Source organism: Zalophus californianus, chromosome 1 (genome assembly GCF_009762305.2).
Source record: "Zalophus californianus isolate mZalCal1 chromosome 1, mZalCal1.pri.v2, whole genome shotgun sequence".
Classification (NCBI taxonomy): Eukaryota; Metazoa; Chordata; class Mammalia; order Carnivora; family Otariidae; genus Zalophus; species Zalophus californianus.
This window is the reverse complement of record NC_045595.1, coordinates 141,592,144-142,745,576: the sequence shown is the minus strand read 5'-3', so window position 1 is coordinate 142,745,576 and position 1,153,433 is coordinate 141,592,144. Positions and strand designations below refer to the sequence as shown.

The 1,153,433-nt window shown below is 38.7% G+C and overlaps 3 protein-coding genes, 1 long non-coding RNA gene and 2 pseudogenes across 9 annotated transcripts; 4 read left to right on the top strand and 2 right to left on the bottom strand.

Moving 5' to 3' along the window:
• The first annotated feature begins 183,385 nt into the window (after positions 1-183,385).
• Positions 183,386-299,153, top strand: MB21D2 (Mab-21 domain containing 2). Of its 4 annotated transcripts, XM_027587748.2 has the most exons (3): positions 183,933-184,015; positions 273,845-274,003; positions 296,281-299,153. In XM_027587748.2, the coding sequence occupies exon 3, from the start codon at positions 296,283-296,285 to the stop codon at positions 297,543-297,545; it is 1,263 nt and encodes a 420-aa protein (XP_027443549.1). In that variant the 5' UTR covers positions 183,933-184,015; positions 273,845-274,003; positions 296,281-296,282; the 3' UTR covers positions 297,546-299,153. The 4 variants fall into 4 exon arrangements, with proteins under 4 accessions (XP_027443546.1, XP_027443549.1, XP_027443550.1 ...); XM_027587745.2 differs by lacking the exon at positions 273,845-274,003 and having other exon boundaries at positions 183,386-184,015; XM_027587749.2 differs by lacking the exons at positions 183,933-184,015; positions 273,845-274,003 and adding an exon at positions 185,937-186,028.
• Positions 299,154-375,948: 76,795 nt separating this feature from the next.
• On the top strand, positions 375,949-941,724 carry FGF12 (fibroblast growth factor 12). Of its 3 annotated transcripts, XM_027587166.2 has the most exons (6): positions 375,949-376,062; positions 376,225-376,366; positions 720,925-721,035; positions 748,128-748,231; positions 918,800-918,998; positions 937,091-941,724. In XM_027587166.2, exons 2-6 carry the CDS (start codon positions 376,354-376,356, stop codon positions 937,207-937,209), a joined length of 546 nt encoding a protein of 181 aa, XP_027442967.1. In that variant the 5' UTR covers positions 375,949-376,062; positions 376,225-376,353; the 3' UTR covers positions 937,210-941,724. The 3 variants fall into 3 exon arrangements, with proteins under 3 accessions (XP_027442967.1, XP_027442966.1, XP_027442965.1); XM_027587165.2 differs by lacking the exons at positions 375,949-376,062; positions 376,225-376,366 and adding an exon at positions 561,123-561,234; XM_027587164.2 differs by lacking the exons at positions 375,949-376,062; positions 376,225-376,366 and adding an exon at positions 674,931-675,900.
• Positions 880,809-881,208, bottom strand: LOC113918592 (annotated as a pseudogene).
• Positions 941,725-967,958: 26,234 nt separating the features above from the next.
• LOC113918548 (enoyl-CoA delta isomerase 2-like) lies at positions 967,959-968,926 on the bottom strand (the record flags this gene model as incomplete). The annotated part of the gene is given in 2 exon segments (XM_035723827.1): positions 967,959-968,008; positions 968,011-968,926. Coding segments are annotated over 2 exon segments (966 nt in total), but the record flags the coding sequence as incomplete, so codon positions are not given.
• A 123,644-nt stretch (positions 968,927-1,092,570) lies between these two features.
• LOC118356239 lies at positions 1,092,571-1,093,079 on the top strand (annotated as a pseudogene).
• Positions 1,093,080-1,111,631: 18,552 nt separating this feature from the next.
• LOC113916177 lies at positions 1,111,632-1,117,779 on the top strand. Its single transcript, XR_003517860.2, has 3 exons — positions 1,111,632-1,111,733; positions 1,116,495-1,116,589; positions 1,117,633-1,117,779. It is a non-coding gene; the product is annotated as an uncharacterized LOC113916177 (long non-coding RNA).
• Positions 1,117,780-1,153,433: the final 35,654 nt, after the last annotated feature.

Genomic DNA, 1,153,433 nt, shown 5'->3' with positions numbered 1-1,153,433 from the left:
AGCCTTCTAGATGCCCTACCCCATCCCATTCCCATCCCTAACCTACAAAGGCAGACACCATCTTAATAGTCTTGTCAAATATGTATTCATTTCTAAAAATATATTGTTTAGTTTGGCATGTTCTAAACACTAGGTAAATGGCATCACATTGTGTGTGCTCTTCTGCAACGTGCTTTGGACAATCCACTCTCAGTTCCTGAGACTAATCTGTGCAGGGGAGTTCATGGATCTACCCCGTTGTGAAGGATTCTAGCTCAGGCCTCATGCTTATTTTCTTTGTTCATTCTCCATTTGACTGATATTTTGGTTGTTGCCAGCATTTTGCTTTACATACACTGCTTCTGTGAGCCACCTTGGGCATGAATCTTGGGGAACACATATAAGAATAACTTCAGAATGTATATCTGGGACTAGAACTGCAGAGTTACGCAGGGTGCATGTTTTCAGCTGCACTCCATAATGTCATTTTCGTAATCAATTACTGAGAGAAATGAACTAAAATCTCCCGCAGTGATGATGAATTTTAAAATTCCTCTTTGCAGTTCTAGCAATTTTGGCTTTATAGCTTTAAAATGAGAGATGATTCCCTTCACGTTTATTGTGAATTTGTGAATAATGATATGTTTGAATTTATATATATTGCCTTATATTGTCTTATTTTACTTTTTCTGTGGACTTTTCCCCCCTTTTCTAGATTTCTTTCTGATTTATTGACATTATGGTGGATTTTGTTGTTGCTGTTGTTAAAAATGGGATGCAATTATTTCTCTCGCTGTAAGCAAATCCTTTGGCAATAAGGCTCTATTTCCTTCTATCAAGAGGTGAAAGAGAAGCTAACGTCAGTTTTAAGTCTAGGCTGGGAGTCTGCAAACTATGGCCCACTGGCTAAATCTGGCATGCATTCTATTTTTGTAAGTAAAAATTTTTTGTAACAAAGCCACACTCATCTATTTACAAATTGGCCACAGATGCCTCTTGGCAAAATAGCAGAGTCGAGTAGTTGCAACTCTTGAGTAGTAGGGCACGCAAAGCCTAAAATATTTATTGTGTGGGCCTTTTCAGAAAAAGTTTACCTACCTCTGGTCTAGGCCTTTTACTCATTCTATCAGAACTTGTCCAGTTGCCCTGTGAACAAGAACAGGCTAGTCCACTGAAGGATGAGAGTCCACATGGAGCAGAGATGAGTTGTCCTGGATAAGTCCAGTTCAGATTAGCCAGCTCCCAGAGGCCAAGCACCTGATGACATTACGTAGATGATTCCATTCAAGAACAGTTAAACTAGCCCGGATTAGCAGAACTGCCTGATGAGCGATACATGGGCTCATGAGTAAAAATAAATGATTATTGTTTTAAGGTGCTAAGTTTTAGGATAATTTATTACACATCTAATGCAAAGGATTTGGGGTCTGCTTTTTTTTTCTTTCATTTCATTTCTCCCTCTAGCAATGGGAAATTATACAATTTTTATTCTGTTAGTGCTTACTCTAAAAACTTTAATGTGCAAAGTTTAAAGTAAATCATTATTTTTTCCTTCTTCATAAACAATGCAAAGACCTCAGATGACTTTAACTCTGATCAGCTGTCCCCAGTTTAAATGCTTTTATTGTACAGAACTTTGGTTACACTTTATTTAATTCTACAAATTAGACATTATTGCTCTTATTTTATACTGTTGTTTTTGTCTAGATTTACTCATATATTTATCTACGTCTTTGCTCATTATTCCTTCTTGCACTTCAAAGTTTCAATCTTCGTGAATGCCTTCAGTAAGAGTTGGTTATTGGCACATTCTCTCAGTTTTTTCCTAAAAGTATTTAATTTTACCCTTATTATTAGAAGATACTTTTATGAAGTATGTAATTCTGTATTGATAGTTATTTTCTCTCAATACCTTGAAGATATTATTTTTATATATATGTATATATCTCTCTATATATCTCAGCTACTTTCACTTTAATATTAATTCCTCTTGGAAAATCTGTTTTTCCATATGGCTAATCTGTCTTCTCTATTTTTGTTTTTGTCTTCTGTTATACAACATCTACTTGTGTATTTCTTTTTCTTCTTATTTATACTCTTCAATATTTTTTCCATTTTCTGAAATAAAGACTGGTTCTTTTTAATACATTTGAAATGTTTTTGAACACTAACTCCTCATATATGGACTCTCTCCTGCTGCTTCTATGCGCTTTTTTTTGTAACATCAGGTAGACATATGTCAAGTTGTTCACTCTCTTCCATTTCATTCATTCTCATTCTTAGAACTTCTAGTACTTTTTCTCTCTGAGAAGCTTTTTGAATATTTTTTTTCTGTCTTCCTATTTACTGATTCTTTCTCCATTTATGTTAAATCTGAATTCCAATCCTCCATAGCATCCAGTACCATGCAATGTCTATAGAAATACTTTAAAATTGTGAAAAGAATATGTTAATAAATCCATGAATCAATTTGTGGACATAAACTTGATGTCAGATGATAGAGGCTCTGAGCTGATGAGTTGAGGATTTCTGAGAGTTTGGAGCTATAATAAGAATCGCATGTTAACTAAGCATAAGCCATAGACACAGGTTGCTTTTACCTGAGATATATGTGGATGATGGTGTGATGGTTTCAAGGGAAATTTTTATGAAGGTATGTATTGCTGAATTAATAAAAATTTGTGGTCCTTCTCCCAGTCATCAAGTAATAAAAATACAAGTATTGTTGTATCTGTGTAGTATTTTATAGTAAAAACAGGTTCTACTCAAAAGCTTGAAAACACTAACAAGGACATAGCATGCTGTGCTCATTATTACAAGTGAATCTTAGTAGTGCATGCATTTATTGAAGAGACGTAAAGCTAAATTTCCTTTCTGGTCGTCTACACTCACAATTAAAGGAATGACTCACTTACACCATTCTCTAGAGGGAGTGATCCCTCTTTAATAATGCAACACTGGTTGGGCAGGTTGCTCTCTTAAGCTGCCTTTGCAACTCATGGTCATTTCACAAGGCATGGCTTCTTTTTCTTCCACTCAGTGTCACACACCACCTAAGCTTCACTGAAACTACCAAAGCATAATGGGCCTAAAAATTGTTTCCATCTTGTAATTTCACATATTTCTTCACAAAAAAACAAGATTTATTCAATCATTTGAGTGAACTATTAGTCAACCAAGTAAGGGAGTGTTTAACTTTCAGAATGTTCGTAAAAATGAATCAAATGTGATAAAAGGTACAAAAGCACCATAAAAAGAGAAAAGCACTGTGAAAACAAAAGGAATTATTTTCACTATTAAGTTATTAATATTGAAATTGGTAACATTTAATAGCACAGTGAGCACTTGGCATTTGCTTTCTTATAAAAGCTAAGAAAGTAATATTGTGAAGATTTTTTCCACAATCATTGCAGCATTTCTAATTAACACCCTTTTTTATACATGGAGAACTAATATATCACATTAGCATTCAGAGAAGTAAGGCCTTATTTGGTTTTTAACCCTTGGATAATAGCAGACTCATACACCATGGAAGCGGCAGGGATGGAGCTACAGCCTATATTCAGGATTCAGAATTGTGCTATGAAAGAGGGCAAAAAGGGCTCCCTAGGCCAAAGAATTTACATTTATAAAACCACCTGCCACTGTATATTGGTGTGCAAGTTGAAGTCAATAGTCCCTGGATATGATATGGGACTATCCAAATTGTCCCCATTTTTAAATAGAAAATAGGATTTATTTTTACATTTAAAATGAACACAAATAAATGTCCCAGAAGTGCATTATATACAAAATCAGCAGATTTATTAAACACAGAAAAATCAAAGCCCTCCAGAAAATACACGTGGACTTTCTTCCAGAGCACCTGGCACATATAGGCAGGCCATTTCAATTCACTGACTCGGCAGGCAGGGCTCACAGTGGGTTTGTTCCCAGGTTCGTCTGCTTCTACCCCCATGGACTCTCCTCAAAAACCACAGCAGCAACACTACATCAAAAACTAATGATGTAATGTATGGTGATTAACATAACATAAAAGAAAAAAAACCACAGCAGCAAACCAATAGGATTCACAGTGGCTGGGATAAAATCCGCATTGTCCACATTAGCCTTTGCAGAAGTTCTGTTGAAAGCTCTCCCCAAGGAGTATTTCTGCATTTTGTCTTTGGGCTCATACTCAGTGGTGGTAAATGGATTAACACAGCAGTCTCTGATAGTATGATAGATGAAGTCAGAAGAGCAATTTTCTAAACACCCTTTCCTTACTTGACGGATGCTTCCATTTCCAACCCTTCCCTTGGGGCTCTTTGTGTGCAAAATCTCTCTTCGGAAAGGAGTTTTCACATGCTGTTAGTACCTAGTGGATTTATGATGTCCTCTCCTGCAAACAGTCTTTCTGCCATTGTGTAGTGTTAGAGTCTGCTCTGGTGTTCTATGCAATATGATATCCTACTTCTCTGATTAACAGCTTCCACTGGATTGACATTTTAAAGTCTGAGACACAATTTACCTCCAAAAAACAACCCTTATTTTCTCCTAATTAGGCCCAAGGGCAGCCAAAATTCATCATCCACCTGGGGAAGCATTTACCTTCTTAGACATTTAGCTGAATCCTGTGGTAGTCCGTTGTTATCACCAGCACCTCAACCAATAATCTTACTTGGTTCCTCCATAAACCTCAACAGGGGCCAGAGTATACATTCTGACTATATTAATTAGCATGCATTTCTCCTCTATGAGCCCTCTCGTTCGAACCCGGAAGCATTTGCATCCCTATGACGGATGAGAAGTTGCCAAGAACAATGAACAAAGATATCAAATTTGGGAGGGCGGAGTTTTTGGTAAACAATCCAGGATTTAGGTTTGAGGTGGAGAATTTCAAGATAGTTATCATCCAGCTGAACTAATTTTTTTCCTCTCACTTTTCCTCACCTTCTTTATTAAAAAAATATATATATCTCTGGTAGCAGAGAGTTGAGAAGAGGGTTAGGTGCTTAAATAACAGAATTAAAAATAGTGGGCAAGTAACACAGGAACAAACTCTCTTTTGAAATTTGGGGAATCCCAGAACCAGCTTCCAGTTGAAAGTTTTTGAGAACAATTTCCTTCCTGGTAACAATCCCCTCACCACCTGGCCATGGGAGGGCGTATTTAGGTAACAGAAATGAATACAGATAGCAGATGCCTGAGGATAGCCCCCTCCTAAATTGTCCTGGTATCTCACAAATGGTGAGAAAGAGATCCAAAATTTCATACCCATACGTAGAATATGGAAATTTATCAAAGGTGAGAGCCATTACCTGACAAAAACTTCCTTAAAAGAAATGAAGAAATTTACACTGGAAAGAGTGTGACCTATCAGCCACTGGCTGGAAAATGAGGAGCTGAAATCTTTAAGTACCAACGCAGCACAGAGTCAAGGAAGGAAACCACATTCTCCCCTTGCCAAAACGATCACCATGGAGGAGTCAAGGACACATCATATGTTATGTTAGTAGCAGACACTATGGGGATATTGTCAGGGACCACAAGCTCACCTCCACTACTCCCTGCAATAAACTTCTCTCAGTGCCATCTCTGAAAGAGGAAGAGAGCAGAGTAGAAGCTTGAACTGACAATATTTCAACCTACATTGAAACTGGAGTTGTTGAGTACGCTGGATAGCTTGCTGGCTTCAAGACAGGCTATGCAATACAAAGTGAGATCAAATTGAGTTGTAGAAGGAAAGTTCACCAGAGTCCTGTGGATTGTAGTAACTGAAATTTAAGATGTTAAAATTTATGTTTCTTTGGCTTCTAAAGAACATAATAAGTTACCAGGATGAAGTCAAATAGCTGGTCCTTTTAGGGAAAATATATTCAAAGTGGAGGATTAAAAGAGTTAGCAAGAGAATTATAAGAAAGCTTATTCAAATGTTTGTCATTTCTAGAGAAATAGTAGATTCCAAAAAGGTAAAATCTGTATGAAAGCCAAAGGGAACAGGGCCTAGAACTGTTTATCACTGAAAAAGCTATATACTGGAAGATTTTTAAGAGCTGATTCCAGGAAAGCAAATTCCCATGAATTTTGGGACAATTTTGATACAAATTAAGCCTGGATCTCAGTGGAAGGAAAAGTACTAGCTTCAGAAAGGAGAAGAAATAACGATGAATTAGTAACGGATTGTGGAATCTTAAAGTGCCCAAGTCTACAATTTGCCTAATTTATACCTTGTATAAGTGACACGATTCTGTCACAGTACAGTTTGTGTGCTTCAGCTGACTCCCTACCAACTCATGGAAAATGGCAGAATGCTGTTCCATCAACCCAGACAAAGGATATTTCCTGGGGGGATATTATTTGGTGTGAGAGAGAAAATCCTCAATGGCAAAGTCAATATCTTCTCTTTAGATACTTCTCAGGATCACATTTTACTGAATATTATCATTTCACCTTTGGCTACCAGGGAAATATTAGGCTTCCAGCATCTTTTCAGTGAACTGTGAATAGTGGAAGAATAATTATTTGAAAATCATTTTAGCTCTGGATTTAATAACCAGACTTTATTTCTCAACATGTTATATTAGAAAAGCAACTAGAATTTAACAGCTTGTCTTTTTTTAAGATCTTAATTCCAAAATTGAATGCAGCTGCTTGTTTTTTATTGTTGTCTTGAATATTCTGTTTTTTCATGTATTTCAATATTTTTTGTTTCCTAAAAACAAAAGAATGGACTAAAATGAAATAAATCCAAGATCGTTACCTGAAATGAACTTCGGTTCAGACATTTCTAGCAAGTTAATGCCATCTGGTACTAAAACGTGAAGTTTACAAAACACGGTAAGAAAATTTCAGTCCCCATTGCTCTTTCTCTCATTAGAAGGTAAGAGGCAGTTCCTCCGGTACTATTTTATATCCTAAATTTGCTTTTCTGGGCAAGAGATTAAAAGCCTTTGGCTCAGGCACACGTGAACATGTTTTCCAGCCCTTGTGTGGAAACTATTTCAAAGTACTGAAGCAATCTTTCACACCTTAGTACTTACTCTGAATAACATCCTCCCTGTCAGAATAGGCTCAGCATCCAAAAGAGCATGGCGGAAAAACAAAATACTAACTTATCTTAATCACCAACCCTTTCAGATATATTTCATGAGTGTTTGAAAAATTAAAATCACAAAGAATTTTTCAAAGAAGAAACATCTTTGTCATTTATGTTTGTTTTCAAGGCCTTAACATATGGCAAGGGTGCTAAATCAGTACTTTGTAATTCTACTCAGTAATAAAAAATGGAAGATGAAGTTCAAAGAGAACTCAGAACAGAATGAGTCATTGGTAAATGACAAGGCTTGCAGAGGGCATCGGACCTCTTGGCAAATGGAGCAGCTTCAGTTGTCTGGGACTCGAACTTCTTGTCCCTTCTCCTTTCTTCTGTCTCTACTTTCACCCCCTCTTGCTGGAACAAAAGCAGCTGCTCCCAACTGGACTTCCTGTCCCCAAGCTCTCTTCCTTCTAATCCATTGTATAGTTTGTTTTCCCTATATATATTTTTACCATTTTATTTTTTAAAAACTATTAATTTAGATTTAGAATCTTCATGGCACTGTCTCAAGCCAAACCTCCCTACAAACTAAGGCCCACAAAGATGAAATTTTAGGGTCATAACCACAGACAGCTAGTCTATTCACTGAGAAGTTGCAATGGTCCCTGTTCTATGTTAGATCTAGTGCTAAATTCCTCTTCTCATTCAAGTCTCTCTGCACGTTCTCACCCACTCTCTTATCTCCAATTTCACTTTCCTGTGTTCTCAACTTCTGTCCCTGATAGTCCTGCTTTTCTATACTGTAACCCCCACCCAAACTTCCCCAGACACAGCCAATAATAAATAATGGTAAAAATATTGTGTTTATTAACATTATAGGATTATTTGAACTCAGCTTTTAGGCAGGGCAGAATAATCCATGCTCTAAGTTTCAAGTGACAACTAATCATGTCTAAAAATCTTTATATTTTCCTTATTTTCAATGGAAACAAGGTATCCTTACTATAATATTATAATTAACCCCCCCCAAACTCTTTAGAGTCCAGGGAAATAATTTCTCACCAAAATTGAGGCTATTAACTAGAAGTATGCTGCATCTGTTACCCTTTCTGTTCTGTAGCAGAGGAATCATGTATCTGCAAACTCCAGGGAACTAATCTGATTAATGTAATAAAGTTTATTTCAATTCAATAAAAGTTCAGTGCTTACTACATGAAAATGATTGTCCTAGCCAAATTGGAGAATACAGAGATGGCTAAGATACAGCTTCTGCCCTTCGAGAATATAAAAGCAAATGGAGGAAAGAGATACACACATAAATATTAGTTAATACATAAACTGGAGGAGAAAAGAGATGAAAGAGAGATTTATTTTGGCTGAACAGAGCACTTAAGGATTCTTGAAGGAAGCAGGATTTGAGTTGGCCTTAAAGGATTTGCAGGATTTTTTAAGGTAAGGCAGTCCGGCAGAGTCAAATTAGAGCATGTTTCCCAGTGTCACCTCACATGGTTAACTATTTCTTTACGTGTCTTTCTCCTCCACCTGAATATTAGCACCTCTACAACTGGGATCATGGCTTCTCCATTTTGCAATATTACAGCAACATATTTTATTAGTTTTTTAGCAAAGACCTGGTACATTGTAAGTTGGCAGTAAATATTTGTTGAATTAATCAATCGATAGTTATTAGGCTGCTACACAATTTTAATGCCCTAAGTCTCTAACAGTAGTTGCTTAAAGAAGAGTCAGTAAGGCTGTACTAAAAGCCACATTCAAATGTTAATAATTCAAACAGAGAAATCATATCTGTTATCTCTGTGAAGGCTAAGGAATTCCCACATTGTTTTTGGTATTTAACGGGAGTAGAGTCACAGTTCTTAAGACAAATGGTGTACTGGGCACCAATAGGATAAGACCAAGGAAAACCTGTGCCCTATAAACTGGACAATCTCTTTTTTAAGCCAGACTCATCTCATCTATACTTTACTGCTCAGTGAAGAGTCTCATTCATCCTCATTGAGGGGCTGTGTGAGGCAATGAAAAATGCCTTGTGAGCTGGTATCTTTTAGGAATCATGTGAGGTTAGGGATGTATTTGTGATGCTCATTACAGCCCCAAATAAAGAACTGTCCAAATCCTATTCTATCATGTATGTATCAACTATTTCTCTGTCAAAGGAGGGAAGTTCACAAGGGTATAGGTGTGGTAGGAGGAGACTCATTTGCCTATTACCTCTACAGTACCCAACACTTTCATATGCTTGAAAGCATTTCCAATTATACTTGTCTTCTATGATGTACATCTTCATTCATTCACTCACTCATTCATCCAGAAAATATTCATCAAGTGTGTTTATGTGCTAGGCACTCTGGTAGACACAGAAGATACAATAGTGAATAAGAATCAAGTTCCCTGTCTTAATGGCATTTGTTGTCTAATGAGGAATAAAGAGAAGCAAACAGGTGATTACAGTACAACATAAAAGTACTGTGATAAAGTACTGATGGTAGGGAAAAAAGAATAGGGCAAGTAGTCTAGAATTGATGGCATAGGCATGGGCATGGCCAAGAAAACTGCACAGGAAATGTTTTAGCCCAGCTGACACTTGAAGGACAAGCAGGAGTTAGTCGGGTGGAGGGGATGTCGGTTGTCATTTTGTCTGATCAGCATCCGTTCCTCCAACTTCAGGTACAGCACCCTGATTTCATTTTGGGCAAGTGCCCCTCCCCCACTTTTGATCCATGGGGCTTGGACAAGGTTGACGTCAACTCCACACTCCAGGGGTCAGAGCATAGTTCAGATCCCATCCATCAGAGCAGTTCATTCTTCTGGACCTCATGATTGGTTCAGTTATTTGCCTGTGACCTAAGCAAGGACAGTGAGACTGATTCCAAGGGCACATGCCCATTTGCAGAGAGGCCCCTCTGATGCACTGGAGCTGCCAAGCTAGCAGAATGTAAGGCTGGAGCTTTGCAAACATAGGTACAACTCACTCTGTATCTGAAGCACAGGAGAAGGGGTGAAGACGTGCATGTACCATCTCTACCTGTCTTTTTTAATCACAAAAGCAAAAGTTTTCTCAGAAGACCCATTGCAGATTTTTCTTTTGATCTCATTGGCCAGAACCTGGTCATGTGTTCAACCCTACTTGCAAGAGATGCTGGGAAAAGAAAGAACAGGATTTTCAGAATTGGCTTAGACCAATCATGGTCCAAGTGCTGGGCAAAAATCAAACAGTGTATGAAGATATTTTTTAAATGTATGATCTATGTATTAGTTCTTTAGGGCTGCCATAAGAAATCCCACAGACTGGGTGACTTAAACAACAGACATTTATTCTCTCACAGTTCTGGAGGCTGGAAATTGGAGATTAAGGTGTCAGCACATTTGGTTTCTTCTGAGGTCTCCTTGCTTTGCAGACAGACACCTTCTTGCCATGTCCTCACATGCCTCATATGTTCTTTCCTCTGTGCACGCATAACCCTGGTGTCTCTCTGTGTCTCCAAATTTCCTCTTCTCGTAAGGAAACCAATCAGATTGGATTAGGGCCACCCTAACAGCCTCTTAAATTAATCATCTCTTTAAAGACTGGTGTCTAAATATAGTCACATTTTGGGTACTGGGGGTTAGGAACATATGGATTTTGGGGGGACACAATTCAGCGCATAAAAAACTATAACATTAATTTGATCCTAGAAAGTTTATAGAATGTATTTCTATTAGCAGTGGGGAGAAAACCTTCCTCTCTGACTACATCTTTAAAGCATTAAGAATTACCATTTAAAAAATAACTTTAAATATTTCAGAGGAAAAGAGATTCAGTGTTGTGGTGATTTGCATCCCTTTGATTAGCCGTGAAGGCAAACAATTTTCAGGTGTATTTTTCTCATGTAACTTCATCTTTTATTGTACCAGGTGCATCTCAGCTTCACTCTGATTTCAGACGTGGCAGTTGCAGGCAGGTGACTGGATACTTGGCACTCAGTGCTCACCGTGGTCCTGACCCCAGGACTCCTTTTACTGTGGAGGAAGGTTGCTGTGGAACTCCTCTCTGCAAACAGGCCTGCCCAGCTCAGAAGTGTGGGGGATTTAGGAACCTTGGGACAGCTTTCAATCAATGGGCTATGGAAGACAGTGAATAGATGCTTTTCCCTGATCATCCTTGGGCAGATGAATCTGCATGTTCTCTGTACTCCTAAGCATATCCCAGTGGGATTCAGCCTCAGGTGCCCATGGTGGTGGCCAACTCAACTACATACCATTATATTGGCTTTCCTTCCTCCCCCATTCAATCTGCCCAGCTCTTCACTGCTGTTTTCTGGGTTCACTCCCTCTCCCCCAAATAAATCACTATCACTTGCGCAAAAATCCTATTCCAGCTTCTGCTTTTCAGAGGCTAAGACAACTGTAAACTGGTCTTTGGTTATACCTTTTTGGTTTTATCATTTTTTCCATTGTTTTCCATGAATGTTTTCTACATCAAGGATATTAACCTTTTGGGACACTGTCAACAGAGTTGGCAAGGGAAGATATTATATCCCTTGAACTCTGTGCTGCACCAAGCTATATTTGAGGTCAAGAGAAAATATTCTTGTTTTTGTCTCCATACTTTAGAAATATAATACTTAGCAGTATCCATTTCATATTACTATTTCCATCACAGTTTTTAATTTAGAAACCATATTTATACTTCCATACAATTCTACCTGATATCAGATGGCTCCCTTTTTAGTGCTGTGTATTGTAGTTTTAGACATAGAGCACCCTTCTGTGTTGTGTAGAGAACATGAACGAAATAGGTTCTAAATGTGTCTGCTTCTTGCAGTTCATCTGTTTTAGGTAAGAGCAACCCTCATTCTCCTGTGTGCTCCATTTCCTTTGAAATGCAGCTTTAATTTTGCCCTACTTCAATGCTTTCACTTATTGTTCCTCACAAATGAAGGTCTATGGGTTTCCAGAATTAGCTTATATCCCAGGAAGACTAGAACGTGCATTCTGTCAAAATTGCTGGGTTCTTGCCCAAACCTTTAGAGGCTGGCAGGCTCAAATAATTCTGAGACTCCTAGAGGCATCATCTGATGTGACTATCAGTCGGTCTTGATGTGGGAAGTCCTAACCCATTTTACATTGAATTCAAACATAACAGGCCAAGAAGACGGAGATAGGAAGGGGAACAGCGTAGGCATAGGGAGAGCAGAGGGGAGATAACAAAGTGAAGCCTACAGAATTCCCGAGCCAACCAGGATCCAACAATCAAGATACTGAATATAATTCCTGTGGCAAAAGGAAGGACTTAAAAACTGGAGATAGGACTGAGTGGAGGCAATGAGGAACATTTCAGATGGATTAATTACCTCTACTTATAAAAGTCAAGGGAAGAACCAACATTATTTTACCCTCTCAGATTATCTTTGTTTAAAACTCAGTCTAGTCAATTTCATTTGAAAATAATTACCAAACATCTGGTGTTCTATGGCTATTTCCCTCCCCATGATATAGATTCTTCTCACTTGGGTGAGCATTAATGGCATTTCCCTGCAGTGACTGCTCCTTTTTTGAGGAGGATTTCTGTAAGTGGAAACCACAACTGAATTGGGTGCCGTTTCTTATACAGTAGGGCGATCTATCTTGTTCATCTGGAGCTGCAGTCATAAAGGTGTGGGTTCATTATGCCATTTTAACTGCCACTGATCATGATAATCACAAGTGTGACTCTGCAAATGTGTTAAATCATTTTAAGGACATAACAAGCAGGTAATGAATCTTCCACTCATTTTGTCATTTCTTTTTTATAACTTTAACTCTCCTCTTTGATAAGCACCTAGATATTAGTGTTTTGAGCTGAAGTAGGAGGTACTGAATCATAGATCCCAAAATTATATGACAAAAAGCATCTTTGCAATACCGAAACCATACAGAAAGTCCCACTGAACAATTGATTTGTAAGTGAAGAGGCAGCATTGAGGTAAGAAGTAGTAAGGGTCACCAGAGCAAGACAAGTGGGACACATGGTTGGGACTGTACCTTGAGAGGTTCCTTGAGTCCCAGACTGCAGTCTCAGATCCTAGCCTTAAACATGAGAAGGGACAGGAATATCAAGAGCTCCAATCCCACACAGACATTCCCCCTTACTTCATGGTCCCTTCCCTGCCTCTTTCCAAAAACAGCTTACAGTGTGAAAAATGATGCAGTATATATGAGAGAAGAAGAGAGCAGAATTAATAGATATTACTATTACCTGGTAGGAGCTAATAACTATAATTGAGCAGAGTTTGGTTTAATTCATTGGTAGCTAAAACCAAAAGGACAATATAACCATTGTTATGGAGGGGTGGGGAACCACAAAAGAGCTATAAACTTGTCTGGGGTGACTTTCCCCTTGTGATTATATTTGTTTGTGGGAATATTATTTGGCCCATTTAGCAACATAATGGAAAATATTATTGTTCTTTGTGAATCTGAAACACTTTCATCAATTCTTAAAACCTCTCAGGCTGCTGTCTCACTGAATATCACTGCTGGTAATGGAGATACTGAGTACCAAGACTGAAATTTTGCATTTGTTTCTGCAAGGTCCACAGGGTATTTTAGGCCCAAATTAATTTTTAATCTAATTTTTTTATTTGAAAGTGTCCAAACCTCAGAGGTTGCACAAATTTGAACCAGGTAAGGTCCAGGTCACTGGTTACTAAAGCTTAGGGCAGACTTATTTCCATTCAGAGCCAGACCTAAGACAAATGTGTCTAGTGATTGAGTTATGTTAATAGGTAAATGCCTCCAGACAACTCTATGACTATGGAAACAGCAGTGTCGGGTTTGTGGTTGAAGCTCTGGAATCAAGAAGGGAGCAGAAGTCATAATAGAGTTCCCTGCATTCACAGTAGTAAAATATCCCACCTTCAACAACAGAAATGGGATGTATCAGCAAGACCTTGCACTCAGATGTACAACCTGAGCTGAGACTTGGGGGTAGCACCCAATAAAAACAGACCCCTAAAAACTTTACTTTGTTGTACCTTTCAACTACTTGTTTCAACTCATCACTCACTCACCTGACTCACCTGCTTCTGATGATATTGGCTTCTGAAATGGAATAATTTTTTTTGAATGATTTCTTATACCCGGTTTTGCCTCATGCCTTCCTTCTTCTGATCCTCATTTCTGCTTCTCTCGTTCTGAGTTCTGGATTCTTTTCTTGATTGCCATTTGCATTAGCCAATTTAGGTAAACACTTCGATCTGTCCAACACAGTCCCAAAGACCCTGCACATAGGTGCAGGCCCTTAGGTCCATTATTCCTGCTAACTCACCTGCAGAATCAGGGAAGAAACAAATCTAAGCTGGCAATGGTGGGGTCCACCACTGGACCACTCTGGGACCTTGAGAGAAAGGTAGGTCTGCAGAGTGAAAACTTGATCTTGTAAGAAGCCTGGTCCTGTGGGTGGATCCAAGCAGAGAGATCACAGAGAAGAAAAAAATTAAAATTGGGGTACACAGGATGTCCCCGAATCCTTCCTGGGAATGGCAGATTCTGCTATAAAAGAGACAATGCAGAGCAAGAGCCCATTAATCCTATCTGGGATCCTACATCCTGGGGTAGAGGAACCTGACAATTCCAAGTTTCATCAACAGCAAGTTGGACCATAGGATCCAGCAATTCCACTTCTGCATATATGTCCCCCCTCAAATTAATAGTAGAGACTCAAATAGATATTTCTATACCCATGTTCATAGCAGTATTTTTCATAAGTGCCAAAAGGTGGAAGTAACCTAGTATCCATCAACAAATGAATGGATAAACGGAAGGTGGCATAAACGTATAATAGAATATTATTCAGTCTTAAATAGGAAGGAAATTCTGACACATTCTACAACATGGATGAACTTGGAAGATATTATTTTAAGTGAGCTAAATCAGTCACAAAAGGACAAATCCTGTATGATTCCACTTACATAAGGTACCTAGAGTAGTCAGATTCAGAGGGACAGAAAGTAGAAGCGTGGTTGCCAGGGGATGTGAGGAGGGGGGAATAGAAAGTTATTTAATGGGTACAGAGTTTCAGTGGGAAAAGATTAAAAAGTCCTGGAGATACATGGTGGTAATTGTTGCACAACATTGTGATTGTACTGAAAGCCATGCACATAAAAATGGCTAAAATGGTAAATTTTCTGTTATGCAAATTGTAGCACAATTTTAAAAAAAAGAAAAAGAAAACAGAAGAAAGAAAAAAAAAGTGAGTTGGTCCTGGTGGGATGTGGGAGGAGGGCATGCCAGAGTTGTTAACATCCACCCGGTGTCCTAAGGGAAAGGATCATCCCTGAAAGTGTAGATGGAGCCTGTTGTTGAATCTAGTTGTGGGAAGCAAAAGAAGACGGAGGAAAGTTAGCAGGGTTCTTTTCCTTATAAATATTGGCTCAAAGAGCCAGCCATGGGTGAAAGGGTTCCACAAATAATCTAAAGTTGTTGTATTGATGAGAGCACTCTGTCTGATTTGTTCAAATGTCTGCTAACATGCTTATCCCACCACACACACACACACACACACACACACACACACACACACACACACACACACATTACATGTGTGCTTCTCCTGCATGCTTGTATAATCCTAGAAACTGTTTAGCCCTGGGAATTTGCACCCTGTATGCCCTTGGTTCATTTAGCCTGTCCTTGAGGATATCCTATTGAACGCCCTCAGGTACGATGTGAGTGAGTGAGCAAGTCAATGGGAAAAGCAGCCCTAGACGCAATCAAGAGTGGCCAGTGCTGTTGAAAGCTCATAGGATTTGGCTTCAGTGCCTCTCTAAGCTCGTGTTCAGGGGTCTCCAGATAGGCAAGCAGCAATATAAGACTTCAGCCTCCAAATTTAGCCAATATCTGCTCTTCACTTTGCCTTCAGCCCCAGCCTTCGGAGAGCCAAATTGCTGAATGCCTAATTATTATGTCATTCCTGGTTTCTCTGCAGTGATGTGTGATCAGTGATCATGAGATTGCACCAGTTACCCTTGGGTCTAATCAATGAATCAACATCAGTAACAAACAGGGCACCCATTTAGATGTCTTGTTATTGTCAGAATACTCACTTTCAAATATGGGTAAGCATTTTAGATATAAGTATGATTAAAACTACCTTGTGTGTTTTAGTTTCTGAGACTCTGAGATTCAGCTGAAGTATAAATATATATTTATGAATGCAGAGTAAGCTGCTGCAATAATTAATGGTGACTGCAAACAACACGTTCATTTTCACATAAAAATAAGGATTTTTCAAATAGTTAAGTGGAGAAATATTTAGTTCATGGGATTGCCTCACTGAAATTGCATCGTCATCATTGACTAAATTGTCAAGCACAGGAGCTGAGGAAGAATGAAGGCATCATTTCAGTGATCACTACAATAAAATAAATCAAGTTTGGGTGCCTGAGTGGCTCAGTTGGTTAAGTCTCCAGTTCTTGATTTCATCTCAGGTCATGATCTCAGGGTCTTGCGATCAAGCCCCACATCAGGCTCCATGCTCAGTGGGGAGTCTGCTTGAACTTTTCTCTCTCCCTCTCCCTCTGCCCCTCACCCTGCTCACACTCTCTTGCTCTCTGTCCAAAATAAATAAATAAATCTTTAAAAAAGAGAAAATAGATCAAGTTTGACACTTTGATTGCCATGCCACCTGAAATTGTGGCCTTTACTGGCAGAGTTAGCCACAAAGATCTTTGTTCCTTCACTCACTTCAGTGGAGAGCAAACATCTGTCCACAACCTAAACATGAAGTGTAGTGACCACACATTGCAATCTAGAAGCTGGCAGTGCTGAGTAATTACTTTTCCCACACTAAGTCCCACACTCTTACATTTCGATTCCTGATCATTTCAACTTCATTGTTCTATGACACTCATTCTGTGAAGATTAGGATGACCAGCACTGGCTGGTTTTCCTGCAAAGGAGGGAGTTCCTGGATGTGGGATTTGTGTGCTACCGTCAAGAAAGTCTAGAGCTCACTGGAATGAGTTGGTCACCCTAATGATGATGATGCAGCCTCAGCCTTGGATTTGATTTCATATTGACTTTAACATTTAGCCAAAAATCTGTATTTGGCATACTTCTGCCACTAAAATCTTGCAATATTTGGTAGAGCAACATCTAGTGCAATGCTGACCACCTCTCCAGCATAGGAGAATCTAGGAGCCCAGAATGACCAGGTCTGGAGGGAAAGTGGAGGGCTGTTTAGTGATCCAATAGAGTTGAATAGTGTACCCAGACTCCCAGTACCTCATGGACTGACCCAAAATCCCGGGCCCCAGGAACAAGCCCTGGCATCCATGTACTTCTCAGGTTCAATACTCTTTATTCTCCTTATGGTTCCTATTGTTGACTTCCCTACAGGACAAGGAATCTGCTTATGTTTTTACTTCTCAACCTGCCTGGTACTCCAGTTATAATTTACTAGGCCCTATTCTGGTCTGAGTCCTTTACATAAATAGTTTTCTTTGTGGGGGGGTGTTTTGTTTTTAAAGATTTTTATTAATTTATTTGAGAAAGAGAGAGCATGAGCAGGGGTGGGTAGAGGAAGAGGGAGAAGCAGACTCCCCATTGAGCAGGGAGCCCAACTCGGGGCTCGATCCCAGGACCCCGGGATCATGACCTGAGCTGAAGGCAGATGTTTAAATGACTAAGTCACCCAGGCTCCCCAACATAAATGTTTTTGTTAGTTAAAGACAAAGACAAGTCAGTGCATTGCTTTGGAGTTTTTAAACATTGCCTAGATTAATGAGCCAGGACCATTACTCTGCTTTTTCAATGTGCTGGAACATAATGCAACAAATCAGGTTTGTTGGTTGAAACTCAACCTTCAATTTGTGGAGAAAAAAAGCTGGTCAAATGTTCAATAAGAAGATTAGTCTATATTTTGGGGATTTAAAAAGAATTCTCTTTCTAAAAAGGAGGAGGTAGAGGGGATGATAATAAATAGCCAACAATTATTATGATGATTTCTTAGTGCTTGTATTAATCCATTCAGTCCTCACAGCAGCTTTGTCAATTAGATCCTGTTCTTGTTAGACTTTAAGACTAACTAGCACTGGTACTGATTAGGGGACTTGAGACCACAGTCACAAAGCTAGGAATTGGTAAAGACATGATTCAAACCCAGGTACTTTGCTATACTCTTCTATTTTTCATGATGGATAGAATATGGTCTTTAATATTTCAATAGCACAATTTTATAGCTATTTTGCGAAAGAATATTTTTGTAAGTGTAGCTTTCATTTAAACTTCATTTTTTTCATTAATTAAAAACTAATTTTGGGCGCCTGGGTGGCTCAGTCATTAAGCGTCTGGCTTCAGCTCAGGTCATGATCCCAGGGTCCTGAGATCGAGTCCCACATCAGGCTCCCTGCTCCACAGGAAGCCTGCTTCTCCCTCTCCCACTCCCCCTGCTTGTGTTCCTGCTCTCGCTGTCTCTCTCTCTGTCAAATAAATGGATAAAATCTTAAAAAAAAAAACTAATTTTACTCACCCAAGTCATTCCAAATAAAAGTTACAAGATTATGGAATAATCTTGAAAAATTGTATGAGATTCAGCAACCAGCTACTTATGATTTGAATCAATGTCAGTGTTCTTTTGGTGGTAAAGAAGCATATAAGCCATCCTATACAAAGGGGTACAATGGGGTAGAGAAAAATGGGCAGGGTGGTATGGAAGTGGAAACCAAAGAGTTTTGAGGTTATCTGCTTAGAACATTGTTTCATCTAAAAAAAAAAAAGAAGAAGAAAAAAATCATAATTGTATTTTAAAATGGCTATTCACCCATACTGTAATGACTAGAAATTTTCCATCTGAAACAAAGGCACAGATCAGCCTTGTAAGTAGCCACCTTCAAAATCACCTGCCTGTCACTCTGTACCCAAAGATACTTAGCATAATACAAAAGGCACAATAGTCTCTCAGGTCCCTAGAATTTTCTGATTCTAAATCAGACTGGTTCACTGCTTGTCTACATTCTCTTCTGTCCAAAACAGTAAAGAGATGCAAGTATCCAAAGGGCTATTTTCCATGCTTATTGGGCAATATCTAGCCCATAAGTTGCTAACCTACATAATGCTATTATTGGTCATAAATAGATCAAGATGACTTACCACCATGAAAATTAATAATAATATCTCTGACTGTATTATAACCTGCTTAAGATGTGCAAAGCACACTCACGAATTCAGTCAAGTCCCATAACAACCCTGACAGTTAGGAGCTATTATCACTAGCTCATAACTAAAGAAAGAGAGAAATAGAAATGCTAAGGATCTCTTCCAGAGTCACACAGTATTTTGATTGCAAATCTAGCATACTTCGCATTATGCAGACTAATAATTAGACATGAACAATCAAAAGAAGAAGAGACTCCTTTGTATTTGTGATATTAGAAGGCATCAAAGAAATAACCAATACTATAGCATAAATCTTCTTTCAAAAATGACAAAAAGAGATTGAAAGAATCCTGTCATTAATTCCTCCTGCTAACACTCTTTATTCCGCATAAGGACATTAATAAAAACCTTAAGGCTTTGGAAATCTGTATGAAGTTGGGTATGCTTTTATTCTCTCTCTCATACATATACATATACATATACATATACATATACATATACGTGTATATATGCACACATATATATGTATACATATATCTTATATAAATTACATATATATTCACATATTATATACACATTATTTTAAGGCAGGCAGAATACCTGCATGCAGAATTTTATATAAATGAACAATGCCCAGGTTCAAATCTACTGATAATTGAGATGCCTTGTGCATGGAGTGTCCTTTACAGAAATATTAATGCTAGTGGGACTGATTCAATGAGAGCCATGCACTGTCCAAGAGGTATGCCTATATTACTTATTAAAGAAAAAAATTCCTTTCACTAAAAATGTAGAAAACAGCTCTCTCCATTTTCCATTATGCCTAGATAACTATTACCAGGGATGTTTCATTGTGTTGACTGCCTTCCTGCCCATAAAATGCACATTAAAATAGAAAATTCACAAAACAAATAAATATTTGTTGTCATGTCTATATTTGGGAGGTAAAGGTCTACATCTTGGCTGACAAAAGAAGATGGATGTGGATATAGAGTCACTAATAGAAATGGGAATTCCCCACCATAATTCAGTTTTCTTTTTGTATTCCATTACCAGGCTGGAGTGGCTGGTCAATAGTGACTGAATTTGGAGCTCTGGCTGCACCAGTTTTATATGCACCCGTGGATTAAAGAGATACTTTAACTCCAATTGAAAGTTACCAGAAGCCAAACAAGTAATAAAGAATCAAATTCAGCTTTTTTGTTATATTTTTCTTTATATATGCTTCTTGGGGGTTTTTGTTTGTTTGTTATTTTAATTAGAGTTACTCAAATTTCTTTAGTGTGTATATATTTGAACCAAATATTCAGAAAAATATTAAGTGGTGTCAACATTAGCCATCACACACTTTGTTTACTCTGACTAGGAGCCTAAAAAGGTTACAGCATGGGAAAAATGAGCCCATGATTTGTATTTGTGGGGAAGGTTGGTTGGCTGGATATAAAACTGTAAAATTTCCAATATTTCATGTGATGGATATTAACTCACTAAATTGTAAAATCAAGGTTCTCATTTTTGTGTGTGTCAGATATTATTGTAGCTGAGGGAAATATTTTTTTTCCTTGATTACTCATTACTATTATAAGCCTGGTGGAGAAACTAGGACATTTTCAAGCACATAAAAATCGACTGTAGTCACAAGCCTATGATATCTACCTTTTAACTTTGAAGCTGGTGCTCATAGTTCTGTCCTTTCACCAAAAAACTTTTTCTTTTCTGGAGAAGAGAGACATCCATGAGTTATGCCTCAGTCATATCCATTGGAAAAGAGGTTATAAAGATGGCATGTCAAAAAAAATTCAGCATAATTCATCATAATACTGGATTCCATATTCTCCACTTTGGTGGACGACAGACATACACAGGAAATGATTCATCTCAGTACTCCCCACAAAACCTAACATAATGCTTTGCACACAGCAGGTGCTTGATAAATGTCTGATTATGCATTCAATCCATAGACTAAAGCTATTTATCTTGCCCATGTCCATACTGCTCTCTGGACACACTTGGGTAAGGATAACATCTGTTTGTTGGAGACATTTATTCACACAGCTGCTTTTATAGTGTTATCCTTGAAAATACAGGGAGTTGGAATTTGTTGTCATGTTTCGGACAATCTATAAAGACAGAACGAGAATGACAAGTAGCCTGCAGCCCAGGAAACATGAATGGCCATCTTCACAAAGAAGATGATCAATATTTACTTAACTCAATAGACATTAAATTCATCAGGGATCTCCAGAGAAACAAAACCAAAAGGATGTAGAGAGGGAGAGAAAGAGGAAGGAAGGGATTTATGACAAGGAGCTGACTTACATGATTATGGAGGCTGAGAAGCTGCCAGATCTGCAGTCAGCAAGGTGGAGACCCAGAGAATTGACCCAAGACAAGCTGATGTTTCCACTCAAGTCCAAAGGCAAGAAAAGATCAATGTCCCAGCTCAACAGTCAGGCAGGAGAAATTCTCCTTTATTCACAGGAGGATCAGCCTTCTTATTCCATTTAGGCCTTCAAATGATTGGTTGAGGCCCACCCACACAAAGTAGGGCAACCTACTTTACTCAGTCTACCCACTTCAAGTGTTAATCTCATCCAGAAAAACCCTTACTGACACCCCTAAAATAATGTTTGGCCAAATATCTGGGCACCTGTGGCCGAGTCAAGTTGACACATAAAATTAACAAATCACAGACATGAAGGATTCTGTTACTCCTTTCCCCCATCATTCTATTTCATTGATAGTTCTTCAGCTTGACAAGCTTATGTCTAACTTTTAACATAAACTTTGCCCATTTATTTTCCCAGTTTATATATAATATAATATCTATCATATATTATTAGTATAATATATAGTTATAAACATATACAATTACTAATGTATAGCTAACTAATAGTATATATGTACCTCCCTTATACATGTATACACACACACACGCACATATATATATAAGCATTAATTTCCTGAATACTTCCCCACACACTGATTCTCATCTCACTCTCCAAAGAGAACCATTTTTTAATTCTTTAGATCTTTCTTTTAGAACATATCTCCATCTTTCTAAATCACAAGATTGGAGTGCCATTTCTTGATATTGCTGTTTTAACATATGTTTATTTCCTACAAAAGAGAATTTTTTTCTCTGTATTCTCCTCTCTTTCTTCCTCTCTCTCTCTCTCCCCTGATATGGTTAGTTATAGGACCTGTCTTTAGGTTCAAACCATGTTTCAGTCTGTTTCCCAGAAAAGAGTACTTAAGGCGAAGTTTACAGGCTAATACTTTATTGGAGGTACAACTCTAGAATGCAAGAGCAGGGAGGTAGAATCAAAAACAAGGGCAGTGAACATAATGGGTGTTGCATGACTGAGCAGCTGCAGCCTCGCAAGAAAACTAGCCAATGGCTTGGCCATATACAAAGCCTTCAGAATGGGAGACTAGATCCACTTAATCTCACAACCGTCTGTTCTAGAGAAGGAAGGGTAAAGAATTTGTTAGCTCCTTCCCATCTCCTGCTTCTCATGAGTCATCAAAGCTTCCGCAGTGGAGCCTTCACTATCCACACTGGCAGGTTGTGCTACCCAGTCCGTCCATGAGGGATGTGATGTAGTGGCGCTGAAGCCCAGCTCTTCACCCTCTCCCTGAGGCAGGCTGAGATGAGGTGACAACCTGGTGGTCTGTAGCCAGTGCTCTCCACTGAGCAAACAGCCAAGGTATGGGGGTGAGAAGAGATGAGGAACAAATCTAGAGCCATATAAACTGGGTCACATACAATCAATATTCAGTGTTTATATTTTTGAGACTAAGTACATAATATTCATAGTGGAGTCCTATACCATTCTAGATAACATTTTCTTGTAGAATTTAAAATTTTCCCTTCTTTTGAAAATTTACTTACTTTTATTTGCTTATTTTTATTTACTTATTATTAATTTTTATTATTAATTTATTTATTAATTTATTATTAATCCCAAACTCTGACAAAACTGTAAATATCTGTTTAAGCATATCAGGTATTCCATTTGACATTTTTTCCCTTTGTATATGTTACTTTGGAGCCATTTGACCTCTTTCTCTCATCTCCAGCGTGCTGCTCTCTAGACCTGCTCAAATCTGGTATTCAGAATGTCCCTTTGCCATCATTTTGAAATTGTCTTTTGATTCTCTTATATATGGGTCCCTGTTTCCTGAGTCCAGTGTCTTCCACTTTCATAGTTTATGTTCCAATTTTGTTGGAACAAATCTCCCAGTAGCATTGTGAAAAAGGTAATATCTTTGAGGTCTTAGATGTCTGAAGATATTGATGGGGTTCAGGGAAGGCCTCCCCAAAATGTGCCCCTTTGGCATATTAGTTTGAATTAAGGTTACATAAGAAACAGCTGATACAAGAAGGACACTCTGATTGTCCTTTATCTCCCTGAAAGTAAGAAATAAATTCCCCATGTGAATAGTACCCTTCCTTCAGCTGGAGGGTAAAAGGCATCCTCATCACCAGACAGAGGGACTGCAGGGCCAAGAAGGTGATAGAAACAAACCTTGTTACTTCTTCATTAACTTGCTACCCCAAGCCCAAACTTCTTTTTCTTGTCAATTCTTCATAAATGCATTGTTTCTTTGTCTAAAAGATACAGAAGCTGACTGCTTTGGTCACTTCTTTGAGCCTCATATTTTTGTGAGTTCTTGTATATACAAAATTAAATTATTTTTTTCTCCTATTGATCTGTCTTATGTCAATTTACTTATTAGACCAGCCAAAGAACCTAGAAGGGAAAAAAGGAAGAATTTTCTTGCCCTACAATGTCTTTATTCTTCTCCCCACACTTGATGATGGGTTTAGCTGTGTACACACTGTAGATTCCCTGGGAATTTTGAAGGCACTGCTCCATTTTGTTTTCTCCCCAATTTGTTTTTGAGATAATTACTGCCATTTGATCCCAAATACTTTGATGAGATCCTCCCTCAACCAGATATGCATATTCATTGTGCTGGGAACCCATCAGATCCCTTTAGTCTGCACACTTGTGCCCTTCCCTTCTGGGACATTTCATTGTGTCATCACTTTATTTTCCTCTTCTCCAGTTTATGTTTTCTTTTCCTGAAACTTCTATCACTTGGACAATGGTACCACTGATCTGATTTTCTACATTCCTGATCTTTTCTCTCCACTTTTCTTATTTCTTTCTTTTTGTTTTCCTCTCTGACAAACTTCGACTTTATCTCCCACTTCTCTACTGAATTTTTGATGTCTGCTATCAGTTTTTAAATTTTCAAAAGCCCTTTTTGGTAGAACTTTTATGCTCTGTATGTTCTTTCTTTAGAGCTCCCTTTTCTTTTTCTGGATGCAGTCTCTCCTCCAACCTTTTGCTTCTTCTTTCAACCTCTAAATATTTTAACTATTAAAAACATTTAACATTTGTTTAAATGTTTTTGTCTATTTGCTTTGTCTAAAGGTTTCAACTAGCTGTTTAAAGCAGGACTCAGCTCCCCATAGCTCTTTTCTTCTCTAGCCACCTTCTCACCTCCACAGTCTTATTGACACCATAGCTTTAAACATCAATTACATGTTAGTGGCTCCACCTTTTCACGATACACTATATAAAACAACCCTCCTTGCCCATCACCCTCTGCCCAACCGCTCTTTACTACTTTCCCTTCCTGTATTTTCAGGTGAAAAATTAATTAGTAGACACACACACACACACGGGCACACACACATTTACATTAACTTTATCTCCTCAGGAGAAACAGATTTCTCATGACAGTGTAGAGAGTGAGGCATAGGAATCAGGGCCTCTATCAGGAGTTTAATCATCAGCTTGATTCTAAACAGATTTCATGGGATTGAACAAAGAGTAGCGTACTCTGAATGATTCTTTTAGGGATAGTTTAAGAGCATGGTGTCTGCTATTCTAAGCACTTTCTTTCTGGATTTCTATTGAATTTGTTTATATTTGTACTATTTATTACAAGACAACTGCAATTCAAAACAAAGGGCTATCTGTGTAGTAGATATTTAAGTACTTGGTGTCTTGTCAATTTTATCTGTTTGCTTGCTTATTTTTTATTTATTTATTTTTAGCAAGCATGGATTTTTCTGACTGACAGAGACAAATAGAAATGACCCCAAAACAAAAATAAAGTTTATTGGGCTGGGAGTTTAACTTACCTAATTTTAGGAGTAAGCTGATTACCCAGAAAAAGTCTTTAAATGGATTTTAAGAATTGTATAAGAATAATTTTGAATCTTAGAGACTGTTTTAAAGAGCTGAAAAAATTAAACAGGTAGTGATATTTAAAACACAAAGTTGTATCAGAGTTGAAGAAGATAGTGTCATTTGGAAAATATGCAGGTGGCATTGACAAAATGTGTCACATCTTTGGCTAGCCAGCATCTTAACACCTCCAAGTCCATGACTGAGGGAATTTCTTACTTAATGAATTTTGAAGGAAAGCAGAGCCAGCCTTCCACTATACAAGGCAGTAGAACCACATAGTAATTTTCCCAGCCTCCTTTGCAGCTAGATTATGAACACATAATGTAGGCTGGCCAATCATGTTTGCCCACATGGGAATTCAAATCAGGAGCCAGTGATGCAAAGAGGAAGGCCTGTGGAGGGTCCATGTCACAGGCAGCATCCAGGATCCAGTGACCATAACGAAGATGAGATCTAGTGTCATCTGTGGATATCATGGCATCAGGATCCTCACCAGACTAGTTCTTTTTGTTCTGGGTCTGCTTCTCCAGGCTTCCTGTTAACTCCTGCCATTTTTCTTCTTTTATGAATTACTCTTCTGCTGAAATCAGACTTCAGTTTCTCTTGCTTAACACTAAAAGCACTGGCTAATACCAAAATACTGCCTACACTCTAACAACAATCACAAATACATTACTAATGGGGAAGCCTGTAGTTTATCAAAAAGAGTTGCAATGAGCTATATTAGAAACTGAGCTTAGGGGGCATTGGATGTATCAGCTGATAGTGCTCTTCCCTGTGCCTTTCAATGTAACACGCTCCAAATGATGATGCTGTCCAAATTCCCTCTGTCTTAAAATATATTACAGCCCCCTTTGAGTGGGGATAGTTAGAAGTGCCTTAGCATTTTGTAATCCTAGGGTTGACTGGACATTCATGAAGCAATATATCTTTGGCTCCAGTGTAAGGAAAGCAGGCAGATTCACCTAAAGGTTTTTCTGGATCTGATGTCAAATATCCACAGAAAAACACACAGATCAAAATGAGACCCCCAAAGATAACCATCTTCAAACTAGCCATCCATTACAGTTGCATCTGCAGGCTTGCTCTTTCTGCTGTGTTGGTGCCCTCATGAGATGTGGTATGTTATGGTGGGAGAGTGGAATGGGTTGGAAAGTAATATAAAAGATGTTACAATCTGGACAACAGCCTATGTAAATCTTTGTGAAAGATGTCTCCTTAGAGCTGTGCTTGAGACATTGAACCACCTGTTCCCATGGTGCTCAATGAGCACTATAATGTCAATACAATTTCCTAAGATTATATAAGCTAGCCAGTTACTGGTGCCTAGGGAGTTGTTGGCTTCTAAGTGAACGTCCTTAAAGCTCAGGATGGAAGGAGAAGAGCTTAGCAATTGTTGCCAATGGTGTTAAAATCCAGTAGAGCAATATATAAACATAAAACACTTGGCAAGCTCTTCTATCTAGGGTTGACATAACTAAAAAAGACTTGGAGCAAAATTATTAAATGTAGTTCACCATAATCAACTTACTGTCCAACAACTAGGTGTAGGAACGTTCAGCATACTGGCTAAGAGTATGGGATTTGGAGCCAGGCTACTGGCTCAATCCTGGCTTGTCTCCTACCCACTGTCTGACCTTGAATAAGTCACTGAATCTCCCTGAATGACCACTTCCTCATTTACAAAAACGTCCTTAAAAATAACCAGTTCATAGTATTTTGAAAATTAATGAAAGAATACTTGTAAGTCTTTATATACATATGTGACACATAGTAAGTATACACTAAATTATAACCATCACTGTTATAATGGATAGGCTCAAGCCCGGGCCCTGTCTGTTCCACAGCACCTTCTACTGGCTGGCTCTCTTCATGAGTCAGCTGCAGGGATATGTTGTTCCCTTTGTTTCGTGTCCTGGCAGTGACATGCATTTACTGTTTGGCTCTGTCCTCTACCTCTGGTATGCATTTTCCCTTCATTCTTAAACATGTCCCATCCTGATAGCCAGTTCCCATCCCTGTATCAACTAGAATTTAAGTGTGATGATATTCTGTATTATTGGAAAGAACAAACAAATGTGTGTCATCCCTCTCATTCTGCTTGGGTGGCAGTCTTTGACCTGTTTAGTTTCTCGCAAATATCACCCAGCCTATTGCAGCAAAGCCATAGAACCAGTAGACATCCAGCCAAGAAGGGTTTCAGACACTTCACCATTAGCATGTGCAGATGAAAAATTTCCCTTTCTGCTACTGGCCTGTTAAATCAACAACACACATAGGCATCACAGAACTTCCAGTTTCCAAGGTACACTGCAAATATCAGCTGTTATTCACATCAGTGTCTTGTTTATGCTCAACTGCTTTTATTTTGATGTCACCTTCACCCAATCCCAAACTTGGAATCTTTGGCTCCTTTGGATTTGTTCTCTCTAATGTTTAGTTCTCAGATTTCTCATGTTGACCCATCTTGGCTCACTCACTTGGCCCCAGGCATTTCGTAGGTTAAAAAAAAAATCCCTCTGATCCTTCCCTGCACATTTTCAGACCACAGTGCTTTGAAACTAGAACTCAATCACAAGAAGAAAGTCGGAAAGAACTCAAATACACGGAGGCTAAAGAGCATCCTACTAAAGAATGAATGGGTCAACCAGGAAATTAAAGAAGAATTTAAAAAACTCATGGAAACCAATGAAAATGAAAACACAACTGTTCAAAATCTTTGGGATGCAGCAAAGACAGTCCTAACAGGAAAGTATATGGCAATACAAACCTTTCTCAAGAAACAAGAAAGGTCTCAAATACACAAACTAACCCTACACCTAAAGGAGCTGGAGAAAGAACAGCAAATAAAGCCTAAACCCAGCAGGAGAAGAGAAATAATAAAGATCAGAGCAGAAATCAATGAAATAGAAACCAAAAGAACAGTAGAACAGATCAACGAAACTAGGAGCTGGTTCTCTGAAAGAATTAACGAGATTGAAAAACCCCTGGCCAGACTGATCAAAAAGAAAAGAGAAATGACCCAAATCAACAAAATCATGAATTAAAGAAGAGAGATCACAACCAACACCAAAGAAATACAAACAATTATAAGAACATATTATGAGCAACTCTATGCCAGCAAATTAGATAACCTGGAAGAAACGGATGCATTCCTAGAGATGTATCAACTACCAAAATTGAACCAGGAAGAAATAGAAAACCTGAACAGGCCTATAACCACTAAGGAAATTGAAGCAGTCATCAAAAATCTTCCAAGAAACAAAAGCCCAGGGCCAGATGGCTTCCAGGGGAATTCTACCAAACATTTAAAGGAGAATTAATACCTATTCTCCTGAAACTGTTCCAAAAAATAGAAATGGAAGGAAAATGTCCAAATTCATTTTATGAGGCCACCATTACCTTGATCCCAAAACCAGACAAAGACCCCATCAAACAGGAGAATGACAGACCAATATCCTTGATGAACATGGATGCAAAAATTCTCACCAAAATACTAGCCAATAGGATCCAACAGTATATTAAGAGGATTATTCACCACGACCAAGTGGAATTTATCCCTGGGCTGCAAGGCTGGTTCAACATCCACAGATTAATCAATGTGATACAATACATTAACAAAAGAAAGAACAAGAATCATATGATCCTCTCAATAGATGGAGAAAAAGCATTTGACAAATTACAGCATCCTTTCTTGATCAAAACTCTTCAGAGTATAGACATAGAGGGTACATACCTGCATAACATAAAAGCCATCTATGAAAAACCTACAGCGAATATCATTCTCAATGGGGAAAAACTGAGAGCTTTCCCCCTAAGGTCAAGAACATGACGGGGATGTCCACTATCACCACTGCTATTCAACATAGTATTAGAAGTCCTAGCCATAGCAATCAGACAACAAAAAGAAATCAAAGGCATCCAAATCAGCAAAGAAGAAGTCAAACTCTCACTCTTTGCAGATGATATGATACTTTATGTGGAAACCCAAAAGACTCCACCCCAAAACTGCTAGAACTCATACAGGAATTCAGTAAAGTGGCAGGATATAAAATCAATATACAGAAATCAGTGGCATTCCTATGCACCAACAACAAGACAGAAGAGAGAGAAATTAAGGAGTCGATCCCATTTACAATTGCACCCAAAACCATAAGATACCTAGGAATAAATCTAATCAAAGAGGAAAGAATCTGTACTCAAAAAACTATAAAATACTCATGAAAGAAATTGAGGAAGACACAAAGAAATGCAAAAACGTTCCATGCTCATGGATCGGAAGAACAAACATTGTGAAGATGTCAATGCTACCTGGAGCAATCTACACATTCAGTGCAATCCCCATCAAAATACCATCCACTTTTTTCAAAGAAATGGAACAAAGAATCCTAAAATTTGTATGGATCCAGAAATGACCCCGAATAGCCAGAGGAATGTTGAAAAAGAAAAGCAAAGCTGGCGGCATCACAATTCCGGACTTCAAGCTCTATTACAAAGCTATCATCATCAAGACAGTATGGTAGTGGCACAAAAACAGACACATAGATCAGTGGAACAGAATAGAGAGCCCAGAAATGGACCCTCAACTCTATGGTCAACTCATCTTTGACAAAGCAGGAAAGAATATGCAAAGGAAAAAAGACAGTCTCTTCAACAAATGGTGTTGGGAAAATTGGACAGCCTCGTGCAGAAGAATGAAACTGGACCATTTCCTTACACCATACACAAAAATAGACTCCAAATGGTTGAAAGACCTAAATGTAAGACAGGAGTCCATCAAAATCCTAAAGGAGAACACAGGCAGCAACCCCTTCAACCTCAGCCACAGCAACTTTTTCCTAGAAACATCGCCAAAGGCAAGGGAAGCAAGGGCAAAAATGAACTCCTGGGACTTCATCAAGATAAAAAGCTTTTGCACAACAAAAGAAACAGTCAACAAAACCAAAAGACAACCGACAGAATGGGAGAAAATATTTGCAAATGACATATCAGATAAAGGACTAGTATCCAAAATCTATAAAGAACTTATCAAACTCAACACCCAAAGAAGAAATGATCCAATCAAGAAATGGGCAGAAGACATGAACAGACATTTTTCCAAAGAAGACATCCAAACGGCCAACAGACACATGAAAAAGTGTTCAACATCGCTCGGCATCAGGGAAATCCAAATCAAAACCTCAATGAGATATCACCTCACACCAGTCAGAATGGCTAAAATTAACAAGTCAGGAAACGACAGATGTTGGCAGGGATGAGGAGAAAGGGGAACCCTCCTACACTATTGGTGGGAATGCAAGCTGGTGCAGCCACTCTGGAAAACAGTATGGAGGTTCCTCAAACAGTTGAAAATAGAGCTACCATAAGATCCAGCAATTGCACTACTGGGTATTTACCCAAAAGATACAAATGTAGGGATCCGAAGGGGTATGTGCACCTCGATGTTTATAGCAGCAATGTCCACAATAGCCAAACTGTGGAAAGAACCAAGATGTCCATCGACAGATGAATGGACAAAGAAGATGTGATTTATATATATATATATATAATGGAATATTATGCAGCCATCAAAAGGAATGAGATCTTGCCATTTGCAACGACGTGGATGGAACTGGAGGGTGTTATGCTGAGCGAAATAAGTTAATCAGAGAAAGACATGTATCATATGACCTCACTGATATGAGGAATTCTTAATCTCAGGAAAAAAACTGAGGGTTGCTGGGGTGGTGGGGGGTGGGAAGAATGGGGTGGCTGGGTGCTAGACATTGGGGAGGGTATGTGCTATGGTGAGCACTGTGAATTGTGCAAGACTGTTGAATCACAGATCTGTACTTCTGAAAAAATAATGCAAGATATATTAAGAAAAAAGAAAAAGAAGAAGATAGCAGGAGGGGAAGAATGAAGGGGAGTAAGTCAGAGGGGGAGACGAACCATGAGAGACGATGGACTCTGAAAAACAAACTGAGGGTTCTAGAGGGGAGAAGGGTGGGGGGATGGGTTAGCCTGCTGATGGGTATTAAAGAGGGAACACTCTGCATGGAGCACTGGGTGTTATACACAAACAATGAATCATGGAACACTACATCAAAAACTAAGGATGTAATGTATGGTGATTAACATAACAATAAAAATTTTTTTAAAAATCCCTTGTGCTAGCTTCATAAAACATAACTCCTGGGGCGCCTGGGTGGCTCAGTTGTTAGGCATCTGCCTTCGGCTCGGGTCATGATCCCAGGGTCCTGGGATCGAGCCCCACGTCGGGCTTCTTGCTCGGCGGGAAGCCTGCTTCTCCCTCTCCCACTCCTCCTGCTTGTGTTCCTTCTCTCGCTGTGTCTCTGTCAAATAAATAAATAAAGTCTTTAAAAAAAAAAAAATAACTCCTGTCCTAAGTCACTCCTGAGGTATGTATGTGGCAGTAAAGAACATCATTATAGAATCAGCTTATCCAGGTTCAAATCCCAATTTTTATCCTTTTCAGCTATGGGCACTTGGCCAAGTGGCTTAACCCAGTTGAGTTTCAATATTTCCTAGAAAATTGGTGTTGACATTGCTAAAACTATTATATGAGGATCAAATGAGACACATAAAATGCAAAAAAAAAAGAGTTCTTTATTAACTATAGTATTGTTAGCTCTTCAAAACTGGAACGATGGCTAATAAGGTCAGCAAGTAAGAAGAGCAGCTATCATCTCCCCTGTCCAAAGCAAAGATTCATTAAGATATATTTCTTGAATTGGGCCCTGATGCCAGACCCTTAAAGCAAATGGAAGCAACAGTCTCTAGGCTCAGAAAAATCAGAATTTTGCCACTTTTGTTCTTGGCCTTTTTTATTATGAACTTTTTTGCTTCTAGGACTTAAGGAAATATTTGTTAACATGACAATTGTCAATTGCCTTTTTGAAAATTAGGTTGCTGAAGATGTAACACTTGGGTTGTATTTCTGCATACAAAACTGATTTTCTTATTTTAATAAGAAAATATGTTTATATGTAAGTCTTTCTTTGGTCATGCCCCTAATGACACAAAGCAGAGACCTTAGGTAATGGGCAAGTGCTAATTCCCATGGAATGTGAGACTGTTTGACCTTGGTAAAATAATAGAGCGGGTCACTGCACACCCTGCAAACTCACGCCCAGACCGAATAAAAGAAATAGCTCTCGGCTTCCAAGGGGGGAGCTTGAGATGTTGGGGTCAACTTCTGTTGATTTAGGACTGCTGTGGGACATCAGGATTGCCAAGGATGGACCTGTGATCACATCCACAAAATCAAACTACACCCTTCAGGATCTAAGAGGGGAGAGATTTCAATAACATCTGGAGTCTCTGTAAGACACACTTCTTCTCAAAGCCTAAGGAAAGAATTGATTCAACTGAGAATCAAAATGTCTTCTAATTATCCTATTTGATAGGAAAACATAGAGTAATTAAGGGATTGATCCAGTTACACGGTGTACGCACTCCCACCAGTTACGTAGCTAACATGACACTTGCTGCTCAGTCCCAGAGCCTTTGTTCTCTCCAAAACCCTTTTACTCATCTCTTCAGGCAATTTGATTTATCATAAATTGTACTGTTGCCAACATTTCCCTGAACATTTGCTTTTCTTTTCCACTATGAAATTAACTCCGATGTAATAAATGGATGTTTGAGCCTGTGCTGCTCTGTGTATGTGTGTGCCAAGAGTGTCTGTCACTGAGGGGTGTCATCTCTATGCCCTTGTGCTGCATTCTGTGTGTCCTCGATATGGACAACAAAGAAGATTGTGGGACACTTTGACCACAAGCCTTAGAAGCTTTGGAGGAATGGCCAATCAGCTCTATCTCCCATGCCCACTCCAATAGTTGATGTTAGCTGTTGGGAAGTTATGGTGGGGATTTTGAGATTGGGCTCAGAGTCAGTAGGAAAAAGTATTGTGGTTCTTTAGCAATGCTATCTGCAGGTATAGGAAAGAGGAAAGCTGTACCTGTATCATTTGTATACCTTTCTGGTGAACATTCGAGGCCCTTGAATGTTTCAACCCTATCAACCAAGGGAGGCAACATAATAATTTCTTGTGACAGAGGGTTCAGGGATGAAGAAGGGCAGGATTTAAAATGTGGGACATTTATATAACACTTTGCACTTTACAAAGGGTTTGCTCCACATAGGATCTTATTTACAACAACACCATGAGGCAGATGTCAATTTTATCTCCCTTTTGCAGCAGAAGGATTAAAGGCTAAGAGAATGTAAAATGGTTAGCCCAAGTTTCCGTATATATCATAAATGGCAGACTCCCTACCCAAGCCCAGAATCTTAGATTCCAAGCCCTACACAAGAAGGTTATGAGTCAATCAAGCCCTCAATTTTCCCCAGAGTCAAAGGGTGGACCTGAAGGTTTGGGTTGGGTTTGCTGTTTCTGGGGAGCCTTCGGACCTCGGCAGAGGAGTGCAGTGTGCGTATGCAGATCAAGTATGGGCACACTTAATCCTTTCTTTCCTTCTTTTCAGACAGTCTTCTTGTGAAAGCATTAGAACAGCCATTACACAGAGCTAGGAGAGGCAAGGAGGTGTTGCTAAATAAAGTATAATGTGCTTTGTTGGAAGGGGCTTATCCTGCTTCATTTGTAAATTGATGTTAATCCGACTGCTCCGTCTAATTTCTGTAAGCAACATTAATGCCTTTGCCCCCTATCTTCTGCAGCAGGAAAATGCGGTGGCTGTTTTGGAAAGAATTATCTTCTTCCTAGAGGGCAGAAGCCTAAATTCTTTCCTCGGATTCTCACCAAAGGTTCTAATTAGGACATGCAAATATACTTATGCAAATGAAGCCATGGATTCCAGATTTTTGATGCTTTGGGGAAGAGTTTGAGTAAAATAAACTCCCTCTTTAATTTCTCACCAATGCCTCCCAAAACTCTTGCTTTTTTTTAAATTAAAAAAAAAATGGTAAGAAGTCATTCTTCTAGTTTAGGATCCCACATTGGAGAATGATAAAAACTTACATGAACAACTTCAGTGTGTACAGTGCTTTCATCAACACTAGATCTGGGTCTCAGGACAACCTAGGAGGTAAATGCCACTTTCCTCCTTTTACAGATGAGAAAACCAATGGACAAAGAAGCAGGACAGTGATTGACCCCACCCCAGACAACTGAAAAGCAGTAAAGGCTAAATGAAAATCTAATATTCTTCGACTCTTTACCTTCTGCTCTTTCCCCCTCTAGTACCCTCTCAATGGAAAGAAATACCACCTTATATGTGCACAGCAATTCATGGTTTATAAATTCCTTTCATTAAAATATTTGAACTTAAACATTTATTGAGTTCACCACTTCAATTCAAATATTCAAAAATACTATGTGCTTCCCATACATTATTCCCAGTGCAAATGATACACGGTCCCTGCTCTATTGGTGTTGATATTATTGGTTGGAGGGAGAAAACTAATGAATAGGTAAGCAAACAAATCAATAAAATAAATTCAAACAATGATCATTGCTATCAAGAAAATTAAATAGAATAATTTAATAGGCAATGACCAGTTGGTGGTAGGAACAGGGTATATAGGTATTCGATAAGGTAGATAGAGTTTTTTTTTAAACATGTCATAAAAGCTGAGACCTAGATAGCAAGGAGCAAGCAAGGAATGTCAAGAAAATTCCTCCAGCCCTGATGTAGAAGAGATATTGATTGATATTTGAGCAATAGACAAGAAGTCCGTATAACAGGAACTGAAGGGAGAGATATAGATGATATTGAAGAGATAGGTAGAGGCTAGATCATCTTTTAGGTTACTGTGCTAGAATTATAATCTAATTGCTATAGGATGACTTGGAAGGATTTTAAGAAATTTTATTTCCCACAGTAACCTGTGAGGTGGATGTTATCTTTGTTCTACAAATCAGCAAACTGGGAGATGTTTGGAGATTTACCTAAGGATACACAGCTGATAAACAGCAAGATTCCAGTCTTCAGGGTCCTAATCTAAGCGTATTTCTCCATCTACTGTAGCTGGGGCTGGAAATAAACCCACAAAGGAGGAAAACAGTATAGCGGTAGGTGACTGCTATATGTGCGTTGAGTATAGTAGATGAGTTCCCTGGGGCACATCCAAGAGTTACCCTCATTAGGGGAAGTCCTACAACTATTTGGGTCCATCTAGAAGGAGACTCTAAATCTCTGAGGGCCTTTGGCTTAGCCTTAAGACAAATATTCTATTGAAGTGACTATTGAATATTTAGCATTTACGATTTCTCCGGAAGCCTAATAGGCTTGACAGAAATGCTTTGGGAAAGTAGCCAGTGAACACCAAAGACTAGGGGATGAGGAAGTGTCACAATCAAGCCACAAGCTGTGCTCCATTTATCTTTCCACCTTAGCCTCCGACCCCACACAGCAGATCGACGGATGGTAACCCACCCACGCGGATAAGAAGGAAAAAGTGCCTCCGACATATTCTAAAATCTAGTTCATTCATATATCACTCATAATATAATTACAGTCAAACCTTCCCTTCTTCTCACCCTCCCTAAGGCAAATTTCATGGGATTAGATTTGCATTCATTCATTCATTCATGGAGTACCTACTGTGCTATGGGCTGGGCCCTGTGTGAGGTATGGGCATGGCAGTATCACCTAGCCTGGGATTTTCAGCTTCTCAAAGGCCAGAGGTCACAGATCTCTCCAATCTGCCACCCGCCCCGCCCCCCCGTGACTCCTTTTGTCCCTATTACTCCCTTTCACTTGGTTCCATCTGTACAAAAGTGTTGCAGGTAGGGGCACCTGGGTGGCTCAGTTGGTTAAGGGTCTGACTCTGGATTTCAGCTCAGGTCACGATCTCAGCATTGTAAGATCGAACCCCACATTAGGCTCTGTGCTGCACCACCTCCACTTCCCCTGCCCCCACTAGCGCTTGTGTGTGCACACACACACTCTCTCTCTAAAAAAAAATAAGTGTTACAGGTAAAACAGGAAAGTATGATTTGTGTCTTGCCTCATCCCCTTAAGAATACTATTCGTTGCTATTCAGACTTGATGATCCTCAGAGGCATCAGGGAGAGAATACGGATATGGTCCCTTAATTGTCCCTTAATTTGTGTATGTTAGAGAATGGCCTGTCCTTATTATCTTTCATTATTTTCAGCTAACTGTCCCCACAACTTCACTTTCAAAAATCTTTCCTCTGAAATTGGTTTCCCTCCTCTTTCTTGCCTAAGCTGCTTCCCAGCACTCCAGTGGCTCTTGTCCAGAAGAGGGCAAGATCACCTTTGTTACTTAGAATTCCTCCCTTTTTTGCAATCAATTAGGATTCATTGGTCTTTTGATCATTTAACTTTGTCTCCTGAATTAGAAAGCCAAAGTCCTTGATACCTCTCCAACAAAATTTATATATACTATGGGTATGTTTATTGTATTATGTGGTGTAAAAAGGGACTGACAAGAAGCTGTAAGAATGGTTAATAAGGAATTATGGCTGAATGAGAGAGACCTGTGAAGAGCCAGGACTGATCATGACTGTAACCTTTTCCATGCATTTGCCATTAGGTTTTGCTAATACTCAGACTCAGAGACTGCTATATTTGAAAGAGCCTTAGAGATTATCTCAACATGTCATTATTTTATGCTGAAGGAAACTGAGACATAGTGCAGAAATAACCACTAGAACTACTATAACTTTAAACTGTGGAGAAAAGTTGGAAACTTTAAAATAAGGGGAGCTTGTAAGGGGGGCTTATAAGAGGATTAATCTGATCTGCCTTGCCATCCCAAGTCCTACTATTCATCTTCCCTGAACCATCCTATACCCAAAGTGATAACTCTTTCTTCCTCTTGCTAGGTTTGCCCCATCCATACGACAATGGGATCCTCTACCCCATTTGCACTCCACCTCAATGCCAGGAATGGCACCATTCCTCAACCGCAGTCCACTTGCTGGAGCTCTGAGAATCTGTAATCACCCTGATGCCAGGATCCTGCTTCAAAAATGTCCTATTGCTTAGAATCATAAATCAACATCCTCCTCTCTTACTCGATGAGCACGGTTTATCACCTACAGATGGTTAACAAAGCAAGTCTAGGTTACACACAAGTTGTCACACTCCAGTGGTTATATTCAAACTCCTGGCCAGGCCCTCTCCTCCACAAGGACAGCCCCAAGACTGTGTTTACCCCTCATTCAGTTCCAACTCATTCTCCTCTCCCTTGGCCTCATAACTAAGGACCCTCCCCCCCGAAGCTAGTAGGCATAGGCCATATAAGTACAATGGTTAAGAAAATATGTGTAAATTTTAGGTGGAGACTGGGATTTAGCCTTTGCCAAGCTTATTCTTTGTGATATTTCCCATTCTGTTTTCCTTCAGTAGCCCTCAGTCAGAAGACACCTCTGTTGCTTATACTTTAGCATCACTGGCCAGGTGTTTTTTCTTCAAGAGATATTGACATTGTGAGCCTTACTCTTTTCCTTTAGTTAGGGGTTCACAGCCCTCAGTGTGCACTAGAATCATTAGAATCACCTGGACATCTTTCTACTGAAGCACAGACCCCATCGTGTTTCATTAAATCTAAATCGCAGGGTATGGAGTTGGGTATTAGCATCGCTTAAAACCTCTCTAGGAGATGCAGAATTTCAGCCAGGGTTGAGAACCACTATCTGGTTAAAAGCTGTTTGGGGTTCGAAGCATTGTGAATACGAATGAGTAACATTTCTTTGGACAGGCTCTTCTGGAACCCCTAAAACTATACCACTCAAACTAGTACTACACAATCTGTTATACTCTAAATAAGTTTTGCTGAAAGATGATGAGATTTAACACGAGAGACTTTCCAATTTCTTCCTCAGGAGTTTCTGAAGGGAGAATTAAATTCACAGTTGATTTTTAGGAGGGAGCTTAAAGTATTCCACAAATTGGCCCTGGACAAAGGCAAGGAAGAATTGGTAGGTGCTTGGAACAAATAGAAGCAGCAAAAGAAATCTCAAAGGAAGGGCCAGACATCATGTCCAAAGAGAATTGGTTCATGAGTCCTATTTGGTTCAAAGGCATAAGGCAAGAACTAAGAGGAGGTTAGCCTTCGGAAAAGGATGGAGGTATAAGATGGACATTCAGGAATATGCGGTAAAATCAATTCACTCAAAGACTCCATCTAAGGATAATGGGGGATGATGGGAATTGTGGTTCAGGAGCAAGGTGACAGTGGAAGTGCACAGCAACTGGTCTGGGTAGAGGATAGACCTTCATCTTAGGCCCCAGTGCTTTGGAGGGAATGGAGAAAACCCACGTTCCCAAGAGACTAAAACAGAAGGAGGCCTGGGAATTTTCGGCAATGGGGAGATTTCTACTTTGGAGAATTACTGAACTTAACATGTTGAGATTAATCCCAACTCCACCAATCCACAGGGGAAGGTTATTGGCACACCAATCTGCTCACCCCCAGTTGGTCCAGGAGAGGAGTCAGAATAGCCAGCAGAGAAGCTGAGGTTCATTATCCAGACTGAGATAGTATTAGGCTCAGGCAGAACCTAACTTCAAGGATACGGGTGGCCAAGGACCATACTGAGCTTGCCACAGTGTCCCAGATGGGAACTACAGCATTTTTATTTGGCTATTATGTGGAGAACTAACAACAAAGGCTAGAAAACTTGAGGACACGTGGGGACAAATGTCTGGGCAATACATGATTTAAAATGCCTTGGTATTATGAATGAATGAAAAACATGTTAGCATTTAGATGGAATAACCAGAATGTCTCTGTGACAGAGTGAGTCAGTTCCCCATCATTGGAGATGTTTTTCTTAAATCTGAAAGTCTGACCACATGCTCTCCTTTTCAAGACAGCACTAAGCAACTTCAGGATGTCCTACCATCAAACAAGGGTAAACACTGAGAAAGAAGGAAAAGGAAGACTTAAGAATTAGGAGATGAACAGAAGAAAGTCCCAGGATGACAGTTGTGTAGCAGGCCTAGTGCAACAGCAGTCCATGCTGCAGGAGGATGGAGAGCTCTGAAAGGTGGTCTGCAGGAAAAAAGAAGTGGGGTGGGGCTCAGCAGAATGGAATACTGTCAGATCAGGTGTCGTGTTTGAAAAGTTTTTTAGTGTATGGAGTCAGCATTTAGATAGTCACAATGATTACTTTTTTAACCATTATCTGTGATAAAACTAGATTACGAAGATGGTTTTGGGAGGAGGTAGAGGGTGTATAAGAGCTCCAAACTCAACTACAATAACAGAAAGTCAGGAGTTATTTTTAAGATGGAGAAATTAAGAAATACACACTATCAGAGTATTTACAAAAATGAAGATGACTACCAGAAAAAAACACTAAAAAGAGTAAAATGGTTCCTTTTGGGAGTATGCAGCTATGGGGTAGAGGACAGCTATTCTTCATCTAGATTATGTCAGTATATTTCATTTTTGTTTTAACTGAATGCATGGATTTCTTTAGTAAAAACAAAATTTAATAATAGTAACTTAAAGATACAAAAGCAGAAGAGATGAATCTTGAGGAGAAAATTTTGATTGTCAGCTACCCTGATGCCCATGTTTCTAGGTCCTCTCTCCTTTTTCTTAAGCACGTGGGCTGGAGAGGTTGAGGGATAGAGGTGGTAACACAAACTGCGCAAGGAGCACAGAAATCAGGAGTAGAACATCATCTTGCTCTAGTTCACCTTCACTGCTCATTCTGAAATCCGAGTCCGGAAGTCTGGGCAGTGTGGAAGGCCGACCCTAACACTCTGCGTGTGTGGCTGGAAGGAGTTACAAGGAAATGCCCCTGGGTGTTTGGGTCATTTGGCCATGGCCCAGCTCTAGCATCAGGAGGTTGATTTTAATGGCCTATTGATAATTTAAGAGAGCAGCCTTTGTTCTCAAAGTGGTGCCTTTGTGGGTTTGGTACCTTCACTTCCACAGAGACTTGAATCCAATAACCTTAGACATGTACAGGTCAGTGGTCACCCCATGGCATTGCCAGGGACTTAAGTACCCAGGCTTTTGATCAACAAACCTACATTCAAGTCCTGGCTCTGTCACTAACTAGCTATGAGGCCTTGGGCATTTTACCTAATCTCTGTAAACCTTAGTTTCCTCAACCATTAAATGATGATGGCAACCATATCTATCTCACCAAGATTTGGGGAAGAAAAAAATAAGATAATTCACGTCAAGTGCTCAGTGCAGTGCTCCATAAATCTTAGCCATAGGTACTAGCTTTCCTATGATTCCAATCCCTTGTTCTTCCTGGTGTCTGTCTAGTTAAATGGCCCTGACCAGGCAGGGCACTCTTCCAGCTTCCTAGAATGGTACAGAGCACACTGCCCCTATTCAGTACATGCTAATTATGCGACGACCAGCAAGATGACATGGCCAATAGTCTCTTCTCTGGCAGTGAGGCACTCTCACGGAAAAATCTATCTCCCTCTGCCCAAATGTGGTGCTGAACAACATAGCATTTCCAGAAACCATCCCTGACCCCTGACACTCGCACAGGGAACAGGAATGCTGATTTCTCTGAATTTGTTAGCCATGAAAATACTCTGGCCTGATGAGGCTGATAGGCATGGTACATGAGAAAGAAAAGCCCATGTTGGCTTTGGGAGTGTCAATGATATTATGCCCCATGTTGTTCACAAAAGGAAAGAGAACAAAGAGAGGAACAAGCTGCCTTCTGAGTTGCAGAATATCTGAAACATTCTCCAAGGAAAAGGAAAGGAATGCTCATTATAGTCATTCAGTGCACAGCCTCACCTCTCCAGAATGTCACAAATGCATACATTAACTCCATATACATACCTCTCAGTCAAAAAAGACAGTGATTTGCCTTGAAACCCTGGAGATCCTGACTTTTCACCTGTCTCTGTAACTCCTCATTTCTCCTGTCCAGGTTCTTCAATCCTTCCCCTGATCACTATAGGTTTTCCCTAACTGTTCTGAGCTTCTGCGGACATGCAGTTCTGGAATGGCCCGGCAGCCTTGTTAGTCACAGTGGGGCAGGTTGTCTTGCTTCTCCCTTTTCTCCCTACTCAGGCAGCCATCTTTGGAACAGGACTGTCACCAAAGCTCCTCCCACCCGCTGGTGCCTATCAGAAGCAAACCTTATGTATTTTCTTTTTCTAGTCTCCCACAGCCTCAGAACATTCCAACAGCAGATGTGTGTGTGTGTGTGTGTGTGTGTGTGTGTGTGTGTGTGTGTGTGTAGGACACTACTCTTTGAAAGGTTGTATATCATTTTGTAAATTAAGTGTCTGCAGCTGGATATCTACAATTTCTCCAGCTTTCTGGTATCACTCATTCTTTTTATATTAAACTAGAAATGCCCCAGCCCCCATTCCATTTACTCTGAAAGCCCAGGACATCACACCAATATTCTTCTTGTCGGGAGGGGTTTACGTTTCTCTCAGTGTTCTTGGGAGGTTTTCTCTTCTTTGTGTCTTTGGATTTCTTCTGCTGAATTCTCGATTCTTAATCTCATTGCACTCCCATAATTGCTGTCCCCTTTTATACCACTCTGTCCCATGTAAGGCAATACATCTCTTCTTTCATTCTCTAAAATCATCACGAATTCTCTGTGTGTATCAAATTCTACCAAAATTTGGAAGCAACCTAAGATCTTTATGACAAACACTTACGAAAGGCTTGACTGTACTAAAATTATTTTTTACCTTTTTAGAGACCCTTTCTCTCTCTAGGCAGTTCATGGCCCAAATACAATCCATGGACATATTTTGTTTGGACAGCACAGAAATAAGATAAAATTTTAATTCATTTCCAATATTTTAAAAGGAGGAGCTTTTTCAGATTTCTGCCTTTCCTTGGAAGACTGGGAGACCTGAGGGTATTGGAGCCCCACCTAAGCGTGGTGATGACCTGCTGGAGCTGAGTACCAGCCAGGCCCAGGACTTGCCCCCTACCAAACCATTACCCCTCACGCACCATCTCATCTAGCTCTGTACCAGCATGGGCCCTGGGGGCGGGGTACTTCTAAATTTCTCTCTCCACTTTTCTTCTTTTTCCAGAGGCCCAATTTCTTTCTCTGGCAAACAGCTCTGGTATTCCTATCTTCTGTCTTGCAGAGCATTTAATTCTCTTTGAGGCCACCCTGATCACCTAAACCAGCACCAGTCATCCCATCCTTTCACAACCGAAAAGACCTAGTGAGATCTTTAAGATGTTTTCCTCAATAGAATTTAGCCACCTTGATATGAATTGTGCCATTCCTATAGAGGGCAGAAGTACCTGTGGTCATTTGATTTAGAAATTGCTCCCAGATCATATGACTAATTAGTGGCAAGGCCAAGGTTCAAATTCAGTCCTCCTGATTCCCAGCCTAATACCTCCTTATATAGCCATTAATGCACCTTGGCAGATTTAGAGAGGAAGTAGGGAAGGAAGCATCTCTGCCAGCTGGTGTTCATGGGCATTTATCAGCCTGTGAATCTTTTCCCTTCAATAAGGAAGTAGGCAATCTGCCACTCTTCCTTTCTACACACTTTTGGATTTCTTTGGTGACTTTTTAAATCAGAACATTTAAGCTGCCAAAGAACCCTGGAGACCACCTAGCCCAACAGCCCAATTTTATAAATGAGGAAATCGAGGTCACTAGTCCTTTTGAGCTGCTTAACTGTCCTTTTTAAGCAGAACATGCTCATTTTGCCTATACACAAATTGCTAGACAAGGTAGAGTGGGTATTTTGTCATAAATCTTTAGTAGAGAATTTCCAAGATGGATTTGAATAATGATAGAAAACACAGCAAAACAGCTTAGGTGACAATAACAATAAGATACACTAGAAACAATTTTATTGTTTAGTGAAGAGTGGAGAAAGCACTTTTGCATCTCTTAAAAGTAGTGCAAAAATCTTATTCAGAAACGCCTACTTTCCTAAAGCCACTGAATGCCAAGAAAAATAAAGAAGTAGTATCACTATGAACATCTAGATTTGAAAAATAGCTAAGGAGATTAGCAAAAGACAGCATAGATGGGTTTACCACGTATGGTGGTGGAACAGATGAGTGAAGCAGAGGAAGACACCAAGGATCTAGCCTCAGCCTACACCCACTGTGAGGTGGAGTCATTCTGGGCCCAGATCTCTTGAGGACACCAAGCAGAGCTTCTCACACTTAGCTGTGATGGAGGACAGTTGTCAAACACCCCAAACTAGGCTTTTCAGATTTGGTAAATAAAAATATAGGTCACCTGGAGTATCTGGGTGCTCAGTTAAGCATCAGACCCTTGATTTTGGCCCAGGTCATGACCTCAAGGTCGCAAGATCAAGCCCCACATTAGGTTCCCCTCTGAGCATAGAGTCCACTTGAGATTCTCTCTTTTCCTCTCCCTCTGCCCCTACCCTTGCTCACACTCTCTCTTTCAAATAAATAAATAAATCTTTAAGAAAAATACAGGACACCCAAGTAAACTTGAATTTTAATAGATAAACCTGAGATAATTTTTAGTAGAACTATGTCTCTAAAAATTCTTGGGACATAGTTCTATTAAAATATTATTCACTGTAGTCTGCAATGCAAATTTAACTGGACATCCAGAATTTTATGTGATAACCCCATTCCCATCCCCAGTCCATCATGGAACAATACCCAAAGAGATGAAATGACTATACATGTCCAGAAATAGCTTGCCCCTGTGTGACTCCCCACTGAGTAGGACAACTGGTCTATACCCTCTTTATTGAGATGTATCCATGGGTCATATGCTTGGGTGTCAGAGCAAAGGCAAACTGCTATAAACATTTCTAAGCACTTACTCTTGATTTCTATACTTACACACCCTAGACCAGGAACAAATACTTTGCCTACTGTCATTTGTGGAGCAAGCTTTGAGTAACCCTGGGTAGGAAAAGTGGAAGCTTCATCTGCTTCTAGCTCTACCTCTTGCCAGGTGAGCAAGTCCGCTTAGGGCATGAGTCTTCCACAGTCGCTGATGGTCTCTGAAATGACAATGACAGGAATTGTGCCTAATGCTGGCTTTGTGCCATGTACAAACTCAAATGCCCCATGTATTTGAAATAACAGCAATGGAAAAATGCCTCCACATCTTACAAAATACCAAAGAGAGAGAGAGATGGAAATTTAAATATTTGATTTTATCAAGAAACATCAAAGTTTAGTTACAAGACAATTCAGAACTTGTTAGACTCTCTTATATCTATCATACTATTTAGAAATGCTTTCACATTGAAGGCTACATGAAGATGGGGGACTGGATGAGTACCTTAATCTTCGAGAGAGTAGTGATTCTAAAGATTTTAAACTATCCCTGATTATGGGGTTTTTTGCTTACTTTATGTGATTGCTGTAAGATTCAAAAAATTATGTGAAATGCTAAATGACTCATCAGTGTCTATTTTCTGTAAGCAAAATGTTAGTGTACTTAAAATTTGTCTTTTAAAAGAAAAGAGAAATGTCAATTTTTGCCACTTGACCTGGTAAATTTTGTATATGTATATGTGTGTATACACAAACATATACCTATACATATAAAATTTCCAGAGCTGAAGAGACTGTGGACACATGTACACTTAAACAACTTTCTTTTTTTTTAAAGATTTTATTTATTTATTTGAGAGAGAGAACACAAGCAGGGGGAGCAGCAGAGGGAGAAGGAGAAGCAGACTCCCTGCTAAGGGGCTAGATCCCAGGACCCTGGGATCATGACCTGAGCTGAAGGCAGACACTTAACCAACTGAGCCACCCAGGTGCCCTCACTTATACAACTTTCTTAACCCTAGATTTCACTTCCCTTCTGTCTGCCAATCAAAATTTGCTCCCCAGAAAGGATCTATTAATTTTTTTTTTTTTTTGTCCAGGTGTCCAGATTCTATTAGGTGAACTTGGTGGGAATATTTGGATGTTTGTCCTAGGGTTGGGACAACAAAGATTGATCTTATTTGTGTTGTCTAAAGATGGATAACATAAGGGAGAAATCAAAATTGTAACCCAGGGGGCAACAGAGTAAGTCAAACAAAGCAAAGGCTTAATGGAAGTAGCAAAGTTAACCAACTCTTAGAAAAAACAGCATAAGGGTCAGTTCAAGAAGTTCAGGACTTGTAAAAGACTGTCTGAAAGAGAGCGCCTGTTCTGTGGCTACATGCACAGAACGGGAAGGCAGGCACAACAGCTTCAGGGAACATATTCTGCTGGATAGTAGGTATGAATGATTGAGAGTATATTGAGATAACTTCTTTAAATGAATCCAGGTGCTTTTTCTTTTGTATTTCCTCATACAAAACCTTCCCTTTAATCACCAAAGACATCCATTACTTTAGGGGAAGATTGATATAATCGTAATAGAAATACAAAGGGAGTTGGGGCTCAGATTTTGAGTTCCAAGAGAGGTTCTTGATGCCTACCTCACAGGCAATAATTATGAAAGCCAAAGCTTGATGCTTTATATATTAAAGGGAAAGAGAAATATTTTTTTAAAGATTTTATTTATTTATTTGAGAGAATGAGATAGAGAGAGCATGAGAGGGAAGAGGGTCAGAGGGAGAAGCAGACACCCTGCTGAGCAGGGAGCCCGATGCAGGACTCGATCCCGGGACTCCAGGATCAGACCTGAGCCGAAGGCAGTTGCTTAACCAACTGAGCCACCCAGGCGCCCAGAAAGAGAAATATTTTGTAAATCAAAAGGCAAAAACTTAATGAAGCTGAGCACAAAATACATCCACCAACAAAAGACTGAAAAAAGAGTAGAGGTGGCATCAGTTTCCTATCACAAGATGGACTGGGTTATTGAGGATCTCTCTCCTGCTAAAAGCATATAAAAATGTTATATAAATTTTGTAAAAAATTAATATCTAGTTGAACTTCATAAAAAGAAAGTGTACTTTTCAACATTCAGAAACCAAGATGGAACTTAAAATAAGACAGGTATCAAAAATAAAATGTGGGGTGCCTGGGTGCCTCAGTCAGTTAAGCGTTTCCTTCAGATCAGGTCATGATCCCAGGGTCCTGGGATCGAGCCCCATGTCGGGGGGGGGGGGTCCTTGCTCAGCGGGGAGCCTGCTTCTCCCTCTGCCTCTGCCCCTCCCCCTGCTTGTGCTCTCTCTCTCTCTCTCTCAGATAAATAAATAAAATCTTTTTTAAAAAGTACCAGACAATTAAGAAGAGAATTTTATTCAGGCTGTTGTGATAAGGATAAGGTTCATTAATGGGAAACGTCTCAAAAAAAAAAAAAAAAAAAAAAGGAAAGACATCCAGAGATTTATAGTGGCATATAAAGAAAGAGTTATTCCTAAGTTTTATGGGGTTCATGGGAAGGGTGGATTCTGCTCTAATCTGAGTCACTGAGGAAAGATAGAGGTGGGTTTTATCTTGAAATATGCCAACACCTACTGCTAGTCTTTTGTGGCTGGCTGGTTAGAGTTAACCTTTCTCTCAGAACATAAAAGGGTTGGGAGGATTTCTTAACTGTAATTATTTTCTGGGAGCGCAGGGCTGAGGTAAAGTTCAACCTTGTCAGCACTCCCTTTCCAAACAACCCAGAGGCAATCAGAAACCTTCTGATTGCGTGAAGTAGGGTCTAATAAATAGTCTCTGGCTGTTGGCATTGTTTCTGCAAATCAGTTGAAATAACTGTTTAGAGGTAGTTGTAAAGGTCAGTTGTTTTAGAGTCCTGCTGATCAGGAATCTTAAAAGAGGGATGTCCATAATGGAAAGGGGAAATAGTATCATAAAAGGTTATTTCAAAGTGAAAGCTAGGAGTTCAACCCTGAGGGTAACTGGTAGAGTGGATTCCAAGAAGTCAGTGGAGAAAAATCTTTCAGCAACACCCACTCACTGAGTTTCTTGACTCTCTCAAGCTAGGAGGTCCATGCTCTCAGTGACCATGTCCACAGTGTTGGCTCCCTCTCACCTAAGGGCCCGCATGCCTCAAACGTTTCATAGCACTTCCTTTGTGGCTAAGAGAGTTATTTGTTCAAGGGGACATCCAGCCCATTCATGGTCTGCTATGAGAGTGAGGTTCCTATCAAGTTCTTGGGCTTTAGTTCACAGGGACTCTTCAGACCCTGGGGGAAAAGGCCAGCCTCAAGACAACCTAGAGTCTCAAGAGGGATCTGAGTCATGTTTTAGTCTTTGTCCTCTGTGACACAGGGTCTGGCAGGAGGGAGAGAAATTAGAAATGTAATCTTGGAGAATTTACTGAAGGAAACTGGAAGAATTGAAAATGTGGTAAGGATTAACAATGTGAGCAATTTGCATGCAGTCTAATTTGCACATAGATGCCAAAATTTGTTTTTCCATGGTAAGGAAGGGGCACACATTTTTATTAGACAAGATAACAAGACAGAGTTTACATATCTATTAGTTACCATAATTTTTAAAGGGTTGCAAAAAATACTCAGAGAATGAACAGTTAGTATTTGACAACCCAAAAGACTGTGCTATAAACAATGCTATAAATGAAAACTTCCTGTTGAAATACAAATTTCTCTCCATAGCCACTCCTCTTTTAATCAAAAATAATGTCAAAAAAAGATTATTCTTGATCACAAAATAAGACTAGCTTCATTTCATTTGGCTTCACTATTTGCATAGGTGCATCAAAAATAATAATTTACAATATAGACCTTTTTAAGTTCGTATTGCTGGAAATGTTCATAAAGGAATCTCAAATTGAAAATTTAAATGCCCTTTGAGATTAGGAAATCAAGTCATGTACAGATTTCACTTTTGGTACCTATAAATTGGGGTAAATACCTCTCTTCTTGAAGTCCCCCAAATGTCCTAAGATTCCTGAGCCTTCAAGGAAATGGCCTTACTCATCCATAAATCAAGAAATCTGTGAGTCAGGTAACCAGTCCAGTTTTTCCAAGGGAGGATTTAGAAGCATTGATCCCATAGTGTCAATTTTAGTTCCCAAGTAATTGGTCATATCTGGTTAAAGGCGCATGATTCTCAACTATGATATTTCAGGCAAGGCCTTGGTGGCGAAACCAGTATTTCCAATACTTGCCAACAAGGAGAGCAGATTTCTGAGGAACTTATGCAAATAACTATATTAATCATGAAAAAAATACTGAATAAGAGCTCCCAAATTCTGAAGGTATCAATCAGGGAGGAAAATATAACATTTATAAATATTTCTGTCAATTTACAAAAGCATAGTCTACTGAATTGTTATAAATTATAGATAACTTTAAAAAGCCCTTTAAAAATAGTTTTTATTTTTATCTGAATTGTCATAAATTATAGATAACTTAAAAGATCGAAAGGATTCCTTATATATCCAGAAAATAAAACATGAACACATGAATAATATTCCAAACAAACCCACAGTCATCCTTCATCACTTCATTGATGTAAATTAATTCTTGCTTTGCTTGATCTTGGGTTAGCAATCTTGTGAATCCACTTGCTTCTTGACTGAAGTTCTAGAAATCCTGACTCAGTCCACTGGTATGGTCCCAAAGTTGTTTAAGGGAGAGGATATCACCAGAAGCCTGGACTCAGAAGCATCTGACACAGTCTTTGTCCACAGAGCTCTGACAAAGTCCTTTTTCACTGAAGATGAAGCCCTCTGGCCTGTAGCTCGTTGTAATTTGCTTTCAGGGAAGTGTCAGAATAAAACAGAAAACTGCCTACAGATGACAAGAGATGTAAAATAGTTGTGTTTATTACCAATAATTTTCAAATGTGGAAGATCTGAGGAGTGTTCATTTCAAGAATAATGCATCTGGCAAGGAAAATGGGTGGTTTCTGTGGCATGCAAACTAAGATAACAAAATCAATAAAACATTTTTGGACAAAATATCTCTTCACATAATGATTAACCTTATTTCTACAGAGCAGTGACTATTACATCTAATTTATAAAAATGGATGAATGTAATCTTTTACAGAGAAAAATAGGTTCAGAGGTAACATACAATAATCCTGAGAAATAATGTACAATGACTATACCAAGTGGATATACCAGAAACTATAATTAGCATATACGAAGAATTTCAAGTAAAGAGATTCTGTAAGTCTGGAGTGATTCCTAAGTATCCCTATATTAAGGTAAGTTCATGAACTCCAATTGAAAACTGCTGTCCTGGAAGACACTAGATTCAAATTAATGAAGTAAAATTGAAACCAAGTTAACTTCTTTACAAACAACTAAAATGATGATTCATTGTATTGTTGTCTGTTGTTAGAGAAAGCAGCACTAGAGCTCTGATGAAGGGAAAAATATCATGAACAGTGAAGGCAAATCACTGATGGACAAATCTCTAGGAAATTTCCATACAGCATACAATTTCTGAAATATTCATATTAACAACATTTTTTTTCATACAAATTTAACCTAGGGAGGGCTAAACATCTCTCCTGATTTGACAACGTTTCCCATGCAACTCATCCACAGTAGCATATCAAATAAGCCTAATTATTTCTAGCATGGAAATAATGTTTTTTATAAGGTAGAAGAACAAATCCTTTGTGATTTTCCAAGGACCTTCTGGGAACTATCAAAGACAGTTTTTTTTTAAAGATTTTATTTATTTATTTGACAGAGAGAGAGACAGCTAGAGAGGGAACACAAGCAGCGGGAGTGGGAGAGGGAGAAGCAGGCTTCCTGTTGAGCAGGGAGCCTGATGTGGGACTCGATCTCAGGACCCCCGGATCATGATCTGAGCCCAAGGCAGACGCTTAACAACTGAGCCACCCAGGTGCCCTCAAAGACAGTTTTAGGTCCAAAAAATGTTAGTTAGAATTCAATTTTGGTAAGGCAAAATATCAAGATTGTCAGCATATTTGAGCTTGATGAAGATAAGATCATTGGTCTTACCACAATAAAATATAAAAATTCAAAAATTTTAAAGTTAAAAAGAAAGAATGATGCATGATTGAGAAAGAGTGCTTAACTACCTATTGAACAAAGTGACAAAAAATATTTTAAAAGTAAACCCAGAAGGTAATGTGGTTGTAAAGAATTTTAGCTTTTTCACATGTGGGAAATTTTTGCTTTCTTAAAGAAGAACAAAGTCAATACAGACCATAGCGGTGATTCTTGTCAAACAAAGAATCTTCACTATCTAGGCAGATTTTACAGAAAATAAGAAAATATTTTTTTATAAACTTTCAGTAAGAATAGATCAATACTCCAGGAAAAAGATCACTTCAAGAGAGAGAAAACCAAACTCTAGTAATGCATCAATATAATATTTGCTATTATAGCTTTTTAAAAAAATAGTGCAGATAAACTCATCAAACTTTAGCTTTGACTATAACAAAGTTCTCTTCCTATGAACCTACTATTGCTTTCTATATCATACACATCCCTTACAGAACAACTTCTCAGGGTGGCAAAAATGAACACTGTCATTAAGAGATGCAAGTATATATGGTCTATCTGCACCATATAAAAACAAGAAGCAGAAAGTATAAGCTTAAGAATTAATTTATATCTAAGTAAGTATTCCATCTTATTTAGAAATGATCTGAGTATCTAATGAATATCAGTAAATTAATTCAATTTAATTTCAGTCCAAGATCTTAAATTATCTAAAGATATTGGAACTTATCTTTATAAGCTACATGCTACAAAGCGTAATTACTATTGAAATAAAATTTGTTAGAATAATGCTTCCATTTGGTTAAATACAAATTTACATTTTGCATAATCTTAAGCACTAAGTAGAAGTTACGTTATCTTATTTGACCAGTAAACTTGTATAAGTTTAGGAAAAACATATCCAAGTAGAATAAAATATATGTGTATCTTATATTTAACATTGATAAATCAGAAGAGACATAGTTCTTTTTATTAAACCAAAATTATTAAAATAGTTTTATTTGCCAAATATTTTCCAAAATTATTTGATGTTGATTTCTTAAAATATTTGAGTTAGTTTCTATAAGAATTTTTTTAGCACATTAAAAATGTTTTACGTTCACTTTTCTTAATTTCTGGGAAGTTTAGGCATATTCAATTTCTACAAGTACTTATCTTTAAGTCAATCAGAATAGAGCTCCTTTAAGAAGAGGTATTCATTTATGAATATCATCCACAGATAGAAAAATATTACACAATCATGCAATGAGAGGTAATGACATTACTGAATTACAGACATAGATATACAAACATATACAGGTGAAGTGCATATGCTTCAATTCTAAACTTTCAGTCTTGGATCAAGAATAAACACAGAAAAAGTTCATGATTTTATATCAACAAGCTCTTTCTTTCCTAGTCGATATGGATTCTTGACTTGAGGTCAAAATAGACAAATAAACAAACAAACAAAATAGATTAACAAACTAGATTTTCTATTGTTTTTCACCCAACAGAAACAAGATCTCTATGAACCATCAATCCATTTCCAGAAATTACCAAGTGGTCAGACCATGAAATCAAAACAAGTGGTACCAGAAATCAAATGAGTAATCTATAATAATCAAAAATCAAATCCTTGGTATGATACGAAGAGACAAGAGTCCAGAACATAGGATCAGAAATCAGAGACACCACTGAGTACCCAGATCATCAGTCAAGAACAAAATGCCTAGGTCTCTGAGAGAGAGTAAACAGGAGTCTAAAGGTGAGGTTCAACCTCATCTGAGTCTCAGTCCCGAACTATTAAAGACAAAATGCACCTGACATTTAAGGAGATGATCTTAATCAGGCTATTGTAATTGACAGAATGTTCACTAATAAGAACCCTCTCAAAGAAAAGAAAGGGGACCTGGGAAGATGCAGGTTTACAAAGGAGTCATCCACGAGTCTTATGAAAATGATGAGGAAGGATGAAGATGGGTCTTATCTGAGTGACTGAGAAAAGCTGGAGATGGGTCTAATCTTGAAATACAGGAGAGCTGGGTGGCCTTTGTGGATTAGCCATCTCTCAGGAAACAAAAGTGTGGGGATTTCTTTACCATTTCTTTACTATTTTTCATGAGCACAATGCCCAGGTGAAGTTCAACATTGTCAAAAGTAAGGTTGTGAGCTGTAACTCCAAGTTGGATCTTGATTTAGGTTGTAATGCTTGGGAATAGGTTTTTAATCCTCATTATCAAGAAAGCAACACAACTTGCATAAGATGAGGAGCTGGAATTGAGAATGTGATAGCACTATCGATGGCTTCTTTCTCAGTGAAATGAGAACTAAAATATCTTCTTGTACCAGTCCAAGGAGGCAGTAAGTAAGCTTGTCTGTTTGGAGCTGTGAGAGGAAAATGTCTCCTATGAGTAATCAAAGAGATAATAAATGTTGTCATGGATGTGGAGGAAAGGAAAACTTGCGCACTATTAGTGAGACTGTAGATTGTTACAACTGTGGAAAACAGTATGGAGGTTTCTAAAGAAATTAAAAATAGAACTAACATATGATTGAGCAATTCCACTTCTGAGAATATATCCAAAGGAAATGAAAACACTAACTTGAAAAGTAATTATTGACAGCATTATTTACAATAGCCAAAACATGGAAACAACCAAAGTATTCATTAGTGGATGAGTGGCTAAAGAAATTGTGGTATATATATATATATATATATGTGTGTATATATATATATATGTGTGTATATATATATATATATAACGAAATATTACTCAGCCATAAAAAAATGAGGAAATCTTACCATTTGAGACAACATGGATGGACCTTGAAGGCATTATACTAAGTAAAATAAGCTAGACAGAGAAAGACAAATACTGCATGATGTATGATCTCACTTATATGTGGAATCTAAAACAACAAAAACAAAAACTTAATAGAATATCACTCCATACCAATCTGAATGACTAAACTAAAAAAACACACTCCCAAGTATTGCTGAGAATGAGAAACAATAGAAATCCTCAGATATTATTAGTTTAAATTTGTACAACTACTTTAGAAAACCATTTGGCAATGTCTTTTAAAGTTGAAAATCACTATTAAGTCGAAAGCACACATACCATTTGATACCCAGAAATTCTACCTCTAGGTTTATGTTCTCCACAGAAAAGTACACATGTTTCTCAAAAAACAGGTATAATAATGTTCATAGCAACTTTTTTTAAAAAGCCCTTTAAAAATAGTTTTTATTTTTATCTGTGAAAATAATTTTTTTGGTGTTTTTCTTTAGCTTCATTGAGGTATAACTGACAAATGGGAATTGTGTATATTTAAGGTATGCAACTTGATGCTTTGATATACGTACACATTGTGAAATGATCACCACAATCAAGCTAATTAACATATCCATCAACTAACATAACTATTTGTTTTTTCTTCAGATCATTTCAATATTTCACTTTTTCTTTTTTTTTTAAGATTTTATTTATTTATTTGAGAGAGAGAGAGACAGAGATAGGGAGAGAGAGCACAAGCCGGAAGGAGAAGGAGAAGCAGACTCCTTGCTGAGCAGGGAGCCAGACTCAGGGCTGGAACCCAGGACCCCGCGATCATGACCTGAGCCAAAAGCAGATGCTTAACTGACTGAGCCACCCAGGCGCCCCTCACTTTTTCTTTTTCTTTTTTTTTTAAAGATTTTATTTATTTATTTATTTATTTGACAGAGAGAGACAGCGAGAGAGGGAACACAAGCAGGGGGAGTGGGAGAGGGAGAAGCAGGCTTCCCGCTGAGCAGGGAGCCCGATGCGGGGCTCAATCCCAGGACCCTGGGATCACGACCTGAGCTGAAGGCAGACGCTTAACGACTGAGCCACCCAGGCGCCCCTCACTTTTTCTTTTTTAATGTTATAGCCATTGAACAGCAACTCCTTATATCCCCCTTCCCCATCCCCTGGTAGCTACCATTCTATATCTATCTCTATAACTTTGAATATTTTGGATGCCTCATAGATGAGGAATCATGCAGTACTTGTCCTTCTATGACTGACTGACTTATTTCACTTAGCATAACTGTCTTCCACTTTGTTACCATAGCAGCTTTATTCATAATAGCTGGAAATAAAAACTGGAAACAAAACAAGGCCCATTTACAATAGCATGGCTAAATACACTGTGGAAAATTATTTCATAGAATACTATACCCAATGACAATAAATGAACTACAGCTATATGCAACAAGAACATGAATAACTCCTCCATTTCACTTCTGAGTCAGAGAAGTCAGGCACAAATAAATGCATACTACATAATTCTGTGTACGGAAAGTTAAAACAAGATTAGTCTACAGAATTAAAAGCATGGATAATGTCTCTGTGGGTTCTGTGAACTTGGGCAGGGAAGTAGTATGATGCAGAAACCAAGGCCGGAGTTAAATTTATAGAATTTCTTGGTTATTCCTCTTTCTTTTCAAAGCCAATGAGTCATTGCTTCTTTCTCAAATGAAAGCAAAATTATTTGGCTCAATCACAGGCATACCTTAAGACAAAAATAAAATTAGCAAATAAGATTATGGAATAAGTAACTAGTTTTTAGGGAAATCGAGTTTCAATCATACAGGATTTACCTTTGGACTCAGAGGTTAGAACTTCTTCATACAGGTGTACTCTACCCACCCATCAAGAAGAATAAAAGATAATTGGATTCAAGGAAAACATTGTGGGTATTCCGTTGTAATTCTCTGGTAGCTGATTATTATGAACAAGGCACAGGTGGGTAAGAAGCTCTAATTAAGGGGACGTGGGAGAAAATTAAAGTTATTTATTGTAATCCCGAGAAAAGAAGTCACATTATCCCAAATCTTTCTCTAAAATCACTCACACTGAAACACATAACATACGCAAAGGTACATTGCCCTTCATGAATTCCAGCAGGCATCTCCACCATGGCCTTCATGCTATTAGCTGAGTCTTAATAATGAGGAAAATGACTCATTTCTGAGGTTTTTCTGTTTATCTATTGTAAACAGATAATATCTGTTTATCGGTATTAAACAGATAGCATTAAGAAAGTATCCTAGGACCTGTGGAGTGTCAACTACTAGTTCTGCAAAATTTATAAAATTGGTTCATACAAATAAAGAAGCTGGAATCACTAAATAAAAGTGCTAGAAATTTGAATGTCCTTTTTGGCTGTGCTCTAGAGATTAGACGCAGAATCCAAGTTGTCAATGCAGAGCAGCTGGTCTAGGACAGAACATGAAACCTGGCCTGGGACCCAAAATCTAACAGATGATGACCTAGTCTTGGTCTGAGATTGTATTTGTTTCAGTTTACTATGAACCAACAACAACCAACCATGAAGATCAAATGTAAATTCAAGTGAGTGGATGTGGCTTCCCATTGTTACTCTAGTTTTCATGCGAGTTCAGTGATCAATACAACCAATGCAGAACATGAAATCTGCTGGACAAGATTTGCTCAAAGACCTGGCTCTCCCCCTTTGGGCTGAGGGAGAATCACCTTGGCACCTAAGCCTACCCAACAATGTATGAGGATATTTTTCTTCTGCTTAGACTGAAGAAGGGCAGCACCAGCACTGAAGTATATCTACTAACACATAAGGAAATTCTTGTCCTGCTACATATTTCCTATTGCATCACTGGGCTTACTTACAGCAGGACAGGCCATAGTCTCCCAAATGCAGCAAAAGAGGGATTTCTTTGGAAGTCCAGTAAGTCTGAAGGACAACAAGAACCTATGAGTCTAGGCACATGGTATTCTTGCTGTAACAAATTCCCTTTAGGAAGTATATTTATTTAAGTGACACGTGGTGGGCTTGCTACTTTAACCGTTATGGAACCCATTACAAGGAAAATTCAACACATAAAAAGAAAAAGTTATAAATGTTAAGAATAAGACCAAAGTCATAACTTTCAGGTAGGAATTATAAGAGGAAGCTGCCATCTTTATTGGATTGTCTTATAAGAATATTAAACAGGTAGACAGAAAGATAGACACTAATAGTCACCATAAAATAGTTACTCTAAAGGAAGTTTACAGAAAATGACTGAATGGTTCCTGTAGTCATAGAAGGTACTGTTAGAGCAAGATTACTGAATTTGGGGATTGGATAATTCTTTGTTGTGGAAGGCTGTCTTGTACATTGTAGGATGCTTAGCTCTGGATTTTATGCATGAGAGACCAATAGCAACACCCCTTCATCATGACCATCAAAATGGTCTCCAAATATTGCCTGAGAATACTCAGAGTGGAGAGTTCATGGAAGCCATCCATCTAGTTGGTAGGTGGATGGAGTTGTCAAAATGGAAGCATGGAAGGGGAAGAAAGGGGAGGTTGGAACAAATCCCAGAGATAACAAAACCCAGGCAAAATCACTCCCAGTTGGGAACTCCTGAACTAGAGGAAAGATCCAAGAAATCAAGGAAGAATCCGAGAATAATGATTAACTCTTACAAGAATATCAAAAGGAGAGTGGAAAATAAACTGACAATGGTACTTTGCTTTCAACAAACCACAGCCTTCCTAGAAGAATAAGAAATAAAGTCCCTTTTAGCTCTGACTAGGTTAAGGAGTGGTATTGCCAATAAAAGGCTTTTGTCTCTAAAAGCCAGCAGAGCTAAAACTCTAAACATTTTTAATAGTTAAATAAAATTACAAATTAAAGAAAGAGCAAATCAGAAGAAGGTACTAAAGCCTCATTAAGGCTAATTATGATAAGGGTTTCCTTTCTGGAAGTGACCTTTTCAATGACAGGCCAATTTGGGTTATCTAATTATCATATCTACTACGGAATTTTCCAATGAAGGAAACTGACTTTACAGATTTTGTAGTTAAATAAAGAAAAGAGACTAACACACCCAGGGTAATCTACCAAGCTCTTATACTTCTGTGCTATTATCTGTGAGTGCTTCTTACAGAATTTGTTCCCACTAGAAGTTGTATTGTCAACTCAACTCAGTTTAACCAGCTGACTTCAAGCCTGGGGTGTGAGTGGGGACAAAGAGATTTCTCAAGACAGTCTCTTTGTCCTCTAATCTTCAGTGAACTTGTTAACTAGTGATAGAGGTAGAAATACTCTGAAATAAATCAGATTAATGTCTCCCAAGGAAATTAATAAGTTACAAACAAGGAATAAAACTGAAACCAAAGACAGGAGGAATTTAATTTCAACAGACTGAAGTTGGGGGATGGGACACGGGTAGGGGCGCATTTGGGTGCTATTTTATATAGATTTGGAACTGAGCCTGAAAACTGGTAAGAGTTCAACAGGTACTGATGTCGGATGAACATGAAATGATATTAAATGTGGCAGGAATATTACTCAGCCATCAGAAAGGATGAATACCCACCATTTGCATCGACATGGATGGATCTGGAGGGGATTATGCTAAGTGAAATAAGTCAAGCAGAGAAAGACAATTATCATATGGTTTCACTCATACGTGGAACATAAGCAATAGCACAGAGGGCATTAAGGGAAGGAAGGGAAAACTGAAGGGGGGGAATCAGAGGGGAAGATGAACCATGAGAGACCATGGAGTCCAGAAACAATCTGAGGGTTTCAGAGGGGAGGGGAGTTGGGGGATGAGGTAGCCTGGTGATGGGTATAAAGGAGGGCATGTGTCGCAAGGAGCACTGCGCGTTATACGCAAATAATGAATCATGGAACACTACATCAAAAACTAATGATATACTGTATGGTGACAAACATAACATAATAAAAAAATAAAGGTGGAAGGAACAGAAATGATGAAAGCTGAGAGGTGAAGAGGCATAGGTTCTATTTGTGGAGTGATGAGTTAATCTAGATGGCTGGAGTGTGGGATGTACGATAACATGGGTGATGTTGCTAGGCAACCAGATTGGGGTCAGTTATGGAGAGCTTTGAATGCCAGAGTAAGGTGTATATGATGATGATTTAAAACTTCTGCCTTATTACATTGAATATTTTGGTTTTGAATTATGGACTGCTCTTGTTTCCATCTCTAGACATATTGATTATAAATGAAGATGATATCATTACTAAATTAATGTTAATAATCTTTTCAAAAGCATAAGTACATCTGAGATGATTGACTGGTAGCACTTCCAGAATTTATATCATAACAAAATGACTTTTCAGTCTTCGTCTTGATGTTGAATTTGCATAGCAGACACACTATTTTTACTAGAATTTTAAATCCATTTTGGAATGACTTTGAGAAAGACAGAAGAAATTATGGAGTCATTAAAGTTTTCTGAAAATCTGATTTGGATATTACCATTGTACTTGATTAATTAAGAAGCTGGTAGGTTAATGTTAAAGAAAAAATGTATTTGTTTAGGCTCTGTATCCAGGGCTGAAGCAATACATAGGGTAGCAAAACCCAAGACATTTATTCTATAGAGAATAATGGAAAAGGGCTCTTTGAATGCTATTGTTAACGTTCTAGAAATGTCCATTGGACAATAGTAATAGAAAAAGCAAATACCTTATGTCATTAGATACTGTGCACCCTTCAAATAAGTAAACATCCTATGTTAGCCCCTAAACATTTTACCTTCCCCAGCAAATTTTGTCCTGTGGAGTTAGGAATCAAGGTTATAAAATAATGTCAAATTTATGTCAAAAAGAAACTCACAGTTTTATCAGAACTTTTCCACTGAGAAGTTCACCTCTGAAAGCCCTTTTGTCAAGAGAGTTTGACCTATACCAAAATAGTCTGAATAATCACTCCTCTAAGAAAACAAAAATGCCTTTGTGAAAGGTGCCATAAAAATATAGTTATGTAGATTTCATTATCATTGCCCTTGCTCTATTAAGAGCATATTTCTGAGACACTTCATGTATGCAAAATTTAGACCAGAGGTTAAGGTCTACTTGATAATTGAAGAGAAAACAACACATCATCAAAGTCATAGTGTTTGAGTGTCTTGGTCAAGTCACGTAGTAACTGTTATTTAAAATGCTGAAAACTTAGCTGTATTTGTGAATTTTAATCCAGAATGTTCTGTGCTTTCTGCTGAAACGGAACTGAATTAGTAACCCTTGTTGAATGATATTGTGTGTCCCACATGTAACAGTCTTTTCCTCTGATTGTGTACATGTATCATTATTATACTGTCTCCTATGTGAGAGTTTCTACTACAGTGCCTCTCTCACAGAAGCAGTAACATTCCACTAAGTTTAACTTTACGTTTAAATAGGTGAGAACGATATTGAAAATAAGTGAAGTAAATTCCAGTTTATCTTCACTATACAGGAAAATTCTCCTTGCGCCTGCCTATCTTTGCTCAGAAAATAGGTTTACCTTCATTATGAAGATATTTCTCAGTCATAATTCCTTCTCCCTGGTCTACTCTTAGGTACCGCGGTGTAGAGACTTGGTTAGTAATCTGCGAGATCACCTTCAAGAGAAACACTTTGGAAGCCCAATAAGCTCTGGAGGCTAATGGATTCTGATTTGAATTCAGGCTCTACCGTTTACTACCTCTGTGTCCTGAGAAAAGTTACTTTAAGTTCTTTACGCTTCAGTTTCCTGGTTTATGCAAAGACTATAATCAGAGTACCCATCCCATTGTGCTGCTGTAAGGTTTAGAGGGACTGTACATACAGATCTGGTCCATGGAAGGTGTTCAGGGAATAGTAGCGGCCACTCTTGCTGTTATTAGTACCTGGCTAGAATTGAGCTGTGACAAGTCAGCAGTGACAGACCCGAAACTGGGGTTCTTATACTGCTAAGAGCTAAGCATAAGAGAGAACACTGTAGAGGAGAGCTCTCAGAAGCCACCTCTCGGTGGGTGGGCGAAGCTGTCCAAGTGGAGGCAGAGAAGAGGAGGAGAGGAGAAGCTGGAGCAGAATCCCTGAGGTGACGGGGTAGAAATGTCAGAGTAGGGAGGAAAATCAAATCAACATCAAGAATAGAGTTGAATATATGTGGAATATAAGAAACAGCGCAGAGGACCATAGGGAGAGGGAGGGAAAACTGAATGGGAAGTCATCAGAGAGGGAGACAAACCATGAGAGACTCTTAACTCTAGGAAACAAACTGAGGGTTGCTGGAGGGGAGGTGGGTGGAGGGATGGGGCAACTAGGTGATGGGCATTAAGGAGGGCATGTGATGTCATGAGCACTGGGTGTTATACACAACTGATGAATCACTGAACACTACATCTGAAACTAATGATATACTATATGTTGGCTAATTGGATTTAAATAAAAATTTTTAAAAATAATAAAATAAAGTAAATAAATCTTAAAAAAAACTTTTTATATATGAAAAAAAAGAATGGAGTTGAGTATGCCTGTGGGCGACTGAGGAAGGTCGTAAAAAGAAAATTCTTTCTTAGCAGAATCAGAAACTAAGGAATATAGCAAAGCAGGGAAGTCAGCAATAACACTAACCTCTCACATGAGGACTTTACAGGTTCATAGCACAGTCACAACTATGAATTTAGGGTGAGGTAGACCCATCACCAAGCCCATATAATGCCTACAGCCTCACTGTTTAGAAAGTGGAAAAACCTGAAAACCCCACTGACACATAAATTTGTACCCTTCATGTTTTCGAAATCACCTCACTGTGTTTCTAACCATACATTAGAAAAGGAAAGCATGTAATTGCCCAGATTTCTAACCTGTGGGAAAAGGACTCACAATAACTAACTCTCTCATGTTCTGCCAGAGAGCCTAGAAGTAATAAGCTCCCTTCCTGAGCACTGCTGCACCGTCAGCATGGCCACTTATCAGTGCCTGAGCAATCGTAAACCCTAACGCTGGCTGGCTAGCTGCTAGACCAGGGCCACCAGGCAGTGCCAGAGAGGTTAATATAGTGTGCTGAGATGTACTTCCCCCAAGGCTACAAATGTTGACTCTTCAGTGGTTGCTAAGGGGGAGAAATAGCCTCTTCACTGGCAAACAGGCTTCATTGGGGAAAATTGAGCTCTTGGTCTTCCAGGCATTTTAATGGACTCTGTGAATCACCGATCAGCCAAGAATGAATGTGAGAGAACCTAGGATCCTAAGCCCATTGATTGGCTCTTTCAACAAAGATAAATGAAGAACCAGTCACTCTCAATGAAGGAGGCCACAAAAGAGCTCCTTCCTGCTAACTACGGTCTCTCCTGTTTCTGTCCCTGGAGGACCATGGAGGTAAAAGCTGCCATAAACCACAATTCCTTAAAGACAGCAGAAGAGAGTTCAGGAAACAAGAATGGATTGAATCACCCAGGGTCCTTCAAAAACTCTCAGGCTGGGCTCACAGAGGATAAGAATATTGAGATGACTGGAGTCCTCATTTTTCAGAAGCTACATCAGAATGATTGAGACATGACACACATAAGAAATAAGGAATCTTAGCCTTGGAAAGAAATTCAAGTCCGTTTACTCCACCCACCCCCAAACCATTTTATAAATGGGAAATCTGAGGCTGAGAGAGGTGCTGGAAAGTGTCCAAGGTCCGATTGTTTAGTAAAAGCAGGACTGGAACTGGGGTCTGTGACTGTGTACTCCCAACCTGATGCTGAGTAGACCATGGTGCCATGTGGGGGTGTACTGGACAAATAGCAGAAAGCATAACCACTTACAAGCAAATGTGAGCAGTCAGAACAAAGAGCCTTCACAAACAATACATACTTAAATCAGAACAGGGGGCCTATATGACAAAATGCCTTTCAACCAAACTGTAAGATTTTGAGAGGCCCCAGGGATGAAAATGCTGTCTTTGGTTGCTTAATGGAGACTTAGTTGGAAAGTTAAAGATCCAATCCTGATCCAGTACATATTGAGAACACCTTTGCTAACGTCCCAGATGAAATAATAGAAACCAGTTTATTCTCTCTCCTAGAAAAGAAAAAAAAAAAGACAAAACATGTACAAGAAGTGAAGCAATGGTTTTCAAGTAATTTGGACATCAGGTAACCAAGGACACCGATTCTTGAGAATAGGAAAAAAAAATAGGTGAGTCCTGGATGGCCCCATCTTACAACCTGGAGAGAGTTTTCAGGCTGTAGGACAGGTGGGTGGAGGTAGAGCCCCATTAATTTTCTGGGCTGGGATTCTAGGGAGGCTAAGGTGGTTAGAATCCATAAAGCAGAGTATAGAGAGAGAGCACTACAGAGAAAGAAAACTTAGAGATTTTCAGAAAGTGTCCTGAGTCTTCAGTTGCATACTGAACAGTGAAAGTATGGGGTGGACACATAAATGGTGACAGCTCCCCGTATTTGAAAATCTTACTATCCTGGGACACCTGGGTGGCTCAGTCACTGGGTGTCTGCCTTTGGCTCAGGTCATGATCCCAGGGTCCTGGGATCAAGTCCCACATCGGGCTCCCTGCTCAGTGAGGAGCCTGCTTCTCCCTCTCCCTCTGCTGCTCCCCCTGCTTGTGCTCTCTCTCTCTCTCTGACAAATAAATAAATAAAAATCTTTAAAAAAAAGAAAAGAAAATCATACTATCCAGTTAAATATTTTCCCATTTTTAACACAATCATCTACTGACCACGGCATTCTCCCAAATCCTCCATAAATTTGTCACCAGGACTTTTGGATTCAACATAGTCTTTGAAACCATGATTAATTTTGAATTATCAGCCCTATTTTTACTTGCTTTAGTCATGGGAACTCACTTAACTGCTGTCTCAGTTCTCTCTCTGGTAAATGAGGACAACAAAATTTTGGAGTCTTTGTAGAAATTCAATGAGATAATTCACCTAGCACAATGGCAAGTCATGGGAGATGTGCAACAAATGGCAGTAATGTGGAAGACTTTATTTTGGAAAGAATTTACAGTTATAACATATAATCTATGTTCAGGTAGGACACGTAAGCTTCTAAGCACTAATCTCTCAGTTATAAAATAGAAATTATCATAATAGTCACTACTTTATTGAATGGATTTGAGAATTAAATGAGAAAATACAAAACAGCTCCCGAGGCGCCTGGCACATGGTAGATGCTCATCGACATTGCAAGTTATATTGTTATTCTCCTTCTCACCCTCTTCCTCCCTCCACCCATCACCCGCCCTCCTCCAGGGGTGAGTTCCCATCACTCATACATCATTTGTTCCATCCACTTCTCTGGCCTTAGATGACCCTATCACTCCTGATCCTTCACTCTATTCTCTAGCAGCCCAAACTCAGTTCCAGCTGACTCCAAATCATTTCCCGAAGGCAACTGTTTTCTACAGGTTTTAATTCTAAATTTCACCTCTTTAATAACAACAACATTTCTTCCTGACCTCCTACTTTCCAATCCCAATTTCCCTGCTCTCATAAAGTTCTGCCAGGCCTAGTTATAAAGAGTAGGATTTCAGAGGACATTCAATGGGAATTCAGTGGACATAACTGCCACCAGTCTCATTGGTTTTTATCTTTTTTGACCTGTGGGGTCCTGTTGGTTGCACAGCCTTAAAATAAGGCCTACAGTCTGGCCAATCACATTGGATCAGCCATGGCTTAATCAAGAAATTATATCCTTCAGTGGGTTTGGAATTCCCATAGCCTTCACAAAGTTTAGCTGATAGATTGGGAAAGCATCATTCACTTCTACAGATTTTACTCTTTGGCTCTGTTAATACTCTCTTGGCAGGAGGAAGAACCTGAGATGTTGAATTTAATGAGATCATTTGATGGCATGGCATTGATAATAGGGCATTGTTGCTTTCCTCCCTGGCTTCCTGTTTAAACCTCTGAGGTGCCCAAGAATTTCTGATTTAATTGAGTTGGGAGGCCTGACCATTGGTGGTTTTGGAAATGTTGCTGTGATGATTTTAATATTCAGCTAGAGCTAAAAACCACTGCAGTAGAGGGAAAGACGAGATTATTAGAACAGTTTCGTTTATCTAATCCCAAGAACTCAGTTATAGGAAATTTACTCTTCTGTGGTGTGCTAGAGCTGGCTTATACCAGCTCATGAAAACTGATCGTTGAAATTTCAGAAATTTTGCTAGCCAATTAGTGTCTCATTGGTAGACTGAAAGTAGTCACATAAGAGCATTTACACATTGATAAATACTACAAATCAAGGTGTCCCTCCCCAGCGGATTGTGAACTATTACCAGCACACGACTGCTCTAGTCTTCAGTTCATTTCCCTTCCACCTTGCTTGTCCTTGAACCAAATAATACATAATTAAAAGCACTCCCCATTTAATATCATCTCAAATCAAAGTTTTTTCCTATTGTTCACTATGAAATTTCTCTGCTTCCTCTTCTTTAAAATAGAAATTTAAAAGTCTATACTATTGCTGCCATAATAGGCGATGAATACTTTCATAAATGGGAACCAAGAGAGTTGAGGAGAAGGGTCAACTTTCTATGCAAGTCTATTTACTCTCATTTGCTCATTGGTCTGATAATTTCTAGTTCTATTGATCTCTTAGATTTATTGGTCTAATTTTCATGGCTCTCCAAACCTACCAGCAATCCTTCCAGTTCTACAACACAGGAGTTATTGTTTTCCGTATATTTTATTGCAAGCAGTGTAAAAGAAAATAATACTCATCCTAAGTAGACATGATAACACAGAATATCAAGAAGGAAATGACCTTAGAAGTCATCTAGCCCAACCCCCTCATTTTGTGAATGGCCCAACAGGCCCAGAGAGTTAAGTGACTTACCCACGATCGTACCTCACATCGAAGCTAGTTCACTTTTTCCATGCCTTTGCACTTCAAAGTGGTCTGCCCACCGGCAGCACTGACATCACCTACAGAATCTCAGGCCCTTCTCCAGACCTACTGTATAAGAATCTGTATCTCAACACGATTCCCAGGTTATATGAGTGAATTAAAGTTTAAAAAGTACTAACTTGCCCAATAATTCTACTTCTGGGCGTATGCTCAGAAGAATTAAAAGCAGGGTCTCAAAGAGGTATTTGTACATCCATGTTCATAGCAGTTTTATTCACAATAGCCAGAAAGTGGAAGCAACTCCAATATCCATTAATGGAAAAATGGATAAACAAAGTGTGGTATATGTGTAAAATGGAATATTATTCAGTCTTAAAAAGGAGGGAAATTCTCACACATTCTAAAATATGGATGAAACTTCAGGACATGATGTTAAGTAAAAGAAGCCATCACAAGAACACAAATACTGTATGACTTCTATGAAGTCCCTAGAGTCAAATTCATAGAGACAAAAAGTAGAATGGTGGTTTCCAGGGGCCAGAGAGAAGAGGGAATAAAGACTGGTGGTTTAAAGAATTTCAGTTTTAAAATGAAAAGAGTTCTGGAGATTGGTTATACAACAATGTGAATGTACTTAACTTACTGAACTATACACTTAGAATGGTTAAGATGATAAATTTTATGTTATGTATATTTCAACATATTTTTAAAAAAACCTCACTTAAAAAAAAGGAGGGGGAGCATGAATCTATACCAATTTGATTCTGTTTTTTTGTAAGGTCTTATTCAAGAATGAAGCAGATGTCAAGTGGAGATAAAGCCAGGGAAGAAGACTACTGAAATGAGCTGCATAAAAACATTTTCCATTTATTTAAAATTTATTTTGCTTAGGCTTTCTGCTAGCTCAGATTCCTCACGGCAACCTTCAGGTAAGTATTACTTAAGCCTCATGTAATTAATAAGGTGACCAACTCATCCTAGCTTGCCTGGCACTCCCACTTTTAGCATGAAAAGACCCATGTCCCAGTAAAACCTTCAGTCCTGAGCAAATTGGGACAGTTGGCCACCCTAGTTATTAATGAATCTTAGAGACGTTACATAGCAAAGTAGAGCTAAGATTCAAACTCAGATCTGATTGAAAAAAGAACCAAAGAACTATAATTAAATGAGTAAGAAAAAGAGAGGAGTGCCCATAAAACCTCTCTGCTGATGTCATTGTCATAATAAGATAATTGTACCATAAAATCTCTTCCTACAAGTCTGGGTTTAGATTTAAAAGAAGTTTAATCTGCCATGTCAAATAACTGGCTTCTCTGTCCCTATTAAATATATGTCATTACGACCATTAATATGGTTTGCAGATAGCTGCTCTTCAAGGCAAAGACAAATCTCTGATCTGTGTGTCGTGTTTACAATGACTTGGAGCACAGGGTAGAAACAACAGGCAATGACCCCATGGAGTACCATCCGGGCTGTATTCGGTATTTGCCTAAAACTTTCTCAATGAAGGACTTTGGATGGGAGAGTCTGAGCTTTTAAAATCACTGTAGGGGCGCCTGGGTGGCTCAGTCGTTAAGCATCTATCTGCCTTTGGCTCAGGTCATGATCCCAGGGTCCTGGAATCGAGCCCCCGCATCGGGCTCCCCGCTTGGCGGGAAGCCATGTTTCTCCCTCTCCCACTCCCCCTGCTTGTGTTCCCTCTCTTGCTGTGTCTCTCTCTGTCAAATAAATAAATAAAATCTTTAAAAAAATAAAATAAAATAAAATCACTATAAAAAAAAATCACTGGTAACCTCGAGCAACATTCAAAATACAGGCTGCCAACTGGACGGGCAAAGATGTTTGTGCTGCAGTGACAGAATGACCCTATTCGAATTTTCCTGCATTTCACCAGACAGGTAGCCGAGATGGGCAGAGGGAACAATAAAGCCAGAGGAGCGGAGTTCACCTGAGATCCTAATAATCCATTTGAGCTGAGAAATCTCAGACTCATTCACACATCTGCCCTGTCTCTATTTTCTTCGGTCTCGGGTGCTAAAAGGGAGGAATTATTAAGAAGTGAAAGGCGGTAAGAACAGCAGGAGGAAAGGGGAATGTTCCACTTTCAGGAAAAGAGATTAAGAATGAGAGCGCTGGCCGTCCATTACCCAAGGAAGTGAGACTGCCTGCGCCCCCGGGATACTTCCGAGTAACACAGAAAGCGGATTCCCTATACCTCACTATAGACAGAGGAATACGATGCTGTGAGGTCTGAGGAAACTTCACAACTGTATGATGTTGCTTTGTTTTTCGTTCTGTTCACTCAGAATGAGTGACATTCTGAGTTAGTAACAAAGCCCTGAAGTCATGGGTAGAGGGAAGACAGCTCCACATACTGCTTCACCACCGTGTGGGGGGGAAAGGGGGGCGGAGGGTTGCGAGAGAACGCTCCAGGTATTATCCGTGGAAAGAGAACAGAATGCTAGCTCCCTTGAGCTTGTAAAAAGAGAAAATGTAGCTCTTAGAAAGAGCTGGCCTTGAATGAAACAAAGAAATCGCCCAGGAAACTCATCCCAAGGCCTTTCCCTTGTAGGTCCACTGAAAAATTCTCTCATCCATTCAGAAACAAACCGAGCAGAAATGGGTGCAGTCTAGTTAGTGATACACTAGAGCTTCGCTCAGCCTTTTCCTTCTACAGCACACTTGACAAATGATGTTCACATTGCCCACTCATTGTGAATGAGTGAAAACTCCCATGACAGCTTGCAGGGCTACTCTAAATTGCCTGTGTGATTTCTGCAAATTCAGTTTTGCAAAACAGGATGCCAGTGAGTGAGAGGGATGTTACATGGATGTATGCCGATTTCCCTCAAATGTATTCTATGATGACCAAAATAAGGCAACTTGGCTGCCAAACTTAATTCTTTATCAAGTCAAGAACAACTTCTCTCACACAAAGATTTGGACACATTTGTTCATAGCATCGTTATTCTCAAGAGCCAACAAGTGGAAAGCACCCAAATGTCCACTGACTGAGGAATGGATAAACAACATGTGGTAATATATCCATGAATACTATTCAGCAAGAAAAGGAAACAAAGTAGTACAAATGGCTGAACCTCAAAAGCATTATGCTAAGTGAAAGAAGCCAGACACAAAAGAACATATGTTATATGATTTCATTTATATAGCATGTCAAGGAAAAGCAAATACATAATGACAGAAAGTAGATTAGTGGGTGCCCTGGGACTGAGGGTGGAAATGGGAATAACTGTAAATGGGCATGGAGTTTTCTTTAGGCTGCTGGAAGTGTTTTAAAATTAGATCTTGGTGATGGTTAGACAACTCTGTAAATATACTAAAATTTATTAAAGTGTACATTTAAAAATGGGATAATTTTATGTCATATAAATTATATCCTAATAACTTGCTTTTAAAGGAAAGATTACTTGGGAAAGAACAACTGGCTCATAACATTACTCATAACTGATACAGACTGGCCTTGCGTAGGTCTGCCAAAATCTCTTACCTCCAAAGCTGTTCTCTGGCATCTCCTGGCACTTAGCTCAGAATTTTAAAAATGTACTTTTTGTCTCCTCCTTTGTTGATAGAAGTGTGGCACCATGCCCTGTGACACATTACCACATTTTTGTAAATATAATCAACCCCATTACACTTGCAGGATTGCTTGAAACTAAACAATCTATTCTAGAAGCAGAGAAACCAGAAGGTGTTGTACATGGGTTACTTTCAAGGACAAAATACAGGAAATAAAATGTAAACTGTGCCGTCATAATTTACCCATTGTGTTTCCTTGGGGCATTTTCCCCACCAGAAAAAAAAAAAAAGGATAATAATAATGTTTTCTGGGCATTAGAGACTGTTTATATTAAAGAATATTTCTTATGTGTGAAATGAGAACATAAAGGTGATATTTCCTATTGACACTCGGTTTAAATAATCCTGTGTTGCAAATGACTTGAAAACTCACAGTTTTAATAAATTTCTATTGCCATATATAGATCTGAGAAAATATGATAAACAGATTACAAGTTACAATAACTTTTGTAGTGGTACAATGTTATGAAGCCAAGCTTAGCATGTTTAAATCTTACTTAGGTCACATCTCTGATTACAATGAAAAGAAAACTAAAATATGCAAGTTGGAAGGGAACTAAAATATCATCTAGCTAATTCTCCCAGCTGAGGGAACAAAGGACTATGATAATCAGCTTGCTCCAAATCTCACAGAGTAGGGAAGGCAATTCAGGACGCTGAGGCCAGGTCTCCTGACTCATGGTCACGTGCTCTTTTCGTTATTTCTATAGTGCCCAGAGCATGCACGTGGAGGTGACACTTTGGGGAAATATGGATAAGAGAGGGGTTTCCACTCTGAGGACCCCTCAGATTCAGTTAGAAAGAACTAGGGCAGACGTGGCAAACTGCCCTTCCATGGACTAAATGCAGTCCCACAGACCAGTCTTCTTAACCAACACAGATTTTTAATAAGATTTTAAATTAATTTTTAGAATTTGGAGACTTTATCTATAAATTCATATTTCCCACCGTTTTTTGAGAATTGGAACTTTGGCCACACTGGGCTGGCTGTCTTCTCTGACAGCTGTCACTGGACGTTGAGTGGTGGCTGTCCTGTTTAGAAGGGCCTTTCCTTCCTTTATTTAGTGTGTGGTTTTTGTTCTGGCACCTGATCTACCTCTTTAATTACCACTACCCAGACCTTAGTAGGCATTTGAGTTCGTGCACCGAGCTAGGGGATCAGGGAATACTGACTCTGTAAGCTGTCTGTATCAAGGTGGAACTTGTGAGACAGCCTGGAGGTTGGCTCAGGTCTTAGCCTTTCTGGTTGGCTGTGATTTATGCAAAGAAAACTCTTGGGACTACATATCAGTAACAGGCTTATTAGGGACATACTTAGTAATCGGTGTTTTTCTGTTTTGCTATTTTATTTTATTTTTTATTTTTTTTCAAAGAGAGAACACTGGATATTCTAGGACAGATTTGTTCTCCACATTTTTGGGGCCTTGAATAAGAATGCAAATAAAGGCCCATGTACTCTCTTCCTAAATTTTTAGAAGTTCTAAACTTAAGCTAACAGACCTTTCAACAAGATAAGAATCTATACTCCACTGACACATGTACACACATTACATGAAGTCTAGTTTTCAATGTAAAGTTCTCAGATAATTTGGAGTTCTGGACCTGAACAAGCTAGCATGTGGAGACCTGGCTGCTTGGCCCTACCCCACAGCCCACCCCACCTCTTCCCATCCTATGCCCACCCTCTACCACAGTGGCTTCAGGAACACTTATGTGGACATCCGCCATCATACCCAGCTCTGCCCTCACCCGTCCCCTCACACAACATCCTCTGGCCACTCCTCGGCCCTAGAGAATCTCACACAGGTTGTAGCAAGGATGAGTGAATTCTGTGGTCAAATCCAGCCCACTACCTGTGTTTGTATGGGTTTTGAGCTAAGGATGGTTTTCATATTTTGAAGGGTTGCAAAATAAAAAAATACAAAGAGTATGTAACAGAGACTCTAAGTGACCCACAAAGCCCAAAATATTCACTATCTTGCCCTTTACATAAAAGCTTTGCCTACCTCTACTCTAAGGCCCAAGGCAGGGTTTCTTCTCACTTGGATAGAAGGGCGGTATCACGCAGATCCTTCTAAAACTACCATGGAGACAATTCGAAGTATATTTGCCTCCTCCAAAATCCCTTCGTGACCCTGGAGGAAACCCTCTCTCCTACCTTTTGTGGTTTCCTCCTGATGAGGATCTGAATGGGGCCAGGGTAGAGGCCATATACTGGACACCTACTCTGAGTCAGGCACGTGCTAAGGCGTCCACACAGGTTGCCTGATTCCAGCCTCTCAGACCATCTCCTGTCAAGGGTAGAAACCGGGGGACAAACCTGGGGAGTCCGGACATGTGAAGGAGTCTGGCACTCTCGTGTTTGCTGACATCAGCAGTATCATTCACAGCGTCATTTCAGTTTAAGTGGATGATGACAACGATGACAATGATGGAAAGGAGAATCGATCGTTTTTACAAAGTAGTTTCAGTTAAGTGCAAAAACGACTCTTCTTCCTCCCCACAGCAAAGGGATTCGGGAGCTTAGTTGAAGCTCACAAGTTGGGAGTTCAGGAGCCTAGAGACCTCCATGATTAAATTCCACCTCTGTTTCTCCTCTTTGTCTCTCTAAGGAGAGAGACAGATGGTGTGTCAGAGGAAAGAAGATCACGGGGAGATGACTCTCTCTGACACTGGCTCACAGGCAGCTTTCTATGAGGCCGGTGGCCTTGAATGGAACCAATACTTACATTAAAAGAGACTGCATCAGGGAGTTGGCACGCCATGAGGCTGGGGTACCTCATCTCCCAATAGCCGGAGGGACTCTGCTCTATTTCCTCACACCACAGAAAGCAGCACTTTCCCAGAGGAAAATAGGCTCTTCCGTCAGAAAGGCATCAGTTCAGATTCCTGAACGGAGATGGGAACAAAGAAACCTTAGAGAACTTCGATCAAGACCTTTGAGGTTTATCTGATTTTCTTACAGCGGCACAGACGACATTTATTTTTTTCTAAGCAAAGGCAAAAGCGCTGCTGTAATTGAATAAATCAAAGGAGTAGGAGGTTGGTTTTTAGGGGCTTTTTTCAGTAAGAAACAGTTTTATCTATCACTAATATAGAAAAACTTGGCTGGAATCTAGTAGAGAATTAAGTGAAAAATTCCAAAATCAGGAAAGTGAGGAGGAAAACCTAAAAGAAGGCACATAACGCTCATCACCTCGATGGAGTAACATTTTGTCATAGTTGCTTCAGACCTTTTAAAAAAATAATAAATTAAATATTATTTCTAAAGCTGAATTTCCCTTTTACCCACATCTCCCTACAACCCCACTGTGGGGGCTGTTACCTTATAAATTACAGTAATAAAATCTTAATGCTGAATTATTATTCCTTAGAATAAATCTTATTTGTTCATATATATATGTGTGTGTGTGGTACTGGACAAAATTATTTGGATGATATCATCTATAACTTGTGCATTTATGTTCATTACTAATATTAGACTATAATTATAGTCTTAAAAATGAGTTAGGTAACTTACCTCTTTTCTATTCTCTGAAACAGCTTGCATATTAAAGAGATGATTTATTTCTATTTAGTTTTGGAGAAATTCACCTATAAGACTGTCTTCTGTTGTCATAATTTTTGACTATTAATCCATTTTTAAAAATTTTCATTCTGTTAGTTTTTAAACATCTTTGGTTTTAGGGGACTTGGGGGGGTTTACTTATAGTTTCCATCTCATTCAGATTTTTTGGTTTATTGGCAAAAATTGCTCATGGTATTCTTTTGGTATATCCTAAAAATTCAACACTATTTGTAATATTTTCCCTTTCCTATTCCTTTCACTATGTATTTGTTTGTGATTTTCTTCCTTTTCTCAATTTCATCATAGTTGTTTTATTATTCAAATAATGAGATTTTTTACTTTTGATAATTTCGCTTTTATTTTTTGTTTCACTAATTTCTGATGCATCCTTTTCCTCTAGTGTTCTGTTTGCTCTGATTTTTTCTATTCCAACTCTTGAAAACTAATCCCATTTATTTTCATTATTCTGTTTAAATAAATGCAACATCACACAATTTTATATGCAATTCCTTTGTTTTCTTCAAAACAAAATATTTTGTATTTTCAACTATGATTACCTCTTTAACTTATGAGTTGTTAAGTGTTCCCTTGCTTTCAAATAAATTTATTTTTGAAACCTTTTCAATTAATTCTTTCTTATTTAATTGTTTTGGGTAACTGAATGCACTCTGTATGATATCAGTACTTTGGAGTCTGTCGGGAGTCCCATTGTGCCATTATTGAAGGTTCATTTGAGTAAACGTTTTTTGTGTATGCTTGAAAATAATTTGGGTCCTCTATTTGATGCTAAGTTCCATATAGGTACTGGATCAAGCTAATTAAATGCATTATTCATATTACTACAATGCTACTTTTTTTTTCTTCATGAGCTATCAATTTCTGAAAATGTTAAAGTCTCCTTCTGTGATTGTATTAATGTAGTAAATTGCACTGATTGATTTTCTATTGTTAAACTACCCTTGCATTCTTGAAATAAATCCTATTAGGTTATAATTATCTTTTTTATTCAATTTGCTAAGGATTTACTTAAGATTTTTGTTTCTATATTTATAAGAGAGATTAGCCTGCACATGTCCTTTATTGTAATATCCTCACCATAAAAGGAATTAGGAAATGTCCCTTCTTTTTCGGTTCTCTGGAAGATATTGAGGTGGATTGTTGTTATTTTTGTCATTAATGTTTGGAAGATTTATCAGAGAAACCATCAGGGTTAGTAGTTTTCTTTGTGGGAAGCCTTTTGAAAATGGATTTAGTTTTCTTGATAGATATGAGAATTCACATGTTCTCCTTTTTCTTGGGTCAGTTTTTTTTTTTTCTTTTTTCCCTTGGGTCAGTTTTGATAAGTTCTATTTTTCAAGGAATTTGTCTATTTCAATGAAATAGTCAAACTAGCATAAAGTTGTTCATAATATTTTTAGTATTTTTTGATATCTATAGGATTTATAGCCCTGTCCTCATTTTTTTATTCTTAATTATCAGTAACCTGAATTTTTTGTCTTTCTCTTGATCAGTCTTACTAGAAGTTTATCAGTTACATTGATGTTTCAAATAACTTTTGGCTTTTGTTTTTCCTATTGTGTATCTGCTTTCTATTTCATTAATTACCACTGTTATCTTTATTATATCCTTCCTTCTATTTTGTTTCGGTATGATTTGCTATTCTTTTTCTAGCTTATCAAGTTAAAAAATTATTTTTAATCTTTTTCTAATATAGGCATCAAGAACCATAAATTTCTCTTTAAACATTGTTTTAACTTTGTCACACAAGTTTTGATATATCATATTATCATTATAACTCATTTAAAAATATTTTCTAATTTCCGTTGAGATGTTATCTTTAACATATGAATTACTTAAATGTATATGACCTAATTTCTAAGTAATTGGGAAATATTTTCTGTTACTTATATATAACTTAATTCTACTGTTGCCTAAAAATATACTCTACTTAATTTTAAACATTTGTATTTTACTGAGACTGCTTTATGGCATAACGTATAGTCCCTTTTTTGGTAAGAGTGTCACATGCACCTGGAAAAATAATATGTATTTTTCAGTTGATGGGTGCATTTTCTACAAATGTCAATTTTGTCAAATTAAATAACCATGTTGTTCAAATCTTTTCTATTCTTACTATTATTTTTTATCTGCTTTTTCTATTATTGCTCATTAAAATATGTTAAAAGCATCAACTATTTTCCTCTTTTCCCTCTAGTAGTATTTTCGTTTTTATATTTTAAATTTCGTTTTTATATTTTAAAGTTGTGTTATTAGGTATATAAAAATTTTTACTTTTTCCTGTCTTTCCCTGGATGAAACTTTTGGTACCATGTTAAGTGGAAGTGATAGCAACATCCTTGTCTTGCTTTATATCTCAAGGGGAAAGTTTTTAATATTTCACCATTAAATTTGATATTTGCTATAGGCATTTTATAAAATATTCTTTGTCAGTTAAGGAAGTTCCCTTCTTTTTCTAGTTTGCTAATAGTTGTTCTTTTTTTTAACCATGAGTGGAAGATAAGTTTTATCAAATCATTTTCTGTACCTTATAAGATCATATAATTTTTGGTTTTTTATTAATGTGTAAAATTATATTCATTGACTTTTAATGTCACATTACCCTTAATATCTAAAATGAACTCTACTTGATATGATGTGTACCATTTTATATAGTGCTTAGCTTCACTTGCTTATATTTTCTTTAGGATTTGTCTATATTCTGTATTTTTGTTTTCAAGATTTTTGTCTGTGGTCTGTATTTTTCCAATCTAGTAATATGCTTGTTGGGTTCTTGAATCAACATTATGCTGGCCCATAAAAAATAGAAAAGAATGCACCAATTTTTAAACCCCTGGAAGAGTTTTGTTAAGATTGCCTTTTCTTCTCTAAATACTTGGAAGAATTCACCAATGAAGCCATCTAGACCTGGAAGTTTTCTTTGGGGAGGGTTTTAAAAATAGATTCAATTTCTTTATTAGATACAAGAGTATTTAGTTATATTATTTTTTCTTGATCAGATTTGACAAGTTGTATTTATCAAGAAATTTGTCTATTTCATCTAAATTTTCAAATATTGACATAATGTTTTTATAATATCCTTTTAGCATCATTTTAAATACCTGTAGCATCTAAAGTGATGTCCTTGTGTGTTCTCTCATTTTTTTCTTGATCAGTTTCATTAGTGAATTATTAATGGTATTAATCTTTGCAAATAATCAAATTATCTATATAATGACTTTCTCTGTTATACATATGTTTTGTACTTTATTGATTTCTGGTCTTATCTTTATTACTTTTTTTCCTTCTATTTCCTTTGGGTTAAATTTGCTGTTTTATTTTCAAGCTTCTTAAGATAGAAGCCTGGAACATTGATTTTTAGCTTTTCTTTAACATATATATTTACTCTTATAAGCATCCCTGTTATGAGCACTGCTTTAGATGTGTCCCTTAACTTTTTATAGGGCATACCCTCGTTATCTTTCAGTTAGAAATATGTCCTTATTCTATTTTTATTTCCTCTTTATCCCACACATTATTTTAAAGTGTGCTATGTAATTTCCAAGCAGCTGATGATTTCTAGCTCTCTTTCTGGGATGGGAATTACAGCTTAGTGTAATTTAGGATAATTAATTTTGGATAATTTCAAACCTTTGAAATTTCTCAAAGTTTACCTTATGACCTAGAATATGATCATTTTTGGCAAATATGCCAAAGTATGCTGGAATATGTATCCTGTCATTCTGGTGTACAGTGTTCTCTATGTGTTTATTATGTCAAGTTTCTAATTATTTTTAAATTCCGATACCCTTACTGAGTTTATCTTTGCTTGCTTATTCTATTAGATGAGTGAAATGTGTTAAAGTTTCCTTTTATGATTATAAATTTGTCTAGTTCTTATTTTAAGTCTGTCCTCCTTTGCTCTCTATGTTTATGCCATAATATCAGATATATGAAAATTTTGAATTGTTATTAACTTATTGGTGAATTGACCTTTTCCTCATTATGACGTTTGTCATTGTCTCTCGTAATGCTTTTGTCCATAAAAATCTTGTTTATCTGACATTGGTATTTTCACACCAGCTTTTTTGGTTGGTGTTTACATGGTATATCTTTTCCCATTCTTTCACTTTGAACCTATCTGTGTATTTATCTTTAAGGTATTCATCTTGTCAGTAGAATACTGTCATGGTTTTTTAAATTGACTCTAAGAACACTGTCTTTTAATTGAAGCATTTAGTCTATTTATATTTAATGTAATTAATGTATTTAATAAAATTAAATATATTAATGTATTTAGGTTTATTCCACAATTATTTTGTTTTCTATTTGACCCATTTCGTTTCCTTTTTCATTTTCTTGCCATTTTTTAATTAATCAAAAATTTTTATTATAACATTAGTTTCCCCCAATAAGTGGTTAGTTGTATATGTCCTATTCTTTTAAAGATCACAACATACTTCCTTATGATAATCTAATACAATTTACTAGTTTTTACTACTCCATATAGCTAGAACCTTAGAATCACAGCCTCGTTTCTCCTTTTCTTGCCTTTTACAATACTTTTTTCATGAATTTTAATCCTACATACATTTTTTAAAATTTTTTATTGTCATGTTAATCACCATACATTACATCATTACTTCTTGATGTAGTGTTCCATGATTCATTGTTTGTGCATAACACCCAGTGCTCCACGCAGAATGTGCCCTCTTTAATACCCATCACCAGGCTAAGCCATCCCCCCACCCTCCTCCCCTCTAGAACCCTCAGTTTGTTTTTCAGAGTCCATCGTCTCTCATGGTTCGTCTCCCCCTCTGACTTACTCCCCTTTATTCTTCCCCTCCTGCTATCTTCTTCTTTTTCTTTTTTCTTAACATATGTTGCATTATTTGTTTCAGAAGTACAGATCTGTGATTCAACAGTCTTGCACAATTCACAGCGCTCACCGTAGCACATACCCTCCCCAATGTCTATCACCCAGCCACCCCATCCCTCCCACCCCTCACCACTCCAGCAACACTCAGTTTGTTTCCTGAGATTAAGAATTCCTCATATCAGTGAGGTCATATGATACATGTCTTTCTCTGATTGACTTATTTCACTGAGCATAACACCCTCCAGTTCCAACCACGTCGTTGCAAATGGCAAGATCTCATTCCTTTTGATGGCTGCATAATATTCCATTATGCCTACATACATATTTTTAACCACCACAAAACATAACTATTTTTGTGAAGTTAAGATTCATTTGAATCTGGGGCTCCTGGTAGCTCAGTAGTTAAGCGTCAAACTCTTGATTTTGGCTCAGGTCATGATCTCAGGGTCATGAGATGGAGCCCTGAGTCAGGCTTCACACTCCGTAGGGCGTCTCCTTGAGATTCTTTCCCTCTCCTTTCCCTCTCCCTCCCCTTCTGCCCTTGCCCCCGCTCAGGCAAGCATGCTCTTTTTCTCTCAAATAAATAAAGAAATAAAATCTTTAAAAAAATATATTCATTTGAATCTACCCACACATTTTCTCTTTCCATTATTCTTGTTTCCTTCTGTATTTCTGTATTTCCACATTATTTCTGTTAGGGGAGACCGCTGGTGATAAATTTGTCTCTCTTTTTCTCTTAAAATATATTTATCTTTTACTTTTGAAGAAAAATTTTGCAAGCACAGAATTATAGATTACTAAGTATTTTCTTTAGGTATATTAAAGTTGTTATACTGTTCTTTTCTAGATTTCTGTTGAGAGGTCAATTGCTAATCTTTTTGTTGCTCTTTTAAGTGGTATTTCTCTTTTCTATGCCTCTCTTTAAAATCTTTTTGTTTATTATTATTATTTTCCACAGTTTTACTATGATGTGTGCAGATGGAGGGTGGGGGGTTTGTAGTTTTTTTTTTAATCCTGTTTGGAATCTGTAGACTATCTTCAATCTGTTGATCAATATCTTTCATCAATTTGGAGAAAAACTGTTTGACACTATTTATCTCTTCAAATATTATTTGCCCCATTCTCTCCTTTTTTCCTGGGACAAGATCTACATATAGGTCATACTTTGTGACTGTGTCACGTTTCTCTTACAGTCTTTTCTTTATCTTCCATTCTTCTTTTTTCTCTGTGTTTCAAAGAAATTATTCATCCTTTCATTTAATTTATCCATTTTTCCCTCTATTTTATCACAATAAATAATGAGGTCTTTTTTCTTAACTTCAACAACCTAAGGGTCTGTTGATCTTTCCCCATCCCTGACCACACCTTTGACTTTGAGTTTTTAGTTTGATGGCTTTATGTCTTGGTTTGTCTGCTCTATACCAGTTATCTTAAGTGAACGCTGAATATTATATATAAGAAAAATACAAAATCTCTGCATCTCTGCATGAAGTTATCTTTCTCCAGGGAAAGTTTCTTTTTCGTCTGGCTGGCAGATATATAATATTAACAAATAGATCATTGTAGTCCAACTGGGGTTTGCGATATTTTGAGGTTGTGTTTCAAGCTCTTTGATAGCTTGTCTATACTTAGTCTTTATATCTAGGATGTTATTACTCTTCAGTTATCCCAGCCAAAAGCCTTGGATATATTCCAGGTCTCCTTCTCCGTGACAGACCCTAAACTTCCAGCTTTTTTTTCTTTCTGTCTTAGCTCAGGCTGCCATAATAAAATACCACGGACTGGGTGGCTTAAATAACAGGAATTTATTTTCTTATTGTTCTGAAGGCTGAAAGTCTGAGATTAGGATGCCAGCATGGCTGGACTGAGGTGAGGGCTTTCTTCTTGGCTTGCAGACACCTGCCTTCCTGCTGTGTCTTTGCATGGTCTTCCCTCTGTGCATGATGAGAAGAGAGACAAAGATTTTTCTCTCTCTCTTTTTATGAGATCACTAATCTCATCATGAAGGCCTTACTCTCATGACCTATTCTAACCCTAATTACCTCCCAGAGGACCCTTCTTCCAACACCAATACATTGGGTGCTAGGGCTTGGACATATGCATTTTGAAGGGACACACAAACATTGGGTCCATAATGTACCCCAGTCCAATAAGGCTGCCAGACATTCTGGTTAGCATTTTAGCCTTTGAGCAGCTGCTTTGTGGTTGGTCTCCCTACACATGTACAATTCAGCAGTCATCAAATGCCTCAGTGGAACTATGTGTTGGGCTTCTCCAAAGTTTCTTTTTCTCCATCATCATGACCCCTCACATCATGGCTGCTTTTGTTGCTCCCTGGTGCTTTGCAACCCCTGTGGTTGTGTATTTTATTTAGTTTTTATAGTTGTTTTAAGCAGGAAGCAACTGTATATTTTAATCTGATAGAAGCTATTCCTTTTTATCTGTAAGCAGTAGTACACTGTTTTCTGAATTGCATGGGTGAGAAAGAATATACAACCTCAAGAAAGACATTCTTTCTGGGGATAAGATTATATGATTAGCGAGCTTCTCTGTGTTCTCTAGGAATTCGGAAATAGATAATGTTGAGTCCTTTCTCGTTCACTTTTAAAATTTTCTTCCAATCTTTAATTTGATTTGGGAACTATTTGATCAGTAAAATTCTACTTATCCAAACTATATATTTATTCTTAATTCTATTTTACTGACTGTCCTGTAGATAGAAAAAGGGGGTTGAAAAATAAATTAAACCACAATGGCAAAAGATACACTCACGTCATATAGTCATTATGAAGCAAGGAAAAAATTGGATATATATCAGTCGTGAGTACAAAGACCACATATATTGGAGTTTAGAGTCTTTTTTCCACATTGGTATTTTTCTATTTCTGCAAAACCAGGGCTCTACCCTGAGAGAGAGAGAGAGAAATAGATAGATAAAATATAAAGAGAGATACGGACTGAAACATAAAAAGAATATTTCAAATTTCAACTCATTAACACACCAAGAATGGAAATTTACAGAATTTTCAAGGTAATGTCTTTTTTAGCTAATTAATAATATCATTAATTTAAATGTCAAACCACTCTCAGCATAATATCAGAGAGTTCCAAAATGTATATCCAGTCCAAATATGCAATCTATAAGAAATGGACAATGATGTTTTATTACTGTTACGTGTCAGTTTCATGTGTTACTATGCTATTTCTCACCAGACTTCAACAAATTACTGTCACCTACACAGCATTAAGATAATTTCTTATTGAAGATAAGTAGCAAGAGCAAAACTACTTAGCACTTGACTAATGCTTTACATGGATTAATCCGCACTTGGCAAGTATTATCTTGTTCTCATTTAACAATTGGGAAAATGGAGACAAAGAAAGATTAACTCTGTAGAGCAGAATTAGCACAGTAGCTTAAAGAAGAAATTTGTCTGGATAATCATCCCACCTCTTGGATGCATTTCCTAGGCCAAAGCTAAACCAAATTAGCAAACCAAACCAACCAACGAAGTAAATAAACAAACAAAATACGCATCTTTTCAAAAGATACACAGACCTTTTAAAAAAAGTTGACAAAGAGGGACTGGAAAAAAATGCAGAGTATTTCTGCTTTGTAAGGGATGGAAACTTGAACTTCTCTGGAGAGGATCTCCTTATTTGTGGGGAGGGAGTACGTTGAGAACCCACCACTAGACAGGACAGGAATCCATGCATTATTATGGGGTAAGACCTTTCATGTGTAGTTTAGTAACCCAAATACCGATGTTTCAGATCAAGAAATTAAGGTTTTGGTTAGTAATATAAACAAGATTAATTTTTAATAGATTTTGTTATTCCAAATTATATAAATTTGTTTTATGCTCATGTATTATTGCTGGTCTTGGTAGACGTGAATGCTATTATTCAAATTGTTGCTCCCAGGACACCATGTTAAAATCTCAAAAGACTTAGACGGTTGTGTGGGCCTCGTCATAGAATCATACTGGAGAGCAGTCTTGAAATGGAAGTGTTCTGTTGTTGAGTCCAATTGAAGGACTAAAGACAGATGGTGTTATTCCAGATTAAATGAGCTAGACTTTGAGAATTATACTGATGCTGAATAAGTGTATTTGAGACATATATTGATAAAAATTACAGGTATTACAAGATATCTTATGGTCTGATTTATTTGGGGTCAAAAGGGCTAAGAGCATGGGAAGTGGGTATAAAGAAGCGATTCCCTCTCAAGGGAAATTAGATCCCCAATGACAGTCATCCCGGATGAGAGAAGAATGACTGGGCAATGGGATTAGGTTGAGGGAGGCGGAAAACTATTTCTTTTTTCTGGGATTCAAGGAGATGGGGCTAGGATTCTGGAGAAAGGAGTAAGATAATGGGGACTCCCATTGGAGAAAGCAGGCTGCCTCCTATCACAGCTGCAATCCAGAGACTAAATAGCCTGGCTGACCTTTCAAACAGCAAGACCACAGTCAGCTAAACAAGAAGTTGTATAGTAGGGGATCAGTAATGAGGGTCTTAGGGCTGTAGTGTCTTTCTAAGAGCAGCATATCCATCTATAAATTATCTGTGATGCAATTTCCCCCAGGTATTGACAAGACTTTAGTGAAGTTCTCTATTGCTCTAGTGTGGTCTCAGCTCTCATTGGTCTGGCTGAAGTGGTGCCAGGAGAGCAGCAATGGCCTGAACAACTGAGCAAAGTGTTCTCAGGACTGGACGAAGCAGTGCTCCAAAGTAAGAGCAGGTGACAGGTGACTGGTGACTGGCATGGCAGACAACAACCTGATTGGAGTGGGAACACCTACATACTCCCTGGGGGTTTTCAGAACACCTTGGGAAGGGCAGGTTTCTTCAAGACTGGCCTTCTGGCAGATGAGTGGAATAGAGACCCTTGATCACCTGATTTGGGACCTCACAGAATGGAGAATTCTGGGGTATTTAAAGAACACATACAAAAGCTTTCACAGTTAAAACAGCAAACTACACAGTAAAAACAAACAGAATTTACTCTATACTTATCATTTCTTTCACGATGCTTTTGGAAGTTTTTATCACTTCAACTGTTTTCTTTTGCAACACATTGATAATTTTTTTTAAAATTAAAGATATAGTTTTCAGATTTACATCCCATCTTTTTAGACTAATATTTTAAAACAAATAGCTGTTCTTTAATGTTAGTCAAAGGAGATTATTTCTCTTCTTTGGAATAAGAGGTATTTTGCTTTTCTTGACTAATTATGACGAATGGTAAAAGTTATCAGCTGTTGGTCTTTACACATGTTTACTTTACCAGACTCACACATGCACACACAGACACACAGGTGTACTTTTGTTTAACACTAATTTTGCTTGTTTATTTAAGCCAATTTTTTCAAAATTTCAAGGATTCAGATTGCACCATCACAATATGCAGTGCACATTAGCAATACAGATTCCCTGCTCATACTCCCAGAAATTCTGATTCAGAAGGAAAAGTCTAGGGCTCAGAAATCAGAATGTTCACAAGCTCATTGGCGTTTATTGTGTCAATAATCTTTGAGAATCACTGCCAGAGGCTCCTCTATATGTTGGACATTTATTACTTAAAGATTTCACAGCTTTTTCACTCACTGTCGATGCTCAGAGCTAAAACAGTCAAGTTATTTTTTTAAATGTAAAAAAAGAATCAAAATCTGAAAAATACAAGGAGAAGAATTTTTTTTTTTTTTTTACCAAGACAGTAAAAATTTCTGAATTCATATTGAATTGCCTGGCCATTATGAAGTGTGTGCCCCAGTTTACAGCATTGTGATCTCACTTGAGATAAAGTCTTAAGTAACCTCTGCTAATCTCCATGCCTCATCCCTGGCTCATACCTTCTACCACGATGCCATGTCTGCAACAGCTCCCAAGGAGGTAGGACTAGGAATTTTTTCACTTTGTGTAAATCCCAAAACTGATCATCTTTATATCCCCTCCGCCCATTCTCTGACCCTTCCACCATACTGGATGCGTTCCCAATAGGATGATAACTTTTCTCCTAAAACAAGATTTGTAGCCAGTCAATAACATTTACTAATTATTATTTGTCCGTTTTATTTTACTGTGGTGTTTGGTTAATACCTATTATCACATTAGCTTCATATTATCGCTCTTGATTTCTTTTTTTAAAGATTATTTTTTTAAATTTTATTTTATTATGTTATGTTAGTCACCATACAATATTTTTTTAAGATTTTATTTATTTGATGGAGAGAGACACAGTGAGAGAGGGAACACAAACAGGGGGAGTGAGAGAGGGAGAAGCAGGCTTCCCGCTGAGCAGGGAGCCCGATGCGGGGCTCCATCCCAGGACCCTTGGACCACGACCTGAGCCGAAGGCAGACGCTTGACGACTGAGCCACCCAGGCGCCCCTTGCCCTTTGATTTCTTTTCCTTAATGCTCAGTATACATCCTGCAACCTTGCCTTACTGTTATTTGTGTGCATATCTGTTTCCTCCTCCCCTTTTCCCCCCTGCCTCCCTTCTTCCCTCCCTTCTCCATCTCCTTTCTTTTTTCCTCAGAAGATCCCCTGAAGAGCTGGGCAAACTTCAGGATCACTCAACATATGCGGCACTTCTGGATTCTGCATATGGGGACACTGAGCTTGGAAGCAAGAGGTGCAAGTGGGGACCAGAGGCAAGGCACTGGCAGGCTGCACCTGCACGAAGCGGGTCAAAACCTGCAGTGCCACTGCAGCAGCTGGCCTGAGAGATGGGGTTGGGGCCTGAGAGATTGTAAGGGGGGGCCCAAGAGATCCTGACACAGGTGGCTTTGTAAAGATGCTTAAGAGTTGCCAAGCAGACAAGTGGCAGTTCAGGGGACTCCTAGTAGTAAGACTAACATTTGGAAAGAAACCAAGGCATGAAACAATGGGTTGTGTTCAGAGACTGATCTGCAGTTCTCATTTGATTGAACATAAAATTTAAGGGGGTAATGACAGGAGATGAGGCTTTTCTTTGTAGCCCTTTATAGAACTGAAAAGGACTCTGTGATTTGTTTAGTTTCATGTATACTGGAATTTATTATTTGTTTAACTTTACGAGACATTTTATGTCCTATAAAGGCAAAGGCACGACTCTCTTCACCACAGTCAAGCCCATGGTAGGCATCTTGCATGAAGGGTAAAGCTGTCAAAGGCCTTGTGTTCCATTCCAGAAATCTCCCATCACTGTCTGAGATGCTGGAGGACAGATGTCATATCTAGTTCATTCTCCTCAGTGCTTAGTGCAGAGCCTTCTGCCAGTAGGTGCCCAGGGACTGTCGACTGCAAATACTGAATTATGTAGTTCCTGACTCACACTGGTTTGTGGAAGGTATGGAAAGCGTAGGGATGCTATGACAAGCTGCTGTATTGTAAGAGAGATGTCAGGAAGCATGATTTGAAGAATTTGAAGGAAGAATGAAGACATTTTTGACATCTAACTATTTTCCAAGGTAACTCAACTAGTCAAATCATTCATAACACTCAAACTAATTCATGCCATCAGCTCTAGCCTCAGACTTTCTTTCTGGATTCTGGCATATGAACTTCCCAAGATGTCAAAGAAAACACTTGCTATTACTTTACATATATGTTTAAACAGTAGCAGTTATCCAAGTGGTGAGATGTTAGGGTGGCTTTAGAATATAACTGCATTTAAAAGTCATCAATTGCTCTTTGACATTTGCTTTTAGATATAGTGTTATTAATGCAAGTGCGGAGAGGCAAATGAATCCCAATAAATGAATGATTTACTGGGTCAAAGCCACAAGACTTCTTTAGGTGCATGCCCGTAAGTGTGACATCTCTGACAAAGATCCAAAGACCATATGAGTGCTAAATAATATAAGGGGTGCCATTTCAGGGGGTTTTTTTCTTCCTTTTCAAATGTCATTGATGATTCACAATGAACTGACCTAGCCCAGAAAAGACACCAAAAAATTGAGATGAAAATCTACTAATGACTCCATGAAGGTCTTGAGTTTTGGCAGTTTTTCTATACTTAAGCCCATCAGTTGTTCTCTGGGAATACTTTTTTTTTTGAGTTTACAATGTATTGTTTACATAATGTCTTGATAATTTCAGTAAAGAGTAAGATAGGCAACATCTGTCAGAAAATAAGGAAGAATTTTTACTAATTAAATTATGTGCTAGGCAAAAGGATCAAAATCTCAGAGTCAGAAGGGATCTTAAAGATCTTGTGGTTTATCTAGGAATTGACAACCTATAGAATTAAGTCTGGCCTATAGATAGGTTTTCTTTAACCCACACTTGGTTTTTATCCCTGCCCTCCACCAATCTGAAGTCACTGAAAACTCAAGAGGTTTCCCACAAATGTGTAGACTTGCAGTCTCCTTCTTTTAGGACAATACTGGGCCCTTATCTCCAACCATAACCTGGAGCTACCAACAGCTCTTCCCTTTAGAGAAAGAGGCCCTGCTTCTCCCCTCACACCCCATGGACACACTGAGAAGCATTTGGGTCTCCAGCTTGGCCTCCCTAGGCACATGACTACCTGATTGCTGTGCTAGTAAGGAATATTTCAGCTCTCATATCTTGAATATCTGAAATTGAATAATATATGCTGTACTTTTGTCTGGTTAACATGAGTAATTCTTTTTCAGTATGGTATTAGCTGACAATATAAATATTATAATTTGTTTACCATGTTACAGTTTTAAAATAATTAGGGATTTACTTCTACCTAATGAAATTTGCTTATAGCAGTCTAATGTTATCTTGTTAGTACAGACTGCAAATGTTAAATTCTTGTAAAATATTTTTCCTTTGAAGTCATTTTGAACATACATATATATGTATATATAGTCTCAGGTTAGTTTTTATTCTGAATGTTTTTCAAACTTTAATACGAAATTGAATTAGGATTAATTTTCGAATGGCAAAATAGTTGACAACGAACGCTCAGCTGTATAATTGGGAATCTGATGCTCACACATAATAAATGATTTGGCCTACTTTATTGGATATTTATTTACCAAATGCTTATCATATTTCAAATCTCTGTATAAAGGGCAATTAGGGAATATAAAGGTGAATGAGACATGGTCTCAAAGAACTTACATTCTGGTCAGGAATACAATTACATAAATAATTCAAGGTAGCTGGGCAAGGGGAGTGCTGAATGGTGGGGGAGTGCTGAATGGTCGGCAAAACTGAGCACTGTCAAGGTCAGAACTGAAGTAAAGGTGTGTTGGCAGGGAGGGAGGAGGCAAGGATGTTATTCCAAGATTCTAACCCAGTGATCTGGTGGGTGGTAGAGAGTCTATACAGGTTTGGGACAAGATTGCAGACTAAATGCATGCTGAATGCTTCCCCAAAAAGGGGTAGATTTCAGGCCCTAGTCTTGTTAGTACGAATTTTTTAACAGCTTATATAGCTTTGTAAAAAATACAACTTGAAAGAGTTAAATGTTGGCTCAAAAAAGTTAGGACACTAGTCTAATGAAAGAGAGATTAACTATAGTCTGCCTTACTGTTTGGAGTTGCTTTGACTGGTTTTTCATAAGGCTTGCTGTGGGTGCTCCAGGAGGGCATGGGTTTGGGGAGGTTGTAATATTTGCCAAGAGGAAAGATAGTATCTTTTTAGACTAGGTCAGTGAAGACTCTTGTCCCCTGAACAACACTGAAAAAAATCTGGTCTGTAAATGCTTGTCCTATAATGAGTTTACTCTGGAGGTAAAGTTGGCCAGATTTACTATTTGGTATCATAGATAAAAACAAACAAACAAACAAAAAATGATAACAGTGGCTGTTGAGCTAAGACTTTCCCTTTCCAACTTTTGCAAGTTCTTCTATTTGGATAATCTGGTGACATTAGGAAATCTCACTTAGAATGACTGAGACTCACTTAGAACCTCAAGGGAAGGAGACTGGGTTAAGAGAGGTAGCGAGTATCACGGATAAAAGTGGCAGAGTGCACACTTCAAATTGCAGAGCTGCTGTAAAATGTCATTTCTGATTACACATTATTAGTGTGCTCTCAGTAGTACCAGCTGGCCAAACACAGACAGGAGAAGAGTGGGTAATATTAACTCAGGCTGATGACTTACAGTTGTCTTGTACTTTTGTTGAATCCATCTTTTTCCATCTGCCTAAGTGCCTCCAGTGGGGTTGTGTAACTGATTACTTGTCTTTTGCCAACAGTGCTTAGGTCAGCTTTTTTTTTTTTTTTTTTTTTTTTTTTGGTCATTTTTGGCCCTTCTCTAAGCACAGTTAGTGAACTAGTCCATCCACGTTTATATTTATTGAACATTATTGAGGCAAAACACTAGGATAGATACACAGAACGCAGTGAGAGCAAGACATATAAACAATATGTTTATAGTAAAGAAGGGAAGGAAGGAGGAAGGAGGAGGGAGGGAAAGTAATTCATTAAGACCCTGTAACTCCCAAGCACTGTTTTCTTATTTAAAAGCCTCATAAAAGTTGTTAAACTTACTTGCATATTTATAAAGGTGATCACAGGTTGCCCACTGAAATGACCTAAGCTAGAAAGTGACGTAACCCCTCCCACCAGACCTCCCTCTGGTAGCTTTTGTTTATTCCTTTCTCCTTACACTGGTAGATCTTTGCCTTCTAATATAGCAAGTTGTAAAAAAAAAAAAAAAAAAAATATAGCAAGTTGTATACATCTGTCACAAAGACTGTGCAATACAGTTTCATAATTCCAGTTCCTAGCCTAGGGTTTGGCTCATAACTGGCACTCAGTGAATATTTATTGAATTAGTTGAATTTCCTTAACTAAAACAGAGTACTGGTGGGGAGGTGATACTTGGTATTCAAAAGCTCTGATTTAATGTCTGCTCACCACAGGGTTGGAGCACTTCCACAGAGGAGGCAGAATACCCCCCATTAATCACTGAGAATTGCCCAGGTCATCAGTTTTCCCCAAGAAAATACAAAGAGCGCAGGTTGCTTTAGCTTTGCTCACTGGCGAATGCTCTGAGTGTATGAGTGTGCCTCACTTTAGGAAAACCTGATGTGGAATGGCTGGATGTAAGACTTTTTAAAAATGAGAATTCTGGGGGATGCCTGGGTGGCTCAATCAGCTAAGCATCTGCCTTCGGCTGAGGTCCTGATCCCAGGGTCCTGGAATAGAGCCCCGCATCAGGCTCCTTACTCCGTGGGGAGTCTGCTTCTCCCTCTCCCTCTGTGTGCTCGCTTGCTCTCTCTATCTCTCTCTGTCTCAAATAAATAAATAAATCTTTTTTTAAAAAAAATGAGAACGAGTTGGATTTGTAGTACACTGTGAGCAGTCCACTAATTGCACTGGCCATATCCACTGTGTTAGGCATAAGGGGTAATGTGATAAGACAGATGGGGTGTATCCGTGACTCTGTGAACCCATGTTTAAAATGGCTACTTTCCTAGATGCACAGCCTTGCCCCCACGTTTCAACACCAGCGTTCTGACTGCCCGTTTCATCTAAGCTCAGGATTTTGATACACTCTGTTGACTAAGCACATCCTTACCACCACAAACTTTAGCAAAGTTGGCATTGCATCTCTAAAATCATGTAAAAAATGAATCAGTGCTTACACTTGGTTTGGGAATCACGTTGAATTCCGAGTACACAGGACTTCCTCCAGCTGTCTTGCAGGAAGTCTCTAGGATCCTCTCTGCTTTCTTTCTTCTCCTGGACACCTCAGGCCCTGATGCCCCACCCCACTGCTCAAAAAGGAGAAATAGTGCAGAAACTAAGACAGGGATGTCTTATGTATGTATGTACTTATGTATGTATGTATGTCCTTACATAAGTAAGCGTGTGTGTTTTCCCTCTTGGTAGTCTCCCTCACTCCATTTACAAGTCTGCCAAAGTAAGGCAGGCCTAGGATTACTCCTGTCTTAGTGTTCTCCCTCTCCTACTTCATCTGGTGTGCTTCTATTAGGCCAGCCTAAGTGGCTTTACCAAGAGTTGTAGATGAGAGTGCTCTGCTGCACATACAGATAATAAAGGTCTACATCACTTCTACAGAATTTGAAAGCAATAATAAGAACAACTTAAAATCTGTTTATTACCACCACACACCAGCAACTCTAAGCAATGTCTGTACCAAATACTCCTCCTGACCTGAAAGGAGCAAACTGACAGTCGACTGGCCCAGTTCCCTGGGACACCTGCAGCCAGCTCTGCTCTGGAACTTAGAAATTCCTGCCCTTGGCTGGCTTTTCTCACCTTTCCTCCCCATGGAGGAATAGTAAGCAGGGAGGACATAAAGTGGCACAAAATATGACCCTTGGAACCCTGGTGGCCTCTAGTTATTTAGATCTATCAAGTTGGCAGTTTCCAAAGAAAACAGATGAAACAATATACTTTTCATATGTTGGCAATTATTTTTCTCAGAAATCATGTTAACATCCTTCAAATTATATTCCGGGCTCTGCACAATGTACTCTAAAAAGGCGAAGTTGGTTGCTCTTCTCAATTAACGGTGCGCAGTTTGTTTAAAGATTATTTCCCATTGTTTGCATGTTTGTTTTAATAAAGTTTACATTTTTAATTATTTTTGCCATGTCGCATTGTGTCCTTCAAAAGTGGCTCAAAATGGGTCATTGAAAGCATTAAGGCAGTCATTTAAAAAGTAGTGCAACTACAACTTTAATGAATCTGAAGGTGTGCTAATTTTATACAAGCATCTGGAAAAAGAAAGATCTGCATAGGAAGTAAAAAGTGGATATCTGAAAAATCAGTAATTACTGGACAAATGACCCATTTATTCCCCGTCCGAGGTTTTGTTGTCTATGAAACTGTCACTTAGTGGCAAGAAGCCATAGGATTTTCACATCATTCTGAAACAGAACAACAGCCACTTCGGTAAACCAATCACATATTCTTGGAATGAGCACAAAATAGTGTTTTGGAATAGCAAACTGATTAATTTTGTCATTAAAGTTAGACATGAGATAATATCACTCATGCATCTAAATTACTCGGGCATCAAAATGAGTAATTTTCAGTATATATAGCAAAAATATTTCCAGGAATGTAAAACCAGAGACAAAGTCATTAGCAATGTTTTATTTGGAGAAGAAACAGAATGAGTTCTTGGCAAACTTATTAAATAACACCTTTTAGAGTTACATATTGCCAATGGCATATGATTTGATTGAGCAGCCGGCCTCCCATGGGCATGCTAAGAGAAGCTGCACTTTACAGGGAGATGGAAACATTTTGAGCAGAGTTTAGATCTGCTTTTGGCAAAGGTAATTTAAATGAGGAAAAGGACCCAATAATTTCTTATTATGCTTTTCTCTAAAAACACACACTACAGAAGAGAGATTTCTCATAGATAACACCTGTTTTTGTGAGTCGTGATGTAGACTGGAAATGGCACATTGGGGTCAGATTTGAAGATGCACCTGCTATGTGGGCCACAAGGAAGGGCTTTACCAAAAGGATAGAAGAGACTGCCCCTGGATGCCAGTCCACACGCCAGTTTACTCGTAGACAACAGGTGGCAATCAACAATATACCTCCAGATCTTCCTTCAGTGATTGTGATTTGATTGTAAACCCTGAGGATATGTCTCTTCAGCCTGGTGTTCGAAGAAGGAAGCAGCAAGTACGGGACTCTCGTTACATAAGCTTGCTAACTCTCAAGAAGAAAGGTGCTTACACCTGAGTGGTTGAATAAGGTATGAAATACAACTTTTTTTCTCATGGCCCTGTTCAAATCAGCAAAGACCATCACTACAATTTTAAGCAACTTGCTCAAATGGAATGTTTCAATATTCTAGTCAGTAGCTGAATACCTCGAATCTATTATCTGGGAGATAAAATACAAGTTTTAACGTTTAGGAAAATATATCACCTTTATTAAGTAGACTGAATTATGGTGAAGCCAGCTTTGTCATCAGGAATTTGGATCTTTCCCAAAATTTGAATATTCTTTTCTCCCAGCAGAAAAACAAATTAATAATATATATAATTGAGCATTAAAAAAAAAAAAACACATCCAAATGCCAGAGCAGAAGACCGTAAATACATTAAGAATTAAAGCAACCACAGAATGCACATAAAGGAGGGGATTAGCTCATCTGTCTAATCTCCTCTATCTAATCTTATCTACCAAACTAGAGGTCAATTTATTAATCTATCTATCTTTAACCCTTGCCAAACTCCTATTTCTTTTTTTTTAAATTATGTTATATTAGTCACCATATAGTACATCATTAGTTTTGATGTAGTGTTCCATGATTCATTGTTTGCATATAACACCCAGTGCTTATTGCCACACATGCCCTCCTTAATACCCATCACCGGGCTAACCCATCCCCCCACCCCCCTCAAAAAACAAACCCCCACATCTGCTGACCTACAATTGTAAATTAAGATTTTCTATTTTTATTTTGCACAAAAATTGACAACATAAACCGAGTAGATGTGGGCGCCTGGGTGGCTCAGTGGGTTAAGCAACTGCCTTCGGCTCAGATCATGATCCCAGGGTCCTGGGATCGAGTCCCACATCGGGCTCCCTGCTCAGCGGGGAGCCTGCGTCTCCCTCTCCCTCTGCCTGCCACTCCCCCTGCTTGTGCTCTCTATCTCTCTGACAAATAAATAAATAAATAAAATCTTTAAAAATAAATAAATAAATAAAATAAACCAAGCAGATGTGAAACATGACTGGCAGCTCACAGCATATTCATCATAGAACCAGGCATCCATGTACTAGTACTTTGGTGAAAGATGCAAAAAAAGTATATTATCCATTATACTGATACAAAACAGTAGTAATTAACTTGTAACTATTTTTATATCATATTTACCTTATTTAAAAGATGTTTATAGAACACTATGTATGCCCCAACACCCATAAAAATCTTGCTGATGCTAAGATGAAAAAGACATTCTACTTCAAATGTGGATAAATGAAATCACAAGGAATTACACTGGGTTTGGAATAAAACACTCCTGGTAATAAGCCATGTGACTTTGTTTTCTGCCTGCAAATCCCTGAAGAACCTCTTCAGAGAGAATGGAAAAGATGAGGGAGAGGAGGTCAGGATTTGAGGATTCTGGGTTTCTGGCCATTTCCTTTCTTCCATCGTAAGTTGTTAGGATGGCTTTAAATTTTGTATATAAATATCAGTATTGTTTTGAAAAAAATTGTTTTATAAAAGAAGATTTTGTAGCATTTATGCTAGCTAAATTGGAATCTTTTTACTCTCATGTTTTAGTATCTATTATTATTGCTTATTGCAATTTAAATAATGACAATGCTTCCTATTCTCATTGTCTATTAAAACTTAGAATTTCATAATCATGCAGTTAAACTCTCACAGTGACAATAATTGTTATGTGCCTGTATGTTCCTATGCAGAACATTTTTACTGCATGTGTCTTCATTTCAGTAATGCAAGGGTAAGCATTTGTTTCCCATACAATTGCAAGCTGTTCTTAATGTAAACATCAGTATTCCATCAGCCTCACAAACCCACAAGCAATGGCACTTCAGTAAGCATCAGCATTCTTATCTCTATTCCTCCAGGGAATACATTTTCACTTTGGTAATTTTGCCTGTATTTTTAGGATTAAACGTATGCTTTTCTCACACTGGAGTGGGGAGGGGCCTGCTCATTTATCATTAAGCAGCCAGTCTGTTTTCTAACACTTAAAGAGAGAGAAAGGAAAAAACCCTGCTGTCCAACTTGACTTCTTGAAGTTTTCCAGCAGTTTGGACCTCCGTCCTTGGTAGTATATACCAGGTTGCACTCCTTTTAGGAGCTAGAACAAAGAGGAGAGGAGAGGAGGTGAAAGGAGGGGAGGGGAGGCCTGGGGAGGGGAGGGGCGGCCTGGGGAGGGGAGAGGAGAGGAGAGGAGAGGAGAGGAGAGGAGAGGAGAGGAGAGGAGAGCTAGCGGTCCCTCCTATCAAGTGGCCAATCTACTTCTTGGTTCTAGCACTGTTTTAGTATCTATCGTCAGCATTAAGTTAATTTCTAGAGTGGGATGGGAATCGAAGGGATTGGCCAGTATAGGGAGGAGAAGACAAGTTAAAATAGGAGGCATTCGCTTTCTTTTCTTTTTTCTGTGTTTTAATCATTTGAGCCTAAGGCTCTTTGCCAGTAAACCACTTTACTCATACTACCACTCCCTAATAATGAGAAATATCATTTAATCAATAAATACCGTCTACAAACAACTGTGCTGATTGTTTTACATGTACTACTTCATCTAAAACAGTTAAACAGCTATAAAGGCAGGGGTTACTGCCTCCAATGTTCAGATTAGGTCATCAAGGTAGAGAGTTAAATAATTTGCCCAGTACAATATGGCAACTACACGTGGAAATGTCATCCCTATACAGAAGCCAAAGACTTCAATGCCTTAACTGATGTAATATGATAAGCCAATGTCCTAAATCTCTGTATTATTTTGTTCTACAAAAATATTTTGTGAGGCTTTCAAAGAAGAAAAGCTATATGCACTTTCCTTCGATCAACATTAACTAGGTTGTTTTATGAGGCTTTCTAGGGAATGTACACCTAAGACATGGATTCCTTCTCCAGGAACTTGGAGTCTAGGGATAGAGATTACGGAGACAAAAAGTAATCATAACACAGCAAAAAAGTGGTAAGTATCACAAAAGAAGTACAGATGAGGTTTGTTTGGTAGAGAATTAACTTGCAGCTGGGGAGATCAGAGAATCTTTAGAATACAGGCCAGATATAGCCAGATATGGAAATGTAAAAGTAGGGATACATACTAACAGGCACATAGGGATACCTTACCCAGTCATCCATTTTAGAAGTTTCCCCCAGACTCATCATATACAGGGCTAGCAGATGCTGTGTGTTCTGGAACAAATTATATTCTCTCTTTGACTGTATCTCTTTACCTATAAATTGAAGGGAGTGGCCTGTAGGACAAACATGAGCCACATTCCATGGCTCTGTATTCAGATTCTGATTGGATTGGTTGCCAAAGGGAGAAGCAATTCAGGGGAAGAAAGAGAGAATTGTTACAGACTCTTGAGTGACTGTTGCAAAGGAAGTGAGCTGAGAAAAGATGGAATCTCTTCTACATGCCCAGAGAAATCCCTGGTTCTGGGAAGAACCTGCCCATAGCCATGGGAGGATAATGCTTGATGTCCATCTTGTCCCCACCCTCTGGGGATCTGTATTTTTTTGCCTTTCTTTTGACTTGCATGGTAAAAGGGTCAGAGTCTGGTCTTCAAATTCAGGCTATTTGGGGGGTGGGGGGGGCTTGGTTGGTAGGCTGCTTGGACACAGAAGACCTCCACCCACTACATTTCTCTGTGAAATTTCCATGATGCTACAATTCAAGACATGTAAATGAAGTGCCAAGTGCAACATGGGTGCATAGTAAGGACCCAGTAAATATCTACTGGAAGTCAGGAAACAGACTGTTAACCGAAGCCAGATCCATCTGTCTGATGCACAGAGAAGACCATCACTGAGACATCCAGTGTGCAGCATGGAAACGGTTTATTCAAGAGGCAGCCAAACAAGGAGACAGTAGGGCAAGCCTCAAATCCACCGCCCTGAACAGGACGGAGAGCCAGGGAAATTTAAAGACAAAGGAAAAGAGGTCTGGGTAAAAAGCTGCAGCTGCCATTATTAGTCCTGTTAACTCATTGGTTACCAGTTTCAAAGCCAAGGGCAGTTTTCCAAATGATCTAGCATCTCTTTTTCTGGTGATAACAACTCAGGGGCCCTGCTAGGTATTTGAGACTTTCTCTCCCATCAACCACCCTTTTCACATTTTATTGGCAAAAAGTTACTGTACAATTTCCAAAGGGAATTATGCCATAAAAATAGACATCAAATCAATGGACAATTAAGCCTCCATTAATAAAAATATGCAGGCTCTGTTCTTAGGAAAGTGCAAATGAAATAACATTAAGTGGAAAAGTCAAATAAAAATTATTACATAGACTCTGTAATTACTATAATGGTTACACATGGAAAGATCTAAAATAGGCCAAGGAATGGTGAAAATAATTGTTTAAGCGAAAAGAAGATATAATTCCTTGTGAAACTGATTTAATCATAAATTCTTTTTCTAATGACTATATCATGGTACTTTTTGTTATTGTTGCCAAAAACCCACACCACACAGAAAATGTAAAAATACCTACATAATCTCACTCCCCAAGGAGTAAGATTTAGCAGACTTTTAGCAGAATGCTGGAAAACTTCCAGATTTCAATGCATATAAAAGCACACCTACACACATTTCACTGGATAACTTTCAGATTTCAGTGCATATAAAAGCATACCTACACACATTTGTCCATAAATGGAAACATGTTTCTGCATTCTGTTTTGTATCTTTTTGATTTTTAATATCAATAGTGTTTTTGATAATGGAAACAATGTAAGTTTATAAAAATCTTTGAACAATAAAAGATAATCAATTTAAATGGAAATAATTCTAGAGGTTCAAATATAAGGAACAAGGTATAGTCTTTTCCTTGATTGCCATCAAGATTCCAATCAGGTGGAGCTCCACAGTTCCTAAATGCAGCAGCCTGGTAATAAGGCTGTGTCCTCCAAGGTCAGAAGGAAGGGCAAGAGAGGAATGCTGATGGTGTGGGGGAAGGGGACTTTAGCCCCATCTGTCATTTTGCGTCTGACCCAACCAGGCAGGGCTCCGCGGAGTTCTCCACAGTGAGGAAGGAAGAAGTTGCCTTTTGTGTTAATTAAATAGATGTGAGCCCAGGGAGTCCGTAAGTGAGCCGCAAAGAGGCAACCGCTGAAAAGCTGCTACATATGTGCGAGCGGACCCCACAGGCTTGGTTTTGATTTTCTGTGTTTACACCCTACTGTCCAAGGAGACCTGCTATCCATATTCTGCAGGTCTTGAGCCTGTGTGCCTTCTCTCCCAAGGGATACTTCTCAGCTAACGGAGGCTCTTATTCATTATCCTCATGTCATTCTAGCTAATAGGACTGAGGTTTTCTTGAGGTCACATGGCAGTGCTGCTCCATCTTTGAACGAGGCAGGATGGAAAAATGCCTTCTCCTTCTGCTCTGTAACTACGTGAGTAATGAAATAATGTAAGGTTATGCAGCTCAGCATATGGCATTTCCTTGGAGAGCAGAATCATAGGAATGGAAGAGTAGGAAGTTAGTCTTTAGTTAGAAGAACCTCACTGAAACCTCTCAGATCTACTAGACTAGCTATGTTTAACACAGGCCACCTAGGTTTGGGGACCTATGAATGCTGGCCACTGCAAGCATTTACATCTTTCTGAGGCGAGACTCTCATGCGTGTCATCAGATCCTCAAAGAGGTTTGCGGCACACTAAAATAGAAAACCCCCTTCCATTATAGATCTTGACCTGCCGTAGCACACCCTGTTGTTGCTCTGGCCAGATTCCCTCAGATTCTTTTTGCTATTTCAAGCACACTCTTCCCCAATTCCGCTTTTGCTTGGAAAAAAGCAAATAAAAATATTTATTTGCTGTGACTTTTCAGAGACTCACTGCTTACTCAGACAGAAAGCTGACTACCTGGAATTTACATCCCCTTGGGGTGGCCCTTGGCCAATGACAGACTGGTAAAGTCGGAAAGTCAGCTACGTTGTCCCCAGTAGGGACAGTCTGATGGGTGTGTTATCCTCCAGTGTGCCTGTGGAACAGGATGGCGCTGGGGCTTTGCCAGACATCGCCTGGCTTTTTCCCCTTCCACATCTTATTTCCCCTCGCTAACTCCCTGGGTTTTTCTGGGAGCACTTTCTTAACTCACACAGAAGCCCTGGTCTCAAGGTCTCCTTCTGGGGAGGCTGCCTAAAGACAACTGCCGATAGCATGCCAGCACGATGAGGCCAGTAGTCCCTTTCCCCCTGAACTTCTTAAAAAAACAACTGAGCACAGCCTAGCAGTGAGATGGGTTGTCCTGGACAAGCGGGAAGCATTGTCAGAGGCACAGTGAATCGGAAACAAATAGATGGGCATATAAACAGGACAGAGGAAAAAGGAAAGAGAAAAAAGAATGGTAAGAAATGGTAAGAGAATTATTCACATATTCACTTGGTTCCATGTTACACTGGAAAAAGTTTTATTTTTATTTTTTTTAAGATTTTTATTTTATTTATTTGAGAGAGAGAGAGATTGAGAAAGAGCACAAGAGGGGAGAGGGTCAGAGGAAGAAGCAGACTCCCTGCCGAGCAAGGAACCCGATGCGGAACTTGATCCCGGGACTCCGGGATCATGACCTGAGCTGAAGGCAGTCGTTTAACCAATTGAGCCACCCAGGCGCCCTGGAAAAGGTTTTAAATAAGACTGGAAGAATCTAGGTTCTTGTTTGGACTCCGTACATTATTAGCTGCTGGGCCTTCAACAAGTCACTCAAATTCCCTGAGCTTCAGCTTTCTGACTATGAATCAGTGATCATGATACTTAATTCATAGGCTTAGTGAAGGATCAAGGAAAACAATGGAAGTGAAAACATCTTAAAGTCAGAAAGCATAATGAAACACTATCCTAAGCGTGTGTTTGTCTCATGATTTAGGCTACATTAGGACCTAACAAAGTACAGAAGGCACTGAAGATATGACGCTGTCATACAAGAGGTTTTAGTCTAACTGGAGAAACAAGTAAATACCTAAATTACCTAAATAACAGTTAAACATGTGTCTATATACAAAAATGTGTAGCTACCGAAGGCAGAAAAGACTCCAGGAGATGGTGAGGTCACACTTGCCCGGAGGGAGGGCTTCATTGGCTGGGCTCAGGAAGTCATTTCTTTCTGGTAAGCGCTTCCCCGACTGACACGTGTTGTCCTTCTTGGAACACTCTTCATATCATTAGAAATTATTTATTCAAGGTCAAGCTTTTCCACCAGATGGTAAAGTACAAATCATATCTGAATTATTCACCCAAGACCCTCCAGTGCCTATCACATAGTAGGGGCACAGGAAGTATTTCTTAATGAATCAGTGATTGAGGTGAACATGTGAGTGTAGATGGAATTTGAACAGGCGATTCAAAAATATGTTGCAATGTGAACGAAAGCAGAAACAACAGACAAAACTGTTTAGACTCCAGCAGGGTCTGTGCTCAGCATAGCAGGAGAAAATGTGGAACTATAAGGGAGAGCCACACTATAAAACGGTTTTGATTGCCCAAGCGAGTGACCTTCATCCTTGAGGAGCCACCGGAGATTTTGCAGCAGAACAACGTGATGGAATCAGTGCTGTAGGAAGATCCTTCTGGCAGCAGGTGTGGGGTGTGCTGGGGGGCTATGTCGGGTGAATGGAGCCGAGAGCTGGTGAATAGGGGGCCGAGCAGTTAGACTCAAGGGCAGCCATTGTCTGGAGGTGCACATCATTGCCAGGGGCGCCTATCCTGCCTCAGCTTCCCTTTCATAATTTAACCAGAGATTAAACTTCTGTTGTCAAAGGACATCTCCATTCCTCACTATTTTTCCAACAAACGAATCGGCAAAGAACAGATTTACATAAACCTAGAAAGTGAAATCACCTACGCATCTGATGCATTGACCTACGGGTTTCCTTCCAGGCAGCATGTGGCTTGTTCTCAAGACCTCCACAGGCAAAGCCCTTGCCGCCTTCAGGCTGCCTGTTCCATACCCACGGGATTGGCATCATTGACATGACTGATCATTTGTTTCGAGAACCTCCAGAAGAATTATCCTGCCCCTTGTTCTGGGACTGGCAGTCAGAAAACTTAGATCCTACTTGCAGGGGTGCCACTGGCTAGGTGAAATTGGGCACGTCATCTCTTCCAAGTTTACTTCAGGGTTCTCACTTTCAAAATGATGAGGTTAGGCTAAGTTGTTGATTTTCAAACCTGCGTAATCACTGAGCAAGTTCCACCTGAATCAGAATCTTTGCGAGCTGGGCTCAGGAATTGTATTAGGAACAAATTCAAGTGATTTTAATGAAGCCAGCCTAGGTTGGGTGCAGGGAGAGGCATCTGGGATCCCATGGACGAAATGAGCCCCTCGGTCTTCTCCAGCTCTCAAAATTCAATTCAAGAATTTTGCTCTGTGATTCCCGTCTTAGTAATAATACAAAAAGTCATGTAACTATAATCTTTTTGTCACAATGTACCAGCCTAGGTTTTAAAAGAGCGGGTGGGGGAAAGTATCACTAACAATGTACAGGATTTTTCTCTAACTCTACCTCTTCCTGCTATTGTAGACACTCCAAGTCCCTTCTCTCCAGTATTTTGGGGGTTCACTGGGGCATCATAAACACCCATAAAAACCCATCATAAACACCAGAAACAGTTACAAGGGTATTCTGCTCTTCTGCTCAGGTTCTGCTTCTGATGAGCACCCTTCCTCCCTGGAGTTACATGTGTGTCATCTCTGAAACACAAGAATTCCTCCAAAAACTATGTTGACGCTACTGCTCACTACGTCCTGCTGATGGTGATTATCCCCTGCTTGCCAGCAGTGTCCCCATGGGTCACAGCAACTAAGCCCACTGCTGGGAAAAGGGCCACCCACATCACTAAGTTGCAAATAGATCAAATGGGTTTCATCTCATGTGCTGCCTCAGCCCAACTGAGAATCCCAAGGCTGCAGGTTTGGGGGAAATGCCATAACCAATTAATTATGTCTGTTATGAGTATAAGGTTGAACAGTGGTGGCATGCCAAGGATGTGCCATCCAGTCCAAATCCCCTCTTTTGTTTTTGGCTGTCTGTTTTCTTTTACAGATGAGAACACTGAAGCCCAGAGAAAGACTTACCCAAATTTCCACAAGTACTGCAGAGACACAGATTCTCCCAGGCAAAATTTTGGTTGGAGGTGGCTGGCCAATGTGCAGGACTTGAGGCTTGTGGAATCCTTCCGTGCGTGTGTGTGTGTGTATGTGTGTGTGTCCCCTTAGCAATCCAGGCAATGCTCCACATTGTAATGCAATGCCTCTTGTGCATAGTCTGTGTGGGCTTTCCAGATGTTTTTCTGTCCTTTCAAAGTTAAAGAGAAATCTCTACAGGATTGATCCAGGCAGTATGATCTCAAGACATTACTTACTGTAATTTCTAATAGTTGCTATTTCCCCTTTGTTAAAGGGTCAGCTATAAAATAACGCTTCCTTTGCTGAAAGCCTGCATTGCTGGACAGATTAGATAACTTAGGGGATTTGCAGCAGATTGTAGAGCCTTTAACCCGTGGGTCACTCTTTCATCTCTCACCCAGATCAGGCCTGATGGCTGTTCAGGAACCTCCGTGGAAGGGAATGCCCAGCCACTTGTCTTAAGTCAATCAGCACAAAGAGATGGAACCTTTTTGAATGTCTCGAGATACGTTTCGTCATCCCTTTTACTCCGGTTGTCTGTCATTCCACAAACCAACAGAGATCCACGACTTCTGGTTGAAGTTTAGTTGGCACAGAACAAGGAGGCACTGGCCATTAAAACAGGCCTGGTGTCTGGCCCCAAAGCTCTGTTCACAGGCCACAGGTAAAAGGATTTCACCACATCTGATCCATAGAGGTGCTAGAAAAGCATCACTTCTTGAAGAAGAGGCTCTCTGTCACATTTCAGTAGAGTTTTTCATTCCCCACCATGTCCACTTCCCAGAGTGATGCACAGGTGCTCTTTCCTTTGGTCTCTCGCTCTCTCTTTTTTTAAGATTTTATTTATTTATTTGTCAGAGAGAGAGAGACAGTGAGAGCACAAGCGGGGGAGCAGCACGGAGAGGGAGAAGCAGGCTCCCTGCTGAGCAAGGAGCCCAATGCGGGACTTGATCCCAGGACTCTGAGATCAAGACTTGAGCCAAGGGGCGCCTGGGTGGCGCAGTCGTTACACATCTGCCTTCGGCTCAGGTCATGATCCCAGGGTCCTGGGATCGAGTCCCCCGTCAGGCTCCCTGCTCAGTGGGAAGCCCGCTTCTCCCTCTCCCACTCCCCCTGCTTGTGTTCCCTCTCTCGCTGTCTCTCTATCTGTCAAATAAATAAATAAATAAAAATCTTAAAAAATAAAAGACTTGAGCCTAAGGCAGACACCCAACTGATGGAGCCACCCAGGCATCCCGATGCCCAGCGCTCTTGCACTACATCTTGCAGGCTGAAATTGTTCGATGTCTCGGTTAAGTTCAACCCACTCAGAGATACGGCATAGAATTCACCTTAGAACATGTCAATTTACATGGTAATTATTGTAATCATTGATTCTATGATAGGAATAAAGACTGACATGAGAAAGAGTATATATGTATTTTTTTTAAGATTTTATTTATTTATTTGACAGAGAGAGAGAGACAGTGAGAGAGGGAACACAAGCAGGGGGAGTGGTAGAGGGAGAAGCAGACTCCCCACTGAGCAGGGAGCCTGATGTGGGGCTTGATCCCAGGATCCCGAGATCATGACTGGAGCCAAAGGCAGACACCCAACTGACTGAGCCACCCAGGTGCCCCGGGCAAGAGTATATTATAAATGAGGTTGTTGTTGTTTTTTTTTAACATTATTGATGCAGAGCAATAATTCACAACTTTTCCAGTGAAAGGACACCTCCTACTCAGGAACCTCTCCAACCATAACTGTGGTCATTCTTTTAGTCTTCATGGAATGGCACAACCTTTCTATACTTAAAGATCTCTGGAAATCTTGTCCTAAATTCTCCCAAATTCTCCCTCCACCTTCTCCAAGTTTCTCACAGGTCAGGAGCCTCTGGCCCGGTGGATTTATGTATGTGTATATTCTTATGGGTAGCAGTATCTGTTGAAATGCCTGCTGGATTCTCTGTTCCTACAATTATGCTTTATTTTCATAAGTGCACAATAGTCGTAAAAATAGGGTGTAGAAAAAAAGCAGGCCAGTGACAATTTTCAACCCAAGTTACTATTTATTGATATGCATTTGTATCCCAAATCTTTCTATGGGAGACAGAGTCAGCTCCGATGATCCCCACTCCAACCTTGCTGCCGTTGCAGTTTTATTATTCCTTCTACTTTCATAAGTATCATTAGCAAATTAGGGATAATCATGGAGTATTGTTAGACTTTTCTCTATCAGAGAAAGGTATTATCAAAGGAAGGTATTTTGGAGGACTGTGGTGTAGTAGAGAGAACATTGGATTAATAGTAAAAAGACCCATTCGTTTTATTAGACTGTTTGGTCATGTGATTTAAGCCTCCTGGGCTTCAATTGTGTCATCTAGAAATTGAAAAAATAATTCCTGTCTCATAGCATAGTTAGAGAGATCAAATACTTTAACGTACATGAAAGAACCTGCAAGCTATTAAAGTTTTGCAGTATTACTTGTAATACATTTTTTTGTAGTTATAAAAATAATGGTAGTTTATTATGGAAAACTGCAAAATGTAATGAAGTATGAAATCAGTTAATGTAACTCATGATCTCACGGTTCAAAAGTATCTCCTGCTACAATTTTGACGTGTGAACTTCCACGCTATTTTTGCTCTCTGTATGTACATGTGAGTATGTTTTGAATAAAAATTGAAGTCTATAAGCATGGTTCTGTGATGTATGTTTTTCACTTAAGATATCCTGAGTGTGATGGACTGAGGTGTGTTTCCCCAAAATTCGTATGCTGAGGCCCTAATCCACAATGTGACTGCCTTCAGAGGTAAATAAGGTCAAATGAGGTCATAAGGGTGGGGGTTTAATCCCGAATGACTTACATCTTTTATAAGAAGAGGAAGAGACACCCAGGATGTGTGCATACAGAAAAAAGGCTTTATGAAGTTACAGGGAGAAGACAGTCATCTGCAAGTCAAGGCCAGAAACATGAGAAATAAACTTCTGTTGTTTAAATTACACATTTGTGGTGTTTTGTTATGGCAGCTCTAGCAAACTGATACATGGAGCATTTCTCTTTAAATATTCTTAAAGAATTTTATTCTTCATGTCCATGGAGTCATCCTTTTGATATAATTATGTAATGAATCCTCTATTCTGATTACTTAGGTCATTCCCAATTTCTGTCATAATAAATAATGCTTCTAATATTCTTGTATATTTGTAAATTTTTTTTTTTTTTGGTGCAAAATGCTCTCCAAAAGGACTGTAGTATAAATTAATGGGACTAAACTATGGGAATTCTTTGTACTATTTTGGCATCTTTTCTGAGTTAAAAATATTTTAAAATGAAAGTTAAAGAGAGAAAGAGAGAGAGAGAGAAAGCCCATAACAAAGATAGAATATGTCTAAGATATTTATACAAGTATTGTCTGCAGCCATTATTATTTAGGTACAAGACCAGACAAGCCTTCTTGAAGATCAATATTCTGATTACAAATACCATCAATCAAACAGAAACTCTAACATAAATGCTTTCTGTTAGTAGGAACTGGACAATGCGGTGCACAAAAGCGATGGAAGGAAAGGATGCTTCACAAAAAGCATCTTTCTAAAAAGTATTGCTCCTGCACAGAGAAGAGCAAACATAGGAGTGGAGGTGGGATCACTGCCTTTGGTGGTCTCTTCCTTAATTTTATGAGCAATGGTCATAGATACTTGTCTCCTTATGTCCCCTGTATTATGAAAAGATTTACCCTGGCTCTTATAATCAGGGTGGTACTCCCTGGGATTTTCTGGGAGTAAGATAATTCAATTAATGCCAAATATTTACTAAGCACCTAAGGTGTACAAAGTTTTGTAGAGGTTACAGAAATTAATAAAGATGAGTCCCTACCCCTTGATGGATAAGCTAGTGAGGCAGACTAATAGGAAAACAAGGAACTCTCATGAAAATTGAAGGAAATAAGCCTGTTGGGAGCTGGAATAGTACTGACTAAGCATTAAAGAGATTAAGGCATCAATAATAGAGGAGGTGGCATTAAGGGACAAATAGGGTTTTGCGAGGCAGAACCAGATGGAAAGCCGCTAAAAATACCTCACATCTGAAGGGGATATCTGGGGGCCAGGGAGGTATGGTGCATAGGATGTGTGATGGTGGATGCGCTTGGGTGGGAGCCATGAATACTGTACAATGGGCTTGGGATAACGAGGGAGCCACCGAGAGTTTTTTTATTCAATTTGTATTTAAAGATTACTGAGAAAACTCTAAGGGATAAAAAGAGTAGAAGAAAATATATTGTGCCTGGTTCAAGAGTGACGGGAGAAAAATCTGCTCCCTACCCCATGCCACCCCACCTTCCACATTCAGTTCAGGAAGATGTTGTTGCACTTTACAGAGCCAGGAAGTGGGAATTATGTGTCAGTCACATGCTACAAGGCAGTGATATGAGGCAATCAGACAAAAGATTCCACACATTTCTTCTGAGTGCTCGGCAGATACGTTTAATATTTGTCAAGGCATGGAAAAATGGTTCACTCTTCACTGGTGTCAATGCATAATGCACCTTCATTTGCAAAGTTTCAGCTTGCATCTGCCAGTCTTGATGTGACTTTCGGGAAGTTGCATACCCTCTCTGAACTTCAATTTTCTCCTTTGTCTAATGTGGGTCTTAATTACAGACCTCATAAGGATCTTGCAAGCATTAAATGAGATAATGCACGTGAGGGTGTTTGTTAGTTATAAAGCGTAATACACACATTATTGTTATTATAATAATTCTGTAAATCTGTTTTCTATTCAATGGGAATGACAGAGAAAATATTCTGTACCATTTTACCAGAAGGTGGCAGCATGTGGTTTGCTAGGCACACCCTCTCTCTTAAATCTAGGAGGTATTTTCTGGAGACTTCTTCAAGCAACCATGAAACTCTCATGGGAAGGTGTATGAGCTTGAAGACCCTGATTCTTCTATTTTGTCTTACTTTGTTTTGTTTCAGACTATAGGGGGATTAATATAGAGAAAATGTGCAGGAAGCAAAGTCTTCTTAGAAGCTCAATTAAGGAGCATGCATTTGTTTTCAGACCCCACCCCTGCAGGGTCTGTGATATTCAAGTCCCCACATTTCTTCCTGGCTTCTTAAAATGTCCTCAGTGTTGCCTGGTTGAAGCAGGGACTTTCGCTTTGGTTTTATGCATCTGATGAATGCTTTTACCTGATTGTCTACAAGTTAATCCACATCAGCATATTTGCGTGCATTAACTGAACACTTCTGGCTGTAGAGATGATCTGAAGAAAATTTCAAAAATAGTCATATCCTTCAGGATTGTACAGCCCGTCTTGTTGGGAAGACCAAGCATGAAAGGGTTGGAAGACAGTTATGAAAGATATATCAACAGTAACAAAGGTGCTATTGGCTAAATATTGGAGGCCCTACAAATACAGAAATGATCTGAGTAAGACAGGTGGTGATACATTTTTGGAGGAAATGTGTTCTACCTGTTATTTCAAATCAAAACATTTTTTGTGAGGTTTCACAACCTCTTCCACTGCACACACCCCCAAAGCAGACCTAGAACACCCCGCACACCACCATTCCCCACAGTGCTCTATTTATGTATACTTATCTTCTTAGGATAATGTTCTCTTTGGACTTTGTTAAAATACATTATTTCTCATTATTTCTTATAATGATGTAAGACAGTTATCTGGATATACTGTAAAACTAAGGCTTTGGAGAACAGGGACTACGATATCTATCTAAATATCTCCATAGTGTGTCTAGTAAAACTAAATAGCTTGTGGCAAGTAGTTTTGTTGATAATGTAGAGATGGAATATATATATATCAAACCTAGGAACCGCTTTAACCATTTTTAACAATTTTTAAAAATTGTTTTCTGTTCTCTACTTGGGTAACCAGTGTTCCCTCGACTTGGTTTTGCTTCCTGTCTCAAGAATGATGATAACACAATATGCAGGTATGGTGATGACACCCAAGTTGACTATGAAGTACCATCCAATTGATACTTACTGTTTGGTTTTGTCAAATGTGGAAACAATGAAAGAAGTTTTTTTTTTTAAATTTTAGGAACTATTTACAGAGTGTCATGAGGTGCATAGCCTGTGTCTACGAATCCAAAATTGACAGTACATCAGATTGAGTTTCATTAGGAAAGAGCCCAGAACCCCACTCATGATTCAATCTCTGTGATCATTGTGCCTCAGTGATAGGAACTGGGAAAGTATCCAGGTCTGTACAATTTTTCCTGCAGCCCATAACACTTATAATTACCACTGCCATCACTTTCATTTCCAAATTTGTTAAAAATATATCTGATTTTTGCCCAAGATCCAACTGAAGCGGCCTGCTATCACAGAATAAGCAAAAATTTATCTAGCCAGGCATTTCTTTTGTCTGTGAGATTAAACAAATACTTAAACCATATCAAAAGAGATAATTCTAGACCACAGGAGACATTTGCTAACACAAAAGTTGACCTGTGAAAGTCAGTTCTCCTTCCTGAATCTCATTTTACCCATCTTTAAAAAAAGAAGATGGCATAGGTATCTGTCAGCCTCGACCTTGTGCGATTCTGAAAGAGGTCAGGTTCTGGTAGTTGACCAGAATTCAGTATCAGGCTCCTTTCTACAAGTAGGGAGGGTCTTTTTCATGCAATTCTTTTCACTGTGTATATTTGTATCAGTACCTGGTTGACTGGCCCCTGATCAATAATGGGGCCTCCCAGGTAAACTCCTCCACCAGATCAACCCCTCTCTTTCCGGTTTGGAAGCACCATTCAGGTAGTGAAAACTTCACTTCAGAGCTGCCTAGGTCCTCCAATAAATTTGGAAAACATGAATGCTGCCTCTAATGATGAATGTCACCAACCTAGGGCAATTATCATTGATGCAAAAAGAACACTTGCCCTAGAGTAAGAGAGCTTAAATTTGAGACCTAGCTCTGGTCCTGATATTGGCTTGAGTCCTAGGGTCTGAGCTTCAGTTTACACAAATTTAAAACATAAGAATAACAGCTGACTGCATTGGCTATGGTGTTCATCGGGTGACATAATAGATGTGAACTTTTATGAAGATGCATCATTCAACGTTAATTGAGAATCCACAATAGGAAAGTGATATGGTTTTTAAGGACCCTTCAGGGAAATAAGAATGTGGCTGGCACGCAAAATAGTAACGTAAAGAAGGACTAAAACTGATAAGTTTATGAAAAGAGTACAAAATGGCCTGAGCAGAGACAATGTCCATGTAATTCACTACAGCAACAGAGCGAATAAGTTAAACCAGAAGAAAATCTCAATAGGTAAGAAACTAGTTCAGGAATAAAATAGCTATTTGTGAGTAAAAACCATCAGAAAAATACCCCTAAAAATCTTCCCAAATTAGAAATATGCCACATACCAGGAACCTAAAATAAATGTCATTCATAACATTAGAAACATCCCCAGTTAAATACAAGTTAGAGGTACACACCATAGTTACCCCTCTCAGAGATGTTACCCAATGACATAAGACAAAACAAAGGAACAAACAAATCTATTAACTATAGGAAAAGAAGTAAAAAAAAAAGTCTCATTATTTGCAGATAATACAATCATCTATCTAGAAAATCCATGAGAATCAATTTTTAAAATTATAAAGATTAAGATATATTTAATATTTTATTATAGTAATATTTAATATTGCTATATTTAATATCAATAGCTTTCCTAAATATTAGCAACACCAATTAGAAAGCATAAAATAAAAATGGCAATCAGAATAGCAACCCAAACTATAAAATTCCTATAAATGTGAAAACTATATAATTTATTAAAATGCATAAACAAAGACCTGGATATATGGAGAGAGAAACAGTATTTCTGAAAGGGAAGGCTCCTTGTAAATACGTAGTTCTGGGTCAGCATGTGAATACCTTCAAGACATTTTTTTTTTAAGTTGCAAAATAATATGAAAGGAAAATATCCATGTTTAAAAAAAACATGTATTTCTATGTACATGAATGCAAGTAAATGCCTAGCAAAAATTAATGTGGTTGCCTCAAGGAAAAGGCTGGGATTGAGCACAGGAAGGGATTCAGTTTTTCCTGTGTTCTCAGAATTTGTTCTAGCAATATATATTTGAGAGGTATTAATACCAATGAGGAAAGTGAAAGAAGGATGAGGGAGAGGAATTTCTTAGAGCATCCCTTTGAAAAATGGGGAGGTGTTTTCAACAGGTGGAGACATATGGCCAAGGCATTCCAGAATGGAGGAAAAGCCATGAGGAAAGGCATGAGAGCATAAACATGAAGGGGACAGAAGTTTGTCAATTCCCCATTTGCACTGTGCAAATTTAGAGTTGACAAAGCACATTTCACCCAGCATTCTCATATGAATGGCACTATAACATAGTGGTTTAAAAGTATCAGTTCTGGGTTTAAATCCCAGCTCTGCCACTAGCTAGCTGTGTGACCTGGGGCAAGTTGCCCAACCTCCCTGAGCTTCCATTTCCTCGTCTCTAAGATGGGCTAATAAAAATACTTGACTTGTGGTAACGTCTGTTTTTTTTTAAGATTTTTTATTTCTTTAAGAGAGAGAGAGAGAGAGCAGGAGCAGGGGAGAGGGAGAAGCCGTCTCCCCGCTGAGCAGGGAGCCCGATGTGAGGCTTGATCCCAGTACTTCGAGATCATGACCCACTTAACCGACTGAGCCACCCAGGCATCCCACTTATGGTACCATCTTAACTAGAAAACCAAAAGACTCTTGTGGGGACTTCTCACCTCTTCTAGTCTACTCTGAAATTTGGATAATTTTTTTCTTCCATAGGAAAACACCATGTTTTCCAATATTCTATCATGAAAACCATTACTATTTTTATACGAATAATATCTTTATGGGCCTCTTTTCTCTGAGATGCCATGTGATGAGATGTTAATGGACCAAATGTGTTTTAGAATCTGCGCCAGAAAAACACACTTTCATTGAGCAGGGACATTCCTCTAATGCACAGGGTACCGGTCAAAGAAGATCACTCGGAAGGAGCTTCCCCAGCCTTACTTTCTTTCTGATTTGCTATAGACTGGGCCCTTTCTCTTCTCAGTGAAAGACATGGGGAAAAAAAGATAAATGAGAATCTCTAAGGCAAGTCAGCCTCCAAAGGAAAAAAAAATCGTTTCCAGATGAGAAGGCAGACCTTTTCCCCAGCATGGCTGTAGGTGAGACGGAAGTCAGTAACCATGTTTAATATTTTAACAAGGATGCGGGCATAAATAACATCATTACCAAATGTGATTCCACAAACCAGAGAGGTTGTGCCGGGAGTTTATGCGTGATTAGGCTTTTGGAGGACGAAGAAGGAAGGCAGTAGAAATGCAGTCCGAATCTGATTTTTATCATCTCAGAATTACAGGAAAGAAATGGGAGCATAAGAATTCATGTTCAATATCCCAAGGGAATTTTTTAGGGCTAGATAAACCCATATGGATTGTATACAATTACAAAGGTACCTTACATGAATTATGCATGTTGGAACTGAATCTTCCAAAATCTAAATCACTGATCTATAAGAACACAGGTTAAGTTCTGAGTTAGCATCAGTTTGCTTTTTCCATGACTGCTCTCATGTATTCTGCAACATCCACTCTTCACTCAGTTCAGGAAAAAAATTCACCCTTATCCTCATCTCCTCTAGCCCGTTGTACAGATAAGTTGATTAATTTTCAAAAATGCTAACTGAAAATACTAAATGAGAAGAGAACCTCAATGAATTAACTTTTCTGCTCAAAATCCCCCAAATGCGTATATCACTTTCTTCTCTTTGACACAAAGCCTTCTTGATTGAAAATATCTCATCAAGCTCTTATGCACTAGAACAAAAGACCTGTGTCTGATACTCGTAGCCCGTCCTTGCCCCCCTCTGCCCTGAAACATTTCCTCCTCATTCCACAGCCCCAGCATGCTCAAGCCCAGGAGGTTCTGAATAGCCTCAGGCTCCTTGGAGCACCAGGTTCCAAGAGAGGCTGGACAACTCTTTCAGCCTGTGACTCAGCAGCCCTGACCCCTGGCTTCATCCAGGCCCATGAATGCTAGGGCCAGTGTATAAAAGTCCCGAGAGCAATGTTACATTATACACCACACTTAGTGGCTAATAGGTCACCCCATCATCATCAAAAGCATTTCTGAGCATCTCTTGCCAGAGGCAGTATATCACACAGAACGCTTGCAGTATTAGTCTGTTTCAGCGGCTGGCCTGGGAAACTTTTTCTGGAGCAGTAGGGTCCTTAAAGGAATTGTAGAGTTAACAGGTTGTCACAGGTCTGGCTATCACCAAGTTGACCTGTGTGATCAATCTTAAATCAAGTCATAACATGGAGTGGCTGAGGCTGGACCTATCAGAATTCAGAATTAATATGATAGAGGTCAGGTCTGACTCTTTCGGAATCAGCTACATTCTGTAAAGCCTCAGCCACGCGCAGTTATCCTAGGTTCAGCTGGTCATTTACAGATGCCTATTCTCGTTCACAAAGGGGAGGAGTGTATGAGTGACTTCAGAGTTTCTTCTCACTCTTGGGGACAGAAGGAACTCAGAGCACATGCTCTATCAATGGTGAGAAAGGGGTCCTGGGTGAATCTGAATGTAGGCTCTCTATTTACCTGCATGTGTCTTGGACAAAACTGTTGATCACAATGAACTCAAATTGCTTCAACTGTACGATGAGGATAATAACTACTGCCTACTTCACAAAATTATTGGAAAGCTCAAGTTTGGTAATGATTGTGAAAGTGCTTCATAAAATGCAAAAAATTATATACACATATTTGGAATTATTTGGGTTATATTATTATCATCATTATTACGGTGCTGATGAGCATACTTCACGTGTACAAGAACCACCTGGGAAACTTGTTAAAATGCAGATTCTAATTCAGTAGGTCTGGGAAGGGACCCAAGTTTGTTTGTTTGTTTTTTTAATAAGATCCCAGGTGATGTCAATAGCACAGCTCTAGGGACCATACTTTATGTGGCAATCATTCAGGACCACTTAGGACCCTTGAAAGTGGTGAATGTCTACAATGCTTCCCTACGTGATTCTGGGAGTAAGAATCAGAATATCTTAGAGTGTTTATTCTATTTTGAACATAAAGGCAGTTTTTACTTTGCACTGATTGCATGCACCAAGGGCACAAGAGTCTGTCACATAACCTCAATTGTGGACTGTTGAATTGTGTTACCATAAACCATAAATGCAATCAAAGAATACTGATGAATGTCTCCTATACCTTATTTTCCCCTTAGAGATTTTGCTTTGCCTAAATACTCAGCTACTCTTTAGAGAAGATTCAGTTTGGAAACTTGTTCTTGGCAGTCCCGAGAAATTGTTTCTTAGTAGAGAAGAGCTGTGACTGGATGGCCTGAGAGGGACCTCTCCCTTCCACATGTCCACCAGGCCCCATAGACTCTCAGCAGCTACGCTCACTGTGAAATTCATCTTTGTCACAAATAGCAAATCACATGCTATAGGAGATCACAATCTCATTATGGGATGTCATCTCACATCACAAATACATTATTTTCACCAGATTTACAGACAGCGTAGCCCATGTCACCGCCAGCATGTGATGGATAGGCTCGATCTGGATGTATTTGGGTGTGTGATTTACACATGGCAGGACCCTGGCAGACGAGGATTGCAGCCAGCCCCAGAAGGGCTCTAGAGAAGGTTTCTCCTTCACGGTCTCTTAAACACAAAACCCAGTGTTTGGAAAATGCTGTGGCACCTACTTTAAAGGAAAGAAATAGGGACTACTTCAAAAATATGCTGTCACACTTTCCTTAGCCTCCCATGTACTAGAATTTAGACCTCAGAAACAAGGGGATTTTGATGGAATTCACACGAGACTCTATTGGACGGGCCGGCAAAGAAACATCTCGTATTAAATGTCCTGCTATGGAAAAACTTATTTAACAAGGCATTGTATTTTCCATGAGAAGAAGCATTGCGCTATAGCATTTTGGAATTCCTGTGGAGATCAGATCTTACCAGGAGAATGAGATGTGAGAGAATTACAAATATTCTTTTACTTGTGGCCACTTTATCTCTGGAAAGAGAGAACCAAATCTTGAGAAATGAAGCAGTGTAAATCTCATAGTGGAGAATTTCAGTATGAAAGGGTCTAAAACCCCTCACATCTCCTATTCAATGCTCTAATCTCTTCCCCACATGGTAGTTGCCCAATCCCTGCTTGAATACTTGGGGTATTGGGGAGATCATTACCTCCAAGAAAATTTATATTTGAAATTCTTGGACCGTTGGAAAGTTCTTACACAGAATGAATATATGTCTCCAATCACCATTCTCTGGCCCTAGTTCTAAGTCTTAGTGGTTCATAGCATAAGTCTACCTCATCGTCTTCCCAGCTCCCCCACCTCGTTAAATTCTACCTCCCACCAACCACAGTTCTAATACCTCATATCTCTAATGCTATATTGGTTTGGTCCCTATGGGAAGTTCAGTTTTCTGAATGAGTAGCATCATAGTCAAGACTAATTTTTTTATTTTTTCCTAATTAAATTGCATGTGCTTATCACAGAGAGAGAGAGAAAGAGAGAGAGAGAGAGAGAGAACCAGGACAGAAAGGAAGGAAAAGAGCAATAACAGGCTAAATAAAGCTGGTGATTCTGTCCATCTCTGGCCCCAGTGACTGTGCAGCCCAGGAGAAGAGAAGAATTTCTATTTCCTCTGTTGGCTTAGCTCCCAGGTGTCCCTCACATAGAGGCAACTCACCTCCCTGAGCATGTTTTAAGTATTTAAGATGAATTTTTTTGTTGTTATAACATAGTACCTGAACATGAGCCAGCTAATTCGTTTGGGAAACTACAAATATTTCACAGATATTAATTCTAAGCTACATGTATTTGTTTTCCTTTGCTGCTGTAACAATTACCACAAACGTAGTGATTGAAAGCAACACCAGTTTATGATCTTACATTTCTGGACAGTCAGAAGTCTGAATATGAGCCTTACAGGCTAAAATAGACGTTAGCAGGGCTACGGTTCCCGCAGCAGGGCTGCATTCCTTCTGGAGGCTCTAAGGGAGATGCATTCCTTGCTTTTCCCAGCATCTAGAGGCCACCTGCATGCTCATGGCCTCGTTCCTTGACTCTGTCTCTCCCAACTCCCTCTTATAAGGACTCTTGTGATTACGTGAGGCCCGCTGGGATCCTCCAGGCCAACCTCCTCCTCTCAAGATTCTTAACCACATCTGCAAGGTCCCTTGTTCCAATTAAGATAATGTTCACAGGTTTCAAGGATTCGGATGTGGACTTGGAGTGGAGGGAGGCATTATTCAGCCTACTACCTTAAGTTGGAGCAGAGGCAATTCTGCATTTTCTAATATAGGTGTGTGTTTCCTGACCTAGAACGATGGAAGCGTGAGGAAAGCACATGCTGGTCTCAGCGTCTCTCCTCCACTGCCTGGCTGGGCGATGGGGCAGCTTAACTTCAGACCGGGACGAGGGTGGGATGAGACCCTCATGTGTCCAGAGAGTGAAAGCCTCCAGAAATTTCACGCCCTAAGTGCCTGGCTTGTCTCATCGTAGGCCCTGCACCCTTTTATCTTTCTAGGCTTTGGTTTTCTCGTCTGTAAAATTGGAAAATAAAGTTAATCATCACTGCTCTTCTTTATCTTGCCTTTTTGTTTTCTTTCTCTCATAAGAAAGTTACACGAAAGCACTTTGTCCACAATAAAACAGTATGCACACATTTATGACAGCTGAGATTTTTCTAAAGCATGAGGGTAGGATAAATACTTCCTACTTTTCACCCAATTAAAATCAAAGTTAAGGGGCGCCTGGGTGGCTCAGTCGTTAAGCGTCTGCCTTCGGCTCAGGTCATGATCCCAGGGTCCTGGGATCGAGCCCCGCATTGGGCTCCCTGCTCCACGGGAAGCCTGCTTCTCCCTCTCCCACTCCCCCTGCTTGTGTTCCCTCTCTCGCTGTGTCTCTCTCTGTCAAATAAAGAAATAAAATCTTTAAAAAAATAAAAAATAAAAAATAAAATAAAATCAAAGTTAATTCATGTAAACAAAACGTGTTAAGGTACATGTTTATGAAGACAAATCAGGAATGTCCCAAAGGAACTGTACTGATTTATGGCGATGGTTCCTCAACCTTGGCCGCCCACTGGAATCACCCAGGGAACTGTACAAAGTGCTGATGCTGGGGTCTCATCCCCAGAGAATCTCATTTAATTGGTGTGGGGTGCAGCCCAGGCGCTGGGAGTTTTAAAACCCCCCAGCTGACTCTAATGTGCAGCCAAGGTTGAAAACCGCTGGTTAATGCCTATTTTAGAAGCCTCAGAAATGTGTTTCAAATTGATTTAAATTTTACGGAGAATAGAGAATGCACTTTTCCTATTTGCGGAAGGTATGCCAGAGATTCAACATGACAGGCAAAATTTACAAAATCGTATTCTGATTCACATACAAAACCATTCTGTTAACATACAGGAGGCGTCTAAACATCAAGATGCAAGTAAATGCTTATTTTTGACCCCCCAAAAAGTATGATGGATTCATAAGAGAAGAACAGCCTAATACAGTGTCTCCTTCATAGATTAAATCCTGTCTAATCTTGGCTCTGGCAGTGGTTTCTAGATATTAGCACATCAGAACCGAGGAGCTCTGAAAATGCCCTTAAAGCCCCTCAGATCAGTTAAGTTAGAGTCTCCGAGGGTGAGACCCAGGCATCAGGTAGTTTTAAAATTTCCCCAGGTGACTTTCGTGTGCCAACAAAGTCAGAATCCCTACCCTAATTCCCTTAAACCCAAAAGCACTGTGACCTGCATTTATTGAGAACAGGCCATGTATTGTCAGGAACTGCAGAGAGATTCCTCCCTACCCTCAAGAGGCACGCAGTCTTGTGAAGAAGAAAAACATGGCAACATATAGTTAATAAAGGTAAGAACAAGATACTGTGAGCACAAAAAGACAGTCATGCCATTTCTCCTTTGACAGGGCATGGGACAGAGGGAAAAAACAGAACACTCCAAAGTGCAGCAGGAGATTTTGTGAAGTGGAGATCTGACCTGGAGCTGTGGTGACCAGGGAACTTTTAGAGGAGGCATCACGTGCATGAGGACCAGAGGCCTAGATGAAATGAATTGGCCACATCATATATAGCATTACTAACTTTCTCAGAATTACCATAGAATTGTCTGGACAATGTCATCTTGAATAGAGAACATAATAGCATCTATCAAAATATTTAAACACAATGCTTAAAATACTACTCACAACTAAAAGGCCCCGACTACTGATGAACATACAAGAAGGGCGCGTCTCAAGGGAATTGTGCTGAGCGGACTCAAACCACTAGATACTGAATGATACCGTTTATATACTATTTGTGAAATGACAGAATTACAGAGCCAGAGAACAGATTTGAGATACGCAGGGGTTAAGGATGGGAGGGTGGAGAGGAGAGAGGTGTGAGAAAGAGGGGGATCATCGTGGTGATAGATTAGTTCTGTCTCCTGATCGCAGAGCTGGTATCAGTCTCCACATGGGATAAAAAGGCAGAGAGCCATTCCGTTCTGTCACATCAGTGTCAGTTCCCTGGTTTTGATGCTCTGCTGCAGTTCCCTAAGACGTAAGGATGGGGAAAACTGAGGGGAGGGTGCACTGGCACTTCCAGTAATTCTGTCATTATTTCAAAATATATTTTTAATGAACTAATAAAATAAAATAGATCGTTACAAAGGAAATTCCACAATTTTAGTATCAGTACAATTCAAAAGGCTCTTTAGGACCCTGAAAAGAGTGAAAAAATTTCTTAGATTTCCTTTTATTCTTTTACTCTCTCCTTGTTTCTCTTTTCCTTGCCTTCCTGCCCTCCTTTCCTCCTTCCTTCTTTTCTCTTTTTCTTCTGTTTTCCTCCCTTCCTAATCTCTTTTCCAAAATTACTGCTTGAGGGATACATGTTAAGATTATTCCAAACAATAGGGGCGCCTGGGTGGCTCAGTCGTTAAGCGTCTGCCTTCGGCTCAGGTCATGATCCCGGGGTCCTGGGGTCGAGCCCCGCATCGGGTTCCCTGCTCCGCGGGAAGCCTGCTTCTCCCTCTCCCACTCCCCCTGCTTGTGTTCCCTCTCTCGTGTTCTCTCTCTCTGTCAAATAAATAAAAATAAAATCTTAAAAAAAAAAGATTATTCCAAACAATAGAAAGGAGGAAAAAAATAATAAGGGGCTTAAATGATAGAAAAAAGTTAGTGATGTTCCAATAAGTCTCAGTAGTTATTGGCTACAAGCCCATTCTAAAAATTTAGTTTATAATTTACACAGCAGGATACTCATATGCTATTTTATTAATATGCTAACTTCAGGCTAAAATAAGAACCAAATAACATCTCAATTACAACCACTTTAACTCCTTTAATCTAATGGTGACATATTAACAGCAAAGAGCAAACTTTGGGGATGAGAAAGAAAATGCAGTTTAAATTATAGAGTTTAGGATATTTATATATTTGAGACGGCTGGGTGGCTCAGTTGGTTAAGCGTCTGCCTTCGGCTCAGGTCATGATCCCAGATCCTGGGATCGAGGCCCACATCAGGCTCCTTGCTCAGTGGGGAGCCTGCTTCTCCCTCTGCCTGCTGCTTCCCCTGCTTGTGCTCTCCCTCTCTCTCTCTGACAAATAAATAAAATCTCTAAAAAGAAATAGAATATTTATATATTTATAAAGTTGATTACAGACTGACATTTTATATTTTGTTTAAAATTTGTTCATGTAACAAAAATAGAGCAGTCCTCTATGGAGAGAATTCCTATACTAACCTCCCTAATGTATCTAATAAAGATAAGCACCTCTGTTGTAGCTAAGTGCTCTTGAGAAATTATCTATAAAGCAAGTCACATCTTTCCTTTGACTTCCATATTAGCCACAAAAATGTTTGTTCCAGCAGTTCTTGCCAGTGAGAAGTGGGGCAATTAGAAGCTGCCCCCAAGGATTGGCAGGAGGCTCAGGCCTCATTCTGAACCAGGGCCCAAAGTAAGTATTCCCTGCTCATCCCCTCAATGACTGACATTCTAGAAAATAGGCAGATGCTGAAACTCAAAGGCCTTAGCACCTTCTCCATGAGCTGCAGTGCTGCAAATAAATCATCCTTTGATCTTCAAATGGCATAATTTATATTTCCAAGTAAGCAAGAAATATGCATCGAAATTATTCAAAGGGATAAATGGGTTTTGTTCAAACAACAAAAAGGAAATAGAACCTTTTCTTTTACAAAGGAAATTACATACTTTAGAAAAATCTAAAAATATCTTCTAATTGAAGAGAATATGAATATCCCTTAAGGAAAAAGAAGTAGCTAATTATACCAAGAAATTTAATGAGATTATCACATACCTTAATGGTTCTAGAGTCACTGTGGACTTTTTTTTTAATTGTTAGGGTAATCTGTACCTTTGATGACTTAGAGAAAATGGATAGTTTTCTACTAGGTTATTTGAAAACTACTTTATTAAGTTCTTCCAACTCAAAGTGCTCAAATAAAGCTAAATCGCAATGAATCTAGAAAAACAAGCGGTGAATATAAAGAGATACTGAGCCTTCCTGAAAGTGAAATATAAAGCAGATGTGCCAAGAGCTCCTTTCAAAAACTGAGACCTTGCACCATGTTTCAGATGCCAGGATGCCCGGAGTTGCCCCTCATGCATGCGTCTCTTGCTGGCAGCAATGTGATGTGATGTGACAAGGAGCCAAGCTAGAAGGCTCAGAGGACCAACTCTGTCACTGGAGACCCTCTGCAACCTGGCAGACACTCTCCCTCCATCCTCTCCCTTGTTATCTCTTGCTCGACTCTCTTCACTCAGTTACCCTCCAATCTCCCACCTGTCTTACCCAGTGCCCTCCCTTCTCTGTACCTCTCCCATGGCAGCTATTACCTCTGCTGGAAAGGCTTCCTAAGTCAGATCTCTTTGTTGAGCATCGGCTGTCTGTCCAGGGCAGAGAAAAAGATACACAGGGCTTCTACCTTGATAGAGCTTAACTGTTAGTGGGGGGGTACACGGGTGGGGGGGTACACACAAACAAAACAAGCAAGCAAATAATTAAACAAAATCATTTTGGAGTCTACTAAGAGCTATGAAGGAAATCAATAGAGCAACATAATAGAGAGTAGCTGGGTAGCGTTGCATTTCATCTGGTCTGTAGCAGCTGGTTCTTTCAAGTGAGAGAAGCTATTATTCCTGCTATACTGATTCCGGCTTGTTTCTCAGGGGTCCTATCCTGGGGACTGGGCAGTGGACATGCTTTGCCCACACAAGCCTTCCACGTGGAGGGGTCTCCACCACCATGGTAGCCTGCCCCCTCTCCACCCCTCTTACTCCTGCCTGTGGAGGAGAGGTGGTGTGTCTGTGTGGTGAGGACTAAAAATTGAACTGGATAATCTTTGCCCCTTATCTTTCCTTTTCTACTTTGAGATCTTTTCCAAAGGAAGCATGCATTCTGCTCTGTTTCTCCATGTCCTGGGTTTCACAAAGGCAGATGTTCCTAACAGGGCAGGTTTCAGGTAGTAAGTCTTTCTATGTCTGGGATTCAGTATTAGTTAACCTGCTGGCCTGTAAATAGAAACTACATTCTCTAACATCAGCTTCATTTATAATAACTAACCTGACTTACTCTAAATTCTTACATTCTCCTTGGTTCAGAACCCAGATGGACAAGAGGGCTTGTTTATCGGGCCTGCTCGAACCCGAACAACTCCACATGGAATGGCAGGGATCAGTCCTCTGCTCAAATGGATTTGGCACTGATGACTTACTTGGGACTTTGTAGGGGCACACTGCCTGACACCAGTCTACCAAGAAGTATTCAAACCGGAAGGAAATCAGCATATTTTTTACCATTTATTGAACACATGTCACTATAGAAATAAATATTCAGTTATTATTGGAGATTTGTATGCACTTAATGTAATTAAAATATTTTTATTGCAATGAAAATAAATCTTACCGCCTGGATGACTTTAAGTCTTAGAAAAATGTCAGCTCATCCATCGAGTCTGCCTTGCTGTCACCTGCAAGATATGCTTCCTCCTGCCTCAACTCCTAAAATACTTTCTTTGTATCTCTCAAGCCATTTCCCACAAACAGCCTTCTATGGCAGCAGCTATGAATGTCTTCTCTCCCATCTCTAGTGTTGTGAGCTCTGCAGCCCGGGAACCTTATCTTATTCATGGCTGTGTGCTTTGCAGCATCTATTACAGAGACTTGCAGTTAGTAGATAGCAAGGAAATGCAATTTTAAAATATTTAAAAGCAAGCAGATCATAAACCAAAAGGCTTAGAGTTGATGGCAAATCATATCATGTTCTCTTCCTTCCTCTTTACAGCCATTTAATTACATATTTAAAAATCAATGAACGTCAAGGACAGTCTTGAAAAGAAGAATGTTCTGAAGAGCAGCCTTGGGCAGTTGAGAAAGGTACAAAGAGGGAGGGGCAGTGTCTCTTGTCCTGTGTGATTTCATGGTTTTCATTATCTCTCAACCTTAATAATCCAGGCAAAAGCGTGGATTATTACGTGATGCAGGGACCCATCCCCCTCTTACAATGTTCTCCCCTCACCATCATCATTCCCAAATGAGTATCTTAGGTGATTCCTAAGCATCCTTGTCAATGTAGACTCTTTGTGCACTGGGTGTTATATGCAACCAATGAATTATTGAACTCTACATCTGAAACTAATGGTGTACTATATGTTGGCTAACTGAATTTAAAAAAATGCCGTCTCAGGGCACCTGGGTGGCTCAGTTGGTTAAGCGACTGCCTTCAGCTCAGGTCACGATCCTGGTGTCCCGGGATCAAGTCCCACATCGGGCTCCCGGCTCCTCGAGGAGTCTGCTTCTCTCTCTGACCCTCCCCTCTCTCATGCTCTCTCTCTCTCTCTCCCTCTCAAATAAATAAAAATCTTTAAAAAAAATTTTTAATTAAAATTAAAATTAAAAAATGCAATCTCTTGCCCACAAAGCCTGAGGGTTACATGGTACCTCACTCTGTCACAGCTGCCTCCTTCTTTGGCCCTTTCTGTCAGGACTCCCAAAGCTGCCAGATGTGTAAGGGATCATGGGATCCTCCTGCATGCTGAGGAAACTGTCTCACTTCCTCACATCATATCACGTGGGTTCAAAGGAGGGATGCTTATGCTCATTGTCTCCTGAAGAACATTAGGAAAATAGTTCTTCCACCTTCTGCCGAGGGTCCCTTGTAAACCACTCCTTGTTCTCTTTCAGAAGAAAGAAAAATCCCTCATGAAAATTCATGCTCAGAGAGCCTGCTCTCACTTCAGTGGGACCGCAAAGTATTTAAACAAGAACTCTACCTACATCAGGGATTCCTTGCTTCAGGCTGTGCCTATCCTGTACCGACTGGCCAGAGAAGCAGCATGGAGCCTCAAAGCCCCTGAGAAGTCATTCCAAATTAACCATACAACTCATCCAGCTCTGAGCCTTGGGGCTGGCTCTCCCAGTTCCATCTCGGTGCTCACATAGACGAGTCATTGCCTGGCTCCACAGTTCATCAGTACAATGGAGTGGGATTTGATGAAAGAAGGTGCGAGCATTGAAAAGAGCCCAGGGTGAATATAGACATCATGGTCCATCCCTCTAGTCCCAGACTCGCTGCCATATTCATAGGATCTTGGAAATGTGAGTAACTTCCTCCCCTCGTTCCCTCCCCTTGTTCTTTGTCCATCTGTATACAAAGTATTTGGACCTGGAGATTACATTGACATACTAAGAATACATGACAACTTTTCTAATATTAATAGTAAATATTGATTTTTTGGTCCTTGTTTAGTCTCATTTGATGATTCCGGCAGGCCCCATGCTCATTTATGCAAAGCTAGAGCCTATTTTAAATTATACAAACCCAAGAACACTGACGTCAAAAGTCCCATTCATATCCTTTTAAGTTAAGAAAATAGCTTGCCACATACCTACCGCCTGAGACAAAGCCAGGGACTGAGAAAAAAACTAAGTAGGAGCAACATTTACTCTTCCCAGTGGAACATACAAACCTGTGGTAGAATTCAGTAAACCAAGCAACTATTTCTGGTTTAAGCCATGATCTTTTCCTTGGCTGAAGAAATACACCAAAGCACTGGGTTTTATCTGACACTCAGTGAAAATCATGTTGCAAAAGGAATAATAGAACTGGGGTTTGCATTGTAAAGGAGCAGAAATCAACCCTTGCCTTGAGCTGCAGGAGGCCTATCCATTGCGCAATTCACATATGATAAATTGCACCCTTTCTTCTCTCAGTGAGAAACTGGGCTCAAATTCATTACATTAATTTTATTGATTTATAGTCTGTACGAGATAAAAGTCATGTGATTGCATGGCTAGCCCTGGTAATACGCCATGTTCCTTGACAGGTTTCATGATAGGTCTAAGAGTTATTTTTTCCCCTAGACCATATCTTAAACAGCCAACCTCAGCATTTCCATAAGAGGCCAGGAATGCAAGAGATCTCACAGGTTGCTCCCATTAACTCTTTATCCAGAAGAGTAGTTCACACTTTCTTAAAACTTCTCTAACTATCATCCAACTTAGGGGAACACATCTAAGTGACAGGCAACTCATGACCTTGAGTCCATCCCTTTCATTTTTAGATAGCTCTAATGGTTAGTAAGTTCTTAAGATTCACGAGTCTAGGGGCGCCTGGGTGGCTCAGTTGGTTAAGTGTCTGCCTTCAGCTCAGGTTATGACCTCGGGGTCCTGGGATCAAGCCCAGCATCGGGCTCCCTGCTCCTTTAAGAGTCTGCTTCTCCCTCTCCTCTGCCTCTCCTCCTTGCTTGTGCTCTCACTCTTACTCTCACTCTCTCTCTGTCTCATATAAATAAATCTTTAAAAAAAAAAAGAATCATGAGTCTAAAAATCTGTCTTCTCAGATTTTAAATGTGAAATGTTTAAATCCAAAATGTTACTAACTTATAAACTCTTCACCCACCTCCTCACAGACAGTAAATACTTGATAAATAATAAGTACCACATAGACTGTAGTAGTTCATTGTATGATATTAAAACCATGAATGTTGAAGGCAGGTAAGCCTAAGGTAAAGTGTCACCTTGGGCAAATCCTTCTCTAAGCCTCAATTTTCTTATCCATAAAATGTGGAAAATAATTGCTTCAACCCTACAGTTTTGAAAGATTAAATGAGATCATGTGAGGCAAGCACTTAGTATAGTGGCTAACAGGAAGCACTCAAAATATTTAGTTATATTAATAGTACCATCAACAATTATTTCTGGCAATGCTGTCTTCGACTGAAAAACTGTCAGACAGATACACTGAAAGGAGATGTACAAAATAACCTACTGAGAGAGAACAATAGAAAAACTCCAGATGATAGCAGAAACTCTTGTCCTCATAGGCTCGTAACCTCCGGTGCATAACATAGTACTTGGTACTTTTCTACATCCTTTGGGATATTGAACCTATTTTTATTATTGCTTATGTGATGGATATCAGAATCCATCATATCTAGCAATCAATGGTCATAGAATTGGAAGGGGTCTTGGACATTAATCTGTATTTCCCATATATTGAAAGTGAGGCCTAGGGAGAGGGAGCAATACGACCGAGGTCATCAGGATTTTAGTGAAAGAATTAGAACCCAGAAATGACTTCTGACTTCCAAGATAGAATTCCTCCTACTCTACGATACTGCTAGTAGATACCAAGGAATTCATTGACATATGTCTTTGGCATCTCTGAGGTCTGTTCTATGAGGGTAAGTAGATGTGTAACTTCTCTTCATATTTGCTAGAAGCATTTAGAAAGATGCTTGCTATCCTTTCTCCCCCTAGTTATTTCCAGATTTTCTACTGATCACCCTCTTAAATCATATCACTTGTTTGAATCAGGCCTCTTCAAATGCAGGTGAACAGAAAACCAATTTGAATGAATTAAGGCAAAGAGTAATTATTTGAAAGACTGCTAAGTATCTTCTAGAACTGAAGGAAGTTTTGACTTTGGAAAGGAAAGAAACTTCCAGGGTTCATGGGCCTTCTGCCTAGACTACTGCCGTTAATGCAATGTGACTTCAATGGCAGCCAGTCTTTGTATCTTTTGTTCTTTTTTTAAATGAGAGACAGAGAGTTGAACTGAGAGACAGAGAGGGAATAGATGGGTACAGCTTAGGTCCAGTGTCTACCCTCGGACCAATGCCATTGTACGAGTTAGAAGGTTACCCATTGTGTAGCTCTGCTAGAGACCTCCCTCCCTGGGGCATGAGGGGTTCTATCTGGAAAATGGGGAATCAGTGTGAGCAAAGAAGCCACCCCAAGAGGTATATTACATTTCACTTGTGTCCCCCCAAGTAGATTGTGAGTTTGTGGAAGACAGGGACTATGGCAATTTCATCTTTATAAAGTATCTTCAAACACTTTCCTTACCCTGTGTGTATTAAACATCCAATGAGTATCAGTGGATTTGAGCGCATTAGATCCACAGTTTCCACTTGATTCAGGCTAACCAGACTAACATGAGAATGCTGCCATATCCAGTGACAAAAAAGAGGCCTCCACCATGTTTTTTGATCACGTGGAAAAGCTCAAACACAAGGAATACATCCTGGCTCCAAGGAAAGCTATCCTGACCATGTTTCCCTCTCCAGTTTCTCGTAAGGATAGAGCCCTTTTTTCTTAGGCAACCTTCCTACTGGAAATGTCTCTTCCTGACAGCCTGGCACTTCCCCACAGCTCTGTCTTCTGTGGTTGAAATGGAGCCCTGCTGTGCTCAGGTCATTAGGGTTCTCATCTTGCCTCTTCATGTGACAGATATCAAGAGGACATGTTCTCTTCTCCTGAGAAAAAGCTCCAATTAAATATGCTCATTAAAACCCTGTGATTCTCCTGCTTTCTTCCAATGCATAACACAAATGAATCACTTTCTGCTGACCTAAAGCCTGGCCAGAGAGTGCTTGGCCCAGGCCAAGGTGTGGGCTGACTGCCAGAACCTTGTGGGATGTACTAGGCAGTTTTCACTGTCAAATGCCAAACTTTCACTGTTGCCCCACCAGCTGGTTATCAGATGCTGGCAGGCGACTGCATGAAGAACCCCGAACAAAATATCACAGTTTACTCAGAATCAAAAGAGTGATAACAAATTAAGGTGAAATTGAGTTCAAATCTGCCCAGTTCAGCCCTTAATTGGCCTCATCCACCATTCCTGGCTTTTTAATTACAGGCTATGATGCAGTGTGGTAGGTAGGAAGGCACAAGACAGGAAGTCAGAACAACTGAGTTTGCCCATGGACCCCGCCACTGGCTAGTCGTATAATCTTTCAGCCTCAGGTACCTTGTGTGAAGAGAAGATTCTGCTAATACCTTGCAGTTCACAGACTTTATTTTAAGATACAATCCCAACACAATTTACTACTCCTGATACAATTACCACTATTAGCTAATATTTATAAAATATTTACTCTGTGTGGCACACTGTTATGTGCTTAATTGTTATGCATACATCCACTTCATCCTTATAACAACCTTTTGAAGAAATATAGTAATATTATTTTCCTATTTTATAGATGAAGGAACTGAGATTTAATGAGGGAAATAACTGGCTCAAGGTTACATCAACCAGTAATGACAGAGCTTTGGAACTCATGTTTTTCACAGCTGTGATACCCCAATAATGTCTCAGTGACCAAAACCAATATGGTGATGCTAAGCTTCCTTCTTGGCCTCCTTCTGCCCTAAACACTTGGTTCCTGATCCTAAGTACATAAGGTTATCTCCTTTAAATTTTTCACTATTTCTGCACTAACTGGCCACTTCTGAGGACTTTATCCTATTTAAAGATCAGCTCATCTCTGCCTTCTAAAAATCACCAAGGTATAGCTAGTCTGCATTTGCTCTGATCTCCATAAATTCACCATCTGTAATTCTCATTTGGCAGTGAATATGTTGCCTCATTAAGTCATTACTTTATTATTATCATTTATCTCTTGATCATCTTCTGCTACTTATGTCCTATCTCACCACCCAGATTGAACACCTTGAGGATGAGGACATGGACCATACTTCTTTAAATTATTCTTAGCTCCTGGCACAATGTTTTATGCCGATCAATAAATGTTAACTGGGTTCGGTACAGCTTCTTCCCCAGCTTCAGCCTGAACTATATCCCTCAGTGTCTACATGTCTGTATGTGTCCTCTTTGGAAGCTATGGTATCAGAATTGACAGCCAGAAGTCTGGTGGCTTTCATTTTGCAGGAAGGACAAGGAAAGGGCACCCTGACCTATACCCATGCCGCTATGCCAGCCTAGGTATGTTACTTGTGCCGGAGCTTTACCATGTCTGCACACTTCCATGTGTCTTATGGGATCAAGTCTAGCATTTCTGGGGACATCAGCCAAGAAAAAACAGCTGGCAAATGTGGAAAAGATGGTACCAGGCACCTGGCCCACTTAGATCATCTTTCTGTGCCAGCTTCGCATTTTGCATCAAGGCCTACCTTGAGAATAGAGAGTGACTACATATTCTCTCCTCTCCAAAAGCTGATCTGTCGGTGCCAGTTTCATAATAGTCATCTGTTGGGCTGTCTGTCCACAGCACCTGCAGCTCAAACAGCTAAATCCAGAGGTTGCAAGATCTTGGCACTCCCACAGGATAATGGCAATGCCAAGAGTTGAGGAGTTGATGAGTGTCCAAATTATTTTGTCACCTCCTCTTTGAGGTTCCAACACCTTAGTCCTGAAAGAAAGCAGACAAGTTTTCCAGGTGAATGGTATTGTTGCATTTTACAAACACCATGTATTTCAGCAAACAGAGGAGATCCAAAAGGATTCAATAAATTACGAAAAGCTCAATAATTTTCAGAAAGGATATTGTCCTGTTATTGCTTCCACAATCCTGATTTATTGACGACTTTCCATGTGCTTTTAGTAGCCAGCTGCTTCCCAGTTTCACTGACAAGGTAAGATAAACCAACTTTGGCAACAGCAAGAAGAGAAGGTGCTAGCTATAGTTTTTAAATTGTACTCCTTCTAAGACTGCTTTGAAGGAGGTGCTGAGCAGGCAGGGTTCTGAACAGGAGAAATGCTAACAGTAGGGGCAAATATAAAACGTTTTTATTAATATTTAAATCTCTGTAAAGGTAATTGATGTTTTAAAACAAAAATAATAACAATAAACCATAAGGTTTATAATATATGTAGAAGTAAATGTATGGCAATAATAGCACAAAAGGCCAAGAGGAAAGAAGTGGAGTTATACTCTTATAAGATTAGAATACTTGATGTGCAGTGGTATAATGTAACTCAAAGATAGACTGGAAGACATTCAAGTTGAATATAATAAACCCAAAAGCAGCCATTAAAATAAAACTACAAAGAATTATAGCTAATGTGCTAACAAAAAATGTAATAAAATAAAATCTTCCAAAAAATAATCATGTAGTCCAAAAGAATGAAGAAAAAGAAGAGAAAGGGAATCAACAACAGAAAGGACAAGTAGAACTGAAATAGCAAGAGAGTAAACTCCATCATGTTGATAATTGTATTAAATGAAAATGATTGAAACACCCCAGAAATTGCCAGATTGGATTCAAAAAGCAAGACCCAGCTATAGGCTGCCTATAAAAAAACCAGTTTAAACATAAAAATATAAACAGGTTAAAAGTAAGAGCATGGAAAAAATGTACAATCCTAACATATTTTTTGTTAAGTTTTTTATTTTAATCCTGGCATGGTGAACATAAAGTGTACAATGCTAACATTAAATGAGGGGGGAAAATGCTGGAGTGGATTGATTAATAGCAGACCAGGAATATTTCAAGGCAAAGAATATATATTACCAAGGACTAAAAAGATCATTTCCTAACGATAAATGGACCAACCTATCAAGTCGAATTAACAATCCTAAATGTTTACACATGTATAACAGAGCCAAAAACCCTATAGAACTGAAAGAATAGACAAATACACAGTTATAGCTTAAGATTGAACATTCTTCCCTCAGTAGTTTCTAGAACAAGGAGACAAAAAAATCAGTAAACATATAGAGACTTGGAAAACACAATCAATCAATTTGACTTAATTGATATTTACAGAATACTCCACCAAAAATAGCAGGATACACATTCTTCTTATGTGCAAATGAAGCATTTACCAAAATAGACCACACCATATCTTTGGCTATGACCAAAGTTTCAATAAATGTAAAGGGGTTAAGTTACAGAATGTATGTTCTCTGACTGCACTGTAATGAAATGAGGAATCGATAACATAAAACTCCAGAAAAGTTTCCAAATAGCCCATGGGTCTAAGAAGAAATAAAACTGGAGGTTACAAATTGTTCTGAACTAAGAAAATGAAAATACAGCACATCAAAACGGGTGAGATGCAGGTAAAATAGTACTTAAGGGGAAACGCATAGTGCTGAAAAACTTAATAGAGGAAAAAAAAGAAAAGTCTCAAATCAATGACCTCAGTTCCCATTTTAATAACTAGAAGAAGAGCAAATAAAACCCAAAGTAAAAAGAATAAAGAAAATAAAAATTAGAATAAAAATCAATAAAAATATAAAACAGAAACAATAAATTCAAGTAAACCAAATGTTGTTCTTTAAAATGGCCAATAAAATTGATAAACCTCTAGCAAGTCCAATCAGGAGAAAGGATAGATAGTAATACCAGGCATGAGAAATGCGACTACAGATTCCAGAGATATTAAATGATGACAAGGGAATATTATGGAGAACTTTATGTCAATAAATTCAACAACTCAGATGATATAAATGAGAACAAAAAAAAATAATAACTGAATAGCTCTATATCCATTAAAGAAATAGAATTTGTAGTGAAAAACCAGGGCCACAGAAAATTTCAGGCCCGGCTAGCTTCACTGGTAAATTCTATAAGGTAGTTAAAAAATAATACCAGTTTTATATAAACTCTTCCAGAAAACTGAAAACTTCCCAATCTATTGTATAAGGCCAGCATTTGGTGGTCTGATACCAAAACCAGGTCAAGCCATTTTTTTTTAAAGATTTTATTTATTTATTTCAGAGAGAGAGAGAAGGAGAGATAGAAAGCACAAGAGGGAAGAGGGCCAGAGGGAGAAGCAGACTCCCCGCTGAGCAGGAAGCCCGATGCGGGACTGGATCCCGGGACTCCAGGACCATGACCTGAGCCGAAGGCAGTCGCTTAACCAACTGAGCCACCCAGGCGCCCAGGTCAAGCCATTTTAACTAAAGAAAAACACAGATTTATATGCCTCCTTAACATAGTTGCAAAAATTCTAAATATAACTTCAACAAGTTGAATGTAAGAACTCATAAAAAGGATAATACATCATGATCAAGTGAGATTTATTCCAGTAATGAAAGGAAGTTTAATATTTAAAAATCAAATTCATATTAATAGATTTTTTTAAAACATGTGATCATCTTAACAGATACACAAAAACATACTGTTAAGATGTTAATTCTTCCCAAACTGATCTGTGAATTACAAACAATTTCAATTAATATCCCAGTAACATTTTTTAAAAGAAATTGACAAGCAGACTCACATGAAAATGCAAAGGACCTGAATAGCCAAAATTTTGAGAAAGAATAAAGTTGGAGGACTCATACTACCTGACTTCAAAATGTACCATAGTTAAAAGAATCAAGACAGTGTAGTAATAGCACAAAGATGGATAAATAGAACAGCATGACAGAATAAGGAGTTCAGATATATCACATAGATGGCAACTGATATTTTACATAGAAGAAAGGTAACTCAAAGGAGAAAGTAGTACAGGAAAATGGGATATCCATAGACAAAAAAAAAAAAAGTGAACCTTGATCCATACCTCACAACATATACAAAAATGAACTCAAAATGAATCAGACCTAAATGTAAAACATAAAACTACAAAACTTTCAGAGAAAAACATAGAAGAAAATCTTTACAGCCTTGAATGAAGCAAAGATTTCTTAGCTATAGTACGATATGGAGGATCTGTAAATTCTTTTTCTAAAGTCACCTTATCAAAATTTAAAAATTGTACTCTTTAAAAGATATTCAGAAATAAAGAGACAAACCATAGATGAGGATAAAAATACTTGGAAATCACATATCTGATTGCTAATTTGTCTCCAGATTAAGGAACTCTTAAAACTTAAAAAGAAAAGCAAACAACCTAATTTTTTCAATGGGCAAATTATTTAAATAGACATTTCATCAAAGAAGTTATATGAATGGCAAATAAGCACACACACAAAGTTCGACATCATTAGTTATTAGGGAAATGCAAATTAAACCCACAATAATATTACCATGCACCTATTAAAACAGCTAAATTTAAAAAATTGAACCTACCAAATATTGGCAAGGATATGGGGTAATGAACTTTCACATACTGCTGTAAGAATGTAAAATGATATAACAAATTTGGAAACAAAGGTACAATAAACATACTCCTACCTTCTGACCTTGCCATTTCACTTCAAGATGTTTACCCCAAATAAGTGAAAACATATGTCCATACAAAGATTTGTATGCAACCGCTCACAACAACTTTATTTGTATTAGACCAAAGTTGAGTTATCCATACAATAGATTATTAGCTATAAAAAAAGAATGAATTATTGATTCATGCAAAAACATGGATGAACCTCAAAATACACTCTGAGAAATAAACCAGACAGGAAAGAGTACATACTATAAGATTCCATTTACATAAAATGCAATTCTAGAAAATGTAACCTAATTTGTAGAGAGAAGCAGATCAGTAGTTGCCTATGGATGGGTATGGGGGACAGGGTGGGGAAAGAGGGGATGAACCACAAAGGAGCAGGAATATAATGTAGGAGGTAAGGAATGTTCATTTGCTTGATTATGGTGATAGTTTCATGGGTGTATACACATGTCCAAACTTACCAAATTATCCACTTTATTTTTTATATATTTTTATTTAAATTCGATTAGCCAACATATACTACATCATTAGTTGCATATAACACCCAGTGCTCATCAGATCATGTGCCCTCCTTAATGTCCATCACCCAGTTACCCCTTCTCCCCCACCCCCCTCCCTTCTGCAACCCTCATTTTGTTTCCCGGAATCAACAGTCTCTCATGGTTTGTCTCCCTCTCTGATTTCTTTCCCATTCATTTTTCCCTCCCTTCCCCTATGGTCCTCTGCACTATTTCTTATATTCCACATATGAGTGAAATTATATGACAATTGTCTTTCTCTGACTGACTTATTTCACTTTGCATAATACCCTCCAGTTCCATCCATGTGATACAAATGGTAGGTATTCATCTTGTCTGATGGCTGAGTAACATTCTATTGTATATATGGACCACATCTTCTTTTTCCATTCATCTGTTGAAGGACATCTCAGCTCCTTCCACAGTTTGGCTATGGTGGACATTGCTGCTATGAATATTGGGGTGCAGGTGCCCCTTCTTTTCACTACATCTGTATCTTTGGGGTAAATACCTAGTAGAGCAATTGCTGGGTTGTAGGGTAGCTCTTCTTGAGGAACCTCCATACTGTTTTCCAGTGGCTGCACCAGTTTGCATTCCCACTAACAGTGCAAGAGGGTTCCCCTTTCTCCACATCCTCTCCAACATTTGTTGTTCCCTGTTTTGTTAATTTTAGCCCTCCTAACTGGTGTACGATGGTTTCTCATTGTGGTTTTGATTTGTATTTTTTCATGTTTCTGTTGGCCACCAAATTATCCACTTGAGATTTGTGCAGGTTATTGAGTATTATTTTTACTTCTACAAATACATATATACCTACATATATAAATATCAGAGAAAGTTGAAAATTTATGGAATAGATCAATCAAATATCAGGGATGTCATAGGTAAGGCTAACACAGAATAAAACTCACAAGAGTTTCAATTTTGCTTTCTCAGCTGAGCCACTAGTTTCTGTGGTCCTCAGACCACCTGTTTGCAACTGGAACATTTAAGTGAATGTCACTTACTCATTACTAAGGAAATTTCATTCTTGAACGATACTCCCTCTTTATAGTAATGACAGACAGTAATAACAGGAAAATATTTCTGAGAAATTTTCTCAGTCGGGTGTGAAATAAATTCTAACGTTTTCCAATTGCCTGTATGCATGTATTGACATCAACCCTTGCCTGGGAATAAGATCAGAAACTGCTAAACCAGTCCTGCCCCGACACCTGAAAAGCCTGCACACGACGAAGGAGTACCCTGGTCAATTTGCAATCCAGGCTAGTCTAGAGTGGTAACTATATTAGCTGGCTGGGGAGACTGGAATAAAGGAGTCCACAGAAGTCATTCAACTTTCGTGACATCACGTTACGTTCGATGAGTTCTGAATTCATATCCCCAGTTCTGCAGCCAAATCACTGGGCTGTGTCAGAGTCTAGTCTAGTCACCACTGTAGGGAGTGAGAGGAAAAGTAAGCCATGGAATTTCCCATCTCGCTAGCTCAGGCCAGTAATACCCTGCAAAATAAATGGACTAAATAGAAAGACCATGTCCCGAGGCTTGTGAACCTGAGCTGGTCCTCTGCCACGTTCATGCCTCCATATCCCCACTTCCTTGGTGCCCCTCACTCTTTATGCTCCAGGCATACTGTCCACAGTCCCTCAGTGCACCAAGCTCTTGCCTCAGTGGCCTCGAACATGCAGTTTCCTCTGTCTGGAAGAGTTTATCTTTCACATAACTGACCCCTCTTCTATTTCAAGTCACCTCTTCAGAGAAGGCTTCCTAGAGCCCCGTAGGGAAGTTTATCCCACTCCATCCCACGTCGCTCCTACTTACTATCCATCACATACCTTGTTTCTTTCCCAACAGCCCATCACAATCTGCAATTATCGCTTACGATTTGTTTATATGCTTACTATCTCCCTGTAGCATTTCAACTTTTTACAGAGTATATTACTATTAGATAAAACATTTTTAAATTGTGGTGAAATACACCTCACACAAAAGTTACCATTTCAACCACATGTAAGCTTTTGAGGGCAGGAAACTTCGCAGTTTTTTTTTTCTGTACCCCGGTGCCAAGAAGAGCATGTGCCAGGTACTCAACACTGAAAATCTATTTCTTGAGTTAATGAGTGGAACATTAAAAGGAGGATAATTCCTACCCAGCCTTCCTCACAGAACTCTTAGAGAAAAACCACTCTGAAACACTACCCATTCAAAGGTATAAATGTATCGATGTTTTGTTATTTTTAATGCGATCCAACTCACATTAAAATTAGAGCTCAATGCTAATTGGGTACTTAAATGCAGATTGGTTAATGAACACAGTTTAAATTGGGCTGGGCTGATCAAAGACAACTTTCTAGAGTAGGGGCAGAGTCTAAATAGCTGAAAGGAATCGTACCCTGCCTGTCTGGATAGGCTGAGATCTCACGCTGAGGTCTGTCTCCTCTTGGCTTCCCAGGTAATAATTTTACTGGCTGTCTTTCATTAAGGATGTTTTTTCCCCTTTCCCTCGGAAGAGCAGGCAGAGTTGGCATTTCTGAAGGAAATAAGCAGTCAAGGAGCAGACCTCTAGACACATTTATAGAATTCTGATGACTTTGTGTTTTTCCTCGAAGGGCTCACATTTTGCAGATCTCCTCTGCATTTACAAAATGATAGTGCTGAGGCCAAGCTAGCAATGAACGCTGAGGAAGGAGGAACCCTCGATGCAGGAGCAGCTACGAGATCTCTCTCACCTCCTTGCACTTTCGAGGCTTGCCGAAAGGAAACTGGCTTTCTTTTGAAAATGGAAGGTTAAATACCTTACCTAGGAAGATGCCGCTTACAGAGATAGGAATACTGGAATTGCTGTAGGACATAAGAACCCTGGATTTGTAGGTCCCAAAAGAGATTCAAATGGGAAAAAATGTAAAGAAAATTATGTGCAACCCAACTAGAGGCAATGTGGACGGTAAGGAAAAGCCCGATTTCCTGGTGTCAGAGAGACATGAGTTCCAACTCTGGACCTCACTGTGTGATTCTATACAAGTTATTGGCCCCTTCAGAAAAAATGAGGCATCTGGATTGAATGATCTCTCAGGTCCTCTCTGGTTCTGTTATTCCTGTGAAACTCACACATTCTTCCTGTGAAAGTGACAGAGTCAGGAGTCATAGGGAGCCTTTGACCACATTTGCTTCATCACCTTAACTGCATTGGGGAAGTGGGTTTAGAGCTCTCCTGCCTTTGTTTAATTTGGTTTTTCAATCAGGGTTTTGATTTGCAGAAGTTCAGGGTGGAGGGAGCATACCACCTATGACCTGTGATCTGTGACTTCATTAAAAAGAGCTCATTGAAAAGATAGTGAGCACCTTACAGAATCACAAGAAGCCTGAAGAAGCCAGAGGGGAAGTGGGACCTGAGGACCAGCCAGGACCACAGCCATCCTGTTACCAATCTGGTGCCCTGAGGACTCCACACTCCCTCCATGAATACTGGATGCCACGCTAGCACCTCTATATCCTTGACAGAAGACGTCACAATGGTCAACACTGGAAGTTCAGCAGCCGCTGCCACCACCTGTCTCTGGAATGGATTCTTGGCTGCACCTGAACCCAGTTAGTCATAAGCTCCCACTTTAGTCTTGGTGGTTGGGTCTCATGGCCCTAGCTTCTATCATGTAACCTAGTGCTAGGCATAAAAGAAATAGGAAGGGTCCCGGCCCCTGGGTGGTTCAGTTGGTTAAGCATCTGCCTTTTGGGATCAGATCAAGCCCTGCATCAGGCTCCTTCTCAGCGGGGAGCCTGCTTCTCTCTCTCTCTCTCTCTCTCTCTCTGCCCCCCCCCCCGCTTCTGTGCTCTCTCCTACTCTATCTCTCTAATAAATAAATCAAATCTTTAAAAAAATAAAAAATAGGAAAGTGAATAGTTGGGTTTTTCAATGTCTATAATGGGAGACAAGTTCCATCTCCACCCAAGATTTATGAGGTGGAAAATACCCCCACAAATGAAGGGTTCAGATGTGTTGCAGTCACAAAAAAGACAGATGTTTAAAACATCTGAGGTATTTATCAATAGGAAAAGAACAAGCCTCCGTACAGTGCTGTATATCATTAAGGACTCAAACTTCTAAAATTGAGACCTAGAAAGTAGACTATAGTCCTTCATTTTACAGATGAGAAAACAGATGGGAGAGGGATGATCACCAACCCAGGGGCCCAGCTGGACCAGAACTCTGGTTTCCTGTTGTGATGCCAATCGCAATCGTCTTTTCTTTATCATGCCACCTTCCAAGAAAAAGAACAGAATCTCCTCTTTGTCAAACTGGGTGGGAAAAAAAAAAAAAAAAGCTGGGTGAGAAGCTGAATGTTCATAAAACATTCATTTTCGCAACTTCACTTGGTTTGATTTATTGTGAAGATTTTGAGATTCAACAGATGCAGATGACGATCCCCTCCCCTCTCAAGATTAATATTCAATTAATATTTATTAACCACCTATCATAAAGGCGGACATTGAGCTGTGGTTCTCCTTAATGTAGCAGGAAGGGCAGGGGTCGGTTTGGATCTGAGGAGCAACTGGTGAGGGGAACTAGGGCACTGCAGGATTCTCTCACCCTCTGTCACCTCTGCTGCTCTCTCAGCATCATCTTATTCTCCCTTTTTTGATAGATACCTCTGCATCTGCTCCTTTTGGCTGGAAATAAGACCTATGGCAGCTATGGAAAGATATGTTACAGTGTCAGTAAACAGCCCAGCTCCCTCATTGCCAGTACCAAATTCCCCAGGAGGTAAACAGTGGCCCAGGGTGTCCCGTCCCATCAGCAGTAGCCGGGGGGTCAGAATTGTACTGCACAACATGGCTGCTCCCAGCGTCACTACAGAATGGGGAGGGCAGTTCCAGAAAAAGCTGGGAAATGCTCAGACAAAACACTGATTCCTGTACACATATATGAATTGACTTCACACTCCCATTAGCTCCATTCATTCATCTGTTCCTTAAATGTGTACTGAACGCTGCTGCTTTCTCGGCCCTATTTTAGATCACAAAGATACAGCAATGAGCCAAATAAGCAAAGAAGACCAAAAAAGGTAAATGAACAGGGGTATGTATTATGCATCAGACCACGGTGAGTGCCATAGAAAAAAATAAATCAGGGTTAAGAGCGAGTTTTGGGAGGTGGATGAATATGCACACATGACTTTTATGTGGCATGAACAGAGAAGACCTCATGCAGAAGTGGATATTTGAGTTAGATTCTGGAGTTAGTGCTCCAGGAGAGGATGAACAGCAGGAAGTGCTCCAGGAGATGATGAACAGCAGGGGGAGTAGTCGGACCTGGTGGGGCCTGGGGCTTTGTAAACCACTGCGGAGGACTTAGGCTCCTACTCTGAGGGAGAGGGAAAGACATTCAAAGGTTTTAGGACTAGAAGTGACATAATCTCACAAGCCCGTTGTGTTGAGAGGAAAACAGGGGAGTAGTGGGAAGGCTGCCAAATTTGAGATTTATTTTGATGGTGAAACTGACAAGATATACTAGTTGATTAGATGTGAGAAATGAGGGAAAGGGGAGATTTAATGATGGGTTTTGACCTCAGCAACTAGAAAGATAGCAATGCTATATACAATGAAGGGGAAAACTGCAAGAGAAACAGGTCAGTGGGGTGACGGGATCTGGGTTCAGTTTGGGACACGTTAACCTAAGGTGATTTTTAGACATCCGAGTGAACACTGAGCAGGCACTTGACTGCATGAAACTGGAGTTCATGTAGGAAGCTCTACTGAAGATATATATTTAGGTATTTTCAGTACATACATGGTACTTAAAGCCTTGAAACTGAATGATAGAACCATGGAAGTGATTATTAATACAGAAGAGAGCAATGAGGGAGAGGAGAAATCCCCTGAGCAGTCCAATATATAGAGGTTAGGGAGATGAGGAGGAACCATAAAGGATGTTAAACAGGAATGTCCAGTGAGATAGGAAGAGAATGAAAAGAAAATGGTATTGCAGAAGCCAAGTGAAAGAGTTGTTGACGAAGGAGACAATAATTAAATGGGTCACTAGTGCCTGATACTCCAATCCACGTGAGACCCTGGATTTACAACATGGAGGTCAGAGATACCTTCCTTCCTTCCTTCCTTCCTTCCTTCCTTCCTTCCTTCCTTCCTTTCTTTCTTTCTTTCTTTCTTTCTTTCTTTCTTTCTTTCTTTCTTTCTTTCTTTCTTTCTTTCTCTTTCTTTTTCTTTCTTTCTTTCTTTCTTTCTTTCTCTCTCTCTCTCTCTCTTTCTTTTCTTTCTTCTTTTCTTTTTTCTTTCTTTCTTTCTTTCTTTCTCTCTCTCTCTCTCTCTTTCTTTCTTTCTTTCTTTCTCTCTCTCTCTCTTTCTTTCTTTCTTTCTTTCTCTCTCTCTTTCTCTCTCTCTCTCTCTCTTTCTCTCTCTCTCTCTTTCTCTCTCTCTCTCTCTCTCTTTCTTTCTTTCTCTCTCTCTCTCTCTCTCTCTCTCTTTCTTTCTTTCTTTCTTTCTTTCTTTCTTTCTTTCTTTCTTTCTTTCTTCTTTCTCTCTTTCTTCCCAGTGAGATGATGGGAACAAAATCCAAGCACGATGAGTACCAGAGAGAAGATAAGGAAAGAGAAATCAAAGACAGTTTGTATGAAAAACTCTTTGGAAAATTCTGCTATAAAAATGAACAGAGAAGTGGGGTAGTAGGTAGAGGTCAAGAGAATTTTGTTCTGTTTGTTTGCTTATCTTTAAGATGAGCGTTTTGAAGCATCCAGTAGAATGATCCAGTAGAAAAGGGAAAACTGATAGTGTGGGAGAGAGACAGGGAAAATACCAGAGAGATGTCCCTGTGTAGGTGAGAAATGATGGGACCTAGAGCACGAGTCTGCAAGTTGGCCTCAGATGGGAAGAGAGAAGTTTCGGCCTCAGTAACTGGAGGAGAGTGAACCATATGGGGACAGATGCCAGTGAAGTGATAGACATAGTGGTAGGAACATATGGAAGTTTCTTTCTTTTTCCAACTTTTCTTTTCCAAGTGAAGTAAGCAGTAAGGTCACCAACTGAGAGAGAGAATGGCAAAAGAGGTCTTGGAAGTTTGAAGACTTAGGAGAGAATATAAAATACAAATAAATAGATTAGTTGGGCTAGGGAAGTTTAACAGTATATCCAGGCTTCAACAGGCCTTTCTGAAATGTGTCATCATGAATTTAAAGGGTGACAAGACAGCATGGTTAATTGTGATTTTCCAGCTACATTTAGTTGCATGTGTGCAGTCATAGTGTAGGTGGAGTATTGAATTTAGCCAGCTTGGAGGTCTTGCCAGGCAAATGTGATGAAGGGAGATGGGAGAAGGAAATGGAGCGTAATGGTAAAGGGACAATTATAATAATGGACTATGGAAACTAAACTGAGTAAAGTGGAAGAAGAGGACATGAAGGCATGCAAAAAGGCAGAAGGACCAATGACTGTAGATCTTAGTGGAGTGGAAAATTTAGCATTAGAGTTGGGGTCTAAGAAAGAGTGAGTGCAAATCTACAAGGCTGAATCAGAGAGGGAAATGCATGTGAGATATTGAAATGAAGAGTGATGATAAGGAACAGGCTTAAGCTGTCGTGGTGAGCGCCGGGTGTTGTACGTAAGTGTTGCGTCACCAAATCCTACCCTTGAAACTAATATTACACTGTGTGTTAACTACCTGGAATTTAAATAAAAACTAAACAACAACAACAAAAGGAATGGGCCTAAGTTATATAACTTCCCTGAGACCTGCCGAGTGGAGGAGCCAGTTTCCCTTACAGTCTGTCTGGTTGCGATGGTGTAGCCCCCAGGGCTGATCTCTTATCCGTTCCTCCCATCCTCCCCCCTTGTCCTCCATTCCTCACCATAGAATGCTTCCTACATGCACAACAGGAAGCTGAGGCTCAGAGAGGGTAAGAAACATTGCCTAAAACCACACAGCTGGAAAGCGGAAATCTTTGCGACCCAAAAGGTTGGATAAGAAACATGCCAAAAAGTTGAAGGCCAGAATCAAGAGGCAAATGCTTCCTGTGGAGGAAACAGCAGTGGTGAAGGATCTAGACTAGACAAGAGCAAGTTTCTGTGGCAACCCGAAGGCTCGGGACCTCTTCCGATTTCCTCTTGTTCACCCACTACATGTTGTGTGATGACGGGTTCCAAGGGCGGAAACCTTGAAAGATTTAATAATCGTTTTGTAAAGGTCATTACAAAGTGCTTTATAATTGTTCATCTTTATCTTTTAATTCCTGTTTTGAGAAACAGGAAGAAAAATAAACAGGAAAATCCCCAACAGGATCCAATGAAATAAAAATAGTGCTGACAGGAAACAAACGTCATAAACCTTTAAAGGAGGGCAGAGGACAATATGGGTTGAGAAATCCTGCAGGACTGATTACTTTTCCTTGATATTGAAGTAATCAGTTACCGTTAAATGGAACAGTGACTAACATCGGACAATAGCTTATCATCTACTTGCAACCCTTTCGGCCATGTTAGACGTTTCCCCAAAACTTTCATCTGCCAACACCTGTAAAGGAAAGAGGATCAGACCTGGCCGTGCCGCTGCTCTAGTGGTCAAGTTCTAGCATCCTATTTTGGCCTACAAAGCAAGTGCCTAAAAGAATAGCTAAGTGTTCGTTGAGACTTAGTGTGTGTTGCACAGTGAGCTATGAATTTTGCATGCAAAATTCGAAAGGGACTAGAATTGCCGTAACTCAATGGTACACTCTTGCTTTATCGATTCTAAGCCTCGATGAGCTTTGAGTGCCTCACATGTGAACTAATTCATCAGATTACCCAGGGTTTAAGTGAACATTTATAAAATGCTCTGTAAATGGGACATCCAGATTATCACTGTAAATGCAGAGATTGACAAGACACAGCCCTCTTGGAGCTCATAATCTGACTAAATATTAAAGTTAGGATTTGTCAAATCTGCCCTATATTGGTGCCTCTTATGTGTTTCTTATTAAAAAGTACTGTTGATTTCAATCAAGAGTCTTTATTTCTACTCCCCCTCCACCAGTTTAATCAACTGTAAAGACTCCAGGTGAATCCTTGCCCTTCTTTGGAACCCAACTGTGTCTCTTAAAAGGAATGGTTTGACCCATGTTCCCTACATTCTCGTCCAATCCTTTTATTTTTTATTTACTCAACAAACATGTATTTAGCACCATGTGCCAAGCACTTTGCAAATATTGACCTGCATATTCCTTATAACAATCCTATTATGTCGGTAATATTATTACACCTGAGAATATCATTGTATTAAGCCTATAATAAAACTATTATTATCCCCTGTTACAGATGATGAAACAGAGGCACAGGGTCATTTGGAATACTTAAAATATAGTTTATTCTTGAGATACTTAGGATTTGTTTACTTTTGCCTTGCTGAGTGATTTATACGCAGCCTTTGAATGTTCACTGCAGGTGTAGTTATGATAGCAGTTTTGTAGGATGTGTTTTCTGCTTGGGTAGAACAGGTGCAGTCACCACCAGAGACAGTGGAACCACGAGGATCTGTGTCACAGTGACAAACATGCACACCTGAGCAACCGGTGGGAGTCCCTTTAAGTCCTTTCTGTCCCCCAACATTTACACTCTCTCTCGCCTTCTCTTTAATGAAAGTATGTGGGCGTGCCTAACACAGAAACCGGTTTATTTTATGCTCTTAGAAAAATCCTTCCCTCCATCTTCCCTTCCTCTGTCACACTCAGCCTTTCAATACCACCACTTTTATATTTATGTTCTTTTCTGCCTTTCTAACCACTTGCTACCCAACAGTGATGGCTAACTTCCATCCCCAAGTTGGCTGTGTAACTCTACCCCGTGATTCTAAACTCCTCTGCCTCCTTTTCCGTCTGCTCACAGAGACCATTCACCTACTGCTGCAGGTTGCCTGCAACCGGGTCCCCACCACAGCCCTGCAGTCTGATCCCCAGGATTGCCTGCAACCAGGTCCCCACCACACCCCTGCAGTCTGATCCCCAGGGCCCCCCTTTCCTGCTACCACAGGCTCCCTCTCCCAACCACCCCCTCCATACCCCAGCAATTCCATCTTTCTGTGTTGCCCCATGCTCTCAGATTTCTACATCAAAGGGCTCTGCAAGCATCAGACTTGACCTGATCTAAGCCTTCTCAACACCCACCTATTTGACAACACAAAGTAGAATCTTTAACAAAGGGAGTTCCTCAAAAATAATATTCAATTGCGGTCAGGAGACTCCTGTTTAAAACAGAGCGGTGTGTGCAAAAGCAAAGGAACAGGTTTTGTGGGGTTTTTTACAAGTCACTTGATACTAGTAACATTTAATGCTGACACCTGCAGCTTTTCAAAACTTGGAGAAGAGGCAAGGTGATGCCTATATTAATGTGACTCTCCCTTGCATTATGACAGCATTCTTGCATGGTGGGGATAGAGAGGCCTCTCTGCTCCCCAGTGTCTGGTGCCAGCCTGGCTCTGTTCCTGGGAGAGACTCGTTCAGGTGAACATCAGCTGTCAAACATGTCGCAGCGGGGGAGAAAAGGTTCCCAGCTACTGGGCAAGGAGAAGGAGCATGGACTTTAATTCAGAAGACTCAGGATGATATCCAAGTTTTGCATTTACTTATAGTTTAGCTTTAGGCAAGTCACTACCTCCACCCAAATCTCAGTTTACTCATCTGTAAAATGAAGAATTTGGGGGAGCTCCCCTCTTCTTGGCAGGTGGGATGCTGCCCAATTCAAAAATCACTTAATTAAGCCAATAGAATCTTCAAGTTGAAAAAAAAATGAATTTGGTATATTAATCCCAAAGGTCCCTATGCTTTAAAATTCTGAGGTTGCATGATTCTAAGCATGTAAAATATCTAAATGTCCAATTTTATCAAATTGCATGTTACAGCAGCAATTTCTAAACTCCCTGTTAAGTGGTCTCCAATAACAAGCACCACTGTGCTAGGTAGGGTGTGAGGACATAAAGAAAAATAGAAAACATGGTTCCTGACCTCCAGGAGTCTTAATCTATTTACGGAGAGAAACACTGACAAGGGTAACTAGCCTGAACACTTGGGAAATGAAATTTTCCTAACTCTAGTTGCACCTGATATTCAGAATCATGACTGATAACAAGAGTGATCATGATATTGGCTCTAAGCTGGGCTTTAAAGAATGGGCAGATTTTGATTAGTGAAAACAAGAGAAAAGGCTTTTAGGTAGAAGGAAAGCAAATAATGTGTGTTTGAAATGGTGTGTGGAGAATGTTATTGGATAGTAAGAGAGTGACTATGTTAAGGACGGTTTAGAGAAAGCTAAGCGGGGAATTTCAGATTTTTTTTCCATGAATGGTTGGAAGCCATCGAAGGTTTTCTTGAGCACATACATAATATGATAAATGCACAAACCACATAAGTAATAAAGAGCAAATCTGTATCGATCCTGGAAGTCTTAACTTGGCAGGTCCCAGAGCCAAGGGCAGGTTAGAAGTTTAAAAATGTAATAAAAGAAAGAAAGAAGAAGAATGAAAATCTCCTTCCTCTCATTTTCTGGTACTCTGATCTGGGGACTATTAGCTGGAGCAGCCAAGAGTTTTAATTGCCTGTTAATTGACAATGCATAGGGAGGGAAGTGATTGCTTAAGGTAACCAGGTCCCAAGCCGTATGGGGCTTTGCAGAGTCATTCTAACACCTTGGGCTACCCTTGGAAGTGAACAAGCAGTCCTGTTAAGTTGCTCGGTCTGTGGCAGAGCACCTGCTCCTAACGTTCACCCGGAAGAAGGCAGGGCCGTGATCTGGACCAGATGACATTTCTGGGTGATATTGAAAGAGAAGTTTGATGCTGATATCTTATGAGGAAATGTGAAAAGACAAATTTCCCTCATTGAGCCCCAGTCGCTCTGCTAAAACAATTTTAAGCGGCACATCTTAGAAAAATTTCAGCAGGTATCTGTAGCCACAGAGTGTTAGACCTGTAATTGCCCTTAGATGCCAACACTTTGATTTGTCAGATGGGGAAATCAGCGCACGGTGGAGAAGGAAACTTTTTAAGGTCAAATTTTAATTAACGGTAGACATGGGCTTAGACCCCAGGTTTCACAGCTCCCAGGCAACAGTTTTCTCCAGTTCATCAAAGAGTCTCTCACATTGTTGCTTGTTGATTTAAGGAAGGAATTCCAGGCAATCTTCAAGATCAGTGTGGTAGAGCAATGACGAAGTGGGGAGTGGGGTCTCTAGTTCCTTGAAATTCCCACCCATGTAGGGTACTGTTTGTGAAAAAGACCCTCCAATTCTGTCAGTTTACTAGTTGTCCCTACAAAGGGAGGAAGACTTTGACTCTGGTGCTCCTGGAAGCAAAAGTTAGATTATTCCTCGACAAATCAACTTCTAGACATCTGGTTATTGTGATAAAACCATCTTATTTAAGATCCAGCTTTCCAGCTACCCCTTCTTGCTCCCTGTCTTTTTCCTCTGCTCTCTTTTTTCATCCCATAATACTAAGGACTTTCTAACTTACCACATGATTTTTTATTAAGCTTATTGCATATTACCTGACTCCCAGACTAAAATGTCAGCAGCACCAAGGATCTTTGCTCGGTTTACACAGGTATCCCAAAGACCCAGAGTATTCAATAAATATTTTCAATGAGTGGCTGAATAACAACTGGCTCTACCAGCTACTTTGAACGATGAGCATAATTTTAAATCATGGTTTCTTATCTGCAAAGTGGACAGAATAATTCCCGCCTAACAAGGATGAAGGATCAAATGAAGTACTATGAGAAAGTGTCTTGTACAATACTGGACCTCAGAGCACCTGTTACCCCAGGAAATTGACTGATTGACTGAAAAGTTGTCCTTCAGAAAGATGAGTTCTGACTGGGCCTAACTGAATCTCTCCATGACTGCATTGTGATGTACAGCACAAGTTAGGAATTATACAATTTTACAGCCTGATTTTCTACTTACATTTCTCATTTTGCAAATGATGACACACTGAAGAAAATGCTTGTGTAAAAACTCAATTTACTGGGAGTATTTTTTTAAAGATTTATTTATTTATGAGAGAGAGAGAGAAAGAGAGCATGTGGGGGGGGTAGGGGCAGAGGGAAGGAGAGAGAATCCCCAAGCACCCTCCCCACGAAGCAGGGAGCCCAACATGGAGCTCAATCCCAGGACCCTGAGATCATGACCTGTGCTGGACGCTTAAAGGGCTGAGCCACCCAGGTGCCCCCAAAAGAGTATTTCTTAAATTAAAACAATTCATAGATGTGAAAAATGTTTGTAGTTTTTCTTCGAAGCACTTCATAATTTACAATTTCATATCCATCATCTCATCCAATCCTGTTTGTCACCCGGCACAATGAGTGAAAATTCATTCTGTGCCTTCTCAGTGTGCCTTCCCATTGTATCCACTGTATGTCCCTACATTCTGGACACCAGCCTTCTTCTCGCTCCCAGATCCTGATTTGTACTTCTACTCTTCCTTTCTCCATATACACTTTTCCTCAGGTTGTCCCCTCTGATTGGAATGCCTTCTTCCTTCTGGTCCCCCAAATTGACCTTAAAGTTTGATCCATTTATCAAGGCCTAACTTGAGTCCCTTCCCTTCCAAAAGCCACCCCAGGCCCTTCTAGCAGGTGTCTGTAGAGAAATCTGTAGTTTTTGCCTCTTTAATATCTATTCTTTCTTCCTTTGGTTTCAACAAACCTTCTTTTCCAAGTGATCCTAGTGAGACTATCTAATGCTCCATGCAGTTTTTTCCCCCCTCCCCAAGCTATACACCACCACCAACGCAAACACTGAAGCTGGACATGTGAGCCAAGCCAAGCAAAATGGCTCTCGGCTAAGATTGTGGAATGGAGTCTTAGGGCAGAAGGCCATTCTGTTGTGAACTCCTGAGCTTTGAATTATTTCAGTAGCGTGATCCTAAAGACACTCTCCATGACCTTGGGCCGCTAAGCTCCCAAGAGTTGCCTTCCCGTTGATGTCTTTCGAAGACCTTTTCTCCTTCAATTCAGAGAACTATCCAGTTTCCCTCAATAAAAGGTCCACTTTATTGATCAAAGTTTTTGTTGTAAGCAGCCAAGGAAACTGAACTGGTCTATTTTCTCCAGTGTTTCCACAGTTCTTTCTTGGCCACCCTATTATATTCCCCACATTTCTGCTTTAGATAAAAGTGTTGAGATATGCTACTGTCTCTCTCATTGAACTATAAGCTCCTCACCAGGGTCTGTGTCCCCTTCAATTCCTACTCTTGTCACTTGCATCCCTGGGTCCTCAAAAAATCTTAATCCAAGTTGAGAAAACATACATTTTCTTTAGGTTGCCTAATGATTCAAATTCTTATACAACATTTAGTTAAAAAAAACTATTTTTTCTCAACTGCTTAGAATAATTGAATCTCAGGACTGGAAGAGATTTGTAATTTTAGTAGTAGGATTTAATTCTTGTGCCTCTATCACATCACCCATGTACAAAATGAAGTAGAAATAGATACCATTGGTATATTGGTATGGGCAAAGTGATTGTCACCCCGCTCTAGGAGAGCTACTCTCTATCCCATTCCATCCTCCAATGATCAAAAGCCAAACTAGAGCCATGATTAGTGTAGAATGAAGCAGAGAAGGGATGGTGCTTAGGGGGAATGACAGGAATTTTCAGTCCTTGGAAGAAGCAGGATAGACCAGAGAAAGTTGTAGAAGTAGTAAAAGCAGTGCCAAAACTTTTATATGCTTGTAGGGCTTTCACTCCCATATCCATTTGAAGGTCTTTAGGAGTGCATCTGTGAGGTAAAATAAAAAGCAGGGCTCATTGCTTCAGATAGAGCCAAGAGTCTGGAGAGCCAGATTCCCCAGAGAGATTTCTAACTAGTCCTGGCAGAGCCTGCCCTGCCTTTGCATCAGGGTAGAAAGCAGGATACATTTAATGTTCTACTGGGATATCTCTGTCTTTTCCATTTCTTTCAACTTTATTTCATTTCAAGCTTCAATTATCATCAGATGGCATTTTTTTTTTATTTTTCTCGGATTCTCCATTCTCTTGATTTACAAAATCTCAGATGTAGCCAATGTTTATTTTTCAAACATGCCACTGAAGCTTCATTATGAAATTTGATAAATTATGTCTTCCAACCTAACAAATAAATCAATTTATTAATTGGATTCAAAAATCATCTCTCATATATAAAATAGATTAGTATATAAAATTTATGTAACATTTTAAATAGAGAGATATGCTATATCTGTAATGTATAAAGTAGTTAAACTTATCCCAAAATATATCCAGCATATGAAATATGGGAAGGCAGAAAGGAAAGAAAAAGTGGGGGGGAAAAACAATATTTATTTAGTCTCTGATGTTTGTGATACGTCTTTATTGTACAAATGAGGAACTAATTGGTCTATAAAGGAGATTGAATGAAGCCAGTTAACAGATGCTCTCTTACCCAGTCATTTTTTAATAAGTATTTTTTTAATCAAAGAAATGTTTATGATCATGAGTAAAACAAGGGAGAGAAACTGACTCCATGCCATTAACTCAAGAAATGATGGCAAGCAGAGAAGCAGGTTTCTGGCAAAGCAAAGCACAGGATGGTACAGCTCCTTTCCCTGCCCCATTCCCCCAAATCAAAAAGTACTGAAGAAGGATGTCAAGTCATAAAACCCTTCTCACTTGGAAGAAGCAAACTGAGAGGGTGAAGCATCAGTACTGGGAAAGTTCATGGAAACATCTTTTATAGTGCTCGATGTACCTGCCATCACAGGGTTTCAATGTATGCAGGAGGGGCTAACAAGGTTTATGACCTCTCAGAAAAGATATGGTGTGGGGCCAAGGTGGGAGATGCAGTTTGACTAGGGGGAATATGCCCTGGCTGGGTGGAGTGGGCCTTGCTCCCCAGTTAGGAAGAAATGAGGTCAGGAAGGAGTCTTTCTTCTTCTCAGCTCCTTGCCATTGCCTGTGAGTATCTGAAATAATGTATAGAAACTATGACTTCATTAATAAATGAATAGAACTTATAACTTCATTAGCCAATTAAAATATCACTTGGAATCGTTAACACATAAAGGATGTGAATAAGGTTTCTTGTGTGTTTGATCAACAAGAGTTAGCCCCCTGGAGCAAAATCAGCCTCGCATGAATGGCTTGAAAAAAAAATTGTCCATGGGTGTAGCTGAAGATCAGATGCAGGTCAATAGGAGGCTGATCAGGACACAATAAAGCTGTCTTGGTGCACTGCCCTCACACCCCAAAGTCAATTTACCAAGTTCTATCATTTCAATTCATATACCCACCAAAAATACGGTAATGTCTACCCCTGTCCACCCCCCATTGACACAGTGTATCATCAAACATAATGATCTTTGCCCTTTTCATAGGGAAAAACTTATATTTCATTGTTTTCAAATTGTATGCCCTTTACATAAGTATTAAAAAAAATGGTGAACTTCATATAAAAGATAATTTTGAGATGGTGGAGGTCTTTTTAAGCATGAAATAAAACCCAGAATCATAAAAGAGTGGCAAATTTGAGTATATCAAAATTAAAATTTCTGGGTGTGAAAAAATAACATAAATAAGATTAAAAGCAAACAGCAAGGAAAAATATTAGCAAAGCAAAATACAAAAGACCATTTTATTAATTTATAAAACTCTTATAAATTAACAAGAAATATTAAATAGGAAATGGGGAGAAAGGAATAAAAATATTTCTAAATGCAAACTCGGTTTCTTTTCCTTTAACACTCAAATAATTTTACACCATTCTTGGAATAAAAGTCAAAATCCTTGTGTGGCTTACCATCTTATGCATGATCTGGCTCCCCTCCACCCCTCCAATTTCATTTTTTATCATTCTCCCCCTCGCTTCCCCGTTCCAGATATATTGGCCTTCTCCCAGTATTTCTTGCATTCTCTCTCCTTGGAACACCCCCCCTCCTTCCTAAAAAGTAAAAATAAAATAAAATCCTTATCTTAACAGACATTCGAATCTTACCCTAAATGACATTTCCTTAGAGAAGCCTTTTCTGAGCACTGCAACCCCCCACCCCAAACTAGATGAAGTTCTCTATTATTTAGTCTCATATTTCCCTATCCTTACCTTTCATTGCACCTCACAGTCCACTGATCTCTATCTGTCCTGATTAATTTATGTCTCCTCCGTAAGGGGGTGGGAAGTTCCTCTGGGAGCTGACCTGTCCATCTCCAGGACTTAGCATATTGCTTGGCACAAAAGGCAGTTGAACCAAATACTTGCTAAGTTAATGCTTGTTTTAATTTTCTCACTTCTCAGGCCATTTTGGAAAACATTCCTCACATGACTCCTTTATGTCTATTGCATTATCTCAGGTAGTGATTGTCCAAGGATGGTGAGTCAGCAGCAACAACATTACCTGCTAACTTGTTAGAAATGCACACCCTTAGGGTCCAATCTAGACCTACTGAATCTGAAACTCTGGAGATGGGGAGAACAATCTGTGTTTGAATAAGCCTCCAGGTGATTCTGATGTATACCAAACTTTGAGAACCACTGTTCCAGATTATCTTCAGCTTCAGTAACCTACACACCCAAATACCAAGTTGCTTAATCCCTCTGAAAGTTTGTTTCTCACTCATGTAACAGTCCAACATGGGTGCTCCACAAAGTCATTCAGGGACCTAGGCTGACAGAGTCTGTGCCAGCTTCAACATGTGGCTTCCAGGATGGCCCTCAACTTTGGGATCCAGTGGAGGCAGGGAAAAAGAGCATGGAGACCATGACCAGCTTTGAGCACCATGGCCTGGAGGTGACACGTGGCACTTCCACTCACATTCCACAGTCCATAACCAGTCATGTGGCCCCATTTCAAAGTAAGGAGGCTGGGAAATATAGCCCTGTACTGGGCAGCTGGTTCTCAGCAATAACGCCGTTCCATGGAGGAGAATACAAACTTTTGACAGGCAATCGGCCATCTCTGTCACAGTCGTAGCATGAAAATGTCACTTTTGAAACTTATTTCCATAAGGAGAACAGTACTCCCCTGTCTCAGCAAAATCCTTGGGAGGCAGATTCTACGTCTCTCATTCTGGTTTCTGTGGTGTGATTCGCAGGTGCTAAAATGAGCCCAGGTCAGCTGTTTCATCCGTTTTGTGGGGCTTGCTCCATCTGGCACACATTCCTGGTGATCGCTTCAGTCCCTGAAGGGTTAGGAAGAAAATGGTTCATGCCGGTCCAGGTAAGGCAACAGGCCAGACACAGGTCTCCTTCCTCTTCTCCCCTCTCATCCAACACTCTGATCATAGGCTACCACACAGACGTGCATTTGGAGTTTAGGTTTGTTTTTTAATTTCTGTTTATTTGTTTATTGTTTTGTTTAGTAATTACCAAAGTTCTGACACACATGCCCGAGGCACTAGGTTGAGAGATCATTTCACTCGCTTGTCTACGGTAGCTGTCCTCTCTCCTCTCAGAGAAGGCGGGTTCTCTCTCTCAAGTGTTCTGTTGTCAGCTGGCAGGGGTGGAGAGGAGTGCAAGGGGAGACCTGTTACTTATAGGTGAGGGCCAGACATGGGCTCTGGCCTGCTCGGTCTCTGTCTACCCACATGAATCTCATTAAACTTTTTTTTTTTTTTGAGAGGAAGAGAGAGAGAGAGACAGAGAGTGAGAGGAGGGGCAGAGGGAGAAGGAGAGAGAGAGAGAGAGAGAATCTCAAGTAGACTCCCTGCTGAGCACAGAGCCCAACGCAGGCCTGGATCTCACGACCCTGAGATCATGACCTGAGCCATGAGTCGGACGCTTAACCAACTGAACCACCCAGGCGCCCTCATCTTAATCTTTCGTTTTATTAATTTGGAAATTTTTTAAATCATTTCATTAATCATCATTCTCCAAAAGCATTTTTGTGTACACAAAACTGAAGCCCTATGCTGGGACACCCATATGCAAAAGAATAAAGTTGGATCCCTACTTTATACCATCTACAAAAGTTAACTCAAAAAGGATCATCAACCTAAATATAAGAGCTAATACCATAAAACTCTTAGAAGAAAACACAGAGGTAAATTTTCATGATCTTTGATTTGGCAAGGATTCTTAGATATGACACCAAGAGCAAAAAATAAATAAATAAATTCTACTGCTTCAAAATTAAACCTTTTTGCATCAAAGGGCATTATCAAGACAATGAAGAGACACTTACAGGACATGAGACAATATTTACAAATCATATATCTGATAAGGATCTAGTATTCAGAATATATAAAGAACTCTTACAACTCAACAACAAGAGAACAACTAAACAAAAGACGGGCAAAGAACTTCAATAGACATTTCTCAAAAGAGGTTACATACAAATAGCCAACAAGCACATAAAAAGATGTTTATCATCATAAGTCATTAGGGAATTGCAAATCAAAACCATAATGAGATGCCATTTCATACCCACTAGGGTGACCACAAGGAAAAAAAAAAAAAACAAGTGTTGGTGAGGATGTGAAGAAACTGAAACCCTCATACTTTGCTAGTAGAAATGTAAAATGGTTCAGCTGCTGTAGAAAACAGTTTGATGTTCCAAAAAGGAAGCAGAATTACCTATGACCCAGCAATTCCTTTCCTGGCTATATAGCCAAAAGAATGGAAAAGAGACACTCAAACACACCCATGTGCAAACATATTCAGAGCAGCCCTACTCACAGTAGTCAAATATTGGAAACAACCCAAATGTCCATCAACAGACAAATAGATAAACAAATTACGGTATATACAAACAATGAAATATTATTCAGCCATAAAAAGAAATGAAGCACACTGATGCAGGCTATGATGTGAATAAACCTCAAAAACTTTCTGAGTGAAAGAAGCAAGATATAAAATGTTACATATTGCATGATTCTTTTTACATGAAATATCCAGAGTGGGTAAATCTATGCAGACAGCAAGTAGAATGGTAGTTGCCAGGAGCTGGGGAGAGGATAGAATAGAATGGAGAGTAAGTGTTTAATGTGTGCACAGTTTCCTTTTGGGGCAATGAAAGTGTTTTGGAAGTAGAAAGAGGTGGTAGTCCTTCAACAATGTGAATGTACTACATACCAATGAACTGTTCCCTTTAATATGGTTGATTTTGTGCTATATGAATTTCATCTCAATTTCTAAAAAAATAACTGGGGCTCTCATTCTAAAATCCCAACTACCTTTTTTAAGAGTCCTTAATTAATCACTGATTTAAAAAAAATAACACTCAAAACAAACAAACAAAAAGGACAGCTTTTTAACACAATCTCCTGTTAGCTGGTGCTCTGATCTGGGGTTGTAAATAAAGATCCAGGCACTAAAGAGCTATAAGAAATATTTTCAAACACAAACAAATAAAAGCACATTAACCAATTTGAATTTTAAAAAATCACAGGCTAAAAATATTTTTCTTCGCAGTAAATGCCATAACAATGCTTAAAAAATAAACTTACAACTTATATTATGAGATGCTGAGATATGCTGTGACCCTATCTTGTCAGTTTGACATAAATTAAGTTACCAGAAAATTATGAAAAACTAAGAAAAATCTATGACAACAACTGGTTCAGGGCTATGTTTGGGCAGCAGAGGTCAGCTGTAAGCACAATAAGAGATCTAAATTAATGGAGGCTTCTTGGAGGTCTGGGAAATGTGTCTGAAGGATATCAGAATCAAAGCCTGTGCTCCTGGAACAGCTCTTCAATGACTGAGCACCTCAGCAGAGACATGGAGAAATCGGATGCCTACCGCACTAGAAACAACAGCCAGTTGTCAGCTACACCATCACACGTGATGATCAGTAATTGATCAGACATAATGATACCCACTGATTCAAATGCGAAAGGATGAAATTTACTGAAGCTTGATATTTGTCCTCAAATCCTATCAACTCTCTGTGGGGATACAATTCAGCTGGCTTCACGAGAAATGTGATACAACATGACTGGGAACTTTCTGCAGGACATTCTTACCTCCTCCTTTGATTTTTGAATTTAGCCCGAGGGACTCTTTTTCACCACGTTTATCCATTTCCACTTTCTTTCTCTCCTTTCTCCTTCTCCTTCCTTTTGTTCCACAGACAGTTGCGATGCCAAGGGTTGGAGGAGAATGTGCTCTAGTCCATATACACTGTTCATAAACTCAGACCTGAGTAGGAAGTCAGGATAGGTCTTAAACAATATGGAACGAGTTGAGGTTTTTTTTTTTCCCCCACTAAGTGTAAGCTAACTTTTAGCTATCTATGATAATTGATAAAGATAATCTCTGATAACTGATAAAGAAAACTCAAAACTTACCACCAGAATTTATCTTGGGTTCTTGTTTTGATGTATTCTTTCTCAAATGTTCAAAGCAATGACTTTTAGAGTCTGCCTTCCTCCAAGATCTGTGAGAAATATAAATAAGAAGTGAAATGAAAACAGAGAAAGGTGAGAGAAAAAACTAAGGTCTTGGACTAACCACAGATAGAATAATCAACTTTGTAAAAAACTTAGAATGAATCCTTTTTAGCTCCTATCTTGAGCCAGGCAGTAAGCGAGGCACCTGGAGTAGGCGGTACAGGGTAGATTAAAATGAAGAAAGATGAAGGAATCATGGCCATAACCCCCTCCTCCAAGAGGTAGAACTTGAGCTGGGACTTAAAGTACATGACTTTCACAGTGGCAATGTGAAACACAGTCGTGTCACGCAAAGCAATGATGAGCACATAATACCTGGCACAATAGACTCTTTTAAAAATTTAAGTTTGACTCTTGCTCATTTAGAGGTATTGATCACCTAGTTTGTTTATAGTCTCTAGTCATCTTAAAGTTTAAGCTTTCTTTCACTGAGACAGATTTTCATCTTTCCAGGTTTGTACATATTTTGGAAATTTTGTACAATTTTAAGTACTTTGCTGATTACAGCTAAAACTGATTCTCCCAGGCAACTAATTCATTCCTTCCTCTGTGTTCCCACGGTGCTCTATTCACACCTTTATGGAACTCAGGTTACACTGTATATTAATTATATGTTCAGTTTTCTGGCTCCTTCACTTGAGTGAAAGCTCCTCATGGAATGTGATTATATCTTTTTGAGACAGGGAAACATAGGGGTTAGGCATTTGGGCTCTCAGCAACTTGTCCCCAAGTTTAAATCCCTGCTCTACCATTTCCTATCTTGCTGTGTAACCTTGGACAAGTTATTTGTTGACCTCCCTATGTTTCAGTTTCTTCCTGTGCATAATAATGAACGTATCTCATAAGGATGCAGTATGAGCATTAGATTAGATATGCAAGGGACTTTCTCCAGTGCTTGGCACACTGGGGGTGATCAATAAATACAGACTCTCATCCTGTAGCCTACAGTTTCTGACTCGCAGTAAGTAAGTAATAAAGTTCATAGAAATAGTAAATGAATAAATTATATTACCAGAGCTGCCTAGATTGGGGAATAGTTGTAGCCTACTTTTCCTGCCCAGATTTCCTACAGATAAAAAGAGAAATCCCCTTTCAGGCATCCCATGATGCTAGAGTGAGTCACTCATTTCCCTTCAACTTTTGGGGGAAATGACAGTAACTGTTTCTTCCACATCTTGCCCAGAAACTCCGGACTCAGCTAAGAAACGAAGATAGGGAGCAGTCGTCCGAGGTGCAGCTGAAAACAAAACAAAACAAGACAAAAAAACCCCAACCATGGTCACTTAGTTCCCTGAGGGCTACTTCTGATCATCCTCATAGAAGAGCATACTGTGACCTGGGAAAAGAGTTTTGGAATCTCTACAGAAAAGGTGTCGCCCACAAGAGATTTTATTACTACAAGGCCTGATTTTGTGAATAAATGTAGGTTATAGCCTGCTCCCGAGATGAGTTAATGCTCCTCTTTTGTGCTCTCTCAATACCTAAATCACAACAATTACTAACCACGAGTAAGCATGAAGTAAATGTTGGGGGCTGTGCTAAATGCTTCACATGTATTAACTCATGTAATCCACACAACTGATCTATGAGGTTGGTGTTATAACCCCCATTTCACAGGTGAGGAGACTGAAACACAGTTAGTTGAAGTAACTTCCCCCAAATCACCTGGCTACCACACAGCAGAGCTGGGATGTGACCAGAGGCCACCTGCTGCCGGCGTTCCTGCATAACAGTACATCAAACTGCCCTCTTGACTGCTTCCCTGTCACTCATTAGCCTGTTGTGTAGAAATCCTTCCATGACAGGATCATCTCCAATCAAATTGTGAGCCTCCTGAGGGCATGGCTCCTAGCCTCACTGATTCCCCAGCTCCTGTCACAGTACCCGGCACAGTATAGGTATTCAAGGCACATTGAATAAAAGATTAAGCACATAGAGGCAGTGTGTCTGCCAGAGGATGTTTTGTTGGACTTGAGTGAAGAGAAATTTCATCTGCCTCAGGTTCCTGAAACTTGTCAAGATCTTCCAGATCCAATGGCACCGAGAGGGTGAAATTGGAGCCTTCCTCTCCATACCCCTCAGCAAGACATTTCAAAACAATCATCAAATAGGAACTATTTAACTTGCCTCTCCCCACACTGGTTTCAGTCTTGCATAAGGAGCTTTCACTGCAGGCTCTGAACACAGTTCCTTGGCTCGTTCAGTGCCTCTTGATATGGCCAATTTTTCCATCTGCCTTAGGAACTGAGACTCCCAACATCTGCAAAACCCTCCCGAGGGAAGCAGTCCTCAGATACAGTATGTCCAAGAATTGGGCTTGTGACATGGTCTCAAAAGAAGCCCTTGCAACATTTTTCTCCCAATTATTGAGCTGCTTTTCCCATCTTCGGTTGGTTCTCTCCACACACCGAAGACAAGACTGGGCTCTTCTACTGAACTACCCTGTTGGCTAAAGATTTCAGTAAGAATTTAATGAGGATTAAGGATCCCAGGGTATTTTGCTAAAGAATGAACCTCATGTTGGAGCTCCTGGATGGCTCACTCAGTTAAACGTCCAACCCTTGATTCTGGCTCAGGTCATGATCTGGGGGTTGTGAGATCAAGCCCTACCTCAGGCTCCATGCTGGGTGGAGCCTGCTTAAGATCCTCTCTCCTCTCTAAAAAAATAAATAAAATAAAAAAAGAATAAAGCAACAAAGCTCATTTTGTAGACAGGAATCTGAGAGTGTATAGCAGCTTTTTGTGGACTGAAACTACATATTCTTGACAATCTCCCTCATTTCCTTCTGGGAAATCTTACTGTCTCTTGTCAGGTTGAGGTTTCATTTCTTCTCAACTACCTATGACCACATGACTGTTAAACACAGCTCCCTTCCTCCAAACAACACACACACACACACACACACACACACACACACACACACACGCTCACTTACTCACTCTATCATCTGTTTCAAAAACAGCTGCAACTAAAGATCACTCAAGTGATCAAGTGATTTTCATACAATTGTAAGTAAAATGATGAAGTCCAGTACAATATGCATCTTTGCATACCTACATGAAGCATTTCTTTCATCAACTTTCATAGAACTGAGTTAGTTTAATGCACCATTCTCAGAAAGCATGTCAATGTTATTTAATTGTCAAGAAAAAAGAAATATAGCCGATTTACTTTTTTTTTTTTTTCAAATGTGCCCTTCTCCTCCATGGTTTACTGACAATAAAAAATGAAAATCATTCTTTCCTTTCACCTGGTATTATCAACCTTCTTTTGCTCATCAAATATTTATCGACTCTCAATGTGCAGAGCACAGTATACCGCACTGGTTCTTACTCATTGTTCTGAATAGCCAACTTAGAAATAGTGCTAAAAAAATGAATTTATATTAATAATGAATTGCAACTAATATCCAATGGAGAAGTAGTACCTTAATAGAAAAATTTAGAAAAACTCATGAGACCATCTATACCAGGGTTTTCTAAAATGTTCTTTAACTTCAAAAAGTCTTCACATAAAATTTTAATTGGGAGCCCACTACATCAAATCAAAGTCATTTTCTAATTGAAGCAGCCGAAGTTAGAGTTTATAGACTTTAAACCCTGCGTCCTGACTCATTGTCCTTGGCCTCAGTTGCCAACAAAATACCTAATTAGAATGAGTATTATTCCTCTTCGGATTTGGAGAATATACCTATGATTCAGGATATCTTCCTGGATTTAGTGGAGAATGTTTAAACTCTGAAACATTTCAAATGGGCCTGGAGTGGAACAGAGGGGAAAGAGTGGGTTACTTAGATGGCACTGGGAAAAGTGGAATATTAATATTACATGAAGAAAATATAGAGCTGTAGCCCAACTATATACCATATTCAAACATGGGCTCCAGGTAGACTACGGACCTTAATATTAAAGAAAAAACAATAAAGCTGTCAGAGGAAAATATAGGATATCTTTGTGAAAATAGAGTAAGTGTTTTAAAGGAACATCCCAAAACACAAACCAGAAGGTTAAAAGTTGTTGGATTTGACTCTACCAAAATTAAGAATTTTTGCTCAGTGAAAAACATAATAGACACAAAGACAAAGGACAGGCTAGAAGAATATATTTACAACATATATAACAGTCACAAGATGAATATCTGGAATATGTAAGGAACTCCTCCAAATCAACAAAAAAAGAGGAAAATAAATAAAAAAGTACTCAAGAGATACGAAAAGTTGATTTGTAAAAGGAAGGACCTTAACTAGATTATTTAAGAGGTATATGAAAAAATGCTAATAATCAGAAGAATGCAAATTATAGCAACACAATACCACTTTCCACCATCATTATGGCAAAACAAGAAAGGAAGATAATACCAAATATTGACAAAACTATAAGGAGATGGGAAAAATCCAGTACTGCTGCTTTGGGTATAAAACATACAGCTTTGTGGGAAGAAATCTGGAGATACTTAGTCAAATTAGGAATGAATGTATTCTATAACCCAAGAATCCTGCCCGCTAATGAGTATGCCCAGACGATTTCTCCCGTGAGTTCACTAAAGGACACATACAAAGAAGTTAATTGTGACGTTGTTTGGGGTATCACATATAGAAGTTAACTAGTATGTGACAGAGGGAATAGATGAGTAAAATATCGTATGTTAATACTCTGGAATACTGCGCCATGGTCAGAGTTAACTAAATAAACATATAACCACATGAATAGACCTAAAAGTTAAATGTTGAATGAAGATGTATACATAAAACAGTATTTTCATAGTTAAAAACTCGCCAAATGTAGCAGAGTGAGTATCTAAGGGAGAGAAAGGGCTGGGAATGACAATGGTGAAGGGAAGAGAAATACATAGTAATAGAACAAGGACAGTCTTTGCAAGAACTAATGATAATAGTACTCTAGGAACCAGTGAGTGTAATTTAATAAAGTCTGGAGGCACAGAAAAGGAAACAGGGAGGACTGCTGTTGGAGAGGCCATGTGACAGAGAGGGGAGTGACCCAGCCGGGCAGTGGGGGGGTTGGGGGGAAAGGAGGCAGGAGACCAAGGTCCCATCTTGACTTGGTCTGTCATCTCTTAGTCACATGAGCCCAGGACATTCTTTCCTAGAGTTCCTTTTTCCCCTTTGATAGTGTAGGATATTAGGCCAGAATTTGGAAGATCTTTTCCAGCTTTGTGCTTCATGTACTCTGTTCTTCCTTTCCCAGCCATAACCTCCATAATGTCATCAGCAACAATAAAACCGTATCACCCATTTCAGAACACTTTTACTCACATTGAAAAATAATCTAACTTATGAAAAAGGTCTTTTGCTGAAGGTGTATTTTTATAGACCTGGATGACGGAGTGACATCATTTCTTTAAATGTGCAGTCTTTATCATCTTAAAGCAACAGTTTCCCTTTTCATGGATCAATGAACAAAGGAAAACAGTAAAAAAAAAAATAGAAAGAAAAGAAAAGAAAAAAGAAGGCTTAAATAACATTTAGGAGGACTGGAGTTGCTGTACAACCAAAGAGCCCTTCTTAGATAACCACAGGTTGATGCGGAAAAGGACAATAACAATGATGATGATGATGATGACAGCAAACTAGAAAAACGTAAATCCGGAAGAGTTCAGCTTGTTTCTGGATATCTAGCTCACAGAGGCCACTAGGCCCTTCTAGCTGGCTCCAGGTTCCTTTTGATCCTACTTTAATTTACTTCGAAACATACTCTGGAGAGAAGAGATAGAAAGCATTATAAAACGAGGAACGCCACTCCGTAGAACTGTGGAATCCATTTGCAAACTAAAATAACAAAATGGGAAAATAAAATAACAAAATGGGAAAATACACACTATCATAGAAAATCTATTCTGCATTGTGCTAGAGGAATCGTTTTGCCCTTTTAAGAGTTCATTAAAATTCAACAGCTCATTTCAATCAATTAATACTTTGGCAATGAATAGGAAAATATGTGTGACTGGCCGGTCCAGTAAAAACTAAAACATTTGCATAACATCAGCTCTTTCTTTGGTTGCATAATTAATCACTTGGGATTATCCATTTGTAAGCATAATTTTTCTTTTTTTTTTTTTAAGATTTTATTTATTTATTTGACATAGAGAGAGAGAGACAGAGTGAGCACAAGCAGGGGGAGTGGCAGGCAGAGGCAGAGGGAGAAGCAGGCTCCCCACAGAGAAGGGGGAGCCCGACGTGGGACTCGATCCCAGGACTCCGGGATCATGACCTGAGCCGAAGGCAGTCACTTGACCAACTGAGCCACCCAGGCGCCCTGTAAGCATAATTTTTCAATGTCAGAAGAAATTATGTATTACTTATGGAAACACTCTAAGTCATAATTACAGCTATCACTTATTGAGCACCAACTAAGTATCAGGTATTATACATATCTTAATTTTCATGCTTACCACAATATTATAAAGTGAATATTATTATACCTGGTTTTTTTTTTTTTTGATTAGGAAACTGAAGTTCCAAGAGGGTTATTAACTTGTCCAAGATGATAAGCAATTCAACACTGAGAACGACTGTCCACGGAGCTCATCTTTTTACCCTGTCACACAGCCTCCTCTGAAGATTTTTTCTTCTGATAATAAGTGACTCCATATTAATAGCTAATATTTCTTGTGTGTTCACTACTTGTCACTGCCCATGCAACTTTATATGCACTGTTTCATTTTAATTCCCTAAACATCCCTGTGAAATGTGGCCGTTCCTGGTATATGCATTTTAGGTAATGGGAAAATTGGGTTTAAAGAAAGTAGTAATTGGTCCAATAGAGCACAACTAGAAAGTTATGGGATCTGGATTCAAGGTCCCAGTATCAGTTTATATTTTTCTTAATTTTATTTTTAAAAAATTTACATATAATAAAATTGAGGTTTGGGGTATACAGCTCCATGAATATTAGCACATGTGTAGATTCACGTAACCACCACCACAGTCGGTATATAGAACAGTCCCATCGCTCTGAAAGAGTTCCCTCAGGGTACGCTTTTCTAGTCATACCCTCCTCCCGTGCCAACCTCTGTGCTCACTGATCTGGTCTCTGTTACTGTAGTTTCATCTTCTTGAGAATGTGATATAAGTGGAATTATAAAGTATATATGTTTCTCAAACTGGTTTCTTTCAATCAGTATAATGCCGATCGGCTTCATCCATGTCCTTCCTTCCATGATCTTGCTTGTTATTGCTGGGTAGTTTTCCATTTTATGGATGTACCCCATTGGCTTATCCATTCAAATGTTGAAAAAAGTTTGGATTGTTTTCGATTTTATGAACAGATGATGAGTAGGTGACTATGTACACAGTTGCTATAAACATTCATCTACAGGTTTTCGTGTGAACCTAAGTTTTCATTTCTTTAGAGGAAACACTGAGGACTGGGTTGCCGACTCGTTAAGTGTTTAATCTTGTAAGAAACCGCCCAACACCACTTTGCCTTCTTTCCAGCAACGCAAGAGTATTCTAGTAGCTCCACACCCTCATCAGCATTTGGTGTTGTTAGTTCTTGTTGTTGTTGCAGTCATCCTCCTTTGAGAGAGAGAGACATTGTGCGAGTGGCGGCTGGAAGGTGAGGGAGAGAGAGAACCTTACACTGGGTGTGGAATCCCACGCAGGGATCAATCTCACAACCCTGAGATCATGACCTGAGCCAAAATCAAGAGTCGGGCACTTAACTGACTGAGTTACCCAGGCGCCCATTAGTTATTGTTAAAACATTTTCAAAACTTTAGCCATTCTAAGAAGTTTGTATTGGTGTCTCCTGCTGCTTTAATTTGCATTTTCCTAGTGCATTCCTTTATGTGTTTATTTGCTATCTATATTTACTCTTAAGCAAGGTGTCTGTTCGAGTTTTTTTGCCCACTTTTTTAAATTGAGTTGTTTTCTCATAATTGAGTTTTAGGAGTTCTTTATATATTCTAAATACAGGTCCTTTGTCAGAAATATGATGCACAAATATTTTCATACAGTCAGCTGCTGGTCTTTCATTATCTCCATAGTGTGCAGAGAGGGTTTTTTTTTTTTTAAGATTTTATTTATTTATTTGTCAGAAAGAGAGAGAGAGAGCACACGTGAGCGCACAAGCAGGGAGAGCAGCAGGCAGAGGGAGACGCAGGCTCCCCACTGAGCAGCGAGCCCGATGCAGGACTCGATCCCAGCACCCTGGGATAATGACCTGAGCCGAAGGCAGACACTTAACCAACGGAGCCACCCAGGCGTCTCATGTGCAAAGAGTTTAAACCAAGATGAGTCATGATCCCAAAGAGCTATTGGGCTCTCAGACAACCACATGGAGACAGGGAAGTAGAATGAGTCTGCCCAATCCCCATCCCCATGGACGAATGTCCCTTGCCCACATTAAACTTTTCTCTACACAAGAGCAATGTGCACGCAAACCTAAAGAAGCCAAGTACAGGGCTTCAGTTCTCATAATTTGTATGTCACCTGTCCTCGCCCGGACTCAGGGGACTGAGAGGAGAGAGGAGGTCACTCTCAGTCTCTTGCTGGACTGATGGGGAGCACTGAGTGGGAGACAGGAGCCTGCTATGTCATAGCCTCATGAGAAGTAGAAACGCACGTCTGTTTGCAGGTAGAGCAAGTTGCTTCATCACAGCTACTGCTCCATGGTTTCCCATCTTCATAAACAGAGAATTAAAGGAAACTGGCCTAACACTGCAGTATAAAAAATAAAAGTCCTGTATGAAAGGATTTTCCACCTCTGAGGAGTTATAAACACTGTGTTGTATTTCTGATCAGAGGTGTGTACAGTCTCCGGGAGACTGTGTTCATTCTGTTTATTTAGACTCCACTTTGGGTAAATAACCCCCTCTGGGGAAACATAAACATAACACCTCTTCCCCATTACAGAGTAACAATTTCCAACTCTCTGTCATCCCTTTATCATCCATGTGTATATATAATTTTTATGGAGTTATAATCCATGTGATGCTTGCTTCCTAGTGTTCTGGTTTTTGCTTAACATTATTTCACATACATTTTTCCATGAAGCAGCAGAGTCTAAATATTTACCATTTTACAGAGTTACACAGTGATACAGTAGAATAAGAATAGCTCACACTTACATAGTAATTACTGTATGTCAGGCAAGTGCTTTACCTATTTTTACTCATTTAATGTTTCCTTCCTACAACCCTCTGAGGTGGGTACCATCTGTCTTAGTCTGGCTTCAAAAGAAAGCAGAGTCTGAAGCAGAGGGTTCCACACACTACTTTATTCTGGGTGCCATCCCAAGGAAGCAGGGGTGAGGGAAGAGGGAAAGGAGAAGTCAATTTGAAGATGTGTTATCAAGCTGGTGACCACCAAGTGTGATCGATTGCCCCACCTCCTAAGACCATCCTGCAAAAAGCCACGTCAACTGCATTGCAGACAGTCATATAGGAGAAGGGAGGAACGGCTTCTCTACCACTTCTCATCTGCCCCATGACACTTTTTAACCACACACACTTCTGGGCTGGAGGGCTTGGGGTGAGGTACTCTGTAGTTTGCCTGCACAGTCCCTGAGTCAATCAGAGTCCACATAAACCTGGTGTAGCAGCAATGGCTGGAAGGGATGAGAGCTTCTATTACTGTGCTGGTTTTACAGATGAGACACAGAGATTAAGTACCTGCCCTGAACCACTTAACTAGTAACTGACTGAAGCCACATTTGAACCCAGAAAGCCAGACTCTTAACAATTATGCTAAACCAGACCTTTGATCTGGGGACGTCTGCGTTGTTTTCAGGTTTTCACTGAAATGCTTCAGAGCACAACAAAAAGATTATTGGACAGGAATCATTTTTTTCTTTCTTTTCTTTTTTTCTTTCTTGTCTTTTCTTTTTTTTTTTTTAGAGAGAGAGAGTGTGGGAGCAGGCAGAGGGAGAAAGAGAATCTCAAGCAGGCTCCACACCCAGTGTGGAGCCCGATGTGGGACTGGATCCCATGGCCCTGAGATCATGACCTGAATTGAAATCAAGAGTCAGACACTTAACCGACTGAACCACCCAGTTGCCCCTGGATAAGAATCTTTGATTCTGACATGGCTCAGAAACTTGGAAAATCATTTCTGTATGGGTTTTGACTTGCTTATGTGTTTTTATAAGAGCTCAGACTACATGGTCTTAGAGCTCTCATATTCTGAATAACATTATCCTAAAAATTTTTGAACAAATTATATATATATATATATTTTAACTTACAAATCCCTAGAATGTAAACCCAGAAATTAGATCTACTGGGTCATAGGGTAGGACCATTTGTATGATTTGTGGTTGAAAATAGCAATTGCCTTTGAAAATAATCTTACCAATTTCATGCATTTGCCAGATCTTCAAAGTATGAGTGCACCTCTTTCCTTCCCTGATCACATTGGGATAAAATAAAATTATATATAAAGTAACTAACTTTTGGTGGTTTGACAGATATGAAGTAGTGTCATTAAAAATTTTTTTTCTATTTCTTTACTGACTAAATAAGTCAAACATCTTTCCAAGTGTTTTTCATGTGATTTCCTCTTGGGCTACTTTTATTTTTAGCAAGTTATTTGCCCTCTCTGGGGGATCAGCTTTATTATGTCTCAAATAGGTAGGCTGAGATCTCCAAGGTAGTTTCGAGCATTGAGACAGTACCTATTGGAGTTCTACCTCAATTCTCCAAACAAGTCAGTGAGAGTTTTACATCTTTCAAGTTTCTATGAGTCTAGAAACAAGTAAGCATGTTCCTTGACCAGAGACTCCAAGAAATGTATTTGTCAACCAAATTCTCTTCTTTCTGGATGGCTCATGTTTTAGTCCTTCCCAAAAGGAGGAGAGATGAACTTAAATGACCTGGTGGGGTTTCCCCCCACAATTTGAACAGTTTGTAATATTTTGTATAATGAGAACACACGTCAAATGCCTCTCCCAAGGCGGCGGTTATCTCAATTGGTGAACACTTCTTGTTGTCTTCTAAGGCTGGAGCTTCTGAAATATTTGGCATATTTGTTCTGAATTTGTGGTGACCTACTGATTCTAAGTTTTAATCTTTTGGCAGCTGAGATTAAAATGGCCAAAGCGATGAAGTCATCATTGTCATTTCTGGAGATTTTAAAAGAAATAACGACAGCACATTCAGACCCTAGTTAGGGAGCAGATTACCATGTTTCCACCTTAGGACAGGGCAAAAAAAAAAAAAAGCAGGGGCTGATTCTTGAGGAGCTCTAGCCTCCTTTTCCTAAGCCTCTTTCTACATTCCAAGGAAAGGCCTCCTCCTTTTACTCCTATAAAAATCTGTCTTCAGAACCAGACTAGGAGGCAGGAGAGATGGGTTCAAGCCCTGTTCTGCACTTGACACCCCTGTGGTTTTTAGTAAGTCACTCTCCTTTAAGTCCAAGTTTCTTCATCTGTTGCCATAATTACAGTCCTTTTTACTAATTTGCTACCTTCATAGGCGCCACTAACTGGTACACAAGATGTTTGAGTTAGTAGCTGTGCCTTGTTTATTATTTCTATGTGCCCTCAAAGGCTCCTTATGGAATTTGTCAGAGGAAGGAGCTCTCTCCTTGTTAGTATACTGAATTTTTATGAATCTCTCCTTGTCCCTGAGGATGACCACTACCATCCTCTCTTTCCAAGCTTGCCCAGGTGGATGAGTTTCCTAGAGCTGCTGTTCCTTGACCAGACGCATGTTCCTTGACCAGAGACTTTAAGAAATGTCTTGGTCAACCAAATTCTCTTCTTTCTGGATGGCTCATGTTCTAGTCCTTCCTAAAAGGAGGAGGTGATTAACAAATTACCACAAATGTAGTGGCTTAAAACAAAGGAAATGTATTCCCTCATGGTTCTGGGGCCTAGAAGTCCAGAATCAGGGTGTCTGCAGAGCCATACTCTCTGAAAGCTCCGGGGAAGAATCGATTCTTGCCTCTTTCTACCTTCTGATCATTGCTGACAATGCAACTGCATCCCTCCAATCTCTGCCTCTACCATCACATGGGCTTCATCCCTCTGTGTGTGTGTCTTTCCACATCTTCAAATCTCTCTTCTCCTTATAAGAGCATCAGTCATTGGATTTAGGGCTCGACCAAATCCAGTATGACCTCATCTTAACTTGATTACATCTGGAAAGATCTTAATTCCAAATAAGGTCACCTTCACAGTGGATGTTCTAAGTACCCGGCACACCAGGACATCTCTAGCCCTATTCCTCCCATCCCATAGCTTTGGACCTTATCTCCTGCCCTCATCACGAACAATCCTTCCCGCTCAAATGGCTCGCCTCACTGGAGTAAAGATAATCCCACCTTCCTTGTTCTCCTTGACAATAGGCTCTCCCTCCTTCCATCCATTTTCCACAAGAGCCTGCTGTCAGGTTAATCTCATAAAAAGGACAGCATGGTTATCTTCACTTCCCTGCTCACAAACTTTTTCGATGGCCCTTATTACCTATAGCATAAGGGACACATTTGGGCCACACTTCCTTAGGAAGACATTCATAGACTTTCACACTGACTCCAGCTCACCTTTGCAGTCCTATGCTCAGGACTCGGATTGTCTTTTCCCCTCTATCATCTGTCTCTTCCTTCTCCATCATCATGTCTCTCTCTCCCCATCAGAAAGCCATTCTCCATCACAGCATGTATTATTCCCACCACTCTTGAAAAGCTACATTGTTTCCAATGTCTACCAAGAACCCCAGCCCATGCCCCGCAGAATAGTCACTCCTGCTCCAAACTCCCAGAATATTTTGTACTTCACTTGATACTTCTCATCCTTACATTACCTGATCGAGCTATGTCTCTTTTGATGAAAACGTGAGCTTTTTTTTTTTTTTTTAAAGATTTCATTCATTTATTTGACAGAGAGAGAGAGAGCACAAGCAGGGGGAGAAGCAGAGGGAGTGGGAGAAGCAGGCTCCCCGCTGAGCAGAGAGCCCGACGTGGGACTCGATCCCAGGACCCCGGGATCATGACCTGAGCCGAAGGCAGACGCTTAACAGGTGCCCAAAACATGAGCTCTTAAGAGCAGGATGTCTTCCTCATTCCCCCAATTTCTGGTTCTTATGGAAAGATGGTTGGTATGTTCTGAAGAGAAAAAGGAAAGAAGAAAGGATTCTGAAGTGATGATCTTCAGAAGGTGATTTTAGGGGTATGCAAATATTTTGTATTTCGTTAACAGTCAAGTTTATAATAAAGTAAAAATGCCACTTTTACCCCAATTTCAAATTTTCATATTTATGAAAATAGCTCACTTTTTTATACTGAGCAACTGTTATTCATTTGGACTTACCAAATAAATGTACACTAATAAAATGTGTTTCTGTCTTATAAGCAGGCTCTGGGTAAGATTTACTGAATTAAAATATATGGAAACTACTATAGCAATGGAGTCGCGGATTGCCCTTGGCTGATGCAGTATTTGCATTTCCTCTTAGACTCTCTTAATCCCAGGAGCCATAATGGTGGCTGATATTTTTTTTTTTTTATCCCATGGGTGAGATTAAAGGAGACGGATGCTGTAAGGCCAGGAAGCAGAGCAGAAAGGTAATGGACTCTGGAGGCACGAAGACTGTGACAACTCTGCCATTTATTAACTGTGTGATTTGGGCGATATGACTTCTCAAAACCTGTTTCTTTCTCGTTAAAATAGGTCTAACTCATGGGATTGTTGAGAGGATTAAATAATTTAAATACTATGCTTAAAATTAAATGAATAACATATAAGAGAATAAATGGCATCTACCTCATTACAGGGGTTAGCTCTGGTGAGAGGTGGGTTTTTTTGACTTGCCTGGTGAATTGCAGAGGTAATTCTAACAGCAGCTGAGAACACAGATGAGTAGGGCCTTAACCTCTAAATTGCCCCGAGGGAGAGCTAGCTAATGAAAAGCCACAAGAGTGAATTATCTGCTGACTACACTCTTTTGCAGAGGTACGAAATTACTTTTGTATAGATATCCAGTTTCCTAGTTATCTTTTAAAAATCAAATGAGAGCTCTTTCTAAAGCCCTGGTAGTGACCAAGAAAATAAAGAAGAAGCATCACATTTTACCCAAGAATCAAGAAAAACTCATTTGGAAATAAAATAAGTACTTGAGTATAGAGTGTCCGGTATGACTCTGGAGTAGACAAAATATTTTCTTGACCATGGTCCCCTTCCTATAAGATCTGGGTGAAAACTAACATCAGGTGATGACTCTGAAAAATAGAAAAACCCACTTCCCGAATTCATTTGGATCTTTAAAAGGAAATCCGTGGCTGCCTTCTCTGGCTAGTTGGGTTTCAAATCATCTTTCTTTCCTCCCATGAGGCTGCCCTTCTCTATTCTCTATTCTTTTATGGGCATTGGCATGCAGGGTTATAGGAGCTAAGAGTGCTGTATAGGGATGCTCTGGCTTTTCTGGAAAGGGCTCCTTCTAGGTTTGGCCCATGAGTCCTGGGCTCTCACCCACACTGCTGGCACCTTCATGGCCAGTGTCAGGGAAAAGTAGTCAGGCCCTTACAGGGCTTTTGGGGAGCCTGCTCCCCCATGTGTATGTTTCTGGGCCTATTTCTCAGCTTAGGATCTTTTTATCTTCTTTGCCTTAGACCTCAAAGAACTTAGCCTACTGTCTCTCTCCTTCTAGGTGCTACCTTCACTTCCCACTCTATCACTTGCACAAGACACCAGGGCTCTAACTTAAGAGTTTTACTACCAATTAGAATAGGGGGCAGATAATAGCTAACAGAAATTACACGAGGAAGGTGGAAAGTTTCTAGTATCTAACCAAGGAGAGGAGTATCCAGAGCCTGTGTCCAGTTTCTACCCCCGTGCTTTCGACCCTTTATCTTCATTTATTCCAGTAAAGCCTTGTCCTATTTCCACACAGGGCAATTCCCCTACCACATTTATACTCACACAGACTCATTCGCATACACACACACATACACACACTCACGCACACATACCAGAAGAAGCAATCAAGACAAAACAGATGCTCCTGGCTCTTAAGAGTATACCTTTTGTCCCTGAAAACTCCACACTGGGCATCTCCGCACTTTTCATGGGAATGAGTGACACAGGGCATACTCAACGTGGTGGAGGTGATAAGACTAAAAAATTAGGGTCAGATCCTTTGGAAGGAGTTCATTCTGCTCATTCTTATACCCCGATCTCTTGATATCCATCCTGCAAAGCCCATCATTGTTTGATTTGGAATCAAGCCGGCCCCTTCCTGGTGGTTCTTAAACTACCTGGCTTGGTGTCTCTGAGAAGTTTTTTGTTGCTTTTCTCCCACCCACAAACTACCAGAGGGTCCCCAAAGCCACAGGCTGAACATGATATACCTTTCTGTCCATGAACTCTCAAAGATAAGGAATTTGAAATCCTATCTTTAGGGGCGCCTGGGTGGCTCAGTCGTTAAGCGCCTGCCTTCGGCTCAGGTCATGGTCCCAGGGTCCTGGGATCGAGCCCCGCGTCGGGCTCCCTGCTCCGCAGGAAGCCTGCTTCTCCCTCTCCCACTCCCCCTACTTGTGTTCCCTCTCTCGCTGTGTCTCTCTCTCTGTCAAATAAATAAAATCTTTAAAAATAAATAAATAAATAAATAAATAAATAAAATCCTATCTTTATATTAAAATCAACACATGTGTATTGTGAACCAGAAAAAAAGTTCTTGTGTTTGGTTGAACGATATGCGATTGCCAATATTCAACCATTTTTGGCCTAAAAACTGGCAGTTGCATACGGTTTAACCTAATATATTTCAAAAGTCACAAAAACGGTTTTATTGGCGCTTGATCCGCAGACCCAGAAACAAAACTTCTGTTGCCATTGACATGAGGGATATTTTAAATAGAAGTTTGAAAAGCGGCCCTTTGCACAGTTTAATTTATTCAATGATATTTGGAATATTCAGTCATACTGGGAATAATTGGCTCTCACTCAGAAATGGCTATCTTTCAAACTAATTAGCACTGGATTCTGAGAGCAAAGGGAAAAATGATAGGTTTCACGTTTTGAATTCTCTCCAAAGCATCAGCTCCTTCAGAGTTCTTCAATCTCTCCCAAATCAAAAATCTTCCCCTTTTTTTCGTTCACAGATCTTAGTCATTTAACCTATTCAGCTTCTCTGCTTTCCCCCACTCCTGCCCAGAGACTAAGAATTGATGAAACACAAGAATCTAGATCATGTGCTATGTGTCTCGAGGTGGCTTGCTCGCTCTCTGTGCTCCCTTCTGGAAGTGAGGCAAAGATAAGATTTTCATAGAAGACCGGGGTGAGAAGCTGTGCTGGGGAAAAAGAAATGTCTTTATTAAAAGTTGATGCAGTCGACTAGAAGAAATCTAGAAAACCCTCATATATTACTGAATTGTTTCATTCACATTTGCATTAAATTTTTAGTCATGTGACCAAGAATCACCACCTCTCTCAATCTCGCCCCCCCCCTTTCATGTGTAAACTGTAGGTATTTAACTGCATGAGATAAACCCTTCCAGGCCTGGCGCTCTAAGATTCTACAACTTAAGGGCATGCATCCATGTTCATAAATCTAAGAACAATGTAAAAATATAACAGATGAGCTCATCATCCATGGAGCCAACACATTTTTTTTTTTTTTTTTTACATTCTACTGCTTATTTGCCCCATGTGGCTGGGGTTTGAGTCATTTTGCAAAGATTATTGATCCATAATATCCAATAAATGTAAAAGCAAGGAAAGTGTTAGAAGTGCTAATAAGAAAAGGTACATGGTAATTAGGTAAGCAAGGTAGGGTATATTTTCAATTTTTAAGTGGCATGATTCACTAGATTGCAGGGAAATTTCTAAAGACAAAGAGCTATTCATGAAGCAGGTGCAAGGATCTGTCTATACCTCTGCAATCAGCAATAATTTTTAAGAGCAAAAGAAAGTGATTGATGAACTAGAATACCATTTGAATGTGACACCAGCATTCGCAAAAGTATGTTCATTCAGGAGAAGGCCATGAGTTTGTTAAAGAATTTAAAGGTGAAACATGGTAACCTTGTTGATGAGACCTGTCACAAACTATGAAGAGTTTGTGGGTTTAAGGATCTCAGTGAAGAGGGTAAGTGTAGGCACTGTAACTACTAACAGATTTCCCCACAATACTTAGAGGAATTACCAAGGAGGAATGTGACCTGACTCAACAGATTGCCAGCATCTGAAATAAATTGGCTATTTTTGGAAAAGATGGAGAAAAGGTATATCTGTAAGAAGAAGTGAACACTTGGTTTTAAAACTTCGAAGGTCACACTCACAATTCTATGTGGTAGAAATGAGGATGTGGACAATAAGATTAAACCATTTTGTACTTGTTAAGGTAAGACTCTATTCTCATTGGCTTAATAAGATAAAGGTATATTTCTCACTCAGGTAAGAATTCAATGTGGATGATGCTGCGGAGGGTGACAGTTCATGTACAGGGAGCCAGGAGCTCTCTATCTCATGGCCCAGTCCTCCTTCTGGTCCCAAGAGTCTCTCCATTGTCCTAAAAGATAGAAAAAGGGGCTACGGGGAAGGCACATCCACCTCTTCTTACCATCCCACCCAGAAGGGACACATAATCACTTCCTCTCATTGGTAAGAATTAGCCCGATGGCTTCCACTTGAGATACAGGGGAGCAGGGGCAGGAAAGACAACCCAGGCTGGGCATCACACCCTAACAGCAACCCTACACTAGGAAGGAGTCTTTGGCAGGGGTCAGCTGTCCAGCTCTGCCACACCTTCCAATCCCAGTTATGGACAAAAAGGATTTGCAATTAACTTTTCAGAACCTAACCTATTTGCATATAGAGAAATAGAGGAACTTCTGTGGTATGTACTCTAAATAGGAACCATGACTCACAGCCCTGAATGCCTTCATTTTATAAAATGAATGACTAAAAGCAATTTTTAAAGGAACAAACTATAAAGAAAGGAGAGGTGTTCTATTTTAGATTGTAAATGCTTTAAAGCCAAGCTTGGGTAATGTGTCCCTGTGTGTGCCTGTCTGTGTGCCTGTGTGTGTGTGTGTGTGTGTGTGTGTGTGTGTGTGTGTGCGTGTGCGCGCGCGCGCGCGCCCAGTATCTCTTCCTTTGAAAAATTACCCCACCCTCATTCTGTAAATATCTTACTAATTGCAGCTAAAGGAGGTGGGGGAAAAACTGACCAGGGTCACCTCCCTTCCTTGAGGTTACTATGACTTCCCACCAATTAAACATTTTTATCCCTCTGGGCATAGTGAGTTTTTCAGGGATAAGCACTCCACCTAAGCCTGGCCAATCAGAGCTCACTATGGTGCCTCTAATCCGAGACTCTTTCTCTGGGGCCATCATCTCTAAAACCTGTAAGCCTGAGGGTACTGACAGCCATTTTGCTACTACACGGAGAGCCTAAGAATGAAGCCAGTCAGAAAGCTGATGACATTACTTGAATGCCTGGACAATAATGACCTAAGTCCACTATTTGAACTTTCTAGTTATACATGAGCCAATAAGTTTCTTCACTTACACCTTTTTTTCTTTGCTTAATTTGATTTATTTCTGATAACAAAACCTTCCAAATTAAAAGGGTCCTCACTATGACACTTGGTTTGAATTTTTCATCTTTTCAACATGCTTACTGTTCTGTTCTAAAACCTTTAATGGGCTCATTAACTGCCCACAAAGCTGAATTAAAGCTCCTCTCCTTCACTTTCAGAAACTTTCACCAAGAGGGTTCACCTTCCTCATTCAAAAACATAAACCTTAGAATGCCCAAACGTTTATTTCTTATACTGACATCTGGTTTTAGTCCATTTCGGTCTTAACCTGTCTCAACTTCTAAAATTTTACATATGTTCGCACGGTTCCCATGGAAATGATTACTCCTTTGAGGGCTGGAACCAGGTCCCACAGACAAGGCTAGTCAACATCACCAGCCATACCCCTCCCCCTTGCAACAGTTCAATTCTTAGCATGGCACAGAACCCACAAAACACTCAGCAAATACTTGTTGAATTACATTTCCCCAGTGATATTTCTTTGGGAAGCAGACTTTTAATCCTGGAGAGTCTACGTTTTTTCTGAGAAGGGGAAAAACTACCTAAGTAGACAATTTAGGAAGTGAATTTACAGCTTGAAAAAGGCGCTGAATTGACCAAAGCCTTCTTAGAGGCCAGCATTAAGGTCACTTTTTTCTTTATTTCATTTTCAACACAGTTCCAGCTCAGGCAGCAATTCAGACAAGATTTCCCAGGAACTGATCTAAGTGGTAGTCTCTTTTAAATGTGAAAGAAGAAATCAGGTTCTCCACAGATCAGCTATCCTGAAACTGTTAAGTATCTGTTCTTCACTACACCTGGCGGGCCATGGTGTCCAGTATTTGTTAAATGAATAAATGATCTCCTTTCCTTGGGTTCTTTCCCCCAACCCCAGACATCATTTATTCCTGATAAATATTAGGAAAACATAAAATCAAGGTATAAAATCGAGGTGTAATTCCTCATATCTTTAAGTATTTTTATAGTTTTTATTCACACTCCATTTTTTCACATGTCCTCCATTAAAAACTTCGTAGCTAAGGAAGAAGAATAATGTCCATTTTTCAGAGGAGGAAATTGAGGCTCAGAGAGTCCAGGGAACCTAACAGTCATACAGCTGACAAACAACAGACCCAAGTATCAGCACCCACCCAGTATCCTACTACTACATCATCATGTGCTCTGAGAGGCTTATCAGGCAGGTAGCCCAGGGTGGCGGTCAAGAGCACAGACTTGGACTGAAGCGGACATAGATGAAAGTTCAGGTGTGTCACTTAGTACCGTGTGACCTTGGACAAGTTACATGATTCAAACCTCAGTTAGAATTCAAATCTCAGTTTCCTACTTTGAAATAGGAATCCTCCTACAAGCTCCTATAGAGATGGCAAAGATTGAACGACCCAGTGGCTGAGACTTGATAAGTGCTCTGAAAATACTAGCTATTAAGGATAAAGTTGTCAGGGAAATGGGGAACTAGCCAGGTACATGGAGTGGTTACTGTAGGTCTGAAAGCTGGACTTCAGTCTCTCTTTAGATTTAATAGACTATGTTGTCTATTTAATGTACTGTGAAGGACCAGGATTATGGGAAATGCTCTTTCTTTGGAGAACATCAAGAAGACATTGCTGGCATTCAGCCCCAGCTCCATAATACGATGCTCGAAATGTTATCCCTGGGTGAATATGCGAGGGAACCCACCTGAGTGAACTCAGACTAAGATCTCCCAAGGACAGCAACAGCAGGATTAGGATCCCAGAGTGGAGGAGATACATCTCGGCTAATCCCATGCCACAGGAGATTTCCTATTTCCATGGACGTTTCTTGCTGAAGCACTGGTTGCACATCCCCACAGCATTTTCTCCTTTAATGATCAGCCACACCTGCAGCTTTTCCCACCCCCCCTTTGTGTTGTGGTCAAATCCTGGAAGAAACAGATGCCTCACCCTGCTGATACACGCCCATCTACCTCACAGTCTGGCAAATGGAGCCCGACCCATCTGGAAGTGAATTTTGAGTTTTGATATTCTTCAAGTCTCAATCCCAATTGAGTGAAGCTTCTTCTTTTCTACCTGCCTGCACCTGCCTTTAGGAATTTTTCTGAGGCTCTGACTCTGCCCTGATGATGGTCTCTAAGGATGTCTAACTCTTTTAGGGGAAACTCTGCTCTCTATCCAAAGGGATGTGACCTTATCTTGAGGTAGAGTGAAACACAATAAACTGAACCTACAATAGGTTAATACCCACTCTCGGAGGAGAAATTTTATTTAACAAAGACCATTAGTTAGTCAGTGTGATCACCGTTTATCTTCACCAAGATGCTCCGGGTCTATCTCTCCGTATCTGCCCCTCTGAAATACATACAGGCACCTTCCTAGACACATGCCAGGTGTCATTCGTGTGCTGTGGAGGGTCAAACTCTGTCCTCCCTCCAAAATGTGTTCCAACAGTCTATGAATCTATGGTCAGCCTATCCTACAGGGTTGTTGTGGGGATTCGTGTTAAAACTAGATGGTATAGAATAAATCTAAAGCATTATGTAAATTTGAAGTAAAGCTGTGATTCTAAGCCTTTAGATACTTTCTAGATCTCCTCACCTTGGAAATAATAGAAGAACGTTACCACAAGACAAATATTCAGCCATCACTGAGGAAGTTGAACTTTGATCCTCCTTGAGGATTCCATATATCTTTGAACATCCACTTCTTGGTGATGTCCACTTATTTAATACCTCTGATCAATAACCTCATTTCTCCCCAGTCTCCGTTTTACTAGCCTCTTTGATAGATTTAATTAAACTAATGCACTTTATGGAGATATGAAACCAGGCACTTGACGATGTCACTTCCTGGTTTGGGTTTTCAAGCTTCCTTTTCATAAAGGGGGAGTAGGAGGCCCAGAGAGGGAAGGAGAGGTACAATTTGCTTCTGCTCAATTCACAGTGGTATGAAACAGAATAAAGACTTGTTTGGAAAGTGTCTGAAATCCTCTAATTCCTATAATTATCTTAATTTTTTAAAATGTTACATAAGCCTCAAAGCCGAGCACATTGTTTTGAGAGCCATAAAACCATCAATTTGGGGAACAAACCCATGTATGCCTAGTTCAGTAGTGGAAAACATGAATTCCTATGTAGGCAAAATGATGATGGAGTTTAAAGCAGGGATGGAAAAGGCCAGTAGTGGAATAAGGCACAGCCCGTGTGTGACTTGCTAGACCAACAGCTATTCCTTAAAAATGAGGGAGGGACGTGGGGCATGAAAACAAGATGATGGAGAAAAATTGTTAGTGGAGGATACAAAACACACAACTGTGAAATAAAAGAAGTCCCGAATGACTTTTACTTTCTCATGACCGCTGTGGCTCCTGTGTATACTTTCTCCCTGAATATCATTCCCCTGACCATAGCGATTTAACTATAGTACCAAAAAAACTCCAAGAAATATCCTCAACTGAGTGATAAAAGCAGTAGGGTTTTAATTTTATGATATATAAAGCCCTGAGCATCTTTTGGGGGGCATTGAGACCTACAGGTGCATTGAAAGTTAGGGCCTAATAAATTTCTTCCATGTATCAAGGAATAAAATGACTTTTTTAAAGATAGTTAAACTGAAACAACAAAGATAAAACATACATGGTAAAACTCATTTTTGAAGAGTGTACAATATCTAGCTTCCAAAGGAAAATGGCATTGACTTGTATGTGAAGATTTTCTGTGTGACTTTGGAGGAGGCTCTTGATCTCTCTGTTTCATCAGCAAATATCTTAATATCTTGGAATGAGTACTTGAACAAGCACTGAGTAATCACTGGCTAAATAAAAGGGGTTTTGATGAATGCTCTATATTTCCAGCCCAACAGAACCACTCAGTGTTTCTGTATACGTCACACATTTTCCTGACTCTACACTTCTGCTTATGCCGTTTCTACCACGAGGAATCCACCCTTGTGTGTTCCTTGTTCTAATTTTACCCATTCTTTCAGGACAAGGTCAACTGTCCTTTGTGTTTTCAGCTTTTCCTGATTTCTTTACCTGGAAGTACTGTTTCTTCTTCCAAACCCTCAAAGGTAGCTCTTGTTTTCTCCCTCCCTTATGGATCGGTAGGGCCTCATATTTTTATGTATTTTCTTAAGTACATGACTTATATGCCCTTCCTTTAGAGGGCAGGTACTGTGTATGATTTGTCACAGAACTTAACATGTAATAAGCATTTAATAAATGTTTGTTGGATAGATTGTGTGATGGTTAGTTTTATGTGTCACCTTGGTTAGGCTATGGTACCTACTAGTTAATGTAGTGATTTAAAATACCTAGTTATTTAATACTAATCTAGGTATTGCCAAGACAGTGTTTTGTAGATGTGATTGACACCTGCGGTTGACTGACTTGACTTTAATGTAGGTGGGCATTAGCCAACCAGTTGAAAGGTCTTACAAACAAAACCAGAGTTTTCTGGAGGAAATTCTGCCTCAAGGCTGCAGCATCAACTCCTGCTTGAGTTTCCAGTCTGCCAACTCGCCCTGTAGATTTTGGATTTGCCTGCTCTACAGATCTGGGGGCTTGTCAGCCCTCCCAACTACACGAGCCATTTCCTTGAATATTTCTCTTTACGTACGTTTGTGCAATTGGATCTGTTTCTCCAGAGAACATTGACTGAGAGAGATAGCACATATATCCTGTTTATCATTTAAAGGGACTTACTTGACCATAAGCTCCAGGAGGACATGAACTTTTCCTTTGTTCACTGTTATATCCCAGTTAGAAGTTCAATAAATATTTGCTGAATAAATGAAGGAATAAAAAAGACAGCTTTATGGAAAACACCACTGCTGGCTATTGACTAGGTTTGAACTTGCCCTCACATACCTTGGCTCTTGTGCTGATGCGCATGACAGGAAAAAATCCCAGTCCTGCCACTCTGGGTGGTCCCATAGGCAAGTCACTTCCATTCTCTGAAGTTTATTATCTTCTTCACCTATATAATTAAGATTTTGATCTGGTAGGGCGCCTGGGTGGCTCAGTCGGTTGAGCGACTGCCTTCGGCTCAGGTCATGATCCCGGAGTCCTGGGATCGAGTCCCGCATCGGGCTCCCTGCTCGGCGGGGAGTCTGCTTCTCCCTCTGACCCTCCCCCCTCTCATGTGCTCTCTCTCTCTCTCTCTCTCTCTCTCATTCTCTCTCTCAAATAAATAAATAAAATCTTTAAAAAAAAAGATTTTGATCTGGTAGAACTCTCAACACCCCCACACCCTTCTTTGATATTTTTCGTTTTGATGCGTGGCTATAATATCCTCAATTTTGCATCTATTTTTTGTCATCATACACACTGGAACATTATTTATTGCCTGATAGTCGTTTCTTTCATTATGAATCACACTATCATCAATTACTACCAAGCTTTATAAAGTTGCTCTTTTACAAAGTACTTAAAGAAAACTTCAGCCTCCATTTCTAGGACCAGACTCCTTCCATATCTTAGTTGTAAGGAAATAAATAGACTCCCTAAGGTTTTTACCGGAACTACAATTCCTTGTCCACAAGTGCTTTACACGTCAGCTATCAAGGCCCATATATTCATTTATCCTGCACCTAGATTTCAGAACTTCCAACCTTTGCTTCTAATTTTAGGGCCAGGAAATTATTTTATAGCTGTTTTGCAGGCTTTTATAAATACTTCCTGCAGGGCTTTCTTTGGGTACTTTTTGTTTCCTCTCATCCTGTAGGGAAAAGGATTTCTGGTGTCTGAACGTACCTGCTGGGCCCTCGCTGGGCCCTGAGAACACAGAGGTCATATGTCTGCCCTGGGGCCGAGCTGCTGAGTAAATTTCAGCTGCAGGTCTTGCTTCAACCCCCACCAGCAGAGAATAAGAAGCTATTAGCCAAGATGTGCCAAGGAGGGGGTTCTTAATGCACTTACAGATTCTCCTCTCCCATTTCAGGCTACTTCTATCAGAGTCGGCGTCCTAAAAACATCTTATCATGGAATGTCAAGCTGTGCAAGGGTAGACTGGGGAAAAATAAGCAAATAAATAAAATGTACCAAGAAATTGTACCCAGCACAAGATTGCTTTATTTGTCTTCTCCTGTCAAAGTCACAGTTCCAGAATGTCATGCCTGGATGATACCGTATTCTATTCATTGACACTTGAGGAAAAGGAGTTTCAGAGATGAGAAGAGGCTTTTCCACTGATCATGGAACTAACTAATGGGCGAAAGCCAGGCTACCATCAGTCTCCTGGCTTCCATTCCACTGATTTTATCTAAATGTATTTATTCATAATGCATATCTATATACCCCTGCTTCTCTCCCAAAATTTTATGAGGCCAATCATAATAAAATGCACATACTCACATCCCCAGGGCAGTTTAAATAGACATGAATCATTAGAAATTAAATAGAGAGAGGGGGCTGTGGGGTTTTCTTTTCTGTCTTCCTTTTTTACGTATTTTTTTCTTTTTTCTCCTGTTTTCCAGGAGACAAAAGAAGGGTGTGGGGGAGTTGAGAGTTCTACCAGATCAAAATCTTTTTTTTTAAAGATTTTATTTATTTATTTGAGAGAGAGAATGAGAGAGAGAGAGAGAGCACATGAGAGGGGGGAGGGTCAGAGGGAGAAGCAGACTCCCCGCCGAGCAGGGAGCCCGATGCGGGACTCGATCCCGGGACTCTGGGATCATGACCTGAGCCGAAGGCAGTCGCTCAACCGACTGAGCCACCCAGGCGCCCTACCAGATCAAAATCTTAATTATATAGGTGAAGAAGATAATAAACTTCAGAGAATGGAAGTGACTTGCCTATGGGAACACCCAGAGTGGCAGGACTGTGTCTCCAATGTAGACACACTGGGGAATTTGAGGGTTTCTTTGGTGTGTGTTTATGCTCAGGAACTACTAATAGAGAAAGCATAATTTGAAGGAATGGTCCAGGAAGTACACTTAGGGTTGTGTGTGATAATGTTGTCAGAGCCGAAAGAGTGTCAGCATTCCCATCAGCCGTCCTCTCTCCAGGTTTTGCAACTTGGAATTTAAAATGAGCTTTGGATCACAACTCAACCCACCAGGTCTCGGATCAGGGGAAATAACTCCTTCTATTCATGTACTGTACTGGGCATGGGGGAAAAGAAAGCTGTTTTTCAAATAAGCTTGTTATATACTGCAGGGTTTAGAGAATCTTTTTTTTTTTTTTTTACAAGCTTTAGAAAACAAAACAGGCATCACTACCATTCCCTGATCAATTTTATAGGTCTGCTCAGAGAGCCAGCTTCTATCATTATAAAATAAGTGTGTAAATAAATGTGTTAAAGGCAATACCTATTTTTTCTTTTCCGTGAGAGCTTTTGGAATGGGGATCTGGGTGTGGGAGGTGGGTGTGATGTCTGTGGCATGTCTATACCATGGGGTAGAAAAAATAGCCTGCTAGAATTGGACAGTAGGAAAGCCAGAAACAACGAAATATGAATACATTTTAAGCTTAGAAAAAGAAAGACACAATCCTCAATCTTAGGTCCTTCTGTGAAAATAGATAGAAAACACCTTGTGTGAGGAGTTCAGAACTCATAGTCCTGTTGTGAGGTGGATCCTTGTATGAAAGGAGTTCTCAGTTGTTATATTAACTGACAAAAAATCATCCAGTCATTGCTTCTTAGAGCTGAAAGGCACCTCGGGGTCAGAGTCTAAGCTCCTGACCAACTCAGGAACCTCCTCTATTGTAACCCTGACAAGTGGGTAACATGGCTCTGAATACCTCCCATGATGGAGAGTTTATGAATTCGTAAGGCAGCATATTCTGTGCAGAGTAGCCCTCGTTAGAAAATGCTTCTGTATCCTGAGTTGAAGCCTGTATTTCTGTAGCTGCCGCCCATTTTTCCTTGTTCCACCTTCTGTAGCCATCCAGAAAAAAAAAATTAATTTTCCCTGTGATAGCCCTTCATTTGATCATTAGCAGCAAAACAAACCAAATATCTCCAGATTACACTGACAAAGTATAGTGCTCCCCCCTTAGCCCATGACACAGTATCCAAGGAGGGTACAAGACAGGATTGACGTGGAGGGTGTGGAGCTGGGCCTTGGAGCAGGTTTAACAGCTAGAAGGGGATTGGAGCAGTGTCCAGAGATTGGTAAGGGGGACCCCACAGTTTCCCCAGAATAGTTGAGGAGGTTAAGGCATTTGCAGAAAGAGGATTTCCAGAGCAATTAATCAGTTGCTTTTTCTTGCCTGATGTATGAGATCAAGCAGACTAGGTTTCCTCAAAGGAAGGGAGAATTGAAAATTTTGTCTTAATTTTTTTAAGTTATTTTTGTCAGAAAATTTATTGAACAAATGGCCTGTGCTCAGATTTTAAGGTAGAAAGAGATGAATAAAAGGTTTCGTTTGCCATGACGGAACTTGAACTGAGCTTTGGGATCCGACTGTACGTATGGAATGCTGGGTGAAGTGTAAGGCTCTCTAAGACAGAAGACATTGCTGGTGTTTTTCTGGATACTCAGTGGACTGGTAACAACACAGTCTGAGGTTTGATGCAAAGAACCTGAGTTTGGGGCCGCAACCAACCTCCTGCTTGTTCATTTCCTCTTTCATTTATCAGACATTTATTGAACACCTACTATGAGCCAGCGCCAGCGATAGGCACTGCGAACACGTCTGTGATCAAGATGTGCGCACATTCAGGGTACATTTTTGTGGGGGAGACAGACGAGTTCTCAGGCAAAGACAATGGCATTTGCGAAAGACTGGTGACAGAACCAAAGGCAATGAGTGGCTGTTAGGAGCCCCCATGATCTAGACTTGGGGGAGTGCAAGTGGAAGAGATTGGGGAAAAGCCATTTGCAGGAAATGACATCAAACCAGAGGTGAACGATGACAATTACTAGCTGGTGGCCTCTCACAAATCACCATCTCTCTGAGCCTCAGTTTCTTATCTCTAAAATTGGAATGAGAATAACAGTCCTGACTCACCTGCTTTAGTGGGAGGTTGTGAGAATCCACAAACAGATTTTTGTGATAAGTGCTCCGTTGAACTGTAAAGTGCTCTATCATTGTAAGAAATGACAATTGTTAATACTTGTTATCAGATATTGTGTTATCTCCATTCCTAGACTCTATTTTCTTTCCACACGTACAGATCTGGCTCCTTGAGCACCGCAGGAGCAGAGAATAAAAGGACAGATTTGGGTGCCAAGATTTACAAGGTGACAATATCTTTCCAGCTTGAGCCCCCAGGGCCTCAGGGCTACTGGGCACAAGGGTGAAGGTGAAGGTGGAACAGGGTCCTCTGAACCAGGTGCGTGGGTCAGAGGGGGTGCGCTTCACTTGGGGTTCACCTTGTTAGAAAGAACAGACTGAGTCCAATGGTTATCCACGCTGTTCTGGGGACCTCACTAACACTTCCATGGCCCAGTCTCACCAGAGGTAAAATTACCCCAGCAGGGGCGTGCCCCGGAATCACTTTGTGAGATGCCAAGGAGATTCAGCTCAGCTCATCCTGATGGTAGGGAAAAGTAGTGGCCCAGCAATCCCAAATGGCAGCACTTCCTGGTTAACTGAGATTTAACTTTAAAGAGCAAGGAGTGCATTTTGCCCAAGGGCCAGGCTCCTCTTTTTATTAATTCTGGTCAAATTTCAGGGGATTTTCCATGCCCCGTCTGGTGGCCTGGAAACATACTAAATGTTTACTAAATTTGTATCTTTGGGGTAAATACCCAGTAGTGCAATTGCCGGGTCGTAGGGTAGTCTACTTTCAACTTTTTGAGGAACGTCCACACTGTTTTCCAGAGTGACTGCTCCAGCTTGCATTCCCACCAACAGTGTAAGAGGGTTCCCCTTTCTCCACATTCCCGCCAACATCTGTTGTTTCCTGACTTGTTAATTTTAGCCATTCTGACTGGTGCGAGGTGGTATCTCATTGAGGTTTTGATTTGCACTACTGGGTATTTACCCCAAAGATACAAATGTAGTGATCTGAAGGGGTACGTGCACCCCAATGTTTACAGCAGCAATGTCCACAATAGCCAAACTGTGGAAAGAGCCTCGATGTCCATCGCCAGATGAATGGATAAAGAAGATGTGGTATATATATATATATATATATATATATATATATATACACACAATGGAATATTATGCAGCTATCAAAAAACGAAATCTTGACATTTGCAGTGACGTGGATGGAACTAGAGGGTATTATGCTAAGCGAAATAAGTCAATCAGAGAAAGACAAGTATATGATCTCACTGATATGAGGAATTCTTAATCTCAGGAAACAAACTGAGGGTTGCTGGAGTGGTGGGGGGTGGGAGGGATGGGGTGGCTGGGTGCTAGACACTGGGGAGGGTATGTGCTATGGTGAGCGCTGTGAATTGTGTAAGACTGATGAATCACAGACCTGTACGTCTGAAACAAATAATACATTATATGTATCAAAAACCAATGATGTAATGTACAGTGATTAACATAACAAAAAAGAATAAAGAATAAAGCACTTGCTCAGGATGAAACTTAAAGAAAAATGTTTACTAAATTTGAAGTTCCTTTGAGAAATAGAAACTGCACCGTCTCTACTATTTGGGCAGGTCTGCTTTCCCTTTCTGTGCCCTAGTTCTCCTATCTGCAAAATGGAGATGGTGGATGAGATTTCTCCCCAAGTCCTTCCACCATCAACATTCCATATGTCAGTGATGTTTGCCTCTCTTCTTGCTGCCTACAGTTTCAAATCTAAGAAGCTTGGGCCACTTCCACTTATTAGCCTTTTATTGAAAATCTAAGCGCCCTAGAAGGCCAGATCTTGTAGCCTGGGCTGCTATTTAAATCTCTGTCAGACCAGAGCAACTTTGTTTAAAATTATATTTTGTTAATCCATCATGTGGATGTGGAGCTTGCTATTTTTAATACATGCTCTGAACAGCCCAGTTATTCAGGGCTGAGAGTTTGCCACAGAACTGCAGAGCTGAATTTAAAAACAAACAGCCCCAGAGAAGCAATAAGAAGGCTGCTTTCACAAGCTAATAAAATTCGGGAATGGAAAAGTGGAGGGGCAAGTTTTACCTCTGAGCAGGACAGCAGCTTGGGAAGGCTGTGAATTTCTTTGCTCTGTTTGTTGCTGGAGGAGCAAGTAGAGGAATGACCCTCATTAGTGCTTGTTTAGATGGTAGACTCCATTGACCTTTCCTGAGTCATTTGTCAAAACTCTGGAAATGTGCACTTTTGTTACAGGACTGGGGCACATATCTTCTAAAAATCTCTCTCTCTCTCTCTCTTCACTTTCCCCATTTCCCTTCCTTCTTTTAGGCCATATAACACACATGGAGGGAAAAAGGCATGAAAATAGAAGCATTTAATGAAATTAAAGCAGAAATACCTATATTTATAACAACTCTTAAGTGATTGTTGGGAAACCATAGAAAGCTTACACTGAAATATGTAATTGTAGCAAAAATCACCTAAATGCTGACTTCCTGGACTTTGAGAGATGAATTGTCATTCATTCGTTTATTTATTCATTCATTCAAACATACTAATTAAGGTCATAAGATGGGCCAGAGACTGTATTAAATGCAGTGTTTACAAACCTTGCCCTTGAAGAGCTCATGAGTTTACCGGCGCGCAGAGATTAAAAAGCCTCCCAAGAGCCCAATTCAGGAAATTATGATTCCTGATCCTCTTTCTTATTTTGCCAATTCGACAAGAGATATTTATACCATCTTATCAGAGTTCTATAAGATCATATAAAAAGTATTTCTTTTTCTCTTCAGGACATCCTCTAAACATATAGGCTCATTAAAGTTCAGTGATTCATAGAATTCTGATCTGGCTCATGTAAAGTAGAACAGACAACGCAGAACAGAGAGACCATTTATTGACTCACTCACTCAAAACATCCAAGGCCCAGGGCTAAGGCACAATCAGAGCAATTTCTGCTAACTACCTGTTTTCTCTCTGTGAATAGAAGAATCACAAGAAAAGTAGAAACAAGAGAAGAGCAATGCCTCATTTATGCTTTCGGAAATTAACGAAGAAAAAGTATCTCGGGGCACCTGGGTGGCTCAGTCGTTAAGCATCTTCCTTCAGCTCAGGTCATGATCCTGGCGTCGGCTTCTTGCTCAGCGGGAAGCCTGCTTCTCCCTCTCCCACTCCCCCTGCTTGTGTTCCCTCTCTCTCACTGCGTCTCTCTCTGTCAAATAAATAAATAAATAAAATCTTAAAAAAAAAAAAACAAAAAGAAAAAGTGTCTTGACTTTTTTGCTGGAATTATTTCAAACTGTTATCATGTAGGTTGGAGGTTGTTACTTGCATGGGTGCACTAGGATCTTTCCGATCCATGGAATGACTGTGCCTCAGCCAGCTGTCTCCCAAATGCCTACCATTGATCATGAGAGAAGCACTGGCAGATGGGAGTGGATCGATTTGTGTTGGAGTTCCAATCACTTGTATAGCTTATACCACTGCCCAGGTAATGGTAATAACCCTCTCAGATGAGAAGTCAAGGCAGCATAGAAAACCTGCAAAAGCCAACATTTATTTGGGCATGTATCCTCTTTAATATTGAGTGGGTGAGGAAGCTTGTTTCAAGGAGAAGGAAACCAAAAGCAAAAGAAATTAACTGGTTCTGCCAAAGTTCTTCACTCATTACTGGATTCAATAAACTTTGAGGACCTTCCTCCGGGGCTAAATGCCATGGGAAATATGAAGACGGATATGATGTAGTCCTTATTCTAAAGAATCTCATAGTTTGAAACTTGCATTAACAATGATAAAGCAAAGTCAAAATTCATGAGTGCCACCTGAAAGTTTCTGAAAGGGTGCAATGGAGGTCCTAAGGAGGGGACTTTGCCACCGGGTTGGGGAGGGTTGGGGAAGGCAGGTATGGAATTGGCTTTGGTGTAAGGTTGAGAAGAGAGTAAAGAGGGGAGAGAAATACCAAGGTAATGTCAGTGGCCAGATCTGTGTTTTGTAAACATCACTGCCAGCAACAATATGGAGAACAGGTTGGAGAAGGGAAAAAATTAAGTTTATAACAACAGTTTAATTAATTACTTATTATGTCAAGCATTGCATTAAATGCTTGACCCACTTTATCTCATATAATCATTAAACAATCTCTGAGATAGGAATTACCATCTCCATTTTATGGGGAAAGGCATGGCAGAACCTGGACTAACAAAACAGTTTGTATTCTTGCCAGTGAGAACTTGTAAGAAAATGAAAACGCTCCTATCTGAATCAGGGACTGTGGAATAGAGAAGAGATGGATTTTAGAGAAATAGGAAGATAACTGGTTTCTAAGAACCAATAGGCCTTCTAAGTGTTTGCCTCATTTGAAACCACATAAACACTAAAAACATCTGTGAGATCCTATTCCGTCTAAAAGGACCATGACTTAGATGGAACCTGCCCTGTCAAGTAAGTATAACTCCATTGCAAGAACTCCTTTGTCTTATCACTGTCCATCCACCCAGATTCTGGCACTCTGCCTGGCAAATGGTGTGTGCTCAAATGGTATTTGTTGAATGAGAGAATTATCACCTGGACATTCAGCATTCATTGTGAACCTGGGGCAATTCATTCTGTCCCCCCTGCCCTCCACCCACACTTTGGTTTTTCTGAAGAGCAGGCTGTGCCTCTTTAACTCATTATATGTTAAGTTGAATAAGGTGTTATCCAGGAAAATTAATTACCGAGGGCAAAGATAGAGATACTATAGTGGCTAATGGGAGAGTCTATATGGCACGTGGTGGGCACTGTTTTTTTTTTTTTTTTTTTTGATATGCTTAATTCTATCATGTTTGGCAATCTAGGCAGAAAAGGGCAGAAGATTGGTTTCATATTCCTTAAGGCAGGTTCCTTCACCATCTGAGGCACTGGAGTTTTTGAGATGGAAATGCTCCCATAGAGATGTCCTCGCTCAGAACACCACCCTTAAAATCAGAGGGAGACTCCCCTCTCCTTGAATGAGGTTGGCAAGCCCTGCCCCCAAAGGGGGTGGAGGTAGAGAAAGAATACGTCCACAACTCGCACGTCTGCCTGAGTGCAGATTGGCAAGTGGCATAGGCGCGCAGACCTCTGTCATTTATTTATTTTTCTTTCCACTGGGTGCGCTGTCCCTTTAAATGGGGACGCTGGTGCTGGCTCCGTAACACCGGAGCCGGCAGCTTGTTGATTTCAGAGCTGGTGAATTTCACATTGTTTCCACTTCACTTTCCTCGCTCCGAGGGAGGCTCCAGTTGGCTCTACGACCGCTGTCGCTGCTGCCAGCGAGGGCCAGGGGAGGGCAGGGACCTGCAGCATCCGGGCCGGCGTGGGGCCGCTGGGAAGGGTGTCGGGGCCCCACACGCACCCTCGCTGCAGTCAGCTGCTGCCGAAGCCGGGACTGCCAGCCTAGACGCCCGCCGGCCAGCCCGCCCACGGGCCGGGGCCGCAGCCAGGGAGCCGGCGAGGGGAGGAGGCCCGGGGGGGCGGGGTGGGGGGCGGGGGTGGGTGCTGCCGCCGCCGCGGAGCTGCTACTCGGCGCGTTTTGCATGAAGATGGCGGCTCCCACCGCCAGCAAGGCAGCCTCCCTGGGCTGTAACAACAAGCCCACGTTCCCGGAGCTGGATTTCAGGTCAGGAGCTCGGGTGGAGGAATTGAACAAACTCATCCAAGAATTCACGAAGCACGACCAGCGGGAATACGACGACCAGAGAGCGCTGGAGATTCACACAGCCAAGGATTTCATCTTTTCCATGCTGGGTAAGGAGGGAAAAGGGGGAGGTGTGTGTGTGTGTGTGTGGTGGGAAGCGTGGTAGAGAACCCATTCCCCCCTTCTCGTGCTCTCTTTCCTTCTTGGTTTCCTTCCCGGAGCCGGGTGTCTGTGGTAGAACCCATCCCTGTTCCGCCTCTTCCCTTCTTTCTCCGCCGCAAGCCGAGCTCCCTTCCCTAGTATACTTTGCGCCGGCTCCCCTTTTACCCCCGTTCGCTGGCTCTTTTGTTAATTTCTCACCGCCCGGGGGGCTTGTAAGCCGGTGAAGTGTTCGTGGTGAAACATCTCACTGTTGGAGGGAAGCCCCTGGAAGCTGCGCGGTTCAGGTGAGACCCGGAGGCGCCTTTCGATGAAGGGATTTGGCTCCGGAGGTTCGGACCTGCGCCTCCCGATGAACGCCGAGTCTCGGGTCCCGTCTTGAGCTTGGGGCGCGAAGACAGCTCGGGGCTCTGGCTCCGCGCCCGAGCGACAAGTTGCTTCTCTAGTCTTGCGGCGCGGCGCTGTCATGCCAAGCCCCCGGTGACCAAACTTGTTGGGTGTTCCCTAGTAACCCGCTCAAGTAGGCTGGGCGCCCGGAGTTCCTGCAACTTTGATTTGCAAATCGACTTCCCTTTGAAGCGCTCGGAAGCATTTCCTGTGCTTCTCCAGGGCTCTTGCTGAGCTCAGAATTTCTAATTCCAACCTCGAAAGTGACCAGGCTCAGAGCTCGGACCCCAAGAAGCGCCAGCCCCCTCCTCTTTGTTTTTGCGCCGGTCGGCGAGGCGCCTTGAGTTTCGAACCCCGGAGACGCAGGGGGATAGAATAATGCCGCCACTCCCACCCCCAAGCCCGGCACCTACAGGTCCTTCAACAGATTGTCGGATGGTGTGTAAAGGAAAATAATTAAGCAGACCTGGAGACCAAATCCCTCAAGTGTCCTGTCGTTAGAATGATTGCTACTGGGATGTAGAAATGAGTGTCCGCTGCTGGGAGCCTCCCTCCCACGTAGCTTGCGGCTCCACCAGTGCAACCCTGGGGGCATGCAGTACGTGGCCTGGCCGTTAACGTTGCGCAGAACGGGGATTCGAGTGTAGGGCTGTCCTAACACGGTGCTCTGTGCCCTCTACAAATCCATCCTCAGCCAGTTTTCCAGGTCGTGGAAATTTTTTTTGAAAAAGGGCTTTGACCCCAGAGAAAGACAATTTTTCGCCTTCCTGCTACCTTTTACTTGGATTTTAGCCGGCTGTCGGTTGTTGCTGGTTCTGTCGTTAGAGTACCCTCTTTCCTCTCGGCTTTCTTCCTCCCCGAAGCCCAACTCCAAGTCGGGGGTTTTACAGATTGAACGTTTGGGGCCGGTAATAGTAATGCTTTGGGAAGTTGGAGAAAGTATGTGAAAACTTGGGGCTGGATTTTAGGTTTTGCTCCACACTGCCCAAGTGTGTCCTAAATTCTATATGGCGTTGAAAAGCTCTCTATTGAGCTACTCGACCACTGAACTGTCTGTATGAATTAAATACATTTCTTTCTTTCTTTTTCTTTTTTTCTTTCTTTCTTTCTTTCTTTCTTTTTTTTTTTTTTTACAACTCCTTAACCTGGTGGGAATGAGCTTCCAGATCTGAAAACCAGTACGGTGATTGTCAGGAGGGTGGGGATACACAGAGAAGGCTCAGGGCAGTGATTTCAGTTGCTTAATCATGGCCTTTCTCTTTGACATAAATAATGGAAGCCTGCCATTGTGTTGTTACAGCCCCCGCATCAGTTCTGATGTCTCCTGCTCTAGGTGGTTTTCTAGAGAAAGGTGCTGGGTCACCATCACTTAGGAAAATCGTGAAACAGAAAATGGGAGGGGAGAGGCGGGGGGGGCGGGGTCAGTTTAAATACCCCGCTCATTAGGAACTTGTATGCTAACCCCATGGTTGAGACACAGATTTAGCAAAACCTTCCTCCACACATGAAGGGTGAATTATTCCAGGGTGCTTAATGTATACCTACATTTAATGTCACCAGAGGCATTGTGTTGACAGGTAAGCTAAATTACCTTCTATTCCTTTTTATCTGGTTGACCTTGCAAGAGAAGTCTTTCTTGCCCCCCCCCCCTGGGAATTTGATAATTCCACCTGCAGGAGAGAAAATTCAGGAGAGTGTCATTTAAGCCTTTTGCCCCTCTGGACGCTAGAAGGCAGATGGCAAAATGTGCTTGCCTGTGTGTGGTGCTGCATTCATTTGTGAGTTCCCTGCTTTCCTTTAATGAGGTGCTGGCTGCTCTAGACAAGTGAAGGTTTGGCGACAGCCAGGGTCCCCGTGTGGTTGGCGACAGCCAGGGTCCCCGTGTGGATTTACTTTTTCTAAAGCGGATTTTCGCTTGGCTTAAAAAACAAAATCTCTTTTTGTGCACTTTGTTTCACTTGCCACAGCCTTGAGTCTTTCATGAATATGCAAATGAGGTGTCTTAATGACCCTCAGCTTGTTAAGGTGTCACTGGGGTGGCACCAGGCCCTCATTTCTGGGAGTTTTTTTGTGGGGGGGCACAACTCATCTTGGCTTTGTTCTGCCTCTGTCTGAACTGTGTGTACCTGAGGATTGTCAGCAGCTTAAAAACATTATCCCCTCAGACAGAGTGAAATGGTAGAGGAATGTGGTGCAAGCCACTTTAATGGAGCTGTGGATAACCCTACCTCTGTTTTTAGGCAGCTGGGGTGATGGGGAGCAGCCACTCTCTCTGTATAAAATTGTCAGTCTGGACCCAAGGCCCCTTCTCAGGCCCTTTTTGTATGGTCTACTTTGGAGGCTACTTTATGCAGAAGAGTATAAAGTGGTGGTAGACAGTTGTCATCATCAGTGGACCTGTCAGCCCCAAGAAAGTCCATTGTCCTATCAAAGCAGGGTTCTTAATAGGCTGTGGAGTTGGTCTGAGCCTGTTGGTGGTCACTGCGGTCTCTGTGATCTGTCCTGACATTTTGTGTTTGTACAGACATTCTCATTCCTTTGAGGCAGATGTTGGCTGGAAACATCTAGACTCACTCTTTATTGCTCTACACCTTGGTCTTTTAGGAGACTGATTGCTGTTATTATCTAGTTAATATTTGAGAGCCCAGATTGTGTGAGAGGCTGGCAGTGCATAATAAACACCATTTATCAAAATTCAGGGAAATTGCCAGAGTTCATTAATGTTTTAATAATATTTGGTATTTGCATAATGTCTCTGCCAGCTCTTTTGTTATCTTCATTCCCTGGCGAGGTTGGATGGAGACTGGTTGTGTCCCCATTGAACAGATGCGGAACAGGGGCTATGCAGAAGCTGTAGAAGCCAGGAAGGAGACAAGCAGTCACTTACCCTACAGTCCAAATGGTAGATCATGGCATAGTTATTAGGACAGCTCTCATTCACTGATTGCCTTTTCAGTGACAGGAACTTTGCATGGTCTTAGGAGTAGGTATTGCTTTCCCATTACACAGATGAGGATATTGAAATTTCCTGGGGTTAAGACCCATCCAGGGTCTTAGGGCCAATAAATGGTACAGAGGTTGCTCAAACTCACAACACCCTGCCTCTAAGACATGTTCCTCTTATCCTACTTGAGAAACTATTAAGAATAAAGGAGGGGGAGACCAACCATGAGAGACTATGGACTCTGAGAAACAAACTGAGGGTTCTAGAGGGGAAGGGGTGGGGGGATGGACTAGCCTGGTGATGGGTATTAAAGAGGGCACATATTGAATGGAGCACTGGGTGTTATACGCAAACAGTGAATCATGGAACCCTACATCAAAAACTAATGATGTAATATACGGTGATTAACATAACATCATAATAATAAAAAAGAATAAATGCATTAAGTCCAGAGGATGGGCTTTGTTTAAAAAAATTGCTACCTCTTTCAGGATTTTGTTTCTGATTTCAGCTATCAGTGTTAGAGTGATCCAAGCAGCATCTGAGCTGATTTCTGGAACAGTCCGAGTTCAAGTATTTTATTCCATAATAAAATCACTTGTTTGAATTTCTGGTTGAGAAAATGGTCATTCTAATAAAATGTGGAAATCTTGTAGGTCTAGTCCTAGTCTGCCTCTTTGCTAGCTGGGTGGTCTTAGTTTTTTCATCTATTGAACATGGGTAACTTTGTAAACTGAAAAGGATGTATACGTGATTTTATTATTTATTTAAAGAAATGGGCATTATTAGAAAATCTAGTGAACTTAGGCTGGGATCATTTCTGTAGGTCGGCATCAGAAAGAACTAGGGAGTACCACTAGAGGCAGCCTAGGAGAATATAGGCTCTGGCTGTGGAAGGCATGACGAATTCTACCTTGCACTGCCGTTTGTTAAGCTGCTACTATGCTCTGGCCATTGTGCTAACCACTTTGCATAAATCCATCAGCTTATGTCATTTTCTTCCAAAACTTTGTGTGGATAAATATTCTCATGCCTCTGCATTCAACAAATACTTACTGAATGTTATACTGCCTGCCAAACAGGATGCAGGGTCCCGAGGATCGCATAGTGAGTGGAAACTTGGAGAAATTCATATAGGCCCTTGGAGACCCCTCTCTCTTCTCCTTTGCCCAGAGCCTTCACGAAAGTAGTTTGCTAGCTCCTGTGTCCTCTTAGGTCCATAAATACATCGTAGCCACCTCAGAATCCTACCGTGTGGTGCTTCTGAGGGCTGCTAGACCTACTGTGTTTTTAGGCACTTTCTATGTCTTCACAGTAGACCATTTTGAGGCCCGGCCTTTCCAGTGTTTGAATGACATTTTTCTCTTAATGAATTTATCTAGCAATGTTTATTGAGGGACTTTATTCTGTCGTTGCCTCGTGGGCCTCCAAGTCTTGGTTAAGTCCCTTAGAGTTGTAGTCACTAATGTGATGTATCTGGATAACGGGCAAGATCATATTTGAAGTCTACTCCAGTGCTGAAAGTATTATGTGTCTAGGGCTGGGAGAGCCCTCTGAATATTTATTTTTGCTGCTGGTTCAGTTGGTTTTAGTGCTTCCTCGGTGGCTCTGGGCATTGCTGACCTTCATCCTTGACAGAAGAGTTCTAGAACTGTGGATGATTCTGGGTCTTCCCACAATGCCTTGTTCGCTGCCCATTGGATAATGCATTGCTCATGATTAGACTGGGTCCCTTTTGCTTACACAGAAATACTGGATTCTCTCTTGTCAAACTGAGAACTTGTCATTGAATACTAGCTCTTTAGACTCTCCTGCAGCTCTTTTTTTTTTTTTTTTAAACAATTTCCAATCTCTGATCCCCTTTCAGACCTTTTGAATCAGAATCCCTGGAGTTCCCCAAATGGTCTGATCAGCACTCTGATATCCTCTCCTGGGTTAGGCCTGATGTCGTGCATTTCCCATCCAACAGAACTGCTCCTATGCAATGGGTATGATCCCAGTTGACGTGGAGGCTGGGACCAGGCTGAGCCTAATGAGTCTGTATGGCTGCTAGTTCTTGGAAAATGGAGTCCTTCCACCTGGGACAGAGTCAGGGAGGCATGGAGACTGCGCCAGAGGTTGTCATAGGGCTTTACAACATTATATCATTTAATTGTCACCATAGCCCTTGGAAAAAGAACTACAGGGCAAAATCAGTAACTTCCCAAGTGTACCAACAGGGAGGTGGCACAGCCGGGACTTAACCGGGGTCGGGCTGATGAAACCCTTGCTTTTGACAAAGATACTCTGCTGTCAGGAGTGGGAGGAGACCTGGATTCTAGCCCCCACTCTTCCGGTTATTTGCTGTGTGACTTTGGGCAGGTCACTTAGATTCTGAACCTCAATTTCTAAATATGTATGTTGGGGTGAATAATTATAGCTACCTCATGTGTTTGGGTGCATTCAGTTCTGAATCTGAAAACCCTTGAGCAGGACAAATGAAGGACCTGTCTGAATTCTAGTACCAGCTCTTTTGTACTGTGTGGGATGTGTGTTACCCGGACTGCGTCTCCTAGCCTCTTTGGAACTTCTTCTTGTCCATTTTCCAATTATAGAAAATACAAAGAATAAAGCAAAATCATTCCCCCATTCCACTCACTATTAATATTTTGACATACGTTTTTTTCCCTAGACATCTGTGTTTATACACACACGTATACCCACTCATACTTACGTGCACACAGTTTTACATAATATGGATGCATGATTTCTCTTGATAAATTTATCAATATGCTGTCATCTCCCACACTTTAGAAAAAGGAGTACTAACCTAAAACAAATGTTCTTCTAGCTTCTTTCATTCATCTTTTATCCCAAAAGAAGATACTGCTCGAGAATTTAGGGCACATTCTCTGATTTAATCATTGAGGGTGTTGAACCTTGACATTGTTGACTTGTGAGGGTTTTACCCGCCTTCCAGGACCATCTCCTAGCTGTATCTTTGCATGCTGTGGATGGTCACAGAATATACCCGTACTTCTCACTTCCTTCCTTTGCTTGGACTGTTTTCTCTGTGAGGATTTCTTAACTTAGGTCCATGGAAATAATAACATGGAGTGTATGAACTTGAATGGGGAAAATTACGGCTTTATTTGTATTAATCCCTAACTGAAATATAGCATTTTTCTTCCATTATAAAAGTAAGTAATAAGTCACAGTAGTATTAGCAGGACCTATGTTTTCTCCTTCTCTTGCCACTAGAAATCAGATATTTTCATTTCACATTATAATCGTTGCAGATATCTCAAAAAGTTGTTTACTTCTGCTGTGAAATGATGGTGTCTCTTAGATTTGCTGCTAGATTTCATGAATGCAGTAGTCAAGAATCACATGTATTCGATCACAAATTTATTTTTTAAATGTATGGTTTTGCTTTAATATTGATTTTCTTTAAAGTCCTGTGTATTTTTATCATTTTCATAGGCTTCACCAGCCTGTCAAGATAATGTATGTCACAGAGACTGTTAAAGAGTTTTAGCTTCTAAGCAATGACACCTTAACCTCTGCTTCCTTTGCCTCTTTCAGCTCCAACTCCCAACGCCGTTTGACTCATGAAGCTTTCCTCTAACTCTCCAAGGAGAAAAAAAGCTTACCTTGCCTCTGTGTTCTCCTAACACCTGGTCCCGCTTTTATAGCCCTTAGCACATGCTTCCCCATGCTAGGTTAAAGAATCCAAGGCTTATTTATCTTTGCAGCCCTCAGTGGGGTACACAGTAGGTGCTCACCAGAGAGTAAAATGATTTGATTCACTCTGAAAGAGCCTTTCTGTATGAAGCTGCTTATTTCAGCCTCAATTTCAGGAGTGAGCACCTTTCTGACATTGTCTGTAAGAATTTTCCCTTCTGGAATGCCATGCTAAGTAGGGCTTTTCTGGAGTCAAGAAAATCTTGATCTGATCTTTTTATTTGGTAGCGGAGTTTTTTCTCGATTCCAAGAATAATAACCTTAAGACTTACTGTAGGGCAATTTAAGAAATGTGCCAACTGATTGCTGTAGCTTTTTGACTAAAAACAGCAAACAGTGAGTTGTGGGAATGTCCCCTTTCCTGTAGATCCTGACTTTTCTTCCACGGCTAACAGGGGTCCTCGTGGAACTCCTGCGTGGAAGTTCTGCTTTTGGGGCTTTACAAAATGCAAAGAGGGCACAAGTCATCTTTCCCACGGAGGTGTTTCATAGGCGTATCAGCCAACCTCCAAGTTTCCAGATGCCTGCTCTGGAACCCGAATTCTAGCAATTCTTTATTATAAACTGCTATTCTTTAACATCTGTAATGGTAAGTTACCTTTGTGCAGTGCTTTATAGATTATAATACACATTCACATTTGATGTGGAATGGTATTATTCTCTGAACAGGCCTTTGGGAAAGGTTGTGTAGGTACTCTTAACCCCCGTTCACCAATGGGGGTGCTGAGATTCTGGGAGGAGTTGGAGGTCATGGAGTACGTTGTTGTAGAGTAAGACTCAGCCCAGCTCTCCAGTGTCTTCTGCTGCAGCACATGGTCCGCAAAGAACCTGCGGGCTTTTCCACCTTTGGACATCTTCCATGCGTTGCTGGGGTGAATCTGTATTCCCAGACAAGGGCAAGGGTAGCAGTTTTCATTCCCCTCTGGGCTTTACTGCTCTCCCCTTGGGCCGAGGATAGCTAGTGAGCGAGGCTGGCTGAGATTGGAATGGGTAAGTACATGCCCCATAGGTCTGTATTCTCCAGGTCTGATTGTTAGGCCTTGCCCAACTGGTTCTTAGGGTCTGTGATGGTGTTCACAATGGACCTGGGTGAGTACTTGCCGCTGTGTGATCTCTTTAAGGACATTCGTAATTATGCTGTTATGTGAGGCCTTTCTCTAGGAAAGAGCTACCTGGTTTTTTGTTCACTTAAGTGTCTTTTCATAAATGCCCTCTGCACAAGATAAAGGGACAGATGACTAGGTACAGTGCTGCTACGAACAAAGCTAGAACAGGGAGCTGTTGTTCAGTTTGTTTATTTGTCATATTTTTCCCTCAACACAGGAAGACATGATTAGTGTTGGTGAGTTGAGTCAGTAATGGGAGGTGGTATAAGTTTTGTTTTGGTTTTTGTTTCTCCTAACTAGTGTTTGCGTATCTACAATGTGTGTAGAATTGTGTAAGCATTCATTCATGAATTCATACAACATAGTCGGGAGTGTCTGCCATGTACTAGTGTTCATTACTGCACCGTGTAAGTGCACAGAGTGCTGAATGAGAGAAGCAAGGTCACTGCCTCCACGGGACTCATGTTCTCTGGGGGGATTCAACAAGATTTCAGTATGCAAATAAGCAGGGACGCACGCTATTAAAGAAGCACAGAAAGTTATGATAGAGGGTGTTAACTGGGTAGGCTTTTGAAATGGGAAGCAGAGACATTTGGAATGGGAAGATGAGAAGGAGCCAACCATCTGAAACGAAGACTAAGTAAATTCGGAGTATTCTAGGTAGACAGAACAGCATGTGCAGAGACCCTTCGGTGGGGGTAAATTTGAAAGCTGCTTAAATTATAGCCAGTCTGACTTGGCCTCTCCAAGAAGGAGTGGTCTATGCGCAGATTTCAGCCTGAGGTGGGAGGAATGAGCCTGCCTGCCTTGGACTATAGGGAGCTTCCTGCAGGTAGAAGTTTTCCAGGTGGACCCACCCTTTGGCGAGGCGCTTGCTCACAGTATTCAGGGGTTAGGGGGCGGGGGACAATGTAGAAAGGTTGGATTACAGGTCCTCAAAAGGCCCTTTGTAGTCTTGTGATTCTCTGATTTCACCCTTGATAGCCCGAGGCTGAAAACAGTAAGGCCTATATTGGATGATTTATGGGTCAAACTGCAGTTTTCATGGGATAATAAAAATAAGGCTTTACTTGTATCTAGTCCTGCATGGTCTACAAAATACTTCCAGATGCATAATCTCATTTTGACTGCTCACAACAACCCTCTGAAGTAGGTGTTGTTTTTGTCTCTCACATAGCAAGAAACCCGAGGTCAAGAGAAGTTAAGTAACTCACAGTCACTATGAGGTTGAGGTGGGATCCAACTCAATGAGGCTTACCCCAGAGTCTCTGTATTATGCTAATTCTAAAAACCTTGTTCCCTGCCCCACCCCACTGTGTCCCAGGGTGTGGAGGCAGAGGATTTCTGGTCCAGAGAGAGGCCCTGAGGGTCAGGAGGAGGAACCAGCCAACAGACTGCAAGTCTGCACGTGCCTGGTACCGATATTCAACTTGTAAGCACTTTCTAGGCTGCTTCAAGATCACCCTTTTAGCGGCCGCAGCTGTTCTTAATAGCAGCTGCTTGTGCAGAGTGTGTTGTGATTAATAAAGGAAACTCAACAGTTTGTTCTTTCAACTGTGCCCTTGGTGTGTGCAGCCTGCTCCCAAGATGGGCTTTGTTTGGGATTGGGAACAGCGCAGTCCTGCTTGTGCACCGTGCAGGGGGACCCCTCACCCTGCTGTCAGAAGGGGCGGTCCCTCGAGATCAGGGCTGGTGAGCCAAAGGCCCACCAGGGACCGGGCAGTAAGGACAGCAAGTAGTGGCAGCTCGAGAAATGCCAGCTGGTCCTTGGTGGCCGAATCAGAGATACCGGGTTGTGGGCGGTACATCGGGGGGGGGGGGTTGCCATCACTCTTCCCTCTTGTCTAAAGGGGGGGCACTGCGCTGCCATGCTTCCCCAGCTTTATGGTGCATCAGCCTCCTGCTTGTTAAAGCGGATTGCCCGCCCTGCTCCCAGAGCTTCTCCTTCAGTAGGTCTGGGGTCCAGCCTGAGAATTGGCATTCCTACTGAGTTTCCAGGGGATGCCACTGCTGCTGGTCCAGAGCCCACACTCGAAGAACCACTGCTGAGAAGGTAGGGCTGATCGGACTTTGGAGGTTTTAAGGGACCTGATGGATCTGGATTGTTCCACGAACTCTTGGTTTTTGAATATTGAGACTAAAATCAAATATTAAAAGAACGTCATGTGGTTTAAAACGGGAGGTCACGTAGCACACTGTGGCTGCTGGTGTATCCCCTCTGATCTGAATACTTTCAGAGAAATCTTTGTGCTATCTGCTCTGGAAACTGAGGCCCAGGGAGGGGCAGTAGTTCATCGATAGCATACAGTTAGTTTGGGGGCAGAATCATGACTAGACGGCAGGTGTTCTGTCTGCTTGCCAAATGTGTGTGTGTCGGTGTTAGTCCTAGCATACTGTATATGCTAATATACCAAATAAATTCTCCCTTCAAATGGAAAAACTATCTACATAACTTTGAAAATAATCACACTGAAATAATTTTTCACCATGCTCCAGGCACAGTTCCAAATACCTTATATTTTGTGTAAGTTGACTAAATTAGTCCTCACCACAATCCTATGAAGAAAGGTTATTCTTCCTATTCTTATTTTCTGATGAGCCTTCCAAAGCACAGAGAGGTTAGATAGTTACCCAATGTCCCAGAGTTACCAGTAGAGTGGGGATTTGAACCCCAGAGATCTAGTTTCAGGCAGAAAGCAGCAAATAATCACGAACTTTCTTTTGTATCTCATTAAACAAACAAACAAAAAACCCTTTCCTCCTGCGAAATGGAAATCATTGATGGAATATTAGTTTTCATTAATGCTGCTAGGAAACTTGGAAATTAGCTGGCTCAAGTTCCTCCCTCCTCCATTTTACAGAAGTGTAAACTGAGGCCCAGAAAGGGGACTTAAGCGTCGTGAACACTGATTTTACTTTTGGGCAGAGTGGAGGTTAGGTAAGTGTCCAGCAAGTGATTGCTTCCTGAGAAATGTGCTTACCCCTGAGACGGGTCACTCAGTAGCCTCTGCTCGCCCGGAAGGAAGAGTCTGCCTGGGTTTGAAGGGAGGGCAAGTCACCGACGAGGCGCTGTGCTTCAAGGTAGGGAACATTCCCCCTTGCTCCGGAGCCACCTTGCATCATTTGCACTTCTGTTAATTGCCATTAGATGAGGGGCGCTAAATAAATAACCTCATGGGCACAGCGTATTTCTGGTCTGTCGTGTTTGCCTTTGTCTTTTGATTGTTCCTTGTCTCTTTCTGTCTGGTTTCTTTCCTGTGGAGTGTGTCCTTTTCTTACACCTGTGCTGTTTCCACAGCTTTCAGCATCATGATGAACATTGTCCTCTCTGAACGCTCTGTATGTGTCGTAAGGAAGGGGCTGGCTGGGTGGATGCAGGACTCTGGGTCAGCCTGTTGTTGGGAGGAGGTGAAGCTCCAGGGGCTAGGACGCCTTCTCTGGGCCTGAAGGAGAACGACCACTACCGTCCCCTGTCTGCTGCTGGGCTGAGGGCTCAGAGCCTTAGGAGGATTTAGAGAGTTGTAATAGGATTCAAAGAATTATAGAGGAGTTAAGCCAGTGGGGATCTTCCTGAGATCAGTTCATCCAACCCAGCGTTTTGCCGGTGAAGAAATTTAACCCCATGGTGGACAGTGATTGGCTCAAGGTCAAAGTAGTGGTGGTTGGGAAATATGCTCCAGCTGTTGGTCAGGGATTGTTCCAAGTGCTTTAAAATCATTAACCCATTGAATCCTCACAGCGATCTTGTGATGAGGGTATTGTTACCATCCTGTTTCCTGATAAAGAAACTATAGCGGGTAAGTCACTTGCTGGAGCTGGCAATGGGGGCGCCATTCCAACTCAGGAGTTCTGCCTCTTCCCCCCTTGCACCTTTCCAAAAGTCAAGAAGCATTACTTTCCCGCTCTGTGTTGATTGCTGGCATCGAAACGTGAGGTGGTGCTGAGCACTGAGGGGAGGCTGGAAGGAAGGGAAGAGTGGGCAGGGTAGAGAAGATTGTGATTGTGCTTCCCTGCAAGCAGTGGCTCATACGGTTCTTCAGGTTCCTGGTCCAGAGCCTTGTCATTCCATCATTTAGCCTTCCTTGGCAGCACTCAGGACAACATTCTTCTGATACTTGTGGTTTATGTTTATTGAAAGTCCTTTGTATTAAATCTCATCTTACCCACAGTCTCATTTTGAAAGAAGGAAGGTGTGTCCCAGCTAAGTGATTGATTTTAAAGCTGTATAAAGGTCAACTAGGCCCTTGATACTCAATAAATTAGGGCAGTTTTATGAAGGCTTTTTCCTCTCTGTCTTCTGATTCCACCCCCCTCCCCAGTGGGTTTCGTTCCAGATTTAGAACATTTAATTAGGACGTAGTTAATGTAGCCTGTCGTTGTGGGGAGAATGGGGAGCAGATCTTTTTTTCAGTGAAAGGCGGATGCCAAATGTACTTTCGACAAAGTTACTTTGAAATAAAAATTTGTAAATTGAGTTGGGTTTTATGTGCATCTGCCTCTTTAGTGTTGTGACTCTTTTTGAAAAGTGAGTAATTACTTGTTAAAGTAAATAACCCTGTCCAGTTTCCCTGCTCTGTAAGGGCAGATGCTTGTTCATTGACTTGTCTTCAGCATGGGCATCGTGCTGCAAAGCCAGTTGTCGGGATGAAACAACTTCTTGAGATCCTAGTGCTCATGATACAGAAGATTGGAATTGGAATCCTCAGAGAAGCCTCATTTCCAACCTACTGACTCATGGTTTTCCCCGCGATAAAAGTATTGGTGGGAATGGAAGCATCCTGGTTTGGTGAACCCATCTGCACAATGTAGCAACTCATGGGAGAGGATTTTTTTATCATCCCTAATTCTTGGGGAAGAGAGGACTGATGGGAAACGATTTTACTCAGTATTTTTGTCATTCAAGACCAACTGACCCCTGTTCCTATCCTCTGGATCTCATTCTCGCTGCGGACTACCTCAGCCCTCTGCCCCAGGGATTATTTCTGCCCCCTTCGACTGCAGTTTCTCCTTCTGAGACATTCATGCATGCATTCTCTTATTTTTTCACCAGAGATCTTGGAGGACCTCTACAACAGGTCCTCCGCGAGGCAGTAGAACTACAACGCAGAACAAACCTTCATGTTGTTGACACAAGTCTTAGGAGGAGATGGACGATGAAAAAACCCATAGAGATTGGGACCAAAGCCCTGAAGGAAAAACCCAAACAAAGCAGAACATGTTGCTGTGATTTGTCATTCCCTCTCCAGTTTGACATGGTTGGCCGTGCTCCCCTGAACTCTCCTCCCGTGGCTTCTGTGGCAACATACTCTTGGTTTTCTCCTTCTCAGTTTTCCAGGGGAAGGACAGACTTGAATTCTTTTGTCTAACCCTTGGTGACTGTTTCTGTCTCTTCTTCCTTCACTGGCGCTGAGCTGTCTTACGGTGCTATTTTTTGTCTCTGCGGCTGCCTGTCCCAGCCTGGAACTCTTTACTGCCTCTTTGACAGTTCCACTTGGGTGACCCCAAGGTGCCACAGATTGAGTGTTCAAAGTGAATTTATGCTCCAGAGCAGCTCCTCCTCAGTCAGCCACACTACTGTTCACCCAAGTGCCCACGACAGGACCTTGGCAGTCATCCTGAGCTCCCCGCTCATCCTCCTGTCCCAGAGCAGATGAGGAACGGAGGCCTGTCAATTCTGCCTCCTTTTCTCAGGCCCCACTTCCTTCTCTCCATTCCCCTTGTCGCCACCCTAGTGGGGGCCACTACCATCTGTTTCCTGGATTACTGCGGTTAATCTTCTCATTGGGTTTTCTGTTTCCAGTCTTGCATCTTTTTAATCCATTGTCCATGCTGAGTTATCTTTCAAATATGCCTAAATCCCCAAGGGGCAGCCTATCATTCTTCACATGAAACTCACACTCCTGTTTCACAAGGCCTTCAGAGATGCAGCTGCTCCTGTCTGGCTTCATCCCCTTCCAGTTCTACCATTTACCTCCTGTATACCTGCTGTGAGGTGGGCCCTACGGGAGGCACTGACACTACGTTCTCTCTTAAAGTAGAATCCTAAACATTCTGAGTGTGACCAGAAGGCCTCAGGGCTCTGTCTCCCATGGCCTCTTTGGCCTCATCTTTTCAGATGTCCTCACTGACTTGGTTTCAGTCCCATTGGCCTTTCAGTTCTTGGGAAATACCACATTGCCACCCACTGAGGCCCTTTGCTGGAATGTCCCATCCCGCCCACCACGTGCCCCCACAGCTCACTGACTTCTATTACCCAGAAGATCTCTGCTCCATCAACTCAGCCCTTCTTAGGGGGCCTTTCAGGCCAGCCCAGAACAAGCCAAATTCTCATAGGCGGGCATTCTACCTTCACAGGTGTCTTAGTCACACCGGTCAGCTATGAATTTGCAATTATTTGCGATGGATGTCTGACTTTTCCCACTGCCATAAGAGCTTGATGACAGTCCCTGGGGTATCTGGTTTTGTTCCTCTTTTTTTGCTTGCCTGAAATATGATTGTTCAAAAAATATTTGGGAGGGGCTCAGTAAACAGTGGCGGTGTTGGTGGCTATTTTGATTTCGTTCTAGCAGTTAGGTGGTATACAGTTCATGAGAAGTTCACGATGGCCTTGTGTGTAGTGAGTTTTGAGTATATACCTTGGTGTGGTTAGGGGGCTTTTCTTCCTTCCTTTCTTTGTCTCCCACTTCTCTGCAGCATGTAGGCATGGAATTATAAAAATGTGGACTATAGAAATTATTTAGTCTTAATCATTTCCAACTTTTTCTAAACATAAGGGTCTTTTTTTCTTTCCAGTGAAAAAAGTTATAAAGGTTTAAATGGTAGTGGTTATATTTTTACCGTCAGTTCGTTGGGGAAAAATGAGTAGTTATGCAAAGCTACAGTGGAGCTAGATTAACCATGCAAACAATTTTGAGCTTTTTTGTAATAGCATCTACATGTATTTGAAAAATAGTGTGTACGCATTAAAGCGAATGCTTCGTGGGCATCTGGATTTATAGCACCAATAACTCTATTCTTCTGTGATCTCTCAGGAACTCGCATCCAGTCTGACTCTTTATTTTACATTTGCGTCAGATTTAGAACTGGTTACCAGTGAGCTCAGTTTTCTCTGCATGTGTGTTTAATTCGACCAGTGTAGTGTTTTTACAAATTTAGAGCAAACATTTAAAAAGCTGGGAGATTTTTCACAAAATCAGATTTCCAACTTGAAAAATTAGAGGGCCTGGGCCCTATTTCCTGTATGGCCATAATCACCTGGTACTGAACAGTAAGTGCCTCCTTAAAAGTGCTACATTTTCTTCTGTTTGTCATGGTGCTCACTTCTCTCTGTTGTTGTATAGCAAGTGGCGAGTAGAATGGGACCTAGAAACCTGGTGACTTCACCCCTAGGTGAAGAAGGCCTCCTGACCATCTGTGCAGAGGCCTGTGATCAGGAAGAACCCCGGGCCTGGAGTCAGCAAACCTGGGTCTTTGTCCTGTTGCTGTTACTGACTAGCGTGCTGACCTTGAATAAGATAGGCAATCTCTCCAAGACTCAGTTTTGTCATCTGTCACCAACTTAATACCTCCTGGACCCCACAGAGTTGTGTGGTCTATTCTTACAATGGGACATGTTTGCTATGGACTCCCCCATCTTCTCTTTCCTTGTTTCTGTCTCTCTCTCTCACGGAGGGATCTATCATTTATTGTTGTACCTTGATGTTCATTTGAGGAATGCTAGAAGGGAGCTGTGCGTTCAACCATTTTTTACTCCTGTCCTGTCTGGAGCAACTCTACTCCTTTCATCCCATGTCCTCTGCTCCTGCGGGGAGGAAAGGGGGTCCCCACAGCCATAAGTAAGCTCCAGCAGTGACACACAAGACACCCCAAAGTTGAACTCCAAATAGCAAAGAATTGTAGTTGCCTTATTGCCTCTTGAGATACTCAGTAACTAGCCACCTGTGGCATTGCTAATAACTATCAAACCCTAACAGGATACCAGGCTGGCATGGAGGATTTAGTTTTCAGTGACATTGTCCTTGTAGGCAAAATTTGTGGTTCTGTGTTAAATTGTACTGTTTGAAAGGAGCAATACCAGTGCTTTTGTCCTTCTGGATCTTCAAGGGATGGTAGGCATCAGTGCCACAGAAGAGGAAATAAACAGGAGTGTCAGCCTCTGGGATTACATGAAGCAGGGTGATATGGTGGAAAGACAGAATGTTGTCTTGGGAGTCGGGCGAATCTCAGTCTGTTACAGGATAGCTGTGTGATCTTGGGCAAACTGTCCTTCCTGAGCCTGTTTCTTTGTTAATAAAATGGGGATGAAAGAACATGTTTCATCTTTTAATTTTATGCAGGCCCACCTTGGAGATATTGCAGGTTCAGTTCTAGACTATTGTAATAAGGTGAGTATCACAGTAAAGCAAGTTAAATGAATTCTTTGGTTTCCCAGTGCTTATAACATTATGTTTACACTATACTACAGTCCAAGTGTGCAGTTAAGCATTATTTCTAAAAACACAATGCACACACCTTAGTTAAAAAATACCTCATTGCTAAAAAACGCTACCCATCATCCGAGCTTTCAGCGAGTGGAGTTAACCGATCACACGTCATCATAACAAAGATAGTGATAAGGAAAAAGTTTGAAATACTGCAAGAATTACCAAAATGTGACACAGAGACACAAAGTGAGCCGATGCTGTTGGAAACATGGCGCCCATGGATTTGCTTGATGCAGGGTTGTCACCAACTTTCAACTTGTTAAAAAAAAAAAAAGAAATATGTGCAAAGTGCAATAAAGGGGAGCACAATAAAATGTGTGCCTATACATGAAACTGTCCTTCTCATCCATTTATTTCACTGAAAATCCTTTTTTTCCCCTCCTTTAACTAGGATTAGTGGGTCAGCCTCTGAACAAGAGAAGTAGCATAAAGTTGTCTGAATAGAGGTCTAGTGTGATTCTTTGTGCAAACATTTGGGCTCCACATTGTCTTGAGTAGGTAGAATGGAACTCTTAGTCATTTTTTTTTTTTTAAAGTTTTGTAAATAAACCAAAGTAGATTTTCCAGGGAACCAAAAGAAATTTTTTCTGCCTTTAATAGTTTCCCAGACATTTCAAAAAAGCGTAGGACTGGCCAAACAGGATGCTCATTCCAGCCACTCTGTAAAGCCAGTGCACGGGGCTTCCAGGAGGGGAACAGAGGCCCCCCCCCCCCACCACCATGCCACAATGATGGGCTGCCTGGATTCAAGTAACTGAAATAAAGTGGAGATTTTAAATTTGAAACCCATACTAATTTTCACCCAGAAGAGAGGGAGAGGGAGATAATGTAGGGGAGACCTGACTTGGTGCTGACTGGGGTATACGCTCCGAGGTGTGGGAGAATGTAGCATGCACACTCAGGAATCTGCATCAGAGTTGCAGATTGCACTAATACGTCTGAGAATTTAGGGTGGTGCTTGAGGCTGGGCACTTGCTGGTGAAATGAAGGAGGTGGGCCCTGGCCCCGAAGTTAGGGTATTAAGAAGAGACTCCTGCTCCTCCAGGTTTCTTGAGAAGTGGGGGCCATGCAGAGAGGTCCTAGCAGATCCCCCACTCACCTACCCATCACCCAGCCTCCAGGAATTGGTGACTGGTTAGTTTTGTGGAGAGTGTTGGTGAACTTGGAGTTGATGATGAGTTGGATACCAAAAAGGATCCTGGAGAGACTGAGAAAAGCTGCTGAATGTTCTCTGAGATTCAGACAGAGGAGATTTCTTACCAATGTTTTTCTTTCTTATTAATCTTACCTTTTTGTGTTGTAATTGGGTGAGAAAAACCTGGAAGGCAGTCTTTCCCTTGAGGGACAGCTGCCCTGTGAACTAGTTGTACCCCTTATCAAAAGGCTCACCCCTGTTGCTTAGGGCAGGAGAAGGAGGGGTGGGGTGCTGGGGAAGGCAGGGAAGATGGCTTCTTAAGGAATGGAGGGGTGGAGCTTCATCTCTGGTTTCAAGAATAGAAGCTTTTGGGGATGGAAGCAGAAGCTCTGGTAAGAAGCTTTTCCTCAGAAAAGAAATGAGACTGAACTTTATGGGCCATGGGCAACAAGTTTGTAAGGCTCTGGTGGCTTTTAAATGTTCTTGGGTGTGTTGCTTCCATTACCTGTTTGTCACTCTGCTGTTACAGATAGGTAGAGATCTCTGAGGTGAGAGATGTACCTATCTTCAGCAGGAGCCAGGTGGAGGGCTGGGCATAAAGCTGGGGAGACCAGGCTCTATTCAAAAACCAGTCGGGGACAGAAGAGCCTGCGCGGGGCCCTGAGGAAGAGGCCGCTGATCCTGCCTCAGCAAGGCTAGGAATTGCTAAGGATGCTTCCCAGGTGTTTCAGGAGATGGAGGGTTGTCCTGTGATCTCACAGGCATTTGAGACCTTGCTCTCCTGCTTACTGTGTTGTCTTCAGTAAGTCACTCTCCCCTCTCCAGCACTCACTTTCCCATCTATAAACGAGGAAATTGCGTTGCCAGAGTCTATGATTTTAGGATTCCGTAAGTAGAACCATCTCTCTCGTTGATACCAAAAACTTGCATCAAATAGCAATACTTTTGAAATTCCTGGGCTAGGTGGAGGTTGGTCAGGGTAGTTGGCTTGGGGGCAGTTATTTCTCCAGGGAATGTTTGGAGAGCGGTTTCTGTTCTCATTTGAGGAAGTTGTGGCATCAGGTCACAGGACTCACGGGGAAGCCCGGATGGCCTCCTGTGGCTCCCTGAAGGGTGACTTCCTGAACTTCAGGGCAGTGTGGCCCCTGGTAGGGGTTGGTGACCTGGTTCCTGATGGCATTAGTGGTACAGAAGCTGGAAGCTGTGGGCTCCATGCACTGTGACTGCAGCGTGGAAAGGCACCAAGAAGGCAGTTTACACTGAAGGTGATGAACAAATATCTTTGTGCAAATTAAGTAGCACACCAAATGCGGACTTCATCTTTATCTTCTTTAAATACTTTCTGCTCATTTGCCAAGGTTCCGAGTAGTACAATTTCAAAGGTTCAGAGGTGTCTGATACAATTTCCCCCGCTCTGTACATAATTCTACGCCCATTGTGTAACTCTCTTAGAAACATTAGGGTAATTATAGCGCTACTTTCTGCTTTTCATTTGCCATAATACTAGCCCTCAGTCTTCCTGTACTGGCCATATTAATAAGTAAGGACTGAAAATTAAAAAGAATTCAGCAGCCTTCTAATTTAAGATTTTAAGATTTTTTCCAAGCCTTTCTCCCTTGCATTTATGTGCTACTTACTATTAGGTGGGGAGGCTGCTCCATGGGGGTATGGGTTAGGCATTCAGAGACACGGTTTCTAAGTGGGGGGGGGGGGGCACAGCTCTGTGAACTCGCAGTGGACATGAGGACCAGACAGCCCGCTGGGTGTGAAAGCGCGTTGGAAGCTGATGTTGGGTGGACAAATGCCAAGCGTTGGGGGGTGTCCGCTAGCACGGTTCCTAAAGTGTGAGCAACAAGGGGCTTCCACTTTCTCTTGTGCTTCTGGGCGGTCTTACGTGTGTGTTTTGTGAATTGAAATTTTATACTTAATATTTGGGCTAATAATTGTGATAGTTGCTGGACACATTATCACGTACACAGTACCTGTACCCCCAAAACTCTCTGAGGTGTAATGGGTTACGTTATGTGCCTAAAGTCAGATTAAACTGTTTGAAAATACTTCGCTAAACTTTTGGCTTGTGTTTACAACCTTTGGAAGCTTTTCTCATCTGTCACATTTGGCTTTGGAAAGGCTTCCGCGACCTCTGTAACAGTAATAACAGCTGACATTTATTGCAGCCTGCCTCTGCCAGCACATTTTACAGGTGAAGAAAGCGAGGCACAGGGATGTGAAGAGCTTGTCAGAGGTTACACAGCTAATGTGGCAGGCCCATCTGAGCTATTTCTGTACTACTGGGAATAAAAGCATGCTTAAAAGCATTGACTGGATCCTCGGTGCCAGGCACCACGTTAAGTAATGCCCATTCAGAACCTCGTCTGGCGGCACACTCCCCGTGGAGGAGACCCTGGACAGTGTTCTGCAGGCGGGAAACTCCTCTCATCCTTCCTTGCCTCACAGTCCATTTGCAACATCTCCCGTTTGCTTGCTCTTCCTGATCTGGAAATGTTCCCTCTTACGGAGGCTTCTCTTCCCCTCCTAATCCAGATGTTATATGTCATCTGTCTGCAGCCTAAATTTGGTCTGTAGACCTATCGCACTTGGCCCTGGTTGTCTTAAAAACAAATACGAAATTGAGTTAGGTCTAAAAATTCATGTGACTATGGGAAAAAAATCTAGATTATGAAAGACTGTGTCAGTATGGGATTTGCTTATCCACCTGCCAACATCAAACTACTCCCTCTAGACTGGGAAGGGCCTCCATTTTTTTCTCCCTGTCTCCTTTCTCCACCCCCCACATAGCTATCGGACTGTGGTACCTGGGAGCGTATACGTAAGACAGAAGAAATTTAGGAAGTGTATGCTGAATTGAATTAAAGTTGGTGGCTTAAGAAATAGTCTTAGTTTGGTAATACAATATTTGCTCTTTGCAAGCTGACTTGCTTTCATGATACTTTTTGGGCAGATGGGCATATTAGACTTAATCTATTATTTAAGGGAGGAAAGAAAGGCTCTATCCCTCTGCTTGAAGGTTTATGACTCATCAAAAGCTAAAAGATGTACTTAGACCTACTCTTGATAAAATTACTTTTATTGGACTAGTCAGCATTTGGCAATATGAGGAAACTATTTTCTTTAAAACACATCGTAGACTTGATGAGTTAAATGAGATAATGTATGGGAAAGTACTTTGTATGTTATTGAGTATTAAGCCAATAAGTTATTGGAGATGTTTTGGGAGTGTTACCATCTTATCATCATTTCAAGCTTATGACAGACATTTAAATCTTTGCTCTCTGCCTCTCTGTACCTTGCTCGACAAACCATTTACCCTCTCTGAGCCTTTTTTGTAGGTATATCAAAATGTAGCTAATGTTATCTCCTAGCACCCAGGACGGTGCTTGGTATAGAGAAGGTGCTCGATATTTATGCTGGATAAGTGAATAAATAAATAAACAGGTAGATCTGGGGATTTTTGCGACCTTACTGAGCTAATGTACATAAAACATCAAGCAAAGAGTCAACATATGTTAGCTTGCAATTTTTAGTTTAGACAGTTTTCTAAAACTTTCTCCCGGACACGGACTAGGGGACAACCTATGTTCTTGGATGAAAGGACTGGAGGGCCGGCAGGTGTGCTGGCCGGCAGGTGACAGGAGGCCACAGAGCCTCAGGCTGTGTGTGAGATGCTGGATGGACAGAAGCAAACTCATACAAGTGCCAGACCTGCTCTGTTGCTCGGATCCCTGGGCCTTTCTCCATCCGGAGCGTGCTACGGGCCAATGATTAGGCAGGGGCAACGTGAGTTCAGACGCATGGAATTCTGGACCTAGAGATTAAACTATTAGAAATAACAGGTCAGATCTAGAAGGGCCCTTCTTAGTCCATCAGGCTCATCACTTTCTCGTTCCTAATGCTATGTAGAGATGTGGAAAGAGCAAAGAACAAGGACTCTGGAGTTGGATAGCCCTTGGTCTGAATCCCTGGGTTGCCTTTTCCTATCTGACTGTTGGCATGAGTCTTAACTCTCTTGACCCTCATTCACTGGAAGTTTGTGAGGCTTAAATGAAGTATAAAGCATTCTTAGCAGAATGCCTGAGATGGACTTGGTACCCAAGAAAAAGAGTGACCCTCATTGTCATGGAAAGGCAGTGGAAGTCATGGACTTCCCTCATTGTCATGGAAAGGCAGAGAGACAGGAATGGCTGGTGAAAAGCAGTGGCTATGGGTCTAGAGCTGGTGCTGGTCCTTCCCCGTGTGGGGGTGTGGTGGGGCAGGACATGTGTGTTTATTATGGCCAAGATTGAGTTGTCTTTTTTAGGGAGTGAGCTAAGACAGCATGTTTAGGAAGGCAGGACCTTACCTACCTATTGGAGATAGAATGGTACACCGAATTAATTTGAGCAGGAAGCTTCCAGAGGAACTTCAGGCAAGTTAAAAGATGATGTGTTTTGTATGCCCAATAAGGTTTTAGTTTCATCTTCTACTGAGTGATGGTCTTGTTCTTTGAGATAAGGTGTTAAGAAAAGACGAAAATTATCTCTAAACATACAAGAACTTTGAGCATGTCAGCCATCATTTTCCCCCACTCAAGACAACCTTTGAATTTTTATTAATATTTTAAAAGCACCATTCTTTCTGCTCTCTCCACTGCTCTGCCTAGACGTGATATTTAGGGACTTCCGAGAGGTATATGCATCCTGTATCAGTAACCACCTGCCATGGGTAACGTGAGGGTGGCCGTTATGACTTCATGCCATATCCTCACACCATATATCATTTTTACTGAAATTCACTTGTTCCAAACGTTTTTACAAGATAACACAATCACTTGGCTTCGTGGCTGTCCGAATTTATGAGTTTGTACCCATGCAGTCAGGAAGAGGCATGGTATGCCAACTGTTAACTTTATAGGTAAAGTTTTTTTTTCTTTTTTTTAATCATTGCTTAACAAAACACACTGCATTAGACTTTTTCAGTACCCAGAAAACCATCATGCAGGAAGCTCAGGTTTACCTTTTGTCATGACAGGCCATTAGGCATTAAAAGCTAAGCCTGCTACCCTCTAAAACCCAGGCTTTCTTTAAAGGACAGGTACAAGCTCTTTGTTTATCTAGTGTCTTGAATTTTCAAGGTTCACTCAAATCACGATTTCCCCAAATCTAGGAAAATTCTTCGTTCTTTTATTTCTGATGGGAATTTCCCCTGGCAAGTGTGATCTGTGAAAATAAACTACACAGTGATGAGGCTTTGTGCTCGTGTGTACATTACTCTACCATTAACCGAGCTACGTTTGTATGTTTGATCCTCATACCTCTTCGGTGATGGAGGCAGGAACATTCTTTACTTATTCCAAGGAGTTGTTTTTCCAGAAGCATCAAAGGATGTCAAGAAAAGGTTGCTCTTGTTTTTGTGTATTCTGGGAATAAAGAAAAGTGAAAAGGAATGTTTTTCTGACAAGCTGTAGTTTCAGAAATCGCATTAGACATTTCTTACTTCTTAAAATCCACCCTTCACAGAAAAGACATTTCTGAAGTCAAACTTTAGATTATTTGGGTTTCTTACTGACTGAGCAGCATTTTTATTATTTTATGAAACTGAGTGCTGACTCTCTGGCTGTGGGTGATCAGGACCCGATGTCTTTTTAGAGGCGGTTTTTAGACGGTATTTAATCTTACAAATGGTAGAGTGATTTCTTAGTGTGGGTGAAAATTTTAGCATAATGTTTTACTGTCACGTTGTACATTTTATTTTTTTAGATTTTTATTTATTCACTTGAGAGAGAGAACAAGCTGGGAGAGGGGGAGAGGGAGAGGGAGAAGCAGACGCCCCTCTGAGCAAGGAGCCCAATGCGGGCCTTAATCCCAGGATTCTGGGATCATGACCTGAGCCGAAGGCAGATGCTTAGCTGACTGAGCCACCCAGGTGCCCCTGTCACGTTGTACATTTTGCAAATAATCCACAAAATACTTTTGAAGTTCTGGTAGTCTGGGTGCATAGTTTTTTGTTTCTTCATTTTGGGGGTAACAGTTTGGGTTTGGTCTTGAGCCACCCTGGAACAAGACTCTAGAAACTGTTTTTAGATGTTTTTTGTTTGTTTGTTTGTTTGATCATCCTGTGATCCACTGTAGGGCCAGATCAGGCCTGGCCTGGGCAGGAGTCTTGTAGTTTCCCTGCAGGGTGTTGTCTCAATGAAATGTTTCTGGGACTAGGCACAAACTTTGAAAAAGAATAACGCATGTTAAGTAAAAATTAGGTATTAAGTGTGAAATGAGAGATTCAGAGCCAAGAAACCGCATGGAATAGCCAATTCATTGAATTTTCTTCTCCAGGGAGCTCCAGCTGCCCAGGCCTCTGCATTCCAGGCATTCCAAGCTACTCACTGGTGTCGGTTCTCACATGCTTCCGTGGCTTCATTTGTATTTTTCCTTCTTCATGTATTCTACGCACCAGTATTTTAAGGCCCAGCCTGAGAACCATCTTGGTGAAGACCTCCTTAATCCTTTTGTCAGGATTCTGCCTACTCTGGAGTGTGTGTGTGTGTGTGTGTGTGTGTGTGTGTGTGTGTGTGTGTGTTTGAGCAGATAAATAAATTATATTTTAATTTTTCTGCTGTTAATTTTTCCACTGGACTCTACAGTCCCGTTGTGGAAGGTGGGACTGTGGGTTTTTCTGTACCCTTCCCTGTAGCTGGTCCCTGTCCTGCCTGAGTGAACGATGAGGGAGAGGCATGGTCTGAGCTGTTCCTCTAGACTTTGGGGAGCTTGGACCTGAAGTTCACAGGGCAGAGGGCTTACTTAGTGCCTTCTCCTTTATATCACTCCTTGCTGAGTGAAGCAAGAATTAATACTTTAGGAAACATATTTGCAAAGAGGGGAGGGATTTAGAAGCTTTTATAATTAGATTTCAAAAGACAATGAGTGAAGACAAAGCATTTTAAGTGAAGTAATTCATATAAACTGCTTAGTGCTTGCCTAGCACTTAGCAAGCTCTCAACAAATGGGAAATGTATGATCATACGGGAATGGCTTAATCATGTATCATACTGGCTGAAGGAGGGAATCCTCAATTATAATCCGCCTAGTCTAACAGATAATAGAGCAGTCTCTGAGGACGGAAGACTTTGGTCACGTTCACCCAATGACCATAAAACATTAGAGGAACTAATTGTATTTTGTGGACAAGATTTGTTATGAGTAGAAATTTTGTTGTTGATGTTGTTCTTCAGAGATTTGATGGTTGTTTAGGAATGTTCATGCTTAAATGGATTTTATTTCTTTATCAGATGGAATTTACTAGAGTTTCCAAGATATTATTTTGCGTTCTTAACCTTCTTAACAGTTTGTTAATGATTCCCAAGTCTTGCCTTGGCTTCTGAACTTTGACATCTAGATATGGTTGGGTGTGTGTGTGTGTGTGTGTGTGTGTGTGTGTGTGTGTGTGTGTGTGTGTGTGTGTGTGTGTGTGTGTTTTGTTGCTTAGTCATTACTTAAAGATTCAGGAACAAATCTATCAGGGCAGTAATCTTTCATTGTTATTTAATGAGTTTAGATGTCCAGGGCTGGCCCTGAAAAAAACCAACCTGATTGCTGGGATTCTTCTGTTTTTGTACCGTCCTCTGTTTTGGTGGTTACCACTGAATGAACAGCGATGCCTGGTGCTGGGGTACACAGGGGTGGGGAGACCTCTCTCCAGAACATGGCAGTGTTGGTGCCCTTCTAGTCCCCAGAGAAGCAAAATCAAGAAAGCCTAGCTGGCCTCTCCCCTTGCAAATTACTGCTTGCTGCAGGGGAAGTCCACCTTTGCCTTGCTCCTCAATGCATGACCCACTGAGAGCTTGTGAGAAATGCAGCATTTCAGGCCCTGCCCCAGGCCTGCTGAACAGAACACGCATTTTAACGAGGTCCGGAGGCAGGTCCGGAGGCAAATGGTATGTACATTCAAGTTTGAGAAGCACTGTTCACTCTAGAACCACAGCAGGTGAAGCAAGTCTCAGAATTGTTAGCACTTGAAAAATATGTTGCTTTTTTTGTTTCTATTTAAAAGTAAAACAACTTGTTAATGAAAGGAAATGTGTTTTGGTTGGGCTAAACCTTCATTTAAGACTTTTTATTTTGGAGCACCTCAGATAACATAGAAGTAGGGAGGCTGGTATAATGAACCCCTGTTTACCTGTCACCTACCTTTAACGGCTATCAACCCAACTAATTTTTTTCTCAACCTCACTCCACTCCACCTCACCCTGGATTATTTTAAAACAAATCACAGCCATATAATTTATCCCCAAATATTTCTTCTTCCCTTTTTAAAATTTATGGTAAAATATACATAACATAAAACTTAACTGTTTTAACATTTTAAAGTGTACAGTTCAATGGTGTTAAGTACATTCACATTTTTTGTGCAGTCAAGCTCGAGAACTCTTCATCTTGCAAAACTGAAACTCTATAAACATTAAATATTTTTTCCTTTTTTTAAAATTTTATTTTATTATGTTAATCACCATATATAACATCATTAGTTTTTGACGTAGTGTTCAATGATTCATTGTTTGCGTATAACACCCAGTGCTCTATTCAATACGTGCCTTCTTTAATACCCATCACCAGGCTCTATCTTTTTCCTTCTTAACATAACCACAGTACCATCACACCTCAAAAAAAGTTATATTAATTTCTTAACAGCATCCAGTCCCCAATTAATGTTCAAATTCCCCACACTGTAGTTTATTTAGCTTAAAGAAATCAAGGCATCCAGTTCCTCATCTTCTCACTGTGAAGTTGGTGGCCTTGTTTGTTCAGTGAAGAATCTAGAGACAGTGGTGAGAGTGGGGCTTTTTCTTTCCCACCCGGTAGCCAGGATTCTGTATGAAGATTTTGTAATTTCCAATATTCTGTTTTCAGAAATCAAGCGTTTTTCGGTTAAAAAGAGCATAGACTTTGATTAAGAAGAACAAAATCTGAGTCACTCGTTGCTCCTTAGAATTGGGCAAAATATTTACTCTTTCCTTATTTTCAGGCACAAGATTTTTATGAAAATTGAATTGAATTGGAATACCATATAGCCATTAGAATGGATGAACCTAGAGTCTTATTTCCCGGGTGGATAATTCTCAAAAACAGTTTAGAAAAGCAGGTCGCAGAATGATTTGTACAACATAACACCATTTATTTAATGTTAAACAAAAAACAATACTAAAAATTGTTTATGATTACACACATGTGGTAAAAGCATGAAAACATGCTTCACAATGATGCCTGCACATTTCAGGATAGCAATCCCCTCCCTCAGTGAACAGCAGAGTAACATGGAATAACTGTATCTATAGTTTTTTTTTTATCATCTGAAAATCTGAAGGAAGTATGGTGAAAGGTCAAGATTTGCAAAAGCTGCCCGATGGGTATTCGTGGCATTATTTGTTATGTATGTCCGGAAATAATGGCAAAAGAAAGACATTTTAAAAGCTGGCCAGTTTATGTGCAAATATTTTTTAGACTCAAGCGCTCAAAGATGTTATTAAGTATGTTTTATTTATACTCACAGCTCATCACAAAAATTTGAAGCTGAAAAAAATTTGATGCTGGGTACAAAAATTATGAAAATGATTTAACTGGTGGGGTTCCTGGTGGTAGTAAAGATGTCAACAAAAATTAGGAAAAGCCACTTGGGAAGTGTATGGGGTCGTTCAAAATTTCAACTCGTCTTCTGCGCCCTGCCTGTTTCATCTGTGTGGATTCTGGTGAAGGATGGAGGCGTTGTAGCAGTGGGCTAGAGCCATTGTTTATTATATTGGGATGTATAGCTCTGCTGCTTCGAAGGAAGATTTGAGGTGGCAAAGTAGCAGCTCCACTGTGGCTGTGTAGCCTCGAAAGCATCTTATGGCCACAGAGCCTGCACTTCGCCCTCACTCCCCTTTGCCGCTGTCCTATCTGTAGACAGCAGGACTCTGGAGTCCTGGGAGACAGCCGGTGGTTTCAGAGATCAGTGGGAAAGGGGCTTCTTGGAGGACTGTTGGTTTTGAATGACCTTTTCCTTACATCCGGGTTTTCCTGCTATGCAGGTGGATCCCACTGATCAGTGGTCTCATTATAATAATCCTGCCTGGAGGGTATGATAAAGGGCACACATTTGATATTTATTCATGAGTGTAGAACGGAAACCACTCACTGGGGATGTTCTTCCGGCAACGGGGAAGATTGGGCTTTTATACCAAGGTAGATGTGCTGGGGGTGGGGAGCAGACATGTTAATTAAGCCCCATTGACAGGAATGATGGAATATGTCATGCCAAGAGCTTAAATAATGTGCTGTTTCTTCAGATTGTCTAGCATCAAGATTCCTTAGTTGCGGATGTTTTATTGTTAGTAATTAAATGGAGCCTACAAGTGTAGTCACATCCGGTACCTGAAGACAGCCCGGAGGCCTGCCTCTAGTCTAATGTAACCCTTGCTACTGTGATTTTATTTCCCTCACAGACCGATTTTTGTCCCCTTAATCATATTTATTGCTCTTATCTCAACTCTCAAATATCTCTAATCTTCCAGAAACATATATAATTATCTTTTAAGGGCCTGAATCGTGCCAGATGTAGCGGAAGAATTGCTTCCTGGCTCTTGCACAACACTAAATCATTTTGTATCAGGTCTGCTCTCTTAAGAGTGGGAACGATACTCTGTCCTTTTCTCTCAGTGATTCATGGATTTGTCCTCTCATTCAGGTGTTCATCAGATACTTATTGAGCACCTCTTCTGTGTAGGGAGCTACGGTGGGTGCTGTCTCCCTCAGAGTCACGGGAAGGGGGCAATGTGCACATAGATCCTCGTGCTGAGAGAGATTCTTGAAGCAACCTCAGAATTTTTGTTTGACTTTGGTCAGGACGGAACAGTCGCTGGTTTTGAAACATACCCGTGTACCTCTACTTCCCTGGACCTCCCAGAACTGTGGTCTTTCACTTTCATTTTCAGTCACAGATAGTTTATAATAGGGAGAGAGGGTGAGTGCGAAATTACAGAATGACTGTTTGAAAGGTGGAGACGTTAGGGTGATGACTGGTTTAAAATATAAACAATAGCAACTATGGAGATGCAGTGCAATTCCGTGTTAACATCATTGCATGGACACCAGACACCCACTTTGAAAGGTAAGGGGATGTCTCATTTGATATATGTGATATGTTCCGATATCAAGGACTTTGGGCCTGGCTTTTCCTGTGTGTGAAACTGTCCCTGTGAATCAAAGTGGTTTTGAGTCATGGATAGCTCCTTTGCCGTGACAAGATGTCCCAGAGGCCCAGACACAACCCTGTAAACAGACCAAGCCTGAGAAATTACTAGAACTGACTTTTTTTTTTTTTTAAGCAAATGGAACTTTCCTATCTGGGTCTCCTTTAAAGATGTGCCTCTAATGGAGAATGGAGGTACCTGCAATAGAGGTGAATTTCACTCTTTCAAGTCTGGAAACTATTTAATGATCATATAATCTCGTAGCTGGAGCTGGCCTTCAGAGAAGTGACTTTCCTAGAATTACAGTAGCATCCCCAGGACTGAGATTTCAGTCTGCGGACTCTCCCCCCTGAACTGTAGCAGAGATAGAACTACTGTGCTGTGTTTTAAGTAACTTCTAATGGATTGCTTCCTTTCCTGGAACCCTTTTAGGGAATGGTTAAAAATTTACATCATTGACAATGAATACCAAACCTAGCTGTGAACTAAACTAGAAGCAGTCTTCTATAGTTCCCTGTACTTTGGCGTCTCTTTATATGTATATCCTCTACTACTCTTTCTGACCTAAAATATAAATGTTGACATACATGTTTTACTTCCATGCTGGGCTAGAAACTAGATCTTTTCTCCTGTATTTCTCTTGTGAATGTATAATTTTTGTTAAAGTTACAAACATGACTCTTATACAAATGTAAATGAGTACATGTCAAAGAAATATTTAACTCATGAATGAGGGAACCAACAGGAAGTTAAAGCTGGTTCAAAGAGCCTTTGAGGAACTGTGTTGTTAGAGGCACTGAGGACTGTTGAAGTAAGATTGCTAGGTTAGATAGCCTTTTTTTTTTTTTTTTTTTTTTTTTTTTTTTTTTTTTTTTAAAGATTTTATTTATTTATTTGAGAGAGAGAGAATGAGAGATAGAGAGCATGAGAGGGAAGAGGGTCAGAGGGAGAAGCAGACTCCCTGCTGAGCAGGGAGCCTGATATGGGACTCGATCCCAGGACCCTGGGATCATGACCCGAGCCGAAGGCAGTCGCTTAACCAACTGAGCCACCCAGGCGCCCGGTTAGATAGCCTTTTTTAAAAAATTTTTATTGTTATGTTAATCACCATATATTACATAATTTGTTTTGGTGAGATTGCTAGGTTAGATAGGAAACTGGTTAGTACCCTGCAGGGCAATAAAACAACAACATTTGGGGCTCTCATTTCTACCAATCAGAAGTCATACGGCTCTATAATGGGAATAAAAAAAAAAATCTGCAAGTTCACCTGTAACTTCACAAAGTCTGAACCCATATTGAGGCAAATCAAACACAGGTGCAGTTCCTAGAGAATAAAATAATCCTTGAGTGCACCCGTCCGGTAATACTCTAGTATGGCATCGAAAGCACATACCGCCTTTCTTTTACCTTATTTCCAAGCATTGCATCGTGTTTTTTTTTTTTTTTTTAAAGATTTTATTTATTTATTTGACAGAGAGAGACACAGTGAGAGAGGGAACACAAGCAGGGGGAGTGGGAGAGGGAGAAGCGAAGCAGGCTTCCCGCGGAGCGGGGAGCCGGATGTGGGGCTCGATCCCAAGACCCTGGGATCATGACCTGAGCCGAAGGCAGACGCTTAACGACTGAGTCACCCAGGCGCCCCTGCATCGTGTTTTCTAATGTCCCCACTGTGGTTGTGCTTAGCCAAGGAGTGTGTGCATTCCTTCATTTCTTCTTTTGTTTAATAATTATTGACTATCCGTTTTGTGCAAGTAGTACGTAGGCACTGCGAGGTCTATAACTGAATGAGTCATATGGTCCTTGTTCTCGTGGGGCTCAGAGGCTGTTCCATTCACATCCTAAAAGGGAGGCAGGGAGTTCTTTTCAGGAATCAGTTTTATTGTGGGGGAAGCAATGGGAATCATCTTTTTTTGGGGTCTCAGTGCTTACAAGACTAGGATAAAATGCAAATATCTCTGAGAATGACAACCAGAGCCAGGACATTTTGGGATAAGAGGAAATATCCATGCCACTTCTTTTTGTTCATGTGGCATTTATACCTTTCTAGTGATAAAATTTCACAGAATCAAGACTTTTGCTTTCTGATGTGAAGGGCTCCCTATAGCCTATCCTGCCAGATCTCTCCAGAGTCCTCTGTCTCCCCAGGTATAGATGTGCTTTTAACTGGTTAGACCAGTTTGTGACATAAATTTAGGCAACTTCTGGAACAGCAAGGACCTGCCAGAGAGGCTGCTTTTTCCCAGAAGGGTTTTTGGTAACCGATGGATCAAATTTCATGGCTGTCAGTACAGTTTCCTTACAGCCAATATATATACATTTATTTAGGGTATTGGGGGTGTTTGCCAGTTTAATTCTTCCTTTCAAAAAATAGTGTGTGGGGGGGCATGGCTGACATTTGTCTTAGAACCATAAAAGATGGAGCTGTAAGGAGCCTTAGCGCTCTTTCTGGCTTGCCCCTTTCCCGCTAAGATGGGGAAATAAGAACAGAGAAGCTGGATATTAATTAACCTTTGTTCTCGTGATGAGTCAATACTAGATCTGAAGCTTTTGTTTAGTTTTGGGTTCCTTCTTCTATAATGGTGGTTCTGACCTGGATTTATTGGTGGCATTTAGAAGTCCTCCAGAGAGGATGCTTTTCTTTTGAGCTTACATCTTTGTGTCTGTTTACAAAGATAGATGCTAGATGCTTGTGTTTTTTTTTTTTTAAGACTTTATTTATTTGAGAGAGGAGAGAGAGGAGGGGCAAAGGGGAGGGAGAGAATCTCAAACTCTGCACTGAGCTTGGAGCCCGAAAGGAGGCTTGATTTCACCATCCTGAGATCCCGACCTGAGCCAAAACCAAGAGTCAGATGCTTAACTGAGCCACCCAGGCTCCCTGATGCTAGACGCTTGTTAAAGAAAATTCAGTTAATACTTCAAGATATTAAGAAGAAAGCAAAAATCCTCCAAAATCATTCCCTCCAGAGATAATTTTACTGAACATTTTTGGGAACATCCTTCCAGGCAGTCCTCCCAGTATTTACATCTATATCTATATTTGCCTTCAGATATAGATGTATATATCTCTTTATAATTTTCAGTAAATGGGAAGAGCATCATTTTCTTGCAGTTGATTTTTCTTTAACTTGAAAAATGATACTCAACTTCTTTTAATTACACAAGGAAGTATTTTCCTCTTGGATTGTAATTTACTCGTATTAATATATCTCTAGGAATAGAACTTAAACGTTTACTATTCTTACTTAAATCATAATTCGAAAGACAGGTTATGTCTTCGGAAGCGGCAAGTGGGCTCACTGCAGAGATGCACCGCACAGGTTCCCTTTGAGGGAAGGGCTTGCTGACAGCTGGGGAGAGGGCAGCGTGCAGACAGCCTAGTGCTAGCTCTCAGCTCCACGAGAGTTCCCCCCAACCCCCTTGGCTGTGGCTGCACAGACCTGCTCGCCCTAGGCCATGCCCTCCCTCTGGCATCTGCATCTGGTGACATCTGATGACATCTGGCACTACGGGCTATGAAGTCTCCCTGGATACCAGAAGGCCCTGCTGATAAGCTTGTTGCCCAGTCTGCCTCTACCCAATCTGCTTCCTCTTCCTCCCTTTGCAAGGGTTGATCCTTAACAAATAGCTTGATCTCCAAACTCCATCTTAGCTTCTGCTTCTGGAGAACTCAGCCTGCAGCAGTGGATCTTGTTGCTGTTTGGGAAGTGGCTTAGTAGCCACGGGTGCGGCCGGAGCTCCTAACACAGTTGCTCTCTGGCTGTGCTCCTGGGAGCAGTGGAATCCTAGGGAGCTCAGGATGCCCTGATCCATCACTCTTCTCAGAGTGAGCTCCTACTCTCTTTCGCTACCCCACATCAGAGGTGTGGGGTTGGAAGAATTCGGCCCTGCGCGGGTGCTAAAGCTGACTGCTCTGTGGTTTTAAGGAAAGTTCAAAAGACTTTCTTGCTAATGGTATTCTCTACAATAAAAATCTATTTTAGTTGTTTATGGTATTAATCAGTTGAAGATTTATCTGCTTTGGGAGAAATTCCTCGGGAACCATTGAAAGCTCCTGCTCAAGAGTTGATGAAGATTTTTTTTTTTTTTTTTTGCCTCCAGTAGATACCCCCTATTTTGGTTCTCCCCACTTCAGACCTGCTGCAGGATGAATGGTGTCCTCTCTGAAAGATCCCTATTTGCACAACCTCTCCAATCACTATTTTATTTCCAGCAGAACTTACAATCTCATGAATCAGCTAGAAAGAAATACAGTGATGGAAGGTGAAGGAAGCAGAGAGTGCCTTTTTGAGGCCTAAGGAGGTTTGTTCGAATTATCACGTGTGCTCAAATGCTGTGTCACCTTGGTTAGTACTGAGAGCACCGATGGGCCCTGCCTCTCTTCTCAAGGTCCCTCTGGAGACCTTTATTTCAAGGCTGTTTGTGCTGGTGGAATCTGGCTTAAGGAGAGCCATGTGTGCTCTGCACCCCCTCAGAATCTCCCCTCTCTGAGAGAGTCATTGTTGATCTCCCCTCCTAATCCCCAAGACTGAGTGTATTTTGCCCTTAACCTCTAGCCTTGGCTGGCACCTGCTGTGTGCATTTCAGAATTCATGTTTATTTTAGGGAGGTAAGGAAGGCCTGCAGAAGGTTTGGCCATTGCTTCTTTAGCACCTCCTTCTGTCTTTTTCTGGGGTGGGGGTGGAGGTGCTCCTTTAGAATTTTGCTGACACCGGGGGTCCTGCTCTTCAGCACCACATGCCCCCCATGTGATCAGCACGTATGTTAGCTGGGACTGTAGAGAGGAATTGGGATTCTCACAGTAAGGTCTGCAAGTCGTAGTTCATATAAATGCAGAAATTCAAAAGCCTCACTTGACTTAATGGATGCTTTTTAAAGCTATAAAAAAAAGTTAGTTTTTCATGAAAGGGCAAACTAGACCAGAAGATGCTGCTGAATAAATCTTTATTCTATAGACGGCAATAAGTAAAGACCTGATATCAAAGAACTTAAGCTTTTTATTTCTTGTCCAATTTTCTCTGTGGGGGGAAAAGGTCTATAAAGCCACTCATCTGTGTCCACCTTCTTAATAACTTAGTCATGCTCTTGAATTTGCCTGGTGGAAGAAAACTCGTAAGTAGATGATACACCACGGAGTCAAAAAGCCATTTGAAATCATTTAGTTCACTCTTCATTTTGGGTGCTGGGAGGTGGGAAGAAGGGGAGGGACTGCTTGAAGACAAATTTTTGTTAGGCACAGTGCCTGCCTATCTCATGTCTTCTTCATACCCTCGTGCTCTCTTCCAGTGTTTTGTTTTGTTTTGTTTTTTCCTCCTTTTTCAACAATAGGTTTGCGTGAAAGGAGGGTTGTGATTTATTTGTGAACCTCAAATTCCCAACAACTGGTATCTTTGGCCCTTCCAAGTTTTGAGAATAAAATACTCATCCAAATTGAGACGTGGAAACTTCTGGAGAGAAAGATGTGCAAAACATGTATCTGGTTTGGAATACTTGCCTGTGAACTTACTAGACCCTCAGGCCCCACATCTGAGTAACCCGGTATCACTGAGTTGTTACTTATTCTTGTTAATGAAGATGCATTGGTTAGGAGTTTGAACTAGATTCTTTGAGCAGACATTTGACTATGGATAGATGTTGTAAAATATATATGTACAATACAGAAGTACAGGTAAACAGTGTATATATGAGTCATTACAGATGAACAGGGTAGACCATGGGATGATGTCTGTATGAAGCCTTGTGGGAGGTCAGCGAGATGAACCCTACCTTGAGCAGCTCTGACACGGGTGGCCAGGGAAGCTTCATGGATGAGTTTATATTTGAAATGGGCGGAGCTTAGAGTAGGGAAGTGGGAATCGTGTGAATTAAGTTTCGGGATATTGGGAAAGGGCATGCATGACCTGTTTGGTGGAGGTAACCAGTTTGAAATGGTTCTGAATACTCAGGATGATTGTCTGATTTTTTCAGTTATGATGTATGTTGTTATGGGTGCTCTTTTAAAGATGGGCTTGGAATCATCTGGAATGATTTGAGGGTAAAATACAGTTTAAAAACAAAATAATAGATATTGTAATCTCTGGAATTCATTCCATCTCCTTAGTTAGAAAACTAAGAAGATATAAGCATGCAGCTAAGGCCCTTGTGGAATCCTCGGGGTCCTAACACACATCTTGTGTAGTACATGGCGTTGAGCTTGCTTATAAAAAAAAAAAAGTGGGTTTTCATTCTTCCCTTCTTCCTTCCTCTCTCTCTCTCTCTCTCTCTCTCTTGCATTTCATCTACAAACGTATATTAGTTATTGTGGGCAGAGATTGTTCTAGATCCCAGAAATAAATGCCGAGCAAGCCACTGCCGTCAGGTTTCCCTCAGAAAACAGACTGTTACAATTCTGAATAGGAAGTATCAGGTGCTATGAGAACACGTACAGGAGGAGCACCTACCCCAGGTTGGTGCCCTAAGAGAGTTTCTGGAGACAGCTGGAGCCTGAAGGGCCAGTAGAAAGAAGCAGACCAAGGAGGAAGAAAGAAGGGGAAAGGAAGAGCATTTTAACCAGAGGGCAAATTCTTCAAAGGCCACTGAGCCCGAGGAAAACATGCCCCTTCCGGGAGCCAAAGTAGCTTAATGTGTGTGACAGTTGGAGCAAACAGGAAGAAGTGGCCAGAAGCAAGGCTGAAGGGTAAACAGAGGCTAGAGAATGAAGAGCCTCGTGCACCAACCTTATTGTAGAGCATTAGCCTCAAGAGAACGCAGTCGCTATTGATGGGCTTTAAGCGGGGGAATGAAACCCACTTGGGGAGGAGCACTGTGGCACAATGCTGGGCAGGGGCTCAACAGACTAAAGGAAGGCCGACTAGTGAGGATTGTGTTGCAGTGGTCTAGGAGAGAGCTGATGGGAGGCTGAACTGGAGTGGGAGCAGCAGTTACAGAGAAAACAGGGCAGGTTCCAGAAATAATTAGAAGGTACACTTGCTCAGATGCATGTTGTCGATGTGGGTGGTAAAGGAGAGGCAGAAATCTAAGGTGATGGCTAGGTTGCTGTCTTGGGCACAAGACCACATCCTGGAGCCATTCACAGAAGGGTACAGAAAGCAAAAGGAGACACGTTTCAGGGTGAAACAGAGAGCTTGCCACTGGTCCTGTTGAGGTCGCAGTCCCTGGGAAACACCCAGGAAACGATATGGCCTGGCCCTGGTGGTAGTGGGGACAGCATGTCAGAACTGTAGTCTTACTCATGAGGAAAGTAGAGTCCAGAGAGGTGGAGCAACCTGCTTAGGGTCACACAGCTACTTGCTGGTTAATCCAGGTCCAGAAGCTAAGTCTCCAGCATTTGTCTAGGTGTATTTCCGCTCTGGTTGTTGGCTCAGTAGCCTCTGGAAAACATGTAGAGATATGTTTATGTAACCATGTTGTCCCTTGCTTGAGAAGAACTGTTGATAGTAAAAATGTGGGCCATAAATCCACGTGGGGACTATGCCCCATTTGCATCTCATTTGATTCCATCTGCCCTGTCTTAACACAATTATGGCAACTTTGTTAGGCAAGTGGTTGCTTAACACAGTGGAAAGTCTTAATTACTCCTTAATAGCTATGTACAGAGGGAAAGTCGACCTTCACGTTTAAATTTGGTTGTCTCTCGAAGAAGTTTATTTTGGTATTCCATTTGTGTACTCATAAAATATATAAATGCATATCTGTTCCATTTCCATTTTCATCCCAGATTTCAGTGGCACAAAAATGTTTTCTTTTTGAAGTATTATTGCTATATAAACATGGCAAATTTAATGAAAAATTAAAAATTAAAAATCCGCCCACAGTCTTTTCATAACAACAACGACAAAATTCAGGCTTTATGTTCTTTTACTATCTCTCCACATCCATATGGTAATTCTAATTTACATTCATTTTTCTAACTGTTTTCTCCCACCAAATATTTGCCATATTGTTTGCTCGTTTGTTCATTCATTCATCCATCCATTTGGCAAACATCTAAGTATCTTCTAGATGCATGGTATTTGGGTTTATATAGTGTCTGTCCTTATGAAGCTAACATTTGGGAAATAGAGGAATGGTTGGGTGGGTAACATACAGGTAACAAGTAAGACCTAATAGAAAAACAATTGCAGTTGATTTAATAATCATGTTGCTTTGATGTTGTGGACGTAATATAACTACCCACTTATTTTTTCCTCATTGTGTCAGTCAGGGTCTCAGGAGGAAATGGGCGGCACACCCAAATTGGGGTAAATGGAGGCGGCTTTCATATGGGGACAGTCACACCAGGGTGATGCAGTGCTCCAGTGCTAGGGACTGTAAAACACCTGTTCACCTAAAGGACCAGAGGAAGAGACATTTTGAAAGTGAACATTGTACAGCTACCTTCAGCGTGTTAGGTAGGTGCTCTGCTCAGTGCTGAAGAGAAGGGACGCAATGTACTAGGGGGGTCTTCTGCCTCCAAAGAGTGAAGAGCAGGACAGCAGGTCAGAGCGGCAGAGGTGGGCTCACAGGAAAGAGGCACGCGGGAGGCCCTGTGGTTTCTCCAGCTGTGAAACTGGCTAAATGGAGGGGGTGGGAAGAAGGGCAGGTGGGAAGACTGGCTTGAGCTTAGTTGTTCTTTCAGGCAGAGCTTTTCAGTTTGGGGCTGTGGATGGGTTCTAGTTGGGGAGGGGAATGAGCAGGGAGGCCTTCTGAGACTAGTTACTTGGGGCCCTGGAGGCCTCTTCCCCTTCACCCTGGTGTCATGCAAATATCAGTGCTGTCTTGTGTGCTGTGACAGGATGAAAGTTGGGAAGTGTCCAGGGACCCTCTTCCCAGTTATCAAGTGCTGTCATTCTAGAAATTCTCCCTGTACTGTCTGAAGCTGTACACTTGAGCACCCGTGACATTACTCAGCTCTCACGTAATCATACCAGTAGTAGTTGTGTGTGCGGCGGTCTTCCCATTGTCGAGGCTGCAGGAGGCTGACGGGGCTGAGGGAAGGGTTTCATTTTGGAGAGCTTCCAGATTGAAGCACCTAAGCACTTCCCTCCCTGAGGGATATATATAGAACAAGGGGTTGGGGGGAGGCATGCTTGCTTGGGTTGTGTGTCTTCTAAACTTGTGAATTTCGCATTGGGTGCTTTGCTGAGCATCGCCAATCTGGGGAACTGTTGGCTTTGGGGAGCTAATGAATCACTTATGCTGAGCCTCGTAAGAGAAAAGGGAATAGAGGTCAGAATCCAGTGGCATCTTTATGGCTGTAACTGTGTGTGTGTCTGTGTGTGTCTGTGTCTGTGTCTTTGGATGAATGAAACCTTGGCTTTGGCTCCCGTTTTCAAAGACATGGTGTAGGGTCTTTACTGCTAGGAGGCAGAGAGACTTGTCCAGAGATGAGCCTAGAGAAAACCTGGAAACTGATTCTGCTTCTTAATTTCAGCCATCCCATTACCCATAATTCTTTCTCAGTATTGAAATTTTCAGTCATAAAGTCAGAGCTTGGCCACTTTTGATCCTGAGGGGCCCCCCCCCATAAGACAGAAGGCCAACAGTGACCTCCCCTTGACCATGGGATATCTTTTGGTTTGTTTGTCTCTCTTTATCTCGTATTGTAAACTACCTCAAATCCTTTTTGGAAGCAGGTGGGACTTTATTCATTTATTAGCTGATAAATGAGTAAATTGTTTTCCTTTGTCTAAATCTAAACAATCAGGAAGCTAGGCAAGAATTATTTCCATACCTCAGTTTTATGAGAGACAAACTTGGGTCATGATTATTAAAAAAAAAAAGTGAAATGTCTAGGAAATGTCACAGGATTAAGTCAGCTCTACCTTTATCTATCACAGTGTTTGATTATTTTTCTTTATACCTCAGCATCCTATAATATCTCTGTTCAGTGCCAAAGGCATTTCCCGTTATTGAAGTAGAGAGTCTCCTTAACTGTTCTCTCCACAAACGCTTTTGTCCCCGTCCTGCTTGAAGCTTTCCTGTGGCTACCATTATCATCAGATTAAAAGTCATCCCTGGTCACCTGCCCACCTGCTGAGCCTCGCCTTCTTCCACACTGTTTGCTCTCTCCACTCTGGGTTTCTTTGAGGTCCTTTAGCCTGACTCACTCACTCTGGACTTGAGACCTTGGAACGTACTTTCTCTGGCCTCTCCCCCTTGTCACTTTCAGCCCATAGGTGAGGCTCGCTGGGTTCGTTCATTATACTCCCATCTGTACCTGTACTTATCCCTTATAAAATGTCAGTCCTTCTCCATAGAAGATAGTCCCCATGAAGAGAGATTCTGTATCATTCTTGTTTACTACCGTATGCCATGCTTCCTGCTCAGTGCCTGGCAAACAGTGCATGCTCAAGAAAGATTTGTTGAAAAAAATGAAATGTGTCCTTTACAGTAGTCAGGTTTTGTTGACATTAGTAACCCATATTTGGTAGGTACTGTCAACTTGTAGATAACTATCATTTTTAACCAGTTAGTATCCTTCCTTTTCCAATAAGCTTGGATATCTTCAATCTGCACATAGTGGCACCTTTTCATGCCAGGTGACTGTTGGCACAAGGCGGAGCGGGCAAAAGGTGGATTGTGTGTGCAAGTGACTGGCTCAGCCCTTGGCCTCGTGAACATGCTCACAGTCCATGTGAAGTGAAGCTTTACAGTACGAAACTTTCACTTCCATCATCTCCACAGATGGCCTCATCATAACCTCTGAACTTGGCAGAGCAAACGTCTTTATCCCCACCTTATAGGCTAAGAGACGTTCCTGACAGTACCCAAACAGGGTGTGGTTGAGCAGTTGTACCGAACTTTCGCTCTGAGGATGGAGGTGACATCAGGCCACACTGACTGGGAGGACAGTAGTATAGAGTTACAGTAGCCACAGAAAACCATTCTCCATTTGGATATATTTTTGCCTTAAACGAGTCATGTGATGCGTGGCTATCTGTTTCAGTATGGGTTTGCATTTTTAAGTACCAGAGTAGCATGACCGAAATGCCCAGATGATCTGGTGCACTTACTCACTGCGCTCACGATGCTTTAAATGTTCTAGTTTATTTACCCATCTTAGAGATGAGAAGCTGAGAGTCAGAGGATGTCATTAACTAGAAAGACTCAGCTGGGGAATGGAGTTGGGATTCAGATCCAGATTTCCTGACTCATGTTAGGGAGGTTCTCTCTGTGCACTAAGAGTGAGGGGCAGCCTTGAATGCATGGTTTAGGGATCACTGTGTGTCTAAGCAGTCCTGGACCAAGAATCATCGCTATTTGGTTGTGTAATTTATTTCATGATGATGATTATTAGCCTTCTTCAGCGAGCCATCCTAATAAATGGCAGGCCCTAGCTCCAGTTAAGCATCATCCATCCAAGTGTGATTGCTGTACAATTTATTTTCCTCTGGGAATTGCTCCACATGCCTCTAATATAATGTGAAGGCTGCGGCCGCCTTATTTCCTGCTGCTCAGTTCCCTTCCCTGGCTCAGTTCAGCCATTGTAGAGAGTGCTGGTGGCTGCCCGGAGAGCAGGAGTCTTCTCCATTATTCATGATGTTAGTGGCGGGTTGTTGGCTTTGGCCTGTGCGGACTGGAATGGGCTCATTGATGGCAGCAGGTGCAGCTGCTTCCTGTGGAACTGGCCACAGCCCTGATGGAAGCTGAGGTCAAGGGCTGTTGGGGATAAGGGCTTTGCAGAGCAAAGGTCTCATCAGGGTAATTGGCAGTCTTCAGTCTCCTTTGGCACAGCCCGAAACTCAACTGTGATTCGAGCGTGGGTAGGGTCAGCCACAACTGTGTGATTCTAGATGGTTGTGCTTGGGCTTCGTTCTGGTGATAGGGGGAGACAGGAAGGTTAGAGCCTTAGACCTCAGCTGGAGCCAGCTTTTTAGATTCTGGATTGTTTCATGCACCATGCCTGTCTCCTCCACCACCCAATCCCGCGACATTATTCCTCCTCCTTTATTTCGTTACTAAATACAGTATGTTTATTTTAGCAACTAGTCTGTGACCTACTGAATCCTTTAGTGTTTTATTTGATGGACTCATTTTTGGTTAGTAGCCTGGTCCCCAAACTCACATTTCATTGGCCCCATTTCCCACTGTGCTTTCCATGGTAGTTTGCTTAGCTAGCCACCAATGCCAGTCTGCTCGGCTACCTGTTTTTCATCACTCTATGTGGCCACTGCCATAGCATGGAAAAGCTGAGGCCACCGAATCCTAGGGACGTTAGGATCTTTCCTTCCCTGGAAATAGCTCAGTCCCATCTTTTCATTTTAAACACCAGAGAAACGGAGCCCTGATGTGTTGAAAAATTGTGCCCATAGGTTCCCCCATCATCAGTCCCCCTGAGGTGACTTCTTCCTTTGCTACTGATGACTGGCATGGCATGGCCGACAGCAAGGGCCGGTGACAGCCCTTCTTCGGTTAGCTGGCAGTTAGGCACTGAAAAGTGTCAGAAGACCCAACAGACTTGCTTCAGCAGAATATGCATTTGGTGACCTGTGGCACTGAAAAGTCCAGGACGGCTGGCTACATGAAAAGAGTCCGATGTTCTCAGTCCACATCAGGCCTTGTGTCTTTCCTTTTTGTGGCTGTTTCCCATTGCATTGACTCCATTTTCTTGCTCTGCCTGTCTCTTATCTATCTGAAGTCCGGGGGGACGGGTGGTGGCAAAGCTCTGCCTCTTCTCCAGCCTTCTTGGCACGCAGTCCCACTAGCCTCTGAATTTGGCTTTCCTAGTGAATACGGAGTAAGAAGCGGAGGCCACTGAGATGCATGAAGGTTATGGAGTTGTTGGAGCGGGGAAGGCTTTTCAGGTCCCTGTCTCAGTTACTGATTGCTGCATAACAACTACCCCTAAAACCTAGTAGCTTAAAATAACAACTTATTATATTTGATGATTCTCTGAATCAGGAATTCAGGCAGAGCAACGAAGAGATGGCTTATAATTGCTCTGTGGTTTCTGTACCTCAGCTGGGAGCTGGCCAGACATCTCTCTCCCTCGCTCCTTCGTCTTGCCCCATACCTCCAGTCTTCCTTTGTGACTAGTGTGGCCTTCTTCATAGCAGGACAGCCTCAGTGTAAGTTAGAGATTTGACATGGACAATTAGGGATCCGAGAGAGAATGATCCAAGAGACAGGAAGTGGAAGCTGCTAGCTTCTTAAGTCCTGGGCCCGAAAATCTGCGAAGCATTACTTCTATGGTATTCGGTTGACCTGGCAGTCAGAGAGCCCACCTAGATTCCAGGGGAGAGGACCTCTTCTATCCCCAGATGGAATTACCTGAGGCCCCCCCCAGAGAAGCAGTGATTGACCTAATTTCTCAGAGTCCTCTTCTCAGAAATAAAATGAAAGCCAACAACAACCGAGGGAAAAGTCCATACCCTCTCCAGCCAGAATACCTGCACTCACCATCTTTTGCTACCTTCTTTGTGCTGTCTCCATGAGTCTTGGGATCACAGGGCAGGGTGAGCCCGGGTATCTATCTTCCCCTTTGCGAATAAGACGCTCCCAACGTGCGGCTTGTCTGAGCTGCCTCCTCCTCCCTTCGTCGAGTGCTCCTCCTGTTACTTACTGGACCACTGACAGATTTCTGTGTGAAATCATTCATTTCAAAACCTGATGATGTCAATATTGTCTGACTTGATTGTCTCCTGTGCCTGTGGCTGTGCCCCGTGTGCTATGTGTGCATGCACTCAGGGAGATGAGAGAGAAGGGGGAGAGTCCCCATTCCTTCTCTTCTGGAAGGAGGGAACACTTGCAGCCTCTCCTCACACAGAGCCTGACGTCTCCTTCTAGACGTGTGTGAGGCAGAAAAGAGCTAGTCGAACGTGGTCGTGCAGGGGTTTCAGCAATTTCTCAGGAAACCAGTGAACACCCCTCTTTTAAGGATGGGAGCTTTCTCCCATTTGTGAGTTATCTCATACCTGGTGTGAGGACATATTGTTCTTTATATCCTTATGTTTCATGTGATCGCCCAGAATGCCTCCAAAGCAGGCACTGTCTTCAAGGAAATATAAGATAATTAAATTAGTTTAGAATTTATTTACAATCTGGGACACCTGGCAAAGAAGATTCTAGTTGTGAATCCCATGTGCATGTGTGTGTATGTGTACATACGCATGCGCACCTGCACGCAGAGATACGCCATGTCCTTAACATCGTAGATTGGGTACAAAGAAATCCCCAGAACACACATATTGGGTTGGGGGGGTAGGAGAAAGCAAGGAGATTATTTAAATGCAAGCAACGCTCATTTATTTCCTTGCATTAATTTCCTTAATCAGATATAACCAGAAGATGCAATCTACTGGATGTTCTTTTGTTTTTTAATCTTCACAAAGTGAAGGGATCAGGCCAACAGTGTTTTCCATTCTTCAGGAAGAGTGTGGTTCCTACTTGCACTTGATAGTTTTAATCTGTATTTAAAGTTTGCAGTTTCGTTCTCCACCTGAGCATTTGGGAGAAGTTCTGATCCCTGGAGATGAACAGTTAGCTTAATAGAATGATATTTGGGGAAAGTCCGTGGGGGCACAAGGGTCACTGGCTCAGTTCTCAGTTTTTGATGAGTTGATTTCATTGTTACCCTTGGTGCCAGCCACTTCTAGGCCCTTGCTTTTTAAAGGGGGCAGATCTAGTGGTACGTTGGACAGAGAGGTCGTATACTGGATGGCGGGCCGGGTCAGGGAGGAGTTAAGAGGGCTCTAGCCAGGTCTGCCCCCCAGGTGCCATCACAGCTGCATACATCCCACAGCTTTGCACCCTACTTCAGCCCTCAACTCATTTCTTAAGACCCCCAAATTCCAAGCTGTGGTTATTTTGATCATGTGCAGGAAATGCCTCCTACTTGCAGGTGAAGGGAATAGGATTTGCTCTCTTTGCCCTTCCAGTGGACTCTTTGTTCGTGTCTTTGAGTAATTTCCACTTAGTCCCTCTGAATCCCTGTCTCCATAGGGAATCCCAGAAGCCCGTTTACACACTTCAAAAGAAGAATACACAAAACTGCGAAGGCAATGGCGTCTAAGGTCGGGAACTGAGATCTAATCTGGGTCAGCCTCTAACTTGCAGTTCACGTAACCCTGGGCCACCCCCTGGCCTCATCTAGGCTGCCAGCTCCCTAGGCTGCTGTAGGACTAAAACCCAGTGACATGTGAGGGTGCTCTGGAAGGGGGGAACCTCTATACGCAAGAGGTTATATAATTATGTTCTGAGAACGCTCCCAGCTGTCAAATATGACACACTGACATCCTCTCTTGCTCCTTCACTGTTGGGAAGCAGCTGTTAGCTTCATTTCTGCCGCTCCCTTCTCCATATGCCAGAGCAAGGAGGAATGAATGGATTAAAACTCTGTTGGGGGTGGGGGAGACCATCTGATGTGTCTTCTGCCTAGCTTTTCATCAGTGAGTATTTTAAGGTTTGATATTCCCTTTGAAGCTGTAAGGGGGAGTATAGATCCAGTGTTGGGGAAGGAACGTAGTGGTCTGGTCACTCCAAAACCAGACAGGAAAATGACATGATGCTCTGGTTATCGGGGTAGGAACTAAAGAGGACTCTTCAAAACTGGAGCTGGGGTTGTCCAAGCACCCGTGAGGTTTCCCGGACTAGTCTGTGTACAATTGGAGATGCTTCTCCATAGATCTTGAGTTTCATTTCTTGTCCCTTCTTCTACCCTACCTCTACCCATACCTGGGACTTAGGTCAAGGCCCTTGAATATGGGTTGTCACGTCTAGAAAGTGCTTGCGTCTTGGTCACCAGAGCACAAACTTTAAAGATCCAGTGCAGATGTAACGTTGGCAGAAAGTCTTCCCTGATTCCCACTGTCACAGATGACCATTCGTCTTTTCCTTAGCTCTGTGTTTGTAAATGCCTCGGTTACAGCACCCCTGTGAAGACATCTGCCAAGTAATGGTGGAAGGTGGACAGTGAGCTTTTTGAAGGCGGGTCTCCTGTCATCTGTGCCTGTGTCCTCAGGGCTTAGCAGAATTTTTGCCACATATTAAGGACTCAGCGGATGTTTAATCAGTACATGAGTGCGTTAAAAAGAAAAATAGCTAAATTAGTTTCTTAACATTCCTTCTGATTCAAGAATTAATCTTAGTGCCCCATCCAAGTTCCCACTTGGAAAGCAACTTTCCTTTCCTAAGATACGGACAGAATGTTACCAGGTTCGGGCCTTGGTACATACACTAGTTTCCTGAGGCTGTGCTAACACATTATCACTCATTGGACGCTGAAAACAAATTTCCTCCCTCACGGTTCTGGAGGCCAGAAGTCTGACAGCAAGGAGGTGGCAGGACTCTGCTCCCTCTGAAGGCTCCTGAGAGGCCTTCCTTGCCTCTTCCTGGCTGCTGGTGCTCACCTGTGACCTTGGCCTTCATTGTCTTCTAGCTGCATCACTTCTGTGTCTGCCTCTGTCTTAACACAGCTGCCTCTCCTCTAAACGTGCCTGTGTCCACATCTCCCTCCTCTTTAAAGGACGCCAGGCATTGGATTTAGGGCCCACCCTACTTCGGGAAGATGTCAACTTGATTACATCTGCAAAAACCCTGTTTCCACATAAGGTCATGTTCATTGAATGAACAATTCAAACACAACAGCACTTTGAGCTTCTGTCTTGGAATCTTGACTCCTTAACTCCTCCGCGTTCCCCTCCTGGTGACTGTCCAGCTTCTGCTTCAGCATCTCTGGTACTGGGCAGTTACTTCCTTCAGAGGCAGATTTTCTGTATGTGGACAGCAGTGTTGGGGGGAATTTTTCCTCTAATTGGGCCCGACTCTACCTGCCTGCCGTCCCCATCACTGTGCAATTGGGGTGAATATGGAATATGCGCTTGCTTCCTTTAGGGGGAGGAAGGGAGCTTTTGGAGATGGTGCTCTTGTCCTCCAGGGGTTTCCCTCTTGAAATTTTCCATTTCTGTGAATCTTCATCCAGGTTATAGTTTCATTACCAAGCTTCCTGTTTGTCAGTGTGGGGATGAAACTAGGTGAGACTCTCCCAGGTGTGGTATGAGCACAGATCGAAGCCAACACATCTTCCAGGGAATCCACTTCTTTTCATATAGCTTCAGTCATACTGTCTTGGCGGCCAGCATGCACCCCGGAACACCGACTCTTGGTCGTATGTGATGCTGCTAAGCCCTGTTCCTCTCATTTAGCATTTTGACCCCAAGAGGAGGACCTGGCCCTTGTGTGATTATACTTTTCTCTGTTGCCCTTGGCCTGTTGCGTTGGCCCGTAGCCCCAGCCTGCTGAAGCAGCTTTATCACGGAATCGTCATTGCACACTGGAGGATGATGGATGACATTGTGGGAGGGTAGAGGGAGGGACCATCGCTAGAAATGGGTCCGTGTTAGAGGCCACTGTGCTGCTTCTCCACTCCTAGGCAGCTCACCAGCACAGAACCTAGATATGATTGGGCGCTAACTGTAGAAAAGGCATTAGGATTTGGGGGCAGCTCCTTCATACCATTGGATGGGGGGGGTCTCCTCTGATACTTAGGTACTAGTTGGATACAAGTAGACTCTGGTGGTCCCAACTCTTTCTCTTGGAATGAATTTACATTTACATTGAATGAATTTGAATAAATGAAGGCCATAGATGGTCAAAACCAGAAAAGACTTGGCACTATTAACCTAAAGGCAGTAAAGGGTCTAGATTAAGTACATGAGCCTGAATCAGGCAGATTTGCACTCCTGGTTTGTTTGTGATTTTGGAAAATATGACTTTGTAGAATAGGATTATAATAATAGTGTCAACTCAGAGGGTTGTTATAATTAAATGAGATAATAGGATCCAAATAATTTTTGCTAAGGTGCAGTCAGGAAGGGAAACTGAGGCCCAAAGAAGTCAAATGATTTCTCCAAGGTCACTCGGTGTGTGCCACCTCAAACCAGGCTCTTTGGTCTAACCCTCTCCAGCACTTCAGAAATCATCTGTCTACCAATCTGCTTTTGTCCATAGAATAAAGAAAGGGAAATAAAATTGGTGCTTAAAGCCTCCCTCATCAGAACGTGGATTGAGTTCCTCTCTAGCCTCTTTGGATGGATTTCACATGTGTCCAGATTACCAGCGGGGCACAACTGCCCTCTGGGACAGGGGCAGAAGTGAAGAAGTTGCCCCAGACCTTGGTCCTGTCACCCACTTCTGCCAGGCAGCCCTGGCCACTGTCTGTGTGCACTCAGCAACTGCCTGCATCCTGAGGCCATGTTCTCTCCATTTTCTGTGTGCCGTGTGGGCTATATTTTCTTTCAGTCTCCTGTGAATTGGAGAGGTGTATTGTACCAGCTTTCCTAAATTGCCACAATCAGTATTCCACTGCTTTGATTTCTTATGCATGCTAATGGCTTTTCTCCTTTTGAAATGTACTTGTTTCCCAGATCAGTCTTTGCAACATTAAAATACATACATACCTACATATATAAAATAAAATAAAATAACTAAAAAAGAAAAGGAAAAAAATCAAAGCCCTCTCTATATCACCATGAGTTTCTGCTTGGAATTTTGTGGCTGAATCTAATTGGGGGTAAAGAAACCACTGCTCTGCGGGGCTGGAGAGACCCTGGCTGGCCTTTCTGGGCCAGTCAACTCGGAGCCCAGGCAGAGTGAAGAGGGAGGTGGGGTTTTGGCTCAGAGAACGACTTGGCCGCCTTGTGCACAACAGTTTGAAGGCCTGTGCTGTCTTCGCTGGCTTTCAGGAGTCATGGCCCCTCTCTCCCACCAGCTGGATTGCTATATTCTTACAGGGCTTTACGAGTTTGGGGACACAAAAGTAGCCTTCTGAGTTGGGTGATACCCTTCCACCCTTACTTATACAGGATTATCTGTATACATTTTACCGGAGGCTTGGGGCTCCAGTCTGCATGATCTCTGCTTTAGTTTTCTTTGTACATCTTACATTTCAGACAGAGGAACCCCTCACTGGTCTTACACTGTTCCCTCCACCTGTGATGTCTGCTCTGGTCCCCACTTCACATCAGTGTCTGTTTTTTTCTAAAGACCATCCATCACTTAAAAAATGAGATCAGTGTTGTCTGCTTCATAAAGCTGCCTCTAATTTCTGTTTTTATTCATTGATTCATTGTTTTCAATAAACATTTTATTGAATATCTCATTTGTGCTATGCTCTGTGCTGTGGATGAAGCACTGAAGAAACAAAAAGATCATTGCCCATGGCCTTTCCATTCTACTTAGGAAGAGAGAGAGAGAGAGAATATGTATATGTACGATGTCAGATGGTAAGGTGGGGACGGGGAGGTCATTTGAAGTAGAATGGTCCAGGAGGGAGGCCTTACTGCCAAGGTCATATTTGAATTAGGATCTGAAGATAGAAGTACTGTCTTCCTCTGACTTTCCTTCCTCTCCCTCCCTCTGCTTTCTTCTGATGTGAATGGGAACATGTTGGGGGTCAGGAGAAAGGAAGCTGTGCACACACTTGCCATTGCTGTCTATCATTTTGTCTTCGGTGCTTATGAAGTGACTTTGGAGCCTTTATTGTTGCCTCGGCTTATTTCACTGACATTCCTAGTGAACTGAAGCAAGATGTGTTCTGTACTGTGTCCTTTTGTTCAGGGAGGGGTCAGGGATCCCTCTGGGTCCGTGGTCTTTAGTGATGGTGCTGTTCTGTAAGCCCAGCAAACAAAAGCCCCTTCCAAAGGCTTCTTTTTCTCAACCTTAAAATAAGGGAGTTGAATATATGACTCCTGAGCATGCTCCCAGTTCTGAAGTCCCTGCACTTGATCCTATGAAATTCTAGTTCAGGTGGCATGGTGTGCAAGATCCTTGGCTGATGATGCCAGCTCACAGACTGCCCCACTGCTTATGGTGCAGTCTGCACCCTGTAGGGAGCACCTCCTACCGACAGCATCCTGCATCCTAGGAGAGTGTCCTCTCTAACCAGGTCATGAGCACCCACGTGCCAAGCCTGGGAACATACCTTGCCCCCTTTATAACCTGCAGTAGTAGGCTCTGTGTTCAGGGTTAGTTAATTAATAGCTCCATGCATCTTTCTCTCCGTTATTTATTGAGTGCCTGGAGAGTCTGATCGGCCCTGTGATAGATACTGGAAATACTTTTCCCATGAGTCCTCTAGAAGTTCACAACATGTCAGATGAATAATATTATTTGTAAAGCACTTGGTTGTTTTCCTGGTGCTTTCACTTTTGCTACCCTATTGATCCTCAAACATCCCTATGATTGAGGCAGAACTTATAATACGAAGTTATATTTTGAGCCCTTTAAATTATAGGAATGCAGTAATATGACTTGGCAGAAAGAGAGAGAGCACACAAGAGCAATCAATTTCAGTTGTGCTGGTGGCCTGGTGTCTGGAGTCCCACCGTAAGACAGTGTCCTTAGAGGCAGGAGATGGGGATGGAGACATAGGTCCGTTCTCTGCTTTGGTCTCAGGTCCCATGTGCCTTTCATGGTATATGTATTAAATCATGTGGTCCCTACCTTTGGGGTGATTTTAGGGATTTCCAGGGCTGCTTTTAACATATGTGATTTTTGCCTTACCTATGACTTGGGAACTGAGTTCCTAGTATAAAAATTCCCACTTTTTCCCACGTCACAGATGAGGAAATGGTTTTGGAGGGAGGAATGTTCCTCCTCTCTCTGCATGGGAGGCCGAGTGAGAATTGGTCATATGCCTTCCTCACCTGCAACCAGGGCTTCTTCCTCGTGAGCCTCGTTTTTGTAATTCCTCGGGGGACACGTAACAGTGGACTGGTAATGCCTACGGGGAGAGAAGCTTGTCCAGGAGCTGGCAAGATGTGCATGTTGGACGGATAATAAGAGAGTGGTTTCCCTTTGAGGCTTCGGCGGCTCTGGACTGCCTTGGGTTCCTTCTGGCCGGGGTTGGAGACGCCTCTTAGGAAATCTGTAGCTGCTTCTCCTCTGGCAACTAATGAATTCTGAGTGACTTTGAATGCTCCCCCCACTCAGCTGCAGTTCTTTAAAGCCCGTCTTCCACATGGAATTGGCAGGTGCATTTAATTGTTTGGGAGCCAGATAAAAATGCTTTGTTCTTTGTTCCTGCATTATGCCATTTCAAAATATCTCTTCTCCCACCATTTGCTGAGGCTGTTCAATTTGGGCCTTAAATTGGCTTTCTCTGAGCAGATCTTTCAATTTATATTCCAAGGCCTGTTCTTTCTGATTATGCATTTAGGGTATCCGTTAGGTTTCTTAATCTATTTATTCATATTTATTTTTGCCTTTCTCTTCCCCCTTTAAATCTCCTCCACGGTGAAAAACATGCAGTCGTGAGAAATGCAAGTATTTCTTTTTCTGTTCTGGCCACCGTAGCTTATGATTCTTTTGGGAGCTTAGTATTTTTCTTTATGCCTTAGGATAGGGTTCATGATAATGATAATGATGATCATCATGATTAAAATGTTTCCTTTTTAAGTCTGTTCCTGCACTTAGACCTCAAGTAGGCAGCAGGTTATCAGTGAACAAGAAAAACACCCAGGAAACCATGTTCCAGACTTCATAAAACGTGCCAAGCGTAACTCCAGGTGCTGGGGTAGAGCTGTGGGACAGATAATCTGGGTCTCTGTCCTCATGGTGCTCAGAGTCTGGGTTCCTCTGTATTTCCTCATTTTTCCTGTGGGGGAGGCATTGTGAGTCTCATTCACCTGTGAGGAAACTGAGGCCAACAGTGCTGACAGCATCTGTCTGAGCTCACACAGTCAAAAAGGATTGGAGGTGGCTTTCAGGCCCAAATGTGGAGGTCCCAAATGTGGAGGTCCCAAAAGTGTTAGAGCCCGTGCTCAAGGGGGATATTCCAACTTGACCTCTAATCGGATGCGTAGGGAGGCGGCCCTTCCCAAGTGCAGGTGGAGTCTCTCCTCATTTCCTCTCTTCTGAGCACTGGAAGCATTATGGCATGTAGACCTCTGGTGCTCCCTTTTTCTTGCTTTACAACTTTTCTGAAGCTCCATTGTCTATCCATGAAATGGAAGGGCTTGGAGAAGGAGGAGGGAGGGAGGGAGGAGAGGCTAACATTAAAGAGAATGGGTTCTGGAGTTGACAGACCTAGTAACAACACAGACGCATATATGAAATGTTTAGCAGAGTGCAGAATAAATATTTGCAGGCATTATTTTTCTATTGTGGTTACATTTGTGGTGAACTGAAATTTGGTTGAGTGTCAAATGATGAAAGTCACATTTCATTAAATGCTACCTTAGTGTGAAGAACTAGTTGTCACGGAAGTGCCCCATGAAGAAAGGAGGGTTGAGTTCCGACAGGGTCGTCATGGACTGGAGTGGCTGCGGTTTGGCGTAGGGCTGTGGACTGCAGTGGCCTGAACGCGAAGAAGAGCTTGGAAGGCTGACATGGCCAGTGGGAATGACTGGTCTTAGAGTCCAGGCTAAGGAACTTAGGCCTCATTCATTTGTTCGTTTGTTTGTTCATTTCTTCTTTTTCTTTTTTTAATTTAATTTTATTATGTTAATCACCATACATTACATCATTAGTTTTTGATGTAGTGTTCCATGATTCATTGTTGGCGTGTAACCCCCAGTGCTACGTTCAATAGGTGCCCTCTTTAATACCCATCACCAGGCTAACCCATCCCCCCACCCCCCTCCCCTCTAGAACCCTCAGTTTGTTTCTCAGAGTCCATCGTCTCTCATGGTTCGTCTCCCCCTCCGATTTCCCCCCTTTATTCTTCCCCTCCTGCTATCTTCTTCTTCTTTTTTTTTTTAACATATAATGTATTATTTGTTTCAGAGGTACGGATCCGTGATTCAACAGTCTTACACAATTCATAGCGCTCACCATAGCACATACCCGCCCCAATGTCCATCACCCAGCCACCCCATCCCTCCCACCCCCCACCACTCCAGCAACCCTCAGTTTGTTTCCTGAGATTAAGAATTCCTCATATCAGTGAGGTCATATGAGACATGCCTTTCTCTGATTGACTTATTTCACTCAGCATAATACCCTCTAGTTCCATCCACGTCATTGCAAATGGCAAGATTTCGTGTTTTTTTTTATTGGCTGCATAATATTCCATTGTGTATATATACCTCATCTTCTTTATCCATTCATCTGTTGATGGACATCTTGGCTCTTTCCATAGTTTTAGGCTATTGTGGACATTGCTGCTGTAAACATCGGGGTGCACATACCCCTTCGGATCCCTACATTTGTATCCTTGGGGTAAATACCCAGTAGTGCAATTGCTGGGTCGTAGGGCAGCTCTATTTTCAACTTTTTGAGGAACCTCCATACCGTTTTCCAGAGTGGCTGCACCAGCTTGCATTCCCACCAGCAGTGTAGGAGGGTTCCCCTTTTCTCCACATCCCCGCCAACATCTGTCGTTTCCTGACCTGTTAATTTAGCCATTCTGACTGGTGTGAGGTGGTATCTCATTGAGATTTGGATTTGGATTTCCCTGATGCCGAGCGATGTTGAGCACTTTTTCATGTGTCTGTTGGCCATTTGGATGTCTTCTTTGGAAAAATGTCTGTTCATGTCTTCTGCCCATTTCGTTCATTCATTTCTTTTTTTAAAATTTTTTTATTGTTATGTTAATCACCACACATTACATCATTAGTTTTTGGTGTAGTGTTCCATGATTCATTGTTTGTGCATAACACCCAGTGCTCCACGCAGATTGTGCCCTCTTTAATACCCATCACCAGGCTAACCCATCCCCCCACCCGCCTCCCCTCTAGAACCCTCAGTTTGTTTTTCAGAGTCCATCATCTCTCATGGTTCGTCTCCCCCTCTGACTTACTCCCCTTCATTCTTCCCCTCCTGCTATCTTCTTCTTTTTCTTTTTTCTTAACATATGTTGCATTATCATTCATTCATTTCTGATGCTGGGGTGTGTGGAGGATGGAGCAGAGTCAGTATGCTAAACTGCGGCAAAGGTGATTAAAACAGGCTCAGTGGGAGAGAGCTGATGAGGGCGGGACTCGTGGGCAGTGATGATGGGGAAGAAAAGTAGCTGAGAGAAATCAAAGGTGGTAAGATGGTTTCAAAGCACTTTCAAGGATCTGGATTTCTGGGTGGTCATGGAAGTAGAAACAGGCAAACCCAGGGTAACGTGGAAATGTAGTTAAGAGTGCTACAGGCAGAGAATCAGGGGCATGGTGATTAAAGTGACCCTGCAAACACTGTGCAAGAGGGTCTGTGGTGGGGACGTAGTTCTGAAGATTCTAAGACACAGTTTAAGCTTTTGCTGCACGACTGGGCTTCGCCGGCTTCTTTAGCCATCTCCTGATTATGTCAACCACACTGGTGCATTTTCTTTTGTTCCAGTTGTTTTAAATTTCCTATGTTTACAGCCTTTGGATTCTAGGAAATGCACGAAAGAACATTTCCTCTTTTTTTTTTTTCTCTCTCCATTATAAAATGAAGAGACTGTTTTCTCTTCTTATTTGAAGTGATCCTTTACTTTCCCTTCTTCTGTTTTTCCCTTCTTTAAAAATTTCTAAGAAAGCGACCTTAGGACATCTATATGGAACGGGTTGCAAGGATGGTTCAGCTGAGTGCTAGAAAATACTTAAGAATTCTTTACTGCCTGCCTGCTCAGGCAAAGAAACCGTTGCTTTGAAATATGGGCCTATTTGTTTCCTATGATATTCTGTCTCCTTACACGCATCCTTTCTAGTTCCTTTATTTTTGTAGCCATTACACAGATTAAAGAGGGACTATAAATCCTGCCTCATGTTGGGAACTGGTGCTGTGCATCCCGATTGCCATCTCTGGTTATGTGCTCAGCCAGAAGGATGAGACAGGTTCCCCCTCCCCGCTTTCTCCTCCTGAGCTGGTTTGTCCAAGTTCTGCTGTTTGGTCATTTGCCCTGTTGGCAGAACCTGCCTCTAACCCTCAGCCACAGTGAATGAGTGTGTGCTGGCGCTATTCCAGATGCCTGGGGGACAAAACTTTGCCCAAGTTGGCCCGTCATTCCTCACAGCCGCTCGGTTGTTGTAGTCTTTGTTGATATTTCCTAGAAAATTTTGCCTCCACATTTGTCATTGGTTACTTAGTTTCTTTGACATTTAGCTTGTCTTTCTGTTAGGAACTGCCGGGGATACAGTGATAAGACTTGGATACAGTCCTGGAAGTAGCTCTAGAGGAGAAAGAAGAGGAATGATACCTTTTTTTCTTAAAGTGTGCGATGTCGTGGTTTTAGTATACTTACAAAGTTGTGCAGCGATCACCACGATCTAATTAATTGCAGAATGTTTTCATAACCTCAGGAACAAAGCCCATACCCAGTGGCGGTCACTTTCCCTTTCTCCTTCCCCACACCCCCTGGCATTCACTAATCTACTTTCTGAATCTGGGGATTTGCCTATTCTAGACATTCCACATAGACGGAATTATGTAATACATGGCCTTTTGTGTCTGGCTTCTTTGACTTAGTGTAATGGTTTCAAAGTTCAACCATGTTGTAGGCCATAATAATACTTCATTCCTTTTTGTAGCCAAATAATATTCCATGGTGTGGATAATCACATTCTTTTATAGGAGTAATATCTTGAGTAGTATCTTTGAATGTTTTCTATACTCACTGTTCCATGAGCTTTATCTTTTTATTTTTTTATATATTTTTAAAAGATTTTATTTATTTATTTGACAGAGAGCACAAGCAGGGCAGGGAGGAGCAGAGGCAGAGGGAGAAGCAGACTCCCCACTGAGCAGAGAGCCTGACGTGGGGCTCAATCCCAGGACCCTGAGATCATGACCTGAGCTGAAGGCGGATGCTTAACCAACTGAGCCACCTAGGTGCCCCGAGCCTTATCTTTTTAAAATCATTTGTCTTCACATCAAACTTACTTGGTAACCACAATTATAATTACTATTTTATACCAAAGGAAGCAGGCATAGACAAGCCAGACAGCTAATACTTGGCGGAGTAGGCTGGGTGTAACTACGGTCTTATGCTCTTACCCACCTCATAATCTACACCCCTCCCCCACCACCCTACAAGTTAGAGGATGTAAGACATATTTAAAAACGATTATAAACATGGGAGAAAGTTACACAGGTCTCTACTGTGAGGGTGAGTAGCTCAGAGTTGGGGGTGGCCTGAGGTGTGGGGTGGCTGATGTAATGTGTGTTGTACTCGGAACCATTCCCACGCCCCCTTTGGATTATGGCACACAGTGGATTGAGGCCAGCAAAAGTGTTTAGGCCACATGGAGATGGGTGGAGCTCTCAATTCACTGCCAGGTTTGGTCACAACTGACGTAGGCCGTGGGTGGGGCTGAGCCTCAGGCCACGAGTTTTCAGACAGTCTGTGCACCTGGGTGGGGCTGGGCAGGCAGGAACTTGATAGCAAGCAGCTCTTTTTTGCTGGAATGTAGAGGAGTACATGCAGGGCAAAGGGTCACATCCAGCTCATCGCATGTGTGATGAGTGATGGAATGAAGGAGAGATAACCACGGGTGGGTGCCAGATTTGAACATCCAGTTGAAGAGTCGGTGCAGTGAGGGGCTTTGAGGGGCTTGGAAACCTGTGGTGATACCATACTGGCTTTTTGAGTGGTGTCTGTCGTGCCCAAGTCCATCCAGATTTCTGGTACTCTGCTGGAGCTTCTGTCCAGCATCTGGCTTGGGGGGAAACTATCCAGGTCCTTTCCGATGGCATTATAGAGTGAATGTCTGGGAGATGAGAATTGGATCCAGGCCTAGTCTTTGCTTTAGTGGAGCCCCTGGGTGTTATTGTGGGATAGAATACTTCTGTCCCTGGCAGTTCAGTTATTCATTCAACAAATATTGGAGGCCCTTCTATGTGCCCAGAAGTATTCAAGGCCCTTGAGACACACATCATTGAACAAAATGATAAGGACTCTCTCTCCCTTGGAACTTAGACATTCTATGGTGGGAAGCAGACCATAAACAATTGACATGATAATACATTGTCATTTTGGTTTTTATTTAATACATTAAGTGTTCTTAAATAAAGAGTAGAGTAAAGGGGATGGGAGGAGGTTGAAATATTAAATAGAATAAGAGGGTGATGTTGAAGCAAAAACTTGCAGATGGTTAAGGATGAGCTATGGGAACATCAGAGGAAGTGTTCCACCCAGGGCAGAATTTCAAGATGTTCACAGAACAGTGGGAAGGTGAGTATACCAAGTGTGAGCGTGGATGGGAAGTAGTAGGAGCAAGATTAATCACCCCTCTGCCATTGGGAGGACTCCGGCTTTTCCTCTGAACAAAGGGCAGCATTTCAGGACTGAACAGAGGAGTGGCACATTTGCACATGAACTTTAAAATCATCCCCCTGGCTGCAGCAGTGAGAATCTTACAGTGATATTGAATCTGTAATATGCTAAGTGCACTTCCTTGAGTAGACAGATTAACTGCTCAAAAAATTAAAAATCATGCCTGTGATAGGTACAGAGCCTAGGGAATTCTGGAGTCTTCTGGTAGACCCTCAGGGTCCCTCCAAATACATTTCTTGCCTGTCGTCAATCAGAACCTCAAGGGGGACGTGCCTACCTTCTGCAGCAGAAGCTTTGCCATGCCTTGGTCATGGTGGATGTGTTTTCCTGCTGCTGGCTGTATATATGACCAGGCTCTGGATTTTATTTGCTACAGTCAGACTTAGCAGTCAGTACTGAATCATTTACATACATTAAGCATATACTTTAAGAAATACAGATATAGCCTGGGTGGCTCAGTCCTTTAAGCATCTGCCTTCTGCTCAGGTCATGATCCCTAGTTGCAGGATCGAGTCCCGCACTGGGCTCCCTGCTTCTCCCTCTAACTCTCCCCCTTCTTGTGTTCTCTCTCTCAAATAAATAAATAAATAAATAAATAAAATCTTTAAAAAAAAAGAAATACAGATATATGTATATAGCACATCACACCTGGATGCTAATGTATTATTTTGCTCTAGGTTGATTTATTCCATTTCACAAGGTGTTCTTCAGGTTGGAAATATGAATGCAAAAGTGTTCTTGTAAGTCTGCAAAAATACTGGGTCTTTTATGCAATCCCAACTTACTCCATTGGGAGTAGGAAATAGATCAGACAGTAGTCACATTATCTCCTCTATGAATGGACACCTTCTTGTAGCATAAATGTATAAAAGTACTGATGTCACTTATTTTGTCTGGCTTACTGTGGGGCCTTCTCTAGGCCAGAATTTTTCAAAGATGCCTCCAGTATTTGAAATTCATGCTACATTTGTTGTACTGCCTTCTCCCCTCCCCATTAGAGATTTGTGGGATAGTTCCTTGGCAAAATGTCAATGCAAATGTTTGTAGAGGTGGGCGAATGAATTAAAAAGCAGAGTAGGCATTTAACTGGCAGACTGAAAGGGAAATGTCAGTTTCTGTGGGTTAGGCAGGATCTTTGCAGCATATTTAGCACTTGACTTCTTCCAAATTTGTCTACATGAAATAACCTCTCTGTTTTCACACAGGAAATATTTGAATAACTTTGAAATATGTGTGTAATGCTGGGTATGTGACCAGATGGAAGAGCATTTCTTGGCCGATAAATGTAAACAAGCTGCCACTAATGTTACAGCTGTAGACATAAATACATTTTGGTTGGTCATATTTTATTTTTGAGAGTGTTCAGGACTTTGAAGCGAAGCCCAAACGGAGTTTCTATTTGAATTTTGTTGATGGAGCTTTCATTTGTGTCCATTTTACCTTCCTTATTGGCTAGGTTTTTTTTTTTTTTCCCAACGTAAAATGAATACAGATGTTTACATTTTCCAGATAGTGTCCAGATTATCATTTCCATCTCTGGTTCCCTGGGGAAAGTGCTCTGCAAACAGCTTTAGGATATTGTAGTTAAAGGAAATTGTCCGCTGAGTTGGTAGGTTACTGAGTTTTTACGAGTATGGGCAACTGGTCTGCTGTGTTGAATTGGGAGTTGCTTGTCCTGCAAGAACTTTGATTGTGGGTGTTATGAGGAATGGTGTTATAACCTAAAACTGAAGGAAGGTAAAGTCACTGCTCTGGATCAAGAACGGTCCTGTCACATACTGTCTTCTTAAATCCATCTCTTTAGGTGGGTTGATCTTACTCCTGTTTTTTTTTTAAGATTTTATTTATTTATTTGAGAGAGAGAGAGAGCACAAGAGAGCGGGGTGAGGGGATGAAGGGTAGAGGGAGAAGCAGAATCCACGCTGAGCAGGGAGCCCGATGTGGGGCTCGATCTGAGGACTCCAGGATCATGACCTGAGCCAAAGGCAGGCGCTTAAGCGACTGAGCCACTCAGGTGCCCGGATCTTATTCCTATTTTATAATGAGGAGAATTAGCCTTTGAGAGACACTAGTCCCAAGATCCCTAACTGAGAGTTAGTGACAGAGCCAGGATTTGGACCTAGTTCTAATCTACTCAAAAGCCCATGTTCCTTTGCCTTTGGTTATCTCCAGGGAAGGAGCAAGGTCATGTTTGTTAAGCACACCCCAAAAGATTTTGTCTGACAGATCTTATGTTTCTTAATCTCTAGATAGTTAATGGAGAACCCAGGACTTTACCTGATTATGACTTTATGTTCAACACTTAATCAGCAAAGTAATGTTGGTCCTCAGAAACCCATCATCCAGATCTTGTTCGGACAAATAATTGTGTGATTATCTTGGGGACTAATAAATCCTTAGGTTTCTTCCAGCGCTGTGACCCCAAGACCATGAAGACTCAACAATGGCTCCTTCCAGGATATTTCTAGAGTGTCTGCCTCCATGTGGTGGTTCGTCTTCTCCAACTGGGCTGTAATTGCTACCTCCAAATAAAAGGGTTCAGGGAACCCTGAAACCAGATCACCTGGGGGCTCTTAACTTAATTGGCTTTTAATAAAAATGTTTGCAAGGATCAGGTGCCCACACACACACTTGCCTGGGCTTGTACCACACGCTTGCATCTTGACACAGGTGTGATAGAAAAGTAACAATGGTTAAGTCCTAAGAAGACACAGACTAAAAGGTTATGATATGTGGAGTAGGAGTGATAGGTGGTCCCTGGCTTTGTTATTTCAGGAAGCTCTTCCCAGCAGTGTCTGAAAGCAGCTTGGTCAGATGATGGCTGTTTCTCTCATTTTAAATGAAATTGCCTGGACTCTTTGTTCAGGGTATTTCTGGTGTTTCTAGTAGGAAGAGATTTGTCTGGGGTCCCAAATCTCTGAGTTCTATCAGAGGTAATGCTGTGGGTGGATGGGAGAGGGGTCAGGGGTATGGATTTATGTGTGTGCACGAGAGCATGTTGACCCAAGTGTGTGGTTTGTCGGGGTGGTGGGGTGAGGGAAGGGGGAAGAAGGAGTGGTGCACCAGGTAATTAGATATAAAAATAAAACGAAACAAAAGAAATGCCAAAAGAGCCTACGTTATTATAAAAATTTATTGAAATAATACATATGAATGGCATCTAGTAAGTACTCAATAGATGCTGTTCTATTACTTCTATTACTGTTAATATATGTTCATTAAATGTACACAGGAGAAAGACTTCTGAACTACTAAGATATGCTGTGTTTTATAACATAACTGATAGAATTAGGTGATGGCTGTGATTACGGTATAAGCCAGACGAAGGAGGGTATCCCATGAGATCTTTATAATGATTTGGCTGAAGGGCATTATTTTAGACAATAAAATGAGTGTGGACTCTTGGGTGCCACTTGCTCAAAGTCTCTGGTGGAGAGGGCAAAGTGAGTGGCCCAGAGTGAAATTTGAACTTCCTTCCTGCGAGGCCTTTGGGGTGTGGGGAAATGGCAAAGAGGAACAACCTGGTAGGGTAGAGAAACACTAACAAGCTGAGATGTGAATTATGGGTTGAGGGGGCCAAGACTCTCCTCACCTTTGTGACCCTTCTGTCTTGTGGTGGAAATTTATGACTAGAGTGTAGATGAGGACATCCACCAAGTCAGGGGATGGAAAGGAAATGTGCTCTAAATGGCAGTCACGATCATAGACACAAGATAGTCTCCACCACAGAGATCACCAGTGACTCGGTACTGTGACGGGAGAACCTTTTTGGGTGCCAAGACCACCTGCCTGAGTTAGGGATGGTACATTGTTCCTCCTGTGACTCCTAACTGATGAAAGTGGTTGGAGTCTCTTTGTCCCTGGCTCTTAATTACAAAAGGAGAAAACCCTACTCAGTAAATTATGTCAGTTGAAGAATGTGTCCTGGTCACCCTATAATCCTCTCACATTCTTTAGGCTTCTTCCTCACTTACTCTGTAACTTTTGAGCTTCCCAAGGAAATGGAACAATGAATACATGTGTTTCTTTTAATTTTGAATCCGATTTACTTAGCAGCCAAGTCTATAGTGAGTAGAGGATCACACTTGTTCAAGAGGCTGTTAATCACCAATTGTACAAGTTCCAAGTGGGAACTGATGGGCCAGAGCTTTAGTCTTGCTGGAGTTCCCTTGGAGGAAATAAGGAGTGTCTGCCAGCCAGCTGGTTGAGAGATGGGAGGCTTAGAAGTGGACTTTCTCCCGCAGATCAAAGAGAGACTCTTTGCTTAATTCAGGTTTCTCTTTTTCAGGCAAAATGTGGTGTGTGTGAATGGTGTCCTTGTGAAAGAACCGGCAGGAATCAGGCTGGGGAGTTAATGAGGGGAAGGGGTCATGTTGGGGGGAAGGGTATTGAAGCATCTCCCCTCCCTCTGGAGTTCCCAACCTGTTGGAATTTGGGAGCACTGTCATGGGGGTGTCTGAAGCATCCACCTAATCTCTCGCAGTGGGTTTTGTTGGCTCCATTTGCCGGAGGAGAGAACTGACAGGGGCGATCTGCTTGTAAACAGAAGTAGGTGGTGCCATTTTGTTGACCTCCCTCACCTCTGTTTTTGGATTGCATTTGAAGCTTTGGCATTACGGTAGCTATGGGGTATCGTCTGCTAATTTACCCATCAGTCAGTCTGTGAAAGGGAGGGAAAGGGGAAGATGAGGAGGGCCGCAAGGAGAATAATTGTCTAAACTCATTCCCTCCTAAAAGGTTGAAAGTAAAATAAAAATGAACTTGAACATTGATGGGCATTGTGCCTCCGGGCCCCATCACTGCAGAGGCAGGGACAAGGTAAATGAGAGGGCCTGGCTGCATTGCTTTTGTTCTCGGGCTTGCTGGCTGGGAAGGGACCCATTCTGGTGGTTTGCGTGTGGGTTTCTGGCCAAGGGAGGCTGAACTGCAAGGAACAGGATTGAGCAGATACCAAGCCCTGGACCGTAAGAGCATATTTCATAATCAGCAGATGAAGTGAGCATGGTATGAAAGGAGCCAGGAGAACAGAGCTCTGCCCCAGTCTGGCAGTTTGGACTCAGTCTGCACATGGGGAGCAAATTCCAGGAGGCTCCTTGTCTGATATGCTTGGAGGGGGGCCATCCACGGTTGCTTACAAGCCTGGGCTGGGGACTGTGTAGGCACCTCTCTCTGTTCTGTGGTCTTCTTGACAGGCGGACAAGGAGGGGGGTATTTATTTCTCATTTACTGATGGGGAAACCAAGGCACAGGAAAGCAAAATAACCTGCAGTGTATGGAGCTGGGAAGTGGCGGACCCAGGATGGGAATAGAGGTGTTGTGTTTCAGTGTCCGGAGTGCTTTCTTCCCTCACCAGCTCTAGTTTATATGTACATACTGTACACACTTCCTTTGACAGATTTCAATGTTACCCAAATACAGATATGTTTATAGTTCTGTGAATTTAACAAATCCAGTTTTCATGAGCAAATGTCCCTGCCTTGATTGCTTTTGAACTGAGAAGGATGCATCTCTGTGGTGCCCACAGTGTGGTGTTGCGGAGCCAGCCCCTAAGCTGCGCTGACAGTCCTGTTTCATCATGGCGGGCCAAGAGGCACGGGTTCCTCGAGCGGGGCTCTCCGCATCTTCCCTCCTGGGGAGGCTGGTCAGCATTCTTCTCCGACAGGCCAGAGACAGGAAGGAGCTTGCTTTCAGTATTTGTCTTTTGCAGTTCCCCCGAAAGGACTGACTGAGCGGCAGACCACCACCCTCTAGCAAGCTACAGGTGTGGCTGGTTGAGCCACATTTTGGCCAGGGCTGAATCACGTTACTCCTGTACTAAAGCGTCCGTGTTCCCCCCCATTGTTTATGACATAAGGCTCAAACTTCTTTTGGAATTCCAAGCCTCCCTTTGCACCCGGTCTCCCAGGGAGCTCCATCTCAGGCCACCATGGAGCCAGCCTTCCAGGCTTGCCAAATGGCCCTTGCCACTGCCTCCCTGTCAGGACACTAACTGCCCTTTGAATTTCGCCTGCTCCACTGGGTCTGCTTCCGCTTTGCCCTTGATGACCAGCCTTTGGTTCATCTGCTGTGACCATTTGCTGTCTCTCCTGGGCTTCCCCAGTCCCTGCTTCCCTCAGCTCACATACCAAACCCTGTCCCACAGGACCTCGCAGACTGCTGGGTGTAAGCGTTTGCTGACTTGAAGGGCTCAGGTTTTGTTTCTGCATGAGATCAATAAATCTCGGTGCATTCCTTGGAGATTCTTTGGAAGAATCTTCCTTCATCATCTTCCTCCTTTCCACCACAGGATCGAGTGAAACAGAGTACGGGGCTGGGAGTTCGAGAAACCAGGATGCTAGTTCTTTTTTTTTTTTTTTTTTTTTACAGATTTATTTATTTGAGAGAGAGCGAGAGCACGTGCGAGAGAGCACAAACAGGGGGAGGGGCAGGGGGAAAGGGAGAAGCAGGTTCCCCGCTGAGCAGGGAGGGGCTCAATCCCAGGACCCTGGCATCATGACCTGAGCCGAAGGTAGACCCTTAACCTACTGAGCCACCCAGGCGCCCCCAGGATGCTACTTCTGATCTACTGTCCAGCCTTTGTGACCTGGGCCAGAGCAGCCTTGGTTCCCCCAGCTATGAGATGAATATGAGCCCGACAACCCTCTATGCACGCTAAGCCAGGTGGGCTCTAGCCTTATGCATCGGTCCACCCATTGGCTTCCTTGCCTCCATCCTGTAAGATTCTGTGTGCCTTAGAGTGGGGCCCTTTTGTCCGTTTCACTAGAATGGCCCTAACTACGCACCCAACATGAGCAGCAGTTCGAAAGCCTCTGACTAATTGGACACACCCACTTCCCTGAGATCCCAGAGACCCCACAATCTAAATGTTCTTTGAATCTCCATTGGCATCTTGATGATTTTCCTCCTGTTACGTAGGATGACCGGGCGAGATTGATAATATCAATATTGTTTCTCAGTGCTTTCCTCCTCAGACCTGCCACTGTTGTGAAGGATTGTTTTTGAATTTCCTGTGTATCACTCCCACAGTGGGTCCTCTTTTATTAGTATTTGACTTCATTTTATTAAAGATAACAGTGTAATTTGGAGTCAGTTCTTGAGGTTGAGGTGATTTAAGAGAAAACAAATCTTACCCCTTTACTCTAATTCTGTGTCTGTAATGTCTATGATATTTATGGCGTTAATTTTGTAGGCAACGTATTGTGTAGCGGAGCAGCATGTTATATACAGGAACGGTGGTGCTTTGACTGAAGTATGTATCCCGTGGTAGCTTTGTCCTCAGGCATGTAACTAAATATGCACACAGATTCAATGACCAGGTGAGCATTCAGAAACCTCAGGCTCTGGCAGGCCGCCGTGGGAGACCAGTGTGGACATGCTAGACCATGGTCATGACGTACCTCTCATTCATCTCTTCTCTCCATTCCTACGTCAGTCACACTCTGGTGCTGCTCTTTAGTTCCTCCCCTGGGTCATTACAGAAGGCTCCTGTTTGACTTTCTGGTTGTACCTAGCCCACCAGTCACATCTCCCGGTCCTCGTTACTGCCGAGTCATCCCCTTGCCCAAGGATCCTTCCTTGCTCCCCATTGCCTGAGTGAGAAGATGACCCTCGGGCCTGGCATCTGAGCCCCTCTCCACGTTACCTGATGAACTTGTCTGATACCTCCCTGCCCCTCTGTCTGATTCACTCATGTCTGCAGCCTGTTGTCACTCCCCCGCCCCTCACAAACTCATCTTCCCTTCCAAGCCTACTTCTGGGACCAAGAACTCCCAGCCTTCGGGGATTTCTTCCTCTTCCAAACCTTGCAACTCTTATTGTGGCCTAATGTACAGGTTACTTACTGCTGTGTAACAGATGCCTCCACAATTTAAAACAACAAACATATATTGTCTCCCGTAGTTTCTGAAGGTTCAGAATCCAGAAGTGGCTTAGGTGGGTGGTTGTGGCTCAGGGTTTCTCATGAGATTCTAGTCAGGCTGCACCATCTGACGTTTTGGCTGGGGGAAGGATCCACTTCCGGGCTCACTCAAGAGACTTTTGGCAAGAGACCTCGGTCCTTCTCCACTTAGTCTTCATCATAGGGCTGCTCAGTGACATGGCAGCTGGCTTATCCAAAGAGAGCGACGAGAGAGAGAGAAGCTGACGAAGATGGAAGCTGTAGTGCCTTGTGTAACCTAAGCTTGGAAGTAAAAACCATCACATCTGTTGGGCACACCGACGAACCCTGGTACATTGTGGAAGATGACCCCTCGAAAATGTGACTAGCAGAGGCTGAGGTCATTGGGGGCCACCTTCGAGGTTGGCCACTACACCCGCCTTGTCTTTCTGTATGTGTATATATTGATTTTCCAGCAAGCCTAGGGACTGTTAGAGATCAGAGACTAGTCTCATTCACTGTTGTTACTGCCATACTTCAAAGTGCTTTTCATGGAGATGCTTATTTTGTCTTCACCGTAACCTGTTGGGCTTTCTAAAAACTAATTAATTAAAACAGATGCCGGAAACTTAAAGCCCAGAGGGATTAATCGAAGTCAATCAGCTACTATATGACAGTTTGTGATTTCACTCCTTGGTCTTTCTGATCTAAAACTTATGTTTTTTGCATTTTACAAATAATTTTCTGATTTTGACTTCTGTAAAATATTGGCTACAACCTGCTTCCTATCTGTCAGCTTTGGTGATAATTAAGAACAACTTGGTGGCACCCAATGATGCAGGGAAGTATTTCTTTCTTTTTTTTTTTATTACATTATGTTAATCACCATACATTACATCATTAATTTTTGATGTAGTGTTCCATGATTCATTGTTTGCATATAACACCCAGTGCTCCATTCAGTACGTGCCCTCCTTAATACCCATCACCAGGCTAACCCATCCCCCCACCCCCCTGCCCCCTAGAACCCTCAGTTTGTTTCTCAGAGTCCATAGTCTCGCATGGTTTGTCTCCCCCTCCGATTTCCCCCCCTTCATTTCTCACTTCCTACTATCTTCTTTTTTTTTTTTAAACATATGATGTCTTATTTCTTTCAGAGTTACAGGTCTGTGATTCAACAGTCTTACACAATTCACAGTGCTTGCCATAGCACAACCCTCCCCAATGTGTATCACCCAGCCAGCCCATCCCTCCCACCCCCCCATCACTCCAGCAACCCTCAGTTTGATTCCTGAGATTAAGAATTCCTCATATCAGTGAGATCATACGATACATATCTTTCTCTGATTGACTTATTTCGCTCAGCATAATATCCTCCAGTTCCATCCATGTCGTTGCAAATGGCAAGATTTCATTCCTTTTGATGGCTGCATAATATTCCATTGTATACATATATACCACATCTTCTTTATCCATTCATCTGTCAATGGACATCTTGGCTCTTTCCATAGTTTGGCTATTGTGGACATTGCTGCTATAAACATCGGGGTGCATGTACCCCTTTGGATCCACATTTGTATCTTTGCGGTAAATACCCAGTCGTGCAATTGCTGGATCATATGGTAGCTCTATTTTCAACTTTTTGAGGAAGCTCCATACTGTTTTCCAGAGTGGCCGCACCAGCTTGCATTCCCACCAACACTGTAGGAGGGTTCCCCTTTCTCCACATCCCCGCCAGCATCTGTCGTTTCCTGTCTTGTTAATTTTAGCCATTCTGACTGGTGTGAGGTGATATCTCATTGAGGTTTTGATTTTGATTTTCCTGATGCCAAGTGATGTTGAGCACTTTTTCATGTGTCTGTTGGCCATTTGGATGTCTTCATTGGAAAAAATGGCTGTTTCATGTCTTTGGCCCATTTCTTGATGCGATCATTTGTACTTTGGGTGTTGAGTTTGGTAAGTTCTGTATAGATTTTGGATACTAGCCCTTTCTCTGATATGTCATTTGCAAATATCTTCTACCATTCTGTCGGTTGTCTTTTGGTTTTGTTGACTGTTTTTTTTTGCTGTGCAAAAGCTTTTTATCTTGATGAAGTCCCAGTAGTTCATTTTTGCCCTTGCTTCCCTTGCCTTTGGCGATGTTTCTAGGAAAAAGTTGCTGCGGCTGAGGTCGAAGGGGTTGCTGCCTGTGTTCTCCTTTTAGGATTTTGTTGGACTCCTGTCTCACATTTAGGTCTTTCAACCATTTGGAGTCTACTTTTGTGTGTGGTGCAAGGAAATGGTCCAGTTTCATTCTTCTGCATGTGGCTGTCCAATTTTCCCAACACCATTTGTTGAAGAGACATTTTTCCATTGGACATTCTTTCCTGCTTTGTCGAAGATTACTTGACCATAGAGTTGAGGGTCCCTTTCTGGGCTCTCTGTTCTGTTGCATTGATCGATGTGTCTGTTTTGGTGCCAGTACCATACTGTCTTGATGATGACAGCTTTGTAATAGAGCTGGAAGCCCGGAATTGTGATGCCACCAGCTTTGCTTTTCTTTTTCAACATTCCTCTGGCTATTCGGGGTCTTTTCCGGTTCCATACAAATTTTAGGATTATTTGTTCCATTTCTTTGAAAAAAGTGGATGGTATTTTGATAGGGATTTCATGGAATGTGTAGATTGCTCTAGGTAGCATTGACATCTTCACAATATTTATTCTTCCAGTCCATGAGCATGGAACGTTTTTCCATTTCTTTGTGTCTTCCTCAATTTCTTTCACGAGTATTTTATAGTTTTCTGAGTACAGATTCTTTGCCTCTTTGGTTAGATTTATTCCAGGTATCTAGGTGCAATTGTAAATGGGATCGACTCCTTAATTTGGCTTTCTTCTGTCTTGTTGTTGGTGTATAGGAATGCCACTGATTTCTGTGCATTGATTTTACATCCTGCCACTTTACTGAATTCCTGTTTGAGTTCTACCAGTTTTGGGGTGGAGTCTTTTGGGTTTTCCACATAAAGTATCATATCATCTGCAAAGAGTGAGAGTTTGATTTCCTCTTTGCTGATTTGGATGCCTTTTATTTCTTTTTGTTGTCTGATTGCTGTGGCTAGGACTTCTAATACTATGTTGAATAGCAGTGGTGATAGTGGACATCCCTGCCGTGTTCCTGACCTTAGGAGGAAAGCTCTCCATTTCTCCCCATTGAAAATGATATTTGCTGTGGGTTTTTCATAGATGGCTGTTATGATATTGAGGTATGTACCCTCTGTGCCTATGCTCTGAAGAGTTTTGATCAAGAAAGGATGCTGTAATTTGTCAAATGCTTTTTCCACATCTATTCAGAGGATCATATGGCTCTTGTTCTTTCTTTTATTAATGTATTTTATCACAGTGTTTGATTTGCAGGTGTTGAACCAACCTTGCAGCCCAGGGATAAATCCCACCTGGTGGTGGTGAATAATCCTTTTAATGTACTGTTGGATCCTATTGGCTAGTATTTTGGTGAGAATTTTTGCATTCATGTTCATCAAGGATATTGGTCTGTAATTCTCCTTTTTGATGAGGTCTTTGTCTGGTTTTGGGATCAAGGTAATGGTGGCCTCATAAAACAAATTTGGAAGTTTTCCTTCCATTTCAATTTTTTGGAACAGTTTCAGAAGAATAAGTATTAATTCTTCTTTAAATGTTTGGTAGAATTCCCCTGGGAAGCCATCTCGCCCTGGGCTCTTGTTTTTTGGGAGATTTTTGATGACTGCTTCAATTTCCTTAGTGGTTATAGGTCTGTTCAGGTTTTCTATTTCTTCCTGGATCAGTTTTGGTAGTTGATACAACCATGGAATGCATCCATTTCTTCTAGATTATCTAATTTGCTGGCATATAGTTGCTCATAATATGTTCTTATGATTGCTTGTGTTTCTTTGGTGTTGGTTGTGATCGCTCCTCTTTCAGTCATGATTTTATTTATTTGGGTCATTTCTCTTTTCTTTTTGATAAGTCTGGCCAGGGGTTTATCAATCTTATTAATTCTTTCAAAGAACCAGCTCCTAGTCTTGTTGATCTGCTCTACTGTTCTTTTGGTTTGTATTTCATTGATTTCTGCTCTGATCTTTATTATTTCTCTTCTTCTGCTGGGTTTAGGCTTTATTTGCTGTTCTTTCTCCAGCTCCTTTAGGTGTAGGGTTAGGTTGTGTATTTGAGACCTTTCTTGTTTCTTGAGAAGGGCTTGTATTGCTATATACTTTCCTGTTAGGACTGTCTTTGCTGCATCCCAAAGATTTTGAACAGTTGTGTTTTCATTTTCATTGGTTTCCATGAATTTTTTTAATTCATGGGTTGACCCATTCATTCTTTAGTAGGATGGATGCTCTTTAGCCTCCATGTATTTGAGTTCTTTCCAACTATCCTCTTGTGATTGAGTTCTAGTTTCAAAGCATTGTGGTCAGAAAATATGCAGGGAATGATCCCAATCTTTTGGTACTGGTTGAGACCTGATTTGTGACCTAGGATGTGATCAATTCTGGAGAATGTTCCATGGGCACTAGAGAAGAATGTGTATTCTGTTGCTTTGGGATGGAATGTTCTGAATATGTCTGTGAAGTCCATTTGGTTCAGTGTGTCATTTAAAGTCTTTATTTCCTTGTTGATCTTTTGCTTAGATGATCTGTCCATTTCAGTGAGGGAGGTGTTAAAGTCCCCTATCCCCTACTATTATTGTATTGTTGTTGATGTGTTTCTTTGCTTTTGTTATTAATTGGCTTATATAATTGTCTGCTCCCATGTTAGGGGCATAGATATTTACAGTTGTTAGATCTTCTTGTTGGATAGACCCTTTAAGTAGGATATAGTGTCCTTCCTCATCTCTTTATATAGTCTTTGGTTTAAAATTTAATTTGTCTGATATAAGGATTGCCACCCCAGCTTTCTTTTGGTGTCCATTAGCATGGTAAATGGTTTTCCATTTACCTCACTTACAATCTGGAGGTGTCTTTGGGTCTAAAATGAATCTCTTGCAGACAGCATATCGATGGGTCTTGTTCTCTTATCCAATCTGATAGCCTGTGTCTTTTGATTGGAGCATTTAGCCCATTTACATTCAGGGTAATTATTGAAAGATATGAATTTAGTGCCATTGTATTGCCTGTAAGGTGACTATTACTGTATATTGTCTCTGTTCCTTTCTGGTCTCTGTTACTTTTAGGCTCTCTCTTTTTGCTTAGAGGACTCCTTTCAATATTTCTTTTAGGGCTGGTTTTGTGTTTGCAAATTCCTTTAGTTTTTGTTTGTCCTGGAAGCTTTTTATCTCACCTTCTATTTTCAATGACAGCCTAGCTGGATATAGTATTCTTGGCTGCATATTTTTCTCATTTCGTGCTCTGAAGATATCATGCCGGTCCTTTCTGGCCTGCCAGGTCTCTGTGGATAGGTCTGTGGCCAATCTAATGTTTCTACCATTGTAGGTTACAGATCTCTTGTCCCGAGCTGTTTTCAGGATTTTCTCTTTGTCTCTGAGACTCGTAAGTTTTACTATTAGATGTCGCGGTGTTGACCATTTTTATTGATTTTGAGGGGGTTCTCTGTGCCTCCTGGATTTTGATGCCTGTTTCCTTCCCCAAATTAGGGAAGTTCTCTTCTATAATTTGCTCCATTATACCTTCTGCCCCCCTCTCTCTCTCTTCTTCTGGGATCCCAATTATTCTAATATTGTTTTGTCTTATGGTATCACTTATCTCTCGAATTCTGCCCTTGTGATCCAGTAGTTGTTTCTCTTTTTTTCTCAGCTTCTTTATTTCCATCATTTGGTCTTCTATATCACTAATTCTCTCCTCTGCCTCATTTATCCTAGCAGTTAGTGCCTCCATTTTTGATTGCACCTCATTAATAGCCTTTTTGATTTTAACTTGGTTAGATTTTAGTTCTTTTATTTCTCTATAGAGGGTTTTCCTGATATCTTCCATGTTTTTTTCAAGCCCAGCTAGTATCTTTAAAAATCATTATTCTGAACTCTAGTTCTGACATCTTACTAATGTCCATATTGGTTAGGTCCCTGGCAGTCGGTACTACCTCTGGATCTTTTTTTTTGAGTTGATTTTTTCCATCTTGTCATCTTGTCTAGATGAGAATAGATGAATGAGAGAACAAAATGCTAACAGGATAACAACGACCTCAGAAAAATATACAGTAAACAAATCAGAAGAGACCTGAAACCGGGGGTAAAGAAAGGGAAAGAAAGAAAAAAGAAAAAGATAAGAAACAAAACAAACAAACAAACAAAAACAGAATATGATCAGAGATGATCAGGCTGGTGCATAGATCAGTGCTACACACTAGATTTGGGGCGTATTGTGGTCTTTTAGAAAAAAGTGCCTCCCAAAATTTTAAAGAAGAAAAACTTATATATGTACAAAAATAAGGGTAAATATGATGAAGGGATGGAATATGACTGTGAAGATGAAAATTATAAGAGATTTTATAAAAGGAATTTATAAGATAAGTTGGTTGAAAAAAGAAAGAAGAGGATTAAAAAAATAAAAAGGGAGACAATATGATTAGGCAGAAGACTAGGAAAAAGTCATACACTAGAGATTTAGGGTATATTTGGTCTGTTAGAAGAAACTTTATCCCAAAATTTTAAAGAGAGAACAACTTATATATACATACCAAAAATAAGGTTAACTAGTAACTATGAAGGTATAGAGTATGACTCTAAAAATGAAAAATAAAAAAGATTTTAAAAAAGGGGATTGATAAGATGTTGGTTTAAAAAGGGAAAAAGAAAAAAACTGAATGAAAAAGGAAAAAACAGAAAATTAAAAAAATTAACTTTGAAAGACTAAAGAATCAGGGGGGCAAAAGCCATGAATTCTATGTGCTGTAGTTCTGCCGTTCTCATTGATCGGTAAACTTGGTCTTGGGTGGCAGGTCTTGCTGATCTTCTGGGGGAGGGGCCTGTTACCGTGTTTCCCAAATGTCTTTGCCGGAGGCGGAATTGTCCTGCCCTTGCCGGGTCCGGGCTACATCATCTGCTCCAGTTTGCTCCCGGGAGCTTTTGTTCCCTGCAAGCTTTCCCTACAGCTTTGGAGGACGAGAGTGAAAATGGCGGCCTTCCAGTCTCCGCCTGGAGGAGCCGAGAATTCGGGGCCCCGCTCCTCCGTGAGCCCCCAGAGAAAAGCAGTCAATCACTCCCGTCTCCCCAGTCTCCAGCCGCACTCTGTGCTCACCCGGCCTGTGACCAAGCATTTATATCTCTGGCACCCGACCCCGTCTGGAGTCTTCAAACCCAGTAGATCCCTGTGGTGCGCTCCCGCAACGCTTCTCCCGGGGGAGGAAGGGGAGTCTCCCCGGATCTGCCGCTTGTTGGGTCCCTGCTGGAGGAGCAGTGGCCCGACTGTGCCACGGATCACGGTTTATGGCAACCCCGAGCTGAGAGCCCGCTCCTCGGCTCTGTCTCTGCAGCCGGCTTCCCCGCTCCGATACCTGGGAGCTCTGGCGCACTCAGGCACCCCTGGTCTTTCTGTGACCCCGAGGGTCCTGAGACCCCACTTTCCCGCGAGGGTTCCACCCCCCACTTAGCCACTGGAGCGACGTCCCTCAGCAGAGCCGACTTCTAAAAGGTCCGATTTTGTGCTCCGCGGCTCTAGCACTTGCCAGAAGCGGCCGAAGGAGGCCCCCTCCCCCACCGTCTATCCTCCCGAATATTGCCTCAGATTCACTTCTCCGCACGGAAAGTGGTCGCTTTTCTGTTCAGAGAGTTGCTGCTATTCTTTTCTTCAATTTCCTGTTGATTTGGTAGGTGTTCAGAATGGTTTGATCCCTATCCAGCTGAATTCCTGGGACCAGAGGAAATTTAGGTCTCCTACTCCTCCGCCATCTTGATCCTCCTGCAGGGAAGTATTTCTATAAAGCAATTCCAAGACAGGAAGAGTTTCTAAGAAGTTGTCCTAATCAACTGAAACCTCATCTTCTCGGCTTTCATTTATTCAGCAACTGTTTAATCAAAGCCCTGATTTTATCTGACTCTTCTGCTGGGCAGGGTTGCTTAGGAGGCCCATAGTAGTGCCATGTTTCATCAGGTTTTTCACACTCGGTCCTTGGGGGAGGTCTCACCTGGTACCCTCCATCATAAGACACTGCCTACCACAAAACCTTGCTCATCTGCTTCAAACAGAATGAGAACAGACTCTGGGTTTGGTGGGATGGAGCTATAATTGAAGTTGGAATATCCCCTGATAAATTGTCCTAGATACTGTGACTCTGTTCACAGGGAGGTTGGTGTGATGGTGGGGTAGGGGAAGGGAAGAAAAGAAGAGAATAAAGGGGAAAAGGGAAGTCCTTGCTGTGCCCTCGAACACAAGTTCTGGTGGTTGAATTAAAGGAACTTTGATTTTCTTTTTCATTTTGAACAAAACTCTGGCTCCCAGAGTTGACTTTCAAAGTGTGGAATGAGTACAAGTATTTCTAATTTCAGTCATTCTTCCTTTATTCTCTGCAGAAAGGGGAACACGGCAGGTGGCTTTCGAAAACTGGAACCCCTCAAGTTTTTGTGTTCCCTCTCATGATCATCTTTTATGTCTGCAGGGGGCATTTAGAATTATTCTAGTAATGCTCCTTTGGATTTTTGACTTAGTGGCTAAAGATACTTTTTTTTTTCTTTTAATATTCTTGATTTAGGTATGTCCTCCAACCCTTAGGCCTGGAAAAGTTTTCAGTATTGTTTTTCAAGCTCTTTTCTTATCTCTGCATAGGTATGCTTTTTATTTTTTACTCCCCGCCCCCCCCCCCCCCCGCCCTGTCATGGCCATGGAGTGGTTTAAATATTACATGTCTCACCACACTGAGTTTTCCCAAAACTGTGGAATTTCTTGGATCTCTTTAAAGAGAACAAAAACACTGGGGAGGAGGAGAGGATGAGAAAGGGATTTGAAAGAGAACTGGGAATGAGCTTTCTCAGATACTTTCATACTCCTAGGTGGTTATAAATTGTTTCTGGCGTAGATTGACATTCACTTGAGTTGAGTACTCAGGAGTCAATTTCTTTTCTCTGGAGCTCTGAGAAAGTTCCCATTCTGATGACAGTAGAATTCTGTCTCACTATTTGTTTTCAGGTCTGCGTGTATCTATACCTATATGCAAATAATACTTAAATATTTATGTGGAAACATACCCTTAAGCACAAATTATTTCAGAAACGTCCATGTGTATTTGCAGTTCCTTCTCACTCTCACCCCCGATATAAATGGGCATTTAAATATTCAGGGGAGCAACTCTAAATCCTTGAGAGAAGTTACCTGGTCAGGTAGCTTTGGTCAGTTGAGGTACATGTTACGGGGCCTACTCAGACACAATTCCTAGGAATGCCACAGGTAAGACATGCCCACCAGAAAGAAAACACAGTTTGGAGCAGGAAGGTGAGTTTCCTTTTTGGTTAAGATTTCCTTAGCACCCAAGGGGCTGCTTTGCCCCTAGAAGGAAAGTACACGAATCCAGAGACTGGATGCAAAAGGAATGAAGATGACGTGGTATGTTGTCCTCAGGCCCTTCTGATATGTCTACCTTCAAATATAATAAACATGCTAGCAATCATAATTATGAGTATGTAAAGCACTTAGCTATTTGTCCAGCACTGTCATGGGTCACCTTTTTTGGCTTCACAGAATCTCTGCCCCCTAACTCCACTCCCTCACCACCATGAAGCACTAAGTCCTGTTCATTTTGTAAAGAGAGATGGTAGTAGTAGCTCAGTGGCTAAATGATGTACCTAGCTCAAACTGGGAAAGTAGGATTTTAAACCAAGCCTTTTTTATCTCCCCCCCAAACCCAAGCCTTTTTGACTTCTGATTTAGTATACTCACCTGTCTCTGTCCCTAACCTAACTGTGCATTCACTAGTTTGACTTCATAAATGGAGGATAATATATTTTTGGTTCTATTATTGCTTCTTTCTTCCACCTCTGCTCCCATATTTCATGAAGTCAAGACCATAGATCCTTTTGTATTTCTAGTTTCTATTCCATTCTCAGACTACGACAGGCATTGACAGACATTAGAAATCATGGTAGTTTAAAATATGTCCACAAATTCTTTGACAATCCCTTCAAAAGGTGGAGCCTATTCTCCTGGAATGTGGGTTGGACTCAGTGACCCATTTCTAACAAGTAGAAAAAAGTGAAAATGGCAAAGTGTATCTTTAGAGATTAGATCATAAAAGGCACTGTGGCTTCCTCCTTGCTCTCTCTGCCGGATTGCTCACTCTGAGGGAAGTTAGCTGCCATGTCATGAGGACACTTAGGAGGTCCTATGTAGAGGCCTTTGTGGTGAGAAACTGAAGCCCCTGGTCAACAATTTGGAAATAGATTATTTAGCCCCAGTCAGGCCTTCAGTTAATTACTTTAACGGCAGCCTCACGAACGACCCTGAGTTAGAAATAGCCAGCCCTACCATGCCCAAAGTCCCGCCTTACAGAAACTGAAAGATAAATGCTTGGTTTAAGTTTTGTTATGTAATAATGCACGAACTAATATAGAAATGAATGGACACTCACCCAAAGAGCTCCAGGCTCATGATGTTTCTGGTCATTAATGTTAGTGACTTAATGATACAAACTGATTTACAGACACCAGCTATTTCTCTGTTATTTTCTTTCAACTCTGAAAAAATGCACAGCAGTTTCAAGGGTTCCCCAAATTATACAGTTACCTGGGGATCATTTAAAAACCCACAATCTAACTCAATGAAATAGAACATCCTAAGGATGGATTGTGGGAATTTATATTTAAAAAAAAAAGTGGAGATGATTCAGATGCAGACAGCCTCTGCTTGTTCAAGGAGTATCGTTTGGGAACCACTGGACTGGAATGCTTTTTCCTTATTTCAGTTCTAATCATCAAGGTTGCTATGGATAATTGCATCGAGTTCTCTTGCAGCACCTCATCTTAGAGTCTTCCACGGTAGGGAAGCGTGTCTTGGAATGAAGAATCATTGTCAGATCTGCAGGTTGATTCCCCACAAGCTCCATCTTGTGCTTCGCATTGAGCCCATGTCAGACCAGGGATGGGGGACTGCCTGTCCAGGCACCGCATGCGACCAAGAGCAGAGAACAGAGACAGGTTCCAGTGTAAATGTTGAGTCTAATGCCTGGGATTAGTCTCAAAATCAGGCGTGTTTATGTTTGAGTATCTCCTTATGTATACAGACTTCAGAAGTTTCCTTTGAGAAAGGAAGGAGCACAGAGGAGAGTCGGTAGCTATGGTGAGCACTCTCTGGGGGAAACTTGTTCGCCTTCTAAAATGAAGGAAGAAGTCCTAATCCCATAGTCTGGTCACTAGATGCTGACAGAGTTCTGGCAGAAACAGGGCATGTTCTGAAGGTGTTTTTTTAGTTCTTCAATGAAATATTATAATCCTAATATAAAATCAGTTCTTCATCCAACGTGGATGCTCCTGGGTCCAGGAGCCATAGAGGAGCCCTGTGATGTACAGGCCTTTAACACAACGGTGGAGATGAAGCTGGGCCTGGAGTTGCACCTGCATATTCTTATGGACGATGGTGAGGAGAAATAACACAGACAACATCTAGGATACGAAAATGTAATTTTTGGCTAAGATCCTAAATATGACTCCGATCCTCAAAAAAACAAACAAAAGAAACAAATAAAATTAGTTCTTCAAACATTATTACTGTGCCCTGGGTGTAGTTTCTGTGATGTGCACCATCTGGATGTCTATGCCAAAGTGTCAATGTTTGTTGTCTCATCTGCATTTTTCAAAGAGAGGAACTCCAGTGGTTGAGTGTACCTATTTCCCCTGTGAGCTCTGATCAAGAATCTCTACTGGCACTAAGTCAGTGTGTGGCCTTGGGAAAGTCCTTTCCTGCTTTAGAACTCCAGTCTTTTCACTGAAGAAGGGAGAGATGTAGACAGATGATCCAAGTTCTCATCTAAACAGGTGTATCAGTTCAGCACCATAGTAGCTGACTAGGGCGGCTCTAACAAAATACCGCAGACTGGGTGGTTAAACAGCAGATTTATTTTCTCTTGTTCCTGGAGGCAGGGAATCCAAGATCAAGGTGTCATTAGGTTTAATTTCTCCCAAGACCTCGCTCCCTGTGTTGCAGATGGCTTTCTTCTTACTGTGTCCTCACATGGCCTTTCCTCTGTGCACGTGGGTTCTCTAGGTCTCTTTGTGCGTCAAATTTCCTCCTCTTATAAGGACACCAGTCAAATCGGATTAGGGCCCACCCTAGTGGCCTCATTTTAACTTAATTTCTTTAACGGCTCCGTCTTTACATACAGTCACATTTGGAGATACTGGGGGTGAGAGCGTAAAAATAATGAATTGGGGGGGAATACAGTTCAGCCCATAACAAGCATCCGGATTTACCTTCACGATTACTAGAGGTCCACCGTGCAGTGCTGCCTGGGGGTAAGTGTGGGGCCCCCTTGGGTATTTATAGCAGAGGTAGAACAGACAGCGTAAACCCCCTCAAGACACCTGGTCCTTTCCCTGCTTTTCTAGAAACAGGTTCTGAGAGTATCGCTGTATGTCAGAAGAGTCAAAGTCATGGAAGGCTAGCAATAAAGGGGACCTTCAAGTAATGCCCTTATTTAACATTAGAGGAAGTGGGGGGGGCTAGAGAGAGGGATTGCACTATGTTTATAATTAGGTCTCTTGATTATAATCCAGTTACATCTGCTCAAAGACAAATCAGAGTTCATAACCATAGTTTCTGACCTCAGTGTTGCTTCACTCCAGTACCTCTGAGACACCCCAATTTAGGAGTGGTATGACATTTTTCCAAGCTCCAAGGAGGGGAGGATACAATGGTACTTCACTGGGATGTGCTAAGAACATTCCAAAAATAGTGACATTCTGTAATCAAAAGCTTTTTGTCCAGGAGAGGGCCTTTTTCAACACTTTCTTCTTGGTCTCCCGAGCAGGGCAGGTCTCTCACCATGAGATATAGGATCAAGGGTAGTAAATCTGTAAATTGGCAGAGTCTTGTTATATTTAAACAGGTGAAGAACAGCAAGAAAAAATAATAGAAGTGATCCACTGGAATTTTTTAGTTTAATTTCGGGGTTAGGACTGGGAACGATTTTTGATGTCTAATTCTTTTAGAAACCAACAGACTGTTGAAATGTTTTGAGAAGTTACATCAAATTGTTATTATTTCTTTCTGGAATCCATAAGTGGCTTGGGAATAGGAGATATGACCTGGCACTTTCTCTGGGTTAAGTGGAATAAAATTTGCGAATACTGTTATATATTTTTAAGAATTTTTTTTTAAAGCTCACGGGTAAATCAAATAAGAATAATCCTGTCAAATATCTGTACCTGTGATAGAAAACAATTGTTTACCTAATTCAACAGACATTTCCATTTGTCTTTTGAAAGAAATTCTGTGAGCATCACATTGGTGGTCCCTGTTTGTCTTACTCCTGAGATAAAATAATATATCCTTGTTAACCTACTGAGAGAAAGGCTGCCAACTTTTCCCAGAGTCTGAAACAGGGACATCTGTGTTTAAGCGCTGGCTACCTATTATTTATAAAGTGAATCATCTGAATGCAGAAATAGAGATATCTTTAATAGTGTACAAGAATGATTTGCCACTTTTATTGTATGTCTGCTCTTCGTGAGACACAATATTTGCACCACAGATCCACTCCCTGTTTGTAGAGGGTTCCAAATTGATTTGTTCATTGGACAACTACCTAGCGAGGCTTCCTGTGCTGGGCTCTAGCGACAGAGCAGCGAACAACCACCACAAAGACCCACTCCTGCTCTCAGGAGCTTTTATTTTAGGGAGGAAGATAGGCCTTCGTAAGATAATTTCACTTTTGAAAGTAAAACTGCAAGTCAGGCTGAATTTCCCAAAAGAAAGGAACCTGATTCTAGGAGCTACAGGAGCAGTTAACCAAGGAGCCTGCCCCAGGCTGGAAGGCTTCCCTGGGAACCTCATTCTGGGCTGGGAAGGCCAGAGCGGCAGGGGTCACACAGAGGAGGAGGAAGCCTGGAAAACCCCAGGTTGGGAAGGAGAGAATTTGGATTTTTGTGTGTCTGGGAAAAATCACTTCACTTATTTGGACCTCATGTCCTTATTTGCATGAATCAGAGAATCTGAGGGACCTCAGAGGCCCTGAACTAGATTCTCTTATTTACACAAATTGCTCAAGCACCTGCTGTGTACCAGTCTGATTGGTCCTGTGATTCAAAGGTGAAGTTAATTGGGATCGTTGACCTCAAGCAGCTCGATCCAGCCATAGAGACAAACAGATGAGGCAACCAATTGTGGTGTTGTGTTGTGAGTGTCACGGGAAGACAGATGACAGTGGGATTCGCCCTGGTGGGAGGAGAATGGCAGCCTGAAGGACTTCACAGAGTAAAAAGACCTTTCCCCAGAAAACAGGGCAAAGTCAGCCTGGGCAGCCAGCATGGTATGAAACAATTCATGAAGGTTGGAAATGCTCATTGGGACAATACTGAGTAACACTACTCTGTACTCTGAAGTATTGAAAATGTAGGCATGTCCTTTTGGGATTCTGCATGCACCCCAATTTCCAAGGACGGCTGTGGAAATCCTTGCCCCTAATCTCCTTGCTGGGGAGGCTGGGGAGAGTGGAAATGGTTCCCATGCTCTGGCTTGGTTTCCCATCTGTCAGAAAATGCCCTTTACACAGCGGGGTGCTAGCCACTTAATTATTGTTTGTGGGATATTTCAAAGTTCAGGTCAAGGATGAATTTCTGTTGCAGAACTGAAGGCACACAAGTAAGATGTTTAAAAATAAGTGCAAAGGGTGTTTTGTCTTGTTTGCGGGTTTTTTTGGGTTTTGTTTCAAATTTTTTTTTTTTTTTTTGTCAGGAAGCTTTTCTATGCTTCCATGGTTGGGTCAGATTGTCAGAATATTCTGTTATCCACCAGAGAAAGACAAGAAGAGCTTTTTTAGAGATGCTCTAAAATTATTTTCTCTTGATTTTCTTAAGTATTTGGCTTGAATAGGAAATAGAATCTCCTTGCCAAGATACAGTTAGCGTTCCTGCAGTGTTTAAGGGATTGGCATGAGAGGAGAAAGCCCACGCAGCTTGAAGTGTTGCTGGAAACTGGGTTGTGGTCGCTGAATCTAAATGTGATGAGAAACAGAACAAAACAAAACTAACAGGACTGATTGTAAAATGTGTTCCCTTTCCTACCTTCCAAAAGGACTAGAAGGTCTCGAAAGAAAAAAAACCTGAGTATACACATTAAGTACAGGACAGAGCCGAAACCTCACAAGAAGTTTTGTCTAGCAGCAACTGGATTTTTGTTTGCTTTTTTTTTTTTTTGACCAAGGTATAGAACTATTGTTAGTATTGTTCTTGTTTGGGGGCATGAATTTTAGGTGAAAGAATCCTGGCAGTCTAAGCAAAAAAGGGAAAAATGGTTGCCTAGCAACTTGCATTGACTGATAAAAAAGAAAGCAGGTCAGCCTGTCAGGAGATCTAGTCTTTAATACATTTATTATGCTGATTTTTATACTGTAAACATTGAAGCATAGAAGTTTCCATAGCTTCCGTAAGTTTTCCAGCCAATGGCAAACTCTCCTGGGTGAGACAGCCTTTTTTTTTTTCTTTCTTTATTTGACAGACAGTGAGAGAGGGCTTTTTTACATTGACCTTCGGTAAAATCTTATACTGGGTCGAAGGCATTTTTTTATGTGGGGACATAGCTAAGGAGTCCAGGTTTGCAGTTTTCTATTATGATTTGATACAAGGAAAAATATCAGTAAGTGGATGGATATCACTGTGTTTCAATCCATGTTTGAAAACCTGTGTGTTCACAAGAACGGCCTGGGGGCCTTGTTAAAATATGGATCCAATGCCTGCTCCAGATTTGCTGAATCAAAGTCTCTAGCAAGGGGCCCGGGTGTATATTTAACAAATGCACCAGGTGATTTCTTAGGCTCGAGCAAGTTTAGCGAGCACTGCCACAAATGGCTTTTCCTTGACTTTTTCCCCCCCCTCAGTTGGGCTTTGTAACAGTCATTTTGAGCATAAATGGTGATAGGCGCCTGAGGCCAGAGAGGTGACGAAGCCCAGCAGAGCCAGTTTAATTAGCTGGTCTGGAGCCATAATGTCATTCCGCTTCCTCCAGCCGAGGTGCTTCAGGATGCTGCCCGTCAGCCCCTCCAGGTGCCTTCTCATCTGTAACGCCATTGATCCTTAGAACATCTCCGTGTGGTGGGCAGAACAAGAATAATACCGTATTTCATCCATTTTACATCTCTAAAATTCATATGCATTTTAGAATTGATGATGTAGGAATTTGGTGGCACTTTTTGTCTTAGTGATATATAAAATAATAGTGCATCTTTCTAGTCAAAAGGTGTCAGAGATCTCATAAACGGTAGTTGCTCTTTTTCCAGAGGAGGCACCTGAGACACCAAGGAGGTGATGTGACCGTGGAGATCCACCACCAGTTGGGGGAGCCCAGTCTCAGACCCAGCACTCTGTCCTTGAGGTAGTTATTAATGAGGGAGTTATTAATGGCTTTCCCAAGATGTGGTGGCTTAAAACAGTATTGAACATTTATTATCTCCTACAGTTTCTTGGGGCCAGGCATTTAGGATTGGCTTAGCTGGAGTCTTCTGGCTTGAGGCCACTCATGAAGTTGCAGATATGGTGTCAGATGTACATTTATCTAACAGCTTGACTGGGGCCGAGGGTTCCACGTACAGACGGGCTCACTCACGTGGTTGGCCAGTTGGTGCTGATACCAGAGGGAGGCCTCCATTCATCTCCGTGTGGGCCTCTCCACGAGTTCTTCAGAGTGCCCGCAACATAATGACCAGCTTCCCCCCAGAGCAGGTGATCCAAGGGACCGAGGCAGGGAAATGTTAAATGCCTTTTATGACCTCACTACACAAGTTACATGCTGTCAGTGCTGAACACAGACCTGACTCTGTTCAAGGGGACCGCACAAGGGCACGGATATCAGAAAGTGAGGCCCACTGGGGGCTGGCTCTTTCCTTCACACCAGACTGCTTTTCCAATATTGTACTGTCCTGATCAGCTTGGCCCTCTCATATTCTTAGGTCAGGTTCTTGAATGGAATGAATGAAAACTCTCTGGGATTTATGTCCCATTCTGGCACTTCTGAAATTTTAATGTGCCTACAAATTCCCTGGGCCTCTTGTTAAAACAGACTCTGACCTGGTTGGTTAAAAGGCAGCCTGAGATTCTGCATTCTGACCGGCTCCCCTATAATGCCCTTGCCTCTGGCTCTCCTCCTTTTTTTTTTTGTCTGAGAGGCAGATGGTTTGGGGAGAAGGAACGCGGGGAACCAGCCTATTTCGCTAAGTTGGTGGAGGGAAGGAGAGGTACAGCGCGGGTAAGAGCCCCTGCGTTATTGGGTAGGCAGTTCACTGCAGCTGTGAGCCTCTTCACGGTGAAGGTCAGGTTTCAGACAGCAACAGCTGGGTGCTCAAAATGGTGAGGTAATTAGCTTGCAGGGCGGGGGGGCTGGGGGGGATGGAACACAAACAGTGCTTAAAATGAAACGTGTCAGTGCATTATTCAGCGCTCAGATGCCCATCGGTGGATTCCTCATCCTCCTTTCTCGCCTCTCCCCTCTCCCTCTTATGCACACACATGAGCACTCAGGAAACCTCTAGACCCACAATATATATTTCCCTGAATAAACTGAAAATCAGAGCTGAAATCCCATAAGTGCTCCCACTTTAAGCTGCTTTGCTGTGATCTAGAATGCTGGTCCAGGCACTCTGCCTTTCTTCTTGCCCACGGCAAACCTCCTGCCCTGTGTCTTTCTACACATCAGTTAAGAGGAGCTTATTAGATGGTAAGCTCGGCAAGGGGGGGGCTGTGTCTTTTTTGTTCATCTCTCTCTATGTCATACCACACACATGCGCATACATTATAAATGAACGGAGGAGTGAATAAACCATCCGAACATGTAAGGGAGACCTTGAAACTGGTGATGGAACACGGGCACCTCCAGACGGAGGTCGCTGGGGACCTTGGTGGGGACCTTGGGAAGGGGATCAAGTTTACCACCTACCACTTCCTTATCAGCCACACCAGTCCCCCTTAACTGTAGAAGCTGTTTACTGAGTACTTATTATGTGCCAAGCACGTCCACCATTAATCCTCCAGCGGCCTGAGAGGAAGATAATTATGCCCGGTTTGCAAAGAGGAAACCAGGCGTGTGAGATTTCCTTATACAGCTAGTAGGTGGTAGTTGTGGGGTCTGTCTCCAAATTATGGTGGTTTCAGCCTAAAGCTGTTACTTGGTGCCCGCCATTGCAGGATAAGATGTCCAGAGAAGACAACAGAATGGCAGACTATCAAAGCTGGACGGGCTCTCCACATTGAGTTGCTTTACTTAACTCTGCATCTGCCCTTGGTGCTATGGGGGCTCCTGAGCTGCAAGAGTCCACACGTTAATGGGACGTGGATAGACATCGCGGTCATTAGCTGAGGTTGCCCACTAAATACCAACCAGTCCATGCGGGTCTGGTGGGCATGCCACATGGTTCAGCCACTTTGGGAGACAGTGGGACACTTTGTAAGAAAGTTAAACACACCACTTAACAAATGGCACAGCTGTCACACTCCTGAGTATTTATGTGAGAGAAGTGGAATATATGTCCACATAAAGACCTGTACACCGATGTTTGCAACACTTTTATTCATATTAGCCAAAAACTAGAAACAGCCCAAGTGTGTGTCAGCTATTGAGTGGATAAACAAAGTGTCGTATCCATGCAACGGATGGCAATAAGAAGGAGCAAGCTATTGATTTGATGAATTCATTGATATGGATGAATCTTAAAAGTGTCACACTAAGTGAGAGAAGCCAGCCATGAAAGGCTACATGCTTTGTCATTTATGCTTGGGTCAGGAAATGGCAAAACTATAGGGACAGAAATCAAGTCAGAAAAACCTGGGGCCTGGGAAGGGGATTGACTGCAAAGGGGCATGAGGAAATTTGGCGGGGGGGGGGGGCGGGGGTGATGGAAATTTTCTGTGTCTTAATTGTGGCTCTAGTTATAAAACTAAACCTTTGTCAAACTCATCAAATTGTATCAAGGGGTTGAATTTTATTGTCTATAAGTTAATACCTCAGTAAACATAACTTTAAAAAATATATTGGCCAGTCCACACCCACCATTTTCTAGATGGGAACACTTGGCCCACATGAGGAAATGACTTGCTACAGCAGATGGGAGTTGGGAATACAGGTTTCTTGGCCCCACCCCTGAGGCCGAAGTAAGCTGGAACCTCGGCCTCCTGTCTTAGACCACACAGTACATTGTAGGTAGGCCAGGAGTGCTGATGCCCAGCTATCAGTGCAGCACTGAGTGTGACTTTTAAAAAAACACCCTCTACTGTGCTGCTCATCAGGCTGTTGACCTGCAGTGGGCTGGAGGGCTCCTAATTAGGTTAAAAAAAGTAAATTTGCATTTAGCCAGAATCCAAGAATATATAAATCCAATAATAAACCTCTATGTACATATTCCATTCCACTTTTTTGGGAAAGGGGGGAAAATGGCAAAACAGGATGTTAATGGATTTGGAATGGTGCCTTGTAGGACATCACCACCCAGTCAGTCCAGAAAGAACAAAATATCATGGAGATTTACACCAATATCTTGTTGCAGAGAGCAGGTGCAATTTGGAGTGAAGCCAGTCCCGATTTTAGTTCCTAAATCTTTTCCTTTCTAATATCATGTCCATGGGTAGCCACTTAATTTCTCTGTCTGCAAGATAGTGACCATAATTCCTACCTCACAAGGTTTTTATGATGTGTAAATCAGAGATTGGGAAATAGAACTCCAAGCCTGGGTGTGATGGACTTCTCTAGGACATTCATCACTGGGCCATGTGCTTTACATACATTATCTGAAACCTTAACAGCCACCATCCCCATTGTGGAGATGATCAGCTGACGGTAGATTATCTGCCAGCAATTAGACCACCTGGCCAGAACCACTGGGCTGTGTGTAGATTGCAGTGAATGATGGTGGATCCGAATTGAGCCCTGTTTTTAAAATAATTGGGTAGGGAGATTGGGAAGAAGTGAAATTCTGCTTCTTAGTTTGAAAGAAAGCATTATTATTGTTATTATTATTTGCTTTTTAAGAAAGAATGGGAAAACAATTGAGGCTAAAATGAGGGCCCTGAGTGAGTGTTTAACTCCCAATTGAAGAGAAGGTGTCTGCCCCGGTCTCATCTTCACTTAGCCTCCTCTCTTTGTCCAGGAGAAATACCCCAACAGCCCAAGAGACCTTGTGCTATTTAGGGCCCAGCTAAAACCGGGGAGCCAAGGAGACTTTCCATCTACCCCTCAGCAGCCTGACCCTCTGCAGACATTCTCTGAACTCTCAAACCCTGCCTGTCTTTTGAGATTCAGAGGCTGGCTTAAGACTTAACTGAATAGGGTTGATTTTATCATCTTGTTTGTTTTTCTTCTTTGATAGCTGGAATAATATACCAAGTAAGTTTTCCATCTTCGTTTAAAAATCTTTCTCAGTCTGTCACACAGCCAGTATCAGCCTAGATTTACAAAACACCAACTCGTTTTAATAACCTAAGACAACTAGGAAAATACCAACTGGCAAACTTACCAAAGACCATACAATTGGATGTTTAAATTTCTCCATTATGTGCTTCATGTGCCTGGACTCAGCTTTCCTTTTCTTTCTTTCTTTCTTTCTTTTTTTTTTTTTTTTTAAAGATTTTATTTATTTATTTGACAGAGAGCACAAGCAGAGGGGAGCAGCAGAGGGAGAGGGAGAAGCAGACTCCCCACTGAGAAGAGAGCCCAACATGGGGCTCAATCCCAGGACCCTGGGATCATGACCTGAGCCGAAGGCAGACACTTAACCAGCCGAGCCACCCAGGCACACTACAGTTTTCCTTTTCCAAACCATTGTCTTCCAGTATGACGTGGCCAGTTAGACATAGATCCTAGTGCATCCTATCAAGAATGGGGTACCGTTTTCATGTCATGGATATTATACACACAGGGCATAATTTGAGCTGAAAGTAAGCATACTGGGTTCCAGTAGATAGAGAATATGATCGGTGTTAAATCTGTACGTGGGGTGCAAAGCACAGGATATTTTAGATACCGTAGATTTCTTTACAACCCAGGGCAGAATTGTCTTCTTAAACAGCCTGAGGACCGGAAAAGCTATTGTCAAGGCTGGTGGTCAAAGTGGGAGACTATAAAGACAGAATCCCAACACCAGCCCAGAGCTGTTTCCACTAGCCCACCCCACATTCCTTTTGTGTTGGTTATTTAATAAATTCATTTCACAACCCGTAGAGCACAGTAGGAAACAATGCAATTACTGAACCATAGGAACACAGCTGCCAACATCTTGTTGATTCAGAATTGTCCAAACACTTCCATGTGGGGGCGGGATTGATGCAATTTGCTGGTTCAACAGTTGACATTGATAAATTGGAGTTTCATTTCCTCAGCCTTCTGTTGGAGGTGCTAATGAACATTGAAAGGCTGGAGAAACACAGGAGGGAGACAAGGGAGAATCTTGCCTGATCTACATACTAAGTAATTGAGTCTGCATGATGTAGACTTGACACTGCTAGGTAATAGGTGGACTCGCTGAAGGCAGTAATAAAGACCAAATGAAATTAGCGCCGTGAAAATTTTTTTAATTATTTAAGTTCCACTTGCAGATTGTGTGGGCTGGTATCCTCACTTATTAGAGAGAATGTTTGGTTTTCCTAATATTCTTTTGCATGTTTCCTGAAATATTCTATTTCATGGGGCACTATGCCAAGATTACTTGGCTTCTGGGAAATGAGGGGGTTGGACCAGATGATCTCTGAGGTCCCTTCCATGCTCCATTTTTTTTACTTCCTTGGCAAGAGAATTTGCCTGGAATGAATTGCATTCCCCTACGCACACATTTATCCAGGCCTCTGTTTTCCCATTCATTTTCTTCTTCATTCAAAAAAGCATTCGGGATGCTTACGATGTGCCAGTTACAGTGCAAGGAACTAGTAATAAAGTGGCAAGTGGGCCAGGGCACCACTAGGCCCCTTCTCGCATGAGTTTATATTGTAACAGGGAGACAAGTAAGTACGTAGAGAAGGTCAGGGACGTGCTGGGAGTGCACACGGCAGTATCCAAGCACACAGGAGGGTCCCTAAGCTGGACATTTTCACAGAAAGCTATTTGGAGCGTGTAATATTTTAAGTTGCCCCTTGAAATAAGAAGATGAAGATTGGGAAGAAGATGTGTTTGGATGGACTTTTTTCTGTGTCCCTCCCAGGACTTTGTGAGCATCTTTTCTAGAAGGGGATTATAATAATATCCTAAAACACAGGCATGGCTTGATGTGGGAACACAAAGTAGGGAGGAAAAAAAGTGATTTTTGGAGAAGGGATGGCAAAAGTTAACAAAGTGCTGATGCTTTTAAAAGGTTAAAAATTGTAAATGACAGTCTTAAAAATATTTATTTTATAATTTCCTCCTTAAATATGGTCTGTGTACTACACATGAATTCGATCACATCTTTATGAACATCAGCTATTTTAATCAAACTGTTAGAGTTGAAAATCCTTTATACATTGTCTCTTCTCATTTTATACACGGCCGTTACTGTCCAGAAAAGTTAATTGCTTTTTTTCCCCAGAATTCAGATAGTTTAATAGCAGAAGTAGCTCTAGAAGTCACCCCACATAGCCAAACCACCTTCTTTTTTCAAAGGTTAACTCAAGATATTACCTTTTCTAGAAAGCTTTCTCCCATACGCTACTCTTTCCCACTTTGCTAACAAACTCCAACTGTAAACTTTCCCTCATAGTTTTTGCCAAGTTATTTGAAGTCTTACTACACTTCCTGATATTCTTTAGTAATTTATTTTTTCTTCTTTAATCCAACAAATGTCCACTGAACTTTTACACCGAGGGCCTTAGGTACCAAGGAACATTGTTCTTGCACTGCGCAAGCTTGCAGTCTGAGGGAAGATGGATGACATGGTTTTGTAGGATGAACTCTTAAGTTCTTCCTTTGGGATTTAAGTCCCTTGGTGATCTGACCCTGTTCTGACTGTCCAGGATTCTCTTGATGAAGCTGGGTGTATTGCCAACACAAGACATTGCTACTGGTACTCCCAGAGCTCCCACAGAAACGAAACGTGTCAGCATAGAGAGGAGGTACAGTGATTTTTGTCTTTTTTGCACCAGAAATCAGTAGGCTGTCTGTAGGATACCCTTCTAGTAGAAATATTTCTGTTACTATTTCCACGATTTTTATATTTTCTCATCCTCTTACTCTGTTAATTTATTCAAAGCCAGAAATCAATTTGAATAAAGTGGGTTGGCATGAGTCCTGGACTTTCAAAATTAACCTCTTACATATATGATTTTGTATCATCTTGAAGTCCAAGCCAGCCATGAATAATCTTTTTCCTTCTCTTCAGATCTCAGTCAGAAGAGTAGATTTATCTTGGAGAAATGCATTTTGTTAAGCTGTGAGGAGATGCAGTTAGGCATTCTCCAGCTGCAAGTCATTCTAGAGATTATCAGACATTTATTTACTCAATGTTTTTAAAGCCAGCTGGATCCCTTTTTTTTTCTTGTATGGCATTAATTAATATTAAAGCTGTTCTAAGCAGAATTTCTTTGCAGATAATCTTGATTTTCTTTATTTTAAATGTGCTTGGTTAAGGCCACCTGTAAATAAACCAGAGCTCAGAATAGTCAGTGTGAAAATAATTTGCATAATAATGCAGATTCAACTTTGAACAACTACTAGCTTATAAATGTGTCAAAAATCTATCATTATATTATCATATTCTATCACCTCTGTTTAGTAGAAACTGTAGAAGTCAAATGTCAGCTGATATGTTGACATTAGTATGTTGGTCAGGCTGTCCTATAAAGGTTTTATATTTGTACACTTATAGCCCATTTCAGCACCTCTGTGTGGTAGTACCTGACTCTTAAACCAGGGTATCAGAGCACAGGTTGAAGAATTTGGAAACCTTGGTCTAATAATCATGACTCCAGTGCTCACTAGCTTTGTGAGTTTCCTCTACTCTTGGTGCCTCTTGGGCAATCACTTCTCATGAATGCTAAATGAAGTGGTTAGGGAAGTTCTAAGGACTCGTGCACTTTTGAATGGATGAATGTGAGCAATGGAATGTTTCCATTTTGCACACAGAGAAGGAAAAGCCCCGACAGACAACTGGAGACTCACCAGTTCAATAGGAGTGGCCAGACTCTTCCAGCTGGCTTGGTGCTCCTCATCCCTTTGGACCTCATACTTCCCTCACAGCCACCCTGGTAACACCTACAGGATTGTACTGTGCTGTTTACAAAGCCTGGTCATTGACGTTTGCTCCTATGTCTGTTAGGATAACTTCTAGTTGGGTATTTAAAAGTGTGCGAGTAGGGGCGCCTGGGTGGCTCAGTCGTTAAGCATCTATCTGCCTTCGGCTCAGGTCATGATCCCAGGGTCCTGGGATCGAGCCCCGCATCGGGCTCCCTGCTCCGCGGGAAGCCTGCTTCTCCCTCTCCCACTCCCCCTGCTTGTGTTCCCTCTCTTGCTGTGTCTCTCTGTCAAATAAATAAATGAAATCTTAAAAAAAAAAAAAAGTGTGAGAGTAGTAGTTAGTTGGCAAAATCCCATTTTAATAGTCCACCATGCGATCAAAATTGGGGTCCTGTATACCTTTTCTATTGAGTCTTATTTTGGGGAGAAACCAATAATTAAAGTGAAGCAGTGGAAGCCACTCTCCACGGTTCTCCTCAACTACATTTAGAAACAGCTTCTATTAAGAACGAAGAATTTAAGCAGATTCCCCACTCCCTATTTTCCTTTGGATTAATACCATCAAGCTTGTTTGGGGCATGTGTAATTAGCATCTATTGGCTTGCTACTAACGATGTCTCTTGGTAGCCTCACATTTAGCAATATGATGGGTATGTATTCATTTGTTTAGAATCAAATTACATGTTTTATTTTTTTCAAGATTTTATTTATTTATTTGAGAGAGAGAGAGAATAAGCAGGGAGAGCAGCAGAGGGAGAGGGAGAAGCAGGCTCCCCGCTGAGCAGGGAGCCTGATGCAGGGCTTGATCCCAGGTTCCTGGGATCATGATCTGAGCCGAAGGCAGATGCCTAATCTACTGAGCCACCCAGGCACCCCTCAAATTACATATTTTATGTAAAAACATCCCAAGTAGCGTCTAGGTTCCCAAGTGCCATGTTACCTCCATTTGCAGCTGAACTGTAATACTAGTCTGACCAGCTTGTGTTTGGGGAGTGGGAGTTGGTACTGCAGGGAGGGGGAGGGAAAGAAGGGAGCAGTTTGGAAATTGACAAGAGTCATCTCCCTGGCACCCCCTTGTTGCAGCCTCCCTGTCTCTAACTTCTGTCCTCGGGGCCCTCCAGTACTTCGGGGCCCTCCAGTACTCCGATGCCCTACCATGGTACTTTGTTAATCGACAGATCACTCCCTCTGCTCTGAATCAGAACTCCCATTCGGGCAGGGCAGGTGGTCTCCATTCTCCATTGCAGTGAGAAGGTTGCACTCTGATTGATTGAACACGTTTATACTAAGGGGTACATGGTAATTCGAGCCTTAACTCCCAAGAAGCAAGTTTCCATTTTCTTTTTGTAATTGTGAAAATGAACCGAATTGGTAGAATTTCTGGCAAGAGGAGAGGGAAAAGACAGAAAATTTTGGCCTGAAAGTCTGTCTCCTGGTTCAACTTTCCTTGTCTGCCCCCAGCTTTCCCGGTTTCTTTCATTTCTGGACGCCTTAGTGTTTGAAAGCTTCAGTTACTTGGCCCTCTCGCCGGGCAGTAGCAGAGGATGTGTTGTGAGGATGAGCTGGAGGAATGGGGAAAGCAGATGTGGAGAGTCATCACCACTAACCCCTGTGACATCTGTAAGTTAATTTTGTCTTTTAAGTCATGTACCTGGGTTCAAGGATCAGATCTATAGGCTATGTAACTTTGGGCAATTATTTAACGTCAGAGCGTCCATTTCTTCACACTATCTGGGAGCATCACAAAGATTAATACAGAAACAACCTTTGGCCTTAAGTAGATGCTCAGTAAATGGGTTATGTTATTAGGAGGCCAGGGGTGGTTAGATCGTGGCATTAGCAATATCTGGAAAGCAGCAGCATCAGAGATTTCAGATAAGTGGTTTGTTATTTCAGATGTTGCTATTTGAAAGGTGCCTAATGTCAGAGACCCTTCTGATTGTTTTAAATCAATTTCTGGGAAAAGAAACCGGTGGTGAAGCTGAGTGCCATGCGGGTAGCCCAGGGGTTGGTACCTCCAGATGTGTGCAGATGAAGCCAGCTAGGCTGCCCCCAGAAGGGGCGGCTGAGAAGCCCCGGGCAGGATGCTGGAGGAGAGCTCACGCCCAGCTTGAGCAACCCCTGGGACCGCACACTTTCTTCGGCAGGCCTTCATCATCTGTCTGAGGCAAGAATCAATACCAGAAGGAGAAGTTGCCAGATCGTTCATTGACCAGAGACTGTCTATAAATCCAACGCCTGCTATTTTCTCTCTAACTGCTCTGAAGAAACTTCCACACCTGTCTTTTCCCTGCAACACAGAGACTCACCTCTAGACTTTGAAAGGACTTTGGAAAGGTCTGAAATTACCTTTTGGGTTGTTAGGAGTTGTTATTTCAAGGGAATTAAAGATGTATTCTGTTCCATTCTGCTAAGTTGTATCAGCACTCAGAATGTCTTCGTTTCCTTTTTCTTTCCACATGTTCCTTGCTATGCATGAATTGGAGAGAAATCATCTGTCTGGAGGGTCTGTGTGTTTGCCTCTGCATGGATCCAGGAGGCATGTGCTTTACACCTGCTCGCTCTGCCTTGCTACAAACTCACTCTTCCTACAGCTCTGCTTTCCCTTCACTCGGGAACACAGCACCCTTTTTCTGCCTGGACTCCTGGGAGTCAGAAAGAACAGTAAAGACCATCTAGTCTGACCACCTCACTTGGTAGTGAGGACACGGACCAGAGAGGAGAAGTGACGTCCTCCTAGAGAGCATCAGCACCTCGGGAGTATCAGGTGTCTGGCTTCACATTCGGAACTCTTTGGGGATCCACGGCTTCTCTTCTCTCCTGAGCACTGGCTGCGGGGCTGGAGGGTCCACTCTGCATGCTGCCTGCACTTCTGCAAGCTCCTGACCTGCCTTGCAGGGTCTGTGAAGGGGTAGAAATAGTCAAATGAGCGAGTAAAGTTGGCAAAAGAGTAAAGCTGGCAAAAAGCGAAGTCTTTTTTAGACAGCTTTAGAATGATTAGAGCAGGGAATTGGGAGCCCCCCCAACAGCGTTCGGTATAGAGTGATCTTTTGTAAGCACTGATTTATTTTTCTGCTAAAGGCCAGTCTCAGGCAGAATTGGGGACTAGCCAGCTGGATATGATGCAGGGATTTTCAAACCTTCTTTCCCTCTCTTTTAAAGCTGCAGTACTCTTACTTCAAATAGAGGTGGCAGAGGAGGCCCCATATGTAAAACAGAGAAAGGTGGCTGAAGTAGGGATGGGAGGCCCAGGTTCTGCCCTTGGGGTGCAGGGGGGTTCCTTACATTGCTCACCACCCCCAACCTCCAAGTCCTTCAGGGCTTCAAGGGAGACCTGCTCCCCCACCTCTCTTTTTATCTTTTTTTCCCTTCCCCTTGTCTATGCTGCTTTCCCTTAGATGTCCCCTCCCTCTTTGAAAACCCAGAGGCCTCTGGCACTAGCACTCTCCAGACACGCTCAGCTCTCCAGGAAAACTGAGTCACTTGTATTCAAGTGGCAGCCTGGGGCAGCTCTGTCGTCCCCAGGAGCATTTCCTTCGGCACTTCTGGAGTCTAGCAGAACAGTTCCATTTCTGCCTCTCTGAGTTTTAGTTCCTTGAGAACTGGCCGAATAATTGACATGCAAGGGAATTGTATTGAGGGACTTGGTAATGGTTCCTTTCTTAGGAACAGCATTCTGACTTCTGTGCCTGGTTGAGTACTAGTCTAGACATTTATGTAACAATGCAGTTACAGAATAAGGAGCATTCCTTAAAATCCTCGCATGCTGCCGAATTGCGTTCCAAAAGTGACAGGGCTTGTGTGCCAATCACTCAAAACCTATTTGACTTTGTAACCAGGACATTCACAAAAGCAATAACAATACTTAAAAATAAATATCACTCCAATATAGGACTCTACCTTGAACAGAAAAAGGTTGAAGCCTTGACAAAGAGCATTTTAGGAAAAAAAAAAGTTGTTGAATTTTGGAGACAAAGATAAAATGTCCTGAAATCATAAGTAGAAAAGAAAAGCATTTCCATTACAGATCACATTCCAGCCTGAGTGAAGAGGAATGTGAGCATCATTCTCTCTGTGGGGTGCTACATTCTGCTGTTGTTTGAGCATGTTTTGTTTAGTGGCTGTTCCTTGGTTGTACAAAATATTAACATTCTTGGAAAATTACATATGAACCTAACACTACTTTCATTGTGCAGACATAATGCGATTCCTGTACAGGCTAGTTCATGTTACAGCGACACATTCTGTATCCAGACAGACTGTTCTTAGGGCTCAGTAGCTCACCCCTCTGCAGCGAACTCAAGGACAGAGGTGGTGAATAAGGCTCCATCCCTGTCCTCGAAAACATCATGATCTTGTGTGAGACATGGAAATGAACTCAAATAGTGGCAATGCCAGTCACACCGTAAATTTCATGAAATTTTATATCAGGTGAATCAAAAGGCTGTGCAAAGAGAGGAAAGAATATGCCTGTGGGGGTGGGGGGGCGAGGAGGCAAAAGCTCATAGAAGGAGTAGAATTGGCAGGATTTCACCAGGCAAAAATAGAGGGCAAAAAGAAGAGAATGAGCAAAGGCTTGGGAGCCAGAAAGCACAGGACATATTTGGGGGAACTGGAATGGTTTGGGGGTTTCACTTTGGGGCTGGAGCCACAAGAAACATAAGGGAACAGGAGGAGGAGGTTGAAATAGAGGCTGGCCTCTGAATGTTGGAGGCCTTGACGGGGATGGGAGCACCATCAAAGAATTTTGAGCAGGTGAATGATATGCTTAGAGCTGTCCTGTAAGAAGCTCCTTTTGGCAGGTTATGCTGCCTGATAGTGCTGGGGGTAGGATCCAATTAAGTAGTCCCTGTGAGAGATGTGAGGGCCTGGGCTGCACAGTGATGATGACACACAGTGCCAGTGGGGTGTGTGGGGAGGGCACAATGCGAGACATTTTAGAGCAGAATCTCAAGCATTGAACAACTGAGGGGATGGTATAGGGCTTTAGTACCTCTCCAGTGATGATGTTTACTGTATCATAATGATAGCTAGTGTGGAGCCTGATTTTGGAATGTTGGAGAGCTCATGCTGAGGGCTGGCAGGGCTAGGGCACACCTGGGTTCTGTGACTGGTTAATACTGAAGTGTGGGCAAAGCTCATGCCCCTGAGGTTACTGCTGGGTGATCCATGCCAGCTTCTGGTGTTCCCTGTATTGAGACCTGCCTGGAGCCCCCGTCCCTGCTCATGTTCTGACCATAGACCCGTGCATTTTTAGATTTGAAAGACCTTAGAGATCATCTTTAAAACCTTTGCTGGTTGGGAAACTGTGGCCCAGAAAAGTCACGTGTGTATCCAGAGTAGGTCAGAGGCCAAACCAGAATAGAACCTAGGACTGTCACTCACTCATTTTTAGAAAACCTCTTAAGTAATGGCTGTGTATTAGCATTTTCCAGGGAAACAGAAACCAATAGAATATAAAAGGAGATTTATTATGAGGAATTGGCTCATGCAGTTATGGATGCTGAGAAGCCCCACTACTTGTCGCCTACAAGCTGGCGGCCCAAGAAAGCTGGTGGTGTGATTTGGCAATTTGCTTTGAAGGCCTGAGAACGAGGGGGAGTCTATGATGTAAACCCTAGTTTGGGGCTGGGAAAAGATACGATGAGATGCCTCAGCTTGAGCAGTAGGCAGAAAAAAGGGGCAAATTCCTCCTTCCTCCACCTTTTTTTTTTTTTTTTGATCCACGCCCACCCACACTGGAAAAGGCAATCTACTTTACTGAGCCCAGTTCAAATGCTAATCTCATCTAGAAACACCCTCACAGACGTACACAGAAACACTCAACCAGAAATCTGGGCGTTCCCTGATGTTCTCAGGTTGACAAGGCAAATTTACTGTCCTATGCTGTTTGGAATTGTTTGCCATGATACTTTGTTCTTACAGAGGATTTTCTAACTTTCCAAAGTTTTAATTTACCTGTTTCTTTTTTGACCCTCATTTGGCCTCAGTGGTAAACAGACATTGTTCCTTTCACAAGTGAGCAAATGAAGGAAGGTGTGACAGGTAATGACCTTCCCCATCACTTGGGGAATTAATGGAAGATCCAGAACTAGAGCCTAGGTTTCTTATGATTCCCTTCTCTTTCCCACAGTTGGATTGTAAATTCTGTGGCTGTGGTAAACCACTGGTTCTCAAAGTGTGGTCCTGGACAACAGCTTCAGAATCACTTGGGAGCTTCTTAGAAATGCAAATTCTTGAGCCCTGCACTAGACCAGTGAAGCAGGAACTCTGGGGGCCAAGGTCCAGCAATCTATGTCTTAATACTTTCTCCAGATGATTCTCTATGCTAGTTAGAAAACCACTGTAGTGGGCACCTAGGTGGCTCAGTTGCCTAAGTGTCTGCCTCCAGCTCAGGTCATGATTCCAGGATCCCTTGGGATCGAGTCCTGCATTGGACTCCCTACTTTCGAGGAGCCTGCTTCTCCCTCTCCCTCTGCCTGCCACTCCCCCCTGCTTGTGCTTGCTTGCTCACTCTTCTGTCAAATAAATAAAAAATCTTAAAAAAAAGAAAAAGAAAACCACTGTGGTAACAAGACAGAATCTATTCCATATCCGTGATTTCACTACCTTCTGCTTGTATATCAAAGTCATCAGAGAACAGAAAAGATGGTATTAAGCTAAAACTGACCATAAAAATTAGTACATCTGTCTTTTTCTCTTCCATTTCCCTCCCACCTGCCCCACCTAGTCCCTTCCTCCATCATCCTACCAACCAAGTACATTGTGGTAACTTTTCATTTAAAGTGTATTCTGTTCCTTACAAAGCTGCCAGAGTTTGTCATGAGCTTTCATTCTTTCAGCCCACCTTACCTGACACTTACAAAGCATGGGGAAACAAACCAAAAGAAAAGAACAAGGAGGGAGGGAGATAGTTGAATTGACAAATACTGTTATATTTCTTTTTTAAAAAGTGTCACATGCTCAACTAAGACCAGTGTTCTTTATTGACCTAGAGAAGTGTGAACAGATGCAATTTTAAAGAGAAAATTCCATTTTCTCAACATCTGCAAATTTCTAGAAACCGTATTGAAAGCTTTTTGAAACTTTGTCTCCACCAACCCTCATAATAGCCTTGTGAAAGAAGTGGTAGTATCCTCATTTAAAAAAAAAAAAAAAAAGAGGAAACTAAAGTTTCAGAAAGGCAAGTAACTTACCCGAGTGTCACATAGCTAATAAATCATGAAGCAAGTGTTCACATTCAAGCTTTCTGTATCCTAAATTCATAATCTCTCTGTCACGTCAGCCACATTATCTCAGGCATCTTTCTTTTTCCATGTGCCTTTTTCATCCCAAAGCTAAGGAATTCTGTCAGTGGATGTATGACATCCCACCACTTGAACAGGCTTGCCACAAACAGCATGTGGGCATTTTGGATTCCTCAGTGAGTAGTACTGTTCTGAAACCCAAATCCATTTATGACTCACTTTGAAATCATCTCAGTACAATCAAGTGTGAATTAAAAATTATGTCCAATCTATCCAATCTTCAGGCCTTTTTCTTCTTACTTTTTTGGTTGGAGTCAGTCCAATAACTGTTTAAAAAAAAGAATGAAAGAAAGAAAATTAGGAATGCCCGACCTCTAGTGGAAACACTGCAGACTTCCTGTGGTTTTGCTGGAGGCCTTCTCCAGACCACTGGAATTCTGGAACTTCTGATCTGAAAGCTCCTCTCAGGATAAGACTTGGGTCTGTGCACAAAGACCATTTTTGTCACTACCTTAAAAAGGGGGTTTCTGCATCTCAACTTCACCCTATACTTGGGTTTGAGTCTTTTAATGACCTTTCTCAAGCAAGCACCATCTCTTAAAAAGAATTCTTGTCGTTTAGTCTTTTTCCCACTTAACTATAAATCCTAGTCCGACTGGACTTTTGGAAGGGACACTGTATGAAAATGAGTGTCTGTATTTAATCCATTGTGTCTAAATTTGCCTTCGGGTCAGTTGATAGCTTTGGAAATTGTACACTTCTATTCAAACTGTGTAATCTTTGGTTTCGGGGATGGACCTATAATTGTGCCCATCACCACAGGTTTTATTGCTTGGCTGCCAAGTCAGACCCACAGCCGATATTCACTGACCCACCTATATGCTCCCAAGTGAGGAGTGGCGTGTGCCAAGAGCCCTTAAGGATTCTCAGTTGATTACACAATTGCTTTGTCCAAGTTTAAGATTGAAGTAGAGGACAAAAATCAGCCACTATCTGATAGGTGGGGAAAGATCAAGGGCGTGAAAAAAGAAACTGGAAGAAATCTAGCAAAAAAACAGATCTTCTTCATTCAAAGCAAAATGAACAAGTGGGGGGTTGCAGATGTTAACGAATCCCCGAGACATGAGGAATTAGAGATGTCCTATCTTTCCTGAATCTCAAATACTGTCATGTTTCCAAAAGTTTCATCAAAATTATGTCTTTCTTGATTTGAAGAATAGGTAACCTCAGCTCTTAAAGATTTTGGAGAATTACTGGGACAGCAAACCCCTTCCTCTGAAAAGCTTTGCCTTTCTTGAGTCCTTCCAATTAAACTTCTGCTTTGAAGTTGAGGGAGGGAGCAGACAGTCTCAATTTTTTTTTTTTTTTTTAAGCATTTCAACATTGCTAGTTTAAAACACATATGTATCCTCGGAGATTATGTTTCAGTCCCAAGTGGGGCCTGGGGACCCATATTTTTCACAAACTCCTGGTTAGAGACCCACCTATGGAGTGGAGAGAGCCCTGGATTGAGGATCAGGATTTTAAATTAATTCCTAGCACCTGTGGCAGATGTCCTGCTGTGTCACCTTGGCCTTTTGGGCTTCAGCAACCTGATCTGTCCCCTGACAGTTGGAGTATGTAACCTTGAAAGTTCGATCTGGTTCTAGTCATCGATGATTCATCATTCTTTGTGTGGGGTACACACATACAACCTAAACTTCGTCCGCAGGAGCCCAAGAGTCCAAACAATAATCTTCAACACTACAAAATTAAAGAAAGAAAGAAAGAAAGAAAGAAAGAAAGAAAGAAAGAAAGAGCCCTCTTATTTCGCCCTTAATAGCCACCATGTGAGTCCACAATTCCTGGCTAGAATATTGAATCACCCTTTTCAACCCCACACCACTGACCCTTGCCCCATTTTTTGATGGTTGGAAGACAAGTAGAAGTAAAGAAAAAAGCCATCTCTCAAAATATCAGTTTCCCACTTCATCATTAAGAGATTCACTTTTTGACTTTCTCTTTGACTTTCCCTTCTTTATTGTGTGGGCGTGGATTTAGAAAACTGCAACAATTTGACCCCCTTTCAAATGATCTACTCATGCTTTTAAACTGCAGATTTCAACCTCTGCACAGGGCTTTGGCTGGTTGTTTTTTAAGTCTGGCTTCTTTTGATGTGAACGTTTCCCAGCTCGAACAATAAAGTATGTTTTTACCCAGATGCTGAAAGTAATTATCAGGTAGACAATTGTGGCTCTGAAGTAGATTCTGCTCTTTTATTAGTCTGTCATACTGTCAGTACTTTTATTGTATGTCTGTTTTGCTTGGAAATACTTATTTGATCCCCTAATCCTTCCTTAAATTATAGGTATGGGTGTAGTTGTACCAATCCGAACTTTGGTGCGGAACATTCTGCTTTTATGTAACGGGAAAACTTTTAAGACTTGTTAACGGAGTTATTTTTTGAAATGCAGATTTTTAGGATGTTACTACTTGGTTGTTTGGAAACTTGATTGAGGGTATTCGTATTTGAAGTAAGATTTATTTAAATGAAGATAAAGACAATGTAATAAAGGGGTCATGATTAATGTATTAGGCATTACAGCAACAAGCCATATGGAAAATTGATTAATAACTATTGACACTTAAAGCCGAGTTATCTTCTAGGAATGATCTATGTTTATTTTGCTGAGGTAGATAAAGAAAGAGGGCATGTCATCAATAACCCAGCCGGTGTAGACATAACTAAGACCTCTGGGTATATCATCTGTCGATTGCCCCTAGCAGAGCAGGCTTTACATTTTGAGCCCTTTCTTGAACTTCCTGCCCGCCCCGCAACAAACCAGTTAGTAACCTGGTAAGGAATCCAAATGACCCAACTTTCCTTTCTTGAAGATTATGGAGGGTGGTCGGACTAGTTTTCATTCTAATTTAGGCCAAAGAGCCATGCAGATATTTTGTGCAATTATATTGCCCAGCCACTTGGCCGCCAAGAGGCTCAGTTCTCATGTCTACGCAATGAGAACTCTGATGCTCTTCCCAGAATGACTACTGGGAACAATGAGAAAAAGACTGGGGCCATTCTTTGGGAACTGCAAAACATGCATTCATACAGTGCATACAGTGTAAATCAGTATTTGTTTTGATTTTATCGATTGAAGCCAGGTCAAAATCAATTTCCTTTTTATTAATAACCTTGTCTCCTAAAATCTTTTGGTGTACTTACTTATTTGTAGTCAGAATCCGTTTTCAGAAAGAGCGGTGCCTTAACCTCGTATCATCAAGGACTATTTCCTCTACCTTCTCTATACCCCTTATTCCTGCCACCTGAAGCTTTATTCAGTGAAGCTGGGCCTTGCAAGCCTGTACCTTGCAGCAAGGTCTTCAGTATACTTTGAGAATCAGCTGTCAATCACATTACTTGTCCAGACAAAGCATCTTTTAGTCTTGGCTCAACCTAGATGGAGCCTGTGAGCTCTTGAATTACCAACAGATTTTCTCTGGGAAACCAAAAAGGCAAAGTTACGAATCCCTGGGTGGTATCTTGAATTACAGCCCTCCCCTTCCTCAGGGGGTTTGCTTGTAATACAGTCTTATCAAATCTTAGCCCCTTGCTAAGCCTGTTTTAGGATTTTTAGACCCTGGGCCCCAGCTAGAAATGCTAGGTAGATGAATAGGGTGTGGGTGCCATCTCCTGGCAGTCATTAGAAATTGCTTGGTGAGACAATCCATTTATTTACGGGATCTGTTCTTGCGCATCAAAGGAAAAATGCACTATTATCATTTTTTTAAAAAAAGTAGGTATTAGACTTTGACCTTAGATCACACTGTAATTACATCGTAGCTTTTCTTCTAATTTCTGGCTATGATTGTTGGCTAAAAACTGGTGCTTTGGAAAATGTCTTAGACTTAAATTATTCCTGGAGAATAAGAGATGCCTTTGTATAGATACCATATAGTTAGTTTATGGTCAGCTCATTCACAGGGTCCTGGCTTCCCCCTGCCATCTCTTCTGTGGATGTAATAGGATTCCTTTGCTTGCAGATATAGTGGCTCTGGAGTCTTTCATTGTGTCTGGAAATGACAATGTCAAATTGGCTCTATCAGTCTAAGCATATCACCCTGCGATTTTCATCCTGGAAGAGTCTTATAAACTCCATCTTTGGGCTCTGCCATCTCTTTATTCATTCAACTGACATTTGTTGAACCTCTGTTGTGTAAGGTTAGGAGATACCCCGGTCATCAGACATAGGGACACTGACAGGACAACAGATAATTGATATTTGGTCTAAGCACTACACTAAAGAAAGTGTGGACAAAGGTCATTGAATGGAGAGACTAAATATGTCATTCGCAATTTTTTCCATACAGTTTAGAGGAACAGAGGCAGAATAACCCCAGGTGGAGGCTAAAAGAGAAATGTTATTTTGGCTTGTGAATTTGGTTTGACCTTTTACATATGAATAAGGCTGGTGCACTTGAACAAAGCTCCATTCTGAAGATTGGTTCCTGCAGTAAACTGGGAAGCCAGGCTTTTTCTCTTCAAACCTTACTCCCCATTGTTTTCTTTGTAGTTTGAGGAAGAAATGCCTATTCCAAAGTAACATATAAATTTTCATCTCTCCAGAGTTTTCCAGAATTAGAAGAGGTTTTAGAATGTCCTTTGGGAAATCAGAATTGGAATATCAACAAAGCAGTAAATGAATAGGCAAGGTACTAACTGTAAATGCAGGGGAAAACAGGCTTGCCGAGTGAAGAAAGATGATGAACTCTGAGAATTATGCTCAGATACAGTTTTATAAGCCACATATACTAGATCTATACTTTGATTGTGGGAAAGAACAAGTAACTATCATTAGCTTATGCTTCTGTTCACATGGCCAATTATACATCTGACATGTTATAATTTCACCCAGAATTATCAGAGATGAGCCTGTCTAGCACTGTTACACATGCATACATGCATGCACGCACACAGGCATGCACACACGCACTCACACACACGTAGGCACGCACGCACATCTCCAGAAACAAGACTACCTTGGTGTAGTACTAAGAAGCACAGGTAAGGGAATAGAGCAGTTAAAACAGAGAAGAGAGAAAAGCCAATAAAGTGTTTGTTACTGAGCTAATGCGCAGAGTAATCTTGTGAGAGCCTCTGGAAGTTGTGTAGAACCCATTTTAGAATTGTCTCAGCAGGTATGGGGAAGCTGGTACATTTGTTCACGGATTCCTGGCCTCCACTGGGTGAAGGCTGCCCCCAGTGGTGGCCATTCTTGTGCATTAAGTCCCAGGTACTTCCTGGTGGTGCTGGAGTTGAGATTGCGCTCAGGCAAAGGAGCAGAATCCCCGGCCTCGAGGAAGGAAGTTGCCCCACACAGCTGTACGAGCGGGGCAGGGCATCAGCAGTGCCTGCTGCCCGCGTGCGCATGAGCACGCATGCGCACACACACCACACATTCGTATTTTCACACACATTGGAAGAGAGGTAACATAAAGTGAAGTCAATAATAATAATAAGCAATGATTATTAATTTTATTTAGATATGAGAATGGTGGTTGCCTTTTTAAAAAGGTTTTTAGCAGTTAGACATATATCGTGAAGTGTTTAGGGGTGAGATGATATGCCCGGGATTTACTTTAAAATATGAGAGCAAAAAATAAGTAAATTAAAAATTAAAAAATTGGGGGCATAAATGAAACGGCAATGGCAACCATAATTGTTGAAGCCGGGTGATGGCCACATGGTGACTTGTTATTTTATCATCTCTGCTATTGTGTTTGTTTGAAATGTTCAAAAGTAAACTAATTTTAAGACGAGGTTGTCGCTGGCCAATGATGATTTTAAAATCCTCTAGAGGGGCCTTCTTTATATACATTGGGATCATTTTGAGATGATGTAGCAACACTAGGTATCACAACCATAAAGTCCAGTTTTAATCCACCATGTTGTATTTTCTTAGGCTGCTGGGTCGCAAGCAGGATATCTCTTCATACAAGCTCAGGGATACCAGTTGGTTTTTTGTTTTTGGTTTTTTTTTTTTTTTTTTTTTTGGTGGGGGAGGGGGCTGTGTTTAGACAGGGCACAGAATTCCTCAAGTTTCTTTCCCGCTCTTGCTTTCTTGCTTTCTCAGTGTGTCTGAGCATAGTTTTACACAGAAGAGAGGTGACTACGGTAGATACTGTGTCCACAGAGGAAAAAGATGTTCCTGCTTTCAGAACTCAGAAAGAACTTATGGCTTTGTGGTTCTGACTTCCTGTGGTCATGACGTTCTCAGCCACCATCAGTCTGGCTCCCCAACCTAGTCATAGAAATTTAGGGTATTTGACTTTAAAATGAAGGCTTCGCTGTTAGATTAAAATCCTTAAGTTAGACTGTGCATCTAAATAGATGGGAACATTCTCAGAGTTTGTCTTGGGGTCCTGAAAGAATGCCAAGGATGTTGTTGTGATGAAAACACTTGTGGGATGCTCTCTGAAAATGGCCTAAGAGTTGAGTGTGCAATACATACACGTGCATGCACACGTAGCTATGTGTCACAGCACTAGATAGCTTTTTTTTTTTTTAGTTATTTATAATCATGCCTTTCCTATGATCCACGACCCATTTTGCTCATGCACTTCATTCCTCAGGGATGGCTAAAATCAGCTATTCATCTGCTTTAGAAATCATTTTGTTCCAAAAATAGAATCAGTTTTATTTTTAGATAGAGAAATAAGCTTCCACTATTTCCTATAGCATCGTACATGGCAATTTTAAAGGCTTGAAGATATTAAATTGTTTGTTCTCTTAGAAGAGCACTCTTATTGCTAGAAAGGAGCATGGGATAGTGAAAAGAGTATCGAATCAACTTAAATTTGGATCCCAACTCAGCTATCGTGACCATGAACAATTTATTTGACTTATTTATCCTGATTTCCCCATCTGTAAAATGGGGACAATATTATGTACTTGAAAGTGCCAAGAACATTGGATGAGATAATAGGTAAAACATTCCACTTGTGCCTTAATGCATAGTAGAGCCAATAAATGTTTGTGCCCTTCTCAGAGAGCCTTTGGCATGAGATATGCATACTTTGAAAATGTGCTCTATGAAGTCAGTGCTTCTTTTGCCATTATGTATTATTGTTAGTACTGTGCTCGCTCCCCTTTTAACACTGGCGGAGTTTAGAGGATGTGACCGCAGCTGGGCTGCAGGTTAAAAATGCAGATGAGTAAACTCAATGAGAGAGAAGAGTGGCATCCAGCATGATGCGCCCTTGGATTTCTTACTGCCACTGTCTCTGGGCCCCCATGGCATGGCCAGAGGTGGCTTTAGGAGTCTGTGTTGTAGTTGTCTGTCTTTAGTAGTAGCTTTTTGTGATGAGTGGCCACCTTAGAAGACATCTATACTCAGACTCCATCACATGGCTGTATTTCTAGTCTCCCATTCCACCCCACAGGATTCTGATTGATCATCTCTTGGGACAGGAAATGCCCACTCTCCACTGGCAGCATTGTCAGAAAATTCTACCTGATAAGACAGGTCTTTCACTGACACATGAGAGAGACTGTTTCTCTCTCTGTCTTCTCCTTACTGGAATCCCATAGATAAAGCCCATTTCTTTACCAGGGCGACTCATCAAATATTTGAAGGTGGGTCTCGTGGCCTTCTTGAATTTTCTGTTCTCCAGGCTAAATGATTTGCACTCCTCTTCCTCTTCTGTGTTTTGGCTAGGATCTTTATTCATTTCCTTAAGTGTTATTATCTCAGCTTGTAATTATATGTTCATTAGTGTATGATTATTTGATTAGTGTGAGAGCTCTTCACACTGCTCATCAAATATTTCTGGCTCTCTATCTTCCCAGCCAGAGGGAGAATTGCACTTTCTTCCCTGGGGTGAGGTGAGACGATGTGACTAGTTTGGGCCAGTGATTTATGAATGAAAATGATATCTGTCATTTCCAGGCTGGAGCACTTACCTGCTGAAAAGAGATTCTCTAGGGCTTTCTTTTCCTACAGGAGAGTAACCGTGAAGTTCTAAATAAGGGTTGCTCTATCCACCTGGGTCCTGGATTAAGAAAAGAGGAGCCCCCAGCCAACCCCAGATGGTCACAAAGCCTAAATGAAAAAAGACTTTTGTTCCTGTCACTGAGGCTTTAGCTTTGTTACTCAACATAACTACTTCTCTCCTGACTGATACAGTTATATCTGGCTTTCTCACTGCATGAGAAGCATTATGCAGTGAAGGCTGTGTGTTTCTCTTCACCATCTAGCATAGTTCTGGCTCAGAGGAGGCACTAAGACTCTGTGTCGCATGCATGAATAAATTAAACCTGAGTTTTGAATCTCATCTCCATCATTTCTGCCAGTTCCTGAACTTGGCTTACTTCATTATTTCTCTTCTGAAATGTAGACAGCTGTCTCCCCCAATCCAACCCAGCTTTCCAGTTTCAGAGAAGTTAAATGGTTTGCGTAGCATAGACATCCTCAGATGGGAAAGGAATGCAAACCACACCCAGAGGGGATCACAAGCAGAGGCGAATGGGGCACAGCTGACTTGATTCTGAACATCATCACAAGCTTATTGCTTCTTCTGCAGATCAGCAGAAAGGTGATCTGGTCATCATTGATACATTTCTGTATCCTTAGATAGCTATTTAATACCATATTGGCATTACACTTGCTGTCCACTGCTTGTTGTTTTTATCTTTCAAGAATGAGCCCTCTAAAGTGAAGACTCCTTGTAAATTGACAATATGTAGCTTTCGTGCCCTGTTGTGGCTGTGGGAAGCTGGTAAGTGGGACTAATAAGATGCCCCTTTGGGTCTTGCCATTAAGTTCTGATTGGCAGAAACCATGAGTTTTTAAACTGTCTTAAGAACTAAATAGAAAAAAAAAAGCCAAGACTTATGAGATAGGGAAAATATATTGATAATGTGTGTTGTGTGCATGTGCTTAGAACCCTCTCTTTATTGGCTGCCAAGTAGGTATCAGAGCACATGCTAAGTAATTTGGTGTGCATTTTCTTGTCTTGTCCCTGTGACCACCCCACCAAATTTAGTTGTCATTCCCAACTTCATTCCCCAGCTGAGGCCCAGAGTGGGTTAATTATGTTGGTCATGGGTGGATCGGACTTGAATCCAGGCCTAACTCATGCTCACTGTGATCAAAATAGCTTAGTAGACCTTGATAAAGCCCACCAATTTTTAGAACTTTAATTTTTAAAAAAGAAAATAATGAAAAATTAGGCCTTTTTTTTACTCTGACTTTTGAATTATTACTAAGTGATCTTATAGATATGTGCTGACAATATTTCATATTATATTGTGCAGCAAAATCTATGATCCCCAAGATATGGTTATTGGGGCATTGGAGTTGATGGAAACCATCGGTACACTCAACAAGCAGTTACCTTCTGATTCCAAGATCTGTGTTGCCACTGCGGTAATAAAACCTGACTATAGGAGCTTATGGATGATTGACCGTGACAGTATCTTCCATTTGCTGAGCTTCTTTGCCAAATACTGTGTCAAATGCTTTATATCGTTATCCTATTTAGGAGGGAAGTAGAGCCCACTATTCAATAGGCGTAGAAAGTGCTAATGTAAGAATTCAGATCGAGGCCCTGCATAGGGGCGTGCAGGTTATTTATTCTGCAGGGCACTCGTTCAGAAGGAACAAGAAAGGGCTGGAATCCAGCCTGCCCTCTACTTGCCAAGCTGTGCGCCATGCCACACGATGGCATTTATCAGAGGAAGCATCTGTAGGCTAGCGGCAGCCTGAGTGCAGCGAGGGGAGAGCATACTCCATTCATTTCCCTTCATCTAACATGTTTTGTACACCTCGCATGTGCTAGAGGCTTTAGACTGGTTTAGTTAAATCTTCAGAACAACTCTGTGGAATAGGTGTTGTTTGCTCTTCCAGTTTTATAGGTGGTGGAGAAAAGGGAAAACACATGGGGAAAATGGGCGAAATATCTACCATGTGCTTAGACATTTCATATCAACTCCAAAAGAGTGGTTTTATGGTTTGTTTGTTTTAAATATATGAAGAATTGGAAGCTCAAAAAGGTTAAGTAACTTGTCTGGCTTACTTAATGACAAACCCAGATTTAAACCCAAGCCTGTCTTATTCCAGTGCTCTCGCACACATATCTGTATCGAAACAAGGAGAGATCAAGCAAGGGAGACTCCTTTGAAGAGTCATCTTTTGAATCAGACCTATGGCGATATATATTTGATCAATAGATCATTACCAGGGGCACCTGGGTGGTTCAGTCAGTTAAGCGGCTGCCTTCAGCTCAGGCTCAGGTCATGATCTCAGCATCCTGGGATCAAGCCCTGCATCACGCTCCCTGCTCAGTGGGGAGTCTGCTTCTCCCTCTACCTCTGCCCCCCAACCCCTATTCCTGCTCTCTTTCTTCTCTCTCTCTCTCAAATAAACAAAATCTTAAAAAAAAATTATAGGTCATTACCATACATGAGTTAATCAGTTTTCTAAAAGATTTAAATAAGATTATATGCAGTTGTCTCAGAAATTATGGCAAATAAAACAGGTTCTTTGCCCTAAGAATATATTGCTCTAACTGTTAATATTAATGATCACTCAGCAGGTATTGAAAAAGCTGAGAAGTTCCATTTGTGTCTTCCTTCTCTATTTCCTGTGTCTTATAGTCAATTTATTTTGGAGTAATACTAATAGCTTCTTACAAGACATAAGGTCTGTTCTTCCTTATGATAACTGTGGGTGCTCAGACATGTTCTGCTTGTCCAAGGTCACACCACAGCTTTGACCAATGAAAGCACAAAGTGACACTTTGCCTTGAGACCCCCTGCTGCTTCTCTTTCAGACCGTTCTGCATTAATGTCAAGTTCCGTTGTTGTCATAAGGAAAGCAATAGGTTTATGCCATTCTCACCTTTGCAACAATTGTGGGAAAAAGACAATGCTGTTAATCTGTCACTAGGGCTGTGTGTCCTTGAGTGAGTTATTTCTCCTTTCTGAACCTCAGTTTTTTCACCTGCAAGGTGAGGGATTCTACATATATGATTTCTGGCCACAAATGAGGAAAATACTAAAATCTTCCCCAAATGAGAGTCATTAAAAATCCCATAGATTGGTGCCTTTCTTAGAAGGTGGCCATGCCTACTGCTCAGGTTGTCAATAAGCTTGACAAAAATATTTATTTCTTTGAAGTAGAAATCAGTTTTTATAGGAAGGTTTTATAGTATTTATTTAACAACCAATAGACTGTTCCCCAAGGAGACGTATCCAAATCGCAGAAGCACTTTGTCAGCATCATCCCATTCCGTACCCTTCCTACTATTGAGCGTCACCGCTGTATAAGGCACTGTCTGTCATTAGTGTGCCACATGAGTTTGGGTGGAAAAGATAACATTTTTTAATGAAATGAATATTGTCAAGATACTCAGGTCTTTTTTTTTTTTAAGATTTTATTTATTTATTTGAGAGAGAGAGAATGAGAGACAGAGAGCACAAGAGGGAAGAGGGTCAGAAGGAGAAGCAGACTCCCCGCTGAGCAGGGAGCCCGATGTGGGACTCGATCCCGGGACTCCAGGATCATGACCTGAGCCGAAGGCAGTCGCTTAACCAACTGAGCCACCCAGGCTCCCAGGTCTTTTTTAATCTGCATAGAAATCCTTGATATACACAAAGATATAGAGACAAAATTTATCTACTTCTGTAGCTTCAGTAGTAAGACATAAACATTTTACCTCTTTGGCCTATCTTTCTCCCCTCAGCATAGGTAACAGCTTTGTTTTGCTTTTTTATGGAATCTGTACAAGCACCAATTTCCCGTATGTACTTAGTATTTAATAAGTTACTTCCCTGAGTCCCCACATACCTACTGGAGAGAAGCTGTGAGGCTGGAAACCACACCTGGTTCATGTGTGCCCGTGTTAACAATCTGGCATTATGTGCTTGAGTGATGGCAGCTTGTAATTTGAATTCAGTGGAAATTGATAAAAGTTTTATTCACTAGAATATAAGGGTGTCAGGGACAGAGTTCCATTTTTCACTTGATATTCTAAAGATAATCAGCAAAGGACTAAGTGGATGATGTGGAAGTCGTTCCTTAAACTCGAGGCTCCAGTGTAAACAGAACCCAAGTTCCCCTGTCCCCTGCACCAAGAAACCAATCACTGAGAGAGTGTGCAACAAGGAAGGGTCTCTTCAAGAGGCAGCCAAATAAGGGGGTGGGAGGGCAAGCCTTAAATCCGCCTCCCAGAGGGGAGGGTCCAGGATTTCTAAAGGCAAGTGGAAAAGGGACTGGGTAATGGGGAGAGAAGCTATGGTGACTCAAAATCGGACGGAGGAAGTTACTGAGCAGGGGAGTATTAATTTCATTTCCGTGTGCTCAAAGAGGAGGCCAGAGGTCCTGATTGGCTTGGCTGGCTTTTTGATGAAATCTTGAGTCTCTGCAAAACAACAAAATTAACACTTGGTTATCACAATATCAGGCAAGAATATTAGGCTACAGAAATGTGGTGGCAGACAGCATTCCTGAGAACAAGCAGATTTGGGTAAAAGAGTTGTAGCCTGGCTTAGCTGCCCTGTGAACTCTTTAGTTACCTGTTTCACCAGTAATATTAAGGTCTTCTTAAGTAGAAACTATGAAATAAAGCAAAATCAAGGAATCAGTTACAGGAAGGGAGGCTGGGAGACAGTTTTTGTGTTTTTAAGAGCACACATATGCCCATACTTCCATGAAAAAGAAGAGACCCACCCTGGGGAATAAGGCATTTCTCCTGCTAACAGGCGCATTGTCATGTGTGATTCTTCCTTTTGTTCTCATTCATGGTTTTGGATAATTTGCTAATAGCTAAGCAGCCAGTCACTTGATATCACCCTCCTGTAATTACACAGAAATCTTCGGATAAATTCAGAGATGGCACTTGTTGGAACTGGTACCCATGGCCCAAGTATATGGTTGAATTTTTTTCTCTCCTTTGCCTTTTTCCTTCCAGCCCTTGGCTGTGTTTTAGTTGCATGGCAACCCATCTGCCATGATAGCTGATGTCAGCTCATTTTCATTTAAACTTAGCCCAGGAAAGTTTTCAAGGAGGGCATTTGAGTAGAATGCTGGGCAGGCTCCAGTTTGTGTTACCAAATCATTGGTAAAACTGCGGACTAATGGGCTCAGGTGGGCTAAATGTAAATGTGGATGTCACAGGGGACTAGCTTCCCAAAATATGTGGCCTTGGGGACTTTCTTTCTAACTTTTAGGAGCTTAGCAAATGAACCTCTGCAATATTTTTTTTGCTGCTAAACTTCTCTCTGCCCCTTTTAAAGGAGTAAATGTCCAAAATTAACCGAACTCCTCATAACAGAATTTAGCCAAATACTTTTATGTCTCCTGAAGGGAGGGGCAACATTTTAACTAGGTGCATAAGCTGCATCTGGGAGGAAAAAGAATATTTTATTACTGGCAGGAATGTTCCTAGTGTATATGCTAACAAGTGAAAACATGTTAAAACTTCTTTAATCCAGTAGAGGGCAGAAGGGAGTTTTAGCTTTTTCTTAACCTGGTGATTATCCAAACCAAAATTGACAGTCCAAGGCAAAATTCAGTGGCATGTTTGTAAACAAATTCTACCCAGCTTGTTAATGCACAACTTATTCTGGTTGTCTAGACAAGTCCTTGCTGGTATGCTCAGAGCCAGTTTGATCCTGTCTAGGGCAAAAAAGAATGTACAGAGTTTTGAGTCATGCCTAAGAGGGAATACTGATGATGTGGCATCCAAATTATAATACCACTTCTGATTTATTCAGATCTTACTTATTAATCATAACACTTCTCAACATGGTTCCTATGTGTATTTATGGCACCAAATGCTAGAATTTAAAAATATTTGAACTAATGATAAATTTCATTATCAAACATTTATCTTTGAAAGAACTACCTATTTATGAACCTATAATATAGTGAAAACCATTTTCCCAACCTACCCTGGATTCTGAGAAGCAAATCTTATCTTAATACTTGGAGTGGTAATATTTGTTACAATTGTAAAGATGAGCTTAATACTGAAACATGACAATTGAGAAATGAATCTTGCTTTTGGTGTTTATGATAACTTTCAATCCTTGGTTACTAAATTTGGTTTTTGAAAACCACTTTTAAAAGAAAGATAAATTTTCCATGCTGACTTTATAGTGAAGGCTTTTTTTGCTTGTTTAGAATATAGGGTCTTAGATTGGGTTCCTCAGGAAGCAGCCCTTCGAATGGAGTTAGGATATTTATTTATTAAAAACATTTATTTGAGAGAAAGAGTGCACGTGCGCATGCACAGGCATGAGTGGGGGGGGCGGAGAGAGGGAGAGAGAATCTCATACAGACTCCCCACTGAGGGCAGAGCCAAATGCTGGGCTCCATCCTACAACCCATGAGATCATGACCTGAGCTGAAATCAAGAGTTGGACACTCAACCAACTAAGCCACACAGGTGCCCCTAGGATATTTATTAAGAAGCGCCCCCCTGGGATCAGCCACTGTGGAAGGTAGGGACCTAAAGCGGGATCAGGCAGAGGGAGAAGTCAGGTTTCTTTGCAGGCCACAATGTCAGCCTTAGCTGACCCCCTGGGAACTCTGGATTTGAATAATTCTTCGGAGTATCCTGAACCGGGGCATTCTCACATCGATGTGTATCCCCCACCCTCACCCCAAACACAGGACATGACTGTGGTTGAGCTGACTTTTTGCAGCCAATCCTTAAGGGATTGCGTTGACAGATTCCCAGCCACTGAGACAAGAAGTCCTTTATTGAAAAGGGTTCTGGGTGGCATAGCACAAGGCATGTAAAAAACAGCCTCAGAAGTCAGGTACACTGGATTCTCTTTCTGACTAATTGTGGATTCTTTAAAGTTGGACAGTTTTTGATTGCTTTAAAACAAAAGTGATAGTTTGCTGTGTTTCTAGCTATATGTAAGGAAATGGTACTAAATAAGAATTTTTCATGGTTAATATGGCTTGGAAAATAGGATTTTAAAGAATGAAAAGAGCACATTTTTATTTCATTTGAGTATTAAATTCTGAAATAAAATGGTAGCATAAACACATACACAAGACTTATTTATTTGTATTGGAGTTATCCTATGAATAATAAACTTATGTTGATTAAAAGTAATTGCGGTGAATAAGGGAATTGTAGTTTGCGATAGTTCTTTGCGATCTTTGGGGAAAAGATTAAATACGCCACAGAGAGTGATGCTGGCAGGGAGGGGACATTTGTATGTCAATGGAGCAGTCATTTACATTTAGTCCATAATTATTTAAGCTCTTCATGGTTAAGTCCCATTAATTCCTTCTGTTTGTTCCTTTGCCATCCAGTCTTAGCTCCAGTTGTGCACCTGCTGGGTGCAGAGCCTAATGCCTGCCTAATACAGATTTGAGACGTGGTCCGTGCTCTTAAAGAGCTCACGTTAGCGTCCAAAAATCACACTTTTTATGTCACCACCAATCTTACCAGAACACATACCATTTGGGAAGATATTAAGCTCATGGTACAAGAGATGAGTTTTCTAAAATTTAGCATTTTTTTGGAAAGCTCCAGTTTTTTTCATTATCAATAAATATTTTAGTTGTTTTTGCAAAGACAGGCTAACTTTGTTCATTTTTTAATGAAAATGTCTAGCAGATACTCAAGTCTGAATGCCCATAATTGATCAGTTGTTCTTTAAAGCAAAAATGGTCTTCCATGAACAAAGCCACTAACTTAGCTCACAACTCCAACACGGGCGCTTTCTTGAAGACAGCTTTTCTATTTCAGTATGAGGCAGAAGTGCTCTATGGTCACTCGCCATTTTGTTGCACAGAACACTAGAAAGGTTGCTCTAGAGTTGGGATTTAAGAAAAATTAACCCATTTTTCTTTTCCATTAGGGATTTTCTTCAGTGCAACTGAACTTTTTTTTTTAATGCTAGTACATGTCATCAATAAAGAGTCCAATGACTGCCATTGTAAGTTTGGTGCCACTATCTTCACGAATGCCTAGCACTTTGACCCGCCATTTGCGTTCATCCCATCAAGTCAGTTCAAGTTTCAACACAGTAAACAAGGCTAATAACGTGTTAGTGTTATTATGGAAAGAGTTGTGACCTCACCACTCCCTGACAGTGCCCCACATTCAGTGTCCACAGCCCACACTGAGAATCGCCAGGATAGAGGAAGGTTTAAACAGGAAGAGCCTAGGGGTGGGAGGCTGTTTGGGCAAGAGATAAAAGAGCCTGGCTTTATATGATGGCAGCAGAGATGGAGAACAGGGAAGGAGTGAGAAATGTCACAGGGGTTATATAGATAACATTTGGCTGTAGAAGCCAACAAAACTTGAAGCTTACTGAGGTGTTCAGCTTGAATGACCTAGTGGATGGCAATGCCACTAACCAAGGTGATGACCGGGGGAAGAAGAGCCCCGGTTTATGATTAAAAAAGATACTGCTCTTGCCACAAGAGAAAATCTGTCATAATTCTCCCACTTGGTAAAGGCTGTATTCTATCACTGATGAGAAAGAAAGTATACTGCTGACTGGGCCCGTGTAGCAGCCTAAAGTCTGATTTTGTACTTCTAATGAATAGTGGGTCTGAGAAACTCAACATGTTCAATTCTGATGCAAAGGACTCTGCTGTCTGTGTTTCTTGTAATAGTGTTTTCTCTTTCTGTTTCTAGGAATGGTGCAAAAGCTGGACCAAAAACTTCCAGTGGCCAATGAGTACCTGTTGCTCTCTGGGGGAGTCCGGGAAGGTGTGGTGGACCTGGACTTAGATGAGCTTAATGTCTATGCCCGGGGGACAGACTATGATATGGACTTCACTCTTCTGGTGCCAGCCCTTAAGCTGCATGACCGTAATCAGCCTGTGACACTCGATATGCGCCACTCAGCCTTGTGCCACTCCTGGCTGAGCCTCCGGCTCTTTGATGAGGGGACAATCAGTAAGTGGAAAGACTGCTGCACCATTGTGGATCACATCAATGGTGCCACCAACTACTTCTTCTCCCCAACCAAAGTGGCCGACTGGTTCCATGACTCCATCAGCATTGTCCTGTCCGAGATCCAGAAGAAACCCCAGCGAGGGATGCCGAAGGTGGAAAAGGTAGAAAAGAACGGGACCATAATCTCCATCATCCTGGGTGTGGGGAGCAGTCGCATGTTGTATGATATTGTCCCCGTGGTATCTTTCAAAGGCTGGCCTGCAGTGGCCCAGAGTTGGCTCATGGAGAACCACTTTTGGGATGGGAAGATCACCGAGGAAGAGGTCATCAGTGGATTTTACTTGGTGCCTGCTTGCTCCTACAAGGGCAAGAAGGACAATGAATGGCGGCTGTCCTTCGCCAGGAGCGAGGTGCAGCTGAAGAAGTGCATCTCCAGTAGCCTCATGCAGGCCTACCAGGCGTGCAAAGCCATCATCATTAAACTCCTGTCCCGGCCCAAGGCTATCAGCCCCTATCACCTGCGGAGCATGATGCTCTGGGCCTGTGACAGACTTCCTGCCAACTACTTGGCCCAAGAAGACTATGCAGCCCACTTTTTGCTGGGCCTCATTGATGACCTCCAACACTGTCTGGTCAACAAGATGTGCCCCAATTATTTCATCCCTCAGTGCAACATGCTGGAGCACCTGTCAGAGGAGACCGTCATGCTTCACGCGCGGAAGCTCTCCTCCGTCCGCTCAGACCCAGCCGAGCACTTGCGCACCGCCATCGAGCACGTCAAGGCAGCCAACCGGCTGACTCTGGAGCTCCAGAGGCGAGGGAGCACCACTAGCATCCCCTCCCCGCAGTCTGACGGAGGGGACCCCAACCAGCCCGATGACCGTTTGGCCAAAAAACTGCAACAGCTAGTGACTGAGAACCCGGGGAAGTCCATCTCTGTCTTTATTAACCCTGATGATGTCACGAGGCCCCATTTCAGAATCGATGATAAATTTTTCTGAGCATTTTGCTGCCTTTTTTCTTTTTCCTGGTTCTAAAACTCTCATAATGTGTAGTGTGGTTTGTGATGCCGACTTTCCGTTTTTTACATATCCAGCCTAGATTGGATCTGTTAAGAACACATGTTAAGTTTCCTGGTTCTGCAGGACAGTGCAGGCTCTGAAACAGTATATTACTATTTCATATTCTGCCTCTGATTTTGTTGTTTACTTTTTGTCGGTATTGTCACACTGGTTTTGGTTTTGTTTTTTTTTTAAGGAGAACTTGAGCCATAGATGAAAATGCCCATGAATTCTCTTGCTTTTTACTGTTTCATGCTTTGTGCAAATTTGTTAATGAGGATAGGGCAAGAGATCTCTTTCTGACGCTTCAGGAGTCTTTTTTTTTTTTTTTAAATGAGCTTTCATCACTACAGATATTTCAAAATCATCTGAACCTGGAAACTACCTGGTATGCTAGCTGGATTTCTTTCTTTTGACCAGTGACCAGAGTAGTTTCCCTCTTTCCACCAAACAATGTAGACTTTGAAAGTGATAATGCTACTAGTTGTGTTTTGGAGCAACTTCATTGAATGTAATTGTCCTCAGATCAGAACTTTGGATGGTTTGGAGGCTGTGTTTGACAACTTTCCAAACAGAATTAAGGTTTCCAAATGGTAGTTTTAGCGTGTGTAATTATTTGAAGCCTTATTTAAATCCTATTAAAGAACATACCATTATAATTGTTATTTGCACTAATGAAATCTTGGCCATTGTCAGAGTTCCAGTGTGTGTGTTTCAATATAAATTGACATCCACTGTTGAAATGCTATCATTGTTTTTTATTTAGCCCATTTCTCTCAATCAATAGAATGATTCTTTGCATTTGTTTCGTTCTCCTTTAATTGTGGGGTCCTGTTTTGCCCTCTTTGATATTCCTGGTTCCTGCCTCACTGAGAGAAGTTTGTGAAGCTTTACACCTGCTTAGTGACCATCCAAAGCTGGAGAAAATATATACTTGATAGAGTAGGTGTCTTTGTATGTACTGCTTTTGGGGTTATAGAGGTAAGCTTTTTTTGTAAAGTCTCTTTGCTTCTACTGGGAGTTGTGGGGAAAACTGGCAGAAAGAATTTATAATCCCCAAATAGAAGATAGCATGCCTGTTCAAAAGCAGGTGTTTCTATAGAGCAGGTACAAGGACATATCTATGGGTGGTAGCTTCGTGTGGAGGTGTCTTATCTTCATGAATGAAATCACTTATCAGGTTTAGATACAGCAAGGCATTGGCTCCTTGTTTTGGTATGGACTCATGGCAAACTGTGGTGTTTGAGAGGTCAGGGGCCCTGCTGATATCTCAAAGGATGACCATGATGTCTACTATTGGAAAGGTCAAGCAACATTTTGGATTTGATCTCGAATGTCCAGACTCACAGGTTGAATTTTGGCCAATTGAAATCCGGCATATGCAGTCTTGGGTTTTTGCATGGGAATTAATGTAATGCTTATAACTGAAAATGAAATCATTCAACCATCTTAAGTCAAACACAAAATAATAAAAGAAACATACTGGCCTTGGAATTTTGTTGTTATTGCTGCTATTAGTTTGTGATCCAGAAACTGTTATTAATAATACCAACAATGATTTTCAGTAAAGTACAGCACCGGGTTTGCTATTGTCTTTCAGACCAGATGTCCATGTAGTGAACATTTAGTATTCATTTGTCCATTTCCCTAGCTTTCCTCCTAGTATCTACCTGTCTTCCACATAATCTATGTCCTTCTCATGAAATGACTCCATCCCCAGTTCCAAACATGGTATAAACCGATTGACATAACTATTTCCTTGGCCACAATGATTAGCTAGGGATTTGTCATATGATGTGAGCTGTTCCAATCAGGGACATGCTCAGGATTCTAGCTTGAAATTCTGGGGAAGACGCAGGCCTCTGGATGTGGAAGACGAAGCACTTGTCCTCTGTCACTCTGATAGCTATTGTGTAATCATGACTGGAGCCAGCCTTAGGATGAAACTGACATTGTGTGATACTATGGAGAGAAGAGAAAGAAAACCATGAGCCACCAGACACTGCCACGCCCTGCCATACACACACACACACACGCACACACGCGCGCGCACACACACACACACACTGGATTTTCTTGTTAAATGAGTCAACATTTAGCTCTTTTAGCCAGTTTGAATTTAGTTCAATTCATCAACATATTTAAACTGACATACCAAACTATTTCAGTGGATGTGTATCTCTTTCTGTGGATAGGTATCAGAGATACCTATTATCTAAACGCTGGTCTATGCTATCTGACTTGATTAAGTCCAAAGAGTATCACAGCCTCTGTAACTAATAAATATGCATCTGGTAGAGTTTGTTCAGATTTATTATACTTTGACCATTATGTTACACTTCCTTGATTAAAAGAAATTGTTATAAACCGCTAAAGTAGCAAGCACATTCAAAGGCGTTTCCCTTTAACGTCAACTATAAACCGCCATAACTGTGCTTTGAATTGGCCTCTCAAATACAATTAGCAACATCTACAATATTTTAAATGCTGTGTTTGCAGACAAAATTTCATTCCAGGTGTGATAAAAACCTAGTGTCAGTGATCCTTTTAGCGTGTTTTTCTTTTTGCCACATCTAGTCCTAGTAAGAACACTTTCGCCAAATTCTTGGTTAAACTTCATAAAAAAAGTCCAGAGGCTCCTGAGATCTAGTAATTTTTTTTTTTTTTTTAATTAGAAGGTGGAGGGACAGAAGGAGAGAGAGATCATGACCTGAGGCAAAATCAAGGGTCAGATGCTTAACTGAGCCAACCGAGCCACCCAGGCGCCCCCTGAGACCTAGTAATTTTAAAACTTAAATATTTTTTAGTTCTGTCAGCACCATAAACCTAGGACTCAGGTCAGGAATTGTTGAAAAATGGATAGAAATGGTATGTAGTCTGATACCCTTTCTTATCTGAAACTTAGTAAGTAATTGAATTACTAACCTACTCTCCTTCCGAAGCCCAGAAGATTGGTTAAAATCACTTCTGTTTCAAGTACAATAGAAAAAGCCTTAAGACTGGAGTCCTAATTTCAAAATAGTTTATAACTGATTATTTTTTGGTTGTGGGAAATTACAAGCTGCAACTCAACAGAATTTTAATTCCCTGATGAGATCTGGTTTCACATATTTCAAAAGAAGATTATTTTCTACACTCTCCCTTTCTCATTTGAAATGGAAGATCCAAAGATGCAAATAAAGGTTGGTTTCAGAGTAGAAGGAGCCAATTAGGATCAGAGATTATAAAAATAAAAATACCCCTGAGATATCTATACAGAATTATTTCAGAGAAGAGTGGCAGGCACATGTGGCTAATTTTACTTTCGGGTGGAGATGTGAGGATGCAGGGGGCAGTCTTTTGGGGCTAGTTGAAGTGACTTCTGTATCACCCCCTTACATACACGCACACACATGCACACACGCTTGCCTTCACTTCACCAATTGGAAATTTCTCTAGACTATTTTGTAACACTTCCAGGGAGGATTAAGCACATTGGCTGTTCACAGCTAAGTGTTGATTATTTTGGATCAGATCATTACCTTGCTGAGAAAAATTTCCTGACTTGGAGTTCAGCCTTGGAAGAGACTGCTGGGAAGGAAAAGGAAGCTGGTGCTTAGCAGCAGCTGTGCGGTCCTGGGGTTAGGTGGCTTCCTGCTGCCTCAAAGCTCTGCACTGGTCTTTGGGGAAGTAGCTGAACTTCCACGCTGATCTGCTCTCTCCAAAACCTCTTCCCTTGAGTCACCCAAGGGGGTGTTATGGCTATTTCACTTCCCAACTGGTCGTTATTAGGGGTTAGGGAAAGGCTTTTACTTCATACTTTCCATCCCATATTCTGACCCAGAGGGTGAAAGCTTTTTGCCGTTAAATGGAGCACTAACTACTACATACACTAAAGGAAGGATGGGCATCATTTCTGTTACTGTTGTGTTATTAATATCAGGTAAATAATATGTATTTTTTAGCTGATTGAATCAATATAATTAGTGCTCCTCTATGAAAAAAATAGTTTTAGAAATGTGTGTAGTTTCCTCAATAGGTAAACAGCGTATGATCTACATTGTTTAGAATAGATATTTGCCATTGGAGAATTATTTGCAACATGTCTAAAATTCTACCTTCTGTTAATTAGCTGGAAAATATACTTTTTATTCTTTTTAAGAAAACATACAGTATATACAGTAGAAATCAAGCTTGTAATAATTTATCTACAATAATTGTGTTTCTCTATGCCCATGTCATAGCATTCATACCCTACTAGCAGTACATCCAAAAGCATTATGGTTCACAAAGTTTACCATTTGCTGTATGGCGCTAAACTTTCAGACCAATGTAGTGTGACCCTGGTTTTCTAAGTTTGGGTTGACGGTTTTTAATCCACAATTGCGTCCCAAATTCATCAAACATCAGGGAGACCATATACCTGTGTCAGTGTGGTTTAGAATAATGAAGAAATTTGAGAAAAGTCTATCCCCCATATAAAAGTGCTGTTGTTCAAATATCTTTAAAGACATATTTACCCTTAGGGCGCCTGGGTGGCTAAGTTGGTTAAGTGTCCAACTCTTCATTTTGGCTCAGGTCATGATGTCGGGGTCGTGGGATCAAGCCCCACCCATGTCAGGCTCAGCTCGGAGTCTGCTTAGGATTCTCTCTCTGCCCCTCCTCACTCCCCCTGCGTACTCTCTCTCAAAAAAAAAAAAAAAAAAGACATATTTACCCTTAATATAGCAGCTGAGATGAGAATGTTTTATTTCTAGACCACTTTCCCTCTCTTAAGGATGAGTGGACTCTTAACTGTGACTTTGGTAAGGATGGACACATTGATATATTTTTCATATGCAATCTTCTCCACCTATTAATCACAGAAACTAAAGGGTGGTAAGTGTGGGTGAAGGTTAAACTTTGATTTTACATCTTTTGACTTTATATCTTTGTAAAATGCAGAATTGGGGTAGCTATTCTCTTCCTTTCTGGGTCAATCCAAGATTGCCTCTGTTTCCAAAATAATCTCAATTTTGGATCTGCAGATCCATCTATTTACACACCTAGCGTATTCATTTTGCCAGAATATTATTTTTAATATTCTAGTACAGATGTTCTTGCTAGATGCTTTGTACTCATGAACCTATTTAAGTCTCATGAGACCTCTAAACATTTAAGGAAACCAAGACTCAGAAATCAAACAACTTGTTCAAGGTTCCATAGATAATTGAGTGGTAGGGCAGAGCCAGGATCTGAACCCATTAGTCTGTTTCCAAAATTAAGAACTTTCTATAATCCCCCCCTGCCTCTCATATTAGAATCTATTATTTAGGATAAATTCCATTATGTGCATTTATAGAGGACCTAACTTTAGCTAAAAGGTAAACCTTATATAACAGAACCTGGAGCAAACTTTCCTTTAGAGCTTTTTTTAATCAGCAGAATAAACAGATTATTTAGAGAAAGTTAATTCTCTGTCTCTGGTAGAAGAGAGATAATCACTCTGGGGAAAGTTTCTGCTTGAGGTAGGGAATGAACAAATGTCTCCACCATCATTTGGATTCCTGAGCTCACAGCGTGTGCAGTGGAAGAACTGTTACGAGTAGCAAAACACTATTTTTTTTCAAGATGTAGGGAGAGAGGTATTGTCTTCAAAAAGAAAAAAAAAATGTGTCGTCAGGAACTTAATTGCATTAAAAAAAATTAGCTACAAGTCATAACCGACAATTTTAATGGATCTGTCTGCTGGCATTGAGGTAAAAAAGAAATATATGTAAATAGACCATCTTATACTTTTAAAACTATTTCTGTAGTTTAGGGTTTTTGTAATATGGTGTTTGTAAAAAATTTCTGGGCATTTGATAGAACTATGGTTGATGAAACTCACTACAAAATTTTACCACTTATGTTTTATAAATCAATACACTTACCATTTGCATTTATAAACCTTTTCATAGCAATCAAACTCTTAAACCAGCTTTTATAGGCTATCACCAAATTAAAGACTGTGAAATGATTTTCATGATGACTTAAGTGGTGGACCCAAGGGACAAGATGGCATTTCCTGGTTAAATAAATGTTTGTTTCCGATTCTCGTTTTTTCCAGCCTCGACACAGGCTGTGCTTCATGGACTGAAGCAAGTATCTGTCATCATGAGCCAAGCTCTTCCTTATTCATGGGAATAAATGCAAAGAAGTCTTCCATTTCATATGATAAAATTAAACACATCTGATCTTTTGCGGTGATTGGCAGGTACTTTCCATAATGCTTATTGAGATTCACCGAATGACTGTCCTCTAAAGAGGACTCTGGTGAAGCAAGAACAACAGTAAAGGGTGGGAAAGGTCAGGCTGAGACAACCAGCACCAGTCGTGAGAACACCAGACCAAGAGCTGAACCACCTAGATTCACTCAGGTTTGACATTAGCTGTGTGATTCTGGGCAAAGACTGTCCCTACCCTACTCTGACTCTTCTCATTTGTAAATTGAGGAGTGAGATTTGTGACCTCTAAGGACACCTCCTTCTGTGAAGAACTGTTGGCTATAGAAGAAAAAATCACAAAGACAGAAGCTGGACCCAAGGGAAGATTAATCAATGACAATTTATAACAGGTAAATGGGATCAGCAGGCCCAGGCAGGAGTTCCAGATGAACTGAGGGGGATGGAAATGGCAGAGGGTGCTCAGACAGGCAAGACTAATGATAGGACATTTTTTTGGCTGTCCCCTTCTTCTCTCTTCTGCTCTCCAGGATGACATCATTGTTCTGAGAGCTCCCTAGGGCTCGTCTCATGTTCATAGGTATAGATCCCTCTGGGCCCTGCATACAGCTGTGTTAGTGGTATTTTATAAAGCTATTGCTTACAAGATTTTACCGGAAAGTTGAAACCTTTTTTTGACTCTCAGATCACTAAATATAGCTCAAGCATTGACCTGAGATAACTCATACATCAATTTTGTTTTCAGGTTTTTGATACAAAAGTTCTGAGACAAAGGAAGCCATTTGGGGGTTTGTGTGAGAAGAAGATAAATCTAGATTGGGTATATAATCTGTGTAAAGTTGATCTCTACCTACCACAAGGTCACCTCATGATAAAACCTTTTGGGGCTATGTCTCCCATGATAATCCTGTGATTCTGACAGTATCCCAGCATGACTCCAGCCTGTGGGATCCTTCCTGGCTGTCATAATGACCTTCCAGTCATTCTGTGGAGGCTTTTTATGCTGATAGGGTAGAGAGGAATCATAACAAAGTATAACAGGGAATAGAACAAAGCAACATTATTCAAGAATGGTTTCCTCATCTTCACCACGAAGGTCCTGGCCTGGAAGTTCTCTGAACTTTGGCATTATTTCCCCTATGTTCTATGCCCAGACTCAACCCTCTTTATATTGTTTTTAACAACAGCTATGTAGGGCACTGAATGGCCCCAGGTCATACATAAAATTCCCTCTTTTCTACCTCCCACCTTCAAATATCTTGTAATTTTTTGATAAACACAAAAACCTCATGCTTCAACCTTTCGTTGTAAGATCCTTAGACACCCCCTTTTCACTTTCTTATTATTCATTAGAGAATGACTATCTTCTAAGTATTCCCACCAGCCAGCCAAAAATATTTTGACAAGCTTTATCTGAGGTTTGTATTATGAAAAATACAGGTATCAGGAGGTTTTAAAAATAAATTTAGGGACAATGCTTTTTCAGACTACACATTCTCCTAATTCCAAAATACCATTATGCAACAACCCTCTCTCCATTAAGAATCGTTTATCTACATGGAAGGATAAGTGGATGTTGAAGGACTTTCCTAAATTTCTTCTGCTTTAATTGATCTCATTAAAGAACCTGTCTTAATGGGGGGAAAATGATTCACAAAGAAGTATCTCTATAGCTAGTTAATCCACACGTTTTGTTTAAGTATTGAATTCCCATTGTGGAGAGATACTTTGTGGAGTTTTAGTCTGGTGAAATGGAGTGAAGTTGTGGGGAGAACCTCAGCCCTAGATGATCAGATATAAATAACAGAGATTCTAAACACACACACACACACACACACACACACACACACACACACACACACACATTAACATAGTGTGGTATTAGATTCATTCAACAAAATAGGAATCTTTGCTCTGCACCTGCCTCTCAGGGTACTTAATGAATGAATGTGGATTCAGTTAGCAAGCTACCAATACCTAGCTATGTGACTTTATTTTGGTCACCTTTTCTCCCTACTTTAGTTTTGTCTATTATTATTATTTGAGTGTAATTTGCATTGATTTTTCAATGCCCGCCTTAGGAGACACCACAATGTGCTGGTGGTTGGGCTCCAGATTCCTCACCTTTAGAGCATCTCTATTCTTATCTGCCTCATATGTTAGAATTTTCCATGAGAAAGTATTTGTAGAAAAAGTGTCACCATCTTAATGAATAGTAAATTGTGTGTGATGAGATTATCTCTAAAGGTCCATCTAGAACTCTGATCACAGTAGTTCTAGAAAGCAGATGTTAGACCAATGCACTGGGGAGTGAAGGAAGAGCAGATAACACCTCAACACTTAATTACTCATTCAACAAATATTTATTGAGCACATAGGCTCATCAAACATTCTGGACACTTCAAAGAAAGAAGAGAACTGGTTTCCAATCTTGTGAAGTTTTAAGCCTAGTGAAATGATGGTGAATAAGGTGGAAGACATCAGCCCTAGATTCTCAGATATAAAAAAAAGTCCTATGACAATTTCATAATTTAGAAGATGAAGAAAACAAGTATTGAAAACTGTTTTCCCACATCTCAACCCACACTGGCGCAGTAAATTAGGGTTTCTCAACCTCAGTGCTGACATTTTGGACCAGACAATTCTGTGTTGTGGATGACTCCCCCGTGCATTAGGATGCTTAGCAGCACCCCTGGGCTCTACTCACTATATGCCAGTAGCATCCTGCCCCTCTCTGTTTTGACAAACCAAAATGTCTTCAGACATTGCCAAACATCCCCTCAGGAGCAAAACTGTCATTAGTGGAGAACAACTGGAGTAAATAATTCTACCCTACCATTCAATTCCTGAGGATGGAGATAATTTCAGGTTCATTTCTGTGACTAGCCGAAAGCAAGTAAATACCTAGGAAATGTTAGCTGAATTAAATTTGTAAGAGCAACGTGTTGGTGAGTCTTTCCATAGTCCTTCACTAATCACTTTTATGTAACTGTCAAAATACTTGCGCAAGCAGGTAATCAACCAACATTTTCTAAAATTTCACGTCTTGCCAACAGCGGCTGTGGGTTATCTTTGAATTGTAGCTTCTCTCCTTAAGACACAGTGCATGTAAGGAGGTATTAATTGCATAAGTGGATATATATTAGCAGAAAAAGGAGTATAAAGAAAGGTCAAATGAAAGACCAGATAATAATTATCACAGGAGTTGGGCTTAAGAATCTTGGGCTGAGACATTTAAGGAACACTTCGAAGGATAAGAGGTTTTATAAAATCACGGAGATGGCTGGGGAAATGTAGAATAAGGGAGAGTCTTGGAAAGGGAGGCATGGAGGGGCTACATACAGGAATAAAGGATAAGAAATCCAGATAGTTCTGTTCTTTCACAGATTGAGGTCTGAAAAGTGCTACTGGAACTGTAATTTGAACTTGGAAAATATATCTGTTGCAAATTTGTATGGAAATGGAATCTTCTTGCTTAATTTTTTGACAGCATAGGAAGAATACAAAGCAGTTTGACAGTATTTGAAATTCAAACATTGTCACTGAAATGACTTTACTGCTGAAGAAGTCTCACACTGTTTTGCCTTGTTGTTTTTGGTTCAGTTCATTAAGAAACATTATCAGTTTGTAGCAACAGCTGTTTTCTAAAGCCACACAAGGTTAAACAATAGCCATCCTGAGCAGTTCTTCTCATTCAGAAAAATTTCAATCTCTGCCCTGTGCGTGAAAAGTCATAAAATGTTTACCAGTGCTAAGTCATTGACTTTCTGTGTGGTTGGGCAATTCAGGATATTCAACTTCTATTTCTGAACAAAAATTCTCAGAATTGCCAATGGTTAAGTCTATAAGAGTACCCAAAGTTCACTGTTGATGCCATTGTGTTTATAACACATGATCAGTTCAAATATTGTTTTCAAAGTACCTGCTGATCAGTAGTCCAATGAATAATAGGTTTGAACAGTCCAGTTTCACAAGTTTTGTACATCTATCCATCTAAGCTTTGGTTCTGCTCCATACCTATTTTCACCACCATCAGCTGTCACACATCTTGGCAGATTCCACTTCAGATTGTACAGAATTAGTTTTTTGTTTTGTTTTGCTTTTTAACTTTGAAAATATGTTCACTTGTAGTTTTTCCATACAGACTAAAAGAGGCTAATTCTTTGGTCATGTCAGACTCTGCACTGACTCCTCAAATAAACAACTGAGCAATATTACTAACACTTATGAACTCCTCCAGAGCAAGGAAACCCACTCAAACTAATTTGTCTTGTTTTTAAATTGGCCATCGATTTTGCTCTCAAAGTCATTTGTCTTCTGTTCAGATTATCCCCTCCCATGTTTTCTTTTGTGTGTGTGTGTTTTTTTCCACTTTCTCTAGTGTTGAAATTCCACATTAGGAAACACTTTGGTATTTCCAAATACCAAAGGGAAATATTTTCTAGTTCCCTGGAGTTTCACTTCAGCATACAATCTAGGCTTTTTTTTTTTTTTTTAATTTTAAAAAGCTTTCTTAAGATACAGTTTTAAATATTTGTTTTTGTTTTGATTTTTTTCTTCTGGGGCTTTATCAATACCCATATTCTATTTCCTTTGCTAGTCTTCCATATCTGTCATTGTCTTAAAATCTTATTTCTTGTTCTTATTTTGTTTTATTTTTTACTTTTATCTCTTACAATTTTCATTTTCTTTGCTATGCTTTCTTTGTGTTTATTCTTATTTTCCTTCTAATTTACTATTTTCTCTTTTTTGGGAAACAATGTCAAACTTATGGAAAATTTGAAAGTACAATACAAAGATATGTTGTCTCTTGAACCTTTTGAAATTAAGTTGTAGATGTGATGCCCCATCAACACCAAATACTTATGTGGATTTCCTACCAACAAGGACATTTTCCTGCATAACCACAACACAACTGTCTGATTAAAGATTGACTCTCATATGTTATGACCATCTAATCCTCAGACTTCATTCAAGTTTGGTAAATATCCCTAATACTGTTCTTTGTAGCAAAAGGATCTTGTCCAGATTCTTACACTGTATTTAATTGTGACATTTCTTTAGTTTCCTGCTACCCAGAACCATTTCTGTCTTTCCTCAGCTTTAGGGCCTTCACACTTTTGAAGACTACTAGCTAGTAAATTTGTAGAATGCCCCTCAATTTTGACTTATTAGTCAAAATTTTCCTGCACGTTTAGAATTAATTTTTGCATCATTGGCAGTAAAAGCACATGATCTAAGTAAGATCTATGTTGAGTTCTTAAGGCATTCTATTCTGTGATACATTATTTAGATTTTCCTATTACTGGTAATGTTAACTTGGCCACTTGATTAAAGTATTGTCTGCCAAGTTTCTCCATCATAAAGGCAACCTCTTTCTTCAAGTATTATGTAAGGAGGTATTTTCAAACTATGTAAATATCCTATTCCTCATCATATTACTACTTAAATCATTTATTTACATTAAGATGGGTTTGTGGGTTTTTTTTTACTTAATGGCCTATAATCCATTATTATCATTCTTTATTTTGATGTTTAAACAATCCCAGATTTGGCAAGTGAGAGTCACTTAATGATGGCTTCTGTGTTCTCTTGACCTGACCCCATCACTCTTTGAGCACTTCTTTATTTTTCATGTACAATACCATGTCCCAGGCTAATCTTGTACTTCCCCTGCCCCAGGCCTGCAGTCATTCATTTTCTCAAAGAACTCTGGTTCATTTTAGTAGAAAATGGTAATTAGAATACACCAACAACAAGACAGAAGAGTGACAAATTAAGGAGTCGATCCCATTTACAATTGCTCCCAAAATCATAAGGTACCTAGGAATAAATTTAACCAAAGAGGCAAAGGATCTGTACTCAGAAAACTATAAAATATTCATGAAAGAAATTGAGGAAGACACAAAGAAATGGAAAAACGTTCCATGCTCATGGATTGGAAGAACAAACATTGTGAAGATATCAATTCTACCTAGAGCAATCTTCACGTTCAGTGCGATCCCCAACAAAATACCATCCACTTTTTTCAAAGAAATGGAACAAATAATCCTAAAATTTGTATGGAACCAGAAGAGACCCCGAATAGCCAGAGGAATGTTGAAAAAGAAAAGCAAAGCTGGTGGCATCACAATTCCGGACTTCAAGCTCTATTACAAAGCTGTTCTCATCAAGACAGTATGGTACTGGCACAAAAACAGACACAGCGATCAATGGAACAGAATAGAGAGCCCCGAAATGGACCCTCAACTCTATGGTCAACTAATCTTTGACAAAGCAGGAGAGAATGTCCGATGGAAAAAAGTCTCTTCGGCAAATGGTGTGGGAAAATTGGACAGCCACATGCAGAAGAATGAAATTGGACCATTTCCTTACACCACACACAAAAGTAGACTCCAAATGGTTGAAAGACCTAAACGTGAGACAGGAGTCCATCAAAATCCTAAAGAACACAGGCAGCAACATCTTTGACCTCAGCTGCAGCGACTTCTTCCTAGAAACATCGCCAAAGGCAAGGGAAGCAAGGGCAAAAATGACCTATTGGGATTTCATCAAGATAAAAAGCTGTTGCACAGCAAAAGAAACAGTCCACAAAACCAAAAGACAACCGACAGAATGGGAGAAGATATCTGCAAATGACAGATCAGATAAAGGGCTAGTATCCAAAATCTATAAAGAACTTATCAAACTCAACACCCAAAGAACAAATGATCCAATCAAGAAATGGGCAGGAGACATGAACAGACATTTTTCCAAAGGAGACATCCAAATGGCCAACAGACACATGAAAAAGTGCTCAACATCGCTCGGCATCAGGGAAATCCAAATCAAAACCTCAATGAGATACCACCTCACACCAGTCAGAATGGCTAAAATTAACAAGTCAGGAAACAAGAGATGTTGGCGGGGATGCGGAGAAAGGGGAACCCTCCTACACTGTTGGTGGGAATGCAAGCTGGTGCAGCCACTCTGGAAAACAGTATGGAGGTTCCTCAAACACTTGAAAATAGAGCTACCATATGATCCAGCCATTGCACTACTGGGTATTTACCCCAAAGATACAAATGTAGAGATCCGAAGGGGTACATGAACCCCAATGTTTATAGCAGCAATGTCCACAATAGCCAAATTGTGGAAAGAGCCAAGATGTCCACCGACAGATGAATGGATAAAAAAGAAGTGGTATATATACACAATGGAATATTATGCAGCCATCAAAAGGAATGAGATCTTGCCATTTGCAACGACATGGATGGAACTGGAGGGTGTTATGCTGAGTGAAATAAGTCAATCAGAGAAAGACATGTATCATATGACCTCACTGATACGAGGAATTCTTAATCTCAGGAAACAAACCGAGGGTTGCTGGAGTGCTGGGGGCATGGGAGGGATGGGGTGGCTGGGTGATAGACATTGGGGAGGGTATGTGCTATGGTGAGCGCTGTGAAGTGTGTAAGACTGTTGAATCACAGATCTGTACCTCTGAAACAAATAATGCAATATATGTTAAGAAAAAAGAAAAAGAAGAAGATAGCAGGAGGGGAAGAATGAGGGGGAGTAAATCAGAGGGGGAGATGAACCATGAGAGATGATGGACTCTGAAAAACAAACTGAGGGTTCTAGAGGGGAGGGGGGTGGGGGGATGGGTTAGCCTGGTGATGGGTATTAAAGAGGGCACATTCTGCTTGAATCACTGGGTGTTATGCACAAACAATGAATCATGGAACATTACATCAAAAACTAATGATGTAATGTATGGTGATGAACATAACAATAAAAAATAATAATAATGTAAAGAAGTAACCCTTCCAAATAACCGGAGACAACACTATTAGCATTTTCTTTTTTCTAAGTGACTTTTTTCTTCTCACCACTGAGATTTTACTATTGTAAATATAATCTCATGTCTAGTTTATTAACCATAGGAAATAAGCATTTCTCCAAATAAAGCTTATGAGCAATAAAAAAGAAAAGAAAATCGTAATTAGAAGCCAAGATTTGGGTGCTGGGCTGCTAATTAATACTTCTCCCAGGCCCTCCCAGTGTAGACAACTAGGGTATACACACACACACACTTATTTTTATTTCTCTATCTATATTTTGAAAATTGTTAAGTCATCCCAACATTTCCAATTCCAATCCACCTCCATAGAGTTGATTTCTGTTTTCTCCCTTTTCACCTTTTCATACTGTATCTTGATTCTCTGAGAAAATTGGCCTGAATACATTTATGTGAGCATTGTTTCTGTATATAACCAATCTCCTATTCCTTCTGCCACTTCGTAGCCACTTCCACTCCCCAAAGTGGATGCCCTCCTCATCTCACCTGAGCTTTGACCTGCCCCCTGGGCTGCTGACCTCCCCAGTAAGACACTCTCCTTACCTGGTAGTGCACCTTCTTCAGGCTAACACACACACACACACACACACACACACACACACCCCACACACATACTGTGGATGCCTACCATGCTTGACCTTGTCTAGTAGCTTTGGACTGAATCGTTTGAAGAGAGAGAATTTTTTTTCTTTCTTAATTATTTCCAATGATCTCTTGCTTCTCATTTCATGTCCTCCATATAATTTCCAACTATTTAACTTCTGAGATTTTCTATATCTGATATGTGCTGTTCTTTCAAAAGTGCAGTAATTTTCTTAATGTCTTGTAGTTCATTTTGGATTCTTAGTTTTTATCTGATTTGTGGGCATATTTTTCTGTATTTTCATAGAATATTATAAGGTTTATTTTTATATTTTTTCTTATAATTTGTGTTTTATGGGGTTAAGTTGTATTCCTTTTTTCCTTTCATGTTTAGATAAGGGGAGTTTTCTTCTGGGCTATTAGAAGGAATTGCTTATTGGGTGGGAGAGCTGGAGTAGGGTAGCATTTGTGGCTTCAGAACTCAGTGACTCCCTTCTCTGTTACTGCCATGAAAAGCTTACTATATGGCCTCTCTGTGTAGCCTAGTTGGATTCAGTAATATTGGATTCAAGGGCTAAGTTGGACTCAATAACATTTTCCTGCTTCTAGCCCTGTGGACTCCAGTCTCCTTTGCTTCCATGTTTGAATTCTGCTCTATAGACTGTGCTTTGCTGTTACAGAACTTCCTGGGATATGCTTCCTTAGAGCCTTTCCTCTTTTTTTATCTTCATTGTCCTGCTCTGTGCAACTTGGTTTTTGTTTCCAGTACTTTTCCCTCAAGATGGAGTTTATCCTTGGGGCACCTGGGTGGTACAGTCAGTTAGGCATCCAACTCTTGGTTTCAGCTTAAGTCATGATCTCAGGGTCATGAGACTGAGTCCCGTGTCAGGCTCTATGCTGAACGCAGAATCTGCTGAAATTTTCTCTCTCTCCTTCTGCTCCTCCCTGCCTCTCTGTCTTTCTCTCCCTCTCTCCTTCTCTCTCTCTCTCAAATAATTAAATAAATCTTTTAAAAAAAGATGAAATTTATCCTTTTGGAAATGAATGCTTGATAGTTATTTCTGAGATTTTCAAGGTCCCAGATGTCCTTAGCATTTTTTGAACCATATGACCTTTTTTTTTCTTTTTGGACTTACCAAAATTCTGACCTTGTGAGAGTCTTTCCCTGTTGGTATTTCTCAGAACAATCCATATTGGTTTCTCATCAGGATGGTATTTTCTCTTTTTGTGGATAGAATTTGGTAATTTTTTAGTTTTGATAACTTTTAAGATACAGTGGTGGATTTCCACTTTCGTGCAGGTCCTGCTGCTATTGATGGTTTGGTCACAAATGACTTTTAAGGAGATCTTGTTGAAGATGTTTTCCTTTTACCCTCTCTGTATTAGTGGATGTGTTTCCTTTTCAGGAAGTGTTGGTGAAATCGAAAACCACATGATTCAGTGCCAACCCACTACCGGTGTCCTGGTTTTTGAATGAAGTTAATTCTTCCTGGGCCAGTTATTGGCAATAGAATAAAACAGCAGGGCCAGGAATTCTCTCAATTCTCTCAGGTTTGGAATGAAGCCCCACAGTGAAACATGGTTTGTGTTTTTCAGGGGTTAAGCCCTGTTCTTCCCTTGGCTGAGAAAGAGTAGCACCTGCAGAGTTCCTCCTGCACCATGGAGTCTCTCCTAGTCTGTCACATGGTAGCAGAGCTGGATGTTGAACCTTCTTTTGCTTCTTTCCTCGTTGGTCCTTACTTCCTTCACCTCTTTGTGGTTTTAAGAGGGATTCAACGACGTTCCAGGTGCTGCTTCTTCATCTCCAAACAAAAGGTCATTGATTCTGCCCCCTTTCATGTCCCCTCCTATTTTAGAGGCAACCAGGTCAGCTACTTCCACTGGAGCTCCACAGTGAGCATGCTCCCTGCACATCCTCCCTTCCCCAGTTCACTCCTCTCGCTCTTGACAGCTTGCTCTTCGTCGAATATATTTGACTTGGGGCATTGGTGTTTCCTAGTTTTGTCTCAGAAAGGATTTTTGGTTTTTTTTTCCCTTCAATTGTTGCTTTTGACTGATGGCTAAAAAAGTGAACAGAGATGTCTTTACTTCACTACTTACAAGTTTTCAGCTGTTGTTTATGTGTTTATGCACAGAAGCATTGAGGCTTTTTACCTAAAACCGAACAATCTTTTCATTTATGATTACTGATTTTAAAATTATTCTTAGAGAGGACTTTGATTGTAAGAATACTCATGTATATTTCCTTTTCATGTTTTATTTTGTACATTTTAAAAATATTTAATTCCCTAATCCTACTGGAATTTATTGTTATGTAAGGTTTAAATTATATGTTTGATTTATGTACTATTATGAATGGTTGGTCTGTCTTCCTACCATTTGTTTGTATCTGTCTTTTCCCCACTCTTATGTAATGTCATAAAATGTATTAAATTCTAATGTGGACTTTCTGGAGCTCAATGTACTATTTTATTCCAGTCATCTGTCATTCCATTTCTGTTTCAGATCCACAGTGTCTTAATGATTTTATCTTGAATATGTGTTTTGTTATTTGAAAGAATAAGTTTATCTCACTCTCTTTATTTTTCCAAAATTTGTTTTAGCCACTCCAGCTATTTTTGAGGGATTTTATTAAACTGTTAAATTGTTATTTTACACCCTTCCAGAAACATGGAATTCATTTCTATTTTGTCAGTATATCAGCAAAGTATTCTGATTTTTTCCCACGGTTCCTATTACTGCAAATGTAATTTCCACTCTTGTTCCATTATATAGTTTCTTAATAGTTACTATAGCTATAGAGAAAAATTCAATATCAAGATAAGACTGGCCTTGGGTGCCTGGGTGGCTCAGATGGTTAAGGGTCTGCCTTCGGCTCAGGTCATGATCCCAGGGTCCTGGGATCGAGTCCTGCATCGGGCTCCTTGCTCAGCAGGGAGCCTATTCTCCCTCTCCCTCTGCCTGACGCTCCGCCTGCTTGTGCTCTCTCTCTCTCTGTCAAATAAATAAATAAATGAAATCTTTAAAAAAAAAAGATAAGACTGGCCTTGTGAAATTAATGGTAAAGACTGCCATTAAAAATTCATTTAAAGAGTTTAAATATTAAGAATTTTCTATTCCTTGAATATTTGAGGAAATTCCATTAAAACCTAACTAAAACTAATGCCATGTTGTGGAAGAGCTACATTTGCATTTTTTTAAAGTTTTTAATAGATTTTATAGGGCATAAGAGAGACAAAACCATCCACTTAATTCAGTCATTTTATAAACATCATATGCCAAGCACTGCACAGTGTTGGGGATACTGACATTAGACATGTTCTTTGCTTCTTAGTGTCTCTAGAATTTATTTTAACTGAATAAACTAGCAAATATGCTAATATTAAATAACAAACTAGCAAAATAATCTGAGGTTCAGTACTTTTGACAAGTCCTTCTTTTGATGTTATCACTACCTAAACTAATTCTGGAAGGTTGACTGCTATAATCTTAAAGTAAGTCATTGATTAGCTTACTAATTGAGTCCCCATTGTAATTTCTGGAGCAGCATTTGTCAGTCTAATCTCTGTCCCAACCCAGCTTACCCAAGGGATATTATGCAATACCATTAATGCCAGTGATTCATTGGGTTAGTGTTTGAATTGCTTTAAGAAACACCATGTTGATTGCCCACCACCCACTACACACATATTAAATCCCCTTTTTAGAGCTTATAAAACTCACAAGAATCCTTCACATATGTTTATCCTTTTGTTATGTATAAGACGAATTCACAATTATTTTGTTTGTTTGTTTGTTTGCTTGTTTCTTAGAACATCCTAGTGGAGAGTTAGGGCAAAGATTACTTCTTTCATTTTACAATTCACAAAACTATGGCTTGAACAGGATGACTTTTTCTAGGTCACACAGCTGATGAGTGGTAGCTAAAGGGCATGTGGGGGGAGGTCATTGAGGGGATGTGACCTGCGGTTGACCTGCGAGCGGGCCCCCTGCCCTGTCCTTGGAATGTACATTCTGCCCCCCATTCCCACAGTGGGGCTGTTTGAAGGACACAGCCTTGAGAGAGTGAGGTGTTGCTGAGACCTTCAGGACCACTTCTATGACTAAATCCGGGTATGTATGGTCTCTAGTAAATGTCTGAGATTCTGGTAGCTGTGTGGAGATCTGCTGGTCTTGTGGAGCCCAAAACAGTCCTCCTATCTGTTTCTTGCCGCCTGCAGATCAGAGCGGTCTGCTCTTCCTCCCCGCCCCTCGTCGCCCTCCCCGTCCTGGCCATTTTGCAAACCAGCATTCAGGGATCCAGGCTCCTCACTGCACATGTCTGTGAAGAAAGTAGTTTTTAATTTACCTAGTTTCCACTACATGGAGTGATGATCTGACTGTACGGGCCTAAATTCTACTGTGACTACAGTTCCTTTTGAATTATCTTGTAACTGAGAAATTTCTTGCTCAATGTCTGGCAGTGGCATCTAGCCTTCCTTTTAAAGATGAACTGGAAAGGGGCGCCTGGGTGGCTCAGTTGGTTAAGCCTCACACTTGGTTTTGGCTCATTGCAGGATCTCACGGTCATGGGCTCAAGCCCCGCCCGCCGCCTTGGGCTCCCACTGGGTGCTGAGTCTGCTTCAGATTTTTTCTCCCTCTCTCCCTCCTCCTCTACCCCTCACCCATCAAATAAATAAATACATAAATAAATAAAATCTTTAAAAGATGAACTGGAAAGAGCCATTATGCCAGCTTTCTAATTCAATATTTGGGTCCTAATAGAAATTATAGGAGTTGCTTCTTCATGAAGACATCTTGCTAACCTTCTAGCTTTGTCTAATTTTATCCCAATTTATTATTTGTATTTTTCCCCCCTTGGGAAAAGAAAAGCAGTCTGTGTAATGAGAATAATAGGGAGATATAATTTTATATTATTGAGATTATAAGTATCATTGATATATAATTTCTGCTGTATTTTGTATTTTATAAGGAAAGGAGACTTTGAAATTATTTCATACCTTTGGGAATGTAGTCTTTAAGTGAGTTCAGTTAATTCTTTCAAAAGTAGCATGTAATTATGGACAGATAATGAAAATAGAGTTCATTTTCATACTGTCTTTATTGTGAAATGTAATACCATTTAGAAAAATGCATAAAATGTGAATATAAATATACAACTTAAGTTAATTGACAAATTTTTATAAGAATAAACACCATCGAAGTGTCTGCTTTCTGCTTAGGTCATGATCCCAGGGTCCTGGGATCCAGGCTTAGGTCATTGGTCCCAGGGTCCTGGGATCCAGTCCCCAAGTCCAACTCTCTGCTCAGTGGGGAGCCTGGTTTTCCCCCCTCCCTCTGCCTGCTGCTCTGCCTACTTGTGCGAGCGCGGGTGTGTGTGTGCACACGTGCTCTCTCTCTCTCTCTCTCACACACGCACACATGTGCTCTCTCTCTCTCTGTCAAATAGATAAATAAAATTTTTTTAAAAAAAGAATAAACACCATTTATCACCCAGATCAGGAAATAGAACGTTGCTAACACCCTCAAAACCTATCTGTGCTTCTTTCCAATTACAACCCCCTTTTGCTCTAACAAATGTAACTTTGCTAAATTTTATAAGTTCTTCTTTGCTTTCTTTATAGCTTCTCTGTATGCTGTTGCACCTTTAAATGATATAGTTTAGTTTGTGTTTTTGAATTTTATACAAACGAATCATTCTTTTGTGTCATTTCTTTCACTCAACTTTATGTTTGTGAGATTCATCCATGTTGCTTCAGGAAACTAGTTTGCTAATTTCCAGTGTTATCTGATATTCCATTACACAAATACACCTCTATTTATTTAACTATTTACTGCTGATGGATATTTGACTTATTTAAAGGTTCTAGTTATTGTGAATAACACCTGTATGAACATTCTTATCCATGCCTCCTGCTACTTATAGGCATATATTTTTGGACATAAATCCAGGAGTAGAATTGTTAGTTATAAATGTTTCAAATATCCTCCCCTTTCTGTGAATTGCCTTTTCGTTCTCTTAATGATATTGTTTGATAAGCAGAAATTCTTAATTTTATCTTAATATAAAATTTATGAATATTTTCATCCTGTTCAGCAATTTCTTCTGGACCTGATGGTTGAAGCCCTGTTCCCATTTATCTTCTAAAAGGTTTATAGTTTTTCTTTTTAAAGTTTATGTCTACAATCCATCTGGAAATATTAGGGTTGTTTCCAAATTTTGCCTATTTTTGACAGTTTGAATGGTTAGGAATAAAATTTCTATATGCATTTTGTACCTTTTTATTGGACACATGCATTTGTTCCTTCTGGGTGTATATCTATGAAAAGAATTTCTGACTCAGATGAGAGTGGATAATTCCAGTTATCTAAAGTGTTGTGCCAATTTATACATCCATCAGCAATGGATGAGATTTCCAGTTTTTCCCCATCCATGCCAGCACCTAATATTGCTAGCCTTTTTTTGTGTGTGTGATCATTTTGGTGGGTATATATTGCGATTCACTGCCATTTTAAATCTGCATTTTCCAATACTTAATGACATTGAATAATTTTCCCCATGCTTATTGGATATTTGTATATCTTCTTTGGTAAACTGCCTGTTCAAGTTATGCCCATTTTTGAAATTGGTTTGTTTTCTCGCTATTAACATTTGGTGTTCTCTATATATTCCACAAACAAGTCATTTATTATATAAATATCAACATCCTGCTCAGATTATACCTTGTCTTTTCACTCTCCTAATACTGTCTTTGATGAACAGAAGCTTATTTGTAACAAAATCTAATTTCTCAAGTTCTTTTCTGACTATTGTTACTTGTGTCCTGTCAAAAAATCTTCACCTACCCAAAAATGTCATGAAGATAGTCTCTTTTGCTTCTTCTAGATGCTTTATTGTTTTACCTTTTACCATTTAGGTTTTTAATCTATCTCAAATTAAATTTGTGTGTGAAGTAGGAGGTTAAAGTTTATTTTTTTCCTTATGACTACCCAATTGGCCTGGTGTCATTTATTAAAAGATCATCCTATGTCCTTTGAATTGCAAGGGCACCTTTGTTGAAAAGCAAGTGACCACACACACACACACACTTCTAGTACTTAATTCTGTTATATGGTTGATTTCTCTATCCTTATGCCCAATACCACACTGTATTAATTACTGTGGCTTTAAAGTAAATCCTGAAATCTGGAAGTGTAAGGCCTTTAAACTTGTTCTTCTTGAAAATCTATTCTAGGTTTTATGTATTTCCATTTGAATTTTAGAATCAGTTCTTATCAATTTTCACAAATACACACACACACACAAACACACACACACACAGCTTTCTGGGATTGATTGGATGATGTTGGATTTGGAGAAAAGAACATTTAATAATTTGGGAAGAAGATGTAATAAAAAATATTGCATCTTCCAATCTATAAATATAGTATAGCTCTGTGCTTAAAAGATCTTCTTAATTTCTCTCAGGTATATTCTAAATTTTTAAGTTAAAGATTTGGCACATATTTTATTAGATTTATTCTTAGGTATTAGACATTTTTCATGCTCTTATAAATGTTATGTTTTAAATTTAATTGTCCAGTAATTATTTTCTTATTATGTTTTCAGTGAAATCTATTTCTGTGGGCACCTTGTAATATGGTGTTAACCTCAGAAGATTCTGTCTTCTCTAATCTTTCCCAATCTCAGTGAACTTTTGTTTCACAATCTTCTTTGTTTACTTCTCTTCTGGGTTTTTACGTTTCTGAATTGAAATGCTCTTTCATATCTGCAAATTCTTGTTTAATTGTTTTTAATTCATATTGGAGCATTTTGGTACAGTTTACCTTACTTGGTGACTATTGTTTTGGTGGACAGTTTTCGTTAGCTAAATATTTTCATTCATACTTTCTGTTTTATTCTTATGATAGTTTTGTATTAACGAGGCCAGCCAAGTTCTGTTCATTTATTTTTAAATTTTATTTTATTATGTTATGTTAATCACCATACATTAAGTCATTAGTTTTTGATGTAGTGTTCCATGATTTATTGTTTGCAAGTTCTGTTCATTTTTAAACGTCTTAGATTTTCCTCACCCAGACATAAGTGCTTCTATGAAAGAAGTTTGTGAGGGATGTAGGGTCTTACTTTGTTCCTTATTGTATGCTTCTTTCAGTTATACTCCCTTCTGTCAGTTCAGCAACTAGTAGTTTTATTAAGAGATGGTGTCCTTTGGGGACAAGAGTTGGGTTATTATAACAAAATATTCAAGATAGCATCATTTTAGTAGAAAGAAACCTGATCTTGAATTTAACCAATGATTTCAGAATATATTTTTTTCTGTATGTATATTTTCTTCAGTGACTACCACCTACACTAATTCAAAATTTAGGTAACTTCAAATTTAGGAGAAAAAAAAATTTCTCAGGCCGGGAACTTTAAACATTATAAAAATCTCTTCAACTTATTTCTCTGCTGGCTTTATTGTGAGTGTCTGGTGACTTACAACTGTCTCCACTTTATACCCAGTTCCTTGGTTTCTGTTCTTTCTATGACAGCTATTGGAATACATCTATTTAAAGTCCTCCAGCCCCATAACAGTAATATAGAAAGTATTTTGCATTTCTGTACACTGGTTACTTTCATTAGAGATGTTCAGAGTATTTTATAGGCATTGTCTGGTGGAGAATGTTATTAGAAAGGATCCCCAACAATTAAGATTCTATACAACTTCATTTTTTTTTTGGCCAACAGGAACAGAAGAAACTAAAGTCCTGGGAAGGCTGAAAGACTCACCTACTGTTTTATCATTTATACTTCTGGGCTGCAGCATTTTGGAAAAATTGTTTGAAAATATTGAAAATTAATCAGAAACATAATGTCCAGATAGTGAGGAAGTCCAGTTGACACCAAATTATTGCAACAGTCTATGGAATCTGAGCTACTTAGAGACTGCTTCCATTATGGAAGACAGTTTCAACCCTGAGGCTTAGCTTACTATTATGTCAATGGCTTGCAGTTGTTCACAGCAACAGGTATTCTGTTCTCATAGCTCCATCAATTGCTCGGATGCTTCCGTTGATGAAGTTCATTACATCACCAAAGCAAAGCCTTGTTAGCCAGGGTCCCCTAGGGGGCAGCAGAGTAGCAGCCACCATCTACTTGGCAGTTACTGAAGCAGTCTGAAGGAGTCCCGGGACTGTGGGGAAGACTGCCTGAGAAGACCAGAAGAAAAGGGTAGAAAAGTGTCAGCATGTCAGGATCAAGGAAATATATACAGGTATGCTCTGGAGGCAAAAATATAACTCAGCTTGAAATGAGAGCTGGTTTTGTGGCAATTTAATAGAGAAGGCAATGTTTACCTTTTTGTCTAGTGTTGCCTGAGTACCTGAGCTGGGACAGACCCTTGAGACATGTATTAAGGATTTTTCTGATAAATATGGTATCGAGACATATAAACAAGTATTAAGTATGATGTGTTAGGTGTCTTGAGGAAATGCACAAAGTGCAGTAGGAATTCAAGGACAATGACTATAAGGTAGGTAGGTAGTGGTGAGGAGGGTTACGTGTGGGTGACAAGGAGACCAGGCCTTAGAGAAGGAAGGAGTAGTAAGAGAAAGAACAGGGAGAGGTTAAAGGACATAATGCACATCCGGGCGATGGGGAGCTGTTTGGGTGAACTGTAATATTATGTCCACATGAGGAAGTAGGGAAGACAAGGCGGTTAACTTTGCCCTCTGCACACCTCTTCTCTAAAGCGTAATATCTCTATTAATATACTCTGAAGATAAGAACCATGAAACCCTTTGTCAATATTAGTGATTTTTATGGCTCTTTAGGGTTTTTATTTTATTTTATTATGTTATGTTAATCACCATACATTACATCATTAGTTTTTAATGTAGTGTTCCATGATTCATTATTTGTCCATTCAGTACGTGCCCTCTTTAACACCCATCACCAGGCTAACACATCCCTCCACCCCCTCCCCTCTAGAACCCTCAGTTTGTTTCTCAGAGTCCATTGTCTCTCATGGTTCATCTCCCCCTCCAATTTCCACCCCTTCATTTTCCCTTCCTGCTGTCTTTTTTTTTTAATATATAATATATTATTTGTTTCAGAGGTATAGGTCTGTGATTCAACAGTCTCACACACTTCACAGCGCTCACCATAGCACATACCCTGCCCAGTGTCTATCACCCAGCCACCCCATCCCTCCCACCCCCCACCACTCCAGCAACCCTCAGTTTGTTTCCTGAGATTAAGAATTCCTCATATCAGTGAGGTCATATGATACATGTCTTTCTCTGATTGACTTATTTCACTCAGCATAATATGCTCCAGGTCCATCTACATCATTGCAAATGGCAAGATTTCATTCCTTCTGATGGCTGCATAATATTCCATTGTACACACACACACACACACACACACACACACACACACACACATATATACCTCATCTTGTTTATCCATTCATCTGTCGATGGACATCTTGTATCCATTCATCTGTCGATGGACATCTTGGCTCTTTCCATAGTCTGGCTATTGTGGACATTGCTGCTATAAACATCAGGGTGCACATAACCCTTTGGATCCCTACATTTATATCTTTGGGGTAAATACCCAGTAGTGCAATAGCTGGGTCGTACAGTAACTCTATTTTCAACTTTTTGAGGAACCTCCATACTGTTTTCCAGACTGGCTGCACCAGCTTGCGTTCCCACCAACAGTGTAGGAGGGTTCCCCTTTCTCCACATCCCCGCCAACATCTGTCGTTTCCTGACTTGTTAATTTTAGCCATTCTGACTGGTGTGAGGTGGTATCTCATGGAGGTTTTGATTTGGATTTCCCTGATGCCGAGTGATGTTGAGCACTTTTTCATGTGTCTGTTGGCCATTTGGATGTCTTCTTTGGAAAAATGTCTGTTCATGTCTTCTGCCCATTTCTTGATTGGATCATTTGTTCTTTGGGTGTTGAGTTTGATAAGTTCTTTATAGATTTTGGATACTAGCCCTTTATCTGATATGTCATTTGCAAATATCTTCTCCCATTCTGTCGGTTGTCTTTTGGTTTTGTGGACTGTTTCTTTTGCTGTGCAAAAGCTTTTTATCTTGATGAGGTCCCAATAGTTCATTTTTGCCCTTGCTTCCCTTGCCTTTGGTGATGTTTCTAGGAAGAAGTTGCTGCAGCTGAGGTCAAAGGGGTTGCTTCCTGTGTTCTCCTTTAGGATTTTGATGGACTCCTGTCTCACGTTTAGGTCTTTCAACCATTTGGAGTCTACTTTTGTGTGTGGTGTAAGGAAATGGTCCAATTTCATTCTTCTGCATGTGGCTGTCCAATTTTCCCAACACCATTTGTTGAAGAGACTGTCTTTTTTCCATTGGACATTCTTTCCTGCTTTGTCAAATATTTCCTTTGTCAAAGATTAGTTGACCATAGAGTTGAGGGTCCATTTCTGGGCTCTCTATTCTGTTCCATTGATTGATGTGTCTGTTTTTGTGCCAGTACCATACTGTCTTGATGAGGACAGCTTTGTAATAGAGCTTGAAGTCCGGAATTGTGATGCCACCAGCTTTGCTTTTCTTTTTCAACATTCCTCTGGCTATTCAGGGTCTTTTCTGGTTCCATACAAATTTTAGGATTATTTGTTCCATTTCTTTGAAAAAAGTGGATGGTATTTTGATAGGGATTGCATTGAATGTGTAGATTGCTCTAGGTAGCATTGATATCTTCACAATGTTTGTTCTTCCAATCCATGAGCATGGAATGTTTTTCCATTTCTTGTGTCTTCCTCAATTTCCTTCATGAGTATTTTATAATTTTCTGAGAACAGATTCCTTGCCTCTTTCATTAGATTTATTCCTAGGTATCTTATGGTTTTGGGTACAATTGTAAATGGGATCGACTCCTTAATTTCTCTTTCTTCTGTCTTGTTGTTGGTGTATAGGAATGCCACTGATTTCTGTGCACTGATTTTCTATCCTGCCCCTTTACCGAATTCCTGTATGAGTTCTAGCAGTTTTGGGGTGGAGTCCTTAGGGTTTTCCACATAAAGTATCATATCATCTGCAGAGTGAGAGTTTGACTTCTTTGCTGATTCCGATGCTTTTTATTTCTTTCTGTTGTCTGATTGCTGTGGCTAGGACTTCTAATACTACGTTGAATAGCAGTGGTGATAGTGGACATCCCTGCCGCGTTCCTGACCTTACGGGGAAAGCTCTCAGTTTTTCCCCATTGAGAATGATATTCGCTGTGGGTTTTTCATAGATGGCTTTTATGTTATTGAGGTACATACCCTCTATGCCTATACTCTGAGGAGTTTTGATCAAGAAAGGATGCTGTACTTTGTCAAATGCTTTTTCTGCATCTACTGAGAGGATCATATGGTTCTTGTTCTTTCTTTTATTAATGTATTGTATCACATTGATTGATTTGCAGATGTTGAACCAAACTTGCAGCCCAGGGATAAATCCCACTTGTTGAATAACCCTTTTAATGTACTGTTGGATCCTGTTGGCTAGTATTTTGGTGAGAATTTTTGTGTCCATGTTCATCAAGGATATTGGTCTGTAATTCTTCTTTTTGATGGGGTCTTTGTCCGTTTTTGGGATCAAGGTAATGGTGGCCTCATAAAACGAGTTTGGAAGTTTTCTTTCCATTTCTATTTTTTGGAACAATTTCAGAAGAATAGGTATTAATTCCTCTTTAAATGTTTGGTAGAATTCCCCTGGGAAGCCACCTGGCCGTGAGCTTTGTTTCTTGGGAGATTTTTGATGACTGCTTCAATTTCCTTAGTGGTTATAGGGCTCTTCAGGCTTTCTATTTATTCCTGGTTCAGTTTTGGTAGTTGATACATCTCTAGGAATGCATCCATTTCTTCCAGATTATCTAATTTGCTGGCATAGAGTTGCTCATAATATGTTCATATAATTGTTTGTATTTCTTTGGTGTTGGTTGTGATCTCTCCTCTTTCATTCATGATTTTGTTGATTTGGGTCATTTCTCTTTTCTTTTTGATAAGTCTGGCCAGGGGTTTATCAATCTTGTTAATTCTTTCAAAGAACCACCTCCTTGTTTCATTGATCTGTTCTACTGTTCTTTTGGTTTCTATTTCATTGATTTCTGCTCTGATCTTTTATTATTTCTCTTCTCCTGCTGAGTTTGGCTTTATTTGCTCTTCTTTCTCCAGCTCCTTTAGGTGTAGGGTTAGGTTGTGTATTTGAGTCCTTTCTTGTTTCTTGAGAAAGGCTTGTATTGCTATATACTTTCTTCTTAGGAGTGCCCTTGCTGCATGCCAAAGATTTTGAACAGTTGTGTTTTCATTTTAATTTGTTTCCATGAATTTTTTTAATTCTTCCTTAATTTCCTGGTTGACCCATTCATTCTTTAGTAGGATGCTCTTTAGCCTCCATGTATTTGAGTTCTTTCTGACTTTCCTCTTGTGATTGAGTTCTAGTTTCAAAGCACTGTGGTCTGAAAATATGCAGGGAATGTTCCTAAACTTTTGGTACCAGTTGAGACCTGATTTATGACCTAGGAAGTGATCTATTCTGGAGAATGTTCCATGGGCACTAGAGAAGAATATGTATTCCGTTGCTTTGGGATGGAATGTTCTGAATATGTCTGTGAAGTCCATTTGGTCCAGTGTGTCATTTAAAGTCTTTATTTCCTTGTTGATCTTTTGCTTAGATGATCTATTTCAGTGAGGAGGGTGTTAAAGTCCCCCACAATTATTGTATTGTTGTTGATGTGTTTCTTTGCTTTTGTTATTAATTGGCTTATATAATTGGCTGCTGTCATGTTTGGGGCATAGATATTTACAATTGTTAGAACTTCTTGTGGGATAGACCGTTTAAGTATGATATAGTGTCCTTCCTCATCTCTTATTACAGTCTTTGGTTTAAAATCTAATTTGACTAATGTAAGGATTGCCACCCCAGCTTTCTTTTGATGTCCATTAACATGGTAAATGACCCCCTCACTTTCAATCTGGGGGTGTCTTTGGGTCTAAAATGAGTCTCTTGCCGACAGCATATTGATGGGTCTTGTTTTTTTTTTTTTTTTTTGTCCAATCTGAAAGCTGTGTCTTTTGATTGGGGCATTAAGCCCATTTACATTCAGGGTAACCACTGAAAGATAGGAATTTAGTGCCATTGTATTGCCTGTAAGGTGACTGTTACTGTATATTGCCTTTGTTCCTTTCTGGTCTATGTTGCTTTTAGGCTCTCTCTTTGCTTAGAGGACCCCTTTCAATATTTTTTGTAGGGATGGTTTCGTGTTTGAAAATTCCTTTGGTTTTTGTTTGTCCTGGAAGCTTTTTATCTCTCCTTCATTTTCAATGATAGCCTAGCTGGATATAGTATTCTTGGCTGCATATTTTTCTCATTTAGTGCTCTGAAGATATCATGCCAGTCCTTTCTGGCCTGCCAGGTCTCTGTGGATAAGTCTGTTGCCAATCTAATGTTTCTACTATTGTAGGTTACATATCTCTTCTCCTGTGCTGCTTTCAGGATTTTCTCTTTGTCTCTGAGACTTGTAAGTTTTACTATTAGATGTCGGGGTGTTGACCTATTTTTATTGATTTTGAGAGGGGTTCTCTGTGCCTCCTGGATTTTGATGCCTGTTTCCTTCCCCAAATTAGGGAAGTTCTCTGCTATAATTTGCTCCAATATACCTTCTGCCCCTCTCTCTCTTTCTTCTATTTCTGGGATGCCAATTATTCTAATATTGTTTCGTCTTATGGTATCACTTATCTTTCGATTTCTGCCCTCGTGATCCAGTAGTTGTTTATCTCTCTTCTTCTCAACTTCTTTATTTTCCATCATTTGGTCTTCCATATTACTAATTCTCTCTTCTGCCTCATTTATCCTAGCAGTTAGAGCCTCCATTTTTGATTGCACCTCATTAATAGGCTTTTTGATTTCAACTTGGTTAGATTTTAGTTCTTTTATTTCTCCAGAAAGGGTTTCTCTAATATCTTCCATGCTTTTTTCAAGCCCAGCTAGTATCTTTAAAATTATTATTCTGGGGGCACCTGGGTGGCTTAGTTGGTTAAGCAACTGCCTTCAGCTCAGGTCATGATCCTCAGTCCCAGGATCGAGTCCCGCATGGGGCTCCCTGCTCAGCAGGGAGTCTGCTTCTCCCTCTCTAACATTCCTCATCTTATTCTCTTTCTCAAATAAATAAATAAAATGTTTTTTAAAAAAATAGATCGTCATTCTGAACTCCAGTTCCAATATCTTACTAATGTCTGTATTGATTAGATCCCTGGAATTGGTACTGCCTCTTGTTCTTTTTTTCGAGGTGATTTTTTTCTGTCTTGTCATTTTGTCCAGAGAATAGATGAATGAGAGAACAAAATGCTAACAGGGTAAAAACTACCCCAGAAAAATATACACTAAACAAATCAGAAAAGAACTGAAACTGGGGGAAAAGAAAGGGATAGAAAGGAAAAAGAAAAAGAAAAAGATAAAAAACAAACAAACAAAAAACGGAATATGATCAAATATGATCAGGCTGGTGCATAGATCAGTGCCACACACTAGATTTTGGGTGTATTTTGGTCTGTTAGAAGAAAGTGCCTCCCAAAATTTTAAAGAAAGAAAAAGTTATATATGTACAAAAATATGGTAAATATGATGAAGGGATGGAATATGACTGTAAAGATGAAAATTATAAAAGATTTTATAAAAGGAATTGATAAGAAGTTCATTGAAAAAGGAAAGAAGAGGATTTAAAAAAAAAAAGAAAGAAAAGGGGAGAGAATGTGATCAGGCAGGAGACTAGAACAAAGCCATACACTAGAGATTTAGGGTATATTTTGGTCTGTTAGAAGAAACTGTATCCCAAAATTTTAAAGAAAGAACTATATATATATATATATATACCCTTATTTTTGGCGTATATATATATATATATATATATACGCCAAAAATAAGGGTAACTACTGTGAAGGGATAGAATATGACTCTAAAAATGAAAAATGTTTTTTAAAAAAGGGGTTGATAAGATGTTGGTTGAAAAAGGGAAAAAGAAAAATTCAAAAAGAAAAAGAAAAAAAGAAAATTAAAAAAATTAACTTTGGAAGACTAAAGAATCATGGTAAAAAAGCCATGAATTCTATGTGCAGTATTCCCCTAGCGCTGGAGTTCTGCCATTCTCATTGATTGGTAAACTTGGTCTTGGCTGGCTGTTCTTGCTGATCTTCTGGGGGAGGGGCCTGTTGTCGTGGTTCCCAAATGTCTTTGCCGGAGGCGGAATTGCCCCGCCCTTGTCGGTCCGGGCTAAGTAATCTGCTCGGGTTTGCTCTCCCGAGGTTTTGTTCCCTGTAAGCTTTCCATATAGCTTTGGAGGGTGAGAGTGAAAATGGTGGCCTCCCAATCTCCGCCCCAAAGGAGCTGAGAACTCAGGGCCCTGCTCCTCAGTGTGCCCCCAGAGAAAAGCAGTCAATCACTCCCGCCTCCTGTTCTCCGGCTGCACTCCGTGCTCACCTGGCCTGTGACCGAGCATTTCTATCTCTGGCACCCGACTCGTGGAGTCTCCAAACCCCGCAGATCCCTATGGTGCGCTCCTGCGCCGCTCCTCCCGGGGAGAAAGGGGGTCTCATTGGATCTGCCACTTGTTGGGTCCCTGCTGGAGGAGCAGTGGCCCAACTGTGCCCTGGATCATGGTTTATGGCAACCCCGAGCTGAGAGCCCGTGCCTCAGCTCTGTCTCTGCAGCCGGCTTCCCGGCTCTGATACCTGGGAGCTCTGCCACACTCAGGCACCCCCGGACTTTCTGTGACCCCGAGGGTCCTGAGACCACACTGTCCCATAAGGGTTCCACCCCCCCCCCCCCCCCCCCCCCCCGCCTTTAGGCACTGCAGCAACATCCCTCAGCGGAGCCAACTTCTAAAAGTTCCAATTTTGTGCTCCGCTGCTCAATCACTTGCCAGAAGCAGCTGACGGAGGCCCCCTCCCCCACTGTCTATCCTCCCGAATATTGCCTCGGATTCACTTCTCCGCACATCCTACCTTCCAGAAAGTGGTCGCTTTTCTGTTCAGAGAGTTGCTGCTATTCTTTTCTTTGATCTCCTGTTGAGTTCGTAGGTGTTCAGAATGGTTTGATCCCTATCCAGCTGAATTCCTGGGACCAGACGGAATTTAGGTCTCCTCACCCTCCACCATCTTGCTCCGCTCTTTAGGGTTCTTAAGAGAATGAAGACTAACTTGGTTTGCAGAAGATTGGGAGATTTTATTAATTGGTTGAAACCAGAAAGCCCCAGGGGAAACAAGCAATAAGAGCCCTCACTTTGCTACAACACTACAAGGTAAGGACATGGGGGAGGGGGAGGAGGGACTTTCTGGGGAAAGATAAAATATTGCAACCCATTATACAGACTTTGTTAATTGTTACCCTTGCAGCTTCTCTTTGTGAGCTCTAGGCATCTCGAAATTCTGGGGCTTAATTTTTAAAGTATCTAAGATTTTTAGATCTTCTGACACTTGGGTCCTTCCCCTCACTTAATATCGATATATCAGACAAATATTGAGAAAAACAAAGATCTTACAAATCAACTAGTGGAGAGGCAACACACATTCTATGAAAGAGTGAATGCCTGTTATCACTGGTTAGCTTGTTGATGTGATGTGGGATAGGGGTAGTAAATGTCTTTATTCTAGAGTTAAGATTCTAGACTCCCAGTGCTTTAGTGAAAGATCGCTGAACCTCTCCTCAATTTCCATTGGCAACACTATTTAGACTAACATTAGTGTCTGGCAAAGAACAAGCATGTGATCAATAGTTGTCAAATAGATGAATGAACTCATCCATCAATCAGTGGGGCTATATGAAAACAAAGAAATTTGTCAGAGTTCCTAGCCCTGAATTTGGTGCTCCTCTAGCCCTTGCCTAAAAAAATTGAGAACATTGATACTTGTAAAAGAAAGTCGTAGAGACATGCTAATTGTTCTCTAAAGCAGAGCTTCCCAACCAGGGTCCTGTGCACAGTTTAATGCATATGCAGTGAGAATCTGATCAGTTTACCACTGACCAGGTTCTGCAGCAGCTGAGGCTCCTAAGCCAGTTGCCTCAAGACATAAACAGTATCAGCTGAAGCTCCTTGGAGGTCAGCATGGTTCCAGAGGAATTTGAGGCTATGCCCCCATGATGCCCCAAAACTCCAAGAATGAAAGCCCGCATTCTCAGCTCTGACAAGAAGCCCTGAGTGTCCACCTAGAGGAGTGCCCCTCCACCTAGATTTCTATCTCAGGTGCTAACAATGCAGGTACCATCTGCAAGTTAAAGCCTTATCCCTGTTTTGAAACACTTGATATGGAAAAAATGTTATTGCATTCAAATCCCACTTACAAATCACAAGAAAATTCACTATTACATTTGTTAATGAAAGTTAAGGAAAATTCATTAGATTCTTTAAATGCAATTTCAACTGTTTTAAATATTTAGGTGGTTATTGAAAAAACCAGTGGCTTTACATTTTTCCCATCCGCTTTTGTGAATGGTTTCTCATCAGTGATGATTACCAAGAATTTGAGGAGCTCATCATGGCCATTTCAAGCATAAACCCCTACACATCATTCTTGCCTGATATAATTCTTGATAGGAATACAGACCACTCCCTTACCCTCCATGAATATAAGTGAGGCAACTTCAGATCTGTATACAAATCCAGCTACTGGTTGTGAATTCTGAGGGATAAAAGGGTCTGAAATATGGAGTCTTACCTGTCATTGTTACTTTCTATGGAAGGACATAAGATCAAGCCCTGAGAAGTAAGGATGGTGAAACTCTTGTCTCTGGCTGAACCTAGGAAAGAATTTTTAAATGATTTTTATAAATGTGGGCCACACTGCATATCTGAGACATGCTAATGGTATCACACTGTCACATTGCTTTTCCCATATCTTCCAAATCTAATCTCATCTCAACCTGCTGTTGAAATTTAGTAACCTAATGTATGCTTCTCCCTCCCTTTCCTCCTCTTTTCTCCCCCTTTTTCTTTCTTTCTTTCTCTCTGTCTCTCTCTCTCTCCCTCCCTATTTCTCTCCCTCTCCCTCCTCCCCCCTCTTTCTTTCTTGGTGTCCCCCATGAGAGGACTGTAACAATGTTTTCCAAATACCTGTGACACAGCTTTGTCTTTTTTAGGTTATTTTCAGAACCACTGGCTCCTCCTGCCTTTTCCCTTCTTTTAAATTGTGTCTAATGTATCTGTCCTTTTCTACAGGTGGTATTTGTTAAAAGAGGGATGGAGGGCCACTTGGATGGCTCAGTCGGTTTAAGCATCTGATTCTTGATTCCAACTCAGGTCTTGATCTCAGGGTCTTCGTGAGTTTGAGCCCCATGTTGAGCTCCATGCTGGACGTGGAGCCTATTTAAAACAAATTTTTTTTTAAAGAGGGATAGAAATTGGCAGGGGCTCTTATATAAGTCTATTTCTTGGGATTATATTTATTTTAGATAAGTGTATCATTGTTTCCTTCTGTTACTCTAAATAATTGGGAATAAACTGCATGATACTTCATCTTTCACATGTGTCTACTTGAGTTTTTCCATCAGATTATATTACCTTTGAGGACAGTGCTTATATCTTTTCAAAAAAAATCTAGCAACTGGGGTGCCTGGGTGGCTCAGTTGGTTGGGCATCTGCCTTCTGCTCAGGCCGTGATCCCAACGTCCTGGGATCCAGCCCCACATTAGGCTCTCTGCTCAGCGGGGATCCTGCTTCTCCCTCTACCTGTGGCTCCCCCCTGCTTGTGCTCTCTCTCTCTCAAATGAATAATCAAATCTTTAAAAAAAAATCTAGCAACCAATGATTTTAGCATATTCTGATGAAAACAGTAGGTGCTTAATCTCACTCTGCTCAATTTTGCCCAATGCAACATAAAGAAGTCTGGCAGGTTAGGAGTCAGAGGACTGGGAATCAAGGCAGCCCTGGATTCTCAAGTCTACCTCTGGTGCTAATTTGTTCTGTAATGTTGAGAAGATTTGTTTCCATTTTCCAGTATTGTTTTCCCTATTGTAAAATTAAGGGATTTGGGTTACATGGTCTCTAAAATTTCTGTCATTCTGTAGTTCTGGAGAAATTCTATATTTCTGCAGGAATAAATAACTTTAAATCTTAAAATATCTTTGAGTTATCCCATATTAAAATGAAAATGGAAGGTTGAGTCTACAAGTTATTTTTTTAAAGCAGGAAAATTAAGGGTCTGATAAATTGTTGACACAAATGCTTTTGAAAATGGAAGATGGAGTAGTTATAAGCTTATGTTTATTTTGTTTGTTTGTTTTTAATTTTATTTTGTTATGTTAGTCACCATACAATACATCATTAGTTTTTGATGTAGTGTTCCACGATTCATTGTTTTCATATAACACCCAGTGCTCTGTGCAGTACGTGCCCTCCTTAATACCCACCACCAGGCTAACCCATCCCCCCGCCCCCCTCCCCTCTAAAACCCTCAGTTTGTTTCTCAGAGTCCATAGTCTCTCATGGTTCATCTCCCCCTCCGATTCCCCCCCCTTCATTTTTCCCTTCCTTCTCCTAATGTCCTCCATGCTATTCTTTATGTTCCACAAATAAATGAAACCGTATGATAATTGACTTTCTCTGCTTGACTTATTTCACTTACCATAATCTCCTCCAGTCCCATCCATATTGATGTAAAAGTTGGGTATTCATCCTTTCTCATGGCTGAGTAATTTTCCATTGTATATATGGACCACATCTTCTTTATCCATTCATCTGTTGAAGGGCATCTTGGCTCTTTCCACAGTTTGGCTATTGTGGACATTGCTGCTATGAACATTGGGGTGCATATGGCCCTTCTTTTCACTACATCTGTGTCTTTGGGGTAAATACCCAGGAGTGCAATTGCTGGGTCATAGGGTAACTCTATTTTTAATTTTTTGAGGCACCTCCACACTGTTTTCCAAAGTGGCTGTACCAACTTGGATTCCCACCAACAGTGTAAGAACATTCCCCTTTCTCCACAACCTCTCCAAAATTTGTTGTTTCTTGCCTTGTCAATTTTTGCCATTGTAACTGGTGTAAGGTGGTATCTCAATGTGGTTTTGATTTGAATTTCCCTGATGGCTAATGATGTTGAATATTTACTGGATCCTATTAGTTAGGATTTTGTTGACAATTTTGGAATCCATATTCATCAGGGATATCGGTCTGAAATTCTCCTTTTTGATTGGGTCTTTGCCTGGTTTGCGGATTAGGGTAATGTTGGCCTCATAGAATGAGTCTGGAAGCTTTCCTTCTGTTTCTATTTTTGAAACAGCTTCAGAAGAATAGGTATTATTCCTTCTTTGAATGTTTGGTAGAATTCCCCAGTGTTTTGGGAGGTTTTTGATCACTGCTTCAATCTTGTTGCTGGTTATTGGCCTATTCAGGTTGTCAATTTCTTCCTGTTTCAGTCTTGGCAATTTATAGGTTTCCAGGAAGGCATTCATTTCTTCCAGGTTGTGCAATTTATTGGCATATAGTTGTTGATAATAATTTCTAGTAATTGTTTATATTTCCTTGGTGTCAGTCATGATCTCTCACCTTTCATTCATAATTTTATTAATTTGGGTCCTTTCTCTTTTCTTTTGGATAAGTCTGGCCAGTGGTTTATCAATCTTATTAATTCTTTCAGAGAACCAGCTTCTAGTTTCATTGATCTGGTCTACTGTGTTTCTGGTTTCTACCATTGATCTCTGCTCTAATCTTAATTATTTCTCTTCTAATGTGTGGCTTAGGCATTGTTTGTTGCTTTTTCTCTAGTTCTTTAAGGTGTAAAATTAGTTGGTGAATTCGGGATTTTTCTATTTTTTTGAGTGAGACTTTAGATGGCTATGTATTTCCCCCTTAGGACCACAGTATCCCATAGGTTTTGGAACGATGTGTTTTCGTTCTCATTGGTTTCCATGAATTAACTTCTTCTTTGATTTCCTGGTTGACCCAAACATTCTTGAGCAGAGTGGTCTTTAGCTTCTAAGTGTTTGAATTTCTTCCAAATTTTTTCTTGTGATGGAGTTCCAGTTTTAAAGGATTATGGTCTGAGAATATGCAAGGAATATTCTCAATCTTTTGCTATCAGTTGAGACCTGATTTGTGACCCAGTATGTAGCTATTCTGGAGAAAGTTCCATGTGCGCTCAAGAAGAATTAGTATTCTGTTGTTTTAGGGTGGGATGTTCTGTATATATCTATGAGGTCCATCTGGTCCAGTGTGTCATTCAAAGCTCTTGTTTCTTTGTTGATTTTTCTGCTTAGGTGGTCTGTTTATCGGTGAAGGAGGAGTATTGAGGTCTCCTACAATTAACGTATTGTTATCAATATGACTTTTTATTTTGGTTAACAGTTGGCTTATGTAGATGGCTGCTCCCATGTTGGGGGTGTAGATATTTACAGTTGTTAGATCTTTTTGTTGGATAAAACCTTTAAGAATGACATGGTGTCCTTATGTGTCTCTAACTACAGTCTTTAGCATAAAATCTTAATTTGTCTGATATAAGGATTGCTCTCCCAGCTTTCTTTTGAGGTCCATTGTCATGGAAGATGGATCTCCATCCCTTCACTTTCAGTCTGGATGTATCTTTAGGTTCAAAATGAGTCTCTTGTAGACAGCATATGGATGGGTCCTGTCTTTTTATCCAATCTGCAACTGTGTGCCGTTTTATGGGAGCATTTAGGCCATTTACATTGAGAGTGATTATTGAAAGATACGAATTTATTGTCATCATGTTGCCTGTGAAGACCTTGTTTTTAGAGATTGTCCCTGTAAATTTCTGTTCTATATCACTCTTCAGGTCTTTCTCCTTTTATAGAACCCCCCTTAATATTTCTTGCAGGGCCAGCTTAGTGGTCACATATTCTTTCAGTTTCTGCCAATCTTGGAAACTCTGCATCTCTCTATCCATTCTAAATGACAGCCTTGCTGGATAAAGTATTCTCAGCTGCATGTTCTTCTCGTTTAGTACCCTGAATATGTCTTGCCAGCCCTTTCTGCCTTGCCAGGTCTCTGTGGATAGGTCTGACGTTATTCTGATGTTCCTCCCTCTGTCCTTAAGGAATCTCTTCCCCCTAACTTCCCTTAAGATGGTTTCCTTGGTTCTAAGATTTTCGAGTTTTACTATTAAATGCTGGGGCATTGGTCTCTTCTCCTTGAACTTGGGAGGGGGTCCTCTCTGCGTCTAGGACACGAATGCTTGTTTCATTCCCCAGATTAGGGAAGTTCTCAGCTATGATTTACTCAAATATATCTTCTAGTCCTCTCTCTCTCTCTCCACCCCCTCAGGGATCCCAGTAATTCTGACATTGGAACATTTCATGGTGTTACTTATTTCTCTGATTCTATTTTCATGGATTTTGAGTTGTTTTTCCCTCGCCTCCTCTTTTCCCTTCTTGTCTATTAATTGGTCTTCTAGATCACTAATTCATTCTTCTGCCTCGTTTACCCTAGCTGTTAGATCATCTAGATTAGATTGGATCTCATTGATAGAATTTTTAAGTTCTACCAGTTCAGCTTTCATTTCTGCCTTTAGAGACTCTACGTTGCCATTAATTGATTTCTCCATTCTAGCTGTTGTCTTCACAATTGCTAGCCTGAATTCCATCTCTGACATCTCGGTTATATCTGAATCCATTTGTAAATTTGTGGCATAAGTCAGTCTCTGAGTCTTTCCTATTTTGGGGGTTCCTCCTCCTAGTCAATCTTTTGAGGGGTGGTTGAGGGAATATATAGAGTCCACATTATTGACCACACCCCAAGCAAGATGCACCTGTTTTATAAGGACCTTAGGGTTGCTGGCCTCTTGTTTTCCTAGCCTGTCTTCTGGGAGAGGGGCCTGCTGCACTGTTACTCATGCAACCGTGTTTGGGCAGAGTTGCCCTGCCCCTGTGGCAGGGGATGGGCTCAGGAAAAACCGGTTTTGGGGGGGCTTTTTTCCTCTGGTGGCTTTCCCTGGTGGCTTTCTGTATCTCTTCCAAGAGTCAGAACAGAAGAAGCCGTTTCCAACTGTCTGCCTCTGAGCAGAGAGATCACAGTCTGTTCTTGAGTGAACTCTCCAGGTCACATTATCTCCATGTATGTCTGTGCTGCTATAAACAGCAGTCCTGGGTTGTGCGCCCCTCCACAGCCCTCCCAGTCATCTCCTCCAGGTCAGGGCACATCTCTGCCCTTTGTGCTTCTAAAACCTCCAGCTGCCCCCAGTTTGCAAGCAGGGCCCCGCCGCTCTGGTTTCAGTCCTGGGAGCTGCCCTAAAGTCCTTTCCCCGCCTGCTGTGGGTCTGTTTGCCTGTGCCACGCCCCCAGCGCAGGAGGCTATCGCTCACTGGCAGCGTAGGATCCCCATGGCCAGGCTCCCTACCCCTTCCATTTATCCTCTGCTGTCTGCCTGCAGAATCACGGCTCCCAGCTTCCTACCTCGAAACCAACAGCCTGCGATATTCTGTTTATAGAGATCCAGATCTTCTTACATCTCAGGCTGATTTCATGGGTGTTCAGAGTGGTCTGGTAGATATCCAGCTCAATTCCGGGGACCAGATGGAATAGGGTCCCCTACTCCTCCACCATCTTGTCCAGTATCTCCTAAGCTTATGTTTAAATAGATAGAGGAGAAGGTTGGTAAATGTTTATGCATCATTTACCACACCATTTAAGTAAATCTGTATTTACCTGTGTCTTGTCATTTAAAAAAAATGGAGTCTGTATCTCAGTTTACTAAAAGGGAGAGATAAAGTTTCCTACAATATTAACATTTTTTTATTTTAATAGTTCCAAAGCTAGTTGAGATTCTACTTATTGTAATTAAATGTATTTGAGAAAAATATTGTTGAAAACTGTTTATTTATTTTTAGTCAAACTGTTTATCATGGGAGGTTACACATCCTTAAAAACTGTGATAATTAACCTGCTAATTTTAAAAACTAACCTGACCAATTTTCCTTAGTTAACTAGTACCAAAACTGTATATATTCTCTTAGAATGGAAATATATTTTGGTGCTGTACCTAGTAAATAGTCATTTTACAAGTAAGAAAAATGTTTCTAGCAGATTAACTTTAAAATGTGAGACTGGATATTAATTTCTTACATTGTTTATTTCTCACATTGTTATGAAGAACTCTAATCTCAACCTGTTGTTGAAAATTGAGCAACTTAATCCTCTGTCTTTTTCTTTTTTTTAAGTAAAAAGTCTCGCATTTGATGACATATGATGTGGAGAAACTTTTCATGTGCTTATTTGCTAGCTGTACATCTTTGGTGAAGTGTCTGTAGCCCATTTTTAAATTGGTTTCTTCATTTTCTTTTTGTTGAGTTTTAAGAGTTCTTTGTATATTTTTGGATAACAGTCTTTTATCAGATGTGTCCTTTGCAAATATTTTTTCCCAGTTTGTGGCTTGTCTTCTCATTCTCTTGACAGTATCTTTAACAGAGCAGAAATTTTAAATTTTAATCAAGTCCAGCTTCTCAATTCTTTCTTAAATGGATTGTGCATTTGGTGTCATATCTAAAAATGTGCTGAACCCAAGGCCATCTAATTTTTTTTCCTATGCTATCTTCTGGGATTTTTAGTTTTGCTTTAAAATTTAAGTCTGTGATCCATTTTAAGTTACTTTTTGTGAAGCGTATAAGGTCTGTGTCTAGATTCATTTTTTGGCACGTGGATGTCCTTTGTTCCAACATGATTTGTTGAAAAGGCTATCTTTCCTTCATCATATTGTCTTTACTCCTTTATCAAAGATCAGTTGACTATATTTTTATGGGTCTATTTCAGGGCTTGCTATACTGTGCCATTGACCTCTTTGTCTATTGTAAATTAAAACAACAATGAGATGCCATTATATACCTATTAGAATGGCCAAAATCCAGAACACTGACAATACCAAATGCTGGCAAGGTTGTGGAGCAACTGGAATTCTCAGTCATTGCTGGTGAAATGGAAAATGGTACAGCTACTTTGGAAGGTAGTTTTGCAGTTTCTTACAAAACTAACAAACTATAGAAATGATCCCTGAAAAACTAACATACTCTCAGCATATGATCCAGCAATTTCAATCTTGGTATTTAACCAAAGGAGCTAAAAATGTATTTTCACAAAGAAACCTGCATGTGGATGTTTTTAGTAGCTTTATTCAAATTGCCAAAACTTGGAAGCAACCAAGATGTCTTTCAGTAGGTGATTAAACAAATAAACTGGTATGTCCAGACAAGGGAATATTAGTCAGTGCTAAAATGAAGTGAGCTATCGAGCCATGAAAAGACATGGAGGAAACAAATTCATCTTACTAAGTAAAATAAGCTAACCTGAGAAGGTTACATATATTATATGGTTTTAACTATATGACATTCTAGAAAAAGCAAAACTATGGAGATAGTAAAAACTATAGAAACAGAGGTTTTGAGGGGGAGGTTAATGGGAAGGGAGGAATGAACAGAGAGAACACAGAGGATTTTTAGGGCAGTGAAAATACTGTGTATGATATCATAATTGTTGCTATATGTCATTATACATTTGTCCAAACCAATGAAACATACAACACCAATAATGATCTCTAAAGTATACAGTGGACTTGGGGTAATAATGGTGTTTCTATGTAGATTCAATAATTGTAAAAAATGTACCCATATGGTGGGGGAAGTTGACAATGGGGAAGACTATGCATGTGTGTGGCCAGAGAATAGATGGGATATCTTTGTACTTTTCTCTCAGTTTTGCTGTGAATCTAAAACTGCTCTAAAAAAAAGTCTCTTAAAAATAGCCTCACACTCAAAATGTCTTTAATTAATTTATTTCATTTCCAGAAAAGTAAAACAAATCTCATGTTTGGCTTACTATAATTCAAAACGTTTTGTAAATATTCATGATATGAACTTCCTTCCTCATCACTCAACTCCCAGGAGAATAATACTGCTGTGACTCTTGGCACAAAGAAAATAGTGTTGGTATTCTCATCTCCTCTTTACACTATCGCAGCTGCTAGTTGGTAGTTACTCTAACCTATAAACTCAGGAACAAGGTTAAGCATTACTGGAAAGCACGGATGCTCTGGTACACAGCCTTCGTCAACAGCACCCGCCTTCCTGTTGTCATGAGCTATTTGCCCCCAACTGAGTAGAGGGAAAGGAGTTGAAAAAAGTAAAAGAAAGCTTAGGTAGACTGTGAGGGAATGTGTGAAATATATAGTTATCACATATGTAGTAATCATATTTTCAAGAATAAATACAAATATTTGGCACTTCACTTGAAACTGAAGGTGTCAAAGATGAATTTACATGAAACAAATTCTATTTTTCCACCGTTGTCAGTTGTTACAAATGAAAAATATATTGCCATGTAAAACAGTGCTTCCGATACCCTGAATTAATATTTTTTATTTAGAAAAGGTTAAATTGGTTGCGATCTTCATAGCATATTGGCATGTACAATATGAGTGGAACTGTATTTGGAGTTGAGCTCCCAACCAGACCATTAATTTCCCATTGCAGCATTATCCCAAGCTCAGTGTTATCTTTAAACTATTCTATACACCCCAGAAAATAATCTTCCCCTTGATCTCCAACACCAACCTTGGACTCAGGGAATCTAGAATGGAGTGGAGTAAAAACCTAAAGACAGTCTGTTGAGGACCCCTTTTCTGTAAGTGCCCTTTTCTCATGCCCTTTTCTCATCAACTTGCTTTTTAAGAGAATAATTACACTGGTGCCTCATAGCTGCTCATTGACCCCAACTGTTTGGTTCAGAAGTGGGTACACAGAACATGAGCCAGATCAATCTCTTCTCTCTGAGATTTTTTATCTTTGGTTGAAGAATAGGGTCATTGTCTCTCTGTAGGCTGAAAGGTTGCGTGTAGAACATCATTGGCATTGTCAGCTGTGTTTTCCAAAGTATAGAGAAAGGTAGTCTATTGAAACAGAATGAGGCCATTTCTAGAGAGAAGCAGTAAAGAGAGGAGGAGGATATCTTAAAGACCCTGGTAACAGTCCAGCTATTCCTGAGGCCTGATATGTCTTTGCTGTTCAGTTATTTGCTAAAGATACTTGTGTATTCTTCCAGTATATTCTCATTTCGCTCAAGTCTGTTGGGATTTTGTCACTTAGACCAAGAGAATCTAATGCAGCTTCCTTTTATTACCTTGTGTCTGATTATCAACAGTGTCTAATGGAACTAGATGAAATGCCATGTTCCTAGTAAGTGATACCATGTAATATCCAAGGTCTCTGCAGAAGGGGCTTGAGATTGAAGTTGAAGACTATGAAAACCAATCTACCAATAGTTTGCTACTTATCAGTAAGTTCATAATTTTGAATATTGAGTTGACTTGGAGTAGTGCATATCTACTCCCCAGTGTTCATATCATACTCAAGTGTAAGAAGAAATATAGATATGTTTGTGAATCTATGTGTGACATAGCTGCATATCTCTTTAGGAGTGAGAAAAAACTAAGAAAAAGTACATTAGAGGTGAGAGTTTTCTTAGAGATTACCTAATTCCCTCTTTTCATTGTTTTCAGATGGATAAACTGAGGCAAGAAAGGGAAATTCGTTTATAGTTATTAGCAATGTGACTATGGTTTCTTGGGTTCTAGGTCAGTGTTTCCTATGGAATTCTCTGTAAGAAGAAGGCTACTAACTTCCTGGGCCTGTTTGTCCTCTTTAAGCTGAGGGGGTTATACAAGATAATCACTAAGATTCACTTTGGCTGTAATAGTCTATGATTCAGTGATTTTTTTGCTGCATAAAATCATTAAGCAATGTTTATATAATGTCAGAGGACTTTGATTTTTTTTTTATGTGGGTGAATTCCCTTCTAACTTTTTTTTTTAAAGATTTTACTTATTTATTTGACAGAGAGAGAGACAGTGAGAGAGGGAACACAAGCAGGGGGAGTGGGAGAGGGAGAAGCAGGCTCCCCACTGAGCAGGGAACCCAATGTGGGGCTCTATCCCAGATCCTGGGATCATGACCCAAGCCGAAGGCAGACGCTTAATCGACTGAGCCACCCAGGCGCTCCCAGAGAACTTTGATTTTGTTTGAAAACCTGGATTGAAGTTCTACTTATAGAAGAGAAAGGAAAGATTGTGAAAGAGGAGAAGAGCTAGGCCAGAAGGACAAAAAACCCTAAAATGACACAAATTAAGAGCAAAATTTAATTAATTTATTTGTTGGCAATTTACAAGTTGAGTCTTTATAGGTTTTCTAGGAGTCATCTTGCTGCTTACATCTGGCTTACAAACATATTTTGCTATTTAGTTTTTTGCGTTTAGTCTAAGCAGAATGTTTTTCAGTTAAAAATACATCAGGATCAGGTTCAGGAAATAATTCAATGAAGAACACTTCACAGCTTCAGCCTTGAGGATGAAATGTGTTATGTTTTAAAAGGCTTAGCTATAGTGATAGTACTGAATTAGTCACATCTTAAAGCAAGTTATAGAGAGACTATTAACAATAATGTGTTTCTGGGTAATGTAGACATTTCGATGATAGTTTTAGAAAGACAAGTTCAAACACACTCATTTTATTGAGGACTTTGGTTCAAATCTCAGTTCTAGTGCTTATTATCTGTGTGTCCTTGCATAAATTACCCAATCTTTCTGAGACTCAACTTCCTTTTGTGTAAAATGGAGATACTATTTATATTTAATTCAAAGGATTGTTGTGTGTATTAAATGTGAGAATGTGTGTATAGGACTTAGCATGGTGGTTGGTGTGTAGTAAGTGTTCAGTGGCTCCTCTCAGAGTAGGCTGTATTGATATATGACATTTAAACTGTAGATAACTTTGATAAAAGGGGAAATCTTCAAGCAAAGTGGATACCAGGTTTCTGTTTGTATTCCCATAAATAAGTAACCTTATTTAAATCAAGTACACGAGTCTTTAACAACTAATGGGAAGAATTCAATCCAAACATATAGTTTAGATCATTGAAAATAGTACTTAATATTTATAGAGTTGTTTGTGGTTTATGATACTTTCATATATAAATAAAGGTATATATGTGTGTTTATTAATTTTAATTTTTGTTTGTCCACTAAATAACTATACTATTATTTCCACTCTTTAGATGAAGAAACTGATTTAGAGATTTGATGTTTACATTGCTAGTTAGTGTTGGTATTGGCACTTGAAATCAGATCTTCTGACTACTTCTGGTTCAGTCTCCATTTAATGAATGCTTATTAGGAACAAAGCCCCATAATGGGCACCAGGAGAGGTATATTGTAGTGAGCTCCCATTGTTTTGCTTACCTAGCACTTCTTCCTCCAGCTATTCTTTATTTTCATTTAAAGATTTATTTATTTATTTGAGAGAGAGAGAGAAAGAGCGAGCATGGGGGTGGGGGACAGAGGGAATGGGAGAGAGATTCTCAAGCAGACTCCCCACTGAGAATGGAGCCCAAGTCAGGGCTCAATCTCATGACCCTGAGATCATTTGACCGTGAGCCAAAATTAAGAGTTGTACGCTTGACTGAGCCACCCAGGCGCCCTTCCAGCTGTCCTTTATAGGAATCTCCCAGAGTTTTCTGAGAACTACTACTACCCACCTGTCTCTAGCCATGAAGTGACTTCCATGTCACCTTACCTCAGCCATGGTAACTAGCCAAAGGAATCACCTGATAATAAGATGGGAGATTCAGAAATACTTTAATAGACTGTGCCATCGTTCATGAGAGAGAGAGAGAGAGGGAGAAAGAGAGAGAATGAATATATATATATGCGTATTTATTTTGGGAAAAGTGGACATCTGATGCCTCCCAAGCCAATTCAAATCTTCTCCCTGAGAACTTGAACTTACAGAAGAGAAAGTTGTCTGGGTATATGGACTAAAACATGTAGCACTTGGGAAAAGATAGCAGTCACATTCTGCCACAGAGGAGAGGAAAAAGCCTGTCTGAGATGAGACAGAAAAACCCAAGTAGTTATTTAGAAGCCAGTCAAATGTGAGACAGAGAGTCCTAGAGGTGACTTTCTAGTTGTTCTCAAGCCCAGCTGCATTCTTTCTTGGTGTTTCGTGACCCATTGTAAGCATCCTTACAATAAATCTCCACTTTTGGTTAAACTAGTGAGAATTTTATGTTGGTTATATGTAACAAAGATTTAGATTAATACAAGCACCAAGACTGAAGACATGAGGTCTCTGCTTCTGTAAGAAACCAACATTAGTATTTCCCAAAGGACTAAGGTTAGACTAGGTGCCCAAGAAGCCCTGGGAGCTTGTTAGAATGCAGATTCCAGGGCGCCACTCCTGCAGGTTCTGGGTCAGGATGTCTGCAATTTGGCCTGGAAACCTGTATTTTTAATGAGGTGTTCACTTGGTTCTGGTTCACTGCCAGAATTGGAAATGTCTGGCAGAAATGCTTTTATACATGTTTTACAGACATGGCCATGTAATTTAAAGATGGTGTAGGTCATGTCAATTATGAAACATCAGTTACATTGCAGTTTGAGTATTGATTAGATAGTAAAGTTAAGCATTTCCCTTTATGGGGCTACTATCCCATTGATGTGCTAGGATGAAAGGAAGAGAGAAGGTAGTGCAGTCAGACTTGGGTTTTTAAAGGGTGTGGTGGAGGAATGGGAAAGAACTGAAGATCAGAGCACAAGATGTTGTGTAGAGGAATGGAATAAGAAGTGGAAGGTGGGCAGAGGAAGTGGAGTCACTCCTCTGCCTGAACTCCCAAGGATAATCACAGAACCTGGCATCTCTGGCCAGAAGCAAGGGGAAAAGCAAAAGCAGAAACAAAAGCTCTTTTGATGGAAGAATTCATTTCTGTGTCTCTGTTTCTCCTTTCTTGACCTGGCCTGTGGTAGAGATGTAGTTCACAGATGTAGAGGATATTCCCCTGATCTTTGCCTCCTGATCTCATGAGCTAATGCCAGATGGGCATCTTGGGAAGGATTACTTCCTACCCCCAAACTGACCCTGCCATAATTTACATTTACCTCAGCATCTTTCAGAAGTGCAGGTCATCAGCAATTCATGGAGCAGCTCTAACCACAATCAAGCGGCAAGGACACTTGTGAGAAGCTTTTCCATCTAAGAAACACAAACAGTTCCATCGATCTTACTAACACCCTAGAGGTTAAGTGTGAGAACAATAAAAATGGTCTTGGAGGTGGAGTGGGGCTGAGGGATGGCTTAATGATCCTAAGTTGTTTCCTGGCTTTGCCAAAAAGTGTTGCTGGGAAATAGAAATTGGGTGTGGTTAAATTCTCCATATCTTAGGATGTGGTTGCTGGAAGAAAACTTAGAGATTATCCAGTACCTAACTCTCTGAGCCCCAGTGAAAGGAAGGGACCTCTCTAGGTTCACGCATCTTGTTGGTAGCACAGCCAAGTCTTGAATTTGGGTCTCCCAACACTGAGCTTAGTGTGCAATAAATGTTCTGCAACTAGCAGGGCATTGTACTGTGTACCCCAAACAAAATTACTTTAAATAAAACTCATGACTATGCATAACGTGTGAGAAGGCAGCCAGTATGAGAACAAGAAGTATAACAGTTTGTCTTAATCAACCTGGGCTGCCATCAGAGTACCCGAGATGGAGTGTCTTCTACCACACAAATTTATTCTTCATAGTTCTGGAGGCTAGAAGTCCAAGATCATGGTGCTAGTCAGTTTAGTTCCTGGTGAGAGGTCTCTTCCTGGTTTGCAGGCAGATGGCCACCTTCTTTCTGTGTCTTCACATGATGGGGAGAGAGAAAGAGGGAGTGGGGGAGGGAGGGAGAGGAAAGCACTCTGGTGTCTCTTCTTCTAAGGACCCTAATCCCATTGGATTAGGACCCCACCCTTCTAATCTCATCTAACCTTAATTACCTTCCTAGAGCCTTTATCTCCAAATACAGTCTCACTGGGGAGTTAGGGCTTCAACATATGAATCTTGGAGAGAAACAATTCAGTCCATAGCAACAATCATCTTCAGACAAGCCCTCATCCTTTATCTTTCTGCAAGTCCCCATGCTCACACTGACGATTCAGAGGGAGGCAGGGACTTGTTCTTTTCACTGCCAACAACGAAGATGCTGCTTTTGAAAGGAAAATGGAAGCACAGCTATCTCGCAGTCATGGCACCTGACATCTATTTTATTTTCTGTGACTTTTCCTTACGAAGACAGAGAAAATCCATAGGAAAAATCAGCTAACATTGATGAGTCTCTTAGAGACATAAAGGAAAACATCCATATTAGTTGACTTGATCTGAGTAGTTGTACAAACTGAGAAGTGGTACAGATCCACCATCCTATATTTTCACTTCTGAAATCCAAAAAGCTCTGAAATCTGATTGGTTTTCTATAAATGTGCAGCAAACTCCCTTGGTGACAAAACTCAACCTGTCCTGATGTGAGGCTGTTTAGGTAGCCTTTGCTTATCCCACTTATTGAGAATATTCATATGCTTTGCTGAAGAAATACTAAAGCATTTGACTATGGGGTCCTGCCCCAGATCCTGCTGGGGGGTTTGTAATATATTAAGAAAGGTAGTAAACTACTCACTTTCTAAAATCTGAATGAGTATGAATTCTTGAAACATATATGTATTCCAAAGATTTGAGGCAAGGATTAGAGTCTGGACTAAAGTGAATACTCTGTCCCAAAGACTGAAATTACATGTGGTATGGCCGGGGGCAGGGAGCAAGCTTCAGGGGGAGGGGTGGAATGCCCCAAGTTCCCTGGAAATGAGCTGACGCTGAAGCTATCAGAACAGGTGTGGGTGAGAAGATGAGTCAGTCGTGTGGATCTGCCAGTCCTACCTCTGCCTGACTCCAATTACTGCGAGTGGGGTCATGGAATTCTTTAAATGAAGTTTTTAGGTCAAAATATCTAGATGTGTAGTGCACAGTCTTCTGAGGAGGAGAGCCATGGTGATTTGAAACAGCAATGGAATGCAGTCATTTCAGGAATTTGGCAATGCTGTCTCATCTAGCAGGTTGACCTACAGGGAGAAGCCGACTTTCTGCTCTTTCCTTCTTATTCATCTCTCTCTCTTGGAACTTGGCCCAATCACTTGATCTATGTGCCTCCTTTTTTTTTTTTCCCTTTAAGTGTGGATGTTGTGAATAGCTTTTCGTACCATGTTCTGGATCAATACAGAAAATATCATTAAAAAGAGAATCTCAGTGCCGCACAGGCCTGTTTGGATGGTTACTTGATAGCACAGCTATTGGTTACATTGTAGCAACTTCAGGGCTGAGAGTTGGAGTCATGACTTTAGTTTCATCTTTGATATTAATTTCCAGTGTGAATTTGAGAATGTCGCTTCTCCTCTCTAGACTTATTTCCTCATGTAGTAAACAAGAGGCTTGGAACTGATGATCTCTGAGCTCCCTCTCTCTCTCTTTTTTTTTTTTTGATATATATATATTTTATTATGTTATATTAATCACCATACATTACATCATTTGTTTTTGACATACTGTTCATGATTCATTGTTTGCATATAACACTCAGTGCTCCATGCAGAACGTGCCCTCTTTAATACCCATCACCAGGCTAACCCATCCCCCCACACCCTCCCCTCTAGAACCCTCAGTTTGTTTCTCAGAGTTCATAGTCTCTCATGGTTCATCTCCCCTTCCGATTCCCTCCCCTTCATTCTTCCACTCCTGCTATCCTCTTCTTCTTCTTTTTTTTTTAAACATATGATGTATTATTTGCTTCGGAGGTACAGATCTGTGATTCAACAGTCTTGCACATATCACAGCGCTCACCATAGCACATACCCTCCCCAATGTCTATCACCCAACCACTCCATCCTTCCCACCCCCCACCACTCCAGCAAAACTCAGTTTGTTTCCTGAGATTAAGAATTCCTCATATCAGTGAGGTCATATGAAACATGTCTTTCTCTGACTGACTTATTTCACTCAGCATAATACCCTCCAGTTCCATCCACGTAGTTGCAAATGGCAAGATATCATTCTTTTTGATGGCTGCATAATATTCCATTGTGTATATATACCACTTCTTCTTTATCCATTCATCTGTTGATGGACATATTGGCTCTTTCCACAGTTTGGCTATTGTGGACATTGCTGCTATAAACATTGGGGTGCACGTACCCCTTTGGATCCACATTTGTATCTTTGGGGTAAATACCCAGTAGTGCAATAGCTGGGTCATACGGTAGCTCTATTTTCAACTTTTTGAAGAACCTCCATACTGTTTTCCAGAGTGGTTGCACCAGCTTGCATTCCCACCAACAGTGTAGGAGGGTTCCCCTTTCTCCGCATCCCCGCCAACATCTGTCATTTCCTGACTTCTTAATTTTAGCCATTCTGACTGGTGTGAGGTGACATCTCATTGAGGTTTTGATTTGGATTTCCCTGATGCCGAGCGATGTTGAGCACTTTTTCATGTGTCTGCTGGCCGTTTGGATGTCTTCTTTGGAAAAATGTCTGTTCATGTCTCCTGCCCATTTCTTGATTGGATTATTTGTTCTTTGGGTGTTGAGTTTGATAAGTTCTTTATAGATTTTGGATACTAGCCCTTTATCTGATATGTCATTTGCAAATATCTTCTCCCATTCTGTCGTTTGTCCTTTGGTTTTGTGGACTGTTTCTTTTGCTGTGCAAAAGCTTTTTATCTTGATTAGGTCCCAATAGTTCATTTTTGCCCTTGCTTCCCTTGCCTTTGGTGATGTTTCTAGGAAGAAGTTGCTGCGGCTGAGGTCGAAGAGGTTTCTGCCTGTGTTCTGCTTTAGGATGTTGATGGACTCCTGTCTCACAGTTAGGTCTTTCAACCATTTGGAGTCTACTTTTGTGTGTGGTGTAAGGAAATGGTCCAATTGCATTCTTCTGCATGTGGCTGTCCAATTTTCCCAACACCATTTGTTGAAGAGACTGTCTTTTTTCCATTGGACATTCTTTCCTGCTTTGTCAAAGATGAGTTGACCATAGAGTTGAGGGTCCATTTCTGGGCTCTCGATTCTGTTCCATTGATCTATGTGTCTTATTTTGTGCCAGTACCATACTGTCTTAATGAGGACAGCTTTGTAATAGAGCTTGAAGTCCAGAATTGTGATGCCACCAGCTTTGCTTTTCTTTTTCAACATTCCTCTGGTTATTCGGGGTCTTTTTTGGTTCCATACAAATTATAGGATTATTTGTTCCATTTCTTTGAAAAAAGTGGATGGTATTTTGATAGGGATTGCATTAAATGTGTAGATTGTTCTAGGTAGCATTGACATCTTCACAATATTTGTTCTTCCAATCCATGAGCATGGAACGTTTTTCCATTTCTTTGTGTCTTCCTCAATTTCTTTCACAAGTATTTTATAGTTTTCTGAGTACAGATTCTTTGCCTCTTTGGTTAGATTTATTCCTAGGTATCTTATGGTTTTGGGTGCAATTGTAAATGAGATCGACTCCTTAATTTGGCTTTCTTCCGTCTTGTTGTTGGTTATAGGAATGCCACTGATTTCTGTGCATTGATTTTCTATCCTGCCCCTTTACTGAATTTCTGTATGAGTTCTAGCAGTTTTGGGGTGGAGTCTTTTGGGTTTTACACATACAGTATCATATCATCTGCAAAGAGTGAGAGTTTGACTTCCTCTTTGCCAATTTGGATGTCTTTGATTTCTTTTTGTTGTCTGATTGCTGCGGATAGGACTTCTAATACTATGTTGAATAGCAGTGGTGATAGTGGACATCCCTGCTGTGTTCCTGACCTTAGGGGGAAAACTCTCAGCTTTTCCCCATTGAGAATGATATTCACTGTGGGTTTTTCATAGATGGCTTTTATGCTATTGAGGTATGTACCCTTTATGCCTATACTCTGAGGAGTTTTGATCAAGAAAGGATGCTGTACTTTGTCAAATGCTTTTTTCTGCATCTATTGAGAGGATCATATGGTTCTTGTTCTTTCTTTTATTAATGTATTGTATCACATTGATTGATTTGCAGATGTTGAACCAACCTTGCAGCCCAGAGATAAATCACACTTGGTGAATAATCCTTTTAATGTACTGTTGGATCCTATTGGCTATTGTTTTGGTGAGAATTTTTACATCCGTGTTCATCAAGGATATTGGTCTGTAATTCTCCTTTTTGATGGGGTCTTTGTCTGGTTTGGAGATCAAGGTAATGGTAGCTTCATAAAACGAGTTTGGAAGTTTTCTTTTCATTTCTATTTTTTGGAAAAATTTCAGAAGAATAGTTATTAATTCTTCTTGAAATATTTGGTAGAATTCCCCTGGGAAGCCATCTGGCCCAGGACTTTTGTTTGTTGGGAGATTTTTGATGACTGCTTCAATTTTCTTAGTGGTTATAGGTCTGTTCAGGTTTTCTATTTATTCCTGGTTCAGTTTTGGTAGTTGATACATCTCTAGGAATGCATCCATTTCTTCCAGATTATCTAATTTGCTGGCATAGAGTTGCTCATAATATGTTCTTATAATTGTATTTCTTTGGTGTTGGTTGTGATCTCTCTTCTTTCATTCATGATTTTGTTGATTTGGGTCATTTTTCTTTTCTTTTTGATAGGTCTGGCCAGGGGTTTATCAATCTTGTTAATTCTTTCAAAGAACCAGCTCCTAGTTTCATTGATCTGTTCTACTGTTCTTTTGGTTTCTATTTCATTGATTTCTGCTCTGATCTTTATTATTTCTCTTCTCCTGTTGGGTTTAGGCTTTATTTGCTCTTCTTTCTCCAGCTCCTTTAGGTGTAGGGTTAGGTTGTGCATTTGAATCCTTTCTTGTTCCTTGAGAAAGGCTTGTATTGCTATATACTTTCCTCTTAGGACTGCCTTTGCTGTATCCCAAAGATTTTGAACAGTGGTGTTTTCATTTTCATTTGTTTCCATGAATTTTTTTAATTCTTCCTTAATTTCCTGGTTGACCCATTCATTCTTTAGTAGGATGCTCTTTAGCCTCCATGTATTTGAGTTCTTTCCGACTTTCCTTTTGTGATTGAGTTCAAGTTTCAAAGCATTGTGGTCTGAAAATATGCAGGCAATGATCCCAATCTTTTGGTACTGGTTGAGACCTGATTTGTGACCTAGGATGTGATCTATTCTGGAGAATGTTCCATGGGCACTAGAGAAGAATGTGTATTCCATTGCTTTGGGATGGAATGTTCTGAATATGTCTGTGAAGTCCATTTGGTCCAGTGTGTCATTTAAAGTCTTTATTTCCTTGTTGATCTTTTGCTTAGATGATCTGCCCATTTCAGTGAGGGGGTGTTAAAGTCCCCCACTATTATTGTATTGTTGTCAATGTGTTTCTTTGCTTTTGTTTTGTTGGATAGACCCTTTAAGTAGGATATAGTGTCCTTCCTTATCTCTTATTACAGTCTTTGGTTTAAAATCTAATTTGTCTGATATAAGGATTGCCACCCAGCTTTCTTTTGGTGTCCATTAGCATGATAAATGGTTTTCCACTCCTTCACTTTCAATCTGGGGGTGTCTTTGGGTCTAAAATGAGTCTCTTGCAGACAGCATATCGATGGGTCTTGTTTTTTTTAATCCATTCTGGTAGACTGTGTCTTTTGATTGGGGCATTAAGCCCATTTACATTCAGGGTAACCACTGAAAGATATGAATTTAGTGCCATTGTATTGCCTGTAAGGTGACTGTTACTGTATATTGTCTTTGTTCCTTTCTGGTCTATGTTGCTTTTAGGCTCTCTCTTTGCTTAGAGGACTCCTTTCAATATTTCTTGCAGGGTTGGTTTTGTGTTTGCAAATTCCTTTAGTTTTTGTTTGTCCTGGAAGCTTTTTATCTCTCCTTCTATTTTCAATGACAGCCTAGCTGGATATAGTATTCTTGGCTGCATATTTTTCTCGTTTAGTGCTCTGAAGATATCATGCCAGTCCTTTCTGGCCTGCCAGGTCTCTGTGGATAGGTCTGTTGCCAATCTAATGTTTCTACTATTGTAGGTTACATATCTCTTCTCCCGAGCTGCTTTCAGGATTTTCTCTTTGTCTCTGAGACTCGTAAGTTTTACTATTAGATGTCGGGGTATTGACCTATTTTTATTGATTTTGAGAGGGGTTCTCTGTGCCTCCTGGATTTTGATGCCTGTTTCCTTCCCCAAATTAAGGAAGTTCTCTGCTATAATTTGCTCCAATATACCTTCTGCCCCTCTCTCTCTTTCTTCTTCTTCTGGGATCCCAGTTGTTCTAATGATGTTTCATCTTAGGGTATCACTTATCTCTCGAATTCTGCCCTCATGATCCACTAGTTGCTCATCTCTCTTTTTCTCAGCTTCTTCATTTTCCATCATTTGGTCTTCCATATTGCTTATTCTCTCTTCTGCCTTATTTATCCCAGCAATTAGAGCCCCCGTTTTTGATTGCACCTCATTAATAGCCTTTTTGATTTCGACTTGGTTAGATTTTAGTTCTTTTATTTCTCCAGAAAGGGTTTCTCTAATAACTTCCATGCTTTTCTCAAGCCCAGCTAGTATCTTTAAAATCATCATTCTGAACTCTTGTTCTGACACGATACTAATGTCTGTATTGAGTAGGTCCCTGGCAGTCAGTACTGCCTCTTGTTCTTCTTGTTGAGGTGATTTTTTCTGTCTTGTCATTTTGTCCAGAGGAGAATAGATGAATGAGAGAACAAAATGCTAACAGGGTACCGATGTCCCCAGAAAATATACTCCAAACAAATCAGAAAAGACCTGAAACGGGGGAAAAGAAAGGGAAAGAAAGAAAGGAGAAAAAGAAAAAGATAAAAACAAAAACCAAACAAAACAAAAAAACAGAATACGATCAAATATGAGCAGGCTGGTGCATAGATCTGTGCCACACGCTAGATTTTGGGTGTATTTTGGTCTGTTAGAAGAAAGTGCCTCCCAAAATTTTAAAGGAAGAAAAACTTATATATGTACAAAAATAAGGGTAAATATGATGAAGGGATGGAATATGACTGTACAGATGAAAATTATAAAAGATTTTATAAAAGGAATTAATAAGAAGTTGTTTGAAAAAGGAAAGAAGAGTATTTATTTATTTTTAAAGATTTTATTTATTTATTTGAGACAGAGAGAACGAGAGAGAGAGAGCACATGAGAGGGGGGAGGGTCAGAGGGAGAAGCAGACTCCCCGCTGAGCGGGGAGCCCGATGCGGGACTCGATCCCGGGACTCCAGGATCATGACCTGAGCCGAAGGCAGTTGCTTAACCAACTGAGCCACCCAGGCGCCCGGAAAGAAGAGTATTTAAAAAAAAGAAAAAAAAAGGGAGACAATGTGATCAGTCAGGAGACTTGAACAAAGCCATACACTAGAGATTTAGGGTATATTTTGATCTGTTAGAAGAAACTGTATCTCAAAATTTTAAAGAGAGAACAACTTATATATATATGCCAAAAATAAGGGTAACTACTATGAAGGGATAGAATATGACTCTAAAAATGAAAAATAAAAATGTTTTTTACAAAAGGGATTGATAAGATGTTGGTTGAAAAAGGGAAAAAGTAAATTAAAAAAAAAAGACAGTTAAAAAAATTAACTTTGAAAGACTAAAGAATCATGGTAAAATGCCATGAATTCTATGTGCTGTATTCCCCCTAGTGCTGGAGTTCTGCCATTCTCATTGATCGGTAAACTCAGTCTTTGCTGGCGGTTCTTGCTGATCTTCTGGGGGAGGGGCCTGTTGCCCTGGTTCCCAAATGTCTTTGCCAGAGGCGGAATTGCCCCACCTCGCTGTTGCAGGCTAAGTCATCTGCTTGGGTTTGCTCTCAGGAGCTTTTGTTCCCTGCAAGCTTTCCCTACAGCTTTGGAGGGCAAGAGTGAAAATGGCGGCCTCCCAATCTCTGCCCCAGAGGAGCCGACAACTCGGGGCCCCATCCCTCAGTGCGCCCCCAGAGAAAGCAGTTAGTCACTCCCATCTCCTGGTCTCCAGCCGCACTCCGTGCCCACCCGGCCTGTTGAATAGAAATGGAGTGTTTCTATCTCTGGCACCCAACCCCATGTGGTGTCTCCAAACCCAGCAGATCCCTGCGGTGCACTCCCGCGCCGCTCCTCCCAGGGGAGGAAGGGGGTCTTCCCAGATCTGCTGCTTGTTGGGTCCCTGCTGGAGGAGCAGTGGCCTGACTGTGCCGCGGATCATGGTTTATGGCAACCCCGAGCTGAGAGCCCGCTCCTTGGCTCCGTCTATGCAGCCGGTTTCCTCACTCCGCTACCTGGGAGCTCTGCCACACTTAGGCACCCCCAGTCTTTCTGTGACCCCGAGGGCCCTGAGACCACACTGTCCCGCGAGGTTTCTACCCCCCGCTTAGCCACTGGAGTGATGTCCCTCAGCGGAGCCAACTTCTAAAAGTTCCGATTTTGTGCTCCGTGGCTCTATCACTTGCCAGAAGTGGCTGACGGAGGCCCCCTCCCCCGCCGTCTATCCTCCCGAATATCACCTCTGATTCATTTCTCCGCACATCCTACCTTCCAGAAAGTGGTCGCTTTTCTGTTCAGTTGTTGCTATTCTTTTCTTTGATCTCCTGTTGAGTTCGTAGTTGTTCAGAATGGTTTGATCCCTATTCACCTGAATTCCTGGGACCAGACAAAATTGAGGTCTCCTACTCTTCAGCCATCTTCTCTGAGCTCTCTTTTACGGTTAATCTGGAACCTGCAAAGAACAAAGTGAATAATAATTACAATGCAGTCCCAGTTTATTTAACAATTATTGTTTTTTTAAGATTTAGTTATTCATTTGAGAGAGAGAGAGAGCACAAGCAGGGTGAGGGCAGAGGGAGAAGCAGATTCCCCGCTGATCAAGGAGCCTGATGTGGGGCTCGATCCTGGGACTCTAGGATCATGACCTGAGCCAAAGCAGATGCTTAATCAACTGACCCGCCCAGGCACCCCTAACCATTATTGTTTGTAGACAACTTTCACAGCCATTAGGTCATTGGATACTTACAACAAACATGTTAGGATGTGCTGGGCAACCTGGTATTATTCTCTTCTGAAGAAGTTCAGAGAGAGTGGAAGTTACTTGACCAAGGTCACAGAGCAAACTGGTGTCTGATAACGAAATGGTCAGACCAGGTCTTCTGACTTTCTGGCAGCCTAGCCTGGGTTCTTTCCACTCTGCCTCACTACTTCACTAGTTTCAGAGGTGCCTTGCTCAGAAATATCATGAAAATGCATGCACGCTGTGTGTTCACCATAGAAAAGAACATTACTTATGATTAGTTGTAGGCAGCAAAATTACTTACACTTTGTTTTGAACCTCAACAATTGTTGGTATTTAGGGGTTGGGTAGTTACAGGAGATGGGATGGCGCCAATGAAATGCTCACCCTTAGTACTCTGGGGGAAACAGGAGGCGAGGAAACTGTGTGTGGGAAGAGGGGCTGTGGTCAAGCAAGACAGCCGTGGCATTCCCAGAGAAAACATGCTTCTGACCTGCCTCATGTCCAAAAGTTTCATATAGCCCAGTGTGGGTTTTGGTCGAATAGCATTTTCTATACTTGACACTATTGTATTTGGAGAGAAAAGAGCCAGAAAATGTTTTAGTTTCTGTTCATCAATACACAGATTTTCCTTGTTAGCTGAGAAGATTTTGGCAGATGCAGTGGCAGAAATGTAGAACAGAGAAGGACAAAAGGAGGAGAGTCAAACCTCTCTGGACCTTGATTTCATCATCTGGCATTCAAGGCCCTCTGCCGTCTGGCTCTGACCTTCTGTAACACTACTTCCCTCCCACTCTACTCCAGAACACCCAACTTTTCTCTCTTGCCCACAAGGCAACCCAACTCTGCTTTTACTTCTTTAAGCCCCTCTCTATGATTTGTTCTCATATTCTAACTTCCATTTTTAAGGCCAGATGCCATGATGCTTTCCCTGATTTCCCCAACTGGAAGTGGGGACCCCTTCCTAATCTACTGGTCATTTGTTTGACTTGTGGATGATGCTCAACAATTTCCGTCTTGTATTATAGTTGTTATATATCTTGTACTATTATCTGACTGGGATCCTTGAAGACAAACACATCCCATGTCCTGTCCCCTCCCCAGAGCTGTCACTCAGTGAAGTTAGAGCTTAATAAGCATCTAATGAACAAAGGGATGAATGAGATCTAAGCACCCTTCAAATGTGAACTCTCTGATTTAAAAGTAGTATCACACCTGTTCTGAAGGAAGGAATAAGAATCCATTTAGAAGTAAGATACTTTTTACAAAGTTATAATTGAGGCTTGTCCAATCAGAAACTAAACTATTTTGGCTGAATTATTTTTGTTTCTTAAAAAAAAAAAAAAATTCAAAGGTAGGTGCCATGTAGTGGAGAAAACATTGCTTGGGTATTTTTCCTGGGGAGACTTAATTTTGAGATCCTCTTCTGTTTCTTACTAACTGTGTGACTTTAGATAGGTCATGCCACTTCTCTGAGGCTAATTTCTTCAACCTGAAGACAATGAGATCTGTTTCACAGGGTTCTCAGGAGTTAGTGTGGTAATGGATGTGGAAGTGCTTTACAAACTGAAAAGAACTCCACATGTAAGAGGGGTTAATCTCATTATCATTATTATTATTTTAGAAGTCAATGGAACATAGATGTGGTCTCTAGAGCTCCTTTGAGCCTCTAAGTGTACAGACTGTATTTAGAAGTTTATATAATACAAATATGGGGTTGAACAACAGCCAGTCAATGCTAATAGACCTGGGTCCTTATTTACAGAGAGCCTTTCCTCTGAGCTCAAGAGCTGTTAAAAGCTGGATTCATCATTCTTCAATCAATTTCCATTCAGTCATTTATTCAACAAATGTTTACTGTATGCCTCTTAGGGGTGGGGTGCTATTTTAGACAGTGGGTAGGCCATCGATAAGGCTAATGTCCTGCTACATTGTGGGGGATGCAGATTCACAGCTGCGTACATAGACAGGGTGGGGGTCAGGGGTGCAGGTCAGAGCTTAGAGTGGTTTGTGGCCTTCATTGTCAGAAGCATAATTATATTTCATGAACTGCAGCTGGACACCTCTGGTTTGAGTCACAGATCTCCACCTATAGCAAACCATGCCTTTGCCTTATTTGCCCATAACAAGAAATTATGTCAGTGGCTGAAAGGCACATTGTGTGACCCAAGTTACATGGGTTAGGTTTCTGAACTGCTTTGGTCAGCTCAGTTTCAGGCACTTTGGAAAGGAAAGGTAAATGTAGCTATTGATTGAGAGTGAGTTGAGTCTGTCCCAGAGCTGACTCCTGCAGAGCCCCGCACCTGGCCGCAGACACATTTCACAGAGTTGCAGTTTCCTTTTTATCCTCCAGAGAGAACAGGCTTTTTTTCTTCTTCCAAGTGCAGGATTTTTAAGATGCCAGGATAAAAGCTCCCCTTTCATGTGCAGGTGACTCAGAGAGCAGGGAGTCAGCAAGGATATGGTAGGCCAGTCCAAGGTGCTATAAGGGAGCATGAGGCCTAGTTCCCATTTTCAGCCATGTAACCCTCAAAGACATTTCCTACCCAAGGGCTTAGTGAGCGTCCACAGTTTTGGAATATTCCAGTGGTTTTAGCCAGAACAGGAAAATAACGTAGATCATTTGTACCATTTTCAGTGATATGATTGTCGATAGTCAATCTGACACATTTGCTGAGGGATTATGGGCCTAAAGAAAGATACAGAGATGACAGGAACTTCTCCTCCCAAAAGCTCACTATGGGGTAATTAAGAGCATACAAAAATAATTAGAAGGGGCCACTCATTGAACAAATAGTTCTTGACAAAATTTTATTTACATAAATATATTCTTCAAAGAGCAAAAAGGATTTAGTGGATCCAGGAAAGGATTTTGGTTTTGTTTTATTTCTAGAATATGATATTTGGGGTAGCTTTCTAGGTAACTGAGAAAATTGGGAGAGAAAAGATTGTTCAATAGATATAAAGTTTCAGTCATGCAAGAAGAATAAGTTCTAGAGATGTTTGGTACAACACGGTACCTATAGTTCACAATATTATATTGTGTACTCAAACATTTGTTAAGAGGGTAGGTCTCATGTTAGATGCCCTTAACATAAACAAACAAAGTAAACAACAACAACAAATGGAGGCAAAGAAACTTTGGGCGGTAATGGATATGTTTATTACCTTGATTGTGATGATGGTTTCACAGGTGTATCCATATTTCCAAACTCATCAAATTGTATACATTAAATATGTGAAGCTTTTTGTATATCAATCTTAGCTCAATAAAACTGTTAAAAGAAAGATCGGATGGGACAGGTACATTCCAGAGACGAACAAGACAGGGAGGCAGAAGCTGTTCCTGGGCACCTAGAGTGGTCCTGTTAGGATAGATCGGAGGGGACCACAGGCAAGTGCTATAAGAAAAGGTGCTTGACAGAAACATCAACTTCTGTTTAATTGGATAGGCAATGCTATAAAACTTTGAAAGTGCTATTTGGAACCATTTAATGATTGCTCATGTACAACCTAAATCTTTGGTCTCTAATTACTAGTTCACAATTCACCCAGTGTCTTATATGCCACAGATTGCTTTGAGCAACTGGAAATCTGGCTTCTTCTCAAATAATGTGACATTGTAATTCCTGATGAATGAAAGCTCAGAAAGATCTACCACAATGGTTTTTCCAGTTACTACTTTAGCTGGGATTTGGTGTGATTTTACCATGAATAATTTTCTTGCTTTTGGCAAAATGGCCCTAGAAATTCAATAACCATAATGGGTCATTAGTTTGAGTTCGATAAATAATATTTTGGCTTGGTGAACCAACAAAAAAAGGAAACTCCCATATGTTCCTTTTGATTATATTTCTTTGAATCACCTTATATATAAGAAAATATATAGGTATATTTTTGGAATTAGTTTTCTCTTGTTCTTCACTTGTTTGTTACAATATTCTCAGTGATTTAGGAATTGGTTTATTTATCTAGTTGTCTAGTTTTCATCAAAGTAATGCATTGACTTTTTAAAAAAAATTAATTCTAGTATAGTTCACATACAGTGTTATATTAGTTTCAGGTGTACAATATAGTGATTCAACAATTACATGCATTACTCAGTGCTTATCATGATTAGTGTATTCTTTTTTTAAAAATTTTTTTATTGTTATGTTAATCACCATATATTACATCATTAGTTTTTGATGTAGTGTTCCATGATTCATTGTTTGTGCATAACACCCAGTGCTCCATGCAGAATGTGCCCTCTTTAATACCCATCACCAGGCTAACCCATCCCCCTACCCTCCTCCCCTCTAGAACCCTCAGTTTGTTTTTCAGAGTCCATCATCTCTCATGGTTCGTCCCCCCTCTGACTTACTCCCCTTCATTCTTCCCCTCCTGCTATCTTCTTCTTTTTCTTTTTTCTTAAAATATGTTGCATTATTTGTTTCAGAAGTACAGATCTGTGATTCAACAGTCTTGCACAATTCACAGCGCTCACCGTAGCACATACCCTCCCCACTGTCTATCACCCAGCCACCCCATCACTCCCATGCCCCCACCACTCCAGCAACCCTCAGTTTGTTTCCTGAGATTAAGAATTCCTCGTATCAGTGAGGTCATATGATACATGTCTTTCTCTGATTGACTTATTTCACTAAGCATAAGACCCTCCAGTTCCATCCACATCGTTGCAAATGGCAAGATCTCATTCCTTTTGATGGCTGCATAATATTCCATTGTGTATATATACCACTTCTTCTTTATCCATTCATCTGTCGATGGACATCTTGGCTCTTTCCACAGTTTGGCTATTGTGGACATTGCTGCTATAAACATTGGGGTGCACGTACCCCTTCAGGTCCCTACATTTGTATCTTTGTGGTAAATACCCAGTAGTGAAATTGCTGGATCTTATGGTAGCTCTAATTTCAACTGTTTGAGGAACCTCCATACTGTTTTCCAGAGTGGCTGCACCAGCTTGCATTCCCACCAACAGTGTAGGAGGGTTCCCCTTTCTCCACATCCCCGCCAACATCTGTCGTTCCCTGATTTGTCAATTTTAGCCATTCTGACTGGTGTGAGGTGGTATCTCATTGAGGTTTTGATTTGGATTTCCCTGATGCCAAGCGATGTTGAGCACTTTTTCATGTGTCTGTTGGCCATTTGGATGTCTTCTTTGGAAAAATGTCTGTTCATGTCTTCTGCCCATTTCTTGATTGGATTATTTGTTCTTTGGGTGTTGAGTTTGATAAGTTCTTTATAGATTTTGGATACTAGCCCTTTATCTGATCTGTCATTTGCAGATATTTTCTCCCATTCTGTCGGTTGTCTTTTGGTTTTGTGGACTGTTTCTTTTGCTGTGCAAAAGCTTTTTATCTTGATGAAATCCCAATAGTTCATTTTTGCCCTGGCTTCCCGTGCCTTTGGCGATGTTTCTAGGAAGAAGTTGCTGCGGTTGAGGTCAAAGAGGTTGCTGCCTGTGTTCTCCTTTAGGATTTTGATGGACTCCTGTCTCACGTTTAGGTCTTTCAACCATTTGGAGTCTATTTTTGTGTGTGGTGTCAGGAAATGGTCCAGTTTCATTCTTCTGCATGTGGCTGTCCAATTTTCCCAGCACCATTTGTTGAAGAGACTGTCTTTTTTCCTTTGGATATTCTTTCCTGCTTTGTCAAAGATGAGTTGACCATAGAGTTGAGGGTCCATTTCTGGGCTCTCGATTCTGTTCCATTGATCTATGTGTCTGTTTTTGTGCCAGTACCATACTGTCTTGATGAGGACAGCTTTGTAATAGAGCTGGAAGTCCGGAATTGTGATGCTGCCAGCTTTGCTTTTCTTTTTCAATATTCCTCTGGCTATTCGGGGTCTCTTCTGGTTCCATACAAATTTTAGGATTATTTGTTCCATTTCTTTGAAAAAAGTGGATGGTATTTTGATGGGGATTGCATTGAATGTGTAGATTGCTCTAGGTAGCATGGACATCTTCACAATGTTGATTCTCCCAATCCATGAGCATGGAACGTTTTTCCATTTCTTTGTGTCTTCCTCAATTTCTTTCATGAGTATTTTATAGTTTTCTGAGTATAGATCCTTTGCCTCTTTGGTTAAATTTATTCCTAGGTATCTTATGGTTTTGGGTGCAATTGTAAATGGGATCAACTCCTTGATTTGTCTCTCTTCTGTCTTGTTGTTGGTGTATAGGAATGCCACTGATTTCTGTGCATTGATGTTATATCCTGCTACTTTACCGAATTCCTGTATGAGTTCTAGCAGTTTTGGGGTGGAGTCTTTTGGGTTTTCCACATACAATATCATATCATCTGCAAAGAATGAGAGTTTGACTTCCTCTTTGCTGATTTGGATGCCTTTGATTTCTTTTTCTTGTCTGATTGCCGTGGCTAGGACCTCTAATACTATGTTGAATAGCAGTGGTGATAGTGGACATCCCTGCCGCGTTCCTGACCTTAGGGGAAAAGCTCTCAGCCTTTCCCCATTGAGAATGATATTCGCTGTAGGTTTTTCATAGATGGCTTTTATGTTATTGAGGTACGTACCCTCTATGCCTCTACTCTGAGGAGTTTTGATCAAGAAAGGATGCTGTACTTTGTCAAATGCTTTTTCTGCATCTATTGAGAGGATCATATGATTCTTGTTCTTTCTTTTGTTAATGTATTGTATCACGTTGATTGATTTGCGGATGTTGAACCAACCTTGCAGCCCAGGGATAAATCCCACTTGGTCGTGGTGAATAATCCTTTTAATGTACTGTTGGATCCTATTGGCTAGTATTTTGGTGAGAATTTTTGCATCCATGTTCATCAAGGATATTGGTTTGTAATTCTCCTTTTTGATGGGGTCTTTTTCTGGTTTTGGGATCAAGGTAATGCTGGCCTCATAAAATGAGTTTGGAAGTTTTCCTTCCATTTCTATTTTTTTGAACAGTTTCAGGAGAATAGGTATTAATTCTTCTTTAAATGTCTGATAGAATTCCCCTGGGAAGCCATCTGGCCCTGGGCTTTTGTTTCTTGGGAGATTTTTGATGACTGCTTCAATTTCCTTAGTGGTTATAGGTCTGTTCAGGTTTTCTATTTCTTCCTGGTTCAATTTTGGTAGTTGACACATCTCTAGGAATGCACCCATTTCTTCCAGGTTATCTAATTTGCTGGCATAGAGTTGCTCATAATATGTTCTTATAATTGTTTGTATTTCTTTGATGTTGGTTGTGATCTCTCCTCTTTCATTCATGATTTTGTTGATTTGGGTCATTTCTCTTTTCTTTTTGATCAGTCTGGCCAGGGGTTTATCAATCTTGTTAATTCTTTCAAAGAACCAGCTCCTAGTTTCGTTGATCTGTTCTACTGTTCTTTTGGTTTCTATTTCATTGATTTCTGCTCTGATCTTTATTATTTCTCTTCTCCTGCTGGGTTTAGGCTTTATTTGCTGTTCTTTCTCCAGCTCCTTTAGGTGTAGAGTTAGGTTGTGTATTTGAGAACTTTCTTATGATTAGTGTATTCTTAAACCCCTTCACCTATTTCACCCATCCCCTCACATCTCACCTCTGGTAACCATCAGTTTGTTCTTCATAGTTAAGAGTTTTTTGTTTGTTTGTTTGTCTCATTTTCTTTGTTCATTTGTTTTGTTTCTTAAATTTCATATATGTGCGAAATCATATGGTATTTGTCTTTCTCCAACTGACTTATTTCACTTAGCATTATGCCCTCTAGATCCATCCATGATGTTGCAAATGGCAAGATTTAATTCTTTTTTATGGCTGACTGATATTCCAGTGTGTGTGTGTGTGTGTGTGTGTGTGTGTGTGTGTGTGTGTGTGTGTGTATGTATTCTGCCTCTTCTTTAACCATTCATCTATTGATGGACACTTGTGTTGCTTCCATTATTTGGCTATTGTAAATAATCCTGCAATAAACATAGGGACATATATCTTTTTGAATTAGTGGTTTTGTATTCTTTGGATAAATACCCAGTAGTGGAATTACTAGATCATATGATAGTTCTATTTTTAATTTTTTTGAGGAATCTCCGTACTCTTTTCCACAGTAGCTACACCAGTTTGCTTCCCACCAACAGTGAACAAGAGTTCCTTTCTCTCCACATCCTTACCAACACTTGTTGTTCCTTGTGTTTTTAATTTTTGCCATTCTGACAAGTGGGAGATGATATTTCATTGTGGTTTTGATTTGCAGTTCCCTGATGATGAGTGATGTTAAGCATCTATTCATGTTGGCCATCTGTATGTCTTCTTGGAAGAAATTTCTATTAATGTTTTCTTCTTATTTTTAAATTGGATTATTTGGGGGGTTTTGGTGTTGAATTGTATATGTTTTTTATATATTTTGGATACTAATATTTTATCAGAAATGTCATTTCAATGTCATTCTTCTCCCATTCAGTAGGTTGTCTTTTAGTTTTGCTCATTATTTCCTTTGCTGTGCAGAAGTGTATTTTGATTTAGTCCCTGTAGTTTATTTTTGCTTTTGTTTTCCTTGCCTTATGAGATATACCTAGAAAAATGTTGCTATGGCAGATGTCAGAGAAATTACTGCTTGTGCTCTCAAATAGGATTTTTATGTTTTCAGGTCTCACACTTAGGTCTTTAATCCATGTTGAGTTTATTTTTTGTGTAAGGTGAAAGACAGTGGTTCAGTTTCATTCTTTTGCGTGTAGCTGTCCAGTTTTCCCAACACCATTTGTTGAAGAGACTGTCTTTTTCCTATTGGATATTCTTGCCTCCTTTGTTGAAGATTAATTCACCAAATAAGCATGGGTTTATTTCTGGGCTCTCTATTCTGTTCTATTGATCTATGTGTCTATTTTTGCACCAATACCATATTGTTTTGGTTGCTTTACATCCTGAAATGTGGAATTGTAATACCTCCAGTTTTGTTCCTCTCTTTCAAGGTTGCTTTGGGTATTCGGTGTCTTTTGTGGTTCCATACAAATTTTAGGATTATTTTTTCTTGTTCTGTGAAAAATGCTGTTGGTATTTTGATAGGGATTGCATTAAATGTGTAGATTGCTTTGGACAGTATGACCATTTTAACAATATTTGTTCTCCCAATCCATGACTGTGGGATATCTTTCCATTTGTGTCATCTTCAATTTCTTTCATCAATGTTTTATAGTTTTCAGAGAACAAGTCTTTCACCTTGCTGGTTAAGTTTATTTCTAAGTATTTTAATCTTTTTCGTGTAAATGGGACTGTTTTCTTTATTTCTCTTTCTGCTACTTCATAATGCATTAATTTTTAAGTATTTCTGTTTCAAATTCTTTATTGTTCATCAAATGAGTATGTATATGAGTGTGTATATAGCACCACTTTTTCTAAAATACCTAGAGTCCCAAACTAGTGACTAGAGCAGTGTAGAATAGTGGATCGGGTCTGGCTCAGAAATGCAGGAGGGATGGATTCTATAGTCCTCTGTTTTGTGATATAGGTCAAGTCACACCCACCTGCTGTGGGCTTCAATTTTCCTTCAGGAAAATCCCCTTACTCTCCTGCTTTCCACTAGTATTTATTGGTGTGTGTTAAGCACATTGTGGTGCACTGTGCTAGATACTGTACATACAATTCCCATTGTGTTTTCCCAAACCTTAAAGTCTGAAGAGGGAGACCTAAGGTCACCCAGCAGTCTGAGTCATGGAAAGGGAATATCCAGAGTTCTATGAGAGCCCAGGGAATGGAAGTATCAAATCACACTGGTGTATACAAGGATGCTTCCTGGAGGGGCTGATACTGGTGCTGAATTGTGAGTGAATTCAAGAGAAAGGGGGCTTGAAGTCTTTACAGGCAGGGAGAACAGCACAGATGAATGCCCAGAGGATGACACATACCAGCTACTTGGAGAGAAGGATAAGCATGGGGAGAAGTGGCACATGGGACTGGAAATGATGAAGGCCCTGTAGGCCAAGCTGTGAATACCACTACTGCTAATAGTACCTACCTTTTATGGATTAAATTAAAAATACAAGTTAAACATAGTCATATGTTTTGAAGATTGGGAAGATTAGTATTGCAGAGAGCCTAGATTTCAACCAAATAGTCATTTCAAATACATATACCATTTCCCAAATCTAAACAAATATTTAAAAAGATCTCCTGGCTTCGTTGAGACCTATTAACAAAGTCAAGAGATGAGGAAGTATGGAAATGATGATGTCCTTCCATGATATAAAATTTTACAACTGTTCATTTAAATGTTCACCAAAGTGCTTTAATAAACAGTCCAAATATTAGCATATTCTGGAGAGTAATAAGAGTTGAACTACTTAGTGGTATTTATCTTAGTGTAGTTTTCATGGGCATAGACATTCAGGATATTTTTCATTTCTTGACACAATTTTATAAATATTCAAACTAAGATAATTTTTCATGTTTACTGTAGTAGTAACTACATGTTTAGTAAACTTAGTAACATAGTTACTTAGTATGTTACTTAGTAAACTTAGTAAACATAGTTAGTAAACAACTTTCGTGTTTACTGTAGTAGTAACCTATTAAAACATGAACAGAAAAAGAGGGGGGGAAAGTTTAAGTTAGAAATCGCAATGGGAGAGAAGTGTTGAAATTCAGTTTACTAGTGATTAGTAATTCCAACCACATGTGAAGTTCAACCACTTTTGTTAGCTTTATTTGCTTGATAACCTTGTGAACCTTAGGAATAATCATTCACAAACTGGAAGAGTTATGAGGATTAGAAATAATGTATACACCGTACATAGTATATAGAGTAAGTGGTTAAAAAATTAAAGGACTATCACTTAAAATGAGAGTACTATCACTTTTCAGGCTCTGTGCCAAGTGCTCTCCTGATCGCACCTCAAGAGCAGGACAGATGGGGAAGGTGGACCCGTGGGACTTCCGTGGGAGCAGAAGTCCTGGAAGAAGTAGAGCTGTAAGGGCTGCTATCCTGAAGGTTGTTCTAGAACTCATGGAGTTAAGGAAGAGAGACAAAAGCCCAGCTGGGAGGTGAGAAGTTGGATCTTGCATCATGCTGATCAGGGAGGTGAGGATGTAAATGCAAGTCAGATGCAAAGCTGGTGGCAAAGTGGAGAAAAAGAATCCGGGATCAAACTGCTGAGTGGGTGAGGTCAAAAGATGAAGATCTAAATTTGCATGTGGCCCAGATTTCTATTGTGCAGTCTCAACAACTGGACTGGAAAGTCAACGTTGGTCCCTCAAAGGAGCTGCACTGGAAAGGGTAGGTTGGATGGCCAATATATGTACAAGATTTGGTCTTTGCAGTGAATGAACTGAGATGGGCAGGATAAGTAAACATGAAAAACAAGTGAATGCCAAGTCCAAGAGAGAGCATGCCTAGAGCTTTCACAGAGGTAAATATATTACACTGGAAGGCCTTTCCATCTAGGCAATTCTCCTGCTCCGACACTATAGTAACCACCCAAAATGGCCAAGGCCACTGGGGCTAAAATTAAAATTGGCCCCTCAGATACAATAATGGCCCTGTTCTAATGGGAATCCAAGGATGGCTAAGGCACCTCCCTCAATTCAGCACTGCTTTTCTTCTCATCTTCTCTCTACTCCAGCAGCACAGACTTCACCTCAAATCAACCCTCTGCTCCTCCACTTAGAATTTAGTGCTGAAACTTCTGCCAGGAATGGCTTTTTCTTCTTTGCTGGGCTGTTGCATCCTTCAGCATTCCCTGCCCTTTCTCTGCCTGGTAAAGAAATGAACTCCCTCTTTTGGGCTTCTGTAGCACTAGCCCAAACACCGGTCATGTTGGCCTTATCCACCAGGTAAGACTGGTAGTCTCACCTACTACAAGTCCCGAAGGCATGTACAAAGGCTAAACATTTAAATTCTGAAAGTGACTGGTTGGACTTCTAACTCTATAGCTCACTTGATGTGTATTTTGGGCAAATAATATACCTTCTTGGAGTCTAAGTCCCATATCAGTGTTTTTATGGGGATTTAATAAGATAGTGGATAGTGGATAATAAGATATAACCCAGTACGATGTTAGACAAAAACTAAAATGTTTGTTAAATTCAATGTATGGAATTCATAATATGAATATAAACTAGCCAAGTACTTTATACTGAGTTTTAGGGGCAGCCTTTGGCTTAAGAAAGAAGTTTGATTTCCTACATTATCACACTGTATCCTTTTGGTAAATCCTCTGATGTCACACAAGAACGAGTCACTTTCCTCTCTTAGTAATTTTACTGGAGTGATAAAATGGTGACCTTTAAATCTTATTGGTTGTATAATCCACAAAGAAAGATCTTTAAGTTAATTTTATAGGCTTATTTTTTTCAGTTTTGATTTATCTTCAGAATTCTGATTTTCAGTTTATCATTAAGATGGATGGACAATTCCATTTTTTGGTTCTTTTTCCATTTCTTTTCAGCTTGATTGCATTCAGACTCGCATGGTCCTCCATTTGGGGCCTGAGTGATACTTCTTGCATGATCTTCACCCTTGAAAATAATTAAAAAACAAAACTCAAGTGTAAGAAGCCTCGGTTCTGTTGGCAATTCTCCCATCTCCATCTGTGCTGCCCAAAAATGTCTGCTTTCTGTACTCATAAGACATTAGTCTTTTGGCACTATTATCTGGAGCAAATAATGCTGAATGTAATAATAGCAAATTATTTGGCATGTACATCAATGTGGAAATAGGTTTACAGATGCACAGGAATGTACGTGCAAGAATACATCGTCTTTTAAAATGTGAATCTTGAACGTATTTACTTTCAGTCAAAAACACCACATCCATTATTAGAAAGGTAGAATGGCTCTTTGTATTCTGGAAGGATTATTGATAGATGATTGCTATATTTAGCCATGGAGGCTAACATCTCACTTAAGGAGAAAAAAAGCCCTCTATTCAGGGAGAACACCAAGAATTGAGGTATTTTAAGTTCCTTGCCTAAAAGGAAAAAGATAACCGGGTCAAAATTAAAGGAATTGGGTAAGAGGATCAAACAGTAACATTCAATTATATTCAGGACTTGAAGTTGGGAAATCTAAATCTGTGGAATATTTGTCATTCATTAATTATTTTGCCTAAATCATTCCTTCTTCCCTTGACTGAGTCAGGATACTGGTTCAGTTCATGAAAGTCTGTGGAGCCAAGCAGGGAGATTGTTAGTAGGTACTGTGTGTGTGTGTGTGTGTGTGTGTGTGTGTGTGTGTGTGTTTGTGTGTGTGTGTGTGTTAGTGGGGGGAAAGTGGGCAGCTGGGAAGATGGGAAATCCCAAGACCAGAGGGAGAAGAAATAAAGAGTCAAGAAAGCTTACATTTAAGAAGACAGAAATAGAGACCTTTGTTTCTACCACCTGAAGATTTAGAGAGAAAAGAGCAAGAATAAAGTAGGGTGATGGGCAACACTGAGAAATCCAGTAGTAGTCCAGTGTAGAACAAGCACTGCTATTTAAAGTTCACTTTTATTTACTCCTGGGGTAAAATGAATGAGTGATGCACCTGAATTGAAAGTTTCAGGACATCTTGGCTCCTTCCACAGTTTGACTATTGTAGACATTACTGCTATGAACATTGGGGTGCAGATGGATCATAGAAGAAGGGAGGGAAAACTGAATGGGAAGAAATCAGAGAAGGAGCCAAACCATGAAAGACTCTTGACTCTAGGAAACAAACTGAGGGTTGTGGAAAGGGAAGAGGGTGGGGGGGGGGAAGGGGTAATTGGGTGATGGGCATTAAGGAGGGCACGTGATGTGATGAACACTGGGTGTTAAATGCAACAAATGAATCACTGAACGCTACACCAAAAACTAATGATGTGCTATATGTTGGCTAGTTGAATTAAAAAAAAAAAAAGAAAGAAACTTCCAGGAAAAATCTGGCCCTTCATTCATTTAGCCACTCACTCACAGATTCATTAATGAAATCAGAATATAGTCATTCTATGTATACCATGTCTACTATGGGCACTATGCTATATGATAGGAATACTCTTTAGACAGACATATAAATAAATGATAGGCATGAATGAACAATACTGAAAATACTATGAAGATTCAGAGGTAGTTCCTCAGGATAAGTTTTAACTGGAATCTGAAGAATATGTTAATTTCCTAGGCTGAGAAAGAGTGAACCCAAAGGCTCCATCCAATCCCATAGCTCTATGAAATTGAATTTGTCCTTCTTTATTTATTACAGCCCTGCATCATCTGCTAACTTGGGTTGCTGGTATGATGTAGGGGGTGAAAAAGAAAGGAACAAGTAAAAAGATAGAGGGGAGAAAGGGGTATTGAGTAGGTAGAAGGAGACTATTTTGATGGGATTCGTAACTCCTCATTCAGTGGTTGAATGGTATTCATGGGGCCTAGTGGATTACTCTTTCTTCACTTCCACATATTCTCTGTTTTGTATGCAAGTACTTTGTATTTCATCAATATAGGGAATATCAGTGACAATGAGATAATAGTTCAAAGAACTGACTTTGGATTCAAGCTGTTCGAAGTTTAGTTCTAAGAGTCTTTACCTCTCTGCAGATCAGTTTCTCATTTATAAACTGAAGGAGTTGGGCTAGAGGAATCCCAGTGGTCCTTTGAGCTCTAACATCAATGCTAAAAGGAATGTGACATCCTGTGAGACAGCCAAGGGTTAGCATGCTTTCTAATGGGGAGTGATGCCATGGTTCACATACAGAGACTCCCAGTGTAGGGGTTGGAAGGGTCCTTATAGATTATGTTGTTCCAGTCTTTTGTTTCACAGAGGAAGAAACCAGGATTAAGTCTAAGCCCTTCCCAGTATCCTTATAATGGCTATTAATTATTAATCATGCACACCTTGCAGTTCTTCAGAGAGAAGGGAATAATGTTTATTCAATGAATCTGGAATGGTTTGGGTAGGCTGACTGAAAGGTTTGCCTGTCATAATATATAGGCATACTTTTAAAATCAAATGAAAAGCAATTTTCAATTAAGACAGACTTTAAGTAAGAGGGCTTGGGAACATCAGCAGCATCATGGTCTTACAACCTCATGGCCTGGAAATCAGTATACAAGGGACCCTCTGTGCAGAGCAGCAGGTTGGCTCCACCTCTAACTATGACTCTTGTCTTTGCTTCCTTAACATCTAATTCAGTAGAGTCATCTCAGTGGGATAAAATGGTTAAAAAAGTAAAAAAAAAAAAAAAAAAAAAAAAGTGTAAAATTCCGGAAACCATTTTTAAAGATGGCAAATATAAAAATCCTTTTGTCTTGGGGCGCCTGGGTGGCTCAGCCATTAAGCATCTGCCTTTGGCTCAAGTCATGATCCCGGGGTCCTGGGATCGAGCCCCACATCGGGCTCCCTGCTCGGCAAGAGGCCTGCTTCTCCCTCTCCCGCTCCCCCTGCTTGTGTTCCCTCTCTCGCTCTCTCTCTGTCAAATAAATAAATAAAATCTTTAAAAAAAATCCATTTGTCTTTTTCCTCTCTTTTTAATTTTTTTGGTAAATTGTAGAGTGTCAGTATTATCAGCCATTGGTCATGAACCTCTAAGTTCCTGTTAATAACGCCCTTGGGCTAATACACCTGTGGGACCCATTGTGCTATTGTATTCTTTTGCTGTTATTTAATTTCAGTTGGCTGAAATTACTCATTAATCTTTTCCTCCCTTTTTAATAGCAAGTTTTTTTGGCACTAATATCATGGCTAATTGCTTTATTTCTGCATTTTACTTTGCTTGGGTAGCCACAGCTGCTAAGTGAATTGGGATTTGAATAAAAACAAACCAGAAAGATTTTCACCAAGTAAGAATGCTAGTAATGAAAGAAATATTTGTTATTAGTCATCACACAAATGATACACTGTGCCACATCTGTCCGGCATCATGTAGAACACAGTATGGAGGTTGTTTATTGCTGGCAACACATTTAGTATTTTTATTAGCATTTCTAGCTCTTCACCAAGATCTTCTGGTTGTCTTTACCAAGTGAAATGAATAGAATTCTGAAATAATAGTTTGTAGATTAACACACACAGGACAAGTTCTCCAACCAAAGAATGCACACGCATGTGCATACCATTATGGAGAAAGCTGTGATGAAATGGGGTACCAACAGATTTAACTTCTGATTTTGTTTGTAGCTTGGTACTTGACTTGGGAAAAGTTGTTTTCTCCCACTGTGGGCCTCAACTTACTTTTCACTTTTGTATAACAAATGTTTGGACTACAAGATTTATGAAATATCTTCTAGTTGCAAAACTATAATGTAAATACTATGATACAAACAGACTGTTGGTATACCCCCAATACCTAGAGTAGTATCTGGTAGGTTCTCAAAAAATATTTGTTTAATGAATTAATGACAGACTTTGGTTATATTGGTTGACTTTTTTAGGACTACTTCTCCATGTGCTATTTTTACCAGAAAAAATATTGAGCTTTCATATATCTGGAATTTGGGGCGATATAGGGTGAATAAATGGCTTTGTTGCAAATGATTATGTGCCTTTGAGGCAGCATTTTTATCGTGCATCTTTTTTTTAAAGATTTATTTATTTATTTATTTGAGAGAGACAGAGAGAGCATGGTGGGGAGGGGCAGAGGGAGAGAGAATATTAAGCAGACTCCGTGCTGAGTAAGGAGCCCAACGAGGGGCTCAATCTCATGACCCTGAGATCGTGACCCTGAGATCACAACCTGAGCTGAAACCAAGAGTCAGAGGCTTAACTGACTGCACCACCCAGGTACCCCTTATGGTGCATCTTTAGACTAAAGCTTGGTATACATTTTGTCTACTCTTATCACCAGAATTCAAGGATTGGGTTAGTCTTCATAATGATTCCAACAAGATTTAAGAAGTTACTTCTGCATGTCATTTGACATGTGATTTCTTATCCCCAGAAGGAAAAAAAAAAGGCAATCAGTTGAAAAGTGTTGTTTCCCAATATTCTGTTTGGACTGATCATTTCAACCTGTGTGTACTTGGGACCTAAACATTAATGAGATTGGCACACCCCATTTTAAGTGGGCATTATGCCAGTGTAACAGATGGGCCTTGAAATTGTCAGTTGATAGCTTGTGTTTAAATCTCTAATATTGTCAAATGGACAAAGTCCTTAACAAGAAATGTCAAAAATGTTTGTCAGTTGGCTTCCAGATGACTTACCCATGCATCATTACTCTGTCTCACCACTCTGCAGTTCTCTTTAGACTCTTAATAGTCTCCAGAGAAATTACCGTTAAAGCAAGTGGATGGGTGCTTCTTTGGCAAAATACACCCAGATGACCTGTATTCTCTTCTGCCATTTCTCATCTTTCATAGACTATTCCTTACCTCTATTATGTACCTGCAACAAGAATTACCTCTATTGAAACTTTATCACTTACCATTTTCTTCTTAAGAAGACTGTTATTTCACCTTCACTCAAGAAAAAGAATGAAAAACTCACACATAGTAGGTAATCAAGATAGGTTTGCCCTCTGAGGGATGCTACCTAATCTCCATAGCATAGTTATTCGCACATGGCTGTGCCATCCTGACTCATCATTTTTTTGTCCTTTGAAATTTCTGTCTTTTACTTTATTCCTCCCTCTTTTATAACTAATTTCTTTCACCTTCCTAGGCTCTTTGTGAAGGCATGGCCCTCCTATTAGCTTGCCTAAGAGATACTCGAACACAGACCTGATTATTTATGGTCTTTGCCCAAGAGTAAACACTGGGCACATTTGTTAACTGCCTTGTGATAATCTTGCTGCCTTACCGGTCACTTATGATCCTGTTTATACCACCAGGATTGCTGATCGATGCTTTTCATTTGCCAAGTAATCTGGCTTTGTGGCCATGGAAAAAGCATTATTTCATCCAACTCATTCATTTACTCATCAGGTATTAAATCAAATCTTCTAAGTTCCACATGCTATTCTAGATGCTGGAGATACAACAGTGACATAGCCTTTGATCTTGTGGAGCTTACATTCTGGTGGCAGTTTGGAACTGATACCCTCAGTGGAACCTGAGACCGTTTTACAGTGAATACTCATTTATAATGGTGACTTGACTTCAGTATTGTCAACCAAAAAGAGTTCTAAATGGTCAGCCCTTAGTTTTTATAATAGATCATGAGTTATAAAAGATGAACAGTAAGAAAATAATGGAGCACAAAAAAGGTCACAAATTCCTCTCAGTTTATATTCAGCACTCTAGAAGAACATAGTGAATATATGGGGGAAAAATCTATGCTAACTGGTAATTTATCTGACATATGAGCAAGGCTCTTTAAATTGTTCATTGTAATGTAGTACATTGTTTTTTTTTAACTTTTAATTGTTATGTTAATCACCATACATTACATCATTAGTTTTGGATGTAGTGTTCCATGATTCATTGTTTGTGCATAACACCCAGTGCTCCACGCAGAACGTGCCCTCTCTAATACTCATCACCAGGCTAACCCATCCCCCCACCCCCCTGTAGTACATTGTTTTTAATTAACCCAATCATTTATATTGTTTTTATACATTCTAGTAAGAACCAAAACTAGAGAATCTGAATATGCATACATAACCAATCAATTACATGGGTTAACCAGAATTAGGCTGGAATGTCAATACTGGTGGTGCTACTCTCATTCAATTGTGTAACATAAATAATATGGCCATATTATTGTCCAAACTAGGACAGTTTTTGTTGGTGAAATGGGGAACCCCAATATTAGGGATCTCGTCCCACCCAATTCTTGGTATTTTTAAATAACAAATTACTGGGCTATTAGTGTATTTCCTCTCTTCCAAGTTCATCATCAAACAAGTTCATTATAACTAGGTCAAATGATTTCTTATTAACACTTTCTGGAAGCACTTCTGTCCCTAAATCCTTTTTCACTTTATGTGTGTGTTGGGAGAGGGGTTAGACTGCCTTTCTTTTCTTTTCTTTTCTTTTCTTTTCTTTTCTTTTCTTTTCCTTTTCTTTTCTTTTCTTTTTTCTTTCTTTCTTTCTTTCTTTCTTTCTTTCTTTCTTTCTTTCTTTCTTTCTTTCTTTCTTTCTTTCTTTCTTTCTTTCTTTCTTTCTTCTTTCTTTCTTTCTCTTTCTTCCTTTCTTTCTTCCTTCCTTCCTTTCTTTCTTTCTTTCTTTCTTTCTTTCTTTCTTTCTTTCTTTCTTTCTTTCTTTCTTTCTTTCTTTCTTTCTTTCTTTCTTTCTTTCTTTCTTTCTTTCTTTCTTTCTTTCTAGGACGAGGTATTTGAAGGTGTCTAGCCTCTTATTCTTAAAACCTGTGGACTGGCTAACTGCCCAACCTCTTCTGTGCTCCCACTATACCTGTGATAATCTCTACCTTATACCTTACCATATCTTTTAAAATCATTTATGTTTCTATCACCTTTAACAAGCTCTGTGCTTCTATAGGGCAGAGATCATGTTTTATTCATACTTTAACCTCTCTGTGACTTTGATTGCTCATCTTTAAAATACAGGTGATAATAGTACTAACCTCATGGAGTTTTACAAAGATAAAATTCATTAAAACATTTGGAATCCTTATAATAGTGTCTGGCACATAAGCAGCTTTTAGTAATGTTAGTTCAATATTACTGTTATCATTATTTGTTATCATAGTGCCCATAGTCAATGTCATATACACAAAAACGTGTATACTATATATTATTAATTCATCAAATGTTTATTAATATTTCCTACATTCAAGATACTACTATATGCTACCAAAATGAATCAGGAGCCTATTTTTTAGTAAGGATGGGAAAGAGGAATGAGATATGCATATAAATAATTATAATACAAAATAGAAAGTAATAAGTGATTGAAGACAGGTAAAGATATAGCAACACTGTTGTTTCTAATAGAGAACATTTTCAGATAATCTTGAGGAAAATATAAGATTTGCATATGTAGGCATTTGTGTTATTGGTGTAAGGAGGTATAAGGATGATTATGTAAGTAAAGGCATGGAAAAGTAAAATCTTGAGGGTTGCTTAGGATAACAACAAATATTGTCTAGGAGTTAAGCTTGGAGAAGACTTGAAAGGTGGTTTGGATTCAGATAATAAAAAGGTCTTGAATGTCAGACCACAGATTTTGCATTAAATTTTATTATTTTCCATTTAATAAAGCATCTGGGTTTTTAAAACTGTGAATAAAAATAATGAAAATTCATGAACTAGGAGGTTCTCCCTGTTCCCTTTCACTGTAGATAATGAGGAGGTGGCTATATAAGGAATCATCCTGGAGTAGATGGCTAGCTAGGCAGTACCCTTGCATTCTGAGCCTGGGTCTGCTCCACTGTGTGACTCTTACCAAGTCAAGTACTCTTCCTGCCTCTCTACTTGTAAAGTGGTAAATATTACGGGTGTGTCTAGATGGTTCTAAAGGTATCTTCTTTCCTGAAACTTTTGAGAGGCAAAGAACATGTAATGGGTGCAGTGTTAGGAGCAGAAATTATTTATCCCAATGAAATAGGTGATTGTTCTTAAGGAACAACTGAATCTACTCTCACCCTTATTCTACTTCCTAAACCTATCAAATTTTGAAGAAACCTTGAGTTTTGTGATTTTTTTCCACATACTTACTTGGGCATGCAATAGGAAATCCTAACCATTAGTAGACCCTAAGTTGTGTCCTCTGCAATACCATACTTGAATGTTTTAACTCCCCAGTGCTGAACGGAGGCAGGCTTTGCTCATCCACAGCAGTTCAGCAGGAGTCCTCCACTAATAAATGTCCATGTTTGGCTGAACCCTCAGGAATAATATTGGTAATTATGGCCCTAAGGTATTGGAAAATCCTAGGATGCTTTCTGAATCACCAGAAGCCTGAATTATAGTCTACCTCAGGTTTCTTGTTGGGAGTATATTTTATTGTATTTCAATGTTTTGAAAATTGGGATTAGAAGTTTACTGTGGAGGGATCTTTGTGTAATCTGGAGTGTGTGCTTAATCGGCACATCTCTCTCCTTAATCATTCCAGATAACAGTGTTCCAGATTTGTTTTTATGCCTGAGAATAAGACTTATTCTTAAGGAGAGATTATTCTTTCAGGAGAATTTGGACTAATGGAAAAAAAAAGATAATAAGTACACATTAATTTCCCTACTAAACATTTTGCAGATAAATGAAATATAGTGTGGGCTTTAAAGAATATTCTGATAGGAAAGTAGTACTTCATTTTGGCTTTGCAACCTTCCCTAGAACCTCATGCAAGAAAAACACTCTTCCTCTGCACTTTGATGAAAATGATTACATACATAGCTTTAAAGTACATATTATCAATAAGGTGAATCCCCACCTTTGGGGACTTTGCTTCTTGGTAAATTGTTGAAAAGAAGCTAAAAAGAACACCTCACAATGTCCTCAGTGGCTTTGTTGGGAGAACTTTCCATGAGGCTGGAGCCTCATGGAAAGGTTTTGAGGTGGAGGCCAAAGAGATCTCAGGGAAGCCAGCAAATTCTGAATCTGAGTAGCGAAGAAGCGGGACAATATTAACCTTTAGTAGCTCCAGGATGACTCCCACCTCATCCCCGAAAACAAAACAAAACAAAACAAAATAAAACAAAACAAAACAAAACAAATAGGGGAATGCAAAGAGTCAGGGGAAGTGGGTGGAGGAAGGGGAAGCATACACCTGGAAAGTTACTGCAGCAACTAGGAAGAGAATCCCAAATTGTGACCACTGAAGAGGATTCGTAAATCTCCGCCTCTTCTCTCCCTTCCGCTTCTGAATAAAACCAAACCCAGCTCAGAGACCCTAGCCTCCTCTAAGGCTTCCGTAATCCATCCTGGAAAATCGTTTGGGATTGATGCACAATCCCAATCCAATCCATTTTCTAGTTTGCAAAGGAAAATCCGGTCCGGCGTTTATTTTTAGCAGCGCTTCCCTGTGACCGAATGCTACAGCTCTTCAGCTGGGATAACTGAGGACCGTATTGGGGAGAGAAGGGAAGGGGGCGGGGGAGCAGGAGGCGGTGTAAAGGGGGGGGAGGCCCTGCGCATGCGTGCCAGCGCCCATGCAAATCTGCTGTACATCCAGAGAGCAAAGTGGGATGATCTGTCACTACACCTGCAGCACCACGCTCCGAGGACAGCTCTTGCTCGCCGCTTCCAGACCCAGGTAAAAAAAAAAGAAAAAAAAAATATGAGGGGGCACCGTGCATGCATTTCAATACCAGATGCGCATGGAAACCTATCCCTTGTAGAGGCAATCTGCTGCTGCTGCTAAGTGTCCTTTCGTGGCTGATTGCAGCTTCAAGGTTTAAGAAATCCCATCTTTCAGGAAGCCTGAGGGGAAGGAAGGAAGTACGGGCGAAATCATCAGATTGGCTTCCCAGATTTGGGAATCTGAAGCGGGCCCACATCTTCCGGCCAACTTCCATTGAACTTCCAGCACTCGAAAGGGACCGAAATGGAGAGCAAAGGTATGTGGTTGTCCCCATCGGGGGACTTCCCGCTGCATGTGCGTGTGGCCAGGGCAGTCCTCAGCGAGGGGACTGCAGTGCTTGGGGAGCGAGCATCATACTAGGTCGATAGGAGGAGATGCTATGTCCGTTGCTGCACCAGGGGAGAGTGGCAGGAAGGAGACTTCTTTTTAACTCCCACAGCTTGGAAGACAGTGTTTAATACTCCATCAGTTGCGTAGTGAAGTGTGATGAGTTTTTTTTTTTTTTTTCTTTTTGGGTGGGTGGGGGGGAGAGTCTTTAGATTGTGGGGGAGGAGAGATATGTTGGTAAAGCAGTTTCTTTTCTGTAGAATGGATGGGCTCAAATAAATATATTTCATTTGCTTTAGGATTGCTGACAGGCATGTTTGTATCTGATATCCAATAATGCATTGCTATAAAAAATGTTTGGATTTCTCCACCCCCACCCCATAAAGATGGTATTTCTGGGCGTGTATGACCACATCCTACTGCATTTTGAATATATATCAGCAGAGAAATTGGGTCTATTTGAAACAGTGTGCGTTAGAACTGACCTCTAAGGAGAACAGTGTATCGGAGTACTGCTTGACTCCCAAGCATGATGCATTTACTAGTTCTGGACATGTATATATTAATATTCTGCTCATAAGCAAATCTGCATACTATACATATACGAACTGGTAAATGAACTGTAAAAATCAACTTGTGATGGCATATTGAACACACATAAACAAAATGACTATTACAATTGTAAGGTTGGATATCCTTTGGGTTTAACTCCATCTATGCAGGGTTCTTCCTCCTCCTCCTCCTCCTCCTCCCCCCCCTTAAAACACCCACCAGGTTGCAAGAACCTTGAGTGATGTGGTCAGATATCCAGTAGGAACATTGGATGTATTTAATTCTGGTGAAATCAGAAGAAATGATGTCAACTTTTATGAAACTATATTCATTACCCAGAACTCGAGCAGCTATATTTGAAACAAGGTTTTATTTTTAAACCAGGAATGTCAGTCATTGTGGTAATGTGCTCAGGATGAGGGAGTGGTAGTGGGTTACCTATTTCTGAGCTGATTAATAAAAATGGAGTGTTGAATGATAGCAGGTATGTGTTCAATAAAGTATTTTAACTGTTTAGTTAGAAGGCTTAAGTATTTGAACCTAGGTGAGCATTTATAGTATGAAAAGAACTGAATTAACATGGATTTAGACTGGTTGGCAATTTTCAAAGTAGACAAATTATTCTTACGATTTGCTGTTGGGCATTTCTATGATCGACAGTGATGTACATACACAAGAGGATCCATGTTTCCATATACATGAGGCATATATTTATTAACTCTCTTGTGTAATCCATTTTTAATTGAGAAGTCAGTTTTAACTCATAGAGGTCTGTAATATTCTAGTTGATTAGTATTCTGGCACATAAGTTAACAGCAGAGAAAGTATCATTTTACTCTAAAGCAGTGTTTTTGTACTTAGATGACACCTGCTATTTGGTTATTAAACTTGGTTATTTGGCAAGGGTTCTTAGTAACACTTTTACCTCCAATTTATACACTAATTCTTGATCCATAATATAAAGAGGATGTATCCCTTAGTGATAATTTTTTATTTCCCTTCCCTGCCCATAAAATATGCTACATGTCACTCAAAATTCCAGGTGGTTTTTATCTCAGATTGATAACAATAGTGTTCTAGCTATTAAGTACTGCCAGTCTTGGGAATTTGGAATAGAGAAAAAAAATCTCAGAAATATATCTGAGAAGAATCAGGCCAGAAGTTCTATGCCAGTCCGGAGCGCAGTGATACAGGCATGATTTACAGCACCAACACAAAGGCAATGAAAAATTTTGCCCCAAGCCAATACTATGGTCATTTTGCAGAGGTAGCATAATTGACTCAGGTAAAAGACACGCTGCAAGTCCTTATGCGTTTAGTTCTTAGACTTCCTTTATAAAACTGAATTAGTCAGGTAGTGATCATATTAAGAATGGCTAATTACTTACATATTGGCTTTACTTTCTAAGTTGATGCAAATGGCACAGCTAAAAATGGTAGCTAACTTGAAATTTTTATTAGAGAAGAAAGAAAAAGAGTATAGTAAGAGGAGTGTGTCCATATCTTATTCTAATCAGTGCGTCTTTCATACTTTATGCTGTCATGTGCAAACTTCTTCCCCAGCAGATTTCAATTTAATTGTAGGAAGACATTCTCAAATGTAAGTACATATAATTTTTTTTCTACTGGAAACTCTTTTAAATAGACTCGAAGAGTGTTACTGCATGATTCAGTTGGAGGTTCAAGAGTTCTCCATTTCAGAAAAGAATCAAATGGCCCAATTAATCTTGAATCTCGTTGCCAGCCTTTGACAACCTTCACATTACCTCCAGCATTTGAAAACCTTTCTTAGAACACTTGTCCAGAGTCTCCAGCAGAACTTGTTATTTACAAATAAGATAAATTTTTTGCCCCTTACTTATTGCTTGGCATAAATAAGTACTTACTGCTTTGCTTTTGCATCACTTCCTATCATCCAGGGTAAGGAGGAGAGGAAAATAAATCAATTGACCTAGCAATCAATCATGATCTAATTTCAGAGATTTTTATGCACTATGATAATTAATATCACCTCCAAGATTTGGGTTGGTGCACAGTCTGATCAGCTTTGACAGAATTTGTGCCTTGCATTGGTTCACAGGCTTTGCTGTGCATTAGAATCCCCTGGCATGCTTCTTAAACATCCTCATGCCCGGCCAAACCCATGCCAGTGACATCAGAATGTTGAAGTGTGAGAGAGGCACAGGTATTTTTTTTTTTTTTAAAGATGCCAGGTACAGCAATGTTTGGGAACCACTCATTTAGACTCTCGATAACCAAAATGTGATTTGAAAACTAGTCTTCTTAGAAACGCACGATCTGGATCTGTACTCAGGCTTATTGAACCAGAATCTGATTTTTAACAACGTCCCCAGGTGATGTACATGCATATTAAGTTTGAGAAGCATTGATCTGGAGTTAGGAAAGAGGTTCTTTGTCCCTCTATCTCTCTTCTACTTTTTTTCTTTTTCTGCCTGTACCACATTTTTTCTTTGTCTAGCTAGGTTCTCAACCTCAGGCTGGCATATTAGAAACACTTGTGGGGCACTTAAAGCATAAAGATGCTTAGGGTACCCCTCTAGGCACTCTGATTTAATTGGTTCTGGAATGGGACCTTGGTGTAGGTATTTTTAAAAAGCTCTCAGGTGATGCTAATGGGTATCCAGACTCAACCACTGGTCTAGGCCCTTGCTACTCAAGGTGTGGTCCATAGACAAGTAGCATTAAAATCATCTGGGATGCAGAATCTCAGGCCCTACCCTAGACTCACTGAATCAAATATGCCTTTCAGTAAAATCCGCTGGTCATTTGCATGCACATTAAAGTTTAAGAATTACTTGTCTAAATCTTAGGGAACTGACTGTATCTAAGACTACCACCTCAGTATAGAGGATGTGATATCCTCAAATCAGTATGGAAAGCCCTGGATATGTGATCATGTTATAGGTCTTTGGTTGCTTTTGGAAAGAAAGGAGATGAGATGCAAAAGAAATTTCTTGCTTCATAGTTAGATCAGAAAATGGACTCACTTTTAAATACCTTCTCTGCTTTTCCTCAAGCCATTTACTTCCAACCCCTGATTATCTTTAAACACTTATTCTGCAGGTTCGAGCTGAGCTTCTGACAATGTCCCTGGTATTAACCCAGGGTAGTGTGTTGCTAGACTGCTTAAATCAAGGTACATCTTAGAGGGAATATAGCCTTAGCCTCTTCCCATGGTCATATGTCCCTGTTCAACTCTTCTGAGATTCATTTTATGTACTCCTTGCTCCATAACATCTTCCCTGACCTCCCTCACATCTAATTAGTATTTTGTTGGCATACTTTATATGACTTAAGTAATTTTTTGTCCCTCATGTAATGCATTTCCTACAACCAGCATTGCAATTTTTGTATTCTTTACTTACTTAATATTTATTGAGCACCTGTTATACTCTCAGTGTACTTACCTCTGAGACTGTAAAAGAACACTAAGATGCAATTTCTGATCTTAAAAATCTCCCTCTCATGTCTCCCCTAATAGATTAACCTTCCTGTGGGCATCATCTGAACCTAGCATTCCTCCAGCTACCCAGCTACCTGCTTCAGATAAAATATTTTTGTTTACCATAGGTTACATATGTTGAATTAAATGGCCTTACTTAGTTTACCATGCCATGTTCATGCATCCAGGAGGTGGTAAATTGGGAAAGGTGAAGGATGTTTGGCTACCAGAAATATTGGTTTGATTCCAGACCATAGAAGGCAGTAACCTGACCTGCTTTCTCTGTAGAGAACTGCCAGTGTATTCCCAGTGAAGATTCAGCTCTGTTCTGGGTTTCACACCAATCATTAGAGTCAAACCAGGGGCCTGAACCAATATATTTAAGACAAAGAACAGTCATTTCTCTGAAACCAGGATGGGCCACTCTGCAGGAGAGAAAGGAAATGTATATGTAGTAACTAGTTTAGCAGAGCTGAGAAGTGATTTTAAGAAAAGCTGTTTTGTGGTTAAAAAAGAATCCAAAATCTGAGGCCATTGTGGTGGGATAAGTAAAATATAAGGCAGTAAGAAACATAATAGAATAGGCATTGGGCATAGGAGATCCCTGTTCCTACCTTGGCTCTAATGTGTAACCTTGGACAAATCATTTTCCTTCTCTGAGTCTCCTGATTCTTAAATATTAAAGGAAGTTCATTTCATTTAATTCAAAATATTTACTTAGTTGCTGCCTTGTTCCAAGCACATTGTTAAATGCAGGGGATGGGGATAGAAATAGTGCATTGGCTTGCCCTCTAGAAGCTTCCAGTGTAGGGACACATGGACAGGCTCAAGAGCTGTCGATTTCCAACATGGTGTGTGTTTTCCTCATTCATTTTTCAGAGTTCTAATGGTTGTCCAGGAGGCTGGAATATAGTCTTCCAGTGATTCGTGGCCTCTATAGAGGCACTTAACATTCCACAGCAACCGTGCCTACCTTTTGTTCTCCTGTTGGTTTACTGAAACAAAATTGTGTGGGGAAAACATTTGAACTCAAGCTAATTATCTATTCTTAACGCTCTACGGACTGAGCAGCTACCTTGCTAGTAACCTATTGTCTGACTTAGGTGCTTATCGTGAGGCTTGTTAGCATTAGAAATGACTTTGAAGGTGGCCAGGAGTGTCATCTCCTTATCTCTGTCTTGTTAATGCCTTTAAGCTTCTGAAGTACTGTCCCTATTAGGTATGGTGTTCTGTACCCACTAAGTGACCAATCGTGGTATATTGGATTTTCTGACTTGTCACATACTAGCAGCCATAAATAACATTCACGAGACACTTTGTATTCTTTCAAAGGGTTTTTAATTTATATATACATATATAATCTCCCTTCAAACCCTGTGGTTAGGCATTTTAACTTCATTTTAGAGATAACAAAACAGAGGTTCAGAAAGACTAAGTGACTTAGGCAACTCATCATATCTTTGTTTCTCTGTAATATAAGAATTATTGTAGCCACCCCAAGTCCCATACCATACTGTCATGATTATGAAATTTAACTCATACCGATAAAGCATGTAGAGTTCCTTACAATCATTGTCTTTTGGTATTATTAGCTATGTTTGCCTTTTCATGGGAATGCGAGATCCTGGAGGGGAGAAACTGGTCCTTCACCACCTTTATAGCTTTAGCAGCAAGTATACTGCATAGAAGCTCAACAAATCATCCCTGTTGACTTCTGCAAAGGCTTTAATTTACTAAAAGAGATTCCTTTTATGCGTGTTCTGTATTGCTGTAGTAATTTCTCAAACACCTTATCTCTGTTTTTCTGGGACTTAGTTGTGAGGCAGTTCTATAACATCTTGTGGGTTTGGGGATGGAGATGCATTAGGTCAAGCATTATGCCTTGAATGGTTTTCAAACACTGACCACAAGAAATCTGATGACTAATAGCATTCTCCATCCAAGGTACACATCAGAATCATTGGGTATGCATGGGACATGGGACTGGGATATTTAAGAAGCACCTCAGATGATTAAGGTATTCACTCTTAATTATGAATCAATAAGATAAGCCACAGCGGATTAATATGAAACCATAACATGTACCTGAGTCCTTTATCAGGAACACTATAGGACTCCTACTGCCTGGGTCTTGACTATTATTATCTTTAGTGTTAAGAGAGTGACATGTAAACAAGAGAACTAATTCCTATACTACAGGCTTGGGATAGCAAATAGGTCAATAGATTGTGAGTGTCTGAGGCTAAGAAGACACATAATTTTCCCCAATATCTTCATCTTCATCTCCGCATTAATATCCTTGTATTTAGAACGTGGTGGATGTTTGTTTGTTTTTTTCCAGGATCTATGTTTATAGTTGTAATTTTAGTTTGCTCTTCTCTCCAGTTACTTTTTGAAACAATCTCTGTCTCCTTGTCTTTGGGAATGTGGGACTCCCACCCTCCAGTGGTATTTTGTTGCTGTGATGAAACTGATGGCACTTTGGAAGAAGTCCCAAAGGACACCTGTTGCTCCTCCACAGACCCTTTCTTTTTCTTTTTTTTCCTTTTTTTAAAAGCATATATTGACTTTTTAGCCAAAACACACCCTCCCAGCAGTGATTCAGAGAGCGCAGATGATTGAAAGTGGGCTTTAAACACTGCAAAAGAAGGAAAGGAAGCTGCTATTCTGTGGTTAGGTTTTTGTTTCTCTTCTGTTTCTGGATGGCCAATAGCCTGAGAAGCTGCCTAAAGGGACTCAACTGTAGAAACAAAACAAAACAAAACAAAACAAAATAAAACAAAACAAAAACAAAACACCCAGAAGCTTTCAGAGGCCATTCAGAAGATAACTAACACATCAAAGATTCCCTTAACCAGGAGGCATGAAGCAGCAGCAATGCCAATTTGCTGATGATGTGTCCATCTCTCCCTGCCCCATTCTTTCCTACAGTTATCACCCGTGTGAAACAATTGAGTTTTTCTTCAATCCTCAAATACTGATAACATTCAAATAGGTTGAGCAAAGCTCAACACAAGGTGAATTGGGACATTCCTTTTCAACTTTTTGGAAACCAAAAACCTAGATTTGTTTCTGATTTCCAAAATAAATGACATAATTATTCTAATCGTTAAAATCTGCTAAGTTTAAAATTAGATTATTTATGCAGTTTTCTCCCAAGGCACTTCTTTCATTTCAAAATATTTTTAACATTTCTAGTACTATTTAAAATTGAATTTGATTTACTTCTTTTTCTCTGCTGGGATTTAAAGGAGAAATATTTTCTATGTGTTAAGAGAAAGGTTGCCATGTAAATCACGCTTCATTTGCGAGTCTATGAATGATTTAAAACGAGATGTCATGGGTACTTTTTACCTGTGGACTTTGCATCAGCATCAGCGTAAAAAGCAAAGTGATGATGCATATAGAGCAAAACCCTCAATAATATTGAGACAAGGGAGACAACCAAACAGGAGGGGAGGTAGGTGAGGGGGATGGGCTAAGTGGGTGCTGGGGATTAAGGTGTGCACTTGTGATAAGTAGTGGGTAGTGTATGTAAGTGATGAATCAGGAAATTCTTCTCCTGAAATTAATATTGTACTAAATGTTAACTAACTGGAATTTAAATACAAACTTGAAACAAAAAAATACTTTGATTAAAACAACAACAACAACACTAATACTGGACTAGATGCTAGAAAACCTGGATTCAGGTTTTATTCCTTGTATTCAGTGGAGGAACCTGGACAACAAACACTTCCTTCTCTCTGGAGCTCAGTGTCCTAAGCCTTTATTTTTTTAACTCTACTTGCCTGTTGATTTCTATTTTCTTATTACAAAGAAACTGCTTTTCACCTAGTTCATATTCTTCCTTTACTTCATCCTTTTTAGACTTGTAGTCTATGGAAAATAAAACATGGTGGTCATAACTACCACATTAATTTTTAAGGACCACTGTAGGTTTGAGCTAGCTTTTTAATACTGTGAGTTGTGTGACTGACTGACGTTGCAGGGTCTATAACTGAACTGAGCAATTAATTTGGGTCCAAGTGAGAAAGGACTAAGATGAGGAAGAGAATTGCTACATGGCTGGTATTTGTAGATTGCATGATTGTGACCACATATAGGCCCAGGTATGTCTGATGTGAGGGAGGCTAAGGGGGCCTTGTGGCAAAGACCCTGGCTGGGGAGTCTGAAGATTTGGACTTGAGTCCTGAATCCCACCCCAACTCATAATGTGAGTTTGAGCTGGTTACTTCCTTTCTCTGTTCTTGTTTCTTCATCTGTGAAACAAGGGTGGATTAGAGGCAAGATTCATTTCATCTCTGGGATTGTCAGAACCAGCATTTGTAAGGTATTTATGTAGGGACAACGGTGGATAAATTCTGTTTAAGGATTTATGGTTGGTACCTTGGTCTCTCCTTTTTCTTTGGCTGAGTGACATTTTTGCTCAGCAGATTGTATGTTATGGTTTTATAACTTTTTTTAACCTCACATGTGTCTCCTTTACAATTAAGATTAGTTTATTTATACATCAGTCATATGTGAAGTTGATTTGGTAGATATGGTTTTCTCCTTTCTCCCAACCTAACCAGCACCTCACCCCTAATAAAAGGAAAGACAAACAGAATAATGTAAGAAATCCAAGTGCTGAGTGTTTTAGTGACATAATAGAAGAGATTTGATTTTCTTTTAGCTCTCAATCAGCAGTAATATATTATTCAAAAATAATTGCACTCAGTCCTTCAATCTTCAAACAATTTAAAAACTGATAACTATCTCTTCTGATATTTGATTGGTTACTGATCATTTTAGATAGAAGATACATTTTTGCTTTCAGATGAAGCTATCCAAAGTCTAAGAGTTTCATGGTTAATATGCTGAATTTCTTGATTGCACAAAGAATGAAATAGAGATGGGGTGGAATATCTAACAGGCATTAATGTGTTGATGAACATGAACTAGGCACGTGCTCTCTCTCTCTCTCAACAAAACAAAACAAAAAAGAAGATAGGACATTTGAAAAGACTACTGTCTTGTGAAATAATGCTTATGTAGCTTTTGCTCTGTACCAAGCACTGTGTTTTACATATATTGACTCATTTAATCCTAATAACAATCCAGTGAGTCAAACCCTACTGTTATTCCTATTTTAGGGAGTGGAAAAACCAGGCATAGAGACTTTAAGTAACTTGCCCAGATCAATAGCTAGGAAGTGGCAGACTGGCTTCTTAGTCTGTGAGTTTAACCACTACTGAACGTCTAAGGTTTATTTTGCTCTAGTCTGGTAAGTCAGTTAACCTTCCTTTGTTACTGAAAAACTAGCCCAGCTGTGTGCACACATGTGAAATGTGTACATTTCATTAACTTTTAGGATGCCTGATCTCTGTAGGCTCAGTCTCACCCAACCCCCGGCCAATGAGAGCTGACTTAGGGAATCACTGGGAGTTTCCTGCCTGCTCTCAGGTGGGTATGAGAAAGAGCTCTCTGCTCTTGTACGCCTTCTGTTGACTTTCAAACCCAAGGGCTTAAGGAGGCATGGGGTTACAACTTCCTTTTTTTTTCCCCCCTCACCTCACCTCCAATAATTGTCCTGCTTATCTGGGAAGCTCAGTGGTATGGTAGAAAGATTATAAGACATAGCAACTTGCTAATCCCTCTGACTTAGACAAGATATATCTCTGTGTCTTTGCCTCTTCATTTGTACCATGTCTCTTTTAAGTTAATGGGACAAGGACGATAAAGAACCCAGCATAAAATCAGTACTCAATAATAACAGCTGTTGTTGTGGTTATTATCTGACCCTTAGGCTTACTACTTCCTCTGTTCCTGAATGGGGCTAGATTCTTGTCTCAAACTCCCCACTATCATGTTAGCCTGGTTCCAGGGAACTAGATACAGCTTCTGGTGCCCTTCACACTGCAGGAACGTTCCTGATACGTGACAGGATTCCTACTTGATGCTGGAAGCTGCTACCTGTCTTCCTCCTAGTGCCATATTTCTTCCTTCCCCTGTCATTCCCCTCCTCCTTCTTTGACATGAGCTGTGATGGGTCTAGAATTGGTTCCACTCCTCCCCTCTCTTCTTTGGACTGCTGACCTTGCTGCCCTCAGGAGTTTTCTCCTTTATCTTGCCTAATTCCTGCTCACTCATTTTTCTCTGGTTGGAGACATCAGAATGCCATGCAACGGTGGTGTATGGTTCAAAATGCTAGTTTTGTTTTGTTTTTTTTAAAGAAAGAACATTCTTTTTTTAAAATTTTTATTTATTTATTATTTGACAGAGAGAGACAGCAAGAGAGGGAACACAAGCAGGGGGAGTGGGAGAAGGAGAAACAGGCTTCCCGCGGAGCAGGGAGCCTGATGCGGGGCTTGAGCCCAGGACACTGGGATCATGACCTGAGCTGAAGGCAGACGCTTAACGACTGAGCCACCCAGGCGCCCCTCAAAATGATAGTTTTTAAGACATACTATTTATATCACACTGTAAAAATTAAAGAGTAGTGACACTGATTGGTTAATCCATTGCCTTTTTTAAATCAGAATTTTACTAATTTGTTTCCATTGTCTGGCCTAAAATGAAGTCCAGTTTCCTCAGGTTGTGTAGACAACCCAAGCCTAAGGCTCTCTTGTACCTTGTTATTGAATATAGAAATAAATGTGTATTTGGCTGATTCTTGAGGAATGTTAGAATAAAGGATCATGGGTAGGATTCTTATGAGGAAAACCTATAGCTTAAAAGAGTAAGCAAGATTATTCCTAGAAAATCAGCCCGGTCAACCACACTGGTTAGTTAATACAAAGTTGTTATTGATGATGTAAACAAATAATACATGTATACAAATATCCATTTATCTGTGCCATGCACATTGCTTGCCGTTGGGATTAAAAATGAAAAAAGACAGTTTCTGACCCCATGGCGACCTCATAGACAAGCTTTTGAAGGTAGTAGACACAAAGTCCAGGAAGAGCTGAGAGCTGGCAGTGCTTGTGAAAATTTAGATTCAATTTTAAATTGACTTTGTAATATATTTTCTGTGTGGATTGCTCTGGCTAGGTGTTAACAGGCCAGGAACCAATGATTATGACAAGGTTTCTACCCTTTGCTATCACACCAGATATAGAAATATAATCTGTGGGAATACAGAGAAGGGAGTTGGCATTTGAGCTGGGTCTTGCAGAAGGGACTGAATGGAAACATTGGAAAAGTATTCCAGGCTGATGGATTAGTAGAAGCAGAGGTATAGAGTTATTGGTAAACATGTTACAATGAGGAAAACATTAAGTGGTTGAATGATTTCATTCATCTAGCAAGTTATTTGTCATAGTGGACACTGTTCCAGGTGCTGAATATAGTAGTGACAAGACAAAGTCTCCGACCTCATGAAGCAGGTAGGTTTGGGGACAGGATACAGTGCATGATGAATCATGAAAGGTTGGGGGAAAATTGTGGAGGCCTGTTACAAATTACATAATGTAGGTGATGATAACTTACATTTCAAAAACGTTAATTAATATAATTATCTTTAAAAATTAGATTCCCAGTGCTTTTAGAGTATAATTATACTTGCAAAGCTTCAATTATTCCCTAGCTTTTCAAGAAAACATCCACTTTACAAAGCAAGGCACACCTATAAGCCTACTGCCATGGCCAGAAACGACACTATGATACAGTATTTCACTCTGTGATTTTTACCAGTCTCTAATGCTGAGATACTTCTCTTGCTTAATGGAACAGTGAATTTCACTTCTGTTCACTTTTGGTTCTCAGTCCCCTGAAGTTTTTGTATTGAAAATTACAGATTGGCATTTAGGAGAAAGGTCCAGAGAATCTTTTTGAAATGTGTCAGGTTCAAAAATTGCTCCTGGAAGGTCTATAAATTATTATCAAGGCTCAGAATTGTGATGACAGGGCAAAAACTACACAAGTACTAATATATATGTATTTTGCAACTATGTTATATGAAACTTTTCAAACCCTTCTACCCTTAAGCATATGAAGACTCGTGTGAGAAATATGTTTGACTTCAACCTTATGATCATTTTTTTCAATGGTAAGTTTTGATTTTCTGGCTATCTTTCTTTAGAGAAGATAGGGAAATTAAAAAGAGCAGTTTCTGAACCCAGTTCTGGTTTTGATTTTTGTCTGCACAATTTCTAGCTGAAGATATTGGGTGAGGTTCCTAATCTCCTGACTGTAGATTTTATCATCTACATAATGGAGATAGTAATAGTATCTATTAAAGGAGTTGCTTTGAGGATTAAATGAGATATTATATTAAAGTGTTTACTACACTGCCTGGCATATATTAAGCACTCAACAAAATGTAGCTATCATTAAATATCTCAAGATGGCCTCATTATAACCTAAAATCATAGCCATGGCTTTTGCTGAGTTTGATGGATTCTGGTTTGCTTAATTATTTAAATGAATTTCAAGCATAATATTCCAGTCTGAACCTCTAGTTTTAGCTCAACATAGAGCTGTAAAATACAGTAACCCCTCAAAAATACTGCTTTTGGATCAAAGTCTTAAAATTGTTCCAAGAAGACACTTCCTGTCAAACTAGACAGCAATAATCAATGGTTGAAATCTAGAATACCGCCTTCTATGGAGAAGGTCTCATCCTGGCTGGTGAAAGATTTATGAACAAGATTTTGAAACTGAAGGTCAGCAGATGATTTTCATCTAATAGCCATAAGGAGCAGTTAGACAGAAGGCAGGGACAGCCTTGTCTTTTCTCTGAGCAACCTCTTTTGATCTTGACTGGCCATTGAATCATGTCTCAGTAAGGTTGTGAGGGTGTCGGGAGCACACTGCAGCTTCCTATGCTACTCATTCCTTCAGAAATGTTTCTAGAGCAAGAGAATTATAAAGAGAATACATCATGAATAAAATTTGAGGTGATTTCTTCCTTTTTTTGTCACAGTTATAGAAAACATATTATTCAAGATAGTTCCTTGTCTCCTCCCTCATTTTTTTTTTTTCTCTCCAGAAACAATCTCTTTCAACTCTTTTTGATATTTATCCTCATACTTTAAATACCATTCTCTTCTTGCTGCCTCTGAATTTCCCAGCTCTGTTGTTGATGTCCTACCTTGGAAATGAACTTTCCATCTCTTTTCATGAGCCCATTCTCACCACCACAGACATCCTTTAACCCTCCATCTTCCCTGGGTTGTTACATCGGTACTTTGGTTGGATCAGTATTTAGTAGTGACATTATTACGACCTTGTAAATACTTTTTATGACTAAGCCAAGTTAAGCTATGATTATGCTTCCTTTTGTGCTTTTTCTGTGATTGCTTAATGGAACAGTGAATTTCACTTCTGTTCACTTTTGGTTGTCAGTCCCCTGAAGTTTTTGTGCTTTTTCTGTGATTGATAGCTGTCTTGTTTTTTGTTTGTTTGTTTGTTTGCTCAGCTCTCTACATACTTTTTTTTTTTAAGATTTGATTTATTTATTTGATAGAGAGACAGCGAGAGAGGGAACACAAGCAGGGGGAGTGGGAGAGGGAGAAGCAGGCTTCCCGCCGAGCAGGGAGCCCGATGCCGGGCTCTATCCCAGGACCCTGGGATCATGACCTGAGCAGAAGGCAGACACTTAACGACTGAGCCACCCAGGAGCCCTCTACGTACTTTTTTAACTACAAGTCTCTGCCAGTGTTCCAAATCTCAAGACATTCAGTCGTACAGATATTCTATCAAGGTCATCTTCTTGAAATAATCTCTCTCTGAACTTTCTGACTTGGTTCTACATGTGCTATTTTCCTTTGATTCCCCCTGCATGGGTTTGATTCTGGAATCTTCCTTCCCATCACCTCGGAAAATCTCTGTAGATCTCTTTGCCTAGATCTCTGGTTCTCCTACATCCTTTGTATTTTTCACTCCCTTATTTTGGTGAAATAAATTTTCCCATAGCTTCCTGAAGCAAAGGATACATAGTAGTTAAACTTCCTGGGCCTTTGCAATATCTGAAAATACCTTCGTTCTTTCCTCATATTTGAATAATAATTTGGTTAGGTACAGAACTGTAAGTTGAAAACAATTTTCCTTCAGAATTTAAATGGCACCACTATAATGTTTTTCCCTCTTTCAGTTTTGTTGCTCTGGTTTGATGCCATTCTGATTCTTTATTTTTTGAACATGACTGATTTTTTCTCTTTGAAAACTTGTAGGATCCATTCTTTTTCCCGGAGTTCTGAAAATTTATAAAGATTTGCTTTGTTGTAGTTTAATATTTACCCATTATGCTGGGGACTTAGTAGGCTGCTTTAATATGGAAACTCATATTCTTTACATCTAGAAAATTTTTCTGAATTTTTTTCTTGCTGATTTCCTATTCTGTTTCTCCTCCTCCTCCTTCCTTGTTATTGTTTGGTTCCAGCTTTTTGGAAATCTTGTTACTTAGACATTGATATCCTGAATTTATTTTTTTGTGTTTTTATTTTTCATATGTTTTATCTTTTATTTTCCATCGCTTCTGCATTTTTCCCTATTTTCTAGGTGATAGGCTCAACTTTATCTCTAATCTTTCTGTTAAGTTTTGTTTTTAATTTCTGATATCCAGACTTACTTTTTGGTTTTATATTATGCTGTCTTGTTTTACTGAGGCAATATTTTCTAATACCTGGTTGAAGATAGTGATGATGTATTTTTTAGAAGTTTCCATCTCCTTCTATAGCCTTTGTTTCCAGTTAGCTTTTATTTTAATTGCTTGCTTTAATTTTTCTCTTTCATGTTAGAGACTTTTTACAAATGTTTTTTATATTTGGTTACCTCTTCATATTTAAGAGTCGACTACAAAGATGACTGGAAGCTCTGTGCACATGGATGGGGCTTATTGAAACTTACTGAAATAATCTCAGTTGTAGGGTAAACACAGTGGGCTTTTAACTGTGGAACTCCTAATATCAGTGTCTTTAGGTGTTGCCTCTTAATATTTACAAGTTCCTTAAGGAAGATTTTTTTTTTCTCTTGCCTGGACAATCAAGACATGGCTGCCAGGATTACGTGATCTCAGCAATCCGTGTATAAATATTCACTTAATCTCCCAGTTTTCAATGTGGTTCTCACTCTACCCATTGCACGGGGAACTTCTGTCCTATTTTCTACAAAAAATAAATCTCCAGTGTTGTATTGGGATTGGGGAGGGTGGGTATCTGGATGTTCAATGTTTAGGAGAGGGTTTAAGGTTATAGTGTCTTCTTAAAAACAAACTTTCCACGAATCCTGCATATTTTATCCCCTTCCCTCTCACCCCACTTCTCAACAAACCATGGTCTAAGCTTTTGAAGATTCTGCAGTCTGAGTTAGGTTGCTTGCTGTCTTTCCCCACTGCTGACTTAGAATTCAGCTTTCTCAGGTCTGCTAACTCCTTTCTATCTTCATTAGTTGGTTTCCTATTTCCAACATTTGGTTGTTGTTATCTTGTCTCACTTTTGCTCCATCTTTGTAGATTTATCTCTCTCCTTCTCTCTCTCTCTTTTTCTCTCTCTCACACACACACACACACACACCACACACCTTTATTGTACTTTTGATGGTGTTTCAGGTAGAAATGAAAGTAAAAGCTTGTCTTCATTTTCCCCATCTTTAGCTAGAAGTCTCTACTTTTAAAAGATACTCTTGCAGGGGCGCCTGGGTGGCTCAGTCGTTTAGCGTCTGCCTTCAGCTCAGGTCATGATCCCGGGGTTCTGGGATCAAGCCCCGCAAAAGGCTCCCTCCTCAGCAGGAAGCCTGCTTCTCCCTCTCCCACTCCCCCTGCTTGTGTTCCCTCTCTCACTATGTCTCTCTCTGTCAAATAAATAAATTTTTTTTTTTAAAAGATACTCTTGCAGAATGATAATCTTAGTTCAGAGATCCTGGAGATAGCATCTGTGGAACTTTCAGCAGTGCCCTGGCTGGCTTCTCCTTTTTGTCCAACATACTTAGATTGTCAGACATCAGGGTCATGAAAGTAGTCTTGTGAGAAAGCAACACATAAATATCTTAAAAGCATTACAAGATTGGGGCACCTGGGTGGCTCAGTGGGTTAAGTGTCTGCCTTTGACTCAGGTCATGATCCTAGGGTCCTGGGATCAAGCCCTATGCCGGGTTCCCTGCTCAGCGGAGAGTCTGCTTCTCCTTCTTCTGCTTGTGCTCTCTCTCAAATAAATAAATAATCTTTTTAAAAAAGTTATAAGATTAAAAGAGCTACCAAAATCACGTCTAGATAATTTTTTAAGTTGCCTTGACATACTAATTCATTTATTCTTCCACTACCTGACATCTATTAGATGCTTACCCTGTCATGCATTGCTGGGCATTGGCAAAACTTGAATAAGAGACAGTTTATGACCTTGTGAACCTTTCACGCTAGGTTGGAAAACAGTCACCACTGCTCAAGATGCAATATGGTAAATGCCATAATGGAGTTATTAACAAGTGCTAGAGGCTCTAAGGGGTGGGGATGAGTAAGTCTGCCTTCAAATTCATGATTGGAAATGTGTCTCAGCTCTCACAGTTCAAGCAGTAATTTCCTAGAAAAATCCTCTCACTAATTCATAACTGGAAGAGTTACTAACCTTCCAGCACTGTAGAAGAGTCTTTAGGGTTAGAAGGGACTTTGGAATTCATTTTTAGCTTCTTCATTTTACCTGTAAAAACTGAGGCTCAGGGAAAAAGTGCCTCAGTCCTGGTGAAGTCAGGACAGAAACACTGGTTTCTTGATTTCCATAGTAATTGTCTATCCACTAACTCATATTGATTCCCTACTCTAACAGCCCAGTTATCGATAAATATGAGTAAACTTTTTAATTGGTGGCTTTGAGTCTCCGAGATCTGGAAGTAACAGTTTTGAAGACCCCCGAGGATTTTTTAAACACAGAATTGCAAATGAAGGAGCTCTGCTTTGATACAGGTGCAGGACTCCACACTCTTTCATATAATGTTAGAAAGACTGGGGCGCCTGGGTGGCAAATTCCGCTAAGCATCTGACTTTGGCTCAGGTGGTGATCTCCCGGTCCTGGGATCAAGCCCCCAGCCGAGCCCACCCAGAGCCCCACCCAGAGCCCTCTGCTGAGCCCTCACAGATCTCCCACCTCCAGCTCTGAGCTGTGTGCTCCACGCTCACTGGGGAGTCCGCTTGTTCCTCTCCTGCTCCTGACTCATGCTCGCATTCTCTCTCTCAAATAAAGAAATAAAAATCTTTAAAATAATGTTAGAAAGACAGAAGGCTTGGAGTTGTCACTAGTTCTTTTGAAAGCAGGGCCATGGTTCTTAAACTGGAAGAACAGGGCTCTTTTTATTTGCACAGGTTAATATTGATTGAATTTAAAGTCACCCAGGAAATTCAGGGGATGACTTCCCAAATGAAGCTCTGGTTATGCTATCTTGCAATATATTTCTGAGATTTTTTTCTGTGTTTATATTGTCTTGAAAACACACAACAGATGTATAAACATAGAATTTAAACATTTTGGAGAGGCGGAGAATGTTGTTTTTAGTGAACACTTAAGAATGTAATGTATTCTGTTAAATTTATGGTTTTGTGATTTAATTAACTATTAACAAATGGTAAATGGGGGGAAGCTAAGACCGATAAAATACATTGTTCAGTACTCATTCTTTATCAGTAATATAATACTAACAATAATTACATTACTTATTAAAAACAAAACACAACATGAAAGAGATCTTATAATATCTTCCCAGAGTACATTAACTTTTCATATCCACAAATAATTAGATTGTAATTTTCTCAGTAAAGTTTTTCTTGGTCCTTCTCTGCTGAGAAAGGTCTTTCCTTCTCCTGGCCCTCTGAATGTTCCTGCAGAGTTGATTTCTTTCCACACTGTATTCTTTGGGTACATGTCAGCACCTGTCTCCTAGGCTGTAAGCATCTTGAAGGCAAAGACTTGGTCTTTCTTCTTTGTAATCCCAGTGACTTGACACATATTAGGTACACAATAGAAAGTTAATTGAATAAATAAAATTATAAAGCCCTCGATATGTAATATTCATTTACTTATTTGATTTTTATAACTTTTTTCATTATATCCTGGGTGTAAAGCAGCTAAAGACTGAAGGCTGACACACACGTAGCACATAGCCTCCACTTCCCTTTCTTTCTTTTTTGAACGTCACTCAGATTTCACCCTGAGCTCAGATCCAGCCTTTAAGTAATGGATCTTATTCACTGTGATTTAACTTCCTGCTTCCCGTGGAGGAGAACTATCAATCTTCACCCTTTCAAAATCTGGTTAGGCATAAAAACTTCCTCCTCCACCTTGTTAGAAGCATTTTCTCTTCCGTTTTTTTTTTTTTTTAAACAAGAAACAAAAGAATATCCTCTCTGCTGGTCTCATCCTGGACAGTTGGGGGTGGGGGGGAGGGCGTGGGTGTTTATTATCTGCGCATGTGCTTGTCACCAGTTCTCGGGTCCCCCTTCCTCCTGTTAGAGCCCGGATGTGCCGCTGTCTGTCAGCTCCCGTGGAGACTGCTCTGAACACCTCCTCACATTCGCATTCTTGTCCTTAGTTACAGCCCTGACTTCAGCGACTCTGAGAGTACAGATTGTACTTCTCAGGACTTTTTGTGAGTGCCACCAAAGAGACTTCTCTGTCGGCTCAAAAGGGTGGCCATGACTATCAAAACATATGCTTTAGGATACCCCAGGATTTCTACTTTTTGGAGGGTTGGGGATGGAGGTGTTCTCATTCCCTCAGATCAAAAGTGGGGGCCGAAGTAAGTAGGTGATGAAGAACTTCCTTGTCCTTGTTGTCTAAATCACTTTGCTGGTCATGCGTTTTGGTGTCTGTCCTGTTCTTTCTCTCAATTCATCTATTACCTTTGCGTGGGTTATTCATCTGGTTAGTGTTAACGTTCTTTCAAGATCAGACTTTTTATTTGTAAAGGCTTCACAAAGTTACTGTGGCAGGCCCTTTAGAATCGTGGCTTAATAGGGTACAGGTGAGGATCATATTGGAATAATTCTTTTTCTTTGATTGTATCTGTGGAACACAGATTGCTATGGATTTATGTATGGAGAATTAAATTTGTAGTACAAAAGTGTGCATTCAGATTTATTTATTTACTTATTTATTTATTTTTTCAGATTTAGCTCTGTGACCTTGGTCATATCCCTTTACCTTTCTGAGCCTTAGTTTATTTTAAGTGGAAGTAAATGTCCTGTCTCTGGGGTTTGGAAGCATTCAAGGAGAGAGAGTATATGGAAAGTGCTTTGTAAAATATATAGTACTGTAGAAAAGCAGATTGTTATTAATAGAGGTCTGATTACGCCCATTTGTTTCTGCTTGGTCAGTTAGTTCTGGATGAATAAATTGGAGAGGACAGGAAGGAAGGAAACAACACTGAGCTAGGAGTCGGGTGATCTGGAGTCCCTCCTGGTGTTCAGTACTCAGTCACTGACTCGATGTGACCTTGGCAAAGTCACTTTACTTCATGCGCTTCTGTTGCGTCATTGGTAATACAAGGTGGGCTGAAGAAATGATGATCCAGAGACTCTTCCAGCTTAAAAAAGTCTAAGGTGTTTTTGAGTCTAGCTACTAAAAAATTATCTCTTTAAGAGTGTCATTATGTTTATATTATTAAATCAGAAGCCTCACCAATTATAAATCCAAATAATGTATTTTGAATCCATGATTTTAAGGAATTATTTTACAGAAAATGCCAAAGCTTAATCTCTTCAGCACCAAAAAGGTACTGATGGAATCTCCTATCCACTGGGTGTTTGTATTGTGTCTGGGGAGGAAGTTGTATATTTAAAGAGGAGGCTGAGCATTAACAATGAACAAAATTCTGTATGAGAAATCAATTGTGTCCACAATACCTAGAGCACATTTTGTTGTGGAATATACTCTAATATCTTTAAGGTTTTTTTTCCCTTCACTCAACCAAAAAATTATTGAGTATTTGTTAAAAATCTGCACTATGCTAAGCACTGTAGATGCACAAGTGAGTAAGGTAATTCCTATTAGAAGGGATGGTTGATCCAGTGTAGAGAAGAGCATGTGTTAAAAATTATGAGAGATGAAACAAGGTTCCAAGAGTACAGGATAAAGAGAGATTAATTTTCTTTAAAGATTTTATTTATTTGTCAACAGAGAGAGAGAGAGACAGCGAGAGAGGGAACACAAGCAGGGGGAGTGGGAGAGGGAAAAGCAGGCTTCCCGTGGAGCAGGGAGCCCGATGCGGGGCTCGATCCCAGGACCCCGGGATCATGACCTGAGCTGAAGGCAGACGCTTAACGACTGAGCCACCCAGGCACCCCAAGAGAGATTAATTTTGCTGAGGAGATGGAAGGAAGGTAAAAAATAGAGCATGTTTAAAATACTTTATAGCTTATACATGTTTTCCCATGTGCTATCTTGTTTAAATATTGTCTAGGCTTTGACAGGTATAGAACAAGATAACATCTTTTGGATATCAGTTTGAGATCAGTTTGAGAAACTCTGAAGCCTAAGCAATGTAGAGAAATACCAATAATACATGGTTGTTAAAAAAAATTAAGGTGGAGAGTTATAATCAAGTCTTGCGAATTTCTGAAAGTTTTGCCCAAAGTGATGTGGACAATTTTCCATATTTGAACATGAATATCATCTTATTAACCATCCCTTTTTAAAATGAGAAGGCTATAAGAAACTCCCCAATTTACATAGTGTAAGTATTTAATTGCATGTACATTTTTAAAGTGAATTTATCTAATATTTGCAGCACATGGGTTTGTGATCACACAGCTGGAAGTAACCTTAGTTCAATTATCTAACTTTACAGGTAATGAATATAATAGGTCCCTTGCCTTTTTTTAAAGTTATTTTTACAAAAGAAGTGTTTTACCTGAGTACAAAATTAGGATTATGATTATGGTCTCCGGACCATTGTCTTTGCTGCCAGACTACAGCCCAGAGTCTGCTTAAAGATTGCAGCAAGTAGATCTGCTTTTGATGTGAGAGATTCTTAAAATGGTCTGTCTCTGTTCTGCTGTTCACACAGTATTTTTCCATGAATACCTTTTAAAATAATTAATGTCATGTTTGAACTTACTAGTACTGCGTGGTGCTAATATTTCGAGGAAGACCATGGCTCCTTTGTGTCACCATATGCTTTTAATAATGTATCTACTCAAATATGCAAAGTGACTTCCACTCATAAAATGAGGAAATATGGTGCTGAGAAGTCATTGCTTCATCTCTGCCTCACATTCAGTGACAAATCTTTAAAAAAATGAAATACATCTTTCTATTATGATGCTACAGAAATTTGCTTAGATTTGTTTCATGGCAAAGTGAAATTCTAATTTTATTTTATCTCAGCACATCAAATAGAGCAAATCTTAAATTTCAGTAACTGTGGCTATAATTTATTTTATTTAAAGAGGTATAATTTCTGGGGTTTGTGAATATGATCTCAGGTTATATTCTGTATTATTTTGGATATTGTTAAAGCATTGTGTCCATTTTCAGACTGTAGTGTAGAAGACTCTAGTAAAAATAGAGGAGACTGTGCATGTGAAATGAGCACTTTAATGATAGGGTAAGGTATCGAAGTTGCTTAACCTGAAAAAGAGAGAGCTCAGGAAATGTGCTAATTACCACTCTTAGCTTCTAAGTGATTTTGTGAGGAGCACTGTTGTTCCCCTTTCCACCCAGAAAGGAGGGATTTTGGTTCTGTATTAGTGGAGACAGGGCATAGCAACAATTCAGCCAGGGGGATTCTTGCTGCATCTTAATTATTTCTCAAGCCAAAAACTGATGACTATTGGGTTTTAAGTTATCTTTCCTTGTGTCTGAGTAAAACAATCTCTCAAGTTATCTTTAAGTTCTGTTGTTACCTTTGGGACAGAGAGATTCAAACTGATTTCTCCTATGATAAAAATGGTCAGCTACAATGAAATAACGGAATCAAGGATGTGGGAATTGTCTCATCAACCCCTCATGCTACAGCTGAGGAGCCGGAAGCCTGGAGAGAATGAATGGTTGGGAGAGAACTTACAGCAAGGTCTGACTCTCATGTCTGGGCTTTTCCATCTCTCTGCTCTCCTTCTGAATACTTGACTTCATTACCTAACATGTAATGGATTTGGTTGGTGATTACTTAACATTAAAGTAATAATTGGGATGGAAGGTCAAGCTCAGGATAAATTGGGAAATGCAACTCTTTCCAAGTATTGCAAATGATGGTTTATTCTGTCAGATCGGTGGCTTTCTGCCAGGGTGGCTAACGAAGAATAGATTTGTTGATTGTAGATGATTAGCAGTTAGAAATTATGAAATTGTTGAGATGTGTCCTAGGTCATTGTGCTCTTCTCTTACAAGCTAGAAGTAAATGTGTAGGAATGGGTATCTTACACCTTACCACAAGTGAGTAATTATTACTGGGAATTCTGCATACCCAATGGTGGTATTAATGTCCCACCAGGTACAGTTTTCTAAGACCTATGATCACCACTGACTCATTTCTTTTCTGTGACTTCAAATTGTGTGGGAAAGGGAAGGACAGAGAGGTTCAAACCAACTTCCTTGTGGAAAACACCAATGTATAACAAAATAATAAAGTTGCAAATGGCATGGATGTTATTTTGTCCAACCCCTCATCTGACAGATGTAAAACCTGAGTCCAGAAAAGAAAAAGATGTGGTTGGTATTTGGTAGTAGGTAAGGATTAGAAACCAGAAATGAGAAGGAAAAAAAAAATACCCAACGTTTGCAAGTTACACATATGTTCTGGGACTTCATAGGGAGATGGTGATGGCAGTTTTTTTTTTTAACAACTAAGACAAAGTTATATATCTTTAGACAGGATGAGAGAAGACATCTCATTATGCGTAATTCTCTTTATAGTGTTCACATAAAAGACTTTTTCTGAATGGGACTAATATTTTAAAAGAATGGAAACAGTATGATAAGCACTCTGAGAGGCTGAGGAACTGCTGACAACAACTCAGGTCTTCTCAGTAGCGTATGTGGTTTCTCTTTGTAAAATGAGAGTGACCATCACCTCTAGAGAAAAGATGAAAAAAAAGTGGTAAGGTCTCTGTTGCTATTTGATCATCTTTGGCAAGTTTCTAACCCTTTCAAATATTCAGAGAACCAAAGGTAAATTATAGAGTTGGCAGGAATATTAGAATTCATCACTCATGCTCCGTGTAGGAATCTAATCTATCTTTTGGATTAATATTAAACTTCTCATTAAATTTGTGTCTCTCCTATCCTTGCTCTTGGTAGTAAGTAAGCCAAAGTCTGTGTAGTCACCTTTACGGCCTTTAAGAATAACAGCAGCTAATACTCAGTAAATATTTTTGTTATTATTGCTGTGTATGAAAGTACTGCTATTTTTACTTTTATTATTACATAAGGTTGGTGTTTGGAAGACACTTAAGAATCTGGTATAATTCCTATATTTTGCAGTGGAGACTGAGTCTAGGAAACAGGTCTATATAAATTTATATACGTACATAGCTGCAGACCATAAATGGAACTTAGATATACAAACTTTCTTTCCCAGTCCAGAACACTACATTTTAAAATAAATAATCTTGTTAGAAAACTCCACTTACAGTTTGTTTTATTAAGCTATAATTGACATATACCTTTATATTAGTTTCAGGTGCATAACATAATGATGCAATATGTGTAGACACTATGAAATGATCTCCACAACAAGTCTAGTTACCATCTGTTTCCATACAAAGTTATACATTTTTTTTTCTTGTGATAAAAACTTTCAAGATTTACTTTCTTAGCAACTTTCAAATATACAATGCAATAGTATTGACTAAGGCCACCATGCTGTACAGCATATCCCCATGACTTATTTATTTTATAACTGGAGGTTTATACCTCTTGATCCCCTTTTGTCCATTTCACCCACCCTTCAACCTTCCTCCCCTCTGGCGACTACTAACCTTTTCTCTGGATCTTTGATTTTTATTTTGCTTTGTTTTTTTAGACTTCAGTATAAATGAAATCATACAGTATTTGTCTTTTGGTCTGATTATTTCACTCAGCATAATACCCTCAAGGTCCATCCATGTTGCCACAAATGGGAAGATTCCATTCTTTTTTAAAAATGGCTGAGTAGTATTCCATTGTATATGTGTATGCCACATCTTCTTTATCCACTCATCTATCACATTTAGGTTGTTTTCATACCTTGGCTATTGTAAATAATGCTGTGATGAACACAGGGGTACATATATCCTTTTTGAATTAGTGTTTTCAATTCTTTGGATAAATACCTGAAGTGGAATTGCTGGATCATATGGTAGTTTTATTTTTAGTTTTTAAGGAACCTCCACATCGTTTTCCAGAGTGGCTGCACAAATTTACACTCCCATCAACAGTGCACAAGGGTTCTCCTTTCTTCCCATTCTTAGCAACACTTATTATTTCTTATCTTTTTGATAATAGCCTTTCGAAGAGGTGTGAGATGATATAACCCATTGTGGGTTCGATTTGTATTTCCCTGGTGATTAATGATTTTGAACATCTTTTCATGTTTCTGTTGGCCGTCTGTAAATCTTCTTTGGAAAAATGTCTATTTTTATCCTCTGCCCGTTTTTTTAAGCAGATTGTGTTTTTTTGGTATTGAGTTAGGTGAGTTCTTTACATATTTTGAATCTTAACCCCTTATTGCATATATTATTTGCAAATATTTGTCACATTCCATAGACTCCTTGTCATTTTGTTGAGAGTTTCCTTTGCTGTGAAGAAGTGTTTAGTTTGATGTAGTACCCCTTGTTCATTTTTGCTTTTGTTGCCTTTGCTTTTGGAGTTGGATCCAAAAAAAAAAAAAAATGCATTGCCAAGATTGATGTCAAGGAGTTTACTGCCTGTGTTTTCTTCTAGCAGTTTTATGATTTCAGGTCTTACACTGAAGTCTTTAATCCATTTTGAGTTAATTTTTGTGTATGGTGTAATATATTAATCTAATTTCATTTTTTTTTTGCATGTGGCTATCTCATTTTCCCAACACCATTTATTGAAGAGACTGTCCTTTCCACACTGTATATTCTTGCCTCCTTTGTCATAAATCAATTGACCATAGATAGCATGGATTTATTTCTGGGTTCTCTGTTCTGTTCCATTGATCTTTGTGTATCCTTTTTATGCCAATACTATACTATTTTGATTACTATAGCTTTGTAATATTGTTTGAAATCAAGGACATAATGCCTCTAGCTTTGTTCTTTTTTCTCAAGATTGCTTTGGCTTATTCAGGCCAAATATTCAGACTATTCAGGCCAAATGGCTTTGGCTATTCTGTGGTTCCATAGAAATTTTAGAATTATTTGTTCTATTTCTGTGGAAAATGCCATTGGGATTTTAATAGGGATTGCATTAAATCTATAGATTGTTTTGGATAATATGGACATCTTAACAATATTAATTCTTTCAGTCCATGAGCATGGGATGTCTTTTCATTTATTTGTGTCATCTTCAATTTTTTTCATCAGTGTCATAGTTTTCAGTGTACAGGTCTTTCTCCTCCTTGGTTAAACTTATTCCTAGGTATATTATTCTTTTTTGATGCAATTGTAAATCAGATTATTTTCTTAATTTCTCTTTCTGATTTTTTATTGTTAGTGTATAGAAGCACAACAGATTTTTTTAAAGATTTTATTTTTGAGAGAGAGAGAGAGAGAGAGAAAGAGAGAGCGCATGAGCACAGGAAGGGGCAGAGGGAGAAGCAGACTCCCTGCTGAGCAGGGAGCCCAACACGGGACTCGATCCCAGAACCCTGGAATCATGACCCGAGCTGAAGGCAGCCACCCAGGGGACCAACAACAGATTTTTTTATGTTGATTGTGTACTCTGCAACTTAACTGATTTTTTTTTGTTAGTTCTAACGGTTTTTTTATGGAGTCTTTAGGTTTTCTATATATAAAATCATGTCATCCACAAATAGTGACAGTTTTACTTCTTCCTTTCCAGCTTTTCTTTCTTGCCTGATTGCTCTGGTTAAGACCTCCAATACTAGGTTGAATAGAGGTGGTGAGAGTGGGCATCCTTGTCTCGTTTCTGATGTTAGAGGAGAGGCTTTCAGCTTTTCACTGTTGAGTATGATGCTAGTTGTGGGTTTGTAATATATGGACTTTATTACATTATGTTCTCTCTCTATACTGCCTCTACTGAGAGTTTTGATCATAAATGGATGTTGAATCTTGTCAAAAATTTCTTTTGCATCTATTGAGGTGATCATATGATTTTTATCCTTTACTTTATGTGATATATCACATTCATTTGTGGATGTTGAATGATTTGCATCTCTAGAACAAATCCCACTTGATCAAATTTCTTCTGCATCTATTGAGATGATCATATGATTTTTATCCTTTACTTTGTTTATGTGATATATCACATTCATTTGTGGATGTTGACTGATTTGCATCTCTAGAATAAATCCCACTTGATCATGTTATATGATCTTTTTAATGTATTGTTGAATTCAGTTGGCTAATATTTTGTGAGAATTTTTGAATCTATATTCATCAGGGATATTGGTCTGTAATGTTTGTACTTTGTGGTATTCTTGTCTGGTTTTCATATCAAGGTAATGTTCACCTCATAAAATGAGTTTGGAAGCATTTCTTCCTCTTCAATTTTTGGAAGAGATTGAGAAGGATAGGAATTAAATCTTTGAATGTTTCATAGAATTCACCAATGAAGTCATCTGGTCCTGGACTTTTGTATGTTGGGAGGTTTTTGATTACTGAGTCAATCTCCTCACTAGTAATAAATTTATTCAGGTTTTCTATTTTTTCATAATTCAGTCTTTGAAGATTATATGTTTCTAGGAATTTATCCATTTCTTTTAGGTTGTCCAATATGTTGGCATATAATTGATCATAGTAGTGTCTTTCGATTCTTTGTGTTTTTTTGGTATGAATTGCAACCTCTCCTTTTTCATTTCTTATTTTATTTATTTGAGCCCCCTCTTTTTTTTTCTTAGTCTAGCTAAAACTTTGTCAACTTTATCATTTAAAGAACCAGCTCTTAATTTCATTGATCTTTCCTATTGTCTTTTTAGTCTTTATTTCATTTATTTATGATCTGATATTTATTATTTCCTTCCTTCTACTAACTATGGGCCTCATTTGTTCTTTTTTCATTTCTTTTAGGTGGAGAGTCAGATTGTTTATTTGAGATTTTCTTGTTTCTTGAGGTCACCCTGTACCACTAATGAAATTCCCTTTTAGAGCTGTTTTTGCTGTATCCCATAGTTTTGGTATGTTGTATTTCCATTTTCATTTGTCTCAAGTTACATATTTTTAAAATTTCTCCTTTGATTTCTTTGTTGAATTATTGAATTATTCATTGTTCAGTACCATGTTGTTTAATCCCCACATATTTGTGATTTTCCGGTTTTCTTCTTCTTATTGATTTCCAGTTTTATATCATTGTGTGTAGCCTGATATGATTTTAATCTTTTTAAGTTTATTGAGACTTGTTTTGTGGCCTAACATATGTTCTCTCCTGGAGAATGTTCCATGTGCACTTGAGAAGAATGTGTATTCTGCTGTTTTGGATAGAATATTTTGTATATATCTATGAGGTCCATCTGGTCTAATGTGTTGTTTAAGGCCATTGTTTCCTTGTTGATTTATGTATGGATGGTCTACCCATTGATATAAGGGGGTATTAAAATCCCCTACCATAATGATATTGCTGTCAATTTCTCCATTTTGGTCTGTTAATTGCTTTATATTTGTAGGTGTTCCAATGTTGGGTATATAAATATTTACAAATGTTATATCTTCTTATAAGTGTTATCATTATGTAATGCCCATGTTTGTCTTTTATTTTTTATTTTACAGTCTTTGCTTTCAAGTCTACTTTATCTGATATAAGTATAGCTAGCCCAGTTTTCTTTTGATTCCCATTTGCATGAAACATCTTTTTCTATCCCATCATTTTCATTTTGTGTATGTTCTTACATCTGAAGTGAGTCTCTTGCAGGCGGTATAGAGATGGGTCTTGTTTTTTTTTTTTCTTTTATCCATTTGGCCATTCTATGTCTTTTGATTGGAGACTTTAGTCTATTTCCATTTAAGTAATTCTTGATAGATAGGTACTTATTGCCATTTCACTCATTGTTTCCTGGCTGTTTGATAGTACCCTTTTCTTTTCTTTTCTTTTCTCTTTTCTTTTCTTTTCTTTTTTCCTTTCCTTTCCTTTCCTTTCCTTTCCTTTCCTTTCCTTTCCTTTCCTTTCCTTTCCATTCCTTTCCTTTCCTTTCCTTCCCCTTCCCCTTCCCCTTCCCCTCCCTTTTCTTTTCTTCCTTTCTTGCTTTTTTTTCCCCTGTAGTTTGATGACTTTCTTTAGTGTAATGCTTAGAGTGCCCTCTCATTATCTTTTGCATATCTAGGTTTTGGCTTTGTGGTTACCATGAGGCTCACATGCAACAACCTATATATATGTTAAGTCAATAGCAAGTTAAATTTGAGCACATTTAAAAATGTCACATTTTACGCCTTTTTATTTTGTTTATCCCTTAACTAATTATTAAAATTATTTTTACTATTTTTATCATTTAACCTTTATTCTAGCTTTATAAGTAATTAATCTACTACCTTTACTATATACTTACCTTTACCAGCAGGATTTTTACTTTCGTATGTTTTCTTCTTTCTAATTAGTGTCTTTTCTTTTTAGCTTAAAGAAGTCCCTTTAACATTTTTTGTAAGGCACATTTCGTGGTGATGAACTCCTTATCCTTAAGCTTTTGTTGGTGGGGAAACTATCAATCTTTCAATTTTGAATGATAACATTGTCGAGTAGAATATTCTTGATTGGAAGTTTTTATTTTTTAGCACTTTGAATAATTCATCTGCAGTCATTTTGAGCCTGCAAAGTTTCTGCTAAAAAATTTGGTGATAATCCTGTGGATGTTCCCTTGTATGTAACAAGTTGTTTTTTTCTTAAAGTCGCTGCTTTTAAGATTCTTCCTTTTTCCATTTTAATTGTAGTGTGTTTTGGTGTGGGTATTTTGGGGTTAACTTATTTGGAACTCTCTGGGGTCCTAGATCTGGATGTCTGTTTCCTTCCTCAGGTTAAGGAAGTTTTCAGCTATTATTTCTTCAAATAGTTTCTCTGCCCCTTTCTCTCTTCTCCTTCTGGGACCACTATACTGTGAATATTATTCTATTTGATGTCTCATAGGTCTCTTAAGTTATTTTCACTTTTTAAAATTCTTTTTTCTTTTTGTTGCTCTGCTTTGGTAAGTTCTACTGCCCCTGTCTTCCAGATCACACTGATCCTTTTTTTCTGCTTCATCTAGTCTGCTGTTGAACCCCTCCACTATATCAGCTACTGTATTCTTCAGCTCTGTGACGTCTGTTTGGTACTTTCTTATATTTTCTATCTCTTTGTTGACGTTCTCACTGTGCTCATCCATTCTTCTCCTGATTTTGGTGAGCAACTTTATAACCATTACTTTGAACCCTTTATCAGGTAAATTACTTATCTTTCTTTAAGGCATTTTGTTTTCCCCTGGGGTTTGAGTTCTTTGGTTTGGAACATATTTCTGTTTCCTCATTTTTTCTTGACTCTTTGTGTTTGTTTCTCTGTATTAGGCAAAAGAGCTACTCTGCTCCTCTGGCAGATGCTTTAAGATTAGCAAATGAGTCTCCTTCACATATGGTCTAGGCACTTTTTAAATTGCTGCCTCTGTGCTGGGTCCGGGGGTAAGTGAGTCTGTGTGCAAGCCCTTTAAGAGCAGAATCTCAGTTCCCTATAGTCCTTTGAGTCTTTTGGACATAGGCCCTGTTGGTTTTCAAAGCCAAATGTTCTGGGGGCTTGTCTCCCTGGTGCAGATCCCAAGGGTTGGGTGCCTGATATAGGTCATGAATCTCTCTCTCCTCAGGGAAAAACTTTGTATTTGTGAGAACCCCAATTGTGGGTTGCTGTGTCAGGAATGGTTTTTTGACAGGACCATATCTCTGCCTCTCCTACCTGTCTTGATTTGGCCCTTTTATCCTTTGTTGTGGAGGAGCTGTTCAGCTAGTTTCAGGTCTTTTTGAAAAGGAATATTTCTGTATTTAGATGTAGATTTGGTATGTCCATGGGAAGAGATAAGTTCAGGATCTTCCTATGCTGCCATCTTGAACTCCCCTCCTCCATATGTATTGTTGTGATGAGCAGCTGCACTATCTGAAATTCAAGACTTTAAGAAACCCTGTTATTAATTAATTAGGTAATTGATTAAAAGATCTACTTATTCATTTGCCAACATTTCTTGAGACTTATCATATGCTTGTCCACAGAGAAAAGTGAAGAAAACCAACAGAATTTCCTGATTTCATGAAGTTTGTCTTTTGTGATAGGGGAGAGACTACCAAATGAGTAAAATGTTTTATGTCAGATATTAAAAAGTACTGTGAAAAATGAGCAGGAAAAGCGGGTAGAGAAATGCTAGGAGACACTGAGGGGCTTATTTTGAATTTTGATTAAGTAGGGCATGGAAGGCCTCAATGAAGAGGTGACATTTGGACAAGGACCTGAATTAGGTAAGGAATAAAACCAAGAGCAAGCAAAGGAACAGCAAATATAACTCCTCTAAAATGGGAATGTGCCTGACAGTTTCGCTGAGCAGCAGGAAGGTCTGTGGAGTCAGTGAAAGACAGTGTTGGAGATGATGTTTGGTGAAGCTGTAGTATATCTCCATCTTCATACCCCATTTCTCTTAACCAATGGATTCCACCAGAGTCTAAATCTCAGATGTGCAAGAGGACACCCCATGGATAATTAGGTCCACCCCCTCCTTTATGTAGGGTGCTTTCTGCCATAACCAGTTCCTTCAAACATTTAAGATTTGCGTTAATAAGGTTAACAGTGAATGCTCTGGAATTTTGAGGTGGGGCTAGGCATTGACCTGCGAATGCCCTTGTATACCAGAAATTTGGGCCAGTGCCAATAATTTCCTCTTCAAAAATGTAAACATCTCTTCTGATGTTACAAGAACCTCACATTGCTAGAGGGAGAGACAGAAATGCAAACAAGTTTGCAAGAGGTGAAATTCTGTCTGTACCTATTTCCAAAAGCAATGTGAATCCAATGGATACCTCTGAAGAACTGCTGGAGATCTAAATCTGGTTTCATTTTTAAGGGAGCTTGTTTTTCCACAAGGTTCTTCAGACCCCCCCAACACACACACACACACACACACACACACACACACACACACACACACACACACAAGTAACCTTTAGGGATTCATTGCATTGCTAAATCATGGTGTTAGCCTGCTGTCTTCTGGAAAAAAGCTAATACCAGTGCTTGTGTCAGTGGGAGAAGTCAGCCCTCAGGCTGGAACCGACCACACTGAGAATACACTGACAGGTAGGGGAGGGTGGGGAAGCTCTTAAAAACAGGTTCAGATCTTCAGGAGGTGGGGGGCAACAACTCTAAGAAATGCTGTACTGAAGCAGCCCAGAGAAGACACCTATTCCTATTATTGCTAATCATAATAGCTTTCTGTAATACATTACACTTTATATAGTATTTCCCTTTCCCTTACTCATTCAGGCTCCTCCATAATCTGTATGGCCTTGTTATCAAAATGAGATCTACAAACCAGAAGATCTGCATCACCGAGAAGCTTGTTGGGCATGCCCCACCCAGGGGCGTCTGGGTGGCTCAGTCAGTTAGGCATCTGACTCTTGGTTTTGGCTCAGGTCATGATTTCAGGGTCATGAGCTCGAGCTGCACTCAGGTTCTGAGCTGAGCATAGAGTCTGCTTGAAATTCTCTCTCCCTCTCCTTCTGCCCCATCTCCCTTCACTCTCTTGTGTGCTCTTTCTCTCTCTCAAATAAATAAATAAATAAATCTTAAAAAAAAAAAGGAGGGACACCTGGGTAGCTAAGTCGGTTAAGCATTTGCCTTCAAAGCTCAGGTCATGATCCCAGGGTCCTGGAATGGAGTCTCGCCTCTGGCTCCTTGTTCAGTAGGGAGCCTGCTTCTCCCTCTGCCTGCTGCTTCCCCTGCTTGTACTTTTTCTCTCTCTGACAAGTAAATAAATAAATAAATAAATCAATATTAATAAATAAATAAATAAATAAAGGAAAGACCCCACCCAAACCTACCGAGCTAGAATTTGCATTCCCTTAGCCCCTTAGAGTTTAAGAATGGTTGTTATAAGGTTCATAAGACAATCATTTCTCCTGATTATAGTTAGGAAATGGAGGACCAGCATGGTTGGATGACTGAGGAAAGGTCACACACTTGAGTGACAGTGAAGTTGGACTCATGGTCAGACTTTGTGCCTCCTGATCCAGCAGTCTCCCAACTGCAGTCACTTCTTCCCATACCATGATTCTTTTGTGGCTTACCCACGATGCACTAGCTTTTGAAAGAAAAGCAACCCTTCTTCTCTGAGCCTGGACTATCACCTCTTATTTTCTTCACCAGCTGCCTTGGGCCCCTTCCTTGTCTGCTTATTAGTTATAGAATGCAGACACCTTGGAAAGCTAAGCAGCATTGCTCATGTGGAGCCAACAATGAGTGAATCTGATAGGAATTTCTGGCATCAGTAGCTTGCACTGGGCTTCTCTGCAAAAACTTCCCAGCTTCATTAAAAGAAAGGGGTAAAAATTCAGAACAAGACAATGAAGGGAATACGGCAGGGACATTCTGATGACTGCAAATGGGTTTTTCCACTCCTGCTGTTGGTTATAAGAGAACAGATGATGCTTAGTTTAGTACCACAGAAAAATACGTGTATAAAGTTCTCTTATGTCTACAGAGAGTTCCCAGCCACCATTCTTCATGGTTTACTACAGTCTTGAAAATATTAGCATTCTCATTTTAAGGATATAAAACTCTGCCTAGATGTCCCTTAGATGACACTTAGATGGTGCTTTATCCTTTGCTGAATTATTGACCTCATAGGTAAAATTGAGCCTAATGGGTAAACAGTGCTTTATTTATAGGAATCATGCTTTGGGTGAAGAAAAATTCTAACAGAGTTTTAAATATGTGATTCATAGATCCTGAGCTATAATTCTTTGAGTAATTAAAGCTCACTGATCTCAACTTGAATCTTCATATTTTATTAGATGATTTGTTCTGTGACAAATGATTCACTTGCAGTGAACCTACTGTGTGCATGAAGTTCATTGTAGTCGGGGGTAGGAAGGGTTCAGTAATGAATGAGATGCTCTCGGGGCCTGTAGGTTAATGGAATGCACATACATGTATGGGACACACTATAGTGGGAGAGAAGGGGACATTCCTCTTCCCACTCAAAGAATAAAGGCCCAACCCAGGAGGTGGGCTTTTGTGTTCTTTCTGGACAGAAGGTAGACTCTGGGCATTCAGAATCTCCAGAGTAGGGAAAGTCACAGTCTGAGCAGAGACACAAGATGAAAATGCTAGGTTTGTATTTAGAGCAGCAAATGAACAATGTATTGAATGTGGCTTGTAACCTGTTAACTTGGAGGCAAAAGAAATATGACTTTATTTTCTTTCAATTAAATCAGCCTAAATCTGACTTTGATTCTCTGTGCCTGGTGGTAAATTCATTATTGGGTCTTACTGCCTTTTCCACGTGGAATCAAAGTCCTATGTGGATCTTATGAGCCTCAGAGCATTTATGGTCATTGACCACTGTCAAGGAGTATGTGCCATGCCTGGGGCATAAACATCTTTATTCCTACCAAGAACTATTCTTCCCTGGGATTCTGCTTCCCACAGTGCTGCTGCTCACTCTCACCCTCCTTCCCCTTAGCACTCGCCTCCAAGTCTCTTTAGTCCCAAGGAAAATCCCCTCCATCTAGATGTTCCTAAGGGTCCCTTTCATAGTCTCCTCAATGACTTCATTCTTTTCCAAGAGCTGGGATCTTAAGACAGTTTCTGTTTTCCTCACCAGAAAAGTCCCTGAGTCAAGGAAGTACTACTGTAAGTGACCTAATTCAAATAGAAAAGGAAATGGAGAACAAATGTAAGTTAATATTTTAATAAACAGCTGCATCACATTCAGAGTACCTAGGGCCTGAGGTGTTGAAGGAGAACGGTGGGTCACCCTGGATACTTCCTTGGCAGGAGAGGGAATGACAAGGGCATCTTGCACTAACTCTGGTGACTCTGCTGACTAAGGTCACAAGGGCCTACATTTCGGTCTGATCACAACTTTCCCACCTCTTTCATCATACATGAACTTGCCTCTATCTGTGCGTTTCTTCCCTCTTCCTTGCTCAGAATGAGTCAGTTTTTCCTTCATTCTAAGCCGATCAACCTTTACCCTGGGTCCGTTTTTCATCCTCTCTCTTTGCTGACTTCTCAGCTTAGCAACACGCTCAAGTATATCCTATTTAAAAACAAAATCAGCTTGTCAAAAGTCCTTCTCTTTACCTTCCATCTCTTTCTAGCTCCTTCCTTAACTGCTTTCTTCACAAAATCTGTGCCACAGACTTGCCTCCAGGACTCAGGAGTGCCTGAGAAACAGCCTGTGTAACTCCAGTCTTGGAGACAGATGGGTTCTACCACTTATGGTATATTCTAGAAAAATAGACTGTAAGTCTTTCTAAGCTTCAAGTTCTTCATTTCTTTTTGAAAGATTTCATTCATTTATTTTAGAGAGAGAGAGAAGGAGTGAGCAGGGGTAGGGACAGAGGAAGTGAGAGAATCTCAAGCAGACTTGGTGCTGAGGGCGGAGCCTGACACGGGCCCCATCCCATGACCCTGAGATCATGACCGGAGCCAAAATCAAGAGTCAGATGCTTAACCGACTGAGCCACCCAGGCACTCAAATTTCTTCATTTCAAAAGTGATAATAGTGAGCTCAACCTTGAAGTACTATTGTCAGTGTTCAATAAAATGCAGGTAAACTATTTAGCCCAGTTTTTGTATACGTAACACACACTGGAGATATGGCAGTGTTGTTATGGCTCACATGTATTGCACCCTTGGCCTGAACACCTACGCTTCCCTGCCACGTCCCTGCAGTTTACTTGGCAAATTCCTGCTCATCCTTTAGTATTGTACCCTGCAGTGGTGCCTGCTCCCATCTCCTCCCCTTGGTCCATGATGTTCCAGCTATTCTCTCCTGGTACCTAAAAAGTTGTCTTGTGTTTCTAGAATCCTCTGCTTCCCTCTCAGCACTGCCCAGGTTGCTCCTTGAAGTCAGAGACAATGGCTGATGTCTCCTATCTTCACATCCTCATTCGGGACCCGACATGTTGTAAATACTCAAGTGCTCATTGAATTTAACTTTATTTCACACACTTTTTAATAATGCTTACTATGCGTCAGACACTTTAGAAATATTAGTTTGTTAATCCTCATAACAACACTATGAGGTGGGCCCTATTATCTTCATTCTGTAGATGAGGAAACTGAGGCATGGCAGGTTAAGTTACCCAACGCCACATAGCAAGTAAGCAGAAGAGCTGGGATTTGAACCCAGGCCATTCCCCTCATTTGTGTCTAGGTTTAATACTAAGGGAGGTGAGTTCTTTGATTCCTATTAAAAGTGCTATACAAATGTATGTCATGACAATGCCCCAAAAGAGGACATTATAAACATAACACTTTACGGAAATGTGATTATTGTCAAAAGACATTTTTACCCTGATTTTAAATCACTGAAAAAGAAATTACCATTCATATTTTCTTTTCCATCAAAGGAAAGCAAAAAGTGGAAAATAGTTTAATATATGTCTCCTCTGGAGTGTGGTCCCACAGCCATTTTCCTGCAAGGATCAATTCAACTTGTGAGCAGCTGTTTAGAGCAGATGAACTTCCTAAAATGGCCCTGGAGAGAAAAAAGCAAACGGGCAGCTGCTTGACCTTTTTCCAAATGAAAAAACAAACCCTGATCAGTTGGTCTTGATTGGCATGGGCAGAGTTGAGGAGGCTTTGATCAGTTTTTTATAACAAATCACCTGTGATGATTACTCACTGCTCAGCAACATCATATGACAGATCTGGTGGGTCTGATGTGTGTTTCCATTTTAGCTCCATCAACACAGCTGTGGACGGGATGTGTCGTGCTGTGCCAGTGCTGACCTATGGGGAGAAGCAATCCAGAGGGTTTCTCAGTGTTTCTGCATCACCTGTGTTAGGATTACCCAGAAAGGTTGAATCATGCAGGTTTATGGGACTCAGCTTGGATCTCCTGATTCAGAATCTCGGCGTGAGGATTCCAAGATGTTGCATGGAGAGCAAGCACCCCTAAGGTGACTCGTAGAACACACAATTTTAATATTGCTGCCTCAGTCGGCCTCGGCTGCCTTAACACAATACCATAGATTGGGTGGCTTAAACAACAGACATTTATTCCTCAGAATTCTAGAGGCTGAGAAGTCTAAGATCAAGGTGCTAGCAAGATTTGGTCCCATGAGGGCCTGTTTCCTGGTTTGTGGACTGCCACCTTCTCACTACACAAGCACATGGCCTTTCCTTGGTGCAACAGCATGAAGAGATGGAGAGATAGATGTGTGGAGTGGGGCAGGTGGTGGGGGAAAATCCTTCTGTCTTCTTAAAGGGCACTGATCTCATCATGAGGACCCTACCCTCATGTCCGCATCTAAACCCAATTACCTGCCCAAAGCCCCATCTCCAAATACCATGCCATTGGGGGTTAGAGTTTCAACACTTGAATTTACTGAGGGACACAACCACTGAGGTAGGCTCGTGATCTTTGACAGTCATAGATGATCGGAATGGCTCTGGAACTTAATTTGACCTTTCCCAAAAGAATGCCAGATTCTTTTATCTTCTTGTGGTGATCAATTAATTGATGTTTGTAACTGCACAGGAGCTTGGAGATTGAGTTTGCCTTAGAACAAAAAGATACTTTTAAATCTATTTTGGCTCAGTTGTGTCAGTGATTTCAATTCTGTTCCCTGTGCCTGTAGGAAGGAAAAACATGAATTTTCTTGATGGCCAACATTTGAATTGCTTGGAATGATAAAAATAAGGAGCACTGGGTGTTATATGCAAACAGTGAATGATGGAACACTACATCAAAAACTAATGATGTAATGTATGGTGATTAACATAACGTAATAAAATAAAATAAAAAATAAATAAATAAAAATAAGCCCTCCAGAGCAGTGGTTAAAACGATGATGTATTAGGCAGGGCTTTAGTCAACACCTGAGTGATGGCTGCCCCCTAGAAGTTTTTTTTTTCCCCAGACTTTGTAACAGCTGCTTAATATAGCAGGGAAAGATACTTCTTTTTAAATATTTCTTTTTAAAGCCCTGCTAGGAGGTGCTGGTGCAGATAAGTGTGTCCTTTTTGACATCTCAAAACAGTTTTCATGTTGTTCATCACACCAGCATAACCATGATGCTAACAGGACGGCAGCAGCTGAGTTCTCGTAATCATGTAACACTCGTGATCTGCTGCTGCCAGAGCACAGCACCAACTGTGTGCCAGGGAGCACAGTAGGTGTTTGGGGCCCATTCATTTGTCTAAGGACATATGCAAATTATACTTATTGTCCCATAGGTGTATCATGTGCAACACTGTAATTCTGACACTAACCGTCTGCAGTTCACACTGATCCCCCAGGGTAAAGGCATAGTTTCCAACAGACTGCCCTCGCTTTGGATGCCAGCCACAAGTTTGGGTCCTCCCCAGGCCACCTTCACATCTGGCCAATTGGCTACAAATTCTCAGGGGGCGTCCCACGACCCCCTTCAAATTAGATAATTTGTTGGAACAACTCACAGAATATAGGAAAGCACTGCACTTCGGATTATAGTTTTATTATAAACGATACAAGTCAGGACCAAATGAAGAGACACAAAAGACTAGGTCTGAGAGGGACCCAAACATGGAGCTTCCTGGCAGTCTGTCTGTGCAATCAGAGATGTCACCCTCCTGGCATACTGGTGTGTTCTCCGGTGAAGAAGCTCACCTCAGCTGAAGTGCTCAGAGCTTTTAATTAGTGTTTCATTACGTAGGCATGATGGATTGAATCATTGGTCACGTGAACGACTGATTCTCCAGCTTCCCTCCCCTCTTGAACTGTGGCTCAAAGTCCCAACCCTTTAATCACATAGTCAGTCTTTCTGGGACAGCCAGCCTCCATCACGAGTTACTGCCTTAACTTAAACTCAGGTGTGGCTCAAGGGCCCACCATGAACAACAAAGGCATTCTTATCATTTGGAAAATTCCAGGGGTTTAGCACCTCCATGCCAGGAACCCAGGACAAAGACCAGATACATTCTTTATTATACAACACCTTAATTTCCAGAAAACTGTATTTTAGATGAAAAAAGTCTTAGCCAATGGAACCTTACCCATTGTTGAGGGAAGAATGAATCTTAGAAATGATTTAGTCCCAACCTCTTCCTTGAAAGATGAGGAAACAGGTCCAGAGGTGGAGGACACTGTCCAAGTCTGTAACTAGTAAACAGGAGAGGTAGAACTGGAATCTGCCCGGGTTTGGGTTTTCATACCTCAGGGCTGGAGATTTGAGACCAGGATGGACAATGCCTTACAAGATCTACATTTATGTGAGAAAACATGGGGATTGGAGGGCGGTGAGGGAGAGAAAACACACATGTTTGTGTGCACTCAAGCTTGTGTATCTTAAGGAGCTTGAGGTAGAGAATGTGGGCATCTGCTGTTTACCTTGCTAGCTCCAGGGCCACCATCTGGTTAATGAAGGGCTTTTTAGACCACTGCTGGGGGAATTACTGAAACAAAACTTGGGGTGTGTGTCATCATTTCTCCTGACCTAGGGAAACCTCGTTGTAAAAAAGAAATCAAGACCCTGTCTTCTGGCTTTGTTCTGACTCTCGATCAACTCATGAAAAAATTATGGGGAAACATTCCTATCTCCCACTGTCGTCACTCCTCCATTTTGATGGAAAGAGTGGGGAGAGGAATAGCATCACATTCTGGCACTGTTACAATGTCTATGAAATATTCTGAGATTTTTTTTTTTCCTGGAACAAATAAAAAAAAATGTAAAGAAAACACGAGGTTGTCATCTTATGAACCCAGGCATGCCCCTTTTCTTCCTTTTCTAGACTTATGGATGTGGCTGACTACATATTTATGACCCCAACTCACTTGTATGGTTAGCATGTGGGTAGTCACCATTGCTCCCTGTATCCCTGTGTAGTTACCTGCTTAACCTAAAAGGAGGAGTTGTATAATGCTTTGGAAAGAAAACTAAAGCCAAACAAAAACATGTCTTCCAGCTAGCTGACATTTTTTCTTCTTGTTGTTCTTTCTTTTTTTTCTTTCTAAATCTTTTTGGTCCAGGAGCAACTTTTAAAAGTAGCTGCCCTGTGCGGCTAGACCTTGTATTTTTGGGGGTGGAGGGACAAGGGGAGACAGAGTTCTCCATTTAGCCCTTCTCTCTTAAAGATGTCATCTGCTCCTGATCTTTAGTGCCTCCTATATTCCTGTGACTTGTGTGTCCCCAGTCCAGAACTTTCTCCCCAACTTCAGACCCAAGCACCTCAAATTGTACTGGCTCAGATGGAGTTCCTTATTTTCTCCCTGATCACTCCCCTGTCCATTTTCTCAGCTTGCCAAATGGCATCACAATTTTTGAGAAACGTAGGGTCATCCTCAGGGACTCCCACCCTCACTGAACCCATACACAGCTTTCTTGTCTCTAGTTTAAATTATAGTGTCCCTCTGGTTCTACTATCTCAGTGCAGACACTCATCGCCCCTTACCTGTCTCCTGCAGTGGACACCTCACTGCCCTGCCTTCTTCTGACAGTGCCCTTCTCCCCTCTACAACTTACAACAAAACATTGATTCTGTGCTCTGTGTTACATTGAACCCAGTGGCATACATTCAGGAATGGCATCGAATGAATGAATGAAATGTTTGCAAGTGCATTCCTGAGCTGATTACATTACCGCACAGCAGATCTTCTTGAGGCCTTGGTCAGCCAAGCCCAGCACCAGGCCCTCATTAAATGTCTTTGTGTCAATAAATTTTAAGCCTAATTTAGAGCAGACTCTAACTTCTCCCATTCTGTGATCCTGGTGGCTCATGAGCCTGGTCCTTAAAAGTAGGGTCACTTCTTTTTTTATTATTATTTTGGGTCCTGCTTGGAACTGCCCAGCAAATGGTAGGGGCTTTCTGTTTTCTGTGCATGGGAACGGATGCAAGAATGCACTTCCCCATGTACTTGGGAGCCAGGGGACCCTCACAGGAAAGTGAAAATATTCCATTCATTTATAAATACAGAAGCTGGGCTTAAAGAGAGGGAAGCAAGTCACATTGGAACCTGAGCTTATCTGGCTGGGCTCTTCAGATGCCTCTCACGTCCCCTGTTGGGTTTCCCGCTGTGCAATCTCTGGTCTTTTTCAGTTGCTGGCTTTTCTTCTGTCTGCACCAGAGCTCACCTCACAGTCTAACAACCTCTTTGACTCTCACCACGTAATGACCTGAATCACCCCTGCAATAACCCTCCCCACCTTCCAATCCTGCGTCCTCGCCTGAGTCCATTTGTGTTTCTAGCTCCTTAAGCTTCCTTACCTCTTTCAACCTGGGCCACGGGCAGAGTTGCCTGTCCCTTTAGCACCATGTCCTTCTGTAGCTGGCATCACTCTTTCAGGTTTGTCTTCACCTGGACACGGCAAGACTCTTCCAATCATCCCCCTACCTCCAATTCTTTGTTTAAAAGATTTGGAGCAGTGAAGCCTATTTCCAGATGTTGCTGTGGGCCCCACAAAAATCCCTTCCCTGCCATATCTCTGTTTCTGCCTTTTATTTATTTATTTATTTATTTATTTATTTATTTTTTAAAAAAGATTTTATTTATTTATTTGAGAGAGAGAGAGAATGAGAGATAGAGAGCACGAGAGGGAAGAGGGTCAGAGGGTCAGAGGGAGAAGCAGACACCCTGCTGAGCAGGGAGTCCGATGTGGGACTAGATCCCGGGACTCCAGGATCATGACCCGAGCCGAAGGCAGTCGCTTAACCAACTGAGCCACCCAGGTGCCCTGTTTCTGCCTTTTAAAAACTGCTTTCTTAGCACCGATATGATAGAACACATGGGGCAATCTATTTTTTTCCATTGACAGAAGAAGCCTACAGTATGGAACTCTTTTGCCAACACAGGAGCCAAAGAAAAGGTTTGTTTTTGTTATTTCCATTGTTTAAACTATGATGTTTTGCTAGGACATGTGCACCTGATAGCAGAGGGAATGGGAGAGAGAGTTTTGTGCTCCTCCAGTGCAAGAGGAATGACCATCTCCTGGCCCACCCCCACCCCCACTGCTGAAGCCCCCCTGCCCATCCAACTGGGCCAAACAGTATCGCAGCTGTATGGAGAAGCCACACAAAGCGCCATCGTGGTTTAGAAGCTTTAGAACAATAGGATCTTTGGCCTTTAGCTTTAATCCCTTGGTGTGGTGGTCCAAGGAGCGTGGGTTTGATGGGGATTGGGGCTTTCCTGAAGGAGAAGGTGCATCCAAATCTCTTTATGATCTAAAGATTGAGCTGAACTGCTTATCTTTTGGGTCAAGTCCAAGTCTTCTGCTTATCCTTCCACACCCCACTTTGCACATCTCACGTTCTAGCCCCAGCAGCTGCTCGCATTGCCCACACAAGCCTGACCTGCCACGCTTCCTGTATTTCCTCCACATACAAACTTACTCCATGGGGATGCTACTTACTTATCTACTATTTCTTTTTTACTTAAAATACTTACTATTCTCCCAGGTTGGGACCTAGAAGAGTGCTTCTCAAAAGCGTAGGCCCCAATCCTGCAACATTAGCCTCACCCCAGAACTTATTAAGAGTGCAAATCTCAGATCCCAGCCCAGACCTCTTGAATTAGAAACTCTCGGATGACGCCCAGCAGTCTGTGTTTCAGGAAGCTCTCCAGGGGGTTCTCAAACATACTCTGATTTGAGAACCACGGCTCTAGAGTGAATTCTAGGTCCTCCTTGTTCCCCTGTGAACGCCGCCAAATGTCTTATTCTAGTGGATGTAGGAAGCTTGGTCTTCACTGGTTTTCAGGAAGGCCCTGGATTCGGTAACATACCATGGAACTGACCTGTTTTCATTTGTTTCATGTGTTTGTGGAGAAAATCTTACTAAACCCTAGGGCACATGGTGGCTTTTGGGGAAATTTCAGGCATGGCTCAGCCATGAGTTTTGCACATATATGAACTGGGAGGAAACAAGGGAGGTTTAAGATTTGCAGAAAACTGTAAGGCAGAACGTTGTCCAATGATCTAAGATGAACTGAGAAAGATGGGTAGAGGGAGAGGATGTTTCTTGGTTAGGGCATGGGGACATGGATGAGTCTGAGTCACCCAACAATGATCATTAAATGCATGTGAGAAGAGGACAGCGCTGAAAAAGGAATAGTCCCTGACCTCAGAAAGCTCACAGAGGAGAAGACACACCACCAATCCAACAATCATGGCTATCAGTACGACAAGCAGTCTGGGGTGGCGGTTAAAAGTGTGAGCTCTGCAGCCAGCTTGGCCCCACCTTCTGCATCTGTCTCTTGCTAGCTGTGTGAATGTGAGCAATTACTTTACCAGTCTGTCTCTGCCTCAGTTCCCTCATCTGTAAAGTGGAAATAATAAAAGGACTTACCTTGCAGAGTTGTGAAGATTAGCACACAATAGAGGAAAAATATTTGAGACATTTAGCCTGGCTCATAGTGAGGGCCCAGTAGATGTTAGTTACTATTTTATCATTAAGTATTGAGACAGCAACTTGTGTACAACAACCCCAGAAGTAGGTGCTTTAGTATCGCTATTCTGATGCTGTTTTACTTGTGGGAGGGGTAGATCTAGAAAGCATTGGGACAGTAAGTCCAGCTGATGCAGTGGAATTATTTCATATTGGTCAGAAATATCATGTTAGGACTTAATCTGGAAATGATTCTGGTGTCTCCTCTCTTGGTGAATGAGGTCTCAGTCAGTCTGTTCCACACTTATGGGCCAGGACAGCCTAATTCAGAGCTTCCAATGCCAGGCAGTCCACTTAGGGTACAACCTCAGCATAAGTTGGCAAACCTGCCAGAAACTGTCTTTGGCATCATCCTCCGGCCTCTGGGTGGGGCAGCTTGCCTTGAAAAATATAAAGAGAGAGTGAGGTCACATTGCATCGCCACTGGTGCCAAGGCATTCTGCTCTAGGCACAGACCAAATGGCTTTTCTTCAATTTCCAAACTTAGAGTTTCCTATTCTTCAAAGTCATTTGCATATTCCTGTTAGAAGAAAAAGAAAAAGACAATATACTGAACTAGCCAGTAAAATGATTAGAAAATATTACTCATATTGAAGCAATTGGAAATACAGCTCTAAGAGAAGGGGCTTCTCTCTCTATGTCTATGTATGAAATGCAACGCGCAGGCGCTCTGAGAGCATCACGGCATGTCCTAGAGTTTGCCTGATGTGACCTCCAGAGTTTCTCACTGGCCTGGCCTTCTGCAGTGGTGGCATGAGGAATGGAACAGAGGGGTGAAGTCATCTTCACCCTGAAGTTCACAAGTTATGGTAAATGCTGGACTCAGGGTTACCTATAGAACTAGCCTCCGTCAACTCTGTATGGGAACCAAGGGAGTTCTGTGGTAATTGTCTGGAGGGTCACAGTCTGAAAGGTGAGGAAGGAATGAGGCCACTGTTTGGCATGCCATCTTAATGTCTGCATCAGAGTAATGGACTTTTCATACTATACAAAGTCAAGCCATCTTGGTGGCACATATTTGGGTTGGGGCCAGGAAGAGACCCTATCACTACAGAATGAGCAAATCCAGATTGCAGACCACGGGCTGATTAGACACGAAGAAACAGTGTGTCTATCCCAAACCCATTACACTAGTTTGCTAGGGCTGTTCTAACAAAGTACAACAAACTGAATGACTAAATTAACAGAAGTTGATCATTTCATAATTCTGGAGGCTAGAAGTTCAAGATCAAGGTATCAGCGGGGTTGGTTCATTCTGAGGGACAACTTTCTCCATGCCTCTCCCCAGCTCCTGGTGGCTTGCTGGCAACCCCTGCCATTCCCTGGCGGGTAGAAGCCTCACCCTGTCTCTCCCTTCATCTTCACATGGCGACTTCCCTGCATTCGTGTCTGTCTTCAAGTTTTCCTTTTTTATAAGGACACCCATCATCTAGGATTAGGGCCCATCCTGATGACTTCATTTTAACTTGACTTACCTTTGTAAAGACCCTACCTCCAAATATGGTTACATTTTAAGGTACCGGGGGTTAAGACTTCAACATACAAATTTTTGGGAAATACAGTGCCACCCACAGTCACATATAATGAATCCACTCTAATTCCACCCCATACACAATTACATGAGAAGGCTGTGGACCATGAAGCAGGAAGCCTGAAGGGTGATGCCAACTCTACCACTAATTTGCAATTTGACTTAAATACATAGATTCTGAGGCTTCTTTCCATTCTGTGAAGAGAAGGCTTGCTGTTCTTTCAGATTCCTTTCATTTCTGGTCTTCTAGGACTCTGCACCTCTTTCTCGAAAGTTTTCCTGTCCTGTCTAGGAGGTCTTACATGGGTTAATAACCTCATACTTACTCTTTGGGCTCGTAGTGGTGTGAGCTGTGCCAGCAATGGGCTCAACAGAGAATTCCAAACACTTGTCACAACAGGGGAGGAAGAGCTGATTTCTGCTTTTATTTCAACTGTCAAGAATACTTGTGAACTTCTGGTTTTGTGGATGTATGATGGGTATCTTCATTATCCTCTACGTTCCCCATAAGAACAGGTCTTGTCAAGAGTGCAGTCTGGGGTGCCTGGGTGGCTCAGTTGGTTAAGCGACTGCCTTCGGCTCAGGTCATGATCCTGGAGTCCCGGGATCGAGTCCCACATCGGGCTTCCCGCTCAGCGGGGAGTCAGCCTCTCCCTCTGACCCTCTTCCCTCTCGTGCTTTCTATCTCTCATTCTCTCTCTCTCTCAAATAAATAAATAAAATCTTAAAAAAAAAAAAAAGAGTGCAGTCTGATACTACCTAGGATATGTCAGCCTGGAGGGGCCTGACCACTGGAGGTGGTGCTGTGGGTTTAGGACGCTATGGGAGTATGGACACTGCTGGATCTTACCAAGTCTTCACGACTGATGGGAATGGTGAGCCACATGGCACAACTTAGGTTGTTTTCATTGCTCTGCTTAGCCATTCCTGAGTGCCTTGTGAAGCAATACATCTGGGGAAGGTTGAATTTCACACATTTTAGTAACCTGGTTTTATATGCACATAGGACCTTTGGACTCTTAATTTATTTTTTAGCGTTACATATGTGTATGTGTACTTTAACAGAGTATTAATTTTCAAGTACTGTAAGCTTACCATCTGTGTGTCTTGGGCAAGGCACTTTGCCTCTCTGAACATTAGATTCCTCATCTATAAAATAGGCATAAAAATCCCTTCTTAGAGATTGAAAATTAATCAGGTGAAATGGTGAATAATGAGCACGGGACTTTATGGATAGAGACTACATATGTCTCTGTTCATACCTTTTGTCTTAGGATGATAATTGGTAGCATCTCTTTGTAGTCCCAGAAATGTCTGAGTTTGCATAATAAACTGTATGATCACCTTGGAAAATAATGAATATAAGAGATGTTAGTTTTATCATTCATGTCACCATATGGATGATCTTAACTCTTGGATTCTTAAATAGTCTTCACTTAAAAAAAATTACAGACTTTTTCCTTTGCTCACTTTGAAGGACAGAATAACCATCTGAATATGAGCTCTGTACACTCATGCTTATTCACAGAATCAGTGTCATGGGCCACTGTGCAGTCCCGGTGGACCCTGCTGATGCTCTGCCCTGGAAACTATTCCACCCCACCCCTGAGCCAGTGCTCAGGCTGTCCATAGGCTTCCGTCACTCACCTGATTTTTCCCTACCCCTTACTCTGTCCCTAGGACTGGCTACAGGGTCATAGTGGTTTCTGTAGCTCAGCCTCTCCTATCTGCTCCTAAAGACAAGTACTTACGCCCCGTCCATTTTGAGGATAAAAGCACTGATCACACTGGTAGACAGATGGTGATAGAAGAAAAACACGGGAAGGCTGCAAAGCTTACGGAAGGATATGGTGTTCTTCCCAAGTCTTGTATATTTCTCTACATCCTTGCTGTGACAGTAACTGCAAACCTCAATAGGCTTCTATCCTTGCATGTAGGCCTAAGGCTGTCTCTCCCTTTCATTAGGCTCCATTTTCTCCTTTGGGAAAAAAACACTCCTCAGTTAAAGTCTTGTCCTTCACCTAGTGCTGAATAACAGCTTAGGGCCTTTCCTTGAATGAGCATTTGCATCTCTGAGCCTTTACAGACTGGAGAATACTCATTTAACAAGGACTTTTATTCATTGAACTGCAAAGTTTTAAATTACTATTAGCACTGAAATTTTTAGCAGTGGAAAGCAATATAGGGATTACAAAATCTACTGTGCCCCATCCCCCTTTGCACAGTCAAGAAAAATGATACTCAGAGATGAGTAACTTTTAATCAGAGTGGCCCTCATGCTGGGTCTCCAGACTCAAGATTTCTTCCTAACATACTATTCACAGTCATTCATTTATCATTTTGTTTTTACACAATGTATTAGATATGATAAGTGTTCATCAATGAATGATGAACTTCTAGATGGGTTGTATAGTTTCTAAATGTGTATTGCAAATAAATGCTGAGCCTCTTCCTTCCGTGGATTACACTGGCCAGGTTTTGGCATCAGCACTTTTAGCATTCATGGTGTTTTGATTATTTATAAAGCAATTGGTCACTGTCCATGGTATGTAATAATTTGTCACGAGGACAATAACTACCACTTGGGTTGTTCTAGGGATTAAATGAGATAGGGTAACAAAAATCCTGAGCATGAATATGCACCTGTAGGACTCAAAGCTGCATGTCAGAGTGATGGTGTAGTGAGAAAACTTAGTTCTAAAACACCCAGCATTGGGGCATCTGGGTGGCTCAGATGGTTAAGCGTCTGCCTTTGGCTCAGGTCATGATCTCCAGGTCTTGGGGTCGAGTCCTACATCAGGCTCCCAGCTCAGCGGGGAGTCAGCTTCTCCCTCTCCCTCTCCCTCTGCCTCTCCCCCTGCTTGTGCTCTCTCTCTCTCTCTCTCTCAAATGAATAAATAAAATCTTCAAAAAATAACCCAAAAAACAAACAAACACCTATCATTGACATTGGAGTGAGTTAGATTAGAGGACTGGGTGATTTGGAAATGTCTCTGGGTATAGTCTTCATGAAGGTAGGAGGTCTATCTATGTAATAATTCTATGTAATAGTGTTCTTTGCATTTTTCTTGCTAATGCCAGAGACCTCTTTGTGGTTGCCCCCTCTCTGGGACTCCTCAAGGCACCCTGCTGGTACAAACATGTAACCCGCAGAGAGTAAATTAGTGATGAGAACATGTCCTCATGCTCAGGAGACCCAGGGAGGTGAATCTTCTGGATTTACTCATTTCATGGATTAAAAATTACCCTTCAGATCCTCAGTTTCCTGCCTGGTTCAAACCTTACCTTTGCCTAGCCAGAGCCTTCAACTTGAAGTGATCACTCATTCCCCTGAAGCAAAACAACTGCACCTCTAGGATGCACTCGTGCTTCTCATTGCCTTTCATATGGTGCTCTCAACAATGCCTTATTTCCTCCTGTGTCCCCCAGTGTGCTGTGCCCAGAATCTGACACATAGCAAGAGCTCAGGAGCTGCGTGCTGAAATGGAGTGGAGCAGGTGAGACAGAGGGAGGGGCTCAGTGGATCAGGGCCAGCCCATTAATTTGTAGAATACTTCCAACTCTTCTTGTTAATGCCAAGGGTTCTCAACTTCATCTTTGTACCAGAGCTGCATATTTCTATGGCCTTGATGGAGCCTTTGGCAGTACAAAAGCTCGGCAACTGAAACATTTCTGGAGATTCAAGCAAATTGGTTAATAAAGGGGACAAAAAGAAGCCCACACAGTCTTCTCCTCCCATGCTCTATTTCTTTTCAAGAAGTCTGTTTGCATTACCACTTCAACAGTTTGGTAAATAACTGTGCCTTCTCACTGATCTGTCCTCTTATGCTTGAGTGGTAACATGTGATGATTAGTCATGGGGAAAAGCTGTATGCATCTTCCAAGCTGGTTGGCGATATGTATGCAGGAGTTTAAGGTAAACAGACATGAGTGCAAGCATATTGGCTTAGCGTGACAATTTTAGTATGTATTCATTGACTTGGAATTTTCAGGTTTGTTCATATCAAACTTAAAAAAAAAAAAAGAACGTCTGACACTATAGTGGTTTTTCCTTTTGGCAGCAGGAAACCTTATTTTTCAATACTTTTATTTAAAAATCCAGAGTTGTCCTCAAAGCAGTTGAGCTGGGAGGTGCTGGAGGTTCTTTATCATCTCCTTCCACCCTGTCCCAACCCCTTCTCACAATTGTAGGGCCCTATGGAAAACAAGAAACATCCCTATTAACCTTTGTTATCACTCACGTGGCTTGTTATAGAAGACTATTGGACCAGAAGTCAAGAAAGATCAGTTCTAGGCCTGGTTTGGCCATTAACTTGCTGTAACATAGTAAGCCAAGCTCTTTTCCTAGGTCTCGGTTTCTTCATCAGGGAAATAAAAGAATTTGTCTCTCTGAGCTCCTTGCCAGGGCAACCTAGGGGTTGATAGTTTTATTTTAGTCCGGTTTATAATGAAAAGCTATTTTCCTTTAACTTAAATCACATGATTTTAGCACTGGGTGTGGGCTTATGTAGCTTCAGATTTCTTGCATAGTCTTGGAATTTTACTTGTTTTATTGGCCAAGAAGCAGAAGATGCTTTTGCTGAATGCCTCCACTTCACAATAGCCTTCAACTTCTCCTGTAACTAGAGTATTTCCAGTCTGTAAAGGACCACCCCATTCATCCCTCCTGTGACCTTTACAGAAAATGTGCAAGGTACCAGGGGTGGGTATTTCATGTCTGTCTTACAGTAAGGGAAATGTTACATCACCCAGTTGGCTCCAAGGCACACAGCTGGTAAGTGATGAGGACTATTTCCACCTACTCATCCAGAGCTTCTACTCTGTATTAGGTCAGCTTTTGATGGCTGGGAAACTAGTGGCTAGAGAACATAAGAAGTCCATCACATTTCCATAGAAAGCCCCACAGTTTTTTGTCTTTAATAACTGACTTCTATGTGTCCTATTTTTCTAACCTAGAAGAAATAACAAATGGAGCATATAATCTCTAAGAAGTCTCTTATCTCTTTACCTCCTCTCCAAACCTCCACTCTTGTCTCCTCCAGTACATCTTCTACTCCACAGCCAGAGAGATTTTTTTATTGAAGCACAAAAATAATCACATCACTGTCCTTGAATGGTTCCCTACTGTCTTCTTGGAAGCTCTGTAGGGTAGTCTAAATTCTTGCAACTTGGTGTGTTAAACCATTCATAATCTGGCTTTCACCTTCCTCAATAGCCACCCTTTCCCCCGCATCATTTCCATGCCCTCCATTTATTTGCTCAAAACCGACTTTCACACTCATGATATCCCAGTTTTCATGCTAGGATGAAGATGACAGCTGGTAAGTGAAATAGATCTCAGTGATGTCCTGTCGAAGATAACCATCTACCGTCCAGCTGAGCCGAATTGTCATTGACACTGCTCAGCCCAGTTTGCCTTCCCATTTCAGCCATCCTCCTTCCACCTGGCAAACATCTGCTCATCTTCAGAACTCAATCTCTATCACCTCGATGAAGTCTTTCCCCTTTCCCTGAGTCTCAAGGAGACTTGAACTAACCTTCCTTTTGGCCCCCATTATACTTTATATATATATATATCTCCATGATAGCACTAATAACACTCTAACTATATTCACTGGTGTACTAGACTGCAGATGCCTTGAAGGTAGGGAACTCAATAAACATTTATTTAGGGCTTTAACAGTTTTGTGAGTCAAAGTACTGCACAATCAATAAAGCAACTGCCTGGGAACACTAGTCCATTTACTATGCTTGTATTATTTTTAGAGAGGTTGATCTGCCTGTAGATATATCCCAATGTATTATCCTTTGTGTGAGATCATATATTAGATCATTTGCCGTTTCAGTAAAAGTATGCTGAGACTCTTGACTGACACCATTGGCTGGAGTTAACTTTCAGAGAACCGCAGAGAGTTGGAAGCTAATGGATGGGTGATCCAGAGCCTTGTGTGTGCTACAGTCATTTACACTGTACGTACACCTTCCTATCACAGACGTATAGAGGGGGAAAATCGCTAGATACGGGCCATGTTTGTGCCCAGATTAGGCTGTTTTAGATCATCTGCTATTATCTTATTTTAAAAAATGAACATTTACATGCAATTTCAGCTTTATTGAAAAATGCCAGATGTATTTTTAGGGTTTTAAAAGTTACTGTTTTATTTTTATGTTTTTAAAGAATTTATTTATTTATTTATTTATTTATTTATTTATTTATTTATCAGAAAGAGAGAGAGAGCACAAGCAGGGGGAGTGGCAGGCAGAGAGAGAAGCGGGCTCCCCACTGAGCAAGGAGCCCAATGCTGGACTCCATCCCAGGACCCTGGGATCATGACCTGGCCCGGCCCGAAGGCAGAAGCTTAACCAACTGAGGCACCCAGGCATCCCACACAACTACCGATTTTAAAAAATAGCATGCTTAAGTAAAGGAGGAGGGGACGAAAATGCTAGGATAAAAAGCTAAAAAATTTAATTCTTTTCAGGATTCCTTATAAGTTTCAGGATTCCTTAAAAAAAAAAGTTTTTTTTTAAGCTATTGTTGTTAGTGCATATTATTCAGTGAATCTCTACAAATCTACCTACCTTCCATTTTCCAAAGTATAACAGAAGATTGATAACAAGAAAGGATATAATTACTAATTGATATTGAAACCCACGCTGTGGATTCCTGCATTTCTAATAGATGGTTTATTCTAAATTCAACCCCTGCATAAGCCTTGTGCATTCAGGTGGGAGGTTACATTCTGTCTCCAGACACAGGCTCCAAGTTACTACCTTTGCCTTCTTAATTAACCTGACCCATCTTTAAATCCACATCTCTTCAGCACTTGTGGCACTTTTTGGGAATTCTATTCATTTCTGGTAGTTTGTATGTTCAATGTGTTTTCCTTCTGTCTTGTTTTCACGCCTATTCAATCAATTTTTCACACTCTACCAGAGTGAGATGTATCATCCATCCGTCTGTCTCTCTGTCTTCTCTTATTCTCAAACTAAATTATGTCACCCCTCCCCCGCACTTATTTTGTAAAACTAATCAAGATTTATAATCCTATATTTAAATAGTGTATGTATTTGATTGATTTAACACCCGGCTAGACTGTGAGGTCCTTGTGAGGAGGGATCATGTCTCTTCTGTTCACTACTACCCCAGTGCCAAAATACCCACTTGACAAGTCTGTTGCTCATTTAAAACAGGAAATGCTCACATTCAGTGCTACTCCATTGGTACTCCTTGTCTAATTTAAAGAGCACCAATTTTATTGGGTTATACAGTCTCTTCATCTTATTATAAAGAGGATTTTTTTTTTATATATCTCATGATGGATTTATTTGGCTGGCACAAAATGAATTGTTAAGGTATGTGACAATGAGGAGGACGTTGGGTTAACTTCAAAATTCCAGCTACTTCCTTTACCACATATCTTGAGTGTGATGGAAAGCATGTTAGTCCCCATGTTTGTACACCCAGATCTACTCCATCCCTCATTAGTGGCAGGACTTGGAGCGGCTCACGTGGCTACTCTGACCCTCAGGAGCTTCCTATCTAACATGGGTGGGGGTAGGATTCCATACCGGTCCATCTAATTGGGTTATATAATGCCAGGGAAATGCTAGGTTAATTGCAGAGCATGGAACAAATGGATGTTTTTACCATTACTGTAGGATCTATATGTATGGGCAAGAGTGAAATCCTTGGAAGCAAGCTGGAAGGTTTTTTCTTTAGCATCTCTTCTGCCAAAATGTATATTGATTGCAGCTGGAAGGAAACCATGGCGAGAGGGAAAATGATGCTGAATAGGAGTTGGAGCCTTTAATATTTTGACAGCTTGAACATGTTTTTTATGTTTTATAATAATAACTTAGTTTCTAAGTAACTTTTCTGACAAGAGAGCCCACTAAATCAGGAAGGCTATAAATTGCTGAAAGCCTACCCTCAGGGAGATGACCAGGAAGGGGCAAATGGGATTGGACCAGTATGTTTGGCTGAGGGTGCTTGGCTGTCTAAGGCTTTATGCACTTCGAAGGAAGCCAGTGCTGTGGCCTGTCATCCTTCAACTTCATTTACTGAGAGCCTGCTATATGCTACACTCAGTGGCAGCTGCTCTGACAAAAGTATTGCTCTTGACCTTCAGAATTAGTTCTTTAGATGAGTACTATTATACTATTAACATATTTAGAAAAACTGATACTCGAAGTGGTATGTGACATTCCCTAAGCTACAGTTATGATCAGGTCTTCCAATTCTAATTCTTTTCATTTTATAGACCCTACTCCCACTCCCTGCCACATGTAATTGTACTAGTACCCATGTTTACAAAGTACTTCCACACAGATTACCTTACTTGATTGCTACTTGCTCTGTCCTCAGTCTTTCCAAGGCATGCTCCTATGTCGTGCATGCATGCCTGAAATGTGCCCTGTGTGAGAACCAGCACTCTGGCCCTGCCTCCTTCACCAGTTAACTTTGTTACCTCAAGCCCTGAGAGATGAGGTTGCCTCTAGTCTAGTTAGTTGGTAGAAAAATCTGGAGTAGATAGGTTTCCTGAGAACCAGGTCTCCTAAGGATCTTTGTAGATAAAATGTACTGAACAGATAAGTATTTGTGTGTTTGTGGAGGCTGTTATTTAATTAAAAGCTGTAATTACGACTTATTGCTTCAGATAGTAGATAAAACTGTGACTTTAAAGTGGGATAAAGGAAAACATTGGTAGAAAAGTTTACTGTAAAGGTTTGTGGAAGTCTCAGCTTTAGGCATCGAACCTGTACAGACATGGACAGAGTTTGGACTGTCTTTAAGAGAGTCTGAGCCTACCAAGTGCTCCACTCTGTGTGGGACCCAAGCTATGCTGCCCTTGAAAGTGAAGCCTATAGAAAGCCAGTCTCAGAGAAGAGGAACGGGCGATACTTTAAGCTAGGTGCCTTTCAGGTAAGTCTATGGGAAAGATCATTGTACAGGGTAAATTAATGTGATGGCTAATGTAGTTATTGAAATTGTTGGAGGCCATTAATCTGGATTTTACAGCGATTCAGCTTTATTAAAATGAATGTGTAATGAAAATGAATGACAGAAATAAGCTAACAAGGACAGTGCTTGGCCTATCCAGGCAAAGCTGCCTTTATAATAAGTATTATCACCTCTGGAGGATGAAAGTAATGTGCCTTTGGGGATATTTTATTAAAAAGTTAATTATGATTTTCTTTTGAGGTCAGTTGCTGCTACCCTGGGGAGGATGACCTTGGGGCTACTTCCTTCTTTCTCTGATCTTTTCTTTCCTTCCCTTACATGGTTCCTTTCAGATGTCGCCTGGTCTGGTGGAAAGTTGTGGAAAACGGAGTGAGGAATGAGGAATCCTACTCAGACTGAGTCAGATGCATTAGGAGATTAGTGAAAGGGATCTTTCACTAGGGATAGGGATGTGTTGGGGTGAGAAAACTTTTTGAAGTAGCGTTTTTACTACACGGTGTTAAGTAGTAAACATCAGATGGGGGCAAGCTTGATGTTAAGTAACTTGCCCCTATTTTTACAGCTTGTCAAGTCATAAAGCCATGACGGGAACTGGGTCTGTCTGACTGGAAAGCAGAGGACCCAGGGAATTCCTGGGTCTGGCTCCTATTGGTTTTGGATAGCAGGAGGCTCCTTCAAATGCCAGTCATTATTTTATTTGCCAGATTGATTACATTTTGTCTGGAACATGATAATCACAAACTCTGGTTGGTGTTCGACTCAGGAGCTATTTCCTTTATTTAATTGATTGTTGCTTCTACTCAATTAGGTAAGACTTGTCCTTTAGGGATAAAAATTACTTGTAGAGAGAAATCTGTAGCCGTTGTCTGCTGTATTTATGATCTTCTCTTTCATAACTTTTCATATTTTCTGATTTAGGGCAGTTTCTTTATATCAATGATTTAATTTTTTGTAGTGCCAGTTTTGTTCTTTTCCATTTCCAGTGTGGAATTAATTTGGCTTTTGCTTCTTTGCTATTCTCAGCCAGCTTCCTTAATAATTTCAGGCTGACTGTCTCTAAGATATCTTTTAATCTCATCAATCATCCCTTATTCTAACAAGTCCACTATTTTACATATTTACTTGAAATCACAGAGCAGATATTCCCAGTTCTTTTTCTTTTCTTTCTTTCTTTCTTTTTTTTTTAACTATGGTTTTCTTCACCTTCAGAGCATTCAGTTTTGCAGTATGGGTCCCACCTGTGCTGTTTTTTGGTTTTGTGTTTGTTCCCCTTAAGCATGGGTCCAAGACTGGAGTCTTCCAAAAATTGAGCTCCTATGTTCTCCCTTATTTCCTAAGAATTTCCATGTGAATCTGATAGATTCCATCTCTCAGGAATTACGTTAGAGGCTTGTTTGGTGTGCAAAGCTGTTCAGAAAGTTTTAGGAGATCAGTTAATAAGGCTCTGCCTAAATAAGAAAGGATCTTCTGCTTCCAATGCCTGGGTATTATTAGTCAGGGCTTTCCAGAGACACAGAACCGATAGGATATATATTGGCTGACATGATTGTGGAGGCCAAGAAGTCCTGTGATTAAAACTGGGTATAATTCAGTATAATTCAGAAGTCCTGTGATTAAAACTGGGTATAATTCAGTATAATTCAGTCTGAGTCTGGAAGCCTGAGAATCTGGAGCACTAACTGTCCAAGGCAAGGAGAAGATGAATGTCTCAGCTCAAGCAAAGAACAAATTCACTCTTCTTCTGCCTTTTTGTTACATTCAGGTCCTCTAAGCATTGGATGATACCCATCTCCATTGCTCAGTCTAATGATTTGAATGCCAGTCTCTTCCAGAAACACTCTCCTAGACATACCCAGCAGTAAGTTTTGCTAGCTCTCTGGGCATCCCTTAGCCTGGTCAAGCAGACACACACAAAATTAACCATCACAGCCTGTCCTCTGGCTGTGAGAAGTTAACTTTTTTTCCCCTGAGTGATCTGAAACAATTTCTAGTTCTTATTTTTCCGGAAACAGAGTATACAACGCTCAAAATTCTTCCTATCTTCCCCGATGCCCACTGCCAACTTTACGTTCCTCCCTTAGTTGGCCTTTCTGCACCACGTTTTCAGTGCAGGGACCCCACTCATGTTGTATGAGGAAAGAAGTAGCCATCAGAGGAAAGCGGAAATCATCTTGGATGGGCTAGTTAACAGTTTTCTTGCTATATGTGTGGGGAGGTGGATGTCAGGTTTCTGATCCCCACGTTTCTGAGAGGAGGGTACATAGCAGGAGACAGGACCTCTGCTGCTTTCCTAGCTCTGTGGAGACACATCAGCTGGGGATGAGGCCACAGGCCTGTGTCATATGGCCGAGTATCAGTTGCTCCCAGATGCTGAAAAATTGTTGCTAGATATTATTAGTTTCTATTGCTATTGCAATGTCAGGTCATATTTTTGGTTTTTGTGTGTGTATTTTAATACATGAACATGGAGAGAGAAAAGGAAATGACATAAGTATCAGCACTTCAGTCCCTGTGAGGTCTCCTTACTGTGTCTCCACAGACTTACCTTCAGTAGCTATAATTTCCTGGAGTCCTTTAAGAAGAGAAGGCTCCTTAGCTCTTGTTTGTCAATCAGTGGACATGTAGTGTCAGCAGTTGAATCTAACAATCTTTTGGTGATTTTCATTTCTAATTTGTCCTTCCTGTGATCCACTCAAGGCTCATGGGGGAACAGCGCAGGGTCCTGGCTAGACAACCAATCCCTGGGAGACAGGGGCCAAGTATGATTTACCTGTGCATCCGAAGCACTTTGCAAAAAGCTTAGCATCTGGGCTTTTAGAATGTACCAAATTAGGGTTCCTAGAGAACAAGTGCAGAGGCCTACAAAGATTTCAAGGGAAAATGTAGCTACCTTTTCAATCCTTGTATCTTCAGCCCCTAATTGGATAACTATTCTTTGAGGTGGCCAGTGAGTTTTTTGATCATCCTAACTGAAGTGGTAATTTCATACTAAATCTCCCACTGGAGAAATCAATTATTTTCATTGAAAAGCTAAGTTTCATTAAACCATGATTTAAGAGAAAAGCAGAATTTTTATCCCTCTTCAAGCTAATAACCCTTTATTTTCCAAATAACCAAATGCCCTGCTTCCTAGGGCAAAGCTAATGCATTCTAAAATTTCTACTATTTAACATCCTCCAAACTCTGTTTTGCTCTGTTCTCCATAATGATCCTAGTGCAAAGTCTGCAGCTTGCTAGGCCCCACAAAGCCATGGCAGAATGTAATAAAACTGCTGGTAGCAGCATTTGGGTCCCCAAGGGGACATTCTTGCAAACCAGCAGCTGATGTGGAGTGGACAGAGGCAAGCAGTGAACCACAGAAGCAATGCAGCACTCTTACCTGCCAAGTTCTAGGTACCTGACCATTGGCAGTTTCAGCACCAGCCTTCAGCCTGACAGAGCATCAGCCCAGTGTATCAGCTATTTTGTTGATGTAAAACTATACAGGAAATCTTTTTAAATGTGACATTAAAAAAACAAAAAACAAAAAGCAAAAAACGATGGACTGATTATTTAACAGGTTTGTCATGTTTTTTTTTTGCAATCTCCAAGAACCACTGTTGTGTCTGATTGTGTTTTGTCCTGGTTAAAGCTCACAGTGTCTCTAGTTTGCCTTTGTAGTTGCAAAGTGCTGGTAGGGTCCTTTCCATCGTTCATAAGTGCAATGGTGGAGTGAAAACAAACAAACAAACAAACCAATGGTCTCTCGGGCCTCACTGGAGAAGCAGTTTCCCCAGAGTTAACCTTTGAAACTTCATATTCTCTTGCATATTGATTCATTTTGAGAATTGTACTAGTATTTTAATCCTTTTTCAAATTAAAAGTGGGGGCTGCATGTATAAAAACTGAAGGCATTGTTCAGATATGAGTAGGAAATGTGTTTCCGTTGATGAATTGGGGTTTAAGTGCCAGCAGACATACTTAGTGTGGTGGAAACATTGCACAACAACCCAATACAATATAGCCAAATGCAGGATTTTCTAAATTACGATGATTCAAATATCCATTATTGTAGTTCCTCATGAGTCTGAAGATACAGATCCAACAAAGTCACCTGGCTGGAGCCCAACTGGAAACTGGAAATAAAGCCAAAAATAATGTAGAAGAGGTAAAGTTGATACCTTGAAGCTTACATGTTCTCAGTTCCTCTTCCTTCCCTTCCCTCCCCAACACATGCACACACTATGGGAGAGTCTTTTTTTTTTTTAATTTTATTTTATTATGTTATATCAGTCACCATACAATACATCATTAGTTTTTGATGTAGTGATCCATGATTCATTGTTTTCGTATAACACCCAGTGCTCCATGCAGTACGTGCCCTCCTTAATACTATGGGAGATTCTTCTCAGATTTTATTATTTTAATTTTAGATATAGTTCTAGTAGAGCTGGTGATCTATCTTTTCATCCACAGAAGCCTAGAAGCATCTGAAAGCAGGCACACTGGCTAGGGTTAAAAGAGGCAGTTATGATTCTGCTTGAAGAGGCAGAGAAAGAAAAATGGTAACAACCAGGCAGAAAAACTCTAAAAGCACTGGGTTCAATCTAGTGAGGAGATGGAAACTCTGGACATTTCACTAGGTCCAGAGAACGTTGCAGGACAGGACAATGTGGGTATTCATCGTAACCATCCTGACATGTCAGGAAAGGATTAAATTATATTCAACGTAGTGTGCTTAATAAAGAGCCAAATGTATAATTTATTTCAAGAAACTTTCTGTGCAAGAAAGTCAATGTTTCTATGAATTTAAAAAGGGGGAAAAAACCCTCTCAACTCACTAGAGAACATTGGTATCCAGAATAGCAACCATGTCATGATTATACATTTAGCTTCCTGTGGTTGGTATGCACTGGTATCCTTTGTTATTTATAAGTTCTGTGACCTTGGGCATGGGATTTTATCTCTTACAGCTTTAGAGTTCTCTTCTGTAAAATGATTGTAATAACATTTATCCCTCAGGAGTGTTCTGTAGATTCAGTAAGATTTTTTTTTTGTAAAGTGTTTTTGCATTGTACCTCCCAAATAATGTGTATTTAAAAATTGTGGCTATTTATTTCCAGCTTTCTGTGGACAAAGAAATACATTGGAGCTGAGTAGTACCAAGGATCACTGACCATACATCATATTTTGATGATTCTACACTTAGAATACTCTGAAAAAATATTACGTGAACTAAAGACATCCATAACCTTGAAGTAGCTGGCACTGTTACTAAATTTGGCGCAGGATAATTCTTTTTTTGTTGTTGTTTTAAGGTGGGAGTTGTCCAGTGCATTGTAGGATGGCTGATGGGCAGCATCCCCAGCCTCTGCCCACTAGATGCCAGTAGTACCTTCCCCCACCTCCCTTGTAACAACCAAAAAAGGCTCAAGAGACATTGCCAATTGTCCCTGCAGGGCAAAATCACCTTGGTTGAGAACTACTGTACTAGAGAAACAAATGTATACATATCAAGTATAGAGTTTTTAAACAGCAATCACGGGTAAATGCTGAGTGTTTTTAAATTCTCATTCCCATTGTGCTGCGAGGCTTTGGTGACATGTATCTGCTTTATTGCAATTACCTAGATGTATCATTTCCTTTATAATTTAGATGCGCCTTAGTGACAAAGGAGAGTGAGAAAGGATTGGGGTGGAACAGTGTGTCTCATGTAGTCTTTTGAGAATGAGTCTCCCAGGCAAACTTCAATCACTGATTTTTCTGGATGGCTTTAAATCAATCAACAAAGGTTTAATGAACACGTATCCCCTTTTTTGAAGTCCTGCACCAGATATTGCAAGGGAAAGAAAAATGTTTTTCTGAACTCCCTGGATAAGGGAATTTCTTATACGATGTGTAACATTTCCTTGCTGGCCCCATGCCTCTAGAGGCCAGTGATGGTAGCCCCTCCAGTTCCAAACAGTGTGCCTTTCCTTCTAGCTCCATTAATCCTTTGTTCTAATGTCCTCCTTTCTTAATTCACCTCTCCACCCTCCCCCACCCCCCACCCCTACTGCATGATTATGCAGGGTTCCAAACATCATCTTCTTTCTGGCGTGACTCAGACTCCTGATCAAGTTCCATTTCTGGTTGCCTCATTTAGGGAAAATTATCTGCTTCTTTTAGCCCACATTAGTGTGGAACGGTGGTCCATCTATTACTCAGTTGGTCTTTAATTCTAAAATGCAGTCATAATCAAAATTTTCTGGCTCTCTATTCTGTCCACATTTGGGGGGATTCATTAGTTATGATTATATTGGTCAATACCAGTAGCAAGAGATCTGAAATGATAGTGACTTAAACTAAATACAATTAATTTTCTTTTAACACAGAAGTCAAGGGATAGGTATCCCAAAGCTGGTACGATGGTATTAGGATAGCGTCAGTCTCTCCATTTTCCTCTGTCCTTCTGCTCTGCCATTCCTATTGTGTCGCTTCTATTCTCAAGGTTGCTTCATGGTCAAAAGATGTCCATCTATTTCAGCTCTAACCATCACACTGGAGTCTCGGGCAGAGAGATGGAGAGAGAGATGAGTAAAAAAGAGGGCTTGCCAACAGAATATGTTCTTTTTCTCCTAAGTCTGTCTTAAAATTGTTTTGTTTAATTTTTAAAACCTACAGAGGGGCAGCTGGGGTATGTAGCTGGGCATATTGCTGCTGCCAGAGTGACAGAGAAACTGTCTTAATAGAGGAGGAAGTGAAATAGATACAGGCAGCATACAGCTCTATTGCACAGAGAATTTTGAGAGGAATTCATATCAGATGTTATATACACCAGGCATGAAGTAAGACTTCAAGAAGACGTTTCGTATTCTGCACAGCAAAGGTTTCCTGTTGTATTAACCCTGAGTTATTATTCCTAACATGTTCTTTGTGCTTAAGTACAGAACTGGAAGGATTCTTTATCATTGCCCCAGGGAATGAGGTGGAAAAGTAACAGTACTCTAAAACATGAAAGATGTGGTCAATCAATTCAGTTGACAGTTATTTTCTTCCTCCACTGATTTGTTAGAAATGGCTAATTAGCTGTGGGTTTTTATATATAGCTAGAGTTTATCAGTGAAGCAACTTGATAACACTCTTTCTCTAGGATATATGAAAACCACGAACAGTTTTGACATACAAGGGGAGATGTAGTAGTCAGGTCTATGAAGCCATAACATAGTATGGTGTGGGAGAAAGAACGGACTGTGTTCAGCAATCCTCTATTCTGCTCCAACTTGACCATTTCCTGGCTCCGTCACTCTAAGGTTCCATTTTCTGCCTGTAAAATGGGACTAACAACCTTTAACCTTCCTCTTATTTGTTTTGTTCCTTCTCAAAGATATATTGAATGCCCACCTGTGGCAAGACACTATGGTAGGACAAGTGTTTTGAGCCTTAAAAGAAATATCATGGGACGCCTGGGGTGGCTCAGTCAGTTAAGCGTCTGCCTTCGGCTCAGGTCATGACCCCAGGGTCCTGGGATTGAGTCCCACATCTGGCTCCTTGCTCTGCAAGGGAGCCTGCTTCTCCCTCTGCCTGCCGTTCCCTCTGCTTGTGCTCTGTCTCTCTCCCTCTGTCTCAAGTAAATAAAAATACTATTGTGTTGCTAGCATTGATTTTATTATTTAGATCCAGATCAGATTTTAGTCATTCTTGGCAACAAAAGAAATTATTTTTCTAAAAATATCCTAGTAGCAATCAATTACCGCAAAAAGGATTCTTCTCTCCTGTGTGATATTGCAACAAATGTATTACTCAGTGATACTGGTTAAGGAGGACAACCAGATAACCTAGATTTACCCCTAATCCTCTTACCTGCCTCCCAGACTTCAACAAAACATTTCCTTTGTGCCCACTTCCAAATACAAAATCCACAAGTAACATACCTTATTCTTTGTCTCTTTATGCAGTGGCAAAATCCTGAGGTCTTTCATGTATTTGTTATGCAACATTCAGCATTTATAAAGTCACTTCAGAAGTCCAACATGAGGAATAAGATATTGAAAAGAAAAGAGTTTTGTTTATTTTTTCCTTCTGGTGTAATGAAAATTTGATCCATTGTCTTTCTCTTAATTAGAAATGATTTGCATCAAGATTTTCTTACAGGGCATACAGGAACTAATTAGAATATTTTAATAATACAGATCGTACTGTGTTCCCGGAAGACCACAGAGCTCTGTGAGAGAAAAATAATTCATTCTTTGGTCTGTATTGTATAAGAGGAGATCATACCTCGTCGAGGGGAAAATGGTGGCATTTGAGCCCAGCTTTGACAGGTTTCGATGTGTTTTGAAAGTTGAGCACTCCAGGAAGAAACTCCTAAGGTAGGGAATGAGGGAATTGCTGGCAGCGATTTGGGAAATGTGAGAAGATTTTGTGAGCATTCCAAAGAACCAGAATGCAAACTCCTTGAAACAAGAACTGTAACTATTACCCATCCCCACATCCAGCCTAGTCATGCTGATAACAGAGAACTTGGTGATTAGTTATCAGATTGGATTATAGCCAGTTCTAAGCCAAACCAGAAGACTGCAGAAAAATGGTTTTGCCCACATTTTCCTCTTGCCATACTTGAATATGACTTCGGTGTTTCATAAAGATCATTTATTTCACAGTTCCCATTTGTGAGCCATTTGAAATATGGTGTTTTGGATTGGCTAACATTAAGTCCTGTGCCACAAAAGACGTTTATCCCAGGGAGAGTAGGGCCAAAGATGGCATCTACCCAAGTGAACCACAGATGCTAACATCTCCCTTCCAACAGTTCTGAGGAGTTGGTTCTACACCTCAACATAGATTCCTAGTTCATTCTCACATAGTTCATTTTACCTTTGATCAGCAGAGCTACTCCCTGTCACATGCACACAAAAAATTAGTCTGCAGGCTTAGAAGGTGGGTCAGCTAACTTTGGGACTAGAACTGATGTTTTACAGTAAAAGATAGACATCTGAATTGGTAAAGTCAGTATTTTAAGACTGTGGTTCTCACACTTGAGCAGCTAGCAGAATCACCTATAATTCTTGTTAAAACTTTGAGTGCTGGGCCCCACCGCTGGAGTTTGGGATTTGGTAGGTTTGTGACCAGGGCCTGAGGATTTGCATTTCTCCAAGTTGCCAGGTGATGTCAATGCGGCCGATGTAGAGACCACACTTTGAGAACCATTCTTTATGGATCTTCTAAAGCCAAGCTCAAGTAAGTATCCTTTTTGGAAAAGCATGGAGAACAAAGTCTGAGGGAGGACGTTTCACTATGTAGCCCCAGAGTTGGTCTGGCTTTCTCTCAACAAAGCTGGTACCCACTCAGACTTCATCCTGCCATCCTGACCAAAAGCAGTACCTCCTAGGATGAGCCTTGCCCTCTCCATACATCTGAGCTGTTCCTCATGCTGTTCTTTTCAGTTTCCACTTATTGAATAAAATACTCACTGTCCAAGGCCCAGCTATGCCTTGAGGCATAGAAATGCCAGAGGCTCTCTCTGACTCTCATAAACAGAATGAATTGTTCAAACAGTGTGTTCCCATAGCTCCCTGCTTATATCTTTATGAGGCGCATATAACATCTGCCCACATCATCTAGTTACGCTTACCCATTTTAGTCTGTCCTGTAAGCATAAAGGCTGGAAGTCCAGGGGGAGAGGGTTTGAGTGGGATTCGGTTTTTCCCTGGCATCTAGCAGAGTGTCTGGCATAGAGTAGGTGCCTGCCGAATATTTCTTGAATGAATAGGTAAGTCTTTTAATCCTTTTTCCTCTCTCTTAGCAGCATCCTCTGCATGAATAGTGTGATTGGATGGAGGGAGAGCATTAATACAGAATGAAATTGAATTTGAAATATAGAGACTGATGATTGAATCTTAGCTCTGCATTTATTAGTAGCCTGACCTCAGGCAGTACACTGAGCTTCTGTTCCGTTCTCTGTCTAATGCGAAGAACCTGAACCCCACAGAGATGTCTTCAGGGTCAAGTGAGATACTGTACCTGAATGCTTTGGCACACTATAAATCCTATAAATGTGAACGTGATGCTAGCTGCTTCAAGTTTTTTATGTATAACGAAGGGATGTATATCTTCCAGAATGACCCACAGCAACAAGTAGATTCAACACCCTTTGTATAATGGTAATGCACTGGACTCAATGTTTTATTGGCCCATATTAAATGTGTTGCCTATATGAAAAAGTATCTGGTTTTTATGTTTTGTTTGTCTTCAAAGGTGAGGAAAAAGGATGGGAGGATTAAATAGGGAAGCAGCTCTCTTATTGGCCAGTTACCAGTAACTGTCCCAGAACCTCCCTACTCATTCTCTATGACGTGAAACAGTCCCAGCACTGGTAAGCTGTGAGAGTTGGAAGGCCCTCAGTGATGCTGTGTAGGTCCCTCGTGTGACAGAGGAGGAACTGCAGGTCAGAGAGACTGCACCTCCCCAGGTTCACCCAGCTGCTTGGTGCCCAATTCACACCACCTGAAAATCCTGCCCACAGCCTGTGACAAACATTTGTTTGTCTAAGAAGCTCAATGTTCAGGCCCTCCTTAGCTTGGGACTGTGGTTTCTATCGATCCACTGACCCAAGAGATTTGGATGTTTTCTGTGTTGTGGGATTTTACTGAATCTCCCCTTTTGGGTCCTAGTAGATGTCTGTGCCTGCGTCTATGAATATGAAAGTCAGATGTACAGATTTCAGCTGAAAACTGTTTTTTTGTTGTTCAGGTTACCAACATCTTCCTGAAAATCTGGACCATTTGGACAGAAATAAGTTGAACTTAGTATCTTATTCGTTGTTTTAGGATTAGACATTGATCCATGAAACTCATTATTTACATTTTATATTTATGTTGTTCATATTTTTTTCAAGGAAAAATCAGGATATATGGTCTAAGGACAGAATATTTGAGGTCAGGATTGTCCTCTTAGACATGTCAATATGCCACATATAATTTTCTTTTGGATTTTAAGAAGACATTATGCTTGAAACTCTGACATTTCATTCTGTAGGTCATGAATACTTCAGCTTCATTCAGCAACTTTTATGGAACATTTTCTGTGTGCCAGGGACTGTGCAAATTGCTCATGATACCTCGTTGAACAATATACAGATTTTGCTTGGAAGAAACTTACAGACTGATGAGAAAAATGTACTGAAAACTGTATTATTACAGTGAAGTATAATAAATGCAATAATGTAGTAAATAATAGGTAGATGGTTGGCACACACAAAAAGGAGTGGGCAGCTGTTTGGGTGGCTCATGAAGGCAATACAGATGGGAACTCTCTTTCAGAATGAGTACGAGTTTATCAGAAGGGGGAAGGAACTAGGAGAAAGGATGGTGGTTCCGGTAGCGGAACTAGGAGGCACACAGGCATGAAGATGTGGAACAGTGTGGCGTATTCAGGTGGCTGTAAACCAGGTGATATCCCTGAATGCAGCATATGTGTACCTTGGTGGTAGAAACTGAGGATGAAGACAGAGGTAGGGGCAAGTTCCTGGAAGGCCTTGTAAAGGTCATTAAAGGGTTTGGATTTTATTCTGCAGGCAAAGAGGAGTTTTGAGTGTGTTTCATTTGGAGGACATGTGCTGTAGTCAGTTATACTTCAAGAAGATGCTTTGCTCTCTTTGTTGCTTTCCCCATACCTCTCTTTGATTCCACATCCTTGTAGTCTATAGCGGAGTAAAAGATGGTTTCCTACATCAGGTATGCAAGAGAGGGGGAACAGATTTGCATGTTGCCAAGTTATCAAAGAAAAATCGTTTCCTCCAAAACCAATAATTTCCCCCCCAAAACTGCTAGTAATAAAAATTTCAGGAGTGGACTATCCCACAGAATAACCCTAAACAGAAATTTGTAAAAATTACTACCATTTTATATGAAAATAATTCATAAGTGAAAACATTAAAATGAGATTTCAGTATAATTTTAATATCACACAAAACTTCAAGATATTTATTACAACTAAAAGTTAAACTTAGAAGGGGAAAACTAGATTGTCAAGGTAATCTATGAATTAAGAATTCAAACTGTTATTCATTAAGCAGAGAACTCTTACACGGAAATTAATCAATAATTCGAACTGTACTTTGGGAGGTCCAATCTCTCCCTGCCAATGAGGAGACATTATCATTGGAGTCACCCTGTTTATTAGAGTTGCTTGCTATTGTGTGTAGTGGCTGGGGTTTTGGCTTTAAGGATTAATCCTCTGTTGACAGATGAGGGGTGGATGAGATCACTTGCTGGGTCACTAATGAATTTTCCACTGTCTGGGGACTATCAGTTAAATCAGACGGTGCCACTTATAGGTGTATTGATTCAAGAACTGAGATAACTGTGATTGGTAGACACTCAAAAGCCTTTAACTTTGATACCATGGTTGTGCTGATTTCACTATGATGCAGTGATCTCCCATGTAGAAACTCCCCTTCCTCCATACTCAACAACATCTACTCTATCTCCCAAAGAGAATAATGACTTGAAATAATTCCAAGAGTGAGTCCATTGATCTACTTGAGAAGCCATTTTGTAGATTAATCAATCCTAAGATCAAGGCTATCCCTAACTGCCTCCTAACCCCATACTGCTGATTTAGTTCTTATTAGACTCTTACTCAATTGAAAGGCAGATCTTAAAGATAAATTATTCTTTTTGTAAGCATTATTTTGCCCCAGATTTTTTTCCTCTCTATTGCTCTCTGCTGATGTCATGTCTCATTTTTCATATTTCTCCTACCTTTGGAGCACAGAGCAGAATCACGAGTAAATGACCTCAATCAAAGTAACTATTGTTTATTTAGGAGATGCTTAGTTATTTGGAGAAGGAGGAAAAACCAACAAATGCTGGCAATTGGTGGGTTTTAGGTAAACAGGACCTCACCTTTATTATTCTTTGAAAATCAAATCATTAGAAAGGATTCTCAGCATTGCTTTAATATAAAATTCTAGATTGCCCATTTGGCCATGCCAAGAGTCTAAGTGCGTCTTTAGTTCTCTGGGGCTGATGAGTTCTTTTTTTTTTTTTAATTTTTTATTGTTATGTTAATCACCATACATTACATCATTAGTTCTTGATGTAGTGTTCCATGATTCATTGTTTGTGCATAACACCCAGTGCTCCATGCAGAATGTGCCCTCTTTAATACCCATCACCAGGCTAAGCCATTCCCCCACCTCCTCCCCTCTAGAACCCTCAGTTTGTTTTTCAGAGTCCATCGTCTCTCATGGTTCGTCTCCCCCTCTGATTTACTCCCCTTCATTCTTCCCCTCCTGCTATCTTCTTCTTTTTCTTTTTTCTTAACATATGTTGCATTATTTGTTTCAGAAGGACAGATCTGTAATTCAACAGTCTTGCACAATTCACAGCGCTCACCATAGCACCTACCCTCCCCAATGTCTATCACCCAGCCACCCCATCCCTCCCACCCCCCACCACTCCAGCAACACTCAGTTTGTTTCCTGAGATTAAGAATTCCTCATATCAGTGAGGTCATATGATACATGTCTTTCTCTGATTGACTTATTTCACTCAGCATAACACCCTCCAGTTCCATCCACGTCGTTGCAAATGGCAAGATCTCATTCCTTTTGATGGCTGCATAATATTCCATTGTGTATATATACCACTTCTTCTTTATCCATTCATCTGTCGATGGACATCTTGGCTCTTTCCACAGTTTGGCTATTGTGGACATTGCTGCTATAAACATTGGGGTGCATGTACCCCTTCGGATCCCTACATTTGTATCTTTGTGGTAAATACCCAGTAGTGCAATTGCTGTATTGTATGGTAGCTCTATTTTCAACTGTTTGAGGAACCTCCATACTGTTTTCCAGAGTGGCTGCATTCCCACCAATAGGGTAGGAGGGTTCCCCTTTTCTGCATCCGCGCCAACATCTGTCGTTTCCTGACTTGTTAATTTTAGCCATTCTGACTGGTGTGAGGTGGTATCTCATGGAGGTTTTGATTTGGATTTCCCTGATGCCGAGAGATGTTGAGCACTTTTTCATGTGTCTGTTGGCCGTTTGGATGTCTTCTTTGAAAAAATGTCTGTTCATGTCTTCTGCCCATTTCTTGATTGGATTATTTGTTCTTTGGGTGTTGAGTTTGATAAGTTCTTTATAGATTTTGGATACTAGCCCTTTATCTGATCTGTCATCTGCAAATATTTTCTCCCATTCTGTCAGTTGTCTTTTGGTTTTGTGGACTGTTTCTTTTACTGTGCAAAAGCTTTTTATCTTGATGAAATCCCAATAGTTCATTTTTGCCCTTGTTTCCCTTGCCTTTGGCGAAGTTTCTAGGAAGAAGTTGCTGCGGCTGAGGTGGAAGAAGTTGCTACCTGTGTTCTCCTTTAGGATTTTGATGGACTCCTGTCTCACGTTTAGGTCTTTCAACCATTTGCAGTCTATTTTTGTGTGTGGTGTAAGGAAATGGTCCAGTTTCATTCTTCTGCATGTGGCTGTCCAATTTTCCCAGCACCATTTGTTGAAGAGACTGTCTTTTTTCCATCGGACATTCTTTCCTGCTTTGTCAAAGATTAGTTGACCATAGAGTTGAGGGTCCATTTCTGGGCTCTCTATTCTGTTCCATTGATCGATGTGTCTGTTTTTGTGCCAGTACCATACTGTCTTGATGATGACAGCTTTGTAATAGAGCTGGAAGTGTGGAATTGTGATGCCGCCAGCTTTGCTTTTCTTTTTCAATATTCCTCTGGCTATTCGGGGTCTCTTCTGCTTCCATACAAATTTTAGGATTATTTGTTCCATTTCTTTGAAAAAAGTGGATGGTATTTTGATGGGGATTGCATTGAATGTGTAGATTGCTCTAGGTAGCATTGACATCTTCACAATGTTTGTTCTTCCGATCCATGAGCATGGAACGTTTTTCCATTTCTTTGTGTCTTCCTCAATTTCTTTCATGAGTATCTTATAGTTTTCTGAGTATAGATCCTTTGCCTCTTTGCTTAAATTTATTCCTAGGTATCTTATGGTTTTGGGTGCAATTGTAAATGGGATCGACTCCTTGATTTGTCTCTCTTCTGTCTTGTTGTTGGTGTATAGGAATGCCACTGATTTCTGTGCACTGATTTTATATCCTGCTACTTTACTGAATTCCTGTATGAGTTCTAGCAGTTTTGGGGTGGAGTCTTTTGGGTTTTCCACATACAGTATCATATCATCTGCAAAGAGTGAGAGTTTGACTTCCTCTTTGCCGATTTGGATGCCTTTGATTTCTTTTTGTTGTCTGATTGCTGTGGCTAGGACCTCTAATACTATGTTGAATAGCAGTGGTGATACTGGACATCCCTGCCGCATTCCTGACCTTAGGGGAAAAGCTCTCAGCTTTTCCCCATTGAGAATGATATTCGTTGTAGGTTTTTCTTAGATGGCTTTTATGATATTGAGGTATGTACCCTCTTATCCCTATACTCTGAGGAGTTTTGATCAAGAAAGAATGCTATACTTTGTCAAATGCTTTTTCTGCATCTATTGAGAGGATCATTTTGTTTTGTTTTTTTTTCTTTTGTTAATATATTGTATCACGTTGATTGATTTGCGGATGTTGAACAAGGCTTGCAGCCCAGGGATAAATCCCACTTGGTCATGGTGAATAATCCTTTTAATGTACTGTTGGATCCTATTGGCTAGTATTTTGGTGAGAATTTTTGGATCCATGTTCATCAAGGATATTGGTCTGTAATTCTCCTTTTTGATGGGGTCTTTGTCTGGTTTTGGGATCAAGGTAATGGTGGCCTCATAAAATGAGTTTGGAAGTTTTCCTTCCATTTCTATTTTTTTGAACAGTTTCAGGAGAATAGGTATTAATTCTTCTTTAAATGTCTAATAGAATTCCCCTGGGAAGCCATCTGGCCCTGGGCTTTTGCTTTTTGGGAGATTTTTGATGACTGCTTCAATTTCCTTAGTGGTTATAGGTCTGTCCAGGTTTTCTATTTCTTCCTGGTTCAATTTTGGTAGTTGATACATCTCTAGGAATGCACCCATTTCTTCCAGGTTATCTAATTTGCTGGCATAGAGTTGCTCATAATATGTTCTTATAATTGTTTGTATGTCTTTGGTGTTGGTTGTGATCTCTCCTCTTTCATTCATGATTTTGTTGATTTGGGTCATTTCTCTTTTCTTTTTGATAAGACTGGCCAGGGGTTTATCAATCTTGTTAATTCTTTCAAAGAACCAGCTCCTAGTTTCATTGATCTGTTCTACTGTTCTTTTGGTTTCTATTTCATTGATTTCTGCTCTGATCTTTATTATTTCTCTTCTCCTGCTGGGTTTAGGCTTTATTTGCTGTTCTTTCTCCAGCTCCTTTAGGTGTAGGGTTAGGTTGTGTATTTGAGACCTTTCTTGTTTCTTGAGAAAGGCTTGTATTGCTATATACTTTCCTCTCAGGACTGCCTTTGCTGTATCCCAAAGATTTTGAACAGTTGTGTTTTCATTTTCATTAGTTTTCATGAATTTTTTAAATTTTTCTTTAATTTCCTGGTTGACCCATTCATTTTTTTTTAAACTTTTTATTTATTTATTCATGAGAGACAGAGACAGAGAGAGAGAAAGAGAGAGGCAGAGGGAGAAGCAGGCTCCCAAGGAGCAGGGAGCCTGATGCAGGACTCGATCCCAGGACCCTGGCATCATGACCTGAGCCGAAGGCAGACGCTTAACCATCTGAGCCACCCAGGCACCCGACTCATTCATTCTTTAGTAGGATGCTCTTTAGCCTCCATGTATTTGAGTTCTTTCCAACTTTCCTCTTGTGATTGAGTTCTAGTTTCAAAGCATTGTGGTCTGAAAATATGCAGGGAATAATCCCAGTCTTTTGGTACTGCTTGAGACTTGATTTGTGACCTAGGATGTGATCAGTTCTGGAGAATGTCCCATGGGCACTAGAGAGGAATGTGTATTCTGTTGCTTTGGGATGGAATGTTCTGAATATGTCTGTGAAGTCCATTTGGTCCAGTGTGTCATTTAAAGTCTTTGTTTCCTTGTTGATCTTTTGCTTAGATGATCTGTCCATTTCAATCAGGGGGGTGTTAAAGTCCCCCACTATTATTGTATTGTTGTCAATGTGTTTCTTTGCTTTTGTTATTAATTGCCTTATATAATTGTCTGCTCCCATGTTAGGGGCATAGATATTTACAATTGTTAGATCTTCTTGGTGGATAGACCCTTTAAGTAGGATATAGTGTCCTTCCTCATCTCTTATTACAGTCTGTGGTTTAAAATCTAATTTGTCTGATATAAGGATTGCCACCCCAGCTTTCTTTTGGTGTCATATTGGTAAATGGTTTGGTATGGTCATATGGTATGTCATATGGTAAATGGTTTTCCACCCCCTCACTTTCAAGCTGGGGTTGTCTTTGGGTCTAAAATGAGTCTCTTGCAGACAGCATATTGATGGGTCTTGTTTTTTAATCCAATCTGATAGCCTGTGTCTTTTGATTGGGGCATTTAGCCCAATTACATTCAGGGTAACTATTGAAAGGTATGAATTTAATGCCATTGTATTGCCTGTAAGGTGACTGTTACTGTATATTGTCTCTGTTCCTTTCTGATCTATGCTGCTTTTAGGGTCTCTCTTTGCTTAGAGGACCCCTTTCAATATTTCTTGGAGGGCTGGTTTCGTGTTTACAAATTCCTTTAGTTTTTGTTTGTCCTGGAAGCTTTTTATCTCTCCTTCAATTTTCAATGACAGCCTAGCTGGATATAGTATTCTTGGCTGCATATTCTTCTCGTTTAGTGCTCTGAAGATATTATGTCAGTCCTTTCTGGCCTGCCAGGTCTCTGTGGATAGGTCTGTTGCCAGTCTAATGTTTCTACCATTTTAGGTTACAGATCTGTTCTCCCGAGCTGCTTTCAGGATTTTCCCTTTGTCTCTGTGACTCGTAAGTTTTACTATTAGATGTCGGGGTGTTGACCTATTTTTACTGATTTTGAGAGGGGTTCTCTGTGCCTCCTGGATTTTGATGCCTGTTTCCTACCTCACATTAGGGAAGTTCTCTGCTATTATTTGCTCCAATATACCTTCTGCCCCCCTCTCTCTTTCTTCTTCTTCTGGGATCCCAATTATTCTAATGTTGTTTCATCTTATCGTATTGCTTATCTCTCGAATTCTGCCCTCATGATCCTGTAGTTGTTTCTCTCTCTTTTTCTCAGCCTCTTTATTTTCCATCATTTGGTCTTCTATATTGCTGATTCTCTCTTCTGCCTCATTTATCCTGGCAGTTACTGCCCCCATTTTTGATTGCACCTCATTAATAGCCTTTTTGATTTCGACTTGGTTAGATTTTAGTTCTTTTATTTCTCCAGAAAGCATTTCTCTAATAACTTCCACGCTTTTTTCAAGCCCAGCTAGTATCTTTAAGGTCATGATTCTGAACTCTATGTCCGACATCGTACTAATGTCCGTATTGAGTAGGTCCCTGGCTGACAGTACTATCTCTTGTTCTTTTTGCTGAGGTGATTTTTTTCGCCTTGTCATTTTTGTCCAGAGGAGAATAGATGAAGGAGAGAACAAAATGCTAACAGGTTAACAATGTGCCCAGCAAATATACTCTATACAAATCAGAAAAGACCTGAAACCAGGGGAAAAGAAAGGGAAAGAAAGAAAAAAGAAAGAGAAAAGAAAGAAAGAAAAAAAAAACAAAAAGAAAAAGATAAAAAGAAAAACAGAACAATACAAAAAAACCCGAATATGATCAAATATGATCAGGCTAGTGCATAGATCAGTGCCACACACTAGATTTTGGGCATATTTTGGTCTGTTAGAAAAAAGTGGCTCCTAAAATTTTAAAGGAAGAAAGACTTATATATGTACAAAATAAGGGTTGATACAATGAAAGTATGGAAGATGACTGTAAAGATGAAAATTATAAAAGATTCAATAAAAGGAACTGATATGATAAGAAGTTGTTTGAAAAAAGAAAGAAGAAGATTAAAGGAAAAAAAGGGGAGAGAATGTGATCAGGCAGGAGACTAGAACAAAGCCATACACTAGTGATTTAGGGTATATTTTCATCTGTTAGAAGGAACTGTATCTCAAAATTTTAAAGAGAGAACAACTTATATATATATATGCCAAAAATAAGGGTAACTACTATGAAGAGATAAAATATGACTCTAAAAATGAAAAATAAAAAATGTTTTTTTAAAAAAAGGGATTGATAAGATGGTTGAAAAACGGAAAAAGAAAAATAAAAAAAAAACAGTTTAAAAAATTAACTTTGAAAAACTAATGAATCATGATAAAAAAAAGCCATGAATTCTATGTGCAGTATTCCCCTAGCGCTGGAGTTCTCCCGTTCTCCTTGATCAGTAAACTTGGTCTTGGCTTGCTGGCTGTTCGTGCTGATCTTCTGGGGGAGGGGCCTGTTGCCGTGGTTTCCAAATGTCTTTGCCAGAGGCGGAATTGCCCTGCCCTTGTTGGTCCGGGCTAAGCAAGCTGCTCGGGTTTGCTCTCAGGAGCTTTTGTTCCCTGTAAGCTCTGGTACAGCTTTGGAGGACCAGGGTGAAAATGGTGGCCTCCCAATCTCCACTCGGAGGAGCCGAGAACTCGGGGCCCTGCTCCTCAGTGCGCCCCCAGAGAAAAGCCGTCACTCCCGTCTCCCCGGTGGCCGCACTCCGTGCTCACCCGGCCTGTGACCGAGCGTTTCTATCTCTGGCACCTGACCCCGTGTGGAGTCTCCAAACCCAGCAGATCCCTACATTGCGCTCCCGCGCCGCTCCTCCCCGGGGGAGGGAGGGGAGTCTCCCCGGCTCTGCCGCTTGTTGGGTCCTTGCTGGAGGAGCAGTGGCCCAACTGGGCCGCGGATCACGTTTTATGACAACCCCGAGCTGAGAGCCCGCACCTCGGCTCCGTCTCTGCAGCCGGCTTCTCTGCTCCGATACCTGGGAGCTCTGCTGCCCTCAGGCACCCCCGGTCTTTCTGTGACCCCGAGGGTCCTGAGACCGCACTGTCCCACGAGGGTTCCACCCCCCGCTTAGCCACTGGAGCGACGTCCCTCCGCGGAGCTGACTTCTAAAAGTTCCGATTTTGTGCTCCGAGGCTCTATCACTTGCCAGAAGCGGCCGACGGAGGCCCCCCTCCTCCGCCGTCTATCCTCCTGAATATCGCCTCGGATTCACTTCTCCGCATGTCCTACCTTCCAGTAAGTGGTCTCTTCTCTGTTCAGAGAGTTGTTGCTACTCTCTTCTTCGGTCTCTTGTTGAGTTCGTAGGTGTTCAGAATGGTTTGATCCCTATTCAGCTGAATTCCTGAGACCAGACGAAATCCAGGTCTCCTACTCCGCCATCTTGCTCCGCCCCCCCAATTGGTGGGTTTTAAAAAATAATTTGTTTTTGGCAAAAGGGGAAACACCCATTGACATGAGAATCTGAAATCGGAGAGATTTAAAAAATTCTATATAGTCTTTGTCCTTATAAGGTCATGGATAGTTGAGACCTGACCATATAATGGGAGGAAACACTTACTCATGTGTATCCTAGTGCCTTGATTTTCTTTATAAAATGAACAAAAGTGAAGACAAAATCAACCAACAAAATCAAATATTTTTCAAAAATATATTATTTTCTAGGCCACTAGCCAGTTTTTATACTCTAAGTCTTTTTTGTTATATCATAAACCATTATTCACTTTCTGATATTTGTATCACTTTTTATATCTTTTTATCCTGTGATGATAAAAATAACAATAATAATAGTAAAAATAATGTTAGAATACTGTGTCATGTCAGAAACGCACTGGACATTGGGGCACTTGGATGGCGCAGTTGGTGAAGCGTCTGACTCTTGGTTTCAGCTCAAGTCCTGACCTCAGGGTCGTGAGATGGAGCCCCTCATGGGGCTCTACACTGGGTGTGTAATCTGCTTAGGATTCTCTTTCTCTCCCTCTGGCCCACCCCAGGCCCTTCCCTGCTCTCATGTGCACCCGTGCCCTCTCTCTCTCTCTCAAAAAGAAAAAAAAAAAAGAAAGAAAGAAAAAGAAAGAAAGAAAAAAGAAATGCACTGGACGTGATATCAGTTGGTATAAAATTTGATATGCTACTTACCAAAAATGTGAGTCTGCACAAAGTGGCCTTATCCTGTTAAGCCTTATTTTGTCTCTCTGTGAAATGGGGCTATCTCTCTGTGCTACTTATTTCATAAAATGTACTTGAAGATCAAATTTTTAATAGATATGAAAATACATTGAGACCTATAAATATTAAACTTTTTATTCGTAAATATTTTCAATCTGCCTCTTGGGCACTTCTTCTACTTAGTTTGCTTGCTTGCTTATTTATTTGTTTGTTTACTTATTTATGCATCCATGCATTTATTCATATATTTGCATATTTTCCAAGGAATTTGCTACTTTGACGAGATCTCCATCATAGATATTCATATAACAATTTTTCCCTTAATGTCCATAATAGAAGTATCAAGCCATATTCCCCAAGTTGATATAAATTCCTGATAACCATTCTTTGATTATTAATTATCAAGGGAAAACTGAAAAAAAAAACTGATAAGACTACTTGTTTCTGAATACTTCTTTGAGTATTTGAACATTATAGGGATTCAACAACTTGATAAATCACTGAGTTTCTTAAATTGGAAATATATTAAAATTTTAAATCTTACTTTGGCTGTTGGATGAACTTTAATATAGGGTGAACTTTAATCCCTCTTCATTTTCTAGACTGAAATAAACTGGTAGGTTATACTGGAAAGATAAATTGTGTGTGAAACAAATCTTCTGGTTCATTGATAAATATGTCATGTGGATAGAATCCAAAGCTTCATTAAAGTCCCAATGTATTATAGCTCTTCTTCATTTTTTTATCTATCATCCTTAACATTCAGCACATAGTATCTTTACAGGGTAGTACGTGGCAAGGTTTTGTGAGACACATTGACTCTGTCTTCACATTATTTATGTGATAGATTACTGAAAGCTTTTTCAGCATGTTTTCGGGTAAAAAATTAATCTTATGGAACTGAACTTCCAAATTCATCATTTCATATAGACATAACTCATTCATCCAAAGCTCATCAAAGATAATGTGAACTTAAAAATAATTAATTTTGGTAAAATCCTATATAAGCAAGCTGTCTAGATCTATCTACCTTTATGTTTATCTATCATTTCTTGAGACTGAGAGAACACAGGGAGATGCCCCATGAAATTTTTTCATAAAGCTTTATTGATATATAATTCATATACCTTGAAGTTCATCTTTTAAAGTGTACAATTCAGTGGTGGTTAGTATATTCATAGAGTTGTACACCCATCACCACTATCAAATCTTAGAACATTTTCATCACTGCAGAAGAAAACCCCCCATATCCATTAAGCAGTTACTCCTGATTTCCCTTTATCCCAGCCCCTGACAACCAGTAATCTACATTTTGTCTCTAAGAATTTTCTTATTATCAACATTTCATATTGATGTAATCACACACTCTGCGGCCTTTTGTGTCTGGCTTATTACACTTAAAAAGGTCTTCAAGTTCATCTATGTTGTAATCATATTGGTATTTCATTCTTTTTATGTCTGCATAGTATTCTATTGTATGGATATCCCCAATTTTGTTTATCCATTCCATGAGATCTTTACATTCACCAAAATACCTCATGGATCCCTCCTCTAATCTTCCAGAAGAGAATAATTATGGTGGAAAAATTAGCTCTGAATCACAACTCATTTATTTATAGTAATTGAGAGGAAAGGACTCTTTTATAGATACCATAAATCTAGGTGTCTTTTGTAGGTTTTTCTCCCCCTTGTCCCCTAATAAAATGTGATTTCCTGCTCTGGTTGAATGATTGATTGATTGATATTATACATTAAGCTACAGAACTTCCTTGCATGAACAGATTTGCTTAAATTTGCCTCTTCCTACCACTCCATCCCAGGCTCATCCATTATGCTCCAACCACATGGGCCTTTCAGTATCTTGAATACAACAAACTCCAGCCTCAGGTCTTCACGTACGCTGTTCCCATTTGGAGTGATCTTCACTTAGCTAACCTTTTATCTGGTATAATTCTTAGCTTACATGCCCTTTATCTCAGAGAGTCTTTTCCTGACCATTCCCTACCTCAGCCCAGTATAGATTATATGATCCTATTATTTATTTTTTTTATACCACACAATGCTTTTCCTCTCTGGCAGTTAACACAACTTGTGATTGTAAATTTGTGTGCTCCAAAATATAACCTCTCCTAGGATGTTGGCTCCAAGAGGACTGGACGTTTTTTTTAACATATTTTTTAACTGCCATATCCCTGGTGTCTAAAACAGTTTCTGGCATACAATAGGCATTCAGTAAATACTTGTTGAACAAACAATTGGCTTTAATTACCACCCGTGCCCTGATGACTTCCTACTTGGCATCCCCTTGCCAGACCTATCTGATGGTCCATTCTAGTGTGGGCTGCCATCTTGACATCTCTGTCTGGCTGTTCCTCAGGGTACATCAAAGTCAGCCTTTCTAAACCCAGGCTCATTATTTTTCCTCTCCAACTTCACTTCTACCTGCCCTCTTTAATGATTTCTTTTTATCCAAGCCAGAAACCTGAGTATCACCTTGGATTCTTTTCTCTCTTTAGGCCCTTCATACCTAATTGGTCATAAGGTTCAATAGATGCAGTCTTTTAAATATTCCATTAATATGTTTTTATTTCCACTGCCACTACTTTAGTTCAAGTTCTCATTTTCTCTCAGTTGTGCAGTTGTGTGCCATCTTCCTAATTCGTCTCTCTCTCTCTCTGTCATTCCCCCTTCATTCCTCTCTTCCTGGTCTTATTTAATCCATACTTCACACCACTGTGACCTCTCTCAGTCTAAAATTTGACTCTGTCACTCTGCTTCAGAGTCTTTAGCCCTTGTCCGTTCCCTACAGGCAAGGTACCGACCTCATTGCTTGGCCTGCGTGACCCCGCCTGCCTCTTCAGTTTCAGCAGGAGCCATTTACTCATGAATTCCAGTGATGCCAGACTGCTTTCAGTCTCCCAAATGTGCTATTTTCTTAAAACACTGCACTTTCCCGTAGGGTTTCCTCTATCCACAAAGCCCTCTTTTTCTTATCTGCTAACAAATTTCCAGTCATCTTTTCAGATTCTGCCCATGTGCCATCTATTCCTCAAGGATTAGGCTAACTGCCCTCAGAAAAGTTCGAGTCCTTCCTCTTTGCTCCATGACACCCTGTATGTACCTGAATAACAGCTTGTAGATGTTATTCACCTTGCTTGTTATGCACAAGCAATTCACATTGCTTTGAATATTGTGGCAGATGTCTCTCCCACATAGTAGACATAAGCCTTCTGAGGACAAAAGCTGTGCTCTTCTGAGTGCCCGGACTTTGGGTGATGGCAGACATGGGTTCTAATCCTGATCCCTACTCACAGTCCTGGGGTGAGCCATTTAACATTTTAAGTGAGAAGATGTGTGTGGTTCCTAGTATACTACCTGAAATACAGTAAGCATTTACTAGTAACAGTCATTATCGATCATATTACTTTTAATAGTACTGGAAGTCACTAGGCATAGGACAGTAATCTATGTATGGCAACATTTGTTGAATCAATGATTAAATAAAAATTCCCTTCATTTTTGGCAAATCAAGATTCAACATCAATAAAATAAAGGAGGAGTAACAAAAAGCTATGAGCTGGGTCCATAAAGACAGCTGTACCACAAAAATAGAAGGGGTTTAGTCTACAGTGTTAGAGAGAAGGCTGGGGGAATCGGGCTCTGCATTTGCCCAGCTCTGCTGAAGGCCACATCTGAAAATTTTAGAGAATTCACACAAGATTCCATGACCCATAAGGTGTGGCCAGATAAGCTATTTAATGAATTTATGTGGTTTTGTTTTTGAGGAATCTTCTAAAAATATATGTACATGATATTAATAGGAGCAAAGCACCTAAACACATGTTTACATTTTCACAATGGATGTCACCAACTAAAAATGGTTATTAGAGAAGCCAATATGATTGATGAGGACTATATGGACATAAAGTGCCAGAAAACTCAGGTTTTAGCTCTGGACAGGTTCCTTTACTTTTTCAGACGTCTATATTTTATGTGTGAAAGTTTGACCTGGCAGTTCCCTTAGGTTCTTTTAAACTAAAAAGTTCGAAGGTTACTTGAGTTACTCTTCAAGTAGGGTGTCAGTGATCTCCCTGAACAAGAAAATGCCCAAGCAATCAAGATGCATTTTAGTGAGACCTAACTGATGCTGTTTATTATGGTATAAGAATAAAACTATTTCTCATCTTCTATTGTTTCACCAAAATTCAGGTATCAAAAACTCTCTATCATATAGTAATCTTTTCTATTGTTTTAAAACTATAGTCTAGCAACAATAAGAAGTGTAAATTATTCATAATCCTGTAACTCATATAAAACAGTGAAAACCAGAAGAATGGATGAATAAGATAAGTGCTATTGGAAATGACCACCAATAAAATGCATGGGGAATTCAGAGGAGTAGAGCCTTGAAGAGTGGCAGGACATGAGTATGAAAAGTAAGAGGAAAGGACATTCATGTCATTTAGGAAGTACAAAGAGAAAAAAGCATAACATGATGTTTTGGGAGTAGGTTGAGGGATAGTGAGCATAATTTGCATGAAGATTAAAAATCTAAGCTGAGGGGAGACCAGATTGCAGGCAAATTGAATGTATACACAGTCTTTACATACAAGACTCACATTGAACAAAATCTCCATTGGTGGCAGTTTTAATACTGATTAAGAATTGGACTAGATGATTTTTAATATTCCATCCAGTCATAATGTTCTTCAATTTTATAATTCTACAGCATGCCAGGATCAAATAAATGATATATGTATTCCAGCTAGTTATAGATACATAGAAAGATGATAAGTAGGTATATAGATAGAGATATGAGAAATTCTCAAGTCTCTCTCTCTCTCATCTGTCATCTATTCTAGAGAATTCCCAACTGTTTCCACAAAACTGGAAGAGTAAAGAATTGCCCTAATAGTTTTAACTCTAATTCTGAATTATTATTATTTTTTAAATCATGATTACCAACTATGTGCAGAAAACTCTTGTGCAACATAGGATTCTTTCAAGAAACATGTATTGATTTTGAATATATTGCAAGGCAATTTGCTACTGGTAAGAAAATGTCACTGACAGCTGGTCATAGCATTCAGTAGTAAAAAGGAAGAAAGGGAAAGAAAAACAGAGTAGCACTCCAGATGGATTTGTTAGGACACTCCTTCTAGCCCCTCATCGGGTGCCTGCCAGCACTGGCGTGGTGACAGTGGTGATGTCATCCATCATTTTCCTGAAGCTACAAGTAAATGGCCCTTTAAAATGGACTTCATGGCAAGTGCTACCCTGACCTTAGATTAACATTTAATTGGAGATTCTCTTTTCCTTGGGGACAGTTGGAGCTGTGTGAAATCTTTCCTCAAATAAAAAGAGACAGTTCTCACTGACAGGAGATGCTGCCACTCAAGTTATCCTATAGTAGTTCGGACGTATTAAAAAAAACCTTATTTTTTGAATAAGTGATATATGTACATGGTACCAATTTCAAACAGAAAAATAATGTATGTCTCTTAACTCCCTCTTTGGTCAACCGGAGATAAAACCCTCCTCAGGTAGCTTTCCAGAGATAATCATGACTAAGAAAGAATTTGAAACTTGTGTTTTTCTATCGTCCTTTATTTGTTTTTGGCTTTTTCAATCTCAGCTGTGATTGTGTTTATTTGTTCAGAGAAGAGTTCTGCTTTCCCAGGAGCACCTGAGTTCTGGGTTAGGGCAGGGATCTTTTGCTTAGTTGCTCCATGCTCTCAGGAAAGTCATTTGAATACTCTGAGGCTCAGTTTCCCCCTCTGAAAAGCAGAAATGGTTCTTTCCATGGGCACCTCATATGCTTTTTGTGAGAGATGAATGGAATAATAGATGTGAAAATTGTTTCAAAAAGTAAAGAATTATATAAATACAGTTTGAGAAGGGAGTGGTAACTGTTGAAAAGTCAGGAAAAATTCTCTGACATTTGATATTTTCCATGAAACAGTTTGATGAGCTCATGGGTATGTAAACAAAATACAGAAGGACAGAAATCAAACTTTGAGTATCTCTAATTTATAAATGAAAGTTAATCTATTTACAGACACACATAAATATATAATATATCTCTGAAATATGCCTAACAAAGAAGTCAGCAAATTTCCTGTAAAGAACTTCAGAATGAATACTAGAGGTTTACTGGACTCTGTCATAGCATGAAAGCTGCTATAGATGATGAGCAAACAAATGAGCATAGCTGGGTTCCAATAAAACTTTATTTATGGACACTGAAATTTGATTTTCATATAATTTCCACTTATGAAAATATATTATTCTCTTTATTATCTTTCAACTATTTAAAAGTGTAAAAAACATGTTTGACTCTCAGTGTATACAGATAAGGACTGCAGGCTAGGTTTGGTCCGTAGGCCATAGTTTGCCAACCAGTAATTTAGAACAAATTCATAGAAAAATGAACTTATCCCAGGCAAAATTTTGATTTACTTACTCACTTTTTTTAGAGAGAATATTTGATGTTTTCACTTTACATGAGACCATGAGTATCTTTGCATTTTCTGCTGTATTTATTTATTTACTTACTTATGTACTTCTTGATCTCAATCCTAGTTGATTATTTTTTATTGAATATAACTAACATACAGTGTTATATTAGTTTCAGGTGTGTGTCATAGTGATTCAACAATTCTATACTCAGTGCTCATCAAGATAGGTGTACTGTAGGGGCGCCTGTGTGGCTCAGTTGGTTAAGCAACTGCCTTTGGCTCAGGTCATGATCCTGGAGTCCCGGGATCGAGTCCTGCATCGGGCTCCCTGCTCAGCGGGGAGTCTGCTTCTCCCTCTGACCCTCCCCCCTCTCATGTGCTCTCTCTCTCTCATTCTCTCTCTCAAATAAATAAATATTAAAAAAATAAAATAAAAAAATAAAAAAGATAGGTGTACTGTTAATCCCCTTTATCTATTTTACCCATCCTCTTAGTCATCTCTCCTCTGGTAACCACTAGGTTGTTTTCCATATTGAAAAGTCTGGTTTTCTGTTTGTTTCCTTTTTCTTTCTTTGTTTGTTTTGTTTCTTAAATTCCCCATATCAGTGAAATCACATGGTATTGGTCTTTCTCTGACTGACTTAATTTCACTTAGCATTATACCCTCTAGGTCTATCCAAGTTGTAGCAAATGACAAGATTTCATTTCTTTTATGGCTGGGTAATATTCCACTGTATATATACACCACATCTTCTTTATCCTGTCGATGAACACTTGGATTGCTTCTGTAATTTGGCAATTGTAAATAGTGCTGCAATAAACATGGAAGTGCATGTATCTTTTCCAATTAGTGTTTTCATTTTCTTTGGGTAAATACCCGGTAGTGGAATTACATATGGTAATTCTATTTTTAACTTTTTGAGGAACCTCTATATTGTTTTCCACAGTGGCTGCACCAATATGCATTCCCACCAGCAGTGCACAAGGGTTCTGTTTTCTCCACATCCTTGCCAACACTTGGGGTTTCTTGCGTTTTTGATTTTGGCCATTCTGACAGGTGTGAGGTGATAGCTCATTGTGGTTTTGATTTGGATTTCTCTGATGATTAGTGATATTGAGCATCTTTTCATGGTCTGCTGGCCATCTGGATGTCTTCTTTGGAAGAAAATATCTATTTAGGTCTTCTGCCCATTTTTAAATTGGATTATTTGTGGATTTTTTTTGTTTTGTTTTGTTTTGAGTTGTATAAGTTCTTTATATATTTTGGTTGTTAACCCCTTATCAGATATATTATTTGCAAATGTCTTCTTCCATTCAGTAGGTTGTCTTTTTGTTTTGTTGATAGTTTCCTTTGCTGTGCAAAAGCTTTTTATTTTTGGTGTAGTACCAACAGCTTGATTTGGTTTTGTTTCCCTTGCCTGAGGCAACAGATCTAGAAAAATGTTTCTGTGACTGATGTCAAAGAAATTACTGCTTATGTTTTCTTCTAGGAGTTTTACAGACTTATGCACCTTGTTGCGGAGGCTTCCTGAAAAACTAGGGACATACACTGGACAATGTTTTAGGAGCTTTCCTTTTCTCACATCTTGTGGTATAATGGTTCTGGATTACCTCCTTCTGTTGGATTCCACCTTTACTTTTTTGTGATATATAAAATGTACCTATGAAAGCCCTTCTCCCAGCAAGCTTTGGGCTTCTAATATTTCAAATGCATTTATAGCTAGATGTTGATTTCTGCATCTTGATGGATTCAGTTTTCCCCAGTTCTGAAGTTTCTCTGTATTAAGTAAGATGTTTTGGATGTGTATTAATTCTTAAATGCCTCCTGAGTATCACTTGGGGCACTGCCATGTTATCACTGCATTGCCCCGTAGGATCTGGAAACATTTTATTTTGGTGGGATTTTTCCTATCCAATACTCCCATGAATGTAAGCTGTAAATCATACTAAATGAGGACATCTACAAAACACAGAACTAATATCTACCTTGCGGGCATGTGGTGAAACTTGATTAGTTAATGCTTCTAAAGAACTTTTTAAATTCATGGATAAAATGTATTATTCAGTTGCAAAGAGCTATTATTGTTTATTATTTCCTCTAGGTATTTCCCAGCAGGTGCTTTGCTATTAGGATTATAATGGCAGTAATTTTGAAACAAGTTGACATTTGCGTTTGTTTGCAGAGTGCATGAAGCTACAGGTCACATTTTAATGAAATCTTCTCCTCCTTCTCCCCAAAGTAATTAGGTGCTCAGTTACAGCCTCCTTCTCTTAGATATTCATACAATTTATTAGTGTTTAATAGTAACATCACCATCAGTGTAAGAAAGAATCAGTAGAAAAACTTTTTCCAATTAGATTAAGTGATTGAGTAATATATTTATGTTAATAATTTGCTTAATGGTAAGGCTGTGTCTAAAGGGATGGAAAAAATGTTATATCCAATAATTTGCTAATAGTTGTAAATTGACCTTTTATGTTGGTCGACACTATAGTGTTTGGATAAGAGCCATTGGATAGAGACCCTAAGTCACTCTTCCATAATGTGTACATGATCTGGGAAGGGCTTGTGATTTTTAGATGTTGTGCCATTTAATGCCCACTTGCAAAAATGTGAAAGCCAGCTAGTTTGTTATAATAGAAAGAACACTGAGCCAGCATCAAGTCACTCCTTTAGGGACTCAGCTCTTCCCCTTCTTTGCAAATTTCTTCTCTTTCTGGGTCTCAGGCTTCTTATCAAATTGGACTCTTTTGTTGATTTTCAAACTGTATCCCTTGAAATTTAAGATTCAGAACAGATGCTTCAGGGTTTCTAACAACATTTAAATATTTCCCAACAAAACACTGGAGATTTATATGCCCAAGGACCCCATTTATTGCTTTTTCCTCTTGTATTTGTTAAGATTCCTTTTAAATTTACATCTGAAGATTTTCATTGCTTAGGAAAATTTTCAAAGACAGTTTGTGATCCAGAAGATCCCCTCCAGCTTTGGTGTCCTATGATCTTGCATCTCAAGTAAAGCTGAAGTATACACACACACGCGCACACACACACACACACACACACACACACACAGCTATTAAAAACAGTCTTTGAAGATTTCAATTGTAAACTCTGAGACCAAAGATAAGTTTAATTCCTGAGGCTTATGCACTATAGAAGCTCTGTTAAATAAATAAAATATTCAATGAATAAATAAATAGCATTTGAAAGGCATTCTCTGAAACTGCTACTAGAATGCTTGGCAAATACCTGCCTTAATTTTTCTCAGTATCTTATTCCCTCCTAAGTATTTGATGTAGACAATATTCATTTCCAGGATTCTCTGGACTCAGGAAGTCATGTAGGTGTGGTTCAAGTGGGAAAGAGCTGTAATATGCCTGCTTAAGTGCCTACTGTCCGGGGGAGTGAGTTAAGGCACAGAGGAGAATGGAACTCAATAATTTGTGCTATATAGCACTTTCCATTTCACAAGGTAGAAGCTTTTAAAATGCTAGTCCCAAAGCCTTATTTCTCTTTCCCCCATGGAATCCTCATGGTTCTGACCCACAGAAATACTTAAGAAGCAACTGTTAAAAGCTGAATTTGCATCTTTCCATTGCAACATAGAATAAAATTGTAGGCATATATATATATATATATATATATATATATATATGTATATGAGGGGGGAGAGAGTGTTTATTTTATATATTTGTATATATAGATATATATCTCAGAACCCACACATATTTTGTAAAATAAATACCATAATTGTCAGTGCAAACATGCTACCATTTAGTAAACAAATAAGCAAACAAAAAGTAAGTGCTCAGTGTTGATGTGACAACACTCAGTGTTGGGTCCTCTGGCTTGAAAACTAACTCCATCCATAATATTTTGTGTGATTCCTGAAGTTACCCCTCAATGCTAGTCTTCCTTTGGCGTTGTAGTCACTGTCTGTCAGTTGGAAAGATGCATTCACTGACATCACCGGCATTGTGACAAGGGCATGACCATAGCTGTTTGTAGGCCTTACATTTTGAGTTGTTTGTACAATAAGGAGAATCCTTTGCCTGACATTTTCCACCACACAATGCCTGTGGCATGCTCTGAACCTCTACAGGCTCTCAAGAGAGGCAGTGGATGGGACAGAAACTCTGCCAGTGAGGAGCTTCTGTTAAGCTACCGACGCTCTGCAAATGTGGGCAAGCGCTGTTCCCTGTGTACATCTCAGTTTCCTTGTCTGTGAAGGGCGGAGGTTGAGCAAGAAGATGTTTAAGGTCTGTCTTAGCCCTGAAAGCTCTAGTATCAGGCATAGAGCAAATTTCAGCAGTTGCATTTACACAGTATTTATTTAATGCCCAATAATGATCATTATGAGTATTTATTGGGTGTTAGACGCTGTGCTAAGTTTTACTTTTCATTGTCTCTTTTAAACTTTTTCTGTAACCTCCTGAGGATACCATTACCTTTTTAATTTTTTTAATTTAAATTAAATTTAGTTAACATATAATGTATTATTAGTTTCAGGGGTAGAGTACAGTGATTCATCAGTTGCATATAACACCCAATGCTCATTCCATCACGTGCCCTCCCTAATGTCTGTCACCCAGTTACCCCATCCTCCCACCCACTGCCCTCCAGCAGCTCTCAGTATGTTTCCTATAGTTAAGAGTCTCTTCTGGTTTGCCTCCCTCTCTGTTTTTATCTTATTTTATTTTTCCTTCCCTTCCCCCATGTTCATCTGTTTGGTTTCTCAAATTTCACATATCAGTGAGATCATATGATCTCTTTCTCTGACTGACTTATTTGGCTTAGCATAATACCCTCTAGTTCCATCTATATCATTGCAGATGGCAAGATTTCATTCTTTTTGATGGCTGAGTAATATTTCTGTGTGTGTGTGTGTGTGTGTGTATACCACATCTTCTTGATCCATTCATCTGTCGATGGACATCTGGGCTCTTTCCACACTTTGGCTCTAGCGGACATTACGCTTTTTTAACAGAGAGGGAAAATGAGGCTTAGAGCAGGGAAATCTCTCTCTGAAAGGCATAGTTAGCAAGTAACAGAGGGGGAACTTAAACCTAAACAATCTGACTCTAGAGCCCACAATGCGATGTCAGTGCCATATTGCCTCCAACTGTTAGTGGCACCATGCTAAGACGTGTCAGAGGCCACAAAGGCCAATATGACAGAGTCCCTGTCCCTCCAGTTGTGTTTCAGCTGAGGGGAAAGGTGCGTGAAAGGGTTAAGAGAAAGGCCAGGCAGCCTGTGCATTGGTTTCCAAAGGAGAGGTGCAGCATATGGTTATTATAGGAGTCTTAAGGAGAGGGCAATAGGAACTTGGCACCACTGAAGTGTCATTACAAAACCAGACAAAAGCATTGTCAGCATTTAGCAAGATTTCCATCGCCTTATCCAAAGGAATAAGAGCAGGAGAGAGATGTTACAAAAAGAGGAATGAAGGAAACATCTATTTATCAGCTGTGTTCTCAGTTGTCCACGGTGGGGTTGGGCTAGCAGACTCTGATAATCAGGCCAAAGGCGGTTTGCCAGGCAATTCTGTGCAGCCCAGAGGGTCTTTGGTTTCCTCCCACCTCCTCATCATTGCCATTGCTCTTGTCTCTCTCCCTTTCCTAATAGCCTGCCCAGCTAGAATGTATCCCAGTTTTCACTTGTGTGTTCAGTTTAAAATTACACAACTGCAGAATTTTAGAACAGGCTCCGCTGATAACGTCTTTGTTCTTCTCCTGGACACTGGAGTCATTGGGGAGAAGTCCCCTGAAGTCACCTCTGCTGGCCAGCATGGCTCGGTCACCTCATGGCAGAGAGGGACTCAGGAGGCTGAGCAGCCAACAGCTATACCTCTCCACCCTTCCTCACAGCAGTTCTGAAACACCCACAGGCACCCACACTCATTTGCAGGAAACCAGCCCTTACCATGTCCTTGACTCATGAAGGAGAGAAGAAATGTCACCCTTGAAGAGATTTCTGAACTTCTTTGTTAAAAGTGGACTTGTGCAGATGTCAACATCATGAAATGATGATGTCTTATATTGGTTGTTGAAAATTTTGCAGTGCTATCCAAAAGAACTTTCTGCAATGGTCTAAGTGTTCCCCATCTGTGCTGTCCCACCCATTTGCCACTGACCACGTGTGGCAGTTGACCACCTGAAATGTTAGATTTGCAGTGAGACGGAGGAAGTAAATTTCAGATTTTATTTAATTCCAACTCTTTTAAATTTAAGTAGACACAGGTGGCTAGTGGCTATAATATAGGATGGGGAAGCTATGGATCAAAATATCCAAATATTCAGAACTGACAATCTAGGAGAATCTAGTCTACCAGTGTTAACATTGGTATCATGTTTTCCTAGTCATATAATATATTTTATAAAGTGATTTCCTGTACGTAATTGTATTTGAGCAGAAAGATCTGGAGTGTATCATGAATTTAGATTTCATAAATATTTATTGGAAGTATATGTGGGCCACTTATCCACCAGATCCCAGGCTCAGTCTCAGAATCTTCTTCCATGCATTGCTCCGGTTAGGATCATGTGGTCAAATTTGTCAAGAGAGAGAAACCTGTTTGCCACCTCTGAGGTAGGGACAAAATGTGTAGTGTACTTTGATACAGATATCTTCAATTAAGGGTTGATGACCAGATGATCTTTAAAGTCTTATCATGAAAATGTATGATTCCATCAATAAAAAAAGAATCAGTTCTACATCTTATCCACACTTCTTTATAAAGTTCATCAGAAAAACCATCTCTGTAGCACTCAGGTGATAGCCCCCTATCTGCTCTCCCTACAGAAAAATAGACTAGAAAGAGACAGGTGCACCGAGATTTAAAGAACCAATGATTGGCTTAAAAGATACCAAATGACTGATCTCTTTTGTTGCTGGCTTAGTGTATATACAGGCTCAGGCCAAGGCACAGCCATTATAAACATTTATTAAGGTCAAGCGCTGTTAGGTCCTGGTATACCTAGGGGATTCAATGCCAAGTTATTAAAGATTATAAAGTGACATTGCAAAATCAACAGGGCTTTACTAGGTTGTACTTAAGTAAGCAGTCAGTAATGCTTTATTTTATACATATATATACATATATACATTTATATATATATATATATATATATATATATGAAATCTATTTTAGCATCACAACTGTGGTTATTTTAATGATTTGGCAGTGATATTCTTAAACACCACCAGGCTTGGCCTACAGGAAGAAGAGTGATGAGTATGGAGGTACTTGAAAAAAATTTCAAACATTGTAATCACTGAAACAGAGGCTGAATAATTAAGGCAGCACCTAAGCCCATGGTATAACTCGGATTTTTAAAATTGTTAGAATATTTTCCAATTATTTTGTGATTGTAAGAATAGGTCATGGTATTTTAAAAAAACAATTCTCATTTCTTAGGGTGCCTGGGTGGCTCAGTCGGTTAAGTGTCTGCCTTCGGCTCGGGTCATGATCCCAGGGTCCTGGGATGGAGCCCTGCATCGGGAATCCATGCTCAGCGGGGAGTCTGCTTTTCCCTCTCCCTCTGCCTGCCGCTCTGCCTACTTGTGCTCTCTCTCTGTCAAATAAATAAAATCTTTAAAAAAATTCTCATTTCTTATTGTGAGCTTGTACCCAAATCACTTTTTTAAACTCTCATAATTATTTCATTCTTAAATATGTAAATTAATTTATTCATTTGTCAATGATTACACACCTTCCTGGTAGAAAGTATAGTGGTATGTATATTTTAAGAGATAATAAGATGTGAGCCTTCCTCTCTAAGAGTGTGGCTTCTACTTTTGGAGCTAGGCGTGTGTGTGTGTGTGTGTGTGTGTGTGTGTGTGTGTGTGTGTGTGTGTGTGTGTATGGGCGCATATATATAGAGAGAGAGAGAGACAGAGAGAGAGGGAAAGAGAAAGAGGAGAGGAAAAAAAGGAGGGAAGAATAAACTATTATTCAAATTAGAGTTTGGTTAGTAACACCTTAAAACAAAGAGGCAGTGCTTAGGAATTGAGGGAATAAAGAGATATATATCTGCCTTGGGCCTTTCAGAATTTAGATATGGACTCCATAGATCTTTGTTTGGGTCTCAGCTCCCTAGCCTATTAGCTGTCTGAATTTTGGAAATCATTTCACCCATCTCTAGTGGTTGAATAGTGTCCCTCCAAAATTCAAGTCCATCCAGAACCTGAGAATGTGACTTTACTTAGAAATACTGTCTTTGTAGATGTTATTAAAATGAGGTCAGGGGCACCTAGGTGGCTCAGTCAGTTAAGCATCTGCCTTTGGCTCAGGTTATGATTTCCAGGTCCTGGGATGGAGCCCCGCATCGCGGGCTCCCTGCTCAGTGGGAAGCCTGCTTCTCCCTCTCCTCCTGCCCTTCCCCCTGCTTGTGTTCTCTCTCTTCCTCTCTGTCTCAAGTAAATAAATAAATAAAATCTTAAAAAAAAAGATGAGGTCATACCAGATTTAAGTGGGTCCTAAATCCAATGACTGGTGTCTTTTTAAGAAGAGGGGAGGACACACAGAGGAAAACGCTATGGGACGGCAAAGACAGATGCATCTACAAACTAAGGAACAGCAAGGATTGCCAGCACCCACCAGAAGCTAGGAGAAGGGCACTGAACAGATTCTCCCTCAGAGCTTCCAGAAGGAGCCAGCTATGCCAGTGCCTTAATTTCAGACTTCTGGCTTGTAGAACTATAAGAGACTAAATTTCTGTTGTTTTAAACCACCCAGTTTGTGGTACTTTGTTATGGCAGTTGTAGGAAATGAATACACCTCCAAACCTTAATTTCCTTTATTATAAAATGGGGATGATGATACTTACCACCTGAGAGTTTCGGTGAGAACTAATGAACCAGAATTGAATTAAGAAGAAATTTGTCAAGTGCAAGATGCTCTAGAAATATTTGCGCATTTAAATATCAATTTTCTAGGATTGTGAAATATATCTCCCAGCTGCTCAGCATTCGCTCTGTGTAAAGGAGAATGTCCGTATGCCTGCTATCTCACAATAGAATTAGCAATGTTTAGTTGTCTAATCTCGTATCATGTTGCCTTCCTGGCAACAATTTTTTGTAGATATTTACTTGCCAGAGAAGAAAAAATGGAAATGCTTTGGCCAAGATGGAATGGTTAATGCATTTGGATTTTCTGGCAGTGTTTTTCATTTAGTCAGAATTATTTTTCCCCCACAGAAAGCAAAATTGTTATGCTGTGGTTTAATAAGTAAAATATGTACATCTGGTCAAAATAAAAATCTAAGTGGGAATTTGCATTTCATGCTTGGCTTTTCAGTTACTACTGTTTTTCCTGGTAAGGCACACCTCATCTTGCCTGATCAGGATTAGATGGGGATGAAGAACTCTATGTACCATGTAGTAAATGTAATCTAGAGTCCCAGGAGAGAAGGTATGTGTAAAGCTATTTAGCTCAGTTCATTTTCAGATGATTTGGTAAATATTGGCTAATTTGTTCTCATTGCTCCCCTGAGAGAACTATGAGTTGTGTTCCTTTGTAACACAGAAGCTGAAATAGAACAAGTTAGTGATTTACCAGATGAACAGAAGGAATAGATGTTGCTGCCGGAGCTGGACTCCTAGAATTTTAGGATTCTACTCCCTGATGAGCTCAGGCGCACAGCTCCCACCGACATGAGAGAACCCCAGGCATGTCCCATATTGCCACTGACCTTGCTGCCAAATGTTCAAAGAATTTTTCTAGGCTTACATCCATCATGTATTGCAAAAATTTTTGCTCTCTCTTGAGTCTCCCAGTTTTAATCCCATTGCCTCATGTCTTGAGATACGCCAGTAAATATACTAGACACAGTCTCCTGCCTTCATTGTACTCTGTCTGGTAGGGGGTAGAGGCAATGCCAGCTCAGTGTGGCAAGTGCCGTGATATCTGTCAGAGCTCAAGTTTAGCTCGACAGGCCACTTACTTTCAGTGAGATGTGGCAGAAATGAGTAGTCTGAAACATCCTGGTGCTAGACTTGTCAACCGATGTGGTGTAAGGGGTTGAAACAATTATCCACCTTTGGGTGTAAATAGGGGCTCAATCTGGTGAACAAGTGATATTAGTGAGATTTTCAATTACGGTTCAGCAGTTGCCATGGGGAGTCAGGAGTGACATATGGGATGAAGCAATGTTGTAGCCCAATAGTTGGGCTAAACGTAGTGACGGATGACTGGGCGTAGGGCAGTTTCAAACATCTGGGCAGTTGTCATCAGAGTAATAAGTAGAGCTTAGCCATTGGCTTGAGGTTTAGGAATAAGACTTTCTTCTATGGAAGGGAAACCAAAAAAGCAAATTAGGGCCAGCAAATGGACAGAGGTCTTTAGAGTATGAGGCAGATTAGCAGAAAAAGACCCCTGTTGTGGGAACAATGGCAAAAAGAGTGGCCATGGCTGGGGAACTGGGGAGGGTGATAAAGGAATAGGCCACTAGGACTTGATACTTATGAACTCCAGAGTGCGGACTGGCACTGGTTGAGTAAACTGTGTCATGAGAAAAAATCTGGGGGGAAAACAAGTATTGGAAATGAGGCTGCAGGTATGAAACATGACTACAACCTCAGCTGTGGGGTGGATAAGGATGAAGTTTGGAACCAGGCTGGGCCTTATACAGTTTTTTTTTTTTTTAAGATTTTATTTATTTGAGACAGAGAGAATGAGAGAGAGAGAGAGAGAGAGAGAGAGAGAGAGCACATGAGAGGGGAGAGGGTCAGAGGGAGAAGCAGACTCTCTGCCGAGCAGAGAGCCCGATGCGGGACTCGATCCCGGGACTCCACGATCATGACCTGAGCCGAAGGCAGTCGCCCAACCAACTGAGCCACCCAGGCGCCCATACAGTTTTTTTTTTTTTAAGTGGATTTTTGTTGTTGTTGTTAGAGACCATGTGTCACAAAAGGTTAAGTGTACAAGAAGAGTAGCAAGAGTGCTGATTCAGCCTTTGTTTAGTTATTGAATGTGTGACCTTGAGTTATTGGGGGGAAATTCTTTCTAGCCCTGATTACTCTATTAATAAAATGAAAGCAGGGGCGCCTGGGTGGCTCAGTCGTTCGGCGTCTGCCTTCGGCTCAGGTCATGATCCCAGGGTCCTGGGATGGAGCCCCGCATCGGGCTCCCTGCTCGGCGGGAAGCCGGCTTCTCCCTCTCCCTCTGCCCCTGCTTGTGTTCCCTCTCTCACTATGTCTCTCTCTGTCAAATAAATAAATAAAATCTTAAAAAAAAAAAAATAAATAAAATGAAAGCATTGCCCTATATCAGTAGTTCCTAAATGCCAGGCTATGGGCTGATGCTGAGTTGCTTGTAAGAATCACTCACCTTGGGGGGCAGGGCTCAGTCGGTTGGGCATTGACTCTTGATTTCAGCTGGGGTCATGATCTTAGGGTCATGAGATCGAGACCTGTGTCAGGCTCTGTGCTCAGCATGGAGTCTTCTTGTCCCTCTCCCTCTGCTACCGCCCCTCCCCCGCTCATGCTCTCTCTCTCTCTCTCTCTCTCTCTCTGTCTCTCTCTCTCTATCTCTTAAAATAAATAAAAGGGAATCAATCACTCGGGGAACTTGTTTAAAAGTATGTGCTCCTATCCTCTACCCTCTAAGATTATGCTTGAAATAGCTGGCAGTGGATGCCGGGAATCTGTGCCTGTCACACATACCCTGTGTGATTCTAAGGAAGGAACCTACATAAGACTACGTAAGATTAGCCCCTGGAGTTTCTTCAACATTCTGTTTTCATTATTTTTTTCTTTCCATCATTGGCCTTTGTACCTCTTTGGTTCATGGCCTGAGATGATGATCAACAATTAAAAAAAAATATTGGTGCATTATTTCCAACTGACATTTGAAGTCTAGGAGCCAAGTGATGCAGGAAAGCTTGTTTTTACTGCCTGAGATTCTCAGCCCCAACAGCAGCACAAACCATTGTGGGTGTAATGTGGAGTCTGCTCTCATCGAACTCCCAAGCCCATTTTTACAGAGGCAGAAGTTTGGCTTTCTTGAAATCTCTGGTGTCCCTTTTCTACACCATACGACTTTTCTGAAACCTAATTAGGAACATCTACCTAGCATTTCACATTCTTTAGAGAGTCTTTATAAATAAAAATAGGATGAAGTCATTGTAGAGATTAGGTGATTTCTTTTTTTCTTAAGATTTTATATGTTCATTTGTCAGAGAGAGCACAAGCAGGGGGAGCAGCAAGCAGAAGGAGAAGAAGGCTCCCTGCTGAGCAGGGACCCCAATGCAGGACTCAATCCCAGAACCCTGGGATCATGACCTAAGACGAAGGCAGGCGCTTAACTGAGCCACCCAGGTGTCCCAAGATTAGGTGATTTCTACTACCAGGTTAGACAGAGGCCAGATTCCCTTGGAGTTCGTATTAGATGAAGTAAATCTACTTGTTGTGTGCAGTGGGTTATTTTGGGGGGAAGTAATATATCCTATGCCTCACATGTTACTTGGTTCTCTAGGAAGATAATTTCCTAGTCAGTAAGTAAATTAATTCTTTTTTTATTAGAAGGAAATCACTTGTAGACTCTTCTTGGGTTCCAAACCTTCATAATCAGCCCCAGAAGTCTGTTCTTATCTTAGATTCATACAAAGTTAAATTTGAAAGGACTATTAGGAATTTTCTGGTTTATATACAGGGAAACCATGTTTCAGGGAGGAAATGATTTGCTCAAGATCACACAGCAAATTAGTGGCATAAGAACCTCAGTCTATGGTTTTTAGCTCTGCATTCAGTGGCCAGTAGAAAGGCCACTAGGATGGCCAAAAGAAAAAGTAATGACAAAACCAAATGCCGGCAAAGATGTGGAAAAACTGAATCATTCATATATTGCTGGTGGAGATAAAAAATTGTACAGCTACTCTGTAAAAACAATTTGGCAGTTTCTTATAAAACTAAAAATTGAATTACCATATACCCCACAATTGTACTCTCGAGAGCCATTCCAGGAAAATGAAAATTATGTTCATATAAAAAAACGCTACATGATTGTTTATAGCATCTGTATCTGTAATATCCAAAAACCACAAATAGCCCAGATGTCCTTTAGAGGGTGAATGATTTAACAAACCATGGAACATTTACCCACAAAGTACTACTCAGAAATAAAAAGGAAAAAAAATATTGATACATGTAAACATTCTGGATGAATCTCCAAGGAATTACAGGGAGTGGGAAAAGAGCCAGTCCCCAAAAGATTACATACAATATGAATGTGTTTATATAACTACCTTTTAAAAATTTTTTTTAAAGATTTTATTTATTTATTTGACAGAGAGACAGCGAGAGAGGGAACACAAGCAGGGGGAGTGGGAGAGGGAGAAGCAGGCTTTCTGCTGAGCAGGGAGCCCGATGCGGGGCTCGATCCCAGGACGCCGGGATCATGACCCGAGCGGAAGGTAGATGCTCAACCGACTGAGCCACCCAGTCACCCCAAAGATATGTTATTTTTATATCACAAACTCCATATCTACATATACACCTGACTCCTATACTTACTAGCTGTGTGACCTTGGGTAAATTGCTAATCCTCTCTGTGGACCTCTTATCGGTAGAGTGGGGATATACTAGCACCAACTTACTCTTTTTATAAAAAAGTAAATGATCAAAGTTCTTCTAAGTATCCTAGCACATAAACTTTAGTTCATATTAAATAGTACTTTTATCTGGGTGGTAGCAATACTACCCATCTTTACACTCTCTTGTTTTAACACTCTTCCACAATGGTCATGTGATACTTTGCATTTAAAAAATAATGTTTTATATAGAGAGTGTTTATATATATATATTAAACTTACTTTAATCATGACTGGTTTTTATTGATGCTTAATTCATATTCAAAATGCCTACAGCTAGTCCATTTCTGAGAGAGAAGGACTTTGTAAAGTCCTATCCACCTGAAACTTTCCTTAGAGATTCTCTTGGAAAGTGAGAGAAACTTGGAACTGAGCAATTAAATTTTTTAATTTTAACTATGACCAATTTTAGGAATTTAGTTAAGGAGTCTGATTCGATCTTGAAGAACAGAAAGTGTTGAGAAATATTTACTGTTCATTCTGGCAGTAGATAATTAATTAACATCTTGGGGAATTAATCACTGATGCAAATAAATCACACGCTAGTTATTTTTAAAAAGATTGATATGATATATTGGTGATGACAGTTGAGAATTCCATCCATGTACTGGGTCATGTTCTGAAGAAATTCATCATTTACTTATTCTTGGTGAACTTTAATTTGCTTTAAAAATAGCAGCCATTATAGCAGCTGTAGAAAATTTTGTAAACTTGGTGTTACAGCCCTGGGTGATCTTGGGAAACAAAAGACTACAGAATGCACATAAAAGGGGGGATTAGCCCATCTGTCTAATCTCCTCTATCTAATTTTCTCTACCAAACTAGAGGCCAATTTATCAATCTATCTATCTTTAACCCTTTGCCCAAACTTAAGATCCTGTGAAAAATTGCAATTCATGACATTAGGTTTCTAAAGCTAGGAAATATAAATAATATTTAATAATTGTTTTGCCCAGTATTTACTCTCACTCTTGAATTCTCTTTTTTCTCTTTTATCATGTTTTGAAGTTTTTTTTTTTTAATATTTTATACCTTGAATACTTCTTGGGCTAATCTAGACACCCATCCATGTTAACAGAGTATGTGCAAAAATACAGGCTTTAAAAAGAAAATGTTTGCAGCGAATAGAGATTATTTTCTTCAACTCAGACTCCAAGAAAAACCAGAATCCATATTCCTCTATGAAAATCAATAGTACTTGCCACTAATGTATCTTACCAGCTTCTAAGAAGATATTAAAAGAGCTTGAATTTATTAGTTTCCATTTTTATTTCTAATACAGAAAATTTATAATTTCAAAGAAAATTCAAGTGGTTCTTAAACATTTGGAAATATACTCAATCTCACAGTAAGAAAAAGTCAAGTTAAAAATTAAACCCTGACATACCATCTTTAAACTTTTAGATTTTACAAAGATGAGAAAATTGTATAACACACTCTACTGATTAGGCTGCAGGTGAAACAGGCTCTAGCATAATGCTAGTGTGAGAATACACTGGTGTAGTCTTTATTGAGGGCAATCTGGCAATATCTGTCAAAATTACAAATACACATATCATAAAACAGCAATTCTATTTCTAGGAATTTATCCCAGATATACTTGGACATATGAAAGATGAGTATATAAAATAATTCATCACGGCATCATCTATAAGGGCGAAAGATTGGATAAAATGGTATCTGGTTAAATAAATGAAAGTATATCCATAAAATGGAATCCTATGTATCTGCAACACAAGAGAGCTTTTTATTTGCCATGTGGAATAACCTCGAAGCTCTCTTGTTAAGCAGACAAAGCAAAAGCACAGGACTGTGAGAGTATTATGCAACCTATTTGCTTTTTTACTAATAGATTCATAAAGTATCTCTGGAGGAATACATTAACACATCACAGAATGGTTTTTCTATGGGAGGGGACTATTGGCTGGAGGGTAAGGGATAGAGACTTTTTAAATGTCTCTTGTAACTTTTGAGTTTTAAACTAGGTGAATATATCACCTAATCAGTAAATAAATTAACTTTATATAATAGTACATTTATACATATATAACATAATCGGCGGAACTGCTTAAAACCAACTTTCTCCCTGTTAGAGTTCATTTTTTCCAATATAGTCAAAAAAGAAAGATGCCATATAATTATTTTGTGATAAGAAATTATTTTTAAAAGTTTAAAGAGAAGAGTTGAGCTGTACAATATTGAAGTCAGTTTATTGTTTCTACTCTTATATGAGGAAAATGTAAACACTTCAAGAAATGATGCCTTCCCTCCTACCCTGTCTTCTCCTCTTCCTCCTCCGCTTTCTTATACTATTCTTGTTTAATTTTTCTGTAACACTGATTAAAGCTGGGAGGATTTTCAAAATATATTCACCAAAATATAGGTACATGGATGGCGCATGTGAATTAATATTTGTGAGTTAATATTTGTATAGTCATTTAAATTATTTCCATGCTCATAGAAATAGAAACAAGACCGAACCCTCTTTCTGAACATATCAGCCTCATTTTGGTAGGGGGCTTTTATTAGTTCTTAGTTTCATTTGAGAAGGTTTTTTTTTTTTTAAAATAGAGAATATTTCACATTTGCCAAGGAGATATGTGCCCTATATATGTTTCTGTAAAGATTATCAATGCATTCCACTAATCTTTGCTATCAACTCTAGAGAAGATAAGAGGAAAAAGGGAACTTAAACCACTTAGCTTCATAATGCCATCTTGATCTGGCTCAAGATATAACATTTTCATATTTAATTTCTCTTCTGTCTAATACTGTGATAACCCAATCCTAAAACTGATTCTACACTCTTGAACATGCTTTTGGAACTCCATAAAATAATTACATTTTTGAACATGCACTTTTGGCAACTAGTCATGATTGCTTCTCAACCTCTGTAAGTGGCTGTCAAAAGGGGCTGAAATCTGATGTGCCATGAAAAACCTCAGGAGTTAATAATGATAGTGGGGAGGGAGGCGAAGTTATCAGACCTCACTTATCTTCTCTACTTTTCTTACGGCCTCTCATCCTCGTGCTTAGTCTGCACCAGGAGTGACCCATTTATGTTCTTTATACCTCAGGAGACCAGCACTCTTCTCAATTCTGGGTAAACATGGGAAAGAATGTAATGGAGATCACCACATTCATAATGAATTAGGCTCTCTCGATAAAACACCAACACATCTGGATAAAAAACAGAACACAAAACACCAGTCCTTTTTGCACAACACGAAAGGCCAGCAACCATTTTTAGGACATAATGTTTCGAGGAACTGTGAAGGAATTGAGTGGATCTTGTGGCATCCTACCTAAGTCAGTATGAATAGCATGTTCCTTGTATTCAGCTCTTCAGTATCAGAATTTAACAAAACAAACATCTTAATCCTATGATTAGAGGTTTGATTCAGAACTGTTAAAAACCATGTCTGACTTTTTTTTTTTTTTCTGGATTCATCATTTAGTGACACACTTCCAACTTTATAAAGGCATGAGTCTCTCACAGTGCCAGCTTTAACCCTGGATGATTTGTTGGCTCTTTTCAGAGTATTTACTTACTGACTTTTGGATCAGAACCCAGTGGAAGACTCTTAACTCTAGGAAACAACCTGAGAGCTGCTGGAGAGGAGGCGGGGGGATGAGGTAACTGGGGGATGGGCATCAAGGAAGGCATGTGATGTAATGAATACCAGGTGCTACATGCAACTGATGAATCATTAAATTCTACCTCTGAAACTAATAATACAGTATATGTTAATTAATTGAATTTCAATAAAATAAAAATTTAAAAAAAGAACCCAGTGGAAGATAAGGAACAATTAGTGTCCCATCTTCCTTCTTCTCAATATCATTAGGCTGTCCAGCCTCTGGTCTATGTGTTTGCCTCCCTCAGAAAACCTATACCATCCTGCATGTCTGTTCCTAACTTGAGCAAAATATATTTGACTTTTTAAAAAATGATTTCTTTTTTTGGTCTGGTCAGAAAAAAGACAGTACTTCCCTCAGTGCTTTCCTAGTTCATTTAGTATTTACTTGGCTTTTGCTTTGTTATTAGTAGTTGTTCTCATGAGCCACCCTCCCGCCCTGACTAGAATGTGCCCAAGCAGAGGGAAAGGATTCCGTTACTTCTCTCTCTCTCTGTCCCCTATAGCTTTCAGCAGGGAACCTGGCACATAGTTGCTACACAGGTAATGTTCCTTTAATTGAATGGACTTATGAGTGACACTTTGATTATGCAAATATAAACAGCTAGAGAAGAAAGGTGGGAAGCAGCAAGCCAAGTATGAAATATAAATTGGTTGTATTTCTAATACATTAAGCTCCAGCTGCAAGTGCCATAATCCAGAAGGTTGCCTCCCCCTGCCCCCGCCCCGTGTTTGTGAGGAGATGTTATGGACTTGCTCACCTGCTAGCATCTTAGGTTGAGTAGCAGGCTGCCTGAAGAACACAATTCCCACCACGAGCGTGTGTGTGTGTGTGTGTGTGTGTGTGTGTGTGTGTGTGTGTTTGGGCCCCCCAGCTGGGCAGAGAAGAGGGACAGCCCTGTTCATTTATGGGTATGGGGCATTTCATAGTTTACGCAGTGCATCTATGCCTGTCTAATATCACATTTGATTTTCCAAACAATATGAGGATGCTTTTTCTAACTATAAGTAAACAGCTTTAGAACAGTTAAGCAAACTCAGCTTTAGAGCAGTTCTTCCAGTTAGTAAGGGACAGAACCAAGACTGGCCCCTGGATCTGTTGTTCCAAAGACAAGGGAAGAATGGAATTTCAGAATTACCTGGAGACCTCAGACTCCACACATATCCTCCCTTAGTGGTGATTCCTGCTCGTTTCCCTCATCACTGTTTCCATGAGACAGTGTTGCATCCCTTGGGTGTCTGAGGGTAGAGAGAGGATTGAAAACCTCTGACACAGTGATTTTGCTCCTAGCTCAGGGCTTTCTGCTCAGGGCATTTTCCACCAAATGACTTCACTGTTGTCTCGTCCCGTAGGCAACAATGGTATGGAATGGCTCTAGGTGAGGTTGAAAGGAGCACTCAACCAGGGGACTCAGTTCCGGTCTGTCCCGCTGCTTCCCTATGCTGCTCCATAGTCTTCCCAGCTCCTGGTTGCTGTGTTTTGCTCGGTGCCCTTGGGCTGATGGAGGGCGTGCTGTGTGAAATGATTTCATCTCCATTCCAGCTGGCACAAGGAAGCCACGCTGTGCATATTTATTTGTGCCCATGCCACTTGACGACAGGAAGATTTAGAATTTGGTTTGCATTTGTAAAGGAATTGGGAAGAAGGCCTTTCTCTCAGTGGGCCGCTCACCAACAACTGTAAAGACCCGACGTTTCAATCCTGGTCAATGACGACTTTCTTCATAGAAGTCTGGCAATATTTGACTTCTCTGCACAGACTAAATATTTGGGAGGGAAGACATGAACCCATTTCCCTATGGCTCCAAAGAGAATTTGCAAACATATCGTTTTCATCCTTGGCAAGGGAGTACGGTGCCAGGCGGTGCCAATCTTTCCAGATATTTTGAGGTCCCTGCTGGTTCCGAGATCTATGTGTTAGGGTTGGCGGAAGAGGTTGTATGTGTGTATTTCTTTTTCATTGTTTGTATTTAGTTTTTGCCTAAGATCTTCCCTATTTATTTAACTTAACCTTGCTATTTCCCTAAATCGGAGACACAGTTTTCCCACCAGTAAGAGCATCTACTTTGTGGCAGGCACTATGTTCCATGTGTTGTCCACATTATCTCTTATCTTTAAAATAGCCCCACAGTGTGGGCGCTATGTTCCCAAAACCCAGTGGGGAAAGTGAGGGATTCTGTCCTTTATTCTCTAAGACCACAGCAGCAGAACTGGAATTCCAGCCCTGTTCTGGTCAGGTTGCAAAGCCCATACTTATCGTATATAATATTGCATAGTTAAACTAAGCAGAAACTTGGTTTTTAAAAAAAGTAACAATTTCATATAGTAGTTCTTACTCAAACTGCTATCCATTGGGGAAAGCGCTCATCATTTTAAGTAAAGAAATTTCTCCATGAAAACTAGCTAAATGCAGATAGGAAGTATAAGGGAAAGGTATACATATCATTTTAGGAGTGTGTGGAAACAAAAGTAGTGATTGGACTTGAAGTCAGCAGTCTTGCTTAAAAAGAATGTAAGGTTTCGGAGAGGGGATGTTTGAAATATTCAGGTCACATATAATCCCGTTTCCTTAGTTCCCCTGACCAGAAATATAAAATTAGTGTGTTAGAGTCTGGTGGTCCTGGGAGTCCACTCCCAAACTTTATAGATGGGGTCTGAGAGGGTGATCCTCCCTAAGCCCATATTGGTATGTGTAGACCTAGAACCTGAGCCTCCTTATGTTGAGACCAGTACGTTTTTTTTTGTAGGCTGTTGTGATATGCTTTTGTCACCCACAAAATGTAGGGAAGCAGACATCTCAGCTTTTTTGACTTGCATCAAAGGTGAATCCAGACCGTATCACACTGATACAGAGTTCAGAGCTGAGTATGTGACAATATAGACATTTGGAGCCAAAGAATATATCTGAGAAAAATTCTGAGGCCAAATGGATCTCATAAATAAAATATAACAGTGGGCCTCATAGACTGAAGTTCCCAGTGAATGATACATCAGGGAGAACAGCCCCATTAAGTTCTGAGTGACAATGTGACCTCTCCTATCAGCAGCTTGACAGGCAAGGATTTGGGCAGCAGATTGGAAGCATGCTGGCTAGCTCAGGCAGGGTGGCATTTTTCCTACCATATAGTTTTTATGCAGAGCACATGCCAAGCAAATGATTCTCAGCAGGGAAGGATGCAGACTACTTCTTGTGTATTACTTCCATTGGGGTAGATGAAATACGGGTTCTGGAAGCCTTTTTGGCAAACTCTCCAATTACCACAAGGAGTGCTTATAAGGAAAAAGAATGTGAACTCTTTTTGGGTCTATTGAAACCTTGAAATGTTTTTTGGCTTTGAATGTGTGTGTATATGAATGTCAATTTAATCTTGTTGAACTGAATCATGAATTTTTTTTCTAAATTCAAAGACAGAATAGATTTTCACATCTTCGTCAACCAGGGATAAGGAGATGGGATGGGCAAAAATGGAGTGGTAGCAGGAAGCAGATGCCACAGTTCCTGTGTGGTTTATAGGAGGTCAGAAGAAGAACTCTATTAAGCTCTTCTCACCCATTGATCATAAATGACCATAAGATATCCAGGTGTGAAACGAATGGATTTTCCAATAGATTTCTTTTTTCCTCCCAGCCCATCTCAACTAACTCCCCCCAGAGTTATGGAGAAACCCTTGTCTAGATGAACGGGGGACTGATTATGCCAGGTTGCTAAACTCCATTTCTCTGCTTCTGCTGAAAAATCACCCACCTGGAGATGGTTTTGTGACTTAGGCTATGACCCAAGAAAGCATAGCTCTGAGAGATATTCCCAATTTCTCCTTCAAAATGATGTTCATTTCAAAATAAGTTTGGAGTAGAGCAACTACGTCAAATTTCTCAAGGGATAGTAAAATTAAACAAGAAAAACCAAAGGACTTGTCATAAGCAGGTGTCAAGATTGAGCTTAATACCCGCATTCTAAAATCTCATCCCTGAGTTGAGGAGGTGGTAGCTGTCCTCAAATTATCCCATGCTTGGGAGTGCCAGGAAAACCTCTGAGATAGATAAAGCCATGGTCTTCAAGGATGCCAGCAGGAAGTGCTCAGAGGAAACTGGGAAGGAGTGCTTGCAAGGATGCCAAGGAAGGAACAAATGGATATCTCCAGCCCCGGCCATGCTGCCCTGACACACACCACTGGTTCAGTCCACCCTTCCCAGTTCCTGTGGTGTACTTCCTCTTCTCTCTGCTTTTTACTCTTTCCTCTGCCCAGAAAGGTTTCTTCCTTTTCTGAGGCTCAGCTCAAATGTCCTTCATTTTGCTAAGTCTCCTCCAGGCCCCACCCCAGGGGGAGGGTGGAGGATTGAACTCCTCTCTCTTCTGTGATTCCGGATATTTACAGCTCTCTTTTCAGTAGGTAGCGTGTTATATGATTTTTTTTAATTGACTATCTGTCTATAACTTCTATCAGACTGTAAACCAGGTCTTACCTGTGCATCCCCAGCCTCTAGTAAGTGCTTCCCACCTAGTGGGGATGCAGGAACTTTTGTTCATTTGAAGTCATTTTTTAAACTGTTCTCAGACAAAGAGCAGATAATCTTACTTTTCTTTTTCAGTGTTTGTGAGACAGCCAGGCTTTCATCTATGAAGACAGAAGTCGCATTTGTAAATGAACAGGGTTACTACTTTTGTCTTTTCCCTCTGTGAATCTGATCTATAAATCTTAGCAGCTTTGAATGAGACTGAAACTAAGATTTTAAAGCCTTCATTTTCTGTGCCAGAGGGTTAGAGAGAATATTTTTGGCTCCACTTCTGGGGAGGAGAATGTTCAGATTCATTATTAACATGTTGCCTTTCTTTTACTTTACCTTGCTCTTTCATCTTATGGTAGATAATATTCTTTAATAAATTTTCTTTTCTCCTTCTCTTTCTTTCTTTTTTTCTCTCTCTCTTTCTTTTTCCCTCCTTCTCTCTCTTCCTTCCTTCCTTAGCAATGGTAATTAATATGTGAAATCTACCTATTTGTTATCTTCCCTTACACCTAATGGCATTTATCTGCCAAAACTGGATGGAGTCTAATCTAAGGTCATGGGATGCACGTTGAATTTAGAGATGCCTATGGCTTTGGAATTGAATTCTACTGGCAGCACTCTCTGCTAAACTTAGTTTACTTTACCATTTTTCTTTGAGTTAGTCAAAATAAGCACTCTTCAAAACAAACAAACAAAGAAACTATGAATAGTCTTTATAGCCTTGGTAATTCTGTTGTAGAATCAGAAAACAGTAGAATAGGAAGGAACCTTGGCAATCATCTCAATGAGTCTTCTACAAGTCTTATGATAAGAATCTCTTAGGTTCATTTTGAACACCTCCACTGAAAGCAACTTATTATCATCCAAGTTAGCACATTCCTTTGTTAGTCAACTTTGATTCTTCTTTGCTCTCCTGGGTATACCCATGGAATCATATTTACACCAGCAACCCAGATTTGTTGTCCTTTCCCATGTATGTGTTCCTAAACTGCTTAGACTAACTATCCTACTTCCAGTATTTCTAGATTGTAGGTGGAGGGGGTAGCTCCAGAATATTCATAAAACACCATGTCAGCTTTGGATCCTGTTTTTCAGCATCTATGAGTTCTTCCTCTCCCACTCTGCTTCTCCTTGTCAGTTTCTTCTCATCATAAAATCACTACCAGAGTCCTACCTAGTGGTTGCTGGACCAGCCTTGTTAGCATCACCTGAGAGCTTATTTGAAATGTGGAATCTTGGGTCTCACTTCAGACTCATTGAATTAGAACAGTGCTTTCACGAAACCCTCAGCTGAGTTGTATGTACATTTAAGTTTGAGAAGCATTGTTCTGTCTAGACAGTGTCTCATGATTTCCTGTGGTCTTGCCCATTCTGATAACACTAATGTCAGAACTAGAAGAGGTTCTGTTGGATAATTCTCAAATCAGAACGACCAAGTTTAGGTAAGTTCTGTACAGCAAATGGGAGATGACCTCTTCAATTTTATGACCCACTTTGTCACTGAGCAGGGACCTGTGCAGCCATGTCCTGAGCTCCTCCTTCCCAATGGAGCTTTTCATAAAAACTGCTGCTCCTCTTCACCCTCAGTTTCTTTCTCTGGAGGCAGTCCAGAAAAGTAATCTACACTTTTGGGCAGGCACCATCATGTTCTTTTCAATGATTTTTTACAAACTTCTCTCTAGGCTCTTAATATATCCCTTGCCCCTTTTCCTTCAGCCTGAAATAAAAAAGCCTGCCTAGAAATTCGTTCATGCCAATAGATCTTGATGGACTCACCACTTCCCAACAATACATCACACATACACACACAAACAAGTCTGAATGCCCCTGGGATTTAACTGGGCCATCCCATATTCCCTTGCATTAAACATATATCTTCCTAAATCTTCTCTCCTCTCTAATTGTTGCCTTCTAGCCCATGAAAACTATGATTAAAACCCTTCTTCCGAATGACTGCCTTTTAGGCATTCAAAGAGCATTTTTATGCCCCCATCCCCTAAACCTTCTCATTGGTAACCTGAACATTCCCATTTTTTTCATCTTTTCCCCATGTTTGACTTTCAGTTATTTCCCCAGGATTTCACTTAACACTCTTAAGAAGGTACAGATTGATACAGACTGATCGCAAAATAAATTGACGACCATAAGCAAGAGATAGTGGAAGGCAGAGAGTAATGACAGAGGACATTCTCTTAACAAATGAGGCTGCATATAATGTAGCAGAAGACTTCTATGAGCAGCCAAGCTGGAAAATAAGTCTGTTGTTTTACTGCCTCTCATGTATCAAGCAGATGAGCTGTTGATAGTCTCTTCTCAAAATATCATTGTCCAGTTTACTTTTTTTTCCAGTTTATTTATATTCTAGATTTTAGTTTCTCAGAGCTCATTCTGGGAATTCTTCAAGCAATACAATTATGGGCGTTTATTCTTCAAAGGCTCTGTATATCCAGAGCTCTTCAAATTATTGGATATTAGAAAAAATAAACTTAGGGATCATAATAAATCTGCTATGAGGATCTTTGTGATGGCTGAAGCTTTTGTGAGTTGATGAGGTATGTATCTAAGTAGACACAAAACATCTTAGAATCATAGGTAAGAATCATTTAGGATATTCTTTTGCTTCTCAGGTGTAGGTCATAATGCTTTAGAGTAAGAAAAACAAACAAATAAACCAAATAAATCATCAGTGATTTTGAAATTTCTCTGAGGCTAAGAAGATGCGACATACTCTCTTTTCTTTGCTGATGATTCAATAATCAAATATAACCTAAGTTTTTATCTTTTTGGTAAAATTCCCTCCATTGGAAGAGATTACATATGAATGACTATACCATATAGTAATAATTAATAGAGTAAATTTTTATACGTGTTATATTTTAAAATATGGAATTTTTTCTACATATAAAATTAACTACTTATGTAATAACTTTTAAAATTAAAATTTACTATCATCACAAAATCATTCATAACTCCACTATTCATAAACACTTAATATTTTGATGTACTATTTTCTAATCCTCTTCTTTAACCAATGAAATATATGAACATATACATGTTATGATTATTGATTATATATAATTTTGTGTTCTGCTTTTATCACCCATCGTATATCATCATATTATTAAATATTCTTTTGTTTTAAATATTGCATAATATTCCAGTACATCATCATTTATTTTACCATTCCCTTATTGTTGCACATTTAGATTTTTTTTTTTCCAGTGGGATGAATATCTCTAAGTAAATTTTGACCATTTCTGAGATTATTTCTTCAGGATGAATTCTGTGAGTTGGGATTGCTAAGTTAAAAATAATGGGGGAGCCTGGGTGGCTCAGTTGGTTAAGCAGCCAACTCTTGATTTCGGCTCAGGTTGTGATCTCAGGGTCGTGGGATGGAGCCCCACATGTAGTCTGCTTGTCCCTCTCCCTCTGTTCTCCCTGCCTTCCACCAGTACTCATGCTCTCTCTCTTTCTCTCAAATAAATAAAAAAAAATATGGACATATCATTCATATCTTTTAAATTTATATGGTGTTTAGTTTGTCAGTTAATTAAAATGGCATTTAATACATGCCAACTGGGTGGAGAGAGAGAGAAGGAGTGTGTGTGTGTGAGATGGGGGAGATAGAGAATTAGAGTTATATATTTTCAAGGAAAGAAAAAGAATATAATTTGTTAGTGAGTCAAGACCTACAGTAAACTAATCTGAGACACTCTAAAAATATGATTTTTATAATGGGCAATCTTACTTCCGTATTATAGAAAAAAGAGAATTTCTAATCTTTTCATTTCCTAATAGAAAATACACACACACATGCACTTAAGTGTGTAATTAACAGTTTATTTTTGCACAATACTGTATTTATAGATTGAATAACCTTTTAAATTCCTTCAAGGTTTATAGTATTCTCATGTCATAAAAGCAAAGACACAGAAAAACTAGACTATAAGTCCCATGAAAGCAGAGATGACAGTTGTCTTAGCGAGTCTGTATCTCAGCCCTCAGTAGAGCCCTTGACATATGGAGGGGGCACAGTAGATACTTGAACAGTATAGACAATCTCCTTTTTGTGACTCCTTGGGTGAAAGAACAGATCTCTTCAAGATATTTTATTTTCATAAAAAAATTTAAGGGGAGAGCAATATAATGGAAGAAATGATATTATCTGTAAACAAATAAACCAAAAAAAAAAAAAAAAAAAGGATCCAAAGACTGATCTGCAGTTGAGGTCTCTCAAAGGCAGGAAGTACTCCTCAGTCTGGAGTCTCATTCAGAAACTCATGGAAGACCTTTATTTCTCACTTTTCAAAGGCAAGTTACCTGAAACCCTACTGGCAAGTCTTTCTGTTTTTCCTTGCCTTGTTGCAGCATAGAAAACATTCTATAACACTTTTAAATGTGTTTTCTTTTAAGATTTAATCCTAGTAGTACTGAGAAAAGGTAACTTTTAGTTTAAAAAATTACGCTAACACCTATAGCAGCATGAGGAAAACATATTTTACTTGTCAATGTATTTGAGGTAATGAGGAATAGAACAGAAAAAGACAATTTAACTTAAACTACATAGTGTCTCTCTTTCCTCAACTGGCTCAAATCCTTTTCTAGCAAACACTGAAGTGTTTTACAAGTTAAAAAATGCTTGTGGGCTATAGGCTCCTTCTTTCTTGTCACCAGGTGAAAGTATTCTGAATAGTAAGACCCTCATTCTATCATCTTCTGTGTAGTATACATTTAGAAATATAAGGCCAGGTGAACAAAGGATCTTTCCAGAAGATCCATTCAAAAAGGAAGATTTAGAGGACATAATTTTAGCTTTAACCACAGTGAACATTAACCCTTAAGGGAAAAAATTTTAATGCAATTTAAGAAATAAAAGCATGAGGGAATGATGATTTTGAAATAAAAGGGTCTGTAATAGGGATACCTAGAGTGCCACACTGAAGACTCTCAGCTCCATACTTCTGGGAGCAGACCAGCAGGTGTGGAAGAGTTGTACGGTACTGTTTTTAGTGGGGTGCAATAGGAAAGAGGAGAGCGGTGGGATGCCAAGGGACTTCATAGCACTGTAACTGTGATCAGACAAGTAACCCATCCATCATTCCAAGGTTGATCATTCTTGCGACTGATAAATGAATTAATTTACATTCCTTTCTTTAATAGCCTTATTACAATTGGAAATTTATAAGTGATGTTTTGGGATCTTATGCATAATTACTGAGAAAAAAAATTTGCATGTTTAATTCCACACAGTGTTGGAATTTTATTCATCAAAGATTCCATTTTGGATGTTCCCAATAATGAGCATCAGTGGGAACGTCTCTTTGAGGTTTGTTTATCCAGTGCACTGGAGATCATTCACCCTCCATTTGCCTTAATTTGAAGGATGATTGGGGAAATTGCTCCTTACTGATTTTTCTTTGACCATGCATAACTCTTGGTAAATATTTGTAAACCACTGGGAAGTTGTGTGGAAGGTCGATGGGTCAAAGAGCATTTGTTTCACAGAAGGGTCATTTCTTGCACTGTTTATCTGTTGCATGTATTTGGAACTCAAACATAATTATCCAGTCAGATCAGGAGAAATGAAGTGGGCCCCCTGTTGTTGTGCTCACAGTTTTCAGTGTCGTGTTTGTTAGCAAATATTTCTCATCACACTGTTCTAGAAACATAAAACAGCAAGGTATCTGTGGTGGACCTGTAAGGAGCTTGTCTATATTATTTCCTCTACCATAAAAGCCATTAATATAAAAAAGCCTATAAACAAAATGAGAAAGAGCTGGGGGGCAATCAATAAGGCACAAATTGCACAATAAAGCCACTAATCTCTTTTCTGAGAAAATTTTCAGCAAGGAAATTGTGAATAGAAAGTTTTCAAGTAATAATTGACTTCAACACGTTTTCTACTGGTCAGCAAAAACTTCTTTGCTTTGAAGTAAAAAAACGAAAAAAGGTCAGCAAAAGAACAGTAAACAAGGAGAAATACAGCTTTCCAGCAAGAAAAATGAGCAGGAAAAGGTCATCATCTTGTGTTTTCTGTATTCTTTATCTATCTCACAGTTTGTGGTTCCAAAGTATTTTATCAGCATTAGTCTTTTTTTCTTAAAAAATCTGGGAACATTCAACTATGAATAGTTACGCCAATTTAAATCTCAAAGTAAAATCTGGGCAACAAGTAGCATGTTTGCTGGAGGAGGGGTGTAAAGAAAACTGATTTCTACTTATTTGGTTTTTGTTAAAAGCACAAGTTATTGGCTTTAAACTGTCTTCTTCTTTTCTATTTTGCAGCTAATAGATGTTCACCATGAAAGATTTAAGAAATATATAATAAGTAAAAGAAAATGAATAGCACTCAATCTTATTGCATAAATATAACTTTTATAAGTCTTTTGTATTATATTATGAATAGGTTTGTATCCACTCAAACTTTTTTCATGTTACATGGTGAACATTTTTTCCATGGTATTTCTAATTCTACAAAGTGTTCCATCATATAGATCCATAATGATTTATTTAGTCAGAGTCTTTTATTCATCTCTTGCTTATTTAATTTTTTTAAAAGATTTTATTTCTTTATTTGAGAGAGAGAGAGAGAGCACAGAGGGAGAGTGAGAAGGAGAAGCAGACTCCTTGCTGATCAGAGAGCCCAACGTGGAGCTTGATCCCAGGATCCTGAGATCATGACCTGAGCCGAAGGCAGACACTTAACTGACTGAGCCACTCAGGCACCCCTTATTTAATTTTAATTAATAAGCATAGGATCTGTTGAATAAGAAGTCAGGCAAGCCGAACATAGTTATGAAACTCAGATAATGTTGGTTACAGATCCTCACTTAGCAGAACAAACAAAACTTGATTTCTGTCTCTTTCAAATGATGTAACAAGGCAGACAAAGGAAACCTTATATGAACTCGATAAATTAACAAATGCAAATGTTTGTTCCAGGAATGTGAGGATAAGACAAAGAAAACAGGTAGGTGAGAGTACCCAAAGAGAAGGGTCATGAAGGCCCACTAGAGCATACTCCATCCAATTATGTTAAGCATTTTATTTTATTTTATTTTTTAATTTAGCTAGTAGTCTACTTCTCTGGGTGGTTTGTTTTCATGGCAAAGAACTGACTTGGGTTATAACTCTCCATAGGTAAAATAAATGGGCATTCTAGAGCTGTGTGGTGGCATGAAGCCCAGGCATGATTATAATCCCAAGACCCTGCATGGCTGTTTCATAGGGGCTAAGCTTAGAAAGACTCTTCCTAGAATCTCTCCTTTATCTTCCTCAACCCACCAGAGTGCAGAGAGACTCCCTAGGGACACTGAATCTCCAAGAAGGGGCATAAGGAACAAATAATTCTCTAACTTTATTCAGACATGGGGCTGTTTTTCCCTAAACCCAGCTATTAGCCTTCACAAATGATTACTGTTTTTGGAACACAGTTTGAGGAACATTGCTCTGACTAGAAATGATTACTCTGTGGAACTCCCTTAGCGCTTCTATCTGTTGCTAGCTGAGTATCTGTGTCTTTGATATGCTAGCAGTGATAAAAATGGGATGAACATTAGAATCACCTGGGAAGGATTTAAAATGTTTCTCTTGCTCTTCTGATTTTCTGGAACCCAGCCCCCAGTATCGGTTTTGTTGCCTGGATGATTCTCCTGTGCCGATGTGTTGAGAACCACTGCCTGATGGTACAGTTTTCTTTTATGTACTTCAGGGAATGTTTCGTGTAACTTCAGATACCTTTAAGGCTAATTCAGGGACCTTGCGGATAGTAGGTTCTCAATAAGCATGTTGTTGAATGAATGAATATAATCCTAAAGCATAATATTGCATAAAGTATCTAAGTGATATCTAAAATCAGAGGTAGGGAAATAATCTCTGAGAGTTGCTTCCTTTTCTTACTCTTGGGTATGTACATTTTAAAAGATTGAAATAATTCTGCTAGGTAACCATAAATGCTTCCTGCTCTGATCTCTTAGAGGCCTGAAGAATTTTAAATTTTTTCCATAAGCAAAGCAGAAAACAGAATCCTAAAACTTGAGCTATAGCATTACCTGGGAGCCATCCTTCCATCTTTTCTCTTCCTTCCTTCCTTCCTTCCTTCCTTCCTTCCTTCCTTCCTTCCTTCCTTCCTTCTGTAACTGACTACTAAGTGCTTACTTTATGGTGGACACTATTCTAGGCTTTGAGAATATTCTAGTGAACAAAATTGACAAAGGTTCTGGTCCTCCCAGAAGCCATGTTCTAGTTGGGGAAACAATATGTATGTCAGATGGTGGTGAGGGCTGAAGGGAGAAGGAGGCTGGGCAGGGTATAGGGAGTGAAGTGAGGTTGCAATTTTTATATGGGTGTGCTAGCCTAGGCCTGCTGAGAAGGTGATATCTGCGTAAACAGTGGAAGGAGCTGCAGGAACATCTGAGGGACAAGTTTTCTAGGCCAATGGAACAGCAAGAGCAGAGGCTCTGAGACATGAGCACACAGTGGTGCATTCCAGGGACAGCCAGATTAAGAGTAGGAGATAAAACAGTAGAAATGGGGAGGCCAGATCTTGTAGGACCTGGTAGGGTGTAGTATAAACAATTGACTTTCTTCTTAAAGGGATGGGAAATCACTGAGGGTCTTGAACCAAGAAGTGACCTGACCTGACATTTTAATAGGATCATCCTTGTTGCCATGTTGAATAGACTGAAGAGGGTAATGGGTGGAAGCAAAGAAACGAGTTAAGAAGCGATTGCAATAAACCAGATGAGGTGATGGTGGTTTGAATCAGATTAACAGTAGGAGATAAACTGTGGTTAGGTGCTGAATCTCTTCTGCGGTCTATGGACCAGTGTAGCAAGACTGAAGAGAACACAAAATTTCCTCCCTGGACACATGTTGTAATAACTTTAATCTTCAAATTTTCTTGGGGCCCCTTGTGAATGTCTAATGATTCCCTTTTTACAATGGCAAACAATGCAAAATAAAAGCAGGAAAATGTGATTTGTTTTAAACAAGTACTCAGCTTCCATTTCTTAGATGCTTTTCTTGTGGAAAGACTGAAGAGGGGATTTCTGTATCTAGAGAGTGGAAACAGATGTGTTTAAACATGCCTTCCAGTACTGAGATTCTGTGATTCTTGTGATCCTTAGTAACTCTGAAAATTATTTGAATGTGCAAGGACTACAAACTTACGTATGATAGTGGCACAAATTGTAATAATAAGTTGGAAGTGAATACTCATGATCATGGATGATATTCAAAATATTGTACAGTTAGCCAGCAGAGACACTGGCCAGTCAGAACAGATGCTAGCTGAAAACAACAGGGACAGCCGTGTGTCTGACTGGGTATCAGTTCTGCTTATACTTGAGTATGAATGAAACCACACTTTAGCAGACATGGTTTGACAAAGGTCCCTGTCAGTTTAAGCCAATTCAATTGTGCAAGTAGAATGAACATGAATTTTGTGCTTAGGTTTGTGATTGACACTTTAAGAAGAATATGAAAGAAGTATAATGTATGGTTGTGACCTTCTGAGCGTTTTTCATCCATTTTAGAAGACTTCACTTGGCATTCAGAACAACTGAGAATCATGCATCAGATGATGCAATAACAATTTTATAGGTCCTCAGCCTTTCGGCACCTTGCCCCCACCTGAATAGCTGGGAGTAGTGTAATGAAAGAATAAACCGAGCTGACTTGCAGGATTTTAGGAAGTATCATTGACCTCATGATGCTTGCAGGCATCATGGAGCAGACACACAGTGTCTCCAGCCAGTGTTCATCATACTAACTTAGACAGCCACCATACAGAATGAGATCCTTTCTCCTTGTTTGTGATCCTCTGCTGATTTAGGTGCTTCCCAGTGCTATAAGAACCAATAATCATAAGCCGTAGGGCATGGAGAAAGGATAAAGAAATAAGGAGAGTGAGAAAAAGCAGTCCTATAAACACAGCCTTGTCCCATGCTTCAATCCCAATTTATGGTTAGTTTTAAGAAACTCTTTGTTAGGATACAAACAGTGATTTGAAGGGGCACATGCACCCCACTGTTTATAGCAGCAGTGTCTGCATTAGCTAAAATATGGAAAGAGCCCAGATATCCATCGACAGATGAATGGATAAAGAAGATGTGGTACACACACACACACACACACACACACACACACACACACACACTGGAATATTACTCAGCCATCAAAAAGAATGAAATCTTGTCATTTGCAATGACATGGATGGAGCTAGAGGGTATTATGCTAGGCAAAATAAGTCAGAGAAAGACTAACAACATATGATTTTACTCATATGTGGAATTTAAGAAACACAACAGATGAACATAGAGGAAGGGAAGGAAAAATAAAATAAGATGAAAATAGGGAGGCAAGCCAGAAGAGACTCTTAACTATAGGAAATAAACTGAGGGTTGCTGGAGGGGAAGAAGTAGGGGGATGGGGTAACTGGGTGATGGGCATTAAGAAGTGCACTTGATGTAATGAGCACTGGGTGTCATATGCAACTGATGAATCACTGAACTCTACTGGAAACTAATAATACAGTATATGTTAGCTAAATTGAATTTTTAAAAAAATTAAAAAAAAACAACTCTGTTGTGTGAGATCTGATCAAGTATGTTCAAAACCTGGATGAACATCATTTGTTCAGCACTTAAAGCAGGATCAAGGTTATGATTCCTTTCCACAATCACCACACCAGGCCTATATAACAAATGCAGAGAATTTATAGAATTTTAGTTTATTTGACCTATTTATACCCCAATCATTAGCAGGAGCCTAGGGGCAGAAGAGAGTGATACAAGCTCTAACCAGAAGGAACACAGAGTTGCCCAAGTCAACTAACTACAGATTCTGTCCGTTAAGCTGGATGCCCATTATAGCTCTGCCAAATGCCTTTTTTTAGTATCTTCCTATTTAAGCCTGCCTCACTAAGCTGGTTACGTGCCAGAATATGTTGGACTGACCATGCCATAATTGGACTCCTTCTGCATTAAATCTTTCAGAGGTGGTAAATTTAGATAACCTAAGAACCACGTTATGTCTGTACCACTTATCAAATTGGCATAGGGTTAGAGACTTCAGACTGGAACCTGGATTTTCCCAGAGGACTGAATTATTTAACCATCAGCAATTTTGAAGTTCACAGTAAAGTAGAAATAATGGAATTATCTGCTCCTAGATGTAAAAGCATCTTCCCAGAAGGTCAGAAAAGGAATTCACAGCCTTTTCTGTTTTCTGGGTGGTCTGGGCCCTTCTCATATGCACTGTTTATCTGACTGGAAGTGTATGAAGATTCTGTTATGGGAAAGTAAGTTCTGTACCAATCTAAAAAGCAGGCTCTGCATCCTATTGATGGCTCCTCATGAGGGGACAAAGTGTCAAAATTTGGTACATAATCCTATCCTTCTGGTAAATATTCTTTGATAAAACTGTGGAGCTATGGAGTCACGTCCTGAATCCTACTTCTACCACCTACTAAATGTGAGACTTGGGCCAATTACTTCTTCCTCTGTGCCTCGGCTTCCTCATCTGTGAAATGGGGATGATAATGACACCTCCCTAGCAAGATCATTGTGAGGCTGAATTCAGTCTCTTGAGGATAGTGACTGGCTGGGAGTTAAGGGCTCAGGGAATGTTAATTCTTCTTATTTGCTGGTGTTAAAGTGGAGAGGGCTGACAAGAAAACTTCCACCAACAAAAGGTTTAGGTCTTTTTTTTAATTGTCAAAATTCTATTGAAATAGATGAAGAGCTTAAATAAAACTAATGAAGCATGGCCTGGAGTAACCGGAGTAATAATCAACATATCTTTAAAACAGTGGATTGAAAATAAAGAAAATCTCTTACGCCAACAAAGAAACCAGTCTATATGGGGAGTGTGCTCTGTGTCAGGTGTGTGTAATAGCAAGCGAATTTAGCTTCCCCTCACTCTGGTGTTGCTGTCTGCATTTTGTAAAGAAACTGAAGCTCTAGTGAGCAAGCAGCAAGAGGAAAACTCAAGCCTGACCTCTCTAAAACTCTCCTCTGGCAGTAACTCTAAATACCACCTGTTCTTCCTCCTTCTTCCCCTTCTTGTTCCAAGCCTCCATCTCCTTTCTGTGACATTGCAGCACCCTCTCTTGGCGCTCCCCTCTGAGCGGCACTGCTCCCCTGACACGGTCCCAAAGGACCCCAATTGGCTTTCCCTGGATACATCTGGATTTCACCTGAACTGCTGGGATGAGGCAGCATGGTATGGGTTTTTACCCAACCTTAGCCAGATAGCAGGCTTCTTATGTCTAGTAGTCAGTGGCTAACTAATGACCCCTTTTGTGCCCCACCATGAAAATATTTCAAACGTTGTGGAAAAGCAATCAGAAGAGGAAAGGTAAAAGTGTGGCCAAGTAGGCATGTGCGTGCATGTCCGTGTGCGTTGTCCTTGAAGCTGTGTCTTTGCATTCCTATTGCATTCCAGGAATAAGTGTTCGTATTCACATGGTTGACTCAGCCTACTCCTGAGATTGCTCTGAGATAGAGCACACAGTTTGGGAGAGGAAGATTTATACTCTGCAGTCAGAGGGAAGACTGAAGTTTGCTGGAAGCTTGCTGGTCAGCCTGGACCTGGGAGTAGCAGACCCCTGGGTTCAAATCTTTGCTCTGGTTTTCAAGAACTGTTATGAACTTCGCGAGTTTACATGACTTTTTAAGCCTCATTTCTTCCTGTGCAGAGGAGAATAACCTTCTTTAGTTATAGGTTCCCTCTGATGATCAGTGAGGTAATGAGAGTCAGGTACACGGCACATAGATTAGATAGCGCCAAGTGAATGGCGGTTATTACCAATGTGCAATGATTTAATTAGAAAAGCCAGATATTTATAAGCAGCCATGTTTTACCCAGTCACACACGTGGTGGATCACAGACCTTCTCCACAGAAGGTACCTATTGAAATGTTGCCCTTTAGAAACTGAGTTGCCAACACTATGGCAGCCTACTCATCAGCCTACTTTAACTGCACTTGACACCTCTGAGAACACGTGTCACCTTCAACATGTCCACAGACACAACATGAGCTGAAAATGTGAGGGAAGAAGTGAGGGTTGGCTCCTCCTTCTCATTCAAGTCTTATGCAAATACCACCTCTTCAGAGGGAACTTCCCTGACCACGATATCTCAATGCCCCTCACCCTACCTATCCCCTGCCAGGTGCTCTCTCCCCTTCTGTCTGCTTTACATATATTTTTTTCAAAAAATAGGCTTCATTTTTTTAGAGCACTTTAGAGTCCACAGGAAAACTGAGCAGAGAGGACAGAGAAGTTCCCATACACCCTCTGCCCTCCCCCAAGCATAACTTACTTCCCTGTTATCAACATCCCGTACCGCGGCGGCACCTTTTTGCAATTGACAAACCTGCACTGACACATCACAATCGCCAAAGTCCATAATTGACATTAGTGTTAAGTTTTGGTGGTGTACATCTTGTGGGTTTTGACAAATATATAATGACATGTAACTACCATTATAGTATCTTACAGAATATTTTCCCTGCCCTAAAAACCCTCTGTGCTCTGCCTATTCATTCCTCTCTCCCCTTAACCCCTGGTAATCACTGATCTTTTACTGTCTCCGTAGTTTTACTTTATCCAGAATGTCCTATAGTTGGATGGATGCTTCATTTAAAAAAATCATTAATCACTATTTATGTGTTTAATTGTTTATTGTTTTCCCCTCCCAGTAGAATGTCAGCTACATGGAGGCAGGGTCATTTTCTGAATTTTTTTTTTTTTTTTTGAGAGAGAGAGAGAGAGCAAGAGAGAGAGAGAGAGAGAGTGAGAGCATGAGTGGGCTGAGGGGCAGAGGGAGAAGCAGACTCCCTGCTGAGCAGGGAGCCAGATGTAGGCTGGATCCCAGGACTCCAGGATCATGACCTGAGCCGAAGGTAGATGCTTAACCAACTGAGCCACCCAGGAGCCCTTTTCTGACTTTTAAAATGAGGGGTATCCTCAGTGTTAGACTATATCTGGCTCAGAATATCCCTCAATAAATAGGAATTAGCTTAATAAATATGTAAATCTTTCCCCTATCAAAGTTATTTTCATCCTTCTACTAAGGTTAGAAACTGGCTGGCTCAGTGGGAAGGGTGTGTGACTCTCGATCTTGGGGGTTGTGAGTTCAAGCCCCACATTGGGTGTACAGATTAAAAAAAATCTTTATGAGAAAAAAAAAGAAACTGATATTGGAGATACTTGTGCAAATAGCAGTAGTACTAATATTGGCTGCCAGTTTTATTATCTCTCAGATGTCAGGCACTGTGCTATAAAGTGCATTATTTAATTTAATCCTCATGATTACCTTCTGAGGTAGGTACAGTTTAACAGGTAACACAGGTAGTATATAGGTAGTCTAGCCATTTTATACGCAAGAAAATAGAGGTTTAGAGAAATTAACTTATCCAAGGTCACAGAGTTAGTAAATAGAAAAGTTCAGGCCCGGACGCAGGTCCATAGGATTCCAAAGTTGACATTCTTAAACAGTGTGTTATAATTGAGAGCTGGAGGAAACCTGTCTAGCCCATTCCATTCCTTGAATTGGGAGCATGGTTGGCTAGTCTAAGTGCCTTGATCTTCGCTCTGTCCATTTAACATTTATAAAGCATCTGCTATTTGCTGTGCCGTGTGCTCTAGGGCATCACCTGGACATTCTTAGCAATGCAGAATTTCAGGATCTACACCTCACTTGCTGACACAGAATCTGCATTTTTAACAAAATCCCAGGAGATTTGTATGGGTGAGATATGTATGTTTGAGAAACACTACTCTGTAAGGATATCAAAACCAAAACCTCTCATGTCCCCAGCTAATGAATCAACCAGCGTTTCAGTTTTCAGAGTGGCTTGTACTTTAGAGGGGGGAATAGTCATCCATATAAAATGCTTCTCTCATTCCCTAGCACTTAAGCATTTAATGAATATTTGAAATTATTATACATTACACAAGGAACGAAACATCAGTCAGGTAGAAGGACTAAGTGTAGCTGAATGTGAGCAAACTAACCTCTAGGTCCCAAACAATTTAAATATTCCCTTCCAACAATGCACAAGAAATGCAGCTTGTTTCTCCTCTTGCCTTTAACGTTAGGCTTTTGTAAGTATAGTTGCTTAGATTTCTGTAACACAATTTAGACTGTAGCACATCTGCAAAAATGCGGTAATGAGTGTTGCTAGGGAAGGCTGATATTTTACTCTAAGTCACAGAAGTGCCACTGCATTTCCCCCAGGGAAGTTGTGGGTGGTCAATTTCAGCGCAACTGGAGGCTGCTCTGTTCTTACAATAGGGAACAGAGTGTTGTGTTTTCTAATATCTCTGTTCTAATCAAACTCAACCTTGACTACCCACTTTACCGTTTATGAGCACATACGCCCAGGAAATGCACGTAGCTACGCCAGGCATGCCACCTAGCCCAGACTTGTTTGCCTGAAAACGCCAGGCTGCCGTCCAACTGATACTTCCCTTGCGGTTGTATTGGAGTCTAAGGATGAGTTCAGCACTGTAATCAGTGATTTGTTTTCTGCTTTGTCATACACATAACTGGGAAGTCTAGCCAGGGCGCTGTTTGCAGAGGAAATCTCCTTGTGTCTGGAATGCAGAGCGGCCAGTTTCTCAGATTTCACTTCTCTTTCTCCCTCACCACAGCCACCCTTTCCATTTGTTCCCAGTTGTATGCAGACTGTAATTATGTATATTTCCTTTCCTGCCACTTACAATTGTATAACACTTCTGCATCCTGGATGAATGCAATTCATCCGACATTCTCCCTTTTTCTCCTTTGTGACTCAAGCTGTTGCCTTGTTCTTTCTCATTGATTTCCACACCACGACACAATCAAATGAAAATACAGTATGTTGCACCTGACAACCATTTAAGTCACCTGCCATGGTGCTAATAGGTGCTGATGATTTGTTAATGTAGCAGTCGATGGTGAATTATATCAGGACTGCAATAACATGCTTGCATTTGCTATTTCTGGGATATGCTGTGGTTTGATGCCTGAAAAATTCAGCAAAATTGTGAGAATTCAGTGGAAATGAGCAATAGATGTTCACCCAACATCTTTAGGAATGTTTCAATCCTAGCAGTCCCAGTGAACTCTCCTTCCCTTCCGAGGAACTGAAGGGGAGGTAGGAACTAGCCCTCCTTGGGTACTCTTAGTGTTCAAGGCCCTGCATACATACTATATATGGCCATTCCTATTTTTACTTGGATTTTTGCTTAGTCTTTATGAGAAATGTAAAGGTTTTAATACATACATATGATTTGTTTTATAGACAAGAAAACTAAAATTCGTAGAAGTGAGATGATTTTTCAAGGTTTTATAGGTGGTCAGAGACAGAGTGGAGATTTGTCTGAGTCCAGTATCCATCCCCTTTCCACACACTATCTTCTCTCTTTGCAAAATTTTAAATTTTAGAAAGTTCAGCACATTCCTTTCCTATCTGAAACTGATTGCTTGCACGGAATCTATTTTTACCTTATTCTAAGTGGCCACTGCCAAACTCCTGTATGCAATACACACACACACACACACACACACACACATTAGTAAAATAGATGCTCTCTACTATTTGTGAGCAAATAAATTGCAAGTCCAATTGTATTTAAGAATCTTTTGGCTTACCATAGCCCTCATGATATTATCAATCTGGTCATCACTGTGTATCAGTAAATAATCCTGCTGAGCAACTTTAAAGATCAAGGGCTAGCCCTGTGTTGCCACATGTTTGCTGTGTGTCCTAGAGAAAGCCTCATGACCCCTCTGAGACTCAACTTATTTATCTGTCATGTAGTGTCATCCACATGCCCTATTTACCTCACAGAATTGATGTGAGTACTGAATAAGGTAATGATTATGAAAGGCTTTGGAAATATGAGAATACAGAGAAACATATCAATCCCAGTCACTAGGTGTTTACCAGGCCCTTACCAAGGGGAGATGTTAAAAACCACACCAGGGAGGCTACTAGGACTTTCTTGCATTCAAAGAACTTAAAACAAAGACAAACAAAAAAATGGAATCATCGAACTGGGTCTTGACTTTATAATAAATGTGTAATAATTGATCTTTTTGTTTCTTCAGTACCATCAACAGTTGATTCTCAAGTGGAATAAGCATCACACGAAAAGCTGTTAATTACCTGATGTTTTATAACTCACATTTTAAGTTTTTAAAAATGAAATCTACCTCACTGTGTCTTGCATTCCATTTACCAAATTATTACAATGTTTTCATATCTTCTCACCCATCAAGACCAAGCTCAATCTCCCTCCTCACTACAGCAATGAAATCCAAGTGTGGTCCCTATATAGTAGTTCAGCATCAACCTGAGAACTTGTTAGAAATACAAATTCTTGAGCTCCACCATCCCAGGACTACTGAGTCAGAAACTCTGGGGGCGGAGCTCAGTACTTTGTTTTAATAAGCCATCCAAGAGATTCTGATGCATGTTCAAGTGTAAAATCACTGTTCCACTAAAACCTTAAGGTACAAGTCAGAAATTATGAACAACTAGGCTAACAGAGGCCAGGAAGGACACATGAATGAGGGAGGGGGCTGAGAATAAGATTATAGGGAGTAATAGGAAGGGACATTTGAATTGGAGAGGTACCCTTCATAATGCTAGTAGTTACTGATGATTTTAGCCATTGGCTACCATTTAGGAATGTGAAGCAGGTCCAAATACAATTTTGTAAAAGATAAAAACATGATTGTCTTATAAACATATAGTGAATACATGTCGAAGATGAATTTAATTCATTAATAAGTTCATTAATAAGAAACTAGCAAGATGATAAAGGTAGTTCAATGAGAGGCTGCATAAAGCTGCAGAAAATGAGAGGCAGGCATATTTATATAGTCAATACAAGAAAGAATGCTAAAATAAGATTAAGTTAGTTACAAAATTGGTTAATGCCCTGCAGAGCAATAAAACTATTACCTATGGCATTGTTTTTTCTACTGGACAAAGATAATTTGCAATCAATCTTCCACAAGTTAACATCTCACTTTAAAGACGATCTTGGCCCTAATCAATAGTAAGCCATAAATCAAGCAATATGGCATTCCTATCATCTAGGCCCTAGATTGTCCAGGGTTGAGACAATTGTATAAATCTTAGGAAGACTTATTAAGCAATGCTCTATTAAGACTGAAAGAGTGTGTAGGAATCTTTCTGAGTTATTTCCAATGTTTGGATAACGTTTCTTAACAAGTAAGGATGACAGATGTTCCATTTTTTGAAGGAGACTGAGAATCAGAACTTACATGTGAAATTTTTCCATTAACAAGTATGGACCAAATAAAACATGCTTGAGGAGAGATAACTGTGGATTGCCAACTTGCAATCCAGGTATAAGCCATTATTGAATTTGCAAACTCCAAAAATATTCTATTCATCACTTGATGCCATTCATTCTATTCATTTTCTACATTGTGTCCAGTTAAGCACTCAGTGTTTCATTATTAAAGCCTATTATCCAACTTTTGAAGGCAGAGCTAACAGGGCAGTCTCTTGCTCAAATGTCCTTACCAGATATTTCGGGTCTCAGCTCCCCCTGTGTTCTTCAGAAAATTGCAACGGCTTTGCTTTCTTGGAGTTTGCTTTCTTTCATGACTTCAACCTAAGAGACAAGCTGCTTACCCTATCAATATTTAAGGAATTCAAGGTAAGATTGAGGATGAAATAAGTTTCTAGGCAAAGTAAGACCAAAGACATTTAAATCCTTATTACAACATTCTTAGGTAGAGAGATGTGATATGAGGATTTTCGTAAAGAGAGGATTTTTCTTCCTGCTTTTTCTCTTGTTGTTCTAGAGCCTTCTACCCATTGAGTCAGTATCTTTCAAGCCCCAGAGGGAGGGCAGATACAACCCAGAACAAAGAAATCAATGTGCAGCTTAGCATTTCAAAATAGAGTTTTAAAAGTGCACACTAAGAGGAAACTGTCTTGAAACCCAATGCAGCCTTTTTATGGGATTTTTTTTCCAGTTCCTAAACATAGACTTTGCATAGAAAGAGCCAAAGTTTGGCAGAATCCTCGTTTAGAATTCACCCATTCATTTATTCATTCATTCATCCTACAATTACTTTTTGAGCATCTAAAACATTTTGGGCTCTGGATCTACAGTAGTGGGCAAAACAAAGCATTCTCATGAAGTTTACATCCCGATGGGTGGAGCTGGACAATAATTAGATCACGAATAAACAAATCACAAGTCTGGTGGTAATAAGTGCTATGGGGAGTAAATGAGCAGAGAGAAAGGGACAAGGAGTGTCACAGAATGGGTATGGTTGCTGTTTTACATCTGGTCTCCCTGATGTGTGAATTTTGATCAGACCTGGGGACAGCAAGGGAAAACCCAGGCAGATATCTGGGGTCTGAAGAAAGGGAACAGCCTGAGCAGAAGCCTTCAGAAAATTGCAACGGCTTTGCTTTCTTGGAGTTTGCTTTCTTTCATGACTTCAACCTAAGAGACAAGCTGCTTACCCTATCAATATTTAAGGAATTCAAGGTAAGATTGAGGGTGAAATAACCTCCTGAATCAGGAGGTGGCTGGAGCAGAGTGTCAGAGAGAAAGGCAAATTGTATACGATTTCACAGTTCAACATCAGAACTTTGGGTCTTATTCTGAGTGATGGGGAAGCCCATGGAGGGTTTTGTAGAGCAGAGGAATGATGTTATATAACTTGCATTTTTAAAGGAATCACTGTGGCTGCCGTTCTGAATATAGACTCTAGAGAACCAGGGGAGGAAACAGAGGGATCAGAGAGGAAGCAATTGCAGTAATACAAATGAGGGATGATGATGGCTCAGACTACCACGGTAGGGGTGGAGTGGAGAGGGACTATCAGCTTTTGGATGTATTTTGGATGGTGAGTCAGAACCATAAAATACCAAAGGGCAGGAAGGAGCAAATGGAGGAGCTGTGACTTGAAGTGACATGCAGTGAATCTCCAAGAAATATTCTTCCCCCTTTACCTCAGACCCAGCTCTGGAGATCAGAGGCACATGGGGGCCCTTGGATAATTTTGAGGGGATCCTGGAGCAGAGAGATTCTATTCCGCAGGGCAACTATAACTCCCAAGGAGAAGGGCTGAATCCCACATGATGCTTGGATGGTAGAGGAGCATCCCTGGGTGAGGAGCCTGGCAACCGTGGATAAGGGGCCACTTCTCAGACTCTTAAGCTCTCTGCATGGTGAGCAACCCCCAAATTTCCCACAACCTTGAGAAGGAAATAGTGGTAAGAGGAGAGAAAGCCCGCTGACCAAAAGGATCTGTGGCCAGGACTAGAACACAGTGTGTAAATATTTGTTACCAGGGTTCATGGGTGGGGGGGGGGGGGTGTTCAGAGATGCTGGTAGCTGCGTACTAGATTAGATTCAATACCCAAGACCAAGTAGTTCGAACTATGCCCCAGGAGATGCCAGCAAAGACAGGGACAGCTGACAAGGACAGAGTCTCCTCTTCCAAAGAAGAGAACTTATCCTAACAGAGCTTTTACTTAACAGAGTAAAAAGTGTGCAGTCTCCAACAACACTAAGACAACACTGGTTAAACAACTCCAGACAAAATTCCTGTGTCTCGTGGTTGAGTTGAAGGAGGAGCAGGTATCATTCTAAAGTCTTGAATCAGGGATGAGTATTCAGGTATCCTGGGCTACTTGCCCTAATAGAGAATTTTCCCTCTGCTTAATCCATTTTTATTGTCTGCATAGCCTATAGCAAAATAGAGCGGGAAGAGCAGTCACCTAGTTGGATTTATAAATTTTTCTGGCTAAGCCACTGAGATTTGGTACTGTGGCAAGAAAGTGATAATAGCTTCCGATTTGACTTGTGGGAAAACAGTCTAATCTGAGCTTCCTTTCTGCCTACACCCCTACACCCATCCCCAACCCAAGGTCTTAAATTCTTCATCTGTAAAATAGAGGGCTTGTGCAGAAAAACTTTATAATTCCTTTAAATTATTGGGCTTTCTGGCTATTGCAGTTTAAACATTTTCAGCCACACTGTACCTTTTCCTACTACTCACCCCATCATCTGGCACAGTGCCTTGCTCACATTGGGTTTGAAAAGACTTTTACCTTGTGAGTAAATGAGGAGTGAGAAGGGCGTCCACGCACGAGCCCACTGTGGGGCATTGCTCAGGGCGAAGGGTCTGGCCTAAAGCCCACTGGGTGACAGGAATAAGGCAGATTAAACGGGGAGCCACATTCGCCTTACTTCATCACCTATTCCCCTCTGTGCCAGCACCTCTCTATTTTCTGGTTGAGTTCCAGTACAATGAGAATATTTGAACTCTTCTCATCTCTTTTCCTTCACTCTCAGCTGTTCTAAGGCATGAAAACTGGGAGCTGGACATGTCAAGAAACTCAAGACCGCCTGCTAGTGGCAAATTTAGCCTCTAGGTTTTTGTTGTTGTCCTTTTGTTTTACCACCCATGAAAGGGCTCTAACCAGCCATTCAAAGAGCTGGCTGGAAACCTTCAATGCCCAGGGTCATTCACTTGGCGAGCAGATAGTAGCCCTCCAAGAGAAGAGTTGCTGTGTTGGTCTGGTGGTGCTGGCCGAGGACCCGGGTTCTGTCAGGTCTACAGATGTTGCTGTCCTGGCTGATTTGATCTCCCCAAATGAAGTGGGATACTCAGGCTCACACTGAGCGCTTTCTAATACGAGGCAGGAAGGAATACGAATAGACAGCAGAGAGGGGAGATCCCATTGGACTAAGGAGACTGATAGATGGGCTGGTGTTTAGTTAGAAGGTGATATGGAGGGGAGGGAGTTTGAGATGCAGAGAACTGTCAGAGCAAGTGTGCGGGAGAGGAGGGAGGAAGCATAGGCATGCCTAGGGAAGTGCAAGTAATCAAGTCATTGATTTATCTGTATGTGTAGTCCTTAGCAAGATTCATAAATGGATGGTGCCATTTTTAGAGAAGTTTAAGATCTGAGGCCAAGAAGTCTGTATTTCACAAAATCAATAATTCAAGAAAATGCAGCAAGGGACACGTGATAGTCTGCCGGATGCATGCTACAGAATGTAGTAGAACATGAGTAATTGTGACCTAAACCTCCATCTTTGGCTTTCCAGCAAAAAGAAGTGATTTGTTTTAAAGATGGATATGTAAACGATTTTTGACAAATTTCAAGCAGCACTTGACTCCTGTGGGCTTTTTGATTTGGAATGAATACTCATCTTCATTATCCAGTTTCTTTGTACTACTGGAAAAAAACTACTTTGCTGCTGAAAAGAGAAACCTTCAAATTTTAATAAATCTTCCTGAATTCTCTGCAGTTCCTATTGATATATTCAATATTACACAAATTTTGGTTGAGGAAAAATGAATTTGAATTGTAAGGATGTAATTTCCTGAGAACTGTGTGTGTGTTCAGAATGAATGAACTCCTCTAGAAGGTAGTAACAATGTGCAAGGCAGTCTAGGCTTTAAAATTTTTTTCGTTTTTTTCAGTCTTTTCTCTTTATATTCCCTCTATGCCATCCCACTATATATTCTGATTCTATACACCTCCCTGGTTCTATACATATGTCGGTTCCAGAATAAAGTATTGAGACTTTAACACTCATTCCATAATTTTTGCATGAAGTGGATATTTGTAGTTTGAGTTTCAGATTGAGTGCTGTGGTAGGGTGGAAGAGATGGAAGAGCCAGGGTCAGAATCCACTATGTTAAGAGTCACTCTACCACTTAATCGTCTAGTGGCCTCGGGCAATTTAAAAAAACTCTCCAAGATCATTTTTCTCATCTGTATAGTAATATAAACAATGGCAACCTCTAGGTTGTAGAGAAGAGAAATGTGAGTCTCTTGCAGTATAGCTGATTTAGGGTAGGTGCTGAACAATGTGACTCCTTCTCTTCCGTCTCCCTTCCTCACCCCCCTCTTCTTCCCCATAAAAAGTACTACTTGCTTGCTCAGTCTTTTCCCTAAAAATGTCCTTTTTCACTGAAAACCAGGAGCCACTGTGTGACCTTGAGGAAGGAATTTCTGTCCGCTGGGCATCATTCACACTTTCATTAAAACGAGGGACTACAGACAGTGGCTACGGGACCTTACTTCTGTTGGGGACTTTCAGTGAGTTTGAGGATCTCACCTACTTCCTGGCTCAGCTTTTTCTCAGTTGACATTCCCTCCCCCCAGCCCAGGACGCCTATCGCATGCCAGTGTAACTTACATAATAGGTGCTCTGTATCAGCCACACCAGCCGCTGATAAGGCTTAAGCTTGGAAATAGGCTAATAGAATTTGCTGCAAGCTACAGATGGAGCAGTGTTTTCTTCTTGTTAGTGAACTTTTTCATTTCAAAACATTATGGTTTCATGTCTCTGAGAACATTATATCTTCTGAGAATTTAGCACAATCTGCTTATATAAATGGTCTGTTAACTGACTCCTGTAGCAATTAGTTTCTAATGGTAAACAGCTGATTTGTATGTTTTAGACACAACATTGTATGGCCAGGCTTTGAAAATGAATGAATAAAATAGGAAATTCTTGATCTTGGTACCAAGTTGACACAGATTTCCAGGGACTTCAATCATGTCTTGTTTAGTCTCAGAACTTGGGTATGGAAGATTCTGGTGTCATATCTCAGGAAGTGATCACAAATACATACTTCTGCTACAAAGATAAAATGATAATATTGTTCATTCATTCATTCATTCACTCATGTTTTAATCTCTAGAATACTGATTTATGTATTGACTTTCTGCATTAAGAAACCCCCCCAAAATTGCAGTGTGCATATATATATAATATATATATTAGATTTTATTTATTTATTCATGGGAGACAGAGAGAGAAGCAGAGGCAGAGGGAGAAGCAGGCTCCCCATGGAGCAAGGAGACTGATGCGGGACTTGATCTCAGGACCCTGGGATCACGACCCGAGCCGAAGGCAGATTCTTAACCAACTGAGCCACCCAGGTGCCCTGCAGTATATTTTAATGCATTAGAAAAAGCTCTGAACTCAGGCCAGAAGACCTATGCATGAATACTGTCTTCCACTTTATAGCTGTGTACACTTGAGTAAGTTAACTTTCTGAACTTTAAAATTTTCATGTGGAGATCATCATCCCTGCATGGTAGGATGCTGCATGGATTAAAAGAGTTGATATATATATATATATACACACACACACACAATATGTGGTCTAAAGCACAAAAGTTGGCATTATTATAAAATAACTTCTACTTTTGTTTATAATAGCACCATTATAATTATCATATTATTTTAATTTTCTACTATTATAACACCATATTCTATATTCCTTAATATATCATTCTTTTTAAAAAGTGCTATAAAATCCAAGGAAATCATAAATGCCCAAAGAAAACTGATAATCATCACTGGTGCAAAAACTGAATTAAATAGCTAAAGGGAGGACAAAAATCATTTTATTTCTTATCGTTTCCAGCCATCTACTGTGAAGGTGGCTTTGTCTACTATGAAGGTTTTAGGATTGCAAAATTCTTTCTCTTTCCTCACATTTGCAGGGGTATCCTGAATTGATCTTGAGTGTGAAATTATTTCTTCATCATTATACCTAAACACAGAGCTGCTATTTAGGGACCACCCACCAATATTGCTGTCCTGAATGTTATAATATTGAAATACAACCATATTCTGCTGTCCCAAGACTCTTGTCTTAGCCACCACCTTAGCCTCTGCCATGGGTGCTCTTCTTCAACCCTCCAGAGTCCAGGAACAAAACGGGTTAACTCCAGGAACTCGCTGGAGCACTAAAGGCATCCCTTCTGATTGACTGAGCCACTGAGGTCTGATTGGTAACCATTGTGAATACCACTCCTACCTATGTTCTACACTGGAGGTCAAGTGGCTCCATTTCTACCCGAAGGTAATATCTTTTCATTGAGAGAAGTGCTTGATGGAGAGAATATAAGCAGCACTTTTCTTTTTCAATGCCTTGCTGGCATTAATCTCAAAGATTTAATGTGATTCTGAAATTGATTTAAGACCTAGAGTTTTTAAATAGGATTTGAATCTCCAGAATTTAGACAAGATATACCATGTATGTGTGTGTGCAGGTGTACAATACATGTATACATTATATATATAGTACAAATATAATATGTACTATATATGATATATAGTTTGTGTACATAATGCATGTATATATTGTGTTTTTATAATGTGTGTATATATAATGCAACGTATTATATATATTATACACATTATTCTGAGGAGACCCCCCCCCAGAGGTCAGTGATTCCCAAAAGTTTAAGAATCATTGCATTAGACTCTTTGTGAAATAACGAATTTTTAGGTTTATAGAGAAAAGACACAGGGGAAAATATGTACAAATGGAAACCATACTAACAAGAAGTACAACTGTTAATAATTTAATAGGAAGACCTTTAACAGGACTTGAATGATTTGAAAAGAAGTGAAAACAAGTTTGGTCTAGTCTATGGCTGGGTGTATGCACATTTCCAACAGAAACAAATGGATCTCTACAACATCTTATCTTCATCTATTATTACAGCTACTACTGTATACTCTCTTAACTAGCCATTAGAAATGTTGCTAGCTTTCAACTAAATATATACAAATATATTCAACTAAATGTAAGTCATCATGGGATTTCATCGGTGAAGCTGAACTCAGACATAGTATTCCATCTGTGTAAGACCATTCATCCCTTTCTCATCTCCATACAACACAATTGACTATTGGCTCCAGTCTTCCTCCTGCAGTTATTAATATTGCTGCCTGGTGGTCAGGGAAAGGGTAGTGCATGTGTAGGGAGTCCATGGAGGGCAGGAAATGGCAGGTGACCCCCTTTTGAGGAAGTGGGGAGTTGAAGAGTGGGTTCTGGAGACTCCAGAATTCTGCAGGTCCCATCTCCTTAGGTCAAGTTGGTAAGACAGGTAATGAGAATCACTGTTGCTATCCAGAAGACCCAACCAGTCCTGGGCCTAGAATTCCTCATAACATTTAAGTGGGGCAGGACAGTTGCCACCAGATGGTGCCAAACCACAACTGAGAGTTGGATTTGATTGTATACCTGAAGCTTCCCCTACCCCCTACAGTAGCCCCAGCTGGAAAGAAACAAATTTTCATTATATATTATAGCAAATAAAGAGATTCAGAATTGGACAGACCTGGGTTATAGCCTCTTGTCTCCAAGGTTATTGTGAAGTCTAAAATGATATAGTAAAAGCCATGTAAACAGACAGGAATCACAGTGACCAGCATTTGTTAGGCACTCTATATGGGTTATTTGGTTCTGACCTAGAAAGAACTGACTGGGCCTGCAATTTGTTCCTTAGGTATTGAATTACTTTTGCCATTGACACTCTTACTTTATTGAAAACAGAGTGACCTTTTCTCACTTGCTATTGAATCCAACAGAATAGGCTTGTTTCCAGGATGGCAATGACCTGTACATAACAGAACTGCATTTTGTCTTTAACTGATCTACTGGCTACAGCAAGGCACCCAGTTAGGGCTTGGTGTAAACTGTTGAAAAGCAGATGTCATATTCTAGAGATTTCTGGAGATGGGGGTGACATTCTTTGTGGAGGATCAGAATTCTGCTGGCAGATTTGTAAGAATTCATCAACAGAGGAAGAGCAACATTGAGTAATAGCCTAAGAGAGACTCAGGACCTAAAGAAGAGCCTTAGCCAAGCAGAGGGAACAGAGAAAGGAAAGAATCTTGGAAGCTGATAAGAAGACAGTTGGGGAGCAGACGGTACAGGACAGGCTGGTACAAATTAGATGGGTAGGGCATGGGGATCAGATTTTGTGTACAAATTTTTGTGGTAAAGTCAAGAATGAAGGATGAATAAATACAAGAAATGTGGCTGAAATTCTGGTATGTTACTAAAAGAAGCCAATCCCCTATTGAGAGCAATAGTGAGGTGACCCATTAGATGTAAAGAGCCGCAAGCTCTGAACCCACAGATTGGAGTCTGTTCCTGAACCCAGAGGTACTTCTGACTTGGGCTGAGGCCTTGGGTAGTTCTCTAGCCCTCTCTGGACCTTTTTCCTGCAGGGATCTCTCATGTGACTTCTAGATAAAAATTCTTACCATTATGTCTTCATGGATAGAGAACAATAAATGCAGATAATATTCTTCATGTAGGGATTGGTGCAGTTCCACATGACGCAGAAGAAAATTGCCATGTGACAAGGAAAAAGCACTGATCTTCCATATATGCAGGTGGGAGAATCTGGAGCCATGCCATCAATGACCAGTGATATGAAGGGTTAACAAAGTTATCAGAGAAAGAACAGTTACTCTGGCTCATCTTCCAGTAATTGTTTATTCCTTCTACTCCTTCTACAAAAGAACAAAGGAGGGGCGGCTGGGTGGCTCAGTCCTTATGCATCTGCCTTTGGCTCAGGTCATGATCCCAGAGTCCTGGGATCGAGCCCCGCATCAGGCTCCCTGCTTCGCGGGAGGCCTGCTTCTCCCTCTCCCACTCCCCCTGCTTGTGTTCCCTCTCTTGCTGTGTCTCTCTCTGTCAAATAAATAAATAAAATCTTTCTTTAAAAAAAGAAAAGAACAAAGGAAATGGCAGAGGAGATTTGGTATGAGATAAAGTTGGTTCCGGATCCCTTAAATGGTTTCTTACTGAGTTCAGAAACACCTTCATCATTCAGCTCCGTGATTCCATGGTATATCAGTTTAATGTTCCTATGTATTTCTAAAGAAGATTATGAGCTCAGATTTTTTTTTTCAGTCGGCAGAACCTTATTCTTCAGAGCAGCTCAGCAGGCTTTTTGAAGCTAGTTAGACCAGATTTTCCCTAGAATTTAAATTACCAGAGGAAAAGACAAAATGATGACTTCAGATACAGATTTTTAAGGCCTATAAAACAAGCTAAATTTGATATTCAGGGTTAGGATGTCTGATCCTGGGAGTGATGCCTCCCCTAGGTACCTGTCCAAGTATGGGCACAGCCAGGGTTCAGGTGGTCTAGGCTGTGACCAGGTTTTGTGTGTGGCCTAGAAGTGCACCTGTAAGTAAGAAGAAGTCAGAGGGTCTGAAAGTTAAGGATGGTTTTTTTTTTTTTTCCTGATTCATTTTAGAAAAAGCCAGATTTGGCATTTGCAAATTCAAAATATTTTTTATCTGTTTCTACTGTTACTTATGACTTAATATCCAAGTCTTGAATTTTTAAAACTATTCTTACCATTTCAGAAGGTCTCAAAACTACCACTAAAGCAAACCAAACTGACATCAATGGGAGTCTCACTCTCATTGCTAAAATTATTGAATTCAGAAATACCTTAATCACCCCCATGGTTCCATAGGCTGTTTGATGTTTCTATGTATTTCTAAAGGAGATTATGAACTCAGATTTTTTTAGATCAATAATATTTTTTTCCAGAAAAGGAAAAAGATCATATTGTGAGGATGCTTTAGAAAGTATAAATTATTTTAAGCACCAATATCATGAAACAATCAGCATGTGTCACCTTATATCTTGTGTGCCTTTTACATTTCCACACTGTGCTAGGCCCTGAGGAGAATACAGCAGAAGTAAAAGGAGAGTCATGTTCACTGATGACTTGGAGAGAAATTAAAGATGAGTGTCATTTGAGGAAGTGTATAGTCAGATGGCCAACCGAGTATCATTTGACAATGTGTAAAATAATGATGGAGAAATGGGAGAAATTAATGTGAACCACAGCAGTCAAGGGTCACTTCCTGGCATGATAAGGTATGAGGTAGACCTTGAAGGAAGAGGAGCATTTGGAAAGATGGAGGAATAGATAAAATCGTATTTGGGTCAGGCTATCTGTGATGAGAGGGAAAGGAAGGAGGAACAGAATGAGAACACTATAGCGTCAAGAATGAAGAGCGAGTAAGTGGAATAAGTCAGTCAGAAGAAGACAAATACCGTATGATTTTACTCATTTGTGGAATTTAAAAAACAAAATGAATAAACAAAAAAAGAAAAAAAGAGAGACAAGCAAAAAAACAGACCCTTACCTACAGAGAACAAACTGGTGGTTGAGAGGGTTGGGGGGATGGGGAAAATAGGGGAAGGGGATTAAGAGTGCACTTACCATGATGAGCACTGAGTAATTGTAGAGAACTCTTGAATCGCCATATCGTACACCCGAAACTAATATAACATTGGATGTTAATTATACTAGAATTAAAATTAAAAACAAGAATGCAGAATGTAGAACGTTGGTGTTTGTATTGAGGCTGGCATGAGAAGAAAGGAAGGAGGGCGAGGGTGAGTCTGAGGGGTATCCTTCGGGAGCTCCAGCAGGGGGAGGTCAAATGAAGCTTAGAGGGCAGGCAGAGGCCTTTGACCTGACTTCAGGCACCTTCACCTTGATTCTGGTCCACTCCCAAACCTCTCTAATCTCTGCTCAGGGGCTTTCTTGTATTTTCTGGGGAAGCATTTCCTGCCTCATCTTCTAATCACCAGCCATCAGGTCTAAGATTCCACCTTGCTTTAAAGCCGCTCAATCATGCTGGCTCCAGACCTTTAGGATTGCCCTCACTTCTCACATGGTATTTCTCTTTGTTCTAGACCAGGCCTTACAGGGCTTAGTAGCCAAGAGGCCTCATTCTTGTCAGGGGCCAGCTCATCCTCCTCTTAGCTTGCTAAGCTGTGAATTAAGCTGGGAAATAATAATCCAGGATTAAGAATAAGTGACCATACACAGACCCTAACTTTGAGAATGTAAATCTTTTTTTCTCCTCTTTTATAGGCCAATTACTCCCATTCGTATTTATGGAATGTGCTTTGGAAGGAGGTATAAAAAACAGCATAAAATTGTTTTTTATATTAATAGTCCTAGGAGCCTAAAAACAACTTTATAGAGGTTCTAAATATATAGCCATAATTATTTTTAAAAGCTTAAAGCTATTTTTAAAGCTGTCAGAATTTGAATAATTCTGAAATAAAATGGCAAATCGTAATGCAAAGGTAAATTATGTTGAACGCAGTTTAGCATCCACACAGTTATATATAACTGTCTAATAGTCAAGGGTTCAGAAGGACTCTATTTAACTCGACCTAGCTTTATTTTATTTTCCCACAAACTCTGAACAAGTACAAATGTAACAGAAATTTTGTCAATGAGTAAACATTGAGTCCATCAGAATATTTGAATACTCCAAAGAGAATAAGGCATTCACAGTTTTAGGCAGTATTCATAGCGCTCATAATCTTTTCGCTAATTCAACATGATGGTGTTTTAGAAGTAAATGTGCTTAGCACATTGATGAATTAAAAATTCACCATGCTGGGGTACCTGGGTCGTGTAGTTGGTTGGGCGTCAGACTCTTGGTTTCAGCTCAGGTGGTGATCTCATGGTCATAAGATCGAGCCCCTCTTGGGCTCCATGCTTAGTGGGGAATCTGCTTGAAGAGTCTCTCCCTCTGCCCTTCCTCTCTCTCTCTCTCTCTCTCTCTCTCTCACAAATAAATAAACAAATCTTTAAAAAAAATTCACCATGCCATTTAGATTCTGAAAGATGCGGGGAAATTTTGAATTATAGTTTCCTTAGATGAATTAGGAAGCCATTGGGCCATTTGAGCTCTGAAGAATAGAAAATTTTGAATCCTTCTAAAATGTTTTCATTTAAATTGTAACAAAGATTCCCAAAGGCAATGACAACATTTAGAACATTTATCTTTTTTGACTTGCAAAAGAAATAGATGTTTATTGAAGAAAATATGTATACCCAGAAAAGTGATAAGGAGAAAATAAAACAATTTATTTACTCTTTTCATATATTTGTTTTGAATATGAGTCATGAGATTAGACCACTTCTGTCTGTATAAACATGAATAAACATGGCAGAAGTCTTCAAGGAGGTAATTATCTCTCAGCGAAAGGGTGTGATAGAGATATGATAGGCCACGTGCAAGGTGCCATGGGAAGATGCACCAGGAGCTCCTGATAAGCTGGAGTCAGTGGGGTGGTCGTGAGATCTAAGTGGGTGGCTGAAGGGTGAGTACACATTCTTTAAGTGAAAAAATGAGAGTGAGTGTTTCAATATGGGGGACAGAACATTTGAAGACCTTGATTAGAGAGAGCATGACAAAATGGAGGAATTTTGGGATCTCTCATTGATTAGAGCTAACATTCCTGACATTTTTGCATATATTATTCCTGTCTCTTTTAAAAGATGTGTTGAAATATATTTTAACACATTCTAGATCATATAGTTCTCTACCTAATTTATCCAGTCATAAATTGTGTTTATTGGCTCACATCATTGGAATTTTATATAATGTTAAAAGGCAGTACAATTATCTATGTAATTAGAATCTCATAATTAACCAGTCTCCTCTCCTTGAATATACTGTATCCAGTTTTTCTCTATGATAGAAAGAGAACATTTTAATAGACATTTTATATATATATCTGATTATTTGCTTAGTATCAAATGTACTGTGTATTTTAAATAAACAGCCCCATGCCTGATTAAATCATCACCAACATCAATTAGTGCCCTTTAAGGCTCTTTACTGAGAAGCATTTATTGAAAAGCCTCACATATAGAATTGCCCTCAGGAGGCATAAACTGACTTGGAGGCATACTCTAAGGCCTCATGTTTGAATATTATGGCACATTCCCTTAGCAAAGCCTGTTCCATGGAAAAAATCCTTCAATTGGACTTCAAGGAAAGTTTGAAGCAGTTTTTAGTTTCTGATCACATTTTTTTAAAAATAAGAATTGGAGTAACCTTTGCAAAATGCAGAAATCTTGACTCCATGACAAATTCCAGCAGTTTGCCCTAGTACCATACGTTGGCAGTTACCTCTGCAGCTGGGGACATGGCACACTGTTTGGAACTTGAAATGGTTCATTGCATAAGATCTTGCATAAAGTACCTTCACAAAAGGGAGTTAAGAATGCATGTAAAGAATTCAGCCGCAACATTGCAGGTCTCAGATTTTTTTTTTAAAGAAAAAGAAAAAAGCAAGCACTGAGCTGGAAGTCAGAAGACCCAGTGCTGGTCTTCCATACTCCCTAGGTTGTAAATTCCTTGAGGTCAGTGAGCATGATCTGTCATCTCTGTGTCACGTATGAGAATGCTCAGCAAATGACACTCAGTACCATCAAATGAATTTGCAGTACCTTCAACTGAATGAATGAATCAGTGAATGGATGAAAGAAAGAATGGATGAATACATTAAGCTTGAGGCTTTTAGAAGAATAAAATGTGGTTTACAGAAATGTGGATACATTGCATGTCCTAAGGCTGCCAACCCGAGGGGATATTTCTGTGGGAACAGAGAGGTTATACACTCCAGCAAAGTTTTTGCAGAAACATGTATGCACATTTTAGTTTCAAGCTCTTAAGTGTATCTTGAGGGAATGAGCTTTAAATAGAGATAAGAGCTGTCTGTACAATTTTGTCTTTTCTTGTTTTGTGTTTTTAAGATCTGTTTTTCATGGTGTTATTGTAATCAAGGCTTGTACCTTGAGGAGAAAGACCATCCATCCTAACTTTCCTTCCTGGAAACAGACTTAGTAGCAAGTTTTCCAAATAGTGACAAAAATTTCCTCAAAATGAAGACATGTAGATGAGAGTAACATTGAAACCCTGTACTTAAAGATCACCCTCTATTACAGAAAACCTTAATGATGAATGTCAGGTATTTGAAAGAAAACTAGTGAAAGCCATTAAAAGGGAAGAGAAAGGAAAAGAAATCATAGACTTAAAGGAGTCTTAGAATAAAGATTTGGTGATAGACATTTTACAAACCAAGGCAAGCGTGGGAGGTCTTCAATTTGTATTTTTAAATGTGAGCAGATGGGCTGAGCATTCTTACAGAAAGTGAATGTGTGTGTCTGTGTGATGAAAATGTAGTTCATGAAGGCTGTTCCTTTGCAGGTGGAAATAATATGAGCTTACTCACTTTGCAGTGATAGGAGAGCTAAAATCAAATCCCCAACTTGTTTCACATATGGTGACCCAGTTCTTATTTTCTTATTAATTGTCTGGAGAGTTGTTCTTTCTTTACATGTGATAATTTGAGTGGAAAGGGTAGTATTTGCAAAAGAAATGTGAATGTCAAGCATATAAAGATTAGACATTTCATGGCAGAACTGTATCTCTGGTGTGGTTTTAACGGTACTGGATATCATGGCAGTTAAAGGGGGTAAAAAGCGAAGACACACTTCCTGCTTACAGATTTACTGTGAGAGGCAAAACTATCATAGCATTAAGAAATGAGAGCAATAGGGGTGGGGGGATGGGGTGGCTGGGTGATGGACATCGGGAGGGTATGTGCTATGGTGAGCGCTGTGAATTGTGTAAGACTGATGAATCACGGACCCGTACCCCTGAAACAAATAATACATTATATGTTAATAAAAACATAAATAAATAAATAAAATAAAAAGAAATGAGAGCAATTAACAGATGAGTTTTTCATATGTGCATGGGTTTCCACATGGGTTTATATGTTGTCATTGTTGTTTTCTCTTGAAAGACAGTAAAGAGTTAAGAATGCAGACTCCAGAGCCAGAAGGCTTGAGTTCAAATCTTGACTCTGCTACTTCCTAGCCGTGTGACCTTGGGCAAATCATTTAACCTTCCCATGCTTCAGTTCCCTCAGTAGTACAATGAAGGGGATGGGAAGGAGAATAATAGTTCTATTGACAGGGAGCCCAGGGAAGATTAAGTGAGTTAACAGACATAACGTGTTTAGAGTGGTGCATGGCACAGTGATCACCTTTATTATTACTTGTTATTATTCTGATCTAATACAGGTAAGTAAGGTCTGAATTTCTTTTTTCAGACAAATGTAGCAAAGAGGTATTTTTGTTATCACGGAGAACACGATCATCCTTCATGAAGTGACTGTATGATATCGCTATTTTCAGATATCCCCCCACCCCAGGACCCCTCTTACCAGACCTTGCTATCTGCCTACCCCCTTTTTTGGGACCAGCTCTTTACTCACAATCACTGTTTGCCATGAAAAAAAGACCTTTTTTTTTTTTAATGGAAACATTCCTTTAGGGCTGATTTATTGGACAAATTCATGTGTATTCAACCTATAAACTACCATTCAACTCAGTCTCCTCCTGTTTGCCAGTATTACATCCATCCCTGTGAATAAAAAGATGAATAAACAGTTGTTATTAGAGAGATTAAAATCTAGTGGGATTCAGACATTCAGATACATGATAGACTATTGTATTAACTTCAGTTCCTTCACTCAGACGCCCTTCATCTCTGATTTATCTCCATTGAAGCTTCCTGATTTTTAAATGAGTTCTTCTCTGCCATATGGCAAAATTTCCTCTTCCTTTCTTCTCTGTCCCAGCTTTTTCCTAAGTCTATTCCAGCTTCATCTCTCCAGCATTGCCAAAATGCACAGTATTCCAGGTGAATCTGGAAGGATTGGGGTTTCAGTTTGTTACCCACACTCTTTGTGAGGATTTTGCTGCTAGAATTGATTTAGCTGTACTCTGGGCCAAACATTAGGAAATCATGTACTCTGGTTCTCAGAACTATTTGTTCATTTGAAAACTAATTCTTTGTCTTGCACTAAGGACAACACTATACGTCCATAGTTCAAAGTAAGAAAGCATAAGATTGAATAAAGAAATAAAACACCAGTTATGGTTGCAACACCAGAAGGAACATAGCTACCATTCATGTTTTGAGCTCTCTCTCTCTCCACCCCTGTCACCTAACAGATTTGGGACTCAACTGGTTTTCTTTTCTGCCTTTTGAACCTAATATTATTCAAATGTGAGCACTTTCCCCATTTAATGAAGTACTCCTAAAGGATCCAGTGATAGATTTAATTATGATTTATGATTTACTTAATCACTTTCTTTTTATATGTAGAGTCCATAGTATTCACATAATACTTTTCCATGGGTCCCTCCATACCTTTATAAAACATTGCTCTTTCCTTTGAGTCACACAGTACTTCCTTATCTCATGTTCTTTCCTAATCAGTCTTACATTTTAAACATTTGAGTGCTATGGTAAATGTACAAGATTCAGGGTCCGCTATTCTAATACTAGCTTGGGTGGGATTCAGCAAGTCACCTCTTCTGACTTCCTGTGGGCTCTCTCATCTGTAAGATGGGGTAACAGTCCTTTAACCTTTGTTACAGCACAGTGCTGGTACAGATGAATGGAGGTGGGGAATGTGAACTTGCTTTACAAATTATAAAACCAGGGAGTCTTCTCTCCCTGTGCTTGACTTTTTTAACCCAAAGGCAACATCGATTTTTTTTCCTTAGTGGAGAAAGGCTATGTTAAGGTTCCGAAAAAGAACATTATTCAACTATCTGACCTTCCAAATGGTTTGTTAATGGTTAACCCCAACTCACCCCTTTCCCACAGTGACCTGATTATTTGATTATTTGGCTATTAAAAATAAGGTTCCTTGGATGGTGAAAAGACAATTCTCAAATGTCTATTAGGAAGAGCAAAACTATTGATGAAAGAAAGCTTTAGTTATGCCTTTCCAGTTACCTCTCTTATCTATCATAGACTATAACCTTACACTTGTAACGACAATACTAACATAATAATTACAATGTATTAGGTACCTACAGGGTGACAGCTAATTGCTTCACATGTCCATTTAAATCTTCTTAATCCTGAAAGTAATACATTGGAAATATATAACTTGAAAAGCAAAAAGTCCATCATTAGGCCAAAATCACTTGAAAAGAGATCTAGAGTTGATCTTCAACATATCAGTCTTAATTAGAAAGAAACTAGGTTTAGGAGGAGATACCAAAGGCAAACCTAATAACTAAGTGGAATTAACAGAAGAAAAAGGAAGACCAGAGAAGACTCTGGTGAGGACGCCCTCTAGTGGGAGGCAGAGAGAGGGACTTCCAACCGCTCCTCCATGCCCTGTGTTAACCCCTCTGCCGCTGCGCTGTGCTGTCTGCCCAGTGACTATCCTTCATTCCAAACCTGAGTGAGCTAAGATGGGGCTAGTGTCTTGATCACTTTTCTGAAAGTTAATTTATTAAGCTTTACTAAGGTATGATTGACATATAAATGGTGCACAACTAAAGTGTATAACTTGATAAATTTTGACACAAAGCTATCATCACAGTAAAATTAATGAATACAGCAATCGAGCCCTTTTGCTCTTTAAACTTCTCCTCCCCCTCTTTGCCTCTTCCCCATCTCTAGACAATCACTGTCTGCTTTCTGTCATTATTGTTTAGCTTGCCTTTTCTAGAATTGCATGTAAATGAAATCATACAGTAAGTATTTGTGTGTGTGTGTGTGTGTGTATGTGTGTGTGTGTGTGTACTTTCATTCAGTGTAATTGTTTAGTGATTGTAAGCAGGTTGTGTGTATCAATGGCTCATCCTTTTTTGTTGCTCAGTGGTATCCATTGTATGGACATACCATAGCTTGTTTATCCATTCATCTGTTGATATATAAGTTATCCATTATTATATAACAGATTATCCCAAAACTTAGTGGCTTAAAACAAGCATTCATAATCTCAGTTTCTGTGAGCCAAAAATTTGGGAATAGCTTAACTGGGTAGTTTTGACTCAGGGTCTCTCATAAGATTGCTATCAAAATGTTGGCCAGGTCTTTCATCATCTGAAAGCTAGAGGATTTACTTCTAGATGGCTTTGATCTACTGTCAGGTACTGTGCCTTGTACTTCTGTGTATTCACTAAATATGTGTCACTGGAGTAGGTTGAGCTGTGATTATGTACATCCTTAAGCTAATTGAACTTTTCCTCCTTTCCTCTGCACTTCTGCCACATGAAGTTATGGAGAACCAGTGCAGGTATTTGAAGGGGATACTATGATGGCCTCTATTAAGGGAGTCTGGTTGCAATGACAGGAGGTGGCACAGTTTTTTAGTGGAAGAGCCACTCCCCAAATGGGCAGTGCCGAGAGGTTCAGGATTTTATTTTCTTGGTCTTATGCTTTAAGCAAAATCTCTTTGGAAGGGGTCAGATTCTTAGGTTTTCATTAGCTTCCAACCACACTCTTTTTAATTCTTGACTTGAAGACATGCTAAGAATGTAGGCTACATTTATATATTGGGCTTTACAGGTCTGGTCATGATTGCTGTGTGGCACAGGCAGATCATATTCTTCTCTCTGAGACTTGGTTTCTCCATGTCCAAAATAAACAATATTATCTGGCTAACCTCTACACTCCTCTTGAGTTTTAGAGTTATGTATTAGAAGAAGTAGGTAGAATTACATATTACAGAGGAATCACCAAAGTATGAGTCTCATTTATCTGACCCCTTTATCTGATCCCTTCTGAAAACACAGTGATGGAGCCACTAGCTTTACGGCTCAATGGTAGTGTTTAATCTGGATAGACAGACATTTTCCTCATTCTTACGATCCTCCGTTAGGATGTGACTAGGCAGGGGCCCTGTTTCAGGTGCACCTGAGGCTGGAGAGGCTGGAAGAAGGAGAAGTGGGTTAAACCTGTCAGTGCACTTTTGCTCCTAACTCACATGAGGATTAAGTGACATTTACTGACTAAATGTTGCTGACATACCAGCAGTGCTTATCTTTTTAAACTCAGATCCTTTAAAATGTCTTTGTGTCTTGTTTATTTTATATGTTTTGTATATTTTGCTGACTTTTATATTGTCTAGTAGATATAATAAAAATAATAGATGTTGTAGGGGCACCTGGTGGCTCAGTGGGTTAAGCATCTGCCTTTGGTTCAGGTCATGATCCTGGGGTCCAGGGTTTGAGCCCTGCATTGGGCTCCCTCTGCTGCTCCCCCTGCTTGTGCTTTCTCTCACTCTCTGCTGCCACTGTCTGTCAAATAAATAAACAAAATCTTTAAAAATAAATAATAATAGGTGTTGTATTAATCAGGGTTCTCCAGAGAAACAGAACCAATAGAATATATATACTATATAACATATAACATATATTATTTCATATGTGATATACTTACAACATATATTTATAAATACATAAACTTTATTTATACATAAAGAGACTTACTAGAAGGAATGGTCTCATGCAATTATAGAGACTGGACAAGTCCAAAATCCACAGAGCCAATGTCCTGTTTCAAGTACGAAGGGCTAGAAGCTGCTGTAGCACAAGAAAGAACTGATGTTTCAGTTTGAGGGCCATCTGACAGAATTCTCTCTTACTTAGGGGAAGGTGAACCTTTTGTTTTATTCAGGTCTTCAACTGATTAGATGAAGCCCGCCCACAAATGGCTTCAGTGTCTACTGATTTAAACGTCAACCTCATCCAAAAATACCCTTACAGAAGTACCAAGAATAATTTGACCAAATATCTGGGCACCCTGTGGCTCAGTCAAGTTGACTCATAAAATTAACTATAACAAGTATATTGACTCTGCTTTTTTCCTTTTAAACTACACAAGGCACCACCACCCTCCTTTCCCAAAATTCTGTTTAAAGTCAGTCTACGGTTATGTTCCATAAGCATTGAGTACGAGAACCCCTGTCTGAAAAGAAGGACGCATCTTCCCAAAAGTACCTTCCTACATCTGACCACTGAATGTAGAATAGAACTCTTTAGTATTACACCTTTATTACTTCAGACCTTGGTTGGTCCAGGTACCAGAAACACCTTTTCTAAATGCAATTTCTTTGTTCCTAGAGCTATATATTATCATCCTTCCTTCTCTCTCTCTCTGCCTCTTTCTAATATTTATTAAGAATCTGTTATATGTTAAGTAATAAAACTATAAGGATGACCATGAGGGGGTCTGTATTTTTTCTCTGTAGGCTTTGAACATGTTCTCTAAAGTGGCCTTGTGGTGTCAGTGAATCCCTCTGTGTTTTAAATTTTACATAAAGAAATGGAATTGTTGGTATGAATTATTGGGATGAGCCACAGAGTACTTTTATAGCTCTTATTAAGGTAGTCTTATAGAAAATTTCTAAAATAATTTAAGAGGCTAGTTTGTAGCACTGTGTAACCGCATATTTTGACCCAGTGAGTTGTGTTTTTTGGTGTATAATTTCAGCAAAGAATCCTCAAATTTAAATAAAGATGTTAAATGCCATACATGCCAACTTTGCATTCCTTTGGGTTCTGTTAGTCATTATAAAAGTTAGTGCTAAAAAAAAAAAGTTAGTGCTCTTATAATGGCACATTTTCCTTTATTATGTCCTTCCAATGAGTTTTAATGGTCATTGTTCTCTCCTAAATCCCCTGCAAACTCACCGGCATCATTAAACAACAAAAGATAGATAGAGCTTGCATTTGTGTTTGAGCACGGTGGATTCCACCCCCCCCAGCCCCCCCACCCCCGTTGCAAGAATTTCTCAAATGGGCCTCCGGAAGATCAACTGGGCACTCAGGGAAGAAAATCTAATTAAGTGTTGAGAACCAAGAATCATTTAGAGAAGGTTGTCAGTTTTATGATCTGGAGGGATGGAAGCAGGAAAAGAGCTCATTATCTGAAATTAAAAAAAAAGTACTTTCAAGAAGAAAGGAACACCAACGAGGAAGGGAAATAGAAATAGTGTTTATTAACAGCTTCCACCCGGGATCTGGATCACTATGGGGCCGCGGAGGGAGGTGAGGGGGTGGGTTCATGATGAATCCTTTCCTAACTTATCCTCACTATTCTTGCAAATTGTCCATCACATACCAGGCACTGTGGATAACTCAGAGGTGTCTGAGGACGACTGCTGAGGCTAGCATATTACAACACAATATAAAGAAACAGGGCTAAGGGCCACTGAGAGGGTTCGGCGGAGGGAAGATAAGTCGAGTCTGGAGGCGCTCAGGGATAGACCTCTCTGGGGGGGCGCAGACGTTGGTGGAGGGGGACAGATTGAACACCCACGTTGCTCCTGGGTCTGTTGTGGAGGAGAGCGGTGGACCTGGTGCTGGGTGTGACCCAGAAGCTAAGTGCGTTGCTTGGTGTGGAGAAAGAAGTGCAGGCACGTGAGGAAGCTAAATGACGGTCCAGGGGGAGCAACCTCGAACAGGGAGCAGATTCAGAGGCAGAATCTGAATGTGACAGATTTCTTGGAATAAGGCCCCAAGAACCCTAGTAAGCTGTCTCTCCTTTCCTGAGGAGGATACGGGAAGCTCTGGCTGTCCTGGCTGGGGCCCCGTGCACCGTCCCGCCAGGTGTCGCGCCTGCCTGTTGCTGCAGTCCGGCTGCTGCTGGCCGCTCTGCTCTGGCAGCGGTCCCGGAGCTGCATGAGTCAGTTTTGCGCTGAACCTCGGCATAATGGAGGAAGGTGCTATTTTGGGATAACAGGCATATGATCAGCTCTTTTTTGGGCAGATTTCACAGGCCGCGATGTTTGCAGAATGAGTGACTTTCCAGAATGCCTCCTTTTCTGCTAGAGCACAGAAAACGGTTTCACGAAGTCATTGCTGCCTCTCCAGCAGAAAAAGGTTTCGCATTTGACGTTGACAGTCCATTAATTGTGTTAACAACAGTAATAGCTTCAGAGCAGTTTAATGGAAGATGTTTATGTGTGGTTAATAAGATACATTCTATTTTTTTCAATGGTAGAAATGAGAGTGGAGACTAATTTGGAAGGTGTGGAGGCTCTCAAGCATCGGAAGGTTAATGGAATCATGGAACCCTAAATGAATAGGACTCCCCGTCTTTTCGCCCTCCCCTTTCCCTTGCTACCTGATTTGCTTTCCTAGCCTTCTTCAGATGCAAGCCAAAATGTGAGCTTCCAGCAGAGAATGGTTATTAAGAAGGGATGTGCTATGATTACAACCAGTTTGACTTTCTTTTTCTTACACATATTATCACTATTACTTACAATAAACATATATTCTTTTGGCAATAAGCCAAAGCCAATAAAATATTTTATAGAAAGATAAAAACGCTATGTGCCCATGTCTTGATTTCTAGGACTGTGAAGTTTGGGGACCTTCTTCCTCCTAGATGTAGACAGTACGGTCCTATGGATGCAATGGATCTTAATCTTACTTCCAGGGAGTGTACACTCTGGTGCATTTTTGTTTCATGAGTTTAGCCAGCCATACTTGGGAAAATCTTCTGGATTCAGTCTTGAATCAGGTGGAGAGATCAAAGGTGACCGTAATGAAGTCCCTACCTTCAGAGACATTTTAAACCCCTGTATTACATAGAGGTTGCTCCATCCTTCACTCTTCTCTCTCCCTCCCCTGGCAATTTTATCAATCATGTGATTTGGACTACTGCTTTTGCATTTTCCCCCCCAAATATTTTATCTGTAACTAAAACCTTTTTTGATAAATTTAACATACTTACGTCTAAATATCTGCTGGAGCTCTCTACTTGAATTTCCACAGGCAACCCGAATTCAACATGTTCACATTTGAATCACCCACATACCTCTCCCCATTGAAAACAAAAGTAAATACAATCAACGTGATGCTTATCTTACATCCCTGTCTTGGTAAATGGCACCCCTGTCTTCTTGTTGCCTAAGCCAGGACTCTTATATTCTGTCCCTCCTCCCTTTTTTATCATGCTTTATATCCACTTACTTCTTAAAACCTATATGCTTTGATTCCTAGTTGCCTTTAGATCCCTTCCCAGTCCTCAGCTGGGCCCTGCTCAGTTCAGGGCCTTATCATTTCCTTTCTGAAAACTGTCATAGAAGTTCTGTTGGCCTCACACCCTCGGTCTTGTCCCTCCCTAGTCACCGTTTCTACACAATCTTTCTAAAATACAAATGTGATTTGTAGTCTCCCTTTTATAATCTCCCAATAACTCCCTGTTACATTACCTGTGGGATAAAGTCCAAACTCATTTGTATGGCATATGCATCTCTCAGTAAAGAGAAGTGTGGGGTCTGGCGTCAGACAGATCTGAGTTCAAATCTTGGCTCTGCCATCTACCAATTGTGTGAGGTTGAGTATCTTTTCTGTGTCTTGTAAGCCCTACTTCTTTTCCCCAATACCTGCTTCTCCTCTATTTCTCGGCGTTACCCTTCTCTCTCCCTTGAAGTTAGGTGTGCCCGAGTGACCTACTCTGCTACAGATATGTAAGCGGAAGTGGTCTGCGTCACGTCTGTGTGGAGGTATTCGGTTACTGGCACTGGTCTCTCCAGCCCACTTCTTCCTCTGATGAATGTGAAAACGCGTGCTGATAGGAAGATGCCGTAAGGATTAAGAACTGAAAGCCAAGCCAACACAGGTAGAACAGCTGCCCTGGAGAATGACCCAGATCCCAACAGACTGTGTGTGGATGAGAAACAAACATTCACTGGGATGAAGCAACTGAGATCTGAGAATTGTTACCTCAGTGCAGCTTAGCCTAAACCGACGGCTTCCCTATGGCTATGAGAATTGTATAGTGCGTGATGGCATCTGTTGCGGTGCTTGGCACAAAGCAAGTGGTCAGGTGATGGGAGCAGTTCAGTAACCATGGCTATCTTTCCAGCTTTCCAGACAAGACCATTTTTCTTCTTCTCATTTTGTTTAATCAGCAGACTTTATCCCAGAGACACCTGCCCACTTGGTGTTTCACATCTGGGCATCATTTTTTATTTTATTTTAAGAGAGATACTGTATTATTTATTTATTTATTTATTTTTAGTTTTTGATGTAGTATTCAATGGTTCATTAGTTTGTGAAACAACCAGTGCTCATCATATCCCGTGCCCTCCTTAATGCACATCACGATCCCAGTTACCCCACCCCCCGACCCACCTCCCTTTCCACAGCCCTCGGTTTGTTTCCCTGAGTCAGGAGTCTCTCATGGTTTGTCTCCCTCTCTGATTTCTTCCCATTCAGTTTTCCCTCCCTTCCCCTATGGTCCTCGGTCCTCTGAACTATTTCTTATATTCCACACATGAGTGAAACCATAGGATAATCGTCTTTCTCTGACTGACTTATTTCACTTAGCATAATACTCCCCACTTCCATCCATGTCGATGCAAATGGTAGGTATTCATCTTTTCTGATCCCATCGGAGCATCTTTAGACATTCTGATTACTCTGCATGCACTGTTTGCCACAATCCTGCTCATCGGATGAAACTGATTCAACCCTCAAAAGCCAACTTACCTGTGACCCCTGCGGAGGCTTTCCTGGAGCCTGCTCCACCCACAGCCCAGAGGCGGGCCCTGCTTCCCTGCAGAGGACCTCTCCTTAGCACTGCTGCACTACACTGATCACATTCTGTCTCTCCGTCCTACTGGCTTGTGGGCTTTCTGAGAAAAAGACTCTGTCTTCTTCAGCTCTACGGTCCTCATACCCTAGAACAGTGTCTGCCACAAAGTAGATATTTAATAACATGTAAAGATAAACTAATGCACTCTCAAAACTAGTGAGGAAATAAGACAAACAATTCTGCTGTAATATGACAAGTGACTGGAATAAGATAAAAATGCTCTCGTTTTCCCGAAGCCCCTCAGTTCTCCATTACTTTTCACACTCAGCACGCTTTTGACTTAGTGACCATTGGCTGGTCTAACTTTCCTACTTCACAGATGAGGAGACCAAACCCAAGGAGAGGACACAGGTGGCCCTGCATGATAGTGACAGACTCTGGGGCACAAAGAAGGTATTATTGCTCTGTAACAACTAAATGTGGAAGGGTCAGGGAGTCCATAATATGTATATTTGTGAGCTCACTCACAGGTGAGTGGAAATAAAGCCATGAGATTATGGTAGTGGGTTAAATGGTGGCCCCCAAAATGTATGTGTAAGTCTTAACCCCCAGTACCAGCAAATGTGACTTTATTTGAAAAAAGGATCTTTGCTGTTGTAATTCTTGAGATACCATCCTAATGATATTATCTGGGTGGACCTTTAATCCAATGACAAGTGTCCTTATAAAAGACACAGAGAGGAGAATGCCACTGGGGGGGTGGAGGCAGAGATTGGATGTCTGGAGCCATCAGAGAGGCTGCAGAGGCAAGAGAGATTCCTCCCTAGAGCTCTGGAGAGAGCACAGCCCTGCGGACACCTTGATTTGGGGCTCTTAGCCTCTGAACTTGAACTGTTGTTTCAAGGTTGTTACAGCACCCCTGGGAAACTAATAAAAGTATCATTTGCAGAATAAATATATTTCTCTCCCCACCCCGCCCACCCCGGGCATATTTCTTTCCAGTTATGCTTTCTATGATAGTCTTTGAGAACAGTTTTAGTCTTTCTTATTTAAAAAAATGAAAGTCCTTTCTTTTTCCTTCTTTTTTCCTCTTTTCACTCCAATTATGGTGAGGAAGTCTTTTTAGCCCTCAATCCCTTAAAACAGCCTCAGTTATATATATATAAAAAAAAAATCTTAGATTTTTTTCCCCATTGAAGTTGAAGCTATCCCCATTCATATGTGCCCTGCGGCACACATTCATGGAAACAACAACAAAATTTTGAGCTTCCTCTCACTTTTGGGCCTCTGAGAGACTTCTGATACCTGGGGTAAAACTGCTCCTTTTTCTCCACTAAAGTCATGATTCTTGTCTTACGGACTTTGCCGAGGGGCAGTGAGGGTCAGATGAGAGAAAGAATTTGTGGTAGTTCTGTAAACTGTGAGGTGCTAGGTGGAGGTGGTTTCATTAATGTTATAGCTGTTGATTAATATGTACAAAATACAAAATACATGAAATCTGGAAGTATTTAATACAAGGCATCCTCTGACTCATGCTCAGGCTGCTTTTACACTATACTTTGCTGCCATCTTGTGTTCTTTCTGATAATTGTCAATGTTCTTGGTTTTTATGGTCCAGGATTTTAGCTATGATTTTTTTCTAATTATAAAGTTTCAGAGATTTTTTTTAAACAATAATTTTACCTTTCCTTCTTACCAGGAAGATGGAGAATACAATTTTGAAATATTTAGCATCTTTTTATGTTCTTATGTGACAGATGCTAGGAGACAAGGCTTGGACATACCATTTGAGAAATTATGGCAGATAAATCTAGAGATGAAAAGACTTAGGCTGGTCAGAGAGACAGTGGACAGTGTTGCGGACTTTAGAGAGATGGAACTACTTATCCTGCCCAGGAGGAGTCCACCAGGTACTGTTGTTGGAATGCCAACATTTGTTGCACATAAAGTAGGAGTTCCTATATTCCTGGCTTCCGCACCACGTCCTGCTAGCTCCTTTTCTCCAGTATCTCTTTCATTTCTTTGGTAATCTCCAGCCTCATGGCTCTTGTGTATTTCTGGTCCTTGTTAATTCTTGTCCGGACCGTTTCAATACCCAGTCTCCCTATCTCCATCATCTCCCCTCTTGTTTTCATCTTGCACACTGCTCTAGATTAACCTTCCTGCAGCACTCTAGAAACAGTACAGAATGGTGAATAAGAGTAAGATCTGGAGCCAGACTGCTGGCATTTCAAGTCCCAGCTCCATCAGCTCGGTTCATAGCTGGATACCCTGGGGCATGTTACTTAAGCACACGGCGTTTCAGTTTCCTCATCTGTGTAGTGACCATGCTCCTGGTTCCTCTATCATGTGTTTATGAGAAAGGTTAAATGAGCTAATCCACATCAAAATGCCTGGTATTTAGTTAATGTCCAATTAATATTTGCTATTATTAGCCCTTCCTTGAATACAACACTGTCTTTGATTTGTGTTTGTGTCTTTGAATCCACATATCACTTTTACATTGTAGTCATTTGAGAATATTTTTGGTTATACAGGCGAAGGAGCACTAAACTTTTGAAGGTACATTCAGTTCACTTCTGGTAACTCACATTATTATTATCAAAAAACGCCTAAAGCCATACTGCCATTTTTAAAAAATGTACAGAAAAATTTAAAACTTGCTGTATTTACAGTTAATAAACAGTGATTCACGTTTATTGAGCATCCACTATGTGATAAGCTATGTTCAAAATGCTTTATATGGAAAACCTTAATACAAAACCTTTGAGATCGGTCCTGTCGTCAGCATTCCCATTTTATATAGAGGAAATAAAGGTGTGGGGAAGTTCCACAGAAGGTAAGAAGAGGAAACTAGGTTAGAACCAATGCATTTTTTCTCAAGAGTTCACATTCTTAAGTGATCTCTGTGCCATAAATACATCCTTCTTTGATGCCTGGTTTCAATTCTGGGGTGTTGTTTCTGAACATCAAAACACAGAAAATATTAAAAAAAAAAATTCCAGGGCGCCTGGGTGGCTCAGTCAGTTAAGCTTCTGCCTTTGGCTCAGGTCATGATCCCAGGGTCCTGGGATCAAGCCCTGAGTAGGACTCCCTGCTCAGGGGGAGTCTGCTTCTCCTTCTCCCTCTGCCCCCCCCCCCCCCCCGCCTCATCCTCTCTTTTTCTCTCACTCTCAAATAAATAAATAAAGTCTTAAAAAAAAATTCCAAACCCAGTGGCATGCAGAGCACCAAGCTCAGCACAGTATTCATGCTGCATCAGGCCCTGACTTGCAATGGTTTATTCTGTGGACAGCACTCTCTGGGATAATGATCACTGGCTTCTGTTGTACTTGGATTGTTTTAATTGTGGAGATGGTCTGGAGGCCACAAGGGCCAAGGAATTCTGTTTGTTGCAGTAATTAAAACAATGATTGTATTCCAATAGCATCTTGTCTCACGTGCCACAAACCACCTGCTGCTCCAACTACTGTTAGAAAGGTTTCCCCAGAATTTTGGGACCCTGAAGCACAAAGCAGACTTGTGCTGGAAAAAAAAAAATTCCCTGAGGAAAGAGAGGCAGCCTGAGTTTCCTGGTGTTCCAAAAAGACTGAACAAGGGTTAGTTTTCAGACTTGGTCCCATGGTCCTGATTTTTTTTTTTTTTTTTTTTTTACCCACAGGTACCAATTTTTATGGTATACCCAATTATCCATTCTATAAATAATTATTAAACATCTTCTAAATTCAAGGAACATTAAGCTGTCATAGAGATTGTGTCTTCCCCAAGCATTCCTTAAGGGAAATCCTATCCATCTGATACACCTTCCTGCACATAATAGTCCTCTCATTTATTCATGCATTTGGAGTTTATTCAAAGGTATGTATGATCAACGACTATACAGAAGATGGTGCCACATGTCACCAGGAATATTAAATATTAAATATGTTAAATATATTATATTGTATTGTATTTCTTTCTTTAGAGAGGGAGAGAGTACACACAAGTGGGGGAGAGGGGCAGAGGGAAAGGGAGAGAGAGAATCCTAAGCAGGTTCCACTCCCAGCATGGAGCCTGACACAGGGCTTAATCCCAAGACCCTGAGATCATGACCTGAGCCAAAATCAAGAGTTGGACACTTAACCAACTGGACCCCCCCCTTTATTTATTTATTTATTTATTTTTACCAATTCTTACTACTTGTTGGTCACTATTTCATTCCTTCACTTTACCCAAGTATCACTGACACGAGACTAAGAATGCAGCCAAATTTTGTTGAGGATTTGGGGGGAATGGGAGAGGCTTATATTCACAAATTACTTTCACCAACTTACCACAAGGAATTTCTCATTGGCCTCTTTTCTCTTCAGGATTTAGTTAAACACTACATACTGTTGGGACTCTGCTGTAGTCTGAATATTTGTGTTCCTCCCCGCTCTTGCCGCCCCCCCCATTCATGTTGAAAACCTAGTGTCCAAAGTAATGCTAATAGGAAATGGGGACTTTGGGAGGTGATTAAGTCCTGAGGGTGGAGCCCTCGTGAGTGGGATTCATGCTCTTACAAAAGAGACCCCACAGAACTCCCTCACCCCTTCCACCATGTGAGGACACAGTGAGAAAGCACCAGTTGTGAACAAGGACGTGAGTCTTCCCCAGAGCTCAGCCATGGTGGCGCCTGATCTTGGACTTCCTAATCTCCAGAGAACTCTGAGAAATAATTTCTTGTTTTCTATAAGCTACCCAGTCTGTGGTATTTTATTTATAGCAGTCTGGGCTAAGACAGACACTATTCTTTCTTTTCATGTCTCTTCACGCCTTTAGGACCCTATCCTCAGTTGCCTTTGGAAGTATAATCCTAAAAGAAACAAAAGTTGTCTTCTTAAGAAAGCTTTTCTTCTTATTAAACTAACATTTTTCCCTGCCATATACAGAAAATTTGAACTTTGAAAAATGCAGGCACACTAAATGGTAATCATCTATTAATAATAATAACCAAACACATGTACCTTGTTATACATGGTTCTTAGTCTTGAGATGAATTAATTCATTTAATCCTTGAAACAACTCTATGATATACATGCTCTTATCATCCTTATTTTTTCAGATAAGAAAACTGAGGCATAGAAAGGTTAGAATTCCAAACCATGTGGGCTGGCTCCAAAGTCCATGCTTCAACTGTTAAGGTATTCTACCTATCATTAAATTTATCTATTGATAATAGCAGAGTTAAATATTGAACAATTATATAGTTTCTCTATTTGGATGTTATTGTATTCACACATTTGAACTTAACAATGCCTATTCAAGATGCCATCCTTGAACATCATCATTCTTCCTATTTGGTTTTTATCTTGATTTTTCTTCTTTAGAAAGTAGTAAAAATTGGAAATAATCTGGCACTTCATAGTCTCTAAAATTGAACCACTGACTGTAACTGGAAGCAAGCTGGGGGGAAGATGGGATTGCATGAACAAAGTCATAATTGTGCAATCAGGTGTGGAATGTGTGGGTTGTTGAGCTTGAGGGCAGTGTGTAAAGAGCATGGCGAAGCTTCAGATTCTAGAATCATATAATCTTGAGATGGGAGTGACCTTAAAGTTTGGGTTATTTTGTCCTTCATCAGATGCTTGAATAATGTCTATGTCATCATTTTCAGTTTATGCCACCTCTTGACATATTCCACGAATCTGGGAAAGATCTAACTTTGTTATTTTGAACTGAAATCTCTTTACTTTCAACGTCAACCACAGGTCCCAATTCTAAAACTCCTGGGATCACATCAACAAGTCCAACCCAGGTACACACAGCATGCAAAGGCCACTGATGTGTCTGGCATGGATCTTCAGTTCCCAAGCTCCTTGGAGTGTTTCTGTGACAGGACTTTGAGTGTCCTCATCACCCTGGTCCTTTAGCGTGAAGTTCCTCCTGTGGAGAACACCGTATCCATGAGTATGTCAGCTAAATAGCATGGCTTTCAGTTTGGGAGCTCTGTGTGAGGGTTTGATGGAGACTGTTTAAAACAAGAATCGAGTGAACAAAAGAGACCATTGTTTGCAAGAAAAGGTTAGTGGCTAGTAAGCCTCTTACAGGTAGTGTCAATATCACCCAAAATATATCTTATTTCCCCAAATTTGTATACTATTTGACATAATGAATGGTACACCCATTTGTTGATGGTAATATGTTTTATTTGAAAGTAATATATAATTTTTTTATTATGTTATATTAATCACCATACATTACATCATTAGTTTTTGATGTAGTGTTCCATGATTCATTGTTTGAAAGCCAATTATTTATCCCATGGTGACAAGATGGCCTATGTAAATTTTGTTTATTAGTAAGAGCCACATCCAGTACAATTCTAGTTCATTATTTTGATAGACTTTCATGAAGTAAAAATGCATACATTCTTTGTTTCTTATTGTTTAATTAAGGTAAAATTTCAAATGGGTGAAGCACATAAATATTAAATACATACATTAATAATCTTTTTTTTTTAGGACGGGGAGAGGCAAAGGGAGAGGGGAAGAAAAAGTCCCAAACAGGCTCCATGCTCAGTGTGGAACCTGACATGGGACTTGGTCTCATGACCCTGAGATCATGACCCACACCAAGATCAAGGATTGGTTGCCTAACTGACTGAGCCACCCAGTGCCTTATAATGAATAATAATCTTACATAATTCACTGACATTTGACAAATGGAATCCATACAACCAGCATATCAATCAAGATATATAACATTTCCATCACTCAAGAAAACTTTTTCATACCCCCCTTCCAGTCAATTACCCCCACTTCTCCATATAGAACCAATCTTCCAATTTTTTTTAATCATAGATTAGTTTGGCCTGATCTTGAATTTCATGTAAATGGAATCATACATATATATGATTTTGTATCTGACTTCTTTTGTTCAACATAGTATTTTTTTTAGACTTTATTTTCAAGCAATCTCTACACCCAACATGGGGCTCAAACCCTCAACCCTGAGATCAACAGTCACATTGCTCTACCTACTGAGCCAGCCAGGTGCCTGCCCCTACATAGTATTTTTGAGATTCATCCATGTTATTGGGTGTCAGTAGTTTATTCTTTTTTAATTTTGGGGTACTCTTCTATTGTATGCATATCCTACAGTTTATTTATCCATTTTTATTTTGTAAGACATTTCGATTATTTCCAGTTTTTGATTATTTGGAGTGGAGCTGATAGAAACATTCATGTACAAATACTTCTGTGCTATGTTTTCACTTGTGTAAAAACCTAGGAGTGGAAGTGTCAGGTCATAGTGTAAGTGTATGCTTAACTTCATAACAAACTGCTGAATGCTTTCTAAATAATTGAATGCTATTGTGAGTGATTTTTAGAAGTATTATTTTCCAATCATTTGTAACATACTACACTCCCAATGTATGAGAGTTCCAGTTGGTCCACATCCTCACCAAACTCTAATATATAGTGTTTTCAGCCTTTTAAAAATGGAGTAGCATCTCATCATTATTTTAATTTGCATTTCTCTGCTGACTAATGATGTTGAAAACCTTTTCATGTGCTTATTGACCATATGTATAATTTTGTTTTTGAAGTGACTATTCAAATATTTTGCATATTTTAAAATTTGGATTGTTTTTCTATTATTGATTTGATTTGTAAAACCAAATTTGTAGAACTGGAAACCATGGATCTTTCAGTCTCTATAGATTTGTCTATTCTGAGCATGTCATATTAAAGGAATCATAAATATCTGGGGTTTTTTTTATGAATAGCTTCTTTCATTTAGCATAACATTTCAAGGTTTGCTCATGTTGGAGCATGGATCAATATCTCATTCCTTTTTGTAGCTGAATACTCCCTTGTATGGAAATACTACATTTTGTTTACCCTTTTTTTTTTTTTTTACATTTTGCTATGTTTGGTTTGCTGGAATTTTATTAATGATTTTTTTTTGCACCTATGTTTATGAGGATATTGATTTGCACTTTCTTTTCATTAATAGTTTTGTCAGTTTGGGGGAAGTTTTTGTTTTTTTTTCCCACTCCTCTAACTTACGAAAGATGTGATCCAAAGTAGTATTGTTCCTTCCTAAATGGTACTCTTCCTTCCTAATAGAGTTTGATAGAGTTTATCAATGAAACCAGCTGGGCTTGTGGGAAGGTTTCTCTGTTGCACGGTTTTTATTTACAAATTAAAATTCTTCATCAGACATAGGATTAGACACATTTTCTTCTTTTGTCAATTTTGAATTCATGCTATTAAAAAAATTCAGCTATTTTACCTAATTTGAATATATTGGCATGAGACTGTTCTTAATATTCTGTTTATACTCATGTTGTATGCCTATAGGATTTATAGTAGTATACCATATTTTGTTCCTCGTATTTGTAAATAGTGTTTCATCGCCTTTTATCTACTTAGCTGTAGTAGGGTTTAACAATTTTATTACTTTTATACAAAAAATTGGCTTTGTTAATTTTCTATATTGTTTATTCTATATTTCATTGATTTCTGCTCCTTAATATTTCCTTTCTTTGATTTATTTGGGTTTAATTTGCTCTACATTTTTATGTCCTTTTAAGGTTAAACTTTAGATTATTGATTTAAAAAGGACCTTTTCTAATATGCAAATTTAAAGCTTATTTATTCCTAAAACCTGTTTAAGCTGGATCATCACACAAATGTATAGTGTTTTGTTTTCATTAACACATATTCTCAAATATTTTCTACTTTCCCTTGTGATTCCCTCATTTACTTGTGTTATTTGTAAGTGTGCTATTAAGTTTCAAAATATTGAAAACTCGCTTCGTCTTAATTTAATACCATTGTGGTATTACATACACTGTTAAGACTTAAATTTTTTTAAAGATTTTATTTATTTATTTGAGATAGAGAGAGCTAGCATGGGAGCACGAGTCGGGGAGGGACAGAGGGAGAAGCAGGCTCCCTGCTGAGCAGGGAGCCAGACATGGGGCTGATCCTGAGACCCTGAGATCATGCTCCTGAGCTGAAGGCAGTGCTTAACCCAATGAGCCACCCAGGCACCCCTAAATTTTTTTATTATTGAGATTTATTTTATGGCCAATCACAAATTTATCTTGAATATTGTAAGAATTTAAAAAGGATGTTTATTCTGCAATTCTTGTAGTAAGGTATTATAAACATCAATTATGTCAAATTGATTGAGTTAGCGCCCAAATATTCTTTCCTTACTGACTTTTTAAATAATTAATAAATTTATTGTTTAGAGCAGTTTTAGGTTCACAGCAAAATTAAGAGGAAGGTACACAGGTACTGCAAGCATCCCCCTCCCCTACACATGCACAGCATCCCCCATTGTCAACATCCCCCACCACAGTAGCACATTGGTTATAATTGACCAACCTACACTGACACATGAATATCACCCAAGCTCCATAGTTTATATTAGTGTCCACTTTTGATGTTGCACATTCTATTGGTTTGGACAAGTATATAATGTATTTATCATTATAGTATAAAAAAGAGAATTTTCACTGACTAAAAAATCCCCTGTGCTCTACTTATCTTTTCTTCCCCCTAAGCCCTGGCAACCTCTTTTTACTCTCTCCATAGTTCTGCCTTTTCTAGAATGTCATCTAGTTGAAATTAAAAAGTATGTGTAGCTTTTTCAGATTGGCTTCTTTCACTTCATAGTATGTATTTAAGTTTTTTCTCCATGCCTTTTCATGACTTGGTAGCTCATTTCTTTTTAACAGGGAATAATATTCTATTGTCTGGATGTACCAGAGCTTATTTATCCATTCACCTACCGAAAGACATCTTGGTTGTTTTTAAGTTTTGGCAATTATGAATAAAGCTGTTATAAGAGCACCTGGGTAGCTCAGTCGGTTAAGCATACCACTCTTGATTTCAGCTCAGGTCATGATTTCAGGGTTGTGGGATGGAGCCCCCAGTCAGGCTCTACACTCAGCAGAGAGTCTGCTTCTCTTCTTCTCCCTCTCCCCTTATCCCTCCCCCTGCTCACGCACTTTCTCTCTCTCTAAAATAAATACATAAATCTTAAAAAATAAAAAAGCTACTATAGGGGCCCCTGGGTGGCTTAGTCAGTTAAGCATCTGACCTCAGCTCAGGTCATGATCTCAGGCTCCTGGGATCCAGCCCCAAGTCACGCTCCCTGCTGAGTGGGGGAATCTGCTTCTCCTCCCTCTGCCCTTTCCCTGGCTTGTGCTCTTTCTCTCTCTCTCAAATAAATAAATACAATCTTAAAAAGAACTATAAACATCTCATTCATGGCTGGTGAGAATGTAAAATAGCACAGCCACTTTGGAAGACAGTTTGTCAGTTTCTTACAGAACTAAACATACTACACAATCATGCTCCTTGATATTTATCCAAATGAATTGAAAATTTATGTCTACACAAAAATCTGCACATAAATGCTTATTATTTCTTGTAGTGCACATTCTGTTGGTGACAAATTCTCTTAGCTTGCATTTATTAAAAAAAATTCTTTATTTCATCCTCATTTTTTAAATATTACTTCTATGAGATAAAATTCTGGAATGCTTTATTTATTTACTTATTTTAAAGATTTTATTTACTTATTTTAGTGAGAGAGAGAGCATGCATGTGCGCGTGCACATGCACACAAGAGCAGGGAGGAATTGAGGGGGAGGGAGAGGGAGAAAGAATCCGAAGCAGACTCCATGCTGAGCACAGAAACCTACACAGAGCTTGATCCCTCCACCATGAGCCCACAACCTGAGCAAAAACTAAGAGTTGGATGTGCAACCAACTGAGCCACCCAGGCACCCCTGGAATGACTGTTTTTCTGTTTTTTGTTTTTTTTAATTTCAGCACTTTAAAGCTATTGTTCCATGATTTTCTGGGATTTATTTATTTTTGGTGAGAAATCAGTCATCTTATTGTTTTCCTGCATTATTTATTTATTTATTTATTTATTTATTTATTTATTTATTTAATGGCTGCTTTCAGATTTTCTTTTTATCATTGCCTTCTACAGTTTGATTATAGTGTACCCAGTTGAAGTTTTTTTTTTTTTTTTTCCTATTTATATGGCTTAGGGTTGACTATGAAGGTAACATATAGGATGATTTTTAAGATTTTATTTATTTTTTTATTTTAGAGAGAGAGAGAGAGAGTGAGAAAGAGCATGAGAGGGGAGAGAATCAGAGGATGAAGCAGACTCCCCACTGAGCAGCGAGCCTGATGCGGGACTCGATCCCGAGACTCCAGGATCATGACCTGAGCTGAAGGCAGTTGCTTAACCAACTGAGCTACCCAGGCGCCCCATAGAGGATGATTTTTAAAAACAACTTTGGAATTTTTCAGTTTCTCTCTCTCTCTCTCTCTCTCTCTGTCACACGTACATATACACACACCTCCTTTCTTTCAGGGATTTAAATTACATTAAATTAGATTAACTGAGTACTCAGTACTTCTTTTGTTCTTTTCTCCCCACCTCTGCCTTTGAATTGGTTGATTTCTATTCATGTCTTCAAGGATATTGACCCTTTCTTTTGCAGTGTCCAATCTCTTATACAGCCTATGCAGTGAATTTGTTCAGGTACAGTATTTTTCCATTCTAGAACTCCCATTTAGTTCTTTCTTACAGATTTCACTTCTCTGTTGAGATTTCCCACCTCAGTATTATGTATACATTATGTTTATATTTTTCTTTAAATTCACAATTATATGTGTAATAGCTGTTTTAAAGTCCTTGTCTCCTATTTTCAACATCTGTGTCATCTTGGGATCTATTCATATTAACTCCTTTTACCTTTGACTGCATTTTTCCTACTTCTTTGTATGTCTGGTAATACTTGATTTTATGCTAGGTATTTTGGATGATATATTGTAGTGAACTTAGGGTATGTTATTTTTCTTTGAATAGTGTTTAGTTTTGTTCTGGCAAGTGGTTAAAATATTGGTGGTTTCTCTAGATTTTGTTAAACTTGATCTTAGGTTTTATTTCCATTTTATCTTTAGTCTTTGGCATTACTCTCACTATAGGACATGATCTTTACTCCTAGGCATGATCTTTTTAGCGTCTCAATCCAATGTCTGAATTGCTCAGCAAGGCTTTTTCACTCTGGATGGGTTAGAATACAGATGTCTCTGAGCACTGGCTAATTAATGTCTTGTACCTCTATTCAGATGAACATAAGACTGAGCATTTGCGTGGCTGCTCTCTAGAGGGCCTCACAGAGTCTTTATGAGTAGTGCATACTTTGGCCAAGGACCGGAGGGCAACCTCTGTGAAGATTTCTCACTGCCCCTACTCTGTGCAGTTACCTTTCCCCAGTACTCTGTCCCACGAACTCCAGCCACCTCAGCAACCCCCAAACTCCAGTTTATGTTTCCTTACCTCAGTGAGATTGGCATTCTCCATTTGGGCTCTGGTTTCCATGCTGCCCCTGGAAAATTGCCACAGCTGGAAAGCTGGAATTAATGTGGAACTCACTTCATATTTTCTCTTTCTCTCAGGAATCACAGTTCTGTGCTGTCATTCAATACCTAGAAATAGTTTCCTAAGAGGTTTTGTCCAGTTTTATTATTTATGTTAGGAACGTAAGTCTGATACTACTTACTCTGCCATGACTAGAAGCAGAAGTTCTAGAACTTTATCCATTATTTTTTTATTTAATATGGCATACACAATCCATTCTTGGCCACTAGGGATTCCGTTCTAGGTGGCTTTCTAAATCTCACAGTTACATGCATTTCAGGAAGAGGAAGCTAAGTCAGTAGAGTTAAAAAAAATAAAAAGCAAGCTTTTGTTTTTAGAGAAAAAAGATGTTTATGTTATTTAAAATACTTGAAATATTTTAATGTACTTTTTTCCATTTCATTTGTCAAATCCATTACAAAACCCTCATTGATTTCTATTTTTTCTTGAATTGACTCTGAACTTTTAAGCTATGTATCATAAATCCTCCATTGTGTAGCTCCACCCTACCTTTCTGTTCTTACCTCCTACACTGTGTAACCTGATGCTCTAGTCGTGTTGAACTATTTGTTCTTTCAAACACAAACCCTAGTGAACATGACATTCTAAATTCATTATGATTCATTTTCTTATCTATTTTCAAATGTTATTTTACCCTCCTTTTAATTTGATTCCATATATGGTACTTTACATACTCTACTGAGAATAGTCATTATTTTATCACAAATAGAAAGTGTCTCTTCAACAGTCTCCTTTTTGATTTTGAGCTCCTTTTCTACTTAGCATAACGCCAGGAACTTGGGCATCATTTCTTCTTCCATTCTTGTACTTCTCATATTTAATCAGTTACCAAGTTCTCTCAGTCACAAGTCCTAAGCATCTGAATCTACTGTCTTACCTTTATCTCCACTGAATTTGCCATAGTTCAGGCTTGACAGTTTCTTGTCAGAACAGCCTGGTCTTTCCCATCTCTGTACTGGTACCAGAATAATCCCTTTGAGAAACAAACTGAGGGTTCTAGAGGGGAGGGGGGGGGGGGGATGGGTTAGCCGGGTGATGGGTATTAAAGAGGGCACGTTCTGCATGGAGCACTGGGTGTTATACGCAAACAATGAATCATGGAACATTACATCCAAAGCTAATGATGTAATGTATGGTGATGAACATAACATAATTTAAAAAAAAGAAAGAAACACATATTTATTATAACAAGTTCTGACTGAAAATCTTTCAATGGCTTTGACACGATTAAAACACCAAGGTTTCTTAGTCTGTCCAACTCTTAGTTATCTTCCATGGTACAGTTTAGGGAAGCATAACCTAAAATGCCCAGTTCTGCTTATTTAGAAAAACACTAGTGGTTTGTAGTAAGGAAGTGACATAAAGATTTGTGAAAGTCTCTTTTGATAGAAGCAAACCAAGTAAATTTTTTTTCATGTTTCAAGAAAAATAGTAATTTAATGAGTTATTCCCATAGGAACGTATTTTAGGTCAGTTATGGGAAGTAGTTTTCCTTTCTGATTTTTAGGTTAATAGTGCCAGTTTTTCAAAAATACTGTTTGTTGTTATTGATGAGTAAGAATATCAGTACGTGTGTTTGGAGGGATGTAACACGACAGCTCCGTAAATACATGCCTGTCTTTCAATCTGTCTGTTTCTGGCACAGAATGGGGACCTTATTGGAGAATAGCTACCATCAGAATTAATACTAATGCTCAGAATCTGGCTAATGCATACTTTGATGAATTAATTGACCTTTATCCTAAGTATGGTGGATGAGTCATGGTAGTACCAAAGAGAATACAGGTGATAGCCACACAGTTGGAAAACAGGAGGAAATGAAACAAAATCCTTTGGAAAGGGATTTAGAAATGAAAGGCCTGAAATCTGCTCCAAGTTGGGCTACAGCATTGATAGTTGTCAATTATCCTGAGTGATTCATTTTTCTTCTCTGGGCTTCAGTTTTTTCCATTTGTACAATGAAGGCATTGGACTGCGTAATATCTGAAATCTCTGTAATTTTTACTGTTCTTACTTGAATTTGGAATTTTAAAAATATTTCCACTTCATACTTTATATTTTAAATGTGTATCAGTGTTTTGGGAATTAGGGCCTTTAAATTGCTTAATGTTATCTATTGTCATCAGTCCAATTGACAAGAGCTCTAGGGCCTCTCTCTGCATTAGAAACCACCCTCCTCGTCTCTCCCTCAGCATACCCTAACACTTACAAAACAGGGAATTTGTGTGTTTTGGGATATCACTCAAAATTACTCACTTAGAAATATAGCTAAGGAAGTCATGCCCAAATCCTGTAATCATTTGAAAAGTTTCTTTCTTATCTCCGTTCATTTTTTAATTTTACTTCTGGTTCTAGTTATCAACCTTCTGAACCTACAGAGGCCTCCAGTAAATTTTCTAGCTAGTATTTGGGAAGTATTTTCAAAGAAATACAGCATCTGTACCTGGCTATATGTTGAAGAAGAAGTGTCAGAGGCTATAGAGAGGAAAAAGGTGATTGGAAAAGCAGCGACCAAGATATAACTGACTGGCGCTCTAGTCAGAACGCTAGTTCAGTGAGTAAGCGCTGGTCTTATGTACCTAGATCAACTATTTTGAAGAACAATATAGGTTGGAGAGGTGTTTCCTGTGGTTTCAAATTAGTTCAGTATTCAGCAATCTGTTTAGAATCTATTACCATTTCCATGTGGCCAATTTTACTGCAGTGTAAGCTATAATTTGTATAAAGACCAAGGTTTGTCAGTTACAATATACCTTTGCATATACTTTAGCCTATTATTAAGTACAATCATGATTAATTAGACATGACTTTCCCCTAAATGAGTTGGCACGGTCAAGGAGATGAAAAGGGAGAGGCTGGAGGTTTGCTGGGGAGCAGAGGTATTGTGAAGACAGTAGTGAACTTGGGTGAGTTGAGAACCCTATTTACAGGGAATTCTCCAGGGTGACTGGCCTCAGGAAGATTGATTCATGGTGACTGACACACAAGAAACAACATTTAGTAAGTTAGATGTCAGTGGGACCATTTGAGCTGGGAGAGACCTCTCTTGCTCCATTGCTGCTGGAAATTACCAGTCTGTTTTCTACAAAGGGTTTCAGGTATAGTTCGTGGAAAACCAACATAGTCATCATATGCTTTTTTGGAATATACGTAATTATTACAGAGAGAGCTGGGTATTTCTAAGGAATGTTTGGGGAGGCTGAGCTAGAATCTGGGTGCTGCTTTTACCTTGCCCCAGTGTCTGACAATCCTCATGTTTTCAGGTACAGTGCAGGCAAAACTACTCATTTAGTCATTCGTGTTTGAACAGGTATTTATCGAGTACAGGCTATATGACAAATAACATGAAAAAAACCCTATAAAACTGAAAATTATTAGGAAAAAAATCCAACATGTTTTGATATGTGTTCAGTGGCTCTTTTAGAGATATTTAATGCTGAGATTGTTTAAATTTATAGTGAAATTCTCAGAAAAATAAAATAAAATAAGTTCCTTCAGTGAATTTCCCAGATACAGAGCTTACTTTTTTTAGTATAAAGCTCACTTTTTTTTACTATAAGCTTCTTCTAAAAAATAAAAAGGCAAAATCCTTATTTCTTATCATTTTTTAAAATGTCTTCTTCAAGTCTATTTCTTAGAAGATTGTGAACATATTTTATAACTTTGATTTTTCAGCATCATTATTATTAATATTAATAATTATATTTTAGTGAAATGGCACAGTCCTTCTCAGAGACTTGTTAAGGTGTCTGACACTCTTTATACCCACACTAAAGATCCTTTAATAACGTGATATTTTTTTGGTTGGTTTTTTGTCTACTTTTCTCCTAAAATTGTCACTTCTCACTTTAAAAAGAATCTCTTTCAATTTTTTTTTCCCCTTCTAGACTAGAGGTCAGCAAACTTTTCCTATAGGAAATACTTTTCCTTTGTGGACCACACGGTCTATGTCGCAAGCACTTAACTCTGCAGCTGCAGCGTGTAACAGTCATAGACAGCACACAGATGAGTGGGCATGGCTGTGTTCTAATAAAACTTTATTTTCAAAAATAGGCAGTGGGCCCTAACTGCTGTGGGCCATGGTTTACCAACCCCTGTTCTAGATTGTTGAGTGTGCTGAAATAGTTATGTAGAGTAATATGTAAAAAAAGAAAAGTAAATAGAATTTTTTAAAAAAGTAAATGTTGCATAAAAACTTAATGTGCTCACACAAACAAAATGTACAAAATTTTGTGCCATAATTCTATGATAGTGTTTTGGGATACTTAGATATCTTTCCCTCCCTTTCTCCCTTCTTTGCATCTTTTTTCAGGTTTGTGTCTACATTGTAGATATTTGAGGTTGTTGGACAAATGATCTCCAGATACACTTGCTTCATGTGAATGTGTGCATGTGTATTTATGTTATCTCAGTTATAGAGCTGAAGTCACTGTACCAATTAAGACCTAGATAAGACTGGTTTTATCTCTATTCTATGAAATTTGGAAGGTTCAATATCCTCCACCAATACGACCAAGTTTATGCAAATTTCACGGTGAGGTCATATTTTTTATGGTCACCTCGGGCTCTGACTTTTACTTCTGTCCAATTAAGTCAGTGTAGAGATTGTTTGGATATCCCTGTTCTAAAAAATTTCTTGGCAATTTTTACATCTCAGACTCCAGCCTCCTACTATGTTTCTCAGCTTTCTACAGTCCCTTCTGGATGGCCCCAGGAACTCCAAATTTGTCTAACTTTATTATGCAGATTAATTCCATTTTCTCCACCCTTACTCCCAAACTCCTCTGAATCCACTGTTCATTTTCTAATCCATCAAGGTGCTCCGCTGAATAAAAAGGACATCTTCTCCTTTAGTTGAATCATCCTCCTAAGAAGGGAATTAAAATTTTGTGTGAAATATTTTCCCTTATGGATGTTTAGATGAATCATTGGATGTACGGATGGATGGATGGCTAGACAGGTGTTATTCAGTACTTCAAGTTTGGACTAATATTGCAGGAAAGCAAATGTGGAAAACCTATATTTGGCTTATTAGAGTTAATTTTGTGATTTAGGAATTATTTAAGGTTGTTCTTCAGTCTTCATAGCCAAAATACACCCAATATGCTGTTTCCATTATTCTCATTATAGGAAGGATTTTATTCATTTCTGGTGTATTTGCTTTTTAAATATCCTAATGATTTTCTTATGAAAGGAGTCAAAATATTTCATATGATAGTCAGCTAAATTATAGAAATAAAATATAAGTCTATAAACAGCATAAGGTAAAAGTTAAGCTTAGAGTCAAAGGAACTACATTGTATCTCCTCAAACTTATAAATAATAGGCTGGTGTTTCTATTTGGAGATATGTCGTCTAATCTCCAGTATCAGAAAAATAGTTCTTCTGTTCACCTAAATATTTAATATAAAAATGATTTACTTTATCCACAATTATTAGTCCTATATTAATTCATTTAGCAACTCAATTGTCTGCACAAAGCACTGCAAAGAATATAAAAGAAGATACATTTCAAATCCATCGAGGAGCTTAAAACCTGTGCCTAGAAATAATACAAATAATAATAATACAAATATGGTTAAATAATTGGAAAAGAATAAAGAGTGCAATATATGAGAAAATTAATTTTTTAACTCTTATTTCCTGAGCCCTGCAATAACCTACAATTGATCTCTCGGAAGTCTGCTTAGAGTGTTGAACTGCAAAGAAAGCTAGTAACTGTGCAACTTATCATTTTTCTTAGCATTGCTAGAAAGTATTTGACCAGAAAAGGTAAATCCCGAGTAAAATTAGTTAAGAAACAAAAGAGAACAAAATCTGTCATCTTGTAGAAATCCACATTCATAGAGTATGGAGATATGACACTAAAGACTTTGGCCAGTATTTTTGTTTTCCATAGGCTCGCTTCATTCAATTTATTTATTCTTTGAGGAAAACACACTACGAGGAGTCCACAGTACACAAAGGCAGAGCAGACACAGTGTTGTTCCTCAAGGAGTTTCTAGTCTAGAGGAGGGATAAACATGCAGACAACAGAGGAAGGACGGGTGCCTCTGACTTCAGGATACACGAAGAGGTGACATTTGGACTGCCCGTGATAGAGTTTAGTAAACTAGAAGAGATGCAGAAGACATTCTTGGCTAATGAAAGAAAATGAAACAAGACTCACAAGTTCAAAAGTCTATTTTCAGGAAAAGTAAGTACAGATTCACAATCCATTTTTTAGTAAGTTTCTGAATCCAAGAAACTCTAAAAACTATTGTTTTTGTTGTCTTTTGTTTTGTAGTTTGCAGCAAACTTATTTGGTGGCACAAGATGACCTGAATTGATGTGAGGCTTTATTCATTCCACTTATGAGAATATTTGTAGATATTGTTGCAGAAATATTAATGTTTTTTATTATCGGTGCTTCCCCAACACAAAGATTTTGCTCATATTTTATACATGAACTCTATTACTTTTTAAAAACACCACTGTGCCCCCCAAACCTGAATTACAGTACACATCTAGCCCCAGGTGTTTCGGATATGGGATTGTGTACCTGGTGTCATTACAGGTGATGGGATATTGTGGAAACGATGGTCAGGAAGCTAGGTAAAATTGTGCCAGTTCTTGAATTCCACATCAAAGATGTTGGAAATTCTACTTCAGGCTGTAAAGAAACCATTACAGGCTCTTGAAGAAGTGAGTGAAGTATTCAACAATGTTTTATCAAAATTAGTTTGTGTTCCTGAGCACACACTATTTTAAATTTCTTTCCCCAAACAATTGTAAAACCCAGGATAGTTTTCTTTGAGTAACAGATAATGTTAGATGAGATACCTGTTGAAAATAGATATTTATATCCATCATTTGTTTCCTTGTGAAGCTGTGTGGGAGAAATAAGGATAGAGAAAGCAATTTCAGGTTTTGTTGGCAGCTTGCTAAGTGTCAGACCAGATAATATGGCAGGGTTTGATATCCCCAAATGACTTTGCTTTGAAAATGCAAGAATTGCTTCCTGGAAGTAAAAATAAACAAGCAAAACCCACAAGAAACAGTAAATTATTTCATTTTTCTTCTCATTCCCTTCAAAATAATTTTATTCTAATTAGATAAAGAAAATTAATTGAAAAATTAAAATGGTGGTGGTGGTGGTGGTGAGAGAGAGAGAAAGAGAGAGAGAGAGAGAGAGAGAGACAGACTTGTGGTAAATTCTTAAAATCTGCTGTTACAGGATTTGTGTCCCCTTAGTGCCAGGCTTCTTGGTCACACTGCTTTGAAGAATGAAGAGGTAGACAAGATGAAGAGTGGTGGGCAGCAAAGCAAAGTTTATTGAGCAAGAGTACAAAACTCCTGGAGAGGGAAGGGGGGCCCAAGTGGGTTGCCCCCAGAGTTTCTAAGTTTAGGGGTTTTTATTAGCTCTTTTGCAGAACTTTCTTAAGCAATCAGGGTGTGCTGAGTCATGCCAATCAGGGCTTCAGTCACGTATCTGTCTACATATTAGGTTAATGTCCACGTGTTCATGATCTTTTTTTTTTTGCGGACTTCTGGGAGCTTAGGTCTTAACTGCCCCTTGCCCATGATATGACAAATGCTTTTGTGATTAATTGTCTTATTTTAGGACGTTTTGCAGAAGTCATTTCTGCAAAGGCTGCAAAGCAGAATGTCAGTGCAGTTCTAAGCTGCAAAACAGGATGTCAGTTCTATTTTATTTTAGCTCTCCTGAACTCCATATTTTCTTGTTGGGGACCCCGGCCCTGACTACCTAACTGTCCAACTAACTCCTAACACTGCCATTGGAAACAGGTAGCAAGAGTTTGGGAATTAGAAAACTGACTCTGGAATGTACCCACCTCAGTTTTCCTTTCTTGGAATACCTGGACGGTTAGTTAGTCTCTCACTTTTCCCAAGCTTGTATTAATTGATCATGGGAACTCAGGAGTAAAAATACATTTTATTTTCATTTTAAAAAATATCAGTTGAGGGGTTGGAAACAGAGGTAGATACAGGTAATAAAACTGTGAATTGGTACACTTTTCCAACAGGGTATTTGGTAGCTGCCTTGGGGATATTACTAAATCCACTCCCTACATGTGGTATTTCAATCCCTAGAGGTCTGTACAGGGAATCCAAGAGCTCCATCCAATTCATAGCTTATGCTTTTCCTGAAAATCTCTCCGTTTGAAGTGTGCATGATAACAGCATGTTCACAAACATTTTACAGCTTTCACTGGAGTCCAAGGATGAAGCACTTGTACTAGGGCCACTAGGGCCATGGAACAAGAATTTTTTTGACACTGTAACCTCAAGAGTTATAGATAGTCTGAAGATTTGGCATTCCTATGGTTTTTAAAAAATCACTTACAAAAATGCTGATATGTTTTTTAAAGATTTTATTTGTCAGACAGAGAGAGAGGAGAGAGAGAGAGAGCACACACAAGCAGGGGGAAGAGGCAGAGGGAGAGAAGAAGCAGACTCCCTGCTGAGTAAGGAGCCTGATGCGGGACTTGATCCCAGGACCCTAGGAGTAGACCTGAGCCGAAGGCAGATGCTTAACCGACTGAGCCCCCAAAATGCTGATATTTTAAAAAAAACAAATAATATTTATTTCTGATTTTGAAAGTATCCAACATTAATTGTAGGAAATTTAAAAATACACAAATTCAGGAACAGAAATTGACGACCATAGCTCTTGCATGTTTTTGTGTTCCACAGGCACCGTACCTCATGCTTTCTGTACATTGTCTCGGTAAAACCTTACCCTGCGGTCATTATTGTTCCCATTCCATATAAATAGAAGCTGATAGCGGGAGAGTTAGGTGACATGCACAAAGCGGTCATGCCAGCAAGTGGGAGAGCGGAGGGGAAGCCCAGGAGGTCCAGCTTCTGCACTGGCATTTATGCACTGAACATCTGCGCACCCCTGCCTTCCCTCAACCTCCAGTAACCACCAAAAAATCAGCAAGAAATAGCTGCTGTTGCATTTTTGTGTAGATGGTTTCGGTCTTTTCCCCCACATGTATTTATTTTTTAAAATCAATTAATTAAATTTATTTTTAAATTCAAGTAATTTTAATTGAAATCCTAGTGCAGGCTGTTTTTGTTGTTGTTGTTGTTGTTTTTACCTCCAATGTTGGCCTTTTTGATAGTGGAACCTATAACTAATAAAATGACTGAGGCATGATCTTTGTACCTGCTATTCCAGAATGCAGCCCTAATGGCGAGTGTCTAGGTAATTTATTTGGATTAAAAACAAAGTACAAACAAACAAAAAACACTCTAAACAAGCAGGCATCATGCTAACACCTCCTCCCAAGCAAAAGCTACTTATATTCCTCAGCTCGAGGTGTCAGTGACGGCATCAGGCATGTGGTAGAAAATGAAAGAGAGACGGATTTTCCAAATTTTTTTTAAGATTTTATTTATTTATTTGAGAGAGAGAGAATGAGTTAGAGAGAGAGAGCATGAGAGGGTCAGAGGGAGAAGCAGACTCCCTGCTCAGCAGGGAGCCCAATGTGGGACTTGATCCCGGGACTCCAGGATCATGACCTGAGCCGAAGGCAGTCGCTTAACCAACTGAGCCACCCAGGCGCCCCCCCGGGTTTTCCAAATTTTATCTTCATATCCTTTCTTTCCAAATGTAAGAATCCCAAACATTATTAATAACCTGAAAGTTTTAGAATCTGACTTTAAGAATGGTATTTCCATTTGCATTTACAGATTATAAATTTTAAGTACAGGAATGGCCCAGTGGGTGATTTATACCATGTCCTGATTTTTTTTTTTTTTTTAATAAAGAAGGCTCTCTTTTAAAAATGTCCTAGCCCTTGGTAAGTGGACCACAGATCTTGGGAAAAAGGAGACAAGAAGTTCTTTAAGGGGATTAAGAGGTACAAAGTTCCAATAAGTCATAGTGATAGAGAGCCCAGCATAGGGAATATAGTCTATAATATTGTAATAATGTTGTGTGGTATCAGAGGGTGACTACACTTATGGTGAGAATTACATAGTGTATATAATTGTGCAATGACTATGCTGTACGCCTAAGATAATAGTGTATGTCAACTATACTTCAATACAGAAAAAAAACTATTACGTATGGGGAATCTATAAGTGCTAAACTCTGCATTAAACATTTCCTTTTCCTTTTTTTTTCCCATATTTTATTGCCACAACAATTCTCCAAGGCTGGTCAGTAGCATCATTTTGCAAATGAGAAAAATGAAACTCCAAGAAGTTAAGAAATTCATTCATGAACACATACAGCTAATAACTGGTAACACCGGGATTTGAACTCAGGAATGTACAGTTCTAAAGTTCTATATATTTCCTATGATGTCACCTGAGAGTTGGACAATCATAATATTAAGACCGGGAGAGGACTTCCATCCAAATAGGAAAGGCAAGTGAAATGGAAAGAGAAAAAGGAGAAGAAATCACTATCTAAATCAATTTTTGGTTGTACACCATTTTACTGAAGCCCAATTATTTTTCTTATAGAAGTTTTAAAAGTTGAATTGAGATACAATTCATATGTCATAAAATTAACCCTTTTAAAGTATACAGTTGAATGTTTTTTGTATATTCACAAAGCTGTGCAATCATCACCACCAGTTCCAGAACACTTTCAGGCCCCCAAAACACTCCGTACCCATTAGCAGTCATTTCTTGCCCAGTTTTGATGAAGCGAAAATCTTCAAAATCTTTCTTCTAAAAATCCAATTTTCTTAGATGCTTTTGTCAAACAAAAATGGTTCCTAGTTATTTTTATAGATGAAAGAGAGAAGTTATAAAATAATCTAACATAACAGATGATTGATTTTGCTGTTGTTAAATATATTTTTATGTATGAAAACGATTATTAATGGAAGACTTTCCCAAAAGTTATCAATGTCAATAAATCCACCCCCCTCCCTGCCACTATCATCGTTACTACCGTGAATTTAGCACTTACTCTCTGGTAAGCACTATATTGAGATACTCCATTTCATTTAATTTTGACAACATCCTGTTAAATAGTTGTTAGTACCCACACCATTGCACAAACAAGAAAAATTGAAGTTTGGAGAAGTGAAGGCACCTATTAAGTGTCACGGTTGAGAAGTAAACCCAGGTCTAGTTTGATTTGAAAGCACAGGTCTTAACCACTGAGCTTTCCACCAAGTGAGAGGAAATGGTCAAAAGAAAATACAGATCTAAAATGAAACTAACATTTGAATCCGAATGGAAAATTTACATCAGCCCAGGATGCTGAAGAAGGTTGCCTGGTGCTAGTTCCTGGAAGCTTTATCCCAATGATTTACATACCCATACAATTGGATACTTACTGTGTACACTTGCATAAAGGTCCTTCCTTTGTTTGATAATTACCAGAAATGGAAACAGTTGCAAAGTCGGGAAGCACAAAACCTTTCAGGTTGGTACTATGGAAACCTCTTCTCCTAGGTCTTTGTCTGCTCATCTTCCAGGATCATTATGCTAGACTGGTCAGGGGAAGAGTTCAAAACACTTCTCTTCTCCTGGCTTGAATTTCTTTCTGCTACTATCAGACCTTTATTTTATCATACCTGAAACCATCTGGCATATGTGTCATTGATTTTCAGGAAAGACACAATAGGTGTTGCTTTTGTATAAAACAGCCACGGGTGGTTCTAATACATTTGATTAAGGATTATCTGCAGATGAATTTTGTAGTTAACTCAGTTTTGAAAGAAGCAGAATCTTCTGCTATTCTGCAACTCGTCAGTTCAGTAGCTATTTGTTGGCCATTTCCTATGTTTGAACAGCGTCTGTGTATGGAGGAGGTAGTGGTGGTATTTCATGATGAATGAACCTCAGAAAGGGAATAACCTCATGAAAGGGAATAAAGTGTGTGTGTGTGTGTGTGTGTGTGTGTGTGAGAGAGAGAGAGAGAGAGAGAGAGAGAGAGAGAGAGAGAGGGAGGGAGATGAGATAAATATAAATCATATGACCAACTGTGATACAAGGCAGGATGTGATTAGTTCCTCAACCTCTCCTGTTCTTCCAACTAGATTAACCCCCACCCCTTTAGACACTATAGCACTGTGCACTTCTCTCCTTCTTCCACTTATCACAGTTGCAACTGTTTGTGTGATTATTTGGTTGAATTTTCAACAGTACTTTGGTTCCCTTGTAACTCTATCAGCATAAGACTATATATAATACAAATCGGAGGTAAGTATGTGAATGTTCTATGCTAAGAAATATGCATGGGTGAGCTTCAAAGGGGAGTATCTAACCTAGTTAGGGAAAGGTTCTTGGTGGAGATGACACTGGACCCGATATTTGAAAGATGGTTTTGTACTCACTGGGAGAAGAAAGAAGACAGGTTGTTCAGGCAAGGGGAATAGCATGTGTAAAGACATAAACATGTGAAACCGCATGTCTCATGGATATGGAGTTAAGTTCATATAGAGAGATGGAAGGTAAGACACATCATCAGGCATCTTTGGACTGAACTTAAATTGTTGACTTATCTTGAATGTTATGGAAAGTTTCTAGAGAGAAAATCCTTCAGGGGTTTGAATTTTGTGTGATTATTTTGGCAGTGTGGAGGCTGAATTGAAGATAGCTGGACTGTCTTTCATAAGTGTGTTATAATAATCAGGCAGGAAAGGATGAAGGCCTGAAAGAAGGCAGAAACAAAAGGGATGGATGTGAAAGCAGTTAAGGAAACAGTATCTCTTAACAGTCTCTGGCTGATTGGAGATGGGTTAGCAAGAGGAGTCTAGGCTGGCTCACAGGTGTTTGAATTTGGAAGCTGTATAGAAGATGTAGTCTTCTATGAAAATGTGGAGCTTAACAGGTTGGGGAGAAAGAGATATGTCTAGTCATGAATTTGGTTTTTTTTGGAAGTATCTGTGACACATTTAAGTGGAGCTTTCCAGGAAAGCTTAGAAATATGTAAGAAGGCTATGGAGGGATCTTGTTAGGAGACTCACATATACACACACACAAGAGTCATCAAGAAATGTAGTCCGTAAGATTTGCCCAAGAAAAGGAAAGAGAGGGAAAGATTAGAAGCTGCAACCCTGGGAAACGGTAATACCGGGGGGTTGGGCAGAAAGAAAACTGAAGTTAAATAGAGAAGCAAAAGAAAAACCAAGAGGAAAATGGTGTCTTTGAAGAAAAGGAGGAAGAGTTTCATGACATAGAGAGTGACCAATCATTTTCACACATATAATTACAGTTTTAGGTATAGTTAGGACAAAACGTGTCCATTGAATCTGGAATAACCTAGTTTATGGTGACTTTGTAAGAACCTAAGTGGGGTTATGTGGGCAAAAGGCAGCATTCAGCAGGTTCAGGGAAGGATAAAAAAAATGATAAAGTGGATATAATACATGTGGACTCCTCTTGAAGGTGTTTGCCAGTTTAAGGAAGGAGACAATGAAAGGATAGAAAAATAATGCACAGTCAAGTGGGATTTGGAAAATTCTGTATGAGACTCTTACCTGGAATGTGGGAATGGTATTCTTGGCCTTAAATTGTTTTCTGCATAGGCACAAAAATACGCATATGTATATTTGTGAATATATTTGTGTGTATAAAAAGCAGCTTAAAGGGGGCTAAAATATTCATTCTCCAAATTACCACATATTCATCAAATCTGCAGTATGACTCTAGGCAATGGCTCTAGTTAGCTTTTGTCTCCTCCCCCACCCCTGACCACAGATCCATGACTACTTGTATCAGGTGAAAACTCACCATTACGGGAGTCAGCCTGAGCCTTGAGCTAAGTCTCTCTCTCATGCCCTTTTCTGGAGGTTGACAATAGTAAAAACCTTGTGTTTTGCTATAAAGGCAATCCTTATTTTCATTGTTGTCAGGTCTTTAAATGAATGGCTGCCCTTGACTTCTGGAAAGCAGACAATTTGCAGAAAGAAAAATCAATTTCCAAAGAAGGGAAAATTGCCCTGAAATCATTTCTATGTATTTTATAAAACGTTTGATTCTTACACTGCCATACCCAGGATCCACAGCACAGTGTTTTGTAAAGAATATTGGACTGGGAGGCAGTGTCCTGAGTTTGAGTCACAGTTCTGTCCCTGGGAGTCATGTAACTTTAGGCAAAACCACTGTCCTGTTTTTGTCTTCTTTTCTGTTACAGGATGGGGCTAGATAAAACCTATCATCTATCACCACTTACATTGAAATTTTATTCCCTTAAACACTAAACGGAGTCATTCCACAAATTAATTTCCTTTTCCTCACTGTCTTCCGGAAGAACTCTATTCTTGACAAATGTCACTACATTGTCTTTGTAGTTTCCACAGGCCACTATCCGTATCATCTGTATGGCTATCTGTTCTTCCCCATGCCCACTAGTGAGGTCACTGTGGGTAGTAGTTATCTTTACAATATGAAGTATATGCTCGATAAATGTATGTCGAATAGAAATGAATTTTTAAAAAGATTTATTCATTTATTTGAGACACAGAGTGTGCACAAGCAGGGGGAGGGGCAGAGGGAGAGGGAGAAGCAGACTCCCCACTAAGCAGGGAGCCTGATGTGGGGCTCGATCCCAGGACCCTGGGATCATGACCTGAGCTGAAGGCAGACGCTTAACCGACTGAGCCACCCAGGTGCCCCGGAAATGAATGTTTTTACTCATGTAGCAGGTAGACTTAATATCTACTATAAAGTTTAATGAGATTTTTCATTGGAGGGGATAGTTAATGTGAAAACTAAAAGGGGTTGGTTGAGTACTGCTGGAGTTAATGGGGGTCTCTATTATTGTTTTCGTGTCCTTGAAACTCAAGATTGTTGAAATTTCACGAGGGCATGAAGAAATCAAATACAGCTTATATCACTTATAGTGTAATAACTATTTTTTCCCCAAGACCTCATTTTAAAACATGGGTCTATAAATTTAAAATAAGAATAAGAATAATATATCAGATTTATGGCACTTTGGCTTTTCTTATTTTTTATCTCATGTACTGCTTTATCTTGGAGGATAAGGCTCATGATACCTAAACACTTTTTGGTACCAGCATTCTATTGGTAAGCACTGAGAAGGAATGATTCTGATTTAAGTCTTTGGACTCTCTGGGCATCTGACTCATTAGTGATTTGAAAATGACCTTTCTAGTTTTAGCGTATCTCCCTCAGTTTGTATTTTTGTATTTTAATCAGGGTTAGTAATAAATAAATTTTTAAAGATTTTATTTATTTATTTGACAGAGAGAGACACAGTGAGAGAGGGAACACAAGCGGGGGGAGTGGGAGAGGGAGAAGCAGGCTTCCCGCTGAGCAGGGAGCCCGATGCGGGGCTCGATCCCAGGACCTTGGGATCATGACCTGAGCCGAAGGCAGACGCCTAACGACTGAGCCACCCAGGCGCCCCAGTAATAAATAATCTTTTAATCAAAGCAGAATTTATATATTTAACTTTATTTAATATATTACTTATTTTGAAGAGGTAATGTAGACACATAGTACCAAGTTTTAGAAGTACAAAATAAGCTGCAGTCTCCCTCTCTCCCCTGTTACCAGCATCCTAATCTTCCTCCCTAACACTATAGCTGATGCCAGTTTCTTGTATCCTCTTTCAGGAAGGGTTCACGAGTTTATAAACATACATGTCTGCACATTTTTTCTCTCCCATACAAATTGTAGAATACTCTAATATTCTTTCATATGTTTGTTAAATTTAGTAATAAATTTCAAAGATCTGCCCATTTTAATACATATGGAGTTGCTACATTTTTAAATTTAAAACATTTTATTATTTTTTTATGTTATGTTAATCACCATACATTACATCCTTAGTTTTTGATGTCGTGTTCCATGATTCATTATTTGCGTATAACACCCAGTGCTCCAGGCGTAACGTACCCTCTTTAATACCCATCACCAGGCTAACCCATCTTCCCACCCACCTCCCCTCTAGAACCCTCAGTTTGTTTTTCAGAGTCCATTGTCTCTCGTGGTTCATCTCCCCCTCCGATTCCCCCCCTTCATTCTTCCCCTCCTGCTATCTTCTTCTTCTGTTGTATCACAGATCTGTACCTCTGAAACAAATAAAACATCATATGCTACATTTTTTTAAATTGCAGAACTTTCCTTTGTAGGGCTGTGCCAAAATTGAATTAGTTCCCTATTGATGGATTAGTATCATTAATATCAAATAGCATTAGCAACAGTGTTGTATCGGTATCTTGTGTGGTTGTCACTGGTTGTACCCTGTGCAACTCTATCTGGATGTTAATATCTAGAAAAGGTATTTGGGAGAAGTGGCTTTTTTAAATTTCAAAAGATAGAGACAAATAGCCATCCATCAAGGCAATCAATGTGTACTCTTACCAAGAATTTAAAATTTCCATTTCCTTTACATTCTCTCTAGTACATTGGGTTAGCAAACATTTTCATCCTTGACATTTGAATAATTGAGAAATGGTACTTTATTGATATATTTTGTAGTTGTCTTATTAAATTGTGTGACTTTCCACATGTTTAAAATTGAATTAAATCTCATGTGTATTTCATAACCTTACTCTAAATTCTTTGTGGGGTATTGTGTTTTAATTTAATTTAATGTACAGTTTTCCTAGATGGAAAATCCACAAAAACCATGCCCCTTTTATTTTACTTTATCAATATTTAATAGACATTAATATTTAATATTAATTTCATTCAATAAATATGTAGTAAATAAATTATTACATGTTCTAGGCATTAAAGATATTAAAAAATGAAAGTTATAGATACCTACATTTATAGATAAAGGGGCTTATAATCTCTTAGAGAAGATATATATGTGGAGGCAAAATAAAGTAAATTTTATGGTAGAGGAACTATAGTGGTGTTCAGGAAAAATTTCCCTGAGAGAACACTGTGGCATTTGTGGTGGGTCTGAAAGAATGTGTGGGATTTTTAGGGTTAGAGAAGTGTTCAGGTGATGGGAGTGAGAATACCCATTTGGAACTGTGCCCTTGTTTTGGTATTGAGTTTTGATTAATAAGCAAACGGTACTTTCTTGAAATTTCCCAGTATTAACTATCTTGGATTGACTGGTTCTCACAATAAACAACTCATACTTGGCTATGATAAGGTAGAAATATTTTCCTTCTCTGTGACTCAGATAGCTCATCTTTAAAGTTTTCTTATAGATGACGAACTCTGCATTTATTCAAAACAACTTGTTAAAGAGTTGTTAGAAGAAAATGGAAAATGTCTGACTGTAGCAGCAAATCTTGAAGTATTATTTATTTGAAGATGGGCTCCGTGTGTGGGAAGGTTGGGAGAAAATACCTGGAAGTCTTAATCATTAATCTGATCTCAGCTGGTTTTATCAGGAAAGTACTGCAAAAGTAATATTATTCATGGCCTGTTGAGTCTGGTAAGACAAGATGTATCTATGGTGAGTGCCCTGTAACTAATAGTGATGTGATGGGACATAGGCCAGGGGTGGAGGTAAATAGAGTCTGAATTCTGGGTGTTCTTTTCCAAACAGAGTCTATTCTTTAGTGGAGGTGGTACCTATTCAGTGTGGCTAGAAAGTAAAGTAGCGGGATTTATTAAGCATTGGACATTGTGTATTTCAATGAGAGTTATCTCCTTCAGTTCAGCTCAAGTTTCTTAATCTATATGAAGGTTTTTCTAACTGCTTACTTCTTACCCTCAGAAGACAGAATGAACTATCCCTTCTTTGTAACTTTACTGAAATCTGCAGTGCTACCACTACTGCAAAGCTATGTTATACTTATGTTTTATATATCTCCCTTCCTTTACTAGCATTTTAGGGCAGGGAGTTAATTTTAGTTTCTAAATATTTGTGGGGAGGATGGATGGATGAGTGAATGAATGGGTTAAAAGTTGTCAGGAAACTTTACCCTGTTTTCCCAATGACAACGACTTTGTTTTGAATTCCTACCTCATCATGTTTTTCAACATTTTTAAAAAATTTAATTTAATATAATTAGTTTAATTTCAATGCCCTCCTGGTAGTAAATATTGGTCTTTGAAAAGTGGATTTTTTTCCCAATGGGAAAATAACCGGAACAGGCAATTCCTCACAAAAATATAAGCTCTCAAAAAAAAAAAAAATCGAACATCCTCATAATTAGAGACATGCAAATTAAGACAACATTGCAAACAAACTGACAAAAAGAAAAAAAGGAGGACAATATGCATTCTGTTGATGAGGCTGTGGGGAAACTGGCACTCTCATATATCCCTGGTAGGAATTCAAATTCATGAAAGCCTTTTGAAGGGAAACGTGGCAACACCAAACAAAACTACCTGTACGCTTACTTTTTGACTGAGCATTCCCATTCCTAAGAATCATATTGTTGTAAACAAATGATCATGGGAAAAAAGAGAGGAAAACCAAGAAACAAACTCTTAACCATAGAGGACAAACTGATGGTTGCCAGAGGAAGGTGGGTGGGAGGATGGGTTAAATGGGTGATGGGGAATAAGGAGGGCACTTGTGATGAGCGCTGGGTGATGTATGGAAGTGCTGAATCACTGAATTGTATACCTGAAACTAATATTACACTGTATGTTAACTAACTGGAATTTAAATAAAAACTAAAAAAAAAATCACATTGTTACAAGACTCTACCCTCCAACAATATGGATATATGCACATATTTATTGCAGTCTTGTTTGTAATAGCAATGTTAGAAATAATCTAAAGGTCACTATATAGGAAAGTATCTGCTCGGTTGTGCAAAAGCATAGAGAAGATAAACCAGAAATTAAAGGGACCAGTTACCTATAGGGGATGGGTGGGAAAGGAGTGGAAAGAATGGGGAATGAGAACAGGACAAGACAGGAGAGGAGGGATGAGAGAGTGATACGTATTGGAGCATACTTTTTTGGTAAAGTTTTGGCTCTTAGAACCATACCAATGTTTTACATATTCAAATAAGAAAGAAATAATTAAAGTTAATTAATTTTGATTAAGTAATTAAAATCAGCCAGCATGGAATACAAGCAATAACAAATGAACTTAACTGGATTATAAATGAATGACTAACCCATACTGAAAAGGATGAGGAAGAAAAGAACTAACCTACGTCACTTTGGGAAATAATTTTTTTTTTTAATGTATGAAAGTTGTTTATTTTTTTTAAAGTAAACCAACTAAAATACTTTTCTTCCTGAAAATAAAAACATTCTCCTTGAAGAAAACCAGAAAAATATAATCACAAAGCAGAAAGTAAAAATTACATTTATTTCAGATATGCAGAGATCTCTCCTATTTGCTGTCCAGCATGTTTCCCTCAAGTCTTTTTTTTTCTTTTCTTTTTTTAGTTCAAGTGTAGTTGACACACAATATTATATTACTTCCAGGTGTACAACATAGTGATTCAACAATTCTATGCATTACACAGTGCTCACCAAGGTAAGTGTAGTCACCATCTGTTGGCATATGATGTTATTACAACATTATTTTTTTTTGTGGGGCTGTTTTTAAAAAATTTTTTAATTTAACTCAATTTAGTTATCATATAGTGTATTATTAGTTTCAGGGGTAGAATTTAATGATTCATCAGTTGCATATAACACCCAGTACTCATTACCTCAAGTGCCCTTCTTAATGCCTATCATCCAAATACCCCATCCCCCCACCTACCTCCCCTCCAGCAACCCTCAATTTGTTCCCTATAGTTAAGAATCTCTTATGGTTTGCCTCCCTCTCTGTTTTTATCTTATTTTATTTTTCCTTCCCTTCCCCTATATTCATCTGTTTTGTTTCTTAAATTCCACATATGAGTGAAATCATATGGTATTTGTCTTTCCCTGACTGACTTGTTTCATTTATCATAATATCCTCTAGTTCCATCCATGTTATTGCAAATGGAAAGATTTCATTCTTTTTGATGGTGGAGTGATATTCCATTGTGTATATATACCACATCTTCTTGATCCATTAATCTGTCGATGGACATCTGGGCTCTTTCCATATTTTCACTATTGCAGACATTACTGCTATAAACATTGGGGCACATGTGCCCCTCTGAATCATATTTTTGTATTTTTTGGATAAATACCTAGTAGTGCAATAGCTGAGACATAGGGTAGTTCTATTTTTAACTTTTTGAGGAACTTCCATACTGTTTTCCAGAGTGGCTGCACCAGTTTGCATTCCCACCAACTGTATAAGACGGTTTCCCTTTCTCTGCATCCTTGCCAACATCTGTTGTTTCCTGAGTTAATTTTAGCCATTCTGACCAGTGTGAGGTGGTATCTCATTGTGGTTTTGATTTGTATGAAAATAATATTTTGACTGGATACTGTAAGGTTAAAGATAAAACAACTGTACATAAATACTGTACTCTGGTTATGATCCATTTCTCACCAAGTATTGGTTAGGAATTCTATAACTACTTTAAGTGTATTCTAGGATTGAATAAATAAGTGAATATATTATAAGCCAGGTTTTTCATGGTCAGAAAAAGAAATTACTAATAAGGAAAGGGCAAAGAATAAAACAAAACTTGTGTTTGATTGGAATCATTGGTATTAGTGATTGTTATCTCTGTCTCTCTCTGTCCTATCTCTATCTCTGTACCTATCTGTAGATATCTGCCTATTATATAATGACATATAGATGCACCTACATATACATAGATCCACATACAGATACATATAGACATCTCCATTCATTTATAGAGAGGTAGATATTTCAACAAATAGGATGTATGAGTATGTGTGGGTTTGTACATATATATAGTTCCTAGCTCTTTCCACCAAGAGAGCCTGGGAGCAATGACATGCCAGTAACAATAGCACATTTACCACCGAGATTTTGGTCCCTAAATACTATTCTTCAATAAGAAGAACTAGGACTCATTAGAAAATTAGATGATTCCAGAGCTGGGGCAGGAAAAGTAAAAGATAAACCTGGAACATCTTGTGGTGCCAGAAAATTAAGGAATTGTTCAGCAAAAGGACACAAGAGCCAACCAGAAGGACCTCCCAATGGCTAAAGCTGGGACAACTGGAGCCACAAAATAATAATAGTATTGGATTATGACCCATAGAATAAATATCCGTGAGGCCACACTGACATAAATAAGTAATAGAGTAAATAAATAAGTGAAGGAGAAGGTACAACTCCTATAGAAGAATTCCCATTATTATAGAAGGAATGAGGAAAATACAAAGTCACTAATAGGAAAACAGCACAATGATAATTGCTACAAGCAAGATCTACCAAATGATGCTAAAATCAATGGATGAAAGTGTGAGGAGAAACAGGATACTAACATAGCCTCAAAGTTGCTTCTCAAGAGATTTATCAACTAGTGACACCTGGGTGGATCAGTTGGTTAAGCATCCCACTTTTGATTTTGGCTCAGGTCATCATCTCAGGGGTGTGAGATTGAACCCCGAGTCAGACGGACTCTTTGTTGGGTGTGGAGCCTGCTTAAGATTCTCTCTCTCTCTCTCTCTCTCTCTCTCTGCTCCTCCCCCCCAAAAAGAGATTTATCAAGCATAAATGAAAAAAAAGTAACTTTATAGTATAAAGACTTAGCAGCCACTACCTTAACCAAGTCATCGATACTGTATCATTAGTTGACATCATGCAACGATGCACTAAGAAGGAAAGAACATGGCTAATGTGGCTTTCTTGCCAAAATGAATAGCCTTATAGGAATCATTAGGAAGTATCAGTCAAACCCAAATTGAATGAAATTCCACAAAATATTTGTATAATATTAATTAGAAGTGTCAAAGTCCTGAAAGGCAAGAAGAGGCTGAGAGACTGTCATAAATGGAGGGAGACTAAGAAGACACATTAAATGCAAAATGGATCCAAGTTGAATCCTGGAACAGAAAAAGGGTATTAAGGAAAAACAAAACAAAACAAAGCACCTGGTGAAATTTCAAAATTTTGCAGTTTATTTTTTTTAAGGATTTTATTTATTTATTTGAGAGAGAGAGAGAGAATGAGAGATAGAGAGCACGAGAGGGAAGAGGGTCAGAGGGAGAAGCAGACTCCCTGCTGAGCAGGGAGCCCAATGTGGGACTCGATCCCAGGACTCCAGGATCATGACCTGAGCCGAAGGCAGTCACTTAACCAACTGAGCCACCCAGGCGCCTCTGCAGTTTATTTAATAGCATGGTACCAGTGTGAGTTTACTAGCTGTGATAATTGTACACTGGTTATGTGGGTTATTAACATTAAAAGAAGTTGGGTGAAGAGTATACAGGAACTCAACTATTTTGCAACTTTTTTAGAAGTCTAAATTTATTTCAAAATAAAAGTTTGGAGAAGAAATAAAAAAGAGCAAGAGGAAGAAGATAATACAAATAAAAACCCAATGTATGTGATCTTGTAAAAATAGTTAAAAGTTATTTGGATGATGTATGTTATTAGTAAGCTAGCTGCTAGTGACTGGTTTTGCCACATTATCTAGTAAAGTTGGTTCTAACAAGAAAATACCATATACTAGGTGGCTTATATGACAAACATTTATTTCTCACAGTTCTGGAGGCTGGTAAGGTCACCACCATATCTGCTGTCCAGTGAAGCCCTACAACCTATCTCACAGATGGCTGTCTTCTCACTATGTCCTTACCTAGTGAAAGGGGAGAGGGAGCTCCCCAAGGTCTATTTTATAAGGGCACGAATCCCATGCATGAGGGTAAAGCCTCCCCAAACCTTCCATTTCCCAATACCTTGGGGGTTAGGATTTCAACATATGAATTTAGGGGGTGGGGATGAAAACATTTAGTCTATGGTATTGCTTATCAAAATTGGATTTGGAGATATTTCTAAGACATGAGATACAGGCCTGGTTTTTACCCTGGCAGTTAGGGGACTGTACATAGAACACAGAACAAAGATACTATGTTAGCTATCTATACTGGTCTTTATCTTTTACTTTTTTGTGTTGGTTTTTCTGTGAAAATAAAATTGCTTTCCATTCAAAAGACATTTTGCCATTAATATACTCATTAAGATTTTGGGGCCCGGCAAAATTCTGAATATGTTATTACTGATTCAAGGTAGGCTTCCAAGCGGATAAATATACTGATTAATTACACAGCTGATGCCAAGAGCCAATAGATTCCTACTTAATATGAACAAAAAATATCTCAGATAAATCACCACTTAAAAATCTCAGAACTACCTCATACAATTATGAACTCCTACAAACTGTGAGTAAATAACTACAGAAAGGAAAAATTTAGATACTAAGAATTTAAACAAGTTCACCTATCATTGTGTATCAGATTTTCCAATCCTCAGAAAGTGATAAATTGTTTCATTTTGAAACCACACTGGTGAGTCACTTGCCAGAGTTGGCCCAAAATCAATAAGAAAATAGAAAGAATGCCGAACTTTAAAAATCTTATTAGAAGCAGATAACATAATTTAAAATTTGGTCATTGTGTAATAATATATCTTGAATTTAAAAATAAAAATATAATTGCAAGTAAAAATTTGATTTGGGCTTATGTCATAATACATAGCAGAAAATTTAACAGGTTTCCTTACCCTAAAATGTGCCACTTTCCTACCATCCATTGTGCTCCTGGCTACTATTCTTTGTGTTGTTTTGTCCTGTTTTGGGATGTTATGGTACTTGTAGAAATGAGTTCTCCTTAAGTACTTCCCAAGATACATTAGGAAGACTATATCTATGTGCCTAACAGGAACTTGATATCCCCTTAGGAGATGCTTTAACAAGCATGTACATTGAAGTCCTTATAAGGGGAAGAAACTTAATTTTTTTTAAAACTAAGTCTCAGTAATACAACTCTAGTGATCCATTCCCTTTTATACCTACTTTGATCAATGTCCATAATATATAATAGGAAAATATTTTGCATTAAAATGTTACATGCTTTCTTTGGTTTCATCTGAGCTCATCTGAGAGTTCTGTAATAGATGAAAAATCTATAAACCCGATCCCAAGTTTTTTTTTTTTTTTTCAAATACTGTGATGATCCATTTTCTTTGTGATGCATATGCTTCACGGTAAGAATCGCTGTGACTGCCATTTAAACAAGATAGCAGCAGGCCATTTGAATATTAATTGTAATATTAATTGTAACAGAGTTGGCTTTCCTGTCTTGCTTTCTAAGAGTTTGCAATTCTACTGAGGAGAGGGAAGATTCACAAGTAAACTCTTCTCATAATCAAATAGAAGAGCCACTATGTTAGACCATTTAAGGAGCACCTAGAACCGAGGGCATTTGATGATAGAACCTGGTCTTACAAAGATAATAAAATATCCAAAGCACTTTCATATGTTTTACCTCAGAATCCTTGCAATAGCCTTGTCAGGAAGATAGAGAGGCTCATAATAAATATGAAAATTGCTGCTCCAGAGGTCATGTGTGTTTTAAAATCACACACGATCCTGCTCACTCTGCTCAAGTTCCTTGTGGGAACCAAGGCCTTATCCTATTCCTTTGCTACATTTCAAGGAATAGCATTTCTGTCAAAGTAAAGAAACCACTCTAGGCACTGGGTTCCAGAACAGGAGAGCTCTACCGGAAAACTCTCTGCCTCTGCTTGCAGCATGAAGAGCTATTTTTAGATGTTTTCTTTTTGCTAATTGCCTCTCCCTCCATGGGGAATTTCTATGGGCAGAATCCCCAGATGAGCCAAGTTCCTCACTAATTCCCTAAGAAACCGGGAAAGACAAAGGCCACAGCCCAGGTTGCCTGGGCCTTGGAACCTCCCCAGTGATCACAGTTCCGTGGCTTTAGCAAGATCATCAAGGACCTGGGAGTCCACAGAGCTTTGGTGATCCCACTGAACAACAGGGTTTAGAGGCAACTAGAAGGAAGGCCTGAATGTATCTCCTTGAGTCTTGCAACCACTCCAAATAACCTTGCCCGGAGCTCAATTCTGAAAGGAGTTTAGAGAATGTGGAGCCAGCAGTGGCTGTGGGCTCAAAAGGCCCTCCAGATTATCTGGCTTTCTTCTACTATCTTTGAGAAGAAAAAGGAAGAGACTTCTGAATGAGTATTTCTCCAAGGAACTTCAACCTTAAGCTTCAACCTTTAGGGAACATCACAGGAACTGTGAAGGTTTAGCCTAGAGAAAGGAAAGAAGAAAGGGATGAAGAAAACCATTTTCACTCCTTTGCAGGAGGTAACTAGCTAGTGGCCTTGGGGCAATGGGTGGAAAGAAAATGAACTTAAGTTTTTGGCTCAATGTCAGGGTAAACCTTCTAACAGGATTTGTGCAGTGAACTGTCTGGGGAGCTGGTTGTTCTCTATGACCTGAACTATTCAAGCAGAAATGCTCACATTGGTGTGCACACTGGTGTTCGTTGAAAAGTGAAAGTTATCAAAAACCCTACAGGTCAGGGGCTAAGTAATAATAACTGCTAACACTATTACAGCACTTTATATCAAGTTTTCCTTTTTTTTAATCTTCAACAAGGTAGGTGCTATTATTAACTCTCTTATTGATGAGGAAATTGAGGCAGAGAGGTTAAATAATTTGTTCAAGGTCACACAGCTAGTGGGAATTTGAACATGGGCTGCTTGTGTCCAGCATCTGTGTTTTTAACCACTTGCTGTATCGCTGTCCTCTAAGGTCTCTTCTTGCCCTGAGATTCCAGATAGAGTGGAGTCTGGTCCCATGGTCAGCATTCCTTGTATGCTTCAAACACAAGGCTTCCAAAAGGGCATTGATGGCCTCTGAGAATGAATACACAAACAAACAAAGCCAAGAGGTTGCTGACAGAAGAAAAAAAATAGAGACCTGTAGACCCACAGGGAAGCTCACTCACTGGTCATCTTTGGGGCCAGTTGGCAGAAACAACCTGCCGGAATATCGCACCAGAGCAAAGTGCTTTTGTTTTCAGATTTCCCGCCTCACCTGCCTCTCCGTCCCCACCTGCGGCCTTCCCTTCCTTCTGGCCTCCCTCTACCCCCTCCGCACCCCCCCCCCCCAGCCCCCTCGTCCCTCGCAGCCCCTGCCTCCGCACTGCACCTGTGCTAAGCTTTTTCAGGAGACTGGAAGCCAAGGAGCAATCAGGAAGTTGCTAGTTCTCTATTCCACACCCTCTTCCCGGCTCTGAGCCCAGAGTGGTATGTGACTTACCCAAGGTCACAGAGCCCTGATCGGAAAATCCAGGTGTCCAGACTCCCACATCCGCCCTGCGCCTAGGCACACCTTCGCTCTCTTGGCCCGCACCCAAGAGCTTTCTTTATTCCACATCCCCGCCTCTCCAGCCCCACCCCCCTCCCCGGTTCCCTGGAGTCGCTTCTGACGCTCCGCAGCCTCCAGGGTCCAGCCCTTCCTGCGGGCGCTTCTCTTCCGCCGTCTTCCCACGCCGGAGTCGCCCTCGGCAGGCGCGCAGCCCGCGGGAGCGCTCCCTTCCGGGCTAGCTCGGCCGGGCCCCGCGGAGCTCTTCTCGGCGCCCCGAAGCCTTGCACGGCGGGGACACTGAGGCGGGAGGGCGCCGCGAGCTCACCGCCAGACCTAGAGGGCCAGGGCCGGCTCGGGACCCCGTCCTCGTCCCTCCGGGCGCGGGCCCCTGCAAAGGGGCACCGACCCACGGCGACGTCCCTCGCGTGGCCCGTCCACTCACCCTCCCGCCCGCAGCCCTGCCGCTTCCTTCGCGAAGTCCCAAAGAGACGTTCGAGCTTACTGGGGTGTGGCCGCGCCGCCGGCTCCCCCGGGGCTGCCCCCAGCGGAGCGGCACTTCCTCCTCTCCTCCTGCCCGGCCGCGGCGCACGCCGCGCTCCTACCCCGCGCGCGGCTCCCTGTCCACCTGGGACGCGCCCACCATGGACTCGGGACCCGGCTGCCGAAGACAGGCCGCCTTTTGGTTGGACAATTAGCGGAGGTGGGCGGGGAGTTGACGAACCCCACACACGCGCCTCTCCATGAAGATTCTTGAGCTTTCTTTGAAGAAAGGAGTGCATATGCTGCAGTGTCTCTGTGGAAGGAGCCTGAGGTCCAGCAACAGCCTAAGTGGTGAGAAAATGTTCTTTCCTCAGACCCGAAGGCTGCAGATGCCCCCATACACCCACCCCTTCCTCCCCCTGGCTCCCTGCGCCTCCCTCCCCTCCTTTATTCTGCTCTGTCAGTGGTAGAAGGAAGGCGTTTCCCCATTGGGGCGAGAGAATGGCCCCGCCGCCGATTCTGTCTTTGGGGGGGGGGTGTTTGTGTGTTTGTTTGTTTGTTTTTTCATTTTTTCCCTAATCCTTGAAGTCATTTGCGCTTTGTAGAACGCTCTAGCTCTCTAGCGCCTGAACTGGAATCGCTGGTCTCTCCGAGGGCTGCTTATCAAGTGACCTGCTTTCGCACTTCTTCGCGGCTCTCTCCTTGTGACTTGTGAGGGTGGCGTGCGACTTGGAGTTGCTCAGTGTCTCCTCTTGAGAAGTTGCTGGTGCGTTCGGCAGGAGAGGGGACTTTTAAACAGGTGGCTGGCGAGTCAGGTATCTTTTATTTTTCTTGCTTGGTCAGAGAAGTAGACTTCTGGCCCTCGTCGGAGAATAGCTTTGCCCTGGAGATCAAGCATTTTCTGTCCTCGGTGCTGAAACAGGAGAGTCCCAATGAGCCCTGGGTTTAACCAACCAGGTCCCTCAAAAGGCCCAGTGAGGGAAAGAAAGAAAATCAGACCCTTTTAGTGACCTGCGAGTTTAAAAATTTAAATGAAAAAAATACTAAACTAAAATCAAGTAAGTAAAATTCTTTTCTGCTGAAGCCGTATGCGGTGCTGTTTCACCACTTCGTGTTGTGCATCTCTCTTTTTTTAAGGTGTAAGTATCCTTTAAAGTGATTGTGTCTATTAACCTTGCAAGTGCCAATCCAATTTTTGTGTCTTTTGGTTTTCTCTCTACAAAATGGGGGTGTGAGGAGAGAGGAGAGGTGCCCCTATTATTTCTAAGTAAGTGTCTCTTTGTCAACTAATTTTTTTTGTCCATAAATTGCACGTAACTTTAATAATCAATATTTTAACGATATTATAATAGGTTTCATGTTTAAAACTTCATATACTATTCTGGGGGATCTGATTCATTTGGTTACATACCTATTTTCACCCTGTTCTAGAGCTATGAAGAATATATCTGGAAAGATTAGAATATATATAGATTTCATTCATTTTTTTCTAAAACTTTGACTTTCTGATTACTCACCACTCTAAATGAAAAGTAGAACTATTTAAAAAACTAATTAGGTAATTTAACTATATGTGAAATACAAGAATACACTTTTGAAATAAATCAGCAATGAGATCTTTCATTTTTACTTTTGTTCAATTCATAAGATTATTTACACGGTCCTTTTTTTGCCACCATATTTATAAGTGCTAAAAGATATCCAACTGCTCTATTCTAGATTAATATGTTTGATGTTGAGGTTTTGTATTTTGAAAATACATATCTCAGAGAGCCATTTGAGATGTATGTTGATATTATTTCAATTTTCCTTGTCTACATTAAATAAAACATGAATATATTGCAAATTGGATATATGTTTCCTAGATGTGGGAAAAGTTTAAGTATGTACGGTGTGTAATAAAGATAGGGCTCTACCTCATGTAAAATTAGGTAACACATTAATTTATATGCAGAGTCAGTCTCTCATATAATAACAAATCCAAATAGAAGTTATAACATATGTGATGGGGAAGCATAGGTTGTTGCAAAATCATGGGACTTAGAGTCAGAAGACCTAGTTATAAAGGAGTCTCAATAAAATTACTAAGAATCTTTTAAATTCAGTGTTTTTATCTGAAAAAAAGTGGAAATAATAGCTCTAGCCTGGTTCTTATATCTTATTTAATCCTAGATTTAACATGTAATCCCTTGAAAACTGTTGTACTTTATTTTTATATATGCTTTTTTATTTAGTGTGTCAGTCGGTATTTTAGAGGATGATCACTCTAGGGGAATTCTTGTAAAATGGTGTGGTCACAAGTAGTGAAGATGAAGGTTCCCTCATACCCTTTCACAGCCAGAGGTATTATACAGAATTACTAAGAGATTATTTCTGGGCACTACATTGCCTTTGTTTGATTGTGGCCTTCCTTAGCTTATGATCTTGGATAACATACATGACCTTGCTGTTCCTTAATTTATTCAAACATGTTGATTGCTATGGTAATAGTACTTACCTAATACGCTGTGGTAAAGATGAAATGAATTGGTAATAGCTAAAGATACTTTGAGTTCTAACTATTTACCAGGCATCAGTCTAAGAACTTTGAGTCTTCCATATATAATGTGCTCAGTATATTTTAGATATTATTATTATTATTGTGTTCCATTTTAACATGATTTCATTCATGTGACTTGTACCATTAGCATGACATCACAGCAATTTTGTGTGAAATGTTGTTATTCCCAGTGTGTGAATACAAAATGAGGTGAAGACATCAGATACATTGTTGTGGAGCAAATTTTTAAGAATAGAACTGGAATGCCCAATTTTAATTTTTTTCAACTTACCTAAAGAGAAATATAATAATATTTTGAACTGTGTTAGAATGTTATACCAGCTGCTTCTTCCCCATTATTTTACAGTTGAGGGAAATAAGGGCTACGGGGGAGAAGTGAATAATTGTTTTAAGAAGTTGAGATTCTTCTAATGGATTGCTAAATTTTTGTAATTGGTAAGCATTTCAATATTTTCTTTAGGTTTTATTAAATAAATGGAGTTAAACAAATGCCAAATATCACTAACTTTTGAGCTTCTTAGTATAAATAAAATGTTTTATTGTTCCTGTCTTTCCTCTACAATATCAAATATTAATATCTTATCTAATTTATCCATTATATTAGTCTATAAATCCTTTGTATTTCTGTGGAATAGAGATAGCATGAGCTATCAAATAGAAAACAATCTCGGGGCACCTGGGTGGCTCAGTTGGTTAAGAGGCTGACCTACTCTTCATTTCTGCTCACATCATGATCTCAGGGTCCTGGGATGGAGCCCCATGTCAGCTCCCCATTCAGTGCGGAGTCTGCTTGAGATTTTTTCTCTCTCTCTCCCTCTGCTTCTCCTCCTGCCTGCCTCTGTTCTCTCTCTCTCTCTCCCAAATAAATAAATAAATCTTAAAAAAAAATCTAGGACAAGGTTAAGTGGGTTGTTTATGGCTATTTCCTGGTATCTTATGATCCTCTTTCTTTTTTTTTCCCATATCTCAAAATGAATTTTTTTTTTATGCATGTGGAGCCTATCTACTGAAAGAAAGTTAAGAAGTTTAAAATTCTAAACAATTCTCCTCAGAGTATATGACCCTTCTACTAACCTGGAAAATGCTAAGTTCTTGGTTCAAAGGGAGAGTGAAGCAAGTTCATTTTTCTCTAGATTTGGGACCTTTACAAAGAAACATAACTTGAAGAGTAGAGATTAAAACAATAGCTTTAATGATTGCTCCCTTTCCTCTCCAGATCTAGCTGTCAGGAAAGCAGAAGCATTTCTATTAAAGAAGGGTGTTAAGGTTATAGGTTTCTCATCACTTTGGTAGGAAAGACCAGTAAAAGAGGGATTCTTTTCCTAACACCCAGGCTCTGGGAAAGTTGCCATAGATACTAAACTGACAGAGGATGACAGTACTTTTGGTAGTGGGTCCCTACAATAGTAGTAACATAAGTGTGCATGCCTCTGTGTGTGCATACGTGTACAAGGAGAGAGGGGAAGCACTGTGCTTGTCTTATCACCCTAAGTGATTCCAGAAAACCAGCCATTGTGCTCTCTTCCTTCTGTGTACAGTTATAACCCTCCTGTGATATTCAGTCAATTGGGGGTTGCTCGGCCTGGTAGCATGGAGGATTACCAAATGTCTAGAGATTGACTTGTACAATCACATCAAGTTGCCTTGATGTGGCCTTGAAACACTCCAGGCCAAAATAATTTATCAATCTTAATGAACACACACAACTAAAACCCAGTCACACTCTTACTTTCAAGTACCCAGAACTACCATCTAAATTAAAATTGCCAACTTATAGTCAGTTTGCATCAGCTAGTGTGTGCCTAAGGGATTTAGGCTTTACCTACTCTACAAGATAGTCAAGTGATCCAAGAAAGAATTTGGTTGCAAACTGGTTATTGCTTTAAGCCCATTTCCCAGGAAGGGATCCTCTACAAAGATAGCATTACACAGTTGTTTTCAACTCCTCTCTGCTTTACTTCTTTTTTTTTTTTTAAGATTTTATTTATTTATTTGACAGAGAGAGAGACAGTGAGAGAGGGAACACAAACAGGGGGAGTGGGAGAGGGAGAAGCAGGCTTCCCACTGAGCAGAGAGCCTGATGTGGGCCTCAATCTCGAGACCCTGGGATCAGGACCTGAGCTGAAGGCCAGACACTTAACGACTGAGCCACCCAGGCGTCCCTCTGTTTTACTTCTGAGTGTAGAGTCCTTTAATCTCTTTTCTTTTTCTTCAAGGATGTAAGTAACATTCCCAAATTGGGACAAATGAAAATAAAGTATTTATAAATTGAGGATATTTTAGATTCAAATTCAATCTTCAGACATCCATTTCATCAAAAAGCAAATGACAAAATTTACCTTTTGAAACCTTATACTCAGTTGTTTCCATCATTTTAATTTTGAAACATGGGTGATTTCATTGTGTAACTGCCTTCATTTATCTAATCTTGGAAAACTTCATTAAAGAATAATGGATGATTTATACATGGCAATTATCTTTGTTGTAGACTCTTTCTTTGAGCTGCTTTTATGTCATAATCTTAAAATTCTTCACTATTTCAGTGTTGCTCCAGTGGCTAAAATGAGTAAGAATTATGTAACACACAAAGTATCTATCACTTTCTTATGACTTTCATTTTCAAAGGGATTTTTATTGTTTTACATGAGATTTTCAGTGTTAATGTCAGAAAATTCAAGTTAGTTCTTGTTATTAATTCGTTACTTACTTTTAAAAAGCAATTTGCTAAGTGCCTACCATGTGCAAATATAGTAGGTGTTACCACTTTTCACCGAGTATTTTGGGTTTTCCTCTTGGGCACATTGTAGGATGGCATTACCCCATTCCCTTGAGATTAGGTGTGGCCATGTGACTTGCATGAGCAAAAGAAATATGGGCAGAAGTGACAATGTGGAAGCTCTAACAGCCAGAGCACAACTCACCTCAGGTTCTTACCTTCTGATGATGTTCACAGTAGTGGTTGCTCCATCAGCCTCTGTCCCTGAGTATCTGTAATAAATAGAGCCCTACTATGTGACCTATGATGGACAGTTAGCAGAAATGAGAAGTTGAAGTCTTTTAATAAGTAGCTTAGATTTTTAAGACTTATTGTGATCTGGCCTATCCTGATTGATATAGTAGGGCAGAACAGTTTAAAATAATACAATTTAATTGGTAGATTATTGGACTCTGTTTAAGGTTCTTTCCAGCCAAACCCTTCAGTTTCTCTATGACCTCATCTGTAGGATATAACCAATAGATGTATTGGTTTTCTTTTGAAATCTTTGAGTAATTAGTTTAGCATCCCAAGGTATGTGGTTTTGTCATCCTTCTTCTTATAAGTTAGCGTGTCTGGAGCCTAGCAGGTCCTTGTTTCTTAAATGATATTTATCTTTCCCCCCAAAATAAGAATGAAGTAATGAAGTTTCACTGATGTTTGAGAATATTCTTTCAAAGTTGTAATTTAATTTCAAGGGTCCTAAGAATGCCAGTGCTCCTTTTCTATATACCCTGAAATGTAGAAACTACCTTTTGATGCCCTCAAGCATATCCTGAAAAGGGAGACCTAGCTACAATACCTGAAAAACAGAGACAACATGGCAGCTCGCATCTCTACTGCAGTTTTGCCAGACAAGGAGAAATGCAAATAAAATTGTTTCTCTTCTCCCATCTTATCAACTGAGAGCTGTGTGCATGGGGAAAAACCAGGGCAGTACCCTATGGTGAAGAGATTGGACTGAATGCTCTCATCTGGGGCAGGGACCAGCAATCCATTTGCCTGGCTCCAGGTTAAGTACAGCAAAAGAGACGAGGGAAGCCAGACTTTTTCCAAAGCCCAGGATACTTGAGTCATGCCAACTAGCCCTTTTTTTTTTTTAATTTTATTTATTTATTTGACAGAGAGAGACACAGTGAGAGAGGGAACACAAGCAGCGGGAGTGGGAGAAGGAGAAGCAGCCTTCCCACAGAGCAGGGAGCCTGATGCGGGGCTCTATCCCAGGACCCCCGGATCATGACCTGAGCAGAAGGCAGATGCTTAAGGACTGAGCCACACAGGCGCCCCGCCAACTAGCCCTTGACGGTTGTTTACCCCCCCTTCCTTCTGCATCTTAGGATAGAAAGTTAAACATGTCTATGACTTCAGGGGTTACCCTTTTTCAATTTAGCAAACATTCCTTAAGGACTGACTGCATGCATAATTCTGTGTTAAGCACTGGAGACCCAGTAAGATGAAGTATATAAATACACAAGGAAGAAGTATGCTACTAGGCAGGATATGATATGTGCCCAAAGTGGGGTACCAGGGAGCCTCAGTCTGTTTCAGTTTAGCAACCTCTTATCTGAGTTAACGCTCTATGGTAAAATCACTGCACGGAAGGAAAAATTAATTCTGCTCAGGATTCATGTTAATCTCCCTGAACTTGAAAAGCATTTAGAAGTTCAAAATGTAGTACTGACATGGGGCAGGTGGGGGCTCTAATGGAAAGGAGTAGTATTTCTGGATATTTTGCCAGAAGAATGTGTTCATATAAAAATAAGCTACAGATATAATAAAAGCATTTTTTTCCAAAAGTAATCACCCTACAACTCAATTCAAGCCTACCCAGCCTTGTTCATATTCAGATATCCTGCCGAGTTATCTATGTTATGTATCTCCTCTGTCCCTACTTCACCATGAATCCATTTATTTGCAGCCTGGTACAATACACCAGCTTCTAAGAAAGCAAGTTCTCTTCTCTGGTATCAGAGATAGAAAGGGACATCCAGGGAGTACTTATGGATCTATTTTTTCAGTTTCTATGGAATATTTTAGAATGATGAAGTTTTCTTTTGTACTACTTAGTGTATGAAATTGCTATCTTTAGGTCATCTTATTCTCATTGTATAATGTTAGGAATGCCATGTCCGAATATTTCTTCTAAGCCATTAAATGTTGCGGGGCATTTGCATTTCCTAGGGTGCCAATCAGAAAGATGCTGTGAATCTGCCAAGACAATCTCTCTTGCTGTAATGATCTCTCTTGTTGATACATAAGCTTCTAGTACTGTCCTACCCCCTCCACTCATTACTGTTTATAGAAACGATAGCATTGCAGTTGGTGTCACTGATTGCTTACGTTGCTGCTTCAATGAAGCCAGCTGGGATTCGATTGCATGGTCTTTAAATAAAACTTAGTGGCACAAAATGAATCTCTTTTTTGAGGGGAGGGGTGTCGTTGCTAGCTGGATGGTTCTCAAAAGCACTAATTATTTGCTTGACTTGGAGCAACTTGAGAATCCGTGAATCGCCATGTTGGCTCAGTATCTGACCTTGGCACTAAGGAACTTGTGAGTAGATAGCATAGTTCAAATCTGTATGAAGCCACTTTCAAAATGATAGTGTTGAACTCCTTGCCCACAATCTGTTGTAGCATTCAGTATGTAACTCATTGACTGGAGATAGTTCATGTAGCTACCCAAAGGCGGAAGCCAGAAGATTAATTGAGATCATGAATTCCAGGCAACAGTGTTCTGTGACATTCTGGTGACAGACCTGTATTCACAGACAGCATGAGGATGACCTGGAAGTGGTGAGAGAGAGAAAAGTTGGTGCTGCATTTTCTAAAACTGCCACAGTAAGAAAATGGAGGATATCAATAATGACTTTTGGCCTTTTGGCTCCCAAACTTCACTATATGTGAGGCAGGATTCTTCTTTATAGTTATACAGATTAGGAAACTAAGACTTATCCAGGTGAAGATTTATATGTCTCTATATATTTATTTATTTTCTCTCTTATGTGATTGTGTGTATGTGTCTATTTATGTGACTGCATGTGTGTGTGTGTGTGTGTATCTTTGATTAAATGCATCCCAAATAGTTAATGTCAATTACCTTTAGGGAGTTTGATGGTATACACTTGTTTTATGCATTACATATTTCTATATTATTTGAATTCTGAAAATGTGTTCCTTTTATAATAAAAGTAGTGGTATTTATTTCAGATTATAGAGTTTCCTGCTCACAGCAATAACCTTTGAAAATGTAAAATCTCAAAAAAAGAAGAAAATCAAAACCACAACCCCAGTATAATCCCTTCCATTCTATTTGTGTGAATTTTTAAAACAAAAGTTATCACATGAGAATTATATGCTTTGTTTCTTCTCCTGTGATCTTAAACAATTACTCTAAATATGGAAATAGATACTCATATTGAAATATTTGGAAAATACATTTTTTTCCCAGAAGGAATTATAAGAAGCTGTTAATAGTGGTTAGTTGGGAAGAGAAACTCTTGGGGAAGTAAAAAAGGAGGCTTCTTTTTTAGCTTTGTGTGTTTCTGTATTGTTTCTAATGATTTGTACATATATATACAAATATATATATATGTAGGATATAGCTGGATGGGAAATTGTGGACCATTTGTTTTTTTCTTTTTCTTTTTTACTTATCTTTATTAAAAATACTAATAGATATGCCATTTTACAAAATATTCTTCTAAACATGATTTTAAATTATTTTATTGAATGACATCACATGTCTGTGCTACAATTATCTATTTACCTGCTGTTGTTGGACATTTACATTACATCCATTTTTCTATGCCTTTAAATTTTATCATTTAATTTTTTTGACAAATACCCTTATGCAGAGATCTTTGTGTGTGGTGGGCTTAGGAGATGGTATTCATAATAATTCTTCCTTCTTCTCCTTCTTGTTACCTCCTTTCTTAATCTTAAATTCAAAACAATTGAAAAAATAGACCAAGTTATCAAACAGATAGCTATTAAACATATCTGCTTTCTTACTGGATTGCTGGAGTACTTACTGGCTTAGAGATTGGTCAAAATTGGATTTAATACCTTTCCCCCCCAAAACTAAATCTTGAAATGCAACTCACCAGAGGGAAGCTTTGGTTCTGTAGAGCAGGTCCACCTGCTGAAAAATCCAACCTTGCCTCTGTTGAGCCTCACAGTGGAATCAGAGAGATTTGGGCTTTATATCTACTTCTGAAGGCACATCTGGGTCCTGACCTACTTGTGCCTATCCAGCAACGCAGAGTGTGTCCAGCTGTGGGCAGGCAGATCCACAGAGATAGATAGAGAGAGAGAGAGGAGGGAAGAACCCACAACGAGCTAAGTTTCACCTGCCCCATTTTTTGGGGGCATCCTCCCCAATCTCATCAATCAGATAAGTTTTCCTCTTTCTTGGAAAGGAGTGAGAAGGGTGGATGGAAGAGCAGAGACTCTTCCCATATGTTGGAAAAAGCAGAAGTGGCTCTTTTGTGGACCAAAAAGTAAGCGTGTGAAGTGGGAACAAAGCTTTACTTCTGTAGTGATAACTTTCAAAGGCACAATCATTTTTAAGGTATTGGTATGTTGTTCTCCAGTAACTTACACTTCTAACAGTATAATATTCTCCTGGCTTTGTGTGACCATGGGCTAACTTCTTGGTCTCCCTGTGCCTCATAGTAAAATGGGACTTAATGACAGTGCTTAGTTTATAGGGTTGTTCTGATGATTAAGTGCGTTCGTGTCTGTAAGGTTCTTAGCCTGTGAAATCCTGAGCACATAGTATGTAGGGTTTTCTGCTCTTCTTTTTCTTATCTTTTATCCCTTGTGGTGGGATAAAATACCAAATGCATGCAGTTAGTGTGTGATTTATCCCATCTCATTCTTTCTCTTAAGGTAGAAAAAAAAATCTGTGCAGCATTCTAAATTTTAGGATATATTTAAAATTTTGATCTGTATGTTTAGTTTAGCTTTTCTTTGTTGTTTAAGACAGGCCTTTTTTTCTGGTAAAAAGCAATAAGAATATGTATCTAGCCAATTTCATTTGTGAGGATCTCTATTTTTTTCCTTAAAGCAAATAATCACCATAATATCCACAGCATTAAGAATAATTCTGAATTTTATTTCATTGATAGAAACAAATGTAAAATGGTATTAATGGAGTAATTTGGCTGTAACAGGTAATTTGGATGATACTCTTCTAAGTGACTTTTGATAACTGAATTTCTGGAATTAATCATAGTAGCACTAACTTTTTTCTTAATAGTTCATAATACTCAAGTTTTAGTTCTCTCTTGTGTATGTAGATTATTTAGACTATCAAGACAGGAGGTAACAAAAGTTATGTTAAATTTTAATATTGTAGGATCAATGTAACTGAAAGAATTCCTGAGTTGCTCAGGACTAAAACATAAATTAACTTTGATTTTCAAGTCCTGACAGCAAGTATCTTTCAGTAGATTGCTGACTTCCCATTCCTTGGCTGTGTTTTCTCTTGCCAAGTAATTTCTAGGAAATACTAAAAGAGTATTTACATGTTCCACAAGTCTGTCCTGGGATGCAAGAACTTTGCCATTCTCCTCTTTGAGTCTTAAGGAAAACCAGACTGTGGGGCTTCAGAATAATGTGCTGAATGCCTGCAGAAAGCAGAGGTGTATAATAGTGCAGAAAAACGGAAAATGTAAAGACAGATATTAGCTGTCACTGCCCCTAGAGGGCATAGGTCATGTCCTTCTCTAAGAGAGCCTTCCAGTCATCTCTCTTTAGCTCCAGCCTATTTCTGCATATTGGATGTTCTGTGTTTCCCCCTGAATTAGGAACTGCTGCTTCAGGTTCCAGAGAGACAGTGAGGTTATCCCCATTCCCATTCCAAGGTTCATTGTTTTTCCCATCACAGGATGACTGGAAATAGAGCATCCATGCCCTTTGGGAGAAACAGTTACTCCCAGCACAGAGTATGGTCTGATCACTCCTGGTTTAGAAAAAGCAATCATGGTAGTTGTCAGTACATTTCTAAATGTTTGTATTATTCCATTTTATTTTTTTAAATTTAATTTAATTTTATTATGTTAGTCACCACACAAAACATCATTAGTTTTTGATGTAGTGATCCATGATTCACTGTTTTCGTATAACACTCAGTAGCCCGGTGATGGGTATTAAGGATGGCATGTACTGCATGGAGCACTGGGTGTTATTCCATTTTAAATACTACTGGATGAGGAATGCTAAGCGTATGACCCAGGTAGCATTGCACCTTTCCTCCGTCTTTCTTTTTTTTTTTTTTTCACTTTTATAGCTGAACATTTAATAGGCATTTTTTTCTTTTATTTATTTATTTTTTTATTATTATGTTATGTTAATCACCATACATTACATCATTAGTTTTTGATGTAGTGTTCCATGATTCATTGTTTGCGTATAACACCCAGTGCTCCATGCAGAAGGTGCCCTCTTTAATACCCATCACCAGGCTAACCCATCCCCCCACCCCCCTCCCCTCTAGAACCCTCAGTTTGTTTTTCAGAGTCCATAGTCTCTCATGGTTCGTCTCCCCCTCCGATTTCCCCCCTTTCATTCTTCCCTTCCTGCTAGCTGCTGCTTCTTCTTCTTCTTCTTCTTCTTTTTTTTTTTTTAACATATAATATATTATTTGTTTCAGGGGTACAGGTCTGTGATTCAACAGTCTTGCACAATTCACAGCACTCACCGTAGCACATACCCTCCCCAATGTCTATAACCCAGCCACCCCCATCCCTCCCACCCCCACCACTGCAGCAACCCTCAGTTTGTTTCCTGAGATTAAGAATTCCTCATATCAGTGAGGTCATATGATACATGTTTTTCTCTGATTGACTTATTTCACTCAGCATAACACCCTCCAGTTCCTTCCATGTTGTTGCAAATGGCAAGATTTTATTCTTTTTGATGGCTTCATAATATTCCATTGTAGACATATACCACATCTTCTTTATCCATTCATCTGTCGATGGACGTCTTGGCTCTTTCCACAGTTTGGCTATTGTGGACATTGCTGCTATAAACATCTGGGTGCACGTACCCCTTCCCTCCATCTTTCTTTCAAAGTAGATTGTAGAAGAGTTTAGTCTGGCATGCTCTTCTTTGCATGATCTCTTCCATAAATTCTTGGGACAAATAAGACAAGCCTTCTCAGATTAAACAAGGATTTTCCAATAGAGAAGCCTAAATGTAGGGAAAAATTCTGTGTGAACTTGGTTCTGCTCAAAATATATCAAATCTAAATTACTAAACAAAATATTTAGGTGGGAAAATCTGCTTCAGTGGTTGGAGAGGTTTTATAGCATCAGAAGCTAGGAAACTGACTCACATTGGTATAATGAGAAAGCCTGGAAAGGTAGTCCCTCTGAAAATAGAGGAGTTTCTACGATAAAGGGAAATTCTAATTTTTATCCTATGGGGCAAAAATTACTAACTCTCTCCCAAAATATTATCCATTTAGGGATAAGAATTTTAATATTCAGCCTCATTGCCTATGCTTTTGCTTAAAGAGTTGAAGATTTTAGGTTGATCAGAGCAAAGACATTATGGAACATCACTTCATTTATATATTGATTCAGCCAGCCTTTACAGAGACCCACATTATGACTCAAGCAGTGGACCTGCAGGAACCCTATTTTTTTTAAGGATTTTATTTATTTATTTGAGAGGGCAATAGAGAGAGAGTGAGAGAGAGAGAGAGCGAGAGAGCACGAGCGGGGTGAGCGCAGAGGGAGAAGCCGACTCTGCTGAGCAGGGAGCCCAATGTGGGATTCGATCCTGGGACTTCAGGATTATGACCTGGGCCGAAGGCAGATGCCCAGCTGACTGAGCCACCCAGGCACCCTGCATGAACCCTCTTCTAAGATAACTCATACTTTGATAAGGGAGACAGTACATGAGCATAAATAATCCCAATTATTAACAGTGTCTATAGTGTGTCATTCTTAGTTACCATGTCATTATTCTAGAAGGGACTGGTATGGTTGTGGCAGAGATAAATTCTCCCCAGGTTTTTTGTTTTTAGGTTATCTTCTCTGATAATTACTATTTGCTGACTCGACTGTTTGCGTGTGCTCAGTTCAAGTTCTAGTTGAATAGAGTGGTTGTTAATTTGTTTTTATCACTCTAAGCTGGAAATATGTAGCTATAGTTAACATTAGGCAACTAGCCCTGGATGAATCATTACAATTTTATTTTCTAAAACGCAATACATTATGGATTCCATTACCTGAACTGGAAATGATATTCATGGCTTTGGAGTTTGGGAGGCACAAGAAGAAATAGGGGAGAAAATATATGTAATTTGTTTTTAAAGTAAAAATACAGAAATGACCAGAGATTAATATAACACACATTAATATACCTCTGATCAGAATGAACAAATTGTGCACATTATGTCTTATGTATTTCAGATTTTTTTAAATAAAGCGGTCAAATTATTATTGATAAAACTAAAATTTCTTAGAATTGTCCCTAGCTCCATTCCAGAGTGTCTTCCTCTTTCAGGTGTGAAACTAAAATGACTTCAGTATGTGTCCCTCCAGTCCATGGATTTATATTCTTAATATGTATCATGTATGATATTGTTTTGAGGGTTTCTAAAATTTATGTAAATGGTCTTGAACTGTATTTACCCCTCTGCATCTTAGTTTTTCACTCCGTTTTGTGTTTTTGAAATTCACTTCTGTTAATACAAATTTATCAAGCTCAGAAACATATAGCCTGGTGTGGGGGACTCTCCTGGAGTAGCTGAGAGCAGACTGTGGAGCGACATTGCCTGAGTTTGACATGACTCAGACTTACCAGTCCTGTGACTTTGGACACGTTTCTTCACTGCCCGCCCCACCCCCAGGGCTTCAGTGTCTTCCTGTGTAAATTGGTACTAACAATAACCCATACTTTCTAGAGATGTGGTGAGGAGTAAAATGAATTAATATAGATGAAGCTTTTAGAATAGTCGGACATTGAGTGCCGTGTAAGTATTTTCTTATCTATATGTTTCTTTGGGAATGTGTATTGACTCATCGTAAGAGGAGTAGCCTTGCTTGGCTAATATTCCCTGATTTTTTACATCCATGCTAACTAGAAAAAAACCTGTGTCCGGGGCTGGCTTCCTGTCAGAGGTAATTGGGCATTGAGTGGGGCTGAAGGGGAAGTTCACCTAAGCTGGAGAATTTAGTGAGTCAGTAAGTTATAATCATCTTCTGATGGCAGCAGCTGCACAGTGGGCTGTCATCAAAGGATTGTGCGGCGTCTGCTGAAGAATTGCCTTATCACTTGGGGGGGGGTGGTTTCATTGTATCAGTGGGGCTGCAGGGACAACTGAGAATGGTGTGAAGTCCAGTTCCATTTCCGTGTGGTTGTAAGCTACCCCCTCCCCTCCCCTCTCTCCAGAATTTTAAGTAGCTGAGCTTTGTCATCTCACCTTTGGAACCAAGAGGGAGTGGCTCCTGGTTGAGCTGGATGTAGAATGAGCACTTGCCACTGAAGCACATCCCGCTGGCGGTTTCAGAGGAAAAACAAGTGAAAGACTAGATGGAGCTGAGATTGTCCAGTGACCTCAGATCTGTGTCAGTGCTACTTCCTGAGCCACCTGGGCCTCCTAAGCACCTTCCTCCTAGTTGAAAAGAACCAGCTTTCTCAAAAAGACGGAAAGGCATTTCTAAGGCAGAATTAAAACTGAAATGAGGCTTTGTTTTGATTGTTCTCCCCACCTCACGAAGCTTTTTGGCATGACCAAACTTCACAACTCTAATGAGCCTTGCTGTCATTCTAACAACACAGGTATTAGGGAACAAACATAATTCCTGTGCTGTAATCTTCTAATGAGAAGGGACCAGTTATTATATTATGCATGGAGCATAAGTTATTCAAAATGTAGAATCAGGATATTCGGGTCTTAGCAACAACTGTAGGAATTGGATACACACTTTTATGTGGCCAATGAGGAAACAGGCCCAGCAAACTTGAGGCAAATGTTCAGAGCCCCATGTCTGTGTAAAGTGGCTGGATCTTTGGAAGCTATACTCTTAGTATGCTCAGGATTTAGATGCTAATTTGGAATCTGTTTCTTTCATTCACTCATTTCTTGACCTTAGGCAAGTTGTTTTTTTTTAACCTCTGTGACCCTCAAAATCCTCATCTGTAAGGTGAGTATAATCATTCTTGTCTCCATCAAAGCAGCGTCTGAAGGTCAGATGAAGCAGTATGCATGAAAAGTGGCAAAATCTAAAAGGCATAATACAGATATAACTTATTTATTATTACTATGGTTATTATGTTTGCATTTATGACACAAGGCTATATTGCAGATAAAATAAAGCTCCATTTTATATTGTCTTGGAGAAACAGAAGAAACTTGGTAGAAGCCAGTTTTATCAACATGAAATTCATAGCTTCTTTGGAATAAGAATCATATCTTCCAACAGCTATCACATCTTGTTACACACAAAGTTTTGTGGTGTACCCTATTATAATGCTGCTTGAAGAGGATGCTACTCCCAACAATGGTATCGAACCTTTTCCTTCTGCATTGTGAAGTGGGACGACATGATAAAGATTAGGGCATTTTGTTGATTTAAGCTCACTTTAAATTCTTTTTGCTGATGATTAATGACTAGAGTCTTGCAAAGGGTGTGGAAATGTTCTCCGACATGCAGGCAAAGTTCTATTATTGAAGCCTTGCGTCACTTAGTTCTCAGTCAATGGTGAACAAATCTAAACTATATTAGAGTTTAATTCCTGGGATTTACAGGCACTTTTGTCTCTGAGGCAGAGAGAACAAATAAGCTACTTTTAGGTGTATTAATCACATTAATGAACAGCAGCTTCTAATAAACATAACTTAGCACAGGCAGGAAGAAATAGTAAAAACTCATGTGAGGACTAGCAACCAGACATATTTTAGACACAATTGGGTTCCTAGTGTGTGTTTGGCAGGGGCATATAGAGCTACAGCAACTCCTGCCCCAAGGAATTCACAGTATGGCAAGGGAAAAAAGATCTAAGAGAAAAAAGATATAAAGAAGACATCTTTAAAGGTAGGTGCTAGACTAAAGGTAGGAACAATTTATCTTGGATGCAGAGAGAGATAAGAGCAGCTCCCTCTGCTTGGTGATATGTGTGTGTGTGTGTGTGTGTGTGTGTGTGTGTGTGTGTGTGTGTGTGTGTGTGTAGTCAGGGAGGCTTATTTGGGAAGGCTTCAGGGGAATATGCTACCCAAGTTGCATTTTGAAGAATAAATAGGCATCCACATCACATAGGAAATGATGAGGAAGGGCATTTTGGGTAAAGGGGAAAATATGCACTAAGGCATGGGGCCAAGAAAGAGCATGTGTTTCAGGCTAAATTTGCTCATTCTTTCCTCCATTCTCTCAGTCATTTATCGATGGTCTACTCTTCACCAGGTACTGTTCTAACTGCTGGGGATTTAGTGGTGAGCAAAACAATGTCTATTTTAAGAGCTTACTTTCTAGTGCAGAAGTAAACAAATAAATAAACAACTAGCATGCATATAATATAATGTCAGATGGTGGCAAGTGCTATAAAGAGACATAAATGTATTAAGGTGATAGAGATTGAAAGGAAGATCTCTTTAGAGACAGCAGTCTTCTCTGAGGGAATGGCTTTTCAAAGCCAAAACTTGCTCTAGCTGGAAGGAGCAGCAAGTGCAAAGGTCCTGAAGCAGGAGTAGGCTTGACATATTCAGAGGAGCAGAAAGGGCAGTGTGGCCAGAGCAAAGTGAGGAAAAATGGTAAGAAAGGAGATTGTTTCTGGCCTTGTAGGCTGTGACAAATATTTTGGAATTTATTTTGAGGATTATGGGAAGTCGTGAAAGAGTTTTGAACAGGGGTGTGATAAGCCATTTACATTTTAAATAGATCACTCTGGCTGCAGTATGAAAATAGACTGTATCAAGGAGACTATTTAGGAGGCTATTACAGTATTTCTGGTGAGAGGATTGGAATAGAGTCATAATGTGTTAGGTGGTAAGACTTGGTCTGATTTGGGATATATTTTGAGGTAGAGCTGACAGGATTTGCTAATTGATTGAGAGAAAAAGAGAAGTCCAAGGTGGCTCAAGTAATTATGCCCGAGCAACTAGAGAGATCTTTGATTGAGCTGGGCAATGAAGAAGGGCAGAACTGCTTCGAAGGATAGATTCAAGTGGTCTGTTTTCCTTAAATAGGACCTAGAATTAGGGTAGAGGCAGAAAGATAGAAAGATAGAGGTAGAAAGATAAAAGTCTGAAATTTAGGGGAGTCCATGTCCAGAGATATGAAATGTGATTCATCAGCATGTAGGTGGTATTTAGAACCCCAGAACTGTATTCAGTCACATAAGGAGTTAGTGCTGATATGAAAAAGAAGAGAGTTAAGGCCTAAGCCTGAAGTTCTCCTATATTTAGCCTTTAGGAGTAAATGTTACCGAAGAGACTCCAAAGGAGAAGCTTGAGGAGTGGAGGCAATTCAGGGAGCGTGACAAAAGGAATTAAGTGAAGAAAGTGGCAAGAAGGAAGGAACAGGTGGGTCACATGCTGACGAGAGATCTGTAGTTAGCAGACTAAGAATGGATCTTCAGATTGGGAGATGTGGGGGGTCATCACTCACGTGGGCAAGCAGTTTCAATGGAGACATGGGTGTGAAAGTCTGATCGGAATGGGCTCAAGAGACTAAAAGGAGAGTTAATAGAGACAATGATTATAAAAAGAATCTTTGTAGGAGTTTTGCAGTAAAGTTATATAGGCAAATGAGGGAATGTGGGATCAGGGAACACCATTTTTATGAGAAATATTATGGCCCATGCTGATGAGAAGGATTGGCTAGAAAAAGGATGCTGTTGCTGCAGGAGAGATGGGGATAATACAAGAGGAAGTGGCTTCCCCTTTTTAACAAATTCCAGGCTTGGAACAGCTACATTTTAGGCACACCAGACTCTCATTTAAAAACAACAATAACAACAACAGCAGCAACCACAAAAACAGATTGTTCTACGCTAGACTGCCTAGGTGTCAGAAAGGTCTATGTGCTTATATTTTTAAAAAGCTCCCTTAGGGGAGCTATATATGAAATATATATATTCATATATATTTCTATATATGAAATATAGAGCTAGATATGGGAATTTTTGTTTTAGGCAACACCATGTATTTACAGTGGTGTCAAGAATCCATCGACTTGGAGCGGCAGAAGATGAGGCCGCAAATGTTGACATTTTTTTAAAAAGGTTTATTTATTTATTTGAGAGAAAGAGAAAGAAAGAGAGAACACATGAGCAGGGGCGGGGGCAGAGGGAGAGGGAGAGAGAATCCTCAAGCAGACTCCCCACTGAGCATGGAACCTGATTCGAGGCTCAATCCCAGGACACTGAGATCATGACCTGAGCCAAAATCGAGTCAGCTGCTTAACCAACTGAGACACCCAGGCACCCCTAAATTTTGGCTTTTTATAAATCTTTAATCTCTTAGCTTTGGCTTTTCTTGTTTTGGGATTTCTCCTCCTAAGAATGCTATTAGCATTAGTGACTAGAGGCTGCTAATGGTTTTTGGAGCCTATGTGGGTTTTCTACAGGGCTATGAATGGAAGTGTCTGGTTCTCACAGTTTGTGATTAGAAACACTTTGATTAAGATTTTAAGCAAATAGTTATTGAACAATGATGGCCATTTGCTTTCCTCTCCTGTAGGAATACATAGCAATAGCCATGAAACAGCTGAATGTAGCACAAGCATGTACAGGAAATTGGGTTAAAGTGGATCATTAAAATTTACACCTAATATATTGAGTCTTAGCACCCAGTTAGGTGCTCCAACACTTGATTATTTAAAATGAATAATACTGTGAAGGGAGATTGGATCTGAAATCTGAAGGCTCTGTAATTTATAAACTATGTGAATTTTGTAATCTTTTATAATCTTTCCCTGCCTCTGTCCTAGAGTTATGAAGATCAAATGAGTGGAAAGTATTTCATGATTGTTGAAGTCTTACAGATGTGTGTGTGTGTGTGTGTGTGTGTATTATATATAGTTTTTATGTGGATTGTGAAAAACAACTTTTATTTTTTTAAAGATTTTATTTATTTATTAGAGAGAGAGACAGCGAGAGAGGGAACACAAGCAGGGGGAGTGGGAGAGGGAGAAGCAGGCCTCCCGCTGAGCGGGGAGCCCAATGTGGGGCTCGATCCCAGGACCCTGGGATCATGACCTGAGCCGAAGGCAGACGCTTAATGACTGAGCCGAAGGCAGACGCTTAATGACTGTGCCCCAAAAAACAACTTTTATAATAGTTTTACACTACATGACACAGATATCTTGGAAAAGTGACTATTCACACCTCACAACCATTTGTGATGCAAAGTGAGGCTGATTAAAATGTGTATGTATGTGTCTATCTTTGATTAGTATTGTTTTTATTAGATTTCCTCAGAAATTAGGATAATTTTTGGATTATGATTATGTGAGAGGGAATAGAATAATACTGCAGGTTTTACCATTGTACCCCATGCTGGTCACAAAACACTTGGAAGTGGAAAGGGGGAGATCCTATCTGGTCATGGAAAACATGCTTCCAAAGGGATAATATTACATTAGAGTACATCTAGTAGATGATGACCAGGATTATTAATAGGATTTAGAAATCATGACTTCTGAGGAGCAGATGAAGGCCATAAAGATGTTTAGCCCAGAGAAGAGACCAGAAGACTGAAGTAGAATTTAGTATTCCAGGGATTTCGGGTTTCAAGGAAGTAGAAGCAGGTCTGATGGACTGAGTTTGAAAGGCAGCTCTGGGCTGAACATGAAGTACAGGGACTGTGACCGTGGTGAACACACACTGAATGCTTTGGCAGCTTATGACTCTACAGTTGCTGTTACTGTAGAAGCAGGTGCTGTGTGACCGCTGAGGCATTGCAGAGGGATTTAAACATCTGAAATGAAACAGAAAGAGATGACCTATGGAGTCTTTTCTAGCTCTAATGCTTTGTGTCAAATCTGAGCCTGTATATGAGGAAGAGCTAGTGAATTTTCTGAGCTCTAATGGAGGCTGGGAGAAGGTTACAGAGGAAGACAGAGATGAGAAATGGTAGGTTATGCTAAGCAACAGAAGGATTTTGGGTTGAGTTCAGAAGGCGTCTAGGAATACGAAACTTGTCCTTTCAATTCTCAAGTCTTTAGGTAAATCCCTGGGTGCATGTTGTCCGGTCATTCTGTTCTAATCCAAGAGGTCAGGGCAGTGTCACTGGTGTGCAGCTTGATCTCTTCTAAATGGCAAGAGAAAATATCGGCTTCTTCATGTCCTCCTTCAGGGGTAAAATTCACTGTAAAATAATAAGGCCCTTTAACACATAGCTCTGAATAAGAGGATACGCTGAGTGGAAGAAGCAACAATTTAATTTATGGGTCACTCAGGTAGTAAGAAGTCCATTTGACATACTTAACAGCTCACTGTGCTCCTAATGCAGAGTTAATGTTTTCTACTTCGACTCATAGGTTGATGTTGCTGGAAGGAAACTTAGAGACAGTTTAGTCCTACAGAGAGCAAGCTGGGGTTCGAGGAGGGAATGTGCTAATGCGCACATACTCTCAGAACTGAGACTGTGGCCCTTTACTCATGCTACCCATAGTCTGAGGTGTGTTTATACTGTTCACACTTCCGTGGTAATCCCCATTGCCACATGTTGAGATGATTATTTTTCAGTTTTACTGGAAATAATTTCATCTTACGGCGTCATTTCTTATCTCTACCATTCTGTATGTGAATTAGAGTAATCTTTTGGAATTAACTCAGAGGAAAGTCTCCTTAAGGAGATAATGATATGTAAGGAGCAAATATCAACTAACCCAGTAGCCTGAACTCTGGACATTCATGCACCTCCTGTGTAATATTACTACATCTGTGTGTTCCTGTTAATTAATTTTTCTTTGAATCAACACACTTAAAAAAAGTCAATTAAAAAGTTAAAAAATTAAAAAAGTCTGTTGTAGCAATTATATCTGCAGAATTACAAGTTTAATATGGTGGGGTTTTTTTCCAATATAAAAATAGTTTTTTTAAAATAACTGTAATTTTAAAGAAGATTTTATTTACTTATTTGAGAGAGAGTGAGAATGAGCGGGGGGGAGGGGAGGGACAGAGGGACAAGCAGACTACCCTCTAGCCGGGACCCTGATCCCAGGACCCTGAGATTATGATCTAAGTCAAAGTCAGACACTTAACTGACTGAGCCATGCAGGGCCCCAACCATAATTTTTTAAATGTTTTATCTGGTTGTCTCTCTTTTTTTTTTCTGGTTGTCTCTTAAAATCATTTTGTATACCATGCTTTAGGAGATATTAAAAAAGTGAGACTATTTCAACAAACTTTCTGCTCATGTAATAGATGATGGTCCATCTTCTTCTCTACCCTCCCCACACTACTATGGATATTTCAGTAATTTAAGAGAAAGAACACCAAATCCTACCCTTGTTCACACACACACACACACACACACACACACACACACACACACACACATCTCTCTCTCTCTCCATCAGAGTGGAGGAATTATGGAGGGAAGAAATAAATAATTCATTAGAAATGCATGAATCACGTTACATTCATACATGAACTAATGATGAGGATCTCCCTCCTCACTAGAAAGGGTGATTAAGGAAGTGTGTGAAATGAGTATTTCCTTCCTGCTAAAATTTTGATCAGTTGCTTACAGATTCTCCCTAGAGGTAGAAGGTATAGGTAAAGGCTGCTTGCAAAGTTTTTCTCCCTAGTGACACCAAAAGGTCCACAGATGCATAGACACAGCAGTGTAAATTCAGTTTTGGGAATTTGTGTTTGTGGTAGGAATGGTTTTATATGATGGCTGACACTCCCATTTGGTTTCAGATGATGCTTGAGACAATCTCTTTCTTAGATCTACTTTCTGTGACTGAGCTCAGTTTGCCAATGGAGACATCCACTGAAAAAGACAAAAAGACTTGATTCCCATCTGAGCCAGAATTTTTAATTCTAATGAACTGATGGCTTTTTAAACAGTGTGCATGATTAGTGTCCTCTAGCCCTTAGGAGACTTTTGTTTCACTCTAGCATGGTATAATAATTGTAATTTTCTAGGTGTGCCTTGTTTATGATGTGGAAAAGAATAACAAATACTAGACAATGAAGAACAAAACCTCTAGTATGTATGGTGCTTTGGAGTTTAGAAAACACTCATGTGCATCAGCTGTCTTGAAACACATAGCATTTCCATGAAATAAATGTTATTTTCCCTATATTTCGGAGGAGGAAACTACAGATCTGAAAGACACAGTTATTTGCGTAATTTCCACAGTTTAAATGGGTAGCAAGTGAAGACTTAAAAGTTGTTATATTTTTAATCCAATGAATCTTCTATGCTACAGCTGCCTTCAGATTTTCAAATTTTTATATTATTGGATTATTAAAACTCAAAAACACAAACAACTGATATTTGGTATATATTTTTCATAGGAAGCTGTTTTGAATTAAAATTCTCTTCAGGGGCATCTGGGTGGCACAGTCAGTTAAGCATCTGACTCTTGGTTTCAGTTCAGGTCTTGATCTCAGGGTCATAACATCAAGCCCAGCATCAGCTCCATGCTCAGCATGGAATCTGCTAAAAACTTTCCCCTCTCCCCTGTCCCCCAGCCCCCCACTCTTGTGTGTGCACTCTCTCTCTCTCTCTCATAAATAAATAAATCTTAAAAAAATAAAATTCTCTTCAAGGAGGTTTTCTGACTTAATTTGTACATTGCTGTATGAGATGACAGAGATGTGAACCTTGCCTTCAGGGAGATCACAGTCTTATGGGGGCAGGGGAAGTTACATATGACAACACCTGAAAACAGAGCAGCCTGGGATATGTGTTATAAGGTAGGTATAGACAAAATTCTATGGAAGAATAAAAAAAAGTTTAAATTGAAATAAAGAAATCAGAGAAAGCATTATGAAAGAAATATGATTATGTTAATGATTCTTTTTGACATAGGTAAACTTTGTTTTTAAAAACCTTTTAATTTAAATATTATACATAGAGAAGTGCATAAATGACACATTTACAACTTGGTGTAGTTTCACAAAGTGAGCACAACCAAGTAACCATCACATAGATTAGAAACAGAACACTGCCAGTATCCTGGTAACTCTCCTTCCAGTCACTACTTTCCCCAAGGGCGGCATTTACCTTTCTCTGACACTATAGTTTGCCTGCTTTAAAACTATGTTAAAACTTACTTTGTAAGATCTATCCATATTGTTGCATATAGCTATAGTTGTAGTTTGCTCATTTTTATTACTGTAAGTATACCACACATTTATTATCCATTCAACTACCGATAGTCACTTTTTCCAGTGTGTAGTCATCGTGAATAGTGCTGCTATGAACAATCTTGTACCTGTCTTTTTGTGAAGGTATCTATGCATTTTTGTTGGGGCTAGCCCTAGGAATGGATTTTCTGAGTCATGGAATATGCTTATACTAACATAGCTTTTCATGAGGAGGAATAAGGATGACAAAGGACTTCACTGGTAGAGGAGGAATCATTTACAAAGACCCATGATAGACAGAAGAGAGAATTCAGAGACTAATGAGCAGTTTAGATGGCAGGAATATACTATGTTTGAGAGCTACTGTGGAATGTAGATTTGGAGAAAGAGACAAGGAAAAAGGGAAGAGTTTTGAGAATGCCTGAGCTATTTCACAGAAAAGTAATTGTATTAGTCATTCAGCTGCAAGTCATGGAAGACTTTAGAAAGTATCTTTTTTAAAAAAATTTTTAAATTTTATTAGTCACCATACAATACATCATTGGTTTTTGATGTGATGATCCACGATCCATTGTTTTCATATAACACCCAGTGTTCCATGCAGTACGTGCCCTCCTTAATACCCATCATTGGGCTAACCAATCCCCCTTCCCCCCTCCCCTCTAAAACCCTTTTTGTTTCTCAGAGTCCATAGTCTCTCATGGTTCATCTCTCCCTCCGATTCCCCCCCCTTCATTTTTCCCTTCCTTCTCCTAATGTCCTCCATGCTATTCCTTAGGTTCCACAAATAAGTGAAACCATATGATAATTGACTTTCTCTGCTTGACTTATTTCACTTAGCATAATCTCCTCCAGTCCCATCCATGTTGATGTAAAAGTTGGGTATTCATTCTTTCTGATGGCTGAGTAATATTCCATTGTATATATGGACCACATCTTCTTTATCCATTCATCTGTTGACAAAGAGGAAGTGTCTTAATCAGATGGTTTGATTTTTCTCAAATACTAAGAAGTCTGGAAGTAAGCCTTTTGCTGGCTTTCTCTCAAAACTCAACTAAGCCATCCAGGATCTAGGATCTAGGATCCAGAGTCTTTTTTACTGTGGCATTCTTAGCATGTTGCCATTCATATTCTTACTTGCTGCTTTACAGTCTCAAGATAGTTGCTGTAGCTCTAGAGATCAAGTCTAAAGTCAAAGCAAAGAGTGTCGGTGATGTCAGCCACATCAGTCTTTCATCAAGAGAGTACAAGTTTCCCAAACATCTCCCCAAAGATTTCCTCCCAAGTCTCATTAGCAAAAGTGGCTGAAAGTAAGAGGCTGGTATATTGGTGCATAATATTATTTAAGACTGGCTTGTATCAATTACCATCCATTGCCCTCATCTAAGCATATTGTTTCCCCAAGGAACACTGGAACCCTCTTTGCAGAGAAGAAAAGGAAATGGATATGAGGTAGGTGGTCAAATGGGTCTTCCATAACAATAATGGCCTCGGAGTAAAGAATAGGTCAGGGGAAAGGGTTTTATGTAATGTGCAAGTTTATATTCACATAAGAAAATTGAGAATTTTTATAGAGAAAATTAGTATATCATCCCATTAGATAATTTACAACTCATCAGAGCTTTTTATTATTACTATTGTTTTTTTGTTGTTGTTAGTGAGATAATGTGGTAAAAAATAATCAGATAATATCTCTTAAAGTGAGTTTGCCCTAGCAAATTATCAGTCACATAAAGTGACTTTTCACCAGATTTTTTAGAATAAAGTGAAACCAACGAGCATACAAGCATCCGTGAGCTGCTGCAATTACAAGTGGAGTGGTGTAAAGAGATTTCCATGATGCATAAATTAAAACATCCCATCATAAGGCTAACATATCCAAAATAGCCTCAGTTTGGTCCCTCATGTGACTATTTCTATCTCAAACCTGCAGTTGTTGATTTGTGACAAATTAATTTGTCATGAAATAAGTTGAGTTAGTGCATAGACGGACAGAACATTGATTCAGATCTTTCAAAAACTCATATGTATTGCCCTAAAGGGAGAAAAATGGTCCTAGGAAAATGGTCCTTTGTTTTGTTTTGTTTTAGGCAAGTTTTGGAAATCAGGTCAGTCAATAAATTCCATTTCCTGACAATTTATTCCCTACCAGCAGCAAAATAAGGTGCTTATTCAATTAAAGTTCACAAAACATATTTCTGTTTCTAGTGGTTGTTTGTTTATTATCTTTGTTTGATGTTATGGCAGCATTACTAACTTAGCAAGGGTAAAGGTTTCTGTATTGGGTAGAACTAAAGAGAAAGAACAGGCTCACAACTGTCTTGTCTCCCATGTGATATTGACAAAGGCAGAGCTAATGGACTGAGAGACTTTCATATCACACTGTGATGAGTGTTCTGTCCTAGAAGTTTTATTCAGGGAGAGGAAGAAGAGGGAAGGAATGTGAGTGTGGTTGGAAGATCTGGTTCAGACTTGAGCTTAGCAACTTTTGGGTAACTCTGTTTTCATATATGATTAGCAGTGATGAGCAGAATGTTCCCATATTAGGAAACATTCCCCAGATTGTTTCATAGTTTCATAATTATAGTGTCTATTGGTCTGTTTCAAAACCATAGGTAGAACCAGTGCAAGTATTGTTTTTATCAGGAGGTAATTGATGGGCAAATTTCATTATTCTGAAGGATGCTAAAGATTCAGAATGTAAATTGCCTTAAAAAATAGTAGGTGAGCTAAAAGCCTTAGCTTTTTTTAAAAAATTAATTATAGTTAAGTAATTGGGGGTATATGGGGAAGTAAGAGGTAGGGTCTATAGTCTTATTATTTTGGATAGTTTATCACAAAGTACAAGGATGTTTTTTCATTTTGTAACCTCATATGTCTGAAGCACAATATTGGGTTGAGTGTACAATAGCCTGACATTCATGTACTAATTCAACAGAATATTAACTGAGAAACTTACCATGGGTCACTGTTCTAGGTGCTAGAGGTAGAGCAATGGACAAATTAAAATATCTGATCAATTGTTCCTGCATCCTTATGGAAGCATGTATTTTTCATGGCATTTTCACAACTTAACCAAATTGCCATGCTTTCCAAGCAGAAGAAAGAAAAGAGAGAAGACTAGAAACAGGCTTCAGTTAATCTCAACCCAAGAGGTTGTGTCACATGTGCAATGTGAATTGTACATTCCTTATTTTTAAATTTACAGTGAAATTATAAATAAAGCACTTTGAGCAGCATATATTTTATCCTACAACACTTGATTGTACATACAGTTTAACACCATTCTAAAGGCTCAACAGTGACTTGAACAGTAGGTATAAATAGTGCAGAGTCCATGTGTGAAGATCTTCAGAATAAAGCATGGTCAAATAGGTGAGCTTGAGCCCGAGGGTAGTCGCCCACAGAACTGAAGCTAAGGACTAGACTATGGATGAGCACAAACACAGGATAAGTCAGTGTTTCGTGTATAGATATGGTCTTGGAGAGACAAATGGACAAAGAACTGGGGTCGATCAATGAACAAAGGTCAGGGCTAGAAAAAAGATCATTAGGCATAATCTATACTAAGGTTTTGAATCAGCATTAGAGACAGTTCCCAAGGGCTGTGACTGTGGTCCCTGTAGTCCCGCAGAGGAGGTGACAAAATGCATGCATCCAGTTTCATCCAACAGGTGAGAAAAGCAAGTGAAGCAGGCAGTGAGAGAGAACTCTGATAAAAAGAAAGTGACAGCACCTTCCAAATGGGAAAATGGAGCAGCTGCTACTCAGCTCCAGTCAATTGGTTCCAAGAAGGAATGCAGGCTTATTGTTCCTGGATTTTCTAGGAAAAAAAAAAAAAATCCAGAGATGCAGAAAATACAGATATTTGAGGTGAAATCTCATAATTTTAATAATGTTAACATTTCAAATTAAAGCATAAAACACACTTAAAAACACTGCCTTGGTTCCACTTCCTTTTAAGATGGTTTTGGTCCTGAGCGAGGGACGCTACATCCTTGTCCATCTGTGAGCCTTTGGTGTTTTGTTAATGGAATATTTAGCTATTTTACCCTCTTCAGCTTCATTTTTTGAAAATATAAACTAGATCATGTTTTCTACTGCCTGTACTCCTCAACGGCTTCCTATTCAATTCAGAATAAAATAAACCTAATACATCTTTTAAGGCTCTGAATGATGCCCCCTGCCTACCTGTGCAACCTCATTTCATTCTTCCCTAGGCTCACTATTTCCCACACACATTATTATTCTACTTCCTAGAACATGACAAACTTTTCTTACTTTAGAAGTTTATAGTGTTTTATTCTCTCTTCTGGAATAATTCCCTTCGCTGCCCATGTCTACTATGTGTTTGGATGGCTCATTCTTTTATCTGGGAATCTTCAACAATATGCTTCAGATATGTGTAAGAGGCCCCCGCTGATCATCTAGCCTCATCTGGTCCTCATGTTATTCCATTTGTCATAAGACCCTCGTTATTTCCCTCATACCATACACTGAATGGAATTTTTAAAACAAAATTATTTGTTCACATGTTAATTATCTGTCTCATGCATTTGATTGTAGGCTCCTGAGGATAGGGAATCTGTCCGTCTTGATCACTGATATAACTTCAGTGTCTAACGCACAGTAGGCATTCAATAAATATGAATGAATGGATCACTGCAGAAAGGATTTGAAAGATCTGTTTCTTTCTTATGTTGATTTGGTGCCGAATTCTCTAGATCTAGATCTTCTAGAACTATTTCTCAAATTTAGGTAAGATACTCATCTCTTTTAATGAAAAACTGCATTATAGCCATCCAGTGCAATTTAAATTATTTTTATTACATATAATATGTATATGTAAATCTAGGCATAAACTTCTCTTGTTTATAGCTGTTATAAAATTGTAAAACTAGATAATTTATAAATTAATTTGTAAACCAGTTTTAAAAGCAGTTTAATTCAAATTAATAATATTCATTTAATGTTATAGGTGATGTTGTAATGACATAAAATTGCCTCAGTTCCGATGCAGTTCCATATTTAATGTTTCTCTGCTTTAATATCAATAATAATTATGCAGAGAATACCTGTTCACATAAGCATATCGAATAGAATTAATAATTTATTGGCTTTGTTTGTTAATTGAGGATATTTGGCCGAACATTTAACTAAATCTTTGCCTGCTAGAAATCCTAAAATGTTAAATTTAATACATGTCATTCCAAAATGATTTTCTTTCACTTGACTTATTATCTTTATAAGTCAACATTACTGAAAACTACATTAAAATGTTATGTGAACTAGTTGTTAGAATCGGGAACAGAGATATTTCTAACTGCACATTTGCTATTTATTCTTACCATGACTGAGTTATTGCAGTAATGGTATGCTCAAATCTGGGCTTTCTGTATTACATCCACTGCATTAATGTGTCTTCTTAGCACTGAGGCACAAGTACTTTTTTTTCAAAACTGTCTTCCTCTGTTTCCTACCACAAACAGTTGTTTATTTGATGAATGGTGGTTTCATCTGACCTCTACTTTGAAACATACCATAATCAAAACCAGAAATATTGGTTCCAAATTTTGTGTCAACAATCAGTTATAAAGTCATCATCCAGATGGCCCAGAATATGTCGACCTGCAAATACCTAAGTAAGCATACATACACACACACACATTTTTATTTATGATATGTATGGGTGTATATATGTTTGTGTATGTATACATATAAAATTTAAAATTTAAATTCCCATAGACACTCCCTACCTTGCTCCTTACCTAATTGGAGAAATTGTATTAAAATACCCAACTACGTTTTAACTCTCAAAAGCCTAGGCATTGGCTATCGAAGGTGAGGCTCTAGCCAGACTTGAAACATGTAGGCTTAAAATAAAAATACAAATAGGAAGATGAATCTCTCTCTAGTAACATATTCTTGTCTTTGAACTCAGCTCTGGTCTGGGGAAGGTTCACCCGTTCTGGGTACCCCATTCATAGGGTTTTCTGGAATTGTGCTTCTCCTGAAGATGCCATTCACATAAATGCAATATGACTAGTGTTCCCTGGAGCTGTGCAGTGTGCACCTGTCCATTCAGCAGTGGGGCAGTACATAACCTTCCATCTGTCTCTGTGGCAACTGTCCTCTCCTGCCTCTTGGAGAAACCTTCATTTTCCCCATTCTAGCCTTCACAGCCAACTGTCACTTTGGTATTAATTTATACGAGAATTCCCTGACATAGAGGTATTCACATTCTAAATGTTGACTTGTGCATATAATGAAATTTTGCATCATGGAGTAATGAAAGTAGAATCACAAGCTGTGTTTTGTTTTTCATGGCGAGATGTGAGAGGTGGTCAGCATCACATATATTTTATCATATGCAAGCCTGGATTGAAGGGTTTGTGTGGTATTTCAGATTCTATATTTACATTAGGTTCTAGAGCAAGTTCTAGATCAATAAAACAATATCTCTTCTTTTTAGGGAAATTGATCTCCTTTGGATTAAAAGGCTATCTGATGGTTGGGTGTTCTTTTGCCTGGCGATCAAAATCTTTGCACCTCAGGGTAATGATGGAGAATGCTCTCTCGGGGACACACTTGCACTTGTCACAGTATCAGTTCTTGTCAAGATGTCCTTCCTCTCCAGTTCAACAAGACCAAAATAGAGTTTGCCATCTTATCTACTTAACTGGGCCACCTGTGGGTATCCTTCATTGCTATTAGGGTTATAATCAGTTCTCTAATCTTCTAGGCTCAAATTCTTGGATTTACCTTAATACTTCACTTTATTTTCTTTGCTGTTGATAAGTCACATATCGTTACCACTTTTTTCCTTACAACATATATTATGCTACAAGAGCTTCCACAAGAATGTAATGGCTCCCTCATATCTACAGTAGAAAAGCCAGTACTTTAAGCTTTGCACTTACTGAGTTTGGTCTTACAATTCTTATTACCTACTGCTATCCAGAATAGCCCATGTGATTGCTACATGGATTACTTCTCTGTCTTTGGCACATACAAAACTAATTTTTCTTCTAGGCTACATATGTATATATATTTTTTCTACTGGAGTCCCTTTAAGTTTTTCTCAATCCAAATATTATCCTTTTCTCAAGCTGTGCCTCAACCACACTTCTCTGTGTTGGCAATTGACATTGGAATGATGATTCCTTGGTATGACTTATCATTTACATACGTAGCTTATCACACTAATTCATCCCTGTATATTGAATCATTTTCTTCTATTACTTGCTCATTTTAATTGAACTGATATTTACTAAGTTCTTATTTGTGATTTATCTCATTTTAGCATCTTATGGAAATAGACCATATCAGACATAATTCTGCCCACAAAAGGTATTCAAAATCCAGTAAGAAAAATAAGGTATCTTTACATGCAACCATTATAGAAAGTTTCATTTTGCTTTTAAGGGTGAGCAAGTGGGCACCTGGGTAGCTCAGTCGGTCAAGTGGCTGCCTTCTGCTCAGGTCATGATCTTGGAGTCTGGGGATCTGGGATCGAGTCCCGCATCGGGCTCCCAGCTCAGTGGGATGTCTGCTTCTCCCTCTGCCCCTCCCTCTGCTCATTCTCTCTCTCTCTCTCTCTTTTTCTCTCTCCCTCACAAAAATAAAAAAAAAATCTAAGGGTAAGCAAGTTACATATAAAGAGTTATAGGAATTTTGAAAAGGAGAGGTTGTAATTAGTGGGAGCATGTGAATCCCGAGGAAGGAGGTGGCATTTGAACTGAGCTTTGAAACATGGGTAGATTTTAGGTAGGCAGAAAGGGAGCATTCTTAGAGGATAAATAACAAGAACAAAAACATGTGAGTGGTAACAGATGAGGGATGCAGAGGACACCTGGGTGTCCAGGAATGCAAGACTGCAAGTTCTTTGGCAGGTGGAACTTGTAAAGATAAGTAGTTGGAGATGAGACCAGAAACATAAATTGAAGCCAGGTTGTCAATTGTACAAGATTATAAATTCTATCCTAAAGTGTTTAGACTTTATTCTTTAGGCAAAGGAAAGTTGAATGCTTTGATCACAGAAATGAGTCAATCAGTATTTGACCATGCACGTTTTGTCTTTGCAACTGAGTTAGATGCTATTCATTTTTTTGTGGCTTTATTTTTTTTTAGATTTTTATAACCTTTTTTATTATGTTAGTTACCATACAGTACATCATTAGTTTTTGATGTAGTGTTCCATGATTCATTGTTTGCATATAATACCCAGTGCTCCATGCAGAACGTGCCCTCCAAAATGAATATTTTGAGGAAGATATCATGTAAATTTTAAAGAATTATTAAGTTCTTGCACATTATCTAACATCATCCTCTCAATACCTTTGAAAATTATATCATTAGCCTTGTCTTTTACTGCCAAGGAGAGTAAGTCCCAGAAAGTTTAAGTAATCTGCACAAGGTCACAGCTAAAAGGCACAGAGTCAGGAATTTAACCATGTGTTAAGATTCATACTCCATGCTTTCCTTCTTTACCATGTATCTTTTTCTCAGTTGAAATTTTAGTTTTCCAATAAAAGCTTTGATCCTCATCTAATATACAAAATTAAATAATATGTAAATATGTTTATATGTGTTATTTTTCTCACATGCATTTTGCTTAGTTCTTTTCAGGTACTGAAACACTAAGGGTACAATCTCTTGTATGATTGAGGTTCAAGACCCAAATTTGTAGACTCATAATGATTCCTTTAATGAAGTATAGCTTCCTTACCATTCTCAGCAGTGATGAGGCTGGTATGTAATAATGACATAATATTAAACTCTCGGGCCCAGGGGACCTCATTAGTTGCAACTTCTAAAAATCATCCTACCTTCTTCAGATGGCTTCTTCAGCTCCTCATATTTGGGCAAATAAATATATTTTCAGCAGGCTTTAGGATTCATTGTCTTGGTCTGACTAAGTATAGGCTCTGAGAAGAATTGAGCAACACACATGGCATAGTGATAAGAATACTTTTGACTAGAATTTATAGAAAATATGACTCAGTATGGCTTAATTGCTGAGAAGATGATCTGGCTCATTTTATTGGGAAATCCAAAGGTAGTCCAGACTTCAAGGTTGGTTGGTTAAGTGGTACAACTCTCTTATCCAAGATTTTTATTTCTCTTCATCTTTGCTCAGCCATCTATGGTGTTGTTGGCTTCCTTCTTAGACGGGTTTCACTTGTGGCCATAGATAGGATGTTTCCTGAAACAAACTTGGACTAGACCCAGTGGGATAGATAGCCTACCACTGAATACAAATTTAAAAAAATCTTCGTGCCAGAGAATTATCATTCATACATTGCTACAGACATAGTTTACAAATGTTAACCTTAGTTAAACAGTTAGTTTAGGTGGGATTACCTTGACTGATGTAATTAGGACCTACCTCTAGAGCTGGTATACTGGTAATTCTGATCAAAACAAAATGGCTGCTGTCCAGTGGAGACTGAAAAGAAACAGAATCAACTATACATCAGGGTAAATGATATCCTTGAAGCCATTTATGCTTTTTCCAATTTCAAAGAGTTTTCTTTTTAATCTATGTCAACATACCTTTATCTGAAATTTATTTTGGGGACTGCTGATGAAGCCATTACTCAGCAAACCCTAGAGGCCTTTGAAGTAAAATTTCTGTTATATATAGTATTCTGAGCAAGACATGCAGGGAATGAAAAAATTCATCTGTCAGCATTATAGTTACTTCATTTTTGGGGGGAGGTTAAATACAGCATGTTCTTTTAGGAAAAATAAATTAAGCATATGGAGCATTAACCAGTGCTACTCTCTTCCCTGCTTCCATGATTAGATCTAACCATTTATAATTCAGTCTCCTTTAATTTAATTTTTAAGTGAATACTGGAATAATTAATCTGTGTTAGCTCAACTTGGAGATTAAGAAAACACTTTGATCAATCAATAGCAAATTGGCAGATGTCAAAACATAATGCAGTTAAGCTGATTTGAATTCCCTTCTAAGTTTCAAAATGTACTGACCAACTGTTTTTTGTTTTGTAACATACATGGCGTACGACTCCGGATGACTTTTGCTGTGCCCCATATTGCTAGTGATTGGAACTTTGGGCAAGAACTTTTTATTTTGGTTCAATTTGGAAAGAGTTGAAAGAGATCTCTTAATGTTTCCCCATTGTGAGATATTTGCTTTCTGTATTTAGCAATTACTCCACTCAGTTGGCAACTTTATTTGTAAAATACCTTTTTCTTTTATTATTTCTATCTATAGCAGCACCAATTACCTCAGCATCCTCTTGGAAGAGAGGATGATCTTCTCTCTTCATCAGTACATCTTTTTCCCACTGGAGAGCACAGCAATCATACAGCTTTTCTACACTGAGTAACTCCCTGGAATTAGTCATGGGCTCTCGTACTGACATTCAATATTATAATTCTATTTAGACGAGAATGGAAGGAATTTAATGTTGAGATTTAAAGTGTGATGATCCCAAATGGAATGTTAGGGAAAGATTGGGTTTTATGGGCAAGAGTGGGAAGATGGCGAGGTTCCTTTGCTAAATCTTGTGATTGATTATTTCTTTCCTTTTCATTCTGTCTTTACCCCCATCAACACTTAACACTGAGATTGCTTCACCGGGGCCATCATTAGATTCCTTGACTTCCTTTCTTTATCCCCACCACATAGAAAGTAATTCTACATGGTGGTGCCAGCTGAATATTCCCAAGGTTCTGATATCCTCTATGCTATTATCTTTCCACCATCTGCATGACACACAGAAAATCCTTCTCCCTTCTCGTTCCCAGTCCAAATTCTATCTGTTTCTTAAACCCAGGCTGGCTCACGCCTATGCTACAAACCCTTCCCTAGTACTTTGGGCCACAATAAATCCCTAAATGTATTTCTATAGACTTTAGGGTCTTCATCATGCATAATTTTTATTCTTTAGCCTAACCCATCTTGCCCCCCCTTTTTTTGTAAACTTTAAGCACTTTAATATTCTAGGGGATGGGAAATGTAATTTAAATTTTGTAATCCCCAGAACCGGATACATAGGAGGCACTGAATTAAAAGGAACCAAATGAGCCAGGCAGTATTATTATGAGAACATAAAACATGATTTTGTTGAACCAGGCTAGATTAATAATTTATTCTATTTTTCCTCCCATCTGACTCACACCCCCCATTCAGGAGTGAGGAATATGTCTTTGTTTTGGTTTGTCAGTGTGAGACAGGAACATTTGTAGGCTTTTTCGTTTGTTTGTTCGAGTTGGACAGCTGAAATAAAGAAGTTGACTAAAGCTGTGGGGTCTTTATGGGATCACATGTGACTTTATAGGGTCACATGTTGCAATAACATCTGACCCAGATAGAGACAGACTTCGGGCTGGTGGCATCTGCCCTGTTTGGGGACCTCTCCCACCTCTCTGTCTCTTGACATAATGCCAGCCAGGCTGGGGGTGTGGGACTCTCAGCCAGACAGCGCTGGTGTAGTCCTCTACGGCCCGGGAAGAGGCTTGGAAATATAATAATTCCCTTTGATATGAGGAGAAAAAGGGAGGCCCAGGCGCATTGCCTGTTCAAAAAGGAAATGCATTTCCTGTACCCAGCAAAAGCAGAACTAGAAGGAAAGCAGAATTGAGCGTTATGTGAGAACACGTATCTGCATGATGTTTGACAGTGCTTTTCAAACAGCTTCTTTAGACATCGATATTTTATCAATGTGTACAACTAGGGATTTATTCTGTTTTACAATATTTGTTCTACAGAAAAGTGGGCTGGGCAGGTTCTGGGCAGAGAAAATTTGTAATAAGAATTCAGACACAAGAGTAACATGGAGATAATGCCATTGCAATGTTGCATGCTACCCAAGTGAGAAAATATTTCTTTTAGTTTATGCAAGCCAACAGCTATATTGAAACAGTGACTTAATTCTGAAGAGCAACTAAATAAATACTATGATATTACTGGAAAGGGCATATTATTTTAGTTTTCTAAACTTCCTTTTACTTTCAGCCAGATATACATTTTAATTACTTTAAATATGGTGTCACACAATCTAGTATTTGAAAAATTCACCCCAATCACAGGAAGGCTGAAAACCATTCATATATGATAAAGATAATTATGTGAATGGTGAATAGAATAATCTCTTTGAAAAGTTATACTTAGGGAGTGGTGATGAAGGTCAGAATTTTAAAACAAAAATCTTATTTACATAACTGTTACATTCATATAATACTTTGCAAAGTACTTTAACATATGCTCTTTCTTTGGAACCCAGAGAGACTATTAAAGGGTAGGGGGACCTAGTGTTTTAGCATGTAGTTTGGAGTCAGGCAAGGGTCTGAGTTCAGATCCTCACTTTGTCACTTACTAGCTGCAACACTACATGTACATTACTTAAACTAAGTTAGCAAGACTTAGTTTTTCTCACTGGTTAAATGGTGATAATAGGAGTATCTATTTCTTGGGTTGTTGTGTTAAGTAAGGGATAGAAACATGGTACTTGGAAAACAGTAAGTGCTCCATATATAGTTTCTCTCAGATAGGGCAAAGATGTTAGCTGAAAAAGTCAAAAGAGTTGCCCAAGATCAGAAGAACTGAAATGGGACTAGGACTCAGGCCTCCTGCCTACCAAGGGTATTTTAATTTTATACATTTTTGCCAGAGGTGAATGTAGAACTTTGGCCTACATTTTTCACAAAGCCAGTGTGCTTATCAGTGACATGAGGTATAACCTATGGTTGCTCATGTGCAAAAACAGCATCTCAGGAATTGAATCAAGTATCTAATTAAATGATGTAAAGTGCAATCACTTAGCCTCTGATTAGAAAGCACCAAAATTTCTCTTTATGGGAGTTTTCTTTTTCTGTCATGAACTTGAAAGATATATAATTGATCAAACAGCATATTAAACTATTATCAATATGTAGCCTCAAGTGAAGTTAATTCTTAAATATTCATGCTCAGTTGTCTACCAAGAATAATTTTTAGCCAGTTGTTCACACTGGAGCAAATTATCTTGCATACGCTTCTGAACCAGTCTTGACTCTTCCCCATCCCCCCCCCCCAGTACCTTCCACCTGAATAGGGGGTATACGTATGAGACTTGAAATACAATATAAATGAGTCTAGTGTTCAAAATAAATATAGTTATGTTATTTAACCACTGGGAATAAAGTATCTTGTGTACTGGTAAAAATTTCAGTTATTCTGTCATTGTTTCTTCTCCCTTTTCATCTCTGCTAATGCACATGACTAACATTTGTCCGTAAACCATACTGCAATAGAATCTTCATTATTTGGAAGATTTTGAACTAGATATCTTCTCCTTGTGCTTCCAGATCCCCTGTCCACTCTCCTACCTCTGCTTTCTACCTGGGAGATTGGCCTGTGTGAATTCTTCAAGGGGTTCTTATGTAGTCTGGCTCTTTATTGGATTTGTCCCATGGGGAGCCTTGGCAGTCAATGAACAGGTAAGAGAGTGAGATCAGAGTATTTATTCCTCTAGTTCCTTTTCTGTGAAGCCACCTCTAGCTAGGCATGACAGAGTGTCACCACTTATTTCCGGGTAGCATGAGTTGCACAACCTTCTCTCCTCTTGGTTTTAGTCACCCCTCCTTCTTGTCTCATCAAGCTAGCAGAGCTCTGCTGGTCCCACACTTTCCTTGTAGTTTCCCTCCACCTTGCTGTCCCTTCTTTAATTAGTCCTTTTGTAAATAAATGCTCCTCAAGTTATCCTGATTTAGGAATGCCATCCATGTGTTTCCTTTTGAGATCCAGTCTGATACCAACCTCAGTTATTCAAAAGCATTTCTTGGACACGTGCTTGTCTATGGCTCCAATGTGTTACTCCTTCCTTCAGGAGCCAAGAGCACTTCATTGTCTGCCCGTTGCTTTCAGAATAAAAGGCATTCAAGCGCATTCACAATTTGGCTGGAATCAGTCTTTCCTTCTTTACTTTCACTAACCTCCTCCAGATACCCTCTATTCTAACAAAACTGGACCACCAGTACTTCAGTCCTCAGCAAGTCCCTTTGGAAGTCACTTTATCCCTCTGTTCTCAGATCCTAAACTTTAAGCTTCTTTCTAGCATTTCCACAGGATGGCAATACTTGCTGTGGTAGTTCCATGAAAAGGTGCCATTGGAATTTAATAGTGCCAAAATAGGGAGCATACAGCAGGTGGCTTTGAGGACTGTAGACTTAATGCCATTGATTCATTCATTCATCAATTCTTTGTCAAGTACTTCCTGTTCGTTGTGATAAAATAATGAGTAACTCATTAGGGATCGTGGGGAGTGGGGGTGAGTCAGGCTTTGGAGGCAGACAATGGGGGTTTATATCTGGATTCTTCTACTTATTAGCTGAGGGCCTCTGAGCTCTGTTTTCTCATCTGTAAACAAAGAGAATATTTTCCTCACAAATTGCTATGAGGCATAGATGAAATAGTCACTGTGTTGAGCCTTTTAAATAAATGAATATAGAAAAGAAAGTGTCAAAATTGTAGCTATCATTATTTTTTAAAAGGTTTTATTTATTTGAAAGGGAGAGACAGAGAGCGAGAGCGAGAGAGTGAGCATGAGCTGGGGGCAGCGGGGAAGGGCAAAGGGAGAGGGAGAAGCAGGCTCCTCACTGAGCAGGGAGCCCAACATGGGGCTCGATCCCAGGACCCCAAGATCATGACCTGAGCTGAAGGCAGATGCTCAACCAATTGAGCCACCTGGGTGCCTCTAAAATTGTAGCCATCATTATTACTTTTATATTTTTCTACATTTTGAAGTATAGAACCTCCCACCTGAGCCCTGAAGCCAATGTTTAGGTCATGTGTAGAAGGTTTTTGTCCAGTTGAGTGACCTTGGGTCTGTCTCAAAGTTCAGTATCAGGTGTCACCTCACCTTGAGCTTTAGGCTTTCATGGGGATCAAAAGAATTTGATTTCTCTTCTGTTTGATGATAGCTTGGGGAGTTCATAAATTGTAACATTTGATGACTTGCCTAGGCCATTTCTCAGCAGGATTTTTCTCTATATCTGTCTTTCTGTCTAGCTAGCTATTTAGTTTAATAATTTTAGTCTTACATGTATGGCAGTTCAATCAGGATTTCAGATACATTAGGAGCTGTGTTCTGTCCCTCCAAGCTTCCCTGTCATATGAACAGCTTCTGCAATGATTTGTAATCCTTCCATTTTTTTGCCATTAAAAAATCATGAAATGAGAATATTGGGTTTAGCAAACCTGGGCCTGTCCTAATGATACTATAATCCATAATCACTTTAGGAATTCTGGCTTTTTCTATTAATTTACCTTTACAACCTCCCATCAATGAGTTAAAAAGTCTTTGAATTTGTACTTCCCTCATATTTTCTGCATTTCTTGCATTTCTTTCAGTATTTCTGGAAACAAAATCTGGGAATAAGCTAATATTGCAGGTCCTCTGAAGTTTGCAACTATGTTCTTTGTACTCCCTTATTGACTTTATTGGCATCCATACAAGTTGCACCTTTATAAATGCATCATTTAACTTATCAGCCTTTTGTGTCCTGATCATTCAGTTTACATCTGGACAGGAAAAAAGTCATCTTCTCTGGGTATGGGTGGAAGCTCTGGAAGTGCTCTGAAACAACCCATCCTCAGTCTTCACTAACTTCAGGTTAGAACAGGCCATTAATTTAGGGTTCTCCGGCATGCTCACACGAGCATCATGTTTTCCAACTCCAGTTCTTAGACTGGATCAATTTAATATTTTGCTCTGTTTTTGTGTAGAAAACCAATTATTGAAAGCTACTTTCATTCGAGTTGTAGTCAATAGCATTTCTTTAGTTACAGATGCAGCAACTCAATTTGAATTTATTTAAGTAAAGAGGGAATTTTTATTAGGACACTAGGATTTCTCACAGTAAGAGCTGCATGAATGAGATGCAATACAAGATTTCAGGGACTGGGAAAAAGACTCAAGAGCCCTCAGAACATTATGTCACTTCTACTATTCCTTCTCTCTGTTGGCTTTTTTCTCTCTTTTCTCTAGCTGTTTGGTCATGGCTGCGGATGCCTACAGCTGTGAACCTAGAACAAAAATGATGAGTTTTCTCTAACCAGTTCAGTATATGAAAATGCAAGAAAAGGCTCATCTTGGCTCATAATCCTGTCTATGCACCAATCACTGTAACAGAGAAAATGGGAGTGCTGTAATTGGCCAAATCTGTATCAGATGCCTACTCATATAGACTGGGAGGCCAGTTCCTATGACTGGAAATTTTATGAGAATCACTTGCCCCCAAAAGGCATAGATGTTGCTGCTGGAAATAGGGGAGGATATTCTGAACTGACAAAAACAACAGATGTCCAATGCACAAAGGGGAATTAATTTTTAAGTTTTAATTTCTACATAATTAAACAACACCTGTTTTACCTTATTGCAGAGTTATATTCATTCAAAAATATTTATTTAGTACTTTTTATGTGCCAGATAATAAAAAGATAAATATGATGTTCTCTACCCTTAAATTTAAAAAATACATTTTTAATAACTTACCCTATGTATTAGCCAGCTTTTCTTCCATGTGGTGTGCAACAACCATACACCTCAGTGGCTTACAATGACAGATATTTAATTCATACTTGCATTCCATGAGTACTAAAGATCATGAATCCTGGAGTTTAGTTCTGTTCCATATATCTTTTCATTAAGGAACTCATGCTGAAAGAGTAACCTCTACCTAATACATGATATTTTCATGTTGGAGGGCAAGAGCAAGAAAGCTTGAGCCAAACCACACTTTATGTTGAAAGCTTCTGCTTAATCATTGCAAACATTGGCTCGCAATTCTTTTGGCCAATGCATGTGACATGGTCAAGCTCTCTTTTCCCACAGAATGTATGACATATCACGTGACAATGAGTAGAGATGTAGTATCTTATTATAGAGAGGGAACAAATGATTAAGGACAGTAACTCAAACTACTATACTTTACAAAGCAATATTGGGTTTTCACTCTTATTCATTTGGTGTGTGTTTGAAAAAAAGGAAATATTGGTAGGTAATTAGTAATTGCAATTACATAGTAGATGGAAATTAAATGAGTGTAGTTGGCCTACCAATGTTACTTCTGTATTTTGTTTCCTGGATTCATCACCCACATATGCAGGCTTTGATGACTACTATGTCTTTGGTTACCTCATAATAATCTATTCATGATGCAGGATTTCAAGTAGTGTTAGCTGGTCTAGAAAACTTATTGGCAAGTAGGCATGGGAATAAATCAGTAAAAGCATACCCAATCAGTCTTAGCCATTCCTAAGATTTAAGTCAAATCTCTATGGTTTGAAGATGAGGTGGCTGAGAATTTCTCTCTAATGCTATGTTTCAATTGGCCTTACACGGTATCCCTTGTTTTAATTTCGTTATTCAGTTAAACACTTATTCATTTATGGAACACATGGTAAGAGTTAGGATTACAAAGATGAGTACACTCATAGGTTTGGCACTCAAAGAAATCACAGAAGTAAAGTGAAAAGTATGTAAATTATAGAAATTTTGTCAAGTATGGAAATTAAAGGGAAAATAACTACCTCTCTCTGGAGCCTAGCTTGAAGGGAAGGCATGGACACAGGGAGAGACTTCCTGGAACAGGTGAGGCTTTAGAAGAATTGTGAATAATGAGTAGAAAATATTTAGATAGAAATTGAATTTATGCTTAGGAAGTACTGAGTAGTGGAATAGCAAGTAAGAACTTGAAATTATAGAGACACAGACTTTTTTGTCTGTTTTTAATAGCCTTGGGAGGCATGAAGAGACCAAACTGAGGAGACAAACAGATGAGAGCAAGAGAGCTAGAGAAAATGAGATCATTTCCCTTCTTGGAGCAGGGAGAGTAATTATTCTCCCTCTCCTCCTTCCCTCCTTTGGAACAGCTGGATGTTCTTTAGAGTTTTAGGTTATTGTCCTTGGAGTGTCTGGGAGATTTTAAATTTTCAAGCTTTTATTTTGGAAGCTCTGGGACTGTGGGCTTTTGGGGACCTTTAGACTTTAGGAGCTGGTAGGAATCAGAGTTAGAAGAAGCCAGGCAACAACACGGGATGGCACTGAATTCCACAGGAAAGAGAGAGTGTTATCACAGGAGACACGAAATTTCATTCTAAATATTTGAGCCTACACAATGGGATAGCAAGAGAGGAGTACAAGGGAGGTTCTTTGAAACAGTGAAAAAGAATACAAACCATGGTTTACATTTCCCCCCTTTTAAAAATAGTACATTAATGTAATTATTTTATCTTTTATTATGGTATTACTTTTATATTGTTACTGGCTTGATTACAAATGGGGTCAATCAAATAGATTTTTTTTTGCCATTTGCAATTTTTTCTATTATTATTACTACTAAGTATAATTTTGTGGCATATAGGAGGGAAATTTTTTAGAATAACCTGCTCTGGGTACCACATGTGCTGGTTCTATCACTACCTGGCTCCCGAAACTAGGACTAGAGGCAGGGACTCAGGGCAAGCTCTGTCCCAGGGAGGGAGACTGTGCATCTGGGTAAAACCTTCCCTGTGGAGTCCATCTCTGGAACTCGAGCAAAATATTTCTGGAACAACCAATCCTTGCTGGGCACTGTTCCTACAATGGCATTAGGATTGTGAGCAAGGCTGGAGAGCTATACATTCTAGTAGGGAGAGAGTGAAAGTAATCGTGTAAAATAAAATACTTCAAATTAGAGCACAAACAAAATAAACAGCATGGGGGTAATACGTGGTGGTATGGGAGTGGTAGTTTAGATAAGGGGTCAGGTGAGGTTTCAGGAGAGGTGCCATTTGATGAGAAGCCAGCTATGTGAACATATGGAGGAAGAGCGGTCCAGACAGAAGGGTTGGCTGTAGCAGAAATGCACAGACGATAGGCTGTGTTTGTCCAAAAGAGAGAGAAAGGCCACAGTGGCTGGAATAGATTGAACATGGAGAAAAGGGGTTTTGTTTTGTCTTGCAAAAGGAAACTGGCCTTTTAGAGCATAGAGGAATACTAGATGCTCTCTGATGATGATGAATGTTTATGATAGTTATCAAACTCCACATGCTAATGGTGTACATAATAGACATAAGGTTGGATTTTCAAAGTACTGGGAATGCAGTTAGAAAATTCTCTTGCCATTTTGAGTAAAAATGTCTTTAGTGCTGAATTTTTAAAAAATCTTTCTTAACCTTTAGCTTCTTGAGGCTCTGAATGACAATAAATTTAATATGACTAAAATTTTTAGTTTGAAAATTAATAATTTATTTTACTGGCCCTTTGATTATATCTCTGACTTCTTATACATTGCCTATGTTTATTTTTACCTCAGGTGCGGAAATTAGAAGTAATTACACTCTTCCTTTCATCACACATTATCATCTTGATTCAGTGACAATGCATCTCTCATTTTGTTTTAATCCTAAAATACTTTTCTCCTTTATATTTGATTCTCACTCCTATGTCCCTTCCCATCCTGATACGCAGGGTCAGATGTACACCAAATACATAAATGCATCTTTGTATGATGTATATCCTATGTAGATATGCATTTTTAATTTACATAAATGCTACTGTTACTCATTTCCTATTGATTTTTCATGCACTGTGCTCAAGGTCTATCCAGGTTGTTGTGTGCGTGCCTACTTTATTGCGCAGTAGGCCAGTTTTTGTATGTATTATTTTCCCTTTCCGTTCTCATGGTGATGGAGCTGCCTTCAGTTCTAGCCATGACAGACAACCCTGTGGTGACTGTCATTCCATGCATTCCTTCGTAGACCAGGGTATCAGGCACAGAGGGGTTATTTTGGAATCAAAAGACATTTAACGACTTAATTTCGCTAAGCCTTATTTCCATCTTACACAATCTACACAGTTTGCTAAACACACATGGCTTTTTCTTGGCTGAGCAGGTGATTGTGGAGGCCAGGCTCTGCTGTTGATTATCCTCTAAGAGCCCACTCTCTCATCATTGGGGAAGAAAGATACACATGGAGAAGGAAAGCTAACACGTACCCCTGTGGTATTCGATCAGTAGGGACTCATATAATTTAATATACAGATTCATCGATAAAGAAATAGAGATATGTAAATATGCATGTGTGGGCAAACATACACAATCTTCCTAGATCTATTTGGCTGAGAGGTTCTAGAAACAATGGCCCCCCAGGTGCCGTGAGCACACTTAGCAACCAGATCTTAGTCTCTAAACAACATTTTTCTGGGAAAGGAGCCCAGACACCTTGGAAAAGTATTTGATTCCAGGGCTGGGCAGGCAGAATACAAGATGAGCCTGGAAATCTTGTGATATCAAAAACTGTGGAAGTTCTCAGAAAGGAATGAGAATTTGTCGTAAGAACACAGGCGCCCACCTGAAAGGGCTTTTCATGGCCAACACTGGCACAGTTTGAGCAGGAAAATAAATAATGATAGTATTAGATTTTAGTCTGTAGGACAAAATAAATATCCATGAGTCCACATGGCTGTCAATAAATGACCAAATAAATAAGTGGGGGTGGGGGAGAAGATTGCCTTTCCTTAACAGAAGAATTCCAGCTTCAGTAAGTGTGGAAGGAAAGAAAGGAACAAACCCCAGAGTTACAATGACCACAGTTAAGGTGCCCTATGGATGCAAAAATCAGTGAGTGAATATTCAAGGAGAAACAGGATATTTGTGTGGTTTCGGAGTGTCTTCCCCAAGATATTTATTCTTTCCAGTAGAGAAACCCAGAAGCTGTGACCTTAACCAAGTGAGCAAAGTTAATGTCACTGGTGATAAGGCACATTGACATTATTAATTCCTTGACATGATGCCCTGAGATGGACACACCATTATTTTTGTGGCTTTCTTTTTAAAAAACATGTGTAACCTCAAGTTAATCATGTAAAAACAGCAGATAAGTCTAAATTGTAGGACAGTCTATACCATTACCGATCAGTAATCCTCAAAGGTGTCAAGATCATGAAGGACAAGGGAAGATTGAGGAACTGTTCCAGGCTGGAGGACGTTAAGGAGAAGTAACAGCTAAATGGAATTTGGGGTCCTAAATAGGATTCTGGAATAGAAAAAGGACATTAGTGGGAAATCTGGTAAAATTTGGAAAAAGGTCAGAAGTTCAGTGAATAACATTATACCAATGTTAATTTGCTGGTTTTGGTAATTGTAGTGTGGGTGTGTAAGTTAACATTAAGGGAAGCTGGATGAAGTGTATACGAGTGTCTTTACTAGTCTACTACTTTTTCAATTTTTCTATAAATCTAAAATGAGCTCAAAAGAAAAAATAAAAGGATTGTCTTTGAACTCACCAGACAGGAATCCTCCACCTTGTCCACAGGACTCTGTGTGTACTGTGTACTATCCAAGGGGCCTTTTGAATCTCTCTGTCAAGCTTTGCCCATTCCCCAGAGTGGGCCACTTGCATCTGGTGTCCTCTGTTAACCCAAGAGTTCAGTGGGCTGAAGGCACAGAACTTCTCTGTGAACCCCAAATTTTCAGTTCAAACGCATTGTCTGAGAAAGCTTTGCTGTATAAAGTCCAAGATAACTGGCCTGGGAGTCAGAAGGACTCTATTCCGTTTGAGCTCTGCCATTACTTAACAGTGAGGCACTGGCATGCAGTGCACAGTATGCCCATCTTTTAGAAAAGTATATAATCATTAATCAGCTTCTATTTCTATGAATTTACAGTCCTTTTTCCACTTCTGTCTTTACAATCACGTAGTTCTCTTTTAAAAAGCAAACAGACCTTCTTTGTGATGTCGGTGTGTTTCCTGACACAGCGTGTGGGAGGCAGCTAGTACGTGAATGCTTCCTGGCTTAATGAAGGTAACTGAAACATCTTCCCTGGTTTTTCCCCTCCGCGCTGTGCTCTGGGTGTCCTACTCACCCACTAGGCGTACAGTGTGGCTAAAGTGAGACTCTGCTGCCACCCTGTGGCTTATCCTAGGTACTGTAGGGCCAGGAAACAACTTTCAAAGAGAAAACAGATTCAGGAATTAGGGAATCATAGACCTTTAGAAAGGTAGAAGATATCTCAGAATTCACCCAAGCAAACCCCTTTGTTAATAAGAAAATTGATGCCCAGAGAAGTACAGTGACCTTCCCTGTTCTACTTGGTGATCAGTGAGGCGCTGAAGCCCCACCAGTGCGGTTGAATTTAATTTGTCAGACATATATGACCGGGGTGGCGGGGGGGAATTCCAAGACTTTGAAATTTGAATAGTAAAACAATCCCAAGGCATTTTGGGGGCTGATCTGTACAGAATTGTTTCCCTTTTATTTTGCTCCAGGAAGATGTTACAAATAATTATGCAAAAAATAAAAATTATAACTAGAAACACTGTTTCTAACAGAGTAGATATTTTAATCCTAAAAAGACAGAACATAACTAAGAATATATGGGAGTTCTTTTATGTTACATCTTTATTTTTTTCTCATTTCACTACAACTTCTTTGCTGGTGTAAATGCCCAAATACAGACTGCATTAGGGGGAAATACTGGTGTAAAGGGGAAGGCAAGGGCTAGAGATTTGAAGAACTGGGTCTGATTTCAACTCCTTCACATTCTGTGAATGTGAAGTAGTGTAACTTTAATCAATCAAAGCACTGATTTCCTTCCTCATCTATAGCAGTGACTACCCTTCTCATGGAGTTTTGTGAAGATTAACAAAGATTAGGTAAAATTGGGTGTAAACTGTAAAGCACCATACACCTGCTTATTATTTTATTGCAGTCATGGACTGAATTGAGATGAGACAAAGAAATTTATCAATGATGGGAAAGCCCTCAGGGACTGCTGCTCCTCTCCTGCTGAGGAAGGGACCTTTGGTAAATATAAGTATGTTTGGTCTCCTATCATATGGAGGTAGATGGCGTATTGTGCTCTGGTGCCAAGCCGCTATACGGCTAAATTAAGCATCACATGCTTAATTTTGTCTCAATGTGCATAGGTGTGTTTAAGTTCCTGTTTCAAGGATGCGCAATACCCTGCATGCATTCTGTGATTCACTAGCAAGACTCACAGGACTCAGCGTATAGCTGATAGGATCAAAGGGGAGAGATAGGCAGAGTCTGTCGAAACCCATGGACAGGCTTCTAATGCACTTTCTCTTCTGTGAGGGAACATACCAAGGGTGCTTCTGTCTCCAGCAGAGAAAAATGCAATAAAGTGTTGCCATGTTTCTGCCCGGGGAAGTCCATTAGAAAGGTAGCCCCTGAGGATTTTATTGTGGGCCTGGTCCCGAAGGCAGTCTCTGCCTAGCAACTACCAACATCCTGGACTCCTAGAAGGAAGGAAGTTTTCAACATAAATGATTTTGTTTGTATACACAGTCTATGCACGGTGAACCACCCTTCTCAGTTAGAGGATGGAAGGGACACTCCAAAAGCTCAGTTCCCAGATGCCAGCCAAAAGTTAATTTTGTAAGCCAGCCTTTCTAGAGATAGCAGCCTCAGGCCTGCTTTATTAATTTTTTTTCTGTGTAGTCTGCAAAACTGAAATATCCTACTCAGGATTGTTCCTACAAATTCTGAATGCAGAGTAAGTCTGGGGTTTATTTTATCAATATTGTCATAGAACTTCATGTGTTCACATGATGTATGTATGTTAATTCTCAGCTTTCACCTGTATTATTTGTATACTTCTATGATATATTTTAAATTTGGGGATTCTTTCTGTTGCCATGCCAAGTACTTCCTTGAGAAGTTAAGTTTTTCAGTGGGCTCACATCAGAGAATTTTTGTAATGCCTTCTTAACCAGCTAATTTACATTTACCTTAATAGAAGATTCTGCAGTGTAAGAATTCTCTCATAGCCTTTAATGAATAATTGGGATTTTTTTTCTAGCTTTATTGAGATGTAATTGACATAACATTGTCTAAGTTTAAGGTGTTGATTTGATACACATATATATTGCAAAATGATTAGTACCATAGAGTTAGCTAACACCTACATCATGTCACATAATCACCATTTCTTTTTTGTGGTGAGAACATTTAAGATCTTCTCTCTTAGCCACTTTCAAGTATATAATACAGTATTATTAACTATAATCACCATGCTATACATTAGATCCCCAGAACTTACTCATGTTATAACTGGAAGTTTATACTCTTTAACTGGGACTTAATCTATTTGATTTTAGATGCCAAAGGGAATTTTCATTAATATACCCTCACATAAATGTCATTATATTATGTCAAATAGAAGTTGTAATATGCTGTTAATTATAATGTATATGATCTCTAGCCAGGAAACTCACGATTAAAAATCACTGGAGACTTGGCCTTTTCTCATTAACTTCAGAATTATGAAAATGAGTGAGAAAAACAGTTTTTTTTTTTTTTTTCCCATTTGATGCTTAGGCTTTACCCTTTCAGGGCCAGGACATTTCTCTTCATCACAGCCAGACCTCTCTGAGGCATTTCCACCTCCCACTTCCACACCTCTCACTCTTTCCTTATTGCATTCATATGGGCTTGCTCCTCCCTATTCCCAAGCTGCTGGAAAGAGCTGTGATCCAGATGTGTGGAGCAGGGACCCTTTCTGCCAAAGGAAACCAAATAAAAAGATGACTAGTAGTTGCTCTGGTTGAGGTAAGTTAAGGAGTTAAAGCTCTCCCCTGAGACCCTTCTCCCTCTTCCATCATCCTTTCAAGTGACTCCTTATCATGTGTATGGCTTTGAGAAGCAGGCTGCCACAAGCACCCATCCAGGTTAGAGCTGCCCATGATCGTGGCCTAACAGGATGTCTGATGTTCATTAGAAATATGATGACATACTCAACTAATGAATCACTGAACATTATATCAAAAACTAATGATGTATTATACCTTGGCTAATTGAATTTAAATTTAAAAAAAAAAGAAATCAAATGTACAACTGGTGAGTATGACTCCTGGGATCTGAGATGTTCAATTACCAAGGACTAGGTAAACTTGAAGGGTTCATTCCTGAAACATAAAACAATGGCCAATCTTTTCAGCAAATGGAAACAAGGTTTACCTTTCTAGTATAGAGAGTATTGATCATTCCAAAAGGAAGACAGCAGCAACAAGGAAATCCTCCATTGTACAGAGGAAACAACTTGGAACAGTTTGGTATATTCCTTCCTAGTCTTTTTGGTGCTACTTCCACTCCATATACCTGGGACTTGATGATTGCTGCAGTGTTGCAGCTTGTACCTTTTCATTCCTCATGAGCAGGAGTTCATGTCTTCACAAACTCACCACAGGCCTTGTGTGTCATGCCTCTGCAGGCTTTTCATAAGCCAGTATAATGGTGTGGGTTCTATGATTGAGCATTTAAATTGTTTACATTTTCAAAAAATCAATTATATGTATAATTAATACATATCATCATCATGTGCAACTTTATACATAAAGTTTTTCTTCTTTTTCTTAATCTTAAAGCTATTTCCCCAGGGACTCTTCCATCAAAATTTAGGGACCTTTGTGCATAATGTGCTCTCAGTGAGCTCCTATAGTAGAGAACCTTAGTAATGCCTTCTTGACTTGGCATATCCTTGTCAAGAGCCACTTCTATTACCCTCATTTTATTGACATTAGGGATTCTTATTAATTTCAATATTTATTAATTATATCTTCTTCAATGTACATTTATATCATTACTTAGTGAGGTTTTTTTTTAAAGATTTTATTTATTTGTCAGAGAGAGAGAAAGAGAGAGAGGACACAAGTGAGGGAGTGGCAGGCAGAGAGAGAAGCAGGGAGACCAACGCAGGACTTGATCTCAGGATCCCGGGATCATGACCTGAACCCAAGGCAGAAGCTTAACCAGCTGAGCCCCCCAGGCATCCCAACACAGTGAGTTTTAAAAATAAATCTTTTCAATTTCAGAATGAATCAAAGCCGTGTTTAATTCATTCCTGTATCATCTGATAACCTTTAAATAATCATTGTTTCTTTTCAACATCTCTCCCATACACAGTTCCATTTAGGGTCGGGTAGTTTGGAAAGCGAATTAAGTTATGATCCCAGTTGTATACCTCATCAGGATGAAAACATACATTTCTTTAAATTAAGAAATGAGAAAACACAGAGCATAAAAATACTGGTTGGGATTTGTTAGATACCAATTTGTGATTTCCCCCTATAGATAAAATAGAATTCCATCACTACTAATCCTCCAAAGAAATTGTTTTTCTTTTACTTTAGGGTATTTAATGGAATTTGGGTATGTTCTATAGTGTTGATCATTTTTGATATGATAGTGCTGATTATTTTCAATAGCCATTATAAATTTGGCAAATGTGTTCTAGAAATATCCTGTTTATTTAATTAATTGGTTTATTTGATCTCCAGTTTGTATTTTGTGAATTGGAAAGATGCATGTGGATCATGCTTTTGGCATGTTTCCCATTTTGAAAGTGTCCCTTGAAACTGTAATTCAAGCTTCATTATTTATTTATTTATTTATTTATTTACTTACTTATTTTTAAAGATTTTATTTATTTGACAGAGAGAGACACAGCGAGAGAGGGAACACAAGCAGGGGGAGTGGGAGAGGGAGAAGCAGGCTTCCCGCGGAGCAGAGAGCCCGATGCGGGGCTCGATCCCAGGACCCTGGGATCATGACCTGAGCCAAAGGCAGACGCTTAACGACTGAGCCACCCAGGCGCTCCTTCATTAGTTATTTAAAACTATAACAAATGTTTTACAATGCTCATTTAAAAACTCCATTCTTTATATGATTGCATTTTCCAGGTAAGCTTCAGTGTGCAAAAAACATGTGTTTTGAATGGTGTATATTTTATCATACTGAGTGAACATTAAGCTCCTTGAGGCAGAGATTGTGGCTTATGAATTTTTAACCTGCCTTCCCCATCATGTCATTTAGCCCAAAGTCTGAAACATACGAAGTGTTGAGTGAATATATGGACTTTGGCTGAAAAGGCCAGGCTAGTAATGGTACTATATGGTGGAAAGGGCATAGAAATGAAAATGCTTGGTTTCTTGTTACAATCCAGTTCAAGTGATTCTGGGAAATTCATCTCTCTGAGCCTCACACTCCTTGCCCTCACTACCTCAAGGTGCTTTTATAAGAAGCCAGTTAAATCACAGCTGGGAAAGAAGGTGCCAACTGTAAAGCACTATGTAAAGGGAAGGTGGAGATTTTTTTAGGGTAAGAAAAACTGGTGCTGTTCAAATGTTGAAGAGAAAAGAAATTCTTTCCCAGTTCCTTCTGCCTTTTAATATCTTCAACGAACATTTACTGAGCATTGGGGTAGTCACTGATGGTGGGAGCAAGGTCACACATAGCTTGAAAGGCACAGTACCTGAATTCAAAGAGCCAGGAATCTGGGAGAGAGGGTTTAGCTCACAGCGGGATGAGTGCTCCTCCTGGAAACACTGGGCCGGAGGAGCGGTGTACAGGGACGAACTGGAAATTCACAGACCAGATTCAAGAACTTCTGAGGTCTGCTGCTTGCTGGTTGCAGAGCGGGAACCCTACTCTGGGGTCTAAGAACAGTGGATTGATGTGATATTTGTTTAGGGATGGATCCCTGAAGACGTAAAAAATAGATCTTCTCTTCCCACATTGCATTTTATTTTTTATTTTTATTTTTAATTTTAATTTTATTTTATTATGTTATGTTAATCACCATACATTACATCATTAGTTTTTGATGTAGTGTTCCATGATTCGTTGTTTGCATATAACACACAGTGCTACGTTCAATAGGTGCCCTCTTTAATACCCATCACCAGGCTAACCCATCCTCCCACCCCCCTCCCCTCTAGAACCCTCAGTTTGTTTCTCAGAGTCCATAGTCTCTCATGGTTCGTCTCCCCCTCTGATTTCTCCCCCTTCATTTTTCCCTTCCTATTTCTTCTTCTTCTTCTTTTTTTAACATATAATGTATTATTTGTTTCAGAGGTACAGGTCTGTGATTCATCAGTCTTGCACAATTCACAGCGCTCACCGTAGCACATACCCTCCCCAATGTCTATCACCCAGCCACCCCATCCCTCCCACCCCCACCGCTCCAGCAACCCTCAGTTTGTTTCCTGAGATTAAGAATTCCCCATATCAGTGAGATCATGAGATACATGTCTTTCTCTGATTGACTTATTTCGCTTAGCATAATACCCTCTAGTTCCATCCACATCATTGCAAATGGGAAGATTTTGTTCCTTTTGATGGCTACATAATATTCCAGTGTGTGTGTGTGTGTGTGTGTGTGTGTGTGTGTGTGTGTGTGTGTGTGTGTGTATACCACATCTTCTTTAACCATTCATCTGTTGATGGACATCTTGGCTCTTTCCACAGTTTTGCTATTGTGGACATTGATACTATAAATATTGGGGTGCACGTACCCCTTCGGATCACTACATTTGTATCTTTGTGGTAAATACCCAGTAGTGCAATTGCTGGGTCATACGGTAGCTCTATTTTCAACTTTTTAAGGAACCTCCATAATGTTTTCCAGAGTGGCTGCACCAGCTTGCATTCCCACCAACAGTGTAGGAGGTTTCCCCTTTCTCCAATTCCTCGCTGACATCTGTCGTTTCCAGACTTGTTAATTTTAGCCATTCTGACTGGTGTGAGGTGGTATCTCATTGAGGTTTTGATTTGGATTTCCCTGATGCCGAGCGATGTTGAGCACTTTTTCATGTGTCTGTTGGCCATTTGGATGTCTTCTTTGGAAAAATGTCTGTTCATGTCTTCTGCCCATTTCTTGATTGGATCATTTGTTCTTTGGGTGTTGAGTTTGATAAGTTCTTTATAGATTTTGGATACTAGCCCTTTATCTGATATGTCATTTGCAAATATCTTCTCCCATTCTGTCGGTTGTCTTTTGGTTTTGTTGACTGTTTCCTTTGCTGTGCAAAAGCTTTTTATCTTGATGAAGTCCCAATAGTTCATTTTTGCCCTTGCTTCCCTTGCGTTTGGTGATGTTTCTAGGAAGAAGTTACTGCGGCTGAGGTCGAAGAGGTTGCTGCCTGTGTTCTTCTCTATGATTTTGATGGACTCCTATCTCACATTTAGGCCTTTCAACAATTTTGAGTCTGTTTTTGTGTGTGGTGTAAGGAAATGGTCCAGTTACATTCTTCTGCATGTGGCTGTCCAATTTTCCCAATACCATTTGTGAAGAGACTGTCTTTTTTCCATTGGACATTCTTTCCTGCTTTGTCAAAGATTGGTTGACCATAGAGTTGAGGGTCCATTTCTGGGCTCTCTATTCTGTTGCATTGATCTATCTGTCTGTTTTTGTGCCAGTACAATACTGTCTTGATGATGACAGCTTTGTAATAGAGCTGGAAGTCCGGAATTGTGATGCCGCCAGCTTTGCTTTTCTTTTTCAACATTCCTCTGTCTATTTGGGGTCTTTTCTCGTTCCATACAAATTTTAGGATTATTTGTTCCATTTCTTTGAAAAAGTGGAAGGTATTTTGATAGGGATTGCATTGAATGTGTAGATTGCTCTAGGTAGCATTGACATCTTCACAATATGTGTTCTTCCAATCCATGAGCATGGAACGTTTTTTCATTTCTTTTTGTCTTCCTCAATTTCTTTCATGAGTATTTTATAGTTTTCTGAGTACAGATTCTTTGCGTCTTTGGTTGGATTTATTCCTAGGTATCTTATGGTTTTGGGTGCAATTGTAAATGGGATCGACTCCTTAATTTCTCTTTTTTCTGTCTTGTTGTTGGTGTATAGAAATGCAACTGATTTCTGTGCATTGATTTTATATCCTGCTACTTTACTGAATTCCTGTATGAGTTCTAGCAGTTTTGGGGTGGTCTTTGGGGTTTTCCACATAAAGTATCATATCATCTGCAAAGAGTGAGAGTTTGACTTCTTCTTTGCCAATTCGGACGCCTTTTATTTCTTTTTGTTGTCTGATTACTGTGGCTAGGACTTCTCGTAGTATATTATATAGCAGTGGTGATAGTGGACATCCCTGCCATGTTCCTGACCTTAGGAGGAAAGCTCTCAGTTTTTCCCCATGGAGAATGATATTTGCTGTGAGTTTTTCATAGATGGCTTTTATGATATTGAGGTATGTACCCTCTATTCCTACACTCTGAAGAGTTTTAATCAAGATAGGATGCTGTACTTTGTCAAAATTGTTTTTTTTTTTTTGCTTCTATTGAGGGGATCATATGGTTCCTGTTCTTTCTTTTATTAATGTGTTCTATCACATTGATTGATTTGCAGATGTTGAACCAAACTTGCAGCCCAGGAATAAATCCCACTCGTTGTGGTGAATAATCCTTTTAATATACTGTTGGATCCTATTGACTAGTATTTTGGTGAGAATTTTTGGATCCATGTTTATCAGGGATATTGGTCTGTAATTCTCCTTTTTGATGGGGTCTTTGTCTGATTTTGGGATCAAGGTAATGCTGGCCTCATAAAATGAGTTTGGAAGTTTTCCTTCCATTTCTATTTTTTTGGAACACTTTCAGAAGAATAGGTATTAATTATTCTTTAAATGTTTGGTAGAACTCCCCTGGGAAGCCATCTGGCCCTGGGCTTTTGTTTGTTGGGAGATTTTTGATGACTGCTTCAGTTTCCTTAGTGGTTATAGGTCTGTTCAGGTTTTCTATTTCTTCCTGGTTCAGTTTTGGTAGTTGATACATCTCTGGGAATGCATCCGTTTCTTCCAGATTATCTAATTTGCTGGCATATAGTTGCTCATAATATGTTCTTATGACTGTTTGTATTTCTTTGGTGTTGGTTGTGATCTCTCTTCTTTCAGTCATGATTTTATTTATTTGGGTCATTTCTCTTTTCTTTTTGTTAAGTCTGGCCAGGGGTTTATCAATCTTGTTAATCCTTTCAAAGAACCAGCTCCTAGTTTTGTTAATCTGTTCTACTGTTCTTTTGGTTTCTATTTCATTGATTTCTGCTCTGATCTTTATTATTTCTCTTCTCCTGCTGGATTTAGCCTTTATTTGCTCTTCTTTCTCCAGCTCCTTTAGGTGTAGGGTTAGGTTGTGTATTTGAGACCCTTCTTGTTTCTTGAGAAAGGCTTGTATTGTTATATACTTTCCTCTTAGGACCGCCTTTGATGCATCCCAAAGATTTTGAACAGTTGTGTTTTCATTTTCATTGGTTTCCATGAATTTTTTTAATTCTTCTTTAATTTCCTGGTTGACCCATTCATTCTTTAGTAGGATGCTCTTTAGCCTCCATGTATCTGAGTTCTTTCCGACTTTTCTCTTGTGATTGAGTTCTAGTTTCAAAGCACTGTGGTCTGAAAATATGCAGGGAATGATCCCAATCTTTTGGTACCAGTTGAGACCTGATTTGTGACCTAGGATGTGATCTATTCTGGAGAATGTTCCATGGGCACTAGAGAAGTATGTGTATTCCGTTGCTTTGGGATGGAATGTTCTGAATATGTCTGTGAAGTCCATTTGGTCCAGTGTGTCATTTAAAGTCTTTATTTCCTTGCTAATCTTTTGCTTAGATGTTCTGTCCATTTCAGTGAGGGGGGTGTTAAAGTCCCCTACTATTATTCTATTGTTGTTGATGTGTTTCTTTGATTTTGTTATTAATTGGCTTATATAATTGGCTGCTCCCATGTTAGGGGCATAGATATTTATAATTGTTAGATCTTGTTGGATAGACTCTTTAAGTATGATATAGTGTCCTTCCTCATCTCTTATTATAGTCTTTGATTTAAAGTCTAATTTGTCTGATATAAGGATTGCCACCCCAGCTTTCTTTTGATGTACATTTTGCATGGTAAATTGTTTTCCACCCCCTTTCAATCTGGAGGTGTCTTTGGGTCTAAAATGAGTCTCTTGCAGAAAGCATATTGGGTCTTGTTTTTTTATCCAATCTGATACCCTGTGTCTTTTGATTGGGACATTTAGCCCATTTACATTCAGGGTAACTATTGAAAGATATGAATTTAGTGCCATTGTATTGCCTGTAAGGTGACTGCTACTGTATATTGTCTGTGTTCCTTTCTGGTCTATGTTGCTTTTAGGCTCCCTCTTTGCTTAGAGGACCCCCTTCACTATTTTTTGTAGGGCTGGTTTCATGTTTGCAAATTCTTTTAGTTTTTGTTTGTCCTGGAAGCTTTTACCTCTCCTATTTTCAATGACAGCCAGACTGGATATAGTATTCTTGCCTGCATATTTTTCTCATTTAGCACCCTAAAGATATCATGCCAGTCCTTTCTGGCCTGCCAGGTCTCTGTGGATAGGTCTGTTGCCAATCTAATGTTTCTGCCATTGTAGGTTATAGACCTCTTGTGCCGAGCTGCTTTCAGGATTTTCTTTGTTTGAGACTTGTAAGTTTTACTATTAGATTTCAGGGTGTTGACCTATTTTTATTGATTTTGATGGGGGGGTTCTCTGTGCCTCCTGGATTTTGATGCCTTTTTCCTTCCCCAAATTTGGGAAGTTCTCTTCTTTAATTTGCTCCAATATACCTTTTGCCCCTCTCTCTCTTTCTTTTTCTTCTGGGATCCCAATTATTCTAATATTGTTTCATCTTATGGTATCACTTATCTCTTGAATTCTGCCCTCATGATCCAGTAGTTGTTTATCTCTCGTTTTCTCAGCTTCTTTATTCTCCATCATTTGGTCTTCTATATCACTAATTCTCTCTTCTGCCTCATTTATCCTAGCAGTTAGAGCCTCCATTTTTTGTTGCACTTCATTAATAGCCTTTTTAATTTCGACTTGATTAGATTTTAGTTCTTTTATTTCTCCAGAAAGGGTTTCTCTAGTATCTTCCATGCTTTTTTGAAGCCCAGCTAGTATCTTTATGATCATCATTCTGAACTCTAGTTCCAACATCTAACTAATGTCCGTATTGATTAGGTCCCTGGCAGTCGGTAATGCCTCTTGTTCTTTTTTTTGAGGTGAGTTTTTCCGTCTTGTCGTTTTGTCCAGAGAAGAATAGATGAATGAGAGAACAAAATGCTAACAGGGTAACAACAACCCCAGAAAAATATACACTAAACAAATAAGAAGAGACCTGAAACCAGGGGAAAAGAAAGGGAAAGGAAGAAAAGAAAAAAAAAAAAGAAAAAAAAGAATATGAGCAAATATGATCAGGCTGGTGAATAGATCAGTGCCACACACTAGATTTTGGGCGTATTTTGGTCTGTTAGAAGAATCTGCCTCCCAAAATTTTAAAGAAAGAAAAACTTATATATGTACAAAAATAAGGGTAAATACGATGAAGGGATGGAATATGAATGTAAAGATGAAAATTATAAAAGATTTTATAAAAGGAATTGATAAGATAGGAAGTTGGTTGAAAAAAGAAAGAAGAGAAATTAAAAAAAAAAGGGGGAGAGACTGTGATCAGGCAGGAGACTAGAACAAAGCCATACACTAGAGATTAGGGTATATTTTGTTAGAAGAAACTGTATCCCAAAATTTTAAAGAGAGAGCAACTTATATCTATATACCAAAAATAAGGTTAACTACAATGAAGGGATAGAATATGACTCTAAAAATGAAAAATAAATAAGTTTTTAAAAAAGGGATTGATAAGATGTTGGTTGAAAAAGGGAAAAAGAAAAATAAAAAAAATAGAAAAAAAGAAAATTAAAAAAATTAAGTTGAAAGACTAAAGAATCAGGGGGAGGGCGCCTGGGTGGCTCAGTTGGTTAAGCGACTGCCTTTGGCTCAGGTCATGATCGTGGAGTCCTGGGATTGAGTCCCGCATTGTGCTCCCTGCTCGGCAGGGAGTCTGCTTCTCCCTCTGACCCTCATTCTCTCTTTCTATATATCTCATTCTCTCTCTCAAATAAATAAATAAAATTTAAAAAAAAAAAAGAATCAGGGGGGAAAAAAACCATGAATTCTATGTGCTGTATTCCCCTAGCGCTGGAGTTCTGCTGTTCTCATTGGTCGGTAAACTTGGTCTTGGCTGGCGGGTCTTGCTGATCTTCTGGGGGAGGGGCCTGTTGCCGTGGTTCCCAAATGTCCACCAGAGGCGGAATTGCCCCGCCCTTGCCTGGTCCAGGCTAAGTCATCTGCTCGGGTTTGCTCTCTGGAGCTTTTGTTCCCTGCAAGCTTTCCCTACAGCTTTGGAGAACGAGAGTGAAAATGGTGGCCTCCCAATCTCCGCCCCAGAGGAGCCAAGAACTCGGGGCCCCGCTCCTCAATGAGCCCCCAGAGAAAAGCAGTCAGTCACTCCCATCTCCCGGGTCTCCGGCCGTACTCTGTGCTCACCCGGCCTGTGACCGAGCGTTTCTATCTCTGGCTCCCGACCCCCTGTGGAGTCTCCAAACCCAGCATATCCCTGCCGTGCACTCCCGTGCCACTCCTCCTGGGGGTAGGAAGGGGAGTCTCCCCAGATCTGCCACTTGTTGGGTCCCTGCTGGAGGAGCAGTGGCCCGACTGTGTCACGGATCACGGTTTATGGCAACCCCGAGCTGAGAGCCCGCGCCTTGGCTCTATCTCTGCAGCTGGCTTCCCCGCTCCGATACCTGGGAGCTCTGCCACACTCAGGCACTCCCAGTCTTTCTGTGACCCCAAGGGTCCTGAGACCACACTGTCCCGCGAGGGTTCCACCCCCCCGTTTAGCCACTGGAGCGACGTCCCTCAGCGGGGCCAACTTCTAAACGTTCCGATTTTGTGCTCCGGGGCTCTATCTCTTACCAGAAGCGGCCGACGGAGGCCCCCCCTCCCCCGCTGTCTATCCTCCGGAATATCGCCTCGGATTCACTTCTCCGCATGTCCTACCTTCCAGAAAGTGGTCGCTTTTCTGTTCAGAGAGTTGTTGCTATTCTTTTCTTCGATCTCCTGTTGAGTTCATAGGTGTTCAGAATGGATTGATCCCTATCTAGCTGAATTCCTGGGACCAGATGAAATCTAGGTCTCCTACTCCTCCCATATTGCATTTTAAATGGTCAGATGGGCCATGGTGTATATTTGGGTGTCATTTGTTACTGAGCAAAACCAGTGAAGCAGTTTTCATCTGGAAAGCTTCGGTTTCTTCTAGCTGATGATCACATCACCTGCTTACAAGTACCCCTTCCTCTCCAGTGCACCTTTACAGATGCCACTCAGAAGGCTTGGGCTCTTACATCCTTGGCTCTTTTTTTATTTTTTAAATCTTTTTTATTTTTTAAAGGTTTAAAATCCTTCCTTCCTGCTTTTGTTGCTTCCTCCAAAACAAAACTGAAGAAAAATGGATCTTCTAAGGATCTGTCATGAATTCACTGGGGAATCTGCAATCTCCTGCTGCAGCTTGTTGTCCCAATCAGCTTTTGCTTAAAACCTCATGTCCCAGGGTGGGATAGAGAAAATGCTATAAACAGAGTACAGTGGTTGAAAGGAAAAAAGAACGTGTTCTCTCTCCTGCGAGTGGTTTTGTTCAGCAAAGGCTTTCATGGCAGCCATGCAGAACTTGCCTCCTGGGAAAGGGGATCCTGACAGTGATGCAAAAGCAGCAGGAGGGTAGGGGCTTGATGTACCTGGGAAGAGGTAGGGTTAGTTAGCTAACAGGAAATGCGGAGTTTATTACAGTTAAGGCCCTATAGCCTCCACATACTTATTCCCAAACCTGTTTTCCTCTGAGCACTCTGCATTTTCAGAGGGTTATGCTTTCTTAGGAAATTGAATGCATTCCATTTGCTGTTAGCCCAAGCTAAGGTAAAGCTCGTATCTGGCTTGGGTAACTTTGTGCTACTGTCCCTCCAAATGCATGGGTCATTGAAAGTGGTTGAGAGCAAAGGTTAAATTCTCCTAGGAACTTGAAGAAACCCCACTCCTGAAACAGTCTTCTGTGCTCAAGTGTGTGCTTAATATACTGGAGTTTCAGCTTGTGATATAAGTAAATGTCTCCTAGAAGACCTCAGGTATAATTCAACTCAACTCTGGTGTTCTGTAGGCGTCCTTTTCAAACACAGATTTTTTTATACTTCTGTGTCAGGAAATGAAATGCTTCTCTGCTCTGGAGAAGGCTCCAGATTATGTTGCCAGCCGGTGGCTCAGCAGGCCTACCTGTTTCCCAGCAGACATTCTGAGCCTCATTGCCATTTGTCCAGCTCAGTTCGGAGGCTTGGGGCAAAGCTCAGACAGAGAATCCAGGCAGGCTCCTGAATTTAGAAAGAACTCTCTTTTCCTGCCCAACCTGAAGATGAATAGGAATACAGTTGTATGATGCAAGTGGCTAGTGCAGCTAGTTCTTTGGGGAAAGGAAGAAATACAAACAGGGAAGAAAAAATTAGAGCATGCTTTATATGTCATTTGCCTAAGAAAGGCAAAGGTCTAATGTGTTCCTTTCTCATGAAGTCCCTAATAGTCATCAAAGTGTTCCCTAACTCTCTGACACACAGGCATTAATTTTACCTTCCCTCTCACACCCCCTACTGTGCCCTGTGTTTCCATCATCACCGTATCTTAAACACACCTGTGTCTCCTTAGCCTACAGGGCTAGAAAGTGGGATTTGATCTAGTTCATTTTAATTGTTTATCCCAGGTCTCCTTACATGGAAAGTGCTAAATAAAGGTTTTCTAAATGTTGAAGCACACACACACACACACACACACACACACAAGATTATCTTTAGCATTAATAAGACTTCTTAAAGAATATATATAGTGCACATGTAAGCATCGCCATATTTTCCCTAGATAAAGCACATGCATCTTCAAAATTAATTGATCTTTCCTTTTGGAAACCATACAACTATTCTAAAATTAGTTTTATTATTAATCCGTTTAACATTTGAATGAATGTATATGGTGTGCCTAAGTGCAAGCCTCATGAAGAATGGTGCTTTTTTTTTCTTTTAAAAAACAAACAAGTTTAAAATATGTCTGGTTCCCATGGGAACCAAGCCATAGCCATAGAATAGAAGAAATAAGATTCATAGTTTTATGATTGTTGCTACTGCATAGCATTCTCCAAATCCTTTTATTTTGAAGGTGGTATTCACAGTCAGCAGGCATGAAACAACTTTTTTAACCAACTTTTGCCTCCTAAGTGCTCAGCAATTCCTTTGAAATTTCTGGCCTGCCATTTAGCATTTGCAGCGAGAATTGAGGCTTAACTTTGAGATCTGATGGGAAGTTTGTTAACTTAAGTGAGTGAGTGAAACCAAGCAGCCATGGTATTTGAGAACTTCATTCTGAATGCCTATGGGATGCTAGGAATTATGCTATAAAAATAACTAAGATGGAGTTCTGGCAGGCATGGATTTTTTCTCTTGTACTCTAGAAGAGAGTGACTACAGTTTGCATGCGTAGGGATCATATATTCCCACAGTAATGTCACTTCCCCAGAGAATGTTTTCACTGAGTCCCCAGGGTATTTACTAAGCATCTCTGGTGGACCTGACTCAGAGCTAAGCCCGGTAGGGTACAGTACTTGCCTTGCAGACTTCACAGACCAGAGTTCGTAGACTAATGTGGGAGAGAGGAATGGAAGCTGACTTCTACTACCAGCCAGACTCTAGTGAGTGACCACATAGCTTTAGGAAGAGCACACAATGAGGTGACAAGGAGGGATGGACTATGATTGGGCTGATGAGATTGGTTCCTGGCATAGAGTAAGTGCTCAGTCATTATGTGTTCTGTGAATGAATTGTTTAATAATTGTACATGTTTTATTAACCCAAGAAATATAAAAATAAAGGTGAGATAACACTTCTACTTTATGTAATTAGCCAATTAAAAAGAAAAAAAAAGAAAACCCTTAGTGCTGATGAAAATACCTAGTGTTTATCTTCTAGCTCTGCTTGGAACCAGGCTTCTCGTTAAGATAACCTTAAGTCTCAGCCAACCTTCTGCCTCCTAATTTATTTTTAATTTTATTTTCTTATGTAATGTTAATCACCACACATTACATCATTAGTTTTTGATGTAGTGTTCCATGATTCATTGTTTGCGTATAACACCCAGTGCTCCACGCAGAACGTGCCCTCTTTAATGCCCATCACCAGGCTAACCCATCCCCCCGCCCCCCTCCCCTCTAGAACCCTCAGTTTGTTTCTCAGAGTCCATAGTCTCTCATGGTTTATCTCCCCCTTCGATTTTTCCCCCCTTCATTTTTCCCTTCCTACTATCTTCTTCTTCTTCTTCTTTTTAAACATATAATGTATTATTTGTTTCAGAGGTACAGGTCTGTGATTCATCAGTCTTACACAATTCACACCTCCTAATTTTAAGTTTATTCAGTGGTGTAACAAATCTGGTTTTCCAGATGGTTTTATGCATAGCCCTGGAAAGCAGAAATGAATTTATGATAACTGGATTGATCTATATGATGATGATGTATTTCTAACTTTAAAGCACAATTAAATTTCAAATGTCCTATCTTATATTCCCCATAAACAATGAAAATGTCACAGATATTACCATGTTTTTGGCATCTTCTGGATTTCATCATATACTGAGAAGTAACTGAAAAGACTTTAGTCAGACCACCCATATCGTATTTTGTCCCAGTGTATGAAAAGACATTGCCATCAAATCTCTTCTTCAGAGTTTAGGTAAGGTTAGTCATGGTAAATTGATAACATATTATTGACTCGAAAGACTGAGCAGTTCTTGGCCTTTGGTGACCACTCTGCAAGACCCCACCTTGTTAGTCATTTGGCTTCTATCTTGAGTATCCTGTGAATTGTGTGAAGTATTCGTTTTCGTCTTTGTAGTTTTTAATGCGTATGTGTTCACTTACATTTGGAGGGCCAATGGAACTGTTGACATTTAGTGTTATGGAGGCACATGGTTATTCAGATGTATTCTCAATTCTATTTATTCATTCAAAAGAGAAAACCCCAGAGTTATTTGTGATAGTGGAAACTGAAAACAATCTAAAATGCAGCAGTAGGGTAAAGACTAGGTACATTAGGAGAATGACTCGCTGGAATAGTATTCAGTTATCAGTAATATTATAAAGACTCTTTAACAGCAAAACATAAGCTTATATAATGTTGAAAAAAAAGCTATAAAATGTTATTGATGTCATAAATACAATAGATTGTGCATCCTTCTTAAGTAGAGACCAGGCAAGGGAAAGGGGCTAATCCTGACCTTCTCTCTGTCTAAATACTTGTATTATCATGTCCGTTCTGCTGGAGGTACACCATGTTGATGCAGAGCTTCCCTGCAAGCAGGTTTTTCCCCAGAGCTGCAAACAAAAATCCCTGGATACTTTCGACTTTCTCCTCAGGAAGAGTTTCAATCTTCTTGCCTTTACTCTACCCTGAGCTGAGAACCAGAGTGATGGAAGCACTGGGAACCCAAGAGACCCAGAGAGCTTCTGACCCTTTTCTTGTCCCCTCTAAGAGACTCAGTATTTCTTCATCAAAAAGTTTCCATATCTGGTTTCCATCTGGTAGGAGCCTTCTCTATATCATATCCTCTTTTCCTACTCTCTAGACTTTTTAAAAAATTTAAATTCAGTTAATTAACATATAATGTACTATTGGTTTCAGAGGTAGAGGTCAGTGATTCATCAATCTTATGTAACACCCAATGCTCATTACATCATCACATGCCCTCCTTAATGCCCATCACCCAGTTACCCCATCCCCCTACCCACCTCTTCTCCAGCAACCCTCAGTTTGTTCCCTAGATTTAAGAGTCTCTTATGGTTTGTCTCCCTCTCTGATTTCATCTTGTTTTATTTTTACTCTGTAGACTTTTAATCTAGGAAGTATTTGCCCATTCCAAGTATTTGCCCTTCCCAAGCAGTAAGTCTCATGGCTTAACCTTATTGTTAAAAGTTCAATAAAAGTACATTTTTACCAGTAAGAGGAAAAAAGTTGATGGTGGGATTACTTCAAAAAATTTTCCTCATTTCAAATTAATAACAATTAAAATGAAAATAAATATTAATATATGCTGTAGGGAAATCAATACTGGAAGAACTATCTGAACTGAGGTGTCCAAGCCCACAGACATACAGAATAGCTGTAATCTAGCTGTGAGCCTTTAGGCCTTTAGTGCCTCTTTTGTCTTTGTGTTCACAATTGATTACCTGGTTAAGTACAAGGCACCTTCTCAGTGTTGCCTTACCCGCTCTTTATGGTTACATCTTCCCCTCCTCAGATCCATAGTAATCAACAATTAGCGCCATTTCTTACCTTTGGTGAGGTCTTGGCTAATGGCTTGATACCCTTCATTGCTTTCTGGAAACTTCCTTCACCATATGAAAAGGGGTTGCACCATGTAGTATGGCGAATGCGCCTTGCATGCTTTGCTGTTTTTGTCCTAACTGCCTGTCAAGGGAATTTTCCCACTTTTTCACGTTGAATTTCTGAAATGCAGCATCCTTTCATATCTTGTCCTTACTGGAGAGCCTCATTTCTTTTTAAGCATCTGAAGTAGATCTTTTATTCATAAACTTTTGCTTTTTTTCTTTTCCTTCTACCACACATTCAATTATTTTTACTTCTTTTATGCATATCAGTCTTTTTGATTGTATAACATTCCTAGACTACATTTGTACCAGGCACTCCACATGTTTAATTTATTCTGCTGATAAAACAGAAAAATCTTTATATTATTGTATGAGACCTGTGGAATTAGAACATTCAAGCTTTTCTTGTTAAGAGAAGTGTGCATATGTACATGTTGATCTTTTTGCCAAATCTTGATTCAAATGGAAATCATAAATTAAGACTATTGCACAGGGAGAATAAAATCTTCTTGTTCTTAAAGATGTATTATTTACACAGATGAACTATTGTTTTGGAAAAATACTTTGAGCTGATAAAAAAAATGGAATTTAAACCTAAACTAGTTAAATTTGATCTGCACAAATGAACTTGGTTAACTGACTAATCAAGACAAAGGTCAATGTGAGTGTGAGAATGGAAGACTAATCCTGGGGGGCATTGTGGTGGAAGAACTGAGACCAAGATTCTTACTTTAAGCAGAGGAGCCCCCCTTTAAGCTGGAGCCCCTGCCTCAGCCCAACACACACACCCAAAAAGGCAGAAGTGGCCACAGATCAGTAGCATCTTCTGACTCTTGACCAAGAACAAAAGCAAAAAGCAAATCTTCCTTGGAGGAAGACAACCATAATACTCTTATTTATTTGTTTATTTATTTATTTATTTATTTGGGAGGGGGCAGAGGGAGAAGGAGAGAGAGAATCTTAAGCAGGTTCCTTGCCCACTGAAGAACCTGACATGGGACTCGATCTCACAATCCTGAGATCATGACCTGAGCCGAAATTGAGTCAGAAGCTTAACTGACTGAGCCACCCAGGCGCCCTCACAATAATCATTTTTGACTAATACTTTAAAGAATTAGAGTTCTTGTACTTCCATTATTGGATTCAACTCCCCAAGAGAAAGATCGATCCTCATAATTTAAAGAGATAGATTCAATCAAACTTGAGCTTACAAATATCATCAAACTCTTACAAAAAGCCATTCTTATGATAATTATAAGGTACAAAAGGTAATAAATTTAGACCCTTAACAACCAAGAACTTCATGTATTAAAATTATCACTTTTAGACTATTAAAGAGCTCTGTATAAAATATTTAAGAAATAAGATTTAAAAAAAAACTTTACATAAAAAGAAACAAGAGATTTTCAAATGTGGCGCAATTAGTTTCCAAAAGGAATCAAATACAACTTGTAAAAATGGAAAATTTAATTAAAATTAAAAACTCAGTGGATGGTTTATTAGCATATCAGACAGAGCTAACAAGAGAATTTGTGAAATGGAAGCCATACATGAAGTGGTTACCCTGATTATAATAATACAGAGAAAAGAAGATAGAAAATATGAAAGGTTAAATGATAATGGAGAACACAATAAATATCTAGATCAGAGTCCTAGAAGGAACGAATAGAGGTAAGTGAGAAAAAAAAAATGCCTGAAACCTATCTGGAAGTGATGAAAAACTTGTAGATACTCAAAGGATATATAGTAGTGTGTGTATATATATACACAGACTAGTATCCGTTTGGGCTGCCATAACAAAATACCATAGACTGGGTAGCTTATAAGCAACAGAAATTCATTTCTCAGTTTAGGGGGCTGGGAAATCCGAGCTCAAGGCATGGACAGATTTGGTGCTGATGGGGGCCCTTTCCTAGTTTATAGATGGCCATCTTCTCCATGTGTCTCTCTGGGGTCACTTTTATAAGGGCACTAATTCCATTCATGAGGGCTCCACCCTCATGACCTCATCACCTCCCAAAGTCTCCACCTCCAAATACCAACACATTAGGGATTAGTTTTCAACTTACGAATTTTGGGAGGACATTCAGTGCATAGCAACTAGGTAGGATAATAAAAAGAAATACATACCTATGTATAACGAAATAATATATCACCCAAGAATTTATAGTGAAATTAAAGAACACCAAAGAAAAAGAGCTCTCAGGAATAGCAGGAGAGAAAGACTGATCAAATGTGAAGGAACAATAAGTTGGTAAAGAGGTCTCTCAAACATGGAAGCAAGGAGACAGTGGAACAATACCATCAAAGTTTTGAGAAAATCATAGCAAGTTTAGTGTGTGCAGTCACAAAAGCTGTGCCTTGAACAACTCCACACGGGTGCCATTCATAGACTTCAGTGCGTATAGCGCCCCCTAGAGTTAGGGGGTGCTATACAAACTGTGCAGAAGATACAATTTAAGCTCCAACAAAATCAGTTTTCAAGAATGACTTCACATCTTTCAGGAAGTAGAGGAAGAAGCAAAATGAGGTCAGCATAAACCCATTACTAAAACCTGACAAAAATATTACAAGAAAAGTAGTACAGACATAACATAGCCACAAAAAATTCTTAACAAAACATAGACAAATCAAGCTCAGGAATATATAAAAAAGGCTAATAAACCACAACTAAGTGGAATTTATCTTGGATACAAGGTTTGTTTATCACTTGAAACTCATCAATGCAATTCATCATATTAATAGAGTAGACGTTTAAAAATACTGATCACATGATCTTCTCAACAAATTCAGAGAAAACATTTGACAAAGTTGAGCAGTCATTCATGACAAACAAAACCAAAACTCTCTTCAAACTAGAAATATAAAGAACTTTCTCAAGATGATAAAGAACATCTACCAAAAACCCCTATAGTTTACCTCAAAATGAATGGTTAATTATTGAATCCTTTCCTACTAAAATTGGGAATAAGGCAAGAATGTGCAATTGTACTAGTTCTATTCCATATTATACTGGAGATCTTTGCCAAAATAAAAAGGCCAAGGAGTGAAAATATAATTTACAATGTTGACAATATGCATACTCTATAATTATCTATTCTACCTCGAGGCAAATGCTGTAGATAGAACTCTTGCACATCACCAAGAGACACATTCAAGAATTTTTAGAATGCATTGTTAGAGGAGAAGTCTGTAAACAACCCAATGTAAAGGATAAATACATTTTAGTAATTAACACAATAGAATACTATAGAGCCATGAAGTGAATAAACTAGGGCTGTATGTTACTACATGGATAAATCTTAGGAAGAGATTTTTGAGTAAAAAAGAAAACTGCAGAAGATTAAATGCACTATACTAAATACATGTGATACTGTATCAGATCTTGACACATTCTCTGTAGGGGGGAGCTTTTTAGTAAACTCCTAACTTCAGGAATCTACTAAATCTCAACATTACTTATCTCCAGTGTATAGATGCCTAAGGGCCTAATAATCATTACAAATGTAGTTTTTTATATGATCATCCCCTGCTCAATAGTCATAATGATGCCAAATAAATTCCAAGTACTGTAAGCTGGTTTCAATTCTCATGGTTTGGCCATGAGGCTTTTAAATGTTCCTGTTGCCAACCACAATGCAGACTATGCTGTCAAACTGGTAATTATCATGGTGCTTCCATTCTCTCAACTCCTCCCTCCAAACTTGATGCTATTATCTTTAAATCTCATTTCTTGACACAAGGACATAATACAAAGAGGGCTGTTAGAAAGTCAAGAGACTTGGATTCTATGCTTGGTCATTCTCTACACCTACTGTGTATGTGACCAAGGGAAATTATCTAAATATTTATTACTGAGCACTGTCAGTGTGGAAACAATCATGATTGTAGTTTGGGCAATAAGACATAACAATAAAAGATTTCCTTCCCTGAGCAATATACAGCTCCCAAAGAGATGAAGGGAGATACACATGTGGTGACCACACAGAGCAGATCACAGTACTCATTATGAGAGAAGCACAGATCATTCTATGGGGCTTCCAATGATGAAGCAGTCACATTCCATATTGTTAGTGAAGGCTAGGAAATGCATCCTTATTGAGATAGTATTTGAAGTGGGAGTAGGAGATAGGGGTTGAACATTGTTAGAAATGTATTCCAGATAGAGGAAAAATTGAGCACAAAGGTACAGAGGTGTGTTGAACATACAGGACAAGCTGTAACCAAAAGCAACTCTTTGGTAAAGGAAATACAGGATTGACATAGAGTTTTCTGTTTTTACTCTAAATCACTCTAAATGAAGACTTTGGCCAAATGAACACTAGTGGCCAAATGATCTGTTCACTGTCAGAAATTGAGATGGGACAATGGCCAGCTTGGTAACTGGATGCTTAATTCACTGAACTGTATTATATTAAGTTTTCTTTAGAGTCTAATTTTAGGAGCCAATTTTTCTTTATGTGCTCAGTAAATGAACCTTGACTACAATGAAAAATCAAGCATTTTTTCTCCTCAATTTGGTTTTTTTGGGTGAGCCATAAAATGAGTACCTGATTACACTGTGTCCATTACAATTGTATACTCATTTCATCAAAAATTAAGATGTTAATTTACTTGGTATCCTTTGTTGAGTTTTACCTGTGATCTCTGTTGAGTTTTGCTTGGTGTCCTGTGTTGAATTTTATCTGTGTTGAGTATTGCCTATGGCTTCCAGAATTTGCTTTGAGATTATTATTGGATATAATATCAGTCTTCACTTTTTGCTCCTTAATAGGGTCCTACAAGGTTATCTCTGTGTAGTGGGTGGTCCAAGTATAGCATATACTGTGGTGTGATGCTTTTTCTTTTGAGTGTCTAAGAGAATGGAGAGACACTAAGGTTTATCATTTTATAGAATTAAGTGTTTCTTCCTTTTTCACTTGATATGCTTTTATGCATGGAATGAGTATTTTGATATAGTGTAAAAATCATGGGATTTTGGAATTAAAATATCTGGGTTTAGAGATTCGTTTTGTTTTGACTGCACTTGAATTTCTTTATCTTGTCAGATGGTGTATCAGTTAGGGTCCAGTGAAGCGAAAAACCACAAAGGAATTTGAAGAGGGAAAGTTTAAGATAAGAATTATTAAGTAAAACATGGACTGAAGTAACAGGGAATTGGCTAGTAAGAAGTAAGGAGAGTTCTATAGAATGCAGAAATAGCATGTATGAAGAGCAGCTATATCCAAAGGGCCAAGGAGTGCTAAGGAAGAGCCCTTTACCTCTACTCTAGGCTGAGGTCCAGACCTCTTTGGAGGAGGCATAGCCATAGCTCACTGGACGATGGAAAGGTCACTGAAGTAATTCACCATCGGGAATTGCTAGAAGCCTGCCTCCTGGCATACTGGGATAGCAGTCCACATGGAATTGCTGAACCTCAAGACTTCCTGCAGAGTTGTTGCAGTCAGTGCTCTATGAAGCTGCTTGCTCCTGGGCATTCCTAAGCCCCAGATGCTATAAGAACTAGGAGCTAGAGAAGCCTTCCTCTGTGGGAATGGGGCATTGGAGAGACTACAGTCCCCAGAAGTGTAAGGCTAGAGAAAGCATCGGTATGGCAGGAACTGAACACTGGCAGGTGCACAGAGAGTTGGGCTGTCCAGATCTTGCTCACTGGCAGGGTGGTTTAAGGCCTGGGATGTATGGTATTCACCTTGGCAGATCCATGCCACGGTGGTTACTGGGATGGGGGTGGGACCATAAGCTCACTAAGGGATTGCACATTCTGGGCGTATGATTTGGGCTGAGCACCACTGGATTCCCCTCACATACTAGCTGCTGGCTTCTATGTAGTGAGAATAAAAAGAAAATCAATCTAGTATAGGAGCTCACTAGAAAACAGCAGGAAAAACCCCTTTCTCCAGCGCCCTCTACTGACAAAGCTTGATATTGTGCTTGTTGTAAAGGAAAAACTGAAAGGGTTCAAGTCCATTATGAGCGGATAATGAAGAATGGATTTGAGCTGAGATACAATATATTGATAACTTGCACAGATGAAGACATATCCTCAAAGATGTCAAGATTATTGAATTAGATTTGAATTTAAATCATGTTGTGGAGTCTCAAATAGAATACAAAAATTCATTGTTGGCTACAGCTATAATTTGCTGTGATTAAACATGATATTGACATAAATTTACAGTGTCAGAGTTGGGTGGATAGATTGTATTGCAGCAAATCTGTCATTCTGGTGTTTAAGGGATTTATTTCAAGATTGTATTTGAGCATTGTTGTACCTGAAATTAAACTTATTTGAACCTCCTAAGCTAAAATGCACTGCATGTTGGTGGCCATTAGTCAGTATAGAAAAATAATACCTGTTAAAATCTAGTTACGTGGCAGGTATTAGAATGAATTTAATCTTGCTAATATTAATATTCTTAGTCCCAGTTTTAAAATGAGGAGCTGAGGTAAAGTAACTTACCAAGACCACACAGATAGAGTTGATTCAAATCAAGGTTTTTCTCATTCTGGAACCTGTACAACTAACTTAGAACCAAAGCATCATATCTCCCAAGACCATGACAGTATCAAAGTGCTGTAACTTGGGTAAAAAGCCTGTGTGCGGTGGACCATTCTGGTGTGGTGTCCCCTACTCCAACATCACCAATGCCTTTTTTTTAGGTGAATGTTTCCTTTTGTTTTTGGTTGTTCCTTGGTAACTCATGAATTTTGCACCAGAAGTAAAGAACGGATGAGCAGAAATTGATGTAGAGTCCTTTGTCTAGCCCTGACATCAGAAAATGCTTTATTTACACTATGCAAGATAACTGGATGAGGCATGTTCAGGAAAAAAACCATTTGTCTTTCACAACGTTGGTAAATTTCTGCAACCATTTCACTAAGATGGGTTTTAGACTACAAATATGACTGAATAAAGTATAGATAATCATAGAAACTTATTTGTAATAGTCTCAACCTGGAAACAAACCATATGTCCATCACCATGGGATGGATAAATGTAGTGTGGTATACTTACATAGAAACATACTTTAAAGAAGTTACAGTGAATGAAGCAACAGCATGGATGAATCTTGCAGACATAATGTTGAGCCAAAGAAGTCAGGCACAAAGTCTATGAAGTTCAAAAACAGGCAAAACTCATTTTATGGTGCTATAAGTCAGACAAATACCTTTGGGGGGTATTTTCTGGAAAAGGACATACGGGAGGATTTTGGGTGCTGGTAACATTAAGTACTTGATCTCAGTAGTACTTATGTGGGGGGAGATATTTGTAAATTTCATAGAGCAGAACAGATAAGATTTAGGTACCCAACTATGTAACATGTCAATAAAAATATAAAAATGGTTAAAAACATAAGTTTTTAGAAATAGAGAAATTGTAAGTAAAAAAGTATAGTAATATGACTGAATATTAAATAGCCATTGAAAGAAGCTTACTAAAGGTTTTTAAATAAGAAAGAAGTGCGTAATTTACAATGTTGAGGGGAAACAGAGTAGAGCCCAAGCTTGACTGCATTACATTATCCCCACAATGTAAAACAAATGTCTAGAAAATTATGGGGGGAAGAAAGCATCAAATAGCAGTACTGTAGAAATGGGTTACTTTTCTTCTTCCTGCTTCTTCCTACTTCACTAAATTTTTCAAATTTCCTGCAAGAAACGTATAAATGCTTTTACTAATCAATGGTACTAGTTATTGAGAAAATGAATATTTGGGGGAGCCTCTTAATCTTTGAAGACCCCCCCAGTTTTCTCATTACCTAGACAATAAACAAAGCCAATTTATCTGAATGCTCAAGAACTCTGGAAAATGGCTCCAACCTGACTTTCTAGCCTGATTTTTCCCTGCTACCACAAGCCTTCCCTATACCTTGCCCATATTAGACTTTATCATTTTGTTTATTGATTCAATGAATGATTTTTTAAGTACCAGTTATTTGCCAAACACTCTAGATACACAGCATCCGATTAAGCTTGTTGGCTGCTATTTGTGCTTTGTCTTGCCTTGACTCCCTAGACTGTGCATCCTTCCAGGCCTGCATAAAACTTGATTTATTCTGTCAGACCATCCCTGAATTACCCAGTGTGATACATGCCTCCTTCCTTTGAATTCCATAGCATCTAATGGCTCATGGTATGAGTTGGTGCCCAATAAACATTATTACTTCTGTGAGGCATCTCTATTAGAAACAGACGTGTTGAGCCAAATGAACTCTGTGTTTAACCTGGAACTATTGTTATGTTCCAGTAGTTCGGCCAGTTGATGTGCCTGTCCTGAAAGCAGTTTTGTCTAGACAATAACAGGTCATGGTTTTCATGTTGTATAAAGCAATGGCATTTAGAAAAAGTTTCCACTCATTTGTGACAAAAAGGCAAAACTACAGCTTTTTAAAGTAGTCACTTAATGTTTATACTTGCGTTCAGTGTCTGGCTATAGTCTCACTTTTCTGTAGATAAACCTGCAACATCAAATGAGATGCATGGATTCCAGACAGATGCTTCCAGTGTCTGGAATCAAGACAAATTATATCACTTGGCTGTCACAGAGAATGCCTCTTTTGACGTTATGGACCAATTTGTTTAATGACACAATTGCTAGGCTGTGGAACAGATGACTGTCTCCTTTGTCGCTCAGAATTCCTGGGGCACTGCAGAGAGCCAAGCAGTTGCAACATGATTGGTGTGTCTGGGTACCTGCAGGTTCACTGCCTGAGTGGGTGTGAGGGCACTGTCTCTATTCCACTGAGGACAGTCAGTTTGGTGCTTCTAAGCTGGGGTGGGGGGGGACTATTTTGTAGTGACCATGCTGCAAGTCTTCTTGCTTGGCTGACTATTTTTAGCAGAAAGATTCCAATAATGGGGTGAACTCTTTAAACCTTGTCATCTGCAATATGCTGATGCATGTTGGGTTGCAGGGTCCCCTAAAGAGATGAGTGAGACCCTCCCCACCTTCCAGGACATCTCAGCAAAAACACAGACCTCTGCTGAACTAAAGTATAAAGGTGGAATGAAACGACTACTTTCTAGCATGTATCAGGATGTGACTAGACTGAAGGACTCAGAGGAGAAGGCATCTGTTTGAATTTTCTGGAATGAATTGGGGAAGCTTCCTGGACAAGGTGTTCCAAGAAGCTGGGCTATGAAAAACTAATATGCAGGCTAATATGCAGGAACAAGTTCAAATCACTTCCTATATTACCTAATTTCTGGATCAAATGCAGAGTATTGAGGTCTTTATTTTTTTAAGTTTATTTTTTATTCAAATATAATTAACATACAGTGTAATATTACTTTCCGGTGCATGATGTAATGATTCAACAATTCTATACATTTCTCAGTGCTCATCAAGATAAGTGTACTTCTTAACCCTTTATCTATTCCCCCACCCCCCCCCCCACACCTCCCCTCTGGTGACCACCAGTTTGTTCTCTATATTTAAGAATCTGTTTTTTTTTTCTGTCTCTTTTTTCCTCTTTGTTCATTTGTTTTGTTTCTTAAATTTCACATGTGAGTGAAATCATATGGTATTTTTCTTTCTCTGATTGACTTATTTCACTTAACATATTCTCTAGGTCCATGCATATTGCTGCAAATGGCAAGATCTCATTTTTTTATGGCTAATATTCCATAGATCAATGGAACAGAGTAGAGAGTCCAGAAATAAATCCACACTTTTATGGTCAATTAATTTACAACAAAAGAGACAAGAATATGCAATGGGGAAAACGACAGTCTCTTCAACAAATGGTGCTGGAAACACTGGACAGCCACATGCAAAAGAATGGAACTGGACCATTTTCTGTCATACACAAAAATAAACACAAATTGGGTTAAAAACCTAAATGTAACACCTGAAATCATAAACTTCCTAGAAGAAAACATAGGCAGTCATTTCTTTGACATCGGCCGTAGCAACGTTTTTCTAGATATGTCTCCTCTGGCAAGGGAAGCAAAAGCAAGATTCAACTCTTGAGGTCTTTGACTGGAGTACTCGGTATGTGACAGAATCAGCTGCTGGGCTGAATTTAAATGCCCATTCCTAGGTTCCAGGCCTAGAAATTCTGATTTAATTGATGTAGGGTAGGGCCAAGAAACACGCACTTTAAAAAAACATTATAGGTGATTTCAGTGTAAATCGTCCATAAGCCATTCCTTTGACAACTGCTGATGTTAAATATGAAAAGGTAATGTTTTTGTAAAATGGATATTGGTTCCAAGGAAAGGAGCGATTTCCTGAGGGAAGATTTAATGGAAGAGCAGTAATTAGTCTCTACTTTAAAGCATGGGTGGAATTTACTGCTCAGATACTATGTAAATTTTAGTTTGAATGTGATCTGCATAATTAGTGCTCCATTTTCTTTGAATTTCTGACTGCTCCAAATCTTATTTAAAGAAGGCAAGCTAGGGTTGTCCTTCACCTTAAATTTTCTCGAGGACAGATTCATTGTACAGATATTTCTGCTGCTACTCGGAGAATACCTAGGACAGAGAATTCATAAATTCAGGTTTTGCTTCAGTGACTGGAAGGTGTTCACAGCATTTTAAAATACAGTTTTCTTAAACGTGTTTTGAGAGTTTAACTCAGACTCATGCACAGAATGAAGCATTTTCCACTGAGTCCACGAGGTGGCGCTCTCCGACCATTCCTGGCCTCCAGGCCTGGCAAGCTAGCTCTGGTAAAGGTGTGTTCAAAAGCCGAATCTGGGGAGATTCTGTCATCATTATGGAACAGGCTTGTTTGGATTGTTCTTAGAACATGAAGAATGACAGTATACTCTGCTCTTTTTCCGCTTGCTCCAGTCTTGTCTAAATGCTGAAGGTCAACATTATCCTGTTCCAGAAAAAAGGTTAGGATCAATTTTGAACACAAAAACAGGCTTATACGAAGGCAAGAGGGAAAAAAAGAAAAAAAAAAGACAAAAAAGAAAAAAGAAATGAGGTCTGAGAGTGAAAAACATGTAATCCTAATAAACACATGAATGAGAAATATTGGGAGGGAAGAAGAGAGAAGGAAGGTGGTAGACGGTGAATTCAGATTCAAAGACCCTGAATCAAATATCTCTTGCCCTTTTTCCAAGGTCAGCTCTCAAGGTCAGATTAAACAGCACTGGAGGGAATGTGGGCTGTGGTGTGCTGGTCCAAGTTCTAGGGTTTGGCTAAAGAACTCAAGGAAGCCAGATTGATGGTCATTTTTTTCTCACAATCAATTCATTAAAGTTCATGCAAATGTCTGTGATCCAGTAAAATCATATTGCTTTGTAAGACACTACAGGGACTTCTTGGAACTCCTGGAAGCTATGGTCTCTGAATTTGGAGACAGATCTGTGAGTCCCTGGATGAGCCTGATGCCTGGCATTGTGCCAGTACTGCATCGCTCAGTATCCATGCTTCTCAGCGATTATGTTTGAACCCTCTCAACACTGTCCTGCTCCACTTGCTGCTCTCCTAATTCCCATAAGCTACAGAGCCTTGCAAGTACATCATATAGCAACCCTTACCGTGAGGGCTGGGTTTTCAGCCAGACTAATTTTGTATGAAGCAAATACCTTACATGTGAGCATGAAGGGTAAAGCAAAGTCCACACCATAATGTAGATTATGCTGAACTAGAAATGATGTTTAAGACAATTTTTGTTTGGTAAGCTTACAAAGAATATTGAGATAAATTTTGAACTCAGGTCCTAAACAAAGTGTCATTTGAAGCATTAAGCCAAAATGAAATTATCAGCTGCACTTCCTAAAGCAGAATGCTAATAGGTTGCAACCTGCTTTTCAAAATGTTCAGTAGCCTGCAAGATAAAGTTGGATACTAAGCTAAGTATTCAGAACTCGACATCAATCTTTCCAGCCCTACTCCTTAATACTGTCCTATAATAGTTCAAGTTATTTATCTTTTTTCTTTTTTATCTTTATCTTTTTCTGTTTTTCTTTATTTATCTATTTATCTTTTTAAAAAATATGTATCTTATATAGTATCATCTATATTTTTGGGAAGATTTTTATATAAGAGAAACAAAGAATATTCCATTCAGACTGTGACTGTGGATTTAGGAGCTACCATGATAGAGCTGCCCAGAGCGAAGAAAGTTGCAGTTAAGTTCAACTGGGAGTAACTATAGTTACACATGTTACAAAGAGGATGGATGTCATTGCAAATGTCTGAATTTCTCTGTAATAGGTCTTAGCTAAAATCCAGTCTTCCCAAATAAAAGTCACCCTTTCAGCTTAATGATAGACCATGTGGCTTCTGTTTTTTCTATCTGGTAAGAATTAGGGGGTTTTGACATAGGGCTCATTTCAATTACCTGGCAGCGTTATTTTGACACCATTCAGTGACACTCTAATTTTGATCTATGTAATATACAGTACATTGAAATTAGGCTTCTAAAATGTACATACAATTGGTGGGTTAAGGGGAGTCAGCAAAAAGTCTTTTATTGTCTTTCTCAGGAAAAGTTGTATTGAGTTAATGGGATCTAGGGAATATAATTTGGTACAACTGCAGACCTTTGAACTATGAACAGGGAAATTCTGTAATGGTTGGAGTTATTTCTAGAATCCCAGGGCAATCTTTGTGCAGTAATTGGTACCTGCCCATCTTTGCCCCACAAGGTTCTGGCTTTAGAATCACCGAGGACTCACTTGTTAAACAATTGCATCTCCTAAAGTAGATTTTCTCTTGCTATCCCTTGCACAAAGAGAAGAAGAAAGCAACACAGAGTGGATCAAAGGGAAGAATCTGAGTGCTGTCATTTCCCATTTGAAGAGGTCTTTTCACACTGGAAATGAACAATGCTCCCTCATTATGGTCCCTCTCTTTATTCTCAAAGGGGTATAGTTAGGTAAAGAGCTTCTCCCTGTGGCTCCCTGGCTCTGGGGCTATGATGATAGGGTGTCAAAAAAATGTGCAGCATCACTGGGACAGGTTTACTAGGGGAGGAAACCAAGGCACAAAAAAAAAGAGACTCACCTAGGATCAAAGTGAGTCAGTGGCTGAACTGGGGTTAGGATCCCAGTTCCTTAACTACATAATTAATACCCTTTCTACTCACTACATCCTCCCTCAGCTTCACTCACTCAGATATCCATTCATTCATGCCCTTATTTATTCAATATTTACTCAAGAAAAATAAAGAAAGCTGTTATGTCTTCTCTGACAAGTTCTTTTAAGATACAGGATCCCATTGAACTGAATCTTCAGAGATTAATTATTGAGGGACCTGGAGCTCAGGGAAGTGAACTAATTTGCCCAGCTAGTTAAGTAGCAATACTGGCTTTGGAATTCAACTCCTCAAAGGCAATTTTCTCTTTATTTTGCCTTATACCCTTATACCCTTACCAATGCCCAACTGTGTCAGGGATTGGGAAATGTATGATATTTATTATACCTGGATTGAGGAGCATTTTCTACAATGTGTTAGAAATATAGGATGTGGTTCCTACCATCAGTGAGCTTGCACTTAACTTGGAGAGAAATGCTATATACATTAAAATTTAAGTAAACCTATAAGTCAAATACATTATCAAGTTAGTATATAATACTTTATGGGATGGAGAAATGTTGTCAGACTCACAGTGGATGCTCATACAAACTGATGAGTTAGATGGTATGGCTGGTGAGTAAGACATAATTTGTTTTATTTTCAATTTGTTGAGTGATTAACATGTATTAGAATGGTAAATAGAGTTGGATTTTCAAATGTGGCAGATGTTTGAAATCCTCTTGCCATCTGCAAAACAGAAGATTTAAAGAGATGCTGCTCTATATCTTTGTGCCCCCTTTCTTTTTAATTTATAGTGATTCCAGAAGAAAAATTTTGAAAGATGCTTAAAAACTAGGAAAAAGAAGAGGGCTGGTGAAAGAAAATCTTGAAGCTCAACACATAAAAATTCAAACTTGTGATCTTATTCCTAAGGTATCTGTTGGCAGTATTGCCCTGTTCAGTGAATGGTATTTAGACTACCCCATTATTCCAGAAACCTGGAGATCACTGTTGACTCATTCTGTAGTTCCCACCCCAAACTGCTCTGCCGACTCAGTAATTACTACACTGCCACCCCTTTAATCTTATTTCTTTTGCCTAGACTACTGCAAAATATTCCCAAACAGTCTAGCCTGGGACCACATGCTCCCTTCCCTTGATATTTTCCAAGATTGCAGTCAGAGTGACTTTTCAAAGTGCAAATTTTTTTTCATTTTTTTCTCAACAACTCTTTTAAACCTTTAGGTTCCCTATTGCTCTTATGACAAAGACAATATTTCTTTCAGTCTTAAAAAGTTTCCTCTTATTCTTTACACTCTCACACCACAAAGTCTTCTTACATACTGTCCCCCTTACCTGTAAAACTGTTTACTTAGTTACCTTTATTCTCAGCCCTTGGACTTCAGCTCAACATTTACTTCTTCAGCAAAGATTTCCCTGACTGCCCTCTGCTTGTATTACATTCACACACAACCGTGTACTTTTCCTTCTTCACAGATGCAATTTCACATTTAACTTGTGTGATTATTTGATTCCCATCTGGCTCTCCCACCATTAGACTCTGAGCTCAGTTCTGGCAAGAACCAGATCTGGTTTTGCTCACCATTGTTTCCTTATGCATAACATGATGTCCAGAACATACCAGGAAATCACTATATATTTGTTGACTGAATGATCCAAGAAAATGGGAATATTCTGATTCCACAAAAGAAAGATTAAAGAGTGGCTTAACAAGGATTTTCATGGGAAGCTGCTTTACACTGAGAAAAGTTCGACATTCCTTTTAGTTGCACTGAGAATGGGTACAAGCTCTACATTGTATAGGACATAAAGAAATATTGAGATGAATTACCAGTGGGGGCTCCAAAATCCATATAAAGAGTATTGACAGAAGAAGAATGTGTGTTAGCAGAAGAGAACAAAGGCTGGGTCTGTGGACTGAAGGCGCTGTTGTAGTCAACAAAGTTACTATGTCAATAAAAACCTTCAGGCAATTTTACATTTTTGCTTAAATCTTGGAACTAACATCTGATCTGATTGCCCTCATCCATAAGAATGTGATAAAGGCAGACAATCCCATGTTGTTTTTCTGCGTGTTGTATGATTCTGGAAGACCCACTGCAAAGAACATTCACACATATGACTAGACCCATATACTTAGTGTTGCAGTTGAGTACAAAGTGGCCCAGGAGGGTTGCCTACACTTTATGACCCCCAGGCCCACACTCTCTTGCTTTAGTTGAGCTCTATGGAGGTGCTTCTCTTAGGCCAAACTCATTTTTCCAAAAGGGCTTTATAAAGCCAGAGAGGCCTGTGGTTCCCAGGAGCTCTGAAATGGTGAAGTACATGCAGATGGGCTTCTTTAGTGATACTGCAAATGCCACTGTGATGATGTACTGGTCAAGCATGAGCTTCTTTTGCTGGGATTCTGATCAATTATCTATCTTCATCATGAATGTGTTCCTCTTTAGTGATGTCTGCCTGATTATAGCAGCAACATTGTGCTTCTCTGGGTACTCTGCTCTGGCTTTTGAGCCTCCTTCTGAGGCTGGAGCAGAAGACTTATTAGTGAGTGATCTGACTGCACTGGCATCAGGAAGTAAAAAAAAAAAAAAAAAAAAAAACAGGAATCCCTGGTTCTACCTCTTAACTGATAAGGACAGCCAAATCTATTCTGTTTTCCTGGGGATGGCTTCTTCTAGACTGGTTGCAAGTTTTCAGGAAACTTACAAAGGGCTTAAGATAAGCCCTTTTGTAGCAGTTTTTACCTTCCCCAATCGATTTAAAAAATGATGAGTGCAAGCCTTTGGCAGCGGATATGCAGATGAACAGGACATACTCCCTGTCCTCAATCATTTTAACATCTGTAAGAGACCTTCAATTAGAAGGTCATGGACCACGATTATAATCAGAGAAATGAAGAAAGTACAAAGTTGAGAAACATATCCAGTTAGAATCAGAGATACTTTCATCGTATATTTGAGATTTTTTAAAAGAATGGTAGGATCTCATCAATAGGTGAAAATGAATAACATAGAATCCTCCAGTTTGAGTTGCCTAAGAAACAAGTCAAAAGATATGTCCAGAAGGCAGTTGGAAATGAGAGATTCAAACTTAGGATAGTTGTAGGTTTTTGAGATAAAGGTTGGATTCATCACTACAGAAAATATTGTTTTGGTTAATTGAGGTGATACGACTGCCAAAGAAGAATAGAATTCAGAGAATACATAGGGACAAAGGAAAGAAGGAGAGACAGCCTATGGAGCTGAATGAGGGAGTGGCAGAGAGTAGGAGAAAGTGCCTGAAGTTCAAGGATGCTGGTGATTTTAAGTAGAAGGGTTTTATTCAACGATGTTTCCAGATTAATGGAGGCTGAATAAATAAATAAATTTGGAATGGAGGCTACTAGCAAATATTCTCCTACTCTTTATAAATTCTACTGGCTTTTCCTTGAAACTTCTGGCTAAAGGGCAATGCTGCTACCCAACTTGTTCTTTATACAAGAAACAATTTTCTCTTTAATCACCTTATATTTCACAGATGCCTTGTAATACCAACAATACTTTTCTGCTTTCCTAATGATCTTGAGACTGGGATTGTCAGGGTTTCATTGTCATCTTTGCAGCTCTGCTGCTTTCTTTCTCCAGGCACTAGCCTCAATAATTTCTCATTCCTCCTCCTTTCCCAGAGAGTTCTTTCTCTTCCCTCTGCTTATCTATGACCCTTTCTCCAGCATCTCTTGCTCCAAGGTCCTTCTGATGAATCTAAGACACACACTGCAAAGATGCAATTCAGATCATATTACTCTCATGCTTAAAAATCTCCATTGCCTCCCATTTTAAAAGAGAAAAGCCTCAGCTCCTTGGCACTATGCTGTGAACTCACTCAGGAATGTTTTTTGAATGAATACATTAATCTTTGTGTCCTTCGGCACCAATCTGGCTTGTGGTGGGTCCCCATCTTTGTGTTCTCCAGCACCCAATACAATGTTGGGAGACACAGCTCCGTGTACGTAGTCAGGAATCAGAAAATACGGGCTGCATTCTAGTCTTTTCTGGGAAATGTCATCCTAAGCATAACTTTACCTAGATGTTTGAACCTTTAAGCAAATAAATCATTAATCAAGCAAGCTACTCAGAAACAGACATAACCTTAAAAGCTTATCTTGTAAGTGCAATTATTTGGGGGAGGTAACATCTGATCTAAACCAGTGGCTCTTTAGCCTGGCTGCACATTGGTACACCTGGGAAGCTTTTTACACCTACCAGTGCTAGAGCCTCATCCCAGACTCATTAGCTCAGTTCATCATCATTCCTTTCAGCAGAGGTTCTCCAACTATGGGCCCCATATCAGCAACATCAGCATCACCTGGGAACTTGTTAGAAACGCAAGCTCTTGGCCCCACCTCCTACCTTCTGAATCAGAAATCTGAGAGTGAGACCCAGTGATCTGTTCTAACAATCCCCTCCAGGTGATTCTGATGTGTATGGCTATTTAAGTACCATCAATTTTCAGTACTTAACTTTGACTTTCTCCCACTGTATCCAAGGGAGCACAGCGAGACACAAAAGAAGGTGAATTATTTCTCTCTCTCACCTCACTACAACAAAATATATCATTTGAGCCCAGAGGGCTTCTATTTTTCATCAGTTTATGTTGGATCACCACCCAGAATGAGAGTGAGCTTCTTGACAGGGCTATGACCACATCATCCTGGGGTCATGATTTCTTTCCCTTGGAACCCCAGCACTCAGCTGAGGGCCAGACATGAAGTAGGTGTTCAATAAGGGCAAGAAGAAAACTTGGAGGAGTACTCAGGCTAACTGAAAGAAGTAGATGCATCAGTTGTGGTGTGTTGTTTCCTTAAGTATTCTTTTTAAAAGTACTGGGGAGGGGCTCAGATCGTTAAGCGTCTGCCTTTGGCTCAGGTCATGATCTGCAGGTCTTGGGATCCAGCCCCATGTCAGGCTCCCAGCTTGGCAGGGAGTCTGCTTCTCCCTCTGCCTCTCCCCCTGTTTGTGCTCTCTCTGTCTCTCTCTCTCTCAAATGAATGAATAAAATCTTTAAAAAAAATAAAAATACCAGGGAATTATAAAACTCAGGCAAATGTTATTTATCATTTGTGCTTCAGAAAACATGATTAGTAAGTTTAGCATGGTAATAGATTGAAAATCATTCTGCACTGGGACAACCACAGAAACAGGTCATATCAGCAGAGATCAAACAGAACAAGGAGAAGGAATGCTTATTTTGACTAAGGATTGGTATGCTTCAGCAGTAAAGCAATAGCTTATTTCGCTGTTCAGAGTAACTTGCCTTTAAAAAAAACCCAAAATTTCTGATGTGGAAAGATTTAAGGAAGTAACTAGATAAGGTTCTCTCTGTGACAGATGAGAAAAGTAAAGCTCAGGAGACTCCTCCATGGTGCTCTGGCTGAGCAATGCTGTCCTGGAAACAGAACTTGATTTCTAGTACTTTGTCCTAGCACATGGTCAGAACAGTGCACTGCCTTCCTGAAACTTGCAGATGGAGGAGGCCATGAGCTTGGTGATGATTATAGTGAGAAGGCCAGGAGTAGGGAGCCAGAAGGTCAGGGCTCTTTCAGAGACCTTTGCTAATATTTCCTTTCTCTTGTAAGTGGCTTTCAATCTTGGAATTTAAATTCTCACTGTTTTTCTTTTAAAAATAATTCCTTATTTAGTATTCAAAGAAATCAAATCACTTTTTTTTGTTTTGTTTTGTTTTTAGCTAGTATTGCTCTAAATGAGAAAGAGATCTGAGTTAAATGCAGGATATTCCCCCTACCTCCCAGCCTTCCATGTTTTCTCTTCTTGAGCTTTCAATTTGTGGTATAAAGATGAGAACATAGATCATAGAACATCGGAGCAGCTATATAACCCCTTATCCCACTGAGGAAAGTGAGAGCAAGAGGAATAGGGCTTATCCAAAGTTTCACAGATGGAGTTAATAGTGAGAATGAGACATAGAGCCATTTCTTCTAATTCTTTCATCAGTGTTCTTTGAAAACTTCAGCGACTAAGATGTCTCCACTGAGAAGCTTGCTCATAGATCGGAGACACAGCTAGATGAAAGACTACTGCTGTCCCCACTAAATGTGGATAGACTCCACCATGAGTTAGTTTATCCTCTTACTTTTTAAAAAATTGTTTAAGTGATCTTGACACCCAACATAGGGCTCAAACTCATGACTCCAAAATCAAGAGTCTCCCGCTCCTCTGACTGAGCCAGCCAGGTGCCCTTTCCTCTTGCTTTTGATGTCCTGATCATGGGGGTTTCAACTAACCTACTGTGATCTGGAGGGAAGTCCTTGGGATGGGTTTTCCAATCACTGCTGAGTCAGACTAGTTCTTGACTAGCAGTGACTGCTGCTTATGGTCCCTCGAGTCAACTCCACAATCCATTCTCTATTCCTATAGGCTATAAGTGAAATCAAGTAGAACAAATAAGAACTCAACAAAAGGTCCACTCTACAGTAATATTAAATCACAGAACACTTGCTTCCTTTCCTCTCTGCCAAACACACACACACGGACACAGGTGTACATGCACACATACATGTGTACACACACATGCACACACAGGCACAAACCTGCTTCTATGGCAGTACTTGCAGCAAAATGGTAAAGAGTGTGAAAGCTGGGTTCAGGCTCCCTGGGTTCAATTCCACCCCTACTCTTGACTTGTGACAAGATTTTGGGAAGGTATTTAACCTTTCCAGGCCTTATTTTCCTCATTCCACAAAAAGCTTGGTTTGTTTCACAGTTTTTTGTGTGTGTGTTTGAAGATTTATATATTTATTTGTGTATGTGAGAGAAAAAGAGAGCTCGTGTGGATGCAAGCAGTGGGGGGGGGGGGGGCAGAGGGAGAGAATTCTCAAGCACACTCCCTGCTGAGCATGGAGCCTGACTTGGGGCTCCATCTCACGACCTATGAGATCATGACCTGAGCCAAAATCAAGAGTTAGATGCTCCACGGTCTGAGCCACCCAGGCGTCCCTGCCTCAGTTTTTAGGGTAAAACTGATGTCCTTTACCTGCACTGATCAGAAGCTTCAGGTTCATGGGTTCTCATTTGCACAGACCCTTCCACAGCCCTGGGAAGGGCACTCGTAATGTGTTCACATGCTCACAGGTTTTTGTAAATTTGCAAAAGTAGTATATTTTGACCACAATTGGGTAATACTGCCGGCTTTTCCCTCTGTCATCTCCTTTGTCACTTGTCCCCTGTGGAAGGACAGTAGAGCTGTTTCTGTTATTTTTGGGATCTGGCTAAGAGGAAGTTGATTTGGGGATACATTTAAATTGGATTTAGTGGGATTATCATCATGTATGCTTACAGTCACTTCTGAGTAAATCCTTATTCGAAACACTCCAACTGCCCACTGTGCTGACTTGGTGGGGGCATGGCATGGAGGTCAGGGCCAGAGATTGTATTGTGCTTTGAAATTGTTCCAGTGAAGGAGAAATGGACAGAAGTTAGTTCGGGGGAAATTCTTTCAAATTTTACAGCTCATATAGACTAGAAATTGAGTTTATCTTTAAATCAAATTTGACAATATACCTAAATATTTACAGGACATTAACAATAATGAGTAGAAAAGCTGGATTAAATACTTTTTAACTATTAATAATTAAACACAAATCAATCAAGTTAGAGGCAAGATTGAATAATTTATTTTCTCTTCAGAAAATATTGCAAAATTGTTACATGAAGAAACAATGAGAGCATATATAGAAAAAAATTATAAGGAATAAGTATTAAAGCTGTACCTGGATGTTGTGATGATTAGGTTATATGTGTATATATATATATATATATATATATATATATATATATTTACAAATGTGTTATTTGGTCTGGTTTCTTATTTTATTTTTTTGATATATTCTTAAATTTATTTTAAATATTTGCTTGCTAAGTAATTTTATATATTCTCAAATAAGGGTCTCCCAAATTGCATGAGCTCCAAGCCACACAAAACTTGGCTGTGTTCCCATGATTGACTACTTGTGAGAGGTTAAGGAAGGTACTTTCTGGGCTTCATTGTTTCCATTTATAAAGTAAAGATAGGATGAGATTACTCCTAAGTGTCTCTGAGGATCTTTCTAGCTCTAAAGTTTTGATTCTGCCTTCTCTCCACAATGACAGCTGTGCTAGGGTCCCCAGATTGCCCTGGAAATAGCTAATCTGAGAATGATGAATCAATGTCCTTTCTAGGAATTCCTTGAGTGGAACATATTGGGGGTTTGATGACAGCTGGATTCTCCAGTGTTTGGTGATCTGAAAGGTACCAATCCTGGGAATTGCGTGGGTGATCAGAGTATTGCTAAAATGATTTGGCATCCTCAGGAAGCCTACAAATTCTACAGACCACTTTGGTTCATTTCACTGAGGAAAGGTATATTAGTTTTCTCTTGCTGCATAACAAATTATCAAACATTTATCGGCTTAAAATAGCATATGCTTATTATGTTATATTAGGTCAGGAAATTGGCCCAGCTTGGTTGGGTTTTCTGCTCAGGGTCTTACAAGACTGCAGTTACTGTCTCTGCTCTCATTTGGAGCTTGGAGCTCTCTTCCAAAGGTCATTGAGGTTGTTGGTAGAATTTAGTTCCTTAAGGCTGTAGAACTGAGGCCCCATCTTTTTGGATGGCTGTCAGCCATGACCCTCTCAGGTCTTGTAGACTGCCCTCAGAACAACACCGCATGGCTATCTCCACAAGCAGTTCACAGTATGGCAGTCTGCTTCTTCAAGACCCAACAGAAATTTCTCTTTCCTGCTAAGGAGTACTCTTATATAACATAATCCAGGGAGTGACTATCCATCCTATTCACAGTTCCACTCATGCTCAAGAGGAGTGGATTATATATTAGGGGATTGGAGAAGCCATCTTAGAATTCTGCCTACCACAGAAGGGAAAAGGCAATATTTTTTTGAGTTCCAGCCATGTACTCCTTTATTTATGTTCTTTTATTGCTCAGAATAATGTGAGACAGATATGATTATACCATTGTTCATGATCAAGATACCAAGACTTGAGAAATCAAGTCATTTCCCTAAATTTAAGAAGCAGAGTCTAGATTTGAATCCAAGTCTACCTGACTTGAAAGCCTGAGGTCTTTGCAGTGTACCCCATGGCCTCAGGTATTGATTGTCTGCACAGAAGAGCATTTCATGGCTTCTCTGAGCACATCAGCTCACATGGAACATACAACCATCTCATGATGTGTCCTGTCTCTCCTAGGGACCAGGGCTTCATATATACATATATGGCATGTATATTAATTAATACAGTGCATAAGGCAGAGCTTAAATGATAAGCACCACCCCTCCAAAGTTTTAAGTTGTCCAACTTTCAATTTTCAATTTAATATAGCAAATCTTTCTTGAGCTTTCCATGTGAAAAGCAGTGAGGGACATAAAGATAAATCGGAAACATGTTTTGAACACGGCTTTTATAAAGAACATTACGGCAGAGCACTGAATGCAGTCAGGAGACCTGGGCTCAAGTGCCTTCATTTCATTACCAGTCACTCTAGCTTTTTAATTGTTTTTAAAGGTTTTATTTATTTATTTGAGAGAGAGAGAGTGAGAAAGCATGCAAGTGTGGGGATGGGTGGAGGGAGAGAGAATCTCCAGCAGACTCTGTGCTGAGCATGGAGCCTGATGTGGGGCTCGATCTCACGACCCTGAGATCATGACCTGAGCCAAAATCAAGAGTTGGACATCTAACTGACTGAGCTACCTAGGAGCCTCACTTCAACTTTTTAATCCTCAGTTTTTCCTGCTGTTTTTTTTTTTTTAAAGATTTTATTTATTTATTTTTGAGAGAGAGAATGAGATAGATAGAGCACGAGAAGGGGGAGTCAGAGGGAGGAGCAGACTCCCCGCCGAGCAGGGAGCCTGATGCGGGACTCGATCCCGGGACTCCAGGATCATGACCTGAGCCGAAGGCAGTCGCTTAACCAACTGAGCCACCCAGGCTCCCTTTCCTGCTGTTTAATTCTCTTATAAGGACACGTAAGAGGATCAAATTCAATGATTTATGGGGCAATATATTGTTAACAGCAAATTATTGCCATTCAGGTTTTATAGAGTAATACATACAGGCTATTCAAGGGAAGTATGAGGGAAATGATGATTCTCTTTGGGGGTGATTTGGCAGGTTCCTTGGGTGAGGCGGAATTTGGGCTGGGCCCTGTTTTCATGTCTCAAGACCCTTTGAAGAAAGTAGGGCTTATGTAGATTGGGGAGAATGCTTCCCATTTAATTTGACCATATTTATGGAAATATCTTTGGATATTGAGTCATTTCCATGGTATTGAAGACCTGTATTTTATATGCAGCTCTGATCCATTTAATTACTTAAAATTCACTGGGTGCCTTGCTGTAACTACAGTAATGATCACTTAAGTGATTTTCAGTTTGAGGACCCCCTCCCCATAACATTTCTAAGCACATTAAAAAAAAATTTCCAAGCTCAAATTATTTTTCAGAGGGTTTTGAAATCATTTCCTTCTTAATATCTTGCCTAGTATAATGAAAAAATAATACTTCTTTCCCTTTGAATAACACAAATAATGGTAGAACCAATATCTATGCAAGTTAGACAATGTATTAATGTAAAAGTGAAATAAAAGAAATGTGTAAAAAAAACAAAATGCAGAATTGGTTTTGTTTTGTTTAAGCACGACACTAGAGCCTTTCTATATGTGTTTTTCTCCCTGGAAGTATTAGGAAGGGTTTCTTGGAGGAAGTGGTTTGGAAGAAGCGGGTACTGTGATCTGAATGGCCAGAAAGGAAGGAGGGGCTGCTCAGGTCGCAGGGACCAACACAAGCAAGGTTGTGCATTGGGAAGACGATGCTGTCTGGAAAAGAGAGAAGGATAACGGGTCTCATCTGAACAGAGTATTGTGGGCAAAAGATACCTCCATGCCTTATAGGTTAAAGCACTTTATCCTTCATTCCATAACAACCTGAGCAGGAAAGCAGGGAGCATGTGCTTATCCCCCTCTTGCAGGTAAGGCAAGGGATGCTCGGAGATGCTTAATTTGCCACATTAAAAAAAAAAAAAAATTAAATGTTTCGTAGACCTTCTGATTCTTCGCTCTTTCGCCAGCTCACTGGTCTGATTGTGGATATTATCCAAGAAGAAGTAATAGTTATTTGAATATAAAAGTGGCATGACAAAAACAGGATTTTAGGAATACTGTTTGATAGAGAAGGAAGGCCTAAAGGATGAATATGAATGCCAGGAAAGCAGGGCTGTTTGTCTTGTTCATGGGTTTACCCCTGGTGCCTAGTGTGCTACTTTCTGACCCCAGGTGGTCAGAAAATGTTTGTTGAATGAGTGAGTGATAAAGTATTGTAATACTGAAAATGCATTTTCTGGTGGTCACGTTGATCTTTGCGGGATCCTGTGGTGGACTCCTAAGAACTAAACTTTTCCCCTGGCAAATGTTTACCTCTAACAACATGCCTTCTCTCTGGGATACTCCATAAGGATGGGAATCCTTACGCTTTGCAACTTAATCCTGTTTTTTTGTCATCTTTTGATTAGAATGTCCATTCTTAAACTTCCATTAAAAAAATCCATGAAAGAGAACCAGTGTTCTAAGTGAAATTTAAACAATTGATATTGAGTAATTTACTCAGTGCTTCCACTGCTGTAGACCACATGGCCTCCCACTCATAGACTATGCACTCCTGTGCTGGTTCATCCATAAGGTTCTCTTTGTGTAGTATCCCTTCCTCTAGGTCTATACTACCACCTGTTCATCCACGTCATATTTCTTCTTTAAAAATAATGTATATTGGGGAAAGCAGTTTCTGGTTATACTTTTAAAACTTGTTCATTATAGAAAATGTAGAAAATATAAAAAAATATGAAGAAAACGTCAATCTTTGATAGTTACCAAATAGAGATAAGTACTATTGATATTTGCTGTTTGCACATCTATTTATATAAGTTTATATTTCCTATATACACATCTATATAATAATGGAGGCACATATTTCCTATATATAAACTCACATATAAATTCTCATACATAGATATGTGTGTGCAATATGCAATTTGAAATAAAATTGAGATCTATGAGTTATAAAGTTTTGCATTTCACATTTTCCCTGAATAGAGTATTCCATTTCCTTTTTTATTTGATTTGGTAATATGTTCTTAAAAGATTGTTTCATGTTTCTTTGTGTATATAGCATACTTTTTAACTCTTAATTTTTTTTTTAGATATTTAGGTTGTTACCTTTTCAAAACATCTTACATGTTCCAAATTATCTTATAAAGTGGTTGAACCAATCTTACCTCCTACCTACTGCGCATGCCTCACTACTCCTAGCCAATCCTGCTCTTGCCTTTTGAAAGTGTGATCTGAGAAGAGCTCATTTTAAATTGTCTTAAGAAGGTGTCTTATTTTTTTAAGGCCTGTAATTCCTTCTTCCATCTGAATCAAGATTCCCACAGCACTTTGAACACAATTGTAATTGTTTATCCTGTAGTATGATTATTAATTAAGTTTTGTTATCTCCATTAGTACTTAGGGCAGGGTCTGGAGCGTAATTGTCAGTAAACATGGAAAGTTGGTTGCTGAAATAAGTCCTTAGAGGAATGGGAATGAAGGGTGAGAGACAATGGTCAGGCAGACAGGAGCTCAGTGGGGCTGCCAGATGGGTGTTTTTAGAAGCCTGCATGAGGAGATAGCAGTGGGAATAGAAAGGAGGCAACAAAGAGACAATGTGGGGATGACACTGAGCGAAGCATGTCTGTGTGAAGATGTCTGGGCCCTGTGCCTGGGGTTATGTGAAGAAGAGGTTACAAAGAGAAAGCCCAACACTGTGTTTAGTGACCAGGTAGAGGTTAAGGCTGTTACCTGATAGCTGGTGGGACAAGTTAGGCCAGTTTGACATATTGAGTCTCATGTTTCACCAACATTTCTAGATAATAAAAAGACTAGTCTAAGTTATATTTTTAATAATATATTGAGATTCACGTATGTAAATAATTTATGGCCTTTATAAAGTCAAAAACATTTTTGAAGTCCTTTTTTAATGTGTAGAGTTAGCATTGGCTAGGACGCAGGCTAACCTATTTAGAGGTGACAGAAATGTTAAAATTAAGAAAGGGAGGTATTAAAACCACAGTTCATTCAGGTGGGAGAGGAGAGGTCTCAGGAGGTTGTGAGAGTCCATTAGCGGAGATTTTCAAGAAACACTTGGGTCATTTGATGAGGAGTTAGGCAATTTGGACTTCCAAACCTAGGATTCTGTGATTCTATCAGAATTATTTTGTGTTCAGCAGGTTTTATATTTTGAACTGATGTGTCACATTTCCCTTGTCATTTTTTTATCATAAGAAGTAGGATAATGGTATAAAGACAGCATCTTGATTTTTTTTTTATCTGTTTTCTAGACCTATTCACATTAGAAATACAGGAACAAAGTGGTATATACTTTTAAAATTCTCCTTCCACTTTTTCTTTTAATATAGTTTTACCAACAGGGAATAAAGCTATTTTGCTTCTCCCCTTTAGCTAAGATCTAATCGGCTCCTTTCTGTTTTGACTTCTAAGAAAATCCACCTAATACAAACCTTAAATTGAAACGTTTCACCTTACTGCTTACACGTGCCACCAGTCTCTCTATTTGGGCCCCGGCTCCTCTGTAAGTCTGAGGTTCATTGTGGATGGTAAAGGCAGAGTTTTCCTTTGTTAGAGAGATCCAAGTAATTTCTCCATCCAGATCTCCTTTGTGTTGGAGTTCTAATATAACTCATGTCATCCTCTGTTCCTGTGCTCCTTGGGCTGACAGGGTTTCTTCAAACTAATGGCTGGTGCTTGGGGAAAGCAGTTTGACTCCATTGTAGCTTGCGGCTGGCAGGCAACCTCAAATATCTCTTGAAATAAAGAAGTGTTCCGTGGAATTTAGAAATTATTGATATTGGGCACAGACCTAACTGTTCAAAAACTACAGAAATTCGGATAACAAATATGCCTCAGAATACAGCAGGTATCTTGATTCTGTATCCACAGGCATCTTGTCTTCCCTTACCTGTACTAAGACTCATCCAGCACTGCCCTCCTGATAATGTTTTCTATTAAAAGATAACAGTTTTTAAAATGCTTTCCTTCTTTCCCGCTTTCATCCAGAGCCAAATACATTATCTTACACCCAACAGGACCTAAATAAATGCATCAGATACTTTCTAGCTGACTTGTGTATTACTCTGAGAAATATTTGTATATTGTACAGGAACTATTTAGAGAGTGGCAATCAAAAACTAAATGGAAAGGTGGAGTGGAAATCGTTTTGGGCATTTTGTTTCAAGGACGTTTCCAGTTCTTTAAAAAAAAAAACTTTAATTGTGGTAAAAAACAGATAACATTAAATTTATCATCTTTATCATCTTTAAATGTTCCATTCAGTAGTGTTAAGTACTTTCACATTGTTGTGCAATGGAACTCTGGAACTTTTTCAGCTTGCAAAACTAAAACTCTATACCTACTGAATAACTGTTCATTACCCCTTCTCCCAGCCCCGGAAAACACCATTCTACTTTCTGTTTCTCTGAGTTTGACTACTCTAGGTGCCTCATATGAGAGGAATCATTCAATTTTTGCCATTATGTTCCTGGCTTAATTCACTTGGCATAATATCCTTAAGCTTCATCCATGTTGTAGCATGTGCCAGAATTTCCTTCCATTTTGAGGCTGAATAATATTTTAGTGTATGCATATACTATTCATTCATCCTTTGACGGACATTTGTGTTCCTTCCACCTTTAGGCCATTGTCATTAATGCTTCTATGAACATGGTTGTGCAAAAGGAGGGCTGATTCTCAAAGTAATTATAATACCTCCCCAAATGAGCTCATCTTAAAACTGCTATGACTATTTAATAAAAATAGCATAGTAGCAACTGAGATAATTTTATTATTTTTTATTTTTTTTTAAATTTTATTATGTTATGTTAATCGCCATACATTACGTCACTATTTTTTTAATTTATTTTTTATTATTATGTTAATCACCACACATCATTAGTTTTTGATGTAGTGTTCCATGATTCATTGTTTGTGCATAACACCCAGTGCTCCATTCAGTGCCTGCCCTCCTTAATACCCATCACCAGGTTAACCCGTCCCTCCACCCCCTCCCCTCTAGAACCCTCAGTTTCTCAGAGTCCATACCCTCTTTATTACCATTGAAAATCTGTGTGTGGCTTTGAAGGAGGCACCTGGAATATCTGTATCTAGGTATATTTGTTTGTTTACTTTTTGCAAACAATATCTTAGATGACTTTCATCTCGTTTTTTTTCCTTGATGGTATTTTCTGGCACAACACACCAACAGTATTTTTTCAGAATGGTATATAACAGATATCCTCTGAAATCTATAAATATTCTTATCTACCTTAACTCATTAAGATCCACAATCTATCCCTCTTTCCAAGCTACTGTACTACAGAGGACCAGCTCCTTCCCACACAGCACGACTAGTCTGTTCTTTTGATTAGCCCTCACAAGCCTGTATTTAAGAAGGTGTTACTGTGTTTTATGATTTAAAATGATTAGTCTGTGAGGGCTGCTGTTGCTAAGAGTCAGATGTCTTAGTCTTCACCAAGAGGTGAGCCTGATACAAGCCTCTTCCCCCATTTCGTTCGGTGATCTTGGATATTTCAAACCAGTATCAATTTGTGAAGTCTTTTTTTTAAGATTTATTTATTTATTTTAGAAAGAGAGAGAGAGAGAGAGAGCACAAGTGGTGGGAGGGACAGAGGGAGAGGGAGAGCGGGGGTGGGGGAGAGAGGCAGGCTCTGTGCTGAGTGCAGAACCCCTCTCGGGGCTCCATTCCAGGACCCTGCGATCATGACCTGAGCAGAAATCAAGAGGCAGATGCTCAACTGACTCAGCCACCCAGGTGCCCTTCAATTCATGAAGTCTTAAGAAAAAAAAGCATTTTGCTAGGCATTTGGGGTTAGGCAAGATAAGCATACTTCCAGTCCTAAAGGAATTCATGGTCTAGTTGGGAAAACCACTATATATCAATGTATAAATTAAAGTGTATAGAAGTGATCCAGGCAACTTGAAGAAGGACTAATAAACTGACAGGGGGAATCTGGGAAGGTGTCAAGGAGGAGGTAACATCTGAGTTAGGACAAACACAGGAGAGGTAATTCCTAGCAGAAGCATTGCCATGTGCAGACACATGGAGATTTTAAGGCATATGAAATGTTTAAGGGAACAACCTCAGATTCTTTATCTAAAGTTAAGGTGCTGGAATAATTTATTCCTGAAATCCTTTCTTCTTCTTCCTGTGAGTCTGTAAAATATACAAGTACTGGCTAACAGTTTTTCCTCTCACATTTTTACTGTTTCAAACTCTGACATTGTCACCAGGTTGGGGAAGTGTGAGATGATGCCCAGATTTGGAATTCCTTCTACCATCTCCTGAAACACTGTTCAATTATGAGAACAAGAGAGAAGATTCAGGGCACCTGGGTGGCTCAGTTGGTTAAGCGACTGCCTTCGGCTCAGGTCATGATCCTGGAGTCCCGGGATCGAGTCCCACATCGGGCTCCCTGCTCGGCAGGGAGTCTGCTTCTCCCTCTGACCCTCTTCCCTCTCGTGCTCTCTATTTCTCATTCTCTCTCTCTCAAATAAAAACATAAAATCTTTAAAAAAAAAAAAGAGAGAAGATTCACTGACAGATTTTAGGCCCTTTATATGGTGCTAACATCCCAAGTAGTGTTTTTTCTTTTCTTTTTTTTTCCCTTTCTGATACTCTGAATATTTTGCAATTTTAAAAGGGAATTCTCCCTGAATTATTTGTTTGGAAAGACAGAAGTGTAAAAATCAAACATCATTATCAGAGAGGTTGTTTTCATCGTAATTTGTTCCTCTTATTTTCATACATGTGAACTTTTATTCTCCCTTACTTCATTCCCCCATTGCTTCCTTCCTTCCAACACGCATTTAATTAGAATGCTTACTTCTAAATGAGGAAATTAGATTCCCTGCCTTCTAGGAAATCATAATCTAGCAGAGGAGATAAGAAATGACTAAGACACATATCAATATAATGCAAGGCAGAAAGCTGTCTTTGCTGTGAGAATGCCGGAAAGCATCCTCGACATACAGAAGTGAGTATGTGTTGCGGGTGATGGTGTGTGCGCAGCTGGTGGGGTGTGTGTGTGTGTGTGTGTGTGTGTGTGGTGTAGGGAGGAGTCCTGTTGGGAGTTCACAAGAGAAGTTGTAATTGGGAAGGATCTTAGGGGACTTGAGTAAGGAAAGCATTTTCCACCTGACCTGACTTTCTATAATATTAACATCCTTTTGTTTTGGTTGGAAAAACACAGATAAGGTTTGAAGACTTTGTGGCTGGTTACCTGGGTGTCTTGGGTCTGCACTCTGGACTAAACAAATATAAAACGAATGGGTATATTTTTTCAGATGGCTTCAGGCATGAGAAAAAGCTGTGTTCCCCAGGCCTGCTACTCTGCAGGTGGCTGCAATAAGTGGGCTTTCTCTCCGCTTCTTGGAAATAACAGAAAAGGATTCTGCTCCTTCTGGCTGAGTCCTAGTTACATTGATGCTCTGTCAAGACTATACCAGCAAGTGCAGTTTAAGAGCTGCTCTGTGTCTTCTCTTCATTTTTTTTTTTCCTCAATGTGGTCCTTATACCTCCTTTTACAAGCACATGCTATGGGGGCACTAAATGAAATGATGTGAAAACCACTATACTATTATTCATATTTCTTTCCCAAATGAAGGAAATGTCCACCATATTGATTAGAATTAACTTTGGATTGTTCTCCTTTTTCCATCCAGATAACCCAAATTATAAATTGAAATTCCCCATGCTGATTTAAAATATTAGTGAAGTTTTATGTTTATTGAACACCTAGATTATGTTATGCAAAATGTTACACTTACTTCCACCTACTCTTATAGCTCTCTACAAATGTTATTGAAAAGTCCAAGGTGATCACATCATAATAAAAATAGCTACCATTTATTCAGTATATAGTATATCACATGCACCATGACAAGTAATTCATGTGTTTTCTCAGTTATTCTTCAAAATAATATTAGTATTTTTATTCCCATTTCTAAGGTGACTACCAAACCAAAAGTAATTAACCTAAGGTTCTATAACTATTTAAAGAATTTAAATTTAAAATTAGGATTCTGATTACAAGTCAAACACTCTCCTACTCCCAACACATTTGGTTCTTTTGAATCCTAATACTTATGTAAGCATCTCTCTTTCAGATACAGCTAAGGATAAAAGTAAGTGTGTACACTGTTTCACCAGGTCTTAATATAGTTACTGGGGTATTACCGTCTTTCCTTTGTATTACAATTTTTATCTCCTACAATTCTGAAATAATTTAGGAAGTTAACAAGGAATATTACTGTACATCCTGGATTGCCCTCCTCTGAATTGGGATCATCTCTGGGGTAAAATGAAATATCTGTTTGAGTAGCTATAAAGATTTCTAAATTTGAAGCCTAATATATTTTCAATTGTCTTAGTCCATTTGTGTTGCTATAACAAAAGTACCGTAGCTTATAACTGGGTAGCTTATAAACAATACAAATTTACTTCTTACAGTTCTGGAGCCTGGGAAGTCCCAATTTCAAGGTGCCAGCACATTGGATGTCTGGTGAGAGCCTGGTTTCTAATTCATAGTGATGCCTTCTAGCTATAACCTCACATAGCAGAAAGAAGGGACTAGAAAGCCCTCTGGGGTGTCTTTTATAATCAGCACCCAAAGTACCCACCTCCAAACACCATCACATTGGGCATTAAGTTTCAACATACAAATTTTGAGAGGACACATTTAGACCATAGAATCTCTCCAACTTCCTGCCTCATCTTTTATTTTATGCTTTTATTTGTTCATTTTTAGATGAACAAAGAAGATATATTTCTTTTTCCTCAGAAGAAGATATTTTCCAAGCAGACTGTGGAAGGTACCTGTCTACTCCTTCCTTTTATAGATGAGATGACTGGGGCCCAGAAAGGGGAAGAAAGGCCCAGGATCTTAGAGCAGGTTAATGATAGAAGCCGTTCTAAATCCAGGTCTTATTACATCCTGTGCTCTTTTTCATATGTGACTTTGGGAAAGCCTCTGCATATTTATACCTGTTTTTCTACTTACGTGGCCTCCCGGCACTTTTCAGTAACATTTGTAGAGAGCTATATAGGAGTTGGTGAGAATATGTGTGACACCTTAGAATTTGTTCTCTCAGAGCTTTGTCTCATGTGCTCTTTATGCTAATATATATCCATGTAAGAAAGTAGTAAGGCACTTCCATCCCCATATAATTTCTACATATTGAATTTTAGTTTAATGTAATTTAATTTTAATGAATTGAATCTGGCTACTATGAACTCTGTTGTACCTACTTATCCCCATTGCTTTTATTAAAAGATGAAATAGTACAGAACTTTATTGCTTAAATTGTATCATGGTCACTTTTAAAGACTTTTTTTTTTTTTTTTTAATTTTTTTATTGTTATGTTAATCACCATATATTACATCATTAGTTTTTGGTGCAGTGTTCCATGATTCATTGTTTGTTCATAACACCCAGTGCTCCATGCAGAACGTGCCCTCCTCAATACCCATCACCAGGCTAACCCATCCCCCTACCCCCCTCCCCTCTAGAACCCTCAGTTTGTTTTTCAGAGTCCATCATCTCTCATGGTTCGTCTCCCCCTCTGACATTCTCCCCTTTTCTTCCTCTCCTGTTATCTTCTTCTTTTTCTTTTTTCTTAAAATATGTTGCATTATTTGTTTCAGAAGTACAGATCTGTGATTCAACAGTCTTGCACAATTCACAGCGCTCACCATAGCACATACCCTCCCCAATATCTGTCACCCAGCCACCCCATCCCTCCCACCCCCAACCACTCCAGTAACACTCAGTTTCTTTCCTGAGATTAAGAATTCCTCATATCAGTGAGGTCATGTGATACATGTCTTTTAAAGACTTTTAATAGCTTTCTGCTGCTTTCAAGATAAGGCACAAATTCCCTAACAATACATTCTATTCTCTAGTGCTATGTCACCAAACTTCCTTTGGAAACTGATTCTACACTATGTCTCCATATATCTGATTCTCTGAACCCGATGAACTATCAACACTCTTCAAAGACTGTTCATTCAGTTATTGTTTTGTTTGATCAGTTTAGTTTTGTTAATCATGGCTTGGCACGTGAAATACGATAATGCACAAGATATAACAGGTCCCTGTGCTACAGGACTTCCCAGCCTCAGATCACTGCGAAGTTGGACACCTCTGTGCTTTTCTCTTTTTTTTCTCTTTGGAAGGCCTTCCTTAGCCCCTTTCCTGGGAGGCCACATCCCACTTATCCGTGGGTGGGAAATTCTCCCATCATTCTCCCTGATGAAGCCTTGCAGCGTCTCTTCCAGTTGGGAGCGGTGTTCATCTCAGCACGGAGCACCTTTCAGGGGCACGTGTGTCATTCTGTCATCACCTAGAACATCAGGTTTATCCACTAGACAGAAAGTTCTCCGAGGGCATAAACAATGTTTGATTTTCTCTGTGTCCCCCATGTGCTAAGCAGTTTGGCTTTTAGTAAGTGCCCAGTGACTGAAGGATGGAGAGATGGATAAAATATGTGGCTAGTTAAAAATAGAGATATAGATAGATGTAGAAAGAAATGAAAGTAAATACTTTAGTAGGAGACTTTGCAACAGATCACATTTCATTCCTTCACCAGTCTTCTTACCATAGCATTAAAAGTTATGTATACATACATATATATAACATATACACATTTTATACACATATACACACAAATACACTGGAGGGGAATTGTTACAGAGAACAAACATGTCCATTTACAGACTCTCCTGACATGTGAGTTGAATTACACATGTGTAAGATGTCGGCAAACTCAGGTCTTCATGGAATTTTCCCCAAGCTATAGTTGTTTTTATTTTTTTTAAAGATTTATTTATTTATTTATTTATTTATCTGACAGAGAGAGACACAGCGAGAGAGGGAACACAAGCAGGGGGAGTGGGAGAGGGAGAAGCAGGCTTCCCGCCGAGCAGGGAGCCCGATGCAGGGCTCGATCCCAGGACCCTGGGATCATGACCTGAGCCGAAGGCAGGCGCTTAATGACTGAGCCACCCAGGCGCCCCCTATAGTTGTTTTTTAAAGATGATTTTCAGGCTAATGAATACTCCAACAATGATTTGCAAATTTTGCATTTAATTTCATCTTCGAATCCAAAGAACACAGGGGTGAACTAATTAAGGAAGTTACTCATGTGGCTATCAGATGGTACAGCATGCAATACGTGTAGTAAAGGCCCGGCCTCCCGGGAAATTTCCCGACAGAGAAGACTCTGTGGCAGGGTTTGTGTCCCGCCTTTCAGCTCACATGTATTCTTGGCATGTTGCACCAGATGCTTTGCAAGTGGTACTACCCAGTGAGGAAAATTCACATTAGCATCACTAAGAATTCTGTATTTTGATGATACTTGTACAGTTACAAAGAGAATTATGAGCCTTTTATCCTATGCAATAAACCATTAAGAGAAATTCCTGTGGTACTAAAGAATACTGTTTTGTTTGAAAATAGATGTTGGATGAAGAGGATGAGGGGACATGGGCAGTGAGGCGAGAGAGAAGAAAATGTCTATATGCTAGTTGGGGGCATTTGGGGGAAACCGTTAGCATTCTTTAATGAAGATTTTAGAAATCATTTGATCTTGCCTTACAGGTAAGTTTAAATGGGGGAAGGTGAGGAAAGGTCCAAAGAAGGAAATAAGGAATTTCAAATTAAGATCAGAGGTAGCATGCTAATACCATCATTAATCATGAATTTAACTTTGGCCCACACCCTCAGCAGCCTGAGCTTGTTTATGCCTATGTAAATCAGGTTATAATAAATAACTTAGTGGTTGTGAGGATTGAGTGGTAAGCATCCTATACATATCCCTTTTTATTTGTGTTTTATTTTTCTTTTAAAGATTATATTTATTTATTTGAGAGAGAGAGAGAGAGAGAGAGAGTGTGTGTGTGTGTGTGTGTGAGAGAGAGAGAGAGAGAGAGAGAGTAGGGGGGCGTTGGGCAGCAGGGAGAGGGAGAGGAAGGAAGAAGAAAAGAATCTCAAGTAGACTCTGTGCTGAGCACAGAGCCTGATGTGGGGCTCAATCTCAGGACACTCCCATCCCCAGACCACCACCTGAGCTGAAACCAGGAGTTGGATGCCCAACCGACTGAGCCACCCAGGTGCCCCTCTTTGTCTTCTTTTAAAAGCAAGCCTAAAATAGGAACTTTTAGGTGAAAAATTAAATTTGATACCAGAGAGACCACTGATCTTAGAATCAGGAAACCTGACAGTATTTCGGTTTAAGCCACCAGTAGCTATGTGACCTATGGTATGCTGCATCTTTGTCAGTCTTCAGTTTCATAATCTTTCAAATGAGGGCATTGGCCTGGATGATCCTTAGGGGTCCTTCCATTCCAGTTCTTATGTTCAGTGATTCTATATAAATCTTTGTAATGAAAGTCTACTGTTTTCTTTTTCCAAATTGTCCTAAGGAACAAAAAGGTTAGGCTGTTCGCCCAGGCTCTCTCAATAAGCTAACAGCAGTTATGCATTAAAATGCAAACCCCCAGAATTTAGTGACTTAATGCTGCATTAAGTTGCTCTTTTAGATACATACTTATACAGTGGCTCTGTAAGACCGAATACTCTGAAAAGAAAATCAGAGGTTGGCATTTTGTGGATACTGCCAGTATAATTCTTTTTAAGTCTTACACAATTTGACTGGCTCTAGGAGAATTGGTTAGCAAAACCATACACACTTTAATTACACAGATTATGCAACAGGGGGCTCTCTAACAAAGAAGAAAATTAGTGAGCCACACATTTAGGCCTGATTCTGCTTCAAAAGCAGAATAAGTCTTGGTCACAGTTTTCAAGGAAGTAAAAGTGAGGCACTGTGTTATTACAGGGATCAGCTAGGATTATAAACTGAGGGAGATGTCCGTACTGAGGATTATTTTCTGATTGCAGGACAGCAATGTGATATTGGATGGTTAGTGTTCAGCCCACAAAGGCAGCCATATGACAAATCATGGTAAGGCATTCTGAGCAAGCTCAGAGCCGCCAGCATCCTCTCTGGTGAATTTCTGGATTGAGCAATAAAGAAAGTATAGAGAGAGGAAGATTTGCTCCATGGATCAGAACTCCGTGTGAGAGCTGGAAAGGGTGAATAGAAGCAGTGTGGTAGAGTGGAGAGGACATCCCTTTGGGAAACAACAGATTTAAGTCCTGGTTTCTTCACTAATTAGCTATCAACGTGACTCATTGAATTTAGACTATTGAGAGAGGACTCTCAATGTTTTGTTCTGTAATAGTAGAATAATAATAATACCTATCATGCTTATCCCACAGGATAATTGTGAGGATTAAATGCTTGAAAAACACTTAAATCATAAGATGTGATGTGACTTTTTCTCAATCTAATCTCTCGGTTCATACATATATTTAGCTATTTAGAAGCAGAAAGGTTGGACCTGCTTCCAACCTTTCCTAGTTGAGAGCATTTTTCATATCCAGCTTTCCCAACCTGCCGAGGACCTTTTTCCTTTGCTTATGGGACAATAAAGAAGAGCTGCTGCAAAAAGCACCATCACTAGCACACTACCCCTTCCTTCTCCCTTGCACCACCTGCACCGCATAACTGGGAGGTGACTGATCTATTGGTAAGAGGCTGGATCCCGACTTTCTATGTTCAAATCCTGGCCATTCTCTTTACTAGAGGTATAACCTTAGCTAACTTGCTTAACTTTTGTGTTCCTCTGTTTCCTTGTTGATAATAGTAATATCTACTTCATAGGGTTGTTATGAAAATTAAATAATTGATACCTATAAAGTACTTAGACCAGTTCCGGGTAAATAATTAGCACTCAAGAAGTATTTACTTTAATTATTATTGCTTTTATCCAGAGTTATGGAGAAGTGCTTTGTGGTAAAAGATAACCAGTCAGGTTTAGTTTTTCTGGGGACTGAGGACATCTAGTCATGCGCCTGAGGGATGAAGGGTAACCAATCCCTCTTTTTATTTTAGTTAACCACCCTGAAATTACTTTGGAAGATAAAAGGGAGTATCCTCGTTTGCTTTTTGTGAATACTATGATGTAGTGAGCATTATAATTAGAGCCACCGAATTTTAGAGAAGGGAACTTAGTAATCATCTGGTTAACCTCATTCTAAGAATGGGACTATAGATACATACAGAAGAGGAATAATTTGTCCAAGGTTCCATATTGAGTAAATAGCATGAGAATGAGATTTCAAGTCAGGCTAGGTGTAAGCCTATTAGAACATATTGCTTCTGTTGACTCTCCTCACTATAGAATTACCTCTTTCTTTGATCTGAATTATTACAAAGCTGCTTATTAAGATTCATCTAAAATTTCCTGATCTATAAAGATACAACACAGAGGAAGGAAAAAAACAAACGACCTCCGAAGTCCAGCTATGATGGGAATTTTGTTTTGTGCCATCCTCCCAAGCGCCAGAGCACCTCATCATTCCTCCTCCACATCCACCCACTCCGAGATAGAGGGAGGGACAAGTCTGAACCAAAATTGGGAGACTTGAGCTGCTTCAGAGAGTGTCATTGGTATTGGGGTCATTTATCCCTATGACAGTCTTTGCTACAGTTACTAGTGTCCTTTCTTTTTCAAGTAAGTGGTCACGTTGAAAATATCGGGGCACTTTAGGTTATATGCTACTTTTCTTGTTGTTTAGAATCCCTAAAATTGAATGTCACCCCTGGTTCCAGGACCCTTCCAAAAGTAATTTTCCATTGGCAGGCTCAAAACGTAAAGATCATCTGTTATTCTTTTTAAAATTTCTCATTTTATGGAGGAGTAAACTCATACACAGAGGTTAAATGACCTTTCTATGGTCATGCAATTTTCTTCTCAAAAATATCACCCAGTGGGACACGTGCTTACTCTCCAGTTTTGAAGATAATACTGTGTGTACATTAAGTTAAAAATTGTCAATCAGACAACAAGATGGTTGCCTTTCCAAATCCCTGACTTCACAAATATGACAACTGTCGATCCACAATCTACTACAATCTCTCCTTCTTCCTTCTTGTGTTTTGGAACATTGACTTGAGAAATCATTTTGTAAGTATTTTTCTCAGTTTATACTAAGTTTTCTCAAATTGGTTTTGGGTTTTCCGGAGTTGTGATTCTCCTTTTTCTTTCTAAAAAATGAAATCAAAGATACTATATTAAAAGCTGTGAATGTGTACATAGATTTAAATATGTCCTTCTTTCTACCATAAATTGAATCTCCAGATTTCTCTATGATTACTGATACTAGAAATGGTAGATCTTGTAGCAGGCAATTGCAACTGGGGGCCAATAACTATTTGCTTTCCATATTCTCCATTTTACGATCCTGACAGTTTGCCTACAAAAGACCTTCTATGCAGGGAACCTTCACAGAGTTCCTAATACTCTCCTTTGCCCCCCTAATCATTTCCCTTTGGTTCTCTGTTCACCTTTAAGCTGTTGGCTTTTGGTTACTTTAAAGTCTCTTACCTCAGACGGGATCTTTCCTACACAGGAATCCATAAGGGCCAGTGACTGTCCTCCACAGAATTCACTATAGTTTTGACTAACACCTTAGGGATTCTTGACACTGGCCTTTCCTGGGGAACTTTCCTCACTTACATTGTAATAGGTTCTTGTTTTCTTTTCCTTACTCTAGAACGCTATACCCCATAGGAACATGATCATTTAACTGCTCAACTTTTAAGAGGCAACCCCCTTAATCATCTATGCCATATTAATATACCATATAAAATAACTGTTAGCCCCATGCTTTCTTCACACAGTTATCTTGATATGCTTTCCTTGACTGTCTCCTTGAATCTTGTATGTCGCTCCACTCTACCATCATTTTTTTCACTAGCCATCAGTTCCATCATTCATTCATCCTTTTTTACTTTCTTAAAAGAAAGGTTTGCCAAGTATTGCCTTGGATACAGCCTATAGTCATTTTGATTCCTTCTCCACCCCAGCAATGCTGACTGTAACTGTTTTATAGAATATGCATCTCAGCTCTTGGAACCCTCCTCCTGTGGTATTGCTCTTATTTGAATGTTTCTGATGATGGGAAGCTCACTTCCCCATTTTGTGAAGCCATCTGTTTCATTGTTGGTCTATACTTTCTTATATACAACTGCTTAACTGAATCCAAGTTTGCCTCTGGATGCACAGGATACCTCTTTCTTTTTTTCAAGAAGAACTTTTTTAGACACTTGAAGATAGATACCACTTTCTCCAATTTTTCTTTTCGTGGCTCTAATTATTAAACTAGTGCTTCAAATGAGGCCATGAGTATCAGGAAACAGTCTGGATGCCTCTGACTTAGATTCTAAGTGGCCTTAATTCATGGTTATCTTAACTTTTTTTTTTAACACTTTAAGAATATAAATGGTCCCCTTATTAATTCATATTGTGGATTCATCACCTAAAGACAGTCATTAAGAAAACCTCAGATATGGAGTCCAATAAACTAGATTTGAATTCTTGACTGGACCCATTCTTCAGACAATTGATTAACCTTTCTGACCTTCACTTTTTTCATTGTACATGTGGATAGTAATGTTGGCCTTACAGGATTATCATGGGGGTTAAGTAATATAACCTGTAGAGAGCCCAGCACTGTGCCTGGTGCATTGCAGGTGCCTGATAAATTTTAATTTCCCTTCTCTTTCCTACCCTGTTCTTCCTTTCCTTCAAATACTTTTAACCTATACTTTGAACATAGTTTTCAGTTGGTGTTTTTGCATGGTTCAAACTAAAAGGCATAAGATTTGTCTGAAATTAATAAGGACTCTGTAAGGAACACCCAATGGTTGCTTGACTGAAATGAAAATAGGCATTAATATAAGACTATATTGAAGGACAGTGTGTAACAGAGGAAATCACAACATGGAGAGTAATTTGCAACTAACCGCTACATAACTTGATATGAATCACTCTCCAGAGTCCACAGCTCCAGACCAGTGTCTTAGGTGCACCTATGAGATTGTTTTCCTGTTTAGTTTCTGGCCTGATTCTCTTTGGTAGAGCATCTCTTCCCTTGACAATCAGAACAACCATAGGCCAGGATGGATTGCTCAAAATCCAGGGACACGAAAGAAAGGTGTACTTTCCTCTTGGAGCTTTAAATGTAACTTCTCATGCCTAGGTCTCTTTTATCTGATCCCTGAAACTATGATTTTCTACTCGCTTTAGAGAATAACCCTTCCCCTCAGGAGAGTGGCGTGGGTTTACCCTAGGATTTTATCAAGGTAGCATTATCAGAAAATAGTAGTTCAGTGTCTGTGCTCGATGTACAAAGGGGATGAGGGGAACACATTCCCAGATTAAGACTGGGTATTTTCTACTATAGTTATCAGACATTTGTTTCTTTCTTTTCTTTTATAGCTACTACGTAAATGATGTTATCAGGGACTCAAAGTGATACTACTATTAATAAAGATATGCCTAAGGTTTTCTTTAAGGTAAAATTTGAGACTACTCTTATTATCCTGAATGTTTATTACTTTCAAGTTAAAATTAAATCAGTACACATGTACAGAGTATCTCCTCTAGTCAAAGTACTAGATCCTTACAAGAACAGAAAATGTTAAGTGATGATTCTTTCTCCCAAATTCTATTTCTAATTTTATAAATTGATCGTATTTAGAATACTTTTTAATAATGAAGTCCAGTTATTTTAGCAGGAAGTCAACATTCTTTCCCTGACTTTTGTCCTCAGCAAATAAAAATGCTTCTAGTTACTTATCTTTTAAAGGCCAGCTATGGCTATTTCCTTGTCTCGTCCACTTTTAGAGATGAGAGGAAGAACTGTCAAAATGAGGAGGAAGGAATGGAATCTCTTCTCCCTTGCTGTGTTCTTAGCATATTCAACCAGCAAGAAACAATTTCCTAGCTTACTTTTAAAGAAGTCTCTTCTTATGGTCTCTAGAAGATTACCATATTTATATATTATCTAGAAAAGGCTGATGACTTCATGAGCTCTCTTCTAGCTAACACTCTAAGTTTAAATAGTAGTATCCTATCCAAAACACTACAAAGATGCTATTACTCCTTCTCGTTTTAAATATTGTTTGTTTTTAGAGAGGGAGAGAGAGAATCTTAAGCAGCCTCCATACCAGTGCAGAGCCTGATGCAGGGCTCGATCTCATGACCCTGAGATCGTGACCTGAGGCAACATCAAGAATCGGATGCTTAACCAACTGAGCTACCCAGGCACCCCTTGTTTTAAATATTGTTTAAAAAATCATCTTTATAGGGGCGCCTGGGTGGCTCAGTTGGTTAAGCGACTGCCTTCGGCTCAGGTCATGATCCTGGAGTCCCTGGATCGAGTCCCTGGATCGAGTCCCGCATCGGGCTCCCTGCTCAGCAGGGAGTCTGCTTCTCTCTCTGACCCTCCCCCCTCTCATGTGCTCTCTCTCTCATTCTCTCTCTCTCAAATAAATAAATAAAATCTTTAAAAAAATAAAAAATCATCTTTATACAATAATCTTATCCCTTTCTTGGTAGCTGAACACTGAAATGCATATCTATCATCTATCTATCTACCTACCTATCTACCTATCAATTTATCTATGTATTCTGGCTTATATTTAATAAACACACAGTCATCTACATCAATGTCTCCTTGATTTCATGTTGCATATGCTGGATTAGTGGGCAGAATTAGGCACAGGGATATATAATTTTAAGTGAAAAATATATTTTTTTAAGATTTTATTTATTTATTAATGAGAGAGAGAGAGAGAGAGAGAGAGAGAGGCAGAGGGAGAAGCAGGCTTCCAAGGAGCAGGGAGCCCGATGCGGGACTCGATCCCAGGATCCTGGGATCATGACCTGAGCTGAAGGCAGACGCTTAACCACCTGAGCCACCCAGGCACCCTAAGTGAAAAATATTTTTAAGTGAATGAGAATTTTACTAAATATTTTCATTTACTACTCTGGAATTCTTGAAAATTTTCTGTTTGCCTCCCCAGTATTCTAAAAACAAACTTTCTAAATATTTTTTACTTTTGTTTCGAGGAATATTGCTTATCCTAAAATGTGAATTTAGAGATTTTTAGATAAAAGGTGCCGTATTTTGGGGTGCCTGGGTAGCTCAGTCGGTTAAAGCGTCTGCCTTCGGCTCAGGTCATAATTTCAGGTTCCTGGGATTGAGCCCCATTTCAGGGTCCTGGGATTGAGCCCCACATCATGTCCCATGTCCGGCTCCCTGCTCAGTGGGGAGGCAGCTTCTCTCCCTCCCTTTGCCCCTCCCCCTGGTTGTGCTCTCTCATACATGCATGCTCTATCTCTCAAATAAATAAATAAATAAAATCTTAAAAAAAAGAAAGGTGCTGTATTTCATCCATCCATCCATCCATCCATCTACTCATCGACTCATCCATTTACTCACTCATTTATTCATTCACTCATTCATACTTTTCTTTGTTTTAAAATTAGTGCTTTTTTCCTCCAATGTATTATTTTAATTAATCTGGATCTTACATAGTAGTCATTTTACAGGCAAATAAACCTAGGCTCAGGAAAAATTTACTCTTTATGCAAGAACAAATTATTTACTCTAAATTACATACTCTTTCTGCTTTACATTTTATTTTTAGAGAATTCTAAAAATTTAGGACTAGAAGTGACCTTACTGGTCACCTTGTCTAAACTCCCATTTGATCTCCTGATAGTTTTCTCTAACCAGTTTGTATATTTCAGTTATTTCCAATAGAACCATACTCAATATCAAATACCTATGAGTACAGGATCAGTGGGATCTTTCATTAATTGTTATTTTCATAGCACCCAGTGTTTAGTGAACACAGTGGACAAAAATATGAATTTGTTACAATTTTAATAGTACAGTTTGAGTGTCAGTCATGTGCTGGGTGCTGTAAGAGACTGCTATTTCAACAAGATCCAGTCCCTGAAAATTTGGGATCTAAAATTAGAAATGAGAGCAACTAGGAATTGTCCATGGAGAAAGCAGCTCAGTAAAGATGGCTGACAGCATTGATGTTAGGATTGTCAAGCCATTTTAAGGTCATTTTTATCATATTTTGAGAGTTTAAAATTCACTACTTATTTTATCTGATGTCTATAGTCTGTCTTTTCCTTATTGTTATATTCCTTCTCTTCTGTGAAAGTGAGTGTATATGTGTGTATGTATGTGTGTGAGACACATACACAGAGAGAGAGAGAGATTGAAAAAGAGAGGGATTGAGAGAAAGATCAGAACTAAGACCATAGACCTAAATACGTGGGATGAGGCTGCTCAGGGCAGAAACCTAGGTACCGTGTTCCCTCTCAGGCTATCAGATTTTAACAGATGGATTGAATTTAGGCAGATAACTTTAAAGGGTTTTGATAAAGCAAAATGATCAACTTGGAGATATGGAAGCTATCCCTGAGTTACCTGAGTTTGTTTTTTGACATAAGAATAAATGTTTCATTTTTAACTTAAAATGGATAGATGGATGGATTATTTCATTGATTAATTTATTGAAGAACTTATCGAGCACCTGTTATATACTAAATGCTATTTCAGGGACTGGAGGTAGGAAAATAAGCAAGATAGACAATCTCCCTGTCCTTATGGGTTTTATATTCTCATGGGGATCTTCCAGCTACATTTCCCTTCTAGAAGGAAGAGGTATCACTAGATCAGTGACAGTGGAAATTAGAAAGGGGCTAAAATGATGGTGAGTCAGTGGAGACAGGCTTTCTAACATCTCCAGTCCAGCTGAGAAGGAAAATAACCAAGTGCCAACTATGAGGTTCAAGCCAAACTAATGTCTACTTTTTAGGAACACAAATGGAAGAAATGTAAATGTATCCTCTCATAAATTTTTCTAATTCCTGTTTTGATTTAGTTTCCATACAGTTTTCTTATGAAGCTCAATTTGAATTACTGAGCAAAAGAGGAAGCCAAAACTCTCAGAACCAAAGGGTATCCTCTCATGGCCAACAGTGGGAATACCACCCCCTTAGCTCTGGGGCCCAGAGAGAAGTACAAGCTGCAGAAGAAGACTCCTCGGGGACACTTGGGTCCCTTCCCTTCCAATATCGAGTGATCCCTTCAAGGTCATTCACCAGATGTGAAGCCCTGCTAGCGAGTACTAGAGGTCAGTGGATGAAGGGCAATTTAACATTCCCATTTTTTCTCTGTGATCTTAGTTAGGATGTGAGAGACCTTGAGATCAGAAGGCCTGGATTAAACTCCTAGATATTCACTCATCTGTTGTGTGACCTTGGCGGATGTCATCACTAATTGGAGTCTTAGTTTGTCTGTAAAATTGGGTTATTATTGTTCCCTTAACTTTCCTTTCAAGGTTGTTGGGAGTCTCATTGAGCTAATACATGGGAAGATGATTTCTTAGCAGTAAAAGACTATGTAAATTCAAGTGACATTAGCTTTCGTATTTTATCAATTTTATTACATGATTATAATTGTGCATGGTATCATGTTTTTATTGACATACAGTGTAACAGAGGATTAAAGGGAAGCTCTGGAAATAAATTCCGTGGGTTACATTTGAACTCTACCAATTCTTAACTGGGTGACCTTGATTAAGCAGTGGAACCTCCTTGTGCCCCAGTTTCTTCATTTATAAAATGAGGATAATAACAGAACCTACCTCATAGGGTTGTTACAGGGATTCAATGTGTCCATAATTGCAGTGCACTTAGAACTGCAGGGTGCTTAGCATTGGCTCACATTTGTTATATATTTCTTATCAAAACAGACATTCTTTGAAACATTGATAATTTCTCTACTTGGGCAATAAGGATACCACCCCTGATCTGTGTCACAAAAAGAATTAAATCTATTGTCTTTTCTATTTTGAGAAATGACTAAAACCAGACAAACATATAACAATTCAGTTGTTGAACTATTAGATAAAGAACCACAAATAAATTTGTTGTGTACAGGAATTCACAAATTATTAGAAAGTAATTGTTTATATTGCTTTTGCCAACCTATTTTCACCAAAAATCTGGCAGAGAAAAGCAAAAGCAAATGGAAATACCGCTGCTGCATGGGATAAAATTCATGGAGAAAAGGTCTTCTGCCTATCAAGCTTGCTGTGTCAGAACCCAGTGAGCTCATATTCAACAAGCTTTGAGTCAGGGGCCTGATCTCAGAGCAGAATGATGTCTATGAGCAGAGCTACACTCCTTTGTGTTCCTAACAGGGAAGGACATTGACAATATTCCACTAATGAAAATTTTGTTTGCCATTACAATGTCAAGGTTAATCATTCATTTCAAGTAGATTCAGCCTTCATTAAATACATCAGGTCCAGGAGTGAATGATGATGTGTATGAATCACAAGGTATGTGTTTCTGTTTTGGGATGTCTGGGTTTTATAGCAGGGACTTGATTTAAATTGATATTTTAATAACAGCATGCTCATTCTAATACTTTACATTATTATCACATCTTCTTTGAGCCTTGCAGCAGCCCAGTTCGATAGGTACTGCTAGTGTCATGATCACTGACCTGTCTTGCAAATGTGGCTTAGACAGATTAAATAACTTGTCCAGTAGCATACAGCTAGTGGGTGATTAAGAGTCAAATAAGATCATAATGGCATGTCCTGTAAGCTCCTTGAGGGCAGGAAGAATGTAGAGGGTGTATCGAGTTCCTCTTGGTAACTGAACCAGAGCCTTTTATATACTCTGTGCTCAATTTAAGGTTTCCAGTGAATGACTACAGTGGTCCTGAGAGTTTGATGTGGGAGTTAGAAGGCTTGATATGTGAATAAGAGAAAGACTATTTAACGTTCTGTGTTTTTTTCCTTTTAACATATGGGCATGATGAAGACTGTTCATGTTTTATTTGCTTGAGTGGAGGTCAGAAATATAAATACAACTCCATAATTATCCTTTCAATGTGTATCTGGCAACTTTCTCCAAAGTAGTTAAAACTGCTTCCACCCATGATGTCTTCAGAACTGTAAAGGAAAAATTGCAAGTTGTTCAAAAAAGATGGTGGGGCACCTGGGTGGCTCAGTCAGTTGGGTGTCCGCCTTTGACTCAGGTCATGATCCCGGGGTCCTGGGATTAAGCCCTGCATCGGGGGCTGCTTGCTCTGTGGGAAGCCTGTTTCTCCCTCTCCAACTTCCCCTGTTTGTATTCCCTCTCTCCCTATGTCTCTCTCTGTCAAATAAATAAATAAAATCTTGAAAAAAAGAAAGATGGCATAAAAATCAAGGTATTGTTATCTCTGAGATATTGCCCTTAAAAAAACAGGTTGTTTTACCTAAATCATCAGTAGGCTGATTTAATCTCATTCCTGATGCCCAAATGCAAGGATGCTGAAATGCCCTTGTAACTGTGGAGAAAATTTCTGACATTTAGTGGCCTGGTAGGAAAGTTATGAATTTCTGGATATCAGAAAGCTAACTTAAACATTGCTTCAGAGCTAAACAGCTGTGTGCATGGATCCTAGATAACTTCTCAAAGGTCCCGAGACTTACATCTTCCTCTCATTGGGGAAATGGAGTCAATAAAGTAAAGGATGCTGAGGATGACTTACAGAGCTAAGCAGCTAAACAAGCACTCTGACAACAGCTGCAGGAGTGTAAGAAGATGAGTAGTCTTTGTTGTCTAATCGAATCGGAAACACCATTCTTTTAATAGAGATCTAAAGACAAGAATAGTGTCACTCTCAGAAAGCTCCCATTTGTTGTTTTGATTTTGTTCCTTAAATGCCTGACTTGATGCTGGCATGTCAAGACAGAGAGGAGAACGTCAAACAAGTGTTGTCTGCATTTTCATCTCCTGCCCCATCCACCCTCTTCCATCCTGTGCCACTACAATGGTTACCTTCTGCATCAAAACATGTTCATTTCCCATAAACCTACAGAAAAACCCAACACACTCAAAGATTAGAGAACACACATCCTCTTTCCACGCTTTTCTTTTGGGATGGTGGTGGGAACACCAGGACTGCAATTCTATGGAAGTGCTAGATTTGGAGAGTCTGAGTTGATTTCTTCTTCTAGTATTACCTACATTGTGTGTGTGTGTGTGTGTGTGTGTGTGTGTGTATGAATAAAACTCTCAAGGTTTGACACATGAAAAACTTGTTAAAAACTCAAATTCCTGGCCTCTTCTCAGAGACTTCTGCTTCATGTTCTGAGAAACCATCAGGAATCTGCATTTAAAAAGAGCATCTCAGAAGAGTATCATGCATTTTCTTTAAAAAAAATAAACAGTCATCATCTCTTTCACTCATTTGGCATTTTCCAGTTTTCAAAATGCTTGCACATACATATTCAGTTCTGTGAGGTAGATGGGAATGATTATTCCCATTCTGAGGATAAGAAACTCCAAGTTTAGCAGTGATTTCCTCAGGGCCTCACTACACACCCCTCGCTTTCCCATCTCCCTGTATTCCTCACCTTAGCTGACCTTTTTGTTTTTGGGTGTTGAACTGCAGGAGGCCAGGAGCCCCCAAAGCCAGACAGTACTATCTGTGTCTGCCCTCCTCAAGAATGAGACCTAAGTTTTCTGGTAGCCAAGGAAGGAAAATGATTTTATTGGTGAAATGTGAACATTTCCTTAATTGACAGTGTTACCAATTGATTTTAAGGAATTCCTCTAGCCCTATGGGGATGCATTTTCGAAAATGTATTCAGTTTCACTTTTGGAGAAGAGGCGTGTGTGTGTGTGTGTGTGTGTGTGTTGTGTGTCTTTTTCACCTCTCTTGTTCTGTATGGTTAGAATCCCAAGTTCACTGTCCTATTCAGTCACCTTGAATTGTGGCAGGGGATTGTGTTCTATGTGGACAGTTGGGATTCCCCGGCTTTCTGAGTGCCTTGCTGATTCTGTCCTCCTAGCTGTTGGCCTCATAAACCCCCATCTGCCTGTGTTATGTCCAGCAGCACCATGAAATATCCAGGCCCCCAGACACTGTAGGGTTGTTTGACACAATGCTCAGAGGCCCTCAATCATCAGTCCTTCTCATTACCTAAGTGAATTTCTGCTGGGTTTGTGCCCACATGTAGAGCGTTCCTGTGACCTCACCTCGGGGTCCCCTATCCATTTTCAGTAGCTTCCCGGCCTTCGTGTTCCTTGCTCTCTATTAGGATGTTTTGAACATATTCGTGTTTCTGCTGGAAATCATCCATTTAATCTTCTGGCACTACCTTTGATGCTTAGTGGTGACACTGAAGGGTCAGGGTTAAGGATATCTGAAGACAAGTTGAAGAGAGATTATACGTATAACTAATAGCCACATCCAGACCTTAGCACAAATGGAAGGTGATTACTCCTTTACGTTTCCAAAATCTTTCATGCTGCATTTCAAACTTGGGTGACAATATCTTCTCTGCTGAGTTTCATGTAACATCTTTCTGTCATCACAAGCATCCTGGAGACCTAACTGCACTCCAGAGCTGGTTGTTGACTGCCCTTGGCCACAGTCACCCTCTCACCCCTCCTGCATTCTCCTCCCTGTGCAGGGTGCTCATTTGATCCCTCATTTTAAGGATTGAACCTGCTTTGCAGCTTTCTGGATAGAACCAAGAAAACTGGGTTTCAAGGAGGAGAAGCACTTCATCCTGCTACAAAATGAGCTGAAGGTGGGGCTCAGCATGAGGGCCCAAAAGACATTGTTACTTTCTCTAACGTCCACTGCCTACCCTCCTAAACAGAGAATTCTGTGTGCTCCAGCTTGTGGGAGAGAGGGCGGACTGCTTTCCCTCAGCTCCTCCTCTCCTAACCCCTTTGTGCACTTAGGGTCCTTTAATCGGCCGGTGGTTGTGTTTTCTCTTGGCGGAGGGATGGGACAGAACAGACCCGAGCTGCAGTTCCTTCACTCTGCCTCTGAGAATTTCTCATCCAAACCTCAATCACGTAGGATTGCGTAGAGAGGAGAAAAGGGGAGAGACAGAAGACAGAGAAGGGGGAGAGGGGTGACGGGAGGGAGGGAGGGAGAAGAGAGTCTGGGAGCAGCGGGTGCCTGGGAGGGGAGGAGGACGCGAGCGCGCCGCGCTTCCCTGCGCTCCGGGAGCCCGACCCCCGGCCCGGCCCCACCTGGGCGCTCTCAAGCCCTTGGACGGGTGGGTGAGCAGTGCCAGAGGTACTCCGGCGGCCGCCAGCTATTCATTCGTACCACCCTCCGTCTCCGCGGCTGTGGTCCCCGCCTAGAGTTTCCTGCGGAGCTAGCGCTCCAGCGGAGCAAGCCGGCTGGGCGGCGGCGGCGGCGCCCGGGAGCCAGTGAGGCTCCGCGCGCCCAGAACCTCTGCCCATGAATGGAACTCCGCCCTGAGCGCCCCCTCCCGGGCCTGGGGAGGCGGTGGCGCGGCGGCTGGGGGCTCCCCGCTACCCCGCGACTCTGAGCGGCCACCCGCGCAGCAAGTTGGGCAAGTTGGCGGCAGCCCGCACCTGCTCCCTGGCCCCGACCCTAGATTCTGCGTCCGGCTCCGGGGACGCGCTCGATAGCCTCCCGCCGTCGCCCCGGACGGCCTAGGGGCCCCGCCTGCGCTCCCGGCGCCAGACCATGGTGGGCAGCTCCGGCTCGGAGCCGCAGCCGCCTCGAGCCGACGTCGCCCGCAGCCAGCCCCCGCCCCGCCCGAGCCGACGCGCGGGGGTTCGCAGCACGCCGGTCACTTCCTTCCTCGGCCGGGATGGGCTGCGCGGGAGCGAGTGATCGGCCTCGCGTCCGGCGGGTAATCCCCATCTGATCTGCTGCCTGGGAGCTGCGGACTGCCGGGCCGCGCGAGCCTGGGGGGCCCGGGCACCGCGGCGATGACCTGATCCCGAGCCCGCCAGGGCGCCCCCTCCTTCCCTCTTCCCTCGCTCCCTCTGAGCCTGTGCGGAGACCGGCTCGGTGCGGCGGCCCCGGACGGACCATGGCGGGGAGCTCCAGTTAAGGCGTGTGGGCGCCGAGCTGGAGAGGACACCTTCGGCATCGCTGCCTTTTGAGGGGGCTTATTTAAACTACTGAGTCATTCCAGATTTAGGATTCCCTAAATAATCACCAACTGTGCCCGTCTTGTGCCAGAAAGCGAGCAGAAAGAGCAAGAGCGCCCGTTCTTGGGACCCCGCGCATCCCCGGCGCTCGCCTCTCGCGGGTTTCTCCCCGAGGGGTGCTTGGCCCTCGAGGATCTCCCTCCCTCCGTCCCTCCCTCCTCCCCCGTCCCTCCTTCCCTCCCCCTCCCTCTCCTCCCGCTCTCTTCGCAGCGCTGCTGGCTGGGAGTCGCGCGCACCGCAGCTGGAAACAGCTGCCCCTGCCCCGCGCCCCTACCCCGACTCGGGCTCACGGCTCCCACTTCGCGCCTCTCGGGATTCCAGAACTCCGGCGGCCGGTCCCTGGAGAACCGCAACCGGCGCAATGCATTCCGTAGACCTCACCCAGCCGGGACGGACCTCCTAATCTCCAGAACTGCGGGCCGCAGGGAGTTAAATTGCTGCCTTCCTCTCCTTCTCTCTGGCGGTTGGTGGCTTGTTTTCTAAAGGAACGTTTTATTCACTTTTTAGTATTTTCTACCGGGGGCACGCTACCCGCCTCGGTCCAGACTCTGCTTTGTAAACGGGTTTTATATGTATGTATGTATGTATGTGTAGATATACTTTGGACACCTTACAACGCTTGCGCCTCTCCAACGGCTTGTTGTTTTGGACATCCTTCTTACCCTTCCACTTGCTACTCTGTACGCAGTGTGACCAAACTCCCCACTGCCCCTCGGACGCAGATCGCCTTGGGGTGCAAGTTTGGGGTGCAAGAATCTAGTTAACTGGAAGGCCTGGGACCGCCCCGCCCCCGCTGCCAGCGATTGGGGAAGTTTACATCTGGATTTTCACACATTTTGTCGCCACTGCCCAGACTCTGACTAACCTTGTGGGCGTCGGGTTTTCGGTACTGCAGCCTCCTCAAATATTAGCACTGCCTCCCCGCGCCTGCCCTGTCCCTCCAGGCCGCCGAGGTCCTGCCCTCGCCCCAGTGGAGCGCGATCCCGAGGGCGCAGTGGAGCCCGGGGCCTGGGGCCCGCGCTGAGCAGCTATGGCTGCGGCGATAGCCAGCTCCTTGATCCGGCAGAAGCGACAGGCGAGGGAGTCCAACAGCGACCGGGTGTCGGCCTCCAAGCGCCGCTCCAGCCCCAGCAAAGACGGGCGCTCCCTGTGCGAAAGGCACGTCCTCGGGGTATTCAGCAAAGTGCGCTTCTGCAGCGGCCGCAAGAGGCCAGTGAGGCGGAGACCAGGTCAGTAGAAGCCCAGGCGGTGGGCTCCCCAGAGCTGACACCCCTCTCCTCTTTTGCAAAGCACCTGGGGGCACCCACCGAAGGGAACCAGGATCCCCCTGGTACCATTCTGGTCCCCCTTCTCCCTTAATTTCCAGATGTCTCTCTTTCAATCACCCTCTGTCAGTTAATAGCTTCTTGTCCCATATTCAGGAAAACACTTTGTATCTCCATGAAACTACGGTTTGACTAGGATGGGAGCTACATGTATAGATGCTCCTAGTCCCATAAAGCCTGTAGAATCCTTGAGGCATCAACCATCTCCTTCATAGTCTCTCTCTGTTTCTCATCCATCCATCTAGACTTCCAGGGCTTATACTGCCTGCTGAGGACCCAAATATAAAAAACCTTCTTCCCTGTATCTCCTGTAACATTTAGCATAGTTCTGGACACAGACACTTAGTAGACACCAGATGAGCTTATTTTTTTTCTTTTTCTAACTCTTCCTCCAGCAACACATGATACGGCATCTTTTCAGACATTCCAGTGGGTTCTCACCTCCCCACTTTCCTGCATGCCCCTTCTCTTCCTTTTAATCTTTTTTCCTATTCTCTTTCTCCCGTATTCTCCTGGTTTCTCAGGGTTCTGCTCATTAACATTTCTGCCCTATTGCTCCCATCCTTTGCACACTCACTTTCTTTTGGGACATTAAGGAAACACCATAGTATCTGCAGTTTGGCCTAAGGGAGGGTGAAAAAAAAAAAACAACAACCCAAAACTTTAGACTTATCAGAGATTTTCTTGTTAAGGCCTTTCTGAAGTTGATTCTCTTCTTTGTTCCTAAACTCACATGGTTGGTCTTGGATGTGATCTTTATTTACAAAGGGAAAGTGGGTATCTTGAGTTCCAGGGTACTTATTCCCAGCTCAAATCAGGCCAGCTTGAGAGAATGAAAGCGGAATTGCCCAGATTTGTCCTTCCACCAGACTTTGTTGATCCTCAGGGTGTGGCCCGCCTGGTCATTTGCAGTCGGCAGATACTCTCCTCTTGGTTTGGTCAACTGAAAGGAAATATGGCCTAGAAAGAAGGCTTACTCTGTGATCAGTTGACTGGTTTAGGTTAGCAACTTTGCAATTCTGACTGTAATGTTCTTCTGGGTTCCAGAAATGAAACACGGGCTAGGGTCATTTGGGTGAGGAAAACATTTGCAAAGTGTGGACCAGTGAAGCTCAGAATTAGTTTAGAAATTTAGGATTAAGTCTTATGAAGAAACCATCTCATTTTCATTTTTCGCATGGGTTTTCATGACATGATTCACTTCACAGTGGACTCCTCTTATTCTGGGATGTTGATCAAATAGTAAATTTCAGGAGTAAACAAAGAGATCATGATCCCAAGGCGAGACCTACTAAAATCTCTTTTGGTTTACATACAATTAATATAGGCTATTAATTTCATAACGTGAAGCTTTCTATGAAAACTAGGGTTCTATATTTATAGAGTATATAATTCATGTTAGGGGAAAATAAAATCCTTTGTATTGTGCAGGGATAATTTGGGGGTCATCTTCTCTGAGGGCTTATGTGGTCTACAAGGAACTTCAAGGCTCTGAATTCAATGTAACTCTTATATTTCAGCCTTTGAAGTATGTTCTTGTACTGCAGTTGGGATAATTAAGTGATGTTTGTGAATAGATCCTACTCAGCCTCCTCGGTTCTAAACAAGGCAGTAAAAATGATAGGTGGGTGTTATTTGTGAATGGATGAGCTGAACTCACCTGATCCTTGTGGAAGTTGATCTGGAGGTGAACAATTTGCATGGCTTAATTTTACATGGGGAAATTGCTTCCTGTGGCCCTTTCTTTAGCATCTCATTAGAAAATAGAATTTGAGGGAATTGCTGAGTTTATTGTTTTCTTCAGTGTTTATTTAATCTGCTCCTCTTTTTCATTTACTTAGTGTACATCTTGGCAGAGAAGATCCTGGCTGGTGACTTCTTTTATTTAGCTAAAGTCTCACAATAATAATCTGGCTGAGAGATCACAAGCCCTGTTAAGACATGCCCAGTGCAAGGCCAACATGCATGTGTCTGTACACCATGGTCTTCAGTTTGGTCTGAAGCTTAGCTTAGAAGAATGGGAGTGTGGGGTGCAGAAAAAGATTTAGAAAGATGTTAGCGTGCTATTATCGCTACTAACAAAGCCAAATAATTAGTCTGTTGATTTGCTGTCAGCAACCATGATTCACATAGCATGGGATGAGCCTATTTATAGAGAGATAGCACCTTCCACATCTCAATTCCAGAGAGGATTCTTTAACTGGATTGGGAAGAAGTTGCTAACCACCAAAAAGAAAAGCTATTTGAGGGAAGCTGTTTTATAAGCATTTGATGTTACCTTCAGTTAATAGTTGAATTATTCTTGAAATCACTTGCCCTTCTAAGTCATACCCTTATGAACTATAAACTGAGTCACAAATGTTAATAAGTGTGAAATGGAATAAACTTGTCCTGATAAAGAATTTTCACTCTGAAATTCTGTCATTGAGACACACGTTCCATTGACCAGACTTGCCAAGGGAATGAAGCTGAGACAGTGAAACTAAATAAAACATTGGATGGGAAAGGCCACAGCTGTTTTTCTGATTTCACAGCTGACATATTGAGTGTCTCTCAATTTCTTGTCTTAGTTCACCAAGTTCTGATATGTATAAGGTTGAAACTTTATAAACACAGTGAGAGTACGGAAATTACATGGTAAAGGTTTCAGATTTTAAAATCATGATATTGCACAATTAAAAAATAAGAGGTGACAGTGCAGGACCTCACATCATGCAATTCCAGTGTCAGGGTGCATGTCAGTTGCTTTAATAATGCTATCCCAGGAGCACAATGTGATGGCTTATCCTGGGATTGTGCAGCAGCGAACTCCTTACTTAGATGTGAAAACCTAGAATCAGGGCAAGTTGGTGGTTTATAGAAGGTTGTGTAGCTAGACTGGGGCAAAATTGGGACTAGAAATAGATCCAGTTGATTTATCTTGCCTGTGCCCTTTACAACACAACACTGAGAAAAGTAGTATAAGAAAACTGGGTGCCCTCTATTAAAGGATGGAAGTAATTTTGTAGATTTTGCATTTGTTTTTATTGTTAGGGATTGCTGCTGCTGCTGCTGTTGTTGTTGCTATTGTTGCTGTTACTTTTTTTAATTAGAACAGGAATAGTGCAGAGTACAGGAGGTAACTGGTAGAAGGTGGTATAGGCTAAGTCAGGCAATTAGGGTTCCAAAATGACCATCCTATAGCTAGCATGCATTATAGCAAGAAAGCAGGAATAGTTAGTCCCTTAGGCACTGCATGGATTGTAGCTCTTTGGGAAATGAGATGTTGGAGACCTTGAACTGGCAAGTTGGCTGAAGTCATCAAACCATAAAAAAGCCTTTAGAACATTTCTGTACCTTGTGATAAAGAAGGGAGCATTATTGTGTTATTATTTGAGTCATTATTTATGTGTGGAATATCTGTATGGGCCAGGCCTGCTAAAAATTGTGCTAACATGTTGACACCACTTTATTTGCTCCATCTAGGCTACTAGTATATCCATGTGAATTACATAGCTCATTCATTTCCAACATTGGTTCTACTTTTGAATAGAAACACCTGTACAAATTGTTGACTCCAAAAGCATTTCTGTTTTGACTCAAAATGAGGTGATGAATAGCATTCACAATCAAGAAAAGGAAAAGAGTTTGTAAGACTCTCTGAATGTTGGAGAGGCCGTGAACTTTGGAGGTCATCCAGTATCACTCTTTCATTTTTCAAATGAGAGCCCTCTGGAAAGCATAGAGTAATGAGATAAGCCTAAATCTATGTACTTTATGTGATTTTTAATTTTTTATTATTGTTATATATCATTTAATTCCTTCCCTTAAACCAAAGCATTAAAAAAAATCAGCAATCAGGAAAAATTCCTAGCCTAAAACACATTAGATATTTTTCATGACTTAAGTATTTGGTTTTCGAGGCCCCTCCCTTTTAAAAATGATGTAGTCTATTTACACTGAGTGGGTAAAATAAATCAAATAAGTGATTATATCTTTTACTAAATTTTGTTGCTTTTCATTTGTCTTATTTTTCTGAGTCCTTATTTCTACTGTTATAAAACTTGTGGTTATTCAAAATATTTCAGGATCCTTCCAACTTCTTTTGGTAGATGTATAGAATTTACCAGCACACTCATTCAACATTTTATTGTCAAACACATCCTTTTACTTAGATGAAAGAAACATTACAGAAAATAGAAACTTCAACAAGAAAATTGTTGAAGAAGGGGAGATAATGCTTAATCATGGGATCTATGGAACATAAATTAGATTTTTACAAACTGAAATTCTTCTGGTCAATATATAGATCAAGAGTAGTTTCATATGACAGGTGATACTTTACATTTATAGTAAGTACTTTTTTTTTACATTTTAAAAATTTTATTATGTTAATCACCATACAGTACATCATTAGTTTTTGATGTAGTGTTCCATGATTCATTGTTTGCGTATAACACCCAGTGCTCCATTCAGTACGTGCCCTCCTTAATACCCATCACCAGGCTAACCCAGCCACACACCCCCTCCCCTCTAGAACCCTCAGTTTGTTTTGCAGAGTCCATCTATTGTTATTTTCTTTTTTAAAAGTCTGACTCATGTCTCAACTACAAAATCGATGATATTGGCTTGATGTCTGTTAAAAAAAAATTAAAAAAAAACAAACAAGCTTTTCTCTTCAGAAACCCACCCTAGGATTTAAACTGATATTTTGTGTGTGGGTGTGTGTATGTGTCTGTCTGTGTTTTAATCCTATTTTCTCTACAGCAAAGCATTCTCAACAACAAATTAAGTTTCCATTGTAAGAACATTTTAAAATAGGTACTGTGATCTCTTAATTTCTTTCATCCCACAGAGATCTCATCAAGCTATATATCAGAATTAAGTCTTTAAAGTTTTAATGAAGTTGATATTCTTAAACAGAATTAGAAAAACGATTTGCAGGAAATGTGGCAGTCTCTGTATTTGGAATATTTTGGAAGATCTTTAGAAACTAAAGCTTTGGCTCATAAAAGTTTATGTAGGAAAAAGTACTGGCCTTAATAGTATAGCACCACATTACTTCTGTTCTTGGTGAGAGCATATTTATGCATAGATACTATGGTGTGGATTTGGTTTGGGAAATTTGTTAATAGTGGTTATGGCTACTTTTTTCTCTTCTTTTCCTTGAGTACTTCATCAAAATGTGTTTGCTATTGGCTTTTCCTCCTAGAATTATTATAGATTTTATGAGGACTCTCAAAGACAGCCTCATTAGACAGAGGGGACCCAGTTAATTTACTACATTTTGGATTCTATCTGATGGCCTACCCATCAAATTATAGAGTTTTACCTGTTTTGTAAAGAAAGATCTACCATATCGTAAAGGCTCTCAAGCGAATACCACCTTCTAAGCATCTATAAAAAGGAGGAGCCTTAGATACAAAATGTCTGTAAATGAATCATATATAATGATAACTTTTAATAATAACAATTAACTTGACTATATATATGACTTTGGGATTTACAGAGTTTCTTCATAGCTTTTACCCCTTTTGTTCTTTATAGCAATCCACTGATGTGGTTAGCACCATCTTTGTAATAAGAAAACTATGCTTCAAAGTGGCAGGGAAACTTGTCCAGGTTCCTGGAGTCAGGAAGTGGCGAAGCTGTCACATGACCCCCACTCCCCACACTGCAGGTCATCTGTCTTTATCTTTACTACCTTGTGCTAAGAAGGCTGACTGTGAATAACTCAATTTGACTTGAATCCAGGAAACTCTTTTTGGGTAAATCAGAGAAAGAGTTCAAGGAAATGTGGAGTGTGATGACAGGTTTGCTTTGCTTTGTGTGTGATCTAGAGCCCCCAGGGAGGATCTCTAGCAAGGAGGAGGTTTGAAGTAGAAAGACTGGTGGCTGGGTTATTATGTGCTGGTCCCAGGATCCTGGCTGAGCTGTACCTCTCTGCATGCCAGGAGCCTCAGAGATGTTAAGGGGTGTGACTTGGGGCACCCAAGCCCTCACTGGGAGACTTGGGTCCAGAGGGGCAGGCTTTCTTGACTTTCAGCATAAACAATTGCTTCAGATGTTTCGAATGTAGCGAGGTTAATACCAAGGTCAGGAGAGCCCTGTAGGATTTAGTCTGCCTGTCCTGTCTTTTCTCGTCTTGTCTTTTCATGTCTTTTTAGTTACTGTTTAAGTGATGATATAGTAGAGTGATTAAGTACATGGACTTTGGTGTGGGATCTGAATTCAAATTCTGAATATTCTGGATATATTATTTGTAAGAACTTTAGGCAAGTTTCTTAATATCTTTGAACCTCTGTTTGCTGATTTGTAAAATGAAGATATTATCTCTGGCATTTGGTTAAGAAACATTTCTCCGAGGAAGAGTCATTTAAGCCGAGTTCTGAAGGATAAGGCGTCAAAGAGGGATAGAAGAATGTTCAATGCAGAAGAGAAGAACTTTCTCGTGAAGATTGGGGTGAGAGAGAATTGAGTGTAGATTGAATAATGAGAACAAGGGGTACAAGTAATGTTGGAAAACCTAGCAAGGGCTGAGTTGTGAGGGATTTTTTTATTTTAATCTAGGATCCATAAGAGTCAGAAATAGGGGCTGATATAATGTGACTTGCATAGTTAAACGGACACTCTGGCTTTGGAGAGAATGGATCACAGGAGAGCCAGAGTGGGAGCTAAGGAATCATAAGGAGGCTAGGGCATAAGTCTGGACCAGCAGTTCTCAAAGTGTGGCACAGAGGCCCTGGGAGCTCCTTGAAAACCTTTCAGTGGGTCCACATGGTCAAAATTATTTTCATAATAACATTTTCTAATACTGATTATTTACTTTTTTCATTCTGTCACAAGTGTCCAATGGAGTTTTCCAGAGATTATATAATATATCCACAATCATCTGGAAAGTCTATTAAAATTTTCCTCCCTTTTCAACCATGTATCTGGGTGAGGCCAGGTTATCTTTATATACTTCAACCACAACAACATATTGCAAGAGATTAAATGCAGAAGCACTTTAAGAATCCAGGTGATTTCATTAAGCCAGGCATTTAAAAGATTGCAAGCCTTATGAACTACTTTTTCAGGGTTTTTTATTTTGGAAATTATAGTTATGTTTTATGTAGACATACTATATTATTAATATTTAATGGGCTTTTTGTTTTTAATAAATAAATATTTGAAACATGTTGTAAGTTCTAAACATGGTAAGCATTAAATGATATAAAGCACATAAACAGAAGCTTTTGGGGGTACTCGGTAATTTTTAGGAGTGTAAAAGGTCCTGAGCCCAACAGGATTGAGAACCACTGGTCTAGGCTATAGATTATGTTGACTTGAAACCTTCTGGCCGTTGAGGTGGTTATGACAATAGGTAGATCTGAATCAAGAGCAAGTAAGGTGCCTGGATGATTCCTGGCTGAACAATTCAGTAGTGAGTGGCACCTTTGCTGAGGTGGAGGGGAGCTAGGGGAGAAGCAGAGTTGATATGCATTAAATAGTACCATTCCCAAACCACAAAACACTACAGAATGCTAAGGTGAAAACTTGAGTCATGTTATCATTTATTGTTTAATAGTTTTACACTATGATGAGGATCCTGATTACCCATCTGTATAGGGCTATCTACTTTATTCTCGAATTCTCAAGGAAACGTTTTATTAGAGTACTCACACTCTACCATTGATCTAGAGCTACTACCTTGCAAGGGTAATCCTATAAGCAAATACATTTTAGACAGAGAAAAATATTCAGTAATTTTTCTAGTCTTTTAAAATTGAAACAAAATGTGTGGTAGCTAGTGGGCTTTCAAAGACATTTAACCTGGTTCAGTCCTGAATATGTCCTGAATATGGTTTGCATATGTGTGGCTCGTAGATGGATTTCACATGTGAGTTTAAGCCAAGTTCATTGGTCTTTACATAATCAAGTGAGCCTGAAAAGACAGACTTTGTAAAGTCTTCCTTATTTTATCTGCCCAATGTTAGTCATTTGATTAATTTGTGGTATTTATATATCTCCTGGCTCCCTGCTTCTAATCATACTGTTGTTAATGTCTCTTAATTGGAGTTTAAGTGTTTATGGCCTTTTTAAATGGCTTCTCAGGGGTCAGTAGAGAGAGCCCTTAGGCCTAAGACCAAACTTGGTTTTCTAGAGGAGAAGATGACAGGAGACAAATGGGATCTGTAGTCCAATCACAAAATGTTAGAGTTTAGAGATTACATAGGCCAGCAGTTCTTAGCATAGCTGCAAAATGAAATCACCTGCAAATTTTTAAAATGTGCTAATACTGTATGCCCAGAAAATCTGACTTACTGTGTCTACCTGGGGGCCCAGATATCAGTCATCACTTTTGTTTGCTTGTTTTTAACCTCCTAGGTGATTCTGAAGTGCAGCCAGGGTTGAGAACCACCAACTGTTCCAGTCCCATCATTTCATATCTTATGGCCCTTAAACAAAAAGTCATTATTTTATTCATTAATGCCTTTAAGAACATATTCATAATCCCTAGAAACTCTGTACACTAAATTATAACGATGATCCTTCCTTTTTGCTTATTGTTGAATCTTTCAAGTGTTTAATGGCATCCAAAATCTGAATCACATAATGTCTGTGTGCTTTTTCTTTCTGACCAGCATCTGAGTTCCTAAAGATAGGAGCTGTGCCCTGTTCTTACTCATTCTCATTGCCTAGCATCCTGCCCATGTCACGGTAATTCCTCAGTCACTGGTGAAGAAGTGAGTAAATGATATACAGACTCAATGAATCTTACCTTTACAGCAAAGCCCCAGAGGAAGAGGGTTCTCATTTATATCTCCAGTTGTCACAAAAGGATGCTGAGGTCTAGCCAGCCTGGGTGGGGCTCCTCAGGTTCACAAGTCTAGTGAGAAGTACATAGATTGTGGTTTCAACTCAGGTTTGTTTTTCCTAGTCTGTTTTTTCCCCACTCTGTCAGTACTGGAAAAGGACCCTTCCTTCCTTCCTTCATTCCTTTCTCTTTCTCTCTCTCTCTCTCTTTCTCTTTTTTTTACATTTTTATTTTTAAGTAATCTGTACACTCAACGTGGGGCTCAAACTCCCAACCCTGAGATCAAGAGTCACATGCTACACTGACTGAGCCAGCCGGCACCCCTGGACCTTTTTCTTTTTTTGAAAAAACAAGGAAACTCTATGAAAAGACATCTAAGGGCCTTTTTAGCTTGCAAGGTCATGAAATAATTCCCCTCCCTGCAGGAGAAACAGTCATGACTGGGGACATGACATACTCATCTGCTCCCTGCTTTTTACTTACACAGGAATTATACAAACTATTTTCCTAGTGTGCTATTTAGGATGTTCTTAACTGCATCCCATGGTTTAATTACCTGTAATGTGCTATCAGACATATCTTTGTCTAAGGTATTGGTCTTTATTTCTTTTGACCCCAATTTGGGCCCATTCTGTTCCTTCAAGGATTGGAATTAAATCCAGTGTGCTGCAGTGTTGAAGATTTTTTTAAACCTAAGGTCAAAAAGGGGATTGAAATGAAATATGAAAGATTCAGGAGAGAAAAACTATGAGCTTGTATAAGTTATTATAAAAAGAAAAAAATAAAAACTTCCAGAAGATATTTTTTTATTGCTACTGGTGACTTAAGTGTTTTAATTTTGAGGATTCAAAATTGACCCAGATCACCTTCACAGTGCCCTGGAATCAAATAATACTCCTCAAATAATTGAGAACCAGGGACAAAATTTAAGTAAGTACCCAAAGTAGGGATCCATATTCAAATTACCTGGTTAGAATAAGTGTTAGATTCTGTTTTTAGACAAATAGCTCTACCTGAGCCATCTACATAATATCCGTTCCATATGTGATATTCTGTTGGAGAGAAGACTTTAAAGGACAGCCACCCAGTATCACATAAAGAGGTTGGAACAGAAAATGTTTGTCAGGGTCTGAGTAATTAATAAAATATGATGGAAAATAAGGAGGATCTCACATTTCAAGTTTCTCACTATGGAGAGTGTTAAAACCATGTTGTCATATTTTACTGTTTCAAGGAGGACTGTGGTAGAATTTTGCAATGAGAGTGTAGCCATGAGGTAAACAGTGAGTGGCATATGAGGTGATAATGCCCCAGAAGCCCAGAATTCTAGGAAAGGAAGTCATGTTGATAGAAACTCAGGCTTCCTTTGTAGTTCTTTCCTCATGGGGTATTCCTCTGAGAGACTGGGGATTTGTTTTCTCTTCAGAATGGTGGACAGGGCACCTGTTTGCCTCCTTACTGAGCTGTCTCCTTGTCAGGCCCCAGGGCCGTTTTCCTTTGTAGCTTTTACTCAAGAAAGTAGTCAGCAGCATCTTGGTTGGGCTACCTTCACATTTTGCAGCTGAGGAAAGCAGCACCAACAAGGAAACTCACTCTGAAATGTTGCTTTTCTTGTTTTTTTTTTTCCACAAAATGTCCTTGTTTGAGGTTCCTGAGCTGCATTTTCTGGTTTACTACATGGAATCTTGAGTAGAATTCATTATGGTTCTGCTAATGGGACTACCATCTTGGTTGGGAACATGAAAATAGAGGTTCCTTGGCCTACTTCTTATTTTCACCTAAACCATAGTCCTACTCACTCTCTTTCTCATGTTGAGCAAGCACATTCAGTCCAAAGCTTTTTTCCATGGAGCTGATGGGTGTACCTGGAAGGGCTGGAGAACAGCAAAGTTCATGCACCTTGGTTCATTATTTGAATTCAAGAAATGCCTGAAATTCTGATAAAAAAATTCTTGTTAGAATGGTACTTTGTTTAGGGCGCCTGGGTGGCTCAGTTGGTTAAGCGACTGCCTTCGGCTCAGGTCATGATCCTGGAGTCCCGGGATCGAGTGCCGCATCGGGCTCCCCGCTCAGTGGGGAGTCTGCTTCTCCCTCTGACCCTCTTCCCTCTCGTGCTATCTCTCATTCTCTCTCTCTCTCCCTCTCTCAAATAAATAAATAAAATCTTTAAAAAAAAAAAGAATGGTACTTTGTTTAATACTTTGTCTCATGCCATTACACAATGGCATTTGAGTTGAGTATCTGTGACATCTGCCTTGGGAGGGAGGTGTCTACCTAGTGGGATATACAACTTAAAGTCTTGATAGGTTTGAATTGGAAAACATCAGAGTTCACTACAATCACCCACCTTACAGAGGAGGGAACTGAGACCCCGAAGGGGATAGTCAGGTCATGCAATTACAAAAGGCAGTGAGGACTGACACTCAGCATAAGCTTATGCCTCACTGTCTCCCAGGCATACATTGTTACTGCTGGTAGAAAGATATATCCACCTGGGTTGTTTTTTTTTTTTTTTCTGTCTTTTTAAATGCTATTTAAATGTGGATGGTTGCTTTTAAATATCTACAATCAAGTTATATTGCCAGGTACCTTTTATGATATCTGTTTGTCATGGTCTTGGACCTGGGATTCAGCAATATGAGGAAGACCCTGTTCTTTTCCTTTAGGGCAATATATAAAGATTTGTTGACTCTGGCTAGATTTGTATTTCTGTGTTCCAAGTAGTTTTGTTGTGTTCTTTTAGACAGTTTCTCCTTTAATGTCTGTATTTCAAGAAAAATAACAGTAATTCCTTACTGAAAAAAATTAGCCACAGTCTGTCTTTTAAAAATGCTTGTGTGGTTTCAAAGCTTGACTGAAGGCATGCTCTTTTACTTATATAATGCCAACACAAATAAGCTGGACAATCAAGCTTCTTTCTTCATCCCTCCCTCACACAGTGGTCTGTTCAACTCCAACGTTGCTGACATTCATGGGATAGTTGCCACATCCATCCATTTGAGTTCCTTTTGTTTATAGTCGTTGTTTCGGTTTTTTCCATGAGGCATGACTTTAACCTCTACACCTGTCTTTGACTTAACCCCACAGGGCCCCTCATTTATCTACCCTGGTAGAGTACTGCCTGCTGTTTGAGGCCCAGCTCAACTCTCATCTCTTCTGCTAGATCTTTTCAGATCCTCCTGGATAGAATGAAATCACTGAATGCCCCAGGCTTCCTTTGGCTTTGTACCTGTATTGCTGTCTGCAGTTCAGTCTGTCTTGTCTTGTAATTACTGTAAGTACCTGACTCTGCCTTTGGAATCTGAGTTCCTATAGGAAAAAGGCCATGTCGTGTCAATGCTCTCTCCATAGTAGATGGTCAGAAATAACTCATCAGAACAAAATGAATTCCATTGGTAACTAATGTGCTTATGGCATCAATACTAGTCAGGCTTCCGCAGAGTTTCTGCACAAATGTGAAAATGCTGAGCAAGAAAAGGAATTCATATCTTAAGCTACTATCACTTTCCTTTTGTTTGATGTTAAAATAAAAAAATCATCAATCCATTTTCATTTGATATATAGTATCAGATATATACTAAAAATCTCATGTCTTCCCTTTCTCTTCAACCCAAATCCTAGTTGCCACCCCTATTTCACTAAGTATATATTTTATCCCTCCCTTCATCAGCAGGGTAACTACTTATAAAGGGGAAAATTCTATGGGAATGCTAACAGAGGGAGCATCTTTATATTAATTTATATCTTTGACCCAGAGACTGAGGGGAAGTGGGTGGTGTAGCCAATTTGGAAAAGGGCCCATTTCTATTTTGACTGGCTTTGGTTTCTTAATGATAGGTTAATGAGGAATAACCTTTGCCATTGATTTCAAATTCAGTCATGTCTGGTCCTTACATTTACAGTTGAGACCAACAAGTCATTTTAGTGTTAAATACCCTTGAGGAAATATATTCACTCTGGTTTCACTTTCTTTGGTGAAGCCCTAAGTGATGGGGGAATACAATATTGATTGGATCTAATGGAAAAGCTTTTTTCTGTCAACTCTTTATTACCTCATTGGCTTTTCTTCTTTCTTCTCTTTCTCTTAAAGCTATTGATAGCAACATTAAGTAAGTCTTCTGTATGCTACAATCCTTGGTATTTATTCTTTTGCTTGGTTTGAAACACAGCCTTTTACTTAAGATATGAATAAAAGAGGTCTTCAATTCAGTCTAAGATAACATAGTGTCATAGAAATAACATTGGCCTGGGAGTCAGAATCCTTTTGACTTTGGGGGAATCTTTTTTTCTTCCCTTCAGCTTAATTTCCTCATTTTCAGAATAAAAGAGTTATATCAGATGGTTTCTGAGATCCCTTTCACCTTTATCATTCTTGATGTATGTTTTTGGTGTTAATACTTATGGAGGACAGTTGATTAGATTCTAAGATTCTAAGATATCTGTGTGTCATATGTAAGAAAATAGCTTAATGATATGCTGGATATGAAATTGTAGAAGTTTGGCATTATATTAAATGGAATAGGAACAATGAACAAATATATTTTGTTTAACTGCTTTCTTGTATCTTATTTGTTCTTAGACTCATTAATTTAATTGAATACAAATTGACTACATTTTTTAATTTTCCTTGTATTATTTTAGTTTTTAGCAATTCATTAGTCATTCAAGACAGTCTATTACATAAGCTTGGACTTCAGCACTGAAGGAATTTAATAAGATAGTGAAACTATATTTTCTTCTGATGGGAGGTGCATTTACTTATTTACTAGTGCAGCTTCAAAGAAGATAACAATACAAAATAAACAGGAAAAGGAACTATGATATTGAGTGAAAATTAAAGACATTGCTGAAAAAGTTAATGTGAAACATATTTCACAACAATTGCAAATTAAATAGTGGAAATGTGGTAAGGTATAGGATTCCATAGAAATTGGAATTGGAATGTCAGTAGAGAAGGAAGTTGCCTTAATTATCAAGTTTTTATATTTCTCAGGCCTTGGAATACACCTTTTTGATACATTTTATACCAAAACTTCATCAATTAAGGAAGGAAGAAACCAACATTTAGTAAATATCAGGTTTGACATACTCTTAACAGACATCACATTTGTATAATGGGCAGTTGATGAAATTTGATTGTGCTCATTAGTTGTAAAACTATAAGATGTAGAAACGAAGGGCATAATTAAAATTTTACCTAAAATGAGAGTTTAGAGTTTCTGTGAGTTTCATTTAGGTATATCACCCATATCATCTGTTCTCATAGGTATTATTGGTATTTGACATTTTTCTTCTTTATTTTTTTTCCATTTCTTTATCTGTGCAGTATGGTCACAATATACTTAGAGGAAATTCAGTTTTATCTTTTGAACCATTGATCATGTTACTGAACCAAAAATAAGTTGGCCTGTTCCTTCAATTTAAGGTCTAACACAGAGTCATTTTTAACCCTTCCATGAGAAGGGATCTTTTTGTTTCTAAAGAGAATGTCACAACAATCAGTAGGGTCTACCTTACAGTGCTTATCAAGTATGAGGAATCTTTAGAGAAATGATTTGGAGGCCTTATATGGGATTATTTCTCTCTATATAAAAATGAATTGAGAATGAAAGTAAGTTCTATTGAATTACTGGCTGGTTTACTGTTTGATTAGAACACAGAACTAATGAAGTTATTTTTTGAGTTTATTCTTATGTAGAACATGGTTATTAACTTATTTTATGCTAAAAGACAAATCCTAGCATAGTGCTTAACACATAGATGTCACAGATGAATGGATAAAGAAGATGTGGTGTATATACACACGCAAACACACACACACTGGTATATTATGCAGCCATCAAAAGGAATGAAATCTTGCCATTTGCAACAATGTGGATGGAACTAGAGGGTATTATGCTGAGCGAAATAAGTCAATCAGAGAAAGACATGTATCATATGATCTCACTGATATGAGGAATTCTCAATCTCAGGAGACAAACTGAGGGTTGCTGGAGTGGTGGGGGGTGGGAGGGATGGGGTGGCTGGGTGATAGACATTGGGGAGGGTATGTGCTATGGTGAGTGCTGTGAATTGTGTAAGACTGTTGAATCACAGATCTGTACCTCTGAAACAAATAATACATTATATGTTAAAAAAAAAAGAGAAGCTAGTAGGAAGGGAAAAGCGAAGGGGGGAATCGGAGGGGGAGACGAACCATGAGAGACCATGGACTCTGAGAAACAAACTGAGGGTTCTAGAGGGGAGGGGGGTGGGGGGATGGGTTAGCCTGGTGATGGGTATTAAAGAGGGCATGTACTGAATGGAGCACTGGGTGTTATACACAAACAATGAATCATGGAACACTACATCAAAAACTAATGATGTAATGTATGGTGATTAACATAACATAATAAAAAATAAAATAAAATAAAATAAAATAAAATAAAATAAAACCTAAAAAAAAACCATAGATGTCACATAAAATATATTTGTTGAATGAATAATCTTACCAATGACATAGACCTAAGAAGACCAGTAAAGGCAGTTAATTTACTAGTAATGACAAGGGTAAATACAAATTATTCCTCCTGGTGGAGAAGGAGAGTAGGGAGTACTCAGTGATGCTTGATGAACATCTATAGGTAAAGTCATCTTCATAGATAAGCTGTTGATCCTTTGGGAGATCTGAGTTTGTCAGGGGAAATTTATCGGATTCAGTGCTATACCATATCTTAGATGAAAAAGGACATAGGTAGAATTAAAAGCAAAGTTGTACCCATTAATACTGTAATCAGAGAGTCTTAGGATTGTGGGAGAGTTTAATGGTCATGTAACTTACATGATATTTGAATATCCTGAACCTATCCCCGTGGTTCCTTTATTTACATTTTCATACATTTATTTGATACACATCCATTTTCTACTTATAATTTGTCTAGCACTGTGGTGTGGGGCAACAGAAAAAAAACAGGTCTTTAGCTTGAGGTTGTGTGTTAGTGGAAGGTACAGAACATCAAGAATTTCACATGTAGTCCAGCTTTTTCTTCAACACTTTAAGAGTTCTTGAGTCTTTTTTTTAAGATTTTATTTGTTTATTATTTGAGAGAGAGAGAAAGATTGAGAGAACGAGTGGGAGGAGGGACAGAGGGAGAAGCAGACTCCCTGTGGAGAGGGAGCCTGACGCGGGACTTGATCCCCGGACCCTGGGATCATGACCTGAGCCCAAGGCAGACATTTAACTGACTGAGCCACCCAGGTGCCCTAAGAGTTCTTGAGTTCTTAATTTTTTTCCATTTTTTTTTTAAATCTGTGTAGTATGGTTACAGTTTACATAGGGAAATTGTTAGTACATGGATGGGAGTTTTCTCTGTTAAACCATTGACCATGTTATTTCACCAAAAATAAGCATGGCCTGTTCCCTAAATTTGAAGTCTAATACAAAGTCACTCTTAGGTTTTTTAGCATTCTAAAAAGGATTTACAGCACCTAAAGTTTTATGACAGATCGTAGGTGTGTTGATGAGCCTGATTTTCTGCCTCTGGACAAACTTCCAATTTATTAATATCATTGTAGAGGATGTTGCTTGGAATCACACATAATAATCCAGGTTTGGTTCGATAAACCCAGAGTAAAATATCCTCAGTCTAGATTAGAATTTCTGTGAGGCCTTTAGGAGGTCACTTTATCCCTCTGCACCGTAATATTTGGTTAACTCTTCTTGCAACTGCTGTTTTATAATGTGCTTTGAGAAAAGAACTTTATAATTTCACAGTAGGGATTTTATTATTTTTTAATGTTAACCAAACTCTTAGGATTTTCATAAGAGGGTTTTGTCTGCATTCTAAATTAAGTCTCCAGTTGGTCTAGACTTCATCAGGATTGATTCAGGCACTTTCACAGGTAGATTTCACAGCATGTAAGCTATATGCTCCAAGGCCTTATTGTGTTTAATTTTAAGAGTTCTGAGCATATCTTTGTTCATAATTTCACTGTTACAATCTGTGCACTAATGTAATGAAGAAACATACATTTTACTGGTCCCAAGACAGTAGTTCCTTTGGCCCTGCTTGTGCTCACGCAAGCCCCATTCATCATTAAGACCTATTTCCCAAGTAAAATTCTCCACCTTCTCCTTTATGCACCCATTTACTCTGTAGATATTTTTATTGTAAAACTTATAACATTTATTGAAATTGTTTCTTATAGTTTTTGTTCTTCTGCTAGACTCTGAACTTGACAGCTGGGTCCATGAAAGCAGGGTCATCTTTGTGAACAGTAGTATTTGCTGAATGACATCTTTAGTAGAGGTATTCCTGGTTTTTTGGTTGTTCTAGTTTGTTTGTTTCTTCTTTCTCTGCTACGTTTTCTCCTTGGATGGGTTCATCTTTATTGACTTCATCTGCGTCTTCTATATTTCTGACTCACATATTGATATCTGAGCTCCTCATCCAAATTTCTAACTGCATGCTAGATGCCTCCATGTGGTTCCAGGGGTAACTGAAATGCAACCTCCCTAATCTTGAATTTATTATTATTGTCCTCCAGATCTCAGTCTGCTTTGTATCTTGAGTTTCCCATCTCGGTGAATGGTACTACTCGTGATACCGAGTAGGCACTTAGCAAATATAATATTAAGTAGTTCAGTGGCACCAACTTTCTTGTCTGCCAAGTTAAGCCCAATTATCTTCGACTCATCTCCTCTTTAGTCTCACATCCAGTCATGTATTTCATGGGTTTGATCTCTGCAAGGCCTTATTCCCTCATTTATTCATCAGACACTAACATGAAGACTTTCTGGGGTCTACTAAGGGATAGTAAGATGAATCAGGGACAGTCACTAACATCAGACAAACTGACGATCTTTGTTCCATGTTATGTTTATCCCATCCCTTCTGTCACTGCCGAGATTTAGGGGCTTTTTCTTAATAACTAGAATGTTGCAAAGTCTCCCACTTGGTGTCTCAACTTCTCTTTTCTTGACTCCTTGATCATAGTTTACACGGAATTTTAAAAAATACATACTATAGTATGTAACTTCCCCATAAAAACTTTGTAGTTTCCCACTTGCTTACAAAAGCACTTTTATTGGGGTGCCTGGGTGGCTCAGTTGTTGGGCGTCTGCCTTCGGCTCAGGTCATGGTCCCAGGGTCCTGGGATTGAGCTCTGCATGGGGCTCCCTGCTCGGCGGGAAGCTTGCTTCTCCCTTTCCCACTGCCCCTGCTTGTGTTCCCTCTCTCACTGTGTCTCTCTCTGTCAAATAAATAAAATCTAAAAAAAAAAACAAAAACCAAAAACAAAAGCACTTTTATTTTTTATAAAGATTATTTATTTATTTGAGAGCAAACGGGGCAAGGGGGAAGCACATGAATGAGCAAGGGGGTAGGAGGAGGGTCAGAGGGAGAGGGAGAAGCAGACTCCCCGCTGAGCAGGGAGCCCTACAACATGGGGCTCAATCCTAGGACCCTGAGATCACAATCTGAACCCAAGGCAGACGCTTAACTGACTGAGCCACCCACGCCCCCGCAAAAGCACCTTTAAGTGGCCTAAAAATGACTATGGCTTCCTGAGACCTTGTTCCATTGACTCTTTACCCTCTCTGAGTACATTTATCCACACCCCCCACACTCTGTGGCATTTCAGCCAGGGCAGAGAAGATGAGAAGGATTTCAAAAGAAGTCATTGTGAGCAATAAGCACATGAAGAAATGAATAGAGATGAGAAACCATATGGCTGCAGTTACTGATACTCAAAAATACATGACACAAAAAGGCTTTTCCCCATCCCTCCATTTTGATATTTCCCAGGTAGTTTGCAATCTAAGCAGCCATTTTGGATGTGTTCTGTGGAAGGAAAAGTCATGGGCATTGGAATGTTTTTCATAAACTGAGGGAACTATGTCAGTGATCAGCGTAGTAGAGAGCTCTTCTTTATAAGCCTGGCTTATCGTAGCACCTTCCTTAGTTTAGGTTAACTATTTTAAAATTAAAATGAGAACCTTAGGATATGATATTTAAATATAGGTAGTTCTTAGTTCTTTTTGTTGCCTAGATATTATGGATGATGATTTTAATCAGACATACAGTGTTCTTTTCATGATTTGTTCCTTAGGTTGAATTTTCTGCTGTTGTCTAGTCTAACTGTAGCTTGTACCTGACACCTGTGGTTTATAACCTCTCACAGAAATAATGTATTTTGTGTCTTACACTTAACACACTTATTAGAGAATGACTGTTTATTAATCTGTTATATCAAGTAAAGACTTAAAATTGATTTTAAGTAGAATCAAAATAAAGTGGAATTGATCTAAAGTTTTATCTTTGGCTTCTTGTAACTTTATGGAATCAATTAAACATTAAGCACCAGGAATGCTTCATTTCCTTTTTAAAATCTAGGATTAAAAAAAGAGGAAATGCTTATGCTGAAAGGATAGCATTAACATATATGTAAGCAGTTCCCAGACTTCCCCTTGAGGAAATGTGCAGTCCAGATGGTCCCAGACCTCAGGGGAGAAGTGTAGAATAGATATTGTTAAATTAAGTCTCTTCACATTTCTCAGCCATTCAATTCTGTTTCTTTATAAGATTTTCTTTTTTTTTTTCCTGTTTGTCTTCCTTTCCTTCTTAATTTCTAACTTCTTTTTTTTCAGTAATTCGGTATCACAGACATCAGTCTCAAATAAGGGACACAATTTTGACACTACTTTATATTTCCTAAGGTATAAGTGAAAGTTTTCACTCATTTTGTTTTTGTTTCTATTTCACATGTTTCATATTTTGAAAAACTGAATTTGTAAAATATATTTTGCAAACCTGAGTGCTTATTTATACAGTATTTCACAGTCTGACAACATATAGCAAGATGCTTTAAAAAATGTGAAATATCTGAAAAATGGGAACATATTTATGATAGTTCTAATTAAAAATAAATGGTATTAATTTTTAAATTTCTATTTTTCCTTCTATACTCCATTTATCTCCAATTCTTATTCTAGTTATCACTATATGGAAATTCTGTGTTTATAAGTCACATATATCCCTTAATAGATTGGATTCTTTTTAATCTATGGTTTCTAGTTTTAGCCCCCATGACGTTTAGTGCAATACCTGACATATCATTACATTTTACTAGACAAAAAAATAAATAGCATCTTATTTATGTCAGTTTCTATAATGTCACATATTTTAAGTAAAATGCAGTGTAAATCCTGATGTCTTCCAGTAAAACAATTTCTTTTCTGTAGTTGAGATTCTACTATGCTGTTTTGAATTGTCTTTATCTTTGCTTATTTTATAAGCACTTATGTTTTATGTACTTTCAATTATATAAAATCAGAGTAGCAATGATCAAACTTTAAAGTCATGCCGTTTCATTTTGTTACTCTAATTATTAAAAATATCCTGATTTATTGAAAAGATGAAGTAAGACCTAAAAATCTATTAAAAATATATCAAAGATTATTTAAGTAGAACTTGGCTTTTTGAATTAGTTTATCAATTAAGCTATTTTCCTTCTCCAAACATAAAAAAAAAAAAGATACTGTTGGATGTCTTATCATCTAACAAAATGGTAAGATATACTTTCAGTTCATTTGAACCCTAGAATTTTAAGCTTCTGAGTAGCTCCTCACTGGTCTTACACTTGTTAACATCTATTCTGTGAAATCACAAAAAGGCCAATTCTGAGATGTCATTTGACTTCTTCCTCTGAGGTATTATCATAAAATATTAACCAGCTTCTCTGTGGGACTTTCCCACAGGCAGGCATGCCAGAGCACGTTCTGATTCACAGATAATAATGGGATCTGATTACGATCCTTGGATTTGCAGTGCAGTCATCCCACGTCTGAGACAGGAGCACTGTGGATATTTCTCTATATTCTTTCTCAAACACAGTGCAGATCCCTGCTAGCAATTGCCCTTTGTCATATGCATATCATTGTTATTCATATTATTGTTACAGAATTCTGTGGTGCCATGGAAGGAACTACTACAAACATCTGCAGTGTTTAGAGATCAGGGAGCACCAGGCTGGTTAGTGTCCACGTTATGGAAGACAATAAAGTACATAAAGGCACTAGTCCTTTGCCTGGAACATTATAAGTGTTTCATGTCCCCTCCCTCCCTCACCCTGTGCCACTTTTGATTCTAATTCCAGTGTTCTTTGCATTACATAAGATTGTCTCTCTTAGTAGCCTCTTTATTGAGTAGATCAGAAATAGTTTAATTTCTGCCTTTATCTAATTCTTTTTCAATTTGTGTTCTTTACACACTTCTTTGTTTCTCTTCATGCATTGCTGTGTATGTAGAAAGAAAATAGAAAAAAATAAAAATGACATAAATCACTCTAATAATGAATGTATCAGAGCCTCCTTTTAATTTTCACATTCTCTTTTATTCTGGATTTCAGTGAATTATAGGACTCTATATATACAATAAATTTAAGCAAATGAGGGAAGTAATATTTGATGAGATTTGAATGTTGTTTTGGAGGGTGAGATGTATACTCATTGAATCCCTGGATCATAAATCAGTCAGAACTTAGAACAGATGAGATTTATTTAGGGAAAAATTAATAATGAAATAGGACTCAAACAGCCATTGCCACAAATCATATTTAAGATATGTTCCCAAGATACACTGCAGCCAGCATATAGTATGCGTGTTTGTGTGTATGTGCATATGTATATGTATACTTACACACTAACAGACATAAACGTGTGTGTAAATGAACTATCAAAAAGATTATCTAGGGGGTACTGGGGTAGCTCAGTTGTTAAGCGTCTGCCTTTGGCTCAGGTCATGATGCCAGGGTCCTGGGATCAAGCCCTGCATTGGGCTCCCTGCTCAGCAGGAAGCCTGCTTTTCCCTCTCCCACTCCCACTGCCTTTGTTCCCTCTCTCGCTATCTTCGTCTCTCTGTCAAATAAATAAATAAAATCTTAAAAAAAAAAGAGTATCTAGAACCATGAAAAACCCACATAGCGGTAGGTATTTAGGTCAGCTTAGAACCGTAGAATTAGTTCAAGGAAAACCATGTTCATGTTCAGACTATGTCACTAAGTAGGTGGGTGTCATTGTCTATTATAATTCATTGATTCAGCCAATATTGCAAGCTTACCATGTACTAGTAATTGGACTGAGTAACAGGGAGTTACTTCACCTGTCTGAGCCCCAGTTACCTTAATATTAAAATAATCTAATAAGAATACAAATGAGTCTTCTAGTTCTTAGAGAGAGGGCCTTTGTCCTGGACTTGATTCTGGCCTTCCTCCAGGCTAGTCTTTCTCCATGGAGCAAGGAGTCCAGGGGATGAAGTGTTCATAACCACCTGGAGCCCATGCTTCGTCATTCTATATCACATTCTGGGTATCTGGAACCGTGGAGTTCCCTTCCCAGTAGCACTGAGCCCCCAGCTGGGGTCTGTGTGAGCCTCTCCCCAGGGTCTGTGCTTCCAAGGGCAAATTGTACTGAAGAGGGTATACCCCTAGGCTTGAAGGGTCACCAGGGCTGTTTGCAAGAGGTATGGTTGGCACTTAGCCATGTAAGCTTCTATATCCACATGAATCCATATGAGGCCCCTAGCAGTGTTGGTTAGCTGGAGCTCGGGGGCGGGAAGAGAAGAGGTCTGAGGTACGAGCTTGGGGGCAAGTTCTCCCAGTGTTGTCCTATTTGGCAGAAGATTCTGAGGAGCCCAAGAAATTCAAGTTTGACTCTGCCTAGGCTTCTTGTTCATTAGGAAGGTATAATTTTCAGGAAACAAAACTAAACATGTTTTATTGAACAGTTAGTTACCTTGATTTATAAATTTAAATATTAGGCATAGGGTAGGAGAGTCTCCATTTATTCTCTTGCCCTGGGCCCTAGAATTATTAGAAGTGGGTTTGAATAATGCCTGCCTTAGAAATGTATTTCATGGGACACATAAGATATTTATATATATATAATTTAAATCAGAAAAATATCTACACAGATTTAGGATATGTTATTACCATGTAATAATATAAAAATAAATAGTAACAGAAGGAGCCCAGCAGTAATGAGATACTTGATACTTCACATACAACTCCAATACATAGCGCTCAGGATATTGTAGGAACATATCATCATAGCCACAATGAAATGCATTAAACATGACAAGCCTTTTCATATCTGTGTCTTTGCCCAGGCTTCCTAAAAAGCCATTTCTTCTTCCTTCTTCCCCAAATCAATCATATGTATGTATGCATGTCTGTATGTAAGTATGTATATATCTATCATCTATCTATCCATCATCTATCTATCTCTATCATTTATCATCTCTTATCTGTTGCTACTGTATACAGATGAGGACATTATAAAAGAAAGAAGGCAAGGGACTTACCAAAAAGTGACGGAATTGGGAATAGAGTCATTTTTTTTCCTGACACTTAAGGCAGTCCCTTTTTGTTCTTCTAGTCTGCTTTAGGAATACGCAAGTAGCTGGCCTTCCAGTGTGTGCAGATGGTGCACTGAATGGCACCCCTGGAGCTTGGCAATGGGAAACCTGTGGTGACTCAGTGATAAAGCCATTACTCAGTAGATATGCAGTATAGTTTAAGAGAATATATATATATATATAAATGTACATCCCCCTGCCCCAGAATTCTCACATATGTACTGGAAATCTTGAGGGAGAATTACCTGCTATGAAGAGGAGCCGCCATATTTGGGAACTCCTCAACACTTTTGCATCAGAATAAGCAAAATGACATCTGTTCTATCCTTCTTTCCTTCTGTTACAATGAAGTTGTTTTTTCTTCTAACCAAAACCAATCTCCTGTGTTCTAAATTTCATCCCCTTCTACCTTCATAGGAAAGATATTTCAACTCCTCTTTCTTGGATTCTTGCTGTTTTTGATTTGACAGGCTTAAGTCTTTTAAAATCAATCAGACAACCTCACCACAATCCCCAATCCTTTGTCAAGTGCTTACTTTTCTTCTTCTTCATGTTCAAACTTAGAATTCTCTGTATTTATTGTCAACTATTCTTCATCCCTGCTCACACCTCATATTATTCTATTCCGGCTTCTACTGTCACCACCAACAAAACTCCTCTTTCCATGGCCACTAGGGGCTTCCACTTTATTAAATACAGTGGATATTTCCCAATCCTCATTTACACAACCTCTTGGTAGCACTCAGTGCTTAGTATAACCTCTCTTCAATGCTATAAACCTGTATACCCAACTTCTACTTTGTGCCTCAAACTGGACATATCCCTGACTGAATTTGAAGATTTACTCCCAAATCGATTCCTCTTTTATATTCCTCTTCTCAAATAATGGCACCAATATTTATCTGGTTTAAATTGGAAAACTTGGACTCATCCTTGACACGTTAAGCTAGCTCTGACAGTAAAGGTTTATTTGCATTCAAAGACTGGGGAGAATGACCACTTTTAAAAATTGTCCTTTTACAATTTGGTTGTCTTTCACACCAGCCTATGAACAGTGCCAAGGGTATACATAGGTACAAGGTTACAGTTAACATGTGCAGCTCCTCATTCCTCCCTAATATCTCACAGAGACATCCTGCACTCAGTGGGCAATGTAGCTCATAAGGAGAGAGAGGTCTGTATTAGGTCAGAGAAGTATAAACTCTTGAGTTATGTCTTTCGTGCCACGCTGGGAAGTATGTGTTATTTTGCAGGGGTCTGTACATCAATTAAGTATGTACTCTATTTTCTTATAAGAAAATTAAGGCCGTGCCATGGTTCCATACTTCCACCTTCTATTTTTACTGCCTCCCACACATTTCCTTCTCTGCCCACATGCAATTAATAACTAAGTCAAGACAATTTTACATCTTAAACCACTTTCTGTCTGCAGAACACTCTCATGCAACTCTGCCATCTCTTGCTTGGGCTAGTATTGTTTTTTTTTTTTTTAAGATTTTATTTATTTATTTGGCAGAGAGAGACACAGTGAGAGAGGGAACACAAGCAGGGCGAGTGGGAGAGGGAGAAGCAGGCTTTCCGCTGAGCAGGGAGCCTGATGCAGGGCTTGATCCCAGGACCCTGGCATCATGACCTGAGCCGAAGGCAGACGCTTACCGACTGAGCCACCCAGGTGCCCCTTGAGCTACTATTGTTACAGTTGTTGTTTTCTAGCTTATTTCCCTGCCTGTGCTTCTGTCTTGTTATTTCTCTTGCAGTGTCTACTAGAGTTTATAAAATATGGGCTAGATTGTATCATCTTCAAGCTTAAAACTTTGACACATCCTTCCATTATTCTGTGCAAAAGTTAAAAGTTCAAAATACAGGCATTCCTTCTACAGGGAAATTTTCATAATCCTAATTTTATAATTATATGTATTAGATTAATATAGTTGGGAAATAATACATATAAGTTATATAATTATGAATTATAAATGTTACATAATTATAATTTATTTGGGTTGATTATTTGTTCTAGGTTAGAAATGGCAAAGGAGTAAAAATAATTCTGTTGCTTGCTTGCTTTGAACAATTTCGTGCTTTGTTTTTAATAGCAATGCATTTTGTTGTTGCTACAGGCAATAGAGAAGACCACACTAATAATTGGTAAGGAAAGAAAGGCTCTTATTCTTGGAGAAAGGTACATAAAATCAAAGGCTAGATTTGTACAGTGATGGCTGGTTACAGCTATACATTTTAAAATTCTACAGTATTGGCATAGATGGGGAGGGGGTGGCCAGGCTGGGTAGAGAGAGACCACTGCATCAGTGGTTAATTGATGGGCAAGTGAGTAAAAACTGTTCACTAAACTATCCTTTCTATGTGTCCCGTATATCTTCTGGTCTTTAAATCTGGAGTTGCTCAGATGACTCCTGCTTTTTACTGATTTTTCCAACATGGTCTATTACAGTACAAATGATCTGGAGTCATCTTGGACCACATTCCATACTGTTAGTCTCTACATTCCAGCCACACTTTCAATTGTTTAAACTCCTCACAGTCTTTACTGTCCTTGAAGCTTTTCTTTTGTACTGCTGCCCTTGTGTGGAATGTTATCACTTTCCACTTCCTACATTTTCTCTCTACCAGCTGCTCTATTGAGCTAATTCTGCTATGTTCTTTAAGACTTATCTTCAACATTATGTCCTGACTTTTGACTCCTCTTTCAGTTCATTCTGTTTAACAAAAATTAACTTGTTGACTTACAAGCAACAAACATTTATTCCTCATAGTTCTGGAGGCTGGGAAGTCCAAGATCATGGTGCCCGTAGAGTAAGTGTCTGGTGAGAGCCTTCCTTATCAATGGTCATTTTTCTCTCTGTGTCCTCACATGGTTGAAAAGGCAAGAGAACCCTCTGGGGCCTCTTTTATAGGGGCACTAATCGCACTCACAAGGGCACTGCCTTCATGGCCTAATCACCTTCCAAAGGCTGCACCTCCTAATGCCATCACCTTGGAGGTTTGGATTTCAAGATCTGAATTTTGAGAGGACATATTCAGTCACAGAAACTGCCTTGAGACTAAATAAAGTCCATTCTCCATAGCAGCCAGGACTCCTTTAGAGCATTTCTTGTATTTGTAATAAATTAATTATAGAATTATTTAAATTCTTTCTTTCCCACTATAGGGTCAACTTCATGAGGACACCAGCCTTGATTGTCTTGTTCACACTTGTATTTCTTAGCTTAGTACCAAGGTCAGAGCATCGGTAGAAGGAAGGACTAGTGTAAGTAGATGGAAAGAATGAAGGCAGGCAGGCAACAGGCTTAGGATATGATTTTTGTCTTGCATCTGCTTTGATACGTATTTTTCAGAACATACGTGGTCTTTGGTTACCTCTATCTTGTTATTCTGAGAAGTCACATTATGGGTCACTGAGATAATTATTGCTTTATGTAACAGCAGGTACTTGGTTGCCGTTTGAAGAAATATGTCAATCAATATGTGCAAATATCTAGAGCTGTGCTGTTCGGAATGGTAGTCCCTAGCTAATGTGGCTTGTGAGCACTTGAAAGTTGCCAGTTTGAATTGAGATGGGCTGTAGTTATAAAATAACAATGGATTTTGAAGACTTAGCATGAAAAAAAGAATATAAAATATCTAATTACTAATTTTTATGTTGATTACACATTTTGGATATACTAGGTTAAATAAAATATATTATTAAAATAATTTTAGCCATTTATTTCCCTCTTAATTGTGACTGCTTAGAAAATTTAAAATTACCTATGTGGCTTGCATTATGTTATCTTTGCATAGCATTGGCCCAGGTATAGACACAGTATTCTTTCCTTTGCTATGCTGAGGGAGGGGACATGCAGTACTGGTGAAGTGGGGTAGCTGCCTTCAACAATGTTGCTCTAAGAAGTCTAAGAAGTTCTACTGTATTCCTTATTATGCAATTAGGAGCTGGTTTTCCCAGGTTATTGTTACTGTCACACTATCATAAATAGAATTTCTGGACAAAAACACCATTTTGGAAATAACATCACTGTTACCTTCACAGAAGTTTTATCGTTCAGGTTATTTTGTCTGTGGATTTCTATTCCAAAAGCCATCATCTCTATTTCCTTTGCTGGAGTCTAGAATGTGGTTTGGTATGTTTCACTTAAGTAAATTAAAGTTAATGAAGTCTTAGACTTTGAATTAGCTTGAGAATTTTCCCTAGTGAAAGAGGATGTTGAAGTCAACTGTGAATTATATTGCAACCAATATTAAGCTCCAGAACTCTGAGTTCCAAGTAGATGCCAGTCCATTAAGCAAACAGATGAAATATGCTTTGCCTAAAGGTTTATCTGTAGCACAGGCAATTGTAATTCTTAATAATGAGACAAGAAAGGGAAGCTGGGGCACCTGGAATGGAAACTACACATCACCCACTTAATTATTAGTGAATATTAATTATTATTGCTTAATGTTGGAACTGATTTAGTGTTCTTACATATTTCTGGCACAGCCTTTATTTTAAATCTTGTTATTAATTTCTGGCAAATTTTTTCCCCAAGCACTGATCTATAAAAGGTGTCTTTTATACTACTGTGATGTTTGAATCTGTTCAAATCTGGGTATTTCATGGTACCCAATGACTAAAACATAATAAAATCTTAAGTCAAAAGCCTTATAATTGCCACCATTATTGTTTTAAGACCATAGAATAAAATATCTAAAAAAGATCTTAAAATCCAACTCCTTTAATATTTTTTTAAAGATTTTATTTATTTCGAGAGACACATTGAGAGAGAGAAAGAGAGAGAGAATGCAAGCCAGAGGAGGGGCAGAGGCAGAGGGAGACAGAGAATCTTAAGCAGGCTCCATGCTGAGCGCAGAGCCTGATGTGGGGCTTGATCTTAGGACCCTGAGATCATGACGTGAGCCAAAACCAAGAGCTGGATGCTTAACCAACTGAGCCACCCAGGCGCCTCTGCAATTCCTTTAATCTTACTTGAGAAAACTGAGGAATGAAGCGCCCAAATGGCAGGGCTAGGACTAGAATCTAAACCTTCTGATTCCTGGTACAGTGTTCTTTCTGTTAACTTCTGTTGAGAGTGTATTGGGGCCAAAGTGTAGTGACTGAAAATTAATATTGTTAAACTGGGTAAATAAAACAGTATCCTTAGGTGTGTGAAATTTAGGACAAATTCACAATTATCTCTTTGTGTGTGTGTGTGTGTGTGTGTGTGTGTGTGTGAAATGTAGCATTCTGAGAAGTAAACAGTTTGTAAGTTTCATTGTTTTGCTAAATATTTCCAAAGAATTAAGGCTTTTTTAGTGTCCTTGATGTCCTCATAGTTTTTCCTTTTACTGTTGCAGATATCAGAGTACCAAGGGACATTTTTGACATTTTACCTAGCTTATTCCCAGAATATATGCTATAATTTGTATTTATTTATATATTTAATGAATAGCCATACATATATGTATTTATTACATAGTTATATGAGAGAGGTAGGTATGAATTATTGGTGCTTGATAAGAGGTATTTCTGGTTCAGTAGAGTTAGGGGAAAGATTAAAAATAAAACAAGAAAGACCAAATGAATGTTACTTTTTAAAAATCAGACTGTAAACTTATGCCATTCAGAGAATGTTCTTAGAGGGCTGTTTTGCTAAACTGAAAAAAAAAATGAATCCCTGCTGTATTACTTCTGGAAATTTTGAATTTAAGTCTACTAAAATGATGCTTATCAATAATCTGGGATTTACCTAGTTTTTAACTGTAAAAGTGGTTATGTCCATATCTTTCCATTTTTAGAAAAGCTATTTTAATAGAAAGAATTCTGGTTGAATTTTGGTGAATGTGTAGTACCAGAAAATTCATTTTTCCTGCACTGGGGCTCCATTCCTTCACTTGTAAAATAAAGAGGGGGAAGGAGAAGAGCTTCCCCAACTAGGGGGTTGCAGTTTTCTAGGGAAAATGATACCTGTTTATATGTATTATTTTCCTTGAAGCAGTCGAATGAATTATTTCAAAAATACTTTTCCTTTAGGATTTGTTTGGGAACATATAATGAGCTCCCCATCGGATGTCAGTCTCCTTACATAGTGTCTGGCCCCGGTAGGCTCTCAGTTCCTGAATGAATGGCTACTTGACACTTAGAAGGGATCAGACAGGTGTGGTTGTGGCTTCATCCATCAAAGTGTTTCTTGTTTTTGCCCTATTTGATTGCACAGTTCTAACCACGATGATGGTTGTGAATATGAGACAGTTTTAATGTTACCCCTATAATGTACAATGTGTTAAAGACAAGAGGCATAAAAAACATTGATGTTGAAGTGATAAGACTTTGACTCTTGTATTCTGAGCTGTTAAAGGACTCTTTCTGCTTAAAAATAGGTGGGTCTATGGAGCACTGGGTGTTACACGCAAACAATGAATCATGGAACACTACATCAAAAACTAATGATGTAATGTATGGTGATTAACGTAACATAATAAAAAAAATATGTGGATCTGCTAGAGAGAATAAAACAACAACAGCAAAAATTAAAATGCATAGTTGAGCTCAAGACCAAAGATGGGAACTCCTCAGGCGCCAGAAATGACGAGGGAATTTATATTCATAGAGAAGAGCAGGAACTGATTTCATGTGCTTCGAGGAAGGATGATCAGAGACAGGCATGGGCATCCGTAGTTGGGTGTTGGGTTTTGCCCTCCTGTCGGCAGGAGATGAGCCCTAGGGCTGCATTAGGCAGAAAGGGACCTTTGACAGAGACCCTGCTCCTTCTGAGAAATGGGGAATTAGAAATACTTCCATCTGGCATGGAAAACTGACAGGAGCCCATCTAAGGAAGGTAATAGGTGGAAAGTATTGCCTGTAAGAAATGAAAGACCTAAACCTGGACCACTTCCTGTATAAGTACCGCGCGCTAACCGATTGCACCACTGGAGCTCCTCCTGGACCACTTCCTGGAGGAGGTTTGGTATCAGATTATAAAATACTAACAGTATCTCCTTGTTAAGCAGGAATTCCAATCTGAGAAGTTAACAAAAAAACTTCTCTGAAGTTGGAGAAATCCACAAAATGTCGTTGAGTAGCCAATGTAAACTCTTCCTGATGGCTTTACAATCCAAGGCAACACAAAACAACTCCCTCTGAAGAAAATCTCATCATCCAATAATAGAAACCACACAAGGATACAACACAACAAACTGACTGAAGAATAAATACCCCTAAATTCTAAATACTAGATCAATCTGAAATACGTTTAAAAATAAGAATATTTTAAATGTTAAATCATTATAAGAAGCAGAAACAATAGGCAGGTACAGGCAATATGGAAAAAAAAAGATTTAAAACATCTAAGAATCATTGTATCATAACTATAATTTTGGTAAAGAAACAAATGTTGTGGCAAAGACAGAAATGTTTACATTTTACAAAGGGAAGGAGGGATTGAAAATGCAATGGTGAGCAAAACAAATGGTAAATATGTTGGTGTAAATAATACGTAATGATTGACAGAGATCCTATGACAAGCCCTTCATGAGCTTAAAAGGAAGCTAGAACAACTGGACAGTGAGAGGAATGAGTTTTAAGGTTGCTTGCATTATTTGGTAAGAGCTTAGTGATAACAGTTATCCTTGGATTTTGCTAAATTACAAATTTACGTTAAATATTTAAGAGTAACCACTAAATAATAGAAATAGAACTACAATTTCCAAGTCAAGATAAGGGGAAAAACTGGAGGGAGAATAAAGAAAATGGAATCAATCCAATTGAAAGAACATGAGGATAAATAAAGAAACAAAAGAAATGCAAAATAAATAGAAAACACGAACTAAGATGATAGAAATAAAAAACAACAAAGTCAGAAATTACAGTGAATGCAAAATGATTATAGTCATCTATTAAAGGACTTACAGATCAGATGAAAACTCAAAATCCAAATATATAATATTAGTATAATGCTGAATGAGATCATCAGATTGCTGGATGGTAGGTATGTTCGACATGATACTTTTTATGTAAAAATATACGATACACAAAATAGCACTATGTATTTTTGTGGATACAAAGGGAGGAAGTAAAGGGACAGAAAATAAGAACAAGAAGGCTACATACTGAAGGCAGAAATATGGTTGGGTCTGGCTAGGAAAATAATGGAATGGAATTAAGGGGGATGACCACAATATTTTACTTGTGTAAAAAATTTGAAGCAATTATGGAAAATGTGAGTATTTGTTAAATGTGGGTGGTGAGTTCATGTATGTTTGAGGGGCAGGAGGGAATGATAGCCTGTGCTATGGGTTCTGGAGCCAGACTTTCTGGCCTCAAATCCTCAAAGCCCTTCTATTTATAAACTGTAGGAACCTGGACATTTACTTCACTTCTTTGTGTCTTACTCTCATCACCTGCAAAATGAGAAAACAAAATAAGACCTCCTAGAACTGTAATAAAAACTGCATGAATAAATACTATGCATAGAAATCATTCAATAGTCTCTGATACATAGTTCTGAGGGCTGTTGTTAGCTCCATGTTTTTCACATGATTGAAATATTTTGTGTTAAAAAAGAGAATTCAAAGAAATGAAAGAGTTAAGGAGTATGTAAAATTATATAAATCTGCAAATTGTAATCAAGATAATATTTACCTTAAAAGCTTACATTGAAAACACTGATCAAAATTCTTCTATGACACACCAAGGAGTTTTTAAGGCCTCAACATTAAAAGAGAAAATCTCATGAACGTTCTATCTAATCTGTTTTCCCATTTATAACAATAAAGATGATCCACATGCAGAATGGGTTTTGTGTGGATACATACTTGCAACAAGTGCTCTCTTATCTTTTCATTGAGAAACAAAACACAGAGATTCTTTTTGGTGGGGAGGGCCAAAGGGAGAGTAAGAGAGAGAATCTTAAGCAGGCTCTACGCCCCGTGCGGAGCCCTCTGTGGGCTCGATCTCACCGCCCCGTGCGGAGCCCTCTGTGGGCTCGCTCTCACCACCCTGAGATCATGCCCTGAGCCGAAATCAAGAGTCAGATGCTTAATCGACTGAGCCACCCAGATGCCCCCAAAACGCAAAGATTCTATAATTAAACTATTTTTTAATATAACAAAGTGCAAGGTTTAAAACAACAAATAAAAAATGATTTTTTTCTATTTTTGGTTCTGTAACATGTAGATATAATGTAATATATATTTTAATGTGTAGTTGTTTTCCCAAACATACATATGGTGATTTAAAATTTCACTTGTTGACAAATCATATCTTTTGTTACTAGGATGTGTCAGATATAAATGGCAAACTGTTGATTTTTTTTAAATAGGTTATGGGTGGTAAAGTCAAGCTGGCCTCTTCTGCAATGTTTGGGAAAATCATTAACTATGGTTAGATCTATCCCTGTGCATTGAACCCTGGGACATATGCTTCTTGGAATTGGCTGTGAGAGAAGCAGGCTGTGTGTGTATGTGTGTGTGTGTGTGTTTGTGTGTGTGTGTGTACATGGTGTCTGGAATTAGAGTGATCGCCCTTGAGAGTATCATCTGAGCTCGGCTGAAAACACTGGTTCATGTATTTGTCCATGGAATTTTTCATCTATGTGTCTATGATGGTCTCCCATTATTTCTCACAGTGGAAGTTCCTTGCACTTCTGCTTCAGTTGCTTTCACTGAGAACATCCCAAAGTGAATTTGGGGTATTGCATACAATCCATATTTACATCACAAGTGTACCCTGCATTTGATAAGTATTTCTGCTTCTCTTTTGTGTATTATAATATCAGGTAATAAGTTAATTGCATCGTTATAATTTGTGTAGATTATATTTTTCAATGGAATTTTAATAATCTTTATTAGTATACAGTGGTGATATGTATAATCTATTAAAAAATACTTTCCCCATTTTCAACTGAACTAATTGGAAATAGCTTGTAAGTATCTATTTCTACTTATGAGTCCCTTAGGTGTCCAGGATCCTAGACTTGCAGCTACTGAACTTTCTGATACTGTCATTTTAGAGATAAAACCTGAAATCCAGAGATAGGAAACCAGTTCATTGAACAAATATGTGTTTTGTTCCTATGCTGTGTTAGTGGGTACTGTGTTATGAATAGGTATATTGTGATGGATAAAACCCACATGGTCTCACTGTCATGCCATAGTCTTCTGCAGTTTTCCAGAGGGCGAAATAGATATTAAGCAAATAAAATATATTCTAATTACAAATTGAGATAAGTGTTATGAAGGGGGAAAACAGTGTGTGCTGACAAAGAATATGAATATGAATATGGAAATGAATATGATTTAGATTTAGATTGGGATCCTAGTCAAGACCTCTGCGAAGTGTTACTAAAGCTGAGACTTGAAGAAATCAATCCAGGCAGAGGGAATTGCATGTGCAAAGATCCTTAGGTCTGAAGAAAAGAAGGCGTGTGTGCCTAGAGCTTAGTGAGCCAGGAAGAGAGTAAATTGAGATGATGATGGAATGGTAGGCAGGAGCCAGATGGTGCACAGCTCTCCAGGCCATGCTGAGGGTTTGGCGTTTTATTGTAAATGAAATGGGAAGCTATTAAAGGGTTTAAGTAGGAGAGTGACAAGTTCCAATTTATATTGTAAAATATAACCTCCACTGTAGTGTGGTTTGGAAGGGAAAATGGGTAAGAGTATTAGTGAGGAATCTAGCCAGAAGCTGCTGAGGCCCTGGATGAGGTGGTGGCTTTGGGGATGGAGAGGAGCAAACAGTTGGGATCAGACCCCTGTTGTCTGGACCCCCCCGCCCGCCACACCGGCCCATGCTCCCACTACACCACCCTGCCAGGCCTGAACTAGCCACTGAGTTGAAGCTGATTAATGTGCTCTTGGAGTGCTAAACGGCTCTTCTGCAGAAGGTATCATTACCTCTTCAACTCACTCTGGTTGACTCTGCAAGTTTTTCTTAGTGGATGTTGTAAAAAAGATGGCAGACAAAGATCACGTTTTACAACAATAGCATTTTACCTGCAGGTAATTTAGATTTGTGGCGTATGAGGGAATTCCCCAGGCATGCCAGCCTGGATGAACAGATCTCCCTTGAGATACAGGACAGTTTTAGGACCGGTCCGACTTTGTGCAGCATCTCTGATGTCAGGAAACTGTCATGCCTGTGCTATTCCAAATAATGTGTCCTGTTCAGTTATTTCTGGTGCCAGAAGATGTCCATGTGACAAAGAGGCTCTAAGACTGTAACTGAGAATATTTTTCTATGCCAAGCGAGGATGCTTTCATTACACAAGACTTCTGTATGCATAGAAATGTTTACACTCTCTTCCCCTCACCCCCACCCTTTTTTATACCAAGAGGCCAAGAGTCCTGTGTTCAGCTCCAGTTGAGTCTTGTTTATTCCTGGTCCTTTGCTCCATCGATTTCTACTGTTTTCATGGGCTAATTACAGTTAAGGAAGGAAAGAGAAGTATCAGCATGTTAGACTTCTTGAAGAGACAACTGATGATTAGCAATGTAAGATGTAACGAGGACAGGGATCTGGCTTCAGCACATTTATTCCTATTTGTTTTAGAGCAAGTGACTTAACCTCTGCAAGTCTCCATTTCCTGATCTATAAAAAGATGCCCAATTATAATGCCTGCCTTAAGTTTTTTCTATGAGAATTTAGAGAGATAATCCACACCAAGTGCCTGGTATGTGGTAAATGTTCAGCAACTGTTATCTGTGAATAAAACTCAGGAGAATTTGCTCGTTGCTGCTACTTATCCTAACCATGGGTCTTCCTATCAACTTTAATTCCGTCTGCAGGTTAAGCCTACCATACAGGCATCTACTTCCTGGTCACATAGCACACTGTAATGTGTATTCTTAATTCCTTAGAACAACCTTCAGAAGCAATTCCTAGTCATTCAAACAATTTCAAAAGAGGCAAAGTACGCCTATGCACAAAGAAATTAAATCACTTTCTAGATACCATACAACTAGCGAGGGACAAGGCCAGAATACCTCTGGGAGGTATGAAAAATGTTTTTCATTTGAAGGGGCACAGCACAGATCATCATAGCACTTTAAAGAGCCTGGACTCCAGGGATTAGAAGATGTGTTGCCACGAGGTTTTCCCCTCTTCTGTTGTTCTGCTTCTTTATCTGTCCAGTGAACCTTGACGTAAATCATCCCAAATGGCTACTCTGGTTCTAAAATCTTAAGATTGTAGGAGAGCCTTCACGTTTGAAATATCTTGTGGTCTGCATCCTCCAGAGCTCATTGGTGAGCTGCCTAGAAGGCAGTGTTCATTCCAGGTCTTCTTTCCTGGGTGATAATCAGGGAGAAACCCTTAGAGTTATGACTCTGAGGTTAACCAGAATCAAACTTCCTTTCATGAATACAAGTCCTTAGAATGGCCTATAAATAAGTTGGCTTCATGGGAATGTTCACAGGAAGCTTTCTTCACCCTCACATTCCATGATATTCTATACTCAAACAGGGCTTTCCTAGAAGACTATGATAGACTTGGATTTGGGGATGGAGAGGTCATGCTTTTTTCTAGAACTTAAGGGAGTCTACACATGCTGCCATCCACCAAGCACCATCAAGCGTCATCAGTCCTGAGGCTGACACCTTCTCTCTACCCTTACTGCCACAGCCTGCCTGACACCCTTATTCTATGTGACGGCTCCCAGAGTGGCTTCCGTGACCACAGTGCACCACTCCAACCCATCCTTCTCTATCATTCCCCACTTTGGCTTTCCAATGGCCCTCATATGTTTCCCCACACTTACAGTCTTTCAGTGTTTTCCCATTGCTCAATACACTGTTGCCTAATGCTTCTCCCGCCTGAAGTGGATGGGGCAGGACCAGCTTCTGGCCTGTGGAAAGAAGCTGTTTTAATTTCTGCTTCTGTTTAGTATTGGTCTCTTTCAACATTTCAACTTTTATTTATGATAGACACATAATTTACAGACTAGAACATGCATGTAATTTGTAAATTATATATATGGGCGGGTTGTAGATTTGAACGTTTTCACAGATAAGGATGCCTAATAAAAAGAGTTTGGAGGTCATTGGTTTGAAGGATAAAGTGAAACTTACTAACTTTGCTTAAGGAACTGCAGGTGTCCTGGACCCACATTTTTCTTCTGCTGTCACCTCCAGCCATGGCGTGCACTTCTTTATTTCCCTGTACTCTGTACCTGTCTGCTACCTGGAATCCCTGAGCATGCTCAGCTGGACCATTGTTCCTGCTGATGCTGCTTAAAGCAAAGTCCCCCTGCCTATTCAAGTGTAAATCTAAAATGTTTCTTCCTTTTTGAAGAAGCCTTTCTTAACGTACCTCTTGTCCCAGAATCTACCATCCCAGGTAGAATTAGCATCCCCTCTCTGTGATCCCATGGCATTTTGCTTGTCCCTCTGTGACAGCACTTTTCATGATCATTGCTATAATGTTTAGTTGTGTATGTGTCTCTTTGAGGAGGCTGTGTGTGCCTTCAAGGCAGGAAGTACACCTTACTTATCTTTGTACCCAGCACCTTGTGCATGTCAGAAGTCAATAAATGGTGTTTGAGTTATTTTAAATTTTCATGAGCATCTTATAGAGGAGAATCTGGGAGGGAGGGGGCTTATAGTATGAGGAATAAAATTGGCTTTGTACCAAATTCCCATCCCTGTTGGCATTTAAATCCTAGCTCAATTTCCCTGCCCTGCTTCTTCTGCCTTCCCTAGCTCGGACTGCTTCAATGAAGAGCATACTCTGGACAAGTGTGCTCTTTCTTTCCATTTAGCTTTGAGGTGGCATGAAGGTTAAGGATTGCCCGTCTCAAGGTCACTTGATTCCTGTAGAAGTGCAAGGTATCTCAGGGCTTTGGAGACTGTGCAGTTTATGGAGGACACCGCTGTGCTTGTCAGACTGTGTTCAGTGTGCAGGGGCTGAGACTGAGAAAGGGAAGAAACAGACTGAAGGCTGGAGGCGTCATATGATAAGACTGTAAACAGCTTCCTTACAAATCTGGAGCTCCTCTGAAAGTCATAGGTGACAATGAAAAAACTCAGATATGATTTATCTCCTTCTTTCTTTCAACATATGAACACTCCTCATCTACTCTGTGCCTGGCACTGTGTTAGGTGCTGTGACAGAGTGATGAATAATTCAAGGTCCCTGCCCTTGAGGACCTCATCATTCAGCAGCAGAGACAGAAGACAGGGTAAGCTAGCAGCTGAAACAGTGTGGGGAGTCCTCTCCTAACCTGTGCACAAGGTGGCTCTGCAGAAGGAGTGATTAATTTTGCTTCAGGGCGTCAGGGAAGGCCCTCAGAAGAAGGCTGAGCCCAGAGAAGTCAGGAGGAGTTCTGGGCAGAGGAGGAAGGTAGGGGTTGTGCATTTCAAGCAGAGGGAACTGAAGCAACGCAAGGGTCTAGATCAAGGGTTGGTGAACTTTCTCTGTAAGGGGCCTGTTAGTAAATAGTTTAGGATTTGCAGGCTGTAGAGTCTTAGTTTCAACCACTTATCTCTGTCGTTGTAGCAGGAAAGTAGCCATAGACAAATATGTGAATGAATGGGCATGGCTCTTTTCCAATAAAACTTTATTTACAAAATTGGCAGTGACGGGGCTGTAGTTTGCCAGCTCCTGGTCTAGAGAAAGGATCTTTAGAGAACCTTTAATCTGATGGTTCCTAATCTTTTCAAGAATTAGGATTACTTGGCACTTGCTCTCTCCGATGCCTAGAAGGCTCCTCTTAGAGCTTTTCTAAATATCCCCGATGGCTTGCTGTTTCTATTCATTCCGGTCTCTGGGTCACCCTCCTTTAACTACTGTGTCCACAATAGCACACACACCTCCTGTACACTCCATCACTTTTCATTGCTTTCATTTTCAGTGCAGCACCTATGCTAAAACTCTACTTTATATTGATTGTTTTTCTATTTTCCTATTGGAATGTAAGCTTTGTGTCTTATTCTCTGTTAAAAATAGTGGTGTGCTGGAGCCCTTTTTGCTCATCTTCTCCCAGCTCTAGCTCTGCCTTCAGTGATGTTACATGGTAGTGTCAAATCAGCCGTGGTGGGAATATTTACACAGTGGAAATCAGCCCCATGGGAATCAGGTTTGGGGTAATTTTTGTTTTTATTTTGTTTTTTTTTTCACAAGCCAGTTTGTTAGCAAATCACTAGTTATCCCCTGTGCCTAGAATAATAACCTCCACAAAGCCCAGTGGTCAATGAATACTTGTTTTTTGAATGAAATGTGCTATTAGTATCTGTTGACTGAGAAAATAGATACGCATTTACAGATACAGAGTCCTTTGCAATTATTATTGCTACACAGGGAGTTCATTGCTGTCAGGTAGATAACTGCTCATGGTATGTCTGTCACCTGTGTGTGACCCATGAGGAGACTGAGGACTTGGGTCAGGACGTCGCTCCCTTTACCCCTCAGGGCAGATTTTGGTGGCCATGATGACACATCTCCAGTCTTCTGCGCTCAGTTCTGCAAGGTGCTCTTTTTCCTGTGTCCACTGCAGTCTGCTGAGTGAAGGCGGGGCCTCTGTCCTGCATCATTTTTACTAAACAATATGTATTTTTAATGAATTCCTCTCACTCAGTGTGCTTGTAATTTCTGCAGTGTGTTCCAAAGCCTGGATAAGTTCTGTTCTCTTTCAGATGTCTTATTGTACCCCATTTCTGATTTGTCTGGGGCTTTGATTTATGGTATATACACATGCCCTCGTCTGTACCCTTTAGCTGTGATTTGGTCAGAAATGTATCTGTTTATGAACACTCTCCAACCCTAACAGTCGAATTTTGAAATCTGCAGCCATGTGAGGCTCCAGAAGCACTTGACAAGAATCACATTTAACAGCCGCTTCAATCTTCGTTCCTTTAAGTGGCAACATTAAACCTTAATACTGAGGCTTCCTTTCTAAACCCACAGAGACTGATTAGAAAACCCTGTCAAATTACTCCCACAGTCCATGTTGAACATTTACAAAGAGCTGCATTTTCACGATGACTGGTAAACCGTCTTTTTAATTCCCTGTCCTAAGCACACACGAAGATACAGAGGAACAAACTTGTATTTAGAGGACCATCTGGCTGATCCCAAAGCTTTCCAGGGCATCAAGGCTGGGGAGGACCTTGCATTGTCCTGCAGACTGCCTTAGCTTTTGCAGACCTCCCTGTCCTTCACAGCTGCTCTGATGTGGAGTTTTTCCTGCTTCTCCCTGTTTGCTTCTGTCCATGATAGAAAACTCACTCTTTCTTTAGGCAGCCTGTTCTCTCTTTGAATCCAGTTCATAGAAAATTCTTTTTCACCTGTCTCCCTGTAACTTTCACCCATTGGCCCTAGTTCTAGCCCTGTGGAGCCACTCAGAACAAATTGACTTCTTACTTCTGTCTGCTGTTAAGAAAGTGAGGGCAGCTCTCACGTCCCCGGAGTCCTCGCTTCTCCAGGCTGCATATTGACTGTTCATTCAGCCATTCTTCACATGGCAGTCCTCTGCGCCCTCCTGATTTGGCTCCTTTCCTTCCGGGCCTGTGCGAGTTTTGCCAGTGTCTTTCTGAAAGTGAGTGAACAGTGTGGAGAGTAACTAGGACCACAGACTCTTAAGTTAAATCTGCCTCTTCATTTACTAGTTCTGTAACTTTGTGTAAGTGAGGTAGCTTCACTGGATCTCCATAATCCCATCTGGAAAATGAGAAAAAAGTACCTTATACACTCAGTTATTGTGAATATTAAATAAAACTACAGTAAAATCATCAGGGGAGTGCCTAGTACAAAGTAGATGTGTTCAAAATACAGCCGTCATCATTGTAATAAGTACTATTAATTCTCTGGATATGGCTTCCATATCAAAGTTTGGATCACGGTTATGTTTTTCATTTTAATTCATGAATTAATTAGTATTTTTCATTTTAGTTCAGTGTTTACATGAGGCAGTTTATCTGTAACTTTGAGTGCAAATGTTGAATAGGTGGGCCCTAGATAAATACAATCTAATTGTAGTATCAAAGATATTTATTGTGTATATATGTACTTCTTGCACAGTTTCCTAAAACCTCTTTTCTTTATCGTCCCCATACTCTAATAAATGATAACACAACTCAGTGCTCTCCCTCTTCGCTTCTCTACCTTCTTGTTCCCCAAGCCCCTAGATTGCACAAGATATAGATTATGTCTTAGCTGCTCTTTGAAAGGAAAGGATGATGTTCATCCAGTGTATAGGAGAGGCGTTCTCGTCCTAAATCAACTATGTATTAGCTGGATGACCTTAGACAAGACACTTTCCCTCTGAGCCTCAGCTTTTTTTTTTTTTTTAATCTTTGACATTGATGAAGGAAGGTATTTTATTTTCTGCCATCCCATGGTCATCCTGAGATGTATGATCAGGCCCCCATCATTCCAGCCTGCTCTGGGTTTCCAGTACATACCTAGGTAACTGTTCCCCTGCACTACATGTTAAACCAGCAGGAGTGTCTAGAGAGCTCTTCCAGATCCCAGCTCTCCTGAGGGGTCTTGAATTCAAACCGCTGTGGAAATCGCCATGTCATCCTGAAGGGAAGCAGTGTTGAGCCTGAGTTCCTATCCTTTACCTACTTTCTCACCCAGCCTCTTTGAGAATTAAATTCCTAACTTGCTTTGTGGCTGTAATTATCACTAAACTTCTTATTTTAGAATGGTTTGAAATTTACAGAAAAGTGAAGCCTGTACAAAGAGTTCCCATATAAACTACACCCAGATTTCCATATTAACATCTTACATTGGTTTGGTATATTTATGAAAATTAACAAATCTGTATTGATACATCATGATTAACTAAAGTCTATAATATATTCAGATTTCCTTAGTTTTAACCTACTATTCATTTTTGGTCCCAGGATCCCATTTAGAATATCGCCTTTCATTTAGTTGTCATGTCTCCTTAGACTCCTCTTGGCTGTTACATTTTCTTAGACTTTTTTTGTTTTTGATGACCTTGACAATTTAAGTGTTCCTAGTCAGCTATTTTGTAGAATGTCCTTTAGTTGGTGTTTGTCTAGTGTTTTTCTCATGATCAGACTGGGGTTATGAGTTTTGGAGATGATCACGGAGGTAAAGTGCCAATCTCATCACATCATATCAAGGGTACATATTATCAGCATGATTTATGACTGTTGACAGTAACCTTGATCACCTTGCTGAGGTAGTGTTTTTTTTGTCAGGTTTCTCTGCTGTAAAATTACTCCATCCCCTCCCCCTTTTCCTATTGTACTTTTTGGAAGGATGTCACTATGCAGGACCAATGGAAGTTTATTTCCTGTTCACCTGTCCAAAATGGGTATTTCTGATGGCTGTTGTCTTTTTTCTATCAGTTATTCAGAGGTCCAGCATTCTTCTATTTTGTTGACATCCCTAGGGCTTTGTCATCTAAATCCAGCCAGCATTAAGAGAATGTTTGCTTTTAAAAGCCTCGGCCTGAAAATGGCACACATCACTTCCACTTACATTCCATATGACACTCATTCATCTGCCAAACCTAACTGCAAGGGAGGCTAGGACATATGGTCTAGCTGGGTGCCCAGGAAAAAGAGGAAATGGATTTGGGAGAAAAGCTAGCAGCATTTGCCACACCATTTTAGAGTACAAAGATAACTAACCAAACCCCTGCCACCTCACCATCTAATAATATAGCCATCATTTCATTAAAAAAATAATAATAATAGAACATTATCTTAGAATCAAGTAGAATCATATAAATTCAAAAATATCTATTATTTATCTGTCTCGAATGCCCTTTCTTTGTTTTTGTTTTTGGCTTTGTTTTGTTTTGTTTGTTTTTGCCTATTAAAATGCCACTTACTCTTCCAAGTGATGGATGAGGTGCCTTCACCCAACCTTGAGACAGAATTAGTCCCTTACTCCTTGGTGCCATCATGCCACTCTGCTTCTATCCCTTATTTAACACCTACCCCACACCGGTATTATACATAAATACGTTTCACAAATTAGACTGGGTGCTCCATGAGGACAGCACAGGAATTATTCATCTCTTAGATCCCCAAGTATTGTCTGACAAATAAAAAGCAAATTTGTTGAGTGCCTGAGGATTTTAGATGTACCAAAAAGTGGTCTCATTTTTTTAACCTCTTTCTTTAAAATACAACAAAACATGTCCTCTCCACACCCCATTATAAAAATGATCCACACTTATGATAGCCAAGCCTTCATGGAGGAGTTGGTCTTGAGCTGAGCCCAGAAAGGTTGGTAGGGTTTGATAGATGGTAATCAGGGTATAGGCAGGCCTGGCTTTCTATGACACATCCTAGGTTCAGGGCATTTGTTCAATAGATGGTCGTGTCTCCTTTGAAACAGCTAGAGTACAAGGCATTTGCTTTCATAGATCATCACATAATTAAAACTCAGACTCCAGGCTTGTTCTGGCACTGCTTTTGGGCAGTCAGGGATGGTATAAAAGCCTGATGCTCATTATCTTGAATAGGATTTACCAACCTGAATTCCCAGGGCACCAAGAGGGGGATAGCTTCACCATAGCAAAAGAAGTGTTTAATTACAGCTACAGAAAGAGGAGCATGAAAAAAACAAACAAACTTTTGCTGGCATTAGTGACTCAGCTGCCATGCATCTCATTACCAACCAAAACATGACTTCTTTAAGTGACCTTATCAAGCTTATTAGAAATAAAATACCAAATATAAGACAGTTGTCCCTTTCTTCTATCTTTTTCTATCCTCTACTCTTAGCCCACTGTTTACTTTAATGACTTACAAGCTTAATTAACATTTCACTGAAACGGAAATCAGAAGACGTTTGATTTTCATCATTAAAAAACAGACCTTTATGAGGATTTATATTCTTATGGATTTCAAATCATATTATCACCTATATTTATTCATGGAAATTCTCAATGGTTATAGTTAGCATAGGAATTATTTTTCCCTTTATATAGGTATGACAACTGAGCCTTAAATGTAAAATGACTTCCTCAGGACCACATGGCAATTGTGGTTCAAAGCTGGGTCTTCTGGCTGCATACATAGAATTAAGTGTGCATATTAGCACCTGTCTGTCAATCAGCCTCATGGCAGAGGCTCACATGTTCTTTTTATTTCCCTTGATTATAAAAATGATCTGCAATTATGATAGCTAAGCTTTCTTAGAGGAGGTGATCTTGAGTTGAGCCTAGAAAAGTTGGTAGGTAGGGTTTGATAGTGGTAATAGCAGTCCAGGATATTATTTTACAGTGATCTTAGCTAGCTATGTGTTCCTCCAACTTGTCCCTAGTATGTCAGACTGGGTGAGCCCATGGAGGCAACACACTGAACATGAAGCCATTCCTTGATTTCTGCCACCACCCAGGGCAGAGGATTCTAAGGTACTCCAGGTCAATAGGTACTTATAGAAGGGATCTAAAGATATTTCATTTTAACTTCAGATGGTGTTGATAATTGGAAATTAGGACCCACAAAGTAAATAAATTGAATTTATTTAACACACATATATAACATACAGTTATCAATCAGAATGCCTAATTTCCAGTTCAGTTCTTTTTTTTTCATAACCCTGCTTCCTTATTCCCAGTTTTTTTGGCATCTTTTCTGCTTCTTAGGCTTGCTTTGAAGAAGACATGTTTATATAGGCATTGACTCATATTCTTGAATATATGTGATCAAGCCGTATGTGAAAAAGTTTAACCACAGACATATGCTGTAGAGAGCAGGTCCCTTTCCCAGAGAGTTAAGTGCACTGAATCCTTAACTAGAATTCTTATTTGGAATTAAACATCAATAAATGTGTTTTGTTTAACACACTATACCTAGCATATTGCTTGACAAAAAAGAGATTCGGAGTAAATATTGGTTGAATAAATGGGGGAAGGAATGAAATTGACTATCAGTTGAAATTTGGTGATTGTCCTTTTGAGGATAGTATGTTGTTACCTCAGGGATGCATTAGACTACTCTAATTTTTGCCCAATACTGAAGTAGAGACAGAGATGGTGATGATGTTGTAGAAAATGAATTGTTGGCAGCCAGCACCACAACGAGAAAGCTTTAAATATTTATGTTAGCTGATACATAAAAATCCAAATGTGGTATACAAAGTTCAGCTTGATGCTATTAATGTGTAGGGAGTTTTCAAAAGCTGAGGACCACTCCTAGTTTGAAATACTTAGAGAAATATGTATGAATTTATTTATTTGTTTGTTTGTTTGTTTATTTTGTACTGGAAAAATGACTTTTGAAGTGCTGGGTCTCCTCTTTGGTGAGGTATTTATTGAAGGTGAAATCTGTTTTCACATACATTTCATGACCATGGGGGTTTTGCTTTTTCCTGTGGTTCTCATACAAGCCATTCTTTCTTTCTGGCTGAACTTGACCAGCATTTCAAAATCCAGAAGTTTCTTAGGGATAGTTGACATTGAGCCCAAATAGAAGTCTTCCAGGGCCTAATTTTGACTGTTGGAAGCTTAGGAATTATAGTGGCAGTTTGGTCTAAATAGTGATTCTGGAATGGGACCATAAGCTTGGTGGCATCTTGCAGTCAGACACTAGATGCATGAGGGAGATAAATAATTCACGTTTTTAGTATTTTGGTTTACTGCTGTATAGTATTATGGCTCTGCCTCTAGAAGGAAAAAGAAGAGTAAAGATATATTACTGAAATGCGCCCTTTCCAAATGTTTATTTCAATATTTAAGACTTTGGCATTTGTGAGTTTACTTAGAGAATTTTTGGACAATTTGCAAGTGTGTATTTTTATAAACAAAATAAGAATTTGAATAATCATTTCATTTTGTTTTGCAGAACCCCAGCTGAAAGGAATTGTGACAAGGTTATTCAGCCAGCAGGGATATTTCCTGCAGATGCACCCAGATGGTACCATTGATGGGACCAAGGACGAAAATAGTGACTACAGTAAGGATCATTAGCTTCTTGCAATCCCATTATGATCAAATGTATGGCCCAATGTGCCTTAGACTTAAGGTGTGGCCAGGCTGCCTTTTGAACTGTTTAACTGCTAATAAGCTGGTGTCTTATCTTTTATCCTTTTTGCTGTGATTCCCCCTAGTAAAGAGAGAGTTGGGAGGTTACATACTAAATGAGAAGGTAGGAGGCTTGAAGGAGTTCCAAATAGTCAATGGATAAGAATATCCTCCCACTCCAGGGTTTGTAGTCAGTATGGTGATAAGTATTTGTAGGAACAAGGCAGACCTTCCAGCACAAGATGGTGTTTTAATCCTAGAACCAAATAGTAAACATGTTATAATAATTCTTGGAACATCATTTCTGGCAGACCAAAATTACTTCTTAAGGTAAACATTGAATACATACATATGTCTATTACATATGATTTCATTTTGATTGAGGACAAAATTATTGATTTTAAAAGGAAAATATATTTTTTCTTTTATATTGATTTAAAAAGAAAAATAGTGTGATGATGTTTTGGTAATAACAGGATAATAAAAACCAGTAGACCTGAAATTTTGCTTGTAAGTTTTTTAAATAAAATGCCAGATATTCAAAGTTTGTTAATAATATCCCTGGAATTAGTTTTTAACTAACTTAAGTATAGAGTTGACATGTTTAATAACTAAGCAAAATCATCAAGGTATGACAAAGTATATTTGCATTTCAGAAGAATTTTGAATACAAGCCTCAGAGCCAAGAGTGATCAATCACTCACATCATATCTTTTCGTTCCTGCACAATCATATACAGATACTCAGGGGGAAATTCACGTTATCTTAAAATTATGCAGGGTGCCATATTGTTTCCTAAAGTTTGTCTGTATTCACTGCTAGATCGTTAGTGTTGAGCACATAGTAAATACTCATCAAGTATATGTCCCATTGAGTTGTCTTCTGATGGATGTGATTTTGTGGTCAGTGTGACAGTCTACCAAACTGCATAAGATAGTCCAAGGAGCCTTATATTTATGGTGAAATAGCTTTTAAATTAAAGTTAAAGATTTGAGGGAAGATCTGCAATTCCAAAAGTGTGAAAATGTTCTTGTCCACCCCTTCTAAATCATTCTTTGTTCACTTAATATTATACATTATAAAATATGAATTACAATACAGAAAATATCTTATTATAAAAAATTGCACCCCAGTTTCCTGCAGAGTTGATTAGCCTATTGTGGTTTGCATTGTTGGTTTGTGCTTGTTTGTAGGAATGCATTCTTTATGTTATTGATTTATTGATTTATTTATTGGAATGCATTCTTTAAATGATTCATGTTTTCATCTGGGTACAGAAGACTGAGCATGCCTTTCTCTCCATGTAAGATTTTCATCTGTTGCATCTGTACTTGCATGGAGATTTAATGATGCTACAGGTATTGATGGAAAGAATCAGAGAGATTGCTTAGTTGTGTCACCTATGCTGTCTGGAGTTCTCCCTTGATCTGTTTCTTTTTCTATAAAATGAGGTGACTGGAGACAATAATATGACTGTCTCCTGTCAGCACCATCCATCCAACTTTTTAAAAAATTGAAAAATTATCAATTGAGGAGGATAGATTCAGTCCCCAAGTAAGTTGAATAACTATGCATGGCTCCACACTATGCTGCCATAACCTGGACAGCTATCCTGCAGATGTATGACATTTATCATGGGTTTGTGGTGGAAGGGCAGGGGCAAAAGTGTGGGTTCAAATGACAAAAATCCTTCCTTCACCATTTCATAGAAAAATAATTGAAAATTGCTCTCTCTGCGGATGCTGGGTCAATGTCTGATGTAAAGCCACACACACACATACATTTATGCACATGTGTATGTACAAATCTATATGCCTATATATGTATGCATAATGCCATTAGGCATAACACACATATTGAGGGTGACACATTTTGTCAAATACTTTTAGAAACTGAATTCATACATTTAAAAATAAGATAAGCAACTGCACATACCTTTTGATATATTGGTTTTAAAAATAGTTTAGATATACAAAATAATAAGACTAGAATAAATCTATCTGGATACCCAGTCCCTGGCATAAAATTTAGTTAAAAAATATCAATACACTTGAACCCACTGTGTGCTTTCCCTGGTGGAGACCTGCTTCCCTTCAGTACTAGTACAACAAACCTGAATTTAGCGTTGTTTATTTCCATGCAGTTTTAAAAATATATTTTTTCATATATGTAAACTTAAACCATTTGTAATACTGTTTTGCATGTTTTTAAACTTCTAATAAGTGAGAACATATACTGTTCATAACTTCTGTGTACTTTTCCTCCCTAATATTATGGTTGTGAGCTGCATATATGGTGATATATTTGCTTTCTATTGTTCATTTTCATTTTTGTAAAGTATCTCTTTGCATGAATATACCTAAATATATTTATCCATTCTCTTTTTGGTGGATAATTGTCATTTCTATTTTAAGGCAGCACAACTATATTTCTTATAGATGTTGAAAAGACCTTCCCTAACCATCCCTTATAAAATGACACACCTTACCTTGGCCCTCTTTATTTTGATATCCCCCCTTTTTTGTATTCATAGCTCTTATAACCACCATATACACACACACACACACACGCGCGCGCGCACAGTTGCTGTTTGTTTATTTTTTATCTTCCTTTTTCTCCCAGGAGAATGTAAGTTCCATGAGGGAAGAGATTTTGTTTTGCTCTTTGATGTATCTTTAGAATGATCTCTAATACATTGTAAGTGCTCAACAAAAATGGAATGAATGAATGAATGAATGTCCCCTTGTGTATATATACAAAAGTTTCTGAGTCATTGGCTAAATACTCCACCCACCCAAATATTATTTTAACTTTTTCTTTTGAAATAATTTTAGACTTCAGAAAAATTACAAAGTAATACAAGATATTCCTATATACTTTTCATCCAGTTTCCCCTAATGGTATCATTTTATGTAACAACAGTAAAATTATCAAAACCAAGAAACTGGGATGCCTGGGTGGCTCAGTCGCTAGTGTCTGCCTTCAGCTCAGGTCATGGTCCCAGGGTCCTGGGATCGAGCCCTGCATCAGGTTCCCTGCTTAGTGGGAAGCCTGCTTCTCCCTCTCCCACTCCCCCCTGCTTGTGTTCCCTCTCTCATTGTCTCTCTGTCAAATAAATAAATAAAATCTTAAAAAAAAAGAAAAAAATAAGAAATTGACACTGGTACAATACTATTAACTGAGCTATAGATTTAATTCAGATTTTGCCAGTTTTTCAATTAACACACTTTCTTCTGATTCCCCAGTCCCCCCCACATATTTTCACTGAAAAAATTTCCAGTGAAAGCAAATAATTTTTATTTATACTTTTTCTTAGTGGGGATGAAGGGTAAAAATATCAGAGGAGGATTTAAATTCTACTCAATTTTTAAATAGAAAATTATAAGCCTCTAAGATGTGAAAATGACTTTTCTTTCTCTATTTTGTGTGGGCAGGAGTAAAAGCATTTGATTGTTTAAAAAAAAAAATCTTGTTACTATGAGCATCTGTCAGAATTGTGCTGTTCAGTTCACTAGACATCATTAGGTCCAACCAACCTTATCATGGTATCTTGCATTGAATTGATAAAGACACCTGTTCTTTTGTTCATGAAGAAAAGACTAATTACATGTAATTGAGTACAAAAACAAATGGGTTTGTCAGCAGCAACAGATAAGAATCTCTGCAAATGTAATGATAACAAAAGATACAAAACTGTGTTGGAACACTGGCACAAAAAAAGACAATTGCAGTTTGGAAAGTATTAATAGGAATATTTTACATAAAATTAGAAAGGTAATTATTCTGCTTTACTAGTTGCCATAGGAGAAGATGCATTTGAAGAGGTCAAACATGCTGGGGTGGAAACAATTAAGATATTATAACCAAATGTATTGTTCTCTTTCCCCCTGAACAAAATATATGAACAGTGATTTGAGTATGGAATGCGCTGCCTGATAAATTAGTACAGTGGTGAAACTGGAGATATTCAATCAGATGCTGTACTGGCACTTGCAGGGGGTTTCACAAGAGAACCCTGTTGGTGTGGGAAGGGGGAAGAAGGTGGTGGTGACTGGGTAGTTTCAGGGCTCGGTGGCTTTTAAGGTCTCCTTCAGTACTGAGATTTATTTTTTAAATTTTATTAAGGTTTTTAATTTTAATTCCAGTATAATTAACATCCAGCGTTATATTAGTTTCAGGTATACGATATAGTGATTCGACAATTCTATACATTACTCAGTGCTCATTGTGATAAGTGCACTCTTTAATCCTCATCACCTGTGCCACCCATCTCCCACCCACCTCCCCCTAGTAACCATCAGTTTGTTCTCTATAGTTAAGTGTCAGCTTCTTGGTTTCTCTCTCTCTCTGTTTCCCTTTGTTCATTTGTTTTGTTTCTTAAATTCCACATATGAGTGAAATCACATGGTATTTGTCTTTCTCTAACTTATTTTCTAACATTATACTTTCTAGCTCCATCCATGTTGTTGAAAATGGCAAGATTTCATTCTTTTTTATGGCTGAATAATATCCCATTGTATGTATATTCTTTATCCATTCATCTCCTGAGGCACATTTTGTTGTGGAGTTTATTCTGCCAGTCTTTGGGTTGTTTTCTGAGTTATTTACACTTGTGTGTTAACTAGTTGTATCCATGGGATGAGGTGAGCCTAGGGTCCTTCTACTCTGCCATCTCCCCTGGGAATCCCAGTCCTGAGATTCTTTTAAAAATTATTTTGAATAAGTAAGATAAGTATACAGTATAAAACCATAAAGGTGCAAAAGGGTATGCTGTTGAGAAAGACCAAAACAGTCCCTGCCAGGCAGGAGCTGACTTGGCAGTCCAGCAGGCCTTGGGGTACTTCTGTTGAATATAGACAATTTCACAGAACACCCAATCAGACAAGGCCACTGTGATTGTTCTGGATTAAGACAAAAACACAACCACTCTGTAATCATGTCTGAACACAGGCAAAAAGAAGAATGTTGTCCAAACTATAAAATGATCAAATATTTCTCTATCCTGGCTTATATCAGTGGCTGCTTACTAATTCACCAAACACAGCTTTAACTTGCTCTGCTCTTGTCTTATAGATAATATTTATTAACATACCCAGTCATACAATGACACTCACTTCCTTAGAGCATCCAATTGGGAGTAAATCTACATTTCTTTGCGCCCTCCCTAAAATTGCCTAACCCAAGACTAAATCCTCTAAGTTCTTTCTTACACCCTCTTACTAAGACATCCCAGCTCGACCATGGAGTGCATTTTTCCTCCTTGCCTTAAGTCATTAAACCCAACTTTGTTCAACCATGGGTGTGTTTATTTCCCTGGGAGACACTGACATAGTCAAAAACAATTTCTGTTTTTCTTCTCTCTGCCCCTGGCCACATTTCTTGGCATTCTTCTGGATGTAGTCTATGCATTTATCAACATATACAATGCTCTATGTTTATATTGATATCATCTCTCTCCATCATCTATCTAACTTATTCAGTATCTTTTTAAACTTAAATTGTTATATCTATGAGATTTTTCCTTATTAGTATATATTTATGTGGAATAATTTATTTAACCTAATTCTCTGTTGAAGGCCATTTCAGTTCTTATATTTTGCTAATGCAAACAACACTATAAAAAATATCCTGGTACGTAAGTAATTTTGCATGTGCACAAGTGTACTTACAGGATGGATACTTAGAAGTGGAATTCCTGGGTCAAGGGTATATGCTTTTTTAATTTTGAAAGATACATATTTGTTCTCCATCATACAAATTTACAGTGAGGATGTTTATTTCCTATGTTCTAGGTCAGTACAATGTGTTATCAAACTTCTCGTTCTTTGTTACCTAAAAACATAAACATCATTTGTCTTATTATGAGTTAGGTTGAGCACTTACTCGTATATTTTAAGAACCATCGTCACTTCTTTTTCTATAAAATATCTGTTTATGTCTGTAGGATATAAACCTACATTGTAGGAAATCTATTTATATTTTAAAAACTTAGCTCTTTGTTATATGAGTTGTACGTTTTTACTCATTTTGTTGCTTGTCTCTGAATTTACTTGGCTGTGCTTATTTATTTTATTTTATTTTATTATAAATATGCTTTTACACCCTCAGCTTCTCTTTCCTGTTTAAAAAGGCCTTATTCATTCCAAGATGAGTTTTTAAACAATCTCCTGAGCTTTGTCTTAATAAATTATTGTTTGACTTTTGTGCTTAATATTTAATTAATATGGAATCTGTTTCTTGAGATCTTTTGATTCTAGACCTCTAGTATTTTATGTTGTTGACTACTGATTACAAATCAAACACAGTTTATTCAGATTTTATGAATAAACTAAATTTCTCATGAGTTCAGCATAAAGAAACACTTAAAATGGTCTGTATCTGAGTTTCAGAAATCCAATTGGAAACTTAAAAATGTAGTCATCCAGTTATGTTTTCTATACAATACCAAACATATGATGTTTTGATACCACCACCAGCCACAAGTATATAGACACAGCCGAAGCCAACAGAAGTTCTGTATTGCTAAACTATCAACAGAAACATGATCCACATGGTTAGTTGGGAAAAATTATCAAGGACATAAGGGATGCTGTGAAGAATTATAAGGAAGTTTTTCTCCCTAACCAGGGACCTTCCTGGACAAGTTTATCTCTTACACCTACTAGAGCGTACACATTATAGTTTCCATGGGAAAGTAAGGGCTATGCCATATCCAATTATAGGGTTAATATTTTCTTCTACTATCATCTGTCCTTTAAGAATATGTCATCAATTTGTATGTGCGAAATCACACCTATAAGTTGGATGAAAAGAAAAAGAAATGTGTGTGTTATCCTGCTAATTTTCTTTAAGCAAGATTATTTACATAATCTTAAGCAATAGTGTGGTAATGTTGTGACTCTTACACTGGCATATTTTTTCAATATCAAAATTAATATTTATCCTGAGCTTATGAATGCAGTTACTTCACTTGATATTTTTAATAAAGAAAAAATGCATTTTGATTTTAATCGCTAGAAGAGTAATGAACATTTGTTAGAGATTTGTTTTTGTTGACTATGCTTTAATTTTAAAGAGTATGCTTCCAGATAATATTTGTGGAAAGCATGAACAAGAACCAATCATTTCCTTGAATAGTTTACCTGCTCACATAAAATCACAAGGGAATAACTTTCTAAACTTTTTGTAACCTTGACCTCTTTCCTTCTTATTAGTCTTGTATTTCTTTTTGATCCTAAGACTTCTGTTCTCATGTGTCCCTTTAGTCAGTAAAGGAAAACATGAACCATTTGAAATTATCCTTCTCCTTGGTTGCTCTGTGACTGTTTATGGGCATATTTATAGCATATTTATAGGCTGTATGCATAGTGGTTAAGAATCTGACAGGAGCTACTTAACCAAGTGTATTCCTAGAAAGAGCTGAGGCCTGAGATTTTCTTTAATCTATTCTTGGCTCTATGAGGTAACCAGTGCATTGACCTTGAGCAAATCACATAAATTTCCTCAGATTTAAATGATATCTGATTGTACAAAATTAGAGGGACAGAGAATCTCTCAGATTTTAGAAGCCTTTCTGTTCTCATGTGGAAGGGAACGTATGCTCAGAAAAACTGACTGGCGTCTTCCATTTCCTATTTCAGAACAATACCATTTGTTCTGAAAGCTATTATATCACCAGCAGGAAATCTTCAATTTACAAATCCCTATGTGATATCCTCAAGGTGTGTATAAGGATCTGGAGAGTCATGCACGTAAATGATAGAACCAGAATTTGAATCCAGGCTATCTGACCTAAAATTCTGTACCTTTAGCTTAGTTATTTAACCTCTTCACAGCTTAATCCCCTCATTTGTTCAGTGGGAATGATAATAGAATTTACATCATAGGGTTGTTGTGCAGATGAAATGGGTTGATTCATGAAAAGTACTTAAAATTGTGCCTAAAACACAGTAACTCCCAATAAATATTGTTAGTTGTTGTTGCTATTACTATTATCTTCATCCACATGGATGAAAGAGTACTTGTTTACAAGGAGCTCATAGACAGAAGCCATTTCAACAAGTAGAATCCTTAATGGCGGCAGCTGATGTTATGCGAAAGAGTGTGGAAGTGCTGAGCTGGGGGATATTGAAGAGTACTCTAAGTCAGTGGTTCATACAGTGTGTAGTCCCCAGACCATTTCCGGCATCAGCATCATCTGGGAACATTCTTGAGCCTCAACGCTAGACATATTGAATTAGAACCCTGGGCTGTGGCTCAGCAATCTCTGTTTCGACAAGCTCTCTGGATGATTCTGATGCACTGCAGTAGGTATGACTGGTAACTCTCCTCTGCCCCAGGATTTGGAATGTTCACATTTGCTGATTAAGGCAGTCTCTGTCTTGGGACTGCTACACATACTTCTACTGGTACCTGATTCCTAATGTAATAGGGAAAGCATAGGTTTGTAGGCATCCTGCAAAGCACGATGAAATTCAGACTTTGTAGTGTCTCAAACATGTGTGAAATCAGTTATTTTTGAAGTTTTTTTAAGTTTTCTAGTAGCCACATTTAAAAAAATTATTTTAATTCTAGTGTATTAACATACAATAGATGAATGGATAAAGAAGACACACACAATGGAATGAATGTTGTATTTGATTTATACCCAGAGAGAGTCAAGAGCTCAATTCTCGACAGATGTATAATCAAACATAGGTTTGGGGGAATTACACAAATGAAACAGATAAGCCTATATCTTGGACATTTTACATGCTAATTACATTTACATGGAATGACTTACCCAATCTTATTCACTGGCTTTGCTGGTAAGCCACTCTTACCCTTTAAAACCCTTCTCAACTTTTTTCTTCTTTGTGTGAAGCCTTCTCTGGCTTTCCCTGACAACTGCCACCCTTTCCCAACACCCCCACTAACTCGCTTCACCCAACTGTGTCTGAACCTTGTGTGTACATTTACAGCTGCACAAATCACATTAGACTGAAATTCCTTATCTACATTTGTATTCCCCCTCTTAGAGTGCAATGTCCTTATTTGCTCTTCTGTGGAGCACAGCAATGAACAGTTTCCAAGATCCCAAACTGGAGGGCTATAGCAGATATGTTTCATTTAGCTGGCACACTTCACGGTGAAAAATAATGAATGTATTCAAACAGTGGATGTACCTGCTTTCCCCCACATTTTCCTCCAGCCTGCCTCGCCCCTGAAGAGGTTCCAGTTTGGCGTACCTCTTACTCAGTGTTGTAAAATCAAAATGACTGAATACACCTTCAAATGGAGAGTATAAGCCACTGAAATATCACTAATTGTAAGTCAAAGTGACTTGGGCTGTGAGTCCGATAACCTCGTTTCCAGTCCAGGTCCTGTCCCCATTTAGCTGCCTGTTCTTGTTTAAGCTTTCTGTTCCTTGGTTTTCTACTCTGTAAAATGAGGTGTTTGGAAAAGGTTATCTCCAATATCCCTGAAAGATCTGAAACTGAAAGCCTACAAATTGGTAATGAATTTTGGTTTTGCCTTTGAAACCCTTGAAATGTTTCCTTTAAACACATCATTAAAAAGGGCAAAATTGTAAAGTGGGTAGTACAGTAATTTTTGCAATGAATTTGAAAACTGTAGTAAATTCACTCTGCCTTCAAAATACAACAGAATCTGACCACTTTCAATACCCCTATTGCCACAACGTAGACCAAGCTGCTCTCATCTTTGGACTTTTGCAATAGCCTCCTGACTGGTCTTGTCATTTAAAGCTTTCCCTCTTCAATCTATTATCCACAGAGTAGCCAGACCCAGTTACAACATGGGTCATATAGGTCCATTCTCTGTTCAGCCTCTTTCATCATACAGCGTTAAGGGTAAAAGCCGAGTTCACTTTATGACTGATAGGATTCTACATAACCTTGCCCATTATCTCTTGACTGTTTGCCCTCCTTTCTTTCGACTAATCTTCCTGTTGTTCCTCAAACACAACAACCATGGTCTTTCCAGAAGCCCTTGGTACCATCATTCCATGTCTTCCTAGCATGTTCTTCCTCCTAATATCTAAATAGCCCCCTTTCTCATCTTCTTCATGCCTTTATTCAGAAGAGAAGCCTTTTCCCATGGAGTTTGGTGTACCTTTTCTGGTTAGTCTATCCATTTCAATCCTTGTCTTCAACACTTCACTCTCCCTTGGCAACTTGATTTTGTCCTTCCTCCGGAACACTTGCTACTGTCTTATATACTTATTTATTTTATTATGTCCCTCCTCCACTAAGACATTCCCCATATATATACACCACGGAATTTCCTCATTCATACTTGCTTATGTTATTTTTTTCATTAATTGTATCCTCCTCTAAAAACAATATCAACTGCTTTTTGTCTTTGAAAACTTTTTCTGATTTCTTTAACTGGAAGTCCTGCTTTTTCCTCGGCATACATTGTACCTCTCTTAAGAAATGTATGCAGTTTCATGTGTATAAATTTATTATGTATGTGACTTGTTTACTTCCTTTAGGTTACAAGTTTCTTGAAGTCATTGACTATGTCTGATTTATCTCAGTGTTGGCATGTAATAAGGTCTTAATAATAGGTAATGCCTTAATAATGGATATGGATAGGTTAATTTGTAGTAATAATAGGATATAACCACACTACCATTTAAATTGGAAGGCTTAATTAGAATAAAAGCTCCACAGGGGCAGAGAGCTTTGTCTGCATTTTGCACTGCTGTTTCTCCAGCACCCAGAGTCATGTCTGGCACATATTAGGTTGTCAATATTCATTGAATAAATGAATGCAAGTGAATTCTCAGAATAATTCCATCAAAAATGAATATGACTTTGTTGAACAACACCTAGCCTGAAGGATTAATGCAAATTGGATCACGTTTGCATTTTGTTTTGAGAATGACAGATAATTTAAGAGACTTCAAAGGATGGATAAGGAAGTCATTTTCCATTATGAAAATAGGAAGAAAATTGAGTAGGCTCAGTCTGGAAAAGTGAACTGTATAGCAATAATAGTACAAGAATACACTCTTGCACAGTTTTACATATATCTTCAAAGCATTATGTGAATATATATTCATGCTGATAATTACAGAGGCATCATTTTCTGAAAGTATGTAAATGGTACATTTACCTTTGAGAGAGGGAGCCATTACTTTTATTATTCAACCAGGACCAGGAGCTAAATTTAAGCTTATTTTGCAGGGAACAGAAACCATACACTGAGGTGCTTAAAAAGTAAGAAAAAAAGGGGGAGTGGGTTCCTTGAAGTAGTAGAAAAGGGTTTTAGAGTTGTGATAAATTAGAGATTGTTAAAAATCTCCCTGAAATCACCTGCTTCTGAGGCTCTGAGTTGTGAAGTTGATTTGGTCAAAGGAGAGTAAGGAAAATTCAGTTCCATTATATCTCCCTCCTGTGTTTATTCCTCAATACAAATTATTGCTTCAGAGATTAAGTAGGTTTGCCTACATTCTCAAGCTTAATAGAGATAGTAATTAATGGCAGTAGGATTTCTTATATGTCTCTGGTTTGATTAGGTATCTGGTTTATAGCCACCAGTTTATTAAGGAATTAATCATACCTTTATTCTCATGTGGATGGATATTTTCCAGGGTATACTACCATGAACTATAAAAGAAGAATTATATATTTTCCCTGAGGGATTTGGAAAAAATATGAATTTGCAGTATATCAGATAATAATAGCTAATGTTCACTGAGTAATTTTAGAAATTTTATTCAAGTATCACAACAGTTCTATAAAACAGGTATTATAGTCATGCCCACTTTGAAGATGAGTAAACTGAGGCATAGGGAGTTCAAATAATTAGCCCATGGTCACACAGATATTAAATGGTAGACCCAGGATGTGTACACAGCGAATTTAGTTCCAGAGTTAATGCCTTTACCCACTCTACACTGAATTTCTCTTTCCTGGTTAATATTTCCCAGTGTATAATAAACATTCCCTTAAATCATACCACTACATTTTCTCCCAACACTTTTTAAAAGTATTAAGAAGGAAGTATGATTTACTTGTAAAGTATTATGGTGGTTTACTTTAAGACGGTATAAACACTGAACTTGAGAGGATTTTTCTTCAATATGTTTGGTGTATTTACATTGTAAATTAAAGTATTTTTTAGAAATAGTAAACCATTATACAGTAATTTTTACATTCTTAATCTGGTGGCCCGTTTCGTGTATCTGACTTGGGAAATTTGAGGTGTGTAGGATGTGTGTGTTTGTGTGTATGTATATATTTCCATGTATTATTCAGTAGCCTAGATAGAGTGGTACTGAGCAGGCATCCCGCCAAGATCTAGTGAGGTTGCACTTAGTACATCTGCTTTTCCTGACACTGAGACAGAATGTGGAGCACATTCCCATGTCAAAATATGTCTGTTCAGCATTACTAAGCCCACTCTATAGTATTCTAATTGAATTTTTAAAAATATCTTAAAGAGAACTTCTCTTTGCTTCCTCTTACTTAGGTATTGCCAGAATACATAATTTTATTGTTACTTTAGTATGTAGCGGGGACCGGTTATGATCCTGAGGAAGCAGTGTGGTGTTGTGAATATCCCATACAATTTCAGAGACAGACAGTTATGGAAATTAACATGCATTTCTCCATTTACCAGCTGTATACACTTGGTCAATTTGCTTAGCACTTTCAAACCTTAGTTTCTCAACTGTAAAATGGGAATTATATGTAAGGACTTAAAGTATATAATATCAAACTTACCCTCATGGAAGAGAGTGCTTTGGGAAGTCTGAAGAGGAGAAATCTATGCTGCCGGAAGTGTGAACAAGAATAATTTCTGGGAAGGTATAGGACTGAGCAGAGCCACGAAGAATTGTTAATAGGCGTTCTTGGTGCCTCACATGCAGTTTCGACACTCTGCTGGGCCCTAGACCCAGCCTTCTTGTCTTTAAGGGAATTTGATTGAAGTTGAATCTGGATAGGATTCAACCCCACTGCACTTGGAATTTCCCTCAAAGTTGGTAGGAATGAATACAGTTACACATGGTCTTTTCTCAGTCCTTTGAATCTGCTGGTGATCTCAGCAGGGAAAGTCGTATCAAGATGCAAGGGAAGATAGTCTACTTCCCACTGATGTCAAAGTCCTCTGGAACAATGGCTCCCGAATTTTTGGACATTAGAATCACCAGGGTGACTTTAAAAAAAATCTGATGCCCAGGTCAATAAAATCAGAATCTCTGAGGATGGAACCAAGGCATGAGTATTTTAAAATAACACAGATGATTCTGAAGTACAGTCAAGTAAAAGAAGAGTGACTTCTAGAACATTGCTTCTTATACTGTAGTGGGCATCAGAATCACCTGGAGGGCTTGTTAAACTACTGGTTTTTGGGCCCTTACTCCCAGAATTTCTGATTCCAGTAATCTGGAAGAAGGGCTGAATGTTTGTGTTTCTAACAAGTTCATAAGACCACACTTTGAGAACCACTGCTCTAGAACAGTGCTTCTTGAATCTTACGTGCCTAGTGATCACTTGGGAATCTTGTGAAAATGCAAATTGTGATTCCGTAGGTAGATGGGGCCTGAGGTTCTGCCTTTCCTGTAACCTGCAGGAGATGACGATACTGCCCACACCAAGCTCTAGTCTAAGGACTGATGAGGTTCAATAAGCATCATCTGTGAGCTGGTTAGAACTACCCCCAGACCTATTGAATATGAAATTGCTTTTTAGCAATGCTGCACATTGGAATCATATGAGGAATTTAAAAAAATACCGAGGCCTAGATTCAATCTTGGAGATTTTTATTTAGTTGGTATGGGTATGGCCAAGGTATCAGAATTTAAAAATAAACAAACAAAACTCCCAGAAGGTTGTAATATGCAGCAAAAAACTTTGAGACAGAGTTACACAATAAGATATTATTTTAAAGTACACTGCAAATCATTGCTGTCCTTTTATGGAATGTTCCTTGATATTGTATTGTTAAAAAAAAGCTGGAGATGACGAGTAAATGGTCCCTCCTGGGTCCACAGCAGACATTACTAAATTCTTTTACTTTTGGTTTTGTTTTGTTTTGTTAAGACATCACTAAGGTTTTACAACAGTCATTGTGGCCTAGCCTCAGATGTCTCCTTAAGACATAGTTTTGGGCAGCTGCAGCAAAATGATTGGAATTTCACACACGCCTGCCATATGTATGCTTCATCTTCATTAACACCAACATATATTGAGGGAGAATTGTGTTCTAGTTACTAAGTTACAAAGATGATGCTCATACAATTCCTGCTTTCTAGCTGCTCCTAGAATAATAGACAAAGTTGAGGTTGAAACTTTATGTAAATTAAACTTAATAATGCCAGGTAGCACTGGTACTGCCAAGTGATTAGAAAAAAATCACTAGATTTCAGAGATGGAAGAGATCCCCAAAAGCCATGGTGCTCAGAGAAAGTGGACTTTAAACTGAGCCTTGAAGAATAGGAACAAAATAGGTGAGCTAAGATCAGGAGAACTGCATTTCAGATAAAGAGGCACAAAATTACCAAGTGGGGAAAGCTCCTTCCATGTCGGGACAAATTAAATGACCAACGGGTCTAGCAAAGAAATTATGTGGAGGTATCACGGGACCATATTTTAGAGTGCTAAACAACACGTAAGGAAGTTTACACTTTATATTTTAGGAGATGGGGAACCACTGAATGTTACTGAGCAATTGCAATCAAATGATAGGTGAAATGTACTTTGGAAAAATTTTGTACGTAGGGACAATGGGAGAAATGAGCTGACACATTTTAAGGTAGAGAATACTGATCCTATTATTTTTCAAATTCTTTTTTTCCCCCTCCATTTCTAAAAAAATATCTTAACCACATTTATTTCTATAGATCCACTTAATATTTTTGGAATGAAGCAGAAATATAATTTATATTTACATATTATACCATATCATAGATATTACATAGTATATATATATATGTATATATATATTACTCATGATCAGTAAATATAACATTTGAATGACAGTGTCAGTATAACTTGAGTGAAATTGTGAATGTTTCTTTGTGGCTTTTTCACTGACTTCTCACTATTTAAATATAATTGCTCATCAGTATTGTGTGCATAAATTTTCAAAAGTGCTTTCCTGTTTTGGTAATTAATGATAATGAAGTGCAAAGCTTTGGTTGTGCATATCTAAACCATCTCAAGCAAGTTAGCTTTTGTTGTCTGTGTGTAATTTTAACTAAGAGGAACTAAAGGTTTTGTACTTTCTGAGTGGGGAATTTCTGCTTGCCTGAAAAATTCCTTTTAAGGCTTCCAAATCTATTTATTGTAGTTCCATTTTTTTTCTCACTTTCTTTACAACTACTTAGATTGTAGTTGCTAGAAATTCTCTTTTATTTCTCAAGAGCAACAATATTTTATAGCCTTACAGCCACCAGAACCTAGGTTCACATCCTAGTCCTTGGAGGATTTCATGACCTTGGGAAAACCACATCATTGAGATTCAGTGCCCTCCTCTGTAAAGATGGTTGCAGAGTTCACATGTGGAGTTATTTTTTTTTTCTATTTTATAGACTTTCACCACTATGATTGCAGGTACCAAGTCTGTCTTTTACATCAGTGTATTACAAGTGCCTAGCATAGTGTCTGGAATAGATGTGATAAATTAATGAATAAGCCTGACAGGCCATAGTGTCAATTTTGGTGTTTGATGGAAGATTTGTGGAAGATGTAAATCTAAAACCTTTGAAAACATGAAAGATTTCTTGAAGGATGTTTCTGCCCTTTGATCTGGACTGACACCTGTGCTGTTCAGAGTTCTTCATGTGGACCATAAGACAAGTCTGATGTGTAAGACAAATTGGTTGCAGAGGATGAGTGATGATGGGCATTTGCTTTCATTATCGATAGTGACATGCTTCATTTTTCATCTTAAGGAAAAAAAAATCACATTGAATTGACTTGTTAATTATGCAAGTTTTTGAACATCTCTGAAGTAACACAGGAAAGGTTCTATGGTAATATCAGGTTTAAAAGCCAGTGGCAGGATTCTACTAGCTTTTGTCCAAGAAAGGGATCATCATGTTGCTCATTTTCACTATGTTGAAAATTCATAATGTTTGCTATGGGCCAATGCTTAAAAGAACAATTTTAAGTCTCTAAGCCCCAAACCACTCATCAGTTCCATAAGTCAGTAAATTCAGTGGAGAAAATAAATCAGGCAGTTGGATTATTTGACCAATTGTTTATAAAGTAAGACATCAGCCTGAAAACACTAAATCACTATAACCTAAAGTATGTTGATTTTTACATTGTTTTCATTGTTTCGTTTTAAATACATAATTATTTTTGCTCACTGAATCTTAAATATATAAGATGAAGTACGTTGCTTTTTTTTCTGCCATAACATCTTAAGAAATTTAAGTTAAAATATGAAATGATGATGACCCAAGTGTCCCTTACCCCTTACCCCCATTGTGAAAGCTCTAACCACACCAGTAATACTTTGTACTTTACTTTTATAGTTTAACAAGTATTTGAAAAATATTATTTTAACTCATCATCATAACAAGTCAGTGAAGCATTCAGAGTGGACGTTAAGGCTCAGTGAGGTTACATTACTTCCAGTCACCAAAGTCACAAAGCCATTAAATGTTAGAACTAGGGCTCATGACTGAGAGCTATGTCCTCCAAGTTCAGTCTTCATCCTAGTCTTGTTTCCTTAATAGCTAAAGTAGGGACTATCATATCTTTCCCTTAAATTCTGGAAGGAAAGCTATTTTAGGGAGTTAAGTTCAATGACCACAATTGTTTAGGTTTCTACTGTGCAATGTACCTTGGATGAAAAAAAATGTATTTCATTCTCTTGAAAAATTCTTGGTTTACTGGGAGATTCAGGCAAACATATAAATATGAAAAAGCAATGTGGTAAGTGTTGTGTAATGCTGTGGAATGAGGATGAGGCAGCAATTAATTTGCCTGAATGAATACTCCATTGTACCATAATTTATATGACCACTTTTGTGTTGTAAGAGTTAAGAGCCCAGACTATCTATCTCTTAGTTTGTTGACTATTCTGTAAGATCATTTTCCTATTGAAAATGAAGAGGGGGAAGAATTGACCTTAGTAAATGATAAATAAAGGCCAGAAATAGATACTATTTTCATGACTAATGTAAAACCAGTTGAGTGACTTACAAATGTTATCATAAATACTATAATTACAAATGTTATTACAGGAGACTATTGGATTATAAGGAAAAATAACATGGTATCAACTTAATTTTAGGTTCATATTTTTGTAGGATATGGTATTATTCACATTCTAAAGAAGTATCTTTATTGAGAACATTTTGATGTGTGGGGAACAATAATTTTCAAGACAATCTGATATTGAGAGCACACAGATTATAAACCCAAATATCTCGATTCTCTCTCAGTATCTTCCACTATAAATTTAACTTGGATTTTCAGTTGGTCACAAAATGCATGCTTTCCACTGCCCATTCTGCAGGTTCAACTCAGAATTTGAAAACATGACTATGCTCTTTTATACCTGTTCACTATTACAAGCAATAAGGAGGCCATCCTTCCAAGTTGCTTGAGAAGATACTGGATTTACCTGTTGTAAAGAAGAATTCATAAGGAACTTATTCTTCCCTCCCTCCTTTCTCTTTCTTTTCCTCTCTTCCTCTTCTCCTTTGCACCTTCACTGGTTGTCACAGTAAGTGTTTTCTGATGTTTTGGATTGATTGCTACATTTTTTTGTCACAGGAATTATTTTTGTGGGTAACAGTCAGGTAGAAATTAAGTTGGATAAAAACACAGCGCTTCCACAAGGTACTTTTTTCAGGTCCAGTATAATTTTATAAGAGATCTAATATCTTGATTGTAACAGATTTCCTCAAACTCTTCCTTTCTTCTTCATTCCTTCTAAAACCTGCTTCACCATTCACACACACCAGCCCCATGCATCCTATGCTTTTGTCCTCTCAAACTCTGTCATGTAAATTTTCTGGCTTTCCCTTTAGATTCCATATTTAAATATATTCTATGTGTGATAAATATTGTCAGTTTTTTCTTGCATGCTTAATTTCTTGCATGCTTTTCTTGCATGCTTAATTTTCTTGCATGCTGGAAATATGACCAAGAGAAGCTATGCATAAGCAAGCTTAAAGAGAAACCACTGCTGATTTATTTATGTATTTGGCAAATATTGAAGAGCGCCTAATGAGACCAGGATGCTATATTCTAGGCAACAAGGATAACAACAGTTTCCAGGGCCTTCAAGTTGCCCACAGAATAGTAGGAACCTCAGGAAGGATTACAGATGAAGGTTTATCCCCCAGGGACCACATCTGTTGGCTACCTCACTATTTCTCCATCATAAGCACGATAGGTGGCATATACTAAGTGCTCAATAGATATTTATGGAAAGAATACATATTTTATGAACCACAGACATTATAGAGATATTTACCAGATACCATATGAGAGTTCAAATGGCTAAGGCTATGGAATCATACCCTGAAGTTTAGGATGGCAATTTTCATTCCCTTCTTTATTCACTTGGTACCCAAAAAAGAAGTTAAGACTTTTTATACCCTGAAATAAAGCCAAGTAGTGAGATACTTATTTTAAAAGTGACATTTTACATGTCAGAATGCCTAGCATGATGCCTGAAAAAATGTAGGCATTCCATGAATATAATCTTTTTAGTTTTTCCTACTTTATGTGTTACTTTTCTTTCATTCTCTCCTGCCACTTCATTTCAACCTGAGACTGACTGAAATTTTGTAGGTCCTAAAACTTACACAATTTTAGGCATTCCCTCAGAAAAAACAAATATAGCATGATGGAATGAAAATTAGGCACAAAAGTGAGTAGGGTGAGAAAATAAATCACAAAAGATTAAATTTTAAAAAGCTGAAAGTTATCACAATGATGGTAAAATCTAGGGAAATAAAATATTTTAATTACTTGATGGATTTAAGTTTATACATTTATTTTCCATTATTTATATGTATAATCTTTGAACATCTTTTCATATGGCAACAATCTTGTAATTATTTCCTGAAAAAAAATTCAGTCTTTCCTGTGGCATAATTAGTCAAAAATTATCCTTTATATCTTTATTTATTTATTTATTTATTTTAAGATTTTATTTATTTGACAGAGAGAGACACAGTGAGAGGGGGAACACAAGCAGGGGCAGGGGGAGAGGGAGAAGCAGGCTTCCCGCTGAGCAGGGAGCTCCATGCATGCCTCGATCCCAGGATCCTGGGATCATGACCCGAGCCGAAGGCAGACGCTTGACGACTGAGCCACCCAGGTGCCCCTATAACTTTATTTTAATTTATAAAAGTTTATTTTAGCTTCGTAGCTCATCGTTGGTAATCTCATGTACATGTTGAGGGTTGTTATCAAATATGAGAATTTTGGGTTGTATGGTATCAGGGCATTTCAAATCCATCACCTACTTCCCCCAGGAAATAACTTTTGCTAGTCATTTATACATTATTACACTAATGCTGTGTATCCAGCAATCACATAGACTCCATTGCATGCAACAGCAGTGTTATGTCTCATGTGACTGGGGTGGCTGGCCAGGTAGCTCTGTTGATTTTGTCTCAATTACATATCTGGGGGTCAGCTATCTGTCAGTTAATCTAGAATTGCTTTGGCTGGATTACTGAAACCACTTTATTTTGCCCTAAGTGTCTTACATCCTCTTCCTGGCACCAGTGGGTTAGTCTGTGCATGTTCTTCTTAATGCAGTGGCAGAGGAGAAATGAACAAATGGGAATAAATGAGCTCTTTTTCAGACTCTGCTTGCATTTGCTAACATCCTCTTGGCCATAGCAAGTCACATGGTTGAGCCCCATGTCAAGGGATAGGACAGAATATCGTTCTAGAGCATTGCATATTTATATGGCAAAGCATCTAAATAGAAGGAAAAGTAGAGAACTGAGTGTATCAATGCAATTCATCTACTAGATCTTTTTTTTACCATTTTCCTTCATTACTTAAAAAAACTCCCTTGAAGTATATTTGATGTACAAAAAAACTTGTACATATTTGATGTATACAGTTTGTTGAGTTTTGATACATGCATACACTGATGAAACCACACTACAATCAAGGTAATAAACATACCCATCAATTTCAAAATTTTCCTTGTGCCCCTTTGCTTTTCCTTTTTTTTTTTTTTGTGGGAACACTTAACATGAGATCTACTCTCTTGACATATTTTTTAAGTGCACAATTTAGTATTGTTAACTATAGGCACCATGTTGTACAGCAGATCACTAGAACTTAGGCATCTTGCATAACTGAGACTTTACATCCTTTGAATAACAGCTACCCATTGGCCTCTCCCTCTGGCTCCTGGCAACTACCATTCTATTCTCTGCTCTCATGAGTTTAATTATGTTAGATACATCATGTAAGTGGAATAATGCAGTGGAGTAATGCTAGGACTAGCTTATTTCACTTAGCACAGCGTCCTGATTCATCCATGTTATCGCATATGACAAGATTTTCTTTTTTTAAAATGCTGAATATTATTCCATTATATGTATATGCCACATTGTCTGTCTTCACTTATCCATCCATGGACATTTAAGTTGTTTGTATATCTTGACTATTGTGAATAATGCTGCAATGAACATATAAGTTCTTGAGATCCTGATTTCGACTTTTTCCATATATCCCAGGAGTAGGGGGCGCCTGGGTGGCTCAGATGGTTAAGCATCTGCCTTCGGCTCAGGTCATGATTGGGATTGAGTCCCGCATCGGGCTCCTTGCTTGGCAGGGAGTCTGCTTCTCCCTCTGCCTCTGCCTCTCTCTCTCGCTCTCTCTCTCTCTGACTCTCATGAATAAATAAGTAAAACTTAAAAAAAAAACATATATCCCAGGAGTAGGATTGCTAGATCATGTGGTGGCTCTGTATTTAAATTTTGAGGATTCTCCATACTATTTTCCATATTGGCTGCACCATTGTACATTCCCATCAGTAGTGCACAAAGTTCCTTGTCAATACTATTTATTTATTTATTTATTTATTTATTTATTTATTTATTTATTTATGTAATAGTGGCCACTTGAACAGGTATGAGGTGGTATCTCACCATGGTTTTAATTCGCATTCTCTGGTGATTAATGATGTTAAACATTCTTCATGTACCTATTGGTCATTTGTACATTGTCTTTGGAGATGTGTCTATTTAAGTCTTTTGCCCATTTTTTTAATTGGGTTATTTGGGTTTTTGCTATTGAGTTGTAGAAGTTACTTATCCATGTAAGATTTTAACACCTTATTGGTTATATAGTCTATACCCATTTTGCAGGTTACCTTTTAATTCAGTTGATTGTTTCTTTTGCTTTGCAGAAGCTTTTAGTTTGATGTAGTCCCACTTGCCTACTTTTGCTTTTGTTGCCCACACTTCTGGTGTTATATGCACGAAATCACTGCCAAGACCAATGTCAACAAAATTTTCTCCTATATTTTCTTCTAGGAATTTTATAGGTTCAGGTTTTATGTTTGGATTTTTAATCTATTTTGAGTTATTTTTGTGTATAGTATAAAATAGGGGTCCCATTTCATTCTTTTGCATGCCAATATCCAGTTTTTCTAGAACCATTTGTTGAAGAAACTATCCTTTCCCCTCATTGCCCTTTTTATACCATTTCCCCATGTGGTTTGGTGATTGAGTTTTGTATGGATTCCAAGAATACCAACTCCATTATTTCACTTTTCAAAATATAAGAGTTAGATTTACATAAATGTTTAGAATGAGATATTCCTTTTGGAAAGGACAAGATTGAGAAAATGCCTGAATATCAGATTTGATGCTTGGACTCTCTTTGGCTTATGATGGTAGTCCTCAGCAAATGTTTATTGGGATCCTGAATATAAATAGAATATACACTAGTCTGTTTATTCTCTCAATCTCTCTTTTTGTCTCTGTTTCTCTTTTTTTTCTTCCTCTCCCACTCTCTCCTTTTCTCCATGTTATACAAGTGTTGTTTAGATGTGATACTTGTTTGGAGAGCTTACAATCTAGCTGTGGTTAGGACAGAAACTTTTTTTTTAAGGAAGAAAATTATAAATTGTGGTGAAAATAGTCTAGATTCAGGACAGGGGCAGTTTGGGAGTGAGAGAAAGAGCTTGGTATTTGGTGTGTCATTTCAAGCATGGCAGAGATTTCAGTATGAAGATATGGGGAGAAGAGCATTCCAAGCAGAGAGAATAAAGTAAGCAAAAATATGGGGTTAAAAACTAGGAAGAGGGAGATCAAATTATTAGAAGCCATAAATAAATATATTAGAAGGAATAGTATCATGTAGCAGAAATGTATGCTGTGTGTATATGTAATTTTTACTATCAGGTTGAGATGTTTTACGTTTTTAGTTTCTTTTTTATCTTAAAAAAAAAGCATTTTTTTCCCAGTAAGAAAACCACAAATTCCAGAAATGTGTCTTTTCATGACTCTTATGATCAATAACATTTATTGAATGTAAGATATGTACATGTGACTGGGGTAGAAATCACAGAGGCCCTACCCTCAGAAGTCTTTCATTTTAGGGATGGAGACAAATGTGAAAATAAATGACTATAATACCATGTTCCAAATGCTATTATAGATATATACCAATGAATTACACAATCATGGAAAAGGAAACAGCCATCTCAGAAGAGTTTGGGTAAAACTCATGGTGCAGTTGAATAGTGAAGACAGGTTTTTCAAAAAGAGAGAACAAAAGAAAAGAAACTTTAGCCTCACTAAAGATCAAGGATGAACTTAGGAAATGGGGAAATTCCATAAAGCCGGTTATGGTGACTGGAATATGTAGCAGGTGATCAACTTCCAGATGCTATTTGAAGCCAGATTGCAAAGGGTGCTGAGGGTCAGGGTAGAGACTTTGTGTAGTGCCTGGAGGTTGTAAGCAGGGGAATGGCATGATGAGAGGCAAGGGGCTTGAACAATGGTGTGGCCCACTTACTTTGAGTAAGGCCTGCAGCTTCGAGGATGGAGAGGAAGACTGGAGACGTGGGAGGAATTCTTGTGAGTAACAAAGGACTCCTGTGAGCTAGAGCCTGTGTGCTACAATGAAGATAAACAATAGATAAGGGTACATCATGTGCCATTTTTCAAGATTTTAGGAGGCAGATGCGGACCCTCCCAGAGAGAGTAGTTTTTAACTTTTACCATTAAAAAGTTCCATTCTAAAATGTTTACTGTTTTTTTTGTTTTTTTTTTATGGACTTGCTAAGTCTCCCAAAGCATATCATCTAAAAGCCATTATCACTTTCCGGTTCATGTATGACTTTCACAGCTTCTTGCTTTTGTCCCTGCCTGGCTTTAGTAATTTTCGCGCTCTCCTCAGGTATGAACAGCTTTAGAGTTGCTTTGTTATGACGGTTTCAGATAAATGGACCAGTGTTCTTAGCATTTGTCCTGGGAAATCTTTAGGTTGGAAAGATGTTTTGCACGATTTTGAATTTCATTGTTCTTTCTCATAAGAATTTTCATTGAACTTGATACTTTCCAGTAGCATTTATTTACCATGTAGAAGCACCTTACATTTAGTTGGTATCTTACATATTAACTCTGCTTTCTTTAGCAATCTCTGTCAGTAAGGATTAGGGCTGGTTCTGCATTACACAGACTAAAATAACAAGGCCTTATTTTTCTCACATAAAAGCCAGACCTAGGTAATTGAATGTTGGCCTGGTGCCATTGCCCCACAATGTCCTCTGAGACCCAACTCCTTCCAGCTTCACCTGCCACCACTCCCTCAGGGGTAGCCCTTGTTTTCATAATCTCAGATGATCCAGCCGCCACCCCGCCCCCCATCCCAGTCCAAACAGCCATAAGATGGAGGGTTTACCTTCTAGGTAAAGGAAACCTAGAAGCTGTCTTTAAGGAAAGAGTCTTCAAGTGTACAGAGACCTTTCTGCCAACATCTCATTGGACATTACTGAGTCCATAACCACAGTCAGCTGCGTGATGTGTAGAGAAACGTAGCTAAGTAGTCTGACTTTGTGAAAAGACAAGAATGGATATTAGGGGAAATTAAACTTAAAAAGGAAGAAGGAGGACACACAATATTTTAGGCAGATAACTACATGAGAGAGCCAGAAAACCTTTGTTCATGTGCAGTTTCACTTGGGTTACCTCTCTGAACCTGTTTGTTCTTCTAAAAATTAGGATAATCATTCTGTCCTAAATGTCTCATAGTGTTGGTGGTTGAGGGTCAAATACAATGATAACTTGAACAGCACTTTGAAAATTAAGTATTGCACAAAAATAATTAAGTGATCTTCTGAATATAAACACAATGGATATTAGTGAGACAATGTCAGTTGTTAGATCAGACCTTATGGTAACCTTATTTGAGAAGCAAAAGAATCATAGATTAATGACAAAGAACTCTAATATCAAGGCAACACCTCTCTGTTTATGAAACACTTTCAAGCATATATGATAATGCATTTGATTCTTCTGTAAACACTATGCAGTAAGGATGATTATGTTCATTTTACAGATAGGAAAATTAAAGCAGAGGTTAAATGAATGACTCCGAGCCAGGTAGCTTCTGAGTGGTGAGTTTAGAAACTACGTTGTCTGCAAATCTCACACTTTTTTTTGTAATCTGTTGCTGCTTGAATCTTTGTGCGTCACACGTCTTGTTTTCCATTTGGCAAAGTTTAGATCTCTAAGATTAGAGTGACAGACATTCAGACATTTATCCCTATTTTATCTATATAGTGTTCATTCTCATTTCTCCCTATTATGAATCAAATCCAATTTACCAGTCCCTTTCTGTACACATCCATTATCCTCCAGAACCACCTAAAATCCTGTCCCACCAAAATGCTTTTCTGTACTTGGCTTACCCAAATTCTGCCCTTTCTTTAAGTGTCAACCTGGGTCCCATCTTCCATGTGAGACATTTCCTGAATATTTCAGGCCACACAGATCTTCCATTTTCCTGAACTTCTGTAACATAGAGAATATATATAGAATGCATATATTATATTTAATTATAGAAATAAATTATACACTGTATCAGATTATTCCATATGTCTTAGCTTTCTCTCCCTAACTAGACTTTAAGGTCTCATACTTCTTAAGTTATTTCAGTAGCACAAAGACAGTGGTAAGAACATAGGAACAACAAAACCAGTTCAGATTCAAATTGAGCTAGCTAATAATCTTGAGCATCTCATAAGATCTAGTCTCAACTTTCATGACAAATGCGGAAACAGGTTCAAGGAGGCAGAGAGACTGATCCAGTGTCAAGCACATCTAGGAATTAAAACCTGCTATAGTAAACCTGTGGTCTCAGGCTTGATCCTCTACAACTATCAGCTGAACATTTGACTGCCAAATACTGTGTGTGTGTGTGTGTGTGTGTGTGTGTGTGTGTGTGTGTGTGTGTGTGTGTGTGTGTGTGTGTGTGTGTTGTTTAGCTTACCATCCCAAGTTGAGAGAAGCCGAGAATAATCAGTCATTCCAGGTAGCCCTTGGGTAGATTTTCATACATTTTACATTCAAAACTAAGAAGATGACCAGAACTGATGGACATTTTATCAGTAGAAAAGAGGGATAAGAACCTCCAACTAAACCAGGATGTTAAAGTAACTACAGATATATGCTCTTATGCATGCAGCTGTGAGATATTTAGTCCGTAGCCATGTTGTCATCTATAGAGCCTATATGATTACTTTATTCCCTTATGTAATACGAATTCTTTCAGGGAAGGGGCAATGTTTTATGCTTATGCTCATTTTATAATTGCAACGGTAACTAAAGTAATGCTAGGGAGATATAATTCATAAAGATATATTGTTGTAAGAAAAAAAATTGTCTTCTTATTTTTCTTTCTGGTATTTGAGTACCTTCTCCAAGTAGACATGTAGACTATTGAATATTTTCAGTGGTGGACCACCCAAATATTCAAAGATTACAAGCAGGTTCCTATTTCATCTTACGATATTGAATTAATTTTAACAAGTTAATTTTTAATGGTTTTAGTGGTTTTGTGCATGTCTATATACATACGTGTGTGTATATGTGTGTGTGTGTATATTCTGAGATATAAAATATATCCATTAGAGCTTAAGCTATCAATTATTGATCTATTTATATATTTACAGTTACATGTAAAAGAATTAAACTATTAAAAGAAATGCTCTCATTCCACCAATGTAGCTAAGAATGAGCCAGTGATTTTTATCTTTATCTTCTGTATTCAAGACAATATTTAGGACCACAGGGAAAAATCTGAAAACAAGACACTCTGGCATAAGTTATAAAGATAATCTTTTTTTTCTTTTTTTATTATGTTAATCACCATATATTACATCACATCCTTAGTTTTTGATGTAGTGTTCCATGATTCATTGTTTGTATATAACACCCAGTGCTCCATGCAGAATGTGCCCTCTTTAATACCCATCACCAGGCTAACCCATCCCCCTACCCTCCTCCCCTCTAGAACCCTGTTTGTTTCTCAGAGTCCATAGTCTCTCATGGTTCGTCTCCCCCTCCGATTTACACCCCCCTTCATTTTTTCCTTCCTGCTATCTTCTTCTTTTTTTTTTTAAACATATAATGTATTATTTGTTTCAGAGGTACAGGGTGAGTGCTGTGAATTGTGTGAGACTGTCGAATAAAGATCATATTTTATTATTACTTATGTCTGCAATTACATTTTCTACTGTTGAGAATGTTTTGGTTCAAATTATTTATTTGTTTGAAAAAATCATATTACACTGAGTATGTGCTCATTTTCTGAAACGAAACTGTGGGGCCCATAGAGACCTTCTAATGGAATGTAACCTCTTTACTGCAGATGAGTTTATGTAATTAAAGGTAGTGCAGACACAAGAAGCCAGTTTTGCTCCTCTCTTCAGTCTCCCTCTCTCTCCCTACTAATTTCAATTCGTAGGTTTTAATTCTCAAAGTAGTCATCCTAAGAAGCCGGATGATTTATTCAAAAGGTCACTGATTCTTTCCTCTCTGTTTTCTCTTTTCCTCTCTAGCCCTCTTCAATCTAATTCCTGTGGGCCTGCGTGTGGTGGCTATCCAAGGGGTGAAGGCCAGCCTCTATGTGGCCATGAATGGTGAAGGCTATCTCTACAGCTCAGTAAGTACCTCATAAAGCATGCGTGTATGTGTGTGCATGCGCTTGTGTGTACACGTAACCTGGCATTGAGAGCTAGTGAAGTAACCATTATTTTAGGGAAGAAAATTAGAAGTTGAAGTCATTTTAGAATTTCCGACCCAATAGGTCAGGATTTTATTAAGATTTTTACAATTTACAATGGGAAGGATCATGCCCTCTTGAGAAAGAGCTAGTTACTTGCTGTGCAATATAAATTCTCTTCATCTGGCTTCTACTTCTAGAGGATATGTTAATCTTTCGAATTTTACCTTTCTGCTTAATTCAAGGGGTAAGACGTTTTTCCTTTCTCCTGTTACTTCTCCTTTAAGCACATAGCATGGTTTAAGAATCTTAGTTAAATTCTTCAGTTTGTCTGGGAGTCTTCTCTGTCTTGTAGAGAAAAACTTTTGGAATGGTTGTGTTTTGTTTGTATTTAATAAATCTGTTCAGTACCTAATACATCAGATTCCTGTCATAACTGGTCACTTCAAAGACAAGGTAAATTTATGAAATGAGCTCTGAATTAGGGGCTGGATATTTGAGTTTTATTTACATTTCAGTTACTATTTCTCTTTGGGCAAGTTAGCTCCCCTCTTTGGCTTAATTTCTGGACCTATAACACAGTGTGTTGGACACCATGTTGTTTAACACCTCTTTTCAACCTTAAACTGACAAAATTAGGTAGCTCCAGTGGCTACGTTATGAGCACTGACATTTTAAAGTAGTAAACTGTCATCTGATGCCTGTCTGACTCTCAAGATAATAATTTATGCATTGGGAGAGTGTGGCTGCTCTGAATCTCATGTATCAAGTATTATGATAACTCATAATTTCTGTTCTCTCATGAGGGAATTTGCCTATTTGTAGTTCACAAAGAGATATCCTTGAAAATCATGGTTAAAGATTTCCACCCTTACTTTCTATGATCTCAGTAAACAGCATAGTTATTCAGGAAGTTCACTTATACCTATGAGATTCTAAATTAAATACTAAATAACTTCTATTAAACTCTTTTCATATTCAGTTAAATGAATCTCTGCTATACTATGCTTGCTTTTTAGTGATACATCTGTCATTCATATTAGGATTTTTAAGTTACTATTTTATTCCTGAGCATATTCAGATATGCATTTGTATTCATATACTAGATGTGTACCTGCACATTTTTTAAATTGTTCTATTCAATATAACACAGATAAATACATTTTTGGTTAAAAAAATGATTTTCATTCTTAATGTGCCATAATTCTAACAGTGCTTAATGTCCACTTATTGTGAGTCTATATTTTAAATGTAAGAATTAAAATAAGCAAAAGAAAAGGTTGTTGTTTTGAGTAATTCCAATTAATTAAGCTTTAAAAAAGTTTTGGGGCACCTGGGTGACTCAGTCATTAAGTGTCTGCCTTCAGCTCAGGTAATGATCTCAGGGTTGTGGGACCAAGCCCCACAAACCATGTCAGGCTCCTTGCTCAGCAGGGAGTCTGCTTCTCCCTCTGCCCCTCTTCCTCCCCATGCTCTCTCTCTCTCAATCTCAAATAAATAAATAAATAAAATCCTAAAAAAAGTTTTGACTATAATACAAACTAAAACATGGAGATGATCGTAGGATAATATTGACTTAAGGATTTAATCAGTCATCAAGTAAAGAGCTAAAACTAACAATTATACAAAAATGATGAGTTCAGCTCTTTGGATCAGAGTTCATTTCCAAAGGTTTGGGAAGAAGAAAAACACAGAAAGTCTGACAACAGTATTGCAGGCAGAGGACAGTTGTATAGGAGTGTGTGTGTGTGTGTGTGGGGGGCAATGGTGGGGAGGGGCACCCTTGTTGGGTACAATCCCAAAGTTCCTGAGAGGAGCCTGGGTATTCAGTATGAGATAGGTGAACTTCCTACTCTGAAGCATGTCCAGAGATGCATACTTTTTATTATTCTTTCTCAGAACTAGGGTTAAGTCACAGAAGACTTGAGCCCATAGGAGAGATTTTACGAAATTCTTGACTAGATAATTTTACTGTGGGTGTTTTTTTTGTAAAGGAGTTAATGCCTTAGAAAGCCAATAATTACCTGTTGAGTTACCTGTTTGGGGTACCCAGATATTCAGTTTTCCCCTTCTCTTAAATCAGACTTGCCCCATAACAAGAATCATAATTTTTTCCTGCTTGTGGTAGAGGCGACTGGGAACAATTTCCCTTTGATTATAAGTATGGTATGGCTGACATAGATTATCAGGATTCTTACTTTCAAATCACCCTCTTTCTGGATAGAACTAATTGGAGTGAGTGCTGGTGTTTAATTTTATTTTTTTATTTATTTTATTTATTTTATATTTTTATGTTTTTTTATTATGTTCAGTTAGCCACTGTATAGTACATCATTAGTTTTTGATGTAGTGTTCAATGATACATTAGTTACATGTAACACCCAGTGCTCATCACAATATGTGCCTTCCTTAATACTTATCACCTGGCTACCCCATCTCCCCAGCCCCCTCCCCTCTGAAACTCTCAGTTTGTTTCCCAGAGTCCATAGTCTCTCATGATTCATCTCCCTGTCTGAATTGTCCCCCTTCAGTTTTCCCTCCCTTACCCTATGGTCCTCCGTGCTATTCTTTATGTTCCACATATGAATGAAACCATATAATAGTTGTCTTTTTCTGCTTGACTTATTTCACTTAGCATAATCCCTTCCAGTTCCGTCCATGTCATTGCAAATGGTGGGTATTCATCTTTTCTGATGGCTGAGTAATATTCCATTGTATATATGTACCACACCTTCTTTATCCATTCATCTGTTAAAGGGCATTTCAGCTCCTTCCATAGTTTGGCTATTGTGGACATTGCTGCTCTGAACATTGGGGTGCATGTGCCCCTTCTTTTCACTACATCTGTATCTTTGGGGTAAATACCCAGTAGTGCAATTGCTGGGTCATAGGGTAGCTCTATTTTTAACATCCTGAAGAACTTCCATACTGTTTTACAGATTGGCTGTACCAGCTTGCATTCCCACCAACAGTGTAAGAGAGTTCTCCTTTCTCCACATCCTCGCCAATACTTGTTTCCTGTCTTGTTAATTTCTGCCATTCTAACTGGTGTAAGGTGGTATCTCATTGTGGTTTTGATTTGTATTTCCCTGATGGCTAGTGATGATGAACATTTTTTCGTGTGTCTGTTAGCCATTTATATGTCTTCTTTAGAGAAGTGTCTGTTCATGTCTTCTGCCCATTTTTTGACTGGATTATTTTTTGGGTGTTGAGTTTGATAAGTTCTTTATAGGTCTTGGATACCAGCCCTTTATCAATAATGTCATTTGCAAATATTTTCTCTCATTCCATGGGTTTCCTCTTAGTTTTGTTGGCTGTTTGGTTTGCTGTGCAAAAGCTTTTTATCTTGATGAAGTCCCAAAGGTTCATTTTTCTTTTGTTTCTCTTGCCTTTGGAGATGTGTCTTGAAAGAAGTTTCTGTGGCTGATGTCAAAGAGGTTACTACTGATGTTCTCCTCTAGGATTTTTTTAAAAGATTTTATTTATTTGAGAGAGAGAGAATGAGAGATAGAGAGCACGAGAGGGAAGAGGGTCAGAGGGAGAAGCAGACTCCCTGCTGAGCAGGGAGCCCGATGTGGGACTTGATCCCGGGACTCCCAAGATCATGACCTGAGCTGAAGGCAGTCCCTTAACCAACTGAGCCACCCCGGCGCCCTCCTCTAGGATTTTGATGAATTCCTATCTCACATTGAGGTCTTTCGTCCATTTTGAGTTTATCTTTGTGTATGGTGTAAGAGAATGGTACAGTTTGATTCTTCTGTATGTAGCTGTCCAATTTTCCCAGCACCACTTATTGAAGAGACTGTCTTTTTTCCATTGGATATTTTTTTCCTGATTTGTCAAAGATTAGTTGACCATAGAGTCCATTTCTGGAGTCTCTATTCTGTTTAATTTTAAATGGTGGGCACAGGCCTGAAGATTTTGTTATAAGACTAGAGAAGGCTGATACGAGGGGAGGCAAACCTGAAAGAGAAAAGAGCATCAAGGCTCCATCACTCCGGCAGTACTGAGTCCCTCTGTGTGGCATGCCTCAGCAGGAGAGTACCAGCGCAGCCAGGGGCCCTGTGGTGGGTTAAAAGCAGGCTGTTAATATAGGCTTTCTTGAAGTGTTTTTGGTGTGTATTAAGGCTTGAAGTTTTCTTTTAAAAAGAAAGTTTAATTTCTTTGGTAATGAATTCATGTTTTAATCATTGATTTTTTGGCTATCATTTTTAGAATTAGGTTGAAATTATCTTAGAATTTAAGATTAGTTCTCCATGTGTTTGGAATTTTGGTCTGCAGGAACATTTCTCTCCCCTCCCCTGCCCCACCTCATGATACTCTTCCTCTGAGGTCTGCCCTCACTTTCTAGTTGTTGTTGTTGTTGCTGCTGCTGCTGCTACTATCCAGCTTCCAGTGGCCCTAGTTTAGCATAAGATGTTAGAATCATTTCAAGGCTCCTATCCTAGGGTAACACTGGGGTTGGGGCAGGGAGCCTGGGCTAGGTCTAGTTCCTCTCATTGTGAGGCTGTGTCTGTCACTAGATTTTGTCTAAAGTAGTATCATTATTTCCATTTTAGCCTTTTTACAGGTGGAGAAGGAAAACTATCCCAGCCACTGGTGTAAGCAGGTAGGCTGGCTCCGGTCCCCATCCTGCATAGAGGGATTTTATTCCCATTGACTTGACCAGAGTGGAACTCTGGGGCACACCACCAATGTCAGGATATGGAGCTTGTAGATCCAGCCTAGTCAGTCCTTCATTTCCATTCCACAGGGATGCTTGTTTCCATTTCAGAGGGATGCTTAGCTTTCTTTGAACCTGGCTATGTCATTTAGATCTTACATTTTTATATTTTCTTCATCATTGCTATCTGTTTGGAGCAGAGGGGGTACAACATAGTCTAAACTCATGCCTTTTTTCCTTTCTTTAAGTTATGGTAAAAAAACACGTAAAATTTACCATCGTAATCATTTTTAAGTGTTACATTACAGTAGCATTAACTATATGCACATTGTTGTGCAACAGATCTCTAGAAATTTTTTGTCTTGCGAAACTGAAATTCTGTCCCCATAAACAATTCTCCTTTCTCCCCTCCCCTCAGCTTCTGGCAAACACCATTCTACTTTCAGTTTCTGAGTCTGACTGCTTTAGATAACTCATATATGTGGAATCATGTAGTATTTATCTTTTTGTGATTGGTTTATTTCACTTAGAGTAATGTCTTCAAGGTTCATCCATGTTGTAGCATCTGAAAAAATTTCCTTCTTTTTAATTTTTTGAGAAACCTCCATATTGTTTCCCATAGCAGTTGCAATATTTTGTATTCCCAACAGCAGTGTACAAAGGTTTCAGTTTTTCCATATCCTTACCAACATTTGTTATTTCCTTCCTCCTTACCTCCCTTTCTCTTCCTTCCTTCTTTCCTTCCTTCCTTCCTTCCTTCCTTCCTACCTTTCTATTAGTGGTCATACTAACAGATACAAGGTGATATCTCATTGTAGTTTTGACTTGCATTTCCCTTGGATTAGTGATGTTAACCACTTTTCATGTACATGTTGGCCATTTGTATGTCCTTGGAAAAATGTCTATTTAAGTCCTTTGCCCATTTTTAAGTGTGTTTTTTGGCTGTTGAGTTGTAAGTGTTCTTTATATATGAATTTGAACTCCTTATCAGATATATGGTTGACAAATATTTTTTCCTATTCTGTAGGTTACTTTTTCACTTTGTTGATTGTCTTCTTTGCTGTGTAGAAATTCTGATATAACCCCACTTGTCTATTTTTACATTTATTGCCTGTGAATTTGGTTTCATATCCAATAAATCATTGCCAAATTCAATGTCATGAAGCTTTTCTCCAGTGTTTTCATCTAGGAATTTTATTTTTTTAAAGATTTTATTTATTTACTTGTCAGAGCAAGACACAGTGAGAGAAGGAACACAAGCAGGGGGAGGGGGAGAGGGAGAAGCAGGCTTCCCACAGAGCAGGGAGCCTGATGCGGGGCTCGATTCCAGGACCCTGGGATCATAATCTGAGCCAAAGGCAGATGCTTAACGACTGAACCACCCAGGCGCCCCTCATCTAGGAATTTTACAATTTTAGATATTACATTTATGTCTTTAATCCATTTTGAGTTAATTTTTGTATATAGTGTAAGGTAAGGGTCCAATTTCATGTATTTATTTATTTTTTTGCATATGGATACCCAGTTTTTCCAACAGCATATGTCGAAGAGACTGTCCTTTCCCCATTGTATAGTCTTGGCACCCTTGTCAAAGATCACTGGACCATATTTGTGAGAGTTTATTTCTGAGTTCTCTCTTTTGTTTCATTCATATATATGTCTGTCTTTATGCTAGTACAACACTTTTTTGATTATTGTAGGTTTGTAAGATGTTTTAAAATCAGGAGGTGTGAGTCCTCCAACATTTTTTTAAAAAATCAAAATCGTTTTGACTACTCAGAATCCTGTGAGATGCCATGTGGATTTTAGGATTTTTTTTCCCTTTTCTGAAAATAAAATGCCACTGGGATTTATAGGGATTACTTTGAATCTGAAGGTTGTTTTGGGTAGTATGGATACTTTGGCAATATTAAATCTTTCAGTCCATAAACATGGATGTCTTTCCATTTATTTGTTTTTTTCCTTAATTTCTTTCAGCAATGTTTCATAGTTTTCAGTGCATAATACTTGCCGCCTTGATTAAGTTTACATTTATTGTGCCATTTTGAAAGGAAGCCCAAAATAATTTTAATGGCATTAAATGATACTTTTTTTTGTAAAGTAGAGTAAATAAAAGTTCTAGAAGGCATCACTTTCTCACACAAAATAAGCTCACAAATGCTAGAAACTTCTGTTCCTGAAACACCTTCTTCAGTAGTTCAGGAAACACTGCTGTGTCACAATCTGTTGAGACAGATTTTCCGACAAATTTTACCTTATTCAGATAGTGCCCTTAATTTTAAAATTTTTGCTATTTAACCAGTTTTAACTGACTTGAATTTTAATATTGTTTGATGTTTCATTCTCTTTGAGGTTTACAAGATTTTGAAAATGCTTGTAAAACAACATAAATTTTGTCAAATTATCACAATGCTTAAAGGCATTTGTGTGGGAGTGGGGAGGGTTGAATCTTTTCATCATATACAGAGAAGGTGTAGTCTGAATCTTGTCTTTCTCCTATCCCCTATAAATTTACTCTAAGATTGGTATCTTTTTGTATTTTTATTAGTTTGAACTGAACCTTGTATACATAAAACAATTACAGATAAGAATTGTTTGATATAAAATTCTAAAGTCAGATTATTTTCAAACTGGCGGTTAAAAATTGGTGATGAAATATTTTAGATAATTATTATAGAGTCATATGTGTAATAAAATATATAAGGGATGAAAGTAATACTACCACAGTTATATTGATGATGCTGTTATATTTGACTTTTTTATTTTTTTCTGTAACTATGTAATTTTTAACCTTCCTTGTAGTTCAATTCAAATCTTACTGATATGTGAACTCTTTCCATTATCCATATCAGTGAGAATTAGATACTACTTCTGCTTTAGTATCACAGGACTTAGTGTCTGTTTTTCTAGTGGGAAGGAATTTTATCATACCCATCTTTGCTACCTGGGCCATGTATTTCCCCCAATCACAACATTAAGTACATTCTCTGATAAAGGAAGGCTCTCAATGAACTTATTGAATTTTAAAGAATTGCCTATTCCAAGTATAAATGGAGCAGCTTATGTACAGCAGGTGAACAGTTAACTATGATTACATTGATGATCTTACAGTCCACAGCACAAATGCTCGTTTGCCCTCAAAGTCAGCCTCAATAAACCTAAAATTTAGTCAATATATATTTATTGGAACTCTACCACATACTAGACATTATCCTATATAGTGAGCATATGAAAGTGGGTAAAATAGAAAGATCCTTCTCTTCCTAGAGTTTTCACTTATCATAATTACTTGTTGCAAGAAATCTGGGCCAGTACAATGTTAGAGAGCACAGTCTTCAAGACCACCTTCACTTCTAACAACAACTGTTAAGTTCAGGTCAAGGGTGGTTCCCAACACCACTCTTTGGTTTTATAATTCATTAGAAGGACTTACAGAACTCACTGAAAGCTGTTATAAGTATTATACTTGCGGTTATTGTTTATTACAGGGAAAGTATACAACGAAGCCAAGGGAAGAAGTATATGGGCAGAGTATAGGAGACACCAAAAGTACCAAATGCAGAGTTTCTATTGTTTTATTCCTATAGAATCAGAATGTGTTACTCTTCTGGTATCAATATGTGACAAGGCCTATCAAATACTGCCAGTCAGGAAGCTCACCTGAGCCTTGGTGTTAAGAGTTTTTATTGAGACTGCATTATACAGGATTGATTGAATGATTGCCCATGTGGCTGACCTCAGGCTCCTGGTAGACTGATACGTTGCATGACCCAAAGTGCTAACCCTAAAACATTGTTTCTCTCTGGCTAACCTAAGGCTTTCAGGCAAACAAATATAAATTTCCGGAGGCCAGGGACAAATGCTACACATCTTTTGGGATGAGGTTAAGTTCTTTACATGTATACACACTGTCTAATTGAAGTGAATGCCATATTTTATTAATATATTACTCTGACTCAGCCTCCAGTCACACCCTGTTATAAACAAAACAGGTCCTCCCAAAATGCATATGTTAAAGCTCTAATCCTCAGTGTGATGGTATTAGGAGGTGAGGCCTTTGGGAGGTAATTGGGTTTAGATGATGTCATAAGGGTGGAGCTCTCATAATGGGAATAGCATCCTTAGAGAAAGAGGACAAGAAATGGGAACTTTTTCTCTCTGTGAACACACAAAGTAGATGTCATGTAAACATACAATGAGATGATAGTTATCTACAAGCCAGGAAAAGAGCCCTCAGCAAGAACCAAATCTGATGGCACCTTGATCTCTGACTTCCCAGCTTCAGGAACTATGTGAAATAAATGTCTGTTGTTTAAGCAACACAGTCTATGATATTTTGTTAGAGCAGACAAGATACTTCCCTTCTGCCTACATCTATTTTCTTTCTCCAACTTGGAAGAAGGAAATAATGAAAGACAAGAAAGTTATGAGAGTAACATCTGGTACATCATCATTTGGGAAGTGAAAACATAACTCAGTGCTTTGGACAACTAGGGAGCCTTGACATTTGAATTTAGGAAAATTGTGCACTTAAAAATAATGCAATTTGAATAGCTTTAAACATGTCTAAGATTTGTAACTAGGCTGAAAGTATTGGGTCCTTTTTTTTAATATTTATTTATTTATTTTTATAGAGAGAGAGATTGAGAGCAGGGGTCAGGAGCAGAGGGAGAGGGAGAAAGAATCTCAAGCAGACTCCATGCTGAGCGTGGGGCCTGAAGCAGAGCCCGATCTCAGGACCCTGAGATCACAACCTGAGCCAAAACCAAGAGTCAGACAGTCAACCCACTGTACCACCCAGACACTCCAGTACTGGGGCTTTTTTAATGAATAGTTTGATGCTTTTAGCACATATATCCCTGGCATTTCAGTGACTGATAATGATTAAAATGTTTTAAAAAGGTTTGCTTTTTTTGATTACAATAATTGTTTACTTACTTTATAAACTTAAAACGATTATATTGTTGATGTTTGACCTTGTATCAGTTATCTCTAAAATTAGAATTATTTAGCTTATGAACTATTGAGTTTTTTTCAGTTGAGGGATTAAGGTCAAATTACATACAAATTCTTATTGTTTAACACTGCCTTAATCCATGTCAATTATATTTGAAGCTAAATCAATGATAAAATGACTCCTTTAAGTCAGTCTTTGTTTTAATACATAAGTAATATTATAAGCTGTTATGAGAGTAGCTCTACCAGTGATAGTCATAGCAGCGGTATTAATGGCTGTGCTTGTACAAATAATATAGTTTATTTAGTTTTTGTTGTTTCTAAAGGGCTTTTAGATTTATATGAATTTGCAAAGCAACTCTGTGAGGAAGGACAGGAATGGACCATTACATGTAGATAAAAAGCTGAGGCTTAGGAAGCTTGTTCACTTAAGTCCATCCTGGTGAGTAATAGAACCCAAACTATTATCTAGGTCTTAACTTCAGAAATTATGAGATTTTGATAATACCACACTGCCCTTGGCCTTATATATAATAGATCTTCCCACTGTAGAACGCTTTCTCAATTTTTAACTGAGCTTTCATATAAATAGTCTCATCTGAGCCTTACAATAACTATGATATTGCTATCAAAGGACAAAAGATATACCTGGGAAGCAGAGCTTATGTGACTAAAATGATGGCACTCAGTATAGGTGAGGTAGGTCAAGAAAAGGAAATCCTGGTTCAATGTTCATTTTTTAAACCACCATTGTTTATCTTATTTGCTATTGCAATTAAGGATGTGTCACTCTGTACTGTTAAAACATAATGTCAAAAGCATAATTATATTAAAACTAGGGCAGCCTATCACCTTGTTTATTTATAGGTGTCAAAAGCAATAATAACAACAAGAATGAAAGAGATATTTCTTAATTGCCTCATGTCCTTTTGCACCATTTAGAATTACATGCCTAAATTTGGTGTTTCAGTGAGAGCAGATGATGTCAAGATTGTGATAAGGCACTGACTTTATATTGAAAAACTAAGTCAAGAGTTACTGAGAAACATGGGAGGGGTCTTTGAGGGAGAAGAAAAGAAGAGGACCAACATTGAAAGCTATCAGGGAAGGATGAGTTTATGCCCACAAGGTGACAATAGGAGAAAGTACCTTTTTATTTTACTTCTTTAATTTCTTTTGCTTTTCACTATCATAGATGTTCAAAAATTCCCATTTCTGAGGACCCAGTAAAACTCTCAATTTCTGCAAAATAAAATTTCTGCAAAAATAACTTCCATATTTTGGACCTTGATAGGACATTTATCTGTATGTTCCCTTTCTTCTTTTAGTTAGAATTATTGGTTTCTGTGCCCTATTTATCCTACCAGATGCAAACTCCTTGACGTTAGTGATCAGATCTAATATAGATTAATATATCCTATAGCACTAAAGACTGCAATTACCATATAAAGGTATCTACTAAAATCTTGTTGATGGATACATTTCATGCAGTTTAATTCTGAAAATAATTTTTTGGGCATCTGGTCTTACTGGTTTTTATAATAATTGTGCTGGTTGTGTCTCTACACACTTTCTAGTTCAGTTAACTGGTTCAACCAGTTAACTGGTTCAGAACTGGTCCAAGCTTTGAAACATGGCAAGTTTGCTAGAGGAGTCATTGTTCATGCCTCTCTGCGTTGAGGTCCATATTGTGTTGTAGTTTTAAGAGGTAATGTTGTTGTGTTTTCCTTTCTGTACCAAATACTGCTTATAAAAAAGAGGGAGCTAAGACTGGCCAGAACATCTTCTGGGAAGCAACCTGGTCATTGCAGTTCATCTTTCAGTGGAAGATTTCCATTTTATGTTGAAAAGAAATGGCAGAATTTTTAACCAAACATATGTAGAATAGAGGTACAAAATAATTACCCACTCTAGAATTTGAGTTTCTTCATCAACTGACTTCCTCATTGAATGTTCTGAAATCTGAGGTGTATGCAGAACTATTTCTTGGGGCAGGTAGTTTCTCTGAAAAGTCCTGAATATTTAAGGAGAGAGAGAGAAAGAGAGAGAAAGTAGGAATACCTTAGCCATTAATGCCAAATGAATCATAGAGTTTTGGTTAATGGCACTTAGAGAGAAGTCAAACGCCAAATCACAAAGGCTTGTTTAGCAATTAGTTTGTTAAATATTCAGTTTAAGCCATTTACATTTTTTCTTCCATATATATGTGATTTCCTTTAATTTCATAACATTTCTTTTTCATCTTAGGTTAATTTTTGGCTGTAACACCTAGAAAAAAATTATTTATCTTGCCTGTTTTTTTTACCCTCATATATATTAATTAAGTGAACTGCAGTATCCTTTCCAACAACAAAAGAAAGGAAGAAAGAGAGAAAGAGGAAAGAAAGAAAGAAAGAAAGAAAATGAAAATATGAAATCTGCCCAGCCCAAGAATCTGGCAGTTGTTGCTTGCAAATGAGACATGATTGGTTGTTGTTGGAATTAGGTTGCCTTTCTTTAGAAAGAATCAATAGATCATTAGTTTTACTTTCAGTTAAGGATTGAATAATAGTAAGCATTCATTTTTAACTTATTATGTTTTCAGTATTAATTGGTGTTGATTTTATTCTAAGAGTTTATAACTTCTGGAAAATATTAATACTTTAGCTCCAGGGCTAGCCTTAATTGTAAAAATTAACATATGTGTATCTACTAACATTTTTCATTGAAAAATAAAAGTAGGATTAAGCTTCTAAGAGCAGCACTAATGAAGATCTTTAGTTGAATCATTTGGAAATGATACTAAACTTTATATTTTTTCCTTTCTGCCTTGCCAGTAGGCCAATATGTAGTAATGTATCCAAAATTTTTAGATTGCATTTCTTTAGTCATTAGTGAATAGGCAGTTTTAAGTAGTATTTAAGAATGCAAACTTTAGAAATAAAACTGGGTTTGAATCATAGTTCTGTAACTTACCTTCTTTTATATCATTGGATAAATTTCTTAAACTTCTAGGCTCAGTTTCCTTATATGTAAAATGGGGATAATAATGAAAATGCATGCTATATAGGATTATAGCAGGGATGAAATGAAAGGATGCATGTAAAACCCTAGCACTGTGCATGGTACATGGTGAATGCTCAGTGTTAGCTAGTAGTGGTAGTAGTAGTAGTGGTAGTAGTAGTAGTGGTAGTAGTAGTAGTAGTAGTAGTAGTAGTAGTGGTAGTAGTAGTAGTGGTAGTATATACTCAGTGTATCCTCAATCAGTTCCTTAGCATCAGTCCATGATATTCATGTAGTATTAATTCTACTCGTAGTTTCAGTGGCGATTCCTGTTTTGCCTAACGTACTTTCTTTAGCCACTCTGGCCATGGAAGCTTAGCTGTAGAGTATTTCTCCTGTAATTAGCGCCAGTTAGCTTCAAACCCAAGACTTGACTTTATCTGTTGAAGGAGAGTTGCCTTTTTTTTTTTAACTGGATTTAGAACTGAGAGGATAAAAGGATTACAACCATCTTAACAGCACAAGAGAAATCCTGGATTAGAATGATTCCAGTATTCAAAGGACCAGGTGCCTAGGTGAAAAGATGGAGAAACCAGGTCTTGTTCACTCCTTTGAAGCTGCACAGGAAGACACACCTGAAGCCAGCCCTACCTGTGACATTTGCAATTTTATGACCCAGTAATTGACCTTCTTGTGTTAACCAGTTTGGGTTATATATTTAATTTTTAACCAGACAAACTGATAGATGAACCAATTTTCAGAGTAGTCAGACTTTGTGTGAAAGCTCCATGTTTTCCACATCATTCTTACTGAGAAATTACCTAGTGGCCTCCTTCTGAAGATTTATGGCTTTACTATGGCTTTCTGGGCCAGCCTGATTCCCAGAAGAGATTTCCTGTCATTATTACTTCTGCCTGCCTTTGCTTTTCCCTCTTCAAAACTAATGCGAGAATTGTAATTTCATAAGTTAATGTTTCTTGGTTTGTAATAAAAAACATCATCAAAAATGTAGATCATTTTTCCCCCCACTCTCCACCTTCCCACCCGCAGCTTGAGCCAGTTTTTTAATCTGAGGGGCTTTCCTTCTTCTAAATATCTCTTTATTTAACTCACTTGGAGGAAAATATGTTACATAAACTCAGTCTATAGGCCATGACTTTCATATACTTTAGGGAAGGGGAAAAGCAAAAGAAATGAGTGCTAAATGTAAAGGAAAAATCAGTTGATTTTTAATTGAGATTTGAATGGGAGAAACAATTTCAAGCCTACAGCCTACTGCATTTATGGTACACGTAAAGTTTGTTTCTATACCACAAAATTTTAAAATCTAGTAGTTAAGTTGGAGAAGTGGTTTAGCTGCATGGAAATGTATGTCAAAAGTGACATATTTCAGCCACTTCTAACTGGAAGGAAAGAACTTTATTTTGAGGCCATTGAAAGCATAAGTCTCCCACAGGGTAACCCTATGCCCTAGTTCATCCAGGAGAGTTCCAGTTATGCATGATGTCTTAGTGTAGTTATTGAGAGTATCTGTTTGACCCTCAGAAGAGTCCTGGATTAGGATTTGGGCAATAGTTATGCAATCACCTTACACATGATCCTACGTATGACTCAGTGGGTCATCTGAGATATCAGTGTATGCAGAAAATCTCACTGAAAAATTAGAAAACTCCCTCTTCTGATTTTACTTCCAAGGCCAGCTCTTAGTGAAAGGTTTCTTAAGTTCACTTGCCTGTATCGCCTAGGTTTTGAGTTTGGCTGTGAGTAAAAGAGATATCCATAACAAAGGTTTAAATTTTCTCACATAATCACAAGCCTGGAGATTGACAGTTACGGGTGTTGGTTAATGGACTGGTTCAAGAAGTACATAAATGTATTTGGCCTTTTCCTCATGGTACAAGATGAGTTCCATAACTCCAGCTAACACATGTACATTCTGGGCAGTGGAAAAGGGGCACAGAGAAAGATTGTGTATTTATCAGGAAAGCATACTTTCCCAGAAATTCCAGTAATGACCATAAACGATGTCCAGTAATGAGTATAGAACAGTGTCACATGGTCGCCCCAGATGTAATGAATGTAGGGAAATGTCTAGATTGTTTTAAAAATTTGAGCTATAGACATTGTCATAACTATCAAAACAGGGTTCTGATAATATTAAGGGGGAAATGGATATTATGTGGGCATCTGACAACTGCTACACCTGTCCAGTCCTATCTGTCTATCTATCTATCTATCTATCCAAGACTTCAGAACAAGAGAGAGGTAGAGAACAAGTGAACAGGTTAAAGAGTAGATATGCATGTCATCTCTTCATTAGGTTATCTAAGACATTTTGCATCACTATAAATATCATTTAAAATTTTTATGAACTTCTACTAGGAAGCTAAATATTGAACTCTAAAGACTAGAGGGAAGAGAGATTATCCGTAATTTTATTCAGGTCCAAATAGATTAGAATTTACCTGGGATTTGGAGACAGAAACTTTCTGCTTATTGAGTTTTCATGGCAGATCGCTGGATATTTCCTCTCAAATTTCTTTCTATAACTAGGGCAATGAGGAATAAGCATTACTGTTTCAACTTCCATTCTTCTATTTCATTGGATGGGAAAAGTTCTCTCTCTATGGAACTATGAAAAGGCACCAGGGAACTGAATGCAACCACTGAGGACATAGCATTACTTTGCTAAGGTGTGTTTGCCTATGGTTTCTTTCTTTCTTTCTTTTTTAGAGAGAGAGGGGACATAGGAGCAGAGGGAGAGAGAGAACCTTGAGCAGGCTCCATGCCCAGCTTGGAGCCCAAAGAGGGGCTCTATCTCACACCACTGAGGTCATGACCTGAGCTGAAATCAAGAGTCCGATGCTTAATTGACTGAGCTACCCAAATGCCCCACCTGTGGTTTCAAGTTAGCTGTTACTAAAAATCCAGGGATCAGCAGTTTTTTTCCGTGCTCCTATTTATCTAGTAGTTTATTACCTATTTATTTAGGGTTGGTAATGTGGCACATGTTGTCCTAGGCACTAGAGATAGAATGTAAAACACTTCCACTGTAGTGGAAGACAGGAAGACAGCTTGTAAACACAAAAATATGAAAATATCCCATTCAGGATTAGTCCTACGAAAAATATATTTCTGTAATAGAGAATAATAGAGGAAACTAATTTAGACAGGATTTCCATAAAAATGTCCTTAAGGAGATGATATTCAAGCTAAAATCTAAAGGAGGAAAAGGAAGAGAATAATCACTAAACCAGGGGAAGAATGATGCCAGCAGAGGGAAGAATTAGTGAAAAACATTCGTAGGAACAAAATATTTGTCAACCTTACTGTTTCCGTCTTACCCTTCTATCATAATTCTTGCATGTGAAGTGCTAGTTTTTATGTATTCATTTTCATTTGCTTACCTATATGATTTAAAATGTTTTTACTTGTTATGTGCTGAGTACTAATTTGGGTGCTCTAGTTATGAAGAGGAAAAAGACAAACACTGTGCTTTCACACCATAATAAAGAATGAAATTGTTAAAGGTCATAACAGAAGGAAGCAAGTTTATAGAAACACAGTACGTGTTACTTCTTAGCATATTTTCTGAATTTTAAATTTTACATTAACTCTCATTATGAATTTCTGTTATTTGTATCACCCTTGTATTTTGAGTCTTTTTACATAAAATCCAGGCATACATTGTTATTTTTTAAAATTTGTATGCTATTTAATGAATGCTTTCTTATTATTAATATTCCCAAGGGATTTTTAGGAAATTTCTTAGTTATTTAAAAAGAAAAAAAAGATTTCATTGACATTATCTTAAGATCTTAAAGTCTAATTAGTAGCAGATTGCCAAATATATGTATATTTTAAAAGCTCCATGCCACATACAAAAAAGTAACTCAAAATAGATCATAGACTTAAGTGTAAGAGCTAAAGCCATAAGATGCTTAGAAGAAAGCATAGAGCTAAATCTTCATGACCCTAGATTAAACAGCAGTTTCATAGATATGACACCACAACATAAGAAACAGGAGAAAAATAGGTAAGTTTGCTTTCATCATAATTAAAAAAAAAATCTGCTCCAAGGACATGGTCAAGAAAGTGAAAAGACAAACCATAGAAGGGGACAAAAATTTGCATATTATATTTGATAAGGAATGTGAATCTTGAATGTATAAAGAACTCTTACAACTAAAAATAAAAAGCCAAATTAAAAGTGTGCAAAGGATCTGAATAGACCTATTTCCAAAGAAAATATACAAATAGTCAATAACCTCATGATAAGATGCTCAACACTGTTGGCTATCAAGGATATATATAATTAGATCATATACTATATTTTTTTTCTTCCTCTTTGGATCAATTTAAAAATTTCAATCAACAGGGCACCTGGGTGGCTCAGTCAGTTAAGCATCTGCCTTCGGCTCAGGTCATGATCCCAGGGTCCTGGGATCGAGCCTCACATTGGGCTCCCTGCTCAGCAGGGAGCCTGCTTCTCCCGCTCCCTCTGCTGCTTCCCCGCTTGTGCTCTCTCTCTCTCTCTGTGTCAAATAAATGAATGAAATCTTAAAAAAAAAAATTCAATCAAAACCACAAATGCCATTTCATACCCATTAGGTTGGCTGTATTATAAAAAGACAGATAGGTGTGCTTGGGTGGCACAGTCATTTAAGTGCCCAGCTCTTGGTTTCAGCTCAGGTCATGATCTCAGGGTTGTGAGATTGAGCCCCACATGGGGCTTCATGCTCAACTCGGAGTCTGCTTAAGATTCTTTCTCTCTATGGGCACCTGAGTGGCTCAGTCAGTTAAGCATCTGCCTTTGGCTCTGGTCATGATCCCAGAGTCCTGGTATCCAGCCCTGCATCCTGCATCAGGCTCCATGGTCAGTGGGGAGCCTGCTTTCCGCTCCCCCTCTGGAGCTCCCCCTGCTGGTGTTCTCTCTCTCTTAAATAAATAAATAAAATCTTAAAAAAAAAATACTCTTTCTCCCTCTGCCCTTCCCCCCACTCTTTTATTCTCTCAAATAAATAAATCTTTAAAAAATAAAAATAATAAAAAATTAAAAATATAGATAAAAACAAGTATAGATAAGGATATGGAAAAGTTGGAACCTTTATTTACTGCTAGTGAAATATAATATGATGCAGCCACTTGGGAAATAGTCTGGCAGGTCCTGAAAGGGTTAAACATAGAGATACCGTATGATCCAGCAATTCCACTACTAGCTGTATACCCAAGAGGAATGAAAACATATGTCTACACAAAACCTTTCGTTCACTAATATTCTTAGCAACATTATTCATAATAGCCCAAAATTGGAAACAATCCAATGTTTATCAAATGAAGAATGGTTATCTAAATAAGTAATGGGCAGACTTGATTGCAGTGATAGTTGTTCAACTCTGTGAATATACTAAAATCCATTGAATTATACACTTTGGGCGAATGGTATATGAATTTTATCTCAATAGTGCTATTATTTAAAAAGCTAATTCTATTTAAAATATCAATTTAGTCATGATTTAATAGAAATTAAAAAGTAAATAAGATGATTTTTTCCCCTAATGGATTCAATACACATTAATTGAATTGTATTTTTTATTTGTTTAAAGTAACACAAAGGTGTGAATTTCCTCACTGTGGGAGAGGTGTGACACAATTCTAACACTCTGGTGTTGGAGCACAACATGAAGAAAGGAGGGAAACAGAGTAGAATCTGTGTTTCCATTGTGAAGTGATGTCCTACAACTGTAAACACCACAGATTTCGACCACAAAATACTACCTATGAGAGAAGAGTTTTTATAATAAGATTAATATTTGTTGGGACAGGTGGTACTTGATTTTACTTACTGAGCTTGGACATTTAAATTATTACTGTCAGGGCTTTCAAATGTATGCAAATCTGTTAATAAGGTGGTACCTTTGAATAGGTATATGTTTAAATCACAGAGTATATTTTTCTTCCTCTCTTTGACTCAATTTAAATATGTTTTGTGAGTTATTCTTGAATATTCTGTACCTTAAAATTATGTCTTGGGGCTACTTAATGGGAAAAGGTAGAGAAATATATGTATCTATTTAGCAATGCACATTTTAATTCCTTGCAGCAGACCATATTACTTCCTAGTACACACTTGAAAATTTCAAATTATGGTGCAGTTTTATTTTTTTATTTTTATTTTTTAAAGATTTTTTATTTATTCATTTGTCAGAGAGAGAGCACAAGCAGAGGGAGAAGCAGGCTCCCCGCTGAGCAAGGAGCCCAATGCGGGACTCGATCCCAGGACCCCGGGATCATGACCTGAGCCAAAGGCAGATGTTTAACCGACTAAGCCACCCAGGTGTCCCTATGGTGCAGTTTTAAATACAAAAATTTTAAACAGACTTTAACTGAAGTATGAAGCTCGTTAGAATATTTAAAGAATTATACATAAAATATACTTTTTATAATTAAATATTTATTTTTATTTTATGCATATTATGATAGAATCCCTCAAAAATCATTTTTAATGAATAGCATAAAGTTGAGGGGCAGCATGTATCTTCTGTTCTCAGTGTATCTAGTTTTACCTTATTCATTTTTTAGATATAATAAGCACATCTCAAATCATAATAGAAGCCTGTTTTGTGGAGCACGGCTGTAAATCCAGCTATTATCTCGTGGAATTGTCACAATTACGTTACTATGATTCTTTTGTGTTCATTACAGACTTCATTATGTTGGTTTTCAGGGCCAGTGGCTGGGTCAATCAATATTACTTTCACTCAGTGAATTGGGTAAGGTTTCATTCTCAAAAGATTTACCATTTTAAATATGCTATATCTAGTTAGCCTTGTATAGTTTAATTCAGGCCATCTAAAAAAAAAAGAGAGAAAGAAAGAAAAAATAGAAATGTTCTAAAACAAATACCAAGATGCATTAGAGTTTTAAGAGAGTTGAAAACTTTCAATATAATTTAGACTAAAATAACATTTGGCAATTGATTCCCTGGATAGCCATCCAGTCTCTGCTTGAACCACCCCTAAAGACTTCTCATGCTGTGGTAGAGCATTCTGGTGTAGTGTGAACAGTGTTTGGAATCAGTCACACTTTCCAATTACTGTAATTTCTTTCTTGACGCTGGTTGACTTTAGGTGATTTACTTAATGAGTTCCTCTTTATGATTTTTTTAAAAATCTAGGGTACTATATCTACCTTATCAGTTTGTTAGAGGAATTTAGAATGATAAAATAATAGGTAATACACTCAGTTCACCCAATAAATATAGTATTTTCTTCCTACCCCTTATAAATGTCAAGACACTTGGGCAAGATACAAGATAGTTCAGAGCTGTATGTATATTTTTCATCTGAAAAATGTATTATTTCTCTATTTTGATTTTGGTGGAAATATAGTGATGCTTTTATTTACTCAGGTTCATCCTCCCTCTTGACTACCTTCGTGGCCTTTGTTCTCTGACCTCTCAATTCCTCCAGTTCACCCCTGCAAACTCTGGAAGGGACCTTTTGTTGCCCCACTATTTTTTATTTCATCACCTTAAAGGTAAACCAGCCACTTGCTGCCTTCAGAACCTCTAGTGAATTCTAGTAACCCACACTATCAAATCCAGAATTCTTTGCCCTGTCTTCAAAGCCCTTTAACAATTTGACTCCAACATAACTCTCTGGTTTCACCCACATTTTCATTTCTCTCTATAACATGTTTTCCTTTCCTTTTTTTTTTCTTTTCTTCTTGAGTCATTTCCTAGATCTCACCTTTTCATGCACTCAGTCCTAATGCCTTTTTCTGCTATTTTTGCTTATTAATCTCCCTTGCCTTCTTTAAGACCTAGTATGCCTCCACCATGTTGAAACTGCAGAAATCAATTCTACCTTTTTTTATCCTTCCATAGCATTTTGTACTTTTTATAGCTATTTATTCTGCCTTAGGTTTAGTTTGTATTTTTATCTCCAAAACTACACTACCATCATCTTGAAGGCAAAGCCTGTGTCTGATTTATCCTTGAATTCCATATACCAGTTTCCTGCAAAGTCTCCTACCCACCACCCACCCAACAACACCTCCACAGAGGTGATGGATTTGTCTATTATCTCAGTTTCTTTAGCTTCCAGTGTTCCTCAAACACAAGGAGAAGCTCTGTGGCCTGACCAAAGCCACTCTTGAAACCATATCAGACTGAATATTTGGTATTTAATTTTAATGAGTGGTTTGTTTTCCCCCTTGTGGTCTAAATCACAGAGGCAGGCTTCCCGTTAGCAGCTATATTGTGCTCTTCCTTTTATCCTCTTCTTTTGCTCTTTGCATATTTTTTTATAATCTATTTTATATATTTACGTCTTGCACTTTTGTTTTAATATGATATAATACCCAGAAATAGAGTTATTTTCTGCATGACAAATTGAAGGTGATTCTTCAGTTTACAAAAAGCAAGCAGTAATTCCATAACTTAAATATAATATTTACATTATGTTTTATGGATTATAGAACATGTTTGCATCTATTATTTTATTTGATTCTTACCCTGTGCAGTAGGCAAAGGAAAGGAAAATTGTGCTTATTTTATGGATTAGAAAGTGGAGGTGTGGGGGCTTAAGGGATTTAACTAATGTCACAAGCTGGTGCTGGACCTTGAACAAGTTTTTCCATGCCCGTTCTAAGACATTTTCCATTGTATCATGCTGGGATATTTAAAATTCACATAATCTGATTTCTCAAAGTGATTTACCTGCAGTTTTCCCCTAATGCTTTATCAAGTAAAATAGAATGCTGTAGGTTTAATATTTTAAAGGAACTTATTTGGTTTGAACTTTTCTTTGATGTTTTCAGTTGCCTGTTTTGCCATGATCTGTCAATGTCCCTTACCCTACAGATCAGTTTACCATCACATTAGTTTTGAGTGCTCAGGGGACATGTGAGGTAATGTGTTATCGGGGCGGTCACAGATTGGTTTTGGAATGCTTTCTGAGTTTCCCTATATACCATTTGTGTGCCTGATTTTTAATGTGGATATTGTTGGGGTATGGTTTTTACTCTTGAAAGTTTTTAATGGTATCTGCTAATTCATCATCCCAGCAGTAATTTAGCATTCTTATTATAATAATATTATATTATATAATAATATTATAATTCTTATTATAATCTGAAATATAGGTATAGAGTTTAGAGTAGTAGATTATTATAATAGGATCTCTTAAGATTTCTTAACTGTATCTCTTGGTCCTCATTCTCAAATCTATATTTATAAACAGGCTGTGTTTCTGGTGTCTTATTTTTTTAATTAATTTTTTTTTTTTTTATAAAATGAAGAGACACAGGCCCCACTATCTAAGATGTATTGACTGAGAATGGAAAACGGAGTTGTACAGCCCTTCAGTCTCAGATGAAAAATGCCAAGGGATGTAATTGGCCACATTCCAAACTCTTTTCAGAGACTCATCCAGTAGTCCAAAATGGAAAATGAAGTTAAAAAAAAAATTCCCCAAAGAGGCATGATTCATCTTGTGTGGCAGTAAATATAACTTTTTGAACACTGTTATTTATCTGACTACTTCACTGGAATCCAAGTGTACCTATCTCTGCAAATCAGCTTCTCAAGAACTCTTAAAGCCCAGCCCAAATGCTGCCCCTGACAACCAGCTATTTGTTGTTTTAATTCTCCTTGTATTGAGACATCCTTCACTTCTACCAGATCTCTCTCTGCTCTCCAGCACTGTGCCCACTCTGGCTTTATTTATTTTTATTTTGTGGACTCCTAGTTAATGAAATTGATCAGAGAAAACAATTAGACTAAATCAGTGTCTTTTTTCCCTTAATATTCACCAAAATTAGAATCCAGTCTTTGCCGAAACATCTCTAAGATTGAGGACTTTATTACCTGAGTTGTACACCGGAGATGATTGTTAGGGTCATTTTCTTTTTATTGTGCCTTTTTTGGTCCTGGTTCTGCCACCTGGAGTCACAGGGAATATATATGTTAATTGCTTAGCAGTGCTTGGCACATGGTTTATGCTCTAGCACTGGTTACTGCCATGAAGATCAACTGAATTTTTCTCTCACTATGTGTATTCCATCTCTATCTCAGTCATTATCCATATCCACATCTGTATATACTTACCTTCCATCACAGACAATGATGTTTGATACATAGTAAGGACCTTAAAAGTGTTTTTAAAAAATTATTATTTATCTCTCACATGACACATTTTCAACCATTTGTTGAACGCATTTGAATATTATAGGAAGCAAAAAAATTTTTTAAATATATACTATAGGAAGCCATCATGGTTTCCATGAGAACATGCACTGGTTTCAGTTCTTTCACAAGGTAATAAATATTACTTAATAAATAAATTAACAAATAAGCCATAGAATCATTAAAATCTGTAAATTGAAAGAAACCTAAAAGTCATTTGGTTCGCTCTATCTCTTTTTTTTTTATCCCTTCAGATTAGAAAATAGAACTCTAGACATGGACTGTTTTCATTCCTTCATCATGCAGAGCTCACTCTTTCATTTATACATATGTCTCCTAAAATGTGAAATTATAATCTGTGCAAGTAATGTTATATTAGTTTCTGCTTTGCTATGGCCCTTGCAGAATACCAGTTGACTCTCTGGGGCCACCAAGAAACTGAATAGTCAGTATGTAGTATCAGTAATACAGGGCTGGGGAATTAGAATTCATGCACTTGCCACTTAGAAATATATGTTTAAGAAATTCTCTGACACTACTTTTGTTTAAAACATTAATTCCCAAAAAGTTTTTGTGATTATTCTGGTGGTCTCCTACAACATTTTCTGATATAAAATAAACCTACAGAAATATGTTTTTTCATTGACTTTATGCTTACACAATAACAGCTTTGATCTGTGTTATATTTCAGTGGGTAGCTTGAACTAGATGCATGATAAGCTGAATCCATGCTAAGTACAGCCATTAGTGTAGAGGGACCAAGATGGTGTTCCTGGCAGAGTTCTTATTATTTGTAATATAAAAAACTTTTACTTCTATTTGGCAGTCATTTCTGTAAGTCCCAAAGGAAATTCATGCTATTAGAAAAGGTTTCCCTCACTGACATGGGCTACTCAGGCTAATTCTTTTCCCTTGTGTGTGCCCCAAACCTTCTTTCAATTGAGGTCGCTTTGTTTCCTATGACATTACGTTCCAAACAAATCCCTACTTTGTATTCTCACTTGCTCCACTTATCACAGAGCCTTCTGATAGCCCAATCTATATCTAATTCTTCTTCCATATATCTACCAAAGTCCCTTTTCTAAAATGTCTCATCCTTTGCTTCCTTAGCCAAATTTGTGATGGTCAACGTGATGCCTCTCAGAAAAAAAAAATGATGCCCTTTCTCCATCACTGGAGAATCAGAACCTCCAACTCCTCTCAGTCAGAGATTGAGACACATTTTTTAGACATATATCTGATGAAATGGTGGCAGTTAGTAGGGCTTCTATAATGGATAAATTTGTGCAGGAGTTCCCAACTTATTTTTCTCTTAATATCTGATAGAAGTTATATAAACAAAAAGTCATCCAGCAAATATTTTTGACTGTGCATTTTGTGCATTTTTTGATGTTCAAGGAATTTTCATGTTTCTAGTGTCATTGGATCTACATAAAAACCTGAGAGGTTGATCAGACCAGTGTAATTATCACTAATTAGTAATATAGTAAATTGCTCAAAGGTAATAGGGGTCACTAATACCAGTGCCTGAGCTAAGATTTTCATTTCATACCTAAGCCTCCTTTCTCTCCTTTATTTGAAAAATGAATGTTCCATTGCTTGCAGTCATTTAGGATTTCTATTTAAGAATTTTATGTATTTGTTTATTTTTTGAGAACAGAATATTGGTTGCAGTGTTACGTCTGGAAGGGTAGGTACTGTGCTGTGAAAATGTGCGAGCTGGGAACAATCTGCTAGGAGGTGGAGTGGGAAGGAGACAGAGAAAGGGCAACTCAACCTGTATTTCTGGGAAAGAAAGGAAAAAGAAACAAACAAAAGAATCCCATCTCTGCTTAAAAATTTATTTTTTGTATATAAAGCTTTTTAAGTTCATATGAGAAGACTTTTTTACATTTTTCTTTGGTACTCTGTAATGGTGCCTATCATCCTAAGCACCAAGAGATGGTGTACCAGAGTGGCAATAGGAAACAGTGTGTTGCATTCTGTGTGAAAAGTGATCCAAGGATTTTATTTAGAGTAGTTGGACATCTTTGAGGTCTGTGACCATCCAGCTGTACTCTTCTCGTTTTCTTCCATTGCCATCCTTCTTTCCTCCTTCCTCCTCCTTCCATCCTTCCCTCCCTTTCTTTTTTTCTCTCTGTTTATCTCTCTTTTATGCCCGCAACCCTTCCTTCTTCCTTTTTCTTTTGGATAAATTTATTTAGTACTCTTTGAATTGAACATGTTGCTATATACAAAGTGAACTAGATGCTTTGGGTATGTGTAATACAAAGGATATAAAACTTTTGTTTTCACAGGAGCTTATAGTCTAGCAGGGTAGGTGGACAGTACGAAAATGAAGACATTCAAGGTGGGCTCTTCCAAGTATGGAATAAGCAATACCTCAGTTATTCAGAGTGAAATGCTTATGGATGGAGAGGATGTTCTTGTCCTGGAAATGTAGTTCGAATCAATAAGTCCTACTAATTTGCATCCAGGAAAATACTGGCCGTTGTAACTCGTTCTAAACTATGTATAAGATTCTATTATCATTCCACATAAAGTATGGTATATGTGATTATATATATATACATATATATATATCATACCTTCAATATTAAAAATTATCATGTCCACAGGAAGTTGAGTGTGAAATGAGAAACTGACTATTCCAGGTCCATTCATAAAAGTCTTCTGTCCCCTCGCTCCTATGCAGGAGAGCAAGTTGGTAGTAAGATAAACAAAAAGATACTCTGTTTAGAAAGAACACGAGGAACTACGTGCTTAGCAGGGCTGCTTTATCAAACATACAAGGACTATGCCATATTTGTATTTATGAATGGAAATGGAGGGAGGGTAGTAATTTCAGGGAATGATGGAGAGGTTACAGGGGGAGGAGACAACTGAAAGCAAAGTCAGTGCTTAATGCCCAATAGGGTATGTAGACAGCTTGAGGATAAACCTCTTGCATGCACATACATGTCCAAAAGTCATGGAGGGTTAAGACATTACTGTGCAGGATCCCTTCCATATGTGTGTTCTGGTTCTACAGCCCATTGCGTTGGGGTCATCTAGTAGGAATACTTGCTTTATCCAATTTAACAATCCCTCAGTTTCTTGTGATATTAAATGATGAATGAAAATCATGATAATAATTTTGATAGTTAACATTTTTGAATGCTCACTACATATTTGGAATTTATAGATTTATTCACTCAGTCTTCATGGCAATTGCCTGAATTATGTTCTAGCATTATTTTCCTTGGACAGGTGAGGAAATAAAGATGAAATGATTTACCCAAGTTTACTCACATGGGAGATGAAGCTCTTAACTGTATTAAATACTGATTCTTAGAGAATAAGAAAATGTCAGTTAATATTTATTTACACGGTACTTGGTAGTTTCAAAGGGCTTTGACATCCACTATTATTTACAATTCACACTGCACCCCCATGAGGTACATTAAGTCAGGTTATTTATCCTGTTTTAAGAGATGAAAACATTAAGGCTCAGGGAAACTACCATGCCTAAGAACACATGTATAGTAAGTGACAAAACTGACATTCCACTTCAGGTCTATTTATTCCAAAACCTAAGTAGAATCCACTGCACTCTGATATCTGTTCATAATTTAAACCCACATATACATGTCTAATTTTAGGCAAACTTCCAACCCAGTTGGCTAAAATCTAATAGTTTCTGGTGCTTGGGAATGTACATTTCCGTCTCTTAGTAATTCTCTCCTGCCTTATACAGTTTTCACTGGAGTTGCCAGATAAATGAGATGTCACTGCACTTAGCAAGGATCACTGTTGGTGGCTCTCGATTGGTTTTATCTGTTGCTAGGAGGAGTTGCTGTCTTTCAGCAGCTGCCAACCAGGCAGGCCTTTCTGAGTGGAACTGAGCCCAGGTTGACAGTAGCTGGAAAAGGAATGTGTCCTAACCTAGCAAGGACACCCTTCAAGTTGATGAACTTGGCTGACAGAATCCCCAATTTTGATGCATTTCATTGCTTTTCACAAAGCCCATTTTTGTCCTTTTTCCTTCCTTTCTCTGCTTAAATTTGTTTAGTTGCTGACAGACCATCTTCATGCACCTTACAAAAGAATAAGTAAAGTCCAATTAGCATCTGAAATGCAGAAGAATTTGGTTCCAGCTCTAGTGGGAGAGTGATATATTGTTTGATTAGAAGAAGTAAGAGCTACTTCTTCTAAATAAGGGTACACATAATTTTCCTGGCAATTACAAAAAAACAGTTTAAAATGTTCCCTTTAGGATTTTGAGGAAAGAATGAGAATCGTTCAATTTGGATGGCTTCCCATGTTTAAGATCCTGTTTATCTGCAATGTGACTGAGTAGATGCCGAGGAAGGAAGGAGATTGTGTTCATTTTTCCTCTGCTTGCCTTTATGTATCATGATCTGTCTACTTGGAATGTTCTTCACCCTGGTTAGTTAACTCTTCTTCACATCTCGAGATCAGGTTCAAAAGCAAAACCTGTGGCAAAACTTTCCACATGTTCCTCTATCACCCCTACATGTTCACTCCCTTCCTTGTGTCCTCAGAGTGCTTCATTTATATTCCTATTTGGGGACTTCTGATAGTAAACTATCTTTATAGTCTTTATTTTCTGCATAACATTTTTTTTTTGAATTCTTAGCACCTAGTACTGTGCCTGACCCTAGAAAATAGTCCTCCTTCTACCCCAACACCAGCTCCTAGGAGTCTAGTGGTTAGCTAGTATACATTATAATTCATTACTCTCTTTAATCTTCAGACAACTCAATTCAAGTTCAGGAGCCTCAAAAACCAGGCTTACAAGAAAATTTATCTATCTATCTATCTATCTATCTATCTATCTATCTATCTATCTATCTATCATCTATCATCTATCTATCTACCATCTATCTATATCTTTGACCCCTGATCATAAATAATACGATCAGATATAATACGATCAGATAATAAATGTATTAACTGCCTCCAGTCACACCCACACTAGAGGATTTTGAGCATTCTCCAATTACAGACTTTGGGAAATGGAGCACAGACTGAACTGGAGGGAATGTCAGAGTGTCAGTTAGCCCACATGCTCTTTGACAGATGTGTCAAAGAAAGCCCACAGAAGAGATGTGACTTGCCCAAAGCCACAATCCAGAGGGCTAGTGGCTGAGCTGTGCTTCAACCCTACTGAGCGTTCTACTAGTTGTTTCTCCCTCCCTCCCACGCAGTTGTTCTACAAAGCAAGTGTTGCACTTACTTACTTTTGTATTTCCCATAGCACTTTTGGAGTTGTCCATTTGGGATTCTCAGTAAATATTGAAATGAACTAAGGTTTTTCTTGTTTTTTTTCATCACCTTCTCATATTCCCTTCAATACAAAGGGTATGAAAGAGAAAACTTAGCTCTGCTTTGGAAACTAAATGAAAGAAGAGTTTGTCCAGTTTCCAATAAAAGATTGGGAAGCGAACTTCTGCCTCTTCATCCCTGTTCCTTTCCCTGTTCCCTTCCTTAGCTGCCTTGTAATTTCTTACTCTCTTTTCCCCTTCTCAGGATGCAGGATCTACCCATATTTTCCAGTAGGTTGCAGAGTGCAATAATTCAAAATAGTCAGCAGCACTAGTCTTTCTCTTCCACATGCTCTTCCCCTTTCCTGGAACACTCCTTCCTCCACTCGGCCTGGTCAAGTTTTGCTCATCTTCCAGGTCACAGCTTCAGTTTCACTGAGGCCCTCTGTGCCCTGTGTGTATTATTTTCCTCCAGAGTACCTATGATAATTCTGAAGTTTTTATGTGTTCATTTTATTTAATGTCTGCCTCTCCAACTGGACTGCAAGTTCCACAAAGTCGGAGACCATTTATAGTGTTTTATACCATTGGATATTCATCACTGAGCACATGGTACCTGATACATAGAAGGTGCTCAAAATATTTTTATTTAATAAATGAATGAATTAAGTCATTATTCTTAGTTCTTATCTGTGTTTGTGTAGTGACTTTTTAGTGGGACACTGCACCTTTAAGTCCCTACCTGCAAGATAAGGAGAACACTCACTTCCCCGAGACTTGTCCTGGAATGATTCCACTCCATGCCCAGGGATTTTTTTTTATCTTTGTCTTTACCTTTATCTTTATGTAGTCCAAATCTGCTCCCTTCCTGATGTCACATACTCTTTTATATTGCCCTTAGGGTTTTTTCACAGTAAAAATTTAGATCTTGTTTCTTTAGACTTCCAATATCTCACCTAATTTTCCCTATGGATGGCAATTTCCTCATTTTGGTGTAATGCCCTTGGCATGCTCTCATATTAACTGATTTCTGGGTAACCTTTAGAGATTCTTAATCTTTTTATGCTATGAATTATCTTGGCAGTCTTGTCATTGGATTCCTTTTTCAGAGTAATAATATGTAATGCATAAAATAGAAAATACACAAGATTTTTAAAAAACAATTGAATTGAAATATATTTATCTACAACTCTCTCTTCTCATGACTACCCCTAGAAAATACCTGGTTTGGCCAAAATTGACTGGCCCCAGACACAGTTGGAAGGTGGCCAGATTAGTTTCCCAGGATTGTGATGTTGGGTAAACCTACTTGGGCATCTGTGTTTATGCTGAAAATCAGGGTAAACTATAAGATGCCTTTCAAACAACTTGATTGTTAAACTTTAACCTTTAATAATTAGCGTCAAGGAGAGATATGTCATAGCAAATATACATATTGGGTTTGAAGTCCATTTCACATGGGTATTTGATGACATTTAAAGTGGATCATTATAATCCCATAAGTACCTCTGGTAACAAGTGCTGGGAGGAGAGCTCCCTTGCAATGGAAGACATAATATTTTCCAACTCAGGACATTCAGTCTGCATGTGCTGAGAACAGTGGTACTGGTATCTTCCTGAGGTAGCAGAGAGGATTGCCTGTGTTTCCCTTAGGGCTTTGCTAGAGTTTCCATTGGCTTTTGTGAGACATGAACACGAACCATCCAGAAAATGGACCTTATTGGGACTGGTGGCTCAGTGTGTGCATGGAAGAAAAATAAAGAGCATAAACACCTAAGCCAGCTTTGTGATTCTGAAATTGAAATTAATTCCTCCCAATAAGGAAATATCCAATAGAATCAATATGGCTGTCAGAGCCATTGGAGAGAGCCTTAGTCTCAGACCTGGAAGAGTTGAATTCAAATACAGACTCAATGCTTTGTGCCTTGCACGTTGAACAAAGGGCCATTCCAGTCATTCTCATTGTTTAGAGTCTCTATCCTCAGATTGTGTACTCATCGGGGAATGCTTAATTTAAGAAGTCTTTATTGAACATTTATGGTGTGTTGACACTGTTAAGACCTTGTTTTAGGAGATACACCATGTCCTGCATAATGCCTAGAGCAAAATAAAGCATAGAGTGTGTTCTTGAAGAATTCTTATAGACATTACATGTTTTCATATAAGTAATAATGGTGTCCTACTTCTATTCTTCAGCCTTATATTCAAAGGAGGATTAAATTTCCCCATTTTTTATATAATATACATTAGAAGTAGAAACAATCTTAGGAATATTTAAAATATATGAAAAGAGCAGGCTGTATCTTCAAGCACTAAGAAGCATACATTTACATACAACCAATCTGTATGATAATCACAAGCCATTCTCATCCTGAGTTTCTCAGCAACACGAGTCCAGTTTGACTTTACAGGGTGTAGTCAGAAATGGTATTATTTTAGCTACACATTTCCTCATATTGATGGGAGCAGGAAAGTCTCACTCTCCTCTTAGTCTGATAATCTCCTCCAATTTCTTCTGCCTATCAAAACCATGCTCATTCAAAATGCAAGTAAAAACTACCTCTTGTGAAGTGTGTTCAATCCTCACCAAGTATAAATATTTATTCCTTCTTTTGTGCTCCCGTCCCGCTATCATGGTCCTTGATGGTCTTCATTTTTCATTTACCCGTCTCTGGTTAATTATCAATTCCATGAAATCACATGGCAGATTTATTTTTTTTTCTCCTTTTTGCTAAATAATGTAGTACCTTATAAATAGCAGTGTTCAATATATAATAGTTGAGTCATGGGTGTGTGAATAAAGGAGTGAACAAAGTTGAAAGAATATGAGTTTTTTATTCAGTAAAGATTTTTGGAATGAGTACTAGGCTATCATGTGCCATGCATTGTGTTTAGTCTTGGGTATATATAAGTGGTGAACTTTTATCTGCTGCCATAGCACTGATAGTCTAAGTTATCGTAATGCTTATAAATGAACTCTCAATGTTGAAGAATATATATCAAGAAATGTAGGGATAGTACCATTTTGGAGAATGTATGGGAAAAAAATCTATGGCTCTTAAAAATTTAACACTCCTTGAAGAATAGAAGAGAAGAACTTTCGGGAAATACGGTAGGCAAAAAGAATACAGTATGATTCTATCAATGCTTAAAAAATATTAGACATTGGGGCGCCTGGGTGGCTCAGTTGGTTAGGCAACTGCCTTCGGCTCAGGTCATGATCCCAGGGTCCTGGGATCGAGCCCCGCATCGGGCTCCCTGCTTGGCGGGGAGCCTGCTTCTCCCTCTCCCACTCCCCCTGCTTGTGTTCCCTCTCTCTCTGTCTCTCTCTGTCTCTCTGTCAATTAAATAAATAAAATCTTTAAAAAAAAATTAGACACATATGAATCATATCAAAATAGCACTGCTGATTTGGAGGGTGGTGGAGATTCTATTTCAGTCTCAAACTGACTCCTTTATGGTCTCATCCAAACCATTTCTTGCCTAAAATTCTCTGTTTTATAATCGATTTTCATCCCCCACCCCCTACAAGTGAGTATTCAGAGGATTAATTATTGCAAAGCTCTTTGTAAATGAAAGACCTATATAAATTCTAAGTGGTGTTGTTATATTGTAGGCGATGTGTCAGTGAAATATTGACAAAAGCCTCCATTTGCTAAAGCCTGAATTGATGTATTAAACTCCTGCTATAGAACAATACCTCTGGGAAGGCTTATACATTCATTTCTTTAGACACGTGAATCAGTGATTATAAATAATTATATTGCAGTACTCCATGTGATGCCAGTTAAGAAATCTTTATTGAACAACATGGGAGGTGGTCTTTGAGTTTCAATTACCAAAGAATATACTTTTCTCTTCCCTCCTCAAACAAGGTATTATGTCTGGAGCAGACTAGCTGTCCAAACTACTGCTTTTTTTTTTTTCTTTTAAAAATTCTTGCTTTATAGCATATTTTGTGGACCACGACTCAGATTGTAGAATTCTAGTCACATAGGTTTCCTCATTATCTTTATTATTATTATAATTATCATTATTGAAAGCAGACATACCAATTGAGTAATGTAATTGTGCTTGATAACATGTGCTAGAAGAAGGGATAGTAAAAGATTAGCAATATTCTTAAAAAAAAAAGTTTAGCAATATTCTTGCTGTTCCAAAAAGAAGCCTAGATAATTAAACTGGCAAAAAGCAATTTGAAAGAAGTTAGGCTATCTCATTTTGGGGCATTCTGCTGACTACCTGGATTTTTTTTTTTTTCTTCTATTTGTTAGCTTGTATGTAAGCCTGTGTTCTCTGGGCTTGGGCTAAAAAGGGTTCAGGAATAATGATATCCGTGCAAGTGAGATAAGAGGATTAGATTGTGCCACTCCAATACTCCATCATATTCTCTTCTGAAATGTAAGGGTAGGACTTTAAAAATCTTTTGTTCGCAAGTTTGAAAGTATCAATTTTGCATAAAATTTTTTAAGGGATTGTAAAAGCTTTATACAAAATTATAGATGATTTGTGTATACTAGATTTGTAAAAAGAAATTATTTCATTCATTACGGATGCATTATAATGATCTTTATATCTATTTATATCTAAAAAATATATTCATCTCTTATGTTTTGAGACTTTGTTTCCTTATGGAATCATGACAATTTTTGAAGATTTGGTTTGAAAGTAGAAAGAAATATCTGTAATGCAGTGTTTTTGTAAACAAGACTTGTATTGGAATGGCTGTCAAGTATGAGAATGTTTGTAATAAAAATAGTCTCTGTATAAACTCTTTATTTTGACAAATATTCTAGGGAAGAAATTATTTGATTTGATCTGAGATTGGCTATTATTTGAAGAGCAAATCTAGGTTTACCTTTTAAAATATTCCATTGCAACAGCCTTTCCGGATTGTTACATTTTGCTGCACTTTCCTGTTAAAACACTTGATTAGCCTCTAATCAATACTGTTCCTGCTGTGATTATATTCAGCTCCTCTTAGTTGGACAGAAAGTCAGGGGAGAAATGTGGATCTTAATCAGATGCATCCACTTTTGGATAGTCTGTCTTTGAATTCTTACATTTAATAGATTTTCTTTTTTTAAGGTCTTACATCTGTTGATGGGTTCTACAGAAGAGATGATATCTAAAGTCTGTGTAATCATAGGGCAGTGATTATGGTAGGGTGAGGCCTGGGGGGATGCCTGGCATACAGTTGACACCAATGGTGATTCAAAAGTCCTGATGATCTAGTAATATAAATGTTGATCAAATTTTCTTGGTTTCATGGTGGATAGGTAAATGAACTAAGAGTGAGGAAATCCAATTTCTAGTTCCAGCCCTGCCACTGATCCAGGTCAAAGAGTGCCATGCATTGCCAAGAGGCTCCAGTCAGGGTTCTCTTGGATTGGCCTGCCCTTATAAGCCAGAGAGAGTGAATGAGACCTGACAAGACAGAAAGGGAGCAAGGTGGGGTTCATGCTGACTTCTCTGAATAATTCTGAGCCTCAAAGCTCCATAATATATTTACATCTGCATAGACCCTTAGTCTTTGTAGGATATTTAACCTGCTAGACTCCATTGGTATTATTTGAAGACAGAGTCCTATGGCCAACATTTTAAGGGTTTGTGTACCAAGAAACCGAGCTTCATGATAACTTCCTTATTCTGTGTGCCCAAAGGAACTCTCTTAGTGGGAAACCAATTGCATTTATGGAGAGATATTGTATTTTATTTTTTATATTATTTATTTATTTATTTATTTATTTATTTATAAGATTTTATTTATTTATTTGACAGAGACAGAGATAGTGAGAGCAGGAACACAAGCGGCGGGAGTGGGAGAGGGAGAAGCAGGTTTCCCGCTGAGCAGGGAGCCTGATGTGGGACTCGATCCCAGGACCCTGGGATCATGACCTGAGCAGAAGGCAGACGCTTAATGACTGAGCCACCCAGGTGCCCAAGATACTGTATTTTATATGACAGTAGTTACCCAATCTGATTAAAGTTTCTTTGCCCTTACTCATTTGGAAGATTACTGTTGCTTATCTTATTCTTTTGCTTAATAGTTGCAAACTTTTACCCATCAGCTATATCTCTCTCCAAACTAAAATATGTTGGAAAACCAGGAAAAAAGTGAAACAACAACAAAAAACCACTCTGAACATTCAAAAGAGAAATTACAATGTTTTTGTATGAAATCTTTTGTATCTTGATTGTAAGTGAAAAATTATTCTGCTGTCATATGATCTGATGCCTCTGGTTCTACCAACCTATATTGTTTTGTTTCTTTGTGTAAAGACATAGAAAGCTACATAGAACAGGAGAAAGGGGAAAGAATGACAGCAGTCAACAGTGAGTGAAAGCTCGAAAAAGCAGCTCAATGAAAAGAAAAGGCAGCGGGTTATTAAATGCATATTAGAAAAAATTCCACAGGAAAAGGAGGAGAGTTTGAATGTATAACAATCTCCAAATCGTTAATTGATCATACAAAGCTATCCAGCATGTTACCCTCAGTAAAGTTCACTTTACTAAAGTTTTACTCAACTGAATTGTTCTCTTCAAAATCTCATACATTTGGCACTTTTGTTTTTTTTTAATTTTTTATTGTTATGTTAATCACCATACATTGCATCATTAGTTTTGAGGTAGTGTTCCATGATTCATTGTTTGTGCATAACACCCAGTGCTCCACGCAGAACATGCCCTCTTTAATACCCATCACCAGGCTAACCCATCCCCCCACCCCCCTCCCCTCTAGAACCCTCAGTTTGTTTTTCAGAGTCCATCGTCTCTCATGGTTCGTCTCCCCCTCCGACTTACTCCCCTTCATTCTTCCCCTCCTGCTATCTTCTTCTTTTTCTTTTTTCTTAACATATGTTGCATTATTTGTTTCAGAAGTACAGATCTGTGATTTTAACAGTCTTGCACAATTCACAGCACTCACCATAGCACATACCTTCCCCAATGTCTATCACCCAGCCACCCCATCCCTCCGACCCCCCACCACTCCAGCAACTCTCAGTTTGTTTCCTGAGATTAAGAATTTCTCATATCAGTGAAGTCATATGATACATGTCTTTCTCTGATTGACTTATTTCACTCAGCATAACACCCTCCAGTTCCATCCACGTCGTTGCAAAGGGCAAGATCTCATTCCTTTTGATGGCTGCATAATATTCCACTGTGTATATATACCACATCTTCTTTATCCATTCATCTGTCGATGGACATCTTGGCTCTTTCCACAGTTTGGCTATTGTGGACATTGCTGCTATAAACATTGGGGTGCACGTACCCCTTCGGATCCCTACATTTGTATCTTTGTGGTAAATACCCAGTAGTGCAATTGCTGGATCGTATGGTATCTCTATTTTCAACTGTTTGAGGAACCTCCATACTGTTTTCCAGAGGGGTTGCACCAGCTTGCATTCCCATCAACAGTGTAGGAGGGTTCCCCTTTCTCCACATCCCCGCCAACATCTGTCGTTTCCTGACTTGTTAATTTTAGCCATTCTGACTGGTGTGAGGTGGTATCTCATTGAGGTTTTGATTTGGATTTCCCTGATGCCGAGCGATGTGGAGCACTTTTTCATGTGTCTGTTGGCCATTTGGATGTCTTCTTTGGAAAAATGTCTGTTCATGTCTTCTGCCCATTTCTTGATTGGATTATTTGTTCTTTGGGTGTTGAGTTTGATAAGTTCTTTATAGATTTTGGATACTAGCCCTTTATCTGATATGGCATTTGCAAATATCTTCTCCCATTCTGTCGGTTGTCTTTTGGTTTTGTGGACTGTTTCTTTTGCTGTGCAAAAGCTTTTTATCTTGATAAAATCCCAATAGTTCATTTTTGCCCTTGCTTCCCTTGCCTTTGGTGAAGTTTCTAGGAAGAAGTTGCTGCGGCTGAGGTCGAAGAGGTTGCTACCTGTGTTCTCCTTTAGGATTTTGATGGACTCCTGTCTCACGTTTAGGTCTTTCAACCATTTGGAGTCTATTTTTGTGTGTGGTGTAAGGAAATGGTCCAGTTTCATTCTTCTGCATGTGGCTGTCCAATTTTCCCAACACCGTTTGTTGAAGAGACTGTCTTTTTTCCATTGGACATTCTTTCCTGCTATGTCAAAGATGAGTTGACCATAGAGTTGAGGGTCCATTTCTGGGCTTTCTATTCTGTTCCATTGAACGATGTGTCTGTTTTTGTGCCAATACCATACTGTCTTGATGATGACAGCTTTGTAATAGAGCTGGAAGTCCGGAATTGTGATGCCACCAGCTTTGCTTTTCTTTTTCAAGATTCCTCTGGCTATTCGGGGTCTCTTCTGGTTCCATACAAATTTTAGGATTATTTGTTCCATTTCTTTGAAAAAAGTGGATGGTATTTTGATGGGGATTGCATTGAATGTGTAGATTGCTCTAGGTAGCATTGACATCTTCACAATGTTTGTTCTTCCGATCCATGAGCATGGAACATTTTTCCATTTCTTTGTGTCTTCTTCAATTTCTTTCATGAGTATTTCATAGTTTTCTGAGTACAGATCCTTTGCCTCTTTGGTTAAATTTATTCCTAGGTATCTTATGGTTTTGGGTGCAATTGTAAATGGGATCGACTCCTTGATTTGTCTCTCTTCTGTCTTCTTATTGGTGTATAGGAATGCCACTGGATTTCTGTGCATTGATTGTATATCCTGCTACTTGACTGAATTCCCTGTATGAGTTCTAGCAGTTTTGGGGTGGAGTCTTTTGGGTTTTCCACATACAGTATCATATCATCTGCAAAGAGTGAGAGTTTGACTTCCTCTTTGCCGATTTGGATGCCTTTGATTTCTTTTTGTTGTCTGATTGCTGTGGCTAGGACTTCTAATACTATGTTGAATAGCAGTGGTGAGAGTGGACATCCCTGCCGCATTCCTGACCTTAGGGGAAAAGCTCTCAGCTTTACCCATTGAGGATGATATTCGCTGTAGGTTTTTCATAGATGGCTTTTATGATATTGAGGTATGTACCCTCTATCCCTATACTCTGAAGAGTTTTGATCAAGAAAGGATGCTGTACTTTGTCAAATGCTTTTTCTGCATCTATTGAGAGGATCATATGATTCTTCTTCTCTCTTTTGTTAATGTATTGTATCACGTTGATTAATTTGAGGATGTTGAACCAACCTTGCAGCCCAGGGATAAATTCCACTTGGTTATGGTGAATAATCCTTTTAATGTACTGTTGGATCCTATTGGCTAGTATTTTGGTGAGAATTTTTGGATCCATGTTCATCAAGGATATTGGTCTGTCATTCTCCTTTTTGATGGGGTCTTTGTCTGCTTTTGGGATCAAGGTAATGGTGGCCTCATAAAATGATTTGGAAGTTTTCCTTCCATTTCTATTTTTTGGAACAGTTTCAGGAGAATAGGTATTAATTCTTCTTTAAATGTCTGATAGAATTCCCCTGGGAAGCCATCTGGCCCTGGGCTTTTGTTTGTTGGGAGATTTTTGATGACTGCTTCAATTTCCTTAGTGGTTATAAGTCTGTTCAGGTTTTCTATTTCTTCCTGGTTCACTTTTGGTAGTTGATACATCTCTAGGAATGCACCCATTTCTTCCAGGTTATCTAATTTGCTGGCATAGAGTTGCTCATAATATGTTCTTAAAATTGTTTGTATGTCTTTGGTGTTCGTTGTGATCTCTCCTCTTTCATTCATGATTTTGTTGATTTGGGTCATTTCTCTTTTCTTTTTGATCAGTCTGGCCAGGGGTTTATCAATCTTGTTAATTCTTTCAAAGAACCAGGTCGTAGTTTTGTTGATCTATTGTACTGTTCTTTTGGTTTCTATTTCATTGATTTCTGCTCTGATCTTTATTATTTCTCTTCTCCTGCTGGGTTTAGGCTTTATTTGCTGTTCTTTCTCCAGCTCCTTTAGGTGTAGGGTTAGGTTGTGTATTTGAGACCTTTCTTGTTTCTTGAGAAAGGCTTGCATTGCTATATACTTTCCTCTCAGGACTGCCTTTGCTGTATCCCAAAGATTTTGAACAGCTGTGTTTTCATTTTCATTGGTTTCCATGAATTTTTTAAATTCTTCTTTAATTTCCTGGTTGACCCATTCATTCTTTAGTAGGATGCTCTTTAGCCTCCATGTATTTGAGTTCTTTCCGACTTTCCTCTTGTGATTGAGTTCTAGTTTCAAAGCACTGTGGTCTGAAAATATGGAGGGACTAATGCCAGTCTTCTGGTACTGGTTGAGACCTGATTTGTGACCTAGGATGTGATCAATTCTGGAGAATATTCCATGGGCACTAGAGAAGAATGTGTATTCCGTTGCTTTCGGATGGAATGTTCTGAATACGTCTGTGAAGTCCATTTGGTCCAGTGTGTCATTTAAAGTCTTTATTTCCTTGTTGATCTTTTGCTTAGATGATCTGTCCATTTCAGTCAGGGGGGTGTTAACGTCCCCCACTATTATTGTATTGTTGTCAATGTGTTTCTTTGCTTTTATTATTAATTGCCTTATAAAATTGGCTGCTCCCATGTTAGGGGCATAAATATTTACGATTGTTAGATCTTCTTGTTGGATAGACCCTTTAAGTAGGATATAGTGTCGTTCTTCATCTCTTATTACAGTCTTTGTTTAAAATCTAACTTGTCTGATATAAGGATTGCCACCCCAGCTTTCTTTTGGTGTCCATTAGCATGGTACATGGTTTTCCCCCCCTCACTTTCAATCTGGGGGTGTCTTTGGGTCTAAAATGAGTCTCTTGCAGACAGCATATCGATGGGTCTTGTTTTTTAATCCAATCTGATAGCCTGTGTCTTTTGATTGGGGCATTTAGCCCTTTTACATTCAGGGTAACTATTGAAAGGTATGAATTTAGTGCCATTGTATTGCCTGTAGGTGACTGTTACTGTATATTGTCTGTGTTCCTTTCTGATCTATGCTGCTTTTAGGCTCTCTCTTTGCTTAGAGGACCCCTTTCAATATTTCTTGTAGGGCTGGTTTTGTGTTTGCAAATTCCTCTAGTTTTTGTTTGTTCCTGAAGCTTTTTATCTCTCCCTCAATTTTCAATGAGAGCCTAGCTGGATATAGTATTCTTGGCTGCATATTTTTCTCGTTAATGCTCTGAAGATATCATGCCAGTCCTTTCTGGCCTGCCAGGTCTCTGTGGATAGGTCTGTTGCCAATCTAATGTTTCTACCATTGTAGGTTACATATCTCTTCTCCCGAGCTGCTTTCAGGATTTTCTCTTTGTCTCTGAGACTCATAAGTTTTACTATTAGATGTCGGGTTGTTGACCTATTTTTATTGATTTTGAGAGGGGTTCTCTGTGCCTCCTGGATTTTGATGCCTGCTTCCTTCCTCACATTAGGGAAGTTCTCTGCTATTATTTGCTCCAATGTACCTTCTGCCCCTCTCTTTCTTCTTCTTCTGGGATCCCAATTATTCTAATGTTGTTTCATCTAATGGTATTGCTTATGTCTTGAATTCTGCCCTGGTGATCCTGTAGTTGTTTCTCTCTCTTTTTCTCAGCCTCTTTATTTTCCATCATTTTGTCTTCTATATCACTGATTCTCTCTTCTGCCTCATTTGTCCTAGCAGTTAGTGCCCCCATTTTTGATTGTACCTCATTAATAGCCTTTTTGAAAACGACTTGGTTAGATTTTAGTTCTTTTATTTCCCCAGAAAGGGTTTCTCTAATAACTTCCATGCTTTTTTCAAGTCCAGCTAGTATCTTTAAAGTCATGATTCTGAACTCTAGGTCCGACATCGTACTAATGTCCGAATTGAGTAGGTCCCTGGCTGACGGTACTACCTCTTGTTCTTTTTGCTGAGGTGATTTTTTTCATCTTGTGATTTTGTCCAGAGGAGAATAGATAAATGAGAGAACAAAATGCTAACAGGTTAGCAATGTCCCCAACAAATATACTCTATGCAAATCAGAAAAGACCTGAAACCAGGGGAAAAGAGAGGGAAAGAAAGAAAAAAGAAAGAGAAAAAAAAAAAAGATAAAACCAAAACAGAACAATACAAAAAAAAAACCAGAATGTGATCAAATATGATCAGGCTAGTGCATAGATCAGTGCCACACACTAGATTTTGGGCGTATTTTGCTCTGTTAGAAAAAAGTGCCTCCTAAAATTTTAAAGGAAGAAAGACTTATATATGTACAAAATAAGGGTTGATACAATGAAGGGATGGAAGATGCCTGTGTAAAGATAAAAAGTATAAAAGATTTTATAAAAGGAATTGATAAGAAGTTGTTTGAAAAAAGAAAGAAGAAGATTTAAAAAAAAAAAGAAAAAAAGGGAGAGAATGTGATCAGGCAGGAGACTAGAACCAAGCCATACACTAGTGATTTAGGGTATATTTTGATCTGTGAGAAGAAACTGTATATTAAAATATTAAAGAGAGAACAACTTATATATATATATATGCCAAAAATAAGAGTAACTACTATGAAGGGATAAGATATGACTCTAAAAATGAAAAATAAAAAATGTTTTTTTAAAAAAGGGATTGATAAGATGTTGGTTGAAAAAGGGAAAAAGAAAAATTTAAAAAAAAGTTAAAAAAATTAACTTTGAAAAACTAATGAATTATAATAAAAAAAGCCATGAATTCTATGTGCAGTATTCCCCTACCGCTGGAGTTCTTCCATTCTCCTTGATCGGTAAACTTGGTCTTGGCTTGCTGGCTGTTTGTGCTGATCTTCTAGGGGAGGGGCCTGTTGCCGTGGTTCCCAAATGTCTTTGCCGGAGGCGGAATGGCCCCGCCCTGGTCGGTCCAGGCTAAGCAAGCTGCTCGGGTTTGCTCTCAGGAGCTTTTGTTCCCTGCAAGCTCTCGGTACAGCTTTGGAGGACCAGGGTGAAAATGGTGGTCTCCCAATCTCCACCCAGAGGAGCTGAGAACTCGGGGCCCCGCTCCTCAGTGCACCCCCAGAGAAAAGCAGTCACTCCCGTCTCCCCGGTCTCTGGCCGCACTCCGTGTTCACCCGGCCTGTGTCTGAGCGTTTCTATCTCTGGCACCCCACCCCGTGTGGAGTCTCCAAACCCAGCAGATCCCTGTGGTGCACTCCCGCACCGCTCCTCCCGGGGGAGGAAGGGAAGTCTCCCCAGCTCTGTCGCTTGTTGGGTCCCTGCTGGAGGAGCAGTGGCCCGACTGGGCCACGGATCACAGTTTATGGCAACCCCAAGCTGAGAGCCCGCGCCTCGGCTTCGTCTCTGCAGCCGGCTTCCCCGCTCCAATACCTGGGAGCTCTGCTGCACCCCTGGTTTTTCTGTGACCCCGAGGGTCCTGGGACCACACTGTCCTGCAAGGGTTCCACCACCACCCCCCCTTAGCCACTGGAGCGACGTCCCTCAGCGGGGCCGACGTCTAAAAGTTCTGATTTTGTGCTCCGCGGCTCTATCACTTGCCAGAAGCGGCCGACGGAGGCCCCCTCCTCCGACGTCTATCCTCCCGAATATTGCCTCGGATTCACTTCTCCACATGTCCTACCTTCCAGAAAGTGGTCGCTTCTCTGTTCAGAGAGTTGTTGCTCCTCTCTTCTTTGATCTCCTGTTGAGTTCATAGGTGTTCAGAATGGTTTGATCCCTATTCAGCTGAATTCCTGAGACCAGACGAAATCCAGGTCTCCTACTCCTCCGCCGTCTCTTGCTCCAGCCCCTCCCGGCACTTTTGTTTTTGATACAGAAGATCTCCGATTGGTAGCAAACCAAAACAGTAGAATAACCCCTAAATCAAACTGGCATGGAGGATGTGGGGATGTAGTGATGGAAAGACATACTGTTTTATTTTAAAAAACTCTTGTAAATTAGGTTATGATTTAGCAGTGGAGAGAGAACTGGAAATCCCCAGGCACTTACACTTTATTTTCTCTTGTGTTCAAAAATTATAACAAGTAATTTTTCATATAATTTTCTTTTATTTCCCAAGAGAAAGGATTTTTCTTCTTCTGCACCCTGCCTTTATTTTTCCCTCAGAAAGCATCACAAGAGCACAGAGTTAAATTAACCAGAGAAAACTCTGATTGACTTAAATGGAATCTCCCTCCCCCACTTTCATCTCTCCATCTCTTCTGTCTATGGATAAAATTTAAATAAAATTCTGGGGAGAAGATCTATTCAAAATCACCTCTGAAGAGGTTACTTGTTCAGGTAACGTAAGAGTGTGTGTGTGTGTGTGTGTGTGTGTGTGTGTGTGTATACACACATAGATACACCTAAGTACACCTATATATGCTTTTAAATAGATTGAGAAAAAGATTGACTTTACAAACCAGAAAATTATAGAGACCTTTAAAATATTTTTCTCTGTATTTATCTCAATACCTTAGAGGTGAAGTCAATTGTATAAATATTTGAATAATGAATTTTTCCTTTAATATTCTCATTATTAATATCCCTTACAAAAATTAGAATAGAAGGATGCTGACTTTGTGGTACATATTGTTCTATGTCTGTGACTATATGATCGCAAACGGGCCTATGAATACTGAATATAAAAACTGGTTGGTATTCTAGATACTGTGCCCAACACAAAGCTACCACACATTGGAGAAGAAGACACAGGGTTGGCATTAGCTAGCCGGGTCAAATGTGAACAATGTCAGCCCTCAGGGAGTCACTTATGTCATGAAGTCTTGAACAGACTTCTGATTCGAAGCAATGATAACGAGCGATTTTAAACTTATTATGGATATAACTAAAATTTGGTTTTAATTTTAGCCATTTCATATTTTGGTTGGGTGTAGCTGCACATATTTTGAGCTTTGACTGTGAAATCATTATCCATTGCCTTCATATTTCCACTTACATAGAGTTTTGAATTCGGATAGACACAAGGTTCCAGTGTAGTTTGATACAAATATTGTCAAGTATAGCATACTTTGCTTTTATGAGGACTTTGGGAAAATTCTTTCTTTATTCTTTTTAATTAAGATACACAATCTGTTCCTCCAAAAGTTTATTGTCAAAGGTTACATAATTTTGCTATTTTTGTCTTAAAACTTGGAAATGATGTATTTCTATGGCTAATTTGTTTCTATATATTTATTTTCTCTTATTTCCAAAAGTTTTTCACATTTATACCTATAACCTATTACTTATACCTTTTGATCTGTATAAGTAAGACAGTACTTCCCAGAGTATTTATTTGGAAAGAAAGTCAGATTTGTACAGAAATGTTTTGGAATACTCCTCTGGCTATAGTGTTCATAAAAAAAAAAAAAAGTGACACCTACAAGATTTCCAAACTCTCTGTTCATACAATAATTACTAAATTAAGTGTTACATATGTTTAGATATTTTCAGATTTTTTTTAATATCCAAAAAGCCCTCCTAGTCAATGATACTAAATCACCAGATGACCATGTAAAAAGCCACTTATTCATACATAAATAAAGTACAGTGCATGGGCCAGGAAAATGATAACTTAAGGCTATTTAGTAAGCAAGAGTTAATTGCAATGTATATATAGATAGATAAACATGTATATTCCTACACATATATACATATATATGTACATAGATGTGTGTGTATATATATATATGTAAGTAACTTTATGGCTTAGCAGAGCAGAAGTGATCCTAAGCCCCTCAAATTATTTTTTTATTAACATATAATGTATTATTTGTTTCAAAGGTACAGGTCTGTGATTCAACAGTCTTACACAATTCACAGTGCTCACCATAGCACATACCCTCCCCAGTGTCCATCACCCAGCCACCCCTTCCCTCCCACCCCCCACCACTCCAGCAACCCTCAGTTTGTTTCCTGAGATTGAGTCTTATGATTTGTCTCTCTCTCTGGTTTCATCTTGTTTCATTTTTCCCTCCCTTCCCCTATGATCCTCGGTCTTATTTCTGAAATTCCTCGTATCAGTGAGATCATATGATAATTGTCTTTCTCTGATTTCACTTAGCATAATACCCTCTAATTCCATCCATGTCATTGCAAATGGCAAGATTTCATTTTTTGATGGCTGCATAATATTCCATTGTGTGTGTGTGTGTGTGTGTATGTGTGTGTGTGTGTGTGTGTGTATACACGTATATATATACCACATCTTCTTTATCCATTCATCTGTTGATGGACATCTAGGCTCTTTCCATAGTGTGTAAGCCCCTCAAATTATTAACAAGGGTACAATCTGTATATAATTCAGTGGGGGCATTTTTATTTTTAACTAAAAGTCACTTTAATAAAATATAGCATAAGAATGTTTGACATAGCAAGTAGAAGTTTCCAGCTTATCACATGAAGAAGTATGTATCGTGAGGTAGAGATTCAAGAGGTCAAGTTCTGACTCTGACACTTCTAACATTTGTAATGTGGGCAAATCATTTCTCCTCTGTGAGTCTCATGCTTCTGTTCTATGAAACAGGATTTCTAATCTTTGTTCTGCCACCTCATTGGGATGTTCTGAAGAGCAAATGAAGTAATGACTGTGGAAGCCCTAAAATGCTCCCCATAGGTAAATGATGATATATTTATTGCATGTTCTAGTGCTCAATAAGTTATAGGGTGCATTGAAAAATAAAGGGTCCTTATAATTTTTGCAGACTATCCAGAACTGAGATCAGAACCCTTAGTTAGCCACAAAATGCTTATTCTGCCCAAATATCTTGCACATAATCAAGAAATACCTTGTTATAAGAATATTTGTAATTCTTTTAAAGGACCCCATGATTAATGTAGTGTGATTTACCTTGTGATACAGCATGCTGGGCATCATCAGCAGATGTAGTGCTAAGTTTTTTCAGGTCAGTCATCTACATAGCAAGTCATGGATTTCTTTCCTATGTCCATACCATCATTTACAAACATATATGGCCTTAGACTCCTTCTATGTATCATAAGACTAGAAATCTGAAAGCATTTTTTTAAATAGCACGGTACGTATTTAGTTTGAATATGTATACTTCCTTCATGAGGGTAGTGTTACTGTGTAAAAATGAGAAATCACAATTTGATGATATTCTGAAAAGACATTTTTTTTAATCTCCAGGTATAAGTTGGTGAAATCTTTTAGCAAATGGAAAGTGGCATTCTAACTTGGTATCTGTCATGTACATGTTTTAGGTGTTCACATGTGTTATACATGCATTATCTTATTTAGTCACCAGCATATTTAGGTGCTCTAAATGCTGTGATTAGCTCTGGATGAGTATCAATAGATGAGAGCCTGGATATTTGAAGAGAAAATAAATCTGTCTAGAGTTGCATGGCTATTAAATGGTAGGCCCCAGAGCTGGGTTTATCTGGCTTCAAGAGACTTGCCCTTAATCACATTGAACCTAAGAGTTGTCCTCTATGGACACATGTGCCTAGCACAACTTTCCTTGCACTCACTATTTTATGAAAAGCTCTTAGCCCCTTTCACTAAAGCCATATTGATGTTAATTGAACATAGAGATATGGTGGATATGCAGTGCAGTGTGGGCAAAGGCTTTGGAATGAGATAGAAGAGATCTGGGTCCAAGGCCAAGCTCACATACACATAGAGTATTTTTTGAGCTTCAATTTTTTATCCCCAAGGGGAGATGATAAACCTATTCTATGGGATTACTGGAAGTCTAAACGAGGCAATGTCAGCTGTGTTATAAAATAAGTTGCTATAACTGGACCTAATATCTCTTTTTTAATCTCTACTGGGTAAATTCTACTTATTTCCCTAGTGAAGAGGAAACTGATATTTACTGAACATCTAATATGTGCCAAGTGCTTTATTTACACTAATTCATATTAACTACAAACCTAGAAATTAGATGTTATTACCCTGATTTTGTAGTGAGAAAACAGGCTACTTCTCTCACATAATGGCAATAATAAGGCATAGAGACAACAATTTCATTCTAGACTTCTCTTTTCTTCTGTAGGCAGGAGCCAGGTCTCCAGTACCCAGTGAGATCCCAGGCTGTGCCTCACACATGTTGACTTTTAATGGTCTTTGTATTTGTCTCTTTGAATTCTCTACCTGCTTTTCATTTGTTTGTTTATTTTCCTCTCTGTCTTTCAATGGCTGTTCCTTCTTATTCTTCTTACCTGTCTTTAGGCACAAAAGTTGAGAGGTGCTCTTTTGTCTCTCCTAATCACCAGTCACATTGCTTATTTTGTTTTTTTTTTTTTATAGCACTTGTCACTGTGTGAAATCATTTATATATTTATCTAGGTATTGGCTGACTCATCTAGTAGATTATAAGCTCCATGAGACCAGGGACCTTGTCAACTTCATTTGCTCCTGCCCAGCACTCAAAGTGGGCTTGGCACATTAGATTTACAATTAGTAATTGCTGAATGAATGAATGAATGATGTTCATTTGTTTCTTAAAATATATTTTCTATGTAGACTGAGGCTCATCAAATCATTTTAAATGTAACTGTTAGTTGTTTGGATGTTTATTCATGTTTTCCCTTAATGTCACTTAATTTCCTGCAAAGATTTCTTGGTGCTGATAGGCTTGAGTAGTTGGTAAATAATTTGAATCTGTGCTGGTACAGCAAGGGTGCTGTGACATGGGATCTCTTTAGAAATATGATTGATGGTTCCCAACCATGATAGAAAGTAGAGCAAATAAGACATGGTATACATGAAAACTCATGAGGGAGTTTTGAAAACCTTTAAAATGCAAAGAGAGTGCTTGTATTTTGAGTATACAGTTTGCGGGCAATCTTCAAAATACAGTTCCAAAGAGAAAAATGAATTTATAAAAATGGTCCAGGTGCCTAAGTAACAAAGACAAGCTAGTTTTGGTAAAGACTCCCTAACTGGAGATTTTTGTCTACTTTGCTACTGAAAACTTGTTACTAAAAAAGTTGGTTACTAAATAGATGCTTGAGGTCATCTGTCATAGCCAGAATCCTAATTATGAAAACTTGATAGTTGATGAGTCAAGAAATAGGATGGCTAAGGATGGACTTTCAGTCTTTCAGCTAAAAATGCAGAATCATCAATTAAGATAAAAATCATTTGGGTTTTGAACATAAATTTAATATGGATATCACAAAAGATCACATTATAATTTAGTGAAGATACTTTTAAAAAAATTGATCAAAGGCATAAATCAATTTTTAAACAGAGATTCATGAATCTCTTGGGAGAAAAATTCTCTATTTTATATTACTCTTAAATGACACACAGATGGTTTATGTAATTGTGCTTCAGCTTTGATAATATTTCTGGATAACTAGGTGTAATCTGCATTAATTGCTATAAATTGCTCTGATTCCTTGCTGTGAAATATTTTTCTTCTGTTAGATAATTGTTTGTATTTTGTGAATGATGGATCATTGTTACACAGCATAGTATTGCAATTCACAAATTTATTTTTCAGTACCCACATTTTGCTTGGAAACTTGTCACTTCCACCTAAAGTTAATCCTATAATAAATACCCAAATTCTGAAGCACTTCTGGCAAAAATATCATTCTAAAACCTATTCTTTAACTTATTTCTGGAGATGATAATGCCTTATTAAATAGTGACTGTCAGCTTTACTTTTTCTTGATAACTAGAGTCATCAAAAAATGTTACTCCACCTGGAAGCCCTTTTGGATCAAGTTGAGTAAAGGAACTATCTATGCTCCTATAGGGTATTTATATCTATCTTAACATTTACCATGTAGTTTTGAAAACAATACAATGTTTCTTTCACTGATAGCAAGTTCCTCAAAAGCAAGTGATCTAGATGCCATGTCAACTCTTGTAAATTCAGGTTCTAGCATAGTTCCTGGCACATACTAAGTATTAAATAAGTAGCTGATGAACTTGAAATCTGGGTGAATATTTTGTTTTTTTTTTTCAGGTACATTCTCGGAAGCACTTAAAGTTTTGGGTTTATTTGCCTCTTTACTCAACAGCCCCAGTCTATTTTGGTGTTAGTGGTTTTACTGCTTTGGTTAGCTTTTCTCATGTAATCTATTCTCACTTGTGTTAGCTTTCAGATCCTTTCTGGTGGTTGCTGCTTCTAATCTTCTTTGATGCAACAGACCAGATAACTAAGCACATTAAAACAATGAGCTAAATTTTACAGACTGTTAACTTCCAAACAAAGCTATCTGCTTAGCATTGTGTGAAGCATCATGGTGGTACAAAGAATATATCAGACATTGTTCCCCCCAATGTATTTGGAGAGGCAGTATGGAAAAAGAGAATACAACTAGAGAATGAGATAATATATATCCAGTGCTGAATTGTGCTATACAGATGAGAGTAAAGGAAATGAGGCTAAGGGAATTAGGAAATCAAGGAAGGTTTAAATGATCAGGCAGGCTCTATGATTAGATCTAAGCCCTGAAAATTTAAGCAAAGAGAAGCAGGTGAGGTGATTAACAGTATTGGAGTTATTTGGAGGAAAAAGTCTAGTTCAGCCAAATATTTATGTTTGGCCATTAATTTTCTATGTTAGCATTATTTTTATTTGTAGATTGCCTCATAATTTAGAATTGGATAGAATGTAAATTCCTTTTTTTAAATTTTATTTATTTGAAAGAGAGAGAGAGAGCAGGGGGGAGGGTCAGTGAGAGAGGGAGAGAGAATCTCAAGCAGACTCCCCACTGAGCTCAGAGCTCAGCACAGAGCTCAATCCCAGGACCCTGAGATCACAGCCTGAGCCAAAACCAAGAGTCGGGCACATAACCAACTGTGCCACCCAGGCACCCTGGATAGAATGTAAATTCTAAAGCTATTTTGAAAGCTTAGAATGGATGATGTTTTACACAACAAACTGACTCACAGAGTGTAAGACTTACATCTCTGCAATAAGCAGTAACACCTTTATACATTACAGGTGTGTGTGTGCCATGGCTCAGCAACACATGTACAATGCCTTAAAGTTCTCCATAAGTAGCCCAAACCTTCCTTTGCTTTCATGACATAATTATTTGATTGATGATAAAATGAAGGTAATTTGATAAAAAGTCGATCTCAGGAGCACACTCAAACAATAATAAAAAATTATCCTAAGTGTTTTTCAAATATAAAGTATTACAATTAATAAAATGAATTCTTTCTTCATTTGGCTTTGTGAATATGTTTATCCCATCCTCTCATATGTGCCTTTTTGAAGACTGTTTAAAAATTCTGTGATGGAAACCTCTGTATCCTCCATTAGTTTGCATACCTAAAACAACCAAAACTCTGGTCACGATTCCAGAAATCAATGAATTCAGCCAGACTGTAGATCACTCTGAGTACCTTGGCAGGGTGCGGTGGGGGAGAACAGATTTCTGGGTGTTTTAAATTCTCCATAACTCAGTAACACCACAGTACTCAGCACTAGTAACTGTGAATGGAAACTTTTCCAACCAGAGTCTGCCTTTGATGCATATGTGACTTGGAGGGTTTTATGATTTGGCAAGAATTTTAAGAAGGCTAACATATTGGGGAGAGAAAAATTCCATCATAAAATTCACTTCTCTCTGATGGGTGCCAACAACGCATGTGTTGGAAAATATAGCCAGGTATCCAATGGCATACCGTTTGGAGCATGGCATGGATTAATCCTTTTCCTCCTCACCTTCTTTAAATTCATCTTGTACCAAAAGCATCTCTTGCTTCAAGATTTGGTTAAATTATCACCTCCTTTTTGAAATCTTCACATTAGCAGAATGAATGTCTTCCCCTCTTTAAGCCAGATGTTCTGTGCTTCTGTCAGTCAAAAGCGTACATTTTTGTTTAATGGAACATATATCCAGCTCTCCTAAGCTGTGATCTTTCCAGGGACAGATACCAGGTTGTGCTCATTTTTAGATCTCCAACACACAGTAGATACTCAGACATTTATCATCATAGTGAATGAGCACCCTTAGTTCTTAGTTGGTTTGATTGTCTCTGGTTATTTCCACTAAAAACAATATAACCTTGAAATAGTCTAGAATCTTACTTTAATATTCTCACAACAGGAAGTGTTTGCAAAGAGGTGGTATTTCATTTATTTCATGCAAAAAGTTTTAATTACTAAGGGTATCCATGAAAATAATTATGCAGATCTGACCTAAAAGGTGGTTCACAGCATGAATACCAAGTGTAAAAGTATAATTAGGTTCTAGTACATTTCAGTTTTTATTAGAATGGGGCAGGAAATGAAGAAAGACTTTAAAATTTAAAAGAATTTTGGATTATAATGTGAAAAAAACTAACAAAACTATACTCAAATGATGGATTCTTAGAGAGATGTTTATTTACACAGACCATTTTTAAAGGAGAAGATATCATCTAGTAATATTTCATTTACTCATTTTCTTTATTCCATATAATAAATTGATATTATTCATAACTCATTGGTTTAGAAAATAAGTTCTTGATATAAAGAGATTTGTTTGAGATTATAGTGAAAAGAGGACTAGATTTAGAATCAGGAAGCTTGAGTTTTAGTACTCTCTTGATCTATTATGAAATATATGGCTATGGCCAATCCCTTTATTTCACTGAGGCTCAGATACTTCATCTATAAAATGGAGATAATTTCAGTCACATAGGAATTAATTGCTTACCTACCCCTAAGGGCTGTGAGGATTAAATGGAATGATTCATGCTTCATGTCAGAGTGAACCAGTGTGTAATTCAGGGCCTGAACAGTTCCTTGATTTGTTGGGTTATATTAAATCTCACATAGTAAGTAATGTATGGGAATAGCTTGTTATATATTTAGATTGTGATGTATCTTTGAATATAGGTTACTTTCCCCACTCACACATTGGTGGAGCCTAACTGCGGTAGCTTCCAGGCAGCCCCTTCAGCTTGTTGAGCATAGCTCCCAGTAACATATAATTTCAGTGTCACCACCAATTTGATGGTAGTTTGGAACCTTCTACATACCACTGGGGTCTATGAGTCGAAGTCTAACCTCCCCAGTAGTTTTCTAAGTGACTTCAGGAACTCATTTTAAGACAACTACCTCAATGATTCTATGACTCTGTGAAAGCTGATATATTACAGTAGAGTCTGTCCAGAGTTTAAAGTTTTCTGAGTTATTGGGAACTTGAGATTTGGAATTTTGTTCTTTTTACTCCCTAACTGTATTGATCTGCCATGAGAGTCTCAGTAAGCATTACTCTTTCTCTGTGGAATAGAAGATAAAACGCAGTTCTGCAGTGTGACCTGATTCTCGAAAATCCAAATAAATCATACACTTTGTTCTTCCTCCCCCACCATTTTCTGCCCTCTGTTCCCACCTCTGCCCATAGCTAAAGACTTATGATCGGGAAGGCAAATTGCAGAGCCATACTGTATTTTTATAATTATGTTGTTACCTTGTATAAAGATTATTTGAAGGACAGGGCAGAGAATAACTATAATGAGAGAATATTTCTGCAAAGATCTCAAGGTGTTTGAATAACCAGATATCCATTGAACAGTATTAATTGATCATCCTTGATGGTCAAGTACCTTGTGATCATCAAGATATCATCAAGGGTACAAAATAAATACTCTAACCTTCTTGCCATTAAGAACTTTCCAAACTAGAAAGGATGTTAAAATTTGGAGTGTTGATTACTGATGCATCTTTTCTCAGTTCTGATCAGTAAAAAATAGGGTCAAGAGTGCAAATGGTAACCAAATTATGTTTTTTTTATTAGTGGCAAGTGCCTGGTAGTTGGAAAAGCTGCAATGCAGAATTTATTGTTGACCTGGGACAAAATGTGAGGTTATTTATGGGTCTCCGGATATAGCCCTTAGAGCTACAGCCTTCCTGTGAAGAGAGCTATGTCCAGAAAGTGATCCCAAGTGCTGCTATCCACTCTGCTATGCAAAGTTCTATGAAGGAGCAGGAATGAAGGAAAGAATAGTGGACCTCTACTGACACCTCAGATGAGAGAACCTGGGAGAGAGAACCTCTGTTTCAGAAGTGCTGACCACATGGGGTTAGGAGAGGAAGGAGGAGGCTTAGCCTAATGAAGCAGGCAGTGAAATAGATGGAATTGTGCTTTTCCCCCACTTTTGAACCTAAATAGCCCTATACATTTTTATATGGCCCAAGAAACATGAAATTTCGACCAATAAGATTGTCTACTCTTCTTGTGGAATAAAGCAGTAGACATAGCAACTGAAGTTCCACTTCTCTGTTGTGGTAAAAAAAAAGAGTGGTGGTAAAAATTTACTCTTCTTGGAGAAAATGGGATTCCCTCCTAACAAGGAGTGATAAAATATATATACAGATAATTACTATAACTAAAGTCTCCTAAAAATTTAAACACTATAACTAATTATATGTGTCTGTGGAAATTATCTTAAATCCTCTTTTGAACAAGCTATATATAAATAACAAATAAATACTTCTACTCATCTTTTAATGGAAAGCTTAGTTGCCTCTCCAGGATTAAAGAAATATGAAAAATAATATTTTGTTTGTGAAGAAAACAAGATGAATCACAAGATTCTATTCAGAGCGAATCACAATTAAAAGAGAGCTTTCCACACTTTTATTAATACTACAAATAATATAAATAATAATGATAGTTATGTGCTGAGGCCCCATATGTGCCAAGTTTGTACTAAATCTTCCATGGTGGTTACATTTGCCTACGTTCATAATTCATATAATTCATAATTATATGAAAGGTAAATATATTTCAGCTTCACACATTGCAAAATAAATTATTTCTGACAATATTTTAACATTTTAGACCATCAATATTGGATATTTTACAATTCATGATAAATAGACATTTTTACCTGGCCCAATTCTAAATTGAGAAACAATTGCTTCTTTGGCAGTTTTGTTCTCTAGTATCTCCTTCCAAGATATATAGAGTAATTATAAAGAGATTGAATTTGCTGGGAAAAAGCATCATGTGATTGAAAGGTTACTTATTTGGGAATCAGAAACCTTGCTCTATTCCTACTTCAGCTTCTAATTCATACTGGACCTTTAGGAAGTCCTTTCATTCTTATTCTACCAATACTGATGGAATGTTCATTGTATATCAGTCTCTGTTCTAGACTCTGGAGGTATTGTAATGACCAAAATGAACAAATATTTATGCTTTTGTGGGGGCATAAATTCTAGTTTTCCTCTTTTGGCTTTGGCATATTCCCCTGTAGAAAAGAAGCTCCCCACTTGATAAAATGAGAGGATAGGATATAAAACTCTCTCCAGATCCTTCCATGTTTAACACACCAGAATTACATATTCTGATATGTAATTGGTTGTGGCAGTTAAGGACTAGAAGTTATGATTGTAAAATAGGCAACATTGTTCTCTTCCAAGATATTAACAGTTTAGTCACATATATATGACTAAATATACCTTAGTAACTGTAAGAGCAAGTATCTTCCTGTTACCACCAGCAAGGAAGCAGTTCTCCAGATAGGGCACTTCTGTTTCACATCCAAGCTAGGCAAGCTTTGGTTCAGAGCTCTCAGTATGGTTTCTTACAGATTTGCTAAAATAGAGCATGATTCCAACCTTCTAAGGGAGGAACCACTAGAAATGGCAAAATGAGTGATGTTAACCTACACTAATGTGGAAGCGGAGTTTGGGATCATCTGCAAACCCTGTTTAACCTTATTGGGGGTTTTAATGAACACTGAGCAGCAGTAATTAATCTTCAGAGTCTCATGAGATAATGTTACTTACTAATTTACATTATTCTCCAGAACCATCTTACTAACTTTCTATGCCCTTTACATAAGAAATAAGACTGAACCACAGGGCTTTATTATAAACTCAATAAATATTGTCTCAGAAACTATCTGACCTAGCTCATTCTGAAAGGAAGTATCAGGTGAGTCAATGCTAGACCTAAGAGAACAAGCCTGGAATCAATTCAGTAAATTATTTATTCATGTTTTACTCTAAGTACACTATAGCTTATAGTCACTGCCCACAATATGTACCTACAACATAGATAGTGTTGTAAATAATATAATCTAAACATAATATAATGTGATAAGTGATATAATCATCCCATGGTACCTAGTGGTATGAGAACATAATTAAGGAGCAAATAAATCCCCTAGTTAAATACTTCAGAGTGGAAGTAATACATGAATTGGGTAATACATGAACTGGGAAGTAATACATGAACATGAGAAATGCTGAGGCTCTTACAGTTCTATGAAAAGGAGGAAGGGCATTCCAGGCAGAAGGAACAGCACATATAAAGGGGAAAACATACAAAAGTCATATGGGATTACCAGTGAAAAGTGAACTTCTGACTTCTGGTTTCTGGTCCTAGATTGCTGAGAAGTCATCACAGCCATCCTCATAATAAGAAAAGAAGCTGAACAAATGAAAATTCATAATTCTTCTTAAATTTATTGGAGAATTGGGGCCACAGGGCAAACCACCAGCTGAAAATGGGGACCTGAAAAATAGAGAGTCAGAGCTTACTGTGAGCAGAAGCTGCTGCTGGATCCTGATAGGAACACATGAAGGGCCATGGACTAATTGTTGGAGCTTGAGAGAGAAAATCTTCCTGAAGACCTACTCTTTGTAGAGGGTACACTTTCATGAGTCTCACCTTCAGGAGCCCAATTAAGTTCTTGGGGTGAAAATCAGAGAAAAAAGTCCTCTTGTATGTGGCAGGGGGAGGAGGAAAGTAACCATTTTAAAGTATACCAAGAGCATTTGTTCTTACTAAGAAAGGCCTACCCTTGGAAGAAACTACTTTACCAGAGCCTAATCAACATGAGTTTTGCCAAAGCCTAACCAAGAGGGAGAAAGGAATGTTCAACTAGGGCCCCTCTAGCCTTCCCCTCTCATATAAGGGTGTGACAGAGAAGCTGAGAAGCACTTGTGAAAGCCACAGCCCAGGGGAACAGGCCTACCAAAAGATGAGAGCTAACCATAGGGATATAGAATGTTTTCCTTCTTCCCAACATCTTACCACCACACTACAGAGGTCCTTAACTATGGGGGATTGCAGCTGAAAAGAACTACAAAGTTCACACTCTATTTAAGAAGGAGCCTCTAGGGAAAACCAAAGACAACAGGGGAGACAGAAAACAAGGAAAATAGAAAAATATTAGCCTCTGACACCTCCAACTCTAACAAACAGTAAACACAGCTTAACCTCTAGCCAAATAACTATAAAACTTATACTAAAGGCCTATTTACCTCCATTTCTTTTACCCAATGCATCATGTCTGGCTTTTCACAAAAAAATTACAAGGTGTGCCTAAAAAATATACTTAGAAGAAAGAAATCAAGCATCAGAAGCAGACTAAGATATGGCAGAGATTTGGGAATGATTCAGACCAGGAATTTAACATAACTATAATTAATATGATAAGGACTCTAAGGTACAAAGTGGACAGCATGCAAGAACAGATGGGTAATGTAAGAACAGAGATGGAAACTCTAAGGAAAACATCAAGAAAAATGCTAGAAATAAAAAGTACCCACAGAAGATGAATCATTAGTAGACTGGACATGGCCAAGGAAAGAAATAGGAGGTTTGAATATGTCAATAGAAACTTCCCAAACGGAAAGATAAAGAGAAAAAAATCCAGAGGAGAATATCCAAGAACTGTGGGACAATTATAAAAGGTGTAGCATACATGTGTATTGAGAATGCCAGAAGGAGAAGATAGAAAGAAACAGAAGAAATATTTGAAGTAATAATTTCTGATAATTTTCCCCAAATTAATAAAATACACCAAACCACACATACGGAAGTTCAGAGAATACTAAGCAGGAAAATCCAAAAAACATACACCTAGACATATCATATTCAAACTGAAGAAAATCAAAGAAAAAGAGACTATCTTGAAAGAATCTGGAGGGCAGAGGAGAGCACCTTGTCTAGAGAGGAACAAGCAAAAGAATTGTCTTCAGAAAACATACAAGCAAGAAGAGAGTGGAGTAAGATATTTAAAGTGCTTAAAGGAAAAAAAAAACCTACTAACATGGAATTCTGTATCCAGCAAAATTATCTTTCAAAATTTAAAGAGCAGTAAAGACTTTCTTAAACAGAAATTGAGGAAATTTGTTGCCAGGAAACCTGTCTTGAAAGACATGGTAAAATAAATTCTTCTGAGAGAAGGAAGATGATATAGATCAGAAACTTGGAGGTACCTATATAAAAGAGGAGTGCTAGAAAGGATTAGATGAAAGCAAAAGTTTGATTTGTCTAAGCTTGTTCAAATTAATAATAGCACCAGTGTATTTGGTGTATAGCTTATGGATAACTGTAATAACAGCAATTTTATAAGGGAAAGAAGGGAGGAATTGGACGTACACTGTTATAGGGTACTTCTACTAACTACTAAGTGGTATAGTCTGTTTGATAGTGACTTGGGGGGCTCCTGGGTATCTCAGTTGATTGAGTGTCCGACTCTTGATTTCAACTCAGTGGAAAGTTTGCTTGGGGATTCTCTTTCTCTCTCTTCCTTTGCCTCTCCCCACCTCCCCCCCACACTGTCCCCACTTGTGTGCTCTCTCTCTCTCTCTGTCTTTCAAATACATAAGTCTTTTTTTAAAAAAGAAAGTGACTTGGATTATCATAAATATATAATGCAAACTCTATTAGGACAATATCTAAAAAAAATGAAGGAAATATGATTGATATGCTAAAAAAGGAGAGAAAATGCAATCATATAAAATGATCAGTTTAAGCCAGAGCAGAGAAAGAGTGGAAGCCAAAAAATAAAATAAAATAAAATAAAACAAAGGCAATAAAAAGAAAACATTAATAAATATGTTTTCCAACTGTCAATAATCACCTTCAATGTGAATGGTCTAAATATAGTAATTAAAAGAAAGAGATTATCAGTAGATAAAATTTAAAAGACCCTACCAAATGCCACCTACAAGAAACCCTCTTGAAATATAAAAATATGTATAGATTAAAAGTAAAGGTATGGATAAGGATATCCTATGCTAACACTAATGAAAAGAAAGTTGGAGTAACTTTTTTCATTTCAGACAAAGCAGACTTCATAAAGGAAAATTACCAGGAATAAGGAACATTACTTAATAATAAAAGAGACAATTCTTGAAGAAGACATAACAATATTCAATATGTATGTGCCTGAAACAAGAGAACATTGCAATATGTGAAGCAAAAACTCATAGAATTTCAAGGATATATAGGTGAATTATTATAGGCATACTTTAATACCCTTCTACCAGTAATGAACATATTCAGCAGGCAGAAAATCAGTAAGGATATATTTGAACTAAATAGCACCATGAATCAACTAAATCTAATTGTTATTTATGGAATACTTCATCCAACAACAGCAACATACACATTCTTGTCAGGCTTACATGAAATAGTTACGAAGATAAACCACATTTGGGGCTATAAAACACACCTTATCAAATATAAAAGAATGGAAATCATACAAAGTATGCTCTCAGACTACAATGGAATAAATAGATAAAAAAACAGAAAGGTAACTGGAAAAATCCCAGCATTCTTGGAGATTAATCAGCACATTGGTCAAAGAAGTCTCCAGAGAAATTGAAAAATATTTTGATTTAAATAAAAATAAAAATAGAACTTGAAAAAATTCATGAGATGCAGTGAAAACAGTGTTTAAAAGGAAATTTATAGCATCGAAAGCATATATTAGAAAGGGAGAAAAATCTAGAATCAAAAATCTAAACTTCCACTTTAAGACATTAGGAAAATAGGAGCAAAATTAAATCCAAAGTAAGAAGAGGAAAAGAAATAATAAAAATTAGAACAGAAATCAATGAAATTGAAAACAGAATCAGTACAGAAAATCAACAAAACCAAAACCATGTTCTTTGAAAAAAATCAATAAAATTGATGAACCTCTATCCAGGTCAGCCAAGTGAAAAAAAAAGACAAGACACAAATTACTTACACCAAAAATTGAAGTGCAGCCATCACTACTAATTGCATGGATATTTAAAAGATATGAAAGGGATGTTATGAACAGCTCTATGCCAACAAGTTTGATAACTCGGATGAAATCGATACATTCCTTAAAAGCACAAACTACCAAACTCACGCAAGGAAGAAGGGATAATTTGTGTAGGTCTGTGTCTATTAAAGAAATGAAATTTGTAGACTTCCCAAACAGAAAATACTAGGCCCATTTCACTTGTACACTCTACCAAACATTTAAGGAAGAAATTTTACCAAATCTCTATAGTCTCTTCCAGAAAATAGAAGCAGAGGAATATTCCCTAACTCATTCAATGAGGCTAGCATTACCTTAAAATAGCAGGAACAGACAAAGATGTTACAAGAAAGGAAAATTCCAGACCAGTATCTCTCATGAATATACATACAAAAATCCTCAACAAAATATTGGCAAATTGAATCCAACAATTTATAAAAAGTATTATATACCATGACCAAGTGAGATTTATTCCAGTTATATAAATCAGGTTTAACATTTGAAAATCCACTAATGTAATCCATCACATCGAGGCTAATAAAAAAACATCATTACTTTTTAATGACTCAAAGAATCTGACAAAATCCAACACCTATTCATGATAAAAACTCAAAGCAATCCAAGAATAGAGGGGAACTTTGTCAACTTGATAAAAAATATACAATACACCTAGAGTTAATATCATACTTAATGGTGGGAAACCAGATGCTTTCCCCCTAAGATTGAGACCAAAGCAAGGGCATCCCATTCCTATTCAACATTCTTCTTCAACACCATACTTAAGTCCTAACTAATTCAATAAGACAAGAAGAGGAAGTAAAAGGTATAGATTGGAAAGAAAGACATAAAACTGTCTTTGTTCACATATGACATGATTGTCTATAAAGAAAATCTGAAATGACAAGAAAAAAACTAGAGCTTATAAGCAATTATAACAAGCTTGCATATGGAAGGCTAATATACAAGAGTCAATTGCTTTCCTTTATACCACGATGAATCATAGGAAGTTAAAATTAAAACAATAACAACATTTAAGTTACCATGTAAACAAAATGAAATACTTAGGTATAAATGAAAAAATATTCATAACGTCTGTATGAGGAAAACTACTAAGCTACAATGAAGTCAAAGAAGTTTTAAATAAATGGAGAGATAGAATATGTTTACAGATATGATTCAATATTGTTAAAATGTCACTTCTTCCCAACTCCTCTGCAGATGCAGTGCAATGTCAACCAAAATTGCAGCAGCTCATTTTGTGATTATCAGTAAGCTGAAAAGCAAAAGACCCAGAGTAGCCAACATACTATTGAAGGAGAAAAAACAAAACAAAACGTAGGTCTGATACTACTCAACTTTAAGACTTACTATAAAGCTACAGTAATCAAAACAGTGTGGTGCTGATGAAAGAATAGACAAATACTTCAATGGAACAGAATAGAGAGCCCAGAAATAGACCCCCACCAATATAGTCAACTGACTTTTGACAAAAGAACAAAGGCAATTCAATGGAACAAATGGTGCTGGAACTTCTAGACATCCGAATACAAAAAAAAAAAAAAAAAAGAAAGAAAGAAAGAAAGAAAATAATCTGGACACAGACTATACACTATTTATATAAATGAACTTAAAATGGATAATAAACCTAAATGTAAATTATAAAACTATGAAACTCTTAGAAGATCTAGATGACCTTGTGTTTGGCTGTGACTTTTTATATACAACACCAAAAATTAGATCCATGAAAAAGAAAATTGCAAAGTTAGACATTATAAAAATTAAAACTTCCACTTCATGAAAGACACTAGTAAGAGGACGAAAAGATAAGCTACAGACTTAGAGAAAATATTTGCAAATCACATATCTGATAAAGGATTTGTATCCAAAAAATACAAAGAACTCTTAAAACTCAACAGTAAGATAACAAACAATCCAATTAAAAAATAAAAGTTCTAAGCATGCAGCTCACCGAAGACTATATATGGGTGGAAAATAAGCTTATGTAGTGATACTCAGCATCATATGACATCATATGACATGTCAGATGCAATGACTTGCAAATTAAAACAATGAGACACTAGTACACACCTATTAGAATGGCTAAAATTCAAAACACTAACAACCTCGAATATTGGTGAGCATATGGAGCAACAGGAACTCTTTTTCAGTGCTGCTGGAAATGCAAAATGGTACAGCCACTTTGGAAGACAGTTTATTACAAGGCTAAACATAAGCCTGCTTTATAATCCAGTAATTACATTTATAGTTTTTTATCCAGATGAGTTGAAAACTTATGTCCACCCAAAAACCTGCTCATGAATGTTTATAGCAGCTTTATTCATACTTGCCAAAATTTGGAAGCCATAAAGATATCTTTCCATGGATGGATGGATAAACAACCTGTGGTACATCATCCAATGCAATAGAATAATATGAAATGATAAGAAGAAATGAGCCCCAGAAAGAATATGGAGGACTTTAAATGCCTATTTCTGAGTGAAAGAAACCAGTCCGAAAAAAGTATATACTGTATGATTCCAACTATAAGAATTGCTAGAAAAGGCAAACATATAGACATTGAAACAGTCATTGGTTTCCAAGGTTTTGGGGGGAGGGAGGAAAAGAGGAATGAAATGTTTGTGAAGAGGATTTTTAGGGCAGTGAAACTATTATATATGAAATTGTAATGGTGGATACCTTAAGTTATGCTTTTTTCAAAACATAAAGAACTGTACAGTACAAAGAGTAAACCTTAACGTAAACTATGGACTTTATTTAATATTAATGTATCAATATTTGTTCCTCAATTATAACAAATATATCACACTGATGCAAGATATTAATGATAGAGGAAACTCTGTGTGTGAGTACAGGCATATGGGAATGTTCTGTACTTTCTGTGAAATTTTTCTATAAACTTAAAACTTTCTAAAGAGCGAACTGGACTAGTTAGTGTGGGAGATAAGAGTAAAAAATTAATTTGAGGTCATTTTGTGACAGGCTTTGTGAAAGTTTCGTCTTTTAAAAATGCTTTGCCTTAGCCCACAATGGATTTGATATGGTTCATGGAAATCAACAGTACAAAAGTAGTGTATCAATCATAAATGAAAAAATCAAACCAGAAAATAATAAAGATTAAAATGGAAGGTTAATACATATATATTAAACCAAGCAGGTATGTAGAGCCCATAGGCATAAAGCTTGTGGAGCTTCTGTATTTGACACAATGGATTGACCCAGCGCTATTTGGAAGCCACAGTAAAAACAGAGATATAGTCATTTACTATATTGTTCAATTTCGGACCATGGCAAATATAGCTACTCTTTAAAGAAAATTTTCAAATAGCATCTTATAGGACAACTATTGAGGGATGGCACAAAAGAGAAAAGAATCTACAACCAAAAGATAACTCTACTAGTAGAAATTATTTTTGGTTCTTTATGACAAGGAGTGGAGGCATGTTTTATATTTAAGTGTCTAATAATTTTGTACCTTTTTTCCCCCTCTAGATTCAGTTCATTCATTCATTTATGCACAAAATATGTGTTGAGCACTTACTATGTCCCAGATAAATATCTAGATATTGGGGATATATCTCAGAACAAATGGAACTTAAATGCTAGTAAATTAATCAGATAATTATTTGGAAATATTTAGCAGTAAACTTTTCTCCATGCGATCAAAAGGTACACAAGTATATGATTACAAATGGAAAAATAGGGGATAGAATCAAGTGTTGACCATTTTTCCTTTTTCATTTATGTGTGAATTTTTAATATGAATGCAGAGGCGTAAAGCATTAGTGTGAGTCAAAGTGTTTCTGAGAACAAGTTTCATTAGTTCAACTTTATAACAATGATAAATAAACCTGTTAAATATTCCTGGACAGGGGCGCCGGGGTGGCTCAGTCGTTAAGCGTCTGCCTTCGGCTCAGGTCATGATCCCGGGGTCCTGGGATCGAGCCCCGCATCGGGCTCCCTGCTTGACGGGGAGCCTGCTTCTCCCTCTCCCACTCCCCCTGCTTGTGTTCCCTCTCTCGCTGTGTCTCTCTCTGTCAAACAAATAAATAAAATCTTTTAAAAATATATTACTGGACAGTGCCAGTGTCTGTCCCCTAAATGATGCCTGGAACATTTTTACCATACAGCAGATTTCATTCATTCACTGTCGCTTTCTGAGTTGTCCTATGTGCCAGTACATGTTTCAGTGTAGTCTGTTTTCTGTTCTCTTCTTGTAAGTTTGCCCTTAAAGTACATTAAACTATTTTTTTAAAGTTTAAGTGTTGAAAATATAATATCATAGTAATTTAGAATATTCATTTTATTCATTTATCCTTTATGAAAAGCACTATATGTCACTTGATGTTCTTAAAGCACGTGAAAAAGAGAGACAGCAAATGAATAAGTAGGTTTGCTGTGTGTCATGTCATTCAGATGAGTTTAGGTTGTTCTTGTTTGTACTGTATATTATTGTTAGAGATTTCTGGGAAGAGCTCTCTATGAAATCTCTCCAAGTAGACAGCTATTCCCATATCAGCATCTGCAGTGGAATCTGGAGGACATTACAGAAAGAACAAGTACACTGAAGTCTTTCCACCCCAGGATTGCATAAGGACTGTGGGGAATGGATTTGGAGGGGCTGAAGCTGCATCTTTGTTATGGTTTAGGTGACCCCTGGGTGTATTTCACCCAGAGGACTACCCCTAATCCCTCCACTCTGGTTTTGTGAGATCTTTGAAACCTGTTTTCCCCAAGTGTTGCTAATTGCCCCTGCTGAGGTCACAGTGCTACTGTTAGCAGGCATCAGGACCTCTGTAAGTCGTTAGGTGATGCTGTGTTTGGTCTTAGGGAATTTCAGAAGTGTTACAGAATGACAATTTATGGCCAAGCTACAATATCCCCGTAGCCCTTGTAGTGGGTTGAATAGGGTCCCTCCAAATTCGTGTGCACCTGGAACCTCAGAATGTAACCTTATTTGGAAATAGAGTGTTTGCAGACTTAATTAGTTAAGAATCTCAAGATGTCATCATACTTGATTTAGGGTGGGCCCTAAATCCAATGGTGTGTCTTTGTGAGAAGAGAGGGTGCAGAGACACGGAATTAGTCCTCATGAAGACATAGGCCGGGACTGGAGTGTGCAACTATGAGCTGCGGACTGTAGGGTATCCCCCCCACCAAATTAGGAAAAGGCCAGAAAGAATTCAGAATTCTTCCCTAGAGCCTTCAGAAGGAACACAGCCCTTCTCATATACCGATTTCGGACTTCCAGCATCCAGAACTGTGAGAGAATAAATTTCTGTTGTTTTAAGTCACCCAGCTTGTGGTAATTTGTTACAGCAGCCCTAGGAAACAAATACACCCACACATACTAAATGTGAGAAACTAGAAAATACAAGGAAAACATGCAACCAAATTCTAGGCCTCATCATTCAGCCTTCTAAATATAGAGTGAAAAACAAAGTTTCTCTTATAGGCAGCATCTTCCCAAATCCTATTTGCAATAAAACAGAACCCCCAAATTAATGAAACTCACAAAACGCACAAATTTTACACATTTACAATAGGCCTTGAGTGAAATTCATTGGATGTATCACTTCTAAGCAGAAAATGTTTTGACTGAAACTAGAATATTTCAACAAATGTTCTTATTATTTTTATCCTTTTTTGTCATTTTTATTTTGCACTCATCAATAGTCTGGGTCAGATCCTAGCTCTCCTGCTCACTAACCAGTTAACTTTGAGCAAGTTACTCTTTCTGCCTGGGTCTCCTCATCTGTTAAATGGGTTAATAAGAGTCCTAATCATTCAATTAATGTGAGGATTCAATAAATCAATAAATGTAAAACATTCAGCCCAGTTATTTAGCATATGGGAAATTCCTAAAACACGTTAGATATTAAAAGCTTCCTCTCAGCTACTTAAGATTTGTTTTGGAGAGGCAGTAACATCATTAACTGTTGACTTTAAAATAAGAAAAGACATAAATGACAGGAAATGAGTTCCTGAACAATAGTATCTAATTGTGGATAGTATCATTAAAATATATGGAGATAAATTAAAACACTGAGTTATTTTCTAATCTTATGACTAGCCAATAAAAAGGCCAAATACCATGTTTCAAATTTTAAGCTCTGAATTCTTGTTGTATTTCTTATTTAATGCTAAGCTATGACAAGGAAATAAATGTGTTATCTGCTCCATTAACTAAAATTTGTTCAGAAAGAAAAAAAAAAAACCTCATTACATTTGCAAAGTAGGATTCACAAAACGAGCTGCTAAAACAGCTGTGTAGTTCTAAAAATAATAATAATGAATCTAAGTATAAACCATCACCTTCTCTTAAAAATTACATTTATGCTTCTCTGATCTTTGAAATTGTTTTATATTTTCATCTAGTTGACATGTTATAAAAGATATTTTTTGATTGCATGTTAAGATAACATTTTTCCAAAGAGGATCTCCTAGGTAAATGTAAATGTTGGAAGTATTTCATCAGTCATATCAGTCAGATGCTAAGCTAAATATTTTGCATAATTTAATATGCATTACCTGCCCACCACACACATATTTTTTCAGAGCTGGAAATGAAATCCCAAAGTGGGAGAGACTCTTGGAGATTTTCCAGTCCATTTTTCTAATTTAATAGATGTGGAAACTCAAGCCCAGAGAAGGGAGGTTATTTGCTCCATATCACACAGCAAGGCAGTGACAGACCTGCTTTGTTACTTTCCTCCCCTTTTATCTTTTGCCTTAATCTTTTTATATTTTTTAAGATTTTATTTATGTATTTGACAGAGCGCACGAGAGAGCACGCATAAGCAGAGAGGCAGGGAGAAGAAGAAGGAGAAGCAGGCTCCCCACTGAGCAGGGAGCCCAGGTGGGGCTCCATCCCAGGACCCTGGGATCATGACCTGAGCCAAAGGCAGACTCTAAACTGACTGAGCCGCCCAGGCACCCTACAGGATCTCTCTTAAACTCAGTTTTCTCAGCTATTAAATGGCAGGCACATTTATCTCACAGAGGTGCTACCAAGATTAAATAAAGTTCTCTATGGGAATGTACATAAAATGTATATAGAAATCTATGTGAACTCATACATTAAACAAGCACAATTTATAAGATAAAATCAAAATACAACTGGATTTTTGTTTCCACGTCCTTTAAAAACTTACACACTAGAGAGAATGTTTCCCATCTGCCTAGATCAAACCCATCACATTTCTTAAAGTTGTATAACAGTTATTCCTTTAATAAATTGAAGTTGCTTAGTCCAGTAAGATGTAAGTTCTTCTTTATTCAAAGGTTATTCATTTCCCAATCCTACCCTGAGTCAGGTCCTAGCTTGGCATGATTGCAGAAGCCTACCTCACCTTGCACTCACTGGCACCACCCACATTCTGACTACTATGACCCACAGCTTTAGGACTAAAGGGAAGAAGAGAGTTCTGACTTGATTGGTGATGCCATAAGAATTTGGGGGTCACTTGTACTCTCCTGTGTTTTTTTGTGGGTTCTTCAGAGACTTCCCCAATAAGGTTCTCCAACTGCAGTTCTGTCAGGCCAATGATGATTTCTAATCTCCCCCGTCAGCCCCTGGTTTTCACTTTTTACTCTTTAAGACTTTCCATGGTGGAGACCCATTGCCCTCCCATCCTGCCCTCTTGGATTGGAATTAAAGTGACTCTAGGCTGGCCCTTTCTACTGTGTGGCCCACACCTGGTCTGTAAAGAACACTCAGGTTCCTTTGCCTTGACCAGCTTCAGGAATGCAGGTCAGTCAAAATATAACCTCTCCATCAGCTCCTCTCCCTGTTCTCTAAATTTCTCAGGTAAGGAGGCATTTTGTCATTGGTCTTCTGTGCTCTTCAGTATGGTGAGAAGAAGGTCAAAGCTTCGGAATGGTCCTGCTGGAAACCTGTCTCTGGGTTTGAGATGAAAAACATAACCAAGCCCTACCCCACCCTTCAACTTTCTTTATCTTCCTTTTGGAATTTAGAGCAGTATAACCAAGTTTCACGTTACTTATTTTTCGATTTTCATATTTTTTGGCATCATACTTTGGAATTTGCATCTATCATATTCTGGTGCCTTAATTAAAATTTGTAGTTTTTTTAAAAATCCTCTTATATGCATGATGTCTATTCAGTCAATATTTGTTAACCAATTGATGATTTTCAGTTTTCCAAGAACTGGTTAAAATGTCTGGAATATAGTTCACAGATAAGCTAAATGTTTATCACACTAAAAAGGAAATATGTATATGGGAGGTAGGGTGGGGGAGAGCTGTGACAGCCAGATCCCCACACAAAGGCTGAAAAGCAGGCTCTACTGCTCTGAACACAGGCAAGGAGGAAGAATAAAGATCCATAGAAACATCTGTGAGTACGGCAGCGTGGTCATAGCATCACAAGCAACATTCTTAGTTACCCAATTACAATCAGTAAAAGGTTTTCCTTTCCCGAACCAAAAAGATTGTAGATTTCAGGTGCTCTCATCACACACATATACACACACACAAATGGTAACTATGTGAAGAGATGACATGTTCCTTAGGTTGAGTGTAGTAATTATTTTACTACATTTGTATATCAGATCATCATGTTGTACAACTTAATATATGCAATTTTTATTTTAAAAAAAGCTTCAAGTGAAGACCCCACAGTGGATTGGCCAAACAGGTTCCCCCACTGCAAACCAATTGTCTTTCTTCGTTCACTCTGGGAAACTATTATTTTCTGTTGGTCTTGCAGGCGCCGGTATGCATATGGATAGATACTTAACAGAGTGCTTTCTTTTTGAGCAAAGGATAAGTAATAGATGGCTTATGGCTACCCCCTCAAATTTGGCTTTTCCTGCCAGCTTATAGGTTTTACCTTCAGCCTAGGCTTACCTGGTATATCTAAATAAACTTGAGGCAGCACTTTCATTTGGAAGCAATCTATTCTCTGATAGGAAGAGCAGTGAACTATTCTATTGATGGATCTAGAGCATTTAAATAAGAATCACTTTCCCATATGGCATCTTGGTTTTGTGTAAGTTTATGAGAAAACAGAAATTTAAAAATAAACCAGAACAAAAAAAATTAGTGGATCCACACCCTAAAAGCTTGCTGGACTACTTTCAGAATACTCTGATTTACTTTGGATGACAGTTCAGGTAGGCTTGTTCATTTTGCTCAGCACTATATATATAGAATTCATCTATGCTGTTGTATAGGTTGGGGGGAGGGTCTGTTCATTTTCCACACATTTTTTCTGAGATGTGTGCTTTTGTAAAGGAGAAGGAGACATTACCGACTATATACAGACTACAGGCCCTAGAACAAGTATAGCAAAACTGGTGAATCCATTCTGTCAGAAGGCTTCTGGATGATTGGTTCTTGTTTCTGAACCCTATATATGAGCCTCATTTAATTATAAGGTTTCTTGATTCTTTTTTTTAAGATTTTATTTATTTGAGAGAGAGAGAGAGAGCACAAGCAGGGAGAGCAGCAGAGGGAGAAGGAGAAGCAGGCTCCCTGCTGAGCAAGGAGCCTGATGCAGGACTCGATCCCAGGACACTGGGATCATGACCTGAGCTGAAGGCAGACGCTTAACCGCCTGAGCCACCTAGGCACCCCAGTTTTAATGATTCTTAATGAATTGCTGAGTTTTAACATTTATAATCTAGAAAAGTAAGTAATTATTGTTACATCTCTTGTTAGTAGGTGCTGGGTTTGTATAGAGTAGCTAGTATGCTAGATGCTCTTGGTAAAATAATTTCTATTAGTTTCAGATTATAGGGAAATAGGGATTCCAATCCAGCCCAATAGTGTGACAGTAAAGAGACATCTTTAGCTAGGAGGTTGGGAAGTGGGATTATCTAGAAAATACAATCAAGCCAACCTCATGATCTATAACTTTTAGTGATTTCCCAGAGAGCAAGAAATGAAGTTCGAATTCCTTGGCCTGGTATTTATATCTCTCCAGATTTGTCCCCAAAGCACATTCTTAGGTGTTCTCACCCTAAGCTTTATTTAAACTTTACGTAACTCGAAAGGATATCTGGCCATATCTAATCATTGAGCAAATGCTCCATTCTTTTCCTATATTTTCCTGTATTGTTTTTATCAATCTTTCAAGATCCCACTCAGAAAACACTGTCTTTAGAAGCCTTTTCCAGTTCCCATAGGTACATATATTTCAACTTTCTCTTATATATAGCTATACATCAGTGCCTTCACCTGCAGGAAAGCTCTGGTACCAGGTGCTGAACAGACGAAATAATAGATACTAATCATCTTCAATCTGAAACATTAATACCCTGATGTATCACCCATGTTATTCAACAGAGCTGATTTCAATTCTTAAGGATGTCTTTTTCCATTAAGAACAATCAAAGGGACACATTCCCTAGGCCATTGAGACATCTTTTAAAGAAACATCTCAATTGCACTGATGGCATCATTGGAAAAAAAGAATGGGAAGCCCTCTGTGGTGACTAATATCAAGGGAACAGAGTTTATTTGGAAATGGTCTATGTGTTAATCAACTTCACTGCTTTAGGAGCATTGTCCTGTGTCCTGATGTGTCCCTAACTGGAAATCAATCGTGCCAATTTGAGTAAATACATATATCTACTTAAGGTATTCACATATTGTCGGCCTGGACTTCAGAAGAGCCAGACAATTAGGTATCAGCTGTAAGTGAAAACGAGCTCTTTGTTATTTTTCTTTTTCCATTCTCATTCCCTCCTTCTCTCTCTCTCTGTCTCTGTCCCTACCCCTGTCTCTCTCTCTCCTCAGAGCCAAGCTCTTGAACCCTGACTATCTTTGCTACCACCAAATGTTCCTTATGTTTTGCCAACAGGATAAGCCCTTTCCAATTTTTGTTACTAAATAGCTTCTCTCAAGTGAGTTAATAGGTGCACTTTGAAAAATCTTGAAGTATATAAACAGTTGGCAAAAATGAAGTATTTTATGCATTTTGCTATGTCATTTATTTCTGGTATGGTTTACTGTATACATTTTATATACATATATACTTGTCACTGAATTCCTCAATGTAATATTTCAATACATGCTTACTGAATTAATATGCTATTTTGCAGGGGTTATTGGGCTCTGTTCTCTCTAGCTAGGTAAGAATGTATGGGGAATATTGTCCTATACTTTCATCTTCTCTCTGGATGTAGAAAATAATCCTTATTAACTTCACTTTCTCCTGTTTTCCCAGACTTACCTTAAAAAATATAGTATAGAAATGTTTATAGGACATCACGAAAGGTGATTAGGATGTGTTAACCTTGAGGCATCTATTTTAGGTTTTATGTTTGTAACAGTCTTCCTCAGCCTGCATAATTATCTGGCTAATGGTGATCAATCATTATGATGCCAATGACAGGCATTTTTCATTGTTTCTAGTTCTATTTTTTAATCACTAACTTGACATCCTGAAGACTCAAATCCTTGAATCAATCCACTGAGCAGGAAGGGCACCGGCAGAAGGCAGACAAACCAATCTTGCAGTCTCAAGGTTGTACTCAGATTGAATTCCTTCATCTATTATTTTTTGCCAGCATTTTTTAAAGAAAAAGTTTTATAGAAGTACAGGTAAATTTTTCAATTTTGACAACCTCAGTGTCAGAAAGACATTCATTCCTTTAGCATTTACTGAGGGTCTACCATGTACAAAACCCTGGGAAAGAACACTTACCTTTTGGAGATGGTTTGCTGTCCAGCCACAGACATGGATGCACAAAAAACTAATAGTGTAAGGAAGTGCTCCTTAACTCCTGGAACTTAAATCTGAGTGCAGCATGAGCTGTTGGTGAGAATGACTCTAAATAGAACCCAGCATACTGGACTCCTCTGATGGGCTCCATAGTCTGTGTTGATAACCCACCTTCAGCCCAAGGCAAGCCTTGCCTTTCTTTTTTCTTCTCCTTTTTTAACTAGTTGGCATTTTGTGAAGTTTTCTTTTTTTTGCCTTGCATCATAATATGTTGTACGCGTTTGCCTTTTTTGTCCGGGAAGCTCTTCAATGTCCTGAGTGACACTGTATCTTAACCTTGTCCATGTTTGTAAACTCAGAATGCCTAGTGCAAATGTCTGAGTGGATTCCCCCATTAATTCATTTATGTAACAGTGTGAGTGGTTTGGAAAGCTTGTTGGAAGACTGATATTCTTACGAAGGGAGAAAATCCCTTCATAGAGAGTTCTTTGCTTTGCACAAAAGTGATTGACTTGCTCTTTAATCTGTGAGAAGCATGGCCCTATATACTTCACTCACTCTTTACCTGCCCAGAATCCAATCTAGCAAAACAGGTTCTTAAAATTTATTCATCATTGCTTTCTGCTCATTTTTGAGGGTTCTGAAAAAGAAATGGAGATTAAGATAGATATTTTTCTTCTAAAACTGGACAGGAATTTGTCCAGTTTAGTTAGTCCCAAGTTCCTATGTTTATAATCATGCAGAAATATTTCAAAGATTACATTTTGACATAGCAATTTCACAGAATCAGATTATGGATACACATAACGTCCTTCTGCCCTTCCCTGTCTTCAAGGGCACAAAGGTAGACTTGAAAGGAAAACGAGCCCTCTGTGAAGCTTAGCTGCAACAAAAAAGCAATAACAGTTATTGAAAATTCCTGGACTAAATTCTGTTTGTATGAAATGTTTTGTTTTATTTTGTTTTGTTTCATTTTGGATTTGTCTTGAGTGATTATTTCATTTTCAGATGGCTCCAAGGAACTTGGACTATTAATTTTTTTTATGCAGCACTCTGATTTTTCCAGGACTTGCCATCATTTTCATTAGTCACTTCTTACAACATCACTGGGAGGAAAGTCAATATTCTTTCCTCTCCTGCCCACCTGGAAACCCTAGACCTGGAGAAGAGAAATGAGTTGGGGCAGGTCAGATTCCTGAACAGAATCATTCTCAGAGGGGCAGTTTTTAAAAGCCATTTTAAGGAGTCTGAGTAGACCAAGTAGTTCGTTCACAGCCTTGGAAACTGATTTCTTGAGGTAGTTCTTCTCATAGTCCCTCAACACTGATGTCCCCAGCATCTGTACCTCTTTCTTAGAATGCACTGCAAGTCTTTCAGATTCTTACATTAAATTGCTTTCCTGGTTTTTTTTTTCTAGAATATTCATAACCCAATACATGAGAGTACATTAATCTAATTTGGAGCTGGGGGCTGGGAAAGACTTCCCCAGAGTAGCAACTTTTGGGTGGATACCAGCTCCTGCCAAAAGTTAGGAGTAAACGAGATGTGAAGGTTGGAAGGTGCCTTTAGCAGAGGGAGGAAAGGGAGGAGAAGTTGGTGGGGAAAGCTAAGACCAAGGAGGAAGATGGGACATGGTAGGCTGGGCTTTGTAGATTGAATTTTGAATATTGGTAGAAGGCCTTGATGGAAATTGTAACTCCAGAACTCGGGACTGATCAGGCTTTTTTAGCCATGCTATTGAACTTCCAGCAAATGAATTAAGAATCAGTCACAATATATCTGGTTGCTAAAGCAGATATTGATGTAGTCTCAGGAAATGTTTAATGAATGAATGGTACAGAATATACAGTAAAAGAATTGGAAGAGAATTTGAATCTCTAAATTCATGTAAAGTCAGAAGATATTTTGGATGTCAACAAATACACTGACACAAAGAAGTCCTTGCAGATTTGGACATGAGACCCATTCTTCCTTGGTATTCCAGAATGATGCATGGATCTCTTACTTAGAAAATGGCCATCATGTTTTGTGCCCAAAGTTAATAACTTTTGGATGACATTTAGAGATTTGTGACAATGTCTAATTGATTGATCATGGTCCAGTTTTCTGAAGAACCATCTTCAGGGCATGTAATGAGGTAGCCTGCCAGTAATCCAGCTGAGAAACTCAGAATGGCAAGAAGAATTTATTCATCAATTCAATTTGAATTGAATTTGAGGTATGTTTAGTGGAATTCTACCATCCCGTCAACACTAATTGTATCTCCCTGTTATTCTTACCTCTGACTTCGTGGGTACTTTTCTTGCTTTCTCATTTTCAGGCTAGCACTGTCTTCTCTATAGTATGGAAGAATATATAGGTTATAAAAGTATGGATACATATTTGTCATTTTAGTTTATCTTTGCTGAACGTGTGAAGGATATATGAAGTGTAAGGTGTATTGATTCTCGTGAGCTTTTCGGACTTGGCTCATCCAGAATTAGTTCCTCGGCTTCTGTAGTGTACCTATTTTATTTTTGTCCCAGTACCTTTCATGAATCCTGCTGTGGTTCATAATAATTTAGCTTGAGGTTCTCCAGCCCTCCTTTTTTTTTTCTTCATTCATTTTGCCAAATGATAGAAGGGGGAAAAAGGGAATTTTATGAAATGTTCATATAATTGGACAGCATGAGCAGAGAATTTCAAGAAAGTTCAGTTTTTTGCTCATGAATTGATTTAACAGTTGCCAACTAAGGTGCAGGAAATTAAGTGCCATATTACATGCAGCCTGAGGCTCCTTGGAGACAAGAAACATGCCTTTACTTTTCAATGAGCTGTGGGAAATTGTTCCAAGACCATCAGGAAAAGCTTTATTTCTGTGAAAAAGAACTCCGTGGTCATCAGAGCAGAAGGCACTTGAATTTTACATTGTGACAGATTTTTACTGAGCAAACCACTGGGTTCTGACTCCATTGACCTTGGGAGATAGGAGGGTATGGAGCACAGAATTGGAATTGTAACCCCATGAAAATTATTCCCTTTACTAATACTGCAGTGTTAAAAATGCTTTATATTCTATGTAAATGAAACACTCAGCCACTAACCTGAATGAATGCTATTTCTCTTAATCACATGGGACTCAATAACAATGTTTAGACTCTTTGACCCAGTTATTGACCTCATAAAAATTTATCTTAATAAAATAATTTCAAACAATAAAATAAAACTATATACCTGAAGATATTTTTCGCAGTATTAGCTATCATAGTAAAAGATGGAAACAATTTAAATACCCAATGGTATAGAAATTATTAAATAAATTCAGATATACAGAAGTAAGGAAATATTCTATAGCCAATGAAAGTTAGGTAGGGTGCCTAGGTGGCTCAGTTGGTTAAGCAACTGTCTTCGGCTCAGGTCATGATCCTGGAGTCCTGGGATCGAGTCCCACATCGGGCTCCCTGCTCAGCAGGGAGTCTGCTTCTCCCTCTGACCCTACTCCCTCTTGGGCTCTCTCTCTCAAATAAATAAATAAAATCTTAAAAAAAAAAGTTAGGTAGACTATGTAGTTGTAGAAAATTGGCTCCAGTCTATGTGATACTGGAGAAACTAATCACTAGTATAATAAGTATAGCTAACATTTATTAGGCCCTTTTTTGTGCCAAGTACTATTTTAGCACTTTACATTTATTCATCCTCAAAATAAGCCTATGAGTTAGGTATTCTTTTGTCCCCTAAATAAAATTAGTAAACACTGTTAACTAATGGTTTTTACTATTTAAAAAGATGGCTTAGTAATATATAACACTTGAGGACAAAGTTCAAACTTTATTAAAATAGGCTATTCACATATTACAAAAGAGAGGAAATCTTCATCCTACATAGCTACTTCTTCCATTTGAACACCCACTCCTAGAGGCCTGGTGTTAGATCTAGTGTTAGGTAACAGCCACTAAAGAGCCCCAGATAGTGGGAAAGTAGATGTTTGGAGAAGGAAGCATTTGTGTAAAACTGAAAGCAGCAGAATTTGCTAGTATGTAGGTGAGAGAATGGTAGCCTGGGTAATCTGTTCATAATCTTCTAGTCCATAACGCAAAAATGACAAGGATGATAGATAGAACTGACATAGGGAAATTTAACTTAAACATTAGGAAGAACTTCTGAACTTTAATAGTGTTGTGTTGGCTTGTGTAGGCTAAAAGCTGTACTATAAAACCTACAGCTACCAATCCTTCGGAGGAGTGGAAAGGCTTGACATGAAGAATGAAAGGACATTTACAGGTCAAAGTGGGAGATGAAATACCTTGTGGAATATAGAATGTATGACTGAGGAGTACTTGGGTGGCTCAGACATTGAGTGTCAGACTCTTGATTTTTGGCTCAGGTCATGATCTCAGGGTCATGGAATCAAACTCCCAAGTTGGGCTCTGGTCTGGAGTTCATGAATGGGTGAAGATTGATATATTACCCCTTGAAATTTTACAGCAAGTTTACATATGAACATTTTCAGGGGGAAACATCTATGTTTTTTTATCAAATATTCTTAAATATCTCTGATGCCAAATTTACTACTATAGCATCTCCACTGACATGTTACAGGAAAAGAAGGCTGGATGGTAATTACAGTAGATGATAGATAGATAGATAGATAGATAGATAGATAGTAGTCTGTTACATATGTTGGAGAGTCTTGTTGATTCCTCCTAATGTTGTGAATCTCCCCAATACAAGATTGGAAACTGTCAGTCAAAATGAAAATAGGTAATGCAAATATATAAATATTCAAAAGTCTTTACCCCAGGGCCATTCAAGAGTATAACACATAGGAATTTGACATTGAGCCACAACTCTACCTTGTGCCTTCTGTGTGGCATAAAATAATAGCTCAGGGCTTTGGGCTGATTCCCTAGGGTTCTTCCTGGGGATACCATGTTGCCTCTCAGATGAAATCACCTCTCCAAGGACTAAGGCTCAATTAAATCTGCCTTTGCATACTTTGGTTACATCTATGTTTTTTATTGTTGGAAATCTCTTGTCATTGTTTAGAAAGCCTTTTAGGTTTTATGTTATCAAAACTTACAGGTACAAAAAATTTAAATTAGCATGAGAAGTTGTCTGATTCCTCAAGGCATTGGTCTCTTGATGCAAATAACCAGTGAAAAGAGAGTTGGTCCTCTTTTACAACCCAAGTGTTATTGATTTTTACTTTAATAACAACTTTATTGAGATATAATTCACATTCATTGCTTTTCCCCTGAGTTTCTTTTCCCTTTGATTCGCTGTAAAAAAGTATGTGTACGTGTGTGTGTGTGTATGTGGTGCATGTGTGGTGGTATGAGGGTGTGATTGCATGCGGTATTTAAAGGTAGAGCAAACTGACTTTGGAGAAGAACCTAGTTAATAGAGTCACTTGGGTGGGCGCCTGGGTGGCTCAGATGGTTAAGCGTCTGCCTTCGGCTCAGGTCATGATCCCAGGGTCCTGGGATCGAGTCCCGCATCGGGCTCCCTGCTCCTTGGGAGCCTGCTTCTCCCTCTGCTTCTCTCTCTCTCTATCCCTCTGTCTCTCATGAATGAATAAATAAAATCTTTAAAAAAAAATAGAGTCACTTGGGTTTGTAATATAAGGTGGAGTAAGATTAATTGTATGTGGCAGAAAATAAAATGGAATGTATTCAGTTTCTAATTAACATATTAATTTTATTAGTTACCTTTTCTTCCCCTTAATGCCTCCGCTGGCTCTGACAATTGCTATTGCCCTGACATTTTATAATTTAGACAATAAGGCCAAGAGTAAAATACATGTCTTTATAAGAACATATAGAGAGATTATATCCTTGACAGATCTAGTATTTCAGGTTGGTTGGACACAGCCTTTTCCTGAGGTTCTTTTGACTGAAACTCCCAGCTTATCTGTTGTCTGCCTATTTGGGAGGGCAGTAAACCTTTCTGAATTCCTCCACATGGCTTTCCATTTGTGCATTCATTCAGTTTTTTACTTGTTCAGCAGACACTACCAACAGACTCCTATATGTAATGATCTCTCTATGCTTGATATTATGAGGGTTACAAGATTAATAAGAAATATCCTTGCTTTTGAGGAGGGATTTGTAAATAACTGAAGTACAGGGGAGATGAGGCTCATATAATAGCAGACTGGTAAACAGAAGGCTGTGGAAACACAGATGGAGCAGTTTAAATTGAGAGATCAACATAAAGTTGCAAAGGTAACAATTCATCATGACTCAGGAGGATAGGTAGGATTTTGGTAGGTAGAGAAGGGGAAAGGGTGCTAGGACTTCCAGAGTGAGGAAAACATTGATTTATTGAGTGCTTTCTATGTGCAAGACACTGTGCTAAATTAACGCTTTTGAGCCAAGTTATTTTTTTTTACGATTTTATTTATTTATTTGACAGAGAGAGCATGAGCAGAAGGAGGAGCAGAGGGAGAGGGAGAAACAGGCTCTCCACTGAACAGGGAGCCTGATGCGGGGCTCCACTCAGGACCCTGGGATCATGACCTAAGCTGAAGGCAGATGCTTAACTGACTGAGCCACCCAGGTGCCCCCTAGTTATTTTTCTATCCCCAAAATAAAGAGAAAAAAATGGAAGCCTGTGGAGGTTTGCTTTGTTTTCAAGCCAAAGCGGAATGCAAGCAACAGCACCACTGCAGTATTTGCTAAACTGCATGACCATATTTCTTTTGTTCATCATTATGTCTAGCGCACTGATTAGCAAACTTTTCTTCAAGGAGTATATAATAAATATTCTAGGCTTTTCACACTTAAACTCTTGTCACAATTACTCACCTCTGCTGTTGTAGCTCAAAAGCAAACATAGACCACGTGTAAATGAATGGGCATGGCTGTGGTCCAGTAAAACCATTTTTCAACTGAAAATTGAATTTTACATAATTTTCACATTTCACAAAATATTCTTCTTTGTATTTTGTTCAAACACTTAAAAATGTGAAAACCATTTTTTGCTCATGGCTCTACAGAACCAGGTGGTGGGTTGGATTTGTCCCAGAGGATGTAGTTTGCTGATCCCTGATCGCTTATCACAGGTGCTTAGTAAATATTTATCATGAAAAATAATTAGTGGAAGAAGAAATGCCCTACTCCTTGCCCAAGTCCCCTGCATCACACAGCTCCTGGGTCCTCCATTTGACCCCTTATTTATGTGTGTGAACTCTGTATCTTGGATGGTCAGTGGCCCTGTAATCCAAAACTGAGGAATGTAATATTTGATACTACTACATTTTATATAGCTGCATCTTCTGAAAAATAATACGTTAGGAAATCAGCTGAGATAAGGCTTTGATTCTGTTACTCAGCCGAGAATTATCTCCAAGCCTCTTCTTGAAATGAGCAAAGATCTGTGATACCTTAAGACATCTTATTGTCCATCTTTAAAGAGAGAGAGTTTTTTTGTATTATTTCTTTTAAGAATTGTTGAGTTATCTTCAGTGGGCTCCTTTTCATTAAAAAAATGAAAATGGCCCTAAAACTTGACTTATTTATAAAGGGCCCCTGAGGCACATCTGATGATATCCTTAGGAAGAACAGATGAGATCCAACATACTTGAGTATCGCCATCAAGAGCCAGTACACCTGCGTATCCCTTAAGCAGACCAGTACTGCTACAGAGACAGAGGCAAAGCTGTGGCATCAGAAACTGGACCCCAGGAGTGTACTTGTTGTGATGAGCACCAGCTGGTGTATGGAGTGTTGAATCACTATATTGTACACCTGAAACTAATATTACACTGTATGCTAACTATACTGGAATTTGAATAACAACTTGAAAAAAAAGAAAGTGGATCCCCGGGACATTTTAAGGTTCAATAGATATTTTGCTATAAGTTCCTAGGGCAAGAATCCTGGAATTCCATACTGGTGGGTCTAAAAGTAGAGTTTTGATTACCCCTAGCATATTAGAGCTTTTCCTACAGTTCTATCTGACTTCAAAGTCTTTAAGAGTCTAATAATTATGAGGATTCCAAATAAAGCATAAAGAGGCCTTGGCAACTTATCTGTCCTCTTTGCTCATTTTCTTCCTCTGGAAAGTGGAGTAATAATAGCTACTTCTTTGGGTTGATGCAAGGATTAAATGAGATAATGGATCCTTTTAATTATTTCAATTACTCTTTTTTAAGAATTTTTTTTAAATAAAGATTTATTTATTTTAGAGAGAAAGTGTGCACGAGCAGGGATAGGGGCAGAAGGAGAGGGAGAGAGAATCTCAAGCCGACTCTGCCTTGAGCATGGAGCCCCACATGGGGCTCAATCCCAGGACCCTGAGATCATGACCTAGCTGAAATCAAGAGTCAGATGCTTAACCTACTGACCCACCCAGGCACCCCCATTTTTCTTTTTATCCATGACAGAATTAAAAATAGAATTCAAGATTTCCATTTCCTTGCTATGTCTGTTTATGAACCCAAGCTTTTCTTCTTAGACCCTTTTGGATTACACTTTGAACGTGAACAAGTCATTTCCTATCTTTGTTCTACCAACACTTGTCAAAAAAATAAGATGTACCTAGCCAATTTACTCTTTGGCTTTTAAGAAAAGGCCTCCTTCTTTCTTGAAAGTCATTTTGTTGATGGGATGAATTAACACAAAGTATTAAATCAGTTTGGTTACTATGTGCTAAGAGAACACTTATTCATTCTCCAGATTCCTGAATATGTTGTATAGTTACAGTGATTTATGGAAACAAATCTGAATATCTTACGTCAAATTCTCAGCAAGAGCCTAACTCAAAATGAGGTATTAGTTTACATGATGGGAGGATTGATTCATTTGATTTTTCCCCAAGGGAAAACAGTGTTTCAGTCATTAAAGATGAAATACTACACATTAGCTCCTCTTTAGCCTCCATAAGGAGAGCTCGCTGTAATTCTACAGAATGTTGCTGTAAGGCTCATTTCCACTGTGCAGACTACTGCTCCTTGCTTAAGATGATTTTGCATCAAAGAATAGGGTAGGATGCTTTGTTGGACTGCCTCAGAGCATCCGAAGACATCTTTAGACTAACATGTTTCTGTTTGAACCTAAAATCAGTAGACTACTAAGTAAGGTCTTACTTGAGTCTTTATATATAAGAAGTTCATCTCCTCTGATTTGAGTTTAAAAACTCAATTTCTTTTAATTCAATTCAGAGAATTCCGTGGCAGAGCCAGCTTATATCTTATTGTTTTGTTTAAGTCATTGTTTCTCAATTTGGCTGTACCTGAGACTGCATGGAGAGTAAAAAGAAAAAAGGAACCTCACTCCTGAACTCATAGACATATTTAATTGGTTTGGAATGTGGCCTAGACATAGGTTTTTCACTTTTTCCCCTTTTTTCTTTTTTCTTTTTTTTTTTTTTTGAAACAGCATCAGATGAGTTTTACATGTAGTTTTGGTTAAAAGCTGGTGATATATATTAGCACTTCTCAAATTTTAACATTCATATAAGCCACTTGGGGATTTTGTTGAAATGCAGACTGCTTCTTTTTTAGGTTTGGGGGGAAACGTTGGTGGGACCAGTGTTGCTGATCTAAGGATCATGTTTTCAGTAAGAAAAGTCTAAAGTATGCCCCAATTTTGTTAGGAAACTTTATCTGTGGATGCCTTGGCTAAACTACTATGAAGTAATTAACTTTTGCTTAATTAGTTACTCAAAATGATTTCATACTGTACATATGAAAAAGCAGCCATTTTTTACTGCCACATTCTTTAATTCAATCCAACATTTATTGAACACCTATTACAGGCTCACTACTTTGCCAAGTTTGCAGGGAACATATGAAGTAGAAAGACACAAACTCTATGTTAAGTAGCTCAAAGAGGGGCTCCTGGGTGGTTCAGTCAGTTGAGCTCCTGCCTTTGGCTCAGTCATGATCCTGGAGTCCTGGGATTGAGTCCTGCATTGGGCTCCCTACTCAGCGAGGAATCTGCTTCTCCCTTTCCTTCTGCCCCTCTCCCCTGCTCGTGCTCTCTCCCTCTCTCTCTTAAATAAATAAATAAATACCTAAAAAAAAAAAAAAAAAAAAAAGCCAGACTTTAAAAGAAGAAAAAAAGTGTCCCAAAGTGGAGTAAAGGGCTAGGGCTAATGACCATAATTCAAAGTGAAAAAGCATTATAAGAGAAGTTCTGTTTTGTTTTTTGTTTTTGTTTTTGCTTAATTTTGAGATGTTATGCATTTTTGTTAGAGATACTTTTTAGGTTTAGGAAATTCCTCAAGTCTAAAGTCTTTTTTTTTTTTTTTCTTTTCTCTGAAAGATGGGAGGGGTGGTTCATTGGGATTTTCATCTATTCTGTTGATGTGTAAAGTATCTGGAACAGTACTTCACTAAAAAGCCTTGAAAAATGTGGGTGGAATGAATAATGGGTACCAGATATCTGCCATCTAATATTTAGGGACAGTGCCTTTTGAAACAGGTAGTGTGACAGGAAACCGATAGTAAAGGTAAAGAGACTTAACATCTCATGTCACGCCTAGGACAGTTTCATTATGGGAAGAGTGGAGAAGGGATGAAGAGGGTGCTTGCAGAGCAGCTGCTATAGATCAGACATTTAAAAGCCATGCAGAGGAGTAGATCACTCTGCCCATTCCATATATTAGGTAATCAAGTCCCCCAAATTCACCAGCAGCTACGGTTAAAAGGTTGATTGTTTAAGCAGTTTCAGGCTGTGTGTCTGGGACATTTGGTCTTCCACTGGAAACTCTGAACATCTAGATGAATAGAGGATCATTGGATTTTTGTGAAAAATTTAGTAAATTCACTTGGTCATTGATGAGAAAGTTCTCCAAATATAAGATCTTTTCTTCCAGTTTATGACCTTAGGTTTTTTTTTTTTTTAATAAGATTTTATTTATTTATTTGAAAGAGAGAGAGCATGTGCACACGAGCAGGGGGAGGAGCAGAGGGGTAAGCAGAGTCCCCACTGAGCTGGAACAGGGCTCTATCCCAGGATCCTGAGAGCGTGACCTGAGCCAAAGGCAGATGCTTAATCCACTGAGCCACCCAGGTGCCCTTATGACCTTAGGTTTAAATAAGCCAGCTATTTCTATTTCAGTTTTTTTAAATGATCAAAAGCAAAAAGTAAAATACGCTAATGTACCTTTAGGATTCAGTGAGGATAATGAATTATACTAGATTTTAATTACTTCATGGGAAAAATAACTATATTATATTGATGTCATTTTATAATATATAATTACATATTAAATTGTATAATAATCATCTAAGGGTCTCCAGCCAAATCTAAAAACTGTTGTGTGAGTCGTATAATTTTTAGTGCTCAAGACTTATTCAGTTGAAGGCATTTTGTAATCACCTTTTTGTCCTCAAAAAATAGTTTTTGAATATCTTTCAAGAAATTAACAAAGTGATCAGCAGCCTCAGTTGCCAAGGGAGTTCAGAGCAAAGTTTATGCCTCCCCACTGCCAGCTTACTTGTACAAAACAAATGTCAGAGGCAGCACGTGGGGAACTTGTAATGGTTTAATTTACATGTATGCAGTCAGCACAAAATTAATAGCAGTCTGTCACCAAGGTTTGTTAGCTAATTGCTGGGTTTTAATGTTAAGCAAATGACTGTGAATTTTAACAACACTGTTTAAGAGCCTCTTCGGGAGCCTGCTCTTTCCATTCTTCTTGGCATGCCTCAGGTTTCAAGCTATTTTCTGATGACATTTCTTAATTCTTCGAGTATTAAGGTGGCAGTCTCTATTGTCTTTGGCATCTGGCCCCCTCCCTAATAAAATCAGCTAGTTACCTTCTCAGGAAAACAGGCCATATGCAAAATTTCCATGGGCCACTGCCACTGTTTCCTTCTTTACACACCCCTTTCCCTTACACAACCGCATTGACAAACAGTCTCCACAGGACACTGGAGAAATGACTTACTGAATTTTCTGTAGTCTGACTCTGCATTTGTTATAGGGACACCCGGGTGGCTCAGTCGGTTAAGCATCTGCCTTCGGCTCAGGTCATGATCCCAGGGTCCTGGGATCAAGTCCCCCATGGGGCTCCTTGCTCAGTGGGGAGCCTGCTTCTCCCTCTGCCTGCCGCTCCCCTTGCTTGTGCTCTCTCTCTTTCTCTCTGACAAATAAATAAATAAAATCTTTAAAAAAAACCCACACATTTTATGATGTAAACAGATTTTTTTTTTCTCCCACTGTCTCCCTGACACTTTTTGCAGTGGGGGATAATTTTCCTCTGTGCCTGGATATAATCTCTGACAGACCTGTGGCATCTCTACAGCCCTCAGGCACTTTAAGTCACAAACACAGTGTTAGTTCAGTAATGAGAATAGAGTCCAAAATATTTATTCAGACTTCTGAACTTGATTCATCACCCCGTTAAGTCCTTCCTTCTTAGAGTCTCTTATATACTAGCCTTTACTGTCTAGCTGCTATGTTAGGTGTTTTGTGGAGGGAGAAGAGGTGTAAACAGAGCACCGGTCTTGTTTGTCTAGGTTACTTCATCAACCCTGGGCCTTGGCAGATTTTACAGCTGATGTCTTTGGGTGGGTGAGGCCAATATCCATTACATCTGTCTGTTTCTTTGATGAGTGCTTTCATGGAGTCATAAAGGACTGATTCCCTGCTGGTGTCTCTCACCTGCAGTTCCCTTGACTCGTATCTCTGTGGTGGAGGGTTCCTCGGTAGATCCTTTCTCAGCTCCTGCATACCCTGCAGTGCACATGCAACCTCTTTGCGGTGAGGAGCCCCTACCCCTGTTCTCTAATTTAACCTGTCCAGGTGACCCCCACCCCGCCCCACCTCTCTCTCTCTCTTCCTTTCTCCGTCTCTGTCTCTCCCTGACACAGCTTACATCTTAATAAAATTAACTTTCTTAGAGGTAACTCAGGTCCCAGTCCTGTGTCCTCTACTGAGGAGAGGTAGCACCCCTCAATCCTTTCTCCATAATTATGGGGAAAGAAGAATTCTAGAACAGCAACAGCTTTCTCCAAAATCCTCTTCCTGACCCTTGGACCTCTTTTTATATCTTATGGTAGCTAAGAGGTCCAAGAGTAATGGAGTATGTTCCTTTTCATCATCTATGCCAATCTGCGTATGCAGATTTGTTTCATACAATAGAATGCATTCTGTATTGGTTCCTCAGTTAAAGCTGAGGCAGGAAGAATCCCAGTTAAATATGTTACATCTTTAAACAACTTGAGGATAAAGAGAATTTGTTCAATGTGGTTTCTTAACCACTGATTAGACACCACTAATCAGATATAATAAGAATTTTGTGGGAGATCAAAGATGTCTAAAGTAAAGCAGTTGTCTTTGTGGACACACAAGCTAATTGGGAAAACCAGGTATGCTGTAAATAGCTCTCTATAGATGAATATGCCTATGATATAGTTGATCAAACTACACTGATGTGGCATCTTGTAGTTTGGCAATCCAGATGGTTTGTTACTTGACAAAGGGAAAAGCTAGAGAGTTTGCTATGCATTGGCCCATTTGACATGATGATTTTGGTTTGGGAATTTGGTAGAGTTAGTCGTCATTATCATAGAGATGCTTCAAGAAATGGAACATCATGGGGGCACCTGGGTGGCTCAGTCAATTAAGCATCTGACTCTTGGATTTGGCTCAGGTCTTGATCTCATGGCTCCTGAGGTCAAGCCCTGTGTTGGACTCCACGCTCAGTTGGAGTCTACTCAGATATTTTCTCCCTCTGCCTCTTCTACTAACGCTCTCTTTCTCTCAAATAAATAAATAAGTCTTTAAAAGAAAAAGAAATTGAACGTTGGGGTGGGAAAGGAAAAAATCTTACAGTAGATTAATCTATAATAGGCTACTGATTATATAATAAACTTATGCTAAGGCTACACATTTTGCTGCAATTTCTGTCTTCAGAAAGCATCCACAGTGAAGGCAGTTATGCCTTGGAGACATATTTAGGAAAGTATCACATAAAATCTCTCCTACAAATGGGCTAATGATAAAGAATTCTGGCATTAAGACTTAAAATTCTAGGTGTGAATCCCTAGCTTCACCATGAAATACAACACCTGGCTTATTTTCATTGCCCTATCCTATGCTTAGGCAAACTTTTCTTAGAGAAACTTTTTCGTAAATACAACAAAGTTTCTCTAAGAAAACCTGTAAATACAACAAAGTAGTTTACTTGGAATCTCAAGAGAATGATTTTTGTATCCTCTATTAGAATGTATTCATCTGAATAACTGCAGTTACATAAGTAATAGTGATAGTGTTGCAGATGAGGGGGATAAATATACATGCAAACCCCCCCACACCCATCACACATACATATGATAAAATCTGAATTATCAGTGACACACTGCTTGAGCACTGATGACAACATGCAATATTCAATTAATTTAGAGACACAAGAGGTTTTTTGTTTTGTTTAGTTTTCTTGTTCACTGCTTTCTTTTTTTAAATGTGGAACAAGGATTTCTTTCATATATCATTGCTAGAGTAACTTTCAGCCAATCTGCTAATTTTTTGCTCTTCTACTCTTGAGCCACACTAATATTTTTATATTTTCTTTTAAAGGTATACAACTAAAATACTTCAAATTAATTTGAATCTTTATATGGATTACAATAAAAGAATTAAAAGCAAAATCTAAAGATTAGAGCAAAAGACTAAGATATAAATATTTATGTTTTCCAGGCCTTTTAAAAAAATGAATCAACTCTAAACTACTTATGGTTTAGGGGTGCCTGGGTGGCTCAGTCGGTTAGGCGACTGCCTTCGGCTCAGGTCATGATCCTGGAGTCCTGGGATCGAGTCCCACATCGGGCTCCCTGCTCAGCGGGGAGTCTGCTTCTCCCTCTGACCCTCCCCTGTCTCGTGCTCTCTCTCTCTCTATCTCATTCTCTCTCTCAAATAAATAAATAAAATCTTTAAAAAAAATAAAACAAAATAAACTACTTATGGTTTAAAAACATTTTTATTATAAACAAATTGTGTTGATTAGTGATGCTAACTGCTATTATTTACTTTTTTCATTATATTTATGATCATGTATTATATTTTTCCTAATACAAAGTTTTCTGGGTTCCAGAAAACACCTTTCCGCACAATTAATTTGTAATACCTCTGTCATTTTGCTGTATTTTACTACTGCTGTCTTAAGTATTATAATTCAGGAGTTCAGTTTCTAAACATTTGCTACAGTGTCAAGCCGTCTCAGAAGTCAAGCTGAAGTTAAAAATAATTCATTTACTATTGTTTAGAATTAGCTCACCTTATCTTATGTAATAATGTGTAAGTTTATATTTTTTGTTATGAAAAGAGGAGAAAGCTACTATTTACTATTACTACTGGGATACTGTTCTAAGGGAAGCTGTTGGCAAGAAGTATTTTCTTCCTTAATCCTGAAAACAATTCCCTGGTCAAGTGACCAGAACATTTGGCTAATCCAACCAACCAACGAAATCAGCACCAAAAATTCCTTGATGATATAGGTGAACTACACATAATCATTCTGCCAGAGGTGAAAACCAAAATGGCTGCTGCAGAAGATATGGAGAAAGCCATTCACCGAGAAAGAAAATTTTAAAGTAAAACCCTAAGATAATGCTGGATTAAGGATTTATGAGAAATTACTCAAAAGACCTAATGTACACAATGACAGGAAATATGTGTGCAACTGATATAAGGATTAGAATATTATCTATCCCTCTGAAATGATGTGGAGATCATTTGGGTGATGGACAGGCTATATTTGGTTGATATATTGAACAGGAAGTTGAGTCTGTCTAACACAGCTGCAAAACTAAGACATAAATCAAAAATTCTGGTTCCATAGCCAAATGCCAATGTGAGACTCTGACAGGGCTTTAAATACCAATAAGGTTTCCCCAAAAGGAAATAAGATAGTGTACTTAGTGAATCTAATAAAATCCTGGAAAACTAAGGCATGTAGCAATAATGATGCTGATTTCATATTTTGAGGGGTAACTGAGTTATATTATATTACCTTTGCATAGTGGTTAATGGTTCAACAAGGACCAAGCGCTAACAGGATCTTCTATTTTAATCTATCAGAGCATAATTGCAGTTTATGAGCTTATGTCTAACAGCTGTACAAGTATGAGATTTTCCGAAAGGCAATAATGCTTGAAATCCACACTTGATAATTAGATTTGATGAAAACTAATATTAACTTCCACATAGTCACTAACCTGATCAAAGCTAAAAAAATGATAGTCCAAAAGCTCAAGTTACCTCAGTTCAGATTACCTGAGTTCAGGAAAGCTCCTCATCCACAAATACTACCATATTTCCATCTGTGCATCCATTCATAAATAAATATATCAAATAAAACCATAAAGGAAATTATTCTCAAATAAGAGTTTTAGAACTTACTTGACTATTTTATGCTCTTACACAAGGACTCCATATTTCATTTTGGTTCAATTAAAATGGTTCAAAGATAGAGCATATTGAAAGAAGAAGAAAAAGGTTTTTTTTTAAGTTCTTATATTAAATGTATTAAATATATTGCATATGCTACACTAAATGGCATACAGATTCGTATTCATTATTTTTCAAGTAAAGGGACATGGATATGTATGCATATCCTACTTACCTTACAAAATATATATACATGAATAAAATAGTTGTAGATGTATTTATATTTATAAATGAATATAAAACATAAAAATATTCACATATTAACAAGTCTGTCAACTATAGGGGAGTATGTGTGTGTATGTGTGTCTGTGTGTTTGTGTAAATGCAGCCCTGGATTTCAATAGAGGGTACAAATCAATAAGAGGATAAATTATTGCAAAAATATCAAGGGATTTCTGCTTATATATAATCTCCTTTTAAAAGGAACAGTGTATACTTGGCCAGATTATTGAGAGTTTCAATGACTTAACTATTATAAAATTATGTAAATTTATAAAGCAAAAGCTGGAAATGAGAGGAATGATTCAGTTACATGGGAATAAGATGCTGCCCCACTGTAGCTCGTTGGATACAATTATGATAGAGGACCATGGCAGGTCAAGGACCAACAAAATGGGTTCCATATTCTCTGGCCTGAGCCTGAGTATTTATGACAATGAATTCATCATTTGGAATAGCACAACCAGACAAGCCATAACAGAAGTAATGTGCAGTTTCCCTCCCCACCAGAACTCATGTTGGAAAACTCCATAAATCTCATTTAATGGGCTGTTTTACTTTCTTGTAGAATACCAACCAGGGTCTTGCAAGGTGGGTGTACTCATTAGATGCTGTATAACCCCAGAAAGGGCATTAATGGCCATCAGAGGGTTTCCATAGGCTTAATATATACCTCTCTAGGAAAAATATATGTGCATGGTTATGTTCAGATTAAATGTAACAGATTTCTCTCTTCTGTGTTGAAAACTATCTGACATCAGACATGAGAATGATATAAATTTAATCCTTGGCAAATATAATATTTAATGATTACTTTTAAACAATTAAATGAGGTTTACCTTTGATGACTCATCAGAGGTTGCAAATAAAAGAATAGAAATAATAGATCAAATAGTGCTTGTAATTGACATGTAAAGCAATCTGACTTGAATCTAAATTTTATCACATTGAATGTCAATTTAATTCATTGTAAAAATTTATGCGATAATATATACATCAATATTATGCCTATAGTGCTTTGATAATGCAAACATTTTTGCATACCATAACCATCTTCCCCCTATAAATCAACCTACTCACAGTGCACCTGATATAGTAAACCTCAGAAATGTTTTCTCTCCTTAGATCCTAATTTAATATGTATCCTCACCACAAAACCTATTTATTGGCTTTTGCTATTGTATGTGAGAAAAGTTCACAGTGTATATAATATTAACAATCTTAATTTTTCTGTTACTTTAATAATAATAGCAACCCTTTAAAGGAGGTCTTATATACAATGTGGCCAGCCATTCGATAAATGCTTTGTCTGCAGCATTTCTTTTAATGCTTATCATAACCTTTTATGCTGATGAGAGGGATGTGTTTTTAACTTCATTTTCAGATGAGGAAACTGAAGTTTTGGCAGATAAAGTATTTTTTCCAAGGTCTCACAGATAATAAATGGTAAATCACAATTCATACCCTGACCCCTGTGCCTCCTGAGTTGAAACTCTTCTTGCCACTTTACATCAATGCCTCTCATCTCTCCTAGGCTATAGCATGATATACACTACACAGCAGTAGAACTTTAGCAAAAATTGTGCAATGTTACCTAATATTCCAAGCAATATGGAGAGGTATTATATGTGCTCAGTGTAAACCAAATCATAAGAAAGTATGTATTCATTTATTTGTTATTATATCTTTTGATTGAATGGTTAAACATTTTAGGGTGGAAACAGAGAAGTTTAACTCATTATTCTAATGTAAACATTTGATATCTTCCAATTTGAAGATTTTTTATTTATTTTTGAGAGAGAGCGAAAGAGAGAGAGAGAGAGAGAGAACACACAGAGGGAGAGAGAGAAGCAGACTCTGGGATCATGACCTGAGCAGACACTTAACTGACTGAGCCACTCAGGCACCCCTCAACTTGATCTTTTAATGTTTACCTATTAGCTTGACAGTTTTGGCTTCTGCCCATTTATAGAATCAGATATTTTGAGTTTAAAGGTATATTATAGACTATTACTTGTCCAGTATCAGATCTGATGCATTGTCCTCTGTACATGCTTCCTTATAGCCTCTGTGATTATCTTTTTTTTTTTGCTTCTGTGATTATCTTAGGTGATAAATTTATTAAATACCCTATACTGTCTGTTACTATGCTGAAAATAGCTGTAACATGTGAAATTGAATACCTATTATCACTTTTACAGAAATGCATACTACTACTAAGATGATATTACATATAGCTGTTTCACAAATTTATAAATGAAAAATAAATGTTATGCTAATGATAATACATGATTAATTCCCTTTCTAAAGTGAATAATTTTCATAGCTGAAGTCATTATTTGCAGAAAAGTTTTTATGTTTTTTATGCTGAGAGTCTCAGGAAAACTTCAAACTTTCCCTAAATTAACATGAGGGGGCAGGGTTCAATACATAATTTAAATAACACCCATCTTCTCTTCCAAACCTCAGGCTTCAGCCAAACCCAACCACTTTTTTCAATCCTTTTTATTAATTCCTGTATTGACTTTAATTTGTGTTTCTGGACACATCTTACAGAAAATCAATAGAGCATCCTAATTTCCTCCTAGTGTTGGCTAAAGCAAAATTCACTTTCTTTTTCTCTGTCCGTCTTTCTGTCCTTCTTTCTTCCATTTTTTCCCCTCCCAATTTCCTCTCTCCCTTCCTGTTGTCACTTTTTTTTAAGCTTATGTAATATACATTGCTCTTGCCAGGATTCATAATTTGTCAATATTGTCTCATTTCCTCTTTCCCTTTCCCTCTTCTTCAATAGGATTTGTTCTGTGTTTGGGAGCAAAGTTCAGGATTAATAAAATGGCCTCTCTGATCTCAGAAATATTATCTTTTGGGGGCGCCTGGGTGGCTCAGTCATTGGGCATCTGCCTTCTGCTCGGGTCATGATCCCAGGGTCCTGGGATTGAGTCCCACATGGGGCTCCCTGCTCAGCGGGAAGCCTGCTTCTCCCTCTCCCACTCCCTGTGCTTGTGTTCCCTCTCTCGCTGTCTCTCTCTCAAATAAATAAAAAAATCTTAAAAAAAAAGAAATATTATCTTTTGGAGGTTCAGAATAGGTGACCGAGCACTTTTGTAAAGTATTCAATTGAGAGTGAGATTTCAGTTTTCAGGAGCTCTGGGAAATCAGACCATATTTCTTCATCCAGAGTCAGGTATATTTCTCTAACAGCACCAAATTAGGAGATTGGATGATTTTTTGATGTATTATAAATGCCATTGGTCAGAAATGATCTCTGAATTCATTGATAAATTCACAAATACATTTTCAAGGGAATGCATTTCATACTCCTGAAATATTTACTAAAGAACTAACTTGTCAGTAGGATTTAGTTCCTTTTTGTTGCTTTCCTTGGTATTAAGACTGAACCATTTCTCTCAGGGTATAGTGAGAGCAATGTTAGAAAGGCAATAGCATGAAAATCATACTTGATATAATGCTTTTTATAATGATTAATCTTTTGGGGTTCTTTTTATTTCAATTTCATGGAGGTATGTGTCTCATGTGAATTAAGTATAGTTTTCAGGATATTTTTGCTAATTATCTAGTCACAATTTTTTACCATGGCTGACATTGATCAAAATAAAGATGATCATTGTATTACTTGAAGACAAGTGATTATTTCTGAAATAGTTGGCGGTAAAAAGCACCTTGACAGAGCCATTGATTATCGTTAGAAGCAACCAACCTAAGTACACACATTTTTATCCTCTTTGTCACTGTAGGGTTGGAAATACTATATCCTTTCTTAAGAGCCTGGGTATTTTATCATCCTGTCAATAAAGAATTTCTTCTTTGGTTCCATTTAAAACATCTCTGGCACTTATTTCTGGAGAAAGAAAATATCTGGTCATAATTTCCATTATAAAATAATTTCATGATTTTGAAGATTAGACATCTTTTTAACTATTTCTTATATATATTCAACTTTATTTCTTTTAAGCATCACTTCATAGGGACAATGTGTTGCTGTTAAAACTTCTTTATTTTCTGTATTTAGAAGACAATATAAATGTGAGAGGTTGTTATTTGTGGTGTGAAAAAAAAGCAGGTAGTTGTGTTTAAGAAAATATAGCAAGGGGAGATATGTCTAAGTCATACTTACTAGCTATAATGGTAAATATTTTTTTTTAAACTTGTGAAGGCATTAATCCAACACACTTAGTGATTACCTTGATATTACTCCAGGTATTGAGAATACAAAAATGAGTCACACTGTTCTCTAACTTCACATAATTCCCAATCTCTGTTTAAAAAAGAAAAACCAACACAGAAAAGTAATTAAATGTATAAGTGTTACCTGGTTCATTAGTCTATCACCAGTTCTTATATGAATACCTATGACAGACTAGGTCCTAAATAATTATATATGCCTAATTTTTGAGACATAATTTATAGACAAAGTGCTCAAATCTTAAGCCTAAAATTTCTGTGTAACGACGACCCAGATATACGGAACCACTCCATCACCCCCAGAAGTTTTCCTAGCACCCCTTCACAGAAAAACTTCCACCAAAAATTAACTACCATTCTGATTTTTACCACATACATCACTTTTGTCTATTCTTGAACTTCATATAAATGGTATCATACTACATGTTCTCATTTGAATCTTTTTTTAAAATCAATTTAACATTTCTAAGATTCATCATGTTTCTTTTTAGTTTTTGATTTATTTAGTAATTGTTTTAAGACTTACAGAAAAAGCGAGGGGACAGTATAGAGATTTTTCATAGAATTAATTTGTTTTGTGTATCTCTAGTTCATTTTTATTGCTATGTAGCAGTACTCCTTCATATGAACATACCACACTTTGCTTAGCCATTCTTGTGGTGATGGATATTGGATTACTTTCAGCTTGGGGATATTATGAATAAAGCTGCTAGGCACATTTTAGTTTTTTTGTTTTTTTGTTTTTTTTTTTGGTGGCCATGTCTAGTCATTTGTCTTTGGAATTTGCATAGGAATGGAATTTCTGAGTCATATGGTTGGTATATATTTAGCTTTAAGAAGATGGTGTCAAATATATTTCCAAAGTTGTTGAATCAATTAATACTTCTATGTTACAGTCAAATTTAGAAATGTAATAGTGTAATGGATTTAAGGGCAATACCCAGCATGACTATGGCACAAAAACACAACTTCTTCTCTAGCAGAATAAGGGTAAGATTCTCATCAATGGCAGTACTTTCATGGAGCTCTCATTACTCCAGGAAAGGAAAAGAAAAAAGGTGAGAACATAGATTTCAGGTGCTATCATCACACAAAAAAAATGTGAAAATATATGTTAATTTGCTTGACGGTAAGTAATCATTTCACTGGGTATATTTCTGTCAAATCATCATGTGGTATACCTTAAGGATGTACATTTTTTTAAAATGAATGAGTAGCTCTTTCTAGGAGAATCTTGTTAAGTTGTATGAATTGGATGGACCTGGAATATTTGATCAGCAACAAATGTGTGCTATGGTGAGACAAGAGAGATTCCTGAGAAAGGGACAAAATATGTCAATTTTTGTCCCAATAACTTTCCATTATTGACTTGTTTTTAGCTTAAGAGCTTTGATCTCCTTTATTGAAAGCCCACTACATTAAGCAATGGCATGTTTTCTCCCAGAAGAAATAGCATCCCTTGTTTTGCTCTTTCTGGATATCAATATCTAGACACTAATAATTAAATATCATACACTTGATTTCTGCATCTACAAGAATTCTTTCTCTCTGGAAGAAAAAAAAATGGTCTTTGGCTCTTGTGTATATAATTTTCTATGTTTGATTTTAAATAACAAACAGGTAAGTTATATCCTTCCTTTGTAGCTCAGCATAAATTTAAAAACCTCCAAAGTAGAATTATTTGTGCCATAATTTATTCAATTTTTAAAGCATGAAGAAAGCATCCATTTTGCATGGTGTTCAAATTCTCTAAGAAAAGAAATTTGTAGGTACAATTCCCTACTAGTTTTGATAATGAGTATATCTAGCATTTCTAAAAAAAGCAATTTTCTAAATATTTATAATTATCATTGAATTAATATTAAGAAATAAAAATTATTCTCATTAGTTTAGATATATAATACATGATCAGAATTTAAGACAGGAATAGACTTTATAATTTAATTTTTGTAATACTTTAATAATACTTATCAAAAATCACTTGTGTTTTTAAGGTGGCATTATTTTTTCTTGAGGTGTATAATACTAAGTGGAAATTCTCCAGTGGCCAATTATGAAGGTACTGTTTTCTTGCCTTGACTGTAACTTATATCAAACCCATCAAAATTATGACTCTTATTTTTTTCCGTGTGCTTTCTTAACAAGCTAATATTTAATACTAGAATATATGCCGCAATTAAAAGCATGTTTTTGTTTTTTTCTTGACCAAATGTGGCATATCCAGGGCTAGAGAAGTAAATTTGAAAGATCATCAGAATAAACAGAAATAGAAGGTCACACTTTGACATCCCCTAAAAAGTTAGGTTATGTGTCAGATTTAATATAAGCCCAGTTTCAATATAAATGTTATTTTAATTCTCAGTGTTTCAGATTATCCATGTGAGTGCCTACATCAAGTACTAAGAAGAATGGAGTACTGAATATATATATGAATCAATAATAATATTGTTTTTAGAAAGTATTTTAAAATATCAGAGCAATGACATCCATGTGTAAAACATTCTCATGCTCAGGTTAGACTCCAGCCTCTCTCATTGGTTGGATCTTTTTTAATAGTATAACAGAGAGGATGAAGCCATTCAATGTCTTTTGATGCAAATACTTAAAAGAAGCCCCAGACCGCCTTTGGTCAGTGTCATGTAAAAATGGATAGAATGTGAGTTATAATGATTGCCTCATTGTTCAGACAACATTGAGAAGGCCACCTCACATACCTCTCCCTTTTTTGTAGTCACAGTACCATTAGAGGAAGCGAGAGGTTTGTTCTTTCCATTCTGAAGATACTGTGTGAACAGTCTCAACTCATCAAAAGAATCAGAACAAATAATGTCTTTTCAAGCACCATACAAAATAATCTATGTTCCCTAGCAACTAAAGCTGGAGTTTCCATGGTCATTCATAAGAACCAGATTATATGTATTGTATTGAAAAAAAAATCTCTTCTATTCCTAAGGTCTCTGTATTGCCTATGTAAAGATAGTATTTCAGACCCTACCCACTGTTCATGAAGTACAGAGAAATCCTTTCACTATATTTTAAATACTCTGGGAGAGTTGAGTCAGGAAATTATGACAAATTTGACTCACAGGAATTATTTGACTAAGCTCAATCTTTGACTCACATGTGTATTGTATACCTGCTGCATGCAATGTTGTATATAATTACAGACAAGCTTTTAAAACAATACTTGATTTACACCTGATTTTTCTATAATAGTATTTTATTAATAGCCTGCATTTGATGAACATCTGCTTTGTGAAAGATGCTCTGCTAAGGGCCATGAGGGTTATTTCACATACGCTCTCTCAAAGAGCCTATGATTATAATTACAGTAGAACAGTGTGTTGATTTATATAAACTTTATAATAAAAAAGTACCTCCACATTCATTATTGACTAATAGGAACTGTTCCATTTTAGTCATGGTTGACTGACTCATCATGACTTGTACATTCAATAACCAAGTCTTATGTTGAAAACAGCTACTAAAACTAAGCTGTTGAAAGCACTGGCTAACCAATAGACAATCACTGATTATCATGGTAGATAAAAAGTGGCAATAGTAAATAGGGTTCATCAACTAGGTAGGATTTGACGATAGACCAATTTAATTATGTTAAGCAATAACACGGTGCCCTCTGAAAAATTGCCTTCTGATATATATATATATATATATATATATACACATAATTACTATTAGTCCAGAAGACCATTAGAGGGAAAATTTTGGATCATTAAAAAAAGTCAAACAACAAAAAACAAACAACAACAAAAAGCCCCCACACCTTAACTATCTGAGAAACTCAGGATAGCTTAAAGCCACATTTCAGAGAATGTGATAAGTGTATTCAGTGTTAATCCTTGTACAACATGAGTAGTGATACTTCCTATATACAGATAACTTGAAGATGTCAGGATAGATGAAAGCAGTTGCATGGAGAACACGAAAAAATGTCATGTTGGGCTACATCTATACATCTTGAAATAGCTTCAAAAAACATATTTGAGATTATCGTCCACAATAATGTTTCAAGTTCAATGTATATCTTAAATATGTCCAGGTTCTTTTTTTTTTAATTATGTTATGTTAATCACCATACATTACATCATTAGTTTTTGATGTAGTGTTCCATGATTCCCTTTTGTGATTCTCATTTCGATCCCCTTTGAACCTGTATCTCATACCTAATAGATGAAATTTATCCTCTGGGAAATAGATGTTGATAATTTGGCTCCACTGATACCAAATAGTAATAAGCAATGGAAAAAAAAAAACCCTCCCTAAGAATTCCTATGACTGATCATATAATATGAAAGAAAGAGAGTCCTGAAGGGTCAGATAGTTTTAACTTATTAAGCAGTATATGGGTCCTAATAAAGAATGTCTTCAAGTATTCATGGCAGGAACTCTACTTTCAGAAGCTAAACATTTTTCATTTTCAACATCCCTTATTATTGATAAGGTCTTATTTAAAGCCAAAATCTACATTACTCATTTGGTCTTAATCTGTCCATGAAGGCACACAGACATTGTTGACTGGCTCTTCTTTTAAATGCCTTCCACATTTAATGTCTTCAGTTTTCCCTATATTCTTCATTATATATGGTAGAATCAGTAATCGTATAACAAAAACATTCATTAAATTCTTGACCCTGAATTGTCATGTTCCTGCCACTGATCTCTAGGTGTGTGTTTCAGAAAGCTGTCAGCAAAATGTGTGCCATCATGCAGACCCACATTCCTGGTATTCTCTCCTTATACTGTTTTGACAGTGCGAGTTGGCTGACCTTTAAATAGTATTGTATGCATGCTTATGAGGAGAGCAGAGTCTACTGAGCCAAATCTGATTGCACGCATGGGTAACCGCAAAATACAATGACCTTTAAGCTAATAGACTCTTGAGTGTTTTTGTAGCCAGGTAGAAAGACAAAATTACCTATCAATTTAATACTTTATAATGAAGAAACAATTCTTCAGTGCTGAAGTCTTTTTGGGATGCCAAATTACTAAATCTGCTTGTTGAGTATTTGGGATTAGTCTGGAAATGTGCCTACAGGATTGGGCAAGCAGCACCCGTCAGCGTGTCTCAGCGCCCTCCCACATCACCGAGCTTCTGTGCTCCACATTCGTTCTGTTGCTTGGAAGTTGCTTTAGGTTTCCTTATCACTTTAACATTTATATCAACTGGAACCAGGCACTGCATGGGAAGGCCTGTCATAATATCTGAAAAATGAGTTCTTAAAATCTTTAGTCGTGGAGAGTATGTCTCCATCTACCACATATTAAGACTTTCAGAACTCCATAGGTGGCAGTACAGGATTCAGGGGAATTTGGATTTGTGATGGTTATGCTTGGGGCTGAGTCCCTGAAAATCCCCTATACGAAAGGATTTGCTTCAGTTATATATTTCCCCCATATTATATATTTATATTTGCTCCCTTGGTTAAAGATTAGTTTTTTCCCTGTATTGCTTTTAGTGGTCACTGATGTCACTTATAGTCTAAGTGAGTCTTTTTTCTTTTAATATTTTTATACTCCAACTAGTAATTATTATTCTAAGAAGATAAATGATGATATTCATATTTTTAATTCGTGACTGTTCACCTTGGATTGAAGCATGCTTTTTTGAAGGACCATTTCCAAACTAAAATCGTAATTGTTAGTTGATGTTTTGAAATCATGTTTATGTTCTGAAGGTATTAAATAACGGCTTTTTCTAATGAGATGGGATTCCAAGGAACTGGGCATTCTAGACACTTGGTTATAAGTTCTCACAAAGTACCTAATGTTTTGGCTTGGATGGCTTATTGACATAATTCCAATACCATTCCAAGCAAACTTTTTGGAAGATGATGATGAACAAAGTGGATATGAAACAGAAATCTCCAACTGTGAAGTCAAAACTTCATTCATCCCACTGATCACATTTTTTTACTATCATATATATTCAGTCTTTTAGTATTCAAGTACCATGAACAAATGACTTGACTGTTACTCTTAACTCTAGGAGATCTGGCAGAGGTAGAATGTACTCTGGTTCGTGAAGCCCTCTCTGAATCTCCAGAATTGTTATTGCCTTCCCTCTCCTAACCTCCTACACTTAACACTGCTATGACTATTGTTCTAACACAGAACAAATTGCATTAAATTCTACCAGTTCCTGGTTTCTCCATATGATTACCATGCAAATTCCTTAAGAGCAGGGACCATGACTTTGCATCTTTCTGTTCTCGGTGCCCTCCATTCTATCTGGCATGTGATTGATAGATACCCAATGAATGTCTGCTGAGTAAATAGTAAGTTGTGCTGGAGCAAATGCACAATTACTGCCTGCTTAAATATTTCTGAGGTTCACACCTAGCAGAAAGGGGCATCAGTCACAGTTATAATAGGAGTCTTGGAATTACAGTCTTCAAAAGGAGGGAAATGTTGGTTTGTTTGGGAGATAGCATCCTGTCTGTGTGAAGAAAATAACCATTTGGTTCAGAAAAAGTTCAGACATGCAGTGCTATGATCCATAGGGTAAAGCTATACATAGCTATATATAGCTCTATCTGTTGGATTTGTCTGTCAACATGAATTTTAAATTTAAAAAAAAAATCATGTAGGCTTGGATTCTAGATCTCTAAGTCAGCATTTGTTTTGGCTTCATTTGATTTTGTCGTGCATGCCTTCTTTCATGTTTATCAAACTGAACTTCTGTCAACTACTTAAAAATGATGCATTACCCTTTGGGGTGCCTGAGTGGCTCAGTCGGTTGTGTCCAACTCTTGGTTTCCACTCAGGTCCTGATCTCAGGGTCGTGAGATGGAGCCCCATGTTGGGCTCCCCGGCTGAGTGGAGAGTCTGCTTAAGACTCTTTCCCTCTCCCTCTCCCTCCCCCCCTCTGCTCCCCCCATTCATGCTCTCTCTCTCTCTCTCAAATACATACATACATACATAAAATCTTTAAAAAAATAAAATAATAAAATGATGCATTACCTTTGAAGAAGTATATATTCCCTTAACTCAAAACCATAAGATATAAAAAACAGTATTCACTAAAAAAAATCTCTATTTTCCCTGTCTTTGGCCACTCTTTCCTATACGCTACCAATGTCATCATTTTCTTATGTGTAGTTGAGAGGTTTTAGTTTCCATATGTAAGCAGATATATCTATTTATCCCACTTTATTACAAAAGGTAATCACAGTACCACTCCACTTTGTTCTTTCCACTTAACTACATTTCTTGGAGGTTGTTCCATATTGGTACACAAGAAATTTCTGTACTTTTCTTTTTAAAGATTTTATTTATTTATTTTAGAGAGAGAGAGATCACATGCAGGGGGAGGAGCAGAGGGGGAAGGAGAGGGAGGGGGAAAGAATCTCAAGCAGACTCCCACCTAATGCGGGCTCAATCTCAGGACCCTGATGAGATCATGACCTGAGCCAACACCAAGAGACAGGCGCTTAACTGACTGAGCCACCCTGGTGCCCAAAGGTTCTGTACTTTTTAAGTCATGTGGTATTATGTTATAGATTTTGCCACACATGATATTTTTCAATCTCATATTGGTAAAGTTTTGCTTCATATTTTTTTTTTGCTGTTACAAACAATAATAGTGTCATTAAACATAAGTATTAGTGCACATTTTAAAGTATATCTGTAAATTACTAAAAATGAAATGAAAAGCAGAACGTTTGTACTTTTGCTAGATATTGCCAAAAGCTCCATAGATTTAGTACAGATTTACACTCCTTAAAGCAATATATGACTGCCAGTTTTTCCACAGCTTCACCAACACCGTGAGTTATGTAACTTCTGAATTTGATGGGTGAAAAATATTATTCATTGTAGTGTTGACTTTTACTTCACTTAGGATATATGACTTTTAGTATATTGCAAGAGAAATGGCTAAGAGCTGCATTATTTTTATTTTTTATTTTTTTTGGTCACTAGTCTTTGCCCTTGTTTTTATTTAGATCTTTGCCTTTTGCTATTGATTTAAAAGAGACTCTTTATATATTATGAAAATTGGCCCTTGGAAATGATTCCCAGTTTTCTTCTTAACTTTTGACTTAGTTAATGGTGATTTTGTGTACAGAAATGTTTACATTTTCTTGAGTACCAAGCATTTGACAAACTCAACAATGTAAAGATGTCAACATTTTTTAAATCTCTCTTTTATAGCTTTCTGAGATATTTAAAAATCACACCGAAAATGCCTTTCTTACTCCAGTGTCATTTAAATTCATTTAAAATATAGAAATTATGATTTTAAATGTTATAATTAAATCTTATATATTTGGAAATTATCCTGAGGTAATTTTTTTTCCCTAGAGCTACCCAAGTGTTTCAACACAAATTCTTAAAGAATTCATCTTTTCTCCATTAATGTGAAATGCCACCTTGGACATACACGTATTCTTTACTTATTTGTATCCTGTACTTTTAGTCTGCTTCATTGTACAAATCCCAGTACCACATTGATTTAAGTATTGTCACTTTACTTTGTTTTCACTTTGTTTGTTTTTTTTAAGATTTTATTTATTTATTTGACAGAGAGAGAGAGAAAGAGAGAGGGAACACAAGCAGGGGAAGCAGTAGAAGGAGAGGGAGAAGCAGGCTCTCCCGTGAGCAGGGAGCCCGACTCGGGGCTCAATCCCAGGACTCCAGCATCATGACCTGAGCCAAAGGCAGAGTTTTTTGTTTTTTGATTTTTTTAATATCAGTAAGTCTACCTCTCTCTTCTCTCCCTCCCCAAATCACTCTTAATTTTCACGATTGTCCTAGCTATTATTTCTGATTTAGTTTTCCAATGTTCTAGTTTCCTGTTGCTATTTTATTTATTTATTTACAGATTGACTGAGGGCTTATTGACATCTCTATGTAGTTGCATCTGCCTATTTAAGCACATGGTATTCTTTTGTATCCCTCAGAAGCCTTTTGATGTTTTCTTAATATGGATCCTAAAAATTTACTATCAAAATTGTTCTTAACTATGTTGTGTTTTTCCTGCATATTCTCTTATAAAGGAGGTTGTTTGTATATATAAAAGATAATAATTTCTGTATATTAATTTTATCCTGAGCCAACTTACTAAATTCTCTCATTGTTTTCAATATCTGCTTAGTAAAATTTCTTTTTTTTTTTTAAGGTGACCAATTTTATCACCTGGGAAACAGTATCTGTATAATAATATTAATTTTATTTCCTCAATCCTTTTTTACTAAGATTTTTTTTCTCTTACTCAATTATATGGCCAAGTACATCCAACAGAATGAAGCAGTGTTTAAATAGTGGGGTCAATTTGTTTTTTGATTTTTTTTTAGATAGTTACATTTTGATAACTTTCTTTCTTTTTCTTCTTTGATAATCCATGTTAGATTTTCTATTTTTGTTAATTTCTTTTTGTTAGAGTGCTGTCAATTTTATCCAGGTTTTATATTAATTTGCAGAATTTATTAAAATCATCTCTCTTGATTCTTTTATTTTCCCTGACTGATTATGTTTTCCTCATTATTTCTTATATTGGATATTTGTGCCTTTTCCCTTTACTTTTGACTGGGCTGATCCAGTGGTTTCAACCGGGGCAATTTTGACACCCCCTGCCCCAGGGAACAGTTGACAATGTCCATAGACATTTTAGGTTGTTACAGTGGAGTAAGGAGAGTAGCATCTAGTAGAGGGAGGCCAGGGATGCTGCTCCACATAATGCCCAGCACAGCACTTACAACAAAGAATGATCTTCCCTGAGTACCAAGGTTAAGAAATCCTGGTAGCTAAAAATATTTCTTGTATTAATAGTATTTTATTTTCCAGAAATTCTGCTTTTGCATTTATTGACGAATTCTACCATTTCCTTTCTAATTCATTAATTTCTGTTTTAATCATTTTAATAGTCTCACTTCTGCTTTCCTTAGGCTTCATTTTCTTTTAACTAATTTTTTTTTTAAGATTTTATTTATTTATTTGACAGAGAGAGAGAAAACCCAAGCAGGGTGTGTGGGAGAGGGAGAAGCAGGCTTCCTGTGGAGCAGGGAGCCTGATGTGAGGCTCTATCCCAGGACCCTGGGATCATGACCTGAGCCGAAGGCAGATGCTTAACGACTGAGCCACCCAGGCGCCCTTAACTAATTTCTAAAGATGGATGCTTAGCATTTATTTTTGTACTTGTGTCCTTATATAAATATTTAATGCAATGACATGTTCTTGAGCAATGTCTCAGCTATGTCCTATAGACTCTGATGCAGAATATTTTCATTATTGGTATTTAGATGTAATATAATTTTGGTATTGATTGCTTTTTTGACTGAAGATATGCTTATAAATATTTTAAAATATCAGATTTTGTTTTCCAGTTTTATTATTAGTTCTGTCACTATATGGTCAGAGAATGTTGTCTTTACTCTTTCTCTTATTCTATTTATGTTTTGTGTGTAACCATAAATAAGTCAGTTTTTATGAATGTTCTATGGCCACTAGTAAAGAAGATCCATTTTCAATTTTTATTGCAGTCTGTCTTATTTATTAGTGCTTAAATTTATGAAGGTTGCTGCTATATTATTTGGTACCTATCCCTTTATAACTCTTTAATCTACACAGTTTCATTAAATACTTTCTCACTTTAAATGAGAGCTCTTGCCTTTTTTAAAAACTATTTTTTGCCTTGGATTCAACCTCACTTATTGTTAAGAAAATGACTTTTTTTTAAAGATTTATTTATTTATTTGAGAGAGAGAAAGAGAGTGAGCCCGTGAGTGTGAGCAGAGAGAGGGACAGGGACCCTGAAATTATGACCTGAGCCAAAACCCAGAGTCTGACACTCAACCAACTGAGCTAGTCAGGCTTCCCGAAACAATGACTTTTGTTCTCCTTTTGTTTACATTTGCCTGATATATTTTTTGCCATTATTTTATTTCAAATTTTCTTAAGCACTTTATTTTAGGTGTCTTTCCTCTATATAGTACAGAGTGGGTTATGCTGTTTAATGCAACTTGAAGATCTTTTTCTTTAAAATGTCAGTTTAACCTGTATGCATTTCATTCTTTAAAGAATTTTTTTCATACGGGTCATGAGCCAGACACGTCCCAGAGTCTTGGGACATAATAGTGAACAAAAAAAAACAGACTACCCTGCCCTCTTGGAGCTATTAATAGGGAATATATACTATATTTAATTTTTTTAAATTTTTTATTGTTATGTTAATCACCATACATTACATCATTAGTTCTTGATGTAGTGTTCCATGATTCATTGTGCATAACACCCAGTGCTCCACGCAGAATGTGCCCTCTTTAATACCCATCACCAGGCTAACCCATCCCCCCACCCTCCTCCCCTCTAGAACCCTCAGTTTGTTTTTCAGAGTCCATCGTCTCTCATGGTTTGTCTATACTATATTTAATTTTAATTGTATCGTATTTTTTCACATTATGCTTTTCTGTCTTTAAAGCTTTTTGTACTGTTTTTGCTCACTGGAATGTGTGTGTGTTTGTGTGTGTGTGTGTGTGCGTGTGTGTGTTGCTTCTGATAATTGGGAGATTGGTATTCTTGACCTAGTAAAACTTTTATGCCCTAAGTACTCTCAATCCTTTATTTCTTTAAACAGTAGTTGAAAAAAATAAAAAAAAACAACAAAAAAACAAAACAGTAGTTGATTCCCCACTACAACCAACGATGGAATTAATTTCTTTCTTCTTCTTTATATTTCTCTTTCTTCTACTTCTGCACTTGATTTTAGTTAATTACATAATATTTCTTAGTGTTTTACTTTGAGCTATTAAATAGACTTATACCCCATTACTTATTTTGAGGTATTAAAACTATCCTTTATCCCTGGTATTGGATGTATGGAAATGACCATACTTACTCACTTTCCCACCAATGATGAAAGTATGTATTATTTACCTTCTCTTCTGTCATCTCAATCTTTACATATGTTTAAATCTTTGTTCCACAAATAAGTAGATTCAACTTTCAGTACTAATCTTTTTGCATAGTCTGTCCAAAAATATCTCCCTGCTGTGTGAAATTCTTCAAGAAGCACACAAGAGAACAATATTCCCTGAATTCTTGCACATTAAAAAATGTGTTTTTGTTAGTGTTTGTACTCAGACAACACTGTGACTGGATATTAAATACTTGGGTTATTCCTTTTTTTTTTCCCCATGAAGATTTTGTGGACACTACTCCACTGCTTTCTAGAATTGAATGTTGCTATGGAGATATCTAAGGTCAACTTTATTTTTTCTCCCTCCTAGTAATTGAGTTTTTCTTATTTCTTGACAGCTACAAAGGACCCTTTCTTTATCCCTGAGGTTAGTTGCTTTAAAAGGATATATCTTAAAAAATAAAAGATTTGTCTTTTTCATGACCCAAAGCATAATGATAACATCATAAAATGAGAAATTATAAGTAAATTAAAAAAGGATGGATAAGGAGCTCTGGGAAATTGAAGAGAGTTTTTTTTTAACTTAAAAAATAGCAGGTTAAGTTTTTCATGGGATTTAAGCTGAGCCTTGAAGATTAGGACATGGAAAACTGGGAGGGAGCAGGATTTAGGTAGATGGAAATGGGAAATTGTGTGTTATAATCACTGTGCATGAGGTCATCTATAATACTAGATTCTGAGCACCTTGGAGTCAGTAAATATTTTTGCTCTGTGTTTTCATCCCTTGCAACTCCTAGCACAATCCTTTGCATATAATAGGAGCTATGTCAATATTTATTGTTGCATATTATCCTTATTCATAGCAGGTAAATTTATTTAAGATGTTTTTCAGAGTAAGAAATGACTTTATCATCAAAAAATCATCTTAATTCAGTGAAAAGTCAGTACTCTTAAACAGAGGTAGGATATCAGGGAAAATCAGTCAAGTCATCTTAGCCTCATTGTAACAGTGATTTCACTTATCTTTTCTGAATGACAATTACTTTCACTTCTGGGCTGCAAAAATCCAAAAAGTTCTTTCATATATGGTAATTAGATATAGGATTCATCACTCATTGTGCTTCGATTGAATAACAAACATATGGAAAAATCAAGCATGAATGCACCTGTTTTTCCATATTTCCTTGGAGCCTTCAGCACACTAATGGATTTCCATAAGGGTTGGGATTTAACTGGCACAAGGTCTATAAAAAATTTATACGACAAGTTTCCTTGTTGAGGTCCTCTCTACCAGCAAGGCCAGTCTTGAACTTCCATGAAAAGACTTTACTAGTTCTGAGAGCTCCACCCCCACACACTCACTGTCAAATACAACTCCCTTGCCTTTCATTTTGCTCACTCCTACTAAGCCCTCAGATACTTGCTTAAACTTGCTAGTGACTTGAGTTACATGGTCAGTGGGATTGATTAACAGTCTATCACACACTTGGAGAACTCTTGCTAGAATAAGTTACACATAATTAATGCTTTTGTCCTAAATTGGTATGAAAAGAGCAAGCTGAGTTGCAGTAATTTCTCCCATCATCAATCTCTTCACTAAAATTCAGTGTAGGAATTTAGGGATTTGTCTTTAGTTCCTTAGATGAAAGAATAAGTGTATTGAAATCAGTAGTTTTGAGATAGGCAGTGCAAACAAAATGAATCCACTTGCATGTTTTTTATTCTTACCATTAATCTTGATAGTGTTATAATGCATGAGGGCTATCATTTGTCCACAAGCCAAAGAGGGAATAGAACGGAAAGGAGTTAGCATTTTATTCATCTCATGGATACTTATTGGGCTCGATGGATATTTTGAGTCCCACACATCTCTATATGCTATACATGGACGTGATGTCATTTTGTAAGTACAAAGACTGGGAAAAGTTCGGCACTGAGTTAGCTCATTCTGTGGGATTGACACTTTGATTTGTGTGATTCTGTAAAACCTCTGCTCCTTTCAGAATGTTGAACCACCTTCCCGACTGAGTACTGCTTGTAGGGAATTTCCTTCCCATCAGGTTTGGGAGAATTAGATCACCATAGGCTTTACTTGGGATGAATACCAGCCATCCCAGCACTATCTTGAGATTACATTGATAATGTTTTTCAGAAGGATTGGAAGTGGGATGACCTGAGGAATTCACTGAGGTACTTTGGAACCTTTGAAGCTGCTGTAGAATGATAGAAAGAGAAATGTAATTGTAACAAAGACCTTGGATCCATCCCACCTCTGCTACCTTCTAGAGATAGGTCACTTCATTCCCTGAGTCTCCATTTAAACTGTTGTCTAGTGGGAGGGTTGTTATGCACATCAAATAAGATAATTGAAGTCTTTCTGTTTAATGAAACTTTTTTTTTTTTTTTTAGTCCAGCCCCCTTATTCTATAGGGAACAAAACTGAGGCCTGGAGAAAGAAAAGAACTCACTCCAGAAATAGCAGATTGTTAAAGAAGTAACCTAATAGATTAATATCTATTAAAGGGCTAATAGATTAATAGATAAACTTATTCCCCATCCATTGCCTTCGTTGTGGTAGGAAAGAACAGCCATGCATATAAAGTCTGGGTTTCAAAGATATGCCCTTGTGAGTGGGAAGTCACAAGGAAAAAAAGAAGTATTTGATTTACTACTGAATTCGTGAGATATTATGGAGCTCTTGTCAGAATTTATTTAAAATGAGTAGTTGCTGAGAATTAATTGTGTCTGAGGCATTAAACAATGAAATGAAACTAGAAGTCCATCAGAGGAATTAGCTCTGTATACAGTTAGTAGTAGGTGACACTGAGTTTGGTCTCTATTTTCTGAAGTCAGTAATTCATATTGTATGAGCTGATAAATCTAGTCTTGCTGCATGGTTGTTTTCTAGTTTTACATATACCTCCTTTCACTGAAACAGCTCTAGTTTAAATACATGAAAATACTTAAAGTGTTTCTTTGGAGTTCCATAGAGCATCTCATAAACTCAACTTCTTACCTTCTTCATTGCTATGGATGCTCTGTGACTCTTGATTTTTAAGTATTAGCTTAGTGAAAAGGGGGCCTCTCACTCATCCAAATAGGCATTTGCAAATTTTCTGTGCATTTCAAGGTTTGTTCAGTATGACTGAAAACTGTATCAATAATATATCAACAGCATTTAAAATAAAGAGAAGAATTCAGAATTCTGTCAGAGATAATTGCCGAGGCCAGAGAGAATGGTGTAGGTTTTCCCTTCACAGATAAAATTAATCAAGGATATCATTCCAGGTGAACTTTCAGTTTTTTACATCTAATCAAATTTAGCAATGCCTAGAGACTATAAATCTAAACTATTTAATTCTGGTGCTTAAAGATTAGAAAAGTAAATGATTTTCTTAAGTAGGTCATCCTTAGCTTAGTGTTTAGTTTTTTTAAAGCTTTCATTTCTCATTTTGGAAATTCTGAGACCATCTCTGCAATCTTTATTTTTCAATTCTATTTTTCACGACCTGAGAGGTCATCTTTCCTGATAGATTAAATTAATCTGATTTGTCATTCCTTGCATTTCAGGGCTTCCTCCTATCCTCTTAAAATTAAACAATGAGGCTTTTACCGTTGTGACAGTAAAAAAGTAAAGAGATAAAAAGGAAGAATGCTTTTTTCTTTTTTTTTTTCCCACCTAAATTCCAGGTCAGTCTGACACAGGATCTCATCAAAATTAACTGTGGGTGCTCAAGAACAACCTTTGTTTTTTTCTACTCTCATTTCTCAACATACTTGTTTATTAGGCAATAAGCTAAGTATATGAGGGTAATCCCTCCCCTCCAATGATATAAGGTCTAAAATATGCCACAGTGATGCCAAAAAACCTAAATCAAAAAAAACATAAATCAGCATATCCTTGATTTGTGGAGGAATGGTTAATTAGAATATGGAAGAGTAGTACCAAATATGCATCTGTGTAAATAAGTGGACATGGAGTCACCGAAGTTTCACATCCCATAACTGGGATAGCCACAGATTCCTAAAATTGGACAATGAGAGGTTTAGAATGTATATTCTGATTCAGTGGGTCTGGAATGGGGTTTGGGATTCTTTAGTTCACTTCAGTTCCCAGGGATGTTGATATTGTTGTTGCACTGTGACAATAGTTTATATAGCAAGGTATTAGATAATAAGTTTCACCATATGCACAGCACTTTGAAGTTTACAGCATTCTTTCCCACATAATGTATTATCTAATTTTTATGACAATTATGTAGAGCATGTATTTTTTCTGTATATGTATTTATTCTGCAGATAAGAAAACTGAAGTGAATATAATTTTTCTAGACTTTTTAAGTATGTCAACTACTAGTTAGTAAATATAGCACAAGGATTCTGTTCTTCAGACTCCACAAACAGATCTCTTTCATTTATATAATGTTCCAAAGTTGTACAAAAACAATACACTTTAGTTTATATTCCTTGACCATGCAAATTGTTTGTAATAGTCATTTTTGCATTTTTCAGGGGAGTTTATATTTACCTCATTTTATACTACAGAAAATTTAGTTTCTCAGTCTGCAGAACTGTTATTAATCTTCAAATTGTTGCATTGTGTTATTTAGTAGTAAGTGGTGTTTGTCTTGTAATCTGGTAATACTACACTAAAAACAATTTTAGAATTTCTGAGAAATAAAAATCTGTAATTACCAGGACATACAAGATTATCTGATAAGCAGCAACGAGGTAGTAGAAAAACATCAGAGCCAAAATATCTGCATACAAATTTTAGCTCTTCCATGCCCTGTGTGAATAAGGGCAGTCAGTTAAAAAACAAATATAAAGGATCCCCTCCCCCTGAAATGGAAAAAGATACCATTTTTTCTTTCCTTTTCTCACCAACTCTTATTTTATACAGTAAGCAAACATTATACCAATATGGTGTGTTATGGTAGAAAGACATTTTCAAGTTCAAATGAGATTCTTCCATCAATTAATTCTGTGTGCTTAACCCTCCAAGGCTCAGTTCTTTGTAATTTCATTCATTTAGATCCATAACATTTATTGTGCTTCAACTGTGTGCCAGATGCTAGACTACTTATGCTTGGCATAGGGATGTCCTTACTTTCAAAGAACTCACTTTGTGGGGTGGGGAATCTCATATTATGAGCTCCAAATAGCCTGAAATTATTTTGTCTACTATAAAATGAGACTTATGCTACCTCTGTAACTCACAAAAATGATTGTAAGAATTGAATAGAGTAACCTAAGAAATGTAATTGAGCTCTGTGACTGGAAACTTTTATAGGCTCTGATAATGCCAGGTTTTCCTCCTTTCCTTTCTCTCAGACTCAGGATTAGACCACTGTACTAATTAATTACTTAAATCCTGTAACCAATGACAAAATGTAAATTGGTGGAGAAGTGGTATTCTTTCATATCAATCTTGATGGTTATAGTGCCCTAAGCAAACATGGATTTTAGATTATCTTAGAATATGATATTCAATTCTCAGTATATTTTTTTCCCTAAAATAGTGATGATGAGTGTCTTTTTATCTTTCATACTATGAGAATGTATTTTATTTCTTGTCCTGAGGAAAAAAAATACCTCAGGTCATCATGATTGTGAAAAATTTCCCATTATTTTTAAGGATCTCATCTGTGTATGCAAAGGTGATGAGCCTTGGCATGTTGACTTGGAAGCCTTGCTGAATAGAGGGGATACAGTTGTGGTGGGGTGGAGTTAGGTACATTTAACATATCTCAATTCCTGCACACCATGATTGTCTGTAATGCAGTTGGCATGACTGAGTATCTGCTAAGTCAGCTTGGCAGAACGGTGATGTCAGGACTCAGAGAGAGGAGATTTTTTCTCTGTTAGTAAATTATATATGCTTGATGTCATTTCTAATCACTTATTTTTAAATTTCCTATAAGCAAAAAGGCATATTAAAATATTAAGCTCTCTTGTAGAAAACACAGAAAAATAGAAGGAGCAAACTAGAAGTTAGCTAATCGTCACAGAGAGGGAGAAAAACCAAACCAAAAGAGACTCTTTTAACTCTAGGAAACAAACTGAGAGTTGCTGGAGGGGAGGTGGGGGGATGGTTGGGGTAATTGGGTGATGGGCATTAAGGAGGGCACGTGATGTGATGAGCACTGGGTGTTATACGAAACTGATAAATTATTGAACATTACATCTGAAATTAATGATGTATTATAAATTGGTTAATTGAATTTAAATTAAAAAAAATTTCCCCTGGCTCCCAATATTTACAGCTCTCTTTCAGTGCTTCTCAATTCTGATTTTTGCTGAGTTACATCCATTTTAAGCAAAAATTGAAAATAATTATCATGTATTATGGACTTCAGTCAGAAGTAATTGATCTATATTTATCAATGATGGGTAGTTGGGAATGAGTGGCCATTCTGACTTTGCTTTGATTTTCAGTCAATTCTTTCTTCAGCTTCATATGGTTATCGGTTACCTCCTGTTCATTTACTGTGGTGTGATAAGTTTTTACCAAAACTAATGGAAATTTAGCTGTACCAGGTAGAAGGGAATATTTTCTCTGTTGTTAAACATAGCTTCCAATATTCCAACAATCAGATGAAGGGGAATACAGGAAGAAATCGATATACATTTCAGATATTCCCTCTGCTTAATGGTAGGCTTCTGGAGACAGAGACGATTGAATTGACATCTTCATAAGAACAGAAGAAAGGATATCATATAATCTAACAACAAAGGCACAGGATATGGGATTAAGGTTCTAAATGTGAATAGTACCAGAGTTATGCTTCCTGGGTTTTACTTCTCTTTCTATAATTGCTGCAAAAATAGTTATTTTACTGATTGGGGCATGAGGAAATAGGGTAGTTGTAAGATGTTTTAAGACTTGCTTTTCTGTCCTTTTATTCTATGTGTATGTATCTATGTGTGTGGGTTTATGTACTAAGCACAGATAATGTATTTATTTATTTATAACTACAATAATGCCATTTTATGGTATTTTTGTAAAGGATAGAATCATGCTTTATTCCCATTTTAGGGATTTCAGCATGCTCATGTTTTAGATGGACCTTGTTGTATATAAAAATTAAGGCACAATGTTTAAAAAAATAGTTTGCAATTCTCAGCATTCACATACTGAAGTACTGACATTGTGTCATACGTGGTAGTAGTAACATGAAACTACATATATGTGTGTGTGTTTATGTGTATATGTGTGTGTGTGTGTGTGTGTGTGTATAAAATATGCATTAAACTGGGGAAAACACAAGCTAGCACTCGGAAAGAGCAATGTTTTTCTTAGGTTGGGGGATAGGACACTTGAACAGGGGCTATAGAAGAATGAGTCTCACAGGCCAAGTCAGGAAGTTGTTTCCATTGCAGACAGTGAGGAGCCAAGGAACCTTTTTCTTTTTCTTTTTTTTTTTTATTAGCTGAGATATAATTCATATGACAAAAAAATTCACCATTTGAAAGTGTACAGTGCCATGAATCTTAGCATATTCACAAAGTTGTGTAACATCACAACTATCTAATTCAAGAACATTTTTCTCTCTCCCCCCAAAAACCCCATACCCCTAACAGTCACTCCCCGTTCTATCCTCTCCCAACCCCTACACACTGCTAATCTACTTTCTTTGTCTATGGATTCGCCCATTCTGGATATTTCATATAAATGAATCATATAATATGTGGCCTTTTGTGTCTGGCTTTCCTCATAATGTTTTCAAGCTTCATACATGTTATAGTATGTGTCAGTATCTCATTTTTTCATGGCTGAATAATATTCCATTGTATGGAGATATATATATATATATATATATATATATATATATATATATATATATATATATCTATGGATATACTTAAGTGTGGCCTGTGGTTATGGGTGGGCCGGTGCTAGTAAGAAATAAAAAGTTCTGGGGCCTTCTCCAGACATAGAAAATTAAAATTCTGCATGGGGGATTAAGAATTTGTATTTTAAGTACTTAAGTACTTCAGTCAATTCATTTACATACTAGAGTTTAAGAACCACCACTCTGGGGTGCCTGGGTGGCTCAGTCGTTAAGTGTCTGCCTTTGGGTCAGGTCATGATCTCAGGGTCCTAGGATCGAGCCCCGCATTGGGCTCCCTGCTCGGCAGGAGGCCTGCTTCTCCCTTTCCCACTCCCCCTAGTGGACGCATCTCAGACTAGGAAGTCAGACTACCTACGGCTGACCAATGACCTGCCTGGGATGCAAAGATGAAAGTTACAATCTCACCCTCAAGGACCTGAGGAGGCAAGCAATTGACATGCAATGTTACCTGTGCCACTATGAAGTCCTTTTTGCCAATGGAGCTAGCAAAGACTGAAAAAGAAAACAAAAGATACAATCCATGCTTGTTAAGAGGTGATAAGAAGGTCACTATGTAGATTTCTGACAGCTGGTAAATTTTATACAGTTTGGCTCTCTCTCATATGTCTCTCTTTCTCAAATAAATAAATAAAATCTTTAAAAAATAAAACAAAAAATAAAATTAAAACTACACTCTAACCTACCAGTATAAGAAAGGGTGATTGTAAGCACCACACTGACTCTGCTTACCCTGACCGCTCTGGGGATGACGTATAGTTGAGAACTGACATTCAGGTTCGGGTTTGACCAGCATCATTCCAGACACTTCACACTTTTTCTTTCATTTCAGTTTTGAGGTGGAACTAGTATGATCTTCTTTATGAAAATGAGGAACCTAGCCTTAAAGTTTTAAGTCCACAGAACTAAAAGATGGCAGAATTGAGATAAACCCTAACATGTTTTTTCACTTTATCAAACCATAATAGAATAAAAGTTATTTACTGTATATAACAGAAGTTTCTGAAAAAAGGAAAGACAAATGTGTTCCAGCTGTGGGTAGGGGTCCTTCACATCTGTTTTGAACTGACTAGAGTAGAAATAAAAGCAATGGAATTCTACGTCATTACCATCATCATCACCAACATCATCATCCAGAAACACTTCTCAAGCTCCTTTTTGCTGAGCTATGTGTGCACTGCACCTTGAAAATATAGAAATGCTCTATCAGTTTTCTTGGTAGTAATAATGGACTTGGTAATTGGATTTCAGAAAACACTGCAACTCTCCGTTGATATCTTACAAAATCCCAACCCGGAGGCAATCTCACGGGGTAGATTTAGGATTGGGCAGAGGCAAGGGGTGACCTTGATTTTGTTGCAAACCAAGCTGCTGTGGGCTTGTAGAATTGTAACAACCTACTCTATACACTTTATCTTTCTTTGTTTCATGGGTTATGAGGAAGTGTTTTCTGGATACAATTTATTACATTAGGCAGGAAGATTTGTGAAAAAGTTATTTTTGTCACTTTGGTAGTAATGTATAATGTAACAACATCATTATATTATTTTAGTAGTAAATATTATAAGTACTACAGTGTGCTACATTTTATATTTTTTGCAATTAGATGATACATTTTTAGCTCCTCAAGGGCACTGATTATCCTGGTTTAATTTTATATTCCCCAGTACATTTTCGTATAATAGAAAATTAGTGATGCCTGGATGGCTCAGTTGGTTAAGCGTCTGCCTTCGGCTCGGGTCATGATCCCACGGTCCTGGGATTGAGCCCCGCATTGGGCTCCCTGCTTGGCCGGGAGTCTGCTTCTCCCTCGCCCTGCTCATGTGTGCTCTCTCTCTCTCCACCCCACCTCAAACAAATAAATAAAATCTTGGGGGAAAAAAGAAAATTAAGGCAACCATATAATTTATCATCTAAACCTCAATAATTTTCAAGTAAAATAGGGCATCATTAAGAATGCTGTCAGGACTATAGGCAAAAACTGGAATTGTACTGGGCAAATTCTATGTATTGTCACTCTACATTAACAGATGCTAAAAAGGCATACAAATTATCTATCACATCAACTGAGAAACCACAGGGTCAGAGCTCATGAACTGCATCATAACTGATAATAGAAACCATTGCTTTTGATCCATTAATATGTTATTTAACTTTTTATTTTAAGAGCAACTCAGTGGCAGAAATAGAAGGCAACTGAAGAATAATATGAGAGAGAAAAACCTAGAGGGAACAATATCTATGTGCTAATATTTGCTTGTTAACCATTTCTTTCACCATTCCCAAAATAGAGTTTTTAAAAATGGCATTCTGCTTCAGTAAGAGAGCTTTGTGTTGTTTTTAAGTATAGTCACTGTAAGTTTCCTAGGTAACCTGTAATGTTCAGTGTTCAGGCGCCTTTGATAAGTAAAATGTGTTGAAGGTACGTAGCTATAAGAAACTGTTTTACCGTAGATGATTCCAAGATTTCTTTAATGTGATTTTATTTGATCTGAAAATACTAATGATCTCAGATTCACTCTACCAAGCTACCTACCTCTGGTCTAGGGGAAAGTATCGTCAGAGGTACAGCACAGAATATATAGGGAGGAGGTAAAGATGGTCTATTCAGCTGAAAAGAAAAGAAATGAAAGAATGAAAGATTCCCAACTGCATCATAACGTCGATACTAAGTTTTAATTCAACATTCATTTTTCTGAATTCTAATGCTTAGTTCTTTTTACAGGAAAGGTAATGAAAATGTGTTGAGTTTTAGCCTATGTTCACAAAGAGCCAGAATAGGCAGTGTATTTGGTGATAATAGTAGTCAAACTGGTTGATTGAATAGATTGTCCATTTTCCAATTTGTATTAAGATGATTTGATAGATTCCAGCCAATGTAATCACAAATATACATGTGAAATTTTGCCTCTGCCATATGTCATGCAAGTATCATGTATCGAGATAGCCTTTTTTATCTTTGAATCTAGAGAAAAAAAATTCTCACAATTCATTAAATATCTGCCAATTGTAGCTCCCAGAGAAGACCATGCCAGAGCAAGGTAAAGTATAATATACAAGAACAAATGCTAATTATTATTCTTTCTTGTTGGGTTCCCAGATGCTGACATTTTAGTATTGAAAAACACAAATCTGGAATCCAAGAATAATCATGTTCAAGGAGTTTACAAAATTCTTCCAAATAGATGCAAAGGTATCTGAAATGGAAGTTGATTCTCCTCTGGACATTCCCATAAGCTGTTGTCAACCAAAGTACCTTATTTAAGTCTCTCCAGTGGAGTTGGTTATCATGAATAATATGTCTCAGGGGTCTTTGTTGAGCATAAGAGAACAAGAAATCTTGCTTTCGTTGGTTTTCTTTCACCTCCTCAGTTAATACTGTTATTCCCACATTGATGCCCCATTCAATATGGCCCCACTGAGTTTCCCAGTCCCATCTCCCACTTCCCACTTAGAGAAATTTATTTATATTCTCTCTGGATTTATGACTAGTGCCTAAGTATGCATCACACTTAGCATTTCTCTTTCTCTCTCTTTACTCCTGTCATTTCATCTTCTTATTACCCCTTTTCTGGTCAAAATTGAGTTTGAATTATAAAGCATCTCAAATGCCTTTCTATTTCACCAAAAGTTGTTTTCTAGTTTTGAGTATATGTGCATGTGTGTGTATTTGTCTTCTCTAAATCCTTATGCCTTTCAGCCTTTATTGTATTTAAATTACAATTGCTGTTTTATAAATGTAATATCTTACCTTTATATTGATAGCCATCACTGGAAACAAGGATTGCATCTCAAATATCTTTGTAATATTTTTTCTATATTTTACAGATCAGGAAATGTTTGTTGACCTGAATTACATTTTACTTTTAAATTTCTAAGACTTGGACTATATTCTTTCTTTATATTAGCATACACATTGTTCCCCCAATTTGCTCCATCTTTAAGTTGTCCTGAATCACTTCATCTAAAGTTTAGTTATTTGAAGGACTATCTATGATGTTCTAAAGGCCAGTGCAGTTGGTTCCTATGCTGCTGGTATCTCTTCCATTTTCCAACACCACTGGTGTTTGTATATGTGTCATAGTCTATAGGTACTGAATACCTACCTGGGCGGTCCTGATTCCCACAGTATCTCTCATTTGAGTAAGCCTATGTCTTATGAAACAAGCCCTGTTAAACTCTAATTACTATCAGATAACCATAACATTTAAACCTAGTTACCATTTTTGCTTCAATAAAACTTCAGAAAACTAAAACAAACAAACAAAAAACAAATAAACAACCTAGTTACCATTTTCCCATTGGCTGATCTCTGGAACATGAAAAATGTTTAGAAGAAAAAGAAATACTAATCATGTGTGAATAGGGGAGTTAGTTTTGGGAGTGAGGCTTCATCAAAGAGAAAAAGTCACCCTACTCAAATAAGGAGAAAACCCAGAGAATTTCATGTTCTTGATAGAATCCAATTAGTACCAAAGATAGACAAACTGCTAGGTTTAGCTAAGACTCAGTCTTAGCCCATTATCTTAACCCATTACCAGTATTCTTCTCTTTAAACCAACTTCTCATAGAATCACATAAGTACATTAATTTGCTCCTTTATCTTTCACATGTTTGGGGCAAGATTCTTTAAGGTAATTATGGTTGACACATGTTCAGAGGACTTCACTGTATCTCATTTTACTGATAAAGAGGTGGTGATAGAGGAACCACCGTGAAAATGGAAATAAGAGGTTTTGCTAATTATCTTTTTCAGTAAGCTATTAGAATATTGAATATCATGTTTCCAATTATTTTTAAATCCTTTAAAGGAATTTTTGAAAACAAATTTGTGTGTAGATTTTTAGAATACTTTTTATGCAATGAAATAACATTTACCAATTGTCTATAGCTTACCACGTTCTTTGCTCATAGAAGGCAATTGTTATTATTATCTTTTTTTGTTAACTGAATCAATTCCTGATTGACCATGAATATGTTTATGTGTGTGTGTGTTTCCCAGTATGTCAAGTGATGTATGAGAGGTGGGATAAAAACCTAAGTTAGGTTAGAGTGGGTAAAAACTACTTAAGATTTGATGGATCAGGAAAAAAAAATTCAGAAAGAAAGCATAAAGTTAAAACACCATTAAAAGTAAAAATGGAGTAAGAAAGTTTAGGGGATAGTAAATTGTTTAGAGTTTAAGTTTGGAATGGAAGTAGAATGGTGAGAAAAAAGTGTAGGAAGATAGGTAGAAACCAGGTCATGGAGGGTTTTTGATGCTGGATGGAGTAGACTGAAATTCAATGGTGAGTCTCTGAAGAAATCTGAGCAGAGGTAGTTTATGACCTAGTTTGCACTTTAGGAAGATTAAACTGTCAGCAGCATATATGATGGATTGGAGTGTGTAGGTACTAGATACAGGGAAGCTAGTTAGGAAACAATTTTAATTGTCAAGATAAGAAGTAATGAGACCCTGAACTAGAACAGTGGCAGTAGGACTATAAAGAAAGAATGAGTGTGAATAATATTGAGAAGGTGGCTTTGGCACCAGAAAGGAAAATGATGCCTGAAGTTTGGTTGGTGTCCTTTTTTGTCATACTCAGAAACAAGAAATGTAATGTATCTGTTAGAAACAGAAAGATTAGGTGTAGAAAAATGGAAAGAGCAAATGCATATGAAGTACAAGGTGGGTCACTTAACTGAGAGAAAATAGGCTATAATAGAGACAGATGGGGTCTATGTGTGGAGGTCTGTATTATAGTGCAGTGGGTCTAAAACTTGAATGAGCACCAGAATCACTTGGAAGCCTTGTTCAAATGTAGATTCCTGAACCCCCTCACAGAGTTTCTGTTTGTGTAGGTCTAAGTGTGGCCTGATAATTTACATTTCTAATATATTTCAAGGTGAGGTTGATGTTACTAGCCAGTAACTTTGAGAACCTCTATTACCCTGTCCAAGAAAGTGTACCATGAGGCACATGAGAATCATCTGAGGAGCCTTAAAAGCATTACCAATAGCTGGGCTCATACCAAATCTATTAAACAATTCTAGGTGACTTTTTTTTTCTTGAATTCCTCAGGTGATCCCAATGGGTAGCCAGACTGAAAACCACTACTCAGATCTTCTGATATTTAAGAAGTTAAAAATTTGGAATATATGTAAATTTTTCTTGTTTTGATAACATTACATCTTCGAAAGAAAACAAGTTTGGCCAGTTGGCACTTCCAAGTTTGTCAACCCATCTACATGATGAAGTGTGACATCTAGCTTAGGCGGAAGAAAGACATATGACATCTAGCTGAAAGGTAGGGCCAGAACATGGAAACTAAGCTTGCATTGGGCCACAGATGTCCTTTGTCTCACGTGTTTGGGGCAAGATCCTTTAAGGTAATTGTGGTTGACATCCATGGCTAAGAGTTTTTACAGTTTAAAGTCATCCCCTGTTTTTGGTTCAGAAGGAAGACATCCTTACAAAGGGAAATTTCCCTTATGCTGGTAAATGTCTCTACCCAGTTTCCACAGTTCATCTGTGTCTGCTGTTTGTTTGTTTGTTTATTTGTTTTTAATAACCAATTTAAAATAATCAATATGCCAAAGAGGTATATTTTCAGGTGGTATATTTTGCTCCCCTCACCACTTCTCCCCATAGATTAGGCTGCTTTGCTTTGGCTTGACTTTGATGACTGACTGGTACCAAGTGAAGAGTGACAAACTAACCTTGAGAAGAGTGTGGAAAAAGTTAATTCCTAAGACCAGAAAAGCAACAATCACAACAAAAACTCATGTTTTTGAAACTTATTGTGCCAGGCACTGGTTTATGTGCATTACATATATTAACTTATTTTATTCTCAAATCAAGCCTATGTGGGATGAGGAAACAGGCCAAGAGTGGTGACTTGCTCAATATCACGAAGCTGTTAAGGCAGGGAGGGCTGTAGAGCTCAGGGGCAGGCCACGCCAAAATGGGCCACTTTGGTACGAACATTATTTGGGAATTAAAAGCAATCCAAACCCAGCAGATTCAGAAGAAACTCCTTACTTCCCCCTCAACTACTTGCTTCACCAGGAAGAGAGCTGTTAACAGAGATTCTTCCTTACCTAAGAAACATATCTGCATAATAATACAACCTTTGTTTTCCAAACATCTTCCTGCTAATGGTTTTTCACCCCTTTGTACTTTCAGACCCCTACCCCTCTGCTTAGCTCATATAAGCATCATATTTCCTGACTGTCTTTGGGAATTTCTACCATCTGTGTGGATTCCCCATATGTATGCTATTAAATTTGATTTCCTCCTGTTAATCTATCCTACATCAATTTGATTCTTAGTCCAGCTAGAAGGACCTTGAGGGGGTAGAGAAAATTCTTCCTCTACAACAGGGACTTGAACTCAAGTCTGTCTGATTCAAAGCAAAGGCTCTCAATCATTGTTCTACTGTATTATTTTTAAGAGAGGGAGAAAGAGAATCTTAAGCAGGCTCCATGCTAGTGCAGAGCCTGGCGTGGAGCATGATCTCACATCCCTGAAATCATAACCTGGGCCGAAATCAAGAGTTGGGCACTTAACTGAATGAGTCGCCCAGGCATCCCCTACTGTATTCTTACTGTATATAAAGTACACATGCTTTCCTTGACACACAGCTTATAAAATAGAACAAACAGAAAAAAATCATCAAATTATCTTCTTCAATGAATTTATCTTGTCACACTCATAACATTCAACTATTAAAAAACTTATCACCCAGTGCAGTGAAAGAAAACATTGTGAAATGAAGTGATGGATCGGGAAGGCAGAGCTTACATTTAGGCCTGCTCTACACTGTCTGTAGTAGACTAAACAAATACTTGCATTTCTCTGGGTCTCCCTTTTCTCACCTCAAAATGATGGTGCTGAAGATTCTTTTAAACTCTAAAATCTACGAATTAAACTGTATTTCTAAGATAAAATGAAGAAAGAACACAAGGGTTATCTGGGGATTGTTTACTGCTTTGCTATTTCTTAGAAAATATGGTTGATAATTTTCTTTAATCTAAAGTTTTCACAGGAGAAGTTTCTGATTTCCTGGCATTTTAAAGATATTGTTTATTATATGGTGTGAAGACATTTATATTTTAATAGAGAGCAAGTTTTTAAAAATACATGTTAATTACATAATACATATTGCATTTCATAGAGCAATGGGTAAATTCATCTACTTTCCATGCAAGAGGGATTCTGTTTTGCATTTCAGACTCAAAGCTGGGAAAACAATTTCCCTCTTATTGTTAAAGACAAGGGACAGTTAAACAGGGAGGGTCAGGGTTGACACGGAATAACCTTCATTACTTGGTTGCATAGGTAACAAATGGCTTGATGTGACATTGTCCAATTTATAAGATATTCAGGTTAACAGTAATTTGGGAATAGTTCTTTGTGCCTGCAAAGAAAAGAAAATAGTCACTTGGAGAAATATAAATGGAAACATAAATTACAGATTGAGTGTAGGAAAAAATTAGGGTTATTCTGTCACAGAATGTAACAGTACACTGCACTGTCTTATTAACAACGGTCTGGAAATTGGTTTCAGGGAGGAAAGTAAATATTCCTAAACATACTGTGAAATCTGAGTTCCTTGCAGCCTCTATTCTTAGGGTCTAACATAGTGCCTTGGACGTAGTAGTAAATCAAATGTTTGAGCAATGAATGAATTAGGACTACATTTAGCACTTTAATATTGATGATAAGAAAGTGGAATGCATACAGAGGAGGACAGCAGGATGAGAAGATGGAATTTTAAAATTAAATCCTAAGAGGTAAGGTTTAAAAATCTGGTAGTGTTAGATGAAATTTTCAAGGAAACTAGAAAGCTGTTTTTGTGTAGCCAAAAAATTATAATATATCAAAGAGTTGGAATTGTTTCATATGACTTTAAGGGATAGAACTAGAAAAAATTGGCAGAATCTTTTCTATAGGGGAAAAAGATCTTGGAGGAAAGAAAAGCCATCTAGGCTGTCCAAAGACAGCTCTGGGCTATTTGGGGAGGCTGTGAGTGCCTCATAGTTAGAGACCTGCTAAGAGAGTAGATAGATATCAACAAGAGTGCTGTAGAGGGGTGTCGTTATTAAATAGTCTTGAATTTCTTGGTTTTTGAGCGCTTTTAAGGTCCATATGACTAGGAGTCAAGCACTTAAGTTTAGGGCCCAGTGCTATGAGTAATGAATAGTGTTGGGGAAAAGAATTCCTATCTCCTCAGAGGTCCTTCTAGCTGGACTAAAAGTCAAATTGATATGAGATAGGTTAATAGGAGAAAATAAAATTTCCATACATATGGGGAATCCACACAGACAAGGAAATTCCAAAAACAGACAAAATAAGGTATATGTCATTCTGAACTAAGGAGAAGGGGTTAAGGGTCTGGGTTTTCAGAGAAAAGGAATGCTCTTCTCAGGGCCATAAGAAGAGCAGATGTTTGGTAATTAGATGTTTGCCCTACCATACAGATGGGTCACTAGGAGAAAATTTATCTCTGTTAGTAACCTTTATTCTGGAAAAGACCCTCCATTTAGATTCTTCTGTAGAGTTAAAGGAGGGACAAAAGTTTCTCTTGAGCCCACAGGGTCTCAAGTGGCTTCAGCTCAAAATAATCTACACACCAAAGTGGCACATTTTAGAGGGTGCTGTCCTGAACCCCTTCAATAGTAAGTGAAATCTTAATTGAAGAAACAAAACGATTCTGGTGAAGCATTGCCATAAGAACTATGTCAATTATAATGCAAAGGGTTAGCACCTTGTAGTGGTGGAGCGAGTTAAGAAAAACTGCTTAAATTACTTGATGAGGAGTATTAGGCATTCCTCTCCCTTCCTTTCATCACTGGCTCAGGAAGACAGTCTCTGAAATGGAGATTAGTGTGCAGCAGTTTGACTAGAGAGTGAAAGGGACATCAATACCTATCAAAGGGAGGCCAAGAAAGCTGGATTGAGCAGAGGAAGCCATTAGGTTGCAATGAAATTTTGATGGTAAGCCTTAAGTTTTGAAGCTCAAATAACAACTTTGAGCCCTTCTAAGTTGGGGTGAGGAGGATAGGCTTCTATACCTCTATGTTGATCAGTCATTGGTGACTGAAGAGGCTGTGACCTTGGGTGAGGAAACATTCTTCAGCTGACCTTTGGGGAACAGAGCATGAGGCATTTCTGCCAGCAGTGCTCCCAGAGGCTCAGGAGTGAGTCCTCCATCTTGAAGAGGGGTTTGGCTTGCACGTGACAGTGCCCAAAACAACTGTTTTTATATAACTAAAATCAGATGGGCAAATATTATACTTTATTCAATGAATGATTCTAAAATCAGTCTTTTCCAACCATTCATGTGGTCATAGCTGTCAATGCTGTTTAGCTTTGTCCTAATGTTCATATTTAAGACAACCATTGGCCACATGACCCAGCTTCAAGATGGATACTCTAATGATGCTTATGATATAACATTTTTAACAAGGTTTAATAAGTCCATTACCAACTCCCTTTCTCTGTGTTGGTTTTCACTCTTGTATAAGTTCCTTAATCATAACACCTAAAAATACTTGGAATACGGGAAAATGTGACCAAACTGTAAGCCAGTCTGTAGTTAGAGTTCTACTGTTATTACAAACATATGTAATGTATGATAATGTTGGCTTTGTGCAGTCATTTCCCTCATTCCAGATCTTCCTTTAGCAAAAATATTTGATAGCACCATCACTCTCCCCAAAAGAACGTTTGCCAAAAAAAAAAAGAAGTAAAAACACACCAAGATTTGTGGAAGAAAAGTTATTTTTTTGAAGATTTTATTTATTTATTTGACAGAGAGAGAGAGCACAAACAGGGGGAGCGGCAGGTAGAGGGAGAGGGAGAAGCAGGCTCCCCAAGGAGCAGGGAGCCTGATGCGGGGCTTGATCCCAGGACCCCAGGATTATGACCTGAGCCGAAGGCAGTTGCTTAACCAACTGAGCCACCCAGGCACCCCAGAAAAGTTATTTTTAATCAGAGATTCACTATTTCCTTTAATTATCATTTTTAGATTTGATTCTGGGTTCTCCCACTTATTAAATATAAAATATTGGGTAAATGTTTTGCCTTTTTGACTCTTAATTTCCTCCTCAGTAAATTGAATGTAACATTGATCTCACATGATTGTTGTGAAGAATAAACAAAAGTAAATTAGTAAATACCTATGAAGCATAATGCATAATCACATAGATGCCTGATTAATGTTACAGCGCCTGTCTCCATTGAAGAAACTGCATCCTGTGGATTGAGAAATGGCCTAATTAAGAGTTTGACAGTTTAGTAATATGCATCATAATGTTTGTAAATTACTTTGACACTTAGGGAGGAAGGTAGCTGTTTAAGGATATGCCACTCCCTTTTCTTGGTTTGGGTTTATCTTGCCCTGGTTCCTTAGGAAGTTCCCCAACCTTGGGCTCAGTTCCCCAAGATGAGGCTGAGCTCAGTCAGTCACATGTCCACAGCCGCCACAATAATCAGTGGAACTAGAGGTGCCATTGGAATAAATGGATCACAAACATCCAATCTATCGAGAGATACCACAATCACATTAATAGGGGACAGTTTAGTTTCCTCATAAAGCCTCTGGGTAGTCTTTCTATCTGTTGGGCCACAGAGACAGTTCTTGTCGTATTTGTAAATCAATTCTTTGGAACATAAAATTCTACGCTAATAGATACTATAAGTTTTGTAGATAAAGCTGTTCAAATGTTGTAAAACGAGAGCTTGGCTGGACCTATGATCTGGCCTTGCCCCTTTCATGCTGGGTGGTGTTAGGTAAGTCACTTGACTGATTGAAAACTGTTTCATCATCATGAAAATGGCATAATGATACTTACCTTAAAATTACTTTGCAAATGAAATAAGATAAATATTTATATATGAAGAAATAAAATGAGATGAGCTTTGGCAAAATACAAGAGCTTAATAAATCTTGCTGGGGGATATTCTTATTAGATGTGGAGTTCTAACCATTTAGAAGGTATTCCCTTTTCAAAGGGTGATTCCTCTACTGATTTATGCAGATCTCCTCACTGACTACAAATGCAGTTTCCATAAAAAAAAGAGTGGGAGGCACACTTTCAGCTCTGGCTCTGTCTTCCTGGGAAAGTTGTGCTTTGAAGAAGAAGGGTGAGTGACAGCCTTTTCTTGGTAAAAGGGTAAAAACATTCTGTGTGGAACCTTCTTCTACAGAACTTTCGACCTTGATTAAGGATTGGCACATCATCTCCTGAGAAGTTATGCTAGAGGAAGAATATGTACAAAGACGCTTTTATCATGGCCCTTCCAGGACCAGTGCCGAACACACAGCTCTGACAAGAGCAGTTGTCAGAGCAGACAGGTTATTCATTTCCATTTTTCTTTATATTACACATCATTGATGGCCAGCCATCTTATTATCCCTACCAAAGCACAAGGACTGGCTTTTGAAATCATTAATAGAAATTGCCAAGTTATCTTTTATTTTCTTTTTCTTTTCTTCTTTTTTTTCCTGAAAGTCCCCATCTATGTGAATTTTTGTGTTGAAGAAAATATGAAAAGAGAGATTATCAGTCTATAGGATGTCACAAAAGGAGGCACATTATTTATGACTTTTAAATGACAAGTCCTGAAACTGCTTTGAGTCCAGGCAGGATAAAAGGGTGGCATTAAATGCAACCTTTGATTTTAATGGTCTCAAGCAGAAACCTTCATTTTGGCTGTGTAAATTGTACTGTAAATTATTGACCCAGTTCCCTGTCTTTTTCAAGCAGTGAGGGAGAAGAGACGGGCAGACAGCAGCACAAACTATTTTTTTGTCACCTACAGTCTTCAAAATAACAAGTTGTTTGAACTTAACCATTATTCTCCCTACACCACTTTTACATAACACATTTAAATGCAATTTTCCTGAAAACCACTGGCTGAGCTAAATCGAGCCTTGTCATTTTATGGCAAATCCCTTCCCTCCTGCAGCTCTCAGTTTCCACATCTGTAAAATGACAGTTTCCACTCAGTCTACAAGACCAGTGTGTCTGTTTCTGTCTCTCCATCTTATGACCATATAACCTTCCTGTTTTTATTGCCTATGAAAGAATAACTGTTGATCATGACAACAGCCCAGCAACTTACAGCCAAATAGGTGATGCGAGGAGCATCAACTTATCTAAGATCTCAGTATTTAAAGGTAGGCCCTGCTGTGCAAGTCTGTATAAGTGACAGTGTTACAACAGGAAGAAGATGCATTTACAAAATAAGGCAGGCAACACAGAACTTCAATTGCAAATACATGTTGCTCAAGTTGCACAATGGCCTATTTGGGGGAACATCGTAGGCTGTTTAATGTTCCTGTGTATAACGTGGGAGACTTCACTTTGTAGCAAGAGTCTAAACTTTTGTGTTTTCCTCTTTCTTTTAAAATATGCAGCTATGTAGAGTTTATTATGTTCTTTGGAAGGAAAAGAGATTTTGAGTTGTGCCTTTTTTTAAGCATTTAGAAATTACCATGCAGCAGATCGCATACTTTCTTTAGAATTTCTTTGTGAAATAGATTTTGTGGCATCACTAACTCAGCTGGCATTGATTTTGCATGTCCAGAATTGATCTTTCGTCCAAACGACACTCGATCCACTGTCTTCTCCTTTCCAGTTAATGGTAACTCTGCCCTTCCAGTTGGTTAAAAAACAAACCAGAATAAGAGTCCTGAAATCATCCTTAGCACCTCTCTTTTTTCATGGCTCACATATAATCTGTTGGGAGATCCTCATGGCTCTATTTGTTCAAACATAAGCATAATCTGATGACTTCTCACTTTGTCCACATTTCCACTATGATCCAAACCATCAACACTTCTCCTCTGGAGTTGACTAACCTGCTAACTGATCTTCCAACTTCTACCATTGCCCTGTGGAACCTAATCCAAACAGCAGCCAGAGTATCCTTTCAAAATATATGAGACATCATGGCATCCCTCTGCTTTAAACTCTATAATGTCTCCCCTCTTCACTAAAAAGCAAACATCTTTGCAGTGGCCTTGAAAGGATATGATCCCTCACTATGTTTTTGACTTTATCTCTTTATTGTTTTCCTCTTTGTTTATTTCTCTCCAGCCACCCTGGCCTCATCTCTAGGCTTTGGTCTCATCTATCTTTTTTTTTTTTAAAGATTTTATTTATTTATTAGAGAGAATGAGAGATAGAGAGGACGAGAGGGAAGAGGGTCAGAGGGAGAAGCAGACTCCCCGCCGAGCAGGGAGCCCGATGTGGGACTCCATCCTGGGACTCCAGGATCATGACCTGAGCTGAAGGCAGTCGCTTAACCAACTGAGCCACCCAGGCGCCCCAAGGTCTCATCTATCTTGATGAACCTATGAATCTGCTAAAACTATAGCACCCAACCCCAACATATCCCAACCTTACAGCCAATTACATTTGTAATAGCTCTTACTTATTTTAATATAATAATATTTATTACATTTATTGGCTCCCTTCTACTCTCTGCCAGAATAGAAACTCCATGAGGACAGGTATTTTTATCTCTGCGTTGCTGTACTCTGATATGTAGAACAGTGCTTGGCTCAGAAGCATTGACTAAGCGGTTGTTTGGTTAATTCTATAATAGATACCAAAGTCAAGCGGAAGTGCTGCAATTGTCATTTGTGTTCAATTTAATAAAGTCCTAGGTGGCTATGCAACTGTCCATTCTTCCATCTGTTTTCTGTGATTATAGTGTTGACTTTACCAGAATTTTATTAACAAGTTAATAATATTAACTTATTGATAAGTTAATATTAATAAGCTCTAAGAAGAGCTGTCTTAGAGCTGTCTCTAAAGCCTCTTGTATTACCAGGTATTTCTATTCTGATATGTGGGAGCATGAACTACTCCCAGCTCCGCACCAAGACTAATTTCTAGTGGTTCTTTTCCTCATCTTGGGTAGTTTCCTGTCATACATATCAGTACCCATCCAAATACTTAGGGGGCTGTGCAGAAATGCAGAATTTTCCTCTTTTTCTCTGGTACTCTGCCCTGTAGTTATAGACACCTTGGTTCCCTGAACTCCTAGTCTATTTCCTCAACTCAGTGAGTTTTTGGGCTGTCTGGGTTCTTCCTTTTTGTGCTGCTGCCTAGAAACTTCTTACTGGAGTAACGGTAATGCCCACCATATTTGTTTCCCTTCTCTCAAGGATGGCAGTTGTTCACTGCCTGTTTCTCAATGTCTGAAACCATTGTCTGGTTTTTGGTGTTTAAGGTGGAAAGGTAAATCTAATCTCTGTTACTCCAACATGGCCAAAACAGAGGCCCCATGGAAAATTACTGAAGCCGCTTCTTGAAGTTATTTTCTTTAAACATAGAAGCATATAAGTGAATCAGGTAATTAATGGAATATAACAATATGACTAATTTTCACATGTACCGAACCTATAAATTATCAGCAGAAAAGCAATAAATTATAAGTCAAACTGTTTGATTTCTAACTTCATCATTTGCAATGGTTTGACTTTGAGCAGGTCACTTTGAATTTTAATTTCAATTTCATCATCTATTTACATGGGGAATACAAGTCCTGCTGATTTGTCACAAGTTACATCAAGGGTTAAATATGGTCATGTATAGAAAAATTCCTATCTCTAAAATTCTGTACTTATAAAAGGGGATATTCTTATTCTCATTACCATTATCTGTTAAACTAGAAAATTCAGGATAATAGAACATTTCTTCTTAATTCATTTTATGCATGCTTATCCTGATAAGTTATGTAGACAGGAATACATTCTATTGTAATATAACGTGCGTCAATTAGGATTAATTTTAGCCTTGATATAATAACAAAAATTCATAATACTAGTGGTTTAAACAAGATAGAAGTTTATTTCTATTACATAAAAGGGGTCCAAAGGTATACAATTTTAACTGGCATAGGATTTTCAGAGGACATTGTAGATGCAGGTTTCTATTTTCCTGTTTTCCACCTCCAGTGATAGCGTTCATCACCTCTGATTCAAGGTGGTTACTGGAATTCTAGCCATTGCATCTACATTTCCATAATGGCAACAGGAAGAAGCAGAGGCTAACAAAATGTTTTCCTACAAGCCAAATTAGCTTATTTTAATCAGCTTTTTTGAGCATCCCATAACATACTTCTATTTACATTCTATTAGCTTGAATTTGGACAGATGACCACATATGGCTACAAGGAAGGTTGGTAAAGGATGATTTTAATTTTTTTCTCTAAAGTACTTATATAACAATATGTATTTTGTTATCAGAGAAGAGAATAAAAGTACATGTTGATAAACAACTTTCAGTTTCTGCCAAATTACTTTTATTTACCAACAAGGAATCTCTGAACTAGTTCAACATGAGGTTCTTTACAAGGCATACTGTGTACTGATACTTGATATAAGTTCAACAAGACACTCACAGACAAATAGCCGTCAGGATAATTCAAAGAATATTCTGAGGGCATTCCTCAAAGAGATTTCCCAACAATGTTTTGAGCTGTCATAGTTGAAATTTATGGGATGCATTCTATAGATTATCATGACACACATTGTCCTCATCTTAGGAAATAACTATTTCTATAAATTAAACTGTTTTCTAAATCAAATTCTTCTTTTCACTGATACACAGTAACTTCAGAACTATTTCATTTTAATTCCAAGATGATTTTTAGTGAAACTCTTGAAACTGTATCTTTAAGGTTATCTTGACTTTCTCCACCTCTATGTAGTAGCTAATGATCAGTATGGTGATGCCAAAATGCACTAAGACGTTTGCTATTTAAAGGAACTCTGAGATCCTGAAATGAATCCTTTCATAACGCAAGGAATGTGTTAGCAGTGGAAATAATTACCCTGTAATTGATCTGGCCCTAAGTGGGATTTTCCTGTGTTTAGCTATGTGAGTGTGGTTTTCACTGGATGTCCCATAGGCACCTCAACTTCAGCATGTCTAAAATGGTGGCAGGGAGCCCAGGTAGGAGGCTGTTGCTATAAGTTTTGACAGTGGTTTCTCTCCACTCCAATTCATCAGCTACTCTGATGCCAGAGAAATATTTCCTAAAAAACAAATGTACTCATTTCACTGCCCTGCTAAAAGCCTCTGCTGCATCCCGTTGCCTGCTGGATAAATGCCAAGCACTTTAGCAGAGCATTGATGGTCCTTGACATTTTGGCCCCAACTGCTTTTCCAGCAACATCTCCTGCCATTCCCTCCACATACCATATGCGTCAGCCACACTTCACTTCCCACTCTCCAAATATACCAAACATTTCATACTTCTCTTCATTTGCCTTTGGCTATGCCTGAATTGCTCTATGTCCAACACCTTTTCTACCTGAAGAATTTCTCTTTCTGCAAGCCTCAGCTCAACTCTCTCTGTTCCAACTTCCCAAAAAAAGTCAATCATCTCTCTCTTTATTTCCATAGCAATCTGCTCCTACTTACATTTTATTGTAATTATCATTATATGTCTGTCTCCACAATTAGACTGTAAGTTTAGGGGCCATAACATAAAAAATTTTTCTGTATGGGGTGGTGGGTAACATCTGGGTGTTTACTAAATCCCAGATACTAGGCTCTTTACAAATAATAGATCATTAAATCTTCTAATATAATTATAAGGTATTATAATTATAAAGTGTTATTTCTACTTCTCTGATGAATAAAGGGTTGCTCTAAGATATTAAGAAGCATTCCCATGGTCAATGAAGTTTATAGCCATGGATTTAAATCCATGTATGATGCAAAGGTCTAGATATTTTTTAATTCCTTAATATAACATCCTCCATCCTCAGAATTTAGCACCATGATTGATATCTAATACATGAAAAATGTATGAAATTGGGTTTAGGCTGTCTCCAAAAATCATATTCACCCTCAGAGGATAAGGTTTCCCACCACTGAGGTTACTTAAAGGATGCTCCAGAGTCAGTTTCCAGAGGGGCTTTCCAAGAGTGTTAAGAGCCAGGGCAGAGCTTTAGAGGTAGATGCAGCTGCTGTTTCAATTAAATATGAAACTATTCTTCATTTTCCTCAACAAGTGTTTGTTTCAACAGCAGCAAAGCAGATTTTTCCAAATGAAAAATAAAACTTAAACATGGGCTCCCCATCCTCTACCCTGTCTCATTAAAATTTTATTTTTCCTTTTGGTAAAGTGTACAGTAAAAGATTAGTGATATTTGATAAAGATTTGTGGTATGTTTTGGAAACATTTGTTTATTAGTGTAGGTTAAGGTGGAGTACTGTCAAAAATGGGCGAAAAGACATAAAGAAGTGCATCCATACTCTTTACATAATTGAGTAGTTATAACTTGATGGATATAAACATGAAATTTATGTTTTGTTTTGCTTTGTTCTTCCTGTCACTGCTTTTAAATTTACTTTGTTAAATCCCGCTTCCCTACTTCTAATGCCATGCAGGGTAGAATCTGTGATTTTTCCAACCACTTGGTTTACTTTAGAATAAACCTCTAATCTCATGTCTGGTTTCAGTTTATGGCCCTCCTCCTTTGGAAACTAAAACTAAATTCCTTAACTTGTGGAGTGGTGGAAAAGAGGGTTCCCTATGGTAACTTCTAATACCTATTCTGGGGCCAAAGCCTCTGGTTTTTCAGGGAACGGGAAAAGGATAGGGAAGGCAAAGATCTCCTTAAGACTAAATACATGTAGATCATGGAGTGGTGTCCATGGCATTGCTTTGAACTAGCCTGGTTCTGTCTGCTGAAAGGACTACAGCTGGTGCATGGTCTCCATATAAGCCCTATCATGGTTTCCTTGGTGTAATGTTCAATTTCCTGGAATGCTGTACTGCTGAGGACTCTCTCAGAGAGATAGCTATGTCTCTGATTGACCCCATCAATGGTACATGATAGTAACAACTTCTCTGGGTAATGCATTCAATTCTTTGCCCACAGCCAGCTGGGCCTTCGGGATGTAAAACCAGGGAGATTCCAGGGTCTCTTTCTCTGTCCTCCAAGGGATCTAGAGCCTGGCATGGAGTGGTGTCACTTCCATCTTCTTCACTTGCACACCACACCACGGCAAGGCCTCCTCAATGATCTATTTTAGCAGACTATCTGATTTTCAAGTCTCTAAATTAGAAATGATCATCATTTTCTATATTCTCATAGACCCAAACTTCAGGTGACACAAATCACATTCTGCTGAGGTCTCTTTAATCCCTCCCTGCTATTAGGACAGAAATACTTATTTGCGCAATTTAGCAGGCATCCAGTCAGAAAATAAGATGGCAGTCTCTCCTTGGCAGGAACTCAAATTTTAGTAATGATAACTTGGACTCTTCCTCATTTGGCTTTGGGAGAGATATTCTTCTTCTCCTAACCCACAAGATGGGAAGGGAATTAATGATTGTCTTCATGAATGAACCCTTCATTCCTCAAAGGCCTATGTCCAAGAAAACCTTCTCTTATCACTAATTCTTTTCTTTTATTAAAAGGGAGGAAGGGGTGAGGTGATGATTGGTGGTAGTAATTGGTGGTAATTCTTTTCTCTTTCTCAGTAAGCACCGTAAAGGGTGTATGTATGTATCATTGCACTATCATACAAAGTATTTGCACTGCCCTAAAAATCCTCTGTGCTTTCCCTGTTCATTTCTCCCCACTCTCAATCCCTGGCAACCACTAGTCTTTCTACTGTCTCCATAGTTTTGCCTTTTCCAGAATGTTATATACTTGCAACCATATAGTATGTAGCCTTTTCAAATTGGTTTCTTTCATTTGGTAATATACAGTTAAGGCTCCTCTATTTCTTTTCATGGCTTGATGGCTCATTTAATTTTGGTCCTAAATAATATTTCATTGTTTGGATGTACCACAGTTTATTTATCCATTCACCTCCTGAAGGGCATCTTGATTGCTCCCAATTTTGGCAATTATGAATAAAGCTGCTATAAACATCCAAGTACAAGATTTTTTTGTGGACATAACTTTCCAACTTCTTTGGGTAAATACCAAGGAGTATGATTGTTGGGTTGTATGCAAAGGGTATACTTAGTTTAGTTAGAAATCACCCAACTATCCTCCAAAGTGGCTGTTCCACCTGCAGTATATGAAAATTCCTGTTGCTCTACATCCTTGTCAGCATTTGGTGTTGTCAGTGTTCCAGTGTTCCTGGTTGTGTAGTGGCATCTTATGGTGTTTTAATTTATATTTCCCTGATGACATATGATGTGGAGCATCTTTTATATGCTTATTTGCCATGTATATATCTTGTCTGGTGAGTTATCTGTTAAGGTCTTTGGCCCATTTTTAAATCAGTTGTTGAATTTTAAGAATTCTTTGTTTGCTTTGGATCATGGTCCTTTATAAGATAATGTCTTCTGCGCAATATTTTTTTTCCCAGTTTGTGGCTTGTCTTCTCATTCTCTAGACATCGTCTTGCACAGACCAGAGTTTTTAATTTTAATGAAGTCCAGCTTATCCATTATTTCTTCATGGATCATGCCTTTGTTGTTTGTTATGCTAAAAAGTCAGTGCCATAACCAAGGTCATTTAGATTTTCTCCTATGGTATCTTCTAGAGTTTTTAATTGTGTATTTTACTTTTAGATCTGTGATACATTTTGAGTCAATCTTTATGAAGAATGTAAGCTCTATTTCTAGACTCAGTTTTTTGCATGTGGTTGGCCAATTGTTCCAGCACCATTTGTTGAAGAGCCTATCTTTGCTCCACTCTATTACTTTTGTTCCTTTGTCAAAGATTAGTTGACTGTATATGTGGGGTTCTATTTCTGGGCTCTCTGTTCAGTTTCATTGATCTAGTTGTCTGTTCTTTCACCAGTACCACACTTGCTTGATTACTGTAGCTTTACAGTAAGTCTTGAAGTTGGGTAGTGTCAGCCTATCAACTTTGTTCTTCAATATTAGCAAGTATCTTTTTGCTCAAAGAAGATGAGCAAGAAGTTGGCTGATCTGGGTCTTTTACCTCTCCATATAAACTTTAGAATCATCTTATCAATATCCATTAAATACCTTGCTGGGGTTTTGATTGGGATTGCATTGAATCTATAGATTAATTTGGAAAGAACTAACATCTTGACAGTATTGAGTTTCCTCTATGAACATGGAGTATCTGTTCATTTATTTAGTCTGTCTTTGATTTTGTCCATCAGTTTTATAGCTTTCCTCATGTAGGTCTTGTATATATTTTGTTAGATTTATACCTAAGCATTTCATGGGGGGGCTAATATAAATAGTATTGTTTTTTAAAAATTTTCCCTCACAGACATTTAATCCAAACATAATAACTTTATCACTTCCATTTCTACTTTTTTCACATTCATATGCCCACTTTTTGTTTCTGTTTTTTTTTTTTGAACAGGCCTATAAATTTGCTGTTCATAAGTATAGTTTTACTATGATGACTGCACTTTAAAGTGATGTGTAAACTATAATCATTCCTATGCGTATTCACTGTTTATTTTTGATTTCTTTTTGTCTTATAGTCTCTACTCATTTCCTAAGTTACTTTGATAAATATTTCCCACCACTCTCTTCAGTGAAATGATGTCATACATCTGTAATACAGTTAGAGTCTTTTAAAAGTTGTTTTTATTAAGTTTATATCCCCTTGACCCCTTTCTTCCACCCCCCACACCCCATCTCTGGCAACAACCAATCTGTTCTCTGTATCTATGAGCTTGTTTGGTTTTTTTGTTTGTTTGTTTGTCTGTTTTGGTTTTGTTTTGCTTTTTAGATTCCATATATAATAAGAGAGAGAAGATAGTATTTGTTGTTCTCTGACTTATTTCAATTAGCATAATGCCCTTGAGGTCCATCTATTTTGTCACCGTTGGCAAGATTTCATTTTTTATGGATGAATAATATTCCATTGTATATATACCTCAATTTCTTTATCCGTTTATCCATCTATTGTAATTGTATTACAATTGTAATTGGCTGTTGTAAATACTGCTGCAGTGAACATGGAGGTGCATATATCTCCTCAAGTTAGTGTTTTCATTTTCTTCAGCTAAATACCAAAAATGGGATTTGCTAGATCATATAGTAGTTCTATTTTTAATTTTTTGAGGAACCTTAAAATTGTTTTCCATTGTGGCTGCACGAATTTACATTTCTATCAACAGTACACAAGGGTTTCCTTTTCTCCACATCATTACCAATGGTTGTTATTTCTTTTTTAATAAGAGACTTTCTTTTTATTTTTTTTGAGTTTTAAAATGAGTTTATTCAAGAATGTTCTTAGGAAGGCAACAATGTTTGTTATTAAAAAAAACTTATGTTTCTTCATGCTGAAAAGGTAATGTAAGAGGCTAGAGTTATAAGCTTCTTTCTATTGGAATTCTGATAGTATATATAACACAGTGTCGTCATTTCTGCAATGCCAGAATAAATTAAAAAAAAGTCTCTTCTATGCTTCTCTTCAAAAAAGTGATGAATAATAACAGAAGATGGCATAAAAAGGCCATTTTTTTCAATTCATTCTGTAGTATTGGAGCCAATATTTTTACCATCACAGGCTACAATTTTCACTTTATCCACTTTAATAAGTTCTGTCACCTCTCTGAATTCAACATCCCATTCAATACAAAAATCCACACATTATCGCAGAATCTGTATGTATTTAGAGAGCCCCTGAAATTGACTCTGTTCCTGACCCTCTGTGCCAATGCTGAATTTATAGCTTTATCAAACTGAAGTAGAACTTGAAGGGCAAGTTGGGGGGTGATCTGTTGAGACTGTATGAGCTCATCAAGGCTCTCCTGGAGACTGTTTCCCAAAGTGGTGTTTCTGTATAACTGATATGCCATGGCTTAGGAGGAAGAAATTGTTTTTCTTATTCAGGCTTGCATTGATGTCCTGTGGGGAAGGCGCTTCCCGCCGCGGAGCGGACCAATAAGAAACTTTCTAATAAGTGTGAGGTGTTATCATTGTGCTTTTGATTAGCTTCCACCTAATGATTAATGATGTTGAGCATCTTTTTATGTATTTGTTGGCCATCTATATGTCTTTTTTAAAAAAATATCTATTCAGATCTTCTGCCCATTTTTAAATTAGATTGTTTGTTCTTTTGATCTTGAGTTACATGAGTTATTTATGTATTTTAGCCCCTTATCAGATATGTGATTTGCAAATATTTTTCTCATTTATTAGGTTAAATTTTGTTTTATTGATTATTTCCTTTGCTGTGAAGAAACTTTTTGGTATGATGTAGTTCCAATTATTTATTTGGATTTTCTTGCTCTTCCTTTTGATTCAAAAAATCATTGTCAAGGCCTATGTCAGGGAGTATACCATCTATGTTTTCTTCTAGGAGTTTTATGGTTTCAGGTCTTACATTCAAATCTTTAATCCATTTTGAGTTAATTTTTGTATTTGGTATAAGATAGTGGTCAAGTTTCATTCTTTTGCAGGTGGCTATCCAATTTTCCCAACACCATGATTGAAGAGACTGTCTTTTTTCCGTTGTATATTCTTGGCTCTATTGTTGTAAATTAAATGACCTTATATATTGATTGGTTTACTTCTGGGCTGTCTGTTCTCTTCCATTGATCTCTCTATGTATTTGTTTTTAATGTCAATATCATGCTATTTTAATTACTATATCTTTGTAATATAGTTTGAAAACAGGGAGCATGATGCCTCCAGGTTTGTTCTTCCTTCTCAAGATTGCTTTTTCTTTTCAGGGATTTTTGTTGTTGTTTGTTTGTTTGTTTTTGTAATTCCATACAGATTTTATGATTATTTGTTCTATTTCTTGGAAAAGTACCACTGGAATTTTGATAGGAATTGCGCTGAATCTGTAGATTGCTTTGAGTAGTATGGACATTTAACAATATTATTTTCTCTAATCCATGAGTACAGAATATCTTTCCATTTATTTATTTCTTCTTCAGTTTCTTTTGTAATGTCTTACAGTTTTCCAAGTACAGTTCTTTCACCTGCTTGGTTAAATTTATTTCTAGGTGTTTTATTCTTTTTGATATAATTATAGATGAGATTAGTTTATTTCTCTTTGTCACGGTTCATAATTAGTGTATAAAAACACAACATATTTTCATGTATTGACTTTGTATCTTGAGACTTTACTGAGTTTACTATGCTCAGCTTTTTTATGCGGTCTTTAGGGTTTTCTATATATAATATCATGTAATCTGCAAATAGTGAAAATTTTACTTCTTTCTTTCAAATTTGGATACTTTTTTTTCTTGACTAATTTCTCCAACTAAGATTTCCAATACTATGTTGAATAGAAGTAGTGAGAGTGGTCATCCTTGTCTTATTCCTGATCTTAGAGGAAAGGCTTTCAGCTTTTCATCATTGAGTATGATGTTAGCTGTGAGCTTGTCACATATAACCTTTTTTATCTTGAGATATATTCCTTCTCTACCCACTTTTTTTTATAAATGGATGTTGAATTTTGTTAAATACTTTTTCCATATCTGTTGAGATGATCATATGATTTTTAATCTTCATTTTATTATTGTAGTGTATCATCACAGTGACTAAATTACAGATGTTGAACGATCCTTGCATTCCTAGAATAAATCCACTTGATCATGATGTATTTTATTTAATAATGTATTTTAAATTCAGTTTGCTAATAGTCTGTTGAAGATTTGTACATCTACTTCATTGGATTGTAATGTTCTTTTCTTGTGGTATCCTTGTCTGGTATTGGTATCAGAGTATTGCTGACCTTATAACATGAATTTGGAAGAATTCTCTCCTATTTTTTGGAAGAGTTTGGAAGTATTAGTATTAATTTTTCTTTAAATGTTTGGTAGAAGTCACTAATGAAGCTATCTGGCCCTGAACTTGTGTTTGTTGGGAGGTTTTTGATTACTGATTCAATCTCCTTACTAGTAATTGGTCTTTTCCAGTTTTCTATTTCATTATGATTCAGTTGTGGTAGGTTGTATGCTCCTAGGAATTTATCCACTTTTTCTTGACTGTCTAATTCATTGGCATATAATTGTTCACAATAGTCTCTTACAGTCCTTTGTATTTCTGTGGTATCAGTTGTAACATCTCTTTAATATTTTCTTTTATTTAGTTAAATCCTCTTTTTCTCTTGGTGGTCTAGGTAAAAGCTTATCAATTTTGTTTATCTTTTTAAAGAACTAACTCTGTTCCATTGATCTTCTTTATTGTCTTTTTAGACTCTATTTCATCTATTTCTGCTCTAATCTTTGTTATTAACTTTTTTCTACTAGCTTTGAGCTCCATTTGTTCTTTTTCTAGTTCCTTGAGATGTAAAGTTAAATTATTCAGAATTTATCTTCTTTTTTTTAAGATTTTATTTATTTATTTGACAGAGAGAGAGAGAGAGACAGTGAGAGAGGGATCACAAGCAGGGGGAGTGGGAGATGGAGAAGCAGGCTTCCCGCTGAGCAGGGATCCTGATGCGGGGCTTGATCCCAGGACCCTGGGATCATGACCTGAGCCGAAGGCGGACGCTTAAGGACTGAGCCACCCAGGGCACCCCTGGAACTTATCTTATTTCTTGAGATAGACATTTATCACTATGACCTTTCCTCTTAGAACTGCTTTTGCTGCACCCCACAAATTTTGGCATATTATAGTTCCATTTTTATTTGTCTCAAGGTATATTTTTTAATTTCTCTTTTGATTTCTTCTTGGCCCATTGGTTGTTCATTAGTGTGGTGTTCAATTGCCACATATTTGTAAATTTTCCAGTTTTCTTTGTTTAATTGATTTCTAGTTTCATACCATTGTGGTAAAAAATGATGAGTGATATGATTTCAATCCTCTTAAACTTATTAAGACTTGTTTTGTGGCCTAACATATGATATATCCTGGAAAATGTTCCACATTCTCTTGAAAGAATGTATATTCCATTGCTTTTGGATGCAATGCTCTGTATGTATCTGTTAAGTCATCTGATCTAACATGTTGTTTAATGCTAATGTTTCCTTAATTGATTTTCTGCCTGGATGATTTATTCATTGATGTAGGTAGGATATTAAAATCTCCTACTATTATTGTATTGCTGTCTATTTCTCCCTTTAAGCCTGTTAATATTTGCTTTATATATGTAGGTGCTTCTATGTTGGGAACATAAATATTTATAAATGTTATATCCTCTTGTTGCTTGGCCCCTTTGTTATGTAATGCCCATCTTTGTCTCTTATTATGGTCTCTGTTTTATGGTCTATTTTATCTGACATAAGTATAGTTACTCTAGCCTTCTTTTGGTTTCCTCTTGTATGGAATATCTTTTCTATCCCTTCACTTTTTATGTGTACTTACATTTAAAGTGAGTCTCTTGCAGGCAGCATATAGGGTGGTCTTATTTTTATTTATTCATTTAAACACTCTATGACTTTTGGTTAGAGAAATTATATTTACATTTAAGGTAATTATCAATAAGTGTGTACTTATTGCCACTTTGGTAATTGTTTACTGACTGTTTCTGTTGTTCTTTGTTCCTTTCTTTTTCTCTTGTTCTCTTCCTTTGTGATTTGATGACTTTCTTTAGTGGTATGCTTACATTCCTATTTCTTTCTTTTTTGTGTATTTAATGTAGATTTTTGTTTTGGGGTTACCATGACACTTACATATACCAACTTATAACAGTCTATTTTAAGTTGATAACAACTGAAGCTTGATTCCATTGTTACTCTCCTCTCCATGTTTTGTGTTTTTGATATCACATTTTACTTGTGTATTCCTTAACTAATTATTGTAATCATAGATATTTTTACTAAATTTGTCTTTTAAAACTCATACTAGCTTTTTTTAAAACTTTTTTTTAAGATTGTATTTATTCATTTGAGACACAGAGGTACAGAGAGAGAGAGAGAGAACATGAGCAGGGGGAGAGGCAGAGGGAGAGGGAGAAGCAGGCTCCCCACTGAGCCAGGAGCCCTATGTGGGGCTCGATCCCAGGACCCTGGGATCATGACCTGAGCAGAAGGCAGATGCTTAACCATCTGAACCACCCAGGCACCTCGAAACTCATACTAGCTATATAAATGATTATTCCACTATGTTTACTATATATTTGTCTTTCCAGTGAGGTTTATTCTTTCATATGTTTTCTTGTTAGCAACTAATGTCCTTTTTTTTGACTTAAAGAAGTCCCTTTAACATTTTTTGTAAGGCCAATTTAGTGGTAATGCATTTTTAGTTTAAAATTATACTTATTCATTGCTGGTAAATAGGAAAGCAATAGGTTTTTTGTATTTTTTATTAAAGATTTTATTTATTTATTTGAGAGAGAGCATGAGTGGGGGAAGGGGCAGAGGGAGGGAATGAGGGAAAAGCAGACTCCCCACTGAGCAGGAGCCCAACACGGGGCTCCATCCCAGGACCCTGAGATCATGACCTGAGCAGACGCTTTACCAACTGAGCCACCCAGGCGCCCCTCTTTTGGATTTTCTACATAGACAATCAGGTCATCTGAGAAAAAGATAGTTTTATTTCTTCCTTCCCATTCTGTATACATTTTCTTTCCTTTTCCTGTCTTACTGTATTAGCTAGTACTTCCAGTAGGATGTCGAAAAGGAGTAGTGAGAAGAGACATCCTTGCCCTTTCTTAGTGAGAAAGCTTTGAGTTTCTTACTGTTAAGTATGACGTTAGCTGTGGAGTTCTTGTAGATATTTTTTTTTATCTAAACAGAAATTTCAAGTTTTAAAAATTTTGGACAATTATGTTAGCTTCAATTACTTGGATATTTGCTATCGTGTAGAGAAAGCACCCATGACTTTCCAAACCCTGTCATCAAAACTCTATTTAGGTCTTTCTTCTGTTTCTTTCATTAGAGCCACAGAGCCAATCTCTGTTCTTGTGAACAAAGCTATCTTGTCAAACCCTATGTACCTTCTCTTGTGATTTGCTCTATCTTACATCCTCTTTATATCTGATCTTTTGTGTGTGTGTATCTTACATTTCTTTCAAGGACTCAGCTCAAATGCCACTGCACTTGAGACATTCTTAAATATCCTGAAATAGTTATGAATTGATCTGTCTTAAGTTACTACATACTCAACAGTTTATTAGTGGCTACAGTTTACAAGAAATAATTTTATTCATTTAGGGGAATGTAGAGTTAATTAAAACATGGCTCGTGTTTTCATGGCTTCTGGTATGTTTAAAAATGTCCTGCATATGCTGAGCATTGTGTGGGGGTTTTGTTTGTTGTGGGTTTATTTTTTAGAATTTATTTTATTGGTCTATAAAATAAAGGATAATTGAATGCTCACACCAATTTTATACCAATTATTATATGAGGATTTACAGAGACTCATGCTATATGACATGAAGGTATAGACATTAAAGATGTTCAAAATTCATTTGAATTTGTTAATTATAAAATTTCTAATGGGAGCAGGTTTTGTGAGGTGATATATTGACTTTACCTCTAATTTTACCAATATGTACTAGAAACCCAAGGGCCAATACAGAGAACCCTCAGTAATAAAGCTCTTTATGCTTCCACATAGGAAACATCTTTGATTTATCTACTTTTATCATCTAAATAAAATAAATGAAGAAATTTGACAGCACAGATGATTCAAAGCCAATGTGATTATTGACATTTAAGGAATATCCATATGTAAGAGGTTATTAGGAATAGAATTTTTAAAAGAATGTATTTTTAATAACCATCATTAGATTTATTCTTGGCACATAGAAGAAAATAATACCTTTCCAGAGATTCTAAGTGTATATTTCATATCTAAAAGTCAATGTACATGAACATGAGGCTATTATTAAAGAAAGTCATTAATTATTGTTCTGCTTGTTCTTCTATTGTGAAGAATATTCATTCATTTGCTCTCTCTGACTGACAGGCAGTAATGACTCCAGTAAGTTAATGAGACAAGTTAAGTAAATATGATTTTGAGTTAATATTAGTGTAAACATGATTTTAATGAGTTTTTATGCTAATAGAGTTTCCCTATTGATGGGTCAATGTTGGTGTTATGCATAGAGGGATGAATATAACACTGAGTTCCAGACCCAACTCTGCAGCTTACCAGATCTGTGGCCAGAGTTGAGTTATATCAGCTCTCTAATTAGACCTTAGTCTCTGTGCTTCACCATGATGTTGTGGTGAGGATCAAATGAAGTAACAGACATTGGCATTGCATTTTTGAAAGAGACAAGTGTTATTTAAATTCACGAATATAAAATTTATAAATCTGTAGAGTAGGTTTATTTTGATGACTCACATTTTCTTTTTTAGCTTTGTTTTTGCTCCCTTTCATCCTATCTCCATTCCAGTTGTTGTTTTTCCATTTCCATTCACCCAATCGTACAGCAGATATTATTGACCATCTGTTACATGTCAAACCCTACAGTAAGCTCTGCATAGTTCCTTGAGACCTACTGACTCTTTATTTCATTCCTTAAGGACTCAAGTGTTAACTAGCTACCTTGGTAAATAAATATATACTGACCGCCTTTATTCACAATTAACAGAGTGTGTGAGGCTTTCTAGGCCTGTGACACTTATTTTGAAAGTTTTGTATGCTTTATTAGCTTTTTTTGCCTGGCTGTCAAAAATATTTTACCATCCATTAATATACTCAGGTAGCCTACCCACTCTTTATCTACACAAAAACCTGGTTCTTCTGGTTCTCATAGGAGTCTGCTACTGATCTTCTGATTACTAATAGAAAACATCAAGTCTTTCTGACATCAAAAAACTTGAGCACAGGCCTATCAAGACAATTAAATTCATGGTGCTCTAAAGAGTCTGGATATAATCTTGTTGCCCTGCATTCCCTATCTCACTTTAATGGCCATGACAGTGGGAGGCTATGTTTGGTCCAGGATCATATAGCATATTACTGGTAGACTTAAATCCATCTAACCAAGCATTCATTGACACTGTAATCTTCGTTTGTGAGGTTTTAATAATTGCTGGCATGTGAACATGCTACAACAATTAATGTATACATAAGGGGAAAATAATTGGGAAATATATTTGGCCTTCTGTGTTTAAGTTTCTTTTTTAATTAACATCTAGCATGTAAATCTCTTGGGTCTGGTATTTTTCTGGGTTAAACTGGAAAAGAAACAGTAGTATATAGCAAACATTTTCGTTCCTGCTTGATTAGCATTCTCGTTTTCATTATGATTTTAACATCTTTATGTTCTAAAACATGAGTAATTTCTGTTGCTTTCTTGATTGGTTTCTTTAGAACTACTGTTTCCTACAGTCAGGAAACAAACCTTTCATCTCTAGGAAATTGATTTGATAATCCCTCAGCCAGTATATGTGTGTGACTGGCCTTTGACCTATGGATCATTCTGGTTACCAACCAAGAAAATACCCTTCATTACATCTGGATTGGGATGGTGTTATTCCTGAGCATAAGAATACATAATACAATTATTTTCATCTTTACTGTTTTCACTGAAAGGAAAAGGGCATAGTTAGATCTCACAAACAAATAGACTATCTTTTTTTCTTCATCTTTCCAGATTGACAAGGAATATTGTTTATTGTGTCTTATAATAGCCACCTACAAGATTTCACTTTTCTCAAATGGCCAAATGATTCCCCTTTATCCTAAACTTCATGTACTGACTCTCAAAGCAATCACTGCCTAGATGGGCTATCTATATCGATGGTATGCTTCTGATGGAAGATGACATACATCTGACCTCTTTCTGCTGGCTTCAGAAAGCTATTTGGTATTTTTAGACAGTGCTTTTTTTTTTTTTAATCTTAATGACCCTCCCCTTCCCCCCGAAAAAAAACCCACTTTCCCAAATATAGAAGATATCTGATCTGATCTATGTCTAATAAGAAATGTTAGCCTTAGATGAAATGTAAGGTGGATAAATAGAACAAAGTTTGGCAGGAGCACAATTGTGTGCCTTCATTACTCAGTTTTCCTTTTCAACCTTGTTAGCATTGCATTTTAGGCTCATAACCTCCTACACCTAAAACAGATCTTATAGATTATTTTGTTCCTTTTTATCTCTTACCCCATTGTACAGATGAAGTAAGTGAGGCCAAGAGAGGTGAAATAACATCTTATCATTTATAGTTTACAATTTTAAAATTAAAAAAATTATTGTTACTGACTCCATCTGTTTCCCATTTGTTCACATATTTTGCACATATTTTCCTTGGTACTGTGCTGGGATGAGCTTAATTAGCTTACTACTTAAGTTGATTCTAATTTATCTAAAAAACACATGCATAAAATTTTCCAGATGGAAAGCTTATATAAGTTAGAAATAGCCTGTTAATTAACTATTACTCGAAATGAAGAAACTACCTTAAAAGGTAAAAAGAGTTGTGCCACTGAGAGTGCCCAAAGAGGGACTGAGTAAATCAATATGAAATTTCTCTTTGAGAATAAACACTAGCATGTTGATCATATTTATCTCTTCATTGTAAAGAATTAGGATTTCTCAGAAACATCCCTCACGTGTTTCTACATGGCTGGCTAGTTGAGTAAAGATATTGGTTATTATAAGGTTGAGGAATTTAGGGACCATCAGATTTAAAAGCTGATTTTTAAAGCTTTTATTATTTCCCCAATATCTGAATTGCCAACCTAGTTTTTCTTTCCAACATCCTTAGCACCCCAGTTTAGACTCATTGGCTCTTATACCCACACAGCTATTAGAGGTAATCTTGTCCCCTCCTGTCACCCACTTTACAGATGATATAAATGAGGTCCTGGAAGGTAACATCTCAACCTTTACAAATTTAATAAGCATTAGTACTGATTTTTTTCCCATTGGTTCAGCAATTTCCAGTATCATGCTAAGGTGCAATTTCATTTTTATTCAGGTTACAGTTTAGAGAATAAATATTAATTAAATAAAGTAATGAAAAAATATATTGTCAGTTTTAAAGGCCATTAATTCCCTAATGGCCATCAATGAACACTTCACTTGTAATTAGGTGCTTGAAAACATTTTGGTCTTAAAAGAGTTGAGCGTTCTCTCCTAATCTTATCTATGTGTTTAATATGCTTAGCATGTCTTTTTACCATAATGCAAATGCTCAGCTCTTTGTCTTTGGAATTGATTCATTTTTCTGAATTATCTCTGGGTTCTTCATCGTATTCACTATTTGTAACAAAGCTGTAGAATTGACAACACATAAGTAGATATGAGATCTAAGGTGGTTTTTTTTTTTTTTTTAAGTAGCTTTGTAGGTTGACATTCAGAACCCCCTGAAGAAATTTATAAAAGACATAATCTTCCTTCCTGTGAATACTGTGAATACCTTCACCATGCTGTCCCGATTGGTCAGTCTGGAACTGTGAGGGTCCCTCGGACAGTAAAGAAAATTGTAGTTTTCCATCCACTTTTTGCTAATAAGTCCCTTATGATCTCTGTGGTGCTTACCTGAGGGTATTTTATAAAACTTGGCAAGAAAGGAAATATAACAGAGAAGCCCTTCTCTTTAAATGATGTTGCATTCAATATTAAATTCCATGTAATTAGCGTTTAGTTTCATCCCCAGCATAAAAAACCCCAGCTGAATATTAAACATTTTTAAAGATTGGTAAAGGAAAACCCATGATAAATATTTAAAATTGACTGCCTGATCCTGAGGCTAATAGCGACTGTCCATAATGTTTTATGTAGGTACTGAGAAGAATGTAGAATTAAAAACAAAAAATGTCACTAAAAATACATTTTTCTTTCATACTAGCACTTTCTAGAAAGATTTATAGAGAAAGCACATGTACTTTCAAAGTAGAGACTGTGCTTGGCCAATCATAGCAACCAATAAGAGTGATTCATTATTATTATTTTCAGACAATTAGTTTCAAGGGAAATATTTTCAAAAGTTACCTTTCCTTATATTTCTAGCAATTGTACCTCTTATCAAGCAAACACAGAAATCCCAAAAACCTCTTATCTAATCTCTGTTAAGTCAGAGTCCACTCAATAGATACTGAGTTTTCCCTAAGTCTTTGCCCACTGTCATAGGAAAGTATTATTTTCTGTCACTGGTGCTTATGTTATTGCAAAACGGACACTTGTCTTTGCAAATATGGCCTCTGTAAAATGAATTCATAATTTTACTCTGTATCCTTGTTTGTGTTGAAGAAAGAGTGCTTGAAACTGTCAAATTATAACAGAAAACTAAATAGGCTCAAAAGGAGAAAAAGAATGTTATAAAATGCTGTCAAGTCCACTTTGATGGTTCACCACCACTGTGATGGTTCACATGCTATTCTTGAAGGAAAATAAAAAATGTGCAGCCTAGAGTATTTCAGTTATTAATTCCATATTTGACATGCTTAATCGCCAGACATGTTGCCAACTACCTTCATTGATAGCTTGGGATTTTTTGGTGTCCTGACCAATTCAGAATTTCTACTGTGCCGTTGAGTATTCTTGCCCAATAAGTTCTAAATATTGCCTAAAAAGGAAGGTGGCATCTCTTCTCTCCACTATTTATAATGATCTCTCACTTTCAGGGCTCTAACTGTTACACTTTTCTAACACTCACATTTAAAATCTGTGCCTGAGGCATTATAAAATATGGCATCCATCCAGGCCTTTAAAAATAATCTCATTTTTTTAGGTGCAATCTTAGAAATAGCCTTTTGCTATCTTTTAAAATTAATTGACTCTGATTTTTCTCTTTGATCATTTAAATTGAGTCTATGTTAGTTGAAATAAAACCCTTATGAAAAGTTAAACTTAAGGCCAGTCATAAATTAAATGTAAAAGGAGAATCTGTTTTGTTCCTGCTTCAAAATGAGAGTTCCAAATGCCTTTTTGAAATACATAAGCAATTGGTGGACCCCACTGGCTCTATATGGGACTGCCCACATCCATCCTAATTCTGGCTCCAGGGCAACCACAATGGCAGACCGTTTACATTGTAGGGATGTTTCTCTCCACTAAACACTTAGGAACACATGGACAGAGTCAGTAATTATTACTCATTTACCCCAAACCTTGGCACGGTATCTGACCCAAAGGAGGAATCCTATAAATCCTTGGTATATGAATTAACTAAACAACCTTAAAACTGATATTGAATATTTTAATTTATTATTGGTGAGAAATCTTAAAAATTTTGCTATGTAAAAATAATTAAGTTTTTTGTTGAAAAGTACACATAATGGTTTTTTTTTGAGAATTTTTTTTGAGAATGCCTCAGATTATAGTTTAATGTGAAGTAAAAGGAGACTTGATGGGTCTTCGAGGATAGTAATTGATTTTTAGACAGTTAGGAAAGGTGCATTACTATGATTATCTTCTCAGGAAAAAAATGACACATACTCCAGATACATCTATATGCCATTAATGCACAGAAAGAGAAAAGAGAAAAATTTTTTTATTTTTAGGATGCCAAAACATCTAACTATATGAAAATAAGCCCATATGAAAATATCTTGATGTGTAGAGCTGTGAAGGAAAATTTTATCCAGAGTGATATGAATGGGTAAGTCCCTGATATTATTAGTATCAGCTAGACTCTAGATCATGTTTTCATTATACAAGTGGAAAAATTAGTATTTCCAGGGCTGCATAGCTCCCACCAAGCTTGATTCACTAATTTAGGTTACCACCTGGAGGTGCCCCTAGAGGGTCGTTAATTTGCAATACTTGCACCAGACAAGAAAGCACTAATCTCTGGGCCAGTGTGCTAAAACATTCTTATGCATGAGCTTTGAAAATGTGGGCAGACCACAAGATAAACATAATGAGCTAACCTCTTGTTATCCATTTCAGGAATTTCTGACCTATTTGAATGGAGTTCTGCTTTATATAAGCCTCTTGAAATAGTAGGAATATATACATTTTATAAAAAAGTATACCTCCATTTAAAAATTCTCAGGCTTATTTTCAACAGTTAAGTCAAGAGAAACACAAATCCAGTGCTGTGTGTGTTGTGAGGATGGTACACAAACAAATTATAATATTTGGAATCAAAATGCCTTTAAAAAAGAGTGAGGACAAAGACCATTTTCAAACATTTGAAAGTATTTCAGTATGGATTGGGAACTCATCCTAAAATAGGTGGAGTCATGATATTCCCAGTTGTGTTGAAAATGACAGATGACATAGGATGAGACCATGAGGTGTAACCTTGAAATGTTACCCAGTCTTAACCAGGGTAGGTCTTAGAACCAGTCTTAAGAGAAGTGGTGTGTTTGGTAAGAGGGTCAAATAAAAAAAGTATAATACTAGGACTGCTGAGAAAGTGACCTGATTATGGGAACCTACTTAAAAGAATAAGAAATTTGGGGTGCCTGGGTGGCTCAGTCATTAGCATCTGCCTTCGGTTCAGGTCATGATCCCAGGGTCCTGGGATCGAGCCCTGCATCGGGCTCCCTGCTCAGTGGAGAGCCTGCTTCTCCCTCTCCCTCTGCCTGCCACTGCCTAATTGTGCTTTCTATCTCTCTGTCAAATAAATAAATAAAATCTTAAAAAAAAAGAATAAGAAATTAGAATCACTGTTGAAAAGTTGGTCCTTTATTGCCTCTCAAGAAGGTGAGCGCCCTTACTGAGTGTGCCATGCCATCCAGTGTCTGTGTCCAAGATGGTGGTAGAAGGACAGCATCAGTAGAGGATCCGAGGTCTAAGAGTTGAAGCCGTTCTTTTCTTAGCTCAGATTAGATTATATCGAAATTGTACATTCACTTCTTGGAGCTATATTTTAATAGGTTCACTGGCAATCTAGAACATACCTAGTGCAAGGCAGGCAAGACCATTAGGTAAGTAAAACCATATCATGCAGAATGGTTGACATACTGAGAATATTTAAGAATGCATGTGGCCCTTATGAAACCTTTTCTTGTATCTGAAAAACATGAGTCATGGGAACCCAGATTATCAAGGCCAGACTTCTGATTTACCTGAAGCAAATCTTGTCCCGTTCTCTGGACTCCCTGTCTCCCAATGGGACAGTTACAGAAACCAAAGCTATATAACTTGATTCAGGGCTTAGGTGCTGAAAGTATTCTTGACATTGTTATTTAAAAGATTACAGAGTTGTGGTTAATTCTTTTTTTTATTGGCAGTTCCATGATACAAAATGCTTCCCGTTTAAAATAATGAACAGCTCAATGCTATATTAGTACAATGATATATTATGTAGACAAGGATATCTTATGTGGATAAAAACATAGCTGCTGGTGTTCACAAATGCTGGTTAAACTCACTCTTAGGACAGTGATATAAAATGTAAAGCTCTTTTTTCGTTTTGAAAACAAAACTTGAGGAAATAATTTTTCCACTCAGGCCTTATTTATTTGTAAATTCAAATGGTCTCCCCTTTAAGTTTTAAAAACATGGTGATTCTATGATTTCATGAGAAAAATGCATAATATAAATGTAGAGGGTGGGAAAATCATTGCTAATAACATTAAAAACCTGTTGGAAGTAAGAAGATTTTTGCTGTTGCCTGCTTTATTTTTAAATGGATATATATTATTTTGTTCTGATAAAAGGGTGTGCGTGTGTGTATATGTAAGTGTAAGAGACCATGAGAATGAGAGAGTGAGAGAAAAAGCAATTTCTCTTTCTAGTGAAAAGGCCATAATCAGTAGTTCCATTTTGGTCAGTTTGTAAGAAAATCACAAAGCCAGGAATCATCCGCTTTTCTCGGTACTAAGTGAAAGTTTAGGGACCAAGACTTCAAGCTTGGAGGACAGGTCCTCCATTAGCATGGAAGGTTTTTGTATCCAATGAGCTCGAAGCATGATTTCACCAGGGTGCCTCCTGGAAATTAATGCTGGAACACCAGAGATCACAATTGTGTACTCAGTGTGCTTAAAAGCACACAGTGTAAATCATGGAACACCACATCAAAAACTAATGATGTAATGTATGGTGATTAGCATAACATAATAATAAAAAAAGCACACAATGTTATCCTGTGCTCATGTGACAAACACAGAATTAAAAGGGCCTACAAAAAATTTTAGTATAATTTTCTAATTTTCTTGGGAGCCTTTCTGCTACCCTGTTCATATATTTCTGTTTCCCTCTCACTGGTTTAGGGCTTCATTATTTTACTTATGCAAATATGAGCATACTTCTCCGTATTGTGTCAGGACAGTCACCAGTGCTAGAAGCACTGAAGAAGAAGAGGTTCCTCCAGAAAAAAAATTGCTGGGGTGTCACTAGAACAATCTGGTCTGATTTCACAGACCTATTGTTGCTTTCTCTTGGGCTCGCTCTAATGAAAGCCTAAAGAGATGAGCAGAAATAATGAATATTTTTTTGAACAGGTCATCATACTTCAGGATAATAAGCATACAAGATAATCCCTTGCACATACAGGGTACTTTATAATTTACAAGATTTTTTCACTAACCTTATCACATTTGTGTTCTGACACTTTTCATGGGTTAGGTATTGATTTACTGGGTTTAAGAAGAGTATTTCAAAGAGAATTGGGCTTAGAATTTGACAAAATCCAATCATCAGTGTAAAGTTGGCTTATGTGAAAAGCATAGTTCTGTTAAAGAATTAGTTAAATTTGGGGCACCTGGGTGGCACAGTCGGCTAAGCCTCTGGCTCTTGATTTCAGCTCAGGTCAAGATCTCAGGGTCCTGGGATCCAACCCTATTTCGGGCTCCATACTCAATGGGGAGTTGGCTTGAGTTGAGGATTTCTCTCTCTCTCCCTCTGACCTTCCCCCTGCTCGCTCGTGTGTGTGTGTGTGTGTGTGTGTGTGTGTGTGTGTGTGTGTGTGTGTGTGTGTGTGAAATCTTTAAAAAAAAGAATTAAATTTTTCTAAAATGTGGTTGCTTTGAAAATATTTTCACCTCACTAATCACTTGCCCTTTAAAATAGTTTTTGATTCAGGGCACCTGGGTGACTCAGTTAAAAGTCCAACTCTTGATTTCGGCTCAGGTCCTGATCTCAGGGTCATGAGACTGAGCCCCAGGTCTGTTTCCCCTCTCACCAGGAATCACCTTGAGATTCTCTCCCTCTGCTCACACATGCTCTCTTTCTCTCTCAAATAAATAAATCTTTAAAATAAATAAATAAATAGTTTTGGATGCATTTGGGAATTCTTGAAACATAAAACTTCATGCCAGCAGCAACTTGTATTAAGTGTTTTTATTTATTTGTTACTGAGAAATGTATTATTTGTTTAATAATTGTAAATCTTTGACCATTGTTTGATCCTGGAGAAGTGATATGGATAAAAAAAAACGAAGTCTGCAACATAATCTCAAAATAACTTCTTTATCTTTCTCAAGACAACTTCCTCAAAAGCAAAACAACAGAAAAAACAAAAAACAAGACCTTTCCATGAACTCTTATAAACTATGCACCCAACATAGGTGTCCCCAGTGATTTCCTTCAGCTTGCCTTCAAGCTACAGAATATGGAAAATTCTTCCTTGACTATCTGGGCTTCACATAGTCTTCTTCCCTTCCCTCCTTGCTTTTAACTTGCAAACAAAAAAGGCCTTAACATACCTTGCTCAAAAGAAATAGGAATGGTAGAGACTGGGTAGCCAAATTAGAAACCCCTTTGGAGAGCGTCTTAGTTTGCTAGGATGACTGTAACAAAATACTGCATAACGTACCAGCTAACAAATTACCACAGACTGTATAGTTTGAACAACAGGAAATTATTTTCTCACCAGTTTGTGATGCTGGAAGTCCACCATCAAGGCGTCAACAGGGTTGGTTTGCTCTGGGACTCTGTTTGCCTTGCAGGTGGCCACCTTCCCGTTGCCTCTTCACCCGTTGTCCTGTGCATGCACACCCCTGCTGTCTCCTCTGTACCCTAATCTGCTCTTCTTATAAGGATATGAAATCAGAATTGATTAAGGTTCCATCGTAACAGGCTTATTTTAATTTGTTCCCTCTTTAAACACTGTATCTTCAAATACAGTCATTCTGAGGTACTTAGAGTTGGGGTTTCAACATGTGAATTTTGGAGGTACACAATTCAGTGTAACAGAAGGCAAGGGAAGGGGAGAAGCTCGTCAGATTTATACTTTGAAATCCAGCTCATCAACAGATGAGTCAATTTGATGACCAGCTAATCATTCCTTGGACAGATCAAATTTCTTTCTCATTTTGGAACTGAAAAATATGCCTTTGTCACAGAAGAGAATGCTATTGCTTAAAGAGATTATCTAATTAATATTGTCTTCCTCCGAAGGCTTCCTCCAAACGTGGGAATGAAGTGGGAAAGGAGAACAGGGAAATCAAGGCAAGTTGAAAAGCCCAAGGTAGCTCTGACAGGACAGGAGTTTTCAGAAGACTGGGGCTAAGGCCCAGAAAGGCTACAGGCTATTAAATCATGTGAAAATTACTGATGTTTTTTGACATTAATGCACCAAGCCTACTCTAAATCCTGGATAACAAACCCAGGCACCAAGTGCCCATGGTGGAGGGAGGGACACATAGGTACCATAACTCTGATAATTCTTAGATAGGGGAATGAAGACCTGATGTGGCCTGAACTTCAGACTTTTCCTAAGAAGTTATAAATCATATTTCAAAATGAAATATTATGAATTTGAAAAAAAAAACTGTTGGGGTTAAATCAAGAATGCCCATGGATCACATCTGTGTGGTTACCCATATTCTTCCCAAAGCACATTCAACCATATAGCTTTGTATTCTAACAAACTTGTAAAATAAGTATCATAATTCAGGTTTTACATATGAGAAAACTGAGGGTCATAGAAATTAAGGAACTTACTGGCTTTACCCAACTGATAAATGGCAGATATAGCATTGAAACTCTATGTCTGATATCAAAGTCTTGAGTTTTCTTTTTGTTTCGTTCTACCTCTCAGAAAATGTATTTTAATCCAGGTATTATAGTGCACAGTTATTTCTAAAAGCTTACTTCTGAGACATATTTCTTAACTGTCCCCTACAGTTTTGAAAGGGAAAAGAAAAGCAAAAAGAATCATGGGACCCACAACCCTCTTTTTCTCACACCAACTGAAGCCTATTCCAGCCAAGTCACCACCGCTCCACCTAGTGGCAGTATTCTCTAATTGGAGGTCAAAAGCCACCTCTGGAAAACAACTTAAAATGGAAAGAAAAGCATGTGCATAGTTTCTGTAATCCCACACTAACTTTTGGGAATGCTAGAATAATCTTATTTTAAATGTGTTAGTTTGTATGGAGCACGGACGTCCTATGCTTAGAACTCATGGCATTGGACTGCCTTTTAGGTCAGACTATGTCATTAGTGGCTCTTTGGACTCTATTCATTCATAAAATCACACAATTATTGGAATATTATAAATTGATTTTGGATTAATAAAATAATCCTTTCCCTTCCCTTCTCTCGTTCTCTACTAGTCCCTATGCATTCTTTAGGGGTCAAATACAGCCTCAGGAAGCTCTTCTTAACCTTATCCAAGAAGATTTTGTTGTTCAGTCTTATGCCTTATAATATTGTAAAGTCTGACTAAAAGGACTAGTAATCTCTAAATCACTAACTGCTTATCAGAACACAGAATTTAGGTGTTAGCTGAAAGTATACATGAATTATGTAATTATTTCAGTGACTAACTCAAAAACTAAACATCAAATATGCTTGTCAACCTCACATTAACCTTCTTTTCCTCTGCTTACCTTGGCTGACCCAACTATAGCTGATGCACATATAAAATATGCATCGACCATGAGAATACAGGCAAATATATACTGACAGTTTTATTGACCTGTTTATGAGAAATTGTTAAAAATATATAGTACCTAAATTTTTGCCTTTGCTCAAATAAAAACTACATGTGTCAGAAACTAAAACTTGTCAAGTCTAGCATAATATCTCCTTCACATATTATTCTGCTCTCCCACACAGTAGTTTTAAATACAGCTTTTCAACAGTTGAATGCTATAAATTTGCATGCTGATTCTATTAGGGAAAATGGTCAGATTCTATTCAGACTGAATACAAGCTAAATTGGTGAGACACTGGGACACTTTGCCACTTGGCTTCAAGTTAAGAGAACAGCATCAGTGTTGAGGTTGGCTTTCAATGCTGGGTCTTTCCCTTTTGTAAAATGGTTTAGAAAAATTCCAAGTTTCCTTTTGGCTTCATTTCTAATAATCCAGACTTCTACTAAAGAGAAAAGACATTTAAAATGCCAAACTGCAAAATATCTGAAAAGAGCAAAGACTGCTTGAATATGTTGGGTACACTTCAGGGGAAACCAAAGTCAAATACTAACATTTATCAGCAGTTGAACCCCAAACTTTAAAATTAAAGTTGTAAAAAGAATTTGAGATTAATAACAGAAAAGGAGACAGGACTCATTCTAGACAGTGGCTCTTTTCAATTTTTAAAAAATTGTTTAATTCAATTAAAAAAATTTTTTTTACATAGGAGCATGAAAATCAAAATAGGAAATGAGTCCAAATTATTTACCTTTCAGATAAAGTAGAATTCCATAAAATACAACTTAAGAGAAATTGAATTGATGATCATTGACTGGTTTTTACAGTCAATGATCTGAAAATATAATTATTTATTCTATTTGATATTTCCTAAAAATGGTTTTACTAGAATGAATTTTATAAAAAATGGAAGTATAGCCTTCTTACTAGTCAGCTTTATATGTGCAGAACCATATATATATATATATATGAAAAAATGATGCACACTTAAGTATTAAACAGCGTTTTATGTAAGATTTTATGCAGAGCAGTGTGGGTATGAAGACATGAACTGAACAGGAATTATGACATTTTGGAGTATATCAAAAGAATGGGTTTATTCTTAAATGATTCACATGTATTTCTAAAAGTATTAACATCAAAAAAGAATCATTAGCATTCTATTTATATTCTTCAAGACCCAGAATATCATTTGTTTGCTTTGCTTACTAGATGTTAATGGATTTTACCAAGTTCAAATATATTTGAATTTCTACATAATTGGTTCTCAATTCAAGAAAATAATAATATCTCTTCTAGACACTCTGCACAAAATTTTTATCTTTTGTAAGCTAACATAGGATGTGAAAAGGATGTTGATTTACATCTGTTTATTCTGTTATATTGTACACTCCTTGAGAATGTATGATCCTGTTTACTTTTTAAAACTTTCTCTTTCAGATATTTTCTGAAAGAATAAAGGCAATTTTGTTGATAGTTAGCTGTAACCTTTAAATTTCAATTATAAAACAAAGAAATAAGAAAATGGATAAGAAATAAGTTGGATTATGAATTTTGTTTGCGTGTTGGTTCAAAGGAGGTTTAATTCATGTATCAATGCTAGGCTTGATGAACCATTACAAAGGCTATTTCACCAAACTATTCCAGACATTTGTAATAGGCTATATTCATCTATTCCTTATTCATTCACAAACATTTCCAGAAAAGCTACCAGGTGCTAGGTACTGTGCCAGATTTGAAAAGTAAGGGAGACATACTGATCTCAAGATAAGCTGTACGGCGCAAGGTCATATTTGCAAATACACATAATATGAAATAAACGGGATCCTTATATTAAGAGAGCCATGGATAAATTGCTGTGGTGTGATTAGAAGGAGATGATTTTCAGATGACAGTGAGATTTTGTGAAGGGAGTTGAATTTGAAGTAGGTCTTTAAGAATAATTGAGAGCTCACTGGACTTGTAATAAATGAGATTTGGGTTTACAGACATAGGTGGGAGGACTTGCCACATGTGAAAGCACAGCAGAAGCACCAAATGAAATCTGTGTGTAAATTGTGATAGAATCTGTGGGAGATGAGAAGGTACCTAATATATAACCTATTAAGATGGATGCATTTGTATGAGGTGATGTAGCAACCTGATGATGAAGATAAAGAACACGAATTATCCACATAGTCCGAATCATTTCTTTTTATGGATTTGTAATCAAATGCTATACAAATGGGAAGACAGGTAGGTAAATGTTCATGCTTGCAGAACCATTTCATTGGCCTACCATTTTTGTTGGGTCTGAGAAGATGCTTTGACTGAGTGACTTGTCACCTTTTAGTTTGCAAAACTGAGATTAAGGCATGAGTCCCAAATCACAAATGAATCAAATTCAAAATGTGCACTAATAGGACCATTAGGTTAAGTAGGATGGCCATAAAGTTTCAGAGTTGCATAAACCTGCCCATGTTCTTTGACTCAGTGTTCTCTTTGTACAAATGCCAATTCTACTTTGAAGAATACAATCTCTGCTCCATTTACTATCCCTAGGGAAAACCATTAGTCAAACTTACTCTGTTTTTATCCTGTTTATATAAAAATTGTCATCCATTTTTGCCTTTTACCTCTTGTTATGTCACCAATGCCTGTTTTATGTAATAAGAGCAAAGTATCAGCAACCAAAATGGCTGTAAACAAAGTGTGTTCGCTGTAACAGAAAACAGAGTGTCACCATTAGAGCAATTGAACCACGTTTGTAGAAGTCATTTGATTGATGGAAAATACACATAATTGCAAGTACAAAGCCTACTTTACCTGGTCTTCCTGATCTATGAAAGGACATAAATCCTAACCAGAGCACTGTGGCATAAAGAGAAAAGGTCCCTGGACTGGATACTGTGTTCTAATCCTGACTCTGTTAGTTTCTGGCAGCATGATCTTAATTGCTTCATTTCTGCCCTCCAGAGACCTTGATTTCTTCATCTGTAAAATGGACAGTCAGACTAGATATTTGCAGCTTTAAATTTCAAGGATTCTATGTTCATCATAAGGACAGAACTAGGAACTTCCTTTGTTTTTATACCTTCTATGAAATCAAACAAGTGTGCTTATCATCTCTGTCTGAGTGACAGTAATACTCAAAACATGACAGAGGTAAATTATATTCAATAACTTTGGACTTTAGAGAAAAGCATTAAGTGAACCAGGCCCCTCACTCTTGACTGCTCTTTAGTGGTGAATGTGTTTACTTTGAATTATCCTTCTGAAGGCTCATCGTCACAGCAAGGTGCATTGTAGCAAAGATGTTTATATAAAAAAAAACCCTACAACTTTAGCTTTTCAATTCTATCAGAACTATTTGTCTAGCAGATTACTCTTTAGGCTGTCAGAATAAAAGCGACTGGTGTGACTGTACATGTGGGCTTGATTGAGGCTGAGCAGAACACACCAGTGAGATGTGGTTTTCTAGCCCTGCCAGGGATAGAACGTCAGGTCTCCATCTCCTCACACCTGCTGGGTACCTGCATGATACCAGGATTCATTCTCTTTGTTTATTTTTTTTTTAAAGATTTTATTTATTTATTTGAGAGAGAGAATGAGATAGATAGAGCACGAGAGGGGGGAGTCAGAGGGAGGAGCAGACTCCCCGCTGAGCAGGGAGCCCGATGCGGGACTCGATCCCGGGACTCCAGGATCATGACCTGAGCCGAAGGCAGTCGCTTAACCAACTGAGCCACCCAGGCTCCCTGCTTATTATTATTTTTTTTAATCTTACATTCCTTCTAGACTAATAAAACGTTTTGTGGTGTGTGCAATACCTTACAGCAACATCGCAGCAATCCTGCCTCACAGGTGTTCTGTAGCCACAGTGTATCCCAGCCGGTATGTCTCATTCATTGTCCGTAACAGTAGTTCCTCATGGAGATGTGTCCCAGTCACTGAGCCTTGTAATCACTGCCAGGAAGATGTTTAAATGAAAGTGTAATTTAAACCCAATGAGTAAGCAACACCAGCAAATTCTGGGGTTGTTTCTCCCAATGACAGTGGGAATATTTATATAGCATGCCTGTAGTGACACATTACCCCACAAAAGCCCATCACTGCATATTCACAGGGGAATTTCTGCCATTGTCTGGAAAGCCCACAGTGTTCTTGCCAGCTTTGGTTGAAATTTAGATAGTATTGCAGGAGAAATTTGGGGTCCTCTGAATGTTGAGATTGATCCAAATCATGGAAAGGCTGAAAAGTGAAACAAAGTCCAAAGAAAGATGATGATTTGGGTTTTTTTTAAAATGTCTGTTCCTGTATGAAGGCTCAAGGTTATTCTGGCACTCTAATCAGCGTCACATGAAAGATGGGGTAAGGGACCATGTTTATTCTCCTCTCAGCTGGTCCATTTGGGTGGTTTATTTAATGGGGGCTTCACTGATCTTCCTTTAATAACTTTTCCTGGGAGGTATATCATTCCTTGAAATGGGTTCAGGTGACCCTAGAGTATATCCTTGTAGTCATGAGGCTTTTGTTTGTTGTGTGAGCCTGGGTAAGTACATTTCTATTTCAGAGGCTAAGTTTTATCACATTTGAAATAGATTTCAAAACAGATATATCGCATTTGAAATAGATTTTAAAATAGGGATAGAATGTCAGGTCTCCGTCTCCTCACACCTGCTGGGTACCTGCATGATACCGGGATTCATTCTCTTTGCTTTTTTTTTTTTTTTAATGCTTACATTCCTTCTAGACCAATAATGAGTTTTGTGGTGTGTGCAATACCATACAGCAACATCGCAGCAATCCTGCCTGCTTCGTTGGACTCGAACCATTTTAAAAGCGGCTCTGCTCTATATTTTAAAAGTGGCTGTACTCTATATTAGAGGTCTCAAAGCCATATTTAGTCAGTAGGTTAATTTTAGTTAACAGTTTTTTCCCCTTAACTTAATATATTGTTTGAAGCAGTAATACACGCACAGAGCAGAGATAAATCTATTTCTTACAGCTCTATTCTCCAACTACCCACATCCCTTCCCAGGAGACAAACACCAGCACCAGCGTCTTGTGTATCCCTCAAGAGACTTTCTAAACATAATATGAGCAAATACCTACTTGTGCATATGTGCTTTTATGTGCATATTTAACACAAAAGTTAGCATGTACAAATACACACATGCATTTTGGATGTGGTATGTACCAATATACTCACTCTTACAGATTGCTTGAACAATGCATCTTAGAGGTCTTTCATTAGCAATACATAAAGAGCTGCTTTATTGTCTTCACTGCTGTATTATATTCCATTGTGTGGACATGCCAGAATTTATCTCATCCCCTATTGAAGGACATTTAGATTGTTTCCAGTATTTTGACATTACAAGCATCATTACCATGATATAATCTTGAACATAGTCCACTTTGCACACGTGCCTCTATATCTGCAGGTCAAATTCCCAAAAGTGGGTCAGTGGGTTTTTGCATTAGAATATGAGAATTTATCTGCATTCCCTAATAGCACTCCTTTGGCTGTATCCCACAAATTTTGATATTTTGTGTTTCATTATTATTCAGCTAGAACTATTTTTAATATCCTTTGTGATTTCTTCCTTGACCCATGGATTCTATATAAATCTGTCGTTTAATTCCAAATATTCAAGGCTCTTATATTTAAGTTTTATTAATTTCTAATTCAACTTTGTTGTCAGTGAACATACTCTGTGAGAGTATGTCTTTTGACTTTTTATATGGGCTAGCATATAAATATTCATTTTGCTTTTGTTCAGTATAGTGTTCTACAATATTAATTAGGTCAGGTTGTTTGATAGTGCTTTATTGAGTGTGCCACATGTTCTAACAATTATTGAGAGAAGATTATTAAAATTTCTAGTTATGATATAGATATTTGTTGGCTTTCTTCAGTTCTGTCCCTTTACTTCATATATTTTGAAATACTATTACTAGGCACATGTGTAAGTAAGATTATTATGTCTAAGTCCTGATGCATTAACCTCTGATTTCTATGAAATGTTCCCTTTTATCTCTGACAATATTCCTTGTCTTGAAGTATCCTTCATCTGATGTTAATATAGCCATATCTACTTTCTTATGTCTACTGTTGACCTGTGTGTATCTTCTCCACACTTCTACTTTCAACCTCTATGAGACGTAGGGCTATCACTTACAGACATTGTTGCATTTTGCATTTTTGTTCAGTCTTACAGCCTTTGCCTTTTAATTGCACTGTTTATTCTGTTTACATTGGAAGTGATAATTGATATGGTAGGGTTTAAACCTACCATTTGCTATTTGTCTTCTATTTATTTCATCTGATTTTTATTTTTCCATTTCCCTTCTTATTTCTTTTTAATTAATGTGTTTTATGTTCCATTTAAATTCCTATATTGGCTTCTTAGTTTTACCTTTTTTTATATTATATTTATGTTTTTTCTCTAGAGAGTACAACAGAGATTCTTACTTTATGACAGGCTACTTAGAATTAATATTAAGATACTTGACATAATATATAAGAGGTATAAAACAATATATTTCAATTAAATCTTTGTCCTTTCTACAAGGTGTATACACACACACATTTACATTAGAACTCTTTCGGTGCAATGTTTTTTAATTAAAAGAAGAAAAATTATGTTTTTCTATATTTGTCAACATATTTATGATTTCCAGTGCTATTTATGCCTTCCTATATAACCTAGTTACCATCTGGCATAATTTCCCTTCAGCCTGAATAACATCTTTCAGCATTTATTATAAAGTCTGCTAGAAGTTAATTCACTTATTTTGTTTAGCTGAAAATATTTTTACTTTACCTTACCAATTTTGAAGGATATATGCACTGGATATAGAATTATGGGTTCAATTTGCTTTTTCTTTTAGCACTTTAATGACTTCATTCCATTGTCTTGTCCTTTCCATTGCTTACTGGTGTTTGATGTGTTCTTTTCCCTTATCTACTTTGTTAATTTTTTTCCTTTATCTTTATTTTTCAGGACTTTGTTTATAAAGTACATGACTGTAGTTCTGGTGTATTTATCCTGCTTGGGATTTGCTTAGCTTCTTAGATCTACATCTGTAGGGACTTTTACATTTACTGTATTTGACAGATTTTAACATTATTTATTCATTGTTTCTGCTTTGTTCTATTTCTTTTACTTCCACATAGGTTAGACTGTTTGATATTGTTGACAGGTTGCTGACTGTGTGTGTGTTTAAATCTTCATTTATCTGTGTATTTTAGCTTGGATAATTTCAGTTAATCTATCTTCAAGTTCACTGATGCTTTCTTTTGCCAGTTTCCAGTTGGTTAATAAGTACATCCAATAATTTTTCCTGCCTCAAATCTTGACCTTTTCAGTTCTAAAATTTTCATTCGGTTCTTTTTTCCATCATTTTCATTTTTTTTCTACTTCTATTTCTTATTTGTTTACTCATTGTGTTCTTTTTCTTTAAGTCCTATAACATTTATAGGAGCTATTTTAAAGTCCTTGTCTATTAATTTGAACATCTGGGTCCCCTTCTGTTTTGTGTTTGTTTGATTTTATTGAGGGCTTAATTGGCTGATTATGGGTTACATTATTATTTTTAAAGATTTTATTTATTTATTTGAGAGAGAGAATGTGAGAGAGAGCACATGAGAGGGGGGAGGGGCAGAGGGAGAAGCAGACTCCCTGCTGAGCAGGGAGCCCGATGCGGGACTTGATCCTGGGACTCCAGGATCATGACCTGAGCCGAAGGCAGTCGGTTAACCAACTGAGCCACCCAGGCACCCTATGGGTTACATTATTGCTAGCTATATCCATGTTTTGTAATTTAGTATGTTAGACATTTGTATGATAGATTATAGAGTGCATTGCATTATCTTTTGATAAAGATTGTGTGTTTATCTCTTGGCATTTAGATAAATAACTAGTAGATCTTCTTGATCTTTTTAGGGTGTGTGTGTGTGTGTGTGTGTGTGTGTGTGTGTGTGTGTGTGTCTGTGTGTTTAGGTCTTGATTATTTTGCTTCTGTCTTTAATCTAGGGGGTGAAGGGACCTTATTTACAGTGTGATCATTAACTCTAAACTGTGGCCGTTCTGAGGTCTCTAGTGAATGTCAAATATCAAGGTCTCTTCTTTCTGGTTGTCTGGAAGTTCAGCATATACCAGCCCTGCACAACCTCTTATATCTCTATTGAGCTCTCAGTTCTGCAGTAGCTGTTCTAATCCGGGCCTTGGAGAGTCTTATCCTTAGCATGTTTAGTCCATCCATAAGCCCAAGATCCTCAGGAAATTCCCATATAATCTCCTGACTTCCATTCCATCAGGTTTCTTTTCTTTGGCACCTTGATCTACAAATTCCAGTCCCTTTAGCAGTCCTAAACTCTAATTTCTGCCTGCACAGTTCAAAATAACCACAATGCTACACTTCAGCTTTACCTCTCCATTCCAGGGTTGGAAAGTACCCCTTGCAGAAAGCCAGGATCAATGTAGTACTTACCTCATATATTTTCCTTCTCTCAAAGATTAGAGCCCAGCAATTTCAGTTGACAAGTACCTGGAAACTGTTGCCTCATATTTTGTCCAGTACTTATAATTGTTACAACAGGAAGTTAAGTTTGACTGGTTACTCTGACTTCATGGAAGTTGACACATGGAATTTTAAAAATTGGAAAATTTGGGGCACCTGGGTGGCTCAGTTAAACAACAGCCTTTGGCTCAGGTCATGATCCCAGGATCCTGTGATCGAGTCCCACATCGTGTTCTCTGCTGAGCAGGGAACCTGCTTCTCCCTCTCCCTCTGCCACTCTCCATGCTTGCTGTCTCTCTCTGTCAAATAAATAAATACAATCTTTTTTAAAGATTGTATTTATTTATTTATTTGACAGAGAGATACACAGCGAGAGAGGGAACACAAACAGGGGGAGTGTGAGAGGGAGAAACAGGCTTCCCACTGAGCAGGGAGCCTGATGCAGGGCTTAATCCCAGGACCCTGGGATCATGACCTGAGCCGAAGGCAGACGCTTAACGATTGAGCCACCCAGGTGCCCCAAATAAATAAAATCTTTAAAAAATAAATAAAAATTGGAAAATTTCATGTAAATATATATTGTCAACCTTACTTGATAATTTCCAGGGCCCTTTAGAGTATTCAAAATGACTTCCCAAAAGGTATAACAATGGTTACATTGAAATATGGTAATTTGAAAATATCCCTACTTCCATTCTTACCCCCAAAAAGGAAAACAGAGCCTGAGGCACCAGAGGCATTCCTCCTCTTTCATGAATGTGCTGAGGGTATTCAATGCACTTGCCTTAATGTGCAAACCCATAGTTATATACTGTGTACATGCTAACTTCACAAGAAACAATGGTGTTTTTAAATGAAGAATCACACTGTTCCCTCAATATCTGCTCTCTGTCTCTAGAATAGTCAGAATTCTGGAAATAATTTTGATAACAGTGAACTGTAATATGATATATCTTCTTATCCACTCATCTTCTCCAGTTTCCCATTCCTACCTCACTTCTATACTTACAAGCTTTGGGCTAGAGGCTAAGTCAAATGGTTATGTGGCATTATGCCTCATTAGCAGATGTTAAGAATCTGAAAATCATATAACTTATCTCAGATTGATAAAAACATCCTCTATCAGAAAAAGAGAAATAGTCAGATTTATCTGGTTACTCTGTAAATAATGGCCAAATTGAGCCTTGAGCAGCATTGCCTTGATTAACCTATTATAGGGAAAACACATTTTTTTGAATTCTACAAGTAGAGTGACTTTTCTCAACCTACTGTTCAGGCTAACCCTTCTGGCTTGTGATATCAGATATAACCTAAAAAGTGCAACTAGAAGTAAATAAAGTTAGTGATATTCCAAGTACTAGTTAGGTACACCTTTGTTGTTTCTTAATGACTCAACCTTATAGTGAAGGTATGATTAGTATTAACTTATAGATAATAAAGCTAAGCTTCAGAGAAATTAAATAACTTGTCCAAGTTAAAAAATTAGGTATTTGAATCTTTGTCTGCCTCCAAAATTGTTTCCAATATACCACAGTTTTCATTATTTTATGATGATTTAAATTTACTTTGTTGTCTTGTAGGATATTGCAAGGAATGTGTTAACAAAGAAGCTTTATTTTTAGAGAAATTAGCTCAGTAGTTTTCCAGTCAAAATTATCTCAAAAGCATATAGATAAAGATTCAATATCTGCTGAGGTTTTTTTTTTTAAGTTATAAAATTAGATTTGTTCTAATCAAAGCAACTCAGTGTTTTTTAAAAAATACTTCATTTGAGATAATGTATTTTAGCATTTTGTTGCCTCTTTGTCAGGATGGAAAACAAAAGTTCTCTTGCTTGACTTAATATCATTATGTCTGACAACACAGTTGACAGAACAACTATTAATATACCAAGGATTTTCAAATTCTGTACATCTAAAAGCTATTAAAAAGTTAGCAAACCAGAAGCTTCACATCCAAATATTCAAAGGTTATAACCAAAGGAACTATCTATCTCTGGAGTTGTTGGACATAAATTGTTTTGTGAGAATCATCAATTTTTTTTTTATTTCTTTCTTCCATATATACAACCCAATAAAAAGGTAGCTCAGTAAACAGGGGAGATGCTTTTGTATATGAAAAAGATTTTGGTTTTTAATTGGAAAGGAAAAAAATTAAAATGAGAAGGCCCTTTGTATCTAGCATATGTTTGAAAAGTCAGTAATTTTTACATATCATAGTCATTAGTCATAACTACCCACAGCAAAGTTTATTTCCTCGGATTACATTTTTTATTTTGTTTTCCTGATAACAATATATTACCAAAATTTTTGGTAGGTAAGCACTGTTTTTTAAAATAACCATATCTTATATGGACTCCTTAATTTCAAGAAATTATTTAACTATTGAATATGAAAAGACTATGGAAAGTTTAAATCAAAAGGGACATTTGAGTTTTTGCCTAGTTTAACAAAATTCTCTTTTACACTTAGGGTAACAAGGAACCTAAGACAGAAAGTGATCTTCCCAGTTTGAACACAGATTACAGATATACAGGAATAAAAATCTAGGTTTCATGAAATTCTTTCACCAAATTATTTTGACTCAGAATAGATTTTTTTTTAATTCCAACAACTATGGCATACATGGAATATGAAGGAAATTAACAATCATGGTGCTTACCTTCATAGAACTTAATTCATATGTAATATCACGCCAACTAGTGGTAAGTTATGGAGAAAAAAAAGCAAGGTAAAGGATTAGACAATGAGGAGGAGGTGCTAAATTACATAAGGTAGTCAGGGAAGCTCTCTGAGATAGTCAGATTTGAGCAGTGACCTGAATGAAATGAGAGCAAACCGTGTTAACATGAAGACATTTTCAAGAACTGAGGATCTCAGTTGTGAGGGACTTGAAGTGGGTAATGCTTGTTTTTGAGAAACAGCGAGGAGACCAGTGGCTGCAGTGCATTGAGAGTTCATTCATTCGTTGCACATTCATCCCATGGTATATTGTAGCTAGAGCTGTAAGGAGGAAATGGAGATCTGCAAAGAACGGGATGAAAATAAATTGTAATTAGGCTACCTTTTAATTATATTAACTGTACAGGATTATACAAGTCATATATTCCTAGTTGAGTTGGGAAGCATACATTTTGCAAGTAAAACTAGGAGGAGCATAAGTGGTTTTGAGTGATGTATCTCCAAAATGTAGAGACTTTATTGTTCTGAAGTCGAAGTCTTCTGTGTGAAATAAGTTCTTTCAAATAATTGTATAGGTCTTTATTGGTATCAAAGAGCTTGTACATGTGTTACATAATTTGACCATTATAGTTCCATGAATCTGTAGTAAACATATCTTCAGTTTATAGAGAGGAAATTGAGGTTCAGAGAGGTTAACTGATTTGCCAAAGGTCAGTTTGACAATTTGGAAAATTGTTAGTGCATAATAAGCCAGAAATTTAAAGAATGCAAATGATTTTACAGAAAATATTTGTTGTGCATTTCTTCATGTGTGTGGGTAATTTTCTTTTTCTAGTCTGTTCATTTTATGTTTTATTATCATTATCATTATTATTTTTTATAGGAACTTGCAAATGGTAAGTTTTAACTTAGGCAGTTTTACAAGCACTATTTAAATAAAACATGTAAGTATGTGCATTATATAATGGCCTATAATAAAAAGTGAGAATTAGAATAAGTGAGCTGGAGGGAAAACATTTTTTCTTGAATAAATTATGTGATTTAAAAGTGTAATGTTTTCATCTTGAACAAAACTTGTCCACAACTCATGAATGAGTGATGGTGATTGCTATAAAATTGCCATGCATGATATGCTAGCTAATTATGTGGAAAAAAAAACTTGATTTTGAAAGAAGAACAATGGTTTGGGGAAATAATATTTGTCATTTTACTTAATCTTCGCCACTTTTTTTTGACACATCTGTGGGTTTTTTTTTATTACAAGTAATGTACATAAAAAGTGTGAAAATCATAATAGAGCTCAGTTAATTTTCATAAAGTGTACACACTCATGTAACCAGCTCCCAGATCAAGAAATAGGTCATTACCAGCATCCCAGGGTCCCTCCCCTTGCTTCATTCAAGCAACTACCCTCCCTGAACACTATCCTGAGTTCTATCACAGTAGGTTAGTTTTACCTGCTTTTCACCTCTATATAAATGGAATCATACAGTGTGCAGCAGTTATTTTTGTTTGTTTGTTTGGATTCTTTTGCTCCACATTATGTTGGTGAGAATCATCCATATTATTGCTTATAGCTGTATTTTATTTATTCTCACTGTTCTATAGTATTTTATGATTGTCTGAGCATACTGTATACCCATTCTACTATTGATGGGCATTTGGGTTGTTTCCACTTGGGAGCCATTATAAATAGTGTTGTTATGACCATTCTTGTATATGTCTTTTGGGAGATAGATAGATAGATAGATAGATAGATAGATAGATAGAGAGATGATAGATAGATATAGATAGATTTCATTTGTGTATAAATCCAGGAACAGAATTGCTGAATCATAGGATATACTTATATTTATAAATACTGCCAAAGAGTTTTCCAAAATGCTTTTACCAATTTATTCTCCTATCATTTATGTATAAGAGGTCCACTTGTTCCACATCCTTGTCAACACTCAGCGTTTTCCTTGTTCCACATCCTTGTCAACACTCAGCATTTTCCATCTTTTCATTTCAGCTGTGCTTGAATACAACTCATGGTGGATTATTTCCAGCTCTTTTGAAGTGTAGTTGACAATTAAGAATTGTATATGATACATTGTGAGATATTTATCACAATTAAACTAATGAACATATATATCACTTCACATAGCTACCATTTTTTTCTTTCTTTCTTCCTTTTTTTTGGGGGGGTGAGGGTGCCAACACTACCTTATGGTCCAACAATCAGTCCCACTTGGGAATAAATCCAAAGGAAATGAATTCAAGATCTTGAAGACATAGCTACACTCCCATCTTCATTTTAGCATTATTTTCAATAATGAAGATAAGGAAACAACCTCGGTATCTGTTGGTGGTTGATGGATAAAGAAAATACGGTATTAATAAATATACAGTGAGATATTATTTAGCCTTAAAAAGAAGAAAATCTTACCATTTGTAATATCACAGATGAAGCTGGTAGATATTAAGCTAGGAGAAATAAACCAAATGCAAAAAGACAAACCCCACTTAATCTTACTTAAATGTGGAACTTTGAATAGTTAAACTTGTAGAAGCAGAGAGTATAATTATGGTTACCAGGGGTTGGAAGAGGGAAATGGGATATTGGTCAAGAGGTATCAAGTTTTAGTTAGGTAAGATGAATAGGTTTGGAGAGCTAATGTACACCAATGTGACTGAAGTCAACAATATTTTGTTATATACTTGAAATTTACTAGAAGGACAGATCTTAAGTGTCTTCACCAATTTTTTTAATGTAAGAATTATTATTTCACTTTATAGATGAAAAAAAGATTTATCAAAATTAAATGGCATGTCCAAGACCATACAACTAAAGAAACAGAGTCAATACTGTCATTCCATTCTGTCTTATCACACAACCTTTGCTGTTTCCTTAACTTAGAATATTTTGATTTAATTCAATAAGAATAAATCGAGTGCTGAATACACTGGACTTCCTAATAAACATTGACGAGTAACATGGTTTTGTGAGCAAAGCTCAGAATGTCTAGAATAGGAGCAAGAAAAACCATGATACAAGAAGCAGAGTGAGTTAAATACTGCAAAAAAAAAAAAAAAAAGTAATACTATGAGAAGCTAAATGAAGGAAAGTTCACGATTACCTATAATGACTGAGAAGAGCATTTGTCATGGTCCTCTTGGATAGAGAAATAGAACAACCTAAGCAAAGTACAATTGGTGATGGGAAGTGTGGGCATGTCAAGGAACTCATACATGATATACACAGTATTGGCAGTGATAGTCAACCATGAAAAAAATATAACATTTTAACCATCAAATACCCTAAATGTCTCCTTCTTCCTCATGTTATTTATATTTAAAGGAGAAAGCCATTCAAATGAAGGTGGAAAGGGCTAAGGATGACATAGTTATAGGCCGCTGGGGAAGAAGGGCCTCATCCTGGGCAACGGCAGACCCTAAGACTGGAGGGGAGAAACCAGAACAGTGCAGAGAGAAGAGTAAGGAAGAACCTGCATATGGAAGAGGGATCAAAGTAGAGGTTGGGGATCAGAGATTGGAACTGTACAGAGAGTAGATAAGAATCAGAGGAAATGGGGTGAGACTGGAAAGGATCCTGAGTGGTTGCCCTGGGCTTAAGTGGTATTCCAATTTTCCTTGTCATCTGGATGGAAACGGGTGGGTCTTGTTACCTTTCTAGGATAAAGCAGGGTGAGAAGGTATTTGGAACGTGAAAAAGAATTGGTCACGTAATGACTTGTACAATGCTAGAACAAAAAAATTGTTGTTTTTCATTGCAAATGCTACTATGAAAGTGAGTTCTCAAAAGTAATTTTGGAACCCTATCAAAGGTTGTATTCATATTCCACTGAAATCCAGGTCAGCTCAAGCTGAATAAACTTAACATGGGAAAGACTTATTTTTAACTTATTTTTTTAAGATTTGGAAAGATTCTAGAGTAATAACTGTGAAAAGTAAACAGCATTTCACATATCTACATACATGATGTACATGTGGAGATGTTTGTTTCATCAACAAATATTTCTACAAGCATTGCTGTGTACCTACAATGAACTGATTTCTTGGGATAGTAGATATAAACACAATTCACGAGATGCAATATAGCTACTGGTTCGTCTTTCAAAAAAAAAAAAAATCCTCCTTATTCCACTTGCTATTTACACTGCTTTCAGTATATGCACTGGATTAATGTAGTCTAGGATTTTATCACCTTTGGCTCCAAGTCTGCTTGTCTCCATTACACACGAGATTTATTGTCATTCTGAACACACTTTTTTTTTAACCTCAGATCCTCTTCTGAATGTATGTGGTTGCCCAGATGTTTGCCGAAAGCTTTAGATAATTTTTTTTAAAAATTATGTGTGTATGTGTAATTTGTTTTAGCTATAGTGGGAACAATCTATGTAGGACAAAACAACTTATAGCATAGGGTCCTGGATGCTGGAGCAGATTCAAACTTCATGACAAAAGCACAGAATTAATGTCTATTTACATGACTGATTGTACTTTTCTGGCTATAAGTAAAAACTTAAGAAGAATAATGAGTTGAAGTTTTTGTAAATACTAAAAGTTTACAACAGGCTTCCATGTCCTTCATCTTACTTTCCTTAAAATAACTCAATTTATAGTTGCAAATGTGAAATTCAAAGAAGTTTAATCACTTACTTAAAGTCCCACAGCTAGTAGGTATGGTTCCCAAAGCAAAACTGATTTTCTTATTCTAAGTCTAAGACATTTCATTTCTCATTACATAAAAAGAGGGATTATAACAACTATATTGTAATTTTTTTGATGTCTACCTTCATATTTATGTTGAAACTATGTAAGTAAAGGTTGCACTTAGAATCATTATCCAAGTTTGCTCAGTGTGCATAAGGTTTTCTCACCATTTCCAGAGGGCTGTGCCCCACAGAAGTGCCTGCACTCAGCTTCTGACATTTTTTCCACCTGAAATGTTTTGCCCTGGGGAGGTATTAGCTGCCTCATTTCCAAATTCTGACTCTGCATAACCCCCTTGAAATGACGTTAAATGGGATACTTCACTTGACTTTTCATTTTGGATTAGGACCTGGGTGCTGTGTCTGGACTCCACCAGCTCAGAAATTCAAGACCCAATCCCTGCCTAATGCTATTCCTGGCCCATGTCCCTGCCTGATATCCTGGACTTTTGCAGTTTTAAGAGCAGACTTTAAACAATTGTGAAACTCAACAGAAATCTCAGAGTTCATTATTTACTAAATAAAGGTGTTATTTTTCTCATATACAAAAAAAGACAATGTAGTAATTATCTTTGGTGGGAGTGTGTTTTATGATGGCTAGTCTCAAACTGGCAGCCTGGCATCATACGCAGGCTTGGTTATGCAGTAGAAAGCAATGTGTATGTAGCATTGCAAAGGTATTGAACCAGCAGCCAGGAGCTCATGGTCTAGCCCAGTGCCTGGATCTCCCTGTAACTTCCTATGACTCTCAGAGCAGTTATGTCAGTATCAGGGGCTTTAGTTACTTTGTTGAGAGAGAGAGAAAGAGAGAGAATGCAAGCACATGAACATGGATGGGGGAGAAAGAGAGAGAATCTTAAGCAGGCTCCATGCCCAGCATGGAGCTGGATGTGGGCCTCCTTCTCACCACCCTGAGATCATGACCTGAGCTGAAATCAAGAGCCTGGCACTTAACAGACTGAGCCACCCCAAGGGAGGGGGGGGGGGGAAGCTTCAGTTACTATGTTAAATAAAGTCACCAAATTTAACTATCACTAAGCAGATTTGTATCTGTCTTGAAGTTTTCATGTCTGTAAAGTATACTTCTAAATAAATAGGTTGTGTCAATATATTATAATATGTGTACACAATTCCTTGTCCCATATATTTTCCTTTCTTATGTATAATTTATTCATGGACCTTTCAAGAGTCCCTTAGTATCTAGGGTTGACTAGTACTGAGCTAGGCCTAGAAATAAAACCTGTGAAATTATTTTGATTGGTCTGTTTTAAAAAAAATATATACCTGGGGCACCTGAGTGGCTCAGTCAGCTAAGCGTCTGCCTTCAGCTCAGGTCATGGATCCCAGGGTTCTGGGATCAAACCCCACATCGGGCTTCCTGCTCAGCAGGGAGCCTGCTTCTCCCTTTCCCTCAGCTGCTCCCCCTGCTTGTGCTCTGTTTCTCTCTCTCTGTCAAATAAATAAATAAAACCTTTAAATATATCTATATATAATATATAGATATCTATAGTAAATTTTAGCATTTTCTAAGTCTTTTAACACAGTCCTTGAAGAAAACCAGAACTTCAAAATATCTTATAAATTGAATCTGAATCACTTTGTTTCCTCTACATGGCAATGATTAAACTTTGTCCTAATTATATTGAGACAAGGTTATAGAAGAACCCCATAGGCCCATCATTTACTTCTGTGTTGCCAGACAAGGAATATACAATAGTTTTATTCTTTTCCCTCATTTTCTCTAGTCACTCTGTTTCTCTGATTCCTTCTTTTGTTTATTGAGATAAAATTCACATACCATAAAATTCATGTTTTAAAGTGTATGCTTCAGTGTTGTTTTTTTTTTCACAAAATTGCACAAACATCACTACCATCTAATCTCAGGATACTTTTATCTCTCCAAAAAAAGGAGCCACTCCTTATTTACCTGACCCCCAGCTGTTGGCAACCACTAATCTGTTTTTTGTGTCTGAATTTACCTATTCTGGATATTTCGTATAAAGGGAATCATACAACATATGGCTTCTTTCACTTAGCACAATGCTTTTGAGGTTCATCCAGGTTATCACATGAATCAGTCCTTTGTTCTTTTTTGTGGCTGAATAATATTCCATTAAATGTATATGCCACATCCTGTTTATCCAGGCATTCATTGCTAGATGTATGAATTGTTTCCACATGATGAATAATAGTGCTATGGACATCTGTGGACCTGTTTCTGTGCAGATATGAAATTCCGTTTCTCCTAGGTACATGCGTGGAAGTACAATGGCTGGCTCATATGGTAATTGTATGTTTAACTTTTTTGCAGAACTGCCAAACTGTTCTCCATGGCTGCTGCATTATTTGCATTCCTACCAGCAATATATGAGGATGACAGTTTCTTCATATCCTCACCAATAGTTTTTATGATCCATCTTTTTTATTACCACCTTCAGAGCAGCTATGAAGTTGTATTCCATACTTATTTTTCTGATTCTTAACCATTAGGTTTACTTAAAGTTGAGAGTGTCCTGTGGCATTTTATTGTTATCATCAATATAGTATAGATAGATATGTATATATTTATTATCAGTATATAATAATAATACATATTCTATCTGTATTATATATGTATATACACATATGTATATAATGTTCACAATCGCCTTTCCATCCCCCTTCCCATCACTTCAGTCTCATTTTCTTGCTCTGTAATTTTAGAACCATTTAAAATCCAGAGAACCTTCCAACACCCATTGATGCATCACTGTAGCTTTCTGCAAATGAACCCAGGGGACTAGTCTGTGAGTATCACCTAGAAGGACATGGTTTCACCCGGCATTAGTCCCTCATATTCCTCAGTAACTTAACTGCAGGTGTAACTGCATTAAAGCATTGGGGACATAACACTTAAAGGGTTACAAGGAAGAAATTTTTCCAGTATATCGCAAAGACAGCAGTGAATGTGTTTCACATGTAAGATTCTTATATATGTGTAATTGAAGAAGATGCTATCACATTTATTTTTCTTCTGCTTATCTTATAAGGGAAGGAATTTCTTCATTCCATGAAATATATTTTGTCCATTTGGCATGTTAAGATATGATTTCATTGCACTTATTATAAAGTTTCACTGTAAGTCACTAAACAAGACTCAGGCAGAAAAGGTGATCTTGAGAGGCAGTGATTGTGAAGCATGAAATGTGAATTCTGGCATTGATGCAGTAATCTGTGTGTGTGTGTGTCTGTATGTGTGCACGCATGTGTGTATGCATGTGTGTGTAACTTTGAATTAATCAGATAACCTTTTGGTTGTTTCACTTATCCAATGATGAGGTTGAAGTAGAGGATTTTTAAGGTTCCTTCTTGATTTAAAACTCTTATTCTATGTTTCATTGAAGATCACACAATGTAGTAGTAATATTTCTTCTACTACTTATCCCTGGGTATGTTGCCTGAAGTTTTGGTTATCAAGTTTAAAAAATGTTACAAAGAGATTAAATGAAAAGTTACATTTAAGCAAAGAGGTAGCATACTGGTGATTTTATGGAACAAACTTTGACTGCATAATAGAGTTATGTACATAGAAGGTAATCCCTTCAAAAACATCATGAACCTGTGTATGCTGTGGTTGTGTTTGATTTTGATTCCCAGGGATACATTTTACATGATAAGGGCCACTAAAATGTTCTGTAGTCAATCTCTTAAATTTACAAAATATTTTACTGGGATCAGACCTGAGTACAGCCTTGATTGATGTTAGCCCAATGAGTGATTCAAGCCTGACAGTTGTGTTCTGTGAAGTAGAGGTTGTTTAGAAAGGAAATCTTGTTTCTTGATTTTGTATGATGAATCTTTGTGAGTGCCTCTAGAAATTATGTGCAATTGCCTGATTTGTTCTTAATACAGGACCTATATTTCAAGTTCATTGCATTTAAGCATTTGCTAGTTCACTTTTAAATCCTTTCTCTCTTTTGTATCTTCTTTTCTTCTGCAGGATGTTTTCACTCCAGAATGCAAATTTAAGGAATCTGTATTTGAAAACTACTATGTGATTTATTCTTCCACACTGTACCGTCAACAAGAATCAGGCCGAGCATGGTTTCTGGGACTCAATAAAGAAGGTCAAATTATGAAGGGAAACAGAGTGAAGAAAACCAAACCCTCATCACATTTTGTACCAAAACCCATTGAAGGTATGAAATGAACTTTTTTTTTTTTGACCCTGATTTCTGTGTGTTGATGCCAATTTTGCTCCTTGTCCTTGCTCAGTGGAGTTTACTTAGAATGCAACATATCAAAATAAAGTTTCAGAAAACATAGTACTACCTCTTCCTAAAAAAGAAAAAAAATTCTATTACAAATACTTGGCACTTATTAAAAAAACTGCTTGAAATAGAAGCTAGAAAATTCCTGAAAGTAGAAAAATAGCGCTAGTTACCATTTAGAATGTAATTTCCTTCTCTGTTGAATACAATAATTTAATTCCTCAAGCTACACTCTTGACAAGCCAGTCATGTTATCATAGTGCTTTAAAGTTTGCAAAAAGCCTTTGGAGATATGTTTATATCTATATATGTTTATATATGCTAACCTATACATCTTTGTGTACAAATCTAACAATATGGTGTATTAATTTTTCTTTGTATTTTCTAAGGAAAGAAAATAGTATGCTGTTTACTGTGATCAGTAAACATTCAATTTTATCCTTCTCAGTCAAGCCTATAACCTCCCCTCTCATGATCATTTAATACAGTGTTCACTTATTTAAAATTGATTGGTGGAATAAATAATTTTATGCTAAGGAAACCCATTTTGGGCGACTTGTTCCTTGTGGAAGATGAGACTATACTATTGGGGTAACCACTTTTGCTGTATTCATTCAAGCTTTTTAAGACCGGCTAAAAAATAGCAGTAACCTAGACATTTACTGATAAACTTCGTTTCTGAAAGTCACATTATAATCACTTAAAGCATTAGTTCAGCCTCCTTGTCTGTGGAAATAAGGAGATTGAGGCAGTGCATTACAAGTCTGTAACATAGCCAGGCTTTCTGTCCCCTGAATATCCACAAGGCATGGTCCGGTCGACTAGCATAACATCATAGCTCCTGCTGCACCATACCTATGATTGTAATAGTCAACAACCATTTGTTCGGTCAACACTGTGTTGGAAGCCCTGGGGGGAAATGTGACATTCGAAGCTCCTGATCCCTCTCAAAACTCCCCTCACACCCTGTCCTTTTAACCACACAAAGCAGAACTTGCCTTCTTGTAATCTGTTTTCACAGTTTGGGGACACGCGTAGTTCTTTGGCCCTCCTCTCTCCATAATGTCCATCCACTCACATGCCTGAAAATGCCTATTAGTCTTTGTAAAGAACACATCCAGGAGTCACTGCTTGTGTGGGGGCCTGACTCTCTTCAAGTAGAATTAAATATTCTGTCACTTTATCATTTTATACAATCCTCTCCCCTAGAACTGATCACATTGTATTAAATTTACCTGTTTGCCACGCTGTCTTCTCTTATCCATGGATTGATCATTGTTTGAATGTACAGAACAAGTTTTTTTCCTCATATATCTTTGTTGCTTGTATAATATCTTGCATATCATAGAGAGACATTTAATAATCTGTCGTCAACTGAGTGAACACATGAATGAACGAATGAATAGGTAAGTATGAAGACAAAGAAGAATTATATATGCTTCAGATAACCTTACAGTATTCTTGGAGATATGAGATACGTGTATTAAAGCCAATAGTATAATGTAAAAAGTGATGTATTACATGTTGCTGGAAATGATATTGGGATTTAGGGAAAGAGCAATCACTTCCACAAAAAAAAAAAGATATTGGAAAGTTGATCATTTAAATGTAATTGCAAGGCTAGGCCAGGTTCAGACCATTAGAGGTGAGAGGTAGAGATCAAGCAGACAAAAACACTCTGGGTGCAGTGTGAATAAACTGTTAAAACTTCTGCATCATTTTTTTATTGGAACGTAATTAACATGTACATTATACATGTATATAACATACATATTCTCTTTATTTCGGCTGTACAATATAACAATTCAACAATTCTACACATTTTTCAGTGCTCAACAGGATAAGTGTACTCTTAATACCCTTTATCTATTTCACCCATTCCCCTACCCACATCCCCTCTACTGCATCATTTTTATTTGCGCATTTATATAGATTTTGTTGTTGTTGAAACAAAAGTAGCACATGTTCATTAACAATTTTTGAATTCCGGAAAGTGTAAAGGAAAGGAAAAATCCACATGTGTTATTTGCTCTTTTTATGGAAATGCTTTTCATACCGACCCCCCCAAAAAAAGAAAAAACACACCGATAACTTACCCTCCTATTCATGACTGCTGTTTGCACTTTGGCTAGTCAAGCTTCTTGAGACTGTGTGACCACGTACACGTTTCCAAGAGTAATGGATTCAATGACTACATTCCTAGTCTCAGAGCTGCCTAAATTCTATAGTTATTGCTGCATTTCAGTACAAATGTTGGAAGAGACAACTAGACGTTCCTAATTGTTTACTTTAGAATTAGATTTGGCTATGTACAATACAAAACCCATGTTAAGAGCAGCTTAATCATACAGAGTTTTATTCTCACCAACCAAATCAAGAAACCTGCCATCCAGGGCCTGTTCTGTGACTTCCCAGTTGTTAGGGACCTCAGCTAAGTCCATCTGAGTGCCACTCTCCCTAGTGTGTTGTACAAGTGCGCCCTGCACTATCAACACAACCACACAATGGCCCTGGTTCTACTCTTGCCCCCACGATCCACCCAGCGTCCTCATTCCAGCCAGACAGAAGAAGAAGGGATGAGAAAGGCAGAGGCAAAACCCTGTGTCAGCGTTCTCTTCTAGAAGGTTCCCATTAGCTGCCATATGATACTTAAATCCCACTGACTGCAACCCAGTCAGGGTGGTCTCACTTATGTGCAGGGAAGCCTAAGAATGTACCATTTCTTCTGGATGGCTACATGCCAAATAAGTGTTCAGTTATTTTGAGAGAATAGCAGAATGGGACTGGGACAGTAAGAGCCTCTGCTTCAACCTGCCATCATCTTAACATCTTAACTTTAGAATAGCCCTGATTTCCTAATTTTCTTATTGATAGCTTTTTGGTCATTGTTTTGTTTTTTATTTTCCTTATTTACTGATGTTTTGACGATTTCCATTTTGTTCTGAGGGGGGGAATAGTCCATTCTAAATCAGATTCACTAATTTAACACAAATATTAAATTCACTTGGATTTGTTTCCAAGGCTCTTTGTCTCTTTATATGGCAGGAATGAAAGCTGAGGTGTTGGAGTATATGGAATATGATAAGAATCATTTCCAAAAATGAAAACAAGAATGCAATTGTTTCAGAACAAAGACCTTTTAATTCCCTAGAAATGTCTTTGCCTTTTGTCTTAGAGAGCAAGGTTAACTTTTTTTTTTTTTTAACAAATTAGCTAACAGTTCTCTAAATGCTTCCTCTGTACAGGTATCGTGCTAAACATGTCTCAGTTATCCCCTTTTCTTCCATTCCATTTCTATGAAGTGGATCCTAATATTATCCCCATTTGACAAATGTAGAAAATGAAGCACAGAGACATTGAGTAATTTGTCCCATATCAAGCAGTTTGTAAGTGGCAGAGGCAGAATCCAAGCCAAGGCATTCTGACTCAAGCAAGCATGTGCTTAATCTCTGTGAGGATGAATGAAACTGCTTACAGTCTGAAGTCTGAAATGGAACCTCAACATAGCATAATAAGACCCTAGCAAATGCTATTGAATAAATGTCTCCTATATGCTTCGCTCCTTTTTAAATCTAGAATATACTTGTTCACTCCTTAGAAATAAAAGCCTTTTAGATTCATGGAGACCTTCATGTTCTTATATTGTAACAGACCCATGCAATTCCTCAGTTCTCCCATACCTTGTTTTACTTTGATATCATTATTATAATGCAAAAATATGAACAAATTCCCAGTGATTCTCCATGCAGCTATGCTTTAGGTTATCAAATGATGTAATTATATAATTACCATTAGTATCCAAGATATGTGCACTTGAGGTTTTTTTAGACATTATTCTACTATGCAGCAAGAACTTCTCTCTGCTCACTAGGATCCCCAAACTATTTGTGCTACCACTACTATTACTAGTCCTACTGCATTTACATACAGTTTACTGTTTACTAGGCAGGTTGCATATGTTCATTAAAGGTCACAACAGCCTTATGTTATTACCCTCATCTTATAGATGAAGAGACCAATATTTAAAATAAGTAAGTAAGTATGCCCTGGCCAATCAGAGGGCTAGATAAATACAGAACTGGGACTGCCATCTAGGAAGCCTACTGCCAAAGCCTATATACCTACCTCCTACCTTTTATGTCCCTTTAATCTGAAGTAAGCCTATGGATATGCTAATAATTAAAAACGTCAGTGATAGGAAAGCAGAAATGTTATACCATGAAACAACTTGCATAGTAAGCTAGCTCTAAACCATGCAAAATGGAGACAGATATACATGATATGACAAGATAAATTCATAGTGGTACATAATCAGATAGCATAGTTATGAGAATGCCATGTTAAAACTAAGCAAGAAAGAATAAAGAATATATCACTTTTTTCTTGACAAATGTTAACAGGCTTCATTTCCTGTTCCGCAAAAGAAAAATTTGGAGCAGATGATTCCTAAAGTTCTTTGACAATGACATTCTGTGCATTCTTTATAATCACTTTATTGTAAAACCATGTTTCTTCAGGGAGCCCAGCTTAGGATTTATAAATAAAATGATTCTAAACACATATCCTTTATTGAATTATTGAATGAATAAAGTACAGTTTTATGAGCTACCCCCATAATGGGTGATTTGTAACTTTTGTTTAGAAGGAGTGGGATGAAAGACATTCTAGCCATAACCCATTGTAAAGGAAGTTTTTGGTAATATTTTTTTCCATAGGACAATTATAAAGCACGTAACTAGAATTCACTTTCAGAAGAGAGAGAAAATGACAAGTTTATAAGAGGTTAACCATATTGCTGGCTAACTGGAAAGGTTGTCAGTTATCTTTAGTTTTTAAAGGAATTTTTATAAATCTGTAAACCCACCACTGTATAGTCACCAACAGAGTCCAGTACGGACTGTGGACTGTAAATGTCCCCCCCCTCCTTGGGGAAGGAAATTGACCATTTACAGAGGGAAAGCCAGAGAAGGTTTGTTTTGTTTTGCAAATAGCTCTGCCTTTTCCCCAGTCCTGATGATGATATCCTTTTGAATGTCAGGATTCCCAAAATTAAACTCTGCCAGTCCCAGGATCTTTAAGTCCTGCACTGATTATATGACAATAATTACCCACCAGCCCCTTTCCCATCATGTTCTCACTTTCCATCCTGGGTTTAGAACACAGGTGGTGTTAATGAAGAGTTGCAAGGGCATCTATTCAGACAGATGGATGGACGTGATATTTAAACCCATTACTACGTACACTTGCATGTCAACCGTTACTTACACGGGTCCCCTCCCCTGGAATTTAAGACAATGGAACAGGCTTCATGATTCCCAGTTTTGCCCTTTCAGACCATTGTTCACACCACAGATAAGTAACTCCCCCAGATTTCAATTGTCTTGGTGGTAACCTCCCCCTTTAGCTTTAGATACAGCAGCCAAATAGTTTTTGACAAAGAACAAGATACAGTCTCCTCCTTTTCTCCTCCCTCCTCCAAGAAGCTCATTACTCAGCTGCTGCAGGTGGTTGGGTATTCAGAATCTGGTTCCTTCCTCCTGAAAAGAACGTGTGCACTTTTCAAAGATTTAAGCTTCAAGAACTTAGTCCCGGAGGGAGAAATATGTTTCTACAGTAAAAGTAGTAAATACCAATTGAGAGTCATGGCTACAGAAATATTAAACTCTAAATAAAGGAACATTTGCCAATTTCCACCAATATATTTTCCAGTGGGGAGACAAGACACACGCACACACACACACACACACACACACACACAAATTTAAATTATCCGTTTTTCCTGTTGTAACTGTTGATTTAAGCTAATAGAATCTAAGTACCAGCAGTGTAACGTAGAGCAGTGTTTACCAAACATCAGTATCCCAGCCATCTGTAGTTAGAAATTCTCAGGCCGGATCTCCAGAGCGATCTGGTTTTATTGTCCAAGTGATAATGATGGCAACCAGGATCAAGACTTAGTGTTCTAAATTGAATTTAGTGATTCTAGGCTCATTTTGATCAAGTCTGGCCATAGGCAATTATTTAAATTTATTCAGATTATTGTGATCAATATATTGGACTAAGCCTAATCTAACATAGAGTAAATTGTCACTCTGACACCATGGAATTGAATATACTAAACATGTTACATTTTGCCATTTCCTACTGCTATTAAGATGGCTGTATTCTAGTGCTGAGTTAAATTATTATATGGAGTAAATTAGAGCTAACACCAATTATTGCACTAAATTAACATTGACTAAAAGTAACCTTATACAAATCAATTAATCAAATATAAATAAATGTCTAGTTCTGATAAACATTTTGCCAATGATTTGCTAAGTAATTTTGAGAAAATAATTTACCCTCTTCAAACCTCAATAATCTCTGAAGATGAAGTTGATTATAAATGCCATCTGTTTCATAGGAATAACATGAAGATAAGACTGAAAGAAAGCTGGATATCCCAAATCTATTAGATCAATCTAAAGTGCGTTTTTCATTTTCCCTTGGAAACTGGACATTGTGTTTTTGGGTCATGTACTGGAGAAATGCTGTGAGGTGTGGTATTCACTAAGGGATTAGAGACAATGTAAATGAAATTTGGAGGGAAAATAATCTCTTCAAAAACCATACAATGAGATACCAAAGAACTGAACAAACCCAAGAGTCCTAATGTTTTAGGAGCTCTAAATGGGAGGATAATAGTGGCAAGTCGATTTTGATATTTTTATTTCAATTGACTGGAAAAAAAACTAAATGGTTTGTTTCCCAGAATCCTCTTTTGGACCCCACCGTACTGAAAGACAGAAACAGAGCAAAAAAATACCTATAGCTGATGCCCCTGCTTGTTTTAATTATAGCAAATAGCTGCAATTCTCTCTCTCTCTGTGTCCATCTTTTGAGTTTGGAATCTCTGCCAGACTGTGACACCTTCTTCCCCCAAACCAGTGTAACTCATTCAAAGCAGCATTTTCCTGGCTTTGAATTTAGTCTTAAATAAAACCCTCCTACCTCTCCCTGCTACATCCTTCTTCCATATCTGTCTCTCTCCTGCACACAAATATTGCTTCTCATCTCCTTCTAAATGAAGATATAGATCTTTGTGTTCACAATGTCTCTTAACTCTTCATAATAAATATTTACAGCATACCGGGTGCATTCCTTTGGCAATATATTGCTTCTGAACCAGCACTTAAAATTCTTCTACAGTTCCAAAGGGATTTCATGTGACATTAATTAAGGTGTGAAATTGCTTCATGTTAATTGCTCACACCCTTCCATGATCTGCGATTAAGACAATTGAATATCTTTAATGGTACATTAACAGAGCAATCTAACCTTTCCACTTCTTAGAAATTACAGCGGGCCAAGGACAATTCAATTAAATTGGTAGTAATAAAAAGATTAGTCATATTTCATTCTTCTTTGATGGAAACTGATATAGGATGGGGGTTCTTTTTTTTTTAATGTTCTTTTTTTTTTTTAAGATTTTATTTATTTGAGAGAGAGAGAATGAGAGAGAGAGCACATGAGAGGGGGGAGGGTCAGAGGGAGAAGCAGACTCCCCGCCGAGCAGGGAGCCCGATGCGGGACTCGATCCCGGGACTCCAGGATCATGACCTGAGCCGAAGGCAGTCGCTCAACCGACTGAGCCACCCAGGTGCCCCGGGGGTTCTTTATAGAGGGCCATTTATGAACTTTATCAGAAATTGGAGTTACATTGCCTCCATTTGGAAAACAGAATTTGTCAGCAACGACTGCACTTGCCCTCCACACAGATTTTGCAATCTCCCTCACAGAGCAATACTGACAATCAAAGATTTACATCTAGTTCTCCCCATAATTATAAGAATACTCACTTTTTAAGTGATTTGCAGGAATCTAGAAATAATATAAGTAATGATTAGTAGCCACAGTATTGCTTTATATGACATTTGTGTGGCTCGTTATTGTTAACCTGCTTTCCTCCACAGAGTATCATTTGATAGTCACTAACACCCCGGGAATATGCAGTTTAAGATTATCATCCCAATTTTAAACATGAGGAAACTGAGTTTAAGAGAAGTTAAATAACTCACCCAGGTCCATATAGTTAGAAAGAGGTAAAACTATGACCAGAGCTGTTATCTCTATCAAAGACTGTCAGGGGATCCAATAAGGTCCTGGAGGATTGACCAGTGGGTCTATAACATACAGTCAATAGTGACTTGACAAGAGTAATTTCAGGGGTGTAGCAAGGAATAAATCTAATTGGAGTGGTTTCAAGTTATCACAGGAGGTAAAGAAAAAAAGAAAGTATTATGAAATCACACTTTTGAGGAGTTATGCTAAAAGAAAGGAGGGATAGAGAAATGGGGAGTTAGCTGGAGAGAAATATGGTAGTTACATAGTGTGATTGCTTGTTTGTTTAAAGCTATTACAGCCTATTTATAGACTGATGGGAACAACTGGGGAGAAGTAAGATTTGGCATTACAGGAGAGATGGTTACTAAATAACACTGACCAAAGGGGGTGGGATCATACTCCGAAGCGGCAAGTGGAGGGCCAGATTTAGACAGGCATGGGAAGAATTCAAGCACCAGAACACATGTGAGCAGATGTAGGCAGGTGGGTCATTTTCGTAGTGGAAATATGAAAACTTTCTCTTCTGCTGCTCTTTTCTAAGTGAAATACAAAGCAAGGTGGTTTACTGATTAAAAAAAAAAAAAGGAAGGAAGGGAAGGAAGGAAGGAGGAAAATGGAGGAGAGAGAAGAGAGAGGAGAGAAAGACAAGACAAGAAAAGAAAGAAGACAGGCCTATAACCTGAGTCTGAGGAAGGTTTGAGGAGAAAGGAGAAGGTACGGAATGGCCCCTTAGGAAGAATGGGAGAGAAAACTGGCAAGAGAAACGTAGGAGGGTTCCAGGAAGTGCTGAGGACACCCATGAGGTTTGGGATGAAGGTTTCAACTTGAGACCAGTCAACAAAGTTTTATGTAGTTTGTTTGTTTGTTTTTTTCCAGACACATTAAACTATTTGACTATGAGCTTAGAGCAGGAACCTTAGAGTTAACCACACATGAATTTTAATGCTGATTCTGCCCTGTGGTGCCCTGCACTACTTCTAACAAACTACCCATTTTGTTCTTCAGTTTCCTTAGTTGCAAAAGGAACCAATAAAAGGATCTTTTAGATCATTTAAAATAACCAGAGTGTATATAAAGAGCAGATATATAGTAAGTGCTCAATTAATATTAGCTATGATAATGAGGACACTGACTGCTTAGGAGGTGACTGCTCACCTTATGGGGTTGAACTGGGGATTTCTAGTGAATGCTAGGTCTTGAAGTAATACACGATGTAGGCTATGTTATAAGAAACTTTTGTGTGTCCTTGTGTCTGCACATGGGGAAGAATATTCTCTCATCAAATCTACCTCATTTTTACTCTGAAAGCTGCAGTGAATTCGTTCTGTTCCAATGTACTATGGATCAAGAAAAGTCAAAACATGAATAAAAGGAAACATCCAGAAGAAGGAGAGGAGAAGGGGGTATGGGTGGTGAGAAGGGGAAAAAGTGAAATAAATTGAAACAAATACCAAAATAAAGGAAAATAGAAAACTGATTTGAAGAAAGAGTACTAAAGAACCAAACAGAAATGCTTCCCTTTTCAGAACATTGTCTCCTTTTACCAATTATCCAAAACCATTATGATCCCACATGTCTTAGAGGAATAATGGTATTTATATCCAAAACATTCTATGGGATAAAAAAGAGCATGTGTGTGTGTGTGTGTGTGTGTGTGTGTGTGTGTGTGTATGTGTGCTTTAAAGAATAAAGAGGGCAAGGAATGTGATCAAGAACCACCCAGGTGAAAGAACAGCAATGTTGTTAATCAGGCATTGTATCATCAGGACACTGAACATTCTTGATATTTAGATACTGAAACTTTGTTGGGAAAATACTGTGAAGTGAAATCAGAAAGAAACACAATTGGAAATCAGTTCCATGCCAAGTGGTAGCCATTAAATCATGTCCACTGAAAATAAAATCTGTATCACAAAAGTAGTCCCCAGGGTCTCAGATGAAACATAGTAAGATTGTAACATCACAAATTGCCTAAATCCGGGAACTTGTTTCCAATTGTTAAATGGGCAGTGGCACTGAATGTGAGTTTCTGAGAAAGGTGATTGGGGAGCTGGGAGAACAAGAAATACAGAGGGTTAGATTTTTTGTTTGTTTGTTTGTTTCACTTTATTCCCAGTCTGAAAATTACTCCTCATCAAAAGAACTGGAGTATCAAACTGCTGTCCTAGCTGAAGTGGGCCAAATGCATACAACAGAAGACATAGGAAGAGAATATTCAAGAACAAAGAGACTTTTTTTTTAAATGTAGAGCCTCCTAGAGCAAAATAAATATATTCCTAATGAAATAATAGCTTATTGTATAGACAGTGATGGTAAATCTCCCCGCCCCTTAAAAATCATGTACTTTGAGATAATGCAAAGTAAGAGATCAGAGGTCATTGCAATTACTAATAAGGACCTGATTATCAGGAAGAGAAAAACTTAATCTTCCATAGTATGGGGCTGATTTGAGAAGCACGATTGGGAGCTGTAAAATTTATATAACTATTTGGAGTTCAGAACCTAGGCAGTTTCCTAGGCATGCTTCTTAAATGTTTCCCACAATTGCGTAGTGTATGTTTGGAAATTAACACCAGAACTCCAAAGTCTAGTACTAGTAGCTGTATAAAATTATGATTAATTTTTACTGTAAAGTATATGGATGCTCATATATGGGATTAGTAATTCTTGATTTATCATTTGTTGTTTAGTCTTCTTCAGTGCTACATTAAGCTCCCCACAAAACAAAAGGATAACTCTTCTCAACATGTTAGCTTGACCAAGTGAACCCCACCTTTCAGTTGTAGTCAAAATTATGGCACTTGGAGTATATCAGATATTGTATATATTAGAAAAGCAGCAGATTTCACACATAATGGTGCCTCAGCGAGGTCTGTGTCTAAGAAATTACAATTGTGTTTGCAACATATCAGAACTCATGAAAGTTTCAGATGCTGCCCGCCATTTGTTATAGGATCCGTGCTGTGAGATTCAGTTTGACTGATTCTTCCTACTAATCTGACTGGCTATATTCATGTCATGCAAACATAGGTAGACATTTTTCTAGATAATGAGATTGAATACATAGATTTTCCCTATACACTCATGTACTTGATGGACATTTTTTTTAACTCTTCATTCCCTATCAAATTGAGGCTGATAGACATCAGGATCATGGTTGAAAACATCCAGCTTGGAACTCTGGAGGTCTGACACGAGTTAGCCCTGCTGGGCTTATTCTTCCCTATTTCTCTATTTTACCCCATTCTTCAACCAGTCCCTGTTTTTCTTATATAACTTGCACTTCATTTCTTCACTCTTTTTCAGTAGCCTATCCATCTGTCTAAATTCTCTGCCTCCTTCAAGGCTAAATCAGCATCAAATAGCTGTTGTTCTGTACTCATTTCCATTCACCTCTCTACTCTGGCTCTGAACACCCTGTGATTTGTGTGCACGTCTGTGCTCTCCTTCTTAGCCTTGAGCTCCGTGAGGGCCGGAATCAAGTGGTCATCTCTCACAGTTGCTATGGAATCTAGCGGAGTGCCTGGAATAAATTAAGTGTGCACCTTTTTATAGAATCAATGACCAAATCAATGCTTGTACCAATTCAGCTTTGGATATTAGTTCACAAAAGAGTAATTGAAAATGGAAGAGAGAAAAGAACATGAAAAGTCCAATTTAGGATGAAAGTGATGAAACATTAGTTAAGCCAAGTCAGAAGGGCCAATAAATGTTTTGTGAGTCAGTTCCATCCTACCAAAGGCATCCAAGATACTCTACATCTCCCTAGTCTATGTATGAGCATCAGGACCAGTCGGGTCAGAAAATTTTCTCCACTGTCCTCCCATTGTTCAGTAATTTATAGCTTTAGCTCCAGTCAGGACACTTCTCTTCCAGACAGCGAACTTTTCTAAGATGAACTGTCTAATAGAAATATCATATGAGCTACATACATAATTCAAATTGTTCTGGTAGTCACATTTAAAAAAATAAAAACAAACATGTGACATAAATTTTATTTTTATTTTATTTTTATTTTTTTAGATTTCATTTATTTTTTTGACAGAGAGAGAGAGATACAGCGAGAGAGGAAGCACAGGCAGGGGGAGGGGGAGAGGAAGAAGCAGGCCCCCCACCGAGCAGGGAGCCCGACACGGGGCCCGATCCCAGGACACTGGGATCATGACCTGAGCTGAAGGGACACGGTTAATGACTGAACCATCCAGGCACCCCACGACATAAATTTTAATAATCTATTCAGCCCAGTATATCCAAAATATTATCTATTTAATATGTAACCAGTCAATACATTACTTGTGAGATATTTAGTGTTTTATAATTACAGCACATCTGAAATAGGACCAAGCGTGTTTTAAGTGCTCTGTGATCACATAGGCAAAATGGATATTATATTAGGCAGTGCATTCCTTGGATATTCTCATCAGATTTTCCTATACCCTTACCAACTCTATACCCCCTCAGTTATATCTCAATTCTCTCCGTCTTACTATAGTACTAAGACTAATATTTTTGACTATTAGGGAATTTTTGGCTCTTCCCATGCAAATAAGACATTTCAGGCTTTAATAATCATTTCTTTGTTTGTAGCTTACACTCAGTATTTGTGTGTCTGTGATATTTTTTAAAAAAGTGTAATTATTAATTATGCTGTGTAAAATATACACAACATAAAATTGAACATTTTAACCATTGTAAGCGTGCATTTCAGTGCCGTTAAGTACATTCACATTGTACTTGCACACACTGTACCATTCTCCCTTCCCCCAGCCCCTGGCAACCACTGTTCTGCTTTCCGTATCTATGAATTTGACTACTTTAGGTATTCCACATAAATGGAATCATAAAATATTTGTCTTTTTGTGTCTAGCTTATTTCACTTAGCCTCATGTTCTCAAGGTTCATTCATGCTTGTGTCAGAAGTTCCTTACTTTTTTAAGGCTGAATAATATTGCATTATATGTATATACCACATCTTGTTTATCATTCATCCCTTGATAGACATTTTGGCCACCCCCACATTTTGACTATTGTAAATAATGCTGCTCTGAACATAGGTGTACAAATATCTGTTCACATCCCTGCTTTCATTTATTCTGGGTATATATCTAGAGGTGGAATTTCTGGATCATATAATAATTCTGTTTAATTTTTTGAGGAATCCCAGTATCGTTTTCCACAGCGGCCATACATTTTATGTCTCCACCCGCAACTACGATGTTTTCAATTTCTCCACACACTCTCCATCACTTGTTACTTTGTTTTTGTTTTTTTGTTTTCCTTTTCAAAAATAGCCATCCTGCATTTGTTTTTATTACCATTTTCGGATGACATTAGGAATATTTAGTAGCAGTAAGACCAACTTGGATCTCAATTAATAGATGGAGCTAATTTAAACATTGTCTGATATAAGACAATCATTTGTTCGTTTTTGATGAATTGCTCTTCTGCTTTTTTTTTTCTTTGAGATTTTATTTATTTGACAGAGAGAGACACAGAAAGAGAGGGAACATAAGCAGAGGGAGTTGGAGAGGGAGAAGCAGGCCTCCCGCAGAGAAGGGAGCCCAGTGGGGGCCTCCAGGACCCTGGGATCATGACCTAAGCTGAAGGCAGACACTTAACGACTGAGCCATCCAGGCGCCCCTGCTCTTCTGCTTTTATTAAGAACTCTTGACTAGGATTTTGAAGCCTTACATTCTCATCCTGGCTCTGCCGTTACTCACCATCTGACTTTGGGGAAGTTGCTTAGTTTCTTTCATACTTAAAAAATTCGGATAAGAATTTCTCACTTTTGGGCACCTGGGTGGCTCAGTTGGTTAAGCGACTGCCTTCGGCTCAGGTCATGATCCTGGAGTCCCTGGATGGAGTCCCACATCGGGCTCCCTGCTCAGCGGGGAGCCTGCTTCTCCCTCTAACCCTCCCCCTCTCATGTACTCTCTCTCTCTCTCTCTCTCATTCTCGCTCTCTCAAATAAATAAATAAATCTTTAAAAGAAAGAATTTCTCACTTTATTCACAAGGTTATTATAATTATCAAATGAGGTAGTCAACTTAAAATGGATTTGAGGGACCCCTGGGTGGCTCAATTGGTTGAGCATCTGCCTTTGGCTCAGGTCATGATCCCAGGGTCCTGGGATAGAGCCCTGCCACGTTGGGCTCCCAGCTCAGCAGGGAGTCTGCCTCTCTCTCCCTTGCCCCTCCCTCCCCACTTGTGCTCTCCCTCTCTCAAATAAATAAATAAAATCTCAAAAAAAAAAAATAAAATGGCTTTGAAAACTCTGAAATAATAGATTTATTTAAGGGATCAAAAGTTCATTTATGGGATTACCATTGTGGTTATTTGTACATCAAAGTGATTGGGTTTTACATTTTGGACATATAGTGTACTTTGTAGAACATTTATACCTTCTGTTTTCTTCTTGTATTTTGTGTCATCATTTTATTGTGTATCATTTAGAATAGCACAGGTACAGAGTATTAATACAACTATCAAAGTTATATTACAGAAGAGGAATGTTTTGTCCTTTCTTTCTTTGATTTCTAATTATATATGTTCTTTTAATTACTTTTTCATTTTAAAATTTGATTGAGATTTGTACTCCTTGATTTGTCAGCTTGAGTTTAGGCGGTAATACTGACATCCTAGAGCCTATAAATAATGAAAATTAAAGCCCAAGAAATTAATCTGTTTGTTTGACAAAGTTTTTACTCTCTTTGTTTATATTTGCATGCAATTCCTAGATTGACTTAAGTTTGCTTTCTTTAAAGGAACAGTTCTTTCTGTTAACAGAAATACAGAAATTCAAATACTTGATTTATTGGGGGGAGGGATTAGTGAACTAGGAAACCTACTTATTACTCTTCATTTTCCAACTAAGATATGTGAACTACTTTTTTCAAAACCTGGAATTTTATTACTCCATTTAATGGAAATATTTGAAAGTTAGTAATTGAGTAGTCCTAGAGGAGAGCAAATTGTACACTCTGCTATGGTACTAATGAGTTTTGTTCTTTTTGAAACACTGAAAATGTTCAGATGCCAATTTAAAATCCTCCTTTAGGTACTTGATATCAGGATGGAGATCAGGGTTAGGTTATTGGAAAAGTTATCTGCAGCAGTAATTATAATGACAGCATTTTGCATTGTCACAACTGAAGTATTTTATGTATAAGTGAGAAATAGCAAAAAAAAAAAAAAAAGTTAAAAGTTAAAAGCAAATGTCCTGGGAAGAATCTATGACATAAGGAAACTAAAAAATAAGTAGTAAAATAAGAAATTCAACTATAAAATTTAAAAAAATACATGTTCTTTAATTTAAATTGGAAAGTAACATCCTGCAAGTATCTCTAAGTTGGAGTTTAAGAAATTTGCTGGTCAAAATCTATTATATATATAAATATACTTAAGATTTTATTTATTTATTTATTCAGAGAGAGAGCACACATGAGCTGGGGGGGGGGGGCAGAGGGAGAGGGGAGAGAGAATCTCAAGCAGACTCCTAGTTCTCAGCTGGGAGCCCAATGCGTGGCTCGATCCCAAGACCCTGAGATCATGACTTGAGCTGAAATCAAGAGTCAAATGCTTAACCAATTGAGCCACCCAGGCGCCCCCTCATATATATATATAACTTTTTTAAGATTATTTGTGTCATTCTTTGAGACTCTGATTTAGCAGTTTGTAGTCAGGCCTAGGGATGTTTGGTTTTCAGAGCTGACTAGGTGGCAGAGTAGGGAAAACTGTTTTCCGGTATCACATGAATAACTTTCTTTCTTTCTTTGTTTTTTTTTTAAAGATTTTATTTATTTGACAGAGAGAGACACAGTGGGAGAGGGAACACAAGCAGGGGGAGTGGGAGAGGGAGAAGCAGGCTCCCTGCCGAGCAGAGAGCCCCATGCGGGCCTCGATCCCAGGACCCTGAGATCATGACCCGAGCCGAAGGCAGATGCCCAACGACTGAGCCACCCAGGTGCCCCATCACATGAATAACCTTCTAATAGAATCACTTCATTACTTCTGAGTTCCCTTGTGCACTTACCAGTTATAAATAAATAGCTGTATTTTATACATATAAATGTATGGTTTAATCTTGTTGCTTTTGACACTTTGCCCATAACAGAAATATAGGTAAGAGACATTAGACTTGAGAAATTTCAAGATTTCCATAGGATCTTCCATAAGCATCCTCTGTTGAAAGCAGAAACTTAAATTATCTACTGGCATCATCTGAAAATTACATCAATTCTTTCTGAACTCATTTCCTCTGTACAACTTTGCTACTGAGGCCAAAGGTCTTTTGAGATATTGGACAGGCCATTTAGTGCAATAATTGAAATACTTTAAGATTTCATTTAAAATATATATGTAAAAAATGAAATAAAATAAAAATAAATATGTGTAATAATTTTGCACAGTATACTTAGCAACCATAGTTTGTATATTTTGTACTACCCAAAGTGTGGTTCCGTTTGCCAAGATCAGCAAGATTTTACTAAAAATGTAGAATCTCCACAAAAAACTTCTGTCTCAGAATCTGCATTTTAACAATATCCCTGGATGATTCGAAAGCACATTAACGTTTAAGAAGCTCTACCACTGAGATGTTGGGAACAAAAAACCTGCCTCCTCATCACTGAACTAGTCTAAAGAGAATATTTCTTGTATCTTAACTTTCTTAATCTCGTTTTGAATTAGAATACTTTTAGCCCCCCCAAATTATCAATTTTTTCTCTGCAATCCGTTATTCAGAATTCTCATGAAGAGATCAACTCCTTCATTTTCTTAAAAATCTTTGGATGCTTACTATCTGCCAGACATTTAATCCTCATAAAAATTTAGTTTTTTAGCTATGAGAGTGTGTCCAGTTTGACAGAGTTGGTGAGTGGCTGAGTGAGGATGTCAACCCAGGCAGTGTGCTCCCAAGTTGGTGCTCTTAACCACCACATGACATCTATTTGGTCATAGTCATGCTCAGGTTTCCTGCACAAGGCAAAGCCCAAGTGAGGAAGCTATTTGATTAGAAATAGCATTCAGATTACTAAAGCACTGCAGTGATGGTTCAATCGATGGAGGTACTTAACTATTTTTTCCTAAATCAAGGATAAAAATAATTCCTGATATTTAAGTGAAATATTTCATATGCTTGCACACATTTATTTCACAGCAGTATAAGGAATGAAGATTCTATCTTACATGAATAACTATGAATTGAAAAATATTCTTTCCATGCAGTAATCTAGCAATAGCTGTGATAATTCACAGATAACTGAACTTTAGAGCCAGACAAAACAATAGAGGAGAGAGGAACTGTTTTATATAGATATGAAATAAAATCTCACAGTTGCATATTCAAACATGGAACAATCAGGAAAATGGCATTTTGTTTGTTTGTTTGTTTTCCTCTGTCCTCCCTCCTATTATCATTTCTTATGTAGGATCCCTGAAAATTGGTGGTAAATATTTCAATTTGATATAACAATGTCATATTACTTGTAGTAGGGTAAAGATTAGGAGCATGTAATTAAGCATTTTTTTTCCTTTGCAAACTAGATTGCAGACCAAGGACTTTAAAAAGTATCTATTTCTATCCTTTTAATCTTATGCTCACAATGCCTCCTCAAACTCTAGACGAAAATCCTGTTATATAGTTTAGCAGACAGGTAAGACTCAAGCCTTATCTGTAAGAGGACAGAAACCACTCTCTGCAGTTCAAGAAGACTTAAAAGGTTATGACTGATAGAACTGGAAGTGGACCATTTGTATCCACTAAATATGTTATCAAGTTAAAACTCATTTTTACACTGGGGAGAAGAGCTAGTGATGAGAGTGAAGAATATTGTAAAATCAAATTTCAGATGTTTATTGAAGCCAAATTGATGTCTATAATTATAAAAAGTAATTGATGTAATTTTGCTTTTCAGTGTGTATGTACAGAGAGCCATCACTTCATGAAATTGGAGAAAAACAAGGGCGTTCAAGGAAAAGTTCTGGAACACCAACCATGAATGGAGGCAAAGTCGTGAATCAAGATTCAACATAGCTGAGAACTCTTCCCTTTGTCCCTCTTCATCCCTTCCCTTTCTCCCCTCCCCTTTACCCATTTCCTTCCAATAAATCCACCCAAGGAGAGGAAAACAAAATGGCAACCCAGGACCTAGTGACTAAGATTCTGCACTCAAAAATCTTCCTTTGTGTAGGACAAAGAAATTGAACCAAAGCTTGCCTGTTGCAATGTGGTAGAAAATGCACATGCACAAATATTAGCACACATAAAATCAAGGGAAACAAACAAGTCAAGACACCACAACATTGTGTTATTATTAATAGAAGGCTAATTATAGTGAAGACATAACTATAATAAATTTGAAATAAAGTTATTATCTTAAACACAAGGGTTTTGGAGAATTGAACTTACAAATCAATGTAATACCTTGAGTAACTTAAACTTTGGATAATGCTGTGATGTGTGCTTTGTGTTGAATTTGAATTTTCTTTGGGCATCTGGAATTGACACATAATTACATCCTGTTTCCAGGATTTTTTTTTTTTACCATGATATTGAACATGTACAAATTATAGATTGTTCTAATGCCCATATGGTATAAGCCAGGAATCATTTAAAAGTTTAAAGTTTTATTCTTGAATTTGTTACTTACAATTACTTTATGCAAAAGTAGACTTTTGTTGAATTTAGTGGTATTAACTGATTTCATTCCTTCATAAAAAGAGTTTCAGATTAACCTAGTATATTATCATATTTTTTTATCAAAGGAATTAATCCAGGATCTCATTTTTTTAGTTATTTAGGAAACAAAATGTGTTCTAAGGCTGAGTTTACTTATGGGAATTCTGTGTCATTGCCATGCCTGGGCAGTGATGAATAAGATATATGCTCTTATCATTTGGCCTGATTTTTCACATTGTGCACAGCTTTGAGAGTATAGGTGCATGTCTAGCTGTGTTAGAGAATTTTGTACCATCTCTTGCAGCAGGAAAGAAGGAAAAGGGGTTTCACACAAGGAAATAAATCCTAGGGGTCAAAGCAAATCGTATTTGCCTTTGTACCTTACCAGAGTTTTATGTATGTAGCATTTTCCAAACTTCAGGAAGAAATTGGGAGGCATGGCTGTGAAATTCCTAACTTACCATCTCATGAAACCAGTGGCTTGCTTGTTGCTATATATCCTTGTTAATAAGTCTAGTTGACAATAATTCTGTCTCCTAGAACACAGAAGGGAAATTGATACACTGAATTTTCAAGGGGCATAGAGAAACAATATAGAATTAACAGCTATGGTTCCAAGGCACAGCATTGTGTGAGCTTAATGTAGTTTAAAAAAAACTCAGTGTAAGGACTAGGCAAATGCATAGTTAGGAATACTCAAGTATTAGAAAAATATTAGGGAAGAAATGAATGTTGTACAATTGCCTTGGGGAAAAAAATAGATCTACTTAGTCCTACAAATCAGGAATGATATAGAAACATCCAAATTAAAACAAAACAGAATGTTAAAAAATGTATGCAGAATTATGGATATTATCAATGAGAAGACTTAGCATGTTACTTCTCCTATAGCTCTACTGTCCAGCATGTATTGTTCCAAATATGACTCCCTAAAATATAGACACTCTGCAGGAGCTCTAGGCCTCCACTTAAATGACCTTGCCATTGGTTGCTGTATTCTTTCAAAGTCAATGTAGTTCCCCTCACTCTACACAATCATTATTCTTTAATAGTGGTTTGTGTCCTTCACCAAGTATTCTATTTATGTTATCAGGAGGTTAGCAGAAAATGAAATGGAGTTGTAAAGAATAAAAGTTAGGCATCTAGGCAAGGATTTTGAACACACATTTGCAAAAGATATTTGTTTAACCAAAATATTTTGAAAGTAACAATAAAGACATTTAAATTTAAAGAAAAAAAAAAGAATGTTGCTCTTCTAGGAAAAAAATACCCTTGTAAAAAAAATTACCAATCTGGTTGTATTTCTCCTTGTCACTCTTGATTCAGCTTGATTTTAAACACACCTGTCACTTCTAGGAACAAACAAATCCCATGCACAAAGCCTTGTTTTCTTTGAAAAAATAAAAAGAAAGAGGCTTCTACAAAATGGGTCACAGGCTCATTTAGCATGAAATGACTTGAGATTTTATGGTGACACACACACACACACACACACACACCCCACAAATTCATCAGTAACACAATTGCAATTTCACAAAGTGTTATTAACTACACTAATGATTTCATGACAATATATTTAATCTGGTTCAATATTATGAAAAATGTGATAGAGATATAAACTCCCAACACAATTTTCCCCTCAATTGTCAATGGCTGTCCATCATTTATCACCGAGACTCCTATTTGTCTTCTTCCTGATAGCAATTAAGAAACAGATGTCTAACCACCCAATTTCTCTATTGTTTTTTTCATATCATTGAAGCAAATGTTGACCACAGTAAAATGTTTAGAAATTAGCTTTGGCTTATTTACAATTAATTTTGAAGAATAAATTGGAAACCTCCTATTTCTTTTACATATATTAACCTGACAAAAACTGTAGTTTAGAGCGTAGGGTGAACATTTGCTTAACTGCTGCTTACTTTTTAAGTACATAAAACCTTTAATAGAAAAAGTCAGTATTCACTGCCTAGGTTTTCAAACAATTACCAAATATAAACATATAATTATTCTATTTCTTCCAAAAACAAGAGCCAGTTTAAATAGTTTTTCAGGTTTCTTCCAAGTGAAAGAATTCTTAACTTTGATTTTTGTCATTCCAATTTCTGGGTCTCAATTCATCCATATCTTATGTTCCCATAAATAAAATAAACTCTTTTTTTAATGCATTGGGATATTCTCAGGAAAAATACAACTTTTAGTAAAGCTTTGTAATTGACTATGTACATATAAGTTAAGATGTGTTTATTCTAAGAGTCCTTATTGTAACATGTTTCAAAATCAATGGGCTTAAGAATGAAAACAAAACTTTTGAGAATCTCAAAATAGTTTTTTGGTCAATATATTTCACTTGATTTTTAAGCTAGAAGTTTGAGGTATAGAAACAAAATGGTGCTGAAGTTCCATTTGCTAATTTAGAGCCTTTTGTGCTTCAGGAAACTGGAGGACAGCCGGCCAACCTGTTCTTGATTATAGTAATAGTTTGGGTTTCGAATTTTACATATGAATTTCATAGCACATTTTTAGCCGCTATGGATTGGCACAATAAAAAGACATCAATTTGATGTAAATTGTGATGCTTTATGGGCCTCATTTTAATCCAGATAGCTTTTTAGAAGAATTCTTCAATTTAGGAAAATGACACTGCTGTAGACAGGTGTTATATCTATGGATGGTGGTCCTGTGGTGCCACTAGCAAGAGATGAGAGGGGCAAAGTAAAGAATGAAGAATGGCTTATTAAGGGCAAAGTAAAGGATGAAGAATGGCTTATTGTGTATTGCAAAGTTTGAAGGTCCTAGTTTGAGACCACTGATTTCTTGGTGAAGAAGCATGACTACATCAACAGTAATTTTTTTAAACACAGACCCAGAAATAGCAAATCTATTCTATCCTCATGGCTTAGTCTACAAGGTCTTGCTCTGAGAAAGTTTTTCCATGATGTTACTTAATTTCGTCTGCACAAGGTGAGACATTCAAACATCAAAATTCCCTGCTCATTTTAATAGCATAAAAGGCTGAGATTATTTCTCTGTCATAAAATTGTAAATAGCATTTTTTAAATCAGAATCACATTTAAAACAGTGGATTGTTCTACAAATATATATGTGTATATACATATGCTTCTGAAATAAGGATATATAGAGTTTTTATTTGACTTGTGTTCTTTAGTCATAGCTAATCAAAAAATAAAGAGATTTGAATGCAAAACTTTATATACAAATGTATATTTCTAATGGTAATATAAATTGCCACTTTATAATAAAAAAAGGAACTGGTAGAAATAATAATCAAAGCACATGCTCCTTCAGAACGTCAGTGATTCTGAATTCCCTCTTTAACATAGAACTGAGGGGATTTTTAATTTATTTTTAAAAACTTATCTTAAAAAGCTATACTTCCTGACATAGATTCCATGAAAAGTCATTTCAGATTGAAAAGTTATGATTGAGGGCAGGAAAAAGGTGTTAAATGCAGATCTTTATTTTTTAGGATTTTTCCTTGGAGCCCAAGTTAAAAATTCAATATTTAAAATCTAAATTACATGAAAACTGCTAATGTTCAGAGATGATATATTAGGCTTCAGTAACAGAAGCAAAAATATATTTAACAGTACACTAGCTTTAAAATAATGTCATCATAAACATTGAATCATTAGATGTTCTATTAGTTGGAAAAATGAGTTGATGTTTCTTTGTCTTTGCTCCAAGCACAACTTGAAGACACTGGCATTCATTTTACTTAAAGTTGTTCAAAAGTCCAAAATATACTCCCATTAATATAATTGGTATTAGCTCCATTACAAGGTTAAATGTTACAATTTTAAAAAATTATTGACACTGAAATGTTTAATAAACATGTTGTATGAGAAACTGAAATTAATGTTTCATTTTTGCATTGAAGCACAGACTATTCCAATCATTATTTTTTGAGATCAGATTTGTAAAATGTTTATACATCACAATCCTCCTGAAGTAAAAAGGAATTAAAGTCTTGAGATGCTCATGCATGTAGACAAAATACTTGCACTTCTTTGTTTTTAGCATTAAACTTCTCTGGGAAGTCTCTCTCCTTTTTAAAAATGTGTTTATTTTATAATGTGTCAGTGAAAAAGTGCTGTGTCTTATAAAAGAAGATCAAAATTAGATTCACAGAAGGGGAATAAGTCAGAATTTTTATTGAACATCATAGCCAAAAGTAAAAATTACTTATTAAATATGAAGAACCTAGTGGTCAACCTAATGTCTTTTTGAGGATTAAGAACTAGAGCACATTCATACTAATTAGAGATGTGGTTGAGTTTAAGGATTGTAAACTAAATTTTAGTCTCAAAAAAAAATCTAAGGCCGACACATAAATAAATAAGGTAATACTGGAAAGTAAATATTACAATAAGCTTCTCCATGCAACCGACAATGCAGCGATGAAGCCGAACGGGAAAACAGGGCTTGAAAAGAGAGTAGATATTTACTGAGCAATAAATGAGAGATGACAAGGAGCCCTTCAAGGAGAGGAAATAGTTTGAGGACAAGTTATGGAGACATGAAAGTCACACTTTACTTGGGAAATACTTATGAGTGAAAGGTGGAAATGGTGTTCAGATGAAGAGATGGGGGGGCGGGGAACTGAGTTGATACCAATAACAATGAAAAGTCAAAGTTTTGTCAAGGCGGATTTTGGATTTGTTTGAGCCTCTGTATCTGTTACGATGCTTCTGGTTGCTTGGAACAGAATCCCCAGACCAAACTGGCACTTCTCCGGGTTCACACATCACCAGTGAGGCTTAATTTGTCTGCCGTTCTTCCAGCTCCGCCCACCTCCACGTGTGAGAACTTCCCTCTGCCAGTCAGGTATTCCTTCTCAAATCATGAGTCGCTGACACCAAAGATGTATATAATCTGTTCTCTCTTTACAGTCCCGCCGGAAAAAAAAAATCTAAAATCTCATTGGCCCAATTTGGGTAATGTATCCATACTTGGATGAACCACCGTGGCTAGGAATTTGAGATGGCTTGACTAGTTTAAGTGAACTTGAGCCTTTTCTTGGACTTGTCTGATGGATGCACTTCCCCAAGGATACAGGTCTGCGTAAATGAGGGGTGAATATTTGAATAAAATTCAGCGTCCATTTATCAAAAGGAGTTGGAAATGAATGCCGAGTAGCAAAACACAGCACATTTCCATTTTAGTTAATGAATGTATTTCCTACCACAACTTGTTGGATTTTCTAAAAACTGGCAGAGAAAATTTTGCAAATATTAGTGAATTAAAACTGCTGCCATAAACCACGGGGGGACAAACAAAGGCATTATAGATTCAATTCCCTAAATGCCTGCTATGCAAAGGCACCATGTGGGTCACTGAAGAAGACACAAACTGCTGCAATTTTAAAGAAAAGCGCATTTGACCACTCAATATCTCTGTCAGTGCTTTTAGATGAGCATCACAGAGAGGACTAGAAAATGCAGCTTGGTAATTTTAAATCAGAAGTTTATATCATATCTATTTTCTCATACCCATAAAAAAAAAAAAAACTGCAAGGATTAGGCTCTTAGAAAATGCTTCTCAAAATATCACCCAACAGTCATTCCAAGTCTTGAAGTCATGGCTGTTTGGGACTTCAAGTCACCTGGGACAGCCATTTGGGCCATTCTCAAGTCTTTTCTATAGATTATAGCATATATTTGAACACTGGCTGATGATACATATTTAATCTCCCAAAGCAGCCTATTGCACTTGGCAGCAGTACTAGTTTTATAATGTTCTTCTTTATATGAAGTAACTTGATCTTCTGTAGCTTCTACCCATTGTTTCAAATTTCACACCCTAGGTCTAGTCAATGTCAATTTAATCCTTTACCTGTGGGAGTCATATAGATATTTGAAGATCATAGTCATCTCTTTCTCACTCAAGTGTTCTCTACTCGTGTGAAATATTTTCAGGAATTTTAAATGTTTTGTTTCCCATTCTGTTTACTTCACTCAGAGTAAACACTAATAACTTGGAGTGCATAATCCAACATGGTATTCTTAATATAACTGGTCCAGAGACACTCCCTCATTCTCGTTATGGTAACAATATTAAATTAAGATTACATTAGTTTTTTTAACAATCTCATAAAAATTTTTAACATTCAAGTTTATTTTCATTAAAACACCTTTCATCTCTATGACTCAAATTAAGATGGAGTTTTGCTAATAGATTGGTAAGAATAATTCTAATCTGCTTAAGTCTTTGAGAAGCATAAACTCCAATAGATACATGCACAGAATTATCCAGATGTACTATGAAATTCCCATCCAGTAATTAATCATGAATCATCTATTTAACTTTGTGTGATTATACCTAACTCTGCGTGATCAGATCAATCTGTTTTGGGGATTAACCACAATGTACTTCATCTCACCTCACTTAAACTGGGTTGAGGTTGCAGAAATGATCATTCTGATGGAAGCTCTTTATCTTAGGAAGTATGTGACTTTATAGAAGACACAAGGTTTTGCTCCATTTTAAACTGTCTCTCCTCACTTTAGTTTTCTCCATTAATTTAATTAGCAATGCCCCAATAATTACATTAATTAGACTTATAAGAATCATTACTCAGTTTCCCATTGATTTCATTTTTTCATTCTGCAATTTTAAATTTTGCTTACTTATTTCAATAATCAATTTCAGACCTCCTCAAATTCCTATTCAAAGTTTTCTTCTCTGAGTCAACTTGCAATGTTCTGGTGCACTCTCTCAAAAGTTCTTAAGCTGATAACAGTTTTGAGGCTTTGAGGACCAGAGAATGCCTTTTTGCTTACCTTTGCCTATGAGTGACAACTGAGCAGGCACCAAATCCTTGGGTTACCTTCTTCCATAGAATTCTCTTAATATTTCATTGATTTCCAGACCTTTTTTGTTTTGTTTTGAAGGGGAGATAATATGCTTTATTTGAAAGTAATATGCATTCTCTGAGCATGAGCTTTCACAATTATTTCCTCAGAATTTAAAATATTATTGGTGCTGTCATGTTATCTTTCTAAGCCATTTGACAAGCTTATCTAGAAAACAATATATTTTAATTAATGTGCTATGTCTCTTACATAGGTATTGATGTATTAGCCCTGCCATCCATTGTAACTTGTTATCTGGAAAAAGATGTTCCTGACCCAGAGAAGCACAAAGATGCATACACAAGGAGAACACTATAAGAGGAGGTCTTTAATATATAAGTTATATGTCAGCCAATCTATGCTTTGACTTGACTCTGTCAACCCCATTTTCACCCTTGGCTTCATCTTTTTGCTCCTTCTCTGCATTTCCAGATTGTCACACCACTTGGTTGACTAACTTAGCTTTGAATTAGTTTACATTTTTACCCAAATTTTATGAGTAGTAGTTCTTTCCTTGTCCAGATAACTCTGTGATAATAGCACAGATTCTGTTGGCTCAACATATTTGGTTAAATAGGAGAACATCCATCACAATACCCTTATTTAATGGTCTCACTGGTACAACCCCACCCACTCTATAGCAGATAGCCTGTGTTGGTACATCTCAACACACATGCAAACTAAGCATGGAATTATGGGCAAGGGTGGCAATGACCCACTTGACTAACCCATTCTCCATCTTAAACGCTAGAGCTATTTTTGACCTGCCCAAAACAAATGACTATGGTCTGTTAGAATATAGCCAATATAATTGTGGACCTGCAGGGGGCTATCCACTTCTCTGATGGAGAAATGGTTAACTGTCCCTTCTTCTTGGTTCCTCATCCATTGCCTCTACTAGACTTGGGTTCTGGTCAAGTGTATGTATCTGTCTTCCAGGTGAAGGACTCCAGTAATTAAATCATCAATTAAAATGCATATGATGATTTAATTTTCCGGCCTTTTCCATTTATTTACAGGAACAAAAGGACCCATTCAGTTCCTATTACTGGACCTCTTCAGTGGTTCTTATCCTCATTGCATGTTAAAACTCAGGCTCAAGCCTAGAAAAACAGATAAAATTGGTTTGGAGTGAAGACAGGTGATTCTTATCTGTAGGGGTTGAGAATCACTCCACTCAATGACCTCCTAAAAAAGCATATTTAATATTTATTAAGTGCCTATTTAAGACTGGATGAATGTGGATTTTCAGACTTCTTGTGAGTTATAAGTATCCATGAGAGTTATGAGAAGACTCCCTTTCTGATGAGGCTTAGACAATTTGAATAGCAGGGGGTAGTAGATGTGAAGCCACTGCCATGTCCCTGCCATATTCTGGCATCTCCTAGAGATGGTGTAGTGGTATTTTTATTTTATTTTAATTTAATTTAATTTTATTTTATTTTTTTTAAAAATTTCATTCATTTGACAGAGAGAGACACAGAGAGAGAGGGAACACAAGCAGGGGGGAGTGGGAAAGGGAGAAGCAGGTTCCCCACAGAGCAGGGAGCTGGATGTGGGGCTTGATTCCAGGACCCCAGGATCACGGCCCGAGCCGAAGGCAGGCACTCAACTACCGAGCCACCCAGGTGCCCCGGTGTAGTGGTATATTTAGAGATTTCTAGATAAGGACTTGGCCTTATATTAAACTTGTCTATATATTTGGAATTGATTGAAGGACAATTTCTTCTGTCTGAGCCCAGAGAGATGTTTATCTAAACAGCCCCATTAAATGAGTGCTTACAAGATATTTGGATCTGGATGAGGTCAATGAGTGTGGCTGCTGTCTTGAAATAGTAGCCCCCAAAGTCATGAAGGGCATCCATGAATTATCTGGACCTTTGTAGAAAATTGTCTTTATTTCTTATCTCTACTGTCATGGTTCACCGTGCCATTTTGTTTAGGGTGAATATGCTAAAACATGCTTCTCTGTTACTTCTAAAGAAGTTCACTTTCCCCTGACTGTGTAGTTTTAGCTATGAGATTCTCTTAGTGCTGTGGTCTGTCTGGTTTGCTGTCTTGGATCAAACCATCAGTTCCTGGGACAGAATTAAGTTACAATAGTTTTTTCCACACTTTGACTCAGAGCATACTGTCCTCTAAAATTGTCACCCCTGATATTTTCTTCTCTGACCAGCACTATCCTCTAGAAACCAAATAAGAGGCAACATGTGACTCTTCCTCTGTTAGATGTACACTCACTAACACTGTCACAAGCAAGTGAAGAATATTCCATGTCTGTTCCAGAAAGCGAAGCAATTCAGTGGTATTTGTTTCTGTGTTTTACCATGTAAGCCCATCTACCCTGTGTTTCTCCACTCCTTGTCCTTATCTTTTCCATCAGAAACACAGCCTGTCAAGGTTCATATGCCCGCTTGATTTGCCCTGATGATGAGAAAGGAGAGTCAGAGATTTCCTTCACGTTATCCTGAATTCCAGTGCTTAGAACCTGTTGAATGCAAGGAGAATGCAACAAAAGAACACACCTGGAGACTGCCTCTGGCAGAATGGCAGCCAACTCTCAGGAAAAGCCGGGGAAAACTTGGTCCTCCTTTATTTTCCAACAGGAGGAGACTGGAAACTGGGTGAGACCCAATATATTACTATAGGGCTTGATGCCATTTCATCCATCTTTGACTCTCTCCTTATACGGTTATTAGTTTTTCCAATGGAGCTCCTAGTAACACATTCCCCAGGCACAGGTTCATGACTCCCATCCAATGAACCCTGAATTCAGTCCTAACAGGATGCAGCCTCATTGCCCTCATTTTATCATCATCATCATCACCATCATCCTTATCATCATATCTCAGCAATACCATAGAGGACTGGAACAGAGTATCTGGTACAGTAATAGGTGATGATACTTACGAAGTAAGAAAAACTCTTGAACAGATGTGTGACCTCCTGGACGTTCGTGCCATTAAAACCAACATTGTCACCCGAAAAAAAAAAAAAAAAAGAAAGAAAGAAAGAAAGAAAGAAAGAAAGAAAGAAAGAAAGAAAGAAAGAAAGAAAGAAAAACTCTCATCTAAATCTAATCAGTGTAGGAGCTCAAATAAGTGAATTCCCTTCTGAATCTTATTTTCCTCACTGTAAAATGGAAGAAATTACAAAGTAGGAATTAATTTGATTGTCTAATATTCCTTATCCATCTTGAAAGTCTGTATCTTTTAATTGGTATGTTTTGGCCATTTTCATTTAATGTAATTTTTAAAAAAGATTTTATTTACTTATTTGAGAGAGAGAGAGAGAGCATGAGTTGGGGCTAGAGGCAAAGGGAGAGGGAGAAGCAGAATCCCCACTGAGCAGGGAGGCCGACATGGGGCTTGATACCGGGACCCTGAGATCATGACCTGAGGGAAAGGTAGAGGCTTAATGACTGAGCCACCCAGGCATCCCAACATTTAATGTAGTTATTGATATGTTTGGATTTGATTTACATTTTTATATTTGCTTTCCGTTTGTTCCCTTTGTTAACCATCTGTTTTGCATTTCTTTGTTTCCCCTTTCTTGACTTTTTTTGGATTATTTGGTGGCTTCTCTAGGGATTACAATATGCATGTTTAATTTTGTACAGTTTATTTAGAATTGATATTTTACCACTTCAGCTGGAATGTAGAAAACTTACCTCCTTGTAGTTCTCTTTAGCCTCTCCCCTTACATTATGGTTATCTACATACATTGATGCCCTTATCAGACAAGGTTAAACTTTCTGCTTTTAATTTGTGCATATTTTAAAGAGCTTAAGAACAGATTAATCAATTATATTTACTCAGATGTTGGGCATTTTTGTTGCTCTTTGTTCCTAAGGTTTCAAGTTTGCTTTCTATAGCATGTCCCTTTGGTCTAAAGAATTTCCTTTAACAATTTCTTTAGAACAGTTTTGCTGCAATGAGTTTCCTTAGTTTTCCTTTGTCTGAAAGTGTTTCTATTTCATCTTTATTCCTAAAGTATATGTTCACTGGATAGAGAATTCTGGATTGACAGTTCTTTTCTTTCAGCACTTTAAAACTATGGTGCAACTTTTCTCTAGCCTCCATGGTTGCTCTCCTCTTGGTAATGTGTCATTTGTCTCAGGGTGCTTTGGGGATTTTTTTCTTTCCCTTTAACTTTTAGCAGTTTATTATAATATGTCTGGATGTGAATTTGTGTTTATTTTGTTTGGCCTTCACTGAGCTTCTTGGATCCATGGTCAGGTTCTTTTGCCAAATTTGGGACATTTTCAGACTTTATTTCTTTAAATACTTTTTCTGCACTGCCTTTTTCCTCTTCTTCTGAGATGTCAATGACATGAATGATAGACTTTTGTTGTTGTTGTTGTTGTTGTTGTTGTTATTTTCCCACAAATATCTAAGGCTTTTCACTTTTTAATCTTTTTTTGTTATTGTTCAGACTGAATAATTTTTATTGAGTTTTCTTCAACCTCATTGATTCTTTCCTCTGTCACCTCTATTCTGCTACTGAGCTGGTCAAGGGAGGTTTTTGGTTTTAATCTTGATTATTGTGTGGATAGGTCTAAAATTCCCATTTGGTTCTTCTTTATATCTCTTTTCATTTACTACTTTTTCTATTTTTCCTTTGGTTTTTAGAGTCAGATAATTTTAACATCTTTATCATTTCACCATTTGTGTCTGTTGATTGTATTTTCCCATGCAAGTTGAGATTTTCTTAGTGGCTTATATGCCAAGTAATTTCTTAATTGTATCTTGAACATTTTGAGTGTTACATTATGAGGCTCTGGATTTTCCTGAAGTCCTAGGACAGTGTTGATATTTTTGTTTTTCTATTCAGTGCCTTGGTAGGTTCTAAGTTCCAACTAGCCTCCGGTGTCCGGGGTTCCAATGCCTATAGTATACTTTTCAAAGCATTCACAGTGCTACTTGGATCTGTCTGGTGTATATGCCACCTACTGGCCAGATTGAGACATAAGCAGCGGTATATCTTGTCAGTTCTCAAAGTTTTCTGTATGTTAAGTAGTATCAGATCCACAAGTTCACAGCTTGGGAAAGGGTCCAGCACTTACAAACAATTATTTGAGATTGATCTCCTAAGTTTTTGGCTCTCCATGACCTTCTTATACTTTCTGGTTCCTGGGTGGGGGTCCTCTTATTTTGTCTTTCGGCTAGAAACCTAGAACTTTAGTTATCCTGCTCTCCAGTGCACTCCTGAAGTGTGCCCACATCATGAGCCAAAGGGAAGGACAAACAAGACAGAAAACAATTATGGTTGGTCCCACCTTCTTAGAATGACATCTCCTCTGCTGAAGGTGGAGCAAGTTTCCACTGCTTAGAGTTTTGGCTACTATGGGCTTCCATTATGCCACAAGATTGCTTAGGAGCTGGGCCATGGGATGAAAAAGAGAGAGAGAGAATACTACAGGGGGTTTCCACATTCTCTCTGAATAGTATGATTTCCCTTTCTGCAACCTGAGCCAGTTTTAGAGGGCTTCTCCTGAGCTCTCTCTTTCTACTCCTTTGTGCCCACTGCAGTGTTGGCTGGGAGATATTGGGGGAAAAAAATAGTAAAGTCACCACCAATTCATTGGTAATTGAATTCTGGACATCTTCCCCAATTTACTTACTACTTTTTGGAATCCTCAAAGAGCTGCTCTGTGTATTCTGTCCAGACGTTATTCAGTGCCAAACAGAGAGTGACTGGTACTTACTCCATCTTACCCAGGCTGGACTCCTAATATTCTTGAAAACTCCAAAAATTTAATGATGTTTATTTATATTTTAATTATCCTATCTGGTCATTTTACTGAGTGAGTCTTCCCTGCTCCCCTCAAAGGTCAGGTACCAAGCAAAAATATAAAACCCGGGAAAATGGAAATCAAATATTAAATATTCTGATACTTTACCAATCCTGTATGACCTGAAGAAAAGCGAAAGGTCCCCAGCTGAGCTATCTGCACCTGAACATAAAATGCCATATTATGTTACTTTCAAAATATGGATTTTGAAATGATATTTTAAAAAGTAAAAATATAAATAGCTAATTTCAGCCTTTCCATTTAGTCTGATTCAGATTTAGAAATTTGGGAGAAAATGGCTCTTAATTGGACACTTTTAAAGATTGTCATAGGATCATCCTCCAAGCCCTAGTTATAGCTCAGTGCTTCAAAAGAAATGTGAAAGCTGGTCACCTGTAGAAATGCATAGAGTCAAAACAGCCGACCTCCTTTTCCCCAGCAAAATCTGTATCATGGCTTAAGTAAGTGGGGCACTGAGGGGCAAGTCTGCAGTGACTGCCATTCATGGTGCATTTCTTCTGCAAATCAATTACACTTTATATACATAATCATGTCAGAGCCTGACTAGGAAAGTCTGCAAAATCTTTCACAGAAGACTCAAAAGGATTGGAAAAAATATCATTCTCTGATACCCACATAATAATTATAAAATATAAAATGCCAGTAGAAACACATATGCATGACATCATTCTTGACAGGTCCTCCAAATAAAATATTAATTTATTTAAATCAAAGGCCAGTTCCCTTATTTAGCCCATATGCGGCAGCTTTTTTTAAAGCAACTAAAGGTTTTCAGGAGCCATTTGATTTTTAAGAAAAAATAAAGACAGTATAATTACATGCTTCTTGGCAGACAGAATCGTGTTATATTTGCATTTTAGATGTAATTTGATTCTTCAACTTTTTACACTATTTTATTTCTTTGCGCACCAGTCTATTCTATTGGACCGTGAGGTCTTTGAAGGTCATAAGTAAAGTTTATTCAGCTAGGTTGATACAAAACAGAATTTAACAAATGTTCTTCAAATCATTTTTTTTAAGTGCACAGCAACATTTTTTTTAAAGATTTTATTTATTTATTTGAGAGAGAGAGAATGAGAAATAGAGAGCACGAGAGGGAAGAGGGTCAGAGGGAGAAGCAAACTCCCTGCTGAGCAGGGAGCCCAATGTGGGACTCGATCCCGGGACTCCAGGATCATGACCTGAGCCGAAGGCAGTCGCTTGACCAACGGAGCCACCCAGACGCCCTTCAAATCATTTCAAATATGCAAAGGGTCGATCATAAAAGTTCAATAAGTAGTAATGGGTTTTTTAGCTGGCCATATCAAAGGAAAAAATTCCTGGCAAGACATTTTTTAAAAAACACTCATGAAAATTTATTTTCAGCAAAACAACCCTCTCCATTTAACTACAGTATGTGGCATTCACTGTACTACTGCTAGGTTTTTCTTTTTTTTTTTTCTCCTTTATTCAACGTTACTTTACTGGTGAAACATTTAAGCCAGTATTCTAAGTGGTGTGTGGGAGTTTTCTCTGAGCACATATCTTGTTGCTATATGATGGGATATGTGCATATATTTTAACTCCCACATAATCTTCCGAACTGCTCTGCTGAAGTCTGCACAGCATATAATCTAGTTAGATGGTTTCTTCCTGGGACTCTGGTTTTGAAATTATCTCAAGGCTGAATGTAACCTTCTATAGGGTTCAGATTCGATATAGGGAAATTTCCCGCTTTGTCAGCAAAAATCTTCACTCTTAGATGAATCTTCAGCATTCTATGGTGCCCAGAAAGCAAATTATTTACGGCAGCATTCATCCAACAGATAGATAATGAAAGCCACATATGTAATTTTAAATTTTCTTATAGCTATATTAAAAAGGTAAAAAGAAACAGATAAAATTAATTTGTGTAATACAATATATATAATCCAATATATCTAAAATATCACCATCTTAACATATGATCAATATAAGAATTATTAATAAGGTATTTTACATTTTTCTGTGAAGTCTTTGCAATCTAGTGTGTATTTTATACTTACAGCAGATCTCGATTCAGACTAGCCATGTTACAAGTGCTCTATAGCCACATGTGGCTAATGGTCGTCTAATTGGAAGGATAGATTTAAAAGAAACAGGTTGAAAGGACTGAAAGAGATCATTGAGGCTCTCTTCCTTCCTTTTTTCTAATATTTGAATATTCCCATACAATCTATAGATATTTTTCTCTAATCCAAAATGTTTTTCAAGTCCTGCAGTATCCTACCTGGTCCAACATCACCTTCTTGATTCTCTTGAGTCTTCTACTAAGACTACCATCTCTCTCTGCTCAATGACACCTCTTTCTGTCACTGGATCCCAGCTTGGGGGTAATTTTTTCCCATGGCTGTTGTACTTATTTTTCCACTATGCAGAATATGCTTCATTCTTGTTATCCTCAACCCAATGATTTTCTGTACTCCTTGCTTTTATGACTAATCAATTCCTTTTAGGTCTCAAATTAATTTGTCTTTCTCAGGGAAGACTTCCCCTGAACCCCCAAGAGCTTTCTGAGAGCATGGCCGACACAACATATTGACTATCATCTTCATAACGTCTACTATAGAGGTTCCCCTTCTAGTGAAGAAACATATACGTGAGGTCATACAGTCATAAACCAAGTACACTGTTGTTGCTTAATTAGTATTGTTTGAATAAATAGCATAACTGATTAAATGAATGAAAGAATGAAAATATCAGAAAGAAAGTGATTTATTAAAGGTCTCATAGTTACTAAGTTGTAAGTCCTGGACCCTAGTCCAACTAAGCTCACACAATTTAAGCATTTAAAGGCATTTAAAGAGATTACAGCTTAAAGGAGATACAATCATTATAGTATGGACAGTAGAGTTACAAATATCCATGCATTCTGGAATTTTTGGTTATGGTAAGTTTCCCATTTCTGAAAATAACATAAAATATGAACTGCTGCTGACAGTGTAAACTGGTATGAGTGTTCTGGAAAGCAGTGTCTCAATACCTGGACTACACATATGACCTAGTCAAACCATGTTTGAGTATATATCTCAATTCTAATACAGGTTCAAAAGGAGAAAGAGATGAGAATTCTATTGCAGTGTTGTTTGTGTTGGTAAAGAATTATAGACAATGTAGGTGTCCCTCACTGGGGACAGGAGGGTAGGGATTGGGTAAAATGTAGTGGATACACACCAGCGTGTACTACACAGAAGTGAGAAGCAACTGACTAGATGTACACACAGTGACATCAGTGGGTCTTAAAAGTTCACTAATGAAAAAACAAAGGACAGAATCAAATGTTTATGTAAAGCACCATTCATATAATTTTTTTATTATGTTATGTTAACCACCATACATTACATCATCAGTTTGTGATGTAGTGTTCCATGACTCATTGTTTGCGTATAACACCCAGGGCTCCATTCAGTAGGTGCCCTCCTTAATACCCATCACCGGGCTAACCCATCCCCCCACCCCCTCTCCTCTAGAACCCTCAGTTTGACTCTGAAAAACCATTCAAATAATTTAATAATACACATTGTGTATATATATATATATATATAAACAATGAAACACATTTTAAAAGAAAATATGAACAAAAAGATACACACTAAACATACGAGAAGATCAACATTGTTATCTATAGAAGGAAGGCACAGTGATAGTTGGAAATAAAGACAAAAGAAAATAAAATTAATGTCTTATACAGGTCACTGATAATGTGTCATGAATTGAGATGCAGAACTGATTTAACCCTCAGAAATTGACAGCCAAAATTAGAAGGAAAATTTTAAAATATATATACTATTATATGAATATATTTAAAATATTTTTGTCTAACTCACTCATACTCTTTTTGAGTTGGACCTCTTCGAAAATATTTTCTTTTTTCCTTTCTTTGCTTGCTTCCCCTCCTGTTCTTTTTTCTCCCTTCCACTTCTTCCCTTCCCTCGCGTCTCATTTTCTAACCTCCCCTCCCCTCCCTTCTCCTGCCCTCCCCAGACACTCTGTCTCTTTCCTTTCTTGTCTCATCTTTAGCTAATTTGAAGTGGTCATTTTAGAAATAAGCAGCTGCTTGAGATGTTCAAGAGGGTTCTATATCATCCTGCCAATCATTTAGTTAATAAAAATTGTTATTTTTATTAACTTGTTAATAAAATTATATCAGAATATAATTAGGGACTGTTCTGGGAAAAAGAGGCATTTGAATCAGAAAGGCTGAGTTGGTAAGAAGACACAAAGGACAACATGCACAGAGGCCAGCATGTATATGCCACTTAAGAGAAGGAGGAGAGGAGACTTTATTTTCACTGAGAAAAGATGTGTAAAGGATGGTATTGAGAAAAAATCCTGGACCGATACATAGAGACAAACTTTGTAAGGATATTAATGACAGAATGGAGAACATGGATCCATGAAAGATTTAAAATGGATGATGATAGGTTTAATAACAGTAACAGAGATATAGAAAAGTTGCTTCACTTACAACTGATTGACACCCTTTATCATAGCATTGGTTAAAAAAAAAAGGACATTGGAAATGAGACTGTGTAAACCACATTTAGTCATCATATTATACAGCATTCTACTCCTGGCCAAAGCCTCCTGTAGGTAATATTACATAGTTGAGGATTTTTGCCATATTCTTGATTTCCTTTTCATGGGAAGAAAGAATGATTAATATCCATCTTTTGTGTCAGTCAGATTGCCCAAAACTCCTCTTTTGTAGCACCCTACCTGTGTTCACTGTTCTTCATGTTTCTTGATCATTTTCTTGAATCAAACTGTATATTTAATGCTTTTATATTGAGCGGCCTGAGGTCTGGTTTGAACAGCATTTTAATTTATCTAAGTTAACATATTAGAGATTAAAAATATCCCAGTATACGGAATTAATTCAGATACATTGACATGACCACTTACTGCTCATAGATAAGTTTCATCTTGCAATTCCGGCTATTTTAGGGGCCACTTGTTTCCAGTTCTCATGGTGAAAATTCGAAAATCTGCTCCCTGGTTAAGGCTGATCCTTGGGTGGTGGATAAATTGAACTGTAAGATAGGATTAGTCCAAATGTGGCAAACTGAGAAAGTCAACAGAACGTATGATTCAAACAATTGTTTTTCGATAACCATGGTGTCTTACTTACTTTGGATTCTTGTTATATTGATATAACTGTGAGTTATTAGTACCAATCTTCCTCTCTGGTTACTGACATTATCAATTATATGCAATGTTTAGTAAATCTGTCCAGTTAATAGTTTCTCTTATCCTTAGAAATTGGATTCTACCTAAAATATTTCAGAATCAAAATCTTTCTAGAATATATATTCTATTCATCTGATGACTTTGATACACAAATGCTTCAAAGAAACTTGAACTCAAAAATCTGTGATTTGTTTTTCCTAAGTCAACTTGGCTAAGCTGGAACTGCATTTCCTAGGATTCCTTTTCTTGATGCTTTCCAGTCAGAGTTGACCAAAACAAATATTTGCATGAGATGCAGAAAGCAGAAGTGAAGCCAGAGTCACTCCTCTCTGAAGGTCATAGTGGTTTGATGCGCTGAGAGATAGAACAAGAGGTGCCTGTGGGTTTCAGTGTGTCCTCATTTAGGACATGCTTTATGTCCGGTCCTCATTTAGGACATGCTTTATGTCCAGTTCTTCCTGACTGTGGGCCTGCAACAGAGGCTCACCACAAGACGCAGAGACAACAGCACTCCACAGACTTAGCCATCAGCTTCCTGTCGTGGTCACCCACCGAGGTGGGCGTGCCTGGCTTCCCAGATTCCCATGCAAGCCCTCACTTGTGCACCATTGCCAGCCCTTCAGGAGGGTGCCTTAGCAACTTTACTCTGGTTTCCAACCTCTCCGTGTTCCACCTTACTTTCTAACCTCTCCCACAGTTGTGTCATATCCAATTCCTGTAATAAAGCCTTTATTCCATCATACTCCTAATGTTTCTCTTTCCTGGGTTGTGCCCTGAATGATACAGTACTGAAGGGTAATTTAATTCTAGCTTTTAGTGAGGAACTGACAATAGTTTTTCTTCTGAGCACTTTCCTTTTAACTAATAGTGTCTCCCTTGGCTCATGATTCCCTCTATAGTTTTAGCTTAGAAGAAACGCAGTTTCATGAAAACTCATTTCACCTATGCAAAGTAGGAAATTTTCTTCACTAACAAACTTGGAGAAAAAAAAAAGAAAGTAGACTTAATATATATCAAGTGCTTAGAATTAGTCTTTAGCCACCGAAACAATTTTCCAGCCCATAGCCAAATCTGTTTAATAAAGGGTTATGAACATGGAATGTGTGTATAATTTAAATACATATCTAAGGAGGACAATTTCAAAACTAACTTTAAAATAATTTTAGAAGTTAATTTCTCCTAGTGAATTACGTGGATGTTCAATCACATGGAAAAGCTGACCGGATGTCTTTATATGAATAGAGAGTATCTCACCCCTGTGTACAGCTAGTCTTCATCTTGATATAAAATTTAACCTAAAACAGAGTTATGATTTGTGAGCTAAGAGAATAGGTTAAAAAGTGAAAATCCACAAAAAAAGAAGGCAGGAAGGCAAGAAAACAGGTTGGTACTGTTTTCAGGGTCATTTGTATCATTTCAGTAGAATATGAAAGGATAATTATAATAATACCACCACCACCAATAATAGTATCTACCATATGGACAAAACTATTTAGAGGTGAAGAAAGTATGTGGAAATAGTAAAAGTCTATACAAATGACCATCATAATTATGATGCTTTCTTCTTCCTTTTATACTGTCTTTCTCTATCTGGTACTCAAAGGGTTTTCTTGCTGATATCAGCAAATTTGATAAGATAATCCATAAAACTGCCAGTGATACTTGCTTGGTTCCCAGGCAACAGAGGCTTATTTTAAATATGGTCTTTCAGAAGCCATGATTCATCACTGCTGTCTAAGCCTGAAGTGACATTTCACAGCAGAGAACTTGAGAGAACTGAATCTTTCAGTGGCCTAATCAATTCAATTCAGCTGGTAGTAACTAGACTCCTACATTGTACTTTCACATTCATTCATTAATTGGGAAGTGTGTGAGCAGGCCCTCCGCTCAGAGCAGCAAGAGACACATCCTTCACAGGCCTCCCCCTTACGGAGTTTCTAGCATTGCAGGGTGGCAACTCTACAACAAATTATTTTCATACATGATAGAGTATATATAAAATGCTATAAAAAAGATATAAATTAGAAGCTAGAAATGGAGGTGATAATTGAGTGGAGGAAACCAGCATTCCAGACAGAAGAAATGGTCTGAGCAAAGACACAAAATTATAAAATTGCAAGGTATGCCCAAGGTAGATGGGCCTCTGGATTCCGAGGTTCTTTATTTCCATTGTACCAAAATTGTTCTGATTCATGAAATTCTCTTTTTTTGACCACCATGGGACCTACGGAAAAGGCATTAATTTTTTTTTATTATGTTATATTAATCACCATACATTACACCATTAGTTTTTGATGTAGTGTTCCATGATTCATTGTTTGTGTATAACACCCAGTGCTCCAAAAGGCATTAATTTTTGAGATTTGCCTAAAGTTAGGTGGTCTAATGTGTGGTCTCGGGCTAAGGATCAAGTTACAACACAGATTTTACCATACACTGGAGCTTGCAATCACAACTTTTTGGCCTTTTGTGTTTAGCAGCTTGTTGTCTGTATTACACAGAGACTGTGCACCTATTTTCATTTTGTAATATGGCGATGTGTATTTATCTGCTTCTTATTCATGCATTTTGTAGGATACCTCCATTTCAAATTTATTTTGACAAAGTGTGATACCATTCCAGCATTATTACAAATGATAAAGAGCAAGGTGGAAGGGAGATTGGATTCATCGTGTAAAGGTTAAATAATTCTGATTTTGAGCAATGAATATCGATTGCTCTTTTAAGAGGTGTTTGAAGAATTCTTGTCATTGAGGAAAACACTTATCAAGATTATCATCCTTCAATATTACTTATCTTGAAACCTATTCAAGTGCAAAGAGAAGGGTGAAGAAGCTATGGTAAACAAATGACTACTTTGCATATTAAGTTGTTTTGAAATGTACCGTTCTGGCCACAGGAATAATGGATATCTCGGAGAAATACTACAATCAGGTGTTTCTGCAAAATTGTAGCATAGCTTTGGGTTAGCCTGCAATGTGCAGAAAAAGGACTGTGGAGAAAAGAAAAACAGTCTTGCAAAACCAAAACAAAATAGAAAACCTCTAAATCCTAAGTAGTTCATTTGAGTGAAAAATTCCTCTTGCTATTAAATTTACATCTAATTTTCTCTGCTTTGTTCAGAACAAATTCTGTTATAAAAAGAACAATAGTATGCCAACAGCAGCATATTAATATATTTATTGCTTTCTAAACGTGACTTTTTCATGAATAATTTGAGCAATTTTAGGCAAATTACTTAACATTCTTCATATTTGTTTCTTCATTCAGAAACTGAAAGAATTAGACTATATTATCTTTATTAGGTTTCTGAAATGATATATGAATGGTTAAAATAGAGGTGAATTAAATATATAAGCAGGATTGGTTTGTAATATCTAAATAGATGTAGACAAATAGATTTAAACAGATAAAATCGTTGGTAATTAAATGTGAAAAACGATGTATATACATATATATGAAAAGTAATAGATGATAAAATGTATATACATGTTGGCCAAAGAAAGAATATGTACTTGAATGGTCAAAAAAAAAGAAAAGAAAAAAGAATGAGGGCGTAGTGGAGATGATGGCGGGAATGAAATGTCACTGAAAGTGATCATCCAGGAGAGAATAAAGATGGCGGCTTTGTTGACACTGATAATATAACTTACTTCCTTTCTAGATAAAAGAAACCATAGTTGTCTCTAAATCACATTTCTATGGCTGTTGCTGTTACTAGTGTTATTGTTATATTATTAGTATTATTATAATTATCATTTAGGTAGCAGGGTAGGGATAGATGCGGAATGGCTTCAGTGAGGAGCAGCAGGAAGAAGAAAACAGGTTGCTCCTGCCACAGACTGTGTTTGAAGGGCCAAGAGGTTAATAATGTACCCATTCTAGGCTTCCCAGTTGTATACAACCCAGACATCTCATTTCCAGGATGAGTGACTGTCGACCTCAGAGATTCGGGTACCTAGGGCGGCGAAGGAACTGAGAAAGAGAGACGACAGTATAGCGAGGCACAGGGGACCCCGAGCTAACAGCCCGAGGAGCTGAGGTTTAGTTTCCATACTCTTATATACCTTCTACAGCAGGGGTGTAGTAAGGCACGTTCCTCCATGTATACAGGATTAGTCAAGCACGTAAGAATCTTAAACAGAATAAAGGAACAAAGAGGGGAGTGCCCAGTGTGCTGTTTACAGGACAAGGGAACAAAGAAGGGAATGCACAGTGTGCTGTTTACAGCGGGCTTCCTATCTACTAAACATCTTCTGCTGCGGACTTTAGAACAGACCACACACATCCCAAGGGCATTTCACTCTGATCCTTTCGGGTTATTTTTAACCCTGCAATCTCGAGTTTTCTCAGAGATCTCGGAGTCTGAGCGAACATGCACCAGTGGTGGTTGTGGTGTTCTGTTTCCCACAAGTGACCTTTCTCTGCCTAGTCTTAAATATCACGGATAATAACACTAAGTAGACTACCAATGTAGGCGATTTTCCTAAGATGCCCGGCCTAGATAGTTTCCAAATTTGCTGTTTTTATAGATTTTTCTGTTTTAGCTTAATCTCTTTCTATTGCTATTTCAAATGGATCTTTTCCTCAGATAACTCCCTCCCTACCCTTTGGAATAGAAGTTCCTTTGAGGTTAAAGGCATTTTAACCCCCCTTGGCCACTTCATCCTCTTATTTTCAAGCCTGGCTCCTGACACAGAAGAAATGCTTAGTGAATTCTCTGAGGAAGTCACATTTTTAAATTCTGGTGAAATTCTAAGCTCTAATGTTGTGCACACTTAAATCTCCTCAACATAGTTTATTGTGGTAATTTGTAGATAGACAGATTTTCCTCTTCATTAAAATAAGATCATAAACTCTTGCCGAGATTCTCAGTAACTTAAAGCTATACTGCATGTTAGTCAGAGAACTTATAATTGCATGTTCAGGGACAGTGCAGTGCATAATTTTTTAAAAGATTTTATTTATTTATTTTGAGAGAGAGAGAGGGCGAACTGGGTGAGGGGCAAGAGGAAGAGAGAGAGAATATCAAACAGACTCCAGGCCTAGTGGGGAGCCAATGGCGGAGCTTGATCTCACGACCCTGAGATGATGACTTGAGCTGAAATCAAGAATCAGACACTTAACCTACTGAACCACCCACATGCCCCGAGTGCAGTGCATAATTCTATCCAACAGGGCATCACGATAAAGGTGGGGTTATATACACTTTTATGGAAAAAAAGATCTGTGTCCTCCTGAGAATAAATGTTATTTTATTCAATATATATATACGGAGCTTATGCCATGAGAAGTCGTTTTGGAGGCACATGTGATACATACCTGTCTTTGTGAAGCTTATTTTCTAAGAGGGGAGACACACAGTAAATAATAAAAATAACAGGTAGGTCAATTGTAAAGTATGTTAGAAGGTGCTAAGTGGGGCAAACAGGGCGGGGAGGGCAGGATCTGCTATGTGAGTGGAGGAAGGTTTTGTCGGCAGTTTGTGGTTTTAAATAAGGGTAGTTAGTGTAGGTGTCATTGAGAAAACAGTGTCTGGAAAATATACAAACAGCAAGAAAACTATTAGGGCTGAGGAGAGGTCAGAGGGTGCAGGCAAAGTGTTAGTAGACAATGCCACCTAGGTAAGAACGGGATCTGCTGAATATTGAAAGCCTTTGTTAAGAGCTTACTTTTATTATGAGTAAATAGGTCACTAGTAGAGGATTTTAAGCAGCGGAGTGACAAACCTGACATTTGGCATGTTAAGGGGAGGGTGAAACTTGGAACATTGACACCAGCTAAAAATCTATTGCATGGTAAGGTGAGAAATGATGGTGACTTGTGACAGTGTGGTAGCAAAGGACTTGATGAGTGGCTGGATTTGGGATACATTTTGAAGGCGTATCCAATAGAATTTGGTGACAAACTGGAAGTAGGTGTATGAGAAGGAGAAGTTGGGGTACATATTTCCACCTCGAAATTAGTAAGCACTCTCTGTGGGTTACAGTAGGTTTTGATACAATGCAGCTTGGCAAACATAAGTGCTGTATGACTTTGTTACTCAATAGCTCTCTTGTTTTGAAAAGCTTAGATGCTGATATTCCAAACTCAAGATAAATAGACTTTATTGGCCATGATATGACATAAAGAGCTGGGTGAAAAGTACATCCTCAATAAATACTTGAGCCCCACTCGCATACTGATGGCTCACTTTTTTTCCCCCCTTCAGCTTTTCCCACAGACATCTTCACTCTTTGTTAATCACCATTTATTTAGTTGTTCCTAATGTCAGTGTTAGAGGACTCTCCTATGCAGTCCAACAACCCTGGGTATGTGCTGTATTATAACACCACAATATATTGTATTTGCCTACATAGTTGAATTTCTGTCTCATCCGACTGTAAGATCCATAAGGACAGGAAATGTATGGTGTTTACTGCTATGTTGCAATGATCCAGCATTGTGCCTCGGGCGTAACAAGTTCACAGAATATTTGTGTGGAATTAAAAAAAAAATTAAAAAACAGATTAATAAATGAGTCAGCAATCCCTTGTCCTGATGAATTTCAGCCATGCCAATTACCAAATTCAGATATGTCCCAGTCCACAACTGAAAGCAAAGGAAGAAATTCCTAAGTAATTAGATTGGTTAATTGCACTCACTACTAATTCATGCTATGCTATTATAGCTACTTTACAATGTTTTTTTGTTTTCTCCAGTTGACTCTCTAGTACATGGAAAATATTTCCCGCTTTCATAAAAGTTTTATTTCTATCCCTATATTTTTGTAGAAATGATTGTCTCTCCTATGTTAATGAAAGCCCAAGGCAATTGACCTTATTTTAGTTACCTCTTCTTTTCATTATGTTTTATACATATTTTTATACATCTAGTAAGTTTTTACTTTTAATAACTCTAGAAAAGAAATATGTCTCTACTTTAGGATTTTTCTTCCCTGTATCATTCTTTTATTTTCCTTGTATCTATAATCTTTCCTGACTCCTTAGCCTATTGACATGTGCATTTCCCTGATAGACTTAAACAAACAAAGGCACATCAAAACCTCATCCCTTATAGATGTTCACAATATTACAGCATCTCTTTATTTTCACAACGAAACAACTTGAAAGGATATTGAACTTCCTGTCTCCAAGACCTCAGCTCACACTCGAGCCGTTTCGTTTTGTGTCCTCAATTGTTCCCATCAATTCGTAGAATGGATTTTGGAAGTCAGGTACATGATTTGTTTCAGTCTGCCTATATTCTCCAAGACACTCCTGTCAGGTGATTGGAAATTATTATTAAACTTGTTCTTGTCAAGCACACTAATATCCAGTTAAATTATCAAGCGTTTTGTTTGTTTTTCAATCTTCATTCTCTTAATTCCTTGTAATGTTTGTCAGTTGATGTCAGTTGATTTGTACTTCTCAATTCTTAAATATCCCATTTCCTTTGGTTTCCATGATCCCTCCTTGTGTTGTTTCTTCTTCTACCTATTTAATATTATTTTTTTCCACTCCCTGCTCTTATGTCTCCTGTGCACAGAAATATGGATATTACCAAGAATATGTCTATGATCTTCTTCTTATGTTTCTCTTTATTCTCTTAATGATCTTATTCACTTCTATCTTATCAATTACATGAGTTACTCCATCTGATGGTGACAACTTTCCATTCAACTTCTTGGATTTTTTTTTTTTTTTTTTTTTTAGTTCGGCTCCACATGGAGCTCAATGTGGGGCTTGAACTCATGACCCTGATAGCAAGACCTGAGCTAAGATCAAGAGTCAGTTGCTTAAATGACTGAGCCACCCAGGCACCCCAACTGTTTGGATATTTTCACATGAAGTTTCTAAAACTGCCCTGTCCAAAACGGTGGCCACTAACCATATGTAGCTGTTATGCTTTTGAAATATTCCTAATATGAGTTGAAATGTGCAGTAAGTGTAAGGTATGTGTAGGTTTTAAAGACATAGTATAGGGCCTCCTGGGTGGCTCAGTCAGTTAAGTGTTGGATTCTTGATTTCAGGTCAGATCATGATCTTGGGGTCATAGGATCCAGCCCTGCGTTAGGCTTCACACTCAGCATGCGGCCTGCTTGAGTTTCTTTCCTTCTGCCCCTTCCGCTGCTCAGGCTTTCTCTCTCTCTCTCATTCTCTCTCAAATAAATAAATCTTTTTTAAAAAAAACACATAGTACAAAATGTAGCATAAATCTAATAATTTTTGTATGGTTTATGTGGTGAAATAATTATTTTGGATACACTGGGTTACATGAAATATGTTATCACATTATATTTTGATTGAATAATACTGTTTGAAATAACCCAAAATATGCCTCACATTCCCTGTCAAACAACTGCCTCTACCCGAATTTTGTGATTTTGGCTGGGACAGCGGCTCTTTTCCTGTCCCCTTGGCTTTAACTCTGGGTTTTCTTTGACATTCTGTCTCATAACCCTTCTCTGCCATGTGCTCTCTTTCCAACATTGTCCCCTTTTAATCAATTATCAAGCCTCATAATGTTTTCCTTTAAACTTATATTGACTCCACATTATTTTCATCTTTATGTTTACTTTTCTGTCCTAGATAATTTCAGTAACTAAAATCACCCAGCCTTAGGCTCCTTGCTCCTTCAAACTATCTTATATACCATCTCTTAATAAAACTCATTAAACATAGCCTTCCTCCACGCAAAAAATTTTAATAGTTTCTGATATTAGTGAGCAACGTTCACATCTTTTAATCATTGTTCAAACCTAAAAGTTTTTACAATGTTATCTGTACTCTACATAGTTGCTTTTCCTTCTATTCGCTTGAGTTAGGTCTAGTCTTTCTAAGTTTCTAAGTACTGCTATGTCTTTCTACTTTTTCATCTCCATTTATTGAAACTGATCTAGTATTCAAATTCTATTTTAAATGTTGTTGTTCCCATAAATTTGGCCACAAATAGCCTCTCCCAAGTCTGAATTTTGACAGCACTCTGTCTTTTATGGCATTTCCCACTTTTTAACTTGTTTGGAGGTTCTCATTCATTACCCATCTTCTACTTAAGATGTTCTTTAAGAACAGGAATCATAACTTAGTTTAAGTTTACACCCATATCTAAATGGCTACCATGGTTCCTACCATGACAGGTGCTCATAATTATCTATTGGATAAATAAATGTGTAAATGAATAATGAGTAATGATATATCCTGCTTTCTAAAATTAAGGGTTTCTTCTGGAAAATTTCCTTCCTCTGGCAGTAATGGCCCAACTTTTTAGTTATTGCATTTTGTTTTTTCTCCCATCTTAATATGCAAATCATTGACTTTAGCAAAACATGTATTTCGTTTGCTGATGAATATGCTTAAGACAACAAAAAAGGGGCATATTAAGAATCAATGGAAGCTGCTACATCTGTATCTTTTTAACACCATCTGTTTCCCAAGTCGTTAGATGAATCCAAATCCTATCCAAGTTTTGCTGGTCTGCAACAGTAAAATGCTTCCGTGGCAATTCCAAACACATTGAACATATTTCAATTAGACAATTTAGTTGTAAGAGCATTGTCTTAGCAGATAAACTTCCAGGGATTATAATGAATATAGCTTAATTGGTTTATTAAGTAAAATTTACAAAAGCTCAGAGCCTTAGTTTGAAAAACTTTTAGGCAACACTGAGGTATGGATTTTGTGTATGATGAACATGATGAACACTGGCTATAGCAGCAGGTTTGGTGAGTGGTTGTATCAGTTAGATAACTACTCGAGCTAGCTGAGAAGTACCATCTGCAAACACAAGTACATTTTTTTAAGTAGCTGAGAAACAATAAATATGTCCCTTGTACTATAGCTGAAAATTAAGCCTCAGTATGGCATTTTGTCAAGAAATCTTGGCCCAAGAATCCCAGAATTCCCAGATTCTAGGCCTAAAATTATAAAGTAGAGTTAAGTTTCCTATTTATTTGGCATGATAATCACAAATATCATTATTGTTACATAATCCTCAAAAACAAGTCTTCATATTTGTACATATTATAGGTATACAAAATAAGTCTGGGATTTAATCCTTACATAGTTATATCCGTTTTCACCTAATTTAAGATGTAAGAATATCTGGAATTAGTGGTGAATATATGTGTTATCATGTGTTTGTTAAGATTACATATGTAATGCTATGTGAGGGCATGGCTGCATCATAAAAAGCAAAAATCACTTTGCTTTGGAAAGAAATTTTTATGTCCTATATTTTTAAATCCCCCCCTTTAACAAATGGAGAGAAAAAAAGGTCAGAAAGGGCAAGAAAATCTTCCATGAAGATAGTTCTCCAAAATCAGACACCTAGATAGTTGGTCAGGCTGGTTTCCAAACCAATGTAACTGGTTTCCCAGTTGGCTACTTAGGTGACTTTTATAAGTAACTAGCAAACACTTGTTTCCAAAGCTGTGACACAGTGAAGAAAATCAATAGAACCTCTAAAGGCGAAACGGTTTCTTAGGAAACTAGAGAAAAAATACGGAAAGAAGAACAGTCTAGAATTTCCTGACTCCAACACTTTACACTAATTTAACAGGAAATTAACCATGATTTCCAGGAAAATCCCTTTCATCCCTCTAGATAATTATAATCACCCCCAGGATCAGATATCTTCTATAAGTTAGAGCTTTATTCTATAATATAATGGAAATATAATGTGGCTTATATCAACATGGGGATAAAAGCCAATTAGGTTCTAATTAACGTGTATTGTAACACTCTACTATGTTTAAAGAAGTTTTGGAAATATACATATGAAAAATAATATCTAATACTTGTGTTACTATTACCGTTTATAAAATTCCTTGTATGGATTGAATTCTGTCCCCTCAAAAGAAGTATTGAAGTCTTAATCCAAGTCCATCTAAATGTGTCCTCATTTGGAAATTAGGTCTTTGCAGGTATAATCAAGTTAAGATAAGGTCATTATAAAATCCAATAATGTTGGGTATTTTTATAAGAAGAGGAAAATGCCATGTGAAGGTATGGCACGCAGGGGATTGCCAGGGGACAACAGGTGGAGAGATTGGAGTGATGCAACTGCAAGCCAAGCAGTGCCAAGAATCCATAGCCACCCCCAGAAGCAAAGAAGAAGCAAAGAGGGATTCTACTCTGAGTCGCAGAGGGAGAATGGCCCTGCTGACACCTTGATTATAGACATCTAGCTCCCAGAAACGGGGGAGAATACATTCCTGTGGTTTTAAGCCACCCAGATTCGGTACTTTACTATGGCAGCCTTAGCATACGAGTCCACTCTTCTTCGTAATTACCAAATTTTAAATTATTCGGGGCCTGCTCTAATTTGAGTTTAGATGTCCAAAGATTGTGATAGGACATTCCAGAAGAAAAGGAACTGTCATGAGAAAGATCGCAAGGGCAGGGATGAAAGGCCCACATGAACACAGCTGGGAGTCTGGTTGGTCTTGGCACTGCTCCCGGTGGGAACTGTGGAAGTGAGCAGGGCACTGTCAAAAATAACGACAGCTCTTTCAGAAAAATGAACACCAAAGCTGAAAACAAATGGTCTGCTTGCTTGCAATTATTTTATTCATCACCATAGTCCTAGGAAGAGAGGTAGGATGGGCCCATGTTTTATTACCGCTATTTCTAAAGAGGAAGATAAAAATCATACAATTCAGGTCACTTACAGCAATAAAAGTCTTGTTTTTTCAACCCTCATTGGGTCTTAAGAACATTGCAGAGTACGTGAAAGAAGCAGAGAAACCAGTAATCACATTGGGGATGTAAGACTCTATAATCACATGAATCCCCAGGTTTATAAAGGATTGTGGGCAATTCCTGACAGCAGCAAATGCAAGTCATAAAGCCCTGGGTACTTAAGGCTCGCCTCCTACTCTTCCTTCTGGGTATCTCAATTGAGGTAAATTGGAAATTAATCAGTTGAGTTCACCAAGGAGAAAAATCTGTCAGAGTCATGACAAAGCCAGAAGTTTGTGTATTACCAAACCTTAAATGATAAGATTTCACTTTTACAATTGTTTTCTGGGAGATATTTTAATGTTATCATCTTGATCCTTTTAAAATAACAACTCACATGTTCTGGGAACTAAGTGATTTAAATGAATTAATTTTTTTTTTAATTTAGCACTGAGAAAAGGCAGAATTTATTTAGTTCAAGTACTGGAAATCAGAAATGACAGCACATCCCTTCCTTTGAAATGTGTAACTCTGCTGTAACAGGCATCACAGCTTGGCTTTTCGGGTTAAGAAGTTCATGACTGCATTCATGCATTGTCTGACAGCCATCTTCTTTCCTGGAGGATGTTGCTTTCTTCAGCGTTAATAGCGTGCAGCTTTTCCTTCTCATGATTTCTGATGATCTGTTTCGAAATACACGTAGCATTCCAGGGGAGCTTTGAATATGCTTTCAGCCTGGTCCAAACTTCTTTCTGAAAGGTGCTATCAGGAAAAACTTCAGTAACAAGTCCTTGAGCATAGGCTTCTCCAGCAGTTAACATCTTCCCAAAAATGAGCATCTCTACTGCCTTGGCTGGGCCCATTATCTTCAGAAAAGTGTAAGAGGAATATCCTTCTGGAGTTTGGCCAAGGTGACTTAAAGTAGTGTGAAATGTTGTCCTGCCGGATGCATACACAAGATCAAATAGGCCGAGAATGGTGACGGGTATTCCCACAGCTGGACCATTAACCACTGCAACCAGAGGCTTAGGAAAATCTATGAAACAGCCTACAAAATCCCTCAGTAAAATGGCACCCTTTTTAGCTTTCTCCTCTACTCCTTCAGGGGGAATATCAGTGAAATTAGTCAGATCATTTCCGCTAGAGTAATAATCACCACTTCTTGTAAAAACAGTTATGGTAGAGTCATCAAGTGCAAGCGTGATTTCCCGATATATCTGTGTGGTCAGTGCATTCTTTTTGGCAGGCCGGTTCAACATGATCTTTGTGATGCGGTCTTCAGAGGTCATCACCCGTGTTTCATATCCAGCTTGTTTCCTGTCTGCTTCAGGCTTCACTTGGCTAGAGAAGTCAGACGAAGACCTCAAACCAGACACCAAATCCACATAGTTCTGCCTAGCAGTTTCCTTGGGCAGATTGCCAAGAGCATTCCGTGCATCCCATTTGGCCTTATTGATCGAATCGAACAAACCTGGTTTAGGTGTGTTACAAGGCCCTTCAGTGGCCTGCTTACAGAGTGCAGATCATCTTGCTCTCAGACTCTGATTAGCTGCCTCTCCCTCCACCCCCTGCCTCCAAAATGTTTGGGGATAGTATTTGGAGAATGGTGGGGAGCCGATGACTGAGGAAGGGATTGACTGAGCTCATCCCCTTTTGGTGGTGTTTCTTTAAAAACAAAACAAGGAGTTTTAGGGTAAATGAGGCCATTTCTGATCCCTTTCCTCTTAATTGCTACCTTTCTCTCCATAAACTGTAGGTGAAATCTCCCCACCTGTTCTGTGAGTCTTCCTCCATACTTGACTCATAAAATCCACACATGTGTAGCTCTTATCATCTTGACATGACTTATTGCAATGTCAACTCCTTCAAATCATATCTGGAGGGACCATGTGAGGTTCACCGTCAGTCTCCCAGAGGGCCAGGTAGAGTACTTTGTTTTTAGTGTATATAATCTTAAATTATGTTGTGTAAGCTTAAGAAGAGAAAGTAAGATGTGTTACTTCTTATGTTCATTAATGTGTGAAAAGTTATTCAGATTACTATGTGTAGAATATTTCTGATTGGGAAAGAACCTCTCTCTCCATCTTTAGGCCTTGTGAATTCCATCATGAGTAAGAAGAGGACTTTATATTATCTGTCCTGATGATGTCACACAGATATATGTAGCTTGCACTCTAAATTGACATATCAATAAATATGAGATAGTATTACCAATGTACCAATATACATCTTCTTCAAATGCAGGTGACGATGGCATGGGATGACAATAAGTTGTTGCAGCAAAAGAAAAGGTTGTTTAGCACAGCTGGTGTGCCTGAGTGTCAGTATTCTTCTAGGACATCATTGAAATAATGCTTCTCCTACTGATCTTCAAAATAGTACCTAAGCTGAGGACAGAGAACATCATCATCTGTCAGTTCACTTGCTAATTAAAATAAGGGTAACTCCAGCACCTGGGTGGCTCAGTCAGTTAAGCGTCCCACTTATGCTTTCAGCTCAGGTCATGATCTCAGGGTCGTGAGATTGAGCCCCACGTCTGGCTCTGTGCTGGGCGTAGAGCCTGCTTAAGATTCTCTCTCTCTCCCTCCACCCCTCCCTGCCCATGTGCGTGCTCTTCTCTCTCTAAATAATAACAATAACAACAATAATAATAAAATGAGGGTAACTCTACCTGGTTAAAAATATTTTTTTAAAAAGTTTTAATATTATGCTCATGAAGGAGAGAAATTTATAAATAAAAATGACACAATCACTGTACTTTTTCCTAACCCTCCGTTCTCAGCCTGGAAGTTGATTCCTTTTCCATCCCCTGCTTTTCAAAAGCCTTTGTGCTCTAAGGTTCTAGACAGAAGAGAAATGCCTGGAGGTCCACTCAGGATGATTCCTGTGGCATCACTGACTCCAGGAACATTTGGTGTTTTTATGAAGTGTCTGAGAAAATGAGATTTGTCCTAAAGTTCTTGTGAATAATGGTGAAGCTTTCTCTCAACTAGTTCTGTATACATATTGTAGTTAGCTGGAGAAACAAAATCACGTTTCTCCCTACTGTGTAGGAATTTACTGTGGAATTTCTGTCCTCTTGAGCACTTAGAAATCCCCATATCAGAAAGGTACCTGAAGATCCTGTTTCTTGGCTCCTGAAGACTTTAACTGAGATGTTGTGAATGACAAGAAGTTCTTGCTAAAGGTGTGCAGAAGGAGCACCTGCCTTGGTCACAAAGACTAACTTGGAAGACCGCAGGCACAATTAGTTTTATTTGTGTTAGTATCTGATAATGTCACTTAGGAGTTCAGCTTTGCCCTTGTCGCTTAAGGGATTGAAGCGAAGCATTAAATAGCGTTTGTAATTACTGTAGGTGAAGTCCTAAATCTACTCAATGTTTGGCATACCACAGAGGTCCTGCTGCTGTGGGGATTTCAGTATATGAGAAGGAGTCTGGTGGAGGTGTTGGAAGGAATTCAGTGAAGTGGACGGTAATTTTTATATGAAGTAAAAAATGGGATTTTATTCTTTAACAACCAAATGCCTGCTAATACCAGACTTACTTAACACTTCAACAACTCATATTTAGATGAAAAATTCCCGTCTTTAAAAGTCTAACACTGCCAGCTTAACACTTACTGACCATTTACTTTGTATGAGGCCTCATGCTAAGCAATTTGGGGGAATAAAGAAATAAATAAGACAGGAGTCTGGCTATCAAGAAGCTATTATCTGTTTGAAATAGCAGCCTCCTTGGCAAAGCACCCTGTCTCCCAGGACTTCTGAAAACACACCAACCTGTGATTTCCAAGGTTTAAATGTAATTTGTCTTAATTTTTTGTGTTTTTTTTTTTAAGTAATCTCTATACCCAACATGGGGCTCAAACTCATGACCCCAAGATCAAGAGTCAGAAGCTCTACCAACTGAGCCAGGCAGGTACCCCTAATTTGTCTTAATTAAAAGACTTTCACAATGATCTTTGAAATAACTGGAATTACCAAATATTATAACTGGATACCAAAAAGCATGACTTAAATATGCCATAATCACTCTTTTATATATAGATATATTGCTTCATGTTAATTTTGCACACTTATTGGACAATGACCAGTGCTTGGATGTTGACCTTATGTCATGGAGAAATCTTATAGTAGCTTCTAATGGCAAATACTATGCAAAGAAAGTTCAAAATCTTAAGGAAAAATATTTTTATCGGAAAAATAGGCAACCTAGATCTGGCATATACAGTTACTCTCACTAATCAGAATACATTATTATACTGGACATTCAATTCTTAGGATATACCTGAAGGCAGCTTAATGTTTTTGTGTGTTTATATATGTGTATATATTTGCATTTTGTACACATAGTCCATTTGGGGTATTTCCTCAGCATGAATTCCACCCAAATTACCACCAAAATGAAGACTTTGGTTATGCTTTCCATTATTCTAGCGTCTAAAATTTCAGCATTCAAACCAGAGAGAAAAGATAAGACAGTCAGTACATTAAATTAGACATGCTGATCAGATAACCTACGTTTCCTGTGTCTGTCTCCTAGTCCTCTTCATAAACTGGCAGATAATCTCATAATTAAACAGTTCTGGTCCTGTACATACAGCACGATCAAGACTCACCATGTTTCAGCAGTTTCACACTCATTTATTATCAAGATTAGAGAGGCCAAAAGAAATCATGCATTCACTAATTCTACATTGAGAATTCAGAGGGAGGGGAGAAAATGAACAAGGCAAATCACATTTCTTTTTTAACTCTCATGCTTTTTATTATTCAAGTAACAGTGAGATGGATATTGCATAAGGAAAGAATATACTGTTTAAACAATTTTAGTGAAAAAGTACATAATTAACTTTTAGATCTACTTATGGTTGAATAAAAGGCTAGTGGCTTTTTCTACCTAAAGTCTCCATGAGGCTACAAAACGGTGTGTATAATGTCATATGATGGTACACTTTTACAAATATTGATATAACAAAATAAGTATGATTCCATTAATAGTCATGAATGTTAAACTCAGCTTTAACATTGTTATGGTAAGAACACAATGTCCTCTATTTATCTGTTCAGCCATAATATTGCACCACCAAATGAGTTTGCTCTCAGGAGATTTAAAAATCAATCCCCTTTCCCCTCAGGAAGCCTTGATAACTCAGTAAATGTTGTTAAATATCTACATATTTGTGCAGAACGTAACATTGCTGAGATGTTTCTTAGAGCAAAACTGTTACTGAGGTGGAGGTGGAAGAGCCCTAGACATGGTAATAAATGCTCTGGGTTCAAGCTTTAGATCCCTCAGTTAATAGTTGGAACATTAGCCAAGAATTAATTTCTACGAATATTAGGCTCATTTTCTTGAACACAGGGATATTAATTTTCTCTTACGGTGCTACAATAATACACTAGATCAAAATCACTTTGCAAGTGGAAATGCTTTGCATGGTTGCACATTATTATAGCACATAGTTTGTGTGTGTATGTTGATAAAGAAAAATTGCACCGATACTTGTTAAAATGGCAAGGAAGACTTTATTTGAAACTATTGCAATAGGGGTCAAGGTTATTACAGTAGGGGAGAGAGACTGAATTTAATTCTGCTGAAACAAAAGGCTGGATTTTTAAATGCTGGGGTGAACTAATGGAAAAGACTTTAGTGGGGAGATTGGTCAATGTGATTAGGCTATCTGTGTTTGCCAATTGACACTTATTGTAAAAGTTAGGCTCCTATCTCCACCACTCAGAGTGGGAGGCAGAGGCCCTATCTTTCTTGAAGATTATATCTAAAAGGGAAGAGACTGGAAGAATATTTCTCAAAGAACCAGAGAAAGAATCTACAATGGCAAGTTTTCTAATGGAAACAGTCTAAGAAAAGGGAAGTTAAGAATCTGTGGTCAGGGGATGCCTGAGTGGCTGTCATTTAAGCCTGACTCTTGATTTTGGCTCAGTTCATGATCTCAGGGTCATGAGATTAAGCTCCAGTTGGGCTCTGCCCCAAATGCAGAGTGTGCTTGCCTTAGTCTTGGGAGTCTGAGATTCTTTCCCCCTCTCTTCTCCTCCCCCTCTGATCCTCCCCCCACTCACACTCTCTAGCTCTCAAATAAATAAATAAATAAAATCTTTGAAACCAAAAAAAAGAATCTGTGGTCAGGAAGTAGCCTATCTAGAGCACAGTCAAGCAGAGTGGACCCTTCAGGATGCCTTGGCCAATGTGTGTCCAGATCACACAATTCCAAAGGCAAAAACAAATAGCTAAGTCAGCAATCACAGACCCACCTTTTGTTCCTTGTTTCTGTTCACTGCTGACCATAATTCAGCCATCATCACTACTGTATTCTGAATTTTATTTTTTTAGTGTTGGAGTTGTAAATGCATAATCAGTGGCAGGCAAATGCTTAATAAAAAAAAAAAATGACAGGAACTTTTGCAGTGAGGCCCCCCCTGCCTTGAGATTTATTGATGTTTGCATCTGAATGAACTTCTGCAGTGATACATGTTTGCAGGCTTTATTCTTTGATTCAGGTAAATAAAGTAAGAGAAGTACACAGTATTGACACATTCCTCCAGACATTGCTGCCAGGAACAGGCTAATATGCAGTCACATGCCTCTAAACAGCTTTATTTTTCCTGGGTCCTTGTTCTGTGGTTCTGGGGGAGGGGACAGTATTTGACCTTCCCCATCCTTTTCTCAATGGGCCCTGCATTCTGATTACATGGCTGAACTTAGATTTGCTAAATAGCACTTGTTTAATATGGCAGAGCTGTTCTCTGAACATGTTAAAATGTTGAATCTTGACAGTATTTTCTGATATAGCCAGTGACCTGAGTGCTCATTGATTAAATAATGAGATTCAGAACTTAAATTCCAATAATTCATAATAGTGAGAAAATAAAAAAGAGCAATCAAAACAATTGTGTTTAATACTTTACAGTTAGTCATAAAGCCCTACCACCTGCATGAATTTATTTATTCCTTACAGCAACATTGTACGTTTAGTAAATTTTGACTTCACTTTACAGACAATAAAATATGCTCAGAGAGATTATGTGAAGTGAACATTTTCACAGAGGGTAAGGGTTAACAGCCAGGTCTGGAAGTCTGTTCTGCAGCATAAGAAAAGTAACATAGAGAACTGTCCAGAAAAAAGCTCTAGAAACACACTAGATCTTGAGTTCAAATTCCTGACTTACAGATGGCTCTATGTAAATTAATTCAATAGCTATCAATTCTGTCTTCATTTCTAAAAGAGATTTTGTTAGAAATTAGGGAGAACACATATGAAAAATTTCATGATTGTCTTACATAGAGTAAGACTTCATATAGACTGCCTTTCTACATGCTACCATACTTTCTTCTTTCTCCCTCTGCTTGCCAACCCATTATTCTTTCTATGGCACTGTGCCTTTTTGCTAAAAAGCTTAAGGGAGATAAATAAATTTGAAATGATCATCTTACAATTTTGAAATCAGCTTTCTTAGGTATACTTTGCATACAGTAACATCTACCCATTTTAACTGCATGTTACAATGAGTTTTGGTAGATATCCACAGTAGTGTAATTTCTACCACAATCAAGATTTAGTTAGAACATTTATACCCCACCCTTAAGTTCCTCTGTGTTTCTTTATAGGAAATGCTCACCTTCAGCACCTGGCAAACATCACTTTGTCTTTTCCAAAATATAGAAATGATCATGTTATTTTCTTTAAAAAAAGAAAAGAAAGGGGCACCTGGGTGGCTCAGTCGTTAAGCGTCTGCCTTTGGCTCAGGTCATGGTCCCAGGGTTCTGGGATCGAGACCCACATCGGGCTCCCTGCTCGGCTGGAAGCCTGCTTCTCCCTCTCCCACTCCCCCTGCTTGTGTTCCCTCTCTCGCTGTGTCTCTCTCTGTAAAATAAATAAATAAATCTTAAAAAAAAAGAAAGAAATCCTTCTGAGATCTTAATTGGGTTTACACTGAACCTATAGATAAATTTGGAGAGAATTGCCATCTTAACAATATGAAGTGTTCAGATCTCTGCCTTCCTTTCAAAAGCCTATAACCCTGGTCTAATCATGAGGAAAAAAAATCTGATAAATCCCAACTGAAATACATTCTATAAAACTGATCAGTGACATCTCATATGGTCAGGTCTCAAAAACAAGGAAAGATGGAAAAACTGCCACACCTAAGAAGAGCCTAAGGAGACCTGACAACTTGTAACCTTGCAATACCCCACATGGAATTCTGGAACAGAAAAAGGCCTTAGGGTAAAAACTAAGGAAATCTGAATAAAGTATGGAATTTAATTACTAATAAATTATCAATATTGGGTCAATAATTCTAACCAATATGCTATACTAATGTAAGATATTACTAATGGAGGAAAGTGGGTATGGGTACATGGGAACTTTGTACTCAATCTTCACAATTTTCTGTTAGTCTAAAATTGTTCTAAGATTAAAAAATCATTAAAAAGATTACCTTATCAAGCATGGCAAAACATTGTCCATCCAAGCACCTAACTAGAAATTGAGAAGTCACTCTCCTCTTTTCCATCTCCCTCCATGACGTACCAACAAGTTCTAACTCTATTTCAATTTCTTTTTAATTCTTTCCCCTCTCCATCTGTCCTGTTTCCTCAAACTTTCATCTTATCAGGTCTTCTTGGACTATTTAAAAAGCCTCCTAACTAGCACCATTTTCATCTGTCTCAAATTAAGAAATAAATGAATTAATGGATTAGAAAATAATGGAATCAGAAAACAAAACTCGACTGAGCAAATGTGAAGATCTAATTGGCTTTATTAAGCAATTCATGAATCCATGAATCAACCAACATCCCATCCAGGAAGTAGAGGGAAGCTCCAAGGAGCTGTACAAAATGGAAGGTTTTTATAGGAAAGAAGTTGGGGCAAGAAGTTATGAGAAAAAGAAAAGGATTGTTTCAAGCTAGATGGCATTCCCCCGTCGGAAAGGGCTGGAGATCTTATTATGCAGGTTACCTCGTCTTCCTTTGGTGGGGGAGGGCCCCCGTGACAGATGACCTCATTGATGCTGATCAGAAAATTCCTGACTAACTGGTTAGGACTACATTTCTGGGGGAGGTTGACACCACAAGTAGGTTATATATTAAGCCCAGATTTAGTGATTTGGCTTATGTGACACCATTTTGACCCGGTGGTTTTCTTTTAAACAAATGTCAAAGACATTAACAGCAACCTTTTTAAAAGTTAAGCTATGGATTTAATAAATTTGATGGTCATGAAATCATTTAGGGGAAAAAAGCTATGATGATTAAAAGAAGAAAAGATTAATTTAGCTGCCTCTTTCTTTCTTTCTTTCTTTTTTTCTTTCTTTCTTTCTTTCTTTCTTTCTTTCTTTCTTTCTTTCTTTCTTTCTTTCTTTCTTTCTTTCTTTTTCTTTTTCTTCTTTCTTTCTATTTATTTTTGCTATACTTAAGCTGCTTATCTTCCTCATGTTTTCCCAGAAATATTATTTCTCAAAGTTCTTTGCCAAAACATAATTTATGCGATTGTCTCACAATGTCTTACAAGAACTTGCTTTGTAATTAGGGCCTTTTGGTGATTGACTTTACCTATTTATGGCTTTGGTGTTCTAGGCACTGACAAATAAAAATAATGTTGAATATTCATATTGTATATCTGACAGTCAATTGAACTTCCGGGAAGTATTATTTAAGTTATTCAAGTTGTCCTTGCTTCCTGGAGCTAGAATGAATTTTTGACGAACTACCAAGTAACAGAATGATTTATTTTACTATCTTCCAACGAATGGCCAAAGATAACGTAGATTGTCTATGATTGCTTTTTGTGGGCTTTGCCTTGAGAGAAATAAATATACATTGATTGCAAATTATCAGAGCCAACCTTTTTTAAATTGCATGGTATGATATTTAAGTTTGGCCTCTAATCTTCTTTCACCTTTGTTTTTGGCTTCCATAGTATAATTGTATGACAAAACATGATTTACTCCATAAATATTCATGTTCATTAATCTTTTTCAGGAACACACTTAATGCATAAAGTGAAGTCAAGCTTCACTGGCTATGATAGTCAGTTCATATCCACAAAAACACACCTGTTCTCCAGCTAACGTGTTCACTGATCCTTCCATGGTTAAAAGATTTTGTTTTATGATGTGAAGCTTGGGTGTTTTTAGTCAGTCAAAGGGTTTGACAAGGAGCCAGAGGGAATAGGGAGGAAACATTTGATTTTGAGGCTCAGACTTTTTATCTGGAAGGTAGTTAAAATGGCATCTACTAGGAACTTCACTAGCTGACTTCAAAACTACATGGTTGAAAAAAGAAGTCTTTGATTTCTCTTATCTCCCTGTAAGGCATGCTTATCAGAAAAGATTAGAAGTGCAGAGTTAATGCTACCAGCAGGAGTGCTGTCCCTGAAGCTAACCAGCTACCACAATCTATTCTTTCACTGCAGTGAGACAATCAATAACGTGCTTTATATTTCTCAATCAACCTAGCATTTGTGAACCTTCACATTGGAGACAAAACAAAAAATGGGAGCCTTAAAGAGCAAACATAGTCTTAAAGACAAAAACAAAGTATTTAAATAAATTCCGAGAATAAAGAAGTGAAAAATTAAGATGTCCATGAAGGAAGGATATAATGGAAGGGGGGAGGATTGAGTGGAAGAAGGTGTGCCTGGAAAAAAATAATAAATTATTTTGGCAAGCAAAAAGAAAAAAAAAAGAATGAAAACAAGTGCAAACGAACAGAAGGGTGAAGGTAAATTAAGAACGTATTGAGAGAAAAATTCATCTGAAGGTATAACAGCACTCCAGCTTGTCTTAAGTGTTAATTTGCTTCAAGTTAACAGCCTCCTCACTGGCTGACTTACAGCCCCTGATGGGTAATAGAGCTCATTTACTTTCTTTGAGATTGCAGACCACTGGCCTTGGGGAGTAAAAGACCAGAATGTCCCCAGGCCTCGGAAGCCAGCAGGTCTGTTTGAAGCCCACTTAGCTTTCTGACTAGCTCAGCAATCTTCTAGCAAAATGCTTTTCTTTTTTAAGTTCACACAAAGGTCTTCCCTGACTTCCCTTTGTCCATCTTTAGACCTTGCCCTCCTTTGCGAAAAGAACAGAGTACATACACTTGTACAACCCCTGGGTACCAAGGAACCAGAACTTCTTGCACAACCTCCGAGCACCAAGATAACTCTGTAGCCAACATCATGGAGTCTGCACCTAATCAAGAAATGTCACAGACCCCTGCACTCCCTTAACTGATTAAATCCCTTTAAAAAGTCTGGGCCAGGCAGAAACCTGGGAGTTGGTCTTTGAACAAGAGTCTGCCTCCTCTCCAGGTGGCTAACCTCCTGAATAAAGCTCATATTCCTTTCCAATCAAAACTCATCCCTTGAGTATTGGCCCTTCAAGCGACTAGCAGCCCAACTTGAATTTCCGTAACAAATTTGGCAGGCCACTCAGGACAGCTAGCACTCCCATGCTGGGGTGGATAAAGCAGCGGACCCTGCAGCAGGCCAGGACTTACTCTGTACTTCCAGGCTAGTATTCTGATGGTCATGGGAGACAAGCTGCTCAAAGCAGTGACCTTGGAAGGGAGACTGCGGGGACCAACTCTATAGCTGCAGAGACTGCTTTTGTCTTGGGAAAGTCCCTCGGATTCTGGACCAATGCCAACTGCCAGTTCCACTTTTTGGTTTGAGTGGAAAGGAAAGGAGCATTGCGGGAAACTGACGAACTTCTGGACTGGGTAAATCCGTTGGAGTACACGCCGACGTAAGTTTCTCATTTGTGGCTTTTGGGAGAAAGTGAAAGGGACTTGGATAGTGGTCATTGCATTTGGAATTTGGAACAGATCTGTTTTGGTGTATGTGTGGTTTATGTTGTATTGCATTGTGTTAAATTTGTGTATCATGGAATGTTCTATCTTTGTCCCATCCAATAGCTCATTGCACCTTATTTTGAATAAATGGAAAGAATACAGCCAAAAGGCCACGGCTAAGAAAAGGATGCTTTTATTTTTTAATTATAACACCATCTGACCTGTATATGGGTGAAGCCCCCCAACTTTGGGAGAAGAACAAATGTGAACAGCTTTGTTTGTTCTGTGTTCTTCCTGAACTTTTGCCAAGAAGATGGGGAATACGCCTTCTGTTCCCAAAGAAAGCCCACTCAAACATACTTTGAAAAGATGAAGCAAAGGGCCAAAAAGCAATCAGAGAAAAAGCCTGTTATGCCTTTGCTTTTTGAAGGAGAGGCAGGAGACAGAGATAAAGGAATGTTAGTCCACACTTCAAATCTCCCTCCAACCTTTCTGGCAGCACGCCTGCCACCTCTGTCTCCTCCTCCCTCTTGTTCTGTTTCTGTGCCACCATGGGCTCCACTCACATAACCAGCTTCTATACCATCCTTGGTGCCCTCAGGTGCCATGCCTGCTCCTTCTGTCTTCACTATCGAGGAGTCAGGAACAAAAAGTTCCTCGCCGCCTTATGAGGTTCTGACTGAAATACCTCCAAATCAGCATGAAGGGGCCCAGGGGCTCCCTTGGACATAAACGGCCCACTTTGATTTCCCCACAGGTACCCCAAGTAAAATTGACAGTGGGGGAAGAATTTGATTGACTTTGAGTGGACACGAGTGCAACATATTCAGTATCAATGCTAATTTATTTGTTCGTGTAAATAGATATGTTTTTAGAGTTATCAACAATAAGTATAAAACTTTTCTTGATTTGTTAATTTTAGCCATTCTGACTGGTGTGAGGTGGTATCTCATTGAAGTCTTGATTTGTATCTCCCTGATGCTGAGTGATGTTGAGCACTTTTTCATATGTCTGTTGGCCATTTGGATGTCTTCTTTGCAGAAATGTCTGTTCATGTCTTCTGCCTATTTCTTGATTGGATTATTTGTTCTTTAGAACAAGAGATGTTGGCGAGGATGCGGAGAAAGCAGAACCCTCCTACACTGTTGGTGGGAATGCAAGCTGATGCAGCCGCTTTGGAAAACAGCATGGAGGTTCCTCAAAAAGTTGAAAATAGAGCTACCGTATGACCCAGCAATTACACTACTGGGTATTTACCCCAAAGATACAAATGTAGTGATCCGAAAGGGTGCCTGTACCCCAGTGTTTATAGCAGCAATGTCCACAATAGCCAAAGTATGGAAAGAACCTAGACGTCCATCAACAGATGAATGGATAAAGAAGATGTGGTATATTTATACAATGGAATATTATGCAGCCATCAAAAAATGAAATCTTGCCATTTGCGATGACATGGATGGAACTAGAGGGTATTATGCTAAGAAAAATAAATCAATCAGAGAAAGACAAGTATCATAGGATCTCACTGATATGAGGAATTTGAGAAACAAGACAGAGGATCATAGCGGAAGGGAGGAAAAGATGAAACAAGACGAAACCAGAGAAGGAGACAAAGATTAAGAGACTCTTAATCTCAGGAAACAAACTGAGGGTTGCTGGAGTGGAGGGGGGTGGGAGGGATGGGGTGGCTGGGTGATGGACATTGGGAAGGGTATGTACTATTGCGAGTGCTGTGAATTTTGTAAGACTGATGAATCACAGATCTGTACCCTTGAAACAAGTAATACATTATATGTTAATAAAAAATTTTTAAAAAAATATAAAACTTTTATTCTACTAAGGTTTACTAAAAGTCAAATGAGTTCGTGTTATTTCTGTTGCAACTTGTTAGCAAAAGATGGCCTAAAATGATGGTTAATTTTGTTTGTCTCATAAAGTTCTCATGGGTAATTGTTAAGATAGCTATCAAAATCTCTGATAACCTGAAACTTTGAAGTTTTGCTAAGTTAAATGATGCCTTGGGTTGGATTCATCAGATATTTAAATCTTTTGCAAATAAGATAAAATACTGAAACATTAGTTACCAAACATAAAGATTATTCGTTTTTGACTACTTCTTGAAGGAAAACTAAAGATACATGGGTGAGTTGGAAAACATGCTTTGTGCCTTATTGAAAGATTGTACTATGAAAAATGCATGTTCCTAAAAATTATGAAATGCATTCATAAATTTGCCATCTAAAGAACCTAGTGTAATAGACAGTTCCCAATTGGTTATACTTAATTTTCACTGAAGATTAAGGTTTCTAAGAGTTAAAATTCTGTTATATGTAATTGACCCTCATGGAAATAATAAGGAAAGCAACTATGTAGGAAAGTAGATATGTAATAAAGGTATAAAAATGAGAATAAATTTTTGTTGAGGCAAGAGAATGTAATTTTGTCCTAAGACGAGATCAGTTATTTAGAAAGAGAAGGCTTAGGACAAAATCTGAATGCAAAAGCAAGTTGTGGAAGGTTTGTAGAGGGAAAACTTTAGAAAAGAATTGATGTGTGGTCGAGACTAAGATTGAAACGAATGTATTTTAAAAGTACACTGGTATAAGATTGAAATTCTACTTTACTCTCTGTTAAAAGTTTTCTTGGATTGTTGGTTTGTACTTGACAAGAAATTGTAAACAAAGTTAATTCTTTTCTTTGCCTGGAAAAGCAAAGTCTCTATGTTTTGTCTTTATTGGGTCTTTGGTTAAGAGAACTAAAACTTCTCAATATTAAATGAGCTAAGTTTTGCTAACAATTATAAAACCCTATGTATTTGCCTTTGGAATCTCTTATTGCCACCTTGGTTAAATAAACAATTAAGTTTAAATTTTGTAAGGATCTGTAATCCTATTTAGGCATGTGCTTTATAACTTTCTGAAGTTTTTTAAACACAATTCCCAAGATTCAAATTCTAAATGAAATCTTTTTGACTAATTGAACTTGTTTATTTGGTATGTTACATTACAGGGGAAGCATTGTCAAACAAATGATGACAAACCTTGGGTTATATTGTATGAGTAAATACTATAACTTTTTTAGAAATTATATGAAATTTCTAATGTTTTAATATGTCCTGGTATAAGGTAATCACTGGAATTATTGAAATGTTATGTGTCACACAAATACCAGATTTCCTTGTCAACTGCATAATAATGAGCTCTCATCAGATCTTTAACCATATCCATTTTTGAGTCTTTTGTCATTTATAGTTATTGTTCTGATGCCCTTGCAAAATGTGTTTTGTCTTCAAGGAGATTCATGAAAAGACTCTGACAAATACAGGTTTCTGATATCTTTAAGATCATAAAACTAAGCTGAGTAAAAATTTCCAGAAATAATGAAAAACTTCATTCAAACAGAACACGAATTAGTAACACTGAATATATTAAGAAAGATGATGATAGACTTGGTGGCTCTTTTTGAAACATTGCTGGTTCTCTGTGTGCTCTTCCAGATTTAAGAAAACTCTCTTAAGATATCTATGACTTACAGAAATATGATAAAATATTATTTTGTGAACAAATTGAAGCATTTAACTTTTCTCCCTACCTGGCCCCTCCAAAAGTCAGAAGCCCTCCATGAATATTCTTTCTTTCATGGCTTTATGATTGTTTGCCTAAGTTCGATAAGAATCTGATCTTCTCGTAACTGGACACCATTGGAAACATTTGTTATATTACCAAGGCTTTGACTAGAATGTCATATTTGAGAGGGACATGCATAGACTCAGATATGACAAGATAGCTTGAAGTCAACTAAGGTTGACTTTATGGAGCCAATAAAGCCCCTTGGAAATGTTGACCTGATACCTTGCTTACAGAGTTCCCAGTAGTTACCATGTGAGTAAAGAATGTCACTTCTTGGCAGGTGCGGAAACCTCAGAATATTTGTGGACCTCAAAAGAAAATTCACCCCAAATCTATAGGTATTGCAGGCATCTCTGATGGCAAATATTTGGCTTGGCTTCTGGCCTTGAAAGTCTATTAAAAGTTCAGTCTAGAGATTCCTTATAAACAGTTCCAGCGAAGCAAGGTTTAAAGAATCTATATAGTCAATTACTATTCTTGCTGAGCTTATGTAAATAATTAGGCCAGGTTTGTTAAAACTGGACTTGTTTTTCAAATGAATTAGTCTCAGTTTGGCTATCTTTGGGAATGATGGTGATTTTAGAGAGGAAAATTATGTTTCAATAATGCACCTTTGTGGATGTTACATTCTAGTTTGATTAATTATCTTTGAATGTTTGTTGTTGGCCTAAACTAGACAACTTGAGGTAAACTTCAGAGAAATTGAGGCCAATAACTCATGTATAGGTCATCTTTATGCTTGCTACTCTGTGGGGATAATAATAGGAACCCATGGGCATATGATTATTTGAATGATCTGAACAACAAGATGGACTCTCTGATAATTGTATAACTCAGCTATCACCTTTACCAATTCTATGTGGCTAGGATAACAAAATCACCCCTTCAAAGCTGGAGTATACCTCACTCCATGGGGCTAGCTATGGACTTGTGGGAATAGTAGATGGTCCCACTTTCCTTATGACTGGATTGGATGATGCACTTGAGGACACCCATGTGCCCAGACAAGTCTTCTTCCACTTGCCAGAGTTTCCTTGTAATTAGGATTTTGTTAAGGGTAGACATCAAACAAAAACGGCTCCTTGGTATTTTTATCCCTTAGCCGTATTTGTCCTAGGAGCCACATTTATCGATGTAAAATTGCAAGTAGAGGCTTTAGCCAAGCATATAGAAGCTACCTTTAACCAAACTTAACACTCAGTCACCCACAAATTTGAAGGGTGGCCCTCCAAAACTGAATGGCCCTTGATATCCTGACTGCAGCTCAAGGAGGAACCTGTGCTCTCTTTAAAACAGAGTGCTATATATGTTCCATATTACCTGAGAAATGTAACTGAAGTCATAAAAAATTTTAGGCAAACACACCACAGCTCTAGATGCCCTAGCCATAGATTTTTTTAGAAGTTGGTTAAATTCAATACCTTCCAAATGGAAATATACCCCTTTAAGCATTGCTATGTTTCTTGTGCTCCTTCTCTTTGGTTGTGTGACTTTTTGCATCTGTCAAGCGGGAGGGCACGCTATTCATACTGGCTTGGAGATGACCTCACTGTCCCCCTCAGAGCAAATGCTGGAAACAAGATTCTCCCATTCTGTAAAAGTCTTCTACTCCAAAATCCCTACACTGTCCTTGATCAGCAGGAAGTAGCTACAGAAGATGGACCTTCACCCCTAACCCCATAGATAATGGAATGATGAAATTGACAGTGGGGATTTGTAACAGCACTCTAGCTGGTCTTAAGTGTTAACTTGCTTCAAGTTAATAGCCTCCTCACTGGCTGACTTACAGCCCCTGATGGGTAATAGAACTCATTTACTTTCTTTGAGATTTGCAGACCACGCCTTGGGGAATAAAGGACCAGAATGTCCCCAGGCCTCAGAAGCTAGCAGGTCTGTTTGAAGCCCACTTGGCTTTCTGACTAGCTCAGCAATCTTCTAGCAAAATGCTTTTCTTTTTTAAGGTCACACAAATGTCTTCCCTGACCTCCCTTTGTCCATCTTTAGATCTTACAAGACCTTCTGGCACCACCCCCTCCCCCGACACACACACCCTGGGCACCAAGGAACCAGACCTTCTTGCACAACCTCCGAGCACCAAGGTAACTCTGTAGCTGACATCATGGAATCTGCACCTAATCAAGAAATGTCACAGACCCCTGCCCTCCCTTTCTTAACTGCTTAAATCCCTTTAAAAATTCTGGGCCAGGCAGAAACCTGGGAATTGTTCTTTGGACAAGAGTCTGCCTTCTCCCCAGGTGGCTGGCCTCCTGAATAAAGCTCATATTCCTTTCCAATCAAAACTCATCACTTGAGTGTTGACCTTTCAAGTGGTGGGCACCCCATCTTGGGTTTTGGTAACCAAGGAACAACAAAAAAAGGAACACACAGTAGAGGCAGTAATTTCAAATGGAAAGAAAAGGACCAGTTATCTAACGGTTGTTCACATTCTCAAAAGGAGGGGAACCCACAGATACCAGCAAACCCGAAAGGCAAGGAGAACTTGCTGTGCTTCTCCTTATCTGCTCCCAGCTGCCAGCCTTTAACCTAGCAGCGCTTCCATTGCCCCAACTGCCTCATGTTCCTGGCGTGAAGTGCCCGTGACCAGCTGGACCGAGCTGTCGTATTACATCCAATGCTATGCACTCGCTTCAACATCCATGCTGACCCCTGTGTTGGTAAATGTTGTTTTCAAGCACTTGTCATGGAGGGAAATATCTGTGGAGGATGGTCAGGAGGGAAGAAGAGAGGTCCGGTCATCACTGGGCAACCTCCAGTCATGGCTGCAGACTGAAACCAGATACTGTTGCTGAGCAATCAATCCTAGCGTTCCCTTCCTTCCATTCCTGAAGACGTTCAGAGGGTGTGCACACTGGTTTTACACTATTATTATAATTTTGGAGTAACCAAGCAAACCTTCTTCCCTTTCCCCTTGCCTTTTCAAAGTAGCACAGCTGTTTTCTAAAGTCAAGGGTTAGATGAATAGTCCCAAAGAAATTCACTAACCTTCCCTCCATACTTTCACTACTAAAGTGGGGGGAAAGAGCCACAAGGAGCATTCTCTACAAGGGTGGGAATGTAGGTAAGAGGTTGGAATACCTTTCCTTTTCTCTCATCAGGACCTTTATGAAGGAAAGGTACAGCAATTGAGGCACGATTCAGCGGAGGCTGTCATTCGTGGCAGATCACACAGCCAGGTGCCACAGTTTGCCACTAGCTTCCAGCTGCCAGGAAGTGGAGGGGTGGTGGAGAGGCTGACTCAGTGGAGCGGAGCCAGGGGCAGTGAGAGGCTGCCAGGCACCTCTCTGCTGTGAAGAGCCAGGCTGCAGCTGGGCCCATCAAACAGCTCCACGCAGGGCCCCATACTATAACAAGAGGGTGAGGGATGGATGGGCCAGGCCAGGTTCTGCAGAAACTTAATGTAATGTTCAAGGTGGCAGAAACTGTGGAGCCCCTGAGAGGATAACATGGCATGTCAAGGGTCCTGATAACTTATTTTATTGTTGGCTTTTGAAAAAGAAACCACCACACACATGCTGAAAATTAAAATAATAGTAACTGGAGCAGATGGAATAATAGTTGTTAATCATGCTCAGCATGCCTCAAAGTGATGTAAACAATATGTTGCCAACGTGCAGGACTGTCGTCATTCAAAAATAATGTGAATTTTCCTTTTCTTCAACTTTCCAGGTTAAAAAACACTGTCTTATGTCTCATCACAGCCCTATGAGTCTGGCAGGGCCAGGATTATTAACCCTTTCATGCAGATTCAGGGCCCAAGATCAAGAGCATCTGTAAAACTCGAATTGGGCTCTGACCACCAGTTCATTCATTGCTCTTTCTACCTAACCCTCTCAGTCCTGCAGACCGTCTTCCAAATAAAATTGGCTGGGGAAGGGAAGAGTTATTTCTCAGCTGTGGCATTTTCTAAAAAACTATCAGCAAGACATGGGCTGAAGTTATTTGTGATTTTGATCGGCCCAGGTCACTATCTTCCCTGTCTCCTATGCTGGTGCAATGTCTTAGCTGGGGCCCGAGTGCCCTCATTTTCCCACGTTATCACTGAATTTCTGTGTGATCTTGGACTTTAGATTCCCTATCTATAAAATGAAAGGTTCAGGAAATGTTTCTTTTCCTTATCTCCCTCCCCCTGCTCCATGTTTCTGCGGAGGCACACCAGCAGCCTCCTTGGTAGGGGCCACGGAGTGAGGGACATGAGCACAAGTGTGTTAGACCCCAATTCCCTGCAACTAGTGCAGCCCTGTATGTTTCTGTCAAACATGGGCGTCTCCCCAGGAAAGTTTTCTTTGGGTTACTCCCATTCCAACCACAACAGTTTTGGAAACAACTAGACCTGATGCTTTCTAAATTCCTTCTGGCTTTGCTATCCTATGATCACATAGTCCTGATCAACATTTTAGGTTTACCTTGTAGTATGCTAAACTCTTTCGGGATGAAAGCTCAGTATTCTGATAAAAACGCTTGAGAGAACAAAACATCCCAACCTTTTTTTAACAAGCTGTCTCAGTACCTGGCATCTGAAGGGCGTTCCATCTGATTCCTCATTTTTCTCCCTTAATCCCTCCCATTGGCCAAGTCTGTGGCTGAGGAAGCGGAGAATGAGAAACTGCTATCTTTGCCTCTGCTTCAGTGGGCATGTGCTCTCTCCTCTCTAAGATTCATTTCTAAAGTGGGATTAATACCTAAGTATAATATCGTTGCAAACAGAAAATGGAATAAAATAGTAAATGTGCCTAGCACGATCCCTAGCACATTTTGGTGCTCACAGATTGTTAGCTCTCCCCACTCATTTCTCTGACTTAACCCATCCTAAGATTTTTACCAGCATGTTAAGTTACCCTATTTTTTTTGGAGATAATCCACCATTTTCATCAGCAAGGAATGCACCCTCCTGAAGATGTAATCAGGTGTTACAAACTCATATGACTATAAAAATCGGGTAAGAAATGTAAATTAATAAAATGTCCCTACCGTAAGGTAATATGGAGTGATTTAGACTGTGGCTAACTATTTGTTTTATCTGGCTGAATTTTGCCATCAGATCCAGTGGGTTCAGAGAGGCCAGATTCCCACACTTTCATCAGAAGTTACCTATTTTAAATGTCAGTTTATTTTCTTTAAACCAAAACACCTCTACGAGGTGACCTTGGCAAGCCTACAGAGTGTTTATTATGCTGATTTGGGACTTGGGGAGGTAAGTGGAAAGATTCTGAATTTATTTTATATAAGTTTCTAATTTGTACTTCTAAACTACTGTACTTGAGGTTTTTGGGTGACTGAATCAATATAAGAGCTAAGGACAGACCCTGAACTTTTCTTCTCATCCACTCTGGTCCTCCATTCTCCAAGCGACCGCTAATTTAAATGGAGATGTTTCAAGGCCTGGATGCAAGGGTCAAGTAGACAGGAACAGAAAGGAATCATGGCATTGATTTTGAATGGCTAGTTTTTTGACAGATTATACAGTCCAAGAGTGAAGCGAGTTGCCCAAAGACATTCACTTCCAAGGAGGGTTGAAAGAGTTGTGAGTTGTGCATATGTTAATTTGGGGGTTTTGGTATACCAGAACTCAGAGTTTAGGATGATTTCACTTCTTTGATCCAAGTCTCCATGTGCTGTCTAGTAATATACCCTGCCACCCGGCTGACCTGTAAAGTAACTGCTCCAGGGAAAAAGTCCTCAAAACTAAAAGTGAGTAAGACTCACTCAGAAGGCATACTTTTTCTTTGTAGCTTTTCAACTTATTTCTCCTGGTATAAAATTTATAATTATAAATCTGTTTTTGAAAGAAGCAAAAAATATAAAGGAACAGGGAAATACTTTGTCTACATGCAGTTACTCAGACATAGCTATTATTTTGTCACATTCTCTTATAATAGTAATCCCACTAAAATAAACATAAATGGTTTTATGTAAACATATTTTGTACATATGAAATTTCTGGCAAATATAAGTATATTACTATTTATTCTGCTTATTAATTTTTCACTTTCTTATATTATTATTTTCATTGTCTCTTGATTCTTTAACCCCTTTACAGGTGTTGTTAACCCTGACTGACATTGGAATCAACAAAGAAGCTTCTGGAGAAAATACTGATGTCCAGGCCTAAGACCCAGTTCAGATACAGCAGCGTCTGGGAAAAGGAGGCATTTAAAAACAACGTTTTCATTTTGAAATAATTTCAGACTTATAGAAGAGTCACAAAAATAGCACAGAGAGTTCTTATAACAGCTTCACCTAATGTTAATGCCTTACATAATCATAGTACAGTTATCAAAATTAAGAAATGAACATTGGCTCAATAGTAGTTAAATTACAGACTCCATTTGAACATCACTAATCTTTCCACTAATGTGACTTTTCCTGTTCTAATATCTAATCCAGGATCCCACATCACATTTAGTAGTTACATCTTATATTCCTCTTCTCCAATCTGTGACACTTCCTCAGTCTTTCCTTATCTTTCATGGCTTTAACACTTTTGAAGAATTCTGGTCAGGTATTTTGGAGAATATTCTTCAATTTGGAGTTATCTGATATTTCCCAAGATTAGATTGGTGGGCAAAAGTACCACAGAGGTGGGGCGCCTGTGTGGCTCAATCGGTTAAGTGTCTGGCTCTGGATTTCAGCTCAGGTCATGATCTTAGGGTCGTGAGATCGAGCCCCATGCCCTGTCCCAACCACTCCTATGTGTGCATGTGACATGCGCACGCTCTCTCTCTCTCAAAAAAAAAAAAAAAAATCACGGTGGTAATGTGCCCTCCTTAGTGTATCGACAAATTTTATTAATGGTTATGTCACCATTGATCACTTGGTTAAGGTGGTGTCTGCCAGATTTGTGCACTGTAAATTGTTATTTCTTTTCTTTATGCTTAATAAATATTTGGAATGGGATACATTGAGACTCCACAGATATGATTCCCCTTAAACTCTAACCTCCTAATTTTAGTATTCCATGGATCTTGCCCGCAGCAATTGTCACTGTGATATTCTAATGTGGTTTTCTATTTCCCTCGTTTATTCTAAATTTATTAATGGGAATTCTTCTGTAAGGAAGAGACGCAATACTTCTCCTTCTTATGTTTATTTCATTACTTGTTTATATCAGCACAGAATCATGAATATTTACTTTATTGTTTGTTATAACCCAATACAGTAGCTATATATTGTGCTGCTCAAACTGTTCCAGATTTGATCATTATACACTCTTAGGGGGTTGACTCCAGAATACTTTTCAACATGGCTCCATTCCTTCTCTCCCCCTCTCTCACTCTCTTATTTATTTGTTTGTTTGTTTGTTTATTTTTCTGGCATTGCAAGATACTTCAAGCTCATCCTGCATGAAGCACGTCTCCAAGGACCTCTGCTTTCTTTTACTGAAGAATGATATTAAGAAACCAAGATATGTGTGGTAAGTATTACTGCTAATAGATGTCACCGCTTCAAGTTTCCCTCAGAGGACAGAGCTATGAAACATACATACATCTTTACCCATGAATACACATAGTATATTTATGTCTACATGTATCAATAAACATACATATTTAAAAAGCCAAAAAACATCACATGAGTTCCTACAGATGCCTCCAATTCCAACCAGCACTTCAGGGGTCATCCTAGCAATCTCCCTTGGTCCCCTACTCCTGTCCCGCTTTGTTCTAACTGCATTCTCTGAGGGTGAGAAAACTGGCTGTCCTTATCCATCACATATTTGTATACCCGTTCAAATATAGAGTAAATAAGAAGCAGTTCCAGAGTTGATCATCGTTACCCTGTTGGAAATGAGTTTATCAACTGGAGTACTGTGTTTGTGTACAGTTTTTTTTGTTTAGATCTTTTTTTGATTGTTGGTCTTCCTAGAGTTCTTGACATATTCTGGAGAGAGACCCTTTATCAGATATGTGCTTTATAAATACTTTCTTTTAGTCGGCAGCTATCTTTCATTCTCTTAATGGATTATTTTGAAGTGTAGTTGTTTTAAATTTTGATAGTCCCATTTTATTATTATATTCTTCTTCTTTATGGATTATATTTGGCATTGTATCTAAGAAGTAAAAAAACTGCCAAGCCAACAAAGGTCATGCAGAATTTTTTCCTATGTTTTAGTAGAGAATTTAGAAGTTTTACAGTCTTACATTTTATATTTATATCCGTGACCCATTTTAAGTTAATTTTGTAAAAGGTGTGATATATGTATTAAGGTCATTTTTTTTTTTTTTGCATATGAACATCTGCTTTTAGTTCCATCAGTTTTTACTTCACATGTTTTGAAACTATGCTGCCAGATAATTTTACATTTGTTATTACTATATGTCCTTAGAGAATTGACCCTGTGTTACCAAGTAATATCCTGTTTTAACCCTGACGATTGTTCTTTTTTCTGAAGTCAAATTTGTCTCTTATTAATAGCTACCCTAGCTTTCTTTTGATGAGTGTTAGATCCCTTTACTTTTCATCTATGTCTTTATGGTAAAGGGACTTTTTTTTTTCAGTAAATGGTTCGGTGTTGCTCTTTTTTTAAATTTTATTTATTTATCATATCAGAGAGAGAGAGCACAAATAGGCAGACAGGCAGGCAGAGGGAAAGGGGGAAGCAGGCTCCGGGGCTCGATCCCAGGACCCTGAGATCATGACCTGAGCCGAAGGCAGATGCTTAATGACAGCCACTCAGGTGCCCCTGGTGGTGCTTTTATATTAGATCTGATAATCACTTTTTTTTTAAACTAAAGTGTTTAGATAAGTCCTACTTAGTGTTTTTATTATTATGATTGAATTAAAATCTCTTTTGTTAGGTATTTTCTATTTGTTTCCTCTGTTCTTTCTTTTTTTCTCTTTTACACCTTCTCTTGGATTAGTTGACCATATTTTTTATTCCCTTTTATCTCTTCTGTTGACTTATATCTTTTTTTTGTAAATTTAGTGGTTGTCCTAAAGGTTTCTATGTATATTTAATGAATCAGTCTATCTTCAAATGATATTATACTGGTCACATGTTTTGTAATTATACCCATTGCTTCTTTCCCACTCTTTGTATCATTGTTTTAATGCCTTCTATTTTTCATATGTTATAAGCACAAAATAGATTGCTAAAATTTTTACTTTCAGTGCTCAGTTATATTTTATTTTATTTATTTATTTTTAAAAGATTTTATGTATTTATTTGAGAGAGAGAGAGACAGCGAGAGAGGGAACACAAGCAGGGGGAGTGAGAGAGGTAGAAGCAGGCTTCCTGCCAAGCAGGGAGCCTCATAAAGGGCTCGATCCCAGGACCCTGGGATCATGACCTGAGCCGAAGGCAGACGCTTAATGACTGAGCCACCCAGGCGCCCCTCAATGCTCAGTTATATTTTAAAGTAATTAAAAAGAAGAAAAAATAAAATTTTATACTACATTCATTTATTTAATTTTTAGTTTTCTTTATCTTTTTGTATAGTTTTGAGTTTCTGTCTGGTATCATAATCTGTTTGCTTGACTACATTCCTTTTTCATATCTCGTAGATGAAGTCTACTAGCTATAAATTCCCAGAGTACTGGTTTTTCTAAAGAAAGTATTTCTTCTTCACTCTTATAAAATAATTTTGTTTGGTATGGAATTACAGTTTGACAGATTTATTTTTCTTTGACACTTCAAAGATGTCACTTCATTGTTTTCTGCATGATTTCTGAAAAAAAGAGGTCTGCTATCATTCTAATTGTTGTTCCTCATGTGTAATATATCTTTTTTTTTCTGGATATCTTCCAGATTTCTGTCTCTCTCTCTTTTTTTTTTCCTCAGCCATTTAAACACAGTATGCTAGGTGTGTGTGTGTGTGTGTGTGTGTGTGAGAGAGAGAGAGAGAGAGAGAGAGAGAGAGTGTGTGTGTGTGTGTGTTTGGTGTTAATGTTTCTTGCTTGCTATGCCTCACAAGGGATCTATCTATAGCAAGTTACTTGTTACTTGATATGTGCAAGCCTGGAGGAAGGTGGAGGGCATTCTCTGTTATGAGTAAGTCTCATCCTTAGCCAGGCACTGTATCCATGGAAGGTGGATGGCCTTCTCAATGTTGCTAGCCATCTCCTTGCAGAGTTCTGATCCCAGCATGCATTTAATCTTCATTATAGCCACATATGTTATTTATAATAGCTGTGAGTAATTTCTTCTTGGTAGAAATCCCCATTCTATTTCGTATTACTAAGACACGTGACTCTACAATTATGTTTGTAAAGTACAGACACATAGTAGGTATTCAGCAAATGATGGTACCTTTCCTCTTGTCTCCACTTAAGGTGTTGGGAGCTTAGGAGGTATTTTTAGAAGGGAATGGGTATGTGGGCAAGGAACAGATTTTCTTCTGTGCTAATACTGTTTACAACCTAGGCAGACTGTGGAGTCCCTTTGCTTGTAATTCAACAACTACTTATTTACAGACTCAGCAATTGGCAAGGTCACTCCGACCTTCCTTGAGACAAACTGTCCTGTTAGAGAGCCCACTGAGCTCTAGCTGTTTTGCTAATGTGGTTTCTGGGGTGTGTGGGAATCCTGCCACATTCGTAAGATGATTCATGTTCCCTTTGCATTCAGGTACGCAGCTAGCAGAAGTCACATGCATATTCTATAAACATTTACTCCAAAGACTAAGACAAGATTTGCTTCTCTGAATAAATGACTTTCTTTCTCTTTCTTTCTTTTTTTTCTTTCTTTCTTTCTTTCTTTCTTTCTTTCTTTTCTTTCTTTCTTTCTTTCTTTCTTTCTTTTTCTTTCTTCTTTCTTTCTTTCTTTCTTTCTTTCTTTCTTTCTTTCTTTCTTTTTCTTTCTTTCTTTCTTTCTTTCTTTCTTTTTCTTCTTTCTTTCTTTCTTTCTTTCTTTCTTTCTTTCTTTCTTTCTTCTTTCTTTCTTTCTTCTTTCTTTCTTTCTTTCTTTTTAGTACAAATGAGTTGTTAAAGAGATTTTTTTTTAAATTAACATTTAAAATAATGGCATCTTCAACATTCATTCTATATAATTCTGTTAAGGTATGGAACATTTATAAAATGGCTTTAGTATATATTTGAAGATTTTCCTCTGTTGTTTGCCTATTCACCAAGTTCATTTTCCCAGTCTAATGAACGAACATTGAAGATTAATAGAAACGAATGCAATGACCTAAATGGAAAACAATTGCTTCCCATGTGGTAAGTTAATTCTTATCTTTTTCAGAATAATTTTATTCCATTTATTATTTGAACAATGGATACTTTCATCAAGACCTAGACTTATTCTTGAAGGGCATTAAAAGAAACAGAGAGACAGATGGGAGATGAACCACACACATTATTATATTAATTTTTAAGGGTATGTTGTATGAGAAATTGTCCTTTTGAAAATGATGTCTACTTCAAAATACTGAGGCACAGTGTGTGGCCATGTGGGCCAAGTGGTTAGTGTGCTCAGATAATGTGTACATCTCCTTCACCAATCACGTGTTCCTTTGTTGCAGGCATTGTTACACCAAGGTCTTCTTGGAGCAAAATCTGCTTCTTTATGTCAGATTTTTATTTGACATCTCTGCTCTTCTATTTTGTTCTCGGGAGACTGTGTCTCTCATCTTTCAAAGAGATAAGCTTTTTTGGCGTGCTTTGCTCTCCCCAGAAATTTTTGAGGGCATCAAGCCATTGTCTCCTCTCCTGCATAATCATTCCCTTCGTCTCTCTTGTTGTTGCCCCACTGCCTACACTATTCACACATCTTCCCTCTTCTTCCCACAGCCCCCCACACACCCTTCCTGGCCACACCTCCCACAGCGCTCTATTGCCTTTTGTGTATTTTCCCTATGTACATCAAATTAAGTCAGACTACATCTGCTTCCTCACTACCTATTCACCTTTTTTAAGCTTGAATTTTAAAGAAAAAGCACGTATTGCATTCACAGAGTCACTAATTCCATGAGACTTGTTAAGTCGAATAGTGATCCCAAGACTCTTCTTCCTGACTTCTTTTCCAGAGAAAATCACTTTCAGTTAATTCTTTCTCTTTCTTTCTTTCCTTAGCTTCATATCTGAACATTTTAATATCTCTAAATACCATGTTTGTGTCATGACTAGACTTTTTTTTTTTTTTCCAAGCTTGAACATTGTCTATTGACTCCCTACTGTGAAACACTCCAAAGATTTGTGCAAACTGCCATCTCGTCATTCTTCTAGGAGAGATTTGTTATATTTTGGTTAGATTTATATTCAGTCTCAGAAATTGTTCTTACATGGTTTTGCTGTTTCTCGACTCTACTTTCTCCATATTTGGACTACTTTTCTGAGATATCTTCGGCCTTATCTTACAAAGATTCTATTGAGTTTCACATTTTGCTTCTTGTATTTATTTTCTATAGGGTATAGTTTTTTGTTTGTTTTCTGAATGATTCTCTTTCGTGATATCCTAGAGTTGTTTGGCAAATCAAATATATCATCCTATTTCTTTGAAAATATCAATAATACTTAAATGCGTGTGTATATATATATATATATATATATTTTATTTTTTATTTTCTCTCTGCATAGTTTCAGCTTTCTCCAAGTTGCTTTGTTCAATCTACTGTTTTGGACTCCCCTTTCTGTGTGAGAGGCTTTCCTCAGACATCTAGTGATCCAGATTGCATCTTCATATTTGAGACTGTTATGAGCTAAAAGCCTGATTAGCAACTCTGAGCATGAAGATGGGACTTAATTGACGGGCTGTTTTACTGTAACATGATTGGACTAATTAATTTGTTAGGAAATCCCAGATGTCCAAATATTCAGGCTTTTCTTTTGTTGAGAGTCAGACTCTATGACAGGAGCCCTCCCCATCTCTAATGTGGGCAGGAAAGGCCCAGTGGCTAGTATTTGGGAAGTGGGAGAAGAAGTCTGATGCATTGTATATACATCAATTTATTTGATCCCCCTGTTTGCATGAGCTACGTCAGCTCTCACCGTCCTTGGAGTGCCTGAGTCCAGACATCCTCAGTGGTCAAGTTGGTAGGTAGGAAGTGCAGTTACCAGAATCTTTTTCCCCGAATTGTAGGTTAGATTTGGCCAAAATGAAACTTTAGTAAGATTTAAAAGGAAGAAATGAAACATCACTTAATATACTCTGAAGCTCTTTTTGTGTTTGCCAGACTGAGCACAGGGGGCCCACAAGAAGGTAGGGGCTTCCCTGAAGATTCTTAGGGGTAGCTTCTACCTTGAAGCAATAGCTTCCCTTAGACCTTTCCATCAGCTTCCTCTGTTCACTCTCATTTTGCTGTCGGACATGCTTGGCTTCTCAGATTGAATGATAATTTCCAATTCTCCAGCTCCTCTCACCCACAGATGTGTAAAGTCTGTTCCCTATAACACACACTTAATTGCATCACACTCATAGTCCCCCTGCTCTCCTGTCTGAATCTTGACTGATAGACCTTGTCAGTAGATAAACCTGCCATCCTGCTCAGAGGGTACCACAATATATGGGATAGCTCTGTGCCATCTTAGGCACAGTCGGATTCCGAGACAGAACTCACGGGACTTGAGGGAGTTGCCCCCACCCTTCACCTACCTAGCTTCACCACCATTTCCAGAGTTTCTGGTGCTGTTTTTCCTCAAGTTCGTTCCTGGCTCCTCCCATTGCAGTCTTGGGATTTGGTTCCCTCAGTGCAGTAGTCGTCGTCTCTGTTTTCCAGCAGCTACAATACTGTAATATTTCAGACACTATATCTTCACCCATTCTCCCCATCTTTGTAGATCTATGCCTTAAAAGTTAACTGGTATTTGAGTGAGATTTTGGTTTCAGTAGGACTTAAGAAGACAGTGAGGCAGTACCTGTGTTCAAACTGCTATATTTACTGAAACACCTCCATTCACTTTCTAAATTTTGTAATCTCACTATTATCTCTCAATTCTATTTTTTTAAATTTTTTCCTGCAGATTGTTTTTTTAATTATGTTATGTTAATCACCATACGGTACATCATTAGCTTTTGATGTAGTGTTTATGATTCATTGTTTGCGTATAACACCCAGTGCTCCACGCAGAATGTGCCCTCCTTAATACCCATCACCAGGCTAACCCATCCCCCACCCCCTCCCCTCTAGAACCCTCAGTTTGTTTCTCAGAGTCCGTAGTCTCTCATGGTTCGTCTCCCCCTCCGATTGCCCCCCTTCATTTTTCCCTTCCTGCTACCTTCTTCTTCTTCTTTTTTTTTAACATGTAATGTATTCTACTGTTCCTTCCTTAAGAATAGCCTAGTTGTTGAATCAAAAGCCCTCTTTCCCAGTCCTTGCTGTCCTTATTTTTTCAACAGAATTTTATATAGACTGATTCTCCTGCTCATGAATTTCTGCCTTCCTCCCTCCCTTCCTTTTACTCTGTCTTCAGCACCACCAACATTGATGGAGCATCAATTTTATGCCAGATTTTTAGTTAGTCATAACCCTTTTTCTGCAGAGGATGGAGGAAACTGACACCAAAAGTTTGGAGAGTAGAAAAATACTTTAAATTATAGTATGCCCTCATTGATAGTACTAGAAGAATTCCTCCCACACACTGAGGAAATGAAAGGTTGTAAATTACCTCATGCTATTAGGGTCTAAAGCAGACAGCAAATCAGTCTGCATGAATGCTTCCTTCTGAGGGGACCTGGCTGTCCATTATTCCAGGGTTCCCAGTTCTCTGCAGAGCATCTGGTTAACAGCATGTGGGCTTTGGTTCTGCTAGGCTAAACACTGAACAGGAAAATCCAGTGAGGACATGGAGAAAGGTCCTTTTCCAAAACACTAGAGACAAGTGTTCAGGCAGAGGGAGGAGGTGGCCTTCTGTTTTTGTCATAAATCCTGAACTGAAGGACAAAAAAAGCAACAGTCACCAACGGAGTACCCACCACCTATTGTTACTGTGTGGAACTTAGAGTGGAAATATTTTTTTTGCAAATAAAAATCCTAGTATGATTTTTGAAAACTTCATTTACCTTTATATAGGGAAATAAAAGTGTTTCTTTAGGTTCACTTCAATTAAAAAAAAAACAAACAAACAGGTATAGAAACAAAGGGTACTTCTCAAAGGGGATTAGAGAAATTGAAAGATGAATTTTTGGTGCATTAAAAGAAAAGGAAGACCTTTCATATGAGAAAATTCAAGCAGTAGTAGCAGCCATTTTAGTTACAAGTATCAGTGAATCAGCAAGTGATTCCAAGTTCTTTATGTTGTGAGAGAACAACAGCTGATCTGGTTCATCTTCACCAATTTTTATCCCTCTCTTGATCCTCCCTGATTTAGATAATTTCTGCATAAAACACTTGAACTTTCCAGAAAAAAACAATCCAATAGATGAAACAATGTATTTTATAGTTTGGAAAAACACAACTTGCTAAGAAAGAGAAAACAATTGTCCATTTCTCTCCCGGACATTCCAAAACTAGACTTGGATAGTTTTTGGGTTTTTTGTTTTGTTTTGTTTTGTTTTTTTGTTTACTGACATAATCAATTTTATTGATTTAGAGAATGTATATCCAGGGCATTCACCCTATAGGTGCTCCTGCCTGGTCAACCTAGAATGGAACAAGGAGACCTCTATTTATATTTTGTAAATTTATTTATTTTAGGAATTTATTTATTTGAGAGAGAGAGAAAGAGAGAGCACGTGCAGGGGCAGAGGGGGAGGGAAAGAGACAAGCTGAGTTGTGCTGAGCGCCATGCTGGGCTGGATCTCATGACCCTGAGAACATGACGTGAGCCAAAAATCACTCGCCCAACCGACTGAGCCACCCTGGTGCCCCGATACTTTGTAAATTTAATGGCACGGACATCATGATGGTTTTTTGACCTGCTAACATGTTAAGGTAAACTACCCTGAGGAGAATGAAGGTAGCAGCCATTTCCTAGCATAAGCCCAGCTTCCCTTGGTTATTGAATTAGGCACTAATCTAAGAGCTACAGTGATGGGATTCTGCAGATGTAAATAAACTGCAAAGTCCTTTATCTTCAGAGCTGGGGCCCCGGGGGCAGACAGCGGATCCTCTCCTGAGACATTCAGGGCAAGGGCTACCTTCACAGGGCCTGGCGCTTCCACATGCAGCACCAGCGTCTCCCTGAGGGGCCCCTGGGCCCCTGTGGGCGCCCCCACTGTGGCGACTGCCACCATCTTGTAAAGCGGGGAAGAACAAAGGCAATACCATGAAATGCCTTTAATGTTCTCATTACTGGCAATACTTTATGAACAGTTGGGGGAAAGAGATAATACTGTTCTACATGACGTATATTTCCACGCTGCAGGGGAAGGCAGGAGGGCCCTATGAAATTGGAGAAGTGCTGGGAAATAAATCCCTTGGGGGTGCTTTTGACAATAGTGGGCCCTGTGAGATAGTGCTTGTGCTTTTGAAATTCAAGATGATTTTTAAAAAGCATAAATTTGAACACTTAGTGTTCATAATCATTTTTATATATTCTGTATTTTCAAATTTGCCTACTCACTAAAACTTATTTGCAACCCCAAATCAATACTCCTAGTTCTTACATGATCATTCTCAGGCATATGCCGAACAACAAAACTTTTGAGTCACTCAACGTACATGTACCTAGGTGAGGCTGAACAGGGTGACTTCCTGTTTTCTCTGCCATCCAGTAAACAATTGTCCTTTCCTTGGTCTATTAATGCCATGTCTTTCTCATTTTGTGTTTTCTGTTGGTGATTTCACTGTTTCGAATAGCAGTCCCCCCCAACTGTAATGCTGAAGTTCTGTCTAAGTGTTCCTAAGTCCAAGAAGGCTGTGATGTGCTTGAAGAACACAAGTGTGATAGATAAGCTTCACTGAAGATAACTTTCATTCAGGCATTAGCTGGCACGAGTTCAACATTACTAAAACAATGATATATAATACACAATGTGTCTTTAAACAGAAAAACATATACAACAAGGTTATATATTGATTGTTTGATAAAAATGACTGGGGCTCACAGAAATCAAACTATATTTCCCCTAGAAGCAATGGTTCAATATTTGCTAATTCAGTATTTGCTGCAAATTTATAGAATATAAGTACTGTGAATAATGAGAACTGACTGTATGTACATGAAGAGGGAGAGGTCAGGAAACTAATTTGACTCCCATAATATCTGTACTACATCAAGTACTTTTCTGTAATGTATGTGTTGACATTTTGTTGTATTCTTGAGTTCTCTCTATGGGTTAATTCAATATTCATTTCCCACCTTCCCAACCAGCCTCCCAATAACTGAAAGTGCCTTTATGTGAAACTGGAAGGTCTTATCTTTTCTTTATCGTTATATTCTCTGAATTTGAGAGTATTGTTCCCTTATTGAGCTATGAAACACATTACTTAATCTTGCAGGAAGCTGGAGTGTTATGGAAGACATTCTAAAACTGTATGGCAAAGGGAAAAAGTCGAGAAGGCTCCTTAAAATTGGTGATAGTTCAATTTAAAGATGATTAAAAATTAAGTAAGTGAAAAGGAAAGGAGACGGATTCCTAGCAAAGGGAACAACATTGCAGATTGAAAGACACATTTGGGATGAAGGTAGTTGGCATGACTGTGACTGGTACAGGTGTCTGAGAGCACATAGGACAGATTGGGTGGGGTAAAGGCAGAACTCACTATGTTAAGGGGTGTGACATTGGGCAAGGAAATCTGTCTTCATAGAAAGCATATAAAGAAAGGCCATTACACCTTACCATTTTTTTATTTCAAAATGCCCTTTCTAGTCATGTTGTGAAGGATGAACTAAGTTTGTAGTTAGGATATTTTAATATTTTTGGTGTAAAATGATGAGGGCCTTTACCAAAGCAGTAACCATGTAAATGAAGAGGAGAGGCCTTAGAATTTGAAGTGTTAATAACTAACAGCATATTGAAAGTAACTTAATTTAACTTAATCCTTAATTTTCATTTCTTTATTTTAGTCCTTGTTCCCCTCAGCTTTCCTAAATTACATGAACAAATATTGTCTGAGCAACTCTTACATGCAAAGTACTGATTAGAAACTGGGAATATGACAATGATTTAGATATGATCCTGCCCTCTTAGAAGAGAAAAGAGAGAGAGAAACTTCTCAGCAAGAAAGTAATGTATCACACCAGTGACCTAAGATTTTTTATCTGTCAATTATAAAATCTAGATGATTTTGCACCCAGGCATGTTGTAGGTCTAACATTATAGATTTCTGCAAATCCTTGTAAATGATGAAGACTAATGCAGTTGTTGCCAGATCCTAATTTTTTGATGAGCTATGGCCTTGACAATACATTCATTAAACCACAGACTCGTGTGAGATCCTTAAGGAAAAGGATTACTGGATTGCCACCTATAAACCTCACCCATTTTTCAAGGCTACGTAATGTGTGAGATTATTTTATTTATGTATTTTATTATTATTTTCCAAATTGTGGTAGTCAGACCAGGAACAACTATATAGGAGTGAGAGAAGCAATATTAATTGGTCAAAGGGAGAATTTAACCAGTGATGTAATTAAAGTGGCAGTCTCAGTCCACTCTTGTCACAGAGGAGTAGTGTGGAGTCCACTCTTGTCTGGAGCTGGGATGGCTGCCAAATTTAGGCAAGGAGTCTGGCTATTGTACTCTTTCATCCACTAATTATTTCCAAGTGGGCTGCCATTAGAGAGAGCTTGTTTAGAGTTTAATTTCAGCAACGCCCTTAGAGTAAGGACCGTTTGTGAAGGACAGAGCTGTGAGCTACTAGCTGTCAACACAGCTCACACCAGCTCTCATATAGCATGCGTGGACTCTGAAAGGAAGACCCAGATGGGGGCAACACAGCAACTACTGAAAAATACAAGCTAGTTATGTCTAACTAATGAAATCTTCACTAGCACACCCATTGTAATTTACCTATCCTTGGACATCTATTCACCTCATTTCCATTGCACCTTTGTACAGCTCCAGTAATTATCCCTTCTGCATTGGTAGTGAGACATGTTTCTTCATTTATCATTTTATCCTCAAGCAAATTTCCCTTCTTTTCTATCCCCTCGTGCTTCTTTTCTAGAAATTTTTCATTTTTCTCCTTTTCTTTCCCCCAAGGCTGACTTCTCCCCTTTTCCCCATGAATGCATGTGTTTTATCCATCTCTCTTTTTCAAGGTTTGTAATGACTTTACAAACAAGTTAATGTTTCATACAATTTTGAACAGAATCTAGGGGTGGCTCCCCTCAAGTTGAGTCACTCTGTAATACTAGGGACGATAGCTTGTTTATTGTTTGTCTATTATATCTCTAGTGTCCAGTGTGGCAACTTGCACAAGGATAAGTGTGATAGAGATCAATAATTGTTCCCTTCATCTTTTAATAATAAAAAACTAAAGTGTGAGATGAGTATGTGAGCTACTGATTTTTTGGTTATAACCTACTAACTTTTTGGTTACAATTAGGGGTGTCCATGTGACTGACATTGCGCCTCTACTACATAAGTGGGAGTAATGTGTGTACCATATGGTGTATCTCTTTTCAGATGCTTATCTTGGACCTTGTTTTCTCCTCTGTGATAGGTGAATAATGGTAATGACTTAGAGCATGCTTGGAAACTTACCCGCCAGTCTTGGATTGCTTACTTTTAAATCATTATACTAGAGACAAAAAACATTTTTTCTTATAAAAAGCGACTGTATTTTGGGATATCTTTCTGGATCTCAAATTGTTAAACATTTCCTGAAAACAAAAACAAAAATGGGATCTGAAAGTGGGTTGCTATTATAAAAACTAGGATTACATGTGACACGCGCAAAGTGGCAGATGGAAAATTCACAAATATTGTGAGTTGCAAACTGGAGAATGTTATTATACCGCGGCAAAAAGTCCAGTGAAACTGTTGTTGCCATAACTTGGAAGGCAGACCATGTGCTCCTGAGACTAGCTTTGAGGAAATCGGTTGGCAAAATTCAGAATGATTCTGTGTGTTGGTCGCTACTTATGCTGTTTGCAAGTGAGTACAAGAAGGAAATGGCCATGTAGAGGTGGGCATCAGGAGAGCCCTCTAAAGAATTTAAAGTGGCTAGAAAGTGCAAGTGATGGAAAGTCCAGAAATTTAGGATCTTTCAAAGTTAAAAAATCTAGGGGCACCTGGGTGGCTCAGTCGTTAAGTGGCTGCCTTCTGCTCAGGTCATGATCCCGGAGTCCTGGGATCGAGCCCCGCATCGGGATCCCTGCTCGCTGGGAAGCCTGCTTCTCCCTCTCCCACTCCCCCTGCTTGTGTTCCCCCTCTCGCTGTGTCTTTCTCTGTCAAATAAATAAAATCTTTTTAAAAAAAGTTAAAAAATCTAGCTATATCTGTGCCTCAAACAGCAAGAGATAATAATGATGCTTAAACTTATCCAGATGTAAAGATCAGTTCAAAGACACCCATCATCTTTCTGTTATTTCAGTTGGGTTCATGGAGGCCATTTTTAATTTTTGACCTAAAAGAGGTGGACCTAGTACAAAAGCTAGTAAATAAAGGAGAACAATTGTAGTTTTAGTGATAATGACCTTTTGAGGTATTTGGGTGTGCTGCCTTTCACGTTCACTGCCTGGAAACAAACAGACTAGAAGTCTACCAACCCCCTGAGAGAATTGCATTGTCAATGAGACCACAAGCCTCCCCTGCAACATTTGAGACCCTAGAACTTCATTGGCAAAAAGTGGGCTGTGGAAGCTGCCTGATACCCAAAGAAGGAATATTCTCTAACTCATCCTGCTTCAGATTTCATCATACAGGATAACAGGCAAGTGTGTCCCATAAGCAGGAACCATGGTGAATAATGGATGAAGGAGTTATTTGCAGAAGGCAGAAACCAGGGGAGCCAGGGATGTGAACCAAGTAATCTACCCCACAAGCCTGGAGGGGGAGTCTTTTTGATTTCTGTTTATTAGGCTTTTAAATCTGCTATGGAACACAGACTACTCTGTATTTCCCATTTTTTCCTTTTCCTGAATGTGAATTTTATTATAGGCATACTATTCTCATTCTATCAGTATATACTAGTAGAGACGGAAACAGACACCTTGTCATTTAGTTAACAGATTGCTTGATTTTCAAGAGCCAAATTTAGATATGATGAAGAGGACTGCAGTTTATGAAGCCTTGGATTTTGGGCTAGATGCAGTAATTCATGGATACTTACTTAGGTGGCCAGAATGGTTAACTGGGGGAAACTGAAATGCCATAGGTATACATTTTTCTACGCTTTCTTTTAGAAACAGATACTCTGATTTCCAGCTAAGCTCATTAACATCCAACAACAGACTATGTTTCCTAGTCTTACTGCCAATTGTGATCATGTGACCAAATTTTGGCCAATAGCATAAAAGAGGAATTGACATCTCCAATTTTCAAGTCATCTCCTTAAAGATGCTTCTGCTGGACTTTTTTCCCATTGTCATTGACTATAAATTGACTACAACAAAAACCGTAACTGTGGTAAAGTTGTTATGTTTAGAATGGCAGAACTTCCCTCCCAGTCCAGGAGCACCAACACTTGACATGAATCATTTTGGATGCTGGGTGAAAAATAGAATGTAAGTTGGCAAGGATGGAAACATAGCAGTTAGGAGGTTATTCCAGGAATTTGAGAAAAAGATTGGATAGTGGCTTGGATAAGAGTGGTAACATTGGATATGATGAGAAGTGGTCAGAGTTTGAACACATTTTGATTTTAGGGCCCACAGGATTTCCTAATATACTGTATATGGAGTTGAGAGAAGAAGTAGTGTTAAAAGATATTTTCTAAGATTTTGGCATAACTAACTGGAAGGGTAGAGTTTCCATCATCTGAGATGTGGAAGATGACAGATAAATAAAGGAAAGCTTAGGAGTTCATGTTTTGTCATGGAAAGTTGGAGATGCCTATTAGGATTTTGAATAAAGCTCAGTGAGCAATCTGAAATGAGGATACACATTTTGGACTTATCAGCAATTATTTTAAATTCATTTTCTTAATTTTTTATTAAAATTTTTTCTTATATATAGAAAAGTTGTTGCAGACATTAAGACAATCCATCTCTAAATACTTCAACTTGAATTTCCTGAATAGAAGGGCATTCTCCTACAAAAAACACATTATCAATGTCACACATAAGAAACTATATATTTACCCATGTTATTTACTATTGTAGCCATATTCAAATTTTCCATTTATCCTACATATTTCTGTTATCTTCTCTTTCTCCAAAGTAGAATATAGTCAAGATTCAAACACTACACTTGGTTATTTTATGTTTTTAATTAAGAAGATTTCTTTCACATTTTTGCTACAACATTGAATTTTCTAAGCTACCAGATCAGTTTTCTTATAGAGTATCTCACATTTCATATTCATCTGTTTTTTTTAATTATGTCATTACCTTGTTTTTATATCCCCTATATTTTCGTAAACTGAAAGTGAAGTCTTAGTTCTGTTTGGGTTAAGCACATTTGGCAAAATAACTTCATTGATGCGGTTGTATATTTTCTATTGTATCATAATTAAAAAGCAAATAATTCACTTCCCACTACTAGTGATGCTAAATCTAATCATTCCTCAGAGTGATGAACAGATATTTACATTGTAAATATCTGATTAATTTTGGGTAATAGCTCAGCATCACCTGAATGTTGTCAGAGAAGACGTCCTTTCTTCAAGAACCCTGGTCCCTTAACATAGAGAATGGTATTTAGAAACCAAGATCTGCCTCTAAATATACTCATTGCAACTGAAAGACTGATGTCTTTCTTTCTAGGTTGTTTCGGGGGATAAAACTAAAAATATATCTTCTAAAAATAATGACTAATAAATTGATATTTGCCATTCCAATTCAATTTTAAAGGCCTCTCTTAACTTTTGTTGAGTTTTCATAAAGCTGCTTACAGCCTACAATATTTTTGGAAAATAGAATCTTCCACCAATTCCACCTATTCTAATGTAGTTGTCTTCACTCTTCCAGGCCAAATTTGCCATTGCTTCCTTATTTTGGAGGAGGTTCCTGGATGGAAGAGGGTGCAAAACAGTCTGAAATGGATTGAAATATATTGAGGTATGGCTAGCTCAATGGCGTTTTTTTTTTTTTTTTTCCCCAGAATAACTTTCTGCAAGGAAAATGGGATAGAAGCAGAGAGTAAACCAGGAGAAATAATTCTTTCCTTTTTGGCTCCTGTAATTTTGGAAATTAGCAGAATAACTCATATAAATAAACATGCATTATACAGAGAAGCAGTCTTTTGAAACTTTTCAAGATTCCATATGTACTAATCACAATCTGATTTCCTTCTTTTTCACTTCCAACCAAAATTACCCTCAATAAGGCCACAAGAGATCTTCAGATTTCTGTACCTAATAAGCTGTTTGTGATCCTGATCTCGCTTGATAGCTTTGTGACATTTGACCAAGTCCACCTTTGTAAGAAGTTATGCTGTTAGGCTTCTTTGGCTTCTCTGGCTCATCTCCCCTTCTCTGGACTTCTCTCTAACCCTTGGCTGCTTTTTCTTTTTTTTTTTTTTAAGATTTTATTTATTTATTTGACACAGAGAGAGAGAAAGAGAGCGAGAGCAGGGGGAGTGGGAGAAGGAGAAGCTGGCTTCCCGCTGAGCAGGGAGTCCCATGTGGGGCTCGATCCCAGGACCCTGGGATCATGACCTGAGCCAAAGGCAGATGCTTAACGACTGAGCCACCCAGGCGCCCCAGCAGCTTTTTCTTAATTTCCTCTGTGTGCCCCTCGTTTCCTGCCATCCCTTAAAAACCATTATGCTCCCCAAATAATCCATTGGTTTTAGGTCTTTTTTAACATAGGAGTTCCCCTCATTTTACCAGTACACTTTAATTTTTACTATTCACTAGACCTGGCCTAAAACAATTACAGTTTATCACTTGCCTAGCTAATGAAAACAAATAAACAGAAGAAAAATGGTCTGAGCATTTCAATAATTTTCTTTTGTTTTACAAAGCAATTTTGCTCTGCTCTATAGCAGGTTACTGGTGGTTATGATAAAGGCAAGCCAGAATACTTGGGGTCTCTAATAAAGAAAGTTAATTTTTTTGTACTTCAACATGGCCAAGTTTATAATAATTTCGATTAAGCCCTAGATACTTTCAATGTGGTGCAATCATCATTGCTGGACTTATTTTGCGAACAAAGATATTTGAATTCTAATCTGATTTTCCAAATGAAAATAGGACCTGAAAGCTGATTTTTAAAGTTATCCTTTAAGAACAATTGTCCTTTAAATGTATTTGGAATAAATGCAGAGGAGACGACATGGCACTTAGAATCAAACCTCATACATTACATAAATAATGATGCTTTCACAGATGAGATAAATTTAATGAGCAAATGGGCTGCCAGGGAAATGACTTTCAAACCCACCTTTCATTTATCCAAGGTTATAACTATGATTTGTTTGCAATCATAATTTTTTGTTTCATCTTTGATATTATTTCTTCTTTATGATCCACACAAAAAAACTGCCTAGTTATACAACATTATCATCAAAATATGGTGGTTTTTTTTGGGGGGGTATTTATAATTTACCTAGTTAAGTGAAAACAAGAATTTACTAAGCAGCAAGGATAACAGGCAGGTTATAATAAGCTTTTACATAATTATAAATTATATCTTTAGAAACATTCCAATTGGTGGAGGTTTAAAAGCTTGGAATTCTAAGGGACTTGTTAAAATTCATGTCTATTAATATTTTTGCTATTCAGTTAACAGATTTATTTTATTGATTTGTGTTAGTATCCAATTTATTCTTTTGGCATATATGTGACAAGGAGCATTATTAAAATCAATGCAAAGTATTTGCCAAGATGAACAAAACCATTCTTTACTCTTTCAGATATATTATTCTATTTTTTTTAAAGATTTTATTTATTTGACCAAGAAAGACACAGCCAGAGAAGGAACACAAGCAGGGGGAGTGAGAGAGGGAGAAGCAGGCCTCCTGTGCAGCATGGAGCCCAATGTGGGGCTCTATCCCAGGACCCTGGGACCATGACCTGAGCTGAAGGCAGATGCTTAACGACTGAGCCACCCAGGCGCCCCTCAGATATATTTCTAGTCCAATGGAGGTTTGTTTTACTTAGGAAAGGAAAAAATAATGCCATATCTAGAGAAGCAAAATAAATGATGAGATCGAGAAGCCATGCTTTATAACAAAATTTCAAAGAACATTAGACTTAAAATTGATACTGACAAATATAGAAAGCACTGGAAGATTACTGCAGTGATTTCAATATATGTGAAAAACACGTGCACCCTGCACTAGCACATATTTATCTAAGATATATGAGCCCATTTGTTTAACCACATCTGTTAAGTATCTACAATATCTAATTTTGAGTTTGGCTCTGATTTTCTAGAATTTCTAAATATTTGGAAATATCTAACTTGTGTTGCTAGTATCGAAAGGTCTATTATCAGTACTAACAGAAAAATGGTAGCCACATATGTTATTTAAGTGTTTTATCAGTCAGCCACGTTTAAAAAGTAAAAAAGTAGAGAAACCCATTTTAACAACATATTTTATTTATCAATATATCCAAAATGTTACCCTTTCAACATATAATTAATATAAAATTGATTAATGTGATAATTTACATTCTGCATTTATTTATTTATTTATTTTTAAAGATTTTATTTATTTGAGAGAGAGAGGGCATCCCCTGGGGGAGGGGGGTGTTCTAGAGGGAGAGGGAGAAGCAGGCTCTACACTTGAGCAGGGAGCCCGATGTGGGGCTCAATCCCAGGACCCTGAGATCATGACCTGAGCCAAAGGCAGACACTTAACCAACTGAGCTACCCAGAAGCCCCTACATTCTGCTTTTAAGTTTTCTAAATCCACCATGTATTTTACCCATTTAGCCTATCCCAATCAGGACTGTCACATTTCAAGTGCTCAAAGCCACATGTTACCAATGACCACTGCATTGGGCAGCCTGGCTCTATGTTCCTTGCCTTTTTTAGCTTCCAGAATCTATACACATTCTTTGATTTGTGGCAGCATCACTCTAACTTCTATTTCCATAGTCACATCTCCTTCTCTGACTCTGATTCTCTTGCCTCCCTCTTATAAAGACCTTTGTGATTACACTGGACCCACCTGGATAACCCATCTCAAGATAGTTAGTTACATCAGCAAATTCTCTTTTGCCCTATAGGTGAATGTATTCACAGGTTTTGGAGATTAAGATTTTGATGTATTTAGGGAAGGCACTCTACCTACCACAGTACCCAATCTATTCAAGGCAAGGTTAAGTACAGAAAATTCTCCAGCAACTATACATAGTGTTAGTCCTAACTCAAAGACTTAGTGATTGAGTTCAAACAGTGACACTGATATGAATGTAGTCCTTTTCCTTAGATGTGTATAAAATAGTAGAAGATGATCTTTCACTTTGCAAAATGCAGTAACTCATTAAAAAGCTTTTAGTAAATAGGGGTGCCTCAGTGTCTTAGTCGTTAAGCGTCTGCCTTTGGCTCAGGTCGGGGCTCTGGGATCGAGCCCCGCATCGGGCTCCCTGCTCAGCGGGAAGCCTGCTTCTCCCACTCCCCGTGCTTGTGTTCCCTCTCTCGCTGTCTCTCTCTCTCTTTGTCAAATAAATAAATAAAATCTTTAAAAAAAAAAGAAAAGAAAAAGCTTTTAGTAAATAGCAACGGCCATCTGCGCAACTCTGCTATTGACAGCAGTTTGTATGTCTGGTCTCACTCTTTGTCCACGTCCAGTTCCTTGGAGTCTAATCTCTCTCTTGCTTCCTCACTTCCCTCTTCACCAGATCTCATTTGATTCCCAAATATAACCAGCTTCTTCCTACCACAGAGCCTTGGCCTATGGCTTCCTTCTGCCTGAGATGCTCTTTACCAAGTGCGGATCCAACTAACTTTCTTACCTCCTTGTCTTTCTCTTTATTTTTGCTGTTGAGGTAATCATTTGCCTGAATTTACCGTGTGTGTGTGTGTGTGTGTGTGTGTGTGTGTGTGTGTGTATGTATGTGTGTTAAATACATATGAAGCACAAGACTCTGGTTACAAAATCTTAAGAGATATTTTCCTCACTCCAAACCCAGTTACAGACAGGGAACTTTTCCTAGATTACCACTCCACAATCGTTCAGCCAGGTATGAATCTGGACATTAGGCAAGGATCTCAGTTCCAATTCTTCATTTTGTGTGGGGCTGGCAGCCCCCTCTGCTCCCCACACATGGCCATGGGAGCACAAGGCCTGGTGCTCTCCCACCACAGTCTCCCGCAGCAGTGCAGCTTCGCTCATTAGCGGACTGCTTGGCTATTAGATGTCCCCGCACGGCCCAGCATGTGCGATTTCTCTTTATGGCAAACCCAGCTACACATATAAAAGGTTGTTGGCTCTATTTTACAGCACATATCTAGATTGTTTATGGAACATTTCTGGCCTTTTTTTTTTTTTTTTTTTTTGCCCCACATTCCTAGAGGCAGAAATCCTCTGTACTCATGTATTTTCATTTATGTTCTGAGGCTTCCTTCTGAAAATTACATTGTCATCTACATTCTGGAGAAAAAAAAAGATTCCTCTATATTCTGGGGAATAAAAAAGAGTCTATGGATAAACAACGAAAAGAGAAGAAAAGTAACAAGATAGTGTCTATGAAAAACTTGTCTATTCCCTTCTTCCTGGTAGATCTGAGACAGATGCTGCGTCACGGACGTTACTCTGCATTCTGTGCTCTAGCCGCAGACATTCATTGAGCAGCTGCCCCTCTTCAGCTGGAGGCTTCCCAGGGCCAGGAAATGAGGAGGGAGAGAAAGAGAGAGAGAGAGAGAGAGTATTAAAACCGCAGTAGGATGGAAAAGGAATTTACGCCAGTTTAGGACCCCAAGGACACACTAGGGGACTGGCACGCTTGGAGCTCCTGTATCCCCATCTGAAAAAAATAGTTTGTGCTGTGTCGGATGCATGCTGCCCATTCAGATTGCCCCGGAATTTTCACTCCTATTTATTTGCAGTAGCTAGAATCACTAACAAATGTGTTATATGGTACTGAGCCCCATATATACCTTTGCAGCAACTACACACATCTTTTATTCTGGGTATTTGTTGGTGTGGTGGGAAAGAAGAACATAGTATTCAGAAATCCTTTTTAAAAATGCACAGAATATGACACAGCAGTTAAACAAATTGAATCTTAGGACATCAGGAAAAAATATAATTTAGCTGCCTGTTTGCATACATATATCTAAATTTAAAAATCAAGTTATATGTCTGGCTTTCATTCCTTCTCCTTTTCTCCCCCCACGCCCCACTCTCTTATGACATCTTCTTTCTTTCTGTCATCCTCTTTCTCACCGTGAGGTTAAGAGATGATGGTAGCTGGCCTGGGAGGCTAAATAGGCTTATAGGATTATGACTATCTCAGTTGGTGAGAGAGGATATGGGATTTGAGAGAAAGTGGGACACCAAAGACAACCTCCAGTGTTTCTGGCCTAAGCAAATGACAGGCTGAGGATGCCTTTACTAAGAATGGGGACCACTTCTGGAGATGCAGGGAGCATAGGTGGGGAGACGATCAAAAGTCCATTGGACTTATTAAGTTTGAGACACCCATTAACCAAGTGAAGATGTAGAGCAGGGCATGAGAGCACGGAACTCAAGAGTAAGGTCTAAACTAGGATGTACACTGGGGAGTTTTCACCCTGAAGATGCTATGGAAAGCCTTGGGACTGGAAGTGGGGTTAGAGAGAAAAGGAAAGAGAAGTCTGATGCCTAAGCCGGGGGTATAAGCCCGAATATTTCAATTCAGAAAAGGTCTCCTCTTCCCTCTCCCCCTCCCCCTCCCTAATTCTATATCCCCTCTGTACCTAATCGCCTAGGAAGCAAGGTGGTTCCGTTGACCAGTGGTAAAACTCCAGAGGATTCTAGGCATAACTCATTCAGATATCATGGTGTCTTAACCATCTTCGTCAATACCTGACTCAAGAGAATTTAAAATTCCAGCATAATACATTTTAATAATTATTTCTATTTTGTCTATTTTTATTTTGATAAATATTAAATACATTTTTAAAATATTGCCTTAAATTCCTCAGTTGCTACTCCTCTGCAACTCTTTTTTCATCTCAAAATTTCTGCTACGTGTATGGCTTGATCATCATATTGTGAAGATTAGCCTTTAAAACAGCGTGTGTGACATGCAGTGCTCCTGCAGCACACTAACTGTGACTAGTTAGTGTTGGAGATCCAACCTCTACTGAAGTGCAGCTTTCACTGCAGTCAGGGTTCTAGGCTGACCCAGTGTGCCTCTGACAATGTAAGATTAAACTCTAAGCTGCCCACCATTGTAAAGGGAAAATCCATGTCCACACTCTGTGTTCTCCTACCTTGGAAAGGGCCTTCCTCTCTTGATCCCTGGCAACCCATTGTCTCCACAATAAGGTATGAGTTCAGTGAATTCATCTGTCATGAGATGAACAAAATGGGCTTTAAAATGACTGGTAGTAAAAGACAAGTGGTGAAAATAAGCAGAACTAGAGAAAGAGAGGTCCTAGAGGAAAAAGAAATGTAATTTCAAATTCCTATGGGTACAGATGCCCTACTTATTTACAAACTGAGAAAACAAATGTATACATTTTTGTGAGGCAAAAGTTAGGGTCAGACGTCAGACTTCTCTTTCTGGTATGAAATAGCTGTAAAAATAATTTAGAGTTCATTTACTCTTTTCACGAATCTTGCTCTCCTACATTTGACTTGAAAGCAAAGCTATCTGAGCTTGCATTTTCTCTCTGTAATTAAATAACTGTGATATTGTGCTTGTCATTCCATCTTTTCAATCCTTAGATTCCTAATATACGAAGAAGGAGGATTGGACAAAATGCCTTCAAAAACCTCTTCCTGCTTTAAAATAATTCCATCTTGTTCCTTTGTGTAGGGCCCTAGCCAAATAAAATCTTAATTTTAAAGTAGTTTATCAAGCCAGTTAAAGAGAGGTCTTTTATTTTATGGCCTAAATCAGTGCTTTTAAAACATTAATGACCATTTGAATCATCTGGAGGTTTTATTAAAATGAAGACTCTGATTCAGCAAGTTGGCGGTGGGGGGGTGGCCTGAGATTCCGCATTTCTAACAAGCTCCCAGGAGTTGTTGATGCTGCATCTAAGCACCACACATTGATTAGCAAAGATCTGAACTGTGGGGGATCCAACTATCAGAGACACACTCACCCATGAGGTCTTTCTCAAACATACAGACAAAATTGTGATGACCCAGTGTTTTATGGCAAAGATTAAGTTTAAATGTTTTCTCCCCAGCTAACATCAAATTAAACCAAATATATTTAGAATAATTATTTTATTATTTTATTTGAAGTCAGAATTAAATAGATTTAACTATAATTACTTTTTATATACCTTACTGATTTTTTTTAACTGATTGGTCTCCTGTCAATGGAATAAAAATATGATGTACTGTCTCTACTTGCCTCCTCCCTCTCCCCACAAGAGAATCCCAAGGTGCCAAGTTCACTGTCTAGAAAGTCATCATAATGATGTGGCTGGGAATCATCCCTGTATGAAAAAGCCCAGTATAGGTGCAATGGGATTTACCTTCAATTTCCATTAAACCTTCTCCTTCCTCTCAGTCTAACTTATGTCAGGTCCTAGACCTATGAATCTCATAGTAATTTGGAGAGCTGGTCCCTGCCTCGAACCTAAAGAGCTGGATGATGTTTTACTAACCACTGCCCACCCAAAACACACACATACACACACACACACACCGACTTTCCTCAGAAATAATCAGGCAAAAGGAAAGGGCAACATATTGCTGAGTCAATATGTTGAGTCAAACTCAATATGTATGAGTGAAAATGTATTGCTTCTGGGAGGAGTTTTTACGTTTTCAATTTGATAAGTGTGCTCTATTCTTGAAGATAAAATCTTTTTGAACACTAGCAACTAACATTACCAATTCTTTCCTGTAATTACCCAAGTGATTCTCACTATATAATTCCTATATCCAGACTCTTGTTAAGAGGGACCCGCTAAGTCATTGAGTTCACGAATTAGATTCTCTTTCTAATGAAGAACTGAGAACTGAGACCTTACGCCAGTTCAGGTTCTAGTTCTTGTTCTTGTCTTTATGGTGGGACAGCTCCCAGAGATTCTGATAGACCTGGAGAGGACAGCTGGACGCTTCTACTAGGGGGAGGGTGTGAAGCAAAAGAATTAGCTAGGGAACTCATCTGAAATGTAGTTTATTATTATTATTGTTATTGTTATTTTTGCCATATCAAGCCCCTCATTGTGGCATTCTGATTTGTTAGGTCTAAGTAGGATATCCAAAAATTAAATTTTAATAGGCATCCTATGTGATTCTGATGCAAATGTGCATGGGACCATACTTTGATAATGACTTCATTACTCTAAAATATCTTTGCTCTTGAATCATTTACTATAAAAATCAACATCTGGAAATGTGCTTGTTAGAGTAGCAGAGATCCTTGGGACAGAGTCCTGCATCGGGCTCTCGGTGGGGAGCCTGCTTCTCCCTCTCCCTCTGCCTGCCACTCCCCCTGCTTGTGCTCTCTTTCTGTCAAATAAATAAGTAAAATCTTTAAAAAAACAAAAAACAAAACAAAACAAAATGAGTCACTTACTCTAGAATATTACATGGTAAAGAGTCTTTTTTCTTAAAGACAAGACAGATGGGAAAAAATGACAATTTAAAGCACAATGGTGGGCGCCTGGGTGGCTCAGTCGTTAAGTGTCTGCCTTCGGCTCAGGTCATGATCCCAGGGTCCTGGGATCGAGCCCTGCGTCGGGCTCCCCGCTCAGCGGGAAGCCTGCTTCTCCCTCTCCCACTCCCCCTGTTTGTGTTCCTGCTCTCACTATCTCTTTCTCTGTCAAATAAATAAATAAAATCTTAAAAAATAAGCACAATGGCGAGATTATACACTGATGTATAAAATAGAGGTGTTCTTATTAAACTTTGAAGAAAAAGAGTGGAAAATAGGAAAATAAATGTAGTTAGTATTCTAAATCCAAGTGATTATTAAATACAAATTATTCTTTTCATTCTTATTTTAGGGGGAAAAAGTCATCTAGCACACAGAAAAGCTGTGGCAACAGATTGTTTTACTTCATTGAGGAAGAAAAAAACTTGCATCAAATCCAAGGTGGCTATCTCTTTTCTTAGATATCAGGGGTAATGCTACCAACTAAAATTTGTGCCAAACCTATTTCTGGCTATTTTAAGAAAATTAAGTAAATTTTCATTGAAAATCATTTTTGTTTCAAGGAAAAGAATAATTCCTTCAATTATTCAAAATACTAAATTAGAAACAAGAGTGTCTTACTCTTTATAGACTCCCAAGTCTTAAAGGCAATTTACATGGTTATTAAATATAACATTCACTTCACTTCTTTAATAGCCATCCATTTCCTGCTGGAATTCATCTGGGGATGAGAAAACCCACTATATTCTGAGGCAGCTTATTCTATTATTGGACAATAATGTTTTTCCTTATTCAGAGCTGAAGTACTCCTCTTTGTCATTTGCTCCTGGGAGTGTAATTCTGAATCTTGAGAATTTCCAAAAAAGATCTCATCCCCTTTCTCATGAAGATCAACAATTTTTTTTGCAAGATCCTTTTTCTTTTGCAAGAAAAACAAAATATCATTAGCTCCTTCTGATATTCACATTCAATCAAGTTTTGACTGAAATCATCTGCCTTCCTCTTGAAAATTCTATAGCAGTATCTATGTTTGCAAAGTCACATTTATAACTTGAGAGTTAAATGTAAACCCAGACACATGAATTATAGAATGGCTTTGCCTTACTTTGAGAAAAATACTAGAAAGACAAATAAATAAACCAACATAGGATGCACGACTCTAGTCCTTCCTGCTGGCCCAATGCTTCTGTTCAGCCCCTACATGAAGAAAAATTTTACATCTTCTTACTCCTCACTACTCTAACCAGATAATATGTAAATCCCATGTCTATAGGTAACCCTAGACCAGATCTGGTGAGTTCATGCCTGACCCAATGGCACTGAAGTTCACATGAGCCAACAACATTACCAACATCAACAAAAACACCTGCAAGATGCTTCCAAGCTATGATTTTCTTAAAATTTCTATTTGAGTATTTCCTAGGATATTAAGATAATATCACAAAAAGGTCTTTTTATAAAATATCTATTTTGAGATAATTGTAGATACACATACAGTTGTAAGAAGTAATCTGGGGAAATCCCATACACTCTTCACTTCATTTCTCCCGGTAGTAATGTCTTGTATAACATGGTACAATGCAAAACCAGAAAATTAGCATCGATACAATCCATTCATCTTTTTCAGATATCACCAGCTTTGCATGCATGCGTTTGTGTGTTTGTGTGTGTTACCACAGTCAAGACAGAGAACAGTTCCATCACAAGGGTGCCTCACACTACTTTTTTTACAGCTACCACCAAATCCTTTCTTCCCTTCCCAAACTGTGGTCACTATTAATCTGCTCTCTTTGTCGTTACAAGGATACTATATGAATGGAACCATACAGAATGTACTCTTTTGAGATGGCTATTTTCATTCAGCATGAGGATCTACTCAAGTTGGTGGGTGTAAAAATAATTTGTTCCTTTATTGCTGAGTAGTATTTCATAGCATGGATGTACCACAGCTTGTTTAAACATACATCCTCTGAAGGACATCTGGGTTTTTTATTTTTTTGGCTATAATAAATACAACTATTTGCATATTTTTGTACAGGTTTTTGTGTAAACGTGAATGTTCATTTCTTGGGAATAAATGATCAAGAGCTCAATTGCTGGGCTATAAGTGCAAGTTTAGTTATTTAAAGACAGTATCAAACTGTTTTCCAGAGTTTCCTGTCAGCAATATGTTATGTGGCCCTGCATACAAAACTGTCTTCATTCCCAAGGAACCCAATGCAAGGGCATTAACCATGAGTTTGTGTTGTTATTGGCCTGGCCTGCCAACAATCTAATAACTGGAATTACACTACACTTCTAGGATTTTTCCCTCATTATCTCCTTGTAACGGACAGTTTGTTGTGCTGCCCAGGTGCACCCATCAGGACAAGGCTTTCATGCCACCAGCTGCTGAAACTGTTGACTGCTAACCCTTCACAAGTGCAAGCTTCTCCAAGAATTACTCTGGACTGAAGAGAGCTGCCTCACCCCAAACTACACTCCACCCCTCGAGAGAGACCATGTCCCAAACTGGTTGATGTGGAGGTACAAAGAATTAGCCCTCTAGTCTTGATCTGGGACATTTCTGAAGGGCCCTTCCAGCTCCTGAGCCCCTCATGGGATCAGCTGAGGCCTGTGTGGCCACAGCATCTCAGTTCAACTCCTGCCTCTGCCCAACCTTGCTTCCTCACCTCTGGGAGTTGATCTTTAGTGCACACCTCTAAAAAGAACTCTTATATGTAAAACTGTCTCCTTTTCTAAGGAATCCAACACAAAACATTTGGTACCAGGAGGCAGACACTGAAGTGGAATTTGGGAGTTGCATCCCTACCTAGTGGTGGTGGAGGACTGATAGCCTTGGCATGCTGCAGCAGTATGATTGTTCAAAGTTCCTCTGATGAAGAACTGGGAAGGGATAGCAATGAATGACAATGCTTTCCTGGTTCAACACGGCAGGGGATTGAGCAGCACAGGGAACGTAATTAGTAAAGGACCATGGACTTGGATGACCATTGCTAGTTTTTTATACTTTGGAGAAAGACAGTGGGAGGCTACGTGTCATTAGTCATTAATTGAAGATGAAGTTGAAAGTCAGAAGGTGTCCTTGATAGCCTATAAATTTATTTTATCAGAGTAGGTAAGCCAAATTTGACAAGTATGTTAGAAGTTTGGTAAAGTGCATGAATAACAAATGGTGGTACATAAACCCTGTAGAGATTGAGATTTCTGCCAGACTAGAGAAGTTATTAAGTGTCCAGAGGCTTAGGGCAGCTATTGGCAAACTTCTGCAAAGCGTCAAATAGTAAGTATTTAAAGCTTTGCAGGCCAGACTCTATCGCAACTGGATTTTGCCATTGTAGCATGAAAACAACCATAGATAATTTATAAATGAATGGGCATGGCTGTGTAAAAATGAGACTTTGCTCACGAAAAAGAGGGAGCAGGCTGGATTTGGCCTATGGCCAAGTTTGTGAAGTCCTGATGTGGAAGGCATAATTAGACAACACATAAATAATAAGTACAGGACAAATTAATATATCTTGCAAATTTTACCACTAGGAAGGAAGCACGATCTTTTATAGGCCTCTTTGGATTCTGGAGATAAGATATCTCATACTTAGGACTGCTATTTTGGCCCATTTACCTGGTGACATGGAAGGCTGTCAGTTTTGAGAGGGGTCCAGAGTAGGAAAGGGCCCTGTAGCAGGTTCAGGCTATAGTATAAGCTCCCCCAGTAACACAAGAGATATCTACAGTAAAAACAAAAGATGTCATATGGACTTTAGAGCAAACCCCAATAGGAAAATCAAAAGTAACACAGCAAGTGGTAGAGCTGAGGGTTGAATCTAGGTGTGCCTGGCTTGTGAGAATAGACACTTATTTTTTTTCTTAAATTTCCTAAAGCATATAGCATAGTCTTGCATAGCATAGAAATCAAATAAAAAGATACTTAAACATGCTAGCGGTTATGTGGTCTGATAAGTTAGGGTGTACTTGTTAAGAACTGTACCTTCTTGGGGCGCCTGGGTAGCTCAGTCGGTTAAGCGGCTGCCTTCAGCTCAGGTCATGATCCCAGGGTCCTGGGATCGAGTCCTCATCGGGCTCCTTGCTCAGCAGAGAGCCTGCTTCTCCCTCTCCCTCTGCCTGCCTGCCGCTCCCCACCTTGTGCTCTCTCTCTCTCACTATCTCCCTCTCTCTATGTCAAATAAATAAATAAAATGTTAAAAAAAACGAACTGTACCTGCTCTATGCCTGATACACACTGTCAATAAATAACTTTTTGTTGAATACATTTAAACAAACACAGGTGATTTTGTTCTTGTTGTTATTTTATGCACACCAAATTTTGAAATACACAGCTTCATGTTTAAAAGGCTCTACATCATAGAAAACAACGCCATTAGGAGTCATGGTTAAATTCAGGTCTGGCAATTTTAATAAGGATTTTCTTTTTCCAGAGTTCCTCATAGTTGTATGGAAGCCTAACGTAATCCTTGCTCCCAAGGGAAGAACTGTTTCTTTCTTTCTTTCTCTTTTTCTTCCTGATTAAGTATTATGCCATGTTTTAGTCTCATTTGCAAAAGAAAAATCTTAAGACTTGGATACCAAGTAAGATCAAATTTTGGGGGAATGCTTATTCACATTTGGATGGTGTTAAATCCTCCATGAGGAGAAGCAAACCTCGGTGGCCACGTGACTTACCAAGTGATCTGGGCTGGTCTTGAACCTGAAAAGAGAGAGACACAAGATCCAGTGTTGGGCAGATGCTCCTCTTGGGATAACAGGGGCATCTTGGCTACCATGGAGGTGGAATTCGCATCACAGAAAAGTCAAAGGACCAGAAGAGTGAAGCTGAAGGACAGGGAGATGCAGACTGACAATGCAAATATAACAGAAGGAGATTTTACTGAGCCAGATATGCCGGTGGATAGTAGATGACAATCTAATTTACAGCCAGAGTTTATGTAACACATGGGTTCTAGCCATTGGCCTTGGGTTCCTGAGTGGAAAACGATGAGACAGTGAATATCTGTTGAGAGCTTACTCTGTGCTAGGCACTGAGATAAGTATTTTATACTCATTTTGCTTACTTCTCACAAGAACCCTGTAATATCAGTAATTCTATTATGATGAGAAAATTGAGGTTTAGAGAGGATTAAAACTTAAGATTCCAAGTTTGTCTTATTCAAAAGTCCATAAAAATGCTTTATGTGCTGGTTAAGGAAAGATAAAATAAAGGGAAAAGTGTTCTCCTTTTCAGACCAGGAGATGGATTCAGTTTATTCATCCTGTGTCTTTGGTACTAACAAGAAAGTAAATTATAGGTCATAAGTAAATAATATATCCCAAATTCCCCTTCATAGCCTGGATTTTAAGTGCTGTTCCCTATAGTTCTAATAAAATTTGACAATGTCCTGAATGGTTGATATTGAACTAAAAATTTCACTGCCTAGATTTCCTCATGCTGTTAGAAATGGCACAAGAATGAGAAACTTGCTATGTACTTTCAAAGGGAATGCATGCTATGAAGATACTGAAAACTTAGGAGTGACTGATCAGTCCTGATTTCCAGTGGTCTGGAAATAGTTGTCAATCCAGTGTGGACCAGTGTGGTCCCTAGTTAACAGACCACAAATTTCTGCACTTCGTGGAAGTCAGTAAGATTTTTAATTAAACAAATTTTAATAGTGGTAAAATACTCAGTAAGTATTTTGAATGAAAGAATGAAGTCTGGAAGGCTTAAAAGGGTAAGGGCAAGAGAGAACTTGGAACTGGACACATTTAATGGGCCATTGAGAGACTCATGGTAGGAAAATGGAGAGACCAATCTTAAACCAGAGAGCAGCTGAGCTGAGCACTCAGTGTGCTCGGCCTATTCATCAGGTCTAAGCAGCTGAGGGGGCTTCCTATAGTATAAGTGGGGTAACAAAGCCCTTTGAATGAAGGTTTTTAAATTCCAAACATACAGTAAGCAAGAAGTCCTGCCATTAAGTGGCATGGCACCACAAACACGCCAAACCTCAGGATCACTTCTGTAGTAATGTATAAAGTAAAAAGAGTAACTTTTCAACAAGAAATAGAGATGAGTCATCAGAATATTTTACTGATTTAGATTCAATAAATATTGACTTAAGCCATACTTTGTTTTAGTATTGTACAAAGTGTAGGACCACACACACACACACACACACACACACACACACACACACACACACACACCGGCAAGGTGAGGGGAGTAAGAGGTGCTCCAAACTCATACTTCCATAGGGATTGCTGAGACTTTTATCTCTATGAATGCTAATTAGATCAGGTTGACATAATATTATTTGGTTTCACTATACCCGTGCTGATTTTCTGCCTGATAGATCTATCAGTTACTGATAGAGGTATGTTGAAGTCTCCTACCATAATAGTGGATATGTCTATTTCTCTTGGAATTCAAGTATTTTCTCATTGCACATTAGTTTTTGTCTCATATATTCTGATACTCTATTGTTAGGTACCTATGTGTCAAGAGTTGCTTTGTCTTCTTTGAGAATTGACACCTTAGTTTTACTCAGCACTCCTTTATATCCCTGATAATTTTTCTTGCTTTAGAAGTCATCTTTATTAGAAATAAATATAGCTCTTCCAGTTTTCTTTTGATCAACATTTGCATGATATATTTTTCTTTATCCCTTTATTTTTCACCTGAGTTTTTATGTTTAAGGTAGATTTCCTTAGACAACATATAGTTTCTTCTTTTTTAAATCTATTCTGATAATCTCTTTTAATTGGTATATGTAGCCATTCACAATTAAAGTAATTACTGATATAGTTGGATTAATACGTATCATTGGAGACTAGGATTTTGGTATGGAGAACACTTTGTGTGTATTTCAAATTGGTTACTTTCCCTTGGAATTTTTCTTGGTTCTTCATTTTGGAATTTTTCTTGGTTCTTCATTTTGAGAAACTTGAAATTATGGGTGCTTCACTAAGATTGTGGCTCCCAAAAGTTTCTCACACTCAAGTTAATCCACACTAAGCCTCCAGCAATTTATCAACATTATCATTTAAATATTCCTCCCAGTCTGTGGCTTCAGTGGCTTTCGCTCCAGGTAAGCAGATCTTGGCTCTATCTTTCTATGTGCCTGTCTCTCCAGATTTTGAGTTGATGCCCTTGACCTCAGTTCTCTGAGATGACCAAGAAGATGCAGTTGATTTTAAAACATGGGTTTGGACTGTGTGGGTCTACTTACATGCAGATCTTTTTTCGATAAATACAGCACTGTACTATAAATGTATTTTCTCTTCCGTATGATCTTGATTAACATTCTCTTTTCTCTAGCTTACTTTATTATGCAAATATAGTACATAATATGTGTTAATTGACTGTTTATGTTATTAGTAAGGCTTCCATTCAACAGTAGGCTATTAGTAATTAAGTTTTTAGGGAATCAAAAAACATATGCAGATTTTTGACTGCACAGAGTGGTTGGTGCCCCTAACTCCCTTCCCTTTCCCCATTCTTCAAGGGTCAATATAATTGATTTTTAGTACATTTAGCTTTTTCTCATTGTTATGGTAGGAGAAACGACTTCCAAACTCTTTAAATGTCAGATCTGAAACCAGGAGTCCAGACTTCTTTCTTTAGTGCTGAAATCAAACCCAAACTTTGCACCCTAGTGGTGGTGACAGCTATGATGTCTGGCAGTATATTCAGGAAGCACAGAGTTAGAAGAATTTTTTCAAAGCAGAGTTCTACCAGGGTGATCTATGAATAAGTTACATAACATCTCTTTAAGCTTCAGTGTTCTGAGATATATAGTCACTCTTTTTGCCTAGATTACTTGCCGACTTATATAAATCATATGAGAAGATCAATGCACTTTGGTTAAAAAAACCCCACAAAAGAGAAAGGGGAACCCTCCTACACTGTTGGTGGGAATGCAATCTGGTGAAACCACTCTGGAAAACAGTATGGGGGTTCCTCAAACAGTTGAAAATAGAGCTACCATAAGATCCAGCAATTGCAGTACTGGGTATTTACCCCAAAGATACAAATGTAGGGATCCGAAGGGGTACGTGCACCCCAATGTTTATAGCAGCAATGTCCACAATAGCCAAACTGTGGAAAGAGCCAAGATGTCCATCAATAGATGAATGGATAAAGAAGAAGTGGTATATATACACAATGGAATATTATGCAGCCATCAAAAGGAATGAGATCTTGCCATTTGCAACGACATGGATGGAAGTGGAGGGTGTTATGCTGAGTGAAATAAGTCAATCAGAGAAAGACATGTATCATATGACCTCGCTGATATGAGGAATTTTTAACCTCGGGAAACAAACTGAGGGTTGCTGGAGTGGTGGGGGGTGGGAGAAATGGGGTGGCTGGGTGACAGACATTGGGGAGGGTATGTGCTATGGTGAGCGCTGTGAATTGTGCAAGACTGTTGAATCACAGATCAGTACTTCTGAAACAAATAATGCAACATATGTTAAGAAGAAAAAAAGAAGAAGAAGATAGCAGGAGGGGAAGAATGAAGGGGAGTAAGTTGGAGGGGGAGATGAACCATGAGAGACGATGGACTCTGAAAAACAAACTGAGGTTTCTAGAGGGGAGGGGGTTGGGGGGATGGGTTAGCCTGGTGATGGGTGTTAAAGAGGGCACTTTCTGCGTGGAGCACTGGGTGTTATGCACAAACAATGAATCATGGAACACTACATCAAAAACTAATGATGTATGGTGATTAACATAACAATAAAAAATTTAAAAAAATAAATAAAAGTAATAGTAAAAAAAACCCCATAAAAGTCTAAAAATGTATAATATCAAATATTTGTGTATTCAGTGTAGAAGTTGAAGTTCTTTGATCATTTTAACCTCCAGACCTTTAAAGAAGTCATTCTTATCTATATCTATATCTATATATCAAAGAATATTGGGCTCTGGAGTCCTAGTCAGCCAAAAAGAAGATCACAATGTGAATGACATTTTTAAATTGATCCTGCATGAGACATTCAGTTGCACAACTTCCAATTCTTAAACATTGTGACTATTGCACAAGATAAAAATATACCCAGGATTTTAAAAAAAGTAATTAATTTCTCCTTCTAAAATCTTTTATATTAATAATTAATACAACATGTATAGTAAAAAAGTTTTCTCTAGATATTACATGTCATGTCAAAGTTAATTATTGTAATTTTAACTGTGGAATACTTTTAATCACTTAATGTTAATTGCTCTTTTCTGTCTACCTACCCATCTGTTTTTCTGTCTGTCTATAAAAGAGGAGGAGAAAACTAAAAATTTCTTCACTAGTGCTCTGTTCTCTCCTTCTTAAAAGTTTCTTATGACATCAGCACTGATTCTAAATACTTTAGAGAAACTTGAATGACACTGAAAACTTTTGGAAGAATATTTATAACATATCAAACTAAATACTTTTTATCTCCATAACTAAAATGTACACAACTCACATTGAATTTAGCCAATATCATTGAGGACAAATGATTTGCCAGACAATAATACAAAAGAAAGTAAGATCTGATTCCTAAGTTAAAGGAGAGTAGACATAACATAGGACAAATATGATTAATTAATCATGTATTTCTGATGTGTTCTATTCCAGATGTATGTAAAAAGGACTGTGCTTGGAGATGATTTAGGCAGAGAATTGAAGTGAGGTCAGGGAAGCCTCACAAGGGGTAAAATGTATCTTAAGGAGCAATGATAGTTTTACAGATTGGGGAATAAAAGTTGTTAACTTCAAGTACCATCAGTACAACTGGTACTGGTTGGTTTGAAATGTAATAATTGAAAGCATAGTCGAGTAGTCGGAAGTAAGGCTGGAAGGATAGTCAGGGACCAAATAGCAAAAAGCTTTTTATGTTATATAGTTAAAATTCTATCATATCAGAGCATTATCAAATGTTTGACACAAGAGTTGAGAAAAAAAATGGCAGATATGGCTTAATGTGTTTATTTTGATCAGTTTTCTTTATGAGATTTATTTTTCTTCCAAACTCAGTGGGCTCTTGCTTTATTTAATTTTTAAGAAGTTCACATGTTTTTAACAGAGGTATAATTTAACAAGAATTTATATGCTTTGCAGTGTTTTTGAACAGGAAAGAACTACAAAAGAGGCTATGGATTGTCTTTGCCCTGAGAAATGTGAGGCTAAGAATCTTCTCCTCTGTTAGAGATGCTTCAAGGAGAGCTGACTATATAGAGATAGGTTAATGAACACTGTTAGTGAATGACTTTACCAGGCCCTCCAACCAAACATTTCAGCGATTCTGTGATTTTTAGAGAGTTGCAAAAAAGCTTTGCAAGTTTATGATAAAATTTGCAAAGCAGCTTATGGTTTGCAAGGATTAGTGGGGCTCTGTGAGCCCATGGATTAGCCTTTATGTTTTAATGTGCCTGCCCTCACAGACAGAAATGACACTGTTCCTTCAGCTTCGATAAGCTATGCACTGTCAATTGTATTTCCAGTTCTGGCAATACTGAACTCTTTATTACTTAGTCAGGCCTGTTTTGGTCAAGGTCATATATAGTGTTGCTAGCTGGCAAATATAGAGAAAGATGAAGTTAACTGACTTTATAAAAGATGATTAAGAATAAGTTCATAAAGGCATAGAATCTTTGAATGGGAAATTGCCCAAAGATCACTTAATTAAATCTCCAGTTGGATTGAGGAATCTGCCCAGGGTCTCATCTGATCTAACTTTAGGAAGATGAGATAGCACAGAGAGTCTTCACAGGGAATTCCTTAGGATGATCCTTATGCTTGTTCAAACACATAGCAGTGTTATCTCTGGTCACCCTTTGGAACCAATGGCTTATCTCGCCCATAGAAGGAAAATAGTAATAGGAAGAAAAAATAAGAAAAAAAAGATAACTATAAGGAAAATATTACGCATACTTAATTACTAATTCTCAAGGACACTGATATCAAAGAGGGTGCTACATTTAATAGAAGTACAGGTATTCAAGGGATTGAAATTGATTCCAGAATCACTCAGATTTGTCCATGAATACCCTTGTGGATGTTCAACACAGGAAGAGCACTCATCCCTACTTTAGATTCCCCTGTTACCTTCAAAGACATGAGAGAGAGAAAAAGGAGCCCTGCCATCCACACCTTTAAGAGGTCAGCATGTTTGTAAAGCAGAAGTTTTTTTTTTTTTTAAAGATTTTATTTATTTATTCGACAGAGAGAGACAGAGCGAGAGCAGGAGAACAAGCAGGGGGATGGGAGAGGGAGAAGCAGGCTTCCTGCAGAGCAGGGAGCCCAATGAGGGGCTCGATCCCAGGACCCTGCGATCATGACCTGAACTGAAGGCAGACACTTAACGACTAAGCCACCCAGGTGCCCCGCAGAAGTTTTAATCCACATGTACATTGGAGCTCCAAACACCTTCTCCACATATTATTACTAATGTGTATCATGAAACTGTGGGTCACAAGAGTAACCATTTATAAAATACACTTGAGTTAGTGTGAGAAGCTGCTGATTCCCAGGAACATATTGTTTAGTAATTAACTATAATAGAAATGTACTTGGTGATAGTCTCTTCCCATCCTTGTTAAAATGGCACATGAACTTTCCATAGGAATCTGCAATGATGTATGTAACTTGTTGATAGGAATGCATTATTAATCCAGTTCTCTAGTTCATTTTCTTCTTCTACCTGAAGAGGCTATGGGGGCAGAGGATTCAAAGGACCATTTGTGCTTCCTTTGATATCAACCAAATGAAAATTTATACATTCTAATTGGATACTATTTTGATGCATACTTTTATTTTCCACTGCTGAATGATTATAAACCATATCTGTAGGTTTATATAACACTAAAATTTATACATCTGAAGATTCTGGAAGGCTTACAACACCCTCCATCCTCTAACCTTTATCATACACACTGGATCTCATATTTAGCCAATTCATAAACAGATGCCTGAAGGGCTTTCACATTCTGGATTTTGGAAGGATCTTGGTTTTCTTAAAGGTCTAAGTGAATGGTTGATAATATAGTGTGTTTTCATACTTACAGCATCCAAGTTTAAAAAATATTGTCTATATTTTTTAAAGATTGGGACAATATTCATCTATTACATTTTCACTTTGTTTCTACTTGTGTTTCATTTGGATGATTGAAATGCCTGCCTTGTCCTGTATTCTGCCACTAAATGGCCAGAATATCATCAGTTGAATTTTCATAGAAAAAAATTAAGGAGTGGGCCAATTGCTGAACAAACTTTGGTGACATAATAATAGTATTCGCCAGCCTTTCTGTACTATACATAGGATTCTTGTAGCACTGATAAAAGGAGAGTTGTAAAGTCTTCTTTTTCTGTCCACAATTAATACATCCTAATCAAGGCAAAAAGAACAAAGACAGGCTAATCTGATGGAAAGGGTCATGGATCTTTGGCAAATAAACTCAGAAATGGAAATGGAATACATTCCTTGCTTTTTTCCCAGCTGCCTCATTTTAGATGGAAAGTCTGTAAGTAATAGGAGAATTTCCAAATGTTACATTAGTCGAGCTCAAATTCAAGGGATTCTTAAAAAAATGAGGAAAATGAGAATTGGGAAAATATGTAATTTAATCTTGAATATCTTTGAGATGTGTATACACTTTTTATCAAACAATTCATCTCTACCTTTGAAGTGAAAAACTTTGCTCCAATAGTTTAAGACAGTTTTATGGTGGAATTTCCCTGATAAGATTACTTTTTTTTCCCTAAATAACCTTTTCTATGACACTATTTAGTTATATATTACTTTGACCTCTACAGAACACACTTCAGCTTGCAGAGTAGTGTTTGGGGTATCTGTATGGAAGGAGATGTCAAGGTTATTGCAGACGGAGGAAGCTCCATTGCCAGAAGCTGATTCATTAATTTCCAGACAGATTCATGGCTTGTGAATTAATCGCCAAGAACTCAGGATCTCTTGGCTAGGACTAAGAGTGGTTTTAATAGGTCAGTGACAGACATCTGCTATGTCTGTCAGAGCATAGTATGGTTCAGTGTTCGGGGTTTTCACCCTTCATGTATTTCCAGACATGAAGGAAGATGTTAAATTGGGTTGAACCAGAGGACTTTTTAACAGTAAGCATGACCTCATCATTTCCTTTCAATATTGCTGAGACAAACAATCTCATCTCACCACACTGGTATTGATATTCTAATAGTTAATTTATGTTGTACCCATATGACTACTTTCCTAACAAATCTGATATATATTAGTCATAATTGGTAGTATATTGACTGGGTTGTTTGTGAGAAACAGAAACATACTTGGTTAACTTAGACTAAAAACAATTTATCAGTAACATGGTAAGCAGCCTTTAAAGAAGTAAAGGAAAAAATGAACACCCAATAGTCAAAAATAAAAATAAAACAGAGTAGTCCTTTGGAATAGCTGATTGACCCAGCTTTGTCAGGCAACACATTCCCTATCATGGAAGGGGTACATTTGTTGACCTTGCCTCTAAGATCATTTGCAATATGGTAGAGGTAATTCCCTAAATGAAAATCAAGGTGTTTTTATTAAAAGAAAGAGGAAAACATGCTGGAAGTGAAAAATAACAAATGTCCACTACTTAAATCTGTAACTTTAATTCTTAATTAACTTCTTTCTGTGAAGAGGGTTTGGCATTTATCTCCTTACCAGAATATTCATTCATTCATTCATTCATTCAAAACATGTGAATTGCCAGATCTTGTGCTAGGTTTTGAACTGTGAAAAAGAGAGATGTGGTCCCCAGTCTCATAGGGATACCTATATCTCCTACAGAGATATAGTCCCTCTTTACTAAATGCTACCACTAGCTAGCATCAAATAAGACTTTCTTAGGTGGAATGATCAAAAATGTTTCAGGCAGAACCTTTATTGCCAATTCTAATTGGCAAGTAGTGGGTTACCAGTAAAGGTTTTGGGAAGAAGATAATAATTTAAATAAAAATGTCTTGAAAGAAAATTAATCTATTGGTGGTCCGAAGAACAAACTTGGCTTGGATATAGGAAGCAACAGAGGAGGCTGGGAGGTCAATTAATTACCAGAGACTTATCACCTGCTTTCCTTCTAATAGGGTACTAAAACAGTATAAAAATAATAATAAAATATTAACATTTATTTATTGATGCCTTCAGTGATTTATATACATAAAATTACTCTTTCCCATTTTTTTTCTTTATAACTGGATTAGGGAGATACAGGTAAGGTAATTGAGATAGAGAAAAATTTGCCCTGAATTGTTTACCTAATGAGTGGAAGAGGTAGGATCAACATAGCTTAACCTACCAACCCTTTGATTCTTAACATTCTTTAACCATTTAACTATTGATAAGTGGAGAGGATTAAAAGGATGCATTATGCAAAAAGAAAAAATATTAGTCAATGAACTTTATATTTTTGACTGGGGCTAACACTGGAAGATGGTAGTTGGATTTCCCTGTCTCAGAGCTGGATCTCAATGAGGAGTAATATTACCTTGTATGCTTTGTAATACAAATGTTTAACATGCATTTTATCAGTCAGGATTTTGTTATAGATTCATGCAAATTAATTTTATTTTTAATGATGGTTCAAAATCACCTATGATGGAGAAAGATAAAAGGCCTCAGATCTTCTGTTATGTCTCTGTCACATCTACTGACTCATTCTCTAAAGAAATGTATGCCTGTGAAGTTTGAATTTTCTTAATGTACCTTGGTTTATTTTCATGTATAAAGGATGGGATTCTCTGTACCAGTCCTTTTTGCTTTTAAAATGCCTCATTTGAACAGCTTTGATTGATCTGTTTTTCCTATTGGGAAGGTTATTATCAAGTTTATTTATCACCTTTCATATTTCCATTTCCCATTTCCCTGCAAGTCGTACCCATTTTTAAATGTGGCAGAAAAGGATCTGTTAAGCCACATTTCTACTTCTGTAAAAATCAAACACTTGTGTTTCCCTGAATAAAGTTGATCTTTTTTTGTTTTGTTTTTGAAATTGATTGCCTACAGTGGCACACAGGAAGAAAAATAGAATGAGTATATGGGATATATTTATAAAATAGTGTTTTGATACACCCATAAATGAATATTGTAAATATAATGACTCCTCTGCAGCTCACAATGCCTGAATGTGAAGGGAATACTCTAGTCATCCTGTCTTCTTGGTTTCCCCTTAACAATAGTGCTAGAATAGGATATTATGGTACTCCACAGCAAGGCTGCAAAACAAAAACCAAAACCCCACAAACTTGATCGATATCATCAGCCTTTCTCCAAAACATAAATACTCTTTGGCTACTTGCATAATCTCTTTTTTCTACAGATATATAATAAAGGTAGTACATTTTTCTTATCCCATTGTAAAGTGAAAAAAAATCCTCAAATAAGTTATGAGTTTTTCTTTTTAGTATTTGTCAATCTATAAGTTTAAGAATTTATCTCCTGAAGAGACCCACATGCAAAAGGGAAATCCATTACCTTTGAACCAAGATGAGAAGAAAGTTGATGGAAAAGGGGTATTTCATAGACTGAAAGGATCACTCAGTATAGGAAAAGGTGCAGCTATGGGATCAGAGAATGTAAAGTTCTTATCTGATGCTTATTTGATTTATGATATTAGGTTCAACAGTTGCACCTTTGTAGTTCTACCAGACTTAGCTTGGAATGTATTTGTAAATAATGGAAGTAACAATTATACTGTTTCATTGAAGTCTCACACTGAAATCCCTCAAAACTCTTTTAACCCCTAGAAACCAAATATCAGTGAGGACAAAACATGTTTCTGTAAATTAATGGAGTATAAGGCCAAGAATCTCAAACCACTATGTTGACAGAAACTCGGCCATTATAAGTACCCTACTCTTATCTAAATGGGAGAAAAATGCATGGAACTACAGTTTAAGGATATAAAATATATAAATCAACAAGTCAAAAGTGGAGGGTAAATAACCTATGTTAATGTCAGGAAAAAACCTATGACCTCTATCACTATTTTTTCCCTGCAATTGAGACTTTTTTATTTTCCATTTTTAGGCTACTTTCCCAGCTAAAAACACATTTTTTAAGTTTGCAAATAAAGCATTCTTTTTGTGTGGAGGGAAACATTTTAATACTCACCCATATTTCTATTTTATTCCTTGATAAGTCAGGATGTTGGCAAGGTAAAATGTATCCAGAGAAGGATAATCAATATGGTGAAGGGTCAGTAAATTATCATGTACAGAGAACAGATAAAGAGAGAGAGGATATTTAACTGGTAGAAGAATAGCATGTATTATAGGCTATCTATGATCAGTAGGTTGACTTTGGAAAAATGGGGAATGTTTATGCTGTGTAGTTTCAGAAGATAAAACTAGGCAAGTCAAAGTCAAAGGGTAATTTATTTAAGTCCAATATAAATAATTACCTCAACAAATCATGGTGTTATTATGCCTCCCATTCATTTACTATTCATTTGTTAATTAACATTTATTCAGTTCTGGGTATGGAAATGAATAAAACATGGACTGTACTCTCATGAAATATATATTCCATTCAGAAGGATGGTACAGTATGACATTATGCAGTAAAGTATGATAAGTCTTGTAGTAGAGATGAGTACCAAGTCATCCTTTGACACTTTGTGGGCAGTAAATGCCTTGACTCATCTAATCTGTCCCCCTTCAAAGGCTTGCATGAGAGGATGTTCAATATTTAAATGAAGGAATTAGATTCATCCATCAAAAAGAAGAGACTCGTTGATGTATATGTGCACTCCATCTCAGGGAGTATTCAAGAAATATTCAAGACAAGGCCCCATCTGAGATGCAGTCGAAGGCATAAGACATAGCCCCATCTGAGACACAGTTGAAAGCATTTTGGTACTGAGAAGTTTGATATAGATGAATAACTACTAAGAGCTTTCACAGGTTTAATTTTGTGGGTTTATGCCTAAAATGGGAAAAGAGAAATGCATTCTTCACTTCCTCTTAGCCTCCACAGGTATAGTTCTTTATGGAATGCTCAGGAGATAACCTACTCCTAAGAGATCTCCATATCATCAAAATCATGGTAACGATTTGAATGTCAAGTAGGTAATATAAAAATAATTGAATATTGATGAAGTCCAATTATCAGGCCTTAATATTGAAAATATTTTCTCCAAATAATGTAATGCCTCTATAAAAACAGGATTGGCGGGGGCGGAGCAAGATGGTGGAGGAGTAGGAGACCTGGATTTCATCTGGTCTCAGGAATTCAGCTGGCTAGGGATCAAACCATTCTGAACACCTATGAACTCAACAGGAGATTGAAGAAAAGAATAGCAGCAACTCTCTGAACAGAAAAGCGACCACTTTCTGGAAGGTAGGACGTGCAGAGAAGTGAATCTGAGGCAATATTCGGGAAGATGGAGGGCGGGGGAGGGGGCCTCTGTCGGCTGCTTCTGGCAAGTGATAGAACCACGGAGCACAAAATCGGAACTTCTAGAAGTCGGCTCCGCTGAGGGTCGTTGCTCCAGTGGCTAAGCGGGGGGTGGGGGGTGGGGTGGGAGGGTGGTGGAACCCTCGCAGGACAGTGTGGTCTCAGGATCCTCGGGGGTCACAGAAAGACCGGAAGTGCCTGAGTGCGGCAGAGCTCCCAGGTATCGGAGCGGGGAAGCGGGGAAGCTGGCTACAGAGACAGAGCTGAGGTACGGGCTCTCAGCTCGGGTTTGCCATAAACCATGATCCGGGGCACAGTCGGGCCAGTGCTCCTCCAGCAGGGACCCAATAAGCGGCAGAGCCGGGGAGACTCCCCTTCCTCCCCCGGGTGGAGCGGCGCGGGAGCGCACCCTAGGGATCTGCTGGGTTTGGAGACTCCACGTGGGGTCGGGTGCCAGAGATAGAAACGCTCGGTCACAGGCCGGGTGAACACAGAGTGTGGCTGGAGACTGGGGACACGGGAGTGACTGACTGCTTTTCTCTGGGGGTGCACTGAGGAGCGGGGCCCCAAGTTTTCGGCTCCTCTGGGGCGGAGATTGGGAGGCCGCCATTTTCACTCTCATCCTCCAAAGCTGAATGGAAAGCTTGCAGGGAACAAAAACTCCTGAGAGCAAACCCGAGCAGATTGCTTAGCCCAGACCAGGCAAGGGCTGGGCAATTCTGCCTCCGGCAAAGACATTTGGAAACCACGGCAACAGGGCCCTCCCCCAGAGGAGCAGCAAGAACAGCCCGCCAAGACCAAGTTTACCGATCAACGAGAATGGCAGAACTCCAGAACTAGGGGAATAGTGCACATAGAATTCATGGCTTTTTTACCATGATTCTTTAGTCTTTCAAAGTTAATTTTTTTTAACTGTCTTTTTTTTTTTTGAGCTTTTCTTTTTCCCTTTTTCAACCAACATCTTATCAATCCCTTTTTTAAAAAACATCCCTTCATAGTAGTTACCCTTATTTTTGGCATATATATATATCTGTTGTTCTCTTTTTAAAATTTTGAGATACAATTTCTTCTAACAGATCAAAATATACCCTAAATCTCTAGTGTATGGCTTTGTTCTAGTCTCCTGCCTGATCACATTCTCTCCCTTTTTTTTCCCTCTCTCTTTTTTTTTTAAATCCTCTTCTTTTTTCAAACAACTTCTTATCAATTCCTTTTATAAATTTTTTATAATTTTCACCTTTACAGTCATATTCCATCCCTTCATCGTATCAACCCTTACTTTTGTACATATATAAGTTTTTCTTTCTTTAAAATTTTGGGAGGCACTTTCTTCCAAGAGACCAAAATATGCCCAAAATCTAGTGCATGGCACTGATCTATGCACCAGCCTGATCATATTTGATCATATTCTTTTTTTTTTTTTTTGGTTGTTCTGTTTTTGTTTGTTTTTACCTTTTTCTTTTTTTTTCTTTTTCTTTTTCTTTTTTCTTTCTTTCCCTTTCTTTCCCGTGGCTTCAGGTCTTTTCTGATTTGTTTAGAGTATATTTTCTGGGGGTGTTGTTATCTTGTTAGCATTTTGTTCTCTCATTCATCTACTCTCCTCTGACCAAATGACAAGATGGAAAAAAATCATCTCAACAAAAAGAACAAGAGGTAGGACCGACTGCCAGGGACCTACTAAATATGGACATTAGTACAATGTCAGATCTACAGTTCAGAATCATGATTTTAAAGATACTAGCTGGGCTTGAAAAAGCATGGAAGTTATTCGAGAAACCCTTTCTGGAGAAATAAAAGAACTAAAATCTAACCAAGTCGAAATCAAAAAGGCTATTAATGAGGTGCAATAAAAAATGGGGGCACTAACTGCTAGGATAAATGAGGCAGAAGAATCAGTGATATAGAAGACCAAATGATGGAAAATAAAGAAGCTGAGAAAATGAGAGATAAACAGCTACTGGATCATGCAAGCAGAATTCGAGAGATAAGCAATACCGTAAGATGAAACAACATTAGAATAATTGGGATCCCAGAAAAAGAAGAAAGAGAGAGGGGCAGAAGGTATATTGGAGCAAATTATAGCAGAGAATTTCCCTAATTTGGGGGAAGGAAACAGGCATCAAAATCCAGGAGGCACAGAGAACCCCTCTCAAAATCAATAAAAATAGGTCAACACCCCGACATCTAATAGTAAAACTTACGAGTCTCAGAGACAAAGAGAAAATCCTGAAAGCAGCTCGGGAGAAGAGCTATGTAACCTACAATGGTAGATACATTAGATTGGCAACAGACCTATCCATAGAGACCTGGCAGGCCAGAAAGGACTGGCATGATATCTTCAGAGCACTAAATGAGAAAAATATGCAGCCAAGAATACTATATCCAGCTAGGCTGTCATTGAAAATTGAAGGAGAGATAAAAAGTTTCCAGGACAAATAAAACTAAAGGAATTTGCAAACATGAAACCAGCCCTAAAAGAAATATTGAAAGGGGTCTTCTAAGCAAAGAGAGAGCCTAAAAGCAGCATAGACCAGAAAGGAACACAGACAATATACAGTAACAGTCACCTTACAGGCAATACAATGGCACTAAATTCGTATCTTTCAATAGTTACCCTGAATGTAAATGGGCTAAATGCCCCAATCAAAAGACACAGGCTATCAGATTGGATTAAAAAACAAGACCCATCCATATGCTGTCTGCAAGAGAGTCATTTTAGACCCAAAGACACCCCCAGATTGAACGTGAGGGGGTGGAAAACCATTTACCATGCTAATGGACACCAAAAGAAAGCTGGGGTGGCAATCCTTATATCAGACAAACTAGATTTTAAAACAAAGACTGTAATAAGAGATGAGGAAGGACACTATATCCTACTTAAAGGGTCTATCCACCAAGAAGTTCTAACAATTATAAATATCTATGCCCCTGACATGGGAGCAGCCAATTATATGAGGCAATTAATAAAAAAGCAAAGAAACACATTGACAACAATACAAAAATAGTGGGGGACTTTAACACCCACCTCACTGAAATGGGCAGATCATCTAAGCAAAAGATCAACAAGGAAATAAAGACTTTAAATGACACACTGGACCAAATGGACTTCACAGACATATTCAGAACATTCCATCCCAAAGCAACAGAATACACATTCTTCTCTAGTGCCCATGGAACATTCTCCAGAATAGATCACATCCTAGGTCACAAATCAGGTCTCAACCATTACCAAAAGATTGGGATCATTCCCTGCATATTTTCAGAACACGATGCTTTGAAACTAGAACTCAATCACAAGAGGAAAGTCGGAAAGAACTCAAATACATGGAGACTAAAGAGCATCCTACTAAAGAATGAATGGGTCAACCAGGAAATTAAAGAAGAATTCAAAAAATTCATGGAAACCAATGAAAATGAAAACACAACTGTTCAAAATCTTTGGGATGCAGCAAAGGCAGTCCTGAGAGGAAAGCATATACCAATACAAGCCTTTCTCAAGAAACAAGAAAAGTCTCAAATACACAACCTAACCCTACACCTAAGGGAGCTAGAGAAAAAACAGCAAATAAAGTCTAAACCCAGCAGAAGAAGAGAAATAATAAAGATCAGAGCAGAAATCAATGAAATAGAAAACAAAAGAACAGTAGAACAGATCAACGAAAGTTGGAGCTGGTTCTTTGAAAGAATTAACAAGATTGATAAACCCCTGGCCAGACTTATCAAAAAGAAAAGAGAAATGACCCAAATCAACAAAATCATGAATGAAAGAAGAGAGATCACAACCAACACCAAAGACATACAAACAATTATAAGAACATATTATGAGCAACTCTACGCCAGCAAATTAGATAACCTGGAAGAAATGAATGCATTCCTAGAGATGTATCAATTACCAAACCTGAACCAGGAAGAAATAGAAAACCTGAACAGACCTATAACCACTAAGGAAATTGAAGCAGTCATTAAAAATCTCCCAAAAAACAAGAGCCCAGGGCCAGATGGCTTCCCAGGGGAATTCTACCAAACATTTCAAGAAGAATTAATACCTATTCTCCTGAAACTGTTCCAAAAAATAGAAATGGAAGGAAAACTTCCAAGCTCGTTTTATGAGGCCACCATTACCTTGATCCCCAAACCAGACAAAGACACCATCAAAAAGGAGAATGACAGACCAATATCCTTGATGAACATGGATGCAAAAATTCTCACCAAAATACAAGCCAATAGGATCCAACAGTACATTAAAAGGATTATTCACCACGACCAAGTGGGATTTATCCCTGGGCTGCAAGTTTGGTTCAACATACACAAATCAATCAATGTGATACAATACATTAACAAAAGAAAGAACAAGAGTCATACGATCCTCTCAGTAGTTGCAGAAAAAGCACTTGACAAAGTACAGCATCCTTTCTTGATCAAAACTCTTCAGGGTATAGGGATAGAGGGTACATACCTCAATATCATAAATGCCATCTATGAAAAAGTACAGTGAATATCATTCTCAATGGGGAAAAACTGAGAGCTTTCCCCCTAAGGTCAGGAACGCAGTAGAGATGTCCACTATCACCACTGCTATTCAACATAGTATTAGAAGTTCTAGCCACAGCAATCAGACAACATAAAGAAATAAAAGGCATCCAAATCGGCAAAGAAGAAGTCAAACTCTCACTGTTTGTAGATGATATGATACTGTATATGGAAAACCCAAAAGACTCCACCCCAAAACTGCTAGAACTCATACAGGAATTCCGTCAAGTAGCAGGATATAAAATCAATGCACAGAAATCAGTGGCATTCCTATACACCAACAACAAGATAGAAGAAAGAGAAATTAAGGAGTCAATCCCATTTACAATTGCACCCAAAACCATAAGATACCTAGGAATATATCTAACCAAAGAGGCAAAGGATCTGTACTCAGAAAACTATAAAACACTCCTGAAAGAAATTGAGGAAGACACAAAGAAATGGAAAAACGTTCCATGCTCATGGATTGGAAGAACATATATTGTGAAGATGTCAATGCTACCTAGAGCAATCTACACACTCAATGTAATCCCTATCAAAATACCATCCACTTTTTTCAAAGAAATGGAACAAATAATCCTAAAATTTGTATCGAAACAGAAAGGACCCCGAATAGCCAGAGGAATGTTGAGAAAGAAAAGCAAAGCTGGCGGCATCACAATTCCGGACTTCCAGCTCTATTACAAAGCTGTCGTCATCAAGACAGTATGGTATTGGCACAAAAACAGACACATAGATCAATGGAACAGAATAGAGAGCCCAAAAATGGACCCTTAACTCCATGGTTAACTAATCTTCGACAAAGCAGGAAAGAATGTCCAATGGCAAAAAGCCACTCTCTTCAACAAATGGTGTTGGGAAAATTGGACAGCCACATGCAGAAGAATGAAACTGGACCATTTCCTTGCACCACACACAAAATTAGACTCAAAATGGTTGAAAGACCTAAATGTGAGACAGAAATCCATCAAATCCTTGAGGAGAACACAGGCAGCAACCTCTTCGACCTCCGCCACAACAACTTCTTCCTAGACACATCACCAAGCGCAAGGGAAGCAAGGGCAAAAATGAACTATTGGGACCTCGTCAAGATAAAAAGCTTTTGCACAGCAAAGAAATAGTCAACAAAACCAAAAGACAACAGACAGAATGGGAGAAGATATTTGCAAATGACATATCAGATAAAGGGCTAGTATCCAAAATCTATAAAGAATTTATCAAACTCAACACCCAAAGAACAAATAATCCAATCAAGAAATGGGCAGAATACATGAACAGACATTTTTCCAAAGAAGACATCCAAATGGCCAACAGACACATGAAAAAGTGCTCAACATCACTCAGCATCAGGGAAATCCAAATCAAAACCTCAATGAGATACCGCCTCACACCAGTCAGAATGGCTAAAATTAACAAGTCAGGAAACGACAGATGTTGGCGGGGATGTGGAGAAAGGGGAACCTTCCTGCACTGTTGGTGGGAATGCAGGCTGGTGCAACCACTCTGGAAAACAGTATGGAGGTTCCTCAAACAGTTGAAAATAGGGCTACCATACGATCCAGCAATTGCACTACTGGGTATTTACCCCAAAGATACAAATGTAGGGATCCAAAGGGGTATGTGCACCCCAATGTTTATAGCAGCAATGTCCACAATAGCCAAACTGTGGAAAGAGCTAAGGTGTCCATCAACAGATGAATGGATCAAGTAGATGTGATATATATATATATATATATATATAATGGAATATTATGCAGCCATCAAAAGGAATGAGATCTTGCCATTTGCAATGACATGGATGGAACTGGAGGGTATTATGCTGAGTGAAATAAGTCAATCAGAGAAAGACATGTATCATATGACCTCACTGATATGAGGAATTCTTAATCTCAGGAAACACACTGAGGGTTCCTGGAGTGGGGTTGGGGTGGGAGGGATGGGGTGGCTGGGTGATAGACATTGGGGAGGGTATGTGCTATCGTGAGTGCTGTGAATTGTGCAAGACTGTTGAATCACAGATGTCCTTTGAAACAAATAATGCAATATATGTTAAGAAAAAAAAAGGAGATAGCAGGAGGGGAAGAGTGAAGGGGGGGAAATCGGAGAGGGAGACGAACCATGAGAGACGATGGACTTTGAAAAACAAACTGAGGGTTCTAGAGGGGAGGGTGGTGGGGTGATGGGTTAGCCTGGTGATGGGTATTAAAGAGGGCATATTCTGCATGGAGTACTGGGTGTAACAAAAAAAAACAAAGAAAAAAAAACAGGATTTGCAACAAAAGCAACCACGTATTCCCCTAACGTTGATTATTTTTGTGAAAGCTGCTTTGTGAAAAATGTTCTTCTTGAAATTCAGAATCCCAGATAGGGGAAGGTCAGAGTAATGAGGCCATTAAAATGACATGCTGATAGTGATCAGTTAAGATATATAATGGCAAGATAGGCCTTCCAGGAATCTGCTTTATTGGGAAGCCTACCTGTAGGACACAACCCTTCATCTTATGTAAACGTTTTGTCTGTGTTTATGGATGTCATCTTGTAGGTTTATATGATGCACCTAAATTCCCTAGCAAGGAAAAGGAGAGAGAGAGAGAATCCCCAAAAGGCAACTGCTCTTTGCAAAAACAACAACAAAAACAAGCAAACAAAAGTCAAAACCAAAAACCAAAACCCATGCATTCGTAATTCATTTGTACTCACAATGTAGTATTATGATGGATGTTTACCGAAAAAGAGCATTTGGATCAAAATTTAAAGGGCTTGGGAATGATACAGTTTTAAGAGTTTTGGATGAAGTAGTCCTAGAAGGAAAATTATTTGAAAAGAAAATACTTTTTTTACTATAACTTTAACAGTTTCTGTAGCATTTTCACAGCCAATGTAATCAGTCTCATTAATTCTCAAAATAATCCTGTGAGGTCTCAATAAAGTTATCTTTACAGATAAGGAAATAAGGCTTGGAAAACTGAAGTGATCTGTGTAAAGTTATATTGCTAGAAAGTGTCAGACCCAGAACTAAAGTCCATGCCTTCTGGCTCCAATTTTGTGTTATTCATCACCCTACATTGAATGAGGATCTCATCTTGGAAATTACATGTAAAGTCAGCAGATAATGGTTAGAGAAATGACTCCCTCTGACAAAATTTGTTTGCCAACACTACTGCATTCAAAGGACAACATGAGAAACTTTGAGCATATTTTGAGTATAATAGACAAAAATTTCCCTTTCTGAGGACCATGTGAGCTTATGAGAGAAAGTGGGAAATGATAATGATCTATATGGAAAATCATATGAGAATCAATTTCCTTTTTTTAATTTAATAAGTTTTTTCTATTTCTTTTTTTGATTATAAAAGTTTATTGAAGTCAGAAAGAAATTATGCATAACCCAACTATCTAGAGGCAATCACTGTTGATATTTTAACTTTTTTTCCTGTTTTTACTCCATGCATTCTTACGTAGTTGAGATCATGTCATAGTTACATATTATATCTTGATTTACTCACCTGATATCATAATAATTTTTCCATATCACTAAAATTTTTTGTAAATAACATTTTTATTACACACATAATATTCCACTAAGTGAAAAATCAATTTCACTTCAACACTTTCCTAATGTTAGATATTTAGGTTGTTTTCAATTTGTCACTTTTAGGAAACACTAGGATGAAAATGTTCTTCTTTTGAAAATAGAATACCATTCCCAATTTGCATTTTTTTGCCATAGAAGTAGATTATGATTTACATAACCTAAAATATGATTTATATTATATATATTTATATATAACATTATTTATACTTTTATAAAACAGAAATGATTATTAGAATGAGTAGAAATTGTAAACCAAGATAGCCAGATAGATGAAAGAAAGAAAGAGAAGGAAAGAAAAAGAAAGATTGATAGATAATGGCACTTTGAGCAAGAAGGTGTAAAGAAGGCATTCTAAAATAATATATAGAGAAGCCAGAAGGAATTTATTTTCTTGGAGGATGAGGGGCTTTGTATGCAAAGAATAATAAGAACTATTTGGGATAGGTAAAGTTTTTGGTATATACTTAATATTTAGAGATATTAGCAAGGGGCAATGGAAGTTCTCTTTAGATATTTGATTAGTAGGGAAGTATTGGAAACTTGATGCATTAGGGTCCAGACAGAGACATAACCCATATCAGTAATTTCACAGAAAAGATGTAACATAAATAATTTTATTTAGGTATAAAATTGCCAACTGTTGAAAGAGTAAAAGGAGAAATCTAAGGTGTAAGAGAGGTGGCAACTGCTGGAAGCTACTGCCACCCCTACAGCTGAGGGAAGGAAGGAACAAGGGAGTAGGGGTCCCGTAGATCTGCAACTAGACTTGGGAGGGAGAGTGCTCAGTTCCTCCGCAGCTGGTGTCTCTGAGCCCAGAGGAGGGGCCTCCTGGGTCTGGGATGCAGACTTCTGAGAATGGGACCCTGCTGCTATAGGAACATGTGGTGCCATCATGGGGACAAGGCTTTGCTGAAGTGCGACTTACAGGAACCACAAGCTGACAAGAGATCCCTCAGGAAAACAAAAAAGCCAAGAGCATGTTCTGGCTTCCTCTTCCAAGCCCGCAGCCTCTCTCTAGTGCCCTCTGTTGACAGAATCTGTCAGGAAAAAGCCATGGAAATAGAAACTGGTCTCAGGCCCAGCTTCCCAGAGGACACAAGGGTGAGTTTGGAGCTGAAAAATATCTTAGTAATTGGCATAGATCATATCTTCTGACATGGATTAAATAAATATATCCCTGGAGGCAATACACCTATTTAGGATGAGCCACTTAGAGCCAAGACTCCTTTTCTTCTTGGACTGTGGAAATGAAAATGCTTACTTCTGATAAATTCAATTACCATCTTCCTATGCTTTTAAACAAAGAGAACTACACTGAAATCAGGCTACACAGGCCAAAGTTCCTACTCTGCCACTAGATTATCTATTAGGATCCTGGACAAATTATTTACATCACTTAGTTTACTCTTTAATAACAGGAAACTACGTCCTTTTTATAAAGTTTTTGTGAGGACCCAAATGAGATAATATCATGAAAGCACTTTGTGTGTCACTTTTCCAAATACAGATAGTTTCTAAGATGACAGAATGAATTTCTGCAACATCTCTTTAAACTATTTTCTGTTTATTCTTATGCTAACTACCTTAGTTTATGTATGTATTAGATAAACCTTCCCAGTGGATTTTAATCCTTTAATTTCTTTCCTCTCCAATGTGTATTATAAACATTGATGGATTTTATGGGTGAATCTTGTTTAGTATGATTGAAATGTATCACTCCCTCACTGGCCTACTGTATAGTAACTGCAGTCTACACGGCCTATTATTGTGGTCATATGCTATTTAAGCAACGTCTTATTATTACATCGTCACCCTCACCAACATTTGCTAAAAGTCTTTCTCCATAATATAGTTTTGTAAAAGTGAAAATAGGCATGGCCTCTTTTGATTACAACAGGATAGTTTACTTTGTGTGAACACAATGTGTTTGCATGTTTGTATGGAAATCTCTTTATTCTGTAGCATATTAATCATGTGTCTGTTTATAACATTCTCCTTATGAGATTGTAAGCCCTTTGATATTAGAGGTAGTTTTTATATCAGTGCTTCTTACAGTGTCTTGCTGGTCATAAGTACATAATTAATACTTGTTGCATAATATATTTGCGGAAGAAGATTTGGCAGAACTTTATGTTCAATTCTATATACGGGATGAAGGAGACAAAGAAACCAAAGATGACTCAGGTTTGTGAGCCTAGAGATGACGGGGATTTTTATGTAATGTGGAAATTTGGAATGAATGATGGATTAGAAGAAAGTTATGAACCTCATTTGTCAACATGCTCAGGTTTGGTTGTTAGGAGAATGCTTAGCTGAAGTGTTTTGTTCAAGTAAGAGAGAATTACAAGGGGCTTGGCCAAAGGGAATAAGGAATATTATAATTATAGGTTTAGACCTTAGAGTTTGTAACTGAAAACAAGTAAGTGGCTGTACTTCCTGAGGAAGAAAAAAAATAGAGAGTTCTAGGAGAGTGTCATTCATCTAATAAAATTTATTGAATGTATTATTTTGTGCAAGGAATCACTGGTGAATGCAATTGATCAGATCACCAAATATTGTGAAACTTACAGATTGGTAGAGGCAAAACGCACAAGTTGGTGTCCTTTCATATTCATTCATTCAACAAATATTTGTTGAGTACCATTCAAAACATGTTGCTGGGCTATATTCTTGGGGATATAGCAACAAACAAATCAGAGAGCTTCAGAGATACTGCAATTAGTGTCTAAAACCCTGGGGAACCAGCAGATAATGTTGAGGCTGCTAGAAGCTGAGGTCTCCTTTAACTGTGTCTGAGCCTGGTAATTTTCTTCTATTTATCTTAGCTTTCTTGTGAACAATAATCCAAGTTCTCTAGCCTTGGATATATCTGACCTAACCATCAGCTCCTGGGAAAGAGTATGGACACTATCTAGAAAAGTACTGCTGGCCTAATAAGGAGGGTGTCCAAGATCCAGGGAATTCCTATCTTGATGAAGCCAAAGTGTTTTAAGTTCTCTTCTTAGTAGATATTTTTCATGCCTCAAGGGAGGACATGATCTTGAGCAGTTGTTGGGGCATGGTTTGGCTACATTTGTCCTTATATTGAGCCCTATGTTTCTAGAGCTTAGTTAAAAAAAGAGAGACACTTGCATAAATCACATTTCTGTTTAAATGCTGTTTTCTAAGAAATACATGTGTATCAAAAGAGCAGATGTCACTCCCTATCTCTTTACTCTGATTTATTTTTCTTTATACCTCATTAACTTGACATTATCCTCTATATCATTGATTCTTTATCTATTTACACTTTGTCTACCCATTTTAATGTAAATTTTATGAAGATAGAGATTGAATTTGTGTTGTTATTATTGTATATTCAGTGCCCAAAACAATGCCTGACATATAACAGGTATTCAATACCTATTGAATTATTTTGTTGAATGAAAGACTAGACATTTAAGTTCTCTGCCAAAACATAATTTTCATTATTTCTATATAAAACTTTGATGCTGAGAATTTTCTTCCACAGGTTTATCTAGTCCTTAAATATAGGGAACAGTCCTTGTACTTGGCATGCCGTTACAGCTTGACATGGGGTCCAAAACACAAGGTGGTATCTGGGAAAAAAGACAGCTTATCATAGGGATCTAGGCACAAGGAAATGAATTCAGAGTCTTGTTATCTGAGTCAATATTCTTGAACTAAGAAGGGGCTCTTTTACTAGCGTTGGTACATAAGAACCCTCAGTCAAGTAGGCTTCATGGTCAGTCTCTTTAGTACTGACCAGAGTTCCTTACATTGCTTTCAACTAAGTCCGGATTTTAGCTAAGTCTGGATCTGGACAGAACTAATTCTGAAGTGAAGGGTGAAGTGGCACCACATGGGAGGAAAGGCAAATGAACTATGCAGAAACAAAGAAGGACACTTTGGGTTTTTATGTAGCTGTGGCAAAAAGAATCCAAACAACCAGTCAGTTTACCAAGACATTGAATCCATGGTTACCTGAGCAGTTAGAAGGACATAACTGCATGACTAAAATGACCATAAACCTTAGTCAAAATGAGTTGCTGTTTCAAAGGGATACATGTGCCCCTATGTTTATTGCAGCATTATTTATAATAGCCAAATTATGGAAGCAGTCCAAGTGTCCATTGATAAATGAATGGATAAAGATGATACGCTATTTGTATATATGTATATATATTTATAAATATCATATATATGTGTGATATATACACATCATTTATATATGTGATATACAGTGGGATACTACACACACACACATCACATATACATATATATCACATATACACAGTGGAATATTATTCAGCCATAAAAAAGAATGAAATCATGAAATCTTGCCATTTGCAACAACATGGATGGAACTAGAGTGAAATAAGTCAGGGAAAGACAAATACATGATTTCACTCACATGTAAAATTTAAGAAACAACAACAACAACAAAACAAACAAAGGAAAAGGAAAAGAGAGATGCAAACCAAGAAACAGACTCTTAGCAAACAGATGGTTGCCAGAGGGGAGGTGGGTGGGGACTGGGTGAAATAGGTGTTAGGGCTGAAGGAGTGCACTTGTGATGAGCACAGGGTGATGTATGGAAGAGTTAAATCACTATATTGTACACCTGAAACTAATATAATACTGTGTGTTACATATATTGGAATTAAAATTTAAAAAAATAGGCAGCTGGTAAAAAGTTTTAAAACATAATATAGTGAATAGTCATATGTATGACCAAGGACTATAAAAATATCTGTTTTTAGAAGTTTCAGGGATTCTTTCTTTCTGGTGTTCAGCATTTATCATCCGATGGAGCAACAAATACTTTTTTAGCAGCAATATAGTTGGACTCTAAATCCCATTAAATCTCAGTTTGTGAGTATCTGCTGTTTCCTTAATCAAAGTCTCACCGCTGGGATGCCTGGGTGGCTCAATCGGTTAAGCGTCTGTCTTCCGCTCAGGTCATGATCCTGGAGTCCTGGGATCGAGTCCTGCATCGGGCTCCGTGCTCAGGGAGGAGCCTGCTTCTCCTTCAGCCTGCCACTCCCCCTGCTTGTGCTCTCTCTCTCTCTGACAAATAAATAAATCAAATCTTAAAAAAAAACCCAAAAAACAAAATCTCACTGCTTCTCAGTAAAAACAGAAGAATGATGAAGTAAAATCCTAAACTGCTAATGTTTGGTATAAATACCAAATATGCTAGGCACGTATCCAAATGTTTCATAGAGCCTCATGAATAAAAATGAATGAGTCTGGAGTTTGTTGTCAAGAATGTCTTTAATGTCAGAAAGCATATCCAAAGGTAGTGCTACCCTCACTGTGATAATGAGTTTTTATATCCTTGGCTGCCTTCTTTTGTTCTAATTCAAGCAGAAGGAGTTTTTGTTGTTGTTGTTTGTTTGTTTGTTTGTTTAAGTCTAGACAAGATTATCTCTAAAATGTCTTTCAGTCTCAAGTTTCTTGTTCCTTCAAACTGTGCTCTTTGGAGTCTTCTGTGTTCCTCTGAACACCATCAAACATCAAAGTCCAGCATGGGAATTGAGGAGAAGGCTCTGGTCAGGCAGGCACTTCATCCAGAGCAACTCCATTTTCCCTTCCTTTACATGCTGGGTTTGAAGTGTACTTTCATTTGAAGAAAGTATTCTGTGAATTAAAACAGCATTTTTGAGACAAAGAGAATATAATGGGACTGGGTTTAAGCCAATGATTCTCCAGAAAAAGAATTGGTCTTTTCTAATTATTGATTTATCTTTCAACTTCACTTTTGTGATTCCAATGGTTTCTAACCACATTAAAATGTGTTTAGATCTATTACCTGTATTCCTTTTTTCATATTTAAATGTGATTTGTTGTATCACTCAATTACCAATGCCCTGACCAGGGCAGGAATTCATGTTTAGAGAAAAAGCATATTAATAGTTTTCATGAAAACAACAATTTTCTGAGGAAAGGAATATTGATGTATCTGGGCATGCAACTTAAGTAGGATAATTAATATATCTCTGAAATTAGCTATGCATGATCGACTTTGATGTCTGCCAGCAAAGTATAAGAAAAGTTGCTCATAGGAATACATTAAATGTCTCTAAAAAACATATTATAGAGACTAATTCATTTAGTGGGAAAGTTTACTTCTTCACATTGACACATACATTTAACTAAGACAATGAGAATGCAAGGAAAATGGTAGTTGAAGAGGGGAGTCAACAGGGTGAGGGAAATGTAGAATGCAGAATAATCACAACCTGAGCCCAAATAAGGGAAAACTTTTGAGTTATATTTTAGCAACTATTGGATAGAACACCTTTTTAACACAGAAGTGTTTAACTTGGCATTAATTATGAATCTTAGGCTCTGTGCCTTTGAGAGAATATGGATTATAATGTGAGATATATAATTGGGAATTATAGAGCAGTGACTATCATGATAGGGACCTTGGACAAGAAGGACATTGAAAAGTCATTGAGTTAGGGGTCGCCAAGTGGCTTAGTCAGTTAAGGGCCCGTCTCTTGGTTTCAGCTCAGGTCATGATCTCAGGGTCCTGGGATCGAGCCCCACGTCGGGGTCCATGCCCAGAGGGGAGTCTCCTTGAGCTTCTCCCCACCCCACCTCTGCCTCTCTCTCAAATAAATAAATAAATCTTAAAAAAAGAAAAAGAAAAGAAAAGTCATTGAGTTAGATGCTAAGAGATTGGGGTTTTGAGTGAAGCTTTACCAAACATTACTGACCATAGACAATTAACATTTTCTCTCTTTAGGTCTCAGTGTCTATAATTTGAGGACATAGAACTAGTCATTTCTAAAGCTCTTCCCGGCTATATCATCATATGAATTAAAGTAGAAAGGTTGGACTCACAGTACATGTGGTATTCTATAGAATTTATTTATGATAAAACCTCATTGAGATAAGAAGAAAATTGATTTTATAGCTATCTGTGAGAAGGGAAAAAAGAATTTGAAAACTAGAAGATAAATAGAGAGAGTTGTCAGAGGTTATTATTAATAAGAAAAAAACTGAAAATAACACATCTAACATTCATGAGGAAAATGGACACTGTCTTTCTCAAATGATTTCTGCTTGAGAAGAGAGTGGTCTCTTGTTCCATCTCTATTTTTATTGGCTCTAATAATTAGAATTTAAATTTCACCAAATTTGAGCATGATTTTAAAAATTAAAAAAAATTCCACTGCTTGAAAATACCTCCTTCCCTAAATCACCACTATGTATGAGAATTCAGCATTTGAGACATGAATCATTCAGGAGTGCAAACAGCAGATCTCACTCTACTAGTTTTAGCAGGAGGAGATTTATTTTGAAGACTGTTAGGTAGCCTGAAGAAACCTGTGTGGACCAAGAACCAAGCTGAAATGCTAAATATCTAGCAGTCATGTGCCCAGCAAACACATATTCAAGGCTAATACCAAGGAAGTGTTGTATTAATACCCCATTTCTACCAAGTGATATTTACAGCTGAGCATGCTCAAAACTCTAAGAAAGCCATCTGAGGAGAAACAAATGCCTCTGCTTTCACATTTCTCAACAAATCTGATGTACTCACGTGTGATGAAGGCTGACCTATTTCAGTGTGAGATGCGCAGTCTTCCGACTTTTCATGCCTTCACCCTTGTGCAGTGACAAGAGGACAGTGGAACTGTGAAGTGACTGAATGGTAGAGCCTCAAGATGGCAGCAGCTTGGATACTTGAATCTCTGGTTGGAGGAAAGCCAGAGCTGTTTGACAAAGCACACAGGTATCTGATCACACAAGTAAAGAACAGATCTTTACTGTGTTAATTCATTGAGCTAATCCATAGTTACTTTATTGATTATCTGTTAAAAGAGCTAATGCAAGTTACTGTACTAACCCATGGAAAGAAAATGGCATTATTCATGAATATATATTTAACACAGGACAGTAATTTGATTAGTTTCTAATCACCTTTTTTGTCACTGGTCACAATGTTGTACTTATTAATGGATGGCTTCCTTTCTACAGTACCATTCCTTGTCCCTTTGCTCTCAGTCAGCATTTTATCTTTACCTGGTAGGGTACTTTGGGTAGGGAGGTTTCTTATACCTCTTTTTTTTAAGGTTTGAACCCATGGCTCCTTCTTGTTTGGAATTGCTATCACCGTTATTGCTAAACATAGAAGAAATAAGGGGTTCCTCTGTGTTCCAGAGGATCCTTTGCGTTTCAGACAAATTCCTTCCTGACTGCAAAGTGTAGCACCAGCCTTATCCCTTTGATAATCAGGATCAGTTGCTCTAACAGCAGTCTTCTTTCTCCTTCTCCTCCTCCTTCATCTCTTCTTCCTCCTCCTCTTTTTCTTCTCCTTCTCCTCCTTTTCCTTCCTCTTCTCCTCCCTCTCCTCCTCCTCTCTTTTTCTTTCCTTCCTTCCTTTCTCACTTCCTTCCTTCCTTTCTTTCCTTCTTTCTATTTTGCCTGTGCATTCAGTGATAAACAGCACCAGAAATAATCAGTGTTCATGTCAACTCAGAATTAATTCAAATCATTATTATTGACCCTAATGAAAAAATCTTTCTTGTGTATTAAGATCTATAAGCTAGCAAAGCCCACAATCAAGGAGGAGAACAATGAATACCACTAATACTTACTTCTGATCGCTACCCATTAGCCAGATGCAGTGATATGACCCCATCAAAATAAGGGAGCTGGGAAATATAGCCTTTGGTTTGCCCAACACAGAGAAGAACACGAGACATTAAGCAGCATTGGAATTGTCTAACACACTGCCCAACATATACTCTTTCCTCTTTGTTATGCCTTCTTTGGTTATTTCTTTTTCCTTATTGCTACACAAAATAGTGCTCTCTTACTCCAAGGGAATGTCTCAGGTTTGGATTCTTCACTGCCCTGAATGGCAATATAAGAGTAGAAGATCTCATAACTAAATTCCTCTACACCAATAAAGGCTGACACAGGATCTGCTGTAGTACAACATTTTACTTACCCAGAAACATTAAAACCAACTGCAATTCCAAAGGGGTCAGGAATTATAACGTAGGGTTTGAAAAGACTTGTCAAAAGTGCTAAGCTCCGGATTTAGAGTTTCATGAGAAACTTTGATTTTCCCAAAGTGATACATGAGCCTTTGAAACAGCTTTGCTCTGCTCACTCATCTGATTTCCCTGTGGAGCATACAGGCTTTATAAGTAATTTGATCCCCAAAGAAATGCCTTTGGGAAATGCCAAGCCAACACAAATCATAGGGCTTAAAAGTGTCTGCTACTCCGCTACTACCCTGCGTGTCTTGTTGAAGTTTCTATACCTTTATGTACCACGAAGAGGTTGAAATGAATCAGAAAACTGTAGCTGGGAGTGAGAGAAAATAGGAAGAGAGATTACATTTCATCAGTCCTTTTATTCTTATCTCCAGTTTCTAGTCTTTTGGACAAGTAGAGTGAGATGAAAGAAGGTCCCTGCTGTCTCACTGAAAGACAAAGCCATGGTTCCTGGTGCTCAGGTACAAGTCCTGGGTTGAATACATCACAGTTAAATCTTGGGAATAACTTAGTTCTATCCTGGCAGAGAAAAATGCAGCTGTACATTTTAAGGGTGTATAAGGGAGAGGAGAGAAAAAAAAATTAAAGTGACCTGAGGATTATTGTGGCCTCAGAGGGGTTGGAGAGGGCAACTAAGTCTAAAGACTTTTATTGGATTATTTCCATTCTTTGTTGCTGGATGTATTTGGGGGCTTGTGGAGCTCTTCTTCATTGTATTGTTGAGATTGAATGTTGAACCAGGATTCATAAATCTGGCTTGCAATTATGGCTTCAGTACTGTTGTCAACCTTAAAAATAAAATAGCCAATTATTTTACTACCAAAATGAGTTTATTTGGGAATAGCAGAGGAAATGCAATTTGGGACAAATTACGTCAAACCATAGGCAAGTCTGAAGAGACAAAAAGAAGGTCAGCTTTTATTGGGCTTTAGGAGGAAATTGAAGACAGTTGTTTTAAACAAAAATTCATTGGAGAAGAGCAAGAATTGGAGGTTGTGGTGGTTTCTCATATGCAGCAAGCAGTGGTCAGTGTGTTGCTGCTGGGGTAGGGAGGGATCGTTCTTTTTCTTAAAAGCAGGAGATACAATTCCTATGTGAAAAATGTCCTCCCTTGTCAAAACAATTCTTATCTTCCCTTTTCCTGCTGGTTATGCAGGCTCCAAGGAATTGTCTGTGCAAGAGAGCTACTTGCTTCAGGCTTCCTGACTCTGTTTTAAATGAGATTTTCTTTACTCATTGTCACATTGTCTACCTCTGTAACTTTGGCCAAATCACTTAGTTTCTCTAGTTATCTCTTTTCCTTTTCAATAGAACAAATTTGACAATATCAATCTTTTATACCTCACAGAACTATTGTGAGGCTCAAGTAAGATAATGGATGATGAAATCCCTGGTATCTCATAAAGCACCAAAGAAATGAAAGGAATTATTGGAATTGCATCATGGCAAGTGAGTACAGCAAATCCTGGTATTTTTTTTTTTTTTTTTTGCAATCATGTAATCACATTGTACCACCACATTTTTGTTTGATAAGATTACAGCTTTCAATAAGTACACTGACAGAATTGAGAATCTGAGACTAAGACAGTAATGTGACCTAAGATTTCTCCAGTGGCATGGGATTTCATCAACAGGGCATTCAGATTTCAGGTGTTCTACTTTGTTTACATTTTGGGTTGGACATAATGTACCAAAAGGATGTGCCATCATCTGCTAGAAGGCCCTCACTCAGGAGCAAGCACAGAAGAGAATTACAGTACTTCCCTTCCTTCTTTCTTTCATTCCTGCCACAAAACAGCCATATACTTACAATTTATTTATATGAATCAAGGAAATATTTATTCTAGTGCTCAAATTTGTTTGTGGAAGAAGTCAGATTTACTATAGAAGAATCCTATTATATAGTCATGTGATACTCATACTATGTTACTATAGTAACATACATGTTACTATGAATTTCCTTTAAGTCCTTAGAAAATAGACTCATATCCATTTAATTTCTTAATTTATCCATTTCATTAATAAAAACTCACTGTACTGAAATAGAAGCATCATTGAAATATGAAGGAGGTTTGGTAAACTGGTTTTTAATAATCTGCAAATAGATGAAGAGGTCTGCTAAGGATGACCTCAGAAAATTCTTTGTTTTGGCATTGGCAATGAGAGGGAAAGGGGCTATCTTGTTTGTGTCCATCACACTTCCATAAAGGGCAGTATGCCATTCCGTGTGTTCCACCAATACTCACAGTTCTTGTAGTCAAGATTGTCATTCAGGGTAGATTATAAAGAAAGAAGAGGAATTCCATGGCAGCCACTTAAGCAATTTAAATCAATTTTACCTTAACTAAAAAGAGAAGATCTAAAATATTCTAAAGAGAACACGAAAGAAACAACATTTAAATAGTATGCCTATAAATTAGCAAAACAAATGACATTAGACTTTTTCATCAGTACATAAGCCCTTAGTAGACAATTGACATTAAAGGTTCTGAGGGGAAAAAAAGAGATTTAAAACTAAAATTCTCTTTATAGAAATTACCAGTTAAGTGTTTGAGTCAAATAAAGACTTTTTTTTCAGACATTGAAGGGCTCAAAAAGTACATATAAAAATAATATAAGGATACATAGAGGCAAAATTAAACTGAGATCCAAAAAAGTAAAACCATCTGGGAAATGGTCTTCGATGCTTATTTCATATGCTAAGCACACACACACACACACACACACACACACACACACACACACACACACAAATTAGCGTCTGTCATTGACTATGCTTAAGATGGCACTTTTACCTTGCCTCAGTAATCAAGGAAAAGACTTGGATTCTCTTAGGGTGGTTTAAAGAGATATTATGGAAATGACTCAACATAAATGCTTTTTAATTTTTCTTTTATGAACCTTATATTTCTTGAAAAACATAACGCCTTGATTTTATGCCTATTTCTGATGCCAGTGTTGCAAATGGCAACAGCCAATCCTTGCTATATGAAAACCAGTCGATAACAAATTTCACCATTACTCTGAATTGCTTATTAAAAATTGAAGAAACAATCATAGAAAATGGGCCGATAAAGAATAAATGGTTAGAGTTATCCTGAGTGACAATATTCCAATTTTGAAGAAACTATTAATTTCGGGGAAAAAACTCTGGAAATTATTTTAGTGAGGGATACATATATATCATCTTACTGCCACAGCAAGAGATTCTGCATTCATTTCTTGGCTATATTTTTAAATTTAAATAGAATATATAAAATGGAGAAAAGAAGAATGCACAAGGGGGTATGGTGATAGTCTGAAGCCAGTACACCAGAGAGCTGTATCTGAAAACATGTATTTGATCTTACTCTAATGATTATTCTTTAGCTGGAATAGTGCATGTTCTCCAACTTAAATGGTGGATTTGGGTTCCCTTGCTTTAGCTTTGGCCAAACTCCAAAGAGAAAAATGTAGCCCATGGTATCTGGAGGGAAAGTAATATTTATCTAGAACTTCAGCATCTGAGTAATGAACTATGATATGAATGCAAACCCTTTATTAATGATAAAAACAGGTTACATTGTTGCTCGAATGGAGCTTAAATTCTCTGATACAATACAGAAAAGGTAAGCACAGAAAAAGTAAAAGATACGATATATTACTAGGTGATAAATATTTTTAACAAATGAAGCAAATAAGACAGAGAATGCTGTAGACTTGGGTTTCATTTTAAAGAGGGTAGTCAGGGAAGATTCATGAAAAAGTGACTGAAATCGCAAGAAGTCCAGCATGCTTCTAGCAGAAAGAGTGAGGGGGTGAGAATTAGGAGGTGAGATCACAGAGTTGAGGGCATGTGGAAGATCAAATTGCATTTTATAGTTCTATACTATCAATATGGTAGCCACTAGCCACATGTGGCTGTTGAGCACGTGAGTGCTTCCCTGAATTGAGTTGTGCTGTTTACATGTAAAATTCACAATGGTTTTTGAAGACTTAGTATTAAAAAATGTAAAATATCTCAATAATTTTATATTGATTATATGTCGACAAGATAATATATTAGATATATTGAGCTAAACAGAATATATTTAAAATGTAATTGACCTGTTTCTTTTTATCTTTTACAGCAATTACTAGAAAATTGTGGCTACCTTTACATTTCTGTTGTAGAACATTGTCATAGACCATTCTAGGATTTTAACTGTTACTCATGGGGAATTGGGGAACCACTGGAAGGTTCTGAATCAGGAAGTGACATGATTGATCTTATCAATAGGATCACTGTAGCTGTGGCTGTGAGAATAGACTATAGAGGGATGAAAGGAAGGTGACCTCATAGGAAACAACTTCAATAATCCAGGCAAGAGGTGACTTAGAATGGACCACAGTGAAAGCAGTGAGGATTCCAAATACTTTTCCACAATGCGCCCAGGAATACTCGGTGATGAACTGGATGTGGAACTCTATTGATTCGGAGGGGGAGACGAACCATGAGAGACTATGGACTCTGAGAAACAAACTGAGGGTTCTAGAGGGGAGGGGGGTGGGGGGATGCGTTAGCCTGGTGATGGGTATTAAAGAGGGCATGTACTGAATGGAGCACTGGGTGTTATATGCAAACAATGAATCATGGAACACTACATCAAAAACAAATGATGTAATGTAGGTGATTAACATAACATAAAAAAAAAAAAAGAATTCCTAAAGAGAGTTACTGATCTAGACAGGGAATTGTCAAGCTCCGAGAGAGTTCTGGTGTAGCTGGGGGTGGCCATCAGTTTTTCTCATCAGTGTTTCTTATCAGTGTGTCCCTGCACCTGGAAATTAGATGCACAAAATGAGGGTAAGCCAAAATATTTTCTATCTTTGGTGAGATCATCTGCTTTCATCTGGTTCATGTGACACATCATTAAAGAAAGTGCTTCTCAGCCCAACACCGCTAAGCCAAACAATCTTTTGGTGTTCTTTCATTTTGAATTTTAAAAATCTCCATAGGTATTTTAATGATAATTTGATATATAAGGCCAACACCCATGCTTAGTCATAAATACAAATTTCAAGTCTTACAGACATGAACAACACTTTAGATAAAATTTCCATACCAGAAATAACTGGAAATGTGTGTGTACAGTAATCCCCGTTTACCTGTGGTTTCAGCTACCTGAAGTCAACTGCAGTCTAGAAGGAATTGATCCTCCTTTTGACATATTGTCAGGTCACTAGTAGCCTAACACTATGTCATATACCTACATCATTCACCTCACTTCGAGTCATCACATAGGTGTTTTATCATCTCACATCATCACAAAAAGAAGAAGGGTGTGTACAGAATAATAGGATAATTTGAGAAGCCATATTCACATAATTTTTCTTACAAGCATATTGTTATAATTATTCTAGTTTATTATTAGTTATTGTTGTTAGTCTCTTTCTGTGCCTAATTTATATAGTAAACTTTATCACAGATATGGATGTGTAGGAAAAAACATAGTATATGTAGGGTTTATTACATACACTGGGGGTTTTGTAATGTATCCACCACAGATAAGGAGGACTACTGTATGTGAAAAATTTAAGTGGAAGAAATTTAGCAGTGAATTAATCTACTGACCCCCCCAAAATGTCCTACCTCAAAAGTTCCTTGTGCTAGAGAAAACTTACTCTTTTTAAGTCTCAGTGGAAATCATTTCCATAAATGGTCCTACCCTGCCTTTTGAAATGAAAATTACTTATTTTACAGGGTTGTTAAGGTTTGGAAAGAAAATTATTCTTGGTCCTCTTAAAAACATTGCTTGACTTTGCTGAATAATAATACTTTATTTTTTCTCAGTAGTATTTAGAAGAACCAAAGTGTGTGTGTTTGTGTGTGTGTGTGTGTGTTTGTAAGTGTGTGTGTGAAAGAGGCAGAGAGACAGAGAGAGAGAAATACCCCAAATTTTATGTTGTTATACAATGTAGCACAAAGAAAGTTGTAAAATTAAAGGATATGATGATTGACATATGTAAAAAGAACATATAAGGACTTTAAAAATTCGTGTTGCCTAATAGTAGAACAAGTCTATTATTCAAATAGAGATATCTGAGAAGAAAATAAAATAATACATAATAATAATAATACATAATTTTAAAAACTATATAATTATTACCCAGATTTAGCCAAACTCAAGGTTCAGAGCATAGTTCTCTAGACCACTAAGTCTGCCCAAGACTTTTAACATCAATAACACAAAATAAAAACAACAATAATAATAATGGCAATTCTCTGTGAATGAGGCTTTGAAAGAGATCCAGCTCCATTCTGCACACTCCAGTGGCAGCTAAGCTGCTGGTTTTCACTCTGATTATGGGCCGTTTGTAAAAATGCCACTAAACCTGATGCTCTTAACAAGATTCAGGCTTTTTCTGTTTGTTTGTTTGTTTATTGTGTATGTTTTCCAGATTGTTGCAAGCCTTCAGGCAATTTTTGCCAGTGTTCTCGTTGCTTCTCTAGAGGAGATGATTTTTGAGGTTGTTACTCCACTGTTCTCACTGTTGTCCTCCTTCTGGTTCTTTTTTTATTGCAAGATAAGTATAACATGAACTTAACCATTTCAACCATTTTAAGTGTACCGTTTGGTGCCATTCAGTACATCCGCATGGTTGTGCAAACATCACCACTGTCTCCAGAACTTTTTTGACATCTCACATTGAAACTTTATATCCATGAAACACTAACTCTCCACATACTGTGGTCCTCCCCTCTGACCTTGGTAACTATTCTATGTTCTGACTCTAGGATTTGACCATTCTGTGCCTTCACATAAGTGGAATTATACAGTATTTGTACTTTTGCATCTGGCTTATTTCACTTGGCATACTGTGTCCAAAGTTCATCAATGTTGTAGCATGTACCAGAATCTCATTCCTTTTAAAGCTAAATAATATCCCCTTGTATGTAGATAGCACTTTTTGTTTATTTTTTTATACCAACGGACATTTGGGTCGCTTCCCAAAATTCCCAAATTTTGACTATTGTGAATAATGCTACTATGAACATGGGTGTACAGATACCTGTTAGAGTCTCTGCTTTCAGTTATTTTTGGTATATACCCAGAAGGGAAATTGGTGAATCCTATGGTAATTCTATTTTTAATTTTTGAAGTACTATGCTATTCTCCACCTTACATTTCCACCTTATATTCCCATCTTAAATTCCTGAAATGCACAAGGATTCCAATTTCTTCACAATCTCACCAATCCTTGTTATTTTCTGGGGTTTTATTTTATTTATTTTTATTTTTGGTAATAGCCATCCTGATAGGTATGAAATAATACTCATTGCGGTTTTGATTTGCATTTCCCTAGTGATTACTGATGTTGAGTATCTCTCCATGTGCTTAACAATTTGTATATCTTATTTGAAGAAATGTCTATTTTAATCCTTTGCCCATTTTAAAAATTTTGTTTTTTTGTTGTTGAGTTGTAGGAGTTATTTATATATTCTGGATACCAATATCTTATCTGAAATATGAGAAGATATATTCTTATATTCCACATATATTCTCCTATTCCACAGGTTGCCTTTCACTTTGTTAATAGTGTTCTTTAGTATACTGTTGACTTTTTCAATTTGTTTTTCCTCTGTTTTTCTGATTGGATAATTCGCATTGATCTATCTTCAAGTTTTTACTGATTGTGTTAGGGTTCTCCAAAGAAACAGAACAAATAGGATGTGCATATATAGAACGAAATTTATTTTAAGGAATTGGCTCACATACCTTATTGTGGAGGCTTGGTGAGTCCAAAATCTGATGGCGGTAACGGTCAGGTTGAAGACCCCAGAAAGAGTTGCAGTTTGAATCCAAAGGCAGTCAGGCTGGAGACCAGGAACAGCCAATGTTGCAGTTGAAATCCTAAAGCAGTGTACTGGCAGAATTGCTTCTTTTTCCTCAGGGAAGCTCAACCTTTTGTTCTATTCAGACTTTCAACTGATTGGATGAGGACCACCCACATTATAGAGGGAAATCTGCTTAACTTAAAATCCACCAATTTAAATGTAAATCTCATCCAAAACTGCCCTCATAGGAAAACATCCAGAATAATGTTCAACCAAATATCTGGATACTATGGCTCAGCCAAGTTGACACAAAATTAACCATCATGCTGACTTTTGCTTCTCTCATCTCCACTGCTATCTAGTCCTAGGAAATTTTTATATTTTGGTTATTGTGTTTTTCCATTCTGAAATTTCTATTTGGTTCTTTGTATATTCTATTTATTTACGGATAGGTTCTATTTTAATGTTTGCTTCAAGAACATTTTCGGTTGTTCATTCAAACCTTTTTTTTTGCGACTGTTTTTTTAAAGTCTTTGTTGGAAAATCCAAAATCTGTGTCATCTCAATGTTGGTGTCTGTTGATTGTATTTTCCTTTCAGGCTCAGGTGTGTGTGTGTGTGTGTGTGTGTGTGTGTGTGTGTGTGTGTGTGTGTGTGTGTTTAATATGCTGAGATCCAAGGATCTTCCATCTCTGCAACATCTCCAGCATTTTCCAGTTTATAGGAGTTCAGAGAGGCTATGGCAATCTTGCTGTCTTTAGAAAGACCTGATTTCAAAGTTGATCCTCTGCTGACCTCTGGGAACTTGGATTTCAACAGGGTTCCCATCGTTCCCTGAAAAGAATGTCTCCCTGTGCTTAAACTCATTATGAAAACAATATGGTTTATGTTAAACTTTTGTTTTTTTTCTGGGACTCTGGAAGTTTGGTTCATGCCAGGCAGAGTGCCTATGTGACCAGCCCCCAACAAAAACATGGCAACTGAGTCTCTACTAAGTTTTTCTGAAAAACATTTTATAGGTATTGCCACAACTCATTGCTGGGGGGAAGCAAGCACATTCTGTGCAACTGCATTGGGAGAGGACCCTTAAATGCTTACATCTGGTTTCCCCTCCTAACTTCACTCATGCATTTTTCCTTTGCTGATACTGCTTTGCATCTTTTCTGCTATAATACATCATAGCTATGAGTACACCTGTATAATGAATCCTGTGAGTCCTCCTAGTGCATCACTGAAACTTGGGGTGACCTTAGGAGCCCCTGACACACGGTGCTCTCCTTTTTGGTCCTTTGGTCAGAAATTATCCAATTCTGGGATCTTGCCACATTGAGGACAAAGTGGTAGAAGCAGAGAGAGAAAGAGAGAGAGAGAGACATAAGACAGGTCCCCTCTTCTTGGAGTCACATCTCCACTGTATGGACAAGAAGGTTCCCTTGTCCCCTTGTTTCAGACATTTAGATCCTGCAGTATCCTATTACTGGCTAAATTTCTGACCATTTTTGCTTTGGCTTCAATGAACTGTTTTTCTTTCTTGTCCATGAGCAGATATCCTTGCTTCTTCCTATATTTCCTAATTTTTAAATTCTATGTTGAACACCATATAAGAGAACTTCAGAACTAGAAGTAAATAACATTCACCTCCCTTCCCCCAAATATGATGCCCTTTATTCTGTCATGGGGCAAGTGTATGGTCTAAGTAAGTCTAATCTGTAGTGATGTAGCCTGAGCTTTTTTACAGCTCCATTTATATCCAGTTTGCCTCTGGATTCAAGTATTTTGAGAGTACTTTATTTATTTTATTTTTTTAAAGCTTTTTATTTATTTCAGAGGGAGAGAGAGAGCACAAGTTGGGGAGACAGGCAGAGGGAGAAGCAGACTCCCCGCTGAGCGGGGAGCCTGATGTGGGGCTCGATCCCAGGACGCCGAGATCACAACCCAAGCTGAAGGCAGACCTGTAACCAACTGGGCCACCCATGTGCCCCAAGAGTAAGTATTTTATATGAGTTTGGGGTAAGACTTTTTTTGAGAGTAAGACTACTTCGGGAGTATCTCATACACGGCTTTCCCCTTAACAGGCCTTAGATTGCGAGCACTGGTGAAATTCCAGTAATCACTTTTGGCTCTACACCCAAGGTGCCAGCTTCCTGCACTGTGGGAATGTGTCTGCCTTAAATCTGGGTGCCAATTTTTCTGATCTCCTGGGACTTCTCTTTGTTCTTCCATTCTGCCTCAAGCTCTGTGAATCTTTGCATATATCATACCTTCTGTGCTTCCAGCAGCCTTCAGAGGGCCACTTTAGTGCACTGCAAGAATGCCTGGTTTGCCTCACACAGATTTTCCTCAGGTCTTCTGTTCCCTGCCTCAATCTTGGAAGGGTAGCTGCAGTGAACTTAGTTGAAGACCCAGAGTGCCCAAGACTGTTTTTACTTGCCTACCCTGCCCTGAGCCTCCAGGAAACTGTTTACATATGCAAAAGAAACTGAGCCCTTCCCAGAAATCTCTTAGCTCTGGGTCCTACCCCTACTTTCCTGCAGTCCATGACAGCTCGTGAGAAAGAATAGCAGATATGTGCAGACTAGCACTATGGCTGGGGCGCCCTGGGTTTCTAATCCTCCATGCCAGACTACACATGCCCATTAAAAGTGTGCAAAATTTTCAGGTTTTTTTTTTTTTTTTTTTTTTGGTAACCCTATTTAAGGCATATTTCTTCTTTTTTTCCTTCTACTCTGCAAGGGATGAAAGCAGCCATGGGTCTCTTAAATTCATTTAGGTTTCTTTGTATCCTTTGTTATCTGGTAGGTTTAAAAAAAAAACTATAATTTGGTCACATATATGGCTTGTTTTTATTGGCAGGCTGGGAGTAAATGTCTCTTGCAACTTTGTACTTTATAATCATAGTGGAAATTCTCAATTTTGTCTATCCTTGATTTTCAACTAAATTTAGAGTCATATAGAATATTGTGTTTTGTGATGGGCTTCATTTTCTTATTAGTCTGAAAGATTAATCTATTTGTTGCAATAGTCCATTCTTATTGCATAGTATTCTCTTATATCCAATTTGTTCTTTTTTAGATGGAGGTGTGGATTATTTTCACTTTGGAGCAATTATAAATAAAACTTCCAGTAATATCCTTTTCATGTCTGTTGATGAACATATATGCTCTCTTCTCTTGGAAATGTACCTCCAAATAGAAATGCTGGGTCATGACAGTGGCATCTAATTAGCTTTAGTAGATATTGCCAAGCAATTTTTCAATATGTTTATATCAGTATACACTCCCACTAGCCATTATGGAAATTCCAGTTGCTCTACATCCTCATCAACACTTAGCATTTTTTTAAAATTTGGTTATTCCAATGAGCATTGGTTGGTATTTCATTGTGATTTAAACTTGCATTTCCCTAATGAATAATGATGTTAAGTACTTTTTGTTTTTACTTTGATTATTGAAGTGTAGTTGACATACAGTGCTGTATTACTTTCAGGTGTACAACATAGTGATTTGATAATTCTATACATTACTCAATGCTCACCACTATTAAGTGTAGCACCATCTATCACCACACATCATTACACTATTATTGACTACGTTCCCTATGCTGTACTTTTCATCTCCATTACTTATATATTTTAACTGAAATTTTGTACCTCTGAATCTGCTTCATCTATTTTGCGCATACTCCCTGTTCCCTCCCCTTCCCTTCTGTCAACCACCAGTTTGTTCTCTGTATTTATGAGTCTGTTTCTGTTGTTTTGTTTGTTCATTTATTTTGTGTTTTTAGATTCCACATATAAGTGAAATCATATGATATTTGTCTTTCTTTGACTTATTTCACTTTGACATATTTCACTTAGATCCCACATATAAGTGAAGTCATACGGTATTTGTCTTTCTTTGACTTATTTAAACTTACCATATTCACTTAGCACCTTCTAGATCCATCCATAGTACCACAAATGGCAAGATCCCCTTCTTTTTTTATGGTTGACTAATATTCTATTGTAAATATATACCACATTTTCTTTACCCATTCATCTGTTTATGGACACTTAGGTTGCTTCCATATTTTGGTTAGTGTAAATAATGCTGCTATAAACAAAGGGGTGCATATATCTTTTTGAATTACTTAAGCCTTTTAATATACTTATTGGCTATTTGAATATCCTATTTTGTGTTATAGCTATTCAAATCCTTTGCCAATTTTGTAAATTGGATTGTCGCTTTATACTTAATGATTTGAAGAAGCAATTTATATATAATTGGAATAAGTACTTTTCATATATTCATATTTCAGATGTCTTTTCCAGTATGTGATTTGCCTTTTTATTCTACTCATGATAACTTTTGATGGAATAATCTTATTTTTAGCTTATAATAATTAGTGTTTGTGTATATGTACAAATGTGTGGAGGATGTGTGTATGTGTGTGTGTTTTATTTTCCTTTCTCTCATATTCATCTTTATATTCTTTAGAGAAACTACCCAATACCTTTCTTGTTTGGAATAATATTCTTTTAACACTTTGTACCTCTATATCCACTGGTAATTAAAGATTTAATTTTCATTCTCATATTTAACAGTTTTTTTTTTAAAGATTTTATTTATTTATTTGACAGAGAGAGACACAGTGAGAGAGGGAACACAAGCAGGGGGAGTGGGTGAGGGAGAAGCAGGCTTCCCACTGAGCAGGGAGCCCGATGCGGGGCTGGATCCCAGGACCCTGGGATCATGACCTGAGCCGAAGGCAGACGCTTAATGACTGAGCCACCCAGGCGCCCCCATATTTAACAGTTTTTAAGGTTACATTGTGAAGAAACTGAGATTCTTAGAGGGGAAGTGACTTCCTCATGATCCTCAGACCAGTTGGTGTTGGAACAGATTTCAAACCAAGATCCTTTGATTTTACTGATATTTCTATGTGTTTTCCATTAACAGCAATCTCTAAATAACAAATTAAGCACTGCACTACAAGTTTTTGTGTTTGTTTTTATTTATCACACTCTTCTGCAATTTACTTCCTTAAAATGCAGGCTAATTTTTAGTTTTTATAAGTGACCTAATAGTTCCAAAAGCTTCTACAAGTCTGAGGCTCTTTATCTTGACCTGACAGAACTGTAGAACAGAGTCCTTAGGGTAACTTTGCTTCTGTGAAAATTGACAATTTATGTCTCCCCAAAAGCACCCTTACTTTTCCTTTGCTCTCCAGTCTGATGTTTTAATCTACTCAGTTGCAAATGAAAAGAAGATAAAGGCAAGGCAAGGCACCACAAAAAAGTACTCTACCTAAGAGGAAAACAGAATCCTGTGACTGTAGTATGAAATAAATACTTGATTAAAGAAATTTAGAAATATATTTCAAATAACTTGGCAGATGCTATTTTAATTGATGCTATGAAATCTTTCACATTTCACATTTATAAGTGATGTATAAATAATAATAGTGGGTATAGATATTTTTCAGGATGAATTTGCACAACCCAAACTGCACTATTTTGATTGACTAACATATCACAGAGCTTTCTAGCTACAGTTAATACATGCACTTTAAATGTCTTTCTATACCCTAAGTTAATAATCATTAGGGGCTGAGAGGCTCAAACACATTTGTATTGCAATGAACACATATAAATGTCTTGGAAATAATCAATATGATCCTACCACAGGGATGCCATTTACTTTGAAGCTTGGAAACATTCCCTATCAGTCATAAGGGTTTTAATAGGGGTAGCTATAAACTGCAATACAGTTACCACCTCCAGTCACCCATTCTTGAAATATTGATGTAATCTTTGACTCCATCATATCCCCAGAGCCTGATATCTAGCCAGTTGCCAAATCTTGTTGATTTGGCAGCAGTGGTGGAAATGGAGAGAGGGAGATTTATTACTTGCTTTCAATTTCCTCAGCTATTACTGTAATGGTAAAGGAGGTGCCATTATTGCTTCCTAGGAAAATTGCAAGAGGTCCTCTGGTTTTTCATTTCTCCTCCCTCTTCTTAATCTACTCCATTTATGCCACCTGGTTAATTTTTCAATCATACTGACAGGATGTGGCTTTGGCTTTGTTTTAAAATCTCCCAATAGCATTTATTTTATTTTGACGATATAATCCCAAGACTTTAGCCTGATACTCAATTTTTCACATGCTCTGGCCCTAAGCCCTTTTGTTTTTGCTGTTTTCCCATCATTCCCTCAATAGATTTTATATTCAATTCTCCTAAATCTCTAAGATTTTCTCACTATGGACAATTGCTTATTGACATCTTCTGTCACAAGGCTTTTAACCTATCCACCTTGAAAACAACTTTGAAAAACATGTTTAAACATTAAAGCTCTTTTAAAATGATTTTAGCCAATTTTTATTTTTTTTATTATGTTATGTTAATGACCGTACATCACATCATTAGTTTTTGATGTTGTGTTCCATGATTCATTGTTTGCGTATAACACCCAGTGCTCCATGCAGAACATGCCCTCTTTAATACCCATTACCAGGCTAACCCATCCCGCCACCCCCCTCCCCTCTAGAACCCTCAGTTTGTTTCTCAGAGTCCATAGTCTTTCATGGTTCGTCTTCCCCCTCTGATTTCCCCCCCTTCATTTCTCCCTTCCTACCATCTTCTTTTTTTTTTTTTTTAACATATAATGTATTATTTGTTTCAGAAGTACAGGTCTGTGATTCATCAGTCTTACACAATTCACAGCGCTCACCATAGCACATACCCTCCCCAATTTCTATCACCCAGCCACCCCATCTCTCCCACCCCCCACCACTCCAGCAACCCTCAGTTTGTTTCCTGAGATTAAGAATTCCTCATATCAGTGAGATCATATGATACATGTCTTTCTCTGAATGACTTATTTCGCTCAGCATGGAGGGTATTATGCTGAGATTTTAGCCATTTTTTAAATAAACACAAACACAGACTATCAAGCAGTCTAAGGGAGATTATTTCATCTCTGGGAAGTATTTATTGATATTAGAACAAAACAAACTGTGCTGTTATGCTAATTTCTCTCTGGTCGGATAAACCTACTTCTAACTTCTTTCTAAGAGACGTCATCTTTAGGCTCTGTTTTTTTTTTTTTTGTTGTTGTTGTTGTTGTTGTTTTTTCCTGGCCACAAGAGAAATTATTGTGATTCAATTAAATATATTAGAAAAAGTGAAGAAGCCCACAGTAACCAAAGTGAGAAACAGGCAAGGTGGGCTCATTTCTCTATGGTTATCTACTTTTTCACTCATGCAGACATTTATGTCTGTCCAATGAATTCATTTTTATGTGACCCAAGGAAACAATTTTTTCTCTAACAGGGAAGACAATATCAATGAGCATATATTCCATTAATAATTCTGATTTTTTTAAAAAGAGAAAATCTGTCCTTTTTAAAAAGATTTTATTTATTTATTCGACAGGGAGAAAGAGAGAGAGAGCACAAGCAGGGGAAGCAGCAGGCAGAGGGAGAAGGAGAACAGGCTCCCTGCAGGGAGCCTGATACAGGGCTGGATCCCAGGACTCTGGGATCATGACCTGAGCTAAAGGCAGATGTTTAAGCAAGAACCCAGGTGACCCAATGATTCTGATTTTAATAAGATTCAACCTGTCTTCTCATGAAGAGTTTTAAAAGGTGACTCATCACCAGGAACTAGATTCACTGAGACTTCATTTATTCAAAAGTTTTTAGAAGTGGTATTCTACATAATTGAATTTTTCAGATAGTTCAGATTTATACTCTAAAAAGCCTTCTGAAAATAGATAACTCCCTTTTTTTGTTTTCCATAGCACAGGGCATTGGCTTATTCTTGTTGATCTTGGGGGTTATCTTTATGAATATCCATTAGCACAGAGCAATATAGTATACCTTAGTGGCTTTAATGACATCTTCTCTAATGTTGGGTGTTCAGCTAGCATTTCTTTCATAATACATTTGCTTTCCACTAAGAATATTTCTCTTGCTCTGCTTTCCTTCTTATTTTCTGCCTTTATCTTTTGTGAGCTAAAAAGGAGGGGTCAAATAAATCAAGAATTGTATATTATACATAATTATAAAATATTTTTACGTGGCAGTTCACATTTTACAAAACATTTTAATATAATTTTTTAATTGTTAGAGCAAATTGGAGTGGTATATATCATCTACACTTTACAAATAAGTAAATGGGAGCTCAAAGAAGTAGATAGTATTTCATAAGTCCAGATAGCCAGTGAGTTTTAGCTATAGAACCTGAATTCAAACCTTTTGACTCCATGTATTATATATTTTGCATTACAGGATAGTTGCCAGTAATTTAATAGAGCTCTGAGTAAGAGCTCAAAAAGTAGTAGGGGAGACTGTGAAAGCATTTTCTAGTCCTCAATGGTTTGCTTTATTTTTTATTTATTTGTTTGTTTGTTTGTTTATTTATTTTAAACCTGGGTTCAGAACTGTTTTGAAGAGTAAAGTCTACAGAATTAAGGGCATTGACTAGATAAGTTGTTACTGTGCTATTGTAGCTAGCCAAAAATTTTTTGCTCTGCTAGCTGTAAAATATAATTCTGGACATCATGACTATCAAATAGTCAATTCTTAGAAGATGTGGAATAAGGGTGCTTAATGGACTTAGAGTCTACCAGCATCATATTCATGGGAACTCAAAGGCATTCTTTCTAATAAACAATAAGAACGTCCAGTTCCAGGTCCAGAGGTTCCTAGCTGAGCCCAAGCTGAGTTGACAGAAAGCAGAGTTTTTGGGTTTGGGGACTTAAAAACTCAGAAGAGAGAAGGTTTCCTCCTTTCTCACCTTCATCTGACCTTGTCACAGAGCAAAAGAAAGGAAAGCTGAAGATAATGGGAGAATTGATGCAGGTTCTGTGTTCCCATTCAAAACATATTTAATGCCCTAGAAAGAAAAAAGATTGGTTTTGAAGCTGAAGAATATACCTTCATAAAATATTTTATAAGTCTTTGGGCATAAAGAATATTATTTCCTGGTCTGGATGACAAAATAGGACTCCTCATTTGAAAGACGGCATTGTACATGGGACTAAAGATAACTGTGGCATTGAGAATACTAGAGTGTTCTCCTAAAATACTTATTTTCCTGGTCGTTTCTTGGAGAGCAGAGATTGTTGTGAAAATGGGGCAGATGAAGCAAAAGAATAAAAACATGAGGACCATCTCATGATGACTATAGCTGACTTCCATTTGTGGAGATACTCATTTAGGACTCCCTGAAAAACAAAGGCAGGAGATTTACTAAAGGGACTGAAGGTCATATGTGAATGCACTGTGTGGGTAGTAGGGGAAACAGGAGTCAGGACAGGCAAGGGAGTGTATATGTGAAAAGAAGTAGAATTTTGGTTTATTGATAAGTATAAAACTTCATTAATATCTGTAGTCTTGGGGGCGGAACAAGATGGCGGAGGAGTAGGAGACCTGGATTTCGTCTGGTCTCAGGAATTCAGCTGGATAGGGATCAAACCATTCTAAACACTTATGAACTCAACAGGAGATTGAAGAAAAGAATAGCAGCAACTCTCTGAACAGAAAAGCGACCACTTTCCGGAAGGTAGGACGTGCAGAGAAGGCGATGAACTCAGACGTGAATCTGAAGCGATATTCGGGAGGATAGACGACGGGGGAGGGGGCCTCCGTTGGCCGCTTCTGGCAAGTGATATAGCCGCGGAGCACAAAATTGGAACTTTTAGAAGTTGGCTCTGCTGAAGGACGTCACTCCAGTGGCTAAGCAGGGGGTGGAAACCTCGCGGGACAGTGTGGTCTCAGGACCCTCGGGGTCACAGAAAGACCGGGGGTGTCTGAGTGCGGCAGAGCTCCCAGGTATCAGAGCGGGGAAGCCGGCTGCAGAGATGGAGCCGAGGCATGGGCTCTCAGCTCGGGGTTGCCATAAACTGTGATCCGCGGCCCCGTCGGGCCACTGCTCCTCCAGGAGGGACCCAACAGGCAGCAGATCCTCCCCTGGGAGGAGCGGTGTGGGAGTGCACCACAGGGTTCTGCTGGGTTTGGAGACTCCGCATGGGGTAGGATGCCAGAGATAGAAACGCTCGGACACAGGCCGGGTGAGCACGGAGTGCGGCCGGAGACCGGGGAGACGGTGGTGACTGCTTTTCTCTGGGGGCGCACTGAGGAGCGGGGCCCTCAGTTCTCAGCTCCTCTGGGGCGGAGATTGGGAGGCCACCATTTGCACTCTCATCCTCCAAAGCTATACCAAGAGCTTGCAGGGAACAAAAGCTCCTGAGAGCAAACCCGAGCAGCTTGCTTAGCCTGGACCAACAAGGGCGGGGCAATTCCGCCTCCGGCAAAGACATTTGAGAACCACGGCAACAGGCCCCTCCCCCAGAAGATAAGCCTGAACAGCCAGCAAGACAAGACCAAGTTTACCGATCAAGGAGAATGGGAGAACTCCAGGGCTAGGGGAATACTGCACATAGAATTCATGGCTTTTTTACCATGAATCATTAATTTTTCAAAATTAATTTTTTAAGTGTTTTTTTCTTTTTTTGAATTTTTCTTTTTCCCTTATTCAACCAACATCTTATCAATCCCTTTTTTTAAAAAAAATTATTTTTCATTTTTAGAGTCATATTTTATCTCTTCATAGTAGTTACCCTTATTTTTGGCATATATATATAAGTTGTTCTTTCTTTAAAATTTTGAGATACAGTTTCTTCTAACAGATCAAAATATACCCTAAATCACTAGTGTATGGCTTTGTTCTAGTCTCCTGCCTGATCACATTCTCTCCCTTTTTTCTTTTCTTTTCTTTTTTTAATCTTCTTCTTTTTTTTTTCAAACAACTTCTTATCAATTCCTTTTATAAAATCTTTTATAATTTTCATCTTTACAGTCATCTTCCATCCCTTCATTGTATCAACCCTTATTTTGTACATATATAAGTCTTTCTTTCTTTAAAATTTTAGGAGGCACTTTCTTCTAACAGACCAAAATACACCCAAAATCTAGTGTGTGGCACTGATCTGTGCACTACCCTGATCATATTGATCATATTCTGTTTTCTTTTGTTCTGTTTTTGTTTGTTTTTATCTCTTTCTTTATCTTTTTTTTTTCTCTTTCTTTTTTCTTTCTTTCCCTCTCTTTTCTCCTGGTTTCAGGTCTTTTCTGATTTGTATAGAGTATATTAGCTGGGGACGTTGTTAACCTGTTAGCATTTTGTTCTCTCATCCATCTATTCTCCTCTGGACAAAATGACAAGACGAAAGAAATCACCTCAGCAAAAGGAACAAGAGGTAGTACTGTCTCCCAGGGACCTACTCAGTACAGACATTAGTACGATGTTAGACCTAGAGTTCAGAATCATGACTTTAAAGATACTAGCTGGGCTTGAAAAGAGCAGGGAAGTTATTAGAGAAACGCTTTCTGGAGAAATAAAAGAACTAAAATCTAACCAAGTTGAAATCAAAAAGGCTATTAATGAGGTGCAATCCAAAATGGGGGCACTAACTGCTAGGATAAATAAGGCAGAAGAGAGAATCAGTGATATGGAAGACCAAATGATGGAAAATAAAGAGGCTGAGAAAAAGAGAGATACACAACTACAGGACCACGAGGGCAGAATTCGGGAGATAAGCGATACGATAAGACAAAACGACATTAGAATAATTGGGATGGCAGAAGAAAAAGAAAGAGAGAGAGGGGCAGAAGGTATATTGGAGCAAATTATAGCAGAGAATTTCCCTAATGTGGGGAAGGAAACAGGCATCAAAATCCAGGAGACACAGAGAACCCCTCTCAAAATCAATAATAATAGGTCAACACCTCGACATTTAATAGTAAAACTTATGAGTCTCAGAGACAAAGAGACAATCCTGAAAGCAGCTTGGGAGAAGAGATATGTAACCTACAATGGTAGAAACATTAGATTGGCAACAGACCTATCCAAAGAGACCTGGCAGGCCAGAAAGGACTGGCATGATATCTTCAGAGCACTAAATGAGAAAAATATGCAGCCAAAAATACTATATCCAGCTAGGCTGTCATTGAAAATAGAAGAGATAAAAATCTTCCAGGACAAACAAAAACTAAAGGAATTTGCAAACACCAAACCAGGCCTACAAGAAATATTGAAAGGGGTCTTCTAAGCAAAGAGAGAGCCTAAAAGCAGCATAGACCAGAAAGGAACAAGACAATGTACAGTAACAGTCACCTTACAGGCAATACAATGGCACTAAATTCATATCTTTCAAAGTTACCCTGAATGTAAATGGGCTAAATGCCCCAATCAAAAGACACAGGCTAACAGATTGGATTAAAAAACAAGACCCATCATTATGCTGTCTGCAAGAGACTCATTTTAGACCCAAAGACACCCCCACAATGAAAGTGAGGGGGTGGAAAACAATTTACCATGCTAATGGACACCAAAAGAAAGCTGGGGTGGCAATCCTTATATCAGGCAAATTAGATTTTAAACCAAAGACTGTAATAAGAGATGAAGAAGGACACTATATCCTACTTAAAGGGTCTACCCAACAAGAAGATCTAACAATTGTAAATATCTATGCCCCTAACATGGGAGCAGCCAATTATATAAGGCAATTAATAACAAAAGCAAAGAAAGACATTGACAATAATACAATAATAGTGGGGGACTTTAACACCCCCCTGACTGAAATGGACAGATCATGTAAACAAAAGATCAACAAGGAAATAAAGACTTTAAATGACACACTGGACCAAACGGACTTCACAGACATATTCAGAACATTCCATCCCAAAGCAACAGAATACACATTCTTCTCTAGTATCCATGGACCATTCTCCAGAATAGATCACATCCTAGGTCACAAATCAGGTCTCAACCAATACCAAAAGATTGGGATCATTCCCTGCATATTTTCAGACCACAATACTTTGAAAGTAGAACTCAATCACAAGAGGAAAGTCGGAAAGAACTCAAATACATGGAGACTAAAGAGCATCCTCCTAAAGAATGAATGGGTCAACCAGGAAATTAAAGAAGAATTTAAAAAATTCATGGAAACCAAAGAAAATGAAAACACAACTATTCAAAATCTCTGGGATACAGCAAAGGCAGTCCTGAGAGGAAAGTATATAGCAATACAAGCCTTTCTCAAGAAACAAGAAAGTTCTCAAATATACAACCTAACCCTACACCTAAAGGAGGTAGAGAAAAAACAGCAAATAAAGCCTAAACCCAGCAGGAGAAGAGAAATCATAAAGATCAGAGCAGAAATCAATGAACTAGAAACCAAAAGAACAGTAGAACAGATCAACAAAACAAGGAGCTGGTTCTTTGAAAGAATTAACAAGATTGACAAATCCCTGGCCAGACTGATCAAAAAGAAAAGAGAAATGACCCAAATCAACAAAATCATGAATGAAAGAGGAGAGATCACAACCAATGCCAAAGACATACAAACAATTATAAGAACATATTATGAGCAACTCTATGCCAGCAAATTAGATAACCTGGAAGAAATGGGTGCATTCCTAGAGTTGTATCAACTACCAAAATTGATCCAGGAAGAAATAGAAAACCTGAACAGACCTATAACCACTAAGGAAATTGAAGCAGTCACCAAAAATCTCCCAACAAACAAAAGCCCAGGGCCAGATGGCTTCCCAGGGGAATTCTACCAAACATTTCAAGAAGAATTAATACCTATTTTCCTGAAACTGTTCCAAAAGATAGAAATGGAAGGAAAACTTCCAAACTCATTTTATGAGGCCACCATTACCTTGATCCCCAAACCAGAAAAAGACCCCATCAAAATGAGAATGACAGACCAATATCCTTGCTGAACATGGATCCAAAAATTCTCACCAAAATACTAGCCAATAGGATCCAACAGTACATTAAAAGGATTATTCACCATGACCAAGTGGGATTTATCCCTGGGCTGCAAGGTTGGTTCAACATCCTCAAATTAATCAACGTGATACAATACATTAACAAAAGAGAGAAGAAGAATCATATGATCCTCTCAATAGATGCAGAAAAAGCATTTGACAAAGTACAGCATCCTTTCTTGATCAAAACTCTTCAGAGGATAGGGATAGAGGGTACATACCTCAATATCATAAAAGCCATCTATGAAAAACCTACAGCGAATATCATTCTCAATGGGGAAAAGCTGAGAGTTTTTCCCCTAAGGTCAGGAACGCGGCAGGGATGTCCACTATCACCACTGCTATTCAACATAGTATTAGAAGTCCTAGCCACAGGAATCAGACAACAAAAAGAAATCAAAGGCATCCAAATCGGCAAAGAGGAATTCAAACTCTCACTCTTTGCAGATGATTTGATACTGTATGTGGAAAACCCAAAAGACTCCACCCCAAAACTGCTAGAACTCATACAGGAATTCAGTAAAGTGGCAGGATATAAAATCAATGCACAGAAATCAGTGGCATTCCTATACACCAACAACAAGACAGAAGAGAGACAAATCAAGGAGTCGATCCCATTTACAATTGCACCCAAAACCATAAGATGCCTAGGAATAAATTTAACCAAAGAGGCAAAGGATCTGTACTCAGAAAACTATAAAATACTCAGGAAAGAAGTTGAAGAAGACATAAAGAAATGGAAAAACGTTCCATGCTCATGGATTGGAAGAACAAACATTGTGAAGATGTCAATGCTAGACACAGCATTCTACAGCAATCTACACAGCAATCTACACATTCAATGCAATCCCCATCAAAATACCATCCACTTTTTTCAAAGAAATGGAACAAAGAATCCTAAAATTTGTATGGAACCAGAAGAGACCCCGAATAGCCAGAGGAATGTTGAAAAAGAAAAGCAAAGCTGGCAGCATCACAATTCCGGACTTCTAGCTCTATTACAAAGCTGTCATCATCAAGACAGTATGGTACTGGCACAAAAACAGACACATAGACAAGTGGAACAGAATAGAGAGCCCAGAAATAGACCCTCAACTCTATAGTTAACTAATCTTTGACAAAGCAGGAAAGAATGTCCAAAGGAAAAAAGACAGTCTCTTCAACAAATGATGTTGGGAAAATTGGACAACCAAATGCAGAAGAATGAAACTGGACTATTTCCTTACACCACACACAAAAATAGACTCCATATGGTTGAAAGAGCTAAACCTGAGACAGGAGTCCATCAAAATCCTAAAGGAGACACAGGCAGCAACCTCTTTGACCTCAGCCGCAGCAACTTCTTCCTAGAAACATCGCCAAAGGCAAGGGAAGCAAGGGCAAAGATGAACGATTGGGATTTCATCAAGATAAAAAGCTTTTGCACAGCAAAAGAAACGGTCTACAAAACCAAAAGACATCCGACAGAATGGGAGAAAATATTTGCAAATGGCATATCAGATAAAGGGCTAGTATCCAAAATCTATAAACAACTTATCAAACTCAACACCCAAAGAACAAATAATCCAATCAAGAAATGGGCAGAAGACATGAACAGATATTTTTCCAAAGAAGGCATCCAAATGGCCAATAGGCACATGAAAAAGTGCTCCACATCGCTCGGCATCAGGGAAATCCAAATCAAAACCTCAATGAGATACCACCTCACACCAGTCAGAATGGCTAAAATTAACCAGTCAGGAAACAACAGATGTTGGCGGGGATGCGGAGAAAGGGGAACCCTCCTACACTGTTTGTGGGAATGCAGGTTGGTGCAACCACTCTGGAAAACAGTATGGGGGTTCCTCAAACAGTTGAAAATCGAGCTACCATACGATCTAGCAATTGTACTACTGGGTATTTACCCTAAAGATACAAATGTAGGGATCCGAAGGGGTACGTGCACCCCGATGTTTATAGCAGCAATGTCCACAATAGCCCAACTCTGGAAAGAGGCAAGAAGTCCATTGACAGATGAATGGATAAAGAAGAAGTGGTATATATACACAATGGAATATTATGCAGCCATCAAACGGAATGAGATCTTGCCATTTGCAACAACGTGGATAGAACTGGAGGGTGTTATGCTTAGTGAAATAAGTCAATCAGAGAAAGACATGTATCATATGACCTCACTGATATGAGGAATTCTTAATCTCAGGAAACAAACTGAGGGTTGCTGGAGTGGTGCGGAGTGGGAGGGTTGGGGTGGCTGGGTGATAGATATTGGGGAGGGTATGTGCTATGGTGAGCGCTGTGAATTGTGCAAGACTGTTGAATCTCAGATCTGTACTTCTGAAACAAATAATGCAATATATGTTAAGAAAAAAAAGAAGAAGATAGCAGGAGGGGAAGAATGAAAGGGAGTAAATCAGAGGGCGGATGAACCATTAGGGACGATGGACTCTGAAAAACAAACTGAGGGTTCTAGACGGGAGGGGGGTGGGGGGTTGGGTTAGCCTGGTGATGGGTATTAAAGAAGGCATGTTCTGCATGGAGCACTAGGTGTTATGCACAAACAATGAATCATGGAACAGTACATCAAAAACTAATGATGTAATGTATGGTGATTAACATAACAAGAAAAAATTAAAAAAAATTATCTGTAGTCTGGAGAGACCTAGCAGTATTATTTGTTCAACACTTAAAATACAGATTTCTATTGGGCATAGATGGGTCAGTGGAATACTGTGGAAACTTTCTGCTATATTTAAATGGAGAGATTTTTGAACTGTTAGAGGTTCAAAGAATGAATTAAGTATCTTAGATCTTTTATTTGAGAAAGATTCCAGACAAAAAGAGAGGAGACCACACTACTCATTCACTAAATTTCTTTGTTCATTTTTATTCTGGTTAGAAAATTGATCTTTAGGCTGGACCCAATAGAACAAACAAAATGAAAGAAAAATTTTCCAAGATATGTAAAACAATAACAGCTAGTTACTTTTAATGAATTTTATATTTCCAGTTGTAAAAAATTATCAAATAATTTATCAAGTATAAAGAATCAGGTGGATGTTTGAAAAACAGCTTTATCTAGGACAGCTTATGGTTAAATGTACTAAAGAAGAGCCATCTTCTGGAAACTATAGAGTATTCAAATAGAGAAGGGCCCTAAACATCAGGTCTGACCTCATTTTAGAGATGGGGAAACTAAACCAAAAGGAGGAAAGTTAATTTGGCACACCTGAATCCTAACAGAAGTATCAAGCTCTTTTCACTCTGATTAATTCTTTTTTCTCTGTCACATTTTTATTCTTCAGAGATCATCTCAAGCATGATATTAAAAGGTAACATATACTAGTACCTAAAATCAAAGCTAATCATACTGATGCTCTTGTGGAGCAACTCAACATTATGAAGATAAATTAACCTGGTACCTCTATAAATTACCAGTTCATTGGCACTTTTAATGTTGACTTAAATAGCAAATAACCTGTATCTGTCTTTAAAAGTATATCTCCTCTATAATTGCTAAACCAAATAGTAAAGATAACTCATTACCACATTAAATAAAGGGAACTGGAGACAGAAAGATCAGGCTTACTTATGAACCTTATAATGCTAAGTAAGAGAGAGCAAATTAGAATTGTAGATATTTTTAAACATCCTATGAAGGGAAGAAACAGGGGAAATCAGTTTGCTAGAGAAGAGCTATTAACTGGTTAAAAGGCATTTAACACTAGGAGCAAAAGGAATGTAGTTAGTATAGGATTTGCCTTTTCTCAAGTGATATATTTCTTTGCCACTTTAATAATAGTGTCACAGTGATTGTATTTCCCCAGGAATGTTTTATGCAAAAGAAGTTGCTCAATATGAATGCCTGTTAATAGGCTATAGCTCATAAAGCAAATAACTTATCTGGGTACATCAACAAAGGGAGTATAAAATTGTATAGTAACACCTTCTGGTCAGACTGGTTATCAAAGAACATAGTTTATGGCTTTGAAAATGGAAAATGAATTTATAGTTTGAAGTGCCAAAAAAGATAAGCTTGTACCTGAATATTTTGTCCCCGATTAACTGATACCATGTTTTCTATTTTGGGTAAAAGTCTAGAATAAAGTTGAATATATATTATAAGATGCTGTCTCTTAGATGTACAAAAAAAAGTCAAATGATTATAGAGACCTGATTTCTACTATGACAATTTTATTAAAAATATTTGTTAAGTTTCTATTGACCAAGTGCATGCTGTGCATCCTTTATGTGCCATATATGGTCGCAGGAGCTACTGAGAACCCAAATATGGTGACTGCCCTTGAGGGTTTAGCATCTATGGGGAAAACACATGCTAATGACGGCATAAGGTTGAAAATTCAAATAGACATACAAATGGTACTATGGGTGGACAGAGGAAAATTAATCTTAGCTTGGGTAGTTTGAAAAGGCTTTCAAGAGTTATGGTTTGAAAAGTTGACTTTGAGGCAGGAAGTGAATAGAGCCTTCCAGGAAGGAGAACAAATTGTGTCCAGAAACAGAAAAGTGAATAGAGCCTTCCAGGAAGGAGAACAAATTGTGTCCAGAAACAGAAAGGTCTCTCCAGACTACAGATATTAATGAAATTCTATACTTATCAATAAAACAAAATTCCACTTCTTTTCACATATATACTCCCTTGCCTGTCCTTTAATACATTTAAATCAAAGGAGAGAGAAAGTAATTGGATAAGGCTGCAGAAAGGGAGAAATATATAGAACAAAGGGAAGTTTCTGGTTGGTGCTTCATTTCCCATCACTGTCAACCCAATAAATTCCTCTGGGCAGATGTAGGAGTACACACTCATGAAAGCGCCAGAAACAGCTCATCGAAGGGGCCTGAGCCTGCAGACCAGAGATGGAAGTATGAGCAACCCTGTACTTTTGGCTTGTGGCTGATTAGTAGCAGAGACTTCTCTTTATCGCTGGTGTGCTCCTTTCCATTCCTCTATCTTCTCTTAGGCAGCGGTTGTCTCAACTCAATCTATCCTCATTTCTGGTTATGTTCCATTGATCTCCATTCCCTATATTTACCTGGTAATTCATTCTTTGATGTCTTATGTTCATGTTACTCACATGACATCATCAAATTAATTTAAATAATCATAGAACTGTCTCCTTTATCAACACCTGGTGAGTCCCAAGAGAACAAACAAGGCATTACACATCTCTGTTGCTAGGACCTAAGCCTGGTTTAGTCTGACCACATATTGGCTAAGTAAATGGTTGAATAAAGGGAGGCTATGGAGGCGTGTGGGTGGCTCAGTTGGTTAAGCATCTGCCTTTGGCTCAGGTCATGATCCCAGGGTCCTGGGATTGAGCCCTGTATTGGGCTGTCTGCTCAGTGGGCAACCTGCTTGTCCCTCTCTCTCTGCCTGCTGCTCCCCCTGCTTGTGTTCTCTCTCTCTCTCTCTCTCTGTCAAATAAATAAATAAAATCTTTTCAAAAAGGCTGAGGATGCATTCTTAGTTGGTTCCTTAATATATATGAGGAACATTTCCTCCCCATATATTAAACTATAAACTGGTCTTAAAAATCTTCTGAGTATATAATATCTAAAGATCAGCCCAACCTCTCTGGAGGGAAGGGAGACTAAGGATTAACTTCAACTCTATAGTTAATGACTGAATCAATCATACTTACATACCAAAGGCCAAATTAAAACCTTGGACACCACACCTCAGGTGGGTGTCAGAATATTTGCCAATATTCTGAATATTGCTGCACATCAATGTGCTGAAAGGGTAATGCAAACTTGGGGACGACGGGAGCTTTGCACTAAAGTGCATCCTAGATCTTGCCTTATGCATTCCACCCTTTGATTATCATTTTTTTCTTGATATAATAAAACTGTAATCTTAAGTACAGTGCTTAACTGAGTTCTTTGAGTCTTTATAGCTTATTATTGAACCTGAGACAGTAGTGGGGCCCCTAAAATTATAGCCAGTTGGTCAAAAGAAAGCATGGCCTGATGACCTCCAAACTTGTGGATGGCATTTGAAGTGAGGGCAGTCTTTTTTTTTTTTTTTTTTTGAGAGTGAACTTGAGCAGAGGCAAGGGCAGAGGGAGAGGGAGAAAGAGAGAGAATCAAGCAGGCTCTATGCTCAGCCTGAAGCTGCATGTGGGGCTCAATCTCATGACCTGGAAATCATGACCTGAGCCAAAATCAAGAGTTGGATGCTTAACTGACTGAGTCATCCTGGTGTCCAGAAGTGAGGGCCGTCTTAAAGGAGACTGTGCCTTTAGCCTGTGAAGTTTGGCCCAATTCCAGGTAGTTGGTGTTGGAAGTCATTGCACCTACCTATTTTTCCCTAAGGATGAATTTGAGTTCAGACAGGCTTAATAATGTTCCCAGTGTCATACTGTGTTAGCAGAAAACCTGGGATGAGGGTCAATGTTCTTCACGTTGTACCATGCTAGATATTGCCTCACAGTCTCATCTTCATCTCCACAGTAGAATTGTGATAGAGAAACAAAGAAATGGGCTGTCAATGTGGGCAAATCTCACATTATGATGCCCTCTGATGGCAGCTGGTAGCTATTATTTAGGAAGGCTTAATAGGTGCTGGGCACTTTGCTAAGCACTTTACAGCTGTGAGTTTATTTAATCCTCACAACCCTTCAAATATCTCCACTTAACAGATGTAGAAACTGAAGCTTATGGTATCTAAATAACCTGCCTCAGAAAGCAAAAATTATAAGTCATAGAGTTTGCATTTTGGGGAGGCAATATTGAATCTTGAGAAAATAGATTATGGAGGCAACCAACCTTCATTCCTAGATATACTGGCTTGATCTGAATTGTGAGATGTTTTACAATTTACCTTTCAATCTTTTCAATAGAGAAATATCAGATTTGAAATCTGAATGCAATGCAATCTCTCCCTCCCATACCTTTTTCCACTTCATTTTTTAATAATTGTAAAGTTTAGTACAATTTTACATGAGACTTTTGTCAATGATAGAAATTTTAAAAAGAATTGTCAAAGAAGTAATACTTCATTCAAAATAAGAACTTGGACTGAAAGTTATGTGGCTTTGAGCAAAGTCCTTATTCATTTAATGAGTCAGATTCTTCTGTTAGGTGGAGATGATAATGGTATATACTTCATGAAGTTGTCATAAGTTATAAACTCTTTAGCCCAGTGCCTGACACAGAGCAAACACTGACAATAATTATTATTAGAGTTTGCATTGTCAGGAATGATTATAATAATCAGGTGACTCAACTGTTATTGCTTAGTAAAATATATACTTCTGTTTTGTATCTTTGGTAGAAGAAAGAATACTGAAGAGGAAATCAAATAATAGAGGACCTACCCTGATGCTAAGCTAGCTGACTCCCAGCTAGCCATGTACTTTAGAAAAGGCAGTTCTCTGAGTCAGTATGAATGTCAACTGCTATTAGAAGGTGTGTCTCCATTAATTACTTAAAATCAAATGTCTCATAGAACATGTTAACATTATCCACTATTGATATTGAAGATGCAGAAATCAGCCTATTAACTGGTAATACATTTGTGAGATTTGGCTAAAAAGGAAAATAATTTTAGATTGGAGCAGAATGCAAACTGATAATTTGAGGCAGTAAACATATGTGAAGGAAATATTAAGACACAAAAAGGGACTTAGGAAGGAAGTTTCAAAAGGGAAAACAAAGGAACCAGGATTCTTCCTGACTAAGGCCAGATCCTTGCTGCACTGCTGCTGCACTCAGTTCCTCCTGGCACCTATATTGTCATGATTAAGTAGGATAAATGTTTCACACTGAGCTTTGGAGTGTGCAATAGAAAAACAAGGCTGAATTACCAGGAATAGCAAAGAGCCACTCTAAATTACTTTGCGTCTCAAGGGCACAAGGCTATGTGCAGAGGTGAAAAGCAGATAAAAGAAAAACAGACTATTCACACAGCAAACACAAGTTGTGAAATTTAACTTTTCTCAGTTGATGGAAAGAGCTGAAAAGGATACCTATTCATTGCTTTTCAATAGCTTGATGCCTTCCTTTTTTTAAGGATACCTGTGAGTGCTAGGGCCTCATTTACTTATAAAAGCCACAGAGTGATTAGCAGCACAATGTGGGAAATAAACATTTTTTTTAAATTAGAAGGGATCCCATTAATTAGAAGATTTATTAGATAGCCAGGTGATTCAGTGAATCAATTTATGGTTTATTCAAGAAAAATAATATTGTCATCTAAAATATGTATAAATTTGAGGGCAAACTTTTAAAAAAACAAAAAATGATCTGGATAATGGGACTCATTAATCAATAGGAACTGTGTGTGTGTGTGTTGTAGGTGTAGGTGTAGGAGAGGGAGTCAAAGTTGTCAGCCTGAGAAACACATTAACCTTGTATTTAGTGAGTCAGAACTGGTGTCGTAATAAAATGTACCTGTAAAGAGTAGCACGGCTACTCCTGGTATAAGATGCCAGGAATAAGCACCCTCTTACAACTTCTCACTAAAACATCTATGAAGACAAAAAAAAAAAAAATTTGAAAACTAAAATTGATTAAAAAAACCTTTCATAGTATAATTATGAGGCAGATGCAAATGAATCATAATACTAAACTATCCAAATTTTAGCTTAGGTAGATCTTGCTTTTCTTCTTAAGATACATTGTTGCCCAAAATATTAGTTGCTTAATATTTATTCATGTAGGTAGAAGCCATGTAGCCCACGATTCAACTGGGCAGTGAGTGTGAAAACCAGTGAAGACCACCCAAATGAGAGCAAACAAAGGCTATTTATTTAGAGCTCACTACAGGAAGGGTCAATCACTATCATTTGTGTTCTGCAGAGACTCAAAGGCACACAATGGAGTGGGAAACCTTGATGGTGGAGAAAAGGGAAGACTTCAGGTATGTCCTGATTAGAGGCTGTTGGCATAGGCAAATTGTAGGCTGGATAACTAAAAGCAAGGCATCCTATGTTTTTGGTTGGGTTACATAGTTGGATTATCTGGTTAATCTTAAATTGGAAGTGGGGGTAAATATTAGAGAAGCTACCAGTTATCAGTGAAGTCCTGGACATTTGAGGCTGATTGCTCAAGGGGTTATTGTTTAACTTCCTGAACTGGTAGTACAGATAGTAGTTCGCTCTCTTAGATTGATGATTATAGATAGTAAATTGGCTTCTTGGGTTGGTTGCTGCACATTGTGAGTCAAGAGTTCTATCTTTACATATAGACTGGCCATGGTGTATTTGTATAGTTAGTCTCGTAAAAGTATTGAAATCTGAAAGTGACTTGTGGCAATTGGGAGGGATAATCCTCACAAGAGCAGTACCTTAAAGTCAACAGAAATGGGCAGGCCACCAGTAGCAATCCCTTCTAACAATTTTACTTTTAATGTGTTACATCAATTTAGATTAATGAAGAACCATCCAAAAGGAGGTAGGGAAAATGCCAATTCAGTAGTGCAGCAGTAGATTGGATGAAAGTCAGCTTGAGATGCAGGAGGTATGTACATCACCCTGTTCCTCAGCTATGGATCTGAAGAAGGTTACATCATCACCTACATGAACGGGGAGAAATAGCAAGGGTTGTCTAGTGACAAAGACCTGGACTTTTTTTGAAGATGAGTAAAAAAAAAAAAAAAAAATCTTCAAAAAATCATCATGTGCTTTAACAGAAAATTTTACTGAATAAGAGAGCAAACACAGTATCCAGGAGAGTCAAAAGAAAAACATAACTTCTGAGGTGTCTGGGTGGGTTAAGCATCCATCCAACTCTTGATTTTGGCTCAGGTCATGATTTTAGTATCATGAGATGGAGCTCTGTGTCAGGCTCTGCGCTCAGCCGGGAGTCTGCTTGAAATTCTCTTTCCCTCTCCCTCTGCCCTTCCCCTGCTTGCGTGCTCTCACTCTCTCAAAATAAATAAATAAAATCTTTAAAAAAATAACATAACTTCTGAAAATGTGCTACTGTAAGATTCAAAAGGAAACTCCAAAAGAAAAAAGGAAACTCCAGGGATCTATTTTAAGATCTTCATTAGCATCAAAGAAGTCATGATTTCTGTGAAAGGATCTGACAGACAGGGGGAGTTTAGGCTGATGAAAATGGAGACAAAAGAGAGGAGCAAAGATGGAAAGGACACAAAAATAAAGCAGCAGAGTATAAATCTTCACTGAAGGTATCAAATTGATGATAGAGCTCACAAACTTGAAACTCTCAGAATGGGGAGAAAAAAGGCAAATTTCTATAAAAGGTGAAAGATAAGATTGATATGGCCAGTGACTAACCAACAGCCTATAGATAATTGATAGTCCTGGGGGAGAGGCAGAAACAAGGAATGAAAAATGCTATTAAATTCTAATGCTAATACTAATATTATGAAATAATTACAGCTAACATTTCTTAAGTGCCTACTATTCCCCAAGCTATGTGCTCTGTATTTTATTTGGATTATTAAATTTAATACACACAATGGACCTCTGCATAGTTTTATATTAACCCTATTTCAGATATAAGAAAATTAAGCTTAAAATCATGCAAGAATATTCCCCAAGGTTATTAAAAAGCCTTCCTCATAGAATTTTATTTTTTAAAAAAAATCAGTAAAAATATGACCATATATATCCTGTCAAAATTTTTGTACTGTTGATTAAAGAAAAAGAATATACAAGTATTCTAGCTTCATTTACTGTCTCTCTCTTCCTCCTTCCCTCCCTACCTCAGCAAACAATTCTAACTTGATTTGTCCCAGCACAACAATATAGGAGAGACTTCTATGTTTAACAGCTGTTTTCAAATGTAGTTTGCTTGACCTGTCAGCTGCATTTGCCACTGTTGATCAACCCTTCTAAAAACTCTCTGCTTCCTTAGCATCTAATGGTGCCACACATTTCTTCTTTTCACATGCTGTCATCTCTTTTTGGGCCTCTTTTTCCTTTGTGGGCAGGAGTTTGTGTTCCTTTGCTTAGGCATTCCATCTGAAAGCCTTTTCTATTTTCAGTCCCCTATGGGAAGTTATTTGGCCTTTGCCATTTATATTCCAGTGACTCTAAAGGTTGCCAAATCTCTCCTCTGAGCTCCAGACTCTATCTTCTTGGATATTGATATGCATCTCACATAAAACCAATTTCTTGATTCTTGTCATATTTTCCCAACAAAAGGCCTGCATTTCCCTCAGGTTGTCCTGACATAGGAAATGGGTGCAACTGCTCAAGCCAAACATTTTAGAGGCATCTTTTTCAACTTGACTTTTCTGATGCTGACATCTGAATTCTCATGAAATTCTTTCATCACTATGTTCAAATAACCCAGCTACAACTACATCTCTTCTTGTCTACCATTACTACTTCATGGTGAAACACCTGGATTATTGGACTTGTCTCTTAACTGTTCTGCCCATTTCTACAATGACAAGATTCTCCCCCAGCCTACCCTCCCACTCTCTGACTATCCTCCACTCATCTCCCAGAGGAATCCTTTTAAAATGTCAATTACAGCATGTCACCCCTTGAAGTCATTTTCAAGGACTTTTCATCACACTTAAATAAAATCCAAAATCCTTGATCTTTCTGTGGAATATCTCTCCAACTCCCTTCCTAGATGCTTCCCCTTCTTCATTCCATTCTAGTCATCCTGGACTTGCTGATCCACATTCTCGCCACAGGATCCTCACACTTGCCATTCCTCTGCTTAGATGGTCATTACTCAGACATTTGCAAAGATCATTTTCACTGCATTAGGCCTCTGTTCAAATTCTTTCATCAAACTATATCTCTTCCCCTAGTATAGAAGATCTATGAAGTCAGGGATGCTGTCTTTTGTTCACTGGTATATTGGCTAGAACTTAGTATATGTTACATACAAATTTTTTTTTGAATGACCAAACCTCAAACTCAACATTTCCATCATCAGGCAGTCATCACTTTTTTTTTTTTAAGAATTATTTATTTATTTTAGAGAGAGAGCGAATGTGCAAGCGGAGGCGGGGGGGCAGCAGAGGGAGAGGGAAAGAGAGAATCCTTAAGCAGACTTCCTGCCAAATACAGAGCCTAATGTGTGGTTCGATCCTAGGACTCTGTGATTATGACTTGAGCAGAAATCAAGAGTTGGCCCCTTAACCGACTGAGGCACCCAGGCACCCCAGGCCACTATCACTTTTATCCAGATTTTAAAACTCTCAATTGCTACCCTATCACAATGTGCAGATAGCTTACTATCACCCTCCACCAGGCCTACTGCAATGTATATACTTTTGCTTGACCTTTTCAGCAGTCTTCTTCCCTCTTTCCTCTGTTGATTTATTCTGAGGATTTATTCCATATCTCACACCCAGAACTCCCCATTAAAATGCAAGTACTCCAGGTTAGGAACAAAGTATGCCCTGTTGAGTTCTTCTTGAAGAATGTTTCACATTCTTCACACACACATTCTTCACATGCTTAAGTGAGAGTTCTGTTCAGCTGGAAACTCAAAAGAAATAAGAGGGTACATATCAGAGCCTGGGTACAATGTCGTAGAGAAGTCGTTCTCAGTATTTAGTCCATCACAATAACCTGAGGGCTTTGACAACACAGATTTCTGGGCTGGGATTTCTAGCTCTTCTGATACTATAAATCTGGGATAGGCCCAAGATTTGCATTTCTAACGAGTTCCTAGTAATAGTGATGATTCTGGTTCAGGGACTACATTTTGAGAATTACTGCTTAGGAAAGTGACAGTGGGAACAAGGCTTATAGATATTGGAAAGGGAAAGAAAATAAAAGCCAAGTGAGGCACCCATCAAAGACAAAGCTCTCCTAGACATACCCAATCACTTCTGTCTGACACCATACTGTATTTGAAAGGGAGAGAGAGAAAGAGACAGAGACAGAGGGACAGAGAGAGAGAAAAACATGGCCTATTAGGAGATAAAAACTCTAAAGTAAGCTTCACTCTAAACTATTTATGTGACCTTAAACAAATCTTTATAATTCCGAGCCTCAGATTGTTGATATGTAGAGGGACATAAAAATATGTCTCACTCACATGAGTTGTTACAAGAATTAAATAATGTTTCTCTGTACAAAACTCTGGCACAAATTAAACTCTCAAAAAATATGTGCCCTACTTACATTTTATAAATTTCCCAGACCTTGCACTTTCCTATATCCATGCTACTAATTATTATTTACACTCTAATCTTATACCTTCACCCAAAATTAAAAATAGGAATTCTAGTGTGTTTACATCCAAGTATCTCTTCCAAACTTGTCATTATGATGATTTTGTGTTTAATATAACTTCTCCAGAATGATGATGCATTTCCCAAGATTTTGCTAAACACAATAAAAAAAAAAGATACTGCAATGCATCTACCCACGTGCTGACCTGGGGACCTGTATTCCTGGCGATAGAACTGACTCTGCCAAACAGGTAGCTGCATGAGCTTAGGCAAATCATATTACCTCTGTGTCTGTTTTACCATCTGAAAGTCTGGATAATACCTAGTGTTCTAGCATGTCAGGATGTTTGAAAAGATATATCAGTTAAGAATGTTTTCGGTTGTGAGCAATAAAACCTGCTAGCTTGGATTGAATAAATAAGGTTTCTCTTGTTTAAAAAAAAAATCTAAAAAAGGAAATCCACAGTCGTAGAGGTAATCAAGGATGTCATTAAGGATCCAAGTTCTCTTTATCTTCATGGTCTGTAATCCTTAGCATGGGAGTTGATAAACTTTTCTGTAAAGGGCCAGAGAATAAATATTTTAGGCTTTTTTAGGCTATAAGTAGTGGCAACAGCCACTACTTAACTTTGCCCCTGTAGGGTGAAAGTAACCATAGACAATACATAAATAAATGAGTGTGACTGTGTTCCAATAAAGCTTTACTTACAAAAAACAAATGGTGGGTCAGGTTTGGCTGATAGGCTCTACTTTACTGATCGCTCTGACCTCAATATGTATGTTGTACCTCCAGAAATCACATGTACATTCCAGTTAAAAACAAAGTGTCTGTTGAAGAGGGTGGAATTCAGAAGGAGCATTCCTCCAAGTCTATTCCTCCCCTGGAAGAACCCACCCAAGGATTTCTATTATATCATTTTGGTTAGAATTGTATCTGTGGTGGGCCTTATCGATGCTTACTACCATTCATGTTCATTTCTTTCCAAGTAAGTACCTTCCCCTCTCCCTCAGAAATTAAGTGTGGCAAGTCACGCATTGGTCAAGGAAATTTAAGTAAAAATGATACATGTTATTTCTGAGCTGTACCTTTAGGACCCCAATGTAAAAGTTGCCACATCTTCTCCCCTCTGTCACTGTCTATAGAACATTCCAGATAGCAACTATATATGCCTGAGTCCCAGAGTGAGAACTAATGAGTTCACCATGATTTTCCTTGTACATGAAACCTGAGTTGACAGGTACTGCTTTGTTTTTTAAGCCACTTATATTAGGCCGTTGTTATTACAGCATAACTCAGTCTCCACTTTTGTTAATTCTATGAAAATGACAAAAAATCATGCTTTGAAAAGTTAAACATATGTGATAATTTTATCTTAGAGTTATCTTAATGAGAGTGGAAGAAATAGGGAATACCTATGAATTGTGAATGACCATCCCTGCTCAAATATTTTTTCCCTTCCTGACAAATTACTGTGGTTATGTGGAAAGAAAAATGGAACATGAAGAGAGAGTAAGAAGATGGTCACCTCCCCATGTCAGTCTCACTTTCCCCATCTGAAAAATGAAGCAGTTCTACATATTACACCGGGCACTATGTATAAAAGCACATAACACAAAAATACGTTCCTTCATGTGAGATTGTTCTGTGCATTTATTCATGTGTCCAACAGATACGAAAAGTAATTATTATGTGTAAATACTTTGAAAAGCATCACAAATATACATGCCATGAGATAAATATAACAGCCATAAAGAGCTTATGTTTTCTGATGGGGAACACAGGCAAGAAAATGAATGACCTCAGAATAACTTAGTAATTGTTATAAAAGAAAGAGGACTTCCAGGGAAGATGGCAGAATAGGAGGATCCTAAGCTCATCTTGTCCCACAGATACACCTAGATAACACCCACATCAGTGTAAATAACCTATAAAATGACCCAAAGACTGTCAGGACAATGTAGAGAAGAGGCCACATTCAAGAAGGTAAAAAGAGCAGAGACGTAATTGGGAATCAAGCTGACTTGAGGAAGAGATAGACCTTGCATTCATAGAGAAAGGAGAGGAGCAAACTCCACCCCAGGCACCCCAGGCACCCCAGGTACCCCAGGCATAGAGACCTACACTGGAAAGATGAATCCCAGTAACTTTTGGCTTTGAAAACCAGAGGGGCTTAACATTGCAAGTTTTTACAATCAGTGGGGCTTAAAACCTGAACCTTTGAAAATCAATGGGCTTGGCTCTGGAAGAGCCGGAAGGTGAGGGGAAACTGAGTTTCAGCCCTTAAAGAGACAGCACAAAATAGCCCTACTAAGATACAGCATAGAAGCAGCAGTTTGAAAAATGCCTGTAGCATATGGGAGGGAGATTTGTTTACTAATCTTAAAATTTGTGCTGAAAGGACAGGGATCTCAGAAAGACTTCTCCAAGAACAAAAAGCTGGTTGGTGCCATCTTCCCCCCACCCCCACTCAGCCTGGATACAGGGAGACCTGTGAGGACCAGTACATGAAAACTCTCCACCAAGCTTGCTGACACCATGACCTGCGCCTGCACTCTTCTATGCACTGCCCCCCCTCCAGCCCAGCAGCAGGAGTTTTCCAAGCAGCTGCAGGTTCTTTCTCACAGTGGATGGTTGTGGACCTTCCTGGCACACGTGTCCTGCCCCCATGTTCACCTCCCCCCCAACATGCCCTTGGCATGGGTCCATATAAAGTGGTGCCACAAGCCTGGCAGTGTGCAAACAGATCTGACAGGGACAAGCACCACTCCAAAGCGACTCCTGCCCTGGGGAGAGGGAAAGATAACCACACACACCAGTCCACATGCAAGCTCAGCAGTGGGCTAGGGGCAGATAGTTGTTCTGACTGCAGGTCCCATTCACTTATGAAAACTTCTCAGGGAACAACACAGGGAGAGCACCCTGCAGTTTGGTGCTATTACAGCTCTGAAAAATGCCTGGTCTGATCCAACAGGAACCCAAGATGGCCCAGACTTTCTCATTAACAACACAGGGACAAAACCTTGCCCACACAGCCAAACAGAACCATTGCAGATGACTGAACTGAAGGCAAATATGGCTCATCCACAACAATAGGGTATGTGCAGCACACATAGAAAATAGTCCTGAAGCCCCAGGTTCTGATGAACAGGGGACATTGTAGTACAGGGCACTACAGGAGCTCTTCTTCATAAGGCTGATACTGTCTTTTTTTTTTTTTAAGATTTTATTTATTTATTTGACAGAGAGATAGAAAGAAAGCACAAGTAGTCAGAGAGGCACGTAGAGGGAGGAGGAAAAGTAATCTCTCTGCTGAGCAGGGAGCCCCTTGTGGGACTCAATCCCAGGACCCTGGGATCACGACCTGAGCCGAAGGCAGCTGCTTAACCGACTGAGCCACCCAGGCACCCTAGGCTGCTACTTTCAAGAGCAGGAGATGTAGCTGACTTTCCTAGCACATAGAAACAGACACAGACTGTTAGACAAAATGAGGAGACAAAGGAATATGTCCCAAGTGAAAGAATAGGACAAAATCACAGTAAAAGAGCTAAACAAAATGGATATGAGTAATATGCCTGATAGAGAATTTAAAGTAATGGTGATAAAGATACTCACTGGACTTGAGAAAAGAGTGGAAGAGCGGGAGACCCTCAACAAAGAAAGAGAAAACATAAAAAAGAGCTAATTAGGAATGAATAACTCAATAACTGAAATTTAAAAAAAAATGTATAGAATAAATGGTAGACTAGAGGAAGCAGAAGAATGGATCAGTGACCTGGAGGACAGAGTAATAGAAAGAATAAATCTGAACAGGATAAAGAGAAAAGAAAAAGAAAAAATGAAAATAGATTAAGAAAACTCAGTAACATCAAGTGTAATAACTTTCACATTTTAGAGATTTCAGAAAGAGAAAAGAGAGGAAAGGGGGCAGAAAATATATTTGAAGAAATAATAGCTAAAAAATTCCCAAATCTATAGAAGGAAACAGAAATCCATATCCAGAAGTCACACAGGGCCCTCAACAAAATTAACCCAAGGAGGTCCACACCAAGACACTTAGTAATTAAAATGGCAAAAAGCAGTTATAAAAAGAGAATGTTAAAAGCAGTAAAAGAAAAGAGACAGTTACATGCAAGTGAAACTCCATAAGGTCATCAACTGATTTTTTGGCAGAAACTGCAGGCCAAAAGAGAGCGGTATGATATATTCAAAGTTCTGAAAGCAGTTATTAACAAACGTAATGGAAGTAATCAATAGTAATACAACAGTAGCAGAGGACTGTAACACCCCGCTTACATCAATGTATAGATCATCCAAACAGAAAATCATAAGGACATTGTTGTTAAGAACATTGGGGTGCATGTGTTCTTTCTTTTCACTACATCTGTATCTTTGGAGTAAATACCCAGTACTTCAATTGCTGGGTCATAGGGTAGCTCTATTTTTAATATCTTGAGGAACCTCCATACTGTTTTCCAGATTGGCTGTACCAGCTTGCATTCCCACCAACAGTGTAAGAAGGTTCTCCTTCGGAGAAAGGAGAACCCATCCTCACCAATACTTGTTGTTTCCTGTCTTATTAATTTTTGCCATTCTAACTGGTGTAAGGTGGTATCTCATTGTGGTTTTGATTTGCATTTCCCTGATGGCTAATGATGTTGAACATTTTTTCATGTGTCTGTTAGCCATTTGTATGTCTTCTTTGGAGAAGTGTCTGTTCATGTCTTCTGCCCATTCTTTGACTGGATTATTTGATTTTTGGGTATTGAGTTTGATAAGTACTTTATAGGTCTTGGATACCAGCCCTTTACATATAATGTCATTTGCAAATATCTTCTCCCATTCCGTGGGTTGCCTTTTAGGAATAGTGTGGAGGACCACAGGGGAAGGGAAGGAAAACTGAATGGGAAGAAATCAGAGAGGGAGACAAACCATGAAAGACTCTGGATTCCAGGAACCAAACTGAGGATTACAGAAGGGAGGGGGTGGAGGGATAGTGTAACTGGGCTATGGGTATTAAGGAGGACACTTGCAGTGATGAGCGGGTGTTATATGCAACTAATGAATCGTTGAACACTACATCAAAAACTAATGATGTACTATATGCTGGCTAATTGAACATAATTAAAATAAATAAATAAATAAATAAATAAATAAATAAATAAATAAATAAATAATGAATAAAAGTTAAAATAAAAAGAGACTCAATAAGGAAACAGTGGCTCTGAATGACTTATTGGGCCAGATGGTCCTAACATATATTCAGAACATTCTACCCTAAAACAGCAGAATACACATTCTTTTCAAATGCATATGGAACATTTTCCAGAATAGATCACATATTAGGCCATGAAACATATCTCAACAAATTTAAAAAGATCAAAGTCATACCATGCATCTCTTCTGACCACAATGCTATTGAACTAGAAGTCAACCACAAGAAAAAATATAGAAAGACCATAAATAGATGGAGGTTAAATAACATGTTATTGAACAATGAATGGATCAACCAAAAAATCAAAGAGGAAATGAAAAAACTACATGGAGACAAATGAAAATGAAAACACCATGGTCCAAAATCTTTGGGATGCATCAAAAGCTGTTCTAAGAGTGAAGTTTATAGCAATACAGACTTACCTCAAGAAGCAAGGAAAATCTAAAAGAACTTAAATCTTACACCTAAAGAAGCTATAAAAAGAAGAACAAACAAAACCAAAAGCCAGTAGAAGGAAGGAAATAATAAAGATTGGAGCAGAAATACATGAAACAGAAACTAAAAATCAATGAAACCAGTAGCTCATTCTTTGAGAAGACCAACAAAATTGATAAACATTTAGCCAGATTAGACAGAGAGAGAGAGAGAAAGAGAGAATTCAAATAACCAAATCAGAAATGAAAGAGGAGAAAGAACAACCAACACCACATTTAATACAAATGCTTATAAGAGAATATTATGAAAAATTATATACCAATAATTTGGACAACTTAGATGAAATGGATAAATTCCTAGAAAAAAACAACCTTCTAAACTGAATCAGGAAGAAATAGAAAATTCAAATGCACTTATCACCAGTAATTAAATTTAATTAGTAATCCCAAATCTCCAAACTAACAAAAGTCTAGGACTAGATGGCTTTACAGGTGAATTCTTTTTCATTTATTTATTTATTTATTTATTTATTTATTCATTCATTCATTCATTCATTAACATATAATGTATTATTTGTTTCAGGGGTACAGGTCTGTGTTTAATCAGTCTTACACAATTCACAGTGCTCAACATAGTGCATTCCCTCCCCAATGTCCATCACCCAGCCACCCCATCCCTCACACCCCCTTCCACTCCAGCAACCCTCAGTTTGTTTCCTGAGATTAAGAGTCTCTTATGGTTTGTCTCCCCCTCTGGTTTCATCTTGTTTCAGTTTTCCCCTCCCTTCCCCTATGACCCTCTGTCTTGTTTCTCAAATTCCTCATATCAGTGAGATCATATGCTACTTGTTTTTCTCTGACTGACTTATTTCGTTTAGCATAATACCCTCTAGTTCCATCCATGTCATTGCAAATGGCAAGATTTCTTTTTTTTTTGATGGCAGCATAATATTCCATTGTATGTATATATACCACATCTTCTTTATCCATTCATCTGTTGATGGACATCTAGGCTCTTTCCATAGTTTGGCTATTGTGGACATTGCTGCTATAAACACTGGGGTGCACGTGCCCCTTTGGATCACTACATTTGTATCTTTGGGGTAAATACCCAGTAGTGTAATTGCTGGGTCATAGGGTAGCTCTATTTTCAACTTTCTGAGGAACCTCCATACTGTTTTCCAGAGTGGCTGCACCAGCTTGCATTCCCACCAAAGGGTAGGAGGGTTCCGCTTTCTCCACATCCCTGCCAACATCTGTCATTTCCTGACTTGTTAATTTTAGCCATTCTGACCATGTGAGGTGATATCTCATTGAGGTTTTGATTTGGATTTCCCTGATGCCGAGCAATGTTGAACACTTTTTCATGTGTCTGTTGGCCATTTGGATGTCTTCTTTGGAAAAATGTCTGTTCATGTCTTCTGCCCATTTCTTGATTGGATCATTTGTTCTTTGGGTGTTGAGTTTGATAAGTTCTTTATAGATTTTGGATGCTAGCCCTTTATCTGATATGTCATTTGCAAATATCTTCTTCCATTCTGTCAGTTGTCTTTTGGTTTTTTTGACTGTTTCCTTTGCTCTGCAAAAGCTTTTTATCTTGATGAAGTCCCAAGAGTTCATTTTTGCCCTAGCTCCCCTTGCGTTTGGCGATGTTTCTAGGAAGAAGTTGCTGGGGCGGAGGTCGAAGAGGTTGCTGCCTGTGTTCCCCTCAAGGATTTTGATGGATTCCTGTCTCACATTTAGATCTTTCATCCATTTTTAATCTATTTTTGTGTGTGGTGTAAGGAAATGGCCCAGTTTCATTCTTCTGTATGTGGCTGTCCAATTTTCCCAACACTATTTGTTGAAGAGACTGTCTCTTTTCCATTGGACATTCTTTCCTGCTTTGTCGAAGATTAGTTGACCATCGAGTTGAGGGTACATTTCTGGGCTCTCTATTCTGTTCCATTGATTTATGTGTCTGTTTTTTGTGCCAGTACCATACTGCCTTGATGATTACAGCTTTTTACAGGTGAATTCTATCAAACGTTTAAAGAAGATTTAATATTTATTCTTCTCAAACTAGTCTAAAAAACAGAAGAAGAAGGAAAACTTCCAAATTCATTCTGTGAGGGAGGCCAGCATTACCCTGATAACAAAACCAGATAAATTCACTACAAAAACAAAAAACAAAAAACAAAAAAACAAAACTACCAGGCCACTATCTCTAATGAACATAGATGCAAAAATCCTCAACAAATATTAGCAAAATGAATCCAACTATAAATTTAAAAAAATCATTCATGATGATCAAGTGAGATTTATTCCTGGGATTCAAGGGTGGGTCAATATTTGTCAATCAACATTATATATCACATCAAGAGAAAGGATAAGAACCATGTGTTCATTATTTCGAGAGACGCAAAAAAGTATTTGACAAATAGCATCCATTCATGATAAAAACTCTCAACAAAGTAAGTTTAGAAGGAACATACCTCAACATAATAAAGCCCATATATGAACAACCCAAAACTAACATCATACTTAATGGTGAAAAACTTCAGGAATTTCTCTTAGGATCAGGAACAAGACAAGGATGTCCATGCTCACCATTTTATCCAACATAGTGCTGGAAGTCCTAGGCACAGCAATCAGAACACAAAAAGAAATAAAAGGCATCCAAATTGGTAAGGAAAAATTAAGATTTTCACTATTTGCAGATATTATATATGGAAAACCCTAGAGACTCCACCAAAAAACTATTAGAACTGATAAATGTATTCAGGAAGGTCACAGGATGCACAATGTACAGAAATCTGCTACATTTCTATACACTAACAGTGAAGTAGCAAAAAGAAAAATTAAGAAAACAGTTCCATTTATAACTGCCCCCAAAATAAAATATATAGGAGTAGACTTAACCAACAAGGTTAAAAACCTGTACTCTGAAACCTATAAAACACTGATGAAAGAAATTGAAGATGACACAAACAAATGGAAAGATATCCCATGCTCATGGATTGGGAGAACAAATATTGTTAAAATGTCTATACTACCCAGGTTCTCTGCTCCTCCCTGTTCAACAGATAGCTGCTTCATCTGGTGCAGTGCCAGCCACATCCCTGAGACACTATGGTGAAGGTAAATAGATTTGGCTGTATTGGATGCCTGGTTACCAGGGCTGTTTTAATTCTGGTAAAGTGGATATTGTTGCTATTGGTGACCCCTTCATTGACCTCAACTACACGGTCTATATGTTCTACTATGATTTCACCCTTGGCAAGTTCAGTGGCATAGTCAAGACTGAGAACAGGAAACTTGTCATCAATGGAAAGCCCATCTGCATCTTTCAGGAGTGAGATCTGGCCAACATCAAATGGGGTGATACTGGTGCTGAGTATGTTGTGGAGTTCACTGTGGTCTTCACCACCATGAAGGGTGGGGCTCATCTGAAGTATGGGGCCAAGAGAGTCATCATCTCTACCCCTTCTGCTGATGCCCCCATGTTTGTGATGGGCACAAACCATGAGAAGTAGGACAACTCCCTCAAGATTGTCAGCAATACCTCCTGCACCACCAACTAGTTGGCGCCTCTGGCCAAAGTCATCCACGACAACCTTGGCATCATGGAAGGACTCTGAGGACCTGCAACTTTAACAGTGACACTCACTCTTCCACCTTTGATGTTGGGGCTGGCATTGCTCTCAACGACCACTTTGTCAAGCTCATTTGTGATATGCCAATGAATTTGGCTACACCAACCAGCCTCCAAGGAGTAAAAGCCCCTTAGACTACCAGCTCCAATGAGACCAAGAAGAGAGTTACCCTTAGCTGCTGGGGAGTCCTTGCCCCAACTCATCTCCCAATACATTGAGAATCTCCCAAATTCTAGTTTCCATCTCAGACCCCCTGAAGAAGGGGAGGGCCTGGGGGAGCCCTACCTTGTCATGCATCATCAATAAAGTACACTGTACCCAGTGGAAAAAAAAATACCCAAAGCAATTTACACACTTAAAGCATTTCCTATCAAAATACCAATAGCATTTTTTCCCAGAACTAGGACAAACGATCCCAAAATTTGTATGGAACATCAAAAACCCCAAATAGCCAAAGTAATCTTGAAAAAGTAGAAAAAAACTGGAGGTATCACAATCTCAGATTTCAAGATATTCTACAAAGCTGTAGTAATCAAAACAGTATGGGACTGAACAAAATAGAGACATGGGTCAATAGAACAGAATAGAAAGCCAAGAAATAGACCCACAATTATATGGTCAAGGACCACTTTTTCACACCGTACACAAAAATAAGCTCTTAATGGATTGAAGACCTAAATGTGAAACCTGAAACCATAAAAATCCTAGAGCAGAGCACAGGCAGTAATTTCTCTGACACTGGCTATAGCAAATTTTTCTAGATATGTCTCCTGAAGCAAAGAGAAATAAATGCAAAAATAAACCTTTGGGACTACACCAAAATAAACACTGCTGCATAGTAAAGGAAACAATCAACCAAACTAAAAGACAACCTACTGAGTGTGAAATATATTTGCAAATGACATATCTGATAAAGGGTTATTATCCAAAATATATAAAGAGTGTATAGAACTCAACAAAACCCCAAATAATCCAATTAAAAATGGGCAGAAGACATGATTAGACATTTCTCCTAAGATGACATACAGAGGGCCAACAGACACATGAAAAGATACTCATCATCACTACTCATCAGGGAAATGCAAATCAAAACCACAGTGAGATATCACCTCATACCTGTCAGAGTAGCCAAAATAAAAAACAAGAAACAAGTGTTGGCAAGGACGTGGAGAAAACGGAACCCTCATGCCCTGTTGGTGGGAATGCAAACTAGTGCAGCCACTGTGGAAAACACTATAGAGGTTCCTCAGAAAATTAAAAATAAAATTACCATATGATCTAATAATTCCACTACTGAGCATTTACCCAAAGAAAACAAAAACACTAATTTCAAAAGATATATGCACCCCTATGTTTATTGCAGCATTATTTACAATAGGTAATGTATGTAAACAACCCAAGTATACAACCATAGATGAACTGATAAAGATGTAGTGTATGTGTGTATATATATATATATACACATATATTCCATTCTATATATCATATGTATGTATATATATTCAGCCATATAAAAGAATGAAATCTTGCAATTAACAACAACATGGATGATTCTAGAGGGCATAATGCTAAGTGAAATAAGGGAGTTGGAGAAAGACAAATACCGTATAATATCACTCATATGTGGAATTTAGGAAAAAAAACAAGCAAAGAAAAAAGAGACAAACATAAAAACAGACTCTTAACTGAAGAGAACAAACTGATATTTACTAGAGGGGAGGTGGGTGGGCAGATGGTTGAAATAAGTGAAAGGGATTACAAGAGCACTTATCGTGATGAGTACTGAGTACTGTATAAAATTGTTGAATCACTATATTGTACACCTGAAATTAATATAACACTATTCATTATACTGGAATTAAATTTTTTGATTAAAAATTAATTACTATAAAACAGATATAAGATGCTTTTAAATGTCTCAGTCTCTTCCCCTAACTTTTCCAGATCTTCTGTCAATTTCTCAGGTCTGATTCTTTCTATTTCTTCAATGGATTAGCATAGTTGCTTCCTTACTTCTCTCTCAGGTTCTAGTGTATCTCACCTCCAATACATCCTCCTCTTGACTGCTGGGTGACCATAGGGAATAGCAAGTCTGAACATTTATTCCCTTGCCTAAAAGTCCTTTTAATAACTTCCCAATGTCAGCAAATAAACTCAAGCTCCTTAGCTTAGCATGCTGTCTCCTGACCTGGTCTCTGTCTAGCTCACTAGTAGCATCATCTCTCTTCACCCCTTTAGATACTTGCTAAGCTCTAGCTTTATTGAATGAATTGAAGTTTATAATAATTGGCCGGTTATTTGCCACACCTGGGCCTTCACTCCTGTGCTTCCCCTCTATGTAATTAATGAATTCTTGCACATGATTTCAGTCTAATATTACCTCTGCAAAAAGGTCTTCTTGTAAACTCTACTTGCTTTCACTTACACCCAAGTTTCTCTCTCTCTCTCTTCTTTAAGATTTTATTTATTTATGTATTTGAGAGAGAGAGCAAGTGTGAGTGGGGGAAGGGGCAGAGGTGGACGGAGAGGGGAAGGAAGGGAATCCCAAGCAGACTCCGTGCTGATCATGGACCCCATGTGGGGCTCGATCTCAGGACCCTGAAATCATAACCTGAGCCGAAACCAAGATTTGGACACTTTATCAACTGAGCCACCCAGGCGCCCCCCTCCCCAAGTTCTTCTTTATCACATCAGACTGTCTTTGCCTTCTTGTTTGTCTCCTTGTGTAATGTTAGTTTTCTCCATTGGAGTACTACTCCTTGAAGCAAGGAAATTGTCTATTGTGGTCACTGGTTATCTCTGGAGTTTAGTGCAGTTTCTGTTACACATAATGGCTATTCCATAATTACAGGTTGAATGATGAAGTAAGTGTGCCTATATAGCATAGATTCAAGGTCTCATCCTACATCTGTGTGACTCATCTGCATTAAGGAGAGGAAAAATCAGGGACATTTGACCTTAGTCTTAAACCCAATTTTCCAGTAAAACAATTATGTTCTAACAAGATGTGATGATAATTTAAATTGGGACAAGGAATCCACCCAAATCCCAAAACACATTCCTCTTATTTTATGATGTTTGACCTATACTCATGACACATTTGCTATGTTTCTTAGAATAAAGCTCTTAATTTCTTGATTCCCTCCTCCCTTTGGGTTAATCTAAAATTGTATTCCTGTCTGTTTTGGTTTTCTGTAGAAAACAGTCTTACACATCTTTAAACTAATGCTGTGACTTCACAGTGACAAACATGAAAAGGAACACTAAAAAAATTGGCTTTTTCAATAGTTCTTAATAATTTATTTTGGTGCTGTTTGGCATATGATTCATATACTTATTTAGTCATTCAATATTTAATGACTTGAAAGGTGCTCTGTGCAAAGCACGTAGGAAGCACTCAGAGGAAATATAGTCCCTTTCTTCTCTGAAAATGCTCAGCATAAAATAAAGATTATAAACAGGATTAAACTCAAACATAATCGACAATAGCATCATGACATAGAAAGAATCCCAGATGAGATCAGAGGAGAGAGAACTGAGTTCTTCTCTCTAGACTGAGCATTAAATGACTGTGATATTTGGCAAGTAACTTTACCTTTCTGGGCCTTAGTTTCTTATTTGTAATAAGGGATTTGAATTATATAAACACTAAATTAGTTTTCCAATATATACAAAGTGTTATGAATTTAAGAAATTAAAATTTAAGCAATAAGATGTTTATTAATTTGGCAAATATTAAATAAATAATAGTTTTCAGTTGGCAAATTTATTTTGAAATGTACATTCTTATAAGCAATTAGCAGATGTGTAAATTGTTGTAATCTATAAGACTTAAAGATGTGAATTGAGCATGTAATTCTAACTTACAATAAATTTTGTTACAGCAGAATTTTTAAAATACTTAATAATTGCGTAAATTTACAAAATCAGGAGAGCGGATGAACATTTCATGGTGCATTCGAACCATATATTCTATTTTTGAAAACTGTTTAAAATGCTTATAAAGTATTAGATCCTGTTGTAGGTGATACACATGTATAACTTAATTCTTACCACAAATGTATGAAGTAACACTATTATAATCACACTGCAAATGAGAGTATAGTTAAATGACTTGCTTAATATATGGCTAATATGTAATAGGATCAGGATTTGAGCTGAGACGTTTTAACTCCATACTCCAAGCTCATTTTTTTTTTAAAGATTTTATTTATTCATTTGAGAGAGAGAGAGCACACAAGCACAAGCAGAGGGGAGTGGGGAGAGGCAGGGGGAGAGGGAGAAGCAGACTCCCTACTAAGCTAGAGCCCAATGTGGGCTCCATCCCAGGACCTGGAGATCATGACCTGAGCCAAAGGCAGACACTTAACCAACTGACCCACCCAGATGCCCCCATACCCCAAGCTCTTAAGCACTGTGCTGAGCTCCATCTCACCATGGTACAAAGTAGTATGGCATGAAGCAAAATATAGAGGATGAATCCAAGGTAAAATATAGGTAGAAATAATGAAAAATAGTAGGCAAGAATTAATGAGCAGGTGAGGACAGTGAAAATGGAGAGAGAGAACAGATAGCCTGAGATATATGTGGCAGGATTGTGGAGAATCAATGAATTGAATATGGAGGGAAATAGAAGAAAATATGGGGGCTAATTAATAGTAACAGTAATTACACTAATGCTGCAACTACTACTTATTAGAAAGCTACTATGTTTCAAACACTGTGCTAGTTAACACAGCATCATACCAATGAACAGAATTTGATTAGTAGAGATAATTAAGTTGAATTCAATTTTAAACTCATGGGGTTTGAAGTGCCCAAGGGATACCCTAACTATTGAGGTCTCTACAGGGAATATATTGAGAGTGAATGATGCAGAATGAATCAGAGAAGCAGGAGTCTCAGAAAGCAAAGGGTTTCAGTGGTATCTATTCACCTATCGATCTATTGCTCTATCCTCAGTTTTATAAGCATTAATTTTTTAAGTTACAAAAGAACTCACAGTACACCCAAAAGAAATTACCTCTTTATTTTTTGTGTAACTGATTTTTCTCATAAGCCTTCATTCAATAGGTGGTGAAAAAACAAACACAGATACACACAAACAGCAAATAAACACAAACAGGTAAACTGTTTTAAGCCATTCCTCCTATTTCAACAATCTGTATTTTTTTCATGTTCTGTTACAAAATTTTTCAAAATTATTGAAAAAAGTAGAAGATAAAAGTATAACCTCCATTTATCAATCAACTATACTTAATAATCATTTCACATTTTACCAAGCTGGTTGTATCATTTTTTTCTTGCTGTCGTATTTTAAAGTTAATCACAAATGTCATTATATTTTACCTGTAAATATTTTGAATGCATCTCAAAAAATCAGAACTTTTTCCTTTATATCGTTTCTATAACTATTACACCTTAAAATTAATGATATTTTAATATAATCTAATATTCACTCTATTTTTAAATTCCCTAATTGTCCTCAATGGGTATTCATATTTGTTCAAGCAAGATCAAATCAAAGTTCATTGGTTACACTTTGTTTTGCTTGTGAGTTGTTTTTTTTTTTAATCTAGAAGCATCTCTCCTTCTTCATTTTTTAAAAAGATTTTACTTATTTATTTGTCAGAGAGAGAGCACAAGCAGGGGGAGCAGCAGGCAGAGGGAGAAGCAGGCTCCCTGCTGACCAAGGAGTTTTATGCAGGGCTCGATCCCAGGACCCTGAGATCATGACCTAAACCAAAGGCAGATGCTTAACCGACTGAGCCACCCAGGTGTCTCTCTCCTTTTCTTCTTATTCAACTGACTTGTTGAAGACACCAGGTTAATTGTCCTGTAAAATGACATATATATCCTGGACCCTTCTAATAAAATTTCGTAGATGATGCTGTATGCTTCATATTGCATTACGTCCTGAAGGTATATGACTTCTGGTTTCCCACTGTTAGTGATGCTAAGATTGATTACTATGTTAAAGGGTTTATAAAGTTAAACTTTCCTTTTGCAGCATATATTTTATGGGTCAATACTTTATATCCATGCAAGTATTCAGTTCTCTGTCAACATGTTTCACTTAACAGTTTTAGTGTGCATTGATGATCATTGTTGAAATAAATTATTTTTTTAAGGTTGAAAACACTCGATCTCTTTTGACTACATACTTAATCTTTCAAACAAGTTCCCCTTATACACACATACACACATTATCACCCAAGAGTGATATTTAAGTGCATGAGAGGGCTTACTATGTTCTTGAAAGAAAAAAAAGTAGAGGGCTTCAAATCTGCATGGAATCTGCTAGATTGTCTTAATTTTGGGTATTCTTCATCAGTGGGTTTACCGTTTGGTCTGCTAGAGTTGGCAGCTCAAGATTCTCAATGATAAAACTTCTGATCTAGTCTCTTGTGTCTCAGAAGGGACTGGTGCTGCTACCTATCTGATTTTATCTCATCTGGGCTCTTGCAGATGCAACATAACTTCTGCATGTCTACCACATGCCCTATCTTGTCAGGGCCTAAACTGTGTGCCAAATTGTTGCTGTGAGGTTTCCTCACTCTGGATTACCATGCTCTACTCCATGGAAGAATAATTGCTATCAAATTGATTATACTTTGTGCACCAGAACCCCAAGGGAACACAGGAATCTTGGCTCCTTTCTACATAGACAAAATGAATATGACTTGGGAAATATGACCAGTTGTTTTGGTTTGCCTGGACCTGAAGGATTTCCTAGCAAGTGAACATTTCAATGCTAAGACTAGGGTAGTTCTGTGAAAACCATGACAGATAATCACCTTACTGAGAAAGCCAAAAAGAAGTCCTCCCTCTAACAGTGCCATGCTTCAGGAGACATTGGCTGGGATTGCTACAGGTTGACCTTAGACTGACATGCACAGTGATCTCCTTTCAGGAACCCTTCTGCATTCAACTGCTCCCTCAATATCTCCAAACACATCTCTCTCTTATGTCAGTTTGGTCTGGATATGGAAGATGGGCAGACCTGCCTTACCCTCTGTATTGCTGGAAAAATGGAACCTTTTCTTTTCCTACAGTCTCAGGCAGAAGGGAGACATTTTTCTTTTTTCGTCTCTCTTTTTGAGTAACCAAGATTTTTCCTAGACCATTAGAGACACAGAGTAGGTGTTTCCTTCTTCCAGATTGCATCCTTTCTGACTCTAGCCTCACAGCTAAGCCCTAGTAGAGACTAGAGCCCAAGAGACAAAGGTAGCCTTCTTGATAAGGAAACCTGGATTGCAAAGTGTTTCAAAATAATTTTATCTCAAATGTCCATTTTTCCTCATAGAAACTAGTATCTTTCATGTGCTTTAAAAATAATGGTAAATGTACTGTGGCTTTGAAAGTCATGTTGTATAAAGGAGAAAATATTCCTGGAGAGATAACACTAGAAAATTTTCCTCTTGCTATTTTCATTATGTGAGTTGACTTGATGATGGATTAAGTGGACATCTAAAGAATATTCTGATACTTGGTGCTTCTAAAATCTTTGTGAATATTATGTGGCCAATAAAATTTCCTAATATTTTTTAAGCCATATGGCAACTATGTCTTTTAAATTATCTCAAGTGCTATGACTACTGGGAATGTAGGTATCATAGGAAATCTGCACAGAAAGTAAAATGATTTATACTACATAAGTAGTAGATATGGGACATAAGCTCTGTATTTCTGAGTTTTTGTTCAACACTGTTTTCTGTTATAACAAACCATTGATTATATCTCTATGGGACTGAAAGCAACTGGAAGATAGTGTGCCTCCTGGAAGAGAAAGCACATACAATGATCTTTTTCATTTCTTTCTCTAAATAATGTGGTAGATGAAGAGGTAGAGCTTAGAGTAGGGTTGCAAAAATCTAAGGGGGTGCCAAAAAACTTGGTAACCAAGATTAGTATTTTAATGAAATATATTAAAGTCAAAATTAATGCAGAAATGAATGATATGCCAAATATTAACATTTAAATAAAGATGGGATAAGTATTGTGAAGTTTTCCTTCTGCCTTAGGCTCTGATATGACTCTGCATGGCACTATAGGGAAAGCCCCTTAAGGAAGGACTTTCTGTTCAGCTGCACAGGGTCAGCTGTTAACTCCTGCAGTGTCTGCCTCAACTGAGGATCCCTGCCTTACCCAAGGTCTCACCTTTCCCAAGCCACCCACATGTATAACTGAGTGAGACAGAGGGAGCAAAGCCCAGATATTTTGGCAAATCAGAGGAAATTTCAAGGCACCACGTTCTCAAACTCCCTGTTAGATTGGCCAGGCTTTATCTCTTGTGCATTTGTTTGACTTCTTTCTTTGCTCAATTCTGGTTCTTTCACCTTCCTTCACAGGTGCTGATCCTTACAACATCTTATACTTCAATCTCTGACTTAGCGTCTGCTTCCAGAGACCCCCACCTGTGACTGGAATGTAGTACTAATGCCTCCCTCATTCAGGTACCCCAGTTTTGATTGAAAATTTGAGTTAGCTTGTTCCAGTTTTTCTTCTTAAAAATCTAAAGGAACTGATATTTATAATTCTGTCAGGAGAATGGGCATGAATTATAGACAAATTTTAAGCAAATGAATACACACATCTGCTGTCATAACAGATGAAATTATAAATAATATTCAACCATAACTATAGTGTGGTTTTATGATTGACGATCAGTCCAACCTAACGTAGTTGTGCTTAGATTTGTTAGAGTACTGTTTCTTATGGTAATGGCTCACATTCTCTTATTTTGTTTATATTTCCCTTTTACTCCCTCTATCACAAGATCCCATACCAGATTAGCTACTTCCTTATATGATTCACTATTGTGAATAATTCCAAAGGCTTTGGTCAGAATTTCCATAAAATTCTTTGATAAAAAAGTATTTCTGCCACATATACAAGACTTCAGCTGCATTTCCATTTAATCTGATTATTTCTTCTTTTTAGTAGACACTGCACAGATTTATATCAATGCTGCAAATTCAGGAGATATTTTCCCCTTAAATGCAAATATGTTTAGCTGGCCAAGAAGTTTCAGCAACATTCTTTTTATGAATGACTTACAAAGGGATTACATGGACTTCCAAGAAAATGAAAATGTTTTTTCCTAGTCTTGAGATAGGAAACAATGTGGTTTGGGTTGAGTATTACCAGAAAGATTGTCTCCTATGAGGTATAATCCTTTTCACATACAGTATTTTCTCCCCTCCCTCCCTCCCTCCCTTCCTTCTTTCTTCAACTGCAGAGCACTGCCTTACCTGAGATTCTGCCCTTCTCAAGTTGCTCACATTTGGGAAATGTTGCATTCTACCTTATACTTTCCAGCCTCAATAGAGCTTCACTATTAGTTGTTTTGTGTTTATGCCATACAAGTTATATTTACATTGAGGTAAAAAAAAATTTCTACCAGAATACCAAAAAAAAAAAAAAAAAAAGTCACTGGGTGGCACTCAGAATATTTTGGTACCCTACTGCAAACTTGGTATTTGACAGTGACTAATCACTTCACTTTTCTGGATTTCAACTCTTCCTTCTGGCATATGGAGACATTTGCTGAAATATTATTGAAAATTTCACTATCAGAGCTACAAATTTGAATGATACTGTGTTTTACCATAAGGGTAGCTTTGGAGACTTGCATATGTAATTTTACAGATTTAGCAGAACTGTAGGCATGGGTGAGGGCTATGGGATAAACTATGGATATGGATTCTAGGACTTTTATTCAGTAGTTAGAAGGCCTTGGACGTATCACACAACCTCTAAGATTCTTAGTTTATTCATCTGTGAATTGAGATATTGGGGATAATAATAATTAACTTTCATGGATATTAGGAAGATATGAGGACCCTTTTCCCCCAAAAAAGTAATCCATGGCTTACAGTAGTTACTTTATATTTGTTATCTACCACTATTACTGGAGAATTTACAATATTTTTGTTAGTCCAATTTCTTTCCTAAAAGTTTTTGCTTGACTGTATTTAGTTTCTGAGTTTATACATAGGTATTAATTTGCACAATTTTGTAATATGTAAAGTACTTTGAGCTCTCAGAGAAAAAGCATTATGAAATAGAGAACATTATTATTCACTGCACTGATGTGTGAATGCTCAAGGCTCCTAGACACATTCATCTTAAAGGATGCGTTAACTTCAAAATCTACATGAACCCTGTAAATGCACACTTAAAAACACTGACAATTTATAATTTTTCACTTTTCTGCTAAAAATAAAAACAAAGACAAAAGTTAATGTAACACAAAATTTATGACATGATTATAAAATGCTAGAATTTAATCTCCAAGTTAGTATTAACCTCTTGAAAATTAAATGTAGTGAGTTATAATAAGAGATCTTTCCAATCATTGGCAATTACAGCCAAAGTCCTGTCTATACACATTTGAGCTATGTATATTTCCTTATTATCATATTAGCATCTTACATTTGCATTAACTTGACACAACATTCTTGTATACTTTTTTAATTCTCATAATTATCCTCTGAGAAAGAAAGCCAGGACAATTAGTCCTTTATTATAAATGAAAAAATAGAAGCGCATAGAGCTTCAGCCGTTGATCTATGGTCACATTAAAGAGTCTAAGTTCACACTATATTCACTCTACTGATGGGAATGTACAGAGTATGTAAGGAGAATTGTCATTGTTCCAATTTGCTTGGAGTGTATTTGAGATGTGGGTTGGAACAGGTTGAAAGATACTTGAAATCAGTGCTAAAAAATTTGGCTATTTTTTTATAGAATTATTTTTTATTTTTTATTTTTAAGTAATTTCTATATCACATGTGGGGCTGGAACCCACAACCTGGGGATCAAGACTCAGGCTCCTAAGATGGAGCCAGCTAGGCACCCTGAAATTTGGGTTTTTTTATTGTTATGTTAATCACCATACATTACATCATTAGTTTTTGATGTAGTGCTCCATGATTCATTGTTTGTGCATAACACCCAGTGCTCCACGCACAAAGTGCCCTCTTTAATACCCATCACCAGGCTAACCCATCACCCCACCCCCCTCCCCTCCAGAACCCTCAGTTTGTTTTTCAGACTCCATTGTCTCTCATGGTTCGTCTCCCCCTCCGATTTCCCCCCCTTCATTCTTCCCCTCCTGCTATCTTCTTCTTTTTTTTTTCTTAACATATATTACATTATTTGTTTCAGAGGTACAGATCTGTGATTCAACAGTCTTGCACAATTCACAGCGCTCACCATAGCACATACCCTCCCCAGTGTCTATCACCCAGCCACCGCATCCCTCCCACCCCCCCACCACTCCAGCAACCCTCAGTTTCTTTCCTGAGATTAAGAATTCCTCATATCAGTGAGGTCATATGATACATGTCTTTCTCTGATTGACTTATTTCACTCAGCATAACACCCTCCAGTTCCATCCACGTTGTTGCAAATGGCAAGATCTCATTCCTTTTGATGGCTGCACAATATTCCATTGTGTATATATACCACCTCTTCTTTATCCATTCATCTGTCGATGGACATCTTGGCTCTTTCCACAGTTTGGCTATTGTGGACATTGCTGCTATAAACATTGGGGTGCACATACCCCTTCGGATCCCTACATTTGTATCTTTGGGGTAAATACCCAGTAGTGCAATTGCTGGGTCGTATGGTAGCTCTATTTTCAACTGTTTGAGGAACCCCCATACTGTTTTCCAGAGTGGTTGCACCAACTTGCATTCCCACCAACAGTGTAGGAGGGTTCCCCTTTCTCCGCATCCCCGCCAACATCTGTCGTTTCCTGACTGGTTAATTTTAGCCATTCTGACTGGTGTGAGGTGGTATCTCATTGAGGTTTTGATTTGGATTTCCCTGATGCCGAGCGATGTGGAGCACTTTTTCATGTGTCTGTTGGCCATTTGGATGTCTTCTTTGGAAAAATGTCTGTTCATGTCGTCTGCCCATTTCTTGATTGGATTATTTGTCCTTTGGGTGTTGAGTTTGATAAGTTCTTTATAGATTTTGGATACTAGCCCTTTATCTGATATGTCATTTGCAAATATCATCTCCCATTCTGTCGGTTGTCTTTTGGTTTTGTTGACCGTTTCTTTTGCTGTACAAAAGCTTTTTATCTTGATGAAATCCGAATAGTTCATTTTTGCCGTTGCTTCCCTTGCCTTTGGCGATGTTTCTAGGAAGAAGTTGCTGAAGCTGAGGTCAAAGAGGTTGTTGCCTGTGTTCTCCTTTAGGACTTTGATGGACTCCTGTCTCACGTTTAGGTCTTTCAACCATTTGGAGTCTATTTTTGTGTGTGGTGTAAGGAAATGGTCCAGTTTCATTCTTCTGCATGTGGCTGTCCAGTTTTCCCAACACCATTTGTTGAAGAGACTGTCTTTTTTCCAAGGACATTCTTTCCTGGCTTGTCAAAGATTAGTTGACCATAGAGTAGAGGGTCCATTTCTGGGCTCTCTATTCTGTTCCATTGATCGATGTGTCTGTTTTTGTGCCAGTACCATACTGTCTTGATGATGACAGCTTTGTAATAGAGCTGGAAGTCCGGAATTGTGATGCCACCAGCTTTGCTTTTCTTTTTCAACATTCCTCTGGCTATTCGGGGTGTCTTCTGGTTCCATACAAATTTTAGGATTATTTGTTCCATTTCTTTGAAAAAAGTGGTTGGTATTTTGATGGGGATTGCACTGAATGTGTAGATTGCTCTAGGTAGCATTGACATCTTCACAATGTTTGTTCTTCCAATCCATGAGCATGGAACGTTTTTCCATTTCTTTGTGTCTTCCTCAATTTCTTTCAGGAGTATTTTATAGTTTTCTGAGTACAGATCCTTTACCTCCTTGGTTAAATTTATTCCTAGGTATCTTATGGTTTTGGGTGCAATTGTAAATGGATTCGACTCCTTGATTTGTTTCTCTTCTGTCTTGTTGTTGGTGTATAGGAATGCCACTGATTTCTGTGCATTGATTTTATATTCTGCCACTTTACTGAATTCCTGTATGAGTTCTAGCAGTTTTGGGGTGGAGTCTTTTGGGTTTTCCATATACAGTATCATATCATCTGCAAAGAGAGAGTTTGACATCCTCTTTGCCAATTTGGATACCTTTGATTTCTTTTTGTTGTCTGATTGCTGTGGCTAGGACTTCTAATACTATGTTGAATAGCAGTGGTGAGAGTGGACATCCCTGCCGCGTTCCTGACCTTAGGGGGAAAGCTCTCAGCTTTTCCCCATTGAGAATGATATTCGCTGTAGGTTTTTCATGGATGGCATTTATGATATTGAGGTATGTACCCTCTATCCCTATCCTCTGAAGAGTTTTGATCAAGAAAGGATGGTGTACTTTGTCAAATACTTTTTCTGCATCTATTGAGAGGATCATATGATTCTTGTTCTTTCTTTTGTTAATGTATTGTATCACGTTGATTGATTTCCGGATGTTGAACCAACCTTGCAGCCCAGGGATAAATCCCACTTGGTCATGGTGAATAATCCTTTTAATGTACTGTTGGATCCTATTGGCTAGTATTTTAGTGAGAATTTTTGGATCCATGTTCATCAAGGATATTGGTCTGTCATTCTCCTTTTTGATGGCGTCTTTGTCTGATTTGGGGATCAAGGTAATGGTGGCCTCATAAAATGAGTTTGGAAGTTTTCCTTCCATTTCTATTTTTTTGGAACAGTTTCAGGAGAATAGGTATTAATTCTTCTTGAAATGTTTGGTAGAATTCCCCTGGGAAGCCATCTGGCCCTGGGTTTTTGTTTGTTGGGAGATTTTTGATGACTGCTTCAATTTCCTTAGTGGTTATAGGTCTCTTCAGGTTTTCTATTTCTTCCTAGTTCAGTTTTGGTAGTTGATACAACTCTAGGAATGCACCTATTTCTTCCAGGTTATCTAATTTGCTGGCATAGAGTTGCTCATAATATGTTCTTGTAATTGTTTGTATTTCTTTGGTGTTTGTTGTGATCTCTCCTCTTTCATTCATGATTTTGTTGATCTGGGTCATTTCTCTTTTCTTTTTGATCAGTCTGGCCAGGGGTTTATCAATCTTGTTAATTCTTTCAAAGAACCAGCTCCTAGTTTCGTTGATCTGTTCTACTGTTCTTTTGGTTTCTAGTTCATTGATTTCTGCTCTGATCTTTATGATTTCTCTTCTCCTGCTGGGTTTAGGCTTTATTTGCTGTTCTTTCTCCAGCTCCGTTAGGTGTAGTGTTAGGTTGTGTATTTAAGACTTTTCTTGGTTCTTGAGAAAGGCTTGTATTGCTATATACTTTCCTCTTAGGACTGCCTTTGCTGCATCAGAGATTTTGAACAGTTGTGTTTTCATTTTCATTGGTTTCCATGAATTTTTTAAATTCTTCTTTAATTTCCTGGTTGACCCATTCATTCTTTAGTAGGATGCTCTTTATCCTCCATGTATTTGAGTGCTTTCTGACTTTCCTCTTGTGATTGAGTTCTAAGTTTCAATGTACTGTGGTCTGAAAATATGCAGGGAATAATCCCAATCTTTTGGTAGCAGTTGAGACCTGATTTGTGACCTAGGATGTGATCTATTCTGGAGAATGTTCCACGGGCACTAGGGAAGAATATTATCCCGTTGCTTTGGGATGGAATGTTCTGAATATGTCTGTGAAGTCCATTTGGTCCAGTGTGTCATTTAAAGTCTTTATTTCCTTGTTGATCTTTTCCTTAGATGATCTGTCCATTTCAGTCAGGGGGGTGTTAAGGTCCCCCACTATTATTGTATTGTTGTCAATGTGTTTCTTTGCTTTTGTTACTAATTGCCTTATATAATTGGCTGCTCCCATGTTAGGGGCATAGATATTTACAATTGTTAGAACTTCTTGGTGGATAGACCCTTTAAGTAGGATATAGTGTCCTTCCTCATCTCTTATTACAGTCTTTGGCTTAAAATCTAATTTGTCTGATATAAGGATTGCCACCCCAGCTTTCTTTTGGTGTCCATTAGCATGGTAAATGGTTTCCCACCCCTTCACTTTCAATGTGGGGGTGTCTTTGGGTAAAAATGAGTCTCTTGCAGACAGCATATGGATGGGTCTTGTTTTTTAATCCAATCTGATAGCCTGTGTCTTTTGATTGGGGCTTTTAGCCCATTTACATTCAGGGTAACTATTGAAAGATATGAATTTGGTGCCATTGTATTGCCTGTAAGGTGACTGTTACTGTATATTGTCTGTATTCCTTTCTGGTCTATGCTGCTTTTAGGCTCTCTCTTTGCCTAGAGGACCCCTTTCAATATTTCCGGAGCATTGGTTTCATGTTTGCAAATTTCTTTAGTTTTTGTTTGTTCTGGAAGCTTTTTATCTCTCCTTCAATTTTCAATGACAGTCTAGCTGGATATAGTATTCTTGGCTGCATATTTTTCTCATTTAATTGCTCTGAAGATATCATGCCAGTCATTTCTGGCCTGCCAGGTCTCTGTGGATAGGTCTGTTGCCAATCTAATGTTTCTACCTTTATAGGTTACATATCTCTTCTCCCGAGCTTCTTTCAAGATTTTCTCTTTGTCTCTGAGACTCTTAGGTTTTACTATTAGATGTCGAGGTATTGTCCTATTTTTATTAATTTTGAGAGGGGTTCTTTGTGCCTCCTGGATTTTGATGCCTGTTTCTTTCCCCACATTAGGGAAATTCTCTGCTATAATTTGCTCCAATATACCTTCTGCCCCTCTCTCTCTTTCTTCTTCTTCTGGGATCCCAATTATTCTAATGTTGTTTCGTCTTATGGTATCGCTTATCTCTCGAATTCTGCCCTCGTGATCCAGTAGTTGTTTATCTCTCTTTTTCTCAGCTTCTTTATTTTCCATCATTTGGTCTTCTATATTGTTGATTCTCTCTTCTGCCTCATTTATCCTAGCAGTTAGTGCTCCCATTTTTGATTGCACCTCATTAATAGCCTTTTTGATTTCGATTTGGTTATATTTTAGTTCTTTTATTTCTCCAGCAAGCGTGTCTCTAATAACTTCCATGCTTTTTTCAAGCCCAGCTAGTATCTTTAAAGTCATGATTCTGAACTCTAGGTCCAAGATTGTACTAATGTCCGTATTATGTAGGTCCCTGGCTGATGGTACTACCTCTTGTTCTTTTTGCTGAGGTGATTTCTTTTGTCTTGTCATTTTGTCCAGAGGAGAATAGATGAATGAGAGAACAAAATGCTAAGAGGTTAACAACATCCCCAGCAAATATACTCTAAACAAATCAAAAAAGACCTGACACCAGGGGACAAGAAAGGGAACGAAAGAAATATGAAAGAGAAAAAAAAAAAAAAAGAAAAAGAAAAAGATAAAAACAAACAAAAACAGAACAAAACAAAACAAAACAAAATCAGAATATGATAAAATATGATCAGGCTAGTGCATAGATCAGTGCCACACACTAGATTTTGGGTGTATTTTGGTCTGTTAGAAGAAAGTGCCTCCTAAAATTGTAAAGAAAGAAAGACTTACATATGTACTAAATAAGGTACATATGATACAATGAAGGGATGGAAGATGACTGTAAAGATGAAATTATAAATATTTTATAAAAGGAATTGATAAGAAGTTGTTTGAAAAAAGAAAGAAGAAGATTTAAAAAAAAAAGGGAGAGAATGTGATCAGGCAGGAGACTAGAAAAAAGCCATACACTAGAGATTTAAGGTATATTTTTATCTGTTGGAAGAAACTGTATCTCACAATTTTAAGGAGAGAACAACTTATATATATATGCCAAAAACAAGGGTAACTACTATGAAGGGACATAATATGACTCTAAAAATGAAAAATAAAAAGTTTTTTAAAGAGATTGATAAGATGTTGGTTGAAAAAGGGAAAAAGAAAAATTAAAAAAAATCAGTTAAAAAAATTAACTTTGAAAAACTAATGAATCATGGTAAAAAAGCCATGAATTCTATGTGCAGTATTCCCCTAGCACTGGAGTTCTCCCGTTCTCCTTGATGGGTAAACTTGGTCTTGGCTGGCTGTTCGTGCTGATCTTCTGGGGGAGGGGCCTGTTGCCATGGTTCCCAAATGTCTTTGCCAGAGGCGCGATTGCCCCGCCCTTGTGAGTTCTGGCTATGCAATCTGCTCGGGTTTGCTCACAGGAGCTTTTGTTCCCTGCAAGCTCTCCGTACAGCTTTGGAGAATAAGAGTGAAAATGGTGGCCTCCCAATCTCCACCCTGAGGAGCTGAGAACTCGTGGCCCCGCTCCTCAGTGAGCACCCAGAGAAAAGCATTCAATCACTCCCGTCTCCCCGGTCTCCGGCCGCACTCCGTGCTCACCCAGCCTGTGACCAAGCATTTCTATCTCTGGCTCCAGACCCCCTGTGGAGTCTCCAAACCCAGCAGATCCCTGTGGTGCACTCCAGCACCGCTCCTCCCGGGGGAGGAAGGGGAGTCTCCCGGGGTCTGCTGCTTGTTGGGTCCCTGCTGGAGGAGCAGTGGCCCGACTGTGTTGCGGATCACAATTTATGACAACCCTGAGCTGAGAGCCCATGCATCGGCTCCGTCTCTGCAGCCGGCTTCCCCGCTCCAATACCTGGGAGCTCTGCCGCACTCAGGCATCCCCGGTCTTTCTGTGACCCCAAGGGTCCTGAGACCACACTGTCCCGCGAGGGTTCCACCTCCCACTTAGACACTGGAGCGACGTCCCTCAGTGGAGCCAACTTCTAAAAGTTCCGATTTTGTGCTCTGAGGCTCTATCACTTGCCAGAAGTGGCCGACGGAGGCCCCCTCCCCCGCTGTCTATCCTCCCGAATATCACCTCGGTTTCACTTCTCTGAATGTCCTACCTTCCAGAAAGTGGTCGCTTTTCTGTCCAGAGAGTTGCTGCTATTCTTTTCTTCAATCTCCTGTTGAGTTCATAGGTGTTCAGAATGGTTTGATCCCCATTCAGCTGAATTCCCGAGACCAGATGAAATCCAGGTCTCCTACTCCTCTGCCATCTTGCTCCGCCTCCCACCAAATTTGTGTATTTTTATGGGTAGCATCAGAGGGAAAGATTGAAGTCTCAGGCAAAGGCTCCCCTCATCAGAACTGTGCTCTGAAAAGATCAATATGGTGGTGCATGAGAATAGACAGAAGGTGAACAAGAATAGATGCAGACTAATTGGGTAATTGAAATGGTTAAGAAAATAAGGCAATGATAAACAGAACCATTAAGAAAGTAGTGTGAAGGGGCGCCTGGGTGGCTCAGTTGGTTAAGCGACTGCCTTCGGCTCAGGTCATGATCCTGGAGTCCCGGGATCGAGTCCCACATCGGGCTCCCTGCTCAGCGGGGAGTCTGCTTCTCCCTCTGACCCTCCTCCCTCTCGTGCTCTCTATCTCTCATTCTCTCTCAAATAAATAAATAAAATCTTTAAAAAAAAAAGAAAGCAGTGTGAAAGTGTGACTTTAAAGAAGTCTAAATTGTTAAAAGACTTGGGAATACAGGGGTTGTAGAGATTAGAGAGAATGCAATGATTCAACTCCTCTGAACCAATTATGTTCTGAACCAATTATGAAGTAGGCCACAGGATTCTAGAAAGCATAGATAGGTAAATCTGGTCAATGGCTGAGGTCTGTGGTTTGGCCACATGATAGCCAATCAGCTTACTGTATTTGAATGAAACAGCCTTCCATATTGTCATTGTCATGAGTGGATAACATTAGGACTCTGGTGCTTTGGTAAGGTGGCGTGGAAAAGTGGGTTATATCTAGTATGTTTGCATTTGTGAGCAATCAGTTTCTGAAAAAGGAGGGAGGGTGAAGCTGAAATAAGCAGGCTCAGTACTTTCTTCCAAACTTGCTAATCAGAAATTCACTTCTCTTCCTGTGATGAATGGACAATAAGGGATAAGGAAAAAGTCCAAAGTTTGACCAAAGGATGATTCTAGGGAAGTCATTCTACAGGGAAACACAGACCTTGGCAATAAGTGAAATAGAACAAAATCATCTTTGAATGGCTTCTATTTTTTAGCCTGTAGGAAATAATCAGTGATAAACTCAACCTAAAGCAGGGTTTCTCAACCTCAGCACGAATGAGATATCCGACCAGATAATTTACTGTTGTAGGCATCTGTCTTGTGCCTTGTAAGGTATTGAACAAAATCCTTGGCCTCTGCCAATTATCATATCTCCAGTTCTGACACCCCAAAATGGCGGCACACATTGCCAAATTTCTCCTGAGAAACTTCATCATTCCCTCCCTGCCACTGAAGAATGACTGGCCTTAATGGCCAGGGCTATGAACCATAGTTTTGTGCTCATCTCAGGGATCTAAGTCTTAATCTTTCTAAATTAATCGTGCACGAGTCTCTACAAGTGTATTACCTGACCATTTTTTATTTTAGGTTCAGAAAACCATGTCTATCATTATGAGGGGAATATAATTTACATTACACCTCAAATTTTGGAAAATATATTGATATTATGGGGAGAATGGTGGTGGGAATTCATTATAAATTATTCATTCCTAGTTTGGAAGGATATTCTTTGGTTTATAAAGTGTTTTTAAAATCCTCTTTGTCAGAGATGGAAGACTATACTTATTACACAAGGACATAGATGGGAAAAAAGCATCAGGTGCTGCTGTGATTAGTAACGCCCTCATCATTATTGCCAGTCTTTCACAGGCATCTAATTATGTGTTTCCTGAAGATATTATTGCAGCATCAGGCTATAGTTATATCCATCTGGAACAGGAGGGAATGCCATTGTAGGAAACATGAAATAAAAAAATAAAAAGCCAATAAAATACTCTATAGTCTTCAACAATTTGGGTTAGTGCAAAAAGCATTAGGATTAAAGTAGTAAGACTTGGGTTCCAGAACTAGTTTTGATCCTGACTTACTTCTTTACCCTCAAAAAGTCATATATTTCTAGGACTAAGGTGGTGCATGGGAGCTAAAGCAACTCTCCACTATGCTTCTTAGTTGGTTAGATGGGTTGGAAATTGTTTTCTGATTGATATTTGTCCTGAAGACATAATTATTTGTCACTTAGGGGATCTCTGATCAAATTCCCCAATTTTGGTAATCTTGGGCTTTGGCCTTGGTCCTTGCACTATAAAAGTCATTTTCCTGTGAGGTTAAGTAAATTCCCTTATTACAAAAGCAGCTTCCAGCCTCAACATACTGCTCTAATTTCTCTCTTAAGTTCCAGCTTGGTCATTCTTTTTCTTAAATTTTAACTCTTTGTGGCTTTTAGAGAACTTTTCATTATTTTTTTTTGTTTGTTTGTGTGTTTGTTCGTTTGTTTTGAGCATAGTTTACACACAGTGTTACATTAGTTTCAGGTGTACAGCATAGTGATTCTACAGGTTTACATATTATCTATGTCCACAAGTGTAGTTACCATCTGTCCCCATACACTATTATACGTAAAATACTGTGGTTTTTATTCCTGGGACTTATTCATTCCATAATTAGAAGGCTGTACCTCCCACCCTCTTCACCCATTTTGCACAACCTCCCCACTGCCTCCCCTCTGACAGCCATCAGTTTGTTGTCTGTATTTATAGGTCTGATTCTGTCTTTTCTGTGTTTATTCATTTGATTTTTGTTTATTTGTTTGTTTATATTCCACATACAAGTGAAATCATATGGTATTTATCTGTCTTGGTCTGACTTATTTCACTTACATAAAACCTTAGGGGTACATCCATGTTGTCTCAAATGGAATGATTTCATCCTTTTCAAAAAATTATTTATTTATTTGAGAGTAAGAAAGAGAGGGAGGGAGAAATGGAGGGAGAGCACAAGCAAGGGGGAGGGGTAGAGGGAGAAGCAGATTCTCCACTGAGCAGGGAGCCTGATGCAGGACTTGATCCCAGGACCCTAGGATCATGACCTGAGTTGAAGGCAGATGCTTAACTGACTGAACCACCCTGGTGCCTGATTTCATCCTTTTATATGGCTGCATAATAGTCAATGTTTTTGGTGATAGTCTAGTTCCCATTATTAGAAACTGGAAATATGATTCATTTAACATAAATAATTGAGAAAGTGAACTGAGTCATAGAATAAGAAGCACTATAATGTATCCACCAAGAATTATCCCATAAAAGTTTTAGACTATTTCCTTATGCTTTTAACAGGGTTGTTAAAAATATTCATATTTTTATCATACTCAATGTATCACTTTATATTGCATTTTTGTTCTTAAACTGTTTTATAAGACATTTAATAAATACAAATCGGTATTTATAGCATAAGTGAGAAGTGTAAAGTTTAGTAGTGATATGAAGAACCTGCACCCAATTTTTAAAGATACTATTATAAATTTCTTTTTTAACCTAAGATAACAATTACTCTGAATTTTGTTTTCATTGTACCCTTGCTCTCCTGCATCATTTTTATTCTTCATTATGTCATATATTTACCACAAATACATTTTGTGACATGAAAATCTGTATTAACACACATTGTTAGTTGAATAGTCTTTCATAAATTGTATATCATAACTTAACTATATTTTTAAGATTTATTTATTTATTTGAGAGAGAGAGAGAGAGCATGGGGAAGGGGCAGAGGGAGAGAGAGAATCTTGAAGCAGGCTCCCTGCTGAGCACAGAGCCCAAAATGGGGCTCCAGAACCCTGAGACCATTACCTGAGCAGAAATCAACAGCTAACTGCCCAACTGACTAAGCCACCCAGGTGCCCCAATTTAACTTTTCTAATATTAGACTTTTTGTTTTCACATTTTAATAAATAATGCTGTGTTACTCATTTCTATGCATAAGACTTTTTTCATATTTTTGAATACTTGGTTAATGAATCTAAAAATTAAATTAAGATATTAAAGAATATGTACTTTTTAAAGATCTTTGATATAATGTGCTTAAATCATTTTTCAGAAAAATTTGTATTGATTTCAGTATAGTGCTGTGATTAATGAGGTGGAACGTTTAATCAGACCACATGGGTTAAATGTGTCAATTTACCTCTAGCTAACTAGGTGCTTGGACAAGTTCCTAATCATTCTGTGTCTATCTATCGGTCTATCTATCTATTTATTTATTGTAAAGTGATGCTAATAAGTACCTACTTCATAAGGATGTTATGAATATTTATAGAGTAATAATATTTATATAAATATGCTGGATAGGAAGGATTTAATACAGTAACTGCTTGATAAATATCAATAACAATATATAAGTGTGCTGTACTAATGGCATATCCTTGTGAACATTAATTTATATATTTTATAAAATGTTTCCGAATATTCTAGGTAAAAATTATATTCTATTCAACTTTCATTACTTTAAGTACTTTTCTTATAAACCAGAAATCCATGTCTTTCCCATTGACATAAAGGGATGTTTACATTCTTATGAATTTGTATTAACTTCATAACTTCCAACAAATTTAACCATTTTATGCAATAAGTACCTGGGTACCTGGGTGGCTCTGTTGGTTAGGTGTCTGAATTTTGATTTCAGCCCAGGTCATGATCTCTGGATGGTGAGATCAAGCCCTGCGTCATGCTCCACACTCAGTGGGGAGTCTGCTTAAGATTCTCTGTCTCCCTCTCCACGTGCCCCTCCCCCTCCATGTTCTCTCTCTCTCTCAAATAATAAATAAATAAATCTTTAAAAAATAAGTTTTGCAATTGTTTCTCCCATTTTATAATTATTCATGTTGTTTTTGTTTTTTGATACAGATTAAGATTTTTTAATGTAATAAAATATTTAAAACATCATTGTTGACTTTCCCACTGATTTTACGTTTAGAATGTGGTTCTTCATCTTGGAGAAAATTATTCTACATTTCTCTCAGTTAAACAGTTTTATTTCAAAATTAAATACACCAGGGATTTGTTTTGGTCTATGTTAGCATATTTTTTATATATCCCTTATTAATTTCAAAGCCTTCTCAGAAGAAATTCTAGGGTTTTGGAGTAAAATAAATTATTATTGGAAAATGATGATAGTGTCTCCCTTTCCAATAACAAGAGCTCTTATTTATTTATCTTATTGTTGTTTGTTCCAAACTTAAGGATGTGCCACCTGTGTTTTTTTTGTTAAGTGTAATATTGGCTAATTGATTTCAGAATAATAGATATTCAATCTTTTCACATCAAGAAAATATCCTTTTATTTTCAACTCACTCAGCATTTTCATGAGGAATAGTTGCTAAATCTCACTAAATTTCTCTAAGGTATTGTTAGCTAGATCTTTTTGGAGGAGATAATCTGGAACTATGCATAATCTGTGTTATTAGCTAGGGCTTTGAACCTAATGTCCTATGTTTTGACTTGTATAATGTACTTTTTCTTACTACGTTAGAATTCTTGCTATTTATTTTTCCCTGCATCAATATAAAGGAAATGATTATAATGATGCTGATGATGACAATGCTATAATTAAACTTACTGAATGTTTATTATATACAAGCTCCTGAGCTAAACTTTTCACATGCTCTATTTCATCTAATCATCTTACTAAGTGAACAAACAGTGACAAAGAAGAGATAAGAAATACAGAAAAAAAGGTACCTTGTAAAGTGGAACCTGGACTCAAGACCATCAGTTGTATTTCTTGGTATGTCTTGCTTTTGTAATTTTTCTTGTGAAAAACACAGTTTACAAGATTTTGTTTTATTCTGAGTTCTGTGTTCAGAGACCAATGTACCACTTTCCACATATGTCCATGTTCATCATTGTTTGGATAGCTAAAATCTCTACTGGGATTTTGGAAGAGAAGGGATGATGGCAAACAAGGGAAAAGAGATAGAAAAAGGAGATTCTTGGGTTACTTTTAGCTCATTAGAGAGTTCTGTGCCTTTGGGGAACTGCAGTTTATTTCCCAGGTTAGTTGAGCCTTTCCATCCCAGAATTATGGGAGCAATAGAGTTTAATAAATTTCTTTTCTGACTTCTTTGATGTTGTCCGTACTATTTTCTATCAGAAGATGGAACATATGGTTACTAGTTTATAATAGTGTTTCTAAACTTTCTCTCATAATTAATGTAATTAGGGTAAAGTCCCTCTGGATTTTGGCATATGTTTTCTTCCATATTTAGTTCACATTTCTTTGCATTTTCTTTCTTTTTTTCTTTTGATATGCATTTTGATAGAATTAAGGGCAGAGTTCTACCAAATTCCCTGGCCACATAACCTAGAAATGCCTATAAATCGAGCTTACTACTGAACTATAAAGTAATACAGGATTTATTGAGCCTTACACCTAGGATTCTTTGGACAGAAATAATAATTTTGTGAATGTATTAAAAAATCAGTTAAGGCAAATATCCTTCCACTGTAATGTCCAAAAATAAAAGATGATTGAAGATTAATTTCTTCCCCCCCAGAAAGACTTTAGTGCTGCTGGTATTAGGTGAGTCCATAAGACACCTCAATAGCATTATAATTTTTACTTGCAAATTGAAATAAGAGATTAACTAATTGATTTATAGTCATGGAAATGTTAACATATCTCAAATGACTAAGCTTAGGTGACCTGAAAATGACACTCAGTTGAAATATATACAGATATGAGAAAAGGACATTGTCAATTCTTCCCTTAAGGTATAAAAAGAGGCATAAAGTTAAAGTTAGATTTTCTTTCTTTCTTTTGTAATGGAGAAAACGGAAAGCAGTAATTTAAAAACTGAAACAAAGCATCTTCTACTTCCATGCAAGATGAAGTATCAGGAAGCTGAATTACCTACCCACCAGAAACAATCCAAAAAACAGACAAATATATAAGATGACAATTTTCAAGATACTGGACATCAGGCAAGTAAGGACAGCAATCCCTCAGAAAGCCTACAATTTCCCCCACTTTATACATAGAGGATATTTCTCAGATGTGGCACAGGGCAGAGCTGGCAAAATATGTTGGTAAGAAAATAGAGCTTAGAGTCGGGGACACTGGAGTGTTCAGGATAGACTAATGGAGAGGAATGATCTGTACAGAGACAAAGCTTTGAGATCTGTGGAGTATCCCCTTCAAGAATTAAGTACTGATCCTGCATGTGGATGAGAAATTATCTGAGGCTGGGAAGATCCAATTGGAAAAATTAGAGGCAACAGGCCCTGGATCAAACAGGCCCAGGACAAGTGATGTTTTCACCAGCCAGATTGGAAAAACTCATAATTGAGAGGGGCACTGGGTAGAGTACTCAGAAGTCTTGCCTCAGTAGTGGGAATAATTAGCCTAGACTGAATACTGCTCAAGATCCAACTAATAAATCTTAAAAGCAAAACCTTAAAGGGTTAAACTGCTCCCAAGTATCTTAATTACACCTCAGAACAAATCTTAAAAATATATATAAAAATACAAAAATACCCAACATGTAGCAAGATAAAATTCACAATGTTTGACAACCATTAAAAATCATCAGGCATACAAAGGAGCAGAAAAACATAGTCCATGATAAGGAGAAAGCTCAGTCAATACAAGCTGACCCAGACCTGCCACAGATACAAGAAATAGCAGTAAACGGAATTAACAGACTCTTCACCAAAGAGTACAGATAGCAAATAAGTACAGGAAAAGATGTTCACCATCATCAGTCATTAGAGAAATAAAAATGAAAACTATGATGAGATACTAATTGTAGAATGACTAAAATTAAAATTACTAATCATATGAGATGTAAGTGAGGGTTTGTTAGAACTGGTATTCTCATATACTGTTGATGGGAATGGAAAATGTTACAATTACATTGGAAAACATTTTGGCAGTTTCCTAAAAATTTAAATATATATATATATGTATATATATATATATATATATATACACCATGTGATTCAGCCATTCTATCCTTATTAGTAGACAATAATTTGAATAGAGCTTTATACCAATAAAGCTGTTATGACTATTCATATGAAAGTCTTTGTATGGACATGTGCTTTATTTTTCTTGGGTAAAACTATGAATTCCAAAAGGGTAGGGGGTTTATCTGTCCTGTTCTCTATCCAGTTTAGTACCTAGCCCTGTACCTGCTCATCGTAGGAGTTTAAATATTGGTTGACTAAAATAATATGATTTACTGTAGACTTTGTCTTATCAACACGTAAATGAATAAACTGTGATATAGCAATACCATGAAATATTACTCCACATAAAAATGAATGAACTATTGAAACATACAACAATATGGATAAATATTAAAATAATTATGCCAAGTAAAAGAAGCCAAATGGTAAAGAGTACATACTATATGATTCCATTCATATAAAACTCTAGAAAATGCACATCAGTCCATAATGATAGAAAGCAAATGAGTGATTATCTGGAGAGTCAGAGGGAGAAGTTAGAAAGGTATCATCCTAAGTGTCTATCAATAGACAAACAGATAAGGAAGATGTAATACACACACACACACACACACACACACACACATAAACAGATACACAGAATGGGATATTACACAACCCATTTGCCACAATATAGATGGACTTAGTATCATGCTAAGCAAAATAAGTCAGACTGAGAAAGACAAATACCATATGATTTCACTCATATGTGGAATCTAAAAAACAAAACAAATGAATAAACAAACAAAAAGCAGAATCAGAGCTATAAATACAGAGAAAAAAAATGACGGTTGCCAGAGGGAAAGGGGGTGGGGAGATGGACAAAATGGGTGAAGGCGGATGGAGAAACAGGTGCTAGTTATGACATGAATAAGTTACAGGAATAAAAGGCACAGCATAGGGAACACAGTTAATGTTACTGTAATAGCATTGTATGTTCGTATGATGACAAATAATAGCCACACTTGTGATTATAGCATAAAGTATAGAGAAGTTGAATCATTATGTTGTATGCCTAAAACTAATCTAATGTGTGTCAACTATACGCAAATGAAAAATGTTTTAAAAAATAAATAAAAGTTTGTTATTTAACTTTAAAAAGGGGGGGCATAGGGCGCCTGGGTGGCTCAGTCGTTAAGCGACTGCCTTCTGCTCAGGTCATGATCCCAGAGTCCTGGGATCGAGCACCGCATCGGGCTCCCTGCTCCGCGGGAAGCCTGCTTCTCCCTCTCCCACTCCCCCTGCTTGGGTTCCCTCTCTCGCTGTGTCTCTCTCTGTCAAATAAATACATAAATAAATCTAAAAAAATAAAAATAAAAATAAAAAAGGGGGCATGAGGAAATGTTTGGACATATAAATATGTTTACTGTCTTAACTGTGATGATGATTTCCCAGGTATATGCATACATCAAAGCTTATCAACTGTTACACTTTAAATATGTGTAGTTTACTATATGTCAATTATGCCTCAATAAAACTGCTTGGCCACATTCTCTTCCTTCAAGTAAAGCAATACCCAGAAGATCTTATGATTTTATTCTAGGAACAATAATGTATTGGAGATATACTGATATTTGTTTTTATGTTTTCCCTGTTTTTTTTTTTTTTTTTTCTGCCTTACCTTCTTCTGCCTTTTCTTTAAATATTTGTTCCTCCTAGGGCTCTTCTCCCTTTGGTCCTCTTATTTCCATGCCCTATATGCATGATTTCTTTGTACCTTGATGTCTTCAATCCAACCAAACTTTTTTCTAACTCACATAAATTTAATAGCTCCTAATCTAAATATCCAGCTATATATTTGACATTCTCACTTAAATACTCACTAGCAGCTTAAAATCAACACACCTAAATATAAATGTCTAAAAACATTAAATACCACTTAACAAAACAAGGCTTGTCAGGTGGGTTCTCATGTGATACTATATGAGTGACATACCATCACCAATGATGTGTTCTCTCCTACATTTTTACTTGAATATACTCAAAACTTTTAAACTAACTTGTATTTTATAGGGAATTTGGGTGATGGGGAATAAGATAAATGAATAAGCAATCCAAATATTCTAGAGACAACTGGCCCCCTTTCTTCAACAAGTCCATATCATCAAAAAGCAAAGTGGGAAAATTGGAAGACATTTCAGATTTAAAAGGACTAATGAGATATAACAACAAATGCAATGTGTGACTATTGGATCCTGGTTTGAATAAGCCAGCTAAATATGGTCTTTGGGAATAAGTAGGTGATTTTAATACTGGATATTAGAGGGTATTTGAGAATTTTGTTAATCTTTTTGATGTGACTATAGCATTGACATTATGAAAGTAAATTTTTTTTAAAGACATAAAAGTAAAGATTTCCATTTTTGTTGTTGTTGTTGTCTAGTTTTGCCCAGGTGTGCCATGTATTATTCTGGAATTTGTTTTCCTCAGAAGAAACTTCAGTCAACTTTGCCATGATTATGAGAGAATCAAGTAGACTTAAAGAAAAAAAAATCCTACATCCTCTAAGCAAGCAAATATTAAATTTGTGATCCTGACAGTCTGATTCAAGTGTTTGTTCCTACAGAACTGAAGCAAAATTTTTATCCTGGAAAAGCTGTATCTTTGGTTTTTGAAATGAAATCATCTGGGAATCATTACATGACATTACAGGTACATATTTCTATAATGAGGAATTCAGTGCAATTCGTGGTGATCATTAGAAAATAAGTAAAATATCTAAGCTCACTCTTACTTTCTTCTTCCTTCTTCCACTCCTCTCTATCTCTCCCTCTTCTTGCTCATTCTTATGGATATAATAGTATTAAAATTGGATATAATAACATTCATTTCTTTAATGTAGTATTTATTTTAACAATAAACTTCCTTGCCTATTATCACATTTCATTCTTCTGTCAACCCTGGGATCTCTAGACTGCTAGTATTTTTTTTTTTTATCATTGCTTTCATGTTTTAGGGAACTGAGACAGAGATTTCTACATCTACTCACTTTTACAGCCAAGGTTGGATTTTCCATTTTGGATTCTGAATTCATTTTACTTCAAACACCCTCATAAATATTTGTGTTTTTTTAAATTTCACATTGAAGGATTTTAGAATAATTATAATTGTTTCTATGTTTTAGCAGGAATATGCATTTTTGCATGTTTCTTGGGTGATTTCAATTTATATTATTATTTCATATTAAATTTGAGAGCTTCTCTGCCATGGATGATAATAATCTGAAAATAAATTAATGTAAATATGCTCTGATATTTAAAATGTTATTACTTCTATAGCTACAAAAGGCAATTTACTCTTCATCAGAAGAAAAATGCTGTAAAAATATTTTTCTCTTGAATAAAAAGTAATCTGTGTCCATTTGGTCAGCTAAATAGACTACTGTTTCTATTTTTTCCCAAATTAAATGGAATCCATTTATTCGGAAGTTTAAGATGATAAATTTTATGCTAACATAAATAATTCACACATCTTCTAATGTTATTATAAGGCAATAACTCCCTTCATCTTCATGTCCTTCACATAATTAAAGCTGTATTAGAATTTCTGAATGAATGAATACAAAGTCACGTGTCTCCAGGGCATACACGATATGAATAAGTGAAATGATAGTAGATGTGCTTATGGTCTCATAATTGATTATAAGATAAAAAGTTAAATATTTAATGTGATATATTTAATGAATTAAAAACAAATCAGAAGAACTTCTGGTTTCAACTCTGACACATAAAGAACTTGGAGTAGTCACTCTCATTTTAACAACAAGAAAAAAGCTGAATAAATGGAAAATCAACAACTTTCCTTAGATACAGATGAGAATTGAGGTCACAGGGAAAATCACTAGCCCCAAATCCTGAGACACAGACAAATACAGAAAATGACAGTTGAGATCAGCTTACTTGAAGCAAAAGCTACTGGAGCTATTAATTGTTAGGATCACTTAAATTGTCATTTTGATGAATTTCTGGAGGCTAAGTGTAGACAAAACTCAAAGAGGCCCAGTCTTGGGAGGTTTTCCACATTACAGTGGGTTTCCCAGCCAAGTTCTTATGGTGAAGATCAGAAAAAAACCCTCTGTGTTGCAGGCAGAAGCAGGTGGAAAGTAGCCATGTTGAAATACACAAATATTATTTTTTATTATGAGAGAATCTTTCTTTCTCTCTCATGTAACAGGAAGAAAAATGAAGCTAAGAAATATTTTGGTAGGTTACATCCCAGAGACTCAGGTTTCCTAAAATCTGAGATTTAATCATGAGATTATTGAATATTTCCTATCCCCAAGATGTCAGTACAACATTAACAGAGCCCCAGGATAAAAATAGTGAATTACAACTAAAGGAACTTCAAGATACATAGCTTCTATTTAAGAAGGAGTTCTTTCAGAAACCCAAAGATGACAAGAGAGAAAAAGGAAACTCTACAAGGAAGGAAGAGTAAACTGAAGCCTCTGGTAACTACACCTATAGAAAACATTAATCACTGGCCAGATTAATATAAAATATCACAGTAAAAATTGATTTATTTCAGTTTCTATTCCCCAATACATCATTTCTAGTTTTTAACAAAAAATTATAAGGGACTCTGAAAGTCAAGAAAAAAGACAGTTTGAAGAGACAAAGGAAAAAATACAGGAGACTCAGATATGACACCAATATTGGAATTATCAGGCAAGAAATTTAAAATAGGTAGGCAAGTCAATGGATTCATGATAATCTTTTTAACAAATGGTAATAGAATAATTGGGCATACAGAGGCAAAAAGAAAAAATAATAATGAAGGCAGAGACCTTATATCTTTCACAAAATTAACTCAAAATAGAAGATAGATCTAAATACAACTTAAATTAAAAACACCTGCCTTCAAAAGGACACTGTTAAGAAAATGAAAAAGCAAGACACAGACTGGGGGAAAATATTTTCAGGACACATGATCTGATAAATTACTTGTATCTAAAATTTATAGAGAACACAAACTCAATAATGAGAAAGAAATCCATTGTTGAAATGGGCAAATTTTCTGAACACACACCTTATCAAGGAAGATATGCAGGTGAAAAATAAGCATATGAAAAGATATCCCATGTTGTATGTATGCCATTAAGGAATTATAAACCAAAACAATAACGAAATATCACTACACGCCTATTAGAATAACTAATATATAAACAAAACAAAACTGACAATACCAAATGCTGGTGAGGATATGAAGCAACAAGAACTCTCATTCATTGCTGGTGGGAATGAAAGTGGTACAACTAATTTGAAAATTCAGCAGTTTCTTTCAAAGATAAACATAACCATAGACTTAGCAATTACATTCATAGATATTTATTTGAAACATGTCTACACAAAACCTGCACACAAATGTTTATAGCAACTTTATTCATAATCACCCAAATTTGGAAGCAATCTAAATGTCTTTCAAAGGTTAATGGATAAACAATCTATAATACATCCATACAATGGGATATTACTCAGGGATAAAAAGAAATGAGCTATCAGGCCACAAAAAGACATGGAAGAATGTTAAATGCATCTTGATTTGTGAAAGAAGCCAGTCTGAAGGGGCGCCTGGGTGGCTCAGTCATTAAGTGTCTGCCTTCGGCTCAGGTCATGATCCCAGGGTCCTGGGATCGAGTCCCTCAGCGGGAAGCCTGCTTCTCCCTCTGCCACTCCCCCTGCTTGTGTTCCTGCTCTCACTGTCTCTCTCTGTCAAATAAATAAATGAAATCTTAAAAAAAAAAGCCAGTCTGAAAAGGTTAAATACTATATGATCCCAACTATGTGGTATTCTGAAAAAAGGTGAAACTGTAGAGATAATAAAAATATCAGTGGTTTCCAAAAGTTTGTAGGAAAGAGAGGAGGGATGAATAGGTGAAACACTATAGATTTTTAGGGTGGCAAAACTATCATGTATGATACTATAATGGTGGATTCATGATAATATGCATTTATCAAAATTCATTGAACTATACAACACAATGAGTGAGTATTAATGTAGTCTATAAATTTTGTTAATAATTGTTTTTCATTGTATTGGTTCCTTACTTGAAACCAATCCACCACACTAATGAAAGATGTTAGTAATAGGGGAAACTGTGTAGGGGGGTTAGGACATTGATATGGGAAATCTGTATTATCTGCTCGACCTTTCTGTAAGTCTAAAACTATTTAAAAAATAAAGCCTAGGAATGCTTGGGTGGCTCAGTTGGTTAAGCATTTGCCTTTGGCTCAGGTCATGATCTCTGGACCCTGGGATCTAGCCCCACATCGGCTCCCTGCTTAGCAGGGAATCTGCTTCTCCTTCTCCCTCTACTCCCTCCTCCCCCTCCCATTCATGCTCTTTCTCAAATAAAGAAATAAAATCTTTAAAAACAATATAGCTTATTAATTAAAAATATAAATTATATAATAGTGTATATAGAAGACCCCGAAGATTTGACCAAAAAACTGTTAGAGCTAATATATGAATTAAGTAAAGTCACAGGATACAAAATTATTCAAAAATCGGTTGCTTTCCTCTACACTAAAAATAAGCTATCAGAAAGAGAAATTAAAAAACAAATCCCATTTACAAAAAGAGTAAAATACTTAGAAATAAATTTAACCAAGAAGGTAAAAGACCTGTACTCTGAAAACTGTAAGACATTGATGAAAAAAATTGAAGATGACACAAAAAAATGGAAAAATATACCATGCACATGGACTGGAATAATTAATATTGTTAAAATTTCCATATTACCCAAAGCAATATACAGATTCAACACAATCCCCATCAACATACCAGTGACGTTGTTTACAGAACATTTTTCAAAGAATCCTAAAGTTTGTGTGGAAACACAAAAGACCCTTAATAACCAAAGAAATCTTGATAAATAGAAAAAACCTAGAGATATCACACTCTCTGATTTCAAACTATGCTACAAAGCTATAATAATCAAAACAGTATGGTACTGAAATGAAATCAGACATACAGATCAGGGAATAGCATAGAGAGCCCAGAATTAGACCCATGCATATATGGTCAGTTAATCTATGAAAAAGGATACAAGAATATGCAATAGGAAAAGACAATCTCTTCAATAAATGGAAAAACTGGACAGCTGCATACAAAAGAATGAAACTGGACCACTACTTTATACCATACACAAAAATAAATTCAAATGGATTAAAGACTTGATGGAAGACCTGAAACCATAAAACTACTAGAAGAAAACATAGGCAACATAGGCAGTAAGCTCTTTGACATCAGTGTTAGCAACATTTTGGGGGACTAGTCTCTTCAAGCAAGGTTAACAAAAGCTAAAATAGACAAATGGGATTATGTCAAACTAAAATTCTTTTGCACAGTGAAGGAAACCATCAGCAAAATAAAAGGGTAACTTATTAAATGGGAGAAGATATTTATAAATCATACATCTGATAAAGCATTAATACCCAAAATACATACAGAACTTATGCAACTTAATATAAAAAAATTGAAAATGGGCAGAGGACATAAATAGATGTTTTTCCAAAGAAGATATGCAAATGGCCAACAGGCGCATGAAAAGATGTTCAATGTCACTAATCATCAGGGAAATGCAAATCAACTCAATGAGATATCACCTCACACTTATTTGACTGGCCTATTATTTGAAGGACAAAATAACAAGTGTTAGTGAAGAAGTTATTGATCAAAGAAAACCCTTGTACACTGTTAGTTGGAATGTAAATTGGTGCATTCACTAATGAAAACAGTATGGCAGTTCCTCAAAAAATTTAATTTTAAAATAGAGCTAACATATAATCCAGCAATTCCACTTCTGAGTATCCACCTGAAAAAAAATGAAAATACTATTTGAAGAGATATATGCATCCCTATGTTCATTGCAGTGATATTTACAATAGCCAAGATATGAAAGCAACCTAAGTGTTCATTGATAGATGAATGAGTAAAGAAAATGTGATATACATATGAATATTACCTCAGCCATAAAAAGAATGAAATCTTGCCATTTGACACAACATGGTTGGAGCTTGAAGGTATTATGCTAAGTGAAATAAATCAGACAGAGAAAGACAAAAACCATATGATTTCACTTACATGTAGAGTCTAAAAAACAAAACAAATGAACAAACAAGACAAACAGAAAGAAACTCAGAGGAAACAGAAGTGAGAGGGGTTGGGTTGGGGTGGATGAAATAGGTGAAGGAAATTAAGAGGTACAGCTTCCAGTTATAAAATAAATAAGTCATGGGATTGTAAAATACAGCATAGGGTATAAAGTCAAGACTATTGTAATAATTCTGCATGGTAATAGATGGTAACTAGACTTACTGTGGGGAGCATTTTGTAATTATAAAAATATTAAATCACTATGATATATACCTGGAACTAATACATTGTATGTCAGTTATACTTCAATAAATAAATATATATTTATTGTACATGCACTAACCAAGAAAGATGAATCAGAAATTTTCTTCCAATAAAATCACTGCCAACATCATTTTATTTTCATTCAAGAAAAATAAACAGCTATCAAATAAATTTAAATTTAAAATATACTGTGTGAAATAGCATAAAAATATAAGGTACATAGGGATGATTCTAAAAAGAGATATATAAGATGCAGAAAATAATGAAGTTTTGTTAAAATATATTTACTAAGTTCCAAGTAGACATATCTTCTTCATATATTGAAATATTCAACATCATAAAGGCATATACTCCATAATAATCTATATATTCAGTACAATCTAACAAAAATCATAAAATTTATAGGGAATATAAATAACCAAAACAACCATGAATAACAAATTTCCCCACAAAACTTCACGGCTTGCTATAAAACCATAGTAATTAGACAGTGTGTTATTAACCTAGGTTTAGATACATAGACCCATGGATCAGATTTGATAGCATAGAGACAGACACATACAGATAGGCCCTTAATATGACAAAGATAGTTTTACAGGGCACTGGAGAAAGGTTGAACTTGATAATTCATGTGAGACCATTTGTTATCCATGTTAAAAAAAATAAGATTAAACTCCTGTCTCATACTTTGTATAAACATCAATACTATTTACATTAAATACATAAATGTAAAAGCCAAAACTATAAATAATTAGAAAACCATTTAAGGAATATTTATTACCTTGGCATAAAAAGTATTTTCTGGACAAAATACAAAAAAAAAAAATCACAAAGGGAAATATGGCAACTTAAAATCAGTAATTAAAGTCATGAATTTTTGTAATTCCCCTAAAAGCCTCAAAGATATGAAATACTGAGCCACAAACTGGGAGAATATATTTTCTACATATAAGCCAAGTAAAGAGTTAGGGTTTAAAATACATTAGGTAAATTTATCAATTAATAAGAATAAAAAATAAACCTGAAAAAATAGATAAGAGGAATTGCAGAAAATGAGAATTTCGAATGAATGAATAAACAATGGAATAAACCTATGAAAAGATGTTAACTATCAATACTAACAGAAAAAACATAATTTAAAAACACATGAATAAGGGTGCCTGGGTGGCTTAGTCAGTTAAGTGTCTGCCTTTGGATCATGTCATGATCCCTGGGATCTCTCAAATAAACAAATAAAATCTTAAAAAAAAAAAAGAAAACCACATGAAGATACAACTTCACAACTAATTTCTTCTTTTTTTAATTTTTATTTATTTATTTGTCAGAGAGAGAGAGACAGCACAAGCAGGGGGAGCAGTAGAGGGAGAGGGAAAAGCAGGCTCCTCACTGAGCAAGGAGCCCAATGTGGGACTCAATCCCAGGATCCCGGGATCATGACCTGAGCCGAAGGCAGACGCTCAACGACTGAGCCACCCAGGCGTCCCCACAACTAATTTCTTGATTAGCCCATTGATCGTCACTTTGTTCAGCCTTTTTTTTTTTTTTTTTTTTTTAATGTAGGCTCCTCGCCCAGGGTGGAGCCCAGTGCTGGGCTTGAACTCACAACCCTGATATCAAGACTTGACCTGAGATCAAAAGTCGGATGCTTAACTGACTGAGCCACCCAGATGCCCTGTCCACCTTTTCCTTGTTGAAAAGATAAGAGTGACAGCTTCCAAACTTTTTACAAGTCAGAGCTGAAACTGGAAGTTCTGTGGTTCTATTCTTTAAAATACTCTTAAGAAAAAGAAAAAAAAGCTAAGCCCATGAAAAAATATGTGTATAACATACACCTGATGAAAGACTTTTGCCTATAATATATACAGAACTCTCCAAGTCAGTGCTGAGAAATTAAGCAACTCAATTAAAAATGGGAAAAGATTTTTGCAGTTTCTTTTAATAGACACACCAAAGAAGATATATAGATGGCAAATAAGCACATGAAAATATGCTTGGCATTAGTCTTAGGAAAATGAAAATGAAAATAAAAATAAAATACAACTCTGCACCTGTTAGGATGGCAGAAACTTAAAAAAAGAAAACAAAACAAAAACAAAAAAAAACTGTTCTTATGAGGTGTTGAAAAGGATGTGAAGGAACTGGAATTCTCACACTGTGCTAGTATGAATGTAAAACCCTACATTTTAGAAAAGAGTTTTGAACTTTCCCAAAAAGTTAAAAATATGCTTGTCATATGATCTTACCTTTCCAATTCTATTACTTACCCAGTGGAAGTTTATGTACATACAAAGATGTGCACATAGCAGTTTTGTTAATAGTCCCATATTGGAAACAACCCAAATGTCCACAATTGTTGATGGGATTAACATTGTAATAGGTCCAGCAATAAAAACGAATGGATTATTGATAGATGTAATAACATGGATGAGCCCCAAAATAACTGTACTGAGTTGAAGAAGTCTGAAAATAAGAAAATATTCATGTCAAAAATTATCTAATTTTATACCTTATAAATGTAAAGTTTACTTTATGTCAATTTTACTTTCAAAATTTTTTTAAATCCAATTTCTTTGTTATTGTAATTGTGAAAAATGACTGAAATGGGAAAATCCTTAGAGAGTAGCTTATAAAACTAACTTAAGAAAAAATAGGCCAGTACTATACTGTCTTGATGATGACAGCTTTGTAATAGAGCTGGAAGTCCGGAATTGTGATGCGCCAGCTTTGCTTTTCTTTTTCAACATTCCAAAGCTGTCATCATCAAGACAGTACTGTACTGGCACAAAAACAGACACATAGATCAATGGAACAGAATCGAGAGCCCAGAAATGGACCTTCAACTCTATGGTCAACTAATCTTCGACAAAGCAGGAAAGAATGTCCAATGGAAAAAAGAAAGTCTCTTGAACAAATGCTGTTGGGAAAATTGGACAGCCACATGCAGAAGAATGAAACTGGACCATTTCCTTACACCACACACAAAAATAGACTCCAAATGGTTGAAAGACCTAAATGTGAGATAGGAGTCCATCAAAATCCTAAAGAACACAGGCAGCAACCTCTTTGACCTCAGCTGCAGCAACTTCTTCCTAGAAACATCACCAAAGGCAAGGGAAGCAAGGGCAAAAATGAATTATTGGGATTTTATCAAGATAAAAAGCTTTGGCACAGCAAAAGAAATAGTCCACAAAATCAAAAGACAACCGACAGAATGGGAGAAGATATTTGCAAATGACATATCAGATAAAGGGCTAGTATCCAAAATCTATAAAGAACTTATCAAACTCAACACCCAAAGAACAAATAATCCAATCAAGAAATGGGCAGAAGACATGAACAGACATTTTTCCAAAGAAGACATCTAAATGGCCAACAGACACATGAAAAAGTGCTCTACATCGCTCGGCATCAGGGAAATCCAAATCAAAACCTCAATGAGATACCACCTCACACCCGTCAGAATGGCTAAAATTAACAAGCCAGGAAATGACAGATGTTGGCGGGGATGCGCAGAAGGGGAACCCTCCTACACTGGTGGTGGGAATGCAAGCTGGTGCAACCACTGTGGAAAACAGTATGGAGGTTCCTCAAACAGTTGAAAATAGAGCTACCATACGATCCAGCAATTGCACTACTGGGTATTTACCCCAAAGATACAAATGTAGGGATCCGAAGGGGTATGTGCACCCCAATGTTTATAGCAGCAATGTCCACAATAGCCAAACTGTGGAAAGAGCCAAGATGTCCATCCACAGATGAATGGATAAAGAAGAAGTGGTATATATACACAATGGAATATTATGCAGCCATCAAAAGGAATGAAATTTTGCCATTTGCAACGACGTGGATGGAACTAGAGGGTATTATGTTGAGCGAAATAAGTCAATCAGAGAAAGACATATATCATATGACCTCATTGATATGAGGAATTCTTAATCTCAGGAAACAAACTGAGGGTTGCTGGAGTGGTGGGGGGGTGGGAGAAATGGGGTGGCTGGGTGATAGACACTGGGGAGGGTATGTGCTATGGTGAGCACTGTGAATTGTGTAAGACTGTTGAATCACAGACCTGTACCTCTGAAACAAATAATGCATTATATTAAAAAAAAAAGATAGCAGGAGGGGAAGAATGAAGGGGGGGAATCAGACGGGGAGACGAACCATGAAAGACTACGGACTCTGAGAAACAAACTGAGGGTTCTAGAGGTGAGTGGGTTGGGGGGATGGATTAGCCTGGTGATGGGTATAAAAGAGGGCATGTGACTGAATGGAGCACTGGGTGTTATACGCAAAGAATGAATCATGGAACACTATATCAAAAACTAATGATGTAATGTATGGTGATTAACATAACATAATAATAATAAAAAAAGAAACTAGAAAAAAAAGAAAAACATCTTTTTGGAAAATCACAATGTTCATATGATTTCACCAAATGTTCACGGAACTAATTATTTGATCCTGTGTAAATTTTTCTAGGGAATATCCAAAAAGACGATACTCATACTATGAGCCTTTGTCAGTTTTCTTTATATCTATTTTTTGAGTCCTTTTCCCAGAGAGGGCCATTTAATTTCTGTTTGATTTTTTGTTTTATGCTTTTCTCATGCATGTTTAACTGCTCCATATTCTAGCACAATTACTCTATTTCTTACTACTTTTATTTTGTAACTTAATTTCTAAATTTACTTTAGATTAGAAATCCATTAATGTCATATTTGTTCATTTATGATTATAAATCATCACTGATTTTCCACTGATTTCTTCCAAATTCTCACCAATTTTACTATTGTCTTTCCTCAATGTATCAATATTCATTTTTCCCACCTTTCAGATAAGTAGAAGTCTTTTCTTCCTATGAGACCTATATGTCAGTGTTGTTGTTGTTGTTGTTTTTATGTGATTTAGTTTGTATTTCTTTTGAGCAGATTGTCAGCAGTAATAGCAAAGTTAATCAAACCCATTTCTTTTCCTCTATACTGCCACAATTAAATCTGGTATCCTGCAAATATTGTTTGTTGGAGTAGTTTAGCTTAACAGCTCCTTGTCTCTGCCAATCATCAATGCAGAATGTGGCCCTTGGGATTTTCACCCATTTGTGCCTCCCAGACTCTGCTGTTTCAATTAAGACATCATTAGTTGGGCCAACAGAACTATAGCACACATTATTTTAATGTACTCTGTGCAGTATGCAAATATGCCTATTCTTTCTCTTCCTTTTAATTAGTCCTACATTCACTGTATTTGGAAATTATTCATCACAGTTTATAGTTAGGAGGGGTCATACTTAAGTATGGTAACTTTTACTATGTGTATTGCACTTTTTACCTATTCAGTTGTCTCAGAGAAAAAAAGTAAGAAAACATTTTAAAGATTTTTGTTTGTTTTAGGTGTCTATAAGGATATTTTTATAATACCAGAGTTGGGAAAATCTTAAACAAGATATGAAACTCAGAAACTGTAAGTCTAGATTTGACAGATATCTCTTTGTGGAAAAAGGAAAAACAAAACTCACATGGAGTAAAAGATAAAACGATCAAATCTGAAGGACAAAAGAGAGCCAGGATGAAAAAATATATATAAACACATGTTATAGACAAAATTTTAATTCTAAATTAATGGGAACAAAACAAAGAACCAATGCAATAGAAAAGTTGGCACAAGATATGAATCAAGTTTAAAAATTTGTTAATAAATTCCTGGAAAATGTTCAACCTCACAATTAAATGGGGAAATAAAATTAAATAGTATTTAATGTCCATGTTTCATAATTTTGTATATTGATACCTCAAATGTATGGAAATAGGCACTTTTGTGAGATTGTAGATAGTATGCATATAATATTTTGGAGGGTGTCTTAGTTTGGACCCCAAAATAAATTCCCATAGGCTGGGTGACTTAAACAGCAAACATTTCTCACAGTTCTGCAGGCTGGGAAGTTCAAGATCAAGTTGCTGGCAAATCCTTTGTCTGGTGAGAACCTGTTTCCTGGTGTGCAGGTGGCCTTATTTTCTTTTTTTTTTCAAATTTTTTTATTGTTATGTTAATCACCATATATTACATAATTTGTTTTGGTGTAGTGTTCCATGATTCATTGTTTGTTCATAACACCCAGTGCTCCATGCAGAATGTGCCCTCTTTAATACCCATCACCAGGCTAACCCATCCCCCTACCCTCCTCCCCTCTAGAACCCTCAGTTTGTTTTTCAGAGTCCATCATCTCTCATGGTTCGTCTCCCCCTCTGACTTACTCCCCTTCATTCTTCCTCTCCTGCTATCTTCTTCTTTTTCTTTTTTCTTAAAATTTGTTGCGTTATTTGTTTCAGAAGTACAGATCTGTGATTCAACAGTCTTACACAATTCACAGCGCTCACCGTAGCACATATCTTCCCCAATGTCTATCACCCAGCCACCCCATCCCTCCCACCCCCGACCACTCCAGCAATCCTCAGTTTGTTCCTGAGATTAAGAATTCCTCATATCAGTGAGGTCATATGATACATGTCTTTCTCTGATTGACTTATTTCACTCAGCGTAACACCCTCCAGTTCCATCCACGTCGTTGCAAATGGCAAGATCTCATTCCATTTGATGGCTGCATAATATTCCATTGTGTATATATACCACCTCTTCTTTATCCATTCATCTGTCGATGGACATCTTGGCTCTTTCCACAGTTTGGCTATTGTGGACATTGCTGCTATAAACATTGGGGTGCACGTACCCCTTCGGGTCCCTACATTTGTATCTTTGGGGTAAATACCCAGTAGTGCAATTGCTGGATCGAATGGTAGCTCTAATTTCAACTGTTTGAGGAACCTCCATACTGTTTTCCAGAGGGATTGCACCAGCTTGCATTCCCACCAACAGTGTAGGAGGGTTCCCCTTTCTCCACATCCCCGCCAACATCTGTCGTTCCCTGACTTGTTAATTTTAGCCATTCTGACGGGTGTGAGGTGGTATCTCATTGAGGTTTTGATTTGGATTTCCCTGATGCCGAGTGATGTTGAGCACTTTTTCATGTGCCTTTTGGCCATTTGGATGTCTTCTTTGGAAAAATGTCTGTTCATGTCTTCTGCCCATTTCTTGATTGGATTATTTGTTCTTTGGGTGTTGAGTTTGATAAGTTCTTTATAGATTTTGGATACTAGCCCTTTATCTGATATGTCATTTGCAAATATCTTCTCCCATTCTGCTGGTTGTCTTTTGGTTTTGTGGACTGTTTCTTTTGCTGTGCAAAAGCTTTTTATCTTGATGAAATCCCAATAGTTCATTTTTGCCCTGGCTTCCTGTGCCTTTGGTGATGTTTCTAGGAAAAAGTTGCTGCGGCTGAGGTCGAAGAGGTTGCTACCTGTGTTCTCCTTTAGGATTTGGATGGACTCCTGTCTCATGTTTAGGTCTTTCAACCATTTGGAGTCTATTTTTGTGTGTGGTGTAAGGAAATGGTCCAGTTTCATTCTTCTGCATGTGGCTGTCCAATTTTCCCAACACCATTTGTTGAAGAGACTGTCTTTTTTCCACTGGACATTCTTTCCTGCTTTGTCAAAGATAAGTTGACCATAGAGTTGAGGGTCCATTTCTGGGCTCTCGATTCTGTTCCATTGATCTATGTTTCATTCTACTTTCTCACAGTAAGGAGCAGAGAAAGCAAGCTCTGTCTCTTCTTATAAGAGCACTAGTCCCATCCAGGAGGGCTCCACTTTAATGACTTAAATGTCTCCAAACCCCAGCATAACACTGGGGATTAGAATTTTAGGGGGCCACAAACATTTAGTCCAGAACAGAGGGCATTTTGGCATTATTGTTAATTCTAACAACTTTGACCCAATAAACTTTGACCCCAAATTCTACATGTTAAAAATCCCTAAGATAATAATACTGACACAAGTGCAAAGAAAGACACATACATATTTATAAATTCATATGAAGTCTTTTAGTAATAATAAAAAATTAAAAATATTCTTGATGAGGTCCCAATAGTTCATTTTTGCTTTTGTTTCCTTAGCCTACAGTGACGTGTCTAGTAAGAAGTTGCTGTGGCCAAGGTCAAAGAGGTTGTTGCCCATTTTCTCCTCTAGGATTTTGATGGTTTCCTGTCTTATGTTTAGGTCTTTCATCCATTTTGAATTTATTTTTGTGTGTGGTGTAAGAAAATGGTCCAGTTTCATTCTTCTGCATGTCACTGTCCGGTTTTCCCAACACCATTTGTTGAAGAGACGTTTTTCCATTTGATAATCTTTCCTGCCTTGTTGAAGATTAGTTGGCCATATACTTGTGGGTCCATTTCTGGGTTCTCTATTCTGTTTCATTGATCTATGTGTGGAGGTTCCTCACAAAGTTAAAAATAGAACTACCTTACGACCCAGCAGTTGCTCTACTAGGTATTTATCCAAAGGATAAAACAATGCTGATTTGAAGGGACACATGCACTCCAATGTAGCATTATCAACAATAGCCAAATTATGGGAAGAGCCCAAATGTCCATCAGCTGATGAATGGATAAAGAAGATGTGGTATACATATACAATGGGCTATTACTCAGCCATCAAAAAGAATGAAATCTAGCCATTTTCAACAATGTGGATGGAACTAGAAGGTATTATGCTAAGCAAAATAAATCATTCAGAGAAAGAGAAATATATGATTTCACTCATATGTAGAATTTAAGAAACAAAACAGATGAACATAGGGGAAGGGAAGGAAAAATAAAAAAGATAAAAGCAGAGAGGGAGGCAAACTGTAAGAGACTCTTAACTATAGAGAACAAAGTGAGGGCTGCTAGAGGGGAGGAGAGTGGGGAGATGGGCTAAATGGGTGATGGGAATTAAGGAGGGCATTTTTTGGGATGAGCATTGGGTGTTATCTGCAACTGATAAATCACTAAATTCTACTCCTGACTACACTATATGTTAAGTAACATGAATTTAAATAAAAAATATCCTAAAATGTCCACAGATAAGAAATATTCAAGTAAATGATTATACACATATAATATAAAACATAAAATAATATAAAATTCCTTGGTAAGAATGAGGTTGTGTGTGTGTGTGTGTGTGGAGCTAATATAGATGGCTCTCTATAAAACTTTAGGTGACAAAAGTAAGTTAAACATACTTATAAAATATGCTCATAATCAATTTACCAAACTAACAAAGAGGGGTAAAAACCTCTTATAGATACATATATATTACCATATATATGTGTGTACTTTGAAAATACTAGGAGGAATTCTATTTCTCTGATTCAAAATCACATTATGTAGAGATCTATCATAGTAATCTTAGTTTCTTTTTTAAAAAACTTTTTAGGGGCACCTGGGTGGCTCAGTCGTTAAGCGTCTGCCTTTGGCTCAGGTCATGATCCCGGGGTCCTGGGATTGAGCCCCACATCGGGCTCCCTGCTCAGGAGGAAGCCTGCTTCTCTCTCTCCCACTCCCCCTGCTTGTGTTCCCTCTCTCACTGTGTCTCTCTCTGTCAAATAAATAAATAAAATCTTAAAAAAAAACTTTTTAAAATATTTTTATTTATTTATTTGGAAGAGAGCACAAGAGAAAGCAGAAATGGTGGAGGAAGCAGAGGAACAGGGAGAAGCAGACCCCCTGCCGATTGGGAAGCCTGATGAGGGGCTCAATCCCAGGACCCCGAGATCATGACCTGAGCCGAAGGCAAATGCCTAACTGACTGAGCTACTCAGGTGCCCCAAATAGTTATCTTATTTTCTAACATTTTCTCTGGCTCTGTCTCCACTGACAAGTTGTATGCGGTCAAAAGAAGACTGAAAAAAGCAAGGATGAAAAAATAACTTCCATTTAATGCCAAATCATAGTTACTAGAAGTTTTAAATTGAATATTTCAATAAATCCTGACAATATGAGATTGTTATTGTTCCCAGATTCCATCACAAGGCTCAAAATGGGACCACTAATGCAAAGAGATAATCAGGTACAGAATCAGGATTTGATACCATGACTGATTACAGATCCTATACATTCTTATCACATAGGCTCATCACCTGCTCCAATTCTGTGTTGTAAATCTTTATATTTCCATGGCCTAGCACAGTAGCTGACTCAAGAGGTTCTCACCACTTTTTAACAGATGAACAAATGAATGAACACTATGATTCATGGTATTGTGTTTTTACACAAAGACAATTAAGACAGATTTCTGTCTTCCAGAGTTTTATAGTCTACAACACAAATGGCTATAACATAACATTCCACAGACATTAAGAAAAGTAAAATAAAGTTTATCCAATAAAAGATGGAAAAACCATATAACAGTTTGTAAGGAGTGGAGAAACACCCAAAAAGGTGTTATAAAGTGGTACCTGAATAATCACTTGATAATTAGATAGGATTTCACCATATAAAAATGGAGAGAATGAGAGATAAGGGAGATAAGCAACAATCAATTCTAATTAATGAAAGGCACAAAAACACTACAGTAAAGGAGATGTTTACTAAATTGTGAATCGTCCAGTCTGCTGAAGTAAAGCAGTAACTTTAACATCAGGTCAGGGTGATGGAACCTTGTTCTACTGGCAAATGGAAGAGTCTGAAATCATTTGTATCTGGGGGAGTATAGTAGAGGCTATGTTTTAGCATGATTATCCTGGTAGGAGTATGTTGTGTGGGCTGAAGGGGAGGGGAATATGGAGATAGAATCTCTTTAGGAAGTAGTCTCAATTATTGGCATGAGAAGGAACTGAAGCTTAAACCAGAAAAAAGGTAGTATGAATAAAGAGAGGGAGATTCAGATTAATTAGAAAAATACTATGAAAAATCTTACTTTAATATGTTCACTTTGAATTTTTTATTAAATCTTGGGATGGTGTTCAGTACTAGTTGTGATAGAAACTGTTTTTTCTGACCAAGAATGTGAGAATCCAAGTATTAGGCTGAAAGGGTCAATATTTCTCACCTAATACACCAAAATACATCTTCATATTCTGTCTCCAGAGTACAGGTATTCTATTATCTAATAAAAAATCCTAACAAAGACAAATCAACACCTTGCTTATATCCATAAATGAGACATTAAATCATTTTTAATTAACCATAAAGACAATTGAAGTCATTCCTTTCTATATTATGTGGTATTTAGATCAAATGTGTTCCTTTCAGACAGTCAGACTTGTGATAAATTTGATAGAAAATCATGGTCAGTAACAACTGAGTAGAAACAGATGGGCTGGAAGTTTTCCAAAGGCCTTGCACAATATTTGTTATAAAAGCGTGAAGAGAATTTTCCCAGAGAACTGATTTAAATTTACTGCTTTGTTGATGCTTAAAAACTGGAGATTTTAGAACTGAAATTTCTTTGCATCTTCTCCATTTTTTTTCACATTTATATTCACCAAATACAAAATGAAAAACATTCTAATTGAGGATCAGCCTGCAGTTTAAAGTATGAATTTTAGCACATATACTTTTGCTCTCAAGGGCAAGTTAAGGAAGAGGGGCACATGAGACTATTCTTTCAGTGCTAAAATATCAGAAGACACATACATTAAATCCTATTTTTCAGTGATTACATCCATTAGAGACATATACTAACCAGTCATGGCAGACATGAGAAAAAAAGAATGATATGCTTTATAATCTTGCAAAGAAATTTGTGTAGTTTTCAGAACACTACCTTATATTCAGAACTTAGCTGGTGATGTGATGGGAATTTAGTGAAAGCTTTAATTTTGTAGGAACCAGCCAGAAAGTTGACTGACTCTTTTCTTGTATTTTAGTATGAATGAGAACAGCATCGTATAGCAGCGCAGAAATGCTAATCTCAGGGAAATTTTACTTGGGTGAATACTGGTTGTTGTATCTGGAAGAAATATACAGTGAACCTTATCAAATGAAAAGTTAATTAAATCACTTTGGTTATTAAAGACCAGTTGGATGTCCCCCTCACCTGGAGTTATAATATCTTCTGATAGCCATTGGTCTCAATGGGGTCGCCTTTGTGAGATGGAAAAGTGGAAGCACAGAAGCCTAGAAAAGTAATAAATAAGAAGAACAAATGAAAGAAATAGGGAATAGGGCTCTAAAAGGTAAAGAGGGAGAATTAAGCTGAATATGAAGAATAGAGAGAACAGAAGTGGATCCTGTGTTTTCTGTCAGTTTTATCCTATAAACACCTCAATTATAACTAAAGTTTCCTTTTTCTACACCCTGCTGGAAGCACACTGAGATTAAGTATGAATGAATAAATGAATGAATGGATGAATGAATGAAAGAGTCTATGTATTTAACAGATACGTAAATGGAGTTTATTATGTACCTGGTACCATTTTAAGCACTTAACAATTTCTAATCCATATAATTTCCATAATAACCCTTGAGGTAGATAATATTATTCCATTTGATAGTTGAAAAAACTAAAGGACAATAATTTAAGAAACTCGCCCACATTACAATCACATAAGTCAGTTTTTTTATTTTTTGTTTTGTTTTGTTTTGTTTTTTTGAGAGAGAGTGAGCACACATGCGAGTGGGGGTGGGGGAAGGAGAGGTGGGGCAGAGGGAGAGGTAGAGAGAGAGAATCTTAAGCAGGCTCCATTCCCAGTGTGAGCCTGCTGCTGGGCTCAATCTCACGGAGCCTGAGATCATGACTTGAACTGAAATCAAGACTAAGACAACCCACTGAGTCCCCCAGTCCCCCAAGTCAGGTATTTTTAAAAAAGGCCTTCAAATTTACAATGCTCCTGGGATCAACACACTGTGGGGCTCCATGCTCAGCACAGAGTTTGCTTAACACTCTCTCTCTCTCCTTCTGCCCCTAACCCCTGCCCCCGCTCATGCTCTCTCTCTCTCTCTAAAAATAAATAGATAAATCTTAAAAAAAAGGCCTTCAAATTTACATTGAAGACTGCATTGAATTATCCCCAGTATAATTATTCATTCTGCAACTGAAAATTTTCAAACCACTCCACACCAATTATCTTCTTTGACCTTCACAATATCCTTGAGATAAATAAGGCAGGAATTAATATCTCTACTTAAAAGATGAGGAAACTGAAGCCCAGAAGGTTCACAGGGCTTGCACAGGTCACACAGCTAGTGATAGATCTGTCCTTCAAACTTAAGCTGAAGCTGTCATTCAACTCTTTTTTTTTCATTCCAAGTCCGACATTCATTCCACTATATTCACAATAACAGCATGAAGTTTGTTGCTGACAATTACCTATCTGTGAACATTCCACTAGCTCTTTGTGCTTTGTAGTACAGACCAACGCTATGTAATGTTACCCTTTCACATGGAGGAAATAATAGACACTGATTCCTCAGGCTATATCAGGGTTGTCTGTTGCAAACAAAAGCAGGCCAGCTTTCACATTGTCATGTCCCAGGACAGGATAATGTGCATGTCCCTTCCAAATCTTCCCCTCTTTGATGCTACAGTCTAACCTTAACCTTATGGCAGAAATTCATGGGCTCCACTTCCCACTGGTCTTCTCATGGGAGATTATTGAGCTCTATAATACCAGCCATTTGATTAAAGTTTTGATTGATATTAAAATAATCTCTGCCTTATTTTCACTAGAGAATGTCTTACAAACATACACATTAAAGATAATGAACTGCATTATTGCATCCAGGTGCCTGGGTGGCTCATTCGGTTAAGTGACCAACTCTTGATCAGCTCAGGTCATGATCTCAGGGTTGTTAGATGGAGCCCTGCATCAGGCTCCCTGCTCAGGAGAGTGTCTGCTTGAGATTCTCTTTCTCCCTCTCTCTCTGCCTCCCACTCTACTCATGGACGCGCTCTCTCTCTTTCTCTTAAATAAATACGTAAATCTTAAAAAAAATCTTAAAAATCCTTAAAAAAATCTTTTAAAAAAGATAATGAACTGTATTCTTTATCAAGGCTATCTTTTGGGGGAAAAAAGGAAAAATCTGTTATGATTGCCTCATTAGCTTTTAAAGAGTCAGGGTCCACCGTTTTTATTTCTTTAAAAAACTGAGAACCAGCATTTTAAGTACAGAATATAAATAACATTCCTTAACTTATCAGAATATCATAGAGAAATTCCCCCTTCTGGCCTAATTTTCCCACCAATTTTTCTAGGCAATAAACTCTACCCAAAACCCAAGAACTTCTGTTGCCCTTAAAAATCATATTTTTCTAGTTCTGTAGATTTTTCATGTTACTTAGTGTACCTGCAAAACACTCTTTATTCTATCTTCCCCTCTTAAATGTTTGAAACCACCTTAAAAGTACCCCTAAAGTAAGACATTTTCTCTGAACTCTCAAAATGTTTGCAGAGCCTTTTTCGTGGCATTCATTACATTTAAACTTGGGTATAGTCACTATATGCCTTCTCTGTTACACTTGGAGCTCTTTAAGGATAGGATTTATCTAGGTATCTTTCCCAGGATTTGTACAAGATCACATTTAATTTGTTGATTCCAAGTGGGGAGTGAAGTCAGATATTTAACTAACCCATGTTCTCTGGATTATTGGACTACTCTGGATGAAATTTTTTTAAAAAGAAAAGAAAAAAAAGAAGATAGAAAAATAATCATACACAAACACAAATTCTAAATTCTAAATTTTTATTCAGAATATTACTTCATGCATATTGTCATCATTAATCTATTATCTGAAGATGAGCTGGTTATTGTGGCTATAGGATTTTAAGACTTGTTTTATTGTTATTGCCTTTTGGGACCCAGAAAATAAAACACTTAATTAAAAAGAGATAGAACATGTAAATTAATTTAAATCTAATCAAAGTTTGTTTTAAGTGGGTTTAACTGTCTTTTTTTTTTTTACTTTTCACAAAATATAGACTAAATTCACTAGCAGTTTTCAGTTGTCAAGTTGTAAGCCAAGATGATTCATCCTCTGACTGCTATAAAGCATTAAGGAGCACTAGTACTCATGGTGGATTAAAAATCTCTACAGCCAGGTAAAAGAAAATTTAAAGCATATATTGAGAATTTAGATTAGTATAATCATTGGAAGGCTGGACATTATTGTATCTTACTCTTACATTATAAATTAGTTGCCACTGGGGAGAAAAAGGAACTGCAATGGAGTTGGTACTGATCTTTACTGAACTCCATGGAGCATCCTTCTAAATATTTTGTTAAGATAAGTTCTTCAAAGGTCAGATTTTTCTTCCAACTTCTGAAAGTCAACACAATTCAAACTGGTAATTTCTACAGATGTTCTCTATTGCAAGACTCTTCAAGTGGCCATGTATCTGGTGGAGTTTTTAATCACATCTTATTTGGCTAGAAGGCAAAAATCATAAATTGGCAAAAAATTAGGGCATATCATAAATGTACATTAAGTATTGTCTTCAGGTGATTTGTGTATTTCAGCATTTATATAATAATTTGCAAACATAAATTACTATCTAATTTTTATTCACTATTCCTAAAACACCCCATGGTATTCCAATTCCCTGCTATTGAGGCAGATTATTCACTTATCTTAGGGGACACAAGTAACTGGAATTAGAATTTTAAGTCTCTAAACTCCTGTCTGCTTACCTATTCTGTCTGTCATTTACATTTTCACATTCAAGAGATTTTCATTTTATCTGAAAATAATGTTTGACCCAGATAGGATTCTTTTCATAATTTTAAACAACAAAGTATGTTTGTGTTTGTGTGTTTTTGCATGTGTGTTTTGAGTAATACCGCAGTGTGTGTGTGTGGGGGCGATATAGGGCAGAGGCACATAAATACAAGCTTTGACTATATCCAAAAGATGGAAATTTAGAAATATTTGGATGAATTCTTTCCAAGTGTTAGAGAAAAATACAGAACCAACTTTAAATAAATACCATTTTCTTTGATTAAAGTAAATGTCTAATTACTTTTGCATTTTTGCTAATTAAAGCAAACTTTTTAAAAACTAATTGTGACATATCTGGGCCTTTTGAAATTTATTCTGATGTTTTCACATTCTCTAGGAATGGAAATCATCTTTAGGAAACTCAGACTCTCAAATTTAAATAAAATAAAATATGTACATGCTAGGCACCAAGTGCCCTATTGATGAAAACAGAAATGAAAGAGAAAACCCCTCTAACTTTGAGGTGCTTTATGACACTTGTGGAAAACTAAAACATGCATGCCTGGAACATTAAATCAATGTAAAAATGTAAAAGCATCATTTTACTAAAAGAACTGTGAAGTTCCCTTCAACTCTTAAAGTCCAAGTTTCCATACCTCTGAAAGACAAAAGTTTAGAGTAAAGTTCATGGTTACTTACAGAATTATAGACTTTCCAAATGGGAAGATGTTCCAAGTTAATATAGGGATTATTAGGGACAAATGTAAGTGAAGATGTAAAGTTAGAGGACTCAATAAACTTTTGATCAGGACTTGCTGAAGAGTGTAAACTTAATACTTTGGGAGGCTACCCACAATGGGGGAAGCCCCCACATACACTGTTAAATAATGCTGGGAATCTAATAGCTGTAACACCAGTCAACCATCACCCTTCCTAACCCAGTCATAACAGAATGCAAGGAAAATTACATTTACAACCAGTGGAGCAAGAGGGAAAAAACAAAATCCACATTCTTATCTCTGTGATGTTGTACCTACACACGTCTACCATTAAGATGAATTGCAACTCAAATTCATATGACTTGGATGATCAAATGAAAAAAAAAATTCAATCTGTTTAAGGTCATGGAGGGACTGCTAGTGGTTCTAGGTTACGTGAAGAAAGAAATCTAATCCATCTCTGAAGCTTATTAGGTTTCCAAATAGTCCCATAAATAATTTAAAGCAAAATAAACAGCTCAGAGTAAAATAGAACTTAACACACAGTGAAAACATATACCATAAATAAGCCCACCAGAAACAGACTCAAAAATGCTTCACATATTTAGGCCCAGATAATGACCTTACTGTGTTTCTAAGTTTACAAATATAGAAGCAATGAAAATTATAGAAAATTATTGAAAAATCACCAAACCACTAAAATTTCTAGAAATAAAAATGTTAAAAAATCCCAAATAAATTTCAATAGAAGGAACTAAAAAGGAGATTAGACACAGCTAAAGAAAGAATTAGTGAATTGGATTAACACAGAAAGCAATAAAATGAAAGATGTGAGAGGTTAGGACTGACATGTTCTAAAATCTTTTTATTAGAGGTTTGGGAAGAAATAAGATAGAGATTGGAACAGAGTCAAGAAAGAATGACTAAGAATATTCATGAATTGATGAAAGAATCTAACCCACAGATTCAAGAATTGTAGCCAATTCCATACATGATTATAAAATAATACCCACACTAAGCATTTGATCTGAAATGTAAAAAGAAATGAAGCTCAAATAAATGGTAATTATGTGCATAAAACTAAATGTGCATTGACTACATGAAGAAATGTTGTTTTAGGTATTAAAAATTACGAATGAAAATGTACAAAAATAGGAGTAAGGGCAAGTAAAATAAAAATGTCCTAATTTCTCACATTGTTGGGAAAAGTTAATTTTATACAAAGTTAATTATATATGTTATATAATTTCTATGTACTACCGAATGATACTAAATGCATTAAGTTGTAAACCAGTATAGGAAACAATGGGAAAATAATGATAAAATGATCAATCCAGAAAACATAAGAAAGACATTATAGAAAAGAAATAGGATAAAATGTTAGATATAAACCCAAATATCTGTCATTAAAATTATTAGAAACAAAAGTATTTTATGTGTAATTAAGAAATTGTTAGATTGGACAGAAAACAAATGTAAACTTTAAATTCTTTTTATAAAAAGATGCTGTATAATATATGGCCACTGAAAGACTGAAAGCAAAACATCGGAGAAATCTTCCCATAAAAATAATAACTGAGAAAATTGATAGACTATGTTAAAGATCGAATGAAATGGATTTTAGGAAGAAAGGTATTGTTTAAATGTGAAAAGAATCACTTCATAATGATAAACATTTCTTCACCAGAGAGTTATAGCAAGTTTAAATCTGTAAGCTCTTAATAACATGGCCTCAAAATAAATAAGACAAAATTGATGAGATTACAAAAGGAAATAGAGCATAGTGGAGAGTTTTAATATGCCTTCTCAGTAATTAATAAAACTAGAAAACAGAAATTTCAGTAAGGATACTGAAATTGTTAACAGCATGAGCAACAGAATGAACTTGATGGTTATATATTGGACATTGCATAAAATAACAATACAATTTAGAAATCTCCACATACAGTTGTGTAGACAATTCATTGAATCACTTGAAAAGAGGCTACATTCATTTAATATATATGAATGGTGCTCCCTGTCATTATACAATAAACAAAAAATATGACATTACATGATAACACTACACTCAATTAAAATACACACTGAAAATATACAAAATTAGACCATATCCTTGACCATTTGCTTGTTATTCAGTTGATTCTAAAGAATAGTTAAATCTAAACTCCTGGGTTAGAAGATTCCAATCTTAAGTTACTTCAGAATGAGCATCATGTTTAACCCATAAGGCATTATCTTTGTGAGGCAGAATATTGGTTTTACTTATATACAAATGACGAATGGAGAGCATTGGTATCTATAGTCCAAACTCAAATGAAACATCTGCATGAATAATAATGACCAGGTTTTAAATTTGCTATTTCTGTCCTTGAGAAATTTAGATAAGACTAGAGCAATATACAAGAGACCGTCACATTGTGGGAAGCCTGTATAGCAAGCTTATAATTTTGGGCTTGATTTTATATATACTGAGCAGCACATAAAGTTGTACATGGCAGTGTATTAACATGTGCGAAGTAGTATTTTAGGAAATCTAGGATGTATAAGTTAGCGAAGAAACTGGAGGTAAAGCAAATCAGTGAGGAGGCCATTATAATACCTGCATGTATTTAGCTAGTTTGCTCTTCTTGGTGGTAACAGGACAGTCTAGCTTGAATAAACAAAAAATTGCCCCCATGTTACCTTGAGGAAAACATTTAATGTTACCATTCTATCATAGAGAAAAGAGAATATTCATAGCAATTGGCAGCAAAGAGAAGCATTTGATTTATAAGAAGATAGAAACCACCAAAGTAAGAGACTCCTCAATCAGGTGAGAATGCATGGGGTCAATTTGAATGGAAGAGAGACAGTACATCTTCCTGATGATCCAGTCCACTTTGTCTTGAAGAGAGAACAGGCTCAAAAATTTGTGTAATTCTGGAACATTCCAAATAGGGACCAGTCCAAAGGTGAATACATCTCTTTAGGACTTTACACAAATTTATATAAATAATTGACACTCATGTTTGTTCATACTACCTTAGCAATAAAAACTAAGTAAAATAAAAATATATGCTTTCAAGATGATTTTGGTGACAAAGGGTGTTATTGTACTAATAGTTTCCTATCACACAACCAAAGAAGGATAAAAGGAGAGGGGATTTAGCTTTCAAAGTATAAACATTAAAGGCAATGAAGTTAAAGAATAAGCAGCTTAGGGCGCCTGGGTTGCTCAGTCGGTTGAGTCTGCCTTTGGCTCGGGTTGTGATCCCAGGGTCCTGGGATCAAGCCCCGCGTTGGGCTCCCTGCTCAGTGGGAAGCCTGCTTCTCCCTCCCCTCCTTGCTCATGCTCTTGCTATCTCTGTCTCTTTCAAATAGATAGATAAAATCTTTAAAAAAAATAATAAGCAGCTCATATCTGTGTTGTCTTCATATTTGTCCCCAAGGTCAGAATTGTTATTCTGATTTTTCCCAGAAATAGTACCAAACTTTGTATTGGAGCTAAGGCTTGTATAATGCCGCAAACAAGTACTCCTCAATCAAGCAGTCAAACTATGCATTCCTCTCAAGGGAATGACCCTCAGAAATACAATCAGTGGAAAAAGTGCCCCTTTGTATGTTATATTGAGCTTAAGTTGATGGGCATAGCTAGGATCAAGAACAGTTTTTATGTATGGTGTGGAAAAAAGACTATATCCTTTATTGGAAAAATTTGGGGGATATTTCTGCAATGTTCATATAAAACTGCATCTCCTTTTTTTTAAATGTTTTATAGTCACAAATTAAAACCCTTAAATAGTTTATGAGAAATTAAAACTTTTAGCTTATAAGAAGTATGGTATTTATATTTTATTTGTTTCTTTTTTTTTTAATTTTTATTGTTATGTTAATCACCATATATCACATCATTAGTTTTTTGGTGCAGTGTTCCATGATTCATTGGTTGTTCATAACACCCAGTGCTCCATGCAGAACGTGCCCTCCTCAATACCCATCACCAGGCTAACCCATCCCCCTCCCCCCTCCCCTCTAGAACCCTCAGTTTGTTTTTCAGAGTCCATCATCTCTCATGGTTCGTCTCCCCCTCTGACATACTCCCCTTTTCTTCCTCTCCTGTTATCTTCTTCTTTTTTTTTTCTTAAAATATGTTGCGTTATTTGTTTCAGAAGTACAGATCTGTGATTCAACAGTCTTGCACAATTCACAGCGCTCACCGTAGCACATACCCTCCCCAATGTCTATCACCCAGCTACCCCATCCCTCCCACCCCCAACCACTCCAGTAACACTCAGTTTGTTTCCTGAGATTAAGAATTCCTCATATCAGTGAGGTCATGTGATACATGTCTTTCTCTGATTGACTTATTTCACTCAGCATAACACCCTCCAGTTCCATCCACGTCGTTGCAAATGGCAAGATCTCATTCCTTTTGATGGCTGCATAATATTCCATTGTGTATATATACCACCTCTTCTTTATCCATTCATCTGTCGATGGACATTTTGGCTCTTTCCACAGTTTGGCTATTGTGGACATTGCTGCTATAAACATTGGGGTGCATGTACCCCTTCGGGTCCCTACATTTGTATCTTTGGGGTAAATACCCAGTAGTGCAATTGCTGGATCAAATGGTAGCTCTAATTTCAACTGTTTGAGGAACCTCCATACTGTTTTCCAGAGTGGTTGCACCAGCTTGCATTCCCATCAACAGTGTAGGAGGGTTCCCCTTTCTCCACATCCCCGCCAACATCTGTCGTTCCCTGACTTGTTAATTTTAGCCATTCTGACGGGTGTGAGGTGGTATCTCATTGAGGTTTTGATTTGGATTTCCCTGATGCCGAGCGATGTGGAGCACTTTTTCATGTGTCTGTTGGCCATTTGGATGTCTTCTTTGGAAAAATGTCTGTTCATGTCTTCTGCCCATTTCTTGATTGGATTATTTGTTCTTTGGGTGTTGAGTTTGATAAGTTCTTTATAGATTTTGGATACTAGCCCTTTATCTGATATGTCATTTGCAAATATCTTCTCCCATTCTGCTGGTTGTCTTTTGGTTTTGTGGACTGTTTCTTTTGCTGTGCAAAAGCTTTTTATCTTGATGAAATCCCAATAGTTCATTTTTGCCCTTGCTTCCCTTGCCTTTGGCGATGTTTCTAGGAAGAAGTTGCTGTGGCTGAGGTCGAAGAGGTTGCTACCTGTGTTCTCCTTTAGGATTTTGATGGACTCCTGTCTCACGTTTAGGTCTTTCAACCATTTGGAGTCTATTTTTGTGTGTGGTGTAAGGAAATGGTCCAGTTTCATTCTTCTGCATGTGGCTGTCCAATTTTCCCAACACCATTTGTTGAAAAGACTGTCTTTTTTCCACTGGATATTCTTTCCTGCTTTGTCAAAGATAAGTTGACCATAGAGTTGAGGGTCCATTTCTGGGCTCTCGATTCTGTTCCATTGATCTATGTGTCTGTTTTCGTGCCAGTACCATACTGTCTTGATGATCACAGCTTTGTAATAGAGCTGGACATCCGGAATTGTGATGCCGCCAGCTTTGCTTTTCTTTTTCAATATTCCTCTGGCTATTCGGGGTCTCTTCTGGTTCCATACAAATTTTAGGATTTTTTGTTCCATTTCTTTGAAAAAAGTGGATGGTATTTTGATGGGGATTGCATTGAATGTGTAGATTGCTCCAGGTAGCATTGACATCTTCACAATGTTGGTTCTCCCAATCCATGAGCATGGAACGTTTTTCCATTTCTTTGTGTCTTCTTCAATTTCTTTCCTGAGTATTTTATAGTTTTCTGAGTACAGATCCTTTGCCTCTTTGGTTAAATTTATTCCTAGGTATCTTATGGTTTTGGGTGCAATTGTGAATGGGATCGACAAAGGAGAAATCACTTTTGTTATAGAATAGGAAGATGGTAAGACTGGAGCAAAAACAGATCCAACATACTCATCCTTAAAAATCCTGTTTATGCTTATAAAATGTGTCATTCAGCCTTACAAGATGAATCAGTTTAGGTTCTTGATTGTTCTTGGGTAGAAATATCCTGTTTGGGGGACTTTTCATATTTCTTTGAGAAGATATGAACACTTCAATCTGTTGGTATCATAGAATTATGTGCACTTATCTGTGAGAGACAAGACTTTTTCAAAAGTACTAAGGAGGAAGAGAATTCCATTCAGGGAAGCATGGTTTGATTTGGTCCAGAAATTCACTGTCTCAATTGGAACATAAATTAGTCTTGAACTGAAAGGAACCTCTATAATCACAAGGTCTCCCAGCATGAATCAATAATATTTTCAGAGAGGCCAAGTACGATCAAAAGAAACTGAAGCCTGAGGTTATCCTTCTCTTTTCATTTCACAATATCAAAACAGCTCTTTTAGCTTAGTCATGCAAAGAATCTAGAGTCAATGAATAGAGCTCTGAATAGCACTCAGTAATTATTGGGTAACAAAGAAGTGGGATTAGATATAAGATTATGGATCTAGATATTCCATGTTTGAAAGAGATATGGGGACAAATGATTTATTATTTTATTTTACAAATATTTTTAGATAATGTAAAGAATTGGCTATATCCTAAAACTTTATGGTAAAATACCATAGTGCCATTCATTGGAAAAAAGGTTGACAACTGTAATGAGTCTTAGATATTAAAGCTCTAAAGGATCTTAAAAGGTGTTTCCAAGGCCAAATTATACCAGAAGACCTACAGGGAATGAGGTGGACTGACATAACCAGTCAGAGTTACAAACATTCCCACAGGACAAGGGAAGAACACTATGCCATTATTATTTTGAGGAATTTAAGGATACTAGACACGTGCCAGATTTTAGACTCAATTACCTTTTAAGTCTATCCTATATAAGCAAATATAAAAAGTTACACATATTCAACATACAGTGTTGATGACATAATAAAAGCAAATCATTTTTTCAGACACACAATTGGGAGATTGAAATGCCCTATTTGGTTAAGTGATTGTATGTAAGGGTATCAAACCCTAAGGAAATGGACCAAGGATGACAGATGAAAACATTAAGAGCAATTACCAGTCTGTAGCTGAAGCATTGATCAAATGGCTGAAGAGCTAACAGAGTGTACACAAGGAGACCTTGAAAGAGATAACCTAGCCTTTGGTTTCCCATTCAAGTTTTCTAATATATAAGTTTAAAATTTAAATTCTGTATCTAACTGGAATGAATGGGTCTGGACTTTTTCACAAGAAGACAACTATCTTGACTATTTTCCTGTGGTGCTGATGGGGTTTATACATGCCACTTTGAACTCTTTCCCAGATATTCCTTGGGGAAATTGTCAAAATTTCACTTCATGGCTGAGGGAAGCCATGAGAATATCTGGAGGTTGAAAATATCCATATCTGCATATGGAGAACATTCTAAACCTCTGCTTTCCAGACAAATATATCTCAGCATTATTGGTTCATATTTTCAGTCTGGATCCATTTTCCATCAGAAATAAATATTCATATATTGACTGATTTATGTAAAGAAAAATCACAAAAATCGCAAACTTTTACACAGATGTTGATAACAGCTTTATTCATAACTGCCAACATTGAAGAAATCAAGATGTCTTTCAGTAGAGGAATGAGTAAAAAACTGGTGTATCTAGACAATGGAGTATTATTTAGCACTAAAAACAAATGAGCTATCAATCCATGAAAAGTCACGGAAGGACCTTATGCATATTTTAATATGCATAGTCATGGGAGGACTTAAAATGCATATTTTAAGTAAAGAAGACAATCTAAAAAGGCCACATAGGTGGCCCACATATATATGTATATAATATGTGGTGGCCCACATATATATATATATATATATATATGTATATATATATATGTATATAATGGAATATAGTTATATATATCTATATATATACAATGGAATATATATATATATATATATATAATGGAATATTCCTCAGCCATCAAAAAGGATGAAATCTTACTACTTACATCGAGGTGGATGAAACTGGAGGGTATTATGCTGAGCAAAATAAGTCAATCAGAGAAAGACAATGATCATATGGTCTCACTCATATGTGGAATTTAAGAAACAAAACAGAGGATCATAGGGGAAGGGAGGGAAAAATAAAAGTAAGACAAAATCAAAGAGAAAGATAAACAATAAGAGACTCTTAACTATAGGAAACACACTGAGGGTTGCTGGAGGGATGGTAGGGGGGATGGGCATTAAGGAAGGCACGTGATGTAATGAGCACTGGGTGTTATATGCAACTGATGTATTACTAAACTCTACATCTGAAACTAATGATACACTATATGTTAACTAATTGAATTTAAATAAAATAAGTAAAAAGATAAAAATTAAAAAGGCCACATAGTGTATGATTTCAACAATATGACATTTGGGAAAAGGCAAAATGAAGACAGCAAAAAGATCAGTGGTTGCTAAGAGTTGGGGGCTTGTGGAGGGATGAATAGGCAGAGCACAGATTAATTTTAGGGTAGTGAAAATACTCTCTATGATACCATAATTATGGATACATGTCATTATACGTTTTTCCAAACCATACAATGTACAATATCAAGAGTGAACTGTAAACTATGGACTTTGGGTGATTATGATATGTCAGTGTAGGTTCATTGATTGTGACAAAAATAAAGTTTATTTTAAAGGGGGACAAGTTTCAAGCCTTTATGACCCATGTGACTCTTCTCTGATAGGTTGTGGAGAAAAGAGAGAAAGAAGGATGGGGGAAAGTAGAGTACTGTTTCTCACTGAAAAGAACTGGAAAACTATAAGCATTTCTTGGTTTTCTTCTTTTTATAGCAATACTATTTGAATTAATTCTGACATTCTATGTATTCATGATCCCAGGAAATTTCAGCTATAGAAGAAGCAAAAAATGGGGAAGCTATGGAAGAAAGAGCAGAAACTGGAGAGATGTCTTCAATTAAAAAAAATTTAACACTAGTTCTTATTCATTATGGAGAACTGAGTGCACATATTATTCCTCTTGTCTTAAAATTTAAAAAAATAATAATTAAGAAAGTAAACGACAACAGTGAGAGAAATGGTAAATAAGAGATTTCAGTACATATTTTAGTAGACAAAATAAAGATAGAAGACCTTTGGGGGCACCTGGGTGGCTCAGTTGGTTAAAGTGTCTGCCTTCGGCTCAAGTCATGATCTCTGGGTCCATGGATCTCCAGATCCATGCTCAGCAGGGAGTCTCCTTTGCCCTCTTCCTCTGCCTCCTGCTCCCCTTGCTTGTGCACGCACACTCTCTCTCTCTCTCTCTCAAATAAGTAAATAAAATCTTTAAAAAATAAAGATGGAAGGCTGTTGATTGATAAGTAGCAGAGAAAGGTGAAAGATGGACTATGCCAAGGTGAACTGAAAGCTGAGAGAGAATTGGTCTGGTCCATTGAATGTTAGTGAGGCTCTGCACTCAGAGCCAATGAACCAGATAAAGATGGTAACATGGTAACGAAAGCAGGTCATTTAACTAAAAGTCTTTAAAGAATAAGCTCTTCCTTTCTTCATAATCACTTAGAACACCCTAGAGCTAGCTTGGGGAAACTTACAAATGAGTTGAAGGGAACTATCACAGTATAAATCAAAAAAATCTTATGAAATTTGGTGGTAAGAACTAAAAAGTATAGGAATTGTGAGTTTGGATACAAATAAAAGAAAGAAAGTTCTACCATACATCTTGATTTTTAATGAGGAATATTTACATTACCAAAATGTGAATGATGAACTTTGGTTGCCAATTTTTAAAATCAATCTATAGTCAGATCTTGAAAGTTAACTATGGTTTCAAAATAGAATGTAAATGCTAATCACTCTAAAAAAGTGAAAGTAAATGTATACCAGACCTTGGAGAGTGCTACTGGAGTTGCTAACTAAATGGAGAGCCATTCAGGTGTCTATGGATGGGGAGACAACTGGGGAGTCTATGGATGATGAAGTGAAAAAAAAATCGGCTCTAGGCATGTTATCTAAATGCTGACGTGAAAAGAAATTTAAAATAGTGATGTAAC

Bases quoted from the DNA above. Each gene is read 5' to 3' on its own strand.
- MB21D2 (XM_027587745.2), top strand. From the start codon at position 183,805: ATGAAGATGGCGGCTCCCACCGCCAGCAAGGCAGCCTCCCTGGGCTGT. The intron at 184,016-296,280 runs GTAAGGAGGGAA...TTCTGTTTCTAG, and splicing joins TTTCATCTTTTCCATGCTGG to GAATGGTGCAAAAGCTGGAC.
- FGF12 (XM_027587164.2), top strand. From the start codon at position 675,702: ATGGCTGCGGCGATAGCCAGCTCCTTGATCCGGCAGAAGCGACAGGCG. The intron at 675,901-720,924 runs GTCAGTAGAAGC...TTTGTTTTGCAG, and splicing joins GCCAGTGAGGCGGAGACCAG to AACCCCAGCTGAAAGGAATT. The intron at 721,036-748,127 runs GTAAGGATCATT...TTTCCTCTCTAG, and splicing joins GGACGAAAATAGTGACTACA to CCCTCTTCAATCTAATTCCT.